The 1153433-nt window shown below is 39.3% G+C and overlaps 3 protein-coding genes, 1 long non-coding RNA gene and 1 other non-coding gene across 23 annotated transcripts; 4 read left to right on the top strand and 1 right to left on the bottom strand.

Moving 5' to 3' along the window:
- Positions 1-233311: 233311 nt before the first annotated feature.
- PDE4B (phosphodiesterase 4B) lies at positions 233312-772052 on the top strand. Of its 3 annotated transcripts, XM_027536996.1 has the most exons (16): positions 233312-233424; positions 237953-238191; positions 616806-617000; positions 629269-629305; positions 629437-629507; positions 643865-643914; positions 727650-727762; positions 753060-753153; positions 759033-759211; positions 760590-760688; positions 760832-760996; positions 763132-763231; positions 765502-765656; positions 765779-765901; positions 766616-766798; positions 769764-772052. In XM_027536996.1, the coding sequence occupies exons 1-16, from the start codon at positions 233383-233385 to the stop codon at positions 770127-770129; spliced, it is 2211 nt and encodes a 736-aa protein (XP_027392797.1). In that variant the 5' UTR covers positions 233312-233382; the 3' UTR covers positions 770130-772052. The 3 variants fall into 3 exon arrangements, with proteins under 3 accessions (XP_027392797.1, XP_027392798.1, XP_027392799.1); XM_027536997.1 differs by lacking the exons at positions 233312-233424; positions 237953-238191 and adding an exon at positions 322384-322900; XM_027536998.1 differs by lacking the exons at positions 233312-233424; positions 237953-238191; positions 616806-617000; ... (2 more) ...; positions 643865-643914; positions 727650-727762 and adding an exon at positions 751960-752441.
- TRNAC-GCA lies at positions 504397-504468 on the bottom strand. The gene has a single exon. It is a non-coding gene; the product is annotated as a tRNA-Cys (tRNA).
- Positions 772053-799340: 27288 nt separating the features above from the next.
- LOC113889765 lies at positions 799341-820077 on the top strand. 2 transcript variants are annotated; one of them, XR_003510339.1, is made up of 6 exons: positions 799341-799571; positions 800425-800639; positions 804589-804639; positions 806010-806117; positions 809545-809625; positions 819444-820077. It is a non-coding gene; the product is annotated as an uncharacterized LOC113889765 (long non-coding RNA). The 2 variants fall into 2 exon arrangements; XR_003510338.1 differs by lacking the exon at positions 804589-804639.
- A 98481-nt stretch (positions 820078-918558) lies between these two features.
- Positions 918559-1151536, top strand: SGIP1 (SH3 domain GRB2 like endophilin interacting protein 1). Of its 16 annotated transcripts, none has more exons than XM_027536977.1 (25): positions 918559-918932; positions 1014163-1014226; positions 1019139-1019163; positions 1020172-1020255; positions 1027339-1027395; positions 1032513-1032567; positions 1033261-1033436; positions 1057234-1057245; positions 1062594-1062605; positions 1065809-1065833; positions 1066867-1066918; positions 1069414-1069499; positions 1072705-1072797; positions 1074181-1074255; positions 1076330-1076821; positions 1083850-1083977; positions 1084945-1085071; positions 1090067-1090132; positions 1118977-1119088; positions 1129581-1129736; positions 1135142-1135274; positions 1145608-1145810; positions 1146992-1147056; positions 1147651-1147815; positions 1148829-1151536. In XM_027536977.1, exons 1-25 carry the CDS (start codon positions 918923-918925, stop codon positions 1148849-1148851), a joined length of 2496 nt encoding a protein of 831 aa, XP_027392778.1. In that variant the 5' UTR covers positions 918559-918922; the 3' UTR covers positions 1148852-1151536. The 16 variants fall into 16 exon arrangements, with proteins under 16 accessions (XP_027392778.1, XP_027392781.1, XP_027392784.1 ...); XM_027536981.1 differs by lacking the exon at positions 1020172-1020255 and adding an exon at positions 1022406-1022474 and having other exon boundaries at positions 918560-918932; XM_027536979.1 differs by lacking the exon at positions 1020172-1020255 and adding an exon at positions 1022403-1022474 and having other exon boundaries at positions 918560-918932.
- Positions 952160-952596, top strand: LOC113889764 (40S ribosomal protein S13-like). The gene has a single exon (XM_027536994.1). The coding sequence runs from the start codon at positions 952183-952185 to the stop codon at positions 952579-952581; it is 399 nt and encodes a 132-aa protein (XP_027392795.1). The 5' UTR covers positions 952160-952182; the 3' UTR covers positions 952582-952596.
- Positions 1151537-1153433: the final 1897 nt, after the last annotated feature.

The raw sequence follows: 1153433 nt of genomic DNA, 5'->3' as shown, positions 1-1153433 counted from the left end.
CACACCTTTTACACTTCCTAATATCATTGAAACGTCAAGTGAAAGGATGACTGTATCTAACAAATGAGGTTATTTAAATAAGAAAATGCTGAAAGGAAATGAAAGCTTGGTGAAGTGGAAGACAGGTGCACAGCAGGCAGTTATTCTTTCTAAGCTGGGAGGTGTGGGTCTGCAGTCTAGGGCACTTGAAGTGAGAAATGTTCGTTAGTTTCTCTAGGGCAACTGTCCATTAATTTCTCCAGGGCAACTGGCCCATTAGAGTACTTGCAGCAAATTGACTGACTCAAATTCCCTAAATAGTCTCCTTTCAGTAACTTCAACAACATGTGCTCAGCACTGTCTGGTACAAGGCTTTCTGCCCTGCATGCTCTGGTCATGAAAACTGAGCAGAGAGACTGCTCCCAGCTGAGATGTACAGCTGGACTGAATAGCTGCATCAGGTGTGTAGGCCAGGCCTGCTGGAGAATAAGGGCATTAGCAGAGGTGTTATAGGGAGTATAGCATAGCAGAAGGGAGAGAATATTTAGAGAGGATAATCAGGCCTGGAAGGAAGACATTGACGCTGTGTAGTACCTGAAAGTATAGAAATACAGGTCAGCCATTTTATCCTTAACTTCATCAGAAATATGCACACTTAAACCTGGAAAAATATATGATTCTGAAAAATTCCATAGGAGAAAGTTAGTTTTCTAAAAATAAAAATTCCTTACAGACATGTAATGTTAATCTTATCTCAAATAGCTAATGTATTATATATCACTGAATTATGTATTATGATCATTACTTTTGAAATCTTACCCAGCAAAAGGCTTTCATTTTAACCACCAGGAGGCATATGCCAAGGAATTTGCAAGTTGAAAAATGAAGGCTTTAGCTTTATAGTAATGGCAAAATGTTAGCTGGAGCTACAGTGTAGCTCTGAATGACTTCATGTGAATCAGGCTGAGATGGTGTTTTTGTAGGTTCATGTTGTCTGCTTTATTCCAGCTGGGGTTTGCATCAGCTTTCTAGACAACTCACTTGCACCTCTGGTGTCTACCTTAGGAGCTGGCTACCTAGGTGAGTATTATGACTCACGGCTGGGAAACAGAGAGGCCGATGCAGTGTCCATGCCCTGTCTAAAGTGACTAGTGCAGGTAGTTTCTAAATCCTAAATGGAAAGTATAACTATTCATTTTGTATAATAACACCAATTCTGCAAAGATTAAAAAGGCTACATACAGTTGGGATGAACTAAAATTCTAAGTAGGAAAGATTATAGCATATACTAATTTGTCGAGCTTGGGAGCATTGTATTAGATTTGAAAAACTGAGGTGATAAAGTGACTCTTTCAGCTTTAATATTCTCAGAACATTGAAAAATGCAAAACACTTGGATTAAATCCTTTTTTCCAAGGGTTTTTTGTAGTCAAATAATGATGTAGCCATTCCTTTCTTCCAAAGCTTTGCTATTCTAAAAACATCCAATATCAACCAAGGGTGTTCTCTCTACTTAGAACTGTTAAAGGTGGAGATAAAGCTATAATACACACCTGGACATTTACAAATGGACTGGAAATTAGATGATATCTGGGACTTATTGTTCAGTGTTCTTAGGTTATGTAGGAAAATGTCTTCACTCTCAGAAGAGGTATATTGACAGTTTAAGGATGAAATGTCAAAATGACTACAACTTACTTTCAAATGATTGCATATATATGTATCAGTTAAGTTCAGTTCAGTTGCTCAGTCATGTCCAACTCTTTGTGACCCCGTGAATCACAGCACGCCAGGCCTCCCTGCCCATCACCAACTCCTGGAGTTCACTCAAACTCATGTCCATCGAGTTGGTGATGCCATCCAGCCATCTCATCCCCTGTCATCCCCTTTTTCTCCTCCCCCCAATCCCTCCCAGCATCAGGGTCTTTTCCAATGAGTCAACACTTCACATGAGTACTAGAGTTTCAGCTTTAGCATCAGTCCTTCCAATGGACACCCAGGACTGATCTCCTTTAGGATGGACTGGTTGGATCTCCTTGCAGTCCAAGGGACTCTCAAGAGTCTTCTCCAACACCACAGTTCAAAAGCATCAAGTCTTCGGTGCTCAGCTTTCTTCACAGTCCAACTCTCACATCCATACATGACCACAGGAAAAACCATAGCCTTGACTAGACAGACCTTTGTTGGCAAAGTAATATCTCTGCTTTTGAATATGCTATCTAGGTTGGTCATAACTTTCCTTCCAAGGAGTAAGCATCTTTTAATTTCATGGCTGCAGTCACCATCTGATTTTGTGATTTTGGAGCACAGAAAAATAAAGTCAGCCACTGTTTCCACTGTTTCCCCATCTATTTGCCATGAAGTGATGGGACTGGATGCCATGATCTTAGTTTTCTGAATGTTGAGTTTTAAGCCAACTTTTTCACTCTCCACTTTCACTTTCATCAAGAGGCTTTTTAGTTCCTCTTCACTCTCTGCCATAAGGGTGGTGTCATCTGCATATCTGAGGTTATTGATATTTCTCCTGCCAATCTTGATTCCAGCTTGTGCTTCTTTCAGCCCAGCGTTTCTCATGATGTACTCTGCATAGAAGTTAAATAAGCAGGGTGACAATATACAGCCTTGACGTACTCCTTTTCCTATTTGGAACCAGTCTGTTGTTCCATGTCCAGTTCTAACTGTTGCTTCCTGACCTGCATATAGGTTTCTCAAGAGGCAGGTCAGATGGTTTGGTATTCCCTTCTCTTTCAGAATTTTCCACACTTTATTGTGATCCACACAGTCAAAGACTTTGGCATAGTCAATAAAGCAGAAATAGATGTTTTTCTGGAACTCTCTTGCTTTTTCGATGATCCAACGGATGTTGGCAATTTGATCTCTGGTTCCTCTGCCTTTTCTAAAACCATGCATACATGTATATAGTCTCCTTAGGCATACATATCATTTAAAATGTAGAAAAATGTAAACAATTATTGAATCTAGGTGGTGGTAGTGGCTTAGTTGCTCAGTCATGTCCTACTCTTGTGACCCCATGGATTATAGCCTGCCAGGCTTCTCTGTCCATGGAATTTTCCAGGCAAGAATACTGGAGTGGGTTGCCATTTCCTTCTGCAGGGGATCTTCCCAACCCAGGGATCAAACCCATAGACCTGCTTTTACTGCACTGCAGGCAGATTTTTACTGCTGAGCCACCAGGGAAGCACTGGTGGATTTGTGTGCATTTTATCATTTTTTTAACTTTCTATTTGAAATTTTTATAATAAAATGTTGAAAGAGAAACATAGTTTAAAAAGAAGATGCTTTTTAAAGCCAGAAGATGCTGGCTAATAATCTTACTAGCTAGCACATTGTGAACCTAACATACCTTTTCTTCGCAGTAATTTCCTGAATTCTTTATTCCACAGCCATGTACTTATTAAAACTAAGTTATGTCTAAAGTTCATTAGTCCAGGGAATCAGAAAGATATATATTGCTCAGATGAAGAGGTTACATTTCAGCTTTGACTTTCTAAATAAAAAAATTTTATTTTAAAGACTGTGGCCAAAACCAGAGTCTGGGAAGCCTGAACTTCATCCAAAACAGTAATGCCTTGTTGGTGGGGATAAAGTGCTATGTGCAAAGAGTCATAGCTTAGAGGGTTAATATTAGAGATTATTTTCTAATCATACAGAAAGAGATCTTGCCTCATCTTTAGGGTGGGTGAAATAAGTTGGAAGTTTCTCTTATTAAAAAAAAAACTAGAAATGCTCATTAACTATGATAAATATCTTTTAAAATGTATGACTAATCCCACAAAAATGAAAGCATATTTTCATGGGCTTAAAACAAATAGGAACTGAAAACCAGAGCCATAAGCCCCTAAACTTCTGTTGCTGATTCTCTGTACTATTTGCTGGTCGAAGTAACACAGGAGCTTGGGCTTCAGTACCTTCTTAGGGGCAAATGAGATAACAGGCCTTTATTCAGTTGGTGGTTCAGATGGTAAAGTGTCTGTCTATAATGCAGGAGACCTGGGTTCAACCCCTGCATCAGGAAGATCTCGGAGAAGGAAATGGCAACCCACTCCAGTATTCTTGCCTGGAAAATCCCATGGATGGAGGAAGCTGGTAGGCTACAGTCCATGGGGTCGCAAAGAGTCGGACACAACTGAGCGACTTCACTTTCTTTCTTTCTATTCAGTTCAGTTCAGTCGTCAGTCATGTCTGACTCTTAGCGACCCCATGGACTGCAGCATGCCAGGCTTCTCTGTCCATCACCAACTCCCAGAGCTTGCCCAAACTCATGTCCATTGAGTCAGTGATGCCATCCAGCCATCTCATCCTGTCGTTCCCTTTTCCTCCCACCTTCAATCTTTCCCAGCAATCAGGCCTTTGGGAGATATATATTTAGAATTAAGTTCAGATTCCTTGAAGGACTCCACCCCTAGTCAAATTATTAGATAAAATCTTGCTATCACCAATGGGAGAATAGCAGTGACCTTATCTATTTGTCCTGAGATCTGAGTGGAAAGATATCTTCCCTGACAATTTATAACCAGAGTTCTGTCATCGCACAAATTTGGGAAATTTTCACCCTTTGCAAGGTCTGGAACCAACAAGTCAAGATGTTAATATACATGTGTGTGCATGCTAAGTTGCTTAAATTGTGTCTAACTCTTTGCAACCCTATGGACTGTAAGCTGTCAGGCTTCCCTGTCTATGGGATTCTCCGGGCAAGAGCACTGAATTGGGTTACCATGCCCTCCTCCAGGGGATCTTTGTGAACCATGGATCAGATTATGTCTCTTATATATCCTGTATTCGCAGGCAAGTTCTTTACCACTAGCACCACCTGGGAAGCCCCTAATATGCATGTGGTCCTATGTAATATTCTCACCAAAATCAAATTCTAAACCGCTTAAGAGATACCATCTTCAACACAGACTCCACGGGATTACATAGATTTAAATCAGCCAAACATGAATTCACAGTCCAACATTATGAAACACGGGAGAAAACAGCCTTCCAAGAATAGAAGAGAGAAGACAAACATCAAAATTGGACCATTCTTAGATTCCCAAGAATCTCCAGGAAACCCTGGGTAATGAAGATCCCCTGGAGGAGGAAATGGCAAGCTACTCCAAGATTCTTGCCTAGAGGATCCCCATGGACAGAGGAGCCTGGCAGGCCATGGTCCATAGGGTCACAAAGAGTCAAACATGACTGAAAGCACTTAGCACACATGCTTGCACACGGCTTTTATTAAGTGCTGTCTCCTGGTCTCTTCCACGCCCATATCTATTTTGAAGTCAGGAAAGCAATTCCATGGCATCGTACTGCATGGTCATTTTCTTTCCCAGAGTACAGTCACCACCGAGTGCTTCAAGGGTGCAGGTGCCCCTCATGAGGACTCAGTTAGTGCCCCGAGGACCCTCACGTCCTCTGAGGAGGGTGTGACAAGAGATGGCTGAACAGGTCACCCGTAATGGATCCATTCCAACCCATCCATTCCTCTGAGATGTTGGTCTCCTTTTTCAAAAGGATATCAGGAAAGTAACAGCCAAACTGTTACCATCCTGAGTCCTAAGAGCTGAGGGGTTGGAGTTCTCCCCAGAGACCATGTGTGTGAGAGAGACAGACAGACAGAGAGGGAATTAGCTGCTTTGAGAGGAACAGTGGGGTCACTGAGGGACACAGAAAGCTGAAGCCTTGCAGCCTCCATCAGGGAGGGAGCTGGGGAATAGCCACCTCAATATTGCTCTCCTCACCTCCCTCCACTTTCCTCCAAGAGTTTCAACCAGCCAAACCCAACCTGAGAGAGAGAGCTTGGAGCCCTGTTGATGCAGTCATAGATCTCAGCCTTCTGGAGCGAAGAGAAGCGTGGATAAGAGGGGAGCATGGATGAGGAAAGGCAGAGAGATGTTTATATTCTCTCTTCAGAAAAGAAGTATCTTTGTAGTTAGTGTCTTTGTTGAAGAAAAAGGTCACATTTCTTCCAGCATAGCAATAATGTAGAAATGTTAAAGCAAGCTGTACTAGTATTTTTTGGTCTTCCTAAAGAAAGCTAAAGAAGAACACAGGAAGATACATCAAGATTGAGAGGTCAGATAAATTAACCTGGGTAAGAACACATTAGAGGCACACTGTCAGAACATCGACAATCTGGTTCTCACTTAGGACCTGTCAACCCGAAATGCTCTACCCTGTTCAGGGGTCCCTGCCTCACTTCAGGAATGTCTCTGCTCAGATTGATTTCCTCTCCTCAGAGAGACCATCCAAAACCAAACCATCTAAGCTATGCCTTTTCAAGTCATTTTTCTTTTTAAAAAATCATCCTTTAAATTTTAGTAATATTTATTTTGCTTACTTGTTGCTGCTGCTGCTGCTGCTGCTGCTGCTAAGTCGCTTCAGTCGTGTCCGACTCTGTGCGACCCCATAGACGGCAGCCCACCAGGCTCCTCTGTGCCTGGGATTCTCCAGGCAAGAACACTGGAGTGGGTTGCCAGTTCCTTCTCCAATGCATGAAAGTGAAAAGTGAAAGTGAAGTTTCTCAGTCGTGCCTGACTCCTAGCGACCCCATGGACTGCAGCCTACCAGGCTCCTCCGTCCATGGGATTTTCCAGGCAAGAGTACCGGAGTGGGGTGCCATTGCTTACTTGTTATAGCCTGGATATTTCATTAAAATACAAGCTTATACAGGTATAGAATTTGTTTAAAAAATTCTATATCCTTAATGCCTAAAACAGTGCATGAAACATTGTACACCCATCATTTTTTCCCCTCAGTACATACACATTTAACTGCTAGAAGCCTAACCATTATTTTAGCATCATTGGAATCCTTATCACATATCAAGACAGGCGCTTTTCAAAGTCAGTCTTTTTCTTGGTGTTATTTTCTACCCATCATGGTCTCTGCTTAATAGATCAAAGTGGCACAACTCAAACAAAATTTAGAGAGTAACTACAAATAAAGCTAGTAGAAGTGATGGAATTCCAGTTGAGCTATTTCAAATCCTGAAAGATGATGCTGTGAAAGTGCTGCACTCAATATACCAGCAAATTTGGAAAACTCAGCAGTGGCCACAGGACTGGAAAAGGTCAGTTTTTGTTCCAGTCCTAAAGAAAGGCAGTGCCAAAGAATGCTCAAATTACTGCACAATTGCACTCATCTCACACTCTAGCAAAGTAATGCTCAAAATTCTCCAAGTCAGGCTCAGCGATACATGAACCATGAACTTTCAAATATTCAAGCAGAATTTAGAAAAGGCAGAGGAACAAGAGATCAAATTGCCAACATCTGTTGGATCATCGAAAAGTCAGAGTTCCAGAAAAACATTTACTTATGCTTTATTGACTATGCCAAAGCCTTTGACTGTGTGGATCACAACAAACTATGGAAAATTCTAAAAGAGATGGGAATACCAGACCACCTGACCTGCGTCCTGAGAAATCTGTATGCAGGTCAAGAAGAAACAGTTAGAACCAGACATGGAACAATAGACTGTTTCCAAATCGGGAAAGGAGTACGTCAAGGTTGTATATTGTCACCCTGCTTATTTAACTTATATGCAGAGTATATCATGAGAAATGCTGGGCTGGATGAAGCACAAGCTGGAATCAAGCTTGCCAGGAGAAATATCAATAACCTAAGATATGCAGATGAGACGACACTTATGGCAGAAAGCGAAGAAGAACTGAAGAGCCTCTTGATGAAAGTGAAAGAAGAGAGTGAAAAAGCTGGCTTAAAACTCAACATTATGAAAACTAGGATCATAGCATCTGGTCCCATCACTTCATGGGAAATAGACAGGGAAACAGTGGAAACAGTGACAGACTTTATTTTGGGGGGCTCCAAAATCACTGCAGATGGTGACTGCAGCCATGAAATTAAAAGACACTTGCTCCTTGGAAGAAAAGTTATGACCCACCTAGATAGCATATTAAAAAGCAGAGACATTACTTTGCCAATGAAAGTCTGTCTAGTCAAAGCTATGATTTTTCCAGTAGTCATGTATGGATGTGAGAGTTGGACCATAAAGAAAGCTGAGCACCAAAGAATTGATGCTTTTGAACTGTGGTATTGGAGGAAACTCTTGAGAGTCCCTTTGACAGCAAGGAGACCCAACCAGTCCATCCTGAAGGAAATTAGTCCTGAATATTCATTGGAAGGACTGATGCTGAAGCTAAAACTCTACTATTTTAGCCACCTGATGGGAATAACTGATTCACTGGAAAAGACCCTAATGCTGGGAAAGATTGAAGGCAAAAGGAGAAGGGGACGACAGAAGATAAGATGGTTGGATGGCATCACTGACTCAATGGACATGAGTTTGAGTAAACTCCGAGAGTTGGTGATGGACAGGGAGGCCTGGTGTGCTGCAGTCCTTGGGGTTGCAAAGAGTCGGACACAACTGAATGACTGAACTGAACTGAACAGCTTACATAAATTTGACCAGTTCCTTGAAAGGCACAAATTACTTAGTCAAAAAGAAATAGTTAACCTGACCAGTTCTGTATCTATTAAAGAAATGGAATTTTTCATTAAAAATGTCCCCAAAAGAAAACTCTAGGCCCAGATGTTTCCACTGATGAATTCTGCTAACTTAAAGACAGATATAATACCAATTCTGCACAATCTCTTCCAAAATTAAAAAGAGGAAGTAATATTTGCTGGCTTATTTTTGAGGCTATAAATGCCCCAATACTGAAACAAAAGACATTGCAAGAAAAACAAACTACAGTCCCGAATATCAACATAAAATCTTCAAGAAAATAGAAACAAATCAAATGTCTTGTGTTTGTACCTTCAGGGTCTATGATAGTGTGTGTTACCTAGTAAGTCTTTGGTAACTTTTTTATTGAATGTCATTTTTTCAGTCACTCAGTCGTGTCCAACGCTTTGCTACCCCATGGACTGCAGCATGCCACGCTTCCCTGTCCTTCATTATCTCCTGGAGTTTGCTCAAACTCATGTCTGTTGAGTTGATGATGCCATTCAACCATCTCATCCTCTGTGTCCCCTTCTCCTCCTGCCTTCAGTCCTTCCCAGCATCAGGGTCTTTTCCAGTTACTTGGCTCTTAGCATCAGGTGGCCAAAGTATTGGAGCTTCAGCTACAGCAACAGTCTTTCCAATGAATATCCAAGGTTGATCTCATTTAGGATTGACTGGTTTGATCTCCTTGCTGTCCAAGGGACTCTCAAGAGTCTTCTCCAGCAGCACAATTCCAAAGCTTCGGTTCTTCAGTGCTCAGCTTTCTTTCTGGTCCAACTCTCATTGCTGGTGCTAGTGTTGGTTGCTCAGTCATGTCTGACTCTTTGTGACCCCACGGACTGTATGGACTGTAGCCTGTCAGGTTCCTCTGTCCATGGAATTCTCCAAGCAAGAATACTGGAGTGGGTTTCCATTTCCTTCTCCAGGGGATCTTCCAAAGCCAGGGATAGAACCTGGGTCTCCTGCATTGTAAGCAGATTCTTTACTGTGTGAGCCACCAGGGAATTCAACTCTCATTGGATGTCATTGAACAAGAGAGTTTGATGTATTGACATGCTTGCATTACACAGCGGGGTTAAAAATAAACTAACAAGGAAAATACTGGTTTAGAATCATTTTCTCTAACTCTTTTAAACTATTTTAAATGGCACCTCTCCCTGTAATAGATGATCTCTTTACTTACTTTGCGTCTCTGTGGTCTTAGCTAGAGCATCATAGCAGGCACTTACTGAGAACTTCCCATGGGGCTGGTGGTGTGCTGGTGATTTATATTTGTTCTTATTTTAATCCTTGTAATGATAAAATCCCGTGAGAAAATAAATGTAACTTTTCCAATTAAAAACTAGTAAGTGGTTGAGTTAAAAAAAAACAAAAAGGAGTCCAGACCTAAAGATATATAAAGATAGAAAACAGATTGTCAAATAGTGGGATTCTCATAGGAAAGATCTGTCTTGGAGTGCGAAAACTAGAATAGTGGTGGATGAGGACATAGGATCCCCATACTGCAAATCTCCAAAGAGTTAGGAGACAATCATGGGAAAAACAACTGCAGTGGGCTTCATCAAGTTATCCATGAGGCAAAAAAAACAGCAAACAATAAATATATATATATGATGGTTCCAACTCCTGGCTTTCCCAGATTCTGCCAACAGCCCTCCTGATTTGAGTTGTGCTCTGCTGCCACCTGCTGCTCATCTATGGGAAGGCAGAAGGAAACTTCATACGCGGTTCTCGCTCTGCTGTCATTACCAGCCCAGCATTACAAAGTGATTGCAGCATCACCGTCCCCTGCAGCTGTTCTCAAGGGGATGGTTTTGAAATCCTTGGCTTGTCTCTATCTATCAGGTGTTTCTGAAAAGCTCTGAGTGAAGGGTTTGTTGTTTAGTCCCTAAGTCGTGTCTGTTTTGCGACCCCCCGAACTGTAGCCAGCCAGGCAACTCTGTCCACGGGATTTCCCAGCAAGAATACTGTAATGGGTTGCCATTTCCTTTTCCGGGGATTTTCCTGACCCAGGGACTGAACCTGCGTTTCCTGCATTGCCGGGTGGATTCTTTACCACTGAGCCACCAGGGAAGTCCTCTTAGTGAAGGACCTCTCCCCAAAGTCTGATGTTCTGGTCTTCAAACAAGGTGCAGGCCTCTCCCCTGGGTCCCCTGAACCTCCGATATACAAGATGCTTCACCCAGCAGTGCCTGACTGGTGCATAGTGGACATTTTCCAAGTAAGAGTTCTTCCTTCTTCTCCCTGCCCCTCCCACCCCCCAACAAAACAAATGGATAGCCCTTGTAGTCCTCACCATTTAGAGCACACTGAGAGCCTGAAATAGACCCAAGAATTTGGAGCATTCTGGTTGGCATTTAGGACTCCCTTGGCTGAAAATATCTGCCATAGAAGAGAGACTCACCCCATTCGAGGTGCACTCACTACTGGAGAGAGTGCAGGCAGCTGACCTGGTTATGCCAAGACTTCAGCTGGGAGGGTTGTTGAGGTCAGCAGGGGACTCAGACTCCAGATTGTGCAGTAGGACTGAAAAACATCCATTAGTCACTTTAGAAGACTGCCTATTATTTTTTCCCACCTAAAATCTGGGACACATTATGAAATAATGTGTGAATGCATATATTCACACATATACAAAGAATGTAACATGTCTAATAAAAGATCAAATATCAACAGTACTTATTTGACAAGACAAGGTGATGAGATTATTATTTTCCCTTACTGTATTTTATAGGTTTTTTCCCCCTAAGGTGAATATTTATTACTGGTGTAACATTTTTTAACCTACAAAAAAAAAAAAAAAAAAAACACTTTTTAATCAGAGACCCGGGTACCTTGGACATTTTGCTGTGGGTAGGACGGATACGGGTCTCCCAGGCAGGAGATGGGAAAGCAGAAAAGAAAAGGCAATTCTGGGGAGTTCCTTGGTGGTCTAGTGGTTAGGATTCTGAGCTTTCTCTGGATTGCCAGGGCTCAGGTTCAATTCCTGGTCTGGGAACTGAGATCCGGCAAACCAGTGCAGCGACTAAAAGGAAAGGGAAAAAAAAAAAAAAAAAAAAGCAATCCCTTTTTCTGATTGCAGCTCACTCACATCAGCAGTTTGAAGACAGCAGACTGTTATTCAGCCTTTCTTATGTTACCACCAGTTTGGCTTGGATGTCAGGTTGCTGGTTCTGGAATCCAGAGAGTTAGCACCACTCTGTCAACACCTGTTTTCATTCCTGCTTCACCCATGATTTCCTACCACTTGCTCTGTTCCTAGCCCTCCCTGCTTGTGGGAATTGTTCTGTCCTCACTAGGACATCTCTTTCCACTGTCTGGTAAAATGATCACGAACAAGTGGCTAGAGACAGGCATTGTTCATTCAGTATTAAGTGAAGAGAGAGAGGAGAAGGGGGGGACAACAAGGACTTGATTTTATTTTTGCCATTGGAGATGTTGTAAATATCAGAGTTTAAGACTTAATAACCTATACAGTTTAACATGAACTGAGAGGGGCTAAAATCTAGGCTCTCCCTATTAGTAAGTGAAACACCACATGAATGAAATCAAGCCCAACTTCTCACTCACAATGAGATCTTTTGTTCTCGTCTTCTCCTTTCTGAAAACAGGGCCATCACCCTTCCAGAAACTTAAACATAAAATCTGAGGACTATATTCGCCCCTTTTCCCCATCTAAACAAGTGTTTAGTCTTGAAGATTCTGTCTCAGGGATGTTCGTATCTTCCCTCTTTCCCACTGTGGTTTCCCTGCTCCATCCCAAAGCCTCTGCTCACCCTGTAGCACTGGCCTCTGAAGACCTTTCATGCTCCCAGTCTGCCCTGATCCACTCCATCTGATTAAGACGAGGGCCATTTTTCACCACGCAGCCAAAAGCATTCTCAAGTAGGAGTACTGAAGAAGAATGTCGCCTGCCGCATCAGTAAACAAAGGATGCTGTGGCCATCAAGCCATCGGCCACTTCAGACACCCCAGGCTGCACCCTGAGGGGGTGAAGGATGAAGGAAGGCAGGATACTGGCCCTAGTAGTTAAGGTGCACCTCAAAGGAATAATTTCAGTGAGCCTGAGGCCGGTCTCTTGAATCCTCCCATACATAGAAATGCACTATATTCATTAACTTGAGAGGCCTTATTTAATTAACAGTAACCTTTTTATGTTCCTGTGTTTTCACTTTTGCAAAATCTCCTTTATATTCTCACTCTTCCCTTACCTCTTTAGAGCAGCCCCTCAGAGCTATCTGAGAGGATGCCTTCTGGACTTAAGTCCTCAGAAATCTGCCAAATAAAATATAATTCTCAAGTTTTAGGTTGTGTATTTTTTTTTCCAGTGGACACCCAGTACTAACCAAATACAATCTGAATTTCAAAGCTGGGCATAGAAGTCCCTCAACAACTCAATCTCAGGCTTATCTTCCCCACTTCCCTCCTTGTAACTTTGTTGTTGTTCAGTCTCTGACTCTTTGCAACCCTATGAACTGCAGCATGCTGTGCTTCCCTGTCTTTCACTATCTCCCAGAGCTTGCTCAAACTCGTGTCCATTGAGTCGGTGATGCCATCCAACCTTCTCATCCACTATCATCCCATTCTCTTCCTGCCTTCAATCTTTCCCAGAATCAGCTCTGCATCAGGTGGACAAAGTATTGGAACTTCAGCTTCAGCCTCAGTCCTTCCAATGAATATTCAAGGTTGATTTCCTTTAGGATGGACTGGTTTGATCTCCTTGCTGCCCAAGAGACTCGTAACTTAGCAGACACATTTAATGATTATGTTCCAGCCACTCAACTTGACACTGGGTCTGTAGACATGAGTGAGACACAGTGCACCCCCATCAGCAGCATCGAGTCCCGTTAGAGAAGCAGCGCAGTGTAATGAGTTTTGTAGAGGGATGCCCAAGGCTAGGATGGACAGCGTCAGGCTAGGGGCAAGTAAGGAGTGGAATTAGCTTGTTAGCTGGAGTGGGTAAAGGGGCTGGGGACATTTCAGGCGGAGGTAGCAGCTACACAGATGCATGGCCTTGCAAGAGTACATGGCAGGTTTAGAACGACTAAAGCAGTTTAGAATCCCAGCTGCTTTCCTACTAGGTTTTACCAATAGGAGGCACTAGAATGAGCTGGAGAGTGAGAGAAGCAGTAAGTTGATGTCTCCTGTTGTCCCTGTTTCTCAAGAGTCATGGGCAGTTGGCTCCAGCCTTTCCATGCCCCTTGGGTTCCAGCAGCTGCTGGGTAGTGACGCTTTTAACAGTGAGTGAACCAGCCCCGGTAGTCCTTCATCAGATGAGCCTTAAAATTCCTTGATAGTTAGTTCAAGCCGCTGCTGGATTCTCCTTCCTTGGTGGTCTGTGTGCCAGCTTTGCAGAGCTTTCTCTAAGAAGTCTAAATTCCAGGCTCTCAGAATTCCTCCTGCAAGCTCTCTGGTCCTGGAAACATCATCAGTTCAGTTGCTCAGTTGTGTCCGACTCTTTGTGACCCCATGAATTGCAGCACGCCAGGCCTCCCTGTCCATCACCAACTCCCAGAGTTCACTCAGATTCACGTCCATCGAGTCAGTGATGCCATCCAGCCATCTCATCCTCTGTCGTCCCCTTCTCCTCGTGCCCCCAATCCCTCCCAGCATCAGAGTCTTTTCCAATGAGTCAACTCTTCACATGAGGTGGCCAAAGTACTGGAGTTTCAGCTTTAGCATCATTCCCTCCAAAGAAATCCCAGGGCTGATCTCCTTTAGAATGGACTGGTTGGATCTTCTTGCAGTCCAAGGGACTCTCAAGAGTCTTCTCCAACACCACAGTTCAAAAGCATCAATTCTTCGGCACTCAGCTTTCTTCACAGTCCAACTCTCACATCCATACATGACCACAGGAAAAACCATAGCCTTGACTAGACGGGACCTTTGTTGGCAAAGTAATGTCTCTGCTTTTGAATATGCTATCTAGGTTGGTCTTAACTTTTCTTCCAAGGAGTAAGCGTCTTATAATTTCATGGCTGCAGTCACCATCTGCAGTGATTTTGGAGCCCCCCAAAATAAAATCTGACACTGTTTCCACTGTTTCCCCATCTATTTGCCATGAAGTGATGGGACTAGATGTCATGACCTTCGTTTTCTGAATGTTCAACTTTAAGCCAACTTTTTCACTCTCCGCTTTCACTTTCATCAAGAGGCTTTTTAGTTCCTCTTCACTTTCTGCCATAAGGGAAACATCATAGGTTCCCCAGTTCAAGAAGGAACTGTGGTTTGCTTCCTGCATTTCTTACTTTCTGATTATCATCCTGTTCCCCTCTACACTCTCAGTCTGCCAGTGCTTGAGTGATCACTCCTGGTACTAAGTTCCTGCTCCTTAAGAAACTTCATGTGTCCCATTTTTATATCATGTTTATGACTATTTCTCTGTAGGGAAAAGTGAATCTTTGAAGGCACTTAGGCAGAAAACTGACTCTTTGAAGCAGAGCTTATTTTATTCTGTCTTTTGGGAGCATTTGACTCTGTTGATGGGCTTCCCAGGTTGTGCTAGTGGTAAAGAACCCGCCAGCCAATGCAGGAGACGTAAGTGATATAGATTCAATCCCTGGGTCCCTCCAGGGAAGATTCCCCTGGAGAAGGGCATGGCAGCCCACTCCAGTATTCTTGCCTGGAGAATCCCATGGACAGAGGAGCCTGGTGGCCTACGGCTCTGTTGATAACTTTTCCTTCATTTAAACATTACATTATCTTGGCTTCTATCCTGTCATGCTCTCATGGTTCCTCAATAGTTTGACTAGATGGATCCAGATGGCAATAGATGAAACTGGGTTTGACTTTGTTCCTTCCAGTGATTCAAGTGGGTTATGGTATGTTTGTTCTCCCAACCTTAAGTTCTGCTGTGAGAGGTCCCGATTCCGTAAGAGTGGGAGATTCCTCTCCCATGACATGCCTGTGCACAGATCTCTGAATTGGAGGCTGTGGCTGCCACCTTGCCACTTTGGGCTCCTTGTGCACATAACCCATCCAGTAAATAAAAGATTTACCGTGTTGGTTGTCACAGTGAATCCTGATCACCATGAGGGGCTAGTATTGCTGCTACACAGTGGGTTGTGGGCACATAGGAGTATGTTTGAATTCAGAGAATTCATTGAATTCATTCAAGCCTCTAGATCAGAAATGAACAAAAAGTTTTCCCGCAGGGCCAGATAGTAGACATTTTCAGCTTTGCAGACAATATGGTCTCTGTTACAACTATTCAACTCTACTGATGATGCAGTCATAGACAAGGCATAAATAGACGAGCATGGCTGTGTTCCAAAAAACAAAGTTATTTACAAAAACAGGAGCTGGCCTGTGTTTGGGCCTACAGTTTGCTGACTTCTGCTCTAGATTTAACCTCAAGTAAGTGAGTGACTAACACACACACACACACACACACAACCAAGAATGAGAGAACATAGAGGAAGATGTCAAATGGTACCATGAAGTCAGCATCAGCCAGATCCAGAATGTGAGCAATTTCACAAAACAAATGTCATGTTTTCTTCAGATATATGATATGAAAACAAAAGAGGAAGAACCTCTCTATATTAAAATCTATCTAAGAACATGTTAATAAAATTCAAATATCAGGAAAAATCAAACATAAGTTGGGAATTACATGATGCTGAAGAATTGAAAAAAATTTACTGGTATGATATTGATATGTGGCATATATAGTGAGGCTGCTGCTGCTAAGTCACTTCAGTCGTGTCTGACAGTTATGCATATACTTATATCTACTCCTTTTTAGATTCCTTTCCCATATAGGTCACTACAGAGTAGTGGGTAGAGTTCCCTGTCGTCTTCCCCATTTTTTTTTTTTTAGCGTATTGTATTGACTTATAAGCTTTTAACACCCATGATGAAGATAATAAACCCCCAGGCCTATGGATTTTTCAAGGACATATCCTGTGTAAAGTCTATCCTTAAAGGTTTTAACCTTATTCATTATTCAAAGCCAGCAAAGGCAGAGAAAAAAACACTATTAATTAGAAAGTTGGGGCTGGACTGAGGAGTTTAGCCCTCCCTGAATATCCTTTGGAGGGGCTGTCTGCCGAAGGAGATTGGGAGTCCAGGTGGGGAGAAGCACAGGCCTCCCCATCTTGAACCTTTAAACTCACCCCACACAGAACCTCAGACCCAACATCAGTTCTCCTTGGCTTAGCAAGGAGCCTTGCTAAGCTTAGCAAAGAGGCTTAGCTCTGAGGCTTAGCTCACCTGCTCAATCCTGGTTGTAAGAAAAAAGGCCTTCATTTAACCCAAGAAGGGTGAACATTTTAAAAAATTCATTTGCCTAGAGGGAGACACCTTTGTTCAATTTTGTAGGATCGTCCTACAGCCAAAAGCTCTAGCTTGCCCAGAGCTTATGAAAATAATCAAGGCCTGAGGAATAAAACATACTGGCTTTAAAATACACAAAGAAAACTGCAAAATTAAAATAAATAAATGAATAATTAAATGTGTTCTCAAGAAAAGTTCACCACTGAACTGAAAAATCTTACATATATATTAAATGTGATATGGGATGTGGGGGCATTATAATGTGCTTGGTATTTGAAAGATGGGCTCTTCAAAAGTAAGCTCTCAGGGCCTCGAAAGGCTAGAAAACAGCCTTATAGGACACAAAAACACTGGGGGTCCTACTTCTCTGGAGACGGCATAGATTCCATTACAGCCCCTCAGGAATCAGAACAGTGACAGGCCTCAGAGCACACTCAAAGTGAGATTTCACTCGGAGTAAAATGTGGGAGTTTTGCTGTCTCCCACTCTTAGCGTGACCCTGTCTTCCCCTTTCTGAGTTTCCATTTCCTCCTCAAGGAAGTAGAGAAGGTTCAGAAGGAAGTCAGCCCCCTGGGTTCAGGAAGACAAATTGTTTTAAGGTCAGAGTTCAAAGCAGTTCTACAACCAGTAGAAGTACTCTAGAGCAGAAGGCTCCTCCCACTCCCACAAGGAGTGTCAAGGAGCAAATCTCCTTCTCACACCTCTGAATCTTAACATCCACCTCACTGGCCCCCACACAATCCCAGAAGTCCATTAAGCTCTGGGTTTCTCGTGCAAATGAATTGTCTTGGCTAAAATTGGTTTAAAGTTCTACAAAGGACTCTAGCCAGGAGACTTGAATCATAATCCCAAAGTGATATTCTGGTTTCAGTTGTCATCTCAATGAGTGGCTACCAGGTGGTATCCTGGTGAAAGAAAAAGAATAAAGCAACATTTGAAAACGGCCTGCACTTTTAAATATCTCACTTAACAAACCAATGGTAACCAAACACCTACACTCTGCCGGGTTCCTTCTTGCTTCTGTCCCCGCTTTTCCCAAGGCACCAAACCTCTCCTTCCTCAGCCCTTTGTTTTCAATCCAAGTGTTTAACACATCGGTTCAGACTGTATCTGAAGGAACAACGGAAAAAGACTGAAGTACCTGCTGGAGTATGCTTATGTGGAATTCACCTTTGGGTATGTCTCCATTTCATGGAGGCAGTGGGAATAGGATGGGTCTTAGAATCCAAGAGGGTATGGGGGAAATGCCTGCTTTCCAAGTTATCTGCTGCAGGATCAAATAGGTCACTTAATCTTCTTGAGTTGAATTTTGTTCTTTAAAAACAGTGATAATTACAATAATTACCTAGACAGTATTTGAGGGACTAAATAATGTATGTAGGCAAATTGCTGGCCCATTATAGATTCTTAACAAACATTAGATTCTTCCCATCCCTCCAACCTCCAGTATGGTCTCACTGCGTATTTACCTTGGGCTGCAAAAGTGCTTTTTATTGAAAAACCCAAACTGACTTAATTCTGATGTTACTAAACTCAGGTTCAGCTGCTCACTGCTTGCAAGCCAATACTTGAGAGATAAGTGTTGGCTGGAAAGGAAAGTTTGCTTTGTTCAGGAGACTAGCAACCTGGGGAAAGGTGGACTCGTGTTCATTTTCGTACACATACTACCAGTGGCCAGTGAACAGAAATAAGGCAGACAGTATTGTAATCACAAATGGGAATGGACTGGGGGAGACGAAAATGAATTGACCAAATAGAAGGAATACTGTGTCAACTAAAAAATATAGTCACAACCTGAATGTAGAGGGTTATTTTATTTGGTGGAAATGTTTAGCACTCTGAGCGCCCAGGAGACAGCATCTCAGTAGCTCTGAGAAAACTACTCCAAATAAGAGGGATGGGCAGCCAGGGTATATACAAGTTTGCAACATAGGGAACAGGAAGTCTGAACATCAAAGATTAGATATCAAGTTAAAGAATTTAGCATTCTATTTATGAGCAAATGCAAGACTTTGGGCTCACTGAAATCACTCCCTTCATGTGTACCTCAGCTTGTTGTTGTTCAGTCGCTCAGTCATTTCTTTGTGACCCCATGGATTGCAGCACACCAGACTTCCCTGTCCTTCACCATCTCCTGGAGTTTGCTCAAACTCATGTCCATTGAGTAAGTGATGCCATCCAACCATCTCATCCTCTATCGTCCCCTTCTCTTCCTGCCTTCAATCTTTCTCAGCATCAGGGTTTTTTCCAGTGAGTCAGCTCTTCACAACAAGTGGCTCAGCGATCAGGGGCCAAATCCTGTTTCCTCATTCATAAGAAATGACAGATGGCTGCTTCTTGCATTCCTCCAGCTCCTCAGCAATCACTGTGGTTGGGGCGGCGGTGGCAGCATCTGTTGGATCTCAGTTTTGGGAGCCGTCATTCACTTTTGGAGGCCAGAAATCGCTTATGACTGTGATATTTCTTGTTTATTGATATGGCAGGAGATATTTTCATTTCACAATTGCTTTATGAAAAAAATACATGATCAATATCTAAAATAGATAGTTAATAAGGACATACTCTACAGTACAGCAAACTCTACTCAATACTCTGTAGTGACTTATATTGAAAAAGAATCTAAAAAAAGAGTGGATATGTTTATATGTATAACTGATTCATTTTGCTATATAGCAGAAAATAACACAACTTTGTAAATCAACTCTTCTCCAATAAAAACTGAAAAAGTATATAGGACCGGCTCAGTTCAGTTCAGTTCAGTTGCTCAGTTGTGTCTGACTCTTTGCGACCCCATGAACCACAGTACGCCAGGCCTCCCGGTCCATCACCAACTCCTGGAGTCCACCCAAACCCATGTCCATCGAGTCGGTGATGCCATCCAACCAGCTCATCCTCTGTCTTCCCCTTCTCCTCCTGCCCTCAATCTTTCCCAGCATCAGGGTCTTTTGCAATGAGTCAGCTCTTCACATCAGGTGGCCAAAGTACTGGAGTTTCAGTTTCAACATCAGTCCTTCCAATGAACACCCAGGACTGATTTCCTTTAGAATGGACTTGTTGGATCTTCTTGCAGTCCAAGGGACTCTCAAGAGTCTTCTCCAACACCACAGTTCCAAAGCATCAATTCTTCAGTGCTCAGCTTTCTTTATAGTCCAACTCTCACATCCATACATGACCACAGGAAAAACTATAGCCTTGACTAGACCCAGAAATACCACCAAACATTTGTATCATTTATCTCACCTCTTGGCTTTCACAGATTGAAGGCAGGAGGAGAAGGGGACAACTGAGGATAAGATGGTTAGATGGCATCACCAACTCAATGGACATGAGTTTGGGTAAACTCTGGGGGTTGCTGATGGACAGGGAGGCCTGGTGTGCTATGGTTCATGGGGTTGCAAAGAGTTGGACATGACTGAGCGGTTGAACTGAACTGAACTGAACTTGGCTTTCACTAGATGTGGAATTAATTGCTGTATCCCCAGTTATGTATGCATTCAGAATTCACTCACAACATTTCCACTTTCCAGCAAGTGTCTGCATTATTATTACCAAAAGGGACACCCAGGAAGTTCCCTATTTCTAACAGTTTTTCTGAGGTGTATCTTTGAAACCAGGCAGGACCCTCCTGGGTACAAATTCTTTTTGCATCTCCCACTTCTTGCTTGCAGAAAAAAGAGTTCTGCTTCCTGGATATTCCCAGAGTATCAAAGGGCACATTTAAAGAGTTGTGAAAAAGAAAGGGAAGGGAATGCAGAAACAAAGGAGCAACCATTGAAAAACAATAGTGTAGCAGTAAAACATGATCCTAGTTTCTCCTCAAGGGATATACATAACAACATCTTTGAGTTCTTCAACATAATCCCAGATGGCTCAACTGGTAAAGAAACTGCCTGCAATGCAGGAGACACAAGAGATGCCCGTTTGATCCCTGGGTCTGGAAGATCCCTTGGAGAAGGAAATGGCAACTCACTCCAGTATTTGTTGCCTGAAGCCCATAGGGTCAGGTCACAGAGTCGGATGCCGGGAGCCGGCGAGAGACATTCCGCTCGTGACAAAGGTCATGAGGAAGGAGGCTCGGCATACGCAAAGGCAGGATCGAGCCTCGGGAGTCTCCCCGGATATTCTCGAGTATCTTCCCCCCAAAAAACCAGAGTCTGCCTACTTTATTGCTTTGTGCTCTCACCTCTGACTTTACTGGGGGCTGTCCCCTGCCACCATCTCTCTCTCTCTGTCAAAGAGTTAACTTACAGCTCCAATTAATAAAGTTCCTGGGCAATTAGGAGTGTTTAAATCCAAACCCCTCAGATGGCTCTCTAACTCGCCTGACAAGTTTACCCGGACTCCTGCAGCTATGCATACTATTGTTTACAGTCTCCCAGCCTCCAGAGGCACGGGAAGCTTAAGATATTCAAATAGCTTAGAGCCTCTCAGAGAGTTAGAAACTGTCAGAATAAGACTAGTAAAAGATTTCATTGATGAGCCAATACTTGCTGCCAAGTTTCCACATCCCCCGTATTGTATCCTTGAATGTGTATTAATTAATATAGTTGGTATATAGAAAAAATAAGTAGTGGCCTTGGTGTTAGTAACTTTAGACCCTTAAGGTAATAAATTCTTTCCTTTGTTGTAAACCCATTACACATCCACCCTATAGGAATGCAATTTTATCTTTGGAAGATGGCGCCAAACCTTAAAATAATTACTCTTAGAGAAAATAAGTCTTTGTTGATAAGTCCTTGTCAAGAGTCATAAAATGTTAATAGGCCTTCTGGCCAGAAGATGGTGTAAATCACCTAAACCATTTGTATATGATAAATTTGCAGGAAAGAAACCCTGGTTTTTGATAAGAATCAAAGACTGCTGACTTTGCATCCCCTATTATCCTCTATGTGTAACTTAGGGTATATAAGCCCCTGTTGAAAATAAAGCTACGGGCCTTGCTCACCAGCGCTTGGTCTCCCCATGTCATTCTTTTCACATTCTGGCTGAAGTCTCCATCTGGAGCGTGGAACCCACCACGCTTACTAATTATGCCTGGGCTTCTAAGACCCACTCGAGAAGGTGTCTAGGGTGAGGCACCTTCCGCTATTCGAGAGGGCGCCTGCGGCCTACGTAAGTGGTGCAAACTTCTTGTCTTGAAGTTTTATTGGTCTCCCGCGTAAACCAAGCTACTCAGCCTCTTTTCTCCACTGAATTTTCCTACTGAGCTATCTTCATTCTATTATTCTTTATATTTCTAATTAGCATATAAATAGTCGCCTAGGCCGTCTCTCCTTCGAATACCCTGGATCAGCTGGGGCTGGTCCCCGGCAGTCGGACACGACTGAACAACTTTCACTTCAGCAGGAACTAAGGTCCCCACCCAAGTGGAGGATGGTAAATTTGGGCCAAGCACAAAAGTCCTGGAACACTGTCCTGTTATCTCACCAACCATCAATCAGAAGACAGTCTGCTGCTGCTGCTGCTAAGTCACTTTAGTCGTGTCCGACTCTGTGCGACCCCATAGATGGCAGCCCACCAGGCTCCTCTGTCCCTGGGATTCTCCAGGCAAGAACACTGGAGTGGGTTGCCATTTCTTTCTCCAATGCATGAAAGTGAAAGTGAAATCGCTCAGTCATGTCCGACTCTTCTCGACCCCATGGACTGTAGCTTACCAGGCTCCTCCATCCATGGGATTTTCCAGGCAAGAGTACTGGAGCGGGGTGCCATATCCTTTTCCAGAAGACAGTCCACACAGGGTAAAAGATAGTGAAGACTCTAAACCTCTCTCCAGATGATTAACTGTGATTAACTTCCACTTTCTCCTGTTAGAAACGGTCATGGTTGAGCAGAATCTTCAGAGTTGGTTCTTGGACACAAGTCCACCTTCTCCTGAGGTTGCAGGCCCCCTGAACAAAGCAACCTTTCTTTTCCAACCAACACTTGTCTCTCAGTTGGCAGCCAAACTCCAATTTGGTAACATCTTGATTGTACATATGTTGCCAGAAGGGGGACCCCTTCCAAGGCTCAGGAACGGTCTCTTGTCTAACACTCAGAAATGAATTGTCCCAGGAGACACACATGCTGACACAGTAAGAGACTTTATTGGGGAGGGGCCCCTGGGTGGAGAGCAGGAGGGTGAGGGAAATCAGGAGGACTGCAGTGCCACATGGCTCACAGTCTCAGGTTTTATGGTGATGGAATTAGTTTCCAGGTTGTCTCTAGCCAATCACTCTGACCCAGGGTCCTTCCTGGTAATGTGTGCATCACTTAGCCAAGATGGATTCCAACAAGGAGGATTCTGGGAGGATATATGGACCGTCGTCTCCTGTCTACTTTTGACCTTTCCCAAATTCTTCCAGTTGGTGGTGGCTTGTTACCTTACCAGTGGCTTGTTATCTGGCCAGGGTGGGCGGTTTCAGTCAGTGTTTCCCCTAACACATATACATCGAAAGCCTTAAAATGGACATGCTCCTTAACTTGGCAATTCTAATTCTAGGAAATTATTCAAAGGAAATAATTACAATGTGCTAAAAAATGTATGAACAAGGATGCTATTTATAAATTAATATGGAATGTTATGTAGCTATTAAAAATGTGTTAGAGAAGAATCATGACATGGGAAAATAGTCATAATTAATTTCTATTCTGGAAAACAAGTAGGCCATGAGGCATTTTGATTTTTATAACTCATTGCTTTAAAATCTGGGCTACATGGCATCTAGAAATAGGCAAATTGTTTCATGATTATTTCTGGATAATAAAATAGGGAGAAAAATTTTCCTTTGTCTTCCTAGGTTCTTCTGACTGATATAAGAATTAAATTGACATGAGACAGATTAACAGGAGAAAGTAAAGCAAAAGCTGAATAACATGTATATATGGGAGAGTGGGGCTTCCCAAGTGGCTCTAGTGGTAAAGAACCCATTTGCCAATGCAGGAGATATACAAAAAATGCCAGTTCAAGCTCTAGGTGGGGAAGATCTCCTGGAGGAGGGCATGACAACCCACTCCAGTGTTGTAGCCACGCGTTCCAGGAAACAAACTCACTCAGAAGGACAATGCAGATAGTGGAGTGCAGTTTATTACACCGGTGGACCCAAGGCAGCGTCTCCTCTTAGCCAAGGACCCCGACCAGTTTTTGTGCAAACCTTATATACCCTAAGTGTATGTACTAAAACCCACCTCCCCGATTTCCTTGAAACTAGTCTGGACAAGGTAAAAGAGAGATACGATCAAAGTTAACCCATGATTCATGTGTCATAAGCCTAGATAGTTAAACAGTGGACATTTATCAATAGGCCTGTGGTCATACCCCGATAAGCATAATGGGATTTACAACTTTGTTCTGTTACAGAGATAATTAGCATATTCATTTAGGCAACGGAAAGTCTAGGTACAAGTCCTGAGGCTCCTTATCTGAGGGGTCTGGTTTTCCAGTTTGTATGTCATTTCCATAGATACAGGGTATATAGCTCACTGTCCACAGTCTGGCCCAAGATGGAGTCCTGTTTTCAAGATGGAACCTGTTCTGTCTGTTTCCTCCTTCACTGGTATTCTTGCCTGAAAAATCCCATGGACAGAGGAGCCTGGCTAGCTACAGTCCATAGGGTCTCAAAGAGTTGGACATGACTGACGCCACTTAGCATGCACACGCATATATGGGAGAGGAGTAGTAGTCATCGTGGTGCATGCTCGGTCATGTCCAACTCTTTTCGACCCCGTGGATTGTAGCCCACCATGCTCCTCTGCCCGTGGGATTTTCCAGGCAAGAATATTGGAGTGGGTTGCCATTCCCAACTCAAGGATCAAGCCCATGTTTCTGGAGTTTCCTGCATGGGTAGGCAGATTCTTTACTATAGAATTTGTCATAAAATATGTTTCTTTGGCATATTAATCTTTTTAATATAATAATTTTCTGAGAAACAGCAGACGTGGGAAGGGCTCTGAAAACCTACTAGAATTTGCTTTTTTGTAAGTAACACATATGTCAAGGAAATCACTTGTAAGGGTGTCTCCCTCTCTGTACTTGGAAGAGGATGACCAAATCTCTAGAAACCCTTACTATGAAGAAGACTACAACTTAAATCTCCATTGCAATCACCCTCATCTACCACACTTTTTCCTAGAAATCTATAGGTGACTCTCCCCACCCTCAACACTCTCTTGTCTTTACCTAAAGATGGTATTTACTGTGAAGGATTCCACCATTTTGGAGAGTTACTTAGTTTTCCTGAGTCTCTTCCACATATGAAAGTGAAAGTGTTAGTCACTCAGTTGTGTCCAACTCTTTGTGACCCCGAGGACTGAAGCCCATAAGGTTACTCTGTTCATGGGATTCTCCAGGCAAAAATACTGGAGTGGGAACTTACCTGGTAGTCCCATGGCTAAGACGCTGTCTCCCAATCCAAGGGGCCTGGGTTCAATCCCTGGTCAGGGAGCTAGACCCCACATGCCAAAACTAACAGTTCACATGCTGCAACTAAAACCCGGTTCAGCCAAATACATAAATAAAATACAAGATATATATATATATATATATATATATATATATATATATATAAAGAATATTGGAGTGGGTTGCCATTTCCTTCCCCAGGGGATCTTCTTGACCCAGGGATCAAATGCATGTCTCTTGTGTCTCCTGCATGCGCAGGCCAGTTCTTTACCGCTAGTGCCACCTAGGAAGCCTACCACAACCTGTTACAATTGCTTCTGTGCTCTTTACTCCCTCTTGCACCTTGAGTTTTTGAGGACAGCAGGGACTAAATCCTCAGCACCAACCATTCTCAGAGATAAATATTTACAGAATATATAAAGTCGGTCAAGACTTGAGTCAGGAAATAGATGGCATCCAGGTTAGACAGTTACGACTGGCCTCCTGTTTGCATTTCATGGGGGCACAAAGAAGTGGGCTTCAGCCTGGATACTTACAAAAGTTAGCATTTCTTTAGACAAGAGATAGGTGGGCTTCAGTTAAGGCATTTACAATCAGCCTCCAGCCCTCTGAAATGGAAGCAACAATAGAAACAGGGTAAACAGCCAGTGTTTGTCTCTTGCGGAGACCTTAAGGTAATAGTCATGGCAAGGACAAAGAGGGACAAAACCCTGTTTGAATAAAGGATTAATGGATCTCCACTACCCCCTCTTTTGGGACACGGGAGACACTACACATGCACAGAAAGGCTCCTTGTGTGTCAAAAGTCAAGGGATAACACCTGAATAATGTCTTGTTCATCCCAGAAGGCTTCACTTAAAGATCCATCTTGGCTGAGGGGTGTGTGCACACCCAATGGAGGGTCCCAGGGTATGGGACCAGAACCGATAGTTGGCCTGGAACAATACACAGACCCGGAAGAACTGACCTATATAAATGACTAAAGTGCCTCTTTACAAATGCTTTTCCTCACTAAGGGGGGATGTCCACGTCCTTTCTTTTTGGGTGTGTATCTCTGCCTTGCTTCTGTCTTAACTAAACTGTTTCTCTCTTACCTAGAGCCAGACATCCTGGAGAGCAAAGTCAAGTGGGCCTTAGGAAGCATCACTATGAACAAAGCTAGTGGAGGTGATGAAATTCTAGCTGAGCTATTTCAAATCCTAAAAGATGATGCTGTGAAAGTGCTGCACTCAATATGCCAGCAAATCTGGAAAACTCAGCAGTGGCCACAGGACTGGAAAAGGTCAGTTTTCATTCCAATACCACAGAAAGGCATGTCAAAAAATATTCAAACTACTGCACAATTGCACTCATCTCCCATGCGACTAAAGTAATGCTCAAATTCTCCAAACGAGGCTTCAACAATACATTCACTGAGAATTTCCAGATGTTCAAGCTGGATTTAGAAAAGGCAGAGGATCAGAGATCAAACTGCCAACATCTATTGGATGAGAATTCCAGAAAAACATTTACTTCTGCTTCAGTGACTATGCTAAATCCTTTGACTGTGTGGATCACAGCAAACTGTAGAAAATTCTTAAAGAGTTGAAAATACCAGACCACCTTACCTCCCTCCTGAAAAATCTGTATGCAGGTCAAGAAGCAACAGTTAGAACTGGACATGGAACAACAGACTGTTTCCAAATTGGGAAAGGAGTATGTCAAGGCGGTATATTGTCACTCTGTTTATTTAGCTTATATACAGAGTAAAAGTGAAAGTCACTCAGTCATGTCCAACTCTTTACTACCCCATGGACTATACAGTCCATGGAATTTTCCAGGCCAGAATACTGAAACGGGTAGCTTTTTCCTTCTCCAGGTGATCTTCCCAACCCAGGGATCAAACCCAGGTCTCCCGCATTGCAGGTGGGTTCTTTGCCAGCTGAGCCACAAGGGAAGCCCATATGCAGAGTACGGAGTACATCATGCAAAATTCCCCAGCTGGATGAAGCACAAGCTGGAATCAAGATTGCCAGGAGAAATATCAATAACCTCAGATATGCAGATGACACCACCCTTATGGCAGAAAGTGAAGAACTAAAAAGCCTCTTGATGAAGGTGAAAGAGGAGGGTGAAAAAAGTGGCTTAAAACTCAACATTCAAAAAACTAACATCATGGCAGCCGGTCTCATCATTTCATGGCAAGTAGATGCGGAAACAATGGAAACTGACAGACTTTATTTTCTTGGGCTCCAAAATCACTGCAGAAAGTGACTGCAGCCATGAAATTAAAAGCTGCTCACTCCCTGGAAGAAAAACTATGACCAACCTAGACAACATATTAAAAAGCAGAGGCATTACTTTGCCAACAAAGGTCCATTTGATCAAAGCTATGGTTTTTCCAATAGTCATGTAGGGATGTGAGAGTTGGACCACAAAGAAAGCTGAGCACCAAAGAATTGATGCTTTTGAATTGTGGTGTTGGATAAAACTCTTGAGAGTCCCTTGGACTGCAAAGAGATCCAACCAGTCCATGCTAAAGGAAATCAACACTGAATATCTACTGATGTTGAAGCTGAAGCTCCAATACTTTGGCCACCTGATGTGAAGAGTCGACTCATTGGAAAAGACCATGATGCTGAGAAAGATTGAAGGCAGGAGGAGAAGGGGATGACAGAGGATGAGATGGTTGGATGACATTACTGACTTGATGGACATGAGTTGGAGCAAACTCCGGAAGTTGGTGATGGATAGGGAAGCCTGGCGTGCCATAGTCCATGAGGTTGCAAAAGTCAGACATGCCTGAGCGACTGAACTGAACTAACATGCCTTTTTACAGTGCTCCTCCTCACTGGGAGGCGGGGGGGATGGCCACACCCTTTCTTTTTGGATCTCATCCTTGCTTTTGTCTTAAATAGACTGTTGTTCTATGTGCTCTCTGACCTGTTGTTGTGCTATGTCTCTAATAATAAACTTTGTACTTGCATTTACAGTTTATGCCTCTTTGATAAATGCATTTTTCACTGAGGGCAAAGATCCAGGGAAAAATAGCTTCTAGCCTCTGGTCTTTGCTGGTCTGGTGGTTAGGATTTCTGGTTCTCATCCAGACTACCTAGGTTTAATTCCTAGGCAGGGAATTAAGGTCTCACTTTGTACCAGTGCTCACTACTGCCTTCCTGAATTCAGACTTACCAGTGCTATTAAGTACCAAATAAATATTTATTATGATAGAAAAGAAGTGGAAGGAAGGGGAGGAGAAGGAAGAGAAAGAAAAGAAACAAAGAGGAAGAACAGAAAAATGGGTTTGCAGAAGTAATAAAAAAGTATCTGAGGCTTTAGGGCCATACAACAGATGGCCCACTCACCTCCATTTTGTAGAAGTCCAATTCAGTGATTTAGAAACAATTTTTTAAAAAAGCATCAGACATTTTTTAAAAATCAAGTGAAATATTGTACTCAAGACAAACATATAAAACAAATGACATTGGGATGGGACTTGCTGTACTCATCTGGATAATTCCTAATCTCATTTGGCCCTGCTCCAGCTCTGAGACAGTTCTAAAGAACTGCTAGGATCTAAGAACAATTTGAAGCCCCTGACATCATTCATTTCTGGATGATGGTCACAAGTGTGCCTTTGTGAGTAGAACCCTTATCTCCTATAGGATTAGTGTTACAATTTGTGATCTGTTTTTGAGATCCCATTTCAAACCCTACTAAACCCCAAAACAGTCATTAAAATAAGGGTAAGGAAGATGAAAGATTTATGTAACATAGTATTTGCATTAAATATGTTCCCTTTGGAAGACTTTTTTCCTATGTGAGTTTTATTGGCTGATGAATTTATTTAACTTGAGCCTGATAAACATTCCTACACTAAGTATAGGCCGTCTCATTGTTCCTGGGATTTTCAAACTGCTTTCAAAATTAGTATTATTTATACTGAAAATTTCTGTGGTCATTTGATATACATGAATGCCTTTGAAAAGCTTTGAATGAAACAAGAAAAGGTGTGGAAAATTTTCCAAGGTCACTATCTTCATTTATTTCTTGCTCAAAACACAGAATGTATCTGATTTCAACCAGCTAGTTTTTCATTGTTTCAGTAGGCTCTATTATAGAATTACCCAAAGTCATTAGAATCATACTTCACAGTGTGGATCACTACAGTGGGGTTTTATTTATGATAAAGAATATTACAAAAGCAAGATTTTTCCAGTCAAATTAATATACTGGCTCTAGTCTGCATTTTAGTCTATAGCTACTCTTGAGTGAACAAGTTATAATGTTATTATCAGCCACAACAGGCATGGGTAGGTGTTGAGAATATTTATAGATGATGTGGAGGAGATATTTATGGGACATAGGTTATGTTTCAAATGTCTTCTCTACAGTTTACACATCTGGGATAGGATGTGTGAAGTATAATACAGCTAGTACAATGAAGGGAGGCTAGCTTGTGGTAAATTCATTCCATTAATGAGAAAGGACTCTTCAAGTACCCACCTTATTATCACATATCCTTTAAAAAAGTGTTGCATTTGTAAATAAAACAACTTTGATATATCTTTGATATTTCAGTTGTTTGGTGAATCAGGAAAATATTCATTAAAAACTTTCTGAATGCAATCATTATTAATTTGACATGTATCAGCAGATTTTTATCCTCAAGAGAACTCTATGAGTAGGTTCCATTAATGTCCATTTATAAAACTTGCTCAGAATCTTTGACTTGCTCAAGGTGACACAGCCGGTAAGAAGTATAGGGCTGGAAAAATTTTCCCTTCTTCCCTTCTAGGTTCTTTGGCTGGTCTAATAATTATATTGACATACAACACACTAACAGATGAAAAGTAAATTTAATTTTATATATATGAGAGTCCCAAAGATGTGAGACCCAAGGGCACGTTGACACAAGTTGTGCCATCCTGAGCTAAGGAATGGAACAGGGGCCTGGAGTTTAAGGCAGGGAGGATGGAAAATCACAGTGCAATAAAATGAGCAGATGTTTGGTAATTAGATGTCCATCCTGCTATTTCAGATTAAAAAGTTAACCTCTGGTATTAGCTCTTTTTCCCAGCCAGGCCCTCAGTAAAAATTCTTTTAGGGAGTTATGGGAGAAGTAGACATTTTTCTTGACTCTGCTGATCTTGACTGCCTTCAGCACAAAATGATCCACATGCCAAAGTGGCATATTTTGGGATTGCATATTCTGCTCCCCTTTAGAAGCGTGGTCAGAATTCAAACCAGCCCAATGGATGCTAAACATCCATTTAGCAGGGCAGTCTGAAGCCCACACTCTCGACTGCCCTGCTAAATGGATGTTTCCAATTATATCTGTATCTTTGTTCATTGTACTAATTCTTCCATGTCTAGCACATATGCATTTAATAAATGTTTGTCTAGAGAATTAATGAATAAAAATTGAGTTGTGAATAATCAAAATAATACACCAATTACTTCTTAAATACAACTAGGCTCTACTTACTTTTTTTCCATTGTATTGTCAGTAGTAGGTCAAGCCCCCAACTGTTTGGCCTAGACTACTTTAAAAACTTGATTGCCTCCAATCTATTCTCACTGTAGCAACCAGAGACAGCACTCTGAAATGCAAAGCTGTTCCCCCTACACCCTCAGAAAAAAATCTTCAGTGGTTTCCCTTGCTTCTAGAATTGAGTCCCAAATCCTTAACACTGGATACAAATGCCTTTCAGCCTTATCTCATACTGTGTCCCCCTGGCCCTCAGCAGTCCCCCTGCTTGGGTCTTCAGTTCTCACAGTGTTGCTTCTGACCTCAGAAATTTGCCCATGCTCTTTCATGTGTTGGAAATATACTTTCCTCTTCCCTCCATCCTCCACCTCTAGTAATTTTTCTTTATCCTTTAGATCTCAGGTCAATTGCTCTTGCCCAGAAAAGACCTCCCAGACCCCTGTGTGTTAGTCGCTCAGTGGGATCCAACTCTTAGTGACCTCATGGACAGTAGCCCACTAGGCTACTCTGTCCTTTAGATTCTTTGTCTATGTCCATTCCCTTCTCCAGGGGATCTTCCCTTCTTGGGGACTGAACTTGCGTCTCCGTCATCGCAGGCAGATTCTTTACCTTCTGAGCACCAGGGAAGTGCCCCACCCCCACTCCAGACCTCTAAGTCTAGATGAAATCCTAAAATTCCTGCCTTTGGCACCTGGAGCTTCTTATTGGCATTGATCACTACTACAAATTCACATTCATTTGATTTATTTTTCCCATTTCAATGTAACTTCCATGGGGCAGGTCTCTGATTGTTTTTATTCTTTTTTGTGAAGATTGTCAGTGTCTGCCCGACAGTAATCACTCAATAGCTATTTAACATTCAAAGGTTTGTTTGAATGTATGAATACAATTAGGGCTTTCCTGATAGCTCAGGTGGTAAAGAATCCACCTGCAATGCCAATGCACGTGACCCTGATTCCATTCTTGGGTCTGGAAGATCCCCTGGAGAACGGGTGGGCCACCCACTCCGATATTTTTGGGCTTCCCCTGTGGCTCAGCTGGATCATGGAAAAAGCAGGAGAGTTCCAGAAAAACATCTATTTCTGTTTTATTGACTATGCCAAAGCCTTTGACTGTGTGGATCACAATAAACTGTGGAAAATTCTGAAAGAGATGGGAATACCAGACCACCTGACCCGCCTCTTGAGAAATGTGTATGCAGGTCAGGAAGCAACAGTTAGAACTGGACCTGGAACAACAGACGGGTTCCAAATAGGAAAAGGAGTACGTCAAGGCTGTATATTATCACCCTGCTTATTTAACTTATATGCAGAGTACATCATGAGAAACGCTGGACTGGAAGAAACACAAACTGGAATCAAGATTGCTGGGAGAAATATCAATAACCTCAGATATGCAGATGACACCACCCTTATGGCAGAAAGTGAAGAGGAACTCAAAAGCCTCTTGATGAAAGTGAAAGTGGAGAGTGAAAAAGTTGGCTTAAAGCTCAACATTCAGAAAATGAAGATCATGGCATCCGGTCCCATCACTTCATGGGAAATAGATGGGGAAACAGTGGAAACAGTGTCAGATTTTATTTTTCTGGGCTCCAAAATCACTACAGTTGGTGACTGCAGCCCTGAAATTAAAAGATGCTTACTCCTTGGAAGGAAAGTTATGACCAACCTAGATAGAATATTGAAAAGCAGAGACATTACTTTGCCAACAAAGGTTCAACTAGTCAAGGCTATGGTTTTTCCTGTGGTCGTGTATGGACGTGAGAATTGGACTGTGAAGAAGGCTGGGCACAGAAGAATTGATGCTTTTGAACTGTGGTGTTGGAGAAGACTCTTGAGAGTCCCTTGGACTGCAAGGAGATCCAACCAGTCCATTCTGAAGGAGATCAGCCCTGGGATTTCTTTGGAAGGAATGATGCTAAAGCTGAAACTCCAGTACTTTGGCCACCTCATGCGAAGAGTTGACTCATTGGAAAAGACTCTGATGCTGGGAGGGATCAGGGGCAGGAGGAAAAGGGGATGACAGAGGATGAGATGGCTGGATGGCATCACTGACTCGATGGACCTGAGTCTGAGTGAACTCTGGGAGTTGGTGATGGGCAGGGAGGCCTGGCGTGCTGCGATTCATGGGGTTGCAAAGAGTCGGACACGACTGAGCGACTGAACTGAACTGAACTGTGGCTCAGCTGGTAAAGAATCCACCGGCAATACAGGAGATGGGTTTGATCCCTGGGTTGGGAAGATCCTCTGGAGAAGGGGAAAGGCTACCCACTCCAGTATTTCTGGCCTGGAGAATTCCACCCACTCCAGGGTTTCTGGCCTGGAGAATTCGAGTCATGTTTGATTCTTTGCAGCCCCTGGGTTGCAAAGAATCAGATGCGATGCGACTTTCATTTTCATGAATACAATTGGGATATTTCTATTGGATTTTCTCATGTTCCCATCCTCTATTTTTATGATCATGATCTAACATTTCTGAAGCAAATATTTTGCATAGGGCACAGTGATGTTTAGAGTGGATTTAAAAACTATTTGCACATCTGTTACCAGGGCCCAAGGCTAGGGAAGCTCACAGAGTTAGGATGAGAAAAAGCAAAGCCCTTGTGTAACAGAAGGTCATAAAGGGAAGCCACAGTCCCAACATGGCTGGGTCACTGTCCACCTGTGAGTTGCTTTCATTCTCTTCTCATGAGCACCCTCCATTTTCCTTCAAGTGAGAAAACGGGTAAGTACAAATGCAGACAGCCTGCTGGCTGCCGAGAGAGTCCCTGATTAAAGCAGGAGATGGAACTCCTTTTCCCAGTTTCATTTTCTTGAACCTGATAACCAGCTGGGTTTCAAGCTGAGCTACCACACACCTGCTGGGAAACTGTTTGCTACCTGATGCTTGAAAAGGATGGCATTTACTCCTTCAGGTGTGAGAGATGATCGGCTCATTAGGAGGCCAGAGGAAGAATAAGATTTTTTAAAATTAAGTGTGCATCTTTCATGTTCTGTCCAGTTAAAGGGTTAAGAACAGAAGTGTGTGTGGGAGAGGGGTGGTTCGGGGGTGTGTGTTGAACAGTGTTGATGCGAAATTCTCTATTTCCCAAGCATCTATCACTGTAGACAAATTTAATTTCACAAAATTCAAATTGTGGATGTCATGCTGGCTCTTGAAGGTGCCACTGGCCTGAAGCTCTGGAGTCTCTCCTCTGCTCTGTCTCTGACCCTTCTGGCTCCGTTTGGAAAAGTAGAATTTAGGGAGGCAGAATGTACACTCCTTCCTTGAGTACATTATTAAAAAGCAAGATTTCTTACAAAAAATGAACAGACAGAAGACAAAGAGAAGAGAACAAAGTTTTTCTGTACCGGGCACAGAATGTTTATTTTCAAGAACCTTTTAGAACTTACCCTAGAGGACAGAAAAAAATTCAATATGCAGTTATCTAAGGGGAAAAATGAAATGTGCTAAGATGGATATTTCTATTCATATATGCACATCATATCTGCCCTGCATGATTAGCACTCCCAAGGAGTAAGAATTTTATTTTTACTTTTTAAAAAAATCCCTTTTTATGATTTGGATTTACAAGTATTAGAGTATTAGGTGCTGCATGGGGTTGAGATGTTTGGAGTCAGATTGTAAAATTTATAATCTAAATATTTCCTACCCTGATTTTTAGGAAACCAGCCAAACAAGTTTGTGAAAGCCAGCAGCTTCCTTTCAACGTAAGGAACATTTACCTTTCTATGTTGTCATTATATGTTTTTAAGGGTGATACATTTGGCATACAACACAGAATTCATCTGGACCTGCAAGATCATGTCTATCTTGTTCTCTATTGGATTCTCATTGTAAAGCATAGAGCCTAGATCATAGTAGGCCCTCAAGAAAATGTTTTGATGAAATGAGTAATTAAATGATTCTTTCATCATCATTATCACCATCAACACTATCCTCCTGAACACCCAGATTTTGTAAGGTCCTTTCTTCCACTCTGCTTAGCTATAGACACCAATGACCATCATTCCATAGATTAGCACCCAACTCCATCCCTCAGTCTGGGTTAAAAGACTTTGTCATATATTATTTCCTCACTGGTGGGTGAATTCTGGAGTAAATCCTGTTGCTCTAAGCCCAGCATTTGCTGTATCTGGATGAAACCTCAGTGTGAAATGCCAGGAGATGCTTAGACCTCCCAGCCTCATTCCTGTGTTTAGGAGTCTGTCCCTCTGTTACTGTCTAGCAGGGGTTTTGCTACAACAACAGTCAACTGATAAACAGACTTAGACAGTCTAACTGCAAATTTCACCTCTGCCTGGTGCCTCCTGCCATCCTGAGTGCACAGACTTGACCTTGTAACTCAGAGAAATTAACAAATATAACCAATGCTCACTGAGCATTTATGTACTTGGTATAATTCTAATTGTGTGTCTATTCTAGAATATTTCATCTTCTTAACACTGTGAAGAAAGTACTATTTTTACATATTATTTATAGATGAGGAGATTGGGTCCAGAGAGTCAAAGAAAATTTTTCTGTGGTTAAACAGCCACATGATTCAATGCAATTTATTTAATTGAAGAGCACATGTTCCTATATTAATGTCCTAACTAGTATCCCCTTAGGCAGGGAGAACATTCAGCCAATACTTGCAACCATTACAGGTAGTGACCATTCTGACTGGTTGGGAGTCTACTCTGCTTCAGTATTTTGAGTATCAGCTCTTCCCCTTGTGAGGGAAATTCTTGGCCATCTTTTGGAACCTGCTATATAGCTAAGTTCCGTGATGCTTCTCCATCTGGCTGTTGATTTCATTCTTTCTCAATTTGTTCTACACAGTAAGGGTGTGTAACTATAGACGATATGGAGAGGAACAAGGCAAGGTCCTCGATCTCAACCTTGTTAAGAGAGGCCATGAGGGTCATATAACAGACAGTGCCTAGTTAGAGGCATCTAAAAGTTACAAAACACCAGCTCAGGGGTATAGACAAAGCCACACAGAAGCCCAGAAAGGGAAATGTCACGGAGACTTCTCCTAAGGGAGGTGGGACTTGAGCTGAGTGTTGAGGGAAAATTTGGGCCAGTAGTATGAAGAGAGACTGGTACCTTTGGCATCAGCCATTTCTTAAGTAACTTTAATTCAATGTGATCCATATGTGCTTGAGACATATTTTGTGGTGAGCTATCCTAGGCTCAACACTATCATTAAGTCTGCCATTGTTCTCTTAATTTTTTTTTCTTTTGGAGAGGAAATAATGTCGTTTTCCTTGATAAAAGTCCATCTCTGTCAGGTCCCAAGAGACAATTTTGTCTCATTAACTTTAAGTCTGGATCACAAGTTTAAAATATCCAATCCAATATTGATTTTCACTTATATGATAATTGAAAAGTTGGACTTTGTCTAATTTATGAGCCATCAGCTTCCAGGGTCTCTGCTGTCTGTTTACTTCCTGACCAAGGAGCCGCTGCTGTTTCTGTCCTTGGCCATAGGGCTTCATGATCTTCAAGGGGACTCACTTTGGGGGGACTTCTGTGGCCTCAGTGCAGCTCCCTTGATGCAGGCAATGCTTTGGCTTTTTCTCTCCACCCCTCCTCATCATGCCATCCTAGTCCCTTGTTTCCTAGCTGTCTCTTCAGCAGATTCTCCTTATTGGAGTTCTTCACCCTTCTAGATATTCCTCCAGAAGAGGCTTAACATAGCTCCAGCCTGGCCTTCTCCCTTGTCTGGTTCGTATCAGGCCCACAAAGAACAGACACTTGTGTCTCACCATGACAGCCTGAGAGTGCTGGCTCAGAGCAATGCAGTGGCTTTTATCTTCTGCATGCAGGTCACTTTCATCTTTCTCACATGAGGCTTAAGGCAACCTTTCTTACAGTTCTTCAACTTTAGATACCTGATCGAAACCTCTTGTAGAAGCCAGTGAATGCCCCTTCAGTAGCTAAAGGGGACAGAGATAAACCCTTTTCTCATTTGGTGGTGTAGGTTGGGATTTCACAGGAAAGCCAAACTCTTTCCAAAGAAATTTCTCTATGAATTCTGTCTTTATATCCACTCTCTCATCCTTTTTATAGGCTGAACTTGCAGTTTGATATCTGCTATGTAACCAAAATTGAGATAAAAAGATCTCATTTTAACATTATGTTACTATTATTTTTAAAATTAATTAATTTTTAACATGTATTTATTTATTTGGCTGCACCAGAATCTTTAGTTGTGGCATGAAGGATCTAGTTCCCTGACCAGGGATCAAACCCGGGCATTGGGAGTGCGAAGTCTTAGCCACTGGACCACCAGGGAATTTTCACTATTATTTTTTAATCACAACTGGGCATGGGAAAATCTGCAAAATTTTATTTATCCCTTTTGCTATATCAAGGACCTAGAGATTCAGCTAAAGAAAATGTCTGATAATCTCTCCATTTTGAAGAATATTGGTGAAGAATCACCTATATAGAAACAAAAAAGCTGGGTCGAGTTTCAGTCAGAAGATGGCAGAAATCTCATGTCTTAAACTGGCAGCTCAATTTAAGCTTCTTTTCTATGTTGCTTATCTCATTAACCACTGGGAAAGGATGCCAGTATTCAGCCTTAGGGACTTGGTTAGAGCTTTTTAGATTGATAATTGCAGGATCTTGAAATGAATAGTAGTCTCAGCTTTACCAGTGACTTTGCTGAAAACAAACAATTCTTAATACATTTCATTTAAGCTACAGAAATAATTAGAAATATGCATTTATATTAATTCAAGTTAGAGATTGTGATGGGGCTCCATGATGGTTCAGTAAGTGGAGAACAACCAATAGTTCTTTCATAATTCTCAAAAACGATATTGATCTCTTTCTTTGTCCTTTTAACCCATAGCAACCACTTTGGTAATAAAAATATTCCCTTTAGGAGTAAATTAGCATAAGTACATAAATACTTGGTATTGATGGAGTGTAAGTATTTAAGAGCTATTACATAATCCAGGTGGAAGTGTAATTGTCATAGCCTTTTCAAACAATAATTTGATAAAAAGGCATCAAAAGCCTTAAAAATTTCCTACTCTTAAATCTAGTAATTCTCTTCTAGAAATCTATCTTATGAAAAAAAAAAACATGCAAAGGTATTTTTTAAAAGACATTTTTATAAGTTCAAGAAATCTTAATATTCAACAATAAAGATTTACTATATTATCACATACATATGATGAAAATTTATGGAATCTTTTAAAATTAGAATATGAGTCCATATTTATCAACACAGACAATGTTGAAATGAAAGCAGGCACAGAGGAATATGTAGAATCAAATATCATTTTTGTTTTACATTTTATATATTAATGTATGATACACAGGTCAAGAATAACCAATACTGAAATAGTGGTTATCTTTTAGTAGTAGAATTTTGAATGTATTCACCGTTTCTTCTTACCTGTATTTTATAATTTTTCCATTACGGATATGAATCATGAACACTTAAAAAGAAGAAAGTAATTAGAAGAGGTTTCATGTGGTTCAGAAGTAAGGAAAAAATCCAAAGATGAAAAAATACATCTACCCAACGTTAAATACAGAAGAGTATAAGAGAAAAACAAAGCTTAGTGCTAATGGAAAAGACAAAACTGAATCTTCTCAATGAATGTTATTGATCTCCTGCTAACCGTGTGGTTCTGTGCAGCAGAGAATCCCTGAGATACCTAAGGCAAAAGGATAAGATAAAAGGAGCTTTTAAAAAAAAATAAGGACACGTTTTATATTTGAATTAAGAGTTCAATTAAATTTCCTAGATTCTGAATAAATATCTGTCCCCAATAATTCACCTATTAATGTCAATAGATTTTGAATTCTATTTTATTTTTTAACTGAATTAGGTAAAATTGGTCTTTTAGTTTTTGCATGTTTCCCTTCTAGAAGATATCAGTTACCTTCTAGATATTATCTATGTAATTAACATAGAGCACATCATGGTTGCATTCTATTTGGGTTCATTCAGCTAAAACCTCCTGAATGACCTTTATTCCAAACCCCCATTTGCCATGCAAGTGTATTCTTCTACAAGGCAAATGTTTCTAAGGAAACTTTATGGAAATGAAAAAGCTCCAAACAAATCATCTCATATCCAAAGGAGCAAATGACACACCCATTAATAACAAATGTGATTGTCTCAGGCTCAATGAAGTAAGTTTTGGATGTTGTATTCCCGATGGAGACCAGTAACTAAAAGGGATTCCCTAGCTTTGTTCTCTTGGAGAAGGCAGTGGCACCCCACTCCAGTACTTTTGCCTAGAAAATCCCATGGATGGAGGAGCCTGGTAGGCTGCAGTCCATGGGGTCGCTAGAGTCGGACACGACTGAGCAACTTCCCTTTCACTTTTCACTTTCATGCATTGGAGAAGGAAATGGCAACCCACTCCAGTGTTCTTGCCTGGAGAATCCCAGGGACGGGAAAGCCTGGTGGGCTGCTGCCTATGGGGTCGCACAGAGTCGGACACGACTGAAACGACTTAGCAGCAGCAGCAGCAGCAGCTCTGTTCTATATGCCAAAAGAGAAATGTGTTCACATTGTGAGCTGTAAACCATGAAAGGGAGAGTGTGTTTGTGGGAATAAATGGAAAGTCACTAGCAAGTCTCTGTTAAGAAGGTAAGGAAGCTAATGAATTAAGGCCAAACTGACTTCTCAGAATATGTTCATCAAATCTATTACCTTCCTCCATCAACCCTCTCCCCCTCTTTGCTTTCTGTTTCCAGTTCATCTGAGCCTTGGTCTGTAAGAGAAAGAAGTTATTAATACTTAAATTCTATGGGTAAAATAGCTGACCAACCCAGAATAGGAAGTACAATATAACAGGAGAATGACTGACATTACCTATCAGTAAGGCTTACTATTAAGCCACAATAATCAGCACAGTGCAGTATATGAATAGACCCAAAAAAAAAAAAAGGAATACAGGAAAAGATCAATGGAACAGAGTAGAGAGCTCAGAAATAGACCCTCACAGATATAGCCAGTTGATGCCTGATAAAAGAGCAAAAGCAATACAGTGAAGTAAAGACAGTCTCTTCAATAAACGGTGCTTGAAATAATGATATCCACATGCAAGAAAAAAAAAGAATCTAGACACAGACCTTACACTCTCACAAAAATTAACTCAAAGTGAACCATAGACCTAAATGTAAAGCACAAAAATATAAAACTCCAATCTCTTATATGATAATAGAGGAGAAAACCTAGATGACCTTGGATATGGTGATGTCTTTTTATGTACACCACCAAAGATATGATCCATAAAAGAAACCACTGATAAGCTGGATTTCATTAAAATTGAAAATTTTGCCTTTGTAAAAGACAATGCCAAGGGAATGAGAAGACGAGCCATAGACTGGGAGAAAAATATTTTCAAATGCCATATCTGATAAAGGACAGTTGCTGCTGCTAAGTCATGTCAGTTGTGTCCGACTCTATGTGACCCCATAGACGGCAGCCCACCAGGCTCCTCCGTCCCTGGGATTCTCCAGGAAAGGACAGTTAGCCAAAGTATATACAGAGCTCTTAAAAAGGGCTCCTCAGGGGGCTCAGTGGTAAAGAATCCTCCTGTCAATGCAGGAGACATGGGTTCAATTCCTGAGTCAGGAAGATCCCCTGGAGAAGGGAATGGCAACTCACTTCAGTATTCTTGCCTGGAGAATTCCATGGACAGGGAAGCATGGTGGGCTATAGTCTGATGGATCACAAAGAGTCAGACATGACTGAGCAACTAAAGAAAATAACTTGATTAAAAAATGAGTCATAGACCTTAACAGACATGTCATAGGAAAGATACATAAATGGCAAATAAGCATATGAAAAGATGTCCCATATCATATGTCACCAGGAAAATGAAAATAATGAGATACTGCTGTGCATCTATTAGAATGGCTACAGTATGAACACTGACAGCAGCTAATGCTGGTGAGGATGTGGAAAAACAGTAACTCTTATACAATACAGCACAGTGCATGCTCAGTCATGTCTGACTCTTTGGGACTCCATGGACTATAGCCGGCCAGGCTCCAAATGCAAAATAATATAGTTACTTTGGAAGGCAGTTTGGCAGTTTCTTACAAACTAAACATACTCTTGTCATAAGATCTAGTAATTTCTCTCCTTGGTATTTACTCAAAGAGTTTGAAAACTTAAGTCTCTATAAAAATCTGCATCAGGATGTTTATAGACACTTTGTTCGTAATTGCCAAAACTTGGAAGCACTTGAGATGTCCTTTCGTAGGTAAATGGACAAATAAATTGTGGAACATCCAGACAATGGAATAGAATTTAGTAATAAAAAGAAATAGTTATGAAGTCATGAAAAGATATAGAGGAATCTGAAATGCATATTGCTAAGTGAAAGAAGTCAGTTTGAAAAGGCTATGGATGTTTTGATTTCAACTATTTGATCTCTATGGGCTTCTCAGGTGATGCTAGTGGTAAAGAATCTGCCTGCCAATGCGGAAGTTATAAGAGACTTGGGTTCGATCCCCGGGTCAGGAAGATCCCCTGGACTAAGAAATGGCAACCCACTCCAGTCTTCTTGACTGGAAAATTCATGGACAGAGGTGTCTAGCAGGCTGCAGTCCATGGTGTCACAAAGAGTCCGGACATGGCTGAGCTACTGAACACACACACATTTGATCTCTGGAAAAGTTAAAAATGTAGACAGTAAAAAGATTAATGGTTGCTAGGGAAGAAAAGATGAATAGGCAGAGCACAGAGGATTTTGGGGATGGTGAAATATTCTATATGATATTATAGTGATGGATTCATGTCATTATATGTTTGCCCAAACTCATAGAATGTGCAATAGCAGTAATTATCTCTAAGGTAAAGTGTGGACTTTGGGTGATTGTGATGTATAATATAGGTTCAACCTCTGTAACAAAGGTACCACTATTGAGTGGTGTTGATAATGGAGGTGGCTCTACATGAGTATGGAGAAGGCAATGGCAACCCATTCCAGTACTCTTGTCTGGAAAATCCCATGGACAGAGGAGTCTGGTGGGCTGCCGTCTATGAGGTTGCACAGAGTTGGACACAACTGAAGCGACTTAGCAGCAGCAGCAGCAGCAGCAGCCTGAGCTGATGCTGGGAAAGACTGAGGGCAGGAGGAGAAGGGGACAAAAGAGGATGAGATGGTTGGATGGCATCACTGACTCAATGGACATGAGTTTGGGTAGATTCTGGGAGCTGGTGATGGACAGGGAGGCCTGGCGTGCTGCAGTCCATGGGGTCGCAAAGGGTAGGACACGACTGAGTGACTAAACTGAATTGAACTGAGAAAAATCTCTCTCGTCTCCTCCACCTTATTGAAATTATGCATATGGTTAACAGCATACACTGTTTAGTTGTAAAAAAAAATGAATTCACTTCTTTACATAAAAATATAAACATTCTAGGAATATGTCCTAAGGAAAAACTGACACATGTATAAAGATGAATTTGTAAGGACAGTAACACAAATGTTGCAGGCTATAAAAATAGCAAATGTGATGCAACTTTTATAAAATATATATGTGCCTGTTTATACATACCCATTTCTATCCAGTCATCTGTCTGTATGTTCTTCTATCCAATCTGGGAGAATATACAATAAAATCTTATCAGGTGTCTCCAAGTTGGGAAATTACTTAAGATTTCTCACTTTTTTTCTTATACTTTCAGTTATTTTTCAATTTAATAAAAAGGAATAAAAGCTATTTTCATTAAAAAATAAAAGGCAAATGAAAAATAGAAAATTTTGGTAAAGGATATAGCAAATTATTATCATCCTTCCATATCATGTATTACAAATCAACATCAAAACTGTCTCTCCAAGTAGCACTCAAACATGTACATTACCATATGTAAAATAGATATCAGTGGGAATTTACTAGGCTTCCCTGGTGGCTCAAAAGGTAAAGAATCTGCCTGCTATGTGGGAGACCTGGGTTTGATCCTTGAGTCGAGAAGATCCTCTGGAGAAGGAAATGGCAACCTACTCCAATATTCTTGCCTGGAGAATTTCATGGACAGAGGAGCCTGGTGGAATTTACTGCCTGACATAGGGAGCTCAACCTGGTGCTCTGTGACAACCTAGAGGAGTGGGATGGGGTGGAAAGTGGAAGGGAGGTTCAAGAGTGAGGAAACAGATGTACACCTATAACTAATTACATTGATGTATGGCAGAAAACAAGACAACATTGTAAAACAATTATCCTCCAATTAAAAATAAAAATAAATTTAAAAAACTGACTCTCCAAATAAACACAGTTAAAAATCTTGAATAAAAAATTCACAAAAGAATAAAAAAGTTAACCTTCTAATAACCAAAGGAATGCATTAAAATAACCCTTTTTCCTAAGGTTTCTCATCACATGGAAAAAAATATATATATATTTTTATTTCATTAATGTTGTACATATATGAAAAGATGGATATCCATTAAACCTATTGTCATCATCATTTCATGATGTATGTAAGTCAAATCATTATGTCACACAGCTTAAGTTTATGCAGTGCTGCATATTTCTCAAATATTGTCTGAGAAATCCCATGGACAGAGGAGACTGGTGGGCTATAGTCCATGGGGTCACAAAAGAGTTAGCCACTAAACAACATCAATTATATCTCAATTCAGTTCAGTTCCATTCATTTCAGTCGCTCAGTCGTGTCCGACTCTTTGCGACCCCATGAATCGCAGCACACCAGGCCTCCCTGTCCATCACCAACTCCTGGAGTTCACTCAAACTCATGTCCATCGAGTCGGTGATGCCATCCAGCCATCTCATCCTCAGTCATCCCCTTCTCCTCCTGCCCCCAATCCCTACCAGCATCAGGGTCTTTTCCAATGAGTCAACTCTTCGCATGAGGTGGCCAAAGTATTGGAGTTTCAGCTTCAGCATCAGTCCTCCCAATGAATACCCAGAACTGATCTCCTTCAGAATGGACTGGTTGGATCTCCTTGTAGTTCAAGGGACTCTCAAGAGTCTTCTCCAGCACCACAGTTCAAAAGCATCAATTCTTGGGCACTCAGCTTTCTTCACAGTCCAACTCTCAGCCTATAAACCCAGACAAAAACAAAATAATAAAATCAAATGAGACTCTTATTTTTCCCTATCAAGGTAGAAAATTACTTTTAAAGATGAACAATTCCATGTAGAATATTAGCAAACATTTGGGGAGAACCTCCATTTGTTTTGACTCATATTTACACATGGAAGGACTTCAACTTGATTAACACTTCTGGCTTCTTTCTTCCCAGCTCTCTCACTGTCCTCTGATTCCCAGGGGAGAAGGGGTGACTTGGTGTATTTTGGAGAACCAAGAATGTGCATCTAAAGTCTTTCCCTTTTCTGGTTCTGAGCAGGCTCACCTTCTGGAAGCCTCTAATCTTCTATATGTTCAGCTTGCTGGGCAGGACCCCAGAGGGCAGCTTGTGGAAGTGCACTTGGTCCAGGGAGGGAGGCTGTAAATCTGACTGGTTTAGAAATCAGATAACAATCCAGTTTGACTGCAAACCTTCAGCATCATCTTCCAGTTCAGTTTTTATCAGTAATAAAACTGATGTTTTTTTTGTCTTCATTTGTCTGAATCTTGCATCTCTTAAAAATCTCAGGAGAAGGGTGAATGGAGAGAAGAACTCATAGACACCACTAGGGGCAGCTTAAGACAACCATCTTTCTGGAGGGCAGTTTCACATTGTGTTACAAAGGGTTTACCTATTCCTGGGCCACTCTTTTTAAGAACACATACTAAGAAAGCAGTTAGAGTAATGGATGAAATATGTGTATACAAATGTTTTGAGTGAAAGTCATTCAGGTGTATCTGACTCTTTGTGACTGCATGGACTATACAGTCCATGGAATTCTCCAGGCCAGAATACTGGAGTGGCTAGCCTTTCTCTTCTCCAGGGGATCTTCCCAACACAGGGATTGAACCCAGGTCTCCCACATTGCAGGCAGATTCTTTACCAGCTGAGCCACCAGGAAAGCCCAAATACAAATGTTTAGTATCATTTTCATTTTATTTATAATAGCTAAAGTTGTTACCGAGCAAAGAGCCCACTTGTCAACATCCATAGAAGCCAATAGTACAGCACTAGGTTTTGAGAAAAGAAAGAGTTTTATTGCAAGGTCGACCAACAAGGAGAAAGGCGGCAGACTCTCCATCTGGCATTTAGTCAGATTTTTATAAGAGGAGGAAGGCTGATACATGGAAGTGCTTGTGGACAGTGTTTTGATTGGAAGATTTGGAACTTTGTTATTTACTGTATGATTAAGGGGCTTCAGCACATGATCTTCCTGGCCAGTGAACTCTTTGCTTCTGAAAGATTCCTGTCTTTAGGTTCTTGCCGTGTCCTAGTTCTTTGATTATGTGGTGGGGGTGGGAGGTGGGGAGAAGACTTTGGTTCTTGGCATTATTCAAAGTCAAAATTTCTCTGTGCATGCTTTTGCTGTATGACTTGCATTTTTTTTTATTTTTTTCTCTGAAAAACAACTCAGTATCTTATAGAAACAAGAAGGACCAATTTGGGCTTCTTCTGCAGTTACGAAATTGGAAAAAAACAAACCAACCCAAATGTCCAACTACATAGTATAATTAAGAAAAATATATTTGTATGTCATACAAGGATATGATAAATCATATTAGGGAAGAGTATTTTTGGTGGGGGAAGCTGTTCATTATATATTGCTTAATTTAAAAAATGAGCTACAGAATGTTGTATGCAATGTGATATCAAATTTGTAAAGTATTTTTAAGTCTTATAAGTTTGAATTTAAAAATACTGGTAGACTATGGTATTTTTCAGAGAACTTGAACTAATAATTTCACAATTTGTATGGAAATACAAAAAACCTCAAATAGCCAAAGCAATCTTGAGAAAGAAGAATGGAACTGGAGGGATCAACCTGCCTGACTTCAGACTATACTATAAAGCTACAGTCATCAAGACAGTCTGGCACTGGCACAAAGACAGAAATATATATCAGTGGAACAAAATAGAAAGATCAGAGATAAATCCACGCACCTATGGACACCTTATCTTTGACAAGGGAGACAAAAATACACAATGGAGAAAAGACAATCTCTTCAACAAGTGGTGCTGGGAAAACTAGTCAATCACCTGTGAAAGAATGAAACTAGAACACTTTCTAACACCAGACACAAAAATAAACTCAAAATGGATTAAAGATCTAAATGTAACACCAGAAACTACAAAACTCCTACAGGAAAACATAGGCAAAACACTCTCTGACATAAATCACAGCAGGATCCTCTATGACCCACCTCCCAGAGTCATGGAAATAAAAGCAAAAGTAACAAATGGGACCTAATTAAACTTAAAAGCTTTTGCACAACGAAGGAAACTATAAGCAAGGTAAAAAGACAGCCTTCAAAATGGGAGAAAGTAATAGCAAATGAAGCAACTGACAAACAACTAATATCAAAAATATACAAGCAACTCCTGCAGCTCAATTCCAGAAAAATAAATGACCCAAAAAAATAGGCCAAAGAGCTAAACAAACATTTCTCCAAAGAAGACATACAGATGGCTAACAAACATATGAAAAGATGCTCAACATCACTCATTATCAGAGAAATGCAAATCAAAACCACAATGAGGCACCATCTCACACCGGTCAGAATGGCTGCTATCAAAAATCTACAAACAATAAATGCTGGAGAGGGTGTGGAGAAAAGGGAACCCTCTTACACTGCTGGTGGGAACACAAACTAGTACAGCCACTATGGAGAACAGTGTGGAGATTCCTTAAAAAACTGGAAATAGAATTGCCATATGACCCAGCAATCCCACTGCTGGGCATACACACCAAGGAAACCAGAATTGAAAGAGACACGAGTACCCCAGTGTTCATCGCAGCACTGTTTGCAATAGCTAGGACATGGAAGCAACCAAGATGTCCATCAGCCGATGAATGGATAAGGAAGCTGTGGTACATACAGAGTGGAATGTTACTCAGCTATTAAAAATAATACATTTCAATAAGTTCTAATGAGGTGGATGAAACTGGAGCCTATTATACAGAGTGAAGTAAACCAGAAAGAAAAACACCAACACAGTATCAGATCAGATCAGAACAGTCGCTCAGTCTTGTCCGACTCTTTGCGACCCCAAGAATCCCAGCACGCCAGGCCTCCCTGTCCATCACCAACCCCTGGAGTTCACTCAGACTCATGTCCGTCGAATCGGTGATGCCATCCAGCCATCTCATCCTCTGTCGTCCCCTTCTCCTCTTGCCCCCAATCCCTCCTAGCATCAGAATCTTTTCCAATGAGTCAACTCTTCGCATGAGGTGGCCAAAGTACTGGAGTTTCAGCTTTAGCATCATTCCTTCCAAAGAAATCCCAGGGCTGATCTCCTTCAGAATGGACTGTTTGGATCTCCTTGTAGTCCAAGGGACTCTCAAGAGTCTTCTCCAAAACCACAGTTCAAAAGCATCAATTCTTCGGCGTTCAGCCTTCTTCACAGTCCAACTACTACATCCATACATGACCACAGGAAAAACCATAGCCTTGACTAGACGAACCTTTGTTGGCAAAGTAATGTCTCTGCTTTTGAATATGCTATCTAGGTTGGTCATAACTTTCCTTCCAAGGAGTAAGCATCTTTTAATTTCATGGCTGCAGTCACCATCTGTAGTGATTTGGGAGCCCAAAAAAATAAAGTCTGACACTGTTTCCACTGTTTCCCCATCTATTTGCCATGAAGTGATGGGACCGGATGCCATGATCTTCGTTTTCTGAATGTTGAGCTTTAAGCCAACTTTTTCACTCTCCTCTTTCACCTTCATCAAGAGGCTTTTGAGTTCCTCTTCACTTTCTGCCATAAGGGTGGTGTCATCTGCATATCTGAGGTTATTGATATTTCTCCCGGCAATCTTGATTCCAGCTTGTGTTTCTTCCAGTCCAGCGTTTCTCATGGTGTACTCTGCATAGAAGTTAAATAAGTAGGATGACAATATACAGCCTTGACGAACTCCTTTTCCTATTTGGAACCAGTCTGTTGTTCCATGTCCAGTTCTAACTGTTGCTTCCTGACCTGCATACAGATTTCTCAAGAGGCAGATCAGGTGGTCTGGTATTCCCATCTTTTTCAGAATTTCCCACAGTTTCTTGTGATCCACACAGTCAAAGGCTTTGGCATAGTCAATAAAGCAGAAATAGATGCTTTTCTGGAACTCTCTTGCTTTTTCCATGATCCAGCGGATGTTGGCAATTTGATCTTTGGTTCCTCTGCCTTTTCTAAAACCAGCTTGAACATCAGGAAGTTCACGGTTCACGTATTGCTGAAGCCTGGCTTGGAGAATCTTGAGCATTACTTTACTAGCGTGTGAGATGAGTGCAATTGTGTGGTAGCTTGAGCATTCCTTGGCATTGCCTTTCTTTGGGATTGGAATGAAAACTGACCTTTTCCAGTCCTGTGGCCACTGCTGAGTTTTCCAAATTTGCTGGCATATTGAGTGCAGCACTTTCACAGCATCATCTTTCAGGATTTGGAAAAGCCCAACTGGAATTCCATCACCTCCACTAGCTTTGTTCATAGTGATTCTTTCTAAGGCCCACTTGACTTCACATTCCAGGATGTCTGGCTCTAGGTCAGTGATCACACCACAGTGATTATCTGGGTCGTGAAGATCTTTTTTGTACAGTTCTTCTGTGTATTCTTGCCATCTCTTCTTAATATCTTCTGCTTCTGTTAGGTCCATACCATTTCTGTCCTTTATTGTGCCCATCTTTGCATGAAATGTTGCTTTGGTATCCCTGATTTTCTTGAAGAGATCCCTAGCTTTCCTAGTCTGTTGTTTTCCTCTATTTCTTTGCATTGATCGCTGAAGAAGGCTTTCTTATCTCTTCTGGCTATTCTTTGGAACTCTGCATTCAGATGTTTATATCTTTCCTTTTCTCCTTTGCTTTTTGCTTCTCTTTTTTCACAGCTATTTGTAAGGCCTCCCCAGACAGCCATTTTGCTTTTTTGCATTTCCTTTCCATGGGGATGGTCTTGATCCCTGTCTCCTGTACAATGTCACAAACCTCATTCCATAGTTCATCAGGCACTCTATCTATCAGATCTAGGCCCTTAAATCTATTTCTCATTTCCACTGTATAATCATAAGGGATTTGATTTAGGTCATACCTGAATGGTCTAGTGGTTTTCCCTACTTTCTTCAATTTAAGTCTGAATTTGGCAATAAGGAGTTCATGGTCTGAGCCACAGTCAGCTCCTGGTCTTGTTTTTGCTGACTGTATAGAGCTTCTCCATCTTTGGCTGCAAAGAATATAATCAATCTGATTTCGGTGTTGACTATCTGGTAATGTCCATGTATAGTGTCTTCTCTTGCATTGTTGGAAGAGGGTGTTTGTTATGATCAGTGCATTTTCTTGGCAAAACTCTATTAGTCTTTGCCCTGCTCCATTCTGTATTCCAAGGCCAAATTTGCCTGTTACTCCAGGTATTTCTTGATTTCCTACTTTTGCATTCCAGTCCCCTATAATGAAAAGGACATCTTTTTTGGGTGTTAGTTCTAAAAGGTCTTGTAGGTCTTCATAGAACTGTTCAACTTCAGCTTCTTCAGCGTTACTGGTTGGGGCATAGACTTGGATTACTGTGATATTGAATGGTTTGCCTTGGAAATGAACAGAAATCATTCTGTCGTTTTTGAGATTGCATCCAAGTACTGCATTTCGGACTCTTTTGTTGACCACGATGCCCACTCCGTTTCTTCTGAGGGATTCTTGCCTGCAGTAGTAGATATAATGGTCATCTGAGTTAAACTCACCCATTCCAAGTCCATTTCAGTTCGCTGATTCCTAGAATGTCGACATTCACTCTTGCCATCTCTTGTTTGACCAGTTCCAGTTTGCCTTGATTCATGGACCTGACATTCCAGGTTCCTATGCAATATTGCTCTTTACAGCATCGGACCTTGCTTCTATCACCAGTCACATCCACAGCTAGGTATTCTTTTTGCTTTGGCTCCATCCCTTCATTCTTTCTGGAGTTATTTCTCCACTGATCTCCAGTAGCATATTGGGCACCTACTGACCTGGGGAGTTTCTCTTTCAGTATCCTATCATTTTGCATTTTCATACTGTTCATGGGGTTCTCAAGGCAAGAATACTGAAGTGTCTTGCCATTCCCTTCTCCAGTGGACCACATTCTGTCAGATCTCTCCACCATGACCTGCCCATTTTGGGTTGCCCCATGGGCATGGCTTTGTTTCATTGAGTTAGACAAGGCTGTGGTCCTAATGTGTTTAGACTGACTAGTTTTCCGTGAGTATGGTTTCAATGTGCTTGCCCTCTGATGCCCTCTTGCAACACCTACCATCTTACTTGGGTTTCTCTTACCTTGGGCGTGGGGTATCTCTTCACGGCTGCTCCAGCAAAGTGCAGCCATTGCTCCTTAGCTTGGACGAGGGGTATCTCCTCACCACCACCCTTCCTGACCTTCAACGTGGGATAGCTCCTCTAGGCCCTCCTGCATGTGCACAGCCAGGGCTCCATGGACATGGGGTTGGTCCTCCCGGCCACCGCCCCTGGCCTCGGGTGTGGGGTAGCTCCTCCCGCCCGCCGTCCCTGGCCTCCGGCTTGGGGCATGGGGTATCTCCTCCCAGCCGCCGCTCCTGACCTCGGATGGCGGGTAACTCTTCTCGTCGCAGCCCCTGACCTCGGACGCTGGTTATCTCCTCTGGGCGGACCCCCACCCCCCACCCCCCCGCCCCGACCTTGGACTCTGGGTAGCTCCTCTAGGCCGTTCCTGTGCGGTTGCAGTCTGGTACTGTTGGCCGCTGCCCCTGACCTTGGACATGGGGTAACTCCTCTATATTAACACATATATATGGAATTTAGAAAAATGATAATGATGACCCTATATGTGAGACAGCAAAAGAGACACATATGTGAAGAACAGACCTTTGAACTCTGTGGGAGAAGGTGAGGGTGGGATGATTTGAGAGATAGCATTGAAACATGTATATTACCATATGTAAAATAGATTGCCAATCCAGGTTTGATGCATGAGACAGGGTGCTCAGGGCTGGTGCACTGGGACGACCCTGAGGGATGTGGTGGGGAGGGAGGTGGGTGGGGGGTTCAGTGTGGGGAACACATGTACATCCATGGCTGATTCATGTCAATGTATGGCAAAAACCACTACAATATTGTAAAGTAATTAGCCTCCAATTAAAATTAAAAAATTAATTTACAAAAAAATACTGGTAGAACATATGAAAATATTGATAGTAATTACTTTTAGATTACACAAGATAGTTTCTTTTTTTGCTTTTGATTTTCCAAGTTTTGTAATGTACTAATAAAGTAACTAGAAAAATATTATTCACGTATAACTGAACAGTAGCTGCAGCAAATCAATAACTTTAATTCATTATTATTATTTATAAAAAACTCTCTTCCCATTGAATGCCAGTTAGTTAATAACTATGATCATGTTTAAAAGAATTTTTAAATATAAAGAAGAAAATTTCTAATTGAAAGGAATGAATTTACCGTGGGTCAAAAAGAAGTGGGTTAATGTCCTGGCTTTGTTATTTATATGAATTTATATCTTCTAAGGAGAAGGCAATGGCACCCCACTCCAGTACTCTTGCCTGGAAAATCCCATGGACGGAGGAGCCTGGTAGGCTGCAGTCCATGGGGTCTCAAAGAGTAGGACATGACTGAATGACTTCACTTTCACTTTTCACTTTGATGCATTGGAGAAGGAAATGGCAACTCACTCCAGTGTTCTTGCCTGGAGAATCCCATGGACAGGGGAGCCTGGTGGGCTGCCGTCTATGGGGTCAAACAGAGTCGGACACGACTGAAGCAACTTTGCAGCAGCAGCAGCAGCATATCTTCTAAATCTCAGGGGATTATAATACATACCTTGCAAAATTGTGGAGGATGAAAGATTTATAAATCGGTGAGCCTGAGATGAAATATGATCTCAACAGATGGTTAATATACTGTTATTAAAGCATGATGATGGCATTTAGAGGAATGGGGTGGCTTTCACCTGGGGTCTTAAGAAGATGTAAACCCTTTTCCCATAATTCTAGCAGACTTCCTCTTATATTTTATTTGCCAGAAGATAGTACCTTTTCTAAGCCTATGTTTGGAAAAAAGAATGAGGTGATTTCAGTTGGATTACACTAATTAGAGTTTACTGAAGACTCTTGAGAGTCCCTTGGACTTCAAGGAGGTCAAACCTGTCAGTCCTACAGGAAATCAACCCTGAATCTTCATTGGAAGGACTGAGGCTGAAGCTGAAGCTCCAATACTTTGTCCACCTGATGCAAAGAGCTGACTCATTGGAAAAGACCCTGATGCTGGGAAAGATTGAGGGCAGGAGGAGAAGATAGGAGCAGAGAATTAGATGGTTAGATAGCATCACCAACTCAGTGAACATGAATCTGAGCAAACTCTGGGAGATAGTAAAGGAAAGGGAAGCCTGGCATGCTGCAGTCCTTGGGGTCACAAAGAATTGGACATGACTTAGCGACTGAACAAGAATAACAACTGGAGTTGACTCCCAAGTGGAGTTTCTTCTGAAGCACATAGCTTGGTGAAGTCATGGTGGTTACTTGTACCAAAGCAGAGTTGTTCTAGAAATTTTAAAAAAGTGAGAGTGGTGGGGATTGGGTAAGCAAAGAACAGTGTCTCCTGAAACCTTTACAGAGCTAAACACTTAGCTCTTTTGTTGGATGGAAAATTATGAGAAAAATTATTCCTGTTAAGATTAGGACATATACTGAGGAATGAGGAAATATCCAGATGCAAGGGGGAAAGAGGAGAAATTAGAAAGGAATGAGAGAATATAGAAGGGAAACTCATGACACAAGAACGGCTCAACAGAAGTGTTTGCACAGAAGGTGTGAGCCCTGATAAAAGCAGTTCTGGAAAGCCCTCTGGAGAGGAAGCAGGGCATAAAAAACTCAAGATTTTCAGAGATATGGGGTGCATTTGGAGGAGTATCTAAAGAGAGACGAGGAATAAAGTGACAGGTAAGAAATAAGAAATAAAGGGTGAGAAGCCCTGCTGGTCTGTAATGATCAGAGGAAGGTGCTGTTGCTGGGATACCTGTGCAAGGGCTGCTGGGAATCATGTCTCTGACAGCTGGGCTCTGAAGAGGAAGAATGGCTCTTAAGTGGCTGACATCCTTTGAGCCTCTGGTCATTACAAATGCAATTTAATGATGAGGAGCAGAGCTGTGATTCTGAGGCTATGCATTGTGATTCCGATTCTTGTGCTTACTGTCTGGTAAGAAAAGTTTCCCACTCTGTTTTGCTCCTGGCCGAACTTAAAGCTGGAGTACTTAAGTGTGGGAGGTCTCAACATTGCAATGAATAGTACCTTACTTCCTCTTCAAATTTTCCCAGAACGTCTGTGTTCAGTTCAGTTCCAATCAGTCACTCAGTTGTGTCTGACTCTTTGCAACCCTATGGACTGCAGTATACCAGGTTTCCCTGTTAGTTTTCCCTAACTGTTAAAACTAACAGAAAAAGTTAGTTTTCATCACTAACTCATGGAGCTTGCTCAAACTCATGTCCTTTGAGTTGGTGATGTCATCCAACCATCTCATCATCTGTTGTCCCCTTTTCCTCCTATCTTCAATCTTGCCCAGCGTCAGGATGTTGTCCAATGAATCAGTTCTTTGCATCAGGTGGCCAAAGTATTAGAGCTTCAGCTTCAGCTTCAGCATCAGTCCTTCCACTCTATATTCAGGACTCATTTCCTTTAGGATTGATTGGTTGGATCTCCTTGCAGTCCAAGGGACTCTCAAGTGTTTTCTCCAATACCACAGTTCAAAAGCATCAATTCTTCATTGCTCAGCCTTCTTTACGGTTCAACTCTCACATCCATATATGACTATTGGAAAAATCATAGCTTTGATTATATGGACCTTTTTTGGCAAAATAATGTTTCTGTTTTTTTTTTATATGCTGTCCAGGCTTGTATAGCTTTTCTTCCAAGGAGAAAATGTCTTAATTTTATGGCAACAGTCACCATCTGCAATGATTTTGGAGCCCAAGGTAATAAAGTCTCTCATGGTTTCCATTGTTTCCCCATTTATTTGCCATGAAATGTTGGGCCAGATGCTATGATAATAGTTTTTTTAATGTTGAGTTTTAAGCCAGCCTTTTCACTCTCCCCTTTCACTTTCGTCAAGAGGCTTTTTAGTTCCTCTTCACTCTCTGCTATAAGGGTGGTGTAATCTGTGTATCTGAGGTTACTGATATTTCTCCCAGCATTCTTGATTCCAGCTCGTTCTTCTCTCAGGCCAGCATTTCTCATGATGTACTCTGCATATGAGTTAAATAAGCAGGGTGACAATATACAGCCTTGATGTACTCCTTTCCCAAATGGAGGCAGGAAGTTGTTCCATATTTGGTTCTAACTGTTGCTTCTTGACCTTCATACAGATTTCTCAGGAGGCAGGTAAGGTGGTCTGATACTCCCATCTCTTGAAGAATTTCCCACAGTTTGTTGTGATCCACAAAGTGAAAGGCTTTGGTGTAGTATTAAAGCAGAAGTAGATATTTTTCTTCCCTGGTGGCTCAGATGGTTAAAGCATCTGCCTACAATGCGGGAGACCTGGGTTTGATCCCTGGGTTGAGAAGATCCCCTGGAGAAGGAAATGGCAGCCCACTCCAGTATTGTTGCCTGGAAAATCCCATGGACAGAGGAGCCTGGCAGGCTGCAGTCCATGGGGTCGCAAAGAGTCGGACATGACTGAGTGACTTCACTTTCACTTTCACTTTCTTTCAGATATTTTTCTGGAACTCGCTTACTCTTTCTATGACCCAACAGATGTTGCAATTTGACCTCTGATTCCTCTGCCTTTTCTAAATCCAGCTTGAACATCTGAAGGTTCTTGATTCATGTACTGTTGAAGCCTGGCTTGGAGAATTTTGAGCATTACTTTGCTAGCCTGTGAGTTGAGTGTAACTGTGTGGTAGTTTGAACATTCATTGGCATTGCCTTTCTGTGGGATTGGAATGAAAACTGACCTTTTCCAGTCCTGTGGCCAGTGCCGAGTTTTCCAAATTTGCTAGCATGTTGAGTGCAGCTCTTTCACAGCATCATAATTAGGATTTGAAATAGCTCAACTGGAATTCCATCACCTCCACTAGCTTTGTTAACAGTGATGCTTCCTGAAGCCCACTTGACTTCACATTCTAGGATGTCTGGCTCTAGGCGAGTAATCACGCCATCATGGTTATCTAGGTCATGAAGAGCTTTTTTGGATAATTCTTCTGTGTATTCTTGCCACCTCTTCTTAATATCTTCTGCTTCTGTTAGGTCCATACCATTTCTGTCCTTTATTGTGCCCATCTTTGCATGAAATGTTCCCTTGGTATCTCTAATTTTCTTGGAGAGATCTCTAGCCTTTCCCATTCTATTGTTTTCCTCTATTTCTTTGCACTGATCACTGAGAAAGGCTTTCTTATCTCTCCTTGCTATTCTTTGGAACTCTGCATTCAGATGGGTATATCTTTTCTTTTCTCCTTTTCCTTTAGTTTCTCTTCTTTCCTCAGCTGTTTGTAGGGCCTCCTCAGACAACCATTTTGCCTTTTTGCATTTCTTTTTCTTGGGGATGGTCTTGATCACTTCCTCCTGTAAAATGTCACAAACCTCTGTCCACAGTTCTTCAGGCATTCTATCAGATCTAATCTGTTGAATCTATTTGTCACTTCCACTGTATAATCATAAGGGATTTGATTTAGTTCATACCTGAATGGACTAGGGATTTCCCCTACTTTCTTCAATTTAAGTGTAAACATTGCAATAAGGAGTTCATGATTTGAGCCACAGTCAGCTCTTGGTCTTGTTTTTGCTTACTGTATGGAGCCCTCATAGTCAACAAAATAAATGCAGTACTTGGGTGCAACCTCAAAAATGAGAGAATGATCTCTGTTCATTTCCAAGGCAAACGATTCAATATCACAGTAATTCAAGTCTATGCCCTGATCAGTAATGCTGAAGAAGCTTAACAGTTCTATGAAGACCTACAAGACCTTCTAGAACTAACACCCAAAAAAGATGTCCCTTTAATTTTAGGGGACTCAAATGCAAAAGTAGGAAGTCAAGAAATAGCTGAAGTAACAGGAAAATTTTGCCTTAGAGTACAGAATGAAGCAGGGCAAAGGCTAATAGAGCTTTGCCAAGAGAACGCACTGATCATAGCAAACACCCTCTTCCAACAACACAAGAGAAGACTCTACACATGGACATCACCAGATAGCTAATACCAAAATCAGATTGATTATATTCTTTGCAGCCAAAGATGGAGAAGCTTTATGCAGTCAGCAAAAACAAGACCAACAGCTGACTGTGGCTCAGATCATGAACTCCTTATGCTAAATTCAGACTTTAATTGAAGAAAGTAGGGAAAACCACTAGACCATTCAGGTATGATCTAAATCAAATCCCTTATGATTATACAGTGGAAGTGAAAAATGGATTCAAGGGATTAGATCTGATAGACAGAGTGACTGAAGAACTGTGGACAGAGGTTCGTGATATTGTACAGGAGGCAGTGATCAAGACCATCCCCAAGAAAAAGAAATGCAAAAAGGCAAAATGGTTGTCTGAGGAGGCCTTACAAACAGCTATGAAAAGAAGAGAAGCAAAAAGCAAAGGAGAAGAGGAAACATATGCCCATTTGAATGCAGAGTTCCAAAGTATAGCAAGGAGAGATAAGAAAGCTTTCCTCAGCGACAAGTGCAAAGAAATAGAGGAAAACAATAAAATAGGAAAGCCTAGAGATCTCTTCAAGAAAATTAGAGATACCAAGGGAACATTTCATGCAAAGATGGGCACAATAAAGGACAGAAATGGTATGGACTTAAGAGAAGCAGAAGATATTAAGAAGAGGTGGCAAGAATACACAGAAGAACTATCCAAAAAAGATCCTCATGACCCAGATAACCATGATGGTGTGATCACTCACCTAGAGCCAGACATCCTGAAATGCAAAATCAAGTGGGCCTTAGGAAACATCACTACGAACAAAGCCAGTGGAGGTAAAGGAATTCAGGTTAAGCTATTTCAAATCCTAAAGGATGATGCTGTGAAAGAGCTGCACTCAATATGCCAGCAAATTTGGAAAACTCAGCAGTGTCCACAGGACTGGAAAAGGTCAGTTTTCATTCCAATCCAAAAGAAAGGCAGTGCCAAAGAATGTTCAGACTACCACATATTTGCACTCATCTCCCATGTTAGCAAAGTAATGCTCAAAATTCTCCAAGCCAGGCTTCAACAGTATGTGAATCGTGAACTTCCAGATGTTCTAGCTGGTTTTAGAAAAGGCAGAGGAACCACAGATCAAATTGCCAACATCTGCTGGGTCATCAAAAAAGGGAGAGAGTTCCAGTAAAACATCTACTTCTGCTTTATTGACTATGCCAAAGCCTTTGACTGTGTGGATCACAACAAACTGTGGAAAATTTATCAAGAGATGGGAATACCAGACCACTCGAACTGCCTCCTGAGAAATCTGTATGTAGGTCAAGAAGCAGCAGTTACAAATGGACATGGAACAACAGACTGGTTCCAAATCAGGAAAGGAGTACATCAAGGCTGTATATTGTCATCCTGCTTATTTAACTTATATGCAGAGTACATCATGAGAAATGCTGGACTGAATGAAGCTCAAGCTGGAACCAAGATGACTGGGAGAAATATCAATAACTTCAGATATGCAGATGATACCACACTTATGCCAGAAAGTGAAGAGGAACTAAAGAGCCTCTTGATGAAAGTGAAAGACGAGAGTGAAAAAGTTGGCTTAAAACTCAAAATTCAGAAAACTAAGATCATGGCATCTGGTCCCATCACTTCATGGAAAATAGATGGGGAAACAATGGAAACTGTGATAGACTTAATTTTGGGGGGTTCCAAAATTGCTACAGATGATGACTGCAGCCATGAAAATAAAAGACACTTGCTCCTTGGAAGAAAAGTTATGACCAACCTCAGCATATTCAAAAGCAGAGACATTATTTGCCAACAAAGGTCCATCTAGTCAAAACTATGGTTTTTCCAGTAGTCATGTATGGATGTTAGAGTTGGACTCTAAAGAAATCTAAGCACCGAAGAATTGATGCTTTTGAACTGTAGTGTTGGAGAAAAATCTTGTGAGTCTCTTGGACTGCAAGGAGATCCAACCAGTCCATCCCAAAGGAAATCAGTCCTGAATATTCCGTGAAAGGACTAATGCTGAAACTGAAATGCCAATACTTTGGCCACCTAATGTGAAGAACTGACTCATTTGAAAAGACCCTGATGCTGGGAAAGATTGAGGGCAGGAGGAGAAGGGAACAACAGAACATGAGATGGTTGGATGGCATCACCAACTCAAAGGACATGAGTGTGAGTAAGTTCCAGGAGTTGGTGATGGACAGGGAAGCCTGTCGTGCTGCAGTCCATGGGGTTGCATATAGTCAGACAGGACTGAGCAAATGAACTGAACTGTACTGATAGAGCTTCTCCATCTTCAGCTGCAAAGAATATATTCAATCTTAATTCAGTATTGACCATCTGGTAATGTGTGTGTGGAGAGTCATCTCTTGTGTTGTTGGAAGAGGGTGTTTGCTATGATCAGTGAGTTCTCTTGGCAAAAGTCTGTTAGCCTTTGCTTAGCTTCATTTTGTACTCCAAGACCAACACTGACTGTCACGCCAGTTATCTCTTGACTTCCTACTTTTGCATTCCAGGCCTCTATGATGAAAAGGACATCTTTTTTTGTTTGTTAGTTCTAGAAGGTTTTGTAGGTCCTCATAGAACCGTTCAACTTCAGCTTCTTCAACATTAGTGGTTGGGACATAGACTTGGATTACTGTGATATTGAATGGTTTGCCTTGGAAGCGAACAGAGATCATTCTGTCATTTTTGAGATTGCGCCCAAGTACTGCATTTCAGGCTCTTTTGTTGACTATGAGGGCTACTCCATTTCTTCTAAGGGATTATTGCCCACAATTGTAGAGATAATGGTTATCTGAATTAAATTAGCCCATTCCAGTCCATTTTAGTTCATTGATTTCTAAAGTGTTAATATTCATTCTTGCCATTTCCTCTTTGACTACTTTCAATTTACCTTGATTCATGGACCTAACACTTCAGGTTCCTCTGCAGTATTGTTCTTTACAGCATTGGAATTTACTTCCATCACTAGTCACATCCACAGCTGGGCATTGTTTTTGCTTTGGCTCAGCCCCTTCATTCTTTCTGGAGTTATTTCTCCACTGATCTCCAGTAGCATCTTGGGCACCTTCTGACCTGGGGAGTTCATCTTTCAGTGTTATATCTTTTTGCCTTTTTATACTGTTCATTGGTTTCTCAAGGCAAGAATACTGAAGTAGTTTGCCATTCCCTTCTCCAGTGGACCACGTTTTGTCCGAAGTCCCCACCATGATCCATCTGCTTGGGTGGCCCTATGCAGCATGGCTCATTGTTTCATTGAGTTAGACAAGGCTGTGATATGTATGTTACTACATCATAAACCACCACTGTGTTCCTCTGGAGTACTTTCTGGGAATATCACTGTGCAGATGCTTTCAAGGAGCCTTCCAATCCTCAGATCTTCATCTCCTGTAATTTCTTTATGTTGCATTTTTAGTTTTATAGTTGTTGTTCAATTGCTAAGTTGTATCTGACAATTTGCAACCCCATGGACTGTAGCCCACCAGGCTCCTCTGTCCATGGGATTTCCCAGGTAAGAACACTGGAGTGGGTTGCCATGTGTTTGCATTTAAATGCAGCTGACCTGTCTAAGCATAAGGTTGCAAAAAGATGGAAAAAGTCAGCCTTAGAAAACAGCCCTTTTCTGATACTTACTTATTCTATCATTTTTTTGACTTTTTGATTCTCACACATGTATTCCCACTGTTATCTTTGGCTGTTGTTCCATGTTCTGTAACCTGTTTACATTCTTTATCTTTATATCTCACTTCCATTTTCAACTTTCCATTAGAAATTTTCCTCTACTTCAAGCTCCCATGCTGCTGCTGCTAAGTCACTTCAGTCGTGTCCGACTCTGTGTGACCCCATAGACGTCAGGCCATGAGGCTCCCCCGTCCCTGGGATTCTCCAGGCAAGAACACTGGAGTGGGTTGCCATCTCCTTCTCCAATGCAGGAAAGTGAAAAGTGAGAGTGAAGTCGCTCAGTCGTGTCCAACTCTTCTCGACCCCATGGACTGCAGCCTACCAGGCTCCTCCGTCCGTGGGATTTTCCAGGCAAGAGTACTGGAGTGGGGTGCCATTGCCTTCTCCTCAAGCTCCCATGGATGTCTATAAAAAAGTTTCCTGTAACAGCTCCGACTGTGCTGGCCTTAGTTGCAGCTATTGTAGAAGAAAGCCAGATAGCTGGTATAAATGTTCCAGTGGGGAAGATCTCTTCACCTTTCAAGAGCTAAGCACTGAGCGTATCCAGAAAAAGTGTTATGCTGATTGTTTCTGTTGTTGTTGTTGCTTGTTTATAGGATGTATTCAAATTAGGATTGAAGCACACGTACTACCTTTGAGCTTGGGGAGAAAGTAGGAGAGAGGCTAGTTTTCCTTTGGAAAATCAGGATTCATTACCAGAAGAAGAAAGCACAGATGCTGGGCATCCAGAATAATAGGTAATTACCGTAATTATCCACATAGATGTTTCAGTAATTTAGTGGGTTATCAGTTCAAAGTGTTTACATTTCGAACCTGCAATTAGATTTTTGAATCTTGAAATAAATTTCAGATCATGGAGCCTGAGGGTTTTCCTAGGTGGCACTAGTGGTAAAGAACATGCCTGCCAATGCAGGAGGCTGTAAGAGACTTGGTGTTCCATCCCTGGATTGGGAAGATCCCCTGGAGTAGGAAATGGCACACTACTCCAGTATTCTTGCCTGGAAAATCCCATGGACCTGGTGGGCTACAGTCTACAGGGTTGCAAAGTGTTGGACATGACTGAAGTGACCCTGCCTGCACAGAGTCTGAGAAACCCTAGTTGTTTTACACTACATGTCTTGGAAACCTCATCTTTCCTCTTGATTTTTAAATTATGTATCTGAAAAGGGCATTATATTTGGCTGACTTACATTTTAAAAATAAAAAAAATCATGTTACATTCTTTGAGAGACCAAAGCTATTTTTCCCTAGATTACAGTATCAAGGAGAGCCTTCACTACACCTCAGTATAAATTACACAAATACATCAATTTCCATACTTGTTTAGTTGGAATAATTCCACAAAATGTAGAATACCATCCAAAGTGACAAAGCAAGTAGTTTAATATGTATTTAAAATTTACCATGCACATATAAAGCAATCTAAAGTTTAACTTTCATGTATAAAGCAATCTTTTGAAGAGAGGTGTGGGGCTCATTCCAACCTGTGATTTAGTTTCACTGTATAACAGAGTATAACAGGTTATAGTTACTGCAAAGGAATGCTTTAACTAATATTGGGGTGTTATTACACAGAAATTTGTAGTTCTGATTAGAGAACAAATGCCATGTGTTTACCTGCTCCACCAAAATATTCTACTTGTGCACCCTGGGCACATACCCAGCTACATGCTTGGCAGTACTCAATCTGGAAAGTACTATTATATTAGATAGTCCCCCAATCTGCTCAATAGGAATGGAAGAGATTGTCAGTCACATTCAGTCTTGACAGTCCTCTTTGCACATTCAAGAATGAGAACTAATGGTCGTAACATCCCTTCTTTGCTAAATACTCAAGGTAGATTAGGCTTTAGTGGATAAGGAAGTCTGTAATCTCAGCTGCTCCTTGTTCTTACCCATGGTTGTTTGCAGACAGGAAAGGGACTCCTCTGAAAGCTGAAAATCTTGGAGATAGTTTACAGATAACTACTTAGTTATCCCTGGTATCTCAATGGTAAAGAATGCAGAAGATGTGGGTTTTATCCCTGGGTCAGGGAGATCCCTTGGAGAAGGAAATGGCAACCCACTCAAGTATTCTTGCCTGGAAAATTCCATGGACAGAGCAGCCTGGCGGGCTACAGCCCATGGGGTTGCAAAAGAGTAGGAAACGACTTAGCAACTAAATGGCAAACACTTAGTTAATAAAGTAGGATTTCTCTCTCGTCCTTTTTGGGTAACCTGCACTTGGATATCAATCTGTATTTTTGAGGCCTATACCAACTATTGTTATTTGTGGTCTCAGTTCTACAGTTTTGAGAACTAACAGCTTTCTTTCTGGTACAGAGATCATTCTTATTTTGTCAAAGCTTTTGAAGGAGATAAGAGAATAGCAGTAATCTGGTGATGTAGATTTGGGATACGGATGATTAATTATGGAGCTTGAAAAGTTTGTAAGTTGCTAAAGTGATAAAATCAAAAGTACTAGCTGTTGTAGCTTGGAGAGGTTGGAGAAAAATATCATGCAAATTTTGTATCATGGAAATTTTTTCTTTTCTGGCCTGTGGGAGTATAGCTGCATTACTTGGCACAAAGTAAGTGTTTCATAGATAGATATTGCATGTTGAATGAATGAAATATAAAAACACCATGAACATAGGAGAGTCTTATTTTTCACTAATAACACCTGGGTAAATACGAGAGCATGAAGATGAGTCACATAATTTCCTTCTTAATTATTAATCGAATGAGGGGAAAGAGCAGTAAAACAAATAGAAAATAGGAATTAGCAAAAAAATCTAACAGGTAAATAGAAATAATATAACATTTAAAAATATATGGAGCCATAGAAAGAAAGAAGACCTGAGCCTTGTTTTGTTGGCTCCTGATCTGGCTGGCCCCAATTCCATAAAATCAGTTCTACTGAAAGAAAAGAGGTCAGTCAAATTCTGATCTTTTATTTTTCCTCTCTTGTCTTGGATAGAATAGAATTAACTTCAAGGACAGGGGGAAAATAGGCAAAGTTAGTAACTGCTGCTCTGCTGCTGCGTCGCTTCAGTTGTGTCTGACTCTGTGCGACCCCATAGACGGCAGCCAACCAGGCTTCCTGTCCCTGGGATTCTCCAGGCAAGAACACTGGAGTGGGTTGCCATTTCCTTCTCCAATGCATGAAAGTGAAAAGTGAAAGTGAACTCGCTCAGTCGTGTCCGACTCTAGCGACCCCATGAACTGCAGCCTACCAGGCTCCTCCGTCCATGGGATTTTCCAGGCAAAAGTACCGGAGTGGGGTGCCATTGCCTTCTCCGAAGTTAATAACTAGCATATGCTAACTCTGATGAAGTGTAAAAGCTTCCTATTAAATGGTGGTAATACCAAAAGGCCTGAAGATACCCCTGGTGAATAGATTATATGCCCTCATGTCAAGTAAATAATGATAAGAGACAGTTGACAGAATGCCAAAAGAGAGAACAAAACTAAGACCATATTACAAAAACTGCACTAAACCATCTTGGTATTTCATGAAACCCATTCCCTATTCTCAAACCACAGTTTGGATAAGATGGAAAGATAATTTTAGAGAATTTGTCAATAGAATATCAGAAAAATGAAATACATGCTCAGAGTAGTCAACATTAGCATTGGATATATGTGAAAAAATTATGTGGCAACCATGCAAACAATTTATAAATTGGAAGTTTAGAGGAATGGAACATGAAAAAGAAAAACGGATAGCTGAGATTGGAAAGCATATTACTCCAGGGTCAGAGGCAGTCACCTGTGACCATTTTTTGCTACAAAAGGATTAATAAAAGCACACATTTGGTAAAATGAGAGTTCTGATAAATCAACAGAATAAGATGGCGCAAGAAATTGCAGAAATGAGAAAAAAAAAGTGTTACCAAAATAAAACCATTACATAATGAGTAAATAAATGGGAAACACCAAGAACAGAGTGTATATGACTCATATTCAAATTACTGATATAGAGAAAAGGGAGGAAATGATCACATTGAAGAGAAAAAACATGAAGAATTTAAGGCAGTTTTAGAGATATTTAGAAGTAAAGAAAAAAGATGACAAAACATTGTTGCACTTGGTCTTTTTGAAGCAGAGATGCCAATAAAGAAGCAGAAAAAATCTTCAAGCACTAATGGAAAAAAAAAAAAAACTTTTGAAATGAAAGAATCAAATCTGAAGATTAATAGGAAAATCAATTTAGAATTAGTGACACAGACTGTTTTAAGATCCCTCAAAAATTTAGAAAAAAGGGAAGTAAGACGTTGAAACCAGAAACCCTTAGAGTTCTATGCTTCTATAGGATATAGGAGTACCTCTCATGTATTGTTTTCAGCTTTGGGTCTTTGAAATGTTGACATACAAAAGCAAAAGTTCTGTTCTTTAATCTGTCCCTGTACATAGGCACAAGAGCTACTGAGTATGACATTCATCCCAATGGGTAGAGGAATGTGGCTCAGATATTGTAAAAAATTCCCTCTATTTTTTTTATAATTGGTCTGTATCATGTTACAAATTTAATGCCATTATTCTTTTAAAAACTTCTACAGAATACAAAAATTTCCAAATTTTCTTATGTACTTATATATAAAACAGTATCTATTTGCAATATCCTTTAAGGAATCCTAAACAAGACAAAAGAACTGAGTTCCAGTGTCTATATCTGCCAGCCTTCTGATATGACCATGGACAAGTCACTTACTCTTCTTGTTCATTTTCTTTACCTGTCAAATGGGTAGGTATTCCTATCCTCTCTTTATAGAAGAGCAAACATGCTTGGAGAGATTTAATGAATTGTCCATGCATAGCAAACTTTCTGATTCAAGACGTTGTGACTTACCCATTGTACTACATGTTGAGATAAAATAAATGAATGGTTTGAAAAGTACTTGGAAAACTGTGTATGCAAAGTTTATAGTATCAGTTTTATGGTGGCATCATAGAAGTAGAACTTAGGAGAAACTTCAAGGATTTTACCTTTTATTTTATTATTTTTTAAACATTAAAGTCAAGTGCATGTTCTATTGCAATGAAAAAGGGTATCTTTTCCTATCATTTTAAGGTGTTTCATGTTCTAAACAGGGCTTCCCAGGTGGCTCAGTGGTAAAGAATCTGCCTGCCAAGGCAGGAGACTCTGCTTTGACCCTTGGGTCAGGAAGATCCCCTGGAGAAGGAAAGGGCAACCCACTCCAGTTCTTGCCTGGAAAATCTCATGGACAAAGGACCCTGGCAGGCTGCAGTCCATGGGGTTGCAAAGAGTCAGATACAACTTAGGGATGAAACAACAACAAAAACAGTGTCCTAAACAAATTTTGGGGACCAAACACTAGTAATACAGGTGAAAGATCATTTCCTCCTTGTTTGAAAGTGGTGAATAAAGAAACATTTCATTTCTGCCAGGCTCGTTTCTGACTCCACTTAGTCTTTACACCCCAGCTTTAGCCTTGTGTAACAGAGGACACACTGTTATTTGCCCTCCTTCCCCTTTGTTTGTGTGAGTGATCTTCATTTACAGTTATATCTGAGCACAGACAGCAGCAAAAGTACATTCCCAGGCACAGGGGAAATGATGGCTCTTCCTGTTCCTTCTTTGCACTCCCTAATTGTAGCTGGCTCACCCAACAATAAGAAGGGAAATAGAGTTTACTAGCACATCAGTACGTGGGATGGAAAAAGAAACCACCGGGAAGAAGGCTTCCGGAAGAAACATTACGATAGGACATTTATTAAATAAAAGTAAACTGAAATATATCTCATCCTTGGAAATCCAATTAAAACATCCAGCCTGGATGAACTTAGTATTTCCAAACCAATTCTTGTCTTACTTTTCTGAAGCTATCCAGACAATACCAGTTGAAGATCTTTGCAGTGTTGCAAACAAAACAAAACATCACCACTAAAAAACCCCTATGCTTTCTGTATACTATTTAAAAACTGTTGTTGTTGAATCATTCATTCAATCAATTCATTAATTCATGTTCAATTCAATTCGTGAATCCATCATTAAGTTCCTACTGTGTGTCAGGTACTAAATTAAATAAGAAATGTTCATTTGCAGCAACATGGATGGACTTAGAGATTGTTATACTGAGTGAAGTACGTCAGACAAAGGCAAATATCATGTCAAACATCCTGTATTTCCATTATGTGCAATCTAAAAAGATGGTCCAAATGAACTTATTTACAAAGCAGAAACAGAGTCACAGGTTTAGAAAACAGTCTTTTGGTTACCAGGGGTATGAGGGGGGAGGGATAAACTGGGAGATTGGGATTGACATATACACACTACTATATGTGAAATAGATAGCTAACAAGGAACTCCTGTAGAGCACAGGGAACCCTACTCAATACTCTGTACCGACCTATATGGAAAAGAATCTAAAAGAGAGTGCATATGTGTATATACATAGCAGAAACTAACACAACACTATAAATCAACTATACTCCAACAAAGATTAAAACACACAAAAGCACAAATAATAATAAAATACTAATATATTCAACAAGGCACTCTGCCTGTTGCTAATGGATGAGACTGATTAGTCTCATAGGACTGATCAATCAGGACTGTCTTGGGTCACCTAAGAAGGGCCAGGCTGGCAGGAACCCCGGTGTGGGGTGCATGCAGGGACTTGACTGTTGGATTACCTGTCTTCTCTCTTCCTTGCTCTCACTCTTGTACTCCCTTTCTTCTTTTCCATCTAAACATCTCCTATTTCTCTCTAGATATTAACTTTTTTCTCCTACTCCTGGCCGTATACCCACCTCCCAGGCCAGGAAACTAGGGTCTGTTACCAGGATGTGAGAAGAGGAGAGGAGAAAAGGGTACAGTATTATGTAAAGAATAGTTGTCTCAAAGGCAGCGTTTCACTAGTGTTGTGTTCAAAGACATGCCATGAGAAAAGCCATCTAAAATCATACACTGCCTGTGTAAAAGCAGATGCAATTTCAACTAAAAGTGTGAAAAACAAATAATCATAAAATATATAAATGACGGGAAAAAACTGTCGAAAACAATTTTTGCAATGTCTTACTAACTCACACTAACCACCAAGACTCAGCTTAATGCCCTGAAGACTGGGTCAGATCAGATCAGATCAGTCAGTTGTGTCCGACTCCTTGAGACCCCATGAATCGCAGCACGCCAGGCCTCCCTGTCCATCACCAACTCCCAGAGTTCACTCAGACTCACGTCCATTGAGTCAGTGATGCCATTCAGCCATCTCATCCTCTGTCGTCCCCTTCTCCTCCTGCCCCAAATCCCTCCCAGCATCAGAGTCTTTTCCAATGAGTCAACTCTTCGCATGAGGTGGCCAAAGTACTGGAGTTGCAGCTTTAGCATCATTTCTTCCAAAGAAATCCCAGGGCTGATCTCCTTCAGAATGGACTGGTTGGATCTCCTTGCAGTCCAAGGGACTCTCAAGAGTCTTCTCCAACACCACAGTTCAAAAGCATCAATTCTTTGGCACTCAGCCTTCTTCACAGTCCAACTCTCACATCCATACATGACCACAGGAAAAACCATAGCCTTGACTAGAGGAATCTTTGTTGGCAAAGTAATGTCTCTGCTTTTGAACATGCTATCTAGGTTGGTCATAACTTTCCTTCCAAGGAGTAAGCGTCTTTTAATTTCATGGCTGCAGTCACCATCTGTAGTGATTCTGGAGCCCCCAAAAATAAAGTCTGACACTGTTTCCACTGTTTCCCCATCTATTTCCCATTAAGTTGTGGGACCAGATGCCATGATCTTCGTTTTCTGAATGTTGAACTTTAAGCCAAGTTTTTTCACTCTCCTCTTTCACTTTCATCAAGAGGCTTTTGTGTTCCTCTTCACTTTCTGCCATAAGGGTGGTGTCATCTGCATATCTGAGGTTATTGATATTTCTCCCAGCAATCTTGATTCTAGTTTGTGTTTCTTCCAGCCCAGCGTTTCTCATGATGTACTCTGCATATAAGTTAAATAAACAGGGTGACAATATACAGCCTTGACGTACTCCTTTTCCTATTTGGAACCAGTCTGTTGTTCCATGTCCAGTTCTAACTGTTGCTTCCTGACCTGCATACAAATTTCTCAAGAGGCAGATCAGGTAGTCTGGTATTCCCATCTCTTTCAGAATTTCCCACAGTTTCTTGTGATCCACACAGTCAAAGGCTTTGGCATAGTCAATAAAGCAGAAATAGATGTTTTTCTGGAACTCTCTAGCTTTTTCCATGATCCAGTGGATGTTGGCAATTTGATCTCTGGTTCCTCTGCCTTTTCTAAAACCAGCTTGAACATCAGGAAGTTCACGGTTCACATATTGCTGAAGCCTGGCTTGGAGAATTTTGAGCATTACTTTACTAGTGTGTGAGATGAGTGCAATTGTGCGGTAGTTTGAGCATTCTTTGACATTGCCTTTCTTTGGGATTGGAATGAAAACTGACCTTTTCCAGTCCTGTGGCCACTGCTGAGTTTTCCAAATTTGCTGGCATATTGAGTGCAGCACTTTCACAGCATCATCTTTCAGGATTTGGAATAGATCAACTGGAATTTCATCACCTCCACTAGCTTTGTTCATAGTGATGCTTTCTAAGGCCCACTTGACTTCACATTCCAGGATGTCTGGCTCTAGGTCAGTGATCACACTTTCATGATTATCTGGGAGATCTTTTTTGTACAGTTCTTCTGTGTATTCTTGCCATCTCTTCTTAATATCTTCTGCTTCTGTTAGGTCCATACCATTTCTGTCCTTTATCGAGCTCATCTTTGCATGAAATGTTGCTTTGGTATCTCTGATTTTCTCGAAGAGATCCCTAGTCTTTCCCATTCTGTTGTTTTCCTCTATTTCTTTGCATTGATCACTGAAGAAGGCTTTCTTATCTCTTCTTGCTATTCTTTGGCACTCTGCATTCAGATGTTTATATCTTTCCTTTTCTCCTTTGCTTTTCGCTTTTCTTCGTTTCACAGCTATTTGTAAGGCCTCCCCAGACAGCCATTTTGCTTTTTTGCATTTCTTTTCCATGGGGATGGTCTTGATCCATGTCTCCTGTACAATGTCACAAACCTCATTCCATGGTTCATCAGGCACTCTATCTATCAGATCTAGGCCCTTAAATCTATTTCTCACTTCCATTGTATAATCATAAGGGATTTGATTTAGGTCATACCTGAATGGTCTAGTGGTTTTCCCTACTTTCTTCAATTTAAGTCTAAATTTGGCAATAAGGAGTTCATGGTCTGAGCCACAGTCAGCTCCTGGTCTTGTTTTTGCTGACTGTATAGAGCTTCTCCATCTTTGGCTGCAAAGAATATCATCAATCTGATATTGGTGTTGACCACCTGGTGATGTCCATGTATAGAGTCTTCTCTTGTGTTGTTGGAAGAGGGTGTTTGTTATGACCAATGCATTTTCTTGGCAAAACTCTATTAGTCTTTGCCCTGCTTCATTCCGTATTCCAAGGCCAAATTTGCCTGTTACTCCAGGTGTTTCTTGGAGCCATGCCTATGGGACAACCCAAGACGGGCGGGTCATGGTGGAGAGATTTGACAGAATGTGGTCCACTGGAGAAGGGAATGGCAAACCACTTCAGTATTCTTGCCTTGAGAACCCCATGAACAGTATGAAAAGCAAAATGATAGGATACTGAAAGAGAAACTCCCCAGGTCAGTAGGTGCCCAATATGCTACTGGAGATCAGTGGAGAAATAACTCCAGAAAGAATGAAGGGATGGAGCCAAAGCAAAAACAATACCCAGCTGTGGATGTGACTGGTGATAGAAGCAAGGTCCGATGCTGTAAAGAGCAATATTGCATAGGAACCTGGAATGTCAGGTCCACGAATCAAGGCAAATTAGAAGTGGTCAAACAAGAGATGGCAAGAGTGAATGTCGACATTCTAGGAATCAGCAAACTAAAATGGACTGGAATGGGTGAATTTAATTCAAATGACCATTATATCTACTACTGCAGGCAAGAATCCCTCAGAAGAAATGGAGTGGCCATCATGGTCAACAAAAGAGTCTGAAATGCAGTACTTGGATGCAATCTCAAAAACGACAGAATGATCTGTGTTCATTTCCAAGGCAAACCATTCAATATCACAGCAATCCAAGTCTATGCCCCAACCAGTAACGCTGAAGAAGCTGAAGTTGAACGGTTCTATGAAGACCTACAAGACCTTTTAGAACTAACACCCAAAAAAGATGTCCTTTTCATCATAGGGGACTGGAATGCAAAAGTAGGAAGACTGGGTAGGTACCACCTATTATACTGATACTCCCAAGCAATACCTGTACTCTTCTTTCCCTAGAGTTGACACAATCGTAACTAATTAGTTGCTTGTTTAAAATCTTTCTGGTGAGATTAAAACCTCTATGAGAGCAGGGATAAATTCAGAGTCTAATACAATATCTGACAGATAGTGAGCACTCACTAGATGTTAACTTAAAGAATGAAATGAGAAGAAAGCAACAGTTGGATGTAATTCTTGCTAAAATTTGCAAAGAGTTTTTTTTTAAACTTTTTATTTTGTAGTGGGGTATAGCAGATTAACCGGAGAAGGCAGTGGCACCCCACTCCAGTCCTCTTGCCTGGAATATCCCATGGACGGAGGAGCCTGGTAGGTTGCAGTCCATAGGGTCGCTAAGAGTCTGGCACAACTTCACTTTCACTTTTTACCTTCATGCATTGGAGAAGGAAATGGCAACCCACTCCAGTATTCTTGCCTGGAGAATCCCAGGGACAGGGGAGCCTGGTGGGCTGCTGTCTATGGGGTTGCACAGAGTCGGACACGACTGAAGGGACTTAGCAGCAGCAGCAGCAGCAGGTTAACAATGTTGTAATAGTTTTACGTAAACAGCAAAGGGACTCGGCCATACATATACATGTAAGGAGTTTTAAACTGATCATTTTCAGTGTTAGCTAAGATACTGAAAAAGGACATTCTTTTCTTTAAGATTTATTCATTTATTATATTTTTTGTTTGCGACCAGTCTTTATTGCTGCATGCGGACTTTCTCTAGCTGTGGCAAGCAGGTGCTACTTTTCCTTGCAGTGCTTGGGCTTCTCATTGTGGTGGCTTCTCTTGTGGCCTTCGGTAAATAAGGCTCGTGGGCTCTAGAGCATGAGATCAGTAGTTGTGGTCCAGGGGCTTCACCACTCTGCTGCACGTGGGCTCTTCCTGGACCAGGGATCGAACCAGTGTACCTTGTATTACAAGGCAGATTCTTAACCACTGGACCACTAGGGAAGCCTGAAAAGGACATTCATATATACTGTTGTGAAATTGTAAATTGATGCCGCATTTCTAGAGGATAGTTTGGCAATTGGAACTAGAGATCAAAATGTTCATAGTATTTTATAATTCAGAAATATATCTTAAGGAAATAATCTTATACACAAGGCTATTCTTGCAAATACAGTAATTTTCTCCTTGATTATCTTCTTAACCACTCCCATCCCCAGTTTTAAACCTATTTAAATAGAATTTACTATCCTCTATCACTTTTTGTGCAATTTTTTAAAGATTGTGAATTATTCTCTCTTCCTCTTAAAGATTTGATCTCCTGACTCATTACCAGTATCTCAAGCACTGCTCTTGCATTGAATCTTAGTGACTTCAATATCTGTATTGACAATTCTTTCAAAACCCTGACCTCTCAGTTACTAAACCTCTTCTCCTCCAGTGGTTTCTATCTCCATCCCAGCTGAGATGTCCATTTCCATGGTTATCTTCTAGACTCCATCATGCTGCCCAAGAGCTTAGTCTCAGTTCTGAGCATCCCAATTCTTTGAACATCACTTTTGTCTTTACAATTAATTTCCTCTGAGATAGTCTTAGAAAGACTGTGAGAGTTAAGATAACTCTATTCTAACAATTCATAAACCCCTCCAGGACCTACAATCCACCTGGTCCTTTTCATGGCCTAATTCCTTCCTCACTCTGTTCTATTCAATGTTGCTGCATATAGGTATTCTCCTGACTTTTTCTTCCTCTGCTGCACTCAAGTGGCTCAAATAAAATTCTGGTTAAAGCAACTTCTCCAGGTATTCCATCTTTGTATTAGAGCTGCTGAACTGACTGGAGAAACATAAAAAGTTTGGTGACTGACTACTCTCAGTTTAATTTTATGACTTGCAGCCACAAGGGGGCTCTTATTACCTGGTAATTCTACCATTTTACACTCAGCTTTTTACTTCCCATCAGTGCCTTTAATCTATATATCATCCTCTCCTTCTCTTCTGTCACATCTGCTGTTCTTGTTTTCCATATTTGCTTTTGATTTCCCTCCAATGGGCACTTCTTTCCACTCCACAGAAACAGCTTTTATAAAAATCATCAGTGACCGCTGTCTCTAGAGCGATGAGCAATTCTTAGTCTTCAGCTTATTTAAGCTGGGCAGGAAGCATCTGATACAGTTAATCACTCCTTTTTGAACCACTTATTCCACCTTAGGAGAAGGCAATGGCAACCCACTCCAGTACTCTTGCCTGGCAAATCCCATGGATGGAGGAGCCTGGTGGGCTACAGTCCATGGGGTCGCTAGGAGTCGGATCCAACCGAGCGACTTCACTTTCACTTTTCACTTTCATGCATTGGAGAAGGAAATGGCAACCCACTCCAGTGTTCTTGCCTGGAGAATCCCAGGGACAGGGGAGCCTGGTGGGCTGCCATCTCTGGGGTTGCACAGAGTCGGACACGACTGAAGTGACTTAGCAACAGTAGCAGCATTCCACCTTAGCTTCAGAAATAATCCTTCTTTGTGGTTTTCTTCCTACTTCAGTGGTCATGCAGGTCTCTTTTACTCAATTCTCCTCATCTCCTGACTTCTAAATATTGCATTACCTGGAGACTCAGTCTGAACACATTTTTTCTTTTCTATCTATGCTTTCTTCCAAGGTTATTTTCCCCATCCTACTGGTTTTAAATATCATGTTAATGTTAATGTGGTGTTAATGTTAATTAACACCACCATGTTAATGCTGGTGACTTTTGAATTATTTCTTTATGCCAGACTAGTCTCATGAATTCCAGGCTCAAATATCCAACTGGCTACTCAGCTTGGGAGTTTAATTTGCATGTCAATTTTAACATAACAAAACCTGACCATATGATCCTCCCACCTTGCTACTCCCAGTCTCATTAAATGACAGCACTATTTTTTCAGCAGTTAAGGTCTAGCCCTCAAATTTATCACTGTTGCTGCTGCTGCTGCTAAGGTTGCTTCAGTCGTGTCTGACTCTGTGTGACCCTATAGACAGCAGCCCACCAGGCTCCCCCGTCCCTGGGATTCTCCAAGCAAGAATACTGGAGTGGGTTGCCATTTCCTTCTCCAATGCATAAAAGTGAAAAGTGAAAGTGAAGTCACTCAGTCGTGTCCGACTCCCAGCGATCCCAAGGACTGCAGCCTACAGGCTCTTTCGTCTATGGGATTTTCCAGGCAAGAGTACTGGAGTAGGGTGCCATTGCCTTCTCCAAAATTTATCACTAACTTCTCTCTTTTCATCAAATCATTTATTTAGAAAATTGACACTATCTTCAATACCCAGAATCTGACTCCTAACTGGTCTCCCTGTTACCACTGTTATCCCATTTTAGTCCACTCAATACAGCGTCCAGAGTGATCTTTTAAAAATGTAAGTCTGGTCATGTCACTCCTCTGTGTAAAACTCTCCAGGTCTTCCCATCTCTCTCAGGTTGAAAATCTTAGTTTTCACCAATGCTCACTAATATCTGGCCACTAACTCTGTGACCAATCCTCCTACTGTTCACCCATTTGGTCCATTTATCATTTACTCCAGCCATTCTGACCTCCTTGTTTTTTGAACACATGAGTAAAATCCTATCTTATGGCATTGGCACTGGCCCTGCTTGAGATGCTTCCCACCAGCTATACAAATAGTTCCCTCTTTAACACTTTTAAAAAGTTTTCTATGCAAATAACACATCAGACAAGGCCTTACATTACCAGGCTGTTTAAGTTATAAATGATTATTTTTAGAAAACTGTGTTCATATTCCCTACCTTCTACCTTTTGGTAAAGAGAAATGTTATATAATTCTTATATAACATATTTTTTGCTTGCTTATTATATACTGGAAAGATAGTTTTCCTTTCTCTTTTGCTTCATTTATATTGCTAATATAATTACCTTGTCCAATTGCATTAACTAATCTTTTTGCAGAAATATTCAACAATAGAATTAGTAGTCACCATTATTATTTTGCTGTATTTCTTTTCAATATTTTTATTCTTATGTATTTGCAAAGTTAATACAATTTATATATTATAAATTAGTTTGCAAACTACTTTTGTTTTCAAATTTTAATAGAATTTTTATTCTATTCTACAGAAATCTTTTGTTATTTTATTTTCCTTCATTTAGTAGATAGTACATTTCCCTTTCACCAAATAGTCTTCTAATTTTACTTTTGATGAATGTGTTTGTTTAATCATTTAGTTACACCATGATTTACTTAGTCTTTATCATATTATTGGATATGTAGCTATCTCTAACTCTTCAATTTCTCTAAAGCTGTTGCATTCATTCATTTGTCAAAATTCCTGTCTCATGAAGATTACATTTCCAGTGATGTATATAATAAGCAAGCAAAAAATATGTTATATAAGAATTTTTATTCAACTTTCATAGTAGGATAAGTTACAGATTTTGATGAGACTCAGTGCTTGTGATAGCATGAAGAGTGCTATCATGCTTTTGGTGAAAAAGGACTTTATTGTAGCCTCTTTAAATGTTATAGTCAAACAACATTTTACGTAAATATGCCTTGTGAATCTAGCTGCCAAGAATTTACTCAATGAATATATTTACAAAATTCAATAATATACATAATGATATTTGTCAAAATATTAATAATAACAAAATAAAACACAATCATAAACGTTTCTCAGTGGGAAATTAGGTAAATAAAATAAATTTTATTTTATAAATATTTGTTATATAAATATATATATTTATTTGTAAAATAAATTTCAAGTAGTAGAATATAATGTTGTTAGGAAAAGGAACGAGACAGTTCATTCCATACATTAGCATGAAAGATCAGCAAAAGAGAAACCTGCAGGAAGTATGACGCATTTCCTCATAACAAACTATATCACAAAGTCATAGTAATTAAAACATGGTATTGGCTTAAAAACAGATACATAGATCAATGGGACAGAATAGAGAAACTAGAAATAAATCCATGCAACATGGTCAACAAGATTCAACAAAGGCATCAAGAATGTGCAATGGGGTAAGGGCAATCTTTTCAACAAATGGTTTGGGGAAACAGGATATTCATATAAGAATGAAATTGAAACTTTAATACCAAATACAAAATTCAAATAAAAATGAATCAAAAAAGAAATCTAGAGCAATGTTATTGTTTTAAAAATTCATATATAGATATAACTTTATTTTGTACAGATAATGAAAAAATATGTATGGAAATATGTACCTTGGTGTTGGCATACATTTTTCTGAAAGTAAACAAGGAAGTATTCCAGTGATTTTCCTTGGGAAGAGCAGTTGGTGGGAAATGTATGAGAGAACGTAAAATTTTCAATTTCTATCCTCGGGATTGTTTGAATGTTAAAACTACTTTCATGTTTTATTTTTTAGTTTTCTTAACAATGTCACAATATGTTGTCTACATTATGGAATAATGGTCTTATTTTACTTTTGTTTTTTTCATATATATAAGAATTGTAAAATAATAAATCTTCCTGATTTTTTTCTTTTAAATCTCAGTAGTTTTAGTTTGTTTTAGTTTTTTAGTCACTCAGTCATTTCTGACTCTGGACTACTGGACTGCAGCATGCCAGGCTTCCCTGTCCTACACCATCTCCCCGAGCTTGTTCAAACTCATGTCCATTGAGTTAGTGATGTCATCCAACCATCTCATCCTCTGTTGTTTCCTTCTCCTCCTGCCTTCTATCTTTCCCAACATGAGTGAATTTGCAGTGAATTGGCTCTTTGCATCAGGTGGCCAAAGTATTGGAACTTCAGCTTTAGCATCAGTTCTTCCAATCAATATTCAGGGTTGATGTTCTCACAGTCCAAGGGACTCTCAAGAGTCTTCTCCAACCCCACAGTTCAAAAGCATCAATTCTTTGTTGCTCAGCCTTCTTTATGGTTCAGCTCTCACATCCATACATGACTATTGGAAAAACCAAGGTTTTGACTATATGGACTTTTTTTTGGCAAGGTAATGTCTCTGCTTTTTAATATGCTGTCTAGGTTTGTCATAGCTTTACTTCCAAGGAGTAAGTGTCTTTTAATTTCATGGCTGCAGTCACCATCTGCAGTGATTTTGAAAAGAAAATAAAGTGTGTCTCTGTTTTCCCATCTATTTGCCATGAAGTGGTGAGACTGGATGCCGTGATCATAGTTCTTTGAATGTTGTTTTAAGCCATCTTTTTCACTCCCCTCTTTCAACTTTATCAAGAGGCTCTTTAGTTCCTCTTCCCTCTCTGACATAAAGGTGGTGTCATCTGCACCATGTCTGAGGTATTTGGTATTTCTCCTGGCAATCTTGATTCCAGCTTGTGCTCCAACAAGCCAGGCATCTTGCATGATGAATTCTGCATATAAGTTAAATAAACAGGGCAACAATATACAGCCTTGATATACTCCTTTCCCAATTTGAAACCAGTCTTTGTTCCATGTTTGGTTCTGACTGCTGCTTCTTGACCTGCATACAGGTTTCTCAGGAGGCAGGTAAGGTGATCTGGTATTCCCTTCTCTTTGAGAATTTTCCACAGTTTGTTGTGATCCCCAGAGTCAAAGATTTTAGCGTAGCTAATGATGCAGAAGTAGATGTTTTTCTGGAATTCTCTTGCTTTTTTGATGATCCAACAGATGTTGGCAGTTTATCTCTTGTTCCTCTGCCTTTTCTGAATCCAGCTTTAACATCTGGAAGTTCTTGATTCATGTACTGTTGAAGCCTAGCTTGGAGGATTTTGAGCATGACCTAGCCAGCATGTGAAATGAGTGCAATTGTGTGGTAGTTTGAACATTCTTTGACATTGTCTTTCTTTGGGATTGGAATGAAAATTGACCTTTTCCAGTCCTGTAACCACTGCTGAGTTTTTCAAATTTGCTGGCATATTGAGTGCAGCAGTTCAATAGCATCATCTTTTAGAGTTTGAAATAGCTCAGCTGAAATTTCATCACCTCCACTAGATTTGCATATAGTGATGCTTCCTAAGGCCCATTTGACTTCACACTCCAAGATGTCTGGCTCTAGATGAGTGATCACACCATCATGGTTTTCTGGGTCATTAAGATCTTTTTTGTATAGTTCTTCTGTATATTCTTGCCACCTTTTCTTAATATATTCTGCTTCAAATGGGTCAATACCATCTGGGTCCTTTATTGTGCCTATCGTTACATGAAGTGTTCCCTTGGTATCTTTGATTTTCTCGAAGAAATCTTTAGTGTTTTTTTTTTCCAGTCTATCGTTTTCCTCTGTTTCTTTGTATTGTTCACTTAAGAAGGCTTTCTTATCTCTCCTTGCTATTCTTTGGAACTCTGCATTCAGATGGATATATAATTCCTTTTCTCTTTTGCCTTTTGCTTCTCTTCTTTTCTCAGCTATTTGTAAGGCCTCCTCAGACAACCATTTTGCCTTTTTGCATTTCTTTTTCTTGGGGATGGTTTTGATCACTGCCTCCTGTACTATGTTATGAACCTCTGTCCATAGTTCTTCAAGCACTCTGTCTATCAGATCTAATCTCTTGAATCTATTTCTCATTTCCACTGTATAATGATAAGGGATTTGTTTACAGACCCAGTAGTTTAGGGAATGGATAATTCTACATCCTGTATATCCTTCAAGGTAACTCTAGAAAATGCTTATCTATGGTAAATGAGTAGGGGATTCTGTTCTAAAGAATTTTAGGAGTAGATACAAAAAAAATCAATCTTCAATTTGAAAATTGCTCATCTGTAGCTGTTCTTTCTTTTAATAATAAGATAACAGGAGTAGCTGATGTAAAAGCCACTGGTACATAATGGTATAAAATCATTTTCTCTGTGGGAAAGTGAGGTGAATCATACTGTTCTTTATAGTAAAAGAATATGCAATCATCTTATCCAAATAGAATTAAGTTCACTTAAGAAGAATTTAAAAGATATAGAATTCCATGCTAGAATGTTTCCACTGCCAGTTTTTAACTTCTCTTATTAAAAATGGGCACTAAATAAAAACCTTCACTGATAACATGTTTGAAAGCTAAAGAAAGTGTATTTACCTGGTATTTATTGTGGTTTCATCAATAATATGGAAATAAAGGTCTTTCACACACTTTAATTCATTTAGATTGCCAGAACAACCCTTTGAAATTGGCATTATGATGATTATTTTGTTATCATATTGTTTTTCTGGATGACACCCTGGGGCTTGAAGGACGTTAAGTCAATAAGGGAAGGTTTCAGCACCAAGGACAGTACATGGAAACCACAGCTTTCAGTAGCATATAGTGAATGAATAACTTGCTATTATCATGCGTGCATGCTCAGTTGCTTCAGTTGTGTCTGACTGCGATGCTATGGACTGTAGCTCACCAGTCCTCTCTGTCCATAGGATTCTCCAGGAAAGAATACTGGAGTGGGTTTCCCTTTTCTCTTTCAGAGACTCTTCCTGACCCAGGGATCAAACTTGGGTCTGCCTGCATCTCCTGCCCTGCAGGTGGATTCTTTACCCACTGAGCCACCTGGGAAGCCAGAAGGATAAGTAAATCTAGGTCAGAGATAAGGAATATATAATGATCACTGATTATGTGTTATTAACATAATAAGCTTTTTACTTGTGATAACACATTTAATCCTCAAGTAAATTTCATGAGCTGAACACCATTATCACCTGATTTGACAAACAGGAAAATAGAATCTGAGTGAGATTCAGTTCAGTTCAGTAGTTCAGCCGCTCAGTCATGTCTGACTCTTTGTGACCCCATGAATCGCAGCACTCCAGGCCTCCCTGTCTGTCACCAACTCCTGGAGTTCACTCAGACTCACGTCCATCGAGTTGGTGATGCCATCCAGCTATCTCATCCTCTCTTGTCCCCTTTTCCTCCTGCCCCCAATCCCTCCCAGCATCAGAGTCTTTTCCAGTGAGTCAACTCTTCACATGAGGTGGCCAAAGTACTGGAGTTTCAGCTTCAGCATCATTCCTTCCAAAGAAATCCCAGGGCTGATCTCCTTCAGAATGGACTGGTTGAATCTCCTTGCTGTCCAAGGGACTCTCAAGAGTCTTCTCCAACACCACAGTTCAAAAGCATCAATTCTTCGGTGCTCAGCCTTCTTCACAGTCCAACTCTCACATCCATGCATGACCACAGGAACAACCATAGCCTGGACTAGATGGACCTTTGTTGGCAAAGTAATGTCTCTGCTTTTGAATATGCTATCTAGGTTGGTCATAACTTTTCTTCCAAGGAGCAAGCATCTTTTAAGTGAGTTGTTTATGTTCGCCCAGCATAGATGGGCAGCAGTGGCATAGCCAAGAGCTCAAGGCAGCCCAGATTGCTGTTCGTGACATCTCCTCAACCTGGTGTGCACATACACTGGGAGCCCGTGGAGCAGGCTATCCAGCAAGCCAGCCACCTGACTTTTGTCTTCTGCAGCAGACTAGAGATGCTGCAGCCCAAGCCATGCACAGTTCACTAGGCTTGTGAAGAGGGAGGTCTTTCTAGTTCCCAATTCCAGATGCACCCACAGGGCCCCTTACTTACATGCTTGTTCATCTGCATGCTTGTTCATCAGGCTTGGGTTGACTGCACCACTGGAAAGTTACTTTGCATGGTCTTCTGAGGCAAACATCATGTGCTACAGGTCATGTATCACAGTGGTGCTTGTTTCCCTCTGAACTCACTTCCTCTGTGTATGTGCTTCCAACCTCAGCTTGTCTGCAACCCTTTAGGTTGTTTGTACTTTATCAGAGACTAAGAGCAGTGAAACTCAGGGAGCTTCTTCATTACTTTCTTCAATAAGGTATGAATCACCCTTCCAAGTTTTTCCTTCCTTCATTATTCTCCCTCAATCCTAAAATATCCTTCTTAGTTCTCTTTCCAACATACTTACTCATACACAATAGCTGAATAGTTCTTTATGTTAATATGTGCCTGTTTAAATTACTGTGTAGTTTTTGGTTTCTCACTGAAATGTACCCATACAGAGGTCTTCAAAGGACAGTAAAAGCCTAAAGAAAGGAATTGAGAACTCTCCCCCACCATTATTTTAGAACTCAAACATTCAAACCTGACTCACGGGTTATTGGCTTTAAATATTCCTTTGTCTTCCAAACAACTAAGGTAGAAACATATTGATTACTACAATTTACTTACTTTTTGCAAGATAATATACATAAAAATGAGCAATAAATAAATAAGGCCTTTTAATCTTATTATATACAAATTATGATTATATTTCTTTAACACACTTCAGGGTTATTTTGTATTTATATTTAAGACAGGCATAATAATTAGATATGTTTCTTAATATCTTAAAAGTAAGTGAATAGCAAGACAAGAGCTTGAAAATGGCATCCCACTTGATAAGTTTGTTTTATTTCTGTTTTGACAGAATTAATGACATTTCTGATTAGCCAAGGTTGCTGAACTGCAGTCATGTTTAAGGAATCCCTAACAGTTTAACCTGATTTGACTTCGATTAGAAGGAAATGGCAACCCACTCTAGTATTCTTGCCTGGAGAATCCCATGGACAGAGGAGCCTGGTGGGCTACAGTTCACGGGGTTGCAAAGAGTTGGACACGACTGAGTGACTTCACTTCACTTTAATGTAGCATAAAGTACAACATGAGGTCACAAAGAGTTGGACATGACTTAGCTATTGAACAACAACAAAAGTACAAAAGAGCTAAACAGCTTGTTGGGTTTTTAAAGATCACCTTTAGGATGTTTAAAGTAGAATGTTTTATTTACTATAGTTATACTCTGTGACTCCCTTTTATGTCAACTGTTTTGTTGACCTATGCTGTAATCCATCAAAAAAAAAGCCCCCAGACACTGAGAAAGAGATGCAAACAAGCAAGGCAATATGTAAGCTCCATTTATTGAAAAGTCCATGCAATGAAGATGACTGAAAGCACAGAACAGTCTAACATGGGGCATGTGCCACGTGTCAAGCACTGTGTTAGCTCTTATAGGAAAAGCTCATATCTCACAGAATCCTGAAAATCTCATTTATTGTACAAATATTTCTGAATTTCCATTTTGTACAAGCCACTACTATTCTAGGTTCAGAAGATATAGCAGTGAACAAAATAGTTCTTGATGCTATACTGGATGCTTCTTGGTGAAGTGTGGCAAAGTCAACTAGCTGTCTACCAAAGACTCAACTCCTATTCTAGAAGGCAGAGGAATGTTGAGGAGTGGTTACTCAGACAGAGAATGTCTTACAGTTCTCCCTCCCACTTCAACCAGGAGGGTTCATGTGACTGAGTTTTGCCAACAGAATGTGGGTATAAATATTGTGTGCTTCTTCCAGGCCTAAGCCATAAAAAACCTTCCATATATCCTCCAAGTGCTTTCTCTTTCCCAAGTGACTGACTAGATGTTGTAGTCCAGAACAACCATTAAAGACTACAAAGGCTTCAATGACTGGATTCTTAAATAAATAATTGGTAACAAGGCATGATCTGATGCAATGTTATCTGACATATTTTATAATGTTCATCTGAGACTTCTATGGAATTAGAGAGGTAAGGTTGAAAGCAGGAAGACCAAGCAGAAGGATATTACAATTGTTAAAGTAAAAAATGATGGTGACTTAGTCCAGGAGGTAGTGGCTAAAGTACTGGTAGAAGTGATGTGTTTTATTCCTGAATCTGACCTATAAAACCCTTACATTAATTCTACTTGCTATTCCCCCTCAGTAAGATCTTTTGAAGGTACACTTGACTACGACTACCCTCATTTTATAGACAAAGGTATATAAAAGCTGCTCTGGTGGCTCAGATGGTAAAAAATCTGCCTGCAGTGCAGGAGACCCAGGTTCAATGTCTTCAAAGCTAGGTGGCTCAATGGTAAAGAATCTGCCTGCAATGACGGATTGGGTTTGAGAAACAAGAGACAAAGATTTGATCCCTGGGTTGAGAAGATCCCCTGGACTAGGAAATGGCAACCCAACCCAGTATTCTTGCTTGGTGGACAGGAGAGTCTGGCGGATTACAGTCCAGGGGGTCTCAAAGAGCCAGACACAACTGAGCATGCACGCACAGAGATAGATGGTTACCCAGTTGATGAAAGTGGGACTTGAACATAGGCCAGACTGCACAGCCTGGGTATGGCTGATGATCCTTGAGTGAATCACTGCAAACATTTTAAAAGCAGCAGTTAAGTTTTGGCAAGAAAATGTCTGTTATTTCATTGTCAAATTGGGAACACTGCAGTGAGTTTACACTGCATTTACACTGTTTATACTCGGAGCATGACCTTGCTACTTTTCAGCTTCTGGATCCATCTACAAAGGCTGGCCAGAGGAACACTTGATTCTGATGTGATTAAATCCCTTAAAGCAGAGACTGCCATGAAGAAAGTAACACAAATCTTTAGTTGAGCATAGTTCCGGAATAGGCAACCATTACACTTAATAATGTACGAGAAGAAATATCGATAATGTACAGAGCAAATGGGCTACTTTTTCAAAGGTTTTGAGGCCATTCTGGAAAGATAAAATCACACTGAAAAGTTGTAATTCAGCTCTTTGAGAGATGTACTTTGATCAAGGAATCTTTTGGTGTCTCATACTTGAGAGTCCTTATATTTATGTAGCAAATTAAAACTTGGTTCTTTGCAGTTTACTGGTTTTATTATGTGGATTTTCTCTCTTTAGCTGTGAAAAATAATGTGAAGAAGGCTGGAGGGTATTCCTCCATAGAAGAGGAAATGAAATTAAAGAGAAGTTACATATCTCATCTAAAGAGACCAAATAGAAACGGTACTCATGTCTGTAAATTTCTATCCCTGAATTCTCTCCTCTGTACCACACTGCCTCTCAAATACCACAACCTGAGAATCAGCCTGGCTTTCTTCCTTATGTGGCAAAACAACTCTGATTGCCAGAATCATCCCACAGTAAAAGACTTATTATTGTAGAGGAAAACCTACATTATGCTGCTGCTGAGTCACTTCAGTCATGTCCGACTCTGTGCGACCCTATAGACGGCAGCCCACCAGGATGCCCCATCCCTGGGATTCTCCAGGCAAGAACACTGGAGTGGGTTTCCATTTCCTTCTCCAATGCATGAAAGTAAAAGGTGAAAGTGAAGTTGCTCAGTCATGTCTGACCCTTAGTGATCCCATGGACTGCAGCCTTCCAGGCTCCTCCATCCATGGGATTTTCCAGGCAAGAATACTAGAGTGGGGTGCCATTGCCTTCTCCAACCTACATTATAAACCTCAGAAAATATGAAGAAAGCCCTGTGACTTAAAGAAGTGTTTCACCTTTTTATCAGTTTATTATTCATACTCAGAGACTATGATCTATACACGGTGTGAATCACATTCTGTGAGGTTTTCTGTCTTATTAATTTCATACTCAGTCACCTTTACCTTTTTCACTGCATACAATAATGTTCACTGCTGCACACCCAAAATTATTTTGTCATTGTGCTGTGAAATCTCACCCCTTTGAAAACATGGTTGTTTTTCAGTCACCAACTGAAGTGAAAGTCGCTCAGTTGTGTCTGACTCTTTGCGACTGCATGGGCTATACAGTCCATTGAATTCTCCAGGTCAGAATACTGGGTATTCTTTCCCAGTGGGTACCCTTTCCCTTCTCCAGGGGATCTTCCCAACCCAGGGATTGAACCCAGATCTTCTGCATTGCAGGAGGAGTCTTTACCAGCTGAGCCACAAGGGAAGCCCTTTTCAGTTGTTAAGTTGTGTCCAACTCTTTTCTCAAACTCATGTCCATTTAGTTGGTGATGCCATCCAACCATCTCATTCTCTGCTGCCCCCTTCTCCTTCTGCCTTCTATCTTTCCCAAAATCAGGGTCTTTCCCAATGAGTTGACTCTTCGCATCAGGAGGCCAAACTACTGGAGCTTCAGCATCAGTCTTTTCAATGAATATTCAGGAAATTCAGTTTTCCTTTAAGAATGACTGCTTTGATCTCTTTGCAGTCCAAAGGACTCTCAAGAGACTTCTCCAGCACCACAATTCAAAAGCATCAATTCTTTGGCACACACCCTTCTTGATGATCCAGCTCTCACATCCATACATGACTATTGGAAAAACCATAGCTTTGACTATATGGACCTTTGTTGGCAAAGTGATAGCTGTTTGGCAAAGTGTTGGCAACTTTGCTGTTGGCAAAGTGATTTGCTTTTTCATAGCTGTCTAGGTTTGTCATGGGTTTTCTTCTAATAAGCAAGTGTCTTAAAATTTTGTGGCTGCAATCACTGTCCACAGTGATTTTGGAGCCCAAGAAAATAAAAATTATCACTGTTTCCACTCCTCCCCTCTCCTGCATTTGCCATGAAATGATGGGACCAGATGCATGATCTTCATTTTTTGAATGCTGAATTTTAAGCCAGCTTTTTCACTCTCCTCTTTCACCTTCATCAAGAGGCTCTTTAGTCTCTCTTTGCTTTCTGCCATTAGGGTGGTATCATCTGCATATATGAGACTGTTGACATTTCTCCCAGCAATCTTAATTCCAGCTTGTGCTTCAACGAGCCTGGCATTTTGTATGATGTACTCTGCATGTGGGGGCTTCCCAGGCGCGGCTAGTGGTAAAGAACACATATGCCAATGCAGGAGACATAAGAGATGCGGGTTTGATCCCTCGGTTGGGAATATCCCCTGGAGGAGGAAATGGCAACCCACTCTAGTACACTTGCTTAGAGAATCCTATGGACAGAGAAGCCTGGCGGGCTATAGTCCTTAGGGTTGCAAAGAGTCAGACATGACTGAAGCAACTTAGCAGGCATACACACATTCTACATACAAGTTAAATAAGCAGGGTGACAAAGTACACCCTTAAACGTACTCCTTTCCCAATTTTGAACCAATCCATTGTCCATGTCTAGAGACATTAATATATTACTGTTAAAAACTCTGAAGAAGATTTGATAGTATACATATAAATCATATAGGCATTTATTAGGAATTAATTGCTCTCATATACCAAGAATGTTCAATAAACAGCTAATGAAAAATTAAAGAGTATCTTAGCAGAGATGAATTATCAGAAAAGTGGGGATCTTACTGTGTGATTGGTCTGTTATGAAAGCATAGTGAGCAGTTTACTTCCTTATAAGATCTGACTCCAAGGGAATAAGAGACATTAAACATTTATTTATTGAAAATAACAATTCTTACAAATAGATCCTGAAAGGAATCATAATCTTCTTGCTTTTTCCACTGACAAACCTGATACAACACAAAGAATTAACCCCAAACTTATCAATGTCTTTTCTTAGGAGCAGAGGTTAAAACTACAAGTCTTGTTTTCTAAACTCACCAGTCATCATTTTAACTTTCTTTTATTGGCCTATTGGCTTTCTAAGCTTCCAGAGATTTTTTGAGATTAATTTTTAAGGATCTAATACTTAAATATAATACATAATTTACTGTGTAGTCATTGTTTCAATCATTTACAAGTGGCTGTTCGCAACAGGAAACTACATAAGAACATCAGAATCACTCAAAGAAGCCTTGCAAAACACACCTTTCTTTCATTTTCTTCTCTACTATGCTCTCTCCCTACTCCTGAAGACCATTTCTGAAGTTACTTCTTATAAATATCTTTGGAATAAATTAGTGGAAACACTGCTAGATCTTTCCCTCCTAAGCCTTTTTGATTGCATAATCACCAAGAGAGCAAAAGTTTTCACTGACTAGGAACAAGAGTCACAAGTCGCCCAAGCACAGCAAAACACAGACTATAAACTAGGGCAATAAAGTATGAGAAGTAAATTACATTTTAAAATTCTTTTTATGTTAATAGTCTCTAAACTATTACTGACAATAGTTACAAGGAATTTAAAATGTATTACCTCTGCACATTTATGCTCCCAATGGTTTAGTATAATATGAGCTTAATTTTACAGAATTTTTCCAATTCATTCCTCCAAGATACTATTACTTTGCAGAACAACTAAGAAATAGGTAAGTGCTTACCCAACATACTCTAGATGTTCATCATTAAGCTCTGAAGACCTGCACCTGGAGAACTGAGCCCCCTGTACTTAAAAATTAACTGGGTGAAAGGAAAAGTAAGTGTAAGTGCCTTAGAGACAGCTTAGGTGTTTTCTAGTAGAAAGGCCTTGAATTAGGTGTGGGTCAGGAAAAGTTAAGGAGGCAGGTTCAGAATATGTGAAAAGGGTGAAGAGGAAACAGAAAGAACTAGTGTCTGATGTTGAATATCCCTGAGTCTGCTTATGAAATTTCATGTTCCTAAGTTTTAAATATCTGAAAAGCCCTGCCCTCTCTGTGGTCTTCCTCTCACAGGTGATTGATTCTCATTTTGCTGTATTATTACTGCATGTGTTGAACACTGCAACTGCCCCACTCATAGCTCCTTGTCTAAGAAACACTCTCTACTCACTGCCATTGCTGTCCCCTGGCTATAGCTAATGAGACCAAGAGAAGAAGAGGGATCTAAAAGAATCCATCCACAGCCTAGCCAAACTCTCTGATGTCTAGTGAAAGTATGGGCAAGGGATTTGGGATAGAAATCTAGTTTTGGGAGAGAGAGAGCAAAGATGGAAAATTATTAAAACTCAAAGGTTGAGTCTAGATCAAGAAAAGACTTGAATACTTGTTAATTCCATACAAAGTAAAAGAAGGGGATTTACAACAGAAAATGGGCAATCAGAAAAACTATCTAAAATACAGAAACAGGCAAAGAGATTACTGGGCATTCCTTCAGGGTGCTGCTGCTATGGCTTTTTATTGACTAGGGTATTTTATTACTCAGCAGGAACAGAAGTTAGGTTGTAGGTTTTTGTATGGTATAGAGGCAAATAATTTCCACCAGGGGAACGATACAGCAAAGTTTACAATCTGTTACCCTGGAAGACATTAACCACTCTTGTATCTAAGCCAGCTATCTTACCCTAGAATTTTCGATTCAATTCCCCATGTACATATTGCTCTTCAAATGTTCTTTGGGCCAGTTTTAATATCTTTAATATTCTTCTCATTAATTAATGAATTAAATAACAAAACCTAACATACTTTTGCTTTGTATTTTTATGAAATCGTGATTTTTTTATCTTTTGAGAATTAGACTTTAACAATTTTGGAGTTCAACCACCAAGGTGTCCAATAAAACTCAACTGGCAAAAACAAGTGAATTGTGTTGATAGAGGTGTACACTTTATGGGCTACTAAGCCCACATATATCTCTTCTTGGCTCCCAGGGTGAATTCCCAGTGACTTTGCTGACTCTGTCCCCTGTCATGACTCTGTCATTTTTTCCTATCTAGTTCTGTCCCCTTAATATCCTCCCCTCACAGCTCCACTTTGAAATGATCTTTTCTCCACTGCCTGAAGGATGACAGAATCCACTTTGTCATTTTTGTTTATTAGTGATCTCAAATTAATTAAAAATTTCATGCTAACAGGAAAGAAAAACAGTTGCTTGAGACATAAACTAGTGAGGTTTTGTATTTTTATGTTGACATTTGACCTGTGACTGAATTGTTAAACAAGCTTAAAATTCTCTGTTTCTGCATGCCTGTGATCAGAAAAGTAACTTTCTTAACTGTAGAATGTGTTAATAAACTAGATAATTGTCTCTCAAAATATAGGACCTTTGTTTGGATTCATTTGCTGAGATAGAAAAGTGCTTTATGGACTAAAATATCAGATTCACAAATGAGAAACTGAATTTCTAATGATTATAAGTGTGTTAGAAAGTGAAGAAGAACTAAAGAGACTCTTGATGAAAGTGAAAGAGGAGAGTGAAAAAGTTGGCGTAAAGCTCATTAAAGTTTTCATTCAGAAAACTAAGATCATGGCATCTGGTCCCATCACTTCATGGGAAATAGTTGGGGAAACAGTGGAAACAGTGGCTGACTTTATTTTGGGGGCTCCAAAATCACTGCAGATGGTAACTGCAGCCATGAAAGTAAAAGACGCTTACTCCTTGGAAGGAAAGTTATGACCAACCTAGATAGCATATTCAAAAGCAGAGACATTACTTTGCCAACAAAGGTCCGTCTAGTCAAGGCTATGGTTTTTCCAGTGGTCATGTATGGATGTGAAAGTTGGACTCTAAAGAAAGCTGAGCACTGAAGAATTGATGCTTTTGAACTGTGGTGTTGGAGAAGACTCTTGAGAGTCCCTTGGACTGATTATGATGGATATTTGAACAAATTAGATTAGTTGAGTGATTTTGGTTTTAAAAAGTAATAACAGTTTTTGGTCTTTTCCTTAAATGAATCATTACATAATATGAAGAAAGCATACTTTAAAAAACTTAAAGATTTGTTTTCTCATGAAAACACTAGTTAAGATAAATACTTTAAACTTCATATATTGGTTTCTTCATCAAGTAAGTTAACATTACTCCTATATACTGCTTAAGAATATGACAGGAAAATTTGCTTTCAACTGAATTAAATGATAATTCCAACAAACATTTTTATAACAGTAACCATATTTTATAGCATATAAACTTAAAATTAATTTCCAAGATTTTCAGGTAATAAATATTTGTATTAATTTCAGTTTGAGTTATTTTTGAATGATCCTTGAGTAGTTGGCAATTTATATTTAAAGTGGATTATGAAACATTGATTACTGAGCATAAACATAAGTTTATAAACTTTTGCTTGTTTTACTCTATGGGGAGGATATATATTTTGTAATTAAATTAATGAACATATTGATTTTTGCTTCTTTAATAAAACTGAAATAGATGAAAAAAGAGAAATTTCTCCCTGTAATTTATTGAATTACATGTATTCATGAGATTTGCTGGTTGACTAGAAGGCTTGTGAATGATAGATTGTTATGAATTACCTACCTTTTAGGTTTCTCTGTAAAACAGGAGTTACTGTTTAATTAAATGTTAAAATCAATATGGGTGGTTCAGACTGTCTTTGAAAAAATACAACTGGGTATATTATTTTGTTTATCAAGGAAAAAGTAGAGTACTTTTTTTCTAAAGTAAAAGCCCATCCTGATCTAGAACATGAAAAAACATAGCAAAAGACAAAACTTGAAGGATTAGACAAATGTAGTTTTGAAAGGGTTGAATTTACTTGTTTTGGTTTATAACAGTCTATAAAGGACCAATTAAATGTGTTAAATCTGGAAAATTTTATACAATTTTCATGGGCACATTCAATAAGCTAATAAGGAAAAAAGTGCTTATGAAACCTTTATTACTAAATATATGCATATACACATATATTCTACTCTCTCTTTCAGGGCCTTGTTTTAGAACTAGGCCAACAGTGGGCAAACTTCTAGAGACACTGATATGGGCCCACAACCCAGCCCGGTACCTGGACCTTCACCAGGTGAACAAATAGGTTATTAGAGATGTCCCTGAAGGCCTGGAGCCTGGACAGTCAGTCCTCTCCCACTTTGCCTCCTGACGTTTCCTCAGAGCAAAGTCACTCCTCCATCACAACCATATTTGAGGCCAGCACTGAAGTGACTAGGTCTTTGGGCTCAGCTAGTCCATCCTCTCAGCCTCTGATTGTAGAAGGGGCTACACTGCAGAAGAACAGGCCCTGGTCCCTCCTGCTCCAGATAGTGGGGCCTAGTGGGGAGACCTGCACTTGAAATTCAGAACTGACCATTGACCTGAGTCAGTGCTCACTTCCCGTTCCTTAATAGCACAGCTGCCCAAGAGATGTTCTTTGCTAGGACAGATGGCCCCTGTGAGATGAGGGGACAGTAAGGGCAGCCTTTAGAGGCAAATCATCCTTTAGCTCACCCAGTTATGCACTGGGAAAAGATTTAGAGGGGTGGGAAGGTTTTTAAGGATTAAGATGGATCTTTCCTAATTGTCAAACTACCACACAAATGCACTCATCTCACACGCTAGTAAAGTAATGCTCAAAATTCTCCAAGCCAGGCTTCAGCAATATATAAACCATGAACTTCCAGATGTTCAAGCTGGTTTTAGAAAAGGCAGAGGAACCAGAGATCAAATTGCCAACATCCACTGGATGATTGAAAAAGCAAGAGGGTTTCAGAAAAACATCTATTTCTGCTTTATTGACTATGTCAAAGCCTTTAACTGTGTGGACCACAATAAACTGTGGAAAATTCTGAGAGAGACGGGAATACCAGACCACCTGACCTGCCTCCTGAGAAATCTGTATGGAGGTCAGGAAGCAACAGTTAGAACTGGACATGGAACAACAGACTGGTTCCAAATAGGAAAACAAGCACGTCAAGGCTATATATCGTCACCCTGCTTATTTAACTTCTATGCAGAGTACATCATGAGAAACGCTGGGCTGGAGGAAGCACAAGCTGGAATCAAGATTGCCGGGAGAAATATCAATAACCTCAGATATGCAGATGACATAACCCTTATGGCAGAAAGTGAAGAAGAACTAAAGAGCCTCTTGATGAAAGTGAAAGAGGAGAGTGAAAAAGTTGGCCTAAAACTCAACATTCAGAAAACTAAGATCATGGGATCTGGTCCCATCACTTCATGGCAAATAGATGGGGAAACAGTGGAAACAGTGGCTGACATTATTTTTTGGGGCTCCAAAATCACTGCAGATGATGACTGCAGCCATGAAATTACAAGATACTTACTTCTTGGAAAGAAAGTTGTGACTAACCTAGACAGCATATTAAAAAGCAGAGACATTACTTTGCCAACAAAGGTCCGTCTAGTCAAAGCTATGGTTTTTCCAGTAGTCACGTATGGATGTGAGAGTTGGACTGTAAAGAAAGCTGAGCACAGAAGAATTGATGCTTTTGAACTGTGGTATTGTAGTCCCTTGAGAGTCCCTTGGACTGCAAGGATATCCAACCAGTCCATCCTAAAGGAGATCTGTCCTGGGTGTTCACTGGAAGGACTGATGTTTTGGAGGCTGAAACTCCAAAACTTTGTTTACCTGATGTGAATAGCTGACTCATTGGCAACCCACTCCAGTATTCTTGCCTGGAGAATCCCATGGACGGAGGAGCCTGGTGGGCTACAGTCCACGGGGTCTCAAAGAGTCGGACACGACTGAGTGACTTCACTTTCACTTTCTTTCATGCTGGCAAAGATTGAGGGCAGGAGGAGAAAGGGATGACAGAGTATGAGATGGTTGGATGGCATCACTGACTCAATGGACATGAGTTTGAGTGAACTCTGGGAGTTGGTGATGGACAGGGAGGCCTGGTGTGCTGTGGTCTATGGGGTCGTGAAGAGTCAGACACAACTAAGCAAATGAACTGAACTGAACTGAACTTCCTAAATGTTATTACTTGTAAATAAAGTCTATTTTACTCCTTTAGGAGAAAATACTACTAAACACAAAAGTAGAATTTCACTATCTCTGTAATATAATACTTGATGTTAGAGCTTTACTATTCAGATACTCTCCCCAAATAGCAGAAACTTCGTATCTCAACAGAATAAACTGTGCCTTTAGTCAACATTATCATATCCTTGTTTTGCTGGGTTTTTTTTCTCTTTTTTAAAAAGCCTTATCGATTTTATTTTATTCATTATTTTTTGGCAGTACTGAGTGTTGCTGTGTGCAGGCTTTCTCTAGTGGCAGGGAGTGGGGAGTACTCTGTAGTTGTGGTATGTGGGCTTAGTACAGACTCTAGGGCATGGGGGCTTCAGTAGTTGTGGTGTGTGGGCTTAGTTGCCTCGTGGTGTGTGAGATCTTAGTTCCTGGACCAAGGATCAGACCCATGTCCCCTGCATTGGCAGGCAGATCCTTAACCACTGGATCACCAGGGGAGTCTCTATTGCTGCTGTTTTTAAAGAACAAAATTTCCTCACTTGTAAAAGAGCTAAGTTTTCATAATGTGCTTATTTGACTACATAGGTAACCAAGTGTTATTTCTCAGGGATCCAAGATTTAAATTTTATAATTGATGTAAAACCTTATATTTGTTTCAGGAGCACAATATAATGACTTACTGTTTATATGGTCAGTAAAGTGTTAGCCACTCAGTCATGTTCAACTCTTTATGACCCCATGGACTATAGCCTATGGGGTTACAGTCTCCTTTGTCCATGGAATTCTCCAGACAAGAACATTGGAGTGGGTAGCCATTTCCTTCTCCAGGGGATCTTCCTGACTCAGGGACTGAACCCCATATATATTGTGAAATACTCACCATAATAAATTGAATTAACATCTGTCACTGAATACAGTTACAAATGTTTTTCCTTGTGATGAGAATTTTTTTACTCTTAGCAGCTTTCAAATATGATAGAGTATTATTAATTATAGTCACTGTACAGTCCATGATATCCCCTTGACTTATTTATTTTATAACTAGGAGTTTGTACTTTTTGACCACTTTCACCCATTTTAACCACCTCTAATTTGTCTTAATCAAACAACCACATCTCCATAGATTTTTCCTTCTCAAAACTAGATTCTAATTTAAAAAAAAAAACAGAAAAGAATCTTAGGATATTTTTCACACCTGAAATTATGTTTGAATTTTCTCAAAAGTCCCTGGAAATTTGCAGAAGTTTGTTACTGTGCCTTATAAAAATAGGAAAGCTAAAAATAGGTTTGTTTGATTTGTCTCATGTTTCTTGTTTAGATTAATACTATTGCAATTGTTGACTGGGAAGAATTAGAAAAGATGACTAATCTTTCCCGGGTTAAGTATGTACAGAAAGAATGCTATTCACAGGGATAGTTCACAAAATTTACAGTTTGTGGGAAGGCTCTGGAGATTTTTCAATGGTTTCATAATCTATAATATGCTCTTATCCTAAAGGAAAATATCAACTAACTTCCTGGGAGATAGTATTGTACTCACAATAGAAAGTTGTACTTTCCTCCATTCTGATATTATTGGCCTTGGGATTAAAATAATCGCAACCACTCAGTCTCATTCTCAAATAGGTTTTTGCATCCCTCTGATACTGGCTTAAAGATCCTGCTGCACAAGCATCAGTATAAAATTTTTATCTTCAACATATATAGACTGTCTCAGAGTCTTGTAGAAGGGATTGTTTCAGGTACATGGAACAACTGATGCTTTGAAAAATAAAATGTGGGGTAAAGGACTCCTAGTCGACTTCAGTTAAACAGTTTTCAGACTGCACCAGTGTACTGAGTCAGCATCTTCAGGACTTTTTTTCCAGTTCCAAAAGCTGACTACTGACACAAGATCGAGATCCATAACAGGACTGAAGAAGGAAATTTAATTGTAGTCTGTTTGGATTACTGTTGACATTACTTTTAATATACTATTTTTTAATGACTATATGAGGAAGTTCTTTTTCTCTCAATTTAAGCAATTGCTAACCCATTTACTGGGTTTCCCTGGTGGCTCAGTGGTAAAGAATCTGCCTGCAAATGCAGGAGACACAGGAGATGAGAGTTCAGTTTCTGGGTTGGGAAGATCCCCTGGAGGAGGGCATGGCAACCCACTCCAGTATTCTTGCCTGGGAAAATCTGGTGGACAGAGGAACCTGGTAGGCTATGGTCCCTGGGGTTACAGAGTCAGACATAACTGAAGTGACTGAGCGTACACAACCCATTTAGTAGACTACAATTTTACAGACTGAAATGAAACATTAAAAAATAGTATTTAATTCTCACTAATCCCTTATACTTTAGCAACAAATCTTTTTTGAGTCTTATTTTTCATAGCAATAAAGTTTATATAATCAATAAGATCTTATCCTCTTTTCCACCAGTATATGATTGAACAAATCAATTATGCAACCAAGACTGCACCTGGAGAACCATATTTGACAGTTCAGTTCAGTCACTCAGTCGTGTCTGACTCTTTACGACTCCATGGACCACAGAATGCCAGGCCTCCCTGTCCATCACCAACTCCTGGAGTTTACCCAAACTCATGTCCATTGAGTCGATGCATCTCATCCTCTGTCTTCCCCTTCTCCTCCTGCCCTCAATCTTTCCCAGCATCAGGGTCTTTTCAAATGAGTCAGCTCTTCACATCAGGTGGCCAAAGTATTGGAGTTTCAGCCTCAACATCAGTCCTTCCAATGAACACCCAGGACTGATCTCCTTTAGGATGGACTGGTTGGGTATCCTTGCAGTCCAAGCAACTCTCAAGAGTCTTCTCCAACCAGTTCAAAAGCATCAATTCTTCTGTGCTCAGCTTTCTTTAGAGTCCAACTCTCACATCCATACATGACTAATGGAAAAACCATAGCCTTGACTAGATGGACTTTTGTTGGCAAAGTAATGTCTCTGCTTTTTAATATGCTGTCAAGTTTGGTCATAACTTTCTTTCCAAGGAGCAAGCATCTTTCAATTTCATAGCTGCAATCACCATCTGCAGTGATTTTGGAGCCACTGTTTCCACTGTTTCCCCATCTATTTGCCATGGAGTGATAGGACCGGATGCTATGATCTTCGTTTTCTGAATGTTGAGCTTTAAGCCAACTTTTTCACTCTCCTCTTTCACTTTCATCAAGAGGCTCTTTAGTTCTTCTTCACTTTGTGCCATAAGCGTGGTGTAAATCCCATTCAATCAAGTATTACAGGCTGGCTGATAAAGAACAAGGATCAATCTTATATGAGAGGCCAATGTGTATATATAGCCCTAAGAAAACTGGTTTGCTACATGGATTTGAGAATTCTGGTCTCATGGGTGACAAAAGGACACTTCTTGGTAGACTACTCTTTAGCAAATTTTGAAGGCCTCAAAAAGAGATGCCACCCAAATTTATAGGCACTGTAGATAAAATCTGGTGAATAGAGAGAGTATCCTGGTATTCTTTTTAAGTCTCAGGATAGAGGGCAAATGATAGAAACTTCTAAAAATTCAATACAAGCTTCCTTATGAAAATCCCCAGACAGAAGTCAATGATTTTGCATTGGCAGCTGTTCAGTTGTGTGCAGCTCTAGATTGGCAGAATAAACCATGGAGGTCAATGCTTATTAACATTCCTGTTGGATCTATGTAACTAATCAGTCTGAATTTCATGAGACTATCTACTTTGTGATCATGAATGTTATTTTGAGATTACTTATAATCCTCAAGGGGAGACTGTCAGAAAATATCATCTAAAAATTGGAAATAATGATTATTTTATGTATAAAAATAATGAGCGTGGTGCTGGGCTTGACCATATCTTGAGCAAGCTGTCTTATAGTTTGGTAGGAACAGAGATTAATTTATAGACTTTTTCCCCCTATACTTTACTAACTGAATTAAATGATATATTTGACACATGCTCATGTAATGTTTGAGAATACAAATTTTTCTAACCTCTTGAAAACTATAGTTTAACACTGATAGTGATAAAAGTTCTAGGACAGGTCTTTGGTATTGCAATATATTATATTGCTAAATGGAATGAGACTCTACTATGATCTTAAGAGGCACTTGGCTAACTGTTTAAGGATACAACTTGTCAAGAATATCAATAATAGTAAGAATCTTTTTCAAAGAGTATTGTGGGATAGTTGATAGTCTTTGCATATATTACATATTATTCTCACCACAGCCTACATAGAAAGTATTTTCCCTCTTTCACTGACCAAAAAAAAAAAAAAAATTGAGCATGTGGGTTAGTATTTTTTCAGTATCATAGGTTTAACCTTCTGGCTGTGGAAGCTACCTTACTGCTTCTTGTTCTAGGTCACTGCTGTAGACTGAATTTTGTCTCCCCAAATTCATATGTCAAAGCTGTAACCCCAAAGATGATGGCATTTGAGGTGAACCTTTGGGAGAACTTAGGTTTAGATGAAGTCATGAGAATGAGGACTGCATTATGTCACTAGTGAGGGAACATCAGAGAGCTTGCTCCTTTCCCTCTCGCTCTCCCTCCATTTCCCTCACACATGGTGGAAAAGCCACGTGAGGACATTTGTATCAGTAAGGAGAGTTCTCGCCAGACACCAACACCACTGCAACTTGATCTCAAACTTCCAGTCTCCAGAACTATGAGGAATAAATGTTTAAGTCACTCAGTCCATGGTATTTTGTTGACACCCCAAGCTGATAGTCACCATACAGATACAGACAACTAGGGCCCAATGACCAGAAAAACGGGTTAGCTTTTGCTATGTCTTAACTTGGAAGAACTTGGACCTTAACTATAAGCTGCTACACAGACAAATTATAGCTATGCTTCCTCTAGAAAAGTTAGCAGAAGCCAGATGCTTGACCCAAAGTCCCTTGGCAGATTCTATTTTGGATTAGGCAGAAGCCAAGTGTGACACTTGATAGTCATTGGCAGTTCTCAGCGCTCATTCTGTTTGACACTTACTCTGCATTGTTCATGGCACATGGGAGCATTCAATATGTGTTATTTGTTTGATGAATGTTGACTGAATGAACACAGAGCGAAGTCTCCTTTTCTAATATCAGCCATTAAATAGGCTGATAATATATATTTTCATTTTTTATTTTTTGAAGGTTTACTTTTCAGTGCTACCATTAGAAATGAGGATGTTTTCTGCCCTTTCCTGCCTATATAGTTAACATGATGATATGTAATTGAGCTCTCTGGGGCTAAATATGCTACATTCAAATTGATTTTTTCATACTACTGCTTCTCATTTGTAGGATTAATAGTGCTTTTGTCCAGACTAAAAATAACTATCCAAAATCATTTGGCAAACAGGCATTACTATAAATTCTCATGAAAATGCAAAGAATATGCAAGTTTTCATAAATGTCAGATCATTGGTTAATACATCCTGTTCAGAATTCTCCATAATGACTTATTGCTATATAGAAAATGGGAGGATTGGGTTCATTTAATTATGGCTAAGTAAATTGATTCTGTTCACTCGTCTGGAAATAAGTGAACGACTCAATTCATGCCAAACGCTTTTCAATTTTTTTTTCACTTAATTTTCCAATAGTCCTCTGGAGTATATATTATTATCATACATATTACAAATGATCACATACTATAGATATCCAAACTCTCCACAAAATCCTGGCAAATTCTACTACCAGAAGGCTACTGTAAATCTCCATATAGAGAAGACTGACAACTTTAGTGACATTGCTATTGTTTTGGTTCTTGTAGATGAAATGAGTGGACTTACAAATATCAAGTATCATATTGTAATTAGTGCCTTAGAAACCAGGAGGAACTGAAGTATATTTATGAGATAGGTAGTAGAAGGAGACTTGAAGATTGAATTGCCTTGAATCATGTTTTCACTGTAAAATAGGTCATTGTCTGTTTATACTCACTCTCCCAAAGAACGGGTCGTAGAGGTGAAAACAGAGCAAGTCTGCAGTTTTCCAGAACACAGAATGTTTGCTTCTGTTCTTCCAATACTCACAGTGACTTTCAGTTTTTGCTGTGTGATTCTCTATGAGATAAGCCAGAGATCCTCCTCTGGTTGACCTGATCAGAGGATGATTCTTATTTTCTGCTTAAGAGCCAAGGTTTGAGAACAGAAGGCTTGAATTTGTACATTCTTCAAGTTCATTAAGTAGCTAGGTTTACACCTTCATGCTTTTGAAGTTCATGCTTCTGGCAATCTTGGCCTGAAGTCTAATATAAAAGAATTTTTAAACAGGACATGAGTAGATATATCATTTCTTTAGACATTGTCATCCCTTTTGATACTTGAATATATGATTAATTAATAACAAAGGAAGATTATGCACCTGAAATAACCATGTGAATCATGCCTGCTAACATGATTATACCCTGCATGTGGAAATTAGCTTGAACTTTTTATAGAAAGAAAGTACTTGTGGTATTATTATTTTTATGTGGCACATCACATTTTTTCCCAACTTTAAAGAGAAGATGGCAGATAAACATAATTCACATTATATCTAATGATTTTAAAATTTATTTTACTTAATATAGACAAAAATTATCATGATTTTCAAATCAAACAGTATTAAAAATTCACTGAAAAGCTTGTTATCATCTCCCAGATTTAACTACCGCAGCTTGTTGAGTGTCCTTTCAGAGATTTTTAAAATGCATATTCAATTCAGACAAATATATATTCTTTATTTTAGCCCTTTGTTATCTAAAGGTAACCTAGTGCTTTTCTAACTTAATGATGTACCTTGGAAAAATTTCCATATCATTACACTTCCTCTTATGCTTTATATCTGCATAGTAATATACCATTGTATGACTGTGTCTCTGTTTAAAATAAATAAGAAAACCAAACAACAACAAAAAATCACTTTTGAGTTGTTTTCAGCATGTTATTTCAAATAATGTCACCACAAATAAATTTCCATATATACTATTTTATGAGTCAGTTTTAACAACTGTCAGTATATTTACTCAATATGTTCGGTATACTTAGTAACTGACATATATTAAAAAAATGAGATTTGTGAGTCAGACTGTACATGCATTTTTGATGTTAATTTCTGTGGCTAAATTAATTGCCTGCCAGAGTTTAATCTATTTATGCTCCCACCATTAATGATTGAAGGCTACCAAATTCAAATAGTTTATACTAGTTTGTCCTTTACCTTTACTGATGGTGTTTGTTTAATGTTATTTTTCCCTTTTCTCTTTCTTTTTACCATACAGAACTTTTTCTGAGTCAAACTTCAATGTACTTTGAATGACTTTTGAATTTGAGTTTTGCCCAAATTTTCCTCTAAAACTTTTCTTCTTAGTTTATTTTTAGATAAATAAATATTTAGATAAATAAATATTTAGTGATTTTAGAATCAGTTTTCTGGTTCAAAAAAAAAAAAAAACACCCAAAAAACCAGCTTGACAGAAATTACTTTAAATTTTTTAATTAATTAATGATTTATTTAATTATTATTGTAATTCAGGATGTTGAATCTACCTATTTAAAACCATGAAATGTCTTTACATGTATTCATACTTTCTTCTGTGCCCTTCAGCAATCTACCAAAATTTTCTATCTATAGATCTTATATATTTCCTGCCTAATGTATTTTTCGATTTTTCAGCATTTTTGTTGCTAATATAAATGAGATATTTTATTCATCATTTTATCACAGTTCAGTTCAGTCCCTCAGTCGTGACCGACTCTTCATGACCCCATGGAATGCAGCACACCAGGCCTCCCTGTCCATCACCAGCTCCTGGAGTCTGCTCAAACTCATCTCCATTGAGTCGGTGATGCCATCCAACCATCTCATCCTGTGTCATCCCCTTTCTCCTCTTGCCTTCAATCTTTCCCAGAATCAGGGTCTTTTCAAAAGAGTCAGCTCTTTGCATCAGGTGGCCAAACTACTGGAGTTTCAGCTTCAGCATCAGTCCTTCCAACAAACACTTAGGACTGATCTCCTTTAGGATGGACTGGTTGGATCTCCTTGCAATCCAGGGGACTCTCAAGAGTCCTCTTCAGTTCAAAAGCATCAATTCTGTGCTCAGCTTTCTTTAGAGTCTAACTCTCACATCCATACATGACTACTGGAAAAATCATAGCCTTGACGAGACGGACCTTTGTTGGCAAAGTAATGTCTCTGCTTTTTAATATGCTGTCAAGGCTGGTCATAACTTTCTGGTCATAACTTTCCTTCCAAGAAGTAAGCATCTTTTAATTTCATGGCTGCAGTCATCATCTTCAGTGATTTTGGAGCCCCCCAAAATAAAGTCAGCCACTGTTTCCCCATCTATTTGCCATGAAGTGATGGGACCAGATGCCATGATTTTAGTTTTCTGAATGTTGAGCTTTAAGCCAACTTTTTCACTCTCCACTTTCACTTTCATAAAAAAGGCTCTTTAGTTCTTCTTCACTTTCTGCCATAAGGGTGGTGTCATCTGCATATCTGAGGTTATTGATATTTCTCCTGGCAATCTTGATTCCAGCTTGTGCTTCCTCCAGCCCAGCGTTTCTCATGATGTACTCTGCATATAAGTTAAATAAGCAGGGTGACAATATACAGACTTGACGTGCTTGTTTTCCTATTTGGAACCAGTCTGTTGTTCCATGTCCAGTTCTAACTGTTGCTTCCTGACCTGCATACAGATTTCTCAGGAGACAGGTCAGGTGGTCTGGTATTCCCATTTCTTTCAGAATTTTCCGTAGTTTATTGTGATCCACACAGTCAAAGGCTTTGGCACAGCCAATAAAGCAGAAATAGATGTTTTTCTGAAACTCTCTTGCTTTATCTATGATCCAGCATATGTTGGCTATTTGATCTCTGGTTCCTCTGCCTTTTCTAAAACCATCTTGAACCCTGGTTGTTATTTGTATATGTAAAAATTACTTTTATTTATATTGATGTACTGTTTATTATTTGTAATAGTTTTCAACTCATTTGATTGGGTTTTCCAGATACACTTTTATATTTCCTACATTATGATGGTTTTATAGCCTTAATTTATGAAAAATGGCCATGGATGAAGCCATAAAGAAAATTTCAATAAAATCTGAAAATATAGAATTATGGACACCATCCTATGATTGCAATGAAACTAGAAATCAATAGAAAAATCAGAAAAAAGCCTCTCCAACTGGAAATTATAAGCAAAAAATTATCTTATATACTTCTGAACAAAAATTGAAGGATTTTTATGAAATAATGCTAAAACACTACTTATCAGAATTCTGTGACACAGCATTAACTTAATTATCTAAGTAAGCACCAACTCAAAAATATAAAAAGAATATTACATAAAAGGAAGCCAAACATAATAAAAGAACTAAGTTATTTAGAAAAAGAAATAAAGGTGCTAGAAAAGGAAAATGATCTGAATTAATACATAATTCCAATAGTTGGGTTTTTTATTGTAAAAATAAGATATCTAAAAATATTGTTAATCAAGAAAAAGAGATGTAAACTACTGTGTATACAATAGATAAGCAACAAGGATATATTGTACAGTACAGGAATATGCAGCCTGGAAAAGACTCTGATGCTGGGAGGGATTGGGGGCAGGAGGAGAAGGGGATGACAGAGGATGAGATGGCTGGATGGCATCACCGACTCGATGGACGTGAGTCTGAGAGATCTCCGGGAGTTGGTGATGGACAGGGAGGCCTGGTGTGCTGTGATTCATGGGGTCGCAAAGAGTCGGACACACTGAGCGACTGATCTAATCTGATCTGATCTGATTTTGCAATAATTTTAGAGCACAATCTGTAAGTGTACTGAATCACTGTGTTGTAAACTTGAAATTAATATAATATTGTAAATCAATTACACTTCATTTTAAAAATAAGAAAAAAGATATAAAAACTAAAAATTAGAAATGATAAAGGGGTAAGACATAGAAAAAGAGAATGTTAATATAATCCTAATGATTGTTCTAATCTACTATGATGGGTCCCCATAATTTTTTTTATGTTTGCACCCTTTAAGAGAACATTTTAATTTAAGTTCTTCCTAGTGAGAGAAATTAAATTCTAAGGAATAATATGTCTTGGCTTAACTATCATAAACCAAATTTCTTTATTGCATGTTGTTTACTTTCAACATGTAGATTCATTTTTTAAATTTCTTGAAAGTTCTTTCATAATTTTGTTTGAAAGTATTTGCTCTGTCACATTGCTAAGATTTTCTTCTTTAGAGACACTGTTTATAGGTGTGTTGACTCTGCATTATATTTCTTCAATCACTGTCATTTTTATGAAATACTTTAGAAATATATATCTAATTATTTTCATTTAATTTTGGCCACTCTCTTATATCTGTCTTCCCTGTTTCTTAGTTATCTACAGTGCTAATTTCTTTCTGTGTTTCCTCCAATTTGTGCTGTATTCATTTTTGCGACAGTTTGTTTCTCTTTTCTTCTTCATACCTAATTTATATCAACTCATTTCAAGTCTCATCTCTCTTCTGTGTTTCTTCATTTGTGTTTTGTTATCATTCACAATAGATCATGTTGCTTTTTTAACATAATAGTAAATATATTTCATTAAGGGAGGCAATATAACTTAAGAGTTATAAGCTATAACTTAAATAAGAGTACAGACACTGGAGAAAGAATGAGCACATTTCAACACTGGCTTCTCCTCTGTGATTAGCAAATTATTTAATTTTGTGTACTTTAGTTCCTTTCATATATATATATTAATAATAGGAATGACAATGATGTCTAATTCACAGGTGTTTCTTTGAGATTCTGCTGAGTTCATATCTGTAAAGTGGTTAGAATATTGCCTGGCAACAGTAAACACTATTCAAACTATGATCTATTGTGTTGTGTTTTTGTTCATTTTCATTGGCCTTTTGGCAACTTTTTCCCCCACCTCTTGGTAAGTTTTGATGTTTTTTTTAAAATTATTATCTTTGTATCCTTTTTGTGCCAGTTTCTTCTTTATCATTTCTCACTACTAAATGAATTATATATTTTTCTGGTCAGTCCTTGTAGCAAGTTCCTGACATGGAGGATTCAAGGTAGCTTTCCTATTCTCTCAATCAAAAAGTTCTTGCTTTCTGTGGTAGACTGTTATATTAAAGACTTCCAATAATAACACCATTCCATACCGATACCCTCCCATGTTGACTCTAGTCTTAGCTATATAACTTGCTTTAGCCAATGAGACATTAGCAAACATGACATGCAGAATTCTGAAAGGGTGTGAACATTGGGGCCTGCCTTATCTCTTGCTGCTGGGAACTCTTTCACCTCCATGTGGAAAATCCTGAGCTAGCTTTCTGGAAAGAGGCTCCAGGTATCCAAACCTTTCCTCTGTGTGTGTGTGTGTGTGTGTGTGTGTGTGTGTGATGGATTATTACTCAGCCATAAAAAGGAACACATTTGAGTCAGTGCTAATCAGGTGAATGAACCAAGAGCCTATTATATAGAGTGAAGTGAGTCAGAAAAAGAAAAACAAATATTGTATGTTAATGCATATATATGGAATCTAGAAAGATGGTATTGATGAACCTATTTACAGGGCAACAGTGGAGATGGGAGATGCAGACATAGAGAACACTTATGGACACAGGCGGGGCGGGGGGTGAGGAAAGAGAGGGTGGGACAAAGGCAGAGAGTAACATGGGAGCATATGCACTACCATGCGTAAAATGATAACCAATGGGAACTTGGTGTATAACTCAGGGAACTCAAACCCGGGCTCTGTAACAATTAGAGGAGTAAGAAGGGGTGGGAGGTAGGAGGAAGGTTAAAGAGGGAGGGGACACATGTATGTATACCTACGGCTAACTCATGTTGAAGGATGGCAGAGGCCAATGCAATATTGTGAAGCAATTTTCCTTCAATTAAAAATAAGTTTAAAAAAAACCCAACAGACTGCTTCTAGTAATTATAGGTCTTCTGTAAACATACCGTCTTTGAATATCTGAAGTAAATCTGGCTCAGGAGACCTTTTGCTAACGGTTCTGTGCTCCCCAGTTCTTGCAAACAAGGAACAAGGCTTCTACATCTCACAGTAATTACCTCATCTTTAAGGATTATAGTTTTGCTGACCCTGAGACCTGCTACAGGGTTCCCTGGAAATCCTCTGTGCCTCTTATCCGCTCCATGTATGCCTTTTCTGCCTTACATATTCTGCTTTTGCTCTGGTTCTTGAGTGACAACTGCTTTTGTGTGTTATACTAACTACCCGCCCCCCTCCCCAAACTTCCAGGAAATACACCTTTTCTGATGTTTTCTGATATTCCTACTGCTGGTTTCCTCTCACTCTCCTTGGGCCTTTTCCATGTGACTTCTGCTCAAACTCAGCTGGCTTTTAGCAATCTTTACAAGTACTTTGGAGTTTGTGAGTAAAATCTGTATGTTTGCTGAAAATGGCATTTAACATTTTTTCCCATTCTTTCTGTTAGTTTATATAATTTCTAAGGAGAAGTGGGAAAGATGTTTAAATGGATGACATCATCTTCATACTAGAGTCCATTTAGTTCTTTTTTTGCAACAATAACCCTTTGGACATATGTTTCTGAAGATGATATAATAACCTTGTGTGCTTTAGTAATCCTTAAGATTTTTCAAGGTTCTAACATTCAGAGAGGGGGAGCTTGTCACTCAAACTGGTTCTTTTCTTCCTAGATTTAGTCACAATTTAGTTTCCCATCCCACACTATTCGGGCAACAGTCTCTTTATATTTAATGAGTCTGACTAATTAATCGTCACTGAGTTCAGGAAAAAGATTATACTGTCATCATTTTACAGAGACTGTGTCAGAACTATGACTGCATTGTAGGATTTATTGACTTCCCTCCAAATGCTCATTGCTTCCATAGTATTAATTTTGGCTTTGGGCTCAATTTCAAGCTAGTAGATAAGGTAGATGATATAGGATTAAAAGCAATAGGTCCAAGAAGATAGCATCTCAGCTGGGGACAGCTGGGTGTTCTACACTGCAAGGGCTAGTGTTTGAAAATGTTTGCTCCAAAACTGTAAAGGGGAAACAGTATAGAGCAGGAATTCATTACCTACCTACATTGAAAAGTTTCTCAAGTATGACTTTGAATGAATGGGTATGTAAAGCTGGTTTGGATTAATGGATGAATAATAAAAGGTTATATTGCTACTTCTTTGGGATGCCCCTATTTGCCCCTTAGTGCACAGAGGGATCTAATTCCCTAAACCCATTTCCCTTCCAACTAGAAAAAACCCTCTTTCCACTAATGTAATTTGTGTGTGCTTCTGTTGTGTAATACTGGTCCATTCTGGGCTTTCATAGTTGCTTCTCCCACTAGGCTGTGGGCTCCTTGGGTGCAGGAACTCTATCCTAATCATCTCTGTACCCCAGCATCTGGTGCAGTATATTTTGCTTAGTGCAAAATGGGCGTACCCTAATGTTTATTTGAATAAACTGATAAATAGGCCAATTTTATCCACTAGTCTTTCTGGTCTCTAGCTGATTGTAGTGGTCCAACAGGTAAAGTTACTCCATCCTTAATCTTCCTCTTCTTTTCCTTGCCAGCTTTCTTCTCCCCTTCTATGACTGCAAAGGTAGGACAACGGGGAAAAGGAAGCCTGTCCACCCTCGCCCCCTCCCCCACCTCTCTCTCTCTTTCTCTCCTAAGACCCCCATAGGTGGCAGGCCTTCACCCAGTTGCGTTCTTTTAAGGTGGGACAATCAGGTTCCCAGGTGCCTGTTGCTCATTCATACCAAATCCCAAATTCTGCGACCCCCTTCCCAGGGCATCTTGATGGGCCACCTCCGCGGTAGTGATCTGACCGGTTGCCTCAATAGCACTGCGCTGATCCACTCCTAGAGCTCCTTTGTGCAACAGCAGGGCTCTCAGGGTCACACGGGCTCAGTCCACGCAATTGCCCCACTCACTCCCTCGCCTCCCCCTACCCCAAGCTCTGAGGGCTCTCCCTCCCCATCCCCCTTTGTGCAACCCTAGGCTGTGGAGCTTCTAGTACTGTATTCATGGCAGATGAAGAGCCGGTGACTGACACGTTCCAGGGACTGCGAATCGCGGCGAGCGCGGGCGGTTGGGGGAGGGCGCGTAGTGGCAGACGGCCGCTGGGATTATGAATGGGGGCGGCGGGGCGGGGGGCGGCGGGGGCGGTGAGTGTGGGGTTCAAACCAGGATTTTCGGCATCCGGCTTTGGCTAGGCACCCAGGGACTGTGCGTGATCCTTCAGCCCGGATGGGAAGGGAGATGCCGTGAGCTCCTGGCAAAGAGTGAGGGTTATTTTGCAAAACTCCCTTGGTCTCGTGCCGGCGGAGTACTGCGGCCGGTCGGCGAGGTAGGTAGGGAAGCAAAACAAGCGGGGTGGGGAATCCGGGAGAGGCCAGCCCGCTGGGGACCGTGTGACAGGTGGTGGCCTCAGCAGTTACAAGCTACTACACTAGAATACAGTCCGTGCAATACGATCCAATTGTTATTCCCCGCGCCGGGCTGAAGAGCGCAGCGCGGCAGACCAAGTGCCGCCGGCGAGCTGTCTCTTTGGAGGAGGGGGGTAGTGGGGGGACAGAGGAGGGATTCAGGGGGCCAGAGGAGGAGAGAGGAGCTCCTGGGCGCATCGCGGCCGCCCGTGCCACCCCGGCGGGGTCCTCCACGCCAGCTGGTCCGCGCGCGCTCCGCAACCGCCCCCGGCTCGTGCGCCCCTCTCCCCGGCCGCCAGCCCCGCTTCGGCGAACGCGGTCGCCCGGTGGCCGGCAGGGCTGCACGCGAGCGGCGCGCCAGCGTCTCCTCACCGCCTCTCGTGCCCCGTGCAGGGCAACGCGGGAGGCACGCTTGCCTCGCACGGAAGAGCTGCGCCCGGCGAAGCTGCGGCCGGAGCGCAGGCGTCCAGAGCGCTGCGGCTGCGGTGGTGCACCCGCGGCGCCCCGGACAGGACGAGGGCAGCTTCCGCCAGGGTAGCCTGAGGTAAGGAATGCGCGGAGGCTGCGGGTTTATTCCCCTCCTTCTCTTACTTCGTCACACAGCGAAGCTGAAATGGAGAGTGTGGGTCCCGTGGGGTTGATAGGGAGCGCGGGGGAAACGCGGCGGCGCGAGGATGGTCGACTTGACCGTTACGTTCCTATCGCTGGTAGGAAATCCGCCAACCGGCCCTTACTCTTCGCTCGCTCCTTCTCTGCCTCTGCCTGCGGCCCTAGACTCCTTGGCAAGCCCCCGGGAAGGAGAGAGCCAAGGGAGGATGGAGAGAGGCAGAAGGATTCCCTCAGAAGTGGGCGATGAATTGGCGCGCGGTGCCCTGTGATTGACAGCGGGCACGGGAGGGGAGCTTGAAGTACCCGAGAGTTTCCAGGGCTGCGGCCTCAGGATGGTTCTGCCGGCCCGGTGGTTGGGGCACCAAGTGGATGCAGTCAGGCCACGGCTTCACGAAAGCTCCGCTCGGAACTTTTAGGAAGCTCCTCTTTGGGGAGGGGTGCTGGATTGTGTTTAGGGCCTGGCCGTTTCTAACCTAGGAGTGTGTGCGTGTTTATGTGTCTGTAGGGTTTTTGCCCCCCTTCCTTCCTGCCTTCCCTCCTTTACATCTTCCTGTTTTGCTTCCTTCTTTCTCTTTTTCACAGACCACCCCCACCCCTTCCAAATGCTGTCTTTCAAAATAATCTGAACCTGTTACAGTCAATAGCTTTAAAGCAAGTATAAAGAAGAGAGCACAGAGGAATAGCTCTTAACTACAGTGTGGCTCATTTTAAAGGCGAATATGTGTATATAAATAACATATACTAAATTACATATAGTATAATATGTAATATACACACTTGCCTGGGTTAAATGTAAAGAAATACTTTGGGACTCTTGCCTAAAGTTATATTACATTTACATTAAGTTTATATCACATGTATATCATGTTACTAAACAGAAATGATAAGTCTGTGCATTTTATGTCTTTAATCTGTTTGAGATACAACTGTTCTTTGAATCAAATTCATCTTTTTAAATTCAGGGGTTTCTGGTTACTTGAAAGCTCTGAGCTACAGTGTAAGAATAAAAGGTATGTTGCATTATTTTTGAAGAAGTACAGATACTGTTTTTTTTTTTTTTTTAGTGGACCATCCACCCTCCCCATCTTCCTTTTACTAAAAGCTGATTGTTATGCAAATAATGTTCATAAAAATAAAAAGAATCTGAGAACTTCAAAGTGTTTTTACCTAGACCTGAGATGTAGGGAGGGGTCTGGAAGTTATCTATGCGTGACTTTGACGTGAAATTCTTAAGGTAAATGATTTCACTTCGGGTGAAAGGAAATTCAGCTGTACTTCCCTCTAAGGGTACATCATTTATCTTATGATCTCCCAAGAGAGGAATCCTCTTAATGTCAACATGTGTCTTTAGCATCACAATAGTGTGTTCACCTCTTCAAACCATTAGTTGGACTTGGCATATTTGGCTGTTTCTGTTCTTTTTCAACAACAGAATCCCAATTACACAAAATAAGTAAAGTTGTTAGACTTTACTAACACTGTTGAGATGGTATGATTGATGCATTTGAGGCTATCTATCTGTATATCTATCATCTCTCTATATTTCTCATTACAATTGTGAGGTAATCAAGTTTGCAATATGTCTACTCACGTTTTTCTTCTTAGCCCATTTTCCTTTTATATTTCTGACTTGATATATTTTACAAAGATAAGTTATATTGAATTTCTCTAGAGGGTAGCCACTTGTGCATGCTTGTTTCTTATGACTAGACCTGGTTTTGAAATGAGGTATAAGATATTTGGTAATAATACTGTAATAATAATATTAGTACTAATATTATAGTACTAATAATATAGTACTACTACTAATAATACTATAACCCAAGTAAGGGCTTGTGTTTGATCAAAATATTAGACACAGAAAAGATATTTTCATTTTGGGTTACAAACTGAAGCTTTAACATTGTGAAGGAATAAAAAGTCCCAGGTTGCTTTTGATATCTTATTTGATTTACTTTAATTTGGAAGCAAGAAGTATATGATGTAGTCTCGAGTTAGAAAGATTTGGGGGGTTAGTAATTTGAATGATCTTTTATTATTATGGCATAACACTTCATTGCTCTAAGAAAATTATAGTAGCAGATTTGGAGAAGGTGTGGGGATGTTGATCACAGGACACATGTGTTTCCTTGAGCACTGTTTTTTTGCAGTCACCTTGTGGTAGTATGGCAGACACTATGATGTGCCAAGTCCCCCTTCAAGGAAGAGCATGTTGCCCCAGCCCTGGGAGTGCTATCAGCAGATGGTTTTCAAGTGTCAGTCTCTTTGAGGATTGCCCATTTGGGTCCAGGGTGGCACCACTTCCCAGGGCAGCTCACATCCAGTGACTGATCCATGTGGGAGTATAAAGGCCTGACCATATCAACCCAACTCCCAATCACTCTGAAGGATCATTCTGGCTCTGGAACCACCCGTGGGACTCGCATTGCAGTACCAAATCTCTCTTGGCCGATTCTGCTTCCTTCTCCATTCTCAGATGTTCATAGCAAGGCAGTCCTTAATAAAATTGCATGTTCAACTTCATCTTGAAGCCGGCTTCCCTGGGAAGCCATCCTGTAGCAACACTTCCTCCCTGCATGTTCATTTTGCCAGTTTTAATCTTTTATCTTTGAAAATAGAGTGTCACTTCTCATTGGAGGACATTTCTATGGGCCTGTTCCTCTTCTGTCCCGCCTTGTTTTACCATTCTTTCCTGTTAGTGGATTTACAGTTTCTTTAGTCTCTTTTCAGTCTACTGATTTGAGTACTATATACATTTCTATACTTTTTTTATGTTTTTTTTTATGTTTCTAACATTCATGTTTTGTCTTAGTAAATGATATTAATCAAAATATCTACTCTTCTCTTGGATAATAAGAGAGTCTTATAATGTTATAATTTTGATCATATGCCATATTTCATAATATCATTTAGTGATATAGTTGTGCCATATTTTTTGCAGCCATTGTGTCATTTTTATATAATTTTTCTTTAAAAAAATTTTAAGATCAATGCTTATTTTATTTACCCATATTTTCTGTGTTCACTGTTGCTTCTTGCATCCTTTTTCCTTCTGGATTCAAATTCCTCCTTATAGAAGTGTGTATCTATTTGGTAAGCATATGTAGATGATAAAACTCTCTTCATCTTTTTATTGTTGTTTGTTTGAAACTGTATTTGAACTTAACACTTGAATACTAGAGCAGAATTCTATGTTGACAATTACTTTTTTCATCATTTTGGAGATACTGTCTCTCTTGTTGATCATTAGAAGTTTCTTCATTGCTTTAAGATCACTCTATAAATTAGAATTTTGAGATTAACAGATACACACTACTGTATGTAAAATAGATAAGCGACAAGGACATACTGTATATCACAGGGAATTATATTTAATATCTTGTGATAACCTATAATGGGAAGGAATATGAACAAGTATATATAAATATAACCAAATCACTTTGCTGTGCATCTGAAACTGACACAACATTGTAAATCAACTGACTTTAATAAAAAAAAAAAGAGATTACTCTGCCTTTGGTGTTCTGCAGTTTTACTGTGGTATGCCCAGGTATGGGTAAAATTTACTGTTTCTTCTTGGAATTTCTTGTCTTTAGTCAGATGACTCTTGTGTTTCTTGAATTATTAAAAATCCACAGTGTATTTCATCATAAATTATCTTTTTTTTCCCTCTATTCTTTCCACTAGGATTCTTATATATATTTTGGACCTTCTTGTTTTATCTCTCATGTCTATTACCTCTGTATTATTTTCAATTAGGAAAGTTTTTTTTTTAAAAAAAGCATTTGGGTAATTATTCATAACTATTATTCCTTGATATTTATTGTTTTAATTTCTGTTGAGCTATGACTAATTTTTTTATTTCTAGGAGTACTCTTTGATGCCTTTTTCACATTTTTCTGTTTTTTTCTGAAGTTTTCTTTTTATTATGAACTCTACCCATATTAATTATAGTGTACTTATTTTATAATAAGTCTCAGGTTGTTTTCTTACTTGAAATTCTTCTGGGAGTTAGTTTTCCCAATTGGGTCTGCTGGTTCTTCCAGAACTATACATCCACTTAAAGGGGGATCCTTTCCTCATGAGGTTTGTTATTTGGATTATCTTCAGCTGGGTTTCTGCTTTTGGTTTTTCCCTCCGGTAGTCATATTTTTTCTAGTTTTTGGAAGTTTCCCTGTAGAGTGGTTCTGTGTTTGCTTCTGTAGATTAGCCTGGGAAATTTGCTGGTCTGGGATCAATCAGATTAAAAAAAAGTTATAATTGACATTTTATTAGTTTCAGGTGTACAACATAATGATTTGATATTTGTATATATTGTGAAATGATCACCATGTTATGTCTAGTTAACATTTGTATAATCAGCTTTTACATTAATTTCCTGGCTTGAGATTCCTATATCATGCAGATGATGTAAATTCAAACTGTGTGTGGGGGAGGTGGTTAATTCAAAGAATCCTTTTTCCCCCCCCTCTGTGCAGAGCCCCAGGGGCTTCCCAGGTGACACTAGTGGTAAAGAATCCACCTGGCAATGCAGGAGATGCAAGAGGTGGGTTCGATCCATGGGTCAGGAAGATCCCCTGGAGTAGGAAATAGCAACCCACTCCAGTATTCTTGCCTGGAAAATCCCATGGACAGAGGAGCATAGTGTACTATAGTGCATGGGATTGCAAAAAGTCGGATAGAACTGAACAATTGAGCACATGCAGAGCTCCAGGAAGAGATAAACTTTCTTGCTGCTTCCAGGACAAACTTCTATTTCTTATTAAACTGAAAGGTTAACTGTCTTGGGGTTCTTTAGGCAGAGGTCTCAGTTCCTTCTTTCCATGGGCCCCAAATAAAATTTATTGTCCCTGAACACAGGTGACATCTCCAGCCTGTAGGCATTCATGCCTGCATCCAAGTTCTGTATCACTTTTGGTTGCTGTATTACCAGTTTATGTGCCTGCTAGTCCTGTATCTGTTTCCTTTCTTACTAACAGCTACAGATTACCTTTTGCTCTTCAAACTTAACTATTTAACCTATTTAATTTTCCTGGTCTTTTAAAAATCTAAGTATGTATGTGTTTATAGCAGAAAGGAGTTTGGTTCATATGAAGTCCGTCTGCCATGCCAGTGGCATAAGGTGTCTTTCTGTGACTATATACACTGTGAGAATCAACCCTTTTCAGTTACTCCCCCCCCCCCCCCACAATATCCTCAAATTATTTTAAAAAGCTTAATTATGCTAGTCCACTTATTTTGGTGACATCAACGTTTGTGTTGAGTCCAGGGAAATTGTCTTATAAGAGTGTCTCTGAGTATGGATTTGTCTAATGGCTTACTCACTCAATTAGGTTCAGGGTAAACGCTTTTAGCAAGAATACTCCTACATCTGTGATGTGTACTTCCTGTTGCATCACAGCAGGAGAGTCTGTTTGTCCCGTTACATGTGACTAAGTCAGATCACTTGAAAGATGGTACCTACAAAATTATTCCTTTTTTTTTTCCTTTGAAAATAATATATACTCTGTATATATTATAGTCTCAAAGTATCAGACGATGTGAAAACTAGCTTCCCCACAACTTTCACCCAATATTTTTTATTAGATTTTTATTTTGAGATAATTATAGATGTACATGCAGTTTGAGAAATAGTACAGAGAGATCCTGTGTACCCTTCAGTGTTCCCCAAGAGTAATATCTTGCGTAACTATAATACAGTATTATAACCAGGAACCTGACATTGACAGAATCCACAGCTTTTATTCAAATTTAGCAGTTTTATGCTTGTTTGTGTGTGTGTGTTTTTGTTCAGTGACCTAGTTATGTCTGACTCTTTGTGCCCTATGGACTGCAGCATGCCAGGTTTCCCTGTCCCTCACCGTCTCCCAGAGTTTCCCAAGTTCATATCCATTGCATCAGTGATGCCATCCAGCCATCTCATGCATTTGCTGTGCTGGGTTTAGTCACTCAGTCATGTCCAACTGTTTGTGACCCAATGGACTGTAACCCACCAGGCTCCTCTGGTCATGGGCATTTTCTAGGCAAGAATACTGGAGTGGGTTGCCATGCCCTCCTCCAGGGGATCTTCCCAACCCAGGAATAGAACCCAAGTTTCCTGCATTGTGGGCAGATTCTTTACCGTATGAGCTACCAGGGAAGCCCAAGAATACTGGAATGGGCAACCTATCCCTACTCCAGGGGATCTTCCTGACCCAGGAATCAAACCAGGGTCTCCTGCATTGCAGGCATATTCTTTACCAGCTGAGCTACCAGGAAAGCCCCCTCATTCATTTAGTTCTATGCAATTTTAGCACATGGGTAGGTTTGTGTATTCACCACCACAGTCAAGATATAGAATAGTTCCAACACCACAAGGAGTCCTTTTGCTGCCCTTTTTATAACTGCACCCTCCTCCCTCACACTCACTGCCCCATTCCTAACCTCTGACAATCACTAATCTGCTCTTTATCTCTACAGATTTGTGTATTTCCAAACTGTTACATAAATGGGATCATAGATTACATAAACTTTGAGGTTGCTTTTGTTCTCCAGTCACCACCATAATCCCCAGAGTATTTCAAGATTTTGTACATGTCAGTGGTTTATTCCTTTTTTATTGCTGAGTGGTATTTTGTGGTATGGGCATACCACAGCTTGTTTAGGCACTGAAAGACATTTGAGTTATTGCCAGTTTTCAGCATTATGATTAAATCTGGTATGCACGTGTATGAAAAGGTGTTTGTGTGGGTGTAAATGTTCACTTCTCTGGGATCAAAAGTGCCCAGGGTGTATGTTTTCTCTTTTTCTTATTCCTTTATTTCCCTTTTCTCACCTTCCTGTGAGTTACTTGAACATTTTATAAGATTCCATTTTGATTTGTTTGTAGTGTTTGTGAGTGTATCTCTCTGTTTGGTTTTCTCAGTGGTTGCTCTGGCTATTACTGTTTTTGTTTGGATCTCTTTCCTCTTCCTTCTTTTATAAGTGCTGTTGTTTTGAACGTAGGACAGTGTTACAGTTTTTTATTTCACTTACTGAATATGAATTAAGCAGTTCATATTGGGAAAGAATCTGTGGTTGACAGTTCTTTTCTTTAAGCACTTGAAAAATACGCCACTACTTTCAGGCCTCTATGGTTTGTGATGAGAAAATTGTTGTCATTTCAATTGATGGTCTGCTAAAGGCAATGTGCCATTTCTCTCAGGCTGGTTTAAGATACTTTCCTTGTCTTCAGTTTTTTAGAAGCTTAGTGGTGATGTGTCTTGGTGTGGATTTCTTTGGGTTTATTCCATTTAAGATTTGCTCTTATATCCATAGGTTTGTGTCTTGTACCAAGTTTTTCCTAGCATTATTTCTTGAAGTACACCGCAACTCTCCTATCTTTCTTGTGTCCTTCTGGGATGTGATGATATGAATATTGGATCATTTGTCACAGTCCCACAGGACCCTGAGGCTCTGTTTGTCATCTTCTTCTCTCTTTTTTTTGGAGGGGTTTCTGGTTTCTCTCTGTTACTCAGTTTGGATACATTATATTGATCTAGTCTCAAGTGCACTGATTCTACCCTCTATCATCTCCACTACTGAGCCCATCCAATGACTGTTTTATTTCATTTCTTGTATTTTGTAGCTCTGTGATTGCCATTTGGTTCTTTCTAGCACTTATATGTCTTTGTTGAAATTTTCCTTTTTTTCCCCAGAGAATTTGCTTGTTGAAGCACTTTTATAATGGATGCTCTAAAATTCTTACTAAATAATTCTAACATATGATTCATTTTGGTGTTGGTTTTAGTCTATTTTTTTTTCTCATTTAAGTTGTGATTGTATCCTTGGTATTTTGGCTACAATATCAAGAGGTTCTGGGTCCTACTGAAATCTTATACTTTAACAGACAGTCACCCTGTTTAGATTTAGGACACAAGTCCTGAATTACTTTTGTGGGCTGTAGTTCCAATGACAGTTTAATTTCCAGAGGCTTTGTAGTGCTATTTCAGATTGCCTGACTTGTCTGGTGTTTCTGGAGCTCCCAGTGAGCCCTGCTGATGTCCCTGCAAGGGGCCAGAAGGGATCTGCCCAGGCCAGTCCTGCTGATGCTTGTAGGTGAGAGAACGGACTTTTTAGCCTTCAGGGATAAGAAGCACTGCTGGGCCTGGAGCTGGTTGTGGCAGGATTCCCCCTGCCAGTGTGGTGAGGCCATCTGGTGTTGCTGGCTGGACCCCAGTTAGATGAGAGGGAGGAATGTAAGCCTACCTATATCACCTACGGCTAGATTGTGGGGCTGCGGGGGTGGGTTGGAGACTCAGGGCCCACATAACCTGCTATTGGGTAGGGAGTCCTAAGGCGCCTTCTGCTCTGTTGTTCCTCTAGTCCAGGGCCACTAACTAATCCATCTCCTTTTCACTGTTCTGAGCACTCCTCTGTTTGCCTGTTTCCTTATTTTCAATATTCATAGTTACATTGAGTGAAGAGGAGGGATGTGTGCGCCATCTTGCCTGCACCAGAAGCATATGCTTTTTAAAAGCACTCTAACTCCTCAGCCATGTTTTCTGTTAATGTAGTTGAAAATACTGGTTTCAATTGTGTTTTCCAGGAATTCACATTTGTTTCAGTTTAACCAGTTTAAAAAATCAGTACATATTTTATATGTTGTTTAATTTACTTAATATTGCTATAATTGGATAGTTAAATGTTATGTCACATCCTGCCAGTGAACTAAGCAAAAATCTATGTATGTATTTTCTGTACTGAATCTTTTTCTCTAAGTTGTCTGAAAGCATTTGAAAAATATCAATACTTATTATCTGTTGCCATCTCTAGGAAATGCTAAAAAGATCCTATATTAGATGGACTTTAAGCAGTAGAGAAAATAAATGATGTTATTTGCGTGAGCAACTTGCTGACATTTTGTTCAGATTAAGGAAAAGATAACAGGATTCTGTTTTTGACTGTCCTGGTTTATACCACAGTGCTGACTCATAGAATTACAACCTTTCTACACTGAAAGCGAGCTTAGAGATCACCTATTTCAATCTTATTGTTCTATAGTTAAGAAAACTGATACCTTGAAAGGCCATAGGGAGCTTAAATTCCTTTAATTCAATAATGGCAAGGCTTGTTTATTATAAGTTCTTAGTATTTCTTAATTTTATATTTTCTTTAAGAAACCAGAATCACTTTATTTTGAGAAGACAAAATTTTATATTGAGGCATGGTTTTTCAGCACTTTTTTCTAAAGAGAAAATAATACTTTCATAAGTTGGGATGGCATGATGATATCTTTAAAAAATATGTTTGAAAATCTGATGAACATATGGACCAATTATCTAGCAAAATTAACATAAACCCAAAATTTGTATATAATCTTGGAGGTTTATGAAGTCCTAAGAAAGACGCCTAGATTCTGTTTTTGTGTTGTTTGTACTGAGTGATATCTGCGGATGGTCTTTCCTGGGACAGGTGACTTGAATGCTTCATATTGTAGACAGGCTCCCCTTTAAAGGCTTGTGGGTTGTGGCACAGTGCATTCTTGTGCTGAGGAATTTTTCTTCCTGAAGGTTCTAGAGAGTCAGTAGGTGAGAAGGATATAGCAGGACCAGCAGATGTTAAAACAGACTGTTGGAGATAAAAACAGGCAACTCAGCCTGCAACACCACTCCCACCTCCCCCCACCACACACATGCAGAGATCTTATGATTCCTTGGAAGGACTCTTTCTCTGCTTCTGTCTTCTTTCACTCTCTCACTGTATGGAGAAACATTGCCCTTGGAGCTGTTTTCCTTTCCTCTAGTAAGGCTGCTCTGGTGGTCGTTTAAACCTACTTTTACCCATATCACATGTTATGGGCTCAAAGAAGACAGCATAGAGTGGCATTTGAGGTATTGACTGGGGACTTTTTGAGAGTAAGAAGAAAACGACATCCATGGGTTTCTTATATTATGCATCATAATAATTTAAGAGCATAGAATGACAAATGTCTCTAAATTCAGAGATAAGGAAGTGAGAACAGTATTTATTAGAAGAGTTATAATTACTTCTAGGAAGCTACCTATATATGTTTAAAGGAAGCTACTCTATACTTCTCTGTAACTGGTGCAACTCCATGGATGAGAAATAAAACCCTGAAATGACTTAAAGTGCCACAATATATACTAGGTGAAAAACTCAATGCAGAAAAGTGGAGAGTTGTAGAAAAACAAAAAATAGAATATCAGATTTTTCCCCTAGTGCTTTTATCTCTTTTATTTATTTATTAAAAAATTTTTGTTTGCATATAGTTGCTTTACATTGTTGTGTTAGTTTTTACTTTACAGCAAAGTGAATCGGCTATACATATACATATATCCCCTCTTTTGGATTTCCTTCCTATTTAGGTTACCACCGAGCAGTGAGTAGAGTTCCCTGTGCTACACAGTAGGTTGTCATTAGTTTAATAGTGTATATATGTCAGTCCCAATCTCTTAATTCATCCTACCACCATCCCCCTTTCCTCTTGGTATCCATACGTTTGTTCTCTACATCTGTGTACATCTTTTAAAGGAGTTTTGTTATAAGGGTTGCTTTTTAAATAACTAAATAAGTGAGAACTGGGAATCAGAAGCCCTGAGTTCCTGTTCTGCTGTGTCACTAAGTGGGTATATGACATCCCTGTGTAAGCCTCAGGGCATAATTAAGACTTTGAATTATGATACTAATTTCTAAGATTCTTTTCAGCATTATAATTTAGTGAAACTTTAGGGAGTATTGTTTGATACAGCATTAGGGGAATTTTTGGATAAGCCTGTGCAATTAAGTATAGTCAGTATCTGTGGGTTCTGAATCCATGGATTTAACCAACTGTGGTTGAATGAGAGCTGACCCACTACATGGATGTGGAGTCTATGGATACTGAAATGCCACTGTACTATGCCATTATATTGGAGAAGGCAATGGCACCCCACTCCAGTACTCTTGCCTGGAAAATCCCATTAACGGAGGAGCCTGGTAGGCTGCAGTCCATGGGGTTGCGAAGAGTTGGACACGACTGAGTGACTTCACTTTGATTTTTCACTTTCATGCATTGGAGAAGGAAATGGCAACCCACTCCAGTATTCTTGCCTAGAGAATCTCAGGGATAGGGGAGCCTGGTGGGCTGCCGTCTATGGGGTCGCACAGAATTGGACACGACTGAAGCGACTTAGCAGCAGCAGCATGCCATTATATATGAAGGACTTGATCATTCACAGATGATTTTCATGTCTGTGGGAGTCCTGAAACCAATTCACCCCTCTTCCCCAAACTGAGGGACTGCCGTGTTATTCACTCCAGGGAACAAATTTTTTTTAGTTTGAACTTATTGTAATACCTAGATTTGGTCCGAAATTTGCAATGATTAGAGAGGTCATGGTTGAATGAGGACTACTCAATTATATGGAAATAATACACCACAATTTGCAGAACAAATACTTTAATGCTGATGTTGAAAATGACAATAGTGATGATATTAATGTGCATGGCTCTAAATCTGATTGGCCTGGAGGTGTGGTGATATTGTAGATTGCTCACGAAGCGTCCATTCGTCATCTTTCTCTTTTATCTGTTGTACACGTTGGAAAGGAAATCATTCAACTTTCCAGTCTCCCATGAAGCTAGGATTGGCCCACATTACAATGATTAGATGGAGATGTCTGGGGATCAGGTACAGCTTTGAAAAGGCAAAGTTTCTCAAGGAGAAGGCTCTTGCCCTTGACCCTTACGACCTTTTTGCTTTGAGGTGAGCGGCTATCTTGCTAGCATGAGGAATAAAACCACTCACTTAGGATGATGAAGCAAAAAGGAGGAAGTAGCTTGGAGTTTTGATGACATCTTAAAGTAGATTTATCATCTTTGCACTGCCTACCTTCACTCTTATTATTCCATGAGAAGAAGAAGAAAAAAAAACCCTCCTATTTCTTCCACTTTTTATTAGGTTTCCTGTCACTCCCAGCCAAATAGATTCCCAACTGAATATGTAAACTGATTGTCATGAATTTGGTCTTACATTTTTGAAGGATAAAATGAGTGTTTGTAGATCTTTGTAATTACTGATCTTGGCCTGCAACATTTAGACTAGTATATGGTATAAATATCCTTATTCTGAGGAAGTTTGGGTGTGAAAATTTGGATAATCTGTAAAATTTTTATTTTACTGTTGAGAGCATGAGGAATAGCATAAGACTCAAAGAGTCTCTATTTTGTCTTGCTCAGAGAATATTTCAGATTTTATTCAATGGGTAAAATTTATGTGAGGAAAACTATTTCTGTGAGTCACACCTCCTACTTATCTATAATCTTCACTAAGATGAGGATACAGCTGGAGAATACCAATGAGTCTTAAAATTTTTTTTCCTCATTTGGATTTATAGGCAAAAATGTATAGCAGAGTTGGTTACCCTCTTTAGTCTAGGTTTATTTTCTTCTGACTTCACACTTTCACGTGACTGAGAAATATTTTCAAGCTGGACTTTAGAGGTTAAAGAAGGATAGCCATTCACAGTAAGTGTATATAAAAGATGCAAGATAATTTTTGTGTGACATAGCATCTGTCCACCCTTCATTTGAATTTGCCTTTCTTAAGTGTAGGGGATTAATTTTTCATTATGTCATATGATGAAAGAAAACAAGAATTCAATTGAAATACATGTGTTATTTTATCAAGGTTGTATTCATTCAAGAGTAAAAAGTGAAATGTAGTACTACAAATAAGGAGTTTATTTGTATTTTAAATTCAAAAATGTTTTATTTTATATTGGGGTATAGTCGATTCACAATGTTGTGATATTTGTTAGTGTACAGCAAAGGTCCGTCTAGTCAAAGCTATGGTTGTTCCTGTGGTCATGTATGGATGTGAGAGTTGGACTGTGAAGAAAGCTGAGCACTGAAGAATTGATGCTTTTGAACTGCGGTGTTGGAGAAGGCTCTTGAGAGTCCCTTGGACTGCAAGGAGATACAACCAGTGCATTCTAAAGGAGATCAGCCCTGGGATTTCTTTGGAAGGAATGATGCTAAAGCTGAAACTCCAATACTTTGGCCACCTCATGCGAAGAGTTGACTCATTGGAAAAGACTGTGATGCTGGGAGGGATTGGGGGCAGGAGGAGAAGGGGACGCCAGAGGATGAGATGGCTGGATGGCATCACCAACTCGATGGACATAAGTTTGAGTGAACTCCGGGAGTTGGTGATGGACAGGGAGGCCTGGCGTGCTGTGATTCATGGGGTCGCAAAGAGTCAGACACGACTGAGCGACTGAACTGAACTGAAAGTGATTTAGTTATGATATTCATATGTGTATTCTTTTTCAGATTCTTTTGCCACATAGGTTATTACAAAGTATTAAGTATAGTTCCCTGTGCTATACAGTAGATCCTTGTTGATTATCTATTTTGCATATAGTAGTGTGCATATGCCAATCCCAACCTCCCAATTCATCCCTCCCCTCCATCTTTCCCCCTTGTCAACCACACGTAAGGAGTTTATTTTTTGTATGCCATGAGATATCTGGAGGGAGATAGTACAAAGCTGGAGCAACTGCACCATCCTTGAAGTTACCAAGAATTCAGGCTCCTTGCTTTTAACTCTACCATCATTAACATATGGTTTTCCTTCTTTTGGTGAAAAGACAGTTAGTGAGCCTACAGAGTAGCTGCTGTACTACAGACAGGAAGAAGGGCTGGACAAAAAGACAAGGCGTAAATCAGGTGATAGTCCTTTTATTAAATTATTTATTCCACCCTGTAGCATGTGAGATCTTAGTTCCCTGGCCAGAAATGATACTGTGCCTCTGCACTGGGGGCATGGAGTCTTAACCCTTGGACCACCAGGAAAATCCATAGTCCTTTTAATAAGGAAAATGATAGCACCCAGGAAGATGCATTTGATAGACTTCCACTAATGTCTTATTGACCAGAGCTATGTCAGTGGCCATCTCTAATGGCAGGGAAGTCTGAGAACTAGAAGGCTTAAAATTAAAAAAAAATTTTTAATCTGGGAAAATCAGTACCTCCCCAAATGCTAGGATCCCTTTATTATTAAAAAAGAGGGGGAGAATGGATATTGGGTAGGCAACCATCGCTGTCATTGCATATGAAGAATATTTTTCAGCTTTAAAAATAATATTCATTGTGTTATATCAATAATGTATAGCCTGGTGATTTCTTAAAGTATTATAGCTTAAAAATAGTTATTAATTATTACTTGCCTTAAAGTCCTAGAAGATTCAGTCTTTTGGAGTTTGGTATCAGTTGTCACTTTGTGTCAAGAATGGCCGACTGACATGTAAAACTCAAAGTGTATATTAATAGTCATTAGGATTAAGCTAATTGTGGGCAGAAAAGGTTATAATTTCCTTCTGTAATGACATCTGTAAGTATGCAATTCTGAGATATCAGTGACAATATATAATAGTATAGTTATACTATTATATACTGTAATATATATTCTTACAATATTATATAGAGAATGTATATTCTATTCATTAATGAAATACTGTTCTTTATTTTTTGTTTAGATTTGCATTTATATATTTAGGGCTATTTTGTTGTCCCAAAAGGTTTAATGACATATATGAAAAATATCCAAGAACGGGCATTTATTTTAAAATGAATAAAATTGACAGAATTGCAGTATTTATACCTTGCTGTTCTCATTCAGGATATTGACAGAGATATCCTGTAATTGAGTGTTTATTCTTCAATTGATGTAGATACTCTTCATAGAAGCTGTTTATCCACATCAAGTATAATGGATCTTTTCTGGTTAAGTTTTTTTCCATTACAATAGGGTGAGGCAACTATACTCACCACACTTCAGAGGAATGGTACAAAGATAAATGGAATAATGGATGTGAAGTGCATTTTTTCCTTTGAACAAAGATGTTACATAAATTCTGTTAATAGTATCAGTAACGTGTAAATAAGATAATGGGTGAGCATTTCCAAAAGTGAATATCATAACCAGAAATTTGAGTGTGGTCCTCAGTGTCTGTTTTTTTCAAAGAAGAGCAACATAGCAACACACTCTTACATTCTTGCATTGAAATATCAAAGGTAAGCTTCATTGTGAGGGGAAGAGAATGTATAGAAAGAGTTTAAAAAGAGGGATTTATTAAATAATGCAATATAGTAATAGGTTTTGTCTAGGTGAACCCCACTCCAGTACTCTTGCCTGGAAAATCCCATGGATTGAGGAGCCTGGTAGGCTGCAGTCCATGGGGTTCCTAGGAGTCGGACACGACTGAGTGACTTCACTTTCACTTTTCACTTTCATGCATTGGAGAAGGAAATGGCAACCCACTCCAGTGTTCTTGCCTGGAGAATCCCAGAGACGGGGGAGCCTGGTGGGCTGCCGTCTATGGGGTCGCACAGAGTCGGACACGACTGAAGCGACTTAGCAGCAGCAGCAGCAGCAAAAGGCCTTTGGGTCTTTTAAATGGTTAAATAAATGGGAATACTCTGATTAAAATGTGAACGCTGGTTATAACCTAGAGCGGAACTTTCAGTGGTTCTATCTGGAAAATAATGAGGCTCTGCTTGGTTCATAAAAATCTTCAAAAAAGATTTTTGTAATATCTCTGTAAAGGTTTTTGTCATCCTGTTGCCCACAATTTTTTTTTTTTTTTTTGAAAGATGATTTGAGAAAGGAAGTTTTTCCTTATTTCTGACTTAACCACAATGCTTTTTATGTGCTGATCCCCATTAAGGATGAATTGCATTGTGTGATGATAAGAACCCTTAACTTTGAGCCAGGACTAGGGTTCCTGTCTTAGGTTTGCGCCTAATTTATTTTTGTAACTGGGAAAGTTTTTAAATTGCTTTGTGTGAATAAACACCTTTAGGTTGTATCCATCTCCCCTTGGCTGACCAATTGAGGTCATGGGAAAAAGCCATATTTCACTGGGAAGAAGGGGCCTTTCATGTCAGTCTTATGTGAAGTGTGTTCAGTCATGAAACTGGCATGAAAGCTGGTCTGGAAATGAGTACGAGGAAGGAAGTTTGCTTTTTTCTGTCCTATTTACTTGGATGATTTGTGGAAGGTAATGTTTAGGTTTGAGCTCATTGGTAGTATATGCTAAAGAGACAGTGATTTAAAGTGGAACAGAGTTTGCCTTCTCATTCTGTTCATGGGGTTCTTACGGCAAGAATACTGAAGTTGTTTGCCATTCCCTTCTCCAGTTGACCACGTTTTGTCAGAACTCTCCACCATGACCCGTCTGTCTTAGGTGGCCCCACGCGGCATGGCTCATAGTTTCATTGAGTTATACAAGGCAGTGGTCCATGTGATCAGTTTGGTTAGTTTTCTGTGATTGTGGTTTTCATTCCGTCTGCCCTCTGATGGAGAAGGATTAGAGGCTTATGGAAGCTTTCTGATGGGAGAGACTGACTGTGGGGGGAACTGGGCTTTCTTCTGATGGGTGGGGCCAAGCTCAGTAAATCTTTAATCCAATTTTCTGTTGATGAGTGGGGCTGTGTTCCCTCCCCGTTGTTTGACCTGAGGCCAAACTATGGTAGGGGTAATGCAGATAATGGCTACCTCCTTCAAAAGGACTTGTGGACACACCATTGTATTCAGTGCCCCTGACCCTGCAGCAGGCCACTGTCGACCTACGCCTCTGCTGGAAACTCCTAGACACTCACAGGCAAGTCTGACTGAGTTCCTTGTGGGGACACTGTTCCTTTCTCCTGGGTCCTGGTGTGCACAGGTTTTGATTGTGCCCTCCAAGAATCTGTTTCCCCAGTCTTGTGTAAATTCTATAATAAATCCCACTGCCCTCCAAAATCAAATTCCAAGGGGGTTCTCAGTCCCTTTGCCAGATCTCCATCTTGGGAAATCTGTTGTGGGTCCTAGAACTTTCTTAACAGTGCAAGAATTTCTTTGGTATAATTGTTCTGCAGTTGTGGTTCGTCTGCTTGGCAGCTCTATGGTGCAGCTAATGGTGACCTTCTCCAAGAGGGCTTTGGACACATGCTATGTGACCCTGGTCTGCTGCATCCAGAGCCCCTGCCCCTGCAAGCTCCGGGAGTTGGTGATGGACAGGAAAGCCTGGAGTTGCAAAGAGTCGGACCTGACTGAGCAACTGAACTGAACTGAAAGTTTGCCAGTTAAGGAAAGCATATCTTACTTTGTAAAGATTATTCAGATTATTTGATCTGTGTATCTGTTTATCTATTTACTTACTGGAGTAGTAACTGGCAACCCACTCCAGTATTTTTGCCTGGAAAATTCCATGGACAAAGGAGCCTGGTGGGCTACAGTCTATGGGATTGCAAAGAATTGGACATGACTGAATGCACACACACACACACACACACACACACACACACACCTCTATGTATCTATCTTTCTTTATTCTAAATCTGTAGAAAGTCTTGTTTAATTGTCTTACCTGTTTTATGAAAATTCAGGGGAATGTCCAAGTTTGGCAACAGCTATAGTAAGAAGAGTACCCCCATCTCAAACCAGTGTGGTAATAGCAGTAGCAGCAACAATAATTAACTAGTATGAAATTCCCAAGAGAAAGTGGAGGACATTATAGTAGAAAATGAGCAACTGTGGTTGTTAAACAACACTGGAGGTCTAGCTTCATTTTCCAAATGAAAGCTCCTCTTCCACTGCACTGTAAAAGCTTGACGTTTACTTTTCTTGATGATGGTAGCAGATTCACGGAAAGGTTGCAGTTTTCTCATCTAGAAAATGAGAAGATTAGGCCTGGTTAGTTTCACAGCCATTTTAACTCCTGCCCCCCGTCCCTGACTCCCTTCTTTTGAAAATATTTTGTCTATCAAACTATGTCAATAGTTGTATCTTTTTAAAGTAATCGGTATCATATAAAGCAGCCCATTAGAGCTTCCAATTAACATGAGATAAATAGTGTTACCTTTTTGGAGAAGTTATAATTTACCCTAAAGCAAACAGATTTTACATTTTTTGTTTATTCAAAAATGCAATAAATGTTGAAACAATTATCAAGTTGCTTATTAGCAGTTTGACATGTTACCTCAAAGCAATGGTTCCCATTGTCCTTCCCCATCTCCGATTCTTTGTTTCTAGAGACATCACCTTCAGATAGTTCACTGTTTCATCATGTTTGACTCCATTTTGTGAGAACAAGATGCTCATGATGCTCTTTCTTGATTTTGTTAGTTTTCTTCTTTATATAGTTATTTCCTGATATGACTGATGATACATGTACATTCTCCTACTTTGCTTCCTCAATTTAATTTTTAAATTGCTCTGACTGTAACTTTCATTCACAACTGAATCCTTTGGCATATTGTGATATGATTACATTTCCTTTCTTATAAATGTTTTTATTTTCTCATATTTTATGACTTTTAATTATTTTATTTTTCTCAGTTTTCAAAGTCTTTCTCACTATTTTACCCTCCAAGTCTCCATCTAAATTGTAAATCTCTTCTTAATATATTTAGTTGAATCTGACAGCATATACGTTCATATTTTTCTTGGGCACATGCATCCTCAAGATGTTCCAACATTGGCTCACTGTTGTCATTTTGGAATCTTTCTTTTCCATATAAATTAGTTAGGGTAATCTTAGGCAGAAGTAACCAGTAGTCCACAAATGAATAATGATTCAAACGCAGCGTAAATACATTTCTCACTCAAGTAACACTACTGAGCTCTTCCAGGTGAGGAGGGTGGGGTGCTGCTCTGTTTTGTGCAATCACTCAGGGACCCTGCTGAGAGGCACTACTGTTCTCAGTTTGGGGGTTCCACAGTAGTCACAGTCAACTCCATTTAGTCAAGACTAGGACATGGAAGCAATCTAGATGTCCATTGGCAGATGAATGGATAAGGAAGTTGTAGTACATATACACAGAACAATGTGACTCAGCTATAAAAAGGAATACATTTGAGTCAGTTCTAATGAGTTGGATGAACGTAGAGCCTATTATACAGAGTGCAGTCAGTCAGAAAGTGAAAGAAAAACATTATATATTCACACACACATACACACACACATATATATATATATGAAATCTAGAAAGGTGGTACTGATGATCCTGTGTGCAGGCCAGCAAAGGAGACACAGGCATAAAGAACAAGATTTTGGGCTCAGTGTGAGAAGGAGAAGGTGGAATGATTTGAAAGAATAACATTGAAATGTATACATTACTATATGTAAAATAGATAACCACTGGGAGTTTGATGTATCTTGCAGGGCATCTGAAGTCGGTGTTCTCTGACAACCTAGAGGGATGGGCTGGTGAGGGAGGTGAAGGGGAGGTTAAGGTGGAAGGGGACACACATGTGCCTATGACTGATTGCTGTTCAGTTCAGTTCAGTGCAGTCGCTCAGTCATGTTGGACTCTTTGCAACGCCATGGACTGGAGCACACCAGGCATCCCTGTGCATCACCAACTCCTGGAGCTTGCTCAAACTCATGTCCATCGAGTCAGTGATGCCATCCAACCATCTCATCCTCTGTTGTCCCTTTCTCCTCCTGCCTTCAAACTTTCCCAGCATCAGGGTCTTTTCCAGTGAGTCAGTTCTTTGCATCAGATGCCTAAAATATTGGAGTTTCAGCTTCAGCATCAGTCCTTCCAATGAACACCCAGGACTGATTTCCTTTAGGATGGACTGGTTTGATCTCCATGCAGTCCAAGGGACTCTCAAGGTTCTCCTCCAATACCACAGTTCAAAAGCATCAATTCTTTGGCACTCAGCTTTATTGTCCAACTCTCACATCCATACATGACTACTGAAAAAACCACAGCTTTTGCTAGACAGACCTTCATTGGCAAAGTAATGTCTCTCCTTTTTAATATGCTGTCTAGGTTTGTCATAGATTTTCTTCCAAGGAGCAAGCATCTTTTCATTTCTTGGCTTCAGTCACCATCTGCAGTGATTTTGGAGCCCAAGAAAATAAATTCTCTCAATGTTTCCATTATTTCCCCATTTATTTGCCATGAAATGATGGGACCAGATGCCATGATCTTAGTGTTTTGAATGTTAAGTTTTAAGCCAGCTTTTTCACTCTCCTCTTTCACTTTCATCAAGAGGCTCTTTAGTTCTTCTCTTTCAGCTGTAAGGGTGGTGTCACCTGCATCAGCGCCTGAGGTTACTGATATTTTTCCCAGCAATCTTGATTCCAGCTTGTGCTTCATCCAGCCTGGCATTTCGCATGATATACTCTGTATATAAGTTAAATAAGCAGGGTGACAATATACAGCCTTGATGTACTCCTTTCCCAATTTGGAACCAGTCTGTTGTTCCATGTCCAGTTCTAACTGTTGCTTCTTGACCTGCATACAGATTTCTCAGGAAGCAGGTAAGGCGGTCTGGTATTCCCGTCTCTTGAATAATTTTCCAGTTTGTTGTGATCCACAGTCAAAGGCTTTGGTATAGTCAATAAAGCAAAAGTAGATGTTTTTCTGGAACTCTCTCTCTTTTTCAATAATCCAATGGATGTTGCAATTTGATCTCTGGTTCCTCTGCCTTTTCTAAATGCAGCTTGAACATCTGGAAGTTCACAGTTCAAGTACTACTGAAGTCTGTGTTTGAGAATTTTGAGCATTACTTTGCTAGCGTGTGAGATGAGTGCAATTGTGCGGTAGTTTGAACATTGTTTGACATTGCCTTTCTTTGAGATTGGAATGGAGACTGATCTTTTCCAGTCCTGTGGCCAATGCTGAGTTTTCCAAATTTGCTGGAAAATTGAGTGCAGCACTTTAATAGCATCATCTTTTAGAATTTGTATTAGCTCAACGGGAATTCCATCACCTCCGCTAGCTTTGTTCATATTGATGTTTCCTAAGGCTGACTTGACTTTGCACTCCAGGATTTCTGGCTCTAGGTGAGTTATCACACCAGTGTGGTTATCTGGGTTATTAAGATCTTTTTTGTATAGTTCTGTGTATTCTTGCTGCCTCTTTTTAATATCTTCTGCTTCTGTTAGTCTATACTATTTGTGTCCTTTATTCTGCCCATCTTTGCATGAAATATTCCCTTGATATCTCTAATTTTCTTGAAGATATCCCTAGTCTTTCCCATTCTCTTATTTTCCTCTATTTCTTTGCATTGGTCATTGGGGAAGGCTTTCTTACCTCTCCTTGCTATTCTTTGGAACTCTGCATTCAGATGGGTATATATTTCCTTTTCTCCTTTGCTTTTAGCTTCTCTTATTTTCTCAGCTATATGTAAGGCCTCCTCAGTCAACCATTTTACCTTTTTGCATTTCTTTTTCTTGGGGATGGTCTTAATCTCTGCCTCTTGTTCAATGTCACAAACCTCCATCCATGGTTCTTCAGGCACTCAGTCTATCAAATCTAATCCCTTGAATCCATTTGTCACTTGAGAACCCTATGAACACCATGAGAAGGCAAAAAGATATGACAATGAAAGTTGAATTCCCCAGGTCGGTAGGGGCCCAATATGCTACTGGAGATCAGTGGAGAAATAACTCCAGAAAGAATGAAGGGATGGAGCCAAAGCGAAAAGAATACCCAGCTGTGGATGTGACTGGTGATAGAAGCAAGGTCTGATGCTGTAAAGAGCAATATTGCATAGGAACCTGGAATGTCAGGTCCATGAATCAAGACAAATTGGAAGTGGTCAAACAAGAGATGGCAAGGGTGAATGTCGACATTCTAGAAATCAGCTAACTGAAATGGTCTGGAATGGGTGAATTTAACTCAGATGACCATTATATCTACTACTGTGGGCAGGAATCCCTCAGAAGAAATGGAGTAGCCATCATGGTCAACAAAAGAGTCCAAAATGCAGTACTTGGATGCAATCTCAAAAATGACAGAATGATCTCTATTCGTTTCCATGGCAAACCATTCAATATCACAGTAATCCAAGTCTATGCCCCAACCAGTAACGCTGAAGAAGCTGAAGCTGAACGGTTCTATGAAGACCTACAAGACCTTTTAGAACTAACACCCAAAAAAGATGTCCTTTTCATTATAGGGGACTGGAATGCAAAAGTAGGAAGTCAAGAACACCTGGAGTAACAGGCAAACTTGGCCTTGGAATAAGGAATGAAGAGGGCAAAGACTAATAGAGTTTTGCCAAGAAAATGCACTGGTCATAGCAAACACTGTCTTCTAACAACGCAAGAGAAGACTCTATACATGGACATCACCAGATGGTCAACACTGAAATCAGATTGATTATATTCTTTGCAGCCAAAGATGGAGAGGCTCTATACAGTCAGCAAAAACAAGACCAGGAGCTGACTGTGGCTCAGACCATGAACTCCTTATTGCCAAATTCAGACTTAAATTGAAGAAAGTAGGGAAAACCACTAGACCATTCAGGTATGACCTAAATCAAATCCCTTATGATTATATAGTGGAAGTGAGAAATATATTTAAGGGCCTAGATCTGATAGATAGAGTGCCTGATGAACTATGGAATGAGGTTCGTGACATTGTACAGGAGACAGGGATCAAGACCATCCCCATGGAAAAGAAATGCAAAAAAGCAAAATGGCTGTCTAGGGAGGCCTTACAAATAGCTGTGAAAAGAAGAGAAGCGAAAAGCAAAGGAGAAAAGGAAAGATATAAACATCTGAATGCAGAGTTCCAAAGAACAGCAAGAAGAGATAAGAAAGCCTTTTTCAGCAATCAATGCAAAGAAATAGAGGAAAACAACAGAATGGGAAAGACTAGAGATCTCTTCAAGAAAATCAGAGATACCAAAAGAACGTTTCATGCAAAGATGGGCTCGATAAAGGACAGAAATGGTATGGACCTAACAGAAGCAGAAGATATTAAGAAGAGATGGCAAGAATACACGGAAGAACTGTACAAAAAAGATCTTCACGACCCAGATAATCACGAAGGTGTGATCACTGACCTAGAACCAGACATCCTAGAATGTGAAGTCAAGTGGGCCTTAGAAAGCATCACTATGAACAAAGCTAGTGGAGGTGATAGAATTCCAGTTGGGCTATTCCAAATCCTGAAAGATGATGCTGTGAAAGTGCTGCACTCAATATGCCAGCAAATTTGGAAAACTCAGCAGTGGCCACAAGACTGGAAAAGGTCAGTTTTCATTCCAATCCCAAAGAAAGGCAATGCCAAAGAATGTTCAAACTGCCACACAATTGCACTCATGTCACACGCTAGTAAAGTAATGCTCAAAATTCTCCAAGCCAGGCTTCAGCAATACGTGAACCGTGAACTTCCTGATGTTCAAGCTGGTTTTAGAAAAGGCAGAGGAACCAGAGATCAAGTTGCCAACATCCGCTGCATCATGGAAAAAGCAGGGGAGTTCCAGAAAAACATCTATTTCTGCTTTATTGACTATGCCAAAGCCTTTGACTGTGTGGATCACAAGAAACTGTGGAAAATTCTGAAAGAGATGGGAATACCAGACCACCTGATCTGCCTCTTGAGAAATTTGTATGCAGGTCAGGAAGCAACAGTTAGAACTGGACATGGAACAACAGATTGGTTCCAATTAGGAAAAGGAGTTCGTCAAGGCTGTATATTGTCACCCTGTTTATTTAACTTCTATGCAGAGTACATCATGAGAAATGCTGGACTGGAAGAAACACAAGCTGGAATCAAGATTGCCGGGAGAAATATCAATCACCTCAGATACGCAGATGACACCACCCTTATGGCAGAAAGTGAAGAGGAACTCAAAAGCCTCTTGATGAAAGTGAAAGTGGAGAGTGAAAAAGTTGGCTTAAAGCTCAACATTCAGAAAACGAAGATCATGGCATCTGGTCCCATCATTTCATGGGAAATAGATGGGGAAACAGTGGAAACAGTGTCAGACTTTATTTTGGGGGGCTCCAAAATCACTGCAGATGGCGACTGCAGCCATGAAATTAAAAGACGCTTACTCCTTAGAAGGAAAGTTATGACCAACCTAGATAGCATGTTCAAAAGCAGAGACATTACTTTGCCAACAAAGGTTCATCTAGTCAAGGCTATGGTTTTTCCTGTGGTCATGTATGGATGTGAGAGTTGGACTGTGAAGAAGGCTAAGCGCCCAAGAATTGATGCTTTTGAACTGTGGTGTTGGAGAAGACTCTTGAGAGTCCCTTGGACTGCAAGGAGATCCAACCAGTCCATTCTGAAGGAGATCAGCCCTGGGATTTCTTTGGAGGGAATGATGCTAAAGCTGAAACTCCAGTACTTTGGCCACCTCATGCGAAGAGTTGACTCATTGGAAAAGACTCTGATGCTGGGAGGGATTGGGGGCAAGAGGAGAAGGGGATGACAGAGGATGAGATGGCTGGATGGCATCACTGACTTGATGGACATGAGTCTCAGTGAACTCCCGGAGTTGGTAATGGACAGGGAGGCCTGGCGTGCTGTGATTCATGGGGTCGCAAAGAGTCGGACACGACTGAGTGACTGATCTGATCTGACCTGAATAATTAGTGATTTTGGGCATCTTTTCATATGCTTTTTGGCTATCTGTATTTCTCCTTTGGAGAAATGTCTGTTTAGATCCTCTGCCCATTTTTGATTGAGTTATTTGTTTTTTTGATATTGAGCTTGAGCTTTGTACATTTTGGATATTAATCCTTTGTCAGTTGCTTCATTTGCAAATGTTTTCTCCCAATCTGAGAGTTATCAGTTTTTTTGTTTTTTATGATTTCCTTTGATGTGCAGAAGCTTTTAAGTTTAATTAGATCCTATTTGTTTATTTTTGTTTTTATTTTCATTAGGTTAATCAAAAAAGATCTTGCTGTGATTTATGTCAAAGAATGCTCTGCTTATGTTTTCCTCTAAGAGTTTTATAGTATATGGCCTTACATTTAGGTCTTTAATCCATTTTGAGTTTATTTTTGTGTATGTATTAGGGAGTGTTCTAATTTAATCTTTGTACATGTTTCTGTCCACTTTTCTCAGCACCACTTATTGAAGAAATTGTCTTTTCTCCATTATATATTCTTACCTCCTTTGTCATAGATTAGGTGACCACAGATGTGTGGGTTTCTCTCTAGGCTTTATATCCTGTTCTGTTAATCTGTATTTCTGTTTTTTTTTGCCAGTATTATACTGTTTCCATGTCTGTAGCTCTCCAGGAAAACATTAAACTTGTCAACATTTGAATCATAGGGGTCCGAGAGGAGAAAGATAAAAGCCCTGAGAAAATATTTGAAGAGATCATAGTTGAAAACTTTCCTAACGTTGGAAAGGAAATAGTTACCAAAGTCCAGAAAGTGCAGAGAATCCCACATAGGATAAACATGCTGAGACACATATTAATCAAACTAGCAAAAGTTAAATACAAGAAAAAATATTAAAAGCAACAAGGGAAAATGAACAAATGATGTATTCAATACAAGGGATTCCCCATAAGGTTATCAGCTGGTTTTTTAGCAAAGAAACTCTGCAGGCCAGAAGGGAGAGACAGGCTATATTTAAATTAATGAAAAGAAAAACTTACGACTAAGAATACTCTATCCAACAAGGCTCTCATTTAGAGTTGCCAGAGAAATCAAAAGATTTACAGACAAGCAAAAGCTCAGAGAATTCAGTACCACCAAACCAGCTTTACAACAAATACTAAAGGAACATCTTTAGGCAAGAAACACAAGAGAAGTGAACAACAGAGGAAGGGAAGAAAAAAAAAACCTACAAAAACAAAGCCCAAACAATTAAGAAAATGGCAATAGGAACATACATATCAATAATTACTTAAAGTGCAAATGGACTAAATACTCCAACCAAAAGACCTAGACTGGCTGAATGTATACACAAGCAAGACCCATATATATTTGCTGTCTACAGAGACCCACTTCAGACTTAGGGACATATACAGACTGAAAGTGAGAGGTTGGAAAAAGATATTCCATGCAAATGGAAATCAAAAGAAATCTGGAGTAGCAATACTTATATCAGAACAAATAGACTTTAAAGTAAAGACTATTAAAAGAGAGACAAGGAAGGATACTACATAATGATCAAGGGATCTATCTAAGAAGATATAACAATTGTAAATGTTTATGCACTCAACATAAGAGCACTTCAATACATAAGGTAAATGCTGCTGCTGCTGCTGAGTCGCTTCAGTTGTGTCCGACTCTCTGTGACCCCACAGATGGCAGCCCACCAGGCTCCGCTGTCCCTGGGATGCTAAACAGCCGTAAAAGGGGAAATTTACAGTAACACAATAATGGTGGAGGTCTTTAACACTCTGCTTATATCAGTGGACAGATCATGAGACAGAAAATTAATAAGGAAACACCAATCTTAAATGACACATAGACCAGGTAGGCTTAATTGACCTTTAAAGGACATTACATCTGAAAGCAGCAGAATACATTTTCTTCTCAAGTGCACTCAGAACATTCTCCGGGGTAGATCACATCTTAGGTCACAAATCAAGCCTCGGTAAATTTAAGAAAACTGAAATTATGTCAAGCATCTTTTTGGACCATGATGCTATGAGATTAGAAATCAATTACAGAAAAATACAAAACAAAACTGTAAAAACTCCCTCAGCATTTTGCTGGAGTATTTCATAGTCTTCTTGGTGCCATTTTAGCCAAAGAGAAGTCTGATGCTATTCTGTCTCTTGAGCCTTTAAATGTGAGCTTTTTTTTTTTCTTCTCTAATTTGAAGCTTTTATTGTCATCTTATTATCCTTGGAATTTTGAAATTTCAAGATGATGTACCTGACATGATTTTTAATTGATTGTGTGGGGAAATGCAATGGATTTTTTCTATCTGGATATTTGCCTTTCAGTTTTGAGATTTTTTCTTGTAGTATTTATTTTATCAATAATAAAGTCAACTTCCCCCTACAATTTAACATCTCAAATTTGGTAATGAGGATGCATATTTAATCGATGGTTTCTTATAATAACCATCAGTCAGGTGGCAGTAATGACATGGCTGTGTAAAAAAAAACATTCTGTTGACACTTTCTTATTTGACCAGCATCAAAGAATCTTGTGTTCCATGAAACATTGCAAATTCTTTCATTTGGTTTTCTTGATTCTCTTTTTCTAGAACATCTGCTACTATATTTTATCTAATTTAATCTGCTTTCTGTTGTAAGATACACCATTATTTTATGTATCACGAAGAAAAATATACTTTCAATTAAACTATAAGAATATTTTATTGTGTTTTCATTTGCAATGTTAATTTTATTCTGATTCAAAGAATATGTTTAAACTTAATTAAATATAAAATGTATCATATATTTCTCCAGTGGGTACATAAAACAGAACACTCACTAAAATAAATTGGATGTCACCCTGAAAACTTATCCATATTCAGAATTCATCTCTCTGAATCCCTTTTGAATTCCAAGTCATTAATATCTTGCTCATTCATGAAGTATCCCTTTGTGTGCCATGAATAGTGCTGGTCCTGAAAAGATGCTTAATAATCATGTCGAGTGAGCTTGCTTTGTGATTCCTTCTATGAGAACGTTGTTAAAAATGCTTTGTTCTCTATTGTTCCTTTTGCTTCCTCACAAAGTATATGGTTTCTAGATGTTAAAAGAGCATTCCATTATTGTCTCTCGAATTTTCTTGAAACCAAAATAATACAAATTTTTCAGGTTTTCATAAATGTGCAAGTCATGACAACTAGTTTATTACTGCAGCCTCTCTGAGAATAATTGTGAGATACTATCGACTCTGAGATGTATCTGATTTCGTGGCTATAATAATTTGGAAAATGTGCTTTGTATTTAGATGTTGAACCATATGGATGAATCCTCTAAAAATGTCTTATTTTTTAAAATCCAGTTTTCACATCTTATATATTTATATTGTTATAAATGTCCTTAATTGTAAGGAAGAAGAACTTGAATTTTGTCAAGATGAAATGGTAAGGATTCCTGGAAATCTTTGATCTCTAAAAGCAGCACATGTGCCAGAAGATCTACCTGAACTTAGAGGGATTGAAAAATACGAAATACCATGTTTACGGTTCAGGCATCCTTTTACAGGTGCCCTGGGGAACCATGCCTAAAAGCAGCAGGAAGCATTTTTCCAGCTGTCCTTCTGTAGAGATTCACAATCATAGTGTACATGCTGTAGTGTAACTGGATCTATTCACTCAAATGTAGATTTCCTGCAACTTTATGAATGACTGCATGGTTCAGTTCAGTTCAGTTCAGTTCAGTCGCTCAGTCGTGTCCGACTCTTCATGACTCCATGAATCGAAGCACACCAGGCCTCCCTGTCCATCACCAATTCCTGGAGTTCACCCAGACTCACGTCCATCAAGTCAGTGATGCCATCCAGCCATCTCATCCTCCATTGTCCCCTTCTCCTCCTGCCCCCAATCCCTCCCAGCATCAGAGTCTTTTCCAATGAGTCAACTCTTCGCATGAGGTGGCCAAAGTACTGGAGTTTCAGCTTTAGCATCATTCCCTCCAAAGAAATCCCAGGGCTGATCTCCTTCAGAATGGACTGGTTGGATCTCCTTGCAGTCCAAGGGACTCTCAAGAGTCTTCTCCAACACCACAGTTCAAAAGCATCAATTCTTGGGCGCTTAGCCTTCTTCACAGTCCAACTCTCACATCCATACATGACCACAGGAAAAACCATAGCCTTGACTAGACGGACCTTTGTTGGCAAAGTAATGTCTCTGCTTTTCAATATGCTATCCAGGTTGGTCATAACTTTGCTACTAAGGAGTAAGCGTCTTTTAATTTTATGGTAGTCTATTGAATAAATGCACTGTGCTTTATTTAATCCTTTCTTTAATGTTGATCATGAAACTGCTTCCATTTTAATTTTTGCATTAATCAATGCTTTGATAAACATCCAAATATCAGTGTTTGTAATTTGTTGAGTTAAGGGCTATACACATTTTAGTCTTTTTTGCTGCCAAATTGCCTTTCAGAAAGGTTATATCAATTTATGTTTTCACCAACTATCCAGCAGAATGATCATTTCCACACATTTCTTTAATTCTGAGTTTTGTCAGTCTTTGTTAACATGAGGAGAAAGAAATGATCTCCTTATTGGTTTCATTTTTTAAAAATTACTTGGAGCCTGAAGAACTTTCTTATGTGCCATGGTGTCCTGTGAAAGAGAAAGAGGCTGCTCGCTCAGGTGGCTGGAACACGGCAGCTGGAGGGGCTTTGGGGTTGATGTCAGTAGAAGGTATATGGAAGGGAATGGGTAGTTTCTACTTGCAGGAGGCTTGCAGGGTCTGGGGCACTGTGTGGTTTAAATCCTGTTACCTTGCCAGAGACCCTTGTCATCACCTTCTCTAAATGGCTAGATGCATTCCAGGTAGCATAGGTTTTGTTGCTTTGACTATGATGTTTGTGAGAATATATAGCTGCAACCTCCAGACTGTATGGTCCCCACTAGTCCTGAAGAGCGAGTGATCTTGGGAGTCAATGGAGAGTCGAGAGAGGGTCTACCAAGCAGGGGAAGAGTGCAGATGATATAAAGCACAATGAGGGAAGTTTAACTCTAGACAATTGTCCATACAGGAGAGGAAGGGCAGGTGCATTTGAAAGGTGAACTGAGGTCACATTGTAGACTTTGAGGCACCTTAAAAGTGAGTTTGTGGAATATGTTCTTTATATTGAGGGCAGTGAGGGTGTGACGGTGCCAAGTATGGCTAGTCCTAGTATGGTGAGAATGGACAAATGCCATGATTTAGGAAAGTTAATAGCATTAGATGGCATTGGAGATGGATGCAGGCAATACAAAAGGTTGTATTGCTGGCTTTACGTGGATCATGCAGTTGATAAAGCCTAGAACTTTTTCCATTGTGACTGACTTATGTTTAATGGGACACAGAATCAGGGGAATGCTTCCAGTTCAGGATTGTTGTTATTCTCTATTTCCCAAAAATGAAAGTAGGAAGTAGTTCATATTTTGACAGATAGGTCAGGCCTTTGGAAAAGGCTGTAACAGAAAGTAAAATAGTTTTTGAACACATCGTATGGTAGGTGGGTAGATTCTGGACATATAAAAAGGCAAAATGAATTCAGAAACTCCATTAGAGAACCTTATAGACTTACCATAAGATAATTTACTTTGCCAAATGGCAGCTAAAGTATAATTCAAGTGGAACATGCACTCATTAAGCCATTTAGACAAGGAAAGTTTACATGCATTTCATTTATTTCATTTGTATGGGCACATCTTTTGTACTTGAAATATTAGACTAAATGATATCTAAACATTGCCTTCATTTGATTGGGAGATCATCTTAAGCACATGGTACAGGGTATTTAAAAAGGCCTTGATATTAATAGCTTGGAATTAGATGGTTTATGATTATTTTCATTAAAATTTAAACGATGTTTTCTGAAATAACATTTACTATACTCTTAGATATAATCTGCCTTAGCAGTCAGTACCTGAATAAATAATTTCACCTCTCATATTCCTGCCTGACAAACAGTGATTTTCAGAGATGATCATAAAACCTCATCACTGATTATTTTTTAGAGGTAGAATGGCAAATATCTTCTAATAAATCATGCCTTAGCTCATTTATGAATAGTTATTAATAATTATTGCTGTGGATCTATTTTGTGCTCATAAAATGCAGTTACATTTGTAGTTGAAGAATTCAGTTTTATTCTCTTTCAGCCTAGCTAAGTCATAGTGGCATTCCTAGGTCAAAAGGAAGATACATGTTGAAAGCTGGAGGCTGGTGTGAAAGAAATGCACTGTATGTATAACTTTCCTTTCAAATGCAGAGGACTTCTCCAAGGTGGACTGTTCGTAAATTATGGAGTATTCTAGTCCTTCTCTGTCTAGACTTTCTGCTCTAGCAAAGGCAATTTTTATTATTTGTTTTGACCTTAGTACCTTCATTAAAACCTTTTAAAAAACTCTTTGGGGAGAAGATGGGTAAAATGTATTGAATAACCCTGGCCCCCTCTCCCCCATAAGCCAGGCACCTTACTCAGTTCTTTACAATGTTGATTCATTTAATTCTTAGTATAATTTTACAGTATAGGTTTTTTATAAACATTTGAAGATGCAAAGAATGTCTGCCAGATTAAATACCTTGCTTAAGTTTATATAGAAATAAATGGTTTATTTTTCTTTTCTCTAATCCAAAGTCTGTACTTTTGTCAAGGCCCTGCTTAAGACTCACTATATTAAAAATACTTATGGAGAGTTTTATTATGATCCAGGTACATAAATTATCTCATTTAATCTTCACCTAAATAAAAGAGAATTTTATTTTCACTTGAAAAATGAGGAAACCTAGAGGTTCAAAGTCTGAGTAATTTGTTCAGCACCACACAGATCTGGTATTCAAACCTAGGTTCATCGGATTCCAAAGCCTTTGCTCTTACCTACTACATTGCTTTGTTAAATCTTGTCTTTAAAGGTTATGTTTTAAAATTATTCCTTTTCACTATTATTTTGAAATTATTGTTATTTTGATGCTCAAATATGTACACTGCTAACTTTTTATGTAGGTGCAATCAGAGCTAATATGGAGGTGCTACAGACTATTAGCACTCTGTTCCGTGCCTTTTCTACAATAGGGTTTCTCAGCTCACCACTATTGACATTTAGGGCCAGATGATTCCCTGTTGCTGGGGAGAGAGGGACTGTCCTATGCATTACAGAATGTTTAACAGCATCCCTGGCCTTTTCCAATAGTACCCCACCCCTTTTGGACAGTTGTGACAATCAAAAGTCCCTTCAGGCATTGCCAAATATCCTTTGGTGGGGAGAAAGCACCTGCAATTGAGAACCACTGGTCTGCATTATCTCATCTTATCCTCTGAGTCCCCTGGGAAGCTCACACCCCTATGATCTCATTTTCACACCAGCTGAATAATTGCTCAGGGTTGTTTTGCTGGGCAATGGCACCTCCAGGATTCAAACTTAAGGCTTACATATAACATTGGGCTAATTTTTGCTTTGTTCCATGGATTATATCTTCAAACTTAGCTTCAGAGTTCTAGAAGGCTTTGGATGTATAGGATTTTTCTTTTGCCCCAAGGGTGCATGAAAAGTACTTAATATCACAGTGCTTTGACAGCTGTTCATTAACCAAATGGCCCATTTTATGTGGGGCATATTTAAACAAGAGTCTTTTAAACAAAATTTAGCTTTGTGCAGTAATTAAGAACAGGTTTGGAATCAGACACATCACAAATTTAAATCTCATCCCTGCCATCTGTTAGTTCTAGGATCCAGGGAAAAGTTTCTGACCTCTTTTAACTTTGGTTTCCTTGTCTGCTTTGGGACTAATAATTCCTCCTGTAGATATTGTGAGAAATAAATATCACCTAGCACAGTATACGGCACGAGGTTTAAAAAAATTTAGTAAATGGTAGCCATTAGTAATACAAATAATCATAACATTAATGATAGAAACATTTTGGATTTTTCCTTTATAATATGAGATTGTTACATATACTTAATTTCAATCAGGTTAAAAAAACATTTTATTCTGTGTCTGTGGAACAACTTGAAAGTTGCTGTTGCCTTAGCATTAAATAAAAATTACATAAAATAAACAAGCATTCAGAAGAGAAATGAGGAAAGTAGGGAAGAAACATAAAGTAGAAGAAACAAAAAAACAGAGCTGTTACATAATATGACATACTGAATTATTTAGGTTTCAAAAAATAATTAAGTTTAATTCATTTTATTTCGGTAAAGAAAGATTAACCCTCTTGGTGGCTCAAAGAAGAACCCTCTTTTGGTGTCAAGAACGGCTGACTTAACTCATCCCTGATCTCAACCCTTAGCCGTCTGCTGGTTTGGCATCTCTTGTTTCCTTCCCCAAGGTTTGACCTTTAGCTGCATTTCCTCTGACTCATTTTTGGGTTCATCTCCTGGCTTTCAGCTTCTGCTCTGAGGATTCCTTTCCTAGGTTCCCAGGTCCTCCAGTTAACTCCCAACTGGGTTTAGTTTCCATACCGGACTCCTTCTTCCGTGGAAGACACTCCAAACCCCACCATGCCTGAGCTGCACCAACTGCTCGGGGCCAGGCTTCCTGACCTTCCGCCACTCCTGTTGGCCCTAAGCCAACTTTAATGAATCCCTTCTGAGCATAATTGGCTGTAGTCATTTTGGTTTTAACTATAGGTTGGTGGCGTTGGACTCCCCAGAGGGTAAAATGCAATGATGCAAATTCATTGTTTTTAGACTCTTGAGGGTATTTTTGTGCTTGCAGTGCTTCTCATTTTTTCACCTTTTGGCACATTTGGGAAATATTGTTTGTTGGGAATGCTGACATACATAGATGAAGCTGTTCTTTGTTCCAGGGCCTGCATGTTTATGGGGGGATGACTATCTCAGCCTGCTATACAAAGTGATATTTTATACTGGGAAGTGGAGAGCACTGGGGATGGGGTGGGAGAATGTAAACAATTATTCTGTAGCCTCTTCACTTTCTATTTAACTGTCACCTGCTTTCTGAAAGGCCTAGTCAGCTCTGGAAAAGCTGCCCCATGAATAAAAAGACGTAAGAATGAGAGTAAGGATACAAGTTCTTGTACGGGGCAGTGAGGGGAAAGCTAAATCCCTTTGAGGTCATGGTGGGAGATGTTAGAACTGGAAGGAGACTGGGAACAGGGAGAGTGAGACAGCTACTGATGGAGTCCCAGAGTGAGGTCTTGAGGACTTGGGGTATTATCTACCAAACTGGAGAGGAATGAGTCACTTGTTTTATTCATACAGAAAAAACTTGGGTGTATATCATGGGCCAGAAATACATTTGTGGGCCTGTGTGCTAAGTGGCTTCAGTCTTTGTGACCCCATGGACTATAGCTCCTGGCTCTTCTGTCCATGAAATTCTCCAGACAAGAATACTGGAGTGGGTTGTCATGCCCTCCTCTAGGTGATCTTTCTGACTCAGGGATCAAACCCTGAGTGTGATCTATAGTATCTATCATATCTCTTATATTGGCAGGTAGGTTCTTTATCACTAACGCCACCGGGAAGCCTGAGACATACATTTACCACCTTGGCAAATAAAGCTCTATTTATACCCTTGTTGAATTTTGTCAGGCTATCATTATTACCATTTAGATGTGAGGGGTGTGGGGGAAAAAGGAGTTAACAATACTATTCAAGTTACTATGTTAAATAATTGGGGAGATGGTGTTGCGAGTCACTAAAAAACAGAGCAAGAAAAAGATGCAGTTTTGAGTAGGGAGATGGTGTGTTGAGTTTTGAACATTCTGAGTTTGATGTTTGTGCAACATAAAATAAATGCTGTCTGGAAGGTACTGGAAAAGTGGTTTTGGAACTCTTAAGACAGAGTCACATCAGAGAATCCATATTTTAGAAATGAACAATGTAGAGATCCATACATTTTTGGTTAGGGGCTGGGGGTCGGGGGTGGTCCATGAAAGTAAAAGACTGTATGAAAACGCTGCGTGCCAGTGTGGTTTTTCGGAGGCAAGGGTCTGCTGTGGTTTAAAGGAGTCACTACCTCAGACAGTAAATTAAGACCTGAAGAGTGAATTGGCAGAAATTATTTTTAAAGTAAAAGAGGTGAGAATCAAAGATGACTTTAAGGTTCCCCCCCCCCCCCACCTTGGCAATAATGCTACAGTGTGAAAAGGAATTGGTTTGGGGAAAATATATGATTAGAATATTGAATATGAGTTGGAATAGAACTTTGGAAACTAGTATATCCAACAGGCAGGAGTGATTGTGGCCAAGGAAAACGAGTGAGAGATCTGGAATTTAGATCTGTTAGTGTTCAACATCACAGTGATGTTGGAAGCTGTGAGTGTGTTTGAGTTCTCAGCAAAGGTTTCTAATAAAGAAAGAATCATGCATAAAGCCAAGTTTTGAGCTCTGGGTAATACCAAGAGTAGAGAGCCAGGTGAACAGAAGGACGAGGGCATTCCGGGCACTTGATGGAAATGCAGTCATGAATTGACTAAAGCACCTGGCTTGCCAAATCCTTGCTTGACACAGCTGCTGTTTGGTAGAAGCAGCTCGAGAGACATATCATCATTCCTTTCCTCCAGTTTTCTAGATTGCTAGTCTTTAAATCTCCTTGCTCCTTAGTCCTTATAATTAAGTTCATTTAAAGCACACTGTCCCAAACTAACAAGTTAGGAATTTGGGATTAACAGATAAACAGTACTATGTATAAAATGGATAAACAATAAGGACTTACTGTATAACAGTAATAATCTATCATGGAAAATAATCTGAAAAATTTACATATATATATAAAACTGATGAAGTATATATATATATATATATATATATATATAAAACTGAAGATGTATATATATGAGTCATATATACATATATACATTTTGACTCATTTCCAGGGATTCCTGGCTGGTGTTGCTTGAGGACCACCGTGCCTCTCTCTGTGCCAGGAGCAGAACTTACCAAGACCTGAGTGAAGTAATGTTGTTCCCAGTTTAGCTTCAGTTCCGGTTCATCAGTTGCCCTGCCAGTGGTCTTAAAAATTAGCAGGCACAAATTTGAGAGGATTAGATTAAGGTCAGGGGAAAGTTTAATCATTGACTGCTTTTTAGTAGTAGGACAATCAAATCTTAACACCTAGAGGAAAGTGAAAGAGATAAAGGCGTTAATTACAGAAAACCTGTGTAGGGAGGATACTGGAATAGATAACAGCATCACTGAATTTCCCTCCCTTGTGTGAGGAGGGATCATAACACAGGGCGACACGAAGCTCTCCCAGAAAAGCCAGAGAAAAGCCTAAATCTTGAAGAGGCTCTTTTATTCCAGGAGTCATCTGGCTGAAAAATTTTGCCCAAAGGGCATACTTCCAGAATGAGATTTCTCAGTGTGGGTCCCAAGTCCTGCACGGCCCCACCATCCACAAAGGCTTGCTGGGAAATCAAGGCGAACCTTCATTTCTTCAGCGGTCACCTCGAGAACTGCTGTGGAGTTCTTGGAGTGATCCCGATCAGGTGGAGGAATAGACACATGGCTAATTCTGGAACGCTAGAGCAAAGTCGTTGACCACAGGGAAAGACCAGATGAAAACCTGCCTTTGCTCCCCGAGGGAAAAGTAGAACCACCACATCACTGTTGGAGCTAGAAAAGCCTGTCAGTCAGTTGAAGTGTCAGAACAACCTCTGCCCTAGGGCACTATTCACTTGGGCATCTCAGATTATCCTACACTTTCTGCCCCAGTTTCCTGCCCAAGCTACCCTAGACTGCTTACTGCCTCACAGCAGTCGGGTGCCCTGCTTTTCTGGAAAGCAGATGTTCAAATCTCCCAGAACAAATGCTTTGGGAGCTGGTGTGGCCTGACTGGCCCACTTGCCAGTACAGCATTTGCAGCAGGTCAGCCATGGGGGCAGCAGGCACCCCACAGCCTTTCTGACATTCTTTCCAACTCCACGTCCATGACTGGTAAAGGTGACGCAGACCTAGCTTTTGCCCCTCCCTAAGGGAAAAGCCAGCCCTGCTTCACATCCTAAGGGCAATTTGGTTTCCTCTCTCATTGACTTCTGGAGCTGGGGTCTCACCCTGAAGGCAGTGCATAGTCACATCTTATTTCTTAATGGCTGAGATGTTGCTATAAACAGAGGCTGGCTTTGGGAGATGTCGCCTGGGTGTGTAGCCTCCTCCTGGTCACCTCCTGGAGTTGGCATCTCTGAAGGATCCTGACAGCAGGCATCACTAGGTCAGTCTGTGGACCACTGTAACCTCTGCTGCAGAGATGAAGGCTCATCCTTGACACCTTGTAGTGCTGTAGCCAGGACCGCCGTTCTGTGCGTTTTTCTTGTCGTTTTAGCTAACATCTGGTGTATATCTGTGGGCTCCTGATCACTGAAAGCAAATTGTTCCCCTAAATGAATTTATCAATGGTTAACTTCAAGAATAATGTCAAAATAAGTAAAAATGTATTCATTTTGATGTACACCTGAAACGAACACAGCACTGTAAATCAACTATTACTCAATATAAAAGAAAGTTATTTAAAAATTTAAAAAGAGTTCACTAAAAAAAGCATGCTATCATATGTGTCTGTATATAAATATGTGTGTGTGTAATGTAGAGAATACATGAAAACAAAACTTTATAAAGATGAAATAATTGATAAAGAATGAGTTTAATATATATGCTTATAACCAATTTTGCTCACCTTCTGAAATGTTTTTAAAGCAACTCTATTGAGGTATTTCTTATATATGATAAATTGCACTCATTTTTAATCTATAATTTGGTAATTTTTGACAAATGGATTCATTGTGAAACTACCACAGCAATCACAATATTTATGTTATCTTCAAAAGTTCCCTCCTGCAGTGAGTTGTCCCCCTGCCCCAGTTCTGGGCAACCACTGATCTCCTTTCTTACACTGTAGCTTAGCGTGTAGTTTTAGAATTTGGTATAAATAGAATCACACATGATGCATTCTTTTTGTTTCTTTTTTCCCTCCCCTCAATGCCTTCCTTTTAATTACTACATGGATATAACATACTTTTTTATCCATTTACCTATTGATTGGAATTTAGGTTGCTCTCAACACTGGGCTATTACAAATACGCCAGCTACAAACTGAAAAAATAAGTCTGTGTGTGGACCTATGTTTTCATTTGTCATGGGGAAATACCTAGTTATGGAATAGCTTAGTTGTTCTAGGTTATCAAAAAGTGTATGGCTATACTAAAATGATCACATTTCACAGAAAAAAAATGTTCATTCATTCTGCATTTGACACACATTTTTGAGCAAACACATTTTGTGCTTTGAGAGTCAAAATTAAATATTGCATCTCCTCTTTTTAGGAATTTAATTTAAGAAATACCAATTTGGAAGTCACTTATAAGATTTAAGTTGGTGTTTCTAGTCACTGGAGAATGCAGTTATTACTTGTCAAATGATTGGTCATTTTGGGAGAAGAAATTAAACATTCTTGGCTCTGTAAATTAAATAAAAAGGAAGTATAACCAAAATTAAAAATCAAACTGAGATTAAATGCAATATGGTATCCTGGATTGGATCCTGGAGCAGTAAAAGATGTTAGTGGGAAAATGGGTAGACTGTATGTAGGAACTCTGTGCAATCTTTGCAAATTTTCTGTAAGTTTAAACTTATAAGAAAATTTAAAAAGATGTTTTAAAGTTTTATTGAGAAATCAAATGCATAATTAAGTTTCTGCTAAATAAAATTATAAGCTGAGAAATAGTGTGAAAAATATTTGATGTGTATATGACAAAGATATATCCTTATTGAGTAAAAAGCACTTACAAGTTAGTAGTAAAATATTAATCTCCTGTAAGAAAAATGGGCAAAGGACATAAAGGCAGTCAATAAAATAACTTGTTCATATGGCTTATGTAGTGAGTAGATCATACTTCCCTGACTCATGTTTCCACAGGAACGCATCAGTCTTAGACCATTTCCCCATGTCTCAGTCTGTCTTATGTGGGAAGAATTTACCTATCTGGTTTTAAGGACTTGGGGGGAAATATCACATATGAATGGCTTGGCTGTTTTTCTCTTTTCTTTGGATGTACCTCTGCTGCTTTGAATGTTAGAAGAATCTTGGGATACCCGATTGTCATCTAAAGTTAATCCTTTTTTGATCAGACTAAATATTAAAAAAGTTATTTTAGGTTAGTTTGACTCCTGCTTCTTTGTTAGTGATTATTAATGTGTGTGTGGAAAGTGTTATTAGTTATCAAAAACTCTTATAGCTGATAAACACCTGAAAATATATCAATTCTGCATAGTCATTAAAGCAGTGCAATTTAAAACAAGAGGGTACCATTTTTTCTCCTACTAAATTGATAATTTATGAAAGGTTTCATAGAGAGAGCTCATATTGAGGAAATTGTTATGAAAGCGTCTTTTAAACTGTGGATTGGAATAAAAATTGATATTTTTTTTTCAAAAGCAAATATGTCATTGATTTGTATCAATAATCATAAAAGGTTCATACTCATTATCATTTTTAGGATAATCTAAGGTAGTAATCTAAGATTTATATGCAGGAATGTCAATCACAACATTATTTATAGTGGGCAAAAATGGGAGGCAACTTGTCTATAATAAGAAAGTATTGTACTACTTATGATTAAAGTCATAAAAAGGCATTCTTTGAGGCATATTTGAAGATTGAGAAAATGCATATGATCAAGTATAAATTAAATAAGATATAATACCATGTATGTGATCCTATTTTTGTAAGTAGCCTTTGGGAAATAAGTTCTGTAAAAAACATTTTTCTAAAATTATAATTTGAAAAAGAATTTTGGGACTAAACAAAAACAAACATTCAGAAACATAGTCATAGAATATCAGGTGAACAACACGTATCAATATCTTCTTTTCTTTTCGTAGGTAAATGTGTATATTATATATATGCTTTTTTCAATTATGTTTTATGTTCTGCTTCTTAGTATAAGGTGTCAGGATGTTGATTGTGTCACAAATAGTGGAGAGATATTTATAATAATAAAGGAGAGTAAACGTTGGAAAAAAAAAAGAATATCAGGTGAGATTATTCTTGTTTTCTGGATTTCCAGTTGGGCTCCAAAACTGAGAACAAAGGTGAATTACAAGGTACCCTGGAAAAATGGTTTTCTTTGAGGAGAGTTCAGTGTTTGGGAAGAGAGCCCAATAAAAGGGACGTTATAAAGACACCTGCTACATGGAAAGCATCTAAAGCCAGGGTGTCATTATTAATCAGTGAAACAAAAACCAGGAAAATATTGAGGGAAGGATACCCTCCCAGTTAAACTATGAGAGATTTGCCCCTTTCACCCTCCTTTGGAGGAGTTAACCTTCAAGAGGAAGGAGGCAGAGTGTCACGATGCTTCATTTCACTTTATAGCTTTTAAGAGTCAACTCAAAGCTTTCACTGGTGGCCTGGGAATAGAACTCTGGATGCAGTTTAAGGCTGAAATTTTAAAATGAAAGGTTGCTGTTGTTGTTGTTCAATTGCTAAGTCCTGTCCAATTCTTTGTGACCCCACAGACTGCAGCATGTCAGGCTTCCCTGTCTTGCACTATCTTCCAGAGTTTGCTCAGATTCATGGCCATGGAGTTGGTGATGCCATCCACCCATCTCATCCTCTGTTGTCCCCTTCTCCTCCTGCCTTCAGTCTTTTCCAGCATCATGGTCTTTTCCAGTGAGTCAGCTTTTCACATCAGGTGGCCAGAGTATTGGAGCATCAGCTTCAGCATCACTTCTTCCAATGAATATTTTGGGTTGCTTTCCTTTAGGATTGACTGGTTTGATCTCCTTGCTGTCCAAGGGACTGTCAAGAGTCTTTTCCAGCACTACAATTCAGGGGCATCAGTCCTTTGATGCTCAGCCTTCTTTATGGTCCAGCTCTCATATCCATACACAACTACTGGAAAAACTATGTCTGATTATATAGACCTTTGTCAGCAAAGCGATGGTCTCTGCTTTTCAATACATTGCCTAAGTTTGTCATAGCTTTCCTTCCAAGGAGCAAGCGTCTTTTAAATTCATGGCTGCAGTCACCATCCACAGTGATTTTGGAGCCCAAGGAAATAAAATCTGTCATTGCTTCCACTTTTTCTCTTTTTATTTGCCTTGAAATGATGGGACCAGATGCTATGATCTTAGTTTTTTTTTTTTTTTAATTTATTTATTTTTTATTGAAGGATAATTGCTTTACAGAATTTTGTTGTTTTCTGTCAAACCTCAACATAAATAACCATAGGTATATATATCCACACCCTTTGGAACCTCCCTCCCATCTCCCTCCCGATCCCACCCCTCTAGGTTGATACAGAGCCCCTGTTTGAGTTTCATGAGCCATACAGCAAATTCCTGTTGGCTATATATTTTACATATGGTAATGTAAGTTTCCATGTCACTCCTTCCATACATCTCACCCTCTCTTCCCCTCTCCCCATGTACAAAAGTCTGTTCTCTATGTCTGTTTCTGTCTTACTTCACTCTATAATAGGTTCTAGATTCATCCACCTCATCAGAACTGACTCAAATGTGTTCCTTTTTATGACTGAGTAATATCCCATTGTGTATATGTACCAAACTTCTTTATACATTCATCTGTTGATAGACATGTAGGTTGCTTCCACATTTTAGCTGTTGTAAATAACGCTGCAATGAACAATGGGATACATGTGTATTTTTCAATTTTGGTTTCCTCAGGGTGTATGTCTGGGAGTGGGATTTCTGGGTCACATGGTGGTTTTATTCCTAGTTTTTTAAGGAATCTCCATACTGTCTTCCATAGTGGCTGTATCAATTTACATTCCCACCAAAAGTGCAAGAGCATTCCCTTTTCTCCACACCCTCTCCAGCATTTATTGTTTGTAGACTTTTTGATGATGGCCATTCTGACCGGTGTGAGATGATATCTCATTGTAGTTTTGACTTGCATTTCTCTAATAATGAGCAAAGTTGAGCATCTTTTCAAGTGATTGTTAGCCATCTGAATGTCTTCTTTGCAGAAATGTCTGTCTTTTTTGCACTTTTTGACTGGGTTTTTTTTTTTTTTTCCTGGCATTGAGTTGTATATTTTTGAAATTAATCCTTTGTCATTTGTTTCATTTGTGATTATTTTCTCCCATTCTGAGTGTTGTCTTGCTTATAGTTTCCTTTGCTGTGCAAAAGCTTTTAAGTTTAATCATGTCCCACTTGTTTACTTTTGTTTTTATTTCCATTAATCTAGGAGGTGAGTCATAGAGGATCTTGCTTTGATTTATGTCATTGAGTGTTCTGCCTGTGTTTTCCTCTAAGAGTTTTATAGTTTCTGGTCTTACATGTAGGTCTTTAATCCATTTTGAGTTTATCTTTGTGTATGTATGGTGTTAGGAAGTGTTCTAATTTCTTTCTTTTACAGGTAGCTGTCCAGTTTTCCCAGCACCATTTATTGAAAAGGCTGTCTTTGCCCCATTGTATGTTCTTGCCTCCTTTGTCAAAAATAAGGTACCCATAGGAGCATGGGTTTATTTCTGGGCTTTCTATCTTGTTCAATTAGTGTATATTTATGTTTTTGTGCCAGTACCATACTGTCTTGATGACTATGAGTTTGTAGTATAATCTGAAGTCAGGAAGGTTGATTCCTCCAGCTCCATTCTTCTTTCTCAAGACTACTTTGGCTATTCAGGGTCTTTTGTGTTTCCATATGAATTGTGAAATCTTTTGTTCTAGTTCTGTGAAAAATGCCATTGATAATTTGATAGGGATTGCACTGAATCTGTAGATTGTGTTTGGTGGTAGTATAGTCATTCTCATAATATTGATTCTTCATACCCAGGAACATGGAATATCTCATCTATTTATGTCTTCTTTGCTTTTTCATCAGTCTTATAATTTTCTGTGTATAATACTTTTGTCTCCTTAGCTAAGTGTATTCCTAGATATTTAATTCTTTTTGTTGCAATGGTGAATGGGATTGATTCCTTAAATACTCTTTCTGATTTTTCATCATTAGTATATAAAAATGCAAGTGATTTCTGTGTACTGATTTTATATCCTGAAACTTTGCTAAATTCACTGATTAGCTCTAGTAATTTTCTGACACTATTTTTAGGGTTTTCTATGTATAAGTAAGTGAAGTCGCTTAGTCGTGTCCAACTCTTTGTGACCCCGTGGACTGTAGCCTGCCAGGCTTCTCCATCCATGGGATTCTCCAGGCAAGAATACTGGAGTGGGTTACCAATTCCTTCTCCAGGGGATCTTCCCAACCCAGGGATTGAACCTGGGTCTCCCGCATTGAAGGCAGACGCTTTAACCATGTCATCTGCAAACAGTGAGAGCTTGACTTCTTCTTTTCCAATCTGGATTCCTTTTATTTATTTTTCTTCTCTGATTGCTGTAGCTAGGACTTCCAGAACTATGATGAATAATAACAGTGAAAGTGGACACCCTTGTCTTGTTCCTGATCGTAGGGGGAATGCTTTCAGTTTTTCACCATTGAGAATAATGTTTGCCATAGGCTTATCATATATGGCCTTTACTATGTTGAGGTAGGTTCCTTCTATGCCCATTTTTTTGAAGAGTTTTAATCATAAATGGGTACTGGATTTTCTCAAAGGCTTTTTCTGCATCTATTGAGATGATGATATGATTTTTATCTTTTAATTTGTTAATATGGTGTATCAAAATAATTTGTATATATTGAAGAATCATTTCATTCCTGGAATAAACCCAACTTGATCATGGTGTATAAGCTTTTTGATGTGTTGCTGAATTCTATTTGCTAAAATTTTATTGAGCATTTTTGCATCTATATTGATCAGTGATATTGGCCTATAGTTTTCTTTTTTTGTGTTGTGCTTGGTTTTGGTATCAAGGTGATGGTAGCCTTATAGATTGAGTTTGGAAGTGTTCCTTCCTAGAAGGAAAGGGATTAGCTCTTCTCTAAATGTTTGATAGAATTCTCCTGTGAAGCCATCTGGTCCTGGGCTTTTGTTTTCTGGGATATTTTATCATAGCTTCAATTTCAGTGCTTGTGATTGGGTTGTTCATAATTTCTATTTCTTCCTGGTTCAGTGAAAATGAATTTCTAAGAATCTGTCCGTTTCTTCCAGGTTATCCATTTTATTGCCATATAGTTGTTTATTATAGTCTCTTATAATCCTTTTTGTTTCTGCATTGTCTGTTGTAACCTCTCCTTTTTTATTTCTAATTTTGTTGATTTGATTCCGCTCTCTTTTTTTCTTGATGAGTCTGGCTAAAGGCTTGTCAATTTTGTTTATCTTATCAAGGAACCACCTTTTAGTTTTATTAATCTTTACTATTGTTTCTTTCATTTCTTTTTATTTCTGCTTGGATCTTTATGATTTCTTTCCTTCTACTAATTTTTTGTTGTAGTTCTTTTTTTTCCCAGTTGTTTCAGGTGTAAAGTTAGGTTGTTTATTCGATATTTTTATTGTTTCTTGAGGTAGGATTGTATTGCTATCAACTTCCCTCTTAGAACTGCTTTGGCTGCATCCCATAGGTTTTGAGTTGTCATGTTTTCATTGTCATTTGTTTCTAGAAATTTTTCGATTTTCCTTTTGATTTTTTCAGTAACCTGTTGGTTATTTAGAAACATGTTTAATCTCCATGATTTGTATTTCTTACAGTTTTTTTCTTGTATTTGATATCTAGTCTCATAGCATTGTGGTTGGAGAAGATGCTTGATATGATTTCAATTTTCTTAAATTTACTGAGGTTTGATTTGTGACCCAAGATGTGGTCTGTCCTGGAGAATGTTCCATGTGCACTTGAGAAGAAGGTGTATTCTTCTGCATTTGGATGGAATGTCTTGAAGGTATCAATGAGATCCATCTCATCTAATGTATCATTTAAGAGTTGTGTTTCCTTATTAATTTTCTGTTTTGATGATCTGTCCATGGGGTGAGTGGGGTGTTAATGTCTCCTACTATTATTGTGTTACTGTCAATTTCTCCTTTTATGTCTGTTTGTGTTTGTCTTATGTATTGAGGTGCTCCTGTGTTGGTGCATAGATATTTACAATTGTTATGTCTTCCTCTTGGATTGATCCCTTGATCATTATGGAGTGTCCTTCCTTATCTCTTGTAATATTCTTTATTTTAAGGTCTATTTTGTCTGATATGAGGATTGGTACTCCAGCTTTCTTTGCTTTCCATTTACATGGAATATATTTTTCCATCCTCTCACTTTCAGTCTATATGTGTCTTGAGGTCAAAAGTGGGTATCTTGTAGACAGCATATGTATGGGTCTTGTTTTTTTGTATCTATTTAGCCAGTCTGTACCTTTTGGTTGGAGCATTTAATCCATTTACATTTAAAGTAATTATTGATATATATGTTCCAATTGCCATTTTCTTAATTGTTTTGAGTTGATTTTGTAGATCTTTTTTCTTCTATTGTATTTTTTGACTATATAAGTCCCTTTAACATTTGTTGTAAAGCTGGTTTGGTGGCACTGAATTCTTTAACTTTGACTTGTCTGAAAGCTTTTTATTTCTCCATCAATTTTGAATGAGATCCCTGCCGGGCACAGTTATCTTGGTTGTAGATTTTCCCCTTTCAATACTTTAAATATATCCTGCCATTTCCTTCTGGCCTGTAGGGTTTCTACTGAAAGATCATCTGTTATGCATATGGGGTTTCCCTTGTATGTTACTTGTTGCTTCTCCCTTGCTGCTTTTAATATTCTTTCTTTCTGTTTAGTCTTTTTTAGTTTGATTAGTGTGTGTCATGGTGTGTTTCTCCTTGGATTTATCCTGTATGGGACTCTTTATGCCTCTTGGACTTGATTGACTATTTCTTTTTCCACGTTGAGGAAATTTTCAACTATAATCTCTTCAAAAATTTTCTCATACCTTTCCTTTTTCTCTTCTTCTTCTGGGACCCCTAAGATTCAAATGCTGGTGCATTTGATATTGTCACAGAGGTCTCTAAGACTGTCCTCAGTTCTTTTCATTCTTTTTATTTTATTCTGCTCTTCAGAAGTTATTTCCATCATTTTATCTTCCAGCTCACTGGATTCATTCTTCTGCTTCAGATATTCTGCTATTGATTCCTTCTAGAGTATTTTTAATTTCAGTAATCATGTTGCTTGTCTTTGTATGTTTATTCTTTAATTCTTCTAGGTCTTTGTTAATTGATTCTTGCATTTTTTGCATTCTGTTTTCAAGGTTTTGATCATCTTTACTATCATTATTATGAATTCTTTTTTAGGTAGCTTGCCTATTTCCTCTTCATCTATTTGGACTTCTGTGTTTCTAGTTTGTTCCTTCATTTGTGTAATATTTCTCTGCCTTTTTATTATTATTATTTTAACTTATTGCGTTTGAGGTCTCCTTTTCCCAGGCTTCAAGGAAAGTTGAATTCTTTCCTTGAAGAAGGTTGAATTCTTTCTTCCTTTTAGTTTCTGCCCTCTGAAGGTTGGTCCAGTGCTTTGTGTAAGCTTGGAATAGGGTGAGATCTGTGCTGAGTTTTTGTTTGTTTGTTTGTTTTTCCTCTGATGGGCAAGGCTGAGTGAAGTGGTAATCATGTCTGCTGATGATTGAGTTTGTTTTTTTGTTTTGCTTGTTGTTTAGATGAGGTGTCCTGCACAGGGTCCTCTTGGTTGTTGGGTGATGCTCAGTCTTGTATTCAAGTGGTTTCGTTTGTGTGAGTTCTCACTATTTGATACTCCCTCAGGTTATTTCTCTGGTAGTCTAGGGTCTTGGAGTCAGTGCTCCCACTCCAAAGGCTCAGGACTTGATCTCTGGTCAGGAACGAAGATTCCACAAGTGTGTGTTATGGCCTTAAGTGAGATTAAAACAAATATCCAAAAATGAGAAACAAAAGATGAATCCCAGACACATGGCAATTACAAAATCAGGCAAATAATATTAAAATAATGGAATAAATACAACCATATACCAAGCGGGGAATAAATCAATGAAAACAAAACTAACAAATATGTTGAAAGGAAAGGAAAGAAAGAAAAGAAAGAATATATATGCAAAGTTAAATAGAGGTAGATAAAGAAGATTTATACACATTAGAGATTAACTGCAAGGGGAAAAGAACAGTAGGAAAGGTAAACAAGGGAATAAATGTAGGAAAAAATAATAACAGGTTTTAAAAAATTAACATTATAAAAAAGAGAAAATTAAAAAAAAAAGGAAAATTCCACAGAATTGCAAAAGCCCAATGTAGAGGTTTATAACAACAATAAAAAATGTAACTGAGGAAAAAAAAAACCGGCTCAAAAGCTTAATTAGCTTTCATAGTGCCCATGAAATCAACAAGTACAACAGAGGGGAAATAAAAGAAAAAAAAAAAGGCAAAATATCCAAAAGAATCTGCAGAAAAAGTCAAAACATAAGAATAATAAATGTTTTTCTTGAGTCACTGCTGTCAGAGTCCTTTCCCTGACGGGGAGTCACAGTCCACCTCACCTCCCTAGGATGCCCGTCAACACTACTGATCTCTGGACCTGCTGTGGGGGCAGCTCAGATTCTAATCTGGTCCTACTCTTGTGTGTTCTTGCCGCCAATGTCCACAGCTATCAGAGCTAGTGCATTTTTTTTGTGTGTGGGAAAATGCTTGTACAGCTGGTGGGACGGTTTTGTGTCTTCTTTCTTAGCCACACTGCCCATGGGTTTCAATTGTGGCTTTATTTCCACCTCTACATGTGGGTCGTCCACTGGGGTTTGCTCTTGAGGCTGCCCTGGAGGACTTGGGTTTGCCCCTGTGTATGGAGGTGGTGCAGCTGCTTGGGTCGCAGGGGTTCTAGCAGCACCAGGTACTCAGGGGAATTGGTGGCTAGGGCAGCAGGATATACAGTGCTCTAGAAGGTCATGGCAACCAGTATTGGCCAACACACTTCAGTATTCTTGCCTGGAGAACCCCCCCTCCTGACAGAGAAACCTGGCAGGCCACAGTCTATAGGGTCACAAAGAGTCGGACACTACCGAAGCAATCCTGTGAGCATAGATGCAAGACTTTTTTTGCCTGTGGCAGCTCTGTCCCAGTGAGAGTTGAGCATGAAGGTGGAATAGCTGCTTGGCTTGCAGAGACCCTGGTGGCGCCTAGTGTGCAGGGGCACAGACTGCCTCTGCTGCAGGAGCTATGGACCTATCAGAGTCTTTTTTTGAGCCTCTTGTAGCTGGTGATCAGAAGGCCTCTTTGGCCAGTCTTTCTCTGTAGCTTCGCCCATTCAGGCACATAGAGGGGTGCATCAGTGGTCCTACTCTGTAGTTCGGTGCATCAGTCACTTAAAGGAGCACTCTGGGTGGGGTCCTACTCTGTAGTTCAGTACCTCAGGCGTTTGATGGGCAAGCCTGTCTATTGTTCAGCTGCCAATGCTGGACGAGTTTTGTGTGGTTCTATGTATTCTTTTCCTCTGGTCAGGTACTCCTGTCCACTCTCAGCTGGTGTTCTGCATGCACTTCTGTGTCTGAAGGTGTATTCCTGATGTATCCATGGAGAGAGATTTACTCCATGTTCACCTACTCCTCCACCATCTTCCACCCCGCAAGTCTATTATTTAAATAAAGGACTATGTAGTAAGTATCTCATGGGTTATGAGCTGCACCTTTTTACAGGTTAGGGTGTTTACAAACTTAGGGGATCATGGACAGACCTTGTCCCTTCCCAAAAGCCATGCTGGGGGACTGGTAGGACTCCACTGACCTGATGACCTTCTGCCTCCCAGCCCCAACAGCCTGCAGGTCATCCTTAGTCCTTAGTTTTTTTTTTTTTTTTTTAATGTTGAGTTTCAAGGACTGAGCCTGAAGCATCAAAGCAAGGCTGTTCTAATAATTGAACATTTATATGTGTGTATCAGTAGATGTGTAATTTTTTGAGGATTATTAGTGCTTTGCAGTGTAACAGGAATTGATTTTATTTTTTTGCAATACCAATTGGAAAACTCTAATCTTCCTTTTTTTATTGCAACATATTATGTTGGCTGGATTCTATATAAAAATTTACTTTAAAAATATAAAATTTTGCTTCTGCTTTGTACACGTATGAATGAGCAAAAAGGGCTAGAAGAATACACACTAAAAGTAATGATAGCACATCTGTTGGAAGTGGAATTATGCATTTTATTCATATATTTAGTCTTCAGTGTATTTTCACTAACAAAGAAGTATAATTTATGATTTTACCATTATTATAAGGATATGTCGTTTGTAAAATTGTAATTAAGACAATGCTCATTGCATTACTTTATTTGCATTTTAGAAGGATCCATATACCACTGTCACTCTTAAAAGATTAATACCTCAGGAAAATAAGCTTGTAAGATTCAGATAAACTTGTAAGATTTCTTCTGTCAGATAAAAATATAGGGCCTCTTCTAGTTTATTTACCAGAACTCCAAGCTAAATTCATCGCTCAGCTGTCACTGACGCTGCTTTTTCTCTCATCACATCTCATCTCGAATGCCTTGGCTGCCTTCTAACTAGTGTCTGCTCTGGTCTTTTCCACCCTCAACACTGCCTTCTGAGGGATGTTTCTGGAATACAGGTTTGGCTGTGGTTATTTTCCTATTAAAGACCAAATCTGGGTCTGGCACATGGAACCCTTCCCCCCTTGACTCCACCTAAACACCATCCTGGGTGTCTTGCTTCTTTCCTTATTAGAATCCTATTCTTTAGCTTTATTAAACTATTTGTAATTTTCCTGGAGTGCTACGATGTTTTTTCATACTTTCTCTTGGTTTCTCATGCTCTTTTTCTCTTCCCCCCTTCATTCTTGCTACTACTGTCTTTTTTTGTGGTGAAAATTTCAATTTTTCCTTTAATGAGCTTAGGTTTACCTGGCAGAATAATCTATTCCTTTCTGGTATTCCCAGCACCATATGTGCAAAACTGAAGTTTTTTGTTTCTATGTGTGCCTTCCTTATAAATATGGGGAAGTACTCAAAGGCTAGAACCATGTTTTCCTCAGCTAGCTGAGGCCTTGTTATGTAATGGATGTTTAATACTTACATGTATAAAACTTAGAAACTTTATGAATATTGTCTTTTAATTCCTAGGAAGTGGAAGCTTAGAGACACATTTATTGTGTTGTCATTTGCTCACAAAACAGCCTTTGTCTGGAGCATTGCCAGTTGTCACAGCAGAAATAAAGGGACATGGAGTCACATGGTGGTTTTTGAATATCTGCCCATTTCATTGGCCAAAACAAGTCACATGACCACTCCTCATCACAACAAGATGGGTATATATAATCCTTCTATGAGGTTGGCACCCAAGAGAGAAAACTGAGCTATCTGGCAGACATTAATAAAATCTACCACAGGGAACTTAACTGCTTTGTTTGCCACTGCTTATTCAGCACATACTACTCTGCCTGGTATGTTGAAGATCTCAGTATTTGGTGAGTGAATGACTGAATGTCACAAAGCTAGTAGTGTTCCAGTGCTGTGATTTGGTTAGTCTCACGTCAGAGCCCATTCTGAATGACTCTGCTATTTGTATTACTTAGTCTCAGATACTTACTATAATCTTTTTCTCTAATATCTCTCTGCTCATTCTCTTTTGTTTGCTTTTATTCTGTCAGTAGTAGAAAAATATTTGCAATGATGATTAAAGACGAGGAAGAATGACCTCAGAGGTAGAATGAGGCCAGAGATGCATGGTTTCAGAGAAATTACATTAAGAAAAAAAATTCAGAAAGGAAAGAACAAGAGCAGGATCAAACATATTAATAGAAAGATTGATTAGAAAGAGACTGTAAGATTTGGTTAGAAAAGGTCTTTGCTGTCAGATACGTCAGAGATGCCAAGGGGGGCAAATAAGTGAGTATTTTCAGATTTGATCGGACTGTAAAAGGCAGAATTGATAGTGACAGTATTTATCTTTCAGAGCATTTGGAGACAGAGATCGGGGAGGGAGTGCTGTCAAGATCCTGTATCAGAGAGATATAGGTTTTTCTCTCTGCAGTAAATTCGAGTGGTCTAATTTTTCATTTTCTCAGATACACAGAAGGAAATATATTTAAAGTGAAGAATGAATAAGCTTTCATATCCATGAATAACCACATTTATCTCCTTGAATGACTGAAACAAATCTCAGTAATTCTCTACAGAAAAAAAGTGGACCTTTGTATGTTGTAAGTTAGATAGGCACTTTTTGAAATTCTAGGAATTTATTTTATGGGTAGGGCAAAGTATGAAATCATGAAGATTCATCAAATTGCTTTCTCACTTATGAGATTAGATTGTGTATGGTCAGAAGTGTGTATTAATACAGAAGATTTAGTGAGGGCTATGAAAATTACCTGAAGAGGAGATCTAGGGCAGGGGAATAGAACCTGATTTAAGTAAGATGAATTTAGGTTGTATAAAATTTTTCTTAACTTCTTGGATTTAGATTTTAATTCAGCCTGTACTCCTTGATAGCAGAGACTTTGGGGAAATTAATCTCTTTGATTCCTACTTTCTTAATCTACAAATTATTGGGATATTTACCTTGGTATTTTATTTTAATAAATAATATATGTGAAATATTGACAATCAGTGGTAGCTCTGATGATGTACTAATTGAAATAATTGCAGTGATAATTACTCATCCACTTTTAGTTCTTAGGAACTTGCAGTATTAGAGAGGTTAGAAAGACAGAATTTGATCAGCACATTTATTTTTGGATACTTCCTGTATCCTTGTAAGATAAACCAGGGTTAACAGCAGTGCATGGAGGTCCCCGGCAAAGGAAATTTCTTTTCCCAGAGCCTCAAAATCCATTTAGCTATTTGAAAACTTAATAAGAAATGTCCGATACCCTGACCATAATTTGCAAACCTTACAGCTTGTGTGAATCCACTGAGGAAAGACATGTGCAGAGCAGTAGACAGGGCACTCTGTCTCCAGTGATGACTCCAACTTGACCACAGCTTGGTCAGACACAGGGAACATAGCTCATGCTGCCCTTGAAAAGAATCAAGTGGTGTGTCATTTATAAACAGCAGCCTTTTTATTCTTAAGATTGTGGCAAAGTAATTACCATAGCAACAGCTATCCCCTCCAATGCAGATAAGTACAAGAATATCCCTTAGTAGAGAAGACTAGAAATTTGGAGATGCTAATCCTGTTATTATTTATTTAAAAGCCTTTTAATTTTAAAGGAGTTTAATAAGTCCTTTTGTCATGTGTTCCTGGAAAGTATCATAGATCCCATAGGATAGTTTTTGGGGCTGGAGGTTACGTCCTAAAGAAATCTACTTTCTCTAGTCCTGGTCTTCAGTCAGATAAAGGTTCTCTATTTAATGAAAATTAACTGCTTTATCCAGTTACTTTCAACAAGTGGTCTTGGTCATCTGTACCTTAAATTTATCTTGTTCATGGTTCTCCCTGATTCAGTTCTCCTTCTGAATTCCCTGTTTCGGTTAATGGTACCTGTTTCTCTCTCTAGAAATAGAAGTTCACAATTCAGTGTCATTTGATACTCCTATCCTACAGCCTAAAAACCAATTTTGTTGTCCTAATACAGTGATTCCTAGAATGTGTCGAGAGTCACTTGTGGAGCCTTTTAAAAATACTACTTCTAAAATCCATCCCCAGATATGTTGCGGTATGAGTATCTATATTTTGTGTTGGGAAGGTTTCACAGATACTGAAGAATAAATACACTATAAAATACAAAAATAGGATATGGATATAATATACTGGCTTTTTAAAGCTACCATGTACTTCAAGAAGATGGAACATTGCCAATAGAGCTAAAGTCTCTTAAGTACTACTGGCCTCCCATTTCTTTCTCCCTACTTTCAGGGAAATTTCTATTCTGAATATTTAAGTGTTTTCCCTTTAGATTTCATTGTAGTTTTCTTACAGATACATATCTTCCTAACCAACATGTGTCAAATTTTGTTTGTTGACCTTATATCTATACTCTGTGACTTGCCTTTATTATTCTCCATTATCATTTTGAGATTCATCTATGCTGTTACGTACAGCTATGGCTCATTTGTTTAATACAGTATGCATCTTACCAGTACAGCCCAGTTTATTCATCCACTGTCCCATGGATAGATGTTTAGGTTGTTTTTTTCTTTTTTCCTGGAGGCACATATTATACAAGTTTTAAGGGCATATACCTAGGAGCAGAATTATTGGACTGTATCTTCACATTTACATTTTCAACTTTCCCAAGTAATGGCACATTATTCCCCCTCCATAGTGGTTGTATCCATTTAGTTCCAGCCATACCTGAGAATTTGTGTTGTTCCATATTTTTGTCTTCACTTGTTAATACCCAAGTTCTGGGTTTTGTTTTTCATTTTCATGCAGGAGGATGTGAAGTTGAATCTCACAGTGATTTTAATTTGCCTTTTCTTGATAACTAATGAGGCTGAGCATCTTTTCTTATGTATATTTACCATTCTTGCTTCTTCTCCTGCAGAATTTGTGTTCTCTTTTGTTGTGCATCTAAATGTTTAAAGTTCCACAGGTAATTTGGAAAGTAGACAGGAGTGAGAGTAACTGCCTCTGTGTCTGTCCCTTCCTTATTGTTCTTCCTTCTTGTTCCTTATCGTTCAAACACGTGCGTTTGCACGTGTTAGGCCCTCACCACCTCAGCACATCTCATCTATTTGCAGTACTCCTTTCACTGATCTCTGAGCATCCAATCTCCCCACCATTAATTCATCTGACCAAGTTCTTTTTCCAGGAACTTGGTTCTGATTGATTATCCAGCTTCCTTGTAGAAAATGTTGCTGACCTGCAAATAAAGTCTGAAATTTTTGTGCCTTTTTGATTAATACCTCCCTACACACTGGGTACCTCTAGTTTTATCACATACCTATTACTGCTGTCGATCCTAATATCTTGTTAATATCAACAGGAGCACCATGATTTCTTCTTCCCATGCCTGCTCCACTGTTGTAACATTTTGTTAATTGTGTATATTTTCTTTATTCTACTTATCACATTTTACCTTGTGTTATCATTGTCTTTGCCATTTCATGACTCCATGAAGGTACAATCCTCCATTTTTCCCACCCTCATCTCAGTGCTTTAAACATACTAGGTGATAGTAATTTTTTGTGGATGAATGGAATTGTGGAGTGGAAATAAAACCAAACTTTCAGAATTTTGTCTCCTATTTTTCTTTTTCTCTTAAGCCGGTCAACTTCTCAAGGCCAAGGACTGTGTCTTACGAGTTGTGTGTTTGATTTTTTCCTAACTAGAGTATCTTTCACATGTTTAGTGTGAAGATAAAAGAAGGTTATGGGCTTCATTGTTGACAAATATATTATATAAAAATATTGAAGGATTAATTGTGAAGAAATATAAAGGAATAAGCGTCAGTTTCTTATGTGATTATAAACTGTCCCTAAAGTCATTTCTACATGCATGTTCCAAAAATATTTTTAGAGATGACATCATCATTGAAATATATATATTCTCCAACAAAACAATCCATATATATCTAATTTATACGTGAATAGATTCTCTTGTTTAAAACCTTTCTTGTTGTTTTACAATCTCATCTTACAGTAGACTTTTCTTCATAGATTTTTTGTGGTCTTGATCCTGAATGCAACTTTGTTGCTGCTTCCTTAGGTCTCTGAGTTGGGTTCATGTGGAAGCCATAGGAGGACCAGGTTCAGAAGCTCAGATGAATCAGACTCCTTAGTGATACCCTGTATCATTAGAATGGTTATTTTGACTGATACCAAAGGTCCAGTAGACTTAGCCTATCTCTCAGAACAAAAGTTGAAGAATGTGAATATTTTCTTTAATGAAATCTCCCAATGTCATTTAGATCAGTACCAGACTTGATGGTGACTCCAAAGTATTTCTGCACCTTTCTTCTTTTATGTCTTGTCCCTTTAGCGAAGGGAACTTCTAGCGAAGTTAAAATCCAGATGTGATCCAAAGAGACTTGGTGAAAAGACTATTGAGAACCTTCTAAGAATGATAATATTCTTCCCAATGAAAAAGATAGGCATATGAAGAGAGGTCTTTGGCATTCCTTTACTTCTTTATTGCGATATTGTTGAGATGATGCTATATATGAAATTGTAGCAGTCATCCTGTGACTCCAAGGGCAAAAGCCTGTGCATGAAGCTCAGGTATGGAGCACAAGAAATGGAAAGAGTCTGGCTCATGATGATTCTATTAAGAAACAGAATGAACCTGGGACATGCCACCTCCACACTTGGTAGAAGTAAAAAAATAATTGTCTTACTGTTTACTGTTCATTGGGTTTTCTGTTATTCGAAGCTGAATACATCCTAGGTGATAGAATCATCCATCTGTAATTCTCATACCTTCTTGAAAACATCTGTCTTTAATTTTAACAACCTCTTGCTGAGGTTTTTGCTATCTGTCCTGAAATGAGCTTCATAAGATTCTCCCTTAATTTCTTTTCCTGAGATTTTATAGCAACTTCTTACTCATTCTTTTTATATACTACATCTTTCTGGCACTGGTTGTGAATACTTTTATGATGATGATATTATCATCATTATGGAAATCTGACTCATTACAGTTTCATCATGTTTTACATCTGGACTGCCATAAAATGTTCTGTGCTCATCTACATGTAGGAACGCCTGGTTTACAAAAGAATTGCTAATTTTACCCCTTTACTGAGTTTTAACAAACTCTTCACCTACAGAACAGCTATCCTTCCTGAAGTTCACATTTCTGAGGAATTCGTGAGACTTCTTACTTTGGAAAAGTTGCCTTGTTGGGGCTAGGTTTACTCAGAGATCTGTGTAATACGCCCTTGCAAGATAATTTTAGTAGTGTAAGTGGTTATTTTTTTGTCCATGCTTCCTTACTTTCTGTTGGAGTTGAATGGAATTATCGAACTTAAGCCATAGATTTCCAGAGAACATGGGGCTTTTTGTTCTAGAGCAGGAGTAGGCAGATTTTTCCTGAAAAGTTTCAGAAAGTAAGTGACTTAGGTTTTGCAGGCAGTGCATATGGTCAGTTTTGCATATTTTTGTTTTTTTTTTATGGCCCTTTAGAAATGTAAAAGTGATTCTTAGCTCATGGTTCATACAAAAGCAAGACATAGGTTGGATTCTGTCCATGGATTGTCTTTTTCTGAAGGGTTATCCTGGTATTTAAGGGTAAGAAATTTCTGCAGCCCCCACTCCCAAATAGAAGTAAAATAGCTGACAGTACTTAATATAAAAGTCAAGAGAGGGAGGAGAGAAGAAGAGAGAATATTCTAGTATTTAGCATTTATTGAATGTAATAAGCATGAGGTTAACTTTGGGTTCCATCTAGGAATATAGAGACCTGGAAAGATTATCACTCTCCTCCTTACAACAAGAATAAAGCTTGACAAGCTGCACATTCATGCCTTTTCCTTTCTTTTGTATTTAGACATGTTTTCCTGGCTTTGCCCATTAGTTATTTTGAGGTCCCTGAGTAGACTCTGGTATATATCTTTTGGAGGGGTTATTTCTACTGAGAATTATTTTTGCCATTTGTGGTTTCTTTCTGAAGGTTTAATTCTCAGATGGCAACATCGATTCCACTCATGGTAGTCATAGACAACCTCTTTGGAAGTGTTAGAAGTCAAAATCAGAAGTGGTGGAAAGGTATGTTTTCTTCAGTCAGTGGTTTTCAGTAGAGAATAATAGGTGAAAGTAGTGGTAAATGTCAGAATTTCATGTGGTGCTAAAGATCTAAGATTAAAGGACACACACCTTATCCACAAACCCCACTCTTCATGTTCTTAACGATCCTTAATCAGATGGAAAAAGAATTGTAGTTTAGTCCTAAGTCATGTCTGACTCTTTTGCGACCCCATGGACTGTAGCCTGCCAGGCTCCTCTATCCATGGGATTTCCTAGGCAAGAATACTGGCTTGGGTTGCAGTTCCTTCTTCAGGGGTCTCCCCAACCCAGGGATTGAACTTGCGGCTTCTGCATTGGAAGGCAGATTCTTTGCCACTGAGCCACTAGCAAAGCCGGGAAAAAGAATAGAACGGGTTATATTTGTTTATGCTATCAGGAGGGGTAACTATTTTAAGCCTAGTTATTAACCTGATAACTTAAATTCAAATCCCAAGCAACCTTTAAAGATGCTCCGAGACAATCTCTTGTACTCAGGTCCTAATCACCACAGTATGGAAATGGCAATCTGGCTCAATCCATTCTGACTCTGAAGATCCCATGGTTCTCTAGGGAGGAGTCCTGTAGTCCAGTGGGATGGGATCTTGGTGCAATGTCCTTCATTTGGACTTGATTTCAGAGACGGTCTCCTTGGGTCGTCTTGGTCAGGATCAGCCCTTGCAGAGGAGTTTGGAGGATGCCATAAACCACCACAGAAGCTTGGAAACACAGTCATATCTGTCCTCTGCCTTCCCCTTGGCTCACAGCCTGCTTCCTTCAGACACTGCAGGAAGAAACTGAATGCTCGCGCAGGTGTCCCACGTATCCTTACTTCACAATCCCTCTTAGTCTCCAGGGGAAAAAAAAAATTTGTTTTCACAGTCCTTAAAAACGTATTCCTTCTGTCGCTCCCAGGGTTATCTTTCCAAATACATAAAGCCCATCACTCTGGTTTTAAAGCCTGAACGGCCCTCCCATGTCCACTCCTTTACTATAGCATCCTTTTTTAGGATTTGAAATAGCTCAACTGTAATTCCCTCATGTTCACAAGCTTTGTTTGTATTGATGCTTCCTAAGGCCCACTTGACTTTGCATTTGAGGATGTCTGGCTCTAGGTGAGTGATCATACCATCGTGATTATCTGGGTTGTGAAGATCTTTTTTGTATTGTTCTTCTATGTATTCTTGCCACCTCATCTTAATATCTTTTGCTTCTGTTAGGTCCATGCCATCTGTGTCCTTTATTGTGCCCATCTTTGCTTGAAATGTTCCCTTTGTATCTCTAATTTTCTTGAAGAGATCTCTAGTTTTTCCCATGCTATTGTTTTACTTTATTTCTTTGCAATAGAGGAAAATTGGTGGAAGTATAATATGCAAATATATATAAGTAATATATAAATAACAAATATATATAGTTATGGGATTCCCTGGTGGCTCAGACAGTAGAGAGTCCACCTGCAATGCAGGAGGCCCAGTTTAGTCGCTGAGTTGGGAAGATCCTCTGGAGAAGGGAATGGCAACCCACTCCAGTATTCTTGCCTGGAGAATTCCATGGACAGAGGAGTCTGATAGGCGAGAGTCCATGGGGTGGCAGAGTTGGATATGACTGAGCAACTAACACTTTCACTTTCATATATAGTTATAGAAGTGGATCTCAACTAGGTTTTAACAATAAAAATATTTTCTCAACTACAAATTTAAGGAGATTTCCCATAGTATAAAAAGGTATAAATTGTGCATTTACTTAGAGCAGATTGGCTCCCTCTAGCCAGCCTTCCCATCCTTTCCCTCACCAGACTTTGAGGTCTCTGAGATCTTTGGGGCCTATTTTGAACTCCTAAGTCTTAAGAAAGCAAAGTTTGTAAACCAGCTCAGTAGAAGGAAATACTTTCTCCCAGTCAGAAATATCCAAAGATGGAGGCAGCACTAAAGAGTGAGATGCCGTCATGGAAAGTGTTAAAGCATTGACTGATTGTACAGAGTATGTGGTAGAAGACATTCTGTCATCAGCTGGCCATTTCTCGCCTCATGGTTTCTGATTCTTAGGTCTCTTCCAATGGATAACTTCCTCTATTATTCTTTATCTCATCCTTATTTGTCTTAGTCTAATCTATCACTTCTGTTTTTATTCTATTAGAAATCCATCTAGTTATCAATCTATCCAGTACTGTGTTGGAACCAGCTTGTACTAAGTCAAGAGAACCAAATTTTAAATTTGGGAATTTTTGGAGCTAGTTGTTAAACACATACATTATTAAGAGCTAAATCATGTAAACATACAATGAAATGATTTATATTAAAGAACAGGGGATGACACTAAAAACTCATCACTTCCTAATTACTTTGCTGTGTTTTACTATTATCAGTATTTATGCTTGAGGTTATTTTTATAAATCACATCTGTAGGGTGGAAACATACAAAGGTGTGTTACTAAATATCTTTCTCAATTTTGCCTTCAGTGATGTACATTGGTAGCTTGAAATCAGCATGGTGGGAGTATTTATAACAGAACTCATCAAACATTACAAGTCAGAGGCTTCTCTCTGGAGAACTGCTAGTTCAACATTTACCACACCCACTGTACCTATCTATATCTCTTTCTGCTTCTAGAGTTTAAGCTCTATGAGGATGCAGTCTCTGTTTGCTCTTGCTGGTCCTCAATGAATGTTTATTTATTGAATGGATTAATGACAGGGCCAGTGGGAAGTTTAGAACAAGCAAGATGAGGGAGGGAACACGAGTGGGAAGGTTTTGATGATGTTAAAATTGCTTTGTGTTCTTTCGGCTGTGCCTGCCTGGTCTGTATTATACAGCCAGTACATAGGAAATGGCACCTAACATCGTTCCTTTTGCAACAGGAATTATCCCACCCAGCCCTCTGAAGAGATCTTCCCCAAACTAGCTCTGCACCATTCATAAGTTCCTAAGGAAACTTTGTCATCTTTTCTTTGCTTGTGGTGCCGAATGCAGTTGCATTTCTAGGCAAGAGTGCTGATTTTGAGGGCAAGAGATAAAAATCTTCTCTCAGAAAGACCTTAATTCCCAACTCACTCAGAGCAAAACCAAAGACAAGGCTGTGAAGTGGATTGCCTGTCAGTGCAGAGAAGCCAGTACAATTAGGTGGCCATCAAGGGTAGCTGAGCAAGGGAAAATAAAGGCAAATCACACCAACCACTTAAACAGGTTTCACTGAAAAGTTCCCTGGCCTGAATTCTGTTGGCTATCTTAATGGCTATCTTAATGGCTATCTTAATGGCTATCAACTTTTGGGCCAGTTGACCACATGAAAAATGTTTTCTGAGGACATTTGGACTGCTGTTGACCAGGATTCGTGAGCTAGCAATCGGTTGACAGTGTCTGGGCTGCAGATATATTGGATCTGTGTGGGAGTTAAAAAACTCAAATTAGTTTCTCACAATTAAATATCAAGGGATTTCCACTAAATATCTGGATTTCTGACTTCTCTTGAAAATTCATTATATCGAATAACACCAGGCCTGTATTCCCACAAGAATCCACTTAAGAATTGGGTTGACCAAAAAGTTCGTTCAGTTTTTTCTGAAGATGTTATGGAAAAACCTGAATGAACTCTGACCAACACAGTGGTTTTGCTCTCTTTAGATGGGTCATGCACTCTCCAGCTCATCTCCTTCCCTACCATGTCTCAGTGTTCTGAAGTCCTTATCTGATCTGCCCTGTTCCATCAGGTTATTTGCTTGGGCCTTGTATTCCTTTGATATTGTTGAATAGCCATTTTCCTGTGATACTGGTAACGTTTGATGGTTGGGTGGCCAACAGAGGCTGCATTCTGTTGTTCAGGAGCCAGTAATCCTGCTAGACGGTTCACCTCCCCGAGTCTCACTGTTCTTAGGTATAAGTGAAATGATTAGCCAGCGTGATCACTAAGGCTTCTTACTGCTCTGATGTTCTGTGCTCACACTGTATAACCTAGACAGTTATCCTATTTTCTTACAGTTTTTGTTTCCAACTCATATTTCTATCTCTATGCTCTCTCTCCATCTCCGTCTCTATCATTATCATCATCCAAAAGGTTATTTTTCTCTTGCTGTGTGTTTTAGACCACGATGCCTAAAGGTTATCTGTGGTAAAGAGGAAGAGTGTGGAGCCTGAGGGAAGTAAAGAAATGTGCCTGATTCTCCAGTCTGTGTTCTCTCTTCTTATAAGAGAGAACGCTGGCTTTGTTCAGAGTCTGTATAGGGCTTGAAGCAGACAAAAGTGCTTATTCAAAAAGAAGATCCCAGAACTCAGTGAAAATACTTCTTTTTAAAAAAGATTTCCGCTGTATTTTCTAAGTATAATTTGCTCAATTATTAAAGAGTTCAGTTGCTAAAAAGGTGCATTATATACTTTTCTAAGTTGAATATAATAGTTAGCCAAGTTTTTGTCATAAGCTGTATGGTGATAGATACCCTGCATGCGTGCTTGCTAAGTTGCTTCAGTCATGTCCGACCATCAGGCCCCTCTGTCCATGAGATTCTCCAGGAAAGAATACTGGAGTAGGTTGCTGTGCCCTCCTTCAGGAGGTCTTCCTGACCTGGGGACCGAACCCGCATCTCTTATGTCTCCTTTACCATTGAGGCACCTGGGAACTCATTTGGATGTAAAACATCATTATAGAAATGAAATACTTTCTTTTTTTTTTTTAGTTTCATAGCTAAATGATATATGCATAAATTAGAAGTGTATTTTTAGCCAGTGAAGACTCTGTGTGTAATTTGTATTTAAAATGCCTAGGAATTGACACTTTCTTTCTTGACAGAAAAGATATTTAACCAATACTTCTGCTATTTTGCAGATTGCTACTATGATTTTCTAGATTATTAAATAAATGTTCATAATGACAAGAAATGTAATTCCCTTCTGATAGCAGAGGATAACATTAGAGATTATCTGGAAATAAAAGCTATAGCAGAAACACATACTTTTAAGATTTAATAAGGTTTCTAATTTAGAAATAATTTTGTTTGCATAATTTACAGTTCGAACCCACTGATTCTTTCTTCTTCCTCTAGATCACTGCATTTTTTTCTTTTCCATTTCTTTATTGCTGGAGCATAACGTGCTAGTGATTGATCTAGCCCTGGGAGATGGCTGGAAAATACCAGAATTCTCTAACTGTATTCATTCCTTTATTTTCTTTTTCTTTTAATAAGAAGGGCAGAAAAAAAAAATCCGTTTTTCCTTTTTTTTTTGGAAAAACTCTTCTAATGTTAATCATTCCTACTGATTTATAACCTCTTGGGTTTCTGTTACTTGAAAATGACCAGTGCAAGCAAAGGTTTTGTGCAACCAAAAAAGACCTTATAGCTAATAAATGATTTTAATGATTTCATTGTGTTGAGTGATGAGCTTAAAATAATAGTACTAGGGAAAATAGTTTATTTCTGAAGACTAGTTGTACCTAGTAGCTTGTGTAGTAGGCATATGTAAGATATGAAATATTGTTCTATCCTTTGGGATTTGGAGGGCTTCCTTGGTGTCTCAAACAGAAGAGAATCTACCTGCAGTGCAGAAGACCTGAGTTTGATCCCTGGGTTGGAAAGATCCCCTGGAGAAGTGAATGGCTATTCACTCCAGTATTCTTGCCTGGAGAATCCAATGGACAGAGGAGCCTGGCAGGCTTCAGTCCATGGGGTCACAAAGAGTTGGGCACAACTAAGCAACTAACCCTTTTACTTGGGATTTGTACATAACTAAAACAGCTGAAGTTAAAATCTCATACTTTTGAAGTAGGTCAGAAAGAAAAACACAAATACACTGTATTAATGAATATATATGGAATTTAGAAAGATGGTAACGATGACCCTATATGTGAGACAGCAAAAGAGACACAAATATAAAGAATAGACTTTTGGACTCTGTGGGAGAAGGCGAGGGTGGGATGATTTGCAACAATAGCATTGAAACATGTATATTACCATATGTGAAATAGATCACCAGTCCAAGTTTGATGCATGAAACAGGGCACTGAAAGCCGTTGCACTGGGTCAACCCTGAGAGGTGGGATGGGGAGGCAGGTGGGAGGGGGTTGCAGGGAGGCAAAAGCCATTACAATATTGTAAAGTGATTAGCCTCCAGTTAAAATAAATCAATAATTAAAAAAAAAAATCTCATACTTTTTACCTTCAGCTTTCCCAGATTAGGTCTAAGTTTGTTTGTTACATGCGTATCTTTTTGTGCTCTTAAATATAGTAAAAAAAGAAGCAAACAAAATGAAGGTAATGTATGTATATGTTATAAAACATTAAACAAAAAAAGGTAACCATCAGAGTTAATAAAAACTAAACTGGGGTGTTCCCTGGCTGTCCAATTGCCTGAGTTCAATTCCTGGTCAGGGAACTAACACCCTCAAGCCATGCTACCAAGAAAAAAAAAAAAAAAAGAAAGTTAAACTGTGAAATATAATCATGTCCTTAAAATTCAGTTAGTAAATAGTCTAACACTCAGGAAAGGAAATAGAAAGAAATTCAAGGCATCAGAATTGGAAATAAAGAAGTAAAATTGTTTCTATTTGCTGATGACATTGTATATTTAGATACTCTTAACAAGTCTATCAAAAAACTGTTAGATATAACCAATGAATTCACTAAAGTTGCAGGGTACAAAATTAACATACAAAAATCAGTAGTGTGTGTATACTAACAGCAAAATTGCCTGGAAAAAGAAGCAAATGATTCTATTCACAAGGAAAAAAAAAAAACAAAAAACAGTTCCATTAGTTAATTATTCATCAGTAAATATGGTAAGGATTGTGGCTTTTATATATATATATATATATATATATATATATATATAAAACTATGGAAAGAATGAAAAAGTTGTAATGTAAGCAAAGAAGCTATATTCAGTGTGAAAGTGAAGTCGCTTAGTCATGTCCGACTCTGCAACTCCATGGACTGTAGCCCACCAGGCTCCTCTGTCCATGGGATTTGCCAGGCAAGAATACTGGAGTGGGTTGCCATTTCCTTCTCCAGGAGATCTTCCCAACCCAGGGATTGAATCCGGGTCTCCCACATTGTAGGCAGACACTTTACCGTCTGAGCCACCAGGGAAGTCCTATATTCAGTGTAGCATACTTCAAAATAATTAATTTAAAAGAATAAAAGTTAAACATGTAGTTATGCTTTTTAAACTTGATGTAAAAAATAACTAATTGGATTTTAAAAGAATAATTTTCTTAGGATATTAAAAACATTATCTTGATTTTTTAAATGAATAACTATTTTTATTATAACCTCTTAAAAGTTAAGTTGGATTGTCTTTAGAATTTTTGAATATTATGATTAGCATTAACGATACTAAAATTATTTTTTAAAGCAACAGATTGACGATTCAGTCTAGGAGAACAGAAATAACAAGGAAAAAATTTTTCAAGAAAATATGAGCCGTTTAAGGGCATGTGCCACATCTTCTATTATTTTCAACATAAACCTTAGGAGTACTCATTAGTTACCACATCCTGTGCTGGGCATCAGATGAATTAGATACACTTCCTGTCTCCAAGGACAGATGAACTGACTAGCTTTGTCTCTTGTATGTATATTATTTATCTCTGTGCTTTTAGCACCTAGCACAAAGTTCAGCACATAAAGAAGCAGTCAATATCTGCTAGTTGCATTGAATCAAATTTTTGTTGCCAGAGTGAGAAACCAAGATTTTGGACTCACTAAGCTGAGTCATGTTTGTTCTCAGAAATTTTGTAAATGGAAAAAAACACAGGTGTAGGATCTCTGGAACTTGCTAGGATGCAAATTATTATTCAAATAATAGCATTGCATTTAAGCATTGATGGTATTAAACATTTCTGTTTGTTTTTAACACTTAGTATAGTGGAAAGAGCAGGAGGCTGAGGGTAAGATACCTTTGTGATCTTGGGCAAGTGCCTACAATCTTTGAACCTGAGAATTTTCATCTCTAACATGAGGGTCAAAGAAAGTTTTTTAATCTGAAGTCACAAATGACCTTAAGGGAGACCTTGAATGACTTTATATGGTATAAAAGATATGTTGATATTTAAGACTATATGGTTTTACCTGGAGAATAACTTCAACAAACTCTCAGGAGTCTACACCTAATTTATCTTTCTACCATCCATGTTTAATTTCTGATCTAAATTGTTGCTAACGTTTATTTTACTTTAAAAAATAGTCTTTAATGTAACATGCAAAAATTTTGTTCAGTAGATTAAAATTAGGAAAGAAAAAATTTAGCTTGATATTGTACAAGAGAAATCCTATTTTGGGTTGTTTTCTATTTCCTACCCTAATTGAATAATTAGCCCATCAAGTACAAATGAATATTTATTGATAACCATTATATATTTTTGCTTCCCAGGTAGAACTAGTGATAAAGAACCCACCTGACAATGCAGGAGACATAAGAGACATGGGTTCGATCCCTGGGTTGGCAAGATGCCCTGGAGAAGGAAATGACAACCCACTGCAGTATTCTTGCCTGGAGAATCCCATGGACAGAGGAGCCTGCTGGCCACAGTCCATGGGGTCGCAAAGAGTCGGGCACAACTGAAGCAACTTAGCACATCAGTTCAGTTCAGTTCAGTTACCCTGTCATGTCTGACTCTTTGGAACCCCATGAACTGCAGCACGCCAGGCCTCCCTGTCCATCACCAACTCCTGGAGTCTACCCAAACCCATGTCCATTGAGTTGGTGATGCCATTCAACCATCTCATCCTCTGTCATCCCCTTTTCCTCCTGCCCTCAATCTTTCCCAGCATCAGGGTCTTTTCAAATGAGTCAGCTCTTCGCATCAGGTGGCCAAACAATTGGAGTTTCAGCTTTAGCATCAGTCCTTCCAAAGAACATCCAGGACTGATCTCCTTTAGGATGGACTGGTTGGATCTCTTTGCAGTCCAAGGGACTCTCAAGCGTCTTCTCCAACACCACAGTTCAAAAGCATCAATTCTTCTGCGGTCAGCTTTCTTTATAGTCCAACTCTCACATCCATACATGACCACTAGAAAAACCATAGCCTTGAATAGACAGACCTTTGTTGGCAAAGTAATGTCTCTGCTTTTTAATATACTGTCTAGTTTGGTCATAACTTTCCTTCCAAGGAGTAAGCGTTTTTTAATTTCATGGCTGCAGTCACCATCTGCAGTGATTTTGAAGCCCAGAAAAATAAAGTCAGCCACTGTTTCCCCATCTATTTCCCATAAAATGATGGGACCAGATGCCATGGTTTTAGTTTTCTGAATGTTGAGCTGTAAGCCAGCTTTTTCACTCTCCTCTTGCACTTTCATCAAGAGGCTCTTTAGTTCTTAACTTTCTGCCATAAGGGTGGTGTCATCTGCATATCTGAAGTTATTGATATTTCTCCTGGCAATCTTGATTCCGGCTTGTGCTTCCTCCAGCCCAGCGTTTCTCATGATGTACTCTGCATATAAGTTAAATGAGCAGGGTGACAATATATAGCCTTGACGTACTCCTTTTCCTATTTGGAAGCAGTCTGTTGTTCCATTCTAGTTCTAACTGTTGCTTCCTGACCTGCATACAGGTTTCTCAAGAGGCAGGTCAGGGCGACTGGTATTCCCATCTCTTTCAGAATTTTCCACAGTTTATTGTGATCCACACAGTCAAAGGCTTTGGCATAGTCAATAAAGCAGAAATAGATGTTTTTCTGGAACTCTCTTGCTTTTTCAGTGATCCAGCATATGTTGGCAATTTGATCTCTGGTTCCTCTGCCTTTTCTAAAACCAGCTTGAACATCTGGAAGTTCGTGGTTCACGTATTGCTGAAGCCTGGCTTGGAGAATTTTAAGCATCACTTTACTAGCATGTATTTTGAATTGTTGTAGCAAAAGGAAATAGTAAAGTGTTCTCCAGTATTCTTGCCTGGGAAATCCCATGGACAGAGGAGCCTGGTGGGCTTCATGGTCTTTCAGAGAGTCAGACACAACTGAGCACACAGCACATACCATTATCGAAGAACTCAGACTAAACCCCAAGGATTAAATCGCAGGGAAGCTATATTTAAGACTATACTGGCTATAAGTGAAACATTATTTATTCTAACTGAGGTATTAAAGAGATATTTCCAGAGTTTAATCCCTTGTATTAATCCATTCATGCAAGGCAAAGTTATTGAGCACTGACAGGCTCAAAAATATGCAGGCACATATCAGGCACAAAAATATGCACTAAAAAATAATATACAGTCTTTCAACAACTCACTCCATGCTAAACATTATGCAAAATAATGAGAACAGAGGCAGATAAGAATAACCTGTGCCCTCACATAGCTCACAATCAAAAGGTTATGTGTGTTTTTGTACTCAGAAACATACTCATTCCCTTAAGACAGTCCCAGTAGAATCCTTAAGGAAGATATTTAAAAAGATTAATTTGCTGGCTTCTTCTCCGTTATTTGGCTTCACTTTTTGGAGCTGCTGCTGCTGCTGCTAAGTCGCTTCAGTCGTGTCCAACTCTGTGCGACCCCATAGACGGCAGCCCACCGGGCTCCCCCATCCCTGGGATTCTCCAGGCAAGAACACTGGAGTGGGTTGCCATTTCCTTCTCCAAGGAAGGTAGATACCCCAATTTTGGAGCTAGATACCTCAATTCCTACATGGGAATCCTACACCCGTATAGGAATTAGAGTCGTATGCCAAGTACCTAGGTGCATTGAAGAAGCCTTCACATGGGCATCCTCAGAAAATGGGTAGCACCCAGTAGGATGCATGGGAGCCATGCAAGGGGGCTGAGGAAGGTGGAGGAAGGTGTTCCAGACAGAAGGCATTGAATGTTCTAGGCATGGCTGTGTGAAAGTACATGATTGTTGAGCAGATTATTAGATTCCTAGGATCTCAGTGGTAAAGAATCTGCCTGAGATGCGGAAGACGCAGGAGACCCACATGTCCTGCATGACTTCTTTACCACTAGTGCCACCTGGGAAGCTAAATGGGAAACTTTGAACTTTGCTTTCCAAGGTACAGTTATTTAGAGTGCCCTTGAAAATTTCCCACCGCTAAAGTCATAGGTGGCCATGAGAGGCACCCCATGTTAACAGTTAAAAACATAAGCTGTATTTTGGACTTTCAGCTTTTTTACTTCTTAGCTATCTGACTGTCTGACTTGGGGCATTGTCTGTTAGTATATCTAAATTTGACTTTATCATCTTAAAAAAATAAGGCTAAAATTTCATAAGAAAATGCATTTAATCACTCTGTTAGATTATTTTTAAGTCACTAGATGTTTAAAGATAGAATAGATTTTTTCCAAGCTGCTTTTTTCCCCCTTACATTTGCAAATAAGAAGTTTTGTACTCAAACATCATTCTTCCACATTTTTAAAGGATAAAGATATATATTTTTGAAAGCAGTCATCTAAAATTTTCTTTCAGTTAAATATATTTATTCTAAAAATGTCATATCTCTGCATATGCTTGCATGGTAAAATTGAATATTAGTCACATTGTTTCTAGAGTGTGACATAGTGGGAATAAGACAATTATAGATAATTCTGGTAACAAAGTTGCCATATAAGTTTTGCGGATGACTTAGTTAGATTTGTTTATTTGTTTCAGGTAGTTGAGTTTATTTTTTCCTGGTTTTTACTTTCAGTTTCATCTTGAGGGAAACAAAGTACATCAAACTGCATGTACCTCAAACATTTCTTATCTATGTCTTCAATATATAATCATAATGCTTGGTACATCTGAAATACCTGACATCTGACATTCATAAATTGCTTTATAAATGTGGATTTAGGCCTTGTGGACAAGAAGGCGAAAGCAGTCGATAGCATAAGAACATTTATTGGATACTAATGAATGTACTGGTGCTGGAGGGATGCTGCAGGAACTAACAAAATTGGGAAAGAAATTTTTTTCTGTGCTTTCAAGTAGCCTACAATTTAGCCCCGGCAATCCAAGCACAAATACTTTTTTGAAGAGGCATAAAAGTAGTGCCCATGGGAATGTATTCAGTATTGCTTTGGTGATACGTTACTGAAGAAATGTGTTCTCAGAGCTGGAAGCTTGGAGATTGTTAAATGGAAGCTTTCCAGTTAAACTGGTTTACTCATTACCATTAACTGGCAGCTGAAGATGGTTTGCAAACTCATTTTGTTTTGAATTTGAAATTCAAAAAAACTGAAACAAAACAAAAACTAATTTGGGTTTCTTATAAGCTCTTTTATCACAGGAGTTTTGTTTCAAGACTGCTTAGTAACCAAACCAAAAAGCCTGCTTTTTTTTAAATATGTAGTTGAAAACGTATAGTTATTTTCCATTTGACCATATTCCTTGAAAGAACAGCAACTGAAAAAGGAAAATAAAAAAGAAGCAGAGGGAAGACCCAGGACATTCTATCTTGCTGCTTCTTGGCTCAAAAGTCAGAAAGAAGATGTGTATAGTGGTGGTGGTTTAGTTGCTAAGTTGTTTCCAACTCTTGTGACTACATGGACTCTATGTAGCCTGTCAGGCTCCTTTGTCCATGGGATTTCCCAGGCAAGAATGCTCAATTGGTATTTCCTTCTCACTTTATATATATTTATATATATCTCATTTTTAATATTTATTTATACATATTTACATATATTTAATTTTATATATTCACATTATATATAATGTGTTTTTTTAATATATATATATAATGGAATATTACTTAGCCATAAAAATAAATAATTCCATTTGCAACAACATGGATGGACCTAAAGATTATCATACTAAGTAAAGTAAGTCATCCAGAGAGACAGATATCATATAATATCACTTATATGTGAAATTTAAAATATGATACATACTCACAGATGTAGAAGACAAACTTATGGTTACCAAAGGGTAAAGGGGGGAAGGAAGGATAAACTGGGAATTTAGGATTAACTGATACACACTGCCATGTATAAAATAGATAAACAACAAGGACCTACTCTGTAGCACAGGGAACTATATGCAGTATCTTGTAACAACTTATAATGGAAAAGAATGTGAAAAAATGTGTGTGTGTATATATATATAAAACTGAATCACTTTCCTATACCCTAGAAACATTGTAAATCAACTATACTTCAATAAGAATTTGTCTTTTGGCTGCATTGTGTGGCATGCATGGGGTCCAAGTTCCCCGGCCAAGCATGGAACCCATGCCCCTGCAGTGACAGCACAGAGCCCTAACCACTGAACTGCCAGGGAGGTCCCTAAAAAATATTTCAAAAACAATGGTGTGACCAGTCGGACAGCTTTCCAGATTCATAAGCAGAAGAATGGACCAGTTGTTGTTCTCATTATAGAATTGTTAAAGAATTCTGAGGTAAAGTGATATGTAAAGCAGCTCTGTTTTGGATAGTTGTTCTTAAGTTTGTATCATTTCAGTGGGTTGTAGTTTGACATACACAGTGATAACCATACGCCTGGACAATCCCAGTTGTTGAATTTGCAACTGCAATGGAGAGTTCTGCTCAAGCCCCCATCTAACTAAGGGGCCTCACCACCTATCATTTCTGTGTTCTGTGTTTCTCTGGCATGACAAATTGTTTTCTATTTGTACTGAAACAATTTCTCCTGATCTGGATAATAAATATCTTGGCATCCAACAGAACCTCCAACATAGCATCTTTGGCAGTTTTCAGAAGTGAGTTTATATGACATACTTTTTTCCACAGTTGTCAACACTTGTAAATGATTTGCTAAAGAATATACGTTTATTGCAGTATAAATATGAAGTACTTTTATTTTTCCAAGTCTAAATATTTAACCGTGCTATGTGAAATCCCTGTTAGCATCCCTTAACAGTATCTTGAATAAATTCTGTAGCTTTCTATTCATTTTCAGTTATTCGACTTAGTTCAGTCTGGTTTAAAATTCCACTCTCATATCTGAATCAAAGCTCCCACCTTCTACACTGAGGACTGGAGCTGTAACCCTTACTTTATTGTAGGGGTGAGGCACAGCTGTTTCACAGAAGCCTTCTCCAGTTTTTATTCCGAGGTTGAGCTCTTTTGGTTTGGGGAAAGGTGGGCAGAATGCAGGAAGGCTGAGATCTTGTGGTGTAGCTGGTTTTGTTTTGGTGATGCCATGAAGTGTCTTTGCACTCACTGTAGTCCATCTTGGACCTGGCTGATCCTGGTAGCCCATCACTTTGCAGGGATGTCTGTACCAGTGCTGTGCATGTGGTCTTTCTTTGGTACTTTATGTTTGTTCCTTTTATCCTCAAGGACCCTTTCAAACTGAGAAAGTCTTATCTTTCTTGAGTTCTACATCTCGCTTCTGTGGATGTGTATCCCGTCAGAAAAATCCACAAGAACCCTCAAGGTCCTCTCCAGTGCTTCTGATGAGCTTAGAGAATAGAGGGTTCCCTTCTAGTTCTTCAAAATGCAGTGTACCATCATGTCTTTAAGCTTTGCTACCCTGGCCGCTTCAGTGGGTTTTCTGGCTTCAGAAACCTCTTTTCCAGGAAAAGGTGTCAGGCTGTATGGTCACCTATCCATGGAACTTTGGGGACTGTGTTCCCTATCATCTTGCTCAACTCTGTGGCAACCCTCAAGCTAGCCTGCCCGTTCCTTGCTCCATTCAGCCAGGATGGATGTCAGGACTTCCTGATCTCTTGTTCTTCCTGAACAAGTCTCTGGGAGCCTCTCTTACTTACACCCACAGGACAAGGAGAGACTGGCCTATCTCTATGAACTCTGCACTCTTCAAAGCTTCTAGGGACAGAGAGCAAGCATCAGGAGACTTGGTTGAATATTTAAATAGTTGATAAATCATATTTTAACAAATGGATATAGGGGAAGATTGTGAGATTGTAAATAGAGAATGGACCTTCAGTTGAGAAAGTATAGGACATGCTTGGATACAAAAAAATATTAATCATCCAGTTTGGTTCTGGCATAGGGAGGTAAGTTGTAGAAAGGAGAAATATTTGGGTTACATTGTTGACAGTCTCGAATGCTAGGTTGAAGAGCTTCAATTTAATTTAATTTAGGGAGAGTAATGAAGACTTTAGGCTTCCCTGGTGGCTCAGCTGTAAAGAATCTGCCTGCAGTGGAGGAGATGCAGGTTTGATCCCTGGGTCAGGAAGATCCCCTGGAGAAGGAAATGGCAACCCACTCCAGTATTTTTGCCTGGGAAATCTCATGGACAGAGGAGCCTGGCGGGCTACAGTTCTTGCTATCATGAAAGTTTTAGACACGGCTTAGCAACTAAACAAAAACAAATGAAGACATTGTTTTTAAGCAGGAGAGGATTAGAATTATGATTTTGTTTAAAAACTGTTATTTTGTCAACGATGGGTCCCTTCCTTAGCCTTCTTCTTACTGGATGTCCTTCATTGACTGTCTGACTGTAGCAGATGGGACATCTCTGAAGTGTGGGACTTGTTGAGGTGTCGTGGTTTTCCACAGTTCTCAGTAGCCTGTATGTGAGGGACACAGCTGCATTCCTGTCCCTGCTTTATTGTCATTCCCTTTCATGTAATTATAGCACATAGGACACTCAGAAAGAAAGAGTATTAACAGAAATCCAGAAAATGGACCTTCTTTCGTATGATGCTGTGCTCTGCTTAGTCATGGTCCGACTCTTCGGACTGTAGCCCGCCAGGCTCCTCTGTCCGTGGGATTCTCCAGGCAAGAATACCAGAGTGGGTTGCCATTTCCTCCTCCAGGGGATTTTCCTGACCCAGGTATCGAACCTGAGTCTCCTACATTGGAAGTCAAATTCTTTGCCACTGTACCACCTGGGAAGCAATATAATATCATCATTCAGTACCGAGTCCTTAGCTTTAAACATCTGAAAACTCATTTAATAAGAGTTTTTTCATATAATAAGAGTTCAATAAGCTCAAGGGGACAACCTCAATGAAATTGAATGAACAGAGACTAAATTATTAACAAATTTTGGGAACTCAATAATTTTCAAATCAACTGTTAGGTATAATTTTTAAACAGCAAAATGGACGCACTTTTAATGTACAATGTGATGAATTTTAAAAGTGTGTAGAACTGTGAAAAATCAACCAGAGTTAATGTGTAGAACTTTCCATTATCCCTCAGAGTCCCTCTTGCCAAGTTCCAGTCACTTCCCACGCCCTACTCTCAGCCTCAGGCAACCACCGACAGGCTTTCTCTCACCAAAGATTAAATCTTCTTTCTAAAGTTTGGTATAAATGGAATCATGTACTATATACTCTTTTGTGGGTGGCCTCTCTTGTTCAACAAAATATTTCTGAGTTTCATTCATGTTGTTTGACATGTCGTTAGTTCCTTCACTTTTATTGCTGACAGTATTATATCAATACACTAAAATTATTTAGCCACTTCCCTGATGATGAGGATTTGAGTTGTTGCCAACTTTTAGCTATTATAAATGAAGCTACTCTGAATGTTTATGTGCAAGCCTTTTTGTGAATGTAAGCATTCATTCTTTCATCATTAAGTGTGATGTTAGAAGGAGTTTTTGATAGATTCGTTTTCTGTTGCTAGTTTTCTGACAGGTTTGAAACATTTTAAATCAGGAATCCTTTTTCCAGCATCTATTGAAATAATACCATGTATTTTATATTATTAATGTGGTGAATTACATTGATTGATTTTTGAATGTGAAACTAGCCTTACATTCCTAGGATAAAACCTTCCTGGTTATGGTGTATATCCCTTTTTGTATACGGCTGGATTGTGTTTCCAAAAATGTTTTGAGTTTTTTGTGTCTACATTCATGAAGGATATTGATCTGTAGTTTTCTTGTTTATTTTCTCTGGCTAGCTAGGGTGTCTGAGTTATGCTGGCTTCATAAAATGTGTTGGAAATATTTCCTTGTATTCAAATATCTAAAGAGTTTTTATTGCATTAGTATTATGTTCTGCTTAAATATTTGACAGAAATCTTCAATGAAGCCATCTGGGTTTCTAATTTTTGTTGTTGTTAAGATTTTAATAATAAATTCATTTTGTTTAATTTATATAGGATAAACACAAGCAAAGGACACACATCTAAATTAAATTTTCCAAAGGCTATGATAATCATACATACCTAAAAGCAACCAGAGAAAAATAAGACATATGTAGAGAAACAAATATGAGAATGATTACAAACTTCTCAAGCCAGCAGTAAATGGAACAACCTCTTTAAAGTGAAGAAGATAAGCTTTATTAGAACCTAAAATGCACACATTTGTTATCCTGAGTACTGACTTCCTAATACCACTGGGTAGATTGCATTAACAATTGAAAGCTTTCCTGGTGAGCATGGAATCAATATCAACATATAGGGAGATGGATATTTTCAAGGGTTTGTTTGCTTCAGCCAAGAAAGTCTTGTGAACACAATCAGTTTTACAAGTATGCTCTTCCCAAGTTGCCCCATCTCAGATAATTACAGCCTTGCCTTGCCAGTAGGCCATGCTAAATATCTTGGAGGCATCCTTGATATCTCACTTTCTTTTGTGTTATCACCTAATCTCTCAGGAAATTCTGTCAATTCGACCATCAAAATCATCCACTCTCTTATTATTTCCATCACCACGGTGCTTGTCACCATTAACGGTGCTTGTTATTATTATTTTGTGCCTAGACTATTGCAGCTCCCTGTTTTCTCTACTTTCTCTCTTATAACCTGTACATACTCCTCTCCCCAATTTAATGTTGATGTAGTACCAAAGTAATGCTGTTAAAATTCAAGTCAGATCATATTAACCCTCTGCAATGATTTTCCGTTTGATCCTGAGTAAGAGCCAAACTCCTGAGAATAGTCTATGAGGCCTATATAGACTAACCTCAGTTGCTTCTTTTTTCCCATCATATAAGCATTCCAGAAACAGCAGGTCCTTTCCATTTCTCAGACACACCAGGCATGCTTTCACTCCAAGGCTTTAGCATATCTGTTTTCCTTGTTCTTTGCTTTTTGCATCTGGTGTACACATTTCTCCTTTTGCCAGCAGCAGGTGTTTATTCAAAGCCACTTTCTTGGATGGACCTAAAATCTGTTTTATAGAGTGAATTAAGTCAGAAAAAGAAAAACAGATATTGTATATTAAGGCACATGTATGGAATCTAGGAATCTGGAAAAGTGGTACAGGTGAGCCTGTTTGCAGAACAGAAATAGAGATGCAGAAGTAAAGAGTAGACATGTGGACACAAGTGCAGAAGGGGAGGGAGGGATGAACTGGGATATTAGGATTGATATATATACACTAACATGTGTAAAATGGCAAGCTCTGTAGCACAGGGAGCTCAGCTTGGTGCCCTGTGATGACCTAGATGGGAGGGCTGGGAGGAGGCAGTGGAAGGGAGGTTCAAGAGCGAGAGGATACATATACATATAGCTGATTCACTTCACTGTACGGCAGAAACCAACACAACATTTTAAAGCAACTATATTTCAATTTAAAGAAGTCACCTTCTCTGCTGGGTTTCCCTCATCAATCTATTTGTTAGTCACTCAGTCGTGTCTGACTCCACCTCATGGACTATAGCCTGTCAGGCTCCTCTGTTTATGGAATTCTCTAGGCAAGAATACTGGAGTGGGTACCAGTTCCTTCTTGAGGGAATCTTCCTGACCCAGTCATCGAACCTGGTTCTCCTGCATTGCAGGCTGATTCTTTACCATCTGAGCCACCAGGGAAGGTGGCACTAGTGGTAAAGAACTCGCCTGCCAATGCAGGAGAAATACGAGACTCAGGTTTGGTGCCTAGGTTGGGAAGATCCTCTGGAGGAGAGCATGGTGACTCACTCCAGTATTCTTGCCTGGAGAATTCCATGGACAGAAGAGACTGGCAAGCTATATTCCATAGGGTTGCAAAAGAGTTGGGCATGACTGAATCAACTTCACAAGCACATCAATCTATTTAGAATTATACCCTTCTACATCATGTGAAACGCAAGCTGGAATCAAGATTGCCGGGAGAAATATCAAGAACCTCAGATACGCAGATGACACCACCCTTGTGGCAGAAACTGAAGAGGAACTAAAAAGCCTCTTGATGAAAGTGAAAGTGGGAGAGTGAAAAAGTTGGCTTAAAGCTCAACATTCAGAAAACGAAGATCATGGCATCCGGTGCCATCACTTCATGGGAAATAGATGGGGAAAGAGTGGAAACAGTGTCAGACTTTACTTTTTTGGGCTCCAAACTCACTGCAGATGGTGATTGCAGCCATGAAATTAAAAGACGCTTACTCCTTGGAAGTAATGACCAACCTAGGAAAAGGAAAGTTATGACCAACCTAGATGGCATATTCAAAAGCAGAGACATTACTTTGCTAACAAAGGTCCATCTAGTCAAGGCTATGGTTTTTCCAGTGGTCATGTATGGATGTGAGAGTTGGACTGTGAAGAAAGCTGGGCACCGAAGAATTGATGCTTTTGAACTGTGGTGTTGGAGAAGACTCTTGAGAGTCCCTTGGACTGCAAGGAGATCCAACCAGTCCATTCTGAAGGAGATCAGCCCTGGGATTTCTTTGGAAGGAATGATGCTAAAGCTGAAACTCCAGTACTTTGGCCACCTCATGTGAAGTGTTGACTCATTGGAAAAGACTCTGATGCTGGGATGGATTGGGGGCAGGAGGAGAAGGGGACGACAGAGGATGAGATGGCTGGATGGTATCACTGACTCGATGGACGTGAGTCTGAGTCACCTCCGGGAGTTGGTGATGGACAGGGAGGCCTGGTGTGCTGCAATTCATGGGGTCGCAAAGAGTCGGACACAACTGAGCGACTGAACTGAACTGAACTTCTTTGTTAGTCTCCTTCTTTTCTCTCTTTTTTTTTTTTTTCAGTAGAATGGATCATCATCCAACATAGCCAAATATCTTATTGCTTTTTTGTTTGTTTTCTTTCTGACTTGCCTAGAATGTAATTTTGGTCTAATTTCATCACTAGAATGTCTCTGTTGCCTAAAACTTCATTGAGCACATCATACACACTCAAGAGGTATTTGTGGAGTAAATGAATGTTTGAAGTCAGTTTTTTTAGTGCCCAGATATTCATGCCTTGCACACTCAGTATTTCTTTTCCATTGGCTGAGTTTTACAAAAAACTTGCCAGGACCTGACATGATTCTCCACCCCACCTTTTAAGACTTTACTTTCTGTTTTTGAGGGCAGTTACACAATACCCATATCCAGTGTAGAGCATTCTTTTGTTTTCAGACATGTTTTCCTGGCTTTGTACAATAGTTATTTTGCATACACTTGAAAGTGCCCAAATAGAATCAGGTATATACCTCTTGGAGTGTGTTATTTCTACTGAGCATTAATTCATTATTTGTAGTTTCTTTCTGTAGGTTTAATTCTCAGATGGCAACTTTAATTTAAGCTTCAGAACTCGTAGTCACCGATAACCTCTTTGAATGTGTTGAAATTGAGTTCAGTCCAGCTGTGAACATTTGAATTTATATAATCAGTGTTTATCCTTTGCCACCTCCTTGTTATAAATGGTGGTTAGGTGCACAGGCCAATCCACAGAAACCTATTTTATCCACATGAAGCTGAACAGTAGTTCTAATAATATCATTGTACCTACATGATTTTTAAGTTTTTTTAAAATGAGGACATCTATCCAGTTTCTAAGTGGCTGTGAGGTCTATCTGGCTACTAGTTCCAAGTACTTGATTTCACAAATATTTTTGGAATTAGCTTAATGGCATGTTGGGGATTACATTTACTTGGGGTATTTCATTATCTTGGATAAAATGTGACAGTGTTGATTAAATGTAGAATACAGGAATAAGAAGTTCAAAAGCATGAAGTTGTAACATTTAGGATTAATTCTGTAGCTTTTTCATCCTCTCATACAAACATGTGGCCCTTCTTACCAGCTTGTATACAAAATTCTCTTTCTTTTGTGCCTGTATCACCTGGTTAGCAAATCAGACATTTGGATTGACCATTTTAATATTTGAAAGACTGGCAGTTTTGTTAACAGAAGGACAGAGAATTTACCACAAAATGGCAAAGGACCACTCTTGCAGTCCTAACTTACTTTGTCAAGCAATCTCTTAATGGAGGAAATGAGAGACAGGAGATGCAGTTAAGTTCTGAATTCTGATCTGGAACATTTGTGAAGACAATCTATGTTCCTGCCATCATGATACTTAGCAGTGGTCCCTTAGAATCACACAGTGATCTACAGACAAAAAGAGAACCATTCGTCCTCTGAAAGAATGAGCAAACTTCTCGTCTCATGATCACACTGAACTGTGCAATGTCACCGGGCTGATTCAATAACTCTGCAGTGGATTGTGTACATGTCCCTATCTTTATTCTCTTCAGCCTTCCTTCTAGTACCTAACAATCCCCATCCTGTAGTAGACCATTATTGAAAGAGATGAGAAGAGGGAGACGTATACTCTCATTTTAGACATGTTCGCCTCTGGTGGTATGTGAATACTTAGTTTTCTCTGGAACTGAGTTTTACCACTTACTATACTGCCACACTTTATCATCCATGTATTTAACCTCAGATATTTGTGTGCTCTCTTCTCTGCTCAGTATTTCTGAAAATAACATTTACAGATACCTGGAACCTTGACAACCTAGCGTTGGTTATCCACAATATAAGGAGAATGTTTAGATTTTATATTCAATGATGTAAAATAATTTATATAAAATATTTAAATTATCTGGATACTCATTTTCTGTTGACTTTTCATTTATGTTGGAGCAAAGTAAAAGTCAACTGACATCACAATAATTACTGTGAAAGTTTTGCCTTTGTTTGAATTGAGAGAATTGAATCTTCACAGGATAACACTATATAATGTCAAATACAAAAGAATATGTACCATACCATGTTTATCTTGCATATGAATGTGTTGGGTGATGGGTAGATTCTATCTTTGTACTATTGCAACATTCTTTCTTTATGGTTTTCAATTCAGTGAAGATATTTTCATAAGCTGTATTTAAGAAACATGGGTATTGCGTTTATGTTCTTTGTCACATAAAATGACCAATTGGTTGTCCAAAGGAGTTTGCTAGTAAAAAAGGGAAATTATGAAAATTAATCAATGATCAAAATATGCTTAAATCAATGGTAATCAAACCAGTAGTAATTGGTTTGAAATGAAATATATAAATACTGTAGATAAATAGAACTTTCTACTAGTTTACTCAGTTTTAGAAAAACATTATATATCATGTTAGCTTAATGTGGTTAAGTTGATTGGCAGTTGTTTTGTAATTTCAGTGAGAGGAAATTTCTCCACTTTCCTTATTTCTGTGTGGACATGTACCCATTAAAGAAACATTCCTGCCATCTTATTCCATCCTTCATTCTATCCACAGAGGTAGAGTGAATTGCCTTGTTGGAAGATAATAAGCATTGATTTATCATAGGTTGTGGCTGCTCAGTAGACCCTAACTTTCTTCATGTATGTTATCCTGAGATTTAGACTTGGAAGAACTGAGCAAGGAATGCTTGTCCTAATACTGAGCCAGGTTTTTAGTGCTTTATCAGTATGAAAAATGATGTGTCAATTTCCATCCATCTATCTCTTTCTCTGGACTGGTTCCTGCCTTGGGAGAGAGAGTAATTAATCATTATTGAGTATCTTAAACCCTGACAGTTTTTCTTTTCATTTATTTTGTAAATTTGTTTTATTTTTAAAGTTATATGGGAGCAAAATGCAAAGGATTTCATTCCTTTTTATGTTATATAAATATAAGTAAAATTATAATGAAAATGATTTAAGTCAACCCCAAGAAAATCCCTGATGATGGTTTTTCTTTCATGTGCATCTGTATGTCACTTAAGTTAGAAGAAATCTGAGATAAGAGAATTGTCATTAACATTCTCAAACTCAAAAAATACTAAGGCAATATCTCTTGAAACTTAAAAAATAAAGTCAGTTTTAAGGAATATTTTTAGAATATAGTAGTGATAATAGCTAGTTTTAAAATTTTCCTGAATTCACAATAAAAAAGCCCAGAAGCAGATAGGACAGCAATGCCACAAATCTGTAGAAAGTATTTGTAGCAAAATTAGCTGATGAGGTATGAATTCCAAAATATGATCAGGTTAGGTAAAACACCAACAGTAGTAACAACTACATCATAACAAGTTCTCCATGTGACTACTCATTTCCTGGAAATACAGCATAGGAATATGTTAAACCCCACTACAGGAACGCAATCAGCATGTTCTGGGTTATGGGGAGAAATTGTCTTGGAGAAAGTTGCCTTTAAAAAAGAACTGAAAAAATAAAAAAAGAATAGACTTAAGAGACTTCAGTGACACTGCAAAGTCTAGATTATGTTAGGATCTTGATTCAAGCAAATTATAAAAATTATAAAATATGAATATATTTGATTATATTAATGAATTATCATTAATTATATTTAAAAAGATGTGATAATGGTATTATGGTCATTTAAAAAAGAATTCCTAACTTTTAGAAATGTATAATGAAATATTTATAGTTAATATGTCTTTTGTTTTTGTTGTTTTGTAGCTAAATTCTGTCCAACTCTTTGCAACCCCGTAGACTGTAGCCCATCAGGCTCCTCTGTGAGATTTCCCAGGCAAGAATATTGGAGTGGGTTGCCATTTCCTTCTCTAGGGCATCTTCCTGACCCAGGGATTGAACCCTCATTTCCTGCTTTGCGGGCAGATTCTTTACTGAGCTACTTGAGAAGCCAGAATGTCTGAACAGGAGGAAATAAAATGGTAGAGGAAGATTGGTTGTGAATTAGTAATTTCTGAAGGTGGGAAATTGAGGTTCATTATAGTATTTTGTCTCTGCTTTGGCATCTGTTTGAAGTTTTTTATAAGGAAAATTTTTAAAACATCCACCAAAAGAACAAAGATGTTTAAATGAGACTATAGGAACTAGAGGATGGGCCAATAAGACTTTAGAGAACATGGTTTTCATAGTATAAAATGAAAGAAGGATAAAGAAAAATTTTAAATCTTGGATAGCTAGTAAAATCAATCCAGTTCTGTTCAAATATTATAGCTCCCTAGCAATCTATAATAGCAGATAAGTGCAAAATACTTTCTTTTTTACTTTGTAATATATTTATGTGAATGTGAATGTGAAAGTTGCTCAGTCGTGTCCGACTCTTTGCAACCCCAAGGACTGTATAGTCCATGGAATTCTCTAGGCCAGAATACGGGAGTGGGTAGCCTTTCCCTTCTCCAGGGGATCTTCCCAACCCAGGGATTGAACCCAGGTCTCCCACATCTTACACTTAAAAAGCCCTGTTTGACAGATTGGCAGTTCCCACAACTTTTTACTAAATCCAAGTTTGCATGATGAGAATAGTTTACAGATTTGCTTCAGCCATTGGAGTGACTGAGATGTCTAATCTCCTGAACTAGGACTTTATCTGTGTCCAGCTGTAAGTAACATTGTCTTTTGGCTTTAATATATTATATAGAGATATAATTTCTTATTTATGTCATACTCTCCACATGCTTGGGAAACACTAGACTAAATCATAAATCTGACTTCTTATCCCCTTTACTTAGGAACTCTATGGCCTACATCATTGCTCAGAATTGGTCAATGTCATTTTTAAGCGATACACACTTCAGAAAGAAGCAGATGCCAATCTGTCAATCAACACATATTTATTGATTTTCTAGGCATAGTGGAGGAGGGAGACTACATACTTTGCTTTACCATCTGTTCTCGATCAAAATCCCTTTATTTATCCACTGATTCTGATATTGCAAATTCCACTGACACTGATACTACAGCAGTCACCAGGCACTCAGTTCAGTTCAGTTCAATTCATTCTAGTCCCTCAGTCATGTCCGACTCTTTGAGACCTCACGGACTGCAGCGTGCCATGCCTCCCTGTAAACTCCCTCCTGGAGTTTACTCAAACTCATGTCCATCGAGTCGGTGATGCCATCCAACCATCTCATCCTCTGTCGTCCCCTGCACTCACTTGGTAGTTATTTAGTAAACATTTCATGAGTGGCTAACAAGTATTTGACTCAGAGCTGAGTCCTGGAAATTAAAAGCTGAATATGTGAGGCATGGTTCTTGCTCCCCTGTTCTTTCTTTTCTTAATGCTCAGTCTCTTAGTCTTCAGTGCTAAATTTGACATCAATGTCCTCTGCTTTATAAAAACTTCCTAATTCTTAAGGTTCCAGATGGCTCCCTAGACTCCCTCTGGTCTAAGCTTATTCCATCTCTTGGATAATTCACCAATTCCTGCTGCCTCTGATGAAATACAGCCCTTTCTATCATCATTTTCCATTCATTTAACAGTAGTTATTGTTGTTCAGTTGTGTCCTACTTAGTAAGACTACAAAATATTTTGACTACGAAAAATATTTGACTACAAAAAACTTTTTTCCAAAAAACCCTAGTTGTGTCCTACTCTTTGTGATTCCATGGACTGCAGCACGGTAGGCTTCCCTGTTCCTCACCATCTCCTGGAGCTTGCTCAAACTTATGTCCATTGAGTCAGTGATGCCATCCAACCATCTTGTCCTCTGTCTTCCCCTTCTCTTCTTGCCTTTTATCTTTTCCAGCATCAGGTTCTTTCCCAATGAGTTGGCTCTTCACATCAGGTGGCCAAAGTGTTGGAGCTTCAGCTTCAGCATTAGTCTTTCCAATGAATATTCAGTAGTTGAGCATCCTACCCTGCTGTATAGTGAGAGACAGAGAATGGTGAACACTATAATAGTATGACAGGTTTCCCAGGAGGGGCTAGTGCCTGGCCCCTAGAACCCACGTGCCAATGCAGGTAGATGTAAGAGACCTGGGTTTGATCCCTGGGTTGGGAAGATCCCCTGGAGAAGGAAATGGCAACCCATTCCAGTATGCTTGCCTGGGAAATCCCATGGACAGAGGAGCCTGGTGGACTACAGTCCATGGGGTCACACACAGTTGGACACAACTGAAGCAACTTAGCATCATAATGGTATAAGAGTGTACAAGGAACAGAGGGAATTCTGAGTGACACTGCTTGGTAGCTAAGGAAGGACTTCACAGAGTATGAAAATTAGTTTGAGTTTCAAAGAATAACATACAGAATTGGGATAACATTTTCCTTCTACAGCCCCTCCCTCTTCAACATAGTTGGGTTTAGCCATATAGCACTCATTTATTTGAGTCATTGAATAAATATTTATCAAGTACCTACTATATGACAGGGACTCTACTAGACCCTGATTCAGCAGGTGAACAGGGTGCCAATCCAACAAAGAGACAGTATGGGGAATACTGATAATCTGGGTCAAGGATGCGGAGTGGGATAGGATCAGACATGCACAGATCAAGTCCAAGTCAAGAGTACTGGGACTCTCAGTCTGATTCTTGGAAGATGCTTTTGTCCTCAGAAATTTGGGGTAGGCTCATAATCAGACAGCTTTGGAAGTGCAAGCGTATAATGCAGGTGACTCATTTTCCACTTCAGGTATAATCAGTATCATTTATGTGGGTTCAAATTGAAAATGTGTTATCTTGGCAAAGCTATTCATTTTGTGCCCTTGTTTCCATATTTTTAAAATGAAAATAAGTGTTACCACCATACAGATTCTTGGGAATATCAAACATAACTTATGTAACTCAAGAATGTTTGTCACTTGGAAGGTGCTCAATAAATATAATCATTTAAAATTTGGGGATCTTGAACCAATGGTAGTTACAGCATTTCCAAAAGGATGAAACAGCAGGGATCTGAGTGTGTGTGTGTGTTTGGTAGGTAGCTCCCACACACAGTGTAAGAGCGTACATGCTACAGAAAGAATTTGTGAGCCAGTGATAGTCACCAATCATCGTGGAATTAAGTTTCAGCTGTCACTTTGCAGTGGTATGAATTTACATCAAGGAGTGTTGGAACTCCATCTTATTTTTCTGAGAGTGAGGTGACATGGTTCTGGTACATTTTTCTATAGCTGAAATCTATTAAAATCCACTCTTTATAGTTTTTCAGGTGATATTTGTATGAGTTTATTTAAGTTTTAGTAACCAGAGTGCTTGGATAGAGCTGCACCTATTACTTGCCTTTATCACATTTTTTTTTAAATGTGGAGTTTTGTGTATTTCAGGCTTCTTTGGTGGCTCAGAGGTTAAAGCGTCTGCCTCCAATGTGGGAGGCCTGGGTTCGATCCTTAGGTTGAAGATTCCCCTGGAGAAGGAAATGGCAATCCACTCCAGTATTCTTGCCTGGAGAATCCCATGGACGGAGGAGCCTGGTAGGCTACAGTCCTCGGGGTCGCAAAGAGTCGGACACGACTGAGCGACTTCACTTTCACTTTCACTTTTGTGTATTTCATATGAAAGACAATATCCCAGTTTAAGTTATAACTTGTGATTTTTTTTCATGATCTCACAGAAATGCTCCCATAAAGGCAATTAGAGCCTTTCGTCTTTATCACCAGAACTTTGACTGCTTTCATTAGAGATGTGAAAATGTGAGTATGGTGGTGGGAAGGATTTGAGAACTGAGACAGCTCAAGTATGTCATAAGATTAATTTTAGACTAGGTATTTTTTTCTATTCAGTGCTCACTTACTTTCTCAATTTTTATAGTATCATGCTAAGATTTAAAATATCCAAGACATTTTTGACCAGAGAGACAGAATTATTTCCCAAGAGGATTGATTCATTGTGCATTTATATTCTTCTCCAAGCTGAATAAATTTCAGAGCTAGGCCAAGAAATGTGTAAAAGGTTTGCATAGTCTAACCATGTCTCTAGAACCAACATATTCATGCTCTTTGATGCTACTTTGTTTTCAAGTCGTGTCCTGGAATGTCCACAATAGCACATTCTGTTGCTTATTGAGCACAAAGTTATTTTATCAAAGTATATAATTTCTCAATAGTTTTCTACCAATCCCTTATCTCCCTTGCCACTGGCCAAAAACTGTAGCAGCAACAAAAACAGGCCAAGCCAAAACTAAACTAAAAATGTAAACAGTAGAGGGTTTTAAAAATCACTTTCTACTTAGAACACGTTAAAATCATCCAGATCATATTTGAGGTTTAATTAAAAAAAAATAAATTCCCATCTGGGGTCCTTGATGGCACTCCATGGTAAAATATCTTTGAGACTAACAAGAAAATTAGCAAAATTGTTTTAGTGCAGTAACTTATCTTTTAAACCACCAATAACTAAAGTTTTTAGTGAGAGGAGAGGGACTGCATTTTCATTTTTCCCATGTAGATCAGACGGTTTAAGTAAATTAACAACAAGACAAGTATCTTATTGTCACTAATGGGTGTGGCTAAGCCTGTCCTTGTTTAATTGAGAGCCATGAAAGATGATCAGAGAGTACATTAATAGATAGCAACATGTTGTGACCTAGATAGGTCAAAGTATAAATAATTTTAATGGTCTAAAAGCCAAACTGGTAAGAAAGAAACTCATCTGGGTCAAGACAGTTGTACTTTAGAGATGGCTCTGTTAGAGGAAGAACCATGCCTTAATCCTAATGACCAAGGGCAGCACTGCAGCCCTGAAATGTGATCAACACTGAGGTTCTGGGCAGACTATTTAGACCAGGAACTGTTTAGACCAGGGGGCTAAGGTTCGAGGTACAGATTTGCTGCCAAGCACATGATAAAAGCTTAGCTATTAGGGTGAGACCTACAGTCAGAGCCCTTCAGATGGCAGAGTAATTTGAGGTACTTTGAGTATGCTTTACATCTTCACAAATTAAAGACAGAGTTGGTCCTGGACCTGTGATGCTGAGCAAGGACTTGCAGATGAGAATTAAGACCTAAAATATTCCTATTCATGATTTATCCCTTAGTGAATCACAGTTTCTCTCTGTTCCTAACTGGTCTGTTCATTTGACTGCTAACTAATATATAGGATGGTGGTTAAACAGCCCTTTTGGTTTAGGACATATCCCTTCACTAGATTTGGGACCCAGGTCAGGTTGTTTAGCTTTTCAAAGCTTCTGTTTCTTTATCTATAGTAAGAGAATAAGAAAATTACTTCACAATTTGATAGTTAGCATTGATGTAAAACAGTTGGTTTAATGCCAGGCACAGGGTCATTAGAATTTGCACTCTATTTTTAATTCTAACTAGTTTGGCTAAAGGGTTGATACACAGGCATCTGTTGATACACAGCCTTCCATCATCTGACCACTCAGTGGGTTCCTCCTTCTACCTCTTTTCTTGTGCCTGTCAGCCTGGCTGAATTGTGTGACACTTCCACAGTAAGTTTCAATAAAAAAAAAAACCTGTGACCATGCTTGCTGAGAAACATAACATCTGAATCCTACCTCTAGAGGTCTGTTTAATAGATTAATCAATTTTGCCTAAGCTTTGAATATGATTTTTCTCTTCTGAATACAATATGGAGAGTTTTCCCCCCCCCCTCTGGGTATGATTCTTTTGTGAAAATGTTGAGCATTGTATTAAGAATAAGATGCAAATATGCTTTTAAAAAAGGGATAGGCGAGGTTAAAAATTGTTTTCTAAGTGGTTAATTGTTTTGGCTTCATGATTAATTTTATGGGGAAACCCTAAATATATACTATTAAGTTATTGTCCAATTTCTTTTTGCTTATCAAACGTGGTTTTTAAAGATTTATCCGGGCCAGATTTAGCCATATTTTAGAAAATGTAAATTTTTTTAAAAAGTTGCTGCCTACGCACAAATTATTTAAGGCTTTGTCTGAAATCATTTTAGAAAAATAGTTATGTTTATGAGTAATGAAATAATGAATGCTTATATTTATGAGTAATGAAATAACATGTACAATTTATTGAATAATTGTTAATAATTAATAACAAATAATGAAATACAGTCAAGAAATAGATTCTAGCCTTGAAAAATGGACAGTGCTTAAAATGTGATCATGAGAGATTTCTCTCAGTAAGGTTGGTGTTTCAGCTGACACTGGGTTCCTGTGACAATGGGAAGTAAAGAAAGAACAGTGGAGGTTTAACTGTACCTTACTTAGTACTTAGATCAAAGAGTTATTAACAATTCAGAACCATAGCAGCTCTGTAATCCTCAGCACTCAATAAATAGATTGCTGAAGTAAAGGTCAGTTTGCTTAATGTCTAGAGAAAAAGGGAAAAAGGCAGCTATTTAGCCCTCACAGTTTTCAAAGTAGAAAAGAATGGAGGTGATAATGGATGTGGAATTTTTTTCCAATCTTCAACCATTCAGCATGATTCATTGAATACTTATTGCATGCAAAGCACTTTGTGCAAAGTACTGTATGTTAAGCTTTGTGGAGGGATATGAAAAACGTATAATAAAAGCATTTATGTAGCACATTTCAAGTAAAGAAAATTTTTTCACATACATCATCTCATGTAACCTTGACAACATCCCTGTGAAGAAGAAATACAGATGTGATTGTTTTTCCCACTTAGAGATATGATAGTTTAAGGTCTTATGAAATTAAATGATTTGTCCAGTCACCTGTAGCATTGGCATCTGGATCCACATCTTCATCTACGAATATTCATTCATTTGAAAATATTTACTGTGGTCCTACTATGTGCCAAGCATGGTGCCAATACTTGGCAATGATAGAAAGCCCTTGCTCTTCCAGAGCTCACAGTCCAGATGGGGATATGGGAAAATAATAATTCCAAGTAGAAAATGCTGGGCTCTGTGTGGGTGGTACAGATGTCAAGTGAAATACACTGACAGTTTAGAGAGGGAAGTCCCTTTCACTCCAGCAAAAAATGCGGGGCCTTGACATCAATAGAAACATAGGCATAGAGAACAAACATGTGGGTACCAAGGGGTGAGAGGGAATGGGATGGATTGGGAGATCAGTATTGACATATATACAGCACTGTGATGAAACAGAGGATGTGAGGTGGTCTATAAAACAAGCTGAGCGCCGAAGAATTGATGCTTTGAACTGTGGTGTTGGAAAAGCCTCTTGAGAGTCCCTTGGACTGCAAGGAGATCCAACCAGTCCATTCTAAAGGAGATCAGTCCTGGGTGTTCATTGATGGGACTGATGTTGAAGCTGAAACTTCGATACTTTGGCCACCTGATGCAAAGAGCTAACTTATTGGAAAAGAACCTGATGCTGGAAAGATTGAGGGCAGGAGGAGAAGAGGATGACAGAGGATGAGATGGTTGGATGGCATCACTGATTCAATGGTCATGAGTTTGAGTGGACTCTGGGAGTTGATGATGGACAGGAAGGCCTGGCATCCTGCGGTTCATGGGGTTGCAAAGAGTCGGACACAACTGAGCTATTGAACTGAACTGAATGAGAACATGATCAACATTTTGAAACCCCATGGACTGTAGCCCGCCAGGCTTCTCTATCCATGGGATTTTTCAGGCAAGAATACTGGAGTGGGTTGTCATTTTCTTCTCCAGGGGATCCTTCAGACCCAGGGATTTAACCCACGTCTCCTACATCTCCTGAACTGGCAGGTGGATCCTTCATGGACTGGAAGTCCATGAAGTTAAAAGATGCTTGCTCCTTGGAAGAAAAGCTATGACCAACCTAGACAGCTTATTAAAAATCAGAGACGTTGCTTTGCCAACAAAGGTCTGTCTAGTCAAAGCTATGGTTTTTCTAATAGTCATTTATGGATGTGAGAGTTGCACCATAAAGAAGGCTGAATGCTGAAGAATTGATACTTTTGAACTGTGGTGTTGGAGAAGACTCTTGAGAGTCCCTTGGACTACAGGGAGATGCAACAGTCCATCCTTAAGGAAATCAGTCCTGAATATTCATTGGAATGACTGATGTTGAAGTTGAATACTTCAATACTTCCAATACTTTGTCCACCTAATGTGAAGAGCTGACTCATTTGAAAAAACCCTGATGCTGGGAAAGATTGAAGGCAGAAGGAGAAGGGAGTGACAGAGGATGAGATGGTTGGATGGCATCACCAACTCAATGGACATGAGTTTGAGCAAACTCCAGGAGATAGTGAAGGACAGGGAAGCCTGGCATGCTGTAGTCCATGGGGTCGCAAAGAGTCAGATACGACTGAGCGACTGAACAACAATAAGGAGAACATACTGTATAGCATAGGGAGCTCTGCTTGATGCTCTGTGGTGACCTAAATGGCAAGGAGATCCAAGGAAGAGGGGGATGCAGGTATATGTGTGGCTGATTTACTGTGCTGTACAGCAAGAAACTAACAACATTGTAGAGCAACTATACTCCAAAAAAAAGACACACAAGGCTTTGAAGTTGTGTGTGTGTGTATGGTGAGGGGGTCAGGAGCGACAAAATAGACCCCAGGAAGTGTAAGATAAGGCGTTTTTAAGCATTAGAATGAGCTACAAAAAAATAATGAAGATAAATATGGTAAAGTGTGATGTGTGGGTTATAAAGTGTGAGATAAGAGGCAACAAACTAGTTTTTTTTTTTGATGATCAGTTTAAAGCATTTATCTTCTAAATTAACTATTTTGTATGAAGCAATTAGCATAATAGTTATCATAAAACTTTCCCAAATTGTTCTTTTAGAAGACATTTAAAAATATTTGGGGAATTAATTAGGAATTTGATATAAAAGAACTCAATTGAATATATGAAAATGAACAATTATCTTTTGTTATCAAGATTTTTTTTCATGAGTCAGTGACTAAGACTTATTTTCATAGAAGCACTGAGTTCTGCACATGTGTGCTGGGGCTTGACTTGATTTGATACTTCACAAATGGAGCTAGAGATTATTGCCAGTTTCTGATAATTTTCTTCTCCACACTTTATTCAAGGAGATTCTCTGTAATTTTTTTACATTTTTCTTTATATTATATTCTGATCTTCATCCTATTGCAGTTAATTCATTTTCCTGGACAAGTAGATTGGAAATTGACACAAGGTGGAGTAACAGGATGAATTTTTTCAGATTTAAAGGACAATATAGATAAAAAAGTTTTATTATATATTCTAAACCTCCATCTTTAAACTGAATTGGTTACTAATTGTTTTATTGTAGTTTCTTTTCTGGATTTCCTCATTAGTTAGTTCAGTTAGTTCAGTCACTCAGTCGTGTCCGACTCTTTGCGACCCCCTGAATCGCAGCATGCCAGGCCTCCCTGTCCATCACCAACTCCGGGAGTTCACTCAGACTCACTCCATTGAGTCATCGATGCCATCCAGCATCTCATCCTCTGTCATCCCCTTCTCCTCCTGCCCCCAATCCCTCCCAGCATCAGAGTCTTTTCCAATGAGTCAACTCTTCGCATGAGGTGGCCAAAGTACTGGAGTTTCAGCTTTAGCATCATTCCTTCCAAAGAAATCCCACGGCTGATCTCCTTCAGAATGGACTGGTTGAATCTCCTTGCAGTCCAAGGGACTCTCAAGAGTCTTCTCCAACACCACACTTCAAAAGCATCAATTCTTTGGCGCTCAGCCTTCTTCACAGTCCAGCTCTCACATCCATACATGACCACAGGAAAAACCATAGCCTTGACTAGATGGACCTTTGTTGGCAAAGTAATGTCTCTCCTTTTGAATATGCTATCTAGGTTGGTCATAACTTTCCTTCCAAGGAGCAAGCGTCTTTTGATTTCATGGCTGCAGTCACCATCTGCAGTGATTTTGGAGCCCCCCAAAATAAAGTCTGACACTGTTTCCACTGTTTCCCCATCTATTTGCCATGAAGTGATGGGACCGGATGCCATGATCTTCGTTTTCTGAATGTTGAGCTTTAAGCCAACTTTTTCACTCTCCACTTTCACTTTCATCAAGAGGCTTTTGAGTTCCTCTTCACTTTCTGCCATAAGGGTGGTGTCATCTGCATATCTGAGGTGATTGATATTTCTCCCGGTAACCTTGATTCCAGCTTGTGTTTCTTCCAGTCCAGCGTTTCTTATGATGTACTCTGCATAGAAGTTAAATACACAGGGTGACAATATACAGCCTTGACGTACTCCTTTTCCTATTTGGAACCAGTCTGTTGTTCCATGTCCAGTTCTAACTGTTGCTTCCTGACCTGCATACAAATTTCTCAAGAGGCAGATCAGGTGGTCTGGTATTCCCATCTCTTTCAGAATTTTCCACAGTTTATTGTGATTTCCTCAGTACTAGTTAGTAATACAGTATGTTTTTTTTTTAATCACAAGCATTTCTTTATGTAATTTAATGCTGTCCATCTTTACAAAAATTCAATTAACTAAAACATAGTCTCTTTTAAAAAGTGTATGTTGTTTAGGATCATCAATTTTCTTATGAATATCAAAGAACGCAATGAAAAATACTTATCATTTTGTCAAATGACCAAAGCAAATATTCACAGATATGTACATATATATAATATGTGTGTAAAATTTTATTAAGTTGACATTGATTAAATTAGAAAAGTAAGGTGGATGTATATTTTCTTTACTATTAAATCTTTTTTATTAGTGTCAGTTCATAAGCCTAATCCTTTAGAGTCCTCTTCAGTAACTTATATAAATTATCGGTGGTCAGAGTTCCCAAAATATATGTTCTTAAAAGTGTTGATTAATACATATTTATAATTTTTCACACATTGTGCTACTGCTGCTGCTAAGTCGCTTCAGTCATGTCCGACTCTGTGCGACCCCATAGACGGCAGCCCACCAGGCTCCCCTGTCCCTAGGATTCTCCCGGCAAGAACACTGGAGTGGGTCGCCATTTCCTTCTCCAATGCATAAAAGTGAAAAGTGAAAGTGAAGTTGCTCAGTCGTGTCCGACTCCTAACCACCCCATGGACTGCAGCCTACCAGACTCCTCTCCATGGCATTTGCCAGGCAAAGAGTACTGGAGTGGGGTGCCATCGCCTTCTCCAATCACACATTGTAGATATATAGAATTATTAATCATTATTGTCTCTATTGGAGAAGGCAGTGGTACCCCCCTCCAGTACTCTTGCCTGGAAAATCCCATGGACGGAGGAGCCTGGTGAGCTGCAGTCCATGGGGTCGCTAGGAGTCGGACACGACTGAGCGACTTCACTTTGACTTTTCACTTTCATGCATTGGAGGAGGAAATGGCAACCCACTCCAGTGTTCTTGCCTGGAGAATCCCATGGACAGAGGAGCCTGGTGGGCTGCTGTCTATGGGGTCGCACAGAGTCCGACATGACTGAAGCGACTTAGCAGCAGCAGCATTGTTTCTATTCATAAAATTTGAAATATTTTCGTGGCTGGGAATCATAGTCTAAAAGTATGTTTCTGTGTAACAGTTTCAAATTAACACAATTAACAGAGAAGTTTTCAAAGAGTATAAAGTCATTATTAAAAATTTTAGAAAGTACTTAAATAATGAGAAAAACTAATTTGTTGAGGATTTACTATATGCCAGGTATTACCTGAACTCTTTTCGTACTTATCTTCATGTATATTCTATGAGATAACTATTATTATTTTAGAAATAAAGAAGTTGAAATGCAGAAAACTGATACACTGGTTTTTCTCTTCCTCTTGCCTTCCAATCTTCTATCAGTGTTTCTATTGGCTGAAACCAGCCATAAGCCATCTGTCAGGGCTTCTTGGGAAATAGAGTAGTCAAAGTTCAATACTCTGAAAGATACCCCAAACTAGGGAGGGGCGAAGAGTGGCTCCCAGGACAAAGAGGTCCAGAACTAACACATGCCTACTGTGTAGCAAGCACAGGTGTGTGCTGTTGTTTGCCAAGGTTTCATATGAAATACTACTTGGTCATTCATTTCTTTAGCAAATGTTAACTACCTGCTAGTGAGTGTGATTAAGATATATATAAAATAAACTGCTTAGTAAGGGAAGAGTTAGGTTCCTAAATACAGACAGAGCATAAATAATGAAAAGTAAATGTGTATGGAGAGTGTTCCAGAAGAACAGATGAAAAAAGATTTAATTCAGACCAGAGGAAGCAGAAGTGTGAAAGCTACAGAAAAAGAATGTGGTTTGAGCTGGATTTTAAAAGAAATGGGAAGATTGGCTGAAAGCCAGTTAGGTGGGCTTTCAGGCCCAGAAAAAGCATGAATAAAGACACTGAAAGATTTAAAGGGAGTTGTTTATCAAGTACAGTGTTTATAGCGGGAGTACAAAGGATATGAAAGAAACTGGAGAAGGAATGGTCAATTCCACTTTAACTCAAGGTCACTCTGTATTTGAAGAGTACTGATTCTTAACCAGACTTCAGGACTATTTACCCTTGCAGATTAGTTGCATCCATCTTTCTCTTCTCACTGCTTGCATAGACCAGCGTAGGTCTAATCCTATTCTTGGTCTGAGTATCTTCCTTGCGTTGTATAAGGACTCTTAAATAGAAGAACAAAAGGGAAAAATGCAGACGGCTTGCCTTCCCCAAGCTTAGTATATACTGCTTCCCCAAGTATTCAACTATAAGACAGGAGACGGTGATGCAATGGCTATATGTGAGATCTGACCAGAAAAGAGAATCTGAACAATAACTCCAGCTATGCTGCTTCAATTTCACTCTGATACCTGGACAGAAGGAGTCACCTATGATAACAACCACTGAGGACACCTCTGATGACTTTTGACTAGCGAGGACTCAGAATTTAAAGAAAAGTGAATCAGGTCAGGACTGAGTATGTGGCCATCCAGACAATGTAAATCTGAGTAGCAAAATGTTTCCCTGACTATGCTTTCTCTGTTTGCTCCTCCAAATCCATTCTCTGTTCTTCTCTGTGTTCTAGGAAGCTGACCTCTAGGTTTGCCTTTTAGGTGCTCCTATCCTTTGGAATCCTGTTGATTTTGCTCTTTGGGAAGCATTAGTGGAAGAGGAGAGGGAAGATGAAGAGAATAGAGGTGTTTATTGCCCCTCGTCTTCTCTCCCAGACCATAGTATTGCAGAGGCTGTGTTCCTTTAGCTACTGTCAGATGGTCCCTCATTCTTGACTCTCTCTTTTATGAGATTTCAGTGGCACTGTACCCTTCCTTATCCTTTCTGGTGGAGGGGTGATAACAATTCCCCACTGTTGCTAGTCTTCAGCTGCTTAACCATTCTTTGTCAGTTTCCTTAATCCTGCCTATACCTCTGTAAAATGGATACTGTGCTGTGCCATTGTAAACCTTCCATCAGAACTGATGAATGGCTCTCAGTTCTTTCAGGAATTGCCCTCAGTCATGTGCCTTCTCCACAGTTCTGTTCCCTTCCTGGAGCAGTCTGCATCAAGGACTGATCACCGTGGGGCACAGGACAGCCACAGGCTTGTTCGAGACCTTTGTTGGAACTACACTGAGACTCAGCTTCTGCCCCTTCCAGATCTGCTTTCTCTTCCTGAGTTTTAGAAGCATGGATCCTGAGAGTGCTCCCTAAAATTGACCTGGAACTCTGATCTCAGACTTGATATCTGCTTTCACAGAGACCCCAGTTTACAACACTCATTCTTAAAAAAGCATGTGAGCTGGCTGATTCCTGTAAATTATAATTGTCTTTTTTTTTTTGCCTGTAGTGATCAATAGGACCCACACTGGGCCTAATTTTTTCCTATACCTTCCCCATTCATTTCCATAGGATCCTTTATGGTCTTCTCATACTCATGTCAATCTGTGCCCTTAAAATTTATCTAAAACTAAGCATTGAAACTATCTTAAACTCCAAATGTATGCCTTGTAAGTCAGAAGATATTTAAAAATATAATAGCATCCAGTATTGTTGAAATTGTTAAGGCACAGATATATTTATATACTGCTGACAGCACTGTTAATCAAAATAACTCGAGAAAAATGCATGCCATTACACGTCATTGTGCTATTTGCCTAATAGTCACTTTCCTGAGAATTTATTCTTAAACAATAAAAAGGAAAAACAAATCTGTATCCATAAATTATCATCTTTGTTGAGAGAAGAGACTACCTTTAAATATCTGAAACAAAATACTGAATTTCTATTACAAGGTTGTGAGAGCCTTGCATTTAAGGCTCAGCCCTTTCTGAGAAAATCATGCATTTGATTTCATGAAATTTTTGAGAAGCTTGGAGTTTAGGTATTTTCAGACCTAAAATAACACAGAACTGCTTAGTGATTGATTGACAATTTGTTGTAGAAGCATAGTTACTAGTGGATGTCTGTCGTTGACTGGCTTTCAGAAGTGTGATCACTGGCTTTTATGATCCTGCTGTGTGGCCTGGTTCCTAATGATAGCTTACGGTGAATGGTGTTGGATTCGTGATCTCCGAAGAAGAAGATTTATCTTTGGTACCAGGGACCAGTCTGGATCACTCAGGAGCTTTTGTGTAGCAGAGTTTTATTAAAGTACGAAGAGGGGCAGAGAAAGCTTCTGACATAGATATCAGAAGGAGGACAGAGAGTGCCCCCTTCTAGTGTTAGCAAGGGAGTTATATACTTTTTAAATTGGTTATTACAATAAATCAAAAGAATGTCTCAATGTTGTAAAGATCTTACTAGACCCACTCTCACAATTTACATTTTAAGATAACAGGATTAGAACTGTTGTTAACAGAAAGATTTTACCAGACCCACTCCCATAATATACATTCTAAGATATCGAGATTAGTCAGAAGGTTTTTGAGAAGGGCTTCCCTTGTGGTTCAGCTGATAAAGAATCTGCACATGAATCGGGAGACCTGGATTTGATCCCTGAGTTGGGAAGATCCCCTGGAGAAGGGAAAGGCTACCCACTCCAGTATTCTGGCCTGGAGCATTCCATGGACTGTGTAGTCCATGGGGTTGCAAAGAGTTGGACACAACTGAGCGACTTTCACTTTCAAGAAGGAGAAACTGTCCTCAAGCAGGATACATTGTTTTTATATAATCCTTAGTACAGAGTTTAAACTAAGTTGTATAATCATCAGTTTTAAAGAAAAAGACGTTTTATGTGACTAAGGAATGTAGAGAAAAAAAGATGTTTGTCCTTTCCTCCTCCTTGAGAATTCCAGACCCCTATATCCTTCTTCTTTGAGAGCTCCAGACCCCTCTCTCTTTCTTGGGGATCCTGGACTTCTAATCAACCTGCCTAGAAATAGAGTTTCTCACTAACAGGCCATAGACTGGTACCATGAACACTCTTACCTAATGGGGTGAAAAGAATTAGATGAGATTCCTGTGTGAAAGGGCTTTGTAAAACTGTGAAATGTTATGCAAACTCTATTATTAATATCTTGCCTTTCACATCTTAATATTTATACAGTTGAGAATTTATAGCTAATTGCTAAAAAATATAAAACTAAATATAAAGTTTTTTGAAAAATAAAAATGCTCCATAATATCAAGTATGTTTAGAATTGAAACCAAGGAAGGCACATGCTGTTGCTGAAAATATTTATCCAGATAACTTGGCATCTGACTGAGAGTTGGCCAGGGGAGGGACAGGGACATCTTCCTAATGCACTCTAGCAGGCCTCGCATTATGTGACTGCTGTGCTGGTGGGGGCCCTAGAACAGACATGGTGCATCAACATTATGGGCTATAGTGTTCCTTTGCTCAGAAGTTTCCTTCGGTTTGGGCCATTGTGTTCAGTAGACATCCTCATGGAAAAGCTAGAATTCTATGTTATTATATATTACAGAGTATACAATAACTATTGCTATGAATGATAAACGTAGTGCATATTCCTTCCTATTTTAGAGCCTTCACTGGATTCGTAATGCTGCCAAAGGTTAAACGTTCTCCAACTGAATCGTGCTAAGTTTGAATAGCTATTAGTTTGGTTAACCCAATAGTTTTAAAGTTCAGCCATCTTCAGATTAAATAGCTAATCCATAGATTTAGAAAAACCTTATGGCTATCGTAAAAAAGGCCACAAATAATAAATGTAGACAATGTCATGGAGATACTTGCTCATATACTGTTTGTGGGAATTTAAATTGGTGTGGCCACTATGGAAAAGAGTATGGAGATTTCCCCCCCCCCAAAAAAAACCCACAAAAAACTAAAAATAAAACTATCATATGACCCAACAATTTTACTCCTGGGTATTTATCTTAAAAAAAAATGAAAACTATAATTTGAAAAGATATGTGTACCCCAATGTTCTTTGAAGCATTATTTACAACAGCCAAGATATGGAAGCAATTTCAGTATCCAACAGCAGATGACTGGATAAAGAAGATGTAGTCTGCATCTCCTGCATTGGTAGGTATATTCTTTAACACTGTGCCACTTGGGAAGTCCCAGCATACACAAATACACACAGAGACACACACAAATACTTATACAATACAATGGAATAGTGTACAACCATAAAAAGAATGAAATTTTGCCACTTGCAAAAATATGGATGGACTCGGAGGGTATTATACTAAGTCAGCAGTTGGCAACTTTTATGGCACCAGGGACAGGTTTCCTGGAAGACAGTTTTTTCACAGACGGGGGTGGGATGAAGTGATGGGAATTCCCTGTAAATATACATGAAGCTTCACTCGCTCACCTGCTTCTCACCTCCTGCTGTGTGGCCCTGTATGGTCTGTGACTCAAGGCTTAGGGACCCTTGTACTAAGTGAAATAAGCAAGACAGAGAAAGAAAATACCATGTGATATAATTTATATGTGGAATATAAAGAATAAAACAAAATAATGAATATAGCAAAAAAAAAAAGAGATTCATAGAGAACAAACTAGTGGTTACCAGTGGAGAGAAGGGAAGGGGGAGGGGCAGTATAAGGGCAAGGGATTAAGAGGTAAAAATTACTGTCACTCATGGTAAAGAATCTGCCTGCCAATGCAGGAGATGTAAGAGATGTGGGTTCAGTCCCTGGGTGAGGAGGATCTCCTGGAGGAGGAAATGGCAATCTACTCCAGTATTCTTGCCAGGAGAATCCCATGGACAGAAGAGCCTGGTAGGCTACAGTCCTTGGCATCACAAAGAGTGGGACATGACAATATCTGAGCATAAGATAAATAAACTACAAGGAGATACAGTATAACACAAGGAATATAGCCAATATTTTATAATAACTATAAATGGAATATAACCTTAAAATTGTGAATCACTGTGTTGTAAACTTCACATTTACATAGTCTGTACACCAAGTATACCTCAATTAAAAATGTTTTAAAGCCTTAATTTGTACTGTTGAAAATACAAAATGGTTTTCAACTTACAGTGATTTGACTTAACTATTTTTCAACTTTTCAATGGTGTGAAAGCGAAATATATTCAGCCGAAAGCTTACTTCTGATATTTACTTTTGATCTTTTCCCAAGCTAGCTGTATGCAGTAGGGTACTCTCATGTTGTTGGGTGGTGCCAGTGAGGTACAGATCTCACTCAGCCACGTGATCGTGAAGATAAACAAGTGATACACTTGCAACTATTCTATACCTAGACAACTGTTCTCTCTTTCACTTTCAGTACAATATTCAATAGATTACATGAGCAGTGAATTACATTTTATTTTTAAAATACGCTTTGTGTTAGGTGATTTGCCAGACTGTAGGCTAATGTAAGTGTTCCAAGGAAGTTTAAGGTAGACTGGGCTAAATTACAAGGTTCAGTAGGCTAGGTGTATTAAATGCATTTTTGACTTAAGATATTTTCAACTTACAATTGGTTTATTGGCACATAACTCCATTATAAATGGAGGAAGATCTGTATGAGCAATTTTGAATTGCTGGAACTGTAAGGGAATTTCTGTAATTTAAAGCTTATGAATTTATTTCCTCCCCCCATGGCAAAATCCAATATCATCTTTGCTTATTTTTCAAATTCAGTTTCAGTTCTTTTACTTAAATAAAACCAAAAAAAAGTATTTGCTTTATGTTGGTTTGCATGTTCATGGAAAGGCCATTTCTATGTCCAATCATATGTAATTGTATATGTGAATATGTGTGTTTAAGTACATTGAGTTATATGTTTATTTTAATACAGTTAAAATCTAAACATTTTTTACTTTGGAAGCTAGAGAGTTCTGAAATTTAAATCAATGGATACATTAGATACCATAGCAAATGCAAATATTCATATCTCAGTATTATTTCTGCCCCCACTCTGGTAACTCAAGTATCCAAACCAACTTAACTTAAAAAAACTAGACATTGTAAAAGATTGAAAAATGCATGTTTTCACACACTTAGTTGGAGACAGGGTAATATTGATCAATTAAAGAAGAATGAAAGTCTTGTGGCTCAGGATGGTAAAGAATCTGCCTGCCACCTGAGAGACCCGGGTTCAATCCTTGGGTCCCGAAGATCCTCTGGAGAAGGGAATGGCAACCCAGTCCAATATTCTTGCCTGGAGAATCCCATGAACAGAGGAGCCTGGCAGACCACAGTCCGTAGGGTCGCAAAAATCAGACTCAATTGAACCGACTTAGCATGCACGTACGCTGTAGTCAGCGTTGAGAGAGGCATAGAGTCCCCTGAGAGAGATGATATTTAACTTGATTTTAAAGAATTTGGATATATGGAGGAGGATGGACATGCAAAAGAAAGAAGTGTATGCAAGTATCTTGAGGGGATTTCCATCTACTAATGGACACCACTTAGATTATTTTTATAGCTTATTGTAAATAATGCTACAGTGAACATGGGGATGCATATATCTTCTTGAATTAGTGTGTTCATTTTCTTCAGATAAATACCCAAAGTTAAAATTGCTGGATCATATGGTATGGTGTGCTGCAGTCCATGGTGTTGCAAAGAGTTGTAGATGACTGAGTGGCTGAACTGGACTGAACTGAACTGAATAGTAGTTCTATTTTTGATTTTTTGAGATACTGTTTTTCTACAGTGGCTGCACAAATTTACATCTCCACTAACAGTGTACAAGGGTTCCTTTTTCTCCATATCCTTGCCAGCACTTATTATTTCTTATCTTTTTGGTAATAGTCATTCAAATAGGTGTGAGGTGATATCTCATTGTGGTTTTGATTTGCGTTTCCCTAATGCTTAGTGATATTGAACATCTTGTTATGTACCTGTTGGTAATCTGTATGTCTTTTTGGAAAATATCTATTCAGATCCTCTGCCAGTTTTTAAATTGTTTTTTTTTTTTGCTGTTGAGTTGTTTGAGTTTCTTATATATTTTGGGTATTACCTCCTTATCAGATATATGATTTACAAACATTTTCCTTCATTCAGAAGGTTGTCTTTTCATTTTGTTGATGATCTCCTTTGCTGTAAAGAAGTTTTTTAGTTTGATGTAGTCCACATTGTTTATTTTTGCTTTGGTTGCCTTTGTTTTAGGGTCATATCCAAAACTGATATGAAAGAGGTTACTGCCTATATTTTCTTCTAGTTTTATGGTTTCTGGTCTTATATACTCAAGACTTTAATCCACTTTGAGTTAATTTTTGTGTACAGTGTGAAATAGAAGTCTAGTTTCTTTAGTTTCTTTTTTTTCCCTTTTTTTTTATGTGATATTTGGTTTTCCTAACACCATTTATTGAATGTGTTGTTCACTGTATATTCTTGTTTTTTTTTTTTTAAATATTAAAGTACCATAGATGAGTGTGTTTATTTCTGGGGTCTGTACTCTGTTCCACTGATCTATGTGTCTATTATTGTGCCCAAACCACATGATTTTGATTACTATACCTTTGTAGTATAGTTTGAAATCAAGGAGCATGATTTCTTCCAGCTTTGTTCTTCTTTCTCAATATTGTTCCAACTATTCAGGGTCTTTTATGGTTTCATGTAAATTTTAGGATTGTTTGTTCTGTTTTTATAAAGAATGCCAATAGAATGTTGGTAGGGATTGTACTGAATATGTAGATTGCTTTCAATAGTATGGACATTTTAATAATGTTAATTTTTAAAATCCATGAACACAGAATATCTTCACATTTGTTTGTGTCTTTTCAGTTTCTTTCATCAATGTCTTATACTTTTCAGTATACAGGTCATCTACCTCCTTGGCTAAATGTATTCCTATGCATTTTATTCTTTTTTATGCAATTGTAAATGGGAGTGTTTTATTAATTTTGCTTCTCATGGTGTTGCTGTTTAGTTGCTGAGTCATATCTAACTCTTTTGTGACCCCATGGACTGTAACCTGCCAGGCTTCTCTGTTCATGGGATTTCCCCGGCAAGAATATTGGAGTGGGTAGTCATTTCCTTCTCCAGGGGATCTTCCTGACCCAGGAATTAAACCCAGGCCTTCTGCATTGCAGGCAGATTCTTTACTACTGAGCCACTGGGGAAGACCTTTGCTTCTGATAGCTTGTTATTAATGTATAGAAATCCAACAGATTTTGCATATTTATTTTGTATCCTGCAACTCTTCTGCATTATTTAATTGGTTCTAACATTTTTCGATAGTCTTTAGGATTTTCTATATACAGTGTCATGTCATCTGCAAATAGTGACAATTTTCCTTCTTCCTTTCCAATTTGGATGACTGTATTTTTATTGCCTAATGACTCTGGTTTGAACTTCAATAATATGTTGAATAAACAGTGAGAATTGGTGCTCTTGTCTTTTTCTTGATCTTAGAAGAAAAACTTTCAGCTTTTCACTGCTGAGTATGATGTTAGCTGTGGGTTTGTCATATATAACCATTATTATATTATGTTTTCTCTATAATTACTTCATTGAAAGTTTTAAAAATCATAAATGGATGTTGAATTTTATTTTTCATTGTATAAATGTAGTGCCCTAGTTTTTGGTTATCTCCAGAACCTTTGTGATTATCTGAAAAACTTGTTTAATTTTTAATAGCCCCCAGTTTTTCAGGTTCTGCCTAGACTTTTCAATGTCCCACAGAAGAGTATCTTGGTCAGCATCTAGATTTAGACTGATTGACAGCCAGACACTCAGTCAGCAGCTTTTAAAGTATGCAGATGTATACTGTCCTGTGAAACCATAAGAATTAGCCCTGATGGCCAACAGACCAGATCACCTGGAGCTGTCTCCTGTGCAGTGGTGATAAAAATTGAGGTTCCAAGAATGTAAGCTTCTTTTGGGGAGAATCAGTGCTGTAGTGGGGCAGAGAGAGAGCACCAGGATGGCGTCCCTGGCCTATGTTTACTGAGAGCCCCTGTGTAGACCTGTAGATGTGCACTATACCTGAAGCTTGCCCCTCGGGCCAAAGCTCCAGATTAAGCAAATAGGACACTTTCACACAAAAAAACTGGAGATGTGTTTCAGTCTGTGGTTGAGTTTGTGCCCTGAGGGTGGTAGGCTGCCAAGAAGTGTCTTTTCTGTTGTTGCAGTCCCATGGGACCCAGAAATCCCTGGACACAAGAGCCAGGCATTCAAAGACAATCTCAGCTACAAAAACTGGGGCACCAGATATAAATACTGAGGCACAAGACATGGAGGAGCCCCCTTTCAATAGGTGTTGGCATTTTAGAATGCAGCAGAGGGAGACTGCAAAGGTAGTGCCCACCTTCTGAGGTCTCTGGAAATGTTTACAATCAGCCCTCACGTTTTGGTTGCCCCACTGGCTGTGGCTATGGTGATTAGCTGATAGTCCTCCTTCACAGGAAAACTGAGCTCCTGGATCTGTTTGCTTCTTTTCTCTTTCAAAATTGCTAAACAATTTCGAAAAAGGAAAATAGAATTAGAGGAATTATAGTAACTGATTTTAGGACAGTGTGATGTAGGGATAGATACTAAAGACCACTGGGAGTTCATGCATATATGATAAAATAATTTTTAGAGTACAGCACCTAAGTAATTCAGTGAGGAAAACAATACTGTTTTCAACTCTTAAGTGCTGGATATTTTAACTTGCATATGGAGAAACATAATCTGGATCATAATTCATGCCATATATTTAAAAAATTCAATTTGGAATTTAGATTTATACAGGAACTGAAATATATATATATATATATATATAATTTCTGGTAGAAAATGTATGATAATCTATGTGACCATGGGTTAAAGATTTCTTATAACACTAAAAGCATACTAAATAAATAAATAAATTGTAAAATATAAAAACTTAAAAGAATTGCTTTATGAAAGACACTATCAGAAAATAGAGCTACATACCTTAGCTTTAGAGGAAATATTTGCAAAATACATGTCTGGTATAAAATTAGTTTTTAGAATACGTAAATAACTTCTACACATCAGGAAAGAGAAAAATAACCAGATAAAATTATAAACAAAATATTTGAACACATAATTCATGAAGGAAGATATATAAATGAAAAATACATTAAAATATGCTCAATTTGGGGGAAATGGCTATGTGTATACATATGGCTGAGTCCCTTCACTGTACACCTGAAATTATCACAACGTTGTTAATTGGCCATACCTCAATACAAAATAAAAGGTAAAAAAACCCAACAAAAATGCAGAATCATGCTGCTGTACACCTGAAACTAACACATATTGTAAATCAATTATGCTTCAATAAAAAGATGCTCCATATTATTGGTAATTAAGGAAATGTAAATCCAAACCACGATAAGATATCATTACACTCCCATTGAATGGTAAAGTAAGAAAATAAACAAATGAAAAAATCCTGATAACAAGTTTTGACAAGGATGCAGAGCATTTGGAACTCTCATTCACTGCTAAGGAGAATGCCAAATAGTTTAGATTTAAACAGCTTCGTAGTCTTTTTTTAATGAAGTTGAATATACATTTATCCAATGACTCAAATATCCTAGTCCTAGGTATTTCAGTTCAGTTCAGTCGCTCAGTCATGTCTGACTTTTTGCAACCCCATGAACCGCAGCATGCCAGGCCTCCCTGTCCATCACCAACTCCCAGAGTTTACCCAAACTCATGTCCGTTGAGTCAGTGATGCCATCCAACCATCTCATCCTCTGTCATCCCCTTCTCCTCCTGCCTTCAGTCCTTCCCAACATCAGGGTCTCATATAATGAGTCAGTTCTTCACATCAGGTGGCCAAAATATTGGAGTTTCAGCTTCAACATCAGTCCTCCCAATGAACACACAGGACTGATCTCCTTTAGGATGGACTGGTTGGATCTCCTTGCAGTCCAAGGGACTCTTAAGAGTCTTCTCCAACACCACAGTTCAAAAGCATCAATTCTTTGGCACTCAGCTTTCTTTATAGTCCAACTCTCACATCCATACATGACTACTGGAAAAACCATAGCCTTGACTAGACGGACCTTTGTTGACAAAGTAATGTCTCTGCTTTTGAATATGCTGTCTAGGTTGGTCATAGCTTTCCTTCCAAGGAGTAAGCGTCTTTTAATTTCATGGCTGAAGTCACCATCTGCAGTGATTTTGGAACCCCCAAAAATAAAGTCAGCCACTGTTTCCCCATCTATTTGCCATGAAGTGATGGGACCAGATGCCATGATCTTAGTTTACTGAATGTTGACCTTTAAGCCAAGTTTTTCACTCTCCTCTTTCACCTTCATCAAGAGGCTCTTTAGTTCTTCTTCACTTTCTGCCATAAGGGTGGTGTCATCTGCATATCTGAGGTGATTGATATTTCTCCCGGCAATCTTAATTCCAGCTTGTGCTTCTTCCAGCCCAGCGTTTCTCATGATGTACTCTGCATAGAAGTTAAAGAAGCAGGGTGACAATAGGTATATACCCATGATAAATTAAAACATATGTTTTTAACAAATGTTTTATTATATTTGAATGTTTACTGTAACTTTTTTCATGGTAACCCAAACCTCAAATATCTATTAATCAGTTAATGGATAAGCAAATTGGTACATCCATATCATGAAATACTATTCAGCAGTAACAGTAAAACTCTTGATACACATGACAACATGAATTGATCTCAAAAGCATTATCTTGAATGAAAGAAGCTACACATGAAAGATTACATGGTATATTATTTTATTCATATTAAATTGATGATGAAGATGAGGGAGGAAAATATTCAGTTGTAGAAAAGGCAAGCTTACGGACAAGAAGCATATTGGAGGTTGCAAGAGCTAGTTGTAGGAGAAGGGATTTATTGCAAATGGGCAAGAGAGTACTCTTTGGAATGATGGAAATATTATATATATTGATTGTGTTTATGTTATAGAAATTGGTACATTATTTAGCTTAAAGTTAGCAAATTTCAATAGGTTATTTTTACTTCAGATATGTTAATTTTTAAAATCACACTTTAACAACTGGATAAACATTGGAACAACATGACCATTGGTCCTGTCTCCCATCACATATAAACATTAATTTCATACGGACCATAATATTTAACATAAAGAATAAGATTATAAAGTCACATCTAACTCTTTGTGACCCCCTGGACTGTACCCACCAGTCTCCTCTGTCCATGAGATTTTTAGGCAATAATACTGGAGTGGGTTGTAAACATTAATTTCATATGGACCATAATATTTAACATAAAGAATAAAATTATAAAGTCACATCTAACTCTTTGTGACCCCCTGGACTGTATCCACCAGTCTCCTCTGTCCATGAGATTTTCTAGGCAATAATACTGGAGTGGGTTGCTATTTCCTCCTCCAGGGGAACTTCCCGACCCTGCGTTTCTTGTGTCTCCTGCATTGCAGGCAGATTCATTACCATTGGTGTCACCTGGAAAGATTATAGTATTTAACATAAAGGATAAGATCATAAAACTTTTAGAAGAACAAATGTGAAAAGCTTTTTGTGACTTTGGGTGGGCAAATATCTTAGAGTATGCTGCTGCTAAGTCACTTCAGTCATGTCCGACTCTGTGTGACCCCATAGACAGCAGCCCACCAGGCTCCCCTGTCCCTGGGATTCTCCAGGCAAGAACACTGGAGTGGGTTGCCATTTTCCTTCTCCAATGCATGAAAGTAAAAAGTGAAAGTGAAGTTGCTCAGTCGTGTCCGACTCTTAGTGACCCCATGGACTGCAGCCTACCAGGCTCCTCCGTCCATGGGATTTCCCAGGCAAGAGTACTGGAGTGGGGTGCCAGTGCCTTCTCCGATCTTAGAGTATAAATGATACCAAATGTAAAAGAAAAAAATTTATAGTGTGAGTTTACTAATTCACTAAAAATTTCTCACTACAAAACACTTTTATTAAACTGAATAGGCATGCCACAAATTGGAGGAGATATATCTGCTGAAGGATAAATATCAATGTATAATGAATGCCTACAAAAATTAATAATGAAAACACAGATAACTAAATTAAAATAGTCAATGCATTTGATTAGACACTTCATAAAATATGATATGCCAAAGGCCAATGACACTTGACAAAGTTCTCAACATTACTAATCTTATCTGGCAAATGAAAGTTAAAACCACAGTTTGACACCATTTCAAACCTTGTCAAAGGTCTAAAGTTAAAAAAATAAAGCTGACATTACCAAATGCTGGTGAGAATTTGCAACTACTGGAATTTTCATATTTTGCTGTGGGTTATATAAAATATTAAAACCACTGTGGAAAACTGCTTAGTAGTTTCTTTTAAATTTAAACATACTCTGTGACTATATTCAGAAATTTCACACCTAGGTAGTTACTAAGAAAAATGAATATATGTGAACACTTAAAACCTGTACAAAACATTTTTAGCAGTTATTCATAAATACCCTCGAATGGTAGGAACTCAATTGTTTTTCAATAGGAGAAAGGATAAACAAATTTTGATATATTTACAAAGTGGAATACTAATCAGCACTATACATTAAAAAAAGAATGAAGTACTGGTGGATGTGACAAAACGGAACTCAGTGACGTTAAGCTGAACAGAAGAAGCTAGAGATGAGAAAATAGACTGTACAATTGCATATGATACACTGATAGAAATTTTTATTTTTAGAAGTTTTATTACTGGCTTATATTTTTTTATTAGATCTACTTTTTTCTAGATTCTTTTTTCACTTTTGAGTCCGTTAACTTTACCAAGAGATGAATGTTATCGGTCACTTTTTCCTGGACCACACTGTAACGTTCTTCAGTGTTCTTTTATTTCTAACCAAGTTGTCTTAAATCATATCTTTAGATATTTGCTTCATATTAATGCCTTTTTATTTTTTGGTTCCTTTTTCAGAAATATTAATTATATGTTGCTTGCTTCTTTTTTGTCATTATTTCTCCAGCCCCTTTAAACTCTTTGTTAATTTCCAATTATTTAGTGTTATTTATGTTTGTATGTTCCCTAAATATATTTCAGCATGACCTATTTGGCTCTCTGTTGCTTCCAATTTGGCCTTTTTTTTCTATGTTGATTTTACTGTGTGCTTCACTTCTTCATTAAATTCTGCAAATCCATGTATTTATGTTTATCTTCTTTTGTTGTTTTACAGGTCATTCACTTGACAGTTCATTATGGAGTGTCTTCTACCACATATTAGACATTTCTCTCCATTGCTGTGTCTCTTTTATGTAATCTTTTGTAGAAGTGATCTCTCTTTCTTGCTCTCTTTCATCCATGTACTCTATCTTTACACACACATGTGTGTCTGTACTAAGCTGTTTCAGTCATGTCTGACTCTTTGTGACTGTAGCCCTCCAGGCCGCTCTGTCCAAGGGATTCTCCAGGCAAGAATACTGGAGTGGGTTGCCATGCCTTCCTCCAGGGGATCTTCCTGACCCAGAGATCAAACCCAGGTCTCCTGCATTGCAAGCAGATTCTTTACTGTCTGAGCCACCAGGGAAACCCATCTTACATTGATGGTTGTATAATAATTTTTCAGTATTGTTATTTCCACTTGTCATTCATGAATGGATTGTAGTTTAAAGGACTTGGGATTAATGCCATTTCAGATACTATATTCTCTCATCTTACGGTTTGCCCTTTAGTAATGTCTGTAATATTTACCTTGTCAGATTCATCGTTGACCCCCTGGTTGAATCCTTGGAGACTTTGCTCTGTGAAGCAGTTGTTATATTCTCTTAGTAATAAAATTCAGGCATAAATAGCTCTAAAGCACAGTTATATAAGGTTGTGTTATTTCAGTTGTGTGTTTTTTTAAAGGAAAGAAGTTGAAAGAGGGCATCTTTGTGGTGAGGTGTCAAGAGATAAGACTTACCTGAAATGTTTTGATGGGATTGTGATTCAGCAAGCCACTTAATGAGGATCTATTACATTCAAGACCCTGCAAGGCATATCTGCCTATTTCATTTAATCCTCACGATAACACTGTGAGATAGGAGGCATTGTGCCTGTTTTTATAAAGAAGAACACAGTCTCAGAGAGGTCATGAAAATTGCTAAAATCCCCCAGTATAGTACACGATAAAGTTGGTTTCTCAACCTAGAATTGAATCCATTTCAGAGTGCTTTCCTTATAAAACTACTGGCATGCAGTGAATGTAGTTTATATTGGAGAATCTATAAATGCTTATTGCTAAAATCAGAAATATTAACTGCTGTCTTCATTCTGAAGCATACAACATTTTAGTCATGTTTAATATTGATCATATATGGTTGCAACCACATCAAAAATACATACAACAAATCCCCGGTTTTCCATCAATAGACATACAAGATTAGAAGGAAAATGACTTGTTAAACATTCTGTAATCATTTATTGGGCTCTTACTAGTAGCTGAAGATCAGTGAGAGAAAGTCTTGTTTTATTTGGGAATTGACTACCGTCCTTTACATTCCTGATAAAATTTTAGTTATCCTACAAGAGCACATTTCTGATTTATCTTCTCTGTGAATCCTTTCCTGATTCTCCTTTGCAGTCTTATATAACCTTCCAGTTTGCTGTTACTATTTCAATAATATATCAGTAACTATTTACATCAATTGTCCAATCCCATTCTGCTACTCTGCTTAGACTGTATAATCCTTGAAGACAGAGATCATGCCTTTTCATCAATGTATTCTCAGGGCTTATTCAGTACATAGCCTTCAATAATGCTCAGTGAATGATTGTCAGGTAATTGGTAAATGAATAAGGGTATTTGAGTACATTGATATATGAATTCATAAATGAATTGCTTTGTTCTAAACTCTTTTTTGTATGAGTTTTAGCATGATCTTTAAAGTGTAAGTACAGTTTTGCTAAAACAAAAACAAACAACATCCTTTCTGACAGTGCATTCAATGCAAGCCCTTAAAAAAAAAATGGCTGAAAATTCTCCCAGATTAGAGGAGGCTTCCTTGATAGCTCAGAAAGAAAAAAAAAAAAAAAAAAATCCTTTAATTTAAAGGTAGCAAATGTAAGCACTGTAATTGGAACAACATTTGGACTAAATCCAGGTTATCAGAATTTTAGTCCTTGTTATGCCATTGTTAAGTGGGTGGCAAGTCACTTTGTTTAGGACTCTATATTTCTTCTGTGAAATGAGGGAACCCCATATGGCAAGTGTTACAAAATGACACTTGAATAAACTTCGAAAACCTCTGCTCTAAGGAACTGATGGAGGAGGGGTATTATAAGCAGTACTGGTTTTCAAGCTTTTCTCTAACTGACAGAACATCTTGTCAAATAAAATCTTCCTTGCGGCCCCCAAATATAAAATAAGTAAAAATTGAGATTTTGTGACTGCCAGCATCTTTGTCTTCTACCTGCTCAGTCTGTTCATTCATTCCATATATATATCAGATATGTTAAATACTTTTCAAATTCATAAATGAGTCCATTCTTATGATGAGGTCTAATCTTGCATATTTAAAAATAAGCAAAGAAATTATAGTTTCTAAATATGATGATAATTAAAGACCAGTAACTATATTTCTGTATGTTCCTTTATGCTCTATCACAACAATGTTACAAGCATTCTGGTATATTCAGCCTTCTGCTCTTGAAAGATTTCCTCTTTTTTCATATGTCCACCTCAGTCTGAACCCCCAGTCTTTCAGTGCGGCTGGAATAGACTGTTTGGCCCCAAATTAAGTGTCTGCTTCTAAACAGGTGGTAATCATGGGCAGAGTTAATATCCCATTTATTCAGTCAAGTCAGAAAATATCATGCCATTAGTTCATTTGAGGTCCTGGGAAGATTCCTCACATTTTTGTCATCTTCCTCATAAGAAGTCTATAATGATGTGGTATTAGTATTTCTGAGAAAGGAGCACACAGAAATTGTGTGTGTGCCTGCTTGCTTAAAATAATAATGAGCTTTGTTACTTCAATCTTCTTCCCAAGAAAAGAAGAATTTTACATTGATGATGAGTGTGTGAGTATTTGGGGGCTTCCCTGGTGGCTCAGATGGTAAGGAATCTGCCTATAATATGGGAGGCCCAGGTTCAATGAAGAAAATCCCCTGGAGAAGGAAATGGCAATCTGCTCCAGTGTTCTTGCCTGGAGAATCCCATGGACAGACGAGCCTAGTGGGCTACAGTCCATGGGATTGCTAAGACTCCGACATGACCTGAGTGACTAGCACATTCACACTTTTTCTTTTCATGTAAGTATTTGGGGTCTTTGATTAAAAAAGAAGACTTTGATCAAAATCAGAATCTCCCACGTGTCACACAAAACATATATGAAAAGCATTATACTGATGGACAATTCTAAAAAGCCAAAAGACTAGGTCTTGTGAACCAACATCAAGAGTCTTCTGTATTAACTTAAAATTATTTTTAGATATTAAAGCAAATACCTAATTTAGAAGAAGAAAATACTTGTGAATCCTTGCTCAAGCACAAGAGAAAGTAGAGGCAAATTATTATGCCATTTTAGCTGTTTTAGATCTACAGTTGTTGTATAGCCTAAGTTTTTTAATTTGATGTAAATTTGTATGAGATTACATAAAAGAGTAGCTTTTCATAGGCTCCATATGTTCTGCAAACAGCAAACTCTTATCTCTTTTTTGTTTCATTATTTTAAAAAATATGGTTTTTTTCTTGTCCTGAGATCCCACTTTAATGCCCCATTATCCTCTGTATTTTGGTCCTAGACCATCTTCATTTGCTGCTTGTTCTATAATAAATAATTGTTTGCTGCTTCCAAGAGGCAACAGAGGATAATGGTTAATTGTGTGAACTCTGCAGGCATATTGCCTGGCTGTGAAATCTGTCTCTATCCTTTCCTAGATGAGTGAGCTTGGATGAGTCATTTACTCTTTCTGTGCTTCAGAATTCTCACCTGTAAAATGGAGGCAAAAATAACTGTGAGAATTACATGGTATGCTGTATTTAGATATCATAGAATGTGCCTTTGTGTGGGCTAAGTCACTTCAGTCGTGTCCAACTCTTTGTGACCCTACGGACTGTAGCCTACCAGGCTCCTCTGTCCATGGGATTCTCCAGGCAAGACTACTGCAATGAGTTGCCATTTCCTTGTCCAGGGGATCTTCCTGACCCAGGGATCAAACTTACCTCTCTAGCCTCCTGCATTGGCAGGCAGATTCTTTACCACTAGCACCACCCAGGAAGCCCATAGAATGTGCCTAACACAAAGCTAATGGGGTCCCAATCACAAGAGTAAGAATATATTTCCTGTCAATATTGGTTATTTGTTAGCCGGTATTTGTAGTTTACCAGGCATTCTGTTTCTGTCTCTTCCCCTGCTCCTATCGGCTGCCTTTGGATTATCACAGTTTTAGTGGATCCAGGGAGAGGCAGAGAGCATGCCTATTTTATCCACTCAAACGCTTTCCAGTAAATACTGATTGCTCTGCACAGGGAGTAAAGTGACTAGCAATATTCACAATGAGCTTCTGTGAACTATGCATTCTTACAAATAAATACATAACTTTAATGAATAGTGTAAATAAGGAAAAAAGTAATGATGTGATAAGACCTTGTGACATGTAGGGGAAGTCAGGAAAGGCTTTTCAGAAGAAATAATATGTAAATTAAAGGCTGAAGAATGAGTTAGTCAGGCAAAATGGATGGTTACAATCCTTCCCAGGCAGGAAAGGCATGTTGGTAAACCCTAAATGCACTTTGGCTGAAGCTAAATGAGTTACAGGGGACAGTGGTGTGGGATAAGGTGGAGGAGCCAGTAGCAGCCAACATAGGAAGCTGAGGCTGAAAGGGCAACCTGGGACCAGATCTGAAAGCACTGATGTGTCATATTATCCCAAATGTTACAGGAAGCCATGAGGAGTGAAAAGCAGGGAAGTAATATAAGGAATTTTGCATCTAAAATAAATTTATTTTTATTTTTGGCTGCATCTGGGTCTTCCTTGCTGCGAGTGGGCTTTCTCTCCTTGCAGTGAGCAGGGGCTGCTCTTGAGTTGCAATGTGTGCCGTGGCTTCTCTTGTTGTGGGGCACGGGCTCTGTGGTGAGCAGACTTCAGTAGCTGCAGCACGTGGGCTCTGTTTTTGTGCAGCTCTCAGGCTCTAGAGCACAGGGTTAGTAGTTCTGATGCAGGGTCTTAGTTGCCATGTGGCATGTGGGATCCTCCCAGAGCACGGATGGAACCTGTGTCCCCTGCATTGGGAGGTGGACTCCCAACCACTGGACTACCAGGGAAGTCTGGAATTTTGCATTTTTAAAAGATCATTCTGGAAAATGCAGAGAGAGGGAGTAGAAGAACTTCTTTCTTTGTTCCTTAGTTGCAGTGCCTGTAAAAGGACTGGAACCTCTCTTTGAAGCTTTCCTTGATGATTTTTGCCCATAGAGGTGATCTTTACTCATTTGTTCACCTAATGAACCCATTCTATTCCTGTCATAGCAGTCATCACACTGCACTGTGAGCCTGACCCATGCCAAGGATGACTATGTATTGTAGAGTGAATAATAACTGATTCATTCCTCTGAAGACTAGACTGTGAGCATTTTAAGGTCAAGGATTGTGTCATTCATCTTGTATTACCCACAGCATCTAGCAAGTCTCTTGTCACACAGCAGGTTCTCAATGGTTTTTGTTGCTGCTCTTGGGAAACCGAAGGAAAAGAAGTGTCAATATTCATGATGGATGGAAATGGGAATTTTGGATCATAGATGCAATTTAATTTTTTTTTTTTTTATTACAAGACATTTTTATTACAACAGTAAAATTTAACATTTTTGTTTTGAATCATTTTATCAGTTCTAGGTGGAAGCATAATCATAAGTTGGGAATAAACTAATTTTTTATACCATCATTGAAATTTGGTAACATTAATTGGGGTCCTAGAACAGCTGTGATATGTTTATGGAAGTTACTAAATAGCACTGAAGGTGGAATTAAAATATTTCAGTTTGAGCCTGAATAGGTACCCCGAAAACACTTAATTGAGTTAAACATTTTTCATCCATACTGGCCCTTTACAACTGTCTGTAGGCTTTCTATGGTTCATTTTAGAGAGTAAGCAGAGACATTACTTTGCCAACAAAGGTCCATCTGGTCAAGGCTACGGTTTTTCCATTGGTCATGTATGGATGTGAGAGTTGGACTGTGAAAAAAGCTGAGCGCCGAAGAATTGATGCTTTTGAACTGTGGTGTTGGAGAAGACTCTTTAGAGTCCCTTGGACTGCAAGGAGGTCCAACCAGTCCATCCTAAAGGAGGTCAGTCCTGGGTGTTCATTGGAAGGACTGATGTTGAAGCTGAAACTCCAGTACTTTGGCCACCTCATGCAAAGAGTTGACTCATTGGAAAAGACCTTGATGCTGGGAGGGATTGGGGGCAGGAGGAAAAGGGGACGACAGAGGATGAGATGGCTGGATGGTATCACCGACTTGATGGACATGAGTTTGGGTGAACTCTGGGAGCTGGTGATGGACAGGGAGGCCTGGCATGCCTCGATTCATGGGGTCACAAAGAGTTGGACACGACTGAGTGACTGAACTGAACCGAAATGAACTGAAAAATTCCTTCACCCTTTCTAAATCTTCCCTGATCACATCATCACTTTGGTACAATGATAACTCAGAGATGTAAACCCTCAGATGCTGAGAGAGCTTACAATATCAAATTGTTCATTATTTAAATATATGGGTTGAATTTAATAACGGACTTCTTTGTTCTTTCCCTCTTGTTGAAAATGGAACCCCAAATGGATGAAAAACAAAGCAATTTATATTCTGTCTTATGGCATTTTAAACTATAAAAATTTAATCAGTGTACTAGTTACTTTTTTTAGAATAGGAAAAATAATTCAACCCTTAAAAAATTTTCTACTTAGATACTTTTTATTGGAGAGAAACTCACTAATAATCCCATTAAGACATATATGAGTGGAAACATGGGAACTGTTTGTTACTTTCTTGTTCTATTATTGTCAGGAATTAACATCCATCCAAACAAATTATATAATAAGAATTGTTTCTTTTTTTCTTGTCAGCATCTGTATTGATTTCAAGTTTGTGTTCTATTAGCAAATTATAAAAACACATTTTATAGTAGAAACTGGTTTTAAGTGGCTGTTTGGGAAAGATGCTTTACTCAGAGTAGAATTTAGCCTAGCTACTTTGCAATCTGATGACTATTAAAGGATGCCATTATCTCTCTGTTACTTATAATTCTCTCAGGTTTAGCTAGTGATTTAAGTTCATATTAATTTTTAATACTTTTCAGTTTTTATCTCAAAATCTTTGATGCTTATTGCCTCACTAAACAAATGGATTTTTCTCCCCCAGAAATGGCTACATCTAAATGTTGGGTGCTTATAGTTTTAAGAAGTTTTACACAGAATATCTTTTTGGATTACATGTATCTTTTTGCTCTCCATTATTTGTATCCCATTACAACGGTTTTGGGGAGGAAGCGCATTTGTCTCTTCCCAACAGTCAAATTCCAAATCATACCTAATTGGGCACAGTAGCCCTGAATTTCTGAAAGTTTGATGAGGCTCAGTAGATACAAACTTCATCTCCTTTTGCCTTCAATCTTTCCCAGCATCAGTCTTCTCCAGGGAGTCAGCTCTTTCTATCAGGTGGCCAAAGTATTGGAGCTTCAGCATCAGTCCTTCCAATGAATATTCAGGATTGTACTTTATGAATTAGTAAAATTTCCAAAGAATTAGAGGATTGACATAGAAATTGCCAACTTCTAACTCTCCCAATTGAGACCATTAAGAAACAAAAGAAATGCTCAGGACTTCCCGGTGGGTGGTCCATTGGTTAAGAATTTGCATTCCAAAGCAGGGTACATGGGTTGGATCCCTGGTGGGGGAACTAAGATTCCATAGGCCAAGGGGCAACTAACCAACCCTACACAGGGAAACTACTGATCAATCCCACACACCACACGTACAGAGAAGCCTGCTCCTCACAATGAAGATTCCTTAAGCAGCACCTAAGACCTGATGTAGCCAAAATAAACTTATATAAAAAAAAGAAATGCTCATGTTCCATTTTGTCATCTCAAAAATGGACATTTTTATATCTGAAAGAATGATGAGTAGGTCTTCTGTTGAAAAAGAAATGGGGACTGTAATCCCAAACAGAGGACCAAGAAGCATCCAGGTATCCCACATTCTCCAAGGAGAGCTGTGTATAAAAGTGCTCAGGCAACTCCCTCTGAGAGGGAACCAGGTGGGTCCTGACATCAGTTGTCACTCCAGCAGCCTCCCAATCCTCATATAAACTGCCTCTGGGTGAGGGGAGGATGGAATGTGAAGGGGTGCTGGAGAAGTGAATTACTGACCTACTGAAGAACCACTTCTAGAGATGTGGGATATTTTCAGTGAAAAGAAGGTCAGCTTCTGTAGCCCTTAGGAAAACAAAAGTGATTTAATACAAGAAACTGATTATATAAATATGAATGATGCAAATGAAAGCAGATGAGTGAGATAATCCAAAGATTAGTGAAGCAACTACCATTCCAAGTGCAGAGAGAGAAAGGGATGGTGGTATTATGAGGGTTTAGTGGTGCAAAGGAGGGGTCACCACCATAGGAGCTGGTATCACCAAGGGGTCACTCTGAAGCTAGTGAGCAGACATCTGATAGGGTATTGTGTAGCTGCTTTGGGGTATGCCAGGATGGAGGGCCAGTGTTGCCTATGCTACTGAAATAGGGAGAGAGTTCCTTCTCCCTAATTTTCTTCTTCCACTTTCTTCTTCATGATTCCTGTTATCAACATCTAAAGGAAGCCAGCCAGGGAGAGAATTTGTGAAATGCAATTTGCAACGTCTCAGCCTGCACATCACACAGCAGAGTTTAGAATGGTTGGCTTGGCTCTGGAAGACATTGATAAACAACTGAGACAGTATCTCATTTCTCCATTGATCATCTATGCAGAAGACATCCTGAACCATTTTTTTTTAAATTAATGAATTAATTTATTTGGCTGTATTGGGTCTTAGTTGTGGCATGGGGGATCTTTCATTGTGGTACACTGACTCTCAAGTTGTACTTAGTTGTGGAATCTTGGTTCCCTGACCAGGGATCAAACCAGCATTCCCTGCATTGGAAGGTGGCCCCTTTCTGATCTGTTCTTTATGTCCCTTGAGCTAAGGAGAAGAAATGGAGAAAGATATCAGGAGAGAGAGAAGAGATAGCAGCAAAGCATCTTAACCTTCATTACTTGGGTTAACAAGAATGCTTGAACTTATTCTGGATCAAGGCACTGTGGCTTGAGCCATCTCATTTTTACTTCAACCACAAGAATAGACTTGTTCAAGGGGACCCTACCGACAAGAGTTTCAATGTGTATCAATGGGAATGGCAGCTGAGGAGATGAGAAAATTTATTTTTTTCCTACTTATCCCTAAGAAGAGAGCCACTATTTGGACACCTGCCTTAGAGAAGGTGTCAATATATAGTCTCCTTTTGTTAGAGAAGCAGTGACACTCAACAGAGGACTGCAATTAAAGGCCCAGTTATATAACAGGGCTTTCTTTTTATTAACTCCTCCACTCTGCTGTAGTGTGGAAGCAGGTAGAACCTAAAGAAGAGAGGGGAGAGAAGGAATGAATGAATAGACTATTCCCTCTTCCCAGTCTAAGTCCTACACACTGGCCATTGAGTAGCTCCACAGGTTGTGAACACTGAACTGAGAAAAGGGAAGGAGATGTGGTGTAAAGCTGTTAGTTATGTTATGTACTCAATTTGAACTGTTGTTAAGGAAGAGGATATAGATTTAACATTGCAGATGGAAAGCAGTTATTGGAGAAAAATGAAAACATATACAAAATGTTCAATAGATCAATTATACAAAAAACAAAATTAAACTCCTTTGAATATCATCTCAGAATAAAGAGAAATCTTTAAATTGAAAAAGATAACTTTATTCAAAACTCAAAGTATTACATTATTTTTTTTTTATTTCTTCAAGGTTTGGTTGTTTCATATATGGTTTCTATCCATAAAGTAGGATTTTAGAATGACTGCCATTATTTATTGAAATTTCTATCAATCAAGAATTACTACTGGTAACTGAAACCTGCTGAAAGAGAAATTTACATGATAGCTGTATCAGTCAGTGTCTTCTCCCTTGTTTTAGATTGTATAAAAGAAGGAAATAACATATGATGAATACTATAGTCTTAGAAAAATAACAGAATGTTGTGAAAGATTAATATGTTTAAAAGTACCATTTAAGTGATGAAAGATAAAACTACAGGAAAACTATTCATACATGCCAATATGGAATTTATTGTCATCATACTTGCTCATAACTTTAGGAATTCTTAGAAATACTTCATTTTAATGAAGCATATGGCATTCTATGTATTGAGAAGCAAATTTTGCTGACAGAAGAATAGTTTCAGATTAGGAGAACTTGACTTCTTCTCTCTGTTTACATTTGCCTTAAATTTGAGGCCTTATAAAACATCAGTATCTTTTTAAAATTACTCTTTTTTGTCCTAACATGATTAGGGAGCATGATTCCAGAAAACTGATCAATTTAACTTGTAGTCCAACATCAGAAAAAGAAATAAAAATCACTTTTCTATCTTGAAAAGATGTGAATAAGCCCCCAATGAGTTGCATAGTGATTGGTGAAGAGTCTTGGCTTAGAAATAATGTCTTAGTCTGAAACAACAGAGCATGTGACTCTGTGAGTATTTCATTACTGCTCTGAGCCTTTATTCCCTCACCTATCATGAGAGTTGTGCCCACCTCATTTGGCTAGCGGCTCTAATGAGACATAATTGGACTCATATATGTGTAGTGCATATACTGGCACAAGATGAATTCTCTATCCATGTTAGTCCAAAGGATAGGCAACTGACACTCAGTTCAGTTCAGTTCAGTTGCTCAGTTGTGTCCGACTCTTTGCAACCCCATGGACCGCAGCACTCCAGGCTCCCCTGTCCATCACCAACTTCTGGAGCTTACTCAAACTCATATCCATTGAGATGGTGAGGCCATCCAACCATCTCATCCTCTGTCATCCCCTTCTCCTCCCGCCTTCAATCTTTCCCAGCATCAGGGTCTTTTTCAGTGAGTCATTTCTTTGCATCAGGTGGCCAAAGTATTGGAGTTTCAGCTTCAGCATCAGTCCTTCCAATGAATATTCAGGACTGATTTCCTTTAGGGATGGACTTGTTGGATCTCCTTCCTGTCCAAAGGACTCTCAGGAATCTTCTCCAACACCACAGTTCAAAAGCATCAATTCTTCAGTTCTCAGCTTTCTTTATAGTCTCAACTCTCACATCCATACATGACTCCGGGAAAAACCATAGCTTTGACTAGACGGACCTTTGTTGGCAAAGTAATATCTCTGCTTTTGAATATACTGTCTAGGTTGGTCATAGCTTTTCTTCCAAGGAGTAAGCGTCTTTTAATTTCATGGCTACAGTCACCATCTGAAGTGTTTTTGGAGCCCCCCAAAATAAAGTCTGACACTGCTTCCACTGTTTCCCCATCTACTTGCCATGAAGTGATGGAGCCAGATGCCATGATTTTAGTTTTCTTTTTTTTTTTTTTTTTACTTCTCTAATTTTATTTTATTTTTAAACTTTACATAATTGTATTCGTTTTGCCAAACATCAAAATGAATCCGCCACAGGTATACATGTGTTCCCCATCCCGAACCCTCCTCCCTCCTCCCTCCCCATACCATCCCTCTGGGCCGTCCCAGTGCACCAGCCCCAAGCATCCAGCATCATGCATCGAACCTGGACTGGCAACTCGTTTCCTACATGATATTTTACATGTTTCATTGCCATTCTCCCAAATCTTCCCACCCTCTCCCTCTCCCACAGAGTCCATAAGATTGTTCTATACATCAGTGTCTCTTTTGCTGTCTCGTACACCGGGTTATTGTTACCATCTTTCTAAATTCCATATATATGCGTTAGTATACTGTATTTATGTTTTTCCTTCTGGCTTACTTCACTCTGTATAATAGGCTCCAGTTTCATCCACCTCATTAGAACTGATTCAAATGTATTCTTTTTAATGGCTGAGTAATACTCCATTGTGTATATGTACCACAGCTTTCTTATCCATTCATCTGCTGATGGACATCTAGGTTGCTTCCATGTCTTGGCTATTATAAACAGTGCTGCGATGAACATTGGGGTACACGTGTCTCTTTCCCTTCTGGTTTCCTCAGTGTGTATGCCCAGCAGTGGGGTTGCTGGATCATAAGGCAGTTCTATTTCCAGTTTTTTAAGGAATCTCCACACTGTTCTCCATAGTGGCTGTACTAGTTTGCATTCCCACCAACAGTGTAAGAGGGTTCCCTTTTCTCCACACCCTCTCCAGCATTTATTATTTGTAGACTTTTGGATCGCAGCCATTCTGACTGGTGTGAAATGGTACCTCATAGTGGTTTTGATTTGCATTTCTCTGATAATGAGTGATGTTGAGCATCTTTTCATGTGTTTGTTAGCCATCTGTATGTCTTCTTTGGAGAAATGTCTATTTAGTTCTTTGGCCCATTTTTTGATTGGGTCGTTTATTTTTCTGGAGTTGAGCTGTAGGAGTTGCTTGTATATTTTTGAGATTAGTTGTTTGTCGGTTGCTTCATTTGCTATTATTTTCTCCCATTCTGAAGGCTGTCTTTTCACCTTGCTAATAGTTTCCTTTGATGTGCAGAAGCTTTTAAGGTTAATTAGGTCCCATTTGTTTATTTTTGCTTTTATTTCCAATATTCTGGGAGGTGGGTCATAGAGGATCCTGCTGTGATGTATGTCGGAGAGTGTTTTGCCTATGTTCTCCTCTAGGAGTTTTATAGTTTCTGGTCTTACGTTTAGATCTTTAATCCATTTTGAGTTTATTTTTGTGTATGGTGTTAGAAAGTGGTCCAGTTTCATTCTTTTACAAGTGGTTGACCAGATTTCCCAGCACCACTTGTTAAAGAGATTGTCTTTAATCCATTGTATATTCTTGCCTCCTTTGTCGAAGATAAGGTGTCCATATGTGCGTGGATTTATCTCTGGGCTTTCTATTTTATTCCATTGATCAATATTTCTGTCTTTGTGCCAGTACCATACTGTCTTGATAACTGTGGCTTTGTAGTAGAGCCTGAAGTCAGGTAGGTTGATTCCTCCAGTTCCATTCTTCTTTCTCAAGATCGCTTTGGCTATTCGAGGTTTTTTGTATTTCCATACAAATTGTGAAATTATTTGTTCTAGCTCTGTGAAGAATACTGTTGGTAGCTTGATAGGGATTGCATTGAATCTATAAATTGCTTTGGGTAGTATACTCATTTTCACTATATTGATTCTTCCAATCCACGAACATGGTATATTTCTCCATCTATTAGTGTCCTCTTTGATTTCTTTCACCAGTGTTTAATAGTTTTCTATATATAGGTCTTTAGTTTCTTTAGGTAGATATATTCCTAAGTATTTTATTCTTTCCGTTGCGATGGTGAATGGAATTGTTTCCTTAATTTCTCTTTCTGTTTTCTCATTATTAGTGTATAGAAATGCAAGGGATTTCTGTGTGTTGATTTTATATCCTGCAACTTTACTGTAGTCATTGATTATTTCTAGTAATTTTCTGGTGGACTCTTTAGGGTTTTCTATGTAGAGGATCATGTCATCTGCAAATAGTGAGAGTTTTACTTCTTCTTTTCCAATTTGGATTCCTTTTATTTCTTTTTCTGCTCTGATTGCTGTGGCCAAAACTTCCAAAACTATGTTGAATAGTAATGGTGAAAGTGGGCACCCTTGTCTTGTTCCTGACTTTAGGGGAAATGCTTTCAATTTTTCACCATTGAGGCTAATGTTTGCTGTGGGTTTGTCATATATAGCTTTTATGATGTTGAGGTATGTTCCTTCTATTCCTGCTTTCTGGAGAGTTTTTATCATAAATGGATGTTGAATTTTGTCAAAGGCTTTCTCTGCATCTATTGAGATGATCATATGGTTTTTATTTTTCAATTTGTTAATGTGGTGTATTACATTTATTGATTTGCGGATATTGAAGAATCCTTGCATCCCTGGGATAAAGCCCACTTGATCATGGTGTATGATCTTTTTAATGTGTTGTTGGATTCTGATTGCTAGAATTTTGTTAAGGATTTTTGCATCTATGTTCATCAGTGATATTGGCCTGTAGTTTTCTTTTTTTGTGGGATCTTTGTCAGGTTTTGGTATTAGGGTGATGGTGGCCTCATAGAATGAGTTTGGAAGTTTACCTTCCTCTGCAATTTTCTGGAAGAGTTTGAGCAGGATAGGTGTTAGCTCTTCTCTAAATTTTTGGTAGAATTCAGCTGTGAAGCCGTCTGGACCGGGGCTTTTGTTTGCTGGAAGATTTTTGATTACAGTTTCAATTTCCATGCTTGTGACGGGTCTGTTAAGATTTTCTATTTCTTCCTGGTCCAGTTTTGGAAAGTTGTACTTTTCTAAGAATTTGTCCATTTCTTCCACGTTGTCCATTTTATTGGCATATAATTGTTGATAGTAGTCTCTTATGATCCTTTGTATTTCTGTGTTGTCTGTTGTGATCTCTCCATTTTGGTTTCTAATTTTGTTGATTTGATTTTTCTCCCTTTGTTTCTTGATGAGTCTGGCTAATGGTTTGTCAATTTTATTTATCCTTTCAAAGAACCAGCTTTTGGTTTTGTTGATTTTTGCTATGGTCTCTTTTGTTTCTTTTGCATTTATTTCTGCTCTAATTTTTAAGATTTCTTTCCTTCTACTAACCCTGGGGTTCTTCATTTCTTCCTTTTCTAGTTGCTTTAGGTGTAGAGTTAGGTTATTTATTTGACTTTTTTCTTGTTTCTTGAGGTGTGCCTGTATTGCTATGAACTTTCCCCTTAGGACTGCGTTTACCGTGTCCCACAGGTTTTGGGTTGTTGTGTTTTCATTTTCATTCGTTTCTATGCAAATTTTGATTTCTTTTTTGATTTCTTCTGTGATTTGTTGGTTATTCAGCAGCGTGTTGTTCAGCCTCCATATGTTGGAATTTTTAATAGTTTTTCTCCTGTAATTGAGATCTAATCTTACTGCATTGTGGTCAGAAAAAATGCTTGGAATGATTTCTATTTTTTTGAATTTACCAAGGCTAGCTTTATGGCCCAGGATGTGATCTATCCTGGAGAAGGTTCCATGTGCGCTTGAGAAAAAGGTGAAATTCATTGTTTTGGGATGAAATGTCCTATAGATATCAATTAGGTCTAACTGGTCTATTGTATCGTTTAAAGTTTGTGTTTCCTTGTTAATTTTCTGTTTAGTTGATCTATCCATAGGTGTAAGTGGGGTATTAAAGTCTCCCACTATTATTGTGTTATTGTTAATTTCTCCTTTCATACTTGTTAGCATTTGTCTTACGTACTGTGGTGCTCCCGTGTTGGGTGCATATATATTTATAATTGTTATATCTTCTTCTTGGATTGATCCTTTGATCATTATGTAGTGACCTTCTTTGTCTCTTTTCACAGCCTTTGTTTTAAAGTCTATTTTATCTGATATGAGTATTGCTACTCCTGCTTTCTTTTGGTCCCTATTTGCATGGAAAATCTTTTTCCAGCCCTTCACTTTCAGTCTGTATGTGTCCCCTGTTTTGAGGTGGGTCTCTTGTAGACAACATATGTAGGGGTCTTGTTTTTGTATCCATTCAGCCAGTCTTTGTCTTTTGGTTGGGGCATTCAACCCATTTACATTTAAGGTAATTACTGATAAGTATGTTCCCGTTGCCATTTACTTTATTGTTTTGGGTTCGAGTTTATACACCGTTTTTGTGTTTCCTGTCTAGAGAATATCCTTTAGTATTTGTTGGAGAGCTGGTTTGGTGGTGCAGAATTCTCTCAGCTTTTGCTTGTCTGAAAAGCTTTTGATTTCTTCTTCATACTTGAATGAGATCCTTGCTGGGTACAATAATCTGGGCTGTAGGTTATTTTCTTTCATCATTTTAAGTATGTCTTGCCATTCCCTCCTGGCTTGAAGAGTTTCTATTGAAAGATCAGCTGTTATCCTTATGGGAATTCCCTTGTGTGTTATTTGTTGTTTTTCCCTTGCTGCTTTTAATATTTGTTCTTTGTGTTTGATCTTTGTTAATTTGATTAATATGTGTCTTGGGGTGTTTCTCCTTGGGTTTATCCTGTTTGGGACTCTCTGGGTTTCTTGGACTTGGGTGATTATTTCCTTCCCCAGTTTAGGGAAGTTTTCCACTATTATCTCCTCAAGTATTTTCTCATGGTCTTTCTTTTTGTCTTCTTCTTCTGGAACCCCTATGATTCGAATGTTGTAGCATTTAATATTGTCCTGGAGGTCTCTGAGATTGTCCTCATTTCTTTTAATTCGTTTTTCTTTTATCCTCTCTGATTCATTTATTTCTACCATTCTATCTTCTAATTCACTAATCCTGTCTTCTGCCTCTGTTATTCTACTATTTGTTGCCTCCAGAGTGTTTTTAATTTCACTTATTGCATTATTCATTATATATTGACTCTTTTTTATTTCTTCTAGGTCCTTGTTAAACCTTTCTTGCATCTTCTCAATCCTTGTCTCCAGGCTATTTATCTGTGATTCCATTTTAGTTTCAAGATTTTGGATCAATTTCACTATCATTATTCGGAATTCTTTATCAGGTAGATTCCCTATCTCTTCCTCTTTTGTTTGGTTTGGTGGGCATTTATCCTGTTCCTTTATCTGCTGAGTATTCCTCTGTCTCTTCATCTTGTTTAAATTGCTGAGTTTGGGGTGTCCTTTCTGTATTCTGGCAGTTTGTGGAGTTCTCTTTATTGTGGCGTTTCCTCACTGTGTGTGGGTTTGTACAGGTGGCTTGTCAAGGTTTCCTGGTTAGGGAAGCTTGTGTCGGTGTTCTGGTGGGTGGAGCTGTATTTCTTCTCTCTCCTTTCGAAGAGTTGGGTTGCTTTTCTGGGTGCCTGATGTCCTCTGCCGGCATTCAGAAGTTGTTTTGTGGAATTTACTCGACGTTTAAATGCTCTTTTGATGAATTTGTGGGGGAGAAATTGTTCTCCCCGTCCTACTCCTCCGCCATCTTGGCTCCTCCCTGATTTTAGTTTTCTGAATGTTAAGTTTTAAACCAACTTTTTCACTCTCCTCTTTCACTTTCATCAACAGGCTCTTTAGTTCTTCGCTTTCTGCAGTAAGTGTGATGTCATCTGCATATCTGAGGTTATTGATATTTCTCCCAGCAATCTTGATTCCAGCTTGTGCTTCATCCAGCCCAGCATTTCTCATGATGTACTCTGCGTTTAAGTTAAATAAACAGGGTGACAATATACAGCCTTGACGTACTCCTTTCCCTATTTGGAACCAGTCTGTTGTTCCATGTCAGGTTCTAACTGTTGCTTCTTGACCTGCATACAGATTTCTCAAGAGGAAGGTCAGGTGGTCTGGTATTCCCATCTCTTGAAGAATTTTCCACAGTTTGTTGCAATCAGCAATAACATGGCACTTATAATCTCTCTTTTTCTATTTTATAATGTATCAATAATATATAATGTAATGCTAAGTTATATTGTATGTTATCAATATTATATGGGCTTCCTTGATGGCTCAGACAGTAAAGAATCTGCCCGTAATGTGGGAGACCTGGGTTTGATCCCTGGGTTGGGAAGATCCCCTCGACGAAGGCATGCAACTTGCTCCAGTATTCTTGCCTGGAGAATCCCCATGGATAGAGGAGCCTGGCGGGCTACAGTCCATGGGGTTGCAAAGAGTCAGACATGACTGAGCAACTAAGAACAGTACATTAATATTATATAGCAATAGTATAATACAGTAATATAACAGTATAGTATTAAACATAACATTTCTCTGATTTCCCAAACAGAACTACTATTGCCACCCACGAGTGATGACATAGAACTATTTCTGCCTTACAAAAGCAACTTTAAATCTTGCCTGCTGACCTTCTTTTCTAAAAGCCATAAAACCATTCTAAAACTCCAACTAGATTTTACTTACTCTTTCTCTAACAGTTGTTTATTGAGACCCTGCTTTGTATCAGCCACTGTACTACACGCTGAGGGGGTAAATTTGAAACTAGCCCTCTGGCTTTGTAAATTTTTTGGACAAATCTGTTTTCAGTCAGGGTTTCCATAGGAAATAGATTGCATTCCCACAGGGAATGAAAGAAAATTTAATGGAGGTCCTATTTACAATGGAGTAGGAGATGGCAACTCACTCCAGTATTCTTGCTTGAGAATCCCATGGACAGAGGAGCCTGGCGGTCTATGGTCCATAGGGTTCCCAAGAGTCGGACACTACTGAAGCAACTTTGCATGCACACACTATATTTACAAAAAGTGTGGACAGGGTTGAGGATGACCCAAAGGGATAACCAAGCACTATAAGAATAGCAACAGTGGAAAGCTGCCATCAGCTTTATGTTTGAAAGGTGAAGTGGAAGCAGTAGTTAATGGAAGTTAGGGAAACCTGTCTTCTTAGAGATGGGTGATTATAGGAGCTGTGATCTAGAGAAAGGGCTTTCATTACTGTTGCACTCTGGCCAGTAGAGAGGACCCTTTCTTTCCTCCTGCCTTCCCGCTGTACTTCTCAGGAGTCAGACGGCTAGAGAGCCCATGGACTCAGTCTGTGAGGACCAGCCTCCTGTGACACAACCAAGATGGAGAAGGTATTGGAGTGGATCTCGAGGAGACAAATGTAAACTACCTAGAAAATAATCTCCCCTTCCCTCCTTTATTTTGTTTTTTGTAACAAGTGCTGGTTTTTATTTCTGAGTGTAAAAGTCATATATTTCATATGTAGAACATTTGAAAAACTGCCTTGTAACTTGAGATCTTGCTTTTTCCTAGCCAGGACATGCTCCCAGTTGAAGGCACATGAATCTGTCCAGTCAGCTTTCACACTCAGAGTGTTATAAAACCTAAGTTTATTTTCATGGCTAAGACCTCACAAAAATACTGTTGCATGCCCCAGATCTACTGATGTTACCCTGGAACATGTTGTCTTTCTGCCTGTCATAAACTTCCTTAGCATGGCATCTTCTTGCATAGTCACAGTCTTAGTACATTAGATTCCTTTCCATATTTTTGCACACCATATTTTTTTCCACTATCTCTGCTAAACAAATTCTACTCATTATTTAAGGCTAAAATAAAACCTCATTTATTTCCCAGAAACCCAAAGATTTTAATATTTAATTATATTCTTTGATTCACTCATCTTACAAATATTTTTGAGAACCTATTAAGTGCATATTTAACATATGTAAGTCTTTCCTGCCTGACTAGACCTAAAATTCTTGAGAGTCATATTTGCGTTGAGCTTCATTTGGATCCTATCACAGCTTTGCTCACTTCTAAGAAAATATAGTTAAGGTCTTACCTTCATTTCTGCTGGGGAAGCTTGATCACAGTTCCTTCCTGCTGAAGACAGCCTCAGAATTTCTATTCCAGTTGTGCTGTTTTATCCTATTTTTAAGTGCATTTCCTGCCAAGCAAAATGGATCACTTTTTTTGGCTTGGAAAAGAATATCACAAAAGTTTGGAAAAGAAAGAAAAATTTCTATGCCTCTTACATAATGTTCGCTGTTACAATGTTACACAGCTTCTTTAATATTTTTCTGTGCTTATATTTTTGAGAATTATAATCATTGGGTATGTCCAATTTTATATCCTACATATAAAACTTACATCTTGAATCTTGCTTTTTCTTTTAACATAGGGGTATAAACATTTTTTTTTTCAGGTTCTGCCTCAGAGAGGCACTCAAGATTGAATATAACAGAGATAAAATATATCTGTTATTTGTTGAACCTTTGCTAGGTTTCTGGAGAAGGCAATGGCACCCCACTCCAGTACTCTTGCCTGGAAAATCCCATGGATGGAGGAGCCTGGTAGGCTGCAGTCCAGGGGTTCACTAAGGGTCGGACACGACTGAGCGACTTCATTTTCACTTTTCACTTTCACACATTGGAGAAGGAAATGGCAACCCACTCCAGCGTTCTTGCCTGGAGAATCTCAGGGACAGGGGAGCCTAGTGGGCTGCTGTCTAGGGGTCGCACAGAGTCAGACATGACTGAAGCGACTTAGCAGCAGCAGCAGCTAGGTTTCAAGCAGGTTTTGAGTAAGAACTCTAAATTTCTGCTTATTCCTCTTTGGTCAGTGTTAGGAAAGCTCAATAATTGTAATCATGCCTCGGTGTATGATGAGGAAATTATTTTCCTTGTCATATTGAACTGAACACCTGGAAAGTCTGTGGGGTTCTCTCCTTAGAAGACTTACAGAGGTGCAGTTTCTCCCTCCCCCACTCTCCTATCTACTCTGTCAATTTTGCTGCCAACCTCTGCATAATATAGTCAAATTATGTGCGAGAAATTCAACCCTGGTTTCCTGGGTGATGGTACAATGCCACTACTTAGTATTCCTAGTCACATAGCTACAGTTCCATCACTCTGTTAATCTATATATATCTTCATGTTTGAGAAGCAGACATTTCAAATCCAGCATGTATTAAGGGTTTTCAATGTACCATGTAAGAAAACATAGGAGCTTCTGGATCTCAGTATTGATGAAGCCATTTTTTAATTACTAAAAATTATATTTATTTTTTAAACTTTTTTCTTACAGAAAATCTTAAACACACAAAAGTGGGAGATTTTTGATATTAAGATTTGAGAATCCACTGTCTGGACCAATATTTTTGGATTCAATGATTTCTGCAGTGTATCTTTTCCAGTGCAGTTTTGCAAAGTCAAAACTCTTCATATTCTTTTTTAGACTATTGTATGTCTGAACTTTAAATTTTGGCCTGTTTTAATAGCCTAAGTTTTCATATTCATAAACCAGTGACTCTTTTTCCTCTGGAGTTTGCACAAGTAGGATGCACCCTTAAATTTTGGAAATGTTATTGAGGTTCTTTGTTTCTGAAGTGAATTCTAGTGATCTACACAAAACAAATGTCATGAACTGAAGTGTCTGCTTCAGAATGGCCAAGTTTGTGTGATTTAAACCAGAAAATTCTAGCTCTTTCTACCTCTTGGTTGCTAAATTCTCTGTGATGAATATTTGCATATGTACATATAAGAAGTTTAAACTAATGGTAAAATTGAAATTAAGATTTTTTGGGTCACACATATTTTTTGTATTGGTTTAGTTTCCTTTTTATTGACACTAGCATCAATGGATCATGGAGAAGGAAATGGCAACCCACTCCAGTATTCCTGTCTGGAGAATCCTATGGACTGAGAAGCCTGGCGGGCCACAGTCCATAGGGTGACAGAGTTGGACACGACTGAAGTGACTTAGCATGCATGCATGCATCAATGGATCATATACCTTAAATTCTAAATCTGCTATGTTTTAACTGTGTTGGTGGTTTAGTCACTAAGTTGTGTCCAACTCTTGCAACCCCATGGACTCCTCTGTCCATAGGATTTTCCAGGTAAGAATACTGAAGTGGTTGCTATTTCTTTTCTAGTTTTAGATGTGTTACTTTGGCCAAATCAATTTTCTGGTCCTCTGTTATCTCATTATTAAAAAAAAAGATGAAATCAATTTCACAGATTGTTATGGAGATCAAATGAAATACTGGTTGGGAAGATAATTCATAAGTATAAAGCCTTTCACTAAAACCTAGTATTTCTATAGTCTTAAAGATCGTTGATAATTTGGGAGCCTAATTATTACCCGCTATTCCTTTTCTCTCCCTTTAGATAGCTTTTCTTGGACTTTTGCATGTTGTGAACCTCTTTTCTCACAGCTCAGCTTTAGTTAGCTTGGTAAATTGTGATATTTGCTTATCCACATGCATTGTATACCGTCAGATGTTAGTGCAGAGAACACCGTGTATTTGTATTTAACAAAGGATACTGAGCTGTTCTTTGTTTGTGTGTCTTTTTTCCCTGTAGGTCTTAAAAACTGACAGCAAAGCTGCCCTGAATAACAGACATCCTGAGAGGGGCTGTTTTTCACCTGTATAATGAAGAAAAGCAGGAGTGTGATGACGGTGACGGCTGATGATGTAAGTTCCAAAAGCCATAGAATTGCCGATTCTACCCACTCTTTGTCTGCCTAATAAAGAATGCATTCCATGATTCTGTTCTAAGGGCAGGTAAGGTTGTTTAGAAGTACCACTCCATCACTAGGTATTTCTATGACACGGGGCATTGCCAGCCCTTGGACCCAGAACTCTGCAAGGTAGACAGCAGGCATACCACCCTCTTTACAGCTTGGAAATAGGCTCAGTTTGAGCTTTGTGGTTTTTATTTACAAAATACAAGTCTGGAAATTTTTCTTTTCACCATTTCTTGATGACTTTCTTGTACATTTTTATCCATGTATAGCTAGTCCTTGAGTCACCGCTTGAGGTGGGGTCTTTGACAGCTGTTTGTATTTAGAAGAAAATTGTGAGGTACACATCTTCTAGGACTTAACTGCTCAGTGTGGGCCTCAGACCAGCAGTGCTAGCATCATCTGTGGATTTATTAGAAATGCAGAATCTCAGAACCATACCTTAGACCTATTGATCAAACTTTGTATTAACAAGTTCCCAGGGAGACCAGTTACGTACAGTATATTTGAGAAGCCTTGCTCTGGGTCCTTTGAAGAAGTAAAGAAGTCTATAGACATTATTTTCAATAGCTTTGCATCTTGGTCAGCTGAGATTATCTTTTTTGCTTTCAATTGATCAATCCCCCATTCATGTCTCTTAAAGAAAAAAACCCTGGGATTTTCCCATAGTACTATTTGTATAAGGTATGCTCCAGATTCTATTTCTTTGGAAGAGTAAAACTAAGCAATACAATCTGTCTATAAAGGATGATCAATTATTTTTTCTTTTCATTCTATCATCGCAGTGATTATCCTAATCCTCTCTGAGGTAATGGTTGACACAATCAAAAGATAGGGAAGTTTTCTCAGAAGAATGTGCAGGAAAGAAATGCATGTTTGAAGAATACAAACCCCACCTGGAGAGGATTGTTTTTACCTAGATTTGCACTGTCCAGCATGGTAGCCACTAGTCACATGTGACTCTGAAGCACTAGTGTGAATGGAGAGGTGCTGTAAATGTGAAATACATTTTGGATCTTGAATTCATAACAGTACAGATAGAAAAGAATATAAAATATGTCATTAGTAATTTTTGATATAGATTACATGTTGAAATGTCAATATTTTGGACAATCTAGGCTAAGTGAAATATATTATTAAAGGTAATTTCATATTTCTTTTTTTTAATGCGATTACTAGAATATTTAAAATTATACATTTAGCTCCCATTTGTGGTTTGTTCTTTATTTCTAGTGAACAGTAATAATCTAAAACTTTTCACCATGTACCTCAACTTTTCAAATATAGTACAGAAGATCATATCAAATGTTACACACAGTATCTCTTCCCTAACAATGAAAGCAACTTGGCAGATACTATGTTTTATATGCCACACTCTGAAGAAAGATTCACCCTTAAGTCAAGGATATTTTATTATATTCTTCATTATTTCAGCTCAGCAAACAGTTACTCAGTGATTTAAATGTTCACTTGATATTATTTAGCACCTCTTATGCACCAACCACTGGTTAGTTCTAGGGATTAGTGTTCTTGTCCCTTTGAAGTTTATATTACAGAGGGGAGGGCATAAATAAATCAATAAATTATAAAATAAGTCCAGCTATAATAAGAGCTGTACAGAAAAATGAAGTTGGTCGGGTGGGGGGGAAGAATAACTGGATGATGACTATAAGTGTTTATAGAAGGATGACATGAAGAGATGACATATGGACAGTGAAGACATATGAACGTTGAAGGAATGAACTCTGAGAAGATCTGGGGGAGGAGCATTTCTGGCAAAGGGAACATGTGATTTCCAGAAGTAACATTCAAATTAATGTTTTTTCCCTCTGCAAATCTTTGATCTGATAAATGATACAGTCAACCAATATCATGCTGGTTAAAATAGGAAAAGAAATCCAGGATCACAAATTCAGTAGTTTAGAATTGACAGAATTAGATTTTGCCTTTGAGGGTGTTAGCAAATTGGGGACAGTAATTATGAGTATGAATTAGAGTTTGAGGTAATTATATTGATAATGCAACACGGGTTAATGAAGTGTTTGTAAAACAGTGTTAATGTTTTCAACATTTAACGTAATTTCTAAAAGGCTATTCCATTATGTTCTTTTGTGGCAATGCATGTTCACATTAATTGGAGTCTTTAGAAGAAATTCTTAAGACTCAAAGAATGACTCCACATCTCTATTTCAAGTATGTTCACAAGTCAGTATGGGAGATATTTTGTGGTAGGTGGTGACTTTGTTACCTTTCAAATAAGTATCATGTAAGTACCCACTTAGTTTATTCACTGCACTTATACCTGGTTGGTAATATTTACTTTCCTAAAAGAGGAAAAAATATCCAATAACTTTATTATAAGACCATTGTGATTTGTGGTTTAACTAAGTAACATTCTCATTTTGGTTCTTTTGTACAGTATTTCTTGTATAGGTGGTAAAATATTTGCTGAAGACTTTGGTTTCCAGATAATTGGTACTGTCTTTACGTGTATATTTGGAACAAACTGATATATAAAAGTTCTGACTTTTAGTTTGTTCCTGAATCTCTTTAGGAAGACTTTGTCTCTTCTAAGACTTTCTTTCTCCTCTAGTCTTTTTGAGAAAGAAACTTACATATGCTATGTTTTCTTCTCAGCTCTTATTTCTAACACATACAAATACACATACATACATACACACACACACACACACACACACACACACACACACATGAGTAAGTGCCAAGCCATGGTAGATTTAATATAATCAGTTTTTAAACCAGTTTGTTTGTTTAAACCAAAGGTGGCCTAGTCCCAATTACTAAACAGTTAAATCCTGAGCACATTCCAGAATATTTCAAACTCTGGAGAATTCTAGATTGTTTGAGCTTCTTCCTGCTACTGAATTGTGGTTCTACTGAATTTTAAATAAGTGGTATTTGAAAACCTTAAGTCAAACAAAAAAATATGATGACATCCAATTTCCAGGTGGAGAGAACGGGGCCCCTGAAAATTGTCAGGCCTATGCATGCCAAGATTTTCGTCATGAAAATGTGGCTTTGTATAGATGAGATAAGCATAAATAACTAGAACATAAGTCCTGCTGCTTTTTGCTGTTGTACCCTCTCAAATTAGGACTGTACAAGATTCTAATATGTGTGCTACAAATATTTGTTGAATGATCCCAGCTAGGCCCTTAAACTTGAATTAATTATTCTTATGTGAGCTAGTATAGGGATGGGTAGAGGAGTGGTGGGTGGAGAAATTCTGTTTGTTTAAAGGCAGTCTAGTACCAGGCTCTCCTAAGTCTATTTTGAAGGGCAGTAGGAAGTACCTATCTTTTAAGAGCTACTGAATGACTTCCAGGTGAGAGATCTTGGTCTGATGTTAGGACTTCAATTATTGCTTAAGATACGAGTGGAGAGTGACAGATAGAACTTTTAAACTCCAAGTGGCTATCAGTGGCTATTTGCATTGCCGCAACATTTGCTGTCTAGCTCAGAGGTTAAAGCGTCTGCCTGCAATGCAGGAGACCTGGGTTTGAACCCTGAGTTGGGAAGATCTCCTGGAGAAAGAAATGGCAACCTACTCCAGTATTCTTGCCTGGAGAGTCCCATGGATGGAGGAGCCTGGCGGGCTACAGTCCACAGGGTCTTAAAGAGTCGGATACGACTGAGCGTCTTCACTTTCACTTTCACTTTCAAGCCAGTATGAGTGGTGAACCAGGCAGAGGCTCTTTGGGGTCTTTTACTCTCCACAGTACCAGGAACCAGAGTCACCAAGAGATACAGGAAGAATGAATAACTCTTATTGTTGGTTATAATTCAATGCCCTTATCTTCTCACAAGTATTTCATTTCATGTCAGCCTTAGGGCACATATTGAACATATGGCAGTTCAATTCAGGACCAGATAAAGTATATTCTTTTTTTTCTGAACTCTTATATATTTAACTCCCTCCCCCTATTGACCCCTAAACCCCCTCAACTCTGAGGAGAACTTTTATGAGAAAAGGAAAAGTCAGGTACCCAGTCACCCACAATTATGAGTATCTCCCTGGTCTGAGATAGAAAATATTTTTCCTTCAAAACATTGGGCAAGAAATGTTATACTTTAACTAGTATAGCTTATTCCCATGTTGCAGAATGATAACATCAGTATCCAAAATATATTTTCAGTGAATAGCTTTTATTTTAGCAAGTTAAAAGAGAAAGAAAAAAAAAAGAATAATTTAAAAAAGACAAGATATCCACAGTCGTAAAGATCACCATGACTATGCAACTGATATGTTTAAAATTTGAGCATTAGCCCCCATGCCTATATGTCTTCTCTTAAGCTTTTGATGTCAGTGTTAGATTCTGATTGTGAGATACTGAATAAGGACTTTATGAGTGACAGCTTGATCATTTAGTTTCTTATTTTACTACATTGTGCATCATTTTAAACATTTGAATCTCACTTTCTTTTTCCTCTTTTTTCTTCTCCTGTGGTTCCTCTAGAATGTTAAAGATTATTTTGAATGTAGCTTGAGTAAATCCTACAGTTCTTCAAGTAACACACTTGGGATCGACCTCTGGAGGGGGAGAAGGTGCTGCTCAGGAAACTTGCAGTTGCCACCACTGTCTCAAAGACAGAGCGGAAGGTCAAGGACACCTGAGGGAGATGGCATTTCCAGACCAACCACGCTTCCTCTGATGACACTGCCAAGCATTGCTATTACAACTGTAACCCAGGAGTGGTGAGTAGCCCCCAGTGTAAATGTCAGCTGGAAGTTTTATTTTCCAGTTACTCCAGATACAATTTTCTTGTTACTAAAATGTTAGTTATCTGTGGAATAACTAAGGCTTTTGACATTTTGAGAATTTGTTTCCCTTTGGGTAGCAAAATGAGATCTTTTAAACACTGGAGATACTGTCTAACTTCTTAAGATTGGGAGGAGCCTGTTGAAGAAGGAATGAGATGCATTTTTATTAATGGCTGGGAAAGCAAAATTACTGCCTATGATCTTTTTTTTTTTTAACTTCAGTGAATGTTGACATGTTTAATTTAGAAAAGAACAATCATATAGGAGTACCTAAAGGAAATACATATATATGATATATATAAATCATCTATATTATATATATGAATGACAAGAGATATTCTTATTGCTATACTCAAAATATAATTATTCTTAATTTCTTTTCACTATAATCCCACTTTAATAATTTCAGTTTATGATTAGATAGTAAATAAAACACTTTTGTAAATCAAAAGAGGAATGAAAATTGTACTATGGGAGATGCTTGGACTTTTTGCAGAAGCTATGTGAAAGAGACTATAGTGTTGAAACATTAATCAAGTACATATAATTTATGACTGTGGTTAAAATTGTGCCATGATATTTCTTCAAATATGTGTTTTTATCACATATTTAGTGTTTAGCACTTTCTCTGATTTTTCTTTTTCCTTTACGTAATCCAAATATTTTTCCAAGAATAGCCTGCGTATATAACATGGAGTCCTGTTCAAATGAAAAATACTTTCTCTATATTTTATATAATTTTAAATTATAATAATGTGGTGCTTTTAAAATGACTTTTAAAGTCATTTTTTAAGGAAAATAACTAAACATTAAATCACTGTGCAATATCATTGCTGTAAATCCTTAAAATCTGTGAGCTTCGTTGAGTGCCACATTCCATGACCGTATACTGAGCTGTGCAGTGCTGATGAGTAGTCCCGTGTGTGCTCACTGGATGATGCAGGAAAGCTTTTAGCTGGTGGTTATCAAATACACTAAGAATTAGATCCCTGAGACTTCAGGTATCACAGTTACTAGCACGAAATGCTTCACCAAGCAGTCTGTATATGATAGACAAGCATGTAAAACATTATAAGGGGAATGGGTTAAAGTTTTGAAAAGTAGTAACTGGCATCTTCTCCTTAGCTGAATTAACATTACAATAGTCATAACCAATCACTGAGAACTCAAATGGGCATGTGGCTCCCACATCGCTTACTCAGTCACATAGCCTATGTGATCAGTCTTGGTTTGCTTCTATAATATGACAGATTTGGAATCTGAAATATAAATCTATACAGATTTATATTTCAGCAAGTTGGCACCAGTGCGGTAGTACCAGTTGTTACAAGATTGAAATGCTTCCTGATGTTGGTAAATACATGCTTTCCTGGGCTTTATGATTATCCTTATTACTATCCCAGGCTCTTCCCCAGAAGGAAATTCTTCACAAACCAACAGTAAAGAGGTGATCAGTTGACGACTAGTACAGGAGGAGCCCAGTTTCTTTGGGCATTGGTGCTTTCTCTGTTAGAATAACAGTCTGGATAAAATGTACCTTGCAGTGTTGTAGTTCATTTTACCCAAAGACCCTTTGGGAGTTATGGAATTGTTCTTTCCTTAAAGTATTGAATCCAGACTCTGACATGTTGGGCACGCTTCTTTACCTCTCTAAGTTGAATGTGTTCATCTGTACATACAAAGAGAATAATTGTACTCAATCTCATGGGCTATTGTAAGGATTAGATATGGTGATCTCTATAAAATGCCTAGTTTAGTAAAAAGCACATATTAGGCAGTCAACAAGCATTAGTTTCTCTTCTCTTGATCATTATCCATTAAAGCCTTTTGAACATGAGAAACCATGTTTCAAGTATCAGTAGCCTCAGGCTGAGCATCAGTAGTTTAGAATGAAATGGAGGATTTACCCATTATCCAGTTGGTCTTGCAGTCAGCCAGCACCACATATGAGTAATTAACTTATAATTTTCTTTTTTTCCCCAATCACCTGGATACTTTTTAAAGTGTGAGAGTATTCAGTCATTGACTGCAAATTTATTTTTAAGTATAAGCAACTAAAAGCATTTCAATGCATCCCTTAGAAATATTTCTTTTGTAATATTGATAGAGACTGGAGGAATTCTGGCAGAGGAATTTTCATTGAAAGACCATTTGATTAGAAGTGAGAAAGTAGGGTTCAGATATCATCAGGGCCATCACTTGATGAAAGGTCCTAGAGATAAGGAATGCAGCCTACAACCCTGTGTGGGAAAGAATTATACTCACCACTTAGAGTGTGGAGAATGTGGAATCAATCTACAAGCCTAGATGATGGGTCAGTAAACTTTTCTTGCCAGTTAGTAAATATTTTTGGCTTTGTGGGCTTTATAGTCACTGTTGTGACTATTCAGCATCACCAGTGTAGTATGAATGTGGCCATAGACAGTGCATAAATGAATGTAGCTGGTCTCCAGTAAAACTTTATTTACATAAACAGGCAGGAGGCTAGATTTTGCCTGCCAGTCAGTTTGATGACTTCTGTTCTAGACTAGCAAATATCCCCAAGATATGATGCCCTCTCTGATAATTGCTTTGACAGCTGTAACTGGGTGAAACTGACCTTGAGTTCCTGGTTGGTGTTCTAAACGTGTCAAAGATATGGGAATATGTGCTATATATCAAGTCTTTAAAGCTAGTGAAGGAATTTGAATGAGAACAAATAATAATTACTACCCAGTGTATATAAAGTTAAATATTGGGTTGGCCAAAAAGTTCGTTTGGGTTTTTTCTATAAGATGTTATGGAAAAACTTGTACAAACTTTTTGGCTAACCCAATAGAAAAGATTGCTGTAAATTTAGCTCTTGTTTGGGGAGAATACATTGGATGAAGGGAGTTGGGCATCATCACAGGCAAAAGGCCTGGAATAGAAGGAAAGTGACTTGATTTACTGTGGAGAAAGGAAGAGTGAGGACCTGAGCCCAGTTGGGTGAACATCCATCTTGCTACCTTTTGGGTGAATTTCATCATTCCACAAAAACTCAAATGAATAAACAGAGATAAACAGAGATGATATAACTTTTCAGAGTTGTGGTGAGAGAGAAAATGTTTTTGGTGTATGTAGCATAGTAACTAGCACTTTAGTGGTTATTTTGATATTATTGTTATTTTATTGTTAAATATTGACTAAACAGCCAGTATTATGCATTTTTTTTATTGCTGGGGATTCCGGGGGAATTTCACCACCTGCGTTATTAGAACCATCTTGGAAATATGATGAAAGAAGAATTCATATATGAAAGCAGGATGCTATTTTTATTACTGATAAAGTTGATACTGGAATATGTACTCTATGTCTGTGGGCAAGTAGATGTCTAACACTGTGCACCATAATTATACAGACTTACCACGCAGTAATAGGAAGTGCTGGTGCTGGCCAGGCAGATCTTGTCCTCAGAGACAGAATCTAACTCTAAAAAACTTGAACATGAAAGAGTTGTAGAATCCTGCCCAGGTGAGACAGTAGGAAGGAAGGACTGATTTCTGCATGTCTGCTTTCTCCTCTGGAAAGACCAATGCGGATTAAATTATTCCTTCTCCCTATGGAAGGCTGAGTGAAAAGGCAGAAGGTGGTTAGAAATGTTAAGACAGTGGCATTTGACACTTGGAAGACATGTCCAAAGTGGAAAAAATACGTTCTTCCTGACATTCCCCAACCTTTCCCCTTCTTTTCACCTTTAGTCTGGGGTTACACTAGGGACATGGCTGATGCCACATATCTGGTGGTCTTTATTTTTTTTTAATAGTTCAAGGAGTTTACTGACCTACCAAATTTATTAATGTCACTACAGTCACCACAACCAAATTAGGAAAATAAGTCAATACTCAGCCTTGACTGTCTATAGTTAAATCTTTAATTTAAACTTTCCTCCATGAGGCTCTTAGAACTCTTTGACTCCTTCTAACACTTCCTTGTTTGCAATTGTTAATTATCTGTTTTTTAACCTGAAAATATACTAGCTCTCTGTTTGGGATCATTTACCTTTTTGCTTGAAGTAAGTCCTTTAGAATTTACTGTCATTTTTTTTCTGTTTCTCTGAAAATTTCCTTATTTTGTCTCATGCTTGAAAGTGTTTTCTTTTTCATTATGTAGCAGTCTGTTTAATTCAACACTTTCCCCTTGCCTTTTGGCTTCCATTACTGTTGTTGGGAAAATGGCTCTAATTGTTTTACTGTGTAAATAAACTGCATTTGGGGTGGGGGACCCTTGATTTCTGAACTCCATCTTTGATGTGTCTATGGGTGGATTTCCTTTTATTTATCCTCCATGAGATTTACTGGACTTCTTGAATATGTTTTTTGGTATCTTTTATCATTGGATCTGGAATATTCTTTGTCATTATTTCTTCAAATATTTTCTCTGTCAGCCTTTTGCTCCTCTGCTATTGGACTTTGTATTTTGGATCTATTGGAATGTATTTTGGATATACTTCTTTATCTTCCATTTCTTTTAATGTCTTTCACACATATATGGTTAAACGGTATTTGTCTTTGGGGTTGTATTCTTGTAATTGCTTTTGGCCTGCTTCTGGTTTGCTAATTCTCTTTTCAACTATGTTTAATTTGCTGTTAAACCTATTATATTGCATATGTCAATTTTGATTATTATATTTTTTATTTTTAAAATTTGTATTTATTTAGCTTTTAAGTGTGAGGTAATTTTATGTAGTTTTCTTTTCCCTACATGTATTAGTTAACTATTATTGCATAACAAATAACCCCCAAATGTAATGGCTTAAAATAACAAGCATGTTTTATCTACTTTCTGTGGGCCAGGAATCTAGTTGTGATCTAGCTGGGTCCCTCTGGCTGGGTCTGTCACAAGGCCAGAGTCAAGTTACTAACCAGTGATACCATCATTTCAATGGTTGACTGGGTGGGAGGGACAGCTTCCAAGCTCACTCACATGGTTTTTGACAGGTTCATGTCCTTGTTGCCTGTTGACTGAAAACATCAGTTTTTGCTATATGGACCTCTCTCTTGGGCTACTCACGACATGGCGGTTTGCTTTGTATGGAACAAAGGCTTTTGATAGAGAAAGATCGATAGAAATAAAAAAATTTTTAGTGATATCACATCACTTTTGCACATTATATTCATTAGATCTAGCCCATACAAAGGGGAGGAATTGTGCAACTCCTGAATATGAGGAGGTGGGCATCACTGAGGACTAAGTTGGAGGTTGCCTATCATATTGCTTCCCAGGTGGTGCTAGTGGTAAAGAACCTGCCTGCCAACGCAAGAGACTTAAGATATGCAGTTTCGATCCCTGAGTCAGGAAGATCCCCTGAAGGATGGCATAGCCACCCACTCCATTCTTGCCTGGAAAATCCCATGGACAGAGGAGCGTGGCAGGCTACAGTCCATAGGGTCACAAAGAGTGGGACAGGACTGACGTGACTTAGCACACACACATCGTACTGCAGATGTCTACAGCTTTTAAAAAGTTCTCTAAATAGAGCAAGAGAAAGGAGAATAGACAAATCCACTATTAAGTTGTAGACTTCAACACTGCAGAAAACTGATAGAGCAAACAAGGAGAAAATCATTAGAAATATATTTGACCTGAACAGCATTATCAATCAACTTTATGTAATTGAAGTTTTTAGAATACTTCATCCAATAACAACACAATATGTATTCTTCTCAAGATTGCATTGAATGCTCACCGAGATGCATCTATTCTGGGCTATTACCCATAGCTTAACAAATTTAAAATAATTAAATGGTCTGTGCTCTCAGACATAGTGGAATTAAATAAGAAATCAACAACAGAAACATAAGTGGGAAGTTCCAAATATTCAGAGATTAGAAATCCAACTATAAATAATAGACCAAAATAGCCAAAGAGAAATCTCAAGAAAAAATTAAAAGTATTTCGAACTAAGTAAAAATAAAAGTAATATTTACTATAATTTATAGAATGCAAAAAGCATTGCTTAAAGGGAAATTTATTTCTATATCTATATCTATCTATGTATCTGTTTCAATCTCTTCCTGTGTATATTTTGACAACAAAGAACTAAATCAATAAGCCTTCTGTATAAGAAAACTATAAAGAAAAGGAACAATTTAAGACTCAAGTAAGCAGAAGAAAAATAATAATTAGAGCAGAAATCAATGCAATTGAAGACAGGAAAATAATAGAGAAAATTAGTGCAATCAAAAGATGGTGCTTTGTAAAAGTCAATACACTGATAAACTTTTGATCAGGTTAGCCAAGAAAAAGAAGAAAAGACATAAATTACCACTTTTAGAAATGAAAGAGAGAACATTACTATTGATTCCCTGGAGATGAAAAAAATAATAAAGGAATACTGTGAGCCACTCTCCCACATATTAGAAAATTTAGTTGAAATGGACTAATCCCTGTACTGTGCGTGGGAAGTTGCTTCAATCATGTCTGACTCTTTGCAACCCCAGGGACTGAAACACACCAGGCTTCTCTGTTCATGGGATTCTTGAGGTAAGAATACTGGAGTGGGTTGCCATTTCCTCCTCCAGGGAATCTTCCTGACCCAGGGGTTGAACCTGAGTCTCTTATGTATTATGCATTGGCAAGCAGATTCTTTACCACTAGCGCCACCTTGTAGGTGAACTGGTGAGTTGTGATACATACACACAGTACAATGCAGTAATTGATATAAAATATAGTAGGAGGTGCACAGAGAAAGATGAATTTTAGACAATATTAGAAATTTCTTCTTTTGAGACATGTAAATTCAGTGCAGAAAAGAAGGAATGTATTGGAAATGACAAGGAGAGAAATAGGAAAAACTCATTTCCAAAGGTGGAGATAAGTTCAGTTCAGTCGCTCAGTTGTGTCCGACTCTTTGAGACCCCATGAATCACAGCACGCCAGGCCTCCCTGTCCATCACCAACTCCCAGAGTTTACTCAAACTCATGTCCATCGAGTTGGTGATGCCTCCAGCCATCTCATCCTCTGTCGTCCCCTTCTCCTCCTGGCCTTAATCCCTCCTAGCATCAGGGTCTTTTCCAATGAGTCAACTCTTTGCACGAGGTGGCCAAAGTATTGGAGTTTCAGCTTCAACATCAGTCCTTCCAATGAACACCCAGGACTGATCTCCTTTAGGATGGACTGTTTGGATCTCCTTGTAGTCCAAGGGACTCTCAAGAGTCTTCTCCAACACCACAGTTCAAAAGCATCAATTCTTCGGCACTCAGCTTTCTTCATAGTCCAACTCTCACATCCATACATGACTACTGGAAAAACCATAGCCTTGACTAGACGGACCTTTGTTGGCAAAGTAATGTCTCTGCTTTTCAATATGCTATCTAGGTTGGTCATAACTTTCCTTCCAAGGAGTAAGCGTCTTTTAACTTCATGGCTGCAATCACCATCTGCAGTGATTTTGGAGCCCCCCAAAATAAAGTCTGACACTGCTTCCACTGTTTCCCCATCTATTTGCCATGAAGTGATGGGACCAGATGCCATGATCTTCGTTTTCTGAATGTTGTTTTAAGCCAACTTTTCCACTCTCCTCTTTCACTTTCATCAAGAGGCTCTTTAGTTCTTCTTCAGTTTCTGCCATAAGGGTGGTGTCATCTGCATATCTGAGGTTATTGATATTTCTCCCGGAAATCTTGATTCCAGCTTGTGCTTCTTCCAGCCCAGCATTTCTCATGATGTACTCTGCATACAAGTTAAATAAGCAGGGTGACAATGTATGGTGTAGATCAGTGGTTTCCAAATGTTAGAGTGATTCAGGATCACTTGGATAACTTACTGAAAAACACATTGCTGAACCCCAACCATAGAGCTGGGAGTTTGGGATAGAGATGGTGATCTGTAGTTCTAAGAAGTTCCTAGGTGATACTGAGGACATTGGTAAGTTACTGAAGGACTTTAAAAAATGAAATAAGACAAATGTTCTTATTTTAAATAGCTCGCTTTGATGACAGTATGGTATTGATATTGAGACAGAAAGGTAATGTAGACTTGCTTTAGTCCAAGTGAGCAATGATGATGGCTGAGTCAGGACAAAGTCTAGGAAAATGGTCAGAGGACACATGTGCTATAGGACACTTTTCTAGGAGCTGAGATACAATGGAATGTGATGGAGAAATTCTCTGTTTTTATGCAGTTTCCATTCTAAGGAGGTATATGGAGCTTCCCTGGTGGCTCAGATGGTAAAGAATATACCAGAGTGCAGGAGATGCAGGTTCAATCCCTGAGTCAGAAAGATCCCCTGGAGAAGGGAGTGGCTACCCACCCCAGTATTCTTGTCTGGAGAATTCCATTGACAGAGAAGCATGGCGGGCTACAGTCTATGGGGTCACAAAGAATTGGACATGACTGAGCAACTAACACTTTCACTTTTTCATAGAATAGAACTAATATCCATACTTTCCTTCTTTCCAACAACAAGAAAGCTAGCATTGTAACTGAGCACATGGTTCCCCAGAAAACAAACAGTTCTTTCAAAGCCATTCTTGCAGCTTCCTTTTAGTCTAGCTAGAACCTATATACACTAGGTTCTGGGAGATCATTCCAAAAATCAGAGGGTGTCCACTCACTTCCATTTCCCCCACCTCTGTGGACTGGAGTGGGTGTGCAGTGCTGAGATTTATTGTACTGTGTGGCCAAGGTAACACTGTGGGCCTGATGGAACAGCAAAGCTGAAGGGCCCTGAGCATGTGATAGCTGCATGGAGAGCTACCACCCACGCTGGGTTTTCATGGGAAGTAAATACAATTCTTTTGTTGTTTTGGGCTTGTCTCTGATACAGTAGCTGAACCTGTATCATAAGTAATACTGGGGGAAGTATATAATTGTAGTGGAGGTTTACATAAAGGGGACGCCCAGATCATGAGTCTCACAAAGGCAGTCATTTAAAAGTATAAATAAGTTATATAAATATGTTGTTTACAGCTGGATCCATTAAACTTAACATATTATTCAAAATGACTATTAGCTATACTTTGCATGCAAGGAAGAGTTTTACAGAATGCCCAAGCCAGTCAGTTGGTTATTACTCAGTCAAGAAAGATTCACTTGTACAAGGTACTTACATCTGAGTGTGCCAGCCAGTGTGATGACTGCTGAATATCCCTTCATTATGTCTTCTTATTATGTGATATACTTACTAATCCAATACTAAGTAAAGTGGGTAATTAATTGATAAAGGCATGAGTCTGTTCATGGAGGTGCCATCTAATTACAATAGTGATTTAAATAAGTAGCAGAACACTATAGAATGAAATAATGTGATAACAGGAAATAAGCAGGGTGATCTGACAGAGTAATGTGAGCTGAGCCAAAGAATGGTACTTAGATAAAGTAACTATGAAATACTTCCAAGAGGAGATGATATTTGATTGATATCTAAATGATAAAAAGCAGTTAATCTGTTCAAAAAGTGGATACAGGCTCTTAATAGGCAGAGGGAATAGAACTATAAAAGCCCTGGGTTGGGAAAGAGCCTAGTATATTTGAATAGGAGAAAGGAGACCAGTGTGGCTGGAGCACAGAAAACAAGGGAGAAGAAGATAGAAGTTGGGATTTGAAAGGAGCGGTTAGATTAGATACTCACTTGTAGTCTATTACAAGGAGTTTTGTTTTATTCTAAGAGCAATGACTAACAACCTCAGATAGGCAGATGATACCACTCTAATGACAGAAAGTGAAGAGGAACTAAAGAGCCTCTTGATGAGGGTAAAAGGGGAGAGTGAAAAAACTGGCTTAAAGCTCAACATTCATAAAACTAGGATTATGGCATCTGAGCCTATTACTTTATGGCAAATAGATGGGGGGAAATGGAAACTGGCAAATTTTATTTTCTTGGGCTCCAAAATCACTGTGAATGGTGACTGCAGCCGTGAAATGAAAAGACACTTGCTCTTGGAAGAAAAGCTATGACAAACCTAGAAAGCATATTAAAAAGCAGTGACATCACTTTGCTGACAAAAGTCCATCTAGTCAAAGCTGTGTTTTTTCCAGTACTCATGTTCAGATGTGAAAGTTGGACTATAAAGAAGCCTGAGTATGGAAGAACTGATGCTTTTGAATTGTGGTTCTGGAGAAAATTGTTGAGAGTTCTTTGGACTTCAAGGAGATCAAACCAGTCAACCCTGAAGGAAATCAACCCTGAATATTCATTGGAAAGACTGAAGCTGAAGCTCCAATACTTTGGCCACTTTATGCGAATAACTAGATCATTGGAAAAGACCCTGATGCTGGGAAAGATTGAGGGCATGAGGAGAAGGGGACAACAGAGGATGGGATGGCTGGATAGCAGCACTAACTTAATGGACATGAGTTTGAGTAAACTCAGGGAGATAGTGAAAGACAGGGAAACCTGGCATGCTGCAGTGGGGTCACAAAGAATTGGATATGACTTAACAACAAAGAGCAGTGAGAAGTCTTAATAATGTTTTAAACAAAAAATATGACAGGATTTGACTTTGAAAGAATAATGTTTTGGGTACAGGTATAATGAATTGTAGGGTCAAAGTGGAAGCAGAGATGAATGCAGAGAAGTCATTTGAAGCAGGATGAGGCCAGAAGAGATGGAGAAAAGTGAAAGGATTTGATTGATGTTTACAAGTGTGTTGATAGGGCTTGCTAGGGGATGCATGCAGAGGTCTGGGAAAGGAAGGCATCAACAACCAGTTCTATGCTTTTTGCTTGGGTTGATATTGGTGTCATTTGTTGAAATTAGAACTACCGGGGGAAGATTTTAGGGGGTTTAATCCAAAAGACTCATTTTGGACAAGTTAACTATGAAGGTGCTGATGATTTGTGATAGCCATTAGCAGTTAGAGGTATATGGGTCTGGGCTTCAGAGGAAAGAGAAATTTAATAACTTATCAGAATAAATATAACATTAATGTTTTAACAGTTCATTTTGTTTATACATGCTTCAAACAAACTAAATGTATAGAAAATAATTCAACAAACATTCACCATCTATTGATATACCTGCTACCTAGACTTAACAAGTGTTGACACTTTGCCTATTTGCTTCAGTCCTCTTAAAAATACGATGTTGCAGAAAAAGAATGAGAGAACATTTCTAAAGATGCTGGGAAGACAATGGCTTAAATACATTTCATTTCTCATCCTCTCTGAGCTCTTCTTCTTCTGCCAGTAGACAGATCCTGGAGGATGAGAAAGAAGCCTTGAATTATGTCACAGTCATGCCAAAGATAGAAGGAGAGGAACAAGGAGAAAACACGTAGCAGGCTCCTGTGAAGTGGAGTTATTAGGGAAGACAGACAAAGACTTAAGGCAATAACAAAGTACTTGACATTCAAGTACAGCATATAGGAAGACTTTTTGAAACCAAAATCATTTCATATATTCAGCATATAAATTTAAAAAAGTACAATCTTTGATATTAAAAATAGCAACACAGAGAGACATATACAAACACACAACTCACACATACAGAAACTAATGGTTCTGAAAAATGAAATGGTAGAACTATCTCAAATGTCAGAGAAAAATACAAGGACATAAAAATCTTTTAAGAAAAGAAAAAATACTGGAAATTTAGCTCAGTAAGCCCTAATATGTAAGTGATGAGTTCAGTTCAGTTTAGTCACTCAGTCGTGTCCGACTGTTTGCGACCCCATGAATCACAGCACGCCAGGCCTCCCTGTCCATCACCATCTCCCGGAGTTCACTCAAACTCATGTCCATCGAGTTGGTGATGCCATCCAGACATCTCTGTCGTCCCCTTCTCCTCCTGCCCCCAATCCCTCCCAGCATCAGAGTCTTTTCCAATGAGTCAACTCTTTGCATGAGGTGGCCAAAGTACTGGAGTTTCAGCTTTAGCATCATTCCTTCCAAAGAAAACCCAGGGCTGATCTCCTCTAGAATGGACTGGTTGGAACTCCTTGCAGTCCAAGGGACTCTCAAGAGTCTTCTCCAACACCACAGTTCAAAAGCCTCAATTCTATAAGGAGTTCTGAAAGAAGAAAAAGGAATAGATGGAAGGTAGGCAATAGTTTAATAATTATCAGACAAGTATTTCCCAGAGTTTAAGAAAGACTTGAGTCTGAAAGCTGAGCAGGCTTTCAATCTTGCATTGCCTTACAATTTAAGGCAAGATTGATGAAAACAGACTCACATCTTGAAACATTGTAGTAAAGTACCTGCATTTTTAAGTACATATAAGAAAAATGTCTTTAAGCTTTCAGCGGGAAAGAACAATTCAGTTACAAGAAAAAATGTAAAATGAAATTTGATTATTGATCTTCAACATGAAAAACTAAATAGTAGAAAGGGATAATGTATAGACTACTAAGAAAAAAGACTACAACCTAGAATCTTGTATCCAACCAAGATGTAATTCACAACTGTGTTAGGGAAAACAGTCAGTTTGATTAATATGAATGACCTTGAGATGGAAAGATTATCCTGAAATATTTGTTGTTGTTGTTCAGTTGCTTAGTTGTGTCCTACTCTTTGTGGCTCCATGGACTGTAGCCTGCCACGCTTCTTGGTGCATGGAATTTCCCAGGCAAGAATATTGCAGTGAAGTGCCATTTCCTACTCCACAGGATGTTCCTGATGGGGTCTGAACCCATGTTTATTATTTCTCCTGCATTGGCAGAGGGATTCATTACCTCTAGTGCCATGTTAAGTTAAAACTAAGTGAACAGTTGTGGACTATAAGGGAATGTGTAATACATATAATAAATAAGAATTATGGATGGGCATCCACTATGGAAATAGTATGGGAGTTTCTTAAAACTAAAAATAGAACTACCATAAGGTTCAACAATTTCACTCTTAGGTACTTATTCAGAAAAATGAAAGTACTAATTTGAAAATATGCATATACCCCAATATATGATCATAGCAGCACTATTTACAACAGTAAAGTTATGCAAGTAACCAAAGCCTCCATCAACAGACAAATAGAGAAAGTTGTGGCATACACACACACACACATAAACATGTTATTGTTCTGTTGCTCAGTTGTGTCCAACTCTTTGTGACCCACGGACTGCAGCATGCCAAGCTTTCTTGTACATCACCATCTCCCTGAGTTTTCCCAAACTCATGTCCCTTGAGTTGGTGATGCCATACAAACATCTCATCCTCTGTCGTCACCTTTGCCTCCTGTCTTCTATCTTTCCCAGCATCAGGGTCTTTTCTAATGAGTTGGTTTTTTGCATCAGGTGACAAAAGTATTGGCACTTCAGCTTCAGCATCAGTCCTTCCAGTGAATATTCAGAACTGATTTCCTAAGGATTTACTGGTTTGACCTCCTTGCAGTCCAAGGGACTCTCAAGAGTCTTTTCTAACACCACAGTTCAAAAGGATCAATTCTTCGGTACTCAGCCTTCTTCATGGTTCAACTCTCACATCCATACTATTGGAAAAACCATAGCTTTGACTGTACAGACTTTTGTCAGCAAGATAGTGCTCTGCTTTTTAATATGCTTTCTAGGTTTGTCATAGCTTTTCTTCCAAGGAGCAAGCATCTTTTCATTTCATGGCTTCAGTCACCATCTGCAGTGATTTTGGAGCCCAGGAAAACAAAGTCTGTCACTGTTTCCATTGTTTCCCCATCAATTAGCCATGAAGTAATGGGCCTGTATGTCACGATCTTAGTTTTTTGAATGTTGAGTTTTAAGTTTTTTCACTCTTCTCTTTCACCTTCATCAAGAGGCCCTTTAGTTCCTCTTTGCTTTCTGCCATAAGAGTGGTGTCATCTGCATATTTGAAGTCATTGCTATTTCTCCCGGCCATCTTGATTCCAGCTTGTAATTCATCTAGCCCAGCATTTCACATGGTGTACTCTGTACACAATTTAAATAGCAGGGTGACAATATACAGCTTTGACATACTCCTTTTCCTATTTGGAACCAATCCATTGTCCCATGTCCATTTCTAACTGTTGCTACTTGATCTGCATATAATCTTCCTAGGAGTCAGGTAAGGTGGTCTGGTATTCTCATCTTTTTAAGAATTTTCCACAGTTTGTTGTGAACCACACAGACAAAGGCTTTGGTGTAGTCAATGAAGCATAAGTAGATGTTTTTCTGAAATTCTCTTGCTTTTTCTACAATCTTAAGGATATTGTCAATTTGATCTCTGGTTCCTCTGCTTTTCTAAATCCAGCTTGAACATCTGGAAGTTCTCGGTTCATGTACTGTTGAAGTCTAGCTTGGAGAATTTTGAGCATTACTTTGCTAGTGTGTGAGATGAGTGCAACTGTGCAGTAGTTTGAACATTTTTTGGCATTGCCTTTCTTTGGGATTGGAATGAAAACTGACCCTTTTCCAGTCCTGTGGCCACTGCTGAGTTTTCTACTCAGTCATAAAAGGAATGAAACTGCCATATGTAAAACCATGAATGGGCCTGGAGGGTATTATGCCAAGTGAAATAAGTCAGACAAAGACAAATGCTGTGTGATATCACTTATATGTGGAATCTAAAAAAAAATAGTACACATGGATATACATAGCAGAAATGAAACAAACTCACAGATACAGAAAATAAGCTAGTAGTTACCAGTGGGGAGAGTGAAGAAAATTGTATGTAATTAAGTGATATAAACTACTCTGTATAGAATAAATAAGCATCAAGGGTATAGTACATATAATTTGGAAATTAGAGCTTTTATATTTATAATAACTATTAATAGAGTAAAATTATAAAAATATGAATCACTGTATTGTATGCTGAAACTAATATACTATTGTAAATCTACTATACCTAAGTAAAAATAATCCAACCAACCAAAGAGCCAACCCAGGATTATCACAAAGGCCAAAAAAAAAAAAAATTATGGAATGAAAATGACATGATGAAGGGAAAACTAATAATCAGGAAATAAATGTAATAACCATTTTATCATAGCCTGGGAACTAGGGGCTTCAGTGAAAGCCCTGCAAAATTTGCTTCCAAATAGTTGGAAGGACAGGAAAATATTGTAAAAGACCAATCATATCTGGGGGAAGTGAGGGAAGAGAACCTCACTATCTTCCCTAATGGTAAAGGACATACTAGATATCTTATAGTTACATCATAGTAAAGAAGTTGGTTTGATTATGCGTGCTTGTGCTCAGTCGCTTAGTCCTGTCTGATTCTTTGTGACCTCACAGACTTTACCCACCAGGCTCCTCTGTCCATGGGATTTTCTAGGCAAGGATACTGGAGTGGGTAGCCATTCCCTTCTCCAGATCTTCCTGACCTAGGGACTGAATCCGGGTCTCCTGCATTGCAGGTGAATTCTTTATTGTCTGAATGTGTACTTACATAATGTATTTTGCTACCACAAGTAATTCCAGTATGATGGTTGATGTAGCCCAAGCAACCATCCAGGACCTTATGCAGAACATTTTTTTATCCTGGGCTCTGCTCAACAGCTTTCTGAAGAATGGATCAAAGCAGTATCCTCAAGTGTATTATGGGAGAAGGCAATGGCATCCCACTCCAGTACTCTTGCCTGGAAAATCCCATGGACAGAGGAGCCTGGTGCGCTGCAGTCCATGGGGTCGCTAGGAGTCGGACACGACTGAGCGGACTTCGCTTTCACTTTTCACTTTCATGCATTGGAGAAGGAAATGGCAGCCCATTCCAGTGTTCTTGCCTGGAGAATCCCAGGGATGGGGAAGCCTGGTGGGCTGCCGTCTATGGGGTCGCACAGAGTCAGACACGACTGATGCAACTTAGCAGCAGCAGCAGCAGCAAGTGTATTATTATATGCTGCCTCTCAAAATTAAAGATGCCTGTTAAGCAGTATAATTATTTTTCCTGCTAAGAGATGTAAACTAATAACTTATCTTTTACTTTCAAGTGAATATTGCAGGGTTCCCATAACACTTGACTCCTAGAAACTTCACCTGTGTGCCAGACTCCTAAATCTTTCTGAATTTTATCTTCTTCTGAAGCACATATGTTTTTCTGAGGCATCCAGGAAACTTCCTGCTTCTTGCTCATTGGGTGCAATTAACATGGCATCATCAGTAGAGTGGAACGGAGTGATAATTGGCAGAACATTCGTAGAAGGCTCTTCTGGTAATATTATTACAGAGGGCAGGGGGATTAAAACAGACCCAAGGCGGCAAGACGGTGAATGTACACTGTTATCTGTCCATGTGAATTGGAGCTTCTGACTCTCCTTCCTGATAAGAATGAAGAAGAAAACATTTGTCAGGACTGTGTTCATCTGCTCTGGTAAATATACAGCAGGACACAACAGCTGCCATTGAAGTGACTGCTTGATTAACTTGTGCTTAGTGCTTAGTTGCTCAGTTGTGTCCAACTGTTTACGACCCCATAGACTGTAGCCCACCAGACCTCTGTCCATGGAGATTCTCCAGGCAAGAATACTGGAGTGGGTTACCATTTCCTTCTCCAACTTGTTGTAGTCCATTGTAATCTTCTGAGATCTAGCTAACTTTTGCAGAGGCCAGACCTAGTGTATTAAATAAGGTTATGTTGGGGGCTACCACTCCTAAGTTCTTTAAGATTTTGAGGGTGCTGCTGATTTGAGGTCCTACCTGTGAACATACCTTATTTGGAAATAGAGTCATTGTAGATATAATGAGTTAGTTCAGTTCAGTTTAGTCACTCATTCGTGTCCAACTCTTTGTGACCCCATGGACTGCAGCACGCCAGGCTTCTGTGTCCATCACCAACTCCCAGAGCTTGCTCAAACTCATGTCCATTGAGTTGGTGATGCCATCCAACCATATCATCATCTGTCATCCCCTTCTGCTCCTGCCTTCAATCTTTCCCAGCATCAAGGTCTTTTCCAATGAATCAGTTCTTCACACCAGGTGGCCAAAGTATTGGAGTTTTAGCTTCAGCATGAGTCCTTCCAATGATTATTCAGGATCGATTTCATTTAGCATTGACTGGTTTAATCTCCTTGCAGTCCAAGGGACTCTCAAGAATCTTCTTCAACACCACAGTTCAAAAGCATCAATTCTTCGGTTCTCAGCTTTCTTTATGGTCTAAATCTCACATAATGAGTTAAGATATACTCATACTAGAGTAGGATGGGCCCTTCATCTAGACTGGTGTCCTTATAAGAAGAAGGAGACTCAGACACAGATACAGACACAGAGGGAAGATAGCTCGAGAGAAAACAGAAGGAGGCAGATGGAAGTAGTGTTGTCACAAGTCAAGGGATGTCTTGGGGCTCCCAGAAGCTGGAAGAGGCAAGGAGAGGTCTCCTATAGAGGCCTTGGAGGGAGCATGACCCTGCTGACCCCTTGCTTTCAGACTTCCAGCCCTCAGAATGGTCAGAGAATAAATTTCTGTTGTTTAAAGTCATCCAGTTTATAATTATTTGTTACAGTAGTCCCATGAAACTAATAGAGATGTGGTATCAGTTTTATATAATTATTATCCTTGTGAAGCACTTCCAGGATCTTCTCTTGTCTTTCCTACAAAACTTTACAATCCAAGGAATAAAGATATTGTTCTACCAGTTGCTAAGTATGCTCATCCCAAATGTGCATTTGGAAACCAGGAGAATGACCACTGTGAGACAAACAGGGTTAGGATGCTATTTATCAACTGACGTCCACACACCTCTGCTCTTAAAGCAGAGTTCAATAGCTTTGAGAGATCTGAACAATCCAGAGGGCTAGCTGTAGTGTTGCAGGGGCTTTCCTTTAGATGATATGTTCTGGGTCAGAGAACTGGACATGTGAACACAAGTTTTCGTTGGGGGTGGCTGACATCAAACATCTCTTCAGTTCTTAATCTCTATAGTGTATGTCTATACCCTTTTGCACTACCCATCTATCTTGTCCCTGGGTTTTATGAGCTATTTCCATATATTCATGTGGGTTAGGCCTTGCTGATATTCTGAACCTGCTACATTTTTTACCTCCCTTCTACCTCCCTTCTACTGGTTATGTGCTGCCAACTGGCCTCTGCCATTTCCAGATCCTATTGCTATTAGGGAACACAATACTATCACAGATATTCCCAGCTGTCTCTTAAAATTATTGCCCCTATAAAAGGAGTGTCTTCTCTGCCTTCCTAAGAAGAGCTACAGGGTTTTCTGTCTTATAGAGGACCTTATGTGTGCTTCTCTCTGCTTTTTAAACCCTTCCCCCATGTTTTGTTACAGCAATTCTAGCATCTCTACTTTGTTTGGGCTTCTCTAGTGGTTCTGATGGTTAAGAATCTACCTGCAGTGCAGGAGACCTGGGTTTGATCTCTGGGTGAGGAAGATTCCCTGGAGAAGGGAATGGCTACCCACTTCAGCATTCTTGTCTGGAATATTCCAGGGACAGAAAGCCTGGCAGGCTACAGTCCATGGGGTTGCAAAGAGTCGAACATGACTGAGTGACTTTCACTTCACTACTCTGATTAATATAGGGTTTTTTCTCCAGATTTCAAGGGCCTTTGCAACATCCTGTTACAACTCCCACCAGAGCCCATGCTAGGGCGTTGAATCTTGTATCACTGGAAAATACTACCACATTGCAAAACCCTCCCTAATCCAGCTTGATTGATCTGTCCCCTCTTGATCTAGCCCTATCAAGGACTGTTCCTCGTTCCTGATGGTAATATGTTATCCAAGTCCTAAAGCTTTTTGGGCATATACTTTCTCCTCTGCCTTAGCTGGCTCCGCATTTCCTGAGTTAGGTTATGCTAAGATTTGGTTCTAGTTATGAGCTGAGAGGAGGTAGAGCCAATCTTGAGAAGTGCAATAAATATCTTCCAAGGCACTTGCCACATTTAAGGCCTTTATATAACTTCCAAGTGTGTGTGTGTGTCTGTGTGTGTGTGTGTCTGTCTGTCTGTCTTCCAATGGGGGAGGGGGGGATTGGTGATTTCTTCAGGCTTCCCAGGTGGCTCAGTGGTAAAGAATCATCTGCCAATGCAGGAGATGTGAGTTCAATCCCTGGGTCAGAAAGATTCCCTGGAGGAGGGCATGGCAACCCACTCTAATATTCTTGACTGGAGAATCCCATGGACAGAGGAGCCTGGAGGGCTATAGTTCATGGGGTCCCAAAGAATCAGACATGACTGAATGACTGAACACACACACATGGTGATTTCTTCAGGCCCATAGGATTCAGGATAACTTCAGGATTTGAGATTCTTAACCATGTCTTCACAGATATCTCCTTCCCAGTGTCAGGATGACTCTCCTTCCCTGCAAGGCTCTGAGTTTGTGTAAGAGACTTGCCTAGGCTGAGATTCAGCCATCTCTGAAGCTCTGCCAATAATTAAGTTCTGTCCCTATTTTACTATTGATATGACTGCTGCAGGAGCAGAAGGTCTCTTTGAATGCTACCCAAGAATCCCTCCTGCTTTCACACTTTGATTAAAATTAACAAATCCAAGCCTATCATTTTTCTCTCTTAAATCAATGATGCTCAGCAACAGCCAACCAATTCCCCAGTTTTATAGTTAGTGTAATAGTAAGTCAAGTGGGCCTTAGGAAGCATCACTATGAGCAAAGTGAGTGGAGGTGATGGAATTCCAGTTGAGCTATTTCAAACCCTAAAAGATGATGCTGTGAAAGTGCTGCACTCAATATGCCAGTAAATTGGAAAACTCAGCAGTGGCCACAGGACTGGAAAAGGTCAGTTTTCATTCCAATTCCAAAGAAAGACAATGCCAAAGAATGTTCAGACCTCCCCACAGTTGCACTCATTTCACACTCTAGCAAAGTAATGCTCAAAATTCTCCAAGCTAGACTTCAACAGAACATGAAATGAGAACTTCCAGATGTTCAAGCTGGATTTAGAAAAGCAGAGGAACCAGAGATCAAATTGACAATATCCTTTAGATTATAGAAAAAGCAAGAGAATTCCAGAAAAACATCTACTTCTGCTTCATTGACTATGCCAAAGCCTTTGACTGTGTGGATCACAACAAACTGTGGAAAATTCTTAAAAAGATGGGAATACCAGACTACCTTACCTCACTCCTGAGAAACCTATATGCAGGTCAAGCAGCAACAGTTAGAACTGGACATGGAACAGTAGACTGGTTCCAAATAGGGAAAGGAGTACGTCAAGGCTGTTATATTGTCACCCTGATATTTAAATTGTGTACAGAGTACACCATGTGAGGTGCCCGGCTAGATGAATCATAAGCTGAAATCAAGATGGCCAGGAGAAATATCAATGACTTTAGATACGCAGATGACACCACTCTTGTGGCAGAAAGCAAAGAGGAACTAAAGAGCTTCTTGCTGAAGGTGAAAGAGGAGAGTGAAAAAACTTAATACTCAACATTCAAAAAACTAAGATCATGGCATATGGGCCCATTACATCATGACTAATAGGTGGGGAAACAATGGAAACAGTGACAGACTGTTTTCTTGGGCTCCAAAATCACTGCAGATGGTGACTGCAGCCGTGCAATGAAAAGATGCTTGCTCCTTGGAAGAAAAGCTATGACAAACCTAGAAAGCATATTAAAAAGCAGAGCCATTACTTTGCTGGCAGAGGTGTCTAGTCAAAGCTATGGTTTTTCCAGTAGTTATGTATGGGTGTGAGAGTTGGACGATAAAGCTGGTGTTGGAGAAGACTCTTGAGAGTCCCTTGGACTGCAAGGAGATTAAACCAGTCCATCCTAAAGGAAATCAGTCCTGAATATTCATTGGAAGGGCTGATTCTGAAGCTAAAACTCTAATACTTTGGCCACCTGATGCAAAGAACTGAGTAATTGGAAAAGACCTTGCTGCTGAGAAAGACTGAAGGCAGGAGAAGAAGGAGACGACAGAGTATGAAATGGTTGGATGGCATCACTGACTCAATGAACATGAGTTTGATTAAACTCTGGAAGTTGGTGGTGGACAGGGAAGCCTGGCGTGCTGCAGTGCATGGGGTCGCAAATACCTGGACACAACTGAGCAAGTGAAATGAACTGAATTGATAGTGTTTCCTCAGATCACTGGGCTTCCCAAGTAGTGCTAGTGGTAAAGAACCTGCCTGCCAGTGCTGGAGACATAAGAGAGGTTGGTTGATCCCTGGGTTAGGAAGATCCCTTAGAGAAGGGCATGGCAACCCACTCCAGTATTCTTGCCTGGAGAAACTCATGTACAGAGGAGCTGGGTGGGCTACAGTTCATAGTGTCGCAAACAGTTGAACACAACTGAAGCAACTTAGCATCACACACGCACACAGACCACTAAAATGCTAAAAGTGTTGCTCCAGCCATTGCATCCCCTTCCACCTGTCATCATGGATGACCACTGGTGGAAACCAGAAACATGCCCTAGCATTCCAAGGACTATCCCCACTTTTATCTGTCGGCAGTGACGGGTTCTTACTGATTTCCAGCAGGAAAATGGTCTAATTCCAAATTCCTATCTTTAGAGTCTGCTTTCCAGGAACATTTCTGGTATCAACTGTCTTAGATTGAGTTCCTCAGGGCAAAACCCGAAGTAGGAACCCATGCTTAAGAAATTTATTTGGAATGAGCCCTCAGTAAGTGAGGAAAACATAACAGGGCAGGGGAAAATTGCCAAGCGAGAATGTGGTCTTACACAATGAATGTATCTATGAAACAGAAACAGACATAGAGAATAGACTTATGGTTGCCATCGAGGGGAGTGGGGGAGGTAGGGATTGGGAGTTTGGGATTAGCAGATGTAAAATATTATATGTAGAATGGATAAACAAAAAGGTCATGCTGTATAGCACAGGGAACTATATTCAATATCCTATGATAAACTGTAATGGAAAAAAATATAAAATTATATGTATATATCACTTTGCTGTACACCTGAAATGAACACAATATTGTAAATTAACCTTACTTCAGTTAAAATAAAGAATGTGGTCTCAGTAGAGACTGGCTTCAGTCTGATTCCACAAGATACTCTAGAACATAAGTGACACAACAGAGCTCGTGTTCAGGCAAGGGGACTGGCCTTCTATGTTTGATGCCCACAGGTCACTGACGAAGTCAACCGTGTTGGAGAGTGGAGGGAGGTATAACCTCCCAGACAAGGTGCTTCCATTTGGTTCAGGAGAATTCTCCGTGTTGTCCTCTCCACTTAGAGCAAGTGGGAGAGAGGTGCACCAGCCTGAGGAGGGGATCATCCCCTATAACAGCATAGAGCTATTCTGAACTGTAATGATCAGTAAACTCTTTGAGTTATTCTGTACACAGGGTAAGAAATATGTTTCTTTATTTGGAAATCTGCTCTATGTTTTGGTAAGAAGGTTGTATTTGTCTTTTCCTTCCTTTTTGTGAAATTACACTCAATCTCTTTGGCCATAAATCCCAAATGACTAATTCACTGACTTTGACTAAGGTCGCTCATGAAAATGAGATATCCTCTCCTGATCTGCTATCAATTCACCATCTTCAAATTGAGACTGTTATTCCTCCCTGTGACCCTTGGTTGATTTAATAAATTTGCCCCCTCCTTCTGACCCTTACTTTTACTCTGTGGTAGCTAGAGTGAGAGCTTATGAGGACATTATTCCACTTGGAATGGGACGATGTGGTGTGAACACTGCTTTCCCTGTTCCTTCTTTATGTGCAATTGAAAATGTCTCTGTACTGGTATAAAGTATGTATGAGAAGTGGACAGAAAGTGAAAAAGGAAAGAGAAAATGAAAGATCCAAAGGTAATGTACAAACAGATGAGAGTGAGATTTTTATTTTCTTTTTTTGCAGTTTGAGTTTGGGGATTTTTACTTTTTTGCCAGCAAAATGATATATAACCTCACTCAGAACTTCAGCCTTCTTGAAGAGTTTAGAAATGTCATTGTCTTCCAAGGTGACACAAAGTGGTTTATGGTTAAAATTCTCCTGTTCTCTACTCTCCAGAACTTACAGTATACAGTGTACTGAGTAGTCTGTGCTCCACAAACACTTAAAAAACGGTGGCGCATGCTAAAGTACTTTGAAAGCTGTCAAAATTCATGTTAAAATAAGGTGTTATGGTGTTGCTTTAAGTGACCTTCTCCAAGGTCTGCACTAAAGTTGTCTTTCAACCTATTACACCACTTACCCCCATACGTAAATCCTTTGTTTTAGCCTGAGATTCTTCCTCCCACTTGCCACACCCCTTTTCATTTTCTCCTTCCTCGCTATCAAAATTCCATTCATAATTCTAAGCTTGGTTTAAACCCCCAGTCTCAGGAAACAAACCATGATACTCCAAGTTTTGGCAACAGAGAGTGAATCTCCCTGGGAAAACCACAGCAGAGACCTGTTCGTTTCACTCTTGTGTACTGAGATTCTTCTTCCTCGAGGGAACTCTTTTCCTTTGGATGGTGTTCTCAAAGTGTGGTCTTCAAGCTAGAGTATCAATGTCAATGGAGAATTGGTTAAAATGAAAATTACTGGCTCCACCTCAGACCTATGAAATTAGACATCTAGGGGTATGACCCACAACCTGTGTTTTTAATAAAACTTCCAGGTGATTCTGAAGTCTGCTAAAGCTTGATAATCACTGTCTGAGGGAGTCTCTTACTGATCACCTTTGGTGCATCCTGCTGACCTCAGGCAGTACTCCTCCATGTACCATGCAAGCTAAATAAACCCTTAACTGCCATGGCACAGTTGTAACATTTAAACTACCTTTCCTAATGGCTCATCATAATAAAAGGAAAATTAATTTTGCCAGTTATGTGTAATTAGATACAGTGATTCATCAAATATGGAAATGTATTATAGTGGCTAAAAGCAGAAGGTTTATAGTCAGATGAACTAGACCTTGAATCCAGCTTGTCACTTAATCATGTTGACATGAAAGCTCTGTAGCCATAATAATAATGTTGTGAAGATTAAGTGAGATGATGAAAGTAAAGCAATTAGCAAAGCACCTGACTCATAGAAAGTGTTCAGCAAAGAGTAATAAGCTGGATTTTGCTTAGTCATCATCAATGCATAGCCCCCTCTTTGCAGTGGATATCAGCAATCAACTCTCTGGCCACCTCTACAGGGCTTGGGACATTTTTCACCCTTGGAATTCCAAGGCACTCTCAGCCTTGACGTCTAGGCCGAAAGAGATATAGGAATTCACTCTTCCATATTGACTCCTATAGCCCAATTCCTAATTTATCATCTCGGTGCCGTCCTATCATCTTGGCTGTCATTTTGGGGGAACATCAGGCCCACTCCAACATTTGCAGAGTTTAAGACAAGAGTATAACTTGGAGTCCCACAGAACATACACTTATATTTATAATTTAACAGAGCAAGCTTAAAAAAAAAAAAGAAGAAGTCATCTTATCTATGTGGGCAGAATAGCAGCCCCTACAATCCCTGTAACCTGTGGGTACATTACCTTATATGATAAAGAGACTTTGCGAGTGTGATTAAGTAAAGACCTTGAGATGGGGAAATTATCCTGAATAATCAGTCGTGTAATCATCAGGATCCTTTTAAGAGGAAGGCAGGCAAGTCAGAGAAGGAAATGTGGCAACGCGCAAAAGTCAGAGCAGTAAGGAATGCAGGCAGACTAGAACAGGGGTTTCCAACCCGGGCCATGGACCGCTACTGGTCCTCAGGCTGTTGGGTACCCGGCTGCACAGCAGAAGGTGAGTGGCAGGTGAGCGAGTGAAGCTTTATCTGCTGCTTCCTATCGGTCCCCATCACTCAAATTACCACCTGAACCATCACTCCCACCCCCTACCCACACCCTCCCACCTCACTGTCCGTGGAAAAATTGTCTTCCACAAAACTGGTCCCTGTTTCCTAAAAGGTTGGGGACTGCTGCTTTAGAAGATAGAAAAAGAGAGGAAATAAATTCTCCCCTAGAATCTTCAGGGAGACCAGAGCCTTGCTGACCTATTCTGGATTTCTGAACTTCAAAATTGTTCAGTAACACATAGGTGTAATTTTTATAGCAGCATTCTGAAACGAATAGCCCTTCATAACAAAGAAATTTTTAAAAATGTGTACAAATGCTTTTACAATACTGAAGATTAGCAAAATATCAATGGTGATTAAGCCTAATGATTATTTTGCATAGTAAATTATCCAGTGACATTTAAATGAATAATACAATTAGTTTTTATTTTTATTTTTATCTATTTTCCTTGCCTTTATTTCAGCGTACTTATGAATTACATTATTCAGGTAGTTTGCTTTTAATAGAAAGTATTGCCACATTAGATCACCTTTTCAAAATTATTGTAGTTATTAGATGATATTTTTGATTACTTACAATATGGAGAAATTTGGCTTTATGAAGGCATCGGCTACTGAATTGTCATTAAAACTCTTAAAGAATAGTTAGATTTAGAAATAAACCATTAATTTACATATAATGTTTACACATTTTAAGGGAACTACATATAATAAATTATCATGATCTTGGGAAAAAGCCTAAATATTTAACTTAAGAAAATAATTCACTGTCAATTATAACCGTTGTTATTAACATCTATAAAGCAGTATCTAGTTGTATAGAACTTTGTCTAAATTCTTTTTCTCTTATTTTTTTTAATGCTGATACTTAATTTTTTTCAAGCCTCCCACTTCAGTTGAAACAATAGCAAGACTTAAAATGGTTAGAATGAGTCTCAAGTTTATTTTGTATGCAAATCTTATCCTTCATCATCATGCAAGTGTTTTCATTTTCTTTTTATAGTTTCTTTGTATTTTATTGGAATGTCACTTGTTGCATATTTTGCAGGCAATGTATTTCGATTTAGAAACATTTTTTTTCTAAAAAGTAAAAAATGCTTTTTATAATTTTCTAAATGAAGTAACCAGACTCATATCTATTTGTGTTTTTGTTGGAAATACTGCACAAGTTGTGAGTACCTCAAGACCATGAGCAGGGACACAGAGAGATGTAAGACAGCGGATGCTTGGCCCTTCTAGAAAATGAATGTTATAAGAAAATCTATTGCATTCATTTTATAGGCGAGGACATATTTAAGCAATTTGTGTGGTCTTTCCCCTAAATCATTCCCCAGACTCTGAAGCCTTATCTGTCTCAATGTCAGTTATACCACAGAACATATATCTTCAGGTTTAAGACACTGATGTTACAAGTAGCAGATCTATTAATCACCTACTGGATTACATGCTAGTCTACTGATCTCTGAGTTCCTTGAGGACAGGAATTGTGTCTTATTCATTTCTGTATTTTGGAGACCTCACAGCATGCCTGGAATATGTTAGGAACTGAACAAAGAAGTTTTGATTAAATTAAATGGAATAATAAGGTTATTATTGATCAAAAAATAGATCATTATTATTGATGATCAAATTATTGATCTAAAAAAAGAAATCTGCTTCTCCTATAAATTCAGCAAATAGAGAAACATAAGTATGAGCATGACATGCCGAAGTTACTGAAATGTCTTTAGGTTCCAGACTGATTAGCCCCAGGGATATTTTAAGAGAGATCCTGAGAAGATTCCCCAGTTTTTTTCAAGGCCCTTCCATGCTGTCAGCAAATTCTTCCTGATATTTAACCTGAAGCAGTACTTTCTAAATGATGTGCTGCAACTCAGAGAGAGCTGCTGTAATTGCCAAAGTTTCAATCTTACCACTGGGGCATATTTAAGGTATGAGAACATCTTAACTCAGCAGATTTTAAAGAGCGGTATTTTTAGTTTCTTGGCTGGATGGTCCTGTTTTAATTCAGGAAACAAAAGGTGTTGGTTTAAGTAACAGTGATAGCATCTCACTGTTTTTCTCTCTGAGGTATTTCCATCAACTGTTTTCCTTTCCAGACCCAACTGTTCGCTCTTTCTCCGTGTTCTCAAAGCCATTTCATTTAACACATGCATACATTCCTGCTGACACAAACATATGCAGAGTATTACATTATGTATATATGCTATTTTACATGTGTTAATAGATATATAAAGCAATAAATAGATTGTGGTTCCTTGATTTTCTGAGAGTTTCTTCCTTGTGCAGTTCTACAGTGAGAGCAGAATTTCAGTAAATGTGAAATACTGGAATTAATAAGCGAGATAAAATGAAGTAAGGATTGAAGTAATCTTGCTACCTTTGTTTCTGTTGCTGTATTATGTATACATGTCTCCCTGCGAGATTTTGTTGGAGAGATATGTACTGATGACAATGCTGGCATAGAGGGTGTACACCCTGAACTTTTCTAGGAAACACAAATTGTTTTTCAAAGAGGTTGAAAATGTGCAGTCCTACCAGCAGTGTGTAAAAATTCCTATTTATCTATTCACTCTATGATCCTTGATATTTTCAGACATCTTGGATTTTACCAACCTAGTTGGTTTGTAATATCTCATTATGACTAATTTGTGTTACAAAATTACTAATGAATTTGAGCAAATTTTCAAATGTTTATGTGCCATTTTTGACTTTATTTTTTTAGAACAGTTTTAGCATTACCACAGAATCGAGAGGCCAGTACGGATTTCCCACACATCTGCTCCCCTGCTCCTCACATGCATAGTCTCCCTCATTACCAGCATAACTCTTCCGAAGGGTACATTTATTTATTTATTTATTTTTACCACGGATGGACCTACATTGACACATCATAATCACCCAACATCCAAAAGTCCCCTTAAGGTTCATCTTTGGTGTTGTACATTCTATGGATATAAATCCATCACTATAATACACTACAGAGGTTTAGTCCTAAAAATTCTCTGTGTTCTCCCTATTCACCCCCAGCCCACTTCAAAACCATTGATATTTTTATTGTCTCTATAGTTCTGCATTTGCTAGAAGTCATATAGCTGGAGTCATAAGTATGTAGCCTTTAAGCTTGGCTTCTTTCACTTAGTTATTGCATTTAAAGTTTCTTCATGTCTTTTTATGACTTGAAAGCTTGTATATTTTTGTGTTGAAAAATATTCCATTGTCTGTTGTCCATATTTATTTATCTTTCTACTGGTAGGAGTCTTGGTTGCCTCCAAGTTTTGGTGATAAACATCTTTGTGCAGGTTTTGAGTGGACATAACTTTGCAAATCTTTTGGGTAGATATCATTTTGCTGACAAAGGTCCGTATTGTCAAAGGTATGGTGTTTCCAGTAGTCATGCATTTATGTGAGAGTTGGACCATAAAGAAGGCTGAGTGCTGAAGAATTGATGCTTTCAAATAGTGGTTCTGGAGAAGACTCTTGAGAGTCCTTGGACAGCAAGATCAAACTAAATTCTAAAGGGGAAATCAACCTTGAATACTCATTGGAAGGACTGGTGCTGAAGCTCCAATACTTTGGCCACCTGATGTGAAGAGCCAATTCATTGGAAAAGACTGAGGGCAGGAGAAGAAAGGGGAGACAAAGAATGAGATGGTTGGATGGCGTCACTGACTCAATGGACATGAATTTGAGCAAACTTTAGGAAACAGTGAAGGACAGGGAAACCTGGCGTGCTGCAGTCCATGGGTCACTAAGAGTTGGACACGACTTAGTGATTGAACTACAACGGGGAATATAATTGCTGAATCATGTGATAAAAATATGTTTTGTTTTGTAAGAAACCGCCAAACCTTCTTTCAAGGTGTACCATTTTGCATTCCCACCAGCATGAGAGTTTCTATAGCCTCATTAACACTTTATTTTGTAAGTGTTCTGGATTTTCTCCATTTTAATAGATGTATAATGGTATCTTGGTTTAATTTGCATTTTTTCCTGATGACACTTGATCTTTTAATATGCTTATTTGCCATTTGTATATCTTTGTTGAGATGTCTGTTAAAATATTTGGTCCATTTTAAAATTAGGCTGTTTATTTTCTCTGTTGAGTATTAAGAGTTCTTTGTATATCTTGGATAACAGTCTTTTAATCAGGTGTCTGTTGCAAATATTTCTTCCCAGTCTGTGGCTTGTCTTCGAATTTTCTTGACATTGTCCTCTGCGGAACAGAAACTTTCAATGATCATGTCATCTATGAATAGAGACAGTTTTCTGTCTTCTTTCCCAATCTGTATACCTTTTGTTTTCTTTATTTGTCTTTTTGAATTAGCAAGGATTTCCAGCTCAGTGTTGAAAAAGAGGGATGAAAGGGGACATCATTACTTTATACCTGATTGTTAGTGAGAAAGTTTCAAATTTCTTATGATTAAATATAATGTTAGCTGTAGGTTTTTGTAGATAGTTTATCAAGTTAAGAAAGTATCCTCTATTCCTAGTTTACTGGGAGTTTTTATTATGAATAGGTGTATTTTGTTGAGTATTTTTGCATATATGTTTATGAGAGATATAAACTTTGTAATTTTCTTTTCTTGGTAATTATTTGTCTGTTTTTGGTGTGAGGGTAATACTGGCCACATAGAATAAAGTTAAGAAGCATTTCTCCTGCTTCTATCCTCTGAAATAAATTGTAGAAAATTGGTATGCTTTCTTCCTACATGTTTGGTAGAATTCGTCAGGGGACCCTTTTAGGCTGGTGCTTTCTGTTTGAAAGGTTATTAATTATTGATTTAATTTATTTAATAGATATAAGGCTATTCAGGTTATTTCTAGCTTCTGTGAATTTTGGTAGATAGTGTCTTTGAAGGAATGGATCCATTTTATATACAACACCAGCTTTGTGGGCATAGAATTATTGCCATTTGTTTTTTATTTCTGTGACATGCTTGTGTGTTTTGTCCATTTTTCTGTATTTTTTTTCTCTATTAGTGATTTTCAGGCATTCTTTACATATATCTAAATACTTGGGCTTTATCAATAAATGTGCTGCAAATGTCTTTAATATAATTGTATGTATTCCTGATGTAATAAATTTTCTTTAGTGCTAATAATGAAGGTCTTTAACTCTTTTTGTCTGATATTTTGTTTTGGTTTTTTTGTCCATCATCTATTTGTCTATGGTGCCTTTTTTTCTATGTATTTGTGTTCAAAATTTCCACGTCTTTATGAGTTAGGGATATGTCTCATAGTGTATAGCTGGAATGGTTTTGTTTCTGTTTTTCATTGTGGTCCCATAATCTTTGTTTTTAAAGGGCAAATTTAAGCCCTTTATAATCATTATGATTATTGGTATCATTGGACTTGTTTCCATTGTATTGTTTTTGTTCTCTGTCCTTTTTTCTATGCATTTTTCTTCTTTTGATTTATTGAGGCAATTTTCCCTCAATTTTATTCTTTATTTTATACTATTCTTAGTGGTTACTCTTAAGCCACAGCCCTCCGAAAAGCCTCAAAGCCTTTAAACACTTCCCTTATTTATCATGCTATTTTAGTTCTGCCCTATTTTTTTTAACTTCCCTGGTAGCTCAGACGGTAAAGAATCCACCTGTAATGCAGGAGATTGGATTCGATCCCTGGTTTGAGAAGATCCCCTGGAGAAGGGAATGGCTACCCACTCCAATATTCTTGCCTGGAGAATCCCATGGACAGAGGAGCCTGGTGGGTTACTGTCCAGAGGATCACAAAGAGTTGGATGTGACCGAGTGATCCAAACTTATTTTTTTAGCAACTGCCACATATTGAATATTCTTATTTTTTTCATTTTTTAAAAAATTTTATTTAATTTTTAAACTTTACAATATTGTATTAGTTTTGCCAAATATCGAAATGAATCTGCCACAGGTATACGTGTGTTCCCCATCCTGAACCCTCCTCCCTCCTCCCTCCTCCCTCCCCATGCCATCCCTCTGGGTCGTCCCAGAGCACCAGCCCCAAGCATCCAGTATCATGCATCGAACCTGGACTGGCGACTCGTTTCATACATGATATTATACATGTTTCAATGCCATTCTCCCAAATCTTCCCACCCTCTCCCTCTCCCACGGAGTCCATAAGACTGTTCTATACATCAGTGTCTCTTTTGCTGTCTCGTACACAGGGTTATTGTTACCATCTTTCTAAATTCCATATATATGCGTTAGTATACTGTATTGGTATTTTTCTTTCTGACTTACTTCACTCTGTATAATAGGCTCCAGTTTCATCCACCTCATTAGAACTGATTCAAATGTATTCTTTTTAATGGCCGAGTAGTACTCCATTGTGTACATGTACCAAAGCTTTCTTATCCATTCATCTGCTGATGGACATCTAGGTTGCTTCCATGTCCTGGCTATTATAAACAGTGCTGCGATGAACATTGGGGTACACGTGTCTCTTTCCCTTCTGGTTTCCTCAGTGTGTATGCCCAGCAGTGGGATTGCTGGATCATAAGGCAGTTCTATTTCCAGTTTCTTAAGGAATTTTCACACTGTTCTCCATAGTGGCTGTACTAGTTTGCATTCCCACCAACAGTGTAAGAGGGTTCCCTTTTCTCCACACCCTCTCCAGCATTTATTGCTTGTAGACTTTTGGATCGCAGCCATTCTGACTGGCATGAAATGGTACCTCATAGTGGTTTTGATTTGCATTTCTCTGATAATGAGTGATGTTGAGCATCTTTTCATGTGTTTGTTAGCCATCTGTATGTTTTCTTTGGAGAAATGTCTATTTAGTTCTTTGGCCCATTTTTTGATTGGGTCATTTATTTTTCTGGAGTTGAGCTGTAGGAGTTGCTTGTATATTTTTGATATTAGTTGTTTGTCAGTTGCTTCATTTGCTATTATTTTCTCCCATTCTGAAGGCTGTCTTTTCGCCTTGCTAATATTTTCCTTTGATGTGCAGAAGCTTTTAAGTTTAATTAGGTCCCATTTGTTTATTTTTGCTTTTATTTCCAATATTCTGGGAGGTGGGTCATAGAGGATCCTGCTGTGGTGTATGTTGGAGAGTGTTTTGCCTATGTTCTCCTCTAGGAGTTTCAACACACAGAAATCCCTTGCATTCCTATACACTAATAATGAGAAAACAGAAAGACAAATTAAGGAAACAATTCGATTCACCATTGCAACGGAAAGAATAAAATACTTAGGAATATATCTACCTAAAGAAACTAAAGACCTATATATAGAAAACTATAAAACACTGGTGAAAGAAATCAAAGAGGACACTAATAGATGGAGAAATATACCTTGTTCATGGATTGGAAGAATCAATATAGTGAAAATGAGTATACTACCCAAAGCAATTTATAGATTCAATGCAATCCCTATCAAGCTACCAACGGTATTCTTCACAGAGCTAGAACAAATAATTTCACAATTTGTATGGAAATACAAAAAACCTCGAATAGCCAAAGCTATCTTGAGAAAGAAGAATGGAACTGGAGGAATCAACCTACCTGACTTCAGGCTCTACTACAAAGCCACAGTCATCAAGACAGTATGGTACTGGCACAAAGACAGAAATAGAGATCAATGGAACAAAATAGAAAGCCCAGAGATAAATCCACGCACCTATGGACACCTTATCTTTGACAAAGGAGGCAAGAATATACAATGGATTAAAGACAATCTCTTTAACAAACGGTGCTGGGAAAACTGGTCAACCACTTGTAAAAGAATGAAACTAGAACACTTTCTAACACCATACACAAAAATAAACTCAAAATGGATTAAAGATCTAAATGTAAGACCAGAAACTATAAAACTCCTAGAGGAGAACATAGGCAAAACACTCTCCGACATACAGCACAGCAGGATCTTCTGTGACCCATTTTTTTTTTTTGATTAAGCAACACATTTCCATTTTGTTTGCTCACCATTTCCTCTTTCTTCTTGGATACATTGCCCTGGGATCTTTACTTCTTGAAGTACATCCTTTAGAAGTTCCTTTAGTGAAGGTTTGGTAATGGTCTGCATTTGCCTTTACTTCCTCTCTTTCTTAAAAGATTGTTTTAATTGATTGAAAATACCACTCTGACAGTCATTTTCTTTCAACGGCTCCACCTACTCATTTCTTTTTTCATGTTGTTCAGAAAACTGCTCCCCTGCCTGGCCAGCTGTCCTTTGTAGATGTTCTGTCTTTTTGCTGTAACTGCTTTCTTTTCTAATTCATCTTTTAATTTTGAGATAATTGTAGATTCACTTATAGTTGAGTACCCTTTACCTAGTACATTATTTCCCTAGTTCCTCTTAACTTCTTACAAAATTGCAGTGTAATATCACTCTTCTTTGTAATTTTATTCTGCACTTATTTAAACATTTTAAACCTAGTAATGCTACATTCTGCACTGGACAATTCCAACATCTATAGACTCTGGAGATCTCTGAGTTTCACTTATTGCAGCTGACCCTAATGTGCTTTGTGACACTTTAATACGTGCTCAATACTTACTCATGTTATGTGAGGATCTTGCCAGCCTAAGTTGGGGTGGCTTCCTTCAAGCGATGATTTGTGTCATGTTTTGCTTGGATTGAGGGATGCTGCAGACCCAGGACCATTTTGAGACCCTTAGAAGCCTGTCTTGGTGAAGGACTCACAGGCTTATTTTCTCTTATTCTGCATCCTTCATCAGTCCCGTTGTGGTCCTTTGTCCTCAAGGCACCTCTGCCTCTGCTCAGTTCTCACTGCTCACTGCTTTCAGTGGCTGCCCTGCTTAAGGCTTATTTGTTTTTAGTGGTGTTTGTGAGCACAGAAATATATCACAAATTGGGTTCTATTGAAGATCCGGCTGCTTTGTAGCAGGTCAGTAGAGCTCTTAGCCCACCATATTGCTGGAAGCAGAAGTACTGGGAAAAAGGTGACAGTGGTTATTGATCTTTGGAATGAGTATTGTCTTTGTATTGTTTGAGTTGTACTGTTACCACAATACAAGACAAACCCTTTTGACCCCCTTACAGGACTGAAGCACTCATTTCCCCAGCTGCTGGATACCACTCCCCTCTCTGACTTGCCCTTGGCTGAAGAGGACTGTCATACCCAAGGGTCAGTCTGTATCCAATGACTATTGATGTATCTATGTGTGTGTAATTCAGGACACCTCTCAAGGGCCATCCTAGCTCAGAGTCCCCTGTGAAGTTACTCGAGAACTTTATTGTGATTGTATGTTCTCTGCAAATCCTGCTTTTGTCACTTCCCCACAGGCATTGATCTTGTGGGCAATCCCCCCCAGTAAAATCTCTACAGGCAAATCTGTCTCAGAATCAACTTTCCTGGAGGAAATTGAACTAAAACAGTCTTGTTTTTAAAAATTTTTGGAACTTTCATGGCCCCATAGAATATGTAATTAAAATATCTATACTATGTCATGAATTTTAGTCCTGGGAGCCATTTAGAAAGAATCTAGTTTTACATCATTCTAAAATTTAAAAAAAATTGAGACCTAGAGTTGACTATTTCATAAAAGATCATCAGCTTACTTTGTGGTCTCTGTTGTCTCCAAACGAAGGGGACTGACCTCTGACCTTTGTTCTTTAAGTTCTATTATTCAATTGATCTGTGGTTCTGAGCTTTGAGACCAAGGCACTTGCCAGTCTCTGGTGTTGTTTTCCTTCTTTGCCTCTTTGTATAATTTTTTGTTCTTCCATGTTCTTCTAGCAAATTTGTTCAAATAATTTTGACTGTGGCCATAAAATAGAGTATAGGAAATGTAGCCAAAGATAACAAAGAAATTTGATGCATTTTGCTTGCTTGTTTCCTGCAGCACCCTCATTACATTGGGCATGGATGTAGGTGCAGGGCCAGCTTCGTGGGCCTATGACTGGTCCCAGATTCAGAGTTTTCTAGCTGTTGATTTCATCCTCACTATCGGATGCCTTGAAATTCATAATCATTTTTTTAACCAGGGGGCCCACATTTTAATTTTTCAATAGGTCTCACAAATAATATAGCTGGCTCTGGGTAGACAGTTTGGTATAGAAGATGTCAGAAAGATGTGTGGGGTCGAATCATGCCTTTGTCTCTTACATTTTGTGGTCTTGGCCAAAATTCTTAAACCCTCTGGATCTCTTTCCTCATTGAGAAAATATTGCTGGCAGGGCCTACAAATATTTGAAATTTGCTATTGAAAAGACTAATTAACAAATACTATTACAGTAGCTATCATTTTGAGCTTCCCTCATAGCTCATTTGGTAAAGAATTTGCCTGCAATGCAGGAGACTCTGGATCCAAGATTCCCTGGAGAAGGGATAGGCTACCTACTCCAGTATTCTTGGACTTCCCTTGTGGCTTAGTTGGTAAAGAATCCGCCTGCAATGCAAGAGACCTGGTTCGATTCCTGAATCGGGAAGATCTGCTGGAGGAGGGATAGGCTACCCACTCCAGTATTCTTGGGCTTCCCTTGTGACTCAGCTGGTAAAGAATCTGGCTGCATTGCAGGAGACCTGGGCTCAATCCCTGGGTTGGGAAGGTCCTCTGGAGAAGGGAAAGGCTACCCACTCCATTATTCTGGCCTGGAGAATTTCATGGACTGTATAGTCCATGGGGAGCTATAATATGAAAAACTTAGAATTAGTGAAGTTAAGCCAGTGCGTTCTGGGGTCAGATTTCCTGGGTTCATGTCTGAGCTTTGTGATTTACCAATGGTGATACGTTGAGTAAATTCCCTAAACATTCTTTGTGTCTCATCATAGGATGTATGTGAATGTTAAATGAATTAATTGCAACTTCTTGGCATGGTACCTGGTTTTAGGTATGATACTGGTTTTAGGAAAGATAACCAAACTCTTCTAAAACATGCATGCTATGAGAGAAAATAATCAAAAGGGTCCTTGGTAGAGAAAGAGAAAAGTTTGGGAACATATATGAACAACACTGTGGAGAAGGACGTGACAACTACAAACCACAGAATTAACTGTTTGTGTTGGTCAGTGCAGCACCTCTACTTAGCACTCACTTATGGATGGGTCAGTGTGTCCTTTAGGGAAGGCAGTAACAATTTTACACAGTTTTACCTAACAGGAAACCTGGAGGCATAGATTCCCTGTGATGGTTGTATACTCATTGTTCTCAATTTTATACTTGGCAGCTAGTTGGAATACAGACTCCTTCTATCATCATTAACCTCATTAGTCATCCCCAAATGAGGAAAGCCCAGGATGAGGTTTGAGAGGGAAGTCCAAATTCTTGGAAGACATCTCAGAATGTTCCCAAGGTATAGTGTAGTGAGCAACTAAACTGAAGCAAATAAGCCTCTTCCACCAAAAAAAGTCTTCCCTGATGGCTCAGTGGGAAAAGAATACACCTGCAGTGCAGAAGACACTCGAGACGTGGGTTCAATCCCTGGGTCAGGAAGATCCCCTGGAGAAGGAAATGGCAACTCACTCCAGTATTCTTGCCTGAAAAATTCTATGGATAGAGGAACCTGGCAGGCTGTCGTCCAAAGGATGGCAAAGAGTTGAACAGGACTAAGGACTAAGCAAGCAGGCCCCCCAGGAAAGCAAGCATGTCTTTTCTCTGAATTACTCTTTCCCTGATGTGCACTGAAATTGTGTACCCCCAAAATTCCTATGTTGAATCTCCTAACACCTACTGTGGTGGCATTTGGAAAAGGCCTTTGGGAGATAATTAGAGTCAGACTCAGTCATGAGGATAGAGTCTTCATATGGGATCAGTGGCTTTCTAGGAGAATCCCAGGGACAGAGGAGCCTAGTGGGCTGCCGTCTATGGGGTCGCACAGAGTCGGACACGACTGAAGCGACTTAGCAGCAGCAGCAGCAGAATGAGGAAGAGAGATATTTCTCTCCACAAGCCCACACCAAGGTCAGGGGAGGACACACAGAGAAGGTAGCTTTCTGCAGGCCAGAAAGAGAGTGCTTCCCAGAACATGAGCATGATCTCTGATCTCAAACTTCCAGCCTCCAGAACTGTGAGAAAATAAACTTGTATTGTTAAACCCACACAGCCTCTGGTATTTCGTTATGGCAGCCTGAGCTAAGATGATCTCTTTTGACAACTGTCTTCTGTCATGTTTTTCCTCCTGTTCTCCTTTGCATTGATGCTCTATGATCACTAGTTGAATAATTACCAGAAATATTTATAATTATAATCCATCATGTGCTCAGTCATGTCTGACTCTTTGTGACCCCATGGACTGTAGCCCACTAGTCTTCTCTGTCCATGAGATTTTCCATGCAAGAATACTGAAGTGGATTGTCATTTACTTCCCCAGGGAATCTTCCCAACCGAGGGATCGAACCCGCATCTCCTGTATCTCCTGCATTGCAGGCAGATTCTTTACCCAGAAATATTTAGCTAAAAATTAATAAATCCTTCCCCATAAGAGTATCAAGAGAGTATTCAGCCTGCTGTTGTGGGTTGAATTGTGCCCTGCAAAGATATGTTGAATCCCCAGTATCCACGGATGTGATTTTATTTGAAAATAAGGTCTTTGTAGATGTGATCAAGGTGAGGTCCTATTGAAGTACCATGAGACCCCTAGTCCAGTGTAACTGGGTTCTTCATAAGAAGAGGAAAAATGCCATGTGAAGACACACACATAGAAAGAAAGCCTGGAGATGATAGAGGCAGATATTGGAGTGATGCAGCTAAAAGCTAAGGAATGCCAAGGATCTATGGCCACCATCAGAAGTCAGGAAGAGGCAAGGAAGTACTCTACCCAACGTCTCAGAGCCTGGCTGTGCTAACACCTTGGCTTCAGATTTCTACCCTCCATAACTGCTGGAGAGTGTATTTCTGTATCGTCACCCAAGTCTGTGGTACTTTGCTAAGGCTGCCCTAAGAGACAAATTCACGTGCCTCCCTTCACATAAGCAGTATTTTATTCTTGCTTTGAATCTCATTTCCTAGTGATTGTCATCAGTATGATTGCCTTCAAAGCAGAGGAACAAGATACAAAGGCATGAGGACCTTTTAAATTATAGTTGTTTTGTAGAATAAAAGATAATCTGAAAAAGAATAGATACATGTATATGTATAACTCAACATTCAGAAAACTAAGATCATGGCATCTGGTCCCATTACTTCATGGCAAATAGATGGGGGAAACAATGGAAACAGTGACAGACTTTATTGTGGGGGGGGGGGGAGGGACTCCAAAAAAACTGCAGATGGTGACTGCAGCCATGAAATTAAAAGGTGCTTGCTCCTTGGAAGAAAAGTTATGACCAACCTAGACAGCATATTAAAAAGCAGAGACATTACTTTGCCAACAAAGGTCCATCTAGTCAAAGCTAGGGTTTTTCCAGTAGTTATGTATGGATGTTGAGAGTTGGACTCTAAAGAAAGCTGAGTGCTGAAGAATTGATGTTTTTGAGGTGGTGTTGGAGAAGATTCTTGAGAGTCCCTTGGACAGCAAGGAGATCCAACTAGTCCATCCTAAAGGAAATCAGTCCTGAATATTCATTGGAAGGACTGATGCTGAAGCTGAAACTCCAATATTTTGGCCACCTGATGTGAAGGGTGCATAGACCCTGATGCTGGGAAAGATTGAAGGCAGGAGGAGAAGGGGGCAACAGAGCATGAGATGGTTGGATGGCATCACCAACTCAATGGAAACGAGTCTGAGTAAGCTCTGGGAGTTGGTGATGGACAGGGAAGCCTGGCATGCTGCAATCTATGGGGTTGCAAAGAGTCGGACATGATTGAGCGACTGAACTGAGCTGAACTGATACAAATAAATGAATCTCTTTGCTGTACACCTGAAACTAACACAACATTCTTAATAACTATAGTCCAGTATGAAATAAAAATTAGAAAAATTTTTTACTTAAAAAGAAAAGTTGCTGTGGGTATGGAATCCATCCCACAATACCACCCAATCTCCCAGGGCCAACCCATTCTTTAACCTGTTAAGTAAACCCAACCAACCACTAATGAACAATGTAGTGGTGCTGATTTAGTCACTAAGTCGTATTCGACTGTTTGAGACCCAGTAGACAGTAGCCCGCTAGCCTGCTCTGTCCACAGGCTTTCCCGGGTAAGAATACTGGATTTGCCATTTCCTTCTCCAAGAGATGGATCTTCATGATGTAGGGATCAAACCCAGGTCTCCTGCATTGCAAGCAGATTCTTTACCTCTGAGCCACCAGGGAAGTCCTAATGAACAAAGTGTACATGCATATTTGATGGTGAATGGGAGATGATTTCAGTTCGTGATGGATGAAAGATCACAGTATGTTTGTCTCAGATGTAGAGGGAGCTATAAAAACTGGAAAGGACAGTAAAGATATGAGATGGTTTTACTACAGGTGCCTTTTGTTTATGGAATCTTACTTCCAATTATGGACATATTCTTTTAAAAATTCTTGAAATGTTTACCTTTATAACTATGTGTCATTCAGTCTGTCCCGGAAAAGCAGAAATAGCGTTATTTCCATTTGTTTTATTTTCCAACACAAGAGGGCAGCATTGCAGCATTGTTCATGTCCTGTAGGCCTCACACTGCTGTACTTCGCGTTTAAATACGCAGGGTACCTTTTTCAAATGGATAATCAGTTGAGAATTGCACAAAGGAGGACCCAGGCTATTTATCCATCACCTGACATTTATTTTAATGTTAGTTTTGAAAACAGTACCCTCTGATGAGCATTCATACATTTTATATTTGCTTCATTGTTTCAGATTCTATACTAATCACCCAGTTTCAAGAAGACGAGGTACTTTTGTGTTTTGTAGTGTTTGTGTAGGGTAATTGTCTAAAAATCTGAATTCATTTAAATGGCATTTTCAATCACATTACTCAGAAGTACATAGGGTACCAGGACATAGACAGTTTGACATAAAGGATAAGTAACCCACTGGGCAGGGGGGTTTCCTGCTTGCTTGACACAAGTCTGTGAGAGAGTAAACCCGGTGCCACGGATTCTAGCAGGTCTGTGCAAATAAATGGGCTGGGAGATAGGGGGTGATGGGAGTGCAGTAAAAATAGTAAGAATAATGATACGAAGAAGTACCATTTTTGACTGCTTGTTTTATCTTTGTCGTGGTTTAGTCACTAAGTTGTATCCAACTCTGCAGCCCCATGAATTGTAGCATGCCCGGCTTCCCTGTCCTACCCTATCCCCCAGAATTTGCTAAAACTCGTGTCCATTGAGTTGGTGATGCTATCAATTTTATCTTAGATCCGTTATTTGCGTAGCTATATTGTTCTTAACACTCCTGCATAGTTCCTCTCATTTTTATAGGTGAGAAAGCAGAAGCTTGGCTTAGGTAAGTGATTCACCCCTCAACTCATGAAGCTCATAGGTGGCAGCACTGACTGCCAAGCTCAGGTTTCTCCCACTACTTCATGTTGACAGTGAAAGAGATTGAATTCAGTGATTCACTCTAAAAAGTTATTGATTTGATATTCAAACTTCTTCATCCCTACCCTATCCACTTCATATATTTGATTTAGTCTAGACTACTGTGATGGTTAATTTTATGTGTCAGCTTTACTGGTCTAAGGGATGCCCAGATAGCCGGTAAAATGTTATTTCTGGATGTGCCTATGAGGTCGTTTCTGGAAGAGATTAACATTTGCATCAGGAAAGAAGATGACCCTCACCAATGTAGATGGGTATCATCCAATCCCTTGAGGGTCTGAATAAAACAAAAAAGGCAGAAGAAAGAATTTCTTTGTTTAAGCTGAAACATCAGCACTCCTGGCTCTTGGGCTTATGGACCAAGACCAGGACTTGGCTGGATTACACTACTGGTATTACTGCTTCTCCAACTTGCAGATGGCAGGTGTACTATTTTCTAACCCTCATAATGGTGTGAGCCAATTTTTATAATAAGTGTCCATATTTTATATATGTATAAAATATACACATATATATCCATATATGTATGTCTATGTATGTTCTGTTTCTCTAAAAATTTTGACTATACAGCTACCTTAAGTAAAATACAAAATGCTATATGAGGTCTAAATTTTATTATTGCGTTTATTATTTTTTGCTCTTTGCATCTGAGCAATAATTTAATGCCTTATGTCTGAGAATCTTCATCTCAACAGAACTGTGGAGTAGATCCCAGAAGATTCGAGTCCCTTTTAGAAGACTGAGGAGGGAGCATTTGCTTTAGTGTGGTAGCACAGTGCATTCACATAACACATTTTCCTCTGAGGAGCTCAAGGCAAAGACGGCGGGTTACTATCTGCATTACCTGCCAGTGGCAGATATGAAAGGTGGCATCTTAACCTTTGAAGAAGAGAAAACATGTCCACAAGAATCTTTTTTGTTGCAAGAACAAATTGCTGAAGTAGATTGTCCATGATTGCTAATGGTTGAACTCTTTGAACCGGCATTGTTTATTCCTGAACCTGGACTGTATCTTTTGAGGTTAACAGCACTTCAGGAGTCAGGCTTGAATTTTTGTCCCAGGTTTGCCATGGGACAATTTTTGTCCCAGGCTCTTGGCTTTGAGAAAACTCCCTGAGCCTCCAGAGAAGGCAGTGGCAACCCACTCCAGTACTCTTGCCTGGAAAATCCCATGGATGGAGGGAGGAGCCTGGTAGGCTGCAGTCCATGGGGTCGCTGAGGGTTGGACACGACTGAGGAACTTCACTTTCACTTTTCACTTTCATGAATCGGAAAAGGAAATGGCAACCCACTCCAGTGTTCTTGCCTGGAGAATCCCAAGGGCCGGGGAGCCTGGTGGGCTGCCGTCTATGGGGTCGCACAGAGTTGGACACGACTGAAATGACTTAGCAGCAGCAGCAGCAGCAGCAGCCTGAGCCTCAGATTCTTCATCTGTGAAAGAAAAATAAGAATAATATAAACTTCTTGGAATTATTACATAGATAAAGTAATGTGTGTATGTGTATATATGTATGTAGGCATGTGTATACTTTTTTTTTTGGTACACATACCCATTCAGTGTACTCTGCTCTGTGACAAGGGCACCAGTCTGTAACTCAGAGTTATCTGCAATTCTGAGCAGTGCCCAGTGAGACCACCGGGTGTCTCTAGAAAGCTTGAATTTTAAGAGTAAGAAAAAAGATGCTTGTGAACATGTTTTAGAAACTGTAAAGCTTTGTAAAAAATAAGATTGTAATGGTTCCTTCACTGAACTCAACTTCTATTAATACTTGATATATACCTATGCTTTTGCATTTATCTAGTTAGTTCAAATCTAAACATTTACAGAGCACCTAATATATACTAGGGAAACGTTCATTCACTTTATAATGTGCACTGCTCTAGGGACTGTATATTCAGCAGTGTACAAAGTGGACTAATATTTTGCCTCTGGAGCTTATATTTGTAAGGGTGACAGTGAGCAGGCACATACACATATGTAGAATGGTAGAATGTTTGGTAATAATATGAAGGAAAAAATGAAGCTTGGTAAAATAGAGAATCATAGTGGATGCCATTTTAGGTAATAGACCTTAAAAGTCATCTTTGGGAGGATTAAAACTGAGCAAAAAAACCTGAATTAAATAAAGGAATGAGCCACATATATACCCAGAAAAAGTGAGCGCTCATCAGAGAGAACAAAAAGTAAAAGGCCTTAAAAGCAAGATGTGTGGTTATTATGTTTGAGAAACAGCAAAGAACCGTGGGCAAACCATGCACATTGATAGGGTTTTCTATATAATTCATTGTCTTTTGGGGAGACAATATCTATTATAATATTATACCTTTATAGCTCCTTTCTGTAAGTGTATTCACCTAAATATTGTATTACAATAATTAGTACTTACTGAGTACTCATTGTATTTTGAGTTAGTCCTTACAAGCCTACCATGTAAATATAATTACCCCTTATTATTCAGAGACTCTAAAGAGCTTCTTAAGGTAACATATCCAGGAAGTTGGTGAGGCAACACTTGGCCTTGTTTGAAAGTGTAGTAACTCAGTGGGAAGACAGATGAGTAAAACATAATGAAGTGATAGGAGCAATGGAAAGTTACCAAGAGCAGGTGACATGTGACTTGTGACATGTGACTTGGAGGATGAGGTTGGATTCTTAAAGGAGGAGAAGATGGGGATGAGAGTGGAGAGAGAATCTCCTGGTAGAAAACAAAGCAATGGGGGCTTCAAAGAGCATGGTTTATGGAGGAAATAACACACAGTTGAGTGTAGCTGAAGAATCTGTAGCACTAAGTGTAATAGATACGCTGTGGTGCCTGCAAGTGCCAGGAGGGAAAGCCTTCTACCACTCTTAGGAGGAGATGGAACCCTGACCCAAAGGCAGCAGAGTCTCTGGTATTACCAGGGACATAAACCTGTGTGACTTGGCTTGAACATGTCAGATGGCTGAATCAGATTCTCTCTTTCAAAATTTTGAAACAAAGATACCAAGACTATTGCTAGTCTACGGAGGACCCTAGAATAGGGAAGTTATCTGAATTTGGGGACTCAGGAAGTTATCTGAGGTCATGTGAAACTGTTCCAAATTGGGAAAGGAGTACGTCAAGGCTATATGCTGTCACCCTGCTTATTTAACTTATATGCAGAGTACAACATGTGAAATGCCAGGCTGGATGAATCACAAGCTGGAATCAAGATTGCTGGGAGAAATATCAATAACCTCAGATATGCAGATGACACCACTTTTATGGCAGAAAGCAAAGAGGAACTAAAGATCCTCTTGATGAAGGTGGAAGAATGAAAAAGCTGGCTTGAAACTCAACATTCAAAAAACTAAGATCATGGCATCTGGTTCCATCACTTCATGGCAAATAGATGGGGGGAAAGTGGAAACAGTGACAGACATTGTTTTCTTGGGCTCCAAAATCACTGCAGATGGTGACTGCAGCCATGAAATTAAAAGACGCTTGCTCCTTGTTTAAGACCAACTTAGACAACTTATTAAAAAGCAGAGACATTACTTTGCCGACAAAGGCCCATCTAGTTATACTATGGTTTTTCCAGTAGTCATGTATAGATGTGAGAGTTGGATGATAAAGAAAACTGAGCACTGAAGAATTGATGCTTTTGAACTGTGGTGTTGGAGAAGACTCTTGAGAGTCCCTTGGATAGCAAGGAGATCTAACCAGTCAATCCTAGAGGAAATTAGTCCTGAATATTCATTGGAAGAACTGATGGTGAAGTTCTTCACCTGATGTGAAGAACTGACTCATTTGAAAAGACCCTGATGCTGGGAAAGGTTGAAGGCAGGGGGAGAAGGGGATGACAGAGGATGAAATGGTTGAATGGCATCACCGACTCAATGAACAAGCTCTGGGAGTTGGTGAAGGACAGGGAAGGCTGGTATGCTGCAGTCTATGGGGTCAGAGTCAGATACGATTGAGCAACTGAACTGAACTGAAACCTGATAAGGTAGCTGGCTGTAGAAAAAGTGCAGCAAGTGCAGAGATTAACAAAGATGGAACACCATGAGGTGTCTGAGAAAAAGAAGTGGGGACATCAGCTCTCTAGTTTCTGCTGCATTTACAGTTCTTAACTCATTAGGGCTCATGGGGCAGTCTAGTTTCTGTCTTGATCCCAGAGATCTGTGTATCCTAAAATTAGGGGGATCATATGATCTGTTATTCAAACTGGCATATTTTTGAAAGTGAAAGTGGGTACTATTAATAATTGCAAGCATTAACTGGATGATGATAGATATGAACTGGGATGTAGGCAATGGTGGATGGAAGAACCACTTCTCTCCAGAAAATAACAGTGATGATGATGGGAGCAACAGAACAAAATTTAATTTGTAGTGTTTGCAGATTTCCATGGTATAAATACTACCACCACAGTTGATTCTAAACTCCCAAGGCAAAATCAGCTGGTTGCAAATTCCTGAAGATTTAATAATCAGCTTCCTCAAGCTGTGACAAGGCAGCTCCAGCCGCCTGCTGGATGCACACTGCCCCACCTACAGTACTCTCTCCACCAGGTCCACTCTCCTTCATTTTCACTTAGGTTTTGTTGAGAGCATGTGATTCTCACAACTCCAAAAGTACTGATTAGAACATTTGGGTGTGAAACTAGTGGGAAGTCTGCTTCCCAGCCTCCCTTGTACCTCCTCCAAGGGACAGACTGCCTGCAGCCTCCTCTCACTCCCAGGTGCCTAGCACTGTGAGGAATATGCAGAAGCTGTCAGTAAATACAGATGATAATGCTTCCGGGGTCACGCCTTGCCTCCCCTAGAGGAAGGTTGGTGGTATTAGGTGGTATTAGTCTTTCCGTCATGTCTAATTCTTTGTGACCCCATGGACATAGCCCACCAGGCCCCTCTGTCCTTGGAATTCTCCATGAATACTGGCGTGGGTAGCCATTCCCTTCTCCAGAGGATCTTCCTGACCCAGGGATCCAACCTGGGCCTCCTGAATTGCAGGCAGATTCTTTACCATCTGAGCCACCAGAGAAAGGTTGCCCAGCCGTGGTTTGCAATTTGCCTGTCAGCAGTGGGATAGCACCTTTGTGACAGGTTAGCTACGGAGGAGCCTGGTAGGGCTGCCGTCCATGGGGTCACTAAGAGTCAGACACGACTGAGCGACTTCACTTTCACTTTTCACTTTCATGCATTGGAGAAGGAAATGGCAACCCACTCCACTGTTCTTGCCTGGAGAATCCCAGGGACGGGGGAGCCTGGTGGGCTGCCCTCTATGGGGTCACACAGAGTCGGACATGACTGAAGCGACTTAGCAGCAGCAGCAGCAGCAGCAGCAACAGCAGCAGCCGCCAACAGCAGCTTCTCAGAGGATTCTGAGACCTGGGCTCTGACATTCTCCCCCAAGGCTGATTGCTATAAGCCCAACATCTTCTGTCAAATTGTAGCCTTCCATATACAGATGAAGTTTATTTATTCAGTGGGGGAAATGGTTATGGTTATAAGTTGCTCAGTTGTATCCGACTCTTTATGACCCCATGACCTGTAGGCTGTCAGGCACCTCTGTCCCTGGGATTTTCCGGGCAAGGATATTGGAGTGGGTTGCCATTTTCTCTCCAGAGGATCTTCCTAACCCAGGGATCGAATCTGGGTCTCCCACATTGCAGGAAGACTCTACCATCTGAGCCACCAGGGGATCCTTATAGCCACGTGAGTACTAAGTGTCTGATCAGGGTTCCTCTTTAACTTGCTCATATTGGCCTGAGGCAACCGCTGTCACACTTATTCCTCAGTCTTCATTCTTCAAATAACACAATCCTTGCCTTCCAAAAAGCAGAGTCTCCAAGCTGCTCTGGAAATAAACTGGTTACCCAAGCTTATTAGATGAGCCTTGCTTGTGCAAACACATTCTTACTTGGACTTTATATTTTTCTTTCTCCCCCCACCTTTTTATTCTTATTTCTGCTTGTATATAAAGATTTTTTATACCTTTTTGAATAATAGTGAAATATCAGAAGAATTCAGTTTCTAACAGGCTTTGTACAAGCAATTTTCCTTGTTTCTGAGAAATGATAAGACTGGGAGACATTGCCTCTGGACATCCTAAATGTATTCATTAGTTCAATGGTTGATGTTGCTGGGGAAGAATTTAGTCCAGGTCAGACACACATGTGCTCGTATATACACATGCTAATACACAGACACACATTTCTGTTCCAACTGTTCTCAGCTGAAATGAAATCAGGTGATATGACAGTTCTGCACTTTTCCTACCACCATCCTTTTTAAGTGAATTGATTAAATAGATGTTTATTTAAGAAAGTCTTCCCAGTTTATGTGCCAGCCAATAAAATAATTATTTTCCAAGGTGAATTATATATATATAAATTAAGGTACAAAATCATACCTGTGTCCAAAGACTCTTAAGTATCAGCTTTCCGTACACATGCATCGAGTCAAGAGGTTAGCATTGACTGTTGTTGGTACTTTTGGTTGTGGCAAGAGTTGTTAACTTTCCTAACTTGTGCATGCATGTGTGCTAAGTCGCTTCAGTGACAGCTGACTCTTTGTGACCCTGTGGACAGTAGCCTGCCTGGTTCCTCTGTCCATGGGATTCTCCAGGCAAGAATACTGAACTGGGTTACTGTGCCATCTTCCCGACCCAGGGATTGAACCCATGTTTCTTCTTTCTCCTGCCTTGGCAGCTGATTTCCTTATGACTAGTGCCACCTGGGAAGCCCCTTATAACCTGAAGTGTTATGAAATCAATTCACCACAAAATGCTGTGGACCTACAATGTGTCCATTAATGTCTTTGATAATGTGAAATAATGACATAAATCTAAATAACAGATGTTCATAAAGTGGTATATGTGTGTGTGTGTATATATATGTACATGTATGTATATAAAACTATTTGCTAAAGCAATTTTTACAATTGTGTAAAAGAGTAAAAATTCTGCAGTCTAATAAATAAGGGTGATTTAATTTGCAGTCACTTAATGAATTGCTATCAGACCATTTAAAACTGTGTTGTAGAAGAATATTTGCTGCTGTGGAAAGATATTCAGAACATATTGCCAAGTGGTGAAAATAATCTACAAAACTTTATGGTAACATTTTTACCCATATGGTTATGGTGTTTCATGTGTGTGTGTGTTTCACAAGACTAGAAAAATGTATACCAACATGATCTGTGAACACTGATTATAGCTGGATGGAATGATTAAACCGGTTTATGTCCTATTTCCATTTCTCACTGTGCTCTGTCTTTACTTCTTGAGCATGCTTCACTACTGAAGTTAAAGGAAAAGTTACTCTTAATGAACTCATTGAATTTTGAAGGAGGTAGAGTTACACACAGTTAGCTATAAAGTGAGGCATGTATATGTACTAAATATGGACTAGTATATGTACTTAAATAGTATATGTACTATTTAGTACATGTATTAAACTTGTGGAGGTCTTCCCTGGTGACTCAGAATTGGCCTGCAATGCAGGAGATGCAAGAGATGTGGGTTTGATCCCTGGGTTGGGAAGATCCCCTGGAGAAGGAAATTGCAACCCACTCAGGTACTCTTGCCTGGGAAATCCAAAGGACAGAGGAGCCTGGCTGGCTATAGTCCATGGGGTCACAAGAGTTGGACCTGACTTAGCCACTAAACCACCACACCACCACCAAACTTATGGAGTAGGGGCATGTGAGTAAGTCATTAAATTCCTGTCCTTCTGTTCAGGGGTATATTTTAGAAAGGTGATTAGGGTAACCTAGAGGAAAGGGTACACCTTAGGTGACATGAACTGAGCCCTGCTTAAAGAGTTAAAGAATCTAACTTATCCCCCTATGGAGCAAGGAGAACAAAGCTTTTACTGTACTATTAATTAGAATTCAGCTTTGCATAGTCTGTGGTTACAGACTTCAGTGAAATTGGTGCAGGATCCTATTCTCAAAGGGTTACAAAGCACATATTGTTGTCAGAGTAATTCTAGTACAGAAAGATGGTATCCTTGGAAAAAAGATAAAATACATTTTATACGGAGCAAACCACATTAGACAATTTCATAGTTTTAAATGTTAAACAGTAATGAACATTTCTAGGAATCTTGTCAACTTTTTAACTTAAAAACAAATGACTCTATTTTCCATAAATGCAAAACAACATATTTTTAACAGTTTATCTGATGGAAAACATTTGAACTGAAATATAACACTCAAATATAACACTGAAATATAACATTTGAACTGAAATAAACACCATGATGGTTCCCAATTAATGGATCAAGGTAACCAAGAATAAATTTCTATAAAGCAAGCATCCTATCCTATTCAACTTCTCCCCATTGTGCTTGGCACAGTGACTGACTCATGATAGGCATTCACCGAAAGTGTGCATATTTGATAGAGCTGGAAAATGTACTTACTTGAATGTCTCTAGTCTGCTCACTGTTGAATAGAATAGTGGAAAGAATAATGGATTGAGAGACCAGTGATTTCAGTTTTAATCCCAGCTCTTCTGTTGACTCAGGACATGACTTCTCTTTGTGGCTTTATTTACCTGTTTGCTATAAAGGAGACTGCATAGATGAACTCCAATGGGAGTTTTCTCTATGATTATTAAAAAGTACCTAAGGTTCTAAGGGATCCCACAAGGGTTTTTTCCTTTCTCTCCCTGTCACCCAAGCTCTTATATTTGTTAATGTAGTCTATGTGCTTACTGAATGTTTTCTGTGTGTTAGGCATTGTGCTACATCATACAGAATAGGCCTGTAAATAAGACACACACAGTCCTTGGCATTTGGGTCTCTTCCTCCAGTGAGAGAGTTGTGTGCCCTCCTACTCAACTGATTATATTTTGAAAAATTTTACTCATCGTTTAATGTATGATCTTATAGTTGTTGTCATACAGTCGCCCAGTTGTGTCCAACTCTTTGCAATCCCATGGACTGCAGCATGCCAGGCCTCCCTGTCCCTTACCATCTCCTGTAGTTTGCCCAAATTCATGTCCATTGCACTGGTGATGCCATCCAGCCATCTCATCCTTTGATGCCCTCTACTCCTGCCCTCAACCTTTCCCAGCATCAGGGACTTTTCCAATGAGCCGTTTGTACGTATCAGATGACCAAAATACTGGAGCTTCAGCTTCAGCATCAGTCCTTCAAATGAGTATTCACTCATTTGAATAAGGTTGATTTCCCTTAAGATTTACTGGTTTGATCTCCTTGCTGTCCATGGGACTCTCAGGGGTCTTCTCCAGAACCACAGTTTGAAGGCATCAGTTCTTTGATGTTCTGCTTTCTTTATGGTCCAGCTCTCACAACCGTACATGACCACTGGGAAGACCATAGCCTTGACTAACCAGACCTTTACGAGCAAAGTAATGTCTCTGCTTTTCAACACACTAGGTTTGTCATAGATTTCCTGCCAAGAAGCAATCATCTTCTGATTTCATGGCTGTAGTCACCATCCACAGTGATTTTTAGAGCCCAAGAAGAGAAAATCTGTCACTACTTCCACCTTTCCCCCTTCTATTTGCCATGAAATAATGGTGCTGGATGGTACTGGATGCCATGGTCTTAGTTTTTTAATATTTAGTTTGTAACCAGCTTTTTTACTCTCCTCCTTCACCCTCATCAAGGGGCTCTTTAATTCCTCTTCAATTTCTGCCATTAGAATGGAATCATCTGCATATTTGAGATTGTTGATATTTCTCTCACCTATCTTGATTCTAGCTTGTAACTCATCCAGCCCGGCATTTCTCATGATGTGCTCAGCCTATAAACTAAACAAACAGGGTGACAGCAGATAGCCCTGTCGTACTGCTTTCTCAGTCTTGAACCAAGCTGTTGTTCCATACAGGTTTCTAACTGTTGCTTCTTGACCTGTATATGGATGTCTCAGGAGACAGGTAATCTAGTCTGGTATTCCCATCTCTTTAAGAGCTTTCCACTGTTTGTTATGATCCATATAGGCAATGAAACAGAGGAGTCAATAGCATAGTCAATGAAACAGAGGTACATGTTCTTCTGGAGTTCCCTAACTTTCTCTATGATCCAGTGATTGTTGGCAATTTGATCTCTGGTTCCTCTTCCTTTTCTAAACCCAGCTTGGGCATCTGTACATTCTTAGTTCACATAATGCTGAAGCCTAGCATGCAAGATTTTTAAGCATGACCTTACTAGTATGCTTAAAAAGAGATGGGAATACCAGACTACCTGACTTGCCTCCTGAGAAATCTGTATGCAGGTCAAGAAGCAACAGTTAGAACTGGACATGAAACAACAGACTGGTTCCAAATCAGGAAAGGAGTATGTCAAGGCTGTATTTTGTCACCCTGCTTATTTAACTTATATGCAGAGTACATCATGTGAAATGCTGGGCTGGATGAAGCACAAGCTGGAATCAAGATTGCCGGGAAAAATATCAATAACCTCAGATATGCAGATGACACCACCCTTATGGCAGAAGGCAAAGAAGAACTAACAAGCCTCTTGATGAAAGTGAAAGAGGCAAGTGAAAAAGCTGGCTTAAAACACAAAATTCAGAAAACTAAGATCATGGCATCCAGTCCCATCACTTCATGGCAAGTAGATGGGGAAACAATGTAAACCATGACAGACTTTATTTTTGTGGGCTCCCAAATCACTACAGATGGTGACTGCAGCCATGAAATTAAAAGACGCTTGCTTCTTGAAAGAAAAGTTATGGCCAACCTAGACACCATATTAAAAAGCAAAGACATTTACTTTTCCAGGAAAGGTCTGTCTAGTCAAAGCTATGGTTTTTCCAGTAGTCATGTATAGATGTGAGAGTTGGATGATAAAGAAAGTTGAGTGCTGAAGAATTGATGCTTTTGAACTGTGGTGTTGGAGAAGACTCTTGAGAGTCCCTTGGACTGCAAGGACATCCAACCAGTCCATCCTAAAGGAGATCAATCCTGAGTACTCATTGGATGCTGAAGCTGAAACTCCAATGTGATGTGAAGAACTGACTCATATGAAAAGACCCTGATGGTGGAAAATATTGAAGGCGGGAGGAGAAGGGGATAACAGAGGATGAGATGGTTAGATGGCATCAGCGACTCGATGGACATGAGTTTTTGCAAGCTCTGGGAGTTGGTGAAGGACAGGGAAGCCTGGTGTGCTGCAGTCATGGGGTTGCAAAGAGTTGGACATGACTGAGTGACTGAACTGAGGTAAGCTTACTAGCATGGGAGATGAGTGCAATTGTCTGATGCTTAGCACATTCTTTGGTACTACCCTTTTTGGGAATTTGGATGAAGATTGACCTTTTCCAGTCCCGTGGCCACTGCTGGGTCTTCCAGATTTGCTAACATACTGAATGCAACACCTTGATGGCATCATCCTTCAGGGTTTTGAATGGTTCTACTAGAATTCTGTCGCACCCACTAGCTTTATTAGCGCAGTGCTTCCTAAGGCCCACTTGTCTTTGCTCTCCAGAATGTCTAGGTCTGGGTAGCTGACCACACCATCATAGTAATCCGGTTCATTAAGATCTTTTTTGTAGTTTTTTTTGTGTATTCTTTCCATCTATTCTTAATCTCTTCATTGTCTACTAGGTCTCTACCATTTCTGTCCTTTATTGTGCCCATCTTTGAGTAAAATGATCTTATAGTAATCGGAAGTTATTGTTATTGGGGGGATTGTTTGTGATCATAGAGCTCTCTGATAAGATAAATGATTTCGGAAAGATTAAACTCATAGATTATATTTGCTTGTTTATTGTTTGGACCAAAACAGTGACAAATTTAATGTTTTCCAGTTTTTAGTGACATAGTGAATATACTTCACATTACAGTTTTGATGTGTGTTTAAAATATGCAGTTTATGAATTATATTTTATAAATGGTCATATTTTCATTGTACCAGAGTAAACTGATACTTAAAAGGAATATTCAATGACATAATGAAGGCATGGGAAAAGTGAAAGTGTTCATTGCTCAGTCATGTTTGTGACCCATGGACTGTAGCCGGCCTGGCTCCTCTATCCATGGGATTCTCCAGGGAAGAATATTGGAGTGGGTTGCCATTCCCTCCTCCAGGGAATCTTCCCAACTCAGGAATCAAACCCGGGTCTCCCATATTGCAGGCAGATTCTTTACCATCTGAACCACCAGAGAAGCCCTCCATATTGTTATGTAATTATGATTCAAGCTACATACATTTTTCTTTTACTTTAAGATTTTTCTTAGTGCAAAATATCTCTCTACTTTTATAAAATGGATTATACTAAAATAATCATAGGCACATTTTGGCATAGCATAGATCTTTTTATTACATCAATCTCATAGAGAATGTACTGAAATAGTCTATCTGGTTTTACTATATAAAACTTTCTCAGGGTAAGTCAGAATAAGCTGGTCATGTTGCTGTGACAAAACCCCTAAACTCCCAGAGGCTTAAATCCTGTAGATTTTCTTCTTGCTCATCCTACATATTTATCTTGGAAATGGATGAGCTGGACTGATCATAATCCTTCTGGGATGCAGGGTGACAATCACCGCCACCTCAAATATTTTAATGGCAAGTGCAAGAGAATAAAGAGAGCTCTGGAAAGTCTCACCGTGGCAATGAATTATTTGTCTACATCCAGTTGCAAATCATTGGTCAGAATTAGTCACATGCTCCATCATCTCACAGGGGGCCAGAAAGTGTTATCCTACCATCTGCCTCAAAGGAAGACAGCTGCAATCCTTGGTGAATAACACCAATTACTACCATACATGGTGTGAAAGATTTGTTTTCAGCCATTAGCTTTCTTAATTGTCTTGGGAATCAATTAACTCTTGGTTATCCTAGTCACTTGTTCAGTTGAGAAACCATTTTTTCAAAAATATCAAAGCACTATCTTTTTAAAAAAAGATCTACTGTGTTATATATATTGCTAAAATTTATCAATATTTTTAAATGTTAGATTTATAGCAACATTTGCAGTGGTGTATATTTCTACATCTTGCCCATGGACATTAATCACTTTATTACTATGATTCTCCAAAGCATTAAAAAAGAAATAACTTTAGGTTATAGTAGAGGTTTTGTTTCTTTAATGCTACTTTTCCCTTTTGTGTTTTTATTAGATGCTTTCAGGGTTTTGCTTTGAATTGCTATTTCAGTATTATCCTTTGACAGTACTCTACTAGGGCTTGCTCATTTTCCATTCTAATGCAGTTCTGATCCAGAGTAGATAGGAGTTTGTCAGAAAACCATTTTAGACTCACAATACTTCTGAATATCAATCATGAAAGTCCACTTCATTGTTCAGCTTCCTTAGGTAAAATAGTAAACAATGTATGAATGGCTTTTACTTTGCATCTTCAAGCTAAAGCAGTTTTATATTCATTAACAATTTTATTCATTTTTATTTACTTACTCAAAAAATTTTCATTGTACTCCTAGTATAGTAGGTACTCAAACTGATTTAATTATATGAATATTATTAAGAATTTATGAGGAGTCACAGATAATTTTCTAAATAAGTTAGTTATAATTTGAGTCATAAATGTTCTATTCTTTTGTATGAAGCTGGCAATACATGCATAACAATTAAACCTGCACTCTGAAAGACATGTCCAGTGGCAGGGGCTCTACAGGAAGGGGTTCCTTCCTGTCATCCTTTGCAGAAGAGTGCTATATACATTTGAAAGATCAGGGGTCTTCCCAGGTGACACTATTGGCAAGAACTCACCTGCCAATGCAGGAGATGTAAGAGATGCAGGTTTGATCCCTGGGTTGCAAAGATCCCCCTGGAGGAGAGCATGGCAACCCGCTCCCGTATTCTTGCCTGGAGAATCCCATGGACAAGAGGATCCTGGTGGATCCATGGGGTTGCAAAGAGTCAGACATGACTGAACTGACTATGCCCTCACATAGGCACCAATATGATGATATGTTGCCATTAAATGTTCTGGAACCCATACTTTATTCACTTAGTCAGACAAAAGTAACTATATGTCTACACTATGCCTTACTTTTTGGTAGAAACTTAGAATATAAAGATCATTAAAATATCAGCCATATTCTCATGGAGTTCACAGTAAACTGGGGGAAATAGATATATTAATGTATGATTAACAAGTGTATAGGGTAATAAGATTTAGGGTAAAGGTACCAACCGAATATCATACAAATACCAAGAACTTGTGGAAAACCAACTTGGAAGTATTGGTAAGATCTTCCAAGACTGAGGTTATCAAGTGACATATACCAAAGTCTTGAGTGGAATTCAAGGAGCAAGGAAGGGGAGAGAACACTACAAACATAACCAGTGACATGAGTGATTGAATGCATGTGTAAACATGCAAGCCCAAAGGCCGTGTACAGACTATGGGGAGTGTTTGGGGGTGTTGGCAGGAGATGAAGCTAAAAGAATGCCCTGATCCAGGCAGAACAGGGGCTTGGCTTGGGTTTGTCTCCGAATAATATATTACTTTTTCAGGATAAGAAAAGAGAGGCATTACCTAAAGGGATTGGAATTTATCTGGGATCTTTGAAACTTACAAGGCAAGAGAGTGATGCAGTCAGGTTGATATATTCAGGGATATAAGTAATTGTAGTGGGAATAGAGAGAGAGAAATAGCGAGATCTAGAGCCACAGAAAACTTAAATCTTGGTTTCTTCAGCAGTTAATTTTCCAGTGACTAGATTCTAGGCTGTTGAGATAGGTGACTAATTCTTGTCCTTTAATTTATAATATTATGACTGTGTGCTTGGAAAACGGCAGCTGGTGCTTTAATAACTTGATTGCTTTTCCTATGTAAGACATTTCTATTAAATTTTCTTTCAAGTACCAATACATTTGTTAGAAAGCTGCATACATTTTAACAGCAATCATTGGCTTCCTCAGCTATGTAAATCTGTGTGTTGCTAAGTACTTATTTAACAGCTTCTATTAATAGAGCATAATAGGTATACTGGGGCAATTTCTCAGGGAATTATTTCATGAAGAGCCTCATGTGACTCAAATACAGGAACCCGTCAGTGAATAGATGTCACATATGTAACCATCGATAGTTTGAAGAGTGATACATAGATGAAGTGAAATAAAAGTGCTGAGAATGATATTTATTTCAACTATTTCAAAAGTAGAATATAATAGTCCCTGAAGGTGTTCAGAGAGGATGCTGTTGTCAGCAGTATTAGCTATTTTTGACAAATCAAGAATAACAATGAGGGAGAATGATTAGCACCAACATTGACTAACTCTAAATAATTATCTCTAGAAGGCCTAAGTAGGTGTTTTGCTATATTCTTATATAACGATGTATAATTTGAGAGATTTCAGAAATTAACATCATTATTAATGAAGCAAAGTAGGTCATGATCTCTTCTTCTTTTGGACTTTTCAATGCAATGTTTTGAATCTTATGAATATAAAAGCCTTTATCTGTGTTACCAAGAAACATCCACCATTGTTGCTTCTCTCTGTTATGAAATCATACTATTTTTTATGATTTCATAACATACCCAGACTGGGTAGAGACTACGGTACAAAAACTTTGTTAAAGTATTATTACTGTGTATTTGTTGGACTTTTTGTTTCTTTTAAACTGATGTATTTGATTTTTAAGTTTCTGAGCATTTAGGTCCCTTGTACTTTCACATAAAATGTTTTGATGCTTACATTTTGCGGTCAGATTGCCAATTGTTTTACAAATCAGTTGGAAGGCTTCTCTGGTGGCTCACGGGTAAGGAATTGATGCTGGAGATGCAGTTCGATCCCCAGGTCAGAAAGATCCCCTGGAGAAGGAAATGACAACCCACTCTAATATTCTTGCCTGGAAAATTCCTTGGACAGTAGAACCTGGTGGGTCACAGAGAATCACGACGACTGAGTGAATGAGCACGCACCTTCATTGCCACTTAGATGATCGGACTCCCCAAAACTTAAGAGATTATTCCTTCAAATTGTCTTCTGCGTGTGTTTGTACAGTTCCCTAGAGGATCATATCATACCATATTACACGGAAGATTTTTTTTGTCATTTGGATTATGTGTTTATTATAGATCTTGAGATCTCAGGAAATCCATGTATCTTTACCTTTTAAGTTTTAGTTTTTTTTTTCCTACAATATTTTATAGGTATTGATTATTTAGGAAGAGATGTAGTAAAGTGTGATATTTTCCTGAAGAAGGGACAGTTTGTAATCTTCTAGGTCAGTCTTTCTGGGATCAAAGAAGGTTTGGCAAAAAAATCGTGATATTTTTCAATTGGTGAGCATGAAATTGGGTAAGACAGAAGCAACCTGAAGGTCTGTAATATTTACCAAAAAATAGGTAAATATTTGATATACCCCAACTTACTGTTTCTGTTTCTGGACAATATTTTCAATTATTTCCCCTTGTTTAGTTGCAATTATACTATAACTAATTAGTCTTCTTACCTTTTCAGTGAAGAGGGGAGGTGAAAACCTACTCTTTTTTTTTTTTTTTTAACTTTACAATATTGTAATGGTTTTGCCATATATCGAAATGAATCCACCACAGGTATACATGTGTTCCCCACCCTAAACCCTCCTCCCTCCTCCCTCCGCATACCATCCCCCCGGGTCGTCCCAGTGCACCAGCCCCAAGCATCCAGTATCGTACATCGATCTTTAGCTTCTCTAGGACCAAACACTTACTGAATGCCCATTTTGTGGCATAAAGGTGATTGTGACAAATTGTTGCCCTAGAGAATTTCTAGTCTGGTGATTATTTTGTCTTGTATGTTCTTTTGATTGTATTAAAGTTCTAGGAGCAGAGTGTTCTTTTGGCTGGAAATCTATTCCTTCTGTTTTTATCAGGAAACCCCAGAGCTAGCTGGCTTTGAGCATTAGCTAATTGACAATATTGGAAAAAATATCAGCTCCAGAACCAAGACCCTTTCTCATTACTTGGAAACCACACAGAATTATTCCTTAATATAGTTCCCCTTCCACAGAACTAAACTGAAGGTGAATAGATGTCAGAGAAATGCTTTAATTCATAGATCATTATGAATGGATGTAGGTTTACTTATATAAGTATTCAAACTCAGTGGCCGTTTTATATTTATCTGTAGTAGATATGTATAAAATAATAAATATATACTATATTTTATAGAGTAATTGATTATTAGAGAAGATTTTCTATTTGGAGGAAGAACTTTGGAATGAGACAGCTAGGTTTGAATTGAACTTTCAGGAATTACTAGTTTTCAGCTTTGAACCTTACTTCTCAGAACATGAGTTTCTTTAAGTGTACAATGGGAGATAAAAATATGTTTGTGAAAAGTTATTTTAATATCTGCAAAGCAACTAGAACACAGTAGACACTTCAGAATTGGTAGCTTTTTACCTTTTGTTGTTAACTCATTTTGAATGAATATCTAAGTGCTATTATGAACAAAAGATTGCAAGGAGATATTATGGGAGGGATGCAGAGAGAAAAAACACAAGATGTGTCTTTGAAGGAGTTTCCCACAATTTGGGTGGGGAGACAGATGCATTCATCCATCAAAGAATTTGGAAATAATCCAAGACATAAAAAACAATGCAAAATCTTTATAGGGAAGAAAAGTAGTTCTGGAATAATTTTTATGTCATAGAATGGAAATTCTATATTATCACTGTCGTCTCTCCAAATCTCTATAAGAAATCTCTTCCCTGGATGTAGATGTAATAAAATACTTTTTTTGGAAAAAGACTATTTTTCAAAGTAGTTTCAGGTTTACAACAAAACTGAAAAAGAGGTACAAAGATTTCTTCTACATCCCCTGCCCTTACACATACACAGCCTCCCTCAGTATCAGTCTCATTTGGAAACTGGTACACTGCTTCACTGCTTTTTACCAAGGATGAACGTACATTGGCATATCATAATCACCCCCCTTAAGGTTTACTCTTGGTGTTGTGCATTCTGTGCATTTGCACATCTGTAAAATGATGTATAACCCTCATTACAGTATCAGGCAGAGTATTTTCACTCCTCTAAAAAACCTGTATTCTGCCTATTAATCTCTACCACCCACTCTACCTCTGGTAGCCACTAATCTTTTTATTATCTCCATAGTTTTACCTTTTTCCAGAATTTTGGATTCACACAGCACATAGCCTTTTCAGGTTGGCTTCTTTCACTTAGTAATATTCAAAGTTCCAATAAAATGCTTTGAGTAAAGTCAAATATGTTCTTGAGAACCATTATTAATTGTGTTACCAATAAGTGGTCCAATTGTAACAACAGGACTGTGCCTGTAATTATCATGTATTGCTTCAATTCTGTATTATCTCCAGTAGGCCCCAATCTTTAAAATCTTTAAATCGGCTTGTTGTACTCAGATGTAGGCATAATTAAAGGTGCTCACTGTTGGCCACTGTACCGCTTAGGTACTTCATCCTGACCCATGGCAGACCTTACTAATTGATCACAGCATTCTTTCCCATTGAGTGCAGCCTCCCCATCTGGGTCTCCACATTTAAGGTAGTCACAGCAATTGATTTGATTTGACACCTGCAATAACATCTGTGTGTTATCCTGACTTACACATGTCTTGGGGCTTGAGAATGTCCCTGCTTACTGTCTTAACTGAAGGCAGATTTCTCTAGCCTAGTAAATCTACATTTAGGAAATTGACCTATTATTTATTTCTGTATTTCCCTTCTTTTCAACTCATATGCTTGAATTCCATGAGATCAACTCTGAAAATATCAGGAAATACCATGGTTCACAAACATCAGTGTGCATCATACAGTGCACTGCGGGTCTCACCACCAGGGTTTCTGATTCAAGGTAGCAATCTTTAACAACAGGTCCAGGATACTCTTTAGGAAATAAAACCACAAATGATGCTGGTTATTGAGGTTATGGAACCACACTTGGAAAAACACTAGTGTAGTGAAAAGAACACAGAATAACATACAGAAAGACCTTAGGGCATCATTACTAGTGCTCTGACTTTGAATAAGTTTCCTAAGATATTTGGGCCTCAAATTATTTACCTATAAACTTTTCTATGTTATAAAGCCTATATCATGGAATTATGTTAAAGTGCTACATGAAATAATATTTTAAGCACTTAGTGAAAATAACCCCTTAACACGTTTATTTTCTTTATGTGCTTTTTTTTTTTTTTTTTGTACTTTGTAATTAAAAAAAAAAATCAGATTGAGCATGTTTTTGGATACTTTAGGAAAATAGAGACAGTCATGCATTGTTCTTGCTCTTTCTTCCATGAAATGTTATGAAGTCTAATCTTCACAGTCTCTTTCAATGTTATTTTAAAGATAGTTTTGCTTTGCTTTGCAAATCTTGCCTTAGGCTCTGAGGACAAAGTTTTATTTAGGAAGGTGGACAAATGGTAACTTAGCAGGGAACTATGTATAAAAGCCAAGGAGCCACATGGAGGCTGGAATTTCCCTCTTTACAGGGAATACTTTAAAATGAGGGAGTTCCCTGGTGGTCCAGTGATTAAGAATCCACCTTCCAATGCAGGGGACACAGATTTGATCCCTGGAGGGGAACTAAAATCACACATGCCTTGGGCATCTAAGCCCAAGAGCCACAATTACTGAGCCTGCACACTCTAGAGCCCCTGCTACTCATTAAGAGAAGCCTGTGCACCACAAAGAGATGCCTAGGTGCAGCACCAAAGACCCAGTGCAGCCAAAAAAAGTGAATTTGATCATGTCTGTAACAGTTTTTCAATCCTTCAAGGGAGTGTACTATCTAAATATACATACCAGATTGCATCGCAAATGCAGTGCCATTTACAATTTAAATTATAATTTGTTAATTTACATGAATTACCCTGTAACATACTTGGTATGAACACTTACATCTTACAGGCAAGAAACTGAGAAACAGAAAGCTGAAGGAATTGCCTGATGATGATGAAGAAGTTGGTATATGTTAGATCTCTAAGCAAGACTCCTGCTAATTCACTCACTTAGGTCATTCTCTTACTTGATTGCTGTTCGGTTTACCAGGGGTTTAATTTGTTTCCAACAAGCGTTTTCACACACAGATTTTGTAAACATAGATTGCTATATGTTTTGTGCTTAGTAATCTTAATAAAAAACATCAAGATTACTCTTTAGGAAATATAATGTTATCTATGGCAAAATAGTTCTTAATTATAATGCAGTGCTTCTGGATGGTATAAATGATAGCCTAGAATGGAAAGGAGGATTACTCTGCTTACTATAAATCTCCTTGACAACAAGCTCAATGTTTTGAATACTGAATCATTTAGAATTTTATGCAGATTCAAGGGTCTTTCACCTTAGCATCTCTGGGTTTTTAGTAGGTGATTTTCAGAATCCCTTAAAATATTCTCTGTATTTATTTTGTCACCTAATTCAGTTATATTTGAAATGTTTCTCTAATTTTCAACATCATCACGACATTTCTCATAGCATTTATTGAGCTATGAGAAACTAAAAATCAAGTTCAAGAAATATTTTGATTACCAAAGTGAAGCTCATTATTGGAACTTGGGTCCAGAACAAGGGAAGTTATTCACACATCCTGGGTTTTCCCACCTAAGGGACATATATTCCTGCTTGGATAGTTCATATCCAATCCCTCCCACCTCCCCCTACCCCGCCACCCCCCGCTCATGCTTGCTTCTCATTTTGAAATGAAAAGAAACCCTCTCAGTGTATAGTATTCTGTACAGATTGCCTTCTTGCCTTTGGCGGAGCTCCTGTTCTGTGAATCATGCTTTTGCATACAGTGTTACCATTGTGCGAACTGAATCCTGCTGGGTGGCGGTGGCACAGCTACTCTGATGGGAAGGTCACAAGTTCATGTCTGCTTTGCCTTGTGTCTAGCAAGAAGTGCTCCGGCTAAGCCATAGATGTTTGCAGTATTCCTCTGCATATTGAAGGTTTGACTTTCAGTGATACCCTTGTTCAGTTCAGTTCAGTTCAGTTCAGTTGCTCAGGCGTGTCCGACTCTTTACGACCCCATGAATCGCAGCACACCGGGCCTCCCTGTCCATCACCAACTCCCGGACTTCACTCAAACTCATGTCGTCGAGTCGGTGATGCCATCCAGCCATCTCATCCTCTGTTGTCCCCTTCTTCTCCTGCCCCCAATCCCTCCCAGCATCAGAGTCTTCTCCAATGAGTCAACTCTTCCTATGAGGTGGCCGAAGTATTGGAGTTTTAGCTTTAGCATCATTCCTTCTAAAGAACACCCAGGACTGATTTCCTTTAGAATGGACTGGTTGGATATCCTTGCGGTTCAAGGGACTCTCAAGAGTCTTCTCCAGCACCACAGTTGAAAAGCATCAGTTCTTCAGCGCTCAGCTTTCTTCATAGTCCAACTCTCACATCCATACATGACCACTGGAAAAACCATAGTCTTGACTAGATGGACCTTTGTTGGCAAAGTAATGTTTCTGCTTTTCAATATGCTATCTAGGTTGGTCATAACTTTCCTTCCAAGGAGTAAGCGTCCTTTAATTTCATGGCTGCAGTCACCATCTGCAGTGATTTTGGAGCCCAAAATAATAACATCTGACACTGTTTCCACTGTTCCCCCATCTATTAGCCATGAAGTGATGGGACCAGATGCCATGATCTTCATTTTCTGAATGTTGAGCTTTAAGCCAACTTTTTCACTCTCCACTTTCACTTTCATCAAGAGGCTTTTTAGTTCCTCTTCACTTTCTGCCATAAGGGTGGTGTCATCTGCATGTCTGAGGTTCTTGATATTTCTCCCGGCAGTCTTGATTCCAGCTTGTGCTTCGTCCAGCCCAGCGTTTCTCATGATGTACTCTGCATAGAAGTTAAATAAGCAGGGTGACAATATATAGCCTTGACGTACTCCTTTTCCTAATTGGAACCAGTCTGTTGTTCCATGTCCAGTTCTAACTGTTGCTTCCTGACCTGTATATAGGTTTCTCAAGAGGCAGGTCAGGTGGTCTGGTATTCCCATCTCTTTCAGAACTTTGCACAGTTTATTATGATCCACACAGTCAAAGGCTTTGGCATAGTCAATAAAGCAGAAATAGATGTTTTTCTGGAACTCTCTTGCTTTTTCCATGATCCAGCAGATGTTGGCAATTTGATCTCTGGTTCCTCTGCCTTTTCTAAAACCAGCTTGAACATCTGGAAGTTCATGGTTCATGTATTGCTGAAGCCTGGCTTGGAGAATTTTGAGCATTACTTTACTAGCGTGTGAGATGAGTGCAATTGTGCAGTAGTTTGAGCATTCTTTGGCATTGCCTTTCTTTGGTATTGGAATGAAAACTCACCTTTTCCAGTCCTATGGCCACTGCTGAGTTTTCCAAATTTGCTGGCATATTGAGTGCAGCCCTTTCACAGCATCATCTTCCAGGATTTGAAATAGCTCAACTGGAATTCCATCACTTTCACTAGCTTTGTTCGTAGTGATGCTTTCTAAGGCCCACTTGACTTCACATTCCAGGATGTCTGGCTCTAGGTGAATGATAGCAAGAGGCATCAGAGGGCAGACACACAAACCATAATCACAGAAAACTAGTCAATCTAATCACACGGACCACAGCCTTGTCTAACTCAGTGAAACTAAGCCATGCCTTGTGGGGCCACCCAAGATGGGCGGGTCATGGTGGAGAGGTCTGGCAGAATGTGGTCCACTGGAGAAGGGAAAGGCAAACCACTCAGTGTTCTTGTCTTGAGAACCCATGAACAGTATGAAAAAAAAGGTCATTAGGAGTGGTTAATTGAAGATAAGTCTTATTCTTGTATTTGCTCTGTCATTGTGAGCATGTCTTTCAGCATCTCTTTGCAGTGACCGTAAGAATAGATTTGCTTACAGACCTCACTGAGGTGACTGAGAAGGAGACAGATGGTCCTTAATTGGAGCACAGGGTAAATGCTCTTGCTAGTTAACTAAGTGACCTTTATTTATTAACGAGACATGTATTAAACTCCTGTTATATGCCAGGCAGTGTTTTGCGTGCTGGTGTCAGTATGGAAAATAAAACTAAAGGAATCTGTGCTCACTGATTATAGTGCGAGAGACAGACAACAACAAAGTCTGAGAGCCATGGATTCTGTTAGAAGAAGAAACTGTGGGAGGGTGGGGTGCTCTCGCAGGAGAAGATGTATGACTAGGTCTCTGAAGGAAGCAGGGAGGGAACTATAGAAGGATCTAGAGAAAGTTTTCCAAGCAGAGGGAAAAGCAAATAGCCTCTCAGGTGAGTGTACCTCGGCAGGTGATGAGCTGTGTGTCAACTCAGTGTTTATTTGAAATAGAGATGTTTTGTTAATAAAGAGCATATATATCTACATAAAATACATTTGAAAATATTACATCAAGAAAGAAAAGGAGCCATTGCCATTTTATAGATGTGGTATCAGGAAGGCATAAAATAACATTTTCTGTTTTAAATCTTTTTCCCAGGGGAACCATCACAGGGTTAAAATGATATATTTCACACATAATGTACTGTAACTGCTTTTTTAACAACTGAAAATGTACAGAAAATGCTGTTTTGACTCTCTATCTTTAGTCCTCAGCTGTTGCTGTCACGATTCAGAAATTTGGATCCCTGCCTTAAAAGGCACATTTCCTTAGCTGTAAAAAATAATCTGATGGAATCTACAGCTGTAATCATAGCCTGTGATTTTAAAACACAAATCACCTGCTATAAAGGGGATAGGGCATTTCTTGTGTTTTTTATTTGATTTTCATTTATATTCTCAATATGGCTTACTTTGAGTTTGTTTATATTTTCATGAAATGAAATTTTCTTTGGCTTCTGTATTTGGCAAGTGGTACCCATTAATTTTAGTGGATACTGTACCAATTGAGTCCCAAAATGTGTCTAAAAATCTAGAAAACTGAAACAAGAAATGGTGCTCAGCACAGTTTGGAAGGATGATTAAAGAATCCCTAGATTTTATTTTGGCAGCTGGTATGAAGCAACACCTTTGAGGACTGTCTGAGAGTGGACCTGCTTTCCAAAAAAGAGGAAAATTAGGAGAGGTTAAACAACAGCAGTATCATTAGGAATTTGGTCTTCCACTTCTAAAATTTCTAAATTACCAAAAATAAAATGAAAATATTGGTTATGGCTAATGTAGCACAAATGAAGCAGTTTAAAATCTGAGTGTAGAATTAGCAAAATCAGTGCAGATTTCATACCAAAACAGTTCCTAGTAATAACTGCCAACTGAATGAAGTTTCTTGCCTGGGAGTCTCCAAAAAGTAACTCTCAAGAATGTTTATTAGAAGCTGAAATAGGCTAGGGAGAGAATCATGGGAAGACAGTTCTATCTTTAATATTTAAGATCATAAAGAAAAGGAGGTATATAAGACAATTTTTTTTGGTTTTTAACTGCACATGAAGGTAAAAACAAATCTCATTTTGAGTTGCAATGAATGAATACCCTAAGGCACATTAAACCAATAACCCCTCTTTCAAAATTGACTCAAAACTGATATAGGTGCATTCAGACAAGATTACTTAAAAATAACTAAGTAGTGAAATGTATTGTTGGTTGGGTGAAATTAATCATTTTTGTTGCATATTCAAATTATTTTGTGTTGTACTGAAATATGGCATTTACAGAGAAATAGATCTAGTTTCAGGTGTAACATAATTGGAGCCAACAGGTTTTTCTACAGTCAATTTTTATATTTAGGGCATATTCTTATATTTCCTTTGTGATGTTATATAGTGGATTAAAGCATGAGTTTTGAACTTCAGTGACTTTGGGTTCAAATCCTTACGGACTGGATCATCTTGGATAGTTCATCCTTAATTCTTTAATTCAGTTTCTTTATCTGTAAAGGGTATATTTACAAAAATACCTTATAAAGGATATATATACAGATATAGTCTTTGTGAGTTGGACTATAAAGAAAGCTGAGCGCTGAAGAATTGATACTTTGGAACTGTGGTTTTGGAGAAGACTCTTGAGGGTCCCTTGGACTGCAAGGAGATCCAACAATCTATCCTAAAGGAAATCAGTCCTGAATATTCATTGGAAGGACTGATGCTGAAGCTGAAACTCCCAATACTTGGGCATCTGATGCAAAGAGTTGACTCATTTGAAAAGACCCTGATGCTGGGAAAGATTGAAGGTGGGAGGAGAAGGGAATGACAGAGGATGAGATTGAAGGTGGGAGGAGAAGGGGATGACAGAGGATGAGATGGTTGGATGGCATTGCCGACTCAATGGACATGAGTTTGAGCAAGCTCTGGGAGTTGGTAATGGACAGGGAAGCCTGGCGTGCTGCAGTCCATGGGGTCGCAAAGAGTCAGACATGACTGAGCAGCTGAACTGAGAGGGTATATTATATATTTCAAAGGGGTTTTGTGAGGTTTAAATGTGGGAATCATGTATGCCAAAGTACCTAATATATAGTCCACTCTCAGTGAATACTAGTGATATCTTAATCCTTGACTTTCTCTTTCTCCTTCTGCCTACCACTTGAGAGAGGCCTGGAAAAGATCTTTTTTCCACAGCCCTTAGAAGGAACCAACTCTGCTTGATTTTGTACTTATAGCCTCCAAGACTGTGAGACAATAAATTTATGTTATTTAACCACTCAGTCAGCAATACTTTCTTACAACAGCTCTGGCAAAGTAATATGGATTATAGTACCAAAAAGTGGGATGCTGCTGTAACAAGTACTTAAAATATGGGAGTGGCATTGAAATTGAATTGTGGATAGAAATGGAAAGAGACACCTGATGGAGAAAGCCTAGATTGCCTTGAGGAGAATGTTAGAAGTACTTCTGTTGAGATCACAGATGGAAATGAGGAACATGTTCTTGGATGCATGGCAGAGTGGCAAAAAACTCGGCTGAACCGTGTTCTCATTTTTGGTAGATGGGAAGTAGAAATTGGGGGTGACAAACGGATTTGTAATTGAGGAGATTTCTAAGCAGGTGTTGAAGGTACGATTTGGTTTTCTTTTTCTGCTAATAGTAAAATTCAAGAGTAGAGAGAGAAATTGAAAAATGAATTGTTAAACAAAAAGTAAGGAGGACTTGAAAACTTGGAAAATTCTCAGCCTATTCCTATTGCAAAATAAGAGAAAATCTGTTCTAGAGAGAACATCAAAAATGTGACTGGACAGATGTTTGTTAAGGAAATTAGGCATGTGACCTGTGGATCTAATCAACTGTCTTAGAAGAAGTAAAGAATAGAGATGTGGTTATTCAGGAAGGATCTATGGGAGACTCCTGTCTGATAGTTTAGACCCCCATGGATTGCTCAGGAGATCAACAACGTTTATGAGAAATTTATATCAAAGGAAACATTGCCAGCTTGGAGTGAAGGGAGACAGAGTCAGGATGAAATGAAGGAAGGCTCTCAGACTTCTGGGGTACCACAAGCAATAGAGCCTAACAGTCTGAGAGATCTATCCAGGTGCAAATGTGTCATCTTGCAAGAAAAGTGAATATTGACCTTGAAAGCAACTCAGAAGCCAGCAGATGCTCCCAACACCACAGGCCAAGAGGAAACAAGCCCATGAAGGTTGGGCAGTCTCCTCCTCAGTTTCTGAAGGTGGGGACACATTCTTAGTTCCAGAGAGTGGAGTAACCTTCTTGGTTTCAGAGGGCAGAATCCCCACTGCTCAGGGCTAAGGGGATGGGGCGGCCACCCTAGTGAGCCCAGAGGATACAGCATTGGGCCAAGAGGATTATTCTCAAGCATCACATTCTCATCAATTTGTCCTAGCAAGTTTCACACTTGATTGGGAACCTTTTCTTTCTTAAAATTTATCCCTTTTGTAGTGGGAATGTCTATCCTATGTCTGTCCCATCATTGTTGTCTGATAGAAAGGAGCTTTGCCCCAGGATGAATCTTGCCTTGAGTTTTACACATAACTGATTTGGCTGATTTAAATGATTTTAGAGGTACAGTTGATGCCAGGATAGTTAAGACTTTTGGAGACTTTATTTTATTTATTTTAATTGGAGGCTAATTACTTTACAATATTGTATTGGTTTTGCCATACATCAACATGAATCCGCCACGGGTGTATACGTGTTCCCAATCCTGAAACCCCCTCCCACCTCCCTCTCCATACCATCCCTCTGCGTCATCCCAGTGCACCAGCCCCAAGCATCTTGTATCCTGCATCAAATCTGGATTGGCGATTCATTTCTTATATGATATTATACATGTTTCAATGCCATTCTCCCAAATCATCCCCCCCGCCCACGGAGTCCAAAAGACTGTTCTATACATCTGTGTCTCTTTTGCTGTATCGCATAGTTTGGAGACTTTAAAATGGAGTGAGTATATTTTGTATGTGAGGACATGAATTTTGAAGAGTCAGAGAGTGGAATGGGGACTTTCCTGGTTGCTCAGTGGTAAAGAATCTGCCTGCCAAGCAGGAAATGTGGGTTTTATACCTGGGTCAAAAAGATCCCTGGAGAAGCAAATGACAACCCACTCTAGTATTCTTGCCTGGGAAATCCTATGGACAGAGTTGGACATGATTTAATGACTAAACAACAGTACAAGGGTGGGATGTTATGCACTGAAATGTATCCCACCTCAAGTTCATATGTTGAAGTCCTAAGTCCCACAGCCTTAGAACATGATCTTATTTGGAAACAGGATCTTTACAGAGGTAATCAAGTTAAACTAAGGTCACTAAGTTGGATTCTAATCTAACAGTAATGGTGTTTTTAATAAAAAGGGAAAATTTGGACACTAAGACATACATAAAGTGATGATGTGAAGAGATACAGGGTGAAGATGGTCATCCACAAGCCAAGGAGAGTGACTTGTGAGAGAACAGGTCCTTCTTTCACAACCCTCAAAAGGCACCAACTCTGTCAACATCTTGACTTTGGATCTCAGGCTCTTAGAACTGCGAGGCAATAAATTTCTGTTGTTTAAACCACCCAGTCTGTGGTACTTTTTTACAACAGCCCGAGTAAACTAATACAACCTCTCTCATTGCTATTGTATATGCCAGGGTTTCAGTCTAAGTATTATTTTAAGAAGATATAATATGTGTTTGATAAGGAAAGTTGAAAGAGATGTATTTATTTAGAATGGAGAATAAATGTGTTGGAAGATACATCTTTGAAGGGCATTCAGATGACTTATTTTTTGTAATTCGAGGTGACCAAACTAAAATTTATAGGAGGATATTGAGAGTAAGACTTTGGTTCAATAGAAAGGAAAACTACTTGCCATTTATAATTAGAATGGGACAGAAATTGCCTATGAGCCAGTTGGAATTCAAGGAAAGTTGAAACAAATATAAAAAAAGATATATTGATGGCAAATAAGCACTCAAAAAGAAAATCGTAGTAACCATAAACTAAAAGCACCATGAGATACCACTGCAGATCTATTAGAATGACTAAAATTAATAATAGATGAAAGAAGAAGTGCTGGCAAGTCTGTGGAGCAACTGCAAACCTTCATAGAGTGCTGATGGACATGCAAAATGATGCAACCATTATGGAAAAAGATTGACATTTTGTGGTAAAGATGATCGTACAGTTACTGTATAAGCCAACAATCCCAAACCTGGGTAATTACAGTAGAGGAATGACAGCATGTATTTATATAAGACCTGTACACGAATGTTTATGAACAGCTCTATTTATAATTGTCCCAAGTTGGAAACAACTTAGTGTTCTTAAAGGGATAAACAAACTATGGTACATCCATATAGCTGAACACTATTTGGCAACGAAAAGGAACTAGCTATGAATAAATGTATCATCTTGGCTAAACTCCAGAGACATTTTCTGAGTGAAAGAAGGTTGTCTCGAAGGCTCAGTTCTGTGTGATTTCATGTATATGACATTATTGAAAGGATGAAATTATAGTGGTGGAGAGTAGATGAGGGCTTGCCATCATTTAGGAGTGGGAAGAGAATATGACTATAAAGGTGCAGAATTGGAGGGATTTTTGGGGATGATAGAACTGCTCGGTATCTTGATTGTAGTCATAGTTACATGAATCTATACATATGCTAAAATTTACAGAACAATGCACCAAAAATGTTAATCATATTGTAGGATACATTTAAAAATAAAGGAAATAAAAGAGTAGCCAAAGGAACTTTACAGAAATATTTATTTTATTTAAAAGTCTTTGCTACAAGGCTCAGCATGCGTATGTAAATGTGTCTCCAGTCTTGAATTTTACATATGCTAATATTACAGTATTGATCATACAAAATATTTTTATGAAACTAAGTTTGAGTTATTTCTTAATACCAGAACTTCAAAGTTGGTCTTGATAGATGAAATTCTATTTTTAGATTATAAGTCCAAAAGTCATCATTAATAATATCACTAAGTTAAAAAAACTAATATGAACAGATTGAAAATTAAAAGAATGTGTAACAAATAAATAAAACTTGAAATTAAATGACCCAATGTTGATCCAACCCACTATTTTGGAAACATTTTCCATGTTTCTGTGTATTCTGTATCATTTTAAAACTCATACAATTAAAATAACAATTTAGGAAAATTTTGTTTAGCTTTCAAATATATGCTTAAACATGAAATGAATCCCTGGAAATTATTCTCTTTTTAAGAGCAGTGGAATGAATTTCACTTAATTTTCATGTTTGCGGTACTCTTTCTGTGATCTCTGTAGTGTCATAGCTATTTGGTCTTACAAAGATAATTATTTACATTTAAAAATTTAATCATAAAGATCTGAGTAGAAACAAATTAAAAAAATGAAAGAAACAATAGCAAAGATTAATAAAATTAAAAGCTAGTTCTTTGAGAAGATAAACTAAATTGACAAACCTTTCCAACTCATTAAGAAAAAAAGAGAGAAAAATCAAATCAATAAATTGAGAAATGAAAAAGGAGAGATTACAACAGACAATACAGAAATACAAAGGATTACAAGAGACTATTATGAACAACTATATGGCAATAAAATGAATAACCTGGAAGAAATGGAGATTCTTAGAAAAGTTCAATCTTCCAAGTTTGAAACAGGAAGAAATAGAAATTATGAACAACCCAATTACAAGCACTGAAACTGAAACTGTGATCAAAAATCTCCCCAAAAACAAAAGCCCAGGACCAGATGGCTTCACAGGAGAATTCTATCAAACATTTAGAGAAGAGCTAATGCCTATCCTTCTAAAACTCTTTCAAAAAATTGCAGAGGAAGGAACACTTCCAAACTCACCCTGATACCAAGATCAGACAAAGACAATACAAAGAAAGAAAATCACAGGCCAGTATCACTGATGTACATAGATGCAAAAATCCTCAACAAAATTTTAGCAAACAGAATTCAGCAACACATTAAAAAGTTCATATACCATGATCAAGTTGGATTTATTCCAGGAATGCAAGGATTCTTCAATATATGCAAATCAAAGTGATATACCATATTAACAAATTTAAAGATAAAAATCATATCTCATCTCAGTAGATGCAGAAAAAGCCTTTGACAAAATCCAGCACCCATTTATGATTAAAACTCTTCCAAAAACGGACATGGAAAGAACCAACCTCAACATAGTAAAGGCCATATATGATAAGCCTATGGCAAACATTATTCTCAATGGTGAAAAACTGAAAGCAATCCCCCTATGATCAGGAATAAGACAAGGGTGTCCACTTTCAGTTATTATTTATCATAGTTCTGGAAGTCCTAGCTACAGCAATTAGAGAAGAAAAAGAGATAAAAGGAATCCAGATCAGAAAAGAAGAAGTAAAATTCTCACTGTTTGCAGATGTCATTATACTCTACATAGAAAACCCTAAAAATAGTGTCAGAAAATTACTAGAGCCCATCAGTGAATTTAGCAAAGTTTCAGGATACAAAATCAATAAACAGAAATCACTTGAATTTCTATATACTAATGCTGAAAAATCAGAAAGAGAATTTAAGGAATCAATCCCATTCACCATTGCAACAAAAAGAATTAAATAGGAATAAACTTACTTGAGACAAAAGAGCTGTACACAGAAGATTATAAGACACTGATGAAAGAAATCAAAGATGACATAAATAGATGAAGAGATATTCCATATTCCTGGGTAGGAAGAATCAATATTGTGAAAATGACTATACTACCACCAAACACAATCTACAGATTCAATGCTATCCCTATCAAATTATCAATGGCATTTTTCACAGAACTAGAACAAAAAATTTCACAATTCATATGGAAACACAAAAGACCCCAAATAGCCAAAGCAGTCTTAAGAAGAATGGAGCTGGAGGAATCAATCTTCCTGACTTCAGATTATACTACAAAGCTACAGTCATCAAGACAGTATGGTACTGGCACAAAAACAGAAATATAGACCAATTGAACAAGATAGAAAGCCCAGAAATAAACCCATGCACCTATGGGTACCTTATTTTTGACAAAGGAGGCAAGAATATAGAATGGGGCAAAGACAGCTTCTTCAATAAATGGTGCTGGGAAAACTGGACAGCTACATGTAAAAGAATGAAATTAGAACAGTTCCTAACACCACAAAGATAAACTCAAAAAGGATTAAAGACCTAAATGTAAAACCAGAAACTATAAAACTATTAGAGGAAAACACAGGTAGAACACTCAATGACATATATCAAAGCAAGATCCTCTGTGACCCACCTCGTAGAGTAATGGAAATAAAAGTAAACAAGTGTGACCTGATTAAACTTAAAAGCTTTTGCACAGCAAAGGAAACTATAAGCAAGGTGAAAAGACAACCCTCAGAATGGGAGAAAATAATAGCAAATGAAACAACTGACAAAGGGTTAATTTCAAAAATATACAACTCAATGCCAGAAAAACAAATGACCCAATCAAAAGGTGCAAAAAAGACTTAAACAGACATTTCTCCAAAGAAGCTATACAGATGGCTAACAAACACATGAAAAGATGCTCAACTTTGCTCATTATTAGAGAAATGCAAATCAAAACTATAATGAGATATATCTCATACCAGTCAGAATGGCCATCATCAAAAAGTTTACAAACAATAAATTCTGGAGAGGGTGTGGAGAAAAGGGAGTGCTCTTGCACTTTGGGTGGGAATGTAAATTGATACAGCCACTATGGAAGACAGTATGGAGATTTCTTAAAAAACTAGGAATAAAACCACCATATGACCCAGCAATTCCACTCCAAGTCATATACCCTGAGGAAACCAAAGTTGAAAACGACACATGTATCCCATTTTTAATTGCAGCACTGTTTACAATAGCTAGAAAATGGAAGTAACCTAGATGTCCATTGACAGATGAATGGATAAAGAAGTTGTGGTACATATACATAATGAAATATTACTCAGCCATAAAAAGGAAAGTATTTGAATCAGTTCTGATGAGATGGAAGAACCTAGAACCTGTTATACAGAGTGAAGTGAGTCAGAAACAGAAAGATAAATATTTTATTCTAACACACATATACAGAATCTAGAAAAATGGTACTGAAGAATTTATTTACGGGGTAGCAATGGAGAAACAGACATAGAAAATAGACTTATGGACATGGGGAGGTGGGAGGAGAGGGTGAGACGTATGGAAAGGGTAACATGGAAACTTACATTACCATAAATAAAATAGATAGCCAACAGGAATTTGCTGTATGGCTCAGGAAACTCAAACAGGGGCTCTGTATCAACCCAGAGAGGTGGGATGGGGAGGAAGATGGCAGACAGTTTAAAAGGGAGGTGATATTTGTATACTTATGGGTGATTCATGTTGAGGTTTGACAGAAAACAGCAAAATTCTATAAAGCAATTATGCTTCAATAAAAAAATAAAAAGAAAAAATAAAAAAAATTAAACCATAAATTCATACTATACTATTTTTTTTTCTTACAGATTTCATAGAAGACTGCTGACAGGTTAGAAAGTAATGAAAAGATGAAAGCTTATTTTAGAGAAAGAGGTTTTCCCAATTGTGCCTTTGTTTTTTAACATATATGTCCCTAATAGTCTATTCATCTGTAATCACCCTTTTAGATAATTTGCTGACAGGTTAGTATTTTCTTTGGGAATTGGGGTACCCTGTTTTGATGCAGATTTTAAAACACCTACCACGGGAATAGTTTCTCTCCTCGCATTTATGTATCTGATTCATCCTTGTTAATATATCTTGATGTTAACAATGACCTAGGAAACAAAGAGAGGATCTTCCTTAGTGTTTTTGTCTGTACAGTCTTCCTTCACAGAATGTGCCTTGTGAAAGAAGCTCCATATTACTCTGTCAAAATCAAAATCAGTGTGAGGAGAGGGCATAGCAAATCTCTCCTACCTGTATACCACCTAATGGAAAGAAATTGCAAAGCATAGGTATTCTGCTTTTGCATTGCTGTGAAGATGTTAATAATGATAGCAGTAGTAATAATAATGTTTTAAAAAGCAAAAAATGCTAGTTAGAATGGCAAAACATAGTCAAACTTCTATGATTTAGGAAGTTCAATTTGGAATCCTGTGTTGATCAAGAACAAGAAGTTATAATATTGACTGGACTAGCTTTCAAGACAATAAGAAAAATATGAGACTAACAGGAGAACATGATTTGGGACACTATATTAGTTTTCAATTTATATTTTCAGCCAATAAATACAAATCGATCAGGATGAAATCACAGGCTCTGGCGATATAAACATAAATAGAATAGTACAGATCCTTAGAGAGCTCATAGGTTAGTTCAGGAGACAAATGAAAATATGTACTGTAATATACTATGAAACTGAGAGACGAATCCAGTGCTGGTGGAGTACAATTGGGGTGGAACAGTTGGCTCTGCCTATGAAAGTTGGAAAAGATTCCACTGAAGAGTTTTCATTTGAATTTAGCCTTAGTGGATAAGACATTCAGGCAGTGAAAACTTCATAGTATAATGCACAAAATCATGAAAGAGTTACTGCTTAATGCTGCTATCATTCTGGCTCTCATTTGAGAGAGAGATATTTTATCTTTCTTTTACCTACTGCCTTTTACCCCCACTTGTCTCATTCTGCACTGAGGAGATCATTGTTTTCTTCATCCAACAAATGTTTACTTAAATACCTACCATGTGGTCACTACACTTCTGAGTATTGGGATTATTCTTATTGTTGTTGTTCAGTCGTTCAGTCATATTTAACTCTTTGCAACTCCATGAACTGCAGCATGCCAGGCTTCCCTGTCCATCACCAACTCCGGGAGCTTACTCAAACTCATGTCCATTGAGTCAGTGATGCCATCCAACCATCTCATCCTCTGTCCCCCGCTTCCCCTCCTGCCCTCAATCTTTCCCAGCATAAGGGTCTTTTCCAATAAGTCAGCTGATCTTATGAAACTTTGAATTCTAAGGGGAGTAAATGATGGTAAATAAGTAATACAGGCAAATATTATGAAAACAAATGGAGCCAAATGGGGGAGATTGTAGTTTTAAATAGAGCGATAAGACAAGACATCCTCAAGCAAGTGATCTTTGGGCAAACGGTAGAAGAAGATGAAGGAACATGCTGTATAGATAAACATGCAAGAGGAAACTTTTGTGATATGTTCAGTGAACAGAAATGAGGCCAGTGAGGCTGCAGCAGAGAGAGCCAGGCGGAGAGTGGAAGGACATGAAGTTCAAGAGATACTGAGAGGAGAAGGGAGAAAGCCTAGTGCCTTCTAGGCCATTATGTGGGCTTCTGCTTTTATTCTTGAGCGTAATGTGGATCCATTGGAAGGTCTTTCTTTCTTGAGTAGGACTCTCTAAGAACCTTATGATACCATGCTCAAGCATCTAGAGTACAGGCTTCCCACCTCCTCCCTAGGATTCAGGTGATATTGCAAGTAGTACAAGAAGAACATCTTTCTGAAGCATCAGTTTACTAATGGTGTGTAATTAAATTGTATCATATGGATAAAAGTGAAACGTTGCTATCATCATATAAAGATAGCATGCTAGATAATTTCAGACTCCGGGACATTAGAACATGTGAACCTATACTTCTGGTAACATGCCTAGACCACCCAGGAGCTTGCATCCCCTCTTCTGTCTCATTAGGTATCTTCTGTTTTAAAAAACTTGATGTAGGATCAGCTCCTCAAGTGTTGTGCAGTTTTGTGCCTTGATGTTCTCATCTAAAATGAGCAATATAATGGGCATTTGATGTACAAAATTTATTGAGTATCCACTCTGTGCCAAAGTCTGTTCTATGTTCTAGAAATAGACAAGACTCAGCCCAGCCCTAAAGGACATCATAGTTTAATATCATGAGGAAGTCCAACAAGGATTTCAACCGCTCCTGTCTGATGTTATCTGTAATCAGGGTGAGATGAAATACTTTATTAAAAAATACTTAGAAAACTATCTGGCACCCAGGAGGTATGTAATAAATGTTAACTCTTTCTTTGTAATCTCTTAATTTTTAACAGTAGTCAGCTAATTGTTCTCTTCCAAGATAGCTAGACAACTATTTACATTCAGTTGAATGTTGTCTTTTCTTCAATCAAGTTAGAATTATTCTATAGTTCCATTTCTTCTGAGATAGAGCAGTTGGGAGGAGTTGCCATCTGTGGTAAGCTGGGTTTTCAGTTGAAAGAGGCTACAGTTGTTTCTTGGTATTCTGCTAAATGACAACAAAAATTCACTTACTAGCTTGTCCAACTGAAGGAAGAGCTTGTGTATCTTCAATTGAATAGAACCTAATGGCTGTGCTCAGATGGTGTGTTGTTTTTGAAAAACTGAATAGTGATATAAATTAAGATAAAATCAAAATAATTTAGTTGTAAATATTGATAGCCTTAAATCTATTTCTTTTTAAAAAGAAACTACTGAATAAACTGTGTTTTCAAATATCTAGCTTTGTATTTACAGTAAATGTGGATCATGTTATTTTGTGTTTGATATTATGTATACTATTATCACATGGAATCTAGTTTTGTGTTTTATAATGTATTTTAAAGAACACAAAACTAGATTTCTTGTGATAATAGTATACATAACAATATCAAACAGTTAAAAATTGGTTACTCAGTTCAGAGAAAATGTATTTCAAAGTTAACTTTTAAATCCTGAAAGGCATTGAATATTAAAAGAGTGTAATTATCATGTATACCTGTGGTGGATTCATTTCGATATTTGGCAAAACCAATACAATATTGTAAAGTTTAAAAATAAAATTAAAAAACAAAAAAAAAACAAAAAAAATAAAAAAAAATAATAATTTGGTTACAAAGCTGTTACCTTTAAAAGACATTTTAATAATGTTATAGTACTTGCACTATAAGTTTATTTTGTTTGGTTGAAATTAATTTGCTTCCCATTTCGATTTAATGAAAATCATGTTCAATTGATCCAAAATAGTTATAAATAATACTGATTGAGTGTTATGGGCCATATAACTCTATTCTGATCCATGAATGATACTTTATTATGATAATTCTTGACTCTTGTTGCTTTGTTAGGATGTGAATATCAGGAATTTCATTATTTAAAATTGAGACTAGCTGTAATTGGAATTCTCAAGAGCAATTATCTCTACATTAATAGACTCGCTTACTCATTTCTCCCTTTGAGGTGCCAAGGGCTAAGCATTACATGTAAATAGAAGAGTTTTCACTGTGGTTTTTAAACTCTTTTCTAGGCACTCAGAAGGGCACATCAATTTTATTTTCTTTTTCCTTGGCTTTTTCTGCTGTTTGGCTCTTTCTCTTGAAACAGTATTTTCTCTGCTGAACTATTGCAGGGTGCTATTTGCTTTTACTGTGCTTTTTGTTTTACATTTTCTTAGATAACTTCTGACCTAGATACCTTCTCCTGATGACTTCAGTAGTCATCTTGATTTCAATATTTAACACAATATCAAGTTTTTCTATAGCATATTGACTCTAGAAACAAACTTTCCTGCATGTGTCTGTAAACATGCATTTCCTTTTCTCAGAGGTAACTAAATTCAGACTTTAAAATAGTCTGTTAACTTTTAGGTTTTGTATTTCAATTAGCTGTCTTTGGTATTTGTAAATGTTATTTAAAGTAGGTAGAATTAATTGACTACCTTTTTTTTTCTTTCTTTTTTAAGTTATGAAAGAATGATAACACATTTCCAGAAGACTTGGCAAATACAGAACAAAGTTACATACAGTTCCATGATATATTACAATTATTTTTTAAGTAGGTAAATTGAGATTTTTAGTTGGAGTTTCTGTATGAAACTCTCAGAAGTTAATAGAATTAATCGACAGAAAGGTAGACAGAAAAGCACTTCTGACCCAACTCAACATAGAACTGGGGTCTCCCGCATTGCAGGCAGAGTCTTTACCAGCTGAGCTACCAGGGAAGCCCTAAATTTATACAATTTTTACAAAATAGAAGATTGCAAATTCTATTCAAGTTCCCACAAAGTATAAACCAGGAGACACTGGAGCATATCCGGGGACATAAAACAAGGTGTAAAAATTTCATGGTCTAAAAAGGTATTGAAATCAAAGAGTCTGTTCTCTTATTACTGTGGAATTATGTTAAAATCAATATCAAAAGGTATTTGAGAATAATTCTCATATTTTCAAGTGCAATATGACATTTACAAAGAGAAATATTTGACTTAGCCACTGAAAGCCTCAATAGAGTTAAAAGATTGAAAAACGCAAAAGGGAATGGTAGAGAAGCAGTACTTAAATGAGAAATTAATATCAAAATGAGAAACCAGTATCAGAGATACTTTAAAGATCCATGTATTTGGAAATTAAATGTCCACTTTTAAATTATGAGTGTATCTAAGAAGCTATAACAAGGAAAATTGGAAAAAGTGTGTAACTGCATAAAAACAAAAAGAGATTTATTAGAATTTGTTGCACACAGCTGAAGCTGCTCAGTGTATATCTTGAATAAGGTATGAAAACAAATAGTGGAGACTAGCATAAAATTTTGTGAAATTTGAACAAAATCTGTACTTTAGTTAATAATAATTCTGTATCACATGTTAATTTCCTGTTTTTTTTTTTTTTTTACAACATTGCTCAGTTACTTCAGTCATGTCCCACTCCTTGTGACCCTGTAGACTGTGGCCCGTCAGGCTCTTCTGTCCATGTGATTCTCCAGGCAAGAATATGGAGTGAGTTGTCATTTCCTCTGGGTCCTCCTGACCCAGGGATCGAACACTCATCTGTCACAGCTCCTGTGTTGCAGGCAGACTCTACCACTGAGCCACCGGAGAGCCTTTTTACAATATAGTATTTCTTTATATTCTCAAAATTGAATCAGAAGTTTCAAGCCTCATTCAAATTTTCTTTAAATCAACAAGTTATTAAGCTTTCTAGACTTTTAGCAATAATATTGGTGGAGTCATACAAGTAGAATCAAAATGTCATAAATTTTTTGGCGAGACAAAAAGTTATGTTTTCCTATGTGTGTATATATATATAAAATATGTAATATATATATATATATACACACAAAAACATTTTCTATGATCTTGATAAAGGCTTGAGAAAAAATAACAAGGAAAAAGAGATGGAGTATCGGAGAACATAAACTAAGTGAGTTTGTGAGAGAGCCCTGAGTAATTGGAAAACATAGCTCATTTAGTTATAAACTCATTTAGTTTATGAGAGAGCACTGAATATAAAATAAAAAAAGTGAAACAAGCTAGATAAAAGTAAAAGATCATCATATAGTCCAGTTGTTAGTTGTTTTTAAACATACTGTTCCTTAGAATCACATTTGGAGCTTGGGAGAAAAAAACACTACTGGGGCATTTGTACTTTTCAGAAAATCCCAAGATTATTCTAATGTGCATCTGGATTTTAAAAAGTGATTATGGGCTTTTCTATTAAATGGTTGTTTTAGTAATATAGAATCCTATTATTTTCTATTGACTAATCATGATACAATTAATAATAATTATTCATGATAAATGGATAATATTTACATAATCACAGTAGCCATGAAATTAAAAGACACTTACTCCTTGGAAGGAAAGTTATGACCAACCTGGATAGTATATTGAAGGGCAGAGATATTACTTAGCCGACAAAGGTCCGTTTTAGTCAAGGCTATAGTTTTTCCAGTGGTCACATATGGATGTGAGAGTTGGACTGTGAAGAAAGCTGAGCACTGAAGAATTAATGCTTTTGAACTGTGGTGTTGGAGAAGACTCTTGAGAGTCCCTTGGACTGCAAGGAGATCCAACCAGTCCATCCTAAAGGAGATCAGTCCTGGGTGTTCATTGGAAGGATTGATGCTGAAGCTGAAACTCCAATACTTTGGCCACCTGATGCGAAGAGTTGACTCATTGAAAAAGACCCTGATGCTGGGAGGGATTAGGGGCAGGAGGAGAAGGGGGCAACAGGGGATGAGATGGCTGGATGGCATCACTGACTCTATGGACATGAGTTTGAGTGAACTCCGGGAGTTGGTGATGGACAGGGAGGCCTGGTGTGCTGTTATTCACGGGATCTCAAAGACTTGGACACGACTGAGCAACTGAATTGAACTGAACTGAATCACAGTAGTGGGCTTCCCTGGTGGCTCAGACAATAAAGAATCCCCCTTCAATGCGAGGGACCTGGGTTTGATCCCTGGGTTGGGAAGATTCTCTGGAGGAGGGTATGGCAATGCACTGCAGTGTTCTTGCCTGGAGAATCCCCGTGGACAGAGGAGCCTGGTGGGCTGCAGTCTGTGGCATCGCAAACAATCAGACACAACTGAGCAACTAAGGACACACACAGGAATCACAGTAGTAAAAGATGTTTATCAGTTTTCACAGTCACTAGCCAGACAAAAAATAAAAGATAAATTGCAATTTTAAACCATAATGGAAATATAATTAACCTAAAAATATAAAATAAGTACATACAATTTGGGGGTTAAGTAGAGTGAGGTGGTAGGTGGAAGTGTTTACATGCACATGTTTTTATCCACCCAGTCAGTATATGTCTTGGTTGGTGCATTTAATCCATTTGCATTTATAGTAATTATTGATATGTATGATCCTATTAAAGGTGGGAGGAGAAGGGGACAACAGAAGATGAGATGGTTGGATGGCATCACCAGTGCAATGAACATGAATTTGAGTAGGCTCCGGGAGTTGGTGATGGACAGGGAAGCCTGATGTGCTGCAGTCCATGGGGTTGCAGAGTAGGACATGACCAAGTGACTGAACTGAACTGATGATTCTATTACCATATTCTGAATTGTTCTGGGCCTTTTTTTTTTTTTTTTTTAGGTCTCTTCCTTCTCTTGTGTTTCCTGCCTGGAGAAGTTCCTTTAGCATTTGTTGTAGAGCTGGTTTGATGGTGCTGAATTCTCTTAATTTTTGCTTGTCTGTAAAACTTTTGGTTTCTCTGTCAAATCTGAATGAGATTCTTTCTGGGTAGAGTATTCTTGGTTGTAGCTTCTTCCCTTTAATTACTTTAAATATATCATGCCATTCCCTACTTCTTGTAGAGTTTCTGTTGAGAAATCAGCTGATAACCTTATGGGAGTTCCTGTGTATGTTATTTGTTGTTTTTCCCTTGGTGCTTTTAATAATTTGTCTTTTATTTTTTGTCATTTTGATTACTATGTGTCTTGATGTGTTTCACCTTGGGTTTATCCTGCTTGGGACTCTCTGTGTTTCCTGGACTCAGTTGACTATTTCCTTTCCCACGTTAAGGAACTTTTCAGCCATTATCACTTCCAATATTTTCTGGGGTCCTTTCCCTCTCTCTTCTCCTTCTGGTACTCCAATAATGTGAAAGTGGTGTGATTAATGTTGTTCCAGAGGTTCTCTGAGGCCATCTTCATTTTTTTTTTTCACTCTTTTTTCTATATTCTGTTTTGTGGCATTGATTTCCACCATTCTGTTTTTCAGATCACTTAGCTGTTCCGCTGCCTCAGTTATTCAGCTATTTATTCCTTCTAGTGTGTTGTTCATCTCTGTTTGTTCTTTAGTTCTTCTAGGTGTTTGGTAAACATTTCTTACATCTTCTCCTTTCCATTTCTGAGATCCTGGATCATCTCCAATATCATTATTCTGAATTCTTTTCCTGGAAGGTTGCTATCTCCGCTTCATGTAGTTGTTTTTCTGGAGTTTTATCTTGTCCTTTTATCTGGGATTTAATCTTCTGCCTTTTCATTTTTATTAACTTCATGTGATGTGGTTTTCATTCTGGAGGTTGCAGGATTGTAGTTCTTCTTGATTCTTTTGTCTGCCCTCTGGTGGATGAGGCTAAGAGGCTTGTGTAAGCTTCCTAATGGGACGGACTGGTGGTGGGAAAAACTGGGCCTTGCTCAGGTAGGCAGGGCTATGTTCAGTAAAACTTTAATCAAATTGTCTGCTGGTGGGTGGGGCTGTGTTCTCTCTCTATTAGTTGTTTGGCCTGAGCCAATCCAGCCGTGGAGTCTACCGGCTGTATGGTAGGGTTAATGGTGACCTTAGAGCTTCTCTGGTGGTTCAGAGGTTAAAGCGTCTGCCTGCAATGCCGGAGATCTGGGTTCGATCCCTGGGTTGTGAAGATCCCCTAGAGAAGGAAATGGCAACCCACTCCAGTATTCCTGCCTGGAAAATCCCATGGACTGAGGAGCCTGGTAGGCTACATGTGTCCATGGGGTCACAGAGTTGGACACGACTGAGCAACTTCACTTTCACTTTCTCTTTTCAAGAGAGCCCCTATCCCTGTGGCAAGCCATGGCCAACCCATGCCTCCACCAGAGACTCCAACACTAGCAGCTAGGTTTGGTTTAGTCTTGTGTGAAGTCACTGCCCCTTTCCCCTGTGTCCTGGTACATGCAAGATTTTGTTTGTGTTTTCTAAGAGTGGAGTCTGTTTCCCCCAGTTCTGTGAAAGCCCTGTAATCAAATCCTGCTTCCCTTCAAAGTCAGATTCCCTGCAGGTTCCCAGTCCTTTTGCTGGATCCCCAGACTGGGAAGTCTGACATGGGGCTCAGAACCTGCACAACAGAGGGAGAACTTCTTTGGTACTACTGTTCTCCAGTTTGTGGGTTGCCCACCCAGTGGTATAAGATTTGATTTTATCATGATTGCACCCCGCCTACCATCACATTGTGACTTCTCCTTTGTCTTTGGACATCTTTTTTTTTGGTGGATTCCAGAGTCCTGTTGATAGCTAATCAATAGCTAGTTGCAATTTTGGTCTTGACTTTACATAGTTTTGAAAATCTTTCTTTTAGGATGATTCTTAAAATTTCTTTAACTAGTACATTGATTGTCATGGTATGAAAAGTGAAAGAATAATGTGAAATGTCACATAATGTTACATAAGTTGACAATAAGAATTAGAAAGTAATTGTAATTCTACCACTATTCTTCTTTGGTATGTTTATGTCAACATTTCCTCATCTGAATCCCAGTTCACATACAGCTAAATCTGGGTTGTGAAATTTGCTATAATTTGGGGAGAGGTAAAAATCCCTGAAATGCTTATTGTGTTTTGGCAGCCTTTAAAAGTGAATAAGAGAAAGACTTCAAATTGCTAATTCATTTTTTTGCAAATAAGTCACTCTGAATATTGGCAGTATCACATATTCCAGTTTTATATCCCATTATTGTTGGGAAAAGTTTGACTTTGTTTTCATAATGAAGTAAATAATAGATAGTTTTAACTACATTTTTCTCCCATAATATTACTAGACATTACTAACAATTCATTCTCAAATAGAGCAGTTAAAATATCTTCAAATCTATAAAGTGCATGTGCTAGGGCTTAGCAGGACAAAATGACTATGTTAACCTCTCTTATAATGGAAGAACACTCAATTGGGAATCAGAAGGCCTGGGTTTTAGCTTTTCCTCTAATATCAACTACAAAAAAGGACTTTGGACAAGTCGTTGACAGTTTCTAAGTCTGTGTCCTGGTCTTTAAAATGAGGAGCCAAACAAGGTGATTACTGGGATTCACTCAAATTTTGAAATTTCATGACTTTGCTTTTGTTCAATAATATACTTTTACTATATTATTGCAATACTGATATCTTTCCAAGGCAGTACCTATAAGCTAGGAGTTTAAATCCTTCCTGTTAAGTTTAAACCATTTCCCCAAGGGCTGGAGTGGGACTTATTTTTTCCTGTGCACAGGTCATAGTCTGTTCTTATTCAGCTTTTAGATATTTAACCAGAGTATTTGACACATATAAATGATTTTATTATAAAGGTGAAATTTCTCACACATTAGAGAAAAATTAAATTTCTTGCTTTCTCCCTGAAGTCTTGCTGTGAATCATTCCTCAACTGTCACTCTCGCTGGCTAGCCCTAATTCTGCCTTGTCAAATTTGGGTGAGATCAGGCTGGCCTGGTAGTAAGTGTTGCCGGTACAGAGTTTCATAGCATCTGTGTACTTAAGCACCACACTAGTCTTTTCACTTCTTTTAAAGTGTAGAAGCTGCATGCCAGTATATTTCTAAATGAAATTTCAGGTTGCAATGATCTGCTATGGAATTTGAGACATTTTGGGGGGCTCCCCTACCCATATGTCTCATTATGCCTTGTGAACCAAGTACACACACACTAGCAAGTTAAGATACCCACACACAGACACTATTGTTTACATCTACCCATATGTGTGTGTGCACACACATGTGTGCATGATGCTTGACTTTGGACCCTGCACTTATAATGGGGAGCATTCATTTCTCCTGGTTGTTACCTTCATTTCCATTCTAGACAACTTTGCCTTTTGGAAGTGACTTTACATCTAACAGAGAGTGGCTGTTGTGGGTACCTCAGGGACAATGAACTTAAGCAGAAGAATGAAGGTAATTTTTATTGGATTAAAGATTAGTCTTTAAATTCCTTAGGGGAATGAACCAAATCTAATGTTTTTCTGTTATGTTTCCAAACCTAATGTTTTCCTGACTCTTTTTATATTGTAGTTTTATATCTTCTGGAGAGGAGAGAGGGGAAAAAAAGCTTTAGCAAATCAGTTCTTTCATTCAGAAATGGAATTTGGAGGGGTCTGTTTTAGCTAGGCTCTTTGACAGTGTCTGATTTAATGTTTTTGCTGATGATGCGAGTGGCTTCGCAAATGTGAAAATCTGGGTGATGGAGGGTGTTGTTGAGGGGGAAACAGAGTGCGGTTGTTTAAATAGTCCTGGGCCAATAAGTGTTTGGTGGGTGGAGTTACTGTTGTATGCATTACAGAGAAAGATAATTCTGAATGAAGACTTTAACATCACACATGCTGGCTGGGCTCTGGTTCTGTGCTTTGTGCAAACAAAAATGAGTGACTCAGTGACTAGGTTTTGCTTACTATCCATTAGTGGATGCGGCGTGTTTGAAAAGATTTCTTTAAAAAAAAATGCATGTAAAGGATTTATCAGAAGCCCTCATGAATATTTCATGAGTTGATATATTCAGCTGAATGAATTCAGCGAGTGTCAGTGTGTAGCTTGCAGACAAACCTCATCCACAAGGAGGCTACTGACATAGGAAGCACTTTGGCTCATTTTCAGAAGCAAAGCCAGGCTGATAAAGCTCCTTGTGACAGGCTGACTTGCCATTCTTCGATTATGCTGCTCCTGCTCTAAGCAGCTCCTACTTTGGAGCCACAGCTTCCTAAATTAAACTGGGAACAGTTTGCAGACTTACCAGCCTCCTAACCTGCAGCTGTGTCTCTGCTATGTTTGACATTTTTGTTTTGGATGGTGAAAGCCAGCACTCCATATAAGACATGACAGCAAAAGATTCTTCAAAAGAACTTACTGCCTCTGAATCTGAGGTTTGCATAAAGACATTCAAGGAGCAAATGCACTTAGAGCTTGAGCTTCCGAGACTACCGGCAAACAGACCTACATCTCCTAAAATTTCTCCACGCAGTTCGCCAAGGAACTCACCATGCTTTTTCAGAAAGTTGCTGGTGAATAAAAGCATTCGGCAGCGTCGTCGCTTCACTGTGGCTCATACATGGTAAGAAGGGATTCGGTGGTGTTTGGAGTGCTTTTGACTAGCAACAGTGATTTAGAAATGTAGCAAATGGAATATTTGAATTTTGTTCATAATCCAGTCCTCAAGTGTGAGGTGAGTGGAGAGCAGGTCCGCTGAAGAATACATAGTGCTCTGTGTGTTCATGTCACTGTGCCTAGCTGTTTCCAGATAAAAAAGGCTCTCACTGGAGAGAGTCTTTAAAATTACTGCTTATAAAAAACACCTAGCTAGTTCTAGGGCAACTGAGTATTGAAGGAGTTTTAAAATTCAGTTTTTAATCTCTGTGGAGGTGACTGGTGACTTTTTGTGTGTGTTTTTGTGTTGATGTTGATGAGTTTTTCTGATAGTATATTTTTGGTACAAAAATAAATGATTCAATCTTGGATTTGTTTCTTAAAACAATGTATAAAGTCAAACTTAATTTATGGCGTTGCCGTATTGTAGTATGTCAACTAGTGATTTTGATTTATTGCCTCTGTCTTTACACTTGTTAAATAAAGGGAAAACTAAATTCCCACTTCTGAAATTATGTGATTAATTAATTTAATGTATGATTCAAATTGCTGTTATCTTTGAGATTCTTATTGTAAAAAAAGTGACTTAAAATTTGTAGATAATAATAAATAAACTCCCAATTTACTTGGGAATGCCAAGTAAATAAATCCAAGAGCCCTCTATAAAAACTGTACTGAGCCTTTAATATATATAATATGCTATATACAACAGAGTAGTTTCCTTAAATCAGTATAATAACAAAATACAAGAGAAAGTACAAAAGAAATTGAACTTTAATTGCAAAAGCTAGGCTTTTTCAGATTTCTTTGAATATTATACTTTCTTTCAGATTAAAATACCCTTCAAAATTGGGTACCTATAATTTTTATTTAATAGGGACCTTAGCAGTGAAGGGAGCTATTACCTCTTAAGGATAATTCTAACACACTGATTTTGTCTGCATCTTAGATTGCCAACCAACATTATAAACTGAGGAGATCCTGTTTTTTAAAATTATTATTTACTTGAACTCTGTTTTTTACTCATCTGAAGTGTTTGTCTGCCTGATCTACTGCACAGTATATTGGGAAATTCAAGTTACCCCTAGAAATATGTAGCTTGCCTTTGATAGACACCACATGTTAAGGCCAGTATTCATGCTTTACTTAGCTAAAAATGATATGGTTATTTTTGTTTTCTGAGAATGCAATGTTGTTGACTTAATTGCTTTATTGGCAAACTTTTTTTTTGATCACCTTTCTGATGAGTTAAATCTTATTATTCAATTATAATCTCATACTTGTAGAGTACATGTGAGTAATTTTCTCAAAACCGACCAATGGTAGCATTTGTACAAAGAGAAGATTTATATGTAAGGATGTACTGCTTTGAAGAAGTCCTCTCTCATGATTTACCCCACCCCTAAAGTGTATGTATTTTCATATAGTTTGCTAAGTAGTATAACTGAATAGGAGAAAGGTATATAGTTATATTGCTAATTAGTTCTCATAAAAGGAATAAAGGTGAAAAACATACAATTAATTGACTCATGTTTTACTAATTGGTTAATATTAAACCATTATTTTGACTAGACAGACATTTAATTTTAACTAACTGATTCTCAGATAATGGTGAATCTTCATAAAACCTTGGTAATATTATTTCTTTATTATAGAGTTCCTGAATATAATAACATGACCTTTCTTTTACTTAGAATAGATTTTGGATGTAGCAGGAAGGTAGAGCTATAAATACTGATTTTGTTTTCAAAATAACCCAAAGTTTAAAATGACTAAAGAGCCAGTTTCACTCTTGCATTATACAAATTTTCTTGCAGCAAATTACAAAAAGAACAATTAAATGGTATTTGAGATAACTTATGCTATTAAAGTGATCTTCTTCTAGCTGAGTTAAAACAGAAATTTCCACAAATTGCCAAAAATAAAAAAAAAGCCCATATGACTTTAATATGATGTATCATAAGTTTAAAGAATCCATTAATCATCAAACTTACAAAATAACTTTAGTTTGACAATGATTCATTTTCACCCATTTTTACCTCCCAGCTCACACACTCTTCTTGTATTTCTTAGTAAAGGTATATCATAGTTTCTTTTAACTTCTTATTAAGTCTCTATTTATGTTTATTTTTTTCTCAGTGCATATTTAATATTTTTCAAATTTTTTTTTCATGGAGCATTCAATGAAATTTTCTTTTCATAAAATACAAACATATGTATTTGAATGACTTTTTCACTAACCTTAAAAATTATGTACTCCTTTTTTAAAAGCATCATATGTAATTTACATGAGGAAATAAGAGCATAAGTACTTTATTTTTGCCTCTTTGTCATGATGAAATGTAACCATTCTTTTCATGATCAACAATTAGTATTTTCCAAACCATGCATTTAAGTTAGTAATTCCAGGATATGCACTTAGAAGTCTCTAAAAACATGTTATTACTTTACAGTAGACAGTAGACATCTTTTAAAAAGACTGGATTGTTTTGATCCCAGCATTGAAATTAAAGTAATTTTCATGATGAGCTAAACAATGCAGAGGATGCAGTTTATATCTAAACCCACTGAACAGTTTTTTTTTTATCTTCAGTTATTTGTAGATTTCATATTTTTTTCAGATGAATGTATAGTTCTTATTTTGAAAACCCAAGTTATGAAGTGTGGGTTAATGGCAGAAGATTTAAGAAACACTTATGAAATACTGACTCTGTGATTCTTTTTAAAATATCTGAACAAAGATAAATATTCAGTGTCTTTTCACTAATCAGAGTATTGATGCAGTCCTAAATCTGGAAGGAATCTGGGTGATTTATCTAGTTGCTTTCTTTTACTCTTGGGCAGGACCAGTTACTCCATCTTTGACACATGGGAATCTAGCCTATTTTTAAGACTGGAAAAAAAGTTCTAGAACCTCACTTAGTACACAGTCTTACTACTTAATAGTCCTGGTATTGAAAATTATATTGGTCTTCAATGGATATTAAGAAAAAACTTATGATTACTTGCATGAAAATGAAGATCATTATTAACCAGTCCTAGGATTTTTTTTTCTCTCAACATATATAATTGAGCTCTGCTGTGAGCAAGAAAAGAAAAAAATGCTGATTCGATCTATGTGGATTCCAACATCACCTATACTTTCGGTTCTTTACTAGGATGTTCACACGTATTATCTCATTTAAGTTTTATTAGGAGAATAGGAATACTCTAATATTACATGCTGCATTTATAAAAATGTTCTGAATTGCTTTAGTTTCTTCCAAGTATTTATATTCCCTTACTTATTATTTGACTGTGTACCATTATCCCAAATTTCTAAATTCTCCTTTGAATTCTGAAACCCAAAAGTGGACACTTAAATCCATGTTAGTTGATATGAGACAATATAGATTTTTTAAAAATTTGTCCTACACTTCAAAGCATCAATGGAATGTCAAGCATTGGTAGGGAGAAGGGAAAATTCATCCCTAACCCCAAATCAGGGGTGGAAACTCCTGAGACATAACCTTATCCTCCTTGTCTTATGTGGTCTGCTTGTTCTTATTTTTTTTTTTTCAAATTTGAACTTTTTATTTAGTATCAGGATATAACAATTAACAATGTTGTGTGGCCTGCTTGCTCTAGACTTACACTTGCCACCTGTAGCTTTGTCAGCCTTCTCTCCTTTGCTCATGTTCCAACCTCAGTTATCAGTTCTCCTACATCATCAGCAGCGTGATGCTCTCTGATGGAAGCTACTGGTGATGGTCCTGAATGCATTTCAGGCCTAACACACTGCTCTTGAAGAGCAAGTGCATTGGTGAACACCACCACTCTCTGTCTGTCTGTCCATGCTTGCATGTGGGATATGCTTCACAGAGGACAGTATACTTTCAGAGTTAGTATTAGAAAGAAGACTTGTTTTTGTTTTTTTTCCAATTCCCCATTTAGTTCTACCTAGACCTTGGAAATATTTCCTCATTTTTATGAAAGTTCATGAAATATAAACTTTTGTGCCTAATATTTGACCACAAAAGTATGAAAAGAGATAGTTCATACTCTGAAGGAACTTGCTTACACCTGAAAAGACAAAGCTAGAATAACTGGAGAAGAGTGAAAAGAAAATGTTTAATAGTACACGTTTAACCTTTCTCTAAAGCTTTGGGCACATTTACTGCCTTATACAATTTAGTCCTAGTTTGTGAGCTAAATCTAAATCTGTGCCTTGTGTTATTTCTTATATTTCCTGAATTATTTCCTAGCAGTATGGAAAATTTTTGAAAAATATCTGTGCCTTTAAGTACTCACTGATTGAACATTTGATTGAACAGAACATTTGTTGAGAGCCTACCATGCTCTGGGTGCCACTCTGGGAGAGAGTCCTCACCTTCAGAGAATGCTCGTGCCCCATGGAAGACAAACGTAGGCATTAAGAATTAATCAATGGTATGTGTATAATGCTAATGAAGAATGACACTCAACTTGTAAGAGCACAAGAAGAGATAAATACTGCTAGAGAGTGAGTCAGTGTGTTAGGGAAGGTTTGGAGAGGAGATGACATTTGTGTGGGGTCTTGAAGAATGATTAGGAGTTTTTCAGAAGAGTGGGCAGAAAGGGCAATTTCTTTGGCCAAAGTGACAATAATAAAATTCTATCAACCAGTAACAATAATAATAACTCACATTTATTTTGTACTTAGAATGCATCTGACGTTATTTTAAATTATTTACTTATTTTTGTGCCATGATATATGGTAAAAACCATTGCAATATTACAAAGTAATGATCCACCAATTAAAATAAATAAATAAATAAACAAAACAAGCAAAAACATCCAGGTTATGTACTGATATTTCCATTTTATTGGAAAGGGAATGAAGCATAGGGAGGACTAGTTATTTGCCTAAGAGTACACGGCAAGTAAGGGGCTGAGTTGGGATTTAACTCAGAGGATGGTGGAAAGTGAATAAAGTTCATTGGAGTTATAGCCTTAGGTGCAAGGTTGGAGTGGGCCTGGAGAATCCCGGGGGCTGGGGAGCCTGGTGGGATTACGTCTTTGGGGTCACACAGAGTCGGACATGAGTCAAGTGAGTTAGCAGCAGCAGCAGCAAGATGGGAGAAGTGACTCAGCAGCAGCAGCAGCAAGGTGGGAGAGAGGAAGTCAGACTCTTCCTGGAGATTGGAGTCACACTCTAGGGCTTCCAGTATTGTGAACAGACTTGGGGATTTATCCCATCATCAGCAGAGAGCCACTGCAAGGCTATGAGAAGGGGGTTGCCTTAAATAGCTTTTACTTTGGAAAGGTCTTTGCAGGCATTGTGGAGAATGGATTGGAAGGTGAGAGGATTTAGAAGCCTGGGGTAAAGGGAGAATGTTCATTTGAGAGATAATGACTTCTAATTATTGTGTATGTTCCATAGCATCAAAACTATGCTTATAACATTCTTTATGACTTAACAAATTATGGTTTATGGAAACTGGGAAGAAAAGTATGTAAATTCTGTATGCCTTGCATTTATCACCTCCAGCATGGTGCTATGCATAGTTCTAGTTAATGCACTACTTCCAAATGCATCAAAGAATCTTAGCAAACGTGCTAGGGAGGATGACTGCATCCAGGGAAAACCGATTAGCTCAGTCCAAATTTATTAGAGGTGCTTTTTGTTGTGTTTGTGTATAATCCTGGTGAGTTTTTTTTATAGAAATTATCTATGTCTGCCATCTGATCTCAGTGCCAGTGGAAATCTATGCCTCATAGCCCTATTCTATTGCTTAATCAGGGCAACTGTTTTCTCAGTAATGCAAGTCTGTAAATGGTGTTTTTCTGGCCTTTTAGTGTGTACAAGTCTTCAATATATTGGATTTTAAAAATACTTACTGGAGAAAGGGCTTTGAAAGTAGTGATGACAAACCCCCTGCCGGGAGACACATTGGAAGGTGACCCAGCAGGTGTGCCAACTGCCCAACTGCTAAAGTTTAAGTTCTTTTGTGAAATTCCATTTGCTTTCTTTTCCCATTCTTCCTCCTTTCGGTGACTCCCAGTTTTTAATCCTTGGATATTTATTGTGCTTCCTTCTGGAGCATCACTGTCAAGTCACCTGCAACATTATACTTGTAGTATTTAAATGATTCCCAGAAAAGTATCTAAAATGCTTGCCATGGTTCACAAGGCATTACATTTTCTGGCTCCAGAATACCTGTGACCTCATCTCTGATTCCCCAGCCATGTTAGGCTCTTTTCTGTTTTTCAACAAACCTTATATGTTTCTACTTTCGGGCCTTTGTTTGATGTTGCTTCTGCCTGGAAGTCTAGTTCCCTAGATGTTGACGTGGTTCACTATCTCACTTCCATCCAGGTTTCTACTCAAACCTCACTTGGTAGAGAGGCTTCTGCTGACCCCTTCATCTAAAAAAAGCACTGTTTGCTTTCTTGTCCCCTGTTTTGCTTTCTTTATCTTCTTGGGTGTTATTACCTGGAAATATATTGCTAGAAAAGACACACTTGTTTGTATGTCGTTTTTCTCTTCTATTGTCTACCAATCTAGCAAAATTGCATGACAGCAGAGATTCTGTCTTGTTTACTGTATCCTGGGCACCTGAAGAAAGGCTGGTGCTTAGTATATATTTGATGAAAAAATAAAAGAAAAAATGAATATAAGTCCCTATGTCCTATTTTTTTTTATTCTTCTAGCACTTTCCCTTTAGCTTATTATGAAGGAAGAGAAAAGGAAAGTTAGTTGATACTCTATAAGCGCCCTTACTTCATCCATCTCTTAGTAGTTGTTTCCCTTTTTGCTGGTAGGGCTACTCTAACTTGCTTTCTGTTTTGTGTTCTGTAATACTGTAGGTACAAGTTTAATCATGATATCTCACTAGAGGCTAGGTGTTTTACATGGTAGCCTATTTAATTAAGCCACTGTGTACAAACCACACTACCTAGCCTGTAGTGCTGTAAAGTAAATATTTGTCTGTAGCACTGTACAATTATTATTTGCTTATTCTTCATGCATCAAACAGCACATCAAATAGTTGGTGTTTCAGCTTAGGAAAGCTCTCCATATCTCTTATTAACTATCTGAGTGGAAGCATCATAGAGACAAACCTATTTGTTGTTTGGCCTTTTAAATATCTGCATATTATTTGTTAGAATGCTTCATTATTGATCATTTTCTACTAATGCAGCATCTAAAAAATATTAAGCTTTCTGAGCTTTTGATAGAATTTTCCTGGGGAACTTGGAAGAAAGAGTCCATTCCTTGCAGAGTAAGGAAATAGTGAATTAATAACCATTGTATTCTAGAAAAGACATCCTCAGGAGCAAAAATTTTCACTTGGTTCTGTTTCATTTTTTTCTGGACTGAGAGGTTGGGACCTCTGTCACTCCTAGTAATTTGTTTGACAGAGATATGTTTGAATCCCACTGTGTACTTTAAGTTTAAAAAATAGAAGTGATTTGTTGACCTTCTCAAATTGCTTGAAGTTCTTCTTGCTAGAACTTAGACATTTTGTCTTATAGGGAGAATATGAATGACTGCTTCTCTCGACCTTTTGTGGAAAAGAACACTCGTCACTAGGCACGCTCTCCTGACAGACAGCGTATCCCCTCCTTCACCCTATAGCCTCACAATGTCAACTTCAGCAAATAACGCAGATTGTAAATAAAGGAGGAGGAGGTAATACGGCTTTCAGAAAAACTGCTTTCAAACTGTGTTTTGTGAAGCATTAGTGTTCTAGGACCCATTTTGGGAATTCCTTGAAAAATAAGATAGTGATGATCTTTTTGCTGATCCTGGGCCCAAACAAAGAAACACGGATGAATCTGGGGGAATTTCGGGAAATTTGGGGGAGTACAGATTCCATAATCTCCAAGTGTCTGAAAAACCACCAATGTAAGAGATAAAGGAGTAGATAAAAATTCTTGGGTAGCTAATGCTTGGTAGAGTCATAGACATTTTCAGATATTAAAATTATATGCATCTAAGATGTCCAGGAATGGCAGCAGAATAAATGAGGAAGGTGGACATAATTTGGGTCAAGGAGAGGTTACTGGTAGTGAGGATTTAAAATTTCAAGAAGTTGAAAGAATAGTAGTAGTATAATGAAACCTTCTACTTCGATTTACTGATTGCTAGTGGTTTTCCACATTTACTCTCTCTCTGTACCTCTCTCCATATTTAAATGCTTATATATGCTTTCTTTACTTTCAAGGGAGTGCACCTGGATGGAAAGCATTAGTTTTGGATAAAAAAAAGCACCTCATTTTAAAGTGTAATTATTTCCATTTAATTAGCATGTTCTCATATCATAATTTGAGTTTAATTCTTAATAATTGACTAATGTCTTGACAAGTTATAAAAAGTTTGTGGCCCATTTTTATTTTATTTTATTTTTTAAAAAATTTTATTTTATTTTTAAACTTTACAATATTGTATTGGTTTCGCCAAATATTGAAATGAATCCGCCACAGGTATACATGTGTTCCCCATCCTGAACCCTCCTCCTTCCTCCCTCCCCACACCATCCCTCTGGGTCGTCCCAGTGCACCAGCCCCAAGCATCCAGTATCGTGCATCGAACCTGGACTTGGGACTCGTTTCATATATGATATTATACGTATTTCAATGCCATTCTCCCAAATCATCCCACAGTGATAGTGAAGGGTTGTTGTTGTTCAGTCGCTCAGTCGTGTCCGACTCTTTGTAACCCCATGGACTGCAGCATGCCAGACCTCCATATCCTTCACTGTCTCCTGGAATTTGCTCAGATTTATGTCCACTGAGTTGGTGATGCTATTTAGCCATCTCATCATCTCCTGCCCCCTTTTCTTTTTGCCTTCAATCTTCCCCAGCATCAGGACTTTTTCAGTGAGCTGGCTCTTTGCATCAGGTGGCCAAAGTATTGGAGCTTCAGCTTCAGTTCAGTTCAGTCACTCAGTCATGTCTGACTCTTTGTGACCCCATGAACCACAGCACACCATGCCTCCCTGTCCATCACCAACTCCTGGAGTCTACCCAAACCCATTTCCATCGAGTCGGTGATGCCATCCAACAGACTCATCCTCTGTCATCCCCTTCTCCTCCTACCCTCAATCTTTCCCAGCATCAGGGTCTTTTCAAATGAGTCAGCTCTTCGCATGAGGTGGCCAAAGTATTGGAGTTTCAGCTTCAACATCAGTCCCTCCAGTGAACACCCAGGATCTGATCTCATTCCTTCCAATAAATATTTAGGATTGATTTACTCTAAGATTGACTAGTTTGATCTCCTTGAAGTCCAAAGGACTCTCAAGAGCCTTTTCCAGCACAATTTGAAAGCATCAATTTGTTGGCCTCCAGACTTCTTTATTGTCCAACTCTCACATCCATACATGACTACTGGAAAAAACCATAGCTTTGATTATATGGACCTTTTTTGGCAAAGCAATGCCTCTGCTTTTTAATATGCTATCTAGATTTGTCTTAGCATTTATTCCAAGGAGCAAGCATCTTCTAATTTCATGGCTGCAGTCACAGTCTTCAGTGATTTTGGAGACCAAGAAAAGGAAATCTGTCATTGCTTCCACTTTTCCCCATCTATTTGCCGTGAAGTAATGGGACCAGATGCAGTGATCTTAGATTTTTGAATGTTGAATTTTAAGCCAGCTCTTTTTTCACCCTCCTCTTTCACCTTCATCAAAAGGCTCTTTAGTTTCTTGTCACTTTCTGCCATTAGAGTGGTATCATCTGCATATCTGAGGTTGTTGATATTTCTCCCTGCAGTCTTGATTCTAGCTTGTGATTCATCCAGCCTGGCATTTCATGTGATGTACTCTGAATATAAGTTAAATAAGCAGGCTGACAGTATATAGTCTTGACACACTTCTTTCCCAATTTGGAACCAATCCGTTGTTCCATGTCCTTATGGACCTAGCATCCCAGGTTCCTATGCAATATTGTTCTTTATATCATTGGACTTTACTTTCACCACCAGACACATCCAAAACTGAGAGTTGTTTCTGCTTTGGCCCAGCTGCTTCATTCTTTCTAGAGCTATTAGTAATTGCCATCAGCTTTTCACCAGTAGTATACTGGACACCTACTGACCTGGGGGGGCTTATTCTGGTATCATATATTTTTGCCTTTGCATACTGTTCATGGGCTTCTCGTGGCAAGAATACTGGAGTGGTTTGCCATTCACTCCTTCAGTGGACAACTATTTTTTCGTAACTCTCCAATATGACTTGTCTGTCATGGGTGGACCTGCATGGTGTGGCTCATACTTTCAAGCCCCTTTGCAATGACAAGGCTGGGATACATGAAGGGGCGTGGAGGATTAGAGATATCTATAATATTAATAGTTTATAAGTAATCTTGGTGACAAATTGTTGGTTTTAGGTACTTGAAACTACTTCTAAGAGGATGGGTGTCAGTAGCATTTTTTTTTTCTTCCCTCTGAAAGAGATGTTACTTCTTTCTATAAAACTATAAGACATGGGGGGACGAGCTGTGGGGGCGGGGCGTGGCGGCGCAGGCCCCGGATGTGGCTGCTGTGGCCCCTCCTCCCCCACGCTCCCCTCAGAGCCCCCGGCCGCGCGCCAAATTAAAAAAAAAAAACTATAAGACATAACATGAATATGGAAAACTGTATTTCTTAATATAGTACAGATGAACTTCTATCATTATATACTTTTGATGTTATCTTCAATTTTATTTTTACAGTTGATCTTTTTTTTATGTTATATTATTTGGAGTCAAGTAAGTTAGCTAACTCATTTGAAAAGACCCTGATGCTGGGAAAGATTGAGGGCAGGAGGAGAAGGGGACGACAGAGGATGAGTCTGTTGGATGGCATCACCGACTCGATGGAAATGGGTTTGGGTAGACTCCGGGAGTTGGTGATGGACAGGGAAGCCTGGCGTTCTGCAGTTCATGGGGTCGCAAAGAGTTGGACATGACTGAGTGACTGAACTGAACTGAACTGAGGTTTGGTTTTAATATTTTGTCTTGAATTGCTATTGAAATTTTAGACCGGTTAATTCTCTGTCTTGGACCTCAGTTCCTTCATTTGTAAAGTGGAGAAAATAGCCTCATATTTAAATATTTTCAAATGTTAATTTAATTTAAGCATGTATTTGTTAACTGTCCTGCTATCTATCTACGCATCCCACTATCTATCTACTACTTAGTGAAATACTTTATGCATTATAAGTCACATAATAGATACTACTGTTTAACTATCTTACTAAATCTCTAAACATACACAAACATTCACATTATTGTCAGCCTTGGTTGGTAAAGCAGAAATTATTTTTCATCATCTGAAAAGCATATGCTAAGTCACTTCAGTCGTGTCTGACTCTGTGTGACCCCATGGACGGCAGCCCACCAGGGTCCCCTGTCCCTGGGATTCTCCAGGCAAGAACACTGGAGTGGGTTGCCATTTCCTTCTTCAATGCATGAAAATGAAAAGTGAAAGTGAAGTTGCTCAGTCGTGTCCGACTCTTAGAGACCCCATGGACTGCAGCCTACCAGGCTACTCCGTCCACGGGATTTTCCAAGCAAGAGTACTGGAGTGGGGTGCCATTGCCTTCTCCGATAGCTGGGTATTAAATATGCTAGTTTGAAAGAGTCAAAGTGCACTTGCATTTGTAAAAAAATAATTTTGTAATATTCACAGTGTGACCATTACTGAGGAAACAAAATATCATTTACTTATTTTCATGTGATAATCACATTCTAATGGACCAAGCTAAATTGTATTGAAACGCATATCAGAAGATCTAGTGTGAATAGCTTACATCCCTAATAAGAAACTTTATAGCCTTGTTTGGCTGCTATCAGCAACATATTTTTAAAAGCCATATGCAAAAGAGATAGGAACAGAAGCACTTTGATGTAATTCCATCCACTTGCACCAATAAGCTTGAGAGCAAAAAGAAAAAAAAAAAAAGTATGAGAAGTTGCCTTGTCTATTTCAGGATCCTACATATAAAAAGCCAATATAGGATTCAGTGAACAAATGCCTTGGAAAAATTCCAGTGTCATCAAAAACTCATTTTTCTCAAAAACTCTCCTTGCTACTCTTCATATTTATGCACAAATTAATAAGTACAGACTGTTTGTCACAGCACAGAGAATCTGAGAGTGCTTTTGTGGCTTATTTGGGCCACAGTTACCTCATCAGTCAATTTATACAGGAAGCCTCTTTTTCACCATCAGAACTATTTAGGCCTCCTGAAGGGAGGTCTAGGAAGGTAGGACAAAGAAACTCAGGGATCCAAGTCTCTCTTGCTGATGATGTCTTAACTGCCCAAGACTTCCTCCTGAGATGTTACCATTGAAATTCACACATGGATTTTAACTTGCTGGGGATAATCATGGCCTTTGTCCTTACCTGTCATCCTGCTCAGCCAGGACTGAACTCACCCAGAAAATATGGCTGTGTCTCTAACGTGCTCATATTTACCAAAACAACATGAATCTTTAGGAGGCTGGGTGGTGCAAAGAGCACAGCATTTGAATCTCAACTCCACCTTTGACCAGATACTAGGTTTTAAGCAAACCATTTAACCTTAGTTCCACTCTCTGCTTCTGCAAAATTAGAAAAAGACTACTTGTGTCTCACTAGGTCTCTATGAAGACTGAAAGAAGTAATGTGTGTACAGTGCTTAGCATAGTCCTTGGCCAATGAAAGGTAATCAGCAGACTTCATTCACTAATGTATCCAGAGCTTATGATTTCATATAAAAATTATAATATATGTATAGTAATATAAACTAAATATTTGTATGCTGCTGCTGCTGCTAAGTCACGTCAGACATGTCCGACTCTGTGCGATCCCATACACTGCAGCCCACCAGGCTCCTGTCCCTGGGATTCTCCAGGCAAAAATACTGGAGTGGGTTGCCATGTCCTTCTCTAGTGCATGAAAGTGAAAAGTGAAAGTGAAGTCGCTCAGTCGTGTCCGACTCTTCGCAACCCCATGGACTGTAGCCTACCAGGCTCCTCAGTCCATGGGATTTGCCAGGCAAGAGTACTGGAGTGGGTTGCGATTGCCTTCTCCAAAATATTTGTATAGCATGGTTTAATTAAATAAGTTTTTATTGAGCAATGCTGTACATATTAAATACATTCTTTTTAGACTACCTAGATATTACTTAATTTCACAGGATAGTATGTTATCTTAAAGCCCAAATTAAATGTTCTTACAACAGTAAAATAAAATTTAAAAAGAAAAATAAATCACTATGCATTATGGGGTTTAATCACTCTCATTTTTCACAGAGACGACTGCAGATGACTTTGGCCATAAAATGCTGTTTATTCTTTAAAATGCCTGTTATCTTCCTGAATTTGGTGCTTGTCTCCATTAATGAAACTAGATGCCAATGAAACACTTTTTCTCTAAGTGAATTTGAATCAATTACTATTAAAAATATAGTGTTATTTTCAAAGTACCAGAATGTGCCTGCAGTTGTTTTCCCTAGTCAGTAGAATCTAACCTCCTAGTGATTTGTTTACATAAGAAAGTTTATTCACAAGAGGCGATGAGAAAAGAGCTTAAGACCTAGAGTCCTAGACTCTAGACATGCATCCTGGCGCCACCACTTACAAACTGTTTTGCTTTGTCTTGTTTTGTTTTTTGAATGGCAAAGGGATAGTCATTTAACCTTTTGGACGTGAAACTTACTCATCAGTATAGATAAAGCAATTATTTCCTTATTCATATATGATATTTATAAAATTAATTAGAACAGTTGAAAAACACAAAGAATTGGAACTTGTTTTCTGAAAGAAGAGGAAATATACATTAATAGAGCCGAAAGTAATGATAAACTATTGCTGCTGCTGCTGCTGCTGCTGCTGCTGCTGCTGCTAAGTCACTTCAGTCGTGTCCGACTCTGTGTGACCCCATGGACGGCAGGCCACCAGGCTCCCCCGTCCCTGGGATTCTCCAGGCAAGAACACTGGAGTGGGTTGCCATTTCCTTCTCCAGTGCATGAAAGTGAAAAGTGAAAGTGAAGTCGCTCAGTCATGTCTGACTCTTAGCGACCCCATGGACTGTAGCCTACCAGGCTTCTCTGTCCATGGGATTTTCCAGGCAAGAGTATTGGAGTGGGGTACCATTGCCTTCTCCGAAACTATTGCTAATGAGTATGAAATGCTGCAGGTGTATTTGGGTTGTATGTAAAGAACATGGTGTTAATAAACACGATTAAATACCATGAACATTGTCTTATAAACATTTTATTTTACAGAAAGAAGAGGAGTTTCTGCTGTATGGGACCATTTAAGGGAGAGACAGTGTGGAGACGGGGACTAGACTAAGTGGTACCTTTGGGTCTGACTACCCTCATTGGTCTTTACATCACTTTCATGCTTCCTGCAGAAAGATAACAGAAAGCTCAGAAAATAATATTCAGTCCAGGGAAAGTTGTATTTAACCTTTATCCAGATGCCTTTACAGCATTTAAGTCAAATTGCTCTGTTTATCTTGGTTGTTTCCAGGAATATTTAAGGGATGAAAGCAGAAATAAAGGTTATGGCTTCTCTTTTGACAAAGACTTCCTTCTCACATTATCACTGATCAGGTTGATTCTGTCTCTGAGCAACTGAAAGACAGTAAAAGATTATACTTTTAAGACTAGGGGTTCTCTGTTCAAGCAAATTTATACATCACCGAAAAATGACTGTCCACATAAACTCAAAGTTTTGTGACAGTGCAAAATAAAACACTTTCAGGTTTCCAAAGGATTATGCCAAATTTCTGATTCTGTCTAAATTAATAAAAATAAGATTTTTAGGAACCTATCTGGCAATTGTAGATTAAATTAAGCAGCTGCTTCATCTGAATAAAGCTTTGCAGAGTCTAATATTATGAAAGAGCTATCTTTTATAAACACAGTACTTGCTTGGGATTCAGTGGATTTGGGTTTTAATGCCAGCAGCATCCCAAATGCCCAGTAAGCACATATACATACATTTGCCACTGGTAGCTTTTTTGTCAAGAGGGATTAATAATCACCTGGGCCTACCATCCTTACTTTATGCATTATGGTATGAATATTGAATGCCAGTGGTTATAGAGTGCTTTGGTGTTCTGCAGAGTCACTTGGCAAAGACATTCAGGAGAAAAAAAAGGCTTCTAAGTAGTCTTATACATATCAGATTTTTGAAAATGTGATTCAACTTTAAAATGCATTAATAGATTTTATATTTTATGTGAACCTTAAAAATGGCTTTGCCAAGTATTTAGTACTTGGGAAGTTTGGATTTTAAGTTTATATTTAGAGTTTCTCAAGCATTACTATAATTGTGTATGTTAGTCCTTTTTTAATGCACCCCCCCGCCAACATTGCTTAGTGAATTAATTCTTTGTAGCATGCAGTTTTTCTTTTTTTTATTCCAATAAACAAATGTGTATGGTTTAATGATGCAAATATAATATGCCTTGCCATTAAAAATCTCTGCTGCTGCTAAGTCGCTTCAGTCGTGTCTGACTCTGCACAACCCCATAGATGGCAGCCCACCAGGCTTCCCGTCCCTGGGATTCTCTAGGCAAGAACATTGGAGTGGGTTGCCATTTCCTTCTCCAATGCAGGAAAGTGAAAAGTGAAAGTGAAGTAGCTCAGTCGTGTCCGACTCTAGTGACCCCATGGACTGCAGCCTACCAGGCTCCTCCGTCCATGGGATGATTTCTAGGCAAAAGTACTGGAGTGGGGTGCCATTGCCTTCTAACCCAAAAATGTATATAGTAATTAAGTATGTGAAATCATTTTATTTGATAGATACAAGTATTAAAAGTATACAGGTATAAAATAATAATGCTCTCTCATGACTACTGAGAGGGGTCAACCTAATTTTGAAACTAAAAATCTACAGAGCAATGGTGGTGCTCCCTTTTCCAAATGCCTGTGAACTTTGGATCAGCATCTGTTATGATGACTTATTTTTGAGAGTCAATCAGTATAAGTATAGTGACCTGTACTTGGCAATCTAATATACCGGCGTGAGGTCAGATGTAAGCAGACTGCTGGTGTGAGCAAGCAGAAAATATGATCTAAGAGAGAAAGGAGCAAGATAGAAATATTTTAATATTATAAATAAAAAATGAAGCAATAATATGAAAATGATACCACATATACCTTATATTATTTAATGGTCACCTCTATTTAAAATGGGGAAACTGAGATTCATGAGGTCAACTGACCGATGCTAGGTAACCAAGCTACAGAGTAGTAAACCAAGAATTAGCCCATATGTTCTGGTTTAGAGTTACACATCTTATATGTTGACAAGGTTCGCAGATTCAATGGACTTCACACAACCCACTCCACTTCCACCTCAACCCCCAACTCCCAGCTCCTATGGGAAAACATCTAGAGTTATCATACTCTCATGTCCCCTTATTAAAAGCCTTCTCACAGTGAGGGCTGACAAATTCATTTGCACTTAAGCGTAATTGACTCATGGGTTTTAATGTGTTATTCCATTTTTCGAAATAAATAGTAAATCAGGAGAATTAATCTCTGCTTGTAGAGTTTGACACATTAGATAGCAGAGGCAAAGGAAGTATTTGGAAGGATAAAAGGTTGTTTTCCAGTCCCCTCAGGGCCTGGGACACAGAGGATGGGCAGAATGTCCCAGGCATGTAATTGTGTTTGCAAACCTTTTATTCATTCACCGAATTATTCATACCACCTACCTGTTCCATACCCATGTTACCTGTCTTCCTTCCTATCTCTGTGGATCAGCTCTGTGTACCTGGTTAAGGCCAATCCCTCCCTTCTGACCCTCAAAGGGCTTTGCTCTTGCACTTGTCCTTGCTGTCTCTGCGTCATTGGTTTTCCATCCTATTAGATTATGTCTATCTGGCTATAAACACTTTAAAACTCTGTCCTTTCAAAGGTCCTCTTTGACCCCATGCACCCCTCTATCTACTACCTTATATCTGTTTCCCTTTACTGCAAAACTCTCCAAAATAATAGTCTCTAGGCTATAGACAGAGATATAGACTATAAACTATATGTCTATAGACATATAGACTATATAATAATTTATATGTCTTAGTATACTTTGGCTACTTGATGTGAACAGCTGACTCATTGGAAAAGACCCTAATTCTGAGAAAGACTGAAGGCAGAAGGAGAAGAGGGTGACAGAGGATGAGATGGTTGGATGGCATCACAGATTCAAGGACATGAAATTGGTCAAACTCCAGGAGATGGAGGCCTGGCCTGCTGCAGTCCAAGAGGTTGCAAAGAGTCAGACACAACTTGGGGACTGAACAACAACAAGTCCTTTTTTGAAAACTTTTGAGTTTTGCCCTCACAACTCCACTAAAAGTGTTCTTACTGAGGTTATGAAATCCATGTGACAAATCAAATGATCAACTAGCAACCCTCATCTTGCTCAGCTCATCAACAGCATATCATACAGTTGGTTACATCTTCTTTCTTGAAACATTGCCTTCATTTGGCTTCCTGGACACTGTAATCTCTTTCCTTTCTCAGAGGCTGTTCTTTCTCAATTTCCTCAGCTGGTTCCTCTTCCCAAACTCTAAACATTGGAAGGTCCCCAGAGGAATGTGGTCTCTCTCTGTTTTGTCTGCGCCACTCCCTAGGCCAAGTATCTCCCTTAGACTCATGACGTTAAATAATATCTGTGCACTGATGATTACAGTTTGTGTCTTTAGATAGACTTTCTGAACTCCAGGCCTATGTACCTGTCCAACAGCCTTCTTGACAGCAAAACTGAGCACGTCCGAAACTGACATCTTAATTTTGACCCCTGACATCCCACCCTTGTTGCAATCTGTTCCCAGTCTTCTCCATCTTGGTAAAATGCAATTCCATTTTTTTTTTCCTAATTGTTCAGGCCAGAAATCTTGGAGTCTTCCATGGCTCTTGATTTTCTCTGATATTTCACATTCCAAATGTATCAACAAATTCTATCAGCTTTGCTTCTGCAGTGTCTTCAGAATCTGACTACTTCTCATCACCACCACTGCTGCCATTCTGATCCAGGTTACCATTAGCTCATACCTGGATGATTTAATTAACCTCTTGACTGATTCTCCTGCTTTCCACGCTTTCCTCCTTATAAGGTATTCCCCACATAGCTGCCACTGTGATTCTTTATAACATATGAGCGATTGTGCCACTACTCTATTCAGAATCCTTCAAGGGTAGCCCATGTCACTCAGAATGTATGTGCCATAGGTGCAAGGCCCTATTGGTCTTGCCTAGAGATCTCATCTACTTCTTAGACTTCCTTCTCCACCGACACCATTCCAGACACACTGATATACTTGCGGGCCTTCAAACAATCTCAGCAGCATCCCTTATCAGGGTCTCTGCCTTTTTTGTTATCAAAAAAGAATATCTCCTAGATATCTATATGGTCTTCATTCTTTTTTCAGATCATTGCTTGAATTCATCTCATTGGAGAGAATCTTCCTGACCATGAATATAAAACCAATATAAAATAGCCTTCTACTCCACTACTCTTGCCTGGAAAATCCCATGGACAGAGGAGCCTGGTAGGCCTCAGTCCATGGGGTCATGAAGAGTTGGACACGACTGAGCAACTTCACTTTCACTTTTCACTTTCATGCACTGGAGAAGGAAATGGCAACCCACTCCAGTGTTCTTGCCTGGAGAATCCCAGGGATGGGGGAGCCTGGTGGGCTGCCGTCCATGGGGTCACACAGAGTCGGACACGACTGAAGCGACTTAGCAGCAGCAGCAGCAGCTTATCCTTAGGTCTGCTTTGATTTCTTTATACTACATATCCATACCTGATGTACAGCTCTACATTATTTTCTGTATGTAGATATCTACATCCACAGCTATATCCGTGTCTGTATTTACATCGTCTCTATCAATCCATCATCTACCTTATTGTCTGCCTTTTCCCACTAGAATATAAATGCCCTAATGATAGAGACTTTGTGTATTTTGCTCATCGTAAATCCATAATACAAACTAGCACATTGTTGTTGTTCAGTCACTAAGTCATGTCTAATTTTGTGACCCCATGGGCTGTAGCACGGGTTCCTCTGTCCTCCACTATCTTCCAGAGATTGCTCAAATTCATGTCAGTTAGCTGGTTATGCTATATAAAAATCATAGCTTTGACTAGACAGATATTTGTCAGCAAAGTGATAGCTCTGTTTTTTAATATGCTGTTTAGGTTTGTCATAGCTTTTCTTCCAAGAAGCAAGTGTCTTTTAATTTCATGGCTACAGTCACTGTCCACATTGATTCTGGAGCCAAAGAAAATAAAATTTGTCACTTCTTTTACTTTTCCCCCTTTCATTTGCCATGAAATGATGGGACAAGAAGCCATGGCCTTAGTTTTTTGAATGTTGAGTTTTCAGCCAGCTTTTTCAGTCTCCTCTTTTACCCTCATCAAGAGGCTCTTTCGTTCCTCTTCACTTTCTGCCATAAGGTGGTGTCATCTGCGTATCTGAGGTTGTTGATATTTCTCCCAGCAATCTTGATTCCACCTTGTGATTCATCCAGCCTGACATTTTGCATGATGTACTCTGCATCTTCCCTGGTGGCTCAGAGGGTAAAGCGTCTGCCAGCAATGCGGGAGACCTGGGTTCAATCCCTGGGTCAGGAAGATCCCCTGGAGAAGGAAATGGCAACCCACTCTGGTACTCTGGCCTGGAAAATCCCATCAATGGAGAAGCCTGTAGGCTACAGTCTATGGTAGGCTACAGTCTATGGGATCACAAAGAGTCAGACCTGACTGAGCGACTTCACTTTCACTTTCACTCTTCATCGAAGTGAAATAAGCAGGGTAACGAAATAAGCCTTGATGTACTCCTTTCCCAATTTGGAACCAGTCTGTCGTTCCATGTCTGATTCTAACTGTTATTTCTTGATCCACATACAGGTTTTTCAGGAGACAGGTAAGGTGGTCTGATATTCCCATCCTTTTAAGGATTTTTCACAGTTTGTTGTGATCCACACAGTCCCCAAGTTGAATAGAAGAAGTCCCCAAGTTGAAGCATTGAGTCCCCAAGTTGAATAGAAGAGAGAAATGTGAACAGATTCCCTAAAATACAATGATAAATATTAAATAATTGTAGTGATGTTATAATAGTAAAATAACTCCCCCTCAAAGAAGCAATTTTATATGCAAATATACATTTTAAAAAATTAAAAAACCTTAAAATTTGATAATAGATTAAAATGAGAGAGGTGAGAGATCTACAGGAAATATAGAAAGTATATTGAACTTATAATAAGACTTTTATTCCTGTTCTGATTACATTATTTACTAGTTGTGTGATCTTAGGCAAATAAATAACCTAGTCTTTTCCTCCCATTATACCCACTAGGCCATCAACTTTATTTTTGTGAAGGTTAAGTCAAATAATATGATGTATAATAGGCATTGAGTTGATATTATTTTTCTTTGTTCCCATATGCAATAATTCTCTTTACAGTCACATGTTAGCCCTCTATAATCTGTTTTACTCCTCTATCATTTCTCAATTACTTTCTAAATTTCTGCCTCATTGACTCTCTTCTGTTTTCTTCCTACAAGAATTTTTAGCATCATGTGATAATATAATCAACCTCACCAGCCTGTCAAAGATTAATCAACCTTCTCTCCTTGCTTTCAGTTCAGTTCAGTCACTCAGTCGTGTTTGACTCTTAGCGACCCCATGAACCGCAGCACGCCAGGCCTCCTTGCTTTACCTATGTACATATAAACTGGTGAGTCCTTTAGCTGTATTTCTAAGGGCAGAAAGTTGAATCAATTCTCAGAATTATAGGACAGTAGTACATGTATATTATTCTTTAATTGATCAAACCAGTCAGTCCTAAAGGAAATCAGTCCTGAATATTCGTTGAAAGGACTGATGCTGAAGCTGAAGCTTTAATACTTTGTCCACTTGATGTGAAGAGCTGACTCATTAGAAAAGACCCTGATGCTGGGAAAGATAGCAGGCAGGAGAAGAAGGGGATGACAGAGGATGAGATGTTGAATGGCATCACCAACTCAATGGACATGAATTTGAGCAAGCTCCGGGGGATGATTAAGGACAGGGAAACCTGGTGTGCTGCAGTCCATGGGGTCGCAAAGAGTCAGACACGACTGAGTGACTGAACAACAACATTCTTTAATGGGAAGTATGTTTATTTGACTCACACTAGAACAGTGGTTCTTATCATGCCACTAATATGTCATGAATCAGCGAGAGTGAAAAGGGTATTCATAGAGTAAATGCAGTGTGAATTGCACCTAAGTATAGATTACCATGCCATCCCCCCACCCCCACACCCCGCAACCCCGGGCTACAACCAGACTATTAAAACAACAGCAGCATGAGTATTTTTAGGACAGAGTATCACAATTGTAAATGTTTTTTGTAGAACATTATGTAGAAGAAAAAAGAAAAAAATATTGGAAATAATTGTATTAGATTCATTTCTTTGAGACCGGGTGCTGTATCTGTTTTTTTTTTTTTTTAATTGGAAAGGATTTTATATTATTTTGTTTTTGTTCCCAGTTTTATCAATGTATAATTGACATATACCATTTATACAATGGCAGAACATATGTGCATATGTTAAAGTATACAGCATGTTGATTTTATATATATATATGTTTCAAAACAACTACCACAATTATTTAGTCTTATTTACTTGCATGCTATCTGGTAAGTGACTATTTAACTGATTTTCTTATTTTTTTTCTCTCTAAGGTATCTATATTTTTGTTGTACATGAGACAGACTTATTTTTGTCCCTGTTTTACCCTTGGGGTATTGGCAAGGCAGAGGGTGATATAATAATATAACATCCAAAATTATAAGATATGAGGAAATTTACACACATACTGTTTGTCAAACAATTAGAATATTTCTAAAAACATGAGTGGATGTATAATAGAAATTAACAAAATGAAAGACAACCCATTTTTTTGTTTTTTATATAAACAGAGAATTTATATATGGTTTTCAAGGTTATGGTAGTTAAAACTTATTTGTTCTAGGTACTCAGCTGAGAAACTGATTAATTAAAGACTAGAATTTACAAGTGTTTTCTTTTTCTATTATAATTATGGCAAATATCAAGAGTTATCCATGGGGTCGCAAAGAGTTGAACACGACTGAGTGACTGAACTGAACTGATCAAGAGTTATGTCTTACCACTTTTTGCCGGGGTCCAAAGCCTGTTTGTTAAACTTCTATGCAAGACTTTTTTATCCAAGTTTTCACCAGTTGGAAACTCTTAAGGGTTGTTTAGTTTTCAATGAAAGAATCTTTGATGGAGTTTATGTCCTAAATATTTTCTGGTTTTGCAGTAGCATACATCAGACATCGCTATTGTGTTTGGATTGGGATTTTCATTTTTAACATCTTCTCAATTCTCTAGGCATTTATTGTTTCCATCTGGTCCTCATAAAATATTTCACATTTGTGATGCAGCTCAGGCTCCTGCCCAGAAAGCATCGTTGTAATTCTATCCATGACTCCGGTTTGATAGAGTAAATACGTTTTTAACTCTGCATTTTTTTGTTTTTACTTTTTTTTCTTCTTTCTTAAACAACACTTGATTTTAGTGATGTATTTCTCTTTGGAAACAATCACAGTGCGCACACTGGGCCAATGTGCTTGCACCCCACTGCCTTCTGTGTATTTCAAAGCTGTGAGGGCAGGAGAAGGAGCTACACTGTGAGGCCAGTACAAGAAAACTTAGCAGTCGTCACACTTCCTTCTCGTTAAACACGCTGCTCTCAGTCATCACAGATGGAGGGGATATTTTCAAAGACTCAAACATTTTCTTTAAATAGCCCACAACTAGGAATTCCCCTGGAGAAGGCAATGGCACCCCACTCCAGCACTCTTGCCTGGAAAATCCCATGGATGGAGGAGCCTGGTGGGCTGCAGTCCATGGGGTCGCTAAGAGTCGGACACGACTGAGTGACTTTACTTTCACTTTTTCACTTTCATGCATTGGAGAAGGAAATGGCAACCCACTCCAGTGTTCTTGCCTAGAGAATCCCAGGGGCAGGAGAGCCTGGTGGGCTGACGTCTATGGGGTCACACAGAGTCGCACACGACTGAAGTGACTTAGCAGCAGCAGCAGGAATTCCCTTTTCACTGTTAAGTAGTAGGTTCTAGGGCACAGTTCAAGCAATGTTCAAGTTTCTAACAAACTTGAACAAAACTTTTGTATTTAGTTAGGTGCTCAGCACATGTTTGTGAATTTGTTTGGTGAATACTTACATAGCTCTTAATACATGCCCAGCAGTGCTGTCACAGCTTCAAGAATATTAAATCATTTAATCTTTATAGTAACTTTATGAAAAAGGTATTATTAGTATCCCCATTTTAAGGATGAGGAAACTGAGGCAAAAAAGCAAAATGACCACTGTTAGCAAGCGGCAGAGCCAGAATTCAAACCTACATAGGCAGGTCCGGGTCTGTGTTCTAAACTACTTAACTATGTGATGATTGATTTGGAAGTCAGCTGCAGAATTCCAAAAATCAAATATTACTTTCCCAGAATTGAACTACACACTCTAACTCCCTCAGCGCTATGCTTGACCTAGAGTTGGCACTGGATGGATGTTTGTTTACACAAGTGTTTAATTAAGATGATTCAGTTTGACATACTTTGAAATGATGATTCAGTTTGACATTCTTTGAAATAGGCAGAACCAAAGGCAAATCACAGTGTTACCCAGTGCAGAGGCTGCTCTTTGTTCAGAGGTGCCACTGGGCTCTAGTATCTAATAATAACCCATACTTAAGGCCCTAATACTAGTAGGATGATGCTTTGCATCTTGGATTTCCAAATCTTTGAGAGAATTGTCTTCATTTTACTAATTGCTCTTTACTGATACAATTTTTAAAAATTAGCTGTGGTGAAATACACATACCAGAATTTACCATCTTCAGATCAGATCAGATCCGTCGCTCAGTCATGTCCAACTCTTTGCGATCCCATGAAATTGCAGCACAGTGTTAAGTACATTCATTTTGTTTTGTAACCAATTTCCAGGACTCTCATTTTGCAAAACTAACACTTTATACCCATTAAACAACAACTCCCTGCTCTCCCTTCCTTCTAACCTTTGGAAACCATTACATTTTATCTGTTCATTACCTATGGGCCTTTTGGTCTCATGCTTTCACTGACTAGCTGATGTGAAGAGCACTGCTGTGAACATGGGTGTGCATATATCTCTTTGAGACCCTGATTTCAATTTTGGGGGTTTATGCTCAGAAGTAGAATTATTGTATTTTATAATAATTCTATTTTACATCCTTTGAATGGCCCTCATACTGTTTTCTCTAAAGGCTGCACCATTTTACATTCCCACCAACAGTGTACAAGTGTTCCATTTTTTCCTACATCCTTGCCAACCTTTGTTATTTTCTCAGTCTTTTTTTGACAGTGAGTGTCCTACTGAGTATAGGATGTATCTAATATCTCACTGTAGATACTGCAATGCAAATTTGATTTGCATTTACTTAATAGTGACACTGAACATCATTTCATTTGGTTTTTTTTTTTTTTTGGCCATTTGTATGTCTTTTTTGGAGAAATGTCTTTCAAGTCCTTTACCCATTTTTTAAGTTGAATTGTTTTTGTTGTTGTTGAACGCTTTATGTTAATATATTGTGTATGTTAATTCCAAATCTGATAGGATTTGCAAATATTTTCTCCCATTTTGGAGGCTGCCTTTCCACTCTGTTGAGTGTGCACTTTAGTGCACAAACGTTTCACTTTCTGATATAGTTTAATTTTACTTTTTTTGCCTGTGCCTTTGGTGTCATAGCTAAGAAAATGTTACCAAATCTGAAGTCATAAAACATTCACCTGTGTTTTCTTCTAGGAGTTTTGCAATCATAGCTCTTATGTTTAGGTTTTGATTCACTTTAAGTTGATTTTTTTTTTTTTTTTGGTATAGTGTAAGGTAAATGTCCAGCTTCATTCTTTTACATGTGAATATCTAGTTTTCTCAGCTCTGTTTGTAGAAAAGACTGATGGATATTTAAGTGAAATTTAAGCCATTTTCAAAATATTCATTGATACACTGAGGCACAATTTCTCTTTCAAGAATTTTCATTAGTACTGGGGAGACTAGACATATGTATATTTTAAATGCCTGTTGGAAATTTGGTCTGGAAATTTCACTGCTGTTCAGTAGTACAGCTAGCTGGGCTAGTTGCAAGAACATATAATAAAGTCAGGATAATAGATGCAATGTAACATTTTGCTAGATATAGTAGGATTCAGATTAGGGCAGGTGTCTGACATTGTAATCATGGAAAGTGAAAGTGTTAGTTGCTCAGTTGTGTCTGACTCTTTGTGACCCCATGGACTGGAACCTGCCAGACTCCTCTGTCTGTGGAAATGTCCAAGCAAGTATACTGGAGTAAGTAGCCATTCCGTTCTCCAGGGGATTTTCCCCACCCAAGGATTATAGTGTAAGTCACATAAAAAATGAGTATGTAAGTAAGCAAGTAAATAAGTAAGTAAACACTATCACCTAAAGAACACAGAGAAACGGGACTCTTAGCATTGGGTGGGTAGCCTGAGTGGCTCTAGTCCTTTGGTACCTTGGAGAGCTCTCAATAATCTCTAACTGATTTTGTTTAAGGTCCTACTGACTCTTTTTGTCCTTCTAGGCCTAGGCCTACATGATTAGGTTTATCATCGTGGTGGAACTAAAATTTAGTCACTACTGTTGCTGCTGCTAAGTCGCTTCAGTCATGTCCGACTCTGTGCGATCCCATAGACGACAGCCCACCAGGCTTCCCCGTCCCTGGGATTCTCCAGGCAAGAACACTGGAGTGGGTTGCCATTTCCTTCTCCAATGCATGAAAGTGGAAAGTGAAAGTGAAGTCACTCAGTCGTGTCCGACTCTTAGCGACCCCATGGACTGCAGCCCACCAGGCTCCTCCATCCATGGGATTCTCCAGGCAAAAGTACTGGAGTGGGGTGCCATTTCGGCACTACAGCTATACTTCAATTAGCTGTGATTAGGCTGCATGGTGCCAGGATAGCACCTTCATCCTATTAAACCTTTCGGCCTTCTCACTGGATCATGAGCAGTGTTTGGGGGTTTCTCAAAGGTTCCAATGTACTGAGAAGGACAAATAAGCTTATCATGGGCTCACATTGTGGGCATGCTTTCTTTCCAGGGGAAGGATCCTGTTTCTTACTCAGACAGCAGAAGTGTTGCCAAGGACAAGGTGACATATGCTCAGTTCCAATTAGTGTGAAGACAGTAAACATGATAAAAATTCAGAGAAGGAAATTGTTACTAAGGGCAATAGAACCCATGAAAGACTCTGCGCAATAACTGGCCCTGTAGTAATGAAAGTTCAGACACCTGAGGAAAGGGAGTGGGAATTCCATGTGGAGAAAATGGTTAACATTAACATTCCATTAATTTCTGGGAAAGACAATTGCAAGACAAAATCTTTATCTTTAAATTACGTGTAAACCACCTGCGAGAGAAAAGAAACACAGAAGCCTGAACGAACATTAAAAGAATGACTAGTTATGTGGTAAAAGAATAAAGAGGTAGAGTATAAATGCAATAATGATGCTTAAGAGATAAAGTCTTAGGAATAAAAGATGGATGTGAAGAGGACTAATTAGGGCAGTGTTCAGATTAGTCTTCTGACCTGAGTTACTGTTTTGTTTCTTATAATGTTGTTGTTGTTTAGTCACTAAATTGTGTCTGACTCTTCTGCAACCCCATGGAAGCCTGCCAGGTTTCTCTGTCCATGGGATTTCCCAGGCAAGAATACTGGAGTGGGTAGCCTTTTCCTTCTCCAGGGGATCTTTCTGACCCAGGAATTGAACCTGCATCTCATGCCTTGGCATACTGATTCTTTACTGCTGAGCCACCTAGAAAGCCTGTCTCTTATCTTAGTACTTCAAAAATAGATGTTATGTTTGTTTACCTGGACAGTTGACCTCTGGAAGAAATCTGGTAAAATAAAGGCAAAAACTCTTGTATTGAGGAAGATTTCAGTTATATGTATTTAGATCATTACTTCTGTGAGTTATTTCAGCCTGAGTTTAGTTTTTTAGCTCTTGGGCTGCTTCCTCACTCCTGCTTGTGCTTCTGTCTGTCTGCCTCTTGGCTCTTTGGTTCTCCATTCTAGGAGATTCCCCATGCATGGGGGAATAGAGTCGCTTATCCTTACAAAGCACACTCAGTTCAGTTCAATTCAGTCGCTCAGTCGTGTCCAGCTCTTTGCAACCCCATGAATCGCAGCACGCCAGGCCTCCCTGTCCATCACCAACTCCCGGAGTTCACCCAGACTCACGTCCATCGAGTCGGTGATGCCATCCAGCTATCTCATCCTCTGTCATCCCCTTCTCCTCCTGTCTCCAACCCCTCTCAGCATCAGAGTCTTTTCCAATGAGTCAACTCTGTGCATGAGGTGGCCAAAGTACTGGAGTTTCAGCTTTAGCATCATTCCTTCCAAAGAAATCCCAGGGCTGATCTCCATCAGAATGGACTGGTTGGATCTCCTTGCAGTCCAAGGGACTCCAAGAGTCTTCTCCAACACCACAGTTCAAAAGCATCAATTCTTCAGTGCTCAGCCTTCTTCACAGTCCAACTCTCATATCCATACATGACCACAGGAAAAAACATAGCCTTGACTAGACAAACCTTTTTTGGCAAAATAATGTCTCTGCTTTTGAACATGCTATCTAGGTTGGTCATAACTTTCCTTCCAAGGAGTAAGTGTCTTTTAATTTCATGGCTGCAGTCACCATCTGCAGTGATTTTGGAGCCCCAAAAAATACAGTCTGACACTGTTTCCACTGTTTCCCCATCTATTTCCCATGAAGTGATGGGACCGGATGCCATGATCTTCGTTTTCTGAATGTTGAGCTTTAAGCCAACTTTTTCACTCTCCACTTTCTCTTTCATCAAGAGGCTTTTGAGTTCCTCTTCACTTTCTGCCATAAGGGTGGTGTCATCTGCATATCTGAGGTGATTGATATTTCTCCCGGCAATCTTGATTCCAGCTTGTGCTTCTTCCAGTCCAGCGTTTCTCATGATGTATTCTGCATATAAGTTAAATAAGCAGGGTGACAATATACAGACTTGACATACTCCTTTTCCTATTTGGAACCAGTCTGTTGTTCCATGTCCAGTTCTAACTGTTACTTCCTGACCTGCATACAAATTTCTCAAGAAACTTGTGGTCTGGTCAGGTGGTCTGGTATTCCCATCTCTTTCAGAATTTTCCACAGTTTATTGTGATCCACACAGTCAAAGGCTTTGGCATAGTCAATAAAGCAGAAATAGATGTTTTTCTGGAACTCTCTTGCTTTTTCCATGATCCAGCAGATGTTGGCAATTTGATCTCTGGTTCCTCTGCCTTTTCTAAAACCAGCTTGAACATCAGGAAGTTCACAGTTCACATGTTGCTGAAGCCTGGCTTGGAGAATTTTGAGCATTACTTTACTAGCGTGTGAGATGAGTGCAATTGTGTAGTAGTTCAAGCATTCTTTGGCATTGCCTTTCTTTGGGATTGGAATGAAAACTGACGTTTTCCAGTCCTGTGGCCACTGCTGAATTTTCCAAATTTGCTGGCATATTGAGTGCAGCACTTCCACAGCATCATCTTTCAGGATTTGAAAGAGCTCAACTGGAATTCCATCACCTCCACTAGCTTTGTTCGTAGTGATGCTTTCTAAGGCCCACTTGACTTCACATTCCAGGATGTCTGGCTCTAGGTCAGTGATCACACCATTGTGATTATCTAGGTCGTGAAGATCTTTTTTGTAAAGTTCTTCTGTGTATTATTGCCATCTCTTCTTGATATTTTCTGCTTCTGTTAGGTCCATACCATTTCTGTCCTTTATCGAGCCCATCTTTGCATGAAATGTTCCCTTGGTATCTCTAATTTTCTTGAAGAGATCTCTAGTCTTTCCCATTCTATTGTTTTCCTCTATTTCTTTGCATTGATCGCTGAAGAAGGCTTTCTTATCTCTTCTTGCTATTCTTTGGAACTCTGCATTCAGATGCTTATATCTTTCCTTTTCTCCTTTGCTTTTCGCTTCTCTTCTTTTCACAGCTATTTGTAAGGCCTCCGCAGACAGCCATTTTGCTTTTTTGCATTTCTTTTCCATGGGGATGGTCTTGATCCTTGTCTCCTGTACAATGTCACCAACCTCCATCCATAGTTCATCAAGCACTCTATCTATCAGATCTAGGCCCTGAAATCTATTTCTCATTTCTACTGTATAATCATAAGGGATTTGATTTAGGTCATACCTGAATGGTCTAGTGGTTTTCCCTACTTTCTTCAATTTAAGTCTGAATTTGGCAATAAGGAGTTCATGGTCTGAGCCACAGTCAGCTCCTGGTCTTGTTTTTGCTGACTGTATAGAGCTTCTCCATCTCTGGCTGCAAAGAATATAATCAGTCTGATTTCAGTGTTGACCATCTGGTGATGTCCATGTATAGAGTCTTTTCTTGTGTTGTTGGAAGAGAGTGTTTGTTATGACCAGTGCATTTTCTTGGCAAAACTCTATTAGTCTTTGCCCTGCTTCATTCCGTATTCCATGGCCAAATTTGCCTGTTACTCCAGGTGTTTCTTGACTTCCTGCTTTTGCATTCCAGTCCCCTATAATGAAAAAGACGTCTTTTTTGGGTGTTAATTCTAAAAGGTCTTGTAGGTCTTCATAGAACCGTTCAACTTCAGCTTCTTCAGCATTACTGCTTGAGGCAAAGACTTGAATTACTGTGATATTGAATGGTTTGCCTTGGAAATGAACAGAGATCATTCTGTCATTTTTGAGATTGCATCCAAGTACTGCATTTCGGACTCTTTTGTTGACCATGATGGCTACTCCATTTCTTCTGAGGGATTCCTGCCTGCAGTAGTAGATATAATAGTCATCTGAATTAAATTCACCCATTCCAGTCCATTTTAGTTCGCTGATTCCTAGAATGTCGACATTCACTCTTGCCATGTCTTGTTTGACCACTTCCAATTTGCCTTGATTCATGGACCTGACATTCCAGGTTCCTATGCAATATTGCTCTTTACAGCATCGACCTTGCTTCTATCACCAGTCACATCCACAGCTGGGTATTATTTTTGCTTTGGCTCCATCCCTTCATTCTTTCTGGAGTTATTTCTCCATTGATCTCCAGTAGCATATTGGGCACCTACTGACCTGGGGAGTTCCTCTTTCAGTATCCTATCATTTTGCCTTTTCATACTGTTCATGGGGTTCTCAAGGCAAGAATACTGAAGTGGTTTGCCAATCCCTTCTCCAGTGGACCACATTCTGTCAGATCTCTCCACCATGACCCGCCCGTCTTGGGTTGCTCCATGGGCATGGCTTAGTTTCATTGAGTAGACAAGGCTGTGGTCTAGTGTGATTCGATTGACTAGTTTTCTCTGAGTATGGTTTCAGTGTGTCTGCCCTCTGATGCCCTCTTGCAAGCACGCTACAGGATAGAAAAATAATCATTGATAGGTACAAATGATAGAAAAACTCTACTTTCAACAGTATTCAGTTTGATCTTTTACCAAGCCATTTTCAGAATGTCTCTAAAAATTATTCAGTCTAACCTCAATACATCTTGGAGTTGAAAATGTTTCAGAGACTGCCTCACTTACTCCTTTCCCAATCAGGTAGCCTTTCAACCTGCATCACTTCTCTGGCAGCTGGTCACCAGGCTCTGTGTGAACATTTTCAAAGATGGGAGGCTCACTATCCAAGGAAGCTGTTCTGCTGCTGACTAATTTTAACACTTGGAAAGGTCTTGCATTAAGCTAGCATCTGTATCCAAGACTTTAAATCAGTTGTGCCAGTTTCTTTCTAGGGAAGCTATGCCAAAGTAGGTCAATTCATATATTTATTCAGCAAAATTTACTGGGCATTTAATGTGTACAAGGAATTTTCTAGACCTCCAAATGCTAAAATTGTGTATAAGTATATAATTTTCCTGGTAAGAAGACAGATTTTTAGTAAATGCTTTTTGTATCAGTAAATGGATGGATAGATGAATAAATTGTAATGTTTTCTGTTTTATATTATGAAATAATAAACTATTGCTATATAAGTAAATTTGATGTATTTCTTGATAAATGAAGAATGTGAGATTGAGCATATTAATACCTTCTACAGGGATATTATTATTTACTTATTTTACTGCATGCTGTAGTATAAAAAATTCAGTCCAGTTAGTATATATGTATTTATGTAAGATACATATTATAATTATAAATATGAAATACTGGATTAAAGTATTATGTGTATATCCTAAGGAGGCATATTTTAAAATATTTAATGCAAATGCACACACACATATATATATCTCTCTCAATAAAATGCCTTTCATTTCCCACTTTGAAGACCATGTGTATGACAGAGTTAAGATTTATGGCTTTATTAACTTTCAAATATTTATATAGCCTCTCAACTAGCATTTCAGGTGTCCAATACTAACCTTTGTTCTTTCTGTTACAAGTCCAGTGAATGTAATGTGGTAACATTTCAGATTTGATTCAAGGACATATTGAGACTCACCAAGTTTAAAAACATAGGCTTTGAGAGAATATTAAGAGAGCTAGGGAACTTTAAGGAAGGCTAGAAGTAATGCCTGAAAAACAAAACAAAAAATTATAAGAAAGCTGTGTTAATATAAAAGTACTACAGAAAAAAGCCCTCTGTAGCAATGAATAAAAAGAAGTAAAAGTTTGAAACAATGCCAAAAAGCTAATATTTTGATTTCTTCAGGGGCATTATAATCAATTTGGAGTACCACATATAGTAGAAATCTAGGATTTTTTTTAGAGGTAGATATTTTCAAAGAAAACAACTGTACAGAGCTGAAATGTAAGTAATGAAATTTAGGGAAAGAAAAAAAAAAAAAGGAAGTAATCCAAGTCTATGCCCTGACAGTAATGCTGAAGAAGCTGAAGTTGAATGATTCTATGAAGACCTACAAGACCTTCTAGAAGTAAACCAAAAAAAGTTGTCCTTCCAACAACACAAGAGAAGACTCCACACATGGAAATCACCAGATGGTCAATACAGAAATCAGATTGATTATATTCTTTGCAGCCAGAGATGGAGAAGCTCTATACAGTCAGCAAAAAAAAAAAAAAAGTCTGGGAGCTGACTGTGGTTCAGATCATTAACTCCTTATTGCCAAATTCAGATTTAAATTGAAGAAAGTAGGGAAAACCACTAGACCATTCAGGTATGACCTAAATAAAATCCCTTATGATTATACAGTGGAAGTGACAAATGGATTCAAGGGATTAGATCTGATAGACAAAGTGCCTGAAGAACTATGGATGGAGGTTCAGGACATTGTACAGGAGGCAGTGATTGAGATCATCCCCAAGAAAAAGAAATTCAAGAAGGCAAAATGGTTGTCTGAGGAGACCTTACAGATAGCTGAGAAAGAAGAGAAGCTAAAGATAAAGGAGAAAAGGAAAGATATAGCCATTTGAATGCAGAGTTCCAAAGAATAGCAAGGAGAGATAAGAAACCGTTTCTCAGTGATCAGTGCAAAGAAATAGAGGAAAACAATAGAATGGGAAAGACTATAGATCTCTTCAAGAAAATTAGAGATACCAAGGGAACATTTCATGCAAAGATGGGAGCAATAAAAGACAGAAATGGTATGGACCTAACAGAAGCAGTAGATTTTAAGAAGAGGTGGCAAGAATACATGAAGAACTATACAAAAAAGATCATGATCCAGATAACCATGATGGTGTGATCACTCACTTAGAGCCAGACATCCTCAAATGTGAAATCAAGTGGGACTTAGGAAGCATCGCTATGAACAAAGCTAGTGAAGGTGATGGAATTCCAGTTGAGGTATTTCAAATCTTAAAAGATGATGCTGTGAAAGTGCTGCACTCAATATGCCAGCAAATCTGGAAAACTCAGCAGTGGCCACAGGACTGGAAAAGGTCAATTTTCATTCCAATCCCAAAGAAAAGCAATGCCAAAGATTGTTTAAACTACTGCACAGTTGCACTCATCTTACATGCTAGGAAAGTAATGCTTAAAATTCTCCAAGTCAGGCTTCAATAGTATGTGAACCATGAATTTCCAGATGTTCAAGATGGATTTAGAAAAGGCAGACGAACCAGAGATTAAATTGCCAACATCCGCTGGATTATAGAAAAGGCAAGAGAGTTCCAGAAAAACATCTACTTTTGCTTAATTGACTACGCCAAAGCCTTTGACTGTGTATCACAACAAACTGTGGAAAATTCTTCAAGAGATGGGAATACCCAACCACCTGACCTGTCTCCTGAGAAATCTGTATGCAGGTCAAGAAGCAACAATTAGAACCTGACATGGAACAACAGACTGGTTCCAAATCAGGAAAGGAGTATGTCAAGGCTGTATATTGTCACCCTGCTTATTTAACTTATATGCAGAGTACATCATATGAAATGCCAGGCTGGATGAAGCACAAGCTGGAATCAAGATTGCTGGGAGATATATCAGTAACCTCAGATATGCAGATGACACCACCCTTATGGCAAAAAGTGAAGAACTACAAAACCTCTTGATGAAAGTGAAAGAGTAGAGGGAAAAAGTTGGTTTAAAGCTCAACATTTAGAAAACTAAGACATGGCATCCGGTCCCATCATTTTGCGGCAGATAGATGGGGAAACAATGGAAATAGTGAGAGACTTTATTTTCTTTGATTCCAAAATCACTGCAGATAGTGAGTGACTACAGCCATGAAATTAAAAGACTCATACTCCTTGGAAGAAAAGCTATGACCAACCTAGACAGCATGTTAAAAAGCAGAGACAATGGTTTGTCTAGTCAAAGCTATGGTTTTTCCAGTAGTCATGTATGGATATGAGAGTTGTACTATAACAAAAGCTGAGTGCCAAAGAATTGATTCTTTCTAACTGTGGTGTTGAAGAAGACTCTTGAGAGTCCAGAGTCCATTGGACTGCAAGGAGATCCAACCAGTCCATCCCAAAGGAAATCAGTCCTGAATGTTCATTGGAAGGACTGATGCTGAAGGTGAAACTCCAATACTTTGGCTACCTGATGTGAAGAGCTGACTCATTTGAAAAGACTCTGATGCTGGGAGAGATTGAAGGCAGGAGGAGAAGGGGACGACACAGGATGAGATGGCATCACCGACTCAATGGACATGAGTTTGAGTAAACTCTGGGAGTTGGTGATAGACAGGGAGGCCTGGTGTGTTGTCGTTCGTGGGGTGGCAAAGAGTCAGACACGACTGAGTTACTGAACTGAACTGAATACCTTTCTATCCTTCATTCCTACTATCTTATATGTCAATTAAATTTATCACACTATAAATTTAACAGGCTTGTAGCTGAACTAATTTCTTTCCAGACTGATGCTTTCATGAGTTTCCTAATTTTGTTTATGGCATCACCACCCTCTAAATCTCCCAAGCTGCATGTTTTAAACTCGGCATTCTCTCCCCCATTTCACAACTAATTAGTTACCAAACTCTTATTCTGTGTTTGCAAATCTAGGTAGTAATTTAGCCTATTTTCTTAGGTACAGTAAACACTTAGATCTTTACCAACAATAGAGGTTTTATGCTTTTATTTCATTGTCAGTGCTGGGAAATTAAATGTCAAGCTTAGGATGGAAAATAGATTTAGATTAGCAATTTCACTCTTAGTGTTAGTTTTGAAGAATCTTGTCAAATATATATGTTTTAGAATATAAACACTGATGTCCTTTTTTTCTGATTGATGTTTTATTGTTTTCATTCTTCTTAGTCAGGGTTACAACTCTTGAGAAAGAATTTTAAGTATCAAAAGCATTTGGTTGGTATTGTTTTATAAGATAAAGGTGTGAATGCAAGTTTAGTTTTTTACTTATACAAACTTAGGAGATGCCCTTGAAGTATCAATGACAGGTTTTGTTTTGTTTTTTTCTCAAGAGTTTAACTTGTATGTTGGAAAGGATCATGAAGGTGATAAGAATTCAGGGTTATACTTCCTGCTTTGACATACCTGATTTTGGGCCTTGGGTAAATAATCAGTCTCAGTCAGAAATAGAGCTTGGACTTGATCATGTCAATGACTCCTTTCTAGATCTAGATAACACTGTGTCTCATGTCCTCTATCTTCCCACATCACCCTGATTAGGTGAGGTCTATAGGATGGCTTAGATTAAGCCCTCAGGCTTTGGAGTCTGGAAATTTGGATATATATCCCGGACCTGTCAGCTCTGACACCAAGGAAAGGGTACTTACTTTTCTATGTCTTTGTTTCCCGGTCTTTAAAATAGGGTTAATAATTGTGAGAATTCCACCTGTTAATATATAAAAGGCTCTGAGGATCCAGGCTAGCATATAAAACTACTATTTCTTTGCTATTATTGATACTCTTATGAAGCATTCAACATGGTTCTGGCATGTAGTGTATACTCTGAAAAGTATTTGCTATTATTCTTATTGCCAGATATGCTTTCCAGTTTCTACAAGCAGCATCTCAGACTTTGGCCACAAAGAAAAATATACAAGAGTATATGCTCTTAACACAAATCTGTGCTTTTTTACTTCAGCAAAGTAACCAAGAAAATGAGCTGGGCAAATGGCCTCGTGAGGGAAGTGTGCATTTCATCTGGTAATGCTATAACATATGCCTGTAAAGGACTACTATACAAGACATGGCTGAATCAGCTTGCTTTTTCTTTTCCCCAACTGCAAACCAAGATTTGCTTTGAGTAATGCTATCAGTTTGTGGCCAAGTGTTACTGTGAAAATGCATATTTAAATTTGTGACCATTATTTTACCTGTTATCTTTGTGTACTTCTTTAGTGGGCTTCCCTGGTGGTTCAGACTCTTGGTAAAACAATCTGCTGCAATGCAGGCCACCCAGGTTTGATCACTTTGTCAGGAAGATCCCCTGGAGAAGGGCATGACAACCCACTCCAGTATTCTTTCCTAGAGAATCCCATGGATAGAGGAGCCTGGAGGAGTATAGTTCATGGGGTCGTAGAGTCGGACACGACTGAGTGACTAACACACACACACTCTATTAGTATTATAAGCCAGTGAAATTTGAAGCTGTATAATTATATAGGAAGATTGCTGTAAGCTGGTAGAATGTAATTTTAAACAAGAGAGTGCCTGGAAACATTTTTAGATAAATATGATTTACATTACACATATTTTAGAGCAAATATTTTTCCATGTTACCATTGTTTAATGTTTTAGATTAGAAGATGGAAGATGAAGAGTCTGTTGATTCTTCTTTCTTAAACTATAACAATCTCAATATCTATTTATATACAATATTTATGAATGGTAATTTTACTTTTCCAGATAATTATAAGACTTGCAACTATAATAGCTCTGTGGACAAAATTTCTTGTTAACTATCATCATAACATAATGAAATCATTTCCTTACATCTAGACATAAAATCATGAACTATTTTGACTATTAAATTTATATTTTATTTTATAATCTTAACTTTAAAATGACCAGTTTTAAATTTCTCACCTAGTGATAATAATGATAAGTTATGTTTGCTAGATATGCAAAAGTATTTTCAACTGGTATCCCATTTTTATTTTTCATCAGAAATTATTAACCCTAATTTAAGAATTAAATTCAGAGATATTAAGGGACACAGTCAAGTGCAGTGATAAAATTAGTATTTAAATCTGGGCTTCTGATGGCAAATACTGTATTTTCAGATATTTAAAATAAGTAGATTGAAATAGTTGATTAGAGAATCATGGATGAGGACATAACACTCTTTTGGCACAGATTAATGAGATAGGAATTATTACCACTTCTTTTTTTTTGGTATTCCTTTACAAAGAAGGACAATGGAAAGGGGAATGGGACAGGAAACATAGTCGAAGGAAAGTGATTCATAATCAATATGTATGGTTTAGCCATGAGAAACGCTATATCCCATTGGTAAAAATTTGGTGCAGTATGCCGAAAACAAAAAACCAATTCACATTTTTTAAATTGAAAAAATTTTGGAATTGATAATGTAGAAGAAATATAAAATATCTCAGTGACCCACATATTTACTTTTATGTGTGTGCATTTGGCTGTTTGCCTGTTATTCCAGAATTGGGCTCAGCCTGCAAGTAAATTAGAGAAGACTTGTTTTCATTTTTAATTATTGATCAGCTGCCTGTAAGATTCATTTTCTATTAATGCGGAGGTGGGATTGTGTTTTTCCTTTCTCTTTAGTTCTTGATGAACCCCATATGGTTCTGGTGCTCAGTGCTCTTGAATAATTCAAGCTTATCATGGAAAAAAGTCAAGTTAAAAAAATCTACATCGATGGTTCTCAAAGTATTTTTTCCTATTAGCAGTAGAAATAGTTCTTCAAGTTAAATTATAATCTAGACTCAAACTTTTAAAAGCATATTTAAGCAGAGCTGCTTGGTTTGCATATGAGAAGACTATGACCCTCTCGTTCCCTCAACTTTCCATCCCTCTGTGATGGCCCCAGAAATGGCTCCTTTAAAGCCTGGGCATCCATTGAACAGAGTTAGAAATATATTGATGTGGATGATAAAATGATTAGATAGAATTAGCCCTGGCCCAGGGCTGAGACAACCAGATCTGAATGTAAACCATCACCATACTACCAACAGGCTTTATTACCTTGAGCAATTTTATTACATGTTGTTTCATCCTCAGCAAAAACGAAGATAAAATGGTGCCCACTTCATAAAACTGTTCTAAGAATTGAAGTCATACATTATAAAGTGCTTTGCACATATTATTACTAATGTCAATATTTAATCATCTCTTCTAAGACATTCTCTACAGTGTTGCAGTGTTGGCAGCATAATGAAGTGGTAAAGATAACGCTGCTCACAGTAATTATGACTTTCTTGAGAGACATGAATATTTCAAATTATAATCCTGAGACACTACAGTTTATGTTTTTTTTTTTTTTTCATCTCAGGTTTGTGTGAAGACATATGTAAAATGTACCCTCTTTGAATAATAAACTGTAAAATATTCTTTAAGATACTGAACTGGTGAAAATCTTTAGATATGATCTAATTTTCTTTGATGGTGTGTACAGTTAAAATAATTTCATAAGGGCAAGATGGCATACCTTAATCTTGCCATGTGCAAATAGGCTCTCAATTCTACTCAGGGTAGGCTTCTAAAACAGAGTTGCTATGTCATGGTATCATTATTCAGTTCTTAATAAGCAATCCATTTCCCTTTATGCCTTCGCTCCTCCCTTTCTTCTCCCCTTTCCTTATTTCTGTTTTCTGCACACACTGTGTTTTAATTACAAAGCAAAAAATAAAATGGGTGTTTCAACCTAAGATGGTGGTGGCTGTCCAAAAATAATTGAACCTTCTATTATCAAATGTCACTTTAATCTCAGTACTATGCAACTAAAAATTTTAGCAAAAGCATGAAGTGAGGGCTCTCTGGGAGAAGTTATCCTCCAAGGCAGTGTGGACAGAGTGAAGCAGTGAACGCTTTGCTCCCACTCTCTCTGTGCCCACCAGACCATCTTGCTTTCCATTGGGTCTGCCACCCAGTCCCTGACCCGGGCTCTTCTTGCTCATCCTTTCTTATGGCTCACTGGCTTCTTGGAGAGCTGCACTTAGCTCTAACAGGATAATGCCTATTCACCACTGACTCCCAGGACTAATGCATACAATTCTCCTGTTTATTGAATGAATTAAAAAGATTTCTTCTTTTAAAATATACATGCCTCTGAAAAGTAGTATATAGTCATACCTTGGAGATATTGCTGGCTGGGTTCCAGACCACCATAACAAAGCAAATATGGCAATAAAGGTCATCAAAAATTTTTTTTTGGTTTTTCAGTGCATATAAAAGTTATGTTTACACTATTCTGTAATCTATTTAAGTATTCAATAGTATTTTGTCTGAAAACAATATATATACCTTATTAGAAATACTTTATTGCTGCAAATGCTAACCATCATCTGAGCCTTCAGCAAGTCATAATCTTTTTACTGGTAGAGAGTCCTGCCTCAATGTTGTGGCTGCTGACTGATCAGGATGATGACTGAATGTTGGGGTGGCTGTAGCAATTTCTCAAGGTAAGAATTTGAAGTTTGCCACATCAATCGACTCTTCCTTCCAAGAAGTGATTGCTGGGTATCATGCAATTTTTTGGTAGCATTTTATCCACAGTCGAATTTTTTCAAAATTGTATTCAATCCTCAAGGCCCTGTGGTTGCTTGATTAATTAAATTTATGTAATATTCTAAATCATTTGTTGTCATTTCAACAGTCTTCACTGCATTTTTACCAGGAGTAGATTCAATCTCAAGAAACCACTTTCTTTGCGCATCCGTAAGACTCAACTCCTCATCTGTTCAAGTTTTAATCATGAGATAGTAGCAGTTTAGTACATCTTCACGCTCCACTTCTAGTTCTCTTGCTATTTCCTCCATGTTCTCAGTTACTTCTACTGAAGTCTTGAACCTTTCAAAGTCATCCATGAATCATGACATTTTAGTGGCATCTAGAATGATGAGTCCTTTCCAGAAGCTTTTCAATTGACTGTCCTTATCCATCAGAGGAATCACTATTTTGTGTAGCTATAGCTTTACAAAATCTTTCTTAAATAATAAGACTTGGAAGTCAAAATTATTCTTTGATACATGGACTACAGAATGGGTGTTATGTTTGTAGGCATGAAAACAACATTAATCTTTTTGCACATCTCCATCAGATCTTTTGGGATTGGGAGACCAGGTACATTGTCAATGAGCAGTAATATTTTGAAAGGAATCTTTTTTTTTTCTGATCAGTAAGTCTCAACAGTAGGCTTAAAATAGTCAATAAATCATGTACACAAATGTGCTGTCATCTAGGCTTTGTTGTTCCACTTACAGATCACAAGCATAGTAGATTTAGCATAACTCTTAAGGGCTTTAAGATTTTTGAAATGTTAAATGATCATTGGCTTCAACCTAATGTCACCAGCTGCATTAGCCCCTAACAAGAGAGTCAGACTGTTCTTCGAAGCTTTGCTGCCTGGTATTGACTTCTCCTCTCTAACTACGAGAAGTCCTGATGGCATCTTCTTCCACTACAAGGCTGTTTTGTCTACACTGAAAGTCTGTTTAGTATAACCACCTTCATTGATTATCTTAGCTAGATCTTCTGGATAATTTGTTGCAGCTTCTACAACAGCACTTGCTGTTTACCCTGAACTTTTATGTTACGCAGACAGCTTTTTTTCTTAAACTTCATGAGCCTGACTCTGCTAACTTCAAACTATTCTTCTGCAGCTTCCTCACTGCTCTTAGCCTGCATAGCATCGAAGAGAGTTAGGGCCTTGCTCTGGATTAAACTTTGACTTAAAGGGAATGTTGTAGTTGGTTAGATCCTCTATCCAGACCACTGAAACTTCATCCATATCAGCAATAAGACTGTTTAACTTTTTTGTCATTTGTGTGTTCACTGGAGCAGCACTTTTAATATCCTTCAAAAACTTTTCCTTTGCATTCGCAACTTGGGTAACTGGTAAAGGAGGCCTAGATTTCTACCTGTGTCAACTTTGAACATGCCTTCCTCACTCAACTTTACATTTCTAATTTTTGATATAAAGTAGGAGATGTTTAACTCTTCCTTTCATTTTAACACTTAGAAGTCATTGTAGGGTTATTAGTTGGCCTAATTTTCAATATTATTCTATCTCTGGGAATAGGGTGAAGAGGGAGAGTTATCAAAGAACAGCTGATCTTTGAAGCAGTCAGACAGAACACTTATGTTCGTTATGTTTATTGTCTTATATGGGCCTGGTTCATGACTCCAAAAACCAGTTATGATAGTAAAGATCACTGATCACAGGTCACCATAACAAATATAATAATAACGAGCAAGTTTGAAATACTGCAGAATAACCTAAGTGTGACACAGAGACATGAAGAGATCAAATGCTGTTGGCAAAATGGTGCTGATAGACTTGCTCAGTGCAGAGTTGCCACAAAACTTCTATTTTTAAAAAGCACAATATCTGTGAAGCTCAATAAAAAGAAGTGTAATAAAACTGTATATACCTGTACTTGAGGGTATACTTTGATATTTAGTTAGAACATTAGCTGGAATATGTTAGCAGCCAGCTGAAAGCAAGACAAACCCAGGAAAGATGCCAGAAAGCAGTAGATACGCCAAACAAGACAAAAGCACCAGAGCTGGAAAAATGGGAGGAGCAGAAGAGGAGGCTGAAAGTAAATTTCTTTCTGTTTTTTTTTTTTTGTGTGTGTAATTTTGGCCTTAAGCTTTCCATTAAAGTCATCTTGTGCTTCTTGGACTAGTTATTAATATTAGACTTTGGTTAATTAGCATTTCAAAGAGATAGAGACAATGGGTGATGATTCTGTGAATCACTGGCTCTAATGAATGGCAGCTTGACTAACCCAGTGACACAGGTCCCAGCCCTGTCTCTGTGCTGTACTTCTTGGAATTTTCTCCCCAGTCTCAAACTTCCTGTGCCTGTCATTCTGTTTTATCAGACTCTTCTTGCCTCTTCTACTGAATCCTCTGTTTTTCTAATCTTTCTGTTTTTATAGTTCTCCATCACCATCTTTGTGAATTAGCTTTTTCTCTCATCTCTCTTTTTTTTCCCCCCTTCTAAGTGGTTTCCCTACCCTTAACTCTTATCTGTATGTGACTGTTGGATTGAATGTTAAACATATTACTTGTAGTTACTTCATAAAGATTTACAACCCCTAATTCCGCTCCCCCCCCAAAAAAAAGGGAATTGAAAGCTTTACATTTCATATTTTAAAGAGAGAAATGACTTTTTTGCTATGTAATCAACTCCTCCTTTGGATTTTAGGTTGGGATATTTCAGTGGGAAAACAATCATCAGCCTTAATATGCTGTTATTTTAATGTTATGGCAACCTACTCCAGTATTCTTGCCTAGAGAATCCCGTGGACAGAGGAGCCTGGGGGCTGCTGTCCATAGGGTCGCACAGAGTCGGACACGACTGAAGCGACTTAGCATGCATAGCATGCATTAATGTTATTAAACAGTGAACTTAATTTATTCGTAGTATCATGGGCTATGGCCTGGTTACCTGGCCTTCTAATTTTGTGCACACATTTTTAAAATTGGCCTGACTACAGAAAATATTCTCTGAAATATATACCAAACATTTAAAGGGAGAAAGCATTCAGACACCAAACAATTCTATACAAACCTCTGTCTGCCTGTAAATTCATTAAACTCACTCAGCACCTTTGTTCTTTTTCCTTCTATGTTTTAAGAGACGTTTACTTTCCTGTAAAGTAACCCTTAGCATTTCTTAAAACTCATGCTGCATGTGCTGAATCTTAGAAGTGACCATCAGTCAATTCAGTTGCTCGGTCGTGTCCAACTCTTTGCAACAGCATGAACTGTAGCATGCCAAGCTTCCCTGTTCCATCACCAGCTCTTAGATCTTGCTCAAACTCATGGCCATCGAGTCGATGATGCCATCCAACCATCTCATCCTCTGTCATCCCCTTTTCCTCCTGCCTTCAATCTTTCCCAGCCTCAGGGTCTTTTCTAATGAGTCAGCTCCTCACATCAAGTGGCCAAAGTATTGAAGCATAAGCTTCAGCATCAGTCCTTCCAATGAATATTCAGGACTGATTTATTTTAGGATTGACTGGTTTGATCTCCTTGCAGTCCAAGGGACTTGCAAGAGTCTTCTCTAACACCACAGTCTAAAAACATCACTTCTTGGATGCTCAGCTTTCTTTATGGTCCGACTCTCACATCCATGCATGACTACTGGAAAAACCATAGGTTTGATTAGACTGATCTTTGTCAGCAAAGTAATGTCTCTGCTTTTTAATATGCTGTCTAGGTTGGTCATAGCTTTTCTTCCAAGGGGTAAGCATCTTTTAATTTCATGGCTGCAGTCACCATCTTCAGTGATTTTAGAAAGAAAGTGAAAGAAAGTGAAGTTGCTCAGTCATATTCAACTCTGCGACCCCATGGACTGTAGCCCTCCAGGCTCCTCCGTCCATGGGATTCTCCACGCAAGAATATTGGAGTGGGTTGCCATTTCCTTCTCCAGCAGTGATTTTGGAGCCCAAGAAAATAAAGTCTGTGACTGTTTCCATTGTTTCCCCATCTATTTGCCATAAAGTGATGGGAAAAGATATCATGATCTTCATTTTTTTAATGTTGAGTTTTGAACCAGCTTTTTCACTCTTCTCTTTCACCTTCATCAAGAGGCTCTTTAGTTCCTCTTTGCTCTCTGTCAGTAATTCTTCATCTCAGTTCTATCAAGGAGAAGAAGTGGATGCTTTAGCAAACAGAAATAACAATGCCAGTCCAGTTGAGATGCTTCCTGGGAGAAAAGAGACAGTAGAAGGTATGATCAAAAGTTTAGAACCGGAGCAGGGATGGGGGATGGGGCAGGGTAGAGGGAGCACTAGAGCAGATGGAACTGAATAAAGGTAGAAATAAAAAGGAAATATGGTCACTTCTGTTTCATACTGTCTACTGTTTACTGTCTCTTTTCTCCCAGGAAGCCTCTCAACCGGACTGGCGTTGTTATTTCTGTTTGGTAAAGCATCCATTCCCTCTCTTTGATAGAACCGAGGTGAAGAATTGCTTAAACTTTTTCACTTTCAGGTCACCATTCTATCTCCTTCTTCTCTGGTATCTTCTCTCTGCTGGAGAGGAGCGTCTTAATCTGTCTGAATCCTTTAGGAACCTCTTCGAGTATTCATCTTCTAATACTTCCTTGCATTATGCTTTGAGTCTGTGTAGTTTGGATCATTTCTTGGTGTCCATTGCAAACATGAATTAAATTAAAATTGAAATTTTATTTTAATTAAAGGCTGTCATCATTTTCAACAATAAAAATATTTAAAAAAATTTTGAGTTGCAGCAAAAATAACTTTTGAAGGGTATTTTTTATTATTGGTGGAAGATTGTGAATCAGAAAAATGTTATTAAAAAAAACTTCCCTTTTATCTTTACTTAATATGTGTCTAAATTGCATGGTAAATCAGAAACAGAAGTGACCAATGAAATCAAAGGCTTTTTTAAAAAGAATTTTGAAGGATTTATACTATTTGGATAGAGAAAAATTGGGAAGGATCTTCCAGGAGCCCAGACAGCAAGAGTAGCAGGGCTTTAGGTTGTGGGATAAAATTGGTACATGTTGGTATGTTTCATTGCTAGAACAAGATGTGTGCGGTGGGTAGGATTCATTGAGTCAATCAGTCACATATTTAAAATATTATCTAGCTGCACTTACCTTGTCCCCATCAGTATATTAGGTTTTGGAGTTTCAGTGGTAATTAAAAACAAATAACATAAAATATATTCCTATGTAAGCATTAGTTGAATAATTGCATAAGAATTTAATGGTAAACCATGTAATATATGTTTTGCAAGGAAAGAATTTGAATTTATAAAAGTATACACCTGCAGGTCTTGGTATGTAGAGTGTGGGATCAGAGAATTTCATGATGAAGGGACATTGACCTAATATCTAAAATGGGATGAAGAGAAAATTCTTTTTGTTTTGCTTTAAGATTGGAAGCCCACTATAGGGAGTAGTTGAAAATATGGAGGAAAGGAAGATGTCTGTAACATATCCAAAATGGTAGAAGTTGAACATGAAGTCGTAGGATTTCAGATGGGGTTTCACATTTTGGTGGCATTTCTAAGATGGGGGAAATAGTTGAGATTGTTTAGCAAGTAGACTCTTGAGCTGGGAGTTAACTGATGCAGGCATTGCTTTAAGAATCTGGTGGCAGTGGATTGTTGAGTGATGGCAGCAGGAAAAGCTCAGGTGGAAGACTGCTGCATGGAAGCAGGCATGGAGTAATAAGGTCATGAATTAAGAGAGCTTAAAGTCCGTGTGAAAAATATTCTCTACGCGTTCTTGTGACACTTTTTCACTCCTTTTTTTTTCTTTTAAGAGAGTTGAGTGTGTGTATTGCAGAAGTCGTATATTTAGTAAAATCTCTTCTTATTCCCTCAGGAAGAGTTATAGCTGCTTCCCAGAATTCCACAGCTTTCTATTTCTACCTCTATTAGCACATACTTCATGAAGCAATTAATTATTTATGTTCTTGTTCTTTGAATAAAACTGTTAACTTCCCATGGGCTGAGATTTGTTGTTTATTTTATGTAGGGCACCTAAAGTTGAATTTGGAAAGTCATGGGCACACTGTGGCTACAGTTAATGATTGACGGAGTAACTAAAAGAATAGGGTCAATATTTATACTGTCTACATTTTCCACATGCAACATGTCTTGTTGCCTAGCTTCTTAGTGTGTCTTTAAGCAAAAGACTATAATTTGGAAAAAGTACTTTTCTTGTTGAAATCAGTTGCATGCCCAAAGAAAAAGCATTACACTTTAAGACACAAAGAGAGAGTGGTAAATGATTTCTCTAAAAGTTTATTTATTTAGGTTTTAGTATGCTACATACCAAAACATTTTCTGTTTTTCCGTTCTGAGTAGCTGATTCAGAGGTCACCAAAGACAGTGTTCGCTCTCTCTGTCTGATCTATCTATCTATCATATATCTCTATCCTCTCTCCACCTACCTATCTCCACATGTATATGCACTCTGAAGGCAAATAAACATGGGTTTTAATCCTGCCTTCACTAAACTGTAATTCAGAAAAGCCATGTAGTCACAAAGTCAGTTTCTGAATTTCAAGAAAGGTGACTAGTTTCTCCTGTCTTATGGAGTTTATGGCAGGATTAGAAATATCTGTCAAGAATTTCATAATTGGTATGCAATACAAAGTAGATATTATTTTGTTACATTTTGTGGTGTTATTGTTTTCCAGATTTTCATAACTGACTTACTCAATGTTTTCTAATCACCTTTGGTGAGTATTTGAGAGGAAAGTCTGAATTCAGATGCTTCTTCTTTAAGAATGGAACACTGGGAGTATGTGGCTGGGATTCTGCACTCCCCTCTCTCCATCAGATCCACACTGGAGCCTTCAGGATGGAGGGTGATGGAGCCTCCTGTCATGGAAGGTGGTTGACCATCTGTACATTCGCTCTTCCTAGGACTCTATGTTCATCTTTCAGCCCGTTCAATTAGGAAGACTCTTGTATTGGCAGGAAAGTTGATTCTTGGTATTTAGTGTTGTCTATGCCCAACTCCTAGCAAGTAAACGTAGCACAGGCCATCCAGGACACTGAGGCTCTCGTTGTCATTAAATGGAGAAACTAGTACCCTGATCTCTTCAAAGGAACCTTACAGTCTCTTAAAGTGGAGCTTAATTCTCTCCCCTTCCTTTGTCAGCAGGAAGAAGGGGACTGGAGGCACAAATGCACGTTTCTTCCCATTCCCAAAGAGAAAGTCTATGGAGCGGGAGGAGGATGTTAACATTCTTTGCTGCATTAGGAAATTAAAATGACAGGTGACTCTTGAGAAGCTAGACAACAACCTAGGGAAAAAGGTTGTTTGCTTTGAGTTGCCTTTTAATAAGAAGAATATACTCAGGCACAGGGTGTTAGGAAACAAAGAATAGATAAGGGGTTTGACAAAATGACTGGGAATAAAAGCAGGTGCATTTCTTGTACGTCAGACACACAGAAAATGTCATCATAAAGTATCTGAGACTTTTCTGGATGTAGGTTTAAATAAGTAACTTTATTCAGGAAATGAATATTTTGATCAGACAGAGAAAAGATGAAGGTGAAATTTGCAGTTTGGGCCCATTTCTAGGGAAGACCTCAGGTGTCATGTAAGAGCCATTTGGGAGTCAGTCTTGAGCTCAGGGTGGGGGCTTCTCAGGTGACACAGTTCTAAAGAATATGCCTGCCAGTGCAGGAGCCGCAGGTGACATGGGTTTGATCCCTGGGTTGGGAAGATCCCCTTGAGTAGGAAAGGGCAACCCACTCTCAATTTTAATTTTAATATAAAAGTTTAGAAAGATGTATAGGGTTTGATTTCCCATTTTCCAAGGAACTGTCATACGTGGAGGTTACTAATCATGCAGTTAGTTCCTTTTAAATCAACTTCTGTTTATTTTTAATCACACATAGCTTCAAATAAGTATTAAAATTATTTATGTAGATGTTAGAGCGATTCATAGAGCTATTACATTTAAATAGCTTTTAAAATGTTTTAATATTTTTATTTTCAAGCCAAAACAGCATAAAGTGTACTTTATTCATGTTTTTTCCAAAGAAAGGAACTTATATTACTGCTACTTAATCATAGTGTAATTCATAATTAACTATGATTAATCCATGTCAAACTTTATTTTTTTGGGCTCCAAAATCACTTCAGATGGTGACTGCAGCCATGAAATTAAAAGACACTTACTCCTTGGAAGGAAAGTTATGACCAACGTAGATAGCATATTGAAAAGCAGAGACATTACTTTGCCAACAAAGGTCCATCTAGTCAAGGCTATGGTTTTTCCAGTGGTCATGTATGGATGTGAGAGTTGGACTGTGAAGAAAGCTGAGCGCTGAAGAATTGATGCTTTTGAACTGTGGTGTTGGAGAAGATTCTTGAGAGTTTGGACTGCAAGGAGATCCAACCAGTCCATCCTAAAGGGGATTGGTCCTGGGTGTTCTTTGGAAGGACTGATGCTAAAGCTGAAACTCCAGTACTTTGGCCACCTCATGCGAAGAGTTGACTCATTGGAAAAGACCCTGAGGCTGGGAGGGATTGGGGGCAGGAGGAGAACGGGATGACAGAGGATGAGATGGCTGAGGAGGAGGGGACAACAGAGGACTAGATGGCTGGATGGCATCACCGACTCGATGGACATGAGTTTGGGTGAACTCTGGGAGTTGATAATGGACAGGGAGGCCTGGCGTGCTGCAATTCATGGGGTCGCAAAGAGTCGGATATGACTGAGTGACTGAACTGAAATGAACTGAATCCGTAATTCATCTAATAATATTAAAAGATAAAAAATAATAACGTATTTGCTTATCTGAAGAAAGTATATGTTGAGGCTTATTATATTTTAATATACTGGTTTATTACTACATATGGCAGTGATTCTTCTCATGTGTCTGAAATAATTTTTTGAATGAGAAATTTATTTACTGAAGTTGAGGAATTGAATAAATTAGAATAAAGCAGAAAGCATGGCTAGAGCTGGGAGAACAAAACTGGGAACAACACAGTTTGAATTCAGAGTCCCTCACTTAATAGCCCTGAGAACTTAGTTGCTTAACATTCCTGTGCCCCCATTTCCTCAAGTGAAACAGGTTGATAATGTTACCTAGTTCACAGTGTTGTTAAGAAGCTTGAAAGAGATAATGCATGGAAAGCAGTCAGCCCTGTTTGTAGCACACAGCGGGTACTCAATAAAGCACCAATTCTCTTTTCTTCATATAGTCACTCTTCTTGAGGAAGTGTATTGCAGTGTTTTTTCTTAGTCTGGCAGTCTGTATTTAAGAAGCAGTTTCATGGGCATTGAAAAGTTTTTGATCTTTTAAAGAAAGGAAATTTTTATTGAAAAGACTGATTATTTTGTATTACCAAAAATAGATATAATTACTAATATAAAAATAGATTGGATAGTGCTTATAGTTAATGATTTCTTATGTACTTGAAAGTTGCTAGAAGAGTAAATCTTAAATTCTGTCACTGTAAAAAGAATTGGTAACTATGTGACATGATGAAAGTGTTATCTAATGCTATGGTGGTAGTCATTTTGCAGTATATCGGTATGTCAATTGTACACCTTAAATGTGTGCTTCCCTAGTGACTCAGTGGTAAAGAATCTTCCTCCCAATGCAAGAAACATGGGTTCAGTCCCTAGGTTGGAAAGAGTCCCTGGAGAAGGGCATGGCAACCCACTCCAGTATCCTACCTGGGAAATCCCACGCAGAGGAGCCTAGTGGGCTCCAGTCTGTGGGGACGCAAAAGAGTCGGACATGACTGAGCAACTAAAATAACAAACAACACCTTAAATGTACATATCCTATTCAACAATTATGTCTCAATAAACCTGGAAAAATTAATTGGATGTATTACTTAAAAATATTTGACTATGTAATACCTCTGAAATTTCTAAATAGCATCAATAGCATGAGCCCAGCAACTAGTGAATCAAATTGGAACTATACTCTAGCAATGCTATAACTTGTCACAATGTAGTCTTCAACATTAACTATTTTCTTACTGTGTGAAATTCATGTGTTCTTTCAAAAAATATGCAGTTATAAAAGACTGATGTCTTTTGAGTTTGGAGCTTTGGGTTGAGCTTTAAGAGGCCTCTTAAAAGAAAAAGGAGGCAGATGGATCAGAGTGCCTACTGTGTGTTCTGCTGAATATCCGCATGTGTTAGTGCTTTTGGAATAAAAATGTCTGAAGCCCTGACTTTAACAATAGCTCTTTAGAGCTTTTAGAAGAAGGAAAGGAAACTAAAGATAATTCCTTTGAATTGTGATCATAGAGTGCAGTTATAAAATACAGTGAAATGGAGAAGTCAACTAATTGGATTCATTCCACTATTTCAGTTAATCTGTGTTGAATCTGAGCTCAACTGGTCGAGTGGCTTTACATGACAGCCCTCAAGTAAATGGAAAATTTCCTGAGCTCATGCTGGTTAAGAAACAGAAGCCCTCTTTGAAAGCAGTGCAAAACTCAGCAGTTTGGGTTTCATTGAACTGGTTTAGTGGTTTCAACTTATATAACTTCCATATGGAAACTTAAAGCGAGCATAGAAACTTAATCCTCCTATTGTATTACCTGAGAACAGCTACAATTTCAGGGGTCTCTACTCAAGTACTCTGAAAACTTTCTTTCTGGTAAAATTGGATTTCTTTCCCAAAGATCAACAGAACCAGTCACACTTATGTAAACTGATTTCTAATAGCAGTGAAAAGAAATCCAGTTTAGTCTCCTTTTCAAAGTTCAGGAGCAGTTATAACTAGTTCACCTAAAAATCAGTAAAGGGTCTAAACAGAACCAGACAGACATCAACATTGTGCTCTGCAATGCAATTTGGATGGTGCAGTAATTTTGTTTTTCTTTTGCAGTAGTCCAGAGACAAATGATGGGTTTCCTTGGTGGCACTAGTGGTAAAGAACCCCCCTGCTAATGCAGGAGACCTAAGAGATGCTGACTCGATCCCTGGGTTGGGAAGATCCCCTGGAGGAGGGCGTGGCAACTCACTCTAGTAGTCATGCTTGGAGAAGCTTGTGGACAGAGGAGCCTGGAGGGCCACAGTCCACGGGGTCTCAGAGTTGGACACGACTGAAGCAACTTGGAATGCATGCACAGAGACTAATGACAAAATTAGGCTGAACATTGTAAATTACAGTCAGCTAGGGACAATGATTGGCAAGCACTAAGGATATAGTCTTTAAATTAAAACAAAATCTATTTCTCAGTTGATTACAGGAAGGCTTCCTTGTGGCTCAGATGGTAAAAAATCTGCCTGCAATGCAGGAGACCCAGTCTGTACCTGGGTGGGGAAGATCCCGTGGAGAAGGAAATGGTAATCCGCTCCAATATTCTTGCCTAGAGAATTCCACGGACAGAGGAGTCTGGTGGGCTACAGTCTATGGTGTCACAAAGAGTTGGATCTGACTGATCAACTACACTTTCACTATAGGACGGCAGGCTTTCCTGGTGGCTCAGATAGTAAAGAATCTGCCCACAATGTGGGAGATCTGAGTACAATCCCTGGGTTGGGAAGTTCCCCTGGGAAAGGGAATGGCTACCCACTCCAGTGTTCTTGCCTGGAGAATTCCATGGACAGAAGAGCCTGGTGGGCTACAGTCTATGGGGTTGCAAAAAGTTAGTTACTACCGAACAACTAACACTTTTCACTAGGTAAGAGGGCACCCTCACCTTGAGGGTTGACCAAGCATTATGCTAAACTTCTTAAATGATTTTCTCCTGTAATTTTCTTCCCAATTCTATAGGGTAGGAATTATTTTAGCCTCATTTTAGCTTCTGAAGAAAATAATTGAGAGATGCAGCGTCTTCTGAGGGTCATACAGCTGAAGGGGTGTATTCAGGATTGAATCTCAGGTGTGTCTCAAGCTCTTTCAATCACACCAAACTCTATTTTGAGGAGTTCATAATCTCTCTCTTAACTGCATGAATTTAAAAATTATTAGAGTAGTTTAATCCTCAAAATATTGACAGTTAGATTAAAAATTATTTCAAAAGGCTTTGCATGCCTAAAAGCTTTGACTACTGTTTTGAATAAAGTTTTACATAGGCAGGTATCTGTTGTGAAACGAGAAAACTTATGTTTTAAAAGAAAAAAAATAATGTGCTATTTGATGACTCAGCAGTGTTTCCATCTGCTTGTTTCAATTGCCTTTAGCAGCAATATAATATAAACTCAGCATTTTTAAAGTAAACATTTAAAAGATTGGCTATATCTTTTATTAGATAAAACTTTCTAGAACAACAGAAGGCAAAGAAATTTGAGAAAATTGATATTTTATTTTATGCTAATTATATTTGACTATATATGATATGATATTATATTAAAGTCAAACTCACATGTTCAGCAAAGTTGCATTACATTTCTTTTACGCTTTGAGAGATAAAAATGAGATATTCTATATAGCTAAAACAGAATTTTAACTCTAAGAGCCAAAGATACTATTTTTAGAATTTTGAATAAATATTTCTATTAAAAAAATTCCATCTTGTTACTGACCTTATGTTTTTATATCCTGAGTGAAGTTTTACCTTTCCTTGATCTTCGTCATCATTAGATACATCAGCTATTGAATTATTCTATTAATTGTCACTGATGCAACTTTTATGAAATATAACCTTGAGTAACTACTGGTTCTAGCTTTAAAAAAACACAGAAAACTACATTATCCATTTCCTTGTAATAATGATATATTTTAAAGTCCCTTTACCTGGAATAACCTATCAATATGTGTATTTGACCCACTTGTATTCTAATTCCAACCACATAGTATAGGTGAAGCTCCTGCAAGGTGTATGATGTATGTCTGAAGATAGAGATTTAACTCAGGACGTTTGACTCTTTCCAGGATGATCTTTTATCTTCTTTAACTCTTTTCCTTCATTTTAGAAGCTCAAAATAGTGATTAGTGTCAAATTTCCATTGCTTCTGTTTTGAAGCCTAATCTAACTCCTCTTGCTTCCCAAAGACAATGTTGATTCCCAAAGAGGAGGCATCCTTAATTCAAATTCCTATGATCCATCAAATAACTCCTCCCACCATGTTTTCAATAAACTGATTCATATCACAAATTTCTTTTACCAAAATATTTTCCTAACATGTGCCTCATAATTTTGTTCGTATATGTAGTTGGAAGTTCATTAAGCATTGATGAAGTACCTACGAAATGGGGGGCACTCTCTCAGATGCTGTACAAAAATATCTAAGAGGTACAGTCAGTTCCCAAGATACATTAAGGAAGGGGACAAAGACATAAAGATGTATGTGTATGGATTATTGTAAAAAGATATAAAATTTAATCAAAGAAGAGATGTTCTTGCAAAATGAGTCTTGAAGAGTAAATGGGAGTGAATATGACAGGCAGTGGGACAAGGGACATGGAAACTTATGTTGTACTTCACACAACGTGTGAAGTTGTACAATGCTGAGCAGAGAAGTGGGAAAGATGGCGGGTGTAAGGAGAGCAGGTTGTGGAGTGGGAACCAGATCAAGACTGGCTGGAAGCCATGTTGGGGAACTGGACTTGATTTCTGTACATGATGGGGGTGCTGCTGGAGTGTTTTCAATTTAGTTAGATTATTTTCTAATGGCAGTATGAATAGACACTTGAAAAGGGCAAAACTAGAGGCAGGGAGACCAGTTAAGAAGTGAGAACAAATGACCTAAGCTGGATATAGTGAAGACTTGGACCAAGTCTGTGGTGATAGAGGAGAGGGGAGGAGACAATTTAGAGAAATATTCAATAAAATCTTAAATGACATAGAGAGTTCTAAATGTTTACCAAGAACAGACAAATCCAGGTTTTGTGGGGCCTGAAACTTACACAGTTTATGAAAAAGAATGCAAAATTATGGATTCAAAATGAAGTACCAAAGTAAACATTTACTTAAAATTAGAAAAGAAACCACAAAGTTGTGCATTTTGAGAGCATGCCAGGAACCATAAACCTCACAAAATTAAGAGAGATATATCTCATTAAGCACAAACTAAATGTTTTTACCGCCTCAACTTTCCTTTAGCCATATCCAAAACCTGGCTGTACCCATTTTAAATATTTCCCAACACAAAAAAATATGACAGACATAAAAACCAGAGCAGAGTGGAAAGAGTCAGGAGAAAGTAGAACACCCAAAACATTTTGTCCCTGGTGATAAATTGAGTACTCATGGTTGGTGAGCAATCAACATAGATATATATATATTATTCTTAGACTTTCTTAGCTGCACAAAGTATTTTCAACTTTTTTATCTGGAAGATTCTGAATTATCAGGAATTGCATGTTTTTGGCCTTAAGAAAATAATAATGACTATAATTGTTAACAGTGAGGAGTGAGAAAGACTATCCAATGAAGAAAAGAATTGTACCACTGCCTCACAAAGACGTGCTCTCTCTCTCCAGTATTTATTCTTTTGGTATCTTACTGAATTAAGAAACCTGCAGTATTCACATATATTGGACTCTGATATGAATCACTCTTTTTTTTTTAATTTTATTTTATTTTTAAACTTTACATGATTGTATTAGTTTTGCCAAATATCAAAATGAATCCATCACAGGTATACATGTGCTCCCCATCCTGAACCCTCCTCCCTCCTTCCTCCCCATACCATCCCTCTGGGTCGTTCCAGTGCACTAGCCCCAAGCATCCAGTATTGTGCATTGAACCTGGACTGGCATCTCGTTTCATACATGATATTTTACATGTTTCAATGCCATTCTTCCAAATCTTCCCACCCTCTCCCTCTCCCACAGAGTCCATAAGACTGTTCCATACATCAGTGTCTCTTTTGCTGTCTCGTACACAGGGTTATTGTTATCATCTTTCTAAATTCCATATATATGCGTTAGTATACTGTATTGGTGTTTTTCTTTCTGGCTTACTTCACTCTGTATAATAGGCTCCAGTTTCATCCACATCATTAGAACTGATTCAAATGAATTCTTTTTAATGGCTGAGTAATACTCCATTGTGTATATGTACCACAGCTTAAAGAATGTACTCTTTAAGAACAATAAACTTGATACCATAATGTATCAATGCAAATAAACTTCTCTAAACTTTAGATAATTTTATCCAATTTGAGATCTATACGTGAAAACGAGACAGCAAAACTAAGAGTGAGACGATTTTGTAAATTGCTTTATTTAGAGAATAGCAAAGAGTTAGCATTGGCTACCCACTCCACTACTCTTGCCTGGCAAATCCCATGGACGGAGGAGCCTGGTGGGCTGTAGTCCATGGGGTCGCTAGGAGTTGGACATGACTGAGCGACTTCCCTTTCACTTTTCACTTTCATGCATTGGAGAAGGCAATGGCAACCCACTCCAGTGTTCTTGCCTGGAGAATCCCAGGGACGGGGGAGCCTGGTGGGCTGCTGTCTCTGGGGTCGCACAGAGTCGGACACAACTGAAGCGACTTAGCAGCATTGCAGTTATTAATTCCCGGATTTTGTTTGTAATTTGTGAGTCAACTAGTCATTCAATGAGAAATGGGGCAAGATTTGGTGAAATACAAAATTCACGAAACTTTCTATCTCTACTTTGAGAGACAGTACATCTTTGGGATTAAGGGTAAGGACCCTAGAACCTTACTGATTTGAGTTGGGCTCTCAGCTTCACTGATGACTGGTTGTATTTAACCTCTTTGGGCTTCAGTTTCATTATCTGTTAAGTGGGTATTAATAATACCTACCTTTCTGGGTTGTTGAGTGAATGATAAGTATCAATGGATATAAAGATCTTAGAAGCAATACCTGACACATAATAATAAGCATTATATAAGTGTTTGCTATTTTTGTTTTCCAAAGAGAAGGCACCATAGTTTTCCTTAGAATGCTCCAGAAGTCCCTGTATAACTGAGTGGTTAGATTTTCCAACTTTATTGCTGGCCGTTGTGCCAAGTATGCTGACCTCCAGCCCAGTGTTTCTTAAACTGTTCCATATGGGTGTTCTGAGATAAATTATGGTGCCCAATAAAGATTGAGCTGAATCAAATTAAATGTTTTAGAGGTAATAGAAATTTCTAAGTAGTTTTTCATGCCCCAGATTATAACTCCACATGGTACACCCATGGACTCTGAAGATGATTGAACAATAACTTTTTTGTTTGAGGGGACTGCAGGAATACTGTTACCGGATTTTCACTGACTATAATGTACTATGCTAAGACTTGCCTACTTTGGATGGTGCACATTCAGGCCCTTTGAAGAGGCAGATTGTAAGTGCCAATCAAACAAATTACACCCCAGCATCCACTACCCTGCCCTGCACAGGAAAGTGTCGTTTGTTTATTTAACATTTGTGACCTTGTTAAAAAAAAAAAAAAGAACCTTAATACTGGCGATGGTGATGGCCACTTGGTGTAAATAGGGCTAACGAGCTAAGTGACAAATGAGTCATTTCCATGGGTGTGCATATCTGTTCTGTTCTTTGGATTGTGGCTGGAGCTGTCCTTGGCAGACCATTGTCACTTTCAGATTTGCTTCCAGTATCCTATTTTGCTCATCACATCCCAGCAACTTGTTCCCTAACTTAGGTAGAAAGCGCAGTTTCCTCATTGCTGCTCCGTTAGCACCATTCTCGGAGCACAAGGTTTAGGCCACTGCCAGCATCACTTCCCTTGCCTTTTGATCACTAAAATTCCATTATCTAGGCATCACTTGTATTCATGAGTAAACTTTTCCCTTTGAGCCACCCCCATTCTCAAAGGCTTCTAGAAGAGCCGTTTCCTGACAGCTAAGGAGCAATCAACTCCACTATCCTCCTACATAACAATGAGTAATCTTTTCTGCAGTCAATATTACAGGCTCCCACGAGTGTACCCTCTTATGACTTGGGGATGATAGAAAAGAAACTTGACCAGATATTATCAGATTTGGAACAGTAGAACAAAATGAATATGGTATTCAATATGCTTTTTAATTGGAGAAGGAAATAGCAACCCACTCCAGTACTCTTGCCTGGAAAATCCCATGGATGGAGAAGCCTGGTAGGCTACAGTCCATGGGGTTGTGAAGAGTCAGACACGACTAAGCGACTTCACTTTCACTTTTCACTTTCATGCATTGGAGAAGGCAATGGCAACCCACTCCAGTGTTCTTGCCTGGAGAATCCCAGGGATGGGGTCGCACAGAGTTGGTCACGACTGAAGTGACTTAGCAGCAGCAGCAGCAGCATGCTTTTTAATAACTATGTGGAACATGTAGCTATCAAAGAAAATAGTCAAGAAGAAATAAACCATTCATGGGTGTTTAGTGATGAAAGCAACCTTGTTGCTCCTTACTTGCTCAAGAGTATGCATTTAGTCAAGGAGCTGCAATAATTCTGGAATGGCTTTCTGATTCACCGCCCAGTGTTCTTCATTCTCAAACACTTTATATCTGATAATATGTTTGAAAATGCCTAAATGTTTTTGGCTGGGAGGCTACTTGAGGTAGTTTTCTTTTTACTTGTTATGTCAGAGGATGTATAAGTAGTACCCTTTTTACATGTCAGTTAGTCAGTGATGGAGTGAGGGAATAAGTATAGACTTTTTCATATTTAAGTTATATTGTTGAGGAGGGTAGAAAATTCTCTAATTAATTCTAGATCCGTCTTGAGTCTTTCTGCTACAATTGCTGCAGTAATTGATTGACCCACTGAACTGTGGAGCTTTTATTAGATTCTCTCTCTCTTATATTTGAATTATTTTTTTAGAAAATTATTTACTTGTGATTTGGGGAGAGGAAAGAGTATAAACCTAGGATAAATAATTTAAGTTCTACTCCAAGTTCCACTTTGAACCTGAAGCCTGATCATGAGCGAGTCATTTTACCAGTTTTGGCCTCATTTTTTTCTTTCAGTTATAAACGGGAAAAGCTACATGTCCTTGAATGTTACAACTGTCATGTCAGTTAGCCTCATGCATTTCATACATTTCCAATACTTGATTGTTGGAAGAAAGACTAGAGCAGGAGTTTGGCATCTGCAATTGTGTTATCAACTGATGGGCTTTAAAATAGGAGTCCTATGTTTTGAGTAACAAAAAGACCATCGAAGGGTTTCTCACTCAATAATAAGAGAATGCTGAAGAGAATTTCTGAGTAAGAGCACTGAGATATTTTTGGAGGTTTTTCAATTAGGCCTCTATTTCATCTTAAAAACTAAAACTCATGTAATTAAAATGTGGCTGATTTGTGTTAAAAATAGTAGGTTAGCATATGTTGTAAAACTAGAATGCAAGCATGGGTTTTCTAAATCTTTCAAGGGACTAGAGCAGGAAATTAGAGTTATTGAGCCTAACTCATACTTACTTGCAATGTGGTCTGGGTCTTCCTGAAAGAATAACAGGGAAGGCATTGGGGTGAGTGGCTCTGGATACTAGTGATGCCAAGAACTTTCTTTTAGTTTTCCTTAGCCCTTGGTATTCCACTGTTTTGTACCTCATCAAAGTGTCTTTCACTTTTCTCTTTCAAAAATACAAATTGAGCCCTTAGTTACTCTCTGCCTTGAGGGTGGAAAAATATATTTAAGATTGCCCATACTAATGCTGAATAGTAAAGAAAAGTAGAGTGAAAAGCCCACATAAAGAAATAAAAATATATTTGAAAATACTTCTAGAAGTATAACGAAATGGAGGTATTTTTGAAGATTAGGCAACAACAACAACAAAAATCTCTTTTGACTAGGTTTTTCTCATTCAGTGCTTTGTCATTCTAGACTTATGGAGATAGACGTCGACCCAGTGAATTAAAAAAGACAGGATGTTCATTGTCATTTTAAGAAACATTGAGAAAATTAAATTCTCCCCACCCCCCCCCATAAATTATAAGTTCAATTGAGAATAGATATTTAATTCAAGATCAGTAGAAAATCTATTGTTTGTTACTAATGACTCAGCTACTCAAATGATCTATTGTATCAGTGTCCGGTGGCAGGAAGGAGGCTTTGTGCAGTATCGTTGTAACCATGACATTAGTGACATCATTTAGTAGAAACAGAATTTGGAACATTTGGGAAACAAAGCAATGGCTTCTTTGCTTGATTCTGTGAAAACTCAATGAATACTAAGAGAGTATAATAGGCAATGTTGATTTCTCTGCAAATATTTAGCAGTGTTATATGTACACATACATATGTACATAATAAAAGTTTTTACTTAAATTTTTATACTGATCCTGAGATTCACAGTGTTCCATAGACTCTAAATAATGTTGTCCTTGTATTGCAAAGCCATGCTCTACTTTGAAAGCAATACCTTTGGATTATACAGAGTATTGATTCAACAGGGCCTAGAAAACACACAAGATTGGTTCTACTCTGAGGTATGCCTTTGTTTAACAACAACAAAAAAAGAATCCCTTCAGCTTTTCCTTTCTTGACCTCACTAATAATAATGAAAGAAAGGGAGGGTATTCTACGAGGCTGTGTCAGTCAGTAGTGTAGGGAGATCCGTGAGGGAAGCATCATTGTTACCATAGAAATGAATGCTGCTCCTGTCAGGGGCATACAAAGGACAGACTGAACATTGAGGAGTGGAAAAGCAATGGGAAGAAAGGGTGCCATCCAGTGAGAATGGGAGAAACTATACTGAATTAATTTATTGGGAAAAGAACAGCATGAATCAGGGTGGGGGACCTAGATCCTGAAAAACCCCCAAAGAAAATGTGATAAACAGTATCACAGTTTGGGTGGAAACTGCAAAGAAAAGGTGATTTCTACTTTTAAAAATTAAATTTTGGGGACTTCCCCAGTGGGGCCTGGTTGTTAGGATTCTTGGGCTCACTCCCTGGTCTGAGAACTAAGATCTTACAAGCGTGTGGTGCTGCTGCCTCCAGAAAAAAAAAAAAAGCTTTTAATTTTCCTCTAAATTAGATATTTTGTGTATTTTTGCCTTTAAAGCTACTTCTTGAATCCTGAGGTTTTCTTAAAAATTAAGTTTGGAAGAAAACAAAGTGAGGAAAATATTAGCATTTGTGCTAGACTGTGTATTTTAAGGGCTTCCCAGGTGTCTCAGTGGTAAAAAAAATCCACCTGCCAAGGCTGGAGATGTGAGCTCAATCCCTGGGTCAGGAAGATCCCCTGGAGAAGGAAATGCAACTCACTTCAGTATTTCTTGCCTGGGAAATACCACAGACAGAGGAGCCTGGCAGACTACCATCCTTGGGATCACAAAAGAGTTGAATATTTCTTGGTGACTAAACAGCATTGAATTTTAATCCTGAGTTCTTTTCTTCCCTGTCTTGGAATTTGGGGCAAGTCACTTGACCACAGCTTAAATCAGGGTGTTAAATAATACCAGCTTCACAATTAATGGGTTAATATATGAGAGAACCAAAGTCAAATCTCAGGCCATGGAGTGAACATGTTTAATTGGAGGAAAAGTTTAGGGAATGGAATCTGAGATATAAATCATTAAAAATCAATATAAATCATTTTGCATGTTTGAAAATGAAGAGAAAACGTAAGATAAAAAGTTTTTTTCCCCCCTTCATCTCTCTCTCGAAAAAAGAGAAAAACCTGTTCATGTTTGATAACCATGGATAGAGATAGAAAACATACACGTGAACATATAAGTGGGTGGTAATTTACAAAAGGGATTAATAAAATGCTATTAAAATGTTACTTTTGGCCTTCAGAAAGATCTTAATGGGCTTAATACTTTCATTTATTTGCTAATTTGGGTAGATTGTCAAAATAAAATTTAAAGTGTTTATTCATGCCCTGAATAGAATGCAAGGGTGATATTTTTATAAAATTTGATATATATCCTGGAAAATGTTTATCTGTAGATTAATATTATTTATGTACTATGGTGAACATGGTGATATGCCATCCAGATACTCCTCCAAAGAAAATTTTGTCTCAGCTCTGGCCTCCTCATTCCCAGATCATGCCATTCTCAGAGCAGCCCACTTTCATGGTTGATGAAGATTAGGAGTATGAGTCCAGGCCTTTTTATTCAATGTGAAACAACTCTGATGTCCAGTGGAGTTGGCCAAGGCAGTAGGAGGGTCTTAACTGAAGCTCAGTTTCTCCTTCTGGCAATCCTGCTTCCCTCCCCTCCTTTCCACAGATGTTCAGTCCAAAAGCACTCCTTAATAAACATCCCACATGCTAAACTCCATCTCAGAATCTGATTTCTGGAGAACCTAATTGGCTTCATGAACTTCTTTCTATTGCATGCAAATTCTCATATGGACATATTTTGTGCATAAAATAAAGTCAGTTTTCAAATGTCCAGATGCCATCAAATTATCTGTCTCATATTCTTTTAAGAATTCACAAAGCAAAGAAGTAGTGCTGGTAAAATTTCAGTTTGCTTATGTTTTACATGCAGAGTCTTAGCTACTAAAGGGTTCTAAGGAAATACCTGATTACATTTAGAGGATTTAAGGAGACCCTGGTCTTTCCATATGGTGCTAGTGATAAAGAACCCACCTGCCAATGCAGGAGACCTAAGAGATGCATGTTCGATCCCTGGGTTGGGAAGATGTCCTGGAGGAGGGCATGGCAGCCTGCTCTAGTGTTCTTGCCTGGAGAATCCCATGGACAGAGGAGCCTGGAGGGCTACAGTCCAAAAGGTTGCAAAGAGTTGGACACGACTGAAGCGACTTAGCATGCATGCATGCACGCAGGGGGCCCACTAAATGCACGCATATAGATAAGAAAGCTGGAGCCTAGAGGGGTGAAAGGACACACTCTAGGTATTACTGTCATACTAGAGGTTAGAACACAAGGCAGTTTACTACTCCTTCCTTAGCTTCCTGTGATCAGAGATGTTTTTTTTCATCTTTTTTCTCTCTTTCTTTCTTTTTCTGTTTCTCAAGCCCAGTTTCTTTCCTCATCATCCTAAGCCACAGCTGTTTACCACAAATGTAAAATCCTTTTAGAGAAATGATTGGGAGTGTGGTGTGTGTAGGAAGTATACAAAGGGAGCACATAGCTCTTGTAATTGTCAGCTTGTAACTGTGCTCATAACTGATCAAATTGGAGGGTGCTTTCTGAACTCCGTGACATGAAGCAGGTCTCCATGAGGAAATGAATATTAGCCCTTCTTCCTCTGAGCATGCAGGAGAGACTGAAGGACAGCTTATTCATTTCACATTTAGGACCTTCTTCCCATGAGCACAAGAATTATATTCAGTATTTCTTGGGATTTAGAGTCAACAAAGTAGAGATATTTCAGTCTAGATAAGTATATTATTTCAGAGACCATGTTAGCCTTTGCAGTGTGGAAAAGACAGTACATTTATTGCTGATTGTGTTCTGGTGGGATGGTCTGGCTATTTTCTGTATTTATTTCATTTCTATTGATCTCTAAGTAGTTGAGATCCATTTATCCTTCCTATAATACCTTAATAATATTTTCATAACCATTTAGAATTGTATAAAATGCTTTCACTTATAAACATTAAATATTTATCAAATAAATAATACAATACATGTAAATTCAGATACCAGAGAAGGGAGTTATGTATAATTTTACCTAATGTTTACTGACAGTAACCATGTGAGGTAGATATGATCATCTTCATTTTCAGATAAGAAATCTAAGATTCATCAAGTTTGTGATGGTTACTACTTGCACTTGCTGTTTATTATGTCTCAGACATGCTCTAAGAGCTTTATATATATTCATTATTTATTGCTCTGAATGGCTCCATTAAAATGGGCCCAATTATCGTCACTGGCATTTTGCAGATGAGAAAACATACACAGAGATGAGGTAACCTGACCAAGGTCTTCCCATGGGTTAATGATGAATGGGATTCAGCACAGATTGGCTGACTGGCCTTCCTCATTTGCCCAGGACTGAGGGGTTTCCCAGGATATAAGGACTTCCATTGTTAAAACTGCAGTAGTCCCTGGAAAACTGGGAACAGTTTGTCAGGCTAGATCAAGGTTGTCTGTGCAGTTGCTCACACTTTTAAGTACTTAACTCTTCTGCCTCTCAGGTAGAAGTTGGTGCATTCAGAGTTTGAACCTTTCTCTATGTGATTCTGAAGCTTACCTTTTCTCTTTCCATCCTATGGCCATGTTTTGTAATGTGTTTTTTGTATTAACTTGTACTAATTTGCACCAACTTGTAATGTGTCTGGATAGGTAGTCATAGGCCTCATATTTGTTATTATTCTTTTGTTTTACAAGCTCTACTGAGGTATAATTGATATATAAAACTGCATATATTTAATGTATATATTTTATGAGCTTGGGCATATGTATACACCTGTGAAAACTTTATCACTACAATTAAGATAATAAATATATCTAATACTTCCAGAAATTCCTTGTGCCCTTAAAAAAAATAAGTTCTAGAGATCTCTCATACAACATAGGGGCTATAGTTAACAATATTGTATTGTGTGACTTAAAAAATGTTAAGAGTGTAGTGCTCATGTAAATTAATTAATTCTTAATTAACTTCATCTCATTTTGGGGCAGGCCGTTTATTTTTCTTATGCTTTGGTTTCTTCCAGGCTTATTATTCATTTTCCCTAAGTCACTGGAACTCAGTATGGATTGATGCCTTATTTTCCCCGTCCCATGGGTCACTTCTGAATGACACCCTTCTCACATATACCCTACTCTTGTTTCACTTCCCCCCATGGCTCTGGAACCCATGATGCGTGCATTCAGTATCCACAGGTGACTCTCAGCATCCTCTATGTCCTGTCAGCTCCTCTTCGGCTCCTCTTTCTCTAAGTGATATTGTTTTCCTTATTCCCCCCACTGTCACTGCCTCCTTAGTCAGTGTCATGGCATCTCCCTATAAGAGAGGACCAATAAAACTATCTTAGGTTTTAGTAGAGAGAAATTTGTATTATGTTTTCATGGCCATCTTCATAGAGAAGATCAAGCCAAGTTTTGAGGAGTGCAAACACTGTAGATGACCATCACTAAAATCAAAAGCTTGATTTTACTGATCTTGATTTTGATACTGAGGAAGAATTACAGTCTAGGAACTAAGGAATATTAGTTTTTTAATTGCATGATCTTAACCATAAGTAACTTAACCACTGACTATCTTAATTAACAAGTTTTTATAGTTTCTGTGTTTGAAGGTAGTATTTTGTAAATGCCTGGTGACTGATAGTACATGATTGTATTGGGGGTTGCCTTAACATTGTAGAGGGTATGTGAAACACTTACTCAGTGAATAACTTTTGATTAGCACATGTTTACCTTCTCTGAATCTCAGTTATCATCTGGCTAGCAATATCTGTTGCATAGAGTTATTATGAGGACAAAAATAGAGAAAGCATTTATTAATAATATAGCTAATTTGATGCCTGGCACAAAATAGCTAATATTAATCTTAGCAAAAATCTTTATCATTCTATTCATGGATAAAAGCACATTAAAAACAACTGATTTTTATGCTTCTTTCAATAGCCTGATAAATAGATGGGAATTGGTGACTGTGGTTAGTACTCTAGGTCAATAATAGGACACTATTTTTAAACATATCCCACTCTTTCCCTCTATAACTGTGCCTTTTTTGTGTGGGCTTGGATTTATGTAGGTGCTTTTTCCCTGTGCCTCAATTCTAGATTTTAACAGGCCAGATATAGTTTTTACTTTTTAAAGCTTACTTTTGCACCTAAAATGATGTGTGTGAAACCTGAACATGGATAGGAGATGAAATGTTGTGATATAAAATAGACCGTTGAAGCAAAAACCCTGAAAAATTTTGCATTTAAGTATGTTAATATATTAGATTTTAATAGTGAGGTTGACAGGGAGTTTCAGATTGAATATTTTGTCCTCAAAAAGGTAAATATCAGAAATGGTTCAGTGCTCAACAGTTTGAATTCATATTTCAGTAGAGCTGCTACTTGTTTAATACAAATATGTGGATTTTTCTGGCTACACTTCTCTTAGGATGAAAAAATAAAGGCCAAAGTGGTTTTAACTATATTTTACCTATGATTGTCTTAATTTTATTATTCAGATGCATTTTATAATCTGGTGTATAGATGATATTTTATCTCTGATATCTAATTGTTTTTTTATCATTCTTCTACAATGTAGGAAATATTGGGCTGAGGGAACTACTGAAGGCAATAAGAAACAGATAGCCAGGGGAATTAAATAAAACTTTCAATTTCAACTTAAATTACTATCTTTATGTGATCTCTATTTTTTCAGACCCTTGGCCTAGTACAGAAAAATGGAAAGAGAGACAAAGAGAGAATGAAAGAGAGGGAAAAAGAGAGAGAGAGAGGAGAAGAGAGGGAGAAAGAGATATATAGCCGTTTAGAGGTAAATATAGCATTTTTTCGCTTTCTCTTGTGATCAGAGAGGTATGAGACTATAGCCGAATGACCAGAGATGTAATGTTGATGGCTTTGGAAATGGAGGAAGGTAGCTGTGTGTCAAGGATACAGGTAACATTTAGAAGCTGGAAAAGATAAGGAGATGGATTGCCCCTAGAGCTTCCAGAAAGGAACGTAGCCTTGCTGTCACCTGCCACAATGAGACTTGTGTCAGCTGTCTGACTTCCAGAACTCTAAGATAACAAATTTGCATTGTTTAACCACTAAATTTGTCATAATTTTTAGGGCAGTAATAAAAAATGAATATAAGCATGTACACATTTCATATCACATTGAAGGAAGTACAGTTTTTTTATTGTTTTTAATTTATTTGATTTACTTCTACCATGTTCTTATGCTACATATAAAATATATGTTCAAATCACCATCCCCTATGAAGCAAAAAGCAAGGAAGAGAGGGAAAGGTACATCCAATTAAACGCAGAGTTCCAAAAAATAGCTAGAAGAGACAAGCAGGCCCTCTTCAATGAACAATGCTTAGTAATTGAAGAAAACAACAAAAGGGGAAAGATTAGAGATCTCTTCAGGAAAACTGGAAACATCAAGGGAACGTGTCTCCTAAAGATGGACATAATAAAGGATAAAAATGGGCAAGACCTAGTAGACACTGAAGAGATCAAGAAGAGGTGGAAGGAATACACAGAAGAACTGTATAAAAAAGATCTTAATGAACTGGATTACTATGATGGTGTGGTTAGTCACCCAGAGCCAGACATTCTGGAGTGTGAAGTCAAGAAGTCAAGTGGGCCTTAAGAAGCACTGCTGTTAATAAAGCTAGTAGATGTGATGAAATTCCAGCAGAACTATTCAGATCCCGAAAGAATGATGCCATCAAGGTTTTGCATTCATTATGTCAGCAAATCTTGAAGACCCAGCTTTGGCCACAGGATTAGAAAGGTCAATCCTCATCCCAATTCCCAAGAGGAGTAGCTCACCAAAGAATGTGCTAACCATTGGACAGTTGCATTTATCTCCCATGCTCATAAGGTCAAAATTAAAATCATGCTTGCTACACTTCAGCATTATGCGAACCAAGAACTTCCAGATTTCAAGCTGGGTGTAGAAAAGGAAGAGAACTAGAGATCAAATTGCCAACATTTGCTAGAGTATAGAGAAAGCAAGGGAATTTCAGAAAAACATCTATTTCCATTTCATCAACTATGCTAAAGCCTTTGACTGTGTGGATCATGACAAACCGTGGAAAGCTCTTAGAGAGATGGGAATACCAGACCATCTTACCTGTCTCCTGAGAAACCTGTATGCAGGTCAAGAAGCAATAGTTAGAACACTGTATGGAATAACTGGTTGGTTCAAGATTGAGAAAGGAGTATGACAGGTCTGTCTGCTGTCCCCTCAGCTATATGCTGAGCACATCATAAGAAATGCCAGGCTGGATGAGTTAAAAGCTGGAATCAAGATAGGGAGGAGAAACATCAACAATCTTAGATATGCGGATGATCACTCTAATGGCAGAAATCGAAGAGGAACTAAAGGGCCTCTTGATGAGGGTGAAGGAGAGTGAAAGAGCTGGTTTAAGATTAAATTTTTTTTTAAAAAAACCAAAATCATGGCATTCAGTCCCACTACTGCATGGCCAATAGAAGGGGAATAGGTGAAAGTACTGATGATTTCATCTACTTGGGCTCCAAAATCACAGTGGACATTGACTGTAGCCATGAAATCGGAAGACAATTGCTTCTTGGCAGGAAAACGATGACAAACCTAGACAGTGTGTTGAAAAGCAGAGACATTACTCTGCTGACAGAGGTCCGATTAGTCTATGCTATGTCTTTGCATAGTCTATGCATAGTCTTATTCAAGGCGATGGTCTTCTCACTGGTCATGTGTGGTTGTGACAGCTGAACCATAAAGAATGCAGAATGCAAAAATTGATGCCTTCGAACTGTGGTGCTGGAAAAGACTCCTGAAAGTCCCCTGGACAGCAGGGAGATCAAAGCAGTCAATCTTAAGGGAGATCAACCCTGAATATTCACTGGAAGGACTGATGCTAAAGCTAAAGCTCCGGTATTTAGGTTATCCGATGCAAAAAGACGACTCATTGGAAAAGTCCCTGATACTGGGAAAGATTGAAGGCAGAGTTGAGGAGAGCGTCAGAGGATGAGATGGCTGGATGGCATCACCAATACAATGGACATGAACTTGAGCAAACTCCGGGAGATGGTGAGAGACAAGGAGGCCTGGCGTGCTGCATTCCATGGTGTCTCAAAGTGTTGGGTGTGACTGGGCGACTGAACAACAACAACAATGTAAGACAGATTTGTTATGGAAACTCTCAGTTTGCTGTATCATGAGAATTCACTGAGGGAATTATACCCTTCATTCAGTGAATATTTATAGAGTACTTTATATGCCAGAAACTCTGCTAAGTGGCAGAGATACTGAAAAGAGTAATAGCCGTTCAGATTGTCTGCCTATTTTTTAATTGAGTTGTTTGGTTTTTGAAACTGATTTGTATGAGCTCTTTATATGGTTTGGATATTAACTCTTTATAAAACATATCGTTTGCAGATACTTCTCCTGTTCAATAGGATGCTTTTTCATTTTGTTACTGGTTTCCTTTGCTGTGCAAAACCTTTTAAGTTTGATTAGATTCCATTTGTTTAGCTTTTGCTATTCCTTTTTTCGCCAAAAAAAAAAAAATTGCTAAGACATGTCAAAGAGTACACCGCTAGTTTTCTTCAAGAAGTTCTATGACTTCATTTATGCTTTTAATCCATTTAAAATTTATTTTTGCACATATTGTGAAAAACTGTCCAAAGAAGTCATACAGTTGGCCAACAAGCACATGAAAAAATGTTCAATACCAATCATCAGGGAAATGCAAATTGACACTACAATGAAATATTACCTCACACCTGTCAGAACGGCTCTTATCAAAAAGACAACAAATAATAAATGTTGGCAACAGTGTGGAGAAAAAGCCACCCTAGTACACTGTTGGTGGGAATGTAAATTGGTACAGCCACCTTGGGAAATAGTATGGAGGCTCCTCAAAAATTAATATGATCAAGCAATTCCAATTCTAGGTATATATCAAAAAATGAAAATGCTTACTTGAAAAGTACACACCCAATATTCATAGCAGCACTATTTATAATAGCCAAGGTATGGAAGCAACCCGAGTGATCATCAACAGTTCAATTCAGGCGCTAAGTTGTGTCTGACTCTTTGCGACCCCATGAACCGCAGCACGCCAGGCCTCCCTGTCCATCACCAACTCCCGGAGTCCACCCAAACCCATGTCCATTGAGTCGGTGATGCCATTCAACCATCTCATCCTCTCTTGTCCCCTTCTCCTCCTGTCCTCAATCTTCCCCAGCATCAGGGTCTTTTCAAATGAATCAGCTCTTCACATCAGGTGGCCAAAGTACTGGAGTTTCAACTTCAACATCAGTCCTTCCAATGAACACCCAGGACTGATCTCCTTTAGGATGGACTGGTTGGAATGAATAAAGAAGATGTGGTATATTCTTTATATATGTATATATAAAACACACACACACTGAAATACTATTGAGTCATCTCAGCCTATAAAAGGATAAACTTGCCATTTGCAACAATATGATAGACTTGGAGGGTATTGTGACTAGTGAAATAAGTCAGACAAAGACAAATGCTATGTTTTCACTTATATGTGGAATCTGAAAATAGAACAAATGAATGAATATAGCAAAACAGAAACAGACTCACAGATATGGAGAGCAAACTAGTGATTACCCTTGGGGAGAGGGGTTGACAGAGGGGCAAGATAGAGGAAGAAGATTAAGAGGTAAAAACTACTAGGTATAAAGTAAGTAAGATACAAGATTGCAATGTGCACCACAATGAATATAGACAGTTTTGTTTGATAACTATTAATGGAGCTACTTAATTGGGCTTCTGTGGTGGCTCAGATAGTAAAGAATCCACCTGCAATGCAGGAGACCTGGCTTTGATCCCTGGATTGGAAAGATCCCCTGGAGAAGGGCATGGCAACCCACTCCAGTATCCTTGGCTGGAGAATCTCCATGGACAGAGGAGCCTGGTGGACTACCATCTGTGGGGTCTGAAAGAGTCAGATATGATGGAGCGACTAAACATAAGCATACAAACACAACACAGTGGAGTATAATCTATTAAATTATTGAGTCACTGTATTGTGCACCTGAAATTAATCTAATATTATATATCAATGTGCCAGTGTGTGTGTTCAGTCATGTCTGATTCTTTGTGACCCCATGGACTGTAGTACCAGGCTCTTCTGTCCATAGAATTTTCCAGGCAATAATATTGAAATGGGTTGCCATTTCCTCTTACCGACTCAGGGATCAAACCCCATCACTTGGAAATACTGCATTGTCAGGCAGATTCTTTACCACTGGGCCACCAGAGAAGCTCCTATGTAAATTTAAAAAGAAAAGCCATTTTCTTACTATATTCAGTTCAGTTCAATTCATTTGCTCAGTCGTGTCCAAGTCTTTGGAACCACATAGACTGCAGCACACCAGGCTTCCCTGTCCATCACCAACTCCTGGAGATTGCTCAAACTAAAGTCCATCGAGTCAGTGATGCCATCCAGCCATCTCATCCTCTGTCACTCCTTTCTCCTCCCGCCCTCAGTCTTTCCCAGTCTTTTCCAATGAGTTCAGTTCTTTGCATCAGGTGGCCAAAGTATTGGAGCTTCAGCTTCAGTATCAGTCCTTCCAATGAATATTCTGGACTAATTTCCGTTAGGATTGACTGGTTTGATCTACTTGCAGTAGAAGGGACTCTAGAGTCTTCTTCAACATCATAGTTCAAAAGCATCAGTTCTTCAGTGCTCAGCTTTCTTTATAGTCCAACTCTCACACCATACATGACTACTGGAAAAATCATAGCCTTGACTAGATGCACCTTTGTTGGCAAAGTAATGTCTGTTTTTTTAATATGCTGTTTAGGTTTGTTATGGCTTTTCTTCCAAAGAGTAAGCGTCTTTTAATTTCATGGCTGCAGTCACCATCTGCAGTAATTTTGGAGCCCAAGATATTAAAAACTCTCACTGTTTCCATTGTTTCCCCATCTATTTGCCATGAAGTGATGGGACTGGTTGCCATGATCTTCGTATTTTGAGTGTTGAATTTTAAGCCAGTTTTTTCTGAAATAGAAACTTTCCTGTTTCACTTTCCTCAAGAGGTTCTTCAGTTCCTCTTCACTTTCTTCCATAAGGGTGGTGTCATCTGTATATCTGAGGTTACTGATATTTCTCCTGGCAATCTTTATTCCAGCTTGTGCTTCATCTAGCCTGGCATTTCTCATGATGTACTCTGTATATGAGGTAAATAAGCAAGGTGACAATATACAGCCTTATTGTACTCTTTTCCCAATTTGGAACCAGTCCCTTGTTCCATGTGCAGTTCTAATTGTTGCTTCTTGACCTGCATACAGATTTCTCAGGAGGCAGGTCAGGTGGTCTAGTATTCCCATCTCTTTAAAAATTTTCCACAGTTTGTTGTGATCCACACAGTCAAAGACTTTGATGTAGTCAACGAAGCAGAAATAGATGTTTTTCTGGTATTCTCTTGCTTTTTCTATGATCCAACAGATGTTGGAAGTTTGATCTCTGTCTTCCTCTGCCTTTTCTAAATCCAGCTTGAACATCTGGGATTTCATGGTTCACGTACTGTTGAAGCCTGGATTGGAGAATTTTGAGCATTGCTTTGCTAGCGTGTGAGATGGGTGCAGTTGTGTGCTAATTTGAGCATTCTTTGGCATTGTCTTTCTTTGGGATTGGTATGAAAGCAGACCTTTCCAGTCTTCTGGCCACTGCTCAGTTTTCCACATTTGCTGGTATATGGAGTGCAGCACTTTCACAGCATCATCTTTTAGAACTTGAAATAGCTCAGCTGAAATTCCATCACCTCTACTAGCTTTGTTCATAGTAATGCTTCCTAAGCCCAACTTGACTTCACATCCCAGGACGTCTGGCTCTAGGTTTGTGATCGCACCATGGTGGTTATCTGGGTCATGAAGATCTTTTTTGTATAGTTCTTCTGTGTATTCTTGCCACCTCTTCTTAATATCTTCTGTTTCTGTTAGGTACATACCATTTCTGTCCTTTATTGTTCCCATCTTTGCATGAAAACTTCCCTTGGTATCTCTAATTTTCCTGAAGAGATCTCTAATCTTTCCCATTCTATTGTTTTCCTCTATTTCTTTGCATTGATCACTGAGGAAGGCTTTCTTATCTCTCCTTGCTATTCTTCAGAACTCTGCATTTAGATGGGTATATCTTTCCTTTTTTCCTTTGCCTTTAGCTTCTCTTCTTTTCTCAACTATTTGTAAGTCTTCCTTAGACAACCATTTTGCCTTTTTGCATTTCTTTTTCTTGGGGATGGCCTTGATCACTGCCTCCTGTACAATGTCATGAACCTCTGTCCATAGTTCTTCAGGTACTCTATCACATCTAATCCTTTGAATCTATTTGTCACTTCCACTTCCTTAATCGTAAGGGATTTGACCTGGGTTATACCTGAATGGTCTAGTGGTTTTCCCTATTTTCTTTAAGTCTTAATTTTTCAATGAGGAGTTCATGATCTGAACGACAGTCAACTCCTGGTCTTGTTTTTGCTGTCTGTATAGAGCTTCTCCCTTTTTGGCTACAAAGAATATAATCAATCTGATTTTGGTATTGACCATCTGGTGATGTCCATGTGTAGAGTCTTTTCTTGTGTTGTTGGAAGAGGGTGTTTGCTATGACCAGTTCGTTTTTTTGGCAAAACTCTGTTAACCCTTTCCCTGCTTCATTTTGTACTCTGAGGCCAAATTTGTCTGTTACTTCAGGTATCTCTTGAATTCCTACTTTTGCATTCCAGTCCCCTATGAAGAAAAGGACTTCTTTTTTGGGTTTTAGTTCTAGGTCTTGTAGGTACTCACAGAACCGTTCAACTTCAGCATAGACTTGTATTACTGTGATATTGATTGGTTTGCCTTGGAAATGAACAGAGATCATTCTGTTGTTTTTGAGCTTGCACCCAAGTAACTGCATTTCAGACTCTTTTGTTGACTATGAGGGCTACTCCATTTCTTCTAAGGTATTCTTGCCCATAGTAGTAGATATAATGGTCATCTGAATTAAATTCACCCATTCCAGTCCATTTTCATTTTTGCTGATTCCTAAAATGTCGATGTTCACTCTTGCTATCTCCTGTCTGACTGCTTTCAATTTACCTTGATTCATGGGCCGAACATTCCAGGTTCCTGTGCAGTATTGTTCTTTACAGCATTGGACTCTATTTCCATCATGGGTCACATCCATAAGAGTCATGTCCACAACTTGGCGTTTTCACTTTGGCTTCATCTCTTCATTTTTTCTGGAGTTATTTCTCCACTCTTCTCCAGTAGCATATTGGACACCACCAACCTGGGGAATTCATCTTTCAGTTTCCTACCTTTTTCCCTTTTCATACTGTTCATGGGGTTCTCAAGGCAAGAATACTGAAGTGTTTTTCCATTGCCTTCTCCAGTGGACCATGTTTTGTCAGAACTCTTCTCCATGACCCATCTGTCTTGGGTGGCCCTACATGGCATGGCGCATGGTTCATTGAGTTAGAAAGCCTGTGGTCCATGTGATCAGTTTGGTTGGTTTTCTGTGATTGTGGTATTCATTCTGTCTGCCCTCTAATGAATAAGGATAAGAAGCTATGGAAACTTCCTGATGGTCTACTAAATTATCACAACATTAGTCATGCCAGACTTCCCCCTCCCCCCCTTTTTTTTTGTTAAATACTTATTCATTTACTTATTGAAGTATATTTGATATATAGTATTATATTCATTTCAGATATACAGCCTTTTAGATTGCATATTTCTTAAGTACAATGATTCATTCTTCCTTTGTTTCTACTTAGCATTGTTCTAGCCTTATGACAGCATAAGTCATTTTTAAAAGGTGGGAATTTTTCAGAAGCTAGCATTTATATATATATATATGTATTTTAAAATTTCCCTATATAATGTGGAATCAAGAGAGAGCTTTTTTTTTTTTTTTTTGGTTTATTGCATTGTTTTTAAGGTACCTCTTACAGTGGAATCTTAGGGAACTTAAAACAATTTTTGGCTAAAGCAGGGGTGAGCAAGGAAAAAGTCCAAATAGAATCCCAAGTCTAGATACACATTAGTAATCTAGCGCTGACTTCAGAAACACTTTTAAAGTAAGTTGTTCTGTGAAAACTAAATCATAAATGACAGTTCTTCCAAGATTAATTCTTAAACTACTATGATATAATACGTTTCATGAATACCAACGGCTCTTATTTGGTTCAGAAGGGACTACAACCAGTAAATGATGTCTTGTGGTTCTCAATCTGGCTTTATTTATCATTGTATTCTGAAGCTTCAGGAATAAGATTTGTAAGACTACTGGATATAAAACATTTCTTTAATGTTCTTGATACTACTTCTAAATCTTTAGGAATTGTGCAAAAATGGGAGAGAAAAAAGTACATAGGACCTAATAAATTTTTAAGAGTTTTAACATGTTATGAAACTTGTTCTTTTATTTAAAATATATAATACAATAACTTTTTTCTCCCTGAAAGAACATTCAGTGAGATGTAGGATCCTCTGTGCTGTCCAACATGGTACCAACTATCCACATATGTGACTGTGAGCACTTCAATATGGTTGGTGCAAACCGAGATGTGATATAAATATAAAGTGTGCACCACATTTTGAAGACTTCATATTAAAGAAAATATAATGTAAACTATGTCAAAGTAAGTTTGTATAGGTTATATGTGAAATGATAATATTTTGGATATGTTTGGCTAAGTACTTCAGTTCAGTTCAGTTGCTCAGTCGTGTCCGACTCTTTGTGACCCCATGAATCACAGCACACCAGGCCTCCCTGTCCATCACCAACTCCCAGAGTTCACTCAAATTCACGTCCATTGAGTCAGGGATGCCATCCAGCCATCTCATCCTCTGTCGTCCCCTTCTCCTCCTGCCCCCAATCCCTCCCAGCATCAGAGTCTTTTCCAATGAGTCAACTCTTCACATGAGGTGGCCAAAGTACTGGAGTTTCAGCTTTAGCATCATTCCTTCCAAAGAAATCCCAGGACTGATCTCCTTTAGAATGGACTGGTTCGATCTCCTTGCAGTCCAAGGGACTCTCAAGAGTCTTCTCCAACACCACAGTTCAAAAGCATCAATTCTTTGGTGCTCAGCTTTCTTCACAGTCCAACTCTCACATCCATACATGATTACTGGAAAAACCATAGCCTTGACTAGACGGACCTTTGTTGACAAAGTAATGTCTCTGCTTTTCAATATGCTATCTAGGTTGGTCATAACTTTCCTTCCAAAGAGTAAGTGTCTTTTAATTTCATGGCTTCAATCACCATCTGCAGTGATTTTGGAGCCCCCAAAAATAAAGTCTGACACTGATGGGACAGATGCCATGATCTTCGTTTTCTGAATGTTGAGCTTTAAGCCAACTTTTTCACTCTCCTCTTTCACCTTCATCAAGAGGCTCTTTAGTTCCTCTTCACTTTCTGCCATAAGGGTGGTGTCATCTGCATATTTGACGTTATTGATATTTCTCCCAGCAGTCTTGATTCCAGCTTGTGCTTCTTCCAGCCCAGCGTTTCTCAAGATGTACTCTGTATATATTAAAATTAACTTTCCTTGTTTATTTGCTTCTTTTAATGTGGCTACTAGAACATTTACAGTGTGTTTTCCTTTTGTGTCTCACATATTCTATTGGACAATGCTGCTTTATTTATTTATTTTGAAATTTATTTGGATCATTCATTATAATTTTATTCCTGTTTCTTACTTTGGAAATATTCATGTGTTTTTCACTTTTTAATTTTATATTGGAATGTAGTTGAGTAACAATGTTGTGATAGTTTCAGGTGTACAGCAAAGTGATTCAGTTTATATATATTTATGCATACACACACACATGTATTCACTTCTTTTTGAATTCTTTTCCCACTTAGGTTGTCACATAATCATGAGCAGAGTTCCCTGTGCTATACACTAGGTTCTTGTTTGGACAATGCTGCTTTAGATCACTGAATAATCTTTCATTTCAGCTATAGGAATATATAGGCAACCATGTTCAAATTCTTAAATATTAAGTGTCTCTTGCTTGTGAGGCCCTTTTTCCTCTTCCTCAGACTGGAATAAGGGTATCCTTCTTATTAATCTGTTGAGAGACAGATTAATAGGTAAAATAGACATAAGAGAAATATTAGAGCATCAGTGATATGCCATGTGCCATATGAATATTCACTGGAAGGAATGATGCTAAAGCTGAAGCTCCAGTACTTTGGTCACCTGATGCAAAGAACTGACTCATTGGGAAAAAACCCTGATGCTGGGAAAGATTGAAAGCAGGAATAAAAGGGGATGACAGAGGATGAGATGGTTGGATGCCATCACCGACTCAATGGACATGAGTTTGAGTAGGCTCTGGGAGAGTGATGGACAGGAAAGCCTGGCGTGCTGCGGTCCATGGGGTTGCAAAGAATCGGACACGACTGAGTGACTGAACTGAACTGATAGGCCGTCAACAGAGTAGAGATAGAAGTGGGCAGCATATTCTGTCAGCTGCAAGTAAGTTGTTTTCCCTTTTTCAAGAAAACTCTAGAATTCATCCCTTGAAAATGAGAGTCTGTTTAATCCCCTGGTAAAGATTAGATTATACCTACAGCCAAAACTGTGGACCTCATAGAATATGAGAATGACAAATTTTAACATTATTTGAGAGGAAAGAACTGGGTGAGATGGATTAAATATTGTGATTTTATACTGTCTTCTGATTTGATAGTGACTGAAATTGATTTATAAGATAGCATTTATTATTTTATTGCAATCTGTGCTTTGAGAATGGGGAAGTGTTTAAGTAGCCATACTTTCTAAAGAAATAGCCTTCTAAAGAAGGAGCCAAACATCTGACATCTCCTGGACATGAGTTCAAACTATCCTCCCAGTGAGAGTAAAGACTTCTTAGTTTCATGAAGAAGAGGATGGAGAGGAGGCTGAGTTATAAAATCTCTAAGCTTTTGTTCAACATTAAGATTTTTTTCCTTTTCTTTTTTCAAGGCTTTGTTGCAGTCCTGTAAACTACACTGTTTAGAATTAATGAAAGATAATATTGTCACCATGTAATCTGTTGGAATCTTATTATTTTATTTAAATAAAAGGAAACCATGAGTTTTGTGTTAGCAAAAAGGGAGACATTTTCAATAACCTCTTACTGCTTCTGAACATATGTTTTAGACGTTCTTAATTGTCTCCAGGGAGAGAAGGACATAATAGTGATGTTCACAAGGAAGCAATTTAAGTGGCCGCACTTGGTTCCCCAAATGGATCTTTGCTTGTTTTAGGAGCGGAAATGGGAAGGGGGTGCTTATTCATCTAGTTTGCAAAATGTTGAATACATCACCCATTTTAGCGTTTGAAAATTGCTAATATTCCATTCCCTGAGCCATGGAAATGGATAATTTTGCCTAACCAATTAAGTGAAATGCTGTAATGTCTTGGTTAAGATATAAAGACAGGCATTGCTGTGGGTTTCTTTGTTGTTGTTGTTTAGTCCAAGTCATGTCCAACTCTTTTGTGACCTCATGGACTGTAGCCTTCCAGGCTTCTTTGTTTATGCCATTCTCTAGGAAAGAATACTGGAATGGGTTGCCATTTCCTTCTCCAGGGGATCTTTCCGACCCAGGGGTTGAACCTGCACCTCCTGCATTTAGCAAGCAGATTCTTTACCACTGAGCCACCAGGGAAGCCCCCGAGTTTCTTTTTAAAATGTATTCTTTCTATTCGACAGATAAACTGTTGGATGCTAATCAAGGGAACTGTAGTAGTTATAGCACCTAAAGATAGCATTCCATCCATTAGCACCATGGAGTGTTAACAGAAGAGGCTTTGAAGCGTCTACTGGGGGAGTCAACTTAGAGATGCTGTCTTCCAGGACTTTAGAATGCTTTCAGATGGTATAGGAAATTTGACTTGTCCTATATGGTGGCTCAGTGGTAAAGAATCCTCCTGCCAATGCAGGGGACATGGCTTCAATCCGTGAATTGGGAAAATACCCTGGAGAAGGAAATAGCAACCCACTCCAGTATTCTTGCCTGGGAAATCCCATGGACAGAGGAACCTGGTGGGCTACAGTCCATGGGTTCACAAAATAATCAGACATGACTTAGCCACTAAACAACAGCATGTGACTTCAAGTGAATTAGGAAAAAGAGATGATCATAAAAGATGAGGGAAGTTTCTTTTAAGTTCACCCAAGAGAATCCTGGTAACTCAGTTGGTAAAAAGTCTGCCTGCAATGCAGGATACCCCTGGTTCAATTCCTGGGTCAGGAAGATCCCCTGAAGAAGGAATGGGCTACCCATCCCAGTATTCTTGGGCTTCCCTGGTGGCTCAGACAGTAGAGAATCTGCCTGCAATGTGGGAGATCTGGGTTCATTCCCTGGGTTGGGAATATCCCCTGGAGGAGTGCATGGCCACCCACTCCAGTATTCTTGCCTGGAGAATCCTCATGGACAGACAAGCCTAGTGGGCTGCAGTCCACGGAGTTGCAAAGAGTCAGACACAATTGAGCAACTAAGCACCAGAGAAACCTGACAAATAGAAATAACAGTGAAATTGGTGACACTTGGATGTCAGGTTTACCCACAAAAGGATGTGTTTAAGCAGAGGATGGACAGTGGTTTATAAAGTATCCTGTAGTGGAATTTCAACCTTTGGGTTGAATTTAATAGGATATTAGACAGACTAACTTTCAAAAACCTTTCAATGTTAAGATTATATGAAAAACAGTAACTACTGTGTGTTAAGAGGTTTCTAAAAAGAAAACTTCTGGTATCTGGATTGCATTATCCATTGCAAATTCTATGAAATACATTTTTATGTTTTAAACTGTTGACTATTAGTATTAAAATTTACATCCCCACTTGAGTGCAATGAAGAACATGTTTATTAGCATGGGTCTCTATATTCTAGGAAAATCGCTTTTGGTGACAGGTGACTAAGAAGTGTAGGTGTTTATGCAGCCCTCCCACACATAGCAGAACCTGGAAGCTGATAGTTCTGTTGGCACAGCTATTCTGCACACTGACCTGATTAAAATATCAATCAGCTAAGGCCTTGTGAGACTTATTTGCACACAGCTGCTTCATAGGAGATAGCATTCGTTTTGTGCCCTTGCGATTTTACACAGTGAGGATTTGAAAGAGACCAAACTTAAAACCCTCACGAAACTGTGAAGATGGGAATGTGTCTCTTGTCTAGTTTCTTACTAAGTTGGCATGACAAGATATTAGAGCAAAGGAGAAGGTGAAAATTTCCTTTCTCATTGGTTTTCAATCCTGGTTATCCCTTGGAATTGCTGGAGACTAAGAATTAAATTCAAATCTGGACCGCATACTCAGGGATTTTTTGCTTGGACTAAAGTGGTTATTGGGCTCTGGTTTAGGGTTTTTTGTTTTTTGACAGCTCCCCAGGTAATTCTAATATGTAATCAAGGTTGGGAAGCAATAATCTTTTCTAACTTTTACATTTTCTTAATAGGACTTAATTAGGACTTACAGGAATAGTTCTCAAAAGCTTTGATGCTTGTAACACACTCTTAAAAGTTGTAGGTTTGGGGAATACCCTTGAGGGAATCAGAAGACTGAAAACCGCTCGAAACCACAAAGTGATAGTCACAACGCAGCACACTCTCTTACTGCAGTATGATGATGACTCACGGTGTCCACAGAAGCATCCCTGATCATTGTTCTGGTGTCCTGGTCAACTTTGTCAACAACTCTTTACTGTCCTGACTGTGCGCTCTTACATATTCACAGTCAAATTCTTGCAGCTTCTCCAAATATACGACCTTTCTTTGTTGCCGGCTTCTTATTCACTCATAATTGCAACAAGCTTTACTATCCTTGAAACCCAATTCCATGACCTGCGTTGTTCAACAGTTTGTCTAATGGAATTTCATTCTTCCATTCATCACTGGAGATGTGGTAGTGAAAAAGAAGCAAACACAGTTCTTGTCTTTCTAGAACTTACAGACCTTAACCAAATAATCACTTATACAAATGTAAAATTGTGTCTATAACAAGTACAAAGAAGATGCACATCTCTGTGAGAAGATGTAAAGCAAGGATTTGACCAAATTAGAGAAGTCTAGACAAGGTTTCCTTGATGAAGAGAAAGATGAGCAGGATTTAACTAAGCAAAAAGTGAAAGGGAAGATCATTCCTGATTTAAGATATTAAATGTTTTACTCTAAGAATTGCTACTCAGTTGTAACAAAGTATAATTTTATATGTTGATCAAACTTAGCTGAATACCTCAGAATGGTTTGAATGTCAAAGGATTTCAATTAGGAATGTAACAAATATAATGTGTTGAAGTGAAACTTGTTTGGAAATGATTAGGTCAATGAAAAACTGTTTATTGATATTGTTAACTATTGAAATTACACACATACTAAGGGATAATGTTTTATAAATGGCCATGGAATCAGGGATGATATAAAAATTTGCATACATAGTCGCATTTGTCTCAATAGATTTCAGCATTTTTGATAAGGAGTTTTCAAAAAAATAATCAACCTACCCTGACACTGTTATGAAATATGGTGCTTATGATGGTTTTTTAAAGTATATTGTGTTTTTTTTTAATTCAGATCAAACCCCTTGCATGTTCTATTTGTCCTAATTTTATGAATAGAATAAGTTAGTTTCTCCAATGTGCTTATAATTATTTATAAGAAAGTAGACTGCTAAAGTGTCTCTGAACAAAATGCCCAAGTCTTCCATAAATTTAAGGAAGGGCAGAAAATAATAGATGAATCAGCACTTCTTGGGCCTTTCTATTGAGACCACATGATGGACGATACAGTTCTTGAGTACACATTATAGATCCAATAGTTAAATGTCCACTTCTGGTTCTTCTGGTCATGAACGCATATAAGATTTCATGTAAGTGAGAAGAGTCTTATAGAGCTATTTTTGATACTTGAATTAAAATAGATACCTGTGTTTCAAACTTCTATATCTTCTTAAATAATATTTGATCCATCTCATTCTTAAACATAGTTCAACATTTATCCATTTCAGCTCTGTCTTAAAAGTTAAGGGATTGTTTTCTCTTTTAACATTAAGTTCAAATATCTTATAAATAATGGGAAGAGAATCTTTATTCTAACAAGTAGGCCACTGAGCTGGTGTTCATTTCTATAGAGAAATCTCCAGCTGGGTCTTTTTGGTAGCTTCAGTGAGACAGTCTTCCCTAGAAAGTATTACCACCTTCTCTCTGAACTAACATGACTCTCTCAGAGGTGATAGGTGTTGCATTAAACTAACAGTTAGAGACTGAAGATACACACACACACACACATGCTCACACTCCACTCCCCCACACACATCACATCTTTATTCATCTATCTGTCAATGGACATTTAGTTTGCTTCCATGTCTTGGCTATTGTAAATAACGTGGCTATGAACATTGGGGTGCTTGTATCTTTTCAATTCATAGTTTTCTCTGGATATATGCCCAGGGATGGGATTGCAGGATCATGTGGTAGCTCTCTTTTTAGTTTGTTAAAAAGGAACCTGCATACTGTTCTCCATAGTGGCTGAACCAGCTTACATGTTACCAACCTATTCATTCCTTAAATACAACTCCAGTGTTACTCTTCCTTAAGGCTTCCTTCACGTCTTCAAGGAAGTATTAGCTACTCCCATCAACTGGGTACTCAGTCCATAGTGCTCCTGCATGTTATGTTCTCTGTTTTACAATTTACTTACCTTCACATGAAACTTGAACTCCTCAAAGCTAGGCACCTGGCAAAGGTGTGATCTATTCAGGTACGTTATAGCATAGTTTTTGGCGTGGATTACACACCAGAGAGAGGTTTACTGAAGTAAACAATTGGGTAGGTACATGAATGAGTGAGTGTGAGTGAGGATGAAAGGCCTTTTGTTCTCACTGGGAAGCTGCAGCAGATTAAACAAGTGTTAAGGACATGGGTTTCTGCCTTGAACTGTGCAAATGCTCAGTATACAAAGAATATCGCTAGAGTCTTGCTTTAATGAGCAATAAAAATATCTAACATCTTAGGTCTTGGTAACAAGAGACCATAAAAAATCAAGGTGGAGGACCCTCAGACACTGGTGATGTCAGCCTCAGTTTTAACAGTTTTGTGAAGGATGGCATTTTGAGGACTGTAAGAACAAGGCTTTATTTTTTTATTGTTTCAGTGATATGCGTTGAGTTATGACAGTCTGGGAGCCAGGAGCATGTGACTTACAACCTTCTGGCTGCTTTCTCAAATATGTGCACCTAGGAGTATCTGGAGCCTGTTTCCTATACACTGACTATATTACCTTGAACTTCCTAATACCAAGCTGTCTTGACGCTATTTATTATTCTGGTTGCCTTTATAATTTTGAAAACCTTGAGTCCTGAGAAAAATTACTTAAGTCCTTGGCTAGTGAGCTGACTAGCTACTAAGCCTACAACATAAGACGATAAAGGGTTATTGTCTAGGTGCTCTTTAGGCTGTCCAGTAGACAGTTCTGCAACATCTCTCATTTCTTTGCTTTCCTGCTCCAGCACCCTTTCCCAGGGTACCACCAATCTACCACGTATGTTGTCCCTGAGGTCTTAGAGCCCTCCAGGCACTGTTGTACCTGTCTGACATACTACTATGGATAAATGGTTTGGTTAGTATTTTTTCAAGACCTAGAAAAACTTAGCTTATACACCAAATAGAGAAACTATTTTTTTTAAAGTACATTGAATAAAGGAGTGTTTATTTTTTCCTTTTGGTATGTTAATTTTATAAATTTCAAAGTAGACAACTTCTAAATGTTTTAAAATAAATGAACTCTCAAAGCTCAGATCAGAAGCTGACAGTTTTATAGATGATGCTTTTGCAGAATGTAATCCATAAAGAACATCCAGCCTGTTTACTACTGAAACGAATTAGAACTGCCAATGCCGAACATCCTAATGAGGTTTCAGAAAGGTCAGGCTTAACAATAGAGCCACCCAAAGCTGAGTCAGTGCTTTTCTCCTGAGAGTAATGAGATGACTTGTGGAAAAAAATGTCGAGGTACAATTAAGCAGAATTAGATTTTCATACTCCTCAAGATTATTCATTTGGAGGTTTCACCTGGGTTTCTCCTAGCCTTTGTTAGTCAGAGACACAGCAAAAATAGAACTCCAATCAGATGGTTGTAGTGGGGAGATCTTAGTGAAGGAACTTCTTACAGAGATGAGGAATAGGAAGGAGACAAGTGACGGTCTATGAGACAGGAGTGGGAAACCTAGGCCTCATGGAGCAGGAAGTGAGACTGTTAATGGGCTGTGAGCTGAAGCTGAAAAACCCTGCCCTTAGGAGGAAAACCTGCCTATGGAAATGGAGGGTCATGATGAATTAAAAAGGAAACAAAGGACAAGAAAGAAAACAAACAAACAAAAAATAAGCATCTCATGGCTGGAAGGACATGCAGAAGGAAATAGATGGCCTCTTTTTGCACTCTCGGTTCCTACTGGCGTTTACCGTTGGTCACATCCACATGGAAGCCAAGTGACGCTTTCTCCTCAGACTGCTGATCAGAAGTTGTCTCACTGATTCTTGTCTTTGTCATCTGTTATTTTCTGGGACTGGTCTATTTTTTCTTACTTTCTGTATGGAACTCTATAGTTGCAGTATGTCTTACCGCTTTCTTGCATTTTGCATTCTCATCCCCTATCTTTATTAGAATGTTACACGATATATGTCAACTTGAGTGCCAACTCCTATTATTAGCATTTGTTTAAAAATTAATCTGAATAAAATTTATGTGTTTGGTATTTCTTACAGAATTAGAAAGTTAAAAAAAAACACTTTCCCTTGTTGGTTTCAGATGTACAAAATAATGATTCACACTCTCTGTGTCTTTTTGGTTTTTTAACTTTATTGCGGCTTTCAATGGCTAAGGCAAAGATCTTTCCTGGTAAAGGTCATAGTGCATTTGAAAATATCAGGATTATTCTCAAATATCTTCAACGTAATTCCACAGTGCTAAGAGAACAGACTCTATATGATTTCAGTACCTTTAGATCATGAAATTTTTGTACCTTGTTAAATGGCTATGTTCCAGTGTCTCCTGGTTTATAGTTTATGGGAACTTGAATAGAATTTGTATCCAGCTATTGGGTGAAAATTATATAATTCTTAATTATATTGAATTGGTTCAAGGTGCTTTTCAGGTTTACTATATACTTCTACTTTTCTGTCTATTCATCCTATTAATTTTTGAGAGTTTTATATTGGAACTCCAACTAAAAAATCTTAATTTATCTACTTAATAAAATAATTATAATGTGTAGTGGAACTATATGCAACTTTGTTCTGTACTTTCCAAGTCTCCTATAAATATGTTATCATACTTTCATGATTTAAAAAATAAAAAAGAAATAAAAAAATAGTGATTTGGTATTTTTATAGATAATACTTCATTTAAAGTTATTATAAAATATTGGTTATATATTTAAACACACACACACACAAACTTTCCAGAAAAATCTGCAGTTTTTTTCCCTAGATTATTTTTGCTTTTCCCATATTATAACTCTGAAACATGAATTTGGAAATAAAGTAAGCATTTTGGTTGCTTTAAAATATACATATAATTTGCTGATATATCTTCCAGTATTTACATACAGATAGATTTCAAGGGTAATATGTTAAATTTATTTTTTAAGCATAAAAGAAACTCCTTATGGTTTCATTAATAAAAACAAGAGACTAAAATCAACTTGTTCTTAGTTCACATCAATCTTTTATTATTTCACCCATTGATTCATTCATACATGGAACAGATTATTTATTGAGTAACTATTACCATATGTCATTGAATATAAATCATTATTAGTTTTAAGGAATATCTTGATTTCAGAAGTATTAAAATGTGAAAAAAGTACATGTTAGAATTGTTGAAATAATCTTTGTGGTGGGTATATTTATATTTAAGGTAGCTTCAGTTGGGAAATAGCTTATGATCTAGAATTTCTAACCAAAGGGAAACAAAATAAAAGAAAAAATTATTATCTGGGTCCAGGGTGTCATTTTTTGTATCTTGATCTTCTTTTTAAAGTAAGTATATTTTATATTTTAAGTAAGTATATTTTATATATTTTATGTAGGAGCTGTGCTATATTTCTTTGACATTCTCTTCAGTGTGATTATACAATATTATCATAGATGTTAATGATAGAAGAGGCTTTAGAAATCATTGAGTGAATCTAGTCCAAACTCCTTCTTTCAGTTCAGTTCAGTTCAGTCGCTCAGTTGTGTCCGACTCTTTGCGACCCCATGAATTGCAGCACACCAGGCCTCCCTGTCCATCACCAACTCCCAGAGTTCACCCAGACTCATGTCCATCGAGTCAGTGATGCCATCCAGCCATCTCATCCTCTGTCGTCCCCTTCTCCTCCTGCCCCCAATCCCTTCCAGCATCACAGTCTTTTCCAATGAGTCAACTCCTCGCATGAGGTGGCCGAAGTACTGGAGTTTCAGCTTTAGCATCATTCCTTCCAAAGAAATCCCAGGGCTGATCTCCTTCAGAATGGACTGGTTGGATCTCCTTGCAGTCCAAGGGACTCTCAAGAGTCTTCTCCAACACCACAGTTCAAAAGCATCAATTCTTCGGCACTCAGCCTTCTTCACAGTCCAACTATTACATCCATACATGACCACAGGAAAAACCATAGCCTTGACTAGATGGATGTTTATTGGCAAAGTAATGTCTCTGCTTTTGAATATGCTATCTAGGTTGGTCATAACTTTCCTTCCAAGGAGTAAGTGTCTTTTAATTTCATGGCTGCAATCACCATCTGCAGTGATTTTGGAGCCCCAAAAAATAAAGTCTGACACTGTTTCCACTGTTTCCGCATCTATTTCCCATGAAGTGATAGGACCAGATGCCATGATCTTCGTTTTCTGAATGTTGAGCTTTAAGCCAACTTTTTCACTCTCCACTTTCACTTTCATCAAGAGACTTTTTAGTTCCTCTTCATTTTCTGCCATAAGGGTGGTGTCATCTGCATATCTGAGGTTATTGATATTTCTCCTGGCAATCTTGATTCCAGCTTGTGCTTTTTCCAGTCCAGCGTTTCTCATGATGTACTCTGCATATAAGTTAAATAAGCAGGGTGACAATATACAGCCTTGACGTACTCCTTTTCCTATTTGGAACCAGTCTGTTGTTCCATGTCCAGTTCTAACTGTTGCTTCCTGACCTGCATACAAATTTCTCAAGAGGCAGATCAGAAGAGGGAATCAGAGTGATGGATTAGACTTGTCCTGGTCATTTAGCTAGTCTAAGTGGAGTGGAGACTAAAATGCATTTCTCAAATTCATGTTCCAGTATTTTATTCATTATCCAGTGCAGTTTTTAAGCAGTAAATAATCAGTGAATAACAACACATGTGCTCTCTGTTTCATAATTAGTTTTCAGGATTAAACACATAGAGTTTTAATGTCATTAATCTTAGTACAAAAAGGTTTAGTGGTGGCTTTACTTCACTTTTAGGTGCACTTGTGTGTTAATGGTTTTTATTTTAGGAAAACTTCATTGAGTTTTTGTTATACTGAATGGTTTATCTAGTCTTCTTTTGGGTGCCTTTGTTCTTCCTTCCAGGAATAAGAATTAGAATGAAAGTAATAAACATGATAAGTAATTTGTATGTTTAAAATATGTAATATGTATAAGCAATTTGATCATTTATTTATTAATCCAATCCTTACCAAGCATTTAATTTTCATTTTCACTGATGAGTATTCTCATTTCCTTAATTAATTTTGTTGTACTTACTAATGAGATTTCTACTCCTCCACTTCCTAACTTAGCTATTCACTTTGAAGTCACATAGATATAGTGGGAATTAAAAAGAAATATGTATTGGACACATTGAATCAACATGTTTTGTCACAAGAACTGCTCTGCTCTAATGTGCTTTTAATCTACTACTTTCAAGTATATAATCTTCTACATTTACTTTTGTATCATTGATTACATGAAAAGAAAAAGCTTGCCCTGAAGTCTCACAAATTGTTGAATAGTATTTTTTATACAGATTCTTAAATGTTCAAAGACAAATTATTTCCAGCATAAGTAGGAAATGATTGGTAGTATTTCTGTTGAATAAACAAAACTGATTTTGCCTTTGAATTTAACTCCCATACTTAGCACTAAGCTTTGTTGAAATGTTAATGTAGATGTGATGTGTCAACATTCAGAAAAATGGAAATCAAATTGTAAAGTTCCGGTGGAGGCATAGATTTCTTAAAAGTGGCAGAATATAAATATGCATGTAAATACCAGTTGACTCTTCATTCTGAGCACAAAGCTAAAGCTTCATGTCCATTTCTGCTTTTCAATCCCTTATAGCTTACATCTCTTGTTCACTCTCCTCAACTAATTATCTGAAGACACAGCACATGAAACCCAGTAACTAAGAATGTTGGTTTTGGAGTTACAAAGACTTAAATATGAATCTTGGCTCAGACTCCTAAGTAGATATATGACTTTAGGTATGCTGCTTCATCTGAGACTCAGTTGTCTTATATGTAAAATATAATAGAACTTCACAAAATTGCTGGGACAATTTGACAGGAAAATGAATGTAATTTGTTGTTGCTCAGTGTATAGCATATGATACATTTGAGCTGCTGTTTTTATTCTGTACTGTTTACACACAAAAAATGAAATTCCTAGTGCTGGTGAACACATAAGATATGGCAACCAAAAGACAGTGTCTTTAGGGGGCTGTATGGATGATGGTTCTTGTCTCACTAAAAAGCCAGGAGTAAAACAACTTAGAGAACTCTCACTGGAAGAATGACACAGAGCAGAAATACAGCTCAAAACCAGTGAAGCTATTTCTAGGAAATCAGGGTAAGAGTCAGTAAGCGTTTTCACCAGGTCGGAGATTTGTGTAGCAGCTATCATAAGAATCTGCCTGAAATGCAGAAGACCTTCAGCATTGCAGGAGATGCGGGTTCAATCCCTGGGATCCGGAAGATTCCCTGGAGAAGGAAATGGCAACCCATTCCATTATTCTTAACTATGAAATTCCATGGACAGAGAAGCCTGGCAGGCTATGGTCCATTGTGTCACAAAGAGTTGGACACAACTGAAGTGACTGAGCACCAATGCACACCTTTACAAGACTGTGAACTCTTTTGAAACAAATGTCACCATTTACTCTGAATCATATTCACAGGTACTCAGCTCAGTGCCTGTAACATACAGGGCAAGTGCTCAACATATATGTTAAGCTAGATTGATTAACATGTCTATGTACATTTTTTTTTCAGGAGGAAAAGATCTGTTGCAATTTTTTGTTGAACTATATGAGTGTTCTTGTTACTATATATAGTCTGTAACTTCATGGAGGAAAGGCTTTGAGGGTGGAAGAGAGATTTGCAAGGTAGAGAAAAAAGAATGTGTCAATATATGGGAGGATGGCAGAGGGAGAGGTAGATAGAGTGGGAAGTTGGGGGTAGTGAAGGTGGTAAAATGAAACACAAAATGACAATAAGAAACTTAAAAATAATTTGTCCTGACATGCTGGCTAATCTAAATTAATATTTGCAGAAAATTTTTTCTTTTTGGTTCATTTTTTTGGAAAAGTGGTAATTTAAGCTTAGAGAAAAAGTAGATAAGTTCAAATTTCCATGGAAGCAATTATCATAAAATATTGATTGATGAAGATATTAGGAAGCAGGTAAGGAAAGAGATAGTTGCCATGGAAACATGGACATTCAGAGAAATGCACTTGAAGACATTCCATCTTATTTTTTTAGCTAAATATCTGATTAATCTAAAATTGCTACATCTTAGTAATTTATTTTTAATATTTCTTAAGATTTATTTAAGAGTATTTTTATATCTTAGTAAGTTTTAGTCACAGAAATTTAAGGAATATTTTTATTTCAATTTTATAAGACATCACTTTCATGATTATAAGATCTTTTTAAAAATGATATATTTACTTGAGAAGGTATAAAAGCACTATTTTATAAACATGAATCTATTAATTTCTTTAAAGCATTCTCTTTTCTTTAGAGTGTAAAGTCATGTTAAGAATGACAGTTTACTTAATGAAATTTCAATTCTTGCGTTTAATTTGCACTGAATAGCAGCATGAAATATAAATATTAAGAGAAGAGCACTTCTAGTATTATGGGACAATAGAAACAGGCTCACTTTTTCTCTAAACAAGTTTTCATTTGAATTTTATTGAAAAACAGTTGATTTACAATATTATGTTAGTTTCAGTTGTACAGCAAAGTGATTCAGTTATATACACATATGTATAAATTCTTAATATATCTATTATTTTTACATTCTTTTCCATTATAGGTTATAACAAGATATTGAGTATAGTTCCACATGCAATACAGTAGGTCCTTGTTGGTTATCTGTTTTATATATAGTACTGTATATATTTTAAGTTTTCATAACTGAGATTTTGAGATCCTTTTGGGGTTGAGAATTTTATTTTGGTTATTTTGACTGTCAATATACTGTTGAAACATGAGGAAGTTTCTATTATGGATAATACATTTGTAGTGGAGGAATATGTAGAAATTAGATGATTGAAAAAACCCTTGCATATAAAAATGCAAAATGAAGAAATTTGAATTGATAAAGCAAGATATTAAAATTTAGTGTTTGTTACCTGTACATTTTTAGGATTCAAGCTTTAAAGTTCCCTTTGCTGAGTACTTTAGATAATATATCCTAAAAGTTATTCCTTACTTTTTAGTCCTGTAAAACTGAAATGTAACGATCTTACAGGGAATACATGATTTCCTGCCAGATATTACTATACCTTAAGTGTCACACTTAGATTGAATTGCCTTTTTGAGAACTGCTTTCCCCTCCAAGCTGTCACCTCTTGTCATTTTCTTGGGCATTCAAAATTTAGTGTTTGAACGGGAGAGCATGTAGACCCTTTGCGGATGCCTCCCATGTTATAACTGATTTTTGTACCTAAAAAAAATATGTTACAAGAAAAGCTTCATTAGATACTGTAAGGCTAGATATTATCCACAACCTTAGGAAAATACAGCATGTTGATTTCTCACACACTACAGGCAACTGAAAAACTCTCTTGTTTTCTTAAGGTCTTACAACTGTATAGGTAGAAGGGACTTGGAGGTGAACTTGTCCAAATCTTACATTTCAAATGGGAAAACACTGAGATACAAAGAGATTAGGTGATGAATTTAAAGTCGTGTCTCCTATTTGTCCATGTAGTGTTCACTCCATAGCCCCAGTAGATTTCCAAGCCATGGCTCGGGTATACTTGAGCCTATAGTCTCATCTCTATTGTTGTTTTTTCTCTGACTCTTTTGCGACTCAAATGGACTGTAGCTCACAAGGCTCATCAGTCCGTGGGATTTTTCTAGGTAAGAATACTGAAGTGGGTTGCCATTTCCTTCTGCAGGGGATCTTCCTGATCCAGGGATCAAATCAGAGTCTCCTGCACTGGCAGGTGGGCTCTTTACTACTGAGCACCAGAGTAGCCCATTAACCTACTGCTCAGTTCAGTTCAGTCATTCAGTTGTGTCCGACTCTTTGAACCCCATGGACTTCAGCATGCCAGGCTTCCCTGTCCATCAACAACACCTGGAGCTTGCTCAAACTCATGTCCATTGAGACAGTGATGCCATCCAACCATCTCATTCTCTGTTGTCACCTTATCCTCCTGCTTTGAATCTTTCCCAGCATCAGAGTCTTTTCTAAGGAGTCATTCTTCTCATCAGGTGGCCAAAGTGGAGTTTTAGCTTCAGCATCAGTCTTTCCAGTGAATGTTCAGGACTGATTAAGATTGGCTAGTTTGATCTCCTTGCAGTCCAAGGGATTGTCAGGAGTCTTCTCCAACACCACAGTTCAAAAGCATCAATTCTTCAATGCTCAGTTTTTTTTACAGTCCAACTCTCACATCCATACATGACTACGGTTAAAACTATAACTTTGACTAGATGGACTTTTTTGGTAAAGTAATATCTCTGCTTTTTTATACTCTGTCTAGGGTGGTCACAGCTTTTCTTCCAAGGAGCAAGAGTTTAATTTCATGGCTGCAATCACCATCTGCAGTGATTTTGGGGCCCGCACCAAAATAAAGTCTCTTACTGTTTTCATTGTTTCCCCATCTATTTGTGATAAAGTGATGGGACTGGAAGCCATTGCTTAGTATTTTGAATGTTGAGTTTTAAGCCAGCTTTTTCACTTCTCCTCTTTCATTTCAATCAAGAGGCTCTTTAGTTCCTCTTCACTTTCTGCCGTAAGGGGTGGTGTCATCTGCATATCTGAGGTTATTGATATTTCTCCTGGCAATCTGATTCTAGCTTGTGCTTCATCCAGCCCAGGATTTTGCATGATGTATTCTGCATATAAATTAAATAGGCAGGGTGACAGTATACAGCCTTGATGTACTCCTTTCCCAATTAGTAACCAGTCTGTTGTTCAATGACCGTTTTAACTGTTGCTTTTTGACCTGCATACGGATTTCTCAGGAGGCACGTAAGGTGGTCTGGTATTCCCATCTCAAAGAATTTTCCACACTTTGCTGTGATACACACAGTCAAATGCTTTGGCATAGTCAATAAAGCAGAAGGAGATGTTTTACTGGTGTTTTCTTGCTTTTTTGATGATCCAGCAGATGTTGGTGCTTTAATCTCTGCTTCCTCTGCCTTTTCTTAATCCAGCTTTACTATTTGGAAATTCTCAGTTCATGTACTGTTGAAGCATAACTTGGAGAATTTTGAGCATTACTTTGCTAGTGTGTGAGATGAGTACAATTGTGTGGTAGTTTGAACATTTTTTCATATTGTGTTTCTTTGGGATTGGAATGAAAACTGACCTTTTCCAGTCCTGTGACCACTACTGAGTTTTCCAAATTTGCTGACATATTTAGTGCAGCACTTTAATAGCATCATCTTTTAGTATTTGAAATAACTTAGTTAAAATTCCATCACCTCCACTAGCTTTGTTCATAGTGATGCTTCCTAAATCCCACTTGACTTCACGCTCCACAATGTCTGTCTCTAGGTTTGTGAGCACACTACTGTGGTTATTTGGATCATTAAGATCATTTTTGTATAGTTGTTTTGTATATTCTTACTACCTCTTCTTAATATATTCTGCTTCATTAGGTCCATTACATATCAGTAAGTACTTGAAATGTAAAGGGACCAAGAGTTCCAATCAAAAGACATAGAGTGGCTGAATGGATACAAATGCAAGACCCATATATGCTGCCTACAAGAGACTCACTTCAGATCTAAAGACTCACACAGACTGAAAGTGATGGGATGGAAAGAGGTATTCCATGGAAATAGAAATCAAAGAAAGCCAGGGTACCAACACTTAACATGAGAAAAATTAAAGACAATTTTTATTGGAGTATAGTTGATTTACAATGTTGTGCTATTTTAGGGGTAAAGCAAAGTGAATCAATTATACATTTACATATATCCACTGTTTTTTTAGATCTCTTCCTGTATAGACTATTATACACAGTATTGAGTAGAGTACTCTGTGCTATAAAATCAGTTCAGTTCAGTCACTCAAGATGTCTGACTCTTTGCAACTGCATGGACTGCAGCACCCCAGGTCTCCCTGTCCATCACCAACTCCCGGAGTTTACTCAAACTCAACTCCATTGAGTCGGTGATGCCATCCAACCATCTCATCCTCTGTCATCCCCTTCCTCCTGCCTTCAGTATTTCCCAGCATCAGGGTCTTTTCAAAGGAGTCATTTCTTGGCATCAAGTGCCAAATTATTGGAGTTTCAGCTTCAACATCAGTCCTTCTAGTGAATATTCAGGACTGGTTTCCTTTAGGATGGACTGGTTGGATCTCCTTGCAGTCCAAGGGACTCTCAAGAGTCTTCGCAAACACCACAGTTCAAAAGCATCAATTCTTCGGCACTCAGCTTTCATTATAGTCCAACTGACACATCCATAAATGAATCCTGGAAAAACCATAGCCTTGATGAGACGGACCTTCATTGGCAAAGTAGTCTCTGCTTTTTGATATGCTGTCTAGGTTGGTCATAACTTTTCTTCCAAGGAGTAAGCATCTTTTCATTTCATGGCTACAGTCACTATCTGCAGTGATTTTGAAGCCTCCCAAAATAAATTCTGTAACTGTTTCCGTGTTTCCCCATCTATTTGCCATAAGTGATGGGACCAGATGCCATGATCTTAGTTTTCTGAATGTTGAGCTTTAAGCTAATTTCTTCATTCTCCTCTTTTACTTCCATTCAGAGGCTCTTTAGTTCTTCACTTTCTGCCAGAAGGGTGGTGTCATTTGCATATCTGAGGTTATTGATATTTCTCCTAGCCATCTTGATTCCAGCTTGTGCTTCATCCAGCCCAGCATTTCTCATGATGTACTCTGCATATAAGTTAAATAAGCAGGGTGACAATATACAGCCTTGACATACTCCTTTCCCAAATTGGAACCAGTCTGTTTCTTGTGCAGTTCTAACTATTGTTTCTCAACCTGCACCCAGATTTCTCAGGAGGCAGGTAAGGTTTTCTAGTATTCCTGTCTCTTGAAGAATTTTCCACAGTTTGCTGTGATCCACACAGTCAAAGGCTTTGGCATGGTCAATAAAGCAGAAGAAGATATTTTTCTGGAACTCTCTTGCTTTTTCGATGATCTAGCGGATGTTGGCAATTTGATCTCTGGTTCCTCTGCCTTCTGTAAATCCAGGTGAACACCTGGAAGTTCATGGTTCATGTATTATTGAAGCCTGACTTGGAGAACTTTGAGCATCACTTTGCTAGCATATGAGATGAGTGCAATTGTGCTGTAGTTTGAGCATTCTTTAGTATTGCTTTTCTTTGGGATAGGAATGAACACTAACATTTTCCAGTCCTGTGGCCACTGCTGAGTTTTCCACATTTGTTGACATATTGAGTGCAGCACTTTCACAGCATCATCTTTTAGGATTTGAAATGCCTCAACTGGAATTCTGTCACCTCCACTAGATTTGTTTGTAGTGATGTTTCCTAAGGCCCACTTGACTTCACATTCTAGGATGTCTGGCTCTAGGTGAGTGATCATACCATCATAATTATCTGGGTCATGAAGATCTTTTTTGTACAGTTCTTCTGTGTATTCTTGCCACCTCTTCTAAATACCTTCTGCTTCTGTTAGGCCATTCCATTTCTGTCTTTTATTGTTCCCATCTTTGCATTAAAACTTCCCTTTGTACCTCTAATTTTCTTGAAGAGATCTCTAGTCTTTCCCATTCTATTATTTTCCTCTATTTCTTTGCCTTGATCACTGAGGAAGGCTTTCTTATCTCTCCTTGCTATTCTTTAGAACTCTGCATTCAAATGGGTATATCTTTCCTTTTCTCCTTTGCCTTTCCCTTCTCTTCTTTTCACAGCTATTTGTAAGGCCTCCTCAGACAACCATTTTACCTTTTTGCATTTCTTCTTGGGAATGGTCTTGATCACTGCCTCTTGTACAATGTCACGAATCTCGGTCCATAGTTCTTCAGGCACTCTATCAGATATAATCCCTTGAATCTATTTGTCACTTCCACTCTATAATCATAAGTAACTTCATTTAGGTCATACCTGAATGGTTTATTTGTTTTCCCTACTTTTTTCAATTTAAGTCTGAATTTGGCAATAAGGAGTCATGATCTGAGCCACAGTCAGCTCCTGATCTTGTATTTGCAGATTGTATAGATAAAGCTTCTCCATCTTTGGTTGCAAAGGATATAATCAATCTGATTTCTGAATTGACAGTCTGGTGATGTCCATATGTAGAGTCTTCTCATGTGTTATTGGAAGAGGTTGTTTGCTATGACCAGTGCATTCTCTTGGAAAAACTGTATTAGCCTTAGCCCTGCTTCATTCTGTATTACAAGGCCAAATTTGCCTGTTACTCCAGGTATCTCTTGACTTCCTACTTTTGCATTCTAGTCCCCTGAAATGAAAAAGATATCTTTCTTGGGTATTAGTTCTAGAAGTTCTTATATGTATTCATTGGAATTGTTCAACTTCAGCTCTTTCAGCATTACTGCTTGGGGCTCAGACTTGGATTACTATAATATTGAATGGTTTGCCTTGGAAAGCAACAAAGATCATTGTGTCATTTTTTAGACTGCATCCAAGTACTCCATTTCAGACTCTTTTGTTGACTAATGCTACTCTATTTCTTCTAAAGTATTCTTGCCCATAGTAGGAGATATAATGGTTCCATCACTTCATGGCAAATAGATAGGGAAACAGTGGAAACAGTGACTGACTTTATTTTTCTGGGCTCCAAAATAACTGCAGATGGTGATTACAGCCATGAAATTAAAAAATGCTTACTCCTTGGAAGGAAAGTTATGACCAACCTAGACAGCATATTAAAAAGCAGAGACATTACTTTGTCAACAAAGGTCTGTCTAGTCAAGGGTATGGTTTTCCAGTGGTCATTATGGATGTGAGAGTTTGACTATAAAGAAAGCTGAGCACAGAAGAATGGATGCTTTTAAACTGTGGTATTGGAGAAGACTCTTGAGAGTCCCTTGGACTGCAAGGAGATCCAACAATTCCATCCTAAAGGAGATCAGTCCTGAATGTTCATTGGAAGGACTGATGTTGAAGCTGAAACTCCAATACTTCGGCCACTTGATGCAAAGAGCTGACTCATTTGAAAAGACCCTGATACTGGGAAATATTGAATGCTGGAGGAGAAGGGGATGACAGAGGATGAGATGGTTGGATGGCATCACCAACTCGATGGACATGGGTTTGGGTGGACTCCAGGAGTTAGTGATGGACAAGAAGGCCTGGCATGCTGTGGTTCATGGGGTCACAAAGCGTCGGATATGATAGAGCGACTGAACTGAACTGAAAAAGTCACCCATTCGAGACCATTTTAGTTTGCTGATTCCTAAAATGTCGATGTTCACTCTTGCCATCTCCTGTTTGACCATTTCCAATTTGCCTTGAATCATGGACCTAACATTCCAGGTTACTACGCAGTATTGCTCTTTACGGCATCATACTTTGTGTCACCACCAGGCACATCCACAACTGAGTGTTGTTTTTGCTTTGGCTCTGTCTCTTTATTCTTTCTAGAGTTACTTCTCCACTCTTTTCCCGTAGCATATTGGGCACCTACCGTCCTGAGGAGTTCATCTTTCAGTGTCATATCTTTTTACCTTTTCATACTGCTCCTGGGGTTCTCAAGGCAAGAATACTGAAGTAGTTTGCCATTCCCTTCTCCAGTGAACCACATTTTGTCAGAACTCTCCAGTATGACTCATCCATCTTGGGTGGCCCTACATGACATGGCTCATACTTTCATTGAATTAGGCAAGGCTGTGGTCCATGTGATCAGTTTGATTAGTTTTATGTTATTGTGGTTTTCATTCTATCTGCCCTCTGATGGAGAAGGACAAGAGGCATATGGAAGCTTCCTGATGGGAGTGACTAACTGTGGGGGGAAAGGGTCTTGTTCTGATGGGTGGAGCCATGCTCAGTAGATCTTTAATCCAACTTTTTGTGGATGGGTGGGGCTGTGTTCCCTTTCTGTTATTTGACCTGAGGCCAAACTATGGTGGAGGTAATGAAGATAATGGAGACCTCCTTCAAAAGGTCCCATGCACACACTGCTACACTCAGCGTCCCCAACCCTGCAGCAGGCCACTGTGGACCCACACCTCTGCCAGATATTCCTAGACACTCACAGGCAAGTCTGGGTCAGTCTCTTGTGGGGTCACCGCTCCTTTCTCCTGGGTCCTGGTGCACACAGTATTCTGTTTGTGCCCTCCAAGAGTCTGTTTCCCCAGTCCTGTGTAAGTCCTGGTGGCTCTATGTGGCATTAATGGCTACCTCCTCCGAGAGGGCTTATGCCATACCCAGGTCTACTGCACCTAGAGCTGCTGCCCCTGCAGCAGTCTACTGCTTACCTGTACCTCCCCAGAAGACACTGAAACACAGTTCTGTCTCATTCTGAGGTCTCTGGGTCCTGGTGTGCACAAGGTATGTTTGAGCCCTCTGAACATCTCTGGTGAGTATGCTGTTTGATTCTAAATGCAATTTAGCCCTTCCTACCATCTTGCTGGGGCTTCTTCTTTGCCCTTAGATGTGGGGTATCTCCTCAATGTTACCCGAGCACTGCACAGCCCCCACTCCAGCACCACGCAGCTGCTGCTCCAGCACCTACCATCGTGCTACACCATAGGTCCTTATTATTTATCTATATGTGTGTATATGTCAGTCCCAGTATTCCAATTTATCCCCCTCACCTTCTGGTAGTCATAAATTTCTTTTCTATATCTGTAATTCTATTTATGTTTTGTAAATAAGTTCATTTGTATTGTTTTTTTAGATTCCACATATGAACAATATCATAAGATATTTGTCTTTCTGTGTCTGACTTACTTCACTCTATGACAATCTCTAGGTTCATCCATATTGCTGCAAATGGCATTATTTTGTTCTTTTTTTATGGCTGAGTCATATTACATTGTATATATGTACCACATCTTCTTTCTCCATTCCTCTGTTTATGGACATTTAGGTTGCTTCTGTGTCCTGGCAATTGTAAAGGGGCCGCATTGAGCATTGGGTCACATACATCCTTTTGAATTATGGTTTTCTCCGGATATAGGCCCAGTAGTGGGATTGCTGGTTTATATGATAGTTCTATTTTTTGTTTTCTAAGGAGCCTCCATACTGTTTTCCATAGTGCTTGTACCAATTTACGTTCCCACATAAAATGCTCAACAAAATATCGGCAATCTGAATACAACGATACATTAAAAGGATCATACACCATGATCAAGTGGGATTTATACCACAGATGCAAGCATTATTCAATATCTGCATATCAACCAATGTATAACACCACACTTACAAATTGAATTACAGAAATTATACAACCATCTCTGACATATGATATAAAATTCACTGTTCACTCATGATAAAAAGAACTCTACAAAATGTTTGCATAGGGGAAGTAATAATTCAATGTAATAAAAGTTGTATGTGACAAGCTACAGATAACATCATACTCAGTGGTGAAAAACTGAAAACGTTCCCTCTAAAATCAGGAACAAGATAAAGATGCCTACTCTCACCACTTTCATTCATTGTAATATTGCAAGTCCTAGCCACAGCAATCATAGAAGAAAAAAGACATGAAAGGAATCCAGATTGAAAAGGAAGCACTAAAACTCACTGTTGGCAGATGATGTGAAACTATACATAGAATATCTTAAAGATGCCACCAAATAACTATTGGTGCTCATCAATGAATTTTGGTAAAGTTGCAGGATACAAAATTAATATATAGAAATCTGTTGCATTTCTATACACTAGCAACAAACTATCTAAAAGAGAAATTGATGAAACAATCTCATTTATGGTTGCATCAAAGAGAATAATATATTTGGGAATAAACCTACCTAAGGAAGGAAAGTTATGTCCAACCTAGATAGCATATTGAAAAGCAGAGACATTACTTTGCCAACAAAGGTCCATCTAGTCAAGGTTATGGTTTTTCCAGTGGTCATGTATGGATGCGAGAGTTGGACTGTGAAGAAGGCTGAGCACTGAAGAATTGATGCTTTTGAACTGTGGTGTTGGAGAAGACTCTTGAGAGTCCCTTGGACTGCAAGGAGATCCAACCAGTCCATTCTGAAGTAGATCAGCCCTGGGATTTCTTTGGAAGGAATGATGCTAAAGCTGAAACTCCAGTACTTTGGCCACCTCATGTGAAGAGTTGACTCATTGGAAAAGACTCTGATGCTGGGAGGGATTGGGGGCAGGAGGAGAAGAGGACGACAGAGGATGAGATGGCTGGATGGCATCACTGACTCAATGGACGTGAGTCTGGGTGAACTCTGGGAGTTGGTGATGGACAGGGAGGCCTGGCGTGCTGCGATTCATGGGGTTGCAAAGAGTCAGACACGACTGAGCGACTGAACTAAACTGAACTGAAGGAGATAAAAGATCTATATTTGGAATGATACGACACTGGTGAAATAAATTGAAGATGACACAAACAAATGTAAAGATATGCCATGTTCATGGATTGGAAGAATTAATATTGTTAAAATGACCATACTACCCAAGACAATCTACAGATTCAATGCAATTTTATCAAAATATCAATGAAAATTTCCATAGACATAGAACAAATAATTTAAAAATTTGTATGGAAACACAAAAGAATTTGATTAGCCAAAAACAGTCCTGAGAAAGAAGGACAGATCAGGAAGTATCATACACCCTGAATTCAGACTATAGTACAAAGCTACAGTAATAAAAACAGAATGGTACTGGCACAAAAAAAGGCACATAGGTCAATGGAACAGAATAGAGTGCCCCAAAATAAACCCACACATTTATGATCAGTTCATTGCTGGCAGAAGAAGAATCTGCAATACAGAAAAAACAGCTTCCTCAATAAGTGATGCTGGAAAATTTTACAGCTACATGCAAAAGAATGAAAGAATGTTTCTCATACCACCATATACAAAAGTAAACTCAAAATATATTAAAGGCCTAAACCTAAGACTAGAAAATTCTAGGAGAAAATGTACACAGAACATTGATGTAAATTGTAGCTAGTTTTTTGGATCTGTCTTCTAAGGCAAAGGAAACAAAGCAAAAATAAATGGGACCAAATTAAACATAAATTTTTTTTAGTTTAAATCATTAAAAAAATAAAAAGAAAGCCTGCTGAATGAGAGAAAAAAATTGCAAGTAATATAACCAATAAGTTCAGTTCAGTTCAGTCGATCAGTTGTGTCCGACGCTTTGCAACCCCAGGAACCCTAGCACGCCAGGCTTCCCTGTCCATCACCAACTCCCGGAGTCCACCCAAACTCGTGTCCATCGAGTTGGTGATGCCATCCAACCATCTCATCCTCTGTCATCCCCTTCTCCTCCTGCCCTCAATCTTCTCCAGCATCAGGGTCTTTTCAAATGAGTCAGCTCTTTGCATGAGGTGGCCAAAGTATTGGACTTTCAGCTTCAATATCAGCCCTTCCAATGAACATTCAGAACTGATCTCCTTTAGGATAGACTGGCTGGAAATCCTTGCAGTCCAAGGGACTCTCAAGAGTCTTCTCCAACACCACAGTTCAAAAGCATCAATTCTTTGGTGCTCAGCTTTCCTTACCGTCCAACTCTCACATCCATACATGACCAGTGGAAAAACCATAGCCTTGACTAGATGGACCTTTGTTGGCAAAGTAATGTCTCTGCTTTTGAATATGCTATCTAGGTTGGTCATAACTTTCCTTCCAAGGAGTAAGCGTCTTTTAATTTCATGGCTGCATTCACCATCTGCAATGATTTTGGAGCCCAGAAAAATAAAGTCTGACACTGTTTCCACTGTTTCCCCATCTATTTCCCATGAAGTGATGGGACCGGATGCCATGATCTTCGTTTTCTGAATGTTGAGCTTTAAGCCAACTTTTTCACTCTCCTCTTTCACTTTCATTAGAGGCTCTTTAGTTCTTCTTCACTTTCTGCCGTAACGGTGGTGTCATCTGCATATCTGAGGTTATTGATATTTCTCCCGGCATTCTTGATTCCAGCTTGTGCTTCTTCCAGCCCAGCGTTTATCATGATATACTCTGCATAGAAGTTAAATAAGCAGGGTGACAATATACAGCCTTGACATGCTTGTTTTCCTGTTTGGAACCAGTCTGTTGTTCCATGTCCAGTTCTAACTTTTGCTTCCTGAGGTGCATACAAATTTCTCAAGAGGCAAGTCAGGTGGTCTGGTATTCCCTTCTTTTTCAGAATTTTCCACAGTTTCTTGTGATCCACACAGTCAAAGGCTTTGGCATAGTCAATAAAGCAGAAATAGATGTTTTTCTGGAACTCTTTTGCTTTTTCCATGATCCAGTGGATGTTGGCAATTTGATCTCTGGTTCCTCTGCCTATTCTAAAACCAGCTTGAATATCTGGAAATTCGCGATTCATGTATTGCTGAAACCTGGCTTGGAGAATTTTAAGCATTACTTTACTAGGGTGTGAGATGACTGCAATTGTGCAGTAGTTTGAGCATTCTTTAGCATTGCCTTTCTTTGGGATTGGAATGAAAACTGACCTTTTCCAGTCTTGTGGCCACTGCTTAGTTTTCCAAATTTGCTGGCATATTGAGTGCAGCACTTTCACAGCATCATCTTTCAGGATTTGAAATAGCTCAACTGGAATTCCATCACCTCCACTAGCTTTGTTCGTAGTGATGCTTCCTAAGGCCCACTTGACTTCACATTCCAGGATGTCTGGCTCTAGGTGAGTGATCACACCATCATGATTATCTGGGTCGTGATAATCTTTTTTGTACTGTTCTTCAGTGTATTCTTGCCACCTCTTAATATTTTCTGCTTCTGTTAGGTTCATGCCATTTCTGTCCTTTATTGAGCCCATCTTTGCATGAAAAGTTCCCTCGGTGTCTCTAATTTTCTTGAAGAGATCTCTAGTCTTTCCCATTCTATTGTTTTCCTCTATTTCTTTGCATTGATTGCTTAGGAAGCTTTTCATATCTGTCCTTGCTATTCTTTGGAACTCTGCATTCAAATGGGTGTATCTTTCCTTTTCTCCTTTGCTTTTTGCCTCCCTTCTTTTCACAGCTATTTGTAAGGCCTCCGCAGACAGCCATTTTGCTTTTTTTGCATTTCTTTTTCTTGGGGATGGTCTTGATTCCTGTCTCCTGTACAATGTTACGAACCTACATCCATAGTTCTTCAGGCACTCTGTCTATCAGATCTAGTCCCTGAAATCTACTTCTCACTTCCACTGTATAATCATAAGGGATTTGATTTAGGTCATACCTGAATGGTCTAGTGGTTTTCTGCACTTTCTTCAATTTAAGTCTGAATTTGGCAATAAGGAGTTCATGATCTGAACCACAGTCAGCTCCTGGTCTTGTTTTTGATGACTGTATAGAGCTTCTTCATCTTTGCCTGCAAAGAATATAATCAATCTGATTTTGGTGTCAACCATCTGGTGATGTCCATGTGTAGAGTCTTTTCTTGTGTTGTTGGAAGAGGGTGTTTGCTGTGACCAGTGCGTTCTCTTGGCAGAACTCTATTAGCCTTTGCCCTGCTTCATTCTGTACTCCAAGGCCAAATTTGCCTATTACTCCAGGTATTTCTTGACTTCCTACTTTTGCATTCCAGTCCCCTATAATCAAAACCAATAAGAGCCTAATGTAAAAAATAAATCAACAGTTTATGCAGCTCAATATCCAAAAAAGAAACATCACAATTAAGAAAAAAGCAGAAGACCTGAATAGACATTTTTCCAGTAAAGACATACAGACAGCCAGTGGGCACATGGAAAGATGCTCACCATTTCTTAATCATCAGAAAAATGCAAATCACAACTTTGGTGCAATATCACCTCATACCTTTCAGAATGACTGTTATTAAAAAGACTACAAGTCAGAAATGTTGGTGAAGATGTGGAGAAAACAGAGCCCTTGGGCAACACTGATAGAAATGTTAATTGATTTATTCACTGTGGAAAATGGTACAGCGTTTCCTTAAAAACTAAACATGGATTACCATATGAGCCAGCAATTCCACTCATGGGTATATATCCAAATAAAGCAAAAACACTAATTCAAAATGATGCATTTTGAACACTAATTCAAAATGATACACTGAGCACCTCAGTGTTCATAACAGTGTTATTTATGGTAGCCAAAATACAGAAGCAATCTAAGTGAATGGATAACGATGTGTATATCTATATATATTCAATGGAATGCTATTTAGTCATAAAAAGAAGGAAAATGTGACATTTGAAACATGGAAAGACCTGAAGGGTATTATGCTTAGTGAAGTGAGTCAGACAGAGAAAAATACTTATATCACTTATATCATATTTCTTTACCAGCCTCTTCAGACTTAATTTCCCTGTTCCTACTTCCTGTCCCTTCTCTACTGTTTAATGGTATGACTATGTCTCCCCCTTAATCTTTTTGAAGAAAATCATTTGCAGCCATCTCCAAGTTTTCATTTGCAACAAGCCCAATAGGAGACCAAATAACATGCTGTTCCCGAAATAAAATATTAATTTAAACTGCATCCATAGAAGTGTGGATTTCAGAACTCTGGAAATCCTTCTTTGGCACTTTTGTGGACTGAATTTGGAACTCTGAGCCTAGTTTTTGATGCTGTTCCTGAGGATATCAACAAATGAGAAAGCATCCCAGGAAGAGTGTGAAGATTATTTAATGCTATGGAAAACAGCACAGAAAGAAAGAGTTGACAGATATAGGAATATTTCATAGAAAAAAGAGTAGACACAGGATTATAGGAAAGTCATTTTTAAACAGAAAGAGGCTGTTAATGCAAAGTGGAATTATCCTTAGGAAAATCAAGCCCAGAACCCTTCAGACATAGCTTTTGTTTTGTGGTGCTATAAGTAAAGCATAAACAAATACCACCTGCTTTTTAGGCAAGCATCTCTGCCCATTTGAGACTCACTGCCTGTGTTAGAAAAGGTTCTGGAGATGTGATTGCTCATTTATACATCCTTAGGAGAAGGGTTAGAAGTCCTCTGGTTTAATGAATTCGTTTGTGCACTTATAATGGCAAACATATCCAAATGTTTTCTTGGTCAGAAAATATTATTAGTTAATATGACAACAGCTCATTTCAATCAGGTCATGCTTTCTTTCACTCAATAATTGTTTGATATTCATTCACATAGCCCTGATTAAGCCATCCATTTATGTAAGAGGAGCTTACTGAGCAAAGATAACTTTGATGAAAGAGAACAAATACTGTGCATTTAGAGAATCTAAGTCCTGTAAATAATGCCTTTAAAAAATTATATTGGAATACACATAATATTTACCATTTTAACCTCTTTAAAGTATAAAATCCGGTGGATTTTAGTACATTCACAGTGTTTGTAACTATCATCACTCTAGTTCCAGAACATTTTAATCATTCAAAAGGAAAGGAAACATGCATCCATTAACAGAGTCACTCTTCATTTCTCCTTCCTCCAGTCTCTAGCTACTACCAACTTGCTTTCTATTTCTGTCCCTATGAATTTGCCTATTCTGGATATTTCATATAAGTGGAATCATGTAATATGGGGCTGTTTGTATTTGGCTTCTTTCATGCAGGAAGTATTCCAAGTTCATTTGTGATGTAGCGTGTATCCATACTTCATTTCTTTGTATGGCTGAATCATATAGTCCATTGTATAGATGTACTGCATTTTATCTGTCCATCAGTTGATGGACAGTTGGGTTGTATCCACATTTTGATTACTGTGAATAGTCCTGCTATGAACATTGCTGGGCAAGTTCTTGTTTAGTTGGCTGTTTTATGTTGTTTATGTGTCTACTTAGGTATGGAATTAGATGATAACTTTTTAACTAACTGCAGAACTTTTATTTTTTATTTTTTAATTTTTTTTAAGTGTATCTATTTTTTTTTTTTTATATTTTTTATTCAGTTTTAGTTATGATTTTTAACTGTGCATTTATAGGTTATTCACATTCTCCATTTGCCTTATATTAGCAGTTCCTTTACACTCTTTTTTTTTTTCCCCCCATAGGCAACATAGTCACATTTTCTTTTTTGTTTGTTTGTTTGTTTTGCTTTTTAAATTTAGGGATGGTATGGGGAGGGAGGAGGGAGGAGGGTTCAGGATGGGGAACACATGTATACCTGTGGTGGAAAAAAAAATTAAAAAAAAAAAAAAAGGCAAAAAAATTTTTTAAAGTGAGACTTTAGGCTTCCTGTTCTCTGGTTTGCCTATCGTTCATTGGATTATGAAAGGTTGTCAGTACATCATTCCCACTTCTTTAGAGCTTTAGCAATAACAGTGACCAAAATCTTATAAATAAATTTTTAGGAAATGTATAAATATGTAGAGGGATTTCTGCAGTCCTCAAGCTAGCATTTTATATCGTTCCTTGTTTGCAAGGTGTTGTGCAAATGGCGTCCTGGATCTCTGTTTCCAAGTTGGTCTCTATACCATACACTGGGTTAAGGACATCCAGGCCTTGAGCTGGTTAAACCCTGGCTCTTGCTAGTGTTGGCCAGGCGGAAATGTGCTCTCATATTTTTATTTTTTTCAGAAGATACTAGAAATCTAGATCTTACATAATATTCTAATTTTTAAATTTGGCAACTTATTCATATAAATAAGTAAATAACCCAACCAATGAACCAACTAACGAACCAACCAACAAACCAGTGTGAACCAAACACAACGAGACTGGGAATTCGATTTGGCTAGTAGTGTCATGTGTGTGCTCAGTCATGTCTGACTCTTTGCAACCCGATGGACTGTAGCTAGCCAGACTCCTCTGTCCATGAGGTTTTCCAGGCCAGAATACTATAATGGAGTGCCATTTCCTTCTCCAGGGGATCTTCCCAATCCAAGGATCAAGCCTGCATCTCCTGCATTGGTAGGCAGATTCTTTACCTCTACGCCACCTGGGAATTGGATTTGACCTGGCTAACAGGCCATCAATTTACTACTTTTGCTCTGTTTTTCTTTATGGCTATACCATTACTTAGAGCATTATAATAACAATAAAGCCAATAATAGCTAGTGCATTCATTCTAAATATCACATTCCAGGTACAAGTCCAAGCATTTTACACATGTCAACTTAATCCTCATGACAATTCAACAAGGTAGGTGTAGTTTATCATTATTTCTGAAGAACACTTCTCAGAATACTTCAGTTAGCTTTTTATGAATTTAGTTTCCTTTATATACTATAGGCAACTTGTGGGCAGGGACCATTCTTTATTTATACTTATGACCCCAGAACTGAGTCCAGTGCCAAGTATATGTAGATATTCTCTAAATATCAGTTAAGTGAATGAATGAATTGTATCTGTCTCCAAGAATCGTATAATTCTTGTCTGCTCTGAAATAGTAGAATCAGTCACTAACATTTAAGGGTTTCTGTGTGCTTAGGGAATTGTCAGCCACATACCAGAGCTTTTAGGTTTTTAATAAAGCCCATACTATGAAGTTTCTGGATCTCTAGAAAAACTTTCTGCTTCTAATCCTACCTCTGTTAGTTATAATTTTTGTGCTCTTGATCAAATCACATGCCTCTATGTACCTCATTTTAATTATCATCAGAATAGTGATAATGATGTGATGATAGTCATGTCTTCATGGTTACCATATGCTCTGTCTTAATCTAAGCAATTTGTAGGAATGATATCTCTTAATGATATCTAGCTCCTGGACTTTGTGAGGATTAAATGAGTTAATTCATGTAAGGATTTCTACTTTGCTTAGCATACAGTGAGCATTCAGCAGAGTTGGCTATTATTTTTATGTCCATTTTACCAAAGAGGAAATTTAGTAGTAAATTGAGTAAATTATCTAAGGTTACATGACTAGCAAACTGCAGGATTTGGATTCAGATCACTGCCTACCTGGATTAAAGATTCTTTCCTTAACCACCATACTGTACTGCCCAACTCCCAGAATATTCTTTGCCATTCCCCATTTCTCTGTAGTATCTATATTTAGACCCTAGAAGTGTGGCCAAAATTAGCTCTCTCTCCCTTCTCTGACCTTCTTTGTTATTTATTGGGCAGTTCATTTTGTACAAAACTGTGACATTTCCCTCTATCATCATATTAATCTGTATTTTAAATCTTACAGAGTTTAGCTCTTGTCTTTCTTTTCTATGACACAGCCTAGCAAAGTACACAGTGCATGAGGGGTTGAACCACTTGGTAAGGTCAAGAAGAGAATTCCTATACTCTTGAGGTGTGGGTCACTTACAGCTTTGGAGAGAGTGGACAGTAGCAGAAGGAAAGTGGCATCATCCATGAATGCACTTACTCTTGCTTACTCTTGCAAGAAGTTTTTTGGTTTTAGAGCCTCTCCTAGGTGCTATAATAGACTCATTCCCTTTCTCCGAGGAGCTTGGCCACAGGTATATTCAGATCAGAATGATGATCAAAAGTGTGATGAATTTTGTAACCAGGTAGCCTACACATCTTTCTCATATACTGCATATTGCTTCACCTCAAACAGAATGAAAAATTAAAATGTGTGCTTAGAGCATTCTTTCATTGTCTCTGAGTTGTCTGTATCTCTCAGCCTCTATCTTCTTTTGGTCTTGGTCATTCTCATTTCCATTTAAAACGTTCTCAGTGGACTTGGGTGTGGACAGCCATTATTTCTGGTTAAAACATCACTTTTCTTTTTTGGTTAAAAACTCCTGCTGATTGGGTCATAGTTGGATAGGTGACCCTGTTGATGACTTAAAGGAGCTTGACAATTCTGACCTTTGATCTTAGTTGTTCTATATACCAGGTAGCCTGTAGGTTGCATGTGAAATATGTCATGTAAACCTGCTGGAGTTCTAAATTCCCCTTGGGCATTCTGCAGGGTAGTTAATCAAATGTATTGTACATAGTTTTTGTACTGAACCTATAAAGCCACATGTGATGCAGCTCAACAAATGACAGTGAATTAAAAAAGAAAACTGCAGACTGCACAAACTGATTAAGAGAATGGAGAGGATTATTTAGAGAAAAGATTAGAGGAGCTAATTACACACAGCTTGACTGAACAGGAACTAAAGGGGGAGTTAATGACTCTTTCATGTTGTTTGAAGATGCTGAATATTGAGGAGGAAAAAATATTTTATGTAATACAATGAAATGTTATTAAGAGCGATGAGGCAGAATTGAGAATGAGAATATTTAAATGAAGTACATGTGAACTCTATTAAAGATAAAATTTATTAAATTATGAGGTAGTCTTTCCAATTATAAGACAGAAGCCTCTCCTTGAAGAAATAAAAATAAGCATTTAAAGTGGGCTAAAAAGTTTTCTTAAAAATAATTTTAATATTTGTCAAGCAGTTTAAATGACATGCTATTTTTTCATATTTATTAGTCTTCAGTTTGAGAAATCTTTTTGTTCCAACAAAGACCCATTCTGTCCCACGTATTTCTACGATGTGTGTCCTGTAAATTCCTAGGTCATTAACCAGTGTCACAATATTAAAACAGCTGCTTTTTAGGATTTTGTTTCATTGTGTATGCTAAGTTGCTTCAGTTGTGTCTGACTCTTTGAGACCTCGTGGATTGTAGCCCTCCAAGCTTTTCTACATCCTTGGTATTCTCCAGGCAAGAATACTGGAGTGGGGTGCCATCCCCTCCTCCACGGGATCTTCCTGACCCAGGATCAAACCCTTGTCTCTTAAGTCTCCTGTATTGGCAGGCAGGTTCTTTACCACTAGCGCCACCTGGCTAGCAGTGGTGCCACAGTAAAGAATCTGCTTGCAATGCAGAAAACCTGGGTTTCACCTCCAGGTCAGGAAGATTCCCTAGAGAAGGAATGGCAACCCACTCAAATATTCTTGCTTGGGAAATCCCATAGACAGGGGAGCCTAGTGGACTGTAGTCCACGGGGTCGCGGTTGGATAGGACTTAGCGACTAAACAACAAATCAGTCACGGTATGAAACAAAATACACTGGTCAATGAATACTAAATACAAAAAAAAAAAAAAAAATTATTCCATTGGTATGGTCCTAAGAGTAATGGTCCTAAGACCTGTTGACAAGGGTATGACATTTAGATATATCTATGCCATTGTGTTTTCCTTTTCCAAGTGAGAAAGTTATTCCAGATCACACAGGAAAATTGTAAATTGTTACTAACAAGCCCCCTAAACCATCATGAAAGGACAAATGGAACATATCTGTATTGTAAGTTGTTAAAAACTGAATAAACAAAATGAACTTAAGTAAATACTATGACAAAACCTTCTTCAAAAGGTTCCACACTGCCGCATCAGTGCCTCTGACCTGCAGCAGGTCACCGCTGACCTACGCCTCTGCTCTAGACTCCTAGACACTCACAGGTAAGTCTGGGTCAGTGTCTTGTGGGGTCACAGCTCCTTTCTCCTGAGTCCTGGTGCACACAAGGTTTAGTTTGTACTATGTTCAAGCTGCATTTAGAAAAGGCAGGGGAACCAGAGATTAAACTGCCAACATCTGTTGGATCATCAAAAAAGCAAGAGAATACCAGAAAAACATCTACTTCTGCTTTATCGATTATGCCAAAGCCTTTTAGTGTGTTCAGTTCAGTTCAGTTGCTCAATCGTGTCCGACTCTTTGTGACCCCATGAATTGCAGCACGCAAGGCCTCCCTGTCCATCACCAACTCCTGGAGTTTACCCAAACTCATGTCCATCGAGTCGGTGATGCCATCCAGCCATCTCATCCTCTGTCGTCCCCTTTTCCTCCTGCCCCCAATCCCTCCCAGCATCAGGGTCTTTTCCAACGAGTCAGCTCTTCGCATGAGGTGGCCAAAGTATTGGAGCTTCAGCTTCAGCATCAGTCCTTCCAATGAACACCCAGAACTGATCTCCTTTAGGAAGGACTGGTGGATCTCCTTTCAGTCCAAGGGACTCTCAAGAGTCTTCTCCAACACCACAGTTCAAAAGCATCAATTCTTCAGTGCTCAGCTTTCTTCACAGTCCAACTCTCACATCCGTACATGATCACTGGAAAAACCATAGCCTTGACTAGACGGACCTTTGTTGGCAAAGTAATGTCTCTGCTTTTGAATATGCTATCTAGGTTGGACCTAACTTTCCTTCCAAGGAGTAAGTGTCTTTTAATTTCATGGCAGCAATCACCATCCACAGTGATTTTGAAGCCCCCCAAAATAAAGTCTGACACTGTTTCCACTGTTTCCCCATCCACTTCCCATGACGTGATGGGACCGGATGCCATGATCTTAGTTTTCTGAATGTTGAACTTTAAGAAAGTCTTCCTCAGCCATCAACGCAAGGAAAAAGAGGAAAACAACAGAATGGGAAAGACTAGAAATTTCTTCAAGAAAATTAGAGATACCAAGGGAACATTTACTGGGTAGATCACAACAAATTGTGGAAAATTCTTCACGAGATGAGAATACCAGACCACCTTACCTGCCTCTTGAGAAATCTGTATGCAGGTCAGGAAGCAACAGTTAGAACTGGACATGGAACAACAGACTGGTTCCAAATCAGGAAAGGAGTACATCAAGGCTGTATATTGTCACCCTGCTTATTTAACTGTTCTGCAGAGCACATCATGCAAAATGCTGGGCTGGATGAAGTGCAAGCTGGAATCAAGATTGCTGGGAGAAATATCAATAACTTCAGATATACAGATGACACCACACTTATGGCAGAAAATGAAGAAGTACTAAAGAGCCTCTTGATGAAAGTGAAAGAGGAGAGTGAAAAAGCGGGCTTAAAACTCAACATTTAAAAAACTAAGACCGTGGCATCCAGTCCCATCACTTTATGGCAAGTAAATGGAAAAACAATGAAAACCGTGACAGACCTTATTTTCTTTTGGCTCCAAAATCACTGCAAATGGTGAATGTAGCCATGAAATTAAAAGATAGTTGCTCCTTAGAAGAGATGCTATGACCAACCTAGATGTCATATTAAAAAGCAGAGACATTACTTTGCTGACAAAGGTCTGTATAGTCAAAGTTTTGGTTTTTCCACTAGTCATGTATGGATGTGAGAGTTGGACCATAAAGAAAGCTGAGCACTGAAGAACTGATGCTTTTGAACTGTAGTGTTGGGGAAGACTCTTGAAAGTCCCTTGGACTGCAAGGAGATCAAACCAGTCAATCCTAAAGGAAATCAGTCCTGAATATTCTTTGGAAGGACTGATGCTGAAGCTGAAGCTGAAGCTCCAATATTTTGGCCACCTGATGCAAAGAGCTGATTCATTGTAAAAGACTGTGATGCTGGGAAAGATTGAAGGCAGGAGAAGGGTACGACAGAGAATGAGACGGTTTGATTGTATCACTGACTCAATGGACATGAGTTTGACCAAACTCTGGGAATTTGTGACAGACAGGGAAGCCTGGCATGCTGCAGTCCATGGGGTTATAAAGAGTTGGACATGACTGGGTGACTGAAATGAAGCTGATGAAAAAATCAACCAGTTAAAGAATTTTGTTGTCTTTTTAGTCTTTGAGAAGATGAGAAGATAATGGCTTACGTAAATGTTACATAAATAAGATTATGGTATTGAGAAAAAAAGGAGGGGTGGGAGGAGACCTGATTCTTGATTACCTGAGTAAAATTCAAAAAGTAATCATTGAAAATATTGGCAAAGATTTTGGTGTTTGGTTTTTATTGCTGAGGTAGCCTGAACTCAGAGGAAAAATAATAGGAAGTCTAGCCTGTGATGAGAAACGCAGAAAAGAAAGTGAGGGAATGTCTTCACCAAAGTGCCCCCAAGTGCTAACAAAGAGGCTTCCTTTCGAGGCAACATGGAGGCGGCCCCTGTGTGCATTACTGGCAGATTCTCTCCCGTTTTCTTACCCCTTATGAGAATGTTGTTGATGTTTAGTAGAAAGAGGTCTCTCACATTCCATTTGGTTCTTAGTGCAGATCTTCTGAACCTTCCTCTGCTTTTTCCTCATGGTCTTCCTGATTCATTGTTATTGACTATCACAGGGTTTTCTATTTGGTCTTTCCCCCATGTGAGGAAATTCTATTTCAATCTATTATTTTTCTTCATAACAATTTTTGTGCAATCTTCAAGTGGTAGAGCTTCTAACATTGGCATTGTTGTTGTTCAGTCACTCAATTGTGTCCAAGTCTTTGCAACCCCATGGATTGCAGCACACCAAGCTTCCCTGTCTTTCACTATCTCCTGGAGTTTGCTCAAACTCATGTCCATTGAGTTGGTGATGTCATCCACCCATCTCATCCTCTGTCACCCCTTTCTTGTTCTGCCATCAATCTTTCCCAGCATCAGGGTCTTTTCCAATGAGTTGGCTCTTCGCATCAGGTCTCATCAAAGTATTGGAGCTTCAGCTTCAGCATCACTCCTTCTAATGAATATTCAGGGTTGATTTCCTTTAGGATTGCCTGGTTTGATCTCCTTGCAGTCCAGAAGCTCCTTATCCTAGCTATTTTGTGGCCTACATTTTTCTTCATAAAATTTCAACAAAGTTCAGTTTAGAAAATGTTAAAGTCATATTAAAAATAGAACTCATCGAAATATATATACTAATCATCATCTATGTGTACTAATTTCTAAGGTAGAGTAAATAGTATATGATACATATGTCAGGAATAAAGAAAATTCTATCTATGGAATTGGCAGTTCTATGATGTTGATGATTCAAAAGGAAATTCCTCTTTTATCAATGTGGAAATCGAGGCTCAGAGAAGTGACTAATTCAAGGTTAAACAACAGGAGAGTAAAAACACAGATCCTTTCAATGCTACTATCATATGCAGAACACTTCCCACTACTCCAAGTTCTCTACCAAAAAATGTAGTTTCCTTTTGAATCATCAATATCATAGAACTGCTAATTCCATAGATAGAATTTTGATAAAAGAGGGTTAATAAAACCTTTCTTTCTAAAAGTTGGGACTTCCCTGGTGGCTCAGATGGTAAAGCATCTGTCTACAATGTTGGAGGCCCGGGTTCAATCCCTGGGTTGGGAAGATCCCCAGGAGAAGGAAATGGCAATCCACTCCAGTACTGTTGCCTGGGAAATCCCATGGACAGAGGAGCCTGGTAGGCTACAGTCCATGGGGTCGCAAAGAGTCGGACACGACTGAGCGACTTCACTTTCACTCTCTAAAAGTTATTAGATGTTTATTTCTGCCACTTAATCATGTAAGCATTTGCCAGTGAATTACTTAACATCAGTGCAAATCTTAATCTTCTAACCTGTAAACTAGAGATAACATTATGCTTACTTCATAGAGCTCTGAGGATTTAATGAACTGATATGTAAGTACTTAGAATAATGTCTGGCACAAACTAAATATTAGAGAAGTATTTATTATTATTACAGCATATGAGGATTACAAATTGTTTTTATAAAATTTATGGGAGAAATTATATTATAGTGACTGAGGAATTGGATTTAGAGTATAGAAACTAAGATTGTGTCACATAAATTTAGTATCTTACTTTTAAACTCTGTCTTAGGAGAGTTACTTAACCTCATGAAGCCCAACTTTTATCACTTGCAAAATGGGAATAACAATTACAGCCAGTATCTACCAGATGCATCTGCAGTATTTTAAGAGTTTGTGTTATTATCTCACTTAATTATCCCTACAATTGCTTGCTGCTGCTCCTGCTAAGTCACTTTAATCATGTCTGACTCTAAGCAATATTATTAATTAACCCATTTTACACATGAGAAGATTGAAGTATAAAATAGTTAAATAGCTCCATAGAGTAGCTAATAAATGATAATGATGGGATTTGAATCCAAGTACTTGAAAGTCTGGAATCCTTGACCCACAGGTTGATCACCATGTTATTATACTGTCCCCAAAGATGATGATACTATAATACCTCTTAGTATTATTGTGAAGATTAAATAAATGAATCCATGTAAAGGGTTTAGTCTAAATCCTGACACATGAAAAATGCTCAGTAAATGATAGCTCTCATTAAGGAACATGATCATTATATTGGGTTAGCCAAAAAGTTTGTTCTGGCTTTTCTATAACATCTTACAGAAAAACCCAAACAAACCTTTTGATCAACCAAATAATACGGTTTGTAAGTCTTAAGGCTGTGCCACATGGAAGCAATGTTTATCAGTAGTCAGAGACATAACTGTGTTAACAGATTTGAGTCTCAGTCTCTTCTTGCTAACTGTAACCTTGGTCAACTTACTTAGTTTTTTTTTTTTTTTTTCTCATCCCTCTATTAGACAGGGGAGAAACACCTACAGATACCAATTATTCACCTATTGTCTCTCATCTCCAGCATCCCTCCTGCCCCCTACCCTTTTATTTTACCACTCTGCAATACTGAAGGTGGAACTCAGTGGACCGCATTTCTCAACCTCACTGATTAGCATTCTGAGCACCAGCTGTGTAGAGACTTTTCCTCTGAATCTGTAAGTTCTGTTAACCCCACATCTTCCCTTTTTCTCCAGCCTGAGGACTTCCTGCACTTACTAATACCTGCTTTACCTCTACATACTTACTTCTCTTTCAATCACCTAATACCTGTGCTAAATTCCCATTTTGGAATATCTACCTGGTCTTCATTTTAATGACAGGGCCCATACAAAATACACACTCCTAGGGTTCCTGTGAAAATCAACTAAAATAATCTTGCAAAAATTACTTACTTTAGAGCCTGGCATAAAGCAAACATTCAAGAAGTGATAATCTCTAGCATTATCTGGAGATAGAATTGGCAGAATTTGTCTATTTCTAGATTGGTTCAGGCCCTGTAAGCAGTGTAAGCCATACTGTTCCATACTTTAATGATGAGGAGCCAGATCCTGAGTAACCAGAATGAACACCAAGGTTGTGGATGGGAGACCTGAGAGTTGAGTGTATTGCTCTTGGCCAGTTGGTGTTGCAAAGGTTTGCCCTGAGGGACTGATGATATATGTTAAGCCTGTCCTTTTTAGTAGAAACCCAATAATGTATATGGAGAAGTGTACACTTTAGAAATGTACCTGACATATTTGCTGTTGTTCAGTTGCTCAGTCATGTCCAACTCTTTGCGACCCCCATGGACTTCATTACTACCTGACATATATTGAGGACCTGTTCACTGTCAGAGAAACAGATTTGGAACAATCGGAGAAGGCAATGGCAACCCACTCCAGTACTCTTGCCTGGAAAATCCCATGGATGGAGGAGCCTGGTAGGCTGCAGTCCATGGGGTTGCTAAGAGTCAGATACGACTGAGCAACTTCACTTTCACTTTTCACTTTCATGCATTGGAGAAGGAAATGGCAACCCACTCCAGTGTTCCTGCCTGGAGAATCCCAGGGATGGCGGAGCCTGGTGGGCTGCTGTCTATGGGGTCGCACAGAGTCGGACACGACTGACGTGACTTAGCAGCTTAGCAGAAGCAGATCATCAGCCGGAGAAGGCAATGGCAACCCACTCCAGTACTCTTGCCTGGAAAATCCCATGGGCAGAGGAGCCTGGTAGGCTGCAGTCCATGGAGTTGCTAAGAGTCAGACATGACTGAGCGACTTCACTTTCACTTTTCACTTTCATGCATTGGAGAAGGAAATGGCAACCCACTCCAGTGTTCTTGCCTGGAGAATCCCAGGGACGGGGGAGCGTGGTAGGCTGCCATCTATGGGGTCTCACAGAGTCGGACACGACTGAAGCGACTTAGCAGCAGCAGATCATCAGCCTAGTGTTGAAAGTGTTAGTTGCTCAGTCATATCCAATGCTTTGCGTCCTCATAGACCATAGCCCACCAGGCTCCTCTGTCCATGGAATTCTTCAGGCACGAATACCGGAGTGGGTAGCCATTCCCTACACCAGGGGATCTTCCCAACCCAGAGACTGAACCCGTGTCTCCTGCATTGCAGGCGGATTCTTTACCATCTGAGCCACCAGAGAAGACATGTACCTGACACATTGAGTTCAGTTCAGTTGCTCAGTTGAGTCTGACTCTTTGTGACCCCATGGGCTGCAGCACGCCAGGCCTCCCTGTCCATCACCAACTCCCAGAGTCCACCCAAACCCATGTCCATTGAGTCAGTGATGCCATCCAACCATCTCATCCTCTGTCTTCCCCTTCTCCTCCCACCTTCCATCTTTCCCAGCATCAGGGTCTTTTCATATGAGTCAATTCTTCGCATCAGGTGGCCAAAGTATTGGAGTTTCAGCTTCAACATCAGTCCTTCCGATGAATATTCAGGACTGATTTCCTTTAGGATTTACTGACACATAGTGAGGATCTATTCTCTGTTAGAGAACAAGATTTGGAGAAATCTAAATCATCAACCTAGGGCCTCATCAATTCTATTTTTTGGGGGGCCTCATCGATTCTTCCCCATCAGTTTCTATAGCTTGCATAGTGAATACATAAATAACTGATATTCATAAATATGTCCCTGAGTCATGGTCTAGAGTAATGGTTCACAATCCTGGTTTTACATTATAATCATCAGAGGCACTTAAAATAAAAAAGAAAGCCTGACGTTCTTGGCCTAAGCTTCAGAGATTCTAATTTAATTCGTGTGGGGGAGGGCAGAAAATGGATATGTTTTTAAAAGTTCTCCAGTTGATTCTAAGATGCAGCCAAATCTGTGATTTAAAGACGAATTATATATTTCACATACCATTATTAACGTGGTAAAAGACCATATGTGCATGCATGCTAAGTCACTTCAGTCGTGTCCGACTCTTTGCAGCCATGTAAACTGTAGCCCACCAGGCTTCTCTGTCCATGATACTCTCCAGGCAAGAATACTGGAGTGGGTTGCCATGCCCTCTTCCAGGGGATCTTCCCAACCCAGAAACTGAACCCATGTCTCTTGTGTCTTCTGCATTGCTGGTGGATTCTTTACCCACTGAGCCACCTGGGAAACCCAGAAAACCATATAGTTTGTATTTTAAAATATTTCCTTTGTAAAATTTCTTTATTTGAGGAATGGAGGGGCTTTTCTTAGCTTTCTGGGAAACCGAGTAATGTTCATTGTCTTAGATTCTCCTCCATAACTGTTTCCTCTGTGTACCTTTGGTCTGTTGCTGCTCTTTTTACAACATAGAGATATCTAGAATATTTCATAGAACTAGTTCTAGTTTAGTAATTCAATAATTCTTTAAACATTTTTTTTTGATTGAGGTATAGTTGATTTACAACACTACTAGTTTTAGGTATACCCACTCCAGTGTTCTTGCCTGGAGAATCCCAGGGACGGGGGAGCCTGGTGGGCTGCTGTCTGTGGGGTCGAACAGAGTCGGACACGACTGAATCGACTTAGCAGCAGCAGCAGCAGTTTTAGGTATACAACATAGTGATTCAAATTTTTATAGATGTTGCTCATTTAAAATTATAAAATATTGTCTATATTCCCTTGCTGTAGAGTATATTCTTGAAGTTTATTTTATACCTAGTAATTTGTACTTCTTAATCCCCTACCCATCTTTTGGCCCTCCCCCTTCTCTCCCCACTGTTTACCACTAGTTTGTTCTCTGTATCCGTGAGTCTGCTTCTGTTTTGTTATATTCACTAGTTTGTTTTATTTCTTAGATTCCACATAGAAGTGATAACATACAGTATTTTTATTTTTCAATATGACCTGTTTCACTAGGCATAATACCTCCAGATCCATCCATGTTGTTGCAAATGGCAAAATGTCCTTGTTTTTTCTGACTCAATAGTATTCCATTGTATATAAATATACCACCTCCTCTTTTTCCATTCTTCTGCTGATGGACATTTATGTTCTATATCTGGGCTATAATAAATAATACTGCTTTGAACATTGGTATGCATATGTATTTTTGAATTACTGTTTTCATTTTCTTAGGATATATACCCAGGAGTGGAACTGCTGGTTCATATGGTAGTTATATTTTTAGTTTGTTGAGGAAGCTCCATACTGTTTTCCACAGTGACTGAACCAATTCATATTTCCACCAATAATGTACAAAGGTTCCCTTTTCTCCACATATTTACCATCATTACTTGTAGTCTTTTTGATAATAGCCTTTGTGACAGGTGTGAGATGATATTTCATCATGGTTTTGATTTGCATTTCTGTGGTAATGAGTGATGTTGAGCATCTTTTCATGTTCCTGTTGGCCATCTGTGTGTCTTCTTTGGGAAAAGGCCTATTCAGATTTTCTGCCCTTTGTCTAACCAGGTTGGTTGTTTTTTTGATACTGAGCAACCCACTCCAGTATTCTTATTGTATGAGATGTTTATATATTTTTGATATTAACCCCTTGTTGGTAATATCATTTGCAAATAATTTTCTGCATTTCAGCATGCTGTCCTTAAATTTTGTCTGTGGTTTCCTTTGCTGCAACTCAATAATTCTGAATGCAATTGAAATTCTTTACTACGGAAAAATTCTATATGAGAATGAAAGGGCAATGTGTGTTTAGCTACAAGTACTCTAGATGTGTGTGCTAAAATGGCATGTGTTCACTTCACAAGTCATCTATTTTAAAGTATTATCAGATGCCTGGAAAGGGGGATTTTTCCAAAGTGTTTTCTAAAATACTCTTGAAATAGGATATTGCAATTTATATAATCTTATAACAGAGAACTGGGAGAGGGCAATGGCACCCCACTCCAGTACTCTTGCCTGGAAAATCGCATGGATGGAGGAGTCTGGTAGGCTGCAGTCCACGGGGTTGCTAGGAGTTGGACACGACTGAGCAACTTCACTTTCACTTTTCACTTTCAGGCATTGGAGGAGGAAATGGCAATCCACTCCAGTGTTCTTGCCTGGAGAATCCCAGGGTCGGCATGGCCTGGTGGGCTGCCGTCTATGGGGGTCGCACAGAGTCGGACACGACTGAAGTGACTTAGCAGCAGCAGCATAACAGAGAAACACAATTGGAAGTGTATTCTCAGAAAGAAGTAAGAAAATAAAATCAGAGGTGCTTTGGACAAAGAAATATGGTAGCATTCATTCTCACTTTCCAAATTGTAACTGTTATTAATCTATATCTTCCTTGCATGCTCGATCAACTGCAGTTTTGTGGTTTATCTTTTACTGTTGTCTTTTGGCTTATTTTTCTTGTCACATGTACTTTCTTCTACTTATTTTTCCTATCCTTGAGAACATGGAAGCATCTTTTTCTTTCTAGGGACCTTACTTACCCACAGTAGGAGACCAACATATGTGAATATCTACCTGTGGAACTGATATGAAGAATAAATATTTATAAAGTGCAAATTGTACCACAGTTAACTGGCTTCCATTTCTTCTGCCTTTCTTTTGACATGGCTTTATTTTTCCAAGGCCGCCTCCCACTTTTCTGAGTAAGTGCACAGGCTTTGGCAGTGAAAGGCATAGGTTTGAATCCTGGCTCTGTCATTTTCTAGTTAAGCAACCTTGGGTAAATTGCCTGAATTTGATGTGCTTCATTTTAAATGCAGATAAAACAGTGTCTAGTCTATAGGAATTTTGTTAGGACTGGAATAAGATATTTAATGTAAATAAAGATTTACAAAATGCTCAATAGAAAGTGCTCAGATTTGGTCAACTATAGAGATATGGATGGACCTAGAGACCATTATACAGATTGAAGTAAGTCAGAAAGACAAAAGCAAATATCATGTATTAATGCATATATGTTGAATCTAGAAAACATAGTATAGATGACCTTATTTACAAAATAGAATAGAGACACAGATGTGAGAACAAACCTATGGTCACTTAAATGGGGAAAGGGAGTAGGGTGGAATGAATTTGGAGATTGGGATTGATTTATGTACACTATCGATACTTTGTATAAAATAGATAATAATAACATAGTGTATAGCTCATGGAACCCTACTTTGTACTCTTTGGTGATCTAAGTGGGAAGGAAACCCCCAAAAGAGAAGATATATGTATACATATGGCTTATTCACTTTGCTGTGCAGTAGAAACTAACACAAATTGTAAAGCGACTATACTCTAATAAAAATTAATTTTAAAAAGATAAAGAAACCATGAAACCTTTTCACCAGTAGCCAAATGGAAGTTTAGCTAATATGATGTACAGTATATAGTAAAAGGTAGATGTTTCCTTCGGTATGTCTTGTTTGTGATGTTTGCCAAATTAACTGGTGTTATCCTAGTGAATTTATTCCATTTTTATAAATAACCTACATCACATTAAAAAAAGTGCTCAGTGCATGGTCACTATTTTTATTTGTGGCAGTCACTGATGTTATTTATTTATTCATTCAGTTTATTTTCCATGAATAAAATTCATTCATGAATTTATTATTCATTAATGAAATGCATTTTAAAATATCATGATTATCTTCTATGCTTGAAATACCATTCAAGGCACTGCACTGGTGAAGCAGATAGAAATGTTTTCCCTTGCAGAATTCCGGATCCAGTGGGAGATAAAGAGAAACAACTGGCAATTTGTGGGACAATCACTATGATTAGGCTTGACCTTTGACTCATCATCTCCCCTATAGAGTCAGTCACAAAATCCTTTCTAAAGAAAGTAAAGAAATATTTTCTTTATAGTGTTTCTAAGGCTCCCCTTTGTAGTCCTCTGACACCTCCCTTATCCTGTACTTTGTCACTTTCTGCCTATCGTCACAACAGCCTTCACATTAGTGTCCATGCCCATAGTATTTTTTCCTTCACTCTCTTCCTCTTTGACCACATTAATCCTCTTTAAACACTGCTTTCATCATGTCACTGCCTTGTTCAGTAACTCAAATAACTCATTTGTTACTCTTCTGTCAAGTCCAAAGTTATCTGCTAACTTACCAGACCCACCCACCATTTGTCCCCAGCTCTATGTAATTATGTTTTCCACTTCTCACAGTAGAGCAGCTGCTGTAGGAGGAAGGAATCTGTGTGCCAGAGACACTAAATCTCACCTCCAGACTTCTTACCATTCTCATAGAAATGGCTTCTTTTGAGTGAGAGATATTGTATAGCTGTTTTACAATTTATCTCTAATTCTTGAAAAAGTGAGACTCTTAGTAGATATCATTATCCTGATTTACACATCAGGAGAAGGAACTTACCCATGTCAAGCCAGGATCCAAACTCACCTCTGTTTCACCTCAAATTTCTTCTCTGTTCCTTGTACCTCTACCCCATGCTGTACTCTATATTACACTCTATACTTCATTTGGTCCAGAATGTCCTCATTCTCATTCTGTTAATCTAAAACCTTAAATTCTCTCCATGATGTAAGTGCAAGTTCAAGTCCTATCTCTTTCAGAAAATCTCTAATTCTTCCTGCCTTTGTTAACGCAAGGCTTCCCTGATAGCTCAGTTGGTAAAGAATCCACCTGCAATGCAGGAAACCCTGGTTTGATTCCTGTGTTGGGAAGACCCGCTAGAGAAGGGATAGGCTACCCACTCCAGTATCCTGGCCTGGAGAATTCCATGAACTGTATAGTCCATTGAGTCACAAAGAGTCAGACACAACTGAGTGACTTTCACTTTTACTTTGTTACTGTTGACTAAAAAAGATGCACATATTGAGAGTTGCGAGTTAAGTTTTATTTGGGGCAAAATGAGGACTGTAGCCCGGGAGGTAGCACATCAGATAGCTCTGAGAGACTGCTCCAAAGCAGCAGTGAGAGAAGGTCAATATATAAGGTTTTGGTGAAGGGGAAATTCAATACCATTAAGCACTCATTTTATAAAAGCTTTTTTGTTAGTCATGAGGAGCTGATGTCACCCTGGATTTAGTGCTTCTCTAGATATGAGAAGATGCAAGGACTGAGATCATAAAATTTGTTCCTAAGAACATCCAACTATCTAAAGACCTGTCCCACTGGAGCACAGAGCCTCACTCCACCCGGAACTCCCTTAGGGGTTGTTGAAGGTCAATAGCTATAGCAGCATGGAGCTCTCGATAGAAGCAGATGGCAAATGCCTTTGTTGTTCAGTCATTGACAATGTTCTTGGTAAGTGCCAGTTTGTAGTTGACACCCTAAAAAAACCACTAATTCCCTGAAAAGTTTCTTCAAAGCATTTGTGAAAGCCAAGTAAGGGAGGTGAGGGTTGCAAAGTACAGAATAAGATCATGCACAGTTCTTTGACTGGCTGGTAATGAGGAAACTGGGTGGTGTCACAGGTGTTAACTATAGTCTTTAGGCTCCAGGAGGACTGGGGCTCTGTTCTCAAGGTCATCAAGTAGTTGGTGGGGTGTTTTCACATTGGCAAAACAACTTGGGAAATTTGCATCAAATACTATTATCTAGGATCTTCAGAAAGAAACTACAGCTGAGGGTATGAGGCAAAACTTGTCCTAGGAAGGCCTCGTAAGATCCTGCTCCATTACACCTTCATTGATTTCCTTCATCTTTGAACTCCTGCACGGTTCACCATCAATACCACTGTGTTGCTAGCATTTCCCATTGCACTGTGTTCCGTGGTTCTATATATGCCAGTCTTATTCCCCTAGCTGCATTGTAAGTGCCTTAAGAGCAAGCACTTTGTCTTACTTTAAAATGCCTCAGATGAGTTGCAATTTTTCTGAGCATCAGTCGGTATGAAATACATGCTTGTTTGATAGGACCATTTGTCATGCTTAGCCTTTGAGTTATCTTGGTATCTTAGACCCAGATGGGCAAGACAGAAAGAAGTCAAGAGTAAACTTTCATTCAGTTAAAAAAAATATTAAGACACTCTATAAGAAATGCAGAGGCTTCCCAGGTGGCACAATGGTAAAGAATCTGCCTGCCAGTGCAGGAGACGGGGGTTTGATCCCTGGGTCAGGAACATCCCCTGGAGAAGGAAATGTCAACCTGCACCAGTATTCTTGCCTGAAAAATTCCATGGACAGAGGAGCCTGGTGGGCTACCGTCCATGGGGTCTGAGTGACTGAGTACACACGTAAGAGCATATAAGAGATATGAGAAATACAGTAAGAGAGTATTTGTATGAAATAAAATAGAAAAATAAACTGATCACAATTGCTGGGAATATGACTTAAAACATACGACATAATAATAGAGGGAGGGTCTGCTTCCTGGCAGTCAAAGGCAAAAATGGAAACCTCTCTTACAAAATCCAGTGTCAATGTGATGAAAAACAAATCAATTGCTCATAAACAGTAAATCTATTTTTGGTATCAAGACCAGACAGAAATTTCTCCCCAAGGAAAAGATAAGAGGAAATTGGGTAGATTAGTGAATAACATTCTGGCCAACATTGTAACAGTAGTTACAGTAAAGAATTTCATAGGAATTTTTCTAATAATGACCCTGAGTCCAGCTAGTGACATCATAGCAATGAAGTAAAAAACAGTAAGAACATTGGGGTACATGTGTCTCTTTCAATTCTGGTTTCCTCGGTGTGTATGTCCAGAAGTGGGATTGCTGGGTTGTATGGCAGTTCTATTTCCAGATTGTTAAGGAATCTCCACACTGTTCTCCATGGTGGCTGTATTAGTTTGCATTCCCACCAACAGTGTAAGAGGGTTCCCTTTTCTCCACACCCTCTCCAGCATTTATTGCTTGTAGACTTTTGGATCGCAGCCATTCTGACTGGCGTGAAATGGTACCTCATAGTGGTTTTGATTTGCATTTCTCTGATAATGAGTGATGTTGAGCATCTTTTCATGTGTTTGTTAGCTATCTGTATTTCTTCTTTGGAGAAATGTCTGTTTAGTTCTTTGGCCCATTTTTTGATTGGGTCATTTATTTTTCTGGTATTGAGCTACATGATGAGTTGCTTGTATATTTTTGAGATTAGTTGTTTGTCAGTTGCTTCATTTGCTATTATTTTCTCCCATTCTTAAGGCTGTCTTTTCACCTTGCTTATAATTTCCTTCGTTGTGCAAAAGCTTTTACATTTAATTAGGTCTCATTTGTTTATTTTTGCTTTTATTTCCATTACTCTGGGAGGTGGGTCACAGAGGATCCTGCTGTGATTTATGTCAGAGAATGTTTGGCCTGTGCATTCCTCTAGGAATTTTATAGTTTCTGGTCTTACATTTAGATCTTTAATCCATTTTGAGTTTATTTTTGTGTATGGTGTTAGAAAGTTTTCGTTTCATTCTTTTATAGGTGGTTGACCAGTTATCCCAGCACCACTTGTTAAAGAGATTGTCTTTTCTCTAGTGTATATTCTTGCTTCTTTTGTCAACGATAAGGTGTCCATAGGTGCATGGATTTTCTCTCTCGGCTTTCTATTTTGTTGCATTGATCTATATGTCTGTCTTTGTGCCAGTACCATACTGTCTTGATGACTGTAACTTTATAGTATAGTCTAAAGTTAGGCAGGTTGATTCTTCCAGTTCCATTCTTCTTTCTCAAGATTGCTTTGGCTACTTGAGGTTTTATGTATTTCCATACAAATTGTGAAATTATTTGTTCTAGTTCTGTGAAAAATACCATTGGTAGCTTGATAGGGATTGCATTGAATCTATAGATTGCTTTGAGTAGTATACTCATTTTCACTGTATTGAGTTTTCTGATCCATGAGCATGGTATATTTCTCCATTGATTTGTGTCATCTTTGATTTCCCTCATCAGTGTTTTATAGTTTTCTATATATAGGTCTTTTGTTTCTGTAGGTAGATTTATTCCTAAGTATTTTATTCTTTTCATTGCATTGGTGAATGGACTTGTTTCCTTAATTTCTCTTTGTTTTCTCATTGTTAGTGTATAGGAATGCAAGGGATTTCTGTGGGATAATTTTATATCCTGCAACTTTACTATATTCATTGATTAGCTCTAGTAATTTTTTGGTGGTGTCTTTAGGATTTTCTATGTAGAGGATCATGTCATCTGCAAACAGTGAGAGTTTTACAACAGCTAGGACATGGAAGCAACCTAGAGGTCCATCGGCTGGATGGATAAGACGAATGGATAAGAAAGCTGTGGTACATATACTCAATGGAATATTACTCAGCTATTAAAAAGAACACATTTGAATCAGTTCTAATGAGGTAGATGAAACTGGAGCCTATTATACAGAATGAAGTAAGTCAGAAAGAAAAAGAGCAGTAGAGTATATTAATGCATATATATGGAATTTACAAAAATGGTAACAATGACCCTACATATGAGACAGCAAAAGAGGCACAGATACAAAGAACAGACTTTTGGACTCTGTGAGAGAAGGCGAGGGTGAGATGATTTGAGAGAATAGCATTGAAACATGTATATTACCATATATGAAATAGATCACCAGTCCAAGTTCGATGCATGAAACAGAGCACTGAAAGCCAGTGCACTGGGTCAACCCTGAGGGATGGGATGGGGAGGCAGGTGGGAGGGGGGTTCAGGATGGGGGACACATGTACACCCATGGCTGATTCATGTCAGTGTATGGCAAAAACCACTACAATATTGTAAAGTAATTAGCCTCCAATTAAATAAATAAAATAATTTTTAAAAATAGTAAGAAATAATTTTCACATGGCAAGCAGGGAAATTGCTGTGGCTTTACCCCCCAAAACTCTTATCCAGTAGAAGGGCTAAGGATCTAACTGTTAGAGAAGATGCTGTCCAGGTGAATACTCTAGAGGTCTTGAGGCTTATATATAGAAGTTGGGGGATAGCATGCATCCAGTGGGATCAGGTATGGTAGATCTCACCTGTTTTTCCAGATAGGTGTTGTTCTCTTCATTCTCCTGGGAACTGTGTCTGGAGTTTTGGTAGAAATTCAGACTGTAATTGGGGTAGATTCTCTCTGATGAAAACTAGGCAGAGTGTCAGAGCCACACCATTTTCATTTTGGCTAGAAACATAAGACTGATCAAGAATTGTGGGTTAGCACTGCCATGCGCACAGAGATAGGGCAGAAATGGTGAAGGATGTGGGATTAGCTGGATGGATTTGTTTATGTGCTGATTCACTCAAATCAGGATATATGAAATGTAGGATTAGTGAGATGGGGCTAAAAACATGAATGCTGGGACTTTGTTCTTATTGACTTGTGGATGGTTCTCAGCATGTATAACAGAATCACTTAGAGGTGCTTATCAGCATGCACACTCCTGTGCCCCAACCAGGTCCATCTAGGACCTACTGAGTCAGTAGCTTTGGCATAGGTCTTGGGGAGCTGCATGCTTTAAAAACTCCCAAGTGATTGTCAAATAGGCTAAGATTTAAGAACCAATGATTTAGGGACCAAGTTGGGTTGAATCTACAGGTTGCAGGTATAAGTATCTGTCCTTAGAAAGTCCTTAGACTGACTTTGAGCTGACATTAGACACAGAGTAATTTTAGTGAGACTTAGAGGATTGGATCCCATTAAATTTTTTATGAAACATAGGATGATGAAGTGGTTTGGAACAAGTCATTGAGTTTAAAAAAAGGATTTTTATGAGAAAAGTACAGACAGGGAAATTGAGACGTTCTCTTAATAATGGGAGAAGGTACAAATTTAATGAATGGGGAAGTTTTAATATGAGCTAGCAGCACTTCCTGCCATGTACCTTCAAAGGAAGCAGCTCTAAGAGCATCTTAGAAGTTTTATTTTGGGAGAAGGGGAATCTAGAGTGGTTCTACAAGCAGCTAGGGAAATGATAACTTGGCGGAAGATGAAAACAGAACAATAGGCTGCCATCATAAGCAGAATGTCTGGGCACTCTTACCCCAGAAACTTCTCCTGGGTTCTGGATACACTTTGCCAGCATGAGCACAAAGATCTGGGGCATACAGTGCACATTATCCTTGGTCTTGACAGGTGAGGGGAAAGTATGACAGGCTTTGTTTGCATTAGCCTCAAAAATAGGTGTTTTGACTGCAGGTTTATGCAGCTGTCGTTCGTGATGAGGGGCTCGCCCACGCTGCTGCTTGTTGTGTTATTGTTTCATTTGTTTGTTGTAGTGATTTTAAATAGAGAAAGAAAGGAAATGGGGAAAAGGTTTGAACCAAAGCAATCAGGCAGCTTCAATAATGAAAAGCTACCCAAGCATTTGCCATAGGAAATCTATGCAATCCCACCGCTAATGCTACTCTCGCTATAGGGATTCATCAAGCCAATTTTATCAGCTCAGCAGGGTTCAGAGCCTTTCTTCTCTGAAGAGAAAAAAAGAGAATTATCACCAGGGTAATGAAACACACCCCTCCCACGTTTATGGAGTGTTTTATTAAAAGCATGTTGCTTTGGTCTCACATACCAGTTGCAACAAGTGAGTATAAAATGCCAGAACAGTTCTCAAGGGAAATGCTTTCCTTTTTGCTAATTTAAAATTCCTCAAAGACCATGCAGTCAGGTGTGATGTTAATATTTGGGATCTTTGCTACCTGCGATTTTTATAAAGGGGTTCGTCAGTGCAGTATTGCAAAGGATCAGCAGAGTTTGGGAACCACCTGACCAAGGTGGCTCTTCACCATGACCTTCTTTCAGGAAGGTCATTTTAGCGACATTTTTAGCATTCTGCACTTCCTGATATCCCAGACCCTCAAGCTTATTTTCTTATATGGTTAATCATTGGTGAATTCTAATTAATGAACAGACCAGGAGCATTGTGCTTACTGATGTTGCTAATAATCATCATTTTTTCTATCTTAAGCTTTTATTTTGCCTGTGACATGTTCACAATTTACTTAGTTTAAACTTTTAACCCAACAGTACTGTTTGTACATCTCACCATTAGTTCCATCCAATTAGCATTTCGCTCTCCAGCTCATCTCCATCCTAAGTCTTCCAAAACTTTAGGGCTTATGTTAAGTTCTAGGGCAATTAACTCCTATCACACCATGTAGTCTAGCAGAGGAGATAGATTTGTAAAGAAGTAATTCTAATACAGTATGGTAAGGATGATAATAGAGTTGTTTGAAGAGCGAAGTGTAATTGAGAAAAGTGATATTTGAGTTGGATCATAAAAAATTGAATGGAAATTCACCAGACTGTGTAGAGACAGGTACTCATGCCAGGGAGAGACCTGCAAGTTACAAGGGAACAGTTATGGAATAGCAGAGTGTTTGGGATGCTCAGAGAATGACTGGTAGCTTCAAGCCAGTGAGGTGTGGATTGACAGACAAAAGATGAAGCCATAACTCAGACAGTAAAACAATCTGTCTGCAATGCAGGAGACTTGGAATTCAATCCCTCAGTTGGGAAAAGCCCCTAGAGAAGGGAATGACAATCCACTCCAGTATTCTTGCCTGGAGAATTCCATGGACAGAAGAGCCCGAGGGGTTACAGTCCATGGGATCACAAAAGAATCAGACATGACTGAGCAATTAACACTAGGTTTCACACAGTTGGGCTTGAACTTTTTTTCTGTGAATATTAACAGCCATTGGGCTTTCAATTAGGGAGACCATATTTTGAGGAGCATTTTAGAAAGATGACAGTGGCAGAAATATGCAAAATTATTTGAAGTGAACCAAACTAGAGTCAAGGAGATCAGCTAAGAGGCTATGGCAATAGTTCTGAAAATAGCTGAGGCCAAGTTTTTTTAGCTGAGGCCTAAATACAAATTAGGCCAAGTTTGATCTTTGCTCAAGAGAACTTGGTAGTCAGCAGTCTGAAGCAGAGAAGAGGAAAGGGAAGAAAACACAGGAATCTGAGCTTTCTAACTTGGGATATTGGTTGGGGCTGTGTCAGTTTAGATAAGGAACATGTGACTATGTTCCTGAGTTATATTTTAAGGACAAGAAATTATTAAGTTCAGTTTTGGAATAATGAGTTCCAAGTACCCTGGATATCCAAGTGGAGATGTCTAGTATTTAGTTAGATGAAGGGGCCTGGAGCTTAGAAAGAAAGTTTTGACAGGAGACCTGGATTGAAAATGTGGGGACTTCTTATTGGCCTGCCTGAATCATGACTTTATAATGCTATTAATAAGCCTATTCATGCAGCTTCATTACATAGATGGCTCCTTGCGAGGTTCTACTCTCATAAATCTTAACTATTTTTATAACTTGTGCTGCTGAGTCAAATCTACTCTAGGCTATACTTGTATTTCTGTATTTTTTTCACCCTAAATGAAATGGAGACTTGTCTATTTAGCTTTGTTTCCAATATCATACTATTGAGTATTCAACAAGGTAAAGTGGAGAAAATTTGGACTTAGGGGTCTGGTAATCACCAGGGCTTTTCATAAAAGTTTCAGTTCTTCTGCCTGGAGCAGTAGGATTAAAATCCTTCTCCCCCATAAGTTAGATTTAGCTCAGTGACCAACTCTTAGCTCCTGGAATGTGAGTAGGCAGACCATGTCATTTCTAGGCAGAAGCTATAAGATTTACTTTACAAATTAGCACATCTGCAGTCTTAGAGACAGGATTCCTTGTCTGCTAGGGTCCCTGAGTGACTATAATAAGCAGAGTTCCCCTACATGACCCACTTTAGACAGGTAGTATGAGTGAATAATAAAATTTCCTGCCTTAAGCCACTGAGCTTGTTTTTCTCAAAGTATAAACTAACCAGTCTAACTAACTAGACATGAGCATAAGCCCTGGCTCTGTTACTAATTAACTTAACTCTTACACAACTTGTCTGAAGAGCAAGTTCTTCATTTCTGAAATAAGAATAATAATATTGAGGTTGTGAGAGCTCCATAAAGTACCTTATAAATTGTAGCCGTTCATTACATTGCAGCTTTTATTATCTTTATAGATAGTTCCTCATTTTTAGCATACTGATTTTGTAATACCGTATGGTCATTTCCCTCTCAGATTTGTTGGACTCAGGCATCTTAAATATGTTTTTTGTTTATCTGAGTTGTGGCTACAGTAGGGGAACAAGAAGGGGACGAGGACAGGACCAGTCTGGCCATGCCAGCATAGATCATCTCATGGGTATGCCGTTGATTAATGGTTTATCATTAGTGTTGTGCAGACAGTTCACCTGCAGTCTCCCCAAATTTTTCATCTTGTCTATGAAGATGAAGAGATTTTTTTTCAAAAGTACCATAAAAAGTACATATAAAGTACCAAGTCAGTCTCTTGCTGAGATTGCATCTGAGATAATCCCATAGACTTCTTGAAGATTTATAAACTGTTTAGTGATATCCCAGCTCTTTTCAAGCTAAACAAAAACAAGCTTATTTTTGTGTGTGTTCTGAAATACACAAATAGTTTCTTAACTATTCTGTTTACTTCCAGTGTTATCTTACACCAAAACTTGTTATTTGATTGCCATCAAAATTATCTACCAGGATCTGATTATCAGCTTATATCATCTCCCTTATTTAAAACTCTCCAGAGATGAGTGATTTCTCCTTATCCCTGGGATCAGGAGATCCCCTGCATTAGGGCAGAAACCCACTCTAGTACTTTTGCCTGGAGAATCCCATTGACAGAGGCACCTGGAGATCTACAGTCCATAGGGTCACAAATGGTCAGACGCAACAGAAAGGACTTAGCATGCACTCAGTGGTCCCATAGGATCACTGCCTACAGGATACAATTTATGGAAGCTTTTTATTCATTTGAATATCAACAGGAAATCTAAATCTACCTTCAGAGAGGCATATAATAGACCCTTGATTTATGTGGTTGACAAAACTCTTAGAAAGCAGAAAAAGAGATTATCAGAATTGCATCCCATAAATTTATTTTGAAAAACATAAATTGGTAATATAAGGGAGATGGCAACTGGGACAAAATAGTCTTGGCAAACATAGAGATAATAGAACTGGAGAAAAAAAGAGTGTGAATAAGGTAAATGTAGTTCTAGAATAGTAGAAAGAATTACCTTGAAACTTAGGTTTGAAGCATATAAAAGGAAGTATCATTTCCTGTGATTATGTGCTCAGGCTATAAATCCTATTTTTTCCAGGTATGGTAGGGGCTAGAAATATATTCAGAGACTAAACAGGTTTAGATAGATTTACAAATGCATCACTAATAATTCTATGTAGGGAAGGACAGATGACAGGAAAACAAATATGGTATTTGAAGGAAACTTTGGGTCACTCTATTTTCTAAAAGGGAACTTAGATGGTTCAGAAGCTTGGCCAAGGTTAGCCATTTCTTTGTCCTAATATTGTATCATCACAATTTAATTTAAAAATTTAAGAAGGAGGCATGGACTTCTATTCTCCTTAAAGCATACTAGAGATTGTTGGAAGTCATAGGTCTGAAAATATTCAATTACAAATGTGCATGTTTTTTAAAATAATCTGTCCTTCAGTTGGGGTGACAGTAGCTGTCAGTACATCCCTTCCCTAGGTGGCTAAATTAATTGGGGAAGGGAAGAATTTGTGTACTGAAGCCGAGATTCACACAAGATACAGTGCCCATTTCCTGCAGCCCTGGCAGCACCCTGCGGTGGCCCCTGTTCTACCTGTGTGATGGCCTTTCAGAAAGGACAAATGGTTCCTCTTAGGAGAAAAGATTTAACTGGCAATTAAAGAGACATCCTAGGTTGAAAAAAAAGTGACTATAACTTCATAATTTTATTTTCCTAGCATCTGTTCTATTCAAGCCAAGCCTACTGTGGTGATCTTCATGGAGACAATTCAGTGGTTTCCTAGCAACCAAGTTTCCTGTGGTTTCCTTGGTTATAAGCAACGACATAACTCTTGTGGGCAACTTCAAAAGCTCAGAAGAAAACTCTCCTTCTAAAGAATGAGGTTCCAAAAAATTCAGGTTACTGCTCACTGTGTCACTGTGTTTATAAGGAAGAGCTCTTTCCCCATGGACATTAATAACTCCAATAAATGATTATATGGAAATTACAAAGTAAAATGTTAGATTGTACATTGTTTTCATGGTATGCCTCCTAAATTTTTTCTAAATTAGGATACTTTTCCTATCACTTCTAATTGACTACTATCCATAGACATACCCAGCAGATGAAACTTCAGTTCAGTTCAGTTTCTCAGTCATGTCCGACTCTTTGCGAGCCCATGAACTGCAGCACGCCAGGCCTCCCTGTCCGTCACCAACTACCGGAGTCTACCCAAACCCATGTCCATCGAGTTGGTGATGCCATCCAACTATCTCATCCTCTGTCATCCCCTTCTCCTCCTGCCCTCAATCTTTCCCAGCATCGGGGTCTTTTCAAATGAGTCAGCTCTTCACATCAGGTGGCCAAAGTATTGGAGTTTCAGCTTCAGCATCAGTCCTTCCAATGAATATTCAGGACCGATTTAGGATTGACTGGCTGGATCTCCTTGCAGTCCAAGGGACTCTCAAGAGTCTTCTCCCACACCACAGTTCAAAAGCATCAATTCTTTGGTGCTCAGCTTTCTTTATAGTCCAACTCTCACATCCATACACGACTACTGGAAAAGCCATAGCTTTGACTACGTGGACCTTTGTTGGCAAAGTAATGTTTCTGCTTTTTAATATGCTGTCTAGTTTGGTCATAACTTTTCTTCCAAGGAGCAAGCGTCTTTACCATCTGCAGTGATTTTGGAGCCTTAAAAAATAAAGTCTGTCACTGTTTCCATTGTTTCCCCATTTATTTGCCATGAAGTGATGGGACCGGATGCCATGATCTTAGTTTTCTGAATGTTGAGTTTTAAGCCAACTTTTTAACTCTCTTCTTTCACTTTCATCAAGAGGCTCTTATAGTTCTTCTTCACTTTCTGCCATAAGGGTGGTGTCATCTGCATATCTAAGGTTATTGATATTTGCTCCCAGCAATCTTGATTCCAGTTTGTGCTTCATCCAGCCCAGGGTTTCTTATGATGCGCTTTACATATAAGTTAAATAAGCAGGGTGACAATATACAGCCTTGACTTACTCTTCCGGAACCAGTCTTTTGTTCCATGTCCAGTTCTAACTGTTGCTTCCTGACCTGTATACAGATTTCTTTGCATATTCTCTGTTTATTCTTTCAGATATTTATCATGGACCTACTATGTATTTGTCTGTGTGTTAAGTGCTCATAGTACAATGGTAAATAATGTAAACATGATTCCTAACTCAAAGAGCTTGAAAAAATGAAGTTACTGGGAATTATAAATGAATTAAATGAAAGTACAAACAAAGGGGTTTCCAGGTGGCGCAGTGGTAAAGAATCTGCCTGCCAATGCAGAAGTGCAAGAGATGCGGGTTCAATCCCTGAATCAGGAAGTTCCCCTGGAGGAGGAAATGGCAGCCTATTTCAATATTATTGCCTGGAAAATTCCATGGGCAGAGGAGCCTGGCAGACCACAGCCCATGGGTTACAAAGAGTCCGACACGACTGAGCATGCCTGCACGTATGTACAAACAAAAATAAAAATGTAACTTTGATCAGAACTATAAAGAGAGGATACACAATGTGATGAGTTTAACAAGGACATCTGTTCTGATTCAGGGGTCAGGGAAAATCTCTCAGAAGTAACATTTGAGCTAAGAAATGAAGGGTTGAAGGGTTGGATAGGCATGAGGAAAGAAAAGATGGATGGAAATAGTATAGACAGAGAAAAGAACATGTGTGAAGGACCTGTGAGAATTGAGAGTAGCCCAAAAAAGTCCAGGGAGACTGGAATTGAGAAAGTAGAAGTGAGCCTAGAACAGGAGGAGATTTCAGTCAAGAAAGATCCAAAGATCCCTTAACTAGTCTTCTTGGCCACATTCATCACTTAGGAGAAACAATTTAGAAAAAGTTTGGGAACTTTGCACATCAGATGAGATCAGATCAGTCACTCAGTTGTGTCCGACTCTTTGCAACCCCATGAATCGCAGCACGCCAGGCCTCCCTGTCCATCACCAACTCCCCGTGTTCGCTCAGACTCACGTCCATTGAGTCAGTGATGCCATCCAGCCACCTCATCCTCTGTTGTCCCCTTCTCCTCTTGCCCCCAATCCCTCCCAGCATCAGAGTCTTTTCCAATGAGTCAACTCTTCGCATGAGGTGGCCAAAGTACTGGAATTTCAGCTTTAGCATCATTCCTTCCAAAGAAATCCCAGGGCTGATCTCCTTCAGAATGGACTGGTTGGATCTCCTTGCAGTCCAAGGGACTCTCAAGAGTCTTCTCCAACACCACAGTTCAAAAGCATCAATTCTTTGGTGCTCACCCTTCTTCACAGTCCAACTCTTACATCCATACATGACCACAGGAAAAACCGTAGCCTTGACTAGATGGACCTTTGTTGGCAAAGTAATGTCTGCTTCTCAATGTGCTATCTATGTTGGTCATAACTTTCCTTCCAAGGAGTAAGCATCTTTTAATTTCATGGCTGCAATCGCTATCTGCAGTGATTTTGGAGCCCAGAAAAATAAAGTCTGACACTGTTTCCACTGTTTCCGCATCTATTTCCCATGAAGTGATGGGACCAGATGCCATGATCTTCATTTTCTGAATGTTGAGCTTTAAGGCAACTTTTTCATTCTCCACTTTCACTTTCATCAAGAGGCTTTTGAGTTCCTCTTCACTTTCTGCCATAAGGGTGGTGTCATCTGCACATCTGAGGTTATTGATACTTCTTCCGGCAATCTTGATTCCAGCTTGTGCTTCTTCCAGTCCAGCGTTTCTCATGATGTACTCTGCATATAAGTTAAATAAGCAGGGTGACAATATACAGCCTTGACGTACTCCTTTTCCTATTTGGAATGAGTCTGTTGTTCTATGTCCAGTTCTAACTGTTACTTCCTGACCTGCATACAAATTTCTCAAGAGGCAGATGAGGTGGTCTGGTATTCCCATCTCTTTCAGAATTTCCCACAGTTTATTGTGATCCACACAGTCAAAGGCTTTGGCATAGTCAATAAAGCAGAAATAGATATTTTTCTGGAACTCTCTTGCTTTTTCCATGATCCAGCGGATGTTGGCAATTTGATCTCTGGTTCCTCTGCCTTTTCTAAAACCAGCTTGAACATCAGGAAGTTCACGGTTCACATATTGCTGAAGCCTGGCTTGGAGAATTTTGAGCATTACTTTACTAGCATGTGATTGAGGAATAGGGACAGTAAATAACATACCCTGGTTGGCATAATAGCAGTGAAGCTGAGTTTAGGATCTAGGATGTTCTTGGGTTTTAAAAGCTGTGCTTTCTTTTTTCAGTATAATATATCATATTTCTAATCTTCTGTACTGTAGTTTAGGTCAAAGTGTCTTTTCGTCAATATGCCCTTTCTATATTGGCCAACAACGATGAGAGAGGCAAAGATTTATCCTACTCTTACTTACTTGAAACTTCTAGAAAATGGACAACACTAATCCTAATCTAGCTGAAGTGAATTTCTTCTTTAACTTTTTTCATACAAGCATTTATTTATTTATTTTTTAAGCAACTTTGTTGAATTATCCTTAAAATTGCTTGTTTAGCAAGCATTTTGAAATGGACCTATTTGTAATTTGATGTTTTAGTTCTGTGCCAAGAAGAAGAGTGACAGATCAGTTTACCTCTATGCCCCTTAAATTTTAGAGTCAAACATTTAGAACCAGAACAGACCAAGGGATCATTTGGACCTCTGAGGTTCATTCATACATTCAATGATTTCTAAAATTGTACTTCTCTTCTATGCTAGGTACAGTTCTAGGTATTGTGGATACTCCATTGAACAAAGTCATTGAAATTATAGGAAAACACACATACACACATATACAACACACATTAAGAAAATCAGTATAACTCATAGTCAAGGCATGAGAAATATATGAAGTAAAACCAATGGATGAGAGCAGTAAAAGGTGGTTAGGGAAGAACTTTCTGAGGAAGTGACATCTGATCAGAGACCTTAGGGAAGGTAAGAGATTCTGTATGAGTCAAGAGAATTCCAGACAGAAAGAATGGAAAATACATTGACTCTGAAAGAGGTGGCAGCTTGATATGTTAGAAGAAGGGCTGCCCTTTAGATTTTATAAAAACTTAATGGTTAATGACTTTTCAAAATAATAGACTGAGTTTATAGTTGTTGCCTAACAGAAGAGCCTTGCAAAGATCTCTCACATACCTAATGAATTAATGAGTCCCTGCAACAGAAGGCATATCCATCCAAACTAGGCTTCTTTTAGTTTGGACAGTTGTATTAAAAGCAGTTTCTTTTTAGCATTTTAGCATTGGGCTTCCCTGGTGGCTCAAACAGTAGAGAACCTGCCTGCAGTGCAGGAGACTCGGGTTCAATCCCAGAGTCGGGAAGATCCCCTGGAGAAGGAAATGGCAACCCATCCCAGTACTCTTGCCTGGAGAATTCCATGAACATAAGAGCCTGGTGGGCTACTCTTATGGGGTCACAAAGAGTCAGACCCAACGGAGCTATTAATTTTCACTTTTTCTTTTTAGCATTAGGATTTAATCAACTGAAAACTAAAAATCACTCTTAGTTTATAAACTTTGCAAACCACTTTGGAATTTTTAAGACAAAACATAAATTCAAAGGGAAAGTGGTTCACTATTGGTGCACAATAATTTATAAATTATAGAATCGTTAGAACTGTAAAATTTAAAGTGATTGCCACAGTCATCTAGAAACACAATGATAATAGCTAACAACAGTTATAGAGCCAACAACAATTCTGAATGTCTAAATCATATTATTTTGTCCTCAGTATCTTTGGGGAAGTTAAGAAGGACAGGGGTTAAGTAATGTCCCCCAAATCACACAACAGATAAGCAGTGCACCTGGGGAGTCTGACTGCAGAATCTTTGCATACTAGACAGTATGAAGAAATGGAGACTGGTGGTTCAGTAAAATCTTTCAGAGGCAGGGGTGGAATTTTAGCCTTATCCTAATGCCATCTATGGGGTCACACAGAGTCATACATGACTGAAGTGACTTAGCAGCAGCAGCAATGACCCTAGAATTTGTGTTCTTGGTCACCACTTTGTGCTATAGTGTATCATCAGTCCTTGGAGAACATCCAGCCTTAAGTCTATCTTGGGAGCAAATGCTGTCTAGTAGAATGTATATGGGCTTTTTGAACTAGAAGAACCTTCATTTAAATCTAATTCAGTACTTAATAGCTTGCAATCTTGAGTAAGTTACTTCTCTAAGTCTTAGTTTGCTTATCTATAAAATTTGGATAATAGTCCTTGCTAAATTTTGTTGTAGAGAGAAAGGAATGATGCAAAATGCCCAATGCAGCACTGAGTATATACGAGGTAATTTAAAAGAATGGTGAAGCAACTTAAAGTGGTACAGTTATTATTACAGAGAGGAAACTAGTCAGATAAGTATATCACATAACTAACTAGTGGAGGAATATTCAGGATACAGATCAGGATTCCTGATTTCTGTATTTCTTGCATTGAACTAAAGGACTTCGTTGTGATAAGGTTCATAGAAAAATAACCTGCCAGCTTTTATATATGTCTTGCTATTCCAGTTCAGAATCGGTGGCATTAGTTCCTAGAACCAATTTGCTGAACTTGAATTTGGAACCAAAACCACTTTGATATTATGTGTGTCATGGATTTCTTTGCAATATAATTTATATTAGTTTTGCTTTCCCTTTAGATTTTAAAATTCTTATACAGGAGTGTTTCTTGTTTGTTTGTTTTTCTATTTCCTCTGTATTCTTGAGCCTTGCTTTCCAGGGTGGGAGAAAAGGTCTTTTATGTGAGCAGACTCACAAATCAACTACTTTGCTTTTTTAAAAAAAATTAGCTTTACATATCTTATATACAATAAACTATGCCAACTTTGAATGTATGATTCAATGAGTTTTAATAAAAGTATACAGTTGTGTAACCACAACCACAATCATAATGTGGAACTACCTTGTCCAAAATGGTAGCCACCAGCCACTTGTGGTATTGATCACTTAAAATGTGGCTAGTCCTAATTAACTTGTGCTTTGTAGTTGTTCGTTGTTGTTCAGTAGCTAAGTCATATCCAACTCTTTGCAACTCCATGGACTGAAGCATGCCATGCTTCCCTGTCCTTTACTGTCTCCCAGAGGTTGCTCACACTCCTGTCCATTGAATTGGTGATGCCATCCATCCAACCATCTCATCCTCTGTCACCCCCTTCTCCTTCTGCCCTCAGTCTTTCCCAGCATCAGGGTCTTTTCCAGTGAGTCAGTTCTTCACATCAGGTGGCCACATTATTGGAGCTTCAGCTTCAGCATCAGTCTTTCCAAACATCCAAGGTTGACTTCCTTTAGAATTGACTGGTTTGATATCCTTGCTGTCTAAGGGATTCTCAAAAGTCTTCTCCAGCACCGCAATTCAAAATCATCAATTCTTCAGCACTCAGCCTTCTTTATGATCCAACTCTTATATACATACATGACTACTGGAAAAGTAGCTTTGAGTATACAGACCTTTGTTGGCAGAGTGATGGCTCTGCTTTTTAATACACCGTCTAGGTTTGACATAGCTCTTCTTCCAAGGAGGTAAAGCATCTACTAATTCTGTGGCTGCAGTCACCATCTGTAGTGATTTTGCAGCCCAAGAAAATGAAATTTGTCACTGTTTCTACTTTTTCTCCATCTATTTGCCATGAAGTGGTGGGACCGGATGCCATGATCTTAGTTGTATGAATGTTGAGTTTTAAATCAGCTTTTTCACTCTACTTTTTCACCCTCATTTAAGTGGGAAATATACAAAGGCTTCAAAGGCTTAGTATGAAAGAAATTGAAATATCTCATTAATAATTTATGTGGATTGTTCATTGAAAATATTTAGATATCTCAAATTAAATAAAAATATAATACTAAAATTAATTTGACCTCTTCCCATTCACTTTTTTAATGTGGTTAGTACTGTTGCTGTTCAGTTGCTAAGCAGTGTCCGACTCTGCAACCCCATGAAGTGCAGCATACTAGGCTTCTCTGTCCTCTGCAATCTCCTGGAGCTTGCTTAAATTCATGTTCATTGAGTTGGTGATGCTATCTAACTATCTCATCCTCTCCCATCTTTCCCAAGTGTTACTAGTGGTAAAGAATCCACCTGCCAATGCAGAGCTCACAAGGGATGTGGGTTTGATCTCTGGGTTCAGGAAGACCCTCTGCAGGAGGGCATGGCAATTCATTCCAGTATTCTTACCTAGGAAATTGCCTGAACAGAGGATCCTGGTGGTCTACAGTCCACAGGGTCACAAAGAATTGGACATGACTGGGCACACACACACACACACATAATGTGGCTAGTAGAATATTTAAATTATATGTATGATCTATGCCTCTATGCATGCTCAGTCAGGTCTGACTCTTTGCAACTCCATGGACTTAAGTCTGCCATATTCCTCTGTCCATGGAATTTTTCAAGCAAGAACTGAAGTAGGTTGCCATTTCCTATTCCAGGGAAATTACATGTATAGCTGGCCCTATATTTCTATTGGACAATAGAAAATTTCTACTGGACAAGGTTGTAGTAGATATACAAACTTGCCATCACCCCTAAAAACTCCCCTCCTGCCACTTTGCCGTCAGTCTCCTCAGCCCTCTGCAATCACTGGGATTCTTTCTATCACTGTAGTTTTGCCTTTTCTAGAACACCAAACAAATGAAGTCATAGTGTACTGTCTTTTGTATCTGGTTTCTTTCATCGAACATAATGCTTTTCAAATTCATCTTGTGTTGTTATGAATCAGAAGTTTGCTCCTTTATTGTTGAATGGTGTTTATGAAGGGATATTCTACAATATTTTAATCTACTTAGCTGATGAATATTTGGGTTATTTCCAGGTTTTGGCTATTGTAATAAAGCCCATTCTATTGTTTTTCTCCATTTCTTTGCAGTGATCACTGAGGAAGGCTTTCTTATCTCTCCTTGGTCTTCTTTGGAACTCTGCATTCAAATGGGTATATATTTCCTTTTCTCCTTTGCCTTTCCCTTCTCTTCTTTTCACAGCTATTTGTAAGGCCTCTTCAGACAACCATTTTACCTTTTTGCATTTCTTTTTCTTGAGGATGGGCTTGATCACTGCCTCCTATACAATGTCACGAACCTCTGTCCATAGTTCTCTAGGCACTCCTATCAGATCTAACCCCTTGAATCTATTTATCACTTCCACTTCCTTAATTGTAAGGGATTTTGATTTATGTCATACCTTAATGGTTTAGTGGTTTTCCCTACTTTCTTCAATTTAAGTCTGAATTTGGTTATAAGGAGTTCATAATCTGAGCCACAGTCAGCACTTGGTCTTGTTTTTGCTGGCTGTATAGATAGAGTTTCTCCATCTTTGGCTGCAAAGAATATAATTAGTCTGATTTTGGTATTGACCATCTGGTGATGGCCATATGTAGATTCTTCTCTTGTGTTGTTGGAAGAGGGTGTTTGCTGTGACCAGGGCATTCTCTTGGCAAAACTCTGTTAGCCTTTGCCCTGCTTCATTCTGTACTCCAAGGCTAAATTTGCCTGTTACTCCAGGTATTTCTTGACTTCCTACTTTTGCATTCTAGTCCAGCCACCTCATGCGAAGAGTTGACTCATTGGAAAAGACTCTGATGCTGGGAGGGATTGGGGGCAAGAGGAGAAGGGGATGACAAAGGATGAGATGGCTGGATGGCATCACTGACTCGATGGACATGAGTCTCAGTGGACTCCGGGAGTTGGTGATGGACAGGGAGGCCTGGCGTGCTGCGATTCATGAGGTCGCAAAGAGTTGGACACGACTGAGCGACTGATCTGATCTGATCTGATAATGAAAAGGACATCTTCTTTGGGTTTTAGTTCTAGAAGGTCTTATAGGTCTTCATAGAACCATTCAACTTCATCTTCTTTAGCATTATTGGTTTGGACATAGACTTGGATTACTGTGATATTGAATGGTTTGCCTTGGAAATGAACAGAGATCATTCTGTCGTTTTTGAGATTGCATCCAGGTACTGCATTTTGGACTCTTCTATTGACTATGATGGCTACTGCATTTCTTCTAAGGGATTCTTGCCCACAGTAGTAGATATAATGGTCATCTGAGTTAAATTCACCTATTCCAGTCCATTTCAGTTTGCTGATTCCTAAAATGTCTAATGTTCACTCTTGCCATCTCCTGTCTGACCACTTCCAATTGGCCTTGATTCATGGACCTCACTTTCCAGGTCTATGCAATATTGCTCTTTACAGCATTGGACTTTAATTCCATCACCCATTGCATCCAAACAGCTGTTGTTTTTGCTTTGGCTCTGTCTCTTCATGCTTTCTGGAGTTATTTCTCCACTGATCTCCAGTAGCATTTTGGGAACCTACTGACCTGGGGAGTTCATCTTTCAGTGTCCTATCTTTTTCCCTTTTCATACTGTTCATGGGGTTCTCAAGGCAAGAATACTGAAGTAGTTTGCCATTCCCTTCTCCAGTGGACCACGTTTTGTCAGAACTCTCCACCATGACCCGTCCGTCTTGGGTGGCCCTACATGGCATGGCTCATAGTTTCATTGAGTTATACAAGGCTGTGGTCCATGTGATCAGATCAGTTAGTTTTATGTTGATTGTGGTTTTCATTCTGTCTGCCCTCTGATGAAGAAGGATAAGAGGCTTATGGACGCTTCTTGATGGGAGAGACTGACTGAAGGGGAAACTGGGTCTTGCCCATGAGTATCCAGGAGTCTCTGGTGGAGGCATGGGTTAGTGGTAGCCTGCTGCATGGTTGGGGGCACTGAGTGCAGCAGTGCCTGCATGTGACCTTTTGAAGGAGGTTGCCATTATCTTCATCACCTCCACCATAGTTTGGCCTCGGGTCAAATAACAGGGAGGGAAATCAGCCCCACCCATCAACAGAAAATTGGATTAAAGATATATTGAGCGTGACCCTGCCCATCAGAACAAGACCTTTCATCTTCTTGGGGGCCAGATCCATGATTTCCCTCTAGTCAAAGCTATGATTTTTCCAGTAGTCATGTATGGTTGTGAGAGTTGGACTATAAAGAAAACTGAGCACCTAAGAATTGATGCTTTTGAACTGTGGCATTGGAGAAGACTTTTGAGAGTCCCTTGGACAGCAAGAAGATCCAACCAGTCCATTCTAAAGGATATCAGTCCTGAATATTCATTGGAAGGACTGATGCTGAAGCTGAAACTCAAATACTTTGGCCACCTTATAGGAAGAACTGACTCATTTGAAAAGACCCTGATTCTGGGAAAGACTGAAGGCAGGAGGGGAAGGGGATGACAGAGGATGAGAAGGGGATGACAGAGGATGAGATGGTTGGATGGCATCACTGACTCAATGGACATGAGTTTAAGTAAGCTCCGGGAGTTGGTGATGGACTGGGAGGCCTGGCGTGCTGCAGTCCATGGGGTTGCAAAGAGTCGGACACGACTGAGTGACTGAACTGAATAAAGCTGCTATGGACATGTGAGCACAACTCTGTATGCACACGTTTTCATTACTATTAGGTAAATATAACAGGATGGGTTTACTGGATGGTGTATGGTGAGTATAGATTCAGTTTTAGAAGAACCTGCTAAGCTATTTTCCAAAGAACTTGAACCAATTTGCAATTCCACTAGCAGTGTATGAATGTTCCAAGGATTCCACATTTTCATCAGCTTGATATATATTATCATTCTCTAAATTGTACCCATTCTAGTGAATATCTATGGTATCTCATTGATGTTTTAGTTTATATTTTCCTATGACTAATGATGTTGAGGATATTTTCATGTTCTTATTGGCCATTTACATTTCTTCATCAGTGAAATGTATCATTCAAACATTTTGCCTTTTTAAAAAATGTTATTTGTTTTCTAATTGAGTTGAAAAAGTAAAGTGAGTGAAGTCGCTCAGTCATGTCCGACTCTTTGGGACCCCGTGGACTGTAGCTTACCAGGCTCCTCCATTCGTGGGGTTCTCCAGGCAAGAATACTGGGGTGGGTTGCCATTTCCTTCTTCAGGGGATCTTCCCGACCCAGGGATCGAACCTAGGTCTACCGCATTGCAGGCAGATGCTTTACCCTCTTAGCTACCAGGGAAGCCCCTGAAAAAATAAAGGGTTCTTTATACATACTGGATTTGATATTTTCTATTTTTATGTAATTAAGTTCAGTTATATTTTTCTTCTGCTGTGTTTACTCTGCTGACAATAGAATGTATTGTATCTCTTCATTTCAGATATTGAAATTTTCATCTTTAAATTTCCACCTGGCTCTTTGTTATATCTTACATTTTTTCTTCATTATATTTGTGTTTTCCTCTACATCCTGAAACAAATTGGGCATATTTTTAATAGTTTTTTAAAAAGATCTTTCTCTGCAAATGCCATTGTCTTTGTTATTTCTGGATTTTTTAATTGATTGATTGCTCCCCTGTTTATTGATTTTATTTTCCTCCCTTTTTATTGATGCTGGATATTTGGGGTTTTATATGATTTGCTGCTGGCATTTGTTGTGCTTATTTAAATAGTGATAGATTTTTTTCTGGCATAGTTAAGCTACTTGGAATCAGTTTTATTCTTTTGAAGTTTGCTTTTGAACTAGTTAAAACAGGTTCATCGTAGCCTTTAGTCAAAAGATAATTGACCTTCACTATTATCAGTTCAGTTCAGTTCAGTTCAGTCGCTCAGTCGTGTCCAACTCTTTGCGACCCCATGAATCGCAGCACGCCAGGCCTCCCTTTCCATCACAAACTCCCGGAGTTCACCGAGACTCACGTCCATCGAGTCAGTGATGCCATCCAGCCATCTCATCCTCTGGCGTCCCCTTCTCCTCTTGCCCCCAATCCCTCCCAGCATCGGTCTTTTCCAATGAGTCAGCCGTTCGCATGAGGTGGCCAAAGTACTGAAGTTTCAGCTTTAGCATCATTCCTTCCAAAGAAATCCCAGGGCTGATCTCCTTCAGAATGGACTGGTTGGATCTCCTTGCAGTCCAAGGGACTCTCAAGAGTCTTCTCCAACACCACAGTTCAAAAGCATCAATTCTTCGGCGCTCAGCCTTCTTCACAGTCCAACTCTCACATCCACACATGACCACAGGAAAAACCATAGCCTTGACTAGACGGACCTTTGTTGGCAAAGTAATGTCTCTGCTTTTGAATATGCTATCTAGGTTGGTCATAACTTTCCTTCCAAGGAGTAAACGTCTTTTAATATTATGGTGATAACTAAATGATGTTTCATATCGGTACTCCATGTCATCACACTGGATGATGGAACATGGATTGTGATTAACTCTGCATAAATGCGAAGAATTGTCCAGACTGGGGTTCGTCCTTCAGTCTTGGGTAGTTTTTTCTCACATAATTGCTTATCAGTATTCAGTCAGACTCAGTGGGCAACCCTCAGTGGATCCCTGAAGCACCATCTCTGTACAGCTTCTTTATCTCTATGCGATACTTTTTCTTGCAATTTCCAACCCCCTTGCCTTCCCTCAACTCTGATCTCAACTCGGTGAGAATGCTGGGTCTGTCTGGATTCTTCTTGAACTGCAACCAGGCAGCTATCTTTGGATACAGCTGGGGCTTTCATTGGATTCACCAGACTTATTTTACCTTCTCTAAGGAATCACAGTTGGTCCATTGCTTTATATATTTTGTCCATTTTTCTGGTTGTTTGAGGTGGGGGCATTATTTGTTATTCCAATATGATCAGAAGCAGAAGTCCAAATACTTTAACTTTGAAATCAAACATCATCTTTTAAACCTATACATATTGCATATGCACCTGGAGTGTTTCATTTCCCTCACCAGCTCAGAATGTCAACCCTGCTGGTGAGTCTTCTAGGGGTTAGTTGAATTGTTGCTTGCTAGAATCCAAGAAAAATATACTTAAGAATATTAATAGATTAATATTTTAAGAAAGGTAGTCTACAGATTATAATGAATATACTTGCTTTAAAATTTTTGCATTCCATTTCTATAGCAAGTTAGTCCACTAAAAAGCATTTTAGTTGGAATGCTTTCATTTAACTCTTCCATAAATGACTTCATTCAGCTGTAATAAGACTTATAGCTTTCATGAAGGCCTTATAAAAAGATATTGCATCTTCTGTTTTAAACACACACACACTGAACTTTAATTACTCTAATATACCTCACATCATTTTTTTGCTTCCTTGGTTGCTAAGAAGCTCTGAACTAAATTTAATTCTCAGACCTTTTCTTTCTGACTTGGTGAAAATCTTGAACAATTTGAAAGAATAAATAGATGCCATTTAATATATTTTTATAGTTTTGACTCTTACTTCAACTTTGTTGTTTCTATTCACTTTTTATATTTTTATGTTATCATGGCAACCCACTCCAATATTCTTGCCTGGAAAATTTCAGGGATAGAGAAGCCTGGTTAGACTACAGTCTCTGGGGTCACAAAGAGTCAGACATGACTAAGCACGTACACAGCATATAATAGTAGAATATACATTTTAAAATAATAAAATGGTTTTAAAAAATCTTTACAAGGCTGAACACATAGTTGGCATTCAGTAAACCCTAATAAAATTGAAATCCATTGCTGATAGATGAAAGCTAGTGAACATATCCTTTCTTCCTTTCTTGAATTCTAAAGTAGCAGGTATTGAATTTATTAGTCAATTCATCTCAGTGCCAAGCACATATCAGCTCCTACACTGTGCAAAATATTGTGGTGGGTGCTGGGTGATAAATTGAGGGATGTGGTCTCTGTCCTCATGGAACAATCGCTCCAGAATTTTTTTCTTTATTGATGTTATCAGAACTTAATTCTTTCTTTGCTTGGAATGTTTCTTATCTCTGTGACACACCTCACCTAGATAATATCCTGTCTTACTCCCTGCTTCATTTAAATCCATCCTTGCTTAAATGTCCCTGGGTTGAAGATGTCTTCATTGACCATTTTTCCTAAAATTAAAGTGCCCCTTTATTCTCTTGCTCTGGTTTATGTTTCTTCATAGGTTTTGGTCCTAAAATAGTGCCTTGTAAAGTAAATGCTTAATAAATATTTGCTTTGTCAATCAGTGATGAATAAAAAAAATGAATTCTTTATTCAGAGGATTATAGGTCTTTTAAGTTTAAACAATTTGTAGCTTGCTAGAATTTCCCACTGATGGCTGGCTGTACTAGATATTACTAAGAATACAGTTTCCAAACTCACTGTTGTTTGTGTGGAGGGTGTTCTAAGTGTAGATTTTAATTGCACATTTCCCAAAAAGCATTAGTGCTGAATCAAGATGCCTAAATCCTTCACTGTTAACTGTCTATGGTTAAGTTAAATTCCAAGTTTTTAGTTTTTATACTTTGATTCTAGTAGCTAATTCAAAAAGACCCTGGTCGTTTTACATATTAAGAAGATCTATTAGGGGTTTTGGTTTGTTTTTAAGGAAAAAATGTATTGTACCATTACTCTGCTTTGAATTCATTGTATACTTTCAGAGAGAAGAGTTGTGTCTGCCTAAGTGTTATTTCAAATGTTATGAAAAAAATGTAGCTAGTCTCAGACACACTGAATCCTGCAATTCAGAAATTATCATTCTAGCAGCTCATGGGGAGTGATAGGATTAATTTTGCTGTGAGTATAGTCAGTAAAGTGAACAGGACTGTTATACTTAGAATCTTTGATGTTTTAGAAGGTTACCTTTAAGGTCTTTTAATCATACATTTTCAACTTATGAGAAAGTATCTGAGGTTATTCTAACATCTTTTTTTCTGAAATGCCCACAAAATAGATCTCTTTTTGTATATTTTGACTTGACTTACACATTTTTTAATATGGTTCAACAAAATGAAGCAAACCAATATCTTTTATTATTAGATATAGAAAGGATCTGCAAGATCATTTAGGTCTACTTTTTCAATTTACAAAAACAAACAAACAAACAAACAAAACAACTGAGCCCAACTTTTCATGTGTCAGAACATGACTTTCTCCAAGACATAAAGTTAATGATGGTCAGGACTAGAAATCAGAAACCTCCTGCCCAATTTACTAACATGCCAAGCTTCTTTGACTCCAAATTCTTTGGATATTATGCCTTAAGTATTGTTTCAATGGTAACATTTTCCTCTTGGGGTAGATACTCCAGAGAATAAATCTACAGTCCACTTTTTAGAACATTACATCAGAGGAAAGTTCTTTATGATTCTCCATGAAAATATTTTCTAAAATAGATAAATGAAGGTTTGTTATTAGCAACTGAGTAAAATCACATTGCCCCCCCCCCCCCCCCCAGATTATTTAGTTTAGTTGTAAGAATGCATTGTTAACATTTGTAAATTGTTGATTTTTCTAGAGAATCACCGTGCCTCTTCATGGAAAGATTAAAATGACTTGTTGATATTGTTGAGTAAGAGAAATCTCTGCCTTACGCATGTTTCTTCATATTGCTTCTTTCTTCTCTAGATCTTGAGGAAACTCAAGTACCAGAGACAAAGCTGATGTTGAACAGATTTCTCCAAAAAGCTGGAACTTTAAAAAAGAATTTGAACTTTAGTTTTCATCAAAGTTCCTGGTCTTACTTTATTCTTTATCTTAAACTTCTGAAATGAGGCCAGCATGTCTGCTGCTGAAAAATGGCCTTAGAGTTCCTCTTTTAGTGAAGTTGTGTATTTGCCTGTCCATGTCCACAGTCAGAGTTTAGACATTGATTTAGCGTGATAAAGCTCTAGAAGAAGATTTGGCTTTTCTAGTGAAAATCATGGTAACCTTTTTTCCTTTATACTTACAGTTTCCAAAAAGGTATTAAAGCCACAGAGAAAAACAAGCCAATAAGTACACATAAATAAACAATGTAATTCCATAGCACTGAGTTGGAATGATAGCCATTAAACCCAAATGAATCAGCTATATAGATATATTTCCCCCTGTGCAATCTAACAAACATTTTAGGCTTCCAAGTGGTCTCTGAGTGAAATTCACTTTTCATTACAAAATCTGTTTATATTAAAGCATATGCTCCATTTCTTTCCAGAAAATGGGAAATCATAGCCTACTGTGAATGCATAAAAACATACCAACACAATACATACACATTAAATTAAGATGGATAGGTGTCATTCATTATTTTCAATGTGCACTTGAAATGAGAAAAGCGTAGTAATGAACTTAGGTGGTTAATACCATCACATTTCCCACTGTTTATTCAAGATCGTGGTGTACAGTGACCTCTAAAACTATTTTTGCCTTTGTACTTTCAAAAATGTTTTAAGCTGTTCCAGTCATTTAGAAAACAGCAAAAAATGCCTGCCTTCCCATGAGAATTCATGACAAATCTAGCATGGCAACCAAAAAGACTTTATTTGTTGAGTCCTTGCCTCAGGATATGGTATGCTGTCATGCAGATGCATTCATTTCAAGGCAGAACACCACATTATTTGATGGTATTTATCTCTGTAGGAGCTTTCCTGATTTTAAACCTTTTGTGAATTGGGTAAAACAAGTCTTTCTGAAAACAAATGGGATACTGTTGAATGCAAAACTGTTCTAAGCTACCAGGTGAAAATGGTCAATCTCAGTCGTATAAGCATCAACCTAAGACAATAAAGGGTATTTTGCAGTTCTTGTTGCTATGAAGTAAATGTCAATATAAAATAAAACAGCAAGTGCAAATGTTGAAACTTATGGTAAAATGTTCAGAGGTTTCATTTGTACCTTTTTAATAAGATACACATTCAGTTTAATATCTGTTGTTAATGATATTATAGTGTTAATATATAAGCATTTAATGAGCATAGTATCAAAACATTCTATTTCAACTTACAGAGCAATTTTAAATTATTATGATGCAACTAAAAAATCAAGTCCGATGATTTGATATAATTTTTAATGAAATTATCTTACCTAATTTCTAGTTTTTTAGTGATTTTAAGTCAAACCATTGGTCATATAAAAAGTCTGTTCTCACAGTATTACCTTTGTCCCATTGTGAAAGTGAAAGTCACTCAGTTGTGTCCGACACTTTGTGACCCCATATACTATACAGTCCCTGGAATTCTTCAGGCCAGAATACTGGAGTGGGTAGCCTATCCCTTCTCCAGCAGATCTTCCTGACCCAGGAATTGAACTGGGGTCTCCTGTATTGCAGGTGGATTCGTTACCAGCTGGCTACCAGGGAAGTCCTTTGTCCCATGAGTTTCCTCATCAACCATTTTTTTCTGCCCAATGTCTTGATTGTCGTTCTTACGGTATATGGAGAAATGAAATCGACCCAAATAACCAAGGTTTTTAAAATATCTCTTGCTAATCATTGCACCTGATAATTAAAGGGGAAGGTAATTGAGTTAGTGAAACTACTTTAGACAATCTTGGTGAAGATATATCTAAAATATACCAACAGATATCTCAGGAAACTTCTTAAAATTATATTGGTTTCTTAGAGTTTCTTTGCCAATTATGCTGGAGAAAACACATATGACTGATGATGATGGGATAATTCTTTGAGTGAGCATAATAGTAGTTGTGTATGTGAAATTAAAGGGCCATGTTAATATTGATAGAATTTTCACATTAGGTATTTTTTTAGGATATCAGGGGTCAAATCTGTGGGACTCTTTCTAAAAAGATACATGGATGACTCAGTTAATTTCTGTGGAGTACTCCTAGAAAAGAGACATTTTGATTTGTCTGGTTGCAGAATGATCAAGCCATTTATTGTCAACATTTTTTAATTGAAAAGCTACCTTAATATAAATTTCCAGCACTAGATACCATATAAACCCAATTGTTCTAGCATAAAGTTCGGAAGTGTTCATAAATGCAGATCAATATTGGTGAAGAAGGTCTTGATTTTTAAATTTTTAAATCATTACTTAAACCTAGATTTTCAGTAAAGGGCAGAAATTGATGAGAATTTGAGACAATAGCGCCAATGGACATAGTCAAAATAGTAACTTCTGTCGCCTTTCTAAGTATGGGAGTGTGAATGGAGATGTTTGGAGAAGCTTTGAGCTCCTCAGTGCCTCCAACTTAACCAGCTTTAACTGGATTGGGAATATTCCAGTGTGTAGGTATTGCCAGTAACTAGAAGAGGGCAATGGATGAACTGACTCCACAAATCATGTCTCCAGCTCTTCAGTATGATTTTCTGAGATAAGGTATGAAAAAGCACATAGCCTGATACCTGGCACACAGTAAATGCCAAATACGTGGTAGATATCACTAATGGTAGTGAAAGTGAAAGTGGAGTCACTCAGTCGTGTCTGATTCTTTGCGACCCCATGGACTGTAGCCCGCCAGGCTCCTCTGTCCATGGGATTCTCCAGACAAGAATACTGGAGTGGGTTGCCGTTTCCTTCTCCAGGGGATCTTCCCAACCCAGGGATCGAACCCGGGTCTCCTGCATTGCAGACAGACGCTTTATCCTCTGAGCCATTTAATGGCTAAAGAAGCATGGATTCTGAAGTCAAACCATATGCATTTTCATCTTCTACCATAACCAGCTGGGTAAACTTGGAAATACTGTTTAACTTCTGTGACGCTTACAAGATAATAATAGTTTCTACCTCACATAATTATCAGAAAAATAAATGAATGAATACATAGAAAGCAAATAAAACAATGTGTAGTATGTAGTAACCACTCAAGTTAAATATCAGGTGTTTCTACCACAACTACAACTATGATGATGACTACAACTGTTCCCAATACTACCACTGATACTACAACTACTATTATCTTTCCAACTTGTTAGGAATTGGCTGGATTGAGATTTTGGATAGCAGCATTACATAGGTCACAAGCTGATTAATATGACCAATTTTGACAGGGCAGAATCTTACTTTGTAACACCTATGAATCAAGTATGAAAAAAAAAAAGGTTAAAATGAATATTAACCTATATGAGAAAACAAGCACTTTTATAAACATTAGCAAAGAATTTATAAGTAAATGATGAAATGATGCTCTTTAGATCAAAGATTTAAGGTGTGCCAAATTCTTACCAAGAGGAAAAGACCTGAATACCAGGATTCATGAAGAAAAGCCTTATATGATATGAACTTTGAAACAGTTTTCTAGCAGTGATTTGGGGTGTTTTAAAAGAATTGATTTGTTTCTTTTTTACTGTGGTAAAATATGCATAACATAAAAGTTACCATTTTAACCATCCTCAAGTGTGCAGTTCAGTGATACTAAGTACTTTCACATTGTTGCATGACCATCACTGCCACTCACCTCCAGAGCATTTCCATACTCCCAAACTGAAACTCTACCCATTAAATAGCATCTCCCCATCTTTCTTCCCCTTAACCCCTCACAACCACCATTCTACTGTCTATCTCTATGAACTTGATTAGGCATTCAAGTAAATGGAATCATACAATATTTGTCCTCTTGTATCTGGTTTATCTCACTTAGCATAATGTTTTCATCATTCACTCACATTGTAGTACTTGCCAGGATTTCATTTTTTCCAAAGGCTTAATAATATTACATTGTAGGCTTTCCCCATGGCTCAGCAGTAAAGAATTCGCCTGCAGTGTAGAAGATGCAAGAGACATGGGTTCAATACCTGGGTCAGCAAAATCCCTTGGAGGAGGAAATGGCAACACGCTCTAATAGTTTTGCCTGGAGAATTACATGGACAGAAGAGTCTGGTGGGCTACAATTCGTGGGGTCACAAAGAGTCGAACATGACTGAGCATGACGAGTGATACTACATTGTTTACCCATTCATCTGCGGGACACTTGACTTACTTTCTTCTTTCCATATTTTGGCCTTTATAGATAATACTGCTATGAATACTGATATACCAGTTTCTCTTTTAAGACTATTATTTAACTTAGGCTTCCTATTGAAATGAACTTTCTCCCATAATAGTTTCAGTTAGTGAGCTTTTTCTTATCTCATATGTTTAATATTAGAATGGTACCTTAAAACAGTAGTTACTAAACTTTAGTATGCATCAGAATCACCTATCTAGAGAGCTTGAGAGATACAGACTGCTGGTCCTGACCCCAGAATTTCTGATCCAGTAGGTCTAGAGTAGGGCCTGAAAATGTGTCCTCCTAAAACATCACCTAGTGATGCTGTTACTGTTGGTCTGGGGACCACACTTTAAGAGCCATTGCCTTATAGCATTGTCTTAGTTGATAAAAAATACTCTCTGGTGTTGGTTTCATCACTAACTTTGCCACTTTGAGCAAGCTACTTTCTCTCTCTTCATCTAAAAACTGAAGTGGTATACTAATATGTGTGAACTTTCCTCTAATTTAAAATTTTACATATATATGCATTACTCAAGATCTTAATGGGAAACAGATAGTGGTCCCAAATTAGGATGACTGGAGAAGGTTTATAAAAAGATTTATGTTCAAAGGTGCATCCAGGAAGCCACCAAGAATACTTCAGTAGCTCGGGTTAGTATATGCCCTTACTGTCCCTAAGATTCAAGAGGAGAGAAGAAGGAGCAGTTTGAGAAGGAAGGTTGAGTAGAGATAGTCATCTAAGGAGATGAGCATTTAAGCAGTCCTCATTGACCTCTTGGATATAAGCCTGGAGAATAAATGCCTCTCCGGTTCTACCTCCACTCCCCACCAGCTGAACACAAAGAGAAGTTGAGGCAAGACAGGCAGTCGGTCATGGTGGGCATCCTTTGGTAGCATAAAGCAGAGTGGGGAAGGGTGGAGTGGATATGTGGCGAGAGCAAGCAGAGTACCCAGCACAACAGAACTGTAAATAGAAGAAGTGAGAGTGCGTGCTCAGTTGTGTCTGACTCTTTGCAACCCCATGAACTATAGCCCCCCAAGCTCCTCTGTCCATAGGATTTCCCAGGCAAGAATACTGGAATGCATTGCCATTTCCTTCTCCAGGGGATCTTTTCAATGCAGGGATTGAACCCGCATCTCTTGTGACTCCTGCATTGGCAGGCAGATTCTTTATCATTGAGCCACCTGGGAAGTCCAAATAGAAGAAGCAACTGCTAGAAATCTATCATAATAAGTTGCTTTTAAAAAAATCAGTTACTTTTTTTTCTGTTGCCACTATGATGTCTCAAAACATGATCTTAAATTATGTTTCTTTGCCTTTTCAGCCCCAAGTGAGCATAATTGCCATGTCTAACAGATGTTGATTAGTCGTATTCATTATAGTCTAGGGCTTTGTTTATGTCACAGAAACATTTGCAGGTGTGATTACATGTAGAATGAAGCTTGGAGGAGAAGGACACTGCCTCCGCTTGATTTCAGCTTTTTCACTGACAGTAGATCAATAAGTGATATGTTCATAAGATCCATATGGCTTGGTCTGATTTGTAGTTGATTAAAAGGGTTCCTACTTTCTTTGATCAGGTATTTTTGTATCATCTGATTATGGTTCTCTGTCAAAAGAGAGAAATTGAGAGTTCACAACAATCTCCATTTCCTACTTTAATGAAGCAACTGAGCATCCCCAGCATCTTTGGTAGGACTAATCTTTTATATTGGAAACCCACAATTTATGTGTTTATCTAAGAATGGATTCAAGACAAGTAAAATGACCAAAGAGAGAATATGAGTTAAGCTGATCACTATATTCATTAAGTATTATAGGCTAATAATTGACTGAGATGCTGGGAGAAATACAAAGAACTATAAATACTTTTTATATTTACTTTATAAAGTAAGTAGTTATGCCTCTAACTACTTTGAGTCATATTTATGACCTTAAGTTTATTTGTAGAGAAAAAGAAGACATGTTTGAAAAAGTCAAAGTAGTCATAAAGAGATTGAAATCCTCCCTAACTCTTCTAAGTTGGATGGATGTTCTTGTGTTGCTTCCTTTTACAGAATTCATTACAAGTTATAATTACATATTTGGAGAAATTATGTATTGAATGTCTGTCTCACCTCAGACCAAATAAGAATAGAGTTAATATAATAATTTATCCCTCCAGTGGAGCACTGGGGCTTCCCTGGTGGCTCTGATGGTAAAGAATCTGCCTGCAATGCAAGAGATAGGTTCAATTCCTGGGTCTGGGAGATTCCTTGGAGAAAGGAATAGATATTCATTCCAGTATTCTTGCCTGGAGAATCCCATGGACAGAGGAGCCTGGTGGACTACAGTCCATGGGGTTGCAAAGAGTTGGATACAATTGAGTGACTAAGCATGCATGCACATGCCAATGGTAGTGTCTGTTGGTAAACTGGTAAGTGTAAGCATTGACAAATGTCTGTTGGTAAATGTCTGTTGAATCAGTTAATCAAATAACCGTATAGACATAGCAAAAATAAGTCATAAGGTTAATAGTTGAAAGTGGAAAAGAAAAGATTTACTGTCTGTCTACTGGGAGCCAGAGACTGCATAGATCTTGTTTAATTGACCTAGTCAGGATGACGATCATAAACAAGGAAGTGAGAATGCACCTAACTGCATGATGTGGCGCTGCCACTCCTACTGCGTGATTATTATAGATTCACTCTCCCTTTCTCTCTGCTGTTATGCGCATTTCCTCACATGCCTCTGGCATTGATGCAGCCACACCTTTTCATTTTGAAACACTTTGAAGTGTTTTTCAATTTATGGAGGAACCGACAAATCTCCATAGCACCTCTAGGGAGAATGTGGTATCCTCCCCACTTTAAAAAGGAGGACAGAGACAGAAATGCGATGACCCTCCTAAGATGATGCAGCAAGTAAATAGCAGAACAGAACTTAAACGGGGTCTTCCAATTCCAAATCTAGTGCTGCTGCAAGCAATAAGTTGGTGCTCTTGCTTGTTTCTAGTGATTGTGAAAGCGTCTGAAGTGGCCAAGTTTCCTTTTTGTTCCTCCTCTCCCTTGATGTTAAGTTTTTGAGACAAAATTGGGGTTCACATTTAGAATTCTCAAGTACTGAAAGGTGCTTTCCCCTGTGGTTTTGAATTAGATGTACCAGTAGCATGCAAAAAGGTTAAACTGTTTACCGAACTAGAACATTTTGCACAGCAGAAAAAAATCCGGGAGTTGCATTGCTGGGTTGCTCCAGATGTCTTATGCTTTGAGCTGCTTTATTTGCATTTGGTATTTCAAAGCTTGTGATCAATTTACAATTATAATTGCCATCAAAATTTTTCTTGAACTAGCATTTTGTGAAGGAAAACATCAATTTACATTATTTTACAGAGTTGGAAAATATCTGATGATTTGTAAAACAAAATTGGGTTTCATCAAGACGAGTGAGTACAAAATTGCTGTTGCTGCTCTGTGTTGTAATCATTTCCTAATACAAGATCCTGTTATTTTCATACATGTGTTTTACATTCACTGTGCTAGTCCGTAATAAGATAATTTTAATCATTGAATTATACAGCTGCTCTAAGAGAATGAAGAGCCCAAATGTGAAGAAGAAAGTGAAACATCTGATTGTAAAATGTGCATCAAATGTCTGTCTAAGCAACACTTGTAACTAGATCAACTGTGAGCCTAATTTCATTTTAGGTATTTCTTACTTCTTATGTCTTTTTAAAAATGCAAAAATGTACTCACTACAAACAATATCAATAGAGTTATTGTCAGTGAGATTGAGAAATTCCAATAAATATCTGTTTCCTTAAACTCTAATAATAGCAGACAAAAAAGAAATATAAATTATGCATTGAATATATTGTTTTGAGAGTTGATAGACAATGATAAACATTAAGTACTTTGTGTTAGGCACTGTGCTAAGAACATTATATGCATAATTCATTTAATGCTTACAAAAATCTTTTGAGGGTAAGCACTTCTACTCTTATGAACCCTTTCTTAAAAAGGAGGAAATTAAAGTTAGGATGTTTAAGTTGCCTAAGGTTTTACTTCTTCTTGCCAATAAGAGGTAGATAAAGCATCAAATAATACAGTAGATTTTAAAATGAAAGTGAAATTGAAGAAAATGCAAAAAGTACTAATGCCTATTTCTGAATTTGATTAATAATCTGATAAAAGTAAAATAATTGATGTGCAAATTATACAAGCTTAGCATAAGAAAGAAACTTAGATTGAAACCTCTCTGAAAACAGAGTTTGTGTCTAATTCATTTTTGGATCTCCTTTCATACAATATCCCACAGAAAATATTGAATTGAATTGTGTCCAACTCAAAGCCTTCCAAGGTTAGGGAGTTTGTGATCCAATCTGTACTTGAGAAGTTCTAGGCATTAAAAATTATTTTATCTGTTAGGTAGCAATCATTCTCACCATAATTTCCCCCTGTTGAAATTGTCTGATTGTGGAGCAAAAAGGAATATGATAAATATTGATAATATTGGTATAAAAAATGGATAAGATTCATACTGAGCTATCAGCAGTCCAATGTTAGTTTAAACTCCTGACCTACAGTGACTTACCTCAAATAAATGGTTCTCTTCTCTTGCTTACTTTTGGGTCACCTGGGAAAGCACTTAAAAATTATCAATGCCCAGATGCCAGCCAAGGTCAGATAAACTGAATATCTGGAGATGGTCCATATATCAGAATTTTTTTAAACGTCTCCTCAGTTAATTCTAATTAGCCAGAATTGAAAGTCACTCTTTTGAAAATAACACTACATATGAAGAATTATTGTCAGGTGAGGAGCAACCTAGCTGCCCAGTCAAGACAATCTAGAATGGCGTAATTTTTGTGAATTCAATCAGAACTTGAAGTCCAAAATTGGTTCTAACACTGCATAGGAGTTAATCAAACCCTAGGAAATTGATAGTATGTTAATCAAATACAAAATTGTCTGTTCTAGAATACAGAATGCTGAGATTGTGGGGACTGTATATTGGGCACATCCATTGTCTGAAAACCCCTTTCTCTGTTTTAACTAGTTGGTTAATGTACTTATTAAATTATTGCTCTGAATGACTGGAAGCTGAGCAAAAAGGATCAGGTGCTGGCATATTTTGCTTAAGGTGTTCAGTTCAGTTCAGTTGCTCAGTCATGTCCGACTCTTTGCAACACCACGAATCGCAGCATGCCAGGCCTCCCTGTCCATTACCAACTCCCGGAGTTCACTCAAACTCATGTCCATTGAGTCGGTGATGCCATCCAGCCATCTCATCCTCTGTCGTCCCCTTCTCCTCCTGCCCCCAATCCCTCCCAACATCAGTCTTTTCCAATGAGTCAACTCTTCGCATGAGGTGGCCAGAGTATTGGAGTTTCAGCTTCAACATCAGTCCTTCCAATTGAACACCCAGGACTGATCTCCTTTAGGATTGGCTGGTTGGATCTCCTTGCAGTCCAAGGGACTCTCAAGAGTCTTCTCCAACACCACAGTTCAAAAGCATCAATTCTTCGGCGCTCAGCTTTCTTCACAGTGCAACTCTCACCTCCATACATGACCACTGGAAAAACCATAACCTTGACTAGATGGACCTTTGTTGGCAAAGTAATATCTCTGCTTTTGAATATGCTATCCATGTTGGTCATAACCTTCCAGAATCCTGATAAAATATTCCTTCCCTAAAAACTAATGCCAGTGCTCTTTTGTTCAAATTCTCATGTTCTATAGGTTCAGAACTGTATTCTTGAAACTGTCCCCTGGATATTCTAAATTAACAATGCCAAATCTACTTCTTTGACTCCAAAGAACCATTTAGCATTGGCAACAGTCTACTTCTATTGTATTTCCCTGATTCTATTAGTAAAGGTTCTAGAACTCTTAGAGCATAGACTATAGAACACTCATCCAATGTGCAGAGGATAGGAAATCTGGGGGGATAGAACAAACATTAGAAGAGAAGTTAATTCTTAACCTATTTTTCTGCTGAGACAGTCACCAAGAGGGATGTTCACTAACATGGGCATAACCTAATTTTGAAAATTTTGTTCAATTGTCTCTGTTTCCTGTTTCTTTATCTGGGGCTCTCACATGTTTAAGCTTTTCTCAAATGTGTGATGATTCTTGATTGTCCTTTTATATTTAGGAACAAATCAATAAAGGAATTCAATGTGGAGAAGCAGGTATAGCTTTAGGAAAATCAGACAGAGCAAGTGGACAGAACATTGAACTGGGTACTTATTGCTCAAGAGCTCCCCTTCCATCCTTGGCACCACACACACATCCTGGAACCCTCACCATACAGGTTAGTCTAATTCTTTTAAGGAGCTCTTTGAATTTTGTCTCAGGATTTGGGATGGAGGTATAATTATCTTGAACTCTATCTATAAAAAAGACTTTTAACTGCTTTTCCAGTTTTCCAGCCTAGGACTCATTCTGACTCCTTTTTCAGCTGCAGTCCCTAGAATGTCACTAGTCTGCATTACTTCTTGCCCTGCTTCATCATTTATCACTCCTCAGTCCAGTTTTCATCTTCCAAATACTGATGGCAGATTCCTGTATCTGCTTCACTGTATCATTGTGTATTCATCATATTTTTGAAAGTTCCACTTTTATTTTTAAAATATCTCAGGAGGGGAAGAAGACAAACACTTGTGTGTAAAGTAAAACAGACCTTCAGGAAAATTGTGAATGTAGGCTGAAGCATGGATAAGTAGATGTAGATAATGCACAACTCCAGCTGCTCTAGCTGTATTCTGTCTCCTTGTTCTTCTCAAGAAGCTCTTACTAATTGCAAAAAAATAAAAAGAAAGATTGTTGATAATATAGAGGTCTTTTTTTTTAACTTCTCGAATCAAATTCATGGATGCAGGTATTTGAGTGTTAATGAAAAATTGCTTCTGACCCTCTTCACAACTGTTTATGAATAGCCACCCAGTTGTAACACTAATTTAAAAATAATTTCATTAGAAAACTTGAGAGCCCGGAAGATCTTCACAACCTATAATTATGGGAATTATCTGGCAAGGTAATAATTAATACTGGTAGATGGAAGATTGTACTTGAGTGCAGAAAAATTAGCAGATGAAGTGTACAGGTTGGACGAGATGCAGTGGTAACACAGAGAATTCACTTCAACATTGAGCTTCCAAGGATACAGCTATTTCTAAATTATTTTACATCCCCTACCCTCTCCAGATAGCTCAGTGGTAAAGAATCTGCCTGGTAATGCAGGAAACTCAGGAAACGTGTATTTGATCCCTGAATTGGAAGATGCCCTGGAGTAGGAAGTAGCAACCCACTTCAGTATTCTTGCCTGGAGAGTTCCACGGACAAAGAAGCCTGGCAGGCTACTGTTCATGGAGTTGCAAAGAGTGGGGCATGACTGAGCTACTGAGCTCTCTTGCACAGACTAGACCCTCCCATAGCATTTAGCTCATAGCTTTATCCACAGTGAGTACTCAGTTTTCCATTGATCAGTTGAATTAGTTTCCAGGACCCTGATAGCCACTAACACAAAATATTAGGGCTGGATGGGATTTATCAGATTATCTAGTTTTTTCTTGATTGTAAGATATTTTTCTTTTTATATATCGTCCTTGCTGAAAAGAGAATGTGTATGAAAACTGGGATGCACAGGTATGCAATAGTGAGTCTCTTTCTAAAAAACACACCAAAAATGTTGTTATATCTTTTACATTGATGAATTGTCTCAGAGTTGGATCCATTTAAGAACTAAGTAGATACATCCTTGCTTGTTTCTAATGTGCCATATTTTTTCCTTCCCTCTCTCCTTTTGCACATGCTTTTATCATTGCCTGGAATGCCTATTTCTTCTTCCTGTCTTGGTGAATTCCTCACTAATTTTTTCAAAACCAGTTCAGATATTATCTCTTTGGTGAAACCTTCTGGGATCCTCACAGAAACAACTAATGCTATCTTCATCTTTATTTATAATAGTCTTCAATTTTTTCATTTTAAGTAGCAAAATTCATCCAGAGAAATGACTTGGGTTTTCAAGACTTCACATCATCAAGGCCTCAGAGAAGCAAGAGGAGTCTCATTTAAGACCCATGTAATCTCCATGAATCTAGCTGGGTGAATCTAGCCCACCTGGGTTCTGGATAGTTTCTGTTTGGGTTGAATTCTAATGGTATTTGAGGAGGAAATAGGGGAGTTGGAAAGTTCAGGAGTTCATTGTAAGGGGGATTTTCAGAAGACTTCTTCACCATGCAGTTCCTGTATGTGCAGAAATGCAGCAATGTGTTTTTCACTGTGATTTTGGCCAGTGAGCTGCTCTATATAGAGGCAGTTGGTACATTTAGTCCTGCAGAATCAGGTAGGACCTGACCCTTTAAGTCATTTAGTCTGAGGCAGAACACACAGAAAAACTGCTAGTGCATTTGGTCACAAGTACAGATAGCTGAGCATATCCTCATATTACAAGGAGGACAGAAAGATATTTATTTGTTTCTCAGTGATGAAGAACCTGTCTGCCAGTGCTGAAGACATAAGAGACATGGGTTCAATCCCTGGGTTGGGAAGATCCCCTGCCGAGGGGAATGGCTACCCACTCTGGTATTCTTGCCTGGAGAATCCCATGGACAGAAGAGCATGGGAGCTACAGTCCTTGGGGTCACAAAGAATTGGACATGGCTGAGCTTCTTAGCGCACATACACTCAAATAGTTGAGCGTATCCTCATATTATAGGGAGGACAGAAAGATATTTACTTGTTTCTCAGGAGAAGTAATGTTGTCTCCAGCATTCTCCATCAGCAGTAGGAAATGATTTCCATGTCCCAGGACTGTGCTTTTTAAAAGATGTTACTGCCATAGTTCCCAATTCTCTATTCCTGGCACAGACTTGTGCTGGGATTTTCAAGTTGCAGAGGGAGCTCTGCAGGAGGCTCTGGAATGTGGACAGTAATCACTGTTAATGGGTTGAATTGTGTTCCCCAAAAGATGTCAATATGCGAGAAAATATGAAAAACTCAGCAGTGGCAACAGGACTGGAAAAGATCAGTTTTCATTCCAATCCCAAAGAAGGGAAATGCCAAAGAATGTTCAAAATACCGCATAGTTGCATGCATTTCACATGCTAGAAAAGTAATGCTCGAAATTCTCCAAGCCAGGCTTCAATAGTATGTGAACCGAGAACTTCCAGATGTTCAAGCTGGATTTAGAAAAGCAGAGGAGTCAGAGATCAAATTGCCAACATCCACTGGATCATAGAAAAAGCAAGGGAATTCCAGAAAAACATCTATTGCTGCTTCATTGACTATGCTAAAGTCTTTGACTGAGTGGATCACGACAAACTGTGGAAAATTCTGAAAGAGATGGGAATACCAGACCACCTGACCTGCCTCCTGAGAAATCTGTATGCAGGTTAAGAAGCAACAGTTAGAACTGGACATGGAACAATGGACTGGTTCCAAGTCAGGAAAGGAGTATATCAAGGCTATATATATATTGTCACCCTGCTTATTTAACTTATATGCAGAGTGTATCATGTGAAATGCTGGGCTGGATGAAGCACAAGCTGAGAGAAATATCAATAACCTCAGATATGCAGATGATATCACCCTTATGACAGAAAGCAAAGAGGAACTAAAGAGCCTCTTGATGAAGGTGAAAGAGGACAGGGAAAAGTCTGGTTTAAAACTCAAAATTCAAAAACTAATCATGGCATCTGGCTCCATCACTTCATGGCAAATAGATGGAGGAAAAGTGGAAACAGTGCACAGACTTTATTTTGGGAGGCTCCAAAGTCGCTGCAGATGGTGACTGCAGCCTTGAAATTAAGGAGCCTTTGCTCCTTGGAAGAAAAGCTATGACCAACCTAGACAGCATATTAAAAAGCAGAGACGTTACTTTACTAGCAAAGGTCTGTGTAGTCAAAGCTATGGGTTTTCCAGTAGTCATGTATGGATGTGAGAGTTGGACTATAAAGAAAGCTGAGTGCAGAAGAATTGATTCTTTTTAATTGTGGTGTTGGAGAAGACTCTTGAGAGTCCTTTGGACTGCAAGGAGATCCAACTAGTCCATCCTAAAGGAAATAAGTCCTGAATATTTGTTGGAAGGACTGATGCTAAAGCTGAAACTCCAAAACTTCGGCCACCTTATTAGAAAAGACCCTCATGCTGTGGAAGATTGAAGGCAGGAGGAGAAGGGGATGATAGAGGATGAGATGGTTGGATGGCATCACTGACTCAATGGACATGAGTTTGAGCAAGCTCTGGCAGATCATTAAGGACAGGGAAGCCTGGCGTGCTGCAGTCCATGGGGCTGCAGAGTCATACATGACTGAATGAACAACAATAACAAAAAGTCAAAGTTCTAGCACCCAGGACCAGTGAATGCACCTTACCTGGAAATGGGATCTTTGCAGATGATAAGTTAAGATAATGATCAGTAGAGTAGATCCTAATCCAATATAACTGTGTCCTTATGAAAAGGGAGAATTTAGGCAGAGACAGATGACTCCATGAAGACACAGTGTGAATGCCATCTATAGGCCAAAGAGCACCTGAGGCTACCAGAAGCTGGGGAAAGGCATGGAATTGATTCTCCCACAAAGCACTCAGAAGAATTCACCCTGCTGACACCATGAGTTTGGACTTCTAGTCCCCAGAACGTTGAGACAATAAATTTGCGTGTTTAAACCCCACAGATACCATGGCTAAGAGCCATTGTACCCTTCTCCAGTCTCCTGGAGAAATTTACTGTACTTCCTTCCCGTGCCCTGGAAGTGATGGAAAGAGTTATAGTAAAGACTCCCTGTGTTTTGTGTAAACATCATAGATCTCTGACCTTCTGTCTTTTCATCACACCTGCCTGAAAATTTCAGGTCTGATAGTCAAAGCTGGTGATCATAGTTTGGATTCAGCAAACAAATGGGTTTTATTTGCCTGCAGAGTGTTTGATTAAAGTAAAAAAAAAATAATAATCATAACACTTAGTTGCAAAAATATAAAAATTGCAAGATTTCACATCAATATTTGAATTTCTGGCACAGTAGGCTGGCATTCGCATGCAGTAATGATGAGCTATTTCCAGCTTGTTTCCAATGACTGATGATCACTTTTGAAGGGTTCACTTTCCACTTCCACTGCCTCCATCCCTCCATCTTCTTCCTGCATCAGGCCCAGTGCTGGCTTCTCTCACGGATACTATCTCCATGGGTCCTACAGGCATTTGAGTTTGTGGCCTCAGTAGACATCATTATGAGAACTATTTGTTTGCTTACTAATTCCTCTGGGAGTCTAGAACTAAATTTAAGTCATTTTAGATGCCGGGAAAGATTGAAAACAAAAGGAGAAGAGGGCAGCAGAGGATGCGATGGTTAGATAGCATCACTGACTCAGTGGATATGAATTTGAGCAAACTCCAGGAGATGGTGAAAGACTGGGAAGCCTGGAGTAATACAGTCCACTGGGTCACAAAGAGTTGGACAGAGCTTGGCAACTAAGCAACAGTAGCAACATTATATGTCTATGTAGATATATACCCTGTAATGAGTGTGTATATGCCCCAATAGTGGAATATATATGGTGGAAATTAAGCAAATATTTAAAGTCTAGTTTGTCCACTCTCTCAAAATCAATCCTTTAAGTACCATGAGGTCTCTAAAGGTAGATCCAATAGTGGGGCTGCCTCAGAGGTTACAGTCTGCCCTGAAGAAGTAAGATGTTGAATCATCCATGTAAGAGAGTCAAGAAAAAAATGAAATGTGTAAAGAAAAATGCAGAGGAAGTTAAACAAATGCAGACAAAGTTAAACAAATGCAGACAAAGTTAAACAAATTCAGAGGAAGGAAAGCACCATTCTGGTGGAGCCACCAAAAGGAACCATCAGGAAAGTTTTGTAGTGGGAGTGGGGGGTGTTTAACTGGGCCTTGGAGAGTGTAGAATTTGGCCAAGCATGAAGAAAACTGAGTATTTGTGTGGGCAAGTATGGGATAATTTAAGAAATAATTAATAGTTCAATTTGCCTGAGCTAAGGGAAGTTATGGAGAATAAGATAGATAAGATTACTTGGAGCCATCTAATCATAACGGAATGTCAGGCCTAAGGTTAGGCAGTGGTGACTTATGAGTCTCTTAAAGGAACTCTGTTTATTCTTTGGCTAAGAATAGGCAAGAATAACTAAGATTTAAACAAGAAGGCTGTGCCTTAACCTCTGGTGCTCCAGAAGAAAACTAGCCCCTTAACATTTGCACCTAGTGGATGCATGGTGGAAAATTTTCCTTCATTTATTTGTTCTTTTGTTAGGAGCGGTTTTCAGGGAATGGATCCAACACAACTCCTGGTAGGCAGTCCTAAAGAAGTAATGCGGCATTATTTCTGCTGCGAGTTCGCCTCCCCAGGTTTCTCACATGAGTGTGTTAGTGTGCCTCACCTTCCCAGAAGCATTCTCCGTGACTTACTGAGTTTCACAGCTGTTCATTGAGAGATCTCATCTGTCATTTTGAAACAAGTTAAATTCTTTCCTCTGATCTTTTTCTGTCTCTATTCCACCCACCCAGTGTTCTTCCACTCTCCCTCCTAGCTCTGTGTTCCCTCCTTGCCTTCTTTTCTTTGTTCCCATTCTTTCTCCCCTTCCTCTTCCCATCCTCTCTTCTTCCTTTCTCCCTTCCTGATTCCTTTGTGCCTTTGTAACATAATGCAGAGGTTAAGAATAACTTTGGAGTCACATGGTCTGTATTATAATCCTAGAGCACCTACGGACTGTGCTCTAGTTTGTGAAACTCTGAGGTAACTGTTTAGCTTCTTCAAACCTCAGTTTGAAGGAATAATAATAATACTCACCTCATAGGGATCTTGACAATATTTATACATTAATATATGCAAAGCACTTAGAACAGAGCATGGCACATGTTAACTACACAGTATTAACTCAGTGTTAGCTTGTTGTTGTTCTCATTGAAGATGGGTGGGCTCTTTCTAAAATATGCAAAGAAATTATGCTACTTATCATTTAATTTTAGACCTAAAAGATTTATTTTGATATTGAAAAAAAATTATGAAATGACATGTAGAGTCTATAACCAAGGTTCAGGTAATGAAAACCATGGATTATTGGAGGCTGACTGATAAATAGGTTAATTTTACAAGTATAATCAACATTAGATCACTTTTAGGAGAATACAGCTGTATTGTAGATACCTTCTTCTAGTCTCTTGAGAAAGAGAAACTTTTCTGTCATATGACATATTTTATGCATAAGGCCTGAGGGCTTTTGGGTTTCTTTGGGATTTTCCAAGAGCCATATGATTTGACCATTTATCCAATTTCTCTTTTCTTTTTTCCTTATGGGAATAGCCAGCCTATCATACCTTGACGTTTGAAAAGGTCAGTATTTTTCCACATGCTAGTAAGCATGTTCTACTTAAAATATGTGGAATAATGAAGTTCTGAGACATCTTTGTTAGGACAGTGATTTTTAGCAAAAGAAAAATATCACAACTTAAGCTTGTTCTAGTAAGTGTGGATTCAACAGGTATGATCATTGAAATCCTAATAGATTTGACAAGAAAGTGTACGAATGTAACATTCTTGATGCCATTTTGAAGGCTTTCCCTCTAGAGTACCTTTGTATATCTGTGTACCTTGCTTCCTGAAATATTTATGTTCATCGACCTTTTCAGATTCTGATTTTTCAAGTGAAGTGTAGAATATGAGTGGGAGTGCAGCCTGCCTTCCTTCCTTCCTCTCTTCTTCTCTCCCTCCCATTTCTTCTTTCCATCTTGTATTGATTTTTCTTTTTCAAAAGCTCTAATATCATTCTATTTCTTTTAAATTTGTAAAGTGAAGTGAAAGTCGCTAAGTTGTGTCTGACTCTTTGCGACCCCATGGACTACAGTTCATAGAATTCCCCAGGCTAGAATACTGGAGTGGGTAATCTTTTCCTTCTCCAGGGAATCTTCCCAACCCAGGGATCGAACCCTGGTCTCCTGCATTGCAGGCAGATTCTTTACCAGCTGAGCCACAAGGGAAGCCCAAGAATACTGGAGTGGATAGCCTATCCCTTCTCTAGCAGATCTTCCCAGCCCAGGAATTGAACCAGGGTCTCCTGCATTGCAGGTGGATTCTTTAACAACCGAGCTATCAGGGAAGTCCAGAACTTTTAAATGTTGCCATTAAATAATTATCACAGAGACTTTGCCCTCTGCTCACTGTCACTTCATCAAATAAAACATATTAGTTGTATTTATATGTGAAAGTGAAAAGTGAAAGTGTTAGTCATTAAGTTGTGTCCAAATCTTACAGACCTTATGGACTGTAGCCCACCAGGCTTCTCTGTCTATGGAATTCTCCAGGCAAGAGTACTGGAGTGTGTTGCCATGCCCTCCTCCAGGGAATCTTCCTGAACCTAGAGATTGAACCCATGCCTCCTGCTTGGCAGGCAGATTCTTTACCATCTGAGTGCTCAGGGAAGCACAGTCTATTAAATTGTGAGTGCCTTTGTGTGCTAGTTGCTCTGTTGTGTCTGACTTTTTGCAACCCCATGGATTGTAGCCTTCTAGGCTCCTCTGTCCATGGGATTCTCCAGGCAGGAATACTGGAGTGGTTTGCCATCACCTTTCACAGTACCTGGAAGTCACAGGGACATGTGATCATGAGTGATCCCTTGGCCTGGCTGTGGCTTTGTTACTTAACTTGTACACTTGGATAATGATTCTCACCCTCTGTCTACCTCACCAGGTCATCATATCGTTACAACAGTAACAACAACATGACTTATGCTCAGCTCCTAAACATTTTTAAAATGTTTCCTTGTACAAAGTGATGAATGTGAAAGCCCTTTGAAATATAAGATGCAAATCAAATGCAAGGTCTTGTTTTCATTAATAAGTTTAAGGCAAACTGTTCTATACAGAAAGAAGTCTGTGTGATGCCATTAAGCATTTAATTTTATTTATCAAATTATGGATTCATCCCATGAGAGGTGATGTGTGAAGCAGCATGTGTGAAGTAGGATTAGCATAATGCATAAATGTTGTTCCAGGAGAGTTGGGAAGGCATCAAAAATGCCTACTTTTGCCATAACTTGAAATAGAAAAATGATCATGCTTCTTGGTTAGTTCTGAAGAGCTAACAGATTGACAGTCATATGAAAAAGATCTAATTTTATACTGATGCAGTTTAGATAAAATATATAAGTGTTCTGGTGTTAGAACATGTGTACTTGCTTTAAGTTTTATTCAGTTAGACATTTTGTGTACCTATGAGTACAGTACTCCTATTTCAATGATATTCAAGTAGATGTTAGAGTGATGGAAAGTATTATTGTTGTAAATAACTTTAGGAATCACCTAATCAGTTTATTTATGGGGAAACTGAAAGCTGGAAAGGAAATTAATTTGCTATGTCCACATAGCTTTTCAATGGCTGAGCCAGACTCTTTTTATATATTACCCCTTTACTTTGCCTGTAATAATTACAATTATGACCAATTTAAGCTTCCTGAGGGCAGGTATTTTGGCCCATCCATCCATCCATCCATCTATCTGTCTGTCAAGAATTTATACACAGTAAAATGAAAACCCATATGCATTAACACTGCGTTATAACCTAAATAGTATATTGAAAAGCAGAGATATTACTTTGCCAACAAAGGTCCATCTAGTCAAGACTATGGTTTTTACAGTGGTCATGTATGGATGTGAGAGTTGGACTGTGAAGAAAGGTGAGCGCCGAAGAATTGATACTTTTGAACTGTAGTGTGGGAGAAGACTCTTGAGAGTCCCTTGGACTGCAAGGAGATCCAACCAGTCCATCCTAGAGGAGATCAGTCCTGGGTGTTCATTGGAAGGACTGATGCTGAAGCTGAAACTCCAATACTTTGGCCACCTGATGCGAAGAGTTGACTTATTGGAAAAGACTGTAATGCTGGGAGGGATTGGGGGCAGGAGGAGAAGGGGACGACAAAGAATGAGATGGCTGGATGGCATCACCAACTCGATGGACATGAGTTTGAGTGAGCTCCGGGAGTTGGTGATGGACAGGGAGGCCTGGCGTGCTGTGATTCATGGGGTCACAAAGAGTCGGACACGACTGAGCGACTGAACTGAACTGAACTGAACTGAAGTATTGGAGATACAGTGGTAAATCAGATGAGGGGACTGATCCCAAGGAGTTTGTAGTCTTAGAGGAAAGAGAAAGGGAGAGAGGTTGAGGGTGGGGAAGAATGTCCACAATTGAAATACAATGTAAAAAGTCTAGCAAATCTCAGAGCCACTAACTGAGAATGAAGAAAAAGGTGAATAACTGCTCTGCAGAACAAATCAAAAAAAGATTTCTAGAAGAGATATTTGAGTTGGGTTGTGAAATATGATCAGTTCCTTACTCAGCAAAATATCTTCAATTTCTTGAATACATAATTGAATAATCGAGACTTGATAATTCTCTAATATGCCTCTGCTGTTACTAACATCAAATACAAATAGTTTCCGAGATTGAAGCTTTCTATATAGTATTTGCTTTATGGACCCTTTATTTTTTTTTAGTTTTCTTGGCCCATGATAACATTTCTTCATACCAACCCCACCTTATTAAGATAACAACTTTAGTCTTCTAAAACTTAAGTTGTTTCAGAAGACCTAGGACAAAGCAATAAAATGTTCGTTTATTTGCAAAACAACCCAAAATAAAAACAAAGAACTGTCCTTATAACTCCCTTTTACAGAAGAATTCCAACGAATGCACATAGAAAGAATGAGAGAAACAGAAAGGCACCATTAAAACATCGCAGTAATAGCTGTAGGCAAGATCCACCAATAGACACTAAAACTGTTGTTTAGTTGCTAAGTCCTGTCCAATTCTCTTGTGACCCCATGGACTGTAGCCCACCACACGCCTCTGTCCATGGTATTTCTCAGGCAAGAATACTGGAGTCGGTTGCCTTTTCTTCCTCCAGAGAATCTTCGTGACCCAGGGATCGAACCTGCTTCTTCTGCACTAACAGGCGAATTCTTTACTGCACCACCCGGGAAACCCAAAGGATGACGGGTACTCAGCAACTCTCTACTACTTTGCCACTTTCCTATAAGTTTAAATTTATTTCAAAGTTAAAGCTTTAAAGATAATTCTGTCTATACATTGTGGACACTTCTAAGTGATTTGAACTTTGAAGACAGGGTAAAATGTTGAAAGTCATTTCATTAAAGAAAATGTCAAAACACTAAGAAAGGAGGCATTTCTGTAGCATTTGTTTCTAGAGTTTAAATTAATTATAGAATTTAACTAAAGTATACGATCACTTTTATTAATCGTTTGAGCCTGAGAAATATCAGAATTAGTCATAACTTCCCCATATTTTGATTTTTACACTGCAAATAGTATATAATACAAAAAAAGAAAGTCTGTGAGTTCTCAAGTATATCCAGAAGGTTGATTCTGTAAAAAAAGAAAAAGACTGCAGAAAGACAAATAGTATATGATATCACTTATATGTGGACTATAAAGTAATGATTCAAATAGTTTATTTACAAAATAGAAATAGACATAGGAAACAAACTTATGGTTACCAAAGGGGAAAGTGATAGAGGGATCAATTTGAAATTTGTAATTAATAGATATATACCGCTGTATATAAAATAAACAAGGACCTAGTGTATAGCACAGGGAAACATTTTTAATATCTTGCAATAACCTATAATGGAAAAGAATCTGAAAAAAAGAATACATACATATAAATGTATATATACAAATATAAATGTGTATATAATTCATGTATGTGTATATGTAATGTGTATACATATATGTACGTATATATGTAAAGCTGAATCACTTTGCTGTGTACCTAAAATACTCTAAATCAACTATAATTCAATATAAAAGTTTTAAATAAATAAAAACTATATGCATGGGGGAATAAAAGCAAAGGATCTAAACCCCCCCTTCCCTGCACCCTTTACCAAAGAAAACAGATTTTGTTTCCCTATAGAAAACATTTTGATTTGAGATTATTGGCTGATCGTCACAGTATTGACTTCCTCATGATGAAACTTTCTAATAATATTGTGTTACTCAAATTGTGTCTTTCTTAGGTTTTTCTTTTTGACCATCATCTGATGATTTGAACTGAGGGGTTTTCTAAGCTATTGAAGTATGAGTCCTTAGGTAATTCTATTTCAGTGTTTAGAATTCCAGATGTCTGTCTATACTTTTCAAACATGTAAAGGTTTATTTGTTTGACCTTAACTGAGCTAACTGGGTTTTATTGTACATTACTTCTAATAATATCATGTGTTTGAAAATTCCCCTAGTTTAAAACAGGTAGATTCTGGGCCTAATTACTAAATTTTCATTGCTTGAATTTCTGTGCAATGAAGGTGAAAGGGTTTGTTTCCAAGGAAACAAATGCACTCCATTTTCGTCATGTAAAATGTTTTCTGCAAGAAAATTCCATAATCAGTCTCCAGGGAGATACCATGTCATAAGATAGCTCTCACTGGAGATTTCTCCAAAGAAACATTTTATTTTTGTTCCCTTGAAAATCAGCCTGTATTAGTGTAATTGAGAATGTATTGGATTTCAAAAAAAAATTAACAACAGAACCATTGTTATCACCTTATTAGAGTCATAAAATGTACAGTTCCAGGAGAATGTGATTTTCCTCTGGCCATTAAGTTTCATTTATATTGGAGTCTAAAAAGCATGTATTTGAGATGTTCGCTTGAGAAGAAGCAGCCTCTTCAAAGGATATTTCTCACACTGAGGGCTAAGGAAGAACTTCACTCTTTATCAATTATTAGTCGAGGTTAAAAGTGACTGCTTTTTCTTAAGAAATTTGAAAACCATGTAAGTAGCTTGACTTCGTGTACTCTAATGGTTGAACAACAAGTAAAACTCTGAAGGAAGCAGATTCAGCTCACAAAGGTCCAAGGCTTTGTTCTGACGCATTTCTGGCGGCGGTCGTTTGTCTTGCCCACGTGAGTACCTGCATTCAGTGACACTATTACTCATCTTGCAGTGTGGACTTGGTGTAGAATAAGTAGCACAAAAATGTTTCATGATGGAATGAAAGAAGTAACTAATTATACAGTGAGAAGGCAAGTGTTTGAGGGAGACAATAAAATCACTGAGATATTCAGGGTGGACCTGGCATAATGGTCAAAATTAGAAGCCATAGCCCTGTTCCTTACAAACCCTCAGCAAGTCACTTAAACCTCTCTGTAAATGTGGGAATAAGTATTTATCTCACACAATTATTAATTAATATGTTTTTAAAATATATTCATTATTGGAATGTCTTTAAAATATGGGATCTATTCCATGAAGAGGAGTGTAAATTCTTACTTTGTAAAAGAAATAACTGCATAACATGACTTTCTCTTGATTCAGATGTGTAACATTTGCTTCTATGGCAAATTTCATATATGGGCCTGCTGAAATGAAATAATTAGAAAATATTGCCCTGTGAGGCTAGCCTGAGAACCTAAAAAATAGAATTGATTTTTGAAAAATTCTATAAATGATTAGACTTCAGTCAGCCTCACCATGATGCTAAAAATCCCCCAAATTCTGTTTTCAAAGGTTCAACATGCTGTCTAACTTAATCTACTTAGTCCAGTCCTTTCTATAACTTAGAAATGCAGCTGGTCAATCAAATAAAATGGGAAAATGAATCAGTTTGTAAAATGGGGACGGATCCTTCATGGTAGATGCAACAAAACCTCTCTGAAAAGTTGTCTTTGTAGTCACATATTTTATGGAGGAGAGACATAGGTCATAGACAATAGCACATGCTGCTGCTGCTGCTAAGTTGCTTCAGTTGTGTCCGACTCTGTGCAACCCCATAGACGGAAGCCCACCAGGCTCCCCCGTCCCTGGGATTCTCCAGGAAAAAACACTGGAGTGGGTTGCCGTTTCCTTCTCCAATGCATGAAAGTGAAAAGTGAAAGCAAAGTCACTCAGTCGTGTCCGACTCTTCACAACCCCATGGACTGCAGCCTACCAGGCTCCTCCGTCCATGGAATTTTCCATGCAAGAGTACTGGAGTGGGGTGCCATTGCCTTCTCCGAATAGCACATGGGAAATAGCAAATATAACAAAATGTGGCATCAGTAAAATATTTATTCATTTTTCTTTGTTCATTCATATGGCAAATTTTTATTGTCATTTAAGTGTCTGGGACTAGGCTAAAGATGCTTTCAACACACGAGATTTCATTTGGTATCACATGAATTCTGGCAAAGAAATATGACTAACCCCACATAGTTAATGCTGTGGGGCACCATCCAGACATCTTTAAGGGCCAAAGCACTCATTCCCCCAGCTGACCCCAAGCATTAGCAGTTGAAGCTTCTTGCCTGACTCTCTGTCAGGAGTTGCTATCAACCAAAGACAGGCCCTTGTCCAGGTTACGCTTCCTCCTATCGGCAGCCTGTATCCAGTGACTGATACGGATTATCAAGATCCAATACCTAGTCTCAACATCACTGAAAGGGCATCTCAGCTCCAAGGCATCAGTAGGCTCAGCTGAGGCCTCTGTTTGTAGCATCACAGTTCATCTACTCTGCCCAGTCCTTTTTCTCCACCCCTTATTGTGTGATGTTCTCAAAAGCATCGGCCCACAAATCTTGTGCATACAAATCATAAAAACTCAAAATCTATTAGAAATAATCCCCTTTTGGGTCTATTTGGTCAAAGGTCCATATAGTCAAAGCTATGGTTTTTCCAGTAGTCATGTATGGATATGAGAGTTGGACCATAAAGAAAGCTGAGTGTCGAAGAATTGATACTTTTGAACTGCGGTGTTGGAGAAGACTCTTGAGAATCCTTTGAACTACAAGGAGATTGATTAAACCAGTCAATCCTAAAGGAAATCATTGCTGAATATTCATGGGAAGGACTAATGCTGATGCTGAAGCTCCAATACTTTGGCCACCTGATGCAAAGAACTGATCATTAGAGAAGATCCTGATGCTGAGAAAGATTGAAGGCAGGAGGAGAAAGGAGAAACACAGGATGAGATGGTTGATGGCATCACCAACTCGATGGACATGAGTCTGAGTAAGCTCTAGGTGTTGGTGATGGAAAGGGAAGTCTGGCGAGCTGCAGTCCATGGGGTCACAAAGAGTCGGACACGACTGAGTGACGGAACTGAACTGAGGTTTGTTTAATTTCTCAGTCCCAGACTGGCAGTATGATGCTTTCTGAATTGGTCTAAAGGGTTGTGCAGTACTAATTCTGAGGGCAGAGGGATATGTTGAAATGTCACCATTAGCAGGAAGAGGACAGGAGCTGCTGCTGCTGCTGCTGCTAAGTTGCTTCAGTCGTGTCCAACTCTGTGCAACCCCATTGACGGAAGCCCACCAGGCTCCCACATCCCTGGGATTCTCCAGGCAAGAACACTGGAGTGGGTTGCCATTTCCTTCTCCAATGCATGAAAGTGAAGAGTGAAAGTGGAGTCGCTCAGTCGTGTCCGACTCTAGCGACCCCGTGGACTGCAGCCTACCAGGCTCCTCCGTCCATGGGATTTTCCAGGCAAAAGTACTGGAGTGGGTTGCCATTGCCTTCTCCGAGGACAGGAGCTAGTGGACAGATAAAACTTGGTGAAAATATTGCCAACTGGAGGCAAGCATTTACTTCCTTTGTTCTACGGGGACCTTTTTAATAAGTCAATTCCACTTCGTAGATATGCATTTAACTTTATTGTTTTCAATATGACACCAAAAATTGAATAGTCAAAATGAGGAGCTGTAAACAACATAAAATATTTATGGGAAATCATGTTTTTTTAAAAAAGAAGCTGTTAGTAATATAGAAAACAGATTCTGAATTTAGAATAGGTATGGATATGAGAAAAAAAAATCAGCATTTATATTAAACAATAATTATATTGTTTAATGGACTTCCCTGGTGGCTCAGACGGTTTAATATAACAATAAAAAAATGCCTATGAAAATTCAAAATCAAACTTTATGCCACTATTAACCTCTAGTATTTTGCGAATCCCAAATATTTATTAATACCCAAGGAAAGGATGATGATTTAACATTTTGAATTTTTCTGATAATAATAACAAATTAATTCAGTTAAGAAATATTTATTGAGTGCCTGCTGTGTGCCACACACTGTTCTGAATAGTGAATGGGGGGCATGGTCCTTGTCATATCATGTTACCTTATTCCAGGGGTACATAGACAGCCAACACTTTACCTTACACCAAGGGTACACAGACAGCCAACACCTTACATTATACTAGGGGTACATAGACAGCCAGTAACTTGCTTTATACTAGGAGTAGACAGCCAACACCTTGCCTTATACCAGGGACACACAGACAGCCAATAAGTAAATAAACAAACATGTAACCTATGTTAATCTGTGAGCTGACATCTCAATGGTTAAGGGTCAGCCACTTCATATCTGTGAAAAGGACCTTCAGGCAAAAGACCCATGCAGAACACTATGAGGGAATGAAGGGAACTTTGAAAGAAGGGCAGGATGGCTGGAGCAGAGCAACAGATGTGGAGAATGTAGAAGAAGCTCCAGGATTAGGTGAGGGCCAGGTTACAAGTGGATCATGAAAGAGAGTTTCAATTTTAATCTAAGTGTGATAATTCATTAGCATATTTTAAACAATGGAGTATGACCTTACTTGTATCTTTATGAGATTGTTCCACCTTGGAGTGGCCCTGAAAAATGTGGGCTCTTTGAATAGCCCCTAAAGCATTAATTAGTGCCACAGGTGAAAGAAGAGATGGTGAGGAAGCAGTCAGTACAGTGAGTGGGGAGATGAGACCCAACCTATTTCAAATTCCAGCTCCAATTCTTCCATACCAGAAGTTATCCTCTGAGTCCCGGTTTCCCCATATGTGAAAGAATGAAATGACTCATGTGTGGTGCCTCACATAGGGTAGATGTTTCATATTTGTAACAGAGACGAATGCAGAGCATAGCACTGAATGAATACTGATGTAACTATGCTGGCTTTTCTCTGATCTTTTTGTTGTTCTAAAAAGGCCTAGACATAAACTCTGACCTTTATTAAAGAGAAAAACAATTGTTTTATTGGCCTTTTGGCTTCAAAGAGAGTTGGAAGTGAAAGGCTGCTGAGTCTACGAGACTGGAATGTTTCTGTTTTTCTCATTGCCTTGAAATCCTATACCTCCAGCTGAATGTTTTTGTTGTCTCCAGGTCACGAAACCCTAGATAGCAGCCTGGGCTGACACGAGTGATGTAGGCTGTGTGTGCATTTGCATTTAATATTCCTCTTCTTTGCTTTAGAAATGATTCAAGAACAAAGCACCAGGGAAGACCTAAGTTGTCCAACTTTTTTAACAGGCTTTTCAGGATTAGGGTAATTCAGATACAACTCAGAAGCAGCAGCAGCAGCATGAAAATATTATGTTTGGAAAATCTACTTCTCTGAGTGGCAATTGGATGCAAAAGTTAATACAATCAGGGTTCTTTGCTTAGAGGGTATGCATCAAAGGCAAGGTGTTCCAGTGAGCCTTCTAATATTGCAGTTTGGTGATTTTTAAAAATTTTATTTTATTGAAGTATAGTTGATTTACAATGTTGTATTAATTTCTTCTGTGGAGCAAAGCGATTAAATTATTCATGTGCGTGTGTGCTAAGTTGCTTTAGTCGTGTCTGACTCTTTGCGACCCCATGGACTGTAGCCTGCCAGGCTCCTCTGTGGAATTTTCCAGGCAAGAATTCTGGAGTGGGTTGCCATTTCCTTCTCCAGTTGACTATAGGGCAACCTTGTCTTTGGCCACTGGACCCTGCAGATTGGCTTGACCATGTAAAGAAGCCTATTGTCCCTGTCCTCATGGTTTGTTTAGGTCTGGCATTCTTTTGTTGCTTCCTTGCCATGCATGTGGCCCAGGAATCTTAAGCAAGTTTTCCTCTGATCCTGTGTACATAGAAACCCCAGGAAGCCATCTACCTCCTGGGGTCTTGCCACCTTCCTGGTGATACTACTGAAGAACAGAGCTCAGGACTTCTGTCCTCTCAGGAATCTGGCCTCAGGTGGTGAGGAGAGCTGGTAGCTAGGGTTGAGCCCCTCTCTGTGTTCCCATTATCTACTGTCCTAAAAGCATTCTGCCTTTCCTTATTTCTCCCTTGAGACAGTGAGCTCAGAGCCTACCTCTTAATTCAATGATTTTAGAGAACAGGGAAAAGGCAGGGAGGGAAAAGCGTAGGTTGTTGTCTCAAATATCATATAGACAAAACTGGAAAAAAAAGACTGCCATGAAAGAATAGAAATCTTTTCTAAGATGAGATAGAGATCCTGATGAATATGTTAAAACCAAAAGAACAGCTTTTTTATTGTGCCAGAATCATGCTGGCTTCCTACAGAAAACATACTCTGATTCAGCCTGAGAAACAATTGTGTCTCCAGTGGAGAGTTACAGAGTTGGCACTGTGGAGTCACTTTGGATAATTCAATGTTCTGATGCTGGGAAAGACTGAGGGCAGGAGGAGAAGGGGACGACAGAGGATGAGATGGTTGGATGGCATCACCGACTTAATGGACATGGGTTTGGGTGGGCTCCGGGAGTTGGTGATGGACAGGGAGGCCTGGCGTGCTGCGGTCCATGGGGTCGCAAAGAGTCGGAGACGACTGAGCGACTGAACTGAACTGAACTGAAGTCATTATGTGGTAGTTTAAAAACTTCTTTATTTAATAATAGGATGCGCTAAGATACAAGTGGTATAGAAATGGTCCAATGGTCCTTTACCTCATCTCTTCACACTCAAACAACCCTAGTTTCTTTTATTTTTATTATGATTTGATTCTTTTCTTTTTGGTATTTCAGAGCTGGAGAAAAAGCCTGTTAACAGTATCAGAGACTTCATGCCTTATTTCACATACGTATTTAGATTCAGCACTCAAAGATGCCATTGTGGTAGAGTGGGCTAAACATGGATCCTAGCCCTAAAATACACAGATACATGTCTCTTGCTACACTTAACGCCCTTGGTTGTCATTAGCAGGTTCCCTGTGCTATCTAAGGCTCATAAAATAGGAATTTAAATATTTACTTCATAATTATATTCTGTAAGCTGAAGCTCCAATACTTTGGCTACCTGATGTAAAGAGCCAACTTATTGGAAAAGACCCTGATCCTGGGAAAGAGTGAAGGCAAAAGGAGATGGGAGCAGCAGAGGATGAGATAGTTAGATAGTATCACTGACTCAGTGGGCATGAATTTAAACAAACTCCAGGAGATAATGAAGGACAGAGGAGCCTAGTGTGCTATGGTCCATGGGGTCACAAAGAGTTGAACATGACTTAGTGACTGAGCAACAACAACAAATTTTGTTCTGAGAGTCAAATGAAATAGTATGGTGAAAGGAGGTAAAAAATTTTATACAATTTCTTCCTTTTTTTCAAAAGTGTTTGTTACATGTGTGCCACGTGCCAAAAACTTTGCTTGTAGCTATCCAGATAAAATACAATAAGTTCCCTCCAGAAATATAATATGATAAAGTAGAATGATAAATAGATAATATATGATAATAGATAGATAATAGATAAATAAAATAAAATAAATAAAATAAAAATAAAAAAAATAGATAATAGATAAATAGATAATAAATAAATGATAAATAAATACTGCCTTACGCTGTATCTGCAGATACAGAACCATGTTACATCATGTATAAGAGAGGTAACTACATAGTCTGTATAAGGAAAAATAATGCTAGAATGGGCTTTCTGAAGGAATTGATACCGAAATTGGGTCTTAGAGGACGAAGAGTTTGATGGTATGAGGAGGATTGGTGAGAAAAACATTCCACTGTATCAGTAACAGAACAGGACAGTAAAGCAGCAAATGCCCAGGCATTGATGTGTGTTGGTAGAAGCAGAGGATTCAGACATATCAGTATGGCTAAGCATACAATTTAAAGCAAAATGTAACTAGAGATGAAAATGGAGAAATAGTTAAGGGCCAGAATACTCTGATAAGAGAATTTTTCAGGTGATGAGAAATCACCAAAAGGTCATCAATACCATCAGATTTTGATTTTAAATAGATAACCACAATGCAGGGTTTCATTGAATCAGCTGGAGATGAACATATCAAGACCATAGTCAAAGAAGTTAGTCCAGTAGTCCAATGAAAACAGGGATGAAGAAGACTTGAGCTAGCACAATGGCATTGAGAATAGAGTTTTAAGAATAGAGCAATGCTTAGAAATTGATTTGGCTGTTGGGGATATTGACATAAATAAGGAAATCAAAGATGGAAATCAAGGTTGATCCCATCTGAGAAAAATAGAGGTAAAAATAAGTTTAGTCAAGGAAGAGTTTAGTTTGAACGTGTATTACTTAAGGCATCTAGGTGAAGATGTGTGGTTGAATGTTAGAATTATGAACATGAAGCCCAGAGAAGAGTCTGGGCCAGTAATATAGATGTATTCATTATATTTAATAAATGCAACTTGAGAGACAGTAGTCATTGAGCTCTTTTGGTCACTTTTAGTTACCCAAGTCGGAGAAGGCAATGGCACCCCACTCCAGTACTCTTGCTTGGAAAATTCCATGGACGGAGGAGCCTGGAAGGCTGCAGTCCATGGGGTTGCTAAGAGTCGGACACGACTGAGCGACTTCACTTTCACTTTCACGCATTGGAGAAAGAAATGGCAACCCACTCCAGTGTTCTTGCCTGGAGAATCCCAGGGATGAGGGAGCCTGGCGGGCTGCTGTCTACGGGGTCACCACTGAAGTGACTTAGCATAGCATAGTTACCCAAGTAGTCTCATTTAGTAATGAACATATCTGATCTCATGTCATAGTTGAAATTTCAAATCTGCATTTTAAGTCAAAGCTCCTGCCTTACTGTATTGTGAGCAGACAATAGATGGAAGGAAGGAGAAAAATAAGGATCAGAAAGTCTCTCTTGAATAGCACCAGTATAATCTGGTTCAGTTCAGTTCAGTCACTCAGTCTTGTCCGACTCTTTGCAACCCCATGAACTGCAGCACACCAGGCCTCCCTGTCCAACATCAACTCCCAGAGCCCACACAAACTCATGTCCAGTGAGTTGGTGATGCCATCCAACCATCTCATCCTCTGTCGTCCCCTTCTCCTCCTGCCCTCAATCCTTCCCAGCATCAGGGTCTTTTCAAATGAGTCAGCTCTTTGCATCAGGTGGCCAAAGTATTGGAATTTCAGCTTCAACATCAGACCTTCCAATGAGCACCCAGGACTGATCTCCTTTAGGATGGACTGGTTGGATCTCCTTGTAGTCCAAGGGACTCTTAAGAGTCTACTCCGTACCACAGTTCAAAAGCATCAATTCTACTGCGCTCAGCTTTCTTCATAGTCCAACTCTCACATCCATACATGACCACTGGAAAAACCATAGCCTTGGCTAGACAAACCTTTGTTGGCAAAGTAATGTCTCTGCTTTTGAATATGCTCTCTAGGTTGGTCATAACTTTCCTTCCAAGGAGTAAGCATCTTTTAATTTCATGGTTGCAATCACCATCTGCAGTGATTTTGGAGCCCCCCAAAATAAAGTCTCTTACTGTTTCCACTGTTTCCCCATCTATTTGGCATAATCTGGTATCGGGTTGCTATGGTTGTTCCAGATGTTTCAAGGTGATTCTTTCCCTTTTGAGCACTTCCATGGATGCATTGGAGAGGTGTGTACTGAACTGTGCTGACTACACACACCAGCAGTTTGTCTCCTTTGACTCATTATTTATCTCTCCTCCACGTCCTTACCCCTTTACTTTCAGTTTGTGAAGATACATTAGTACAACTCTAACCTGAGATGTGCTTTCCACTTTCAGTTTTGCTCAGGTACTATAGAACTTCACTTTAGAACATGGTACTAGTTGACATCTGTTGTCTTGGGGCCTCAATCAAAACCCAAGTCGATCGAATCCCACTTTCAGATCCTGTTTCAGAGGTGTGTGAATTGCTTCATTAGAAGTTATGACTGAAATGTTTAGACCCCCACCTCCCCTAGGAAAATGCTCATGTGAAAAGACAAGTGAATAGGGACAGATTGCTAGTGGAAACCATCATTCAGAAAGAGAGCTGAAGCAGAGAAGGAGAGAGACAGAAACAATAGTCATCAAGGTAAGAGAACCAGGAGAGGAAGGAGTCACAGAAATTGTAGACTGGGTTTCAAGAAGGAGGGCATACTCAGCATATCAGATACGTGTGAATAGATAAGAACTAGAATAAGAAACGAAGAAGGCAATGGCACCCCACTCCAGTACTCGTGCCTGGAAAAACCCCATGGATGGAAGAGCCTGGTGGGCTGCAGTCCATGTGGTCGCTAAGAGTCGGACATGACTGAGTGACTTCACTTTCACTTTTCACTTTCATGCATTGGAGAAGGAAATGGCAACCCACTCCAGTGTTCTTGCCTTGAGAATCCCAGGGATGGGGGAGCCTGGTGGGCTGCCGTCTATGAGGTCACACAGAGTCGGACACGACTGAAGCGACTTAGGAGTAGCAGCAGAATAAGAAAACGTTAGATGTAGCAATTAGGAGATCAGTCATTACCAAATCAAGCAAATACAGTAAAAGAAGGGGGAGGGGTAAAGCCTTTTGAGAAGTTTAGATGAAAGAGGAGAGATCTTAGATGTTAGCGGGAATGTGAGATTAATGATTTTGGAATGAGAGATTTAAGCAGGCTCATGGGCTGAGGGAAAACAGGCATTAGTGAGGGGTGATTAGAAGATACAGGGAAGAAAGAAGATAACTGCTGGTAAACGGTTAAACCTGATTACTTCTTTGTGTGCATTTTCATCACCTCATGGGGTGTAGGAAAGAAAGGACAGAAAGCTGTCCTATAGCCAAGGACAGCTATAGCACTAACAATATTGGCACTTTTACTAATACTCAGCACTAGCAAGTATCTGTTGAATTTAATTGATTAAAGAGAAATCATCAGGTACTTCAAGGGAACTTGTCTTTATTTGCATGTATATAAACCCTTAGACTCTGATACTAAATCCAAATTACCAGACCAGGCTTAATTTTCTTAAGTAAATTCCCTCTTAGGACCTTTACTTTATTTTACTGCTAACAAATCTAAGTTAGAATCTTCTCAGTGCATAGTAATATGTTATAATAACTTGAAAAAAAAAAGCAAGTTATTTATAAACAGAAACAGAATCACAGACTTACAAAACAAACATGATTCCACAGGGGAAAGTTTGGAGGGGAGGGATAAATTGGGAGTTTGGGATTGACATATACACACTACTAAATTTAAAATGGATAAATAACAAGGACCTACTGTATAGCACAGGGAGCTCTGCTTAATATTCTATAAGAACCTAAATGGGAAAAGAATTTGAAAAAGAATACATACATGTTTATGTATAACTGAATCACTCTGCTGTACACCTGAAATGAACACAGAATTGTTAATCAACTATCATCAGTTCAGTTCAGGCTCTCAGTCATGTCAACCTCTTTGCAACCCCATGGACTGCAGCAAGCCAGGCTTCCCTGTCCATCACCAACTCCTGGAGCTTACTCAAACTCATGTCCGTTGTGTTGGTGATGCCATCCAAGCATCTCATCCTCTATCGTCCCCTTCTGCTCCTGCCTTCAATTTTTCTCAGAATCAGGGTTTTTTCCATTGAATCGATTCCTAGTATCAGGTGGCCAAAGTATTGGAGTTTCAGCTTCAGCATCAGTCCTTCCAATGAATATCCAGGACCGATTTCCTTTAAGATGGACTGGTTGGGTCTCCTTGCAGTCCAAAGGACTCTCAAGAGTCTTCTCCAACACCACAGCTCAAAAGCATCAATTCTTCAGTGCTCAACTTTCTTTATAGTTCAACTATCACATCCATACATGACTACAAACTATAGCTTTGACTAGATGGACCATTTTTGTTAAAATAATGTCTCTGCATTTTAATATACTGTCTAGGTTGGTCATAGGTTTTCTTCCAAGGAGCAAGCATCTTTTAATTTCATGGCTGCAGTCACCATCTGTAGTGATTTTGCAGCCCCCCAAAATAAAGTCTCTCACTGTTTCCATTATTTCCCCATCTATTTGCCATGAAGTGATGGGACCAGATGCGATGATCTTAGTTTTCTGAATGTTGAGCTTTACGCCAACTTCTTCACTCTCCTCTTTCACTTTCATCAAGAGGCTCTTTAGTTCTTCTTCACTTTCTGCCATTAGCGTGGTGTCATCTGCATAGCTGAGGTTATTGACATTTCTCCTAGCCTCTTGATTCCAGCTTCTGCTGGTGAGTGATCACACTATTGTGATTATCTGGGTCATGAAGATCTTTTTTGGATAGTTCTTCTGTGTATTCTTGCCACCTCTTCTTAATATCTTCTGCTTCCGTTAGGCCCATACTGTTTCTGTCCTTTATTGTGCCCATCTTTGCATGAAATATTCCCTTGGTATCTCTCATTTTCTTGAAGAGATCTCTAGTCTTTCCCATTCTATTATTTTCCTCTATTTCTTTGCATTGATTACTGAGGAAGGCTTTCTTATCTCTCCTTGCTATTCTTTGGAATTCTGCATTCAAATGGGTATATCTTTCCTTTTCTCCTTTGCCTTTTGCTTCTTTTCTTTTCACAGCTATTTGTGGCCTCTTTAGACAGCCATTTTGCCTTTTTGCATTTATTTTTCTTGGGGATGTTCTTGACCACTGCCTCCTGTACAATGTCATAAACCTCCGTCCATAGTTCTGCAAGTACTCTATCAGATCTATTCCCTTTAATCTATTTGTCACTTCTACTTCCTTAATTATAAGGGATTTGATTTAGGTCAAACCTGAATGGTCTAGTGGTTTTCCCTACTTTCTTCTATTTAAGTCTAATTTAGCAATAAGGAGCTCATGATCTGAGCCACAGTCAGCTCCTAGTCTTGTTTTTGCTGACTGTATAGATAGAGCTTCTCCATCTTTGACTACAAAGAATATAATCAATCTGATTTATGTATTGACCATCTCATGATGTCCATGTGTAGAGTCTTCTCATGTGTTGTTGGAAGAGGTTGTTTACTATGACCAGTGCATTCTCTTGGCAAAACTCTATTAGCCTTTGCCCTGCTTCATTCTGTACTCCAAGGCCAAACTTGCCTATTACTCCAGCTATTTCTTGACTTCCTACTTTTGCATTCTACTCCCCTATAATGAAAAGGAAATATTTTGGGGGTGTTAGTTCTAGAAGGTCTTGTAGGTCTTCATAGAACCATTCAAATTCAGCCACTTCAGCATTACTGGTTGGGGCATAGACTTGGATTACTGTGATATTGAATGGTTTGCCTTGTTAACGAACAGAGATCATTCTGTCATTTTTGAGATTGCATCCCAAGTACTGCATTTTGGACTCTTATGTTGACTATAATGGCTACTCCATTTCTTCTAAGGGATTCTTGCCCACAGTAGTGGATATAATGGTCATCTGAGTTAAATTCACCCATTCTGGTACATTTTAGTTCCTAAATGTCCTAAAATGTCCTTGTCATTCCTAAAATGTCCACATTCACTCTTGCCATCTCCTGTTTGACCACTTCCAATTTGCCTTGATTCATGCATCTGAAATTCCAGGTTCCTCTGCAATATTGCCCTTACAGCATCAGACTTTACTTCCATCACCAGTCACATCCACACTGGGTGTTCTTTTGGCTTTGGCTCCGTCTCTTCATTCTTTCTGAAGTTATTTCTTCATTTTTTCTGCAGTAATCAGCTGCACTCCTATATAAAATAAAAATCTTCAAAAAGCAAGCAGGTGAGAGTCTTTATCCTTTTTTCTTCCAAGGAAGCTCTTTAACCACTGCTAAAAATTTACTGGATTTCTCATTAATTTATCCACATAGGTGTGGATAAACATGAATTATCCAAAGGTGTGTTGGGAGGGACAGTTTGTATCAGGATCCAGTGGGTCTGGGCACAACCTCTGCATTATGTTTTTATTGCTGATGTAATGAATTATCACAAATTGAGTGAGTTAGAGCAGCACTTATTATTTCAGAGTTTTGATATCAGAATCCCAAGTGCAGTTTGGTTGAACTGGCTCTACTGCTTAGACTCACAAGTTAGAATCAGTGTATCAGCATGACTGCTTTCCTTTTGGGGAGGGTGGGTCTGGGGCTGAAGTTCATGCAGATTCTTGGCAGAATCAGTTTCTTGTAGCTATGGTCCTTGTTTATTTGTGCCGAAATCGCTCAGTCATGTCCGACTCTTTGCGACCCCATGGACAGTAGCCTACCAGGCTCTGCCATCCATGGGATTTTCCAGGCAAGAATACTGGAGTGTGCTGCCATTTCCTTCTCCAGGGGATCTTCCCAACCCAGGGATTGAACCTGGGTCTCCTGCATTGCAGGCAGACGCTTTACCGTCTGAGCCACCAGGGAAGCCTGAAAGTCAGCCAGGAGCCTCTATTAATCCCTTAGTGGACATGTTGCACTCTCCCCTCCATTCTCAAACCAGCAAAACCTCATCCTTCTCACACTTTAAATCCCCCAGACTTTGCCTTCTGCTTTATCTCTCTCCTGCCTCCAGTAGAAGAGCATTCTCTGTTTTTAAGGACTCACCTTGATTAGATTAGGCTCACCATGATAATACAAGATCATCTTCCTACTTTAAAGTCCATAACTTTAATTATATCTATTATATCTTAATTATATTTTATCTAACATATCTAATTATTTTGTATCATTTGCCTTTTAACATAACATATTCACAAATTCTGGAGCATTTGGATATAGGCATCTTTGAAGGTCCTTCTTCCTTCTACACCCTCCCTCATGAAACAATAGGGCTTCTTACTCAGAACAGCCATTGAAGTGATTCTTTCTGTAAGAATACATATCTGCTCCAGGGCCAGATACTTACTGCCTTCCAGCTCTCGCTAGAAAAGCAGTGGACACATTATTGGGAAAAATAAGTTTTCATCAGGCATCCCATTGTGTGTATACTAGGTATAGGACTACTCTTGACCTGTATGAGACACTTAGTGTATTAATAAATGGTAGTTGGCGTGATACTGTTGACAGCAATGATCTGCCTCCATTTGACATAAGACTCAATGCTAGTGACTGAAGCAGATTCAAAGCAAATAAAACATAGCCTCTGCCTAGGAAAAATAACAGTTATACAGATACATATATGGAACAAATGAAATGGAAAATGCTTTGAGAAGAGGTGCTTCTTTTCCTCTTGATGATGTTCCTGATGCTCCTTTTAAACTGTTCTTGTTTGTTGTTGTTGTTGTTGAGTCACTAAGTCATGTCTCAGTCTTTGCGACCTTATGGAAACTCTTCTTACCCAGATAAAAAGTGATGTGAAGGGTGGAGAGCAATTGGTTAACATGCAATTTGTTCTGGCTGGTGCTCACACTCTGCAGAGCCAATCTGGTAAGCCCAGAAAGGCCAGCTAATTGACGAAATTCCCTCGGAGAGGGCCAGAAACTGGGAAAAGGTCAGCAAAGCTTCTCAGATTTAAAAATAGAGAGCCAGGAAACAAAAGATTCAATGCAACTTTTACAACTACAAATTAAATGCAAAGAATGACACATCATTACATAAGCAGCATAAAATATAATTTAAATGTCAAAAGAGCTGAAGCTTCTTTAATCATGTGAGGGAAAAAAATGGCAAAATGTGTTAAATGTCTCCATTTGTACTCTACAAAAAAAGTGAAAAGTAAAAATGGCATTGTTTTATAATGCAAAAATTAAAAAATCAGTTGTGTTTTTTTTACTGTTTATAGGAATCTTTATGTTTATTTTGTCCAACTTTAAAGATATCTATCTTTTAAAAGTTCTTTTGACTTTCAGGAACTGTGGATATATTTGAATACAGGGAGGTATCATTCAGCTTATGACAGTGCTTGAATGTGATATGTGTGCTTATTAAAGCTAGAGTTAAGTCTTAGATATGTGAAGGGTACATTTTCATTGGAAGGAGTAGGCGTATTACAGATTGCTCTTGCTCTACTACTTGGAATATGATTTCACATACATTTTGCTCTCTTGAAAATTAGCTTTGTGGCAGTTGGTTTCCCTACTTCTGCCACCCACTTACATTTTAGATCTCTGTTTTGAAGCTTGTGAGATATATTTAAAAACATCATATTAACGTTTTAGGTCTCTGTCTGGATACAGTGGTTTCACATATGCTGTTCTTCAACAGATGCAGAATTTTACTAGCTTTTGGTTGTCAAAGATGTCAATCCAATCAAAGTTAAATATGTACCACATATGTGTATGTGTTTGTGTGTGCGAGTGTGCTATAATTTAGGAATTTTACTCTTCATTCATTTCAGCTCTGTCGTTCAGTCATGTCCGACTCTTTGCGACCCCATGGACTGCAGCATACCAGGCCTCCCTGTCTTTCACCAACTCCCGGAGTTTACTCAAACTCATCTCCATTGAGTCGGTGATGCCATCCAACCACTTCATCCTCCGTTGACCCTTTCTCCTCCTGCCTTTAATCTTTTCCAACATCAGGGTCTTTTCCAGAGAGTCAGTTCTTCCCATCAGGTGGCCAAAGTATTGGAGTTTCAGCATCAATCCTTACAATGAGTATTCAGGACTGATTTCTTTTAGGATGGACTGGTTGGATCTCCTTGCAGTCCAAGGGACTCTCAAGACTCTTCTCCAACACCACAGTTCAAAAGCATCTTCATTCATTTAGTAAACATTTATTAAGCTCCTACTGTGTTCTTTTTAGTGACCTGAGCACTGAGAATGCTAAGGTTTATTAAGACACAAGATCCTGGTCTTGAACACTCAGAACTCAGGTTGAGAGAAACTTGGAATAGTGTATTGTGGTAAATGCTGTCCTGCTGCTGCTGCTGCTGAGTCGCTTCAGTTGTGTCCAACTCTGTGTGACCCCATGGACGGCAGCCCACCAGGCTTCACTGTCCCTGGGATTCTCCAGGCAAGAACACTGGCATGGGTTGCCATTTCCTTCTCCAATGCATGCAAGTGAAAAGTGAAAGTGAAGTCATTCAGTTGTGTCTGACTCTGTGTGACCCCATGGACTGCAGCCCACCAGGCTCCTCTGTCCATGGGACTTTCCAGGCAAGAGTACTGGCGTAGGGTGCCATTGCCTTCTCCAGTGCTGTCCTAGCAGCCAGTACTGCATGCAGAGAGCTTTGGGAATACACAGGAGAGAAACCTACCCTGAACCACGGCAGAAAGATTTGAGCCAGGGTTCCTGGAGATAACTTTATTTTAGTGAACCAGTCTTTAGAAGTAATTTCTTTTTTTAGGTCTCTGATATTTTCAATATCTTATTCCCCAGTTTATTGGAGGATGAGATATAAGGGAAAGGAGATTGAGTTAGGAAGAAAAAGAGCTATCTCAGAAATCTGTGATTTGCCCTGGGATATAACTTCCATTACAGGTGACTGTTTTTGACTCTGGGTTTCTTAGAAGCAAGGAGTCATTCCCATGCTTATAGGAGAAATCACAACATAATATATAATTTTCTCTGGGTCTATGAGAGGAAAGGCATGAAGGACATCTTAAACATTGCCTCAGAGCAGCATTTCCTCAGCCAGTCTTGATTGATGATAAGGGACCACATGAACTTCCCTTCCAGGTCAGTCATTGCTCCAACTAGGAAAGCAACGCAAGATGTTATGCACCTGAGGTATCATGAAAATGAAACAATTCTATGTAACCTCTAAAAAAGTCAGTAAAAGATGGTGCTGTAAAAGATTCAGAGTCACCTCTGCCAGTTCACAAGTTGCTTCACAAGGCTCTCCCCCAAATTAGTCCAGGTCTTATACAGTCCTTTGCCAAGAATTTAGTATGGAAATATTTCTGATAAAGAAAACCTTAGGAAGAACTTGAATTTTATTGCAGTATGCCAACATACTCACAGTGTGTTTTTTTAAAACAGAAAACAACAATAGAAAGCAAGCGCAATAGAATTTATTTATAAGAACACCTGCTTTAAAAATAACCCTACTGTTCAGAAGGAACAGTTTCTGAACTGTTTTGTTTTTCTGCAAGGAAAAATCCACAAATGAATTGAAAATTACCAAGTTGCTGTTAGTTGTATGCACAAAATTGGCCTTGTGGGGCCGGCTGTATATTTCATTTGCAGTGTCAGGGTCATAATCCAATGTAATGATATTATAATATTGTAAGACACACACACACACACACACATATATATATATATATAATGTTACTAAAAAACCTGAAATGAGTTTTTGGCCAGCCCAATATATCTATCCTTCAAAATAGAAGGGCTAGAAGGAAGAAACATTTGAGGGTTGTCTTCAACATTCACATCAACCACCAGGAAAGATCTCTAAAGAAAACCTCCCAGCATCAGGGAGTGGATGAATAAGATGGAAAATAGCTGAGACAGAGAGAGAGTTCCCTTCAAATTTCATGCTTTGCATCTGTGTTATAGCAAGTATTTATAATGTAGATGCAGAGTGAGAATCTCAACACAGAAGCCAGATAGTAATTTAGAAAAAGAAGCACAGAAAATGCTTGAAAAACCAAGAAAAAAATCACATTAGTATGTTGTAGTTGTTGTTCAGTCGATCAGTCATGTCTGAGTCTTTGCCATATGGACTGCAGCATGCCAGACTTCCCTGTCCCTCCCCATCTCCCAGAGCTTGCTCAAAATTATATGCATTGAGTCGGTGATGCCATCCAACCATCTCATCCTCTGTTGTCCCCTTCTCCTGCCTTCAATCTTTCCAAGCATCAGGGTCTTTTCTAATGGGCCAGCCCTTTGTATCAGGTGGCCAAAATATTGGAGCTTCAGCTTCAGCATCAGTCCTTCCAATGAATATTAAGGGTTGACTTCCTTTAGGATTAACTGCTTTGATCTCTTTGCAATCCAAGAGACTCTCAAGAATCTTCTTCAGCACCACAATTTGAAAGCATCAGTTCTTCAATGTTCAGCCTGCTTTATGGTCCAACTCTCACATCCATGCATGACTACTGGAAAAAAACATAACTTTATACGGACCTTTTTTTGGCAAAATAATGCTTTTTAATACACCTTCGAGGTTTGTCATAGCTTTTTTCCCAAGGAGCCAGAATCTTTAAATTTCATGGCCACAGTCACCTTCTGCAGTGATTTTGTAGCCCAAGAAAAAAAAGTCTGTCACTGTTTCCATTGTTTCATCATCTATTTGCCACGAAGTAATGGCACTGGATGCCCTGAGTTTTTTTGAATGCTGAGTTTTAAGCCAGCTTTTTCACTCTCCTCTTTTACCTTCACAAAGAGGCTCTTGAGTTACTCTTCACTTTCTGCTATATGGATGGTATCATCTGCATATCTGAGGTTATTGCTATTTCTCCTGGCCATCTTGATTCCAGCTTGTGCTTCATCCAGCCTGGCATTTTGCATAATGTACTCTGCATGTAAGTTAAATAAGCAGGGTGACAATACATAGCTTTGACATACTCCTTTCCCAATTTTGAACCAGTCCATTGTTTCATGTTCAGTTCTAATTGTTGCTTCTTGACCTGCATGCACATTTCACAGGAGGCAGGTCAGGTGGTCTGGTATTCCCATCTCTTGAAGAATTTTCCACAGTTTATTGTGATCCACACTGTCAAAGGCTTTGGCATAGTCAATAACACAAAAGTAGATGTTTTTCTGGAACTCTCACTTTTTCGATGATCAAATGGATGTTGGCAATTTGATCTCTGGTTCCTCTGCCTTTTCTAAATCCAGCTTGAACATTTGGAATTTCACAGTTCATTTACTGTTGAAGCCTAGCTTGGAGGATTTGGGGCATGACTTTGCTAACATGTGAAATGAGTGCAATTGTGCGGTAGTTGGAGCATTCTTTGGCATTGCCTTTCTTTGGGATTGGAATGAAAACTGACCTTTTCCAGTCCTGTGGCCACTGCTGAGTTTTCCAAATGTGCTGGCATATTGAGTGCAGTACTTTCACAGCATCATCTTTCAGGATTTGAAATAGCTCAACTGGAATTCCATCACCTCCACTAGCTTTGTTCATAGTGCTGCTTCCTAAGGCCCATTTGACTTCACACTCCAGGATGTCTGGCTCTAGGTGACTGATCACACCATGTTATCCAGGTCATTAAGATTATTTTTGTATAGTTCTTTTGTGTATACTTGCCTCTTCTTAATACCTTCTGTTTCTATTAGTTCCATACTGTTTCTGTCCTTTATTGTGCCTATCTTTGCATGAAATGTCCCCTTGGTATCTCTCATTTTCTTGAAGAGATCTCTAGTCTTTCCCATTCTATTCGTTTCCTCTATTTCTTTGCATTGATCACTGAAGAAGGCTTTCTTATTTCTCCTTGCTAGTCTTTGGAACTGTGCATTAAGATGGGTATATCTTTCTTTTTTCCTTTGCCTTTTGGCTTTTCTTCTGTTCTCAGCTATTTGTAAGGTCTCATCAGCAACCATTCTGCCATTTTGCATTTTTTTTCTTGGCAATGGTTTTGACCACTTCCTCCTGTATAATGTTATGTACCTCTGTCCATAGTTCTTCAGGCAATCTTTCTATCAGATCTAATCCCTTGAATCTATTTGTCACTTCCACTGTATAATCATAAAGGATTTGATTTAGGGCATACCTGAATGGCCTAGTGGTTTTCCCTACTTTCTTCAATATAAGTCTGAATTTTGCATTAATGAGTTCATGATCTGAGCCACAGTCAGCTCCCTATCTTGTTTTTGCAGACTGCATAGAGCTTCTCCATCATCGGCTGCAAAGAATATAATCAGTCTGATTTCAGCATTGACCATCTGGTGATGTCCATGTGTAGAGTTGTCACTTGGAGGGTGTTTGCTCTGACCAGTGCTTTCTCTTGGCAAAACTCTGTTAGCCTTTGCCATGCTTCATTTTGTACTCCAAGGCCAAACTTACCCATTACTCCAGGTATCTCTTGACTCCCTACTTTTACATTCCAGCCCCCTCTGATGAAAAGGACATCTTTTTTTTACATTAGTATAAAATATACTTATTGAGGAGTTACTATTTTGCCAGACATTGAGCTGCAATAAAATATAAGGCACAGCCTTTATCTTCAAGATTTTGCCTTCCAATGAGGGAAAGTGGTCCATCTACGACTAATTATATGCTAATACGGTCTAACCCATTAGTACACTAAAATGTTGATTAATTCTCATCAGGAGAAGTAAGAAAGCATCACTGAGTAGAAACATTTGAGTAGAGCCTTGACAAATATGGTGGATATCAACAGGCAGAGAAGAAAATAGTGGCAATAATAGGTCCAGATCCAGCATTAGATCTGGAATCCAAGATAACATTCTGAGCATGGTCAAAACATTAAGAAGTGAGATAGGATAATGAGACTAACAAGAATGGTGAATTGGAACAGGACAATGTAGTCAGAAGACCCTTGACACTCTGCCAGCCAGGGTGCTTCTAAGATAGATGGTAGTATAGATACTGCTAGGTGTCCAACTTGTATCCATCCCCTTTTTTCTCCTTGTTAATAGGGACCTAATTCTAATTTAGGAGGCAAAGTTCTGCATAAAATACCTTACCTTTTCAAAACTCCCTTGTATGCAGGGATGGATATGTAACTTAGTTTGGACTATTAAGATATAAGCAGAAATTTCTCAGGATATTTTTAAGAGGGGACACAGCTGACATCTGTATTTTTCATATTGACTTTGCATTTCTTTCCACCCATCTCACAAAGATGAATAGCTATTTTGTAACTAGGGTGGCAAAAGTCTTACAGTGAGGATCATAGAACAGGAAGGAGCCTGGTTCTCAAGCGATAGCTCTGGTCTACCTCCCCTGGATCCCTTGTTATGGGGGAAAAATAAACTAATTTGTTTAATCCCTTGTGGCTAGGTTCCTATTAATGCAGCTAAGTTCAGTCCTGATTGATAGAGATGGCTTGTAGGGGAAAACAAAAATAATTGAAAAAAAAGTAAGAGCAATTCTAACTGGAAGTTGAAACCCCAAGAATTGTGAGGGTGGGAGCAGGCCAGCACCAGCCTTGAGCACCCCAACCCCATGTCCATGCAGACAGCCCACCCATCAGTGGTCGACAGCAACTCTGCACTCTCCACCCCAAGGCCATGTAGCCAATGACATGGAAAGCCTACTATGCCATCCAGTGCGTCTTCAGCCACCACATGAAGCAGGGCTTTCCAGCTAGTGGGGCTGCAGGCCAATCCCAGCAGCCAGTATGCCCATAGCAGTCAGCCCTGCCACAACAGAAGGGTGAACGGATCCCACACAGAAAGTACTCCTAGAGCATATAGCTCTGATGACCATAGGGGATTGTGCTCTTGAATCCAATTGGATATCTTCTATAAAAGTTCTCTTCTCCTAGATCAGGAAATGTAATCAACCTACATGACACAAAGAAATAAAAGGGAATAGACAAAATGATAGACAGAGGAATACTTTCCAAATGAAGAAATAAGCCAAAAGCTCAGAAAAAGGACTAAAATTTAGAGGTAAGAAATCTACTGGGTAAAGAGTTCAAGGTGATGATTGTAAAGATGCTCATTGAGCTCAAGAGAAGGATGGATGAACACAGTGAAAATGAGAATTTCAGCAGTTAGCAAATGTAAAGAAGAATTAAATGGAGCTGAAGAAAACAATAACTGGAAAAAAGAAAACTAGAAAGAATCAACAGCTAATTCGATGATACGAAGGAATGGATCAGGAATCTGGAATACAGAGTGGTGTAACCATTTAAGCTAACCAGAAAAAAAGAATTAAAAACACGAGGATAGTTTAAGAGACTTCTGGAACAAAATCAAGTGTACTAACTTTCACATTAGGAGTCCCAGAAGAAGAGAGGGAGAACGCAGCAGAACTAAGTTGAAAATGTAGAGTTGTTAGAATGAACTTAAGCAATCACCAACGTAAAATAATTACATGTATTGATACATGAACCTTGTGGTAACCACAAACCAGAAACCTATGATAGATACACCTGCCAAAAAAAAAAAAAAAAAAGAAAAGGAAAAGGAATCTAAATATAACACTAAAAATAGCCATCAAATCATAAGAGAAGAGAGCAAAAGAAGAAAGAAATGAAAAAGTATGAAAACAACCAGAAAACAATGTACAAAATGGCAATAAGCACATACCTATCAATAATATCTTTAAATATACATAGACTAAATGATCCAATCAAAAGACCTAGAGTGGTTGGATAAAACAAAAACACAAGAACCATATATATGCTGCCTGTAGGAAACTTATTTCAGATGTGAAGATGCACACAGGCTGAAAGTGAGAGAATTTGGAAAAGTATTCCATACAAATGGAAGCAAAAAGAAATCTTGAGTAGCAATACATATATCAGACAAAATTGACTTTAAAGCAAATATTGTAATAAGAGACAAAGAAGGACATAGCATGATAAAAAAAGATCACTCCAACAACAGGATATAGCAATTAAAATATATATACACCCATTATCAGATCAGATCAGATCAGATCAGTTGCTCATTCACTCAGTCGTGTCCTACTCTTTGCGACCCCATGAATCGCAGCACTCCAGGCCTCCCTATCCATCACCAACTCCCAGAGTTCACCCAGACTCACGTCCATTGAGTCAGTGATGCCATCCAGCCATCTCATCCTCTGTCGTCCCCTTCTCCTCTTGCCCCCAATCCCTACCACCATCAGAGTCTTTTCCAATGAGTCAGCTCTTCGCATGAGGTGGCCAAAGTATTGGAGTTTCAGCTTTACCATCATTCCTTCCAAAGAAATCACAGGGCTGATCTCCTTCAGAATGGACTGGTTGGATCTCCTTGCAGTCCAAGGGACTCTCAAGAGTCTTCTCCAACACCACAGTTCAAAAGCATCAATTCTTCGGCGCTCAGCCTTCTTCACAGTCCAACTCTCACATCCATACATGACCACAGGAAAAACCATAGCCTTGACTAGATGGACCTTTTTTGGCAAAGTAATGTCTCTGCTTTTGAATATGTTATCTAGGTTGGTCATAACTTTCCTTCTAAGGAGTAAGCGTCTTTTAATTTCATGGCTGCAGTCACCATCTGTAGTGATTTTGGAGCCCAGAAAAATAAAGTCTGACACTGTTTCCACTGTTTCCCCATCTATTTCCCATGAAGTGATGGGACCGGATGCCATGATCTTCGTTTTCTGAATGTTGAGCTTTAAGCCAACTTTTTCACTCTCCATTTCATTTTCATCAAGAGACTTTTTAGTTCCTCTTCACTTTCTGCCATAAGGGTGGTATCATCTGCATATCTGAGGTTATTGATATTTCTCCCGGCAATCTTGATTCCAGCTTGTGTTTCTTCCAGTCCAGTGTTTCTCATGATGTACTCTGCATATAAGTTAAATAAACAGGGTGACAATATACAGCCTTGACGAACTCCTTTTCCTATTTGGAACCAGTTTGTTGTTCCATGTCCAGTTCTAACTGTTGCTTCCTGACCTGCATACAGATTTCTCAAGAGGAAGATCAGGTGGTCTGGTATTCCCTTCTCTTTCAGAATTTTCCACAGTTTATTGTGATCCACACTGTCAAAGGCTTTGGCATAGTCAATAAAGCAGAAATAGATGCTTTTCTGGAACTCTCTTGCTTTTTCCATGATCCAGCGGATGTTGGCAATTTGATCTCTGGTTCCTCTGCCTTTTCTAAAACCAGCTTGAACATCAGGAAGTTCACGGTTCACATATTGCTGAAGTCTGGCTTGGAGAATTTTGAGCATTACTTTACTAGCGTGTGAGATGAGTGCAATTGTGCGGTAGTTTGAGCATTCTTTGGCATTGCCTTTCTTTGGGATTGGAATGAAAACTGACCTTTTCCAGTCCTGTGGCCACTGCTGAGTTTTCCAAATTTGCTGGCATATTGAGTGCAGCACTTTCACAGCATCATCTTTCAGGATTTGGAATAGCTCAACTGGAATTCTTTCACCTCCACTAGCTTTGTTCATAATGATGCTTTCTAAGGCCCACTTGACTTCACACTCCAGGATGTCTGGCTCTAGGTCAGTGATCACACCTTCGTGATTATCTGGGTCGTGAAGATCTTTTTTGTACAGTTCTTCTGTGTATTCTTGCTATCTCTTCTTAATATCTTCTGCTTCTGTTAGGTCCATACCATTTCTGTCCTTTATCGAGCCCATCTTTGCATGAAATGTTCCTTTGGTATCTCTGATTTTCTTGAAGAGATCTCTAGTCTTTCCCATTCTGTTGTTTTCCTCTATTTCTTTGCATTGATTGCTGAAGAAGGCTTTCTTATCTCTTCTTGCTATTTGTTGGAACTCTGCATTCAGATGTTTATATCTTTCCTTTTCTCCTTTGCTTTTCGCTTCTCTTCTTTTCACAGCTATTTGTAAGGCCTCCACAGACAGCCATTTTGCTTTTTTTGCTTTTCCATGGGGATGGTCTTGATCCCTGTCTCCTGTACAATGTCGCGAACTTCATTTCATAGTTCATCAGGCACTCTATCTATCAGATCTAGGCCCTTAAATCTATTTCTCACTTCCATTGTATAATCATAAGGGATTTGATTTATGTCATACCTGAATGGTCTAGTGGTGTTCCCTACTTTCTTCAATTTGAGTCTGAATTTGGCAATAAGGAGTTCATGGTCTGAGCCACAGTCAGCTCCTCGTCTTGTTTTTGCTGACTGTATAGAGCTTCTCCATCTTTGGCTGCAAAGAATATAATCAATCTGATTTTGGTATTGACCACCTGGTGATGTCCATGTATAGAGTCTTCTCTTGTGTTGTTTGAAGAGGGTGTTTGTTATGACCAGTGCATTTTCTTGGCAAAACTCTGTTCGATTCTGAGGAATCCCTCAGAAGAAATGGAGTAGCCATCATGGTCAACAAAAGAGTCTGAAATGCAATACTTGGATGCAATCTGAAAAACGACAGAATCTGTTCGTTTCCAAGCAAACCATTCAATATCACGATAATCCAAATCTATGCCCCAACCAGTATCACTGAAGAAGCTGAAGTTGAACGGTTCTATGAAGACCTACAAGACCTTTTAGAACTAACACCCAAAAAAGATGTCCTTTTCATTATAGGGGACTGGAATGCAAAAGTAGGAAGTCAAGAAACACCTGGAGTAACAGGCAAATTTGGCCTTGGAATACGGAATGAAGCAGGGCAAAGACTAATACACCCATTATAGGAGCTCCTAAATAAATGAAGCCGATATTAGGAGATATAAAGGAAGAAACTGACACAATAACAGTATGAAACTTTAACACTCCACTCACGTCAATGGACAGATCATTTAGGCAGAAGATCAGTAAGAAAACACTGGCCTTAAAGATTACGTCAGACCAGATTAAATTAATAGACACACAGACTGTTTCATGCAAAATGGCAGAATAAACATTCTTTTCAAGTGCACGTGTAGTGTAACATTTTCCTGGGTAGATCACATGCATGACCAGACAACTTACGAGTTTTTGCCTGAGGAGAACAAAAGCATTCATTTGAAAAGATATCCACCCCTATGTTCATTGCATAGTATTTGGAAGCAACCTAAGTGTCCATTGGAAGCAAACTAAGTGTCCATTGATATCTGAGCAGATAAAGAAAATATGGAATATATCTACACACACAATATATATATACACACACACAGTGTTATATTACTTAGCCTTAAAAATGAAATGGTGCCATTTGTGACAACATAGATGGATCTAGAAGGGATTATGCTAAGTGAAATAGGTCAAAGATAAAAAGTGTATAATCTCATTTATATGTGGAATCTAAGGAACAAAGCAAACAGATAAAAAACAAAACAAAACAAAAATAGACTCCTAGATTCAGAGAAGAAACTGGTGCTTCCCAGAGGGGAGAGTTGTGGGGGGTTGGACAAAATAGTTGAAGAGGATTAAGGGATACAAGCTTTCAGTTATAAAATAAATAAAGCCCAGGGGATGTAACATACAGCATAAGGAATATCATAATAATTTTGTATGGGATGGATTGTTACTAGGCTCACCATATCGGTCATTTCATAATATATGCAAATGTCAAGTCTGTATGGAGTACACTTGAAACTAACATAATATTGTATGTCCATACTATTTCAACGAAAAAAATTTTGTGAGAATGGAGAAAGGTAAACTTTCCTGATCTTAAATCAGTACTTAGCAAAAGTTCCATTTCCTCTTTTCTTTGCTATTGAACTATTATGCATTCTTAGAACATCCATCCATTCATCATTTAAATAAATATGTATGGTGCACTTGCTATATGTCAGGCACTGTGCTAGGTTCCAGGATACAAAAACAGTTATGATGTGGCTCTGCAGGAAGCACATGATCCAGTGAAAATGAGTATTAGATTTAATCACAGGGACTTCCCTGGTGGTCCAGTGGTTAAGAACTCACCTTGAAATGCATGGTACATGAGTTGGATCCCTGGTCAGGGAACTAAGATCCCACATGCCTTGGAGTAACTAACCTCATGCTCCACAACTCCTGAATCCCACATGGCAGAGCTAGAGATTCTGTGCGCCTCAAAGAAAGATCCTGCATGAGGCAATGAAGATCCCACATGCCACAACTAAGACAAATAAGCCAAATAAATAATGTAAATCAATATTAAAAATTTAATCATAGGTCTGGATTTGAAAATGGGATCTGAAAAATTTCTGAAATTCTAACATAGAATAAATTATTCTCTTTCAGCTGTACTAACAATTTGAAGTTTAAATTGGTTACTGATACATTAGTACCACAGAAGAAAAGGGGCCTTCACGTTTTATTACTAGTGATCTTGAGTTAAGGAAACACAGTTAGCATCTTTCTAAAGGAAAATGAATTAAGTAGCTGAAGACAGAACGTCTTAGAAGACATGTAAATGCCACCTCTGGACAGTTATGGTTGGTAACACTGCTTTGATAAAATTCTAGACACACTAATCTCCACTTTTTCAAACCACTGCACCCCATCAAACATCTAACTTCTTAGGGCAGTAAATGGTCTAGTGTGTGTCATAGAACCTCTTTATGCCCTGATAATGCTCTGTTGTTTAGTTGCCAAGTCTTGTCCAACTCTTTTGCAACACCATGGATTATAGCCTGCCAGGCTGTACTGTCCATGGGATTTCCCAGGCAAGAATAGTGGAGTAGGTTTCCATTTCTTTCTTTAGGGATCTTCCTGACTCAGGGATTGAACCCACGTCTCCTGCACTGGCACACTGATTCTTTACCACTGAGCCACCTGGAAAGCCCCTGATAATACGCTAGGGATCACAAAAAGAAATCCACTGCTAGCTCTTAAAATAAACGTTAAATTTTAGTATTGATATATAACTTTCAAGACATTCAGAAAACATTACTGGCCACCTGTTATGTACCTGAACCTGTGTTAGGTGATGAGAAGACAGAGTGGCATGTTGCTTGCCCTCAAGCTCCTGGGAGCCTGTACATGCAAAAGGAAACAAGCAGGTAGCAGTTTCCAGAGCAAGCACCTAGCAGAGCTGCAGAAGATGCATGAATGTTAGTTAGTAGGAAGCCTAACAGCTTTGATGGTATCAGAGCCCAAGAGAATCTTGTAAATAGGGTAACTCAAGCAGTTTTAGTGAGGCTACTGCAACAATGAGTAAGACTGTTATTTCTCTGCCCAGATATTTGTGGACCTTACTACAAATAGGTGGAGAAGTGCACTCAGGTATGTAACTTGAGGTTCTGTTAGCTCTCATATACTGAAAAAGTAAAAATGTGGGTCTTTGATGGAAGGAAGGGCACCTCATTATCCATCTTTGTATGATGCATGCAGTGTGTTTTGAGATCCTGAGTCTCAGGGATTTCTGAAAGTCATTTTCAAGCTTTTTATTTAAGTAACAATCTTGTGGTCTTCATTTGATGGTAAATGATTTCTGCAAATGCTTTTATGCCTTTTAATTGCTTGCCCTTTAAGAAATGTGGAATAAGATAAAATGAAGAAGGTGCCTTTCCAGCTGTTTCATTGCTCCTTTGCTTCCCACAGTGGATTATTGTGCTTTTTGGGACAGATACTGAATATTGTTTTCCTCCTAATTATTTCCGCAGAGGGATAGTAGCAGCTCTCTGACGTTGAATGATGATCCCTGCTATTATTAAGATTTTTTGAGTGTGTGTTTTGAAAATGGTGTCACTGATATATGACTGCAATTTTGTTTTATTTCACAAAAGTCCGTAAGGATAGAAAACGTTTGACAGGCCAACCAGTCCATCCCCGTACTCATTTCCAGAAGTGACTTCCTGAAAACTGCTGTTAGATATTCTTATCCTTTTTTGTTGTGTTGACAACATAATAATAAGAATATATTAAAAACCACTCATCCTGAACAAGACGTAGGAGAAGACCATATTCTAGATAGCATGACTTTTAGGGACTTGTCTACTAAGACTGTCCTCTAGATGAAGAGCTGAATAATTACCACTGTTGCATAACTCCAGGGGGCAGTGTTTGAATCAGAGTCTCCTTGGATGGGGACCTTGACACTGTGCAATAAATAATCCACACAGTCAAACCTCACAACTTTGAGCTAAGATACTTGAAATCTGCCCACCTTAGCATCATACATTTTGGGAGTCTGCTTGCTTTCCCAAAAGACTCAAGGTTATATATTAAAATTTCATCTAAATTTTGACCCTATTCTATGTCTTAAGTGTTTAAAATTTTTTACCATAGAGGCAAATGAATGCCCCAGAAAAACTCACTGTGTTTAAAATCCTGTACTTTCTTATACCCATTGCACAGTAAAAATGATGGGTAAACACGAAGGATGACTTCTCTGTTGAGTTGCTGTGGGCAACTCCAGGGTCTGGAAACTCAACCTATTTTTGATTTGTGAGTCCACGCTTTCCAGGCTACATTAATCAACCAGCCAATAGCCCAGATATAGGTGGACAGCTCTGAAGCCCAAGTGAGCAATTTGTGTGGGAAGGAATAATTCATGTGGAAGAAAAAACAAGAATAACATCTAAGTTTGATCAGTATATTATCCTTTGCAAAGTTCTCTGACACTAGACTGAGCTTCTTTAAGTCAAAGACCATTGTAAATTCATTACGTCATAGTTCAAAGTAAATTCTCAATTAAGATTTATTGAGCTAATTAACATTTGTTTCTGACCCTCTTTACAACATTATAAGTTAGGAAATGCTGCTGTTTTTCAGATAATGGGTTGGAGATTGAGAGTCAACTTGCTCAAGATAACGTTGGTTCATGGCAGAACTGGGAGAGGGAATGTGAACCCATGCCCACTGGTGCATGAGCAATGCGCCATCCATGACCCTGGTTACCTTCCACTCGCCCGCATTCAGGCTCTCCTCTTAATAACCACACCATTTCAAGGTCCACACACATTACATTGTCTTTTCTGGTTCAAATATCTGGCTTAGAGTAAAAGCTTTTTTCTAAATCTTGTAAATCTTCTTGTCATCTTGGATTCAGTCAAACTTCAGGATAGAATGAACAAATTATAGATGGCAATAATAGGGTGCTTCCAGGCGGATATTTCTTAGTTACTTCTTACCTACTTTATTCTGCTTCTCGACATTCCACTCAGAACAGTTTTAAATCACCCAGGAAGAAAAACTAGAATAAAAAAGTCTGACTTGCAGTAGGAGCTCTGTCCTGATGGGTATCTAATGACTTTTTTTACTCTGTCATTTGAGGCTATAATTATTTGCACTCTACCAATGTAATTATACTAAATTTTGCAGAAAGACAATAGAAAATGAGAATATGTTTTCTTCTCTTTTGGGGATGGCTATCTTATCTGTATCATTAAAGGAACGCATTCACGCAAATGTGAAAATTTGTACCAGTTTTCATGGAATTTCCTATGATCTACTTCCTGGTGTCTAAATCCTATTTATTTTTCAAGGTTGCTGAAATCCCCTTCTTCCTTAAGCTTTCTATGGCAGTTCTATCTCCCAATAGTAGCTTCCATATCTGACATCAGCACATTTTTGTTTTAACATCTTTGTTGATGTATAATTCACATGCCATAAATGAATCCTTATAAAGCATGCAATTGAATCATTTTTAGTATATTCACATAACTATGCAATTATCACCAAAATCTAAGTTTAAAATATTCCATCCCCAAAAATGCACCCTGTGTTAGCATTTATTTTCCATTAGCATTCACTCTCCAATCTCACTCTCTTCAGCTCTAGGCAATCACTAATTAACTCCCTACCCCTATGGATTTGCCTACTCTAGACATTTCATGTATTAATAAATGGCACAATACATGTGGTCTTTTGTGACTAATGGTTCACTTAATGTATTTTCAGATATAGTCATGTTGTAGCATGCACTGACACTTCATTTCTTTTTATCACTGAATAATATTCCATTGTGTGGATATACCACATTTTGTTTACCCATTTAGCAATAGACGGGTTGTTTATAACTTTTGGCTGTCATGAATAATGCTGTTATAAACATTCATATAAAAGATTTTGTATATAACTAGGAAGGTGATTTCTAGGTCTTATAATAATTTTTTGAGAAATTGCCAAACATTTCTAAAGTGGCTGAGCCATTTTATAATCCCACCAGAAATGAATGAGCATTCTAATATTTTTACATCCTCACCAACACTTGTTATTGCCATTCGTTATTATTTAGCTATCCTAGTGGGAGTAAGTAGTATCTGATTGTGTTTTGATATGTGTCTCTCTTTAATAATGACTATATCTTTTATGTGCTCATGAACATTTCTATATAATTTTTTGCAAACTGTCTTTTAAAATGAGTTTGTATTAATTAATGAGTTCTTTATTTGACACAGATATATGCAGTTATAAGTTATAAGATTTGAAAATATTTTATCCCATTCTATTTGTCTTTTCACTTTCTTGATGGTATCATTTGTACACATTAATTTTGGTGTGGTCAAATTTCTATTTTTATCTTTTATCATTTATGCTTTTGGTATCATATCTAAGAAACAATTGTTGAAACTGACGTCATGAAAACAATAAAACAGTGTTTTGTTTGGAAAATTTTAAGTTTTTCATATTATATTTAGGTCTATAACACATTTTGAGTTAACTATTGAATAGGTGGTAGGTAGGGGTCCAACCTTACTAATTTAAATGGGGGTAACTGGTTTTCTCAGCACCCTTTATTGAAAAGACTATTCTTTCCCCCATTGAACTATGTTGACATCCTTGTAGAAAATCAGTTAACCATCAGTTCAGTTCAGTCACTCAGTCGTGTCCGACTCTTTGTGACCCCATGAATCACAGCACGCCAGGCCTCCCTGTCCATCACCAACTCCCAGAGTTCACTCAGACTCATGTCCATCGAGTCAGTGATGCCATCCAGCCATCTCATCCTCTGTCGTCCCCTTTTCCTCCTGCCCCTAATCCCTCCCCAGCATCAGAGTCTTTTCCATTGAGTCAACTCTTCGCATGAGGTGGCCAAAGTACTGGAGTTTCAGCTTTAGCATCATTCCTTCCAAAGAAATCCCAGGGCTGATCTCCTTCAGAATGGACTGGTTGGATCCCCTTGCAGTCCAAGGGGCCATAGATGGATGAATTTATTTCTGTATTCTCAATTATATTCCACTTATCTATATGTCTGTCCTTATGGTAATACCATACTGTTTTGATTACAAGTTAAGTTTTCCTTTCATGACATTTAACACAATTTATTCTATACATTTGTTTTGTCAGTATACAGCATATAAGAAGTTAGCTTCATCCCTAATTCTATTAGACTTAAAATTTCTGTTTTGTTTTTAATTTTTTTAAATTTTATTTTATTTTTAAACTTTACAATAATGTATTAGTTTTGCCAAACATCGAAATGAATCCGCCACAGGTATAACTGTGTTCCCCATCCTGAACCCTCCTCCCTCCCCCCTCCCCATACCCTCCCTCTGGGTCATCCCAGTGCACCAGCCCCAAGCATCCAGCATCGTGCATCGAACCTGGACTGGTGACCCGTCTCATACATGACATTACACATGTTTCAATGCCATTCTCCCAAATCTTCCCACCCTCTCCCTCTCCCACAGAGTCCATAAGACTGATCTATACATCGGTGTCTCTATTTCTGTCTCATACACAGGGTTATTGTTACCATCTTTCTAAATTCCATATATATGTGTTAGTATACTGTATTGGTGTTTTTCTTTCTGGCTTACTTCACTCTGTATAATAGGTTCCAGTTTCATCCATCTCATTAGAACTGATTCAAATGTATTCTTTTTAATGGCTGAGTAATACTCCATTTTGTATATGTACCACAGCTTTCTTATCCATTCATCAGCTGATGGGCATCTAGGTTGCTTCCATGTCCTGTCTATTATAAACAGTGCTGCGATGAACATTGGGGTACACGTGTCTCTTTCCCTTCTGGTTTCCTCAGTGTGTATGCCCAGCAGTGGGATTGCTTGTTTTTAATTTTTATTGAAATACAGTTGATTTACAATGTTGTATTTGTTTCAGGTATACAGCAAAATAATTCCATCATATATATATCTATACAGTTTCCTTTGTAGGTTATTACAAGATATTGAGTAGGGTTCCTTGTGCTATACAGTAAGTCCTTGTTGATTATCTATTTTATATATAGTAGTATGTGTATTTTGAACCCAAACTCCCAATTTATCCCCCCTTCCTTTTTGATAGCCATGTTTGTTCTATATGTCTGTGAGTCGATTTCTGTTTTGTAAGTTTATCTGTATCATTTTTTATATTCCACATATAAGTGGTATCATACAAGTTAAGTTTTGAAATTGGAAGTGTGAATCCTTCACCTTTGTTTTTCAAAGTTGTTTTTGGCAATGTGAAATCCCTTGTAATTTTATATGAATTTTAGAATCAGTTTTTCTGTTTATGTAAAGAAAAAAGCCTTTGGGATTTTGATGGAGATTTCAGTGAATTTGTAGATCACTTTAGGGAATATTGTCATGTTAACAATGTTCAGTTTTCCAATCAGTAAACTTGGCATGCCTTTCTATTTATTTAATTCTTTAATTTTTTTAAGCAACATTTCATAGTTTTCAGTATACAGGTCTTACATTTCCTTGATGTGCTAGTCTGTTAAGGATACTATAACAAAATATCATCAACTTCTGATGTTTCTCTGCTGCTGCTGATCAATCTCTATGTCATGTCCAACTCTTTGGCGACCCCATGGACTGTAATCTTCCAGACTCCTCAGTCCATGGGATTTCCCAGGCAAGAATACTGGAGTGGGTTGTCATTTCCTTCTCTGGGGGATCTTCCTGACCCAGGAGTTGAATCCATGTCTCCTATTTGGCAGGCAGATTCTTTACCACTGAGCTACCTAGAAAACCCACCACCAACATGGTGCCTTATAAACAACAGAAATGTGCTGCTGACCATTCTGGAGGCTGGGAAGTCAAGATTAGGGTCCCAGCATGGTTGCTTTCTTGTGAGGGCCCATGTCCTTGTTCATAGCCAGCATCTTCTCACTGTCTTCTCAATGGTAGAAGAGGCTAGAGGTCTCACTGGAACCTTTTTCATGTGGCACTGATCCTATTCGTAAAAGCATCACTCTCATGGTGTAAGCATCTTCCAAAGGGCCCATTTAGTAATACCATCAAATGTGAGGCTTAGGATGTCAATGTATGAGTTTTGGGAGGATGCAAACATTCAGACCATATCACTTGATCAAATTTATTCCTAAATATTTTATTCTTTGTGATGTCATTGTAAATGAAATTGTTCTCTCAATTTGATTTTCTGATTGTTTATTGCTAGTGTATAGAAATTGATTTTTGTATATTCTTCTTATATTCTGAAACCTGACTGAACTCATTTATTAGCTTTAATAGTTTTCTAGCAAATTCCTTAAGATTTTCTATTTTTATAACCAAATAGAGATGTTTCTACTTCTTTCTTTCCAATCATGGTGGCTTTTATTTCTTTTTCTTGCCTAAAACTCCCAATACAATGTTGAACAGAAATGATAAGAGCAGACATCCTTTTATTGTTTTTGATTATAAGGGGAAGTCCTTTAGTTTCTCACTGTTAAATATGAATAGCTGTGGGGTTTTCATAAATTAAGTCAGTTTCCTCCTCTTCCTAGTTTGCTGAGTGAGTGTGCTGTGAAATTATATTGGAATTTGTCATATGCTTTTACTGTCTTTTTTGAGATGATTGCTTGATTTTTGTTCCTCACTTTATGAATATTGTATATTAATTGATTTTTATATGTTAAACCAACCTTGGATTCCTGGGTTAAATTCCACTTTTATGCTAACACTTCTTATATGTTGCTGAATTCAGTTTTCTAGTATGTTGTTAAGAATTTTTGCATCTATATTTATAAGGGAATATAATTTTCTGGTGATACCTTTGAGTGGTTTTGAAAGTAGGGTTACTGGGTTCACAGAATGAGTTGTAAAGTGTTCCTCTTCTTTTATTTTATTTTTTTGGAAGGACTTAATAAGAATTTGTGTAAACACTTAAATGTTTAAGAGAATGTAACAGTGAAGTCATCTGGACTTTTCTTTGTTGGTGTTTCGGGGTCGGAGGATTTATAGGCAAAGAGGACAGGAAGATATACTGGATTTTGATGGTTTTTTCAGAAACAGAAAGCCAAAGTAGCTGGAACTGAAGTGATTCATTGCCTGCATGTTGAAATTTAATCTCTTTAGCTTGGTTCATGACTCTTCCTAATGGGGAGCTTGCTTAACCTCTCCAGCCTCATTCATCTCTTGTTACTACTTCTCTCATACTGTAAGCATCATCTATGATGAACTAATGATAATAAGTTATTCTCTTCCAGGCACTATGTTAGGTCTGTAACACAATCTCAGTTAGCGATTCAGTTTCCCAGAAATTAAAGCCCTTCTTATTTCATGACTTTATTCACAAAGTTCCCACTCCGCAATGACTATGCCTTTTGTTCATCCCTGCTGTATCCCTGCTTCAGTCTTGTGCAGTTAACAAACACCTACTCATGGTTTAAGACTCAAGTGTCACTTTCACTATAAAGACTTTTTACGTTCCCAAATAAAATATCGCTGAAGAGCATCTAACAAATTTGAGTACTTTTTGTTAACCTGCTATTCTCGTGTACTATAAATAATTGATGGCAATAACCAAATTTGATTCATCTCTTTATCTCAAATCTAGTAGAGTGCCTGTCACATAGTAAACATTCAACAAATATTTGTTAAACTATTTAGACAAACTAATAGACAAATAGACAAATTTAGACTAATAGACGAACCTAGCTATCTACAATGGGTTTTTCTCCAGCATTGTATATAGCTGAGATGTTATTATGCTTCTCTGTGCTTCTCACAGCACCTGATATGATACTGATAAATGCTCATTGAAGTTTACTCAGCTGAATGACAATTTAATATTATAATGTCAGTAGCACGTTTTGAACCCTTCAGGAAAAAAGGCACCATAAAACTTCAAAGTAGCTGTAGAAAATAGAGATGATAAAAATCTATTTGGATGACTTCTTTTATTGAAAATACAGAAACAAATCTGTTGTGTTTTCAAACATAATTATACTTGAATATTTTCAGTGTAACAGAGTGTGTTTGGGGATTCTGGTTATCATCACAACACTACTTGATGCTAGGGGAGGAGAAACTCATTTTAGAAGCTTTTCACTGACAAGTTTTGTTTTCTGTATCTGGAAGCTATCCCCCGTGCTGTTTACTTAAATGTCTTGGAATATGGAAAACTCAGTGTCATTGTAGGGGCCCCAGTGGGAGGAACACATTGAGTATAGCTTACACTCTCCCTCTGTCACGAGACATAGGGAGCAGTTGGAGTGGCAGCATTACCTGTAGTACCAGTGACAATACATCACTGCTACCGAAGTAAGGTCTGTGCTTTTTAGCATTAATATTTGGGGTTTGTATTAGTCAGAGTTTTCCAGAGAAAGAGAAATAATAGGATATATATATATGAATCCATAGTGAAGAACAGGGAAGCCTGGCATGCTGCAGTCCATGGGGTCACAAAGAGTCAGACATGTCTTAGAGACTGAACAACAATATATATTTATATATATATGGAGTTTTTTTTTTAATTAAGGAATTGGCTCACATGATTATGGGTACTAGCAAATCCAAAGTTTGTAGGGTGGCCGGCAGGCTAGATACCCAGGCTAGATTGATAATACAGTCATAAGACTGAAACAGAAGGCTGGAAACTCAGGTAGGCGTTAATGCAGCAGGTTTGAGGCAGGATCTTCTGGGAAACTTGTTCTTGCTCTTAAAGCCTTTGACTGCTTAGATGAGGTCCAACTCACTCTACTGGGGGTAATGTCCTTTACTTAAAGTCAACTGACTGTAGATGTTAACTACATCTACAAAACACCTCAGAGATGCATAGATCAGTGTTTGATTAAATATTGATTCTGTAGCCTAGCCAAGTTGATACATAAAGCAAATCATCACAAAGTTCTTTGTCACTTGGGCCTGCCTCTCTCCCATTTCACAACTTTGCATGCCTTTTTATGCCCCATATCAGACTATCCTCACACCCCACACTTCCCTGCCTTCTGGTGCCTTTGCTGCCCACCCCATACCCCCTCTCAAGTCTTTCTCCTTCTCTACATCAGCTATCAGATTCCTCCTTTTCTCCCTTTGGACTCAATGCAAATACTCTTTGCCTTCACAAATCTTGGCCACTTTCCTGTTTAGATATCATCTCTCCTTCTCTAAAACCCCCAGCAGATTTCCTGGCAGTACAGTCAACCTTGGCTTCATATTATTCTAAAATGTATTCACAGCAACCACCCTCCTCCAGGTGGCCTGAAGGAATCAAAAACCTCATTCTTTTTTGTTTTGTTTAAAATTTTTTATCATCTCTGTGGTGTATAGAGTTTTCATTCATGTACCGATCTTTATACTTCCTCTGTGTCAGGCCCTGTGCTAACCGCCCAGGGTATGTAAAGATCAATTAGACAAGTTTTCAGCACTTTGAGAGTTTATAGCCCAGTAAGGAGAGTGAATAAGTAACCTGTAGGTGTCCATAAGTATTTGCTGAACTGAATCACTTCCTGCTGTAGAGGTGTGATCACTTTCCCCTCAATGTCTCCTCACCTAAATCCTCCTACATACAGACATTAGCCAGAGCAGACAGCCGGCTGGTAGTGGGCTGGAAATTCTGTCCTCATAAAACCTGTAAAGGAATATTGTGTGTGGTATGATCTGAGGAGCATCAAAGCAGTCAACTGATCCAAAAATAGCTCTGTTGCTAAGATGTGTAATGCTTGATATACCACCACTGGGAATCCTCTCATTTGGATTTGGAGTTATCCAATCTCCAAATGTATCTGGGAGATACTACTTAATACATGATATCTCCCGATATCTCCTTTAAAATTCCTTTCTCTTCCTTCTTTAGCTCTGTATCATCTCCTTTAAGGGCCCTAACTGGCCCTCCCTGAAGACTCTCACCACCTTGAGGAGTTAGGGACTTCTACTCTGGGTCCCCACAGCACTCTGCAGATTACAACATACATTTTCCATCCTTTGTTGTTTAGCTGTTTATTTGCCCAAGCTGCCCACTAGACTGAGCTCTTAAAGGGAAAAAGGGAGTCTTCACCTCTGTTATCCCAACATTTAGCATAGTAGCAGACACACAGTGGGATGCTCTTGAAGGATTCTTGGTATGACTAAGTGGTTCTTTGGTAGGAAGAGCCCTGTGCATATCTAGAGGATAGGCTGGATGAAAGGGAATCAAAGGGCAAAGATAGAGGGCATTTAAGAAAAGAGTCCTTAAGGAAACAACTTTAGTGCCTGGGGGCATCCTTGATCCTGCCTTTTGCTGTTGTCCACTTTTTGCTTTCATTCATGGATAAAGCACCTTGTGAATTAAACATGCTCTTTTCTTTTGTTCTATGAAACACAATCTAAAGCACTGTCAGCTGGCAGGGTGTTTTTCTCAAAGCATTTGTTGAGTGTAAAAGTGGCTACACATGCTTCACTTATAAAAGCAAAATACTTTCAAAATATCTTTTATTTCTGCTTGAACTGAGACCATAAACCCTTTCTCATGCTTGTCTCTCCCATCCTCCACCCTTTGCCTTTGCTCAAAGTATAAGCTAGTAAAGATGACCAACAAAGTATTTTTTTCCAAGTCCTCTGTGCTGCAAGAAAGACAAACATATGCAAGTTTTCTCAAGTAATAGGGCTCGCATTTTTAAGGTGCATATAGATCGGAGCTGAAGCCAAGATGCCCTTGGAGTCCTGTGTTCTTATCTGTTGCTCTCTCATTAGCTGACTGAGCTCTATATTTCTCATGATGTCTCCTCTGTAGATATGCTCCATTCGCCTCTTGCTCTTCCTCCCCTACATGTCTCTTCTCTTTTCTCATATCTGCTGCTTACCTATAACTTCTCTTTCACAACTTCAAGTGACCAATCATGGCTGCCCCAGACACTGACTACCTTATGACGTTTAAGCTTCAAAAATATATACCTCCAAATAGCCTCTGGTTCATAAAAATTTTAATTTTTCCACAAATGTATTTTTCAAATTAATTTTTAGCAGATTTGATCCATGGATTGGTTAATTTCCCATAACACAGTCATGAGTCGGTCCTGTATTGTAGCTACCTGTCAGTTATTGTGTGTGTGTGTGTGTGTGTGTGTGTGTCTGGCTTTTTGGGACCGCAGGGACTGTAGCCTGCCAGGCTCCTCTGTCCATGGAATTTTCCAGGCAAGAATACTGGTGTGATTTACCATTTCCTATTCCAGGAGATCTTCCCAACCCAGGGATCGAACCTGCATCTTTTGCTTCTCCTAAATTGGCAAGCAGATTCTTTACCACTGCCACCTGGGCAGCCCATCAGTTATTACCATTAGGTTATTTATTATATGTTTATGTTATAATATATATTATACTTCATTCTATTCATATATTTATTTTAAAGTATAAATGTAATATAGTTATTACTGCTAGGGCAGAGTTAAATTTTCTCTTGTTATTTTCCCCAGGACCTAGCACAATTCCTGGCACCCTGTAGGTACTCCAGATATTGAATGCATGGATAAATGAGGCTCCTGACACCCTTGCTTCTCACTCACCCTTTTCTAGTGCACCTTCAAAAAAGTAATCATTCCAGAACACCAATCAAACTATGATAGTCCCTGTTTAAAATTACTAATGACTTTTATCATCCAAATCAGTATGAGGATATTTATTGCCTACTTCTCCAGCTTTATCCACCCCTCCCCACTCAATTTCTTGTCCTTATATTTTTACAAAGCCAAAGTCACTCATGAAATATATTATGCTGTTCCATGTCTTGCCTTTGTACATGGAAGAATCAATAGAAATGCAAAGTATAGGACAGAGTGAAGAGGGTCTTGGAGATAGGTTGATAAGATGTCTTAATGCTTTAGGAAAGGAAAGGAAAGTGAAAGTTGCTCAGTTGTGTCCGACTCTTTGTGACCCCATGGACCATACAGTCCATGGAATTCACCAGGCCAGAATACTGGAGTGGGTAGCTGTTAGCTTCTCCAGTAGATCTTCCTAACCAAGGGATTGAATGCTGGTCTCTCTCATTGCAGGCGGCTTCTTTACCGCCATGGATTAAGCCCAGGTCTCCATCATTACAGGCAGATTCTTTACAACTGAGCCACTAGGGAAGACCAGAAATACTGGAGTGGGTAGCCTATCCCTTCTCCAGGGATCATCCCAACCCAGGAGTCGAACCAAGGTCTCCTGCATTGTAGCTGAATTCATTACCAGCTGAGCTACCAGGGAAGCCCCTAAATGCTTTAACTAATGTATAAATCTCACAAAACTTACCACTGCCTTCTACATAATAAGAATTTGGTATGTTCTTACTAGAGTGGATTAAAAAGTGGCATTCATGTTTTTATCTTGCCTCAGATCCAGTAGGAATGAGTAGGATGAGTTCATGAATATGAACAGTTTCATCCTTTCTCAAACTCAATAGCTGTTTTTGAGACTAACAAAGCGACTCTTGTGAGTTGAACACTAACAAAAAGTAATAAGAAGAGTGTTTATGATGTCATCATAAATATTTATAAAAGGGACATGATGCAGTGTTTTGTGAAATGTGGGTTATGAAAAGTTAGACTGTGAATGTTCATTTAAATTAAATCACTAAACACCTGAAACTTGTGTTTTCTGATTTACAGAGCACACTCACATTGATTATCTTATTTAAATTTCAATTTCTCAACCTCCATTGGACCATTATCTTCAGAATGTAAACATTCTATAATATTTCCATCTTTAAGATTGCCTCTCTGGACCTCATATTCCCCATCAGAAACAACTGCTATGGGTCTTCTTTTTTACAGCAAAGCCCATGAGCTGTGACTGTCTCCCTCTACTTTATCATCTGACATTCTCTCCTTAGTCAACTCAGATCTGATTTTCATTCCCACAACTCCACTGAAATTGCTTTTATTCAGATAATTAGGAACCTATACCTTATCTATTTACTCCCTTCTCATCAAAACATTCTTCTTCACCTGTCTTCAGACACAGTATATTGCCCTGGTTTTCTAACTACTCACTGGCTCATCCTCCTTCTCCATCTTGTCATAGTCTAGACTTATGAGTCTACACTATGAGGTTCCTAAGGTAACCTCAACCAAATCCTGGTTTTTAATATTGTCTACAACCTGGTGACTCCCACATTAATATCTTCAACCCAGTTTGCTCCTTAAGGCTCCAAATTTGTGTATCCGAGAGTCTTCTCAATTCTCTCTCTAGATAAGCATCTCAAGCTTATATTTCTAAAACAAAATTCTGGAAAATCCTGTTCTAGTACTAGTGCTCCCCTTCTTGAGAAGTGGTACTAAATTCATCCGGGTGCCCTAGCCAAACATCTAGATGTCATTGTTAATACCTCTTTCTTCAGGCCGAATATTTCATCAATCAGTAAGTCTTCATTAACTCTACCTTATGATGTTACCTGCAGTCTGACTACTTATTACCATCCCTGCCTCTACCAATCTGGGCAAAGCCAGCATTATCACCAGCGTGGACTTCTGAAATACCCATCTAACTGGGCTCTCTGCTTCCTTTCTTTCCCCTAGTTATTCTGTTCTCCACTGAACAGCCAAGGTAGTCATTTTAAATGTAAAACCACTCATGAGATTCCTTTCTCATTCTATTTAAAACTCACAGTCTCTTTCAGAACCTATAACGTCTACTTCTTCCTTTCCAGGTTTATTTCTACCTTAACGTATTGGCACTTACTAGTCCTGTCTGGAATATTCTTTTACCACATTTTCCCATGATTCACTACCTGAATTCCTTCTGATTTTACTCAAAGTTATCCTCCCCCACAATTCCATGTCCCTTAACTCACTTTATTTTTTCTTATTCACTTACTTGTCAATATATAATATATTTGCTTAATTCATTATCACCCCTATTTTTCTCAGTAGAACATCAGTCCAGGCGTTGTATTATTTCAAGAGGCCCAACAAATATTTGTTGAATGAGAGAATGAGTTTAGTTCAGTTCAGTTGCTCAGTCATGTCCGACTCTTTGTGACCCCATGAACTGAACACGCCAGGCCTCCCTGTCCATTACCAACTCCCGGAGTCCACCCAAACCCATGTCCATTGAGTTGGAAATGCCATCCAACCATCTCACCCTCTGTCGTCCCCTTCTCCTCCTGCCCTGAATCTTTCCCAGCATCAGGGTCTTTTCAAATGAGTCAGCTCTTCCAATCAGGTAGCCAAAGTATTGGAGTTTCAGCTTCAACATCAGTCCTTCCAATGAACACCCAGGACTGATCTCCTTTAGGATGGGCTGGTTGGATCTCCTTGCAGTCCAAGGGACTCTCAAGAGTCTTCTCCAACACCACAGTTCAAAAGCATCAATTCTTCAGTGCTCAGCTTTCTTTATAGTCGAACTCTCACATCCATACATGACCACTGGAAAAACCATAGCCTTGACTAGACGGACCTTTGTTGACAAAGTAATGTCTCTGCTTTTTAATATGCTGTCTAGGTTGATCATAACTTTCCTTCCAAGGAGTAAGTGTCTTTTAATTTCATGGCTGCAATAACCATCTGCGGTGATTTTGGAGCCCAGAAAAATAAAGTCAGCCACTGTTTCCACTTTTTCCCATCTATTTGCTATGAAGTGATGGGACCAGATGCAACTCGAACATAAATCCTTTGACTAGAGATTGAGTATTTTTTTCCCTAACCCTAAAGAAAAGTGATCATCTTTGCATTTTACGATATCTCCAGAATATTCTGAGGAAACATTTTGAGAAGCTTGACTTCAGATTCTTGTAGATAAATGAGGATTTGTTGTATTAGTGCAGTGATGTAATTGCAGTTGGGGTTGGTGTGGTGCAGGCTTGTGATAGGAACATCGGCAGCATTCCATTGGCTCAGAGTCACCTCACACTAGTGCTCCACTGAGTAGATTTTTGCATAATGCCAAAAGGGGCAGGAAAAAAGCACCCTAAAACGTAGGAATTCTTAGATTTAAAATTTTGACACTAAGTACAGTGTATTATTTCCATGTTACAGATGTAAACCTTTCTGTAAGTTACAGAGAAATTAAATTGTTTGTTACCTGTTAACTGGGAAAATGTGATTTGAATTTAGGTCTGTGGGTATCTGACCACCTCCGTTGTCCACCACAGCGCATTGCCACAGCTTTCTACTCCTCTAAAGGAGCTAGCACTGAGCCAATACTTTAACACTGGCACAGTCTGCTTAGGGATTTGTTATTGCTGTTGTTTGTTTGCTTTTTGATGGAGACAAGTATAGAGTATAGTTATAGAGAAAAATTTCTAGCTATCCAAGTGGCCCCACAGAAGTCTCTGCTTAAGTCTCTTTATTTGCAAAATGACCAAGTTGGATTCGGTGACCTCTGAGATAATTTTTTTCTCATGGAAAATTTCTAAAGATCTTAGTGCCTCTGAAGATCTAATTATACTGACTGTGCCTCTGAGGTTTCTTTAAATATGAAAACAAAGAGCCATCAAGAGGAGGTTCTCCATTAGCCTTCATGATCAGAAGCCAAGTTGGCTTCCAGCCCTCCAGCAATAATTCCAGAGTGGTGCTGTCAGAACATCAATATGTTATTATTTCCAGATCAGAGTCCTATCCTAAAGTACACGTGTGCATTGTCAGGAAGGAATTTAAAAATATCCAGGTACATCTGATCTTTTGAAAGATGAAAAACCCAGTTCTTTTCTTTTCTTGAAAATTATACCACATATTCCCAAATCATAAAAACACATTATTTTGGAATGGTTCCTATGAGTACCTTTCTTAGCATTCAAATTGGGTGCTTGACAACCCCCACAGAACATCTGGAGCTCTCTAGATGACCACACTGAGAGGTGAAATCAGTGTGGTGAAGCTCATTTCAGCACAGACATGCACAAACAGACACAGGTGTGCAAACTTGAGCAGAAACACACACACACATGCACACAGAGTGGCCTTTGTTTTCTTTGGAATCTGTTCTTAGGCTGGGAAATTGTCTCCCATGGATGCTTTTTGATATCAGCCAAGTCTAAAGTCGGAGAAGGCAATGGCACCCCACTCCAGTACACCTGCCTGGAAAATCCCACGGATGGAGGAGCCTGGAAGGCTGCAGTCCATGGGGTCACTGAGGGTCGGACACGACTGAACGACTTCACTTTCACTTTCATGCATTGGAGAAGGAAATGGCAACCCACTCCAGTGTTCTTGCCTGGAGAATCCCAGGGACGGGAGAGCCTGGTGGGCTGCGGTCTATGGGGTCGCACAGAGTCAGACATGACTGTAGTGACTTAGCAGCAAGTCTAAAGTATTGGGATCATCTTACTCTAAGTGTGTTTCTGGTTTAGCACTCTATTCTTTGAATAAGAAATCAGTTTGTGTTTTTAGAATCTCTTTGCTAAAGAGATTTGCTACAGAAGTTCAAATTATTTTTCAGTTCATATTTATAAGGTATTTTATTGTTTACCAAGGGTTTGCATTGCAAACCAAGTTGTCTATGAAACCTATGAGGTTGGTGGTAACTATTATTTATGTGCTCTGTGTGCTGTGCTTAGTCACTCAGTTGTGTCTGACTCTTTGAAACCCCATGAACTATAGAGCAGCAGGCTCCTCTGTCTATGAGGATTCTCCTGGAAAGAATACTGGAGTGAGTTGCCATACCCTCCTCCAGGGGATCTTCCAAACTCAGGGATGAACCCAGATGTCCCACATTGCAGGTTTCTTTACCATCTGAGCCATCAGGGAAGCCCCACTATTAAAGATGAAGACTCTGATGGTATCCATGACTCATCCTGGGACATATAACTAATAAGTGGTGGAGCTTCTGATAGCACAGAGCAAGGGCTTTAAAGCCAAAAATATCCAGACTGGATTCCTAAGTTCTCACAGTAGTTACGTAACCTCCAGTAGGTAACTTCATCTCTTGCATCCTTGGTTCCATTATCTTAAAAATGGAATTAATGATATCAAAATACATAAGCTTCTTTGGAGAATTAAATAAGAAATCATATAAAGCCCTTAACACTCATCACTGCCCATGTGGGTACTTATCAATGCCAAGTAGATATTCATCAAATGACTCTAGTTTTAATCCAAGAGCTTTTACTGCTGGAAAAAAAACAGTGCTCTAGTCAGCGTTGGTATCATGGGGGTCTTTGTAATCACCACACTTTATTGCACTGAATGGTCAGGGCTGAGGTGCTTTGAGACTCTAAGGATTTTCCACAGCCTCAGTTTACACTTAATTGAAAACTAATGCACTGGACAAGCTGTACTCTCACTAAGTTCTTTAGCAGTAAGGTTCATGGACTTATCTACTTTGCATTCTATCATTCTGGTGACACTTTACTCTCACACACATATAGAATCTAACCATCTATGGCTTCTGGGAAAGGGTAAGCAGCTGTTCCATCGTCTGTTGATGCTGCCGTCTGGGATTAGTATCTAACAGAGCAGGTACATTTTGTTAGAACATAAATCAGACCTCAGATAAACCAACTAGTTTCCCTCTGTTCTGTGACTATAGATCTCAGCTTGCTGCCCAATCTATCCTGGTTTTTAGTCACAGTGCATGGATGATGTGGTGCTGGACCCAAGGTAAACTGAGAAATGAGTTAAGGTTTACTAGTAACTAGGATAATGGATCGGAGAAGGCAATGGCAACCCACTCCAGTACTCTTGCCCGGAAAATCCCAGGGGCAGAGGAGCCTGGTAGGCTGCAGTCCATGGGGTCGAAAAGAGTCGGGCATGACTGAGAGACTTCACTTTCACTTTTCACTATGCATTGGAGAAGGAAATGGCAACTCACTCCAGTGTTCTTGCCTGGAGAATCCCAGGGACGGGGGAGCCTGGTGGGCTGCCGTCTATGGGGTGGCACAGAGTCGGACACGACTGAAGCGACTTAGCAGCAGCAGCAGCAGCAGCAGCAGCAGCCATACTGTAGTTATGGGTAATTTATCAAACTTCCCGTGGTTTCAGTTTTCAGTATTTTAAGTAGAGGTAATAATATGGAGATATGGATAATATGGATTAAATGATAATAAGTTCAAAGTGCTTACTTAACCCAATGTTTGTCATACAGTAAATAGTCAATGAATATGAACCATTGTTATTGCCACTGATTTTCTTGTTGAGGCTCAGAAGCAAAATACAACTTCCCATATTTATAACCATCATGAAAACTTTAGTCAAACAGTTTTATTTATAAACATTCTCAAGAACTATAATTTCTTACTAGAAGAGCACAACTTTGAAGTAAAATAAAAACTGTGCTCAAATTTCTTTACTGCTTCCTACTAGCTAAAGGATTGGGCAATTTAATTCTCCATGAGATTAATCTGCATAGTGGAATTAACAATAGCTTCCTCAAATGGTATTGTGAGTGGTAGATAAGACTGCTTGGGTGGCAATACCTAGCATATGCCTAATACACTGATATTTGTTAAGACTAAATCTGGATCTCAGTTTCCTTATCTACAAAATGAAAATTAGATATTTACCCCCAGAAGACTGTAATGAGGATTAAATGCAACAAAATATGTGAAAGCTCTTTGTAAAACTCCAAAGTACAATGAAAAGGTATTATTTCATCATTATTATTAATCTCATTACTATCATTTAAAATAATAATACTAGTATTACTAATGTAAAAATAATAATAGTACTAAATAATGAATGATAACAAGTAATAATTATTGCTTATTACTACTGTTAATCATTATTATTGCCTTTACTATTTCTAGGTCAACTAGTATAGCATCTGTTTTTTCATATCAAATAAATCCTACCCATGTAAGGAGATGGCTTGAAAATAATTTTTCAAATTCTTTAGCCCTTAAGATTTCATTCAGAGCCACATTTATTGAAAGATACTTGAACCAAAAAAATCACATTTCAGTATGTAAAATTATTTCTGAGTGAAATGATTTTTGGGGCTTTCCTGGTGGCTCAGACGATAAAGCATCTGCCTACAATCTGGGAGAACTGGGTTTGATCCCTGGGTCGGGAGGATCCTCTGGAGAAGGAAATGGCAACTCATTCTAGTACTCTTGTCTGGGAAATTCCATGGACGGAGGAGCCTGGAAGGCTACAATCCATGGGATCGCAGAGTTGGAAATGACTGAGCAACCTCACTCGTTTTGAAATGATTTTTTAAAGTCATTGAAAAAACTAGTAAGGTTTAAAATTAGTGAAATAAAATAAGTGTGCCCTATTTAAGTACTTAAAACTGCCTAGCTGCCTTTCACACTTCAGATTTTCAGCGCCAGCCTGGGAAGATCTGTACCAGGCACTGGTGCATGACTTATTACTGAATGAAAAACAGCCTGCCCAGGGAAAGTTGTTTGGTGTCTTTCATGCTATAAGCTGTTGATGGATGGCCTACGTGTCTCGGTGCTATCAGTTAACATTCTTTTTCCCCTGTTGCTTTTCCTCCTTGTGAGCTTTAAGCACAAATTTTAAGATGTGTTGGTCTGTAAGTATGCAAGTCTCTGCCATTATTTTCTCCTGTTTATTTCCTGATGTAGCCCAGCCCCCTCAGCTGGAAACTGGGGTACACTCCATCACTAAGATATGTTTCAGTAGAAATCCAAAAGAAAGCCACTTTGCAAGCATAATCCTAGAGTAATACATTTTGTATGTACATTCTTTTTTCCCACCCATTATGAGGAATTTCTATTACCAGTAGTTCAGCTTTTATGAAAAGATGAACAATCTCTGTTATAGGTAGCAGGGCATCCTGCACATGAAATACAGAGTCAGAGGATTTAGGTTTTGACTCTTGACTCTGGGATGTTCTAGAAGAATGACAGTGAGCTTAGTTTCTTCAACTTGCTTGTGAATTCTTGTGTTGCCACTCTCATCAGTTATGCCCTTGGGCTTCACTGAGATCATAAACTTTTGTGCTTCCCAGGACATCATTAAGAAGTGTAAAGACAATTATTAGAATGGGAGAAGACATTTGTAAATTATATATCAGATAAAAGATTTATTTGCAGAATATATGAAGAATTCTCACACACTAGCAAAGTAATGCTCAAAATTCTCCAAGCCAGGCTTCAACAGTACATGAACTGTGAACTTCCAGATGTTCAAGCTGGATTTAAAACAGACAGAGGAACCAGAGCTCAAATTGCCAATATCTGCTAGATAATCGAAAAAGCAAGAAAGTTCCAGAAAAAAACATCTACTTTTGCTTAATTGACTATGCCAAAGCCTTTGACTGTGTGGATCACAGCAAACTGTGGAAAATTCTTCAAGAGATGGGAAAAACAGACCACCTGATGTGCCTCCTAAGAAATGTGTATGCAGGTCAAAAAGCAACAGTTAGAACTGGACATGGAACAACAGACTGGTTCCAAACCGGGAAAGGAGTACATCAAGGCTGTATACACTCTGCTTATTTAACTTATATGCAGAGTACATCATGAGAAATGCCAAGCTGGATGTAGCACAAGCTGGAATCAAGATTGCTGGAAAAAACATCAATAACCTCAGATATGCAGATGACACCACCCTTATGGGAGAAAGTGAAGAAGAACTAAAGAGCCTCTTGATGAAAGTGAAAGAAGGGAGTGAAAAAGTTGGTTTAAAACTCAACAAGTAGAAAACTAAGATCATGGCATCTGGTCCCATCACTTCATGGCAAATAGATGGGGAAACGATGGAAACAGTGGTAGACTTTATTTTGGGGGGCCTCAAAATCACTGCAGATGGTGACTGAAATTAAAAGACGCTTGCTCCTTGGAAGAAAAGTTATGACAAACCTAGACAACATATTAAAAAGCAGAGACATTACTTTACCAACAAAGGTCCATCTAGTCAAGCTATGGTTTTCCCAGTAGTCATGTATGGATGTGAGAGTTGGACAATAAAGAAAGCTGAGCACCAAAGAATTGATGCTTTTGAAATATTTTAAAGAAGACTCTTGAGAGTCCCTTGGACAGCAAGGAGATCCAACCCGTCGATCGTAAAGGAAATCAATCCTGAATATTCATTGGAAGGACTGATGCTGAAGCTAAAACTGAAACTCCAATACTTTGGCCACCTGATGTGAAGAACTGACTCATTGGAAAATACCCTGATGCTGGGAAAGATTGAAGGTGGGAGGAGAAGGGGATGACAGAGGATGAGATGGTTGGATGGCATCACCGATGCGATGAACATGAGTTTGAGTAAGCTCCGGGAGTTGGTGATGGACAGGGAGGCCTGATGTGCTGCAGTCCACGGGATCGCAGAGTCAGACATGACTGAGTGACTGAACTGAACTTAAAAGTACAATAAAAAGTTAAGTAATCCAACTTGAAAACAGTCAAAGTATTTGAATATACATTTTTCTAAAGAAAATGCACAAATGGCCAAAAACCACATGAAAATATACTGATCATTATTTATTAGAAAAATGCAAATCAAAACCACAGTGAGAAACCTGTTCACACCCACTAAAATGGCTATAAAAAAGACAAACAATAACAAATGTTGCAGAGGATGTAGAGAATTTAGACTCCTCAGACATTATTTTGTTTTTAATTTTTATTGAAATATAGTTGTTTTACAATGCTGTATTTGTTCCAGGGGTATAGCAAAGTGATGCAGTTATACATATACAGATATATATCTATATTTATATTCTTTTTTAGATTCTTTTCCATTATACATTGATACAAGATATTGAATACCGTTGTCTGTGCCATACAGTAGGTCCTTATTGGTTATCCACTCCACATATAGTAGTGTGTATAATCCCATACTCTTAATTTATTCTTCCTGTAAGTTTGTTTTTTGATTCTATTTCTGTTTTGTAAATAAGTTCAATTCCACATGTAAGTGCGCATCATATATTTGCTGTTCTCTGTCTGACTTAAACTGCAATAATTATGACAATTTCTAAGTCCATCCATTTTGCTACAAATGGCATTATTTCACCCCTTTATGGCTGAGTAATATTCCATTGTATATATGTACCATACCTTCTTTATCCATCCCTCTACTGATGGACATTTAGGTTGCTTCCTTGTCTTGGCTATTGTAAAAAGTGCTGCTATGAACATTGGGGTGCATATAGTTTTTCAAAGTATAGTTTTCTCCAGATTTTTGCTCAGAAGTGGGATCTCTGGATCGTACAATAGCTCTAGTTTTAGTTTTTAAGGAATTTCCATACTATTCTGCCTAATTGTTGCACCAATTTATATTCCCACCAACAATATAGGTGGGGAAGCTTCAGACATTTCTGATGACACTGAAAAATGGTACAGCCATTTTGGAAATGATTTGAGTATTCCTCAAAATGTAAAGCATAGAGGTATGATATGACTCAGCAATTTCACTCCTAGATATATCCAGGAAAAATGCAAGCATACTTTTGCACAAAAACTTTTATGTGAGTGTTCATAGGAACATTATTGATACAAAATAGCCAAAAAGTGGAAACAACAGAAATGGCAATCAACATATATTCATTTCTGTAATATATGCATATATGCATAAATGGAATATTTTTAGCAAAAAAGAGGAACAAAGTACTGATACATGCACAACATGAATGAACCTTAAAAACTTTATGGTATAAGTGAAAAAAGTTACATATTATATGATTACATTTACATGAAATTTTCAGAAGAAGCAAATCCACAGAAACAGAAGGTTGATTAGTGATTGCCAAGGGCTAGAGGAGAGGTAAGTGGAGATGAGATTTCTTTTCAGTATGATGAAAATGTTCTAAAATTGGATAATGGTGATGGTTGCACAACAGTGAATAAACTAAAAGATTTTGAATTGGACACTTGATAAAGTTAAATTTTATGGCATGTGAATTATATCTCAATAAAGCAAAGAAAATAAAAAATAAAAAGGATGCAGAACTGTAAAAAAATAAAAATTAAGGAACATAAGTTTTCGGTAATCCTATGGAATTGAAACAGAATATAAGGTACCTTTCTTTTCTGTTTCTAAAAGTAAGAGCATAGTCTCTTGTGGCAGTAGTTGTGGTGGTGAATTAGGCATATATCTTTCAAATTCCCCTTATCAGTTTTACTAGATCAGTTCAGTTCAGTCGCTCAGTCATGTATGACTCTTTGTGACCCCATGGACTGCAGCACGCCAGGCTTCCCTGTCCATTACCAACTCCAAGAGCTTGCTCAAACTGATGTCCATCAAGTCGGTGATGCCATCCAACCATCTCATCCTTTGTCGTCCCCTTCTCCTCCTGCCTTCAGTCTTTCCCAGCATCAGGGTCTTTTCCAATGAGTCAGTTATTTGCATTAGGTGGCCAAAGTATTGGAGCTTCAGCATCAGCATCAGTCCTTCCAATGAATATTCAGGACTGATTTCCTTTATGATTGACTGGTTTGATCTCCTGGCTATCTAAGGGACTGTCTTGTCCAACACCACAGTTCAAAAGCATCAAATCTTCAGTGCTCAGCTTTCTTTAACTTTCAACTCTCACATCCATACATGACTACTGGAAAAACCATAGCTTTGAATAGATGGACCTTTGTCAGCAAAGTAATGTCTCTGCTTTTTAATATGCTGTCTAGGTTTGTCATAGCTTTTCTTCAAAGGAGCAAGCATCTTTTAATTTCATGGCTGCAGAAACCATCTGCAGTGATTTTGAAGCCCAAGAAAATAGTCTGTCACTGTTTCCATGGTTTCCCCATCTATTTGCCATGAAATGATGGAACTGGATGTCATGATCTGAGTTTTTTGAATGTTGAGTTTTAAGCCAGCTTTTTTCACTCTCCTCTCATTTTCATCAAGAGGCTGTTTAGTTCCTCTTTGCTTTCTTTTGGAAGGATAGTGTCATATGCATTTCTGAGGTTATTGATATTTCTCCCTGAATTCTTGATTCCAGCTTGTGCTTCATCCAGTCTAGCCTTTGATAACTTTATATTTCCTTCATAATCTAAAAACAATCCTTTTTAGCATTTTCAAAAGCCATCATGCTGCCTGTTTGTATTGAATGAACTACATTCCTCCATGCTGCACTATTCTGTTTAGTCCTTCTCAACAATCATATTCCTCTCTAAACCACAAGAGAAAATAAAGGCTTTTCCTATAGGCTTTCCTATAGGAGATCTACTGGAGCATTCATCCCTGACCCAACATATTATTTTCATAAAAATTTCTTCTGTTTAATTATGAGCTGGGCCAACTACCTTCTTTGTTGTTAGCTATAAGCTTGTGAATTAGCACTTGTTTTTATTCATTTATTAATGAATTCACTTTTCAATAAACATTAATTGAGCACCTGCTTTGTGCTAGGTACTAAAGTAGGTGCTGGCAATGAAACATCAGGAATCTTGTTTCTCTTGGAGTCACATTGTAGTGGGAGGATACAGAGGATACAAACATTAAACAAAGTAGGTATGTGAGAAGCTGATGAGTGCTGTGCACAAAAACAATAGAGCAAGGTAAAGAGAGTGCCAGGACAAGGGTGGTCAGGGTAGGTCTCGGTCACAAGGTGACATTTGAGCAATGACTTAAGGAAGTTTGGGAGTGGACCAGAGAGGGAACTGGGGAAGAGCATTTAAGTAGAGAGGATACCCACTGAAAACTTCTTGAGACAGAGGCATACCTGACAAGTTTCAGGAATAGCAAAGGGCCAGCACAAGTTCAGAATGAGTAAGAGGGTGCCTAGTGAGCAGCAGGATTAGGAAGACCATGGGAATTGTATCTAAGCCCTTGTACACCATTGTCAGGGCTTTGATTCCCAATTGGAATAAAAGGGAACCAAGTGGAAGGTGCTGGGCTGATGAATAATGTGACCTGAGTTAGGTTTTCAAAGAATTACCCTGACTACTGTTTTGACAACAGACTGTAGTGGGGCCGGGACACAAGAGGAAGTCTAGTTAGAAAACTGGTTTTCATGTTAAGCTTCGATCACCTGTGAATATATTTATATATGCTTATATATGTATATTTATACCTTATATATAAAAACTTACACCTGTAGCTGCCTTGCATAAAATGAATTCTATCTTAAGGTCAGCTTCTCTGAGACACAGTGAGGCTTGGGTAGTTGAAATGTGAAGGCAAACCTGAAGTAATGAAACCAAATATCCCTTTAGAAGCACAGATTTAGTTACAATACAGGATTATTAAAGGATGTTAAATAAAACTAAGTCCTATAACAAGAGACAAAGGGGAAGCCATGAAGACATGTCTCATCTCCTCATTTGATTGCAAACCAGTGTTTGTCAGAATGAGCCTTAGCCATGATCACATTCCACTTGGAGATCCAGAATGCTGAGATCCTTGTCTTTCCTGTTGAATGTCTTTGGGGTATAATTTGTCACTCTGGGAGATGCCTTTAGTTCTTCAGTGTCTGAGGAGTTTTGAACCTGTTACTGCCTTGCAGTGTTAATAATGATCCTAGTGGCAGTTAAGGTCTATTGTATCTGCTTAAAAGCCAGTCTTCCTGGGCCAGAGGTGGAAGTTTAAATAGCCACCAGTGTGCTTAGAGCAGTCAGGGATGTTGATCCCAAACCTGGGCAAAATAGAATTTGTTATTCCAGTCACACAGTTATTTCTTTGTGTAACATAGACATTTTCTTTGCTCTGTAATCTCCTGTGATGAAAAGGACTTGTAATCTCTCCGGGGTTTTCTCCTTTGTTGTGGTCTAACATATGTCATTCAGGAAATCTGACCCTGTGTGTTAGGTGTTCTTTCATCGTGCTCCGAATGGGCTGAACAACGCAGAACGAGGCAGACAGGAGGTTTGATAGCTCCAAATGCAATGCAAAAGGTAGAAGGAGAGAGGCTTGTATTTGATTAATCTGATCACTACCTCAGTTAAAAGAAAACCCGAAAACATGCTGACACATCACCAAGCATGGAGGAGAAAATGCAAAATGAGAGAGAAAACAGAGGATACTGTTTAAAGGGAGATTTTTCAGCAATCTTAGCAACTCAGATGCTTTCCTTTTCTGAGGTAAATTGCAAGAAATGCTCCACGCACCACCATGGGAAGCTATCATTCAGATATGACTGCAGATCGATTTCCTCATTTGATATCTAAAGGAAACTACTGATGATGTTCCAGTTGAATGCTCACATGTTGATTGCTAAGGCATTTGTATTCATATTGAAAATGATATCTACTCTGCACTGGGAAGTGGCATGCCATCGGAAAGAAAATTAAAAGGACAAAGAGCTAAGCAATAGCTATGTGGCAGCAAGAAGACAGGGAAATTAATGAAAAAGAACTAAGTTCCTGAGTGCTGGGATCCTGAGAGAACCCCAGCCCTTCAGGATGTTGCATGTTGGAGATGTACCTCCTCCCCGGAGACATTCATGGATATGGTAGGTGTTGGTAATGTTGTGAGCAACAAACTTTATCTGACAGTTAGAAATGGAGCTGGGACGTGGTTTCATATTTAAAATCACTGAATAATAAGAAATCAAATATAAGCCAAAAGACTAAGGAAAATGTTGTGCTTTGTAAAATCATGTGATTTTTTTTTTAGAAAAATAATCTGAGTACCTTCATATATTAAAAGTTCTCTATATTATCTTTTTTTTTTTAGGCTATAGGAGTGGATAGTGAATTAAGTGAAATTTTTCTGTAAGAATAAATTATCTGTTTTCCCAGGCCATGGTAAAATTTGTGAATGATATCATTTAGAGAATCATTTTTCTCTACTTGAAGTTGAAAGTAGACTTTCTGAAAAGCTTTCCTTTATTAGACTCTTAGAAAAAGAAATATAAGAAAATGAGCAGGTACTAGAAATTGTAAAGATTTTTTAACCATTCTCAAATATATGTACTTTTATGTGGCTAATGAATAGTTCAGTTTGTTTTTTTTTTAATCTTGTTGTTTAGAGCTATGGGAGGAGGTAAACTACTTTGCATTGTTAATGTATTTCATTATCTATGAACTGTGTCTTCATTTTGAGAGTTAAGACAGTAAGAAACATGGAATTCTGGGTACATGGGAATCAATGTGTATCACAAACTAGAACCAAACAGTGCTTCATGTGATTTTTACACTGATTTACCCTGGTCAGTCATCTCACAGCCCCACATCTACATCTACATCAAAATAAAGAAATGTGAGCATACATTTTAAACATAGTCATTGCTTATTTGGGGCTTTTATTTTCCAGCTTTCTGAATGCCAGGCTTTCCAGAGGATAGGAATTATAGCTGGCATAATTTTTTGCCCAGTGCCTAGCATAGGCTCCAGAAAGTTCATTCAACAAATACATTTGATAAGTAAATCAGAGAAGAAAAATACTTTCAACTCTGAGCCTAATTAGTTCTCATAAATCAGACCACAATTTTTCCTGATCATATTTTTATCCTACGGTCAATTGAAAATTAAGGGGTCATAAAAGGAAAAGGAACTTAAGAGTTTTTAATCTTCCCATCAAAATGGAATTCGAAAGAGGTTTGGGTCAAAAAAGAACCTCTTTTACCCTATTTTAATATAACTTCAGTTGAAGGCATTCATGAACTTTATGGGCATAACTTTAATGGTCTGTAAAGAAATTAAAATGAGGTACTTTCTTAAAACTGGAAGCTGTGATATACAACTAATGTCATTGTGAATTTCTAAAAGAGAATCTATTTGTAAAAGGAAAAAGTATTTTAAACTTATCTAACCGCAAAACCTTTTTTGGGAGTGGTGTGTGTTAGTCGGTCAGTCGTGTCCAACTCTGTGATCCCATGGACTGTAGTCTGCAAGGCTCTGCTGTCTGTGGGATTTCCCAGGCGAGAATACTGGAGTGGATTGCCAGGAGTGGAGCAAGCTATTAATATCTTAATAGATCTCTAGAAAACAGTTTGCATGATGTGATATTGTTTCAATGAAATAAACACTGCCTAGAGAACCAATCAGTGTGGGTGAAAAATCTGAACTTCACTGTTTACCAACTTTATGAGCTTGGGGCCTGTCTGAGCACTAATTTTCTTTTTTATAAATTAAGTTATAGTGCTTCCTTTGAAATGTTGTGACAGTTAAGTGGTGTGATGTGAATCACCTGACACCTTTACTGGCACATATGTAGTACTCAATAAATGCTAAGTTACATTAAGAATAATACATGAAAAATATTATCAGTATTATGTGTAGGATTGTTGTATTTAAATGAGATGAAACGTACTTAGCGCAGGATCTTGTCCAAATAATTAATTCAACAAATATAGGCCTCTTATCTCCTTATCTCATCACCTGACGTATTTATAAATTGGTTGGTGTTTTGTTAAAAATCCAGGGGATTCCTTTCAGTTATGATATACTGTTCAAATTAACTTTTAAAAAATTCCACTTACCTATTGTTAGGGTTGATTCATTGATCTTTCCAGCATACATTTACTGAGCACTTACTATGCACCTAAGTACTGCACTAGGCTTCTGGGATATAAAGTTGTGTGACCATCAGAGAAAACCCCCAAATAAATCACTGTTTATAAATAAATATGTTAAAACAATAGAGTATGCTATAGCCTGCTTTGGCTTCACCTAGATCAGATGGAGACATGAAGAAGGTGACTCATAACTGGAATTCTGATGGCTAAGTAGGCCATAACTAGACAGAGTCAGAAGAAAGACCTTCCAGGCATAACGCAGCTGAGCATGATTCATTTGGGGCAAAGCTGTTGTTGTTCCAAATCATAAGGGGAGTGGTTGCCTGAGACAGTGTAGAAAAGACAGATAGGAGTAGATAAGCATTCACGATGACTTCAAGTTTATCCTGAAAGCTGTGAGGGGCCATTAAGGGGCTTAAAGTAGGGAAGAACATAGGTCAGTGTGTGGGGCCAGTCTGCAGGCAGATACTGGTTCCAGTATGTTCTCTGAAAGCAAAGGGCACTTCTATAGAAGTAGAATAGTACTCTATTTTGTAGGAAAAAATTCAGTCAAGTGCTGCTAAACACACAAAAGTATTTTTGTTTATAATAATCTTTGAGATGACCCAGTGGCTCAGTCAATTTGCAATGATAAAAATGGAACTCACAATTAAACTGTTCAATTGTATATTGTAATGTTTCCAAGTTCAACACTAAAGGCTTGGAAAGTTGCATTGCGTACCCTTATAGGCCCTCTGAAAAGTGAAAGTGAAGTCGCTCAGTCGTGTCCGACTCTTTGCTACCCCATGGACTGTAGCCCATTAGGCTCCTCCATCCATGGGATTCTCCAGATAAGAATACTGGCGTGAGTTGCCACTTCCTTCTCCAGGGGATCTTCCTGACCTAAGGATTGAACCCAGGTCTCCCGCATTAGAGGCAGACGCTTTAACCTCTGACACCAGGGAAGCCCCTCTACCTGGTAAGATTTATCTCTTTTTATCAACTCCTTAAGAGTTAAATGTAAAGTTATTTTTTCTAGTTGAGCTTATTTGACTTACATAATTTTTTAGTTATTTTACTGACATTTTTTGCCCTATTGAGCTGTAGTTAATGGTGAATTCAATGAGAAAATAAAATTGAGCTCTGCATTTTCAGTTACATTTTCAATGTTTAATTATATGTACACATCACTTAAATGCACTAGAGGAACTAAACTTAAAGGAACCCTAGGGGAAAACCTTTAGATATAAAAAATTATTTTTATAGTAAAATTACTTTCCAATTTATTTGTTTTATGTACACATATTTGTACTAGATGGTTCCTTAAAACAGGGCACACATATTTAATATGTTTAGTAGGTGGGATTATGCACTTAACTTTAACTTATGTTGGCTCCCAAAGCAATCATATTAGAAGTTAAGTTACAGATTTGTAAATGTTTCCAGAAATCAGTAAGTATTTGTTTCTTCTTTGAAACGATAGAAAATCTATAGAGCCTGACAGAGTGTATTTGTCACTGCTAAACACCAGACAGAAACTAATGTTCAAGAGCTGATTTTTGACAGCCATTAGGCTACAATTCTGCATGCAATTATGTTGTGAAAGATACTCTTTTTTTTTTTTTTTTTTTTTAAGCTCAGAGAAGGCTCTTTGCTTTAATTACCCCAAAGAAAAAAGTGTGCCCAGAACAAGGTCCCTGTGATGAAGTTATAACAAAAATCAGTAAAATTTGAATTCAAATTCACAAAAATTCAAATACATTATCTTTTACTAGTAGTCACTGATAGGTATAGAGAACAGAAAAACTCATTTCAATCAACAACTAGTTTATTTAGCTGGAATATAAACACCCACGCCTTCTAAAAGTATATATTCATGATTTTTTTTTTCTGTGTTGTAGACATTATACTACTCTTGAGACTTTCACCATAGCAGTAGCAGTATGAGTGAATTTTGATAAGGAAAACTATATATAATGTTTGAAGAATTACCTTACTTCTTCCTCCCTATGCTATTTAAAGGAACTGCATACAGCATGCTCAAGCAAAACCACACATTTCTAAGTAAGACTAATACATTGATCATCACATACTTGCTGTGCTCAACATGAAGCTAAGTGGTGGGGCTATGCAAGTGTGAATGCATTTGCCTTAGATTTGGGGTAGAGAAATTTTTTTCCATGAAATCATGTCCTTGAAAAGTCAGTAAAGTTCAAGAAGGAATGCCTTCTTATTTAGTATCAACAGCTACATAGTACTTTGTGTTATACACCGGTTAAAGGCAGATGGTTCAAGTTATCAGTTTTGTAGAAGATCTAATATTACCCTGACAGTTGATTGCAGACATAGATATTAGCCTGCTCCTAAACGTTCCTCTATATCAGAAATGCAACTTCCTCTTTGATTGCATGATTGAATAAATGAACACAAGGTTCTCTGAGGTGAAGATAGACTGAAGAAAAGTCTAAGACTGGAGACCACTGGCAAAGAAGCAGTCTGTAATCTGATAGATAATGTCTTGAGAGGGTCCACTCTGCAGAACCACAGATCTGATACTGCAGTGGGGCATAGCTTATGAGGACTTCCACTCTTAGACTACCCCCTGCCTTAAATCGAAGGTCCCCAAAGGAATCTCTGTCCGCTGTGCCAGTCACAGTAACTTAGTCAGAGGGCTGACTTCCTTCTCAGAGTAACACAGTAATTTAATTTTCTTGTGATAATTAGAAGCTTGAAGAAAATAAACATCGTAACTAAACTCAACATCCAAATGATTATAGCACAGATAAAATTTTCAAAGATAATCAAGCTACAGAATTAGTATTTCTATCCAGGCTATTTGTATCAACTAATTAAAAGTTTGCTTTTGAATTGCCATGCTTGCCAAATTGGCTATTAGTTAAACAATGCCATTATATTTCACATAAAATAGTTTTATTTCAAGCATAGTCTTTCTTAAGTTTATGTCCAAACTTTGGTGTGGATTGTGTGAAAAGAAACATCCAGTCTAGTTAACCTCACAAGTAATCTTTCTTTTCCTTATTACAGAATAAAACTGCATTCAGTCTTAAACTGTATATTCATTGAAGATGTGACTTGATTATGCTCTGTACTGGGTGGCCTGGTGATTCAATATTTACTAAGAATTTTTCTTTGCTAGTTCCTAACTTGGAGGAATTTGTCTTCCACTGAGACAGACATGTGTCTTCAATTAGAAGACAATCATAAATACCATAAAAGAGCTACAATAAATCTCCATGTGGCCTTAGGAGAGCTAGCACAGTCTTCATAGAGAAGGTGATTGACTTTGGTCTATTAGGATGACAAAAAGGCATTCCAGATACAGAGAAAAGCAAATCCAAAGACATGAAGACAGATATGGGCACAACTGGCCCAGGGAAAGCTGAAGTCTACACTATGGCTTATGTGTATTGTTATATTTTTTTCTCCATTTCTCCCACATCACCCACACCCCGTGGGGGGTGCGGGGCAGTGTGACCTTCATGAGGGCAGGGAATTTTGTGTTCGGTTAATGAATATATCCTACATGTGCAGAACAGTGTCTAGCACATAGTAAATGGTTGATAAATGCTTAAAAAACTGCATGAATGTGTGTGTGTGTATGAGTTATAATTGTGTGACTTGGGACTTAGGCATCTCCATGATTTCAAGTGACTTTGAAGAAGACCAGCTTTGGTCTTTAATTTTCTTACCCCCTGGTGAATGCTTGACCTCAAGGAGGATTTTATTTTGAAACTAAAAGTCACTCTGTAACCTTTATTCTTATAGCAACAGAGTTTTAAAGCCCTGAAAGCTTTTTTTGTCATTGAGAAGTATCAAAAGCTTCAGACAGAAATAAGTCAAGTTCAGGCTTGTGTCCATAGCATGTTGAAGCCAGATAATAAATATTCAGTCTCTGTGACATTTTAGGAAACCTTGTTCAAAAATACTTAGTGTAGGCCTATGGTGTTGATTTCTAAGTAAGCAAGAGGAATGCCCTGTGGCCTTTCTTAATGATGGGGTATGCTGATGGTTCAGTAACCAAAGCTCTGAAAGAGTTGTCACAGGCTTCAGTAGGCATTCTTTCTGTGAAAAATCCAAAATATTTAGTCATGTTAGAAATAACTTTCTATGGAGAAGGCAATGGCACCCCACTCCAGTACTCTTGCCTGGAAAATCCTATGGACGGAGGAGCCTGGTAGGCTGCAGTCCATGGGGTCGCTAAGAGTCGGATACGACTGAACGACTTCATTTTCACTTTTCACTTTCATGCATTGGAGAAGGAAATGGCAACCCACTCCAGTGTTCTTGCCTGGAGAATCCCAGGGACGGGGTAGCCTGGTGGGCTGCCGTCTATGGGGCTGCACAGAGTCGGACACGACTGAAGTGACTTAGCAGTAGCAGCAGCATGCTACAAAGAACCAGTCTTGGAATTACAATTCAGACTTTAAAATACTATAAAGTCTCATCACAATGCCTACAATTATTTTTTGAGACAGTAAAAGAAAGAGATGATCTATGCATCTCTTATTCTCTTATTTATTATTCATTATGCAATGGCACCCCACTCCAGTACTCTTGCCTGGAAAATCCTATGGACGGAGGAGCCTGGTGCGCTGCAGTCCATGGGGTCGCTAAGAGTCAGAGACGACTGAGCGACTTCATTTTCACTTTTCACTTTCACGCATTGGAGAAAGAAATGACAACCCACTCCAGTGTTCTTGCCTTGAGAATCCCAGGGACGGGGTAGCCTGGTGGGCTGCCGTCTATGGGGCTGCACAGAGTCGGACACGACTGAAGTGACTTAGCAACATAGTGACATATTCTGAAATTACCATGTAACGGTTTTCCCTGTCCTCCCTCAAAAACTTGAAATAAAAAAACTATAGTATATCACTTAAAAATATTAAATATTTGTGTGCTCAGTTGTTCTGTTGTGTCCACCTCTTTGCAACCCCATGAACTATAGCCCACCAGGCTCCTCTGTCCATGAGATTTTCCATGCAAAAATACTGGAGTGGGATGCCATTTCCTTCTCCAGGGATTACATATTTACTCTGTGCCAGTTAGGATACTTTATGCGTACTTATTTATTCTTCATAATAAACTATGAGATAAGCTGTCATCCCTGCTTACAGATTAAATGCTGAGGCTTTTGTGTGTGTGCTTAGTCACTCAGTTGTGTCCATCTCTTTGCGATCCTATGGACTATAGCCCACCAGGCTCCTTTGTTCATGGGGTTCTCCAGGTAAGAACTCTGGAGTGGGTAGCCATTTCCTTCTCCAAAGGATCTTCCCGACCCAGGGATGAACCCAGGTCTCCTGCTTTGCCAGCAGATTCTTTACCATCTGAGCCACCAGGGAAGCTCACTGAGGCTTGGAAAGTATTAATTTGCCCATTTACATGGAACATCTTGTAAGCAGAATTTGAATACAAATTCTAGTCTGTATAACTTTAAAACTCTTACTCTTTATATCACATATTAAAGACAATTTATATAAGTATTGATTTCTTGATGGCTAATGACAGTGCTTTTAATTTATCATTTATAAATTTATAAATATTTGCATTTTATTTAATGAATATATTTAAATTCTTTTGTGGCTTTTATTAACAGAAAAATAATATCTGTTTCCCAGTTTACTTAACATATTTGGTACTTTTGACTGGAAATATTCTAATTACTTACAAGAGCAACAGTCCACAAATTTTTATGGTACTCATACTGTGGGCAAGAAGGTGCTATATAAGGTATACTGTGTGCTGAAACTGATGTAAATAAAGGAAAGATCCCTCAAAGACCTTATATTTGTTTGGAAGATGAAGCTTAATAACCTAGTTTCTGCCTATCAATAACCTGTCAGAAAAAATCCATTTTCATTTTTTACTGCTTTGATTAATTCAAAGTCACTGATTCATTAGTGTTTGCCAACCTTACCAGGGAAACTCACCCTGTGTATTTTTTTTAATGTCAAAATAGCATCAGATGGTGAATTGGTCAATGCCAGACTATTTAGGTATCTGCTCTGCCTACTTTTTCTTTTCTTTTTTATCTGCACTTTGTATTAGTGAGACAAAGACAGTGAGACTGGACTTTGTATTAGAACAGAATACAGTGGGGTGTAGGAACTGCACACTGAAACAAGTTGCATGGAGAAGATGACCCAGTAGTATGGCATGAGAGTGAGAGCTCGCCAGTGACAAAAAGGGCTATCTATCATCATCTAACACATCAAAGTGTGTTAGAAGGAAAGAAGCATACTATAGCAGATGCTCAATAAAAATGCAAATCTGTTTGTTCACCATTAAATTTGCAATGTCTAGGATGACACGGTTGTCAATCAATATTTGCTGAAATGAATGAGTAAATGATCTAGGATGCTCAGATCATTTGGATACCAGTAGTTGTCAATAAATGATTAATTAACTTTCTGCATAGACTGTTGTAGGCTTTGATCTCTGGCATCACTGCAATTCCTGGATTGAAATGGTAAGCTATGCTATTCTTTAGAAGAACTGGGGACACTCAGGGTGTGTGGGTTTTGAATCTGAATCTGATTCTAGAACTTCTAGTATCCTTTCTCATAGCTGCAGAATCCAGTACCTATTTCCTCAATCAAAACAACATCTAGGGGAAAGAAATTGGACCTAATTGCCCAAGAGTCTCCCTAAAGATCCGTCCTGTTCTACAGGAGGAATTCTAAAATCTCTTCTTGTTCAGTTCAGTTCAATTCAGTTCAGTTGCTCAGTTGTGTCTGACTCTTTGCGACCCCATGGACTGCAGCACACCAGGCCTCCCTGTCCATCACCAACTCCTGGAGTTTACTCAGACTCATGTCCATCGAGTTGGTGAGGCCATCCAGCCATCTCATCCTCTGTCATCCCCTTCTCCTCCTGCCCCCAATCCCTCCCAGCATCAGAGCCTTTTCCAATGAGTCAACTCTTTGCATGAGGTGGCCAAAGTATTGGAGTTTCAGCTTGAGCATCAGTCCTTCTAATGAACACCCAGGATTGATCTCCTTTAGAATGAACTGGTTGGATCTCCTTGCAGTCCAAGGGTCTCTCAAGAGTCTTCTCCAACACCACAGTTCAAAAGCATCAATTCTTTGGCACTCAGCTTTCTTCACAGTCCAACTCTAACATCCATACATGACTACTGGAAAAACCATAGCTTTGACCAAATGGACCTTTGTTGACAAAGTAATGTCTCTGCTTTTTAATATGCTATCTAGGTTGGTCATAACTTTCCTTCCAAAGAGTAAGCGTCTTTTAATTTCATGGCTGCAATCACGGAGTCAACTGAAGTTATAGATACTAATGTTTATTGATTCATTCAGAATTTAAAAAAAAAAAAAAGCCAGCATGCCATTCTGTGCCTAGCTAGGAGATATATAGAAATAAACAATAGGTAGTCATTACTGTCAGAGAAGGCAATGGCAACCCACTCCAGAACTCTTGTCTGGAAAATCCCATGGGTGGAGGAGCCTGGTAGGCTGCAGTCCATGGGGTCTACTAAGAGTCGGGCACGACTGAGCGACTTCCCTTTCACTTTTCACTTTCATGCATTGGAGAAGGAAATGGCAACCCACTCCAGTATTCTTGCCTGGAGAGTCCCAGGGACAGAGGAGCCTAGTGGGCTGCCGTCTATGGGGTCGCACAGAGTCGGACATGACTGAAGCGGCTTAGCAGCAGCAGCAGCAGCAGTCATTACTGTTCAGGACTCATACTTGGTTAGGGAATAAGAAGACATGTGAGCAAATGCATGGATTGCAATCTGATTAAGTGTTTGTCATAATGAAAATGTGAAATAATAGAAATTAGAAGGTAAAGGGCAGAACACATGGAAATATGAAATAGCACAGATAATTGTGAGAACTGAATGACACAAGTAAGTATTAAAGGTCACATCAAGAGGATAAAGCTGGAAAATTAGTCAAGTTGCATAGCATATAGGATCTTCTGTGACTTGCAGAATTTTTTTCCATAAAAGCTTGGAGAAGTCATGGAAGTTTTTAAGCAGAGAGTAGTATGGCTAGATTATTCTTTTAAACAGTGATTCCCAACCTTTTTGGCATCTGGGACCTGTTTTGTGGAAGACAGTGTTTCCATGGGATGGGGACAAAGGGAGGCTTTCAGATGATTCAAGTGGATTACATTTATTGTGCACTTTCTTTCTATTATTATTACATCAGCTCCACCTCAGATCATCAGGTATTAGATGCTAGAGGTTGGGACCCCTGCTTTAAAAGGATGGTCTTGTAAGTAAAGCAAGGGAACTGGTTAGGAGGCTACGTGGTAATCCAGGCAAGAGATGATTATTACATAAACTAGGTCCTCTGTGGCCAGATAAAGAGAAAACCAATTCAAGAAAGGTAAAAGAGGTAGACTCCTCCAGACTGGGAGACCACGTGGGCTGGTACTTGCTTGTCCATGACCTTGGCAAGGTTCGGCGACCTCTTGCTGACTAGGTCTGATTTCCCCCAGCTGTGAAAGAGCCCCTCTCTGCTTTTATTGGTAATGGTAGAGATGATTAGATGGGAAGGTAAGAATGATTCTCAAGTTGCCAGCTTGGTTTACCCAGTGCATTTTGTGTTATTTTCTGTGTTTGTGTGTGTTTTGATTGCCTAGCATAGTACTTGGCAGTGAAGCACAATAATACACATTTTAAAGAAACATCTAAAAATAATATCTATCACATTTAGAATCCCTACAAGATGTTTATTCATGTGTCATTTCATTTCATTATCATTTCGCAGACTGAGTCATTCAAGGACACGTATCTACATGGAGCTGGGATATAAACCCACATCCACCGGGCCTTGGTGCCCATGTCATTACCATTATGCTGACTGAAAAGAATGGATAAAGGGATGATGAGTCTCATGGTGGGAGAAAATTTAGGGCTGGATCAGTTAGGAAGCTCAACCTTGTAAACAGTATACCAGATATTTGGTAGCTTTGGCTATGATTTATTGTCAGTTTCACAGCTAAATGAAGGAAAGGGGGTGGCAAAAAGAAACTTATTGTTGAAATCTAAACAATAAAGAACATTTTTGGTACATGATACTTGGGTAAACGTGACTAATTGCCAAGGCATTTGTTATTCTAGCTAACCTAAATTCTTAATGCTGGGCTAAACACATGTTCTCTTTTATAGTCCTTATTGAAATAGTCAGTATCCTGCATCATGGCCTTTCCTAGTTTTGGAATCTGTTATTAAGATGGAGAAATATATGTCATAAAATATTATCTCGTGTGATGCTTCCCAGATAATGGCAGTTGCTGAAGAATATTTTTCATATTTCTTGGTTTGGGCCATTTTGACTTTCTAGACTAAATGGCTGTGAATCTCATTCAGTTTGATCACATCACCTCAAGACTGACTTTGGTATTTTCTCCCTGACTTTACCCCTGGTTTTCACTCTCATCCACTTTGCACTTATTTTTATCACCACTATTGTGTTTGTCAACAAGCTTTCCAGAAATCAAGGAGAGGCAGGGCAGCAGTCAGTTTTGTTTTCTTCCTTCTGGGGAGAGTGTTCTATGCCTGGCTCTTCTAAGTAACTTTGAAAACAAAAATCTGTTCTAAGGGTATTTATTGGTCAGATTTGCTAAGATTAGTCTCGGGTGTTGTTAGTAGTTTAAAGTTTTCTTCTTTGAAAAGAGAGAGTGAGACAGAGAGAGAGAATGAAGACCTTTACTTTAGAACTATGTAATTAGGTTAAGTGTTGTATTTTTTTCAGATTTCAATATGCTATTTTATATTCAGGCAAGGAAGACTATTCCTAAGAAGACACTCTTAAAATTCAGTAAATAGTATATTGTGCTTAACAAACACAAGAGCAGTGGACTCTGTTTTCTTCTTTTTGGTTTTATTTTGAATGTTTCTGGAAGAAATGTGAATTCACAGAATGCTGGTTTCCTTTCTGTGGATGATTTCTGAGTTTTGTTTTTGTTGTTTTCTAAATAATAGTAAAGCTTTGCTATAGAGAAATAGATAGATACACATATTTTCTCCTGGACATTTGGATATTTCTTAGAAACTGGCTAAAGTTTATCATTTGCTTTTGTTAGTATTTTCAAAAGAGGTCATAATTTGTTTTGAATTTCTTATACAAAAAATATATAGAGAATGATCTTTATAAGCTGATAATTGAACCATTAAAGGAAAGAACTCCCATATTTAAATTAAATATTTTAGTAAGCATTCTCTTGTTTAATTCAGTTTTAATTGCATTATTAATTGTCGTGAACAAGATATTCCTAGGGAAAAAGCTGAGCAGCTCATCTAATTGCAGCTTTTACTGCTTTGAATGATAAAATGCCTTTGATTTGGTGCTGAGCCAAGAGGGCTTGATTGATAATATCTGTCTCAGATGTCACCCTGGGAGAAAAGAATAAAACCTCAGTAGACTTGGTGCATTGCAGTTGTCTCCGCTGCTCCAATTTCTCTGCCCCATTGACGTCATTGCGAGGTTTCAAACTAGTCCATGGTGTCTCATATACCTGCAGAAAAATGAAATGAAGGAACAGAAAAACACTGATTCAGAACCCAGCCCTCACTCCAAAGACATAGCTGTTGTATTTTCTCAGATGATGGGCAGACTTTTTTCTCCTTCCCTGCATTAAAAAAAAAAAAAATTATTAAAATGTCATCAGCTATCCAGAAATGTGGGAAAGCCTCAGATACGGAATGCGAGTTGGATAAGCCCTTCTAAAATCAGATTATGTCTCAATAAGCCACATTTGTCCAGGGTTCTCAGATATAACCTGCATCCAGTTTGTCTCTACCGTCGCGGATATCTAAAGCAGAAAGTGACCTAGGAAATGGCTTTCCTTGGGGGCAGGACTGATCTAATTGCCCAGCCTAGTTCCAGCACCCTGTCCTCTAGTCTCTCTTTTGTGTTGAATTCTAAATGAGGGGTGCCCAAAGATCATGATATGAGCACAGAGTAGAGCTACTGTATTTTCTAAGGAAAATAACAGACTCTCATTGTTATATTTTTTAAAATGAATATAGCAAGGAGAAAATATACAAGAGGAAGTAGAGGACAAAAAATAACCCTTTGGCTATTTTAAAGCTGGTTTGTCAGCTTAAAACATTAAATATATGATAACTCTAAGCCTCAAAATAATTTATTATAGGGTATCTTTTCTACATGCTGTAACATAGCAACTTAGTGACCTGGCTGAGCATTAATGTTAAAAATATGTGTCCAAATGCTGATTTGTTTCTTCTGTTGGACAATTGGACAGCTGGCAGAAGGTGATGCTCTCCATTTCCCTTATTAGGCACACCTGTCCTCCAGGTGTCACCAGGAATGGCAAAGCAGGACTCACAAGTACCAGAAATTTCCATTTCGCAAAGAGTCAGACACATGAAAAACGGAAGGAAAGTTTTGTAAACTTCAAATGTTATATAGAGATTCAGTTGTTTTTCCAACTGCATGCCATGCAGCTTGTCCTTCCATTTTTCATTTTAAGTCTGACAGACAGCACTGTGAGGTTAGTAATATTCAGTTCAGTTCAGTCGCTCAGTCGTGTCTGACTCTTTGTGACCCCATGGACTGCAGTACACCGGGCCTCCCTGTCCATCATCAACTCCCAGAGTTTACTCAAACTCATATCCATTGAGTCAGTGATGCCATTCAACCATCTCATCCTCTGTCGTCTCTTTCTTGTCCTGCCTTCGATCTTTCCCAGCATCAGGGTCTTTTCCAATGAGTCACCTCTTGACATCAGGTAGCCAAAGTATTGGACTCTCAACTTCAACATCAGTCCTTCCAGTGAATATTTAGGACTGATTTCCTTTAAGATTGACTGGTTGGATCTCCTTGCTGTCCAAGGGACTTTCAAGAGTCTTCTCCAACACCACAGTTCAAAAGCATCAATTCTTCGGCTGTCAGCTTTCTTGATAGTCCAACTCTTACATTCATACATGACTATTGGAAAAACCATAGCCTTCACTAGACGGACTTTTCTTGGCAAAGTAATATGCTTTTTAATATGCTGTCTAGATTGGTCATAACTTTCCTTCCAAGTAGCAAGTGTATTTTAATTTCATGGATGCAATCACCATCTGCAGTGATTTGGGAGCCCAAAAAAAGAAAGTCTGCCACTGTTTCCACAGTTTCTCCATATTTGCCATGAAGTGATGGGACTGGATGCCATTAACTTTGTTTTCTTAATGTTGAGCTTTAAGCCAACTTTTTCACTCTTTTCTTCACTTTCATCAAGAGGCTCTTCAGTTCTTCTTTACCTTCTGCCATAAAGGTGCTGTCATCTGCATATCTGGGGTTATTGATATTTCTCACAGCAATCTTGATTCCAGCTTGTGCTTCATCCAGCCCAGCGTTTCTCATGATGTACTCTGCATATAAGTAAAATAAGCACGGTGACAATATACAGCCTTGACGTACTCCTTTTCCTATTTGGAACCAGTCTGTTGTTCCATGTCCAGCTCTAACTGTTGCTTCCTGACCTGCATACAGATTTCTCAGGAGTCAGGTCAAGTTGTCTGGTATTCCCATCTCTTTCCAAATTTTCCACAGTTTATTGTGATCCACACAGTCAAAGGGTTTGGCATAGTCAGTAAAGCAGAAATAGATGTTTTTTCTGGAACTCTCTTGCTTTTTTGATGGTCCAGCGGATGTTGGCAATTTGATCTCTGGTTCCTCTGCCTTTTCTAAATCCAGCATAATAATATAGTTGGCATCATTTTATAGATGAGGAGATAGCTTCAACCAGGTTAAAAGGAAAAATAAAAGAATCTTTCTTGAGCTACTCATCTTGTAAAAGGCAAGGCTGAGATTGAAATCCCAATTTTTGAAATTCTACCTTCATCTTCTGCTTTCCTTTGTTATACGTGCAATGATGTAGCAGTTTTGGTCCTATGGTGTCACTTTTGAAATCTCTTCAACTTGGCAGGTATATATTGACCGTTTAGGGCTTCCCAGGTAGCACTAGTGGTAAAGAACTTGCCTGCCTATGTAGGATACTTTAGACACATGGGTTTGGTTCCTGGGTCAGGAAGATTCCCTGGAGAACACTGCAATCCACTCCAGTTTTCTTGCTTGGACAATCCCATGAACAGAAGAGTCTGGCAGGCTACGGTCAACTGGGTTGCAAAGAGTCAGACACAATTTAAGTGACTTAGCATGAATGCACTGACGATTTACCTTTTGTTTAAGGTAGAATTTATGTGAGACAGAGTTGTTGGCCTTATGGAACTTAGAATATTGAGCATAAGACATGGATCCACATATTACTAGGCAAAATAAGATAGATGTGTAAGACAAAGTGATGTTATCTGATCAGTGTATCTGGAATGAAGTAGCCTTTCACATAAATACCAAAAAACATGATATTTCCATAAATAAAGTTGGTGGGTGTGGCCATGTGACCCAAGGGACCTGCATGAACAGAGTCAAACAGTCATGATGGTCTGAGGATTGACAGGAATGATACAAAGGGTCTTATTTTGCAACTGAAGGCTGGGGTCTCATCAAAGTTCAGTTGGAGTCATTAGTGATATACTTTAAATACCAGGGTGAGGAGTTTGTAATAATAAGGAGAAACTTGAATGCTTGCTGCCCTGGAGGAAGCACAAGCTGGAATCAAGATTGCTGTGAGAAATATTAATAACCTCAGATATGCAGATGATACCACGCTTATGGCAGAAAGCGAAGAAGAACTAAAGAGCCTCTTGATGAAAGTGAGAGAGGAGAGTGAAAAAGTTGGCTTAAAACTCAACATTCAGAAAACAAAGTTCATGGCATCTGGTCCCATCACTTCGTGGCAAATAGATAGGGAAACAATGGAAACAGTGACAGACTTTAATTTTTTGGACTCCAAAATCACTGCAGATGGTGACTGCAGCCATGAAATTAAAAGACACTTGCTCCTTGGAAGAAAACTTATGACCAACCTAGACAGCTTATTAAAAAGCAGAGACATTACTTTGCTGACAAAAGTCTGTCTAGTCAAAACTATGGTTTTTCCAGTAGTCATGTATGGATGTGAGAGTTGGACTGTAAAGAAAGCTGAGTGCCGAAGAATTGATGCTTTTGAACTATGGTGATGGAGAAGATTCTTGAGAGTCTCTCAGACAGCAAGGAGATACAACCAGTCCATCCTAAGGGAAATGAGTCCTAAATATTCATCGGAAGGACTGATGTTGAAGCTGAAAGTCCAATACTTTGGCAACCTAATGTGAAGAACTGACTCATTTGAAAAGACCCTGATTCTGGGAAAGATTAAAGGCAGGAGGAGAATGGGACGACAGAGGATGAGATGGTTGGATGGCATCACTGACTCAATGGATATGAGTAAACTCCAGGAGTTGGCGATGGACAAGGAGGCCTGGTGTGCTGCAGTCCATGGGGTCGCAAAGAGTCAAACATGACTGAGTGACTGAACTGAACTGAGCTGAACTGTACTCAGTGTAATTGGTTAAGCAACCCTGGATAAGGTGCATGAAAGAATAGAAAATCTGACTCATAATGCCAATTAGGAGTTTTTGTAGACAAGGGGAGAAGAATTTGAGGAAACAGGACAATGTGGTGATATAAGAATTTATTCATTTGTTTTAAAGTATTTATTGAGCACCTACTATATGTCAGGCATATCTCACTCTAGGTGTGAGAATATACAATCACAGACTGATAAACTGCCTCCCTAATCAGTCTTTCATTTTATAAGAGAAAAAATGGAGTGGAGATAAATTCACTTAGAACAAAGAGGCAAAACTAACAGCACTTTGTAACAAGTGGTTATGAATGGAAGAAGAGTCAGTACTGACTTGGAGATTACTCTGCCAAGAGAACATGCCCCATTACCTGTTTACTACAAATGCACTTTCTCTATGAAGTTAGCCCTCTTCAGGCACTATAGTAATACTTCACATGGAAATTCTATAGCTCAAAGAATCAGTACAGTTCAGTTCAGTCACTCAGTTCTGTCTGACTTTTGTGACCCATGAACTGCAGAATGCCAGGCCTCACTGTCTATCACCAACTCCCAGAGCATACCCAAACTCATGTCCATTCAGTCGGTGATGCCATCTAGCCATCTAATCCTATGTTTTCCCCTTCTCCTCCTGCCCTCAATTTTCCCACTATCAGGGTCTTTTCAAATGAGTCAGTTCTTCACATCAGATGGGCAAAGTATTGGAGTTTCAGCCTCAACATCAGTCCTTCCAATGAACACCCAGGACTGATCTCCTCTAGGATGGACTGGTTGGATCTCCTTGCAGTCCAAGGGACTCTCAAGAGTCTTCTCCAACACCACAGTTCCAAAGCATCAATTCTTCAGCGCTCAGCTTTCTTTAGAGTCCAACTCTCACATTCATACACGACCACTGGAAAAACCATAGCCTTGACGAGATGGACCTTTGTTGACAAAGTAATGTCTCTGCTTTTTAATATGCTATCTAGTTTGGTCATAACTTTTCTTCCGAAGGTAAGCGTCTTTTAATTTCATGGATGCAATCACCATCTGCAGTGATTTTGGAGCCCAGAAAAATAGTCAGCTACTGTGTCCACTGTTTCCCCATCTATTTGCCATGAAGTGATGGGAGTGGATGCCATGATCTTCATTTTCTGAATGTTGAGCTTTAAGCCAACTTTTTCACTCTCCTCTTTCACTTTCATCAAGAGGCTTTCTAGTTCCTCTTCACTTTCTGCCATAAGGGTGGTATCATCTGCATATCTGAGGTTATTGATATTTCTCCGGGCAATCTTGATTCCAGCTTATGCTTCTTCCAGCCCGGTTTTCTCATGATGTACCCTGCATATAAGTTAAATAAGCAGGGTGACAATATACAGATTTGACGTACTCCTTTTCCTATTTGGAACCAGTTTGTTGTTCCATGTCCAGTTCTAACTGTTGCTTCCTGGCCTGCATACAGGTTTCTCAAGAGGCAGGTCAGGTGGTCTGGTATTCCCATCTCTTTCAGAATTTTCCACAGTTTCTTGTGATCCATGCAGTCAAAGGCTTTGACATGGTCAATAAATCAGAAATAGATGTTTTTCTGGAACTTCCTTGCTTTTTCCATGATTCAGCAGATGTTGGCAATTTGATCTCTGGTCCTCTGCCTTTTCTAAAATCAGCTTGAATATCTGAAGTGCACGGTTCACGTATTGCTGAAGCCTGGCTAGGAGAATTTTGCGCATTACTTTACTAGCATGTGAGATGAGTGCAATTGTGCGGTAGTTTGAGCATTCTCTGGCATTGCCTTTCTTTGGGATTGCAAAGAAAACTGGCCTTTTCCAGTCCTGTGGCCACTGCTGAGTTTTCCAAGTTTGCTGAGATATTGAGTGCAGCACTTTAACAGCATCATCTTTTAGGATTTGAAATTGCTCAACTGGAATTCCATCACCTCCTTTAGCTTTGTTCATAGTGATGCTTCCTAAGGCCCGCTTGACTTCACATTCCAGGATGTCTTTCTCAAGGTGAGTGATCACACCATTGTGAGTATCTTGGTCATGAAGATCTTTTTTGTACAGTTCTTCTGTGTCTTCTTGCCACCTCTTCTTAATATCTTCTGCTTCTGTTAGGTCCATACGATTTCTGTGCTTTATTGAGCCCATCTTTGGGTGAAATATTCCCTTGATATCTCTAATTTTCCTGAAGAGATCTCTAGTATTTCCCCTTCTATTGTTTTCATCTATTTCTTTGCATTGATTGCTGAAGAAGGCTTTCTTGTCTCTCCTTGCTATTCTTTGAAACTCTGCTAAATCTTTCCTTTTCTCCTTTGCTTTTCACTTCTCTTCTTTTAACAGCTATTTGTAAGGCCTCCTCAGACAGCCATATTGCTTTTTTGCATTTCTTTTTCTTGGGGATGGTCTTAATCCCCATCTCCTGTACAATGTCACGAACCTCTGTCCATAGTTCTTCATGCACTCTATCAGATCTAGTCCCTTAAATCTATTTCTCACTTCCACTGTATAATCATAAGGGATTTGATTTAGGTCATACCTGAATGGGCTGGAGGAAGCACAAGCTGGAATCAAGATTGCTGCGACAAATAACAATAATCTCAAATATGCAGATGATACCACCCTTATGAGCCTCTTGATGAAAATGAAAGAGGAGAGTGAAAAGGTTCACTTAAAGCTCAACATTCAGAAAACTAAGCTCATGGCATCTGGTCCCATCACTTTATAATAAATAGATGGGGAAACAGTGGCTGACTTTATTTTCCTGGGCTCCAAAATCACTGCAGATGGTGATTACAGCCATGAAATTAAAAGACGCTTACTCCTTGGAAGGAAAGTTATGACCAGCCTAGACAGCATATTAAAAAGCAGAGACATTACTTTGTCAGCAAAGGTCCATCTAGTCAAGGCTATGGTTTTTCCAGTAGTCATGTATGGATGTGAGAGTTAGCTGAGTGCCGAAGAACTGATGCTTTTGAACTGTGGTGTTGGAGAAGACTCTTGAGAGTTCCTTGGACTGCAAAGAGATCCAACCAGTCCATCCTAAAGGAAATCAGTCCTGAATATTCATTGGAAGGACTGAAACTGAAACTCCAATACTCTGGCCACCTCATGCGAAGAGCTGACTCATTTGAAAAGACCCTGATGATGGGAAAGATTGAGGGCAGGAGGAGAAGGGGACGACAGAGGACAAGATGGTTGGATGGCATCACCGACTCAATGAACATGAGTGTGAGTATACTCAGGGAGTTGGCAATGGGCAGGGAGGCCTGGCGTACTGTGGTCCATGGGGTTGCAAAGAGTCGGACATGCCTGATGACTGAACTGATACTGATACTGATATCTGAATGGTCTAGTGGTTTTCCCCACTTTCTTCAGTTTAAGTCTGAATTTGGCAATAAGGAGTTCATGATCTGAGCCACAGTCAGCTCCCAGTCTTGCTTTTGCTGACTGTATAGAGCTTCTCCATCTTTGGCTGCAAAGAATATAATCAGTCTTATTTTGGTGTTGGCCATCTGGTGATGTCCATGTGTAGAGTCTTCTCTTGTGTTGTTGGAAGAGGGTGTTTGCTATGACCAGTGCGTTCTCTTGGCAAAACCCTATTAACCTTTGTCCTGCTTCATTCTGTACTCTAAGGCCAAATTTGCCTGTTACTCTAGGTGTTTCTTGACTTCCTACTTTTGCATTCCAGTCCCCTATAATGAAAAGGACATCTTTTTTGGGTGTTAGTTCTAAAAGGTCCTGTAGGTCTTCATAGAACCGTTCAACTTCAGCTTCTTCAGCATTTCTGGTCAGGGGATAGACTTGGATTACTGTGATATTGAATGGTTTGCCTTGTTAACGAACAGAAATCATTCTGTCGTTTTTGAGATTGCATCCAAGTACTGTATTTCGGACTCTTTTGTTGACTATGATGACTACTCCATTTCTTTTAAGAATCAATTACTACATAAATGTTATCGATATTATCAAGTTGTGAATTAGGTTTTTTAGTGTATTTTTATTCTGATAAAGGATTTCCCCGGTGGCTCAGTGGTAAAGAATCCATCTGCTAATGCAGGAGACATAGGAGATGAGGGTTTGATTCCTAGGTCAGGAAGATCCCTGGAGGAGGAAATAGCAATCCACTCCAGTATTCTGACCTGGAAAACGCTATGGACAGAGGAGCCTGGTGGGCTACAGTCCATGGGGTTGCAAAGAGTCTGGCACGACTTAGCCACTGAGTATGCACACATGCATCTTCTTTGAGGTTATTTAGATGAGTGAGAGAGCATAGGTGATTGTCCTACATATCTAAAAGTCTCAGAGCTTATTTATACTGCTGATCTGTGGGTTATAGTAACATTACAAGTAAGATGTTTTTACCATGTGTACTTAAAAATTAGCAGACATTAAGACTCTTACCTCATATCCAAGCAAATGTGAACAATATAACTAGGTTATTCTCCGTTCAGTAGAAACCCTGAAGATTTTAATAATGACCACCTTTAATGTCTGCCTTTTGTCAAATAGGAATCCAGGTGGAAACCTAAGTGAGGAGTTGAGAACATTACCTGGATAATTATCTTTGAGGAACTATGTTAGTAAAAATAAGAGGATAATAAAATGACCTTCTTATGTTGATAATTACCCCCAACAAATTACAGATTTACTGAAAAAGGTTTACCCAGCAAGTAGTTACTGATGTGCCAGGCATGGTGCCTGGAATAATTATGTTTCTCTCTCTCTCTCAGACTCTTATATTTTGTAATCCTTTCTGTCCAACTGAATTAAGATGAAACAAATAAGAGAAAAATTTGAACAATGACTTCTTTTTGGCTTTATAATTTTAGTTTAAAAAAAAAAGCTATTTAGGGATCGTGAACCTCCATTGTCTTGTTGCTTAAAATTTGGACTCAACTGATATAATGGAATTTTCTGACAAGCCTTTCCAAATTCCTCCCACCGCTCTTCCTAATTCTCCCCCATCCTCTCAACTTGTACTGTCCTTTCTGCTCTCTTTGCCACGTCACATTGTATTTATCTATTTGTTTCTTTTAACTCTAGACCATGAAACCCTGGCGGAGCACATAGCTGTTTCCTTCATTCTTATATCCACGGCACTTAGTAGAGCCTCTGACATAGATTAGCTCCACGGGAAATGCAGAAATTGTCAGTTAAACTGAACTTTTGACCCTGAAGACATGGATTTCATGGCTTTAGGACAGGGGAGAGGTGGTTTTCCTAAGAGAGAGCTCTTTTATATCTGTTATGCCTAATGGAAAGGTTGTGTCTCTCATCATCTCTCAGGGTAACTGAGTGTTGAGTGTATGGGAATAATAATAATAGTAACAACAACAATAACAATAGAACCTGTAGTTTACTGAGCTCTTAGTGTTCGCAAGGCCTGTACTAAGCATTTAACACATTATAATAATATCTTGGTCAACCTAGGTATATCTTCATTTTACAGAAGGGGAAACAGACAGGTTAAATTACTTGTCCAAGGCCACAGAAATATTAGCTGTTGGAAAAGTTAAGATTAACCTGTTCTTCTGCCTCTAAAGTCTGCTCTTAAAGGGGGAAATTGGCAAGTGAGCATCAATCAAATCCATTAAAAAAGATATGGATTTGATATGGATTTTACAGAATATGGTAATTACATATAAATGGAATGACTTACAAATATCTGTCAGTGCAAGAAGATACATGATTTTTTTTCATTTATTTATATTGGAGTGTAGTTGGTTATGTTGTATTAGTTTCAGGAGTATAGCAAAGTGATTCAATACGTGTATATATTCTTTTTCAAATTCTTTTCCCACTTAGGTTATTACAGAATATTGAGCAGAGTTCCCTTTACTGTACAGTAGGTCCTTGTAGGCTATCTATTTTAAATATAGTATGTATACATTCAATCTCAAACTCCCCATCTATCCCCCCACAAAGAGAAAGTCAGATGTTTCCACAACAAAGGAATTTCAAGTTGTCTTATCTTTTAGCATCTGGATATATATGGAAGTATGATTGTTTTTAAACTCTCCTTTGGTTCTTTCAAGATGAAAAATATGCTTTTAAAAACAGACACTTATAGGGAGTCAAAAGACTTGAATCCTGATCTCAGCTTTGTATTCTGCTAACCTGTGTGATCCTGCACTAATGAATTAAAGAGTCTGATCCTGTTTCTTTGCTGTTGAATAAATGAACTGGGTGGAGTCATACCTTGGATTCATCATATCCCATATCTTCCTCTGCTATGCTTGGTCTGCTTCTTAGCAACCTCTGAAACTCAATAGCAACTTAATTTGGTGAGAAAAAACTTGTGGGGATATTTGTAAGGAGGATATTATTATCTCAGAGCTTTATAATGACAGTTTCCACTGGGGTTCTCCATGGTTTGGGGTGGAAATGAAATAGTATGACAACATTTTATTAAATATTAGCACTTTCCTACATTAGGCATTTTAACCCTCATAAAAAATGATCAAAACAACTTTAAATTGTTTCTAGCTGACATTTGAAGGATTACTGTTTATATGGAAATATTAGCAAAATGAAAGGGAGACTTTAGGTACTGTAACTTTAGCATCAAATGGTCTTTTGCCACAAAAAGATGTTTTCAGGTGCTGAAATCATCATAGTGATAGAGTTATTATGCTGAAAAGAACTTTGAGGAGCCATCTATCTGGTTCACCTTTCTGCCTGGGGCCATGTCACATTTGAGCTATAAAAAGAGATTAGAAATCATTTTTGTTTTTAAGGGAAATTCCATAACTTCCCCTGGTATCCTTCTCCAGTAACTGACAATCTTACCTGTCAGCAAATAGTTTTTTAGAACTAACCTAAATCCCCAGGGCTTCAGTTTGAATTCATTTTCTTCCATTCTTAGAGGTAAAACACAGCTGGTGTAATAACTCCTCATGTACATGAAGATTGTTATCAAGATGTTATTCTGCTCTCATCTGAAAGCCAAAGTCCTTCAACCTTTTTTCATAAGTTCTTTTGCCTAACCCTTAATCACCTTCCTTTTGCACATGTAAGCTCTCCCCAAGTCTTAATCTTCTTAGCTGTGAGTCCCAGGGTAATATATAATTGCATATTTAGCATTTATACCTTGGGAATTGCTTAGCTGAAAGCCATACATGAACTTGATCATTTGGATTCTGTTTCTAGTTAAACTAACACATACTGAAAACTTTTCCTTTTAACATTCGAAAGGCAAAGCATTATATTAAAGGCTACAGAAATTACAAGGGTGCACATTGCCTTAAAAATCTCAGATTTACAAAAACCATAAACTAAAAACTAATAAATTAAGAGAGACTGTTTTAAAAAAAAAATTTTGGCCATTTCCCCCACATCTGTATTCCCAAGCTAAACAGAAGTTTGATGTAGTATGAGAAGAATAAACTGTGGTATCAACTTCAGTCTCAGTCCTGGATGTAACTGGATTCAATGGGCAAGTATATTCTAGCTTTCAAGATTTACTTACCTAGTATGTTACATATGATGATAATAATAAAAATAGTGAATTCCTTGAAGGCCCGGACTGTTTCTAATTTTTTTTCTGTCTCTCTCAGGCCTAGCCCAATTCATATTACTGACTAATGGTCACTTAATGTTTGAATTTTATTTACAAAAGAGTTGCTTATGAGAATTAAATGAGATTTATATATATGAAACTATTTTGTCAACTGTTGAACTCTATATAACAGTGATTCATTAGTATTAATTTTTAAAAGAGTCATTACTAGTAATGAATTTTTTAAAAATTTCAACTAAACTGATTTGTACTCATCTTTTCAGAACCTTTCTGCTATCTGTTGTGTATCTTATAAAAATATGATAAAGATGTGTTTCCTGAAATGAACAATCAATAGTGCACAGCTTATTGGTTGGAGTTTAACCCTCTGTCTCTTCTAATGAGAAATCTGAAAATGACAAATGAACTCAAAATGTGACTAAGGTGGCCTCCTGTAGCCAATCTAATCACCCTGGCACCAGAACAGAGCTACTCTGAAAAATTTATAGTTTTCTAGGCATCCCATGATCAGTTCCCAGGTGGCTCAGTGGTAGAGAATCCACCTGCCAACCCAGGAGCCGCAGGAGATGCGGGTTCCATCTCTGGGTCGCGGAGATTCCCTGGAGAAGGAAATGGCAACCCACTCCAATATTTTTGCCTGGGAAATCCCATGGACAGAGGAGCCTTGTGGACTATAGTATAGGGGGTCGCAAAAGTTTTCCATGACCTTCTGTACATTCCCTATGTAGGGAAGAATATTAGTGATATCACTGACTGACAAAATCACCTAAAGGTTTAAATAGCATTGCTTTGTTTATTAACAGCATTAAAGGAGTCTTTTAGGTACTTCACCTTCTTCTATGGGGAACATTGACAGAGGACCAGAGGAGTCATATAGGGAAATTTTTAATGTCAGAGACATAGTTTGATCTTTCTAAAGAACAACTTCCTCTATCTTTATACTTCACTTAAAAACATTTGACTCAACAAGCTTGTGCTTGTAAATCAAAGTGGTTCAGGTTGAGATCCTAGTTCTGCTGTGTAAGTAGACCCTTAGCAAAATTACCCAGATCTCTAATCTGTTTTCTTTTTTTCTTTTCTGTAAAATGAGAAATATGTTACCAAGTTCTTAAGTCTCCTGGAACTATTGGATCTTGGGGAATTTCATTACCTTCTTCACTTCTGTTATCCTTCTCTTTTGCCTGTCTTGTTAGTAAGAATTGGTTAGTTAATAGGACTTATAAAACTAGTACATTCAATGGATTTTAAAAGACCCCTGCAAGAAGAGGCTGAAACTTTTATAAAGCATTTTATTGAATTTCTTCCCAAGAGGGATAGTGATCACTTGATAATGACACAAAGCCATGAAGCTCCAGGAATATGTTCTTTTTTGAGGAACTAAGTTAAAAAAAAATTATAACTTTAAAAGTGAAAATTGATTACAGCCTGCCAAGGCCAAACAGTATGGGGAAAAAAATTCTGGACTAGGAATCAGGAGGCCTGCATTTGGAGCCAGCTCTGCCACAAATTAGATAACCTTGGACAAGTCACTTTTTTTTTTACTGGATCTTAATTACTTCATCTTTGAAATGAGAGGATTATATCCAAGGCCTTCCTGTATCAACAGCCTAGGTACTAAGATTAAGACATTGTTACTCTTTCAAAGAGATACTGCCTAGAGCACTAAAGAGTTGAGGGTTGTTTTGCCATCACAACTTCAGACATGAAGGACCTCTGCAAAGTGGCATGTCCCTTAGGCCAGCACATCTCTGTAGGGAAATATCAGGTGCCCCAGTCTGAGCACGAGAAGATTCTATAGTCAGTCTGTCCCCTCACATTTGTTTTTTACATGAAGATTGTACTATCTTGATTGGTAAGAAAGTTTATCACTAGTCAGAAATGTAGAAAGAACAATAACAACAAAAAGAACACTAAGCAGGAGTTCAGGGTAAAGAAAATGACAGAAAGAGGTTGAGAACCATATAAATCTGAAATCAGAAAAATAGTTACTCTGCTAAAGCACATTTCAGAGATTGAAGTCTGAACCCACGTGTTTGTTGCTGCAGTCTCTGTTGAATTTAGCAAATACAAATTACACTCTCAATTTAATGTTCATGGAGCTGGAAGGATATAGATAGTTGTGACTCTCCCACTTATGGCCTAAGTTAGATCTCTTTATTTGGAATAAAAAATAAATTTGAAAATTGTATTTTTATTCTTTCTTCATATTCTTTGCACTTGAAAATGGATCGTGTCTAATTGTATGCTTGGCCTAGAACCGTATTTTTGAACCATAACAGATGATAAATCAACTCATTTCACCCATCCAAAGAAGCAAGATAATTTATAGATGTTACTATCTCATAGCTAGCAGCTTTCTTTCCTCCTGGTAAAGAGGGCAAGAAAATCAGCCAGACACACATCATGTTTATTGCTTTATTAGCAGAATATTCAGGAATGGTGTTTCTCACAGTAAAAATTGAATTTAAATATCCCACAGATATGCCACCTAAACTACAGTGAGGAAACTGTCTTTGCTCTTTTCCTGTTGCTGATGAGGAAGGATACAAAACCTGAAGAGCTTTGGTTTCTTCAGAATCTGTTGTTTATGACTTGGAGTTCATATTTTGTACAAATTTATTTTTTTCACTCAAAAGATCCAAATAAAGAAAAAACTAAAACTTAAGATTAAGGTAAACAAGAAATACATAGACAACATTTGGAATCCCTAACTACTCATCCTGGAAGTATTCAAAATGCACTAGCATTCAATTTGAGAAGGAAAAGGAAGACCCTGCTGCTGTGTATTTCTGTTCAAAATTTACTGCTGTTACACTGGAAGAGGAAGGAACAGGCTTCTGTTAGGTTGGCAAGTTAGTGTGCTTGAATGGAATCAAGAGATGTGGGCCAAGGAAATCACACTGCTTTTGGTACTTTTCTTTGCAGAGAGCTTTTTTGGACCAAGTCCACACTGCTACAGTAAGCACTCAGTTACAAGAAGAAAAAGAGTGGAGACCAAGTCGGCTGAGGCTTTGTATTAATACACTATTAATGTTACTATCCTTAATTTTAATCTAGAGACCTAGTAGCAAACCAAATGTCTAATATCCTGCAAGAAGCCTCAGGCCCCTTTCCTACTGAGTCTTGGATGTAGAGGTCATTAATTAAACCTTATCCAAAAATCCACTCTTCTGAGTAATTGCAAAATAGTTCCTGTTAGAGTTCTGTATCTTAACTTCACACTCACTTATCATGGTATTATTATTAATTTCTCTATTTTACATATGAAAGAAGCATAAAGTCATACAACTAGTAAATGGCCCTTTCCAGTCACAGTTTCAAATCCTATTTTCTTGCATCTATGCCCTATTGGTTTCCCTGTTATTTTTCTATATTCAGATAGGCTGACTCGGGACTTCCCAGGCAGTTCAGTGGTTAAAGACTCTGCACTTTCAATGCATCTGGGGGGTGGGTTCGATCCCTAATCAAAGAACTAAGACCCCACATTCTTCATGGCATTGTCAAAAAGAGAAATAGACTGAGTGACTCTGTTCTTCAAGACACAATAATAATTAATATTTATCCTCCTGCTGGGATCTTTTTAGACACATACAGTGACTGCAGGGGTGAAGGGGGAAGGTGAGAAAGGGAGCTGAAGCAACCTATTAGGAATCAGTGGCAGTAGTATGGCTGCCGAATGGTTGAGCACAGTCACTTTGTTCCCAGACCCTCTGCCATTCCTCCCCATGGCCTGTACTGCTTGCCACGCTCACACCTGTGTATCTTCTCTCTGGGGCCTCTTTTAATTTCTTCTTCCAATCTAGTTTCCTTCAGGGAAACTTGTAATATAGCCCACAGAAGTGAAATCTGCTTCTGGGTTAGGTTCAAAGGATCTCCCAGAAGGCTTGTGTTTCAGGATCCCTGATGTTCAGAAACAGGAGTTGCTTGGCCTGGAACACAGATAGAACTTCTGGGAGTCATGCAGCCAGCTCGCATGACAGTATCTCCCATACATAGCCCAATGACCAGAGAATAGATGGGTCTAGTTACCCTGGGAAGAAAGTGAAGAAAGCAGGAAGAATGTAGAAGTCTTGGTCATACTAGATGTATAATCATTTCCTAGCTTAAAAAAAATTTTTTTGAGTGGGATAATAATAACCAATACTATGAAATGTGGATAATTTATTGTAAAGACCTTCTTTCATTTTGCCAGCAGCTGGCTTGGTTCAGCAATATGCTTGCTAGGCATCTGTTCACAGGTAAAGAGGTTGATTAGTTCCATAGGTGAGATCTGACCTAGGTAGTCCAAGCATAGCTAGAGTTTACATGGGGAATCTGTAGGGCAGAGAGTGAGGAATTTCAGAGGCTGTGTGATCCTCCATCTCAGGGCCTGGTTTTCATTATATCTTTGAATTTCTAGTATATGAGTCTAAAACATGTAAATTAAACGAAAGATGGGTTATAGGGCTAAATATGAGCAAGGTTCTATATTATAGCATATTTTAGGATGGACTAATTAGACCACAGCTTACCCTTGCTGCTCTTTAGCATTTTCTTGTTTGTGTTTCTCAGACAAAACATCCAAGGCTGAGTTCACTTTTTGGTGAAGGATTACCAAGGTTTATAGTAAAAGGAGGTCTTACATTTTTTTTAGCTATAAGCTTTGCTGAAAAATAATAATGGAAATTAGTAAATAAGCATAATTTATGGGGCAAAAATTTATAAATTTTCAATTTCTTTTTGAGATAAATGGAAGGTTAAAAGATTTTTTTGCCAATTTTATTGGGAAATAATTGATATATATCACTAGAAGTTGAGAGTGTACTGTTTGATTTACATATACTGTGAAAAAATTACTCCACTAGGTTCAGCTAGCTTCTAAAAATATCATTTTTATTTTTAGAATAATTTGTTTATAGTCATGTTATTACTTTATTACCAATAAATTTTTAGTCTTGAGTGCTGTAATGTATTCTTAATAATATGTAGATTTTCAATGAGGTTGTTATAATATTTACTGATTAAAATTCAGCAGCAAGATTAGAGCAAATGAAATGTTTCTTACTGTAATATATGATGTTAGTCTTAAGAATTTAAAAACTAAACTCCAATTATTTACACAGATGGCATTTTGCTATCATAAATATTTATGAAACTACAGGTCACTGAAGATATACATTAATTTCCTGCCAGTGAAGACCAACAATTTAAGGCATATGAAAAACATTTCAAAAGAGAAACTTCTTATATTTTTAATAATAGCTTAACCCTGTTGCTGATCTTGTTACTGGCAAGAGTCTCAGAAACTGAATTAGGGTTTGGAGTTTCTAAATTTAAAAAAAAATTACTAGGAAATATAGTCTGCTTAATTTCTTATATGATACACAATGGGGGGAAAAAAAAAAAACTAATCTAGGATGTCGTCCCAGTTGTAACAGTGAGTCATTCTCTGCAGCACTCATAATAATAGAGGAGTCTATTTTTTCCTGTTCTCTGAGCTTTGCACAATGAAGCCATGCAGAAATTATATAATTATTCCTCCTGGATGGATTTTCTTATTGGTTTGTAATTACAAAATACTCTTTGAGTACTTTTGTATCCTGAAATTAAGTCTTCAGCATTGTATGAAGAAACCATGAGGTTTGATCTCAGCTTGTTTATCCTCTTTGTATTTGATTTTACCAATTAATAGGGTAGCTTTCGAGGTGTTAAAATGTGACTTCTTTATCTTTTGTGTGGCTCAATTATTTAGACTAATTTTGAATAAAACCTAAAGGAAACCTCTTATTTTCACAGTCATATGGTATATTTTTTCCACTAATTATAACTCTTTCCTGTATAAATTAAATAGCCTATGTTGTTAATGTTCCATGCTCTCTAGGTGTGCCTCCTTCAGTATTTCCTGTCAGTTTTGATCGTTGCTCATGAATGGTTGCTGATCATTCCTATCATTTTCTGTGAAAGGAGGCTTGAAAAGAAGCTCAGGTTCCTGTATACAAGCTATTATCGGTACTGCTTACTCTCAATCTCCCTTTCCCCAACCCCAGCTAACAACTCTTAAGGGTGTATTATGTCCCAGAAGATAAGTGTAAAAAAATGAATGAATCCTCAAAAAATTCATGGTCTATGTGTCACCTACTCCCAGTGAGCTGTTCTAACTAGCACCTGCCAGTTTCAGCTAGAGATGCCCATGCAAATTATTACTGATAATAAGGGTTTAACTCCCTGAAGATTCTCCTGGAATGATTCTGAAGGTAATTGTCAAGGGTAGCTCTGATATTCTTTCTCTTCAGCAGATTCTCATTTCTTTGTATCGATACCCATAGATATGGAGAGCCTAAAATATGCTTTGTCATAGTAAGTTTATAGGTATAACTAGAGCCATATACAGTGCTTTCTCACTTCTCTAAAGTCCTTCTAATTTTACAAAACTGGACTTATTCTGTATGTTGTTTAAAATAGAGCTATCAAAAATAACAAGTAGACTGCAATGGATGGGTCCATTAAATAAATACAGAGAAGACATCAGTTTAGTAATGACAAAATAGTATTGTGCTCAATGTTTTGACTGTATTACCTCACTTAAAAATTCTCGCAGCAACCATTTGAAGTACGTGTTGTATGTCCTCCCATTTACGGATGAAAATCTGAAGCTTGGGAAGGGAACTTGCATGCTCAAAGTTCTTACTTGGTAAATAGCAGTGGGTTAGGATTGTTGACTCCTAAGAACATGCTCCAACCCTGCATAGCTTCAGACTCACCAGAGTTCTGTTATGCTCAACAGTATGCCAGATATGAATCTTCAGTCTCATGTCATAAGTTTAGAACCTTTTTTCATGTGTGTTCCACAGACAGTGATAATTCAGTCTAATTATGGTTTCTTGCCCCACAGCAATCTACATGCAAGCAGTTGCTAATTTTGCTTTCCTCAGAAGTAAGCTAGTGTATAGCTTTACTCAGAGCACCATGAATTCAATTTAGTAGTATATGGAAACTAGAATCTTGAGTTTCTACTGTGTGCTAAATAGTTTCAGGTTATCTCCTTTAATCCTCATTGTGAAATATGTGAGGATTTCAATATTCTAAAACCTGGGGTAAATTAGTCAAGATTATATAGCTACAAAATGAAGGGAATGTCTTAGATTCATATTCAGCTGTTTGATTTCAAAATCTGTACAAACTAAGGTGTTAAATCAGAGCTTATGTTTACTATGGGCTTCTCTGGTGGCGCAGTAGTAAAGAATCTTCCTACAATGCAAGAGATTTAGGTTCAGTCCCTGGGTCAAGAAGATGCCCTGGAGAAAGAAATGGCAACCCACTCCGGTAGTCTTGCCTGAGAAATCCCATGGACAGGGGAGCCTGGTGGGCTATAGTCCATGGGGTCACAAAAGAGTTGGACATGACTTAGAGACTAAACAACAACAAAATGTTTACCATACATTTATGTTTGACCAGTTCATGAGTTTTCTAATCAACTTTGTTGAGATATAATTTATGTACAATTAAATGAGTACCTCTAAGAGTGATGTGTTTGATGAGACTTGAAAATTGTCTATATAATTGGAACCACCACTCCTTTCAAGCTGTACAGCGTTTCCATCATCCAGTATATTGCTTTGTGCCCCTTTAAAGTCTTTCCCTCCCCCTTACCTCAGACTACCATTGATGTGATGGCTGTTAGTACAGATTAGTTTTTGCTAGTTCTAGAACTTTATGTAAAAGAAAATGTATAATATATGCTCTCATGCAACATAATATTGTGTGAGATTCGCCACATATGGTTGCATATATCAGTAGTTCATTGTTTATTACTAAATAATGGTCCATTTTATTGTTACATGATATTTTTTCTTCCATTTGCCTGATGATGGATAATATGGTTGTGTCTAGTTAGGGGCTATTGTAAATCAAGCTGCTATGAATGTTCACATCCCACTTTTATGGCCTCGTGAGCTTCATTAATCCAAAAATATTTCTTGAACTCTGCATGCATCTTGAGGGATGCTCTGATTGCCCTTCATACAAGCCCAACCTCATGGAACACAACATGGATTCCAGCCAATTTCTGAAACTCATGATTATTGGTTGGCCTTTTTTCTCACAGATATTTGGTTATGCGTTTACACTGACTTCCATTTGCACTACAATGTGTTCTTCTGATTGATTGCATTGCTTTTAGGGTCAGTGACCTTTTTACTTCCATGTGAGTGATATTTATCACTGTATCTATCAGCCAGGCTTCTTAGTTCCAAGATTCTGAAATCATTCTGGGCTCCCTTATAAAGTAGATGAGTTTATGGAAAAGATATATGGCAGTTTGTGCAATCACCAAGAACCTACATGACAAGATTTATCAAATAGGCAGGGAAAAGGAAAGCTAGGCAGCTGCCAGGACCACAGCCAAGGTCCCTTTGCCTTTAGAAGGCTGCTCCTAAGAAACTTCCAATGGGGTCACTGATATGGGCTGAGGAAGAGGAGAACAGCAGGAGTAAGCACAATAGAGGTGTGGCCTGAAAGCCTTGCCTTCTCTCACTCTGAAACTTACTCAGAACAAGATGCCTTCGAGTCACTGGTCAAGTGAGTTTAGACTGAGCATCATAGTATAGTATGCATTGCCTCCAAAGTCTACGGAGGCCCCAGAGTTTTGTTCCTGTCTCTTGGTGGTGGCTCAGTCAAGCCTTGTTTCCCAGACATGGGTTTTTATTGCTGTTCTTGTTTCCAGTTAAATCAATAAGGGCCATAATTGGCTCTACCCATTTATTTCAGCCTCAGAGACCCTGTAATTAATTAGTCTGTATTTCTGTGGACACTATTTCATTGTGCATCATTGAATTCTCTAAAGGAAATCTCCTTTTTGAAAAAGCTGTAAAAAGCTTCTGGAGACTGAACTAGATGTACTTCAGTGGCACAAACTTGTCCATCAAACAAAAATTCTCTTTCTTAAGAAAGGACTGAGGTACCTTATTGAGAGAGATTTTGTTGTCCTCCCTGGGAGCTCCTGTCCAGGTATTGTCTTCTGGCTAAGAATAATTAGTCCTAAAGTTTCTTTCAATGTGTACCCTAAGATGCCCATTAAGTCTGCAAATAGGACTCTTCATGCCCAGGTACAGTATCCAGGTGTTCCATAGGCAGTCTTAATCCCTAGATCCTTGCTACATTCTTGTGACATTTCTGACTTTATTTTTTCTTTCAGTGTTATATATGTATATAATAAGGGAGATATAATTTATATACAGTGTTTTCAAGGTCCGTAACAAAATGACTTGACTTAGATACATTGCAAAATGATTACCACCTCAGTTTAGTTAACATCCATCACATCAAATAGTTTAAAAAAAGGGAGAAAATAAATTTTTTTTCCTTTGTGATGAGAACTTTTAGGATCTACCCTCTCGACAATTTTCAAATATATCGTACAAGAGTGTTAACTACAATCATCGTGTTGTTCATTAGATCTCAAGAACTTGTTTATTTTATAATGGAACTTTGTACCTTTTGATGACCTTCCCCCAGCATTTGTTATATATCAACTTCACCTAAGCAATATAAGCATTATTACTGCAGAATAATAGGTTTCAAAGTGACCTAACATAATTTGTGCTCTCCATTCTGAAAACCGAATTTGAACAATAAGCAACTATATTTAGTAAAGTTGTTTTTCTTCTTCCTGCTTGCTGGTGACTCTGTGTGGCTGGACTTAATTGACTTTTGGTCCATTGCACCTTCACCAGGCATCTACTGGCTTGGGATTTAAGGACCTTGGTGGCTTTGGGCTCCAGTGTAGAGAGAGAGCATCTCTGCTTTCATTCATTCATTTCTTCATCACATTGCCCTGAATGACTTCCTTGAAAATGCAAATAATGATCTGATTATCTCATTCTTATCTATTTAAATCTTTTCATGCTCTCCCATCACATTCAGGCAGAGAAGGCAATGGAAAACCATGGATGGAGGAGCCTGGTAGGCTGCAGTCCATGGGGTCCCTAAGAGTCGGGCACGACTGAGTGACTTCACTTTCACTTTTCACTTTCATGCATTGGAGAAGGAAATGGCAACCCACTCCAGTGTTCTTGCCTGGAGGATCCCAGGGACAGGGGAGCCTAGTGGGCTGCCGTCTGTGGGATCGCACAGAGTCGGACACAACTGAAGCGACTTAGCAGCAGCAGCATCACATTCAGGAGAACAGTTTGAACTAATTATCATGACCAAGAGTTTCTCCATAATATCACCCTGCCTAATTATATAGCCTTTTTTGGTGGCCATACAGATGCCTACTATACAAAAATAGCATTTCTGTGTTAAAAAATTGAAATGTCCCCCTAAATATACCTGTGGCAAGCGATATATTATGATCTTGGTGATAATACAGTGAAAACTGAGCAACATCTCTTTTCCTCTGTTTTATGCCTGGTCCATGAATTTTCCCTAACTCCAAAGGTGGACCAACCATTTTCTTCAGGAAACTATATTTCTGGGGTTAGCACTATGTTTAGACTTTAAGAGAGAAAAAAGCTTCTGTTTAGACAAAAAGACAAAATCAAAATAATTTCCACCTAGAGACTGTCGTACAGAGTGAAATCAGAAAGAGAAGAACATATATTGTGAAATAACACTTATATGTGGAATCCAGAAAAATGGTACAAATGGGCTTATTTACAAAGCGGAAATAGAGACACAGGTGTAGAGAGCAAACTTATGGCTACCAAGGATGGAAAGGGGGGGTGGGATGAACTGGGAGATTGGATTGACATATAGATACTTTCATATATGAAATAGATGATTAACGAGAACCTACTGTGTAGCACAGGGAACTCTACTCAGTGCTGCCCTAAATGAGTGGTGAGCTAAATGGGAATGAAAGCTAAAAACGAGGGGATATGTGTATACATATGACTGACTCACTTTGCCGTACAGTAGAAACTAACGCAACATTGTAAAGCAGCTGTACTTTAGTAGTGAAAGTGAAAGTCACTCAGTAGTGTTCGAATCTTTGCAACCCCTGGACTATACAGTCCACGGAATTCTCCAGGCCAGAATACTGGAGTGGGTAGCCTTTCCCTTCTCCAAGGGATCTTCCCAACCCCGAGATCGAACCCACACTGCGGGCAGATGCTTTATCAGCTGAGCCACCAGGGAAGCCCAAGAATATCGGAGTGGGTAGCCTAATCCCTTCGCAAGTGGATCTTCCCGACCCAGGAATCAAACCGGGGTCTCCTGCATTGCAGATTCTTTACCAACTGAGATATCAGGTAAGCCCCTACTTTAGTAATACTTAACTACTTTACTAATAATTAACTGAAAAATAATTCCCAGATCTTTTATTCATCCCCTACTTTCCCTTCTGATGTTTTCGTTTTGTTTTTTTTTCCATTGATTTGTAAAGAGGAAGGAGACAGTGGGGTAAAGGGAAATCAAAGAGATGAGGAAGGGAAATGAGTCTGATCTACTGAGCACTTACTCTTGGTCAGATATTGGGCTAAAAGTGTTGTTTGTACATTTTCACATCAATTCTAAGATACACATTTTTCTTAAATATTAACATCTCATAAACTGTCTTAAAATCAATAATGCCTTATAGCCAACAAAATATGCTTTGCTTAATCCAAGCATTATGTCCATTAAATTTTATAGATGAAGACTTTGTAATCAGAGAGATTATTCCTTCCAAGTCATAAGTAGCAGAACTAAGGTTCAAGCTCAGGTCTGAGTAATTTCAAAAACCAATGGCAAATCATTACTTTAATTGGAGATAAATGCCAACAATTCCTTATGACAAATTCAGGATACAAAATAATCACAACTGGCTAGGGCAGTTCAGTGCAAAATATGGCCAGGATTCAAGGGAATGAATAACAGTGGGAGGGTAGGAGCAAGAATAAGGCACACCTCCTAGAATAGAACAGTTACTGCAGTGGGCTAGAGGTTACAACTGTAGATAAGGAGGAAAGCAGGAAGTCTCGACTTTTTAGTAACAGACAAGAAACCTGCTGTGACAGGTGAGGGAAGTTTAGTAAGAGGTAATGGGGTGTTTTGACAAGTTGACAGAGCCCAGGAGGTGGAAAGCTCAGCACAGGCAGTGTATAAAGATGCAGACAAAAGGTCTCAGAGATCTTCAGCAGGTCATAGGAAACACATCCGTGGGAAGGTTATAGTTTGCAAATATTTTCACTCTAGAAGCTAAGAGTTTTGACAGTCAGTGAAGAACATGATTTTTCTAGCATAGTACATGAGACTAAATCCTGGGGCAGGAAGATGCCAGGAAGGAGATGAGAGAGCCAGTGGGTATGATAATGCAAAGCATCCTTGGCTGGGTTTCTAAAACAGATAACCAGCAAGGACCTACTCCACAGCATAGGGAAATAGACTCGATGTTTTGTAATAACCTATAAGAGAAAAGAATCTGAAAAAAAAGATATATATGTATGTATAACTGAATCACTTTGCTGTACACCTCAAACTAACACAGCATTGTAAATCAACTGTAGTTCAATTTTTAAAAAGTAGAATTGACAAAGAAGTTGATTCTGCATCATCTCATAAGGTGCTGGACTGGGAGGAGTGAAGGAGTAAAGGTTAGATGTCTCACCAGCAGTGAGGAGAGGAAAACATTGGACATGAAATTGGATTTGTAAAGTAGCATGAACTATACTATTAAAGCTGCTTGCAAAGCTATGGGGTCTTCCCTGGCTGTTATTCAATTGTCATAGCAAAAGAAGCTTTCAAAAGTACATTTGATGAAAGGAATTAGAAAAAAAAAAAGACATTATTGTTTGTCCCTACAGAGCTGATATTTTGCTGTCAACTGACTACACTAATGTTCTATAGTGGTACCACAGTATTTAACTGTGAACATTCAGCTAAATGTCTGAATTTCCTGCATTACTTTCATGAATTCAATTCCAATACATCTAACAAGTTAGTCTTTAAATACAGTATGTTACTTTTAACAAAAGTATACTTTATTATTAGAGAAGGCAATGAAATTTGGCTGTGAGTCTTTCTAAGATGTTTTCCTAAGACATCCCTGAAAATGTCTTAAAGCACAGTCAACTGTTAGCTAGGGACACAATCTGGTATGTTCGTTTCTCAACAGTCAGTCCATGGTATGCAATAGAAGAAAGGAAAAGGGATCTGAAACAACTCATTTTAGCCACAGCAAAGAGGAGGCTATTTGGAGAAGTCTATCTTGGAGGTAGTACAGTCATTAATTTGCCCAATTCTTTTTGTATTTCACTGTGACTATCTGGACTGCATGTCCCCAACTCATTCTCAGTCCTTATGCACAGCAAAATGAGTTGAGGACAAGTCATGGCCCCAGATCCAGTGCCAACTACAAATTCCCTTCCTTTTGAAATTGAATAAATCTTTGAACTTAGATTACTCTCTTCTTATGCCATCCTATCAGCTTCATTTGCTCCAAGTTTATTCTTTCAACCTGAAAAATAAGGCAGGTCATTAAGTCTAAGAGGAGGAAAGCAATAATTTGTAGGGGTCTTAGCTCACCCTCGCTAGGCCTTGTCCATGTGGATGTCATTGGTGTCCACATTTAATCTACTGGATCACATTGTATCTAGGGCTTCCCTGGTGGCTCAGCAGTAAAGAATCTGCCTGTATGCAGGAGACACAGGAGATGCACGTTTGATCCCTGAGTTGGGAAGATCCCTTGGAAATGGCAACCCACTCCAGTTTTCTTGCCTGAAAAATCCCATGGACAGAGGAGTCTGGCAGGCTACAGTCCATGGGAGTACGATTGAGTGACTAAGCACAGCACAAAGGAAGCGATAAGAGATGTTAAGGTGCTTAAGGTCTGGCCAGAGCGGGAAGCAGTTACTAGGGCTGGTCTGAAAGGAACAGCAGGAGCAAACAGGGTTAGGACAGTATGGTATGAAACCACCATCAGAACTGCAGGGCCACACCCGGAAGAGCGAAGAAAGAAATGCTCCAACATCTTTCTTCTGCCTGCCTATCTCCATTTATTGCCTTCAGTTGGCCGAACTCAAGCAAAAGGGAGAAGGCAAGAGAATCTAGGGTTCAGCCCCATAGATCACAAGAAGGATGGAGAATGAATGGAGTGTAGGTAGGGGAAGAGAGAAGCAAATGGAGAATAATCAATCTAACTATTTGGGTTATTTATATGGTTTAGTTTATTATTTTTATTAGTTTTCCATTTCTTATTAGAATACTTCATAATCAAAATTTTTATCTCTGTGTCAAGGGCTGGGTTTTGTCATGCAATTGTTATTTATTATCCTAACATTCCTGGCACTGGAACTGCACCTGGGTTCTTCTAAACAATATGTCATTTACTCTTTGTTGTGACTGCAAGGTGAATATATTACTGACTCCATTTTGTAGATGAAGAACAGCAGCTGAGAGAAGACGAACCTTCTCAAATTCTCATAACAATAAATGACAGAACTGAAATTTGCATCCAAGGCTTCTGATGCCCAATCCATTTTCCTTTTCATGCCCCATGAAATGATGGGTGAAACTGGATCAAGTCCAACAGACATGCATTTATGCATCCACTCAAACACTTATCCACCCATCCATGCCCCCACCCACCATCTACCCACCAATCCATCCGTTCATTCATCCCTTCACTCCTTTTCCAGACTCCTTTGGGGAATATTCTGAAATGAGGAAATGCACATTAAGTTCCTGACTACTGCTCTGTCACCCCTTTATGTGACCTTGAGCAAGTCTCATTAATTATCTGAGCCTCCGATTTTTCACTGGAAAATACAAGAAATGGCCAAGATTACTGGTTTTAAACTTATTAACCACAGCAAACTTTTTTAAAAGTAAGATCCTTCTTAGAAACTTAAATAAAGCTAATGAAATTGCAGTTCTCTGTGTGTGAAACCTAGAGAATAGATGCCTGGAATCCTGCTAAGTATTTCCCTGAATCCTGACCACACCCTGGTGGCTCAACAGTAAAATAATCTGCCTGCAGTGCAGGAGATGCAGGAGACACGGGTTTGAACCCTGGGTCAGGGGATCCCCTGGAGGAGCAAATGGCAACCTGCTCAGTATTCTTGCCTGGGAAATCCCATGGACAGAGGAGCGTGGCAGGCTGCAGTCCATGGAGTCTCAGAGAGTCGGACAGGACTTAGTACCTGAGCACACACAGCGCCACCTGGGTTCACCCTCAAAGATCTCCATAGAGTGCAGGTAGACAGCACTGGGGCACCCCTGATTTCTAAAACCCAACCCAACTCTCAACACTGTGTGGATCTTTAACTGATCTCCTGACGCTGTGTAAACATAAAAGCAGGGAGAGGGGTTCTGGCCACGTTTCCGCTAGTAATTAATGGCAGCACACTAGGTATAATGTCTAGAAGGTAAAGACAAAGAGGATGTTTATAACTCCTCCAGATACCAAGCTTTTCAGCTAATTTGTGAAATCACTGGATTTTTCCAGACCTAAGCTTATGAGAGACTATCCTCTGTGATTCTACTTTCCTTCTCTTCCATTTCTAAATTACATTCTCATTCTCAAATTGTAGTGCTGCATTTTTTTTTTCTTCAAAATGTAACCGATGAATAGGTTATAAAATTGAAGAGTGTAAATGTTACCAACTCTAGACAGAAAATGATGTATATTTCTTCTACTGTAATTCAGGTAAAAAAGAAAAAAGTAAAAGAGGAAAATTGCTTTTAAACTTCCAAGAATATAATTTTGTATGTGTCTAGAATCTACTAGGAAAAGCAGTCATGTTTGCTGAATAAATTTTTAGCTCTTTATATTACCCTCTTGTATTAAACAGTAGATTTTTTGTGGGGGAAAAAAATGTGAAAGAACTTCCCTAGTGGCTCATATAGTAAAGAATTTGCCTGCAATGCGGAAGGCCTGGGTGCCATCTTTGGGTTGGGAAGATCTCCTAGAAAAGGGAATGGCAACCCACTCCAATATTCTTGCCTGGAGAATCCTGTGGACAGAGGAGCCTGGTGGGCTATCGTCCTGAGGGTCACAAAGAGTTGGACATGACTGAAGCAACTTAGGATGGACAGATGGACGATGCACATGCTGTCTGTTTATTAAATGACTCAAATTAATTTGGGATATTATGCAGATAATTTGCAGAGAAGGCACTGGCGACCCACTACAGTACTCTTGCCTGGAAAATCCCATGGATGGAGGAGCCTGGTGGGCTGCAGTTCATGGGGTGGCTAAGAGTCGGACAAGACTGAGCGACTTCACTTTCACTTTTCACTTTCATGCATTGGAGAAGGAAATGGCAACCCACTCTGGTGTTCTTGCCTGGAGAATCCCAGGGACGGGGGAACCTCGTGGGCTGCCATCTATGGGGTCGTACAGAGTCGGACATGATTGACATGACTTAGCAGCAGCAGCAGCAGCATATAATTTGAGATATCATGAGATAACTTTCTGGAGGCACCATTAGAAAACAGCCTTGGATGATGGCTGGGATTTCACGGATGGGAAAGAAAAAGTGCTTTCCAAGCAGTAGAATAATAAGCAAGATCCTGAGGCAGGAAACTTAATTGTAGACATGGGATTGGAGAAATTATGCATAGTTGCTGGTTAAGATTTAAGGAAAAAAGACCAAAAAGCAAACAAAAAACAAAGTACAGCTGGAGAAGTATGTTGAGGCCAGATCACTGAGACCTTTCATTAACTAGTAAGGATTATGATAAGCCATGGGAAGGCAATGAAGAATGTTGAGGATGGTGGTGGTTTAGTTAGAAATAGATTACAGAAGGATTAAGCTGACAACATTATATCAGATGGATTGATAAGGGAGAAATGAAAGATAGGAAGTAGATACTGCTACTGGGGAAGCAGCATAGCCTGGTAATAACCCACTGAACACCTCTGTGAGGCTGTTGGGTGCACGTTGATAGGAAGTTTGTATCCAGTGCATGGGAAATTGAGGAAAATTCAGTCCCCATCTAAAACATTAGCTCCTATTAGATGGAGGACTAGACAGAAGCTAGAATACTCCCAGTCAGGGCCCGCTGAGTTTTCACATGCAAAGAGAGACAGAATATCCTATAAAGTTCAAGGACAGAGTCATTAGGCCAGGAATTACTGACCTCTCTCTGTCTCAACTGTCTGGAAAGTGCACTGGAGGAAGATAGAGAGATGACTCACTAGCCACACTTGGCAGCGTTTCCATTTGCTAAAAAGTTATGTTGCTCTTAGACAATCAATCCTTTTTAATGTCAGTATTTACTGCCCTACCGTACTTCTAATCCAACAAATTTTAATCTCTTTATGACCCTCGTGGCACCTCTTTCCTATCCTTCAGAAATGCTGTGATCTTGAAGGAAATAATCTTTCAGATCCTTAGGCATATATTATTCTACCACTGAACCATGATGTTTTTGCAAGCAAAAATACTATTTCCTCATCTTGGCACTCTTAACATCTAGTATAAGACCTAATATTTGATAGAATCAAAGAAATTGTGCTTGATTGCTTACATAAAGTAATAACAATAGCAATAGCCATCTTTTAAAAAAACCTGTTGCAAGTTTGAACTGTGAGATTCAATCATGTTTTTTATAGAAGAATCATGCTTTCATTGCATTTACGAATGTGCACCATTTCTGCCAACAGCATTTGATAGCATCAGCATTCTTTCTCTTCAGATTGAGTAAATAAAGTCAAATTACCTCTCACTTAGGGGCTGCTAACATGTAGGCGTCCCTTTCTCACAAATGGAAAACTTAATTACGTACAGGCTCAGGGAAGATAAATCACTGGAAGATTCTTTTTCTGATATGGTTTGCCCCAGAATATGATCCGGTGGAAAGGGTAGCATCATGGCAGGGTGCAGGTACCAGTGGGCGTGTATTATGTCCTGATGTAAGTTGCATGATTCTCGGCTAATTCTGTTAGCTGCTACTAAGGATGAATTGCTTTTTTCTTGCTGCCATGGAAGTTTCTCAGGTTGAAACTGATGAGTAAACCATCACAGAGAGAGATTTTATAGTTGACTCAAATCATTTCACATGTAAAGCGTTTTCCTAAGTTGTGGTTTCATTATGATGCTCTGTCTCTATTGTTTCCGTTTCAAAGTGTGCTGTCCCTATTCTGCCTATGAAGACCACGTCATGGGGAAAACTGAAATCCAAAGTCACAAAGCACAACATTAGCCCTTCCTTTGTCCCTGGTTTACCTTTGGATTCTACACCCCATTTTCAGGCTGAAAGCTATTTTAATGATCTGGGTTGGGCAATGACATTTGAGGAGGTGTTACTTCATCTGGCACTGCAATACAAAGATTAAGTTATCCAAATAAAATTCTCTTTAATGGGCTCATTTCCATTTGCCAAAAATTATGCTCTCAAAAATGGTGGTTGGAATCTTCAGGTTAAGCACTGGCAGGAAGACTGGTGTTGAGGAAGGGATTTGCATGACCCTGCAGAGGGACAGGATCAGACAAAAACTAGAGATGGAGATGGGCCTCATCCTCAATAGAAAATCAGAGTGTGAGAGTGCAATAGAACTTCTAGACACCAGGACTTAGTAGGACCAAAGACTGCATCCTCTGCACAATGCTGTTAATCTTTGTCATTTCTCAGGCGCTTCCCTGGTGGCTCATTTAGTAAAGAATCCACCTGCAGCGCAGGAGACAGGGGTTTAATCCCTGGGTCAGGAAGGTCCCCTGGATAAGGGAATGGCTACCCACTCCAGTAATCTTTCCTAGAGAATTCCATGGACAGAGGAGCCTGGAGGGCTACAATCCATGGGGTCACAAACAGTCAGACACGACTGAGCGAATAACACTTTCACTTACTTTCACTTTGTCATTTCTCTAGCTTATTATTATTTTTATGATTCCTTCATAGTTTTTCAGTTGTGACTGGCATCAAAATCCTTAAAACTGGAAAGACTTATTTATCTTCCAAGACATTGTTAACTAAAAAAATATGCGAAAACTAAAAGTTGAGAGTTAGTTTTTTTTTGGTGGGAAGGTTAGGACTCGAGTCTGGGAGACAGTATCTCAGATAACCCCAAAGAGCTGATTCTGAGGAGGCAGGGGAGGGACCAGACTATATACAAGTTTGCAGCAAGGGGCAGATAATCAGAATATTAAAAGATTACTGTTAATTAAGAGAAAACTAAGTCTCTCACATGAAGAGAGTAACTATTTTCTATGTATGGGAAGATGCAAGCATTCAGGCTTGCTGAAATCATTTCTTTCATATGCATTTAGCTATCTGGGGCCAATCCTTTCTTTATTGTTCATGTAATAATTCCTTGTTTACCATAAGAGGTCACAAATGTGGCTGACGACCACCTCTCACATCCTGCTATCTCCTCAGTGCTTATGGGAAGGAAATAGCTGATGACTTCCAAATAGATGGCCTTGTTTCACCTGGGCTCAGAAATTTGCATTTCGAAAAGGCTTGTTTACTGGTAGTGCTTAGAATAGAAAATATTTCATTTTATAACATCATGGAATTTGGGGCTGAGGAAGCCACATACTCCAAGTCAGTTTGGGGAGAGAAATTCATGAAGGATCACAGAAGCTACCTAATGACAGGACAAAAATGAAGTAAAAGAAAGGAAGCAGAAAGGGACTTCCCTGGTGGTCCAGTGGTTAAGAAGCCACCTTGCAATGCAGGGCTCTCTCTCGGATTTAATCCCTGGTTGGGGAACTAAGATCCCACATGCCTCGGAGCAACTAAGTCCATGCAACTAGAGTCCATGCATTGCAAGGAAAGATCCCCCATGGTGCAACAAAGATTCTGCGTGCTGCAACTAAGACCCGATGTAGCCAAATAAGTAAATAAACAAATACGGAAGGAAGCAGGGAGTGCAGGAATGTCTGGAGTCTTGGAGGTGGTCTGAGGTGAGACAAAGCAGCCAAAAAACTCACAAGATCTAATGTTGTCCTTAGTACAGAAAGACAAGAGAAGAGGAACTTATAAGCAGAATGCTGTTTGATCCCCTTCTATTTCAAAGCATTACAGGTTAGATTAATATTCAGTACTTCTTTGTTCAGGTACTTTTTTCTTAGCCTCACCTCCTCTCCTATCCATTAGAGACAGAGAGGGGGGGAAAAAAAACATGTTACAGTTTCCAAATTGCCTCTCCTTAAATTCCTGGGATAAATTCGGAGACATTCAGGAGCCTGGCACATCAGTGTCCTCTTAATGTAGCATGAAATTGAGGGGCTTTTAATATGGATATTAGTTATCCAAACTGATTATTGAAATTGTAAAGAAGCTTTGTATGCTGCTTGCAGGCTAAGATGGCTGATGACAGCGGAGTCTTTTGCATTATAAATTAGAATGGATGCTCCGTTTTTTGAGTCATTGCTTTTTCAGATTGTTAATTTATCTTTTTATCCGTGATTTATCCTTCCTCACTCACATTCTTAAACTGCCTTTCCCTTTGCTATTATTTTGTAATGGCATAGAGTTGGATTTACTGTGACTGGTTTGGCAAATTTATAGCTTTAGAAAGGTGTCTTATAATTGTTGCTGAGAGCCTTGTTGGAGATGGGTAATGACATTAATTGGGATTGATAGTCCTTTGAAGGAGAATGAGTTGAAAATGTTTACAGGGCTCCAGGGAATAATATGAACGTGATCTCTTCATTTATTTTTCCAATTAAGCCTTGTCTATTTCTGTCCAAAGTGGTAAACAGACATATTGTTTTTATTGCTATTAGTAGCAGCAGTAGCAATAACAATATTTATATAGTATGTATTACTACATAGTTAGGGCTTTTTGGTTTTTATAACAGATAGTGATTTTAACTAACTCAAGCAAATGGGATTTATTGAAAAGTTACTGAGAGCTCCTACAACTGTTGGGCTTTTCCAGGCAGGTAAAGAAACTGCCTGCCAATGTGAGAGATGTAAGAGACACAAATCGGATTCCTGGGTTGGGAAGATGCCCTGGAAAAGGAAATGACAACTGGCTCCCTTATTCTTGCTTGGAAAATTCCAAGGACAGAGGAGCCTGGCATGCTACAGTCCATGGGGCTGCAAAGAGACACTACAATTGTTGGAAGCTTGGAAAGCCAGCCCTGAAAATAGGCAAGAAAGAAGGAAGCCCTGGAGGAAAGAAGCAGAACCCTCCAGGAGAGCCTACCAAATAGAACCTTCTGATAAAGACCACCCCACAAGGATGAAAAAGAACTCTATCCATTTTTAGCTTTTTTGTCCATCTGGGATTTAAATTTCAAGGATGGGACATCTTGTTTAGCCAGATTATATATTAATAATTGTTATGTCAACTGACTTTCTTTAATAGGGGAGATGAAATTGTTTAAGGGTAAGTTAAGATATTGTTAAGAATGAAATGCAGGCTTGGTAACCAAAAAATAAATCCAATGTATTTTACTTTTCATAAAAAAACTGAAATGCATTAATCAACAATTAATCTTTGTAACAACACTATGAGAAGTGCTATATTAAAACTGTTTTATAGATTATGTAATTTAGAATTTAAAAAATAAATCATATAATTCAAAATTCTCCCAAGAATGTAGCGATTAAATGACAGAAGCATATTTAAGAAAAAAACCTCCTATTTATGTATAATATCTTATATTCTTTCCTCTCTAGCTCTCCTATTCTGCAGTTCCTCGATATTCAAACAGTAAGATCTTTGAAGAACTTCAGTTCTGAAATCTTTTCTTCTTTCCTCTCTCTGATTGTCTCACCCTCCATCACCATCCCTTGCATATTTCTTCCTCTGTTACCATTAAAAGTCCAAGCTTTCCTTAATCACCCTGACATTTAGCCACATATGGCCAGACCCATCCCCAGTATGAACCAATCTTCCCACCATGCCTCTGGGACTCTTGGTCAGAGAACCATCAAGGAGTCTTGTATTCTTTGTTCTGTAGCCTACTATTCCCTTTCCTTGTTCTGACACTGGATCTCCCTTGGCCACTGAGCTATCCTTGCAGTGCCCTCAAGAGATAGTACCCTTTTTCCTCCCATATTCTATGCACTAGAGAGCTTAGAGAGAGAGAGACATCCTCCTTACTTTTCATTGCTGTTTAGGGACCACTTTATTACCCTTCTCTGTTGAAAAACCTGGCTCCTTTGAAGTGCATGCCATCAGACTATATCACCCACTACTCTTCCTGAGTGTAGTCATCCACTGACCTCTGGGTCACTTCTAATTTTTTGAATATTGAAGCAGTTGACTCACTCTTTCTCTCCATTATAAATTTTGTCATGATTTTCAGTCACTTCCACATTCATGTATACAATCCATTCAATATTCTGGTCTCACAGTCACTTGTTATCACTTTGAATAATCTTTTCATCCACACCAACTAAGCCATCTTCTCTCCCATGTTTATCCTTTATTTACCAATAACTAAACTGTTCCCAGAATCTTGATGTCGAGCACCCACTGTCGGACTCCCACTTTCTATCTCCCAGCTCATTAGTCTGTTCCCTACTGCTTAGGCTGTACCCCATGATGACTTCCAATTCACTGGCCTACCACCTTCCCTCGACAGCTCACACACATATCCCTCATTTCTTTCTGTACCCAGCTTAGACTTCAGGGTTTATCACTAAAATCACTCCGTTATAAACATCTTAAGCTGCCCACCATACTCATGGTCAATGTTTCAGAACTGGTTAGACCAGCTCTTCACCCACCCAACATCCACACAAGAAAGAGCAGCTGAACCTGGCTGGAGAGTAACACTCAACCATGTTCCTTTAATTCATTCTGGATTAATGACCATGGATCTCAGATGAGCTGTCAGCAATACTCAGCAAGCTTACTTCATGTTTCAGGTCAGTTCACTCTCCCAGTCTCTAAAACAATCAATTCACACCATTTCATCACTCCTGAAACCTGTAGAACCATGTCCATCTATTTCACACTTACTGAGAAAATAGAAGAAATCATAGGAGAGCTAAATTCCCTAACTGTCCCCAAATCTAGCAATGCCCTCTGCCCTTTCTTGGGAGACAGTCCATTAACCCAGTCCAGCCTCCCCACTGTAGACTAGACCCCATCCCCTCTTGCCTTCTCCAGAACTTCACACCTACATCTCTCTCTTCCTGTACCTTGATCATCATTTTCTCCTTCTTTCGAGCACTCAAGCATGGCATTAAAGAAAGCAAATGGACTCCACAGCCTCCTCCAGTGACTGTTGTATTTCTGCCCTCCCCTTCACAGCAAAACTCTTTCAAAAACTGTCCTTATTTCCTCCCCTCTCATTCTCACTTCAGTCCACTTCAATCAGGTTTTTGTTTACTACTCTCAAATTTAAACCAAATGGAAAATAGAAATGGAATGGAAATGGAAATTCTCAAATGGAAAAATTAGTATTTTTCCCAAACCTATAGTGCATGATCAATCTTCATTTTACTCTACTTAGTACATAATATTTCTAAAAACTACTGCAGTCTTAATGTAAGCTCAAATATTTTTCACCCTCACATTTTATAATAGGAGATCATGAGTAATAGGAATTCTTTTATACTCATCAAGTGGATTTGAACTGAATTAAGTGAAGAATGACTGTTTCTCCTTGGGTGTGGATGTACCAACTCTCATGGCATTCTCCTGATAGCTTTGAAGCAAGATATATACAGACCCAACCAGGATGCATCAAGACTTGGGTTCTAGAAATTATAAACTGAGTATTTGGGCCCAGCAACCAGAGAAGGGATAGCTAATACTTAACCTAGCTATGAAATCTTTTTACAAGCACCCTGTTTAAAGCCTAAATACTTTTTTGGACTTTCACTTCCTTATCTGTGAGACCCCTGTGTACATGGGGAAAAAGTTAAAATCTTAACATCAAAAGTAAATTAATTAATAAATGAAAGCACCTTGTTTAACTAATGTAAATTCATACTATTTTTTTTTGTCTCTGGTTTTATTTTATTTGTGAGCAGATGTTTCAATCCCTTATTTTCCTTTGAAGGTGGTTTGTTTTCCTGGATTTTGTAAATTTTCCCATCAATAAATTTCCCACCAGGGAGGAATAACACATTCATTTTATGTGTCATGTTTAAAGAAAGACTAGGTAGCTGGATGATTTCTTCTGTTGATGCAATCACTACAGATCTAGGACAAAAATATTTCTGTGGAAAGCACTTGCTCATTTGCAAACTAAAATCCATAAAGAAAGCTGAGCAAAGAATTGAGGCTTTCAAATTGTGGTTCTAGAGAAGACTCTTGAGAGTCCTTTGGACAGCAAGAAGATCAAACTAGTCAATCCTAAAGGAAATCAGCCTTGACTATTCATTGGAAGGGCTGATGCTGAAGCTGAAGCTCCAATACTTTGGCCACCTGATGTGAAGAACTGATTCACTGGAAAAGACCCTGATTCTGGGAAAGATTGAGGTCAGGAGGAGAAGAGGGCAACAGAGGATGAGATGATTGGATGGCATCTCTCATTAAATGCACATGAGTTTGACCAAACTCTGGGAGATAGTGAAGTGTCCTGCAGGTCCTGCAGCCTGGTGTGCTGCAGTCTGTGGGCTTGCCAAGACTGGGACATGACTTAGCAACTGAACAACAACTCTAAAATCCAGTGTCATTCATTCTGTCTCTAGGTTTTTATGTCTTCAACCTTGTGGAATTGGTGAGGATGGGCCATGAGGTGAAATGGTGGACTGTAGGGATTGTAAATTCCATAAGACCTTTGGATTTGGCCAATAAAGTATTTTTTTAATTTATTTTTTATACATTGAGTATGTATTCAGTTCTCTAAGATACCAATAGTTTCTACCTATTATCTGATATTCAACTAATCAATCAATCAATCAATCAATTTAACAGAACTTTGTTGAAGCTCTTCTATGTGTCAGGCAATGTGCTAGGCCCTGCAGGGAATAAGAAAGGATAGGGTCTCAGATCTCAGGAGGCTTACATTCTCCTGGAGAAAGACTGATGAAAATGAGTCAACAAATCAAGCAACAGGAAAAATTCCGGTAATGATAAGAACATAATGAAGTAAATAAAATAAGATGATGCTGTGTTGGTGTTTGTAAGAGGAAGTGATAATATAGATGGAACAGATCAGGAAGACCTTCCTGAAATGACATTTGCTCTGAGGCCTCAATGATATGAAGAACCAGGGACAGAGGATGGTAAACAAAGCCAACAGCAAGAGCAAGACCCTGTGGCAGGAAGAGTTTGGTTTGTTTGAGGAAGGTCAATACAACTAAAAATACAATGAGCAAGAGGGACACTAGTTTAAAATAAGGTCAGACGCAGAGAGTAGATCACAGAGAGTCATGTAAGTTATATTGAGGATGTGGGGTGTTATTCCAAACATGATGAACAGCTATCTGGTGTGTGTGTGTATGTGTGTGTGTATATATATATATACACTTTAAATATATATATATATTTAAAGTTAATTCTGGTTGCTATGGGCAAAACTGATTATAGGAGCCAAGAATGGAAACAGGAAGACCAGTGAGTACTGAAAAAAAAATAATACAGATAATGTCAGCTTAAAATCATGGCTGGAACTGTGAATCTGAATAAAATTTACAAACATGGGATAAATACTGAAAATAGAACCATTGAGCCTTACTGATGATTTGGATGTATCAGATGAGGAAAAGGGAGAGATCAAGGACAATTCCTGGGTTTTTGGCTTAAGCAACTGGCAGATGACAGTGCCATTAATTGATACGGGAAGCTAAATGAGTAAAGGAGAAACAGATTTAGTTGGGAAAATAAAGGATTCTGTTTTGGCCACGTGGAGTCTAAGATGCCCATTTGACACCCCTGTGTACATGGGTCAGCACTGCCTATAGGAATCACTGCATGAATTTACATTGGCCCTAAGAGCTTCTTAGTTTGTTACTCTGGTTAAGAACATTCATTCAGGAGTAAAAAAAAATCTTTGTATCAATTCAGGTCCTGCTGCTTCCCAGCTCTCTGACCTTGAGCAAGATTGTTAAGTTGTCCGAACATCAGTATCCTCTTTTATAAGAAAAATAAAAAGTTTAAAATATTATATACCTGATCAATTGATTAGAAAGATTAAATTTGTTAATTTAAACATGCATGCTAAGTCATGTCAGACTCTTTGCAGCTCTACTGACTATAGCCCGCCAGGCTTCTCTGTCAATTCTTGGAATTCTCCAAGCAAGGATCTTAGAGTGGGTTGCCATTTCCTCCTCCAGGGGATTGTCCCAACCCAGGGATCAAACCCTCATCTCTTAAGTCTGCTGTATTGGTAGGTGGGTTCTTTACCATGGCACCTCATCAATTGACTGAAAAGATTAAATATGTTAATTTATGCATAGTGCTTAACAAAATTTCTGGAAAAATATAAGTACATAATGTATCTATTGGGTATTAGTTCTTTGAACATTTATTCTGTCATACCTTTTATTTTTAGAGCTTTAAGGATCTGTTACCTTTGTCTTGCTTTTTTTCTGTGATGCCTTTTATATATTGAATACATTATTTCACCTAAATCTCCCCAAACTTCTCATATCGACTGGATCAGATAAATATCAGTGTACAGGAGACTGAGAAAATATAGATGCAAATACAAATGTATCATTCATTTTTCAAAAAACTATGAGCATCCTTTTACAGACTACTCTTGATTTAGCAATCTGGGAAACATTCATATGAACCTGAAATGTATATCTCTCCACTTATATCTAGCTGCCCAGTTGACATCTCTTCTTTGATGTCTGCCATCTCAAACTTAATGTGATCTGGTCTTCACCCCCAGGCCCAAAACTGGCTTCTTCCACTGTCTTCCTCATTTCAGAAGATGGATGACATCTCAGTCTTTCTAATTGCTCAGGTATAAAGCCTTGCAGGCATCATTGGCCCTGTCTTTCTCACACATGCTTTATGAAAACTCTGTATAAAACAGCCCCCTACCTTCATCTCCTGCTCTCTCCCTTGCTTACTTTGCTCCAGCTGCTGCTGCTGCTAAGTCACTTCAGTCGTGTCCGACTCTGTGCGACCCCATAGACAGCAGCCCACCAGGCTCTGCCGTCCCTGGGATTCTCCAGGCAAGAACACTGGAGTGGGTTGCCATTTCCTTCTCCAATGCATGCAAGTGAAAAGTGAAAGTGAAGTCGCTCCAGCTACCACTGGCCTATTTGCTGTTATTCAACTATGCTAAGTGAAATAAGAGACAGACAAATACTGTATGATATCACTTATATATGGAATCTAAAAAATACAATAAACTAGTATAATAGAACAAAAATGAAGCAGACTCACAGATATAGAGAACAAACTAGTGGGGAGAAGGAAAGGGAGAGAGTTAACAAAGAGGTAGGGGAGTAAAGATACAAACTACTAGATATAAAATAATCTACAAGGATAAATTGTACAAGGGGGATATAGCCAATATTTTATAATAACTATCAATGGAGTATGCCCTTTAAAAATTGTGAGTCACTATATTGTTCTTCTGTAACATATAATAGTCTATAGCAACCATCCGGAGAAGGCAATGGCACCCCACTCCAGTACTCTTGCGTGGAAAATCTCATGGACAGAGGAGCCTGGTGGGCTGCAGACCATGGGGTCGCTAAGAGTCAGACAGGACTGAGCGACTTCACTTTCACTTTTCGCTTTCATGCATTGGAGAAGGAAATGGCAACCCACTCCAGTGTTCTTGCCTGGAGAATCCCAGGGATGGGGGAGCTTGGTGGGCTGCTGTCTACGGGGTCGCACAGAGTCGGACACGACTGAAGTGACTTAGCAGCAGCAACCATCCTTCAATTAAAAAAATAAATCAGGGATGTTCTTGCCTTCGGACCATTTGACTTCCAGTTTCCTCAGCCAAATATTCCCTCAGAATCTGCTTTGCTAACCAGATCACTCTGTTTAAAACTGCAGCTCTCCTGGAACTGTGTTCCTTCTCCTCTTGGCCTTTCCCTCACCTTCCCTCACTTTCTTTTCCAGAAAAGGAATCATACTGTGTTGCCTCCAGGGACAGCATAAGGTTTGCTTCTACTCTAGGTGTTTTTGATCATCTTGAGAGGTACTTTACTCCCTGAAACCAGTTCTCTGGGGTCAGATTTTCAGCCCAGGTAAGGTCTATTGGTTCTCTGCCTTCTGACTCAGCACCATGACATCTACCAGGGGTATTTCCAGGTATAAGCAAGACTCCCTACAGAAGTGGCTGAACAGTGAGGGCTGTCTTTGTCTCATGGAACAGGAACATCAGAAGTAGATAATCCAGGACCTTACATTACTCATTGGAGTCCTTTTATCTTCTTTTCCTGCCACCCTGGTCCTTATCCTCAAAGCCGTAAGATTGTTATTGTCTGTGCATTGAATTCCCTGTTTCAGGGGACAAAAAGAGGAGGAAAGAGTAAAAAGCAAAGGATAAAGAGCTGTCCTAGGTAGAAAGGTTTGTCTTCTCTAGGTTGAACATTTGAAATTGCTGGTTTTTGACCTTAAAAAATAGCAGTTTTTTTGTTTTTTTTTTTTTTATGTCTGACCTAAGATTTAGGAAGGAACCCCTTTCCCAGAGACTTGCACCTACATCTCACTGGCCAAAACTATGTCACGTGGACACTCTTAGCCTCAAAGCAGAGTAGGAAACTAAGACTGCGTGAGCCTCTGGGCAGCCAGTCCCATGCCTGCCTTACAGTCTGGCTCTTTCTGGGTTATTTATCTTCCAAGATTCTGTTCAGTCCTCTGCTTTGTGTTGTTGTCCTCAGAGCCTCTGTTACTGGGTGGGACAACACACTTTCACAGATCTAAGGATTCTCAGCTCTTTGCTGAATTCCTGCTCCACACTTCGACAGGTTCTAAGATCACATGAAAAAATTTGGGTCTGCTATGTGATATCTACAAATCTTGGAAAACTACATTTTAGGAGTATGGGCAGGTAATGATAAAATCTCAGGGGTCTGCTGTCTAAAACCATACTTTCATCTCTGTTCTGCATTTGTCCTGTGTTGGCATTGCTAGCGAACTGTAGAACTGAACTTCTACATTTTTACACATATTTTTCAATTTGACCCTTTAGTTTTTTCTTCTATCATGATTCTACACATAAGGAAACTAAGGTTCAGAAGAGTTAAATCCAAGGCCTCTCTTTTAGTTAGCAAATGGCAAGGCTTCTGTTCAGACCCACATCTGTCTGTCTCAGTCTGAGCCTCTGCATGATCCATTACATTAAACTGCTTCTAAGGAGAGCTTTTCCAGGGCAATCACTTCCCACTATATATAGGACCCCTTGAGTCACTCTGAGTATTTCTTAATGGGGCTGACAACACAGAGAAGCTTAACAGTCTCTAGGCAGTCACTCCCACAGTTAGAGCTGCTGAATTCTCCCTAATTCTTGGGCTTTCCATCCCCTACATAGTCCCTTGCTCACGCGTGGCTCTAAATTTGTGAAAATGTCAGAAAGCATATTCCAGATGGAAGGATAGTCTAGGAAATAGGAAGAACATAAGCAGAAGCAAATCATATGGCTCTGGGAGAGTGTGTAATTCAGCCTGACTGAAGCACAGATAAGAGATCCAAGCATAGATGATCAGGTTCAAGTCACACCATTAGGACCTTGACTATCTGACAGAAGAGGCTGAACTTTCTTCTGAGTCTGCATTAGTGATGTATTAGAGTATTTGGTGGGAGAAGGTAATGGCACCCCACTCCAGTACTCTTGCCTGGAAAATCCCATGGACAGAGGAGCCTGGAAGGCTGCAGTCCATGGGGTCACTAAGAGTCGGGCACGACTGAGCGACTTCACTTTCCCTTTTCACTTTCATGCATTGGAGAGGGAAATGGCAACCCACTTCAGTGTTCTTGCCTGGAGAATCCCAGGGTCGGCGGAGCCTGCTGGGCTGCCGTTTATGGGGTCGCACAGAGTCGGATACAACTGAAGCGACTTAGCAGCACCAGCAGCAGCAGCAGAGTATTTGGTGTAAGAATACAAATTGCAATTTGTATTTTGTGCTGAAATTTTTTAAAAAATTATTTGAAAAGTGCCTTGAGTACCCACAGATATGATAATCCCACTGAAGGAATTATTAAGGGATGTTTGAGAGTATCCTGCCCTTTTCTGTCATATTTTTTCTAAGATAACAATGAAATTTATAGTTTGTGCATCAGGAGAACTGTTAGCCTAAAAACAGAAAAAAAAATCAACTATTCCCAAACTCAATTTTCCTAATAAGAATAAAAGTTGCTTCTACTTATGTTAAACAATCAATATATGACCTTAACCATCTCCCAATTCTGTATTAAAATAGTTCCTAAGTTGTAAAACCTGTGTGGAGAAGTAGAAAGTGTATTATGGCTTCCTTGTCTAGAGTAGGATGGTCATAATTCAGAATAGAACTTAAAAAAAATATGTTAAAGAATATTCAAGAAGTTAAATGACTCATTTATAAAATTGAGAAGGAAACATGTAAGAAACTCAGCTAGACTGCGTAAGGTGACAGCTTTTATTTGTCCAAGTAATGCCACATTACTGAGGTTGCACAGAACACAGTACATCCATCTGTGAGTCAGAGATATGTGAGTCATAAACACTACGTGAAGAGCCCTCTGTCCTTTTGATTACTGAACCTGATGTTTTGGTTTGACTGGGTAATTTACCAGTAAGCTAAGATAATTGAGTATTAAAGAGGAAATCCATGTTGAGAGAATTGTTTGTGAAAAGATAAAACAAGGAAATAGGATTATTGACAGAACTGAGAAAACATATTCAGGGGATGTCTTTATCAAATAAATCAGCCTTTCCAATGACTTGTTTAACTGTTCTGAGTCAGTCAAAGCATGGAGAAGTAGGAGAAGCAACTGAAAAGAAGAGAATGCTTTGCCAGTTTGTTTTTTCAGAACTTAAATTTGGAGGCAATGCTTATTGATGTTATTTAAAAGATGCATTTGTAAAGTAACAATGCCCTTTCCAAAATAAGGAGTCATGAATAGGAATTGATACCTGAAGAGGAAAGTGAATTCACATTGGCTAAAAAATTAAATCTTCTCTATCTACTTCAAAACATGGATCCTGTAATTCTCTTTCGAAAGGATTGCTCTGGGAAAAAAAAGCTGAAACCTGTCCTAGTGAATTAGGGCTCTCATTCTCCTTGTGAGGGTCAGGTGTGAGGTAAAAAGGATCCTCAGGGTTCCCCAAGGAGACTGTGCTGGTAAGGCCACCCCCACCCACAAGCCTGACTGGCCCCACCTTAACCTTGGTTTTGGGGAAGGAAAAGAGTCATTGCCTACCCTGATGAGGGCAAACTGTGACCTGCTCAGAGGCATTTGGTTTAAATTACAGGAAGATTTAATTTCCAAAAATAATGGCAAGGAACAGCAAAGCCTGGAGACTTTGCTTAAGCTCTAATAGAATCATGATACCATTTATTTTTGGAACGTTGACATCTCTGAAACTCTTCAGATGTAAAATCAATGCTAAGTAGTTTTATAGAAATTGGATGCATTTTACATAAAATTACCACCAGAGCTGAGGACAGTGATGCATAAAAGCAGTGCAGACAGTGTTTCGAATACACTGAAAAGCACAGTCTGGGCCCCTCTCTGGCAGCCTCTGGCATCTGCACCACATTTTTAAACATTTGTCCTTTAAATAGTCTTTGTTCCTCCTGAAGTTTCCAGCCTCTCGGCCATTCATTGTACTGTTATTACATTGTTTTAAACACATTAGTGCGTCATTAGTGAACAGGTAACATTTTATACCGTGATAAGAGCAATGATAAAATCACATAGGAAATGAGTGTAGATAAAGAAAAAACAAATCTGTGAGCTAAGACCAGGGACTGTCCAACATGTAGACTTAGGAAAGACAATGAAACAGGAAGAAGAGCAGGAGAAGATGATATCTTGAAAGTCAAAATAAGAGAGATTTATGTCAAATGCTCCTGACATTTTGAGAAAGATGGTACCTAAGAATTAATCGTTGGTTTGGGCAAGATGTAAGACACTGATGATCTTGACAGAAGGAATTTCCTATGAAGTACTGTGAACCAAATCTTCATTATGGTATGTTAAAGTGAAAGAAAGTGAAGTCGCTCATTCGTGTCCCACTCTTTGCGATCCCATGGACTGTAGTCTACCAGCCTTCTCTGTCCATGGGATTTTCCAGGCAAGAGTACTGGAGTGGGTTGCCATTTCCTTCTCCAGGGGATCTTCCTGACCCAGGGATCGAACCCAGGTCTCCTGCATTGCAGGCAGACACTTTACCCCACCAAGAACATAAATGTTGAGGAAATGGAGACAGCAAATAGAGGCAACATTTTGAAGTGTTTTGCTTAAAGAAAAAAAAAAGAGTCTAAGAAAGTAAGGCAATAGATGGAGAGATATGTATAGTAATCACAAGTTTTGTGTGTTTTTTTAAGTTTATCCCTTTTTATTGCTAAGTGGTATTGCATTGTATGAATATTTTATAATATGTTTATTATAAAATGTTTATAATGGATAAACATTTAGGTTGCTTCCATTTTTAACTACAACAAAGTTGCAATGAGTTTTTGACAGAGACAATCATATTATCTATGAACAGAAACAATTTTACTTCCTCTTTTTCTAGTCGAGATGCCTTTGTATCTTTGTCTTGCCTGTTAAACTGACTAGAACCTCTAGTAAAATTCTAAATAGAAGTGATGAGAACAGACATTCTTTTTCCCTAATTTTAATGGTAAATAATTCAGTCTTTCACTCTGAAGTATGATGTAGCATTTTTCTTTTTAGATTCTTTTTAGAATTCAGAGATTCTATTTACCTGGTTGAGAAATTTCCATTCTATTACTAGGTTTCTGGAAGTTTTTTTTAATCAGGAATAGATGTTTAATTTTATCATATTTTTTCCTACATCTACTAGGATGATCATATTTTTTATCTTCTATTAATATGAATTACTTTGATTAACCTTTGAGTGTTTATAACAACCTTATATTCCTTGGATAAAGCCCCCTTGATCATAGTTGTCCTCCTTTTTATATATTATTTGATTCAATTTGCTATAATTTTGTTGAGTACTTTTGCATGTGTGTTCATGGTGGAAATTACAGTTTTCTTTTCTTGGGTTGTCTTTGTCTAATTTTAGAGAAAGCATCAGAGAAACGCTGACCTTATATAGTGAGTTGGGAAGCATTCCTTCTTTTTCAATTTTCTGAACGAGTATGTAGAATTAGTATTATCACTTCTTTAGATTTTTGGCAGAATTCACCAGGGAAGCCATCTGGGCTTGCAGTTTTCTTTGTGGGAATGTTTTACATATTAAAATACAATTTCTGTAATAGATATAGGCCTATCACAGTGTCTCTTTCTTCTTGAGTAACCTTTGGTAACTTGTTTTCAAGAAATTTATCCATTTCAGCTTTTGTCAAATTAGTTGTCATATTTCGCTGTTATTTTTATAATAACTTTAGAATCTGTACTGATGTCTCCTCTCTCATTCCTAATATTGTTAATCCATATGGTCTCTTTCTTTCCCCTGATAAATCTGGCTGAATGTCTGTCAGTTATGGTGGTTACACAAAGAACTTATTTTGGCTTTGCTGATTCTCACTCTCTCTTCCTCTATTCTATTTCCACTGTAACCTCTCCTCCCTCCTTCCCCTCCTCGTCCTCCCCATCCTCCTTCTTCTACTTCTTTGGGTTTCATTTGCTCTTGTTTCCCCTAGTTTCTTAACCTAGAAAGTGAGGTCATTTATTTTATTCTTTCCTAATAAAAATTTAGCACTATAGATTTCCCTGCTTTAGCTGCATCCCACAGATTTTGATATGTCACATTTTTACATTTAATTCAGTTAAAAATACTGTTTCTCTTTGGATTTTATCCTTAACTCATGAGTTATTTAGAATGTGTAATTCCAAATACATGGAACATTATTAGCGTTCTGGTGTGATTTCTAATTTAATTTCACTCTGATCAAAGGACATATTTTGTATCCTTGAATTCTTAAAAACCTGTTGAACTTGTTTTATGGCCTAGAATATTACCTATCTTGGTAAATGTCCATGTGCACTTGAAAAGAATGTGTATTCAGTTGTTGCTGAGTGTAGCTCTCTATCAGTCAATTAGGTCACATTGATAGTGATTTTTGAGCCTTCTATATATTTGGGGGGCTTCTATTTGATCTATCAATTATTGAGGTTATGCTTGTAAATTGCTCAACTTGTCCTTTTTTGTTTCATGCATTTTGAAATAATGTTGTTAGGCACAACAGTTGTTAGAATTGTTATATCCTCTTTATCATTGTGAAATGCCCCTCTTTATCCTGTTAGTAGTCTTTGCTCTGAAATCTATTTGTTCTTTTAATATGGCCATTCTAGATTTCTTTTGATCAGTGTTATCATGATACATCTTTTTTTATTCTTTTCCCTTTAATTTATTTGTGTCTATGTATTTAAAGTGACTTCTTATAGGCAGCATACGGCTGAGTCATGCTCTTTTATCCATTTTGAAAATGTCTGTTTTTCAATTATGGTGTTAAGACCACTTACATTTAAAGAGACTGTTAATATGGTCAGGTTTAAAGTTGCCATGTTGATATTTATTTTCTGTTTGTCTTATCTGTACATTATATACTTTTTTCTCTCCTTCCCTGCTCAGCTTTGTTCTCTGCTCCTTCTCTGGAAGATAGAGAAGGACAGGGAAGGCTGGTGTGCTGCAGTCCATGGGGTCGCAAAGAGCTGGACATGACTGAGCACTAAACAACAGCAGGTGCTCTGTTTTGTATAATTAAGTACTTTGTGCTTCCACCTTATTTCCTTAGGTGTAGCTCTTCATTAAAAAAAAAAAGGAAAATTAATGGTTACTTGAGGGCTTCCCTGGTGACTCAGATGGTAAAGAATCTGTATTCAATGCAGCAGACCCAGGTTTGATCCCTGGGTCAGGAAGATCCCCTGAAGAAGGTAATGGCTACCCATTCCAGTATTCTTGCCTGGAGAATTCCACACAGTCTTTGAATAGGGAGGAAGTGTGGGGTTCAGGAGCCTTTTTAGTCAATTATATTTTTCAGATATTTTATAGTCCATGGAGTTGCAAAGAGTTGGACCTGACTGAGCGACTAACACTTTCACACTTTCACTTGGAGATTCTAGTATAAGTTTTAGCTTACGACAGTCTTCCTTTAAGCAGTACCTATAGTATAATAACTTTTCCACAATAATTTCGATTTCTCCCTTTGCCTCTGTGTACTTACTGTTATACGGCTTACTTCTACATGTGTCATAAATATCAAATGTATTATTTTTTTTGGCTTTTCAGTCAATTATATTTTTCAGATATTTTAATAAGAAGCAAAAAACCCTTCATTTTTTGTGTGTATATTCAAAGTTTCATCTGATATTTTCCTTCTGCCTAAAGGATTTTCTTTACCATTTCTTATACTTCAAGTCTGCTGATGATGAATTCTTTCAAATTTTATCTGGCAGAAGTCTTTTTGTTATTTTTTATTGTGGACTTTTTATTGTGCTTAGATATAAATCTTTAAAGTTTGATTATTTGCTGATATGCAAAATGGAAAATGATGCAGGAGCAAATAAACCAGCACAGTCTTTGAATAGGGAGGAAGGGTGGGGTTCAGAACAGAAGACTTGACTTCACATATCATCATGGAGTTTTACTGATGGTAACAAGAGAAGAGACTGAGCAGATATTTATTGATAGGAGTGAGTTAATTGAATCTGTTAATGGTTCCAATCAAACTGAGTTTAAATCCAAGATCCACCATTCAATAGCTGAGTGGTCTTCAGCAAAGTATTTAAACGCTTTGAACTTCAGGTTTCACATCCACGGAATCATGTTAATATCTTCCCCACAGAGTGATTATAGCAATGAAATGAGTTAATGTCTACCAAACACATAACACATAGCCAGGCACACACACTGTGTCTGTAGGAAAAAAACAAAAAAGTGTCACCTTTATAATTTTACCGCCAAAGTCAAGGAGAAAAGATCCTGTGACCTCATTTTTCTACCTCTATTTCTCTTATCTTCCTTCTCTCACCCCTCCCTCCTTTCCAAAAGAACATATTTAAAACTCAAATACCAGGCTGTCTGCAGGTGCAGTGTTCAAGACTGATAACATTTGGAGGCCAGATGTTAACAGACGTAAACACTATTAAGTGCTCTGTAGACCGGAGGCTGAGGCAATGATTTCCAATTTTATGATTATTTGAGTTAATAGCAAACCATACTGCCACTCCCTCCACCCTCCTGCCTCCACCAAAAAGGAGATATATAGCCTATTTGTTCCCAAAAGAATGTAGTTTTTTGAAATACAAAGTTCTTGAAATATTAAGTAGTGGCATTTCACAAGCTTAGGACTGGAAAGGCAGCCTCAGTGCAGACCTCAACACCTACTTGAAGTTCTCTCTAAAAGGTCAAGGACTTGTGAAATTTGATCTTAGAACTAGTTTCATTTTCTGAAATAAGTCCAGAGTAATAATCACAAAAGATGCTTCAAACCTGTAACAAGTTTTTATGCCAACTGATATGTTCAATTTGAACTTCCTAAGGATTCGTGTGGGCGAATGCCAATGACAGGAAATCAATAAATGAGTCCTTCTCCTAATGAAGAAGTATTGTTTTTAAAATAGCAATTAGTTGGATCTGCTTTGAATCAATAAGTTGATTGTTGGTGTTTAATATACTTACACACTCATTTATTTATTCATTAATCCACTGAATAGACATTGATCCACAACTAGCAATATGTCCCAGGCACATTGCCAGGCACTAGGTAATACATTGGTAAATACAACAAATGATCCTCTTGAAGCTTGGAGTTTTAGCAAGAGGAAGACAATTTCAAAACAATGCACAAATAGATGTAGCAAAAAAAATTGTAGTAGTACTGTGATGCAAAGAGGCCCTATTTAAACAATGGGTTGGGGAAGGAATTTTTAGTAAGTGCCTTAATTCAAGGCTTAAAGAATGAGAAGAAGGTAGCCATACAAAGAGTGGAGGAGATAATAAGCAAAGAACAGCATTTATTCATTCATTCAACAAATATTTGTTCAGCACTTTCTGTAAGCCAGGAACTATTCAAAGCAAAGAAAATATACCAGTGAACAAACACACATGCAAAACTGCTGATGTGGGAAAGGATTTGACATCTTTCTGGAACAGAAAAGAAGCCCTTGAAGCTGAATCATACTGAGCAGAAGAGGGGAGTGTGGTACAAGCTGAGGTGGCAGTGGCAGGGGTAATACTATGTAGGGATTTGTAATCCAGGTAAGGAGTTTGGATTTTATGCCAAATGCAATGACATGATTTGCTGTATGTGTTAAGGAATTGCTCTTGCTATTGTGTGGAGAAAGGTTTGGAGGATGAAGAGAGGGTATAAGCAAGATTCATAGGGTGGCTATGCTAGTTCAAGTGAGATTTCAATGCCCTGAAACAGTGGTAGCAGCAGAGATAGAGTGTACAGTTTTGAGGTAGGAAGGATAGGACTTATTGATCAACAGAAAAAGAGGAAGGGGAGTTGAGGAAAGATGTAAAATCATGGATGATTCAGCTGAAGAGATAGTGGCTTCATTTACCACAATGAGGAAGACTAGGTAAGTGGAGAGAGGAGGTTCAGACTAAAGATTAAAATAAATTCAACTTTTCTGGCCCAAGTTTTAAATAATGAAATAAATACAATTTGAAAAAGTGAAATTCAGTATCTCATGGGGTTAACATGTCCCCCATTATTGGAGTATATACAAGCATACCAAATGACCGTTTACCTACAATATTTTAGCTATAGATTTCAAGCAGAATTCTGTAACTGGTTTCCAGATGGTATGTGAGAATTTATAAAAGAAAGCAACAGTTTCTTGAAGCCATCACTGGTTGAGTAAAAAATGGTTTTCCTAAATCAATCTCATTTCTCTCAAAGGTGATTTCACTTGCCTTTGAGCTACTGGAAGCTGGCACTGTATTTCTTAATAAATACTTTATTTCATTAATAATTAGGTTTATAATTGGCAGGGCTACCAAACATAAATGAAAGTATTTATATCTTGTTAAGACACCATTTGAATATCTTTTGCAATAACCTCTTAGGAAGAGGAGTGAATGTAGACTGAGAAATATAGAGCTGGTAAGAGAAATTGTACATCCCAAGGGCAACTAGGTCAGTAGCAACACAAAGAAGTAAGTTCTCAACCTTATGGTAAGTCTCTACCCTCCCACACCACTGCTTTATAAAGTCAACATACAAAACACATTCTCACACAGGAGAATGAGAATTCTTCTCATCTGGAAGACCCCTACCTTTCCTGAGAATCACTGCCTTTACTGTTATTCTGTCTCGGAAAGTATTAGTGGATAAAAGTTTGAGAGTGAGTTTGCCAAATTTTAGCTCTAATTAGGAAACATATACTTTATAACATTTTTATTTCTGAAAATTATTTTTTACCTAGAAATAGGCAGATCACTTTGTAAGCATATTAGAAATAATGTTCTTGTAATTATGAGGTAGGTCTGTTTATATTTGGTACTAGTTTTCTTATGCATCAAATCATATAGGAATAGCACAGTGTGAAGTTACTAAAGGATCATTAAAATATACTCCTAAACATTTGAAACAAATATTTTTAAATGACCCACATTTTATAATCCCATTAGAAAAAGTAGGCATTGGTATTACTTTTTTAATTGATGCATTTCCTTAGTGAAATGTTAACAACCTGAGAAAGGATCTCAAGAAACAAATAAATGAACTTGCAACATAGAATCCTCAGCCAAAGGAACATCAAGAGGAATATTCATGTCATTTCCATCCCTAACACCATCAACATCAAGGAATGAGGATGATCATTGACAAGCAGGATCATTTGCCTTTTTCTTAGGCTTCCCTGGTGGTTCAGATGGTAAAGAGTCCACCTGGAATGCAGGAGACCCAGGTTTGATCCCTGGGTTAGGAAGATCCCCTGGAGAAGGAAATGACAACCTACTCCAGTATTCTTGCCTAGAGAATTCCATGGACAGAGGAGCCTGGAGGTCTACAGTCCATAGGGTCACAAAGAATCAGACATGACTGAATGACTAACACACTGGGCTCGGTGCCTTATGGAAAGTGTTACAGCCTTCTTTACAAGTGGTATTTGGTAACAAACTCCTCCTTCTTTTCAGGGCGATCACAGCAGAGGGCAGGAGATGACTCGGCATCCCCACACCACTTACATTTGCTTTTGTTGGAGAAGTACACCTGTGCAGTCTATGGAGGGCATCAAAGAGGAGTCAGAACAAGATACTTGGTTTCAAACCATTCATTCCTTCATTTTGTTTATTCATTAGACATTTGCTAAGTACTTCTGATAGACATGACCCTTAGCAATGGGATAAATAATATGAAAAAGAAGTTCTGTGTCTCTGAGTTTCACAGCCCTTTGTGGGCAGATGAGATTGCTAAAAATTCTGCTGGACAAGTGCTAGTGGAGAGATACGTCAATAGATAGATATCAATGCGGAGAGAGCTGTATGAGACAACGGAACAACTAACTGAACTCAGGGAAAAGGAAAATTATATCACTAGCTTACTAAACGGCACCATATTTAACCCCAAATATCATTTGATCCAGTTTTTTAAGTTTAAAAGTGTGTGTAAATGCAGATTGGAAAAAAAAACCGTAACACAGTTTGTTACTACCTCTTTCTGGTTTCAACTCAAAGGACACCATCTGAGGAAGGTGGGTGGTGTGCCCAGTATAGACAGTCTATGCAGCTGTGTAGAGTGGGCCTGCTGACACCCAAACCAGAAACATTCTTCTCTATACGTATGTCTGCCATACTATTATGCTTTATCTTCTCCATAGCTTTTATCACTGTCTGAAATTATCACATTTGATTTATTTATTGTCCATCCCTCCCCACAAGGACCTTGTCTTACACATTGTTGAATTCTCAGGTCTCGAATAACTCCTTGTTTCATAAATATTTGTTGAGTGAATGAATTATCACAACAGTATAAAACCACACTAAATCACTCTTGAGAACCAATACTTCTTTTGTTTTGAAAATCTCTGCAAGATATGTTTAGGTAGCACTAGTGGTGAAGAGCCCACCTGCCACTGTAGGAGACACGAGAGACACAGGTTCAATCCCTGGGTTGGGAAAATCCCCTGGGGAGGGCATGGCAACCCGTTCCAGTATTCTTGCCTGGAGAATCCCATGGACAGAGGAGCCTGGCAGGCTACAGTACATAGGGTTGCAAAGAGTCAGACACAACTGAAGCGACTTAGCACACAAGCGTACATGTAAGATATTTGATCTCAGACATACCTTAGAGATCTTCTATGGATTCATGTCTTCATTCATTTCAGTGGGGAAAGACTAAGGTTTGGGTGTAGGGGTGCATACAGAGAGTCCCTGTTTCATATCAAGTTATTTTTCCCCAGAGCAGAAACTGGAAGCCAGGGCTCCAGAATCCCAGGGCTCTTGGGCACTACTCTGCTCCCTTGGTCTAAACGTCTCTGTGGGGAAAGTAGATTTGGAGTATTGCAGTGGATGTAATTTTCAAAGGTGCTAGGAGAAAAGGAAAGCCATGCTAAGCTGCTTTTGCAATTCAGATGAGTTGAACATAATAGTTTTCTTTCCTACTCTATGGGAGGGAAGTCAAGACTCCGGAACTGGATTTTTAGGGCAAGACCGGGATATTCTGCTGTAACTATAGCCAGAGAGCTGCCTGTTTTCAGCAGAGACATGGGCTCTGCCTCATGCTGGCTGTGATTTTGCATAGTTAAGTCCTTCATTCGAAATTAGGACTCACTGCAGCTTGCAAATTAATTCTATAAAGGTAGGTCACTGTAACTATGGGCAAAATGCATGCCACTGTGCAGCTTCCCCATCCACAGGGACCAGATAGCACATGGAGGTGATAGCTAATCTAAGTATATAAGGGAATGGTATATTTTATCAAAGTGAAAAGCAAGCTTTAGAAGGTGTTAGTTTCTGAGTATAACTGATGGAAGTGTTTTCCAACAGAACTTTAAAGAAACACTGCATTTTTCAAGAATATACCACTACCCCCAAACACACACATACAAACATACACAATAGCCAAACATATACCTTATGATACTCAAAAAAGTTCTCCAAAGCTGCAACTCCTGGCGTGGAGTTCCTGACACACTGCAGGGAGGTTGGGGAAAGTGGATTCTCTCGATTACATCTGGGGACTCCTCTGAGGTTTTACCTGCCGGAGGTTTTAATCCAAATAGAAATGGCTTTTTGTCAGATAAGAGATAAAAACTGGTGAGATGTATTCATTCAATAAATGTTTGTAGGATGCCTCTGGCATGAAATTCAGTTCAAAGCCTTAGGAATACAAAACGAATAAGGCTTAGTCCCGGCTTCAAGGCCACAGTCCAGTGGAGTGAGAGAGATAAGTAAACAGAGAAATCCAATCCAGCGTGGTAGGTTCTGGGCTCAGAAAGGGTCTGTGGGGACACGGAACAGAGGGCCCTGAGTGCAGTTGACAGGATGTAATTAAAAGAGGCCACATTTGGGGATTTTTCAAATGACGTTTCAGATTTTGGAGACTTCTGTTTTCTCCTTTTGGAAATGAGGGGAGGAAAATCAGCCCAGAGTTGTGAAAATTCGATGATATATTACCTAGAGAAGGAATGAGTTTTCAAAGAAAGTCTCCTCTGATTCAGAAACGAATGATTCCTAGAATGTTGCTTCAAGACTCTTTGTTACAGAAATTGGGGTATGCACAGGTAATTAGGGATCTAGAAACAACCACCCTGGGGACAATTGCAGGCAATTCTGCAACCACCTGGCTTAACTTGAATTCTTGAAAGTACAGCTTCTCTTGGTGTAATAAAAGGTTTCATGTACACCTTGTGCTTCTGTTCTTTATCCCCGATTTTTCCTCCCAGGCTTATGAATAAGGCTTCAGTCCTATTTCTCCCTTGGAGACTGGCAAGCAGCCCCACCTTCTCCAGGTGGAGGCTGGGGAAGCTGTAGCTGTCTTCTGCCACCTGCTGGCTCCCTCTTAGCACCAGTGCGGGGCTGGCTTTGCGTGGACTCCCAGGGAATGGAATCCATTAGGGGAGAAAGAAGGGCAGAGAAGGTTCCTGCTTTTATTAAAAAGCAAGAGATGAGAAGATGGCAGACAGAAGCTGGTACAGGAACGCTTTTCTCATCATGGGGGTTTGTCATAAAGCTATCACCATCTCGAACATCTAACCCAGTGATTTTTGTTCAGGGAGAACAGTGCTTTTTATTTTTTTTTTTATTTTTACTTTTAGGTCATTGTCTCACAAAACTTATCAAATAAGTTAATGCTGCACCTGCATAGACTCATTTGAAGGAAACAGCAGAAACACCTGCCAGTGGGAATTGAGATTGAGGGTAGGGAGGCAGGAAGAGGGAAGGTACATGAGGAACATTTCGCAGTGAGTTGCAGTATTCTTTCATTGGTTCAGCCAGCATTTTTAAAGACCTGCTATTTATAAGGCTCTAATCCAGATCCCTTGGCCCAGTTCAGCCACTCAGTCGTGTCCGGCTATTTGCAACTCCCTGGACTGCAGCACATCAGGTTTCCCTGTCCATCACCAGCTCCCGGAGCTTGCTCAAACTCATGTCCATCCAGTCAGTGATGCCATCCCACCATCTCATCCTCTGTCTTCCCCTTCTCCTCCTGCCTTCAGTCTTTCCCATTATCAGGGTCTTTTCCAGTGAGTCAGTTCTTCTCATCAGGTGACCAAAATATTGGAGCTTCAGCTTCAGCATCAGTCCTTGCAATGAATATTCAGGACTAATTTCCTTTAAGATTGAGTGGTTTGATCTCTTGCAATCCAAGGGACTCTCAAGAGTCTTCACCAACACCATGGTTCAAAAGCATCAATTCTTCAGCACTCAGCTTTCTTTATGGTCCAACTCTCACATCCATACATGACTACTGCAAAAACCATAGCTTTGACTAGACAGACCTTTGTCAGCAAAGTAATGTCTCTGCTTTTTAATATGCTATCTAGGTTAGTCATAGCTTTTCTTCCAAGGAGTAAGCGTCTTTTAATTTCATGGCTGCAGTCACCATCTGCAGTGGTTTTGGAGCCCCCCAAAATAAAGTCTGACACTATTTCCACTGTTTCCCCATCTATTTCCCATGAAGTGATGGAACTGGATGCCATGATCTCAGTTTTCTGAATGTTGCATTTTCAGCCAGCTTTTTCACTCTCCTCTTTCACTTTTATCAAGAGGCAATTTACTTCTTCTTTGATTTCTGCCATAAGGGTGGTGTCATCTGCTTATATGAGGTTACTGATGTTTCTCCCAGCAGTCTTGATTCCAGTTTGTGCTTCATCCAGCCCAGCATTTCACATGATGTACTCTGCATGTAAGTTAAATAAACAGTGTGACAACATGCAGCCTTGACATATTCCTTTCTCTATTTGGAATCAGTCTGTTGTTCCATGTCCAGTTCTAGCTGTTGCTTCTTGACCTGCATACAGATTTCTCAGGAGGCAGGTAAGGTGGTCTAGTATTCCCATCTCTTTAAGAATTTTCCACAGTTTGTTGTGATCCATACAGTCAAATGCTTTGGCATAGTCAATAAAGCAGAAGTAGACATTTTTCTGGAACTCTCTTGCTTTTTCTATGACCCAACGGATGTTGGCAATTTGATCTCTGGTTCCTCTGCCTTTTCTAAATCCAACTTGAACATCTGCAAGTTCTTGGTTCCTGTACTGTTGAAGCCTTGCTTGGAGAATTTTGAGCATTACTTCGCTAGCATGTGAGATGAGTGCAAAAGAATCTGCCTGTCAGTGCAGGAGACATGGTTCAATTCCTGGGTCAGAAAGATTCCCTGGAGGAGGAAATGGCAACCCACTCCAGTACTCTTGCCTAGAAAATCCCATGGACAGAGAAGTCTGGTAAAATAAGTTCATGGGGTCACTAAGTGTTGGACACGTCTTAGCGAGTAAACAAAAACAACAAATCCAGATGCCCAGGATACAAAAGTGAGTAATATTGGTTCCTTCTTTTTTGGGGTTAAGAATCTATTGGAGAGCAGCTAGATAAGAAGATGGTTAAATAAAGGGAGAATTAAATAGAGATCACAAGTACTGTGATCATGTATTGCTATAAAGACATCTAGTGGATCACAAAGAAAGAGCATGTATCTAGATCGAACTGGTAGCTGCAGTGTTAGAAAATATTTACTGGAGGAGGTGATATGAGCTGAATTTGAAAGGGTGACTTATTGGAAACAGTGGGATGAAGGGCATTCCAGTTATGGGGAGCACTACCTCCCACACGCAGCATCACCCACTACCAACACTGCTTTGGGAAGCTGAGACCTCTAGAATCAAAGCAGGAAGAAGTTGTTAAAATATTAGGTCTTAGATAACAAGTGATTGATTCAGTCCAGGGTGATCTGCCAAAGCATGCTGAATCACATAGGACGGCAGCATACAGAATCCTGGACATCAGAGGGCAGGACTGGTGGTGGGGAGCTTGTTTCCAATCCTTGGGAAAAGGCTGCTTTTCATACTGTTTCAGTCCATATGCTGGATATGGGCAGGTACCATCAAATATTCAGAAGCCTGTCCATGACATCCTCTCAATCTATCCGAAACTTCTCAATGAACTCATCCAAATATTGAAGTACTTGTAAGCTCAAAGATATCAGTGATCATGGAAAATGCCTCAAGAGGTTTGGAACAACTTCTGGGTGAACTGTTAAGTTCCATAGGCGTGGAAAATGATGATTCTGGAAACGGTACAGTATGTGGGGGGAAAAAAAAACTTGTGAAAAAAATCATGATTTAAGCCTGCAGGAAAAATATTAATAGTCAGAAAAAATATTAAACTGCTAATGTTTTTTCTCTGTTGTTTACATTTTATATCACATCCTTAGTTAGTTTTATGATAATATTTTTAATATAATGAAGCCTAAAGGTGAAATATGGCTTCCCTGGTGGCGCCAGTGGTAAAGAACCTGCCTGCCAATGCAAGAGATGTAAGAGATGCAGGTTCTATCCCTGGGTCAGGTAGATCCCCTCAAGGAGGGCCTGGCAACCCACTCCAGTATTCTTGCCTGGAGAATCCCATGGACAGAGGAGCCTGGTGGGCTACAGTCCATAGGGTCACAAAGAGTTGGACATGACTGAAGTGACTTAGCATGCACGCTAAGGTGAAATATGGGTGCTGATTAAGCCACTTCCTTCTCCGAAGGCAGAAGCAAAAAAGCCCTAAATAAATAATTACCCTTTTGTATGTTAGTTTCCGATATTTCAGATTCCACTTTCCCCCTAATTGTATTTCAGTTTGTGTGGTGTATTTGTTTTGCTTGTTAAGTCTGTCCTGCGTCTTGCCCTTGCCCACACCCCTCTTCCCACCCTGGATCTGTGGGATGCATTGTGATGTCTGTCTGCTAATTTTGCTGTGACTGGGGCTGGTGTCTGGTTGGTGATTCATGTTTGTTCCTAAGTTGTACATCTGTGTTGGTTGCTTTGAAACATGCCCCAGGGAATATGAAAGGCCCTTTGTCTCCTTGAATCTGCTTCTTTGCCCCCAGGGAATTCTTCTTTGGCTTCGGGATTCTGGCAGGCTCTTCTATGAATTTAGGCAGGGTAAAAAAGAAAGAAAACAGAAAACAAAGGGAAGCGACAGGGAGAGAGTTTGAGGGTCTGGGTCTAGTCCCTGCTTACCTGGCAGGACCAAACCTCCTGGATACAAAAACTGGGGGGCACATGCTTTGTGACATCTACTTAAAAGGTAATACTTGCAGACTTGTTGTCTTCCCACTAGGAATTCCTGCCTGCAGCAGGAAGGAGGGCAGATTGAGCCCTGATGGAAACCCTTAATGGAAAAAGTTCTGACAGTTGGTAGGCATACCCACTTGGCAACTCTTCTAAGAGTTTAGCACAGATATACACAGAAGTGACATTCATAATATTTAATGACTGGTACCGCATGGACACTGACCAATTAAATGGACACAGGCCACCGTGCTGAAGGTGGAGGCCCCCTGCTGTTCCAGACATCAACCCTTCAGTTACTGGATAACCAGGAGGTCCAGCGGCTCCTGGAGGGTCTGGGGGCAGGGGCTGGCTGCCAGCTGTTACCAAAGTATTTCAGTGTTTTAATACCCATTAAGGATGTATAGACAGAGACCAAATGAAGTACTGCATGGTTACTCATAAAAGTTCAAAGCTTATACCCACTCTTAAGCTTTATGTAGTCCCATCTTTACCTATTAAGAGCCTGCCATCTTTGTCTTAAAGAAGAGTTCAGAGCTGACATCAAGACCTAGTCGTACTACAGGCTCCAGGTGGCACAAAGAAGTCCTTATCCACAAAGGAGCTCTTTATTTTGCTCAACGACTAGTATAGATCTCACCCAAGGGAAATTTGTAAGTCAGCTTACATTATATTTTCACTTGCTGCAATATATTTGCCTTACAACATAGCTTTACCTCTGGGCAGGCTGGCAAACAGGCTGAAATGTGTGAGTGATTGCCCACCTGCCTGCTTGCCTGCAGAGTCTGAAAGATCGTCCCATCCCAGACCATGAGCCTGCTGTGAAAATCCATCTGCAGTACCATGAAAGCCCAAATACGTATATTGGATTGTTATGGCTCTTCCTTGTCCTCTTCATGGGAGATTCTCACTTGCTGCTTCTTATCAGACACCTAGAGTCTGCGGGTTGGCTAAAAGCAGCTTCTCGGAATGGTCTCTGGGGAAGCATTATAACCCCAGATTCTCTCATTTCTTATTTCCCTGTTTCAGTAAAACCTACAGCTTCAGCATAATTTGCTGCCTCCCCTGCCTTCACTCCAGATAACAGCCAGGGTTGCTCATAATCCGACTGACTCTCTACATACCAAGCGCAACTTTTGTCTGAATGTAGAGACTGAAAGGAAGTTTCACTCTACCCAGAAAGCCATTGAGAAGCTCTGTGATTACAGAAGTGTGACATTGTAGAAGACTGAGTTGGAAAACTTGGATTTTCCAATTCTCCTTGCACATTTACTAGCCTGTGCCTTCATGCAGGCATTTAAAATCTCTCGAAGCCTCATCTTCCTCAAATGTAGAGTGGAATCATACTGTGGAGTTCACAGGGTCATGATAAGGATTGTAAATGAAATAATAAATGAGAAAGCCATCTGTAAACTAAAAACATCCACCGCAAGAACATAGGCTGGAAGAACTAGTGAACAAAAAGAATCACAAATGTAGAAATAAATCGTGGCAGCTGGATGAGTATGAAGTAAGCCCACTACTGTGGTCCAGCCTGGAAAAGAGAGCATCCTGTAACTTCTCCAACAGCTTTCTGCAGAGCTTTAGCTGGAGGGCAGTGAGTGGTCTAGAGAAATGCTAGGCAAGAGGGTTACTGCCAGTCTGAGGTTGTGCATGCAGGAAAAATATAGAGAGGATGGTGGAAAGCACGGGAAAGACAGAGTACCTAAGGTAATACCAGGACTGGGAGAGAGAAAATAGACAGAGTCTACTGCTTCCGCCTGTGTGGTCATTGCTCAGAAATTGTTCAAATGAATCTGGACTTGAGGGTACCATTCCAGAGTGAGGGAGACTGACCAGAAATCTCAACAGTACTCTTTCTTTTGAGTCAATAGCTGCATCCTCTCTCCTCCAGAAAGAAAGCTCTGCTGCCCTGAAGGCCTATTTAGCATTATTAGATTAATTAAGTTATTTTCTGTGCTTAAACTTGAGTATGAATGGTAAGTTGCAGACTGGGCCTCCCGTTTAATCAGCCAGTGGGTGTTTTCAGGATAGCACTTTGTTCCTAAAAACATTCAGAAATATGCACATTGTATCTTTAATGAGACTGTGGTATTTATTTATGGCAGAAAGAAGTCTCCCAGCTAAGAAGACTCATTCAAGTGATAGTTGAGTGTCTGGCACTTAGAGCTGTGTTAGATGCTGTATCTGGAGTCGCTTATTATCACCAGTTCATTTTATGAATTTGTTAAAGTTATCATGCCGCTGAAAGGCCATAGGACTTTGTGCTGGGGATCCAATCCTGGTTCCACTCTTTGCTAATGACTAAACTTCTGTGGACTGTTCCCTTTATATAAAATAGAGGATTAGATGACTTTTTATATAAAAGATATTGAGGATGACTGCAACTCAGAGCTGTTTGGAGACATAAAACTCCGTGGCGTGTGAAATGCTATGTAACGTGCCCAGCACACGTGGTTCTCCGTGTCTGTATGTCAGTTCTCATGTGACTGGGTTTTTTTCTTTCTCTTTAAGCTTTGATGTGGAAAATGGCCCTTCCCCAGGTCGGAGCCCACTGGACCCCCAGGCCAGCTCTTCTTCTGGGCTGGTTCTTCATGCCACCTTCCCCGGGCACAGCCAGCGCAGAGAGTCCTTTCTGTACAGATCAGACAGCGACTATGACTTGTCACCGAAGGCGATGTCAAGAAATTCTTCACTTCCAAGTGAGCAGTAAGTACGAGCTGTCTGGCTCCCTGTCTCACACTTACCTCACCTTTAACACATCAGAGGAGCAACACTGTTCCCCTTTAACACAAGGGAAGAGGGAGAAAAAAAGTGAACAGGAGCAGAGATGACAATGATAACCACCTTAAGGGCATACGTGCTCTCTTGAGTGCGAAATGTATAGAGGATCCACAAGAGTGTTTAAAAACCTTAGGCACAGTGTTTGCTTTACTTCTGTTATTGATACTTTTTAAGCTTTTGATTTTATACTGGAGTATAGCCAATCAACAATGTGATAGTTTCAGATGGACAACAAAGGGACTCAGTCATATACATACATGTATCCATTCTCCCCCGAACCTCCCTCCCATCCAGGCTGCCACATAACATTGAGCAGAGTTTCCTGTGCTAAACAGTAGGACCTTGTTAGTTATCCATTTTAAATATAGCACCTTGTACCCAAACTCCCTAAGTATCTCTTTCCCCTAGTCTCCCCTCCCTGCTGAAGTTCATTCTCTAATACTTAAAAAAAAAAATCAGCTTCATTTCCTGAACTGCTGAATCGTTTATGGCACAAGAACCTTAACAGTTTTTTGCAAACCACAATCTGACTTTGCAAGGCATGTGCAGTTTACATCAGGCTATAGCAGAGAAGGAAAGGTGGTTGGTGACATGCAACTTCTCTGAGTGGCCTTTGCTGGATAACATTTAGTGAATTGTCATCTAGTCACATGTCTGTGTCCCTTCTCTGGAACCTTGACACAATGCCCACTTATTGCCTGGCTCCTAGGTGAGACAGGACACACTTCCACCACCCTATTAAGCATGGCTGATATTTCTGTTTTGCTGCTATTAACTGGAGATCTCTAATTTGTATTTAAAGAACAGTGACAGGGTTGTGTTACTTATTTATTGAGTTTCTGAAACCAAATAAAATTGGATGATGGAATGCGAGCCTTAAAAGTTTTCTGGGCACATGTACAATTGTTTTTAATATCATATGTTATAAAAATATCAGTAGCTCCCTAAAGTCTCCAGACTGGAAAGTTCCACTGGGCTCTCCTCAGTTGTTGGAAAGGAAGCTAAAAAGGGTCACCCTTTTGTGAAAGGGGCACAGGGTATTTTAAACCAACCAATAAGATAATATGCCCCAGGGCACTTCTACCAGCTAATTTTAATAGAAGCATGTACTCAGTCGCTCAGTCGTGTCTGACTCTGCAATCATATAGACTATAGTCTACCAGTCTCCTCTATCCATAGAATTCTCCAAGCAAGAATACTGGTGTGGGTTGCCATTTCCTCCTCCAGGGGATTTTCCTGTCCCAGGAATAGAACCCAAGTCTCCTGCATCTTCTGCATTGGCAGGTGGATTCTTTGCCACTGAGCCATCTAGAAAGCCCTTAATAGAAGCACTCCTGCCCTAAAACATCTCAATCATTGGTGGACCAAAACTCATTTGGCTAATATTTACTGACAATCAGGGCTTCCCTTGTGGCTAAGCTGCTAAACAATCTGCCTGCAATGAGGGAGACCTGGGTTCAATCCCTGGGTTGGGAAGATCCCCTGGAGAAGGGAAAGGCTACCCACTCCAGTGTTCTGGACTGGAGAATTGCATGGACTGTACGGTCTATGTGGTCGCAAAGAGTCAGACACAACTGAGCAACTTTTACTTTCACTTTCTCTACTGAAGCTCACCTATGTTCCAGGCAGTGTGCCAGGCTCTGGGAGTAAAAGATGAACAGAATAGTGGAAAAATCACAGAGAAGTTAAAAAATAAATGCTATTCTCAAAAAAGTTGCATGTTCTCAGGAAGGTTACAGTTACATAAGAAAGAGGAACTCTGGTGTTATGTGGAAGGAAGCATTCAGTTAGTGCATACCAGGGAGCCCTGTTTGTTTACATATGTTATGCTTTTTAATCTTTGCCACAGTCCTGTCAGGTGGGCGGCATTATTATCTCTTCTCTATAGAGGATGAAACAGAGATTCTGAGAAGTTGAGAAACCTACCCCTCCTATATGACTCTGTGCTACGCTATTATCCCTTGATGTAGATAAGACAGGCAGTTTTGTACAGGCAAAACTTTTGGACTCTGCCGAGGCAATGGCACCCCACTCCAGTACTCTTGCCTGGAAAATCCCATGGACGGAGGAGCCTGGTGGGCTGCAGTCCGTGGGGTCGCTGAGGGCCGGACACGACTGAGTGACTTCACTTTCACTTTTCACTTTCATGCATTGGAGAAGGAAATGGCACCCCACTCCAGTGTTCTTGCCCGGAGAATCCCAGGGATGGGGGAGCCTGGTGGGCTGCCATCTATGGGGCCGCACAGAGTCGGACACGACTGAAGTGACTTAGCATGCTCTTCAAACTGCAAAGTAGAATCTCTACTAAGAGGTAGAAAACGTGAATGCAGGGTAGATACCTCTTTGCTGTAGATCACGTAGTGCTAAGGAAGTTTCTGACCAAGGCTCAAATGGAGACTTTGACAGTGAACATACCTGGAATTCTCTCTTCCACCAAAACAAACACCTTTCACCTTTCTCCTCCCTGGGCGGAAGATGTGGCAAGATGGAGGTAATTAGAGCCTCATTCAGAGTGTTTCATGGGAGAAAGACTAACTTTGGACAGCAGCTGGTGGCTCCCCCAGACTCATGACAAACAGCTTGATGTGTCTCCGGGTCACTCAGAGGCTTCCCAGCAGATTCTAACCAAATTTAAAATTAAACTCCACCAATTCCTTACTTACAATCAAAAGGTTATAGAAATTTTGAACTTGAAGAGATCTTAAAGATCACAGTTCAACTCAGTCTATAGCTGTAGAAACAGACATCTAGTTCTGAATGACTCTGCATCCAGGGTCCCTAAATTAATGGTTAGCCTCTTTTCAGTTTTATCAACCAGCAAAAATTTCCCCTAACTTTAGAACCTATAGAGTGTTGCCAACTTTAGATTTAGACAGATAAGAATTATATATGCAAAATAACTAGTATCATTCTCACTTAAAAAAAAAAAAAAACAAACTTTAAAACATGGGGCACACTTTCAAAATAAAGAATAGTCCTTCCCAAGAAAAAACATTTGACAACATGATCTCATCCTGTCAAAGATACTGATAACAAAATATATTAACATTTTTGAGTGAATAAAAATAGCACACAATGTTGTTTTGCAAATATTTCAACATGACAGTAAAACTTTCATATATTTGTCAGTTTAGGAATTTATATTTCTAAACACAGCAAGAAGTAGGACTTGAATATCCAGATTCTTCTGGAATTTCATTTTATCAGGACTACGTTGGAAAATCCCGTTTTACATGGGTGTGTGCTCAGTCTTTTCAGTTATGTCCAACTGTTTGTGACCCCATGGACCACAGCCCACCAGGCTTCTCTGTCCATGGAATTCTCCAGGCAAGAATACTGGAGTGGATTCCCATTTCCTCCTTCAAGGAGTCTTCCCAATCCAGGAATCAAACCCAGGTCTCCTGTATTGTAGGCAGATTTACACAGGTATCTTGAGCTAAACTGAAGTCATTCTCTCAAAGCTATTTGACCCAACTATTACTCTTCAGGATGACTTGACATAAATAGAGGAACCACAGTCCCTGAACCTCTTGCTGCTTCTCCTGCCTTCTATTCACAAAGTCAAGAGAAAGAAGGACAATAATAGAGCTGGAATCTTCACGTGAAGGCTGTGGGGTGAGGGCTGCAGCGTGTTCCCCACTCAGGAGTCCTCATATCCAGCACAGAAGAGTCATGAATGCACATAAGAGGTAGAACATCCTGCATAATTCCTTGGCATTAAATCTTAACAGTAGAGACCATGCTGTCTTTTTACAGGTTTTCATCTGAACTCTTTCAGGAAGAAAAATATAGGCAGGGAGAATGAATGAACAGATGACTAAGTAAAAATGTGAATGGAAAACTAAAAGGGGCTTTAACATACAGCAACAAAAGAGATTGAAAGAAGGGTTTCTAGTAAAGAAAACTAGATGACCATTGGATCCCAAAAGGAAGTTCCCCTTGCTTTCTTAGATGTGGCAATAATTTATTGATCTCTGTTCAGTTCCTGTGTTCTGGTCATCTTTAATGGAGTGTGTCTATATACCAAAGGCCAGTTATATTGTCCAAAACTTTGGAGGAACCAACCTGGGCAGAACCAACCTTTGATTATCCACCAGTAAAGCCACAGGGAAGGAAGATCCCTGTTTCCTTTATTTAGTCATCCTATTTGCAGTCTTATACAGACAAGTTTTTAAAGCTACTGTTGATGTGAGAAGTGATTTCTAGAGAGAGCAGTCACGGGAAATGAGATCTGAAAACCAAGAGGAAAAGTAGAAATAACAGCCCACTTAAATTTAAGACCTGTTTATTGATGGGCTACCAAAAAAATACAATGTGGTATCTAAGACTTGAGTTACAGCCATTATACCTACTAGTACCATAACTTTAAGACACTGAATGTTTTTCATAGTGTCTAAATTATCTATGAATAAAAGCACACATTTACTAAGCATTTCCTATATACTATTTGAAGTGTTTACATATTGTAACTCATTTATTCCCCTTAATGCATGAATACTATAATTCAGTATTGTAGTACTATCATTGTTTTGGTACTGTAATTGTCTTGGTGGTACTGTGACTGTCTTGGTACTATAATTGTCTTCTCTTAAAGAGGAGAACAGTGGAGCACAGAGAGGTTAAGTAATTTGCCCAGTAAACAGGGAAACACAACTCAAATTCAGGTAATCTGGATGACTAAACCATATGGATATTCAGTATATAAACAGACTAAATAATGATGAAAAATAAAAATAATGATACAAATCTCTGCTCTGCCTACCTTTCCAGCTTACAAAAATTATACCCATCCTTTCTTTGAACAAAACTTGCTTACATTTAGACACCTTGCAAGCAAATGAGACATCTTCTGTGTCTTCAAGGGAGATAAAATATTAGTAAGTCAATGTGCTGTACTTAGTCACTCAGTCATGTCCTACCCTTTGCGATTCCATGGACTGTAGCCCACCTGGCTCCTCTGTCCATTGGATTCTCCAGGCAAGAATACTGGAGTGGATTGCCATGCCCTCCTCCAGGGGATATTCCCCACCCAGGGATCAAACCTGGGTCTGCCACATTGCAGGCAGATTCTTTACTGACTAAGCCAAGTCAATAGATAGTTGTAATATCTTCAGAAAACGGCAATGGTAGAAAGGGATGCCCAGGACTTTGAGAGATCTGGCCTGGCAAAGTGAGAGGCCTACTTTGAGGAATTACAGCTAAACTAGAGGAATTAGCAGAAGGGTGTGCAGGAAGAAGGGCCATGTGCTCACCAACTCTAGTTCTCAAGAATGTTTTGGGGAACCACAGCTCTGTGTGGCTCAGGCAAAGAATGCAAAAAGATGAGGAAGTGGTGAGAGACTTGCTAGAAAAATAAGCAGGACCCTCACCAGGAAGGGCCTGTGAGGACTTAGCATTTATGCTGCAGGCAAGCAGCCTGGAGCTACTAAAGGCTTTTAAGCAGGAAGATACATAATCAGACAAAAGTTTTTGAAAGATAACTGATTACAATCTAAAGAACAGTTTGGAGGGTGGACAAAGCCTAAAGCTATTTCCAAGAGCCAAATGGGAGGAGCTTTGGTAATTTACATAATAAAGGATTGGATTCTATGTTAGAACAGATCTAGTGGGCAATTAATAAATATTTGCAAGTTAGGATCCACAGATGGTGGTGGTTGACTGTGGGATGAGAGAGAGGCAGGTTTCAGCCTTGACCAACAAGATCAGTGCTTACACCATTCCCTAGGGTCAAGGACATTCCCTTACCACATGAAATAAGACACAGGAAAATGCTTTGTAACTGTAAAGTACAGTATAAATATTAGCACTCTTGATTTTAATGGGGGCAGAAATGACTGTCTTAAAGAAGTTCTCACCAGTTGGGAAAATAGCCATGCAATTCTTTAATTACAGAAGAGCAAAAGTGCTTTTATGTGCCAAGCACTGTTGTAAGAGTGGTACATACATAATAACGCATTTAAATCTCACAACACGTTGTAAGAGTCCCATAGTTTGTAATAGTGCAGCTGAGAAGCAAACCAAAAGCCGTCTGGCGGCAAAAGCTGTACTCTTAACTACAGTATAGTCTATTTCTCTAAGACAGCCTAAAATCAATGTTACAAAAAAACGTACAAGTAAAATTCTGCGTGTAGATAGGAAACAGAAAGGTGAAATTGATAAAGTCCAGAGTGCAGCAGTAGGAAGAAGCATTTTTGCTTTGTAGAAAAGTATTTCATTGTTGAGAGCAGACCCACACTCAATTAAGACCCACGGAGTTGTTGTTTGGTTGCTAAGCTGTGTCCGAGACCCCAGGGACTATAGCCTGCCAGGCTCCTCTGTCCATGGGATCTTCCAGGCAAGAATACTGGAGTGGGTTGCCATTTCCTTCCAGGAAATGGGCATCTCCCTGACCCAGGAATCAAACCCAAGCCTCCAGCATTGGCAGGCAGATTCTTTATCACTGAGCCACCTGGGAAGCCATTAAGACCCTCAGAATTGCTGCTGCTGCTGCTAAGTCGCTTCAGTTGTGTCCAACTCTGTGCGACCCCATAGAGGGCAGCCCACCAGGCCCCGCAGTCCCTGGGATTCTCTAGGCAGTACTCGTCTCCAATTAGCCTACAAAATTGTAATGTGCTGGGTTTGTCGCTAGATGGTGCTCGTGCCATGGTTCTGAATATCTGGTTTTGTTCCTGTGGGATAGTGCCCTCTCTAGTGGTTTGGGCAACTAACAACTACATCAGTTTCTATAATCAATCAAGTATTTTGTTATATTCATTCCCTTTTCTTATTCATATATCAAATTATGATTTAAAAAATTTGAACTAGTTTTATAAATTATATGGCTGTACTCAAACAGAAGTTTTTTCGTTTTCTTATCTACAGATTATCTGATCGTTTCTATAGCAGTTACTGTCTGACATACAGCCTTAGCTTTTACAGTTCAAATTCTTCAAGGGACCCAGTGCTCAGGATCTGAAAATTCATCGCTTGCCTCTGAATGTTCTACTCTCATAAATTTCAGAAGTTTCATAATAAAGTGATTTTGACAAAAGAGGGCCCTCTGAATTTTTTTATTTCAGTTCAGCCGCTCAGTCTTGTCCAACTCTTTGCGACCCCATGGACTGCAGCACACCAGGCCTCCCTGTTCATCACCAACTCCTGGAGTTGACTCAAACTCATGTCCATTGAGTTGGTGATGCCATTCAACCATCTCATCCTTTGTTGTCCCCTTCTCCTCCTGCCCTCAATCTTTCCCAGCATCAGGACGTTTTCAAATGAGTCGGTTCTTTGCATCAGATGGCCAAAGTATTGGAGTTTCAGCTTCACCATCAGTCCTTCCAATGAATATTCAGGACTGATTTCCTTTAGGATGGACTCACTGGGTCTCCTTGCTGTCCAAGGGACTCTCAAGAGTCTTCTCCAATACCACAGTTCAAAAGCATCAATTCTTAGGCACTCAGTTTTCTTCACAGTCCAACTCTCACATTCATACATGACTACTGGAAAAATCATAGCTTTGACTAGACTTACCTTTGTTAGCAAAGTAATGTCTCTGCTTTTTAATATGCTGTCTAGGTTGGTCATAACTTTTCCTCCAAGGAGCAAGCGTCTTTTAATTTCATGACTGCAGTTACCATCTGCAGTGATTTCGGAGCTCAAAAAAATGAAGTCTGTTACTGTTTCCATTCTTTCCACATCTGTTTGCCATGAAGTGATGGGACCAGATGCCATGATCTTAGTTTTCTGAATGTTGAGCTTGGGCTACCTGCTGTGGGTCCACGCCTGAGCTCCACACCAGATGAACCCAAGTTGGCCCAGGTGCCCGTGTGCTGCTGGCCAGGCTTCATACTCGCTCACTGTCTGAATTTTTTTTAACCCGCCTTGAATCATTAGTTTGTACAGTTTTAGTAGCTCCCTATTCATGCAAAAGTATATCAGCTTTTGGCACTATTTATGTGTGAAATTTGCTCATATTATTTAACTTTTGTTGGGAATTTAGATTCCAGAAATCCAGGAGCCATAGCTGATCTACTTAAGTCTAACACTGTCACTGTATTCCCAACTCACCCAGGATGTCTTCTGAACAATATGAACTTCACAGGAGAAATCTGAACAAATAGTAGGCTATTTCACCCATCTGAAGTTCATCCCCCAAAAAAAGCTTGGGAAGGGGCAGTTCTTGTAACATCTCACCACCCTGCATTTATTACAACTGCATGTCTCTTCACTCTTACTCTGTCTCTCGTTTTCACTCCTCTCCAAGAACCCTGAGGTTCTTCCTTTGAATCTCTCTATATACTCCCATCCATGAAGCCACTCTCTGCCATTACTTCAATGGTTGCCCATTATTGTAAGTAAGTCCTAAATCTCTAGCTCTAATCCCCATATTTTAGTCTTCCCACTTGCTATTTCCACCAGGATATCAATGAGTATCTTAAAACTCAATGTGTGAGAAAGTGACACATCTCCTCCAACTCCTCCTCACTTTTTTATTTCTACTCATGACTTCACTATTTTCCCAGATACCTGTTCTAAAAATGAAAATAGTGTTTCTTTATGAACCGTATCCAACTAATGCCAAGTCCTTGGCAACATGTTCAGGGTCTCTTCCAGTTGTCTTTGCTTGTTTCTTCCTCTCCCTCACCAACGTCTTCTCATCTGACTGACAGCAACATCCTTCCAACCATTCTTCTTGGCGCTGCCCTCGCTTCTATCTCTCATGCCCATAGCATTTTGCTTTCCAAAGCACTTTTCTGTTCGCCTCAGTTAGCCAGTTCAGTCACTCAGTCGTGTTTGACTCTTTGCGACCCCATGAATTGCAGCATGCCAGCCTCCCTGTCCAACGCCTGGAGTTCACCCAAACCCATGTCCATCGAGTTGGTGATGCCATCCAGCCATCTCATCCTCTGTCATCCCCTTCTGCTCCTGCCACCAATCCCTCCCAGCATCAGAGTCTTTTCCAATGAGTCAACTCTTCTATAAGGTGGCCAAAGTATTGGAGTTTCAGCTTGAGCACCAGTCCTTCCAGTGAATACCCAGGACTGATCTCCTTTAGAACGGACTAATTGGATCTCCTTGCAGTCCAGGGGACTCTCAGGAGTCTTCTCCAACACCACAGTTCAAAAGCATCAATTCTTCGGATGGGGTCGCACAGAGTCGGACACGACTGAAGCAGCTTAGCAGCAGAAGCAGCAGCTTTCTTCACAGTCCAACTCTCACATCCATACATGACCACTGGAAAAACCATAGCCTTGACTAGACAGACCTTTGTTGGCAAAGTAATGTCTCTACTTTTGAATATGCTATCAAGCTTGGTCATAACTTTCCTTCCAAGGAGTAAGCATCCTTTAATTTCATGGCTGCAGTCACCATCTGAGTGATTTTGGAGCCCCCCAAAATAAAGTCTGACACTGCTTCCACTGTTTCCCCATCTATTTGCCATGAAGTGATGGGACCAGATGCCATGATCTTCGTTTTCTGAATGTTGAGCTTTCAGCCAACTTTTTCACTCTCCTCTTTCACTTTCATCAAGAGGCTTTTTAGTTCCTCTTCACTTTCTGCCATAAGGGTGGTATCATCTGCATGTCTGAGGTTCTTGATATTTCTCCCAGCAATCTTGATTTCCAGGTTGTGCTTCTTCCAGCCCAGCATTTCTCATGATGTACTCTGCATATAAGTTAAATAAACAGGGTGACAGTATACAGCCTTGACGTACTCCTTTTCCTATTTGGAACCAGTCTGTTGTTCCATGCCCAGTTCTAACTGTTGCTTCCTGACCTGCATACAGATTTCTCAAGAGGCAGGTCAGGTGGTCTGGTATTCCCATCTCTTTCAGAATTTTCCACAGTTTATTGTGATCCACACAGTCAAAGGCTTTGGCATAGTCAATAAAGCAGAACTAGATGTTTTTCTGGAACTCTCTTGCTTTTTTCATGATCCAGCGGATGTTGGCAATTTGATCTCTGGTTCCTCTGCCTTTTCTAAAACCAGCTTGAACATCTGGAAGTTCACGGTTCACATATTGCTGAAGCCTGGCTTGGAGAATTTTGAGCATTCCTTTACTAGCATGTGTGATGAGTGCAATTGTGTGGTAGTTTGAGCATTCTTTGGCGTTGCCTTTCTTTGGGATTGGAATGAAAACTGACCTTTTCCAGTCCTGTGGCCACTGCTAAGTTTTCCAAATTTGCTGGCATATTGAGTGCAGCACTTTCACAGCATCATCTTCCAGGATTTGAAATAGCTCAACTGGAATTCCATCACCTCCACTAGCTTTGTTCGTAGTGATGCTTTCTAAGGCCCACTTGACTTCACATTCGCCTATCTCACCGCAAACCTCATTTCTTCTGCAGAATTAAGCACCAATTCCACAACCGTTGTTCACAATGTCCATAATATGAGTGTGGGGGACCTTCGAGTATTGTCCTCTGCAAATGTCTGTTATGTACTCAGCTCTGTCCAAACAACCACCAAGCATCTCCAGGTCCAGTATTTTCCCATTTCAGGACCTCTATTCTTGTATTGCTCTCATTAGAAGCATCTACCATCCCTACCTTTTAAAGCCTATACTTGCAAATTCATTTCAAATACCACCTGTTCAATCAAACCTTTCCTGTCTTGTCTGATCTGTAATTAACACTTCTCCTTTGTACCCCCATTAAGTATCTATTGTTCATATTCTCATTCTATATTTATATGATTTATACTATCTACTGCAGTGTTTTGGTTTTTTTTTTTTTTTTTTTTGTCTCCTGTTTTAATTTGAGGGGATCGTGAACTCTGTCAACCATGAATTTAGTCAACCATGCAGGGCCATCAAAAAATAGGAAAACATAATGGTTAATAGCACAGATTTTTGGAATCTGATAGTCTTAGTTCTTCCATTTATTAGCTATGTGCTGGTTAAGCAATGGCTTACCTACTCTGAGCTTTGATATTATCTATAAAATAGGCCTAAGATTAGCTGCTTCAAGTCTTCTTACAAGAGTTAAACGAGGCTTCCCGGAGGACCTGACAGATGGCAATCATTCAAAGAATGCTTAGTCTTGTCAGTGTTCTTTTTATAGTCACTGTACAAAGCAGATGCACAGAAAGTTTACTAGATGAAATTGAAGGGGGACTTCTAGCTAAAAACCACAGTAGAACAGAAAATATTGTACTAAATGAAACCCTAAAATAAAAACCCACACTAAAGAAGAGGTCCCCAAGGATACAGGTGTTATCCAAGCCTGGATCCCAAGGCCTCACCTGATGCCTGGTGCTGGGCAGGTGCTTAATAACCATTGGTTGCACTCTGATAGCTAGCAAATAAGTGCCATATTTGTGCAGTGATCGATGATACAAAGCAGATGATCAGACAGTGAAGGAAAGTCACTGTCCACTACTTTCTGCGCAACTTATGATTCACACTGTGATAGCAAATTGGCCCGATTATGTGTCTACAGCTCAGCCCAGCGTGTCCTCTAATGGTTTTAATGGAGATCTTGCTATGTGGATTTAAGAAGATCTATCAAAGCCTGTACCAGAGAGAGAAGTCTCCTGAAAACACACTTCTGAGTATTCCCAAGTACAGAATTTATGTGGCTCAGCTCAATCAAATCTTTGGGACAAAGTGAGAGATGGTGATATGATAATAGTAGGTTCAATCCCTACACTCCCGTAAAAGCTTTTCCTTGGGTACTTTAAGAAAAAAGTTATATTAAAAACAAAAGTAATGGGATTCCCAGACAGAAATCTGTGTTTAAATGGCATTAAGGCTGTGGTTCAAATCAACAAAAGCCAGGAAATCCAAAGTTAACCTTTATCCAGACTGTTAGGCCATTTTTTCCAGCCCTGTGTGTGCCTTTGAGCAGCCCTCCCTTTGAATTTCCTGGCTCTGGCAACCAAAATCCACAAATCGCTTTGAATTACAGTTCTCTGGGTCTGCTATTTAATGAGAATATACCCTGAAGATATAAACTTACTTGCAAGTGTTTTTATGTGTAGCCACTGTAAATCTAGGAGCTATGAACCTGGTGGGTTTTTCTTTTTTCTTTCAAGGTCCTGAAATTCCCATCTCTGCCTAAATCAGTCCTTCCTTATATCCAGGTAGAATGACTTGTCTAACATTTGTGTTGCTAACACCGATGAAGTTTAATGACAGTTTATATGTCATAGTTATAATGCAAATACATTTTAAAGTTTTTTTTTTTTTTCTCTCTCTCTCTCTTTTCACCAGACATGGCGATGACTTGATTGTAACACCTTTTGCCCAGGTACGTATCATGCTGCCTGGCTCATTCTCGCTCTGTCCCTGGGTATAGTTTCTAAGAGTGGTCTGTGAACCTACCTAGCCCTCTCCTTTTGTTCCTAACCACTCCTAACTGTGGAAATATTTTCCTTTTAGGTCCTTGCCAGCTTGCGAAGTGTGAGAAACAACTTTACTCTGCTGACAAACCTTCACGGAACATCCAATAAGTAAGCACACATATTTGTGAAGTTATGAATCCCTTCCAAAAGGTGAAACACTGAATAGCACTAACACACACAAACACACAACTTAACACTAATGAATGGAAATTTGTCCTCCTCTCTAGGTTAGGGTACATGATAACATTTGGAAGTAGGATGGATCACCATAGTATTTTAGAACTGGTATCATTTCATGGCAAATATATGGGGAAACAGTAGAAACAGTGGCTGACTTTATTTTACTGGGCTCCAAAATCACTGCAGATGGTGATTGTGGCCATGGAGTTAAAATATGCTTACTCTTTGGAAGGAAAGTTATGACCAACCTAGACAGCATATTGAAATGCAGAGACATTACTTTGTCAACAAAGGTCTGTCTAGTCAAGGCTATGGTTTTTCCAAAGGCTATGGTTTTTCCAATAGTCATGTATGGATGTGAGAGTTGGACTATAAAGAAAGCTGAGTGCAGAAGAATTGATGCTTTTGAACTATGGTGTTGGAGAAGACTCTTGAGAGTCCCTTGGACAGCAAGGAGATCTAATCAGTCCATCCTAAAGAAAATCATTCCTGAATATTCATTGGAAGGACTGATAGTGAAGCTGAAACTCCAATACTTTGGCCACCTGATGCGAAGAACTGACTCGCCTGAAAAGATCCTGATTCTGGGAAAGATTGAGGGGAGGAGGAGAAGGGGACGACAGAGGATGAGATAGTTACATGGCATCACCGACTCAATGGATATGGGTCTGGGTGAACTCCGGGAGTTGGTGATGGACAGGGAGGCCTGGTGTGCTGTGGTTCATGGGGTCGCAAAGAGTCGGACACGACTGAGCGACTGAACTGAACCGAAGACGTTAGAAATTAGTCCAGATCTTATTAATCTTTGTATCTTTAACACTTAGTAGACAAGAGTTTAACAAATGAAAGGATGAGATTTTTTTTTCCTTTCTCCTTTTGTATTTACTGCTTGAAAATATGAATCAGTTCAGTTCAGTTCAGTCGCTCAGTCGTGTCCGACTCTTTGCGACCTCATGAATCATAGCACACCAGCAACCCTGTCCATCACCAACTCCCAGAGTTTACACAAACTCATGTCCATTAAGTCAGTGATGCCATCCAGCCATCTCATCCTCTGGCGTCCCCTTCTCCTCCTGCCCCCAATCCCTCCCAGCATCAGGGTCTTTTCCAATGAGTCAACTCTTCCTATGAGGTGGCCAAAGTATTAGAGTTTCAGCTTGAGCTTTAGTCCTTCCAGTGAACACCCAGGACTGATCTCCTTTAGAATGGACTGGTTGGATCTTCTTGCAGTCCAAGGGACTCTCAAGAGTCTTCTCCAACACCACAGTTCAAAAGCATCAATTCTTCAGCGCTCAGCTTTCTTCACAGTCCAACTCTCACATCCATATATGACCACTGGAAAAACCATAGCCTTGACTAGATGGACCTTTGTTGACAAAGTAATGTCTCTGCTTTTTAATATGCTATCTAGATTGGTCATAACTTTCCTTCTAAGGAGTAAGCGTCTTTTAATTTCATGGCTGCAGTCACCATCTGCAGTGATTTTGGAGCCCCCAAAGATAAAGTCAGCCACTGTTTCCACTGTTTCCCCATCTATTTCCCATGAAGTGATGGGACTGGATGCCATGATCTTAGTTTTCTGAATGTTGAGCTTTAAGCCAACTTTTTCACTCTCCTCTTTCACTTTCATCAAGAGGCTTTTTAGTCCCTCTTCACTTTCTGCCATTAGGGTGGTGTCATCTAAGATATATGAGTACTCATCAGTAAAGACCATAAATTCTATTAAAATTATTTTGGATTAAGCTATTAATGAGTTCAGAAGTTCAAATTTAAGATTAAAAGTAACAAAAGGTCAGGTCCAAGTTGCCTATGTTTCGGTAATATATAAACAGATGCATGTAATTTGATGATTAAGAGTAGCACTATCCTCTCTTCTGTCTTTAACAAGCTACATAAGCTTGGCCATTTCAACTAACATGGCTGAACTGTGGTCACCTTATCTGTTAAATGAAAGGTTTGAGCTGATCATACTGCAGTAGCTTTCTCCTCCAAAATCATTTCAATCTGTGGGTCTAAGTGCTATGTCATTCACTATCCAGCAATTTAACAATCATCGCAGAAACCAGAAGGTCATAGAACCAAACTTCCCTGGTGTTTCAGTGGATAGAGTCTGCCTACCAATGCAGGGGACACAAGTTTGATCCCTGATCCAGGAAGATTTTATGTGCTGTGGAGCAACTTAAGTCCATTTGTAACAACAGCTGAGCCTATGTGCCGCAACCACTGAAGCCTGTGGGCCTAGAACCTGTGCTCTGCAACAAAAGAAGCCACCCCAGTGAGAAGCCTGCGGTGCCTCAAGAAAGAATAGCAATGAAGAGTGGCCCCTGCTCACTGCAACTAGAGAAAGTCGTGTGCAGCAAGGAAGACCTAGCACAACCAAAAATAAATAATTTTTTTTTTTTTTTTTTAAGAAAAGGAGATGATAGAACTCGTGATCCTGGAATGGTAGGGCCAGAGGAGAACTTTGAGACCATTGATTCAGCAGCTTTGTTTTACAGAAGGAGAAATTAGGCCCTCAGAAATCCAGCAAGTTGCTAACAACCATACCATAGGCTAAAGACACACCAGGACAAAACCTTAAGTCTCCTGATTTTTCTAAGCTAGTGTTCACCCTGTAGGAAATCCTGTCTCTCTAGTCTTTCTGAAATTATTCTTCAACCCTCTGTTTTGCTTTTATCCAAATTTTTATTGAATGGCATTATTAAAAGTAAGAGTAGACCCTACCTTGAAAGCTAACTTTTCCTTTCACTGTTCTATCATTTTTCACGGGGGCTTCCTGTGAGATGGTCCTGCATATTTCTATGGAGTTTTTCCCATCATCAGTTTCTCCTCCTCTGAATTATTCTCCAAAGTGCCACCGTAGTCATCTTTTTCACTACTATGTGGCTGTGTCACTTTCCAGCTTCAGTGGTTCACTGTCTAATCATTAAGATGAATGCAGGTGCTTGGCCCCAAGGTGTCTTGTGATCTAACTCAAGCTAGTTGGATTGATAGTTGATCGAGTTTACACTGGATGCAGTATACAGGAAAGCTAGAAGCTTTCCCAACCTCATTTGCAGTGGTGAAGTGAGTAAAAGTCGCTCGGTCATCTCCGACTCTTTGTGACCCCATGGGCTATACAGTCCATGGAATTCTCCAGGCCAGAATACTGCAGTGGGTAGCCTTTCCCTTCTTCAGGGGATCTTCCCAACCCAGGGATAGAACCCTGATCTCCAGCATTGCAGGCGGATTCTTTACCAGCTGAACCACAAGGAAAGCCCTCATTTGCAGAGGTGCTCTGTGTTTATTATTAAATAATTCTCTCAACAAGTATTTATTCAGATACTATTCATCCACGTATTTTTGTTTGTACTTAACAAATATGTATTGAGCACCACCTTGTACCAGGCATTGGTGATATAATTAGTGACCATAACATACAAGTTCTCTGCCCTTTTCAGGATTTCCATTCTAATGGGACATTCCCAGAGGTACAGAGGTGTACAATCAGACCAGGAGTCTGGCCACATGACATCACGTTCTATCATCTGCGTCATGTTTGTTCCCTGCGTGTTCTATTCTATATCCTAATCATGGACTTACTGTTCTCACCTCCTAAAGTGTCTCTCTCCACCTTCCATTGATTGTGCCACTGAATCTTGCTGGTCCTTTATACACACATCTGTGTCACCTTCACCAGGATGCTTCCCCCGACCCTGTCAAGCCTGGCTGAGCGTCCTTCAGTGGCCCCAGAACACTCTGCAAATCATGGATGGGTCTTTGCCACTCCTACTACTAGACTGTGTGTCTTGTAAGGACCCTTGAAAATTACATTTTCTTTTCCTTGACTCTCTAAGAATTAGCAGAACACCTGACAAATAGTGTTTGCTCCATAAGTATTCATCATTAATTCTCTGAATTAATAATTGTTAGGGAAATGTTTTGAAAATTACTTTTTCAAAAGTGATCCTTTCTGTTTCCCCACTTTTTTTTCTTTACAGAATATGGCTTCTGGGGCCTTATTTATCACTTCCTAACTCAATTCTGCCTATTGAAAATTATGTGACTTGGGGAAATTATTTCACCTCTCTGGAGCTCAGTTTCCCAGTCTATAAATAGGGTTGTTCTGAGAATGAAATTTGTTGATATTTGTAAAGCACTTATAACAACTTACAGCACATGGTAAGTGCTCAATAAATGTGAATTATTGTAAGTGATGGTTACATATCTCTTGCTGAAGCCAGAAATAGTGTGACACTTTGGAGTTTTCATGTCCATTATCTCAGTTATCATCACCGTAAATAAGATTTGTGATGTGACAGGCATGTTGCCTCTGCTCAATGGACAAGGAACCAGAGCTCAGGGAAATCAAATGATTAGTGCAAAAATAGCTCACTTCTGGAGACATGCCAAACCAGTCCTGAAACCTGGCATCCTAATTCTTGCAGTGCTCTTTTGTAAGAAAAACTCAGTTTTTTCCTTCCTGTGTGGTGAGAAACTTAGTTCTTCCCACGTGGGTTCTGTCTTCCTGTGAGTCTTCTTTACTATCCACACAAAACACTTCATTTCTGACATGTCTGGTCACCAATCCATGCAGATTTTCCCCCACAATTACAAGCAAATGTTGGACACCAACTGAATGTCTGATAATTTAATTCAATCCCAACACTCTCTACTTGGAGATAGCGTCAGATCCCATAAGTGCTCAGTCCCGCAAGATTGCACACTACCTTCCTCCCCACTTTTCAGACACCAGTCACAAGCTCAGATTATCATCTGTGCTTCTGATCGCACCAGCTGTAGATTCTAATGAATCTATGTCTATCCTATTTCAACCTGTATCTAATTTATTCTAACCCACCCCTCCCCCAGGTCTCATTAATTTGCCTGAGCTGCTCACAGAATCTAAGGAAACACTTACATATGTTTACCAGTTTATTAAAGAATGTGATAGAGGATACAGGTGAACAGCCTGATGAAAAGACACACAGGGTCGAGCCTGGGAGGGTCCATCCTCATGGAGCTGGGGTGTATCACCCTCCTAGTGTGGATGTGTTTGCCAGCTTGAAGCTCTCTGATACCTGTATTATTAGGATTTGACAGAGGTTTCTTCACATAGTCATGATCAATGATTATCTCCGTTCCCAGCCCTTCTCTCCTTTCTGGAGGATGAGGGATATGGCTGAAAATTCTAAGCTTCTATTCATGGCTCGGTATTTCAGGTGACCAGCTCCCATCCAGGAGTCACCCAGATGCAGAGTCACCCCTTTAGAACAAAATATGCTCCCAGTGCTCTTCTTTCTTAGGAAATTACAGGAGTTTGGGGAGCTCTGTATCAGGAAGCAGGGCAGAGACCTATCAGATCAGATCAGTCGCTCAGTCCTGTCCAACTCTGTGACCCCATGAATCGCAGCACGCCAGGCCTCCCTGTCCGTCACCAACTCCCGGAGTTCACCCAGACTCACGTCCAACGAGTCAGTGATGCCATCCAGCCATCTCATCCTCCGTCGTCCCCTTCTCCTCTTGCCCCCAATCCCCCCCAGCATCAGAGTCTTTTCCAATGAGTCAACTCTTCGCATGAGGTGGCCAAAGTACTGTGGAATTTCAGCTTTAGCATCATTCCTTCCAAAGAAATCCCAGGGCTGATCTCCTTCAGAATGGACTGGCTGGATCTCCTTGCTGTCCAAGGGACTCTCAAGAGTCTTCTCCAACACCACAGTTCAAAAGCATCAATTCTTCGGCGCTCAGCCTTCTTCACAGTCCAACTCTCACATCCATACATGACCACAGGAAAAACCATAGCCTTGACTAGATGGACCTTTGTTGGCAAAATAATGTCTCTGCTTTTGAATATGCTATCTAGGTTGGTCATAACTTTCCTTCCAAGGAGTAAGCGTCTTTTAATTTCATGGCTGCAGTCACCATCTGTAGTGATTTTGGAGCCCAGAAAAACAAAAGTCTGACACTGTTTCCACTGTTTCCCCATCTATTTGCCATGAAGTGATGGGACCAGATGCCATGATCTTCGTTTTCTGAATGTTGAGCTTTAAGCCAACTTTTTCACTCTCCACTTTCACTTTTATCAAGAGGCTTTTTAGTTGCTCTTCACTTTCTGCCATAAGGTTGGTGTCATCTGCATATATATATATAAAATAAAATATATATATTTTATTATCTCACATCTTTCCATTTACTACACTTTCACATTTACTACTATTCAGTCTTCTGCATTATGGGATGAAATCTCTGAAGGTTTTGGAAGAGAGTCATTTAAGAACTTACAGAATAGCTGAAGGTCAGAGAACCTGAGGCAGAGACATGAGCTAGGAAATGGTTTCAAGAATTAAACTGTGAGGAGTGAAACTCTGAACCAAGATGATGGAGGTGGGAATTGAGGAAGAAGGGGTGAATAAGGTACATTCCAAAGGCTTCTTTAGCATAGCAGGACCCCAAACCACTACACTGCACAGCTCCAAGGAGAATTGGTGTCGGGGGTGATGTGATGGAATGTTTTCAGTTACTGTTTTCTTAGCATGGGCTTGGAGGTCTTTCCTCTGTGAAAGTATCAGGGAATTCCTTCTAACCCTGCTGATTAGGTGGCATTAATGATAAAGAATCAGCCAGCTAATGCAAGAGACTCAGGAGACAAGGGTTCAGTCTTTGGGTCAGGAAGATCCCCTGAAGGAGGGCATGGCAATCCACTCCAGTATTCTTGCTTGGAGAATCCCATGAACAGAGGAGCCTGGTGGGTTACAGTCCATGGGGTCCCAAAGAGTCAGACATGACTGAGCAACTAAGCATGCACACGCACACTGATGATTACAGGCTGTTAGCTGAAGCATTTTCTGGGGAATCAGGTTTTTCCGTAGCCTTGGGGTTTTGAACCACATACACATGCAGAGTTGCTATACACAGAGTGCCCTAGGACCATAGCTGCCATACAGAGAGCTCATCCAGAACTGAGGATTGAGGACTCAGACTGAGGACTGCCCTCCAAATCATGGCCCTTTGTGTCACTTCTGGTCCAAAGCACACTCAGCAAATGTAGTAGATCCCCAGCAGTAAGAAAGTTGCATCTAATTTGGTGTCATTGTTCCGTTGTTCAGTTGTGTCCAACTCCTGCAGCACACTAGGCTTCCCTGTCTTTCACCATCTCCTGGAGCTTGCTCAAACTCATGTCCACTGAGTTGGTGATGTCATCCAATCAGCCATCTTCTGTCATCCCTTTCTCTTCCTACCCTCAATCTTTCCCAGCATGAGGGTCTTTTCCAGTGATTTGGCTCTTTGCATCAGGTGGCCAAAGAATTGGAGCTTTAGCTTCAGCATCAGTCCTTCCAGTGAATATGACTAATGCTGCTGCTGCTGCTGCTGCTGCTGCTAAGTCACTTTAGTTGTGTCCGACTCTGTGCGACCCCATAGACGGCAGCCCACCAGGCTCCCCGGTCCCTGGGATTCTCCAGGCAAGAACACTGGAGTGGGTTGCCATTTCCTTCTCCAATGGTCATTCCCAAATTCATATCCATATTTGTACAGAGTTGATCCTCCTATTAAGTTCAAGTACTTCCTTAAAATCAACACCAACCAACATGTCCATCAGTAGAGCTTCACCAAAGGGGCTGAGATTACTTCAGTCTAGCTCAGGCTCAGAAGTGAACATTGGGGCAGCCTGGCAGGGGCAGGTTGGAAAACTGAGGGTCCATTTAATGCACTCCATTCTATTCCCAGTCGATACCATCAAACAAATAAAGACAACTGAACACAAAAATATCTATTAGGAATGTATCCACCAGACTAAGAGGATTGTCCTTCCCACCCCAACCCTGATATTCACTGATCTCAACAACTGAAACAGCAAGGTTCATGGAACTCAGACGTTGCTTTCTGGGATGCTTGACTTGGGTTCCTGAGAGCCATTCCTTGACTTGAATGTAATAATTTAAGTAAAAATTATATCCTTAGAATGGTTTTCATAAGACATGTGGGTAGTGTGTGTTTTCTTTTTAATATGAAAAGGAACTCCCACATAGAACTATACTGTTCACAAGTCAAGATTTCCTTTATCTTTTGGCTCTTTGCTTAGTATAAAATCAGTCCATTGTCTGAGCTTTACCACCCAAAGGGTGAAAAATCTCAGAGTTCCTGTTGAGGTGATTTCCTTGCACTTCCATGAAATGTTTTATTGAGGGCTGCTTGATTGGGCTTGTATTTCTTGGCTTCAAATTGAAACCTATATTTCCTTTGTCCCAGGAATTTTGAAACTAAGGCTTTCATTTAGAGTTAATTCAGATAAGCATCCCTAAAGCATTTACTGGCTTTCAACAGACTGCTGGAGGAATCGCATGTGAATGAGAATGCCTGCCATTCAGCAGTCTGATAGCCAGGGAATAGAGCTGGAGCAAAGACGTGTCCCTCATCATCCAGCTCTGTCAGTAACATCACTAGTATCACTGGTGGCTTCCAGGAGATCATGTTACATCACTGCATTAACATTCTTCCACAGTGTAATTAAATCAACATTATATGAAATCTTTGAAAAAGAATTAATAGCCACTGATTTTTTTTTTTTTTTTTCAGTATATATCTGAAGTGTCTTTCATTGCTTTGTGTCCTTTGGCATGGGACTTAAATTAGCTGAGAATAATAAAATCTTGAGCATTCAGAGCTGGAAAAAACCTAGCCAAATTTCCTCAGAGTGAGGGAGGAAATATATGTAAAACCTCTCACACAGGAGCTGGCACATTGTAAATTAGCAGTAAATGTTACTTGCTGCCTGTTCTCCCCAAGTGAGGAAGAAACTGAGAATTTCAGTGAGTTGCCCAGGGCTATATAGTTAGAAGGTGCCAGAACCAGGATTAGAATTCCTGTCTTCTTATTCATAGTCCAGCTCTTTTTCCACTGTGCTATTCAGGGCTGGAAAGTATTAACTGCTGTGGCCATATTATCCTCCCTATTAATATCACCACCTTTACAACCCAGGGGTAGAACTTATGATTATTCCATAAGTTAGGGACCTTTGGACTCACAGTGGCCATTTTCTTCTGGCACTCTCATGCCCCACAAGCAATACTGCACCCACCAGACATCATTCGTTCATTTAAAATATAGTGAGCTTCTTCTTTCTACTGGATCTTGAGAAAAGTGACAGACCTTTATAAATGTTGTTGTTGTTTAGTCACTAAGACCCCATAGACTGTAGCCCTCCAAGTTCCTCTGTCCATGGGATTTCCCAGGCAAGAATACTGGAGTGGGGTGCCATTTCCTTCTCCAAGGGATCTTCCTGACCCAGGTAGTCCTTGCTTTTCTGAAGCTTACACACATAGATGCTTACCTGAATTAATAGCTGTAAATAAAAGTTATATTTTCAAAATAACTGCTAGGACAAAGGAATTTAAATTATTTAAATTGTGTAGTTTTAAAGAAGTTATTGGAAGAATCAGGTGCAATGCATTGCTGTACTATTAAGGAAGCAGAGATTTCCAATATTTAGGGTCTCTTATTTCTATGTCTCTTTTTGCAGACATTTTCTTTGGAACTCAGGAAGATAGGTAAAATAAAAATATTTAAAAATATATTATTAATCTAATCAACACCTATCAGCTACCTATGTTGTATCAAATATTTTGCCAATTCCAAGGTTACAAAGGTGAATGAGATTCAGTCTTTGCTTAAAGTTCTCACAGGTAAGTTGAGAAGATGGGAAAATGGGAATTGTAATGCAGTAAGAGCAGCACTAGGGTGAGACAAGCATGGAAAAGTACAAGTAACGCAATGACTAGTCAGAGGAGGGAAGATTTCTCTGAAAAGGTGATGCTTGAGTGCAGTCCTAGAACATGCAAAGGAGTTTGCCACTTAAAGAGGAAGAGAATAGTGGTCAACTGAGCGAAACAGATTCAAAGGACACAGCAACACAAGCATTTTCTGTGTCGGAGGAACAGTGAGGAGTATGTAGAACTAAGGCTATATGGAAAAAGGAAACCAGATAAAACATTCATATGGTGCTAGGCTTCTCAAATCATTTTCACATCATATAGTTTTCTAATATTTACGGAGTTCCTACTCTTCACAAGGCAGGTTGGTAGGTCCTGCAGAAGGCATATGGAAAGGGATAATAACTGGACCCCACCATCAATGGGTCATAGATTAGACATGGGGATAGTCCATGACCATATGAGTTGTAACATGACAAAATAACCCTAAAGGTACAAATACAGTGCCAGGGGAGATTAGTGGAAGGGTCATTTTTTAGCTAAGAGAATGATATTTTCAAGAAGAAAGAAATTTTCCTCTTTTCTTCTAGGTTTTCTTGGCTGGTCTAAGAATTAAGTTGACATGAGACAGATTAATAAGAGAAAGTCAAACAAATGTCTAATAACATGTGTATATGGAACAGACCCAGGAAAACTGAGTGGTGACAAAATGGCTGAAACCCTCCCCTTAAGCAGCATTTTCAGCTAAAGACAAAAGAGAATATTGTGGGGTAGGGAGTTGGGACTTGAAAAGGAAGGAAGGCAATTGACATGGAAATGGAAAAGCAAATGTTTGGTAAATAAATGTTTGCTGGGCCATATGGAGACAGACAGTGAAACATAGAATGGAATTTTGACAAACAGACTCTCCTGGGTTCCTCCCTGTCTAGTATACCTAATTCATACTACTCTTATCTATTGTGATAGCTCTGTTCCTCTATTGACATTCCTTTAGTTAGTGAAGGGAAAGCTCAGTCTTTGGGGCCTTTTCAGCTTGAAACCATTCACATGCTAAGAGACATTTGGGGTAGCAAGTTTTCCTCCCCTATAACCACATTCCTTGGAGAAGGTGGCATTTGAAGGTGTGATTCTGGATACCAGGTCTTTTTTTCTTCCCCACACATCCAAGCACCAGCTAGGTGTCCTATAAGTCAATGAAGTTCTAACATGATTTACTTGGAGACAGTGTCATACCCCACAGGTTAAGGGCCCAGTCCTATGAGACTGTCCCCCCAATACACACGAACACACACACACACACACACACTTCAGACCCCATTGGCAAGCCCAGGTTCTTGTAGGTATCTGATCCACTGGCTATAGGTTGGAAGTTCCCATGACCCCTTCCTTGGGTTCAATTAACTTACTAGAAGAGCCCACAGAGCCTGGAGAAACATTTTACTTACTAGATCACAGCTTTGTTATAAATGGATATGACTCAGGAATAGCCAGATAGAGGAGGTTCCGGGGTTGAGGGGTAGGGGGTAGGGAGGAGAGGATGGCAAAGCTCCCAAGCTCTCTGAGTGCATCATTCTTTCTGAATGATGTTCACCAACCCAGGCTTTTTGAGTTTTTATGAAAGTTTCATTACAGATGTATGATTGATTAAATTATTGGCCACTGATGGTTGAACTCAATTTCCGGCCTCTCTCCCCTCCTCAGAGGTTCCAGGTGGGCCTAAAGTTCAAACTCTCTAATCACGTGATTGGGTAGTCTGGCACCTAGCCTCCTCCTTAGGTTACCTATTTGCTGGTCCAAAGGTCACTTCATTAATATGTCAAAAAACACATATCAAAGATGGCCTTCCTCACTTTGTTGTTGTTCATTTGATAAGTTGTGTCCAACTCTTTGCACTCCCATGGACTGCAGCACAACAGCCTCCCCTGTCTTTCACTATCTCCAGGAGTTTGCTCAAACTCATGTCTATTGAGTTGGTGATGCCATTCAACTGTCTCATCTTCTATTGTCCCTTTCTCTTCCTGCCCTTAGTCCTTCCAATGAATATTCAGGGTTGATTTCATCTAGGATTGACTGGTTTGATTGACTGGTTTCCTCTCCTCACTTAAGAAACTCTTAGGATTTTAGGAGCTCTGTGCCAAGAATTGAGCCAAAGACCAAATATATGTGTGTGTGTGTGTGTGTGTGTGTGTGTATACATATGCATAGTCAAGCTATGGTTTTTCCAGCAGTCATGTATGAGTGTGAGACTTGGAACACAAAAAAGGCTGAGCACTGAGGAATTGGTGCTTTCAAACTGTGGTACTGGAGAAGTCTCTGGAGAGTCCCTTGGACTTGCAAAGAAAAGGTCAGTTTTCATTCCAATCCCAAAGAAAGGCAATGCCAAAGAATGTTCAAACTGCCTTACAAGTGCGCTCATTTCACATACTAGCAAAGTAATGCTCAAAATCCTTTAAGCTAAGCTTCAGCAATATGTGAACCAAGAACTTCCAGATGTAAAAACTTGATTTAGAAAAGGCAGAGGAACGAATTGCCAACATCTGTTGGATCATAGAAAAATGCAAGAAAATTCCAGAAAAACATCTACTTCTGCTTCATTGACTACACTAAAGACTTTGACTGTGTGGATCACAACAAACTTGAAACTCTTAAAGAGATGAGAATACCAGACCACCTTACCTGCCTCCTGAGAAATCTGTATGCAGGCCAAGAAGCAACAGTTAGAACCAGACTTGGAACAACAGACTGCTTCAAAATTGAGAAAGAAGAATGTCAAGGCTGTATATTGTCACCCTGCTTATTCAACTTATATGCAGAGTACATCATGTGACATGGCAGGCTAGATAAAACTCAATCTGGAATCAAGATTGCTGGGAGAAATATCAACAACCTCAGATATGCAGATGATATCATCCTAATGGCCAAAAGTGAAGAGGAACTAAAGAGCCTTTAGATGAAGGTGAAAGAGGAGAGTGAAAAAGCTGGCTTACAACTCAGCATTCATAAAACTAAGACTATGGCATCCAGTCCCATCACTTCATGGCAAATAGATGGGGAAGCAATAGAAACAGTGGCAGACTTTATTTTCTTGGGCTCCAAAATCACTGAGGATGGTGACTGCAGCCATGAAATTAAAAGGTGCTTACTCCTTGGAAGAAAAACAATGACAAACCTAGACAGTATATTAAAAAACAGAGACATCACTTTGCCAACAAAAGTCCATATAGTCAAAGCTATTGTTTTTCTAGTAGTCATGTCCGGATGTGAGAATTGGACCATAAAGAAGGCTGAGCATCAAAGAATTAATGCTTTTGAACTGTGGTGTTGGAGAAGACTCTTGAGAGTCCCTTGGACAAGGAGATCAAACCAGTCAATCCTAAAGGAAATAAATCCTGGATATTCATTGGAAGGACTGAAGTTGAAGCTCCATTATTTTGGCCACCATATATGAATATTCATTGGAAAAGACCCTGACGCTGGGAAAGATTGAGGGCAGGAGAAGAAGGGGACGACAGAGGATGAGTTGGTTGGATGGTGTCACCAATTCAATGGACCTGAGTTTAAGCATACTCTGGGAGTTGGTGAAGGAAAGGGAAACCTGGTTTGCTGCAGTCCATGGGGTCGCAAAGAGTCAGACAGGACTGAGCAACTGAACAGCAACAGCAACAAGGTCAGCAGCATCAGCATCACTTGGAATGAGTTAGAAATGCAGACTCTTAAGCCCAATGCTGGCAGACTGAACCAGAAACCCTAGACGTAAGGTTCAGCAGTGTGTCTTAATCAGCTCTCCAGGTGATTCTATGCACCCTAAAGCTTGAGGGCCACTGCTCATTCCTGTTTCTGGGAGGCTTTCCAACAATGCACCGGGAATCCTGGAGAGCCTGGCAAAGCATGAGAAGGATGGCAAGAAAATTAGGGTTTCTGGGGTGGGGGATATAAAAGATGAATAAAGAAGAAATAAAAACAAGAAAGAAAAGGAGAAAGAACCCCTGTAATTGTGGGGCATGGGTTTATCTGCTTGCTTCATCTGACTCTCAACTTGAGCAGGCTTGCTTTGTGATATAGAAAAATGCCCAGTTCTACCAAGAAAAGGCCTTTCCATAAATTAAGCCACCTGGATTACTGTTCCTAATGGCTCAGGGATCTTTGGTAAGTGACTTCACTTCTCCCACTCTCAGGTTTCTACGGTGTAAAAGTGGGAGACCTAGACCGATTCACATCCAAGCGTTCCTCTCCTTTAAGCACTGCCCGAAGGAGTTGAGATTTGCTCTTACATTTGATGTCATTTCTGATCAAGTGTATCATCTTCAAGGGCCACCCGGGGCAGGGAAATCTAAAACAGAAGGACTGGTTAGGGACCTGGAGTAAATGACTTCCTTCCTGGAGTGTTGGAGCATCCAGGAGGCTGGGCAGAGGGAAATTCCAGGCCATCTGGATGTGAGAATCACAGTCATCACCCGAGTTACAGGAGCCTGCCTTCCGGAGATGGCATGATGTCACTTGATAGCTCATTCTGACCTGGAAAACTCCTCAGTGATCAGGGGGTGTAGGGAAGGGTATTCTTACAGAGACTCAGGCCTTCTTTTCTCTCCCTCTCCATAGGAGGTCTCCAGCTGCTGGTCAGCCATCTGTCTCCAGAGTCAACCTGCCAGGTAAGCCATGTCATCAGGCTTATCTCCATATTTCAAAATAATAAATGTACCTCTTTTCTAGACCCTTTTCTAGAATAATAGCATTTGTTTGCTCCCAATCTGTGTCTTGGTGACTCTTTTCAAAGGCAGACTAGAACTTTACTGTAGTCCACATGAAACCAAATGAAAAGCAGCATTAAATAATTTTCCCATCGTATGCATGCCTCCAATTTCAGAATGTGATGGATGTGTGGTCATGCTGCTTCCTGGAACCAGAGTCGGAGTACAACCTTGACCTCAGCTTGCCGGCCCCAGTGAACTCCGGGGGAGCTAACCTCAAAGGCCCCAGGTGCCTCTGCATTGGCCTGAGGGCCCCACAGTGAATGTTAGTGGTTTTCCTCTTAGCGTCAACTATACATCCCACTTGAATCTACATCCTTTCCAGGTGTGAAACCAAAGGCTTTTTCCAGGTCACAAATCATTTCCCTTGGAGGTCATCCAACTTTGTTCCTCAAAGGTGTTTTTTTAAAAAAGAAACCTAACCTCTTGTTTGTTAATACTGTGCATATGCTTCTCATGTGGAGTTGAGAGCTGCAGAGAGGAAGGGCCACATTGAAGGAACATCTATCCTGGAGATGTGTTGAGCATGAAATTCTTCTTGCATAAGATGCAACCAGCTAGATGACATTGTTTTAAGTGTGAAATGGAGTTTTTCCTCTTGAATCTCTCCCACTAGTAGAGCAGTGGACTTGAGTAGAACCACAGGAGAAACAAGTAAGATGAACTCATGATGAGATCACCTAACACTTAATGTTGCCTCATAGGCGTCTGTATTTCCATTTAACACCTAACGTTGCCTCATAGATTTCTGTGTTACCCTTTGCTTTATTCTTATGATCTTTCTTGCTCAGATGCTGTGTTTTCTTCCTGGTATGATGGTCATACATATAACAGAAATAATACACAAGTCCAACTTTTGAAAGTAGAGAACAAAAGCTGGGGGTCCCATTGGCTCATTGGTTTCTGAAGTATTTATGGTACATGCCTTAAAAATATTTTTGTGAGAAAAAGATTGAGAACAAGAATAAAAGGAAGATATTAAGTAAGGTCAAGTCCTAAGACATAAAATTAAAGAAAATGGTAATCTATCCATGAACTATAAAAACCTTGATGTGCTGATGTACTATTTCCTTTAGAAGTTTTATGAAAAGAAACTAAATAACTAGAGTGTCTTAACATATAACTGGTATTACATACTTGGAGATCAAAGTGGGTAGTTTTGAAACTCCTATCATTTCATCATCTTGGCCGACTCATAAGACATTGTCACTCCCATTTCTATTAGCCAAATTTCCCAAGATGCTTTTGACAGCAATTTGAATCTTTAAACTATGTTTTCTTTTTCTTATAATGAATACTGACAAACATTAGGAAAACATGTGATATTTCGAGTTCTATAAATCAGCTCATTAGCTAAAGATGCTGTTGGAAAGATCATATTGTGATTATTGGCACAATAACTACAGCTTGGCAACTGGAGAGTTCTTTTGCTAAATTCTTTTAAAACAATGGACCAAAGAAATGACAATAATACTTAGGCAATTTGTTTTTGTCTGTCTTTGTGGCAAACTACAAAAATCCTGACTTTTCATTGGGAAGAGAATGTAGTGATACCAATTATTACGTAATTATAGGTTTCAAAACCTTCTTAACGCTTAACCACAGTCAAAAAAGGAAGGAGGACACACACATCCTGTGTTTTGTTCTTATTATCAGCTTAAATAAGTCAAGCAGATTTTTCCTGTTATTTTAATATTTATCAGCATATGACAAAGAGGTGTGTTTAAATAGAAACTTTAAAGGGGAATGAAAAACAAGTGGCTTACAGCACACAAAAAAATTGAAAACTGGGTTGCTGCTTTAAAAAATGATTTATCATGATAATGAGACTAGGTTTCCATTTATTAGCACTAATGCTGACCTTATGCATTTCTGTTGAAATCTAAGATAAAAGATACATGAAACCCACAATAATTTAAACAGATTTAACAACAACCAGTTGTGAAAGTCTGGCTGACTTAGGTAACTGTATTTTTGTACAAAAAGCAAGTTTAAAACAGTGATGGAGAAAAGCCAGAGGAAACCTTTATTTTAAAAACATTTTTTTAAAGACAATCTAAATGGAGGAAATGGAATTTATTTTAAAAGTTATTTGTCAAAAACCATGGTTAAACTGGTACCTTTGCTCTTACAAATTGATCAGTAACTGAGTAAATTCATGAGGGAAATCAAATCCAGCCTCTCAGTCTACAATACCTTTTCCCTCAGTGTTTTTTTTAAAAAAAAAATCAGTGTAATTGTTCCCTTTTTTGTGTGCTATGGAAAGAATTCCATTCTAGAATATGCTACAATTTGTGGCTTATATGCCTCCTTCATTGGAGCTTCTTGAAGGCAGGGGCTGTCTATACTGTATTCATCGCCTTATCATTTAAGATACTTCTGCATGGTTATTTTCACATAGCAGGAAGATAGGTAAAAATTAAACTGAGCAGGAGAACTACATAAAGTTTGGGGACTTTATCTTAAAGAAAAAGCTCACAAATTAAATTTTAATAATGAGTCAGTATTTTATCTCCATGGCTATGATGAGTATTCAACTGTGTGTTTTTACTATTTTTTTTTTTAAATCAGTTATTACATCAAAATTGAAAGAAGTTTGAAACATACTCTATAGCTGCATGATCTAAATCTCTATGGTCATTTTTATAGGTTTCGAACAAAAAAAGTTAAACCTAAAAAGTTGGCATTTTGTGCTTTAAATAGGAAAGCCAGAGTAGAATAATAGAGGATTTAAAACCCAGAATATAGAGCAATGTGGAAATCATATGCTCCTGCATTAAGGAGAAAATGTAGTAAATCCTCCTGGGGGTGTTGAAAATGTTAACACTGTGAAGTTTAATGAGCATCTCAATTTTTATCACATTTTGCCTTTTTGCGGGCCTGAATTTCAGGCCTTTTCTACATGATGTGCAAGGATTGGAACAGAAAGGGCAAAAAATAGAATTGAAAAAAGAACACTCCAACATAAGGCAGGAGCTAAAGTTCTGTCATCTGTATACATTCAAAATGGAAAGTTGAAGTAATTCTTAGGATATCAGGCCCCCAAATTGTTTTCAAAAGAAAAAAAAGATAATTGAGGAAAATCAATGTGTGTGTGTATCTGTGTGTGTGTGTGATGAATGTTCCAGTTTTTCTGCCCAAACCATCCCTTGCTTTTGCATGGATTTCAGTAGTGATCACTGGTATATCATGAAAGTAAGAAGATACTGAAAGGATAAATTGTGTTCACTGCATTTACAGAATGATCTTTGCTTTGCAAAAGGATTAGGGAAGTATTCCTTTTAATGGCCAGCACTTCTGAGTATTATAAATGTGACTTGATTTTTAATAATATGTGTCATATATGACATATTATATGATATTACATATTATATTGAGATGGCATCACCAACTCAATGGGTGGGCATGAGTTTGAGCAATCTCCAGGAGATAGAGAAGGACAGGGAAGCCTGGCATGCTGCAGTCCATGGGGTTGCAAAGAATCAGACACGACTGAGCAACTGAACAACAAAATCATATATAGAGCACTTTAGCAGCCAAATCAATGTGTAAGGTGAAATATTTGATGCTAATTTTCTTCTTCCAAAATTTACTAATGAATGTATTTGAGCAGGAACATCACCCATGTAACATTATAAACAACAGCCCCCAAGGCCATGGGTCATGGGAAATGACAGCAAACTGTGTCACAAAGATGACTAGAGGATTGCATTGAGGACTTCAGGCTAGTCTGCTGCAGGCCCGAAGTCTCTCTCAGCTTGGCTATCCACAATCTCGATTCATGGGGATTTTCAACACCGTCAATTAGTTGTATTTCAAGGAAAGCCTGTGAATGGAGAAATAGGATGAGATAATATAGGGCTTTCCAGTAAGTCTGAAATAGGTTGGCCTACGTGAGAAACAGACTTAATTAATATTTTTTTATTGCTCATGGGAATCCAGTTCTTCTAAAACATGTCCTCCAGGACACGCTAGGGAGGAAATGGCTTTTTACTGGTTAATCAAACAGAAGAAACTTTCTCCTAAGAAGCCTATTTCTCAGTATGAATTTCTTCCATGTCTTTGCTTGATTATGAACATCCCCCTGGAGGTTCATGTGGGTGTGTCAGACACAGGGTCTATTTGAGGAGCAAACAAGAAGCTCCATGAGTTACCTTGGAGTAGCTCAAAAAGTAAGAAATTCAGAAAGTCATGACCTTGAGTCATTTCTCATTCTTTGCCAGAGTAGCCAGAGCCTAGACTGAGAGATGGACTGTGTGTGCATGAGTGAAGGGCTCTCTGAGAAACACAGCAGTGGCCTGAGAGCTGATCTGAGTCAGATGACTGGAAATGAAGCCCAACACAAGCAGAACTTGGTTTTCACATTAAGCAAGAAATGTCAAGCAGGGTTACAACACTTATGAACAAATACTAATAAAATCAATTTTGTTACCACAGGCTGTGGCCACCATGACAAAGGAGAAATTGGAGGGAATTACAAAGGAAAGGGGGCTTCCCAGGTGGCGCTAGTGGTAAAGAACCTGTCTGCTCTTGCCTGGAAAAATCCCATGGTGGAAGAGCCTGGTAGACTGCAGTCCATGGGGTCGCTAAGAGTCGGACATGACTGAGTGACTTCACTTTCACTTTTCACTCTCATGCATTGGAGAAGGAAGTGGCAACCCACTCCAGTATTCTTGCCTGGAGAATCCCAGGGACGGGGAAGCCTTGTGGGCAGCCATCTATGGGGTCGCACAGAGTTGGGCACAACTGAAGCGACTTAACAGCAACAGCAGCCAATGAAGGATACTGAAGAGACATGGGTTCAGTCCCTGGGTCAGGAAGATCCCTTGGAAGAGAGCATGGCAACCCACTCCAGTACTCTTGCCTGGAGAATCTCATGGACAGAGGAGCCTGGCGGGCTACAGTCCATGGGGTCACAAAGAGTTAGACACAACTACAGCAACTTAGCATGCGTGCACAAAGAAAAAGAAAGAATGAGAGAGAGAGAAAACAAGAGAGGAAAGGAGAAAAATTAAAATCTAATAATGTCAGATTATTTTTTTTCTTTGTTCTGAATGTTGTATGGTCTGGACTATTGGGATAATTGCCCTAAGTATTCATCTTGAGTGTTTAGCCAGTCTGCATACAAAACGTTAGGACAGATGCACTAGAAAAGCCCTTGTCATTCCGAGAATACTTCCCCAAATGGTTGTTTTATAAGAATTGCTTTTGTCTCAATTAGCTGTCCTGTGTAAGTTTACCTCCGCACATCAACACTGGGCTATTTATATGGATTTGCAATTATTCCATATGTGTCTAAAATTAGGTAAGGGTAAGTTGCAAAAAAGCACTGACAAGTGAGCTCAAGTGCTAATAGTTCAAATGTTACCCTTGAGCAAACATTACCAAAAATAATACCCTGCTTATTAATGGCTATTCCACTAGTTGGAAATTAGTTTCTAAATTTAGTGTGAATGTTTCTTCCCATTAAATGGAACTGATGAGACCCCTAGCATTTCATCTCTCACTTGCTGCTGAGAAGACTGGAGTCCATTCCACCTTGACTCCACTTCATGTTTTTGTACTGCTGAGAAACACCATCCCCCCACCCCCCCTCTGAAAGTTGGAATCATGCATGTTAGTAAGTATTTCAGTTATGCTATTGACGTCAATGGAGTCATTAAATAGATTGCTGGCCCTCCCAGAGGCAAATCACTGCCAGGGACCTAGATACAGACACGTTTTTTACAAAGACAACCATCAGGTTTTGCTACAGCAGTGCGCCAGAGAAAGGGAAAAGTTTATACTGTAGCAGACCTATCTCCAAACACAGTTTTTTTCTTCCTTTTGCATTTTAGTTCCGGCCTTTCTTTCTCTTTGGTTACAGTAGACTCTGGGAGATTCATAGGTATTGTTGCCTGAAGCTTTTGTGTGCTAAACCATCTCCTGTCATTGAGACTCCAAAGGGAGACACCCCACTTTTAAAAATGTGTCACCTTTAGCTGTACACAGCCTGTCCTGGTGTTTATTTGGTGGCATAAATTATCTAGGCAACTCACTATTGTCTGCCTGTAAGACTTTGCTTGGTAGTTCCCTGAATAAGATAGTTTCCTGCACGCACATACACACACACACCCACACACACACAATTCTGTCCTTTCTGCTACTTCTGTGTGGCTTCTAGCTGCAGCCCCTCATCTGTGAATCAATCTCTATGCAGCCTGCATGCTGCTGTGGCACTGGGGCTCTGAAGCAAAGGGTGGAGGAGGAGGCTGGGAAGAAAGAATCACTTCTCTCAGCCACCTCATCTGCAGAGTCCTTCAGGAGGCAGGAGGCTGCCCACATGCCTGTGTCCTCCCAAACCCCAGCTGCTGCCTGCCTCAAGCCTGGTCTTGCAGCTCCCAGGCGTGTTGGAGAGAGCCCTTCAGGAAACAGCTGTCTCTTTCTGGGTATTCTTGACAGCTCTATTAACCTGGAGAGCCCCGGAACTCGGAGCCAAATTTTCCCCTCACACCTGGACTTTCTCCCTCCCCCTTCCAGTCTCAGAGTTGGAACCATCTTGAGCAGACAACTTTCTTCATATCTGGTTGCCCAACCCACCATGTTGGCTTAGCACTCATCTCGATGCCTCGCCCTGTCCCTTTCCTCCCTGCACTCCTTATCAGTAAGTGTGTACATACTTCTCAGCAAGTATGTACAGAAATGCCAGACGTCCAGTCACCTTTAGTAACCCCTTTGGGTTCATCCGGAGGCCCAGACCCATCCCCCCTTCCATCACTGCTCTTTTTCCCATATTCCAGGCTTTAGTGGCTCTTCACTGTCTTTAATATCTCTCCTTGCCTCCCACAGACAATTCTTATAGTCATTTCCTCTGATCATATCCCCTCCTTTCCTTCTCGATTTCCTCTCCTTCAGTTTAATGCTTCATTTTCCCTTCCTACGCCATTGTAGGGACCTTACAACTTGGTTTATTATCTTTCATCTTTCCCCACTTCAATCCACTCTTCGTTCTGGTACTAGAATTATTCTTTAAAAACCCAGTTATGCTGTTTTCTGAGTTGGTTAACCTTCACCTTCAGGGTAAGATCCTTACTTCTTACCAGTTATGCAGTCTTTCAGGATGTTGCTTCTAATTCCTTCTTTGTCCTCATCTGCCCCCTGCCCCCACGCACAGCCAATGGCTGAGATGCACTGAACATACTGTCCTTCAACTACACCAGTGCCTTCTTGCCTTCCTGCCTTTGTACACACTGTTCCCTCTGCCCGAGTTGCCCTTTCCCCAAAATAATCACATGTTCAGCTCAGGGATTTTCTTACCTGGTCATGGTGAATGAGTTCTTTATTCTCTCTGGTTATTGGATTAAACTAAATATATAGTCTCAATGCAGGGCCTGATATCTAGTATGTGCTTAGTAAATAGTTCCTTTGGTTTGTGGTTTAGTCATTATGTCTGACTTTTTGGGACCCTATGGACTGTAGCCTGCCAGACTCCTCTGTCCATGGGATTTTCAAGGCAAGAATACTGGAGTGGGTTGCCATTTCCTTCCCTAGGGGATCATCCCAACCCAAGGATCGAACTTGGGTCTCCTGCACTGTGGGCAGACTCAAGAGTTCGTTTATCCATTCCCATCTGGAAAGTGCATTTTTTGTCACTCAGGTATCAGCATATATGCCATCTTCTGCAACTCACCCAAACCACTCTCAATTATTATCTTAATTATTACCTCATAATCAATTACTGTACTTGTCATGTGTGTGTGTGCTCAATTGTGTCCGACTCTTTGTGACCCCATGGACTGTAGCCCTCCAGGCTCTTCTGTCCATGGAATTGTCCAGGCAAGAATACTGGAATGGGTTGCCATTTCTTACTCCAGAGGATCTTCCCAACCCAGGAACCAAACCCGTGTCTCTTGTGGCTCCTGCATTGGCCAGTCGATTCTTTACCACTGTACTTATCATAGCATGCTGTAATCTTTGTTTTCATTTTCTCTTCTTCTAAACTAAGAGTGTCCCAAATCAAGTATGAGTCCTCTTCTTTTATATCACCAGTGTATAGAATAAAGTCTGGAACATAGTAGATGCTTAATAAATGTTTATGAAATGAACAAAGACACATGAGTAAATTCTCGTTCCTGAATCAGAAAGGATTGGAAGGATGCTGAGGCTCATAGTTGGCCTTATTCAGGCAAGCTTTATTTTCTGGCTCTCAGGCATGTGCCCAGTGCCAGCACTCCTGGCTAATCTTGACTACAGATGACTTTTCTTCCCTCAAAATGAACTCTTTATTACCTATCACTTCAGCAAGAAGTGACAGTGTTAAAAGAAATGAAAACAATGAAAACAACTAAACATGACCAGTTTCTCATGCTATACTATGCTCTTCCTGTCTAGCACAGAGCCTGGCACAAGGTAGGTACTTGGCATATTGAGTTGAGTTAGCTCGAGATCATGGGTCAACCTTTCAGAAAACTGAGACTCACTTTTCTTATCTGGAAGATGGCTATCTTAATATTCTATCTCATAAGAATTCTGTATGGACTAAATGAGAAAAACTATGCATAGGGATTAACAGTAAAGATTCTGGAGCCAGACTGCCTCTTCCACATCTCAGCTCCACCACTGTGTGACCTTAGGGTAATGTCCCAATTGTCTCCTCTCCAGAATTGGGATGGATATTGTACAGAGCTCATATATTGGTTGTAAGAATTGAATACACAAACCAATGGGAAACACTTAGAATAGCTCCTGGCACTTCAAAAGTGTCAATATTAGTGTCGGTATTATAAGTATTATGTAACACACTTTCCATAGCGCCCAGGACAGAGCAGCTGGTCACTATGTGACAGGAGAGAGGCCTGCTGGCATTAATAGGGAACCAAAACAGAAAGCTTTGTTGAGATCTTTTAAAAATTTTCTGACCAATTTCTCTTTCATAGTAATACAATCTAGAAAACAATCTCTTTTTTTGAAAGATTCTTACCCCCTGAAACCATGAAACTTGCTTATATGGAAATAGATTTAGAGCTGAAGGTAGGATTCTCCAGAACATACTGTGGAAAGCTAAGAGGGCTAGTGGCAGAATGGACCTGTTCCCAAATGTAACTGGGCACAAGTGTGGCTCTTTCTCTTAAAAACAGACTGCAAAGAAGAATGTCCAGCTAGCATGCTGATAAACATGGACAGAGGAGCCTGGCAGGCTACCGTCCATAGGGTCACAGAGAGTCGGGTATGACTGAAGCGACTTAGCATGCATGCACAAACTGCATCTTGGGGCTTTCCCAGGTGGTGCTAGTGGTAAAGAATCCACCTGCTAATGCAGGAGACACAAGAGACATGGGTTTGATTCCTGAGTCAGGAAGATCCCCTGGAGAAGGTCATGGCAACCCACTCCAGTGTTATTCCCAGGAAAATCCCATGGGCAGATGAGCATGGCGGGCTACTCTCCATTGGGTCGCAGAGTCGGACATGACTGAAGCGACTCAGCACGAAGGCGGAAACTGGATCTTAGTTAAGTGAAACTTTTCTTTTGCATAAATCTGAAAGCACTTCACTTTGTAGGATAGAATAATTACAGCTACACAAGCATCACAGTTGTACATAAATGCATGTTCAGGTCTGGGCACAAACCTTCAGGGGTGCAGGTTGTTCAGCCCACAGAGCTCAGCAGAGAACAGCAGCATGAGCTGGTGCAAAGTTTCTGTATGGGGAGAAGACAGAACCCACTAGCAGAGTCAGCATCACAGGGGCTTTGACTCCATTTGGAAACACTTTTATGCCCCTCTCAATACTCCCGTGTCACCTACCCACTTCTCTCCTCTTTATTGGGAGGGAGGGAGATGAGAAGGTCAGGTTGGCCTAGAGAGGGATGAATATGGACATTGGGAGATGAAGGAGGAAGGAAGAGGGCCATCTGTGTTCCCTTTTCTCCCTCCTGCATCCTTAAGACCAAGTAACCCTGGGGGATGGGGCAGAGTAAATTCGACTTACTTGCTTCTCATCAAACCCTGGCCAGCAGTTTACGGAGTTGCCTCCAGAGCTGTTCTCGGAAGCCAGGAGCATTTCAGGGAACAGCGCTTTCACCAGAGAGAAGAGAAACAAAGCAGGGACTGTGCCCTTGCAATAGAGAACAGGCAACAGAACTCACTGGATCTTTGTCTTGGCTTATTGTCTTGACTTACTCCAAGTCGGAGCTGTTGACAGGGACCAAAAGAGACCCTTCTGAGGGAGGTTTGTGTGCTTTTCCCACCCCCTTCTTGACTGTGTTCTCAGAGTGAGCTGGGTCCATGGCGACTGTCCAGCTCATTTGATCCGTGGAGACAGCTAGGTCAGCTAATTCAGCCTTTGGCCCTGCCTCTCAGTTGCTCTTTGGGCTGCATGTCCTAGGGTCTAGTGTGGCTAGTGCTGCTTGTCCAGTACTCTAGGTCGTTTCCAACCCCCCACAGGCCCGCCTCTGATCTCAGGAGAGGATCTCCTGGTACATGCCGGGCACTGTGCTCACCCTCAGTAGACATCATTTTCTTATCTAATTCTCCCAACCGAACTGTTTGGCTGTGGTCCCTGTTTCACAGATTTAGAAAAGGAGGCTCAGCGGATGTATGGCGCTTCCTCAAGACCACACAGTTAGTAAGTGATTAAGTGAGAACTGAAACCTAGATCTGTGTTTCTTAAAAACCCATGCATGGCCTTCCCTCTAGTCTAGACCATGCTTCCCGGCCTCCACCACCCTCTAAACCTCAGATGTTATAACGAACGGAAAGTGGGTGATGAGATTTCACAACAGGAGAGCAATCATAAAAGCTGAGTTATCTGCAGCCTCAGTAAGACTATATAATAGAGAATTTTCCTTAATTCTTTTGTCATCTGCCTGTTTTATTGTAAAGTGTGTTAAGAGAAATATCTCATAATGTCTATTATTCATGTATTCAATAAGCATTTATTATTTACCTACTATTTACGGGACCCTGTGCTAGACATTGGGAATACAATAATGTTAATGAATTCAGATGCTGACCTTGTGGAGCTTACAGCCCAGGAAATACGCAATGAATACACATGTGATTATACATTTGATTATCACTTTGGAGAAAAGTATTATTATACATTTGATTATCATTGGAGAAAAGTACAGAATGCTATCTAATATTGCCTAAGTTTTTCGCCTGTGAAAATGGGAATAGTACTCATACTTCCCATAAGGATTGTTATAAAATTGAAATGCTTTATAAGTAAAGCATTTAGAATGTTGCTTACCACTTAGCATTATTTCCTGTTTGCTCTGATTATCATTACCCTTGGTTATCTTTGGGAGTAATGTAGATGAGGGGACAGGGAAGCCTTCTGTAAATGAATGACTTGAATTTGAGACCTAACCATTGAGTAGGAGCCGGGTGGGTGGAGACAGTAATTAACACCTAAAAGATGCTGCGAACAGAGACCTGGATTATTAAGAGTGACAGTTAATAGACTGAGGCCAGAGAGGTCAGACAGCACAGAGCATTTGTGAGCCATGGTTGAATGTGTAGCTTTTATTCTAAATCCAACTGGGGAGCCATTAAAGGATTTTGAGAAAGGTTAACATGATCTAATTTGAGCTCTAAATACAGCACTTCCTGAGACACAAGTCTACATTCCCTGCACTCCTATGTGCTCCCTGACCCCTATACTTTCTGTGTCAAGATATTCAGCACCCCACCCTTCTGTCCACCTGCATGGTTAAGAAGGCAAGCTCAGGAGCCACACTGTCTGAGTTTATAATAGTTCTGGTTCTATTCCTTTTTTTTCTGTACGATTATAGATAGGTAATTCAATGTCTCTGGGTCTTGGTTTCCTCATCTGTACAATGGGGATAGTAACAGGAACTTTGGCATAGTATTCTACTGTTAGGAGAGCTAAATTATTTTATGTAAAGTGTCTAGAATAGTGACTGGTACTCACAAAGTGTCAGTCGCTCAGTTGTGTCTGACTCTTTGTGACCCCATGGACTGTAGCCCGCCAGGCTCCTCTGTTCATGGAATTCCCTAGGCAAGAATACTGGAACGGGTAGCCATTCCTTTCTCCAGGGAATCTTCCTGACCAAGGGATTGAACCTGGGTCTCTTGAATTGCAGGCGGATTCTTTACCTTTGGAGCCACCAGGGCACTCAGAAAGCACTAAATAAAATTTAATATTCTTAATATATCATAACTATCTATTTTCTTGGTTGCTTATACAATTAGCTGTATGCTCAGTGCCTGGCACAAGGCAGATGCTCAAATAATATTTATTGAAAAAAACAAATGAACAATGAAAGAGAGGTAGTACAACAAATGGTAAGTAAAAGGTGAAAAAGATGGCTTATCTATGCATGGAAAAATGGGCTTCCTTGAGTCAGGGGTAGATTCTGATAAGGAGGAGCTTGCTTATGGGAGGGGCTTCCCAGGTGGCTCAGTGGTAAAGAATCCACCTGCCAATGCAAGACACAGGGGTTTGATGCCTGGGTCAGGAAAACCCCCTAGAGAAGGAAATCGTAACCCACTCCAGTATTCTTGTCTGAAATATTCCATGGACAGAGGAGCCTGTCAAGCTACAGGGATTGCAAAGAGTCAGACACGACTGAGACTGAGCTACTGAGCATGCACGCACACACGCTTATGGGTGACAGAGAAACTGAATGGCTTTCAGCTCCCTGGCTGCTCCAGCTTTGGGGAACTTGAAACAATATCTGCGGGACAAAAATCTGTTTCACAATCTGAGATGCCAATCTGGATTGCCATCTGTACGGAAAGAAAATTGGGCTCATTAAAGAGCTGCTTCATTTTCCTGAGCTATGTGATGTCTCTGAAGGCAAAGGCGAGTGTGACCCTCCAGAGTTCCCTGTGTGCTGGCTCTGGAAGGACAGTCCCTCCGAGCAGCCATAATCCTATGGAGAACAGGTCACCATCATTTCCTTTTCATCCCTGCATTGCTAATAGGGCCTCAGGCTAACAGAGACTGGGTTCTAGGAAGTCAGCACACGCCTTAAGTGTGGTACATAAGCATGGGGTGAGGCTCTTCACGTATTTGTTCAGCTGGGCAGTCTTAGGCACTCAGGTCCTTTACGTCTCCGTGCAGAGTACCTGCCCAAATAAACAATGAAATCTTCAGCTCTCCCAATCCTCCAGCTCAATGCCAAGTGCATGCTTGCATGCGTGTGCATGCTGGTTTGTTACGTTTTTATCCCAGGGGAAAATAAAGGGTTCTTCTTATGCATTTTGTCAACACAATGGGCCTCTGTCCTCACTGACCTGGTTTTCCATTCTTTCTTTCTCTTTCATCGCAGGTTTGACCGGCCTGTCTCTCTTCACCTTCAGATCATTTCTAGGCCTCCCTCTGATTTACCCCTCACTCCATGCCCCTCAAACTTCTAAACCATCTTCCTTGCAGTCTTTTCTTTTTTGGCTGCACCAACCAGGGACCAATTCCAGCCCCCTGCAGTGGAAGCTCCAAGTCCTAACCACTGGACCACCAGAGAATTCCCAGTCCCCATAATCTGACTCAAAATTGGCCTATAGAAAGCCTCATGCAGTTAGTCCTGCCTAACGATGCTTACCCCTTGGCAGGAAAGTTATGACCAGCCTAGATAGCATATTAAAAAGCAGAAACATTACTTTGCCAACAAAGGTCTGTCTAGTCAAGGCTATGGTTTTTCCAGTGCTCATGTATGGATGTGAGAGTTGAACTATAAAGAAAGCTGAGCACAGAAGAATTGATGCTTTTGAACTGTGGTGTTGGAGAAGACTCTTGAGAGTCCCTTGGACTTCAAGGAGATCCAACCAGTCCATCCTAAAGGAGATCAGTCCTGGGTGTTCATTGGAAGGACTGATGTTGAAGCTGAGACTCCAATACTTTGACCACCTGATGTGAAGAGCTGACTCATTTGAAAAGACCCTGATGCTGGGAAAGATTGACGGCAGGAGGAGAAGGGGATGACAAAGGATGAGATGGCTGGATGGCATCACCTACTCAATGGACATGAGTTTGAGTAAACTCCAGGAGTTGGTGATGGACAGGGAGGCCTGGCATGCTGCAGCCCGTGGGGTTGCAAAGAGTCAGACATGACTGAGTGACTGAACTGAACTGAACTGAATGTCCTAATTGACTACTTGGATTACATTATATTGAACTATGCATGTTCCATGTTGCTTTTTAAAAGCATCATAGTTCTTTAGACTTTCAGTTCAGTTCAGTCGCTCAGTCATGTCTGACTGTTTGCAGTTCAAAGGACTGCTGCATGCAGTCTTACCAGTCCATCACCAACTCCCAGAGTTGACCCAAACTCATGTCCATTGAGTTGGTGATGCCATCCAACCATCTCATCCTCTGGCGTCCCCTTCTCCTCCCACCTTCAATCTTTCCCAGCATCAGGGTCTTTTCAAATGAGTCAGTTCTTCACATCAGGTGGCCAAAGTACAGGAGTTTCAGCTTCACCATCAGTCCTTCCAATGAATATTCAAGACTAATCTTCTTTAGAATGGACTGGTTGAATCTCCTTGCAATCCAAGGGACTCTCAAGAGTCTTCTCCAACACCACAGTTCAAAAGCATCAGTTCTTTGGCACTCAGCTTTCTTTATAGTCCAACTCTCACATCCATACACGACTACTGGAAAAACCAAAGCTTTGACTAGATGCATCTTTGTTGGCAAAGTAATGTTTCTGCTTTTTAATATGCTGTCTAGGTTGGTCATAACTTTTCTTCCAAGGAGCAAGTGTCTTTTAATTTCATGGCTGCAGTCACCATCTGCAGTGATTTTGGAGCCCAAAAACATCTGTCACTGTTTTCCATTGTTTTCCATCTATTTGCCGTGAAGTGTTGGACTGGATGCCATGATCTTATTTTTCTGAACGTTGAGTTTTAAGCCAACTTTTTCACTCTGCTCTTTCACTTTCATCAAGAGTCTCGTTAGTTCTTCTTCACTTTCTGCCATAAGGGTGGTGTCATCTGCATATCTGAGGTTATTGATATTTCACCAGGCCATCTTGAGTCCATCTTGTGCTTCATCCAGTCCAGCATTTCTCATGATGTACTATGCATATAAGTTAAATAAGCAGGGTGACAGTATACAGCTTTGACGTACTCCTTTCCCAATTTGGAGCCAGAATGTTGTTCTTCGTCTACTTCTAACTGCTGCTTCTTGACCCACATACAGATTTCTCAGGAGGCAGGTCAGGTGGTCTGGTATTCCCATCTCTTTCAGAATTTTCCACAGTTTGTTGTGATCCACACAGTCAAAGGCTTTGGCATAGTTAATAAAGCAGAAGTGGATGTTTTTCTGGAACTCTTGCTTTTTCAGATCAAACAGATGTTGGCAATTTGATCTCTGGTTCCTCTGCCTTTTCTAAATCCAGCTTGAACATTTGGAAGTTCACAGTTTGTGTGCTGTTGATGCCTGGCTTGGAAAACTTTGAGCATTACTTTACTAGCGTGTGAGATGAGTGAAATTGTGAGGTAGTTTGAGCATTCTTGGCATTGTCTTTCTTTGGGATTGGAATGAAAACTGATCTTTTCCATCCTGTGGCCACTGCTGAGTTTCCAAATTTGCTGGCATATTGAGTGCAGCACTTTCACAGCATTATCTCTTAGGATTTGAAATAGCTCACCTGGAATTCCATCACCTCCACTAGTTTTGTTCATAGTGATGCTTCCTAAGGCCCACTTGACTTCACATTCCAGGATGTCTGGCTCTAGGTGAGTGTCACACCATTGTGATTATCTTTTTTGTATAGTTCTGTGTATTCTTGCCACCTCTTCTTACTAGCTTCCCCTTCTGTTAGGTCCATACCATTTCTGTCCTTTATTGTGCCCATCTTTGCATGAAATATTCCCTTGGTATCTCTGATTTTCCTGAAGAGCTCTCTAGTCTTTCCCATTCTACTGTTTTCCTCTATTTCTTTGCATTAATCACCAAGGAAGGCTTTCTTATTTCTCCTTGCTATTCTTTGGAACTCTGCATTTAGATGGGTATATCTTTCCTTTTCTCCTTTGCGTTTCACTTCTCTTCTTTTCACAGTTATTTTTAAGGCCTCCTCAGACAACCATTTTGCCTTTTTGCCTCTCTAGGCCATGGGCCTAAGTTTTTTCTACATTTTATCCATTTGTGTAGGTTTTTATGTATTTCTTATGCTTTTTTTGGTTTTTCCATAGATTGTTACAGAAAAATCCAAATTTTTTGGCCAACCCTATGATTTATTTTGAGACTCTTTGAAACTCCATGGAGACTGTAGCCCACCAGGCTTCTCTGTCCATGGAAGTGGGTAGCCAGTCCCTTCTCCAGTGGAACTTCCTGACCCAGGGTCTCCTGCACTGCAGGTGGGTTCTTTACCATCTGAGCCACCATTCAGCATACATGCATTCGTACGTGCCTGCTAAGTAGCCTCAGTTGTGTCTCTTTGCCACCCATAGACTGTGGCCCGCCAAGCTCCTCTGTCCACGGGATTCTCCAGGCAAGAATACTGGAGTGGTTGCCACGCCCTCCTTCAGGGGAATTTCCCAACCCAGGGATCAAGCCCGTGTCTCTTATGTTTCCTGCATTGGCAAGCGGGTTCTTTACCACTAGTGCCACCTGGGAAGCCCTATTTTGAGAATTTGCCTCATGTAGTTGCGGCAAGTTTGAAATCCACAGAGCATGCTAGAAACTCAGACAAAAGTTAATGCTTCAGTCTTGAGAGAATCTGTCCTTTACTGCAAAATCTCTGTTTTTGTTCTTAAGACCTTCAACTGACTAGCCAAGGCCCACCAACATTAGCTGAAGTAATCTCTTTTACTTGAAGTTCACCGATTGTGGATGTTAACCACATCTACAGAATTCTTTCACAACAACATCTACATTTGGTGTGGATTACATAGCTAATTCCTAGTCAAGTTGACACATAAAACTGATCATCACTAGGACTACCAACAAATAAAAATTCCGTCTTGGAAATCTTACTAAAATTGTGCCCAACTCTACTTCAAATCAATTATATAAGATTCAGAAAACTAAAACTCTTTACATTTCTTCTGACCTACTGAGACTTTTTTCAAAGCACAGTAAAATAGGGACTTCCCTCGTGGTCCAGTGGTTAAGACTCTATGCTTCCAGTGCAGGGGGTGCCGGCTCAATCCCTGGTTGGGGAACTAAAATTCCACATGCCACTGGGCACAAGCGCAGTAAAATAACCATGCCACTCAGCTCACAAAATTGCTTTAAAACCACATGATAGTTTGTAAGAACAGAAGTTCAAAGTGGTGGGATTTTGAATCCAGGCAGTGGCAGCACAGAGCTTCATATTGGTGACACTACCTCACCATTCTTCTCACAGTTCTCTCCACTGAGTGGCTGTGAAAGAAAAGAGAAAAGCTTGGGTTTCACAAGACGTATAAGAAAGCCAGTCAGTTTGTGCCCCATTTCTGGAGACTGCAACCAGTGATCTTAGACTTAATAGAGAGACATATCTCAAAAGAAGTTAATTTTGGCCTGAAATATCTCAGGGTGGTGGGAGTGGAGAAGTGAAATGGGAATCTTCTTTGTGCATAGTACTTATTTCTACCAAATGCGGTTTGAAACATTCATATCCTCTTACACAATATAGAAATTTGACTATCAACCCTATTCTCCAGGTCTTTCTTGGGACTCCTTCCTTGTTGAAAGTGCATTGACATATATATGCTACTGGGCTTCTCAGGGAGTGCTAGTGGTAAGGAACCCACCTGCCAATGCAGGAAACATAAGAGCCAGGGGTTTGATTCCTGGGTTGGGAAATTCCCCTGGAGGAGGGCGTGGCAACCACTCCAGTATTCTTGCCTGGAGAATTCCACGGACAGAGGAGCCTGGCAGGTGGGCTACAGTCCATGGGTAGCAAAGAGTCAGACACGACTGAAGCGACTTAGCACACACGTGTGTAAAATAGCTAGTGGGAAGCTGCTGTATAACACAGGGAGCTCAGCTTGGTGCTCTGTTATGACCTAGAGGGGAGAGCTGCGGGGGAGAAGGGTAGGAGGCTCAAGAGGGAGGGGATATATGTGTACTTACAGTTGATTCATTTTGTTATACAACAGAAACTAATGCAACATTGTAAGGCAATTATACTCCAATAATAAAATGAAAACAAAAAATAACGCTGTAGAAAGTTAAAAATAAAATAAAATCTCCATTATCTCCATTTCCCTCTGAGTCCTGTGCTCTTGTCACAGAGAAAGCTGCTGCTGCTGCTGCTAAGTCGCTTCAGTCGTGTCAGACTCTTTGCGACCCCATAGACGGCAGCCCAACAGGCTCCCCCGTCCCTGGGACTCTCCAGGCAAGAACACTGGAATGGGTTGCTATTTCCTTCTCCAGTGCATGAAAGTGAAAAGTGAAAGTGACGTCGCTCAGTCGTGTCCGACTCTTAGCGACCCCATGGACTATAGCCCACCAGGCTCCTCCATCCATGGGATTTTCCAGGCAAGGGTACTGGAGTGGGGTGCCATGGCCTTCTCCTACAGAGAAAGCAGATACTCACAACTGAGGCCTCCAGCCCCTGGGCGGAGCACTTTTGCACCAGGCAGCTCTCCACACCCTGTTCACAGGCTTGTGTTCACCAGGGTTCCAAGTGGTTGCTCTCACCTCTGCATCTCAGTAAGATCCCTGGTAATTTAATCCCAAGGCACGTGGCTGCTGTATCCACTCCCTGTCTGGAATGCCTCAGACCTACAGGCCTGCCTTCATGGTGCAATTTCCTCCTAATTCTCTTTTATCTTGTGATAAAGAATTGCTCTCACCGAATTATTTACCTGTTGATACTTTCTGGAGTTTAAGGAATTAGCATTTCACTAAGCTCCCCCTGTTCCCACCAAATCTTACCTTTCCCTCAGGTTTTGAGTAACTTGTTTTACTCAAGTTCTAAAAACCTTTACCTCTAGCTCCTCTTTTTCTGCAGCACTGGAATGTGCTACTTTTTTTTCTATTTCCGAATTTGTTGGAGGAATCCTTCCTCGCATCCCCGAGGGCTTCCCAGGTGGCGCAGTGGTAAAGAATCTGCCTGCCAATGCAAGAGACACAGTTTCAGTCCCTTGGTTGGGTCGGGAAGATCCCCTGGAATAGGAAATGGCAACCCACTCCAGTATTCTTGCCTGGAAAATTCCATGGACAGAGGAACCTCGCAGGCTACAGTCCATGGGATTGCAAAAAGTCGGACACGACTGAGAATGCACGTATGCCCATCCCTGCCTGACTCAAGTTTCTGTGGAGGGAATTCTCTCTAGTCCGACAGGAAACAGTCTTTTTTCACCACTCTGCTACCAGGGCAGAAAGCAAAGGCAGATTACAGTGGGTGGAGTTTACAAGAGAGATTTTTGTGTCTGGGAGCCATCTGCCCCATTAGAGATATGGCAGAAAGTAGAAGGGGTTTCTTTACCAGCTGAGCTTCCAGGGAAGGGGTTTAATCTGCCTTCCCCTGTTGGAAGAGCACTTGTCCAGATATATGTAGACAGTTTAATTTAGGATTCTCTCATTCAGCAGAAGGATGGACATGGGAAATTCTGAGATGTTTTTGCATTGGGAGTATCAATGATAGAACAGTGGTTTGATCAATTAGCTTTATTCTATGACTGCCCCAAAGTGTGTGTTTCCAGAAAACTCTCAATAAACCATGTGTTTCAATTATAGGGCATGGCGTAGAAGTATTAGCATACTATTTGACCCCTACTAAGTACCACATTTGCTATTAGGAACTCTGCACATGAAAGCTCTTTTCTCATGTTGATGCGTTCATCATCAACTCCATATAGAATCTGTATTATTATCCCTTTTTCAAATCAGTGAAATCATGCCTCAGTGAGGGGGTAACTAGTAATATAATGATACTAAATTAATAACAAAGGACATTTTACCCTGGCTTGTTTCCCAAGACTGTATACTTAGCACTAGCCCTCTGTGTTATCTGGTAAGTAAAAGTGCCTCAGGTGATGGCTACACTGGTACCTGCCTTAAAGGTACATACTCCTTGGGTTTGGTGTTTCCATCTGCTGCTTCAATCATGTTCAACTTTCTCCAGAAAATATCTGCTTGTTTCTGTGCTACATTTAATGTATGCCTTTCTCTGGATTCTTGGTGAGAAAATCTAGAGGAAAATGTGATTCAAGCCCATGTCTCCCTCTAAGGAAATCGTTGAGCGAATGGAGAAGTGACCGTGTCTTCCTCTGTTCTAGGGATAAGTCTTCTTCACTGAGATATATTCCTTTTGGGTTTTGAGTCCTAAGAGGGAGAGGAGGCAAGAGAAATTTTAGGACAGAGTAGAGCAGTGAGGGACTTCTCTCCAGAGGCATTACTCACTGCTGGAAAGATATCCCCAGTCTCTTACATCACAAGGAGAGAGTTTGATTTCAGATCTGTAGTGAAACTGGGGTGTGCCTCGCTGAACACAGGAGGCAGCTGTCCAGTTCTAGGCTGGCTCTGGAAAGTCCCATTTTGAATAATTTGCTTCTTATGGTGTTTTGTTCAACTTCCCTACCTCAAATGAAACTGTGTGACTTAAATGAAAGAGCACTGGGCTGAAACTCAGGAAACTGAAGTTTAGTACTGCTACCAACCAGGTGTGTGACCTGAGGTAAATCTTTTAACCTCAGACTTAGTCATCTTTATTTTGAATTATTTTGAATCTTTGAGTTTAGAATTCAATCTTACAGAACTTTCAAACTTCCAAAATGGCTCCTGGCCCAGAAATGGTGGTGTGTGGGTGTTGGGACGGATGAATTTTTGTCCAAGAAGAAATAGCTCCTGAGCTAGTTACTGGTGAATCCGAAGTTCAAGCTAAGGTCTCGTGGGTTTGGCTCCAAAACCTGGGCTTCTTCCACCGCTTCCCACTCTGACTTTGGCTATATTATTGTTGCATAACACAGTGTATCTTTATTATTTTCCTAATCCCTGCCAGCCGTAGTTGGCACAGAGAATAGCAAGTGGTCATCAAGTCCTTATGAGTGCTGGAAAAATAAAAATGAAGGGGTTGTGGCCCCTCACCTCAGGTTAAAAGCATTCTCATAGGGAAAGTCTGGAGCCAGACTGCCTGATTTAGATCCCAGTTCTACTACTTAATAAGATAATGACTTCTTAAACCTTCTTTATACTTCAGAGTCTTCATTGTAATTTTCTTCATCTTAATACCTTCCTCTCAGAGTTGTTAGGAAGATTCAGTGAGTTACTTCATATAAAACACTTAAAATAGTGCCAGTCCCAGGGTAATGACTGAATACAAAACGTTGTTCTTGTTACTATTATATACTCTTTATATATACCTATTGACTTAATCAGGCGAGCCCTCTGGAAAAAGAAGTGTTAACAGTAAGCCAATGGGAAGAAGAGTCATTCTTGAAGGAGAAACCTCTTTTAGAACCCTGAAATCAGACAAGAGAGCACTATCTAATTTTATTTATTTTCTAAATTAATTTTGGCTGGAGTATAGTTGCTTTATAATGTTATATTAGTTTCTACAGCGTAATGAAATGAATCAGTCATACAAATACATATACCCCCTCCCTTTGGGACTTCCTTCCCATTCAGGTCACCACAGTGCATTACGTAGAATTCCCTGTGCTAGAGAGTATGTTCTCATTAGTTCTCTGTTTTGTACATAGTATCAATAGTGTTTCTGTGGAGCACTCCCTACTTTTAATGGGCTACCTTTGTCAGATGGAGGGAGAGCATCTCATGCTCTCATTCACTCACCCTCTCATTCATTCACTCATTTCACTCACCCAGTGAGTACTCACCATTATGTGAATCAGACATTGTTCCGGGTGATGGGTACACAGGAGTTAATAAAATAGTTTCCTCTCTGGAGGAGCTCAGTCTTGTGGGGTAGGTAAACATACAAGGATATATAAAAGCCTGTGATAAGAGTTTGCCTGAAGCATGAGTGTTCTGGACACTCCTATCCTCTAAACAAACAACACTGTGTATTGTGCTATACCTAGGAATTGTATAAATAAATTTTTATTGAAGTTTTTAAACTTAGTACTTCCCAGAGCTGGATCATTCATTACACAGCTAGGCTTATTTCAGTCATGTCAGCTCAAGTCAGTGGGTTCACTGAGTACCTATTATAACTAAGTGGATTAGGAAACTCCTGGTTAGTTTTGTCCTGAGCCACTAAAATAGGAAAAGAGAGGAGATTTGATTTAAACTCTGCCTTGCAGGATGGATAAGATTTCATAGAGGGAAAAGTTGAAAACTACCATTCAAGAAGGCAGATCATGCTCCAACAAAGGTATATGGCCCAAAGAATCTAGGCTGAATTAGTGCCACACAAGTCACCTTGAAAGACTCATGAAGGAAGGTTAGGGTGAGGTTGTGTGGTGGGAGAGTAGGAAGGAAATATTGGTGGGAAAATAATAGGGGGCTTTGTATACTTAGCAGACAAGCTGAAAGTTTATTTTATGTGCAGCACGGAGCCACTGATGATATTTGTTTGGTAGGAGATCATGTTGTCAGAGCTGCACTCCTCAGGATGGTTAATGTGGTATTTGCTATGGTGGTGGGAAAAAGTGTCAGGCTTGGAGTTAGAAATCATGCGAGAAAATTCTAGTTTGTCCATTGATTGGCTGTGTTATCTTGAGCAAGTTGATACTCTTTCTGAGCTTTATTTTAGCCTCCTCACCTACATGGTAAACAAAATGAAAAGTGAAAGTGAAGTCACTCAGTCGTGTCCAACTCTTTGCAATCCCATGGACTGTAGCCTACCATGCGCCTCTGTCCATGGGGTTTTCCAGGCAAGAGTACTGGAGTGGATTGCCATTTCCTTCTCCAGGGTAAACAAAGTGAAACCTCCTTAAAAGAAGAGCAGCAACAAACACCACACAATTTGCATTGATCATTACTCCCTTGTAGCAGTGGGCTGGGCCATTTCTGTGTAATACTTAAGCCTCAAAACAGCTGTCTATGAGTTCTTAAAAGGTCAAAGAGAAATTTACCATCAGTTCAGTTCAGTTCAGTTGCTCAGTCGTGTCCGACTCTTTGCGACCCCATGAATCGCAGCACGCCAGGCCTCCCTGTCCATCACCAACTCCCGGAGTTCACTCAGACTCACACCCATCGAGTCAGTGATGCCATCCAGCCATCTCATCCTCTGTCGTCCCCTTCTCCTCCTGCCCCCAATCCCTCCCAGCATCAGAGTCTTTTCCAATGAGTCAACTCTTCGCATGAGGTGGCCAAAGTACTGGAGTTTCAGCTTTACCATCATTCCTTCCAAAGAAATCACAGAGCTGGACTCCTTCAGAATGGACTGGTTGGATCTCCTTGCTGTCCAAGGGACTCTCAAGAGTCTTCTCCAACACCACAGTCCAAAAGCATCAATTCTTTGGCGCTCAGCCTTCTTCACAGTCCAACTCTCACATCCATACATGACCACAGGAAAAACCATAGCCTTGACTAGATGGACCTTTGTTGACAAAGTAATGTCTCTGCTTTTCAATATGCTATCTAGGTTGGACATAACTTCCCCTCCAAAGAGTAAGCGTCTTTTAATTTCATGGCTGCAGTCACCATCTGCAGTGATTTTGGAGCCCCAAAAAAATAAAGTCTGACACTGTTTCCACTGTTTCCCCATCTATTTGCCATGAAGTGATGGGACCAGATGCCATGATCTTCGTTTTCTGAACGTTGAGCTTTAAGCCAACTTTTTCACTCTCCTCTTTCACTTTCATCAAGAGGCTTTTTACTTATTTCCTCTTCACTTTCTACCATAAGGGTGGTGTCATCTGCATATCTGAGGTTATTGATATTTCTCCCGGCAATCTTGATTCCAGCTTGTGTTTCTTCCAGTCCAGCGTTTCTCATGATGTACTCTGCATATAAGTTAAATAAGCAGGGTGACAATATACAGCCTTGACATACTCCTTTTCCTATTTGGAACCAGTCTGTTGTTCCATGTCCAGTTATAACTAAGTTTACCATATATCCCACCAATTCCACAGTTAGGTATCTTTACAGAGAACTGAAGACACATATCCACACAAAGTCTTGAATACAAATGTTCTTAGCAGTATTATTTACAATAAATAAAAAAAATGGTACAATAGCTAAAAAAGTGAGATGGTTGGATGGCATCACTGACTTAATGGACATGAGTTTGAGTAAGCTCCGAAAGTTGGTGATGGACAGGGAAGCCTGGCATGCCACAGTCCATAGGGTCGCAAAGAGTCGGACATGACTGAGAGACTGAACTGAACTGATCTGAAAAAAGTGGAAACAACCCAACTGCCCATCAGCTGGTGAATAAATAGATTAAAATGCTATATCCATGGAAATGTTATTTACCAGTAGAAAGGAGCAAACTAAGGCTACATACTATATGTAACATGGATGAACCTCAAAAGTATTATACTCAGTGAAAGAAGGCGACATGAAATACTCCATATTGTATGATGCCATAATTGTATTTCATTTGCATGAAATATCCAGAAAAAGCAAAGATATAAAAATAAAAACATGGGGCAGGGGCAGGGGCAGGAGACAGGGATTAACAGTAATGGTTCATGTGGGCTCATGCTGCTACTGCTGCTAAGTCGCTTCAGTAGTGTCCGACTCTGTGTAACCCCATAGACGGCAGCCCACCAGGCTCCCCCGTCCCTGGCAAGAACACTGGAGTGGGTTGCCATTTCCTTCTCCAATGCATGAAAGGGAAAAGTGAAAGTGAAGTCGCTCAGTCGTGCCCTACTCTTCGCGACCCCATGGTCTGCAGCCTACCAGGCTCCTCCGTCTATGGGATTTTCCAGGCAAGAGTACTGGAGTGGGGTGCCATTGCCTTCTCCAATGTGGGCTCATACTGGGCTGTTAAAAATGGTTTTAAGCTGATTTATAATGATGTTCACACAACTTAGTAAATCTATTAAAAATCATCAAATTGTACACTTGAAAAATGTGAAGTATATGATATGCAAAATAAGCCTCAAAATTTTCTTGAAACCAAAACAACTCTATTAAGTAATTACTGTTCTTATTCCTATTTTATAGATGAGGCTATTGACTTTCTCAGTCTCCCCTGAAGTGTAGAAAAGTAATGGATGTGTTACCTAAATTTACTTTGGTTATCATTTCACAATGTGTACGTGTATCAGTCATCATGGTGTATACCTTAAACATACACAGTGTTGCATGTCAACTATGGCTCAATAAAACTGGGCGAAGAAGTAGTGGAGACAGGATTGAAAACTTTCTGCCTGATTGAGCCCATGCCCTTGGCTGCTGTTAATGCTGTACCCTTTCTTATGTCACAGAGTGGTTGTGAGAATTAAATTACATGTAGAACACATTTGATCATATTATATGCAGAGTGGATGTATGCTCAGCTCTCAGAAAATCTTAGCTGATTCTGATTTTGACAGTCATTGACCAGATGAATTGGATATGTTTTGAGAGGACACCTGATAAAGGGCTATATACAGTGTTCTAGGCAGGAGCCTGCCCAGGATGTAATCAGGAGGAAAGAACAGAAGATGTAGGAAGCTCAGCTAGGGTTATGCTCTTACTCATCACATATTTTAACTTTTCTAAATAAACATGTAGGAAGCTTGGCTCTATTATGAGTTAAGACAAAGAACAGAGCTCTTTCTTTCCTTCAGCAAATAGCTGACACACGTTCCCATCATAAATTTTGTAATTCAGGATGTAACACCAAATCCAACAACCAAGCCATCCAGAAGGTTAAATAAATAAATGCTAAATAAATAAATGTAGGTGTTGTTCCTTTGCCCATGTGTCTCCACAGAAGATGCCACATGCTTCTGTTCATTGAAGTCTACTAGCCCATTTCTTTCTGCATAAATTTGGGGAAACAGCCTACTCAGGGTTGTGAGTTGAAATTTGAAGGAGTTGAAACTATGGGGATGTTTTGTTTTACATTTTCCCATCAAGAACACCACCATTAATAATAATTCTGAATCACAGGTGAGAGATCACACCTACATCTCTTCTTTTATTTTGCAATGCTGTTAAAACTCAAAAGGCAGAAACATAGCCCACAGCCTTGGCAGATGCAGGACTTGGTGACTGAATGGGATTTTTCCTGAGTTACTTTCTGTGGCTGGTGCTTTGTGACCCAGATGTGTCTGCCACATGGAGAAACTTTATTATTAATAAATGCACATTCCCCCCCCCCAATAAACAAGACCGGATGGCAAACAGTGGTGTTTGCTGTGTATACATTTGAGTTGGTTTTTCATCATTTCCAAAGACCAAGACCCAGGGTGTTTCCCATTGCACTGGTAAAAGAAAAAAAAATAAAAAAGTAAGAATTCAGTTTGCCTATTTTGGCAACTTAAACATGAGACAATTTGTGGTCACCCAGGCAGGACTCCTCATTCCGGAGGGCTTGGCAGAGGCGAATGGGGCTGTGAGGTTCCCTGGGGAGGACAATATTGAATCTGGACGTGCCTAGGACCTAGGCTGTGTGGTAAGGAGATGATTTGGAGGACCTCCTGGTTTTATGACATTCAGTCTTTGAGTCACGGTCCCACAAAGAGCCAGGAAAAGCTAGTGTGTGTCTGCCATGGTAATTAAGTGTTCATGTTTGAAGATGCTTGAAGAAATCTTAAATGTAGCAAAACTACTTCTGCCAGCTTTGTTAACTGTTTCAAGAGCTCACCCAATCAGAACTCGTTCAAGATTTATTGGACACTGATGCTGTGTGGAGCACAGTCCCAAACACTGTGAATAATATTAGAGTCCCAGTCTTCTAGAAGATTGCTATGAGTGAGGATGGGAAGATTTCAACGTGAAGCATTCAGCTATTTAAATGTTAATAGTAAAAGTAGTAAGTGGTGGTTTCCTTCTCAGTGAAGTGTTTCAGCGATGCCCCACTTCCACCAACTGTGTGTGAAGGTTCCTGTCTGAACTCAGTTTGATGTAACTCTATTAGAATGGGATCATAGGAAGGTCATAAATGTTGGAGTCAAAAGTACCTAAATCTAAACCCCCTGTTGCCTGGAATATTACTTAGCCATTAAAAAGAATGAAATAATGCCATTTGCAACAACACAGATAGGGCCTAGAGACTGTCATACTGAGTGAAGTAAGTCAGGCAGAGAATGAGAAATATCGTATGACATCCCTTATATATGGAATCTGAAAAGAAATTATACAAATAAACTTATTTACAACACAGAAACAGACTCACAGACTTAGATAAGGAATTTATGGTTGCCTAGGGGGAAGGATGGCAGGAAAGAGAGAGTTAGGGAGTTTGGGATCCATAGGACACACTGCTATATTTTAAATGGATAACCAACAAGGACCTATAGCACAGGGTACTCTGCTCAATGTTATGTGGCAGCCTGGATGACAGGGGAATTTGGGGGAGAATGGATACATGTATATGTCTGGCTGAGTCCCTTTGCTGTCCACTTGAAACTATCACAGCATTGTTAATTGGCTATATGCCTATATAACATAAAAAGTATTTTTAAAAATAAAATAAATTCCTCATTGCCCATGAGTTACCTGATGGTAAGCTCCCAGAGGACAGGTCTGATTAAATGTGATGTATCTTAAACTCAGCACAGTGCCTGCTGTTTACTAGAGACTCTATAAATATTTACTGTTGAATACCTGAATGAAGTATGGAACCCTAGCAAAGTTAACCTGTGAGTCCAGAGTTCCCCTGGGTGGTGCAGGAACAATCACATCTGCCTGATGGGCTTTGGAAAGTTGTCTAGAATGATGTTTGAGGATGGAGGCTCTGGAGTCCCATTGTCCAGGCCCAAGTTCTGACCTGTCATTTATTAATTCTGTGGTTTTGAGCAAGTAACTTGTCTTTGCCTCCATTTCCCACACTATCAAGTAAGGCTAATAGTATCAATACTACCAACCTCTTAGGTTTGTTGTGAGGATTAAATTAATGAACATGTGTATAGCCCTGAGTCTAGGGCCTGGCACATAGTTTGTGCTTTAAAAAAAATATTTGTAAAATAAAAATAAAATAGAAATAGAAAGTGGGTTTGCATGGGAATTAATGAGTGTTGGTGTTGTAAAATGCTTAACATAGCCTGGTTCAAAAGGTGTTAAATAAATGTTAGTTCAAAGAAGTTTATGTTTGAACCTCATTTCCTAAGCCAGTGCCTGGATCATTAAAAAATGCACAAGATGGAATATAATTATTAAGAGAGTGCTATAAGTTTTCTAATAAGGATCATAAGAACCTTGTGGGTTAGCAATACTGGGAGAGGTTTCATCAAGAACAGAGAATTAAAGTTGGCTCTTGGTTAGAAATTAAACAGGATTAGGGAGTTCAAAGAGGAGGCAGATAATCTGCATACACTGGAGGGGGGAAAAATCCAATCACAGTCATGAGATGTTCTGTCATCAACAGGACTTGGCACTAATTTCTGGGAGAATAACTTGTCATGGTCCATCTTTTGAAGTGAGTTTGGCCAAAATGCTGCTTCAATTCTAGGGCTTCAACTGCTCAGATTAAGACTTTGATGACTGCTTACTTACTCACTCATTTTTTGAGTAAGCATTTTGTAGATTCCACTATGCATCAGGCATTTTATTAGGAAGTGGTGAATAAAATAGAAATGGACCTTACCGCTTTGGGAGCAGGAGGGAGATACAGACTATAAATAGAAAAGTAAATAAATTTTTATAAGTGCTTTGAAAGACATTAAGAGGGTATAGAAGTAGAAAATAGTGGGAGGGAAGGGGAATTATCAGATGGGAAAATAAGAGACAGCAAAAGAGACACTGATGTATAGATCAGTCTTATGGACTCTGTGAGAGAGGGAGAGGGTGGGGAGATTTGGGAGAATGGCATTGAAACATGTATAATATCATGTATGAAATGAGTCACCAGTCCAGGTTCGATGCACGATACTGGATGCTTGGGGATGGTGCACTGGGACGACCCAGAGGGAGGGTATGGGGAGGGAGGAGGGAGGAGGGTTCAGGTTGGGGAACACAGGTATACCTGTGGCGGATTCATTTCGATATTTGGCAAAACTAATACAATATTGTAAAGTTTAAAAATTAAATTAAATTAAAAAAAAAAAGTCACAAACAAAAAAAAAAAAGAAAGAAAGAAAATGTCTCTCCAAACACGTGACATTTCACCTGAAGCTAGAAAGCTAAGAAGGAAAGGGGGACTATTTCAGGCATGGAAATGGAATGTTCAAAGATGTTGAGCTTGGTGTATTTCAGAAAGAAGGCCAGTGTGCCTGGAGTGGAGTGACGGGAGAAAAGGGTAGAAAATGAGATTGGAGATAGGCAGGGGCTTGAACTTGCAGGGTCTTATAAGGGATATTAAGGAGACAGAACCAAATTAAAGTGAACTGGGAAGGCACCAAAAAATAGAAGGGAAAACATATAACTTTTAAAAGTTCTCTTAGACATCAGTGTCAATAGTAAATTGGATTGGGAAAAAAGAGGAAGTGGGAGAAACAGTGAGGCAGTCTAGGTAAAGAGGTGATGTTTGCTTAGTCCTGGATGGTAGAGAGGCAGGAATAGAAAGATGTGGACAGATTTGCAATGTATTTTTGAGTTGGGATAGATAAGACTTATTAATGGATTGGATGGAGAAGGGTAAAAGTAGAAATTTAAGAGAATGAAAAGGGTCAAGAATGAAATCCAGGCTTCTGGCTCGAGCCACTGTATGGGTTGTTGCCCTTGACTAAAATGGATAAGATCAGAAGAGGAAATTTTGGAAGGTGGTGGGAGAAGAAGTAAAAAATTTGGCTTTAGCTGCCAATTTTGAGTAGGGAGATGCCTCCTTGAGTAGATGTCAGGTCACCATAAGAGAGGTTAGGCTAGAGATGCAAATTTAGAGTTTTCAGTTTATAAATTGGGAATAAATCCATGGGCTTGTGTGAGAGTCTAGAGAGAGCGTACAAGTCCAGGAAGAATGACGGCATCGAGACACTGAGTAAAGGAGGAGGGGATCAGGAAGAAGACTGAGATGGCATGATCAGAGAGGTAAGAGGAAACTCTGGAGAGTGTAGTGTCACAGAACCTGAGTGAGGAGAGTACTTTGAGAAGGAGATGGCCATCAGCCTTATTGAAGTCACACTGAGGATAGAGAAGTGGCCACTGGTTTTGCCAACACAGAAGTCATTGATGATCTTGACAAGAGTGGGTTCGCAGGACTTATAAGGATAGAAGCCAGATTCACAATAGGTTGGACACTTGAGAAAGGTAAAGTATACGTTATGTTGCTGAAAAATTCAGAGACAAGGAAAGAGAAAGGAAATAATCAAAAGAAGAAACCCAGAACAGGTAAAGGGCAGTGGGAGCCAGAAAGCAGGTTGAGGGCTTGCCCTTTGGCCAGAGCAGGAACACCTTTTCGGGTGAAAGAGGGAAGAGGAGGAAATGAGTTTAGACACAGGAAATAATCACCATCATTACAGCTAATATTTATCGAGTTTACATTGCCAGATAATGTTCTAAGTAATTTTCATTCAACACATTTAATCCTCAAAACAATCTTATGAGATAGGTTCATACACATAGTCAATCAAAACACAGGCAGTTCTTTCTCATCTGATAGTTTAAATTGTGGAGTGGAAGACAGATGGGAGGTTTGAGAAGGGAAAATGTAGGACATAGTGTCACAGAAGGTAAGGGGACTCAATGGGACTTCTGGGCAGTCTTGAGAGTTCATTTGAGATTTTAAATCATGAATAAAAAGCAAATCTAACATAAAGTTCAAATGAGTCTTCTACATCATTCAGCAGTCATACTTCAGTGGCCTGACTTAATTGATGCTTAATTTAGAAACGGGTAAATTTCCAATGCCAGGAGTAATAAAATACACTAGAATCCCCTACTAGCCCTTAATAAACTTTCATGAAACTGCTTTGGAGACTTGGCCACAAGGAGACTTCCTCTACCCCACCAAACTCCATGCCCCCACTCAGAGGGAGGAAACACAGCCTCTATGAGAGAACGACATATAGAATGAACTCCAGTAAGCCACCAGCATGATGATAGAAATAACTGGCTGAGTTTGACTCTTATACCTAAAAGAAATCCAAGCTGGATGCTCTGTCTTGCTGTACCTCACAGTTTACCAGATTTCCATCAACAACAAGGGTACCTCCTTTGCCTGGGAAATCACCATTAGCTCTCCCCATTGTCAAAATCTCATGAACGGAGAAGGGGTGGTGGTGGTGATTTAGTCGCTAAGTCATGTCCGACTGTTGTGACTCCATAGATTGTAGCCTGCTGGGCTCCTCTGTGCATGGAGTTCTCCAAGAAAGAATACTGGAGTGGGTTGCCATTTGCTTCTCCAGGGGATCTTCCCCACACAGGGATCAAACCTGGGTCTCCTGCATTGCAGGCAGATTCTTTACCAACTGAGCCATGAGGGAAGGAGTACAAAATCTTTACTTGACACAGAAAGTTTTGGACTGACAAAAAATAATAGTAGCTAAGATTTATTGAATATTTAATCTATATCAGGATCTGGGCAAAGTACTTTTTTTATATGCACTATGTCCCTTAATCTTGAAAACAACACAGTGAGGTATGTATTGTTATAATGTCCATATTATAGATAAGAAAAATGAGCTTCAAGGAGATTAAATAATGTTTCTAGTATCAGGAAGTTAACAAGTGGAGAAGCCAAGAGCTGATTCTAGGAAGCCTGACTCCAGAATCCAGGCTCTTTAAACAGGTACATTATAATAGCAAAATCGGTGAGCAGGCTTGCCAGACCAATCTACTGTGCATATTCATGTTATCATACCCTACCACCATTCTATAAGTTTTATTCAAAAAATTTATGAGTTCTGTTTTCAACTCTATTAAGACCTGTTTCTACTCTTCCATGTTCTCAAAATAAGGAATTAATGCTATGGAACTGAGTGTAGAATTGATGGCTTTTATTCAAATTTCCCTCTTTTCATGGCAGCCAGCCTGTTAAAGAAAAGGGTTTATGGCTGTTGGCTTTTGCAAGCTTGGTGACCTGTGCTAAGACAATTTCCCCTGAAGCAAAAGGTGTTGACACATGTGACACAGCATAAATTGAGCTCCACGGGCCCTAAGGACTGGCAATGACCTGATCTTTTCCCACCATGTAATTATGAATTGAAAATTGTTCTTTACAAAAAAATCCCAGATAACTGAATTCAATGTGCAAATTTTAGTCTCAATATCTGGGCATCTTAACTGTCCAGGTTACTTGTGAATATAGTAATAATATACTACCATTACAATAATGATAAAAGCCAACAACAGGTCAAATGCTTACTCTGTGCCAGCTCAGGGCTTTATTTGCCCTTTTCATGTATAACAAATACTTAGCAGAGACTATTATTAACCCTATTTTGAAGATAAAATGAGATGGAGACGGGTTAAGTAACTAGTCCAAGGTCACATAGTTACTAAAAGGTAAAATGAGAATTGAAAGCTTTTGAAGGCCAAGTCATCATTGAGACAGAGAACCATGGAAACAGATCAAAGCTTCAGCCCTTAGCAGTTTGAAAGATAAAGTTTACAAAACTGACTTTGCAAGGATGACAGAGCAATCCACATAAAGCATCAAGTACATACCTGTCAGGATATGTAGATGCTCACTGAATGGTGGCTACAGTTTTTGAATAGAATGAGCTAGAGAGTTGAATCAGGATCCCATCATTTTGATCACTGTAATCAGTGGACATATGTATTCCAAATACCCGCCCAGAATAAAATACACGCTTCTCTCCTTATTGTTTTAAGTGTCCAAGTTACTCAGGTAATCAACTCTACCTCCCCTTCCTTCTAGCTTTGTGGATGTGGTCTGTGCCTGAGACTCCCTCAGACACACTAATTCTACATCATTTGAAAAATAACATACGTATTTCTGTCGTCCTTCTGTTCTTTCTAAATAAATTTTAATGAATTCAAGATACTCTTCCAAAGCTTTAGGTATAGATGTTTGCAATGGGCCAGAGCTCCCCAGGGGTAAGATGAAAAACAAACCCAGCTGGAACAGCCTGGTGACCCAGTAGCCCAGACCTGCCATAATAACCTATTTGGGGATGCCATGGTAATCTGGTCCGTGGCATTTGGCTGAGTGGTTCCAATTGTGACATATGATGATTCAAGTTTACTCATGTACACACCAGAACTTCACAAAATGACCTTTCTGTGTCCCTGAGGTTAGGGTGGGAGGCGGGAGGAGCACCGAGGCGCTCTAAACAAAGCAGCTTTGTTTTTACACCACTTGTTTGGACAAGTGTCCCCTCGTGTGCAGCAGCTATTTGCTGCCGGGCTCTTGGCAGAATGACTAAAATGGGACAGAAATTAAGGACACATTCTGAAGTCCCCTGGAAAATCACCCTCTCCCTTTCCGGCAAATGTCAGCCATGCAAATCATAATTCAGTAGATGATTTCTTGTCATTCATGTCCTTAGTCACTCTTTTCCTTAATGGGCATTTTCAAGGTGGTTGGATTGGATACTTCAGCATCTGCTGTACATATCCTGTACCAGGTCTATGGAGGATCGAGCCTGCAGTAAAATCATATATCATCTTTGGGACTCATCCTCCTGATCTATAAAATGAAGAATTATACTACATCAATGATCCCCAAGTTTTATATGTATTTAATAAAACCTATTCAATATTACATTTTTCATTTTGAAAAGAAAGGAAAAATATCTTCAGAAACCACAGAAAATAAGGCTTCACGAACTCTTCTTAGCCAGTAGAGATATAAAAAGCATCAAATCCAAACAAAAGAGTCATCTGAATCTATATAAGGGCAAGTTATGTGATATTTTTATGCTTTTAACCTTATAAAACTGGTTGAAAATTAAAAAAAAAAAAAAAAGGTTTAGAAACTCTGGACCAGATCGTCTCTAAGGTTGTTTTCCAGTTCAGGAAGTCTATGCTTTTACAAAATCACCTCTCAATAAGAACTTGTGTTTTTATAGCTCAGAGAAGAGAAATGTATTCTTCAGTTCAGTTCAGTTCAGTTCAGTTGCTCAGTCACGTCCGACTCTTTGCGACCCCATGAATCGCAGCACGCCAGGCCTCCCTGTCCATCACCATCTCCCGGAGTTCACTCAAACTCACATCCATCGAGTCAGTGATGCCATCCAGCCATCTCATCCTCTGGCGTCCCCTTCTCCTCCTGCCCCCAATCCCTCCCAGCATCAGAGTCTTTTCCAATGAGTCAACTCTTCGCACGAGGTGGCCAAAGTACTGGAGTTTCAGCTTTAGCATCCTTCTTTCCAAGGAAATCCCAGGGCTGATCTCCTTCAGAATAGACTGGCTGGATCTCCTTGCAGTCCAAGGGACTCTCAAGAGTCTTCTCCAATACCACAGTTCAAAAGCATCAATTCTTCAGTGCTCAGCTTTCTTCACAGTCCAACTCTCACATCCATACATGACCACAGGAAAAATCATAGCCTTGACTAGACGGACCTTTGTTGGAAAGCTAATGTATTCTTAGAGGACAATAAATCATTAGGGCTTGAGAGATTATCAGTCATTTCCAGCACTGACTTCTGATTGTTGATTCATAAACTCATGTATGTACCGACTCACAAAACACAATTTCTGACTAATTCTACTGATATTGGCCAGTGATCTAATTAATTTAGGCCCAAACTGAATTTTTGATTTGATTTATCAGTCTCTCTCTTACTAGCCTAAATTAGCCAGATAATTTAGTGAAGTATTTATTAAACTACTTCAGTTAATTTTTTCTTTAACTCTGATGCTTTGCAGACCAATGAGTAATAAATTTAAAAGAAAGAAATAGTAACATCTTAAGTTCTTTATTTTTTAGAGCTATACTTATGTAGATTTTCTTTGCATATGAACTATTTTATTCTTGTTAATTCTGAATGATGAGACAAAAGAAGAGAGAAACAGATGAAGCATTGTAAAAGAAAAATTGAAGAGCTGAGAAACTGGCCAGAAATTGAATTAGAAGAGAAAGTGAGGAATAAAATCCAAACAAAAATTTAGGGAAAATCCCTGTGTAAAGGAACAGAATACAAAGATACAACACAGGGTATGCTTCATGACTCAAATGTGTTGGCTCTGTACCTGGGTGATTCATTTGGTGGAAAACATAGCTGGGTCAGAGAATTTTTGCTGGCCCCAAACTTACTTAGAGTCATTTGAAGCTTCATTTTGTGTACGTCTTTTTTTCTCACTTCTTCAAAATGGAAATATTAATTGCTTTTCAGAAATAGCCCTGGTCATTGGAGTTTTATCTCTATGAGCACTTGAGATTTAGAATTAGATCATGGACTTTGGAGTATGGAAAAATATTTAAGAAACTGGGACAGATTAGTTTCAAGTGACCTCTCTTTGTCTCCTCACAGGAATAGATAGTAGATTCCACCAGGGAGCCCTATTGAATAGGTCCAAAGGGGTAGTCTGCTCCTTGGAAGATATAGTGGTTCAACTTTTTGGATCATGACTCACAGTAAGACATACATTTTACATGGATCTAGAGAGATAATACTGATGAACCTATTTGCTGGGCAGCGATGGAGATGCCGCAGATATGGAGAATAGACTTGTGGCCACAGTGGTGGAAGGAGTGGGTAGGATGAATTGAGAGAGTGGCATCAAAACATATACATTAACATATGTAAAACAGATAGTCAGTGGGAATCTGCTGTATGACTCAGGGAGCTCAAACCCAGTGCTCTGTGACCACCTAGAGGGGTAGGATGGGGTGGGAGGTGGGAGAAAGGTACAAGGGGTTGGGAGGACATGTGTATACCTATGGCTGATTCATGTTGATTTAAGGCAGAAACCAACACAACATTGTAAAGCACTTTTCCTCTAATTAAAGATAAATTTAAAGAAGACATACACTTTATACCAAGACTTAGTTCCCACATATGCGTGTGTTTTCTAAAACACGATCTTACTACCTGCCACTTTCTATTCTAGCCTAGTCATTTGTTGTTTAAATAAATACTGCCCAAGACCCATTACATAGGTTTCATAACTTATTACTGGATTTCTACGTATGTTCCCCAGTTTCTTTTCTATCTGTGACACCTCCCCCCAAACACGCACACATTGCTCAAATACAGCACAGCTCGTTTTCAGAAGCATCCCACTCACACCCGACCCGGCACGTTGAAATACTTGCAGTTTCTCGAGCATCATGCTGTCTTTCACTTCCCTGCACATGTCATTCTCTGTCTCTACTCAAAGCACTTTAGAGTTTTCTCACTCCACCTCCCTTTTCTGCACCAAGCTAGCTCCATCTGCTTAAGGCTCAGCCCAAGGCTCAACAGTCCTTACTGTCAGGCTGTGTTGACCTGTTTTCTGCTCTCTCCAGAGCATCCTGGAGACATCCTTGTCTTTATCTCAGCTTCATTGTGCTTCATTATGACGATCTATTTATATGCTCTTCTTTCCCACTAGACTCCTTGAAAGCAAAGGCCATGCCTTATATTTTCAGGAACTGGTCTAAGGTTTGACACATACCTGGTTCATAAATTATGGATGGATGAGAGCCTGCCTATTGGTTAGCACACAGTAGTGAATTGCTGCCTCCTTAGTAAGTTGTAATGTGCTTACCACAAGCATGAAATGAGTGTTCTTTAATGGAGAATATGGGCTTCACAAGTGACGTTAGTGGTAAAGAACCCACCTACCAATGCAATAGAGTCTCTTAAGAGATGCGGGTTCCATCCCTGGATCGGGAAGATCCCCTGGAGAAGGGTATGGCAATTTGCCTATATTCTTGCCTGGAGAATTCCATGGACAGAAGTAGTCTGGTGGGCTACAGTCTGTAGGGTCGCAAAGACTTAGACTCAACTCATCATGCACACACAGTGGAGAATATGTGCCTAAGTTGGAGTGGATGTGCTAACCCTCAGTAGAATCTTTTTTCTTTTGCTCCTAAGATATGGTGTAGCAAAGTGGGTGAAAACTCAGGCTTTGAAGGTGCCCAGAACTCGATTTGAATTTTGACTCATTGGTTACATGCTCTGTGACCTTAAGCAAGTTACTCATTTTTCCCTGGTGGTCCAGTGGTTAAGACTCTATGCTTCCAATTCAGGGGACATGAGTTTGATCCCTGGTTGGAGAACTAAGATCCCACATGTCTTATGGACCCCTCTCCCCACCCCACCCCCGAAAAGCATAAAATATAATAACTTTAAAAAAAAATCTTAGTTTCCTCATCTGCAGTAATGACTGTCTATGGCTGTTCTGTAGATGTTAACTAAAGGGATATAAGCTCCGTGAGGGCAGGAGTTTTTATCACCTTAGTACCTTCTCATGGACTTAGAAAAATGGCTGCCACATATTTGTTGCACTGGTGAATATTTTACTGCTCTTAACAGGCCCTCAGTAATTCAAAACCACTCTTAATCCTGTGTCTTACCAAGTTTTGCACAGGATTCCTTGGAATATGTAGATAAGTCCTTATAACTTCTTTGATCAGAAGTTAGGCTTATACCTATGAGGTGACACTTTCATACCCTGTCATTCAGTGACTCAAGATGCAGGTAGAAACATTTGTCTTCTGGAAGAATGTTGTATTTCATGCTGTTAGTCTAGAATGAAGCTTAGTCAGTTCTAGGTTGGTTGATTTTCTAGGGATTCTTCAGTTCTGTTTTTGAATTACCATGTATGGGCTTTGATTCTTTCTTCTTGTCTTGCCTCTTTCTTGTTAGACAGCCACGAACCGTATCATCATTCACTGCATGTTAGTTAGCGTCACATAGATTCTGATTCAGGGTCTTGGGAAACATGACTGAATTTTTCAGTGTTCCTAGACTTGTTTCATTCTCTTCCTCTACAAAGATCTTGTGTAAGATCCATAAGGATGGAAAATCCATTATTACCTAATGTCCTTACTGTGTCCCATTTCCATGAATGGATGTTTGTATTCCTAGGTTTCATTTTGGGCCTTTCCCATTTTCAGAACTTTATAAGTAACTTGTTGTGCCACATAATGAAAGTTTTGTTTTAAGCTCCTTTGAATTTCATTAGCTCACGGACATCTCTCAATACTACATTTCTACCAGAAAAATAAAGCAAAGAGACAGATTTTAAAAAGCAACTCTCAAAGTCTTCCACAAAACAGGACAAATAAAATGATGTTATTGCTTCATTGTTATAGTCTATCCAAACAATAAGAATGAAGAGAGCCACATCAGAGTGTTCTAACCTTCACTTTCTCATGCCCCAAAGCCACTTCATTGGAGTATTTTCTGCAGAATCTGTTAAGTAATAAGCCAGATTATTAGTCCATTATGATTGTTTACCTTATATTTCACATGTTGATAACAGAATTGTCTTACTCCATTATATTTAAAAGTCTGCCAAACACTATTTTACTCGTTTGTTAGTGAATTTAAGTGTGAATTCCAAAGTGTGTTCCTTATTATAAATTCAATTATAAACTCCAATAAGGGAGTGTATACAAAAAAGAATGGTAAATCCTATGAAACTATATTAATGTAATGTCTTAAGCCCATCAACAGAACAATGTAATAATATACTTTTGTTCTCTTACTGCCTTCTGTTCTTAAAGTTAAAACTACCCCTAAGTCATTGTGGCTCAGCTGGTAAAGAATCCACCTGCAATTCGGGATCCCTGGGTTGGGAAGATCCCCTGGAGAAGGGAAAGGTTACCCACTCCAGTATTCTGGCCTGGGGAATTCCATGGACTCTGTAGTCCATCGGGTCGCAAAGAGTCGGACACGACTGAGCAACTTTCACTTTCACTTTTCACTTTAAGTCATTATGGTCGTGTCAGGCTAGGTGGGACTTTTCATTGAATTTTTGAAAGTAAGAGGAGGACTATCTTGGAGGGCAGGAAGAAGACACATTTTGATAAGTGGAATTAAGAGAAGAAACTTTCTTGACTGATAGGTTGGTTTTGGTTAACTAACTAATATGAAGTTAGTTAACCAACTGAGTTAGTTGGTTCAGTGGTGGAGGACAGATAGACCACAGAAAGGAAGAGCTGTCTGAAGAAAAGAGGAAGATTAACATCTTTGGAACACTTACTATGTGCTAGGTGTTTCACAGTCTTTTACATCCTCACACAGAAACTCTGGGGAAAATTATTGCATTAAATCAAAGATATGCTGTCCATAAAAAATTCAGTCATCTGTCCAAAGTCATATGACTTATGGGGCAGGGTCCAAATTTGAACTCAAGCTTTCACAACTTGGGATCTTTCCACAAACAACAGCCTTAGAATACTCCAGATAAACAGGTGAATGTTACACCTGACATCTTTTAGACTTCCACTTTACAAACATTTCTTAGCAAACTGAGAAGTTCCACACAATGGAACTAAGATATTCATCTCTGCTTGCTAACTTGAATGTCCCTCTGAGTGCATCACTGGAGCCCTTTACATGGATATAAAAACATTTAGTAAAGTGGAAAGCACTGTGTTCATGGCAGCCATCCCTATAGTACTTTTTAGTAATAATAAAGTTGATTGCAGAATGAAAATAACAAGGAAAACTAACATGCTCTGGTATAAACTCCTAATCATATGAATATTAAAATCCAACAAAATACATATTGAGGACATTTGCTCCTTTGCACAAACACAGGCATCCAGAGGAATATCTTCTCTCTAGTATTCTGGCCTTTACCTTGAGCCATGTAAGACTTTCAAGAGTGACCAGCTAAAGCCAACGGCTTCCTTGAATAAATTCATTTTCCGGTGATTTTGGTTCCCCTCTTCACAAGATTTCCTGAGAAACTGATTATGGAAGGGAATATTACCCATTTAGTTCTGGGCACTCAGTCAGTACTCAGACCTCATTCCTGGCTGCAGCCTGGAACATCACTTCTGACTGGATTCACTCCTCTTTGCCTACCAAGGAGAGATTAGCCAGTTCACTGCACTTTATCAATTATGGGCTGCTGATTTATCCAGTGTTCTCATTTCACATGTGAGGGACAGAGATTTGGAATGACTTCCCTCTGCTCACATAGCTGTTGATAGAATGTGGGCTAGCATCCACATTTGACTCCCAGTCTAGAACTCTTTCCATTCCCCAGTCACTCATTTATTAAGACATTCATCAAACATGCCTACACTGTATAAGTAGCTGTGACCACAGGTGAATTAAGATGTAGACTCTGAGCTCAAGGCCTTTACCCTTTTTTTATGTTTTTGGTTTCCAGAGGGTCTGAGTTCCATTAAGAAGAGGACTCTATGCCAGGGCACTGTCTCTACCCTGGATGGATTGGGCAATCACAACTGGTCACATACTGCTCCATTTCTGGTATCCAAATGTATTATTCATAAATGGGTTATTTTCTAGTTTTCTAAAATTTTTATTGGGGTTTCTCACCCAAACATGACATTATTGATAAGTAACAGTTAAATGGGTGCGCTCTGAAGATCAAGCCACTAATACCTCAGAATGACTCCATTTTTTCCCTAGTAGAAAGTAACATGGATATGTATGCATGTGTGTGCCTGTGTGTGCACAGGGTATAATACTCTGAAACACTCAGAAGAAAATTGTTCATGAATGGGCCACAGTGCAAGCCTACAGATATCTTCTAGACCTCACAGTGACTTCCACATATACCTGACTACCGATATTAGGTTAGCCGATTTTAGTCAACTGATAATTTTTTAATAATTTAAGAACACTTTCCCCCCATTAATTTAAGGACCCATTTTGGAGCTTCTTCATTTGACCAGCAAGTATTTCCTGAGAGTCTGCTGTATTCCCAGTCTGTAAAGGTTTGCGTTTTGTGAGATTGAATCAGAGATCATGGTCCTTAGCTAACATTTAGGAGAAGGCAATGGCAACCCACTCCAGTACTCTTGTCTGGAGAATCCCATGGATGGAGGAGCCTGGTAGGCTGTGGTCCATGGGGTCGCAAAGAGTCTGACACGACTGAGCAACTTCGCTTACACTTTTCACTTTCACGGATTGGAGAAGGAAATGGCAACCCACTCCAGTGTTCTTGCCTGGAGAATCCCAGGGACGGGGGAGCCTGGTGGGCTGCCGTCTATGGGGTTGCACAGAGTCAGACACGACTGAAGCGACTTAGCAGCAGCAGCAGCAGGTAACATTTATGCTTCTTGTAGCTGTCATTCTTGCTCCAGCATATCCTGAAGTAAAGCAGACTCATGATATCTCCACATCACAGAGGAGGAAGCTGAGGCCCAGAGAAGCTTATTGACATGCTAAGATCCTCAGTACTAGTGAGCAATAGAGCTGAGGCTACATTGCCAGTCTTTTTGCCACCGGAAAGTGTTCTTTTGTTTTAACTACTCCAAATTACCTGCCCATTTCAAAAACAAGGGAGATATTAGAGAAAAATGTCTGCAAACACGTAAGTGTGACCTCATGATAGAATAATAACAATGAAATGAAAATGTTAAAGTTCACTTTAAGTGCTACCTAAAACTAGGTCAGGAATGTATTCCACAGCCTAGGACATAAATAAGTTCCTTTCCCAAATGACAGGTTTGGTTTTTACACCCATTAGTTACAAAGACCTTTTTCTTACAGGGATCCCTGCTCAACTTCTCCTAAGGAGTGCCTATATGGGAGAAATACAAGTAACAGCTTCACTGGGTGTTTATAACTTGAGAGAAAGCTCCTGCTAAAGTTTGGCACTTACTACTCATCCAACTGATTACCTTTATCTGGGAAGTGTCACCCAGAAGCAGGGAGAGATTAGGACACAGCTTCACAGGGAGAAAATGGGGAAGGCTAAACTGCTTCCAGATTGCATTTCACTGTCCCTGCACTTGTTTCTGGAGGACTTGAGAAGGTCCTGAAACAGAAGGTACCCACTGACTTTGGAGGCAGTAGCTGATGGAAATGCACAGTTCATCCACAAGCCAGACGCCCTTATCATCACCCACTAACTGGGTGACACGTATGGGACTCTTCCCCATGGGTTTCCACATTTGTCAAATGAGCAAGAAAGACAAAGAATTACAGATTGCCCAGTTTTGTAAGTTTCCCCGAAGATCACCTTGTTGTGTTAGGGGCTTCCCTGGTGGCTCAAATGGTAAAGAATCTGCCTACAATGTAGAAAACCTGGGTTTGATCCCTGGGTCAGGAAGATTCCCCTGGAGAAGGAAATGGCAAACCACTCCTGTATTCTTTCCTAGAGAATCCAATGGACTGCTACATATTACGTGGGCTATGATGCCATGCAGCATGGGAGAATCTAAAACTCTGGTCTTTTGGCTCTTGATCACTATATTTGATTTATTTTCAGCAGATGACATTAAAATTAGCTTGCATTTGCTGAGCCGATCTGGATGGGCAGCAGTGGATGGAAACAGGGAGTGGCCTGGGCAATGGCAGGAATTAGAATAATAATCCTTTGCATTTTACAGATTACAGCTTTCCTGCACATTGTGTCATTGGATTCCTGCAAGTCTTTCAAGGGCATGTATTCTTAGCCCAATTTGACAAATGCAAAAATTTATATTCTGAAAGGTTAAGTGATGGCCAGAGTTCACACACATACACACACATACACCAAATGGTGGCAATATAAAAAGTAGAATGTTCATGTTGATTCCCATAACATTGTAAAGTAATGAGCCTCCAATTAAGATAAATAAATTAATTAAAATAAATAAAAATTAACGAAAAAAAGTCCAAAACCCTTGTTGTCTTATGCAACATACTAGAGAGTGATGGGAACCTACCAGAAAGATTTGTAGCTGTATTCAGATATATGTGACTGTTTATAGCATATTATTGACATGGGTCTCTGGTATTTTATACTTTGTGGGGTTTTAGAACTTCTCATTTTTTGGTTTCTCTCCGCTATTTCCTCTTGATCTGTGTAGCTCTTTCAGTTTACCACTTAGGTACCACTTCCTCCAAGAAGTCCCCAAGACTTTGTTAGGTGACCATTCTGTAGTCTTGCATGGTATCCAGTGATTATCACTACTTCATCTTCATGCTTAAATTACCCATATGAGAATATAACTGTCTAGGCACTAAAACTAGTTATTTATAAGTCATCCACTAATGTTTATTCTTTCACCATTTAACCTCAACATAAAGCACGATAGACTCTGTCTGGATAAATATTTCTTGAATAAATGCTGCATCATCTACTGTAGCCAAAAGGGAATTTTGCTTCCACGTTACCCTTGGGGTAGGAGGAGATAGAAAGCTCTTTTAAAGCCATTTAAAACAGTACCATTTCCAGGAGGAAGCTCTCAGGAAACCAAACTCTAGCCATTTGCCTAAAATGTTTGGTTATTCCCAGAAGTAAGACTTAGAGTTGGGTGAGGACTAGAAGTGTGATAAGGATGGAAATTAGTGTTTGTGTAACTATATGGGGAAAGAGGTGAAAGGGGTTATTTTGGGAGTTACTGGAAAACTTAGCCATGACACCCTGCCTGCTCATATGTCTGGTGCTATTGCTGGGAACCAAGCTTCATACCAATCCACTAACCGTCAGATATCAGTTTCTGAGAAGAGACTTGAACTTGCTGTGTGGTTATTTGTAACTATATCTTCCTGTTCTGTGCCAGGTTGGAAGACCCTACAATACCACTGATTTATGTTATCAGAACCACGTATATAGAGAGTATGATAAATATGATAGATGATAAGCAAGGTCTAGGACTCACAAGTCATGTAAATATAGAACCCAGCACTTTAACATAGAACCTGTATATCCCAAATCCTTTCAAGTATCTGGAAATTAATGAATGGCTAAGTGTAATCGTCACAGAAAATGAATTAGTTGAGTCTTGACAATGAGGCCATTTCTGCAATGGCAGAATCTTAAAGGACTCGTAGTGCTTGACGAGAGTTGATATTACAGACACTGTGCTAAACTTCCAGTGAAAGCAGTTCCAGGCAACGTGTAAACCAAGGAGCTTGGCTGTGTTCCACTTAAACTTTATTTACAAAAATAGGAAGTGGACTGTGTTTGGTTCCCCAGAGTTTCCTGATTCTGGTATAAATTACAGCTAGCAATTCCTAGTTTTACAATTTTATTTCCCTCTGAAAATCCTTCCTTTATTCTCCATTGCCTACAAGCTGGTGGACAAATTTCTTAACTCTGTTCCAATCTGAGCAGTACTTTTATGCTACCTGATAGCTTATGTTCTTTTTCTTCTCATTGTGCTCCATTCACATTGTTCTGTGCTAATAATACCATACTTAATGCTTTCTGCTTAACCAAATCCTATCCATCCTTTGTGGAAGAAGTTCTCAAATAGGGTAGAGGGATTATATTAGAACCATCTGGAGAGCCTTTTGACATTAAACATAGTGCTTATCAACCACCATAAATTCTGACTGGCCCAGCGAGGAGGGGGAGAGGGCTTAAGAATGTATAGCTTAAGAATGCTCCCAAGCTTATTCAGGTGATATGCACCCTCCCCAAAACCACTGTTCAATGGCATTTCTAAAATCCCACTTCCTCCAAGAAGCCTTCCTTAACCACTTTAGCCCACCCAGCTTTCTTCTTTTGGAGCCCATTAGTCCTCTTTTGGCAGCCCACTCCAATACTCTTGCCTGGAAAATCCATGGACGGAGGAGCCTGGTGGGCTGCAGTCCATGGGGTCGCGACTGAGCGACTTCACTTTCACTTTTCACTTTCCTGCATTGGAGAAGGAAATGGCAACCCACTCCAGTGTTCTTGCCTGGAGAATCCCAGGGACGGGGGAGCCTGGTGGCCTGCCGTCTATGGGGTCGCACAGAGTTGGACACGACTGAAGCGACTTAGCAGCAGCAGCAGTGGTCCTCTTTGACCAAAAAATTCATTTTTAGCACTTACTGTATTTTTGTTTTTTGTTTAAGCATTTCATACACCTGCTATGATTGTCGTGCTGCTGCTAAGTCACTTCAGTCGTGTCCGACTCTGTGCGACCCCATAGACGGTAGCCCAACAGGCTCCCCCATCCCTGGGATTCTCCAGGCAAGAACACCAGAGGGGGTTGCCATTTCCTTCTCCAGTGCATGAAAGTGAAAAGTGAAAGGGGAAGTCGCTCAGTCGTGTCCAACTCTTCGTGACCCCGTGGACTGCAGCCTACCAGGCTCCTCCATCCATGGGATTTTCCAGGCAAGAGTACTGGAGTGGGGTGCCATTGCCTTCTCCGATGATTGTCCTAGGTGCTGGATTATAGCAGTGAACGGGATAGTAAAGACCCTTCTCTCTGAAGATTACAGTCTAGTGACAGAGAGAGGCAATCATCATGTGCCCAGAAGAGTGGAGAAGATACTTTCAGATAACAGAAAGAAAACAAGCTAATGGGATAAAGAGTGATCAGAGAGGGCAACTGGAAGGATAAGAAGGTGCTGTGTTTGATAGGAGAGTCAAAGGGTTTTACAGCATCTATAACTGAACTCAAATCTGAGTGTAGCGACCTCAGGGAAGGGAATTATAAGCCAAGGGAACAGCACAATTTTATCTTTCCTTTCTCTGAAAATACTATTGAATGTATAATTTTAGAGTAGTCAGCCTCAGAGATAGTTAAGAACAGTTCCCTCATTTAGGGCTGCCAAATAAAATGCAGGATGCCAGCTAAAACTGAATTTCATATAAATAACAAATAATTGTTTAGTATAAGAACTAAAAGATTACTTGTCTGAAATTGAAATTTAACTGGCTGTCTTTGTTTTGGGGTTTCTTTTCTTTTTTTTTTTTTGTTTAAATTAGACACTTCTACATTTTACTCATAAGAAAAGTAATCCAGGGCAATTTATGTTTGATATTATCCAGTTGGAGCTGAGTTGGAACAAACTCTGAATCTAAAGCAGAAGCAATTCAATTTGATGGTGATATGTTAGAAAATCTTACATTGTTTCATGATTGTCTCCTTAGGTAGTAATTTGTCTCCCCCACTACTCCTTAAAAGCATGTTTCCTGTGATTTTTATTTTTTTGTCATACACTAAGTGCAATATTAGATACTTAATTCATTCTTTTTATCCCCCTTCTGTTGTGAGCCTGCAATAGAAATACTGATCTGAATGCAAAGGGGACATGGCCTCTGCTCTACAGACAATAGGAAAAATAAGTTTATATAAGTTACTTTTAATCAGCTATAACTATGATTAAGGGTCACCAAGAATGTGATGTCGGTGCCATCTGAGCAGGGAGAGAGGGCTTCCAGATGTGTGATTCAAGGAAGACTTAAAGTAGAAGGTAACATCTGACTTGGGGCTTGATTGATGGCAAGGATTTCAATTAGGGATTACAGAGAACATCGTCTAGGCAGAGAAAACAGCACAAACCAAGACAGAGTGGTGAAAATAACAGTACTTATTTGGGGAACAAATCAATCTCTGTGTTTGCAACTGAGATTAGGTAAAGGAGAAGAGTAGGTGATGTTAGACTTGGGTTATAAAGAACTGAACATCAAATAAAGGTATTTGGATGTATTAGAAAAATCATGGGAGTCATTAGAGATGTTTGAGCTGGCATTTGATGTAATAAGAGCCATATATGAAGAAAATCTATCTTTTGATGGTATAAAACATGGAGACCAGTGAGAAAGTGACTGCAAAATGGTTGGTTAAATGAGGGCTTGACTATAATTTATAATGAGAGAAAGGAAAAGATGGGACTAGGTGCAATAGATATTTTTGAGGTAGAACTCACTGAACTGCCAACTGGTGGGTTATAGAAATTAAGAAAAAAGGACTCCTGGGAGATAAAGCTGAGATTTTAAGGTGGTACCATTAATAAAATAGAAGTCAGGGAAAAGGGCGGATTGTAGGTAGGAAGAAGACAATGGCTTTATCTTTTTAAACATTGCATTATAGAACTTCACACCTATGAAAGTCATTATGATTATGTCCAATCCCTTTGTCTCACTGAGAAGAAAATCCAGTAAGAATAAATAACTTGCCTATGATTGCTCTGTAGGTTAGCAAAATAACCAGTTTGGGAAATCAAATGCCCTGAACAGTGTTTATTCCATAAAATGACCTATTTTATGATAAGTCTGAGTTTGTAGAAGTAGAATAATAATGTGGTAAGTTGCATTAGTCAATTGGAGATGTAGATGTGGCACTTCAGTAAAAGATCAGGGCCAAAAATTTGGGAGCTATCAAAATGAAAATAACATTTAAAGACGTGGAAGTAACTGGGATCGCCAAAGGAGAGATTAGAGTTGCTAAGTTAAGTGTGACATGTCCATGGATACTAAGGAGTACCCACTAAATTTCACATTTAGGGGGCCACTGGTTCTTGAGAGAGAGGGAACACAGTTGCCATTGAAAGAGAGTAGAAGCAGGACTAGGAACATTGAAGTTCGATGGACTGATGAGGAAGTGGAACTAGAACTTAAAGTTATTTCTCTGGAAGGTGGCAATAAAAGAAAGTTGGGATAATGTTGAAACAGGACCTAAAGAAAAACTTTTATGTTGTTGTAGGATGAGCGAAACATATATGATCGCGTAGGTAAAAACAGTGAACGTCATGAATAACAAATGCTAAAGGGGTAAATGAGTGAGGGTGTGACTGAAATTGGGCTGGCTCGGTGGTAAAAAATTCACCTGAAATGCAGGAGACGTGGCTTCGATCCCTAGGTGAAGAAGATCCACTGGAGAAGGAAATGGCAACCCACCACAGTATTCTTGCCTAGGAAATCCCATGGACAAGAGCCTGGCGGGCTACAGTTCATGGGGTCACAAAAAAGTTGGACATGATTTAGCGACTAAACAACAACAGCAAAACAACAACACATAACTGAAATCAGCAAGGTCCTGGGTGGGCTGGGGGTGGAAATTGAGATGGAAAAGAAAAACAAAGCAAAATGAGGAGGGACACTAAAACGGATAGGTAAACATGAAGATAAAGAAGCCTCCTGAGGCATAAAAGGGGTGAAGCTGTGGAATTCAAATTGACCTTTATCTTACCAGTGAAGTAGGAAATTGGATCTTTGGTCAAAGTGAGAGGGTAGATAGATCTGGGAGTGGAAATTTGTGAGCAGTGGGGATGTTTTCATATAAAACTATGGGAAATCGGTAGGGAGATGATAAAACTGCACTTAGAACCCTGCTGAGATTAGAGTAAGGCATTTGTGGTAGATTTAATTAACCTAGGGTGGATGCTTTTCAGCTATAGCAGAAGAGAAAATATAAACTATGGGAATTTCCCAGGAATTCCCAGGTAGTGGGGGATACTGTTGTTTTATTTATTACTGTTGATGGGATTCATGTTAGATGAAGATTCAAGCAGACTGGGCAGGGTGGGGATAAGTGAAGGGCAAAGGTCAGATTTCCAGGATTGCCTTTATACTAGGATTTCTAATGGCTTTTGCACACATTATTTCATCTAATCCTCATTATGAGTAATCATAACCTTTTGAAGCAACTTTATGAAGCAACCTTTATTTCCCCAGTTTTACAGGTAGAAATCCTTAAAGTCACACTGAACAAGCAACTGCTCAAAGACTCACAGTTGTAAATGTCAGAACCTTTTCTTCTTCAAGCCATGTTGGCTTTGCTCTCTTAGCCATGAAAAACTACAAAACTGGGCAGATAAGGTTGAGGTTAGTTGAGGAATTTCAGAATTAAAGGTAGAACACTGCCCACTGAGAAGTTCCAAAGGGAAATAGAGTATTAGTCGCTCAGTCATGTCCAACTCTTTACAACCCTATGAACTATAGCCCACCAGGCTCCACAGTCCATGGGATTTCCCAGGCAAAAATACTGGAGTGAGTTGCCATTCCCTTCAAGTGGTCTTCCCCACCCAGGGATCTAACCTGAGTCTCCTGCATTGAAGACAGATGATTTATGCTCTGAGCCACAAGGGAAACAGACATGATGGAAAAAACAAGATGATAGTGATAGGTGTCAAGGCCCAAGAAGTTAGAGAGTTATTTTTCCCCAGAAACATTTTATTGAAATGCAATAAAAGTGCACACATCGCAGGTGTAGAAGTCAGTGAATTTTTATAAAATTAATATACCCATGCAGTCAGTATCCACAACAAGAAAAGCATCATTGTCAGCCCCACAAAAGGGCTCTCTCAAATCCCCTCCTAGTCACAACCCCCCTCAAGGTAAGCCCTATCTTGACTTCCAACATCACAGATTCATTTTTCCCTCTTGTGAACTTTACATAAATTACCTCATATTTTTATGTGCTTTTTAATATTTTATTTCTGTTGTTTGACATTTACATTTATGAGATTCATCCCTGTTGTTTCACGTGGAAATTGCTCTGATAAACACCATCAGTTCAGTTCAGTTCAGTCGCTCAGTCATATCCAACTCTTTGCGACCCCATGAATCGCAGCACGCCAGGCCTCCCTGTCCATCACCAACTCCCGGAGTTCACCCAGGCTCACGTCCATCGAGTCAGTGATGCCATCCAGCCATCTCATCCTCTGTCGTCCCCTTCTCCTCCTGCCTCCAATCCCTCCCAGCATCAGAGTCTTTTCCAATGAGTCAACTCTTCGCATGAGGTGGCCAAAGTACTGGAGTTTCAGCCTTAGCATCATTCCTTCCAAAGAAATGCCAGGGCTGATCTCCTTCAGAATGGACTGGTTGGATCTCCTTGCTGTCCAAGGGACTCTCAAGAGTCTTCTCCAACACCACAGTCCAAAAGCATCAATTCTTTGGCGCTCAGCCTTCTTCACAGTCCAACTCTCACATCCATACATGACCACAGGAAAAACCATAGCCTTGACTAGACGAACCTTTGTTGGCAAAGTAATGTCTCTGCTTTTTAATATGCTATCTAGGTTGGTCATAACTTTCCTTCCAAGGAGTAAGTGTCTTTTAATTTCATGTCTGCAGTCACCATCTGCAGTGATTTTGGAGCCCAAAAAAATAAAGTCTGACACTGTTTCCACTGTTTCCCCATCTATTTGCCATGAAGTGATGGGACCGGATGCCATGATCTTCGTTTTTTGAATGTTGAGCTTTAAGCCAACTTTTTCACTCTCCACTTTCATCAAGAAACTTTTTAGTTCCTCTTTTCTGCCATAAAGGGGTGTCATCTGCATATCTGAGGTTATTGATATTTCTCCCATACCACCTTGCAAACCTTATACCACCTTCTCTAGCAGTCAGAGAATCTGATTATGTAAGACAGAGAAACAAAACATTATTAATCTTTCTTTTCTTTTTCTTAATTATTTATTTTAATTGGAGGCTAATTACATTACAACACTGTAGTGTTTTTGCCATACATTGACATGAATCAGCCATGGGTCTACATGTGTTCCCCCCTCCCACGTCCCTCCACATCCCATCCCTCAGGGTCATCCCAGTGCACCAGCCCTGAGCACCCTGTCTCATGCATCAAACCTGGACTGGTGATATATTTCACATATGGTAATATACATGTTTCAATGCTATTCTCTCAAATCATCTCACTCTCACCTTCTCCCACAGAGTCCAAAAGTCTGTTCTTTACATCTGTGTCTCTTTTGCTGTCTCGCATACAGGGTTATCATTACCTTCTTTCTAAATTCCATATATATGTGTTAGTATACTGTATTAGGCTCAGTGAACTCAAAGATTGTTTTTTAAATCTCTATTTTCCTAGCACCACATATGTGTATGTGTGTGTATGTGTGCAAAGAATAAGTTAAGCCCAAACCCCAAATAATATTTTTTAAATTATTTATTTTACTTTACAATATTGTATTGGTTTTTCCATACATTGACTTGAATCTGCCACGAGTGCACGTGTGTTCCCCATCCTGAACGTCCCTCCCACCTCCCTCCCCATCCCATCCCTCTGGGTCATCCCAGTGCACCAGCCCCAAGCACCCTGTATCATGCATCAAACCTGGACTGGCGATTTGTTTCACATATGATATTCTACATGTTTCAATGCCATTCTCCCCTATCATCCTGCCCTCGCCCTGTCCCACAGAGTCCAAAAGACTTTTCAATACATCTGTGTCTCTTTTGCTGTTTCGCATACAGGGTTATTGTTACCTTCTTTCTAAATTCCATATATATGCATTAGTATACTGTATTTGTGTTTTTATTTCTGGCTTACTTCACTCTATATAATAGGCTCCAGTTTCATCCACCTCATTAAAACTGATTCAAATGTATTTTTTTAATGGCTGAGTAATATTCCATTGTGTATATGTACCACAGCTTTCTTATCCATTCATCTGCTGATGGACGTCTAGGTTGCTTCCATGTCCTGGACATTATAAACAGTGCTGCGATGAACATTGGGGTACACGTGTCTCTTTCGATTCTAATTTCTGTATGCCCAGCAGTGGGATTGCTGGGTCGTATGGGAAGGAGATCCAACCAGTCCATTCTAAAGGAGATCAGCCCTGGGATTTCTTTGGAAGGAATAATACTAAAGCTGAAACTCCAGTACTTTGGCCACCTCATGCGAAGAGTTGACTCATTGGAAAAGACTCTGATGCTGGGAGGGATTGGGGGCAGGAGGAGAAGAGGACAACAGAGGATGAGATGGCTGGATGGCATCACTGACTCGATGGACGTGAGTCTGAGTGAACTCCGGGAGTTGGTGATGGACAGGGAGGCCTGGCGTGCTGCGATTCATGGAGTCGCAAAGAGTTGGACACGACTGAGTGACTGAACTGACTGACTGACTGGCTGATGGGAATTCTGTTTCCAGTTTTTTAAGGAATCTCCACACCGTTCTCCATAGTGGCTGTACTAGTTTGCATTCCCACCAACATTCCCTTTTCTTTGCACCCTCCCTGGCATTTATTGTTTGTAGACTTTTTGATAGCAGCCATTCTGACCAGCATGAGATGGTACTTCATTGTGGTTTTGATTTGCATTTCTCTGATAATGAGTGATATTGAGCATCTTTTCATGTATTTGTTAGCCATCTGTATGTCTTCTTTGGAGAAATGTCTGTTTAGTTCTTTGGCCCTTTTTTTGATTGGGTCGTTTATTTTTCTGGAATTGAGCTGCATGAACAGCTTGTATATTTTTGAGATTAATTCTTTGTCAGTTTCATCATTTGCTATTGTCTCCCATTCTGAAGGCTGTCTCTTTACCTTGCTTATAGTTTCCTTTGTTGTACAAAAGCTTTTAATTTTAATTAGGTCCCATTTGTTCATTTTTGATTTTATTTCCATTACTCTGGGAGGTGGGTCAAAGAGGATCCTGCTGTGATTTATGTCAGAGTGTTTTGCCTATGTTTTCTTCTAGGAGTTTTATAGTTTCTGGTCTTACATTTAGATCTTTAATCCATTTTGAGTTTATTTTTGTGTATGATGTTAGAAAGTGTTCTAGTTTCATTCTTTTAAAAGTGGTTGACCAGTTTTCCCAGCACCACTTGTTAAAGAGATTTTCTTTTCTTCATTGTGTACTCTGCCTCCTTTGTCATAGATAAGGTTTCCATAGGTGTGTGGATTTATCTCTGGGCTTTCTATTTTGTTCCATTTATCTATATTTCTGTCTTGTGCCAGTACCATACTGTCTTAATGACTATGGCTTTGTAGTATAGTCTGAAGTCAGGCAGGCTGATTCCTCCCATTCCATTTTTCTTTCTCAAGATTGCTTTGGCTCTTCGAGGTTTTTTGTATTTCCATACAAATTGTGAAAATATTTGTTCTAGTTCTGTGAAAAATACCTTTGGTAGCTTGATAGGGATTGCACTGAATCTATAGATTGCTTTGGGTAGTATACTCATTTTCACTATATTGATTTTTCTGATCTATGAACATGGTGTATTTCTCCATCTATTTGTGTCATCTTTGATTTCTTTCATCAGTGTTTTATAGTTTTCTATATATAGGTCTTTTGTTTCTTTATGTAGATTTATCCTAAGTATTTTATTCTTTTCATCGCAATGGTGAATGGACTTGTTTCCTCAAATTCTCTGTTTTCTCATTGTTAGTGTATAGGAATGCAAGGGATTTCTCTGTGTTAATTTTATATCTTACAACTTTACTGTATTCATTGATTAGCTCTAGTAATTTTCTGGTGGTGTCTTTAGGATTTTCAATGTAGCGGATCATGTCATCTGCAAACAGAGAGAGTTTTACTTCTTATTTTCCAATCTGGATTCCTTTTATGATAGTGGGTACACTTGTCTTATTCAGGACTTTAGAGGAAATGCTTTCAATTTTTCACCATTGAGGATAATGTTTGCTGTGGGTTTATCATATATGGCTTTTATTATGTTGAGGTATGTTCCTTCTATGCCTGCTTTCTGGAGGGTTTTCATCATAAGTGGATGTTGAATTTTGTCAAAGGCTTTCTCTGCAGTTATTGATATAATCATATGGGTTTTATCTTTCAATTTGTTAGTGTGGTGTATCACATAGATTGATTTGCAAATGTTGAAGAATCCTTGCATCCCTGGGATAAAGCCCACTTGGTCATGATGTATGATCTTTGTAATATACTGTTGGATTCTGTTTGCTAGAATTTTGTTAAGGATTTTTGCATCTATGTTCATCAGTGATATTGGCCTGTAGTTTTCTTTTTTTGTGGCATCTTTGTCTGCTTTTGGTATTAGGGTGATGGTGGCCTCATAGAATGAGTTTGGCAGTTTACCTTCCTCTGCAATTTTCCGGAAGAGTTTGAGTAGGATAGGTGTTAGGTCTTCTCTAAATCTTTGGTAAAATTCACCTGTGAAGCCATTTGATCCTGGGCTTTTGTTTGCTGGAAGATTTCTGATTACAGTTTCAATTTCCGTGGTTGTGATGGGTCTGTTAAGATTTCCTATTTCTTCCTGGCTCAGCTTTGGAAGGTTATGCTTTTCTAAGAATTTGTCCATTTCTTCCAAGTTGTCCATTTTATTGCCATATAGTTGCTGATAGTAGTCTCTTATGATCCTTTGTGTTTCTGCGTTGTCTGTTGTGATTTCTCCATTTTCATTTCTAATTTTGTTGATTTGATTCTTCTCTCTTTTTTTCTTGATGAGTCTGGCTAATGGTTTGTCTATTTATCTTCTCAAAGAACCAGCTTTTAGTTTTGTTGATTTTTGCTATAGTCTCCTTTGTTTCTTTTTCATTTATTTTGCCATAATTTTTATGATTTTTTTCCTTCTACTAACCCTGGGGTTCTTCATTTCTTCCTTTTCTAGTTGCTGTAGGTGTAAAGTTAGGTTATTTTTTTAATTTTTCTCTTGTTTCTTGAGGTAAGCTTGTATTGCTATGAACCTTCCCCTTAGCATTGCTTTTACTGAATCCCATAGGTTTTGGGTTTTCATGTTTTCATTCGTTTCTATGCATATTTTGATTTCTTTTTTTATTTATTCTGTGATTTGTCAGTTATTCAGAAGTGTGTTGTTTAGCCTTCGTATGTTTGTATTTTTAATAGTTTTTTTTTCCCTGTAGTTGACATCTAATATTATTGCATTGTGATCAGAAAAGATGCTTGAGATGATTTCAATTTTTTTGAATTTACCAAGGCTAGATTTATGGCCCAGGATGTGATCTATCCTGGAGAATGTTCTGTGTGGACTTGAGAAAAAGGTGAAATTCATTGTTTTGGGGTGAAATATCCTATAGATATCAATTAGGTCTAACTTGTCTATTGTATTATTTAAAGTTTGTGTTTCCTTGATAATTTTCTGTTTGGTTGATCTATCCATAGGTGTGAGTGGGGTATTAAAGTCTCCCACTATTATTGCATTACTGTTAATTTCCCCTTTCATACTTGTTAGCATTTGCCTTACATATTGTGATGCTATGTTGGGTGCATATATATTTATAATTGTTGTATCTTCTTCTTGGATTGATCTTTTGATCATTATGTAGTGTCCTTCTTTGTCTCTTTTCATGGCCTTTATTTCAAAGTCTATTTTCTCTGATATGAGTGTTGCTACTCCTGCTTTATTTTGGTCTCCATTTGCATGAAATACCTTTTTCCAGCCCTTCACTTCAGTCTGTATGTGTCCCTTGTTTTGAGGTGGGTCTCTTGTAGACAGCATATATAGGGGTCTTCTTTTTGTATCCATTCAGCCAGTCTTTGTCTTTTGGTTAGGGCATTCAACCCATTTACACTTAGGGTAATTATTGGTAAGTATGATCCCATTGCCATTTACTTTGTTGTTTTGTGTTCGAGTTTATAAACCCTTTCTGTGTTTCCTGTCTAGAGAAGATCCTTTCGCATTTGTTGAAGAGCTGGTTTGGTGGTGCTGAATTCTCTGTTTTTGCTTCTCTGTAAAGCTTTTGATGTCTCCTTCATATTTGAATGAGATCCTTGCTAGGTATAGTAATCTGGGTTGTACATTTTTCTCTTTCATCACTTTAAATATGTCCTGCAATTCCCTTCTGGCCTTAAGAGTTTCTGTTGAAAGATTGGCTTTTATCCTTATGGGAATCCCCTTGTGTGTTATTTGTTGCTTTTCCCTTGCTGCTTTTAATATTTGTTCTTTGTGTTTGATCTTTGTTAATTTGATTAATATGCATCTTGGGCTGTTTTGCCTTGGGTTTATCCTGTTTGGGACCCTCTGGGTTTCTTGGACTTGGGTGGCCATTTCCTTCCCCATTTTAGGGAAGTTTTCAACTATTATCTCCTCAAGTATTTTCTCATGGCCTTTCTTTTTGTCTTCTTTTTCTGGGACTCCTATGATTCGAATGTTGGGACATTTAACATTGTCCCAGAGGTCTCTGAGGTTGTCCTCATTTCTTTTAATTCTTTTTTCATTTTTCCTTTCTGCTTCATTTATTTCCACCATTCTATCTTCCACCTCACTTATCCTATCTTCTGTCTCAGTTATTCTACTATTGGTTCCATCCAGAGTGCTTTTGATCTCAGTTATTGCATTATTCATTATTGATTGACTCTTTTTTATTTCTTCTAGGTCCTTGTTAAACATTTCTTGCATCTTCTTAATCTTTGTCTCTAATCTATGCATCTGTAACTCCATTTTGTTTTCAAGATTTTGGATCATCTTTACTATCATTATTCTGAATTCTTTTTCAGGTAGACTCCCTATCTCCTCCTCTTTTGTTTGATTTGGTGGGCATTTATCATGTTCCTTTACCTGCTGAATATTTCTCTGCCTTTTCATTTTGTTTAGATTGCTCTGTTTGTGGTGGCCTTTTGGTTCTCTGGAAGTTTGTGCTTCCTCTTTATTGTGGAGGTTGCTCCCTGTGGGTGGGGTTGGACAAGTGGCTTGTCAAGGTTTCCTGATTAGGGAAGCTTATGTTGGTGTTCTGGTGGGTGGCATTGGATCCTTTCTCTCTGGAGTGCAATGAAGTGTCCAGTAGTGAGTTTTGAGGTGTCTATGGGTTTGGTGTGACTTTGGGCAGCCTGTATTTTAATGCTCAGGGCTATGTTCCTGAGTTGCTGGAGAATTAACATGGTGTGTCTTACTCTGAAACTTGTTGGCTCTTGGGTGGAGCTTGGTTTCAGTGTAGGTATGGAGGCTTTTGGATGAGCTCTTGTCAATTAATGCCCCCTAGAGTCAGTTCGGAGAAGGCAATGGCACCCCACTCCAGTACTTTTGCCTGGAAAATCCCATGGACAGAGCCTGGTAGGCTGCAGTCCATGGGGTCGCTAAGAGTTGGACACGACTGAGCGACTTCACTTTCACTTTTCACTTTCATGCATTGGAGAAGGAAGTGGCAACCCACTCCAGTGTTCTTGCCTGGAGAATCCCAGGGGTGGGGAAGCCTGGTGGGCTGCTGTCTATGGGGTCGCACAGAGTCAGACATGACTGAAGCAACTTAGCAGCAGCAGCAGCAGCAGCAGCAGGAGTCAATTCTCTGGTGTGTCTTGCTCTGAAACTTGTTGGCTCTTGGGTGGAGCTTGGTTTCAGTGTAGGCATGGAGGCTTTTGGATGAGCTCTTGTTGATTAATGCTCCCTGGAGTCAGGAGTTCTCTGATGTTCTCAAATTTTGGATTTAAGCCTCCTGCCTGTGGCTATCAGTCTTATTCTTACAGTAGCCTCAAGACTTCTCCATCCATACAGCACTGATGATAAAACATCTAGGTTAATGGTAAAAAGATTCTCTACAGCGAGGGACACCCAGAGAGGTTCACAGAGTTACATGAGAAGAGAAGAGGGAGGAGGGAGATAGAGGTGACCAGGAGGAGAATAGGGAAAATCAAAAGGAGAGAGACCAATCTAGCCAGTAATCAATTTTCTATGTGTTCTCCACAGTCTGAAACACCCAGAGAGGTTCATGGAGTTACATAAAGAAGAGAAGAGGGAGAAGGGAGATAGAGGTGACCAGGAGGAGAGGGGCAGTCAAAAGGGGAAAGACCAATCTAGACAATAATCAGTTCCCTAAGTGTTCTCCACTGCCTGGAACACCCAGAGAGATTCACAGAGAATCTTTGTAGAGAAGAGAAGGGGAAGGGAGGAGATGGAGGTGACCTAGGGGAGAAAAGGGAGAGTCAAAAGGCGAGAGAGCAATCAAGTCAGTAATCACACCACTTCTTTCAAAGAGAATGGGCTGCCTTTCTGGGTTCCCAGTGTCCGCTAGCATTCAGAAGTTGTTTTGTGAAAGTTGCTCAGCATTCAAATGATCTTTTGATGAATTTGTGGGGGAGAAAGTAGTCTCCTTCTCCTATTCTTAGGACCGCCTCTTTTTACCTTTCTCTTCTATGTGCTTTCTTGGGGTATATAGTTGGGAAGACTTGATAGATATGTATCTGATATAGACAAAGTCTTGCTAAATTGCATTTAGATGTGATTTGTATAAAATATATAAGAAAGTTCTTTATGATCTATTCCATAGCACTGCATACAGTCTTATCCTCAGAAAAGCAGGCTCAAAATGTTCTATGAAATTTATATAAACATTGTCAACTCAGTAAAGAGGATAGGGTTCAATGAGTGTACTGGCATTTTGAAAGAAAAAAGATGTATTATTGTGACAGTTGGGATTCACTGGACTATTCTTAGTTGTTTGGAAATTACTTACACTGAGTCCTGGAAGAAGATTTAAGGAAACACCAGTTGCCATTTGGTCGTTTCTCTCCGGGAAGGCCCTACGTTAGCCATGCTGCAATCCAAATATAAATAACTGGATACATTTTAAGATACATGACACAATGTTCTGAAAAATAATGCCTCAGAAATTTAGATGAGTATGTGATTAGCATGGCAAGGAGGTTTAAGAGAACTCCAAGTTACTCACTTCCCTTGAGACTCAGTTTCTTCTTCTATAAAATGGAAATAATGCTCCATCTCACTCTATGGCTTCCATGAGAATCAGATGATGGATTTATGAGAAAGCACTTTGCAAACTGTAAGGTGAGTATTTGGTATGATTTGTACAGGCTACTTTACAGACTTTTCAGTTGCTCATTGCACACTAAAGAGAAGGAAGGATACCCAGATTGGAAACATCACAGATTATCTAGCAGGGGGATGAAGAGCTATGCCTTTGGGGTCAGACAGTCCTGGGTGGGAGTATAGCCTCTGCCATGGACTGGTTGCCCTGTGGCCTCAGGCAAGTTATTTAACCTTCTCCACCCACAGATTCATTTATAGAGTAGAGATAGTCACACTGCTTACCTTTGGCAATAAGAGTAGATAATTGTCAGCAAAACACTCCTCGTGGCACCTTACACATAGAATACACCCAGTAAATAGTCAGTTACTGTAATTTTATAACAACAGCATAATAATACTATAATACCTTCAAGTAGCTACTTGGTGCTATGGATATATACAGGGCATCTTAAAAATGTTGATCTCTTGGGGCACTGGTTTGTGGTTTCATTATTTAGAGGACCCTCTGCAAGGTTGAGAGTAGAGAACGGGCAGGGGACCAATGAGGCTGGTGGGCACTGGCAGGATTCAGGATTCAAAGGCACCTCCTATGGGATGGCTTCTGATGAGATGAACGGCTCTCTCCCTCTCCAGCCTACTGCTCCAGGTAAGCTCTTATCCTCTACTTCCTCATGAGTCAGAATAGTAGAATATCAGAGCTAGAAGAAGCCCTGGATATCATCTGTCTCAACACTGGATTTGCTACAGAAATGGAACTGAGAGGCTGAGGGGCTTACTGGATGAACTGGTGATAAAACTGGGACTGGAATCCAGATCTCCCTGCTCCCAGTTCAGAAGTCTTTTTTCTACCCTACACCACTCTTAAGAAGTGGTTTCACCTCCCCTCTCTCAGTGCAAATACAGGATTACCTCCTTCAGAGCTGGACCTGAATCTGATTCCTCATGAAATCCCCAGATAATGCTTTGCATGTGATAGTTGCTCAGAAAAAAATATTTTTAAATGGTATCAATTTTCTGGGATACTCTCTCCTAGTGTTCAGTTTTTAGAATCAGGGATCAAACTTAAAGATCATCTTTAAATGACCTGGTTCATTCCTCTCTGCTGCTATATATGCACATATCCACTTTCTAGGGAAAGTGTCCTTCTCTAATTCTTCTGGGCCTACAAGCCATCTTTCTTCGCTCTTTCACTGCTTTGGCATAGAGCTCTATGTTTGTGAGTACAGTGACATAGCACAGCAGAGTGGCCAAGACTGTGAGATGGGGAATTAAGACAGAACAGGGATCTGGCTACAAATTACAAGGTACTTAATGAGTCCCAGTCCATTCTAAAGGAGATCAGTCCTGGGTGTTCTTTGGAAGGAATGATGCTAAAGCTGAAAGACCAGTACTTTGGCCACCTCATGCGAAGAGTTGACTCATTGGAAAAGACTCTGGGATGGGATTGGGAGCAGGAGGAAAAGGGGACGACAGAGGATGAGATGGCTGGATGGCATCACAGACTCGATGGATGTGAGTCTGAGTGAACTCTGGGAGTTGGTGATGGACAGGGAGGCCTGGCATGCTGCGATTCATGGGGTCACAAAGAGTCAGACACGACTGAGTGACTGAACTGAATGAGTCTAAAGTTATATTTCCTTCCCTGTAAAGTAAGGAAGATAATATCTACATCATACGATGTTAAATGTTAATCATACAGTACCTAGCACAGAGAGTACTCAATAAGTGTCTTAGTTTTAGGTTGTATCAGTTTGCACAGTGACGTGTCTGCCTCCCTTGCCAAACTATGATCTTCTTCAGGTCCAGAACCTTCCTAGTTAACTTTATATCCATGGGGTCTTGGATAATGTTGTCTGGTACATAGTAAATACTCAGTGTTTCCAGAAAGTAGAGAGGAAGAGAAGGCAGGGAGGGAGGAGAGATTCTGAGATGCAGATGAACTCCCAGTCTAAGACACTGAAGACCTGGGTTCAGGCCCAACTCCTCCAGCTCTGAGCTGTGGAGTGTGAGCCCAGTCACTTAGTGCCTGTGAAATTCAGATCCTCCTCCACAAAATGGTATTTGTTGTTTGGTCGCTAAGTCCTATCCAACTCTTTTGCGACCCCATGAGCTGTAGCCCACCAGGCTCCTCTGTCCGTGGCATTTCCCAGGCAAGAATACTGAGAGGGTTTCTATTGGCTCCTCCAGGGGATCTTCCTGACCCAGGGATTGAACCCATGTCTCCTGCATTGGCAGACAGATTCTTTACCACTGAGCTACCAGGGAATCCCCAGCTAAATGGAGGTTTGCTAATCCTCACTGCGTAGCATCCTTAAGTGGATCATTTGAGACCGTGTATGTGAGGATGTTTTGTACATTGAAATGTGCTTCTTGAATTTATGGTGAGAATTCGTATTGTTGTGAGATCTGCCTTCACTGTCTCCTGGATTTTACTATTAATCAGGTAGCCACTGGGCAAGGACCTGGCTATGGAGGAGAAGTCACTGTGTCAGCTGCTTGAGGAACTCTTTGCTTTCAGGATGTTTGCAGTGTGGAAGGGAGGTTAGAATCATGGCCTCCCCCATACCACGGAAGGCAGTTTGAGTGGGCTCTTGGGCAGAGGCCCTTGACCTCAGTTGACCTACCTCTGTGAGTGCCCAGCAGTGGTGGCTGTCTCTGAAATGACCCCTCCCAGCACTGCCAGGCCTGCCTGAGCTCGTCTTTGGCTTGCTGCCTCCTTTGTCAAATGCCACCGGCATCATGTTCTCATTTCCCTCATAACACACATTTCAGAGCAGCAAACTGTATTCCCTGTGACGTAAATGGTACAGTGGCATAGCAGAGGGCAAGGGGGTGGCCAGCTGCGGGCAGAATAGAAAGTCAGGGGCTGATGTCTGACAACCCACTTCCCCGCTCTGAGCCTGCATACAGGACCTGCTCTGGGACTTTCATCTACACCCTCACATACACAAGTTCTCTTTCCTGAGGTCTACATCCCCAAGTGTGTAAGTCTGGGAGCCCCCGGAGAAACACAAATCAAGGGATATTTTGTTATAATGCCTCTTATACAGAGAGCCATAAAGCCTGTAAAAGAGGCTCCTTATTCTAGACACTCCCAGAAGCATTGCCTAATTTCCCCACATCCAAATCCAGATTTCTTTAACCTTCCCTTTTCTTTTGAATGAGGCATTGAAATGATTGTTATACCTGAGTTCTTAACTCTGGAAGTTGGAGAGTTTCTCCACAGTGTTCAGAAGGTTTAGCTCACGTGCATATTGTATTAGTTATCGACGGCCTTTGTAAGAAATTTCACAAACTTCATAGCTTAAAAGGTTTTAGCAGGGATGTGTTCCTCTCTGGAATCTCTAGGGGAAAATCCATCTTCTTGCCTTTTCCAGCTTCTAGAGGCTGCCTGCATTCCTTGGCTCCTGGCCCTCTTCCATATTCAAAGCCAGAAGTGGTCAGTTGAATATTTCTCACATTCCATCATTCGGACACTGACTCATCTGTCTTCCTCTCCCACATTTAAGAACCCTTATACATTAGGCCCACCTAGATAACCCTAAAATAATATTTTTATTTTAGGGTTAACTCGTTAGCAGTGTGTGTGCTCCATCATGTCCGACTCTTTGTGACTCCATCGACTGTAGCCTGCCAGGCTCTTCTGCCCATGGAATTTTCCAGGCAAAAATACTAGAGTGTGTTGCCATTTCCTAATCCAGGGCATCTTCCCAACCCAGGGATTGACCCATGTCTCTTGCATCTCCTGCATTGACAGGTGGATTCTTTACAACCGTGCCACCTGAGAAGCCCATTAGCAACTTTATTTTCATCAAGAACCTTAATCCTCTTTTGCCTGGTAGTATAGTATATTTGTAGGTTGCAAGGATTAAGATGCATGCCTTTGTTCTTTCTCCCATAGGTGATGTCAGTATCTCAGGATGTCTCTGCAGTAATGATTGGCAAATATGGCCCTTGGGATGGATACTTGTTTTTGCAAATAAAGGTTCATTGGAACACAGTCACATGCATCTGTTTTTGTATTATCTGTGACTGTTTTCATGCATAAATAGCAGAGTCTAATATTTGCAACTCAGACCATGTGGCTCACAAGCCCAGAATAATTACTATCTGGTCCTTTTTAAAGTTTGTTGACTTTTGCTCTCTAACACTTCATATATCTCTTATTCTAACTATAACTCTAGAGAATATCACACAGGGCCCTTGTGGATGTTTTCTCCGTGTTTTTCACTTCCCTACCCCCTATACTGGAGAAGGAAATGGCAACCCACTCCAGTGTTCTTGCCTGGAGAATCCCAGGGACGGGGGAGCCTGGTGGGCTGCCGTCTATGGGGTCGCACAGAGTCGGACACGACTGAAGCGACTTAGCAGCAGCAGCAGCAGCAGCACCCCCTATACACATACTTTTAAAATTCCTAGCAGTGCTCTGCTTGCCTCTCCTGTTGTTCCCTCTCTCCCTTAATTATGATAAAACTACTAAACTCTTAAAGGAATGCCAAATACTGTATTGTACCATCTCTTTCCTTCGATTTATGCTATTCCTTTTGCTTATAAAGTATATTTCTTTCTTTTTCTATTTCTTGCCAGGCAAACTCCTATTCATCCTTTAAAACCTTGCCAAGGTATAGCTTCCTCCAGGAAGCCTTCTCTACTACTCCTACACAAGGAAAAGCAGTTACTCCTATTCTCAAAACATTCTTTCTTTTCTGTAAGTGCCTCAATGTCAGTGATTGCTCTGTTTACTCTTCTGGCATCCTCTGTGTCTAGCATGGGGACTGACATCTGTTATGTATCCACAAATACTAGTTTAATTGAATAGTACTTTAACTGTTGCCAGTCAGATGAGACACAGTAAAGTGGTAACAAGAGTTTCTGTAAAAATTCAAAACTGGTCCCTGCTGTTTCACAGAGGGAATGGCTGCATGATCTTGGAGATGTCAGTTCAATTCTCCTGGCTTCAGTTTCATCACCTATGAACCAAGGAGTTGGTTTAAATATGATGGGTCTCTTGGGCCTCTTCCAGTTTTAGTGGTCCTCTCTGTGGAGAACTTGGCCTTCTTCCTTGCAGATGTTGAGAAGAGAGAAATCTCCTGCTTTAGGCTTATGCCTTTCAGAACTAGAAATCACCCAAGACTTGTATCACTCTTAGCTTTGCTTTGACTGTGTTGCAACTGGGACCTGAGGAGATGGGGGAGGAGACAGTGGAGGAGAGCAAGGAGTTGGTGAGATAAACTAGTTGAATCTTATATTTGTTACTGGTCTTTCTCTAGGAATCAATTAGAAGATAGACACAAGCCCTGGAGAGTCATGGACAGGGAGTGTGTGCTCATAATCCCCAGCTCATAATGCTTGGCAGCAATCCATGCTTGGAGCTCAGTCCACACCCCAAGTCCTTACAATTATATGGGTATCACATCAAACTCCAAGCAGTCCAAATTAACATTTCCCCACCTACCCCAACTCCCTCATATCAGTTCTGTTCTTATGTCCACTCCAAGACTAGAAACTGTAGCTACACCTTCCTCTCCCTGGAACCTTTTGGACACCTTCCTCTTCCTAGTCATCTCTTATTGAGAATGACATACATTTTTGCCTTATTATGAATGGCATATATATATCTTTTTGCTTTCCAGACGTTACTTAGAACTCATCTCTTCCATTCTGTTGTCACTACCTTTTCTAGCCTGTGTTGTTTTTAATTTATATCCCTACAGTTGGGTCTTCCTGGGACCCCTAACTCTAGCTACTTCCCATTGAGAGTCATCTTACATATTCCTGTTGGTCAAATTGTCCTAAATTCCCTCTTTCCTTGTGTTTCTCCCCTCCTCAAGAGCTTCCAGGAGTTCCTTGCTGCTCCTACATCAAGTCCAGAGTCCTCCACTTCACAGTCTGCTCCCCCTTATTCTCTAACCATTTTTCTTCAACACCCCCTGCATTTCATTTTGAACTCCACATCTTTTCATCTACAATTACCTTTATTTGGCTTTTAACTCAGTTAAGTTCAGCACACTTCCGCAGACATATATTAAGCACCTGCTCTGTTCCAAACACAAGCGTGCCTTCGCTTCCCCCACTCCCTGTTGGGTAATCCAGCCCACAGCCCACAGTGTGCCCTTGATGGTTGCCTTCTGTGTCTGAACATCCCTGTTCCCCTTCAAGATCACACATTCCTTGAGGACAACAACAACCTGTCTTTTGCTTCTTTGTGCCCCAACTGGGGCCTATTATTGAGTTCAGACACTCAGGCCACCTCCCCAGCCTCATTCACCATTTCCCGGTTCTGTCATCTATACATTGATGGTAATGAAATCTACCTCACAAGCTGGTTTTGAAGATCAGAGATATTTTGTTCAGGCAGACTCTCAATTGATGTTGGCTCTGATTAACATTATCCTTATCCATCCTTCCCATGGTCCTCAGTTTTTGAAGCATAAGCTCTTGAGTATTTGCAGTTAGAGAAAGTAACCAAAGGAATTTTATCACAATGACTAGACTTAGAAACTGTTCTTGAGCCTAAGTCTTAATCAGAACATTCCACACTGAACCTATAAATTATAGTAGGCTATCACATTTCATTTTACTTGTTTATAAGGCAAGCATTTATTAAGTGCTTGCTGCTTACCAGCCTCTGTTCAAGGTTTGCCATTGGCAGTCTCAGTGGCCCTTTTTTTAGATGAGTCATTCTGTCTTCCTCATTTCAGACCCAGCCCTCTGTACATAAGAAGAAGTGTGGTATAGGAACATACAGCTTCACGTTTTTGCTACAGGCTTGGTCCTGAGCTTTGGCCATGTGAAATTCACTCAATCCCCACCTCTCCAGTCCTTCTCCTGAGGCTGTAGTGCCAGGTGCCAGCTGGGGCCTTCTGTCTGCTGGCTGCCCGGGCTATTCAATTTCAGAAAAATAATTTCACATCCAAACTACAACTATTTGAAATTCATTCAAAGTATACCAGTATTTCATTCATTCAATAAATTCAATCAGTGAATAAATTCAATTCAGTAAATGTTTACTAAATGAAAGCAATCACTCAACAAGACTGATTTAATCTCAAAATGTCTGTTGTATGTTTCTGCAAATAAATTTTGTGGTATAATCTACTTTGTAAAAGATCAGTATTCCCTTGTTTACTATTTTGAATACTACTAGTTCTCATAATTCAAGGAAGCCTTTTAAACTAAATTACATGACAGTGTATGATAAATGCTAGAAGAACCACCAGAGCAGAAACAAAACAAACAACAGCAAACCTCAGCTAATAGGAAAACAACTTCAAAAAATTAATACTGGAGTCAATTACCTAGATTATCCCAGTTTTAAGACTGTTCAGAACCTGTGTTAAATGGATACATGTGTGAAACTGGCAAAGCAAGAGGCCAGAAATGTCAGAAGTGACATGGAAAACATCTACAGTCCTTGTTTGTAAGTGTGTGTCCAGGGGGAGATTGAGCCAATATTTTCTACCTTGCCTGCGCATTTATGTTGGCGGGATTTCCCTGGTAAATATTGGTTTTTACCAGACACTGAAATCTTTAATCACATTTAACAAACACTGCATTATACTGAGTTAGACACTCCATTAGAAAAGGAGAAATACGGAAACATAACTGATACTACAGTCTTCCAAGAGTGAAAGGAAAAAATTGGAATCAAGTAAAATTCTTTAGAGGTAGAAACGCCAAAAAAACCATTGCTGAAATACAACATTTTGTTTTTCTAAAGTCTGGAGCTGAGTTCAGTTAAGTGACGTAGTTTACAAACCAGGGGAAATTAGGGTAGGAACGGAAATACTGCTAAATTAGGAGAAATTGGTCAAAGGAAGGCAGGCTAGCTGTGACACACACAATGTTGGCTTCTTTCTCAGATTCTCAAACAATTCTTGTTTGCTACCATGTCGAGTTGGGTTGCCATGAAACCTGGTGCCTAATTTTATATTTGTGTGCTAGTCAGAAGTTCTGAATCTGTCACGTAAAGCAACTGCTTGTCTACCTGCAAACAAGGCTGCAAAAAAAGCATGCCTGCATGCACACTATAGACATACATACAACCCCAACCTCCCCCCTCCACACACATACACACAACCCCAGCCCCCAAAAGTCACTTAGTTCTATTCACTTTGTGCCTTCATTCACATCCAGTGGTTCTTATGGAATCATCCAAGAATCCATAAATCACCTAGGGAGCCTATGAGTCTCCCACTACATTCCTTCCTCCCATCCCCCCCACCTCTATACTTCCTAAATCCCCACCTCTCTCATCTCAGACACAACCCTGAACTGCCTAGATGTTTCTAAGGATGTCTTCAGGAGGATTTGTTGTTTTATCTCTGAAGCCTATGTTTATGTCTGCTTACTTAAGTCATTACGTCCTGCCTTTTAGGGCAGATGATGATAAGATTTGAAGGAAGCAGGGACCTGGGGAGATGAGTAGTCTGCCCCACTGAGGTAGCCTAAGGGAAATACTGTTTTTGTTTGTTTGTTTCCTTTTCCTTTTTTCCCCCTAAGTTTTCATCAGCTCACAGGAGAGACTGAAGAGGTGAGACTCCCAGGAAAATGAAAAACTCAGATAGGGTGGTTATTGCCAAAGGTGGCCAACGGTGGGGGTCACCTGAAGCAATTCTAAGAACAAATTCCCAAAGCCTACCCCAGAAAGACTGCTTCAATACCTCAGGGGGTTTCACCTAGGGAGCACCCCCAAGGAGATTCAGGTGGAGCTCTTTCACAAACTGGCCTAGTGATGGAGTAGCAGCTTGAGGTTCAGGCTGGATTATGAACTGAGTCCCACCATGTCCCTAGTGTGACTTTGGGCAGGTTGCACAGTCTCATTAAGCCTCAGTTTACTTACCTATAAAAAGGACTACTAACTATTTAATGGGGCTGTTGCAAAGACTAAATGAGATAATATTTAAAGTCTCTTACACGCAGCTTGACTTACGCTGCTGCTGCTAAGTCGCTTCAGTCGTGTCCGACTCTCTGCGACCCCATAGATGGCAGCCCACCAGGCTCCCCCGTCCCTGGGATTCTCCAGGCAAGAACACTGGAGTGGGTTGCCATTTCCTTCTCCAATGCGTGAAAGTGAAAAGTGAAAGTGAAGTCGCTCAGTCGTGTCCAACTCCTAGCGATCCCATGGACTGCAGCCTACCAGGCTCCTCCGTCCATGGGATTTGCCAGGCAAGAGTACTGGAGTGGGTTGCCATTGCCTTCTCCAAGCTTGATTTATAGTAGGTCACAAATAAAGTGAGTCAATCCAAATGTCTCCTTGGGACTTACCCAACTGAGGCAGCCACTAAAGCCTTCCGAAAGACCATGTGTGTGTGTGTGCATGTCCAACTCTTTCCAACTGTAGCCCTCCAGGCTCCTCTGACCACGGAATTTTCCAGGCAAGAATACTGAAGCGGGTTGCCGTTTCCTCCTCCAGGGGCTCTTTCTCAGGGATCAAACCCGTTTCTCTTGTGTCTCCTGCACTCCAGGCAGATTCTTGACCACTATAGCACCTGGGAAGCCTTAGACGCAGGCTAAGTCTGAATTCTGACTCCACTAAATCTGTGGTTTACTGCACTTCTCTGTTTCTCATCTGCAAAATAAAATGATCTATTACATATAAAATAATAGGTCATGAAATTATCATAAGATTAAATCAGTTCATGCATGTAAAGTGCTTAGAAACTTTGGAAGTGGATAAATAATAACTATAATCATTATCCTTATTACCGCCTCTTCTAAAGTGAGCATTTGGATGGGAATGAATGTTGGCCATGGAGTATTCAAGTAGCGGCGATAGCTTTATGGTCTAGAACAGCGCTATCCAATTGGTATTATATATAACGCAAAGCTCATTGACAATTTAAAATTTTTTAGTAAACACATAAAAAGAAACAGGTGCAACTAATTTTAATAGTATATTTTACTCAATTCAATATATCCAAAATATGATAACTTGACATGTCAAATACAAAACTTCATGGATATATTTTACATGACTTTTCTATACAAATTCTTTGAAATCCAATGTCTGTTACACCCACAGCACACCTCCCAGCAGACCTAGCCACATTTTAAAAGCTCAACAGCAATACATAATTTGTAACTACCATACTAGACAGTGCGGACATTCCAGATTCTGAAGCAAGTCCCCTCACCTTGATGAGCCTCAATAATCCTATTTGTAAAAATGGAGAGAATTTCCATGACTTTGTTTCTAAAAGAAAATGAACACACTTGAAAATTCTTTGTCAACTAGAAAAGACTGTATGTAGTAGGCTTGGGATCTCTTTTCTTCTTACTGACTAGCTTTTTCTGCAAATAATAATCCCTGATAATAATAATTTATCAAGTACTTATTCTCTTCTCCATCCTAGTATCCTTACATCTTTCAGATCAATAATTCATCTTAAAGGCTGCACTGCAGCAGCAGGAGCATGGAACTTGAGGCAAAAGGCCTAGGCTCAAGTCCCTGGGTTCTGTGTTTATTACTTATAGGACTTGGAGTGAGACATTTAAACTCCCTAAACTTCAGTCTCTTCCTGTTAAAACAAAGACCATACATCTCTCAAAAAGCATGACGAGGATTTAAAAAGACTGTTCAGATGAAAAAGATCTATAACTGCAAAACATACAACTGGACATCAGTATTGAGATATTTGTAAGCCACTGTGTGCCATCCTTCTGTTGAACAGTTTTCAATGGCACCCCATTGTCTGACAAATAAAGTCAGATTCCTTAGTTTAGCATAAAGAACTCTCCAAGATCTGGCCCTGACCATTATACTTTTGCAAATCTATTCCACACTGCATCCTTGCTGAAGCCCAGGGTTCTAACCAAATAGGACTATTATATTTGTTCTCCCAAACAGGACAGAACGGTGTGGCATGTTTCTAATTTCATACCTTTGTTCATGCTGTTGATTGTCTTAACCTCAGTTTCATCCATTCATCTTTACCTGGCCTCCAAGTCTCTCCTGATCTTCCTTTCCCCTATGTCTTTAAGATCTCTCTGTGCTGCCTCTCAACTTTATTTGTACCTTCCATACAACAATTGTCAACATCAATTTGGAATTCTAGTTTTGCTTAGTGTGCCAACACCTGCAGCTGTTATTTTGGGATTAAATAACAAATTCTGCATGTGATTTTGCAGCGATCCCTTTGACAGACAGAATATCCCCTATATTAAAATGAGCCAGCTAGAAATCTAATCAAAATATGCATGCAAAAGAAATGGAGCTTATGCACTGTGGTTACATTGGCTAAATCAGCAAAAGGAAGGTGGTTTGTTTGGAGACTAGTAAAAAAAGAAACAAGAACAAGAATTCCTGATATTACTTCTCCAATACTATTCAGTAGGCAAGACCCCATTCCTTTGGGCAGTGGATATCCCATCTATTGGTATTTGGGGCAAGTCAGCAGTTCAAGCAGTATTCTTTTGAGCTTCTGCTAGGTAAAGATATATTGTGCTGCATTAAAGAGCAGCCAAAAACATATGTTCCTTGCTCTCAAGAAGTCATGAGTGAAATAAGCCAAGAGAAAGAATTCTAATAACATGGTCAGTTGGAAATAAGAGTCTTGAACATGGTAGTTGTGAGAGCTGAGAGGAAGGGAGCTTAATCCAACCTCAGAAAATATGGGAAGCTTTGTAGAAGAGATAACTGTAGGCTGAATCCTAAATGATAAGAGTTAGCCAGGTGGACAGTTGGAAAGGGCACGTCAGGCCAATGGAAACACTTGAGCTAAGCGTATGAGGCTTGAGTAAAGCAGACATTTAAACTATCCAGCCAACTCCCCTGCTCTGATTTCATGTTTGCCAAGCAATCTTAAGATTAGAACTTGGTCTCCTATGTCAAGGAATGTGTAACGACCAGAGGGTAATGAAAAGCTTCCTTTAAATTATTGCTCTCTAAATGAATTTACTGGTCTCTGATTTCTCATTGTACTCTTGTGAGTTGGACTCAGTTCAGTTCAGTTCAGTCGCTCAGTCGTGTCCGACTCTTTGCGACCCCATGAATCACAGCACGCCAGGCCTCCCTGTCCATCACCAACTCCCGGAGTTCACCCAGACTCACGTCCATCGAGTCAGCGATGCCATCTAGCCATCTCATCCTCTGTCATCCCCTTCTCCTCCTGCCCTCAATCCCTCCCAGCATCAGAGTCTTTTCCAATGAGTCAACTCTTCGCATGAGGTGGCCAAAGTACTGGAGTTTCAGCCTTAGCATCATTCCTTCCAAAGAAATGCCAGGGCTGATCTCCTTCAGAATGGACTGGTTGGATCTCCTTGCTGTCCAAGGGACTCTCAAGAGTCTTCTCCAACACCACAGTTCAAAAGCATCAATTCTTCAGCACTCAGCCTTCTTCACAGTCCAACTCTCACATCCATACATGACCACAGGAAAAACCATAGCCTTGACTAGACAAACCTTTGTTGGCAAAGTAATGTCTCTGCTTCTGAATATGCTATCTAGGTTGGTCATAACTTTCCTTCCTAGGAGTAAGCGTCTTTTAATTTCATGGCTGCAGTCACCATCTGCAGTGATTTTGGAGCCCAAAATAATAAAGTCTGACACTATTTCCACTGTTTCCCCATCTATTTCCCATGAAGTGATGGGACCGGATGCCATGATCTTCGTTTTCTGAATGGTGAGCTTTAAGCCAACTTTTTCACTCTCCACTTTCACTTTCATCAAGAGGCTTTTGAGTTCCTCTTCACTTTCTGCCATAAGGGTGGTGTCATCTGCATATCTGAGGTTATTGATATTTCTCCCAGAAATCTTGATTCCAGCTTGTGCTTCTTCCAGTCCAGAGTTTCTCATGATGTACTCTGCATAGAAGTTAAATAAGCAGGGTGACAATATACAGCCTTGACGTACTCCTTTTCCTATTTGGAACCAGTCTGTTGTTCCATGTCCAGTTCTAACTGTTGCTTCCTGGCCTATATACACATTTCTCAAGAGGCAGATCAAGTGGTCTGGTATTCCCATCTCTTTCAGAATTGTCCACAGTTTATTGTGATCCACACAGTCAAAGGCTTTGGCATAGTCAATAAAGCAGAAATAGATGTTTTTCTGGAACTCTCTTGCTTTTTCCATGATCCAGCAGATGTTGGCAATTTGATCTCTGGTTCCTCTGCCTTTTCTAAAACCAGCTTGAACATCAGGAAGTTCACGGTTCACGTATTGCTGAAGCCTGGCTTGGAGAATTTTGAGCATTACTTTACTAGCATGTGAGATGAGTGCAATTGTGCGGTAGTTTGAGCATTCTTTGGCATTGCCTTTCTTTGGGATTGGAATGAAAACTGACCTAGTATAAGAAAAATAAAGTTAAAATACACTGACGGAAATCACATTCTGATCTGAAAAGCTCAGATAACAGAGGGTTTTGATCATCAACCAATTACCATCATCCTAGGGATCATATAGTTTCAGCTCATAAATATCTCAAATACATTTGTCTCTCTCCATCTGCAATGCTACATTATAATTCTAGCCATCACTATCTCCTGCATAGGCTAAGGCAATAAAATAAGTTACTAGTAGCAACTGGCATGAATACTTTCGAGGCTGGTTACTGTTCTAAGTGCTATAATGTGAATTACTTCATTTAATCCTCATAACCACCCCACCAGAAAGATATATGTCCCACAATTTTAGAAATGAGGAAATTAAAACTCAGAAAAATTAAGTAACTCACCCAAGTTCGCACTGCTAACAAAAGAAATGACAGAGCCAGAAAGTAAACTTGGCTGTCTTCCTCCATATCCTGAGCTTTTAAATACTATTTAGCTAGCCTCCTTGCAGCTATTCTCATCTTCAAGTTCATTCTCTAGGTTGCATGGAGAGTGATATGTTTTACATGCACATTTGGCTAGGCCATCCCAGGTTTCTCTCCGTGGCCATCCCATAGCTGTGCAGAACCGGATCTAAACTCACATCAGTCTTTTTCTCCTGGTGTGTTCCTACCACATGGACAGATCTCAGTCCATGGAGTATGCTCTGATGTTTTTCCTGCCTGGAATGCCTTCCTTCCTCTTTGCACCTAATTCTTATTCCATCAGATCTTATATGTTAGACCTTCCCTAAACTTTCTATCACATCCCACTTCTCAAACTTTTGAGTCCTGTTATCCTTGTTATAAATTCTTAGAACACTCTAAAAATTTTAGTAGCTCCCTTGCCAATTGCAATTCAATAAGTTTTTGTCTAATTGTCTCTTCCTGCTAGAATCTAGGCTTCGAGTAAGCAAAAACTATGTTTATAGAATTCACCATTATACCTTTAGAGTTCCATGCTGTGCCTATAACATGATGAAAGAAAGAAAGTGTTAGTCGCTCAGTTGTGTCTGATTCTTTACAATCCCATGGACTGTAACCCGCCAGGCTCCTCCGTCCATGGAATTCTCCAGGCAAGAATACTGGAGTGGGTTGCCATTTCCTTCTACTACATAAAAATCCACTCATTACATAAACATTTGTTGTCTCGTATTCAACAAACAATAGCCAGCATTTATCTGATCCTTATATCATGGACTGTCTTAAGCACTTTACATTTATTTATTTATTAATTAATTAAAGACTACAATCCATTATATAAACATCATTTTTTTTATTTTATTTTTAAACTTTACAATATTGTATTAGTTTTGCCCAACATCAAAATGAATCCGCCACAAGTATTCCCGTGCTCCCCATCCTGAACCCTCCTCCCTCCTCCCTCCCCATACCCTCCCTCTGGGCTGTCCCAGTGCACCAGCCCCAAGCATCCAACATCGTGCATCGAACCTGGACTGGCGACTCGTCTCATACATGATATTACACATGTTTTATTCTCATTACATTGGTGAGGAAACTGAGGCACAGAGAAGTAACTTCTCTAAGGTTAAACAAGGGAATATGAACCCAGACTGTCTAGTTCCAGAGACCAGCTTTTAACTTCTACTCTAAAATCTTCATAACGGGCTTCCCTGGTGGCTCAGCAGTAAAAAAAGAATATGCCTGCAGTTCAGGAGATGCAGGAGATAAGGGCTTGATCCCTAGGTTGGGAAGATCCCCTGGAGGAGCACATGGCAACCCACTCCAGGATTCTTGCCTGGGAAATCCCATGGACAGAGGAGCCTGGTGGGTTATGGTCCATAGGATTGCAAAGAGTAGGACACAACTAAAGTGAACGAGCACATATTCTTCATAAATATTTCTTGTATTAGAAAAATAATTGGACACCAACTGATCTCCATGACTGAATGCTTTCTTGTATCATTGCCTTTAACACTAGCATGGGTAGATAATTAAGTTCCTTGGGCACCCTTTCACATTGGTGGTACATGTTACCTAAATGAGTACAAATTCTTGTTGGTAAGTAAAGCCAAAGTCAGAGTCCTTCTGGAGAGCAGGCTTTGGCAAGGGTAAAGACACTGAAAGGAAACAAAGTTATGAGGCGGGCACGTCAGAGACAGTTTCTCCTTGTGCAATCTTACCTGGGGTGAAAGAAGAGAAAGTTGGGCCATTTGTTTGTGACAGACCTCATGGCTTAGCCAAAAAGATCCTGGAATTCAGAATCAGAGAACTTAGGTTCTCCTTCTGCTGCCTTCCTTTCTCTGTTCTCTCTCCCTCCCTCTTCATCTCTCATCTCTCTCTCTCTCTCTGTCTTTCATCAGATGACTTTGAGCAAATTATTAAACATCTCCAGGCCTCAGATTTCTCACATGCATAATGGAAAATCTATGTCATAATAATAATGCTTTCTATCTCATGAGATTTATTTTTCAAGAGGAAAATGAGATCTGCAAGTGAAAGCACTTGGTAAACTGTCAAGTTGTATATACAAAAGCTAGTTGTGACTGGTGTTTTTTTTTTAACTCATAGTCTTAGAGGAGTTTGCTAAGGAGATCAGCATCAAAATGACCTACTTTTCACTGTGATTTCCCTTGAGGGCAGTGAACCTCTTCTTCCGTGAATCCACCCAGAGTGAAATCCCTGTCATGTGCAATTGCAAAGTCCCTCATATTTATAAAGACACATTAACGAAGTCCTGCCTAAAGAGAGACCATTTGGGGCTCACAGATAGCCTTTGGAAGAACTGTGTGAGAACACTGTGTGAGTGTTCTCCAGTTCCTGGGGTTTGTTCTAAGAATGTTTGACTCAAGTTTAAATCAACAGCCTTCTGGAAAAGTTGCACTCTGACACAAGTGCATGTCATTTACCTAAGAGTTATAAAAGAAAATATCTACCTTTGGACTTAATGAAAAGAACAGCTATTGTTAATTGTCAGGGGAAAAACCAAACATCATAACCAAGATCACTAAACAAATAGGCTTATAGCCAGATCGTTTTAAATAAAAAAGAGGCTTATTTCCATATGTGTGAAATACTTTTACATTTTAACAGATACTTATTGCATTTTGTGGAGGAACCAAGGAGTGAAACAAGTCTGCTAACTTCAAAGCCCTTTGAATCTAGGAAAACATCTACAGGGCTAGAATCTTATGGAAAAAGCTAGTTATTAGCTGGATGTAGAGAATCCAATTCATATACACTTCTCACATCCAAGAATCAGAAGAAGAATTTTCTCCATCAAGGACTCTTTTAACATTTTTTCCCAAGGGAGCCCTTGCTTTCGAAATTTTATCTACAAAAACTGCATTTAAAGATAACAGTGAGTCTACCGAATTAATTTTATTGTTATTTTACAGAGGCTTAATATTATTTCAGTTATTTAATGATATTCGCAATGTGGAGGTCTTGGGATGCTTTCCTTTCAACATCAAGGGTTTACTTTGTTTTGAGGTTCAAAGTGCAGGCTTTGCTGTGACCAGGGCAAGCTTCATGCTAGCTTGCCCTTACATCCATGTGCCACTGGATCATTGCAAAAGGTCACTGTGTAGTTTGGGTACTGATCAAAAGTACTCAAAAGGTGGTGAAGGGAGCTGAAATTCAGCCCTTCCCTCACTTTTCAAGCTTTCTGCTCAAGGGCTATGTCTGCTAAGGGACAGCAAGTTTTTCTGACTTTCGCAAAGGTGCAGTGCAAGCTGGGGTGGGAGCAAGGGAGAGAAGGAAGATGAGAAGGCATCCAGTGTTACAGAATGACAGTTTTGAAGATGGAGAAGTGTGCAATCAATGAACACCTCTTCTTCATTGCTGTGGCCCCAGCAGGAGGCTTGGGGTGTGCTAGACACTCAGTGCATATTTTGTGGAATACATGCATGAACAAGTGACTTTCTTATACAATTCTCGTCATCTAAATGTCCTTTAATTGGGTGTGTCAATTGCGATTGGGTGAATGCAGAATGACAAATTCGGCAAGTTCTATATTTTAGAAGTGAAACCCAATAAGCTCTAACCTATCAAGAACCAGTTTCCTATCTAAGGTCATGCATCTAGAGGCAGACTTTAGGATTTCATGGCCACTTTATATGTCTTCCCCTACCACTAAATCCCAGGGCCAGAGCAAAACTCTACCAACTCAGCTATCAAATATATGGCCATCTACTCTCAGGAATGGGCTTTCCAGGTGGCTTAGTGGTAAAGAAACCACCTGCCAATGCAGGAGATCCAGGTTCAATCCTTGGGTCAGGAAGATCATCTGGAGGAGGAAATGGCAACCCACTCCAGTATTCTTGCCTGGAGAATTCCATGGACAGAGGAACCTGGCGGGCTACAGTCCAGGGGGTCACAAAGAGTCAGACACAACTAAGTGACTGAGTACTCACACACCCTCAGGAAAGTGGCCAGGACAAGGCAGAGGCTTGTGGGAAGTTGGGGCAGAGGAAAATGTTCCTGACAGACAGGTACTAAGCTCCATATCAAAGCCTTGGCATGCCTTGCTTCACTTAATTCTCATAGCTAGGTCACAGCACTAGTAAATGAATTGTAGAGTCAGGCTCTGTAGACAGCCGGGCCAAACATCAGCATGTTCCACTCAGTTTTGAGTTGGTAAGAGCATCCTGGTCTATGCAATGTCAAAACCAATATCCTTTTCAGCTATGTGTGATTTAACTCAAATTCTGTTTCTACCCATTGCTATGGTTCAACGAAAGGAAGGGAAACATTTTTTTTAGAAACCCTGTTCCTTTTTTTTAAACTGGAGTTTCCCTAGGTGAGTCTCTCTGTTGAATACATACACAAAACATCAGGAAGACAGGGAAAAGTACACAAATCACACATGTAGAAATCAGGGAATTTTCATAAAGTGAACAGACTCTTGTAATTAGTATCTAGACTAAGAATTTCTGTACATCATTGTCAGCCCCATGGAAGTCCCCCTCCAGTTCTTGCCTGGTTGCTAACCCTCCAAGAGAACCACTATCTTGACATCATAGATCTAACTAACATCATAGATTCATTTTTGCTTCTTTGAAATTTTATATAAATTGCATCACATTTTATGTGATTTTTAGCCTCTAGTTTCTTTTACTCAGTGTTTACATTCATGAGATTCCTCTCTGTCTTTGTCTATTGCAATTGTTCTGATTGATCTAACCACCACACAATTTTGAAAATAGTACCACCTTCTCTAATGAAGAGTTCTGACTATGTGAGAGAGAGACACAGAACTGTGAAAGTCGCTCAGTCATGTCTGACTCTTTGTGACCCCATGGACTATACAGTCCATGGAATTTTCTAGGCCAGAATACTGGAGTGGGTAGCCTATCCCTTCTCCAGGGGATCTTCCCAACCCAGGGATCAAACCCAGGTCTCCCACATTGCAGGCGGATTCTTTACCAGCTGAACCACAAGGGAAGCCCAAGAATACTGGAGTGGGTAGTCTATCCCTTCCCCAGGGGATCTTAATGAACCCAGGAATCGAACTGGGGTCTCCTGCATTGCAGGTGGATTCTTTACCAACTGAGCTGTCAGGGAAGAGAAACAAAAGGTTACTTATTTTTTTTTCTATGCCCTGGGTTGGGGTAGAAAGTCTGGGAATCTTGACAGATTGGTCTGTGATATCTACAAAGCTGTGTTAAAATTGCATTTAGAATGATCCCTTATATCAGGAATCTGAATTACTCAAACCCATAAAAGCTGAGAGTACTAGTTACCAGGGGTGATGGAGGATTGGAGAAGTGTTGATCAAAAGGTACATAGTTTCAGATCCTCAAAGTGAATAAAATCCTAGAGACCTGCTATATAGCATGATACCTATGGCTCACCATACTGTATAATATTTGTAAATATTAGTTAAGATAGATCTTCTTTAAATGTTCTTATCACACACGTATACACACACACATACACAAAGAAGGAGGGAGGAAACTTTTAGAGGTGATGGTTGAGTTTATGAGATTATTTATGGTGATCATTTCACAGGTATTTACTTATCTTCAAACTCATCAAGCTGTATACATGAAACATGCCCAGCTTTTTTGTATGCCAATCATATCTCAATAAAAAACAAACTGCATTTAGATAGAGTTTATAGAAAATTTATATTGGGGGTGTATTGTGATGCTTTCATCTGCTAATTATATGAATTTGGGACCTCTCTGAGACCCAGTTTTCTCATCTGTATTGAGAAATCCTCATTCTGATGGCTTCTAAGCCAAATGATATAATTATGTAAAGGTCCTCCATCTTGATTTTTTCCCAGAGATCAGTAATAAGATCCTGCTTTCCTGCAGAGTGTGGGGCCAACTTTTAGGGCATCTAAGGTCTGTTACCAGCTGGACCATTGACTTCATCATTGCTCAAAATCCGGTTCCCTGCTTTCCAGCTCTGAGCAGCTTGCTATTTGTGGCCAGGCTGAGGTTTCTCATTGCCCTTTCCTTTTGCCCTTCTCTGCATCTCTCCCATCCAATACCTCTCTTCTAGAACACATAGACATACGCACACATGTTCTACTGAATTTGCATGAAAAAAACTGGGAATACTGAAATATGAGCTAAATATTAGCTGAGCTGGAAAATTATTAAAGCAGAAGAGGGGAGATCATTGACTGAAAAAGAAGAATGTTACGCAACAGTTTGTACAATGTTGCCTATTTTCCTTTCTTTTTTTTTTTTTTTTGGCCATGCTGCATGGCTTGTGGGATCTTAGTTTCCCAACCAGGGATCAAACCCCGGGCCCTTGGCATTGAAAGCATGGAGGCCTAGCCACTGGACCACTGGGGAATTCCAAGTGTTGTCTATTTTGACTATATGCATGCTACATGAAAGGACATACACAGGGGGATAACAATAGTGATCTCTGCTTGGTCAAATGTGACATTTTATCATTTCAAATATTTTGCTTCTCTATAATATTCTAGTTGTCTCCAATGCACCGATATCTTCTCTATAATAATAAATGTGATATTTATAAAAGTGCATTAAACTTAAAGGTAAAGTCTTGTTTTGTGTGAATTCTCCTATTTTAGCTTCCCTGTCAGAACAGTGTAAGTATTCTTCTTATATTCACTTTCCAGATAGAGAAATGTATTCTCAGCAAACTTAGGTAACTTGCCTGAGGTTACCCACAAAAACAAGAGGCGGGACCAGAACCAAGCCAGTCTTCTGAGTAAATATTGCACAGTAAATATTTTGCTAATAGCTGTGTTAGGTGGATCAGAAAAGGGAAGAGGAGACTCGAGAAATGACAACATTCAGGAAAGCAATTACACAATTTGAAACAGAAAAGACCCAAGGGTAAGATGCCACTTTAAACACAGCAATTTCAGGAATGCATGGATTTCCAGCCCTGTAGTGAATCCTCTATTTTATTGACCAAGATATGGTCTTGCCCTGGAAATCTTGCTCGGTTAATTTAGCCTGTGATTTAGGTTGTGCCTTAAGGTGCGTTAGAGATAAGTCATACCTCTTCGGTGTTTATCGCACAGAGATGTTGCAAGGATTAATGGGTAGTGTCCTGGCGCTCCTTTGAGGAAAGAGCTTTATGAATGCCATGTATAATTATCAGATTAATATTATAATTATTCATTCATCCTTTCTTCCTGTTTCTCAGCATGAAATGCAATACTTATCAGACCCACAGAAGGAAGTAAATCTTTTGTCATTCTTGTTGAAGTGAAAGAGGAAAAGAAGGGAAACATAGAAGGGAGGTTCTCCCAGCTCCTTCTTCCCTCTGAAAATTCTTGACAAGTAGGGTCACCCCATGACCATACGTAGTCCCATTATCTGCTCTTATCCTCTTAAGACTTGCTTCTGAGGTGCTAAGCATCCTTCCTTCCCAGAGTCATTTTTGTAAGAAAAGGAACATAACCAGCTTTGTGGGCACGTGACCTGCACAGCAGGGCTCCTCACTCACAAGGACCTTATAGTCTCAGTCCTGAAACTTGTGATGATTTTATCTTTGATCTGATTTTTAAGTAAAGTCTGATGGGGAAATGGAGCATAGACCCTGGTGACTTGGAGCATCAGCTCATGCTGTGCCCTATCTCCTGCCACCTGCCTGTCTCCCCTGGAAGTATTCTCAGCACCAGTTTCCCTGATCCTTGTCGTCCTGGGGCTCCTCCAGCACCCATCCCCCTCCCCCGTCCCAGGACAACTGCTGCTGTCCACTCCCAGTGAGGGCCTGGGTCCAAGTGCAGAGAGGGTTTGAGTTGGACATGGATGCCTTTGCAAAGTCTCAGGTGGGGCATGGGAGCAGCCATCCCTGCCCTGGGCCAGCATGGCAGTGCCACAGTAGACAGGGGCCATGTCTTGATCCTCTTGTCCACCCCAACCAAGGTATCTAGTGCATCCTTGTGCAGAGGTTGTAGCCTGTTTTCTGGGGCTTGAGGCATTGGCACCATGGCAAAGGGGAATGTCTGACTTCCCCAGAGCCTGCCCAGGCCTGGGGCATGAAACACAGTTTGGAAGTTGGCAGGTAGGTGCCCTCCAGCAACTGGTAAGTTGTGCATGGGCCCTAAGTCAGAGGCTGCACGGTCTCTGGGGTCCTACAAGGGTCTGCACTCTCCTCCTGGTATCCCTCTGCCTGAAGTAACATGATATTAAAGGGTAAATGAAACACACCGTGCCATTCATTCATTGTGACAAATGTGCCATTTTAAGATATTAACTATAGGGAACCCTGGATATGGGGTAGATGCAAACTCTCTATTATCTCTGCAACATTTCTGTAAATCTAGAACTATTTCATAATAAGCAGTTTACTTAGAAAAAATAACAATACCTCCACAAAAGGTTGAGAGAGAGCAACTTCAGAAAAAAGAAAAAAGCTTCACATTTTAAGACCTTTCACAGCACTTTTTCCTGCTTTTTGAACAAGGGATCGTACATTCCATTTTTCACTGGGCCCAGCCAATTATGGAACTGATTCCGACTATAAAACCTCTTTTGAATATGCAATTCTTCTATCTCTCTTCTCTTTCCTCCCCACCCTCACAAACCAGGTTTGGGGGGTTCCTTTGATTGTTGCTAATAATTATACTTCTGACTGATTACCTACTAAGAACTGATTATCCTATGAGATGGGGCTTCCCTGGTGGCTCAGATGGTAAAGAATCTGCCTACAATTCAAGAGACCGGTGTTCGATCTCTGGTCCAAGAAGATCCCCTGGAGAAGGGAATGTCTACCCACTCCAGTATTCTTGCCTGGAGAATCCCATGAACAGAGGAACCTGGCAGGCTACAGTCCATAGGACCACAGAGAATTGGACACGACTGAGTGACTAACATACACACACACACATCATGGAGATATTTTGTATACTTTATCTCATTTAGCCCCTTTATAACTTTATGAGATAGATATTCTCCTTATTTGAAGATGTGGGAAATAGAGTTCCAGGATCATGCAGTAAGTGGTAGGAGAGAAAGTCAAAATGCCTGAGGTTCACTTCAAAGCTGGTGCTCTTTCCTCAGTGCTCCAGATGTATCCTCAGCCTCCAGATACCCAAGTATTTGCATGCTGCTTGGGCAAGCACTTTTGTTTCCATTCCTCTGAGTATCTACTGAGAGTCTACTAGATACCAAGCATGAGATTTGGTGCTAGAGCCACAGAGTTCTAGTGTGGAGGCCAGCCTGAGCTGCACTGATCCTTTCCTTTGACTGTACTGATAAGTAGCTGGGCTGTGATGCCCCCATCCTTAAGCCACTCTGACATCTGTGCCTCCTGCCTTAGTTACTGTGATAAGAAGGCTCTCAAAGGGGGCATAAAGAAAGCCTTGACAATGGATGAAGAATCTGGGAAGGAGCAAATTTTCATTTACTTCAAAATTTAACTTTTTACCCAGAAAATATCGTGAATGACCAGAATAAGAGAAAGCAGTGGAGTAAGATCCTGCCATATCTGTTGGCCAGTCACTGGCACCTGACTAATTTTTTTTAATATTTATTTTTATTTATTTGGCTGTGCTGCGTCTTAGTTGCGGCACCCAGGATCTTTAGTTGCAGCATGTGAGATCTAGTTCCCTGACCAGGGATTGAACCAGGGCCCCTTGTATTGGAAGCATGGAGTCTTAGCCACTGGACTACCAGGGAAGTCCCTGGCATCTCACTCTTGTCCCAACTCTAGGAGCATGTGTGTGCTCTTTCTGTATACTAGACAAGGAATGAGTTGTGGTGATGGCACTTAATTGATAGATCATTGAAGAGTTTTCCTCTTTCTTCAGGGCTTCACTGCTATCCTTACTGTTTTTCTTTGTGAGTGGAGATCTGATCCCTTTTTTCCTCTTCCTGAAAGAGAAATGTAACATATCATCCCACAGTCATTTTGTACATCAGTCTATTCAAAATGCTCCACACAAGCTGCTCACTCCCCACCATCCTAGTGAATGCCTAATCTTAATTGCTGAGAACCATGGGTTGTGATGTGGAAGATACCAGGGTGGTGAAGCCTGAGGAATTAGGAAGTGGTTAGACTTTTTTATGAGAGGTCTGGAGGGAGAATGGGAGAGTTCTGTCACTTCAGAAAAAGCTTCCTTAGCTGAAGTACTCTTCTGGAAGGAAATAGAGAAGAGGGGGGTGTTTCAGATACACAACAGAAAGTCAATGAGGAGATGCTTTGCGTTGAAGCAGCATAGCAAAATTGAGGAAGAAAGGAAGGAAGGCATGTGTGAGTCTAGCTTGAAATGAGTTTTACTAAAAACACCTCAATTCTGGTCTGCACATTTTTGAGGAGTGTGAAAAAAAAGGAGGAAGTCACCTCCAGTGGTTTTGTGGCTTTTTAAGTGTGACATACAGGATATTGAATTTTAACCCCTGGTTTCCCTGAAGGGTAAGCATATGTGGGGGATAAACAAAACACCTCTTCTTTGAAATGTGTGTCTGTGCTAAGTGGTTCCAGCCACTTGGAATCTCTCTTGTGTTTATTCCCCTTTCTGCTTCAAGTGTGAGTGTCACACACATAGAATTACTCAAATAATAACAATGAACTATGTGGTCTCCCTAGGAGTTCTGTATGAACATATAAAAAAATGTATTCTAAATATGACAGGAACATGTGAGTCTTTTCTTTATAATAGAATTTCATGTGAGATTTTTAATTTTAATAGTGTCTATTGTGTGCTTCCATTCCAGAAAGCTCTGTAGACTTAAAGGATGTTGTTCCCCTCAATATCAGTCACATATGCAGGAGAGCCCAAATAGTTTTTATAGCTGTCTGTAGCATCATTAGTTCATGCAGCATTTATAAAATTAATTTCAGTGTTTACTAAGATAGGGTTCTTAACTCAGTAGCCTTAAGTGTTAGCTTAGACTCACAAACTTTTGGGTATGGAATGATGTACTGCAAACACTTAAAAACAGTTTCATTACCCAGCAAAAATACGAACTTAAAAGCAATGCTTTATTTTTTTTTTTTTAACAGACCACTGAGAAATATTTACAGAAAGCCTACATTCCTATGGTAACAAATCTGAGCCCCCAGCCTTCATCAAAAAATCTGCCACGGTTACATCTGGCTCCACCTAAAAGTCCGGTTCAGAATTTCCCTGTGATCCTGGGAGTTGAAGAAGAGAAGTTTTAGCTTTGTTTAGTATAACAAGAACTGCCTAGACTCCAGGGCCAATAAATGTGTTCACGTAAAACTCCAGACAGTGTCTCTGAGACTGAAGCCTTATCGGAGAGACCTCATTTTGCCTCGACTTAAAGGGAGACTCAGAACGGAGGAGGACTAGCCTTCTCCCCTCACTTGTGTGGGTCAGTGTCTGCTGAACTGAAAGTTATTCCAACATTTGCACATTCCCCCGGAATGAATGAATGCACAGGCCTTCCAACGTAACTGTCAGTTTCCCCCTCCACTTTTCGGTTGTACGTTTCATTTAGAAGAAAAGCCAAATGAGAAAACGCTTTCCTCATTTCTCCTCTAGATTGCAGAACACTCAGAAATGACATCACGCACCCTAAAGAATCCCGAGATGACTAAGGCACAGAAAGCCTGAGAAAACTGACTGCTTCTGCCTTTAGTTTTAGGACTCATGTATGCAGATGAGCTTTTAAGAGCCGGTTCCCCGCCTTCTTCCTCAGAGGAAGTTTCTTGGTAGATCGCAGACACCTCATCTAGCCCGGGGGCGGGGGGGTGAAAACTTGGCATCAGCCATCCCGGGCAGAGCACCACGGTGATTTGTTCTCCTGGTGGAGAGAGCTGGAAGGAAGGAGTCGGCGCGCAAATAATGAAGGAGCACGGGGCCACCTTCAGTAGCGCCGGGATCAGCGGCGGCAGCGGTGACTCGGCTATGGACAGTCTGCAGCCGCTCCAGCCTAACTACATGTCTGTGTGTTTGTTTGCAGAAGAATCTTATCAAAAATTAGCAATGGAAACGCTAGAGGAACTGGACTGGTGCTTAGACCAGCTAGAGACCATACAGACCTACCGCTCTGTCAGTGAGATGGCATCTAACAAGGTAAGAGATGACCGTTTTATTCATGAAAGTGTGACCGCGCCGCGAGCTGTGGGCTCTCCTGGCCTCTGCCAGCTGCAGAGGTGCACGGGGACTCGACTATCAGCTTTGTTAATTTGCCTCCGATGATTCTGTTTTAAAATGCCACACTTTGCTTGTGTCTTGATGCTTCAGCCCAAGCTATTATCCTCAGTACCATCCCCAGAAACCAAACCTTTTTCTTATTGATGTCTTTTGGAATGTGTTTAAGGTGAGAAGTGTTTATGAAGTATACAAATCACTATACAAGTGAAAAAAATTTTTTGTTTTATATCTGAATGAATCCATAGGTGAAATTGTTGTGTTGCAGTCAAGTGTTATATATGTTTTTTGAACAAGAAAATAATGCGACTTCTGTATACCAATGGCGAGAATGATTTGCCCTGAAGTTTCCTAAATTCTGAAATTCTCAGGACATTCTAGGATTCTCAAACCTTTCTTTTCTGATGCTGGTATGACCTAAGATTAAAAAAAGAAGCAATATACTTTGTCTCCAAAACAGAAAATTACTTTTTTAAAGTTTGCTGCTTTGCATAATGGAATCGTTTGAAATGAAGTCCCACTCATATTGCAAAGAAATGGTTTTATGTACAATGCCCAGACAAAACTTAGTGTTGGGGAGCTTTAATTATCTACCATTATATCATTTGTTTAAGTAACACCTGGATTTAGAGTGCTAATTTATGAAATGAGAGTTGTTGCTTTTTGTTTGTATTTTTCTCTCATAGAATGTTAATTACATACATATACATATGAACGTATGTGTATTTATCTATTATTTTAATTGAAATCTTAACACTGCACCCTCATAAATACACATTTCAAAATCTCCAATCATCCTAGCCTGAGGTATTATCTTTTGTCTTAAGAGTTCTGGGAATGGGAAGAGACTTTGCTTCACACCTGCCAAATGCCCTTTCCAGCCCTGAATGTGTGTCCCTCCTCCCTTTTTCCTGGGGTTAAAAGGATTGCCTTCCTATCAAGACTTGCTGGCTCCTGCTCAAAGGATCTGAGCAGAGGAAGCATCACATCCCAAAGTTTAGTGGGGTTGCACAGAGAGTGGACTTTTCTTACTCTTGTTTATTGGTTAATGAAAGGGCAAAAAAAAAAAAAAAGCCTCTCTCAAAATCTAGTTCAGATTCAAGTTGGAAAAAAAAGGTTGAGGTTTAACTATTTATTGACTTTTCTCTGAATTTCTCAATTGAAGCTAAATTCTGGGTTTTTCCAGGCTGTTGTAAATCTCAACCAACTGCTTCCCCATGAGAAGGGCTTAACTGTGTAACTTCTCCAAACCACACTGGAGTCCATGTACACAGAAGGACTCTCACACAAGCTCTAGCCCCCTTTGAAGAATTCATAGAGTCTTTGTTCTTTGCATTTTGTGATCATTGATACGTATGCAAGATGTAGATTCAGTGTTTAGGGGTAGTTTTTTTTTTTTTTTTTTTCCCAGCAAGTTTCACCATAAAGGATACCTTGAACTTTCTTCTGGAGTCACTAAGATAAAGTAGGCACCTAGCTTTAGAGGCAGAAAAAGATTACTCATTGAAAAACTGCAAATTGCCATTAGTTTTAATTTTGAATGTTGATGCCTTATGTATTCTAACTAGTTTAGTGTATGGAGTGCTGAAATTAGACATTGTGTGTCTTGCAAATTTATTATAAATAATTTCATATTCAATGTATAGTTCACAAGACACTGACACCAGGGACCATGTAGGTCCTAGTGAGAATTCTAAATGCTTCGGGCTTCCGCTTCTCTTTATGGTGTCATGTGCAGGAAGCAATGAAAGTTGAATAGAGCTAACCCTAAAGAAAGGGCTAAACCTTAATGTTGACACAGTTAGCTTAAGTAGAAGGCATGCAGCTTTACCTGTTTCTAGAGCTACATTGGAGAGGTTATAGGGCAAAGCAATTACCCTGTGATGAATAATGCCCAGCTGACAGCAGAAGTCAATTTCAGTTTTTACAAAGATCTCTCTCTTTTTACTTAGCCATTTACCCCCAACCCCAAAGTCTTAATTATCCAGATAATCATCTCAGGTGAAGCTTAAGTCATAGCACATATAATGTAATATAATGAGAATATTTTTATGGCCACCAAAAAGATCTTGATTTATACCAGTTTAGGAGGAACCAAATTATCTGTGGTAAAATTAAAATTCCATATTCAATTTTAACTATTGTCAAAATTATTTGAGTATTTCATCTGAACTGCTGTTTAAAATTATCATCATCATCATGTAGTCTTTTTTGGTCATCTTTGGCACTCTCAGTGAGTAAAGATGCTGTGGCAAATCTCTGAGTTACAGACTTGGAAGTAAGTGTGAAGATATTCTATACTGGAAGTATGTGAAAAGCATGGGCTTTGGAGTCAAAAGATTACGGTTGAAATCCTGTTTCTGTCATTTATTAGCTACTTGGCCTTGGCCAACTTACTTAACTGCTCTAAGACTTAGTTTTCTTCTCTGTAAAACAGGGATAAAAGTGGTACCTATGTTGCTGAGGTTGCTGTGAAGACTGAGATTATGCATCTGAAGCACTTAGCAAGGCCCCTGATATGTAGGAAAAGTTCAAGAAGTGATCATTTATTCATAGCATCCATTGTTGCTAAGTGTGTAAGTGGCTTCAGTCATATCCAACTCTGTGTAACAGGCTCCTCTGTCCATGGGATTCTCGAGGCAAGAATACTGGAGTGGGTTGCCATGCCCTTCTCCAGGGGATCTTCCCAACCCAAGGATCGAACCCGCATCTCTTTCGTCTCCTGCATTGGCAGGCAGGCTCTTTACCACGAGAGCCACCTAGGAAGCATCCACTCCATATTTGCAAAAAAAAATGTGTCTCTAGTTGTGATCAGCTAAGTGACTGCTGAGTTTTGTTTGCAGCCTCTGAACTTACATAAGAATGGTGATGGGAGAGCCAGTGTTTTGCTTTAGTGTTTGGGGATTAGATGTGTGCCAGTCTACATGCAAATGGTAGAATATCGACTGCATTTAGTAGAGGAAAAGCAAGTAGTCTATATTTGGTTCACCTTGTTTGGGATGTATTTGTTTATTATTTTTTCTTAACCATTTTGAGGAAAGCTGTGACTCAAATATTACAACTGTCCCAAGTGAACTTCAGAGCTCAGAGAGTTAGATAAGAAACTGTTTCTATGACTTCTCCTTAGCCCAAATTTCCCTCATCCTTTAGGCCAAATGGAATTCCAGAATTACAGAGAAAGATGCAGTCAGGTGGCTCAGTATTGTAGATTATTTTCCTCCCAAGAATTACAGCAAGATGGAATAGATTAAGCAGGAGGTTTACGAGGCAAAGACATTGTCTTTCAAGATGAGAAGAATGTCTAGTGAACTTCTGCCAGCAGCCCAAGTTCAGCTAGATGTGTGAGAGCTGTTTTCTGTAACCACAGCTCGCCTGCATACACTTATTCATTAATTTTTGTTTTAACTTTTATCGCCTCCTGAATTAGAATTGTCTTGCACTTCAGTGAAATGCATCAGAGCCTGAGTTCCTCAGTGGCAAAACAGTCAGATGTTTTGAAAACAGGATGCTTGGGCTCCACATTAGAAAAAGAGGAACGGAAAGAGAAACAGTATAGAAAGGAAGAAAGCAAATAACCTCAGCAGGATCCCCAGCCCAACAACGGCATAAACACTGACCTATCTTCCTGACCTTCACTGTGGCTCAGTTCCTGACCTCGTGTCACCAAAGCCAACCGACGTCATTGGAGGAGGAGAGGAGGAATGGCGCAGCTGCTGTGAGGGTGACTAGAATTTCCTGTCTCCTTCCTGACTGACATACGCAGGCAGAAAAGTACAGAGTTACAACAACAGTGGCTGAGGAGGCACCGACACAGAACAGTCCCAGTGAGGCGGCATTGTGACCGGCAGAGAAGGGGGGGATTTGACTGAGAAGCAGCATTTCTTCTCTAAAATTTTCAGGTGAAAAACATCGAAGGGGTCATTTGTACCCAGCATGTTGAATGCTTTTCAAAAGATGAACAGACTGTGATATGCACAAGGAGCTGTATTCAAGCAGTTGGTCACTGATCTAACTTTCCCCCAAAGTCCCCCATTACCTTTCTCTTTCTCAACTAGCTTTGCTCTGGGGCTGTTTTATGTGTAGGACAAGATTGGAGCCTTCTTGGTGAAAATGGAGGTTCTGCTGTTATAAAGAGAAGACCTGAATAGTATCAGTACTTCTTTACAATGGAGCATCAGGACCCAGCCTTTCAGTAAATATTTGCTAAGGAAGTCTGTAAGATGGCAAAGGGAAATAGAGGGACCTTTTTCTCTAAGGGCACCAGAAAGTCTTCTACAGAGAGCGTCACAGGGGGAATGCGTCCTCTCGGCCATGCAGGTTTATTTTTCTGCTTCTTCAGATGTGGCCGTACTACAGCACCAAATGTGAAGCCAACTAATTGCCTGTGCCCTTGGGTGGGAGGGAATAGTCATAGAATTCTGCCAGCTTGGAGCCTCCTGGGACCCCAGATGCATGGCACTGAAATATGACCATGATAGGTTGATTTCCTTACAGTTGGTGAGTCATTCTCTATCTACTTGTATAGTCAATAAGGATGGGAAATCTTGGATCTAGCAGAACTGAAAAAGAATAGACCTTATTGGTCAACAAATTTATCTCACACCTCTGTTAGGAAGATGATAGGCCAATGACCATTTATTAAAAGGGATTAATTCCACTTTGCCCCATATCAAATGACATGATTAGAAGAGTGCTCATCTTGGGGCAGGAGGAGTCTTCTTCCTGGACCCTGTGCTTATAGAGAGCCTAGCCTAGTCTTTGTCCACCTGTGTTCTGCTCCAGGGGGTGAAGAGGCTGCTGGGTCGAGGGAGCACCTGTGCTACCCCTTCCAGTCTATACTGCATCCACTAGACTCCCACATTTCTGCTCAAATGGCTTTGAACTCACTTCCAGGGTCTATGCAGACCTCTTTCCTGGGTGTGCTGCAGGAAAGCATAACTTTAGGTCCAGAGAGTGGCCAAGAGGCAGCAGTTTGGCTTGAGAGAGTTGTGTGGAAGTTTAGACATGCTGGCTGTCCAAGCAGAGAGTGTACATATCGGGGGGAGGGCCCACATACAAGACCCCTGACAGTACTGGGACATGGAGAAAGAATGGGGTATGGCATGGTCCACAAGCTAGATCCCCCTGCACTACCATATCCAAGGCATTCAAGATTTCTAAATTCAATCTGATCTTCCATAGGAAGCGATGTCTCTTAAGGTAGGAGTATTGGAGGTAGCTTAGTTTATATTCTTCCATATTTAGACTTATGATATGTGACCCCACAAATGTTAGAGATGACGTTGGATTAGAGGGAAGAACACAATAAAAATCAGTTCTTATGGCCAAGTGTGGGACTTATATATTGTTTTGATCCAACTTTTCTTTCTTGCTTGCTCAGACGTATGTAAGTACTGGGGGCAACAAAGTGGAAAGAGCCTGGGAATAAGCCATGAGTTTGAGTTCTAGCTCTGTCTTTATTGAGGTGTATTATCTTAAACAATTGAATCATTTTGAATCTTTGCCTTTTCTTAACAACAACAAAAAAATTGCTGGAGAAGACTATCTCCATAGTCTACTTCAGCTCTAGTGTTTATTGATGGAACAATAATAGTAAACAACCAGTCTACTTTTACAAGTGAATATTTGTGTGCAGACACGGCTAATCTGTCCATACATTCTATCATTAATACTCATAGAAACTTTTTAAATAGGTACTGTTCTTATCCCCATTATACAGATGAGTAGAGTGAGGCTTAGAGAGTTGAAATAAATTATCTAAGGTAAAGATTAGAACCAGGATTCATACCCAGGGCCATCTGACTCACTACTAATGATCCCAATAGGACAGATAAATATAGAGATATAGAGATACTGAATTACTCTTACAAGGAAATTTTATTGTGGTTTCTGGGAGGTCTTACTCTTCCAACTCTAGCCATCACTGGTGGTAATTCTGATTCAAAATTCTAATCTGCAGATACCATATTCTGGGCTTGTAAAAGTGTTAGTCACTCAGTCATGTCTGACTCTTTGTGACCCATGGATTGTAGCCCACCATGCTCCTCTGTCCATGGAATTCTCCAGGCAAGGATACTGGAATGAGTAGCCATTCCCTTCTCCAGGGGATCTTTCCAACCCAGGGATCAAACCTAGGTCTCCTTTATTGCAGGTGGATTCTTTACCATCTGAACCACCAGGGAAACCCACTGGGCTTGTAGACCGGCCATTAATAACCTCCAGCTCTTGGCTGGGAAGCAGTGTCTGTTAACATAAAAAAGGGGGAAGAATAAGATAGTTATATAAAATGGTTGTAAAGCACCCAGAAAACTGTAAACAATGATATTAAACTAATCTACTGCATCAGCATGCCAAATTCAAGATCTCTAACATGGCCTAAGAAAGATAGTAAAGTTTTGTTTAAAGGACTTTAGCCTACCCTCTAATTCCCTTTTTACCTATCCTCCCCCAAATAAAAAGAAAATGGAGAGAGGCTATTATTGGTATCTTCAAATTTTATTATGATTAAAATAGAGCTTCCCTGGTAGCTCAGCTGGTAAAGAATCCACCTGCAATGTGGGAGACCTGGGTTCGATTCCTGGGTTGGGAAGATCCCCTGGAGAAGGGATAGGCTACCCATTCCAGTATTCTTGGGCTACCCTGGAAAAGGGAATGGCTACCCACTCCAGTAATTGGGGCAATTTCATCCTATACAATGTCCTTTCAGTGCATGCAGTATGACCATAAAACAGAAGAGCATTGCTTCTGTAGCAATAATTAATACAGGGAGATTTCCTACAAGTAACATGGAGACTGTCTTCTTTGGATTTGTTTTCATACAAAGATGAAATAGAAATTTAACTTGTTTTTTCTTTATCCAACATTATTTCAGTCATTCTTTCTTTGACAAAATAGAGTTGTATTATTCCGTGTAATTTGGTATTCTACATTCTACTCTTATTAAAACTTAAAGATTTGGAAAGTTGTTTAGTGCTTTGTAATAGATTCAATCTGTAATCTATTTCACTTAATTTAAATATTTCTGCATTGATATTTACAGAATCATTTCCTTCACTGAATTCTAATCCATTAACTTTAATCTTTCTGCTTAACTCACTTGGAAGTCCCCAAGTGAACACATCTCTAAAAAACAAGCAGAAATGTGATGCACCTATTTGCAGGGCAGCAATAGAGAACAGACTTAAGAGCACAGCAGGGGAAGGAGACGGTGGGATGAACTGAGAAAGTAGCATGGACATGTACACACTACCGTGTGTAAAATAGACGGCTAGTGGGAATTTGCTGTATGATGCAGGGAGCTCAGCCCGGTGCTCCGTGACACCCTAGAAGAGTGTGATAAAGTGGGAGTTAGGAAGGAGTCTCAAGAGGTAGGGGATAAATGTGTATGTATGGCTGATTCTTGTCGATATCTGGCAGAAACCAATACAACATTGTAAAGCAGTTATCCTCCAATTAAAAAAAAACAAGCAGAAATGAAGTGAAGGAACATTACCTTTGAGTGGTGTACCTCTGGCTAGCAGTTGAGATATTCTCAAAATAGAATAAATAAGCCATTTTAAGGGGAACCTTTCTCTCCATATTAAAAAATAATAATAATTATATTTAGAGTGCAATTTAAGTGTAGAACACTAGTTTTGAAAAATAGAAGTACACTATGTCAATGGAATAAAGCTCTGTTTTACATCTTTTTATACTTTTTTCTCATCTTTTTTTTTTCTTTTAGAGTGTACGCCAGTCTAGAAGGTTCCCCAAATCCATACCATTGTTATCTATGAAATAAAAGGCCAAGGGTGGAACTTGCTTTTGTGCTATTCTCCCAAAACATCTTCCTTCTAAGTAAAAGTATGCTTAGCAAGTCAAGATAGCTCAGCCCTGGAAGCTAGGACTTACCAAACCAGAAGATGCCAGAAAAAACTTGTGCCGTGGCCAGTGGATTTCACACTCCAGAAGGCTCCATGCCAGTTGTTTCTGTGCATCTCTGCACATCCCTCCACGTTAGCATTTTTCAGGGACCTGCCAGCCCCTCTCTGTCTTGCCCACTTGTACGTGATGTTTCCCTCAACTGGTGCCAAGCTGTTTAGTCTCTTGGATATTTTACTGTAACTTCCTTTGTTTGATTTACTTTAAAGTAGCCAAGTATTTCCACAAAGAAAGGGCTGTTGCGTTATTTAGAAACGAAGAAGACAGTAAAACTCCTGTTTCTTTTGTTTCTGTTGTGGGAAGTGACTGATAATCTTTTTCTCTTTATAAAGTGCTGATAATTTTTTCTCTCTGTGAAAGTAGAGTTTAAAAGCTATAAATCAGGCAGTTCTACTCATGAATCATATATTTCCTTCAGCTAATTACTTGCTATTTCAAATGCTTCAGAGATTGAAGTTCAGTGAACTTATTGAAAAGAAAATTCATCTCCATGACTCAATTTCACCTTTTTTTTTTTAGCTATTCAAAATACGGTCATCTTAAAAATGGTCATTTAAAACTCTCTGTGGTCTAATTCCCTTCACTCTTTACTAACAGCATAGTGCATAATGTTATAACCCTCAGCAAATTATAAAATTGAAATTTGAGTGCAGATGCTAGGAGGTAAAATGATGTATCCAGTTTTAAGAATTTACCTTTAAGACAAGAGGTTTTGGCATTTTATATCTGAAAATTGTAAACAGTTGTTTGGGGCACAGTAAGAAGAAGTATGATAGTTAAATAAAGATGTCTGTCTAACCCTACCACATAGACTGTGTGATAAAACTAATCAGACAGGGTGAAGTGGAGTGTTAATTTGGCAACTATCTACTGTTTTTGGTCAGAATGGATGGTAAAAGTTAATAAACCTAACCAAAAAAGATCTGAATATATTCTTTTTTGTTATAGTCTTTGCGGTTACATTTGACAAAATTGTAGAACTTTGAGCCCAAAAGGGACCCATAAATATCTGTCTGAAGACTTCATTTTATAGATGAGGATTATTAAAAACTGAGGATTAAATATCCAGTATGCTCCAAAGATCTTTATAAAATGTAAAATACAATCTAAATGAAGAGTAATTTTATTATGGCATGACCTCTCCAAGGTCATCAGGTTAATTAGTGGAAGATCGAGGTACAAAATCCAACTTGCTCTTCATCTTCAGCAAAAAGCTGATTAAGCTTAATAAAGACATGGGACATTCCTTTCTTCGTTTTAATTTGCATTGATTTTTAACCTTCTCATTACCTTTCCTGCATAAAAGCTATCCATGTCTTAATCATTTCAAATAAAGAGAACTAATTTAGTATTCTTGAAACTTTTGTGATCAAAATCTAGCAGGAAATAGTTGGGGCGAGTTACTTTAAATGCCCCTGACTTTGGTTGTTTTGTTTTTTGCTATTTCAACTTCTGAATAAATATGAATAATAATATATCTGAATTAATATATCATCAGATAAAAAAATCTCATTAAGGCAACCAGGATTAACATTTTTATTTTCATGTAACTGAAATGGTACCCTACAGATAATTTATTTTCAACTTTTTCAGTTAACATAATCATGTATTTTTTCACTCTTTTCTTAGATTAGATTCCCATATATGAAATTAATGGATTAAAGGACAATATTTTTAAAACTTCAGATACTCATTTGCTTTTCCACTGATCCCAATGCCAAAGTTTAAGTAGTAAAAACCCTGTGATTTGCATAACTGCCCTCAACTTCTTTCTATTTCTTCCTTTCCTCTCTCTGAAATTGAAGGTGATAAATTGGAGAGTTTTACCAACTGGTGAAAAAATAGTCAATGTTTCGATTTTCTCTGCTGCTTAATAGAGCTATTAGTTTAGGAAGTAGAAATGAAGACAGTTATCTCAGATTAACTCTATCCCTGCAACCCAGAAGGTTTCTGCCCAGTGGCCCAAATCATGCAAAGCTCTCTCAACTCAAATATGCTTTCTGGATTCTTGAGTTGTGTTACCAACATCTTGGTGAAGCTGTGTTTAACAGTGTTGGCAGCTACACATTTACAAACAATATTGATGTAATTAATGCCTTGTCAACATTTTAAATCAAATAAACCTCATTTATAATAGATAGAGGTACATTTTGATGTGTCTAGGTAGCTCAAGATGAATTTTGATGTTTGTAGATATCTGAGTTAAGCAAATGTTGCAAATATCTTGCAGTAAAACATTGATGAATTTTAAGCTATTAACCTAAATCCTTAAAATGAAAAGATACAGGAAAAAATGAAGGGAAAATGACTTGGGAAGAACTGATCCTCTGGTTTGTAGTAGCCCCACCACCCTATTTGTGGTTTTGCTTTCCACTGTTTCAGTAACCTGTGGTCAACAGCAGTCCAAAAATATTAAATGGAAAATTCCAGAGGTAAACAATTTATAAGTTTTAAATTGTGCACTGTTCTGATTAATGTGGTAAAATCACGCACTGTCCCACTCCACTCACCCAGAGGCACGTGATTCCAACATATTCTGCCCGTAGTCACTTAGTAGCCAGGAGAGTCATCCCATCAACTGTTCTGGTATCCCAGTGCTTGTTTTCAAATGGCCTTTATTTTACGTTTCACATATTAATAGCCCCAAAAGCACAAGAGTAGTGTTGCTGGCCATTCAATATGCCTGAGACAAGTCATAAAATGTGCATCCTTTAAGTGAAAAGGTAAAAATTCTTGACTTAATAAGGAAAAGAAAAAAAAATTGTATCTGAGATTGCTAAGATCTATGGTAAGAACAAATCTTCTATTGGTGAAATTGTGAAAAAGAGAAGAAAAAATTGTGCAAGTTTTACTCCTCAAAGTGCAAAAGCTATGGCCATAGTGTGTGATAAGTGCTTAATTGAGATGGAGAAAGCACTAAATTTGTACAATATTTTGAGAGACTGCATTCACATAACTTTTATTACATATATTGTTATAATTGTTCTATTTTAGTGTTATGTACTATTGTTAATCTCTAACTGTGCCTAATTGTAAATTAAACTTTATCATTGGTAAAAGAAAAAGCATTGTATGTACAGAGTTCAGTACAGTCTTCGGTTTCATGCATCTACCAGGAGTCTTGGAACATACCCTCCACTAATACAAGGCGACTACTGGATAGTATTTACTAGGGGAAATTATTCCACGCCTAAAATATGCTTAATAGTCTAACCTTAGCTCTTTTGATATTTACTCATTGCTAACCAGGCAGTGGCACCCTACTCCAGTACTCTTGCCTGGAAACTCCCATGGTCGGAGGAGCCTGGTAGACTGCAGCCCATGGGGTCGCTAAGAGTCTGACACCACTGAGCGACTTCACTTTCACTTTTCACTTTCATGCATTGGAGAAGGAAATGGCAACCCACTCCAGTGTTCTTGCCTGGAGAATCCCAGGGACGGAGGAGACTGATGGGCTGCCGTCTATGGGATCTCACAGAGTCGGACACGACCAAAGCGACTTAGCAGCAGCAGCAACCATTACTTATTATGTAGGACAAAGTGAGCATGTAATGTAGGAAATGAAAATTTCTAACTCTTGGATGAATAAGAAAGCTTAATTTTTTCACCATTGTTATAAGATATACAGGACTTGAATTTGAAAACTAAAAAAATGTAAAAGGTTTCATTTCTGTAGGTGAAAGTAGGGAGAAGAGATTATTTAATAGCCAGGATAATCATTTAAGTATAAGAAAAGAACTGACAGAGTTGAAAAATATAGTCTAAAATTTGAGTAGCACTTGTTCACAGCAGTGAACTTCTAACTTCCTCTCTACCCTCTATCTGCTCAATATCAGCAGACCTATTGAAAGTAAGGAAGTTTTATGATAACTTGAGAATGAGGAAATGTAGGCTTTACCCCTCTTGTGGTATTTTGTTGCCTAGAAAACCTCTCTTGGCTCAAATGCATCATAGGTCTTCTTGACTTTCTTTTTTTGAAATCCTGCCTTAGCTACTTTGACTTGAATCAAATTTTCATAGACTATTCTCTTAGCTATCTTATCAGTTAATATCATATCTAACATTTTCATTATCTGGGGTTTTATTTATGTCTGTTCCAAACTGTAGGCTCTTGACTCCTGAAATTGTGCTTCAAATTTTTGAGGCTTCACGTTTGCTTCGGGTAGTGGGGCTAAAAATTATTAAGGAGGCATAGCTCTACTTCTGTCTTACGGTCAAAACAGAAGTGAAAAGCAAATGAAGGCTTTGGCCAGTTGATTGTAATTGGTTTGGGGGTGGTTTTCTTTGGAAAAGCTCTCTGCAGTTCTGCTTGATTTGGTCACTTAGGAAATTTGTTGGCTTGAAGAATTTTGATAACTTACCGTGGTTTTGACCAACACTAGGACAGGTAATGACTTCACCAGTGGGCACAGCAGCTTTAAAGATGGGACATTTTTTGTTGCATTTTCATAAATTCATGGAACATGCTTAGATTATCCAGGGGTAATGTGTATTTCTGGTATCCTTTTGCACACCAATTTGATTGTGAGAAGCTAGGAACTTTCTGATGGGTCACTAATGAGATGGACTCCAACTCCTGCTGTAATAGCCCAGAAGGATCAGTTTCACTGGTCAGATGCTACCCATCTACCAAGATGAAAGGGCACAGTGCCTTCCCTCTCTCAGCTCCTGTCCAGTGATCACTGATACTGGCTCCGTTCTGTAATTGGTCAGAATGATTTAGCTAGATCTGCATTTATTGATGCAATGGATATGTTTTTTTGATGAGGACCAGTACATTACTTGTGTTCTTGACAAGATGAACTGCCACAGAATTTTTTCCTGCTGCATTGTAACACACTTAGGATCCAGTTACACAACATTCATTTGCATCTTCCTTACCAATTGCATGGGAGCTTCCCTGACCATATCTCAAGATTAATCAGTGTTGTTTTTCAAGCACCTTATAATCAGTATAATCTAATTTCAGGGCATTCATTTTGTTTTGCTTGCAATACTTAAAAATGCTCCTTTACTAGTAATCTTTTATGTGTTTGAGGCATTAAAGTAAGGTCATCGTTGAATGCTATAATCGTAAAATAGGAGAACTTTGCCAAAAATAAACAAACAAAACATGACTCCGGGGCCAGAATGGATTCTCTTTATTTTTAGAGTAAGATAAATATATTGAGTAAAAAAAAAATGAGCTTTTTCATAAAGGTAATGAATAAGGAGGAGATATTAGTAAGTAATAATTCAAGAGAGATTTTTCTTCTTTGACCACTTCTTTTCAAATCTAACAGTGTGAGCCAGGACGGCACTTTCCCAAGAACTCTGGTTCTGCCTGAGTGAACATTAATTATGGGGCCATGTAGAGATTTTTAAGGACCATGTCTTCACTTACAGCTTATTTGCTCTTAAATCTTCCTGAGGTACCAGGATAGAGCATTACATAAGGATCCATTCTGTTTAAGTGTATAGCTGTTTGTTATTTTTGTGTTATCAGATCCAAGATAGCACGGTAAGGAAAGCTATCTGAAGAGCACTTTGCTTCTTACACAGCACTCTCATCTATGTTGTCTCATCTGATGATCACCAAGAAGAAAGTATTATTATATCTCCATATTCAATGTGAAACCAAGATGCAAGCTGATGTGTCTAAGATCCTCAGACACTAAATCATGATGCTTTGAATCAAATCTATTCTCTTTGCTTCAAAGTCAGATGACTTAAAAATAATAATTAAAGGGAAATTCACAATATAATTTATTTTATTTTTCTATGACTTGCTAACAAAACATATAATCAAAGAATTTTAAAGTTAGCATTCAACCAATCCTCCTTATTATTATTCAGACCTCAGCTTAGATGGTATCTCTTTAGAGAGGCCATTTTTATTGTGATTATCCTAACTCAGTAGCTTATTTGTTTTACAATTTGCTCTCAGAATATATGGTTTTTTACTTTTGTTGTTGTTATAGAACTTCTTCTTTTTTTTTTTTTTTTTACTAATCCCCTCTCTTTGACTCTAATGTTATTGGTGACATGAATTGTTTCTACCTAATTCATTACTTGGAGAAGGACATGGCAACCCACTTCAGTGTTCTTGCCTGGAGAATCCCAGGGACGGGGGAGCCTGGTGGGCTGCCGTCTATGGGGTCGCACAGAGTTGGACATGACTGAAGTGACTTAGCAGCAGCAGCAGCAGTTCATTACTATATATCTGGCGTTTGGAATAGCTCTAGGCATGTGGTAGGCATTCAAGTAAATATTTGTTGGATCAATTGCATGAAGGCTGGGCTTGCTTGATGGCTCAGGCGGTAAAGAATCTGCCCGCAATGTGGGAGACCCAGGTTTGATTCCTGGGTTGAGAAGATCCCTTAGAGAAGGGAATGGCTACCCACTCCAGTATTCTTATCGGGAAGATTCCATGGAGAGAAGAGCCTGGTGAGCTACAGTACATGGGGTCCCAAAGAGTTGGGCATGGCTGAGCGACTAAAACTTTCACACACTTGGAAACTTAATTTGTTGAGAACCAGCTATATTATTTGTAGCAAATCTATTAGAATCCAAGAATTCTGTTTCCTGTTGCACTATACCATGCTACACATAGGTGCTTCCTATAAGCAAAACTAGTTTTCCTAATTGTTAGCTTTGTTAAGAGGTCCCCATCTGGTTCACAGTGACTCTTCAAAGTACCCTCAGAAGCAGGAAAAGTTTGTACAGGAGCCTTATCCCAAATCAATCAGATAATAGAGAACAAAGTCTTAGAAATATATGCTCTTTCTTTGTAAGCAGAAATATGAAGCACGTTTTTATTGTTGTTTGGTTTGACACTGGAGTATTCAGCTTATTTTTCTCTTGGAAAATCTGCATTCTGTGGACGAGAATATAAAGTCTACAGAGACTGACAATAGTCATTGCACACTCAGTTGGGAGCATGGAGGTGAATATATGCAGTGTCTAAAATACAGCATATCTGCTGTGTCTGAAGCATAGCAGCTTAGTCCTTACGCCATTATTGGTTGTACTTTTTCCTGACATATTGCTGATATTCCTCTCATCCCTACCCTGGCCATATATTCAATTCAGATGTGCCACTGGATTGACCTCAACTGTGGAAATCTGAATAAAATCCATATTTAGTGCAGTTATCACCTTATATCAGGCAGTCAGTCTGTGGCCATTCATGGCTTCTGTTTAATACAAGATAACTTCCGAAGTCTCTTAATTTCACTAAATTGGCTAAGTCATGAAATCATGAAAGGCTAGATTTGAAACAGCTGGACATCTCCAAAATAAACTTTCTAAAGGTATGGCTTTAACACAAGGCCATGTTGAGTTACAGCTTCATCTGACGGGCTTCGTCTATCTTTCTGGCAATTCTGGTTTGCACTCCTTAGACTAGTGAATAATCTAAATGTCAACCAGCAAGCCAGAACTTCTATGAGTAACTCATGGGTCACATAATCTATATGACATAGCACTGCATCACACCTGCAGCAGCATATCAGGGGAATTCTCTAGTTAATTTCTTGTCAACAATGAAAGGAGTTTAGGTGCTGAAGAGCCAACTGAAACCTCCACCCAGATGCAAATCAAGTGAAAAAGATGCCAGGAGCTCAGATTATTTTAAAATTCAGAGACAAAATTCAGTTTGAAGTGCAAATTCTACAAAGGTCTCATACACTTTGGCAACCACTGTATATATAATTTTCCAACCTTCTCATTTTAAAGGTAGAAGAACAGTCTCCAAGAAGCTCAACAACTTGCCAAGTTTCTCAGTCTAAGTTACGATATAGGATTTTATTTTCAGACCTAGTTGGATACTCAGCTGATCCTATTCATGGTATTATGATGTTGAGTCTATTGTTAGAGTCTTATTTATGCTGTTAGACCCCACTGGTAAAGCCATCCTATAATCAGAACCCTTTCTACTTCATGTATAATCCATGCATCCAACTCTGAAACTATTTTTATAAGCCTTTCATGCTCCAACAAACTTAAACATCTGGGAGTGCACTGTATGGATACTTGTTCAAAGTATCCATCCATCTCTTACAAATTTTAGTAGCTAATAACAGGAAAGACAAAATGTAAAACAAGTTGACTATCTTTTTTGAAGATAAATTACTTAAGACAATTCATCCTTTAAGGTTTAAAAATATACTCAAATCTCTAATCTATGGCAGATTCTTCTCAATTTGAAAATACATATTCTAGTATAGGGATTGTCAAAATACTAAAACAGATAGCATATATTTATTCAAGGAAGAAAAGGATATTTCAGTGTCATCTGAGGATTTTCTTTCTTTATTTGATGGTCCCTAGGAGGAAATGGCAACCCACTCCACTGTTCTTGCCTGGAGAATCCCAGGGACGGCAGAGCCTGGTGGGCTGCCATCTATGGGGTTGCACAGAGTTGGATATGACTGAAGCGACTTAGCAACAGCAGCAGACTTAATCTTGAAAATTTCCAAACTAGGGGGTTGTCCCAAACCTGGAAAGTAGTGATTTCCAGGGCAAGTTTTGAAGTATCCTGTTGTCTTTTATCTCAAAGGGCATATGACAATTGGTAGCAGAAATCAATATCATTAACATTAAACACAATATATGCCACATAATATGTTTAAAATAGTTATAGTAGTAATCTCAAAAATCAGCTATGGTAGCTTTTTATGGCTGCAAAAATACTGAATATTTTAATAAGGTAATATTTAATACAGGATTTTAAACAACACAGAGGATGTAATAAGATAAAACTGGAAATCAGTTCTTAAAGAGAGTCATGACCAGTCCTTATGGGGATGATTTTCTTGTTCTGGGGTATTGCTTTCAAGTTAAATATGAAGGCCTTCAAGCATAGATCATGTTTTCCACTAGTCAAGAGAGGGCATTAGACTGAACTGTCCATGGGTCTGATCCATGGTAAGATTTCTAATTTTTAAAATGTAACAAGTTGTAGAACCTCTGGCTGTGAAATGGTTCAAAAGAAACCTTGGTTATCTACTTTGGAATCATATTAACATCCCATGGCCTTAGAACTAGCTTTAGAAGCTTGAGGTTAAATATTAACCATCTTGCACAGAAAAAGTGATAGAAGGCTTAAATGTAAAAGCAAACGAGTAATAGTGTACCTTGATTCCTCGATTTTTTTTCAATTGCTACAATGATTTTTATGATCTATAAAAATAAATAAATAAATAAAGCCTATGCTGTATTTAGTTATCGGGCCAGCATCCCAAATCTGCCATAGCCCCTTTTTTTTGGTGGGGGGGGGGCGGTGGGGTTGGGGGTCTGTCACTATTAATAACCAGATTAAAAGGGAAAGTTCAAGTACATAAATTGAAATTATGAAACAGGTGTTTCTTATCAGTAACCGTTGCAGGTGTTTCTTATCAGAAGGAAAGACTTCTATCAAAAAGAACAAGCTTGTATGCCTGTGGTGGATTCATTTCGATATTTGGCAAAACTAATACAATTATGTAAAGTTTAAAAATAAAATAAAATTTAAAAAAAAAAAGCAAAGCAAAAAAAAAAAAAAGAACAAGCTTGAATATTTTAAATTATCTAAGAATATACTATACTTCCAAACCTGACACGTTATCAGTGTTATGACTTTAAAATCCAATCTCTTTAAGAGATATTTGGGACATGTAATATCTGGTACATATTTATACTAAAAAGAAACATTTGTTGTTTATCTGAAATTTAAATTTAACTCAGTATCTTGAATATTTATTTACTAAATCTAGAAACCCTACATATATGAAAACATACATATGCTCTTATACTATATTTATAAGCTATAAACTATAGTTATATAATTTATAGTTAAATGCATATAAGTTATAGTTAAATGCATAGTGAAAATATGTCTTTAGATATAAAAATAGTGTCTTTTGTCTATTTAATTGTGTCATTGAGCTACTCTCAGAGTTAGGGGAAAGTTAGTTTATGAAACATTTCTCTAAATATTTTTATGAGGAATCCTTTAGGCCTAGGAAAAGTCAGTTTTTTAGCATGCCGATAATATGTGTCAATTCTCCTCTTGAAAAGTTTTTAGAAAATCTTAAAAAAAAAAAAAAAGCAGCAAAGAGTATAGATAAACAGATGGGTAAGAAGAAACAACTATGATTTTGAGAACTGTTCAAGACCTAGTATCAAGTTGTAAAGCGATTATATTCAAAATTATATTTAAATTCTTTTGATGTTTTTCAGTTCTACATATGAAAATGCCGATGGTTTGTCTCTACCTTGACGTTTAAAATGTCACTTGAACAGATACTAGTCCTCTAACCAGCAAATGGAATTTACTCCATTTTAGCTTCATCCTAAATGCCAGTGTTTTGTTACAGAATTATGGTAGAGGTTTCCATGATTGTTTTTCATTGCATACTTATTTAGTGTGGATTATGATGTTACTGTACAGTTAAGAGAATCGCTCAATTCTAATATGTTTAAATGTTCTTCTTTCTGATCTGGCACATGGACAGTAAGAATGACTTAGCTATGTTCCTTGGAGCACCAGGGATTTACTCCAGGTATTAATACAGCAGTATGTGTATGCTAGAATGCCCAATCATGGAATTGTCAGCTTAAAAAAAAAAAGCACAACATGAAAGATGTGAGTTAAGTTTTATTTGACGCTAAATGCGGACCGCACCCAGGGACACAGTACTTCAGGTAGCTCTGGGAAAGTGCTTCAAAGCAGCAGCCGGAAAGGTCAGTATATATATATGATTTTGGTGAAGGGGGAATACATGCAATTGAGCACATATTCTTCCAGAAAGTTTCTGCTTCTTCCATGAAGTTTTCTGCTAGTCACAAGAAGCAGTCCTCACTATGAAGGATTTTGGTGCTTTTATAGATATAAGGAGATACAAGAATTGGGCTCATAAAATCAGCTCCTGAAAATCTTTAACCATCTGAAGACCTGTCCTGCCAAGTTTCCCCTAAGCACAGAGTGCCTCATTTCTGCTGTCACCCTGAACTCCCTTTAGGGGGTATTGAAGGTCACCAGCTGTGGCAGCATGTGATTTAATCCTGTAGAGGTAGATGGCAAGTGCCAATTTGTAGTTGACAGAACTATATAGTCTCTAGTTAAGTAGATATTAATGGACAGTGGCAGATTATTCCTTTCTTAACCCCATTACCAACTCACTCAGTTCAATTCCATTTGCCTCTTAAATAGGACAAACATGTCATCAAAGAAATTGGACAGCAAGTTTCAAACAGCTAATAGAGTTCATAGGGAAAGACTAAAGGACCCAAGAGATGAGATGCACATTGTCAGATAATCTGAAACGCTAAGAACTGTGAAAACTGTGAGTTTATAAAGGGTTTTAGAAAAAGTACACTGTATTCCCATTTTTATTGTTGTTTTTTAAATCAGATTTTGCAAAGAAAAGTGTAGGTGTTTAGGAATCAGGTCCTTCATTTCTTTGGGTCTTCTTCATTTTTTCTCATGTAAAATTAGGAATATGGAAGATGCAGTTTGTTTTAATCAAAAAGAACCTGAGAAATTCACCATTTTACAACTACAGGAATTGAGCACCAAGAATTTCATTCATCTTTACCCAAGATCATACATCTGGCCAGTGCCAGAACTAAAAGACAAGCTCATCTTACTTCCATTTCTTGCTAAACTGGGCCACCACAGTTTCAACTTCCTTCTACTGCTACTAGCATTCTATGATTTCAGGCAGAATGTTAAGCCTCTTCACTTTTCCTGATGCCCGGGAATTCTTATTAAGTTATGACTAACAAAGTGTAAAATATGAGTCAAAATTTAGTCCCTAATAAAGTCATTGTGACTTTAATGACTTTGGCAGTTGTTTCATACTGCAAAAACAGGAAGATCTCACACAATAAGGCGCCTGTCTCACAGATGGGCTCCTGCGCAGACGGCCACCCACAAGGGTGACTTCGGGGGCTGTCTTCCTCTCCGGAGAACCATTTTTTCATCTGTACAATTTCATCTACTTACTTTATCTTAAGGTTGTCAATGAGAGCAAAGTACCTGGTTTATCTAGTCTTTGATAGGCTGAAGAGTATTTTTGATCACTAAAAACTCACTCTTAAGTGATTTCTAGGTCCCCCTAACAAGCTCAGATTAGTTTTAAAAGTAACCGTCTTATATGCTTGATACTAGCCTCTTGTATTATTACTCTTCTAGATGGTTTTATACTCAGAAATATAGAATTACCAAGTTTTAGAACAGGGATGAATTTCTGAGATCATTCTAATCCTGCCTTCCTATGTGATCAATTTAAGAACTATTCAAGAGAGTTTCTAACCTGCCTGTAGATCTTTGCACAAAGTCCAAACTAGTCCTCTGATGAGAAATATAATAAAGTGATGAAGTGTTCCATCCCTTAAGGAGAAATTGGCTTGGAAACAAATATTCTTTGTATGTAGCATTGAAGCTAAAGAAAAATTGAAGCCATAAAACCAAATGTTTACATCAAGTGTTAACTGAATTTCAACTTTTGCTTGTCTATATATTTTAAGTAACTTCCCATTATAAAGCCATCCTACTAAAAAAAAAAAATTCACGTATGATTTTACAGAGGAGATATATACTAGGCAAACAATATTGAATAATTTAAACTGAGAATGCTATCTTTTTCTTTTCCCAAAAATATCACTGTAATCTCTGGCAGTGTTCATGAATCTAGTGTTGGGTGTAAGCTTAAGGAAGCATTGGAGGAATTTGGATTACTAAGGGTTCATTCACAAACTTTGCTTGTCTGTGTTGAAAAGAGGCTTTGCCATTTCCTCTGGGACCTTATTTCTAGGTGAGCTCTAACAGGGTTTTCTTGTGAAGGCAGATTCTTAACAGAATAGGATCTGTGTACCTTAAGTTGTAGAGACACATTTGTCTTTGAAATAGTGTGCTTCTGTTTGTGGATTTCTCTATTCCATTTGTTAAAGTAAATAATATCTAATTCCCTTTCAATCTTGTAACTCCTGGGGCCACAGTGTCCCTAAGGAACTATTTAATCTTATCTGGACTGAACAACCAACTTGATAAGGAGACAGGGAGACTACAAGGGTCTTGGGATATAAAACTCTGGAGGAAGAATAACCACTTCTCTTCCTTTGTTGGTGACTTATTCTTAAGGACTGAAGCATTTCCGATTTGGGTTGTTTTTCTCAGTAATGTTAAGAGAGTTTTGTTTTCTGGGAAATTTTGGTTGCTGGTAAACCAAGCTTCTGTCCAGACTGTAGGAGGCAGCCACAAAATGCATCATAGACTCTTGACAGGTTTGGGCTGAGATCCTAAAATCATGCATCACTCTCATTTTGTATAAAGAGCTAAGGTGACTTCACCAGACTGCTATCTGTTATCAAGAGCTGAGAATGAAAATCTAGATTCATCTACTATATCATAGCTGCCTCTGGCTCAACAGAAACAACTCCCATCTGGGAATCAGATGCTGAAAATCCCACTAAGCTAAGCTCCCTAACTCTCTTCCCAGCCTAAACCCCAAACATAAGCTATTCCGTTCCTTGGTGTGTCTCATCACGCAGTCCAGCTCTTATCATACTCTGCATTACTAGAATGTAAAAGATACCCCCTGTCTGCTCCTCCATGGCAATGTCTGCCTTAATTTGTACCCAGCTCAATATAAATGGGCCATTCATAAATGCTTTTTGATGAGAGCAGTGATTGCCTTTAGTCGAACCCTTCCTTAGGAAGGAGAAAAACCAAAGACTATTGCTAAGCAATATTTAAAGGACACGGTCAGTTTCTGAGTGACCTCCATCCGCATACTTCATCATGTTGCATGTTTTATGTTTGCCTTAAGATGACGTTGGGTTTCAGTGGCACCGTCATGCCCTTAGCAAAATGCTTATGTTGCTTGTTGTTTAGTCACTAAGTCTTGTCCAATTCTTTTGTGACCTCATGGACTGTATCCTGCCAGGCTCCTCTATATATGGGATTTCCCAGGCAAGAATATTGGAGTGGATGGCCATTTCCTTCTCCAGGGGATCTTCCAGACAAGGGATCCAACCTGCATCTCCTGCACTGCAGGTGGATTCTTTCCCTGCACTGAGCCACCAGGGAAGCCCTAAAGGCTCATTGAAGAACTAATTTAGTCATGAGAAGGAGAAAGGCAGTTTTCACCTGTTACTTACATGAGTTCCCTGACCCTTCTGTGAGCTCTGCAAGAAAGGTGAGGAGTCTGGTTTATTCTCAGCCCTATATCTTAGAGCCACCTCCCTGTTCCCACGCTGGGACTGATTGACACTGTATAGCAACAGGATCTTCTGGCAATGAGGGGAAATAGGAAAAACATAAGAAGCAAAGTCTCTCCTAGTCTATTATGATTTAATTTCTACCTGCTCTTATATTCTGAACTGAGGGGCCAATTTGGCCAATAAAGAGTTGGCCCCACCCTCACCTGACAGTTAACTGCGGTGGTTAAGGAAGAGGCCCTAATATATCTGATTATTTCTACTAGGGTGAAACTGATTAAAAGCATGAAAAGTGTTTTTTGTTTGTTTGTTTGGAGGAGTTTTTGTTTTTGTGTTTTTACTGCTATATCCTCAATGCGTTGCTTGGCATGTCTCGGGTGTCCATCAAATATTTATAAAATACATGGGATGAAACAACATTATTCAACTAGTATGAACCTGACTGATGCCAAGATCTTCCTAAGTTTTTTTCCAAGAGATTAAAGGAACCAAAATGAAGATGACTGTGTGAATGTTGCGTTTGGCTAAGTCTAGCGCATAGACATAATTAAAGATATCATCTGTCTCTATGTTTTCTACAAGATATTTTTTGCAATGCTCCTAGTAAAGTTTGTTTCTTTGCCAAAATTCAGCTGATCCATCAGAGCACAGAAACCTGTCTTTTTCAGTTTCTAATTCTTTAGTGTAAGTGCCTATCTTTTGAGAACTGAAAATGAGAGGCTATTATGACTGAGTGGTTATGTCTTAAAAAATAAAGAACTTGGAACTTACACCTGGAAGTTCTGATTCACCTGGAGTTCAAATTGCAGAGTGGTTCAATAAGTAAAACACACTAGCTCAGATGATTAATTCAGAGATTTCTGGTGACTGTCACTAACATTTGTATCATGGGAGGGAAGACCCAAACATCCACCAGCAGGGTTCCCCAAAAAGAGGGTGATGGATGGTACATGCCTCTTTGAGGACAGTTCCTAGAGCGGTGAGCCAGAGGACCACAATACTGACTTGCATTGGCTTCACCTCGAAAAGCTTGGTATCCTGGGCACAGGGAGTGGTGTGAAGTGGGCCTGGATGCGTGACGTGAAGCCATTGCCAGTGCAGGATGCTCATGTGAAAGGGGAATGCCTCACAGGAAAGAGAGCCAATTGCAGTTGCGTGCAGGGGCTGTTGCCATGGTGCTTCGCTGTTCCTTTAGCATGCTGTACTTGAACTGCAAGTCCAGGGGTAGGGTAATGGAGGAGGGAGGAGGGGAGTAGGATGGCCTGGGTGGGGAATCCCACTGCAGAGCTCTAGTCTCTGACTTTCTTCATGCCTGTGATCTTTCTAAAGCTGACAAGGTAAGAGAGAGAGAGAAAGAAAGAGACACTATAGGAAAGAATTCCTCAACATGCTCTATATTGCAAAAACAAAACAAAATAAAGATTAATTTAACTCAAATATTTTTTTCATGAATTAGAAGATGTGACACTGAAATACCGAAACAGCACAGTCATTCATAACCCTGAATAATTCTCCATTCATGCAGCAAACGATAGCTTGTATTTCCTAACACACTCCAGATCCTAAATGGAAAGGTTAAATGTGTTTAATTCATTTGTCGAATGCAGTCTCATGTGCATATTAATGAGCTGGTGGAGGACAGAGAATTGCATTCTGTGTACGAAGTACTTTTAAAATTAAATAGATTAATTCCCAATCATTTCATTGTGAAAGAAGTCTAAATGCACTGGCCTGCCATTGGTGTGCAAAAAATGCCCCGAAAAGCTAGCTTAAAAAAATATTCTTGTATTCTGAAAGTCTAATTTGAAAAACAGCCACAGTTTTAACTTTTTCAATGTTCAGAAAATAATAAAACACACCATCACTTGGAAACCCTTAAATCAGCTTAGCTCTGTGCAAAGGCTGTGTCTGCGACATCCGGATCTCCGCAGTAGAGAGGGTTAAAAACACCTAGATGAAATGGGGGAGGGTACAGACTTCGGATTCCTTAAATATTCATGGGGCTTCCTCCATTTTAATCTTCTCCTTTTAAAAAGATGGCTGTGTTTCCCAGCCTGGTATCCCCTCAGGAAAGAAGAATTGTTCCTTCCTTGCAGAGTTCAGCTGAGCAGGACTAATCTAGAGTGGAAACCCCTTCGGCCACCAAGACTATTCATAATTCATAAGTGTTGCAAACCAGCCAGCTGAATGCATTTGGACAGGCTCTTGCTCCTTCGTGCAATTCCTGATTTCATTACTCTCTCTGCCAGGAAAGAAGCAGGGAGCACAGGCGAAGATGGGCTTTGTTTGGATTAGGAAATGCCCTAAATTTTGGAGGCTTTGTCTTTCATAAGTTTTGATTATTTCACCACTGAATCTGCAAGGCTTTCCCGATCCTGTTGGGACTGCTCTCAGAACTGTGAATTCTTTCAAAGGGATTTGTGGATTGTGGCAAGGAGTGCTTTCCAAAATGCCTGAGGCAAACTATTTGTTATCTGTATCTTGGGGTTACATCAAGGTGGGTTAATTTGATTCCATTATCTTTGGTAGCATGTGAAACCTTTACAGCTGTATGTTTTCTGTGAAGTAGAAAAGCCTCTGTAATGATTTATCTGTGTTATCACTTAGCCTGCTGAGGCGGCTTATTGTGAAGCAAGGACATGTTATATTACATTGTATTTAAATAGACTGTGCTGTATTTTAACCCTGTTCTTTTTACTCATCTCTGTTTTTAAGGATGCTTTTCTTCTCCCTTAAATTTTTCACATTTAATTGCCTCTTACTGTATAGGTTATTAAGTTATATTTTAAAGTTAATTTTCAATAAATATATTTTAAAATGTGATTACATTTTTAAGTGAAATTATCTTAACTTCTATTAAAATTCCTTTTCCTGTGTTTACATCTTCAAAAGAAATCAGATGTTAATTCTAAGACATCCTGAGAAAACCTCTTTTTTCTAAGGTGACGTTGGAACAATTTCACATTAAGGGGATATTGTATTTTGTAGAAACAGAGTTATTTATCTAATGACATCTACTTACCCAGTCTCTTGGTTCTTAATAAAGTTGGAAGCATCTAAAATAATAATTTGCCATTTTTTGGGTGGTTAATACATTTTTGTTCTTTATAAACAGTTCAAAAGAATGCTGAACCGGGAGCTGACACACCTTTCAGAAATGAGCCGATCAGGGAACCAGGTGTCTGAATACATTTCAAATACTTTCTTAGGTAAGATATTCACCAAGAAAACTGTTCCACAACTGAATACTTTTTAGTATTAATTTCTGCAACCTATCTGGGAATATTACTATGTGAGTTTGGAATTGGGTTAAGTCACAGAAAAGCAAATCCATTTAAAATAAGAACCGAAGACAACCTTTAAGGTAAAAAAAAAGAAAGAAAAGAAAGAAGGTTTTGTTTTAAAAAACGAATTAAAATATCCGTCAAACAGAGAAGGTTATTATGGGCTAGTTGAATTTATATAGACCTCAGGCCACTCTTTATCTACCCACCCACCTTGGTCTCTGTCAAGACCTCTGAAAGGGTGGGAGTGGGGGGCTGTGATCATCCAAACCTTAGGGACAATTCCAATTAGCTCCTCTGATGTGCTATTCTTTCAATTCTTCCAATAACTGGGCTTTGAGCAAAAGGTGATTTGACCCATGATAACAGGCTTTGGAAACTGACTACTGCTTTGCTAAGGTATTTCTTAAAGATAAATTGGAAGAGGGCAGAAAGAATCATCACCTCTCTGAAAGAGGTGGCCTTCTGCAAGCAGCATGCTTATCTCCCTGATTTCATACTTACCTTTTATCCTCTGCCTTCACATTGCTAGTATTTAAAACATGGCACTGACAGGAAGGGTTTGCAGCCATGCCTAGTGACTACTGTCATGCATCCTGTTTGATTACTAGGAATTTCTAATCTTGTGTTTAAAGCCATTCCATTGCATATTTTTCTTATATCAGGCCTGCAGGATCTGCCAATCTGTACTTCAAAGTGAATGGGTAGCATTTAGACTCTGATCCTGTTGACTTTCAATTATCACTGCACTATGCTTGTTTAGCAGAATTCCATTTTCCAGGGAAATGACCTATCCTTACAGCTGAACATTACACCTCTCTTTTTGGCATTGCTACATATCCTTACATCAATGAACATTTGCTTGGACATCTTATGGAAACACATACCTCTTCTGGTTTTATTTTAAAAAAACATTTCTATTTCCCTAACACCAAAGCAGTTCCTGCTATCAGCAGATCAATCTTCGATCAGCCTAATACAAAGCTCACAGCACTTCTCTGTGGCCAGTGGGCACTGACGTGATTGACAAGTGCCTTTCCAACTATTTCCAGTATGTGGGTATCTGCAGCACCTGGTTTTCCTCAGCGGCAGTTGCAACAACCTTTGTCAGAGAACAAAGAAAAGATTTTTTCATGTAGCCTAGTTCCAAGAGGAGCTAGAATCTAATCGAACAGAAAGCATTATATACTTATCCTTATCTTCTCCATTATTCCCACTTTATTCCTTTGAAGACAGGCATCTTCTCCTGTCCATTTTAAATATGCTCTGCTCTGTGAAACACCCAATCATTTTTCATAACCTAGGGGCCGTTTTAGGGACATTTTACAGGTTAATGACTATGGTAAAGGAGAATAAAATTAATAGATGCAAGAACTCATTTTTGTTTTTGTAAACATTGCATGTTAAGATACCAAGGCTTGTCTGTCTTCTCAAAAAAGAATCTGAGCACTGGAGTAAAGCTGCAGGAAGTCTCTGAGCCTGTCATCACCCAAGGTTGCACCTAAGCAGTCCTCTTTACTTGTCCCCTCTTTCACTAATGGCTTACCAAGGACCATGAGAATATTTTAGTATACCAATTATTCTTATTTTAGCATCGAAGGCTATCAAGTGAGAAAGCTGAGAAGATAATAAAAATGAGTTCTCAGTCTCAACACTGCATCTCAAGAATTAAGAACTGTCAATTCTGTGGAATATTTCATTTGCTATTGAAGTGTATATCTTGAGGAAAGCCTATCATCTGGCTTCTCTTTATTCCAAAATTAAATTACCAAGAGCAGGTTGTTTGAGGAAGGCTGTTAGAATCTCAGTCCGTACACACCTAGCATTTGGAGGGTTTTGAGTGTGAGCATGTGTTTGTGTGCATTTGTATACATGAATGTGTGCGTGTACAAGGTAGACCTGATCAAACTAGACAGACGGATAAAAATTTTAAATATTCTTCAGAAAATTTAGGGAGAAAAAAGTCCATCATATAAGCAAAAGATTCATCAGCTACCTCAGTTGTAAAATGGGAATACTGGAGTAGATGGCATCCTCAGTCCATTCCAGCTCTAACTTTCTGTGACTCTGGTATGGACGGAGTTTATCATTTTACTAAGACAAACCTGGCAACCCAGACTCTCTGGAATGGATTGTAGGCTTATAGTTTGATAATATTCAAAAGCAAACAAACAAACCTTGTTTCCAAATAGCAAGTGCAAGACATGGAACTCTACTTTCTGTCCTGTGAGCATGCTGGGTATTCCTGGAGGACTATGAAATCTTCTTCATAAAATGTCAGATCTGAAAGGGACTTTAATGGCTTCATCTAGTTTCCTTATTTTCCAAGAAAGAGAACTGAGGAACAGAAGGCAACTTAGCTTGACCAAATTAATTTGTTGGCTAAAGTGTTCTAGGGTCAGAATTAGGACTTTGCTGTCTTGACTCCTAAATCTAAATACCTGTCTATTTACTGAGATGACTGAGGATTTCATCTACTCCAGTATTCCCATTTTACAACTGAGGTAGCTGATGAATCTAAATCTAAATACTTCTTTGGGAAAGAAGGCTATTAGGCTGTCAGAACATATAGAAGAAAATCGCCTTTAAGTAATAGATGTATTCTTTGGGGAAAAGTCTTTGGGAATCAGGATTGCTGTACCTAACAATAAAACATTTTATTAACAACTTCCAGTAATATAAAAGGCTCTTAGAGCACAGCTCCAAGAGTATAAAATGATAAGACCTTATTGATTACAGTTAAACTTGAAGAGCAATATCACAGTAAGAGTCACTGAAAGTTACAATATGTCATCCAGGACAGAGGGAAATCCCCCATTGCAGGGCTCTGTGAAACTTGTGTGTTTCATTTAAGAGGATGGTATTCAGATAGACAGCCTGAAAGGCAGGTGAGAGACAATCAGTGCAGACACTCTGTGATGGTGATATAGGATAATGGGCTCAAGTTGCTGGTACAGGAGGAAGTAAGGACTCAGGGGGTAGGAGCATAGATTAAAGCAAGATCTTTAGATGTGATATTACAATTTAGTTAGTATTGCTACAAACAGAGCAAAGTCACCCCTTTAGATCCCCGACTTACTGTTGGGGAATTGAAAATCTTTCCTACATCTTGAAAATCTTGAAAAAGAATTTAGGAATTTTGCAGGATTAAATGCTGCAACCTAGCCAAGAAAGCACCTCCAATGATGTCATTATCAGAGTTTTGATGTGACCATTTCTTGCTTCTGTTTATTTCCTTATTTATTTTGTACAGTTCCACTGTTTCCCCATTGTAGTCTGATCATTCTATAAACGTAAATTCACAAACTGTTTATTATGATTCTTTGAGTGTATGTTTCAGGTTATTTCCGTATGGCGCTGGCTAAGCATTTAACAGGAAATTCAGAGTAGGGAAACCCATCAGTTGTTCCAATGCCTGCATAGGGAAACACCCATTAATGTCAAAATGGCATTCTCTGCAGGTAATGGGTTTCTTCTTTATTGTAACATCCCAGACAGAGTAGTGGTTTGGCTCAATGACTCCCTGTTGCAGGGAATCTTTAATTAAACACAGAGAAAAAGCTGCTAGTTTCACTACAGATTTTTGTGTCTGCATTGGCACAGAAGAATCCAACAGCTTCTTTAACCAGAATGGTAAAGAATGACATTAGGAGAGGCAGGGGTTATAGTGGCCTTTTAGCAAAAGTAGTCATTATTAGGAGTGAGGTGACAGGGAGAAAAGTAAATTCAAAAATAATGCCAATATAGTTTTGTGCCAAAGACTGAGAGACCAGAAAGAGATTTTAACGGGAACCTTAAGGGGCCTGGGTTCTATGCTATTAAATCACTGTCTGGAACAAGGTAATTGCAAAATAAATATCTGTTGAATAAATTGCCCTTTGAGCTTGGGAAAGTTGCTGACTTCATCTGAAAAATGAGTGTGTGGGATTATTATTGGTTCCCAAACCTGGCTCTGACCATCAGAGTCACTTGGACAGCTTTTTTTTTTAAAAATTGGTTCAGTAGGACTGGGTGGGGCTCATAAGTCTGTATTTTTCAAAAGTTCCCTGGGTGATGCTGAACCATGCTGGAAACCCCTAAACTAATCAAGATGACCACTAAAATTCTTCCCTAAAGTAGAGTCATAGGCTGATGAATCGAGGAGGTGGGGGACACCCAGAGACAGCACTGAGATTCCAGGGATAGAGAAAACCCTTGCTCCAGCCCTGCAGCCAGGTGCCCAGGGTCCAGAACAGCTGCTTCCGCATCTGTCTCGGGGCTCGCTTTGCTTTGATGAGTTGTCCACAGGGTCCTGTGAGCAGGCGGAGGTCTCTAGGGAGAACATGTGACTATGCCATCAGCTGCCAGAGTTGAGAGCAAATCATCTAGATCCCGGCAGGCCATCTGGAAACGTGTCATTTTCAAATGGGGAAGTTGTCTTTGGATTCATTTTCGCTGAAACAAGTAGAGATAAATGTAGGAACTTTTGGAAGCTGCATTAACTCTTTCAGCCACAGGGTCTCATTTAGTTCAGTGACGTAGCTGTCGAGCACTTTAATAAATGATAGCCTCGGTGCACCCACAGGCATATCTGCGGCCTGAGAGTTGATGCGTTTTGAAGAACTCTCAGGATCCATCCATCCCCCTGTGAAGTGAAATAGAATATTTGATTGCTGATGTTTTAATCTCATGATATAGAAGAAAGAGCTTTTGAGCATGTAGATATGTTTCTCTCACTAACCCCGCTGCTGCTGCTGCTGCTGCTGCTGCTAAGTCGCTTCAGTCGTGTCCGACTCTGTGAGACCCCATAGACGGCAGCCCACCAGGCTCCCCCGTCCCTGGGATTCTCCAGGCAAGAACACTGGAGTGGGTTGCCGTTTCCTTCTCCAATGCATAAAAGTGAAAAGTGAAAAGGAAGTCGCTCAGTCGTGTCCGACTCTCAGTGACCCCATGGACTGCAGCCTACCAGGCCCCTCCATCCATAGGATTTTCCAGGCAAGAGTACTGGAGTGGGGTGCCATTGCCTTCTCCGCTCACTAACCCTAGCTCTGCTATTATCTTGTTGTAGCAGAATTTTTTAAAAGATTAAATGAGATGATTATAAATATTTAATATGCATATTTTAATAAATGTAATGCCTGTTACAAATGAGAGGCATTGTTATTATTCATGGGATTCATAGACGCAAGGTATGAAATAATACTGAAAGTATAGTCTTTGTCTAAACCTCAAATGGTAATAAACCAAAGCTTTAAAGTAATCATTCAAAGATTATAAACCATTCATTTTTCTAATATATATGCCACTCATCTAAACTGAACCTAGCTACAGTTATATGGATCTTTTAAATTAAAAAAATAAATACAAATATAATAAAGTGAGCAAAACATAAAGCATGTTTTTATTAACCTGGGCTTGGCTACGTGAACATTTTTGATTATATACACAGACAAGTTATTCATTTTAATGAGAAATTTACATATAAATGTTGATGTCACACCTTGAAAATGTATGAGTGTAATTCCCCCAAATCACCCTGCAAACAGAAGACCTGGGATTGAGTTCCAACTGCCATTCTTGAACAAGTGATTTAGCTCCTCTGGACCTCAGTTGGCTGCTTTAGAGATTAAATCACCTATCACAGGATTGTCCTGGAGGTCAACTGAGATAATGCTAGGATAGCCCTTCCTAAGGTGTGCTATCCATGACAGACCATTAGAAGTTGTTTTGAATATTGTAATGGGTTTTCACTGGCACACAGGGGTTCTCATTGGCACTCAGGGACTGAAAAACCTATTTTTTTTTTTTTTTTTTTGTTATTGCAGACAAACAGAATGACGTGGAGATTCCATCTCCCACCCAGAAAGACAGGGAGAAAAAGAAAAAGCAACAGCTCATGACACAGATAAGCGGAGTGAAAAAACTGATGCATAGTTCAAGCTTAAATAATACAAGCATCTCACGCTTTGGAGTCAACACGGAAAATGAAGATCATCTAGCCAAGGTGTGTACAAGCTGGGTGTGTGCACATGTGGCGCTGCTTTACAGCAGACAGATGCCCAAAACCTTTTAGAAAATGATAGTGGTCGCTTTTGCTTTATTATTAAATAGTATGATGAGGCTGATGTGCCCTGTTTTTCCATTGCGGTACACCTAGTTAAAGACCCTTTTTTTATACCAAAAGACCAGATTTTGACCTAAGTTGGGTTCATTAACTCACGAATGGAGAATCCTGTTGAACACGTATTAGGAGAATCCAAGGTAAGGGCAGTAGGCAGGACTGAATTATCCCAAAGGATATTTCAGAGACTGTATGCAAAGGATCAGTAAGAAAATATGTACTGATTGGCAGAACTGGAGAAGAGATGAGAGAAATTGACAGCATTGACTCTTGAACCCTAACCCTAGTAGTAGAGGAAGGCTCAGAAAGAATTCATACCTCTTCTCGGAGGCTGTGCAAGGTGACTTTTCAGCCTTGTGAGAATATGAAATGAGATCAAATGTACATTCAGTGAGGCGGCAGCTGAAAGATGTCATTAGCGGAAGGCTGATTACATATCAGGCCAAGACTCTACGGAGAGCCTGTATTCCTAGTGTGTGCATGCTAAGTCACTTCAGTCATGTCTGACTCTGTAGCCCTTTGGACTTTAGCCCACCAGAGCTCCTCTGTCGATGGGATTCTCCAGGCAAGAATACTGGAGTGGGTTGCCAAACCCTCCTCCCCCTGTATCACTTACTCTGGGCAATAATTAATAATAGAATAAATTGCTCCTTTAATCAGATAATCTTGGAATAATCCCACAACACAGGATGGAATGATGTTTCTTCCAGGTCTTTCTGTAGCCCAGAAGCTCTAGGAGATAATGGGTGACTAGCATCTTCATGACCTTTTACACTAAATTAGGGTTGATTCACGTACATTCTAGCAGCTAAGTCTCCTTGACCTGGTTCTCAGTGATAATTAGCAAAGGGCAGAGGAGTTTTCTAGCTGAGATTGTTTTCTAGTTGTTACTGATGGACCAGTGAGCAGAGAAGGGGAGCTACAGGGAAACAGGGCTAGGATGACCTCTAACCACTTGTACCTACTTCTGAAAGCAACATTGGTTGAGGACTGACATGGCAGAAAAATTATAGGCCAGCAGCCAGATTTACAAATATACACACACTCTCCCTCTTCTGAAAAATATATACAAAAGCGTGTAACTAACATGAAGAGGACACCCAACCTCCCAGACCATTCCATTTTCAAATGTTCATGTAACTGGAACACCAAATAGATACTCTATAGACTGAGTCAACTCGTGCCCCCAAAATAAATGAAAACGCTGAGGCCTGCTAACAAAAGTGTTTTTATTTCTAAATTTCTCTCATTTTGATGACAGGAGCTGGAAGACCTGAACAAATGGGGCCTTAACATCTTCAATGTAGCTGGATATTCACATAATAGGCCCCTAACATGCATCATGTATGCCATATTCCAGGTGAGTAAATAGGAGTGAATGTTGGTTATCCAATTGGATCTTCTTTATGGTTTTTTTTCCATCCCAGTTTACCTTTCTGATTTGGCTTTTCTTCATCTTTGGACATCCACTTATTTATTTTTTAATCCCATTTTGTTATACAGGAAAGAGACCTCCTGAAGACATTCAAAATCTCATCTGACACCTTTGTTACCTACATGATGACTTTGGAAGACCATTACCATGCAGATGTGGCGTACCATAACAGCCTACATGCTGCTGATGTGGCCCAGTCAACCCATGTTCTTCTTTCTACGCCAGCTTTAGATGTGAGTAGTTATGATCTGGTTTGCATACCTTGCCCATCCTCTTTAAAAAGTACCATAGAAGATATGATATATTTAGAGAAATAATGTAATTAGGTGATTGTACATACTTGAACTGGCTCTTTATATTATGTATAACATGTATCAATCAGGTTATTAATATAAGTGGATGACATTTCTACTTGCTTTCTGGTATTAGAGTAGCCTTTCCTTTGCCTCTTTTACATTTGAAAAAATATTTAATTATCAAGCTGGTAACAGGGAGCTTTATTTTTCATTGTGTCTCCAGTACCTAATAAGTATCTAGTTTGACATCTAGTGTATAGTCTGTATGTGCTGATCTGAATTGCTGCCACACTATCCCAGGCACTGTGAGAGAGAGCACAGAAATATAATATAAAATGTTACCAATAGTTCCTATCGGGCTTCCCTAGTGGCTCAGACAGTGAAGAATCTGCCTGCAATATGGGAGTCTGGGTTCGATCCCTGGGTTGGGAAGATTCCCTGGAGGAGGGCATGGCAACCCACTCCAGTATTCTTCTGGAGAATCCCCATAGACAGAGGAGCCTAGTCAATTACAGTCCATGGGGTCACAGAGAATCAGACACAACTGAGTGACTAAGCATACAGTTCCTATTAATAATAAGCATCCATAGGCTTATTCTCCTAAGAGTTCATAAAACTGATTCTATGTATTGAAGGAAAAGTAACTGAAAATCTAGAACTGAGGATTTAATAATGCTGAAGCAAATAGAGATAGCATTCCATCTTGTCTGATATCTTTCTAGAAGGTAGCTGTGGCTGCTTCCCTCACTGACAGTACATTTGTATATATCAATATATGCAGCCCAGGGGGTCCAGCAGGCCATACTCTCCCTTGACAGATGGCAGTGGTGGTTAGGTATTTCCAAAATGTGCAGGCTCACCCAGGAAGAGACTGTCTATGCCCTAGCCCAGACCACTTTTGCACGTTCAGCTTGGAGGGTGAAGAAAGATTAAATTGACCCCTGCTCTATTGCTTGGATTCCATATATTCTGAGAAATGAAATCCAAGAAGTTAAGACTGTTTTATTTCCCTGAAGGAAAAAACAATATTATTTTTATGTCCGTGTAAGTATCACACGGTGGGACAACACTGCTTAACAACTATCTATCGCTGTTACTACTATGTGGCAGGGGCTTCCCTGGTGGCTCAGTCAGCAAAGAATCTGCCTGCAATACAGGAGATCTGGGTTCAATCCCTAGGTTAGGAAGATCCCCAATATTCTTGCCTGGGAAATCCCATGGACAGAGGAGCCTGGCAGGCTACAGTCCGTGGGGTCAAAGTATTGGACACAACTTAGCAACTAAACCACCACCACTGTGTGGCTAGAAATTGATTGTGAGTGCCACAGATGTTTAGAGAAGGAAGAGTTAAATGTGTGTGTGCATAATTTGATTTGAAGCATCAGAGATGTAAGTAACCCCAAAGGATGATGAAAGACATTTCAGCCAGAGGAAGACATTTTAGCCAGAAGCAAGTTATACCTAAATAAATACTAGGTTTAAATCATTGTGTACAGGTGGGGCAAAGGAGGCTTCACAGGAGTTGAGTACTGGGCATCAGGTCTCACTTATTAGAAATGTTCTCATATTCTGTCGAGAGTAATCACTGAGTGGATAGGTATTTATTGAATGTATGAATGGAAAGTGCAAAGGCTTCTGACCACACTACAAGGTTAGTTTTTAAAAAACAACTTATTGGCAGTCTTATAAATCTGGAATTTGGCCTTACTCAGCCTGAAAACATACGAAGGTTTTTATGTCTCTGGGAGGAGCCAGTCTGACTTGCTTCTTTGACCTGTATGTGCTTGCGTTACATAAGCACTATCCTGCCCTACCACTTATCCGAGAAACAAACATTGGGTACCACCTGATCTTTTACTATAAGCATTCCCCGAGCCACAGCCTGCAGGCTTGATGTGCACATTAAGAGACCTTGTGATGATGGACAGAATCTACATTGAATTGAATTGTGTATTGAGAGATTATGTAAATCAACAAACCACATGAATGAAATGGGGTACCTCAATGTGAAGCTGAATCAGCAGGCTAGGCTAATGGAACACGGAATTCAATGAGCTCATTTTGCTCTACAGGCCGTCTTCACAGATTTGGAAATTCTGGCTGCCATTTTTGCAGCTGCTATCCATGACGTTGATCATCCTGGAGTCTCCAATCAGTTTCTCATCAACACAAGTGAGTTCACCACTAGAATAGTCATTCGAGATAATTGTATGATTCACTGCTTCATTTTTTTCCTCCTAATGTTTTCATTATGGATAATAATAAGAGTAATAATGAGGTCATCCTTCCATTCCACTAGACTAGTTAGACCTTTCCTGGATACTGTGTCCAGTCTAGCAACATCATTTTGAGCTGCATGGAGAACTTGGGAAAGGTCAGAGGGGACCCATAAAAAGCACTCAACGTTTGGAAAATACAATATGTGAGGAAAGAGTACCTGATGTGGAATTATCTAGTAAGGACAAGGAAAGGCTTGGGAATAACGTGGTAATGATTTTCAGGATTATGCAGTGCTCTCACAGAGAGCATGGTGACCCACTAGTGTCCCTTTCTACAGAGGAAGCAGGTCCAAATGTTGGCTCTGAGCATGCAAGCCTCCAAATAGAAATAAGACTCCAGAAAAAGCACTGGAATAGGCTTCTACAATTCAGGGTGGACGGCTGGGTCATTAAAAGTCTCCCACCCTCTCTTCCAACTGCGTAGGTTTGATTATGGACTGGTCAGTAATATGGACTGGTCTGACTTCAGTGACCTTCAGGGTTGGTCCAACCTTAGGATCCCAAGCCCTACTTGAAGCATTTATCATGCTCAAAACATTAAGTATCCATGCTAATGAAAACCCATGATTTTCCCCACCATTTCTAAATGCTGAAAACCTAAATACTTTTCTCTTCTGAGAATATTGTTATCTTGTTGTGGTCAAGATTAACATCAAGTGCTGACAGTTTTAAGAAATGTTGGAGCTACTTGTTGTCAAAGAGCCCTTATCATCTTTTATCATCAGAATATTTGAATGACTAGGTATGAGGTACCTTGTTTATTTTACCTCATTTTTCCATTGAAAGAACATAATCTCTGGGCAGCTGCTTGTCTGTGTGAGTTATATCAGCTGGTGTATTGTGGCATCATGAGTCATCCCATATATAGGCCAGTTCACACAGAAAAATGGCCTTTCTGCCAGAGCCATGTACAGCATTACAATACATAAAAGCCAGCTTGCAGATCTATGCTGTTGATCACAGGATGAACGAGGCAAGAGTGCTGAAATGACTTCACATTTCCCACCACCTTTTCTGAAGATGTAACTCAAAGCACAGTTAAAACAATGGTTTATGACTAATAGCACCTACTACTAGTAACATATTATCATCACTTGACTATTATTCTTGACTAGGAGAAAATGTGGCTTCAAGAGTTTGATGACCGTGTTCTCAACAACAGATCAGGGCGCTGTTCAAAGGATGCCTGTGATTTTTCTGTGTGAAAGGCAGGCTAGAAACTATAGTTTAGGTATCCACATAATGCAGTTTCTGGCATTATAGGGCCCTAGGGCAGAAAATCGGAGAAGGCAATGGCACCCCACTCCAGTACTTTTGCCTGGAATATCCCATGGATGGAGGACCCTGGTGGGCTACAGTCCATGGGGTTGCTAAGAGTCGGACACAACTGAGTGACTTCACTTTCACTCTTCACTTTCATGCATTGGAGAAGGAAATGGCAACCCACTCCAGTGTTCTTGCCTTGAGAATCCCAGGGATGGGGGAGCCTGGTGGGCTGCCATCTATAGGGTCACACAGAGTCAGACATGACTGAAGCAACTTAGCAGCAGCAGCAGCAGCAGGGCAGAAAATGGGACATCAAGATTGCTGTAAAAAATTATTGTTTTGTTACCATATTTATAAAAAACTTCAAAAAGCTATATTATTTGGATAAAGTAAAAATTTAAACTCACACCATTATATTCTTCGAAAATCCAAAACTCACAATTGACAGAGCTGGGAAATATATCAAAAAGTGAAATAATGTGAAAAATTGTAATACCTCGGATAAAATTTAGTGACATTTTCAGTCTTTTCTTTTCCGAAGTACAAAATATGTGAAGACATGAAGTTGCAAACTGAGATAAAAATAGGATTTAATTGCTTGGGAATGCCCTTACCTAAAATGTCAAATTCTTCAACTGAAGTGAAAAAGAGAAAAAGGATTTTAAAAATACTATAACTTTTAACCAAAAAGAACATTTATATGCTAATATATACTAGAAGCTTTTTTTTTTTAGAAAGTGACTCTTTTTAGAGGGAGACTGTTTCTCTAAGGGAAAATGACATATAGGGTCTTGGTTCTTGAAATCATTTGGAGAGAACTTGCTCTGATTTCATACTGAGGTAATGTCACTGTTTGAATTGTATCCCTTTTCATTAAATCATAATCTTGTTTACTAGATTCAGAACTTGCTTTGATGTATAATGATGAGTCTGTGTTGGAAAACCATCACCTTGCCGTGGGTTTCAAACTGCTCCAAGAAGAACACTGTGACATCTTCCAGAATCTCACCAAGAAGCAACGTCAAACACTCAGGAAGATGGTTATTGACATGGTGAGACTTTGGCCTCTCTGTGATCCTTACTTACTTTTACTTCTGCGGGAAGAGAAAATCCATTCATTCTCCTTGATAAACTGAGTTTGTTGAGAGTTTTCTTTTCTTTTTTTTAACCCCAGGTCTTAGCAACTGACATGTCCAAACACATGAGCCTGCTGGCAGACCTGAAGACAATGGTAGAAACAAAGAAAGTTACAAGTTCCGGTGTTCTTCTCCTGGACAACTATACTGATCGTATACAGGTATTGGATGGAAGCCTTTGATTTAACACAAAGCCGCACCACACTAAATGAAACAACAATTAAAAAAAGGAAACAAATAAATGTACTTAGTTGTATGTCCTAGGTTACGATTCCAACTTCAGGCTTATTTTAAGAACAAGCAAAGGAAATGGATATTCAAGTTGATCCTCTAATTTACAAAGAAAAACAGAACTCTACTTATTGAGTTGCTTAATTCTAAAAATAAACAGCAAAATCTCATTGTAATAGGGTGTACGTGCCTGCTGATCCCGAAAGCTCGTGTTTGGATATAAATCCCACTGACTTGAGCTTTGTCAGGTCTGTTTTGGTTACAAACTGCCCTCAGCTGGTCTCCTCTTTCCACAAGTGGAAAATATGAAGACATCTACTTTGAGTAATTCTTTGCATTTTTTCCAAACTGAGGAAAAGAAACTATGGCAGCAGCATCTGACCTCTCATGTCCCTTTCAATTTTTAAATTCAATGAGTGTCAATAGAAGAAGACACATTTTCCCTTTCAGGACACTAATAATGGCAAATAACCAACTCTGGCCAGCACCGTTGTAATCTTGCTTTTTTGGTGCAAACACCATAATTATAATGCAACTAAAATGTTCTTGGGTCTGGTACCAAGTGTACTAGTACAAGAGGGATGAGATGTTCTGGTAGTATTTATACCTAATTTTATGGGATTTTCAAAACTTGATGATTTCAGGTCCTTCGCAACATGGTACACTGTGCAGACCTGAGTAACCCCACCAAGTCCCTGGAATTGTATCGACAGTGGACAGACCGAATCATGGAGGAATTTTTCCAGCAGGGAGACAAAGAGCGGGAGAGGGGAATGGAGATCAGCCCCATGTGTGATAAGCACACAGCTTCTGTGGAAAAATCCCAGGTATCTAATATAAGGTTTTTAAAGTTTCTGTAGGCTCTGCTGATGGTTGAACTGGAGGACTCTTTCTAGCTATTTTCTCTTAAATATATATATATGTATATTATATATAATATACCTATATAAAATATGTATTATATATATGTATAAGTGTGTGTATATACACACACACACACACACACACACACACACACACATATACACGGGCTTCCCAGGTAGCAGCACTAGTGGTAAAGAATCCACCTGCCAGTGCAGGAGACACAAAAGACATGGGTTCAATCCCTAGGTCAGGAAGATCCCCTGGAGTAGGAAATGGCAACCTGCTCCAGTATGCTTATCTGGACAGTTCCATGGTTAGAGGAGCCTGGCGGGCTGTATTTCATGGGGCCACAGAGAGTCAAACACAACAGAGCAACTAAGTAGCATATATACATATATACATATATATACACATATGCATATATATACATATATGTGCATATATGCATATATATACATATATATGTGGGTGTGAAATTATAAGGAAGCAACTACTTATTTAGTTTCATTATACTCGTGACTCATTTGCCTTCTCCATTACACTCAATTTCGCAGTGAGGAGATAAAGCGGTCTTCAGAAAACCCATCAAAGTTTGGATGGTGTATCCTCAGTGTAGATCAGTACCTATGACCATAGCAAATCCAACTGAGTTAACCGAATGCTGCCATCTCATCCCTCCAGGTTTCCCCCAGCTCTGTCTTTATCTAAAACCTCTACTCTTCACCCTTGTTTCTTGAACCTTGTTTTCAGTGTCCAGAATCATACACACTGCCACCATCACCAGAGGTGGCGAATCTCTTTTCCACATATCTCTTCTGCCTCATGGTCAAAGCCCTGTCCTGTGTCCCAAATATGCATATTTTATATATATATATATATATATGTGTGTGTGGGGGGGGGGCTTCCCAGGTGGCACTAGTGGTAAAGAATCCACCTGTCAGGGCAGAACTTAAAAGACGTGGTTTTGATCTGTAGATCCAAGTTTGCCTCTACACTTCTGAGACTAGACTGAGATCTTTTGGTTGTATCCAAAGTTAGTTACAAACTCCCTCTGTGCTGGAGGTACATTAGACTGTAGGCAGGGAGATGCCCCTAGCTGAAAAATACGTAGCACTAGAAAGTATCGATATCCTTACAGCAGGGTGTCAGGTGAATAACCTGCCCTCTTGGTTCAGTTCACCAGCTCATCACTGTCCTCCACCCAAAGCACTCTCCATCACTGTGAACAGGTCTCCCTGTTTCCATGACATTGTGGTCCCCCGTGGCATTTCCCACAGATGGGCTTTGGTGAGCATTGTCTGAGTAGACTGGTGGTGAAACCTTTGACTAGGTGCTCTTCAGATCTGTAGTGTTCTCTCACCCCAGGGCCTAGGAAATAAGCAACTAGAGGCTGCCTTTCTTATAAATGCTGAACATGTAGCAAGAGCAAAACAAATGAAGAAAGAAAATGGCTGCACTGTAGTTCAGCTGATTGAATTTTCTCCATTGCCGTGAGCTTTTTTTTTTTTTTCCCCAAATCCCTGGAAAACACATTGAAAATAGTATTTAAAAACCTTTAAACACATGTAAAGAATTAAAAGAGAGGAAAGAAGAGTGGGTGGAGGAGAAATATTTGAATCATCTATAGTCAGTCTTATAACCAGTACAGATCAGAGATACCCTGACTTTGGTGTGAATTCTGTTAATGCTAGGGAAACACCAGAGAAAAGAATGAAAGAGAGGAAGGAAGGAAAGAAAATAGGAAGATAAGAGTCATGTATGGCTAAGGTTCTTTGATATGGTACAACTTGGGATGTATGAAATAACTGGCCCCAAACCAGAATATTAACAAAGAGGTTCCCAGCAGTGTGGAGAGTTAGCTATGTAATGCCCCATGGGTGCACAGAAGTTGCCCTTCTTGTCTACCCCTGGATCCTGACCCAGCATCTCTCCAGCTCCTCAGACCACAACAGGGGAATTCCATTCCCTCATTCACCTAGTGCCTGTTCTTTCTCTCAACCTGCTCCCACCCCCAATGTTTCCTGTTTGTCCCACAGTGGACGGGTCAGCATAAGGCCACAGAGCCAGCACATGCAGGATGCATAGCCCCTGCGTAAACCAGAACAGAACCATAAGCTTCATGTTTCTTCACAGGAACACTAGCAAAGGAACCGCTTAATTGTCTTTATTTTTTCCTTCTTTCTCCCAATGGAAATGATGGTGTGCCCTCTGGATCTAAAACAATTGCAGACATGTCCACAGAGGGGATATTTATTTGTTTAGGAGCTTGAAGTATTTTCAAGTGTTTTACCTACGTCGTCTACAAACCAAAAGCATTCCACAGGACTTGAGACATGCCAGAGTCATCCTGGGCTGGCTCCCTTTCGTTTTAAAACCACGGCATATTTTAAAGTTATCAGGGAAAGAATGTTGAGTCAGAGCTCAGTGGACCAGGGGCTTCCTTCTTCAGAGAATGACTCACAGAATCCAAGGAGTGACAAAGCCATTCCCAGCCAGGGTTATATCCAGACTTCTTATTTGGCACACGTCAGAGGAAAAGTAATCTAGTTTTAGTGAGACCAACACAGGCTTTGGAGTCAGACAAAGTTGGGACAGAGTCCCAGCTCCACCGTTTACTGGCTCTGTGACCTCTGACAAGATATTTCTGAACCTCGATGAGTCTCACTGAACCTCAGTGGGTCTCCTCAGTTTTCCTTTGTGAATGGTGAATATCCATTCTCAATCTGTGGGATTAAGAGCAATAATGCATATATTGCATTCAGTGCAGGATGTACCATATAGTAAATGCCCAAATAACAGAATCTGGTATTATTTAATCTTTGTTGGGTTGTTGTGTCTTTTTTCTTTTTCCTCTTGCAAACCAGGGCAGCTTGCTTGCTTTTCCAGGGCCCATCACAATAACAGAGATGTAACTTTATTTTTCTTCAGGTGGGCTTCATCGACTACATTGTCCATCCCTTGTGGGAGACCTGGGCGGACCTGGTGCAGCCTGATGCCCAGGACATTCTGGATACTTTAGAAGATAACAGGAACTGGTATCAGAGCATGATACCCCAGAGCCCCTCCCCACCACTGGACGAGCAGAACAGAGACTGCCAAGGTCTGATGGAGAAGTTTCAGTTTGAACTAACCCTCGAAGAGGAGGATTCTGAAGGCCCCGAAAAAGATGGCGAGGGCCACAGCTATTTTGGCAGCACAAAGACGCTCTGTGTGATCGATCCGGAAAATAGGGATCCTCTGGGAGAGACTGAGGTAGATATCACCACAGAAGACAAGTCCCCGATCGACACATAATCTCCCTCTTCATGCGGAGATGAACATTCCACCCTTGACGAGCATGCCAGCTGTATGGTAGGGCCAGCCTGCCATGGGGGCCGAGGCCTGCACGGGACAAGGGCCATGTGGCCTTTCCAGTTACTTGAGTTCGGAGCCAGAATGCAAGACCGTGAAGCAAATAGCAGCGGCTCAGGAAATTCCACGGTTGACTTGCCTTGCTTGCAAGCTGAGTGGAGAGCTGAAGCTTTCTGTGGTTCTGGAGGCCAACTGCGCATCACGACCGAATGGCTTGAAAGTGGAAGACACCAAACTGAGAGATTTTTCTGCACTATGTTTTGGGCATCTGTCCCCTCTGGTGACTGAACTGACTAATAAGGTCATTTCTAAATCTGCTTACCTGTCCCCTTGTCTGCCACCCCGTGTGCCTTTTTTGTAAAACATTTTCACGTGTTTAAAATCCTGTTGAATACCTAGAATTTAGTATCAGCTTCTACACAGATAAGCATTACAAGCTGACAAAAACTTTTTTGACTCTTTCTGAGGGGAAAAAAAAAGGAAAGTAAATTGTCTTCCTTCTTTCTTGGGCAATATCTTTCACTCAATTACAGTTACTTTTGCAAATAGAAAGGCTACACTTCTAACCACATTCGACTTCCTTCCCCTATGGTCCCAAACAACTCCTCAGTTGCCCTTAAAACAGCTCTCTGTCTGCCTGCTTTGAACAGTACTTTTTTCCCTCTAGAATTGCACTTCTTTGCTGTAAACAGAATAAAGTTGAACAAACTAAGGGGTAGGAATGGGTAGTTGTCTTGTTCACAGTAACAGTCTGTGTAGAATTCAGCTTCACAAGGCAATTGCCCTGTCGGGTCCTGAACCCCTGTGCCGCTGGGGTTGCACGATCCCCATCCTGTTCTCTTGCTCCCCTCTTCATGCTCACACCAGTTACACTGTTTCCAATTTAATGCTGCCGTCTTTCTCTTGCACTGCCTTCTGTGCTAACACCTGCATTTCTGTTTATAACCGTGTATTTATTACTTAATGTATATAATGTAATGTTTTGTAAGTTATTAATTTATATATCTAACATTGCCTGCCAACGGTGGTGTTCAATTTGTGTAGAAGACTCTGCCTAAGAGTTGCAACTTTTCTTGTAACGTTTTGTATTGTGTATTATTATATAACCTGAACATTGCTGAAGAGATGTCCCCCTCGCCAGTTGGGTCTGCCCTTTTCCTGGTCTGAGTTGCTAATACTGCTCAACTCCTTCATGAACTGGCTTTGAAAACAGGACTCTCACATTAGATACTAATGGTTTCTACTGAGATTTTACTTTTGTATAGTTTGCTGGGGTGTGGGGGCAGTGGGCTATGGTTTTTACCCCTGTTCTATTCAAATCTGTACACATGAGTTGAGTTTTAACTGAGTTCTACTATAATTGAGGCTTCAGTTTAACAAGAAACACTACGTTTGGTTTAACAAGCAACTCACCAATCATTCTTCTGAGAGTCCCCAAACTACTGACTTTGAAGAGAAATTTCCCAGCCTGCCATTAAGCAGGAATGTCAATGTTCCAATTAATTACTAAAGAAAACAATAAAAACAATGTGAATTTTACAATGAAATGTGAACTGACATAGTAAATTATGCAAATGTGAAGCTTCTGATAACACTTGTTAGACCTCTGACTGGCTTCAGTCTCTGTAAAATCTATTTCATGCTTTCAGTTCAGCATTGTGACTCAGTAGTTCAAGAAATGGCACAAATGTGCATGACCAATGGGTTTCTATGTCTATGAACACTGCTTATTTCAGGTGGACATTTTATTGTTTTCCAAAGTTTCTCACAATGTATGTTATAGTATTATTATTATATATTGTGCTCAAATGCATTCTTAAGAGACTTTTATATGAGGTGAATAAACAAAAGCATGATTAGACTGCAGGCCCAATTATTTTGTGGTTAGTTCTGATGCATTAAAAGCAGATATTTTTTTCTCTTCTCTCCTACCATACTCCACAAAGAAAACCACCCACTTTGCTTGGCCAACATCACACCTAAAGTTTCATAATCTGTGTCCAAAAAGTCCCCTAGCTTGGAACATTTACTTTTTTAGCAACTGTTCGACAAGGTCAGTGGTGCAAGAAGGGAGATGGTGAATTAGAAGAAACAAAGCCCCTTTAAGAATCTGAAGAGTTTAATCTGCTAGATGAATAAAAGTAATCTCCCACGTGGTTGGATCCTCTAGAAAAATGAATCCCAGACTCAAAGAACATTAGCTTGATGTAGTCAGATGGTCCTATTGATTCATTTGACACATGAAGAATCGGAGGTCCAAAGAGTCACGTTAAAGCACAATGCAAGGAGTGCTGGCTGACACTCATGGTCACCTCAGTGATCCATGGAGTCTCCTGTTGACCATATGGTTATGCTTTTCTTTCTGGAAAGAACTATGTAAATATCATAAGCAAAATAACACTTTGTAGAAAAAGTCAACTTAGAAAAATTTTATCCTGAGAAAGTTGTGTGTGTGTGTTGACAAAGGCTGCAAATAAGAATCAGTGGTAACCCATGATATTTAAACCACAAAGGGAAGTGGTTGTGAACTAGGAAGGGGGTCTGCTCTAGAAGAACTCCACTCAATAAACTGAAATTACTGTATTTCTTTTTGAAGATGACTGAAGGTGAGCCACTGTTGCAGAACCAACTTGCCTGCTGGTTCCAAAGTAGGGTTTATAGCTCTTTGCCACCATCCTGATCTCTGATTGCACCTGTCTGTCTCTAAGCTTTTACTGATTGAGTGACAAGTGAATTGGTTAGAATAGCCACAAGTGTGACTTCAAAATATCTAGAGCTATAAATATTTATAAATATTTGCAGGTCTGTTCCTACAGGGTAGTTCCTAACCTTTGGTTCAAAATTAGAATCATCTGGAGAATAAATATTTTGAAAAATACTGATGTTTGAGTTCCATTCTCACTCTCAGATTTCTGTTTGAATTAGTCTTGGGTGGAGCCCTGGTCACTGGATTTTTCGGTCTCCCCAGGTAATTCTAACATATAACCTGAATGGAGAATCAACTGCTTCAGAAGAGAGAAGCACACTTGTAGATAAGGCTTTTGTCTCAGTCTGTTCAGGCTGCTATAACAAAATTCCAGACTCTGTATCTTAGAAGCAAGAGAAATTTATTTCTCATAGTTCTAGAGGCTGGGAAGACAAAGATTAATATAATAGCAAGATCACTTCATATCTGCTTCATATCTGGTGCCTGCTCACTTGTGTCCTCACCTGGTGAAGGGGCTGGAGATCTCTCTGGATCCTCTTTCACAAAGACACTGATCCCATCCATGAGGGCTCCACTCTCATGACTTAGGCATCTCCCAAAAGTGCTACCTCCTAATACTATCATCTTTGGGATTTTGGATTTTGACATATAAATTTTGGGGAGACAAACATTCAGAAAATAACAGCCTTCTTTCATCCCAGCTGTCTTCAGACACTCTGCACTCACCATGGCCATGCTCTGGTTCAAGTATAGAAACAAGGAAAGGGATAAGAGATGAGTAAGATGAAGCTCTGCACTCCCAGAGCTTACAATGTGCTGTTGTTGAGCTCATCACTTGCCTTCCAGATTGTAAAATCATAATCATGTTCTCAGGAAAACCACAGTGCAGGTCAATCTAAAAGAAAGTTCATCTTCTGATTCCAAAACATAGGCCATAAGTGTAATTGTCCTCCCACTCGATGGCCGGGAGCTATTATAGAAGCAAAAGTTACTGAGGCATCTTTGCCAAGGCTGAGAGTGATAACTTTTGCTTAACAAGATGCACATGAGCTAAAGACTGATTTACAGACTTAGAAACTGTCCGAGTTGGAAACACACACACATACACGCTGGATGGTGTTTCCCTGACTTATTCCCACAAGCTTATTTTGATATAAATAAACTGGAGGTCATTGTAATTCTCAGTCCACTAAAGGAAGCCTAATGGAGTCCCTGTGAAGGGAGGTGGTTTACTGTATTGATTCTGGAGCCAAATGACCTGGATTCAAATTCTAACTCCTTCATTTATTACCTGTCCTGCCTTAAATAAATCACTTACTCACTGGGCTACAGTATAATGGGGATTATAAATCTGTCAGATGGGGCTAATAAACCCAGGGCTCTTTCTACAGTTTCATTGCTACTTCTCTGAGCCTCATGTTGTTCAAGAATGATGAAATCACTGATTGTATGAGCTTTAAAACCTATGAGCCAGGATGGACAAAGATGTCTGGCAAATCCTATTTATTAACCCATTGTTTGTGCAGCCTATACCCCTTACCAAGGATTCTCCACCCTAGTTTTCTCTTACATCCTTCAAGATTCATACCAGGTGACCTCTAATAGATACTTCCCTGATCCCTAAGGTTGGGATAAGGTCACTTTATCTGAGATTCCAGAACATCTCATGCTTTGACATTAATTAACAGTATAACCCTGGGCAAGTTCCTTAACTCCCCTATGCCTCAACTTTATCTGTAAAATGGAGATAATTATAATGATAGCTAGCTCATAATGGATTATGTGAGAATTACATGATCTGATATACATAAAGTTCTAAGAAATGTTATAACTATTAATACCTACTACTATATATTTAAGTTAGGTTTTTCTCTTTCCCTAAAGACTATAACTCATTGAGATCAGAAGGTGGATCTTATTCCCTATTGAACTTCAAGTACCCAATCCAATTTCTGGAATAAACATACATTTGGCAAAATAAAGTGAATCAAGTAATTTTGTGAAAGAGTGAAAGACCCATGCCTCGGGCTTTCCAAACCAAAAACGGTGTTGATCTCAGAGCACTGAAATTATAAGCTATATAATTTCAGAACCAAAGGTTCTTCAGAGATGTTCTGGTCTGTGCCTTTTCTTTTATAATCAAAGGAACTGAGGCCCAAAGGTGGCCAGTGACCTGCTTGAGATGACAAGATATGTTAATGTCACAGGTTTGCCGTAACTAAATACCACAAGCTGGGTAGTTTAAACAATTCAAATGTTTTGTCTCATAGTCCCAGAGGCTAGAGGTCCAAGGTCATGATGTCAGGGTCAATTTCTGCTGAGGACTTTGAGGGAGAATCTGTTTTTGCCTCTCCTCTAGCTTTGGGTGATTTGTGGGCAGGCTTTGGCATTCTTAGCTTGCAGATGCAGCACCCAAATCTCTGCCTTCATGTTCACATGATGTTGTCTTAGTGTGCACATCCATGTCCAAATTTCCCCTTTTGACAAGTCACCAGTCATATCACATTAAGGGTCCACCCTACTGCAGTATCACTTTAAGTAGCTATATCTGCAAGAACACTATTTTCAAACAAAGTTACATTCTGAAGTATTGGAGTTGGTCAAAAAGTTCATTCTGTTTTTTCTATAATGTCTTAGGGAAGAATCCAAATGAACTTTTTGGCCAATGCAATACTAGAAGTTGGCCTTCCCCAGTGGCTCAGTGGTAAAGAACCTGACTGCAATGCAGGAGATGCAGGAGACCCTGATTCGATCCCTGTGTGGGGAAGATTGCCTGGAGAAGAGGAAAGGCAACCACTCCATTATTCTTGTCTGGAGAATCCCATGGACAGAGGATCCTGGCAGGTACAATCCATAAAGTCAAAAAGGGTGGGATAGGACTGAAGCGACTGAGCACAGAACAGTAATACTAGGGGTTAGAACTTCAACATATAAATTTGAGGGGGATGTAATGCAAACCATAACACACAGTTGCTCACTAGAAGATTTCCTGATTCCTTCCAAAGGGATATTTCTGCAACATCATGGAATCTGAGCGTCTTATCGACTTCTCTGGACCTTTGTTGTTGTTCAGCTTCTCAGGCATGTCCAGCTCTTTGCAATCCCATGGACTGAAGCATGTCAGGCTTCCCTGTCCTTCTCCATCTCCCGGAGCTTGCTCAAACTAATGTCTATTCAGTTGGTGATGCCAACCAACCATCTCATCCTCTGTCGTCCCCTACTCCTCCTGCCCTCAATCTTTCCCAGCATCAGGGTCTTTTCCAATGAGTCAGCTCTTCACATCAGTTGGCCAAAGTATTGGAGTGTCAGCTTCAACATCAGTCCTTCTAATGAATATTCAGGGTTGATTTCCTTTAGGATTAACTGGTTTGATCTCCTGGCAGTCCAAGGGACTCTCAAGAGTTTTCTCCAACACCACAGTTCAAAAGCATTAATTCTTTGGCACTCAGCCTTCTTTGTGGTCCAACTCTCACATCCATACATGATTACTGGAAAAACCATAGCTTTGACTAGACAGACCTTTGTCAGCAAAGTGATGTCTCTGCTTTTTAATTCACTGCCTAGGTTTGTCATAGCTTTTCTTCCAAGGAGCAAGCATCTTTTCATTTCATGGCTGCAGTCACCATCTGCAGTGATTTTGGAGCCCAAGAAAATAAAGTCTGTCACTATTTCCAGTTTTTCCCCATCTATTTGCCATGAAGTGATGGGACCAGATGCCATGATCTTCATTTTTTTAATGTTGAGTTTTAAGCCAGCTTTTTCACTCTCCTCTTTCACCTTCATCAAGAGGCTCTTTAGTTTCCCTTCAGTTTCTGTCATTAAGGTGGTGTCATCTGCATATCTGAGGTTATTGACATTTCTCCTGATGATCTTGATTCTGGATTGAGTTTCATCCAGCCCGGCATTTCATATGATGTACTCTGTATATAAGTTAAATAAGCAGTGTAACAATAAACAGCTTTAAAGTAATTCTTTCCCAATTTTGAACCAGTCCATTATTCCATGTCAGGTTTATCAGGAGGCAGGTAAGGCGGTCTGGTATTCCCATCTTTCTAAGAATTTTCCACAGTTTGTTAAAGAATGAACTGTAAGTTTGAGTCAGTACTGTTCAGTTCTAAAAAGTATAATTTCTTTATATGAAGGTGTTTTTGTTTTCTTAAGGTTTTTCTGAGTTCTTCAAACAAATTAATTATTTCCTTGCTGTAGCTTGATGCCACATGGAGAGGCCAGGGAGAAGGAGAAGCAGGGTCTTGGGGTAGAAGGACAAACACAGGCCTGGAGTTAAGAGCTTAGGCTCCAATAGTAAACGATTCCAGTTCAAATCCCTGCTCTTCCACTTCTTAGGTATATACTATGGGCTAATACTTAGCTGCTTCAAACCTAAGTTTTATCCACATTAAAGTGAGGATTTTGTAAAGACTAGTGAATAATGCGTCTAAGCTGCACGTGTCAGCCACTGTATCACAGGTATCAGCTAAGGTTCATTTTTTTCTACAAATATTTATAGAGTGGCCAGTTGCATGCCAGGCAATGTGTTATGAACCAGACAGACAAATGCCCTGTCCTTGTAAAGTTTATATTTTAGAGGGAGAGAAAAAAACAATAAATGAAAAGATAAATAATACAGTATCAGGTAGCTTTGCATGTTTGGTGAGTGACAGTGGTTAAGAGCAGTGTCTTTGGAGTTCAACTACCTGGTTTGGAATCCCAGCTTCTCCCATTATTAATGGTATGGATTGGGGCACAGCAAATACAAAGGCCCTGAAAATATAGTGTGCCAGTCAACCGCACAGAGCAGCAAGAAGGCCAGGGAAGGCAGAGGAATAGAAAACACAGTTGGTAGCCAGGTCACAGGGAGCCCTCGCGCTACTGTAAAGATGTGGGTGAGTCACTGGGCAGTCTTAAGCAGGGAAGTCAGATGATTGTACCTACGTTTCTAAAAATTAATTCTGTGTGGAGAATAAACAATATTGAGACACGTGCAGAATCAGGCAGACCAGCTAGGAGGCTCCTGAAAGTGTCTTCTGAAGTGACAGGAAACTTAACAAGATTAGTAGTGGTAGAAGTATTGAGTTGGAAGATTTGGGGTAGGTTTTTATTTTTTAAAAAATGATCCACAGCCTGGTATTAGTGTTATTATTTTATTTTTTTGCCATGCTTCATGGCATGTGGGATCTTAGTTCCCTGACTGACCAGGGATCAAACCCACACTCCCTGCAGTGGAAGCACAGAGTCCTAACCCCTTGACCACCAGGAGATTTCCTGGGGGTAGATTTTCAAAGCAGAGCCATCAGTACTTGCTTCCGGATTTGAAAATGAAACCAGAGAAGTGAAAAAGATCCCATAGCCTGAGCAATCCACTAAATGGTGGGAATATTTCCTGTGATAGGGAGCCTCTGGGGAGGAAGAGATTTAGGTGAAGGACTCTTGACATTTGAGGTGCTTTTTTCTCACCCAAGTGGAGATGTTGAAGAGGCAGTCAGGTGTATGCGCTTGAAGTTCAGGGTAGGGTTCCTGAGAATCCTCAACGCTGAGTGCCCTGTCAGTGAGGAGGCTCCCACTCCACTTGGTGTTGCGTCCTTCTGGGATAACTGTTTTACCCCAAATTATCCTTCACCCACAATGTGACCTCTTGCATAGCTTCTCCAAGGAAGCTGCCCACACACAGTATTGTGTGATTTCATAGAATTTTCTAGAAACTACTGGGTGTCCGGAAGGTCAGTTGCAATAGCACACTGCTTTCTCCTGACACAGAGCTGCCTCATTTCCTCTCTCCTTTTCACTCTCTCTTCCAACTCATTGAACCTCCCTCTCAAGAGCAAAACCAGTTCTTTTCCCTGGCTTCTGCCCCATGGTCAGCATTCATATTTTATGGGTGGAGCTTGATTTGGGGGAATCTCACCACCCAAACCAAAGAGCTTCCGATTGATATTTTATTAAAAAAGGTATTTTGTAAAAATACATACATTGGTCTCCCAAAAGAAATTCAGATATAAGAACCTTTCTTCCTTATGTTATTTCCTCAAGTAAAAATGGGAGGGCTCAGTCATAGCCTTTCTGAGAGGTGCATGAGGAGAAGACAAAGCTCAAGAGTCTTCTTGTACCACCAGAGGCTCCCCACCTCATAACCCAACCCTGTCCACACGCTTGACCAGATTTGCATGGATGCTGAGCTTTGCCCTCTGGCATTGCTCAGTAGTTGGGACTTCAGAGTTCTGGGTAGTGATTTTTACCAGATCTCTTTCTTTTTCTCCTTAAAATTTTACCTGATCCCTGCGTGTGAGTGCTCAGTCACTCAGTTGTGTCCAACTCTTTGCAACCCCATGGACTATAGCCCACCAGGCTCCTCTGTCCATGGGATTCTCCAGGCAAGAATCCTGGAGTGGTTGCCATTTCCTCCTCCAGGGGATCTTCCCAATGTAGAGATCAAACCCAGATTGCCTGCATTTGAAGGCAGATTCTTTACCGCTGAGTCACCTGGGAAGCCCACCTTATCTCTACAAGGTCATCAGATTCTTCGTGTCTTTGATAGAAAAATTCATTGTTTGTGTGAATGTTCTTTGGGTCTCTTGCTTTGCCCCAAGCAGCTCTGCCAGCTCTGTAGTTCAGAGCCCTGAGAGCAGGCGGAGAGAGTAAGCGGAGACACATATAAATGCTGCCCCCTTCACTCAATCTCAGATCCTGCCTTGTGTTTGTTGGGTGCTGTATTTAATATCCCAAGATAGGATTTTATTGTGCAACGTGGGCCCTCAAATCAAGTCTATTGTCTAGTGCTTAGAAAGAAATAAAAATTTTTTTAATAATTTGTTATAACACCAGGGGATTAAAAAAAGAAAAAAAAAAACCTTGGCCATTCTGGATCCTTTGAATTACAGCATGTCATGTCAGATATAGTTATTATCAACAGTAACCATGTATGTATTTATTTTGTCTTTCTCATTGACTTTTAATCAAACATCCAACTAAGACATGACTCCACAGTTTCTCTAGTTTCCCACATGAAAATCCCAAGAGCCAGGCCAGAACACGTGAGATCAGGCAGCTGGAGCCTCTGTGAGGGCAGAGAGTGTTTGGTGTCTCGCCCTCCCTTTCCAGAGTGCATTGCACTGTCAGGCACAGAGTTGATGTTCAAACAGTTTTTGAATAAATTTGATGCTGAGGACAGTAAAACCGCACTTAACCGGAAGATGAGATGAATGTGCCCAGAAGGCAAGTTGACTCTGAGTCTCGCCCACTAGTGTGTGATGCTCTATTTTCAGATCTGTCTCCCTACTCAGCACTGAGTCCCTCAAGATAGGAAAATGTCTTTTTGTTTGTTTGTTTCATCTTGTCTTCCTCCCCAACAACCACTCCTTTCATTCCCAGTGAAAGGAGTGTCCTGTGATAAGGTAGAAAACTTTGTTATTGAAATTATTTCGGAAATACATCTGTGGGTCTTAGGGAAGAAGTAAAGTATCCTGGGGAAAGCAAAGTTTGACAAACCTGTGTTCCAGGCCTTGTTATGCCCTTTCTTAGCTGTGAGAATTTGGGCAAATCATTTAAATTTTCCAAGCCTAAATTTTCTCCTAATTAAAAGGAACGCACAATAGGCAGTCAAAAATGGAATCGATATAGCATTACACATAGTGGGTGCTCAACAAATCTTTATTGTCTGGATGTGTGTTCTCATGGATGGAAGGATTAAAAATCATCTCTCTTTGAAAACATAATACAGCAGTATGTTTTGATTAAGGTTCAACAAATCAAGACTGGGTTAATCTAGATTTTTCCAAACATAATTTATGATTCCATCCAAATATAAATTACGATTCTAGAAAGATAAATGCTCTCACTCCAACTCACCAATAGGGGATTATGCAGACACTGATAGACTCATTGAAATGGAAAGAAATGTAGAAATCACACTAGCCCGCATTCTTCCAAAGCTGACTGCAAGCTTGCAGAGAACTTAGCAAGATTCTTCTGAGATGACATGAGCTGTTAGATTTTTGAGACGGAATCAAATTGTACACTTCTAGAGCACTCACTCTAGCTTACTTTTTCCTTCTGTAGCCAAATAATGTATTTAATTTCTCTTCTAATTTCTTGTTCCAATTGAAAATAGGAAGCAAACTTTCAGCGTCTGTGACTATGAGATCTTGGGAAAGGTTATATAACCTCTCTGTGCCTCAGTTTCCTTATCTGTAAAATAGAAACAATAACACCAGAACTTGTGTTGAAGATAACTGTGAAGCTTAAATGAATAGGACTGTAAAATATTCAGGACAGTGTCCGTTCTGTAGTATACATTAACACATATTAACTGTATGTAGCTGGAGGTAGCATGGTTTCTATATTGTAGTCTTCAAACACATTCCTTATGACTTAAATTCATCATTCGGGTCTGATCATCCTGGGTTTGCACACATCCACCGTGTTTCCTGAGGATGAGTGTCCAGAAACACTGTATTCCAGCCTCAATGGAGCACATTGTGACACTTGCCCTTCTTTGTTCTGGGCACAGGTCCAGAGCCCAGATCGTATTCATTTGGGGAAAAGTCAGTGACTCACCCTGGTGATTCACAGGTGCTTACAGGCAAACAAGCCCTTCACACCTTTTCACAGGAACCACGGTAAAACCATAGCTCCTACTTTCTGTGCTTGTCAAATTGAGTTTCTGTGACTCGGTGCATCATTTACACTTAAATGATAACGTTTTATCTGAAAAATCAGTGAGTTAAAGGAAAGAGGGTTTTCTGTTTGGGTGTCAGACTGACCTGTGTGTCAACCCCAGCTCTAGTACTATGTTTGAGAACTTAGAGAAGATATTTAACTTGTTTGATCTTCAGTTTCCTTTTCTGTAAAATGGAGGAGTGATAGCCATACCAAAGGATGATTTAGAAAGACATAACTAATGCAGTCTGGCACATTCAGGCATGCGATAAATGGGAATTATTCATAATATTAATACCCTATTATGATGGTTAAATGAGACAACATATATGTGGGGAAAAAAATCTGCATGTTGTAGGTTTTAATCCTAAAACCAAATTACTTTTAACCTAAAAACAATTTTGAATTTTGATTCTAATCATCTATTAGCTATGGGCCTACCCCAGTCCTCGCAGTTGTAATCTACATCGTCAATAATCATGTATTCTATATTTTCATTTACATTGTTAGTAAAAATGTTAACCAGAAATGCATACGTGCTCAGTCGTGTCCACCTCTTTGTGATCCCATAGACTGTAGCTTGCCAGGCTCTTCTGTCCATGGACTTTTCCAGGCAAGAATACTGGAGTGGCTTGCCATTTCCTCCTCCAGGGAATCTTCTTGACTTGGGATTTGAACCCATGCCTTCCGTGTCTTCTGCATTGGCAGACAGATTCTTTACCTCTCCATCACCTGGGAAGCTCCACAATGGAGGTGTGTTAAGACACGAACAGTCTTCCAGATCAGCACTGATCCGTTTGTCAGTGTTTCATAGGGTGTCAGTCAATTATAAATTCAGCTCTGTATACCATTTATCTATGTTTAAAAAATATCATAAAAATGTGACCAAACACTTATCTGAAATTCAGACATATTTTTTCTAAAGCATTTCCCTCCTGGGTGCAATCTACTAAATCCTAACTAACTGGGAGAAGTGACTATTACAGAATGACATTCTTAGGGGATTCATGCTAGTCACTTTCCTGTCAATGTCCTACACATTTAATTCTTAATTTATTATATGTCCTACATATAATTCTTAATTTATTCTAGAACTTTTCATACAATTGATGTCATACTCAGCAATTTGTACTGATGGGTTCTATCTTTCCTTGTAATGATTGAGATAATATCTGTCCATCACACACCCCCAGATGCCCAGATGCATGACATATTTTGTGTCCTCTCTGATTTCTCAGAGATTACCAATCATGAGTCAAAGCATATTGGTAAGGCCTTTTAACATCCTGGGAAACCATGTATCTAGAGACATGAAACCACTTAGCAAGAGTGTTCTTCTAACACCTCTGTGCTTCATTTGGCAGATCTAGCAGAAGACCATGGAGAAGAAGGGCAGGAGGGGTTTTCTGCCAGGAGGAAGGAAGAGCACAGGAAAAGAGCAGAGATACAAAAAGGTATCGCTGAAGCTCATCCATATACTCATTCACCCCACAAGTATTTATTAAGTGCCTACTGTTGGGCCAGATGCTGTAATAGACAATGGAGATACAGAGAAATTTAATCAAATAAAAGCCCTACTCACAGTAAATACAAAAGAAATCACCTAGGCCTTCTTGTATGGGAAGCTTTGCATGATTGTAAGAACAATTTGTGCTAAAGCTCTGGAGCAGGAGAGAGCAGAGTGTCCATGAGGACCTGAAAGAAGGACAGTTTGACTTGAGATGGTGGCTGGTGAGGCAGGCACAGGCCAGATCTCACGAGGTATTTTAAGGATTTTGCTCTTCCTTAAACACAATGAGAACCATCAAAAATTTTAAGTAGAGAGGCAGTACATTCAAACTTGAATTTTGGACAGATCACTGATGACAGAAAGATCACTGATGACAGACCATCTGATGACAGATCCTGAGAGGACAATAAAAATGTGGGAGACAAGTTAGCAGGTGACTGCAGCTGTCCCACAAAAATAAGATGATGTCTTGGTTTAGGATGAGACTGCAGAGATGGATAGAAACGCTCCAATGTGGAGCAATTTAGGCCTTGCATTTATAGATGCTGGTGACGGATGATATGAGGAAGAAAGAGGGAGAAAAGATTAAAGGAAAAATCCTAAGTCTTTGGCTTCTACTATTAGAAAGGTAGTGGAATTGTTTTCTCAAAAAAGAAAAAGGAACTCTAGGGGAGATCCCCTGGAGAAGAAAATGGCAATCCACTCTAGTATTCTTGCCTGAGAAATCCCATGGACAGAGGAGCCTGGGGGGCTACAGTCCAAGGGGTCACAAAGATTCAGACACAACTGAGTGATTGAACATGCAGGCAGGGAAGAACAGTTTTGAGGAGTCATGACTCTAGTTTGGGGTGTGTTGATTTTTAGTTTGGTTGTCTTAGTGATATCCAAGTGTATGTGAAGTAGATAGTTGAGTATGACAGTTTGGAACTCAAAAAGCCTAGGCTAAGAGGTACCCATAAATCATCCATATGGTAACTGAAGCCACAGGCTGTCCTAGGAAAAGAGTGTATAGTGAGAAAAGAGGGCTGAGGGCAGTACTAATCTTTGAGGAACTCTGTTATTCAATGAGAGAATATAAAAAAGATAGGCCTGTAAAGAAGAATAAGAAAGAGAAATCAAAGAACTGGGGAGTGTACCAGGGGAATCTGGTGTCTAAGAAGCCTAAAGAAAAAGAAAGTTTTAATAAGGAAGTGGTCCACAATATTGAATTCTGCTGAGACAATAAGCAGAATAAGCAAATAAGCAAAGAAAAATATTTATTTTATTTAGAATTGGGGGTATTACTGGTGAACTTAGGTTATTTTCAGTGAAGTGATAGCCTCGTAGCCAGTTTTCAGTGAATAAAGAAAAAGGAGGAAAGTAAAAAAAAAAAGAAAAGAAAAGAAACAGTGAGACCAGACAAGAACTCTCAGAAATGAAGAAGACTGGGAGGGACTGAGTGAAGGAGGAGGGATCGTTGAGAGTGTCTTCTCAGGAAGGCAGAGTGGTGTGGTCCACAGCACTAGTGGAGAGATCAGTCTTAGAAGAAAAGCCACCTTGTCTACTACACCAGAAAAGGAGGGGACAGGTACAAGTGGATTTGTGAGTTCAGCGAAGGAAAGTGAAAAGACTTTCTTTCTTCTGGTAACTTTGATTTTCTTTCAGCAAAAGAACATTGCCCTTTCACACCAGCCAGTTCTTTTAACCAAAAGAAACATTTAGTCAAAATCAAGTATATACACTTCCAGAGGATACTAAAGGAACTCAACCATCCATTTGTTGGAGGAAAACCAGAGTACTGAGCCTGAAGACATGGTAACTCCACTTGGAGAAGGGAAATAGAAGCAGTGCTTAAATATGTAAGTAATTTTTATGTTAAAAAAATGAGTTTGTTCTTAATTACAGTAAGAGTGGGACCTGGGTCAATTGAAGATATAGAAAGTTTCTTGTGTGGGCTCAGAATTATGATAAGCTGGATTTTCTAATTGTTCTTGTCCAAAGATGTAATAATATAATCAAAGGTGGTGAGTTCAAGATACTAGAAGTGGTTGCTCAAGGAGACTTTTATTTGTTGGGACTGATGCAAAGGGACTGATGTAAAAAGGAAAATTCAAGCCTGAGATGGGAGACTGGATGTTGAGAGTTTCTCTTTCTTTGACTATTTTTCTCTCCTTTACAACATGAAGACCATTTGCTATCTCCTTCAGCATTATGTTTATTCTCCTTGAGAAGACAGAAAAATAGGAAAATAGCAAAGAAAGAGAAGATAACAAAGATAGAAAGCAAGAAGATAGCAAAGAAAGAAAGTGAGAATTACTAGGTTGGAATTTTCCTGTAATTTATAATATTTCCAAACTATCTGCCAAGCTCTAAGACTCTCTGCCCTTCCTCGACTGTGTGCACACCTGTGTGTGTGTGTGTGTGTGTGTGTGTGTGTGTGTGTGTTATTTGGCTTGATTTTCATCAGAGCTTTGAATACTCCCTTTATTTTCTACCAAGCTTATTTTCACTGTTTTCTTGCTAAGCATATATTCACATTCATCAAGTGGCTTTCTTGATTCTTGTCTTGTGGTCTCAAACTTTTGTGTTCACTCTGGGAAAGCTGTTCCTCTTTCTAACATTCTTTACGCCTATATACAAACTGAGCTCTTTAGAGAGTATCTTTGTGAAGGCACATTAGTTTTTCTCATTTCCTTTCTAATATCCAAGAATAATGGCCATTTGTATAGCACTTGATAACATTATAGTATCCATCCATAGCCATCACTGCAGTTGATTATTACAAAGACTCCTTGAGATACAAGTTATGTGCCATCCAGCTCCAACAACATCACCACTACTGTGGTCACCATTATAATAATCTCCACCAACTCAGTTTTAAAGATAGAGGCCTGGAGAAAATTAGGAATGTGCCTCAAGTCATTTCACTGAACCAGTGAAAAGCAGACATTCAGAGATGTACATGATCTGAAAAGTCTACACTTTTTCTATACATAAAGCTGCTGCCCTAGGACTGTGTCCTTAGCTAGGGTAAATCTGGAGTTGGCATGGTCACTTTCTCCAAAACTGCCTGCTATTTCCTCCTTAGCATGTTCTTCCTCTTCGCTTGTAATTACATGGAATTTCAGCTCTCTTCCTCACTTCCTTAATTATAATGTTTTTTGAATTATTGAATAAACTTTCTGGGACAGTCTCCTGTATGAAATTCTCTTGAATTTTAGTATTTCTTAGGTAGTCTGAGCCATCCCTTCTGAGTCAAATTATTCTGCCCCTTTGAGCTCTCTGTTTCTAAATTATCCATCTTAGAGGCATATAAATACCCACCTTGATAGTGCATCTAACCTTTTAGTCTGTTGGTCAGTCAGTCAATCAATTTACTGAGTGCCTAACACATGGCAAGTACTATCCAGGCTCTTAGGGTACATTGGTTAAAAACCAAAGATACACATAACCCATGTAGAGAAACATTAACCAAATAATTGCAAAAATAAGTGTAAGTTATGTGAGTATTTGTTTGTCTTTTTGTCCTTTCTTAGGTTTTTAATTGTTTCCTTTGTTAGGTCTTTTGCAGTCAATATGACAAGCCTACCCTAGAAACTTCTGTCTTTAACGTACTTTTTAACATACAACTTTTCTACAACATACCTTGCTCTCTTAGAAACCTTCTTACCTATTCTACCAGCACAAAGAACTTTAGTTAGAAGGCAACTTTTAAGTTAGCTAGGCTGGTATTTCTGAATGTGCATACTAATCAGTTGGTAATCTTATTAAAACACAGATTCTGATTCAGTAGATCTTGGGGGAGGCATGAGATTCTGTATTTTGTAGCAAGCTCTCAGATGATGCTGATGCTGCTGGATAGCACTTTGAATATCAAATATCTAGTCTTCTGGGATATAATGAGGAGTATCCATCAGAATATCTTGCTTTTGCAAAACACAGATTCTGAGTCAGACTTTTGCAGGAATTGATACGTATGAAATTTGAAAAAGCAGTCTTCCACTTCCAGTTAATATAAATTAACTGGGCTTACCATCTTGTCTGAAACAACCAAAAGAAAACACAACTGACAAATTATGATACAATGATTTTCAAAACTCTGGACATTAGTCAATGAAGGGGAGTGATCTCTGAAAAACAAGAAACAAATGAGGTTAGCCCAATAGTTTCTCTTGAAAGAATTTCCAAATTATGTAATCCAAGCAAAGCCCAGCTGACTCCCCGAGTTGAAGAGATAGAACTGAGAGTCAGAGGAGAACAAGGTGGCTAGAGTTCTTAGAATGGAGCACCAGAAAAGAGGAAATTTCATAGAGAGAAAAATTCAGAGGTCTACAGAATGCCCTTCTCAAGCATATGGCAGAGTATTGATCACCACATACCTGTGACAAAACAACCCAAGTCAAAGGTAAGATTTATTGGAATGGATAAGAGATGACAGTCCCCTGTGGTCACACAGAGTTAGAAAGAATGCCTGTACCTACCCACTGGAGATAGTGATTGCAGCCATGAAATTAAAAGTCACTTACTCCTTGGAAGGAAAGTTATGACCAACTTAGACAGCATATTAAAAAGCAGAGACATTACTTTGTCATCAAAGGTCCATCTAGTCAAGGCTATGGTTTTTCCAGTGGTCATGTATGGATGTGAGAGTTGGACTATAAAGAAAGCTGAGCACCAAAGAATTGACGCTTTTGAACTGTGGTGTTGGAGAAGACTCTTGAGAGTCCCTTGGACTGCAAAGAAATCCAACCAGTCCATCCTAAAGGAGATCAGTCCTGGGTGTTCATTGGAAGGACTGATGTTGAAGCTGAAACTCCAGTACTTTGGCCACCTCATGCGAAGAGTTGACTCATTTGAAAAGACCCTGATGCTGGGGAAGATTGAGGATAGGAGGATAAGGGGACGACAGAGGATGAGATGGCTGGATGGCATCACTGACTCGATGAACATGGGTTTGGGTAAACTCCAGGAGTTGGTGATGGACAGGGGGGCCTGGCGTGCTGAGGTTCATGGTGTCACAAAGAGTCAGACACGAGTGATAGAATGAACTGAACTGAACCCACTAGACTGAAAAAGTTCATGATTCATGGGGCATTAGTTAGAGTACTCAGGAAGAACTGTCTCTGGTAAGGAATAATTACCCTCAAATAAAGCACTATTATAGTTTCAATTAATAAATCTTAAAAAACCATAGGATTACAGTATTATCAAGTAAATTAACTGCATCACAAAATAAAGCTCAAGAATGTTAACAGGAATACAAATTATCCAGCACCAAACAAGGTAAAATTCAAAATGTGTGGCATCTAATAAAAATTTACCAGACACGGAAAAAAGAGAATATAATACATAATGAGGATAAAAATCAATCAAACAAAAGTAGCAGAAATGTTACAGTTAGGAGATAGAAATATAGTTGAAACTGTATTTCTTATGCTCAAAATATTAAGAAGAGGTAAGAAAGATATTGTTGTTGTTGCTCAGTTGCTCAGTCGTGTCCAACTCTTTGTGACCTCATGGACTGTAGCAATGCCACGCTTCTCTGTCCTTCACCATCTCCCAGTGTTTGCCCAAACTCATGTCCATTGAGTCAGTGATGCCATCCAACCTTCTTATCTTCTGTCGTCCCTTTCGCCTCCTGTCTTCAATCTTTCTCAGCATCAGGGTCTTTTCTAATGAGTTAGCTCTTCTCATCAGATGGCCAAAGTATTGGAGTTTCAGCTTAAGCATCAGGTCTTCCAATGAATACTCAGCATTGATTTCCTTTAGGATTGACTAGTTTAATCTCCTTGCAGTCCGAGGGACTCTCCAAGAGTCTTCTCCAACACCACAGTTACAAAGCATCAATTCTTTGACGCTCAGCCTTCTTTATGGTCCAACTCTCACACCCATACATGACTACTGTAAAAAACATAGCTTTGACTAGACAGAACTTTGTTGGCAAAGTAATGTCTTTGTTTTTTAATATGCTGTCTAGGTAGGTCATAGCTTTTCTTCCAAGGAGCAAGAAAGATATAAACATACATTAATTATGAGTAATAGCAGATTAAACATTTGAAAAGAAAAGATTAATGAACTTCAAGATATAGTGATGGAAAATATTCAAACTGAAACACAAAAGAAGAGAACTTTTAAAAAAAGAAACGAAATTAACCAATCATCACCAGGTTTTGGGATAGCATCAAGGAAGCTAATAATAATAGACGGAATCCCTGAGGAAGTGAGAAGAGCTAATTGAAATCTTTCGAAAAATAAATACTGAAAAATTTCCATGCTTGATGAAAACTATGGGAAATAGATGGGGAAACAGTGGAAACAGTGTTAGACTTTATTTCTTTTTGGACTCCAAAATCACTGCAGATGGTGACTGCAGCCATGAAATTAAAAGACGCTTACTCCTTGGAAGGAAAGTTATGACCAACCTAGATAGCATATTAAAAAGCAGAGACATTACTTTGCCATCAAACATCTGTCTAGTCAAGGCTATGGTTTTTCCTGTGGTCATGTATGGATGTGAAAGTTGGACTGTGAAGAAGGCTGAGCACCGAAGAATTGATGCTTTTGAACTGTGGTGTTGGAGAAGACTCTTGAGAGTCCCTTGGACTGCAAGGAGATCCAACCAGTCCATTCTGAAGGAGATCAACCCTGGGATTTCCTTGGAAGGAATGATGCTAAAGCTGAAACTCCAGTACTTTGGCCACCTCATGCGAAGAGTTGACTCATTGGAAAAGACTCTGATGCTGGGAGGGATTGGGGGCAGGAGGAGAAGGGGACGCCAGAGGATGAGATGGCTGGCATCACTGACTCAATGGACGTGAGTCTGAGTGAACTCCGGGAGTTGGTGATGGACAGGGAGGCCTGGTGTGCTGCGATTCATGGGGTCGAAGGAGTTGGACACGACTGAGAGACTGAACTGAACTGAACTGATAAGCCCACAAATATAAGGTCAATGAAACCCAAGAATAAGAAACTTGAAGAAAGCAATATCAAAGCACATCATAACCAAATTTTTTAAAGCCAGTGATAAAAAAATTCTTAAAAGAAAGAGATAGGAATACCTGACTACCTGACCTGCCTCTTGAGAAACATGTACGCAGTTCAGGAAGCAACAGTTAGAACTGGACATGGAACAACAGACTGGTTCCGAATAGGAAAAGGAGTTTGTCAAGGCTGTATATTGTCACCCTGCTTCTTTAACGTATATGCAGAGTACATCATGAGAAACGCTGGGCTGGAGGAAGCACAAGCTGGAATCAAGATTGCCAGGAGAAATATTAATAACCTCAGATATGCAGATGACACCCCCTTTATGGCAGAAAGTGAAGAAGAACTAAAAAGCCTCTTGATGAAAGTGAAAGAGGAGAGTGAAAAAGTTGGCTTAAAGCTCAACATTCAGAAAAGTAAGATCATGGCATCCGGTCCCATCACTTCATGGGAAATAGATGGGGAAACAGTGGAAATAGTGTCAGACTTTTTTTTTCTGGGCTCCAAAATCACAGCAGATGGTGACTGCAGTCATGAAATTAAAAGACGTTTGCTCCTTGGAAGGAAAGTTATGACCAACATAGACAGCATATTAAAAAGCATAGACGTTACTTTGTCAACAAATGTCCGTCTAGTCAAGGCTATGATTTTTCCAGTGGTCATGTATGGATGTGATAGTTGGACTATAAAGAAATCTGACTGCAGAAGAATTGATGCTTTTGAGCTGTGATGTTGGAGAAGGGACTTCTCTTGAGAGTCCCTTGGACTGCAAGGAGATCCAACCAGTCCATGCTAAAGGAGATCAGTCCTGGGTGTTCATTGGAAGGACTGATGTTGAAGCTGAAACTCCAATACTTTGGCCACTGGATATGAAGAGCTGACTCATTTGAAAAGACCCTGATGCTGGGAAAGATTGGGGGCAGGAGGAGAAGGGGACAATGCAGGATGAGATGGTTGGATGGCATCACCGACACAATGGACAAGGGTATGGGTAAACTCTGGGAGTTGGTGATGGACAGGGGGGCCTGGTGTGCTGAGGTTCAAAGAGTGTCAAAGAGTCGGACATGACTGAGCGACTGAACTGAACTGAACTGAACTGAAAAGCAGGCAACGAGGGTGGAGCAGGGACTTAGGTAATGCACAGAGGAGCAAAGATAAACATGTTAACAGATTTCTTGTCAGAATAATGGAAGCAAGAGATAATGGAACAACATTTTTAAAGTACTGAAAGAACTGTTATCCAAGAATTCTATACCAAGTGAAAATACCTCTCAAAATGATGGAGAAACAAAAAAATTTTTTCATATATACCAAAGGTAAAAGAGCATATGGCCAACAGACTCATTCTATAAGAAATTTTAAAGGAAATTCTCAAGCAAATGGAAAAGGAAACCATATGGAAACTTGAAGCTATACCAAGAAATTAAGAGCACCAGAAATGACAACTATACCACTAAATACATACTTTTTTATTTTTAAAAATCTCCTCAAAAGATAATTGACTCTTTAAGCAAAAGTGAAAACAGTATAGCATGGAGTTTACAAGATAATCCATATAAGGATGCTACATTGCCAAAAACTTTAGATCCAATGGGTAATATTAACTAAAATGTATTGAAGTTTTACATACAATAACTCATCTATACCCTACCATAACCCAATGTGACAAATATCTATATGAGCCCAATTTTATTGATGAGAAAACTAGGACACGAACTAATGAAGATTAGAGATAGGACCTAAACCCAGGAGTTCAGACCTGGAGTCTTCATGCTTAACCACTGTACATACAGCCCTCTCTTTTTTGTTTGTTCATTTTCATTAATTAAGGATTTACTCTTTTTAAGATCTTCTAAGTTAAAAATCTTTTGACCTCACTTGGCACATCTAAGGGGTCTTGATTGTTTCTCTCAAAATATTATTTGGGGTTTGGGCTTAACTTATTCTTTGCACACACACACATACACACACATGTAGTGCTAGGAAAATAGAGATTTAAAAAACAATCTTTGAGTTCACTGAGCTCACAGTTAGTGGGGGCAAAGTGGGGGTGGGAGGCAGGTAAGAGAACCTTTTTGCAGTGGAGAAAGTATATGGTTAGCAGAAAACAGAGGATATTTTGAAATCAGAGAAAGAAGCTTTTTCTAGGTCTTCTTAGGAAGCTGGGAGAGCTGTGGCAAGTATTCTTGGAAGAGCTGATTAGAATTCTGCAGTTGCTTCACAAATTAGTCTGTCTTTTAAGATTTGATTTAAATCATGCATGTCTGTGCTTGGCGAGCATGTATACGTGTGTGTGGCTGCCTGACACAAGGGATTGGCAAAGAAAGAAAAAGTACTGAAATATTTGCTAAGTCAACAAAATTTGCACACACACATGTCCATTTAACCACCAGAAACTGTCTTTAACTTTTTATTTCATGCCTCTCTTTCTCTCTACACACCTTGCAACACCCGCAGCTTCCATGGCCTGCATCTGACAGTTGATACTTCTTAACTCAGTCTGGCTTACAAAATTCTTCCCAACATACCTGCTATAATCATTGTCAAGGGCTGCTGTAACAACAACAAATGGCCACAAACTTGGCCACTTGCAACAGTGGAAATTTATGGAAATTTATTCTCTAACATCCTGGATGCCAGGATTCTAAGATGAAGTCATTGGCAGGGCTGTGCTCTCGGGAAGACTCTTTCTTGCATCTTTCAATTCCTGCCTTCTCCTTGATTGTGGGTTCATAACACCAGCCTCTGCTTCTGTCTTCACATGGCTTCCTCTTCTGTATTGCCTTCTCTTCTCTCTTATCTCGACAACTGTCACTAGATTTAGGACCCTGATAATCCAGGATGGTCTCATCTTGAGATCTTAATTATATCTACAAAGACCCTTTTCCCTAATAAGGTCACATTCACAGCTTCTGGGGGCTCAAGGTGGTCATAGTTTTGGGAGGACCCACAATTCACCTCACTTTAGAGGCGTGTGCAGCAGGGTCAGGACTAGAGTGAAGAGAGTTAGGCACTCAACTCAGCTGCAAAATTGAAGGAGGCACCAAACAAAACTCAGAAAGATAAATAAATTAATGATATAAATAAATATTTCAATATAACATCTTCCCCCAAATCAAAATGAGAGCCAAAAGTCAATAATTTAAAAATATTAATATTTTAAATAAAGACAAAATCAATGCTTTTTTATTTTCCTTTCAGGTTTCTAACATGGCTTAGCTTGCCCTCACTTCCAGAAACAGACAAGTCTCTGATCCATAGCGAGGACTAGCTGAGCCAGATCCACCATTTCCCTCATCACAATTTAGATCACGCTTCCCAGAAATACTGCTCCTGGGAGCTTTACTCTGGAGACCAGGCCACTAGGCACTGGGCTTCTCACTTTTAAAGCAGGCTTATTTGTCTTATGAATTGTGCAAACACCTCCTGAGAAGCTAATTAAAATGGAAGCCCATGATGCCAAATCCGGGAAGCCTCCAAATAAGCATGGTGAAGCTGCCAGAAAGTGTTATTAATACACACACCCAACCTCTCACTGTGGCTTAAGGGGGCAGAGGACTCAGAAGGACAAATTCAGAAAGGTGACTTTAAGGTGGAAGGTGCTGAGCCCCAATGTCAAGCACAGCACGAGGCAGAGGGACGGCACTCGACTTGAGTGGAAATGAGTCTTTGACTGCTGGTGGGTGGATGGAATTCAGGAACAGGAATAAAACCGAATCCCATGCTTCCTAGCGCCAGTTAGAAGGAAAAATGCTATTTCCATGTGATTTGTATGCTATCACCTCAAGCTAAGTAATTACTATTGATTATGTAACCTAAATGGAAACAGTCATGTTTAATGCTAAATAATCAGAGTGAAATGATAACCACAGAAAACATGTCATATGGAGCAAGGGGAAAATGGATACCTGTATATGTATGGCTAAGTCCCTTTGCTTCAAAGGTGAACTTTGGATACTTCACCTGAAGCTGTCACAACACTGTTAGTTGGCTAAACTTCAATACAAAATAAAGTCTCTAAAAACATGGTCACATTTACAAGAATATAGAAAAAATAGTTTAAAATATGTGGGAACATACTTAAGAGAAAATAGACAGGAACTATAAGGAAAAAACCTGGAACTTAAGGGCATCAAGGAATACTTTTCTAAGTGACACTATATTATACTCCTGACTGATAAATTCAGTATCATAAAAATCTAAATTTACCTCAAATTCGCATAGGAACTTAATGTAATTTCAAAAAAGAATCAGTGGTAGTTTTTTGGAGGAAGTTAGAAAACTGATTTGAAAATTCATCTAACACATGTATACCTGTGGCAGATTCATTTTGATATTTGGCAAAACTAATAAAATTATGTAAAGTTTAAAAATAAAATAAAATTAAAAAAAAAAGAAAATTCATCTGGAAGATCAAAGCCATGAGAATAGTTGAAGAACTTTTGAAAGAAAAAGTATAGACAACATGAACTCCCAGGTAATTAAAGTATAAAACTGTATACTGTAATATAATAATATCACAGTATATAATATTAATATATAATACATACAGTATATGTAATATATGACTTCCCTGGTGGCTCAGACGATAAAGCATCTGTCTACAATATGGGAGACCTGGGTTCGATCCCTGGGTCGGGAAGTTCCCTGGAGAAGGAAATGGCAACCCACTCCAGTAAAACTGTAATTATCGAGACAAGGGACTGTGTTACAGGATAAGGAAATGAACATGTATAACAGAAAAGAAAGCCTAAAAACAGAACTGTTTATGAATAAAACTTCAATATGTGATAGAGACTTCATATCAAATCAGTTTTGAAAGGAAGTCTTGAGTAATATTGTTCAAACCTGGAGCTATTTATTTTGGATAAAAATAGATTCAAATTCCATATTATGTATTACTTATATATTTTATAAATTTAAATTTGTTATAGAACTAAAGGTATAAATGAATTATAAGAAATTACAGGAAGCTCTCTGATCTCAAGGTGGAGCTAGATGTTCTATGCATAAAAATAAGGAAAGAAACTATAAAGGAAAAGATTGATCAGTTCTTCTCCATTAAATTTAAAATATGTGTTTTAAAATTTTCTATAGGTAGGGAATTCCCTGGCAGTCCAGTGGTCAGGACTCCAGGTTTTCACTGGTAAGTGCTGGGGTTCAATCTCTAATCAGGGAACTCAGATCCTGCAAGCATACAGCCAGCCCCCTCCCCCCAAATTACTATATACAAAAATAAAGGAAACAAAAATACAAAAATAAAGGAATAAATATAGATAATATATGTCACATATACAAAAGGCAAAGAATATAATTCCTTATATAATAGTCTTCCCAAAGATCAATAAGGGATGGTATTTATACACAAAATCAATAAGCAGTTCTCAAAAATCAATAAAAAGAAATGAGAAGTACCAAAAAAGTGAGTTAAATTCACAATAATAGAATTTCATTTTAAAAAGAAAATAAATGGCCAGTTATTATGTGAAAAATATTAGCTTTACAAGTAACAAAACAAACACAAGTTACAGGAACAATGAGATACCGTTTCTCAAATTGACAATTTAAAAAAATCAAAACCACTGCTGATATTGCAATAAAATTAGCACTCATATTGCCATATACTCAGTTCTGGCAGAAGTAGCAATCAATATGAGTCTTCCGAAAGGAATTTGCGTGCATGCTAAGTCACTTCAGTTGTGTCTGACTAGGCGACCATGTAGCCCACTACATGGCTCCTCTGTCCATGGGATTCTCCAGGCAAGAATACTGGAGTGGGTTGCCATATCCTCCTCAGGAATTTGGGTACTATATATCAAAAGCCTAAAAATAATTCTAATCCTTTAACTTATCAATTCTATTTTTAAATGGAATTGACTAAGGAAATGATTTAAGCATACACATAGATTTAGAGATATTCATTCTATAATATCACATATAACCTATTCATTGTAATATTAAATTGGAGAAAAGCTTAAAACAGTCTCAACATCCAACACCATGAAAACAATTAAATCATGGGATTCTATGATGCCATCAAATATTAAATTATCAAAATTAAATATTTTGAAAAATAATTATATATTTAGGTTTAAATTTATTAAAAAACTATATAATGAATACGTAAAACAACAGAAAAAATATTAAACACACAAAAGTATACAATAAGAAAAAGAATAATTGACACTGATACATGAAATTTTTCTGAGGGATAAGAGTTCTACTGGCTTGCTGTACAATTTTCTATGTTATTCAGATTTTCTACAATTAGAGTGCACTATTATATAATCAGAAAAAAGAAGAAAAGGATAAAAAATATTTAAAGATTCTTTATCATCAGCTAATCAAATGTTAGCACTTAATAGGGCATTAGCAAGACCCAATTCCCTCATTTTTCAGATAAAGAAATCAAACACCCAGAAAACTGATAATTAGAGAGGCAAGCATGCATGGTAGGTGTGTCTGTCCGAAGCCCAGACAATTTCAGAGGGTCCCTTTGCAATCATGTTTTTCTTGGGGACTTGCAAGACCACTGGCAAATTTCCCATTCATCTCTGGCCATTCCTGAGTGATGCATTAAGACCAGAAAGTGGAGGGTATAACTACAACCCACGGACTGTGAGAAGTCAAAACCAGGGGTGGACAGTGGAGGGAGGAGGAAATGAACAATGCAAGGCCCAATCCCTGACAGAGGATGAGCAACTATTGACCAGGAGAGGGTGAACCAGCCCATGAATTAGCCACAGTTCCTGGGGGACCATAGCCAGAGTCATCAAATATCTCCAACCTGAGGCCCAGGCCAGCCCGGACAGTCTCAGTAGGAGGATCTGGATTGCCAAAACCACATCCCTGCCCTAGCTGTGCATTTCCTCCTTGCATGTCTGAGGATGGACAGCTAACCAATCTATAGTTTCAAAAGAAAAAAGTGAAGCTGAGACTAAACCAGGAAAGGAAGTGACAGGACATTGCTGAGAAGAATTCTCAACTATGAGGAAAATCTTCCAGAAAGGCTAAAAGGAATTCTGCTCCACAGTGCTTGGCTGAGAGCTACCACCTCAGCTCATGGGTGTCAGATGTGCTTCGATGGTAGATGAGCTTAGAAATGGAGGATTGTGTTCATGTTCCCACTCCACCACTTCCTAGTGATGATGGGCAAGTTACTTATCCTTGCCAAGCCTCCACTTTCTCATACATAAAATGAGAATAAAAATAATCCCTATCTTGTGGGGTTATGGAGAAGATAAAAATGAGATACTACATAAAGCGTGAGAAACACTGAATTATCATTATCTTTTCTTTCTCTTTTCATCTTCCTGGAGGCCAGATTCATGATTTCCTTCTAGTCAAAGCTATGGTTTTTCCAGTAGTCATGTATGGATATGAGAGTTGGACCATAAAGAAAACTGAGCACTGAAGAATTTATGCTTTTGAACTGCGGTGTTGGAGAAGACTCTTGACAATCCCTTGGACTGCAAGGAGATTAAACCAGTCAATCCTAAAGGAAATCAGTCCTGAATATTGATTGGAAGGACTGATGCTGAAGCTGAAACTCCAATACTTTGGCCACCTGATGCTAAGAACTGACTCACTGGAAAAGACCCTGATGCTGGGAAAGATTGAAGGTGGGAGGAGAAGGGGATGACAGAGAATGAGATGGTTGGATGGCATCACCGACTCAATGGACATGAGTTTGAGTCAATTCTGGAAGTTGGTGATGGACAGGGAGGCCTGGCGTGCTGCAGTCCAAAGAGTCGGGCATGACAGTGACTGAACTGAACTAGAAGAGGAGAGTAAAGGAATAAGTAAACAGCTGCTTACTGAGTCTCTGCCCTGCGCTTTACACTGATTGCCCTCTTAATCTTCCCCAGGGCCCACTAGAAAGGCATTAAGATTTCTCATTTGCAGAGAAGTTATAACTCAGAGAAGCTAGGATGCTTGTGTAAGATCTAACTTGAGGCAGAGAATTCTACTTTCTTCCAAAATTACTGCACGATCCAGCAGTCAGCCTTCCCCCAGCCCATGCTGCCTTACCATGCCCTAATCCCCACAAACTCCATGCCACGGCCCCTATACACCCGCTGCCATGGGAACAGGTCTCCTCACCCATCAGACACACAGACCTGGAAGACGGCCCTGGTTTTACTGGCCGGCTGACCCAGGCCAGGACAGAGCCAGACATGCCATCCCTGGGCTCAGAATGGCTTGCAAGTCACAAGCACCCTGTTGACAGAGAGACACCACACCCAGAGTCCACAGCCTAGGAAAATACAGAAGTTCAGAGGAAAGCACTGATCAAAAAACTGTGTGTGTGCTTCTAGCCCACAGGAGCTGAAGGAAGCCTGTCAGGATAGAGAGAATCCAGAGGAAGGAGAGGCTAGGAAGGATGTTGTGAGTCAGGATGGCAATTTGTGTGTGTGTGTGTGAAGTCTGTGGTGGGGTGGAGAGTTGGGGGAGACCTCCTCTTCAGCAAACTAAGTTCCCACATGCCATATAACATGGCCAAAAAATTAAAAAAAAAAAAAAAAAAAAAGACTCCTCAGCATGGCTTATCCCTTTCACTCTAAGTAAGATACTGAGGTTCAGACATGCCAGAGAAAGGCTGCATTGCATGGTGGAAGAGCTGGGCTTGTCATTCTCTGAGATCTTTGTTCCAATTCTAGTTTCTTTACTTACTTTGGTGTGTGAACTAGGTCCTAGATTGGAGAAGAAAATGGCAACCCACTCCAGTATTCTTGCCTGGGAAGTCCCATGGACAGAGGAGCCAAAGAGTGGGACACAACTGAGTGACTGAGCACTAGGTCCTAGATGTGTACCAACACTACTACAACTCACATTCATGGAGTGCTAACTGAGGAGTGAAGCTCTGTCCTAAGCTCTGAATATTTGCTACCCCCCCCACCCAAATCCTTAGAATAACCCCAGGGATAGGCTCCATTACGTTCTCCCTTTTGCGGCTGAGACTGAGGCACTGTGCAGACCCCTGCCTCTTCCTGGGGCTCAGAGTGCTCAGCATATATCCTGAGGCACCTTGGGTGAACTCTTGACCTTTATCGTGCAGGAAGACTCTGACAATCAAAAGGCCAAGGTCAGAAAAAAAAATTTTTTTTTCTATTAAAACCACTGGTTCCTAGAGGAACATTCACAAAGGTTCTGAAAGGCAGGGACAGTGTGGCTGGAACCCAGTCTGCTAAATCTGGTCACCAAGACTCCCTCCCGTTCATAAGAGTAGTGCTCTCTTCCCCCAGGCTGGGCTCTGCATTTCCGGAACCTTGGTCTCAGCTCTCTCAGAGCCTCAGAAGTGTTGAAACTCTGTAGAATTCAGGGGAAGTCTGGGCTGGGTCAGAGCCTGTGTATTTATCCCTCTGGGAGTTTCCAGCTTTGTGTGGGCTCAATGTCAACAATTTTTATCCGAGAAACTCTAGAGCTGGTCAAGGGCCAAAGTTCTCTTTACCCAGCCCAGGTTATTGGCAAGAAAACTCAAAGCTTACGTTTTTATGAAAGAAAGAGATTTGATTGTCAGGAGAGGAGAAGGCCAACGTTTGTCTGATGCCAGGTATGTGCAGGCGTTTTACATTCGTCCTCTTGCTTGGCTCTCATCCTGGAGGCTGGGGGTGGGGGCACGATATCCATTTTGGACAAGGGAGAACTGAGCTGGCCAGGTCACCCAGGGAATAGCAAAACTGGGAGATGGTTCTCTTTCCAAAGCTAATGATCTTTTCACTGCCTATGATTCCTTTCTACTTTATCAGCCAACAGACAATAGCACGTAGTGGTCTAAGAGTATAAACAAACTGGGTTTATGATGACAGTTAGCTATGTGACTTTAAGTTACTTCATCTCTCTGAAGCGCAGTTTCCTCATGTGTAAAATGAAGCTGATAATACTAGTGCTTTCTTCATATGGCTCTTCTAAGTTTAAAATAGATTAATATAGGAGGAATATTTAGACTATGGTCTGTAGGATAATGTCAACCATTTTAATTTTTTAACTTGACTGAAGAAATGCACTGCTGTTTTCCCAGGTATGTAGTGTACCCTAGGGGAAGGAAGAACTCTCATACAGTAAGCGAGTCTCTGTGCTGGGAGGGTACTTTGGATTCATTAACCCATTGTGCCTCCCCAGGAATCCTATGAGTGAGGGATTTTACAGATAAGGAAATTGAGGACTAGAGAAGTTAAGCCACATGACAAATGCTGCACGGCTACAGAGCATTAGAGCTGGAACTCAACCCCTGGCCCCAGCACTCCGCTTTCTCCTTTATCACTCTATCCATGCCTCTGGATGGAAGTGGTATAGTCCAGCAAGAGAGCATGCGTGTGTCCATGTGACCAGGGGCCTACTGGGAAAAGAGGGGTGGTCATTTGCCTGGTGTGGCCCCACTTCACAAAAGTATTATTTCCTGACAGGGCCTCTGCATGTTTATTGCCGTTAATACTTGAAACGTTCAAAGCACAAAGGAAACTGGCCATTCAGGAGACTCCTGTAATGATTTGAAGTTTGAAGACCCTGGTCTGTGTTTGCTTGTCTGCCTACTATGTGTCAGACACGGAGACTATGAAATTCAACGGAGAAGTGATAGAATTGATTTAAAAATGCAATGAATGCATAGTCATAAACCATGGTAAGTTGCATGAAATAAAGTTCCAGAGTGTTAAAAGCAATAGATGACATGGGGGTCTGACCTGATCTAGCTGGGACTCAAGAGATAGCATATGGAGATCTAGGAAGAGAAGTTCACCAGGTAAAGAAGGAGAGGATAAATGTTACAGAGAGTAAGAGCAGCATATGCAAAGGCCCTGAGTGGCAAAGGAACAGGGACTCTGAGGAAATGAAAGATTCCCATGTGTCCAGAGGGCAGAAATATAGGGAAAAAGAGACTCAGGATGACGTTGTAAAGCTAGGAAGGGGTCAGAGTTAGAAAATCTCAGTGAGCACATAGAATTAGTTTGCTCTAAGAGAATGGGAAGGAATTCAGTTAAAAGGAATTAAGATTCTGGGGGGAACTTCCCTGGCGGTCCAGTAGCTAAAACTCTATTCCATGTTCCCAATGCAGGGGGCCCAAGTTCAATCCCTGGTCAGGGAACTAAAAAGAGTTTTCATGCCACAACTAAAGATCCCGTGTGCTGCAAATAAGACCCAGCACAGCCAAAAAATAAATAAATAGTTTTTTTTTTTTAAGAATTAAAATTTTTGATAGATTGTAAAAATGTATCTGTTGAGGATACGGTTTATATAAGAGTACCCATCAAGTTGTGAAGAGATGACAAAGCCTTCTGCTTACCTGCCAGCTTTGAAAGGTAATGAGCGGCCATGGGAATACTGTGCTGGAGATACTGTGGGTGTATCTGAATCCAGGGGGAATAAGTATTGCTGGTCACTAATGATGGAGGCCTGGGGTAGCCTAGAGCTGGCTGCTCTGACTGAGGCTATATAAAGCACAGTACACACTCCAGTGTTCTTGCCTGGAGAATCCCAGGGACAGGGGAGTCTGGTGAGCTGCTGTCTATGGGGTTGCACAGGGTCAGCCACGACTGAAGTGACTTAGCAGCAGCAGCATAAAGCACAGTGGCTCAGACTGACACAGGTTTGAATCACACCTCTGCCACTTGCTGTCTGTCAGAATGTTGGCAGCTTACTTAATAACTCAGAAGCTCTGCTTCCCAAGTTGTAAAATAAACAAAGCAGCACTCACCTGCAAGAGATTTTGTGAGGATTATAGGAATTAAAATGTTAAACAATCCGGCTCAAGATGGACTCCATAATAATAAGCTTCCTTAGTATATAAAGGAAATTGCAGAGTATAATCATGGAATAATAAAAGTTGAAATTACCTTAGAGTGAGAAAGAAGGAAAAAAATAGAAAGGCCAATTTATTTCATCCTTTCACAACAGATTTTTGACCTGTTTTCTGCGTACTGTGAAAACTCTTGGCACAGGGAACTGACAACCAACACGTAGGCTGTGCTGAATCAGGCTTCTAGGATACAGAAGAAAGTTTTGGAGAATATAAGTTGGCTTCAAGTATAATGCTGTGCAACAGATCTTCATAGAAAAAACCAAGTAGGCAGTTTGGTTCGTGTTCATTTACTGGGTTTGATAAATGGGATGTATCCAAGGCACCAAAATCTTAGACACTGAAGCAAATGTTGTGTGTGTGCACCCAGAAGGCCAGCAAGCATGAAGTAGACAGGAGACTGTTGGATAACTTAAATACACTGAGAAAGAGGTTTGCGATGCTGAAGAATTAAAAGGGGATTAGTGAAGACGATTTCTTCAGAGAAAGCTGTTAGTAAGCTGTCAATGCCTGCCACCCCCTTGGAAATAAGCAAGGACTAGAAAAAGAGCATATAGTTTAACTTCTTGCCTTTCAAATACATAAGTGTCATATCCCACAGAGTTGAGAAAAGTTGCAATTCTGATGAGGGAGCCATGTTTCTATGACCTTTGACAAGTATGAAGTAAGGTTCCAGAAGACTAGAAATAAGCAAAGTTTCTAATTTTCCAAAGTTGAATTTCAGAAATGGTAAGACTATGCCTCTGATTTGGGCAAAAGCCTAGAGTATATTTCTAAACATTTAGGCATGAAAATGATCATCACTAGACGCCAGCACTTGTCTGAGAGGATTACTGGAGTAGCCTGGCCAGGAGCATGCTAAAAAAATGTATTCTGATTTTAGAGGGAGATTTGACAATTAGCTTCATTAGAGATGTCAGTGCAGTGATAAACCAGGGTCATAGCTGATAACCACTTTACTCACATACCTTCATGGCTTATTGGTCTAGAGGAGTAACCTTGGACTCACAACATAGGACTGTGGTTCTCAGTCCTGGCTGATGGTTAGAATAAACTGGGGAAGTTTTAAAACACGTCAATACCTGGCTCTACGCCCAGAGACTCGGAGTTTGCTTGTCTGTCATTGCCATGAGTTATTTGCATGTATCAACAATTCTCTAGCATTTTAATGTACAAAGGTTTAGCTCTGCTTCCTTAGTGTTGTCTTCTCGGTCATAGGATTCACAATATATTTTTTAAAAACAGAGTGAATGAAGACAGAGAAGCCAACTGTATTATAGTTCAGAGTTTTTATTTGCTTATTTTAAACTTACTTCTATCACTTCCTATGTTTAAAGTGATGGAATTAAGTTTAAAATAAGCAAATAAAGACTCTCAACAAGCTAGAAAATTAAGCAAGAGAAGAGACCCTAACAAAATGAAATGTTATAGAAATAGCATGCAAATAAAATGAGTCAACACATGTAAAGAGCTTAGAGCAGAATCAGGCACATAATAAGTGCACCGCTTAGTACCGCTGCAACATCCAACCCTCTTATCCTATGAGGTCAGTGCTATCTCCTTGTTAGAAAAACTGAGGCCCAAAGAACATGCCATCCTTCACCAAGGTCATGAGGTAAGTGGCAAAGTGAGTGGGAGTGAAACTCAATCCTGACTGACTCCAGTGCCCAAGCTCTTGTTTACTATCCTAGGCATTAGGGTTCAATTTGATTTTAGGGCTGAAAGAGGTGTTTTCACTTTATATCACTTTATATATTTTAGATACCCACAGAGGTTAATTTTGCCCAAGGGCACATAGAGAGTAGGAAAGTGAGGACTTGGAAATAAGTTTAATTTAAACACACACACAAATGATGGGAGAAAAAAAAAATGAAGGGAGAAAGGGAAAAAGGAAAGGAAGGCAGGCAGGAAGGCAATTCCTGTGTTGAGGGGCCTTGCCAGAGCAAAAGAAATCTGGGAAGGTTCTGGCTTATCCCACAGAAATGGAATGCATTAGTAGAGAGTTCTGGTTCTGATTAGGGAAAGCCCAAGGAAGCTTCTGGGAAGTGAAAGTCATTCAGTCGAGTCTGATTCTTTGCGACCGCATGGACTATAGTCCATGGAATTCTCCAGCCAGACTACTAGAGTGGATAGCCTTTCCCTTCTCCAGGGGATCTTTCCAACCCTGGGGTCGAACGTAGGTCTCCAGTATTGCAGACAGATTCTTTACCAGCTGAGCCACAAGGGAAGTCCAAGAATACTGGAGTGGGTAGCCTATCCCTTCTCCAGCAGATCTTCCAGACCCAGGAATCAAACTGGGGTCGTATGCATCGCAAGCAGATTCTTTACCAACTGAGCTATCAGGGAAGCCCGAAGCTTCTAGGAAATGTTCACAAAGAGGTCCTTTGATGTGCTCACAGACAATACTGGATTTTTTCTGAACTGAAAAGTTCAATTAAACAGGTGAGTGCTCATTTCAAGGAGAGTGGTAAGGGGTAGGAGTTGAAGTTTATGTTCATTAGCAGAGCAAAATTCCAGCCCAGAGTTACAGAGATGGATATTGCAAATATTTTATAGCAAAACACCAAACCTTTGACAAGGAGCTAGTTCAGAAGAACTATGTAATATGAAGGTGTCTAGTGCTTGCCTCCACTTGTTAAGGACTTTAGGCCCCAGAGAGTACACCCCAGGGGTTAGGAGTCCCTTGAGGGGATCCCACATCTACTCAAGAATGAGGGTACTTTGGGGGAGAGGATTACCATGTTGCTTCTACTCCATTTTTCTTCTTCTCTTTCAGTCTCTTTCCATGAGACTTCCATTCCATGTGATGGAGTTGCTTCATTCACTAGTGAGTATGTAGATTAAATGAGATGACACGTAGCAGGCACTCAACTAATTAAAGTTAGTTATAATAACAGCATCAATAATGGAGAAAACAACTTTTCTGTATCTTTCTACTGCTTTAAACTACAAGGCCACAGAAATTAGGAGAGACCTGTAGAAGCTAGTTTGGAATACTGGAAGGAAAGATAATTCTTTCCTATTGATGATGGTGATTCAGTCCGCAAATGCAGGAGGACAACCCAGTCAGGATGCAATAATGATTCCAGACATGAGTCACTATAGTAACAAGGTCTCTTAAACAGACTCCTGGTGGACACTTGATCAGGAAGTCAGATTCCTCCAGCCTGCCCATCTCAGCTCCAACCACCTTGGAGAATGAGGTTAAAGATAGCGATGCTTTAGAGGGTGTGTGCTGAGGGTCAGGGCCTGAGCTAAGTGCTCTAGACATTTTGTGACCTCACTTAGGTCTCACAGCAGTCTGTGAAGCCAGAACTCTTATTATCACCCCTATTAGACAGAGGGGATAAACAGTCTATGGAATTAAAGAAACTGCCCAAGGAAGAATCAGTTTTCTGATCCCAAGATATGCCCTTAACTCCTTTGACACCTTGGAAATCTCTGGCAGATACAGTGTACCCAGACCTCTTCCTCCTCCCCTCACTGGCTCAAACCCAAGACCATCCCTACATCTTGGCCCCCTCCAGTTCCAGCCAGGGTGTTTTCGCTCTTATGTGAGTCGTTATGAAGGACCAGTTTAGCTTTCTGCCCCTACATCTTTGCTTCTGAACCAGATGCAGGACTCATATGACTCTGAGCCTCGGGTCCCCAGGGAGAGGGTGTGCAAACACCAGCTGCCACTGCAGCTCCTTCTGCACACCCAGTGTTGGAGGGGCCCAGATGCATGCTCTGAGGAGCTATGCACCCTGGTCCCTTTTGGGTGCAGAAGTGACATCTGGGGGTCATCCTGCCTTGATCAAGGTGCCTACTTCTCGGCATGAAAAGGCAGAGTCCCTCTCAGCATTCCTAGCACATGCATGCTTGCCTTGTTGCTTCAGTCATGTCTAACTCTTTGCAACTCCATGGACTGTTGCCCACCAGGCTCCTCTGTACATGGGATTCTACAGGCAAGAATACTGGAATATGTTGTTGTGCCCTACTCCAGGGGATCTTCCCTACCCAGGGATCAAACCCAACCGAGTCTCTTACAGGTCCTGCATTGGCAGGCAGGTTCTTTACCACTAGTGCCATCTGGGAAGCCCTGTTCCTAGCACAGATAGGCCTAATGCTGGGGGGAAAACTATCAGCAAGAGGTGGTGCAGCCGGATGGTACTTGTTCTCCCATCTCAGCTGATTTTCCTAATTTCCTTTCTCCAGGATGGAGGCAGCATCCACCAAAGTCAGCTCCTCCCACTGGCAAGAAACTCAGCAGAACCTGCACATGCCCTTTGAAGAAGAAACCTTGATCAGTCCCCCAGGTGTGAGGTGAGATTTCCCCTCCAGTTTTCCATGTAGGCCTTTGAAAAACTTTGTCTAATTGAGTTTCCCTGTTCGTGTCTCAAACTCCCCAATCCTGCATCATGTATTTAAGAGGAGGTCTTCCACTCCTCTGAATCTTCACGGCCTTCCAGAAAATATGTGTCTTGATCCCATGTCATTTTAAAATTTCCATGGAGAATCCCTAGAGTCTGTATTAAGGATTTCAGAGGAAGATAACTTTGATCTTTTAAAGTTGGGAACTAATCCAACAGTTCTGTAATCACTAAAGTGGGCTCAAATGCATACAGAGGCCAGATGGAGCCCTGGAGTCCATAAATGCCATCTTACACTGAGGGTCCAAGAGAGTTGGCCTGCCTGAGTCAAGATCAATTTTACTGAAAGATCAAGAGCATTCTATTCTCTCCTCGAGTCTGGTGACTTTGCCCATGTTATAGCAAGCTGTGGATAGTGTCTCAGGTTTTCTTGGTAGAGGAATCATACAGCCTCTGCAGATCATTTCTCTAATTCCTTGAAGTTCTGTTTTTCTTGAGCCCAGGCTAATAGCTGACCCACTTCTGTCAGGAAATTGCTTGATCGTGGGCGTCTGCAAACAGTGAGATGAGGCTACGTGACCATTGCTCAGAGCCTCCATCCCCCTTCTCGTTCCTGCTGCCACCAGATGGTCCTGAGATAATGCCACGTCTTTCCTGCAAGAAACAACATTCCTGATCCATTCTGCCAATCCCCACTGATCGTCTTGGGAATGCGATTCCTCAGCCTCTCCCCTCTTGTCATCGTTTCCCCTGTCTTATCTTCAGAGGGCTGGGGGACCTGAGCTGGTCTCTTTCCAAGGAGAATCAATCATCTCATGTCAGGCGCTCAGGGGGCTCACGTAGCTGATATAAACGTGCAGTCTGGGAGTTCCGGCTTGCCCATGGGGCCTTACAATGTGTGTGTGACTACGCTATAGTTCTCAAAATTATTTATGATACCAATCTTACTCCTTCTATCTTGAGATTCATGTTCTTTAGTCAAACAAATCAAACAAGTGGAGTTCTTGCCTCTCACAATTCCCCTGGGAGACTAAAAACAAGATGATGTTAGCTCATAAACCTGGCTTCCAGCCAAGCTTTGATCTCTGATCCCAGCCCTTCCCTTGGTCCACAGCATGATTCTAGCCACAGTTAGACAACATCTCTTTCTAGCTCTGCTGATGACAGAAGAAGCAAGGAGTGGAGATTATTGAATCAATAGTTACTGTTCCTGGATATTAATTAGTAAGAGGGAGAATAAGACCTCAGAGATGAGATCATTGTTAGCTGGAAGAAAAAGCTGGCAGAAATAGATGGCACTATTATCCTATATCATTCATCTTTTGAAGTGTGAAACTGATGGCTGACATGCAAAGGCCCGAGGGTTTCAAACCCAGAAACTATGGAAGATCCTTTGAATGCATGGCTTGACATAGGCGAATTTGGGCACTTGTAGCTTTCATATTTGAGGTTTCAGTGATTTTCACGCTACCCTCCAAAGGCCATATTATACCACTGTTTAAAATTTTTGCCAAGGCACAAATTCGGATTACACTATGAAAAGCAAGTCATCTAGCAAATGAATGAGCTTAGCTTGATGGCCTAGCATCAGATTCTCTATGGTGTTTTATCTCCACTTACCACATGATTTCACTACATTTTCCCAAAACTCCTGTTGGGCAGATATTATTACCCTTCTTTCATAGATGAATGTATAGGAGATTGTGGGCTGTGGTAATACTTGTGAAGATGAGGATTTGAGAAAATTTCAGAAAGTATCTCATTTGCATGTCAAGAATCTGCTGGGCTAATTTTCTTCTTCTCTACTTGAAACAATCCAGCCAAAAGAAAAGACATAAGTGCAATCATTTGGAGAATGTCTTATAACTCAAGCATCAACTGAGGCTTCTGTAGACTATAAAATCTCATTCGATCTGCTACAACCTTCCATTCTGCCATCCACAAGAGCTTCCTCCCAGAGTTATCTGCCAGCCCTCTGTGCCTTAGGCTCATATGATCAGCTTCCCTGAAGACAAGTTCTACCTTTATTACTTTGGGAATATCCCCTGGCCAACCCTTTCAAAGGTTTCTGTAAAAATCTAAATGTTTTAGGGTTTTGTAGACTTCACAGAATTTTTGGGGGGGGAGGGGCAGGGGATAGTAAAGAAGAGATACATGAGGAAGCACACAGCAGGCCACCATTTCACTCACCCTCCCTCCTTTCCCCTTTTTTATATGCTCATTCTCCAAGCCCTCTGAGAGCTACAAGTCATTCTCTCTCTTACACAATCCTTGGTCCTTCTCTCTAAAACGGCACTAGCCAACTCTTAGACCTCAAGAGGCTAGACTGCCCTCAAAAGAGGCTATCAAAGTGTTTTCCTGTGAAAATGTTCTTGTATCTGCTGTTGAAAAAATAAAACTTTCTCTCTTTGGTGATTTAACCATGAGAATGGTCCTAAAATGGAGCAAATTGCCCCCAGGAAATAGGGAGATTGATTTCTCCAAGCCAAATCCATGAGAACCATTTAGGGAGACACTGAAGAAAGATTTAGATGGACGATTATGCCAAGTTACCTTTAAGATCCTTCCAACCCAGAGATCCTTTACTGGAAAAGCTCTGAGCACTTCCAAACTCTGACAACAGGGATTTGAGTCCATGCTCATCTCTCACCATCTGCAGGAAGGTGGGTACAGCATTAAATCCCCTCCACTACTCATTCCCCACAACCGGAAAATATTGGTGATAATTAATAAATGACAAGAGGTTTCTCAGGTATTTAGCACAATGCTGCTACGTAGTCATAGCATCATAAAAGAGGGCTGCTGGTATTATTCGTATTTCACTGTCACTACTGTTTTGTTTGGTTGGGTTATCCAAGTCAAGGAGGGAGTAGAATTTAATGAAAACTCAGTTAAGAGTAAAAAGAAAGAAACTCGAGTACCACATTTGCTACTTATAACCTGAGTGGTGTTAAACAGATCACATGGCTGATCTGGGCCACAGTGTCTTCTTTGAAACTGTAGCGGGGTGATCAGGATCCTCCTTGACTACTTTGGACAGTTGTCATGAGAGTGACAGGAGGAAATTCAGGTAACTGTTTCCCGAAAACTTTAATTACCGTAAAAATTGGTCCAAATGACAGAGTTTGTCCCATGTGCCTTAGACGTCTGCTCCAGAGTTTCTGAATTCTTTTTTCCCTGATGCGTGTGTGGGACCCACCAAGGCATGCCAGCTAATTCATGGTCTTTGAGAAATAACCCCCAAATCTTCCCTCAATCCCTCCTCCCTGACTCCCTTGAAAAGCTTACTGTTCAGTGGTCCCCACTCTTTGCTGGTTCAATAACTTATTAATGACTTTGCAAGCTACCATTCTCTAAGAACATATTTGCATTTTCAATAGGAGTCTTCTAGAGATATGATCTCATAAGCCAACAGGAGGTTAAAGATGGTGGAATTATTTTAGAGAAGATGGATCTACTGGGTAAGTACTGAAAAAAAAAAACAGTCTACTTCATCTCAGTTCATTTCAGTTCAGTCACTCAGTTGTGTCTGACTCTGCGACCCCAAGAATCTCAGCACGCCAGGCCTCCCTGTCCATCACCAACTCCCGGAGTTACTCAGACTCACATCCATCGAGTCAGTGATGCCATCCCGAGAGGTAAGTCAATTTCACTCTGTTTTGCGTCCTACTGGAACTTCCATCCAAAGGCTCTGTTGACCAGCTGTGAGATCCACAGACACTCATATCCTTGGAACAGCTTTCATTTTATACCAACCTACCTCTTCTTTATGGACAGAAGCAGAGGCATGGCCAGATGACCTTGAGACTTCCCTTCCAATTCTTGGAATTTAATATCAAAGAGATCACAAGCAAAGTAACTACAAGTCTTTCTCATTTCTTCAACAACAAACATTCACTAACTCCTACAGTAAACCAGGCACATTGCCAGAGTCCGAGCATGCAAAGCTGAATAAATGCAAACATAACCTTAACCAGGATGCCAACCTTTTGACGTGAAACTAAAGGAAAGGACCACTAATTTCTAATATTTGAAAGAAAAAAAGGAACAATAACTTTTTACATGCAGTTTCTTATTTGTTCTTCAAATAACTCCATAATCAAATAAATGATCTTTCCATTCAACATAGGAGGCATCTGAGGCTTGGAGGACTTGAGGAATTTGTCTAATGTCAAAAAAATCATTCAACAGCAGAGCTGGAATTTGAGAGGGCAGGTATAATAAGCGAGTCACTCCTCCTTAGTCTCCGCCATTCATCTTTGGGATTCTGGGCCTGTGTAAATCATGTAAATCACACTGGATCAAACCAGTGTGAACCAAATAAAAGTACATATTATATGATCAACTCACCCTAGTCCATCTCATATATCAGAGGCCCTCTGTTCTCTCTCTCTGTTAGCCCCTTGCTCTCTCTGCACTGTAAGCTAGGCTGACGCAAATGCAAAGTGTGGCTTTGCATGCTCAAAATACTCAGTACAGACCTTGAGGGGGGTGTTACCTGCTTGAATCATTATCTTCCTCTTTATCAAAAGAGTCCTAATTTCACAGTACCTTTTAGAACTAAAATGGGGGAGTCGTAAATAAAACCAGAAGTCTAGTATTAGAACAGTCTTGAAGCTCCTGGGCCTCTTAGCTAGAGACAATAACTTAGAGGACTTTTAGCTCCTCATTCAGGTCCAGAGAGGACTGTAGCTATCTGCAGTTTCCATGACAACCAGTTTCTATAAGTAGATCTGCCCCAAGCACAGTAGAAGCTGGTAATCAGTTCCTAATAAATGTTCACAAATGGCTGATTGATGACTGGAAATATATCTGTCATCTCCAGTGTACAGCTTACTCACTCCCAACAATGAGTTCATAAGCACTTCTTCTACATTAGAGGGAAATTTACCCTAGTGTCCATGGACACTAACAGAAGCAGATTTAAATAAACTTTGCCTGTGTTGTTATTATTCAACTTTCTTAAAATAGTCTTTCACTAGAATTTCTTTAGCCCAACCAATAATTCCATATCAAAAAACAGCATATCTTTGGCTCTTCCTCCCCAACTCCACCTGCTACTGCAGTAGTTCCAGTTTCGTCAGGCTCCTCTCTGTTCATTCTGGGAGTCCCCAGGATGTTGCCCATCTCACACAGTGCTCACTTTCCTGTTTTCCTGTTGAGGCTTGTAGCACTGCTGTCTTCTGCCATGACCAATGCCAAGGACTCCATACTACGATTTTGTTTCTGGAGCACGGTGATCTCTCCCTTCCAGAAGTGAGCTGACATTGGCTTGGACAATAGTCCTTCACAGGGACACGGGAGGCCCACAGCCCTGGTCCTGTATGCTTGGGACTGTGTCCTAGGACAACTACAGCTTAGACTGTCAGGCTGCAGCCCTTGCTCTTGCATTCGCTGTGGCAGCATGCGGTTGTTACACTAGTAACACACTAGTTGTTACTCTTTGGATTTGACCAAAGAGGTGATGCTAAGTGTGCAGGCCACATTTGGGTCTCTTTCATTCCTGCTATACGTACTTAAGCTAATGCTACTTCTCATTTGTAGAGTGATTGGAGGAAGGAGAACTGAGCCTATTTACTCCTTCTCCTTGTAAAAGGAATTCGGAGCCTTTTTCCAAATTGGGAGCCTGTTTCCGAAGTGGGAGACAGTCCCTTGGTGGACTTGAGGAACATAGTTTCTCTACCAGATGTTGAGACAACACATCTGACAAGTGAGTTTATAAGGGCAATGGAACAGATTATTTGAAAGGAAGGGTCTTTCAGATGCCACATGTGTTTGTTATTCCCTGCCTTGGTCCATATAGCAGTTGATGCAGCTGTTAGGGATATTTAAAAAGAGTAAAGGAAATTTAAACAAGAAGCACATAAAAAAAAAAAAGACAGGAACTTCCCTGGCCATCCAGTGGTTAAGATTTTGCATTTCCACTGCATGGGCCAAGGGTTCGATCCCTGGTCAGGGATCAAAATCCCACAAGCCTCAAGATCCAGCCAAACTGCAGAATAACTTTGGAATTTCCTCATGGTCCCAGAGTTAGGACTCTCTGCGTTTATTGCCAAGGCCCAGGCTCAGTCCCTGGTCAAGAACTAAGATCCCATAAGCCGTATGGTGTGGCCAAAAGTAAAAAAGACAAACATAATTGGAGCATAAAATGGAGTTGAAATGAGGCTGAAGCAAAAATGTCACTCAAGAGGGTTTAAGCTTCCCAGCATTGATACACAAAAAGAAAACCTAATGTTATGGGATCCCTAGATTTCTCAGGATTTGTTTTAAATTTCTTAAGAAAAGATGGCTATTCTGACACCTGATAGAAATAAATTGCTCTCAAGAGCTCTTGTCAAGTGAGCTGCATGAGTGATTCTAGAAAATGCAGATAAGGAAACCAAGAAAACCACTCAATGGGCAAATGGCGATTGTAAGCACACAAATTACAGCGCCTGACAATGGAAGATGAAAGGAGCCCCAGCCAGAGACGGTAGGCTCCGCCCTCTTCTCCCCACCCGCTGCTGGCCACTACCTTTCATGTTCTTCCCTTCCCATCTGGCACTCCTCTTTCTACCCCCCTCCCCCCACCTATTTTTGATCAGTGGCTCTATCCCTCTACTAATATCCCTCGCCTTCAGTAAAATTGCTTCCTCTTCTTGTCCTAAAGTTCAGGAAGGATGTTGCAAGTTATGTGCCTTAAGGCTTTGAGTCAGACCTATGTTTCAACTCAATCTCTATCCCTAAATATTTAGCAAGTTTACTGAGTTCTAGCCAGGAGAAGGCAATGGCACCTCCCACTCCAGTACTCTTGCCTGGATAATCCCATGGATGGAGGAGCCTGGTAGGCTGCAGTCCATGGGGTCGCTAAGAGTCGGACATGACTGAGCAACTTCACTTTCACTTTTCACTTTCATGCTTTGGAGAAGGAAATGGCAACCCACTCCAGTATTCTTGCCTGGAGAATCCCAAGGACGGGGGAGCCTGGTGGGCTGCCATCTATGGGGTTGCACAGACTCGGACACGACTGAAGCGACTTAGCAGCAGTAGCAGCAACAGCTAAGGCTATTTCATCTAGTCTTCAGACTTGAAACTTCAGCTGTATACTCATCTCCCATGTTTGTACATCTAGTCCTAACCTCACCCTGAAATCCCAGCTCTTACACCCATCTATCCAATGCCTCTCAACATCACCACTCAGATCCAGGTCAGATCAGATCAGATCAGTCGCTCAGTCGTGTCCGACTCTTTGCGACCCCATGAATCGCAGCACGCCAGGCCTCCCTGTCCATCACCAACTCCCGGAGTTCACTCAGACTCGTGTCCATCGAGTCAGTGATGCCATCCAGCCATCTCATCCTCTGTCGTCCCCTTCTCCTCTTGCCCCCAATCCCTCCCAGCATCAGAGTCTTTTAAATGTCCATATGCAAGTACCATGAAGTCTAAGTCTTTCTTCTGGTGGTCTCCTGCCCAAGTCTTCTATACCTCATGAAATGGTATCTCCATTTACCCAGTTACGCAAGTGAAGTTGCTCAGTCATGTCCGACTCCTTGCAACCCCATGGACTGTAGCCTACCAGGCTCCTCCATCCATGGGATTTTCCAGGCAAGAATACTGGAGTAAGTTGCCATTTCCTTCTCCAGGGGCTCTTCCCAACCCAGGGATCGAACCCAGGTCTCCTGCATTGTAAGCAGATGCTTTACTGTCTGAGCCACCAGTGAAGTTACCACCCAGTTACCCAAGTCATTTCTTTTCCCACTCCCATTTGAATACATTTGGAAACCAATCTGCTTCACCTTCAAAATAGACCCCCAAATTCAGCCATTTCTTTTCATCCCCAATACCCCAGTCCAAGTTCTCTCTCTCCTGTTTAAGTGCTGAAATATCTACATAACCTCCCTATGTCAAATCTTCCTCCAGCCCCCAGCGAACTTCCACATGGCCTCTACCATAATCTAGTTGAAGCTAAAGCATATCATGGCATTCCTTTCAAAACCCCTCAGTGCTAGCAAGCATGCTAAGTCACCTCAGTAGTTGTGTCCAACAACTTTGCCACCCTATCGACTGTAGCTCACCAGGCTCCTCTATTCATGGGATTCTCCAGGCAAGAATACTGGAGTGGGTTGCCATGCCCTTCTCCAGGGGATCTTCCCCACCCAGGGATCGAACCTGAGTCTCTTGTCTCCTGCATTGGCAGGTAGGTTCTTTATCACTAGCACCACCTGGGTAAAACTTAAATTCCATATCAGGGAGTGGTTTCAAGGCTGTCTGTATATGACCTTCCCATCTCTCTGAACTCATTTCTAACCACTTTCCCCTTTATTTGTTACAAGCTAGCCATACTGGTTTTGTTATTCCCAGAACAGGCCAAGTTCACTCCCACCTCAGGGCCTTAGCACTTGTCCTACCGCCTAGAGCACGGTTCACCAGGTTTTCTTAGGAGTCATTCTCTCCTTCATTCTGGTGTATCAAACTCAGTCTTTGTAAAGAGGCCTTCCCTCCTCATCACCCCGCCCCACTACTTTCTATCCCCTCCTTTGCTTTGTTTTTCCTCATAGCGCATATTGCTTTCTGTTATTTTATACACTTCTTTATTTGTTAATTGCCTGTCTCTCTCAGGCAGAATGTAAATCCCATGAGGCAGGGACCTTGCCTGTCTTGTTCCAACAGCACTCTCAGCACCAGGTGACAGTGACTGGCACATTAGATGAATTTAATGCATCATTGTTGAGTAACCATGTGAAGGTACCAGACCCACAATGGAAGTTGGGTGTCTGTTAAATGAGTGAATAAATATCACATGTGCTGGGAATATAACAGGAAACAGGCCTCCTGTATGCTCATGGCACTTAGCAGAAAAGGCAGCCATTAAGTACATAATAACAATAAAATAGCCACTGGTGGCTCAGTGGTAAAAGAATCCACATGCCAATGCAGGAGACACAGGTTTGATCTCTGGGTTGGGAAGATCCCCTGGAAAAGGAAATGGCAACCCACTCCAGTATTCTTGCCTCAAGAATCTCATGGACAGAGGAGCCTGGTGGGCTACAGTCCATGGGGTCACAAAGAGTTGGACATGACGGAGCAACCAACACAACAATAAAATAGCCCCTGGTGGCTCAGTGGTAAAAGAATCCATGTGCCAATGCAGGAGACACAGGTTTGATCCCTGGATTGGGAAGATCTCCTGGAATAGGAAATGGCAACCCACTCCAGTATTCTTACTTGGGAAATTCCATGGACAGAGGAGCCTGGGGGGGCCACAGTCCATGGAGTCCCAAAAGAGTCAGACTTAGTGACTAAACAATAGCAACAAACAATAAAAATACGGAGAGTTCTATGATAGAGGAAGTTCAAGGAGGTAGCAAGATCTGTAATTTAATCTGGTATAGAACTTAACACATTAACGTTATGGTCTTAAGAAACTAACCTGTCCCAGCCCTAGTGTCTACCTATGTGAAATGGGGATACTAAGAGTATCAGTTGTGTGGCAAGGAAGAAAATAAAAATGTTTGTAAAATGTCTAACACTTAATATATGCTCAGTAAGTTACAGCTATTATTGTTGCTATAAGATATTACTATCTGATATACCTCATAGAACCCCTCAGCATCTTTTTTTTTTTTTTAATGGAATACTGTTGCTTTACAATGTTGTGTCAGTTTCTGCTGTACAACACAGTGAATCAGCTGTATGTATACATACATCCCTTCTCTCTTGGACATCCCTCCCACCCACCCCCATGCCACCTATCTAGTGAACCACCTTCCTACATCTGGGAGAGTAGTTTACATTCTGAATTCTGCTCTGCCAAGTTAGAAGCCAGAGTCTCTTTTTAGCCTTCCTTGAAGCTCAAATCACTGCAGATGGTGATTGCAGCCATGAAAGTAAAAGACGCTTACTCCTTGGAAGCAAAGTTATGACCAACCTAGATAGCATATTCAAAAGCAGAGACATTACTTTGCCAACAAAGGTCCGTCTAGTCAAGGCTATGGTTTTTCCAGTAGTCTTGAGTGGATGTGAAAGTTGGACTGTGAAGAAAGCTGAGAGCTGAAGAATAGATGCTTTTGAACTGTGGTGTTGGAGAAGACTCTTGAGAGTCCCTTGGACTGCAAGGAGGTCCAACCAGTCCATTCTGAAGGAGATCAGCCCTGGGATTTCTTTGGAAGGAATGATGCTAAAGCTGAAACTCCAGTACTTTGGCCACCTTATGTGAAGAGTTGACTCATTGGAAAAGACCCTGATGCTGGGAAAGATTGGGGGCAGGAGGAGAAGGGGATGACAGAGGATGAGATGGCTGGATGGCATCACCAACTCGATGAACATGAGTTTGGGTAAACTCCAGGAGTTGGTGATAGACAGGGAGGCCTGGTGTGCTGCGGTTCATGGGGTTGCAAAGAGTTGGACACGATTGAGCAACTGAACTGAACTGAACTGAAGCTCAAATGTCCATACATAAATCTGGGTTTCCCCTAGCAACCTCATGCTCTTTGATTAGGAAGAGAACAATGTGATGATGCAGACCTCCCATGGACTCCGTCTTTTAACAAAAAGGTGGCTGGAGTGTCCAGGCTTGGAGTACAGCTTTGGCTGAGTTCTGGCATTCTTGATCTAACATCATCACTGTAGGCTGTGGTAGTTGTCCCCAGTCATGAAAGGGTATAAACATCTAATCTGTAGGGTGTCTGGGTGTTCTTTCTGGCTGAATAGCACCTCACCCTGATTCTCTGCTCCCTCTGGAGATTTTGTGAGCTCCCTAAGATTCTCAGTAAATTTCTTTTGTACTTAAGCTAGTTAGGGTGGGTTCATGTGGTTGCAGCGTAGGACCCAAGTGCCACATAGATCATCTGAATAATTAAGTGATTGAGGACCCTGTGCTGTGCACACCGTGTTGGTTACTGATCAGGGGCTTGTACAGGCCAAAAGTATTGAGGAAGGGACCCTCAGGTAAAGGGGCATTGTTATCTCAAAGGTAACCTCCTCCATGCAGCCTTTTCCTGATGGCAGCTGAAGAAGAGTCTTCTGCCTCTCACATGGTTGAGGCCACTTATTAGCACTTGTCACAACCACCTGGCCTGAAACATTATAATCTGTCACATTCTTAGCCTCCTTTTCAGTCTGCATTTATTCAGGTTTCACTGAGTACCTATTATGTGCCAAGCATTAAAGGCACATCTCACTCCTAAAAATTTTAGAGTTTCTCCAGATAACTAACCTGCAAGCAACAACTAAAAGGCGCTGTAATGCCAGGTCCATAAGGTGTTAGGTTAACAAAATAATGTAATGTCCAAATGCTTTGAGATCAGACTGACCAAGATACAAATTCTGGCTCTGACACTAGGTGGTGATTTTTGTTAAACTGTTTAATATCTTAAGCATCAATTTCCTCATCTATAAAATAAAGATAATAATGATTAATACATAAGGTGAGTTTCCAAGGTGGCGCAGTGGTAAAAAAATGTGCCTGCCAATTCAGAAGACGCAAGAGATGCAGATTCGATCCCTGTGTCGGGAAAATCCCTTAGAGTAGGAAATGACAACCCATGCCAGTATTCCTGCCTGGAAAATCCCCATGGACAGAGGAGCCTGGTGGGCTACAGTCCATGGAGTCACAAAGAGTCAGACACGACTGAGCGACAGCTCATACACACAATACATAAGCTGGTTGTGAAAAGCGCATAACATAATGTATATGATTCTTTATAATGTTCTATAAATGTTATTACATTAACAACAACAAATACATCTGATGATGCCAGGAAATCCTCCACAGAGAGGAAAGGGCTTGTGTTATTACTTAGAGGAAGCATTCTTAATTCAAGCAGGCAGATACACCTGTTCATTTTGTTTCTTGGTCAACAATTAATCATTTTGAATAAATGGTTTCTTGTAACATCCTGGGATGAGGAGTATCCTGTTTTGGTTCTTGTATTTTGCAAACAGAGAAAAATGTCAGAAGTTAATTAACTCAGTCAAGTGCATACTAGCTTTGTTGTTTAAACAGAGAATGCATTCTGTGGGAAAAGGATGTACAGTAAGTCTGTATCAAATGCCATCTCTGTGCACAGCCTGGGGAGGATACAGAAACGCATAACTACTAGATGCCACTGTGCTCAAGGCAGGTGAGGAGACCGAGATACACAATGTAGGGAGAAATGTTACCATGATCATTTCATTGTGTCGGGCTAGCTAAAGAAATCAAGAGCTCACTGTCAAGAGGGGTGGTCAGAAAAGACATCCTAAAGGAGGTGAGCTTTAAAGTTGTTCTTCCAAAAATGAATAGAATTTAGACAGTGGGTACAAAGCAGTTAAGGGGAGAGTTTAAGGAGGAAAACATGATGTGAGCAAAGCTTTGTTGATGATGACACACAGGCTCATTCAGGAGACTCAGTAGTCAGATTCTCTTAGCACAGAGCATTCCTAGGGAAGACCCACGGAAGACAAGGATGTGGAGACACTTGCTTGATTAAGAAGTTTGGGTTTCATCCTACAGACAACCAATCCCCTTTGTATGGTTCTGATGAGATGTTAGGAATATATGCAGACTCTAGTAATAGGACATGGACGACAAAATAATGGGATCAGGAATTCAAATCAGAAGTCATTGCTATCATCCTGGCATAAAATTGGTTTTGCTGTGGCATTCAAGGGAAGGGATGGATGAGGCAGATAATTTGCCTGAGTAATCACCAGCGCTTGGTGATTGGTTAACTACAGGGAGAGATGAACAATCCACACAACACGAGCAGAAGGGGCCCTCACTCTTGCAGTATTTCTGAAAGTGTTGTCTGCAGACCACTTCTAGCAGAATTACTTGGGTGCTTGTTAAAAAATCAGATTCCTGTGCCTTATTTCAACCTACTGTATCAGAATCATAGGGACCAAGATCCCCATGAGTATTCATTTTAACCCCAAGTGATTTTTCTTTTATGAAATTCAAACATTTTAATCACACTTGTTCACCAAGGTAGAATATTTTACTAAAACTATTTGAAAAATAGAAAGAAAGTGAATGTATAAACCAATTAGTTCCTCTATTTCTTATATAAATGTGTTAAGATGTGTTCATTCTTATTTGTGTTTAATATGATAAATCTGTATTATACTAAACCCATTTTTATACTCAAATCTTCCCAGTCATTCTTAATGCCTGTTGAAAAGATTTAGAGTCATCTGTCTTAGAGATTATTTTACCAACTGATTTTGTTTTGAAGACATGGAAATAAGTTTAAAGAGGTCAAGTGACTTTCCCAAGGTCACACAACTGCCTGTAACTAGGATGATATCTTCTAACTCACAGGTCTGACTTGTTCTGCCCTGCTGTTCAAGATTGATATCTGATGGCTGGGTGTTGCATGGAAGGTACTATTTCCTCACTTGCAAAGTGGAGTGGTGGAGAGGCTAAGACATAATGGATGCAGGTGTGGCTGCCTTCGAATTCCAGCAAGCTGATGCCTACCTGTCCTGGCCGAGGGAACCATCCCTCTAGGAGGCTACTGCTGCTGTCCTGGTCTTCCTGCCATGGCCTGACTCTTGGATTCTGAGCATGTGGGTTCATGGGAATATCCATGAGCATGGTCAGATGACCTTCCTCAGGGTATCCCTGACACATGACCACACAGAGAAGGTTGATCCACACACAGGAGGCTGGTCCGCACAGACTCTTCCGGCTCTGAGATGGAAAGCAGCACAGGGACTTTTCTTGACATTGTTACCTGAGATATAGCAAGATTTGGACTCCAGTTAACTGTCCTCTTTAAAAAGTCATGTTATTGAGAAGAACACTTACTGAGTTTGGAGGGAGAATATATGAGTTAAAGTTCTTTTCTATCAGTGATTTGGGCTAACTTCATTATGATGTGAGCTTCCCAGGTGCAACCAGTGGTAAAGAACCCACCTGTCAATGCAGGAGACACAAGAGAGGCGGGTTCGATCCCTGGGTCAAGAAGATCCCCTGGAGGAATAAATGGCAACCCACTCCAGTACTCTTGCCTGGAGACTCCCATGGACAGAGAAGCCTGGCAAGCTACATTCCATAGGTTTGCAAAGAGTTGGACACAACTGAAGCAACTGAGCACTCACACACGCAATTATGATACATTGTTACTGATATTGTTATTGTGAGAATAAGCTGCGCTAATCCCCCTACTTTATAGGTTAAAAAACAATGATGGAAAAGTAGAATCCCTTGTTCAAAGTTATACAACTTGTTAATTCTCTAAATCTCCATTTCCTCAAAATGAGAAAAAGAATACAAGTCTACCTTCTTCACAAAGCTTCTGGGAGTCTTCTCTAAGAACATATGAGAAAATATTTATATGAAAATACAGCACAGTATTTAATGTGTGTATCAGGGGCTCTTAAGCTTCTTCTTTCACATGAGTAAGTTGGTAGTAGTCATTCTCTCTCTCTCACACACACACACGCACAACAATACGATATGATGCACACACTCGCATAAGGTTCATGTAAAAGGACTTGGAGGACTTCCCTGGTGGTCCAGCGGTTAAGCCTCCAAGCTCCCAATGCAGGGAGCACGGGTTCAATCCCTCGGGGAACTAGGGATGCTGCAACTCAAGATCCCACATGCCACAACCAAAACACAGCACAGTCAAATAAATATATATATATATATATATTTTTAAATAAAAAAGGACTTTGAGAAGAAAGTTATTAACACAGGGTGAAAATGTGTTTATAAGCCCATTTCTGGGCTTCCATTATGGGCTCTAGTGTGCGGTTTCCTGGGGTAACACCTCTTCCATAACTGGTAAGCAGTGTTCTGAGGTTTCCCACATCCTGCATTCTGATAGGCCTTCACTAGCAACACCTCCTCTATCCTGTTCTTTCACTGTCCACCTCCCCTTTTCTGGGGACAGAGTGGGGAATCTAGCACAAGTGAGTCGAGTCAGGTTGCCTAAAACAAGGGGAGTCTTAACAGGTATTTGCACTTGGGGTGCACAGAGAAGGGTCAAAGACTCAAAAGACCAGGGAAGCTTGTGGCTTGGCCATTCTACTTGTAATGGGGTTTTTATATAAATAACTTGCATTCATTCAAGGGAAAATAGCAAAAAACATTTTCCCAGCTTCGAAATAGATAAAAGCAGAAAGGGAGAGGAGAGGGATTTTTTTGTTTAAGTAATAATTTACAACATGAATATCCTAAATATGAGTTATCTAGGAGAAACGAGAACTGTTTAAATTTAAAAAATAAAACGTTTCCGCTCACCATTTGCAAAGTCCACATTATATAATGCAATCAAGCTCTAAGGTCTTACTTCTGTCTCAGCATTTCTCAATCAGATAATCTCAGAGTGCTTGTTAAAGTGCAGATCTGTAGGCTTCAGTCCAAACCAACTGATTTAGAATTACTTGCCAAAATAAGTTAAACAAACTTCTAATGAGCTTCTCCTGCACCCTGGAGTTTGGAAACCACTGCATGTCCCTTCAAGCACTTAAAATTATTTCCATTTTTTTTCTCAGATAAAATGACCTGTTATTTTGACCTCTTGGATTTTTGTAACCTTTGGGTCACAGTGTCTCCTTACAGGTCACCAAGATCTGGTGTTCACCATAAGACTCAGCCAAAGATATTAGAGGGAGTAAAGTGGAAATGTTGCCTCATGTTCTCTGCTATAAATCTTCACCCTCCTCTCTTCCTGCTGCAACTTTCTTCACAAACAGACAGCAGTAAAACACATCCATCTTTTAAATTTCCTTTCTCGTGTATATCAAAGCTTGAGAAACGCTGCCCTCTCTGTGGTAGGTGCTGAACAAGCTAACATCTTTAACTAGTAGGCTAGTTCCATGAGGAATTTGTGGTGAATGAGTCACTGGGAAGAAGGAAGACAGAGAGGGGGAAAAATGACAAGAAATGAAGGATCTACATGGCTGTGGTACCAGGAACCAGAGTTAGCTTCCGGCCCCAGCTCCGTCATTAACATGTGACCTGGGGTGACACGCACCCTTCTCTGAGCCATGGGGTACTCACCTGGAACCAGGAAGAAATCTCCAAGGCAGAACTTTCCCCAAGCTGTGTGCCACATTACAAGGTGCGCTACAGTGGTGTGCCACAAATGGATTCCAAGTATGCTGTGAATTAGTCTCTCAACACTCAAGTGCCTGGTGGGGCTTGGAGTAACGAGCTCTGGAGCCAGGTGCCTCTAACTAAGAGGGGTCTTCTCACCACTCTTCAGGGAGTAGTCTTGGCAGGGTGGTTTAAGGACCACCCTCATAGTCTCCAGAGACGACGACTAGCGCACTGTGCCGTATTTGCCATGTGCTGCTTCACGTGATGCCCTGACTGCAGCCAAGAAGGTGCTCCTCAGCCTGGAAATTTCAACACCTGAATTCAGAATACATCGCTAGCCATCCTAGGTAAAGTCTGAAGACCAGCAGGGAGTTTATTTGCCAGATTCCTAGAGCTTGGAGCTTAGGCCAAGATGCAGCTAGTTTGGGATAGATAGGTGCAGAAATTGGTGGGGCTTACTGGTCTCTTCAGAGACAAATGGTAACCCAGGATTTCTGTCTTCACATATATCAAATTATCTTGTCCACCTGCAGCTGATGGACAAGAAGTCCATTTAGTGGTTTTCATGCTGGCTCCTGGTGAAAATGTGTTCTTAGAGTACATATGCAATATAGAAACTCAACCCTCATTGTTATTTTGAAACACAAGATAGATAAAAGTTCAAATCTGAAATACTTTTGCTTTATTATAAGAAATTATCTGTATAATAAAAGGATAAGCTATTAGGTTCTTTAATTTCAAAAGTTATAAATCTTCTATTGAATGTAAACAATGATTTAAATGTTTGCATCATCTGCTTATATGACTGAAGTTTCTTGCTGGTAGAGACTACTAAAAATTTGAAGTGATCATCATTAAAATATCTTGATCAGCATTGCATAAAACCATTTAAAGTGTAGTATTTTCTGTAAAAAGATATGTCACTGAAAATAAGTTCAAATTTCTCATTTAGAGTTTTGAAATGATTTCATTTAGAATTTTAAAATAAATTTAAATATTTAATATTTTGTATCCTATTTTTCCTATAAATGTATAAAGTGTCAAGACTTTTTTCATTGAGCCTTACATAATTATTCTCAGATTCCTTCCAGTTTACTTTTTGTCCTATGTAATTATTTTCATTCTTTTATGTGCACAGGGTGTGAGAGGGGTTATATACAGTGTCCCAGAGCAGTGGTTTTCAACCAGGGGTGATTTTAACCCCACTCCCAAGAGTACTTGATAACATCTTGAAGAGTTATTGGTTGTCACCACTAGGAAGCTGTTTACTGGCATCTAGACCAAAGATGCTGCTAACCACCCTACATTGCACAGAACAGTCCTTCACAAAGAGAATTATTGCACCTTAAATATCAGTAGTGGCAAGGATAGAAACTCTGTTCAGGGTGTCCCTACAGTTCTATGATTCTGACTATAACTGTTCAGAGATTACGATTAGTGATAGTGGATATGGCTAAGGATGACCAGCTCTAATCTCCTAACTGCATTTATAATCACTGACCCAGAAAGCAAATAAAACATGAGGGCAGAGTTTCCTGTCTATTAACTGGAAATCCACCATGAATATCTGTTTGAGATGGTACACATTTCAAGTAGCAGATGTGTAACTTCTGTGAATATAAAACTAGAAACCCCAGGTAAACATCTTCTCTCCTTTTGTTTTAAAATTCCATATTCTGGAAATAGCTTTTTTGTTCCACTGAACTGGCACCCATCTTACTTTTCAACAACTGCCCCCTCCTCAATCCAAGTATCACCAGGTTTGGCTTAGTGGGATGTATCTCCCAAAAGGCAGAAATTTGCATGAAAGTTTTTCAGCTCATTCCCCCACCCATAAATCTTCATCCCCACTGTTCCCAGCTACAATGTCTTTTAGAAATTGAAGTCATCCTGCATGTTGCCATTAACACCTTACTTTCAGGGCTAGACAAAGCTTCTGCACACTTCCTCTTTACTATATCCTCCCTGTTGAATTTGTAGCACTTCAGGATAATTCAAGTGATGGAAGATTCAAGCAATCTGAGTGGCCAAACTCCTTTATCACTATGACTCCTAGCATCCCCTCAGTCAATTTTTTTCAACAGATTCACACATCTGCCACCTGCTACCAAGAGTAGGTTTAATGGAGTTATTGTGTTCTCAGTCATTCAATCGTGTCTCACTCTTTTCAACCCCATAGACTGTAGCCTATCAGGCTCCTCTGTCTGTGGAATTTTCCAAGCAAAAATACTCGAGTGGGTTGCCATTTCCTACTCCAGGGGATCTTCCCAACCCAGGGATTGAACCCGTGTCCCTTGAGTCTTCTGCATTGGCAGGTGGATTCTTTACCAGTGCGCCACCTGAGAAGCTCCCTTAATGGAGTATTAGATACTTAACTTTATCCTAGGATTTAACTGAGGATGGGCAATTCTGCTAATCCCTCCTCTTGGAGAGAAGAAATATCAATAGTCCCAGGGTCTATGTCTATGTGACATGTATAACCAAGTTGTTCAGGGCTTCACTTTGCTCCTATGTAAAAGAGCAGTAACAGGTAGGAGGCTGTTGAAATTCATTCCAACGTAGGGAAAAATGGAAAAAGCACTGAGAAATTTAAAAAAAATATGTCAGTATTAGGAAATGCATGTTTTATGGTATTGACTTGTTGCTAATGGTGTCATTTCCACTGAAATGAGGAAGTTGGTTTTTACAGTTGGAGTCAGGAAACAGTTTACATCCTCTGTAGGGTTTAGAGTCCCTGGAAGATAATGGTCATTGATGTGACCTGTGATAGCACTTAAGCATTGAAGAAATCAATCCATTAATTCACTTAAGGAATATATGTTAGACCTCTAGTATGCTCTTTGAGAACAAAAAGATTTGTCTCTATTTTGCAGAGGAGAACATGAAGGCACCAGATGGTTAAAGGGACTACAAGCAACCTCACAGCTCTGACCAAGGAGGAAGGGGAAGGGCAGCAGGGTACAACGAAATGTGTCCAGAGCAGTTAAAATTTTTGCAGTTCTCAGTTTCATGGCTTGAATCCTGCATGTGTGCTTCTCTGGCTATGAATGCAGCTGTTGAAGTTGAATACTCATTATTAAATGCCTTATTATTCATAGTGTTATGTTATTCATCAGAAATAAGAACTTATTGTCATTTTTTAAAATACTTGATTTATTGTTTTACTTGTTTAAAAACACTTCTGACCTTTTCCTCACACTTCTAGGTCATCCTCGCCAGAAGGACAACATCCAATATTCCCCCACAATGTCTCCAATATTTCTCCCCCTTTCATTTCCCTCCCATTTTTAGCAGATGAGTTGCAATATCAAACTGCAGTTCATGATGGGGATTTGGACTATGGACACTGACAGTCCCGTAAGAACATGTGTCCTGCTGACGTGTATCCCAGTTTACAGGCCTCCCTTTCTGCCTTCTTTCATCAGGCTCCCTCAGGTGGGGTTCTGTTACTCACCCACTAAATCTGAGTCTGTGTTGTTGTTGTTGTTGAGTCACTCAGTTATGTCCAGCTCTTTGCCACCTCATGGACTACAGCATGCCAGGCTTCCCTGTCCTTCACCATCTCCCTGAGCTTGCTCAAACACATGTCCATTGAGTTGATGATGCCATCCAACCATCTCATCCTCCGTTGCCCCCTTCTCCTGCCCTCAATACCCTGATAGTGTTGGCAAAGCAAAGCAATCAGAAATATGTTCAGGGAGCTGCTTCCATCTTGCATACTAGTTAAAGATCTCTGTCTTCACCAGCAGGTTTTATTGTCCATCTTTTTAATTTTTAGCCACTAAAATAGTTTTTTAGTAGTATCACATTCTAGTTTTAATTTACATCTCCCTATTCTTGCCTGGGAAACCCCATGGACAGAGGAGTCTGGTTGGCTACAGTCCACTGGGTCACAAACAGCTGGATATAACTCAGTGACTGAGCATACATGCAATGGTTAATGATGTTAAGTATATTTTCAAGCTCTAATTTTTAATGCCTATATCTGTATCTATTGGGTTGACCAAAAGGTTCGTTTGGGTTTTTCTGTAACATCTTATGGAAAAATCAGAACAAATTTTTTTGGTTAACTCTATATATCTATATCTCCTTTGGTGAAGTGACTTGAATATATGTATGACCAAGTCTTTTATCAGATACATGATTTGCAAAAATCTTCTATTAGGCTGTAGGCTGTCTTTTCATTCTCTTAACAGAATTTTCCAAAGATCACCTGTCTTAAAATTTGATGAAATCCAAGTTATCAATTTTTAATTTTTGCATATTATACTTTTGATGTCACACCTAAGAAGACTTTGCCTAACCCGAGGTCATAAAAATCTCCTGTGTTCTAGAGGTTTAGAGGTTATGTTGTTGTCAGTTTTAAATTTACATCTGTGATTCATTTGGAGTTATTTTTTTGTATATTGTATGCGATGCATCAAACTTAATTTTCTGCGTATGGATATTTTCTTGTTCCATTACTATTTGTTGAAGATTATCCTTTCTCCACTCATTTCTTCTGTGCCTCATCAAAAATCAGTTATCATATACATGTGGTCTACTTCTGGACACTCTCTTTTGATCCAATGATCAATTTGCCTATATTGGTGCCAATATGGTACTGTTTTCATTACTATAACTTTATAATAAGTTCAAAATCAGGTAGCGCTACTCCTCCAACTTGACTCTTCTGTTTCAAAGTTGCCTGGGCTATTTTGAGTCGTTTGCATTTCCGTTTGAACTTCACAGTCAAATGATCACTTCTACAGAAACTGCTCAGGGAGCCCACCCTGCTTCTCTGTGTTCCCCCTCCCTGTGCCACACCTGGACTCTGGGCAATAACCCGGCTGAAGGAGGACACACCTCATCTATTTCTCATATCTCGGGTAGCACTGTCCTTCATTGTTTGATGTCCAGTGCCTTGGAAACATCATTTCACATATTTTCCCTTTTTTCTTTTTGGTTGTTTCAGGCAGGAGGGTAAATCTAGTTCCTGTAGCCCCATCTTAGCCATCAGCTGACTTGTGGTTGCAATTGTTATCTTTTAGATTAACACACTGAGCTCTGTACAGAAAAGACATCATGTCGGAAATTACTTCAGCATACTCTTGACATCAGAAAATGTGTGAGACATAGATGAAACACCACTGGCTCTGAATTGATAACTGTTCATACTGGTGATGAGTATAATGAAACTAATTATACTTCAAAAAAGAAAAAGGTTTTTGTATGGACTTGACACTTTCTATAAAAATTTCCAACGTGAAGGTATTAATATCTGCCTGTCTCATGAGATTGTTGGGAGGATTAAATGTGGAATTATGTGTAAAGTGCTTAGCACTATGCTTAGAACTTAATGAAGAGTAGCTATTAATACTACATAATAGTATGAAAGCAGCCAGCAAAGATATAAAAAAGTATGAGTTTGAAATCTTTCATAAAAGGAATTACTTGGTTGCCCAGTGGTTAGAGTTTGGGGCTTTCACGCTAGGGCCTGGGTTCGATCCCTGGCCAAGAACTAAGACCCTGCAAAACATGAGGCAAGGCCAAAAAAGAAAAAAATACTTTCATCAGATCAGATCAGATCAGTCGCTCAGTCGTGTCCGACTCTTTGCGACCCCATGAATCGCAGCAGGCCAGGCCTCCCTGTCCATCACCAACTCCCAGAGTTCACTCAGACTCACGTCCATTGAGTCAGTGATGCCATCCAGCCATCTCATCCTCTGCCGTCCCCTTCTCCTCCTGCCCCCAATCCCTCCCAGCATCAGAGTCTTTGCAAATGAGTCAACTCTTTGCATGAGGTGGCCAAAGTACTGGAGTTTCAGCTTTAGCATCATTCCTTCCAAAGAAATCTCAGGGCTGATCTCCTTCCGAATGGACTGGTTGGATCTCCTTGCAGTCCAAGGGACTCTCAAGAGTCTTCTCCAACACCACAGATCCAAAGCATCAATTCTTTGGCGTTCAGCCTTCTTCACAATCCAACTCTCACATCCGTACATGACCACAGGAAAAACCATAGCCTTGACTTTCATAAACAACTGATAAAAGCCTTTTCCTTAAGTATGATTGCAGCAGTGGTCTCTGGGGTGAAGGAGATTCAGTTTGGGTGTCCCCCCTACAAGAAGTCTCCTAAAGCCACCAGCTAAGTTCAGTGTCTTCTCTCTGAATTGCTATAGCATCATTTTCCATGCACTCCCAAAGCACTTACACATAGTCTGATGGCACTCCGTTCATGTGTCTGCCTCACATCTCCTGATATCTCCTTACATTCATCTCTGTATCCTTAGAGACCGGCATACAGCGCATACTCAAAACATGCTTGCTGAACTGGTCTACATGATTTTCTCACCTGCCCATCTCTGAGACCAGCTTCTTTGTGTACACTTTGTTCCTGCCTCTGTGTATAGTCTGCCCTGGGTGGGTGCTTTCCTGTTACAGGGCCTTGGCATTCATTTTCTGCCTACGTACTTCCTTGAGCTCACTATGCCTGCATGCTCAGTCACTTCCATCGTGTCCAACTCTCTGCAATACTATGGACTGTAGCCTGCCAGGCTCCTCTGTCCATGGGATTCTGCAGGCAAGAATACGGGAGTGGGTTGCCATTTTCTATCCCAGGGGATTTCCCTGACCCAGGGATTGAACCCATGTCTCTTATGTCTCCTGCATTGGCAAGCAGGTTCTTTACCACTAACACCACCTGGGAAACCCCAAGCTCACTATAAGAAATGGGTATATTTTTAGTTGGGTTTCCCAGGTTGGCACAGTGGTAAAGAATCTGCCTGTCATTGCAGGATATGCAGGAGACACAGGTTCGATTTCTGGGTTGGGAATATCCTGTGGATAAGGAAATGACAACCTACTCCAGTATTCTTGCCTGAAAAAGTCTATGAACAGAGGAGCCTGGCAGACTACAGTCCATGGAGTCATAAAGAGTGGGACATGACTGAGCAACTGAACACACATTTTTTTCAACGAATTTTACTACCACGAAGCTCTGCATCTCTCCAGGCCTTCTCCGAAGACCTCCTCCTGAGTGGTGGCTTCTTTGAGCCAGGCAGCCAGAGCTCAGGGTCACAGGAAGGAGATGACGCCAAGGCAAGGGCACCGAGGGTGAGCGCAGACCTGCCTGTTGCTGCCCTCAGACCAGTCAGAGCCCTGCGTCCTCTTAGCCCACATGCAGTCTGACCAAGGTGAAACATTCAGTCAAGAAATGAAGGAACTTAGAACCATCATTGAACTCTGCAGTTTGTTCAAATTTTCTTCTGAAAGAGTGTAACATTCTTAAAAACCAACCAAAAAAAAAAAAAAAGGTTTTGTTTCCTATCCCCATAACTGACATGGAACTATTCTGGTTGAAAGGGCTGGAAGGAACAGTCCTTTTCTTTTTTTTTTCAAACTTAAAACTTTTTATTTTGTATTAGGATATACCCAGGTGGCGCTGGTGGTAGAGAACCTACCTGCCAATGCAGGAGACTCAAGAGACTCAGATTTGATCCCTGGGTCAGGAAGATCCCCTGGAGGAGGGCGTGACTACCCCTTCCTGTATTCTTGCCTGGAGAATCCCATGAACAGAGGAGCCTGGCCAGCTACTGTCCATGAGGTTGCAAAGTCAGACATGACTGAAGCGACTTAGCACTCACAGCACAATAGTGAGTTAGGGGGGCTTCCCAGGTGGCTGTAGTGGTAAAGAACCCTGGAGAATGCCATGGGAGAGGAGCCTGGTGGGCTACCGTCCACAGGATCACAAAGAGTTGGACACGACTGAAGTGACTTAGCACATAGCCAATTAACATCACTGTGGTAGTTTCAGGTGAACAGCCAAGGGAGTCAGCCATATGTACACATATAACCATTTCCCCCTAAACTCCTCTCCCATGGGAGGAACGGTCTTTCTCTCATTCCCTTTTTGGCTATCCTCTAAATACACACACACACACACACACACACACACACTTTGTCAGTTGAAGGCATCTCTGAAGAATTCTTAGGTCACTGAGAAACAAGAGCACAATTTGAAAATCACTGCTCAAGTCGAACACTTTCACTTTGAAGAAAGTTATAAGGGGATGTTGCTTCTGGGAGCCAAAGCCTAGAATTCCTGGTTTCCTCTCTTTCGATTAATTACACTGCCACTCTTAACAAAAACAACAAAATTCTCAATAGATGTGTCCATCTTCTGAGTGTCAGAGCTGTAGAAATCTTCCCAGTGTGGATCCAACTTTAGCAGAAGTGCTGCTGGAAAATATCACTGCCTTAAGGAATTAATCAGAGGAAAGGAAGAACAGGCGGAACAAGAGGATTTTTAGGATGGTGAAAAATATCCTGCATGATACTATCAGGATGGACACATATCATTATACATTTGATGAAATGAACAGCAGAATGAGCAACACTGAAAATGAATCCTAATATAAACTTAAGACTGAGAATGAATCCTAATGTAGACTTGAGACTTTAGGTGGTTTTGATATGTCCATGTAAGTTCACCAACTGTAGCAAATGTACCACTCTGGTAGGGAATATGTTGATAGTCGGAGGCAATGCATGTGTGGGGGCTGCCCAGGTGGCACTAGTGGTAAAGAACCCGCCTGCCAATGAAGGAAACACAAGAGATGCAGATTCAATCCCTGGGTTCAGAAGATCCCCTGGAAAAGGGCATGGCAACTCACTCCAGTATTCTTACCTGGGAAATTCCACTGAGAGAGAATCCTGGGGGGATATAGTCTATAGGGTCACAGAGAGTTAGACGTAACTGAAGCTTCTTAGCATGCACATACGCATATGTGGAGTAAGAGATACATAAGAAATTATGTCTTAATTTTGCTGTCAACCTAAATTGCTCTAAAAAGATAAAGTTGTTTAAAAAAACAGTTCAGTCAGAAATGTTTTCAGCTTTTCTCAGAAAGAAAAGTCTACATGATGTCCAGGTTGTGGTGGTTTGAAAAGCACAGACAGAAAAATCTCATGATTAGAAGGCCAAAAAGCATCAGAATCTGCACTCTGTGTATTTGTGAGTGGTTTTATGGCACCACCCAGTGGCAGAAAGCAGTATTGTCATCAACGCTCAAAAACAAGATTCAAGAATGCTTACTTTATAAAAAATTTTCAATCAACAAATATTTATTTGAAAACATCTAAATATGTCTGGCTTTACTCTAGCCACTGGGAGTATAGCAAGTGTTATTTACAAAAACATACACACTGATTTCAGAAATATCTGTCCATGTTATTTTAATAGGAATCCCTAATCAGCTGTCTGCACTACAAAAAGGTCAGCCAGGCCTCTATGGTCGCTAAAACAGATCTCCCTCCTAACTCCTTAATCTATGATCTTAAGTGACCTCAGGCTTTCTCAGAATCTACAAAATTGACAACTTTTAAACCCCAAGCTTGTGGTGTGGACATTTGTGGGGAAGCAAGACTTTCACAAAACGTCCCTTGGAATATTACCAACCATCTGATATCAGTTTAAGAATGCTTTCTTGAGTCTTGGGGAAATAAAGCGTCTAGATTTGGGTCATCCCCATGGAATCCTGAAAACAGGTAACCTATTATGTGTCCAAGGCACAAAAAGTATTTGATCAACTGGTCAATTTTCCTTCTTTCCAGCTTATCATTCCACTTTGTCAGTGCTGATCAGATGCAGGTTGGAAGGAACTATGGCTTGAACCCAAAATAAGCAGAGAAGATGTCCTTGATGGACACCCTGGATTGCTTGGACAGGCCAAAGAGTCTGCTGCTAGGGGAGCTCTTACTCTGCCATTTTCTTTGGATTTTTTTCTGAGTCTGATTCACAGACCATTGGATAAATCTGAAAAGTTTCTTCATTCCCAGTGATCAGTTATAATCCTTTTTTGAAAATTGTTTTTCAGTTGCATAAATAACTTGGAAAAGTCATTTCATCCCTCTGACCTTCATTTCTCTCTTTAGAAAAATAGTATGAAATAATTGGACATAGATAATCAGAAGACATGTCATATTTCTAGAGAATGTATGCAGAAATATTTAGAGTTTCAGACAATCCACACTCAGCCTTCCTGGAAAGCTACTTTATCAAAGAAATGTTTGGTTTTCAGTTTCTGGCAATATGATCAACTAGTTACTTTAAAGGGCCTTCCAGATAAAATATAATTAGAAGATGAATCACACAAACACAGTAAGCTAATGTTCATGTATTGCTGCACTTATTAGAGTGAAGGAAATTTCTGAGGGTCAAAGAACTAAGTGAAGAGTAATAGTAACAGTTAACAGGAATTAAGTGAGGAGAGGAGGGAGTTCATCTCATAAGATGAGATGGCCTGGGAGGAAATGTTCACATCCTTGTAACCAACATGCCCAACATAGACTCTTGAGATTCTTGTAGATTTCATTCAACAGACTATAAACCACAATTAAAACACACACACACACACACAAGAAACAATTGAGAGGCAGCAGCAGCAATAAAGGGCTTCCCAGGTGGCACTAGTTGGTAAAGAATCCGCCTGCCAATGCAGGAGACACAGGAGATGGGGGTTCAATTGCTGGGTGGGGAAGATCCCCCAGAGAAGGAAATGGCAACCCACTCCAGTGTTCTCCTGGAGAATCACATGAACAGGAGTCTGGTGGGCCCAATCCACGGGGTTGCAAAGAGTTGGACATGATCGAGTAGCACTAGAAATAATAAATAGAAGACTCATACATTCCAAAAACTTCAGATGGAATTATCTGATGAAAGTGTGAAATAACAATGAGCAAAATGTTCGAAGAAATAAGAGAGAAAATAAAAAATGAGAAACAAAAAATTGAGCGTTAAAAAAAGATCAGACAGGTTTTAGAACTAAGTAAGAGTAGTAGATTTCAAATACACAAACATATCTCAGTGGCTGAATGGAACAGAAAATTAAACAGATGTAAAGAGGCAATGAGTTGGAAAATATAACTTGAAGGAATTACCTGTAATGTAGTGTAGAGAGAAAAAGAGATTGTATATATAAATAGAAGACCAAGAGATACAGATCATGAAAAGTAAATTTTAACATAATTGGAGTCATGGAAGTAAAAATTGGTATGCAAGTGGGAGGGAACCTTTAAAAACAGCCATTGAGAGGGTGGACCCTGGAGTCACATGGCCAGAACTCACAAGGGGTTCTCCCATTTCTCAGCTTTGTGACTAAAAACAAGTATCGTAAGCTCATTACAACTATTAAACACGGACGATAAGAGCCTCTATGGTGTTGTAAGCATTAAATCAGTTATTACACGTTAAACACTTTGAATATTGCTTTATATAAAAAAGTTTTTTAAAAATCTTGCCCAGTTCAGTTCAGTTCAGTCACTCAGTCGTGTCTGACTTTTTGTGACCCCGTGAACCACAGCATGCCAGGCCTCCCTGTCCATCACCAATTCCTGGAGTCCACCAAAACCCATGTCCATTGAGTCAGTGATGCCATCCAACCATCTCATTCTCTGTCATCCCCTTCTCCTCCTGCTCCCAATCCCTCCCAGTATCAGAGTCTTTTCAAATGAGTCAGCTCTTTGCATCAGGTGGCCAAAGTATTGGAGTTGCGGCTTCAACATCAGTCCTTTCAATGAACACCCAGGACTGATCTCCTTTAGGATGGACTGGTTGGATCTCTTTGCAGTCAAGGGACTCTCAAGAGTCTTCTCCAACACCACAGTTCAAAAGCATCAATTCTTCGGCACTCAGCTTTCTTCACAGTCCAACTCGCACAACCATACATGACCACTGGAAAAACCATAGCCTTGACTAGACAGACCTTTGTTCACAAAGTAATGTCTATGCTTTTTAATATGCTATCTAGGTTGGTCATAACTTTCCTTCCAAGGAGTAAGCATCTTTCATTTTCATGGCTGCAATCACCATCTGCAGTGATTTGGAACCCAGAAAAATAAAGTCAGCCACTGTTTCCCCATCTATTTGCCATGAAGTGATGGGACCAGATGCCATGATCTTAGTTTTCTGAATGTTGAGCTTTAAGCCAACTTTTTCACTCTCCTCTTTCATTTTCATCAAGAGGCTCTTTAGTTCTTCTTCACTTTCTGCCATAAGGGTGGTGTCATCTGCATATCTGAGGTTCTGGATATTTCTCCCAGCAGTCTTGATTCCAGCTTGTGCTTCTTCCAGCCCAGCGTTTTTCATGATGTACTCTTCATAGAAGTTAAATAAGCAGGGTAATTCATTATTTTTTTCAGCCAAAGATGTGAAAGTGTTGTAACTATTTGTTCCTCTGAATCTCACTGGGTGTGTGTTCAATTGCTTCAGTCATGTCTGACTCTTTGTGACCCCATGGACTGTAGCCCACCAGGCTCCTGTGTCCATGGGATTTCCCAGGCAAGAATACTGGAGTGGGTTGCCATTTATTCCTCCAAGGATCTTCCCAACCCAGGGATCAAACCCTAGTCTCCTATGTCTCCTGCATTGGCAAGCGAATTCTTTACCACTGAGCCATCTGGGAAAAAAAGTGGCCATGTCTGTTATACAGACCATAAGAACAACTTAAGGACCAAAGTATATCCCCATGAGTAGGAATTCATAGTCTTCTACTAGTATCAAAAAAGAAAAACTATAAAGCATCCACTGTCTTGTGTTTTTATCTGGAAGTCAAATGATATAGGTAGGAACAAGCTTAACCTTTGGGGAGAAATATTTAGTCAAATGGCACAGTTTTTATCCAAGAAGTTCCTTCCTTTCCTTCAATTTTTTAACAAATAGATGCTTTCCTCAAAGACCGTGTATTAAGTTTCTAGGACTATTGTAACAGAAACCACAGGCTGAGTGGCTTAAAAAATAGTAATTAATTTGCTCACATCTTGGAAACTTGAGTTGTAAGAACAAGTTGTCAGCAGAGCTGGTGTCTCCTGAGACCTCCTTCTATGGCCTCAGATGGCTGTCTTCTCCATGTCTTTCCACGGTCATCCCTCTGTGTATTGTCTGTCCAAATCTCCTCTTAGAAGGACACCAGTAGTGTTGGATTAGGACCTACCTTAATGAGCTTATTTTAACTTAATTAGCCCTTCAAAGACTCAATGCAATCACTTTGAAATACTGGAAGTTAGAACTTGAGCATATGAATTTTGGTTGGACACAACAATACAATTTTGGTTGCCCATAACTGTTGGTGCCATACATCCAAAATAAATAACTTGGCTGGGCTAAATTGGTTGGGTCTGACTGAAAGATGAAACTTATTTGAACTTCTACATTGTTCTCATCAGGAGACTGGGTACAGTGGACTACTCAGAAAAGAATGACACATCCTTAGATTTAAGGAGATTATCAGCCACAAGGGAAAATTTTCTCACAGATTCTTTACCCTGAGTCGGAATCTCCCAGATTCCTTGATTCAAAAACAGGTCTTATGGTTTAAGTGGATACAGAGGGCCCTGGAAGCCCCATGAAGGAAGGCTGAGCTACAGTTTCTTACCAAATGAGGGTGGCTAGAAAGTCAACAGATTAAAGTGCTTCACTTGATATCTTCGCATCCAATTCTTTAACAAAGCCTCATACAGTGCATTTGTCTGTGTGTGTGTATGTGTGTGTATGTGTGTGTGTGGATGTGACTGGTGATAGAAGCAAGGTCTGATTCTGTAAAGAGCAATATTGCATAGGAACCTGGGGTGTTAGGTCCATGAATCAAGGCAAATTGGAAGTGGTCAAACAGGAGATGGCAAGAGTGAATGTCAACATTCTAGGAATCAGTGAACTAAAATGGACTGGAATGGGTGAATTTAACTCAGATGATCATTATATATATTACTGTAGGCAGGAATCCCTTAGAAGAAATGGAGTAGCCATTATGGTCAACAAAAGAGTCCGAAATGCAGTACTTGGACGCAATCTCAAAAATGACCGAATGATCTCTGTTTGTTTCCAAGGCAAACCATTCAATATCACGGTAATCCAAGCCTATGCCCCAACCAGTAACACTGAAGAAGCTGCAGTTGAATGGTTCTATTCTATGGAGACCTACAAGACCTTTCAGAACTAACATCCCCAAAAGATGTCCTTTTCATTATAGGGGACTGGAATGCAAAAGTAGGAACTCAAGAAATACCTGGAATAACAGGCAAATTTGGCTTTGGAGTACAGAATGAAGCAGGGCAAAGGCTAATAGAGTTTTGCCAAGAGAATGCACTGGTCATAGCAAACACACTCTTCCAACAACACAAGAGAAGACTCTACACATGGACATCACCAGATGGTCAACACTGAAATCAGATTGATTATATTCTTTGCAGCCAAAGATGGAGAAGCTCTATACAGTCAGCAAAACAAGACTGGGAGCTGACTGTGGCTCAGATCATGAACTCCTTATTGCCAAATTCAGACGTAAAATGAAGAAAGTGGGGAAAACCACTAGGCCATTCAGGTATGACCTAAATCAAATCCCTTATGATTATACAGTGGAAGTGAGAACTAGATTTAAGGGACTAGACCTGATAGACAGAGTGCCTGATGAGCTATGGACTGAGGTTCGTGACATTGTACAGGAGACAGGGATCAAGACCATCCCCATAGAAAAGAAATGCAAAAAAGCAAAATGGCTGTCTGGGGAGGCCTTACAAATAGCTGTGAAAACAAGAGAAGCGAAAAGCAAAGGAAAAAAGGAAAGACATAAGCATCTCAGTGCAGAGTTCCAAAGAATAGCAAGAAGAGATAAGAAAGCCTTACTCACTGATCAATGCAAAGAAATAAAGGAAAACAACAGAATGGGAAAGACTAGAGATCTCCTCAAGAAATATTAGAGATACCAAGGGAACATTTCATGCAAAGATGGGCTCTATAAGGGACAGGAATGGTATGGCCCTATTGGCAAGAATACACAGAACGGTACAAAAAAGATCTTCACGACCCAGATAATCATGATGGTGTGATCATTCACCTAGAGCCAGACATCCTGGAATGTGAAGTCCAGTGGGCCTTGGAAAGCATCACTACGAACAAAGTTAGTGGAGGTGATGGAATTCCAGTCGAGCTATTTCAAATCCTGAAAGATGATGCTGTGAAAGTGCCACACTCAGTATGCCAGCAAATTTGGAAAACTCAGCAGTGGCCACAGGACTGGAAAAGGTCAGTTTTCATTCCAATCCCAAAGAAAGGCAATGCCAAAGAATGCTCAAACTACTGCACAATTGCACTCATCTCACATGCTAGTAAAGTAATGCTCAAAATTCTCCAAGCCACACTTCAGCAAAAGATGAACCGTGAACTTCCAGATGTTCAAGCTGGTTTTAGAAAAGGCAGAGGAACCAGAGATCAAATTGCCAACATCCACTGGATCATGGAAAAAGGAAGAGAGTTCCAGAAAAACATCTATTTCAGCTTTATTGACTATGCCCAAGCCTTTGACTGTGTGGATCACAATAAACTGTGGAAAATTCTGAAAGAGATGGCAATACCGACCACCTGATCTGCCTCTTGAGAAACCTATATGCAGGTCAGGAAGCAACAGTTAGAACTGGACATGGAACAACAGACTGGTTCCAAATAGGAAAAGGAGTACGTCAAGGCTGTATATTGTCACCCTGCTTATTCAACTTATATGCAGAGTACATCATGAAAAACGCTGGGCTGGAAGAAGCATAAGCTGGAATCAAGATTGCCCAGAGAAATATCAATAACCTCAGATATGCAGATGACACTACCCTTATGGCAGAAAGTGAAGAAGAATTAAAGAGCCTCTTGATAAAAGTGAAAGAGGAGAGTGAAAAAGTTGGCTTAAAGCTCAACATTCAGAAAACTAAGATCATGGCATCTGGTCCCATCACTTCATGGCAAATAGATGGGGAAACAGTGGAAACAGTGGCTGACTTTATTGTTTTGGGCTCCAAAATCACTGCAGATGGTGATTGAAGCCATGAAATTAAAAGACGCTTACTCCTTGGAAGGAAGGTTATGAACAAGCTAGACAGCATATTAAAAAGAAGAGATATTACTTTGCCAACAAAGGTCTGGCTAGTCAAGGCTATGGTTTTTCCAGTGGTCATGTATGGATGTGAGAGTTGGACTGTGAAGAAAGCTGAGCGCCAAAGAATTGATGCTTTTGAACTGTGATGTTGGAGAAGACTCTTGAGAGTCCCTTGGATTGCAAGAAGATCCAACCAGTCCATCCTAAAGGAGATCAGTCCTGGATCTTCACTGGAAGGACTGATGCTGAAGCTGAACCTCCAATACTCTGGCCACCTCATGCAAAGAGTTGACTCATTGGAAAAGACCCTGATGCTGGGAGGGATTGGGGGCAGGAAGAGAATGGGACAACGGAGGATGAGATGGTTGGATGGCATCACTGACTCGATGGGTATGAGTTTGGGTAAACCCCGGAAGTTGGTGATGGACAGGGAGGCCTGGCGTGCTGCGATTCATGGGGTCGCAAAGAGTCAGACACGACTGAGCGACTGATCTAAACTGAACTGAACTGTGTATGTGTATGTTCTTCCTTTTTCTTCTTTTTGTTGTCAGTTGCTCAGTCATGTCCGACTCTTTGCCACTCCATGGACTGCATCACGCCAGGTTTCCCTGTCCTTCACTGTCTCCTGGAGTTTGCTCAAATTCATGTTCATTGAGCCAGTGATGTTATCCAACCACGTTATCCTCTGTCGCCCCTTTCTCCTCCTGCCCTCAATCTTTCCCAGCATCAGGGTCTTTTCCAATGAGTTGCTCTTCACATCAGGTGGCCAAAATATTGGAGCTTTAGCTTCAGCATTAGTCTTTCCAATGAATATTCAGAGTTGATTTCCTTTAGGATTGACTGGTTTGATCTCCTTGCAATCCAAGGGACTCTCAAGAGTCTTCTCCAACACCACAATTTGAAAGCATCATTATTTGGCACTCAGCCTTCTTCATGGTCCAACTATCACATTCATATATGACTACTGGAAAAGCCATATCTTTGACTGGATGACGTTTGTCAGCAAAGTGATGTCTCTACTTTTTAATACATGATCTAGGTTTGTCATCGCTTTTCTTTCAAGAAGCAAGTGTCTTTTAATTTCATGTCTGCAGTCACACCGTCCACAGTGATTTTGGAGCCCATACTGGGGCAAAATATACATAATATAAAATTTAATTTTGACCATTTTACATGTACAACTTAGTTATATTAAGTACATTTATGCATCATCATCCCCAAGTGAAACTTGATTTTCATTAAACAATAGTTCTCCATTCTTCCCTCCCTGTGTCCAGTCCTTGATAGCCACTATTCTATTTTCTGACTCTATGAATTAGGTCAAATTCTAAGCACTTCTTTACAGGTAGAATTACATCACATGTGCTCTTTTGTGCTTGGCTTATTTAATTTAAAGTTTGTACGTTTCATGCATATTGTAGCATGTATTCAAATTTCACTCCTTTATAAGGCCGAATATTACTTCACAGGGGGACTTCCCAGGTAGCACAGTGGTAAAGAATCCACCTTCCGATGCAGGTGATGTGGGTTTGATCCCTGGGTGGGGAAGATCCCCTGGAGATGGAAATGACAACCCACTCCAGTATTCTTGCCTGGATAATCCCATGGACAGAGGAGCCTGGAGGGCGACAGAGCTGGACATGACTTAGTGACTAAACAACAACATTGCATTGAATGTGTATACCACATTTTATTTACTCACTCATTCATCAACAGACATTTGGGCCTGTGGTCTAATAAAAAATACATTTAGTCTTTGTCCCTGGTTCTTGACACAGATTTCCTGACGCCTTAGGAATTTCCTAAGTGATAGAAGAGTCTTTTGTTATCCATAAGAAGCCCCTTGGTCAGAATGGGGCTTCCCTGGTGGCTCAAGGGTAAACAACCCACCTGCAATGCAGGAGGCACAGAAGATGAGGGTTCAGTCCCTAGGTCAGGAAGATCCCCTGGAGAAGGAAATGGCAACCCATTCTAATATTCTTGCTGGGAAAATCCCATGGACAGAGGAGCCTGGTGGGCTACAGTCCATGGGGTTGAGAAGAGTCAGACATGACTCAGCACACATGCCTGTGGCTGTTCAACAAAAAGAAAAAGTGATTATAGGCGTGGAACTTTCAGCCTCTTCCCCTGCCCACTGGTAAAGGGGGGGTGGACATTAAAACTCCATAAAAACTCTTGAACAACTTGGAAGAGAGCCCTCACCAGAACCTGAGAGTACTAGTCCTCTGATCTTGGACTTCCAGTCTCCAGAACCATAAGAAATACATTTTTGTTGTTTATAAGCCAGCCGGTCTATGGTAGTTTATTATAGCAGCTCAAGAAGACAAAGACCAGTTCCTTATCTGTAAATGGAGATACAATCACAGTTACTTCAGGGCATTGTGGAGATTAAATGGTTTACCTGTATATCATCAATTCTAAGAACACTTTGTTTTTTTTCATGTTTTAACAACTTTAAATCAAGCTGATTTGTCAATGAATGGCGCTTCTACTTGGGGATGGCCACACAGTGGTCCTGATGAAGTTGCTATTAATATCTATTGCTGATGAGCTAAGACTTCTGCTGCTCCAGGTGAGAGTCAGGACATCTGGCAGCACTCCAGGTGTCAGGCCACAAGTTGTCTCAGGACTATATTAGAAGCAACATGCATCCTGATTGTTGGAAAATGTTCTTCTTGTAAGGTCCAGAAAGCTCCAGTGTATAAAATTGGAGAACGGCTGTCAGTGGGCTGGAAGAAATTAATGGAACTGGAATTTTGAAGTAGAAACTCTTAATAGATGGTCTCCAAAGATAAATGAGTTTTAGAAAAATGTTAAATGATCACCTGTATTTTCTTTTTTATGTATGAACAATGGTGATCTCTAATATAAAAAAATACATTAAGTGCCATTTTGATTAGTATAAAATAAAAGTCAGAATGCAGGAAACTAGTATTCGAATTTAATTAACAGCATATTTTTCTTAGTGGCTCATAAAATAGTAATAATCTTACAAATGATGCATCAGCATCAATGAAATACAGGTGAATCTTTTAGAATAGTGACCACTTCTAAGAAAAAGAAGTCAGTCTGAAAAGCTATATACTGTATGATTCCATCTGTATGAAATTCTGAAAGAGGTAAAACTATGGAGACAGTAAAAAGATCAGTGGAAGCCAGGGTTTAGGTGGAGAGAGCAGGATAAATAGGTGAAGCACAGAGGATTTTTAGAGCAGTGAAACTGCTCTGCATGGTACTGTAACATTGGGTATATATCATCATACATTTGACCCAATCCGAAGTACACCACCAAGAGTGAACCCCAACGTAAAATACGAACCTTGGTTCAATTTAGTTGAATACTTAACACTTATGTTCACCAATTATAATAAATGTACCCTCCAGTGGGGGGTGTCGACATTGCGGAAGGCATACACACATTGTACGTGGGAAATCTCTGTACCTTTTGTTTTATTTTGCTGTGAGCCTAAAACTGTTCTGAAAAAATAATATCTACTTAAAAAAAAAAAAAAAAAAAAAAAGCTGAAGTCCTGGAATAAACTATAGATTTTTAAGAAAATTTTCCTGATCAGTTTTTCCCACTCCATTGTGTTATTCATCCCCCATCAAACATGCAAAAAAGTAAATACAAACACTGCTGCTGCTGCTGCTAAGTCGCTTCAGTCGTGTCTGACTCTGTGCGACCCCATAGACGGCAGCCCAGCAGGCTCCCCTGTCCCTGGGATTCTCCAGGCAAGAACACTGGAGTGGGTTGCCATTTCCTTCTCCAATGCATGAAAGTGAAAAGTGAAAGTAAAGTCTCTCAGTCGTGTCCAACTCTTAGCGACCCCATGGACTGCAGCCTACCAGGCTCCTCCATCCATGGGATTTTCCAGGCAAGAGTACTGGAGTGGGGTGCCATCGCCTTCTCCGATACAAACAGTAGGAGATATTAAAATACCTCCAGGGTGAGAAGAGAGAGCTCTAAGAAATTCAGAAAAGAAACTGGTGCTGGGTTTTGAAAAGTGGCACTGACCCCTGTCATCGTGCCTTCAGTGTCAAAGAGGTGACTGTAGGGGATGATAGTGCACAGAGAAATGTGAGGGTGTAAGACTAGGGAAGGCCTATGCTTCGCTTCCCACCTCTACTGGGAGTCAGGGACCAGCTGTGGAGTTTTCCATTTCATCATGGTTATGGGCGTAGAGAAGAGGTGCAGTGTGAGGATCCCAGGCCAATGGTCCAGAGGGGTTCTCAGAGCTCCTTCACTCAGTGAGAGGAACAAAATGTTTCTGGTGTAGCCAAGAAGACTGTGCATGTGACACTGAAAGACAGAGGCACTAGGGGTGCCTAGGGGCCCAGACAATTCCTGCATCTCATTATTGTCAGGAGGCTCTGAGGAACCGCAGAGACCTGGGTGCCATATCAGAGGGGACAAGACTGAGGAAAAAGTGCAGGGCAATGCTTTCTCTAATCATCTAAGAAAGCCTAAAAGGAAGTGAAGCCGTTCAGTCGTGTCCGACTTTTTTTGACCGCATGGACTGTAGCCTACAAGGCTCCTCCATCCATAAGATTTTCCAGGCAAGAGTACTGGAGTGGGTTGCCATTTCCTGCTCCAGAGGATCTTCCTGACCTAGGGATTGAACCTGGTCTCCCGCATTGTAGGCAGACGCTTTACTATCTGAGCCACCAAGGAAATCCCTAAGATGTCAAAATTTACTCTGAGTTGATAACATGTGTCCTGTTACTGATGGAGCAGGGGCATGAGGAAGAAACTAAGTTTAGTTCTAAGGGAAATTTTTCTTACTTTCTATACATATCTAAGTACATGGCTTGAAAATTCTTACCTACTCTGTGCATAAATCCTTAGAAATATCCTCAGTTTGGAGGAATTATGGATGAGGAGCAGTGTGCTAGGTTGCTTCAGTCGTGTCCAATGCGTTGCGACTCCATGGACTGCAGCCTGCAAGGTTTCTCTGTCCATGGGATTTCCCAGGCAAGAATACTGAAGTGGGTTGCCATTTCCTTCTCCAGGGGATCTTCTCTACTCAGGGATCAAACCCGTGTCTCTTCAGTTCAGTTCAGTTGCTTAGTCGTTTTCAACTTTTTGCAATCCCATGGACTGTAGCACTCCAGGCTTCCCTGTCCATCACCAACTCCCAAAGCTTGCTCAAACTCATGTCCATCAAATTGGTGATACCATTGAACCATCTCATCCTCTGTCATCCCCTTCTCCTTCTGCCTTCAATCTTTCCCAGCATCAGGGTCTTTTTCAGTGAGACAATTCTTCACATCAGGTGGCTGAAGTACTGGAGCTTCAGCTTCAGCATCAGTTATTCCAATGAATATTCAGGACTGGTTTCTTTAAGATTGACTGGTTTGATCTCGTTGCTGTCCAAGGGACTCTCAAGAGTCTTCTCCAACACCACAGTTCAAAAGCATCAATTCTTCGGTTCTCAGCTTTCTATATAGTCCAACTCTCACGTCCATACATGACTACTGGAAAAACCATAGCTTTGACTAGACAAACCTCTGTCAACAAAGTAATGTTTCTGCTTCTTAATATGCTGTCTAGGTTGGTCATAGCTATTTTTCCAAAGAGCAAGCATCTTCTAATTTCATGGCTGCAGTCACCATCTGCAATGATTTTGGAGCCCCTCCCAAAATAAAGTCTGTCACTGTTTCCATTGTTTCCACATCTATTTCCCATGAAGTCACGGGACCAGATGCCATGATCTTAGTTTTTTGAATGTTGAGTTTTAATCCAACTTTTTCACTCTTTCACTTTCATCAAAAGGCTATTTAGTTCTTCACTTCCTGCCATAAGGGTGGTGTTATCTACATATATGAGGTTACTAATGTTTCTCCCAGAAATCTTGATTCCAGCTTGCGCTTCATCCAGCCAGGCATTTCACATGATGTACTCTACATATAAGTTAAATAAGCAGGGTGTATACAGCCTTGATGTACTCCTTTCCCGATTTGGAACCAGTCTGTTGTTCCACGTCTGGTTCTAATTGTTCCTTCTTGAACTGCATACACATTTCTCAGGAGGCAGATAAGGTGGACTGGTATTTCCATCTCTTGAAGAATTTTCCACAGTTTATTGTGATCCACACAGTCAAAGGCTTTGGCATAGTCAATAAAGCAGAAATAGATGCTTTTCTCGAACTCTCTTGCTTTTTCTATGATCCAATAGATGTTGGCAATTTGAACTCTGATTCATCTGCCTTTTCTAAATCTAGCTTGTATATCTGGAAGTTCACAGTTTGCATACTATTAAAGCCTGGCTTGGAGAATTTTGAGCATTACTTTGCTAGCCTGTTAGATGAGTGTAATTGTGTGGTAGTTTGAACATTCTTTGGAATTGCCTTTCTTTGGAATTGGAATAAAACTGACCTTTTCTAGTCCTATTGGCCATTGCTGAGTTTTCCAAATTTGCTGGCATATTGAGTACAGCACTTTTACAGCATCATCTTTTAGGGTTTGAAATAGTTGAACTGAAATTCCATCACCTCCACTACCTTTGTTCATAGTGATGCTTCTTAAGGCCATCTTGACTTCACATTCCAGGGTGTCTGACTCTAGGTGAGTGATCACATTGTTATGGTTATCTGGGTCATGAAGATCTTTCTTGCATGGTTCTTTTGTGTATTCTTGCCATCTCGTCTTAATATATCTTCTGCTTCTGTTAGGTCCATACCATTTCTGTCCTTTTTGTGCCCATCTTTGCATGAAATGTTCCTTTGGTATCTCTAATTTTCTTGAAGAGATCTAGTCTTTCCCATTCTATTGTTTTCCTCTTGTCTTCTTCATTGGCAGGCTGGTTCTTTACCACTAGCACCACCTGGGTAAGCAGTGTAGTCTAAACCTGTAACTTAAAGGAAAATTTCTTCAACTATCAAGGCATTTCCCTGATCTTGCAGTCATTTTCTTAGAGGAATATAGACAAAAGGTTTATCACAAAAGAGCAATATTAGTTTCCTTTTGGATGGTCTCTTTGGATGTTCCAAAGTGATTTGACATTAGTTCAGTTCAGTTCAGTCGCTCTGTTGTGTCCGACTCTTTGCGACCCCATGAATTGCAGCATGCCAGGCCTCCCTGTCCATCACCAACTTCCAGAGTTCACCCAAACTCATGTCCATTGAGTCGGTGATACCATCCAGCCATCTCATCCTGTGTCGTCCCCTTCTCCTCCTGCCCCCAATCCCTCCCAGCATTAGAGTCTTTTCCAATGAGTCAACTCTTCGCATGAGGTGGCCAAAGTACTGGAGTTTCAGCTTTAGCATCATTCCTTCCAAAGAACACCCAGGACTGATCTCCTTTAGAATGACTGGTTGGATCTCCTTGCAGTCCAAGGGACTCTCAAGAGTCTTCTCCAACACCACAGTTCAAAAGCATCAATTCTTCGGTGCTCAGCCTTCTTCACAGTCCAACTCTCACATCCATACATGACCACTGGAAAAACCATAGCCTTGACTAGACGGACCTTTGTTGGCAAAGTCATGTTTCTGCTTTTGAATATGCTATCTAGGTTGGTCATAACTTTCCTTCCAAGGAGTAAGCATCTTTGATGATTTGATATTAAGTTCTTTCAATTAAGTGATGCACCTTTTTTGTTGTTGTTTTCTTTGAGGGATAGGAGACCTCAGTCCACTCTTTCTGCCATGGATGTATTAACACATTGAAAAATACTCAGGGAAGCTTGTTTCCACTTAGAAAATATATTGATTCTCATGATGGATCCATTAAATTGCCCTTTATCTTTGCTACCCATGTCCTTTATTTCAAGCATTTCTGTATGGCATCCTATTTCAGTATTCAGTTCTCTAGGTTGATATTTCCCATATGTTCATGCACGTTGTGCATCTTTTCTATTAGAGTATTTAATATATTAATCATATTGATTTATATTCCTAGTTGATAGCCCCAATACCTGAGTAACCACTGAGTATGGTCCTGTTGATCATTTTGTCTCCTGACAGTGGTTATTTTTATCTTTATATTGCAAATAGAACAGTAGAGAGTATAGTATAAACATTATTTATGCTTGCAAATAATTACTGACTCAGTGGACATGAGTTTGAGCAAGCTCCAGGAAATGGTGAAAGACAGGGAAGCCTGGCGTGCTGCAGTCTATGGGATTGCAAAGAGTCGGACATGACTCAGAGACTGAACAACAACAAATGCTTGCAAATAGGAATAACATCTGGGGTTTGAGTCAGTGTGAGCAGAGACTCAACTTGCTTCACTTTTGTTGTTGCTTTAGTGCCCCACCAGCTTCACTTCCCTGGCATTGTTGCTGTTGTTGTTTAGCCCCTAAGTAGTGCCCGGCTCTTCGCAACCTCATGGACTGCAGCACCCCAGGCTCCTCTGGCCTCCACTGTCTCCCTTAGTTTATTCAGATTCATGCCCATGGAGTCAGTGATGCCACCTAACCATCTCATCCTCTAGTATTATCTTGTGCTTAAGGTGGGGGGCTGGTTACCAGATGGTTTGGTCATGTCCACACTCTGCCCTCAGCTTTACCCCTTTCCTATGTATCTGCATGTCACAGAAATTGTCTCTCCAATACTGTCTTTCTCCCAGCAGTAGACTGTTATTGCTTGGTGCTTGGTGGTTGCTAGCACAGCAGTGATAGTGGGGTTTGGGAGGTATTCTCTGTTGCCCTGCTTCTGCCTCATTCCTAGACAGGCTCTATATCCAAGGGTCTCAGAGTCTGGATTTAGTGATCTTACCCTTCCCCCAAAATAGGAGACCTCAAATGGTCTGGACCAGGTCCAGTTTGCTGCCCATCCTCTAATCATAGAGTTTTTTGGTCTGTTTTCTTTGCTACAGCTAAAATGAGTCTTTGCCTGTGCTCTGGAAGCAAGAGGGTTTGCTGTCTTTCCACTGACAACTTAAGTATTTGTTCCTTAGGGGAGAAGGGTCTGAGCAGGATTTGTGCTTTTCTCCCCTGTCCATGTTGTCCTAAAAGATCTCAGAATTTTGTTGGATTTTCTGGAATCTTCTATTGTAAATTAGAAGCAACATTCTCTCAGCTTTCTATATCCTAATGGAGACTAGAAGTCTCTAGACATATTATTTTCAGTTGCCCTTTTGTTTGTTTACAAATTTGATTCATGATCACTATAAAGAGTTGAAGTCATGGCAAGAGTTACTTAAAAAAATTAAGTTAACTGAATCATTTCACACAAATACAACTCCTTCAAGATTTATTTTTCTGGTTCAATTATAAGCTTTGGAGAAAATGGCTACAAATTTGAACTAAAGTATAACTACTCTTTACCAACTGAGCTATTAGGGAAACCCTGGACTTCCCTGGTGGCTCAGATGGTAAAGCATCTGTCTACAATGTAGGAGACCTGGGCTTGATACCTGGGTCAGGAAGATCCTCTTGAGAAGGAAATGGCAACCCACTCCAATACTCTTACCTGGAAAATCCCATGGACAGAGGAGCATGGTAGGCTATGGTCCATGGGGTTGGCAAAGAGTCGGACACGACTGAGAGACTTCACTTTCACTTTCATAACAACTCTGGACCTCAGGGTGAGGTGCTAACACTTCAGTTTGAACACTGGTTAAGAATCTGGACATGGAAAGGTATCACTTGATGGTGAACAGGTTCTAACCTAATGGTATAGAGTGAGTGCTCAGCAGTGAACCACACAGAAATGATCAAAGCGTCAGTGCTAGGAGGCATGGATTTCCTAGTTCTCTCTAAAAGTATCTGAGGACAAAACTCTTCCACAGTTGTATCTCCAGCACCTGGAACAGTGTCTAGCACACAATGGTTACTTCATAATATTTTTTCTACGAATAAATGAATGAATGAGAAAGCCCCATATTTCTTGCATAGTTAGTGATGTAGCCTCAAGAAGGAGACACTGGGCTTTCTGCTGCTTATAAGGGTATATGAAAAGTTCCATCACTAATCGGAAAGATGAAAGAGGTATACCAAATTACATTATAGGCTGGTAAACAGTGTAAGTTAGGTTTCTTTAATGAGATTGATGGTGTTTTATAAACTGCATTTTCAATCCATTATTAGTTTTGGACAAATCTCTACTAAAAAGAAGCAAATAAGAAAAATAAACCAGAAAACTGGTGGTGGAATAGAAAATAAAACAAGGAAACATAAGGAAAGAGCAATTCACAAAAAAGTATAGTTGAATACCTTCTATTTATCTAGTTCTGTGATATGCACTGTGCAGTGTAAGTTCAAAAAATGTGTTGAATAAGTTTCATCAGATATAAAAGAGGGCTGGGCAGAATTTGATAGAGGGAAAAAAAATCAAGAGAAAAAAAGCCAGATCTGCACAGACCTGTGTCTTATTGATAAGAAATTCAAAAAGTAAAAAAAAAAAAAAAAAAATTAGATGAAGAAGTTAAACAAAGCAACTGAGATCCATCATAGAAGGTTCCATCTCATATTAATTGATCATTTTAACCCACTGAAGAATGTCTAAAAATATGAATTTAAAAATTAGTTACCTTTTCTCTGGCTGACCTATCTCTGGATATCTAAAGGATCCTCCAACAATCAGATCAGATCAGTCGCTCAGTTGTGTCTGACTCTTTGCCACCCCATGAATCACAGCACGCCAGGCCTCCCTCTCCATCACCAACTCCCGGAGTTCACTCAGACTCATGTCCATCGAGTCAGTGATGCCATCCAGCCCTCATCCTCTGTCGTCCCCTTCTCCTCCTGCCCCCAATCCCTCCCAGCGTCAGAATCTTTTCCAATGAGTCAACTCTTCCCATGAGGTGGCCAAAGTACTGGAGTTTCAGCTTTAGCATCATTCCTTCCAAAGAAATCCCAGGGCTGATCTCCTTCAGAATGGACTGGTTGGATCTCCTTGCTGTCCAAGGGACTCTCAAGAGTCTACTCCAACACCACAGTTCAAAAGCATCAATTCTTCAGTGCTCAGCCTTCTGCACAGTCTAACTCTCACAACCATACATGACCAGAGGAAAAACCATAGCCTTGACTAGACGGACCTTTGTTGGCAAAGTAATATCTCTGCTTTTGAATATGCTATCTAGGTTGGTCATAACTTTCCTTCCAAGGAGTAAGCGTCTTTTAATTTCATGGCCGCAGTCACCATCTGCAGTGATTTTGGAGCCCAGAAAAATAAAGTCTGACACTGTTTCCACTGTTTCCCCATCTATTTCCCATGAAGTGGTGGGACCAGATGCCATGATCTTCGTTTTCTGAATGTTGAGCTTTAAGCCAACTTTTGGTTTTCACAGTGAAAAAATATATTGAAAAAAGGATAGTCTGTTTCTACGCTGCCACCTTACCCTACTGTCATGGTCAGACTCTGTTGCCTTGGCAACTTCACAAGATAAAATGTGCAGCTGTATCCACCTGTGATGTCATAACAGATGGCATGGTCTTGGCAGCAGAATAAAATGGATGCTTTCTCATTAGCTATTTTCTGTTTGGACTGTCTCAGCATCATTACTCATAGGAAAGATCACATGCTGTCTGTTTTAAGTGTGGTACTCTTTGAAGCACAAACTCCAGAGTTCTTCATCTTTCTTCCTTCATATCAGTCAGTCAGCATGGGATTGGAATATACTGAGTCCCTGGGTTCCTATGGTTGATACTGTTTGTTGCTTACCTAGTATCCATTCCTTCCTTTCTAATTTTGTTTGGATAATTGCCTGTCGCCAATCTTTAACAGTCATATATGTCTCAGGAAGCTGAACTTATCTGCACTCCAGAAAATGGATTTTAACACTTAAGCCAATTAGAGTAATTCTATCCCCTTGCTAGTGATTTATTCAGGGACCCAAGTTTAAGCTAATCAGTGCACCTACATCCTTTGGGCTGTATTGATGCAGGATTGAGTACACAATTAGTTTGGTTCAATCAGGGTCAAAAAACTTTCATTCTATGATTGGAGGAAAGAATTTCTTTCACTGGTTAGACAAGAACAAGGAAGTTATTTTTGCCACAGTTACAGTGAGCAGGCATGTTGAGTTTGGGGGATGTGAGTCTGACCCAAAGCTGACACCTAATAGAAGGGCAGGCAGAGAGAAGAGCTGAGTGATACAGTCAGAGCTCTTCATGGTGCTTTTTTGTAGACCATCCCACCCCAGGACCTCGAGTTACACAATGCAACGCATTCCGTTACTGCTTAACCCAGGTTAGCGTAGGGTTTCCGGTAACCAAGAGCATCCTGACTGATAGATTCTAGTTTCCAGTAACAAGTATGTGATCCTAAACAGACCCCCTTCATGTCTTTGGACCTCAGGACTTCCATTAAACAATTAAGGGAGTGGACAGCAATCCTTGTCTAAAAGGCAAAATACATGAACATGTGTTTTGTTACAGACATCATGAAGTTTTTAAAACAAGGTAAGAAGTCAAGTGGGCAATTAGGGTCCAAAGTTTAAAGGCAAAAGATTGCAAAGTTTGTCACATTTTAATAACAATGGGCATGTGGAAGTGTGCCTGAAGGGCTTTGTGGGAGGTCCCAAAATGCTCAAACTCTAGCTGTTACAAGAAGACTCAAGAAGGGGAAAGTAGTGAACTTTTTGGAAAAGCACAGAGTTTACAGAGTGACTGTTTCCTTCCTCACATCACCTGTAGAGGAGGGATGGGGTTGCTTCACTTCCTCCTTAGGGACTCTGGGAGAATAGCTCATGCAGATTGGGAGTGCGTGCAACAGAGGAGACCTTATCGGCTTGGCTAGTGGCTTCATAGGCTTCCCAGGTGGTGCCAGTGGTAAAGAATCTGCCTGTCAATGCAGGAGACACCGGTTCTAGCACTGGGTCAGGAAGATCCCCTGGAGAAGGAAATGGCTACCCACTCCGGTATTCTTGCTGGAGCAATCTCATGGACAGAGAAGCCTGGAGGGCTACAGTCCATGGGGTCTCAAAGAGTTGGACATGACTGAGCAACTAAGCACACAGTGGCTTATTAATCCTACCCTTTATCGCTCTGAACAAGGAAAGAGAGAACTAGAAAACAGCAAAGCTGAGAAAGGAACATAGTGAAGCAGTGTGAACTGAGTTTGGCTGAGATTCTTGAGGATGGCACCAAGAATAGTATTAGCCTGGGTCACCTGCTGAATCAGGGTGCCCAAGTAGGATGGATCACATTTTCAGGGGACTGGGAATATGAGTAAATTGGACATAGACTGGGGCTCCAAAAGCTATGAAATTGTGCAGATAAGGGATGGCCTGCAGCCTTGAGTGAGGATTTCAACATCTGATGTGCCTCACACAAGGTCAGTCCTCCCTAGTATAACAGGATGGTCATCACTTTTGGAAGGAAGGTAGGAAAGAAAGAAATTCTTTTTTTTTTTTCGTACAATACTTACCAAGCTCTTGCATAATTACACATTTCTAAATTTTTTTGAGAGGAGAATAATAAACTAATTTCCTGGCTCTGATCCTATTCCTTCTCCCACTTCACACCTTTCTAATTTTTTTATACACATATGGAACTCTTGGCATACTGGGCCCACCTGCTACTCGTGAAGTACACACGTCCTTGCTCACACACTTGGACCTGAGTCCCAAATGCCTTCTCTCCTGGTCTATTTGGCAAACCCATCTTCCTCTATCAAGAAGGGACCTTGAAAGTTTTTCTGACCAACCTATACATGATTTGGATCTTCCAGAACATCCTGTGCATCTCTTTTTATTCTTCTTTATTTACTTCCTGGATCAAGGATATTTGAAATTTCTCGTGTGTGTGTGTGTGCGCGTGCGTGTGCACACGCGCACTTAGTAACTCAGTCACATGTCCGACTCTTTGCAACCTCATGGACTGTAACCTGCCAGACTCCTCTGTCCATGGGATTTTCCAGGCAAGAATACTGGAGTGAGTAACCATTCCCTTCTCCAGGAGATCTTCCAAACCCAGGGACCAAACCCAGGTCTCCTACATTGGCAGGCAGATTCATTATCATCTGAGCCACCAGGGAAGGCTCTCAGGTAATCCAAATTTGATATTTTTCTAAACTTGAATTTGTACCATTTGCTTTTCTTTGTATTAGTTTCCAGTGAACACTTTTTCACTTTTTCTCCCTAATTCTCTGCCATCATAAAGTTTTTTGGAATTCAAATGGCATTCTCCACTCTCTCCTTTCTAGAAAAGTATTGACAGAGCTGGTCATATAGTAAAATCCTATTATTTGTATAAATAGAGATGTTTTTAATGATTATCTAATCAACATCCTTGTTTCAGTGATAAGGAATTCGAGTTTGTCAGAGGTGAAATGACTTCTCCAATTGAGCTATTTTATAAGAAATCTAAAGCACAAACCCTGACATCCCAAGAAGCAGTAAAGTGTTGTGAGATTCTGCCCCCAACCCCCGTACCCTAGTACTGAAGTCAAAGCCAAACAAGCCATCTTAATTGGAGCTCACTCATGAATCCCAAACATCTAAACATCATGAACACTAAACATCTCCTAAGTAATCTCACATTGATTTAAGAAACTCTGGTCACAGATTTGAACACAGTGTACTCCAAGCCAATAAGTGACATGCTTAGATAGGACCACAATGTATATAAGAAAGAAAAGAACAGTAAAAGGTATCTAGTACAAATTATGGTGTACCCCATGCACCATTCTCAGAATTTGGGATTCTCAAAACTGGAAGTGACCCTCCAAGTTACTCAGGAGTGCTTTCTATGTGTCAAGCATTTCAACAGATCATTGACATACAAAACCTTATTCATTCATTACAAGGCAAACATGCAGAAGAAAGTTTACCTCTATTTTTTTAATAGAAAGTTACCTCTATTTTTAAAATTAGAGAACTCAGGTTCAGATAAAGTCAATTTCTTATCTATATTTATAGCCAAGAAGTTGTAGGGTGATAGATACACTCAGGTGTACCCAACTCTAGTACCTTAACCTTCTGTTCCTAAATCAGATTTACTTCCTCTGGTTTCACAGATTACAGGGAATGGAGTTCCTAGCTTCAACTGGAATATCAGAGCCTGGGATGGATTCTGTCCTTGCTGTATTGAATACCCCTGGTTTTTTCCCTCTAATTTTAGACCCCCAAATTTGCTTTGAGAGTCAGTCTTTGCTATATTTGAATACCCCTGGTTTTTCCCCTCTAATTTTAGATCCCCAAATTTGCCTACTAGAAACTCCCTCCCATGAGTCTTTATGTAGCCTTTTGGAGAAAACCAATTCTTTGTAAGTCTGTTTTTCCTTAGCTCCTGTCATCTTCATCAACCTGGAATCTTCATTTCTTCGGGGGAAAACAGCCAGTATTGTCTCAACTATCATTTGTGAAACTTTCTTTCTAGATTCCTTTCTGAGTGGCACTTCCTGTACCTTACATTTTAGAACTGTCAGCATCACTGTTGAAGTAACAGTACCCAGAACAGGGCATGACACTCCATCTCTGGTCTATTTTCAACTTGATATTAAATTTCAATACAAGCAGTTTAAGTGTGTTGGCTTTTTTATCAAGATTCCATCCAGCACACTACAAACAGATTTTTCTGAGCACCATTCCAAGGCTTAAGGACACTCAAGAAACTCTCAAAAACTAAGCCAACAACACTTAAGATTCATCCCATTGAAACAAAACACTATTAACGTGCAGTCAAATGCAGTGGAATTGGATCTCAAGTGCCAACTTTAAAGACTTTTCAGGAAATTGCAAGTTTCTCAGCTCTGGGTTAATTTTATTCGATTAGAGTCGAGTCCTGTATGGGGAGACTTTTGTCAGCATCTGTGCTGAGATGAGCATTTCTGACACCATTTCCATGAACTCTCCAGTTAGTGAAATCAGTTCGAGATGAATAGAACCACAAGTTGAAGACGGGGTCATATGCTTAGAAATTTAGTTCTTTCGACTGTACTTTTCAGAAATGTGCTTTTTTTTAATGGGTTCCCAGAGCACCTGTGGACCCTCTTTTCCCACACAAGGGAGAGTCAGTAACAATGTAAAGAATCATGTTTCTCTGTGTTGTTCTCCATCATCAAGAGTAGCTGGGAAACTTGCAATCAGCTGCAAAATAACAGACCTCTAAAGTTGTTAGTACAGAAGTAATGTGTACAAGAAGAAAAATGTACATCTTGGACGTCACAGCTAGTAAACACTGACTGTTTATATGTTTACGATAAAGAGTCAGCTAGACTGTGAACAATACCAGAACATTTCTGTCTTTACCATCATATTACATGCATGGTAGATGATGCTGTATACATTTTCATGAATAAATAACTGAACCAACAGAATCAAACTGACAAATAGTTGAATCATGAAGTTTGGGTGTTTCCAGGTGGAGTCTCTAGATCCTCTTTCAATGATATAGTCTTTAGATTTGCAGCCATTGTTTATTCAGTTCAGTTCAGTCGCTCAGTCGTGTCCAACTCTTCGCAACCCTGTGAACTGCAGCACGCCAGGCCTCCCTGTCTGTCACCAACTCCCGGAGTTCACCCAAACCCATGTCTATTGAGTCGGTGATGCCATCCAACCATCCTATCCTCTGTCATCCCCTTCTCCTCTTGCCCTCAATCTTTCCCAATATCAGGATCTTTTCAAATGAGTCAGCACTTCGCATCAGGTGACCAAAGTATTGAAGTTTCAGCTTCAACATCATTCCTTCCAATGAACACCCAGGACTGATTTCCTTTAGGAAGGACTGATTGGACCTCCTTGCAGTCCAAGGGACTCTCAAGAGTCTTCTCCAACACCACAGCTCAAAAGCATCAATTCTTCGAAGCTCAGCTTTCTTTATAGTCTAACTCTCACATCCATACATGACTACTGGAAAAACCATAGCCTTGACTAGCCAGACCTTTGTTGGCAAAGTAATGTCTCTTCTTTTTAATATGCTGTCTAGGTTGGTCATAACTTTCCTTCCAAGGAGTAAGCGTCTTTTAATTTCATGACTGCAATCACCATCTGCAGTGATTTTGGAGCCTAGAAAAATAAAATCAGCCACTGTTTCCACTGTTTCCCCATCTATTTCCCATGAAGTGATGAGACCGGATGCCATGATCTTCGTTTTCTGAATGTTGAGCTTTAAGCTAACTTTTTCACTCTCCTCTTTCACTTTCGTCAAGAGGCTCTTTAGCTCTTCTTCACTTTCTGCCATAAGGGGGGTGGTGTCATCTGCATATCTGAGCTCATTGATATTTCTTCAGGCAATCTTGATTCCAGCTGTGCTTCCTCCATCCCATCATTTCTCATGATGTACTCTGCATAGAAGTTAAATAAGCAGGCTGACAATATACAGCCTTGACGTACTCCTTTTCCTATTTGGAACCAGTCTGTTGTTCCACGTCCAGTTCTAACTGTTGCTTCCTGGCCTGCATACAGGTTTCTCAAGAGGCAGGTCGGTGGTCTGGTATTCCCATCTCTTTCAGAATTTTCCACAGTTTATTGTGATCCACACAGTCAAAGGCTTTGGCATAGTCAATAAAGCAGAAATAGATGTTTTTCTAGAGCTCTCTTGCTTTTTCGATGATCAGCAATGCCTATAACTAATGCCCTAGACAAAGTCAGATAACCTAGTTTATGCAGAGGTCAGATGTTTCTGAACAGTATCCTGCCAGGATTACTATTCTGTAAGAAGCAAGGTCAAAAATTATGTCAACAAGACAAAGATGTTAACCTCGTAACTCACAAGAAGTGTATGTTATCTCAGAAGAAAATGATCTTTACTTAGGTAGAGGGCTTGCTCTTAGGTAATTTGTGATGCAATCAGATCTTGTTGATACAGAGAGTAATATGAAAGCAGAGAATCCACAGTCTTTCTCGCTCATAGAATGAGAAATGTGTACCTTTCCATTTGTGAGATATCAAATCTTGGGCTAAGGAAATTCTTTTGCATCTAGGCAAAACTATTAGCTAAGATAAAGGACTGAGATTGTATTCTCGCATGCAGATCCTCACATGCACACCATGCACACACACACGCACTTGCTACCAGGTAGTAAAGAGCATCACAGGGAAGCAAACAGGGTGGGTGGGGGAACCTGTTACACCATAACTGTGATAGCGCGATAGCACTTACCCCATGATGTAATTGTGCTTATTAGTCAATTATTGGACCAATGCTTTTCTCTTCTCACTGGGTTCCTCGCTCTCCTCTCTCTCTGCATCCCTAAGCTGTTATCTGGCATATAGTAATTCCTCTGTTTAAATGAATGAAAGTTAAACACAAATGAAAAGCTTCCTTTCTTAGTAAATATAAAACCCATAGCTTTCTAGGTTGGAACCAAAAGAAGACTCTTTCAGCAGTGATGGGTGACTGGAGAATAAGCACAAGTCTGTCCCAGAGATCCATCTTTCCCTCTGGGGTCAGTCACAGATTGTCCCTGACATCTCCATGTTGAACTACAATGCTTTCACACTTCTGTCCAAGCAAGGACACTGGACCTCTCACTTCAAATTCTCTTATTCCAGGTGACACAGGACTAGAACACTCAAGCAAAATTTTATTATAAACTTGGGGATAAAAAAGGGGAAGTAGAGTACCAGAAGCCTCAGTAGTCTAGTTTAAAGAATTTTTTTTTTTTCAAAATTTTGGATAGTTAAGAAATAAATTATTTGGTAGATTATAAGGAGATATTTTGGAAAACTTAAGTGAGTTAACATCTGTTCTTAATAAAAAATTAAAACAGGTTTATAATATAACCTTGGGATGTTCCAAATCCTAGAACATCATGTGGTCTAATTTCTTATATTTTCAGAGAATCCAAAAATATGGAAAGAATTGTTCAACATAACAGAGGACTAGTTGAAGAGATGGGCTTCCCTGGTGCCTTAGACAGTAAAGAATCTGCCTGCAGTGCAGGAGACCTGGGGTCAATCCCTAGTTGGGAAGATCCCCTGGAGAAGGGGCGGGTTCTGCATGGCAACCCACTCCAGTATTCTTGCCTGGAGAATCCCCATGGACAGAGGAGCCTGGTGGGCTACAGTCCATGGGTCACAAAGAGTTGGACATGACTAAGCAACTAAGCACAGTACAGTAGAACAAATAGAACTGAAATTCAGTCCTCTTGACACCAGTCTAGGCCTTTGTTGCTTAGTATAATGTTTATTACCAGTTGCCTGTCTTTTAAGGTTCCCATAGGCTTTAAATACAGAAATCTAAAACAGTTTATGAATCAACATTAAGTTGATGTATTTGTATTCTATTAAAATACATTAAGTTGATGTAATTGTATTCTATTAAAATACACTTTATCATTTTAACTTTATATTATTTTGCAACTGGAGATGTAACTAATGTATTAGAGAATTCTTGATAGTTGCTATTAACTGATACATAATGTATTTGTAGAGCAGAAAGACAGCATCTTCCCTGGTGGCTCAGTGGTAAAGAATCCACCTGCCAATGCAGGAGACAAGGGTTTGATCCCTGGTTCAGGAAGATCCCACTCACCATGTGCCACAACTATAAGCTTGTGCTCTAGAGCCTGGAGCCACAACAACTGAGCCCAGACATCGCAACTACTGAAGCCCGTGCACCCTAAAGCCTGTGCTTTTCAACAAGAGAAGCTGGCACATTGCGACTAAGGGTAGACCCCACTCACCACAACTAGAGAAAAGGCCCGGGCAACAACGAAGACTTAATCACGGCCAAAAATAAATAAATAAATGAATAATTTTTTTTTTTTTAATGTAGAAAGATAAGAGGAGAAAGGATAGTTCCTTGTTTAGAAAAAGGTAATGTTGGGAGATAATGACAGCTCCCAATTTGTCGGCTGGAGTTTTATGGATAATCATACATCAGATGATCACATAATAAACGGATGAACTGAATTGCTCTGGGCCAAGGGTTTGATGAAGAAGTCTTCAGGGCAGAATGAAGATGATGGCACAGAAAGAATGTTATGTAAGTTTGCCTGGGAGAAGCAAGTGGATTGGGCAGAAAAAAGGAGATAAGGAATGTGAGGAAGCTAATTTACTTAAATGTCAGCCTAGAAGATTGTAAATTCTTCTAAGTAGCCAACCATCCCTATTAGTTTATCTGCCTGGAATAAGAACGCACCATCTGACAAGGCTGCATCTCTAGGAGCACTGCAATCAGCAATAGCTGTTAGCTAAATTCTTGGATAAACAATTGCTAATGAGCAAGTTCAATCATTACACGGGAAGAGAAAAATGAAAATAATGATGTGGGCAGAAAGCCTCTGCCAAAGTAGTTTTTGGACTAAACTACGGAAAGTGGACCGGACCATGAGACATGATAAAATCTTCATAGAGAAGATGGCAGGCATGGTCATTAGGATGGGATAAAGGAAAATCAATTTGTCAACAGAGGCTGGAGAAAGCTTTAATTGGCATTTTTAAAGGACTGAGCAAGCTCAGATGTGATTCTGACTGGCATGAGAATCAAAGGGTTCTCATCCATGGGGTGGAGTATGTCCCTGGGAGTTGCCTTAATAAAGAGGAACGTGCCAACTCTGAATTACATACTGGGTCTAGTCAGTTTGTTGTTACTAGAAATAAGCAGTGGGCTAGGCAGAAAAACCAAGGCATAGATACAGGTCTTGGACTGGGATAGTCACAAAAGTGTTGGAAGGAAAAATCTGTGAAGATACTAGGGCACTCAGGGTTGACTCAGAACACTGAAGCTGAGTCTATGGCACCAAAGGCCACCAGGTTTGGTGCACTGGATAAGAGTAGTGAATTGAGGGTTAAAAGCATTTGTTCTAAATCCTGGCTTTGCTGTTTACCACCTCTGGGACTTTAGGAAAGAAAAATAAATTTCTTTGAGCCTCAGTTTCCCTATTTGTAAAATGAGGTCATGCCTAACTCATAGACTTTATCAAGATGATTAATGGAAATGCTATTTTAGTTCATAGTTCAGTGTGTAACATGTAGTAAGTATTCAGGAAACGGTCAATATTATTATTTTAATTTTTTTTTTTTACAGGCAGGAGCAAATAGGCCCTAGTTAGGACTGACTTAACTAGATGAGTTTGGCTGACAGTGGTATCATAAGTTATAGATGATCAAGACAGAAAAATTGAGGAATTTAGAGACGCAATCTGTGGCTCAACCACCAAGGGGATCATCTTTGAGTGCATCTGTTTTGTTAATGTCTTCTTAAAATTTATTGACAAAAATGGAATATGGAAACTTCATGTCCCAGTCTCTGCAAAGTTTTGTTTTAAGGTTCAAACAAGGTTCAAGGTTCTATTGGATCTGCTTTACTCAGTAGAGATGAGCCATTTAAACCACTGGAATGTGAATACACCGGTATTGCTGAATACTCTAAAAAAAACTTGGATGAGAATTTAGTTGTTAAGTCATTAACCAGTTCCCCTGCAATTTTGTGCAGATTATCAGTTGACATAGCAAAACCTTACTTCAAACATTGGAGAAAATATACTTCAGACTAATTTGTAATGTCTTTATCATTACAAATTTATGGGAGCTAAATAAATAAGACATTAATGTGCTTGAGAATATGAGAGATTTAAAAAGAGATTTACAAATGTAAGTCAAAGATAACTTCACAGTTACTTAGGATTTCTATCTCCCCAAAAGTTGTGAATATGGATGCACAGTGTTAACAATAATAGTGACAGGAAAATCATTTTTAGCTTAATTTGGCAAAGAAGGAAGAAAAAAAAAAACAAAACCATAGACCAGGGGTCTGTTCCAAACCCTTTCTGAAATGCATAGAACTGTAGAGCTCTAGCTCTGCCAAAGACAAGCCCAAGTTTTGGAATTCATTTATCCATCCATCAACAAAACATTGAGTGTCTATGGCGACTGGGGAAGCAAGTGAATACAAGAGACAAAGTGCCTGCCCTCATGGAGCTTATATTCTATGGCACAGAGACAGACAATAAACAACAGAAAGCCCAAATATATAATATAATTCAAGTGGAGATTTTTTAAAAAGTTAAGACAAATGCAGAAGAGTAGGATTAGAAGACTACTGGGAGAATGGTTTTTATAGATAGCATGTCAGGCACAGGCTCTTCTCTATGGAGGTGGCAGGTGAAGTAACCAGAATAAAGTGAGAAAGTGAATCTAGCAGAAGCCAGGCTAGGCAGGATCCTGTAAGCAATTCCACTGATCTCTGTCCTGCCAATAACAGAAGCTTCTTTCCTGCCAGCAATGCCACTTGGTGGGGCAGGCCCACGACGCTCGTTTTCTCCAAAGATGCAACCAGAGACATGCGCCTACTCTGCTATGTGCTCTGCCACCCTTGTCACCACCCAGTTGTCACCTTTCTACTGCCATCAGTATTTGAATACAGTGGCGTCCCTAAGGATTTAGCAGCTCACCTCTTTAAGTACCATAGATAGGTGAGTGTCCATTTCTTATGAGTCTGAGAAAATAAATTTATATATATATATATGCAACTCCATTCCAGGATGTCTGGCTCTAGGTGAGTGATCACACCATCATGATTATCTGGGTTGTAAAGATCTTTCTTGTGCAGTTCTTCTGTGTATTCTTGCCACCTCTTCTTAATATCTTCTGCTTCTGTTAGGTCCATACCATTTCTGTCCTTTATCGAGCCCATCTTTGCATGAAATGTTCCCTTGGTATCTCTAATTTTCTTGAAGAGATCTCTAGTCTTTCCCATTCTGTTGTTTTCCTCTATTTCTTCGCACTGATTGCTGAGGAAGGCTTTCATATCTCTCCTTGCTATTCTTTGGAAATCTGCATTCAATGAGTATATCTTATCTTTTCTCCTTTGCTTTTCCCTTCTCTACTTTTCACAGCTATTTGTAAGGTCTCCTCAGACAGCCATTTTGCTTTTTTGCATTTCTTTTTCTTGGGGATGGTCTTGATCCCTGTTCTGCACAATGTCACGAGCCTCCATCCATAGTTCATCAGGCATTCTGTCTATCAGATCTAGTCCCTTAAATCTATTTCTCACTTCCACTGTAAAATCATAAGGGATTTGATTTAGGTCATAGCTGAATGGTCTAGGTTTTCTCCACTTTCTTCAATTTAAGTCTGAATTAGGTAATAAGGAGTTCATGATCTGAGCCACAGTCAGCTCCCGGTCTTGTTTTTGCTGACTGTATAGAGCTTCTCCATCTTTGGCTGCAAAGAATATAATCAATCTGATTTTGGTGTTGGCCATCTGGTGATGTCCATGTGTCCATGACATCTTGGAATGTGAAGTCAAGTGGGCCTTAGGAAGTATTACTATGAACAAAGCTAGTGGAGGTGATGGAATTCCAGTTGAGCTATTTCAAATCCTAAAAGATGATGCTGTGAAAGTGCCACACTCAGTATGCCAGCAAATTTGGAAAACTCAGCAGTGGCCACAGGACTGGAAAAGGTCAGTTTTCATTCCAATCCCAAAGAAAGGCAATGCCAAAGAATGCTCAAACTACTGCACAATTGCACTCATCTCACATGCTAGTAAAGTAATGCTCAAAATTCTCCAAGCCGGGCTTCAGCAATATGTGAACTGTGAACTTCCAGATGTTCAAGCTGGTTTTAGAAAAGGCAGAGGAACCAGAGATCAAATTGCCAACGTCTGCTGGATCATGGAAAAAGCAAGAGGTTCCAGAAAAACATCTATTTCTGCTTTATTGACTATGCCAAAGCCTTTGACTATGTGGATCACAATAAACTGTGGAAAATTCTGAAAGAGATGGGAATACCAGACCACCTGACCTGCCTCTTAAGAAATCTGTATGCAGGTCAGGAAACAACAGTTAGAACTGGACATGGAACAACAGACTGGTTCCAAATAGGAAAAGGAGTACATCAAGGCTGTATATTGTCACCCTGCTGTTTAACTTATATGCAGAGTACATCATGAGAAATGCTGAGCTGGAGGAAGCACAAGCTGGAATCAAGATTGCTGGGAGAAATATCAATAACCTCAGATATGCAGATGACACCACTCTTATGGCAGAAAGTGAAGAAGAACTAAAGAGCCTTTTGATGAAAGTGAAAGAGGAGAGTAAAAAAGTCAGCTTAAAGCTCAACATTCAGAAAATTAAGATCACGGCATCAGATCCCATCACTTCATGGGAAATAGATGGGGAAACAGTGGAAACAGTGGCTGACTTTATTTTGGGGCACTCCAAAATCACTGCAGATGATGATTGCAGTCATGAAATTAACAGACGCTTACTCCTTGGAAGGAAAGTTATGACCAACCTAGACAGCATATTAAAAAGCAGAGACATTACTTTGTCAACAAAGGTCCATCTAGTCAAGGCTATGGTTTTTACCTGTAGTCATGTATGGATGTGAGAGTTGGACTATAAAAAAGGCTGAGCACAGAAGAATTGATGCTTTTGAACTGTGGTGTTGGAGAAGACTCTTGAGAGTCCCTTGGACTGCAAGGAGATACAACCAGTCCATCCTAAAGGAAATCAGTCCTAGGTGTTCATTGGAAGGACTGATGTTGAAGCTGAAGCTCCAATATTTTGGCCACCTGATGCAAGAGCTGACTCATTTGAAAAGACCCTAATGTTGGGAAAGATTGAAGGCAGGAGGAGAAGGGGATGACAGAGGATGAGATGGTTAGATGGCATCACCGACTCATTGGACATGAGTTTGGGTAAACTCCAGGAGCTGGTGATGGACAGGGAGGCCTGGTGTGCTGCAGTTCATGGGGTTGCAAAGTGTCAGACGTGACGAAGCAAATGAACTGATACAACCCTATGGACTGTAGCCCACCAGGTTTCTCTGTCCATTAGATTTCCCAGGCAAGAATACTGGGGTGGATTGCCATTCCCTTCTCCATGGGATCTTCCTGACGCATAGATCAAAACCAGGTCTCCCACATTGCAGGCAGATTCTTTATCATCTGAGCCCCCAGGGAAGCCCATATATATGGATACTACCTGTTTACTTATTCCTTTTATACACATAAAGGACTTCCTTTATGTATATGTCACTTTATATACATTGTGACTTCCCTGGTGGCTCAGATGGTAAAGCATCTGCCTGCAATGAGGGAGACCCAGGTTCGATTCCTGGGTTGGGAAGATCCCCTGGAGAAGGAAATGGCAATCCACTCCAGCACTCTTGCCTGGAAAATCCCATGGACAGAGGATCCTGATAGGCTACAGTCCATGGGGTCTCAAAGAGTCGGACACGACTGAGCGACTTCACTTTCACTTTCACTTTATATACATATATATGCAGGAACAAGTTTAAGTAGTTTGAAGGGTCTTTCTACATTAGAGAATTTTCAAAGTTGTTTTGGTAGCAGAAGCTCCTTTCTTGAACCTATATTATGTAAAATAGATGATACACTCTAAAACACAGAAAAAAGAACTGCTCTGCCTGACATGAGGCAGAGGTCTCAGAGATGTGATTGCCTGGCAAATACTTGGGCCTCTCTCAAAGCCCTTGAAACAAGGTCTCCTTGGAACAAAAAGAAGGATTAAGTTCACAGAGGGTGGTTGGTCTGTCTGTGTGTTTTTTTAAGATGTTCAACATTTAATCTTTGAGTTTCTGGTCAGTGAAAGGCACTGCCCGATAAATTGAGGACAAAAGTAAAGAATGGAGAAGGGATGAAATGAAATCATGTATTGATCACAATTTTGAAGAAATAAGCAGTGAGATACAATGGTTAAAAACATGAGATTTGAGCCATAATGTTTCAGAGCTTAGATCTGTCACTTTTTAGCAGTGTAGTCTTCAAGGACTTGGTCCTTCATCACATTATTACTTGTCCCTGTTATGCAATTAATCTCCAGACATGGATAAATCATACCCTTTCTCAAAAACAGCTTTACTAGATTGAACAATAAGGATATAACACAATGAGGATGCTATTTTAGACTCAGGAATCAATACAGGATATTCTGGCACCCAGTGGATTGTTCTGTATTGGACCTGTTTTGCAGTTATTCCTGGATCCTTGTTACTTCTTATCTCTTGGAAGGTATCCAGATAAAAGTCTTGGGCTTTTAGCATGTTAGATGAGATCAAGTCCCTCTGTCCCTGGCCTTAGAAATTCAAAAGTTCCTTTGCAAGGCTTGGTTTTTTAAAATAACTTTCTGGAAGGCAAAGGCAGTCTATTCAAAGACCAATACCCCTTCCCAGATCTGTCTCTGTTAGCAGGCTGGCGAAGGGCCTGGTGGAGAGCACTCATGTGGTTGATCCTGCATTTTTGACATCACTTACATAGCAGAGGCACTTTGTTCAGGCAGGAAGAAACCCTTTTGCTTTGGTATTAGAAATAGACCAATTCCTTGATAACAGATATGAAGTCTGCCCATCTGGCAGATAAAGAAAGGGGAAGGGTTCACATACCAAAAGGTATCTGTGGGAACATAGTCTGTGAACCCAAGAGTATGTACAGAGCAGGTAAAGATGCCAGATGAAAGCTAAAAGAAGCCTCTTTGATCAGTATGTTTATCTTATAATGATGAGAGAATTAAATAAAAGTATGCATTCATCTGACGATGGACATTTAGCTTGCTTCCACCTCCTGGCTATTGTAAATAGTGCTACAGTGGACATTTGGGTGCATATGTCATAGATGAATGGATAAAGAAGATGCGTACATATATATAATGGAATATTACTTGGTCATTAAATGGAACAAGATTGGGTCATTTGAAGAGATGTGGATGGACCTAGAATCTTTCATACAGAATGAAATAAGTCAGAAGGAGAAAAGCAAATATATATTAATGTGTATATGTGGAATCTAGAAAAATGCACAGATGAATCTTTCTGCAGGCCAGGAAGAAAGACACAAATATAGAGACCAGATATGTGGACACAGGGTGGGGGAGGGGCCTTCAGTTGAATTGGGAGAAGGAGATTGATACAAATACATAACCATGTGTAAAACAGATAGCTAGTGGGAACCTGCAGTATAGGACAGTCTCTGTGGTGACCTAGATGGGTGGGACTGAGGGGAGTGAGAGGAAGGTCCAAGAGGGAAAAGATCTATGTATACATATAGCAGATTCACTTTGTTGTACAGGAAAAACCAAAACAACACTGTAAAGCAACTATACTCCAATAAAAAAAAAGCATGCATATAAAGTAGTTACATACTACTTTGCATATAGTAAACATTCCAGACAAAGTGACTGCTGGTCTAAACAATAACCTTAAAGCATACTTACGCAGGTCAGGAAAGATCTGATAGCAAGTGACAGAACCTCAGTTTAAACCACCTTAACCAAAAGCCAAGTGTTTGATGTGTCAGAAAGATAGGAATCACTATATATTATCTGAGGGAATAATATATAGGAATAAATATATAGGAAATCTAAAATAAATTTATAGATTTAGAAGGCTGAAAGGGGGAAAAGTGAACAGAGATGGTAAGTGCAGGAAGAAACTACCTCCTTCAGGTCAGGGGACCAAAACAGAAGGAGTGTGTTTCTAGAACCCTGGATCTCAGAGCGGTGACTGTGGAGATGATGCTTAGACTTTGAGGAAGGGTTAATTCCTTCTGGAGTGCCAAAGAAGGTGGAAGCTGTAGCAAACTGTCACTGCTGGGAAGCTGGTGATAATTACAGCCAGAGAATGAAAAAGAAGACCATGCTCTTCTGGGGCCTTCTTATTGCCCTCTGTCTCCTGTAAGCTATCAATGAGTCATCTAGCATAGGGGTTTAAGAAATGCAAGGTGTAGACTACAGAACGGTAGGTTGGAGCTAAGAGACAACACGTAACTAATTGGCAAATTGTCTAATGGAATGCAAGGAAGGTTCAATCCAGAAACTGCTGGCACCAGGACTTGGATGTTGCCCACATTGTACGATGCTTCTCCAGCATCTCCTTTTCACTGCTCATCAGCTTGGGCAGTACTGTTCTCTGTGGAAACACATGGCAGCCTACCTACATCTCCCAAATCTGACTCCCAACAATTTTGGCCTCCAGAAAAAACATATTTTTTCTCTTAATTCTAGTTTTAAAAAATCTAAAACTCTGATTAATAAACTTCCAATTAGAGGTAGGAGCCCCACCTAGACCAGTCAAATGTGACCAGAAGAAAGCTTAAGAACAAAGGAACTGCATTGAAGAAATCATAGCAGATATTAAAGGATCCAAGTTGGTACAATCAGGTGTCAGGATAGGGATCCTGAACAGACAAAACAAAAGATATTCCCTACAGTGGTATGAAGGGCTGTAAAAGAGGAAAAAATGCTATGGAGTGGGAGCAGCAGAGATTGGAGAAAGCTTCTTAAATGGCTGATCATAGAGGTGAGTCTTGAAGCAAAGGGCCCGTGGAAACTGGAAGAGGATGGAAGGGGCTTCAAGGAGGAAGGAACATTGAATGAAAAGCTTAGGAGACCAAAAAATTCACAAGATGTATAGAGCTCAGAAAGTGTTTAGTAAAAGTTGAAAATCTAGATTAGAGACAAACATGAAATACCAGGCTAAACTCTATGTTATTTACTCTTAAGATATAGAGACTTAGGGGCAAGGAGTTCTATGCTAGAGAGATATAAGAAGGATGAAAGTAAGGAGGAGGAAGGGAAAGTAGAGATATAGGAGGAGGAAGTATAGCACATAGAAGCTATTGCTGCACATCATTCTATGTCTTAGGCATTTGCCCAGATGAACTGAAACTATAACTAAATTATGCTTGCTTTCATTATAGTCTTGCTTTAGTATGACCTTGAGCCAAATCTGTAGCCTTTTTGAATTTCAGATTTTTTTCCTCTTCAAAGGTAGAATGAATAAAACTGTGCTGGATGACTAAGATAATGTTTATGAAATACTTGACTCCGGGGAACTAGTGATGAGTCTACCTTAAACTTAGAAGTCACACGGAGTACTTCTATTTTGTTATATTTCAGTAATGGGTCACTAACTAATATTTTAGGAGATTAAGCATTCCCACAAGAATCAGACTCACAGTCTGCGATTTCAGATGTGCCTCTGCTCTGCTCCCAGGACTGTGTAGTTGACTCAGGTACGACGTCCCATTGTGACTCCTTCCCTTCCTCCCACACCAACAAGTGTGCCAGAGTGAGAAGAGGAAGAGAGAGTAAAACCAGTCAGATGTAGTTCAAACTAAATTATGTTTGTTCTTCAACATTTTCAAGAATTTGGGAACAGGAACAGCAACAAAACAAGCTAATAGAGCCTTAGGTTGCCACATATTAGCTCATGACCAGGAACCTCATCTGAGTCTGCTTTTTCATCTTTATAGTGAGAATATTAACAATTATATCTCACAGATAATATAAGGACAAAAAAAGGCAATATTTACAATTAAAAAAAAATCATTTCCAAGGATCTTCTGACCAGCATGAAAGGAGCTGAGGGCAAGATCCCCCACATTTAAACTACTTTGGTTCTGCTGACCTTTGCTGACCTCTCTGCTCAGACTCTCTCACCTGTCCCATTGCCAGATTTAGAGGTTATCAGGCTCAGAAGGGCTTCCTGGTGGCTCAGATGGTAAAGAGTCTGCCTGCAATGCAGGAGACCCAGGTTTGATCCCTGGGTTGGGAAGATCCCCTGGAGAAGCAACTGGCAACCCACTCCAGTATTCTTGCCTAGAGAATTTCATGGACAGAGGAGCCTGGCGGGCTACTGTCCATGGGGTCAAATAGAGTCGTACACAATTGAGCGACTAATACACACACACACACACACATATACACATAGAGGCTCAGAAGAGCTCAAGTTCAAAAACAAGGATGTTCAAATTTCTAAGTGGTCCAAGTCTGAGAAGGACTCAGAACTTAAAAAGGTTAGGAGTACTTTGGGGGCAACTTCACCTGTCTTATGGATGAATCAACTTGAGTGAAACTGCTAGGATTGATAACTGGCAAGTACAAATTGATTAACTGGAAGAGAATAGGCCTAACAATGTATGAATAAAGATATAGAAATCTTAACTGTTTCTTAACAAAATGGATCCATTGCAGTCAAGCTGTGCCTTGACTTTGGGCCTTTGTCATTAAGAGAGCAGAATTGTATAACAAAGATTCGGGCTTCCCTGGTGGCTCAGCAGTAAAGAATCTGCCTACAATACAGGAGCCACATAAGACACAGGCTCAATCCCTGGGTCAGGAAAATCCCCTGGATGAGGGCCTAGAAACCCACTCCAATATTCTTACCTGGAGAATCCCATGGACAGAGGAGCCTGTCAAGCTACAGTCCATAGGGTCACAAAGAATCGGACACGACTGAAGCAGCTTAGTATGCACACATACAAAGGTATTTGCCTAAAAATATTCATGCTCATATCAAAATAAATACCAAAACTAATGGATTCATTATTTAAAAGTTAGCACTTCAATCAGAAAATTTTCGATATGTACAATATAATTTTTATTGTTAAATGCATTGTATAGACAATGCATGCAAAGTGTCACAGATACAAAGCTTTTATGTATAATGGAATTTTACTGAAATTTTAGTAAAAAGTGGGTTGGTGAAGAGTCAATAGGTCGAGTGTAGGACAGGAAGCAATTTCCAGTTCAAAAGCAGATCTTGTTAGATCTAGAAATCTGGCAACCATCAATCTTGCATTTCCTTTCAGTTTCCCATGGCTCTGCTGCTCAGTGTACCCACAGCCTCCTACCATGCTGCTAGACCTCCCTGATATCTAAGCGACTGAATTTCCTTCTACTTTTTCAGAAAGAATATGTAACTCATTCTCTGCCCTACACTCACTCATCTCAATTTTTTACTGTGTAATTGTGTTGGCACCATAGGATAACATTATCTGTTGTCACCAAAAAGACCCATCAACTGCTTTTCCTCCTTTTCTGCAAATAAACCGGAATAATCACCTACCAACTAGATAAGAATTTTGCCATTAATCTAGAAGCCAGGAATAACTGCAGTTTTAAATTTTTAATAGCATTTCTTCTACCTGCTAAATAAATACATATATTTATACCAGAGATTTAACAATACATTTCCCTGGAAAGGATTATTGATAAAAACTATTTTTTGTTTCACAGATTTCTTATATGCAAAAATTTTTACATGCAAGATGCAATTGGAAAACAAACCAAAAGGTTTTTTGATTATTTTTTGAAAATTCTCCTAAATTGTACTGAAATATTATCCTGCATTTGTAATAGTGATTCTGAAATACTGGAAGTCTGAAATTAACACAATGGGTAGTGCTTTGAACGAATGATTACTATCAATTTATGCTATTATCATTCGTCTCTCCTAGAGAGATTACACATGCAGAAAAAGACTCTCTGAGAGCTCTAGCTCATTAGACAAGAACATGTGTGCATGCGTTTGTGTGTGTGTGTGTTTATAAAGGAATGGCTCTGAAACTTGGAGTAAACTGCATGCATCATGTAACTGATCATATATGTATATTACACAATGCTCTTTGAGTCTAATTTTCAATTAATTGTTCTGTTAAATCTTCCCAGGCTTCAATTCTATCAGTACCTCATTTCCTCCTATTGCAAGCCTATCTTCAATCATATTACTCTCTTCATTTTTTTCTTATCTCTCTGGTGATGCCATTTGACTAGCAGTATTTATTCACTCTTAAACAGCTAGAGGACTCTACTCCAAACCCCATATTCAAATCCAGAAGAGAGAAAAGCTAGACAATTTTCCTGTTTTCTTATCTACTTGAAATTGAATTTTCTCATTTTCTTGGATTATATTTTTGAATAACATTTGGATTGTTGTTGTTGTCACTCATTTGCATCCCACTCTTTGTGATCCCATGGGCTGCAGCAGCCAGGCCTCCCTGTCCTTCACTATCTCCCAGAATCTGCCCAAACTCACGTCCATTGAGTTGACGATGCCATCCAACCACTTCATCCTCTGTCGCCCCCTTCTCTTCCTGCCTTCAATCTTTCCCAGAATTGGGTCTTTTCCAATGAGTCAGTTCTTTGCATCAGGTGCCCAAAGTATTGGAGGGTCAGCTTCAGCATCAGTCCTTCCAATGAATATTCAGGACTGATTTCCTTTAGGATTGATTGGTTTGATCTCTTTTCAGTCCAAGGGACTCTCAAGAGTCTTATCCAACACCACAGTTCAAAAGCATCAATTCTTGAGTGCTCAGCTTTCCTTATGGTCCAACTCTCACATCCATACATGACTACTGGAAAAACCATAGCTTTGTAGTCAAAGTTATGTCTCTTCTTCTTAATATACTGTCTAGGTTTGTCATAGCTTTTCTTCCAAGGAGAAAGCATCTTTTAATTTCATGGCTGCATTGACAGTCTGCAGTGATTTTGGAGCCCAAGAAAATAGTCTGTCACTAATCCCCTTTTTTCTCCATCTATTTGCCATGAAGTGATGGCACCAGAAGCCATGTTCCTAGTTTTGGAATGCTGAGTTTTAAGCCAGCTTTTTCACTCTCTTTTTTCACCTTTATCAAGAGACTCTTTAGTTCCTCTTTGCTTTCTATCATTAGGGGAGGTTGTGCAAAGGAGGGAGGGAATAGAAAGAAAGAAAATCTAGGACCAACTTCAGGAAGTATGTACTTAGCTGTGTGATCTAGTAAAACAACGCAGCGGTTTTTTCGTCAAAGAAAGCTGAGCATCTCCTCTGACTCTAGCGGTTTCTTGCTGCATGCTAAGTCATTTCAGTTGTGTCCAACTCTTTGTGACCCTATGGACTGTAGCCCGCCAGGCTCCTCTGTCCTTGGGGACTCTCTAGGCAAGAATATTGGAGTGAGTTGTCATGCTCTCTTCCAGGGGATCTTCCCAACCCAGGCATTGAAGCCGAGTCTCTCCTGTCTCCTGCCTTGGCAGGCAAGTTCTTTAACACTAGCACCACCTGGGAAGCCCAATTTCTTGCTATGTAACCACAAATAGGTCATTACAACTGAGTCTCAGTTTCCTCACTGTTAAATGGGGATAGTATACCTACATGGCTGAGTTATTATGAAGATTAGAGGTAATGTATCCAAATGAAAACTATTATTTTTATATCCACATCATGTATCCAATATCAAATATGTCCCCTAATTTAAACTCCAATTTTAAATACTCAGTATAACTTTGGACTAGCAACTTGATTTCTCTTGCTTCAGCTTTCTCATCTGTGATATAGAAATACTGGCATTTCTCCCTTGCCTCCAATTCTCCTTTCTTTATTAAAAAGTAATGCAAGTGAGAAGTTGTGTTTATTCTAGATGCAAAAAATACTTATTTTATTTCTCATGACTCATTTAATTAACTGACTGTTTACATATTTACCATCTAGGATTGCTGTGAGAATTAAATAAGTGATGCATGTAGAGAACAATGCCCCTGAAGAAGTATTAGTTATCACCATCATCTATGTTGAATACCTTTATCTTTCATATGCCGTGAGACTCAGTTGCTGATTTTTGATTTGGAAAATATTTCTAGGTGTAGGCATAATATAGTTTTTTTTGTTGTTTTTTTTTTTGTTGTTGTTTTTGTACTTAACCATTTGCAGGAACAGCACGGACCCATTGGCTTCAAGGCTTCTCTAACATTTGTTCTCTGTCTTCAGAATAATTCAGAGCTTCTTGAATTATTTCATTGCTAAAAACTCTCTGTTCATCATAGATACAGCAAGGTCCTTTAGCATACTTGGCCAAAAACATTAAAACCCAGTCTATGGAAACATAGAAGCTGGGAAAGGACAGTGGTTCATTACCCAGGGCAGAGATATGGCACTGAGTGTACAGTCTGGTCAAACTTCAGTCTGGCTCTCCTGGTAACTAGCTTGACATCTCCACACGAAGCATGTTAATGTATAGATGTTACCTGTGATTTAGAGGCAGGAGGAGATCATTAATCAGATTTTCAGTTGTCTAATTACATTGTAAAAATTGACTTTTCTGCCACCGCTAGTTTCTGAGTCATTTTAGGGAAAGAAAACAGAGCAGAGAAATACGCTTCTCTTACATCTATGTAAAATGATAACTGCAGATTATAGGGGGAAAACAAATAAACCAAAAGGTAATTAAAAGGTAAGTTGAGACTTGGGGAGTAATAAAGCAAAGGTGAGTTATAATGAGAGTTATCCAATTAGAATTCTATGCGGAATAAAAAATAATACCCCATCAAGTTCTCTATCACAAAAGGCATTCATTTAAGGCCTGCAATTGTGAATAATTTTTCCAATTAAAGATTTGCATGAAGTCACAAAAAGTGGGATGTAAGCAATCAATTGATGAAATGAGCCATAAAGAATGAGATAAGCAGTTCTAATATCAACTATAAATGAACTCCCTTGATTTTTCTTCTTATAGAGCAGTGAGAAATGAAGGCCAAGTGATGGATTAAAAAAAAAAATTGAGGTGTGTGTACAGTAAAGCAACGTCTCTTAACTAGAGGCCAAGTGGTAGGTCACCTGAACTGTTTACAATGGTGTCACTGACTAGAGGTAATGCTTATGACAAAATCCACAATAGAAGCTGTATTCTTATTTCATGCATGAACCTCAGAGGTTTAGCTTAAACTCTATTTATTATTAGTTCTTAATAGTTATTTGAGTTTTTAAAATTATTAAAGAGATGTTTTTCTTTTGTAGTTTAGATAAAATAGAATACAGGAAAGTTTAAAGAAAACATTAACCATTAATAATAATCTCAGGACACAGAAATTACCACTATTGCTGTCTTGTATATTTCATTCTAATATTTTTTCTTTACATATAAATAAATTGCAAAATGAGCATCATTCTCTCTCTATAAAAGTTCATCTCCTGCCTTTTTCATACAGATTGTTATTTCAAGGCCAGGGTTAACAAATTTGGTTGTCCATAGTATTCAGAGAAATTTAGAAACAGTAAATTGGAAGAGAGATTTGAGGACCATTAAAAAGAACTAGGTTCTCAACTGTTAAATGAAGTTCTGGGAGTACAGAAAGTTTGAAAAATATTTGAGTGAATAAAATAATAAAAATTTCAGGATTAGAAGGGAACTCAGAGAATATGTAATTCAACCCTTGTGCAAATGTGTAATTCCTTCTGAGTCACCCTTGCTGAAGGATACCTTAGTCACAAAAAACTACTTCCCAATGGAGCTCATTCCATTTTCACAGTCCTTATGTTAGTTAAGGCAGTACTAGTGTCTGACACAAGTAATCTAGTCAAATAAAGTTAGTCAAGTAAAGCTCAAAGTAGATTACCTGACTGGTAGCAGAACCTGCCTCTGAGCACTGATTGAGAGCACAGGCTTCCTTCACCATTGACATCTAGCTTCCAAGGCCTTTAGAACCATCCATATCAAGCCAGTGGGGGGAGAAAGAGCATGGAAGATCATACAAGGAAGTATTTATGGACCAGGCCTGAAACAGCGGCTATCACTTTCCATTGGTCAGAACTTGATCACATGAACTCACCTAACTGCAAAGGAAACTAGGAAATGTTGTCTAACCATGTGTCCAGGATGAGAAGAAACAGATTTGGTAAATGGCTAGTCAGTTGATGTCAGTGTTATTTATCAGAAAGTTCATTATTACGTTGAGCCAAAATCCCATATGGATTGGTTCTGATTCTGTCCCCAAGACAACATAAAACAATTGTAATCTCTCTTCAACAAGAAAATCCTTCAAATGTTTAAATAATGATTTTATATCTCTCATATATCTTCTCTTTCTTCAATCCATATACCCCAAATTTCTTCAATTTCTTCTTGTGACATTACTGTTAACATAGTCATTTGGGGTACACAGTACATATGTTAGTACCCCACAAAGGCATGAAATTTTTAAGCATAGTAACTAATATGCACAATAAAACTTTTAAGTATCCATAAATAATTTAAGCACAGACTTAAAATATGTGTCACTGAAAAATTATTAAAATAGAAAGAATCCACAGTTTTAAAAAGGTAAGCTTCATACAACAAGATGTTGCCATTGGGCTTGTTGGCTCTATCGTAGTATCAGTTAAGGCACTTGTACTACACATATCAGAATGGCAAAATGAGCCTGAGATAGAATTTTACCTCCATATGCTTCCATGTGAAAATTTAGGAACTACTCCAGGTCTCTTTAAATCCTCATTCAAATCAAAGACAAACATGAGGTCAGACAGAAAAAAATGGGAAAGGAAGTGTCTTTTGAGAAGTGAATTTGCCTTGCTGTGAATCTCTACCTGACCTCTATGGAATAGAAGTTCAGTAACAATTTTCTTACCTCAGTCCTAGTGAGGAGATCTTCCAGGGCACCACTTGGAGACATTTTATGTGTCCTCTACAGTCAGAAGGTGTCAAGGAGAAAACTAGTGTCTAAGAAAGCAAGAGGATGGAGGGCCCAGTAAAAGGTGGGAAAGAGGTTAACTCCTTAGTTTAGGGACCCAGAATTAGAAGAGCACTGTTACGTTGGGACCAGTTTTTATGTCAGAGTTTGTCAGAGCGAATGATGCAGAAATGCGTTCTGAGGATGGCGGGAGCCACACAGTACAGTATCAGGATGTCATCTTCTTGGGTCCAATTCAATAGAGTGAGCTGGAGGGGTAAGAAGATCCCTGGGAGCTGAGGAAGGATGCATCTTCCTAGGTCAAAAGAAATGGAAGAGAACACCATCAGCACAGCACCTTCGTGTATGTGCTTAGTTGCTCAGTCATGTCTGACTCTTTGAGAAACTTTGGATTGTCTCCTTAGTCCATGGGATTCTCTAGGCAAGAATACTGGAATGGATTGCCATGCACTCCTCAGAGGGATCTTCCCGACCCAGGAATCGAATCCATGTCTTCTGCATCTCCTGCATTGTAGGCAGATTCTTTATCTGCTGAGCCATTGGGGAAGCCTCTCATAGAACCCTTCATAGAGCCCACAAAAGCACTCCAAGAGAAAGTCAACCTTAATTATCAGTCAGGACCAATTTAACCATGTTTTAGGGCCATAAGTCTTCCCTGGGGGCTCAGACAGTAAAGAGTCTGCCTACAATACAGGAGACCAGGATTTGATCCCTGGGTCAGGAAAATCCCCTGGAGAAGGAACTGGCAACTCACTCCAGTATTCTTGCCTGGGAAATCCCATGGGCAGAGGACCTCAGCAGGCCACAGTCCATGGGGTCACAAAGAGTCAGACACAACTGAAGCAACTCACACTAACTAAAGCGCCACAGGACACAAAGCTACACAGCCAAATAAAAACCGTCCAGTGTTCTCATCTCACTTCCTTTCCATGCTGGTTCCATTCAGGCATTCGGAAAATTCACTAACATGGAGCACCTGCTTCCCAGATGATTCTAGATAAAAGGGATTTTGTGTAGCTCCAGGATGTGTGACTCAAAATGGATAAGTAGAAACACCCTTATGTTAAAACAGGATTGGCTAATGGTTGGGTAACAAGTAACCCCAGAAACCTTAGTGGTCTTACACATAAAAGTTTATTTATCACTCGTAATGTTTAAATCAGACAGATTTTCAAGGCTGTTCCCTTCCAAGGCTGGATCCACTCTTCTTCCAATTTGTGGCTACACCATCTGGAAAAAAATAGCTTTCAAAGATGCAAAAGAGAGAACTTACAGAGTTGACACCCACTCTCAAATGTTGCTGTGTCACAGACTACTGTCCAGAATTAGTCATATGGGTCCACTTAAATGTAAGTGCCTGGAACATGTTTCTTTGTGCTTAGGAAAGAAAGGAAAGCTGGATACAATGGACACTAGTTGTCTCCAGCACAAGCCTCCTGAATGACTGACTACTGCAGTGTAGACAAGAAGGACATTTAATGCTACATCACTGGAAGGGGCATAATGTCCATGATCCTTCCCAGCTGGAGATCCAATTTTCAGCTCATGTGCCTCTTAAGAAGTGACTCTTCTCACCAAAGAGAGAGAAATGCAAAAATAGACACTGTAGAGAAGATATACAACCTGAAGAGTGAACCCTCATATAGAGAGATGAGAATAGTCAGGTTACCAAGAATGCTGCAGGTTTAAGTAATATAGACATGCACTATTACTGGGTTAACAAATATTAATGACTGGTAAGTTTCAAAGTATGTTTGAAGGAACATTCTCCAAGGAAATCTGTGATGAAAATTTTGATGTGCATATTAAGAGTTACCATTAAACAGAGACCTATGAAAATAATGATGAGTGTCTTGAAAGATCAGAAATAATATAGTCATTATAATAAGACTGGTTACTTGATTAAATATACTCAATATGGCCAACAGTGGGCAAAATGTTTTATAAACACTTTATTCTTACTGCAAACCAAAGGGTGTATTATTACCCCAATTTTATAGATGAAGAAAGATGAGGTAAATAAAGACCATTTGAATTAGGATTCTTACAGCTGCAAGCAACAGAAACTCTTTTGCTTAAACTATATGGAAATGCAATATTTCACTTAGCATCAAACCCAGAGGTGCAGAGGTAGGGCAACCTCCAGGAATTAAGTCTTTATTGTGTTACTAGAACCCCAGTTTCCATCTTTTCGTTTTGCCATCTACAGCATTAGTCAATTCCCCTTTTGATCATAAGATAGCTGCCGTCAGGAGATGCTTCCTAATTAACATCCAGAAGGAGAAAGAAACTTGCTTTCCCCTTCTCAGAAGCCACCTGTTTCTCATTAGACTAGTGGTTCTCAACTGGGAATGATTATTTCTCCCAAAGGAAATTTGGAAATGTCTGGAGACATTCTTATTTGTTACGACAGGAAACAGAGGCATTGCTAGCTTCTAATGGGTAGAGAGGGAGAAGGCAATGGCACCCCACTCCAGTACTCTTGCCTGGAAAATCCCATGGATGGAGGAGCCTGGTACATTGCAGTCCATGGGGTAGCTAGGAGTCGGACCGACTGAGCGACTTCACTTTCACTTTTCACTTTCATGTATTGGAGAAGGAAATGGCAACCCACTCCAGTGCTCTTGCCTGGAGAATCCCAGGGGCGGGGGAGCCTGCTGGGCTGCTGTCTATGGGGTCGCACAGAGTCGGACATGACTGACGCAACTTAGCAGCAGCAGCAGCAGCAATGGGTAGGCATGCTATTACAGGATAGTGTCCCACAGCAAAATATTACTCATTACAAAATATCAATTGTGCTGAGGTTGCGAAACCTTGTGTTAGACTAAAGCTTCATCACATCAAGAAGCATATCTGTGCCCACATGTGGCAAAGTGCCTGACACATAGAAAGTATGTGGTAAATATTTGCTTAAAAGATTGATGAAATAAATTTGATGCTTATGATGGTTCTAGGCAAGGTATCATTATTCTCACTTTCTCTTTTTATTTTTTTAAGAAAAGGATATTTATGTCCAGAGAGCTTAGTTGTTTAGTTGCTAAGTCGTGTCCGACTCTTTGTGACCCTGTGGACTGTAGCCCACCAGGCTTCTCTCCAGGGGATTCTCTAGGCAAGAATACTGGAGTGGGTTGTCATTTCCTTCTTCAGGGGATCTTCCCAACCTAGGGATTGAACCCACATATCCTGCATTTGCAGGAGGATTCTTAACCACTGAGCCACCAGGGAAGCCCCAAAGAATCTGAACTTGGTGCTATTAGTTAAGAAGGGGTCCTAGTTTAAAAAAAGTGTGTTAATCTAGTTTTGAAAACACAGCCATCTAAAAGTAGGTATCATCTTGCTCTTCACAATGTTATACCAAGGTGGGGCAGAAATCGGACAACTTAAGTGCCTAACAGAATCAAAAAGTCACAGAATCAAAATTCATATCCAACTTTTCCAAAAAGGTCTAATAGTATCTTTTCCACTTCTAGCAGTATTTTCTAATAGTATTCTTTCTTTGTTCTTTTCTATGCTTCTCCAGCAGCATAGATCTTGGTCTAAGACTACTCTCAGCTAGTTTCCAAGAAGTCAAGGTTCAAGTTGCCACATACAGATCATTGGTTCCCAAAGCCAAGTTCCCTCAGCCTTATACAACCTTTCTGTAGATACAGGTCCACACTTAGCTTAAAAACCATTACTGAAGTCTATCTACATTGGGAACCACTGTCCCTGGCCCCAGGGACTGTGAAGCTCCTATTGTCTTGTTCTTTAATGCAGGCCTGGGATCTCAATTATACCTAAAATTTTAGCTAAAGTGTTTTTAATCTCCTGTTCTTGCTAAGTTTCCTTCTCTCTGTTATGAAAATAATTTGGTAGTCTGAATGATCTACTGGAAGGTGGAGTAAGCTGTTCACTCCCTTGACCTGACCCCTGAGGTTCCTGCAAAAACTTCACATACTGAATAAAAGCTTAGATGAGTGTCCATGATCTGGTTTACGTGAGTACGTCAAATGTTGGAAAGTTTCTGAGAATTAGAAAGAGACTTGAAGACAGGATTGCTTAGAGCAGAGACTTTTAATTCCACTGTGTTTCATCATCCCAGCCTTTCCCAAGAGACTGTTGATATGATGGAATAGGGAATATATATTATCCATTGCTGTTCAGTTCAGTTCAGTTCAATTGCTCAGTTGTGTCTCTTTGTGACCATTTGGAGTGTTGCCACCAGGCTCCTCTGTCCATGGGATTTTCCAGGCAAGAATACTGGAGTGGGTTGCCATTTCCACCTCCAGGGGATCCTGCCAACCCAAGACTTGAACCCACATCTCCTGTGTCTCCTGCATTGCAGGCAGATTCTTTAGCCAGTGAACCATCAGGGCTATATAGCACAATCAGGTTTTATGGAACACCCTATTCACAGCTCAACACAATCATACAAATTTCAGTACCCTCTGATAAAAAACCACACATATCATACAGGTTAATATGTGACTGGAGGAAATATTATCAGGCATTTGGGTACAAGTTAACTTATTAATGCAAGCTTCACCCTTTTTACACACACATTTATTTATATGTATATATATATAAATAAATACATATATATATATATATTTGTGGGATTTAGTCTCTTCTTCTGCAAAATGGAGATCATAACAATCATACCATTTTCAAGAGGCTGATGTGTGCACGTGTGCTCAGTCGTTTCAGGCATGTCAAGATTCTTTACGACCCTATGGACTGTGGATTATCCAGGCAAGAATACTGGAGTGGGTTGCCATGCTCTCCTCCAGAAAATCTTCTCAGAACTGAACCCAGGTTCTCCTGCATCTCCTGCATTGTACGCAGATTCTTTACCACTGAGCCATCTGGGAATCCTTCATGGGGCTGATAAAAGGAATTAAAAGAGACAGTATGTGCCAAATACTTAAAATAACATCTATAATGCATAAATAATAACGCTGTTGTCAAAAATAGAACCTTAGCACTCACAGTTTATTCACAAATTAAATTATTTGTGATCAGCCTTAAAGGCCTCTAACATGGACTAGCAAGAAATTCTCCTGGACCTTTCGTTTGAATGATAACCTAGGAATGATTTACTAAGCTTAGAAAGCCATTGATCCAGTGAGATTAACAGATCCCTCTTACTTTGATGTTGTTTTACTCTAGAGATATTTTTGAAATACAAAAATGAAATGATTTATTCAAAGGATATATAATTAGATTAAGTTAGGTCTGTCTATTAGAAAGTTTAAAACAAACAAACAAAAGCCTTCCATTCATAGTCTCTGGAGGCAGGCAGGACAAGGCTCAAATTCTAATTCTTCCTCCTACTAGCTATCTGCCATTGGGAAGGTATTTAAACTCTTGGTACTCAGTTTCCTTACTATAAAATGGAGATAATAACATCTATCTCATAAGGCATTAAGCAGATTAAAGAAATACTACATTTGTGGTCCTTAGCAAAACACCTGGCACAGAGTAAGAGCTCAACAAATGCCTGTAACTCTTATCTGGCTGTATTTCCATGTCCATTTCCCTTTTGAAGTAACATGGCCTTAAAAACCCCACTTAAACTTTCCCTGGGTTTATATACAGCTGTGCATGGGAAACTAGGCAAGAAGTCTGCATCTAAGATTAGAACTGAGTATTAGAGGTGGAACAGCACCCTCCTGAGGACAAAGCAAGTTTGGCAGCTCCTTCCAGCTCAAGAGTCACTAGAAGATGGGCTGCACCCCAGGAAGAGAGAGTTGAGGATGGAAGATTCAGTTCAGCTCTCACATTCGCTGAGACCAGAACCAGCTACAAAATTGACAGGATATAGTGCAGAATGTGGGGCCCCTTGTTTACCAATTATCCTGATTTCAAGAAAGCAATAGCAGAGCATTAAGCCAAGTATGGGACCCTTTGAGCTTTGTGTGAGCGCACAGGTTACATGTCCATGAACTTGGCCTTGTCTAGAAGTGCCTCTCTTCATTTTAATTCTTGGAGAAACAGGATTTAGTTCTTATTGAAATCAATGAGTCTCATGTATCATCCTGAGTCAGTAACACTAAGTTTCAATTTGGGACTTTTCTGGGAGGCATATTTGGAATGGCTGTTTCTTTTTTGGGGATATTCAGTTCAGTTCAGTCCCTCAGTTGTGTCCGACTCTTTGCGACCCCATGAATCGTAGCACGCCAGGCCTCCCTGTCCATCACCAACTCCCAGAGTTTACTCAAACTCATGTCCATCAAGTCGGTGATGCCATCCAGCCATCTCATCCTCTGTTGTCCCCTTCTCCTCCTGCCCCCAATCCCTCCCAGCATCAGGGTCTTTTTTCCAATGAGACAACTCTTTGCATGAGGTGGCAAAGTATTGGAGTTTCACCTTTAGCATCAGTCCTTCCAAAGAACACCCAGCACTGATCTCCTTCAGAATGGACTGGTTGGACCTCCTTGCAGTCCAGGGGATTCTCAAGAGTCTTCTCCAGCACCACAGTTCAAAAGCATCAATTCTTCAGCGCTCAGCTTTCTTCACAGTCCAACTCTCACATCCATACATGACCACTGGAAAAACCATAGCCTTGACTAGATGGACCTTTGTTGGCAAAGTAATGTCTCTGCTTTTGAATATGCTATCTAGGTTGGTCATAACTTTCCTTCCAAGGAGTAAGCGTCTTTTAATTTCATGACTGCAATCATCATCTGCAGTGATTTTGGAGCCCCCCCAAAAAAAGTCTGACACTGTTTCCACTGTTTCCCCATCTATTTGCCATGAAGTGATGGGACCGGATGCCATGATCTTACTTTTCTAAACATTGAGCTTTAAGCCAACTTTTTCACTCTCCTCTTTCATTTTCATCAAGAGGCTTTTTGGTTCCTCTTCACTTTCTGCCATAAGGGTGGTGTCATCTGCATATCTGAGGTTATTGATATTTCTCCCAGCAATCTTGATTCCAGCTTATGCTTCCTCCAGCCCAGTGTTTCTCATGATGTACTCTGCATATAAGTTAAAGAAGTAGGGCGACAATATACAGCCTTGATGTATTCCTTTTCCTATTTGGAACCAGTCTGTTATTCCATGTCCAGTTCTAACTGTTGCTTCCTGACCTGCATATAGGTTTCTCAAGAGGGAGGTCAGGTGGTCTGGTATGCCCATCTCTTTCAGAATTTCCACAGTTTATTGTGATCCACACAGTCAAAGGCTTTGCATAGTCAATAAAGAAGAAATAGATGTTTTTCTGGAACTCTCTTGCTTTTTCGATGATCCAGTGGATGTTGGCAATTTGATCTCTGGTTCCTCTGCCTTTTCTAAAACCAGCTTGAACATCAGGAATTTCACGGTTCACGTACTGCTGAAGCCTGGCTTGGAGAATTTTGAGCATTACTTTACTAGCATGTGAGATGAGTGCAATTGTGCGGTAGTTTGAGCATTCTTTGGCATTGCCTTTCTTTGGGATTGGAATGAAAACTGACCTTTTCCAGTCCTGTGGCCACTGCTGAGTTTTCCAAATTTGCTGGCGTATTGAGTGTGGCACTTTCACAGCATCATCTTTCAGGATTTGAAAGAGCTCAATTGGAATCCATCACCTCCACTAGCTTTGTTCGTAGTGATGCTTCCTAAGACCCACTTGACTTCACATTCCAGGATGTCTGGCTCTAGGTGAGTGATCACACCATCGTGATTATCTACAATGGGATATTAGTGTCTGTAAATAAACTCTACATGCATTCTCCTTTTAGCATTGTTAGGTCCACACATGTTAATAAGAATAAAATCTCTCCATAAATATAATTACTTTTAGAATTTATTTCCTTTTAAAGGCCTTCCTAAATGAAAAATACCAAATTTGGCATAATAGCTACATCTGAGGAAGGAGGGAAGTGAAGAGACTTTGGGCAGAACTTGTGGGAAGGGCTTCAACTTTATCTAAACTTTCTTTCCCAAACCCAAAGACATTTTCAAGTTTAATAAGCTGGGTGGTAAGTACACATTTGTTAACCTATTAAAATCTGAAAGCTTTTGTAATAATGTTCGCAATATTTTACAACAAACATATTTCTAAAGATCCTAAACCAAAGAAATTATCATTTTAAAATTTAATTTGGAAGAGTTAAGACAAGAGTTTAAATTCCAATTATGCCATGCAGCATGGTTCCTAACCTGGAACATATTACCTTAGCTCCCTATTCTTCCTTCTATTCTCTTCTTCTAAATTAAGAAGGTTGAACATAAGATACCTTTTAGACTCTTAATCGTTATTTCTATGAAGCAAAGTATATATTTAGAATATAATTTGAAATGAATTGTAATTTAAGGATGTTGATTCAATGAGGATGATTGCTTGTGAAGTGGTGGGGGAAATGTGGTAAAACTGCAATAAATTTAATGCCAGCTCAAAAGAACCCTCCAACATGTAAATATTTTTTCCTTTTCTGAGATTCACTTTTAAGAATAGCTTTAGCAATCTTGTACAGTCATTTGGCTAAAATATCATCTATTTATTTGACATGGTATTAAAAACTCAAATGCCTATAGATGAACTAATAAGTAATTTGGTTAAAGAGGCCAGGTGTGACACAAGGGAGTGATGGGGATTGCAACAAATTAGTGTATCCTGTTTGATGGGGCAGTCAGGACTCAACTTCACTGGATATTTCCTGCCTGTCAGTTTGAGCCCAATGTTGACAAAACTTTCCTTTTTTGAAAATTATTTTTGACTTATCCTTCCATTTCTTGATTCAGTTCAGTTCAGTCGCTTAGTTGTGTCCGACTCTTTGCGACCCCTTGAATCGCAGCACACCAGGCCTCCCTGTCCATCACCAACTCCCGGAGTTCACTCAGACTCACGTCCATCGAGTCAGTGATGCCATCCAGCCATCTCATCCTCTGCCGTCCCCTTCTCCTCCTGCCCCCAATCCCTCCCAGCATCAGAGTCTTTGCAAATGAGTCAACTCTTCGCATGAGGTGGCCAAAGTACTGGAGTTTCAGCTTTAGCATCATTCCTTCCAAAGAAATCCCAGGACTGATCTCCTTCAGAATGGACTGGTTGGACCTCCTTGCAGTCCAAGGGACTCTCAAGAGTCTTCTCCAACACCACAGTTCAAAAGCATCAATTCTTCAGCTCAGCCTTCTTCACAGTCCAACTCTCACATCCATACATGACCACCAGAAAAACCATAGCCTTGACTAGACAAACCTTTGTTGGCAAAGTAATGTCTCTGCTTTTGAATATGCTATCTAGGTTGGTCATAACTTTCCTTCCAAGGAGTAAATGTCTTTTAATTTCATGGCTGCAACATTCAGAAAATGAAGATCGTGGCTCCGGTCCCATCAATCACTTCATGGGAAATAGATGGGGAAACAGTGGAAACGGTGTCAGACTTTGTTTCTTGATTACCCAACAATCATTTATTTCTTAACTTCGGCCATGCAGCATGTGGGGCTTAGTTTCCCATGTGCCTTGCATTGGAAGCATGGAGTCTTCACTGACAGGGAAGTCCCAAAATTTCCCATTTTTTAAGAGAAGGTGGAAGCCTAGACTTTTATGAAATTTCTTCCACTTTTATTTGTTGACAATGAATGCAAACTTTTTTAAAGTGTATTTCTCATCAGATAAAAATTGATCAATAGAGTTGATTTATTAACGGTTCTAGTGTTTTACTGGCCTAAACCTCTGGGCTAAAATGTTTTTATTGGTCTTTATGCTCAGTTCTGAGGTTTTCAGTAATATTACTATTGTGTCTAATGGAATTACAGCTGTTACCTACTGACACCCAAGTTATCACACCATTTCCACATTTATTGGCAATTTCAGCCCCTGGCTCATGCTCACACTCTCCATACTACTTATATCTTAACTCTTTGTAATTTCAATATGTGCCTCTGCAGTGCTTTCACAGTATGCTCACAACCTTAATGTCTCTCTCCTGATGATCTTGCTATCCACCCTATCTCAGCCTCCTTGGGCTCCCAGTCAAACTGTAGACTTTGTCAAGATTGTTACCTGCCACCCAGTCATCTGGGTGGAATGGAATCCCACTCTGATCACCATTTTTCATCTTTTCAACTTATTTTCTCTCCTCTAACTGTTAGTTCCAATGATCTTTGACTCTTCAAGTCATCGTTAATCAACTGATCCTTCTACCTTTTCACTGTTTCTCATGGTTCACTTCCTTCTCCTGCCTCCTATCCAGCGTAAGACTCCAAGGTCAATATTCGTATTCACTTGCACAGATCCAGTCCCTTGCCCATCTCTCTTATCATCTTACCTGCAAGCAAAGCTACAACCCTGGTTAAATCCAGCTTTCCTCTATTCCATATCCACATGTCAGCTGGAGGTGCCAAGGGGAAAACAGTCAATTGAGCTGATAGAAATCACCTCAAATTGTTGACCAAGAACCTCAAGTGGGTCCTTTTTAGTTCCAGTCAGTTGTCCTATTTCCCCAGTTATTATGAGCAATGTGTGGGAAATGCTGCTAGTAAGCATGTATGTGTACAGTGTATAAAAAAAGGAAATGAATGTTTAAAATTAGTAGTGGAAAGCTTATGAATATTGCAAATGGATAAATTTGCAGTAAAATAAGATGGAGAGATTTTGAAGGACAGAGTTTAGATCATGCCACTGATAATAAATACAGTGCTTCTGCAAGATAGGAAGGTTATGAGCAAAAGGAATAAACTTCTACGTGCATGACTAAAGAATCAGCACCCATGCTGTAAGCCCCCTAGTCTATATTCATTCAGGAGAAGGTTCAAAGTTTGCTATGAGACTAAAGACCTAATTAACCTTAAAAGCTTCTGCACATCAAAGGAAACTATTAGCAAGGTGAAAAGACAGGCTTCAGAATGGGAGAAAATAATAGCAAATGAAGCAACTGACAAACAACTAATCTCAAAAATATACAAGCAACTCCTACAGCTCAACTCCAGAAAAATAAATGACCCAATCAAAAAATGGGCCAAAAAACTAAATAGACATTTCTCCAAAGAAGACATACAGATGGCTAACAAACACATGAAAAGATGCTCAACATCACTCATTATCAGAGAAATGCAAATCAAAACCACTATGAGGTACCATTTCACACCAGTCAGAATGGCTGCGATCCAAAAGTCTACAAATAATAAATGCTGGAGAGGGTGTGGAGAAAAGGGAACCCTCTTACACTGTTGGTGGGAATGCAAACTAGTACAGCCACTATGGAGAACAGTGTGGAGATTCCTTAAAAAACTGGAAATAGAACTGCCTTATGATCCAGCAATCCCACTGCTGGGCATACACACTGAGGAAACCAGAAGGGAAAGAGACACGTGTACCCCAATGTGCATCGCAGCACTGTTTATAATAGCCAGGACATGGAAGCAACCTAGATGTCCATCAGCAGATGAATGGATAAGAAAGCAGTGGTACATATACACAATGGAGTATTACTCAGCCATTAAAAAGAATACATTTGAATCAGTTCTAATGAGGTGGATGAAACTGGAGCCTATTATACAGAGTGAAGTAAGCCAGAAGGAAAAACACCAATACAGTATACTAATGCATATATATGGAATTTAGAAAGATGGTAACAATACCCTGTGTACGAGACAGCAAAAGAGACACTGATGTATAGAACAGTCTTATGGACTCTGTGGGACAGGGAGAGGGTGGGAAGATTTGGGAGAATGGCATTGAAACATGTAAAATATCATGTATGAAACGAGATGCCAGTCCAGGTTCGATGCACGATACTGGATGCTTGGGGCTAGTGCACTGGGACGACCCAGAGGGATGCTATGGTGAGGGAGGAGGGAGGAGGGTTCAGGATGGGGAACACATGTATACCTGTGGTGGATTCATTTTGATATTTGGCAAAACTAATACAATTATGTAAAGTTTAAAAATAAAATAAAATTTTAAAAATAAATAAATAAAAGATAGGGAAAAAAAAAATAAAGACTCAACAAGGTGAAAAGGCTCTTGATAGAAAGAAGCTCTAGTGCAGCTCTTGACAGTGCAATGGTTCAATACTTCCTGGACTCTAAAGATCAAAGGAGTGATGAGGAGGCAAACAGACAGTAGGACATTCTGTGTTTGCCTTGAGACCATCATTGTGTGGCGTGTGTGTGTGTCTGTGTGTTGAGGGGGGAACCAGTGGTCAACAGCCTTTGCTAATTTTTAATGCAGATAAAAACTGATCCATTTCAGAAAAAGTTCTCTGAGACAACATCTAAAACGATCACTTTTTAGTTATTTTAGTGGTTTCTTTCTTTTTGGGGGAGGGGTCACCATGTGGCATGCAGGATCTTAGTTCCCCAGCCAGGGTTCCCCCTGCATTGGGAGCATGGAGTCTTAACCACTGAACCACTAGGGGAGTCCTGTTTAGTAATATATTATGTTTATTATTCATAGCACTAGACTGTAAGAATCTTGAGTAAAGAAATTATACTTACTGTCTTTGTATTCCTAGCATCTAGCAATCTGCTAGACATTCAAAAAATATACATACATTAAATGAATCATTGATAATCACTAATAACATACCTATCAATAAATCCTTAGATATCAACAACAAAAAATTCCAAGAATGTACCCATGTTATAGGTATAAAGTTTTAAAATGTTAATCTCGGAAGGTTTCAAGTTCATGGGTAGAAAAAGAATAGGTGTTGGACTTCTTTCTCAGTTAAACAAAATCCTGCTCTTCTCTGAGCATTTTGGTTAATTAAAAATTGTATTGCATTTTGAATTAACTTTTTGAAAGTTTGATAGTGTACAAATGCTGTTCATTGTACTCAGTGCAGTTCCACCATAAACATTAAAGGAGATTAAAGGAAGAAGAAGCACGGTGCTTGATGTCTTTTTAGATACTGAAAACTGTTTATACCATGTATAAAAAAGTGCCTACTCCTTTACTCACATGTCTTCATTTCTGAACTATCCTGTTTTATCCTTTATTATCTTCCTTTTTCACAGGATTGCCAGACAGACCTGTGATCCAGGCAGATTTGAGGAATAGGTGTTCCTGTCACATGAGCTTAGGCAACATACTTGCCCATGAAATTTCTCTGTTGCCTCAATTTCCTTATTTGTAAACTCAGTTGAATTTTTCAATGCCTTCTATATTCCAGGAACTGCGCTTGGAGATTCACAAAGATGATCTTAATTCATCTTCATAAGAATTCTATAGGGTAGTCATTCTTAGTCTCATTTTAAAGAAGAGAAACCTGGGGCCTCTGAAAACAAACTCGGACTGCTTTTGTTTACATCTTTAAAAAAGTCATCCAAGCTAAAAATTGCGGGTCATCTCAGTATACCTCATCTCCCAGACCCCCATATCACAAGTATGTGATAATATATACTATTTTAAGAAAAGTCTATGTACAAGATTTAGGTATATAAAGAAGTTATACACTCAGAACTGAAAACCTCCCTTCAGTTCAACTGCTTCATTTCCCAAATGTATAAACTGAAACACAGGAAGCTTAAGTCACCTGCCCAGGGCTGTCTAACAAGATAGCAAGTGAGGTGGGAGTAGAACCAAGCTCTTCTGATGGTCTATTCGCACTCCTTTCTTTATATCATGCTGTCACTTTTGCAAGGGATGGTGCCGTGGGCCTATCAGATGACACCTCATCAAATATTTACTGAGCACCTATTATGTATCAGGCACTGTGATGTAATGGTAAGCAAAACAGTTATAGTCTCTGTCCTCCTGGGACTTATAGTTCAGTGGGAGTTAGAGTTATTTATAAATAATGGCACAACTATAAGGTACATACTATGATGAGTGCTATAAGGGAGTACAAAGAGCTGCTATAAGAATGTAGTCCGTCTGATCTGATGGGGTAGATCAGATCTATGGGAAGTCAGGTGAAAATTCTCCAAGGATGTGAAGCTTCAACTAAAATCAGAGTGGTGGGGTCACAGAGCAAAGGAAATACAAAAAGGCTTCTATCTGCAGCTACCACGAAGATTTCGTTTTCGAAAGCCCAGAGGATTAGCAAAGCAAAATCAAGTTTAAACACATAAACCACCCGGCTCAGTCCAGAAATATGGTCTTCCAAACAGTGAGTGTAATGTTCTGAAAAACAAAGTTAAGAGAAATATTGGAATCAAATTTAACTTGGAATCAAACGTAACTGGGCAGTTATGTTTGGAATACGATTCATGAAGGCCCGGAAGGATATTCAGAAGCAGACTGTGGTCAAACAAGCAAGAATTGAAACAGCAGGGCTGTCAAAGGTGGCAAAGTTTAATTACAAAGATTTAAGTATTTGTAAAATGGATGAATGTGCTGCATTTGTTTTTGTTAGCTTGACACTGTCACCACCAGTCCATTTTAAAGTTAAGAACGTTACCCAGAATTCCCTTATCTGTAAGTTTCTGGGTCAGAATTTGCCAACAAAAGTATTTGCATGAGATCTGAAAAAGAGGAGTGAAGCAGAAGCTCTTATTTAGAGCAGCCTAGCATTCATACATGTCAGGCTTTCAAATTTCTTTTGAAGGTTTTACTTTTAAGTCGCAGTGGTTTGCAGACTTCTCAAGTGGCAGCTTTCTTTTTCTGTTCCAGGGCTTTCATTTATGTCACGCTGAAAGTTTCTCCAGGTCTTCAGCTTTAGTATACGAGATATCCCAGATTCCAAGATCATTCTGTTCTGTAAGCTCTAATTCATGTATTAAAGCACTTATTTTCATAGCTCTTCTTATAACTCTGTTATCCCAACCAAACCCAAACTAATGCAACTCTCTATATTCAAAGTAGTCTTAAGGGCACAGAAACTTGTATCTGTGAGTCTTGTATTGATTCTTTGACTTGATTAGATTTAAAGGGCTTCATAACCTACATTTTCAGTGGAAATGAGTCATTAGTATAGTTTATGGCAGGTGGTAGCAAAACGGTCACTTCAATAAGCACCGTAGTCACTGGGAGGCAAGTTCTTGTAGGAGTCAAAGCTATAAGCTGCTACAATAGAACACTGTAATGAAATAACATGCATAAGAACTTTCAGATGGATTGGTTGCTTCTAAATATAATAGAGAATGTAGGTAGGGTGGGGAGTTGCACTTAGGGCTCTAAAATTCCAGCTCAAAGCTAGATAAATAATCAGAAAACTTCTATGACTATCCAACAGGAAGCCCCATTTCCTATGGCCTCAGAGTCTAAATTTCTAACAACCAAATCCAAAGTTGTATTCTCTCATGTTAAATTTAGGGCATTAATTAATGAGCATATCTGGCTGTATTTTAATCAAACTGAGGACCTGAAATTTCTAAATTCCCCTGAGCTTCCCTTGCCGGTGGAAGCAGCCTTTCCTTCTCTAGGTAAGAGAATTAGGTTCCTCTTGCCTACAGAACCCCTAATGACCGCTTCAGAGAGAGCTTCCTAGGAGGTGAATGCTGATCCTTAAGACCAGCCCCAACAAAGAGTATGGAGGTCCCTCAGAGAATTAAAGATAGAATTACCATATGATCTAACAATGCCACTCCTGGGCGTATACTGGAGCAAAACTAATTCAGAAAGATAGCATGCACTTCTGTGTTCCCAGCAGCACCATTCACAATACCCAAAACATGGAAACAACCTAAATGTCCGCTGACAGATGAGTGGATAAAGAAAACGTGGTACATACATATACAATGTGAATGGGCTTCCCAGGTGGTGCTAGTGGTAAAGAACCTGCCTGCCAACGCAAGAAATGTAAGAGGTGCAGGTTCGATCCCTGGGTTGGGAAGACCCGCTGGAGGAGGGCATGACTACCCGCACCAGTGTTCTTGCCTGGAGAATCCCATGGACAGAGGAGCCTGGAGGATTACAGTTCATAGGGTCGCAAAGAGTCAGACACGACTGAAACGACTTAACACAGCACATATACAAAGGAATACTACCCAGCCATAAAAATGAACAAAATAATGCCATTTGCAGAAACATGGATGCAACTAGAAATTATCATGCTAAGTGAATTAAGTCAGAAAGAGAAAGAAAAATACCATATGATATCACTTATGTTGTGCTGTGCTGTGCTTAGTTGCTCAGTCATTTCCAACTCTTTGTGAGCCCGTGGGCTTAGCCTGCCAGGTTCCTTTGTCCATGGGATTCTCCAGGCAACAATACTGGAGTGGGTTGCCATGCCTTCTTCCAGGGAATCTTCCCAACGCAGAGAGTGAACCAACATCTCCTGCATCTCCTTCATTGGCAGGCAGATTCTTTACTACTGAGCCACCTGGGAAGCCTGTGGAATGGTATAGGGCAATGTTTTTCAGTTTTAGCACTATTGATATTTTGGAGCCAGATAATTTTTTGTTAGAGACCAGGAGATTGTGCATTGTAGAATGTTTAAAAGTATCCCTAGCCACTACCTAGTAGATACCAGGAGAACCTCCTCCAATTTGTGACAACCAAAAATGTCTCTAGACATTGTCAAATGTCCCTAAAGGGCAGTAAAATTGGTTTCATTTGAGAATCAGTGCTACATCTGAAGGCTTATGGAAATTTGAAAGCTGAAGTAGATTTATTATGAGTGGACTACTTTTATATTGGGGCTTCCCTGATGGCTCAGCTGGTAAAGAATCCGCCTGCAGTGTGGGAGACCTGAGTTTGATTCCTGGGTTGGGAAGATCCCTTGGAGAAAGGAATAGCTACCCACTCCAATATTCTGGCCTAGAGAATTCCATGGACAGAGGAGCCTGGCAGACTACAGTCCAAGGGGTCGCAAAGAGTCGGACATGACTAGCAACTTTCACTTTCACTTACTGTTATATCACCTAAGCAGGCCCAGAGTACATATCCTTCATCAAGGCTTTGAGATATTAATTGGTGAAGGCAGTGTCAGCATCCTGGAAAGGATCTGTAGTGGCAATTGTCTGCAAGAAAAGCAAGAGATGCTGCCATGGAAATAGGAACTCTGAATTCTATGAGTGTTGAAACCTGAGTGACAAGATGCAAGAAGTAAACAGAGTGATTTTGCTTGTAGGGATCTTAGACTAGACCAAGTCGCTCAGTCGTGTCCAACTCTTTGCGACCCCATGGACTGTAACCTACCAGGCTCCTCTGTCCATGGGATTTTCCAGGCAATAGTACTGGAGTGGATTGTCATTTCCTTCTCCAGGGGATCTTTCCGACCCAGGGATCGAACCCAGGTCTCCTGCATTGTAGACAGGCGCTTTACCATTTCAGTCTGAGCCACTGGTGGCTAAATTATGATGGGATCCCTAGGAGAATGGTGAACCACCTACTTCATTTGTATAAGCAAGACATACAGAAAACAAAACTCAATCTTATAACAGAGGTCTGACATGAATTGATGTAATAGATGGTCATGTTTCCTTAACAAATTCCCAGACTTGAGCCACATCACAGACCCAGAACCCTTTTTAAAAGGGAGAGAATAGGTGTGGAAGGAGAATAATGGCTTCTCAAAGATGCCCACATCTTAACTCCCAAAACTGGTGAATGTGTCATGTTTCATGGCAAAGGGAAACCAAGCTGCAGAGCAAACGTTTCTAATTAATTGACCTTAAAATAAGATGATCCTGGGTTATCTGAGTGGGACCAATGTAATCAAACGGTTCTTAAAAAATGAAAGAGAGAGACCAAAGAATTAGAACCATAGATATGTCATTGCAAGCAAGATTATACTGGTCCCTGCTGTTTTTTTTTTTTTTTTTTTAATTCTAGCGATACATTTTAATACTATATTTTAAAATAAGTCCCAGTTCATGGAGCGAATGTACAAACAACATCATGAAAGTTAAAGTTGCTCAGTTGTGTCCTATTCTTTGTAACCCATGGACTATATAGTCCATGGAATTCTCTAGGACAGGATACTGGAGTGGGTAGCCTTTCCCTTCTCCAGGGGATCTTCCCAACACAGGGATGTAACCCAGGTCTCCTGCATTGCAGGCAGATTCTTTACTAGTTGAGCCATCAGGGAAGCCAAACAATATCATAGACTATCTAGAAAATAAAGATAATGTTAAAACAGTATATTAAAGAATTTATGATATTTCTCTAAAGCAGCACTTGGAGGAAAATAAATTGTTTTCAATACCTAGAGCAATATGCAAACAGAAAATGACAAACTAATACTGACTCAGATATTTTAAAATTTTTGAATAAAGAACACAATTTTTTTTAATTATTAAAAGAGAATTTAACGACTATGACAACAGAAAAACTAAAGCAGATAATTTGAGGTGTTGAAGCAGTAAGTTGCCTTGCATGGCAGAGAAATAGCAAGAAAATTCATGAGACTGGAGCAATGAGAATAAGAAGGAGATCAGAAAAGATGAGTTCAGAGAATAGAAGTGCCCATGATGAAGGGTCTTGCAAGTGACAGAGCAGATTTTGACTGTTGCATTGAGAGTGGGCTTCTGGAAATTAGAGAGGAGGACCAGCTCAAATGTTAATACAGTAATTCAGGGGACAGATAATGGTGGTAAACAGAGATGATAAGCCACAGGTAACTTGTGGATGTATTTTGAAGTAGGGCCAATAGGATTTAGTGTTGAAACAATTTTGAGAGAAATAAAGAGAAAAGAATGGATGACGTCTCTCGCCTAAACAGGTAGAATGCAGATTTCAGGGACTGAGATGAAGAAAAGTAGAAATACACATTACCATATGTAAAATAGACAGCCAGTAGGAATTTGCTGTATGACTCAAGGAAACTAAACCCTGTGACATCTGTGACAACCTAGATGGGTGGGATGGTATGGGAGGTGGGAGGGAGGTTCCAGAGGGAGGGGACATATGTAGACCTAAGGCTGATTTATGTTGATGGCAGAAACCAACACATTCTTGCAAAGCAATTACCTTTCAATTAAAAATAAATAAATTTTAAAAAGAAAACTAGAAATGGAACTGGTGTGGAAAGAGTTCTTGAGTTCCATTATAGACAAATTCATTTTGAGATGCCTATTGTATACCAGAGGATGAGAGGGCTGGATGGCATCACTGGCTCGATGGACGTGAGTCTCAGTGAACTCCGGGAGCTGGTGATGGACAGGGAGGCCTGGCGTGCTGCGATTCATGAGGTCGCAAAGAGTCAGACACAACTGAGCGACTGATCTGATCTGATTGTATACCCAAATGCAGATGCCAATTAGGTGGTTAGATATGTGGGTTTAGAATGAAGGGGAGAGGTCTGGTCTTTAAACTTGGGAATTATCAGTCTAGATATTAAATGTAATGAGTAAAGGAAAGATTGCTGTGTATATTATGCTGCCTGTTGTGTAAAAAAAAGGGGGATATAATTATATTTACTTGTATATGGATTAAAAATCTTTGGAATTATGCATAAGACATATGCACACAAATCTATATATATAAATCTACTTAATAGCCTGCCACTTATTGATAGGGCAGAACTGGGCAGGGTTTGGAGGGAAATACTGATTGTATATCATCTATATCTATAAAAATAACTTAGGCATATGATTAAAGATACTGTTAATTTAAGATAAATACAATAATATAAAATGAAGTATAAATTAATGAAAAATTAAAGTACAAAGTATTACAAAAATTAACAAAGAATAAAACATTTTTATATGAATATTTCTGCTATTTATATAACAGCAGAAATATTTTGCTGTTTTGAGGATTGTTACTTTATAAACAATAAATCAAACATTGTTTAAAATAAAGTCATATTGCTTAAAGCTACTTCGAAAGATTCTTGAATGAATTATAATACCTTTAACCAAATCACCTTAATCAATGTTTGATAACAGTATTTCTTCAGTCTTACAATTGTAAATTATAAAAACCCTAAGCTTCCTTTGAAAAATAAAAGAAAAAATTTCAACTCAGGTAAACGGTTTCAGACACAACTAAGTCCTACTGCTCAAAAAGTCATCAGAGGTATTTTTTCTGGTTCTCCTGACTCTATTTCTTGTTTCTGGTAAAATCTTTCCTTTTTCCATGTATCGGTGGCTTCCAGTCTCTCCAAGCTCCCATGGTTCTTAGTGTCCAGAAGTGTAATGGTGACATTGTCTACATAGGCTGTTTTAACTGGAGTTCTCACTTCTTTTCTTGATGAGTATTGAATTGTTTTTTAGTCTATCTGCAATCTGTTATTTTGTTCTTGCCCCCACAGGGTTCAGTATTTGTCCTTGAAGAGTCATCAACAGTGGAAACCACCTGTACCGAGTAGAAAAATGTGAGCTGTCGTCAATCACTTGCTGGAGACTCAATCCGGACAATCCTGAAATTTAAAAACTCCAAGGGCATCCAAGCATCAGGGACCCCACAATTTTGTGAGAGTTACCTACAGGAACTCTCAGTAAATAGAACAGATGAATCCCCTTAGGCTCCCAGGGAAGCAAGGAGAGGGGAAAGGAGCCATCTTTAAACACCTGGTCCCTGCTGGTTTTGAAGACATAACGGGGTGATGAGCCAGTGCAAGTAGTCTCCAGAATCTGGAAAAGACAAGAAAACAAACTGTACCCTATGGCCTCTAGAAAGGAACATAACCCTACAAACACCTTGATTTTAGGCCAGTGAGACCCATTTTGGACTTTTGACCTCCAAAATTGTAAGGTAATAAACTTGTATTTGCATTGTGTTAAGGCATGAACCGTGAACTTCCAGATGTTCAAGCTGGTTTTAGAAAAGGCAGAGGAACCAGAGATCAAATTGCCAACATCTGCTGGATCATCGAAAAAGCAAGAGAGTTCCAGAAAAACATTTATTTCTGCATTATTGACTATGCCAAAGCCTTTGACTGTCTGGATCACAATAAACTGTGGAAAATTCTGAAAGAGATGGGAATACCAGACCACCTGACCTGCCTCTTGTGAAACCTTATATACAGGTCAGGAAGCAACAGTTAGAACTGGACATGGAACAACAGACTGGTTCCAAATAGGAAAAGGAGTACATCAAGGCTGTATATTGTCACCCTGCTTATTTAACTTATATGCAGAGTACATCATGAGAAACGCTGGGCTGGAAGAAGCACAAGCTGGAATCAAGATTGCAGGGAGAAATATCAATAACCTCAGATATGCAGATGACACCACCCTTATGGCAGAAAGTGAAGAGGAACTAAAAAGCGTCTTGATGAAAGTGAAAGTGGAGAGTGAAAAAATTGGCTTAAAGCTCAACATTAAGAAAACAAAGATCACAGAATCCAGTCCAATCACTTCATGGGAAATAGATGGGGAAACAGTGGAAACAGTGTCAGACTTTATTTTTCTGGGCTCCAAAATCACTGCAGATGGTGACTGCAGCCATGAAATTAAAAGACTATTACTCCTTGGAAGGAAAGTTATGACCAACCTAGATGGCATATTAAAAAGCAGAGACATTACTTTGCCAACAAAGGTCCATCTAGTCAAGGCTATGGTTTTTCCAGTGGTCATGTATGGATGTGAGAGTTGGACTGTGAAGAAAGCTGAGCGCCAAAGAACTGATGCTTTTGAACTGTGGTGTTGGAGAAGACTCTTGAGAGTCCCTTGGACTGCAAGGAAATCCAACCAGTCCATCCTAAAGGAGATCAGTGCTGGGTATTCTTTGGAAGGACTAATGCTAAAGCTGAAGCTCCAGTACTTTGGCCACCTCATGCAAAGAGTTGACTCATTGGAAGAGACCCTGATGCTGGGAGGGGTTGGGGGCAGGAGGAGAAGGGGACGACAGAGAATGAGATGGCTGGATGGCATCACTGACTTGATGGACATGAGTTTGAGTAAACTCCGGGAGTTGGTGATGGATAGGGAGGCCTGGTGTGCTGTGATTCATGGGGTCACAAAGAGTCGGACACGACTGAGCGACTGAATTGAACTGAAGACACTACATTTATGGTAATTTATCACAGCAGGAAATTAATACACTATATCCAAGGTCATTTTAAGTAAAAGATTTGCTGTACTTATAAAAATTGCTCTACAAGTCTACCTCCCAACCTTCCCATAGGGATTTCTGTCCATTTGTTGCAGGAAGGGGGACCCCTTCCAGGGCCTGAAACTGGGCTCTTGTCTAACACTCAGAAATGAATTGTCCAAGGAGACACGTGTGCTGACAAAGCAAGAGATTTTATTGGGAAAGGGCACCCAGGTGGAGAGCAGTATGGTAAGGGAACCCAGGAGAACTGCTCTGCCACATGGCTCGCAATGTCAGGTTTTATGGTGATGGGATTAGTTTTCAGATGGTCTTTGTCCAATCACTCTAATTCAGAGTCTTTCCTGGTGGCGCATGCATCGCTCAGCCAAGATGGATGCTAGCGAGAGGGATTCTGGGAAGTGGACGGACACGCAGCGTCTCCTTTTGACCTTTCCCGAACTCTTCATGTTGGTGGTGACTTATTAGTTCCGTATTCCTTATCAGGATCTCCTGTCATAAAACAACTCATGCAAATGGTTACTATGGTGCCTGGCCAGGGTGGGTGGTTTCAATCAGTGTGCTTCCCCTAACAACTCCCCCCTGAGAGACTTCATACTCAAGATACTTCTTGGGAATTGGGGCGGAGGTCTCTTTCTTCTGCAACTTCTTTCTGCTGTGCATGGGTGTAGGCCTGCCTTGCAGAGCAGAAGTCTCTCTCTACCAGATCTAAGTCAAGGTATTTTTTGCCTGAAACCAGCATTCACCCTTATAATAACAGCAATTTAGTTTGAAACTGTTGGCCCCTCTCAGAGATGAAATAGACAGGGGCCAAACAGGAGACCTAACAGAATGGTCATCTCTAGTCCCTGGAAACAGAAGGCAACATTTGGGGTGAGGGTTGCTGGGTTTGTGGCTCTTTTTGATTGGTTGGTGGTGAGGCAACAGAGCTGTGCTCCAGGAATCTTCTGTTCAGTCTGAAGTTACCATCCTCCACCTGGGAGGGGGCTCAAAGACATTGTTATGCATATTTTTTTGAGTAGGAACCAGGACTCTGTCCGGAGGCTGTACCAACCTTTGATTGTTTCTCCTGTTTCTGTATCCCCTCCCTTCCCTGACTAGCAATTGTTTGAATCCACCCTTTGGAACTCAGGGAAGGTCAAGGAGGCTGAATGAAGCCTATATCCTACAGACAAGCAATGGAGAACACAGAACAGATCTGTACTCCAGAGCCCCACAGAGTCCTGCTCAGTTTTAATTTAGGGAACTAGGCAACTATGACTGTGATAACTTCCTGTCAAAATGGGGCATAGGATTGCCTCAGCTTGGAGAATTGACACTGAATGGGAAATATTCCTGAGCTCCAAGTTCTAGATCTGAGTCTTGTATGATTAAAATCTCAATCCCTTTGTCTGCCATTTTGGTGTAACAGACCCAGTTAGAAGTAGTTGGAGGAGTGATAACTGGAATTTAGTAGACAAAATAAATCTCATTTCTTTTTAGAAGAATAGGCCTGAAATCCAATCTGGACCTGGCACTTTCGGGAGACTTGTAGCCAGGTAGCCAGTTACCTGGTTTTATAAAAAGTAAGCTTGCAGTTACTAGCTTCCAGCAGACATTGTGTTGAGAATGGTGGCATCCAAGCCTGACACAACTCAGAAAACTCAAGTGTTTAGTAATACTAGGTCTAGTCTGAAAGTACTCCCATAGCATCACCTAGTGATTTCCCAGGATGTCTGAATCAGCTACTCTATTTTGATTTTTAGTTGTAAAACTTTCCTTAATAGCCAAAGCAGATGTCACCATTAATGACGTCAATGTTTTTCTAGGTATGAGAAGATGCAAGAATTGGAACTCGTAAAATCTTCTCCTGAAAAGATCTAACTATCTGAAGGCCTGTTCTGCCAGTTTTTCCCAGAGCACAGAGTGCCTCATTCCTGATTTTCACCCTGAACTCCTTTCAGGGGCGTTGAAAGTCAGCAGTTGCGGTGGCCATGATTTAATCTTTGTAGATGTAGATGGCAAGTGTCAGTCTTCAGTTGGCAGAGCCCCTTTTTGCTCATAAACTTGACCGTGATTTTGAGGGGGGCATTTGATGACCATTTTGTCCCATGGTGCTGAGAATGTCCATTCTCAGGTCTGACAAAGATTTTGTTTACAGGCTACTCAATGTGCTGTTACTGGACTAGGCCATAAAACAGTATCCAGAATTCTCTGGACTACCTGTCTTGCTAGCCTCTTGGTCCAGGAAAATATTCCCTCTTGTTGCTTCTTCCCGTATCTAGAGTTACACTGTTACCATCATCGATCTCATATGGAACTATATATTATTCTATTAGAGGCCTCAAACACACATTTGACAGTGTGCTGCTGCTGCTAAGTCACTTCAGTCGTGTCCGACTCTGTGTGACCCCATAGACGGCAGCCCACCAGGCTCCCCCGTCCCTGGGATTCTCCACGCAAGAACACCGGAGTGGGTTGCCACCTCCTTCTCCAATGCATGAAATCGAAAAGTGAAAGAGAAGTCGCTTAGTCGTGTCCGACCCTCAACGACCCCATGGACTGCAGCCTACCAGGCTCCTCCATCCATGGGACTCTCCAGGCAAGAGTACTGGAGTGGGGTGCCATTGCCTTCTCCGATTTGACAGTGTAAGAAACAGCAATTTTGTAAAACAGGTGAAATACAAATAACATAGCCAGCAGTATTAGTAAAGTCACAAGTAAGACTTAAGTTAAGAGCTTCCATTAGATGTAGCCCAGTATATCTCAGGTCATCTGACTTAGTCTGCTCCATAGAATCTTTATCTTCCAGGGAAATTATATATTGGCACCGTCTATAAGGCACATAGCCCAGTTTTCTAGTGTTACTGGACTGATTGTCCTTAGTGTGATTTAATTGTTTCCAACACAGAGGAGACTTTAAACCTAAATTACCGTGCTACTGCTGCTACTGCTAAGTCACTTAAGTCGTGTCCAACCAGGCTCCCCCGTCCCTGGGATTCTCCAGGCAAGAACACTGGAGTGGGTTGCCATTTCAGTGCATGAAAGTGAAAAGTGAAAGTGAAGTCGCTCAGTCGTGTCCAACTCTTAGCGACCCCATGGATTGTAGCCTACCAGGCTCCTCCGTCCATGGGATTTTCCAGGCAAGAGTACTGGAGTGGGGTGCCATTGCCTTCTCCAAAATTACCATAGCCTGGTGTTATCTATATATCCATACCATAATTGTGGGAGATTTTTTTCCTCCTTTGCTGAAACTTTTCTTGTTGCTCTGATTGAGCTTGAGTAATAGAAAAAAGCTCAAATTTATGGCCAGAGTCAGAGCAGGCATTATTAATTGGCCCAGTGAGGGGATCCCATCTAGTAATACCACAGTGACCTGAATATGACTATAATTTTAAGTATATTTTCTCAGGGCCAACCAGTTAGAGTCTTGTAGTAGAGAAATTTACCAAGGTAATCCAGAACTAGACTCAGGTAATCGGCCACAAACCCAACAATTGAATTGATTTCTAAAACTAGCATAGAATCATGCCTACGATAGAAAAGCATTTGATTTATATGCACAGGTCTAAGAAGTCAAGAAAACATAAATGATCATATGAATCAGCTCCAGCATCTTGGGCAAGCTGTCTACCTCTGATGTTGTCATCTTCTCATCCTGGTGTAGTGTAGTTTCTCCTGCTTGAGCATCATTTTAAGGTGAGATCAAGTCAGCTGTCTTCTCTATAGACCAACCCAGTGTAGGGGCCTTTGGAAGTGGGAATTAATCTAAGAGTTAATTTCCTTTCAGTTTCATTGTGCATGAGCTAGTTAAGAGTACCTGATAAAAAAGTCCTTCCATCCAGGTTGGAGACAGTCCCTTAAATTATGTCTTTTTCCAGTCCTGGTTGCAGGTCATGAGGCGGTATCTGATCTTCATCCAAAGATAGATTACTGAGATAAGCTTCAGAAACAAATTTAGGGTGTTCTTTAAGAATTCAATTAAATTTTACATTAATATCACATAACATGCAGACCTCCATTAACAAACTGGGATTTAACATTTTTTGAAATATCTTTTTCTCCCTAAAGTTACCCTCATTTTTATCAAATATAACCAAATTAAGGCTAGCTTGTTTGCAAAATAGGTCTGGTCTGACTAATATTGGTATGGTGATTTATATAACCATAATTGATCATAGACTTTTTATTTTGTTGAAACATTGATAGAATCTCAGACTGAACTTTTAAAATAAAACAGGGCTGGGAAACTCACATCAAAGGCTTATCACAGATTTTGCCTACAAATCTAGGTGAATTCTTCCTTTTTTAAGGTCTCAAAAATTTCTTGAGATTTTTGTACCCGTGAGATAACCTTCCTAACTCATTTGATAAACTTACTGGAGAAGGAAATGGCAACCCACTCCTGTACTCTTGCCTGGAAAATTCCATGGACAGAGGAGCCTTGTAGGCTACAGTCCACGGGGTCGCAAAGAGTCGGACACGACTGAGCGACTTCACTTCACTTCACTGGAAACCTAAGATTTTCGAATTTCTGGAGGAGTCAGATAGAGAGAAAATATAATTGTTTTGTTTATAACATTTAATTTTACCAAAGTAGTCTCATAATTAGTTTGAGAGGAAGGTTTTCCCTACTCCCTGAAAACCTAAGATTCAAACCCATAATTTTTCAGATAGAAACCATAAAAGTTATAAGCATATTCACTGGTTCATTCAGTCCTTTTGTTAACTTTTGTGAAGTCATCAGGTTTTCCATTAGAATACCAGGACATATCAAAATGTTAAGAACTCCATATAATTTCTAGGACATCTGTGTTAGTAATTTTACCATACATTATAACATGAGCAGATTTATTATTTATCTGATAATCTTTTTCCTGTAATTTAACCAACCAAATAAACACAGTTTAATATCTCTCTTTGGGATGTTTCAGGGGCCCTCTGAAGCACACCAAAGTTAGCCAGAGGTCAAAAGAACTTCAAAAGAATTCTATTTAGGACGATTTATCGAAAAGATCAATTAAAAGGGTTTAGAACATTTGGTCAGATTTAATCAATGTTGATGGGCGTATCATTTAGCTTGTTGATATGTCACAATAGGCCTAAATACCAAGGCTCAAGGTCTAGTGAAAGTCAGCTCCGCCACCTTGGACCTAGTTGACTCTAACCAGTTTTCTTATGGCTGTGTCATTTCTAATAAAATCCATTTATCTAACTAATTGTAATTCAATTTTAGAAAATCCTGATCATGCATAACTCTTTTTAGTATTTTTTCATACCTTTTTCTTTTCTTTCTTTCTTTTTTTTCTTTTTTTTTTTTTTTACTGAAAACACACTTCTTACTTTCCTTTAGCAACCAAGAACTAACTTTTATACTAGCATTTTATAGATTGGTGAGCATACATACCAGCGATAGTTTCTAAAACCCTTGCTTTCTTAGAACATTTTAGGAAGGCACCAAACATTATTCATTTATAGTCCGAAATCTCTTTAGTTTCTCTGTAAAAGGAAATTAGTGTTTAGTAGTAAATGTTTCAAAATCTTATTTTATTAGGAAATGACCTAACTATTCAATAGATTTCCAACACTTTGCACACTTGGCACAACCCTTAGAAATTTAAGTTATGCCAATCTGGAGAGACTATTTTAGACAGATATTTCTAAAGAATAATTACTCTTAATAGAGTTTATATAAAAGCTCATATCTCATTTACATTTTTTAGAAGTTTCTTCACTTGAGGTAATTTCCTTGTCAACAAACTTGTAACAGATATAATATTTAACTTATATTAAACCTAGGTATAATGAAAATATTCTATTTAATGTTAATTACCCTAAGCCATGTCTATATTAGATAGGTCAACAAACAAACATTAATATCAGGTATTTAATACTGAATATTTACCAGTTCACATGAACCTGGAATTTACTATTTAATTTAGAATTATTTGATTTGTAAGCACTTACCTTTCTTTAAGTTGATTAAATAGAGCTCATTTACAAATTAACCTCAAAAATATTACCCAGAGACAAAGACATACCAAGACATATTTAGACAGACACAGTGCAAGATCTAGCTTCATTTTCTAAGTTTAGTCATGAATTAGATAGTACAATATAAAATGTACTAGTTTATTAAAAAACAGTTGAAATAAAATTTTTAAAGTCTTTTTCCCCTTTTCCCTCGTCTCAGGAGTTAGAGATGGTCTAGATAAGTGCTCCTGAGAGCCCTGGTCTCAAGGCACAGGGAAAGAAAATCAAGTTCTAACAAAATGGCAGCAGGTCTAAACCAAATGGTGGCCAGACAAAGCAAAATGGCCATCAAAAATCACAACATAGAACACAGAGTTAAAACACACATATAAACCTGGCAGTCCTCATCAGACACTCCCTTAAATACAAGAATAAAGTCCCTCAGAAAACCTTCTATAGAGACACAGAACTTCAGATCCAAGTACTAACATCTTCAAAGATTTCAAAGGGAGGAAAGGAAGCCAGGTTGAAAGAAGAAGGGGGAGGAGGCGGGAGAGGGGGGTGAAAGGGGTGGCTTTACAGACGTCGTCTGCCACCTACAGATACCCAGGCGTTATGGGACTTTACCCTGGGCCTCCAGAGAAGGGAGGACTGGAACTTGGCCCTACCAGAAATCAGACCAGACCAGAGCAGAACCAGAATTCGAGTTCTCTGCCAAGAGGAGGTGATCAGTCTCCAATCCTCAGCTCAGGCTGAGGCCCTTCAACCAGATTCCTGCATCCAGGACTGGAGATCTAGAAAAACGGGGAAGGATAGGAAGGGTTGAGGAGAGGAAAGAGAGAGGGAAGGGGAAAGAGGTCAATAAAGTCTCTTGTTCCTTACCTGGTCGGGGCACTCTGGCCAGTTGTCCACATCAGGAGGAGACCAGGGACAAAAGGGTCCCAGTTGCAGCCACTGGGTCTGGTCCATTGGCAGGCAAGCTGACCCCTGAGTACCCCAAATAGTCAGGATGTCAGTCTCAGCGAAGAAGAGTCCCGCTAGAGTCACCATTTGTTGCAGGTAGGGGGACCCCTTCCAGGGCCTGAAACTGGGCTCTTGTCTAACACTCAGAAATGAATTGTCCAAGGAGACACGTGTGCTGACAAAGCAGGAGATTTTATTGGGAAAGGGCACCGAGGTGGAGAGCAGTAGGATAAGGGAACCCAGGCGAAGGCAGCCTTGGGTTTTATAGTGATGGGATTAGTTTCCCGGTGGTCTTTGGCCAATCATTCTAATTCAGAGTCTTTCCTGGTGGCGCACGCATCGCTCAGCCAACCAAGATGGATGCTAGCGAGAGTGATTCTGGGAAGTGGACGGACACGCAGTGTCTCCTTTCGACCTTTCTCGAACTCTTCCCTTTGGTGGTGACTTATTAGTTCCGTATTCCTTATCAGGATCTCCTGTCATAAAACAACTCATGCAAATGGTTACTATGGTGCCTGGCCAGGGTGGGCGGTTTCAGTCAGTGTGCTTCCCCTAACACATTCACTGGGGTGACTGCACACTGAGGAAAGGAAACTAGACACATCTTCCAGGGATTAATAGAAACTGACTCTGAATGGCTGCTCATTCCTAAAAACAAATGCTACCGGGGTCCACTAGTCAAAATGAGAGACTTATGGAGAACAGGTGGTTGATGGAGTTTTGACCCATGCCTGTCTGTAAGTCCAAGTTCTGGCTATTTTCCTGGTTCTGAATGCATAGTTAGAACAGGCATATGCAGCCTTCTCATATTAGCACCTTGATCTGTGGAATGGCAAGTATTATGGTGGGAAAGGCCTCTTCCTACTGAAATAGTAAACCAAAAGTAATACTGCATCAAAGTCTTGAAACATGGGGAGATACTGGTCTCTACAACTTTACCCATTCAATCTATCTACTAGGCCAGGACAGAGAAAATATAAATCCTGGAAATGACAGTGAATTATCATAAACCTAGTCAGATGGTGACTTCAATTGAAACTGTTGACCAGAAGTAAATTTTTACTGTAGCAAATCAACACAGCTCCTGATATCTGATATGTAGCTATTGATGTAACGAGTGCTTTTTTTTTTTTTTTCCCTTCCCTTGTTAGTAAACACAACCAGAACAAGTGTTCTTTCATATAGAGGGAGTAACAATGCACCTTCACTAGGTTGCCTTACCTCAAACCTCTCTAATACTTCTGTGCTCAAGGACCTTGTTTATCTAGTGATTCTATGGGAAAATATTTTTGCATTGATGCCATCAGGCTGATTGAAACTAGGGAGCAGGAAGCTGCTAATATCCTTGTATACCTTAACAAACCCAAGCATACCAGGGGGTAAGGCCACAAATTTCAGGGTTCACAAACTCAGTGAAATTTCTAGGAACTCAAGGAATTTCTGGGATACATTGAGATGATTTCTACAAAGTGAAGGACAAGTGACTCCAACAAGTAAGAAAAAGGTGTAGATCTAGTTGCCTCTTTGGATTATGAAATAATCTATACTTCATTTTGGAGAAGGGAATGGCAACCCACTCCAGTATTCTTGCTTGGAGAATCCCATGGACACAGGAGCCTGGTGGGCTACAGTCCACGGGATTGCAAAGAGTCAGCCACGATTGAGTGACTAACACTCACTCACTCATACTTCATTTAAGAACACTGATTTGATCCATTTACTGAATAATCTGATAAAACTGCCAGTTTTGAACAGAAAAAAAGGGCAAGAAAAAGCTGTGCAACAGGCCCAGGTTGCTTGCTAGTCAAGCTGTTTTGCCACTTGAGCCATATAAACCTGCACACCCAATGGTGGTGAAGTGTCTATGACAGATATGAATGCTATATGGAGTCTTTGGCAAGTCCTATAGATAAAGGACTATACAAAACACAGAAGAACTATACAAAAAATATCTTAATGACCCAGATAACCATGATGGTGTGATCACTCACCTAGAGCCAGACATCCTGGAGTGGGAAGTCAAGTGGACCTTAGGAAGCATCACTACAAAGAAAGCTAGTGAAGGTGATGGAATTCCAGCTGAGCTATTTAAAGTCCTAAAAGATGATGCTGTTAAAGTGTTGCACTTAATATGCCAACAAATTTGGAAAGCTCAGCAGTAGCCACAGGACTGAAAAAGGTCAGTTTTCATTCCAATCCCAAAGAAAGGCAATGCCAAAGAAGGTTCAAGCTACCACACAATTGTACTCATCTCACATGCTAGCAAACCAGTACTCAAAATTCTCCAAGTGAAGCTTCAACAGTATGCAAACTGGGAACTTCCAGATGTTCAAGCTGGATTTAGAAAAGATAGAGAAACCGGAGATCAAATTGCCAACATCCTTTGGGTCATTGAAAAAGCAAGAAAATTCCAGAAAAGCATCTACTTCTGCTTCATCGACTATGCCAAAGACTTTGCTGTGTGGATCACAACAAACTGTGGAAAATTCTTAGAGATGGTAATATCAGATCACCTTACCTGCCTCCTGAGGAACCTGGTGCAGGTCAAGAAGCAACAGTTAGAACCAGACATGGAAAAATGGACTGGTTCCAAACTGGGAAAAGAGTATGTCAAATCTGTAGGTTGTCACCTTGCTTATTTAATTTATATGCAAAGTATATCAAGTGAAATGTCAGACTGGATGAAGCACAAGTTGAAATTAAGATTGCCAGGAGAATTATCAATGACCTCAGAAATGCAGATGATACCACTCTTATTGAAGAAAGTGAAGAGAAACTAAAGAGCCTCTTGATGAAAGTGAAAGAGGAAAATGAAAAACTGGCTTAAAACTCAGCATTCAAAAAACTAAGATCATGACATCTGGTTCCATCATTTCATGGCAAATAGATGGGGAAACAATGGAAACAGCAACAGACTTTATTTTCTTGGGCTCCAAAATCACTGCAGATGGTGACTGCAGCCATGAAATTAAAAGATGCTTGCTCTTTGGAAGAATAGCTATGACCAACATAGACAGCATATTAAGAAGCAGAGACATTACTTTGCTGACAAAGGTCCACTATTTATCAAGCAACCCTGAAACTGAAACAATTTATTTAGCAAGGACCTTCCTTAATACTATTTTATGGGTGTAATAATTTGGTTTAATTGTCAACTGTAAGAGTGATAAGATTTAGAGAACTTAGTAATTTGTCCTTTTTATGGTAGAAACATTTCACCATGGCCTATTTCCAGTGAAGTGACTCAATAAAGGCACAATGATTTTCTTAAAGAGAGGTAGGGGAAAGCAGTCCTATAAGCATGTCTTCTTTGTGTGTAAATCTTAGGCCACACCCTAATTTTAAAGCCTCCAACAACAAAAAAAAGTTGAATGATTATCATTAAATCATGGGCACATATTGATCCATTTAAATTAGCAACCCTCCACAATTTTAACCATACTACTTGACTGTATTAGTGGCAGATTCTTCAATGAGTTGGATTGATATTGCTCTTCTTCTGGACAATGATCACAGAAATTATAAGAAGTAATTGGAAATTCCACAATTTTTATTGGACTATGCCATATGTGAAAACACCACCCAATTACAGTTGATAAGCACATTTGTATATGTGCACACACATGTACAAACCACACATACCACATATGCATACAGGCACATCACAAAACAGAAAGTGAGTTCAAGGAGTGTAATTTACTTCCAGCTGAAAAACCAAAGTTGTTTTCAATTCACAGGAGGGGCCAGATTGCCACGGAAGCTCCCAAGGCTCCTCCCACTTCTGTCAGCTCCCAGCAGTGCTCCCCTCGAATGGGATCTGTTGACAAGGCACCTTCTGGACACTTGCTGACTGGGACAAGAAGCTTATGGGTTTTGAATGGAAAGGATTTGCTAAATAAAGCTTCAATCCAAGACTTCACCCCTTTCTCCTAGAGGTCGGGGCACTAAAGTCCTTGGTAGCTTTGAAAATCACTAGATGAACCAATGAATTATTTACATTTTAGAGCCTGCTCCTTGACATGGATCTCTAGGTAAACCCAGTTAGGAAATTAAACTCTTGCAATTATATTTTTGCAATGAAAATGCAGACTGAGGAAGCTTCTTTTTTACAACCATATTAGTGTGCCTCTGCAGTCCATTGTCAAAGACTAATTCTCATTTAATCTAAACTGCAACACATCATCCTGGTGAAATTAAGTCTACTCAGAGCCAAGGCTCTTTTTCATCTCTGAGTAAATTTTATATAACTCTAATTCTTGGCCAGTATGAGGTATTATACATTTGAATATCTTTGATTTCTTTTAGATTCCTCTTTGCATCTAGTATATGATTTATTTAGTTTGTAATGGTCATTAAAAAGAAGGTAGTGAATACCAGTAAAAAAAAAAAAAAAAAAAAGCTACCCTTTTAAGATAGGGCTGGCTTAATTCTTTCAAGGAATGATTTTATCTTATAAAATTCTGATTATTGCTCTTACTCAATCTATGCTTTTGAATAAGCTGACTTATTGGCTGTTATTTGCCTAATGACCTTTTAAAAAAAAGTTTCAGGTCTCATAGAGCTCTTGAAGAATAAATGGTCTCAGTAGCTTTAATTTCACTGTCTCTCATCTCCGGATCCACTCTCAGCACTGTCTGATTTGCAACCTCTTGGCTTTGTCTTTTGCTTCCAACACTTCATTTGCTCCTTCATTGTGCTAACAGGTCTTAATTTTACTGACTTTTGACCTTCAGCACTTCCTGGGTTGGGCTGAATCATTTATGACTCCCTTGCAAATGAGAAAAAGCACTTGCTTGGGCAAAATAGGAAGTTATTGGTTCCTGTAACCATGGGAAGGTCAGAAGCAGTAAAGGAAAAAGGGGGGATTGCAAGCAATAGGGCTATCTCTCCTTCTCTCTCTCACCATGTCAGTTTTATTCTCTCTTGCACACAGTCTTCTTTCAGGAGATGAGGGACATGCCATGGCTTCAGGTTTACATTCTTCTAATTGGAATACCTAACAGGAAAAGACTCCTCACTCACAGGTTCAGTCTCTTGACTCTTGAAGAAGAATCTTCACTGGGCCAGCGTGGGTCATGATCTGGAAATCAGGCGGTGCTGGCTCAGCTTGAGTAGCCATCTATTCCTCAACCAAATACTATGGATAAAGAGGCATTGTCATGTTGAGAGATGATAGCAACCATTACTTCATGATGGAGTGTGACGGGAAGAAGGGAATTTCTCCCTAAAGAAGCGAGTTGTATTACCAAAAGAATTGAGAAATATTAGACCCCCTCCCAAATCAATTACTAGTCACAGAACAAATTTAAACTCATCAAATTTTAAGGGTAAGTCATGGGCTTTAGAGTCAGATGTGAGTTCAAACCCTGGCTCTGATATTTGCTATTCTCTTGGAGAAGTCATTTACTAGTTCTGAGTTTATTTCCTTATCTGTAAAATGGGAATAGAATACCTAACTCAGAAGTTTGGAGGAATTGAAATAATAATCACCAAGCATTTAACAGACTGCCTGTAGAGTGCTTAATAAAATATAGAATGCTATGAGATGCTTCTAAACTCTAGCTGTTATCATGGTGCTCTGTAGTTTCTTTTTCTGATTTCTCTAATAATAACTTCTCACAACCAGGTCCAGCTTCTGGATCCAATCAGATAAATAATTGCCAGGCTTATATTCCCACTGGGATTTTCACAGACCTCTCTGAGGAGATCAAACAAGAAATTTTTACTTTCTCCTCAATATTTTTTGAAGTAATTATGAGAAATAATTATGAAAAGTAATTATGAGAATAAGCAGATTAATGTTTTATTACTAGATTTACATACCAAAATAAAAATTATATGTGTTTATCAAATAATTTTCTAATCACCAAATATATATCTATTATTGTGTTATTTGTTTAGAAAACATCAATAAATAGAAAGCACGTTTCTTTTCTTACAGATTTCTATTGGGCAATGACTAGTAGATAAGAAAGAATCTGGAGATGACTTAAGCTAAGCTATATAATCAAAAGTTGATTTGGTTCCTATAGTAGGAGTTAAAGAAGGAAAGATCCCTGTGTTTGGTTTCCTGATGAGAATTTGAGTTTGACCTTGAAGAATGACATTTATCAAGAGAAAAGACTAGAACAGATATTATTGTTATAGAACTAGAACAGATATTATTGAGTTTTGAGGGAGGGACTGCTTTCTTAGCTCACCACAGATTTTACTCCCAAGGCTATGAGAAGTGAATAAGAAAGAGTCACAGTCCTAGAGATCACAATAAGAAGCAAAAGTAGATTCAGGACGTGTTAAGGCATACATGTGGTATGTAAGGGTGGAGAAGGGTGGATAAAGAGTTTAGAGGTTAGGTAAAAACCGCTATTTCTTTCGAGGTTCAGTCGAAGAAATAAAAATAAAGATGAGGTCCAAAATATGGCTATGCTTTTAGTGACTAAGATAAAAATAGTAAGAGAATTAAGGTCATCAGACTTAAGAAACTCAAGGAACTGTGAGGTAGGTATGCTGGATGATGGAAGAGATGCTGAAGCCATGAAAAATGAGGCCAGGTGGTGAGATAAAGAGGACTGTGATACAGTTGCTGAAGTCATAGAGGAAAACTTGACCTGGAGTTGGTCTGGGGTTGATATAATAAAAAGAAAAACAACAAAAGTGGGGGCAAGTAGGCAGGATGGACCTAGAAGATGTCTTTGGCAATGGCAACAAATGATCAACACAGAAGCTGAAATGGGGAAGTAAGACAATGTCACCCTCTCCTCACCTAGTGTGTTGGGCATGAAGAGTAGGATATGGCAGAGAGAGATGGTCTCCAGTAGAGTGGATACAGAGGAAAGAGAAAATATATCATTAAAGGAAAACCAGGATTGAGTTTAAGTAAGTTGATGCCAAAGTTTGACAATGGGCGTTTTTGTCGACCACTGAACAGGAGATCTAGCCAGAACAATGAAAAGGCTATCAGAAAAATCCAAGTTGAAGAGAAATAAGAATGAGGTAGGGCTGGATAAGAATGGGTCTGTAAGAGTATCCTATTTGCCCTTAAAAGACAGGTCAAGCAGTTCTTCTTGAAAGTCTTATTTGCCTCCCCTTTACCCCAGGTGCCCCTGTTTTGTGTTGCCTTAAATCTGAACATTTATAAACCAGTATTGTAATTTTTGGTTTGCTTATCTGCCTCCTCCCCTGTGCTATAGGCTTCTTGAAAAGTTTATGTCTTTTCTATTTTTGTGTCCCCCAAACCTGACACAGTGTCTGGGCATAGATAATTCTTAACAGTTCTTTGTTGGGTGAAAGTGAAAGGAAAGTGAAGTCGTTCGGTCATGTTCGACTCTTTTCGACCCCATGGACTGTAGCCTACCAGGCTCCTCTGTCCATGGGATTTTCCAGGCAATAGTACTGGAGTGGATTGCCATTTCCTTCTCCAGCGGATCTTCCCGACCCAGGGATGGAACCCAGGTCTCCCTCATTGTAGATAGATTCTTTACTGTCTGAGCCACCAGGGAAGTCCTGGTGAAGAAATGAATAAATGTGAATGTGATCATGATATACACCCTTAACACATAACCTCTTAAATTAACTCATCCCGTACTTACTCACAATGTTTTGTTACTGGTTTTCTGTCAGTCTCCAGAAGAAAAACAGAAATATAACATGGACCACAAAAGTGAACCACATATATAATTTAAAATTTTCAAGTACACACATTAAAAAGAAACAAGATTAATTTACTAATATATTTTATTTAATCAAATATATAAAACATTATCATTTCAACAAGTAATCAATATCAAATTTATAAATGTGATATTTTAGGCTCTCTTTGTTTTGTCCTCTCTTCAAAATCAAGTGTGCATTTTACCCTTATATCACATCTCAATTCAGACTAGTCACATGTCTTTTTTAAAAAAATTATTGAAATATAGTTGATGTACAATGTTGCATTAGTTTCAGATGTACAGCAAAGTGATTCAGTTGCATATAATATATGTATTCTTTTTAGATTCTTTTCCATTATAAGTTATTATAAGATATTGAATATAATTCCCTATATGATATAGTATATAAAATATAGTGGGTCCTTGCTGGTTATGTATTTTATACACAGTAGTGTATATATGTTAATCCCAAGGTCCTAATTTATCCCTCTTCCATGACTTTCCCCTTTGATAACCATAAGTTTTTTTTCTATCAGACCAGGCACATTTCAGCTGCTAAATAATCACATGTAGTAGTGATTACTGTATCAGACAGTGCAGTTTTAGATTCCAGAACATACCTAGTTATTTTCTTTGTTTTTTAAACATCACAAATAAGATCTTTTATTTATCATCATTAATTGTCTGAATTTTAAACAGATTTTGGTGGCTCATATCCATTAGCTCATTTGACTTTAGCACCTGTCTCATCTCCAGTAGCTTCTCCAAAAATTGTCTTCACCATGGTGCTCTGGAGTTTTCCCAGTTCAAATTTGAGCTTCTTCAGAATTTTTACTTTTCTAACAAAGACATCATGGAGCAGATAAATAGACTGTCAAGCTTTTTCTACTTCTTTTCTGATGCTATCTGAAATCAATTTATTGTCTACCTCTTTCAAGTCATTTGTCTGCTCCTCTTGGGTCACGATTTCCATCATCATCTTCTAGATTTGGCAGACCTGTTGGTGCTGGGCATAGGAGATCTTCCAAATCTAATTGTTGCATTTTTAGTAAAACTCACACAGAATAGATGAAGCAAACACTATGGGTAGGCTTGACATCAATATGAGCTTCAATCATGATCTGCTATTTTTAGACCAGGGAGCACAGTCTGTCACAGGTAAGAAGTCAGCCATGGAACTTAGGCAGTTTTTCGAGTTACTGAATTACTGATTTAGTTACTGAACATCTTCAGTAACTAGCTTGAATTTGATGATCTGTGAGGTCATCAGATGAGATTTTGTTTCCTTGAGTTCTCGTGACTAGTATTTTCCCAGTATTTCTTATGTTGAACATAGCTGGCGTTTGCACATCATACCAGTTTTAGAACATGAGTCAACTACATCCTTCTTGGTTTCCTTTTTGCTACCTTCTGTAAGGCGCTTGTTCTTGCCAACCACCATGTTGCTGCTCAGCATCCTTTCCCTTTGATGGCCTCTACACCTGAAGTGTCCCCTGTTTGGATTACTCTTCCTCTAGCTCTTTTAAAGATATATACTATGGGATATATCATTCACAAAAGATTATACTCACTTATAATATGCTAACTGTACATATTCACATATATAATGTTTAAAAATGGTATAGAGATGAACACAATACAAGTTTAGTTTTTGCGCATTTGAAGTCTAATGAATATCAAGCAGCTCTTTGCCATTTGGAAGGGAAAAAAGAGGTATGGAGAGCATGTAGGGTGTCTGTAAAGGCCCGGCCTGGGAAATTCCACTGCCTTATTTCAGTCATATAACTCCATCCAGATGCAAGGAAAACCAACAAATGCAGTCTTCCTGTGTATTTGATAGAGAAAATGCTGTGATTAATACATGCCACTATCTTTGACACAATTTTATAATTTTTATCCTTAATTTTTTGGCCAGCATCCATAAAACAGTATTAAGTATTAAATAACAGGCATAATTTAAGTCTTATTTCTGATTTTAATAAAGATTGTTTTCAACATGTCTCCATTTAACAAGATGACAGATTTAGGGAAGAGATTTGCTTATCTCATCATACCAAGGAACTTTTAAAAATATCTTTCTATAATAGATTTTTATTTATTTAATGAGTGATAAAAGTTGAAATTTATCAGATATCTCCTTAGCAATTATGGAGATAATAACATAATTTTGTTTTCAATAGCTTAACATTGTGAATAATACTTTAGATTTCTTAATGTTGAATTACTTTTTCTTAGCCCTAAGATAAAGTCTAACTTATTAGCATATCTGTAATATATGTATATTAAATATATATAAATACATATAATGCTTTTGAAAAGCTAGATTTCATTTACTGTTATTTTATGTAAAAGTTTTGCATCAATATTCAGAAGCAAGATTGAGCTTTTTTTAATTATTTTTTGTTAGATTTTATAATTCACGAATGAATTTCAGAGCTTTATCTTTTTACTTTCTCAAACTGTTAAAGCTTTATCTGAGTTAACTGATTCTTCAAAGAGAAAAAAATTCCACTGTGTTTGGGACAGTCTATATTTCAAGCATATTGCCACTGGGCCCATTAATATTCCCTCTTATCAGTATCATATCTTTACTACAGCTATAACATTTAAAAATTTTAATAAGAATGCTTTTACTAATTTCATACTCTCTTTCTGGCCCTCAGTATACTCTTATCATAGCAGTCTGCTCTTGCTTACTGCTGCTATATCCCTGAAATTCTATCAAAAGTAAAAAATTGATTTTTTTAAAGAATGCCTCTCTGGTTTTCTACATTTCCTCTACTTGAGTGGAGCTATGATTGTTTACCCTCTCCTTCTTGTGAAATTGCTGACTCAGCTGGTGTGTTCAGTCTTTACTGCTTATCTTTGTCAATGTAAGTCTAGATATAACAGTACTCCCAGCTGACAGAAGTTCCTGCAGTACTGGTATAGATCTAGATACACGGTTCTCTGGGAAGTGAAGAACCCAAGGGTGGCAAACATTTCAGGGTATGTCTTTGGTGTCTGGATCAACAAATAGGGAGCTGCTGCTGCTTGCTAAGTCGCTTCAGTTGTGTCCGACTCTGTGCAACCCCAGAGACGGCAGCCCACCAGGCTCCCCTGTCCCTCGGATTTTCCAGGTAAGAACACTGGAGTGGGTTGCCATTTCCTTTTCCAATGCATGAAAGTGAAAAGCGAAAAGTGAAAGTGAAGTCACTCAGTCTGACTCTTAGCAACCCCATGGACTGCAGCCTACCAGGCTCCTCCACCCATGGGATTTTCCAGGCAAGAGTATTGGAGTGGGGTGCCATTGTCTTCTCCATAAATAGGGAGAGTTCTCCCCTTTTCTGCCCTCCTTTCCCACAGAGAGGAAGAGGATGACTATAGGGTCTGCAATTCCCTCTGAATGTAGTGAGTGAGAATATACGAATAACCTTTCACATATGCTGAATGCTGTGAGTATGGCATCTGAGTCCCTCTGCCATCATGAATCCTTCTGCAAATTTTATCTTGGGTTCACTGACTAATGTCTACATGATGGACAGTTTTTGTTTTATAGTTTCTCTCCCAACATTTGTTCTGGTAATAGTGCCCTCTCTTCCTTTGACAATGTCTCTTCTATCCCTCCAATCGTAAGGGGTTCATATTACTGCTTGTCATAGAAACGTGCCTGTTTTCCTCCTGGGTTTAGTCTTAGTAATGGACATATGACTAAGCCCAAAGTAACTTTAGATTTGAAGAAGTCCATCATGAGACGTCATCAACCTGGCCTAGTTAATGGGTCCAAAGTTTGAACGGTGCTCCAAACCAGAGTCAGCCAGAGTCCTTCCTGGAAGTGTTTTTGAAGTAGATCTCAGATAGTCAAGCTATGAAGATATGAGCCTGAAAGACTTAAATGGCCAGCTCTCTGATCACAGGCAGAAAAACGAGGAAGCAAAAAGAAGTTGATGGGCTGGGAGAAACAGAGTTGTGAGTACTTGGTTCTGGTCACATTGTTTCCTGGAGGACTGAATTCCTGCTCTCCCTCAGCTGTGCAGTGCTTCCCATACTGTGAGATACCCATAAGATTCCTTCTCTGCCCATGTCAGTTCCAGTTGGGGTTTTTCCTGTTAACAAAGAATATAAATATACTGAGCATGGGTATATATATTTTCTGCTCCTTATCTGTTTCATCCCATGGAAATCTAATTCTTCAAGTGGGACCCTTGCTGATTTCCAGAGCTTAGAAAATATTTCCCTTCTGACATTCACTGAACTGCTTCAGCAGGGAGAGCAAGAGGCACAGAGTCAATGTTGTCCTTAGGTCACTATCTTGGAGCTATGTATCTGGGTCCATTTTTAAAAGCTTTCCTTTTGTGTTAATTTTGTTTCTTCCTTTGTGACTCAGTTCTGATTATTTTCTTTCTCTTTCTGAAATATAAGCTGATTCCTGACCCCCACCACATACACACTACAATTGAGAAATAGTGAAGAAATTCAATGTGTATGGTAAATTATATAATAGGATTTGTTTTTTTTTAAAAATGTGTAATAGGGCTTCAGTTCAGTTCAGTTTAGTTGTTAAGTCGTGTCTGACTCTTTGCCATCTCATGGACTGCAGCACACCTGGCTTCCCTGTCCTTCACTATCTCCCAGAGCTTGCTCAAACTCAGCACCAATGAGTCAGTGATGCCATCCAACCATCTCATCCTCTGTTGTCCCTTTCTCCTCCTGCTCTCAATCTTTCCCAGCATCAGGGTCTTTTCCAACAGGTTGGCTCTTCACATTAGCTAGCAAAGCATCACTAGCATACAAATATTATTTCAGAAAAAAATTTTAAATGTCTAGTAGTTTCGGCAATTAAGTTTTGGGGTCTTGGACTAGTCTCAGGCACTCTCTGAGAGCCTGGTGTGATCTGGGCACACATTTGCCATCCTGGGTTAGACTCCTGCATAGCCCTTGTTCTTTGGGGCAAGTCAGTAATTTGCCAGATCTTTTCCACAGATCTTTTGTCTTCCATTTAAAACCAGAAAAAAGAAAAAAAGTATTTCACTATTATAGCAGCTAGAAATTCTCCTTTGTACTCTTTGGTAAGAAAAAGCTATCCTAGGAAGGGATGAAATCGGGGCTACAATTTAAAGTACTTTCTTCTTGAGAAAATAACTTTTCCCCCAAAAAAAACCTATGAAAAAAATTAGAATGTGTAATCTTTTTCTGATAATATAATTGAACAGTTTTTTATTTGAAGTAGAACTTTGCTCATCAGATGCTTTTATAACTGATGGTAATATTTTTTTTGATAAGCTTACATAAAGTTTAACCAGTCTTGATACTGACCTAACAACCTTTACCATACATCCCTTTCTTGTTCCTTCTCTAGCAATCGAAACTAGACACTTCTTTTTTCTATGAACACTCCACTAACCAAAAGAATCTCTGAGTTGTCTTCCTGTCTCTGCTGCTGCTGCCAAGTCTCTTCAGTCGTGTCCGACTCTGTGCAACCCCATAGACGGCAGCCCACCAACCAGGCTTGCTGTCTCTAGGATTCTCCATGCAAGAATACTGGAGTGAGTTGCCATTTCCTTCTCCACTTCCTGTTTCTGTCTAGTCGTAAACAAAACTGATGTGTGCCCACACTGAATCGGAGAGGTTTGCTCTAACACACTGTAAAACTCACATTAGGTGAGAAAAGGCAGGCAGTCTGGGTTTCCCTGGCTCTCCTTTCCCCTTACATCTTTGACAATGTTGCCTAGCCCTGCACCTCAGGGCTTCCACTTACCTCCAGACTCCATATTAAGACAATTTTCTAATTTAGAGTTCCCTATATTATTCAGTAATCACTCTTCTACACAGCAGTCTCTGAGAACTCTCTAATAACATTACACCTCTGGATGAATCACCTAATCTTTCACTAAGTTATTTTCTGTGTATGTGGTATAACTCTCAGTTGGCTACAAGCTTCTTTGATGCCTCTGGTAGCCCTTTGGTAGAAATAATCTTAAAAAGACAATATGAAGGGTTTATTATGCTCCAGACACAATACTAAGTAATTAACTGGCAAAGTATTTAGGACACTGCTTAGCACACAGTAAGTCATTAATAAAGATTTGTTATTAGTACTATTTATAGTCCTATGAACTTGGTACTATTATCTCCATTTCACAAAAAAGGAAGCTGTGAGTCACAGAGAATTACATAACTTGTCCAGGGTCACAGAGCTCATGAAGTGACAGAGACAGAACTTGATCTCAGTCTGTTTGACACTAATATCTATCCATATTCTTAACCATTAAAAAATGTTTGGCTAAAGACTCCTACACTAATCAATCTGCTTTTTGCAATAATACCCTTGCAGTTTTCAGAGAACTGTAAGTTGTACTCAAGACCATGTTTTGCTTCAGAATTCTTCCCTCTTTTAAAATTCAACTGCTTCACAGATATAAGGGAAAAGGCATAAGTGTCTGTATCTCCTGCAGAGTTTCATTTTGAAATTTCAAGGCCATTGAAATATGTGTCCTTAGGGAGACCAAGGAGTTTTTCAAAACTTCTAAGTTGCTAAGGAACTGAATTTTTTTCATCTGTTAATATGGTTTCAGTTAGCTCTTCTAGTTATATTTTCTCTAGTAGTTCTCAGCCGCCAATACCTCTCTCATAGAATATTTGCTCTCATAGAAAGAACTAGACTATGTCCACGGCTGGGCAATATCAAAAGTTCATGGGTAGATGTATAATATAAATAATTAACAATAGTATTGGAGATTCAACCCTGATGTGCAAAGCACCTTACTTCTTGACGTTATTTCCTTTGATGTTCACAATTGCTCTGTGATGTAATGGCCTTTCTCCTAGTCACGTCGCCAGATTGTAGAGGGAGACATGCCCGCTTGTGCTGTTGTCTCCTAGGGTTCTGAAGAGGCCTTTCCTTTCTTTCCTATCTTCCTTCTGTCTCCTCCTCCCTCCCAAACTCCGCCTGCCTTCTGCTTCCTCAGCGCTCTGAGGACTAAACCTGCTAGAATGGAACTGAGGAACTCCAGACCCTCTCGTACTTGGGAGCCCTCTGAAAGGCTCCCGGATCCCTAGGGACCAGTCAGGTGACAGTCTCAACCCAGCAGCCGAGGTGTCATAACCTTTCCCACATAAGCAGCAGCACGGCGCCCAGAGCCCATCCCTGGAAGCTGTATAACCGGGACTCCACCCGTCCTTCGGGCCAGGGCTCCACACTTGGGTCCCCCTCCGGATCCCCACTGGAGTGAACGAATGAGCTTTCAGGCCTGCAGATAGATCCTAGAGGTGCTTGAGGGGGAGGGGGCGAAGTGTCATTTAGAAGAAAGTTGGGTTTCCTACAGGGACTGCAGTGGGTAGTAGCGGCCACTCTCCACCTGGGGCTGCGCGGCGGCTCACGTGCGCGCTGGGCCGGAAGGATGCGCTGGCGGCTGGACTCCAACGCTGCGGAGCAGAGCTGCGCCCCGCGGTCCCCTTGGCGTCCTGCTGCCCGGGTCCAGTAGGGAGGAAGGGAAGTCCATCTGAGGCCTCCCTCTCTGCCTGATTGCCTCTCTCCCGCCTCCCGCCCCAGAAATTATCTCATGCGTTGCCAGTGCGATTCCAGAGCCCCACTCGGGTGGGTTCTTTTGTTTCTTTGTTTTAATGACAGTTCCCAGCCCTTCGGCATGTCATGCGCGATTAATCCCCTGGCTCTCTTGAAGGCAGCTGGGGTGAAATTTCTTCTGCACCATCCTTTTGGGGATAATTGTTTATGATGTGACGTCAGCCAGATTGAGTTTTCTCTCCTGAATGAGAGAGAGAGAGTCACAGATGTGTGCGGAGGCCACAGATACTGACATTTGGAATTCCTTCAGGGCAAAGGCAGATGGGAATGGGAGCTTGAGTGTGCGCAGCCAAGACTCCAGGCTGCACGGAATTATTAAGAAGTGTTTCTGTAAAATAATAATAATAATTCCTCTCCGCAGCGAGTCACTTAGGTGCGCCTTTCATGCCCGAGTCCGCGGTGAAGGTGGCGGCGTCTGATAATTAATCTCGGGTACCCAGCCGCTGCAATAAGCTTAAGAAGAAGAGGAGGGGCGGGGGAAGTGCGTCACCAGGTGGGGAAGGGGCTGTGCATTTGGTGACAAGCCGGAGGGGATGGGGGTGGAGGGGAATGGGGACGGGAAATAGGTTCTGTGTGCTCTCCCGGGGTATTGTGTCAGGAGATGCGGGCTGGCTACCATGTGACGCGGTCCAGAGCTGAAGGGATTGGCCGAGGCAACGCAGGCGGTGCAGCTCGGCCGGCTGCCTGTTCCTCTCCCTTTCTCTCGCAGCATCTTCCTGGGAGCCTGTAGGTGAAGCAGCACCAGCAGCATCCATGGCCTATCTATGGGGTTAACACTCGTCTCCTTTGGCTTCAGTAGCGGACACAGCTGATCTCTCGGCGGCGGCAGCAGCTTTGCGAGGACTTAAGCTGAGACCTGGAATCGTATCCTCCTGTGTTTTTTCAGACTCTTTGGAAATTAAGGAATGCAATTCTGCCACCATGATGGAAGGTAGGATGCTTTCTGTTGTGGTTGACTGGCTACAGGCAAGGTTTGGGGAGAACAGCGTTGAAATATGTGTGCAGCCTGTGTTTGTGGCTGGTCTAGAACCCGGTTGCCAGGATGTACAAACAGAAATGCTGCAGTTTGCTTGCAGCGGACCAGGGCTCAGACTAATGGAATCAAACCACAGGGCTTCTGTTTAGCTCAGAACCTACAGAGCTCCCAGCTCTTATGAGAGAGAAAAACCTAAAGTGCTTGCAAAGAACTGAGATAGAACTAGGAAAGAGCTTGCAAAGCAGAGAAGTTGGGAGAGAAGATAAGGTTTTCTGCTCTGGGTTCCTGGGACTACACTGATTAAACATTTACAGTGGAAACTTGTCTTCTGAAATTGACAGTAGACAGGAGAGGTCATTGACACAGTTATCCATGCTGTCATTTTCAGTGAACTGTTTAAAAATTTTAAAAATTCTTCTAAGATGTTTTTATCTCTGCAATTTACAGCATACCCTTGGGGTGAGGGGTTTCATTTTGTCCACAGGCTCTAGTTGTAGGGGGCTGTCACTGCAACAGAATGAATGATGTGAGGAAAACATTTGGGACTCTTGTCTTCTTATTTGGGCTCTTATCAGGTTTTTTTAAGAAGAATTTTGTGCTTCTTAAATGCGTTCCCTGTGTCATGGTTCTTAGCCAAGCATCAAATTAACTGATTAGCTTTTTGCATTCAATATTAAGTGTAAAGAGGAAGTTTCCTGGGAGACATGTTGTTTAAACTACATTTTATTCTACTAAACTACCCTTCTAAGCTTGACATGGTGACAACCAAGATTGCCTCAGAAAAGCAGCAAGCTGATTAGGAAAGAAGCAGGCAGCCCTACCCTGGCTTTGATTTTCTGCTTTCACACTACAGGATGGTGCAAAACTCCTGGCCTTTCCTAAGATGACAGGCAGAAATTTGTCCCCAGCCTGGATTTCACAATGCAGAATCGAGTGCATAATGGGTCTCAAATCTGCCATGAAAATGGCAGAGAGGCCACCTCTTAAGTCAAGGTCTGTCTTACAGATTTGAAACATTCCTTAGAAATTTACCAAAATGGAATAAGAAGAGAATGGTTGTGGAAAAAAAAGAAAAACAGCAGTGTTGCCTATACTTATTTGGCAGAAATGAATTCTTTTTGCTCTGTCCGTCATCATGTCAAACATTGTTAATGTGATTTGGGGGAGTGAAGAATTCTACAGTCATGGCCCACAGATTTTAGAAAATAGCCTTAAAAGAGAGATTGGATATCATTTTGTTATGGAGCCTGGTCTTGTTTGCGAAGAGTTCTTAAGCTAGTTCTTTAAACACCGGCCTAAATAAACTAAGTTTACTAATGATCAAGATTAAATCATTTTCATTAATTCAAACTGAATTTAACCTTTGCATAACAAGGCAAGACAAACAGAAAGAGCATTACTGAGGGAGTTTTCAGTTAGAAGCTCATGTGCATTGCCCTCTTCAGAAAAAAAATGTGTCTACAGAGGTACTAGATTTCTCCAGCTAAATTTCATGTAGCATTTCTTAATAAATCCACACACATTCTGATTAGATTTTAATCTTACACAGGGACTTGGAAGATTTACTTCTTGCCTTATAAACTATGGACTGAAATTATCTCTGAAGGAAGTGATATTTTTTGATGCTTGTTAAGGATTCTTCTGGTAATATTGTCTATTGTGCTATCCCAGAATGTCAGTTCAAAGCCCTGTGATAAGCTTATCTGGGCTGACTACACTGAAAGGAGAACTGTAACAAAGACTTGTGTTGGAGCTGAATTAACACTATTGCTCTGCATTTGCCAAATTTATCTAATGAAGGATGTTATCTTAGCACTGTTAGGAGTTAAAGATGACACTAGGGGTGCGGTTCCCATCCATCAGATCCTTGCAAAAGAAATTGGACAGGTGTTTCCAGTGGCTTAAAAATGTAAATGAGACTAATATTTTTTAATCTACCTATAGTTCCTGCTTCAGTGCTATTCAAGACTTATTATCTTCTTGGTTCAATGACTTTAGAAAGGCTGGTGGGAACCTTAACCAGAAGTCCAGTTTGCCTATCAATGGCCTTCCAACTTAGATGCCAGCCTTTCTGCCAATATATGCAAGTTTCTGATACTGCATCTCACAATTTCACCTCTTTAATGCTCTTACTCTGAAAGTGTGTCATAGCAGTTATCATTCCAACTTAACTCTTCCCTAGGCTTCTATCTATCAAGATAGCCTTGGAAAGATAAGAAACCCCCTAAAAGGAACTGAAAATCCAGTTATGGCAGCCGTCTACCAAACATCAGTGGGCTCAGAGAATGTGTCACCAAACATCCAGATAGTTAAATGCTGTCTCTTCTCAATTAGTACATGTGACACAGACAATCACACACACACACACTCATGCACAGTTATACACACATATGTCATCTGCCCATATACATTATTCTAGAAAGGGAGAGAACTCACATTTGCATTTGTGTGTATGTGTTTTGGTATTTATTAATGTCTATTGCTCAGGAAAAACATGACCATGGCAACTTTTCAAAGCTGCTTCTCTACTCTGTGTAAAGCAAGAGTGAACAGATATTCATCAGAATGGCTCATGGTTTACTTTTGTGTTCTCATTTTGATGGACTAGGATATATGCTCCATTCATTCAGTGTCTATTAGAAATTCTGACCATAGAGAAGCATTGTTACTACCTCTCCACTGGGTCCAGTATCACAGAAGGCAGTGAAATAATTCTACAGGGACCTCAAGCATGTTACTGGTATTATACTTTGTGCCTCCATGACTATTTTCAAATATTTTTCTTTCAAAAGTGTATTTTAAGGGACTTGATTTGTTGATTTCTATATTGAAAAAAATTTTTTGGCAATGGTTAGTATTGGGTCTTTCCTAAAGAATATCATGTGATGTGGAGCCTTAAGAAGTATGACTATGAAGGGAAAGAGGATGAGCAAAGGGAATTATTAATACTCATAAAGGGTGTGTGTACTGGCCAAGCTTACAGTGCAGTCTGTGTGATTAGAGCAACTATTCAAGGATTTTGCTGTTTTACATATGTTATTATTAAAGTTTGAAAATGACCTTTTAGCTACTTTTTTTTTAAGGTAAGGGAAACTGAGTCAGGGTTTCCAGGGACATTTGTTAATTTGTAAGGCGGTATGGGAAGTTTTCCCTTGTCTGGCAGAACTGGACTAAACGCGCTGATGTTTTCAGTTCTCTATTCAGGCTCTTAGGTGTTTTACTGAAAAGAAAAGTTTGGGGGTGCCAATGGTTTCATCCTAAAATAATTTTTAAAGTTAACAAGCATATTTTAAGGATTCACTGGGTTTAATTGCAATGTGCAGATTAATTTAATAAATTTTATTGTCTTTATTAGTCATAATAGCCCATCAGTAAGTGTATTCTGTACTGAGTGCTTCTGCAGTACTTTTTCTAAATTGCAAGAATAAAAACTAATACATTGAGGTAAAAAAAATAGGAGAACAGATTTTGGACCCATGTTCATCACAAGTCTCCTAGTTTTGATCCCGCATAACATTTTAAATATGAACTTTTTCTTTTTGCTTTGTATCAAAGTGGACATGTTAACCTGATTGAAGACTAGGACTTAAGTTTTACTGGTTGCATCTGTCTTTCTTTTAAATATGAGTTTTCACAGAATCACACTTCTCAATTCCTTCTTCATACCTATTATCTCCAAAATCAATGTTTAGAAAAATTTAAGCAGTTCTAGGTTAACTGATCTTCTGTTGTTACAATGAACCTTGTAATGGTAAGAGCTTTTCTTTCCCCTATCTAGGAATGAAGTTTATTTGTTTGGAAGATTCTTTGCTATTATCAAAAAGGAACAAAGCATTTTGAAGCTGTAACTGTTCATTTTGTAGTTAGCTAAGAAGGAAATGGCAACCCACTCCAGTGTTCTTGCCTGGAGAATCCCAGGGATGGCGGAACCTGGTGGGCTGCTGTGTATGGGGTCGCACAGAGTTGGACACGACTGAAGCGACTTAGCAGCAGCAGCAGTAGCAAGAAGTTTTAAAGGGACTGCTTCTTACTTTTCTATCAATTCCCTTCCCAGAAATAGTGATGTTATTTTGGAAAATCATAAGGAGGCATATGAGATTTTAATATATATTCCATTCCTTATGCAATTTCTCTCCTTCTTAAAGTGCTCAGGGTTGGGAAAAGCCTCCTTTTATGTATAAATTCCCATCTAATTCCCAAGGTCAACTTTAAATCTCTAAAAGAACATGTAGTCTTTAAAAAAGATTAACTTAGATAAACCATGCTGGAAGACTGTGAATAATTTGGCACATATGCTATCCATGTTTCAAATAAACAAGTTGCAGGAAGTCAGCAACTCACAGTTTTTATGTTCCTGAGTTTGTCTGTGAAGCAGTCACTTGGAACAAATTTTTCTGTAGCGATATAAATAGTGGTTGGATTCTCTAACTAAGTCCATCAAAGATTATTTACCTGAAACTAAATATTTGCCATGAAATGTATAAAGAACACGACATTTTATATAGTAGTTAGCCAAAAGAAAACAATGCCATTAAATGTGTTTTCTGTTTCTCATATTGCTATTTGAGGGCAAGAAGGTTTACTAGAGGACAATGAAGAGATGGAGAGAAATTTCAAAACAATTTTTTTGGGTATTTTTAGAACTTTTAGAGACTCTAAATGCTGGATTTTAAAATTATGTTTAATTTTACTTTCATAATTGTGGTTTGTGCTGTGTTGTGCTGTGCTTAGTCACTCAGTTCAGTTCAGTTCAGTCGCTCAGTTGTGTCCGACTCTTTGCGACCCCTTGAATCGCAGCACGCCAGGCCTCCCTGTCCATCACCAACTCCTGGAGTTCACTCAGACTCATGTCCATCGAGTCAGTGATTCCATCCAGCCATCTCATCCTCTGTCGTCCCCTTCTCCTCCTGTCCCCAATCCCTCCCAGCATCAGTCTTTTCCAATGAGTCAACTCTTCTCATGAGGTGGCCAAAGTACTGGAGTTTCAGCTTTAGCATCATTCCTTCCAAAGAAACCCCAGGGCTGATCTCCTTCAGAATGGACTGGTTGGATCTCCTTGCAGTCGCTCAGTTATGTCCAACTCTTTGCAATCCCATGGACTGTAGCCTGTCAGGCTCCTCTGTTCAAGGGATTTTTTAGTCAAGAATACTGGAGTGGGCTGCCATTTCCTTCTCCAGGGGATGGATCTTCCCGGCCCAGAGGTCAAAGCCATGTATCCTGCACTGGCAGGCAGAATCTTTACCACTGAGCCACCAGGGAAGCCCCGCTTGCATTATGGAAACTCACGAATGGAATTAAGAAAGGGAGAAAGATGATTGTAAAGGAGTTACAGGAGCCAAGAGCTCTGGCCTCCTGGGCTTGATCAAGCTCATCTAGTATGTCACGTACACCAACGGCTTTGTTACCTGTCTCAGATTGTCTAGAGCAAATACTTCCCTGCCTCAGGGCTTTTGCCCTGCCAAGAACACTGTTTTTCCAGCTCACGGTGTAACTGATTCTCTTGTGGTCCCAGCAATACTGCCACCTTGTCTGGAGGCCTTCCCTCCCATCCTTGTCATCCCAAGCTCCCAGACACACACCCTGCGCACTGAGTCCGTCTTGGTCTTCTGTCTTTCCTAAAAGCTATTTTTATGATCTGTGGTTGTTTAACAGTGTATCAACTGAATCTCTGACTCAGAGGTAAGCTCCATGAGGGCAAGAATTAGATCCATCATTTCCCTCTCTATTCTTATCTCGATATGCAGAGTGGATGCTTAGATGTTTATTGACTAAGTGAATAAAACCAGATGTAAGTGACTGATCACTTAACAGTGTACATTTTAAAGTATTATTTGGGGTATTATGGTGAATATGGGCTTCCCTGGTGGCTCAGAGGTTAAAACGTCTGCCTGGAATGTGGTAGACCCGGGTTCGATACCTGGGTCGGGAAGATCCCCTGGAGAAGGAACCCACTCCAGTACTCTTGCCTGGAGAATCCCATGGAGGGAGGAGCCTGGTAGGCTACAGTCCATGGGGTCGCAAAGAGTCAGACACGACTGAGCGACTTCACTTCCTTTCACTTTCACTTATGGTGAATATAACAAAAATAAATTCTCAAATCTATATTTTTCCTGGAGAAACAAGATCTATAAACATGAGATAACTAGGGAAATATACGTATTGTGGAGTGCTAATTGTAAGATATAGATAATACCTTTTGAGAAGCCAAAGAAAAGAAATAGTCCATTTGAAAATATGTACTTGAGCTTGAATTATTTTGGGGATTAGCGCCAAGGAAATGATTTCATAATGGAAAGAGACAAGTTATAGCAGAGCTATTCAAAGATATTCCCACAGGCATTGTTGTCAATACCCCGTACATTTTTTTCTTTTTTCTCTCCCTTCTGCTTTCCTTGTATCTTTGCCTTCCTTTCTCCACTTTTCTCATTCTTCAATTCCTCCTTTTCATTCTGGGTTCTATTTCCTTTTTCCTGGCTTATGACCAGATCTGAAAATAATGCCTATAGAGCCAGGCATTTGGAATTTGGGAAAGTATTGTAAGTAAATTAATGTGTGTAAACAAATGTAACGTTGTATGACATATTTGTGCATGCAGTGGCATGTGATGGATGTGAGGTTTTTCAGATGCCAAATTAGTCTTGACTGGAGAATTTGTGAATCTTAGAAACTCAATATGTTCACTGAATTTGTGCAGATTGGGTTTTTTGTTTCAAAGACCATGGACCCAGGCATCAGACTTAGGTTTGAGTCTTAAGTGTTGTCACTTCTCAGCTATGTGTGTGGAGAGGATTACTTTACCTTCCTGGAGTTCTGTTTCCTTGCAAACAAAGTACGAGCATTGATCCGTCATCCCTCTAGAAATTCCAGCTCTAAGAGTCTCTGGAATCTGCTGAATGATTTGGATTCCACATATTCACTCCCTCTAAGGTTTGAATTCTCATAATTGACTCCTCTTCCTCCCACCTCAAAGCATACTTTTCCTGACACACAAAAAATGATTCAGATATATTACTATCCGCTCTTACTGCTGTATTCTTCCTCTACTGTCCTATTGCACGTATGCTGCAAGTTTGCTTTGCATCTTTGCTTTCGCTGTGCTGAAAAACAAAAATGCGCTTATGCAACTCTCCTATGTAGCTCTGAACATAGAACTATTTATGCATTAAAAATTGTATATTGAATACATACTAGGTGTTAGACATGGTTCTAGGTGCTAGAGGCTCAGTAGTGAATAAAACAGATTCCTGCCTGCTCAGAGTTTCTCTAAGAAGACATTTAAGCAAAGGCTTGAGGGAGGGAAGGGAGTGAGCAGTCAAGTAATTATCTGGAGGAATAATCCAAAGTAGCAGCAGGGAGAGCTAGTGAAAGGCTCAGAATGTGGGTAGAACAGCAAGGAGGCCAGTGTGTCTGGAGCAAAGGTCAGGGGAATGTTTAAGAGAGAGACTCAGAGAAGTAAGAACAAATAGACACATACCCTTGAGTCCCTTTCTCTTTTTTTTTTTGGTTGAAGTATAGTTGACCTACAATATTATATTAGTGTCTGATATATAATATAGTGATTCATATAGATTACTCACCATATAAAGTTATTATAATATTATTGACAATTTTCTCTGTGCTGTACATTACATCCCTATTATTTATTTTATAGTTGGTAGTTTGTACCTTCACCTATTTCACCTGTTCCCTCACCCCCCTCCCCTCTGGCAACCACTAATTTTTCCTCTGTATCTGTGAGTTCATTTCTGTTCTATTGTATCTGTTTATCAGTTTTGTCTTTTAGATTCCACGTATAAGTGAAAACAAACAGTATTTGTCTTTCTCTGATTTACTTCACTTAACACAATACCCTCCAGGTCTACCCATGTTGTTGCACATGGCAAGATTTCATTCTCTTTTATGGCTGAGTAAGTAAATAATACCACTTAAGGAATTCTCCAGGCAAGAATACTAGTGTGGGTAGCCATTCCCTTCTCTGGGGCATCTTCCTGACACAGTGATCAAACCTGGATCTCCTGCATTGCAAGCAGTTTCTAGATTCTTTCCCTGGTGGCTCAGATGATAAGGAATCTGCCTGCGGTGTAGGGGACCAGGGTTTGTTCCCTGGGTAAGGAAGATCCCCTGGAGAAGGGAATGGCTACCCACTCTGGTATTCTTTCCTGGAGAATCCCATGGACAGAGGAGCCTGCCAGGCTACAGTCCGTGGGGTTGCAAAGAGTTGAACATGATTGAGCAACTAACACTTTCACTTTTTTCAGCTATTTATCATATCTTCTTTATTCATTCATCTGTTGAGGGACACTTAGATTGCTTCCATATCTTGACTATTGTAAATAAGGCTGTGATGAACACTGGGATGCATGTATCTTTTAGAACTAGTGTTTTTGTTTTCTTTAGACAAACAACCAGAAGTGGAATTGCTGGATCCCCTTCAATGGTAGGAAAGTCAGTTTCCTTTTGCAGAAGTCAGTCTGCATGGGCCTGTGTTATCCATGTGTCAGGAAACAGGTGGGTATTCAGAAGCCTGTTATTCTGACACTGGTTCTATGACTGTCTTACGATGGTGCCTATCAGACTCATTCTTCCCCCACATTTCAGTAAGTGGAGGCATATCATGCTCTTACCTTGGCTAATGGCACCAGGCTCAAAGTTAGAGCTCAAAGTTCAACTACAATTCTAGGCTTGAACATTTCCATGCAAAAGATAGAGCTCCATGACAAATGATGTCAGAATCATAGCTACACACCAATTCACAAATATTTTGACTATGTATCAGAGACTTTTGTTTCTCCTGAGTTCATATAGACTTCTATTATGAACTAGTATTTTAGGCTTTTTTTTTTTTTTAAAGACTCAGAGTGATCCATGTCACATATCTTTAACAAACAGTAGAAGGAGATTATGCTCACTTAGGACACAGGTGTAAGATTATGTGATATACAGACCTCAAAGTTTCCAAAATGTTCATTCATTTACCAGGTATATCTGAAGCTTTTTCTTTAGTCTCAGTTATGATGCTAGGCCCAGTGAATATGACTGAAAAAAAAGACAGCTGTAGACTCCATCTTCAGAAGCTTAGATCTAGTATATAGAAGTACCACATCTTCAGTACTTATTTTATTCTACACTGTCTCTATGTGGTATAAATAGGTATTACTATCCTCATTTCAAACAGAAGGCATCCAAGGCTCAATGATGTTAAGTGACTTGTTCAAAGTGACAACCTTACCAAAAGGCAGAACCAGAATTTATGAGCCAATCTTGATTCCTAGTCAAGTGCTCTTTATTTGTATAATGCTGTAATTGGAAAATCTGGCTGGTGTTTGAAATTTAGCCCAGGTCTCTAGCTGACAAGCCAACAACAGATCATCTAAATTTGACTGATATTTAAAGAGCCTTCTTCAGAAATAAACAAGTTAATTTTGTTATCAGATCGTGAGCCTCCAGACCAGTCACTATCCTGAAGAAGTCCAGCTAAGCAGGAGTGTTTTAGTCCAGTGAGCTCCTTTCAATGACACTGACTGATTCCTCTAATTTTATCATGGGAAGGGACATATGATATCACTAGTCCTGTGGACTCTAAACTTTCACAGCTTGCATTCTACAAAACACTTTATCAAAAAGCCTGGCTCCTACTACAAACAATAGCCCTTTCTCCCTGAGAAGGACAGCTGGGTGTTCATCGAGATTCCGTGAAAGCCTTGGCCATTATCATGAAAGTGTGATGATGTGTGCTACCCTGGAAGATGAACCAATCAAATCCAGCCTCATTTTGCAGTTGAGGAAACCAAAGCCAAGTGAAACAGGCTTCCTGAGGATTTTTATTCCCTGTATAAGAGGACAGGTCAAATTTTACTTTAGTAGTGATTCCAAAAGCGTGAATAGACAAAGACTTGGAGCCTGTGGTGCCTTTCACGTTCAAAGGTGCTGGGGCTGGTTGGGTAACTGCCCAAAGGCACACAAATGAATGTGTCCCCAGGGCCATCTCTCTGCTGAGTACACATACAATGGGCCCATTTATAGCTTTGTCCTGGGCTGCCACAGCAGATGCTGTCTGTGAGTCAGGAGTGTGCAAAGGGAAGGATGAGGACCTGAAAAGACTCAATCTCCTGAACAGTTGTGCAACCTTGAGTGAGTTCTAGACCTTCTTTGGCCTCGCCCTCCCCATTTGTCAGGTAGCAGTAATGCTGGCTCCCGCCCTCAGTTGTCAGGAAAATCAAATGAGATCATAAATATGAAAACATCAAAAGGGTGTGATGCAAATGCCAGCTTCTTTTTCAGATGGCTCTCTCAGATTGGTTGTTACAATGTGGGTCTGATAGCTTTTGGTGGCTAGTCATTACTGCTTGCTATTTTGCTTTTCAGGTAGATTATTGCTGCATCTCATTGCGGAGAAGCCTTACAGAGTTCCCTCTTCTGTTCACTGTACTGTTAATTACTAGCATATTCTATAATCCTCTATTCTCAGTGTCTATGTCCTGTACTATCCCTTCATTGGCTGTAGCAGACATCACTAATCAATCATGGTCATCTTTCTCTCTGGCCTCAGCACTTATCTCAACATCACATTCCAGGGCACCTCTGCCAATTGAGATGATGTTACTTTGCTTTTCCTACAATGAGCAGTTTCCCTAAGTTGAAATACAGGGCCTAAAACTAGAGTACTGGTGGTCTAGCTGTGCAGCCAGTACACCCAGCCTTTATAAATGCCCTTAGTGAGTCACTGAAAAATGACGTATGAAAAATTGCCCACAGCACTGGTATATGGTAGCGATGATAGAAAGTATTCTGTAAGCCCTGCAGCAGGTAGAACCCTACTCCTGTGCTATTGACCTTAATCATTAAGTTTCTCTTAGCCTCATTGTGCCCCTAATTCAAAGAACTGTGTCTACAAAGTAGCCAAGGCAGAGTCAGTGTTGGGATTCATTCCAATTCTTCCTTTCTGACTCCCTCATGTCAGGAGGTCCTCAGGAGCTGTTGATTATCCTTCCTGACTCCGATCTGTCTTTTTCTTCCCCTGCTACCACGTCTGACAAGATCTTGCTGTTTCTACCTTCCAATCCATCCTCTTCACAGCCATCAGAGAGGTCACTTTCCTCATTTGATTGTTCCTCATGCTTTAAAGGCAAGCTCCAAATGTCTTTGTGTGCTGGGCAACATTTTCACTCGTGGGCTACTGTACACCCTCGTGTCTCATCGCCTGGGCCAGACAGGAGCTCCTTGCCTTCTCTTTCCCTTGCATACACTGTCCATTTCCTTCTCTGTGTGGTGACAGTCTGTTCTGATCATTCAAGGTCAAACAAAAGCAACCCCTTCAAGGAAGGAAGTCTTCCCACATTCTCCTAGGTTGAGGATGAGGTGCTCCCTGCCCTGTGCTGACATAGTTCTTAATTCTAACTCTTCAAGGCCAAGTAGCAGAAGGTTTAAGAGCCCTGACTTTAAAGTCAGTCAGACCTAGGTTAAATCTCATGTGTGTGACCTTAGGAAGTCAGTGAACATGTTTTCTCATCTGGAAAGTGAGAGTGATGTGCTTAGTCACTCAGTCATGTCCAACTCTTTACAACCCCATGGACTGTAGTCCACCAGGCTAGTTTGTCCATGAGATTCTCCAGGCAAGAGCACTGGAGTGGGTTGCCATGCCCTCCTCCAGCGGATATTCCCAACCCAAGGATCGAACTTGCATCTCTTTTGTCTCCTGCATTGACAAGTGGGTTCTTTACCACTAGCACCACCTGGGAAGCCCAAGAGTGATATTAACTGTATCTTTTTCATGGTAATTTAATCACAGAAAAGTGTTAAGGATTAAACAGAAAGTTCATGTCTTGCAATCAGAGTTCTCCAGAGATATAGAACCAATAAGCTGAGAAAGAAAGGGAGAGAGGTTTTTAAGGAAATTTTTCACTTGATCATGGAGACCAGCATAGTAAGGCCAAAATCCACAGAACAGACTGGTGGGCTAGAAACTTAGGTAGAAACTTACGTATGATGTTGCGTTGAGGCAAAGTGTTAATCTCTCAATAAATCTTAGCTGCTATTTTCTGTTCATGTACCTACTTTATTTGTGCCTTCCCCAAGGACCAAGGACTCTGTCAGAGCTGGGACCATGTCTTAATCATTTTTGTATCACCAATGTGTGGCATGTGTAAGTGCTCAATAAATATCCAGTGAATGAAGGAATGAATCCTGTCAAGGGGTCACAGACCCTATGGAGGATATTCAAGCAACCCAGCATGCGGTTACCATGAAAATTAAATGAGTTAATACATGTAAGACATTTAGAAGAGTATTGGTCCATAGTAAAGACTTACTCAGCATTCTCTGTCGGGCACATAGAAGACTTCAGCCTGGTTCCTGGATGCCAGGAAGTACCCAGAACTCTGTTCACTCTGCTCTCCCCAAAGCATCCATCTGCTGCGTAGGCTCCCTCTGGCAGAGAGCCACACTCTGGTTCCAGGAGCATGCACTTAGATCTAGTATCTCACACATTCTGCCTCTTTTATTTGTGTTCCTCTCATTTTAAGGAAGACAAAGACAAGGTTTCATTGTAGAAAACTTTGAAAGATACAAAGAAGAAATTGAAATCAACAGTAATCTCATTATTAGAAAATAACAATAACTGCTGCTTCCATTTGTTGAGTGTAGAATATGGACTTTGGGAAGAGATAGTCTGAAGCTCTTTAAGCCTCAGCAATCTCACCAGTAAAGTGAAGGACATAATACCTACTTCAAGATGGTGGAGAATTAAATAAGATTTATATACAGATCGCACTTGGAACTTACCTGGGGTATTAAGTAAGCACTCAAGAAATGCTAGCTCTTAGTAGTTTTATGATAAAAATACAGATTTATATCAAAGAAACCAATGTGTTATGTTTATACACATAACTTTATTAGTTTCCATTAGATTGTAATCACTATCCTAGGCGTGGATGTTTGTTAAGAGCATGGGAACTAGAGTCGGAGTTCCCAGATTCAAATCCTGATCGCTCTACCCTTGCCCACTATGCTAGCTTAGGAAAATACTTTAACCCCTCTGTTCCTCAGTTTCTTCTTCTATATGAGATAATGCCTCGTGAAAAGGTTATTATAAGGATTAAATTAACTTGATATGTTATCTATGAAGTGAAGTCACTCAGTCGTGTCCGACTCTTTGCGACCCCATGGCCTATACTACCAGGCTCCTCAGTCCATGGGATTTTCCAGGCAAGAGTACTGGAGTGGGTTGCCATTTTCTTCTCCAGGGGATCTTCCTGACCCAGGGATCGAACCTGGGTCTCTCGCATTGTAGGCAGATGCTTTACTGTCTGAGCTCTATAGTTATTATTATTTTTATAATACATGTGATATATTATGTAGTTAAAGAATAGTATTTGGTACAGAGTAAATGTTTGATCAACAAATGTTAGCTGTCGTTATGATCCTTATGATATTATCTCCAGAGACATTATTTTGCTGGTTGTATAATATTCTATAACATCATACATTATTTTACTATTTCTTTGGTGTTAGACATTTAGACTGTTAACTGGACATTGATGAGTGTTTTGAGCTAGAATGGCTCATATCAAGTCTCATGAAATGGTATGGATTCTTGGTTTTCATTTAATAAGTTAGCTTGGTGAGGCAGTACATGTTTTGTATTGGGTTCTAGTCCTGGCAGTACCCCAACCAGTAGAGGTGACTTTGTTTTTGTTTAGTCACTGAGTCATGGATGACTTTTTGGGAACCTATGGACTGCAGCACGCCAGGCTTCCCTCTCCTTCATCATCTGCAGCTTGTTCAAACTCATGTCCATTGAGTTGATGATGTCATCCAACCATCTCATCCTCTATCACTCCTTCTCCTCTTGCCCTCAATCTTTCCCAGCATGAGGATTTTTTGCAGTGGGGCAGCTCTTCTCATCAGGTGGCCAAAGTATTGGAGCTTCAGCTTTAGCATCAGTTCTTCCAGTGAATATTCAGGGTTGATTTCCTTTAGAATTGACTGGATTGATCTCCTTGCTGTCCAAGGGACCTTGGATAGCCATATAACATTGGGAAAAGAAAGCAAAGAGTAGAAAGAAAAATTGATTTTAATTCAAAAAATTCTAACATCTTTTGGCACCATTCTTAGCTGTGGGGATGAGGCCAAGAATTTGCCAGGTGGGTGTGCATTGATTTTTTACAGCTTGTTTCAAGGTTCTGGCTATGTACTTGAGCAAGTCACTATCTCTTTATTGTCCCAAATGTAGGATGGTAAATGATATGAACTTTCCTGCCTTTCTCACTAGATTATAAATATCAAGCATAAAATACATATGAAAGTATTTTGAAAGCTAAAAATTTTCATATAATGTAGTATTAGAACTGTTATTACATTTGATATCTAGGAAGTTCTGTTTTCAAGTGAAAGGTTAGATTAGGTAATTTTGAAGGTGCTAACTAGTTTTAAGAGTCTGTGATCTAGTACTAGGGTTTCAGAATGTGTCCCTGCTTGAGTTAAACCCTCCCCGTGTATCTTCCACCTTTCAAGCATACTAATGATTTTCTTCATTTCTGGATACCAGAAGAGAAATATCTTTCTTAATTTGGTGAGTTATTTATTTGAACAGGGAATGCTATAGTATATCATTCCATTAAACGGTAAAAATATTATTTCTAATGGTGAATTTGTAGTTGGGACAATTTAAAATATATTTAAAAGTGTGTCCAACTAAAATCTATGTTGCCTTAGTTACAAAGCCTAATATATAATTTCAGCAAAGTCTACTGTGCTCAATCTAAGTGCCAGATCAAATTATTTAATGTGGATTTCTTTTCTAGAGTTTTCTGGTATCTTCTGTCTTCATGGCAACTCACTTCAAGTTAGCGCATTGAAGAATAGAGCCCGTTGCTTTCTTGACAGACTTTGACTAAGATACAGAGTGGTGGCATTGGGATGCTGTGAGCTCGCATCCAGGTATAGTTCCAGGTATGGGGTACAGGTGAGCAAGATGCAGAGAGTCCTTGCTCTCATGGAGCTTGCATCCTACTATGAGAAGACTAACAAAGCAAATGAATAAACAAGACAATTTCAGGTGGTGGCAAAATCAATTTTAAAAAAGAATCCTATGAAAGAGAATGGGGAATGGTGGTAAATGCTTCTTTAGGGGGTCCCAGAAGGCATTTGATCTGAGACTACTTCACACTGTGACACGTGAAGATCCTTCAGGAGTGAGGCTTGCAAGGGTCAGAGACCTAGGACTTGGTACGCTTAAGGAACAAAAGGAAGCCAGGTTGGCTGGAGATCAGGGAAGGAGCAGGAAGGAGGCAAGAAAGAAGGAAGACAAGATTCAGGTCAGGGATGTATTAATGAGCAACAGAGGTGGATCTAAAATTTATTCTGAGGCAGTGGAAATCCACTGGAGGAGTTTTAGGAGAAGGTCATGCTTCCATTTATGTCTTTAAACAATTACAGTGGATGTTGGATGAATTTGAGTGGCTACAGACGGCACTCTGGTTTGGGAGGGGAGAAGGGCTGTTTTTTGGTTTGGGTTTTTTTTTCTTCTTTCTTTCCTTATTTTTTTTTTTATTTTTGAGAGGAGATTGTCTTGCATCTGTGTATGAGTAATAAATACTCTGATATAACTCAAATTTTATGTTCATTTTGGGAAAGCTAAGAGAGATTGGAAGGAATTTTGGTGCCCTTCCCCCAAGAGCTTGGCGCTATCTGTGCTGAGATCTGAGGGCTCAAAATGAGAATTAATTTGACTATATTCATGCAACTCTTTTTCTAACACAAACGGCTCTGGCATTCAATTCTTTTTTTCAGAAGCATGTTGACAGGTGAAAAATTGAAGATATTAAAGATCCAAATATACCAACATGTGTGTGTGGGTGGTTTATGTACTTGTTTTTAAATGGCTTTGAAGCACTTCAATTCTTTGATAGTCATTTTGATACTGAGTTAGTTTATTAAGCTGACTTTCATCATTGAGGCTTTCTCTCCAAGCCAGATCAGAAAGAGAGAAGTATTAAGAGACCTCGCTGTTGACAGAGTTTGACCTCTCAGTGTTCCATTCTTTCCTACAAATGTTTCCATAAAAACCTCTTCTGCCCTCTCTGAATTTTATTACCTGACATTCGTTAACTAGACACCCGTGCACGCCTCCAGCTACATAGCTCTCTCTGCCTACCTGCAGGTGCCAAAACTGTCAGTGTTCTCTGGATTTTTTTCATTTCTGATGGTGGCACGTGTTCCTGTTCTAGTCTTCTTGATTCTTAGGACTCTGGTATGCTTTTCTCAGTATTCATAGCAGACAATTGCACAGGCTTGGCAGTCACATCAGACCTGGATTCAGATCCTGCTTCTGCAACTTATGTGTGCCTTCGGGCAAGCTTGAGCTTCAGGGGGTTTTGGATGTCTTTATTTTTTCAGGTTTTACTCTACCAAAAATTCATAAGATTGTCAACAAGTATTTATTCAGGTTCAAAATATTGTGCTCGGTACTAAGTGTCTATGGTGAGCAAACATCAGACCTTCTGGAGTTTACAGTATAGTAACAAAGACATAAAATTAATACAGATGATGAAATGATTCCAGGTGAGCAAAATGCTATGAAGGAAGCACTGAATGGGGTTCTGACAGAGCCATTTATTCATATATTTTTATTGAAATATAGTTGATTTACAATGTTACGTTAGTTTCTGTTATATAGCAAAGTGATTCATATATATATATATATATAAATGCTTATATATATATATATACTTTTACATTATGGTTTATTTCAGTATATTAAATATCTTAGTCAAAGTTTGTCAAGTAAAGCAACGAGCTCTATCTTTCAATGCGCTAACTTGAAGTGGGTTGCCATTAAGACAGAAGATACCAGAAAGCTCTAGAAAAGAAATCCACATTAAATAATTTGTGCAATACAGTAAGACCTTGCTATTTACCTACTTTATATGTAGTAGTTTGTATCTGCTAATCTCAAACTCTTTATCTATCCTTCCCTGATCCCCTTTCCAATTTGGTAACCATAAGTAAGTTTGTTTTCCACATCACAGAACTTTTCAGATATGGGTCCTAACCTGGTAAGGTGGGGTGAGTCAAAGCTGGGGGTGAGTCAAAGTCGTTGCAAGCATTAAATGACACTGTGCATGAAAAATATTTCCTATGACCTTTGCATTCAATCGGTCATAGTTGCTATTGTTATATTATCATTGTTATTGTCATTGTTAATACCACATGCATTCCATGACCACATGTATATATCCTTCATTCAGTGAGCTTTCCCAGAAGTTGCTACAGGGTGCTCCGAAAATGTCTATCGATTGTGTTCTCAGGGATTTGCCTGAAACTGCTCTGCGTCTGTGCTCCCTGATCCCTGCCAGTTTACCTACTTTTTACCTAATGACCTTTCTGAATAGTTTCTCAGACTAGCCACTTTGAGTTCCAGCCATGCCTTGACACTCCCAGATTCCTTAGAAGGCTCCTGATCTCCTGATCTTATTGCTTTATCTCCTGAATGAATGCCAACCAAATCCCAACATGACAAGTGCCTTGTTGCTAGGCAGTTCCAGAAGGGAAGATGAACATTTTAGATTTTCCAAAAGAAAAGGAGAATGCCTGCCTCTCTGTTTAAGCCCTTTTGAAGAGCCCGTGGCTACATTCACTTGACACCGTAAGCACCTGTTCTGGCTGAATTAAAAGCCTGAGGGAATATTTCTTCCCGTTGATATCCAGTAAGTCTTTCTTATTCATCACTGTCTTAGAGCTAACACCATAAATCAAATCCTCAGAGTTTTTCATTTCTTCATTTTTAAAGGCTGTGAAACTGGTTTAACTTTTTAAATTGTCAGTGCCTGTGTTATACATACATCTATGCATGGTAAGTTGTTGATTTTCCCAGCTGATGAGTGAGATGAACAGTTTTTTATAGCCATCAGCTCTGAATCACCTCTTCTTCTGAAGTTGTCCATAACTGACTTTCTTTCTCCCTTCCTTTCTTCCTATTCCCTAATTAGAGCTTATAGAAAGATAGCTGCCCTAGAACAATCCTAGATCTCCAGATGTTGTATACTAAGAAAGATTGAGAATGACATTATCCCTGAAATATTTTACAATTGCTCTTAACAAGTAAGTACTGCTGTAACTACTGCCCTCCCCAGGAGGAGGCAATGTTCGGGTAGAGTTCAGATTTACCAATGTATTTAAAACTAGCTACCATTTCTTGAGCCCCTGCTATATTACACAAACTTTTCTTAAATTCTTTATAAGCATTTTTCTCATTTAATCTTCACAATCATTCTCTGAGTTTGATACTATGATAATTATTCCCATTATAAGAAAAGAAAACCGAGAGTAAGAGAGTTTGTTGTTATTGCTAAGTCATGGCTGACTGTTTTACCACCCCATGGACTATAGCCCGCCAGGCTCCTATGTCCATCGAATTTCCCAGGCAAGAATACTAGAGTGAGTTGCTATTTCCTTCTCCAGAGGATCTTCCCAACCCAGGAATCAAGCCTACGTCTTCTGCATTGGCAGGTGGATTCTTTACCCCTGAGCCACCAGGGAAGCCCATTAAGAGAGTTTATGACTTGCCTAAATATTTAGGACTTGAACACCAATCTGACTCTCAAACTTAGTAATACTGTCTTTCAAATTTTTAACCTTTGAGAAATTATATCCAACATATTGCCACATCAAGAAAAACAGTGATATCATCACCACAACTGATGGGTAACTGTTACAATTACAGCATGCTTACCTATTTCTTCTCACCAGGTAGATGGTAAATTTGAGATTACTGTCCAATTTCTCTATATGCTATAAAACATCCATAATACCTCACATAAAATTTTCTGGGTAATAAAAATAAGTAGATGATTGTAGAGGTAAGAAAAAAAAAAAAAAAAAAACTATGTCCAGGAGGTATTTGTTCTGATTCTTTTTAATCAAATTGGTTTCCAGTTTCTCACATTTTACATTATAGTTTTCTATGGCATTGTATGATAAAGCAAACTAATAAACTGCACTGGACATTTCAGAGAAATTTGCAATACCTTTTCAGTACTTAAAGCACTTTTCCTATGCTAGAATCAGAAATCTATTTCCCCCTTTGCTTAACAATCCGTTGGGCACATCATAGAATTTTTATTTTATAGCATTTTTAGAGGCAATTCAATCACCAGTTCACTTTTGTTTGATATAAGATATAAAGTCATTCTGACTGTGTGGTTTGAAAAGGTTGTAGTTCCCAATTCCACATTAATAACTTTACTGTTGTTAATACTTAACACTGCTTTTGATTTTAATATTCCTAACAGATTTCTCAGTCCTCAATAACTATAATAAAATGCATATTTTAGAAATGTGTAAAAATTTGCAGATCTTCTCCAAGTTTATTTATAAACCCAAAATAGGGCATTTATGCTATTTATTCAGCAGTAAATACAAATACAGCCCTAGGTATTGCTTTTTAACCTATGTGCTGTGTTTCTTGTCCTCTTTACAAGTTCTTTAGTCAGCAGGAAAAACAACAGTGTAGTTGAACTCACTATATAAGGCAAATGCCCCTGAAGCATGCAATGGTCTGAAGGTATAGGTTCTCTGGGGGTACAATTGGCCACAATCACTGGAGACTGGTAGTGATGATATTCATTATTATTGCTATGTATAATTCATCAGTGTGCAGGGCTCTGAGTGACTGGCTGAATAAATGGTAGATCACCTGTTTCTCGCTATAACTCTATGAGGGTTATTCTTTTCTTTTTAATTGATGTATCGGAGAAGGCGGTGGCACCCCACTCCAGTACTCTTGCCTGGAAAATCCCATGGATGGAGGAGCCTGGTGGGCTGCAGTCCATGGGGCCACGAAGAGTCGGACACGACTGAACGACTTCACTTTCACTTTTCACTTTCACGCATTGGAGAAGGAAATGGCAACCCACTCCAGTGTTCTTGCCTGGAGAATCCCAGGGACGGGGGAGCCTGGTGGACTGCCGTCTATGGGGTCGCACAGAGTCGGACACGACTGAAGCGACTTAGCAGCAGCAGCAGCGTAGTTGGTTTATAATATTGTGTTAGTTTCAAATCAGTTCAGTTCAGTTGGTCAGTCATGTCTGACTCTTTGTAACTCCATGAACTGCAGCGTACTAGGCTTCTCTGTCCATCACCAACTCCCGGAGGTTGCTCAAACTCATGTCCATTGAGTCAGTGATGCCATCCAACCATTTCATCTGTTGTCCCCTTCTCCTCCTGCCTTCAGTCTTTCCTAGCATCAGGGTCTTTTCCAATGAGTCAGTTCTTCGCATCAGCTGGCCAAAGTATTGGAGCTTCAACATCACTCCTTCCAATGAATATTAAGACTGACTTCCTTTTGGGTTGACTGGTTTGATCTCCTTGCAGTCCAAGGGACTCTCAAGAGTCTTCTCCAACACCACAGTTCAAAAGCATAAGTTCTTTGGCACTCAGCTTTCTTTATCCATACATGACTACTGGAAAAACCATTGCTTTGACTAGACAGACCTTTGTTGGCAAAGTAGTGTCTCTGCTTTTTAATATGATGTCTAGGTTTATCATAGCTTTTCTTCCAAGGAGCAAGCATCTTTTAATTTCATGGCTGCAGTCACCATCTGCAGTGATTTTGGAGCCCCAAAAAATAAAGTCTGACACTGTTTCTATTGTTTCCCCAACTATTTACCATGAAGTGATGGGACCAGATGCCATGATCCTAGTTTTTTGAATGTTGAGTTTTAAGCCAACTTTTTCACTCTCCTCTTTCACTTTCATCAAGAGGTTCTTTAGTTCTTCTTCACTTTCTGCCATAAGGGTGGTGTCATCTGCATATCTGAGGTTATTGATATTTCTCTCAGCAATCTTGATTCCAGCTTGTACTTCATCCAGTCCGGCATTTTGCATGACATACTCTGCATATAAGTTAAATAAACAGGGTGACAATATACAGCCTTGACATACTCCTTTCCTTTCAGGTGTACAGCAAAGTGATTCAGTTATATATGTATATGTATTTTCCAGATAATTCAGTTAGAGGTTATTGAATATAGGTCCCTGTGCTATACAGTAAATACCTGTTGCTTATCTCTTTTATACACAGTAGTGTGTATCTGTTAATCCCATAATCCTAATTTACCCCTCTTCCCCCACTTCTCCTTTGGTAACCATAAGCTTGTTTTTGTTGTGATTCTGTTTCTGTTTTGTAAATAAATCAATTTGTATTGTTTTTTGCAACTTTATTTTTAAATTGAAGGTAATTGCTTTATAGAATTTTGTTGTTTCCCATGAAATATCAACAAGAATCATCCATAGGTACTTCTTCCTGAACTTCCCTCCTATCTCCCTCCCCATCTCACCCTTCTAGATTATTATAGAACCCCTGTTTGAATTCCCTGAGTAATACAGCAAATTCCCATTGGCTATCTATTTTATGTATGGTATTGTAAGTTTCCATGTTACCTCTCGCGATACATCTTACCCTCTCCCTCCTCCCCTACCCGCTCCTCCGTGTCCATAGGTCTGTTCTCTATGTTTCTTCATTGCTGTCCTGCAAATAAATTTGTCAGTGCCATCTTTCTAAATTCCATATATGTGCATCAGTTTTTATATTTATATTTCTGACTTACTTCACTCTATATAGTAGGCTCTAGGTTCATCCATCTCATTAGAACTGACTCAAATGTGTTCCTTTTTATGGTTGAGTAATATTCCACCATATATATGTACCACAGCTTCTTTATCCATTCATCTGCTGATCGACATCTAGGTTGCTTACATGTTCTAGCTGTTGGAAACAGTGCTGCAGTGAACACTGGGGTACATGTGTCCTTTTCAATTTTGGTTTCCCCAGGGTATATGCTAGGAGGGGAATTGCTGGGTGACATGGTGGTTTTATTCCTAGTTTTTTAAGGAATCTCTGTACTGTCTTCCATAGTGGCTGTATCAATTTACATTCCCACCAGCAATGAAAGAGGGTTCCTTTTTCATCACACCCTCTCCAGCATTTATTGTTTGTAGACTTTTTGATGATGGCTATTTTGACTGGTATTAGGTAGTATCTCATAGTTTTGATTTGCATTTCTCTAATAATGAGCAATGTTGAGCATCTTTTCATGTGTTTGTTAGCCATCTATATGTCTTCTTTGGAGAAATGTATGTTTGGTCTTTTTCCCACTTTTTGAGTTGTTTGTTTTTCTGGTATTGAGTTGTATGAGCTGCTTGTATATTTTTGAAATTAATTCCTTGTCAGTTGTTTCCTATGCTATTATTTTCTCCAGTTCTGAGGGTCGTCTTTTCACTTTGTTTGTAGTTTCCTTTGCTTTGAAAAAGCTTTGAAGTGTAATTAAAAGCCTTTTTATTTTTTACTTTTATTTCCATTACTCTAGGAGGTGGGTCACAGAAGATCTTGCTTTGATTTATGTCTAGTGTTTTGCCTACGTTTTCCTCTAACAGTTTTATAGTTTCTGGTCTTACATTTAGGTCTTTAATCCATTTTGAGCTTATCTTTGTATATGGCACTAGAAAGTGTTCTAATTTCATCCTTTTGTATGTAGCTGTTCAGTTTCCCAGCACAACTTATTGAAGAGGCTGTCTTTGCCCCATTGTATATTTTGGCCTCCTTTGTCAAAAACAACATACCCATAGGTGTGTGGGTTTATCTCTGGGCTCTCTAATTTGTTCTGTTGGTCTATATTTCTGTTTTTGTGCCAGTACCATACTGTCTTGATGACTGAAGGTTGATCCCTCCAGCTCCATTTCTCTTTCTCAAGACTGCTTTGGCTATTTGAGGTCTTTTATGTTTCTATATGAATTGTGAAATTTTTTGTTCTAGTTCTGTGAAAAATGCCATTGGTAATTTGATAGGGATTGTGTTGAATCTGTAGATTGCATTCTGTACTACCAAAATTGATACCAATATTGATTCTTCCTCCCCAGGAACATGGAATATTTCTCCATCTGTTTATGTCATCTTTGATTTCTTTCATCAGTGTCTTATAATTTTCCATATATAGTTTTTTTGTCTCCTCAGGTAGGTTTTTTCCCCTATATATTTTGTTTTTATTGCAATGCTGAATGGGACTGATTCCTTAATTTCTCTTTCTGTTTTTTCATTGTTAGTATATAGGAATGCAAGTGATTTCTGTGTATTAACCTTGTATGCTGAGACTTTGCTGAATTCACTGATTAGTTCTGGTAATTTTCTGATAGTTTCTTTTGGGTTTTCTTTGTATAGTAACATGTCATCTGCAAACAGTAATAGTATCATGTCATCTACAAGTAGTCATTTGTATTGTTTTTTTTATGATTCCACATATAAGTGATATTATATAACAGTTTGTCTTTCTCTGTCTGACTTCACTTAGTATAACCTTTTGGTCCATCCATGTTGCTACAAAATACATTATATATTTATATATCCACTATATATTATAAATATATATATATTTATAATATATGCATTATATATAATATGCATATTATGTATATTATACACACACACACACACCCCCCACATCTCCTTAAGCCAATGCTCTGTTGATGGGCACGAGGGTTGTTTCATGTCTTGGCCGTTTTAGATAGTGCTGCTATGAACATTGGGGTATATGTATCTTTTAGAATTAGAGTTTTCATCTTTTTCAGATATACGCCCAGGAGTGAGATTGCTGGATCATATGGCAGCTTTATTTTTTAGTTTTTTAAGGAACCTCCATACTCTTTTACATAGTGGCCGCACCAGTTTCCACTCAGTGAGGGTTATTCTTAATCACACTTGATAAACAAGGGAAATGAGGTCAAAAGTCACACGCATTACTAGGAAATGGCAGAGCAGACTGGGACGGCTGAGCCCAGATCCTATCATCTCTGTTTAATGAGTGCCATTGTGGGCTTATCGGAGGAAGTTGGGTCGGTGAAGCTTTTGTCCATTGTCAAAAGCAGTCAAAGACTTCACCTGGGCCCTCTTTATCACCACTCATCACCCTACCTGAGATCTTGAATGTGCCTGTTTTGCTGGCTACATGTTTTAATGAGTCTTCATTGACTCCATCAAGCTTAGCAACATAATTTCCAGAGCTGCGCTCTGCCTGGCTGCTCCACGTGGCCCATCTTTGCTGCTCTGGGTGCTGTTTCACACTATTCCACTGCTCCCTCTTCCCTCCTCCTTCCTTCCTGTGCTCTCTTACCTGGTTGGCATCTTTTGCTGCTTCCCATGTTCCTGTTCTGTGGTCTCTGTCCTTCCTGCTCCCCTCCTGCAGTCAAGTTCGATAAGACAGAAGCCTTTCAGGGTTGGCTTCTGGGCTTCAAATCCTGCCCCCTTTACTTACAAGTTCTGAAATCTCAGCTAATTAATTCTCTATGCCTCTGTTTTCTGTTTTCTCAGACTTCAAAAGCAACATTGCAATACTGATACCTATCTCATAGAGTTATTATGAGGAATAAATGAGCTAATATATATATAGAAAGTGCTTAGTTTAGTACCTGGCACATAGCAATCACTTGCCTAATAAAATTTTTTATACATTTTTACAATGGTGAGTAATTTATATCAAGAAATCTCATCCTTTGGTTGAGAGATAAATGACTTTAGCCATTGTAAGGAAAACCCTTCCCCCCAGAGAGGAAACAAGTTACCCCTTTAAGGTGCTTCCCATTCCTTCAAGTTCTCCTTGGCCACAAAGAGCCTTGGCTGACTGCCACAGGGACTAATACAGCAGCCAAGTTTTGTTTTTCTCTTAACTCTTGCTATTCCTGTCTTACCATATGCCTTCCATATTTCCAGTGCAGGGATGGGGGGTGTTGGCAATAGCTCCATGGTCTGGGTCTTGTGGTCTTAGGAGGTTGGGAAGAAAACTGAGGGAACAATGGCTTTCTGTTCACTTGCTCACAACAGTCATGCGTTAGAGCACATATGATAACTTCGTGTGCAGGTCAGGAGGGGTAAGTGTCAAAATTCAAAAGATGCTCAGAACCAGCTCTGCCTGGCACTTTTCATTAAGCATTTTGTGTGAAGCCTCCTCTAACAGATGGTATTATTTTTTCCATTTTAAAAATAAGATCATCAAGTGAGGCCAAGAGAAGTTAAGTAATTTGGTTCAGATCTACATGATGTGATTCCAGTGTCTGTACTCTTAACCACCTCACTGTCTTTCTCCTTTCACTTTGCTGCACACCCTCCTTGACACACTACCCTCCCTGTCTTCGGTTTCCTCATCCATAAATGACTGGGCGTTTCTTCCAGCTCTGACATTCTGGCAGTCTAGGTTGGCATCTGGGTTTTGACATACTATTGCTGGTGGTCCCCCTCTTGAGCGTCCATCTGGATGTGTATGGACCGGCTTTGTTTGCTCATTGCTGCTTGGTTTATGCTGCACCTGTCTGTGATTTGGTCTCTTAATCAGATGACAGAGTCCTTTACCGTGTTTCCCGTACCAACCAAACACCCTTTCTTCCATTACCATCGAGTAAATCCTTTAAGGAATACAAGAGGGCTTCAGGAATTCTCTTCTGGTAGTTCCTGAATATGTGTTGCCTTGGTCCATGAGTTCATACAATTTCAGAAGAAAAGATGCTCTGCAGAGTCTAATCAAGGTTGAAGTAAAGTATAGTAGAGTGAAAGCCCAACAGCTGTTGAGCTCTATTTAGTTAAACATCATTTGCTTCGTTTTTCACAATCTTGTGAGTTAGGTAATTGCTCCAAGGCTCAGGCAGAATGAGGCCTCACAGCTTGTACAGAGAGTTTGAATTGGAGTCTGCTTTATGTGACCTTTCTTTTGGTGTAGTAGTAGAAAGAAGCACTGGATTGGAAATTTCATTCCATCTCTGCTACTAATTTTTCATGTGCTGCTTTGATTCAGAAACTCTTCATTGATAAAATCAATCTATAAAACTGACTATCTTGAAACTAAGTAATCTAAAGAGATTCTGTACTTTGAGCCATGTTAATGCTTTATTCATCTCAACTGGTTAGGAGTCAGACATGGAATTGCCTTTAATTCTTCTCTCTCCCTTATCTCAAGGTTCAATTACCAAGTACCATCAATTCTTTCCTTAAAATGCCTCTCTGTAGTCTTCCTTACTATTTCTGTCACCCACTAGTGTAAACTGGACCTTATTTCACCTCTGGAATCCTGAAATAGATTGTAAGCTGTCCATATTCCCAGGCTCTATCCAGTTTTCCTCCCCGTTCTTCTTGTGTGCCACATACATACTTGCTTACTTCTTGCCCTTGTTTGAAACCTCAATTGTTCCTTTTCTTATCACTATGGTATCAAGTTCTCTGGCCTTTTATAAGCAGAAACCGCTCCAAATAAGCTTTCTGTTCTTCCATGTCCACCATCTTTATCTTATCTCAAAACCTTTGTCAAGACTATTTTTTGTAACTTCCTTCTTTGAATTCTTCCAAGTCCTTCAAAGTCCAGCCCAAGTATAGAAAGCAAGCCCTGTACCTCTTGTTCATCAGGAAGACTGTATCCTGAGCACAAGCATAAGGCCAGGCACATAAGAACTTGGTAAGTGTTAATTGAATTAGTATCAATATATGACTCCCTTCCACAAAGGATCCTTGACTACTATATCTTACATTCTTGTCAGGATTCTTTAAACCCCAATGGTACTAATTTACAGCTTTGTGATCTTAGGGTCAGAGAGTTGCTTTGTTTCCAAATACTTAAGGAAAAATGAAATCAAAGAAGGGTTTTAGATTGGCAAAATTTGTCCCTAGTCACCTTTCTTCCAGGTGGGAAAAGACAGAATCTCTTCCTGTGTGTCAGGCCCTGTTCTGAGGGCTCTGTCAGTGCTTTGCTCACTGAATCATTACGTTAACGTCGTGAATCAGGTGCTGTATTGTGGTTGTTCAGTCGCTAAATCAGTGCTTTATTACTCTCAACTTATCGATGGTGAAAATTGAAGTCCTCAGAGAGGTTAAGTTAATTTGCCTAAGATAAGAAAGCTAGAACATGGTTCAACCTGGATTCAAACCCAGGGGTGACCGAGTGTGCAGTTGTCAGCATTTTACTCTGCTAATCCTCACACCATTGCAAAACATAGGAAAATATTGAATATATCATCAGACTAACTCCAAGAATAAAAACATACAATCTCCTAAGGCAGATTCTACAATCAATGAAGCACAATATGATCTTATTAGGTATGGAAGGCCCTTTAAGTTCAGCTCTTGTTTATTCATCATCCCCAGTGAGATGTTCTCCTAGCTATTTATAAATAGATGTATCCTTGTGTTTGGGCATTAAATGATAGCAACCTTGCCCTAGCTCAAGCTCCTCTTTTTCCTTTTAAGGATTTTCTCTGGCCCTCTGAAAATGTGCCATGGCTAACGGCAGGATGTGCCTTCTTTAAGGAAGCTCTACTTCCTAGAGTTTCTCTGGCATGCTGTTCTAGGAAGCTCTGCAATGCAAGCTTCTGATCTTCTGAATAAAAATGAAGAGGGCATTTGTATTTCCCACTGGTTGAGTTGGCTCAACCTGATGTAGGTTCACATTCACAAAAGCACAGACAGGCTTGTTTCCAGGCTTGCAATGGAGATGGAGGAAGGCAGGCTGTGTGCCCAGCTTCCTTGTAAAGCATGGTATTGGATATGTGTCACTGGTACCCTTTAAAATCAAGGCTCCAGAGCTTTCCCTCCCCCACCACAAGTCACAGGATAGTTTATCCAAGATGCCCTACTTCTGATGCCAACTGGACCCTATTCAAATGAGTATGCAGATCAGAAATTGTTTTCTAAATGGTGAATGCATCCATCATGGATAAAATGATCTGAAATAAGATGTCTCAAACTTTCCCCCTATTGGATTTTCAAGCTTAATATTTATGCTCTACTTGAAAGTTTTTCCCTCAGAGAAGCTTAATTATGTGAATTTCAGTTATTTAAAGAATGTCAACCTGGTTAAATCACGTTTTTGGAGTCCATGCTTGACAAACAATAGTAGTAGTATTTTGATATTTACAAGTTTAGCATTCAGATTTCCAGTATTCATACCATGCATTTTAGATTCACAGTAAGGAGTGATTTGAAGGTCCTATGGTCTGACTATGAAACACCCAGGTATGAATTCAGAAGTTTAAGTGAGGGTCAATTATAGTATACAGTAAGTTCCCTACATATGAACAAGTTTCATTCCAAGAGTGCATTCATAAGTGCAATTGTTCATAAGTCTAGCAAAGTTAGCCTAGGTACCCAACTAACAATTGGCTACATAGGACTGTACTGTAATAGATTTATAATACTTTTCATACAAATAATACATAAAAAACAAATGCAAAAAATAAAACATTTTAATCTTACAGTATAGTACCTTGAAAAGTACAGTAGTACAGTACAACAGCTGGCATACTGGGGCATGTTCAGATCTTGGAAAGTTCAGAACTTGAAGGTTTGCATGTAGGGGACTTACTGTATACCTAGCTGTGAATCCAACATCCACATCTCACATGCTCTGTTAGTCTCTGGAGTAGTAATTATAATTTGGGGATTCTCATCCAAATGTTAAGGATAAACTCTACATCTGAACACTACACCTGAAGTGAAATAACTTCAGGCTTTTGTACAAATGGTTGTCACATAAGGCTTTTAGAGCTTTCCCACTTCACACTCATAGCCAACATTGCTCATTCATCAACTGCCCTGGCCAGACGCAGCTTGCATCAGAATCCTCCACAAAAGGTTAACTGGCTTTGGTGTTTGAAGATGAGAAAATTGCCCAGCATTGGGATTTGGAAGGTCTAAAACAAAAGCAAAGGAGAAAAGGAAATATATAAGCATCTGAATGCAGAGTTACAAAGAATAGCAAGGAGAGATAAGAAAGCCTTCCTCAGCTATCAATGCAAAGAAATAGAGGAAAACAACAGAATGGGAAAGACTAGAGATCTCGTCAAGAAAATTAGAGATACCAAGGGAACATTTCATGCAAAGATGGGCTCGATAAAGGACAGAAATGGTATGGACCTAACAGAAGCAGAAGATATTAAGAAGAGGTGGCAAGAATACACAGAAGAACTGTACAAAAAAGATCTTCATGACCAAGATAATCACAATGGTATGATCACTGACCTAGAGCCAGACATCCTGGAATGTGAAGTCAAGTGGGCCTTAGAAAGCATTACTATGAACAAAGCTAGTGGAGGTGATGGAATTCCAGTTGAGCTATTTCAAATCCTAAAAGATGATGCTGTGAAAGTGCTGCACTCAATATGCCAGCAAATTTGGAAAACTCAGCAGTGGCCACAGGACTGGAAAAGGTCAGTTTTCATTCCAATCCCAAAGAAAGGCAATGCCAAAGAATGCTCAAACTACCACACAATTGCACTCATCTCACATGCTAGTAAAGTAATACTCAACATTCTCCAAGCCAGGCTTCAGCAATATGTGAACTGTGAACTTCCAGATGTTCAAGCTGGTTTTAGAAAAGGCAGAGGAACCAGAGATCAAATTGCCAACATCCGCTGGATCATTGAAAAAGCAAGAGAGTTTCAGAAAAACATGTTTCTGCTTTATTGACTATGCCAAAGCCTTTGACTGTGTGGATCACAATAAACTGTGGAAAATTCTGAAAGAGATGGGAATACCAGACCACCTGACCTGCCTCTTGAGAAACCTACATGCAGGTCAGGAAGCAACAGTTAGAACTGGACATGGAACAACAGACTGGTTCCAAATAGGAAAAGGAGTACGTCAAGGCTGTATATTGTCACCCTGCTTCTTTAACATATATGCAGAGTACATCATGAGAAACGCTGGGCTGGAAGAAGCACAAGCTGGAATCAAGATTGCCAGGAAAAATATCAATAACCTCAGATATGCAGAAGACACTACCCTTATGGCAGAAAGTGAAGAGGAACTAAAAAGCCTCTTGATGAAAGTGAAAGAAGAGAGTGAAAAAGTTGGCTTAAAGCTCAACATTCAGAAAACGAAGATCATGGCATCTGGTCCCATCACTTCATGGCAAATAGATGGGGAAACAGTGGAAACAGTGACAGACTTTATTTGGGGGGGCTCCAAAATCACTGCAGATGGTGACTACAGCCATGAAATTAAAAGATGCTTACTCCTTGGAAGGAAAGTTATGACCAACCTAGATAGCATATTCAAAAGCAGAGACATTACTTTGCCAACAAAGGTCTGTCTAGTCAAGGCTATGGTTTTTCCAGTGGTCATGTATGGATGTGAAAGTTGGACTGTGAAGAAAGCTGAGCGCCGAAGAATTGATGCTTTTGAACTGTGGTGTTGGAGAAGAGTCTTGAGAGTCCCTTAGACTGCAAGGAGATCCAACCAGTCCATTCTGAAGGTGATCAGCCCTGGGATTTCTTTGGAAGGAATGATGCCAAAGCTGAAACTCCAATACTTTGGCCACCTCATGCGAAGAGTTGACTCATTGGAAAAGACTCTGATGCTGGGAGGGATTGGGGGCAGGAGGAGAAGGGGACGACAGAGGATGAGATGGCTGGATGGCATCACCGACTCGATGGACATGAGTTTGGGTGAACTCCGGGAGTTGGTGATGGACAGGGAGGCCTGGCGTGCTGCAATTCATGGGGTCGCAAAGAGTCGGACAAAAGTGAGCACAAAGTGAGCGCAAAGTGAGCGACTGAACTGAACTGAAAACAAACTGCCTCTTTTTTTCTCTTTTTAACATAAAGCCTGACATTAAATGGAATTTCTTCCATTCTCTCCTTGCCAAGCAGTCTCCAAAAATATCAGGAAAATGGATCAGTTTATTTGGTCTGCCCATCTCTGGCAATGAGATTGGTATAAATGTTTTGAGAGGATATAATGAAGAAAGGAATAGTGGGGGCCATATCTCATGAAGGTGAAGAATAAGTAGGTGCACACTGGACAAAATTTCTACATAGGCAAAATGATGTACCTTGTTCCTCAGAAAGTCAACTTGTAGACCACTAAATCAGCCTACTTATTGGCTTCCTTTGAGAAGTTTGCAACAAGGAAAAGTAACTTTTTTTAGAAGGGTAACTTCACTAATTTCGTTACTAATTTACAGAACACACTTAGATTTTATGGGTTGGTGATTCAGTTTCAAGTACTTAACATTTTGGGATTCTTCCATGGCCTCAGATTATAGGTCTATTTTCATGTTAGTTTGCCAACTGGAGTGTGAGCACCATGAAGGTGGAGAATGTCTTTTTTAAAATTTGTATCCAAGAAACTAGCAACGTGCCTTGTTTTTGGTGAGTTTGAATGAAGAAATAAATAGATGATATTTGGTATGAATGCTTTTATCATGGAGTCTTATTCACCATAAGGCAATCTTAGACCTCTTCCAATGACAGTTTCTCTTTTTTGCAAAAGCTTTTCTGAAAGTAAATCCAGACAACTGGATTCATATTCTCTTCTGCCCATTTTTTCCTGAGTGTAGGCCTGGCTTTGTGTCTGTGTAACCTATCCTGTTGCATAAGGCTTAGAAGGGCTCTGCACTTGGCTCAGTGCCTTGCTCTTACTTGCTTAGAATTCTTAATTTTCATGTTGCACCAGGCCCCACAAATCAGGTACCAGGTCATGTGCAATGACCAGATTGCAGGTCATTGCAGTGTACCAGGTTATTACAGTTACTAGTGGGCTAGATTAGCAGCTGTAGAATAACTAGTCTTTCCAATTTGGCTTTTCTTGCCCCGAGCTGAATGCACAAGTAATGGCTGAGTTTGTGAGGTGTGGTGCCCTTTGTTGAATGAAAGCCTTCTCTAGCAGCCATCATACCCGGGAAAGGCATTCCTTGCTACCTGGCCGCAGAGGAATGGCACTAGAATCCTGCCATGCAGGTATTGTAATTTGATTTCAAAGAGTAAAAGAGAAAAATCATTAGAGAAAGGGACTTGGAGAAGGATAACAAAGTACACAATTTCGAGGCCCTTCCCTCCCACGAGAGACAAGGAAAAGGGGGAGAAGACTGAGTCTTAAAAGTTTCCCAAGAGATCCCCCGAGGAACCATATTGCTGGGCCTTTTTCTTCCCCTTTTATTCCAGGATTTAAAGATTCTAGGATAATGCTTCAAATTTACCATGTGCTGGAAACACCAACCAATCTTGTTCAAATGTGTGATGTGATGGAGCAGGTCAGGTAGTGGGAAAGCGGTGGGGTTTGACATTCTACATTTTTTTTTTTTTATATTTCATTTCACTATTTCTTAATTGGATTATAATTGTTTTACAATGTTATGTTTGTTTCTGCTCTACAATGAAGTGAATCAGCTATATGTGCATTTATCCCCTCCCTCTTGGACCTCCCGCCCACATCTCACCCCTCTAGGTCATCACAGAACACCAAGCTGAGCTCCTCGTATTATACGGCAGGTTCTCTTCTCAACATCACTAATTATTAGAGAAATTCCAATCAAAACTACAATGAGGTATCACCTCACACCAGTCAGAATGGCCATCCCCCCAAAATCTACAAGCAATAAATGCTGGAGAGGGTGTGGAGAAAAGGGAACCCTTTTGCCCTGTTGGTGGGAATGTAAATTGATACAGCCACTGTAGAGAGCAGTATGGAGGTTCTTTAAAAAACTGAAAATAGAACTACCGTATGACCTAGCAATCACACTCCTGGGCATATTCCTGGAGGAAATCATAATTCAAAATGGCACATGTGTCCCAATGTTCATTGCAGTACTGTTTACAGTAGCATGGGCATGGAAACAAGCTGAATGTCCAACACAGATGAGTGGACATTCTGCATTTCTAATAAGCTCATAGGTTAGGCTGACGCTGCTAGTCCAGGGACCACACTTTGGGCAGCAAGCTGACAGGTTTGTCATGTTTTAGGTTTTGGGCAGATATTGAATTTCTGTTTCATCCTGACTTACAGTGGAGCTAGCACCCTTCCCTGAAAGCAGTCTGGTTTACGCTGAAACAAGCCTGCACAAGTGTAAGCATGCATGGTGGGGCTTAGAATCCTTAGGGATTCAAATATGGGAGAAGTTTAACTCAAACGCCTTCAATCATGAGGTTTATTATTTTACACAATTGATGGAGCAGAGAGAGTAAAAAAACAAGCTCTAGCCTTTTGCTACCACACCGCCACCATCATGGGGCGCATGCGCGCTCCCGGGAAGGGCCTGTCCTTAGAATCCTTAGGGATTCAAATATGGGGGCAGTTTAACTCAAACGCCTTCAATCATGAGGTTTATTATTTTACACAATTGATGGAGCAGAGAGAGTAAAAAAACAAGCTCTAGCCTTTTGCTACCACACCGCCACCATCATGGGGCGCATGCGCGCTCCCGGGAAGGGCCTGTCCCAGTCGGCTCTGCCCTATCGCCGCAGCGTCCCCACCTGGCTGAAGCTCACTTCTGACAACGTGAAGGAGCAGATCTACAAACTGGCCAAGAAGGGCCTGACTCCTTCACAGATCCGTGTGATCCTGAGAGACTCTCATGGTGTTGTGCAAGTACATTTTGTGACAGGCAACAGAATCCTGAGAATTCTTAAGTCCAAAAGACTTGCTCCTGATCTCCCTGAGGATCTCTATCATTTAATTAAGAAAGCTATTGCTATCCAAAAGCATCTTGAGAGGAACAGAAAGGATAAAGATGCTAAATTACGTCTGATTCTGATTGAGAGCCATATTCACCAGGTGGCTCGATACTACAAGAACGAATGAGTCCTACCCCCCAATTGGAAATACGAGTCATCCACAGCCTCTGCCCTGGTTGCATAAATTTGCGTATTGTACTAAAGTAATAAAATCATTGTTTAACAGAAAAAAAAAAAAAAAAACAGGTTCTAGGAGCATACTGTCATCAGGATCTAGGCTTTCTTTCCTCCATATTGCTATCCTCAGAACTGGAAAATGACTATGACTGTAACAAGCATTAGCTTTGGATAAAACAATGTCCAGAGGCAGAGGGAGCCATCTCTAGGGTGTCTCTGTTTAGAACTCAGATACATTTCCCAGAAGCCCCAAGCAAATGTCTCGTGTTTCATGTCTTGGGTCTATCCCTAACACAGTGGTTTAGCCAGGGGAATGAGACAACTGTGATCAGATTAGCTTAATGAGGGTAATCAGGGTCCACTTGCTGGAGCCAGAGAGGCGGGGGTTAGAGTCCCCTGAATCACATGGATATGTGGAGGAGGGGATATCTGAAATAAGTCCAGGTAGTGTCAGGAAGAGAAAGTGTGCTATGACCAGGGAGGGAGGGGCTAGGTACTGGGCTAGGAACCAACCAAGTGTCTACTCACACACACTTCCCAACAAAAGGCCTTCATTTCAAGAAGGGCGGTAGCCCATCTCATCACGGGTGTGCAGCTTGGAAGTCTGGAGGGCCAAATGATCTTTTCCTTCGCTGGATTAGCCGTTGCTGAAGCTGACCTTGAAAATGTTTGGTTTGATTTTAGGAAAATCATTTGAACTTCAGTCTTTGATTGGGCAGCTGATGGTTGATGCTTAATTACAGTGTGGGATAGGAATAAATGTGTGACTACAAAATAAGTACCAGATTGATTATGTGGTTGGCTTCATTTGATTGAAACATTAAATGTTTTTCAGACTCATAAGTCTCATGAATAAGGTCATCTTTGTAGCTCATACATCTACACAGATAGAGGAAACTCTGGCATCTAACACTTTGCTGATCCAGTTGTTGAAACATTAACAATTTTTGCTAGTATTCTTTGGTATAGTTCTGTTTAGACAGTAGATGCATTTTATAGTAAACAATGGAAAAACAACCAGACTTCTTGACAACATTCCTGGAAGACCTAGTGAACTGCCATTTTGGCATTCCAGTGAGCTGCCAAAAGCTACTTTTAAAGTGTTTCAGAAGTATTTTGAGAGAATTTATTCCTTGATACAGAGTCCTATAGTTAGATTATGCATTCAATGAACCTACTGCCCCCATTTATTTAACAATGCTACTAAAAAAGTTAACAGGCAGGACAACATGGAAGGTAAAAACACAGACTCTTAAGTCTAATTGCCTGAGTTTAAATCTTAGTTAAGCCGCTAGCTAGCTGTGTGACCTTAGGCAAGTTACTTAACCTCTTTATGCTTCAGTTTCCTCATCTGTGAATTGAGGATAAGAAGAGTATCTATAGTTCTTGTCTGTTGTGAATATTAAATGGACATATATAGAACAGAGCTTGGCTTTGAGTAAACAGTTTGTAACTATTAACATATTTGCATGTTTATATATGCCTCCCATGGGGCAGGCCCTTTATCTCTAATCCTCAAAACAATCCTGAAAGATTTTGGAGTACTGCAAATACCAGTGGCTAACATTAGTTCAGCACCTACTATGATTATGCACCAGGCATTGTTTGGGGTACCAAGCAGGTATCATCTCACTGAAGCCTCACAATAACTCACAGGAACAATTTCCCCCATATTATAGATGAGGAAACAGATGTGAAACTGCTCAGAGAAATCAATTAGGAAAAAAAAAACACTTTGTGCTTTTTAGATGTGGAAAGCTGGCCCCAGGGAATAGCCAAGGAGCATCATTAGAAAAGAGAGAGAACTGAATTGCTCTATAAAAGGAAGTTGGAAAAAATTCAAATATCCAGGAATTGCCCAGGAAAGGACTTTGAAAGGACTGTAGTGAGCTATGATCTGCAATAGACTGAGGAGCTGAGGAACAATGAAGAAATCTGACAGAAGGAAGATTCTCTGTGATAATAATGACTTGTGATTTTTAAGAGTAGAAATATTTAAAATTCAATTTTAAGTAAGCTGCATGTATGCTAAGTCACTTCAGTCATGTCCGACTCTGTGCAACCTTATGGGCTATAGGCCATGGACTATGGACTCTGTCCATCAGGTTCTCCAGGCAAGAATATTAGACTGGGTTGCTGTGTCCTTCTCCAGAGGATCTTCCCAACCCAGGGATCAAACCTACCTCTCTTTTTAAATCTCCTGCATTAGCGTGTGTGTGTGTATGTTTTAACCACTAGTACCACCTGGGAAACCCCTTTAAGTAACCCACTTAGTAATAATATAACCTTTCCATTATTACTCTCTATTTGTTGTTGTTAGAATCTATTATCCACTACTCTTTAATATGTAATATTTAGGGGACATTGAGGGGGAAGCAGACATTGTCCTGAAATATCAGCATGAAGTACAGAGGAAATAAAAATGAGTTAGAAAAGGAAAAGCACATCAAGAATTTGATTTTACACTAGACCATCTGAACAAGATGTGCCTAAAACGATTATGCCCCACCCAGTAAACCTTGAAGGTATTGAGGAGCCAGTCAGTAAGAGTATCGTCATCTGCAGGGTTGGGGCTTAAGAGGTTTCTACTTCAATACTGAGAAGTGTTCCAGAGGCCAGGCGACTTGGGGCTGTCCATTTGGCTGAGTCCTGGGTTATTTGGAGGAACATTCTATGTTGTAGCAAGAAGAGACCTTAGTTAAACATACCTAGTCCAGAATCTTCCTTTGACAGATTTGAAAACCAACATCAGAGAAAAAAAAGTGACTTGCCCAATTCCAAACAAAGAGAAACAGAGGAAAGACCAGGAGGACCAGATCTCCTGAGTGGGAGCCTGCGGGCAGTCCTTTCTGCTGCTGCATCTTTCATAAGAGAGGGTTCTGTGCTTTTAGGATGCTTTGGGAAAGTCCTAATGGCTTAGAACTCTCCAGCAGGCCGATTGGCTTAGCATCTGGGAAATTCTGAATCACATCAGATGGAATGTTTTGTTTACTTCCTCCCCACAGTACTAAAAGGGAGAAAGCGTTCTTTTTTTTCTTCTTCAGCTAATTTGCTGGAAGCAGTAAATAATTTCCCAGTTCATCTGGTCTCCTTTGCAACCAGTGTCTTCCTGTGGCCATCTACTTGCCAGTTTCCGAGAAGGATTATCATCTGGAATATTTTGCTTCTTTTCAGAACTTAGCAAAGAAAAGCAAAAAGTTCTCTTCCTAACTCTTCTCTTAGTAAACCTGCCATGCCTACTACTAGTGGCAAATTGTAACACCGAAGTCCCACCTAGGGCAGTCAGTTCAGCCAGGAATGGATGTGCATTCAGATTGTTCAGCCACGCTGTTAAACCAGGACTGTTAACAATCATCTAGTTCAATGTGTCAGAGGCACTTTTTAACTCAAACTAAAGTCAACATGCAGTAAATTAAAAAAAACAATAAAACTAGAGTTTCCCCAGTTGAAGTTAGGGGTTGAGAACATTTTAATCTCCTCTTTGCACTGGAGTAGCAGTCCCTGAAACAGGTCCCTAAAAAAGCAATTCAATAGCTATTACTAAACTTGTCCAACTTATTCACTTTACCCACAGTGACACTCATGTTTCAGAGTGACCTTCCCAAAGTCCAGTGGTTAATGAATAGCATGCCTGGAATTGAACTCAGTCTATTGACTGTCCTGTAACTCACTTAAGTTGATAAATGCCCTTTTGACTTCTTTCTCACCTGGAACCTGGAAATAAGATCTCCTGGGAAGCAGAGAGTGATGGGATGGGGCTGGATAGGCGCTATGCCTCTGTGTGCTATGCACAGGGAAAATTCAGTGTGAGGAAGCTATGGTTGAACCTGACTGATCTAAACTTAGTGCATACAAACATGCAAAGAAAGCACACAGAAATTTATTTAGTATTCTCAAGAGACTTGAGATTTCTATGTCATCTGCCATTTTCTCTTTACAAGGGTGCAAATATGGTCCCAGAATAGTTTGAAATTATGCATATAGAAAAGCATACTGCAGCAGTTACTCTTTTTGTAAAAATGGGATGGCAGGAGATATTTACCAGGCATGCAAGGGATCAAATGCTAAAAGTCACACAGTGGGCTGGCTAGCTGCAGGACCTTAGGCCCACACTTCACCACACTGTTTCAGTCACCTCCCTCACAAGAGAGGAACAAGAAAGAAGTGAGATACTATACATTGAGCCCTTGGCACAGTGCCTGGTACAGTAAGATGCACTACTATTAATTATTATTATTACTATTTAACTAGCTTAGTAATAGCACTTCTTAGAATAGCCCCTTGGGGTTTATAGTTACCCAAGTCCTCATTTTCCAAATGAAGGAACTGAGGTCTGGTGAGTTTAAATGAAGTCACATAGTTAGGAAAGGGACAGAAAATGAGATATAAAACCAGGACAACCTGACTCCAGTGTCCATTTGCTTTCTGCTACAGAGACTCCTGATAAATTTTTATTTGGGTGTAATGTCATAGGGAGAAATGTTCTGGCCAGTGCATAGTTATCTGACATATAATTTGGATACCCTCTTTTTCTTTTTGTGCTGGAAAACTTGAAACCAAATTTATTGCCCAAGTACAATCTGTCTAATTAACTCTGAAAGAATGTATCCCCTTCTATTTACATGGACTCTTGCTTTCTATTTTATTGGTTTTTAGTTTTAAACATACTGTGTTTCTCTTGGGTGTGTCTTTATGGGAACTGCCCAAGTTATTAGAAAAAGGTGAAATGCAAATTTAAATATTTCAGAGCTGTACTAGGTTTCAGGGTATATAAAAAAGATAAACCTAAGTGTCCAGAATCTAGAAACTTCCAGTTAAAATTGAGGACAATAACACATACACATATATAAAGTGAGGTAAGTAAACTCTAAATGAGAGAGTTATGGACAGAAAATATAAAAGAAATCTGAAAAAGGGGAGATATTTCTAAATTGATGGGGGGTGGGGGTTAACAAATCAGAAGGACTTTCTGAAATTCAGGCTCAGAGTTCTAGAACAAAGTGTCAGAGTGGAATCCCAAAGCTGGAAGACTCGTGCTCCTCTGGGAAAGTTAAGTGAATCGTTTACTCACTCAGTTATTCGACACACTTTATTTATCTCTCCTGTGCAAGTCTCTGGGTAATTGCCAGGCAGTGAGTTCAATACATGTGGTCTTTGCCTTTGTAGAATTTCAAGTCTGGTTTGTCATGAAAAACTTTTCGGTTTCTACCATGTTGTAAATTCTAGGAGAAAGCAAAAAGCACTTGCCTGCCAATCCAGACGACTTACAAGATGCAGGTTCAATCCCTGGTCCGGGAAGATCCTCTGGAGGAGTGCATGGCAACTCACTCCGGTATTCTTGCCTGGAGAAAACCATGGACGAAGGAGTGTACGGGGTTATGGTCTATAGGGTCGCAAAGAGTTAGACACGACTAAAGTGACTTAACACATGCAGTCTGAACTTTAAGTGTTCATCCATTTTCCAGCCCATTTTATTAAAAGAGCAAATTTTAGGTATATCATTCTAAGTTGTTATGGCTTCAGTCAGGATCAACCCAAATCAGTCATTACACTGAGTGAAAGAGTAAAAGAAGTAATCATTTTGATGTCTTCCTTTAATTAGGGAAAATGAATCATTCATCTGTAGTATGTTGGAACTTCACAAGCAACTATGTAAATCTTAGGATTTCTTGCCTCAGCTGGCAAAGAATCTGCCTGCAATATAGGAGACCCCGGTTCCATTCCTGGGTTGGGAAGATCCACTGAAGAAGGGATAGATTACCCACTCCAGTATTCCTAGGCTTCCCTGGTGGTTCAGCTGGTGAAGAATCTGCCTGCAATGTGGGAGACCTGGGTTCGATCCCTGCATTGGGAAGATCTCCTGGAGAAGGGAAAGGCTACCCACTCCAGTATTCTGGCCTGGAGAATTCCATGGACTGTATAGTCACAAAGAGTCAGACCTGACTGAAGTGACTTTCACTTTCATGTAAATCTTATCATTAGAAGGGTGCTAGGGTGATTTCTCTAGTGGTAAGCAACTGATCTCAGCACTCTCTGCCAGCAACTTTGCTATTTGAATCATGAGATGTTGTTAAGATCAATGTGAATTAGTGAACAATTGTTGTCTCTTGGGGCTATCAACTTTCTTAGGGGCTAATTCATACTCTATTCATCATATTGATTTCAGAGACATTGAAATAACAATTGAAAACTTGGAAAGAGGAATTTTTATATTTGCCTCCAAAATATTTTATTTTATCCAACAAGATAAAAAAGACTTTTTCTGGGAGAAGAGTTCTTTCATTCATTTTTGGAGTAATGAGTATTTATTCTACTATGCAGCACAATCTCGTTCAGCAGAATGACACCCAGCTAAGAGAAGGGAGACCTCATTTATAGTCCCAGCCACACCACTCAGCGAGCATCAGGTTCTCATTTGTGCGCTGGGGATGGTAGCCACAAGATAATATGAAAGCACAGTACAAAATAGGCAATTTTTTTAGAGTTGTTGTCTTGCTAGAATGCATCTACTCTTCCTCTAGTATCCAAAATCTCCTCTGGGAGCTAGCCATTCCTCTATATGACATGTGGCACAGACTTAACCAAGCAGAACAAAATGACAATCCTTATAAAAATAAAATCAATAAAACATTTAGATCAGTGATGGGTTGAGTCAGAAATGAATTCTGGGAATTACGTGGGAGCTCTTGACAGTACTCCCTGTTCTCTTGAAGTTAAACCTGAGAGGATGTGCACCTGTAGCTACAGTCTCCAAACAGTGGAGTGTGAGAAGAATGTCCCCTCAGAAAATGGGGAATTGAGTGCTCAGGGTCATGGTGCCCTGATGGTGTGGTTCCAGTATGTCTGAAGGCAGTGCCATTCCTGATTTTTCACTAATGTGAACTGATAAGCCCCAAATTTTCACTAAAGTGGTATGAATCAGATTTTATCATTAATAAAAAAGAAGAGGAGATTTAAAAAATAATCACTGGTTAAACATATGATCCTTTCAGTTATTAAACCATTGAAAAGTAATGATTAATGGTAATAAATGCTACTAATCTGGTAGTAAGGAAGGAATATGATAATACAAACTTTCTTATCTTACTAGGAAGAATATAGATATTTTCAAACATTCAGAACAGAGGAGGTAATACAATTGTCCATTGGTATTCATGGGGGATTGGTTTCAGGCCCTGCTGCAGATACCAAACTCTGCGGATGCTGAAGTCCCATAGCTGGCCTTCCATATCCAGGTGTTCTGCATCTGTGAATTCAACCAACTACGGGTTGTAAATACAGTACTAAATGATCCTGCAGTTTGTTGAATCCACACATGTGCAACCTAAAGATAAGGAGGGCTGACAGCATTCTATGAGATTAAAAAAGATGTCATTTGAAAGAAAGAAAAGGGGAAAACACTACCATCATTAAAGACCAGAGTCTTTGCCTTGGTGGCCTATTTTAAGTCTTTTAAGTTTTATTTTTGTAAGTATCATTTTCATTATATAGTATTAGGTTTTTTATTATAATTTTAGTTTTTCCAGCATTGTTAAGATATAGTTGACTTACACCTTGGTATTTTTAAGATGATGATTTGGTATACTTGTTTGTTTTGAAATGATTGCAACAGCAGGGTTAGTTAACACTTCAGCCATATCACATAATTAACAGTTTCTTTTTTGTGGTGATAACAGTTAAGATCTAATCTCTTAGCAACTTTCAAGTATAAAATATAGTTTTGTTAACTATAATCACCATGTTTTACATTAGGTTGTCAGAACTTATTCATCTTATAACCGGAAGTTCAGTAAGCTTTATTTTCAGATTGTGTTCTTTCACTTAGTGATACACATTTAAATTTCTTCCATGCCTTTTTGTATCTCGGTAGCTTATTTCTTTTTAGTGATGAATGATATTACATTGTCTGGGTGCACCACAGTTTATTTTTCCATTCATCTACTGAGCAACACCTCAATTGCTTCCAGGTTTTGGTAATTATGATAAAGCTGCTGTCAACATGCATGTGCAGGTTTTTGTATGGGCATAAGTTTTCATTTGGTTTGGGTAAATTCCAAGATGTGTGATTGCTGGGTTGTGTGATAAGAATATATATATTTTCGTAGGAAACTGCCAAACTGTCTTTCAAAGTGGCTATATCATTTTGCATTCCCACCAGCAATTAATGAGGGTCCCTGTTTCTCCTCATCCTTGTCAGCATTTGGTATTGTGAGTGTTCTGGATTTGGGCTATTCTAATGCATGCATAGTGGTACCTCATAATTGTCTTAATTTGTGATTTCCTAATGACATATGATATTGAAGCAGAGACATTACTTTGCCAACAAAGGTCCATCTAGGCAAAGCTATGGTTTTTCCAGTGGTCATGTATGGATGTGAAAGTTGGACTGTGAAGAAAGCTGAGCGCCGAAGAATTGATGCTTTTGAACTGTGGTGTTGGAGAAGACTCTTGAGAGTCCCTTGGACTGCAAGGAAATCCAACCAGTCCATTCTAAAGGAGATCAGTCCTGGGTGTTCTTTGGAAGAACTAATGCTAATGCTGAAACTCCAGTACTTTGGCCACCTCATGTGAAGGGTTGACTCATTGGAAAAGACTCTGATCCTGGGAGAGATTGGGGGCAGGAGGAGAAGTGGACGACAGAGGATAAGATGGCTGGATGGCATCACCAACTCGATGGACATGAGTTTGGGTGAACTCCGGGAGTTGGTGATGGACAGGGAGGCCTGCTGCTGCTGCTGCTGCTAAGTCACTTCAGTCGTGTCCGACTCTGTGCCACCCCATAGACAGCAGCCCACCAGGCTCCCCCATCCCTGGGATTCTTCCTCCAGGCAAGAACACTGAAGTGGGTTGCCATTTCCTTCTCCAATGCATGAAAGTGAAAAGTGAAAGTAAAGTCACTCAGTCGTATCCGACTCTTAGCGACCCCATGGACTGCAGCCTACCAGGCTCCTCCATCCATGGGATTTTCCAGGCAAGAGTACTGGAGTGGGATGCAATTGCCTTCTCTGACAGGGAGGCCTGGCATGCTGCAATTCATGGGGTTGCAAAGAGTCAGACACGACTGAGAGACTGAACTGAACTGAACTGAACTGATGATATTGAAAATATTTTTATACACTTACGGGCTTCCCTAGTGGCTCAGTTGGTAAAAAATCTTCCTGCAATGCAGGAGACTGAGGTTCGATCGCTGGGTCGGTAAGATCCCCGGGTTGGTAAGATCCCCGGAGAAGGAAATGGCAACCCACTCCAGTATTCTTGCCTGGAGAATTCCATGGACAGAGGAGCCAGGCAGGCTATAGTCCATGGGATTGCAAAGAGTAGACATGACTGTGTGACCGATTTTCATTTTCACTTGTCACCTATGTATCTTCTTTGGTGAAGTGTTTGTTCATGTCTTTGGTCTTTCAATTGTGTTTTGCATTTTATTTTTTATCAATGAGAATTTTTATTTTATTTTTAATTGGAGGATAATTATAATATTGCAATTATCTGCCACACATCAACATGAATCAGCCATAGGTATACATACTTCCCCCTCTCTTGAACCTCCCTCCCATTTCCCCACCCCCCTGCAGCTCACCCCTCTAGGTTGTCACAGAGCGCCAGATTTGGTTTCCCTGCATCATTCAGCAAATTCCCACTGGCTATGTATTTTACATATGGTAATGCACATGTTTCTCAAATCATCCCACCCTCTCCGTCCCCTACTGTGTCCAAAATTCTGTTCATGTTTGTGCCTTCTTTCCTGCCCTGCAAAATTGCTTCATCAATACCATCTCTCTAGATTCCATATATATGCTTTATTATACAATATTTGTTTTTCTCTTTCTGACTTAACTTCACTCTGTATAATAGGTTCTAGGTTGATCCACATTGAGCTTTAAAAGGCTTTTGGGGGTATATTTTGAATAATAGTTCTTTATCATATTATCTTTTACACACATTTTTTTACCAGTCTATGGCTTGTCTTCTCATTTTCTTGATATTATCTTTTGCAGGACAGAGATTTTTAATTTTAATGAATTCCAGCTTGTCAGCTATTTCTTTCATGGATCATGCCTGTATGGTTATATGTAAAAAGTCATTGCCATACCCAAGGTCACCTAATGACAGTCTTTGCTTCACTGTATTTCCTTTGCTGCATTGTCAAAGATAAGTGACTGTATTTAAGTGATTCTGTTTCTGGGCTCTCTATCTTCTTGAATAGTAGTATCAGTCGTCTAATTTTGTTCTTACCCTTAAATACTGTGCTATTCCAGATTTTTTGCCTCTCCATAAACCTTAGAATCAGTTTCTAGATATCTACAAAGTAACTTGCTAGAATTTTTATTGAGATTGCATTGAATCTAAAGATCAAGTTGGGAAGAACTGGATTTTTCCTATTCATGTACATGGAATATCTCTCTAATTATTCTCTGATATCTTTATTAGAGTTCATAATTCCACTCATATAGTTCTTATACCAGTTCGTTAGATTTATACCTATTTTATTTGTTGGACGGAGAAGGCAATGGCACCCCACTCCAGTACTCTTGCCTGGAAAATCCCATGGATGGAGGAGCCTGGTAGGCTGCAGTCCATGGGGTCGCTAAGAGTCGGACACAACTGAGCGACTTCACTTTCTCTTTTCACTTTCCTGCATTGGAGAAGGAAATGGCAACCCACTCCAGTGTTCTTGCCTGGAGAATCCCAGGAATGGGGGAGCGTGGTGGGCTGCCATCTATGGGGTTGCACAGAGTCGGACACAACTGAAGTGACTTAGCATATTTGTTGGAAATGATGCTGTGCTTTATTTCCACATTTTCAGTACTAGCATAAAGGAAAGTGATTTATATTTGCATATCAACTTTATATTCTGCAAACTCTCTGTAATCACTTACTAGTTCGAGGAGATTTTTGCTCATTTTTTTCAGACTTTCTACAAAAATGATCATGTCATCTGTGAACGAAGTTTCATTTCTTCCTTCACAGTCTGTATACCTTTTATTTCCTTTCTTGCCTTATGTTTTTCCTGTATCTATTGATATGACTGTGCGATTTTTCCTTCTTTAGCCTGTTCATGTGATTGCATTAATTAATTTTTGAATGTTAAACCAGACTATATACCTAGGATAAATCCCACTTGATCACGATATATAATTCCTTATATACATTGTTGAATTCAATTTGCTAATACTTTGTTAACAATTTTGTAATCTATGTACATGAGAGATATTGATCTGCAGTTTTCTTTTTATGGAATGTTTTTGTCTGAATTTAGTAGTAGGGTAATCCTGATCTCTTAGAATGAGTTAGAAAATATTCCCTATATTTCTCCATTCTGGAAAAAATTATAGATAATTGGTATAATTTTTTCCTTAAATGTTTGGTAGAATTCACCAGTGAACCCATCTGAACCTGATGCTTTGGAAGAGTATTAGTTTTTTGACTAAAATTCCTTTATAGATATAAACCTGTCACATTTTTTATTTATTCTTTTATGGGTTTTTGCAAATTATGCCTTTCAAATCTGTTGGCTTAATATTTTTTGTCATACTTTTGAAGTCTTTGCTGCTGCTGCTACTGCTGCTTTTGCTAAGTCGCTTCAGTCGTGTCCGACTCTGTGCGACCCCATAGACGGAAGCCCACCAGGCTCCCCCGTCCCTGGGATTCTCCAGGCAAGAACACTGGAGCGGGTTGCCATTTTTAATTACATTAAAAGTGATGTCTCCATTTTTATTTTTGATATTAGCAATTTGTGTCACCTCTCCTTTTTTTCTTAGTTAGTCTGGCTAGAGACTTACTGATTTTCAAGGAACCAGATCATTATTTTGCTAATAATTATGATTTTTAATATTCTTAACTTTATATGTTAAATGCCATTGATATAGATGCATAAATTCTCAGACTGTCATCATCCTAGAAACTTCCTAAAACTTTTTTATGATTTGAGGCCCCCAAATAATCACAAAGTTCATTCCTACATTCCTAAAATCCAGATATGAATCCCATGGACTAAATTTAGATTCATTTGCATCTTTTTTTTTTACATTCCTGGGTTATACAATTTGAGATATACCTTACAGTGTAAAGCATTTTCCTGAGGTAGTAATAATCAATAGACAAATATCCTGAAGGCAAGTTAAATATGCAGGATCTCCCCAGCTACTAGCAGTAGTGTGAACATCCAACTAATTTTTTATTTTAGTAGCTTCCACACCTCTATCCACCTACCTGTCCATCCAACAATACAGTCATATATGGACTTAACACATATTTATCAGATACCTACTGTGTGCCAGGCACAGTGCTAAGCATTAAGAGTTTAGCATTGGGCAACATATACATAGTCTTTTGCTATCATGGAGCTTACATTCTTTTGTCCTCACCACTGGCTCACTTGACCCTATTCCCATCCCCCATCCAAATTTATAATATTAATGTATTTCCAGTCTTCCAATGATCCTACTCCAAAATTACTTGTCCATTATGGCATTCTCTCTGTTTATCTCTGTTTCCTGCCTCATGTCTACTTCATTGCTCCTATAATGCTGTAATACCTGATCTCCCTGCCACCAGAATGACTTCACCATAGTCCCATCTTCCACACAGACCTAGGTGAAGTCATCTTGGAAGCAAATCTGATCTTCAGTATTAACATCACTATGAGTGGGACAACTTGATATTAAGTGCTTCCCAGTGGGGTACAATATAAATTATGCAGTACCTCCTATGAAGTACTCTTGTCTGACAAAAAAATTGAGGCTGAATCTAATTAGGCCTTTCAGAGTAAATTTCCAGTTATAAGAAATAGTGGAAAATTAAATTACACCAATAAGGAAGCAAACAGATAAATGCAGTATGTGGGACAGACTTCAGAACATTATACCAGGTTTCTTAGGAAGTCAGTGGCATGGGGATAAAAGAGAGTGGGATGAAGAAGTAGTGTTCTAAACTAAAATTTTTAAGAATCCTTGCAACTTGGGCAACATAGGAAATTAATTGGGGGCTCTCATTTGAGCAAACCTACTATAAAAAGATATTTATAAGATAAGAGCATTTAAGTCCATAAATGATTAAATTATGCCAGTACAATATTATTTTATTTAGATGTGAAAGTGGATTGATAAGAACATATTTTCATGTAAAGATGTAGGAGTGAGATGAAATCAGGTGTGTGACTTGCTTTAAAATCCTCCATTTAAATAAAGCAAAAGTGGAAAAATGTTGACAATTGCCAGGTGGTTGATATGCATGTGGTAATCAACCACAATTCGTATCTTATTCTTTTGTGTGTGTATGTTTTTATAGTAAAACGTCAAAAATAACCCAACCACGTTAACTTATTTTAGAAAATAAGATATTTTAGAAAAATCTGCTAGTTCTCAGCTGGCTAAAGAACAAAATCTAAACTCATGAGCTCTATAGATTGAACCCAAACCAGTTTTTAACCTACTTCTGTATTCCCAGTAATTCTGCCTTGCATAACTCTCGTTTCACTTTTTCCTAAACTTTCCATGACTTATCATGACTCCAAATCTTTGTGGATTTCATTCCCACTATCCAGAATTTCCTTGTTCTCCTCACATAGCAAATTACTCATCCCAAGACCGTACACAATATATTTGCCATTGAGACAAGGCATTCAGTCAGAATTAGTCATTCTCTCCAAGTTTCCTCTTTATCCATGACTCTCTACAGATTTTACTACATTCTGTTGTAATAACCAAGCCAATGTCTCTATGTCTCTGTATTCCCAGCACCTCAATAGGGCCCAGGAAACAAGGAGTGCTTGATAAGTGTCTATCATATGAATGTAATGCCTGCAGAGTCAATTCTTTCTTTGTGAATGTCCTCCTGATGACCTAAAGAGATCGAATACAGAAGCAGCATTTTTCTGTCTTGCAATTTTTCTCCAGTCTTATAAATCTTCCCAGATAGTCAACTTCTCTACCATGAAAAGAAAAATCACAATTCTAAACTTCCAGGCTACAGAAATATGTTAATATTTCATTTGTAGACACCAGCAACAAATTAACTCTGTAATTAAGATTTAATGATTTTTTAGACTAAGCTGGGATTTATCTTTAGAAAAACATTGAGACTTGATTCCTTTAATGAACTTTTTTCCTGACCCAGCAAAACCTAATTTCTACTTAATTGCTTTGTGTTGACATTAGCTTTAGTTCTGTGGGTTCCTCCCCAAAATGCATCCTTATGGAGGCTACTGCCAAACTGTTTGCCTGCAGTGTATTATTTTTTTCTTAGAATTCTTGAATTAAAGGTATAAAGCCATGTGCTTTCCTCTTGGGTTTTTTTTCCACTTTAAGGTGATTTGTATGTTATCACTCTAACAGGAATTTCGATTTTTCTGAATGACTGATTTTTTGAATGATTTTAAGTCAAATAAGCCATTTTTTTCAGAGAAAGCAATGGCACCACACTCTAGCACTCTTGCCTGGAAAATCCCATGGACAGAGGAGCCTGGTAGGCTGCAGTCCATGGGGTCGCTAAGAGTCGGACACGACTGAGTGACTTCACTTTCACTTTTCACTTTCATGCATTGGAGAAGGAAATGTCAACCCACTCCAGTGTTCTTGCCTGGAGAATCCCAAGAATGGGGGAGCCTGGTGGGCTGCCGTCTATGGGGTCGCACAGAGTCAGACACGACTGAAGTAACTTAGCAGCAGTAGCAGCAGCAAGCCATTTTTTTGCAAAGTATTGATAGTTGTAACCCACAGGGCTTTGAATGTGTGTGTGCATCCTCTAGATAAATGAATCACCTCTTCAATATGATGATAGGATATTTTAAAGCTCCTACAGCAAATACAAGAAAAGCTTGGTTAACGAATGAAAGTGTACAATATGGTATATCCATACAGTGGGGTGTTGTTACTCAGCAATAAAAAGAATGAAGAACTGATACATGCTACGTGGATGAACCTTGAAAACACTGTTCTAAGTAACAGGGAATAATCACAAAAGACCAAATATTGTTTTATCCCATTTATACAAAGTGTCCAGAATAGGAAAATCTGTAGAGAGAGGAAGATAAGCACCTGTCTAGGACTGGAAGGGTTGGATGAAAATGGGAGGAGATTGCTAATGGGTATAGGATTTCTTTGTGAAGTGATTAAAATGCTCTAGAATTAGGTAGCTGTGATGACTGCACAAGTCTGAGAACATACTAAAGATCATTGGCTTGGAAACTTACTGTATATAAACTGTATCTCAATAAAGCTGTTCTTTTCTTTAGAACTTAGGCATGATCATCAGATACATTATTTTTATAGTGATGCTGGCTGGTATAACGAACAAACTCAGACATTATGGTGGCTTCACACTATCTAATGTGTCTTCTCATTCCCATAATGGGTATTCCTGGTAGGTAAGGAGTATCTGATGCATTCAGTCAGAGACCTAAGTTCTTGCCGTCTTATGTCTCTAGGTCTTCAGAGTCTTCTTTATGTAGCTGGGAGAGGCACAGCCATTCCTCTGCCCTCTCACTTGGGAGTACCCAGTATCACTTCCACTAAAGTTTTGTTGCATCACAAAGCACATCTAATTGCAAGAGACTCTTGGAAATATAACTTGGTTGTGGTCCACAAAGAGGAGGAAACTGGTTTAGCAAATGGCTATCTAGTCTCTGGGAAGACCCCACCCTTCCCATTCTCTCCATCCTCTCTCCCTTTTCACATCTTCCCAACTTATGTGTGCTTATCTCCAAGTCTCTCATAGTTTACTCATCACCTAATATAGCTCTGTATTACATACATTCTAGGTCTTTAATTAGGCCCATATAGAATACATCTAGGGCTTCCTAGGTGGCACAGTGGTAAAGTATCCACCTGCCAAAGCAGGAGACGTGGGTTTCATCCCTGAGTGGGGAAGGTCCCCTGGAAGAGGAAATGGCAACCCACTCCAATATTCTTGCTTGCAAAGTTCCTTAGACGGAGGATCCTGGCAGGCTACAGTTCATGGGTTGCAGAGAGTCAGATATGACTTAGTGACAGCACAGCACAACAGACTATACATCTATTAGAACGATTAGACTGTTTTTAATTCTTTAAGTAGGAGGAGAGTACAGTTTGCTTCCTCTGCAGCACATGGGGATTTGTCACCTTGTCCTTTCACTCCTTAATTTATAGTCTTTGTCATCAAGTCTTTCTTTAACAAGTCTATTCTTGGTACTCTCCACTTAGCACATTTAATGGCTCCCATTGCTTACAGATATAGTTTTCAAATACCAGGCTGCAGACTGCTGTGAATCCACAGTGAAGTGATCAAAATTAAAACAATGTTATGTGTGTGTATGTTTGTGTTTAAGGTTGCCAACCACCCTTGTTCAAAAATTTTATTTAAAGATTGTGTCCTTCCAATCTTTGGGATATGATTTTTTTTTTCTTTCATGAAGCCATGGTGTTAGCTATTTATTATAAATGTCTTTCCATTCTAAATGGATTTAACTTTATATCCTGTCAAAATGTATGCAAACAGATACTTTGAGAGCCATGGAGCAAAACAATGTCTTTTGAAAGAAAAATGTATAGAGCTGCAATTCACAGAACACTTGAACTGTACATCCTCTCTGTCATTTTGACCTTCTGCTTAGAAGGTGTGTGTCTATATATGGTTCATGGGGATAAGAACAGGTGTCTTAGTTCATATATGGTTCATGGGGTTAAAAACGTGTGTCTTGGTTCATACACAGTTTATGGGGATAAAAGTGAAGATCTTCTGGGAATTTAGGGAGTGTTGTAAAGAGGGCGAGAGGTCTTGTACTAGATCATGTGTGAATTTCCCATAAGATTGATAGTGATGAAAGAAGAGCCTAAAGTCTTAGCTACAGTTTGTAGAGGAGGAAAAACTTCCTTCTCCCCCTTTAGGTTCTGTGACTAGCCTAAGAATTAAACTGACATGAGGCAGATTAACAGGAGAAAAGCATATACATTTATTTAATATTTTTACATGTAGACAGGAATCTTCAGAAGGAAAATGAAAACCTGAAGAAGACATTAGGCTCCCAAACTTGTAAACTTTTTAACCCAGAGAACAATAAATTGTGAGGATGTGACAAGACAAAAGGGGCTTGGGCTGGGGGCAATAAACTGTGGGACAGTGACTAGGAAATAAATGGGGGAACCAATGTAAGATAAGGGTGATTTTAGCAGGTTGATTTGTACAGGTCCCTTTTGGTATCAGTGCCCAGTGTCTGGTGATAAGAATGTGCTTCTTTTCCTAGTACAGGGAGTACACCTTTCTCATGGGAAATTTTATGACCTCCTTTTGGGTAGAAAGGGAGCAGTCAGAGATCTCTTCCTGCATCTGCTCTTTCTCAAGTGCCTTTAGCTCAAAATAATCATAATGCCAAAGCAATATATTTTGGGTGGCACATTCTGAACCCTCCAAGTCCATAAGGTGCATTGAAAACACCCAATTTCACTGACCAACTTTCTCATTGTTAAAGTTGGCCTTATATATACTTGGAGATATATCCCAAACATACATCTACTTACTGTTGTTTTATAAATGAACCACTTAAAAATTGTAGTCCAAAGCCTCAAAACTAGACCCAAGTAACCCAAGTAAATTTCAGATTTAGTAATTTTCTATTCTCTCAAACCCATATGTGTCAACATCCGGCATGTGGCTCAGTGTGGGTCCTCATGTAAGTTATGCCAGGCTGTTGGGCCTCAGTGTTCACCCATGGAAATGGAAAACAGAGTCAGTCTGATTCCTAGTGTCCCTTCATTTCTAACACTGTAGAAACTGAATGATTCATGCCTGGTGCATATGTATTCTGTGGTGAAATCCTATCAAAGCCTTTAATTTTCTGTCTATGGTTAGATTCTGACAAACCTCAAAGAAAACAAAATATGTGTTGTGTGTTTAAAGCTTAAATGGAAACTACCCATCATCTGGGTATCTTGGAAAGAAAACTAGAGATAGAGTTTGTCTTTGTTATCAGTGACCTGGGTTCTACATGGATCCAGGCTTCCCTCCGATGGTGGCGGCTTTATCCTTACACCAGGGGCAGTGTGAAACTTACTTCACTTCAGAACTTTTGTTGCTGGGGGCATGCAGACACGAGCTGAGTGTGAAGGTGCCAAGATGCAAAGGGGGCCAGTATTGACTAGTGTGTTGCAGCAGCAGGTGAAAATGAGAGCAGAAGGTAGCAAGATGGAGATGGGACGTGTGATTGGGTCCCTCTGGAGTCATGAAGATAATTAGTTTGAAAGCTGTTGACAAGGAAGGAGGTACTGTATTAGCATTAGCATTTTTCTTCTCGAAAAGGAGGCTCTAATGGAGAATGTTTCAATTTGCAATCAGTGAAGTTGAGGAGGAAGGAGAATATCTTTCTGTTAAGTAAACTGGAATAACTGTACCCAAGCTGCTTCCCATGGCTGAACCTAACTGGTTAATCCCATTGTGATGGGGTTAGGAGCCTGGATTTCTAGAGTCAGTAAACTGGGTTCAATCTTTTTTTAATTCAGCTATTTTTAAAAAGCTTTATGAATCTATGCAAGTATTTACTTTTGCAAACCACAGTGTCCTCATCTGTCAAATGGAGATGAGACTGTAGGGTAAGGATGTAAAGGAGGCTTCCTAAGTAGCACAGTGTTAAAGAATATGCCTGCCAGTGTAGGAGATGCAGGACATGCAAGTTCGATCCCTGGGTGGAGAAGGTCCCTTGGAGGAGCAAATGACAATCCATTCCAGTATTCTTGCCTGGGAAATCCCATTACAGCGGAACCTGTTGAGCTACGGTCCGTGGGGTTGCAAAGAGTTGGACACGACTAAGAACAAGCAAGGATGTAAAGAGATAGTGAACCCAACACATATGGTGAACACTCAAGGAGTTGATAGCTAATTTTATTACTACACCAAACATTAATCCACATCCTGAGATCTCCTGAACCAAACTCTTTATCATCAATAAGTTAGCTCCAAAAATCCCTCTCTCTAAGTTTTGTGAAACTATCTGTGGTCTTGTTTTTTGTCTTCCCTTCCTATCCTTCTTTTTTCTTGTCCCTTTTCTCAGTTGGTAGCAGTGGGCAGTGACCATATGCCAAACTTCTTGAAAGAGTAGCCATGTATCACCTGAAGCCTGGGCTCTAGGAATTCTCCTTCAGTGATTACAAAATAGACAAGGGGAATGACTGTCTCATCTCCCCTCCCACATTCCCCCAAGGCAGACCAGGTGCCTGCTCAGGGCTGCAGCGTCAGCGGGTCCTGCCTGGTGATTGGCATGCAGCTGCAGCAGTTAGAGCTGAAAAAACTCTGTCTTATTTTGGGGGAAGGGCAGCTGCTAGGGTGTTGGGACACATTTGAATGTCCCAAATAACTACTGAACTGCTGTTCACTAGCAGGGAAGATGTTTTCCCAAATAAAGCTCAAGCTGCCACTGGGACTGTCTTCCTCTCATCTCTGCTAATTAAATGTTTTTTTCATTCTTCAAAGTCCATTTCAAGTATCAGTTCCTCTATAAAAGCCTTTGTTGGCCTCTCCTCTGGACTCCCTTTCACTCTTATCTCAGACCTCATGTTTGTCACAGAGGCTTGCCCTTGTACCCTTGCCTAATCTGGTGATATATTCCAGGGCCTCCTCATGGAAAGGAACCCCTTAGAGAATGCTTGTCTTTCTTAGACTGAGCCTGAATGGTTAATCTACGTATATCTTGGTTTGATAACCATTCTCTATTTTGAATTCACTCTATCCTTGATGCTTAAAATAACTAATTAACTTGATGGCCCCTGGCTTCTGATTCTGACCATGCGGCAGGCTGGTCACAAGGGAAGTGCACAGAGGAGCGAGGTGACAGGACTGTTTTAACTGGTGGAGGTTATCTTCCCTCATCTCTACTACAGTGACAGTTGTACTTGTTTCTCTCCCTTAAGCAAGATCCCAGACATTTGTTTTTCTACATAAAAGCAGACTTTGAACATAGCAGGTACTCAAATGATTAATAATTTGAATCTGATGAGCTAATTTACTGAGCTGTCTAGAAAAATGTTATGAGTCCAGTCCTATGTGTGTGTGTGTGTGCTGCGTACTGAGAGAGAAAAAAACTAAAAGGGGGAATAGGGAAGACACAGCGCCACCAGGCTCAATCTCAGGTTACACTTTGAAATGTTTCCTTCATTTCTTTCGCATTTTCCCTTTCTATAAGAAATCAGGATTCAAGAACCGACGATCAATTTTAGCTTCAAGACTCATTTCTAGGAATTATTCTCCTATTAAGATCTACTCTAACTAAAATATCACATTTCTCTTTGTAAATTACTGTGAGTTTTTCAAGATCTTATGTCTTTCAGAGACATTTACATTTTAATCTTTCTCCATTACCAGAGTTAAGTTCCTGCTGTGTACTGACATTGGGCATTAGTTGGGGATTGGAAAATATCCAATGTCAAGTAACAATAGTTCTCCATTCTGGCTGATCATCCAAGTCACATGGGAGCTCCTGCTCCTGGCCCATCCCTGGAGTTCTGAGTCAGGATATCTTCAATGTGTCAGGTGCTGGAAGTGTATCTTTAAAAAGCTTCCCAAATACAGTTCCCAAAAACTGATGTGGGAACCACTGGGGTAAAAAGATTGGATCCTGCCCACTAGATATAAGGAAAACCCAATCACAAGCTTTGATTATGTTATGAAATATATAATTTACATATTTAAAGCACATTGCCATTTGTGAAGCATTTTATAAAGTGCTCTCCTATACTTCATTCTTTCTGAAAGGTTTGTAAAGCGGTTGTTTTTATTTTATCTTTTTTATTGGCTATTGAGGCGAAGACATAAGCTGACTTGCTTAGAAATCCAAAGTCCTTACCAAGCCCAGATCCAAACACTGCACATCCCATGCTCTTTACTCAACAAATTCAGTGGTCCAAGGAATGTGTTCATGGCAAACAAATATCTAGCACAATAAACAGAAAGAATCTGTGGGGCATCTACAAGGGACACTGCTGATCCAGAGACATCAGTAAGCATGTGTTTTCTGGATAAAAATCTAATGAGAGAAAAAGCATAATTTTTTTCTCCTTCTCTTTAAGTATTCTAGTATTTATGGTCTTACGTTTGTCTGTTTAGGGGTTCCTAAAGTCATACACATGTTTACTTGTAGGATTAGCCAACTTTCATTGTTTCCATTGTTTATTTTCATGCTCTTTCAAAAACTGGAAATAAAACTGCCTTATGATCCAGCAATCCCACTGCTGGGCATACACACTGAGGAAACCAGAAGGGAAAGAGACACGTGTACCCCAATGGTCATCGCAGCACTGTTTATAATAGCCAGGACATGGAAGCAACCTAGATGCCCATCAGCAGATGAATGGATAAGAAAGCTGTGGTACATATACACAATGGAGTATTACTCAGCCATTAAAAAGAATACATTTGAATCAGTTCTAATGAGGTGGATGAAACTGGAGCCTATTATACAGAGTGAAGTAAGCCAGAAGGGAAAACACCAATACAGTATACTGACGCATATATATGGAATTTAGAAAGATGGTAACAATAACCCTGTATACGAGACAGCAAAAGAGACACTGATGTATAGAACAGTCTTATAGACTCTGTGGGAGAGGGAGAGGGTGGGAACATTTGGGAGAATGGCATTGAAACATGTGAAATATCATGTATGAAACGAGATGCCAGTCCAGGTTCGATGCACGATACTGGATGCTTGGGGCTAGTGCACTGGGATGACCCAGAGGGATAGTATGGGGAGGGAGGAGGGAGGAGGGTTCAGGGTAGGGAACACATATATACCTGTGGTGGATTCATTTTGATATTTGGCAAAACTAATACAATTTTGTAAAGTTTAAAAATAAAATTAAATTTAAAAAAAAGTGAAAGTGAAGACTATACTGTAAATCAGCTATACCTCAACTTAAAATGTTTAAAAGAACAGTCTATAAAAGAAAAAATCAATAAACTGGAATTTATTTTTTAAAAAAGAGAGAGAGAGAGAAGCTGTCACTACCCTTTTTTCCCGCCATGTCTGTACTCGATACACCCTTTCTCAAGGCTGCTTGTCTTTAGCTTCACGCATTTTTTCTAACTAACCCAGCTTTATGTCAGTTCCCTGGGGACATCCATTGAGCTATATGATAATAAGCATAAGCTGATGGACATATGGGTGCCCATTGTCAAGAGTTTTTATAAAGTTTTGTAAAAATGATAGACATAGTCATTTCACAGAATAGAAGAAGAGAGCTCTATGGGATAAGAACAGGCATATGGGAATAAAAAGTGATATCCAAATGGAATTTAGGAAGAAGGCAGACGTCCTGTGAGAAGAGCTTTAAAGCTCTGCGACCAGATCATGGTTCTCAAATCCTGTGCACTTGACAAGGGGCCTGTGGAATAAAGTGTGCATCTGAGAGGTTCTTCATTCATTGGGCCCTGCTGGCCTCCCCAGTCTCACACCTTCTGTTCCAGTCCTACCAGACTACCTGTGGTTCTCACAACATTCTTGCTATTTCATCTGCCTTGGCTTTGGCTCATGGCACCCAACCTGATGAAAATAAAAATCATCCATCCCTGCTCCGGGGCATCCTTCCCTAAGGTTATAATACCTATTCAAAACTGGGTTCAAGTGTTATTTCTTAACCAAAGCCTTCCCTTCTTCCCTGCCTGAGTAAATGCCAACCTTGTTCTTACAGTTGCTGTCACCAAGAATTTTGAGTCACTCTTGAATTATCTGTTTTTTGCATACCACGTCCAATCAACCAACTATGTTGTTATCTCTCCTGTCAGAATATGTCCCCAGTACAATCACTTCTCCCTATCTCCAAAGCTTTCACCTTGGTCTAAGCCACAGTCTACCTTCAGAAGGCTTATTTTAATAGCCTCCTAATTACCAGCTCTGTTTTCATCGTGGTCCCATTTCTCTGTATTCTCTACATGACAGTAAAAGCGATCCTTTAAAAAATGTGATGTGGACCATTCTTTAACACACTCGAATGGCTTTCCATCTCCCACAGAGAAAGAATCAACTCTTAACAGTGCCTACAATACCCTGTGTAGCCTAGAGCCTGCCACCTCTCCAACTTCCTCTTCTACCTTTTACCACCACATTAGGGTCCTTGTTGGCTCCTGTACCTTCCAGTGTCAGCATCTTTGCACTTGCTCTGCTTTTAACTGGAATCCTCATCCCTTGATAACCACGTGGTATATGTATATTCTCTTATTTCCTGTAAGTCTTTGCTCACACAGCACCTAGTCAGAGAGGCCTGTCTTGAGCACACCACATAAAATATCAATGGCAAACTCAAAACTGCACACCACCTGATTCTGTTTTTTCTTATGCATAGCATTTCTCTCTACCTGACACAGGATAAATTATTTATTTGTTCATCATCTATCTTTCCATATACAGCAAGAATTTTTTTTTTCTTACTATGTCTTCAGCAGTTAGTATAGTGCTTGATATGAGTCTTTTGATCTGTCAACTGTGACCTGGAGAAGAGCCATCATAGATAGATGCCAAAGCTTAAAAAATGTATGGAAATAATTGGAGAAATTTATTTTGTAACTTTTTTCTTGACATGATTACTTTTTTTATTAGTGGGCAAAAACTCAAGACCTTCCATCGAAGATGTGAGAGTAAATCTCACTGCTTAGGCTAATAAAGCCCAATCTGTTTAAGCTGCCAATTTGTTAATTTAAAGCAGTATGTGCGTGTGTGCTCAGTCATGTCAGACTGTTTGTGACACCATGGACTGTAGCCTGCCAGGCTTCTCTGTCCATGGAATTGTCCAGGCAAGAATACTGGAGTGGATTGGCATTTCCTGCAACAAGGGATCTTCCCAACCCAGGGATCAAACCCATGTCTCTTGCATCTTCTGCGTTGGTAGGCAGATTCTTTACTATTGTGCCACCTGGGAAGCCCTTAGGGCAGTATACTGTAGTGGTTTAAGGGTCAAGGCTCTGGAGTCAAGCTTTATATTTTTAAACTCTAGCTTGAACATTTACTAGTTGTGTGACCTTGAAAAATGACCACTTATCATTTCTGGTCTTTGTATATAAATGGGGATAATAATATATCACTTCATCATGTTATGAGAGGATTTAATGGCATGTATTCATAAAACTCTTAAAATAGTGCCTTGTAAATAGGAAAATCTTAATCTTAGCTATTATTATTATTCTGGAATATACTTTTATTACTTTTAATTGCACATAATAACTGTCAACAGGGTATTTCCTAGTAGGTCCTGCTGGTTTTGACTCAAAGAATAAGTAAAAGCTATTTATGATGAGTATCTATTTCTATAAAAGTAGTTCATTTATTAGGGTCCATACATTTTCTTAAGTTTAAATGCTTTGCCTGGAACATCCTCAATTCACCCCAAGCCAAGCTATCCTACATTCTTCATTAGAAAAACTCGATGTTAGTGGAGTTTCATTTTGTTTACCCTGCCAAAGACTGAAGAACGATTGTTTTAGTAACAACAGAGCACCAGACCTAAGTTTGGTCCTGATATAGTTAACATTTTAACATTAAAAAAATAAGGCTGGAGTCTGGTACTCAATTTTACTTCACCAAATAAAGGAAGACACAGAATGTTCTTTAGAGACAAGCAAGTAGATTGTAATTTGGCTAATTCTTTTGTATTTAGTTGAATTTGCCTCACAAGCAACCATTGCCCAAATAGCACCTGAGAGTCCCCATGAGTTCTCAAGAGTTAACTCTTCATTCTGTGTATGGGGTGCTTATAGCAGATAGCATGGAACCTGGTGACCAGTGTGTATCTTGATGGAATGCAGCATTCCCACTAGTTGATGTCTTACTAGAAACAAGGTCAAGTCACCAACTACTTTGCCATCAGGAGAGTTATACAAAGAGAAAATGAGAAACATTGAAGTATAGCTCAGAGAGGAGGATGATGGATTCTGAATCTCACCTCACAGAAAGGAGAAGGGACCACCTAGTGCTGAGAACAGCATTGGAATCCCTGCCTCCTCAAGTCCATTCAGTGCTCTCTCCACACCTACCGTGCTTGTAGGGCAGGTAAAAGAGGTTGTGAGTTATCTAGAAATCTGGAAAAAGGTCATCTTGATTTTAAAAGGACTTGTATTCCCCATCCTGAACCCTCTGGGTCGTCCCAGTGCACCAGCCCCAAGCATCCAGTATCGTGCATCAAACCTGGACTGGCGACTTGTTTAATACATGATATTATACATGTTTCAATGCCATACCTGTGGCGGATTCATTTCGATATTTGGCAAAACTAATACAATATTGTAAAGTTTAAAAATAAAATAAAATTAAAAAATAAATAAATAAAAGGACTTGTAAATTCTGAATGAGAGTAAGTGGACTCAAAGTAACAGGAGGGATATTATAAGACACCACATTTGTGAAACGTTGCCTTTGAAAATGAATGGATTTGCTCTGAGGTATTTTTTCTCAGGGGACGTGACCAGATGAGCTGGCAAGGGAAGATAGAAGGACTATCCTGTTCAGCAGCCCTTGTAGGAATAAGTTGTGTGAAGACGGGTCAGGTCACAGGCCTACAAACGTGAATGGAGTATCATTGTTCTCTGGGATATCTGGGGAAATGCATTTACCCCTGAGTTTTTAATTAAATGAGGGGAAAACACATTTCACAGACTGAGCACAAGTTGTTGTTTTTTTTTTTTTTTAATGCAAGGCTTTGCCAATTTATTTCAGTGGAAAACAGTTAACTCTTTCCAGTAAGAGACATAGGAAGCAATTAGAGCTATTCTTGCATAAAATAACCTAAAAAGATGATCCACCTTGAGTAATCTAAGATTATGTTAAAATAATTTACCTTCCAAATCTCATTCTTAAACCCTCAGGTCTTTGTTTATCTTAATAGAGTGACAACCACTTGTACTATGCTAGAAAAAATGAGTATTAACCTATAGGTACATCTTACTTTAAAGTAAGCCCAACTTAAATTCAGATTTATGAAAAATATAGATTAGAAAGTGATTTTACTTTATCCATCTTTATAAGATTCTTTAATATATAAAGTCTCTGATGTGTATGACATCAATTGATTCATAAATATCTGAATTACACTTGGCTTTTTATACCCTGCCTAAAAAAATGGTTATCAAGAAGAGGGTGAGATAGGTATGCATATAAGTATTTTGAATTATACATAGTTTTTCAAATAAAACACCCCACTATAATTGAATGCCTGAAAAGTCTAAGTGGCTTGGACAAGACCTGAAGATGAATTTGTGCAAGGGATGAGCCATCAGTTCTGAAAAGTAGTAGAAAAATTAGGAGTATTCTCAAAGTGTGGTTTATGAACTACTTGTACTAGAACCCCTTAAAATGTTATTATAAATTCAGTAACCCCATTACACTGAATCTCAGGGAATGGGCCCCAATAATTGCATTGAATGAGTTCCTTAGTTTGATCTGATGCACCCCAAAGGTTGTCAACCATTGGGATTGACTTCATTTAGTGGTTGAGTTTCACCTTTGCAAAAATTGATGATCCTAATTTTAACAAATAAAAATCCAAGCTCCTCGGTTTGTGATTAAATACTTATAAGCATAATTTTTTGAACCCAAATACTCTTTCATTAGGTGAACTAAAGAGGAAACCCTGTGCTTTTGCAGCTGAGTCTGTTTCACCCCTTTGCTTCAGACCTCCTGTTTCCCACCAAGCAGATTAGTGGTATCTTTCTTCTGCATATTCCTTTGTCATATGCTGTTACATTTATTTACATAGCTAGTTCCTATCTCCCCTCTATGATCCTCATGAAAGAACAGAAATTATAGCTAGGAGATAGTTCACTAGCTAAAGGCAAATGGAATCACTGGATATGTATGCATCACTTGAAAACATACACGTGTGAAAGTAAAATAATATACAATTCATTATCACTCATACCCCACGTAGCCCCTGATTCACTGAACAGTCTCTTAGAAGGCACTTGCCTCCTGTCTCTCCTTTGGTGCCTTCACCTGCAAAAATGTGAAAGTGTTAGACTCTCTCCTATTTCACTGAACTGTTGAAGAGAAAGTGGAGCAATGGTGTTTCAATGTTCTATGGATAGATTTATTAATATGCTGGATTTGTTAACCTTCAAGGCCAAGCAAAGGAGAAAAGGAAAGATATACCCATTTGAGTATAGAGTTCCAAAGAATAGCAAGGAGAGATAAGAAAGCCTTCCTCAGCTATCAATGCAAAGAAATAGAGGAAAACAATAGAATGGGAAAGACTAGAGATATCTTCAATAAAATTAGGGATACCAAGGGAACATTTCATGCAAAGATGGGCCCAATAAAGGACAGAAATGGTATGAACCTGACAGAAGCAGAAGATATTAAGAAGAGGTGGCAAGAATACACAGAAGAACTGTAGAAAAAAGATCTTCATGACCCAGTTAATCACGAAGGTGTGATCGCTCACCTAGAGCCAGACATCCTGGAATGTGAAGTCAAGTGAGCCTTAGAAAGCATCACTATGAACAAAGCTAGTGGAGGTGATGAAATCCCAGTTAAGCTATTTCAAATCCTAAAATATGATGCTGTGAAAGTGCTGCACTCAATATGTCAACAAATTTGGGAAACTCAGCAGTGGCCACAGGACTGGAAAAGGTCAGTTTTCATTCCAATTTCAGAGAAAGGAAATGCCAAAGAATGCTCAAGCTACCAGACAATTGCACTCATTTCACATGCTAGTAAAGTAATGCTCAAAATTCTCAAAGCCAGGCTTCAGCAATACGTGGACCGTGAACTTCCAGATGTTCAAGCTGGTTTTAGAAAAGGCAGAGGAACCAGAGATCAAATTGCCAACATCTGCTGGATCACCAAAAAAGCAAGAGTTCCAGAAAACTTTTATTTCTGCTTTATTGACTGTGCCAAAGCCTTTGACTGTGTGGATCACAATAAACTGTGAAAATTCTGAAAGAGATGGGAATACCAGACCACCTGACTTGCCTCTTGAGAAACCTGTATGCAAGTCAGGAAGCAACAGTTAGAACTGGACATGGAACAACAGACTGATTCCAAATAAGAAAAGGAGTGCATTAAGGCTGTGTATTGTCACGCTGCTTATTTAACTTATATGCAGAGTACATCATGAGAAATGCTGGGCTGGAAGAAGCACAAGCTGGAATCAAGATTGCAGGAGATATATCAATAACCTCAGATATGCAGATGACACCACCCTTATGGCAGAAAGTGAAGAGAACTAAAGAGCCTCTTGATGAAAGTGAAAGAGGAGAGTGAAAAAGTTGGCTAATAGCTCAACATTCAGAAAACAAAGATCATGGTATCTGGTCCCATCACTTCATGGCAAATAGATGGGGAAACAATGGAAACAGTGAGAGACTTTATTTTGGAGGGCTCCAAAATCACTGTAGATGGTGACTACAGCCATGAACTTAAAAGACGTTTGCTCCTTGGAAGAAAAGTTATGACCAACCTAGATAGCATATTAAAAAGCAGAGAATGGCATTGAAACATGTATAATATCATATAAGAAGAATCGCCAGTCCAGGTTTGATGCAGGATACAGGACGCCTGGGGCTGGTGCACTGGGATGACCCAGAGAGATGGTATGGGGAGGAAGGTGGGAGGGGGATTCAGGATTGGGAACACGTGTACACCCGTGACAGATTCATGTTGATATATGGCGAAACCAATACAATATTGTAAAGTAAAATAAAATAAAATAAAAATAAACATGGAAAAAAAAAGCAGAGACATTACTTTGCTGACAAAGATCCATCTAGTTAAAGTTACGGTTTTTCCAGTAGTCATGTATAGATGTGAGAGTTGGACTATAAAGAAAGCTGAGCACAGAAGAATTGATGGTTTTGAACTGTGGTGTTGGAGAAGACACTTGAGAGTCCCTTGGACAGCAAGGAGATCCAACTAGTCCATTCTAAAGGAAATCAGTCCTGAGTGTTCATTGGAAGGACTGGTGTTGAAGCTGAAACTCCAATACTTTGGCCACCTAATATGAAGAACTAACTCATTTGAAAAGACCCTGATTCTGGGAAAGATTCAAGGCAGGAGGAAAAGGGGACAACAGAGGATGAGAGAGTTGGATGGCATCACCAACTCAATGAACATGAATTTGAGTAAATTCTGGGAGTTGGTGATGGACAGGGAGGCCTGGAGTGCTGTAGTCCATGGGGTCGCAAAGAGTCAGACACGACTGAACGAGTGAACTGAACTGAAGAGAGTTAATTTTTCACTTTTTAGTGGATCTTCCTTCCTGTATTTTCCATTTCATGCTAAATCTGTGAGCTAGAAAGCTCTAAGTGCAATTAGAAGTGGAGATAACCTTCATGATGTTCCTTTCTCATTCTTTATTCTTACCTCCCTTTTGATTTCATATTTAATTTGTGTTTTACTCTTTGCAGACCATTAGCAATAAATTCTTGTTGAACTTTTTCTCAGATGTAACCAAAACACTATTAATATGTTCTTTCAGTTTGTAAAATAATTTTACTGCCTCCTAGATTCTGACACTTAAAAGAATAAAATTGCTAGAAGTGTGTTAAAAAAAATGCTTCTGTCTAACATAAGAAGCAGAAGTCTTTATTCTTTTTTTCCCCATCAATCAAACACAGTCCTGCTTTAATCAATAGGAAATCATACCTTATGTTCTACTTAGCATCTACATATGTCATCATTGTTTTTCTTTACTTAGATCCCTAATACCTACATGGTAACTTTAGGATAAAGAGAAGGTGAAGGGTTCAGGGATTTCTCATGACTAGAAGGAAACAGAATGAATTTATTTAGTGTTTGCTGAAGAGGCTAAGATGCGCCTATTTTAGACTTTGTTTTCTTAAATCATTTGGGCATAAAAAAAAAGTCCTCTGTCATTAACCCCAGTTTCTCTTTTCTTAAATCAAAACATAACAAATTTCCTAAACATTGGGCTAGAAGGTCAGGAGTCTTTAAAACAAATTCCAACTGTTGGCCTTTTTAGCCTATGAATTTTACAGTATTCCCAGCAGGTCTTGAGATTGTGATGGGAGTTTATACCTCCCCATCACTTAGCTTCCAAGCGATACCTGTGGTGAAAATTCAAACACTCAGGAAAATCACTCTCCTGATGCTTCACTTCTTATATCTGATGACTCTGAGCTCTGAAGATTCAGTAAGTGAGGTTTTTTGAGAGCATATTCCTAAAACATTATCTGTAAGTAAAGACATTTTAAAGGAACCATCTTCAGAAGTCATGGGATCAATGGGTTATTTAAACTTCCTCTGAATGTAAAAATTCCATATCTTCTTCTGAATATTTACTTCTGAATATCAAGGACTGACCTGCCCAGTCTTTCTAGCCTTGCCTAACTCTCATCTCATCTATAAAACTATTGTCCAATGACTCATAAAATTTCTATTATGTTTATTAACAGAAACACAGTTTTCTGCATGATGATATAATGCCACGTATTCTCTTTTTGTTTGCTGTGTGTTTTACTTACCCATCAAGTTTTTAAACTGCTTGGGGACAGAGATTAGATTAAGATTTCATTTCAATTTTTAGGTACTGAAGAACATTTTGGCATCCTATCCAATACCACATCTAATTCAAAATAAAAATGATGTTATTCAGTCAAATAAAGATAAGAAAGTCTAGCAAGTTTCAGAATCTTCCATATTTGTTTTAGGAAACATTATTCTTTAGTATTTTTTTCCTGTTTTTGGTGCCTTAAGTAAATGCATAGATGGCCTATTGAGTAATCCTAATCTGTCTGAAGATAAAAACAAATATTATCCTCTTTGTGTGTTACTAAGAATAATTGGATTCTGTCAACATCTGTTAGTTTGATTAATAGAGTCCTATAGTAAATCTCTATAAAATTGGAAGACACATTAGAAAATAATTTTTTTCAGAATTATTGGTTTTAAATGTAGCTCTGTATATCTGAACTTTTTAAATAAGGAAAACAGTCTACAGTCTACTTCTGTAACTCAGATGTCCTCCTTCTCAAATTGTACCAACATCAATGCTTATCATTGCTTCTGATATTAGTGAACAATGTAAAATTTGCTAAATATTGTGTCAGATTGCTCAGTTGTGTCCGACTCTTTGCAACCCCATGGACTGCAGTGCGCCAGGCTTCCCTGTCTATCAGCAACTCCCAGAGCTTGCTTAAATTCATGTCGTTCAAGTCGCTGATGCCATCCAACTATCTCATCCTCTGTCTTCCCCTTCTCCTCCTGCCTTCAGTCTTCCCCAGAAATGTTGTTTAGGGGTGATAAAAAAAACATGTTAATATTGTGTAACTACAGTAAACTTGAAATCTTCTGTGTTCATTGGTTTGTCACTAAGGTTGAGCATTGGCTACAGTACTTCAGGAAAGGAGAAGAGATCTTTGACCCCTCTCTCTATCTTACAACCTCACTCTACATTTTGAATTTAGGACCAAGGTCTTATCGAGCCATTTCCCAGACGATGCTAGATTCCTTCTCATAGGGAATCTTGACCCAGATTGCTAAACAATAAAATTTCTCAGATAATTTTACCTCATTTAAGCCAAGAATATTATTATTCAGCTCGAAATAAGCCTGTGAGAATGATTATGTCTAGGGATGGACATATTCTCCTTGACCTCCATTTTGGTAAAGTCCTTTCCTTTCCCAGTTGTATTCATTTTTTCCCCCTTCTAATAGACTTTTTTAAAGAGAAGTTTTAAGTTCACAGAACAGTTGAGTGAAAAGCACAGATAATTTACATATCTTCCCAGCACCACCCCCCAACACACACACACACACACACACACACACACATATATATAACCTCCCCAACTATCAACATCCCCCAACAGAATGATACATTTGTTATAACTGATGAGCCTACATTGATACATCATCACCCAAAGTCCACAGTTTACATTTTGGGTCATTTTCTTAGTGTTGTATATATTATATGTGCACAAACATATAATGACATGGACTGACCGTTGTATCATACAGAATAGTTCTGCTGCCCTAAAAATCCTCTAGGTTCAGCCTGTTCACCCCCCTAACACACATGAACCCTCTTTTTACCTCTCCTTAGTTTTACCTTTTCCAGAATGTCACATGGTTATAATCCTACAGTATGAATCATTTTCAAATTGGCTTCTTTCACTTAATTAATATGCATTTAAGTTTCCTTCATGTCTTCACAGCTTGATAGCTCATTTCATTTGTGCACTGAATAATATTCCTTCATCTGAAGGTACCACAGTTCATTTATCCATTCACCTACTGAAGGACATCTTGATCATTTCCAGTTTATGGCAACTATGAATAAATATGCTATAAACATTTGTGTACAGGTTTTGGTGTGGACATAAGTTTTCAACTCCTCTAACTAAATACCATGGAGCTCAGTTGCTAGACTGCATGATAAGGGTATATTTGGTTTTATAAGAAACCGTTAAACTGTCTTCCAAGTGACTGTACCATTTTGCATTCCCATCAACAATGAATGAGAGTTTCTGTTGCCCCACAGTTCTGTTCATTGTTGGTAGAGTCACTTGGCTCATAGCACTTACTAGTGTAAGTAGCTGATTAAGTACACAGTTCCCTTTTATGACTGTCTTCTAGCCAATTAGGAAAATGGAATATTTGTGTAAGCTCTAAGGCACAATGAATTTGACTTGAGATCACAGATGTGAGACCTGGTATCATTCTTCATTTGCGATGCAACTTGCCAGGTATTTTTTTTAATCTCTTACATACTTTAATTTACTATTCTTCTAAATAAGATTAATAGATACCAATATATTTTAAAGACTATTTACCTAATCATATTCTTAAATTAAAGAATAGAACAAATATTCAGATAAGCTTTGCAAGTTTCTTCATGAATAACATCATGAGAGGTGAAATAAAAGAATCTTATTCTTGACTACCTAATAACAAGAATGTGTTTTTTCTCTTCACAACTTAAAGTAATGAAGAGCAATATGAGTATAAATATAAAAATACTTCTATATTTATCATATCTAGAAGTGAGAATGAAGAGTATTCATGGAATGATTAAATGGGAATAAACAACATATGTAAAAGAAAAATAGAACCAATTTTTTTTGCTTAAATATAAAAGGTTTATACCCATTAAACTTTAACACTTATTTAGTTCTTAAAATTATTTTTCTACCCCCTTGTAAATCTCATTGGGAAACTCTCAATCTAATAGACTTGTTATTATTAACATAAACATAATTTCTCACACTGTAGGTGTTAAAAAAAAAAACAGCAATTTTTTATCCAGTAGTTCTGTCGTTTGTAACAAGACCTGTGTTGTGGTATGTTAGGGTGATGAAGGATGTAACTTACGAAGACTGGCTCAGAACTAAGCAAAGTGGCTTCAAAATGCTCACTTGAGTTTCCATTTCCAAGATCTGGTCCTTAACCGTGGGGATCCAGGCACTGGATTTTGCCATTGCCCAGAGGTAAGCAGGGATTGTGAAAATAATCATGTTGTCCAGAACCACCATAAGTTTGTATATTAAGCATACCTTTAATTTCTTTTAACCTAATAAAGAGAAAGAAATGACTATGGGACAGGAAAGGCAGCGGAGATGGACACCAAGGGCTTCCTTTTCCTGGCTTCAGTGGTTACCAAATCTCTGTAAGCCTCAGTCCTCATCTGTGAATGAGGGTAATAATAGGACCGAATTTCACAATATTGTATAAGAATTAATGAGATAACGTATGTTGTTTAGTTGCTAAGTCACGTCCAACTGTTTGCGACCTCAAGGACTATAGCCCGCCAGACTCCTCTGTCCATGGGATTTCCCAGGCAAGAGTACTGGAGTGGGTTGCCATTTCCCTCTCCAGGGGATCTTCCTGACACAGGGGTTGAAACTGTGTCTTCTGCATTGGCAAGCAGAATCTTTACCACTCGAGCCACCAGGGAAGATAATGTATATAAAATGCATTAGCACCCTCCTTGTCATGTACCAAACACTCAAAAATTAGGGGAAGAAGAAACTTCCACCTGCTAACTAGGTCAATGCTTTCTCTCTCAGTAAGAGCTATTTCACTGATGTGTGTAGAATGGAATTAAAAGGACTCAGTAGATTATTATGAAGTAGTTCCTGCTTGAGCCATCCTTTCCCACCACAAAGATAAACTTTCCAATGACACCTGCTTGCTGGGAGCTCGTTGCACCCAAAGTGCTAGAGACACAGGGGTTGGGTTTGATTTTCTAAACATTGTTCTTATAGGCTTCATGCTGGTCATTGACCTTCAGTTGCTGCAGGCTTTCTTTAGTTCTAACTGGTGACAAACAGCTGGCACAGATGTGGCAATATTTCCACCAATGCCTGGGGTAGACATCAGGTTCTGTTCCTGCTGAGCTTGGACTCAGCCTCTGAATTCTCATCACTGCCCTCAGGCAGCCACTACCAATAGCTCATAATTTTTACTGGAAGGGAAATGTATTTGTCATCCTGGGAACAGGCCATAGTTATGTCATCAGTCCCTGTTTTTAGTTTAAAAACAGGCTGTTTCTCATCACTGAGTCCTGTTTCCTTTAATCAGATTTTCACCTTGCTAAGGGGCCTTGGGATACCCTCCAAATATCTTCCACAGCCTCACAAAATATGAGAGGATAAAGGTAAAAGTTATTTTGGTGAACTCCTGTGTTCCTCTATCAGATATTATGCATGTAAAGTTTGTACTTTTGGTACTTCCATTCACTGAATTTCTTAACCTAGCCATTCATTTTACAATAAGGGTGAATGGTTAAACCAGTCTATGGAATCCATGTTATAGAATACTATTCGGTGACGAAAAGGATGAATTAGTGACATGTAGACACACTGGATGGGTCTCAGGAGAATTAAGCTGTGTTGAAAAAGCTAATCTCAAAAGGTTACATATTGTATGAGTCCATTGATATAATATTCTTGAAATGACAGAATTATAGACAGAGGGGAAAAAAAGTTCCCAGGGATTAAGAAGAGAGGAGAAAGGTGGCTATGGCTGTTAAGGAGTAGGACAAGGAGCGAGGTTTAGAGAGAAAATAAACCTACGTAAGTCTTAGTCTTGGATTTCTAGCCTTCAGAACTGTGATAAAATACATTTCTGTTGCTTAAGCAAAAAAAAAAAAAGAGTAGTTCAGGGGTTTCTTGTAATAGAACTGTTCTGTAGCTTGACTGTAGTGGCAGTCACAAGAATCTACATATGTTATAAAACTGAATTTGAAAAATGCAAATACACGTTCACAACACATATGAGTGCATGAAAGTCTGATCAAGTCTGATACAATTGATACATTGATACAATGACATTATTGTATGTCATTGGATGTGACATTATATTATAGTCATACAAGACAGCACTGGAAAAGGGAACTGGTTGAAGGGCACACGGTTCTCACTTTCTTATTTCTCACAACTGCATGTGAATCTACAGTTACCTCAAGTGGATTTTAAAAGATCTGTGATGAGCCCCTTGGAAATTGCAACTGCATTTTATAGCAATTAGATATCAAATAAAGAGAATTATTCCTTTAGAATAGTAGCAGAGGATGATGGTCAGGTGTTTTCAACCCTAACATGGTTGTGTGCTTAATACTTCCTAGTATTATTATAATGTTGCTACTTTGGGGACTGTTCTTAAAGATACATTTGCTCTCTCAGCTGACCTGAGTCTATATTATAGCAGAAAGCTATTTATCTTTACCGTATGTCAACTTGAAAAATTTATTAAAAATTTGAGAGAGTATTGGCTTGTAATTATTTGTTTTATTTTCTATTTTTAATGTAAAACAATAAAAGAAGTAAGCAAAAATGGGTGTTTTGGATTTCTATATATTTCAGTGGGAAGTGGCAAATATGCAGCATGTACGCTTTCAGTCTCTGCTCCTGACATCACTAGGGGATCATGGCCCTTAATTTTTTGAAAGCCTGAATTTTCCCTCAGAGTCCTTCTTAACGTAACACTCCAGAGAAGCATTAACAATAAATTGCCATCGACACAAGATGGAGCCCCAGAGTCAGCATTTACGTGCTGTTTCTCCTGCCCTGAGAGATTTTTTCTACTGTACTCTATCCTCTGTCATGCCAAATAAAAAGGACTTTATGCATTAACTTTTCGTTTCCTCCTTCAGTTTCACCTCATTTAAGCATGATTCACATGCTGGCTGAAATGCCTTTATAATTCATAAATAAATATTCCCCAAATTGAGTGATTTTGCATTTAAATACAACATTCCTTAAAAAGTAATACCATATGCAGCTGGTAAATTGTGAACAGATTTTATTTAATTCCTTTATAGTTCAAGTAGGAAAAAGATCACAACTAGCCTGTGTAGGAGAAAGTAAGTTCTCTCGGGCATGTGGGTATTTTTAGATATGATTGCAGTGATTAATATATATGGGCAACCTTCAGTGTCAAAGATGATCAGTTTCTAGATACTGACACCAGTGACTTATTGTAATGATAAAGATGTCTTTTAATCCAGGAGAAAAGGGAAAGTAGTTGATTTAGATTTATTTTCTTATGAACTCTATCCAGACTAGTATAGAAAAAGCAATAAAAAACTAACAAATCATACAAGTATTCACCTGAAAGAGATAATTCATCTACTTTGGATTTCTCCTGAGTAACTGCTATGTGCTAGAGCCGCAATTCCCAAAACATGAGCCAAGTTGCCCCAGGGTACCATGGTGCCTTCAGAATTTAAAATTTTTCAGGGGAACACAATGTATTTGTCAGATGGTGAACAAACTTAAGGTGCTTCACATTTCAACCTTAGACCATGCTACTCTTTCAAATGATTTCATATTTTTGCAAAGTTGGGTTTTCGAGAGTTACGGTGACGAAAGCAAGTAAAGAATGAAAGTCCATGTGGGGCAGGAAATTAAGGAGGCAATGTTCCAGCAAGAACACACATTTCCTTAGGAAGTAATCGTGGTTATTTACAAATATAATAAAATTGTTCATTTTTTTATTCCAATATATGTGTATCTTTGTTCATACAATTCTTAAGCTGTTAAGGACAAAAAAATACTTATCAAGTTATTTGTACCTAACTACTAATGTGGGCTTCCCTCATACCTCAGTTGGTGAAGAATCTGCCTGCAATGCAGGAGACCCGGGTTCAGTTCTTGGGCCAGGAAGATCCCCTGGAGAAGGAAATGGCAACCCACTCCAGTATTCTTGCCTGGAAAATCCCATGAACAGAGGAGCCTGGCAAGCTGCAGTCCACGGGGTCGCAAAAGTCGGACACAACTTGGCAACTAAACCACCACCACTAATGGACAGAGCTCTTAGGTATTTTTATTTTGTGAAAATACTACTTAGACATCAAATGGGTTGGGAACTTCTGCCGTAGGGCATTGGGACACATACTTCATCCATGTTCTCTTGTCTATTCCTCATGAAATCTTCTAAGGTAGGTATGTGTTAGCCTAATTTTACATCCAAAGTAATTTATACTTAATGGAATTTGGGGAATTTGTCCATCTAAATGGCCAGTGAGTGACTGAAGCTGCAGAGCTGTGATTTGCCTGAAAATTCATAGCAATTCAGAGACAAAACTGAAATAGAATACTGGTGTCCTGATTCCCCTCCCAAGATGCCCCTCACAAGTCATGCTTTTCCCTCAATCCTCATTTGTCTTCTTCCTTCCAAGTTTCGATTTGTAGTGTAAAGAGATGGACTTCCATTCTATTTATTTAACGAACAAGAATATTTGTCTGACTTAATTGCTTCCCCTCTTGATTTTGAGTATGTGAGGAAAATACGCAAGATATTATGGCATTAGGATTTGAGTATGGTCTGAATACACACTAAAAAACATTAAAACAACTTTCAGCTCCTGTAACCAAGGAGACCCTGAGGTCTTTCAGAGGACGATCTCCTCTCCTTGGGTTTCTTGGAGCTAAATGGCTGATTCTGTCTTTCAGGGAACTGGACACTTGGGATCTATTTTCAACCTGCTGAGCTCCAATTTAACACTGAAGAGAGTCTGGATTTTCCCATCAGCCCTCACAGAAACTATCCTTGCTACCATCTTTTTAGATCAGAGAGGCAGGCAGTATTAAAACCCAAGGTCCAATGAATGCAAGAACTTTGACAAGGTTTGACTCATTGCCTTTTATTATAATGGATATTTTAAAGCACAGCTTTTCCGAGCTTTGGTGAGCTTTTGCTGTGCTTTTGTTCAATGTCATTTAACATGCAGCCTTATGAACAGCATGTTAAACAGTCAGTCTTTGTGCCTTTGGGTTTATTTCAACAAACTTATAGAAATTTAATTTTCCAAAATAGATTCAAAACAAAGCACAGTGATTATGACTCACATCTAAGACAAAAATGTCTAAGATTGCATCTTTCATTGATTTGAATAACTTTCATTTGTTCAGATATTTATCAATATATATTATTTGCCAATCATTCTGCCGGAAGCTGGAGATGCAAAGATGAAGCAAGCATGAGACCTCCCTCCTATAAATGGAAGTCATAAAAATGAAAAGTTGTATTCATGAAGTAGTTGCAATAATAAGGCATTAATCATAAGGCAATAATAATAACAGTAGGCATTCACAAGTTCTGATGGCTGCAGCAAGGAAAGTAATTGATTCTATCTAGATGATGTTACTAAGGCAACCTTTACGGAAAAGGTATGATTAGGTTTTAACCTGAAGCTCAAGTAGGAGTTTTGCTGCCTGAACGTGTTGAGAAAAGGAATTCAAAGCAGAAAGGAAAGTGTGCTCAGGAACCAATAGCACACTCTTATGGAGGGTGCAAGAAGTGAAGTATTACTGGGTGGTGGCGTGGCCCAGGGAGAGCAACAGGAAAGAAAGCCAGTGAATAAATGAGATTGTCATGTTGAATGATCTTAAACACTGTGCAGGGGTATTGATGGGGTCTAGAACTGACTGATTTTAGGCTGGAGGAAGACATAATCAGATTTGCAGATTTGGAAAACCACTCTGCCTATATTGTAGAGAATAGCTCAGAATAGATAAGAAGCCCCCAAACAGGAAGACCTACTCCAGGATCTTGCTACCTTTCAGGGGGATAACTATATATGCCAATTGTCACTGAATAGGACAGTAATAACTGGGCTGCATTTATATTAGGACCTAACTGGAAATTACATGTAAGAGTAAACCAGTGAGAAGAATTTAAATGTTATAAAAAATAATTTTTAAAAGAATATTATGTGGACAAAGAAGAAGCTAGTCACTCCAGTATTCTTGCCTGGGAAATCCCATGGACAGAGGAGCCATGGGGTCGCGAGAGTTGAACATGACTTAGACTAAGCAACAAGAAGACCCTGAGTAAAACTTTAACTCACACACACACACAAAAGAATATTATGAACCAACTTCCCCAACTTGAACTTGTTCAAGGCTTTGTCTTGTTTAAAACCAGTGACCAGTCTCTGCATGACTGGTCTAGTGCTCTTGCTAATGCTTCATCAGGAAGGCTGCAAGGTATGGTGGAAACTGGAAAGTGCATGGCCATTGGAGTCAGACAGTTATGAGCTAGAATGCCACATATCTATGTCTTTTTTTTTCAGTGAGCTTGTTAACTCCCCTAAGCTTTGGCTTTCTCATCTATAAAAGGTCGTTAATAACTGATCATATTTCAGAGAATGTTAAGAATTATCTGAGCTTATTTAATCTTCTATAGAGAACAGTCCCGTCTCCTATCACTGTCTCCTTTTTACTTAGCTTTAGTAACAAATAGCAAATTGTGTTTATTTTCCATACATGTTATCCGTTTCATCATCCTGTGCCTATGTTTATATGGTTTACTCAGTCCATACCACTTTTCTTGCTCATCCCTTTTTTTTTTGTTTTGTTTCCACCACACTAATTCTTACTTATCCTGTGATACTCAGGTTATGTATGTCAGGTGGGACTCTTCTCTAAGTCCCCAGGTTGGGGTGGGTACCCTTTTTATTTGCTGCCATAGACTCTAACTACTACATGTAAGCATATCCAGATATGCTCTATCAAAATTTTATGTTTATAAATCTCTCTTTCTAACTCAGCAGTGCTCTTCAAAGACAAAAGTTATACGTTATTTATTTCTGTAGAACAATATCTAGGGTAATGTCCAGAATATATTAGGTGCTCAGTAAGCATTTGCCAAATATTTTCACTTTCAGTTACAGGAGGCTGTTTCCGATGGGGGAGCCAGGGTCAGTTCCAAGCATGACTTTGGAAGATGTAGTCTGGAAACTTTCTTATCTGACTGTTCTTTTGTTCTACAGTGATAGTTCCCCAGGTAGAAGTCCCTGTGTTGGGTTTTCTGGACACATTGGCCCCTAGACTGTCTGCCTACCTCATCTCAGCTAACTTCCCCAAGAGGTAGAGAAATGAAAGGAGAGGTAGAAATGGGAAGCTTCCAAAGAAGGTGAAGAGAGGGGACACCTCTGTAAGATATAAAAAATTGTAGTGTGGCTGTTTTCAACCTGGATACTTGAAGTGAATTTTAAGAGAGTAGAACGACAGTCATTATATTCGACTGTCTGTTAATGGGATGTTGGGGGAAGGCAGTCAGTCAAGATATTACAAAATTACTGTGTTATCTGGTATGTCCCAGAGTTCTTAACAAATAGAGCAAAACAATGACTCATGACTCCTTTATAGTCCAAAACAAGCTGATGTTCCTGCCATGACAGTCCATAAAGGCTTTGCCTTTTGATCTAGGAGGAAATGTAGATAAAGGCTAATTTGTTGTCTGAGGGTGAATGGAAAGAGGAGACGAAGTTTCATCCTGACCACCTGATAGCTCTGATCATCTCTGTGGTTGGTTTAATCATGTCTTGAGAGAAGAAGCAGGATGAGTGAGCGCTCCTGGATGGAAGCCCAGTCCTCCACATACGGTTTCAATTGCTTTGTCTCAGCAAAATCCATGTGACCTCAGTGTTTCACCTGAGTGTTCTGGGTGGTGTATGTCACCTTTTTCCCCCCTTGCATAGCTTTTCATCTGAAGAAGCTTTGAGGTCTCTCAGACACAGATAGTTTCAAGATATTGGAAGCATAGAGTTAGATCTCAGGTGTTTTTAAATAGTACTTTTAAAAGCATTCATAAAAGTTGAAAAAATACTAGACACAAATATTTTTAAATATTAGTGAAATTTGTTAATCATGGTGTATTACACAAGTCACATAATCTCTTAGATTTTTACCCCATGTAAAAAGTGGACTGATAGTACCTAATAACAGGATTGATTTACAGATTAAATGAGATAGAATATGTGAGAGAGCCCAGCATTGTAATTAACCCAGTAAAGGAACTAGGTTTATTTTTTCTTCCATTATCATTGCTGATAACCAAGCTCTTTAGCTTCTAGTTCTGCTTCCGAAATAACTGGGATTTTCTTCCCTGCTTCACGTGGTTTTGAAAGCTGCAGGTCCGGCAAAAGCACTGTGGCTTTTTGTAATAGAAACAAATGGATGACTAGACCAGCCAGAAGAAAAAATAGGGAGACTCCATGAGCGAGACATGACAAAGGACTCAGCTGATTTATTGTAATGTACAGCATCTATCATCATGGGTCCAGAGACAGACACTGTGAATTCTAAGCCTGATTCAAGCCCTGATTCTTTCTGAAGTGCTAAGTAACATTTAGTCCCTGTCAAAGATTCATCATAATGCCTGGCATTGCTGGGTTGTCTTGGCCGTGATCATTTATTTTATCCTATTGTTATATATCAATGCAAAACAATTTGAGTTCCTACAGAGGAAGGGACTTAACTTGAGATCCGTGATACATTTAGCCAGTCTATAATGCAGAAATGATATGCACAGGTTGGTAGATATATGTGTGTGCCAGTATCTTATGGGGAGAGGACCCATATTTTTATGAGATTCTCAATGGAGTCTGTGACCAAAAAAAAATAAAAGATGAAGACCACTGCTACGTAGTAAAAGACCAAATTTTTTATAGCTAGAGAGGCCGTTTACATGAGTATGTTCTTCCTGGAATTCTAAAGTATACTTCCTGAGAAAAACAGGATTGGAGCCGTGCATTATTTCTGTAAACTGTAGTATCTTATAATGCGGTTTCTAATACAGAATTCAAACAGATATTTTAAGGTCATTTAATTGCTTAAGAAACATGCCTGAGTTTATAACCTTCTTCCTTTAACTATGAACTTTCCCTGTTACTCTCTTATTTCAAAAACAAAATTCTGTTTAGTTATCTCAAATGAAAATTTTCTTTAGGATGAGGGACTAAGGCTTGTAGTTTTATTATGGACAGTGACCAGGTAACCAAGCATCCTTGACTATGCAATACTTACAAATAAAACCTGATAAGTCCTGGAGAGTGCCTTAGGCAGAAGTGAAAAACAGCCAACTGATTGTTTCAAGTATGGCCTACCGGTGGGTACAGCTGAGCAAGAGAGGGTGCACAATAGTGTCAGGGTACGTTTTGATGGCTGAGAGTAAGTGAAGAGGCTGATGTCACTGTCTCTGTCTCTAAAATGAAAACTGATAATTCAGAGAGAGAAAAGATACATTCCCTTCACCTTGCCTTCTGATTGCGGCTGCATCTGATCTAGTATGGGGGCATCCTGAAAGGCCCAGAGTGAGTTTCCCTGACCAAAGGACACCCCATACAGAGATGTCTGATCAACCTCTTCCATTTCTGCAGAGGGGAACCCTACTCAAAACATTAGGACTTGGTAGCAAAGGAAATATTCCATTCCTACATGCCAACCATTGACTTTGTCCTTGCTACTGCTACAACAGGCGGTCCCAGGAGTGCTGGCAGAGGAGACTGGGGAAGTGAGAAGAGAATCACCAGATCTCCCGAGCGCCCTCAGCAAGTGCCCAGTCAGGGCACTGCATACATCCCACCTAGCAGACACGTGCAATGGGTCAAGAGCACACGTCTTGGGTTTCAACAAGCCCACATGGGACCTCAGACCATCACTTCCTATCCATGCCGTACTGCCAAGCTGTGGAACTTCTCAGAGAAGTGTTCTTTATCTGCCAAACACCACACACAGTGTGGTGCTGTGTGTTCTGATGAGATGATGTATGAATAGTCCCTGTTAGTGTTAGTCACTCAGTCATGTCCAGGTCTTTGTGACCACATGGACTGTAGCCCACCAGGCTCCTCTGTCCATGGGATTCTCCAGGCAAGATTACTGGAATGGGTTGGCATTTTCTCCTCCAGGGGATCTTCCTACAACCCAGGGATCAAACTCAGGTCTGCTGCATTGCAGACAGATTCTTTATTGTCTGAGCCACCAGGGAATGCTACCTTATGGCTAACCAGTTTTATCCCAAAAAATTAATTTTCCGAGAGAAAAATATTTTTTAATGTGCAATATATGTAGAAATGTAATGTATATTACATCCCTGGTGGCTCAGTTGATAAAGAATCTGCCTGCAATGCGGGAGACCTGGATTTAATCCCTGGATTTGGAAGATCTGCTGGAGAAGGGAATGGCTATCCACTCCAGTATTCTGTCCGGGAGAATTCCATGGACTATTCCATGGGGTCACAAAGACTCGGACATGACTGAGTGACTTTCACTTCACTTAGAAATATCTTAGAAGTTTTAATATATACCTTATATCTTTAATATAAGCAACAAATATTCTGACAAATCAGTATTCTTATGTTGCTTATATTTCTTAAGCAAAGATGACCAAACATCATTTAATCCTTTTTTGATGGTGGGAAGTAGCAGTTTTGTAACTTGCGTTCAGTTCAGTTCAGTCGCTCAGTCGTGTCCGACTCTTTGCAACCCCATGAATCGCAGCACACCAGGCCTCCCTGTCCATCACCAACTTCCAGAGTTCACCCAGACTCACGTCCATTGAGTCAGTGATACCATCCAGCCATCTCATTCTCTGTCGTCCCCTTCTCCTCTTGCCCCCAGTCCCTCCCAGCATCAGAGTCTTTTCCAATGAGTCAGCTCTTCACATGAGGTGGCCAAAGTACTGGAGTTTCAGCTTTAGCATCATTCCCTCCAAAGAAATCCCAGGGCTGATCTCCTTCAGAATGGACTGGTTGGATCTCCTTGCAGTCCAAGGGACTCTCAAGAGTCTTCTCCAACACCACAGTTCAAAAGCATCAATTCTTCGGCGCTCAGCCTTCTTCACAGTCCAACTCTCACATCCATACATGACCACAGGAAAAACCATAGCCTTGACTAGACGAACCTTTGTTGACAAAGTAATGTCTCTGCTTTTGAATATGCTATCTAGGTTGGTTATAACTTTCCTTCCAAGGAGTAAGCATCTTTTAATTTCATGGCTGCAGTCACCATCTGCAGCGATTTTGGAGCCCAAAAAAATAAAGTCTGACATTGTTTCCACTGTTTCCCCATCTATTTCCCATGAAGTGGTGGGACCGGATGCCATGGTCTTCGTTTTCTGAATGTTGAGCTTTAAGCCAACTTTTTCACTCTCCACTTTCACTTTTATCAAGACGCTTTTTAGTTCCTCTTCACTTTCTGCCATAAGGGTGGTGTCATCTGCATATCTGAGGTTATTGATATTTCTCCAGGCAATCTTGATTCCAGCTTGTGCTTCTTCCAGTCCAGCGTTTCTCATGATGTACTCTGCATATAAGTTAAATAAGCAGGGTGACAATATACAGCCTTGATGTACTCCTTTTCCTATTTGGAACCAGTCTGTTGTTCCATGTCCAGTTCTAACTGTTGCTTCCTGACCTGCATACAGATTTCTCAAAAGGCAGATCTGGTGGTCTGGTATTCCCGTCTCTTTCAGAATTTTCCACAGTTTATTGTGATCCACACAGTCAAAGGCTTTGGCATAGTCAATAAAGCAGAAATAGATGTTTTTCTGGAACTCTCTTGCTTTTTCCATGATCCAGCAGATGTTGGCAATTTGATCTCTGGTTCCTCTGCCTTTTCTAAAACTTAAAAAGTGCTTTTTTAATTTATCATTGTTTAGAGTACCACTTAATGCCCCATTCTAGAATTTAACAAAACTAAGAGACTCTGTTGTAACAAGCTGGGCTGGTAGCCTGATGATAAAAGCCCTCTCATTTTCTTAAGAGTGTTATGTGCCATTTCCTCTCAAGCAGCTGCTATTGCTACTGATGCTTAGCTTTGCCTGTTTGACCTGCGCTAATTGGCTGCTGCCATTCAGGTCTGGAAGAGTAGATTAATGTTATCTCTGCCCTTAAAATAAGAGAGAACAGGCACTGAGGGAGCCTAAGGATCTCTTCTGTGTTGAAGACACAAGTGCGGTTGTTGTTCTTGTTTAGTTACTAAGTCATGTCCGACTCTTTTGCAACGCTATGGACTGTAGCCCTCCAGTCTCCTCTGTCCATGGGATTTCCCAGGCGAGAATACTGGAGTGGGTTGCCATTTCCTTCTCCAGGATATCTTCCCAACCCAGGGATTGAACGCGCATCTCCCATGTTGGCAAGCAGATTCTTTGCCACTGAGCCACCAGGGAGGTCCATGCAAGTATTAGCGCATCGTATTTGTGTACATACACTCATGTATCTTCTTTCACCTTTGCTTCTACCTCTTCATTTACTTTGCTGGCTTTTTAGGGTGTTGGGTATATTTTTGACATGTACTTGAACACATGAAGATTAGCAAGTTTAGTGGAGTTTCTTTTCTCAGTGATGGAAGGAATTTAACTTAAAAGTTCCTGATTTGGTTGCTTATATCCAGCAGATATGGAGAAGGTCTTTTTCTGACACTTGGCCTTGGCCTGGCTTGGAACCCTTTTCTCAATTCATGAAAGTTAATGAACTACCTGCTGTGTGCGGGGCACTGAATTAGCTTCAGTGATGGGGCACAAGATGAGTGAGAAATGGATCCTGTCCTCATGCAGCTTAAACTCCAAAAGAATAAAGACAATGCAAACTGAGCACGCATGCATGCAAACTGTCCTATGTGGCAAAGTTGGATGATTTTTGTCATGAAGTCTTAAGTTTTAGAAGAACTCAAGAGAAGAAATAATCAATTCTGGAGGAGACCCTCCTGCAGGTGTGTTGGGGTATTTCTGAAGCAGCTGGAGGATGGCTGGGTCTCTGTGGTTACTGGTTAAAAAGAAGGTGGGCCAAAGAGAGAGTCTTGAAAACAGAAGCTAAGATGTAGGGCGCAGAGGTGCACATTTGTCTAGGGAATGAGGAGAATTTTCATTCGGTTGCAGAGCAGACTATTTACAGAGTAATAGTGACAGCTAAAACTAGAGAAATATGATAGACCAGGTCTGAAATGCCAGCCTAAGCAAGATCTGTCTTCTGGTAACTTCAGAGCAGATTTAATTCTGCTTAAATCCTGGGGAGGGGGAATTGAATGGGCTCTACATAAGCAAATGGTGGTGCTGGACAGGGTGTGTGCCTGTGTTTAGGTGACTGCAGAAAAGAGTGTGGAGCCACACACCCTTTTCAAAGGCATTTTAGAGGAGGAATATCTGGGGCAGCCTAACTAGGATGCTAGCAAACTTGTGAATTTCGCATAGAATTACCCTTGTAAATGTGTCTGTTCCAGGAAGAACAACATACATTTGTGTAAAGTACCACATAATTAACTTAATTCAGACTCGGCATTTGGATCTTGATGTTCCTTCTATAAACCCCATTTCTAATGCCTTTTTTTCTGTTTTGTTTTGGTTTCTTTATCATTATTAAAGTCACCTTTTACCTTCTTCTACCTTTGAGGTTATAGTCTCATAAATCGAAAAGTCTTCTTAGAGTACTTAGCAGAATATTTAATCAAAATGCTGAAAGCCATATTTCAGCTTGAAATGGTATTAGTGTCACTGGGAATGTGACCCAGATTGTTGGGGGAATGCTATTCAGCCAAATAGGGGTTCATGACACTGTTCTAGACATTTAGAAAGTAATGAGATATATTTAGCATAGAAATAGAAACAAAAACCATACTAAAAAAAAATTCTGTATTCTAGAACATCATGAGAAATAGTTTGTGTGTGCTCTCTCTCTCTCTGTCTCTCTTGATCTCTTTTTCTCTCTTACGTATATATATATATTTTTTTTATTATATATTTATTTATACACACCTATGTTGCCCACTCACATATAATGAAGCAATATGGTAAAGTATATTCAGGGAGTTTGAGTTCAGGAGTTGTGGGAGTTTCATTAGTTTGAAGGCTCTGAATTAGTTTGAATCTCAATTAGGATTGTCAAATTTGGTATAATTACATACTGTCATAAATGGCAAACTCTTTAGTGGTGAGAAATGCTCAGATATTCAGCTATTCTAATAAATATTTTAGTTAGAGTTTCTAAACAGAACCTACTTCTAATGCTGGTTTTCAAATAATTGGTACATCAATGTGATTGTGTCTTTTAATGATCTAGAAGAGACAACTTATTTATTTAGCACATCGCAGTGACCATTATACAAATTACTATTGGAGCTCTCTGGTACTAACCAATTCACATTGCTGGTAGGAAAAAAAAAAAAAGATATTTAGATGATGTCACTTTCTTGCTCCAATGCTTTCGATGTCTGCCCATTGTACTTTAAAATCTAAAGTCCTTAACTTGACCTTTAAGACCCTGTATAATCTGGCCCCTGACATCCTCATCTCATGTCACTCTTCATCTTAAACACCACACAGTTATGCACGCATGTCCTATCCATGAATTGGCAAGGAGATGCCAAAGTGGATGACACGTACTTAATTGAAGGAGAGTGTTTTAAGGTTTTAGTAACTGATCTTTGACCTCACATAATTCAAGCATCATATTAGATACTGCATCTCTAGTCCAGAAGCATCCATGGCACATGACAGATGTCCAGCACACCCCTATTCTATCAACCACCAAATGAGAAGATGAGATCTTCGATGGTGATTCCAAATACTCGAAAGCTAGCAGGACTCTGGACATTTAATAAAAGGCTAGAGTTATCTGCCTGCCCAACATTGAGAAATTGGTGAAGAGAATACTGACCAGTGATGGGAAAAGTTACCATCTGAGCTTCCTAGGTAAATATGAGGGCCTAGAATCAGGGAATCATTCATTGGTAGACCAATAGACATGAATTTAAGTGATTAGATTATAAGATCTGTAAATAAAACACGGGAACAATAATATGACTGCTTAGCTTACCAAGATGCTGAGGCAATGGCTTAATAAATCATCATACCTACCAAGGGTTAACTCTCCAAGAGGACTGACTTGATATTTTCTACCTCCAGTGAGAACAGACTAAAAGCGAGCAGCTTTTCATCACAACTTGATAGATTTATATCATCCAACAGGCATAATTTTATGACAATGAACTTTATTACCTATTGGAAATTATAGTCAAAGGATGGATGGGTGGGTGAGTGGACAGAAGTACAGAGGATCGGTGAATAGATAGGTGAATGATGATGATAATGACTATTGTTAGTATAACCTTAGAAACAGAATTAATCCACATGTATTCCAGAGACCTCTCAAAAGAAATTAGACCTAAATTCTGAACTTAGTTCCCTCTTAACCTTTATTTTGTATATGTTCCTCCAATAACTGACCTTCTTTTAAAAAGAAATAACTCCATACTTATGTGTTTTTAACTTTTTAAACCATTTGCATTCCTTTTTAGAAGCAGGCTCCATGGTTTCTCACTAAATAAAGCTAGCTAATAGCTATGATGTATTGAGTTTGCCATGCCATGTAAATCTCTTTCCCTTTGTTCACCTCTCTGCCTCCAAATAGTAAGTTAGAATGAAAACCAAAATAATTCTGTGTAGGACATGTTCCATCTTTCTTTAAAATTCATCCTTTGAAGAATTTAATTCACAGTGCTAAATGCCACATATACTAAAAATTTATAGAGATTTTACCAAAGGACTTGCCCCTTTCTCTCTGGGTGAAATATTAAAAAGAGAGAGAGAGAATATGAAAAGCATTTCTGTTATTGTGCAGTTTACTTGCTTTTGGGTTCATTTTCTTGTTGAAAATGGAGTTTTTTGCAAATGAGATTTGGTGAATTACAATTCAATTGAATTTTTCTGTTTATGCCTGAAAACCAGAGTCCTTCTGTGCAGGATCATTAACTTCAGTTCTGTCTACATGTCACTGTCAGGCTGGGGAGGGAATGGAGATGGAAGGAAGAGAAGAATGTCAGTGGATATAGGGAGAAAGAGTGAGAGAGAGAAAGAGGATAAGAGGAAAATCATTTACAGAACAAGGTTCTCATGGAACAGGTCAAATTAATTTCACTAGTGCTTGAAGTATTATTCTCCCTAGCTGGCAAGAAGCAGAAAACAAATTCTATACACTGCTAACCCAAGTAAGAGTAACACTGGCCTACTTTCAATCACGCTGGGATGACCAGCTGATTAGAGTTTGTAATAGATTTGCACACAGTAAAGTCTTCACCAATGATGTAATATTTTCCTGCTTTAGGAGATAGTTGTGTTTCTTACTGTGAGTATTAAACCATCCCCCACTTACCTTTTATGATGTGTGTGTGTTCAGTTGCTCAGTTGTGCCCAACTCTTTGTGACCCCATGGACTGTAACCTGCCAGGCTTCTCTGTCCATGGGATTTTACAGGCGAGAATACTGGAGTGGGTTGCCATTTCCTTCTCCAGGGGAAATTTTATGATAGATGTCAGTAAATTCCATTTCTTAATCTTGGTTTGGTTTTTATAGCTGTAACCAGGAAAACCTTGAGATTTTGAAATTTTGATTATTTTAAGATTTCATGTTATGTTTTTATTTCTAAAGGAATAGAGCAATGGAGATGCTGTAACTGCTGAAGTCAGTCATTTAGTTACTTTTAGTAATCTGTTAGAATAGCTGATTTCTCATTGCTTTGTAAATAATCAAAACTGCAAAATAAAAGCAAGATAAATCTGCATAAAGTAATATACAATATATATTTTAGGTAAGATATAAAGTCTTTACACCCACTGAAACTTTACAAACACCTTTTGTAATAGATGAGAAAACAGACTCAGAGAGTTTGTGTAATTTGCCCCCGGAGGTAGTAAAGATGGGATTTGAACAAAAGTTTTTCAGAATTCAAAGCTCCTACATTTTTTTACAACTATGTATGTTTCCTATGGATCTTGTTACTGTTGTTGTTTAATCCTTAAGTCCTCTCTGACTCTTTTGTGACCCCATGGACTGTAGTCTGCTAGGTTTCTCTGTCCATGGGATTTCCCAAGCAAGAATACTGGAGTGGATTGCCATTTCCTTCTCCAGGGGATCTTCCTGACAGGAATCGAACTTGCCTCTGCTGCATTGCAGATAAATTCTTTACCACTGAGCCACCAGGAAAGCTCACCTTGTTGCTATATTTAATGCTTAATAGAAATTGTTCACCTGCTCAAAACTCTTCCCATTTTCACTCAACTCCTTCATTGCAGTGATATTGACATAGCAAATCTAGGTCCTTTTGTGGAAAGCCTGTTTCATGACCATTTTTGTTTCAACATTTTCTTCCATGTTACCATGTCCATGTTCCTTAAAAATCATTATTATTTTTAGCCCTTGAAGTCTTAAATGTCTTATGGCCATCTCCATTTTAGTGCACTAACCTGAACTCCCATATATCAAACCTGATCTTCAAGGTGCCATCCACATCAGCCTCTTTTGCAATCCAATTCTAATGGAGTGTGTCATTAACGTGCATATTTCTGAGAACAGACTCAGCTCAGAATGAAAGGGTGCTATTTTATAAAGAGGCTCTGTACTCACTAAGTACAAAGATCACCTGGATTTCCTTTGAGTCACATAAAAATGAAGGTAAAGCATTCAGACTGAAGAGCACATGCCCACCAGTTTTGAATAATTTGGATTAAAACGGTAAATGCGTAGATCAATCAAGAAACATTTGTTAACTGACTGTGCCAAGTACTGCTTGACATTGAACTTCATATTCCCTGGTACTTGCCTTTATTAAGCATCTCCCATACCTTAGGCAGTAGTCTTGATGCTGAAAATCATAAATATCATAAAAAATCATGGGAGGAACTGGCTTTCTTCTTAACTGGTCTTAAATTTTTCTGTCAGAACTTCTTAAAACAAAGAATCTGAATTGGATTATAGTACCTATATTTAAAACTTAGAGGAAAAGCTAATACACAAAGTATTTTAATCTTTCCTGACAGAAATACAGTGGCCATCATAATGAATAGATATTACCAGTGAGAGTTGCTGTCAATATGCGGCATTATGCCCAGGGCAATTAAATTTGCCTGTTTTTTATTACTGAGACCAAATGTTTGGCCTGAGTTCCTGGAGAAAATAAGTAATTCCATTACATGCGATTCACCTTTGAGTAACCCCTCAAGCTGATGAAGACTTAAGCTGAGAATTCATGTTTATCACAGAAATAATTCATTTAGCAAACATTTATTGGGTCTCCTTATGTTCACTGGGCAGCACACAAAGATGTAAATATGCAAAATACAGTCTTTGTGCTTAACAAATGTCCTGCCTAATTTCCCTAAAAATGTCTTTCAATTTTAAAAAAATTAAGGTTTTTGTGTTTGCTTTTGCTCTTGTTTTTGATAAGAGGGCAAAACAAATTGTGAACTAACAGAAAGATATTCCAAAGACGTGAAGGGCATGGGCTCTGAAGTCAGGCAGAGGGGACTCTGAATGTGGTCTGTCAATTACCACCTGTGTGACCTGGCTCCAGACACTCCTCATGAACCATGATATGTAATCAATAACATAATAGCTCCTACTTTGTAAGGTTGTGTTAATATAGGGAAGTTCCTGACAGATTTCCTGAAACATCTTAAGTACTTACAACATTACATCTATTTGGTTTTTATTTATTCAGTGTGTTTTGGGCTAAATTGAGCTTTTCAATGTGCTGTTGTATATGTGCTGTTCACCTAAAAATGTGGTGAGGTCACACCACACTGCTTCCCCGATCTCTGTTCCTTGCCTTAATGCACATGCCTTCAGATAGGTCCACCCCATGCAGTTTGGGGCACCTCCTCCTCTCCTCTGATACCTCTGTCTTCCCTGTCAGTCTTCCTCCCTAACAGTCTTCCTTGTCCTTCACCATCTCACGGAGCTTGCTCAAACTCATTTCCATTAAGTCAGTGATGCCATCCAGCCATCTCATACTCCATCTCTCCCTTCTCCTTCTGCCTTCAATCTTTCCCAGCTCAGGGTCCTAATGAGTTGACGCTTTGCATCAGGTGGCTAGAGTACTGGCACTTCAGCTTCAGCATCAGTTCCTCCAATGAATATTCAGGGTTGATTTCCTTTAGGATTGACTGGTTTAAACTCCTTACTGTTCAAGGGACTCTCAAGACTCTTCTCCAGCACCCAGTTTGAAAGCATCAGTTCTTCAGTGCTCAGCCTTCTTTATGGTCCAACTTTCACATCCATACATGACTACTGAAAAAACCAAAGCTTTGACTAGATGGACCTTAGTCAGCAAAGTGACATCTCTGCTTTTTAATACACTGTCTAGGTTTGTCATAGCTTTTCTTCCAAGGAGCAAGCATCTTTTAATTTCATGGCCACAGTCACCATCCTCAATGATTTTGAAGCCCGAGATAATAAAGTCTCTCACTGTTTCTGTTTTTTCCCCATCTTTTTATCATGAAGTGATGGGACTAGATGCCATGATCTTAGTTTTCTGAATGTTGGGTTTTAAGCCAACTTTTTCACTCTCCTCTTTCACCTTCATCTAAAGGCTCTTTAGTTCCTCTTCACTTTCCGTCATAAGGGTGGTATCATCTGCATATCTGAGGTTATTGATATTTCTCCCAGCAATCTTGATTCCAGCTTGGGATTCATCCAGCCTGTCATTCTCCATGATGTACTCTGCATATAAGTAAAATAAGCAGGGTGACAATATACAGCCCTGTCAGACACCTTTCCCAATCCTGAACTAGTCTGTTGTTCCATGTCCCACTCTAACTATTGTTTCTTGACTTACATCCAGGTTTCTCAGGAGGCAGGTCAGGCGCTCTGGTATTCCCATCTCTTTTTTTTTTTTTTCCCCATCTCTTTAAGAATTTTCCACAGTTTGTTGTGATCCACATAGTCAAAAGTTTTAGCATAGCCAATGAAGCAGAAGGAGATATTTTTCTGGAATTCTCTTACTTTTTCTATGATCCAACTGATGTTGACAATTTGATCTGTGGTTCCTCTGCCTTTTCTAATCTAGCACGTACGTCTGGAATTTCTTGGTTCACATATTGTTGAAGACTAACTTGAAGGATTTTGACCATGACCTTGCTAACATGTGAAATGAGCACAGTTGTATGGTAGTTTGAACATTCTTTGGCATTGCCCTTCTTTGGAATTGGAATGAAAACTGACATTTTCCAGTCCTGTGGCAACTTCTGAGTTTTCCAAATTTGCTGGCATATTGAGAACAACATTTAACTGCATCATCTTTTAATATTTTAAATAGCTCAGCTGGCTAAATTTGAAAAAAGCTTAGCCTAGTGCCCGGCACATTTGAAGGACCTAGTGAACCAGTGCTGCCTTCCCCTCACTTCTAGGGATTACAGAGAGAAAAACAAAGGTTGTTCCTCCAAACCTCATGTCCTGTGAAGACATGAATCTTATACTGAAATTAACGCAATTCCTCTCATAGTGTCTGTAAGTTTTGCTGCAAATGACAGCCAGTAAGAAGTCAAATTGAGATATGATCCCAGATCTCCAGATTCCAAAGTAGGCCATGTATTCTGTTCCCTTCTACCATGTCCCCTGCAGGGCTTCTGGGAGGTGTGTCTTCATGCTTCTGAGGCAGATAATGAGATGGCTTGTATTCCTCTATGAACTGTGTTTTACATACCAACCTTAAACTATTGTCACTGCCACCCTCTCCTCCTTCCAGTGTTCCTCTTTCTTCCAAAGCTCCAGGTCACTCTTAGAGCTAGCCTTGTGCCCAAGCCTTTTCCTTTGTCCAAGCTCTGCTCAAAAGCACTGTTTGTAGCTGGTGGGAAGCAGAAGGACCAGATATACCCCAGGAACGTGTTCTCCAGAAGTGCCACCTTTTCAACAATGTTAAAAGCAGTATGCTTATATGGGGTGTTTAACACCATAATTAAGAGCTGTTAGTGAAAGCAGTATGAAAGCAAGACTGTGACATGAGTGAAAAAAGAAAGTGTTAGTCACTCAGTCCTGTCTGGACTGTGACCCAGTGGACTGTAACTTACCAGGCTCCTCTGTCCAGATTCTCCAGGCAAGAATACTGGAGTGGGTTGCCATTTTCCCTTCTCCAAGGGATCTTCCTGACCCAGGGGTAGAACCTGGGTCTCCTGCATTGCAGGCAGATTCTTTACCATCTGAGCCACCAGTACATGAGTGAGAAAGGTATTAAAAGTAGTGCCACATCTTTTCCCTTCCCCCAGCCCCTTTAAGATAGCTGGAAGATAAACCAACTTGATACCAACATGCTGATGATGGTGACCGTTCTGCCTTTGACCTCTTGTTGTCCTACCAGCTAGAAGAATTCAGTACAGGAGAGAAAGGAGGAGGTGCTGGCAGAGCTCTGCGCTTACACTCCTGTGTGGCAGCATCTCTGCTGAAGAGCAGCATCTTCTGTGTTCTGTGTAGTTAGTCCTTGGCTACTGCCTACAGGATGCTTACACCTTGATTTCTCCTATTTGATCTCAGCTCCAGGACTGTTATCTCAATCTGTCCATCTAAAGAACTAATCTTTATTTTTAGGGAAAAGTATTAATATATCAAGAGTAATTTTTAAAACTAGGAGACATGAGACTAACCAAGCAAAAACTCTGTGGTTTCTTTTGAGTATCAGATTTTGATGTTTTATCTAAGATAAAACAGAGTACTGAGGCCAAATTCTTTTTTGGAAGGTCCTTCTTAAAAATTCTATTTTCTGTGTAACATTTAAAGGCTAAATTTAGAATTTAGTGTTTACTTAATGAATCCCTACAGAACAGTTATACTTGAGAGAAAAGAAAATTGATAAAGGGAATTTTTTTGCTGTACTATTTCTTCTTCACCTGCAGAGCTGTACACTCAAAGTAAGGAAGTTCTAAGGTATCTTTAGATTCTAAGGTATCTAATTTAAAAATATAATTAGTTCAAAGACATTTCAGAGAAGAACATTAGTGAACACAGTCATTTGTGTTGTAAATTTAAAAGACTTTTTAAAGTTATTTTTAAACACTTTTGTACATTTTGGAGCTGTCATAAGAAAAGTATTTTACATGGTCACCCTGTTTGCAAACATTGACCACTCACATAACTGAGACCAAGAATTTCATGATATAGTCTTCATCCTTTCTACAGGCAATGTACACTTAGTTTTCATCTTCTATTTCATTTTTGAATGAAGGTTTCACCCTAACAAATTGATTTCATAAGCTTCCAGTGGTCTGACTTACAGTTTGAAAAGGGGATGAGAAATAGTGCCTCTATGTTATTACAATTGAATGAATTACTTTAAGGAATATTCTATTTGGGAACCACTATGGGACAATGAAAATAAAGACAGACATCTATTACACAGTGGAGGGGCTACCTTCATGGAGCTTACCATCTAGTAGGGGTTAACATAACATTGTGATCTGATGAGAAAAGCTGAAAGGAACATTAAAAATGTGTTCATGATGCTTTTTGTAAACATCTGTTACATGAGAAAGAAGTGCTGGAGGTTTAGTTGTAGTTAACAATTGTCATGGACATACCAGTTTCTTGATAGTGAAGGTCATCATGAAGAAAGATTTGTGACTATCTAGCTCCCAGTGTCTTTACTAAATATTGACAACTTTAGCACAAAAATAAATTAAAAGGAAAAAAAAAAAAGATCCCAAACTTTTAAGCCAATCCACCTTGTCTCTTTCTTTTCTTCTTTGCTCCCTCCTATCTTTCTCCCCTTGGTCACAGGACAATCTGGCTTGAATTATTCTGTTTCTTTTTTATTGTGATGAAATAAACATGACAGAATTTACCATGTTGGCCATGTTAAAGTGTATTCAGTACATTCTCAGTGTTGAGTAGCTGTCAGCACTATAGATTTCTTGAACTTTCATACTATCCTAGAAGGAAACTCCATACCAACTAGGCAGACACTCCTCTTTTCCCCTCTTCCTCACCCCTGGCAACTTCTACTCGGTTTTCTATAACAATGAATTTGCTTGCCCTTGATATTTCACATAAATGGATTCATACACTGGGTGGTTCTTCGTATCTGGCTTCTTTCATTTAGCATAATGTTTTCAAGGTTCATGCATGTTGTAGCATGTGTCAGTACTGCATTCCTTTAAATAATATTACATTGTAAGGGTACACCACATTTCTTTTTAATTCATTTGTTCATGGAGAACTGTTTCATTTTAAGGGGGATTTATTCAGAAAACACTTGTAAGTGATTGGACATGCCTTTAAAGGTTTGGTTACATGTGTATAAGGTGGCACCTAAAGGCTTTCAAAGAAATATGATGCCTATTTATAGAAGCTTGAGTATGATAAAAAGTACTGTATATCCAGAAGCTTAGGAAATAGCACTAGATAGCATATTCAAAAGCAGAGACATTACTTTGCCAACAAAGGTTCGTCTAGTCAAGGCTATGGTTTTTCCTGTGGTCATGTATGGATGTGAGAGTCGGACTGTGAAGAAGGCTGAGCGCCGAAGAATTGATGCTTTTGAACTGTGGTGTTGGAGAAGACTCTTGAGAGTCCCTTGGACTGCAAGGAGGTCCAACCAGTCCATTCTGAAGGAGATCAGCCCTGGGATTTCTTTGGAGGGAATGATGCTAAAGCTGAAACTCCAGTACTTTGGCCACCTCATGTGAAGAGTTGACTCATTGGAAAAAACTCTGATGCTGGGAGGGATTAGGAGCAGGAGGAGAAGGGGAGGACAGGATGAGATGGCTGGATGGCATCACTGACTCGATGGACGTGAGTCTGAGTGAACTCCGGGAGTTGGTGATGGACAGGGAGGCCTGGTGTGCTGCAATTCATGGGGTTGCAAAGAGTCGGACACGACTGAGCGACTGATCTGATCTGATCTGATCTGACCTATGGATTTAGGATTCGTCTACATATAGATGGAAAAGGAAACTATGAATGATCAATGAATGAAACTGTCCCCCCCACCCAAGGAGGGGATGTAAAGAAAATTAGGACACAGTCCAGCAGAACTCTTGGGAATCCGTGGGTAAAGAACCTCCATTACCCACCCCTAGAGATGATGATAAATAAAACCTAACTCAGGTAAACCCTCAGGCTCCTCATTTGCAAAGAAAATACCTTCTACTTTTTCACAAGGCTTGTTAGAAATTTAAATGAGTCAATATATGCAAAGCAGCTGGTACCTAACCCGTAGGCTGGACCTCAGTTTTGGTAGCTACAAACATTACTCTATATATTTGTGCTGTTGCTATTGTCTGTTTCTGCATCTTTGCTATTTCATTACCTTGTAACATCATACCCAGGACTACCTATCTTGAAATAAGCTTTCCTACCATCTTAAAAATCCGTCTATTTTTAAATTTTGCTGTTGTAGTTCCAAGACTTTACTAGCTTCTCCCATAATACCAGAGGAGGCTAAAGGAATCTAAATGAGGTGGAGAGATGCTGCAGGCACAGGCCAGACTTCCGTGTGCCTGACCCAGTTCTGCATGAACATGGGAGTGTGTTCTTAGCTCCATAGCTTGGACGAGGACTGTCCTAGCCTCAGATCATCAGAACATTAAAACTCTTCCTCTTTAGAAATCTTTGTTTAGACGTTGGCAAGGGAAAAGTTAGTTACTTCATTTCTCAAAGACACTTGATTTTTTCCCTTCCATTTTTGGTAAAGAATAATTGACAAAAATTCATGACCCAGCCTAAAGGATAATTATACTGTAGAAATTCACTTTAAAACTTTCATGTGGTTTGAGAGTCAGAAGTGAAAAAAATCATTGGATATAGTATTTTTTAAGCTTATTATGTTACCATATGTGGTATCTTAAGCTTGTTACTACTATAAGATCTTTGACTATCCTTGTTCTCTTTTGAAGAATTTCTTTGGATATTTTTTAAAACTTTTTTTTTGTATTGGGGTATATCCAATTAACAATGTTGTGATAGTTTCGAGTGAACAGGGTAGGGATTCAGCCATACATATACATGTGTCCATTCTCCCTCAAACTCCCCTCCTATCCAGGCTGCCACATAACATTCAGCAGAGTTCCATGTGCTGTATAGTAGGTCCTTGTTGGTTATCCATTTTAAATATAGCAGTGTGGACATGTATATGTTCTTTAAATATTTTTAAATAAACTCTCAAAATACTTGACCACACTTATCCATTCACTTTTAGTTCATTTGGTATGATTGTTTCTTCCTGCATCTTCTCAAAGAGCTATTAAGATATGAATAACTTTTGTATTTCATATTTTTTTGCCTTTCAGAATTTTCTTTATAGTTTTCTAAACTTTCACATCTTCCATCTTTCAAGGGGTAAAGGTTTTCAGTGTTTTCTCTTATTCAACAGTTTGATTAGTTTTGTTTTTCTGGATTGTCACACCTCTGGTGTATTTCTGTATATATTCCATATATGAGAATGTATTCTACATATGGGAAATATGACTTTCATTGAAACTAAAACTACAGAATGGCATTGCATTTTGTGAATATGTGCAAATTCTTTCATTCCTTGTTACTGGCTGATTTGTTGTAAACTGAGAGATGGAAATACAAAAAAAAAAATGTAACTCATATTCATCTATACAATTAGAAATGATGCTGGCGATGGACTCTGTCTCCTGAAGCCTGAGCCAGAGCAGTTTTCACTGGAAAATGGACAACTCATGATGTTCATGACCTAGTTCAAATTGGCTATTATCCAAATTTGGTGGTCAAAAACAGGACAGAGTCTATGGAAAGCTTCTATTGCCTGTTCTGTTACTAATTTAATACAAGAATTACTGGAATTTGTCTGTATTTTCTCATCTGTTTGGTAGGACATGCTATCTCTTATCTCATGATCAAGTTACAGGAACTAAAGTAATTTGAAAACATAAGACAATAATAGCATTTGTTTTATAATCCTATAAAAACCAATATTGACCAGTGAATATAGCACTCACTGGGACCCCCAAAGCTGAATTAAGAGCATGGAGAAGCCAGTGAAGAGACTTAAAGCTCAAGAAAAATTATAGGAAGAAAATGACAATTTTGTCCCTATAAGGACATAAGGCAATTAGAGGTGAGAAGTTTCTCACACTCAAAATTTAAAATGACAGAGGGAAGGTATTCCTAAATGTAATGGGTGGATACTTTAAATGTCAGTAAGTTTTCTATGAACACCTCATGTGGAGAGTAATGGAGAACAGCTTAATGTGGGAGGAGATTTTTTTTAAACAAACATTGACATTTTAAAGACCTAAACCTCTTAAATGGAATGACTGTTCAAATGCAAAATTAGACAAACAGAGGCATTTGGAGATTATATTTGAGTAGTATCTTGAGAGTCAGATAATGAATGACTCAGATCATCCAAGTGGTCTGGGCTGATTCATATGTTTTAGAAGATGACATCAAATCTCTGATTTTGTCAGTGTTTTTCCCTTTGATCCACCTGGAGCATGCATGCATGCTCAGTCACTTCAGTCACGTTCAACTCTTTGCAACCCCAAGGACTGTAGCCTGCCAGGATACTCTGTCCACCGGGATTCTCCAGGCAAAAATACTGGAGTGGGTTGCCGTGCCCTCCTCCAGGGGATTTTCCCAGCCCAGGGATCGTCTCCTGCACTGCATGTGGATTCTTTACCCACTGAGCCCCCTGGGACGCCCAATCCATCTGGTAGTGGTAGTCGCTCAGTTGTCTCTGACTCTTTTCAACCCCACGGACGGTAGCCTGCCAGGTTCTTCTGTCCATGGGATCCTCCAAGGAAGAATACTGGAGTGGGTAGCCATTTTCTTCTCCAGATCCACCCGGTAGTACCAAACAAATTCTGAACATCAGTGACTTTTCCAGATATAATTTGTGAAGAAAAATTTCCAAACCACCAGTAACAAGTCTAAGGCTTTGAATATATAGGCAATGGTATATCTGAATAAGACTCACTAACATGAGGAACCGGTTTCCCCAATGGCTCAGTGGTAAAGAATCCACTTGCAATGCAGGAGATGCAGGTTTGAACCCTGGGTCTGGAAGATTCCCTGGAGGAGGAAATGGCAGCCGACTCCTGTATTCTTGCCAGGGAAGTCTTATGGAGAGAGGTGTCTGACCGGCTACAGTCCATGGGATCAAAGAGTTGGACACAACTGAGAACTCACACGACATGAGAAATGCAAGCCACACGTGTAACCACAGGACATGTAGGAGATGGGAATCCCAGACAGAACCTTGATAGGACAAGGATGGAACATACAAGATTGGGCTTGGTTTACCTAGGATGGAAGAAAGGAGCCTTCTTATTCCAGTAGCACCTGAGTGATGCTTCTTAGAAGACATCTTAAATCAACAAATATTATCTGGTTCCTGTGTTTGGTGCAGAGGATATAGAGAGCATATCCTTGGCCTCTGGCCTAGAAAGTCTTACAGTCTATGTGGGAAACTGACATAGGAATTAATAGGTGGAGTAATTTGTTGTATTATACTGTATCATTGTTGGTTAGTTGCTAAGTCGATACATATAGGAGCAAAATTTGAGGGGAGCACAGGACAGTCGTTTTCTGGCTACACTAAGATTAGGAAGCCCTCAACAGAGGAGGTGGAAGTTGATGGGGCCTTGGAAGCATGTATGGAAGTTCTAAATATCAACAAGATAGGAAAAACATTTCAGCCAGTGGTAAGGACCAAACAAGGAGAAAAGAGATGTTGGAGTACAGATGTTGTGGTATGTTCAGAGAATCCAATAAAGCCACCAAATTGAGAAAGTAGAAAAGGATGAATTGGGTATATGAATACAAAGATGTCAGACCAATGTGGCTCTCTCATGTGGTTTACATGATTTCTGTCTTGGAACTATCCTGTTCTCAAGAATACATCTAATCTGGAAATTACTGTCCTAAATCTGTGATTGGGTTTCTTGGCATAGTGCCTATTTGAAGAATGAATAACAATAGTCTAAGAAAAGCTTGCCAACTTTTCTGTACCTGGTCCTGATCTCCTTTCTATTTATTTATATTCTTTAAAAAAAATAATTTTGTTATTTACTTAGTTTTGCTTCATTGCTGTGTGGGCTTTTCTCTAGTTGCAGCAAGCCAGGCCTACTCTCCAAATGCAATTTACAGGCTTCTCATTGCAGTGGCCTCTCTTGTTGGGGAGTATGGGCTCTAGGTGAGGGCTTTAGTAGTTGAGATTCCAGGGCTCTAGAGCACAGGCTCAATAGTTGTGGCAAATGGGCTTAGTGGCACCGCAGCATGAAGGATCTTCCCGAATCAGCGATTGAACCCACATCTCCTACATTAGCAGGTGGAGTCTTTACTGCTTGAGCTACCAGGGAAGCCTCACTTTTATATTCTTACATTGCTTATAGTGCTAAGAGCTTACAGTGCCATGTCCTTGATAAACTCTGTTGAAAAATATGATAATGAATCATACACATATGCACACACATGCATACACATGAAGAAACTTTCATGTCTTTTTGAACATTCAGATTTAACTAATGTGCTGCAACTTTAAAAATAGTTCCCTTGAATGTTGCTAGGAACATTCGAAAATAGACTTTCTGACCTTTTGTTGTTTTCCCACAGGATTGAAAAAACGTACAAGGAAGGCCTTTGGAATACGGAAGAAAGAAAAGGACACTGATTCTACGTATGTACTTGAGGAGAACAGCACTGCTCAGCATCAGCTGATAGTGCCCATGTGGGAATGTGTATCTGGTTTGGGCTGCTGTATAGAAGAATAATGAGCCCGTTAAACCTCTTATTTGGCTAGAATCCCTGCAAGAAAGAAAATGGGAAAATCAATAGTTGTTTAGAAACAATTAAAAAGGAAAAGGGTTATCTTGATCTCACACCTTTAGCTTTTCCTTCTATACATGTTTGTCCTGCATAAATGTTATCACAAGATGTGGAGCATTACCTTGTGGCCTTGTCCTCTGATAATTTTTAATTCATGCAAATTGAAGTATCTTTCATATAATAAAACAGCTAACATTTAACATGACTACACTGGTAACTAGTACTTAGTAAATGCTCAGTGAATGGCAGCAGCCACTACTATTACTAGTACAAATTAATATGTGGTAAGTTCCTTTTGAGCAACTAAAAATGGAATTTCCTGGGAAATTCAAGGGTGGAAAAGCTCATATTTAAAGAGATGTTCAATGAAGTTTCAAAGTGGGAGGACCCTTGAGTTTGATCTTCAAGAAGATGAGGACATGCATTTCATGCAAAGGGAGCAACAGCCAAAGCAGAGATGTAGAAAATCCAAGGAGGTCTTCAGGACAAGCCAAACAGGGCAGTCTGTCTGCCTGTCGACTGCTGGTAAATGTGATGCTGGGAGGTGAGGCTGAAAAGATCAGGGCTGGATAGGAAGGGCTTTAAGTGCCAGGCTGAGGTGTCTGGGCTTTCTTCCTTAGACAGTGCACAACCTTGAAGTCTTGAGGCTTTTAAACCAGAGACTGTAACCGATTGAGGGGTAAAAAGCTATGTTTTGTCCAAATATCAGATGTTAAGTCTCCTGATCTTACCTTTTCTTTGTGCTTTCTCTTTTGGTAAATAGTTATCTCATGGAAACTACATTTGCTCTATCTAGTCTTGCCAATGTTTTTAAATGATTAAATTAGAAAAATTTCTGAGCCTTATACAACTTCCGTTATTTCTTAAGAAATTGACATTTTTGAAAAGTTAATCAGAATAGGAGATGGTTCATTCAGCAGAGTCAGGAGACCTGGGCCCTGGCTTCAGCTTTGCCAACAGTTCCACGGCCTTAGAATACACTTTCCTCTAATGGGCCTGCGTTGACGTTAGAGTCTAATTTCCCTGAAAGGCCAGACTCTGTCGCAGTCCGTCTGTCAGCAATATCGTGTCACCTACAATGTGCCACATGCTATGTGGGATACTATTAGACGTATCTCAGGAGAATGTTGTTAGCAGAAACCAAATCCAGTTTTCTTTGAAGATAGTGTCTGTAGCTGGTGTGTGAAGAAAACTAAAAAGGATAAAAAGTCCCTGAAAAGGGAAAAGAGGTCAGACAACCTCCCCGGGGCAGGCTGAGCTATTTGCCTTTGGCGAAAGCACCGCTCTTCCATCATCACTTCTAAAATCATGAAAATGAGAAAGTTACTCCTCACGGCTTTGGGTAGATGGCCGACATCTCTCTGAAGTACTCTAATGAGACATTTGCTTGTAAAATCCCAAGTATCTCTTTCACTTCTTATAATCTGAGTGCCCCAGTTTACTTAGGTGTAGCAAATTAGCTATAAACTGGTTCCATCAGCGGTGATGGTCAAAAGACAAGCCATTTAGTGTAAGCCTCTGCCTTTCAGGAACCCCCTGATCTCTGATTGGGTCACGTATCATTCTTGCAGAAGGCTGGGGAAATATTCTGGCAATGTGCTATCCCTTCAAATTTAGGTAATGCTTATGATAGTCTGCCATCACTGAACCTTGCTGATTCAAACTGTTTTCAGGGCTGTTGCAACTCCATGAGGGTTGCCAAGCAACCTGCTATGGTAGCTGCCAGCTCCAAATTCAGCTGATTGGGTGCCCTTAGATAGAGTGGGGTTAGAACCAGAGCTTCCTGATTTGATCATCATTACAGTGGCTGATAGAAAGAGGAAAAGAGAGAGCCTGTGCTAAATGGCAGGCTCTGTGCAAGGTATTTTGTAATGCACTGATATCCTTTTTAATCCTCACAGTAATTCAATAAGGTTAGAAGTAATATCTCAATTTTAGAGATGAGAAATCAATGCCAAAATGAATTAATTGCTGAAGGCTTCCCAGAAAATAAGACACGGAGCCAGTTTTCTAGTCCAGAATCAAGTGCCTGTTCTTTTATCACCCAGGAGGGGAAAAAAAAAAAAACAGAATAGATGGATAAAATTATAATCAAGGCCAATAGCGGGGTAAAAGAAAAGGGAGTAGTGGCAAGAGGTAACTGTCATTTTTAAAAACAGAGGCAAAAGGTGCCTGGTAGATGATCAGTTTTAAAATGCAAGTCAGTAAATATAGTGGGTCTGCTGTATTTATTTAAACACATAAAACTTAATAAAAGGGGGTTAGGAAATAAATTGAGGACATGTCCAATTGTCTGAGGCTACTAAAATCTCTACTCCTCATCCTGGGTCAGCTTATATTGATATAATAACTCTAATCTAGATAACATTTTATGAGTATTTACAATGTTCTAGGCACCATTCCAGGCTCTTCATTTATGTTAACTCACTGAATCCTTTAATAGCCCTGTGAGGTATATACCGTTATCACAGCTATTACGTAACTGAGGAAACTGAAACACAAGGGGGTGAAGCTCTTGTTCAAAGTTATGCAGCTGGGAGATCTGAGCTGACTGAACCCTGCAGTCTGGTGCTACAGCTGGTGCCCTGCATCACCGTGCTTACTACCACCATACTGGGAAGAACCAGTCTCATTTCCATCAATGGATAAGACAAAGGATTCAAACAGACATCAACACTGCTGTGTACAATTACATTTATTCTGATGAAAATGTTTGAAATGCCATCCCTATAGTGGTAATATGCATGAAACCAAGTGGCCTCCCATTTTAGATCCCCTTGCATCTATCACCTGCCCCTAAAGACAGCCCCACGAGGATGAGTGCCGCTGGATCTGTCCTACGCAAAAGTTAACAAACTCTCCTCTCTCCTGATCCCTTTAGCAGAGGCTGAAATCCTAGTAAGAAATGTCTGTTTGTTTTTTCAGTATATAAATCTGATAAGGAAAATTGGCTTTGATGAGTGTGAGTCGGTACTTTTCTCTGTGCTTTCTTGCCACCTGGGTTTATTGTGGTCATAATAACCCACTGGATTTACTTGCTTGTCTTAAAAGCATATCTTCTTCATCATTTTATCTCCTGAGTTTAGCCTAGTGCCTGACCCATTATAAGTCACTCAATATTTGTTCAATGAATTATATATAACTCTTCCTATCCTTCTTTCTTAGATGAACTTTCTTTGAAGCAACTGTTCGGAATTCTCATAGCCAGCAAATGTCCAAACACCCTCAGACTTCTGTCAGCTCTCATGGTCTTTCAAAATCAGGGTCCTCTCTACTTCTAGCCCCTGTATCACTGATTCATTCTTGCATCCACAGGGAAATGACTATGAAAAATGATGCACTCCCATCAAATGTTTTGTAATCCAAGTAGAATGCTCTGCTAATTTTGAAGGGGGTGTTGGCAGGGAAAGGAATCAAACCTTGGAGCTAAGAAGATGTCCCAGCAAATAAAGAACATTTTACTTGATCCCACCTCCTAAGGAACAGTTCCAGCCACACCTGGTGGCTCAGCTGGTAAAGAATCTGCCTGCAATACGGAAGACATGGGTTCGATGTTCGATCCCTCAGTTGGGAAGATCCCCTGGAGAAGGGAGCAGCTACCCACTCTAGTATTCTGGCCTGGGGAATTCCATGAACTTTATAGTCCATGGGGTCGCAAAGATTGGACATGACTAAGGGACTTTTATTTTCACTCCACCCAAGCACTTACTAAGGTTTCCTTTCAAACAGTGCAGGTCCTCACCTGAGCATGATTCTGGTCTCCATGTTAATAAAATAATATTTAGAATTAATATTAAAACACTAATATTAGAATTAACATTAATTAAAATATTAATATTAGAATTAATATGAGGTTATAAAGTTACAATGACTACCCTTTTACTTCTCCCTTTCTTCTGTTCCTCCTCAATTTTCCAGAGTAACAGTAATACCCTTCCTCTATTGCTATAAAGTCTAATATGGCTGCAAGTGGGCAGTTTTGTGTTTGTTCCTAGGGCAGGGCCATCATGGAAGAGGAAAAAAACCTGTAACAAACATTTTTGAAGACTTAGTATGTGTTGGGAATCATTATAAGTTCTTTATATACTTATCATATTTAAACTGACTTAGAGAGGTTAAGTAATTTGTCCAAGATCAGAGAATTAGTAAATAATAGAGTCGGAACACCTAGATTCATCCTTCTCTAAAGACCTTATTCTTAAACACTGTAGCTTAGCATCACTGTGGATTAAATACCCTGGACTTTAGTCATCAAAGTGAACCATTTAGTAAAATTGCCCTTCATTTCCCGTTCTCATGTAATCAAAGGAGCAGTAAATATAGAAAGATGGAGGAAAATACAGATTCTCAAAGTGACTTGAAAAATACCATAGAAATTCCTTCTTATAAGAGGAAATTCAAGACCACTTATGGGGAGAAGATGAGAGAACAAATCAGTTGGCATTCCTGGTGGTAGTTTTAAATGGCAGCTGATTAAATGGGACAGCTCTTACTGAATTCTCTCAAAAGTGGGCAAGACACTGCGCCAACAACTTGTGCCTTTTGGATTTCAATTTTCAATGAATCTCTCCCTCCCACATACATGTACACACACCCCACACTGAAATATCATTCAACCAATTTGTTTTGAGTAGCTTTCATTATCCAGGTTTATTGGGGTGGGAACTGGCGAGAGGTGGTTAATGACTCTTATTGTTGTACTTGAGTCTGTGTAGCAAGAATGATTCATTTTCCTAATAGCTACTAATTTCTTTTTGTTACAGAGGTTCACCAGATAGAGATGGAATTGTAAGTATTTAAATGACCATTTTTAGTAGGTTTGCATTTCAACCTATGCTAGTTTAAATTTCTTAAAGCCCCGTTTCTTTTTTTTTTCCTGCCGGGGGGAAAAATGAGCTTAAATGACTTTTCAGACCTCTCACTGTTGTAATTTTTTGTAGTAATTGCACGGGACATAAATACAGTCTTGGTCAAGTTAAACTTATTTATTGCATTCACCTAAAACCTTGCCCCAGAGCAGGCAAGGCAACCAGTCATCAATATGATGGGTCAAAAGTCAGACAGTTCCTGCAGGGGCTGCTACCATCAACTGTTATTTCATTTCCAATTTAATGATATAAGAGCTCATTATATGAGAATGCTTTTCTCCAACAGAGGCCACAAAGTCATAATGGAGCTGAGATCCAATAAAATTGAAAGAAGCCTTTCCCTTTTTGCAGTTGAGCTGCAGATACATTTTCTGTATTAAATTCATAAGTAGGGAATGGTCTTGAAACCACTTATGCCTGAATTTACAGCCTGGAGGAAGAAAATGTGTTCACCGGTTTAAGAGTTAACAGGAACTCTGATTCCTCACTGGTCACCAGATTTCTTGCCTTTTTAGAGAAGTCGGTGGTGCATGAGCTTGGGTTTATCCAAGTTGTCCTGATGACAGGCTGCACCAGCTTCTAAAATGACTTCCTTCAAAGCTGAATCAGATGCCTATTCAGAAGGTTCAAAAGAACAGCTGTTATTGAAGGAGGAAAAAAAAAGGGGACTCACATTAGGCTCATTGGGCTGGAGTGGGAACTAAAATAAACCTGATAGATAATTTTTTTTTAAATCACCCTTTATAATATTAGACCTAAATTGGGGTGTTAATTGCAGCTATGGTAGGAGTTTTTCTCCCACATTTAACTCAAGGTTCTTAGCTTTGGGGTGCCTTTTGCATTCATGTAGTTCTCTCCATGAAATGTTAAGGAAGTAGACTGAAATTTATCAGACATTGGGTAACACTATAATCAAGGCTCTATTCAGCAGGGGAAAAAAAAGACCCAGAAGACTCAGCTTCTCCTCACCTCTTGCTTCTGGCTCAGAGCCTTCTCGTTAACTCTGTCTCAGGTACTCTGCTTCTGTGTCTTCTCTTTGCTTCTGTCTCAGTCCCCTCCCTGAGTTTTCTTGTCCCCTTCATTCTCACCCTTGCAAGGCTCTGTTAGCTAGTCTCTGCTTTCCCTCCATGCTGCTCCCAGGCTGGTTTGCTGTCTCTTGCTTCTCTCCCTCTGGCACCCTCAGTCTTGTCCTTTTTTTTCTTTCTCTAAAGCTCCTCCCATGCCTCCGGTCATCGTCTCTGAAGCCCCCCTGCTGTCTCAGGTCTCTGCTCTTCTAGGGACCCCCTGTTTGCATCTTGAGGGGAACATGCACCTGTTACCTGGCACAGCACTGGTGTGCAACCGGTGACTCAGTATGTGCTGTGCCCATGAGCCCCGCTGCGATTCTGCAGACTCACCCATCCTAAGGCAGGGCTTCAGCCCTGAGTTCCCCAATCCCTCTGTCATTGCCACCATGCCCAGTCACATCGAGTTATTTACCAGCAGACGTGCCCTCTGTTCCTTAATTGGAATTGCCACGAATGTATCACTGGTCATGATTTTAGAAAAGAGGAGTTATTTAATTTTGATTTCTCAGGAAATAATACAAACCTGTTTGGAAAATAGGCTGCCTTCAAAATAAATTCATGCTCTCAGAAACAGGGTGTACAGCTTCCTAGGTAATTGGACATTGTTAGCCAGTTGCATCAGAGAAGGCAATGGCACCCCACTCCAGTACTCTTGCCTGGAAAATCCCATGGATGGAGGAGCCTGGTAGGCTGCAGTCCATGAGGTCGCTAGGAGTCAGACACAACTGAGCGACTTCACTTTCACTTTTCACTTTCATGCATTGGAGAAGGAAATGGCAACCCACTCCACTATTCTTGCCTGGAGAATCCCAGGGACAGAGGAGCCTAGTGGGCTGCAGTCTATGGGGTCGCACAGAGTCGGACACAACTGAAGCGACTTAGCAGCAGCAGCAGCAGAAGCCAGCTGCATATTTTACCACTTGGAAATGTGCCTCCAGTTTTCCCCACGTACTATGGGCACCAAATTTTGAGAACGCCTTCTCAGACTAGTTGCTACAGAAGTCCAAAATTTCTGTTTGCATTTAGACCCTGGAAATCTCAACCTTATTTTCTTTCAAACTCAGACTGATTTCTTTAAGACCTTATGTCAGTGGAGCCAGTCCACTTTTACGTGGCTAAGTAAGCTTTAAAGTGATTTCTTTCTGAATATCTGAAGTTGAAATTTATGGTTTCACTAACGTGGTTCTACAAACTATAGGTGTTGGTGTACCCACTTCATGCTTATAAATGACTTTGTCAACACAGGAGTTACACAACAGGTTTAACTGTTTAAATTCAGTTTCTGCAAATCCAGTGAAGCCCATCTTTGGTGACAAGGCTTTTGAGGTTTTGTCTACAGAGGCTCTGTGGCTGGGCTGCATGTAGCGAGATGGGCTTGCCCTGCTCTCCACTGGTCGAATATGCCCACTCCTGGCCAAGCTGTCTGTCTCGAAGTTTGAGACTTTAGGCATCTGTGTGGCAATGCAGTCTAACCCAGAGACAAACTCTGACTTGTGCAGGACACACTCTGAGTTTTTCCTAAGCAGTTCAGATTTCCATCCACACCTAGACCAGGGGACTGGATGTCACGTTCATTGCTATGGGGAGATCTCAGCTTATCCTGAACACGTGTGCAGGAAAGGGTCCAGATTTGGAGCTGGCAGCTGTGTGTGCTCTGTCTTGATGTCTCCCCAGAAGGCTATGATCCAGGGAAATATACAGTGGAGCTAGCCTTTTCAGACTGCCATTAGAAATCCAACTATCTTTATTCAGTCTCTGGTGTGGCCCAGTGTTTGGTCTCTACCTATAAATTAAGTGCTGGCTGAATAAGGACTGGATTCACATCACCCCTGGTGCCGGGGACACCTCTTTCCCCTTCTCCCTTCTTCTCCTGGCCTAGCCACACTGGCCTGCTGAATAGAGCCTCATTATGGGCCCCAAAGTCCACTCTTTTCTTCGAGAACCCTGCCAAGATTGGTAGGCCCTCCAATTTGGCCTAGATGTTGTTTCCTCTATGGTATGTTTGCTGACTCCATGTGATTCTTTATATGTGTCTTGAAGAACAAACAGATCCTTTAACAACTTTTTTCTACATGAAAACAATCAATTCCAGCAGCCCAGCCCACATGAACCACCCTACAATAACAAAGCAGAGTGCGCGCGTGAAGGAGGAAAAAAAGTTTCGGTAAGGAAACAGATTTTAGTTTAAAATTTCCAAGGGGTTGTAGAAACAGTGAGTAAAATCCCAGTTTGAAGTTTGAAAACACAAAAGCATTTAAGACTCTTTCTTAGATAGTATTCCCCAATACTGGGGCCAATTTTTAAATCAACTCTATAGATTGTATATGTTGATGTCTGAATATACTTTTAAAAAGTGATCAGGCATAAGAGACATGCCTATGTCTTAGAAAAAGGACAGCAATTCAGATTTTTAAAAGAATCTGCTATCTTTAAGAAAACTTTGGCTATAATATAAACAACATTATACATATTGAGTAGTCATTTGTTAGGGTAAGCACTATCTAAGTAACATTAGGAATTTGGCAGGACCTGGGCCTGTGGGACCTCAGGTACTTCACAGTGGACTTGGGGTGCTGATCCTGGTGGCCCAGACTATACAACAATGATAGCTGGGTTGTTCAAAATGGTGGCCACATGTGGCTATTTAAAATTCAGTTCCTCACTTAATGGCCATCAACAGATGAATGGATAAATACATAGTGCATATATACAATGAAATATTAATCATAAAAAATGATAAAATAGTGCCATTTGCATCAACATAGATAGGTCTAGAGAATATCATGCTGAGGGAAGTAAGGCAGACAGAGATGAACATCATATTATATGATATCATTTATATGTGAAATCTAAAACAACAAAAAAAGATACAAATGAACCCATTTATAAAACAAAAATAGACCCACAGGCATAGAAAACAAGCATGTTTATCAAGGAAAAACCCAAGGGAGGAAGGTATAAATTGGGAATTTGAGATTAATAGATATACACTACTATATGTAAAATAGATAAACAACAAGGACCTGCTTTATAGCACTGCTGCTAAGTCGCTTCAGCCGTGTCCGACTCTGTGCGACCCCATAGACCGCAGCCCACCAGGCTCCCCCGTCCCTGGGATTCTCCAGCCAAGAACACTGGAGTGGATTGCCATTTCCTTCTCCAATGCATGAAAGTGAAAAGTGAAAGTGAAGTCGTTTAGTTGTGTCCGACTCTAGCGACCCCATGGACTGCAGCCCACCAGGCTCCTCCGTCCATGGGATTTTCTAGGCAAAAGTACTGGAGTGGGGTGCATTGCCTTCTCCGACTTGATAGTACAGGGAACTATATTCAATATCTTGTAATAACCTATAATGGGAAAGAATGAGTGTATATATATACACGTGTGTGTGTGTATATATATATAATTGAACCACTTTGCTGTATACCAGAAACATTATAAAGCAACTATACTTCAGTTAAATAAATACCTATTTTTTTTAATTTTTAAAAATAAAATAAAATTCAATTCTTCAGTGACATTTGCCACATTTTAAGCACTCCATAGCTACTTGTGGCTAGTTGCCACCATACCGGACAACACACATACAGAACATTTACTTCTTCACAGATAGTTCTATTGGATAGTGCTATTCAATAGGGTTCAGAGAAGGCAATGGCACCCCACTCCAGTACTCTTGCCTGGAAAATCTCATGGACAGAGGAGCCTGGTAGGCTGCAGTCCATGGGGTCGATAAGAGTCGGACACGACTGAGCGACTTCACTTTCACTTTTCACTTTCATGCATTGGAGAAGGAAATGGCAACCCACTCCAGTGTTCTTGCCTGGAGAATCCCAGGGACAGGGGAGCCTGCTGGGCTGCCGTCTATGGGGTCGCACAGAGTCGGACACAACTGAAGCGACTTAGCAGCATAGGGTTATTTACAAAGTGAGACAAGTCTATCTCAATGGCAAAAAGATAATATTTAGGCAGTATTTCACATGTCTTTAATACTTCTCACCAAAGAGCACAATGTGGCCATGATCTGACCTTGGAAAAGAGGAGCATCCACAGTTAAAATTAAGAACTTTGATGAATGTATAATTGAATGCAATTTTACTACACTTATTGATCTAACCAATCATATTATCTGAGAGGAGATAATAAGCTTGACCAAAGTAAAATACCTATTAAAACATGATCGATATTGCTATCAGCCTTGATTATCTTTAAATAACAGTCATATATTCAAGTTTTAGAAGTGATTCATGTAAATTGTGGATTTTAGAAAATATAGAAAAGAATTTTAAAAATACATACCTTTTACTTCAAGAGAAAAATCACTCTTTATATTGAATATGTTGGTGAATAGCCAATATTGCTCTAAATATTAAGCCTAATTTTTACATATTTCCCCACTTAAATTACATTCTTCCATGGTTTTACTCTGTTTCCCAATTGAAAATCAATAGAGCCATTACCTCCATATCACCACTATGAGCTGCTTAAATTGTTAAACTGGGAGAATTGCTTCTTTAGAGTTTTACCAGAAGAATTTCAACCAGGTTCTACATTAGCTCTAACTTGATAATTTCCACTTGCAAAACCAAATATATTTGTAAGAATTCACTAGTGTGAATGATGCTAAATTATTAATTTCTCTAAGAGAACTGTGTGTATATGTGTGTGTGTGTGTGTTTAATATCGACCCAAAAGAATGTACTATTATGGTTTGTTGTTTGTGTGTAGTATTTATGTTTAAAGTGTTATTATTTTAAAAGAAATTTCTTTTTATAGGCTTTGCTTTCTCTTTATCACAATCTTCCATTGGTTTCCATGGAAACTGAGAAACTTTCCCTCAGCCCAGATCTAGAAAATTCAAAAAATTGAGGAACTTTGTATTTCTAATATTGTCAGTAAAGAAATACACACACTCATTTTGTCTTTATTTAGCTGAACCTATCAACTATCCTGGTCTTGAAAGGCTTTGGTTACAGAGATGAGATTATCATGGAAGCAAACGTGTAGAACTTCAAAAATTTTGAACTCAATAATTTATCTAATCTCTGGTTTTTAGATAGCAATTCTTTGTAATAAAGAATTAAGGACTAAAAGATCTATTAATAGTACTATACTGATCACAGAATTCATAAGTTTAGTTTTTTGAGATCAGCTTAGTTCATTTGATTTCACATTACCCTAAATTACATTTGTATTTTGAATATATTATATATGCCTTATAAGGCAGAGAAGGCAATGGCACCCCACTCCAGTACTCTTGCCTGGAAAATCCCATGGACAGAGGAGCCTGGTAGGCTGCAGTCCATGGGGTCGCTAAGAGTCGGACAAGACTGAAACAACTTAGCAGCAGCAGCAGCTTTATAAGGAGGATTTGGAGAGTTTTGCAAGGAAGACATATGCAAACATTGTTAAAGTAGAAATTTTAAAAGAAAACAAGTATGACAAAAAGGAAGTAAGAACCATGCCATTCACCACGAGAGAGATTTTTTTATTATGAGATGGCATGTCCTCAAAAGTAGCTTCATAGCTTATATAGGTGCAAAGTTGATATGGCAAGTTTTTAAAACAACCTTCGTTCAAATAGCAAAGAATATCACTGAAGCACTAATGCAATGAAGGCAATTCTATGAGAAGCTTAAAATGATGTAGTCTGATTAATCATATAATCTTTGTCAGGAGCAAGACAAAGAAGAGGGATATGGGGCATGGGCCCTTTGTCCCAGTGTGTTGGTTGGTGGAGGCAGGACAGAATTTGTGCATTTGTAAGTTCTAGTGCGGTGTTGGTATATGGGAAGAGACAGGAAAATAATGGACACATTATCTATTCCTCACACACTATTTCCCCTCACTCAACTACTGCTAATCCTTAGAGCACCCAATCAACATGCAGTATCAATCAATGATGATGTTATTAGGTTACCTCTGATTTGGTTTTTTAGTGATCCTGAATGCATAGATGAAAAGGTTTCTTCTCCTACCTACTTGTCAAATGGTGTCAGCTGTTAACATTGTAGCTCAACCAGCCTTCATTTGTGATTGCAAAATTAGGTGTCCTGTCGTCAAGCCTCATTCATCAGCATCCGATGTGTGTTGTTGTGAGATCCACGAGTGCTCAGTGACATATCGTTGCTCTATGTGCTAACAACAGGAATGTTATTAAATGGACTCTCCATTACCAACCTCATCTGTGTTTTTATCCTTTGCTCACGAGAAATAGAGAATCCTAGACATTTCGGTTTGAATGATACCACATCCTTGCTCAAGTTCTCGTGGCCATACATGTCATGGCAGTACCAGGGCCAAAAATAGAACTTTAAGATAATTCTGAGAGAATAATGCTGATGCCCAATCCTCTCATAATGATGTGTGCTCATGGAGGCCTAGGATGCATGGATGATAGAAATCCACAATTAATCCTCAAATTTTCTTTTAGTAATTTCATAAGAAAAGTCACTTGAAAAGAACATCAACACTATTTTTTAATACTTAGAGGCTGAGTTAACTAATTTGAATCTGATTCCCTTTATATTTTATCAAGGATGTTTAGGAAAACTTGAGTCAGTGTTAGAAAAGCTGGAAGAAGATGAATTAATGACTTGGATGAATATTCTCTGGATATGTTGGAAATAACCGTGTATGAGAATAACGTGGGTCAAAATATTTCCATTTAAATATGTACATATTGAATACATCTGGTTATATCCCCTGAGGTATAGAGGATTAAATAATACATAGGGGCTGCTGATTCTTTAGTAATTATATAACATTTGAGTAGCTACTTGTTAATATCCCTATGCATGTCCTACAGTCTTTTGTGAAGTAAGTGTGTAAGTTCTTTTATGCAGTGTCATGGCAACTCAAGTTACCATTCAGTTACACCAGTGTGGTTGCTTAATAGGCTGCTCTAATGTGTCTTTCCAGTGCTGGATTTTGATAGCTCTTGCTAAATGCAGATAAGACAAGTTTTCTTTGTTTATTTTTTATTAATTCAAATGTTTCTTTTCTAAATGTATTTTCAAATTTATTACAGAAGAAAAGCAATGGAGCACCAAATGGATTTTATGCAGAAATTGATTGGGAAAGATATGTGAGTATCAGATTGTTTTTATAAATATTTCAGTGTGAAAAAGAGTCGAGGCATGCTTATATTTAAAATAGAACATAGAAATAAGGGAAACATCTCATTAGGAGGTGCTGGCACAGGTAGCCTGCTATAGAGGCTAAGAGCACTAGAGTCTATTAGACCTGAGTTTGAGATCTGGCCCCTCCATGGAACAGCTATGTGTGGCTTTGGTTATTTGCTGGCCACCATAAATGAAGTCAGTAGTTACTTTATAGCATTATTGAGAGGATTCAATGAGCTAACTATTTGCAGAATATTTCAGTAGCCTCCCTAGCCTGGCATACATGTTCAAAAAACACTTTTAAAAATATTAACTCCAGATATTCAATCCTAATTATATTGATAAGCAGCTTTGAGTATTGAGTCAAGTCAGTTCATGTCTAGGCCTTGATTTTGCAATGTCCTAGTCTGTTCAGGTGGCTATAACAAATATGCCAAAAACTGAATGGCTTATAAGCACAAACATTTATATCTAACAGCTTTGGAGCCTGGGAAGTCCAAGATCATGATTCCAGCAGATTCAGTGTCTGATTGAGTGCCCACTTCCTGGTTCATAGAAGGCACCTTCTAACTGTAACCTCACTGTGGTCTCTTTTATAAGGGCACTAATCCCAATCATGCAGTCTCCTCCCTTGTGACCTAATCACCCCCAAAGGCCTCACTTCCTAATACCATTACCTTGGGGTTTGGATTTCAACATATAAATTTGGGAGCAATACAAATATTCCTACCATAGCATATGATAATTATTCTAGTCTCATAGTACAGATTTTTCCCAAGTCAAATGGCAATCAGTTGTTTTTTCCCAAGGAGTGAGGGTGAATCCCAGTGGAGACCTAAACTCTCCTTGTGATTCCCCCAATAGCCAGTTAACCTCATCACGACACACTTCACCAGCCACAACAGGATGGACAAAATTGCTCTTATATTTCTAGTCATAGAAAACATACAGGCCATATTCACATCAAAAATCACTTTTATTGCATACCAAGTGCCTAAATTCATAATTCCTACAAAATGGCTTTATATTTACAACTTAGGTGACTATCTGACCTAACTTCCTCTTTCATAAAAATTAAACTTGATGTTAATGCATTTGCACATTTGTTAATAATAAGAATTTCATTTTTTTAAATACCACCATTCGTAATATGACATGCTACTAAATTCTTGCCACCTTTTTGTTGTTCAGTTGCTAAGTCATGTCCAACTCTTTGTGACCCTGTGGACTGCAGCATGCCAGGCTTCCCTTTGCTTCACTATCTCCCAGAGTTTGCTCAAACTCATGTCCATTGAGTCAGTGATACCACCCAACCATCTCATCCTCTGTCAACCCCTTCTCCTCCTGCCCTCAGTCTTTCCCAACATCAGGGTCTTTTCCAATGAGTCAGCTCTTCAAATCAGGTGGTCAAAGTATTGGAAGCTTCAACATCAGTCCTTCCAATTCAGGGTTGATTTCCTTTAGTATTGACTGGTTTATTCTTGCTGTCCAAAGGACTCTCAAGAGTGTTCTCCAGCACCACAGTTTGAAAGAATCATTTCTTCCGTGTTCAGCTTTTTTTATGGTCTAGCTCTCCCTTCCACACATGACTACTGGAAAAAACATAGCTTTGACTACACAGACCTTTGTCTGCAAAGTGATGTCTCTGCTTTTTAATACACTGTCTAGGTTTCTCATAGCTTTTCTTCCAAGGAGTGACCATCTTTTAATTTCATAGCTGCAGTAACCATCTGCTGTGATTTTGGAGCCCAAGAAAATAAAATCTGCCACTGTTTTTTACCACCTTAGAAGGTGAATACTACATTACCTGCATTTTATAGAAAGGAAAACTGAATCTTAAGAAAATTCAATTATTCATGCCAGCCATACACTCCAGAACATGTCATTCTGTCAACCTCATTACCTGGTCTTCCCTTATACCTGTTTCCCAATGTTGAGATCTTTTTTATATTTTCCGCAGTTCAATTCCATAGATCTATGATAGCCCCTATGTTACCCCATGGGCTTCCCTGGTAGCTCAGCTGGTAAAGAATCCACTTGCAATGCAGGAGACCCCAGTTCAATTCCTGGGTTGAGAAGAACCCCTGGAAAAGGTATAGGCTACACACTCCAGTACTCTTGGGCTTCCCTGTTGGCTCAGATGGTAAAGAATCCACCTACAAGGCGGGAAACTTGAGTTTGATCCCTGGGTGGGGAAGATCCCCTGGAGCGGGGCATGGCAACCCACTCCAGTATTCTTGCCTGGAGAATCCCCATCGACAGAGAAGCCTGGTAGGCTACAGTCCATGGGGTTGCAAAGAGTTGAACATGACTGAGCCACTAAGCACAGCACAGCATTTTACCCCACATCCAAATTGTTCATAAATAATATTATAAGGGAAGTTACTAAATATATTAAACAAGGGTAATTTTTTTCTCAAAATTAACACTTTTTCACCTAAAAGGAATTTTGTTGTATTTTGTAAGATTTTGTAGAATCTTTATTATAACAAAAATTTTGTTATATTTTATAGACATCTTTAATGTGCAGGAATGGGATACTCTAAGCAAACAAGAAGCATGATAATTAAAATACAAAATTATTATTGATTATTCATCAATATTTGATTATTGATGAATAATCAAGAAATACTTGATTATTCATCAAGTATTTCTGATGCTCCATCCAACCCTAAACCTTAGTGCTATCCTTAACAACTTGTGAGTGTTTAAAGGAAGCAGAATTTCCCTCAAATTTGCTTAGTCCTAAAAGTTATTCAGGTCATAGAGAATTGTGGCTATAATTATATTAATACACTAGACTCCACTTTCTTTAAGTAATAAGAAAGGTTTTATTCTTAATAGACTATATCACTGTGTTTTTGGCAGGGAAGACCTAGGGATGGATGTGGGCTTTAAGCAAAGCTCTAAATTTTAAGTAAGGTTTAACTGACTTCATATTTGAGGGAAGAGACTTTCAGACAAAAAGGAGGACTTTTATGAAGACCCAGAAGTGGGAAGAAGCTTGCAGTGATCAAATCTCATATGTCAACAGTGGGAAGAAGGCCGTGTGAGAATCAGACAGGGCCTTGTGGGCTATATAATGGGCTAGGTTATTATTCTAAGTGCAGTAAAAAGGCACGTACAGGTTTTTAGCAGGAAAATAAACTTAATAATCTTGCACTTAAAAAAAAAAAAAAAACTAACTTTGAGTACTGAAAGGACAAAAGGGAGATAATAAATGCTCAATAAATAGAGGCTTTTCCATGGCACTCATGCCCTTTTCTCTCTGTGGTCATGGCGTATATGTTGCTTCAGTGACTCCAAGATCTCTCTCTCCAGCTCTGTCCTCTTTCTTTCAGTCCTATAACCTCAACTTCAGGAGGCCACCTTTGAACTCTGCCCCCTCTTCCCCTCTCAAGCACAGAGTTTAGTCTCAAAACACCTGGGGTCAAGACCCAGGTCTGTCATTTGCTATATGTATTTCCTAGAGAAATGGCATCTGATTTGTCTTAGTTTCCTTCCTGGTGGCTGGGATGATTCTTTCCATGTCTGATTGCTATGAGGCTTCCCCGGTGGCTCAGATGGTAGAGAATCCACCTGCAGTGCAGGAGACCCAGGTTCAATCTCTGGGTAGGGAAGATCTCCAGGAGGAGGAAATGGCTACTCACTCCAATATTCTTGCCTGGAGAATTCCATGGACAGAGGAGCCTGGTGGGCTACAGCCCATGGAGTCACAAAGAGTTGGACACAACTGAGCAACTATCACACACACACACACAACTGCTATGAAGAGTCAGTGAAATAAAACGTAGGTCATGGTACTCGCCATATAATAGGAACTAAAATATGACAACACTAAACCCAATCATGCAGACTTTTATCTTTCTTACCTTTTTCCTAAAAATGTTAGTTGCCTCCTGTTAGAATGAGTTCAGCCAGGAGTACTCCCAGGATTTGATGGAAGAAATCTTGGAATCTTCTTGAACATTTCCTCTCCTTTTTCTCCCATGACCAATCTGTAACTGAGAACTCACAATCTGTCCTTCCAAATGTCCTCGATTCATCCCTTGCCAAAACCAACAACTTGGTCCTTCTTAGCATATCTCACCTGAATTGTTGCAAGTATCATGAGTTAGTTTTCCTTTCTCCAGTTTTTTCTGTCCCCAGTCTATCCTTAGCATATTTTCAACACCTCATGATTCTGCTTTCAGCAAGTGCTGTGCTGTCACTCAGTCATGTCCGACTCTTTGCAACCCCATGGACTGTAGTCTGCCAGACTCCTTGTCCATGGGGATTCTCCAGGCAAGAATACTGGAGTGGGTTGCCATACCCTCCTCCAGGGGATCTTCTAATCCCAGGAATCGAACCCAGGTCTCCCACATTGCTGACAGATTCTTTACCATCTGAGCCACCAGGGAAGCTTTCAGCATGTCCCACGCTAATTGAGAAGCTGCAGTAGCCATGTCAAGTGCAGACTTTTCCCCTAGAATGTTGCCTGGCCCCCACCCCAGTCTTCTTTTCCATGGTCTTCCTCCCCCATACAGCTTCCTCTCGAGTCCTGTCATCTTCATCTCCCTCTCCCTTTCACCGTGAGAATCATACTGTCCAATCCTGCCTTGGTGTCTTGGTACAATCTCTTCCTCACCACGGACTCCCCTCTCCGCTCCATCTGACCCAAAAGGCACACAAAGACTCCCTGATTCTTCCAGATCTCACAAACTTCCTTTCCTTTCAGACCCCTATCAGTAATATTTTGTGTTTTGCCTTTTTTTTTTTTTTGAATTTTTGACTACCAGAATACAGACAAAAGATAATTTGCATGTTGTATCCCCACCATGTTGCTTAGCATAATCCTTGGCTTATATAGGAAATGCATGATACATTCTCTTCGAGCATTTTCTTTCATTGACAATTGGCTTCTAATTTATTTTCCCAATAGGAAGACTCTCCAAATATCCTTGAGTAAATTTATAAACATATAGCATTCAAAACAAGAGGCACGTCTATATCCTTAACTAGATGACTCTTGAAGGAATGTGAGTAATTTCTTTACCATTGTCAGGACAATGATTGTTTAATGTGCATTTGTATTTTATAGAATTCCCCTGAGCTGGATGAAGAAGGCTACAGCATCAGACCTGAGGAACCCGGCTATATCCTTTCTTTATATTTTAATTTTAATTTCCATTTGCTTTCAGAAAGCAGGATGATAAATTTAGGATTTGCAGAAGTGCCGAAACCCAAGCTTCTCAAGTCCTGTTGTCACTAGTATTAGAGATGAATAAACAGCACAGAGAACAGCCTGATCACTAACAAGCAGGCACTTTGCCTTAATCTATTCATAGGAAAGAGAGAGAGGAGAAAGAGAAAAATTGTGCTGAAAAACAACTGTGCAAATTATGGGTGCTGGGTTGTCTTCTAAAATCTGATATGATAACACTACTTATGGTGGCTGGGAGTTAGCTCTGGCTTGTGCTTTCCCCACAAACCATCTCTGGTCCGAGCAGGTCATACTCTGAAGCACAAAAAGTCATCACAACCTTCGCTGAGTAGCCTTCCTGTCTGCTATGGTGAGAGGAAGTTCCCATGGGCCTGTGAGTGCTGAGTGTACACACATAATGGACTTTGTAACCATTGCTCCTTGAAATTTGCCATCCTTAATCATGTTCCAAGGAAAGGTGGATACATTCTGACTCTTTCCTGCTTTACACTTTGAGTTTTGTTTTGCTTTGATTTTCCGCCACCCAAGTGTGCTTCAGCTGCCTCTGTGCTATCGTTCTTGTCTTATACTCATCATTGCCTCTGAGTAGAAAAGACAGAGTTATGCATCTTTAACTGTGTTCTACCTACCAAAGGAAAGCACTTTTATTCTTCGAGCGAATCAGAAGAGGAAGAAGAATCACACAAGAAGTTTAATATCAAGATTAAGCCATTGCAAGCTAAAGACATTCTTAAGAATGCTGCAACTGTAGATGAACTGAAGGCATCAATAGGCAACATTGCACTTTCCCCATCGCCGGTGGTGAGTGGCTTTTTATTTCAAGCTTTGGTGAGGTTGGACTGACAGCTGTGCTCTGCCCATACATGTTAAGTAGATCAGAAACTCTCTAAGCTGATAGCTGCAATGGTCATGATTTTATGAACCCTGTAAACCTGAAACAGCTCATTCTAGCTATGGAAAATTATGCTTATTTTATATTGCAGTTTTTGTGCTTTTCAAAGTGGGATCACGTTTGTTTTTGACGTTTTCCTGCAAGCATTTTTCAAAGGAGGAAAAAATAACAAACATTATCCAGACTTACTTCTGAAACAATTAAAAACAATATGAAGTTTACATATTTACTAACAACGATTTTTAAAAACACATTTTAATGTCTTATTTTATGATGCAACACATAAAAACTCATGGAAAGAAAACCAAGGAGATTGCTTTCTTTAGGGAAAAATCCTTTTCATTGCCAATGCTTCAAAAAGAAATATTAATCTAATATAATAAACCATAGTCTAAAAAGATATTAAAACTCACAAGCTTCATTATATTTTATTATCAAATTGTCATAAAGACTCTATTTAGGAACCCCAAATACAGATATGCCTTATTTATATTAATCAAATTGGTATTTTTCTGCAACTTGTACTTCTTTTCCAATTCTCATCTACTAAATTTCTCTAGCTGCATTCTGAGTTCCAACAATTACAGTGTTTTCTCTATAGTGCTTGATAAATGCTGCAATTGTTTTCTAAAAATAACTGTGAAGAGCAGACGAAGGCTCTTGTATTAGGAGCTAATATATTCTTAGCTTCTTGGCATCTTCTTTAGAGAGATGTGATCTCCCAGCAGCATTTCCCATGAATGAGATAGTTAATAAATGCTGGACCATTTTTTCTATGCTTCTGGAATATGTCAACTAACATTTCTATAAGAGTTGTAATCACCCATCCTTTGGGTGCCTGCCTGGGATGGATAAAATCTCTAATGATGCTTTCTTTAGTGCTTATAATGGCTTTTACCACTACTGTTAGAGTCAACTAACATGATTGCTAATAGTAATCAACCACAGCAAATAATATTTCAGATAATTTTTAATCATGTACTCACTTGCCATCTTAAGATGTCTTCTTGAAAAGGGAGTCATGACATGTATTAGTTTCCTTTCCCTTCTGCAATGGAAGGTACAAATTTTAAACTGACATATTGGCCTGTAATATAAGCAGTTTGTAGTAACAAGGACATGTGCACACTTTAAATGTGCACACTTTCACTTTTCAGTTGACATCTTTCAAATCATTTTTTACTTACTAAAATATTTTTATTCTTTGTAAAATTTTATTTAAATGATTGAAACCAATTTATATTTACTTCTGTTTAGGGTGTAATAGACAGTGGGGCATTGGGGAGCTACCTGGATAAGTGTAAGAAGGCAAGTTCGTGGAATTCAGTGAACAAATTTACATGAAATAAAACTTATTAGAAAGATTCCAGGCATGTGGTATATATTTTCTGAAAGCTAGTTAGAAGAAATCCTTTCCATCAAAGAGAATATCTCTTCATATATGATTCACTGTGTTGTACAGCAGAAACTAATACAACATTGTAAAGCAACTATACTCCAATTAAAAAAATAAAAAAGAATATGTGTACTCAAGTCATCTGGTAGCTATTCCTCCCACTCCATATGTTGCTAAGGATATAGCAAGGAGAGCGGCTGTCACTCTGAGCTCTTCCCAACACCTGTTTTTAAAGTGAGACATTGATATGATGTGGTTAAGACTGACAAAAATAGAGAAACAGTGCAAAAACTAAATTGAGACACCCAGAGAAAGTCATCCCAGGGTTAGGCAGACCAGTAGCCCCACAAACCAAGAAAGCCTGGGACCCCCCCCCCCACCACTACTGCCCTGGCATTCCCAGCCAGCTCCCTCTAATGTGAGAACCTACCTCTGTCATTACTATGATTCCCAAATATCCGTGATTTTTGACAGTTAGTGTAAGAAAATGAGCTGTGATTGTTACTTTAGGGAAAGATCCGCATGTTTCTAGATAAACATAACTATAAAGAGAGATTAGAACTGAAAAGATATTCACGCCTTTAGAATCCTTGTTCTCGTCTAGATGACCCATAACCAAACATAGGGATGTTTCACAAAGGACATAAATATAACTTTATCTCCAGAACTGGATAAATGGAAATAACCTTCTGAAATCCAGTTAGTGCCAGGATAAAAATAAGCAATGTTTTGTACAACTTTAGATGTTTCCAGCCACGCAATCAAATGTTCATACATCTACACTTAATTCAGGTACAAAAGAGAAATAGGACCTATACCAATTAAGAATATATCAGAATATTTCTTTTAGGTGTTGGTTCTAATGCCACAAAAGCATCAGTTGTTACACTAATAGAGTTAAAGAAAATGGTAGGATTCACAACAATGGCTGATGTTGAATTTCTGATTTCTATTTCTTTTGAAGAATTTTAAGACAAGGTTGTGTTTCACTTCTTCTTTTCATCTACCTGTAAATATGTAGTAATGAATTGTAACCCATTTGATATCTCTTATCATGAATTTATTTTCACTTTATTTGGATAGGTTTACTATATATACTTCATTGTCAAATGACTTGATAAATGAATAAAATGAATGGATGTATGAATGAATCATATATATCTATTTGTATATACAATATAAACAAACCTATATGAAAATTACTCCTCCCTAAAAAAGAAAGCATCAGCAACATAAAAAATCAGAGTTTTAGCTGCTAGCAAAAATCCTACTATATTGACAAATAAACATAGTTCCAGTCCAGATCTTACCTTGGCCCTTGATTTTTATATAGAACTCAAGTTTTAATATGGACCAGGACAAGGCAGAGCACAAAAAGAGAGAGAGAGAAAGGAGGATGCAACTCACAATCAAAAGATGCTAATTTCTATTCTTCTCATGTTGTGATCTCCTAATAAGATATCATGAAAGCGTTAGTCACTCAGTCGTGTCCAACTTGTTGTGACCTCATGGACTGTAGCCCACCAGGCTTCTCTGTCCATGGAATTCTCCAGACAAGAATACTGGAGTAGGTTGCCATTCCCTTCTCAAGAGATCAAACCCGGACCTCCTGCCTTGCAGGCAGATTCTTTGCCATCTGAGCTACCAGGGAAGCCCTAAGATATTATACTAATAGGTTAAAGAAGGAAAATCACCCAGGTGAATTAGGGATTCAATTAGTTTTGAATTAGTTGTTGAATTAGGGATATGTATGAGTTGGAATATTGGTAGATCTGCTTCACCAGAAACCAAAATATTAATAGTCATGGCTTAAACAGAATAGATGCTTTATTTCTATTCCACATTGAAGTCAAAGCAGGATGGACTGTAGCCCACCAGGCTCCTTTGACCATGGAATTCTCCGGGCAAGAATACTGGAGTGGGTTGCCATTTGCTCCTCCAGGGAATCTTCCCAACCCAAGGATTGAATCCGTATCTCTTGCCATGTCCTGCCCTGGCAGGTGAATTCTTTACCACTGACACCTGGGAAGCCCAGATACACATATACCCAGCTAAAATCCCAGGCTCTGTTATTAGAAGACAAAGGAGTGAATGGATACTGGTAGACATGGACAGTTTCTGTGTCGCTATATCTTAAATAATCTCAGAGTAATGGGAAGTGGGATTTTTCCATCTATTTTAAGTTATTCCCCAAACTTATTGAAATGAGGAAATTTCCTTTTAAAGATTTCTAATCACTGATTTCTAAATACCACTGATGTTATCCTACATACTAGCCAGCAGCAGAACTAAAAAATACCAATTTCAGTTAAATATCAATTTATGTGATTGATACAGATTCCTCCAACAGTAATAGTGCTCCCTCTATCTTACAGAATTCACTGCTTTTTGAGAGACTGCCTCATCATTGAGAGAAATGTGCTAAACCCAAATTAAACCCAAATGCTGTCTCTGTATAACTTTGGTTCACGTTATAGTTGTGCTTTTTGGAGGACTGGACAGAGTTCAATCCAAAGGGATTGGACTGTCCAAAAGGACAGAGTCCCTCCTTTTCTCAACAGGTTTTCCATGAAGCATATTATCTCTAATTCCAAGTTTAGTGTGAAAGATACTGGGCTCAGTATTGAGGGGTAGGGTGGGCATAGGGTGGAGGTAAACTGTTTTGCGTGTCCAACAACAGCCTCAGCTAATCATCTGAGGAAGTCTTGAGCTAGAATGACCCTTCACAGTTGTTCTAAATTGGGCTGAGATGAATAATCATTTTACTGCTACATCAATCAGTGCTCCAATATGGGCTGGCTAAGAAGGGGCATGACCTTGGCCAAGGTGGCTCTCTGCAACTGGGTCAGACCCTGAAGTGTTGACAGATGAAGGCTGTCTGCCAATGGCACTCTTAACAGCTGTGTAAAACACCCTTCTGAAGACAAATCTACATGGCACATTTTGGCACCTAGGGTTACCACCTTCTCTTCCAAGTGTTTTGTGGTCATTTGTTTAAATAATTTCTTATAGAATCTTAAGAGGTAGGCATATAATAATTGAAAAAGCCAGTGTCCAGACAGCAGGCCCAGGTCTGCCATGTTCTACCTGTGTAAACTTAGATGAGCTCCATAATTGTTCTGAGATTATATTTCCTTTTCTGTAAAGGAAGGATAAAAAAAAAAAAAAAGCAGAGACACTACTTTGCCAAAAAGATCCATTTAGTCAAAGCTATGGATTTTCCAGTGGTCATGTATGGATGTGAGAGTTAAACTATAAAGAAAACTGAGTGCCAAAGAATTGATTCTTTCGAACTGTGGTGTTGGAGAAGACTCTTGAGAGTCTCTTGGACTGCAAGGAGATGCAACCAGTCCATCCTAAAGGAAATCAGTCCTGGGTGTTCATTGGAAGGACTGATGCTGAAGCTGAGACTCCAATACTTTGGCCACCTGATGCAAAGAACTGACTCATTGAAGGCAGGAGGAGAAGGGGACGACAGAGGATGAGATGGTTGGATGGCATCACTGATTCGATGGACGTGAGTTTGAGCAAGCTCTAGGAGTTGGTGATGGACAGGGAAGCCTGGCACGCTGCAGTCCATGGGATCGTAAAGATTCAGACACAACTGAGCAACTGAACTGAACTGAAGGATAATAATAGTCCTTATGGAGTTTTTCTGCAGATTATTGTTTGTCTCCGCAGGATCAAATCGTCTTTGATTTTTTGTCCCCTGTGCTTAGCACAGTACATGGCACATACTGGGCACACAGACTTGATAAATGAGTGAATGGAGAAAGCACATAGAATATCCTAGTAACAGTTCCTGATGCAAAAGCAGTACTTTGCAGTTGTTTGTCTCTTTATTACTAGGGTATTATTCAGGGTTCTCCAGAGAAATAGAACTAACAGCATATATGTGTATATGTGATGGTGGCTTAGTCGCTAAGTCATGTCTGACTCTTGTGACCCATGGGCTGTATCCTGCCAGGCTCCTCTGTCCATGGGATTCTCCAGGCAAGAATACTGGAATGAGTTGCCATTTCCTTCTCCAGTATATGTGATAGATAGATGTATATATGTGATATAGAGAGAGATAATAGATGGTAGACCTGTTGTAACAAATTGGCTTCACATGATTATGGAGGGAAGTCCCACAATATACTGTCCACAAGCTGGAGGCCCAGGAAAGCTGGTGGTATAATTCATTTCAGTCTAAGGCCTGAGAACCAGAGAGATAACGGTGTAAATTCCAGTCTGAGGGTGCAAGATGAGAAGAGATGTCCCAGCACAAATGATGAGACAGAAAAACAGGGTGAATTCCTTTCCCCTTTTTTCTCTTTAGACCCTCAACAGATTAGATGATGCTGACCCACATAAGTGAGGGTTATGTACTTTTCTGAGTCCACCAGTTCAAATGCTACCCAAAAGCTAATCTTATCTGGAAACACCCTCATAGCACACCCAGAAATAATGTCTAACCTGGATACCTGATAGCCAGCCAAGTTGACATAATATTAACCATCACACTATTATGTATATATGTATGTATGCATTTATTTATTTATATATATTTTATATACATATTTTAAGATAACTTTTGCTCCTTTATTGAGAGTCATGGGATTATGATGTATCTGTATCTCAAGGCTTGAATTCATTTGAAGAGGTTTGGACAATCTCTTGCCTGTCTTAAACTTTAATTGTGAACCAAATCTGATTGACCTTTTAGAGGAATTGTAAATCCATTTTTTCCATACTGGACATGTGTGATTGATATTTCTTTAAGCACAAATAGAGACTTTGTACTTACCCCTGAAGGACCTAGCATACAGTGCTAGTTTATCTTGCAGAAAGATACTGGAATCTGATAGACTGAACTCAACCTCTTGCAAACTTAAGCAAGTCTCTTAAACCTATTTGAGTATCAGTTTCCTCATAACTAAAATGAGAATAATGAACACCTACGTCACACAGTGGTTGTTGGGATGTCCCTCTCTTTATGTTAATAAAATGTAAAGATTTTTCTTTTAAAGGAGAATATGGAAACAGGTGTAGGATAAATCACTCTGCTCTCTGCTTCCCTTGGTACCACACTCTTTACATTCAGGGTAGAAACCGACCTCTATTATATCTTTCACAAAGGATTTTGTTCTTAAAAGTAAAAGATTTCTCAAACGGGAAAACAAAAACAACAAAAATAAATCTTAACATGCAATGGAATACCATTAATTCCCTTTAAGATAACTTGAGGGAAATGCAAATAGACAGTTATTTCAATGATGTCACAATTACTCAGACAACTGGGCTCTACCGCTTCGCTGGGGTTGCTTTGCACAAATTACAAAACCTGAGCCATGGTTTCTTCATTAGTGAGTGAAGATAACTCCTGTACCAACTTCACAGGGCTGTTGTAAGGGTGGAATGAGTTAATACAGTAAACACCATATTGTACGATCAGATAGTACATTGAGGGATCATTCTATTGTTGTTAGAATTGTTTGCAGTGTCTGGGGCACATTTTTAAGAATATCATTAAATGGTGATGAATCAGGAAACCCAAAGAGCCAAAAGTCATGTAAAGCCAAGATCAGTAATTACTCTGAGTATCAAACTAGGAAAATGCGTTAATAAAATAACTTTTGTGCTGCCTGTAGATTGATTTTGAAGCCATTCCAGAAGCATTCCTAAATTGTTTTATCATTCCTAATTTTGTTTTAACAAAATCCCTTGAGTAAGTATGGTGCTTCTTCAGGAAACCCTATTGAAAGCTAGCATTCCCAATGGGATCTATATTGTGCACCCCCACCAAATTTATTTCACCCAGAAATGACATCATTTTCCATCCCTCTTCAAATCAGTTCACTAAATATTTGAGGCCAGCACTGAGAGCTAACATCAGAAATATTGGACAGATTTTTGTTCAACATTCATGTTAACTACAAGCTTATCTTAAAAGAGAGGGAATATATGTATACATATTGCTGATTCACTTTGTTGCACAGCAGAAACTAACCCAACATTGTAAAGCAATTATACTCCAATAATAATATTTTAAATAATGTATGGTTGATATGGCAGGTGGCCCACAGAGGCTGAACTTCCCCCTTGTGGTCCAAATGCCTGCCTCTCTTCACTCAGTCCTGATTAAATATACGGTCTTGTGTAGCCAACTTCTCCTCTGGCCTCCATTTCACAGTCTCTTGGCTTCCTTACCCCTCACAGGATCTCAGAGGTAGACATATCCATTTCTTCCAAAACCCATAGAATTTTCATCACGTGCTTCAGTGATGTGTTCTGCTCACAAAGTACCTTGATCCTGTAGCTCCTATAGCATTCATGGAATTGAGAAAACAGACACTACCTTTTACTTCTTGGTAAAATATCATCTTTTCCTTTTGTTATGAGCTGCTGTTAATTCCATTATTTTTGTTCTTTGGTGAGTCAAGGATCACAGCTGACTTACCTTGAGAGTTGTCTTTAACTATAAACTCTCAGTTCTGTACTGAATACAAATTTTTCCTCCAAAATAAGTCAGAACTAAGTTTGCATTCAATTTAATTCAGATGACCATTATATCTACTACTGTGGGTAAGAGGGTCTAAGATGAAATGGAGTAGACCTCATAGTCAACAAAAGAGTCCAAAATGCAGTACTTGAGTGCAGTCTCAAAAACAGCAGAATGATCTCGGCTTGTTTCCAAGGCAAACCATTCAGTTTCACAATAATTCAAAGTCAATACCCCAACCACTAATGCCCAAAAAGCTAAAATTGCATGGTTCTATGAAGACCTTCAAGACCTTCTAGACTAACACCAAAAAAAGATGTCCTTTTCATCATAGGGGATTGGAATGCGAAAGTAGAAAGTCAAAACATACCTGGAGAAACAGGCAAGTTTGGCCTTGGAATACAAAACGAATCAAAGCAAAGGCTAACAGAGTTTTGCCAAGAGAACTCATGGGTCATAACAAACATCCTCTTCCAGCAACACAAGAGTTGATTCTACATGTGGGCATCTCCAGATAGTCAATACCAAAATCAGACTGATTATATTCTTTGCAGCAAAAGATGGAGAAGCTCTATACAGTCAGAAAAAACAAGACTTGGAGCTGACTGGCTCAGATCATGAACTCTTTATTGCAAAATTCAGACTTAAAATGAATAGAGTAGGGAAAACCACTAGGCCAGTAAGGTATGACCTAAATCAAATCCCTTACATTTATATAGCGAAAGTGACAAATAGATTCAAGGGATTATCTGATAGATAGAGTGCCTGAGGAACTGTGGACGGAGGTTCATAACATTGTACAGGATGTGGTAACCAGAACCATCCCCCAGAAAAAGAAATGCAAGAAGGCAAAGTGGTTGTTTGAGGAAGCCTTATAAATGGCTGAGAAAAGAAGAGAAGCAAAAGCCAAAGGAAAAAGGGAAAGATATACCCAACTGAATGCAGAGTTCCAAAGGACAGCAAGGAGAGATAAGAAAGCCTTCTTCAGTGATCAATGCAAAGAAATAGAAGAAAACAATAGAATGGAAGAGACTAGAGATCTCTTCAAGAAAATTGGAGATAACAAGGGAACATTTCATGCAAAGATGGGTACAATTAAAGACAGAAACAGCAAGGACCTAACAGAAGCAGAAGAGATTAAGACGAGGTGGCAAGAATACACAGAAGAACTATATGGGAAAGGTCCTAATGACCCAGATATCCACAACAGTGTGGTCACTCACAGAGAGCCAGACATCCTGAAGTGTGAAGTCAAGTGGGTCTTAGGAAGCATTACTACAAACAAAGCTAGTGGAGGTGATGGAATTGCAGCTTAGTTATTTAAATTCCTGAAAGATGAAGGTGTTAAAGTCCTGCACTCAATATGTCAGCAAATTTGGGAAACTCAGCAGTAGCCACTGGGCTGAAAAAGGTCAATTTTCATTCCAATTCCAAAGAAAGACAATGCCAAAGAATGTTCAAACTACCACACGATTTTACTCATTTCACATGCTAGCAAGGTAATGCTCAAAATCCTTCAAACTAGGCTTCAGCAGTACATGAATCAAGAACTTTCAGATGTATCTGGATTTAGTAAAGGCAGAAGAACCAGGGATCAAATTGCCAACATCGGTTGGATCACAGAGAAAACAAGGGAATTCCAGAAAAACATCTGCTACTGCTTCATTAACTAAGTGAAATCCTTTGACTGTGTGAATCACAGCAAACTGTGGAAAATACTTAAAGAGTTGGGAATACCAAATCACTTTACCTGTCTCCTGAGAAACCTGTCTGCAAGTCAAGAAGCAACAGTTAACCAGACATGAAACAATGGGCTGGTTCAAAATTGGGAAAGGAGTATGTCAAGGCTGTATATTGTCACTCTGCTTATTTGGCTGAGTACATATGCTAAATGCAGAGTGTATCATGTGAAATGCCAGGCTGGATGAATCCCAAGCTGGAATCAAGATTGCTGGGAGCAGTATCAACAACCTCAGATAGGCAGATGATACCACTCTAATGGCAGAAAGTGAAGAGAAGCTAAAGAGCCTCTTGATGAAGGTCATTGAGGAGAGTGAAAAAGCTGACTTAAGACTCAATATTCAAAAAACTAAGGAGAAGGAAACGGCAACCCACTCCAGTATTCATGCCTGGAAAATCCCATGGACCGAGGAGCCTGGTGGGCTACCATCCATGGGGTTGCAAAGAGTCAGACATGACTGAGCGACTTCTGTGTTTTTGAAGCTCAAAGGGATATGGGTCACTGAAAAGGATATAAACCAGGGCAGAATTTCTTAAAGAAGTAACAGATTAGTTAGTTACAACATCAAGATAAATGGAATTGAAACAGAGATGCTACCAAGAGAGTTGGGCAGTACTGCTTAAATAATGCTCAAGAGTTTCTATTCTTAAATTGTTTCCTCTTGAGAGAAGATGAGCAGCCCTGGGCCCACTCAGCTCTGCCTTTTCTGTTCCCCACTTTGGTTATGTGTTGTCACTTTCAGAATTGCACTTTTTTCACCTTGTCATAGTAGCTGCCAAAGTGTGTTTTTATAAACATGGGGTTCTAGAGCGCTGGCTTCCTGGGGCAGAGGAGAGAAAGAAATGCGTGTTGTACAAAATCAGTACGTTCATATGTTTAATAAAATAGTTCTACTATTGAAGTAAAAAAAAAAAAAAAAAAACTAAGACCACAGCATCTAGTCCCATCACCTCACGGCAAATAGATGGGGAAAACAGGAAACAGTAACAAATTTTGTTTTCTTGGGCTCCAAAATCACTGCAGATGGTGACTGCAGCCATGAAATTAAAATACAGTTGCTCCTTGGGAAAAAAGCTATGACAAACCTAGGTTAAGGTTAAGTCACTTCAGTCGTGTCCAACTCTGTGCGACCCCATAGACGGCAGCCCACCAGGCTCCCCCGTCCCTGGGATTCTCCAGGCAAGAACACTGGAGTGGGTTGCCATTTCCATGAGACAGCATGTAAAAAAGCAGATATATCACTCTGCCGACAAAGGTTTGTGTGATCAAAGCTGTAGATTTCCCAGTAGTCATGTATGGATGTGAGAGTTGGACCATAAAGAAGGCTGAGTGCCAAAAAATTGATGCTTTCAAATTGTGGTGCTAGAGACTCTTGAGAGTTTCTTGGGTGGCAAGGAGATCAAACCTGTCAATCCTAAAGGAAATCAACCCTGAATATTCATTGGAAGGACTGATGCTGAAGCTGAAGCTCCAATACTCTGGCCACTTGATACAAAGAGCTGAGTCATTGGAAAAGACCTTGATGCTGGGAAAGACTGAGAAAGGGGCGACAGGGGATGAGATGTTTGGATGGCATCATCGACTCAGTGGACATGTTTGAGCAAATTCAGGGAGATGAAGGACAGGGAGGCATGGTGGTTGCAAAGAGTTGCACACAACTGAACAACAACAAAGTTTTCATTCTGGCTCTGTACTCATTATCCATATGATCCCGAGTAAGTTACTTAAACATTTAAACCCCAGTCAAGGCTTAATCACATGAATCACAGCCTTGTCTAACTCAATGAAACTATGAGCCATGCTGTGTTGTGCCTCCCAAGATGGACGGGTTGTGAGGATAAATGAATTAATATATGTGAAGCATTTGATATACAGCCAGATCACATTTCAGATCTGCCAACCAGCAACGTAATTGCATTGTAAGTTCTCTACATGGTCTCTGACCTTGAGACCATGAGATTTATGAATAGTCACCATGAAACAAACTGAGTTATTCTGATTAATAATAATTATCATTTACTGAGTAACTCCTTTGGGCCTTACATAAATTTACTTACAAAATACTAAGTACTTTACAGGCACTACTTCCTTAATTCTTATAAGGCTCCTATAAAGGTAGACAGTATTATTTAATTGATTTTACTATTGATTAAGCCTTATGCTTAGTCACTTAGTCATGTCCGACTCTTTGCAACCCCATGGTATAGCCCACCAGGCTCCTCTACCCATGGGGATTCTCCAGGCAAGAATACTAGAGTGGGTATCCATGCCCTCCTCCAGGGGATCAAACGGCGTGCTGCAGTTCATGGGGTCACAAAGAGTTGGACATGACTGAGTGCCCGAACTGAAATGAACCGATCCTCACAGCAACCTATGAGATCGGTACTATTTTTACCTCCATTCTACAGATGAGAAAACTGAGGCATAGAAGAATTAATTAACTCACCCAAAATGTCACAGCTACTAAGTGAAGTTGCTGAGATTTAAACTGAGAAATCTGTTTTCTAATTCAGAATGTTTACTTGCTACAGTATTTTTTAAATGAGATTTCAGTAATAGATGGCAGTTATAAAGATAAAGCAGTTTAAAATTCCATTTTTTTGTTTTCTACATCATTTAAGAGATTGATACACTTTTTAAAGTAAGTAACCTAAAGTGAGAGTCACTCAGTCGTGTCTAACTCTTTGCAATGCTATGGTCTATATAGTCCATGGAATTCTCCAGGCCAGAATACTGGAGTGGGTAGCTTTCTCTACTCCAGTGGATTTTTCCAACCCAGGGATTGAACTCAGGTCTCCCACATTGCTGGCTGATTCTTTACCACCTGAGCCACAAGGGAAGCCCAAGAATACTGGAGTAGGTAGCCTATCCCTTCACCAGCGGATCTTCCCAATCCAGGAATTGAACTGGGGTCTCCTGCATTGCAGGCGGATCACTCAGTCACTCAGTCATGTCCGACTCTTTAGCCCAATTAACCTAAAAGCTAGTATTATTTGCCTTTGGTTTGCAACTCAACATTTTTATATTTTTACCTTCTTTAAGAGATAAATGCATTACAAGAAACAATTATTAGTTTTTGGTTTTGGACATACAGCATATTACAAAAAAAGAACTCTTACCCACTATATTATACTACTTTTGATGAAAGCTATTGGTCCTCTTTACAGAGGAAAAATGAAAAACACATTAAATCATCCAAAACATTTTACAAATAATTTGTGAGTACTCACAAACTCTTTGAAGGCTATCACTTTAATGGAGTCTAAAGAGCCCATGTCAGTCTGCATACATACACTCCCTCCTAAGTTCCATGTGACAAGAGAGCAAAGCCGAGCTTATGGGTCAGTCAGGCTTAATGGCTGCTGTGTCACCTTTATTTTAAATATTAAGGAATGACACCTTGTTTTTATATGACATATATTTCAGTTCCCCTCATCAATCAATCAGCAAGGAATTTTTTAAGTCAACGATTCACTATAATAATGGTTTATGTTTTACAAAAGCTGTCATGATCAGAAAGATGTCTTGGGCAAACTATGCTGTTAAGCAGGCAAGGGAGTGGTGGTCCCCCTGGTTTATAGAAGAAATCAGCTCCGAGATATCAAGAGACAGCTGAAAGGGCCAGGACTTGAACTCCAACAACTTCCTCTTTTCTGCCAAGTTAAACACACAGTATATATTCTCATCTACATTGAATTAGGGTGTGATTCAGTCCTCTTTAAATCCTTCTCAGCTTTGATATTCTGCTGTGTACTCTAGCCCAATAATTTCTATGGAAATTGCTGTTTTAGAAGCAGGTTAAGGATATAGCAAGGGGACCGAGAAAGAAAGCACTTCCTTGAAGCACATTGGTTAAAGAGGAAGAACATGGGCTTTTGAGTTAGTATCTTATTATCTGTGTGTCCATGGGCAAGCTCCTTAACTCAGCATCTCACATCCTAAATCTGTAAAATAGGAAAAATAATACATACTTTCTCAGGACTGATGTAAAGATGACATGAGCTAATGTTGCAAAATTCCCCCTTTGATGCCTGTCACTTGGGAAGGGACCCTGTAAGTAGCAGTTCCCTTTTCAGCTCCATTTCTCTTTTCCTTAAGTTCAGAGACTTGTGGGAGGCAGGAAGAAAATAAAAATAGCGAGGGAGGACTTGAGCAAAGGCAAGGAAAAGAGGGCTGATAGAAATGCTGAGAGTGGGAGTTGACCTAGCCTGGCATGTGTGCTAGCAGCTCCTCCCTTTACCCTGCAAAATTCAGCGAAATAAGGAATAAAGACTTTGACATGGAGTTGTGAAGGGGCAGTCCATTTCATCTTGTTCCAAGAGATTTGCCATGCAAAACGGAGTTATTTCATCACAAACTCTGGGGAGGGGGAGACAACTAGCTTGCAATTGAAGACACTCTGGTGCTGTTTGCCTATTCCAGGTGTTCCACCCACCCTCCCACCCTCAAATTAGCCTGCCAGAGAGCAAAATCCCTGAATTCGCTGCTGCTTGGTAACACCACCCCCTTCCCTGTCCTCACTTTGGCAGAAGGTTCAGCACCCTATTGAGTTCAGTAAAAACAGAGAGTCATCAGTTGGGGGAGGAGAGCTCCAGTCTCCTACACACTGGCATTCGCTCCTGGTAGAAACTCTGCACGGTGCCAGGGCAGGGTACAGATAGCAAGCATTCTGATATAAGTGCTCAGTGCAGAGTTCCAGGGCAGCAAGTTGGAAGGGAGAAGCTCAGCTCGGGTTCAGCCCTTCAAGAAGAGCTTCACAGGGCAAGCATGATTTGGGTTGGGTTTAGACCAGGGATGTCAAGCATGGAATGTATAAGCTGCCACTCCCCTTCCAAACCCTCAGCAGATCTTGTGACTGGGTCCCACATCCCAGAGGTAGTCTGAGAAGCCCCCTCTAGACAGAATTGCAAACAGCTTGATCAAAATCATCTGGAGTTGACGTACGAGATGTGTCTCTTTTTTCCCAAGCCTTATAGAGAAGGATAGATGGGGAATTGGGTGGGATCTTCTTTTATCAATATATTCTTTTCTTTCCTGAATTATAAGTCGTTGGCTATCTGCAGAAGAATTCTTTTCATATCTGAAGTGTGTTTGATCTTTGTTTCATTACTAATTATTTTTTCTTAGAGAATTCTCTGTTGTTTCCATTTCCTGACATTTAAAATTAGAATATCATTTTTCCAAACCCTTTTACCTACCCCACGATGGTCAGAAGAAATCCCTAAGCTCTTGTATGTTTTGATCTCCTTGAAAATGAGCAGAATATTAATTCAATCTGGATCGCCTTTGTCATTATCTCTCCAAGTAATGCTGGCTGTACCCTTTGAGTACCTGGTATTTTGCTTCCATTTGTGAGGTGTAAGAAGTAGAATTTCCTTGCATAACTGTAGATTCTTTCATTATTTTCTACTGTGTCAGACAACTTTATCTAATTAGGGGTTCCAGAAACATGAACGCTAGGGTTGGAGACCTTAAGCCTCAGTTATCAACTTCTCAGACCTTCTGTTATCAACTTAAAATCTAATTGAATGAAACAATAGACTCGGCATTGATTCACATAAAAACATTAGGGTGTCCTCAACCAAAGGCAGCAAATTCTTCAATTATATACTTTTAGTTACAGTGCTAAGGTTTCCCAAGTGGCACTAGCAGTAAAGAATCTGCCTGCCAACGCAGGAGACACAAGAGATGCAGGTCTGATCCCTGGGTCGGGAAGATTCTCTGGAGGAGAGCATGGCAACCCACTCCACTATTCTTTGCCTGGAGAATTCCACAGAGGAATTCTGGCAGGCTACAGTCCATGGGGTCACAGAAGAGTCGGACATGACTGAACATGCACCCAATTACAACGCTAATTATAATCTAAAAGGCTATTTTTCTATCTTTAAGGTCTCAGTTGTGTTAGTCCTACTGATATAGATTTTAATTTATAATCATTTTTATTAGCTATGGTGTATTTGGGATAGAATCGACTCAAGAAGCAATCGTTTTGGAAAATAAGTTTATAAAAGAAACATAACTTGTGAATAGTTCAGTAAGTGTTGGACTTATGATGACTAACCCTGCACCCAGAAGTTTGCTTACTCTTGCCTTGAAGGAGCCTTTCCTCTGGAGTCTATGACATTGAATGGCATGTCAATACAGGTACTTAGACAATACTTGCTGGTTGATTAGACAAAAGGAAGCTCTTCACTGTGGGAAATATATGGAACTTGGTGTTTCATTGTGGTATAATGCAACTTATATCCCTTGCATTATTTTGTACAGAGAGCAAATTTTTCATCTTTCCCCTTCAATTAAAGCCAAGTTTTTCTCAATTATTGGATGGATAAACAATACAAACGACTGTTTCTTCTCTTACAGGAGTCATTTGTAGGCTCTTTTCTAAAGTTTATTAATGTGTTGTGTTCTGTGGAGGCCAGTTTTTTGTTGTAATTCTCTTCCCCTAATCCTATACATCCTAATGAGATATCTGTTTTCTTACCTGAAGTCTCAGAATTCAGTCACTTATGGTCCTTGACCTTGAGAAGGAAAGATGGATACTTTATTATCTCTCTTATACTATTATATTTATTTTTATACTAAGTAGTTTCTACACATGTATGAATAATAGTATAAAATTAAGTATAGCAGTATAAGAAAAAAGTATCTATTCCTTTTTTCCTAAGGAGAATTTTTTTTAGTGCCAGAAATAATCTACAGCAATGGATATACTTTTTAATTGTTTTAGAAAAAAACCTTGGAGTATGAATCACCCATATTAATTATATCAGAAAATGTTTCCTCAGAGACTGGGGGAAATTTCATTTCTTAAAAGAATGAAGGTGAGATTTTCTTCTGTCTCTTATATTGTCTAAAGGACAGCCACTAACTGCCCATGGACCTTAGGAACTATCGTTTCAAATCAGCCACCAGCACAGCAGTGGTGCAAAGCCATGGATGCCAATCTGAGCTACTCATCCTGAAGTGGCCAACACAGAGGGAAAGCAAGATGGGTGGACCGATTTCTGCTTTGCCTAGTTGAAACTCTCTTTCCACCTCCTAGCCCATGTGAAGCCCATCTTTTATTTTTAGCATGGTACATGAGGAATCAAAACAAGCTTCCAAAGAGTAATGAAAAACAACAACATATGTCACATCCTGGCATTTTTCTGGTCTTTTTTCATCAGTGCCTCTTCTGAGCAATCAAAAGTGACTAAATGTCCCTGCTGAGAACTCCTACATTGGAGCAGAGTGAAGCCAGTCTTCTCAGTGGCCTCCAAGACCTTCATGGTGGCGACACCCATGACCCCAGACTAACACCTGCCACTCTTCCTTCTCACCCCACTCCTCCATGGCTCCCTGGAGCTGTCCTCTTCCCCCAAATACTGGCACTTCCACCCTCTCTCAACTTGTTCAAGACACCTTCTCAATGAGACCTCTCCTGACCACATTATTTAAAAATCACAAATCTATTTCCGGGGCAGGAATAGAGACTCAGATGTAGAAAACAGACATGTAGACACAGAGAGGGAAGGGAGGATGGGATGAATAGGGAGATTAGGATCAACATACATACACTACCATATGTAAAATAGATAGCTAGCTAGTGGGAATCTGCTGTACAGCACAGGGAGCTCAGCTCGGTGCTCTGTGATGACCTAGAAGGCTGGGGTTTAAGAGGGAGGGACATACGTAAACATGTAACTGATACACTTTATTGTACACCAGAAACACAACATTGTAAGGCAATTTTACTCCAGTTGTTAAAAATTTTTTAAATAATAAAAATCACAAAACTCTATACCCTGCCAGTCCCAAACCCTTCTATTCACTCTACTTTTTGAAATTACATTTATCATCTTCTAAAACCCTAAATACTTTGCTTACTTGTTATATTTGTTATTATCTTTCCTCTCCCCAAAAAGTTAGTGGAAGCTTTTTGTCTCTTGTTCCTATTGTTTTGTTCACCAAGAATAGTGTCTGGTCTTTATTAGGTAACCAATAGATAACTGTTAATGGTTTATTAATAAATAAATAATCCTTTTGCTCCTTGTCAATATCTGGCTATTTGTACATAACTGCTAGGAAATGGTTATATCTATAAAAAAAAGTCTTATTAGCTAAAATATAAACATTCAAAAGACAGCCATCCTATTTTTAAGTTTAAACAATTGTAGACTCTTAAAAAACTTCTAAATCTAGTTTTTTTTGTGTTTTGATCCCACTATATGAAACTTGATACCAAAAATTCCCACGGCAGCTTAGTTCCTTGTTAAGAGGACAGGGGTGTATTTGGAACACAAAATCTCCATAAAAGGATCATTAAAACTATGGTGTATATTTTCTACATTCACCGCTATTGCATTTGGTCTGGGTCTTAAACAGAATTCAGTTTTTAAATCCTGCCGATGTCTAGCTCTTCATGTAGAAATGAAGGCTTCAACAAGCCCTATCTTGAAAGACTATTTGCATAACAAAGTGATTTAGGATAATGCACCCAGAGAGAGGCCCTCCATCCACAGAGGGCAGAGGTCTGTGTGTTCCTTGGAAAGCTTCCTTGATCACAAGGATGGTCACAGGACTATCTCTGCACTTAGAGACAATGGTTATATTTTAGGTGTATGTATTGTTCAATCCAAAAATTTGCTTACTCTGTTTCTGTGAACATGAGTACCTGGAGGTATGCATCTCTTTTTCGTTTCTTTTTTTATCTTTTCCATAATTAGAAACCACTCTGATGATAGTTCATTTTAAATCAAGAAATATCTTTGCTTTCCCCAAAGGAGAATTGTCTTGTCATGTTTTATCTTTGTTTGTTTGTTTATCACTCTGAAGAAACCCTTAACCCAGGCAGCATAGCCTAGGTGTTGATAGCTGCTAACAATTAAAACAACATATGGAATAAAAATGCTTTAATCAACATACAGCCTAGAATGGGAAGGAGAGGAGGGTCCTTAGCATTCTTGTGTTTATATTTATTCTTATGATTCTAATTTCATAAAATACACTTAATTCTAGAAAAAAGCTGAGACATTTACCTTATAATCAGAGTTTAATTCTCAGATTCAAAACCATGCCTAGAAATTCAAGCTCACTTTCTGAAAACCTCATTCTCTGTGACCTGGTATGATAGACCAGCATGATCTATTTAACTCCTTCCATTGGAAAAATCCAAGATTATTTTCCAGACTCTGCAATCTGTAAGCTTTCAGCTCTGTTGTTTCTAAATCCCAGTGCTGATAAGGACTGTGGGAACTGGGTTTCCCTGGTGGCTCAATGGTAAAGAATCCACCTGCCACTTCAGGAGATGTGAGTTCAATCTCTGGGTTGGGAACACCCCCAGGAGAAGGAAATGGCAACCCCCTCCAGTATTCCTGCTTGGGAAATCCCATGGACAGAGGAGTCTGGTGGGCTACAGTCTATAGGGTCACAAAACAGTCGGACATGACTGATGGACTAAACAATGACCGACCCACCTCTGCCAAGGTTCTCTGGAATTAGAGAAGCAGGGATCCAGTCCCACTCTCAGCTTTTGTGGCCACGTGATCTTCGAGCTCATCTGAGCCTCCTTTTCCTCACTGGTAAATAAGAGGTAACAATGACACCAATCTCATAAAGTTAAACAATAATAGTAAAGTCTCAGTGAACATTACCTGTCACTATCATTCACATCTTTTAATCCTCATGACAGTTGTATAAGACAGCATCATCCCTACTTTCAGTTCAGTTCAGTTCAGTCGCTCAGTCATGTCTGACTCTTTGCGACCCCGTGAATCACGGCACACCAGGCCTCCCTGTCCATCACCAACTCCTGGAGTTCACTCAAACTCATGTCCATCGAGTCGGTGATGCCATCCAGCCATCTCATCCTCTGTCGTCCCCTTTTCCTCCTGCCTCCAATCCCTCCCAGCATCAGAGTCTTTTCCAATGAGTCAACTCTTCGCATGAGGTGGCCAAAGTTCTGGAGTTTCAGCTTTAGCATCATTCCCTCCAAAGAACATCCAGGGCTGATCTCCTTCAGAATGGACTGGTTGGATCTCCTTGCAGTCCAAGGGACTCTCAGGAGTCTTCTCCAACACCACAGTTCAAAAGCATCAACTCTTCAGCACTCAGCTTTCTTCACAGTCCCTACTTTACAAAATGGAATTGAGAAACAGTATGACTTATTCAAAAGCATCCAGAAAATAAGGGATTAAATTCATCTGACCATATAATAACGTTTGCATCTCCCTCCATGACAACTCCTTTGAAGCTATTTGATTTTAACCCCAAAATTCTTTTTGTTTGTAAATTCTGGACCTTAATAATTCTCATTTCTCTGTACTAGTTAGCAATGGTCCGGGTCTGAAAAGAGTACCTAGGACATGGGCCCTATGCTGATCCTCAGTTATGCTGAAACACAAGGGATTTTTTTGCTATGGGAGAACTTTCCACTCTGGAGAACCAATCACACAGCTCTGCATCAATGTGTGTGCAAAGCTGTGCCACTTCCTTGGAGTCTTGATAATGTATATTAGCCCCTGAGGTCACCAATGGGCAGAGAGATCAACAGTTAAATAGAAGCAAAGTGAATTTTATATTTATAAGAGCTGGTGAAGGAACTATTACATCTGGGGCCATATCCCTTGGGCTATATATTATATACAATTCAGCCTTATTTCAGGTAACAATTCATCTTTTTGGATTTTAAAAGACACTGTGCTTAAAACATTTGTATTATGTTTTAATGACCACAAAAAGAAAACTCATAAACATGATTTGAGCACCGACTGTGTGCCTTGTACTATGTTTGGGGCTAGATAGAGCCCATTCATAATCATTACTTGGAGCTAATAATTGAATGTTGGAGAAGACTCTTGAGAGTCCCTTGGACAGTGAGGAGTTCCAACCAGTCCATTAAAGGAAATCAGTCCTGAATATTCATTGGAAGGACTGATGCTGAAGCTGAAACTCCGATACTTTGGCCACCTGATGCAAAGAACTGACTCATTTGAAAAGGCCCTGATGCTGGGAAAGATTGAAAGCAGGGGGAGAAATGGGTGACAGAAGATGAGATGGTTGGATGGCATCACCAACTCAATGGATATGAGTTGGAGTAAACTCCAGAAGCTGGTGATGGACAGGGAGAGAGCCCTGGCGTGCTTCAGTCCATGGGGTCGCAAGGAGTCAGACACAACTGAGTGACTGAACTGAACTGAACTGAATAATTGAGTGGAGATGTCAAAGTAATACAGAATAAAATAAGAATTGCAAAAAATATACTAGCCGTGTGTACCTGTTCTTCTCTGAGTCTAATAGATGCTGGGGAACTATTTACTCTGATTGGGAACCTTAGGGAAGGCCTCATGGAGGAAGTGCTATTGGCCTTCAAGAATATGTAAGATGGTCTGTGAAGGAGAGGGCCTCCCTGGTGGCTCAGAGGTAAAGAATCCACCTGCCAACACAGGAGATGAGGATTCAATCCCTGGGTCAGGAAGATTCCCCTGGAATAGAAAATGGAAACCCACTCCAGCATCTCTGCTTGGGAAATCCCATGGACAGAGGAGCCTAGCAGGCTACTGTCCATGGGGTCACAAAGAGTCAGAAATGACGTAGTGACTAAACAACAACAACAATCTGAAGGAGAGGAAGACAGCATCAAAGCTGAAGAAGCAGCCTGAGCAGAAGTCAGGGAACTATGAATGTTCTACATGTTCAGGAGATGTCAAGGAGTGACTGCAGCTAAATGTAGATTTTATACAGACAGCAGTGGAAGATGAGGGAGTGAAGGTGAGCTGGAGCCCATCATGAAGGCATTAAATGACAGAATGGAATTTGAACTCTATTTTCTACATAGTAGGGAGGTTTTTGCAGGGCAGAGTAACACATTCACTTCACTATTTTTAGAAAATAATTCTAGGGATGATGCAAAGGATGGATTTAGGAAATGAAACATGGAAAAAGACATGAAGCCTTTATTAAGAAACTGTGGAAGTGGATTTCCCTGGCTGTCCAGTGGTTAAGACTTCCAATGCAGGGGACGTGGGTTCAATCCCTGGTCAGGGAACTAAGGTCCCACATGCTGCATGGTGTGGCCAAAGAAATAAATAAATTGTGGAGAAAAGAGAAGAGCATTCCTGGGGGCCAGGGACCACTCACCAGGGAAATAATTTGTCATTTCCCATGGGGAGTGGTAACAAATGAAGGATGGGAAGAAAGAACTGATGGTTTTAGACAGAGTATCTTGATAGAAGTTAATAGGTACCAGATTCCCTGACAAGATTGGAATTTGAGGAAAATCTCATGTTCTAGAGTCATGACAGGCTGCAATGCATTCATAGAATTTGCCAGCTTCTTTCAATAATACCAAGGATAATTTTCTATTTTCAAAGTCTATTTGATAAAAGTAAGCCTCTGAGAAAGTGGTATGCAGGTCAGGAAGCAACAGTTAGAACTGGACATGGAACAACAGACTGGTTCCAAGGACGGAAAGGAGTACATCAGGGCTATATATTGTCACCCTGCTTATTTAACTTATATGCAGAGTACATCATGAGAAATGCTGGGCTGGATGAAGCACAAGCTGGAATCAAGATTGCCGGGAGAAATATCAATATCCTCAGATATGCTGGTGACACCACCCTTATGGCAGAAAGTGAAGAACTAAAGAGCCTCTTGATGAAAGTGAAAGAAGAGAGTGAAAAGGTTGGCTTAAAGCGCAACATTCAGAAAACTAAGGTCATGGCATCTGGTCCCATCACTTCATGGCAAATAAATGGGGAAACAGTGGAAATAGTGGCAGATTTTATTTTTGGGGGTTCCAAAATCACTGCAGATGGTGATTGCAGCCATGAAATTAAAAGACGCTTGCTCCTTGGAAGAAAAGTTATGACCAACCTAGACAGCATATTAAAAAGCAAAGACATTACTTTGTTGACAAAGGTCCATCTAGTTAATGTTATGGTTTTTCCAGTAGTCATGTATGGATGTGAGAGTTGTTCTATAAAGAAAGCTGAGCACCGAAGAATTGATGTTTTTGAACTGTGGTGTTGGTGAAGACTCCTGAAAGTCCCTTGGACTTCAAGGAAATCCAACCAGTCCATCCTAAAGGAAATCAGTCCTGAATGTTCTTTGGAAGGACTGATGTTGAAGCTGAAATGTCAATACTTTGGCCACCTGATGCGAAGAACTGACTCATTTGAAAAGACCCTGATGCTGGGAAAGATGGAAGGTGGAGGAGAAGGGGACAACAGAGGATGAGATGGTTGGATGGCATCACTGACTCAGTGGACGTGAGTTTGAGTAAGCTCCAGGAGTTAGTGATGGACAGGGAATGCTGGTGTGCTGCAGTCCCTGGGGTCGCAAAGAGTCAGACATGACTGAGTTTCTGAACTGAACTGAAGCCATTCAAAAAGAGCTTAGAATGCGCTTAAATGGAAACCACACCCATGTCCTCTATCACTTGATCTTGGAAAGGAGGCAAAACTACATCAACCCATCTTAGGTTTTCAGCTGTGACTTTTTAGCAAAGACAGATCAACAAAGGAAAAACAAACATAAGTTTATTAACGTGTCTATTCATGTATACCTGGCAGACCCTCCGGAATAATGAGTGGTTTCAGAATTCTGGGCTAAATGCCATCTTAATAGGGAGAAGGAAGGAGGCATCTAAGGGGAGAGTAAATGATTTTTAGGGACCATGAATGGGCCTTTGGAAGCACAGATGGGAAGTGTGATAGTTTGTGGCAAAGTTTGTCTGGACATGGTGTTGACGTCTCATCTCCTCTCCCTTGTTATTATACTCTTATGACAATTAGGTTCTTTCTGGAAGATTTATCTTTAGGCAGATTAGGGCTGTTCAGAGAAAGTTTCTCCCCGAATTTGCTGGCTTCAAGTGCCTATAGCTCAAAACAATATCGCCAAGTGGCATGTATTGGGGGTGGTCTAAAGCCAGCAGCCTGGGAATGATCATATTGATGCCTACAGGAAGCCTTTATAAAAGCCATGCCTTGGAGAGCTGCTTTAAAGTAAGGTTATTCTGAGCCTTGAGCTGCATCTTCTTGAATATACATTTCACCTCTTTCATTTTCTGTTTATTTTTTCTTTCCATGCTTACGTTTTTAGAGGAAAAGTCCGGTAAGAAACAACAAATTCTTTCTATATCTTTGCCAAACATTGTTTATTCTGTTCATTTTCACTGTCTGTATATCTAATGACTGACTGTATTTAACACCTAAACAAGATTCTGAATTTTAAAAACAAATAGGACGTGGCCTAATTATGCCCCATGAGGAAAAGAGGAAGCTGGTTGCTAAGTGCTTTTCCAAGCCTGTTATTAAGGGCCATCGGGTGATTTTGTAAAGATTCACCTCTACCCCAATCACACAGGCATATAATAAAATATTTTAGTGTTAAGTTCCATTTATTGCAGCTTCTATTTGGGTTCATCAAGCTACATATATTTTTTTGTTACTTTTTTGGTAATGTACAACATGATAGCATCCTGAGTGAATGCTTGTGAATCCATCCTAGGAGAAGCAAGTTGTCCTTTTCTCTTCTTTTTTTTTTTAATTAATCAGAAAAATTATCCCCTTCTGGAGTTGTCAGAGATAATAAAGAAGATCTTTATAAATCGTAAATCACCTCTTGCTGCTGCTGCTGATGCTGCTGCTAAGTTGCTTCAGTCGTGTCCGACTCTGTGCGACCCCATAGATGGCAGCCCGCCAGGCTCAGCCATCCCTGGGATTCTCCAGGCAAGAACACCGGAGTGGGTTGCCATTTCCTTCTCCAGTGCATGAAAGTGAAAGGTGAAAGTGAAGTCGCTCAGTCGTGTCTGACTCTTAGCAACCCCATGGACCACAGCCTACCAGGCTCCTCTGTCCATGGGATTTTCCAAGCAAGAGTACTGGAGTGGGGTGCCGATCACCTCTTACATGGTCCTTTTTATCACTGGGGTGATTTTCAGTGGCAGCACAAATCTGATAAAATGTATCTACATTTTTTTTTTTTTTTAGAGCAACAATGAAACTGACCTACTAAAAAAAATATTTCATTGTTCTGGGCTGCTCTGCCTAGTTTATTGGGAACATGATCCCAGGATGCTGATACAGGTGACCTCTCCAGTGGAAAATATGAAAATATTGTATTTCCATGTTAACACCCACTGAGAAGTGGTTGGTTGTCTATTGACCTCACCTAAGTGGATGCTGCAATAATTGCTAGACCTCCCATCCTGCCCACTCACCCAAGCCTGGCAGTCTCTATACCACGTACAGGAAATGCACTGATAGCAATTTCATGGGATTGGAGGAAGGAAGAGCAGAAGACAAAGGAAGAACAAAAGATGGAATCAAAATATTACAGTTTATCAAAATATGGACTCCATGACTTGGTTCCCAAGCATAAGATTAGTACGTATCACAATTAATTATTAATAAATGGAATGGCCCACTTCTGAGTAACTGAGAGTCAACTCTGTGTCACATGCTATGTGACACATGTATTGTTGGTGTGCTTCTGTAACCTTTTTGATATTTTGCCCATTTCACTTATTCTCTTTGACTCTGAATCTTTCTCTGAATTATCCAAACTTGGCCACTTCAAATATTAACAAGATTAAATAGCCTGAAGTTTACCCATGGTGCTTTAAAAATTTCCTATTCTTCATTTGCTTTCCTCTTGTTGTTCTTACAGCAATTTTAACTGTAAGTACTCCATTTCATTGCTAGCTGTGCCTTTAAGGATGAGTTTTCCTCTTGCTCCCCTGCTGCATTTTTCTTGGGTAATGCCCATGTTGTTGATATCCAACCCAGGGAACTTTTAGTGATGTCTCGGCTAGTAACAGGCTCTTTGCTTCTCTTCCCATATGGAGTTTCAGAAGATTATTTCTACGAAGTCTTATTGGATCTGATAGGCATTCACTGTCATCTGACTTGTAAGAGGTATAGAAACAAATTTAAATATAGATAAACACAGCAATTGGCAGGGGTGGGGGCTTCCAATAGATGCTTGCCAGATAGATTACCCTAAAGCATTTAAAAGCAAATAAAAATATTGATTAGTGTCATAATAATAAACAAAATGATCATATATGCTAATTCTTTCTTAGAAAATTCACTACCATGAATCACTGAATTTGCTATGACTAGACTGCATAAAAATAATATTTGTTTAGTGCTTTGTGGCTTTTCACGCATTTTCTGGTGTTTCCCTATAGCGCTGAATTTTAGCAAATGAGGATGTTGTAAAGCTTCAAAACCTGATGCTGGTTATTTAATGATTTTTGACAAGCTGGACAGATTGTGTTTGGTGACTTCTTTTTATAAATGTCTCAAAACACTTATGCGTATTGGCAAAGACTTAAGTTATCCTAGTTGGCTGAATTTAAATTAATCCTTTTGTGCAAAAAATAAACAAAACAAGGCTGGTGTAGGATAGGGATACTGTGAGGACATGTATTGAAATATTTTCTTTTAGAAGGCATATTCAAATGGCAGAGTATATAAATTTTAAAAATGCAAAATATTCTAAACAAAGATCTTCATTCTAGTGACCAAATCATAAATTAGCAGAGTATACCCATTTTGAAAATAGCCTCAAAATACAAAGTAAACCTGATCTCTAACTTGAACATCAAAATAAAAGTAGAGGGGGAAATAAAATGCTTTTCAGTACCTTCTCCAGAATGCATCAGAAGATGGAGAAAAGTTGAGGAACTGAACAATTAATGTTTAACTAGGAACACAGGAAATTTGTTCAGAAAACAAATAGACCAACTGCAACGTCCCTGTTTGAGTAATCAGGTGAAATAATAATAACAGTATATAAAAAATTCTCTGAGAGCTTATTATGCGTGATACAAATGTCTGCAATCAGAGACAAATTGGCCACCTGCAGATTCTGAACAACTGAAAAGATGTTTTGTTTGGTCATGCAAACAATTGATTGCCATTTAAAAATCAGAATCAATAGGCCTGTTCTCTGACAACTCTGAAGATTCAGCAGGATTAGGCCCATAATTTGTGTTCAAGTGGCCCTGAGTTGTGGCCACTTCACCGAAGCTCCATGAAACTCTCATGCCCTGATCCATAGCTTTCCTGCTCCTTGCCCTGCATGCTTTTGAGTCTGCAGTTCAACACAGAGAGTGTTCAGCTTCCAGAATATATCAAGATCAGATGCTGAATGTTTCCTTCCACCCTTGAAGCAAATTCTATATATTGGTAGAACAATATATAGAAGCAAATTCTGTATATTGGTAGAACAATTGGTAGAACAATTCTGAGGCTAAAGGCCTCAGAATTCTGGGGAAATGACAGGAAAAAGAGTAAAATAAACTATTGACAGGAAAGACCCTCCCCTCCTGGTTGAGAATGATTTTGCTATTCAGCAAAACCTACAACCACTTTATGCTCCTTAAAGGTGATAATTAGTGTAGAAAACGCCTTTCAATTTGGCTTATGGAATCCCTTTCCTTTTGAAGGTTTCAGATAGCTTTTAATTATGGACCTTGAAGCTTTTGGGTCTGAGCTTTTCACAGCTTTTAGCTGGATCTTCTGGATTCTTGTGAATAAGCTTGTGACTACATGAATTTCAACAGCTGTTACTTGAGGTTCCTTTTTTCATGTTACCTTACTAGAAAACATACAAACAGGAACTATTGATTAAACTACATAGGTTTTTAACTGATTGAACTTAATTTGGGTGAATTAATATAATTGAAGTTATTGTGACAAATGTCCTCTATAATCTTAGTAAAGATTATTGAATTTAAGTTTCTGCCTCTGCATAGTTGAAATATACATTTAATTTTGCATTATTTCTCATAATCATCTTGGGGGAAATTGCATTAATTTTAATCCCCTCTTTGCTGTATTTTATGCTGCTTTTAAGAATGAATTGTTTGTCATGAAATTAAAGCTAAAATCATAAATGCCCACAAAGTTCTTTAGAGAAGAACTTTAGCCTGGTCAGTAAAGAATTATAAACTCTAAATCTTTATATAAAAGAGTGCTTGAATTTCTCTCAAAAGACAGTAACAATTTGTCAGTAAAAGAATTTAAGCCAAGAAATACATATTCATGTGTCCTTTTTTCTAATTTTATTTAAATTGCATCATGCATATATTTATAAGAAAGGTGGGATCAATATGGAACAGAATCAGAAAACTATGGCACATAATAACGTCTAAAATATTTCAAGTAAAATCAACTAGAGTAAGTATTTCTAAAATCCTAGCTTACTTACCAGTTCCTGGCTCCCTGTCTTTGGAGTCCTCCAACAACATCAGGCTTGGTGTCCTAGAAAAAACATGAGTTTAGCAGACCTGAGCTCTAAAGTCGGTTTCTGGTTGTATCCATTTCCTAGCTCTGGACCTCAAAGCCTCATTTTGCTCTCTATATCACAGAGGCAGTTGGCCTAGAGATCCGTGGAAGCCCCCAGGTATACATGACTATAGGTTTTTATTTCTTGTCTGTGTTCTAGAGGGTAGAATCATCTTTTTCATTAAGCAACCTTCTAGATATTTCTGAGTTTGTGCTTCCTGCCCAGATTTTGAAATTTGGCCAGTACTGGGTTCCAGGCAACCTCTGGTGAACTCATGGGCTAAGCCATATTCCTGAAAATGAAACTGAGAAACAGCTGCTTCTCCATTCGCATCACAGTCACTCTTGTTACTAAAGACAAAGCCTAAAGAGGGAGAGCAACCAGAGGTTGTTGGGGTAAATTGATAGCAGCCATGATCAAGGTTTGAAGAGTGAAAGAAAGAAGTTGAATGTCAGCATCTTGTATTTTTCCAGGCATCTGGCCCACAGTGTTTTATTGCTGCTGGACAGTTTTTAACATTCCCCCCTGCACTTCTCAGGAGCTCCTCATCTTCCCCGTCACAGTCTATCCATTTGTAGAGGCTGCTTAAGGCACTAGGCCAAGAATACAGACTTTTTAAAAAGTTCTTATCAGCACTCATTTCACCGAACACTAAAGAGAAAAACCAGGCAAAGAAGAGGTATCTCTTACCCTGCTTCTGATTTTTGGAGACTCTGATTAAAGCCTGAATTATGTGGGAAATCCATCACATCTATGATGTGTGCTAACACTCTATTGTGTGGGAAAACAGTTTTCTCTGTACTACCGTCTCTAAAATTCCCCTCCTCAAACATTATGAAGAAAACTCCTTATGACAATACATTTAAAGCTATCAGTAAAGTTTTCTTGTATGTTTCTGCTTTGTCTGTACGTACACATAACTGAAACTGGTACCCATTAGCAAAGCTATATCATACAGTGGATATATTCCCTTTAAAGTTCTCCAAAACCTCCTTGATTTAACTAAGCCACAAACACAATGACTGTCTGCCTTCCTTTGGCCTGATTACTTGGAGTGAGTGTTTAGTTAGTTGTTTATGAAGTCTTCTATTACCCAAGCCTGTTGACTGATCCATCATTCTCTGACTAGGTATCTGTTCTCTCTTCCTTTTTGCTGATCACAGAGGCGCAGCCCGGTAAGAACCCTCAACATTTTTACCTTAAACCTTTATAGAGATAACTGTTGCCTAGGCAAGGTGGCCAGTTTGTCTTATTAAATTTATGATAACCCAGTGTAAATGAGGCAGACAAATTAGGTTTAGTGGCTGTAAATCTCTGGTCTTATATGTGTCAAGAGCATGTTTTAGGATCATCAGAGCATGTTTCCATAACAAACTAAACTAATACAATAGGTATCCCAACTCCCAGTGCTAAATATGAAAAATGTGGTGTGTGTGAGTGTGTGAGTGTGTGTGTGTGTGTGTGGTGTGCATGTATGCAAGCTCTGGAGATTATCCAGAAATCAGCATAGACATTTATAGCAAGGTGATAATAGAATAAGAAAACTATAAAGAAAACCAGGAATGTGTAAGCCACATTGTTTTCAAACCTAAATTTAATATAAGTCCTTGGATCATAACTCATATTTGTCAGTATACTGATATACAATCATGCATAATCATAATTTTTATCTTGGGAGAAATAGACATGCTTTAAAGTCAATCTTTCTAGGTTATCACATATATATATTTCATCACTGGAGACAAACCAGTATCAGTTTGCACTGTCCAGAGTAAATCTTAGTCAGTTTCCTCAGGTTGAAAGTGTGATAAATTTGAAGCAACAAGAAGAGTCTTTGCTATGTTTGAAATAACCTCCACCTGCCTGGTCAGTCCCTTGAGAGAGGTAATGGAACTGAAATAATGCGCTTGGAAATTAGGCCTATGCCAATTTGATCAATCAGTTACTCCTGGAGGCAAATATTCTGTGCCAGCTGACAAGCTGTGGTTCTCTGATTAAGCCACAGAGTTGATGATCAAAAATACCACCTGCAGGGACTATATGGCTGATTCCAGTCCAGCAGTTGGGTAACGTCTCAGATTATGACAAGTTACTCCTTTTTTTAGTAAAAGGAAAAGAGTGAATTAACTAATTCAAAATGCGGTAAGTCTGTTCACAGTCTACCTATAATGACAGTCCTTTAGAGAAGGAAAATGTGGTCACTTAGGGAGGAGAAGGTTTTAGAATCAATAGGCGTTTTTCCTGAACGTGGTTTGTGTGGTCAGTATCACCTTAACCTTGCTTTGGATTTGTCCTGCATTGACATCAAGGCCATCAGAGATCTGTATGCCAGATCCAGGGACAATGGGACTTGCTTTTCTGTTGATGAATGCTTACTGCTGATGGTTCGAACATCTGTTCCTTTCTAAATTGATGTGATTTTATTCTTTCTAATTTCTAAATAACAGTTTGCTTGCATATTTCTGCCATGTCTTGCTTCCTCTTGAATAGTGATTGTTCATTCATGAGGAATATTTAGTAAAATATTACAGGGGCTTCTTGTCTAGTACCTCTCAGCAATAAATGTCTTTCAAATGAATTGATACACTGGGAAATGATGAATACCAACAAATACCAAACAAACTGTATATCTTTCTTAGTTTCATGAGTATTACATTTTAAATAAAGGGGTAAGACAGAGATCAAAAGGTCTTCAATACAGCTTCTGGGGTCCCCCAGCTCCTTAATTTCAGGTCTCTTTATACTAAATAGGTCCTTTCCCTCAATGTCAACCTCATGATTGACTACTTGGACCTAAAGCCCCAATCTTTTCCTTCAGACCTTTTTAATAAAAATCTGACTATTTGAGGCTCTCCAACCTGAAAAACCATTTGGATTACATTTAAACAATTGTTGTCTTATTATTTTGTCTATGGAGTCTTATTTTCCAAAAGCCAACCTGTATCAAAACTCTCATAATGACCATAGCTAATTTAAATGATCATATTTATTTAATATAGGCATTAATTAAAACAAGTGTGTTAACTTAATTTAAAATACTGATTTAAAATGTTTGTTAAATAAAGTATTTATTAATTTAAAAAGATTTTTCCTAATAACATAATAATCTCTATGTGGCACATGTATGCAAATTATATTATTAGGCAAAACAAGCCAGAAAATATAGTTTGAGAGATTAGGCCAGTCATCAGAAAACATCTAGTGGATCCTTATTCATGCTGAAACTGTTCCACTATTGCAAATGATTTCAAGATGAGACAAAATTTTGATAAAACCTTAGGAAAGAGGGAAAGAAGATTCTTACAGGTCTGTTACAGAGATGCTATATTTGTCCTAAGTTATGCTATCATTTGAGAGAAGAAAAATCTGTGACCACCAGATTGAGCCTTTACTAAAGTAGGAGTAGAAATAAATGTGTGTTTGGCTATCACCCACCAAACTTTTAATTGTATGAGTTTTGAAAAGTTTCTTGTTCTTGCAGTTCCCCATCCTAAACTCTGCCCCTGTCATTCTCCTAAGGAGGCCCTGCCAACCCATGCCCATCTTATGAGACCATGCTTCTAGTGGTCTGCCTTTCTGGAAGCATCACATTCTAAGAACCTTTCATGGTGATTTTGAACTAATCCTTTATTACTAAAAAAAGTTTCTGCTAGGGCCTGAAAAAAATCTGAAAAGGACCTTCTCAGATTATTCTTGCCAGATTATCCTTGCCAGGGAAATTTGCATTCCAATAGGATCACAATGCCTTGAGCTAAAGGAATGATTCCCACTTGATAGATCGGTGCCCCCATGGCAGGCATGTAAAAGAAACTGAGGTAGAGAGCGTTAGTGGGGAAGAATGGAATTCTCTGGTTACCTGAATAGATCAGTCCATTCAGAGGTAATGCCTTCAAATTTTCCTTGTTTTTAACATTTTCCACATGCATCTTTAAAAATTGCATTAGTCAACTAATGACTGTTTCTACAAGCAGCTTATGGACCCCATTCAATAAGAGAAGAGAATACACCTCATACATATAATTTTAAAAATTAAACATAAGTTAAACTTGGATATACTTTCTTGTATGCTAGATCTCAAGATTTTTTTTTTTTTTACTTTAATTTACTAAATCTACCCAGGTAAGGGTTTTTTGTTTTTTGTTTTTTCCCCTGGTTTGGAATATTTATTACTTTTCCCTCCTCTCGGTAACCGTTAAGTAAAGTGAAAAATTTATTTATATGTGGGTGTCTATAATTTTTAACTTGAATGCAACGCTGAAAAAAAATTCATTTTTCTCCATCTGCATTTCTTTAAGTTCAGTTTAATTGCAATGACAGAAATATACATATTGTACGTATATGTGGTCTTAAACCTTATAGTGTCTATTTCTAATTCTAGGGTGCAATTAAAAGGAACTTATCCAGTAAGTATATCTTAGCTACCAGAAATAGAGTACAATTTAAAAGACGAAACAGTTCCCTGGATCTTGGAGTATATACACATTTGACATATAAATTCTTAGCTTGATTTTTAAGGCTGATGAATGTCTACAGCAAAGAAATCCTGTAATGGTAAAAGGGCTCAGTGGGTTCTGAATGATTAATATTTAAATCCTAAAAGTGAATATGTTTTTGAATAAACATTGCTATTACCTTCCTTGGAGAAGGAAATGGCAATTCACTCCAATATTCTTGCCTGGAGAATCTCCATGGACAGAGGATCCTGGCAGGCTACAGTCCATGGGGTCACAAAGAGTTGGACACAACTGAAGCGACTGAGCACACATGCTGTATCATTTGACTTCAGAAATGAATTTAATCAAGTGTGTGTTTGCTAATTGGAGTAGGGAGAGGAGGAGGGCAGAAGGAACTGAAGGTAGATGCAATACCCATTCTTGTGTATTTGATATGAAAATTTTAGTACAACAAAGTGATGTGAGATAGGTTATAATATACATGTGGCATGATTTTCTTCTGCTGCATACAGCACATTCTAGGAAATTTTAAATAAATGGTTCCTAGTTAAAAGTATAACATTTTCTTGGCATTTCAAGAAAAGAACAGGCAGAGAATGCTGGATTCATGCACTGTGTACATATGGCCTGGCTTGGTATTCTCATGGTAATTGAAATGCAGAACTGATCAAGGCAACAGGCATTCAAAGAACAGTGTGCTATTCCACTAAGCTCTGCAGTGTACAAATCTTCCATTTGATGGCTCATCATGGTAATTCCTTGATAAGGTTTTATAAATGCCAAAGAAAATGCTACTACTTATGCCTAATATATGACTGTTGCATTGCCAGGGGAGTTTGTTCCTGGGTTTGTCTTGCAAAGTTTTCACATGGAGTTGCCTATTTGTGGGATTTAAATCTCTGTTTTCAAACATAGCTCATAAGACATAAAAGAAAAAAATGGTAAAAATATGCCTAAAAACTTTCTTTGTCCTATGCATCAGGTGAAGAAGTAGCGAGACCCAGGCGTTCCACACCAACTCCAGAGCTCATAAGGTGAGCATGAAAGATGTTAGTTGTGTTTTATGCAAGGTATCATGCACTAGTAACAATGGAACAAATCTCCTTTGAGCTAAACTCTCAGCATCTAATAACAAAGGGTCTGCTCTGTGTGTAGGTCATCGCAGATTTAAATATGTTATCATTTCGCCTAAGTGAAGCCTGAGGGAGACCATTAAGGAAGTACTCTGTAGTCATCTCGGAGAAGGCAATGGCACCCCACTCCAGCACTCTTGCCTGGAAAATCCCATGGATGGAGGAGCCTGGTAGGCTGTAGTCCATGGGGTCGCTAAGAGTCGGACACGACTGAGCGACTTCCCTTTCACTTTGCACTTTCATGCATTGGAGAAGGAAATGGCAACCCACTCCAGTGTTCTTGCCCGGAGAATCCCAAGGACAGTGGAGCCTGGTGGGCTTCCATCTCTGGGGTCGCACAGAGTCGGAAACAACTGAAGCAACTTAGCAGCAGCAGTAGCAGCTGTAGTCATCTAAAGTAACATCTATCAGAATATGCAACCCTACACTAATGACAGAGTTAAAGGTCTACGGGAAGACATCATTTGGTATATGGAATGCTGATCTGAACTATGATTATATTGCCCTACAAATAGTAGCCTGTTATTATTAGAGAAATGTGAATCAAAACTACAATGAGGTATCACCTCACATGGGACAGAATGCCATCATCAAAAAGCCTACAAACAATAAACCCTGGAGAGGGTGTGGTGAAAGGGAACCCTCTTATCCTGTTGGTGGAAATGTAAATTATTACAGCCACTATGGAAGACAGTAGGAAGATTCCTTTAAAAACTAGGAATAAAATTACCGTATGATGCAACAATCCCACTACTGGGCATATAACCTGAGAAAACCATGATTCAAAAAGACATGTGTACCCCAGTATTCACTGCAGCACTATTTACATCAGCCAGGACATGGAAACAACCTAGATGTCCATCAACAAACAAATGGATAAAAGAAGTTGTGGTTCATACATACAATGGAATATTACTCATCCACAAAGAGAAATGAATTTGAGTCCGTTTTAGTGAGGTGGATAAACCTAGAGCCTGTTATACAGAGTGAAGTAAGTCAGAAAGAACAAAACAAATATCATATATTAATGGATATATATGGGATCTAGAAAAATGGTACTGATGAACCTATTTGCTGGTCAGGAATAGAGACACAGATGTAGAGAACAGAACTGTGGCCCCAACGAGGGAAGGAGCGGGTGGGACAAATGGAGAATAGCATTGATGTATGTATATTACCATATGAAAATATGGTAATGGCAGTCGCTGTATAACACAGGAAGCTCAACCTGGTGCTCTGTGACGACACAGAGGGGTGAGATGGGGGATGGGTAGGAAGGAGGTTCAAGAGGGAGGTGACATTTGTACACTTATGGCTGATGTACATTTTTGTATGGCAGAAACCAACACAACATTGTAAACCAATTATTTTGCAATTAAAAGTGTTTTAAAAAAGAGCAGCCTGTTTAGTTGGATACAGTTTTGTGATACATTCTACATCAGACACCAGAAGAATGTTCTATTTTGTTTTCTGATTTTGGCAAGGCATTATATTTTCATACTGTGTAATCCCTGGGATAAGTAAGTCTTGTGAACATAAGCGGTGTTTCCCTGCAAAGACTCCTATTTCTATCTAAACGCTAGATCCTTTTACCTTTCCCTCCTCCTTTAACCCCTCTCCTCTCCTCTTCACCTCTTATCCCCCAGCAAACACACAAAACTAATTAGAACCAATGAGAGAAATCAGGTCTGGGGAAGAAACGGAGACAATTTATGTGCCTTTTGTTAATAGTCAATTTAAGCAATAATTAGTTAAAAGGATGAGCATTGAACTTTTTACCCTTCTTTTCTCCCTGATTTTTCAATATTATTCTCTTTCTGAGACGTGCAATATTAAGGTGTTAGGAGATTATAATTAGTCTACTGTGTAGGGTGGAGGGGGGAGGATGAAGTTAAAATTTGGTAGACTAAGTTTCTTATTCAAAGATGAACTTCCTGGTGGCTTGTTCCTTAATTTCCCTGTGCCTGACATTCGCTGACCATGCTCTGCATTACCTACAACACAGAGATGCAATGAAGACAGATATAAATGGTTTTTGAGATCTTATGAGAAGAAGGTGCTTTGCAGTAAACAGTTATCTTTAGTATTATCTCTTCTAGGTTTAGAGAATCTGATGCTTTTAAAGAGTTTCTCTCTGTCTTATTTCTGTCGGACCAGCCCCCTGGCACCCCATTGAGAACCAGGGATCTTACCTCTTACTAATTCTTTTGTCCACATACATTTGACATCTTCATATATATACTTTTTAGCCTCTCCAGAGCGTGAGTGCATATTTATATATGTACCTAAGTGCACACGTACATCAGCCTTACTGTGGAAGATATTTGAGGGCTTTATATCTCTTTTGACATTAATATTTCCTTTCTCTATGTTTTGCTGTAATGTGTGTGGTTTAGCAAAAAACCTTCAGAGGACACCACGGCGCTTGCTCCCCTCTTTGGTCCACCATTAGAATCAGCTTTTGATGAACAGAAGACAGAAGGTAGGAAAAACTGTGTATCTATGGATTTGTTTTTCTTTTCAATAAAGTATAACTCGTCTAGAGTAAATGTGTTTTGAGGCATGTTTTTGATGTATCACTAGATCTTCATGTGAAAGAATAGTTCTGATCTAGGTGTGTTATCAGCATGGGAGTTTAGTTTGCAGACCTCTTAGTATTTCAGGATTTGAAATTTTACCTCCAGAGGTAGCTAAGAGCTAACAAGTTCACTCTTCAACAAGTTCACTCTTCTTTCAATAAGAATTACTGAAAATCTGTACAACCCACTGGTCAGGGAGTAGGTGGTTTATGAACCAAACTGCTATCACTATGGAGCCAGACCTTCAAATTCCTGATCATAATCACTGTCATTGTGATCTAGCCTCTATGACCACATTTTCTCTCTTGTCCACCTCATCAGTGGAGGTGTCAATTGGACTGCTCACAGAACAGACACTGTTTGCAAACTCAAGACCCAGGAATGACCTTAAATCATTTAACAACTTAGAAAAAAGATGTTATGAGAGAAATATCATTTTGGCTGTTATTGTTGGATTTACCTACTAAATTTAATTCCTAGAATTAAATATTTTAACTTTTAAATATTAACCATTTTTGGATGGCTGTGAATAATGTATACCTTACTGACATAAACTCCTTATGAAAGGGATCTAAGCTGTTCCTAAGATGTATGTAGGTCTAATGCATGGATCTCCAGCAGCTGTTTGATAACATGGAATGTTTTTTTATAAAAAATCATTTAAGAACACTGTGATTGCGTATAATAAAATGATTTTTCTAAGACCCATTGGTGAAGGAGATTAAAATGCTGAGGACGATAAGAATTAAAAGCATAATGAGTAGGCTCAGATAGTGACAAAGAGACTCCAAAGTATAGTAAATTAAACAAGATAGATTTTATTTCTGTTTCATGTAAACAGTCTTAAAGTACAAAATATAGGACTGGAAGGGGAGCTCTGCCATCCCCAGCATGTGGCCTTCACTTCTGGGTGCAAGGGGGCTGCTCAAATTCTCATTATGTTCCAGTCAGAAGAAAGAAGTGTCAGGGAGGACCCATGGAACTCTCTGCCAATTCTGTAAGAGCAAAACCTGGAAGAGACGCACACCACTTCCAGCCAGAGCCCATCAGAAAGAATTTAGTGCCATCTGGCCAGCTAAGCCTTAACTGTAGCAGAAATGGAGAATGGATCCTGGGAGACAACTAGCAGGCAGCCACAACTGAGTATTTTTCAATCATGTAGTTAGGAAAGTGAATAAGGAACATCCCTAAATACTCCTTCAGTGATTTAAATGTCTGCAACTTAGAATCCATAAGGAAAGGGGACCCAGCATTAAGGTTGCTCAGTTGTCTTATTAACTCATCTGGGATCAGTCTCACTTTTACTGATATGTGTAGTAACTGAAGGTGGTTTGATTTGCTATGTTTGAATCTACCTATTAAAAAATTCCATCATATATGGAAACCTGATATACAAAATAGTTCTTAGAAATCAAAGTGGTATCCCACACTGAATCCATGGAAAAAACAAAATGCTGTGTCAGATCATTGGACAATGTATGCTTTCGTGTTAAAACAAAAAACAAAGCTAAGACCATCACTGAGGTCTGTGATGAAGAGGAGACACACAATAAGCCTGGCCTGATTATGCTCTAGGTGCTTTCAGCCCCTGAAGTTCTGTAAAGTTCCAACCTTGGCACCAAGCATACTAGCTCTTCCACCTACTTTTCTTATCTACCCACTCTTACATTTTTGATTGATTCTTCTATCACTAGTTTACAAGGCCTGAGAGGAAAGTGCGTTTTTTGGAGTTAGGTATGCGTGCCTGGGACCAGACCTTAGCTCTTCTATGTTCACCACGTGTTGCTGAGCACGTTGTTTAATCACTGTCATCTTTGGTTTCCTCAACATCAACTACGTGGTGGTATGGTGAGGACTGAAAAATCATAATAGCTATTGGCCTTGTGATAGGTATTTTGTGTACATTATATTTATATACATTACCTCCTTTAATACTTATACTAACTCTTAGAGATGGTTCTTACTATCTCTGCACTGAAAGAAGGGAAGCTCAGAGGTTAAATGAATTGCCCAAGGTCCTAGTAGTTCGGTTCAGTTCAGTCGCTCAGTCGTGTCCAACTCTTTGCGACCCCATGGAGGCTGGATCAAATCCACATCCAACTAATTCCCAGCCTGTGTTTTACAACATAATGAATCACAGGCAGTGCTTACAGAGACCCTGGCACATGAGAGATGATGAGAACTAGTGTATCATATTGCTACCATAGCAACAAAAAAAGTCAGAAGGAAGAAACAAAAAATAGATGAAATATTAGATTCATTGTCCTTAGGCCTAATACCAATTGCCCTGATTGACTTTAGATGTCTACATGCATGCATACTCTGTCCCATCCAACTCTTTGCAACTCTACGGACTGTAGCCTGCCAGGCTCTTCTGTCCAAGGGATTCTCTGGGCAAGAACACTGGAGTGAGTTGACAGTTCCTTCTCCCCTGATCTTCCCAACCCCAGGATCGAACCCACATCTCTTGTATCTCCCGCATTGGCAGGCAGGTTCTTTACCACTGAGCCAACAGGAAGCCCTTAGATGGCTAAGCACTTGTTCATTTTTCTGGTTCTTTTAACATGTTCACCCTTTCTAAATAATTTCATTTCTCTTTATAATGTTGTAAAAGACTTGTTTAAAGATCCCATAAGATCCTTTAAAGGTGAGAAGAACTGTACAGAATTCAGACATTTTCATTCTTGAAGCATATTCTTGGCAAACTTTAATAAACCAACTTAAAACAAGTGTCCATGGGAATAATGCCTGTATTTTCAAGCGGGTACCAGAAACGTACTGATATTTAGAATGTCCTTAAGTGACCCACCAGGAAAAGAATGCAGACACTCTGTTTTGCAAGTTTTTGTTTAGCTGTATGTCCACACACAGATACCCCATCTGCGCACGGGCTCACACACACACACACAAACATGCACACCCTGCTGTTTTTTCCATTCTCTGATTGAAGAGAATCAGGAACAGCACATCTCTAAGTTAATTTACTAGGACTGAGGCAAGGCAGAAATAATTTTGTCAAGCTCCACTTTAACTTGAAATTATAAATTCTAAAATCAGGATGTTTCTTTTTTCAACTCACCCGGGGAAATTTTCTTTTTATGTTTCCAGTTCTTTTAGATCAGCCTGAGATATGGGGTCCAGGCCAACCAATTAATCCAAGCGTGGAGTCGCCAAAGTTAACAAGGCCTTTTCCCACTGGAAGTAAGTTATGTGTCTGCTCTGTCTGGAAAAATAAGTGACTCATTTTACTGTCTGTCTGCATAGTGAAATTAGGCAAGCCTTAGGAAGTCTACGTAAGCAACATTTGGACTGTTTAATATTGAGAAGAGGTATGATTCTAATAAGCATTAGAGTTAAGGGGTCTAGGACAGTCGGTTGAGACAAGAATAATACAATAAATAAAGTAAAATAAGTAACTTTGAACCACAGCTGCTTCTGTGTGACATCTCACAGGCTTATTCATTCATTTATTCAATAGGTTTATGTAGGCATGATAAGCAAGTGGACTAAAGACCCTGCTACGTTCTAGGCATGGGCTAGCGCACAACACAGAGCTAACCAGGTCAGATAAGGTCTCTGCTTGTCCTACAGAACAACTGAGGCTTCAAAGGATAGAGAGGACACCTTGAGGGGAAAGAGTTTAACTGGAGAACAAGAGGAATGATGCCATATGGGAGAGAGAAGCTGAGACAGAAGATCAGGGCACATTTATCTCAAAGCAGAGCCATCAGCCCTGTTTATTCCAGAATGCCCCTAACCCCTACTCCAGGTAACTGGGGAAAGAAGTCCTGAAGAAAAAGGAAACTCGTCAGATTTACCAGATATAGCAGTGAAAGGAAAACATACATTTAAAGAATGAAAAGAAAAAAAAGACTTACCTGTTGAAATTCTTAACTTTGCCCGCAAAGTAACAGCCCAGTTCAAAAGGATGAGTCTGGGTTGGGCTTGTAAGACAATACTTTTTCTAGCCCAAGGATTTTTTTCAGCTATAATTTCCACCAAAGGAATCTGTTCATTCTTCCTTGACCCAAATAATTTTGCTTTAGATGTCAAAAATATGCCCAAATTCAAGACATTACTTTGAGAAATCTTTCCTGACTCAATCCAAGCTATAATATCCTGACTCTATTAAAAGCCCCTCACCCAGGCTGCTCTCCTTTCCTTGACCACACTCTGGATTGCAGTTGCCTGGGACCACAGTCTTCGCTTCATTCAGTTGTAAATTCCTTGAGAGCAAAGGCTCATTGTTTTCAACCCCATGTCCTTCATTCCTAGTACAGGTCACAGGACTTTGGTGGCTTTTAACACTTATAAAACAAAGGAATGAATGAATGAAATGATGATATTGTTGTTGCTATTATCTGACTTTCTTTTGACAAATTCCTATCATAAAGTGGAAGAATCTGAATGAGTCCTGCTTCAATCACTAAACTTTGAACTTAAAAAAAATATATGGACTGCTAATAGTTATTCCTTTTCCAATAGCAGAATATGAATGATAGCCCAAATCCTGCTTATCTGGGGAATATTCCATAACTTAGGGAGAAAGTGATCAGTAATGCATGGCTTCTCATCTCTTGGCAGCACCTCCCCCACTGCCTCCAAAAAATGTACCAGCCACCCCACCCCGAACAGGCTCCCCCTTAACAGTTGGACCAGGTAAGCTTTATTTTTTCTGTCCTAGGATGGTGTGGCAATCAGCAGCGGCCCTGGACCTCAACATGCCTTTGATGTGTCGAAATCTATAGGCTAGACTAAACGTGAACATGCATTTAGTTTTACCTCCACTGCAGTTTACTATGTACACTTCTTTAAGTATCACTCCCAGGTTTCACAAAAAGGTTCACTTTCTCATTTTTTCCTCTGTATAATTTTGTTGAACAAAGGCCATGTTTATTTGTGAGATAAGAGAAATAAAAACTCAATATCAAAAGCCATTGTTTAATTGACATTTCACTTCATTGGACCTCATTTTAAATGACTGAAGAATTAAAAGTCTCAAGGCATAATTCGTATTTTTCTAAGAGCTGATAAGTTTTTATCTAGAATTAATATTGTGTAGTCCACAATAATAATAAAATGGGTCCTGGAATATGCAGCATACAGGTAAGCTAGGGTGGTGCAGGCTTTTCCCCAGTAGTCATTATTTATTATCCCATGGCAAAGCAATGTATAAGGATGATGAAATATGGCAAGGAACTGCAACATGCCTTTAGACAGATGACTTCTAAGGCATATTTTCACCATCTATTAAAATCAATACTATGGAGTCCTACAATTTATAATGTACCTAGTCTTACTGGACTAGCAATTCAAAAGCAGTAATAGTTATTTTATGTGTCTGGGTCCTTAGAATGTAGTTCTTCATCACCTTTGGAATTCTATTGCAGCTTCATCCATAGCTATTTATGCAGTCTGGTGAGTTTGATAACTACAGAGGGGGTATTTATCAACAAGAGCAAATGCAAGACATAGTCACTGATGAAATTTATATTGACTCAGACCCAACAGAGAGTCATCCAGTGTGCACAGGTAAAGGTGTTTACAAGTTCAAATCATTTTGGCCCCTTGTATTCTCATGAATATGTTAGAGATAAGTAAATCTACCAGCAGTGAAATTATAAATACTGTGGCCCAGGCAAACTGCTATCCCATTTATTTGTGGCCTTGAAACCTTGAAGGTTAACTTTTTTCAAATGTGAAAATATAAGAATACTAAGCCTACTCTTACAGCTAAAAGGTTATTTAAATGTAAAATGGCTCATGCCCTGAAATTATTTAGGTAACAATTTCTAATTTGAATAATCTTGGTTTAAAAAATGGTACAATTCCTCACATTTCAGTTATCAACTACTTCCTGCCAAGCTATAGAAGATAGTTTTAGTTTTCCTCTTGTTATTGGTAAGAATTAAAAAGAATAGCTAATGCTAAAATTTAAGCAAAACAGACTTTTTATTTCATGAATTCATATATATATATATATCAGTTATGCCTATGGTATTAACAGGTTAGACTTGATGAGAAAAGAAATTATAAAGGTTTCTTATAATTTTGTTCCTTATTAAATGGGTTTATATGTAACAATTCTTCTCAATATCCTATGTGTGTGGTGCGTGGGGTGTGTTTGTGTATATTTGTAAATATTCATGTGGGGATATCTCTTTAATCTTTGTGCTGTGTTTCTGGTGTGTTCAAGGTGGAAGATATACAACTACTTATGATGTGATAATTTTTTTAACTAACATATATTATCATTGGTTTCACCAAACACTTTCATTTAATATGCTAGAGTAGACAATCTTCATCAAATATGAGGATGATTTTCAGCCATCAGTTCTTTTTCTGTTGTGTCCTATGTATTTCATTAGGCCAGACTTTCCAAAGGGACCTCCCTTTTGAAATTTGCAGTTCCAGAGCCTGTACACTTCTGAGAATGCCTTCTCAGAATGACCAGTTGCATGCTGGAGCTTCTGGTGATGGTAGATGTAGCCAAGTCAGATCACCTCACACAAGGGTAAATAATAGCCGAAAAGGTAATGTTCACAATATAGAGGCAGGGAACTCTCTCCTCCTCTTCAACTACAATCAAGATATTTTTCCATCATGAAATATGTCCAATTTGGCACCTCACAAGATAACCTATTTATCAGGCTTTGCCTCACCCCTCCCACTTCCTATACAAATAATTTTAACAAAGTCAATTAAATTTTAAAATCAACTACTTTAACCACAGGAAATGACCAATCAGCCACAGAGGTCAAAATTGAAAAGCTACCATCCATCAATGATTTGGACAGCATTTTTGGCCCCGTGTTATCCCCCAAGTCTGTTGCTGTTAATGCTGAAGACAAGTGGGTCCATTTTTCTGACACATCCCCGGAACGTGTTACTCCAGAGTTGACTCCAAGGGAAAAGGTGGTGTCCCCACCAGCTGCCTCAGACAACCCAGCTGACTCCCCACCTCCGGGCCCCCCGGGTCCTCCTGGCCCCTCAGGACCTCCGGGTCCTCCTCGCAGTGTACCATCGCCGCTCAATTTAGAAGAAGTCCAGAAGAAAGTCGCTGAGCAGAACTTCATTAAAGATGATTACTTAGAAACAATCTCATCTCCTAAAGATTTTGGGTTGGGACAGAGAGCAACTCCGCCTCCCCCACCACCACCCACCTACAGGACTGTGGTCTCATCCCCCGGACCCGGCTCGGGCAGTGGTACGGGGATCACCAGTGGTACGTCTCACTGTTTGCGTGTGCTTCGTGTGACCGGGAATGGCCGTGGCTGCTGCAGTGTGAGCAACACCCTCCTCCTGCCTGGCAGTTGGCTTTAGAGCTTCAGCCATCCCTCCTTTGGTGTGGGTGTCCTGTGCTCTGTGGCATGTCCTAGTCCATCGAATGCTCGCGGTCATAGTGCAAGTCTGTGGATGTGTCCTGCCCTGCACTCCTGACCCTTAGGAGTGCCCTTCCACCCTGCGGATAAGATCTCTATTTTTTAAAGAAAGCTGTGATGTCATTTTTAGAATTCAGGAAAGTTCTAGAAAGACAGGTTTCACAGAAAATGTGCTTCAAGTTAAATGTCTGATTTCCTCATCAGATGTCTCCACAGGGGCCCTAGTTGTTTTTTTGTTTTTTTGTTTTTTTAATTCCACTTTATTGAAATATAACTGACAAAATTATGAGATATTTACAGTGTACAATGTGATGATTTGATACACACATACGTTGTGAAATATTCTTCCCACCAAGTTAATACATCCATCACCTCACATACTTACCTTTTTTTTTTTGACGAGAACATTTAAACTCTACTCTCTTGGCAAATTTCAATCATACAATATAGTGTTATCAACTATAATCACCGTGTTATACATTCGATCCTCAGACATTATTTGATTTATAAGCTTATAAATCTATATTTTTTCCAAAAGCCCTGGTTTTTGTAGGTATATGTGTTTTCTATTTCTTTTTTTTTTTAATTGGGGAAAACTATGTTAACTTCTCTATTTCAGAGAAAAAGAAGTAGGATTTGAAAAGGAGATTTTAGAGGACAGCAAAAAAGAGGCTGCCTTATTGCATCTCCAGCCTAATCAGGCTGCCACTGAAACAAACTGCTCTCTGATGTCATCATTTGACAGGCTAGTCAGCCTATAAGGTCAGTTCTAAGTGTGGTGACAGGTGATGGAGCAGTTTGTCACAAATGTACCTTTTGGGACTCTACATGCAAACACTGACATGGAGTCTGATTTTTTTGATTTTCCTGTTTGAAGCTTCATTTTGTATTCTCTAATGATGAAAGGATGGGAACTGCCATGCATACCCAGGAAAGATCACGATATTCCTAATGCATTCTTCTTCTGTATCACTCATTCCATTCGTGCTCTTGTTTGTCTACCAAGATCCTCTGGTGCCTTCTCTCTTGTTCCTGTCCTTTTTGTTAGGTACCTTCTCAGGGATGTCAAGGGCTATTTGTTTTTTATTTGCTTTGAAAGAGGTGACCAAGTTTAAATTATTCGAATCTACTAAGAGACACCAAGGAAGTATGTTTGTCTCTGTTTTAATAGTCATCATTGCTTCTGCTTTCAAGGGCACATCTTTCAGTGTTTGCTCTGCATTTGCAAATTGCTCTGAGCTTTAAAGTGAGAGCATCCAAGCTAATCAAGGAAAAGACTGGAGAATCTTCTGTACTGTACACAAAATCAGTGTTTTGTATCACAGGTGTTCTCCTCCTTCACCAGAAAGGGAAAACAGTTCAATAATCAAATTTAAGTTTGAAAAACTATGCTAAAACAAAATCAGCAGGTTTCTTTATAGGGTCCTAGAGAGCCTTTATTTTGCCAATAAGAACAACAGCTATAGTTTCTTTTCCTGGCTTCATGCTAAGAACTTTATGCACATCATTTCATTTTTACAACAGCCTCATGAGGTGAATACTCTTATTTCCCCCATTTTACAGATATGAAAACTGAGGCTCATGGATGTTTAGTAATTTGCCTAAGTTTACACTGCTAGAGGTGATAGACTTGGTATTCATTCTCAGATCTATCTGATCCCAGGCCTGTGTTCTTAACCACTATGCCCTCCAGGAGCCCTTGCAAGGTTTAGTGACAAAATATCACAAACTTATCTGACCCTGACATGCACCTGTATTACACACTGTCATCAAGATCGCCAAAAGTCTTTTCTCCAAACCTACTGCTTTGTGCTCCTTTCTGTATTTCTGGGGCTTAGAGCCCCACCTCCATCCTCTATTTCTTTTTTAGATCTTTTGGGGGTGATGTAAGGGTCCTTACCTAACTGTAAAGATAATAAAGGGCCTCTAAGTAAAGACTCCAGTCCAGACCTCAGCCCAAAAGAAGCTGGTTGTCCTTTGTCAAAGAGAGACATGTTTCCACTGTCTTGAATGGGACTCTTTCCTGGGCCAGGCTCTGAGTCTTCTGAAAGTGCTTTTCAAGGAATAATACCTTCTCTCCAGTGGCCTGGTCACTATACTCTACCCAAAGTAAACACCTTTAGTTGGGGGAGGGGAGGACAGGACACTCCCCAGGCTCCTCAAGCACCTTCTACAAGGTTCTGGGATATACTTGATTAATTGAATTGATCATTGATTTAATGAATAAATAGAGTAGCTCTAGCTTTCTTTCTGGAATCCTTGGCAATTTTGTTGTCATTTTCATGTTTAACTTCCATATTCTTACTTAAAATTACTTGAAAGTGTTACCAGTAAAGACTATTGGTTCTTAATAATTGAGCTGGAAAATACTATACTTTGCTAATATTAAAGAATTGAGTTTCTAAGTGGAAAACCAAACTGGGCCAGTGAAACTCATGAATAAATAAAACTGTGCACCATTATTTCCTTAATTAAGTCCCAGTTTATTTGCTCATTAAATAGATTGGCAGAAATATAAACTTAGGATTGAAACAATAGGATATGGTCTCATGTTTTAAAGATTAGTAATGCTTATCATTATCTGCTTTTTATAACAGCCTGATGGGAATAACTTTTCCTGTGTATCTCAAACTGTATACCTACATTAAAAATTTCAGTCACAGCAAGATGACCGTCACTGACCAAGTTTAGACAGTACTTGTGGATCGGAATAGTTACCTGCTGTTGAAAAAGTTGCAAGTTAAGAATTTGCTTCAAGAACTTTAATTTCCTTATGGCAAAGATTTAAAATACATAGTTTGGCCAGAATATTGCTTTACTGGAATGCAGACACTGATTCTTGGCAAAGACTATCTCTTCTCCTGTGTGGGCTGTGTGCCCAGGGGATGGAATGGAAAAAGTGTTTCCTTGGCCTGTAGCAATTTTGGAGACCAGGGAAAGAGAAGTGTTAGTAAAGATTGAATGTTCAACATTTCCCAACTGGGGAAAGTAAACCCATATTAAAAGATGCTAAACACAAACAGACACACCCCACACATCCATAAACAAATGAATTTGAACTACCTGGGGTTGAATCAAACAAATGTATTTCCTAACTACAAGTTTTTTTAGAGCAGCAATGTCCAAAATGGAAGCCTTTAAGCATATGTGGCTATTTTAATCTTAATGGCAATTAATTAAAATTAAAAATCAATTATTCAGATGCAGGAGCCACAGTTCAGTACTCAGTGGGCACAAGTGACTAATGACTATCTTATTGGACAGCACTTATTCCAGAACATTTTCATCATTGCAGAAAACTCCACTGAGCCATACTGTTTTAGGGCTTTTAATGTGCCAGTTACCTAAAAAGAAGCATAGTATGAAAACTTTTCCACATGTGTTTAATACTTTTGTCAAAGAAATAGTATAATTGTGTTCTAAGAAACACAAGTTGGGAAAGAATAATTCTTTACATATTTCAAAGTACATATATTTTCATTCATTTGATTCTCCCCTATAACACTGTGATATACTAGCCTCATTTTACAGGTAAGGAAATGGAAGCTCAAAGGCAGGACTTGGCCACAGCCACAAAGCAATAAATAGCAAAGTCAAGATCTGTCTGACCTGAGATTTGTTGAATTCCAGTGATCACTTCTCCCCAGCTGCCCCCCTGCCGACTCCACAACACACACACACCCCCACCCCCACACCCCCACACACAAACAAAAAGAAGTGAAAGTTGGAGCCATTGTTTTATGGTCCTCAGGAGTTACCAAAGAAACTATGATGGGATTTCAGGTTGAAAGCAGCAGATGGATCAAGAGCATGTCAGTGGTTGCCAACTTTTTGAATTCACAAATTCAAATGTACATATGATTTTTAAAGCTAAACAATGTTGTCCAATTAGTTTCTAGCATTGTCTTGGGAATAAACACTGCTTGAAGGGGAAATGAGTAGAATTGAAGATCGAAGAATAAGGGTAGAGATGTGCAAATAACCCTCTTTACTCTTTCAGTACAAAATAATTGTGTAATCTCACAACATCGTGTGAGGCCTTAGTTCAATTATGAAATACTCCGTAGGCCCAAACTACCCTCTGCTGTGAAACAGGGTTTTGCTTTTTAAAACTCCCTTGGTGTTGTCTAACAGCATAACAAATCAATGAGATCAATTCAGTAAAGAAAAAGTAAGTTAAACAGGGTACTCCAAAAGGAAAACACAGCCAGTTAACTAGCCACTTTTTTCTTCGCTTTTAGTTGTAGCTGTATCAAAAGCACAAATTTTACCATCATCAACAACTGCCTTCCATTTGTGTAGTATTTTATGACTTGGTAATACTTAAATGAGCATTTTCCATTTCAATTGTTGCAACTGCCTTGTAAGGTAGAAACATGTCCTGTATTTTAAAACATGAAGTTGAGGTTCAGAGAAGTCAACTTCTTATAGTTGATAGGAGGTGGACAGAGCCAGAGCTCAGGTCATCTGACTTTTCGTCAGTTTCTTTAGTATTTCATACTGCCTCCATGATAACTTGTTACCACTTTTCCAAGAATTACTGAAACTGGATTTTAAAATTTCCCTTCTGGAACTTGTAGGAAAAGGATAAGCAGCTGACCTTTTCCTGGGATTGACTCAGAAGACCATTTCTTGGAAATAGACCCCTGGATAGACATTTTGACCCAACCCCCATGACATGGTTTTCCAGCAAAACAGAACCCCCAAAACAGTTCTATAAAACTTCCAGACAAAAACTTTGCTGTGTTAACGTTTATTTCCCATCTTTTTGCTGTCACTTCTGAAAACATCCTAGGTGTAAAGAAACCTTTGTCGTGGGACCTGTTGAAATATCCCCTATTCGTTTATTCAAGAGAAGATCAGCAAAAGACTAAGGATATTTATATTGAGAGAAAAGTGCAGTCGGCCCATGCAAAAAGAAGACCAGGCTTTGTGCAAAATGTGGGGCTACATTATATAGGCCACCACCTATAGCTACAAGATACTACATTTAAAAACTCAGACTTTGTAGTTAAATAGGCCATTTGAACTATATGACATTGATCAAGTTATTGAATATCTCTGAGCCTTACTTTCCGCTGAGATAGTAGAAGTACTTTCCTTCAAAGCTTATTGTGGGGATAAAATAAGATAATGCAAGTAAAATGTGTAGCATAGATACTGGGCCAACAAAATAAAAAGTGAGACTACAGTTAAAAGTTCGTAGTGGTAACTAGGAAATATTGGTAGGATGGGTGGTAATTAGTATGGTTTCACACTAATGTAATTACACTTACAATAAACCACACAGATAAACACAACAAACTCAAGATTTCAAACTGCTTTAAACAGAGGAACAAGGTTTTCACCCCCAAGGACTCTCCTAAGTTGGAAGCAGATCCTGAGATGATGAGCTTTGATGGTTAAAGTTGCCTGAAAATCTGAAAATTCAAAGATTCAAATTTCAAAGTTCCTTGAAAATCTGGTCTAGGATTCTCCAGAGAGCAGAGTTTTGTGGTGTGTTGGAGGGGAGGTAGGGGGAGGGGGAGACATTTTCTTTGGGCAGAATTTCTTGGAATTTTCTTGGAGTAATTTGATACCTGTGCTTCTAACCAATGTGAAAAAGCCTCAGGAGTAGCTGGAAGTTCTCTGACTGAACAAGAACCATTTGGAATATTGATTTGACTTCCTTAAGATTGTTAGCCAAGTAGTTTTCCCGTATATCCCGGACATACGCCTGAAGATAGGCCAACCCCTAAGTCTAAGCCCTCTGGTGTGCTCATTAGCGTGCATGCCGACCTCTGTGTGTGCTCTGTGTTTCTCTTGTTTGTCATTGACAGCCAGAAAAGTAAATCCAAGAGACTCTTAAAAATCATCACAAAAATCGTCGCAGGCAACCTCTACACAGACAGGTTCCTAAGCAGCCTCCTTTAAAAACTAAAATCCTCTAAATCCAATGTATTTCTGTTAAGATTCCACAAACAAAGTACGCTCACAATAGCTAATGTACTTTCTTATATTTTGTTCTTTGCTTACCATCAAGGGTTTGCTTGATGAAGTTACTACTACTTTGCTATATGAAGTTACTACTCATATCGTAAAGCACAGTAAGAAGGATAATTCTCTTCTACATGTTTTATAGATATATAAAAGTATTTATATACATAACACATATTTATACACACACACACACACACACACACATATATGGACTTTCCAGGTGGCACTTAGTGGTAAAGAACCCGCCTGCCAGTGCAGGAGACAAAAGAGACGTGGATTCAATCCCTGGGGCAGGAAGATCCCCTGGAGGAAGGCATGGCCACCCACTCAAGTATTCTTGCCTGGAGAATCCCATGGACAGAGGAGCCTGGTGGGCTACAGTCCACAGGGTCACAAAAATTCGAACACGACTTTTGCACACATATATACATATACTGTGAAAAATCTTTTTTCTTCAAGTTCTAACCTCCGTTTTCATCTTGGACATAAATTCTGAATATGTAAAGATCAAGAAAATTTATCATAAGTTTCATGTGTATCATGATCAGAATGAAAGCTACCCACTCACCCAGCCAAAAGAGTATTAAGTATATATTTTCTGTCACAGGGAGTTATAAAAGGATTTACCTTTCACTGGGTGTCACATGACAACAAAAGGCAATGAGCTTCAGCTTCAGCCATCAACCATAGTTCAACTGAGTGATTTTTTTTCTTTATTGAAAAAAAAGAAACCCAAACCCCATGTGCTACAGTCTTGACTGTGTTAACTGCTCAGGTGAAGAACGTATTGGTGATTACTCTGTACTGTGGGAATGGAAAGGTGGGATCAAATGATAACAGCTCTTTGACCACCTATGTCTCTAGCCTTTTTTAATACCAGCTTGTTTTTCAGGTGCATCATCCCCTGCTCGGCCAGCCACCCCCTTGGTTCCTTGCAGCAGCACGACCCCACCCCCACCTCCTCCCCGGCCTCCGTCTCGGCCAAAGCTACCTCCAGGGAAGCCTGGCATCGGAGATGTGGTATGTTCCCTTCTGCCCTGTCCCGCTCAGAAGCATACAGTGGGAATGACAGAGTCCAAATGCCTGAACATGGGTCATCTCAACTCCAGGTCTAAGCCTTACAGCGCCTGCACCAATGGCCCTGACGGCCAAAATCTGAAAGTCACTGCAGTCAGAGTGTGTATTTCAATTGCCCTCAAATCTCCACCATCATTCAAGCCACGGCCTAAAGTAGTAGGAACAGGATCATGGGGTCTTCAGTTCTACCCCAGTGGGTTTGATGAAAATTAAGATAATAATACTCAATTGTCCTAAATCCTTTGGAATGGGAGGTGTTTCCTTTCACCATATTTTTCTGATTTTGGAAGACTCCTAGAGAGGGGAAGTCCAGATTTCTGACCCCAGACTACAGAGAAGTTATTGGTGGTATACACACTGGGTGAATATAAAGGAGAGTGGCGGCTCAGGGAATTTTTTTGGAAGTTTTTTGGAAGTTTTGCATCATGTTTTAAGGCGAGGGGTGGAAAACATTCTGTGCAAACAATTAAGAGACTCTGGCAGAGGTAAATTTCTTTGGAATTCACATACAGGAGTCACAGGGTAATAATGATGTCCCTGACATCTGGTTTAGCCAGCACACTACAGTATTTTGTATTCAGATATCTTTCAGTAGGTATAAGCTCTCACTTTATGTTACTTATTTAGTCCCTAAGGGCATGTGAGTCCACCATCCTGAAACATCACTGACCACATCCCAGATCTCGGCTTCTCTTAATGTGATATATCTGTTGAGTGTAGCCCATTATAGTTTGTTTCCTCTGGCTCCATCCACAAGCTCTTGTACAGATATAATCAATTTCAATGAAAAAATGGTACCAGCTGTCCTCTTTTAAGAACCTGAGTTGTCATATCTGGAGCTGGGAGATGTTAAAAATATGAAAGGAAGACCTGTGAATCTAACTTTCCATTTCTTTTCTTCTCCCTGCAGCCCCGACCTTTCAGCCCTCCCATCCATTCTTCCAGCCCTCCTCCGATAGCACCCCTAGCCCGGGCTGAAAGCACTTCTTCAATATCATCTACCAATTCCTTGAGTGCGGCCACCACTCCCACAGTTGGTAAAAATTATCTCCTCTCTTTTAATCCATTTGTGGTTTTGACTGGCTATTTTTTTATGATCTGAAAACCCTAACACCCTATGTTTCTGGTCAAAATTGTTTTGCTGTGTGTTTTGCTACTATCATCTGACTCTTCTTTTAAAAGCACCTTCTCAGCAAAGAAGGCAAATGCTTTAGCTAAGCAGATAAGCAAGTAAAAGAATGTGGAATTCTCTTGTTCTGTCTCCATACAGATGTATTCATGAAAGTAAAGAAGAAATCATCAAATTAGATCTTGTAATTTAGATATTATTTAGATATCTTTGAGAGGGGAATGTTTATTTAAATTCCAACCATGTAACCCATCAGAAATAACAAAATGTAGAACTTTTCTTTTCTTGAAGCTTTCATTTCTTCATCACCTTGGTTCTGCTTACGTTGACAGATGGTATAAACACGGGCATTGCGGGACTTGAGAAAATGTTTTGACATTTTTTCTAGTGCTTTTCAGTGATGTGTGGTCAATTTTCCCCAAGAAATAAGTCATTGCTGGCATTTTCAGTAAATGCCTTTGTGCCTCTTTCCTTATGGTGTGATGAAAGTGAAGAGTTGAGAATGACTGCTCAGCTGGATGGTTTTCCCAGGTTTAAATGCCTCATTTTGCCTGGAGCATCTTCCCTCTTCCCAAGGCTGGTCTCTGTCTACCCACTTTTTACCCACCTTCCTCAGCTCCTGCTGCCTCTCTCATGTTTGCATGGTGTCTCTAACCTGGACTTTTCCATTCCATTTTTGCCCCTTGTCTTCCTTTATTGTCTGAATGCCCTCCAAGTCTCCCATATTATAAACCAGCTGGCCCATGCTGCATTGCTTGGGAGAATCATTAACCAACGCTGAATAAATTCCTACTGCTACTTGCCAAAGAACAGCATGCTACAGAGTTGTCCATGTGAGAAGTACTTTGATCAAAGCCTGAAGCTCTTCTAGAGAAGAAATCCCTCTTTTCCCAGGGAAATAATTTAAGATGTGCCTCTTAGGCCCTCAGAGAGAATTTCAACCTTATCACCTGCTTCATATTTTTAATCAGACCATCCCCAAAGAATTCTTCAAATTTGGTGAAAATACAGCCTGCTATCCAATTTTGTAGGATTCATTAACAGACAGATATTTAACATGATTTATATAGTCAAGTCTATTCTTTATCTGCATCGTCAGTTGGGGTAATTCAGGGCTTCTTATTTAGATGCCTATTAGCTAGTTTCCTTCTGGGTTTTGTTGTTTACTGTTTTGTTTTTTTCTGTAACTTCCAACCTTACTTTTGAGCTCTCTTTAATGTTCTTGATCACTACAGCCATTTCCCTCACTCCTGCTCCTTTGGTTTTCTGTGGTTTTTGCCTCAAAGTCATTTGTTCCACTCACTCCCTGTGATTTTCCTGGTTGTTCAGTGAGAAAAGTAATGATGATAAACTGTCATTCAGAGAGTAGACCTTAAGCGACCCCAGTTGACTGTCTAACCTATTCCTTCAACTCACTGAGATTCACAGAGAAAATGGCACACAGAGCGTTTGACCTGTGGCCGTGTTTTGTATCATGTGTTTTTATGCACTCTGCTGCAGAAACCTTAGAACCTGGCCAGTGACTGTGATCCTCAACACAGCTAGTACATATTCTTTCAAGATGAGCCATACAGGGGCTAAAAACAGAAAGAAAGAAAGAAAGAAAAATAAAAGACCACCCAAGAGGCTAGTCACATCGCTTCATTGCTGAGAAGCATTCTGATTTAATCTCTTCAGCTCTGTTATTTGTATTTGGTTTTCATCTCCCTCGCTCTCTTGTTCTTTATTTCCTGTGGCTGTGAGTCACCTGACAGCCATTTCTCTCTGAAGTAAATGTGTTGTCAGTGACCACCCAGCAGCACCCTGTGTAGTGTTGTTTATCTCTTTTTGAAGAGGTTGTTCTTTGGCTGTTCAGCACCAAGGGGCTGCCTGTTCATGACTTGACTTGGTATGTCAACTTAAAAAAGTCAGATGGCTTGGGGGAGATGAAGAATTTCAGCAGCAAATTCTTGACTTCAGTGGCTCAACATTTCCCTCCCTCCACCATGATACTTTCTTGACATTTTTATGACACTTGTGCCAAAACAGGGACAAGTGTGGCAAAAACTGGATACTTATTATTTGTACTTGCTTAGTACAAAGTTTAATATAATTCGAGGACTAAATTTTTAAAGGCATGTCTGATCTTCCTACAATTCGTCTAAGAATACGCCCCTAGCGAGACATTGGACATAAAATCTTTTTCATGAGATCTATGATTATAAATTAGTAAAACTGATGCCACACCTGAAAATAGGATTTTCTATTTTCTATTCCCTTTCTATTTTGAATGTGAATAAGTCACATTCAAATAATGAAATGTTCCTTTGTAATTGTACTTCACTGAATTTAGGATACCTTCAATTAGAAGCTGCGCTGTTATTTTATATATGACTGAGAAAGGGAGGGGAAGCTGCCACATGAGTTAAGGTGCAATACTTCCTTATCATACTGATTTTAAGATCCATCCTAATTTCAGAGAGGTTAAAAAGTGCACATATTAGCATGAATGAAATACAATAAACCCCTTTTGTACTGAAAAAAAAAAGCTCACAGGATCTTCACTCTTTGATATGGTAGGGAGGGAAAGTCTGATTAAAATATTCAAAGAAAATATTTAAAGGTGTTCTATTATAAGAACCAGACTTTTAGACATTTAGAGATAGAGATAAACAAGGAATTATCTCTAATTGTAAATATCCAATTTATTATTTGCTTCTTATTTCTATGTGTGATAGTCATTTTTTAGATGTTTGCAAAACCTTCCTTTGCAATCTACCCCAATGCAAAATACAATGATAAAGACAATTTGTCTTCATTGTTAAATTCATTATTAATTATGTTTCTTCAGCTGTTCATTATGCATTTTTAATTACATCTTTAACATCCCAGGAATCAGTAATGAATGAAAAGTAATCCTTTAAGGGCATCAGATGGACTTTGATGCTTCCTTTGGTATAGAATTTGGAGCAAAAGTGATTTGTATTCAATACACAAGTATTAACCATAGAATCTAAAACTTAAAACATTTCCTCTAAGCTTTTGTCTCTCCAGGCTGGGTGGAAATTCTGACTTAAATAAGCTTTTTAAAAAACTTATCTGTGTTAACATCAATTATTCTGCACAAAAGGAAAGACCCTTAGAGACAGGTATTCCTGATCCCGATTTTAAATTCCCACACTTAATTTTAGTATTTTTCCCCTTTTTTTTTGGAAAAGCCTGTCTCCAATACTGGCTTCCCCATCTCAGATCAATTGGAGACAGTTCCCCCGGTTAGCTCTTAACAAAATTTTTCTTCTTTACTTAATCTGATTGTTGCCCTTATTTAAATCAAGCACAGAGCTATCCAACCACCCATTTTTTAAATTTAGAATTTTTTTTCTAAGTCCTCATTGTCCATAACCATAATAAAAAAAATGATAAGCATGCTGTTCAACCTTTATAAACTATTCTTTTGTAACTTCAGCTCAAAGAAAAAGATGGCAGTCTTGGAGTCTCCTCATTTTAAGGAGATTGTAAATAAAACATCAGTTTTTCAAAAGAAAGGAATATTCTCCACCATTCCTAGTAGGTAGGAAAGGGCACTGTTACAGTCAGTGTAATCTTTTGTGTCCTATTTTCTGGGGGTATTATGGGGTGTCCTTCTTAGTGCCAGTTCCTGTTGCTCTACTGTAGATATTACAGAAATTGCATTCACTTATTCTAGCCACTGAGGAAGTCACATGTATACTAAAAACTGATTGACAGGGGCTTCCCTGGCAGTCCAGTGGTTACGAACCTGTGTTTACACTGCAGGGGGCAACAGGTTCAATCTCTGGTCAGGGAACTAAGACACTGCATGGCATTCAGTGTGGTCAAAAATAAATAAATAAAATGGAGAAATAGCATCATCTTAGTATTTTAAAACAACTGATTGACAGGTGCTATTTTAGAGCCTTAAAAATTGACAAAGAAGCAGTTTTCCTGCCTTATTCACTAAGTCTAAGAGCCAAGCTAGTAGAATATTTTCTAAGAAGCATAGTTTATGGAGTAATTTTACTACCCTCATCTATTTCCTCATCTTATACTTCTCTACATTGTAGGAAAGATTCTCCCTTACTTGTCTGGGTACAGAATTTATCCAATTTTCTGTTAAAGTTATAATAATATCCTTCAGATCTGTGGCACTGATTGATCTAAATCACATAGAGTAAAACTTCAGTTATCTGCATTTGTTTGTTGGTAAAGAGGAAGACCATGTACATACATCCAGAATGCTTGGAGTTCATAGCAACTATTGTGATCAATTTACTACAGAGACATTTGGCCATGATCAATACCATAGCCAAAGATGAAATTACAATAATGCTGTTCAAAACTAACAATCCATAAGTACCAAGGACAGGTTGGATATTGATGAAGTTGAAATGAGAGACTTCATTCAGGGACCTCAGATTCATACTGTTGCTTTTTCATGATCTCATTAAAAGCCTATTCTTTCCCCATGGGGAGGCAGGTGCATGCTGGGTGATCCCATTGAGCTGCCAGCACTCTGTCAGGAGGTTCTGTTGATGGATATATGTCCAGTCACTTGAGAATTGTGTCTGAGTGAAATACACTTGCACAAGTCAATTATTAATGACAGTGCCTTTAACAACTCCCTGAAAAGGTGGGGGTGTGATTTCTTCCATGGAGTTGACTTCAGCAAATTCACAAATGCTAAAATCTGGCATTTAAAAAATTTCCATTTCTGCTCTTAGACTCGTCATGAAATAAGCACATCACTTTTTTATACTCTGTCCATAATCCCAGTGTCTTAGGTTTTGTTTCTTTTTTTCATTAAAATCATTCCTGTGTTTTGATCAGTAAAGTGCATTGCTTGATTTCATTTGAGATTTGTATTTGTGTTTTTATTTTCATTCCTTTATATTTCTTTGGTTCAAAGTGTCAGAAGATGATGTTTTTTATGACAAACTGCCCTCGTTTGAAAGGCGCTGTGAAACGCCTGCAGGTATGGTGCTAGCTGAGTGATCTTTAGATATCTAGACTTTAAAAATCCAAGCCATTATGCCATCTGAATGCTAAACTTCATGGACATGCTACTCACCTCATGAGTGTCCAGTGCCTCTCAGATGCACCGTCTACTTACTGTTCATCGTGAAATTCATGCCACTGAAATGTTTTTTTTTCAAGTGATCATATATTATAAAGCAGTAGGTTGCATGACAGTTTCTCAGTGAAAAGGTTCAAAAAAGGGGAGAGGCTATTGCTTTGTGAACTAACAAAGGGAGGGATAATTTAACTGCTCAGAATTACATATCCAGTGACGGCTTTTTTATTTAAAACATAGTAGAACACCATTAGTAATCTTGTTTTTTCTATGGTATATAGGTAAAGGGTGTTTTGTGTCTGGTTGCCTAAGGTGATTCCAGGGAAAGGAATGGAAGATATATGGCATCTGCCATGAACTTTCAATTGATGTGCAATGCTGTTGTCATTGAAAACCTCAGCTAAGTTTTATGTAACCCATAACTCCTAGTTTCTTTTTTAAAACATAGAAGGCAATGACAGTGAAGATGAAATAAACACAGCAATTGCTGAGTGACAGTTTGCCCAAACTAGTGCAGTTAAAATATGCTGACGCCCCTGCATGGCCAGGAAGACTTCTGCTCCATGCGCACCAGCACCAAGTACCAAGCTGCCAGCAACACGTGCCCATCCCTTTAGGCCTACATAGCTTTGCTTTTGCTTTCTATTTCCCAAACTAAAAAAAAAAAAAAAACTAAAACATAGATTGCCAGCCTTCCCTTTCCCTGCACGCTAATGGCATGCAGTGCCTCCACCCTCCCCTTAGTGAGATTAATGACCTGCTCTGTAACTCATACTGTGTCCTTCTCTCTCCCTCTCCTTAACCTTTCCCATCCCGCTTCAACTCCTGGCCATACAGAGAATGAACAGCCTTCCCTCGTTTGGTTTGACAGAGGAAAGTTTTATTTGACTTTTGAAGGTAAGTAGTACATAGCATACCAGATTCTAATTTTTCCTCCCCTCATGCTTTTCCCCATTTGCATTTTTTAAAAATCCCAGTTTTCTTCAAAAGACCTGGTCTCACTTTCTATATAAAAATGCTATGGCTACTTAGAAAATATTAAATACTAAAGAAAATACTCCATGAATTTGGTTTGTATGAGATCTCCAATTTTTCGTATTAAAAAATTAAAGCTAATTTGCAGTTAATATTGGTTACTTAATTAACTGAAATAAATTGAAAAAAAAAAAACACCTTTTTTGGGCAAGGAACTTAACTCTGTCAACCAGGGCTCTTTCCTAACTCTTTTGCAAGTGCAATGCAACAAATATAAGGACATTTTTGGTTAGAACTGGCATTTAATTTTGTTTTGGATAATTAATATTTCAGATACAACATCCATTATTGTAAAATGTAAATATATTCTTATGACAAGGAATGCTGCATGAGAGATCAGAAAAATGAAGAAAAGAAAAAGTATTTTCATAAGTTCTATTTACAGCTTCTGATATGGAAATTGTAACTGGAATGACTAGTAAAATGGACAACTACCACTGGACTTGCCATTTTAGAAGATGAAAGAAAATATACATAAGTGTAATGTCCGTTATCTAACCTCAATGCTGAATAATTTGTTATTTCTGCATTAAGGATTAGCATTCTTCTGTCTTATATTTAAATTCTAAATCATTTTAACAGGCCAAGCATTTGATAAAATGATCCATTTAAACTAATGGTATAGGAAAAATTAAGTAAGTAAACTTAACAAATGGACTATCTTATACATATTTATCTCTACTTTCTATAATTTTAAATAGCTAAGTTTATCTTGGGATAAAAAGTTGGCAAACAAAACTTCTACTCAAGAATTGATTCTAAATATGGTCTTTGTATTTCATGATAACAAAAAGAACTTCTCTAAGTGTGTGTTTTAGCACAATTTAAAATATTAGAATGACTGGCACAAATTCTCAAGTAGTTTGTGTGGTGTGACATTTTTCTCTTAACAGTGACTTTTCTTTGCAAGATGGTCCCTTTAGCTTGGAGTGGCTTGGCTAGTAGCAGGAAACATTGTCTGATTCAAAGCTTCCCAAATACTGATGTCTCTCCTGGCTCAGGCAGAGAACAGGTGGATAGACAATCTTAGAGAAGGATGAATATTTTCCACATGATGTTGGAAGCCTTCATTGCCTCAGGTCATTAATTTTGTAATAACCAAGATGCAAAATCCACAAACTTATGACCTTCTAAACTTTCTCTTCAAATTAGATGAATAAAAGTGCCCAGGTGTCTTTTTACTGATCAGCACATCTCATAGGAGACACTATGACTGAATAGGTTTATGATCTTGACATACTGCCAATACCTGCATATATAAAGGCTCTTTCTCTGGTTCAGCTTGACTGCATTAAAGGTTGTAGTTTACCCTGTTTTAAACAGGAAATTAAGCCATGTGCTACTGGCAAACTTCAAGTAATGTCTGGGGCTCCAAAAAAACTTTCATAGTTTTTTGTTGGTACAGTTTGTTTTGGCTTTAGAGTATCTATTGTCTGGTTTGCTTTTATTTTGGTTAGGATTTCTTTAAACCAGAGAAATCCAAGAGATAGACTTTTTGTAAGATTCCAGTCTAAAGACAGCTTTTGATTGTTGGCTTGTTTGTTTTTTAAAATATATCATCAATCAAACATAAATATTAATAAGCATGTGGAATAGCAATATGAACCACATTTTTTTTTTTAATTTTAAGAAAAGAAAATATTTGTTAGTAGATTTGGGGTATCTAATGTTGGTAGGTAACATTGCCATTCTAATTAGTAAAATCCAAATTCCTTAAACATCTCAATTTGAGACAAGAGAAGTCACACAAGGAAAGAGGTTGAACAGAAATTAATTGAAACCTCTAGCTTTGTGTTAGCTTTATCTTGGACTTTGCTGAAGGTTTGGAAGTATAAACAAGGTTTTCCAAGGGACTATAGGAGAGGTCATGTCATGAATATGTCCTACTTATCTATCAAGAAATGCTCATGCAAATTAAAGTACATTTCAGTGAACTTTAAGGGAAGACTTAGGACGACATCTTACCCCCTGAAACTAAAAATAACACAAGGGTGGCTATCTTTTAAGAATGGGAAAAGAAAAAAAAAAGAATGGGAAAAGGCTTGTTTTAGTGGTTTATGTAAATTAGCCTCAGGTAGTTTTAGCTAATGCAACCTGGAATGTTTTTTTTTAATTTTCTGCTGTGATGATAAAATGGCATAGAAACAATGACTTGTTAAATTGCTTTGAGAATAGTGCCCCTAATCAAACTGCATTACAAAAAGACATGGTCATTCAACATATTTTATTGAATAGCACTTCTAGTATATTCTTCTAGGGCACTCTGACTTTACCCATATTTGTTATTAATGTTAATTATCATTATCTTCAATTCTTTATTTGGGGAATATATAAGAGGACCAAAGATTCCCAAGTCAAAAATTCATTTGTTCTAAATAACTTTTAAGTTATTATTTGTTGGCATTTAAATAGTGTTTTATCATGTTCAAAACCTTAGCCTGTCATATCCATTGCTTTTTCTTATAGGCCTCTGGTCAGTGGGTCACCCAGTGAGTGAGTGAGCCACTTACCAATCAACCAACTAACTAATGAACTTCATGAACTTATTTGGAAATAATATGAGATGCTTCACACTTCTAAATTTAACTTAACAAGAGAGATATAAAAGTGTTAGACAATGGTTCTAACTCACAAGAGCTCCAAAGCTTGTCTTAATGGTTTAGTTTTAAACAATTTCACTTAAAAAAAAAATTGTCACTGAAATTTTAACCTATTTAAGTTGAGCTTTAAAAAAAGGTAAAGGTTACATAAGGTAGAACCTGTTAAAATTCATTCATTCAGGAGTATATCCTACTGAAGCTGTTAAGTCTTCTTCTGAGATGAAAGGAAGAGAAAGATATTCCATAAAAAGTAGAAGATAAGACTATTAGCTATTTGAATAATTCCCTAGAGCATTCAAACATCAAAATGTTTCCAGAAATGTGCTGTCCCTCTCTTTGTTTAGCTTATTTAACTACAAAATCATCTTGTATCTGATCATGAAAAAAACAAAAAAACAATCTACAACCATAGATTCTTGTATCCTTGTTCTGAAGATTGCCTCTCTCCTCTGTGCATACAGCCACTCTCCTCTCTAGTCCACTCCTTCTCTTCACTGGTCTCACTCCCAACACACTCCCGGGAATGTCACTTAGCAACACCCTTGTCTGTACTCCCAGGCTCTTTGCCAAACTGGCCCACCTGTTGCCTTCACTGCATCCCCGCTCTCTCCAGGGGCCGTTGCTTCCCCTATAACACTCTCCACAGAAAGTTCATCAGTCTGCTATAGGCTGTATGAGTTCTTCCAACTCTCCATTAAAACTTCCAACCCCGTCTCCCCATAATGAAAAGTAGCCATCATTTCACCTTTTATTTATCGCTGTTCACACCGACCTACAGAGCATTTCCCCTGCATTCATCTATAGGCTTAGGGACACTGGCAGCTCCCTTTTCACCCTCTTCTCTACCTCACTCCCTAGCTTCCTTTTGTCACATAGATTCTATGTGGATGATCCATTAACATTCTCTCTCAAGGGCTTCTTCAACTTCAGTTCCAATAAACTTTCCCTCCACTCAGTAACCCACACGTCTGGCCACGTCTAAGAAATGGCCCCTATCAGAAAGTATCATTTCAGCTATTTCAAAACTAACAATTTGTCCCCCTTGTTGAAGTACAAAAACTGTACTAGGCATGATTCTTTCATTCAGTTAGCTGAGTACTATTGTGTGCCAGTGCTGTTCTAGGCACTCCCCTACAGGGAACAAAACAGAAAAAATTCCGAGTCACTGCAGAGCTTATGTTGTAATGTGGAAAATCAAAAACAGGAAGAAAAGTAAAATATGTAGCATGGACATGGTAATAAGTTCTACAGAAAAGAAATAAAACAGGGGAAAAGAATGGAGCACATAGGGGTTGAAAATAAAGAGGAGGAACTGAGGTAAGAAAAATAATGAATAATAATTAATACCTGAGTCTTTACTACATGAAAAATACATTTCATCTAATATCTCATTTCATCTGCACAACTCATGGATGAAGAAATTCCGATTCAGATAACATATGTGACTTTTGAGAGTCACTCAGCCAGGAAGAGGAAGAGTAGAGATTGAAATCTAGGCTGCCTAGCTGGAGACCTGGCCTGATGCTGTGCTCCATGTCCGTGATATCTCATTTAGCTTTTGTGACAGTCCCTTGAAATAGGTGATGCTGTTGGGTTTCTCTAACTCTCCTAACCTTCCAGTTTCCCAGTCCCCTGACTATACATTATCTTTGACTTTGTTGAACCCTCTAGTCTTATGGCCACCCCACTCGCATTCAATCCACCAGCCAAACCTACATTCAAGTTTATCCAGATTAGACCCCATGAAGGAAAAGTATGTTTCTGTACAATGGAAGATACACTTTCCTCTTTGAAATTGTGTTGTCTATATGAAACACTCAACTCTTGGACATTTTAACTTCTGACCTCCTTCAGTGAATTATTAAATATCCCTACTTAATAGTTCATAATACATAATCTTAGTCATGGGCCACTCAAGTTTCTTCCCCCGACATAGTAATCCTGTAAGAAACAGGTCAAATTTTTCACAGATGACCAAACAGATATAAATTCATTCATCCAAGAGTCACTAGAAAAAGGAAACTTGAAAGGCATAAGCAATTTTATGAGAAGGAGCCATTTTGCTAAATTCACAATATTCTTCTAGTGGAAATTGTCCACTAATTGCCCCCACCCCACTGTTGCTGTGCTGGACTTAGTCGTGTCCGACTCTTTGTGACCCCATGGACTGTAGCCTGTCAGGCAGGATTCTCCAGGCAAAAATACTGGAGTGGGTTGCCATGCCCTCCTCCAGGGGATCTTCCCAACCCACGGATCGAACCCAGGTCTCCAGCATTGCAGGCGGGTTCTTTACCATCTGAGCTACCAGGGAAGCACCACCCCGCCCCCACCCCCCGACTGTAGGCCCTTCTCAATCAATAAAGTTACGGAGCACTCAACTCTACAAACACAGGGTTAAGTACAACCAAGTTGGGGAAAATTACAGAAACATAAGAAGCAGTGATACAAGACTGTCTTCATTGAAAATATTAGAACTGCCCTCCCTAGCTATTTCAAATTTTTTAATGTAAACTACAATGTGATTATGAAATGCAAAATCTTTTCTATTCACAATTGAAGGTCACAGAGAGTTTAAAAAAAAAAAAAAAAAAGCCTAAACCTGTGAGGAAGATTTAAGTGGAGCAGAACCTATAAAATGTTCTACCAGGCAGGTCTGCTGATGGTTTCAGAATTCTCTCGACCTTGGGACTTCCCTGATGGTCCAGTGGTTAAGGCCCATTACTTCCAATGCAGGGGATGTGGATTCAATCCCTGGTTGAGGAACTAAGATCCGGCATGCTGCACGGCCAAAAAATAAATAAGTACCTAATGCTGGTTCCCTGGTGGTTCAGATGGTAAAGAATCTGCCTGCAATGTGAGAGACCTAAGTTCAATCGCTGGGTCAGGAAGATTCCTTGGAGAAGGGGATGGCAACCCACTTCAGTATTCTCGTCGGAGAATACCATAGACAGAGGAACCTGGTGGGCTACAGTCCATGGGGTCGCCAAGAGTTGGACACGACTAAGTGACTTTCACAATGCTGGTTCTGAGGCTCAAAAACAAAACTAGTAAAATATTAAAAAAAAAAAAAAAAAAACGATTCACTTGACCTCTTCACAAGAAATTAGTAGTTCTGAAATTCTCTGGGATTGACCAACATGCTGATATTTCCCTTGACTTCCTGTTCTTTGAGGCAGGTGCCTTATATCATTTAAGTTAATATGACTGTCATGCTGGAGACAGACTAGAAAGTCAGTAAAAGAGAAGCGTTTTCTTTATTCTTCTAACTCCTGATACCAAGCATGTAGGGTGTCTCCCTTCACACTAAATAGTTTGGGCACTAACTACCTGAAGTCAGGCAGACCCCACAGGTTAAGGCTCAGCCCCACCAGCCTGTCCCCTCGCTTCACATACCAGTCACAAGTCTCAGGTCTGTACTTCTTATGGACCACCTACAAATTGAGTGTTCCCCATAACCATCTCCTGGGGTTCAATAATTTGCTAGGACAACTCACAAAACTAGGAAAGTGGTTTACTTTCTATTACCTGTTTATTCTAGAGGATACAATGCAGGCGCATTGAAAGAAATGATGAGGACAAAGTCTGAGAGAAGGGGGCATGGAGCTCTCATGGGTGTGTGCCCTTCCAGTACATTGATTTGTTCATCAACCCAGATGCTCTCCAAGCCTCATTGTTTCAGAGGTTTATTATGTAGGCACAGTTGTGTGAATCATTGACTGTTGGTGATTAAGTCAATGTCCAGGCTCTCTCCTCTCCCTGAGATTGGGGGACAGGACAGAAAGTTCCATTCCTCTAACCAGCCAGTCTCCATCCTCCAAGAGTCACCTCATTAGTAGAAACTCAAGTATGCTTGAAAGAGGCTTTTTTATGAATAACAACCCCCATTCAACCCTTTCACTCAAGAAATCACATGAGTTTGAGGAGCTCTGTGCCAGGAACTGGAACAAAGACCAAATATGTGTTTCTTACCATCATAGTCAGCAAAGTGCTCTCTGTATTAGCCTTTGTGTTCAAGCCAGATGATGTGAATGGGTTGCTAGAGATGACATGAATGTACAAAATTCATATCAGAATTATATACAATTAAATACCTGCAGGAAAGCTTAAGAGTAGTTAGCAGCTTCTATCTCAAGTCACCAAGCACAGGGTCCCTAGTTGGTGAAGAGATGATTTTATTTGGGTTCAATATGTGCAGAGTACTGCAGCTGATACCAACACTGCTAATGAAATATCATGATGAGTCCTTAGCAAGGAGAGCTGCTGCTGCTGCTGCTGCTGCTGCTAAATTGCTTCAGTCGTGTCCGACTCTGTGCGACCCAGTAGACGGCAGCCCATCAGGCTCCCCCGTCCCTGGGATTTTCCAGGCAAGAACACTGGAGTGGGTTGCCATTTCCTTCTCCAATGCATGAAAGTGAAAAGTGAAAGTGAAGTCGCTCGGTCGTGTCCGACTCTTTGCGACCCCATAGACTGCAGCCTACCAGGCTCCTTCGTCCATGGGATTTTCCAGGCAAGAGTACTGGAGCGGGGTGCCATCGCCTTCTCCGCCAAGGAGAGCTAATTACTGCTAATTACTCCCTGGCCATAAACTCATATAATCCATACAGCAACTGTGTGGATTCACAATTTAAAGTATTATTCACATTTTACTGATGAGTAATGAGAGGCACTGAAAATTTAGGTGACTTCCCCCAAATAACACAGCTAGTCAGTGGGTAAATCCGTTCAAGGGGAGTTAGTGTTATGTTATAAAACCAATACTGCTAACCACTGTAAAGTTCAAATCTTCACTGTGCCACTCAAAAATAATGTGATCTTGGGAATTTAATGTCTCTGAGTTTCAGTTTTGTAATTTTTAAAGGGGAAGCTCTAATACCCACCTAGGTGGATAATTAGGAAAATCAAGTAAGAGATTTTTGTTTGTTTGCTTTTTAACATACTGCACACTATGAAAGGCTTTTTGGTTTGGTTTTGTTTATTTAGACTTTATGTTTTATAGCAGTTCTAAGTTAGCAGTAAAATTGAGGGGAAGGTACCGGGATTTCCAATTCACCCCCTGCTCCCACACATGCACAACCTTCCTCACCCAAGTGGGACATCTGTTACCTAAAGTAATCACCTTTATGTAATCACCTAAAGTCCATAGTGTACATTAGGGTTTACTCTTGGTATTGTGTGTTTCACTGGTTTGGACAAATGTATCTTTAATTATGATATCCAGAGTTTTTTTCACTGCCCTAAAAATCCTCTGTGCTCTGTCCATTCATTCTTTCCCAGTCCCCCAACCCCTGGCAACCACTGATCTTTTTACTAGTTCCATAGTTATCCTTTTTCCAGAATGTCATAGTGTTGGAATCATATCGTGTGTAGCCTTTTTCAGATTGGCTTCTTTCACTGAATAATATAATTTTAATATTCCCTCATGTCTTTTTATGACTTCACTGCTCTGAAATGTTTTTATTTTTCATACTTTGAGTTTGCATTCAAACTGAATGAGGAGAATTAAGGCAAAGGGCCAAGAAAGTTCTGTGCCTAACATGCATTTGTTTCTTATTTCTGGCATTTTCCTGATCTCAAGTGACTGCTTGGGGCTCAGGGAGTGACTAAGGCCAGGAGTTCCCTTTCGTATCTCCATCAGACTCACTGTAGTAAATGCCATAATAGAATTATAAAGATATGCTGGAAATGTATAAATAATGGATAAACTTTTAACTGGGAAGAATTTGGGAAAGCTTCTTAGAGACACAGGGGCTTTGACCTGACTGACAGTAAGGGGCAAGGAGAACTTCAGATCCCGAAGACTGTCCCAATTTAAAGAATGATTTGAGCAAAGGTGTTAGGGTGAGTGAAATCCATGTTATTCTCAGAGATGATATCCATGTTTCACCCAGGAATGACATCTATGTTACATTCAATAAACACTGGGAGAGGCCAGGCATGTTTTAAGACATGATCTTGAAAAAGACTAACTAGAGCTCATATTCCAAAAGAATTTTAAATACTGAAAGAAGGGATTTGATTACAATCTTTATGCAAGGTGGAACCTAAGAAATTTTTGAGGACGGTAGGATCATCTTTGATTTTAAGGATTAGAGAAATTTGGGGTTTTACTGAATAATTCAGGATAAGTAGTAAAGAACTGACAGTACTGTTTTCATTGAGATATTTGAAAAAGCCATAGGGGTTGAAACATTTGACATCTAATTGGTTGTACAAAGGGACTTCCCAGGTGGTGCTAGTGGTTAATAACCCACCTGCCTATGCAGGAGATATAAGAGATGCAGGTTTGATCCCTGGGTCAGGAAGATCCCCCAGAAAAGGGCATGGCAACCCACTTTAGTACTCTTGCCTGGAGAATCCCATGGATAGAGGAGCCTGGTGGGCTACAGTCCACAGGGTCGCAAAGAGTCAGACACGACTGAAGCAACTGAGCACACATGCACAGGTTTTGGGAAATAAGTGAATACTTCCATCCTGAGACACAGGGAGAAGGGTGCTGCTGTGAGCCAGGAGAAAGGAGACTCTAAGAGCCCTGGGTTTGGTCAGAAAGAAGGAACTGCTTTCGAGACATCTCAGCTTTGAAGTCCTGCACACCATCCCTTATATACGAGTCCAGGAGTAGACAGACTGGAAATGTGGGAATTATTTTTGTTTGGAGATGAAGGCTGAATCCAGGGAGGGGAGGGCCCAGCCTTGGGACTAAGCCTGTATCATAGGAGCCATATGGGAAAAAGAATGCCTTGGAATTTGCTCCACTGTATCTTTTCTATAAAGTTAAATTGCTCAATCCTGTCTGACTCTTTGCAACCCCATGGACTATAGCCTACCAGGTTCCTCCATCCATAGAATTTTCTGGGCAAGAATACTGGAGTGGGATGCCATTTCCTTCTCCAGGAGATCTTCCCACCCAGGGATTGAACCCAGGTCTCCTGCATTGTAGGCAGACACTTTACCGTCTGAGCCACCAGAGAAGTCTTTCTATAAATAACCACACAAATATTAATATATAGCACAAAAATATATCTGTTAAATATTGTGCATTCAAAATTAATCATTAATATTTATATAAATAGCCACACAAATATTAATGATTAATTTTGAATGCATAATATTTAATGGATATATTTTTGTGCTATATATTAAGTACCTAGATCTTTTCCTGGTCTGTTTTCTCTGTTGTTCGGGAAGCAAGGAGCGTGGAAGAGGGCACACCTAACTAGCTCACCTGGCTGCACCCTGAGTATGACCTGACCATTAACCTAAGTAACGGATAGGAAAATCGCAGATAAGCCTGGAAGGAACATATCATCTTCTTGAAGGCCATTATAGCAAATACAAGTTAACATAGATGTGACATACTGCCTCTTTTCACTGGCTGTTGCCTGTCCATGCCTTTTGTCCAATCTTTTCATCTGTCTTATAAATCTTCTATCTTTTCCTCCCAACACACACACATGAACACTGAAAACTGAGCATCATATAAGACTGAAGAAATTATTAATATTTGTCATGTCCATTAAACAAAAAAGTAATAACTTGTATAAACTTTACAAATAACTGAGTAACAGATTTTGCATTTCTTGGTTTATAAATAGTAATAAAATTAGGTTTTTTAATAGGACACCAGTTTTCTTTTTCCACGAAGTAGGAGCTCTTGCAAAAAAAAATATGACATTCCCTGCCTATCCCCACAGTAAACTTATAGACATATAAATCATGTTCAAAAGGAGGAATTAGTTGCTTGTTATGATATAATAGAGTTTCTTAAATACTCCTCATAGTAGCTGCAGTGTGTCTAGACACACTCATAGTTAATATTCTTTAGCAGGAATTAGGACTATCTTCATATGTTTATAGGATGTGCACAAAATTGCTTATGATGGATACATACCAAAATGCTAAGGTTTACCATGCTTACTAATTCTACAACAGGTAGATACCTGATAGGAAGAACAATGAACAAACCTGTAGAACATAGCCTTGACAATTGCTATAGGAACAAATATTGTTTTGGCTATATTCATTCAGTCAGCAAGTAATTACTGAGTCCTCACTGTGCCCTCAGTACTATGAAAGATACTGTGGTTTCAGTCGAGAACAAGACACATCTCCACCTTCATAGAATGTAGAAGCCAGATGTTAAACAAGTTGTTACAATAACATGCGTGGAGATGGTTATAACTCAGGAGACACAGGGCCTTGGAGGCACCCAGAAGAAAGACAACCTGGCCTAGAAGCTAGGGAGAGTTTCCAGAGGAAGAAGACGGCATGACTTTTTAGGCTACAAGGAGTCTGCTTTGAAGAAAGATAAAATGTTGCCAAGTTAGAGTTCTAATAAAAAATCTTATGTAACATGTAAATGTTAACCTAAAAGTGTATTGGGTATTATCCTAGATATTAAAGCTAGGATAAGAGTTCCTAGTTAATTTATATGAGTTTACTCTCAGGACACACACATGCATACACACACATATTTGTATAACTAGAGAAAATATGTGGAATACATATATACTTAGAGAGAATATGTGTGTGTCTCTGTGTGCACATGCACTGGCTTTAGAATTAGCCTTCTGGGTCTAGTTTCAGCATAATGTGAAAAAGCTGGCTTAAAACTCAGCGTTCAAAAAACTAAGATTATGTCATCCGGCCCCATCACTTCATGTCAAACAGAAGGGGAAAAAGTGGAAACGGTGACAGATTTTATTTTCTTGGACACCAAGATCACTGCAGATGGTGACTGCAGCCATGAAATTAAAAGACACTTGCTTCTTGGAAGACAAGCTATGACCAACCTAGACAGCATATTAAAAAGCAGAGATATCACTTTGCACACAAAGATCCATATAATCAAAACTCTGGTTTTTCCAGTAGTCACATATGGATGTGAGATTCAGACCATAAAGAAAGCTGAGTGCTGAAGAAATGATGCTTTCTAATTGTGGTGCTGGAGAAGATTCTTGAGAGTCTCTTGGACAGCAAGGAGATCAAACCAGTCAACCCTGAAGGAAATCAACCCTGAATATTCATTGGAAGGACTGATGCTGAAGCTGAAGCACCAATATTTTGGCCACCTGGTGTGAAGAGCCAACTCATGGATTCATTTTGATATTTGGCAAAACTAATACAATTATGTAAAGTTTAAAAATAAAATAAAATTTTTTAAAAAAGAAAAAGACAAAATACCCTGATGCTGAGAAAGATTGAAGGCAGGAGTAGCAGAGGGCGACAGAGGATGAGATGGTTGGATAGCAGCACTGACTCAATGCAATGCACGACTCCTGCAAATTCCAGGAGATAGCGAAGGTCTGGGAAGCCTGGCACACTGCAGTCCATGGGATTGCAAAGAATCAGACACGACTTAGCAACTGAACAACAACAAATGTGACTTTAGGGAAGCTACTTAGCCTAAGTCTTAGTTTTCTTCTCTGGCTATTTGGAATGGTAATGGTATTACTAGAAAATAGTAACATGTTTCATAGAGTTGTAGTGCTTACAGTCAGGATTCAATAGTCAAGTACGAGGTCAGTGCACACAAAGTGCTCAATAGTGATTAATTCTTAACACCCTTGTCCAACTTCCCACATCCCTGGTCTGTTTTGTCTGGTTATTGCCTGCTTTGGAGAAGATCAGGTTGTTGCATTCTAGTTTTCTTCCACATAAAACATCTGGCAACTCCATCTACTGTGAGTTGCTGCATGGCCCTCCCACCCCTTTGTCAGCAGGGGCAATAAGCAGTCTTTCCTGCACTGTGTGTGCTGCAGGAGAATGATTGGGAAGCAGAAAGCCTCCTCCCTGCTGTACATTCACCCCCCACTTCCACCAGCCTCCACCAGAGCCCATCATTAAAGCTAACTTGCTGAGACTAATGATCTGCCTGCTGATACACTCCTTGGGGTGCTGTGTTCACTGCTGATGAGAGATGTTGGAAGAAAATCTGCTACCGTCTATTTTATGAAGAATTTGTAAATCCAGGCATTTCAGCAGATTTGACAAGTGATTTCAAACTTCCTAAGAAAAGAATGGAGAAGCTAAGAATCATCAGAGGATCTGTTTTTCCTTTGCATGGTAGAGCCTTCATTGTGCGATAGCTTTTTTAAAATTGAAGCATAGTTGATACACAATATTATTTAAGTTACAGGTGTGAAATATAATAATTCACAATTTATAGTTATTATCAAACATTATCTATATCCCTCATGTTGTACAATATATCCTTGTAGCTTATTTTACACATAATAGCTTGTGCGATAGCTTTTTATTGTGTGTCTTCTAAGAACAGCTGTCCACAGATGGAGGCAGCCCATGCATTATACTCCTGACTCTGACTCCCCCAGACAGAGAGGAGGACCTCTGATTATCCACTTCAGTGAGAGCTGACACATGAATGAAAAAGGCATTCAAAGAAGTGATTTCAAAACTCAGAAGAATCTCTCACTTCTAAGAACTTATATATATATGTGGAATAAATATATTTCATCAATACCATATATACCCCTAACAGATTTAGTCAATTACTTGTGAAAGGCCTTTATAAACTATACAGTACTATATACATGCAATCATTTCTTAAAATAATAATTACAATTAAATAAATACTTAATATGTGCTAAGAATTTTGCATTCATTGCTTTATTTATTAAATCAAAGATAGATTTGAGGACATTAAGATAAGTCATTGTGCTTAAGGTATTTTAACCTTTTTGTGTCTTTGACTATTTTGCAACATGTATGTGGTAATAATTTCTGGTATAGCATAGACTTCCAACAGACAGGAACCTTCATGGACATCTTCTGCTGCTGGCTCTGCTGCTCTAAGTCACCAGGATATGTAGAAATATGGCCTTGGGGTTTCTTCTCCTGCTGGCACACATTCACACAGAGTGTGTGATTCACAATTGTGTTTCCGGTCTTATATTCTGAGTAACTGCAGTGTTGCTTCCCCTAAGATTTGATTTAGAGGTTTGAACTATACCTCTGAGAAAACACAAAAGGTTTGGGTGAGGTTAATTTTTCAAGGATGTTTTGGTGACTTTCAAGAGTTGCAGTCGTCATCGTAGAGGGTGAGTCCAGGAAGAGGAAGAATGAGTTATTTAATGTTGTTATCCTTTCCTAGATTTCACCTTTTATGGACGCTGCTCATAGCCCATTCGCCAGGAAACTGGCATCTCAAATAGTAGGCTTTCAGGCAGTCAGACTAAGACCAACAACATTCTTTATGCCTCTCCATTCACAATGGCACCCCACTCCAGTACTCTTGCCTGGAAAATCCCATGGACAGAGAAGCCTGGTAGGCTGCAGTCCATGGGGTTGCTAAGAGTCAGGCACTACTGAGCGACTTCACTTTCACTTCTCACTTCCATGCATTGGAGAAGGAAATGGCAACCCACTCCAGTGTTCTTGCCTGGAAAATCCCAGGGACGGGGGAGCCTGGTGGGCTGCCGTCTACGGGGTCGCACAGAGTCGGACACAACTGAAGCAACTTAGCAGCAGCAGCAGCAGCAGGGAAATAACTTTGTAATTCAAAATTACCAGCATCCACTTTTTAACTGTAAGAACAGAAACTACTCAACTAATAAAGGAGAAATGTAGAAACTTCAGCATTATTTAAGACACTAGTGTAACTCTCAATTTATTTTTCTTAGTTTTTGCATTACATTGGACTATAATTGATTAACAATGCTGTGTTAGTTTCAGATGTACAGCAAAGGGATTCAGTTATACATATACATGTATCTATTCTTTTTCAAATTCTTTTCCCATTTAGGTTATTGTAGAGTATTGAGCAGAGTTCCCTCTGCTATACAGTAGGTGCTTGTTAGTTAAAGCAGTTGGTTATAGCAGTGCGTACATGTCAGTCCCAAACTCCCAATCTAATCCTTCCCCCACACTTCCCCCCTGGTAACTGTAAATTCATTCTCGAAATCTGTGAGTCTGTTTCCATTTTGTAAATAAGTTCATTTGTATCATTTTTTTTTAGATTCACTTATAAGCAATATTTTATGTTTGTCTTTCTCTATCTGGTTTACTTCCCTCAGTATGACAATCTCTAGGTCCATCCATGTGGCTGCAAATGGCATCATTTCATTCTTTTTATGGCTGAGTAATATTACATTCTATATATATATGCACCACTGCTTCTATCTATAAAATGTTTTGCCACACTATCATTATGCATACTCCTTATAGAAAAACAGAAAGATATAAAAAAATAAAATAATCTATAATCTAATAACCTTAGATAACCACTATTTTGGTATATTTTATTTATAAGATTTTTCATGTGTAGGTTATGTAATTTATATTTTCATACATATGATAATTTAACATATGATACTTTTTCTTACTTTAACATAGGATAATGTCCCCCGTGCCATTAAATTGCCTTTGAAAATAGCTCACAGTTTGTTTTATTCTGATCATGAAACTGATGCAAGCACGAAATTGACATAAACATGAAATTGATGTAATCCCAGACGAGCCCATCTTAGGGCTTCCCTGGTGGCTCCTACCGTAAAGCTGTCTGCCTGCAATGCGGGAGACCCCAGTTCAATCCCTGGGTCAGGAAGATCTCCTGCAGGAGGAAATGGCAACCCACTCCAGTATTCTTGCCTGGAAAATTCCATGGTCAGAGGAGCCTGATGGGCTACAGTCCATGGCATCCCAAAGAGTCGGACACAACTGAGTGACTTCACTTTCTTTCTTTCTTTCTTTCTTTCTTTCAGTTACTTTTTAAAATTCAAACAATATGAAGAGGTATAGATAAAAGAATAAATACAGAGAAAGAAGGATATCCTGCTATTTGCAACAACATGGATGGATCTTGAGTACATTATGCCGTGAAATAAGCCAGACAGAGAAAGACAAGTGCCATGTGGTGCCATTGTATGTGGAATCTAGAAAAGAAAGTCAGACTCGTAGAAACAGAGAGTAGAAAAGTGGTTGCCAGGGACTGGGTGTGGGGAAATAGGGAGAACTTGGTAAAAGTGTACAAACTTTCAACTACAAATGAATATGGTCTGAGGATCTAATGTATTTGTCGTTGTTGTTTAGTCGCTTGGTTGTGTCCAACTCTTTGCAACCCCTGGACTGTAGCCCACCAGGCTCTTCTGTCCACGGGATTTCCCCGGCAAGAATACTGGAGTGGGCTGCCATTTCCTTCTCGAGGGGCTCTTCCCTGACCCAGGGGTCAAACCTGCAGATTGAACCCGCGTCTTCTGCATTGCAGGTGAATTCTTTACCACTGAGCCACCATGGAAGCATGAGAAGCTAACATAAAACATAGTGACTATAGTTGATGGCACTGTATTGTACAACTGAAATTTGCTGAGAGAGTAGAACTTAAATGTTCTCATAAAACAAGGAAAGAAAGGAAGGAGGGAGGGAGGAAGGGATGAAAGAAAGAAAAATACGTGAGGTAATGGATGTGTGAATTAACTAGATGGGAGAAATCCTCCCACAGTGTATATGTAGGTCAGATCATCACACGTACACATTAAACATCTTACAATTTAATTTTGCAATTATACCTCAATAAAGTTAGAGAAAAAGACTCTGAAATCACAAGTGCGTGTGTGTGTGTGTTGCATTTACTTGATTCCAAAAATTCCTCCATTGGGATATGCTTCATTGGTTTAATAACAATCTTCTGGTGCAAAGTAAGCTTCATTAAATGAATAAAAAAATTTTTTTAACCAATTATAACAAATAGCAAGCCGCTATCTTCAATATAACCATTAGAAATTTAATCTAAACTTATTTAAATTTCAGAATTAAAAATGAATCTAAATCACTTCCGTCCATCAGCAGTTATGTTTAATACCATAGTGACTTGATGCTTTTTATACCACATGTTCATTATCTTGACCTCTTTATTCTCTTTGATGTTGATAGTTTAATTTGGGGGCACATCAAAAATTCCAGGCTTTTATCTGCATTCATATTCCCAAGTTTATTTATAAATTGCTAAAAGGTAAACAACTTTTTAAAAAGTCAGCCAAAAGTTGTTGACAGATACATTTTTAACACCAAAGTTATATATTCTTTCATATGCATAATTCAGTCATAACTGGCTTGTCCCATCTTTCAAAATACTATGATTTAGATTTCAAAGAACCTGGCAGTTTCTTCTACCTCCCATTCCATAGCCTGGTATATGACAGTTTATCGTCAGTGTACAAATAACTTTTCACTTTATTACTGCATCAGATGGAATCTTTTTAAAAAAATGTTTAAGGGTCAATAAGGGTTCGAATTCAGTCACATGAGAGGCTATCAATTCAAACACTCAGCTCAACTGAGGCATCCCTGAGATGAGCTGATCAGGTGACAAAGCTGATCAGGTTACAAAGCTCAAAGTTACATTCACAAGTACAACCAAAGCAACTCTGGAACATATTCTGTTAGCAGCCACCAGTTTTCTTTTCACATTGATTATAAGATGCACCTCAATTTCAGAAATCTTAATATTTTCATGTTTTCAAAAGTATGTTTCTCACAATTAAGGAAATATGTACAATTGTAGGCAAATAGAAGATAGACTCTGCTCTATAACCTGTAGTCAATAGTAGCCATTTATATGTATGATATGGAGTGTTTTGGAATGTATATGTGTGTGCATTTATATACATATACATCTATAAAATCGTATTAATGGTTCCATACTATTCAATTATATGAATGTGCCTATCTTTTATTAATGGATTTTTAGGTTGAGTTTATCCCTTTTTTTTTTTTTTGCTAGTATGTAAAATAATGCAATGAGCAACCTTAAACTTATATCCTCGTGGACTTGTGTATATTTGTCCAAAAGATAAATTGCTAAAAATGGAATCACTGTGTTAAGCAGTATGCACACTTCAAATAATACTACATATTACAAAATGTCCATCCAAAAATTCATACCAGCATTATGATTGACATTTTTTCTACACACTTAGCAATACTGAGTTATGCCAGTATCTCTTGCCTTTTCCAATCTGGTAAAATGTGATACGTGATTGTTTTTAATGCTATTTTAATTACTAAAGCTTTTAATATGTGCATAATATTTCATTCTGTCACAAATGATTTGTTTCACTTCAGTAACTAGGCATTTAATTTGCTTCAAATACTCCCATATGCCTTGAGCATCTTTGTACATAATTCTTTGATCTTAAGATATTTTCTTAGGCTTAGAGTTCTAAAATAGACAAAGATATACAAATATACCAAAATATGCAAAGTACTTTATGTATACATTTTTATATGCAGTGTATGCAGACATATACAACATACACATATATAAGATAAATTTCAAATAATTGTTCAACTAGTTAATGTAAAATTGTAACATTCAAAGATGTAGAGAAAAAGAAAAAAATAGAAAATTTTATATGTAATAACTTTGCTGTGACTCCTTTCCTTACAAACCTATCCTAACATTTTTTAAACAAAGTTGCTGTGACTTTTTTTTTAAGTAACACACACAATATTTTATTAGCCATCATTTCAGCTAAGATTCACAAGATCACAAAAGTACAACTCACCTTCTCAAGTTAAGCTCTCATGATAAAATTCTTTCTACTGACCTAAGAAAAACTTCTAATCTTCTCTTTCAGTTCAGTTCAGTCGCTCAGTCGTGTCCAACTCTTTGTGACCCCATGAACCGCAGCATGTCAGGCCTCCCTGCCCATCACCAACTCTCGGAGTCCACCCAAACCCATGTCCATTGAGTCAGTGATGCCATCCAACCATCTCATCCTCTGTTGTCCCCTTCTCCTCCTGCCTTCAATCTTTCCCAGCATCAGGGTCTTTTCAAATGAGTCAGCTCTTCACATCAGGTGGCCAAAGTATTGGAGTTTCAGCTCCAACATCGGTCCTTCCAATGAACACCCAGGACTGATCTCCTTTAGGATGAACTGGTTGGATCTCCTTGCAGTCCAAGGGGCTCTCAAGAGTCTTCTCTAACACCACAGTTCATTATCTCCTCTCATATACTAAATGTGTATGGAGTTAAGGGGAGCCTGAAACAATGTATTGGATATTGTGCCTGCCCCACAAACTCCCCTTCTCTGTTAATGATAATGTGTGTGCTCTCTGTATATGTTTGCCATGTGCTCAGTTGTGTCCAACTCTTTGTGACCCCATGGACTGTAGCCCTCCAGGCCTCTCTGTCCATGGAATTTTCCAGGCCAAGAATGCTAGAGTAGGTCACCATTTCCTCCTCCAGGGGATCTTCCTGATGCAGGGATTGAACCCATATCTCCTGCATTGCAGGGGGATTCTTTACCCACTAAGCCATCATGGAAGCCCCATTAATGATAATGGCTATCATTTATTGAGTATTTTCTATGTGCAAGCACTCAGATTTTCATATCCTGGCAAAGCTCCCTACATTACTGTCCTTATCAGTGTCTTTGCAGTTATCAGATTGGGTAGGAAAGTAAAGATCAATGCAACATGAAAGTATTAATCTGTAACACTAGTACCTGTACTAATATCAATTTACCAGATTAACACTAGCATCTATCCTCATCCATTACATAATATGCAGATTTGGTCAGTTTCTTCATGAACATCTGAAATAAACAATAGACATATAATACAGACACAGTGCACATTTATTGCAAAGTGAAATTGCCAATCTTAGAAAGGATATGGGGTTCCATAAAGTCAAGGAAAGTGATGGTATAAAGCTCTTTAGGTCATATTCAATGGAGAAGGAAATGGCAACCCACTCCAGTGTTCTAGCCTGGAGAATCCCAGGGACGGGGGAGCCTGGTGGGCTGCCGTCTATGGCGTCATACAGAGTCGGACCCGACTGAAGTGACTTAGCAGCAGCAGCAGCAGGTCATATTCAAAGTCATTCTCAAATGAGGGTTTAGCAAAAATTAAACTTAATAATTGAAGAAGAAGAAATAAAGGAAGCTCATATTATAGCCACTTTGAAAGAAAAACGAGAAATTAAGAGGCCTTTAGAAAAATTGCTAAAACTCTCAATTAACCCTGCCATATAGAATCACTTCATAATCATGAATGAAAACCAAATCTGAAACTAGATTGGTATATAAATCTATAATACAATTTTTATCAGAAAAATATGCCTTTCCTCAAAATATCTGCATAATCGCTTTTCTTCATTCTAAGAATTCATTGATTATTTGATTGCAGTGTGTTAAGAAAAGATATTTTCACAAATTTAATTTTTGACAATTTTGACTGTCACTCAAGCTTTTTTATCACTATACCCTATGAAATTTTAGCAGCCATTTAAATGCATTCATTCTAAGTGACTTTTTTCTGATACTATCAGATAAGGCATTCTATATCATAATAGTTGTCACAGTATCTTCAAAGAATACAATCTCCATTTTCCAAAATGGTGAAAGTGGAATCAGAGAGGTTATGTAATTTTTCCAAGGTCACACAGTAAGTGAATAAAGTCAGGATTCAAATTTTATTCAATCTGATTCCAACAGTATTTGTATGGAATATACTCTATAAATTATAATTGAATTGATTATACTTTATTTACTAATCCTACTGATATGATCTGCTTTTTTTTTTTTAAATAAAGTTAAATCACTCGCTCAGTCGTGTCCGACTCTTTGCGACCCCGTGGAGTGTAGCCCACCAGACTCCTCCGTCCATGGGATTCTCCAGGCAAGAATACTGGAGTGGGTATCTTCCCGACCCAGGGATCAAACCCATGTCTCCTGCTCACTCATGCTGCTTAGTACAACTCCTGGAATTTTTTTCTCTCCTTTCATGCATTCTGACACTCTGTGTTGCTTCCATCTGTGAGTTCTGTCTCCTGCATTCTCACTCCTACACAAAAGTGGGTCACTTGCCCTGCGTGTACAGCAGGCCTGGTAGAGTGGCAGTTGTTTGGGTTGGTAGACTGCAAGGGTGGGAACAGTCTTCTCAACAAACAAGACTGCCTTCTCCTGCTGTCCATACTTCAGGTAGTACTTTCAGAATGACTTTTTCTAGTCCCAGATGAACAGAGAGTAAAATTTGCCACTCTTTTGACACCTGGCATTTGTAAGTGCAAATCCTCTTTACAGTCAGGTAGGGTTGGTGGCCCTGACATCCCAATTTGATAGGGATGCAGTTAGAATCACTGACCTGCCCAAGGACAGATATTAACAAAGAAACACAGTCATGACTCACAGTGTGCAATGAAGTTCTAGATTCTTTATTGTAACATCAAAGCACAATAATTAAAAGCATAGATGTCTTGGCTCTCTGGATTTCAGCTAGTTACTTAAGCTTCCTCATCTTGGTGAGGTGGTTATATGAATTAAAGGAAATAATACATAATGAAGCATCACACAGAGTTAGGACACAATAGATAACATCTATTACCGTTGATTGAGCCTATAGTGACAAATGCTACAAACACCCCTGAAGGAAGCACTATTCTGACATAAATTCTTATTAAATTTAAAACAACTGAAAATAAATCTTCATGAACTGAACTGGCCTTGATGTGAAAAAAATGTTCTAAATTTCAACTTTGCAAAGCAGAAAACATACAGAAAATGGAGAAATGTGTGCAGAAGGTGAGGAGGAAATGAGACCTTGGCCACTCCTCAGGCTTGCTCTGGACAAACCATGAGGATACACTTTTCCTCCACACAAAAGACTGGCAATAGGCCTCTCTGTGCAGCTTGGTGCACAAACAGTTATTCATTTGCCAGGTAAACCTTGTGCTGTTACTCAATTTCTGTACCTCGGTATTTTGCTTCCTTTTCACCCTCTTTTTTTTTTTTTTTGTATTTTTCCCTTTCTCTTCTAAAATCTCTCTCCCTTTCCCTTTCTCCTTTAATATTTTTACCTATTACAATTCCTGCTCCTTACTCACTTATCTTTTTCACTTTTTATTGACATATGGTTGACTTGTGCTTTGGCCCAGCCACTTCATTCTTCCTGGAGCTGTTGTAATTGCCCTCTGCTCCTCCCCAGTAGCGTGTTGGACACCTTCTGACTTAGGGCGGGGAGCTCATCTTCCAGTGCCATACCTTTTCATCACAGTCCAAGGGTTCTCCAGGCAAGAATACTGGAGTGGGTTGCCATTTCCTCCTCCAGTGGACCATGTTTTGTCAGAACTCTTCACTATGACCTTTCTGGCTTGGGTGGCCCTGCATGGCATAGCTCATAGCTTCACTGAGTTACACAAACCCTTTCACCATGACAAGACTGTGATCCATGAAGGGATGCTTTCAAACTGTGATGCTGGATAAAACTCTTAAGAGTCCCTTGGACAGCAAGGAGATCAAACCAGTCAATCCTAAAGGAAATCAACCCTGAGTATTCATTGGAAGGACTGATGCAGAAGCCGAAGCTCCAATACTTTGGCCACCTGATGGGAAGAGTCAGCTCACTGGGAAAGACTCTGATACTGGGAAAGATTGAGGCAAGAGGAGAAGGGGACAACAGAAGATGAGATGGCTGGATAGCATCACTGACTCAATGGACATGAATTTGAGCAAACTCTGGGAGATAGTGGAAGACAGTGGAGCCTGGAGGGCCAGAGCCCTTGGGTTTTCAGAGTCAGACACAACTTAGCAACTGAATAACAACATAGTTGATTTACCATGCTGTGTTAGTTTCAGGCGTACAACACAGTGATTCAGTTATAATACTTACATATATATATATATACACATATATATTTTTTCTTTTTCAGTTTACTTTTCCTTATAGGTTATTACAAAATATTGAGTGTAATTCCCTGTGCTATATGGTCGAATGACCTCTTCTTTTAAAGATGTCATACTAATTTTTTTTAACCTTGGGTTTTGTGTGCATGTGTGTACCTGTGTGTGTGTGTATATAACTTTGCTTGGTAATGAGAGTCATAGAAAACTGCCTTTCAGAAAACGTTATCACACTATGGTGATTCTGTGTGCCTTTTTCCATTTCTCAGAACTCCCTAAGTATGCATGACAATTACTTTCCAGGACCACAGAATTGCTATTTTGTCAGAAGTTGACAAGCTAATGGCAACAAGTTATTCTTCGAGGGGGACTACATATGTGCCCACAGATGACTAATGTAATTTTGTTCTGACTTCTTTGTTCCAAGAGCAGAGTAAATAAGAGTTCGGGACCCAAAGGCAAGAAGTACTAAGTTTGCATCTCTGTTCTCTTCTTACTATTTCCTAACTGGATGACTGCAGGCAAGGCTACTAAGTGACTTGAAACCTCAGTTCTCTCACCTGGAAAAGAGGGATAATAATGGCAGTTTCCTAAGAGAGATATTATCAAAATTAAGAGTTAATATCAGTAAAACCTCTTGAATAGTTCTTAGGAGGAAGTAAGAGGTATAAAGTTTTCATTGTTGCTACTATTGTTTTCATTAGAGTTGGGACACCTTGGATTGAATTTTGGCTTTACCACTTACTAGCAGAGTGAACTTGGGCCAGTGAAGTAGAGATAATTATCCTGACTCTGTTTCTCCCTTCAATGTATAAAGAACAAAAACATGTTAATATTTGATATTTTATTTTGTTGTAGAACAAACATAATAATTGCTATTTTGATCTTGAATTCTTTAAAAATAATCATTAATAGTAATATAATTGTTATAATACTGAACTACTATCTAACTTCATAGAGTCTTCATTTTTCATTCACGTCTAATATTACAGCCCTCTTCTATACTGTAAGCTCCATGAAGGGAAGGGTAGAGGTACATCTCAGCCATTTCTGTGAATTTCTCAGCATCTAGCACAATGCCTACTTGTGCAGGAACTCACATTCAAATGAATCAAGAGATAAATATGCATTCAACCAACTTTCATCTCCTGTTAGTCCAAGCATTATATCAAGTAACTTGAACAGATGATAGCCACCATGTAATACACAAAAAATTAAACATGCATGATAGAATTCACTGTTCTTATCATACGAGAAATTTAGAGTTGGAAGGAATTTGAAAATTTTGGTCTATCTCCTTGCTCAGTGAAGAATACCATTTGTGATATCATCTCCCTTCATTCTCTGCCTCAAAAGCTACTCAAATTCAGAGGCAACTGTAATTCAACAAAGTTAGTAAAGCTCACCCTGACAAAATAACAGCAACAAAAACAAGATGTTTTTCCAGTACATACTGTCAACTACAAATTGGCACTTGCCATCTACTTCTACAAGGAGTAAATTATGTGCTGCTGCAACTGCTGACTTTCAACACCCCCTGAAAGGAGTTCAGGGTGGAGAGCTGAGGCACGCTGTGCTCCGGGAAAAACTGCCAAAACAGGTCTTCAAATAGATATTTTATGAACCAATTATTTTATTTTGTGAACCAATTCTTGTATCTCCTCATATCTAGAAAAGCACTAAAATCCTTCATGGTGATATCTGCTCCTCCAGACTAGCAGAAACCTTCTGCAAAAAAAATATGAGTTTGCTTGCATGTATTCCCCTTTCACCAAAACCACATATATTCTGACCATTCCCTTACCTCTTTGGAGCAGTTCCTCAGAGCTATCTGAAATGCTCTGATAGTTCAGAGAAATGTCTTCATTTTGCCCCTAAATAAAACTTATAACTCTCAATTTTTTGTGTGTGTGCATTTTTTAAGTCAGCAATACCATTCTAAAGATTTCACAAATTTTATCCCATTTGATGTCCACCACAAGATGCTTTTGAACTGTGGTGTTGGAGAAGACTCTTGAGACTCCCTTGGACTCCAAGGAGATCAAACCAGTCAATTCTAAAGAAAATCAACCCTGAATATTCATTGGAAGGACTGATGCTGAAGCTGAAACTCCAATACTTTGGCCACCTGATGTGAAAAGCCAACTCATTGGAAAAGACCCTGATCCTGGAAAAGACTGAAGGCAGGAGGAGAAGGGGATGACAGAGGATGAGATGGTTGGATGGCATCACCAATTCAATGGACAGGAGTTTGAGCAAGCTCTGGGAGTTGGTGATGGACAGGGAAGCCTGGTGTGCTGTAATCCATGGGCTCTCAAAGAGTCAGACACAACTGAGCAACTGAACTGGCTGACAAGCCTTCAAAATAGATATTATTATCTATTTTATTTAAAAAATGAGGAAACCAAGTCGCAGTCAGATTAAATATCTTATTCCTTGTCATATAGATTGTAAGTGGAGGAACTGGGATTCACACCCAAGTCTATAAGATTCCAGAGCCCTAGCAGCATTTAAATCAAGGAGCAACATTTCCTGTTCTGCTCATTGGGCAATTAATTTTGCAGTGAAAAAACTTCACAGTTCTGTCACTTGAACTATTGTCTTAAGCTTTTACTTGCATATGTTACTGTTACTAGTTTTTAGAAATGCTTATACCTTATTTTCTGGAAGTTCACATATTTGTGTCTCCAAACGTGTAAAAAAAATATGTAAAAATACCTTACACATAGTAAAGGCTCTGTAAATATTTGGCATATTCATTCAAAACACCATGAAGGGATACTCTTTTCAAATCAGTTAATTTCTGTGTGAGAAAATTGTTCTTTCTGTTTAAAACTCCTTATATTCCTAAAACAAAATTATAGAATCCTACTACACAAAGATTATGTAATCTATTGCCTTCATTTTATGGTTGAGAAACCTAAAGATAATTGACTTGCCCAAGGTCACAAAGCTATTAACTTGCAGATACATGGCCATGAACTCTGGCCCCAGAGTCACTGTCTGGTAATATTATTTCAGATATTCGAAAATAGTTTCAAGGCCCATTTTGGTTATCTTAGACCATGAGGTTTGAATTTTTCAGCATCTTAGACGTTCTCCTAGTTTTAGCCTAGTTTTCCAATAGTCAAATTAACAAAGACTTTCTAAGGTACTGCAGGGAAACAGAAGCATTCATTTATAATTGATAGCATTTTCATTGAGTATAATCTTTATGTAAAATAATCTGTCATTCTTAGTAATCAAAAATTTATCTGCCTTATGATTTAGTTGTCCCAATTTGTAATAATAAAATTACATCTTAAGAAAATAATTGAAAGAAAAAGACCAATTATACAAAGATGGATTTAAAATAATTTCTACCTAGAAGTGGCCAAACATTTGGAGAATTTTTTTTTTGTAGAATAATATATACTCATGGAAATGATATGTAGACCAGATAGCAATAAGGAAAATTATGTAATAAATGAAAAAAGTAAAAAAGAAGAGGGCATATTAATTGCAATGTATAGGGATGTGAAGAAATTAGAATTGTAAATTGTGGATCCTTTAAGGTAAAAGGGTTCTTTGTCAAATCTTGCTATTTCTCCTTCTCTGGCATTGTTGATTAAACCCATAGTAAGAACTATGGTGCCCAGAAGTGAACGTAGCTAGAGTATAGGGTTGTTGGAAGGATAGAGAGGAGGTGTGTCAAGAACAGATCGGGGCCAGGCTGCGTGTCTCAGTCCATTCTGAATTCTATGACAAAATGCCACACACCGCATGGCTCACAAACAACAAAAATTCTTGAGAACAAGGATTGTGTTTAATTATCTTTGAATCCCCAGCACCGGCAACAATGCCTGATGTGTGTGTGTGTGTTAGACGCTCAGTCGTGTCCGACTCTTTGCGACCCCACGGACTGCAGCTCACCCGGCTCCTCTGTCCATGAGATTTTCCAGGCAAGGATACTGGAGTGGGTTGCCATTTCATATAGTAGATAATAAGCAAATATTTGTTGAGAATCAATGCCCACATCCAAGACATTGAAAGTCAAGGGAAAATATAAAGCCCACACTAGCATGAACTAGAATTATCAAAGAAAACTTTATTGAGGAGGGAAATATACAAAGGGTAGATTTTCTCATAATCAGAGAGGAGGATGACAGTTACTGAAGGTTAAAGATAAAAAGCATAACGTGTAGTGTGTGATGAGGTGGGGAAAATTAAATGTGTTTTGTTTGATAGGAAGGAGAAGCAGTGAATGTGTGACATAATTAAATACTTTGTTCTTATTAAAACTCTTCTCTTTGGTACTATGTCCAGAGATTGTTAATGAAGGCAATGATCCTAAAACTTAGTCCTTTTGGAAACCTCAAGGTGCATCAAAACCATATAAAAATGTTTCATTTAGACAAATTATATATTATAAACAGTTTCCCTGATGACTAGTAGTAAAGAATTCACCTGCCAAGCAGGAGACAAGGGTTCTATCCTGGGATCCGGGAAATCCCCTGGAGAAGGAGATGGCAACCCACTCCAGTATGCTTGCCTGGGAAATCCCATGGACAGAGGAGCCTGGCAGGCTATAGTCCATGAGGTCACAGAAGAGTGGGACACGACTGAACGACTAAACAACAAAGATTATAAACCGTATAGGGGAAAACATGAGCTTTATAGGAGGGCAAATCTACATTTGAATTTTAGTTTTTCCCACTTAACGATGTTATTAGGGCAAATCACTTAGCTCTTTGAGCTTCAGTTTTCTTTCTGTAAAATGGGAATATATTGCCTATCTCCCACTGGGCTGATGTGGGGCTTGAATGCAGTAATTCTTATCAGATATTCAGTGCTGTGCTTGGTATATAGTAGATGTTTAGTACACATGAGCACTACTGTTATTTTTAATAACGTGAATTGATGCATTGATGTGTGTGTGATAAGTCAAGGTGGACATTTGGGTTGCGTATGTCTGGGGATAAGCACACTTGAGTCTACTTGATCTGAGGGTAATTGGAAATGGAAACAACTCAGAAAAAGATAATGTATAACATGGTGCCCCGTAGCTGTTTGCCTCTTTAAAATGAAGTAATGCCAACACCTTTGAGTCTATTGGCAATTGTATGATGTGAATGCTCAAATAGAAAGCTAATAATTTTCTCTACTAACTACCTGCTGTACAAACTGTCATGCAAATACTGCCTTATGATTTATGTAAACATTGAAAAATCCCATGACTTTATTCTTATGCTTGGATTTTTTTCTATGGTAGAATACCTAATTCGGTTAATTTCAAGTGTGTTTGTCTGTAAACCAGCCAAATATTTCCTTTTAAATACTTGAGCTCTATGTTGAATATACAGTTATGGTTCTTAGCATATTACTTTGTTTCAGTAATTAGATTTCATCCTATAATCCCTTAATGAGGATTTAGTTCCACATATACTAGGCTGTCTCCAATCCATATTAAGCGAAGATTTTTCATCTTATACAGGTTCTTCCAGGGGACCCAGCCCCCTAACCATGGGAGCCCAGGACACCCTCCCTGTTGCAGCAGCATTTACAGAAACGGTCAATGCCTACTTCAAAGGAGCAGATCCAAGCAAGTAAGCCTGGGGCTTAGTCCACTACATTCTCCAAACTCTATGCTATTCAGCGGGGAACGCTCCACATATAATTATTTCATTCCACATCCTAAGACCAAAAAAAATCTAGTCAGCAATAACAGGTGACATACTTAGAATTAAATTAATTATAAATATTAACTCACTGCTTTCTTTAAAATATATACCCTTCTCATGCTGGGACCCTTGGGGAAGCCAGTGCCCCACTGGGCTCCCCCAAGGCCCACAGCTACAGGCAAGAGGATTATATATATATTCCAAAAGGTCCAAACTCTAATCTTACTACCCAGAAATCTCTGATTCAGTCTTTTTTGTAAGTTACAGGAAACCCTAACTCAACTCTGTCAACAATGAGAAAATGTATTATCTCACAAAAGGAAATGTCTAGATCATGTCTTTATTGTTTTAGTCTTTCCTGGCTGAGAGTCACTCACCTATAAACCGAAACAATGGTGCATTTGAATGAGAACCTGGAACAAAACTACCTTTCCATAACACATAGATTAGTAAGAGAATGCTGCTAAGTCGCTTCAGTCGTGTCCGACTCTGTGCGACCCCATAGACGGCAGCCCACCAGGCTCCCCGGTCCCTGGGATTCTCCAGGCAAGAACACTGGAGTGGGTTGCCCTGTCCTTCTCCAATGCATGAAAGCGAAAAGTGAAAGTGAAGTCACTCAGTCACGTCCGACTCTTAGCAACCCCATGGACTTCGGCCTACCAGGATCTTCCATCCATGGGATTTTCCAGGCAAGAGTTCTGGAGTGGGGTGCCATTGCCTTCTCCAAGTAAGAGAATAAATTATATTAATATGTAACCCTTGTTAAGTAAGGAAAAACTAGCCAAAAAATTGTAATCACAGCAAAGTAAAAGTTTTAGATAAAAATGTACCATTCCCTATTTACGTGAGCCTCATTTCACTTATATCAGTACATCTTGACAATGGACTTCACCTGAATGCACATGTGATGTAATTAGATACTTCTCTCTCTGTAAGGAGTCCCCTGGATGGGGTTCAGGAAGTCTATGGATCCCTTGAAATTATATTTCATATCTAATGTGTATGTCTGCGTGCACATTTGTCCATAGAGGATCTACGGCATTCATTAATTTTACAAAGAGGTCAGATTAAAAAAAAAAAGGTCAAGTGATTGTTAGTCTACATTGAAAACTAAACACTTAAGTCAAACTGGTTTTGAAGTATGTGACTAATGCACTTCCAGGTCTGAAGTTGAAGGATAAACAAAGGACAAACCTGGGAGAGGAAAGAATTGCTTTTTGTTTTTTACTTGAAAGGACTAGGGCTTAGAAGACCTTGGTATCCATGGAATAAAAGATCAGAAAAAAAATTAAATGTGCATATACTATAGAGTACTATATGTTTTATAAAAATTTTATAAACAGTGATATTAAGGATAGTTAGGACTTGGATCTCTATATATATTTTAAGTGAGAATCTATATGACTAATTGTTGATCCTCTTTACACTTCTGAAACAGTAGTATTTTTTAGTCTAAATCTAACAGTATTATGCTGGAAAACCAATATAGTTAGTAACTCTACTCCTATCTAGCCGCTGGGATCTATCAACTTCCCTAAATATCCTTTGAAAGAACACTTGAGTTTTATTCTGGGCCCAGAGTTTTGCAGAGAAGTAAACACTGTGGAATCTGGTGTCTGAGTTCGTTTGGGTTGCTATAACAGATTAGGTGGCTTATAAATAACAGAAATTTATTTCTCAAAGTTCTGGAGGCTGAAAAGTCCAAAATCAAGGCCCTGGCAGGTTCAGTATCTGATGAGAGCCTGCTTCCTGGCTCATAGGAATCCTATAGATTGGAAAGGGCTAAGGAGCTTTGTGAGTCTCTTATAAAGGCACCAGTTTCATTCATGAGGGCCTACCCTTATGACCTAATCACCTCCCAACAGCCCCACCCAAATATCATCACACTGGGGTTTAGGTCTAAATATATAAATTTTGGATATCACAAACATTCAGTCTATCACTTTCTGGTTTCTTCCATGCCTTTTCTTTTTCATCTTCAAAGCAGAGATATCATTTGCCACAACCACACATCAATAGAAATTAAAAGTTCATTTGAACTGTTAGAGAAAAGTAAGCATCATGAGCTTAGTATACATACTTTATATATATAAATATGTGTTTGTTCTGTGGACTTCTTCTTTGAATAAAGAATTTAGATTATTTTCTGTATCACCAGTTCTAAGGATTGCTTATTACTGACTAATCTATACCTTAGAAAACTCAGGGTGCCTTAAATTACAGTAGAAACACACCCCCCAAAAAATGACTAGTCAAAATTGTGGAGAGATATCTATAATGGAGTGAAAAACATTGGGAATCAGACAAGAATGAATTCTTTTTTGTACATGTACTATTGGCTTTAATTCATTCATTTATTCAGAGAGATCTAATTTGTAGTAAGGATACTTCTGCCCCCTAAAATCTATTCTCAATATATCATGTCACCTCTTGGCTCAAAATCTTCCTAATTTGTTCAGAGTAAAAACCAAATGCTTCATAATGATGTATAAGTTTTGTCCTTCGTGACCCATTCCAGTTGCCACCTCTCTGATCTTGTCTCTGTCACTCTCCGGCTTGTTCATGCCCCTCTAGCTACTCTACCTTCCTGGCTGTTTGTCTTTCATCAGCCCAATCCCATCTGCATCTCAAGGTCTTTGCATCTGCTGCTCCTTCCACATTAGCGAGATCTTCTCCCAGGTATCTGAGTGACTTGCACCCTCCCTTCCTTCAGGATTCTGCAGTAGGTATATCAGAGGCCATTCTTGTCCATCTGTGTAAAACAGAAACTCTCCAGCCCTCTCTGTAGTCAACACTTCCTTTCTCCCTACCTCACTGTCTCTTTCTCCATAGTTAACATTTCACTTGTTTTCTCATTAATAAACACTTTAATCAATGTGTTCAATGTTTTCAGTTTCACTGTCTGTCCCTTCTTCCACTAGAGTGTAAGCTTCATGAGAACTGGAACCTTGAGTATTTTGTTCACTGTTGTATCCTCAGTACTTAAAACAGGACCTGGCAAGGAGTACCCAACGCATAGTTGCTGAACAAACTGAGTCAAATTACTCACTTAACATTTACAGAATGTCTGCTATGTGGCCACCAATGTACTAGACAGTGGTACATTGTCTTCAGTTTCCACCAATACTACAGTCTAGTATTGGTGGTGAAGACAGTTGATATGGAAAATAAGACTTGCACATAAATATAATGCAAAATCCATTATAGGAGGAGAATAGATATGGGACAATGGGGTTAAGAAGTCCTTAATAATAATCTTTTTTAAACCCCAAAAAGTGGTGTAGCAGCCTACCAGTCACTTGTGGAACTATCCCTATACAAGCTGGGTTCTTCATCTTGTTTCAGTCTCCCTGGCACGCTATGACAACTGAGGTCTGTACCTGTGAGCCTGGTATCCATGACCTTGGCGTTTCAATGATGTAGCACTTGAACCAAAGCAATTTTAGTGCTTTTCCTATCCCCTCCCAAATTAACTGAGTCTTTTAAGGATAACTGCATATATTGAGTCTTTTTTCAATTATATTGTTATAAAGTAGTTGCAGCATATACTATATGTGGGTACACAGGAGGTTTAGTATATTTCACTGAAATTATGAGATCTGAAACTTATGAACATTATGAAGTGACATGCTTCTAAATTTAATTTCACCTTCTGTGATGAAATTAGAAGTGAATCATTCTAATTGCTGTCGCTCTGGCATTCGCTTTCAAGGAAACAACTCAAGTTATAAGTTTGATCATGGAGTGAGGTGGGGTAGAGGTTGAAACCAAACACAGCACCACATGGAGAAATGATACAGAAAAAGCATGTGGGTTTGCTTTGCCTGTGGTTCTCTCTCATCCTGTATCAAACGTGTTCCCATTTGTTTTCAGACCACACATTGAAATGAGACATATACTACTTTATTTTATATTGTGACATATAATCCATTTAAATATGGTTTACACTCTTTCTGAGTATTCAGAACACCTTGTAACAGGTATGATATCTGAAACTTTCTCAGTAGCTAATAAGCAGAGAATTCCTTGACTTTGCTGCCACCTGGGGGAAACACATCTCCTGTTATTAGCTCCTATTTGAACAACCCTGGTTGTTGCTGCTGCTGCTGCTGCTGCTGCAAAGTCGCTTCAGTCGTGTCCAACTCTGTGCGACCCCATAGACGGCAGCCCACCAGGCTCCCCCGTCTGTGGGATTCTCCAGGCAACACTGGAGTGGGTTGCCGTTTCCTTCTCCAATGCATGAAAGTGAAAAGTGAAAGTGAAGTCGCTCAGTTGTGTCCGACTCTTAGCGGTGGTAGGAACTGATTCTCTAATCCCAGGAAAACCTTTGGTTTCTCAGTTGTATTCTATCCTTCTCTTACCACCATATTTCTATTACATATTCAAGTGTCTGTCTCCTTGCTTATATAGGAAGTGTGCTCAAGGTCATCTTTGTCCTGTTTCTCACTGCCCATTCTATATATGCATTATATAATGTGTGGTTCATTGATTAGGCAGCTGATATATAATTGGGAAATGTATGAATTTATTTTTTAAACATTTTATTGAGTTCCTACTCTGCACTGGGTTCTATGTTTTGCACCTTTGCCTTCCTAGAACCTAAGACACGGAACTTGCCTTCACAGTAGTAGATAAAATAATGTGCTACAAAATAAGTTTTTCTTTTTTTTAATCTGTCCATTTGTCCAAGGAACCTAAAGCAAGGAAAATCTAAAGAGGGCTGAATGGAAAGGATATTAAGGAAGGCTTTGGAAAGATCTGCCTTTGCACTGAGTCTTGAAATATGAAAAGGAGTTTTTGCCTAGTGTCAAAGTCAGTGAAAAGGGATGATAAATAAAGGAAGGGAAGTAGCCTATGAACAGAAGTCTATGCTTGAAAAGAAACCCATGTGTTTAGTTATCAGCACAGTAGAAGAGACATTTTATGTAACAGATACATTTCTGACGACCTCACATAAATTAAGTCCACACATTTCCTGACCAAAATTGGCCAGCGTTTCTGTTGACCAGTTATCATAATGCTGCCTGTGGCAAAAGGGACAGCCCAATTCATTAGCCACTTGACCAGCTGACCTTGAAATTTTGTCATTCTAGACAAATTTTGGGGGATTCATATGATTTCACATTTACTTCATAAAGTAATGTGTTAATATTTCCATATTGCAGTATTTCAGATTTCCATGATTTAAACTAACATGAAATATACCCACATCACTCACTGATGAGGACAGTCATTACTGTTGAACAAAGACTTTACTTTAACAAGTGAGTATAGGTTGAAAATATTAATTATATATAGAAAACTTCAGATGATTTAGACATTGAATGGATTAATAAATCATCAAAGATCTGACTCTGACAATTGAGATAAAGTGCAGAAATAAAATGTAGGTCAGGAGCCTGGGTGCTTATTATATTGGCTTATACTGACTACTTCTCTCATCATCCATCCAACATTGTAAGCCCTTTGAAGACAGAGGCTGTTTTGCTCATTTTTTAATTGCCTTCCCACTCAAACAAACAACTTACATATGAGTCAATAAATGTTTATTGAATTAATAAATACCACTCCCTCCTCTTGATGACTTGCTTTCAAAAAACAAACTTTATCCTCTACCATGACACCATGTAGAGCTCATTTTGCAGAACCTGGAAAAGAAACTGAGCAGAGTCCTTACCAAACAAAAAACATTCGAGCCACTGCTGCTAACAATATACTGAGTGATGGTAGATGCTACAGTCTAATTTTGAAAGTGCTCTGGCTGAAGCTCTTGTCTTCTTCTAGAGTTGTCAATTAAAATTTTTCATGTCTCATATGTTGGAAAATGTTGGGTAGACTCAGATTAAGGGGAATTCCAGGCTTAGTACCAATTCATCACCAGTAAATCAAGCAAGGCTCGTGAATCTAAGACACAGAGAAGGAAGACAGCTGAGTTGACACCAAACTGGGAGATCAGCAATATTCTCAGGGAGAGATGGAGGGGCAAACTTCCAGACACCAAATCTCTCATTCAGAGCAGTTCAGAGTTAGAGATGATAATACCTGAGAGGGAAAAGGGTAACTTTAGGAAACCTACCTGCCCCTCCACCTCTAACCCAAACCCAACTTTGTGCACATACAAGGCTATAGCAGTTCTTCACATAAGCTATTTTGAATGTGTACCAAGGACCATCTCACCTGAGCCATTTGTGTCTCATCAGTCACAGTTACACAGCATACGAGGTTTGTATAGGACAAATAGAGTTTCCTATATTCAAGTGTGAGCCAAGTTTTCATTGACCAAGCTCAGTTTCCCTAGAAAGTACACTAGGGAACAGTGCAAGGGTCAGTCATCCAGACGTATCCAGAAGTCGTAAAGAAGTTCACTCATTATAAATATTTATTATTTCCCAAAGAAGAAGAATCATTTCGAGGTTTCTGCTTCTGGTCAAGATGGAGTAACCAATTGACCCTTCTACCTGAAAACACTTCAAAACGGACAAAATATACGAAACAATAATTTGCAAGACATGGGACCTCAGGGAAAGGACAGTCACCCCTGAGAGGTGAAGTGTGCCCTATGATTGCCCCGACTGACTTCCTGGGAAGTATCCAGCCCATGGATATAGAGAGAGCCCACCAGCCTCACAGATGTTCGTGGGAGAAGTCTCACTGAGGCACGCTCCGCTGCAAAACTGGCTGAGGAGGGTGCCCGAGGAAGCTAACGGCTCCGGGCGCGGGAGAAGCCGGCAGTGGAGACAGTATGCATATGAAGGAGTCTGGCGCCGCGGACCGATCTGGGCACTGGGGCAGCCCAGCCACAAGCACCTCAGGAGCCAGACGCTATAGGATCTGCCAGTGTCACTGGGATTGCAGTACCCACACCCTCGGGCACCACATCCCTCCTGCACTGCAGGAGCCTGGTTCTAGACAAGCCATGCGCACTGCAAGGAGCCTGTCTAGCAAGCACACTGCAACGAGGAAGAGGGGGGAAGAAAATGGCTTCGTTTTGCAATGTCTCTCTAGTGCCCTCTACTGACAAAATATAACATAGTGCCTGTTGGCCAAGAAAAAGTACAAACCTTAAAGGCCCGAACGGAGAAGGCAATGGCACCCCACTCCAGGACTCTTGCCTGGAAAATCCCATGGATGGAGGAGCCTGGAGGGCTGCAGTTCATGGGGTCGCTGAGGGTCGGACACGACTGAACGACTTCACTTTCACTTTTCACTTTCATGCATTGGAGAAGGAAATGGCAACCCACTCCAGTGTTCTTGCCTGGAGAATCCCAGGGACAGGGGAGCCTGTTGGGCTGCCGTCTCTGGGGTCGCACAGAGTCGGACACGACTGAAGTGACTTAGCATAGCAAGGGCCCGAAACTAATACTCTAAAAGCAGGCAGTAGAGGGTGAATTGGAACTCCATGAGTTTTATTTAGAAATTGACAGAGATCCTAAATTTCATGTGGAAATACAAAGGACCTAAAATAGGCAAAACATTTTTGAAAAAAAAGTTGGTAGAATAATGTTACTTGATTTCAGAGCAATTTAAAAGCTACAGTATCAAGACATATTGGTTGTGGTATTAGTATAAAGATGGACAAAATAGATCAATGGAACAGAACAGAGAATTTAGAAATAGATCCACACATATGTGGACAACTGAATTTTAACAAAATTGCCAAGTGGATTAATTCTACAGATGGTAGTAGGATGATTAGATATATTCATCCACACAACTAAAAATAAACTCGGACCTATACCTCACAGAAAATATGCAAAAATTAGCTAAAAATGGATCACAACACTGAATGTAAAACTAAAAATAAAAAATTTCTGGAATAAAATAGGTGAAATTTTTGTGACTTTCAGGTTTATCTATGATTTCTTAGATAAGACTCCAAAAGAATAAATTGATTAACTAAAACCCATAAAAGAATAAATTGATGAATTAAAAACGTCTGCTCTTTGAAAAAAAACTTCTTCAAAGTTATTAATACTCTAAAGAGAAAGAAAAACAAGCCAAACTAGGAAAAAAATCTTTGCAAAGCATATATCTGTTAAAAATATTTGTATCTAGAATGTACAAAAAACTCTGAAAATTCAGTAAGAGAACAGAAAACTGAGTTTATAAACTTGGCAGAAAGTTTGAGCAGACAGTTCATCCAAGTAGATAAATCACAAAGAAACACATGAAAAGATGCTAACATCCTTAGCCATTAGGGAAATGCAGATTAAAACAACAATGAGATACCATTACTCACCTATTAGAATGACTAAAATTAAAAAGACAGACCTACCAAGTGTTGGTGAGGATGTAAAGGAATTAAAACTCTCATATTCAGCTATGTTTTCCACTTCAGAAAACAGTTTGGCAGTTTCTTAAAAAGTTAAAGTTACACCTACCATGTGATCCAATCATCTCACTCGTATTTATCCAAGAGAAATAAGAACATGTGCCCATAGACAGACTTGTACACACATATTCATCACAGATTTATTTGTAATAGGCAAAAAAATGGAAAGAATTCAAATGTTATTCAATAAAGGAATTTTTTTTTAATTGCCTGTGGTATATCCATATCCTACCCAGCAATAAAAAGACGTGAACTATTGGTTGCTACACTATGTGAGTGAATCTCAAAATAATTATGCCTAGTGGAAAAAGCCAGATCAAAAAAATCACACACCTTTTGATTCTGTTTATATAAAAATTTTAGACAGTCCAAACTAATGTGTACAGCCAGAAAATATATTAGCAAGTGCCAAGAGATAAGGAGGAAAGGATGGAAAAGTACAGAGAGAAAAACAAAAACACAAGATGAAACTTGTAGGGATGTGGGGATCCTGACTATCTTGATTGTGTGATCGTTTCTCAGATGTACATTATGTCAAAAATTATGGAACTTTACACTATAAATAAGTGCCAATTGTATATCAATTATATTTCAATAAGGCCCTTTTTATTTTTTTAATTTTTATTAGATGACAACTAATTTACAATGTTGCGTTAGTTTCAGGTATACAGCAAAGTGAATCAGTTATGCCTATATACATATCTACTCTTTTTTAGATTCTGTTCCCATATGATCATTACAGAGTATTGAGTAGAGTTCCCTGTGCTGTTCAGTAGGTCCTTAGTTATCTATCTTACATAGATCTGTGTGTATGTGTCAATCCCAACCTCCCAATTTATCCCTCCCCTGCATACCCCATGGTAACATAAGTTTGTTTCCTACATCTGTGACTTTATTTCTGTTCTATAAGTAAGTTCATTTGTCATATTTTTTTTAGATTCCATCTATAAGCGATATGTGGTATTTACCTTTCTCTGTCTGACTTACTTCACTCAGTATGAAAATCTCTAGGTCCATCCAATGTTGCTGCAAATGGCATTATTGTATTCTTTTTTATGGTTGAGTAATATCCCATTCTATTATGTATGTACCACATCTTCTTTATTCACTTCTGTGTTGATGGACATTCAGGCTGCTTCCCTGTCGTGGCTATTGTAAACAGTGCTGCAGTGAACATTGGGGTGCATGTATTTTTTGAATTATGGTTTTATCCCAATATAAGCCCAGAAGTGGGATTGCTGGATCAGACAGCAGTTCTATATTTAGTTTTTTAAGGAACCTCCATACTATGCTCCATAATGGTTGTACCAATTTAGACTCCCAACAGTGTAGAAGAGTTCCCTTTTCTGCACACCCTCTCCAAGCTTTATCGTTTGTAGATTTTTTGATGATGTCCATTCAGATAAGTGTGATGTGATATCTCATTGTAGTTTTGGTTTGCATTTCTCTAATAATTAGTGATGCTAAATAAAGCTTTAAAAAAAATAAAAGGATTATTCTTCCTTCCAAATTATCATCCAGCTGTATTAACTTATGTATGTGACTGATTTTATAGTTTCAACCAAATAGACAAGTTAATGGAATGAAGATCTAATTAAGTGAGAAGCAAAAGTTTACCCCATGAGTCCATAAAAGAACATACTAAAGGCATCAATCGTGTTACTTAGAGAGCTAAAATAAATCTCAGTGAATAGTGTGACAACACTGTGTAGTTTAATATCTTCAAATATATTTCCAACAATTCAGATATCAAACAGAGAGAGAACCACCAGGATAAATTATTCTATTTGTGAGGTGAACACAAAGACTTTTCTACAGGAAAAGAAAAGCTGTTTTATTCTAACAATGCAAAAACATCTTCAACAAAATAGCCACTTTTTGGAGTAACTGTTAATACAAAACTTTGAGTCCTCAAGTCTTAGAAATGAGTTAGTAATTCAGAGTGAATTGTAAGTAAGAGCTTACTTTTTCTCTCTTCTGCTGTGTCATAGTATTACAGAAATCTTTGCTTTTCACAACTGCTTTGATTCACAGCATGTTGACCTGGGTTTCCTCTCTTTCCTCTCACGTGTTGTGACATGCCAGATGTATCGTGAAGATTACTGGAGAAATGGTGTTGTCTTTTCCTGCCGGGATCACCAGACACTTTGCCAACAATCCATCGCCAGCTGCTCTGACTTTTCGGGTGATAAATTTCAGCAGGTTAGAACACGTCCTGCCAAATCCCCAACTTCTCTGCTGGTAAATATATTTTCCACAAATTTTTTAAAGATGTAGGTGTCTTACCATGTTATTCTTAGATGAGAGATGTACCTTAGCAAAAGGGAAGCACTGTAGAGAAATTATTGTTATTCAGATATGTTTATAGATTGAATCCCAGAGCTCTGTATATATCTATGTGTGTATATATATGTATACATACATGCATATGTATACATATATATTTTTTAATGGCCAACTCTCTCAAGTGGCTAAAGAGACATTTAGAATAATAAAACTTATTCATTGTCTATTTTGCTTATCACTGGTAGACAGTGGATGAGGATGATGGGAAATAAGCATAATAAAAGGAATAAAATCCATTTATTGTATTGGCATCTTTTAAAAATCAAATGATATCTGAACTGTAAGCTACTCTTCATATAAGCTTAAAAATCTCTTTGTGAGACATGTAATTTCATTACACTGTAATGGTAATTGTTTTGATGGAATGGTAGCTGTGTGGCATCAAAGAAGCTTTTCTAAATTTCTTTATATAAATACATTTCACACTTCCTATTAAATCCGAATGTGATGTTTTGTCATATATATGCATATCCACATTCACACAACACATACACACATTGCTATTGCTAAGTCACTTCAGTCGTGTCCGACTCTGTGTGACCCCATAGACAGCAGCCCACCAGGCTTCCCCATCCCTGAGATTCTCCAGGCAAGAACACTGGAGTGGGTTGCATTTCCTTCTCCAATATTATTGGCAATGGATGAGACAAAAAGAAACATTCTTGGTAGTTTTTCCATCAACAAGTCCTGATATTCCATCTAAAATTCTTTCTCTAAAATGGCCACTTTTTCCCTTTATCACGACTTCTATCCAAATGATAACCATCATTTCCCTGGACCACAGCCAGCGCTTTCCTCTTCCCCTCTCTGCCTCCAATCTTGCCCCACTCCTATACACAATAGCCAGCTTTTTGGATGCAGATCAGGTTGTCCTCCCTTATAACCTTCTGGAGGCTTCACATTACATTGCCTTCAAGGTCCTGATTCATCCACTCTTGCCTGTCTGTCTATCCTCATCTCCCACCATCCTCTTCGGAATCCTTGTAGCTGCAGCCATACCTGCCTGTCTTGGGAATGGCTGAGTCCTTTCCCACATCCAAGTTTTGTACACTTGATTACTCTGCCTTCAATAGCATTTCCACTCTTCTCCACCAGACTTTTTTGTACACTTGTTTACTCTGCCTTCGGAGAAGGCAATGGCACCCGACTCCAGTACTCTTGCCTGGAAAATCCCATGGACGGAGGAGCCTGGTAGGCTGTAGTCCATGGGGTCGCTAAGAGTCAGACACGACTCAGCGACTTCACTTTCACTTTTCACTTTCCTGCATTGGAGAAGGAAATGGCAACCCACTCCAGTGTTCTTGCCTGGAGAATCCCAGGGACGGGGAAGCCTGGTGGGCTGCCGTCTACGGGGTCGCACAGAGTCGGACACGACTGAAGTGACTTAGCAGTAGCAGTTACTCTGCCTTCAATAGGATTTCCACTCTTCTCTACCAGACTCCTACTCATCCTTCAGATCTCAGCTCCACTCAGCCTTGCCTGACCATTCCACTCTCCTCCCCACTCCCAAACTAAGTCATGTAACCCTGTTATTCTCTTTCAAGATTCCTATTCTTTCCATTGTCACACTTACTAAAACCAGTAATTATATATCTGTTTGCTTTCTTCATTCATCCACCTTCCACACTGGACTATAAAAGACATGAGGGAATAGAACACATCTATTGGATTGCCACCACATCCTCAGTACCTTCCACTGTGCCCAAAAAGGATTTAAATAGTACTTATTGAATGAATGAACAATTCAACTATAAGTTAAAGAAATTTATCAAGCTGGATATTTATGAAGAAATAGCTAAAGGTCATTTGGAGTTTGAGGGCCAATACAGTCACTCTCTTTGACTGCATGAGACTTTTTCACTCCAGCGATGAAAACACAGTCACAGGTCTTTCAGATGGTGACTAAGATCACCTCCTTCTCGTTGGTCTTTACGATGGTTTAAGTGGTAAACCTGATTCCAGGCTTAAAAATATAAATGAAATGCTCACCTATGAAGTGAAAGATAAACATGAAATGGCCAAGATTGGAAATGAACAGCTTTTTATTTCAGTTTCCCTCTGTGCTTTTGATGTGCACATTGAGCCACTTAATTTTATTTTTCTAGGTTCCTCCATCTGCAATTAGGAATTGTGTGCCACTATTTCACCAGTTTGTAAATATCACCAGAGGGATAGTCATAGTTTTTGTTGCATTTTTAGGCAGATATGTTACCAAGTTCTTAGGTATATATATATACACACACACACATATATCAAAGTTTTATATTTATATTAATACTTCAGTCTTATGAATTGAATTAAGTATCAGTCTGAGAATATTCCTGTTTGACAAAACATTATATAGACCCTTAAATTGTTTTTTAAACAAAACAAAAACTCTCATTAATTTGGACTTTATTAAATGTATTTGATGATTGTGTTAGGGCTGTGTGCTCAGTCGTGTTCTGCTCTTTGAGACCCCACGGATTATAGTCCATCAGACTCCTCTGTCCATGGGATTCTCCAGGCAAGAATACGGGATTGGGTTGCCATTTCCTCCTCCAGGGAATCTTCCACACCCAGGGATCGAACCTGTATTTCCTGCATCTCCTGCATTGCAGGCAGACTCTTAACAGCTGAATCACTGGGGAAGCCCAGGGCTATGACTGGTGACCCATTAGTTCTACAACCTGTTTGGTGTTTGTTATACAATGAAGCTTACCACCCTTACTACCACACCTAGTTTTTAAAAGGCAATGGAAACCAACATTATTCTCAAATTCAGCTCAAGACTCCTTTCATCTGTCATCTTAATCCTCTCTATTATCTTTACTGAAAGACATTTAGGTTACCAGCTTGGTCCCTGGAGACATTTGGGTTTGCAATCCCTATGACAGGGACCAAACTGAAATTTACTTCTACTTCTCCCTTATGAAAGGGTTTGGTTTACCAAGGATGTTTAGGAACAATTATTAAACCAATTACAAGTCTAAAGAATTCTCAAGACTTCTTGAGCATTCAAGAATTGCATCTTTGTATAAGCTTTGGATTGCCAAAGCTTTCTTGACTATTTATTAAAGCAAGTTTTCCTGAGGAATTATCATAGACATATGACTCAGCTTATTGTGTTGTTAAATATATAATTGAGATTTTTCGGTTATTCAGATTTACTTAGCACAACTTAATAACATGTTGTTGTTTTTGTTCAGTTACTAAGTTGTGTCCAACTCTGCAATCCAGTGGCCTGCAGCATGCCAGGCTTCCCTGTCCTTCACTATCTCCCAGGGTTTGCTCAAACTCGTGTCCATTGAGTTGGTGATGCCATCCAACCATTTCATCCTCTGAAACCCCCTTCTTCTCTTGCCCTCAGCATTAGGGTCTTTTCCAATGACTTGGCTCTTCACGTCAGGTGGCCAAAGTGTTGGAGCTTCAGCTTCAGCACCAGTCCTTCCAATGAATATTCAGGGTTGATTTCCTTTAAGATTGACTGTTAGATCTCTTTGCTGCCCACCAGGCTCTCAAGAGTCTTCTCCAGCACCACAGATCAAAAGCATCAATTCTTCTGTGCTCAGCCTCCTGTTAGGTTCAACTCTCAAATCTGTACATGACTACTGGAAAAACCATAGCTTATTAACATTAATAAAATAAAATGTTGTTGGATATTAATTCCATATCTGTTTTGGTATAGTAGAGTAAGACTGACCTGGGCTGTAATCCTGACCCTGTTACTTATTTAGCTGTTCAACCTTAAGTAAATTACTTAATTTTGCTGAACCTCTATTATTTTTGTCTCCTGCCTCCTTGTATAGCTACCCCTCAAGCAGCTCTGGATAACTTGGATGTTTTAGGTAATAACAGTTTAGATAGCCCTTATCAGCATCCTTAGCTTGACTTGGCCAGGGGCAAAGACAAGGGGCCAAGAGTCTTTTCCATCCACTTCCTACCTGTACAGGGTAATAGGACTTTGCTTTGTCCTCAACAGCCTGTTATCAGGCACAACAGAACCATAGGGTTCTTGCTGATACTTGGGCCCTACAACCACTCTGGACCAGGATCATTTTTAAGGCTCTGATTATATTTGGCTTCTGGAGGCTGAATCATAGAAATTGACAATTTGTCTTTATCACACCCTTCTGTTTTCTTACTCTCTAATTTTCTCTTTTTATAGCATTCACTTGTCTTTAAAAAAGAAGATCCTTCTTTCTTTGCACAGTAGATATTAGTGAAATAGTTTATAGCATACATAACAGAGTGCCTAGTACATAATAGATGCTCAAAAAATTCTAGCTACTGTTATTTTATTCTACAGGATATTCTGAAAATGAAATGTCAATAAGTTACTTAAGACACTTGGGCCCTCAGTTTCCTCATTATGCGGGAAATGAGCAAATGCTTTTCACAGTTTTGCCTGATTCTTTTACCATTGAGGCAAGCATTTTCAAGAAACATCAGGGGAAGCTATCAATTCCCCTAGGGATACAAAACTCATTTAATTCACCAAGACTGCACTTTCTAGTGTAACTGCCATGGTTATTATCATTTAAATTCCAGAATCATCTTGTAAGTGAGGTGACTTTGTATGATTTAGATGCTCTTAGATGAACTACTGTGAATATTAAAAAGGGAGCATGATAATTTTAGTAACACACTTTTCTCCTCAGTTGGAGACAAAGAACGTGTTTACTTAGAGCCAAATATTTAAATCAGTAATTTCTGAGAACCGACTGTTGAAGTAAATTCAAAAGAAAATCAATGTATATGACTCCTTGAGTGCATTAACTGACTAATTTAGAGGAAGCAGTGGTGATGTATTAGAGCTTTTAAATTTGGGTTAATAAATAATTCACTCTTTGAAGCAACCAGTTATCATTATGATTGGTTAATATCACTGGGTACTCATTGGGATTTACAGCAATACAATAATGCCTCACTATGGGTATTTATGGGCTTCCCTGGTAGCTCAGATGGTAAAGAATCTGCCTGCATGCAGGAGACCTGGGTTTGACCCCTGGAATCCCTGGAGAAGGAAATGGCAATCCACTCCAGTATTCTTGCCTGGAGAATGCCTTGAGGAGCCTGGTGAGCTACAGTCCATGGTTTGCAAAGAGTCGCACACAACTGAGTGACTAACACTTTCACTTTCATGTGTATTTATTAACATAATACCATTCAGGACTGCAACTCTACTATTGTTAATATAGTCTGTATAAATTCTCAAAGACTGAGATAGAAATCAGATGATAATTTGCTAAGATGCTTGTTTTGTGTTTTGTGTTTTTCACAAGATGCTACTCAATCAGTTTTTCTTCCCAATTAAATAGCGATAATACCCAAAATGATGCCAATGCCAAGGAATTCTGGGTAAACATGCCAAATCTGATGACTCACCTAAAGAAAGTCTCGGAACAAAAACCCCAGGCTACGTATTATAATGTGGACATGCTCAAATATCAGGTAAGACTGTTTATATGGTCAGGTTGCCTCTTTCATATTACAAATATATATTCTGTCAACTTTAAAAAAATGTACAATGTGAGAGTTGTGAGTCAAGTTTTATTTGAGGCAGAATTAGAACTATAGCCTTGGAGGCAGCATTTCAGATAGCTCTGAGAAATTGTAACAAAAAAGTAGGAGGGAAGTCAGTATATATTTGATTTTGGTGAAGGGAAAGTACATGCAATTAAGCACATATTTTTTTGCAGGTTTCTGCTAGTCTCATGAAGGTTACTGAGTCATGAGGAGCAGATATCACCATGAAGGATTTTAGTGCTTTTCTAGATATGAGGAGAACTGGGCTCATAAAATCAGCTCCGGAAAATATCTAACTTTCTGAAGACCTGTTCTGCTGGTTTTCCCCAGACAACTAAGTACCTCATTTCTGCTCTCCACCCTAAACTTCTTTTAGGGGCTGTTGAAAATCAGCAGTTACAGCAGCACATGATTTAATCATTGTAGAGGTAGAAAGCAAGTGCCAATCTGTAGTTGACAATTGTAGCATACTTAACATTAAATAAAAGTAAAGTAACATTTCTTTAAATATTACCTAAAGCTATAATCTATATGAATATACAGATCTTAAAAGGCTGTGTAGAGGCTATTTAGAATATTCATACATTATTTGAAACTTACAAGTAAAAAAAATTTTATTCAAATTTAGGGAAACACGCCACAAAAATGAATTTGCAGAAAACTACGTCAATTAAGATTCCAAATATTGACAAAACAGTTTACTGTAATTTTGTTAAGGGGGCTTCCTAGGTGGCAGAGTGGTAAAGTGTCTGCCTGCAGTGCATGAGACATGGGTTCAATCCTTGATTCAGAAAGCTCCCCTGGAGAAGGAAATGTCTACCCACTCAAGTATTCTTGCCTGGAAAATACCATGGGCAGAGGAGCCTGGTAGGCTACAATCCATGGGGTTACAAAGAATCAGACACAACAGTTGCTAAACAAAATTTTGCTAAGAACATTACTGTGCTAAAATCTGTTATTTTAAACAATTAAATGTAAGTAAGTTGGATTTTTTTTATAATGTGATAGTCCTACAAAATAAATTCTAATGAAACTTATGTTAAGAAATAATTTAAGGTTAACGTTAACAAATTTAAAGATAAAAACCACATGATTATCTCAATAGATGCAGAGAGAGCCTTTGACAAAATTCAACATCCATTTATGATAAAAACTCTCTGAAAAGCAGGCATAGAAGGAACGTGCCTCGACATAATAAAAGACATATATGATAAACCCACAGCAAACATTACCCTCAATGGTGAAAAATTGAAAGCATTTCCCCTAAAGTCAGGAACAAGACAAGGGTGCCTGTTCTCACCACTACTATTCAGCATAGTTTTGGAAGTTTTAGCCACAGCAATCAGAGAAGAAAAATAAATAAAAGAAATCCAGATTGGAAAAGAAGTAAAACTCTCACTGTTTGCAGATGACATGATCCTCTACACAGAAAACCCTAAAGACACCACCAGAAAATTACTAGAGCTAATCAGTGAATATAGGAAAGTTGCAGGATATAAAATTAACACACAAAAATTCCTTGCATTCCTATACACTAATGGTGAGAAAACAAAAAGAGAAATTAAGAAAACAATTCCATTAACCATTGCAAAAAAAAAATAAAATACTTAGGAATAAATCTACCTGAAGAAACAAAAGACCTATCTATAGAAAACTATAAAACACTGATGAAAGAAATCAAAGATGACACAAATAGATGGAGAAATATACCATGCTCATGGATCATAGAATCAATATAGTGAAAATGAGAATACTACCCAAAGCAATCTGTAGATTCAATGCAATCCCTATCAAGCTACCAAAGGCATTTTTTTCACAGAACTAGAACAAATAATTTCATTAATTTGTAAGGAAATACAAAAAACCTCAAATAGCCAAAGCAATCTTGAGAAAGAAAAATGGAACTGGAGGAGTCAACCTGCCTGACTTCAGACTATACTACAAAGCTACAGTCATCAAAACAGTATGGTACTGGCATAAAGACAAAAATATAGATCAATGGAACAAAATAGAAAGCCCAGAGATAAATCCACGCGCCTATGGACACCTTATCTTTGACAAGGGAGGCAAGAATATACAATGGAGAAAACACAATCTCTTTAACAAGTGGTGCTGGGAAAACTGGTCAGTCACCTGTAAAAGAATGAAACTAGAATACTTTCTAACACCATACACAAAAATAAATTCAAAATGGATTAAAGATCTAAACGTAAGACCAGGAACTATAAAACTCTTAGAGGAAAACATAGGCAAAACACTCTCTGACATAAATCACAGCAGGATCCTCTATGACCCACCTCCCAGAGCAATGGAAATAAAAGCAAAAATAAACAAATGGGACCTAATTAAACTTAAAAGCTTTTGCACAACAAAGGAAACTATAAGCAAGGTGAAAAGACAGTGTTCAGAATGGGAGAAAATAATAAGAAATGAAGCAACTGACAAAGAATTAATCTCAAAAATATACAAGCAGTTCATGCAGCTTAATACCAGAAAAATAAATGACCCAATCAAAAAATGGGCCAAAAAACTAAACCGACATTTCTCCAAAGACATACAGATGGCTAACAAATACATGAAAAGATGCTCAACATCACTCATTATCAGAGAAATGCAAATCAAAACCACAATGAGGTACCATCTCATGCTGGTCAGAATGGCTGCTATCAAAAAGTCTACAAACAATAAATGCTGGAGAGGGTGAGGAGAAAAGGGAACCCTCTTACAGTGTTGGTGGGAATGCAAATTAGTACAGCCACTATGGAGAACAGTGTGGAGATTTCTTAAAAAACTGGAAATAGAACTCCCATACAACCCAGCAATCCCACTGCTGGGCATACACACTGAGGAAACCAGAATTGAAAGAGACATGTGTACCCCAATGTTCATCGCAGCACTGTTTATAATAGCTAGGACCTAGAGGCAACCTAGATGTCCATCAGCAGATGAATGGATAAGAAAGCTGTGGTACATATACACCATGTAATGTTACTCAGCTGTTAAAAAGAACACATTTGAATCAGTTCTAATGAGGTGGATAAAACTGGAGCCTGTTATACAGAGTGAAGTAAGTCAGAAAGAAAAACACCAATACACTATACTAATGCATATATATGGAATTTAGAAAGATAGTAACAATGATCCTATATGGGAGACAGCAAAAGAGACACAGATATAAAGAACAGACTTTTGGACTCTGTGGGAGAAGGCCAGGGTGGGATGATTTGAGAGAATAGCATTGAAACATGTATATTACCATATGTGAAAAAGATCACCAGTCCAAGTTCAATGCATGAAACAGGGCAATCAAAGCTGGTGCACTGGGACAACCCTGAGAGATGGGATGGGAGGGAGGTGGGAGGCGGGGTTCAGGATGGGGGACATTTGTACACCCATGGCTGATTCATGTCAGTGTAAGGCAAAAACCACTACTATACTGTAAAGTAATTAGCCTCCAATTAAAATAAATTAATTAATTTATTAAAAAGAAATAGTTTAAGGCTAAAAGAATATTTGGTACAACACATTACAGGATATGAGAACTTTCTTTCTGTGTTTAGGATTGCCCTTTACCCAAGATTATTACTGATCTAATAACCCTGTTTCAAAACAAGATTCTACAGAGCCTGAGTATCCCACTGATTCCCAGGCACTTGATCTCCTAGGTTATTTTTTGAGCATTGCAATTTTTGTGACTAAATATGCTCAAATTATTTTTCTTAAGATGAGGAAGCTAAATTATTACTTTTGAAAGTTGTACTTTTTAATAGAAATCAGTACATCTCAAACATGAGTGCACTTTAAAACCACCAGGGGAGTTATAAACAAATGCTGGTTCTTAGCTGGTCTTAATTATAGATAGACAGAGATATAGATATAGATAGATATCTATATAAAAATCTACTGTAGATAAATAGAGATGGAGCTAGGGAAGAAGAGAGGGTTAGAGATAGAGATGACAGGGACAGAGACATCTTCTGCCAACCTTTTCACTCTCCTCTTTCACTTTCATCAAGAGGCTCTTTAGTTCTTCACTTTCTGCCATAAGGGTGGTGTCATCTGCATATCTGAGGTTATTGATATTTCTCCCAGATATTTCTTCTGGGCCCTGACACTCTCAGAGATTTTTATTTAATTATTCAGAAAGTGACCAGTTCAGTTCAGTTCAGTCACTTAGTTGTTTCCAACTCTTTGCAACTCCATGAACTACAGCATGCCAGGCCTCCCTGCCCAACTCCTGGAGTTTACTCAAACTCATGTGCATTGAGTCGGTAATGCCATCCAACCATCTTATCCTCTATTATCCCCTTCTCCTCCTGCCCTCAATCTTTCCCAGCAGCAGGGTCTTTTCAAATGAGTCAGCTCTTCACATCAGATGGCCAAAGTATTGGAGATTCAGCTTCAACATCAGTCCTTCCAATGAACACCCAGGACTGATCTCCTTTAGGATGGACTGGTTGGGTCTCCTTGCAGTCCAAGGGACTCTCAAGAGTCTTCTCCAACACAACAGTTCAAAAGCACCAATTCTTTGGCTCTCAGCTTTCTTTATATTGGACTTTATAGTCCAACTCTCACATCCATACATGACCACTGGAAAAACCATAGCTGACTAGACGGACCTTTGTTGACAAAGTAATGTCTCTGCTTTTTAATATACTGTCTAGGTTGGTCATAACTTTTCTTCCAAGGAGTAAGCGTCTTTTAATTTCATGGCTGCAGTCACACCTGCAGTGATCTTGGAGCACCAAAAAGTAAAGTTAGCCACTGTTTCCCCATCCATTTGCCATGAAGTGATGGGACCAGATGCCATAATTTTCGTTTTCTGAATGTTGAGCTTTAAGCCAACCTTTTCACTCTCCTCTTTCACTTTCATCAAGAGGCTCTTTAGTTCTTCACTTTCTGCCATAAGGGTGGTGTCATCTGCATATCTGAGGTTATTGATATTTCTCCCAGCAATCTTGATTCCAGCTTGTGCTTCAGCATTTCTCATGTACTCTGCATATACGTTAAATAAGCAGGGTGACAACATGCAGCCTTGACGTACTCCTTTCCCAATTTGGAACCAGTCTGTTGTTCCATGTCCAGTTCTAACTATTCCTTCCTGTCCTGCATACAGGTTTCTCAAGAGGCAGGTCAGGTTCTGTTATGCCCATCTCTTTCAGAATTTTCCACAGTTTATTGTGATCCACACAGTCAAAGGCTTTGGCATAGTCAATAAAGTAGAAACAGATGTTTTCCTGGAACTCTCATGCTTTTTCAATGATCCAGTGGATGTTGGCAATTTGATCTCTGGTTCCTCTGCTTTCTTTAAAACCAGCCTGAACATCTGGAAGTTCATGGTTCACTTATTGCTGAAGCCTGGCTTGGAGTATTTTGAGCATTACTTGACTAGTGTGTGAGATGAGTACAATTGTGTGGTAGTTTGAGCATTCTTTAGCACCACCTTTCTTTGGGATTGGAATGAAAACTGACCTTTTCCAGTCCTGTGGCCACTGTTGAGTTTTCCAAATTTGCTGACATATTGAGTGCAGCACTTTCACAGCATTATCTTTCAGGATTTGGAATAGCTCAACTGGAATTCCATCACCTCCACTAGCTTTGTTCATAGTGATGCTTCCTAAGGCCCACTTGACTTCACATTCCAGGATGTCTGGCTCTAGGTGAGTGATCACACTATCATGATTATCTGGGTCGTGAAGATCTTTTCTGTACAGTTCTTCTGTGTATTCTTGCCACCTCTTCTTAATATTTTCTTCTGTCAGATCCATACCATTTCTGTCCTTTATTGAGCCCAACTTGCATGAAATGTTCCCTTGGTGTTTCTAATTTTCTTGAAGAGATCTCCAATCTTTCCCATTCTATTGTTTTCCTCTATTTCTTTGCACTGATGGCTGAGGAAGGCTTTCTTATCTCTCCTTGCTATTCTTTGGAACTCTGCATTCAGATGGGTATATCTTTCCTTTTCTCCTTTGCTTTTCACTTCTCTTCTTTTCACAGCTATTTGTAAGGCCTCCTCAGACAGCCATTTTGCTTTTTTGCATTTCTTTTCCATGAGGATGGTCTTGATCCCTGTCTCCTATATAGTGTCATGAACCTCCATCCATAGTTCATCAGGCACTCTGTCTATCAGATCTAGTCCCTTAAATCTATTTCTCACTTCCACTGTATAGTCATAAGGGATTTGATTTAGGACATACCTGAATGATCTAGTGGTTTTCCCCACTTTCTTCAATTTAAATCTGAATTTCGCAATAAGGAGTTCCTGATCTGAGGCACAGTCAGCTCCCGGTCTTGTTTTTGCTGACTGCATAAAGTTTCTTCATCTTTTGCTGCAAAGAATATAATCAATCTGATTTCGATGTTGACCATCTGATGATGTCCATGTGTAGAGTCTTCTCTTGTGTTGTTGGAAGAGGGTGTTTGGTATGACCAGTGCATTCTCTTGGCAAAACTCTATTAGCCTTTGCCCTGCTTCATTCTGTACTCCAAGGTCAAATTTGCCTGTTACTCCAGGTATTTCTTGAGTTCCTTTTTGCATTCCCGTCCCCTTTCATGAAAAAAAAAAACATCTTTTTGGGGTGTTAGTTCTAAAAGGTCTTGTAGGTTTTCATAGAACCATTCAACTTCAGCTTCTTCAGTGTTACTGGTCGGGGCATAGAGTTGGATTATGGTGATATTGAATGGTTTTCCTTGGAAACAAACAGAGATCATTCTGTTGTTTTTGCGATTGCATCCAAGTACTGCATTTCTGACTCTTTTATTGACTGTGATGGCTACTCCATTTCTTCTAAGGGATTTTTGCCCATAGTAGTAGATATAATGGTCATCTGAATTAAATTCACCCACTCCAGTCCATTTTAGTTTGCTGATTCCTAGAATATCGATGTTCACTCTTGCCATCTCCTGTTTGACCACTTCCAATTTGCCTTGATTCATGGACCTAACATTCCAGGTTTCTATGCAATATTGCCCTTTACAGCATCAGACCTTACTTCTATCACCAGTCACTTCCACAAGTGGGTGTTGTTTTTGCTTTGGCTCCATCCCGTCATTCTTTCTGGAGTTATTTCTCCACTGATCTCCAGTAGCATATAGGGCACTTACCGACCTGGGGAGTTCCTCTTTCAGTATCCTATCTTTTTGCTTTTTCACACTGTTCATGGGGTTCTCAAGGCAAGAATACTGCAGTGGTTTGCCATTTCCTTCTGCAGTGGACCACATTCTGTCAGACTTCTCCACCATGACCTGTCTGTCTTGGGTGGCCCCACATGGCATGGCTTAGTTTCATTGAGTTAGGCAAGGATGTGACCAAGGTTTACATATTTTTACAAGACCTCCAAGTGATTATAATGCACCCCATGGGCTGAAAATGCGCCCCATGGGCTCACATGTTGTAAGGAAACCATTCAACATGAAGTGTCTATGTGCTGGTACATTTCTCAAAAATACAAATGGGTGTAACATTTTTATAGTAAGAATAGTGTCATCTAAGCTTTAAACATCATTATGACAAAGCCTAGAAGGTAGACAGAATTCGCCTATTGCAATATGAACTTGATATAAATATTAATATGTAGTCAGGAGACCGAATTCTGGAATTAAGTCAGCTTCCCTACTGTCTACTGACCTTGGACACTTAATCTCCCTGAGCCTCAGTTTCCTCATCTGAAATAAGGATAAAAATGATTCTCACCTAGGTATTTTTTAAGCTTGGAGAACTAACAGCTTAACATACTTCAGAAGTAGCCCTAAGTCTGCCATTTTGCTTTAAATGAGAAATCCCTTTTGTTGTGGTTTAGTTGTATTGTTGTTATTGTTTTTCAACATTGCAAGGGATTGGGTGGGAGGCATTATTAGCACTTTGTGGAATCATTCTCAAATCAAAGCAAGTTGACTTTCTGGCTACCAGTAGCACCCGCCCCAGTAACTAAGACAATCACTTGTCCATAAAGCCCCTCATTGGGCAGAGGAACCACTAAGAAGTTGAGAACTCCAGCCGAGAATAAGCGTGTAGAAATGCCAAGGGAGAGGGAGTCTGCTCGCTTTTGAGCTCTTAAATAACAGACTTCTAAATAAGAATTCATTTGCAGAGGACTGGGCTGCTAAAAATAAAGTGTAGAAACTTTATTATAAGGTTTATTATAGAGATTATTGTAAAGTTTTAAAACTTTTATTATAATGATCATCCAACTAAAATTATGTCATCAAAAGCCATGTCTTTCATTTTATAAAAGGATCCATGTCTGGTTTTGTTTCCAAATCAACCACACCCGCTCTGTAAGTGCAGCCTGTCTTCAGGACCCTTCCCCATGGTGTCATATGTGCAGGTATTGCTAGGCCAATAAAAAGCTGCCTATTGTCTTCAAAATCAGCAGAACTCATACTCCATGAATTAAACTTCAAGAGCACAGACATCACCCACACAACCCCTGTGGTGCTCATATACTTGTAAAAGGTAATAATAGCCTTGCAAAATTTTCACTGTGGATCCAAGATTCAAGTTGCTATTATTGTTTTATAACTTTTTGCTGATTCTTCAAATCTGACTCTTCCTTAGTCAAATTCACAGTTGTTTCTAACTAGAATTGACAGTAGACCGTAGAACGCAGTACTGCCAGTTAGAAGACCCGGGTTTAAGTCCTTAAAATGGCAAATTCCAAAAGAGTAATCGTAACTTGCTTTGTCTAACTTGCTATTTGTGAAGAGCAAATATGATAAGAATGTTAATAGGTTACATGTATTAAAATGTTAATTCCTTATTATATATTAAGCACCATGCTGAGTGTTTCATATGAAACACCTTCTTCAATCATCCTAACATCTCTAGGTATAAGTATTATTCTCATTCCCAGGACTTCTCTAGCGGTCCAGTGATTACGACTCCAGCCTTCCAGTGCAGGGAGCGTGGGTTTGATCCCTGGTAAAGGTACTCAGGGGCTTCCCAGGTAGCCCTAGTGGTGAAGAACCAGCCTGCCATTGCAGGAGACCTAAGAGATGTGGGTTCTATCCCTGGGTTGGGAAGATCCCCTGGAGAAGGGCATGGCAACCCACTCCAGTATTCTTGCCTGGAGAATCCCATGGACAGAGGAGACTAGTGGGCTAGAGTCCATAGGGTTGCACAGAGTCAGACACGACTGAAGCAACTTAGCATACACACATGAGGGTACTAAGATCCTACATACCACATGGTGTGGCCAAAAAAATTAAAAAGTAAATATTTTTTAAAATTATTATCATTCTTATTTGGCAGATGAGGAAATAACAGAGGCACAGAGAGGTTTTTAATGACTGGTCCAAGATCACTCAGCTTGGAAGTGACAAGCAGAACTCACACTGAGATATATCTGAAAAACCAAAAACACTAATTTGAAAAGATACATGCACCCCAGTGTTCATAGCAGCATTATCTACAATTTGCCATGGTACAGAAGCAGCCTGTTTCTATCAACAGATGAATGGATAAAAGAAGATGTGGGATATATGTATATCTATATGTATACAATAGAATACTATTCAGCCATAAAAAGAATGAAATTTTACTATTTGCAGCAACATGGATGGATTTGGAGAACACTATTCTAAGTGAAATAAGTCAGACAGAGAAGGACAAATACTGTATCACTTACATGTGGAATCTTAAAAATACAACCAACTAGTGAATATAACAAAAAAAGAAGTAGACTCACAGATATAGAGAAAAAGCCAGTGGTCACTAGTGGAAGGGCACTGGTAGGAGATTAAGAGGTGCAAATTGTCAGGTATAAAATAAGGTACAAGGATATATTGTACAACATGGAGAATATAGCCAATACTTTATAGTAACTATAAATGGAGTATAACCTTTTAAAACTGTGAATCACTATGTTGTGCACCTGTAACTTACATAATATTGTACAGCAACTGCACTTCAACTTTAAAAATAAAGGACTCACACCCAGGACTATCTGCCTTCTTGGCCTCAGCTCTTAAGCACTGTGATAGCATCTGCCTAACTGACATAAAATGAATTGTAAACTCTAAAGTGCTGTGGAGATTTTAATCATTTATTTTATGTTTTTAATCTGTAACTGTTTACCTGAAGCATCCAAATCTCATTTACCCATCATGGTGACATTTATTTTTTCTGACTGCTCATTTGTGAGCAGCACAAGGATCTTTTAATAACTATGAATATTCCCATAAGATATAATCATAGCTTCTGGTTTTGTTTCAGATTAATGGTCAAGCCTTAAATGTTCTCTTTTCTGTCTTTGGCAAGGTGTCAGCCCAGGGCATTCAGTCCACGCCTCTGAACTTGGCAGTGAACTGGCGGTGTGAACCAGCAAGCACTGACCTGCGCATAGATTACAAATACAATACAGATGCAATGACAACAGCCGTGGCCCTCAACAACGTGCAGTTCTTGGTCCCCGTGGATGGAGGGGTAACCAAGCTCCAGGCGGTGCTTCCACCAGCAGTCTGGTAAGGAGCCACTAGCCCCCTTCCTCTTCACCAAAGGGCTCCTTCGGACAAAGGCTTAACAGACATTTTAATATTTGTGTTTCCTATAGGAAGAGATCACAGTAGGCCTGGGTGTCAGGGTTCGGGGCAGAAAACAGAAACTGCTGTAGCTATTTCAAGCAGAAAATGATTTAACACAGGGATTTCGTTCATACACAAAAAGAAGAACAAGGTTTAGGCTGGATCTCCAAGAATAATTCCTAGAACACTGCAGAACTGACCCACCAGGGGGGTTGGTACCTCTGCTGCAACCAGGAAGGAGAGAAATTAGAAGGCTGTCAGTGGAGCCATTGAATTCGAGAATCCACCACCCTCATGAGAATCCAAGGATAAGAAAGCTCCTACCGGCACTGCCTAAACTGCTTCTCAACAACTACACAACCGAGACTGGACTGGAGCACGGTTTAAGAAGATGCCCCACATCATCTCAGGCTGCTGACTAGCAGAGAACAGCCCAAAAAGCATCAAGAAAATGGCCTCTGCCCCGCTTCTGTCCTCCAAATCTTAATTAGTGCATGTGATTGGTGGACCTTAGTCTGCATCTAGGACCCTAATTACAAGGGAGTCTGAGTTTCATTTTGCAGTCTCTGTATTATTAAAAGGTACACTAGAGAAGGTATGGGAACAGAAATGGAATAGACACCAAGTATCAATAATGGCTATAAATAGAGCTATTCTCCTAAGGAAAAATATTACAGTGATTCCATATGATTGTTAGAAGCAAAAAGTAGAACATTAAAAAAAAAGAATGTCAACCATATAACAGCTTCAATTTAAATTACCTGAGTTAATTGATCAACTAACACTTCCCTTCTATTTTTTCAGTAGATGTGTTAAATTTTTTTAACTGCACTGCCTTCTAAATGTTTAACTCTTTGACGGTGTTGTGACAGTAAAGAAAGAGAAAGCAGAGGATTTGTGGATAGATGGATGGATGAATGAAAGGATGGATAGATGGAAGGGTCGATAGATGAAAGGAGGGAGGGGAAGAGGAGGGATGATGGATGGATAGATAGATAATGCTTAAATTGTAGCTAAAATTTTTAAGATCATTTTTATTAATTAACACTCTGGAAAAATATGACATCCATTAAACAAAAACCCTTACATATGCAGAAGTCTTTTACCTATTTTATTTTTAGGAATGCTGACCAACAAAGAATATTGTGGAAGATTCCTGATATTTCTCAGAAGTCAGAAAATGGAGGTAATGCAATCACAAGCTTATTTTATTTAATATATAAAGCTGAAATAACTGTCAGGTATTAAAAAACTATTAATCGAAATACCCTTAACACTAAAAGTAATAAAAGTATTTTGGTTAAGTTTGTTATGTATTATTATTTTTACCAATAAGAGAAAATAGTTCTTCAATGAATCCTCTGTTACCTCTTTTCCACCGAACACCCCACATCAAACAGACCATACATGAAGGAGAGACCTTCTAATGGAAGATGTTTTCATTCTGTATCAGATCTCACACACTGATAGTTTAGCTATTTTTCACTTTCCTTGTATATTAGTCATAAGCTGAAAATACATTGCCTTCCAAGTATCATGCTTCCAAATTTTGAAGTACCATTTGGCTGAATTACCTTTTTATTGGTGTATTTAAAAAGTAATGAATAATATTTCATGATAAATATTATTCATCACTGTTTTGTCCCTGAAATATACATATACTATGTTCTAGGAAGATTGATTTTGCACTTTAACCTTGAATACAATTTCCAAAATTATATCCAGAATGTTGTGTTGACTGTTATCTTTTAAATTGTTATCAATAATACTCTTTTTGTAGGGGTAGGTTCTTTATTGGCAAGATTTCAGTTATCTGAAGGCCCAAGCAAACCTTCCCCATTGGTTGTGCAGTTTACAAGTGAAGGAAGCACTCTTTCTGGCTGTGACATTGAACTTGTTGGAGCAGGGTACAGATTTTCACTCATCAAGAAAAGGTTTGCTGCAGGTAAGTGGGTATCTTGTGTGCTCATTTGCAGACAACAATATTGCCTTAGCTATTCTTCCTTAAGAAGGAATATGTTATGATTTTCTGATCATCTTCTTCCTCTTCTTCTCCACTCCCAACCCCCATTTCCCATCACAATCAGAAAGCAAACCAATTGTTGAATGAAGTAAAAATAGGACAATAAACTAGGGAAATCAGAAATTAGGATGGCCCTGCCTACTTATCATGGCTCTGGCTAGTTCTTACATGGGACTGACCTGTCATTCCCATTATATATGTGTGTACACTGAGGTTAATGCTATAAATTCTACTTTGTTATATTGACAAACAAGATAAATGCCATTTTGTTACACTGACAAGCAAGATAAATGCTGTTTTGTCTCTTACCTGAAAATGCTTTTTCTGCAGCAGATCTTCATAGATTTTAGACTCAGGCTTAGCTGAGATCTAAGAGTATCCATCTTTCATTTCAATAACAACTTTAAAAAGTCTAGGCCAAAGATCAGAACCAGTTACCTTGAGCTGAAATGTGGTCATGAGACCCCTTTGGGGGCACACATGAGAGTTTATTGGTAGGGATTCCCCAATATTAAGGTGATTTGTTTGTCAAGGATTTGCTGGGATACATCCAGGGTTTTATGGTTGCAATACTGATATAATTATTAATTAGCCCCCTTTCACTCTCAAAAATGGCCCACATTGAAAAGTAATTATATGATTACTCCTACTATAAGAAGCTGGATTCTCACATCCAGGAACAAATCTTCCAACCTATTCTGGGCAAAACCCAAACCTCTGCAAAGTGTTCACATATGGAAATGTGAAAAGGCAACGTGCTGGTCTAGAAAACTGAAAACTTTAAACACTTTTTGTGTTTTATGTTAGTATTGTACCCCTTGAGTATGTAATATTTAGCTTCTAGAAATAAGGCAGGAAGAATAAAATGTTACCCACATAATAACCACATTATGGAACTAGCAGATAACCTGTTGATATGTTGTTTTATTTTGCAGGAAAATACTTGGCAGATAACTAATAAAATCTTATGCAAGGATTTGGAGATTCATATAAAGGAGAACTGTTGTATGAGAAACAGATTTTAATTTTGGTTTGATGAAAACAAACCAAAAATCTGCACTTGGGATATACCTGCTGGAAATGTCAGTGACTTTCAGCAATGATTTCCCTGACACAATACCATGACCAGTCCTACAGTATTTACTTCTAGGTGTAATATTGTTAATGGTTTTAAAATGTAATTATTGTATTTGTAAATTGTACTCATTCCAGTAAGGCGGTTAGATACTTGAGTTTTAGCATTTTACCATTCCTGAAATGGATGTAATTTAAACTGTGGTATGTAAATTTAATAGTAGTACTGTTGAATGGCACAATGCTTACAGAGGTAGATTGCATTTTGTCAATATATAAAATTTAAATATAATATTGTTAGCTGTCATAAAGGGGGTGCCACGCACAAAGAAAATTAAGCAGGACCAGAAAAAAAAAAACTTCCTTTTCTTCAGTCCTTGGTATGTTTTACTCTAGTGCTAAATAAAAATTCTATCTTCAGATGTTTAGTGGATTAAATTCAGAAACTGTTTCAGAAAACAAACAAAAAAAAATCTAAAGTTACAGCATATTCAAAGAAAAGCATTAATTGCCACTTTTTAAAAAGCTTTTTTTTCAAACTGCAAATTTCATAAAAATGCAAACTGTGTAAACAGGGCCTCTTATTTTTATAACTTGTGTAAAAAGGGAAAGCAATTCATATTTAAAGTTTAAGTATATGAAATTATAAACAAGAGTAAAGAAGATGTTGAAATCTTAACTACTCCCCTCCCTTCCACAGATTAGCAGATATGGGGACTACTGAATAATCAGACTAAAACCAAAATTGTGGTTTTAAAATTTCAAGAATTTCCATGGTTGAAGTGGTTAACAACTTTTGCACAATGTCTCTAGACAGAGACCCTCCCAACCTAGCATGGAGAATTGTACCAAGCATCTTCCTCATTACCCACAGGAATCAAAATATCGACTCTAAAAAACCCAGAAAAAAAGATTTCAGTCCCCTATTGAAATCCAGAAGTAGAATTTTAATCATCATTTATATCATATGGGAAGGAAAAAATAAGCTTTATAAATGAAATCCTAACCACATTATTGTGCAATAAATTTCCTTTTGGATAAGATTCATTATATGTAACTATAAATCGTTGCTGTTTTTAGAGAATCAAAAAGAGTTATCAAAAATGTATGTTATGATTTCATTGTTGCAAGATATAATAAAAACTGTAATTATTCAGTCTGGCCTCGATATGGGAATTCAGGATGGAGAAGTTCTTCTTCAGGAGTCCCAGCTGTAAAACCTTCCTCCATTACAATCTGAAAACATGAATCTTCCTTTAAGTCATAGAACCTATTTTAAACATAAACTCATTCCTGTTCTAGGTTATACTATTAAATAACTATAATTATTAAGTTGTTAAATTTATCGTTAGTTGCTAAATTTTATTTACATCATTCATATTTGACAAAGAACTTTAGCCCCTTAAAATTTTAGAATCAAATTAAATTTTGTAAGCTTACTTTTAAAATGAAATTGTAACTGGCAATTGTTTATAGTGGAATTTTTTTAATTAATATTTGTACTCCTCAATCAGTGCTTGCTACCAAGAGACTGTTCAAAATGATCTGTTTTACCTAAGAAGAATTCTTGCTGTGCAAACAAATTCTCGATTGGCTCCCCAAACAGTCTGACATTGAAGTTTTTTGAACAAGTGACTAATATAGTCACTTTAAAGATATTCAATTTTATTTTGAAATAAAAATAGAAAATGAAAACTTTTAAATCCCATAAAACATGGGGAAATTTCAAACACTGGAACCAATGGAGAGTAAGTAGCAGAAAATTAAGAATTATGCAGCATATGAATATAAAAATGTGTTTTTAAGATATTAATCCATGAGAAAACATATTAAATATTAACACAAAGCATATAAAAATATGTAAATATTATTGGTTCTCATGTCTTGCTCATTATATTTTATTTTATACCATTCTAGAGGGAATTAGTAATTAAACACAAGGTTTTCCTTTTCATAGAATACTTTTGTTTATATTATAAAATGTAATTTAAAACAGATTTCATTAATCTCTAACATTATTCAAATGTCTCTAGATACCAAATTTGAAACTATGAAGATATCCTATGATTTCATAATTGGTCTTTATGAAACAGAATAAAAGTCAATGATTTCAAAATTATTAACTAATTTTGAAATATTATTATTATTGAATAACAAGAACCTCAGTAGAGAATATATCCCTTCTTCTTTTGGAAAATAGGTCAAATAACAACACAATAAATTAATATCAGGGATTTAGATTTTGATGGGTTTTTTTTAACCTTGTAGTTTATAATCTCCTGTTATTCTTGTATCCATAGTACTATACAATAAGAAATAGTGTTAGGAAAAATGATCCTAGACAGTGAAATTATAAAAGAAACATTAGGTCAGGTTCATTATCAATTCCTAAAACAAAATGTGCTGGTACATGTTCAGATTTTTAATACCAAGCATGAAAAGAAAAAGATTTCTCATTAGCCAGGACACCATTTCCTGAGTGCTATAATTAGATAGAAAATACGAATGCTTTATTTTGCAACATGGAAAATGTGTTTTTTTAAAAATAAATTTCATATTTTTCACGTTATTTTTAAAAATTTTCTGTTAAGCATTAGTCTGAATTTTATCATAATTGAAACATATAGTTCCAAACAATTTAATTTTAAATTGCTTTTAAAGCTCTATTCTTCTCTACACTTACAGTCAAAATGAAAATTCATTGTATAGTATTTGGAAATGTATTTCACCTGTAAAGAAAGAATGTCTACATTTCAAATGGTTTCAAGTGAATACAGAGGAACCATCCCCTCCAGAAAGTCAGACTACAATTGTTTTACTTTTGTTTTTATGAATTTTTACTCAGTCTCAATCTGCAAAGTGTTTGAGGCCACAATTACTCATATTCCCATTTCCAAACATTCATTTCAAAGAAGCCTTTCAATATCAGCTCTACCACTAACTCTGCTATATGACCTTAGAAAATCACAGCCCTTTTTAATTTCTCAGCTTTAGAATGAGGCATTGGGATTGCCAGTGGTTTCCAAGCTTTTCTTAACAGTCACTTTTTTCTACTAAAATTGCACATGAATTCTTATCAGCAAAATAACTAAAAGCAATGAAGGAGTTCTTCCAGCAGTTTAAATTTGGCTCTCCAGAGCACTGTTTAAATACCATAATAACACAACTGTGATCTATGCATCTCCCACCTCAGACGTTCCATGGTTCTACTTGACTAAGAGAGATCCACCTGTGGGGGCTTTACAATCACAGTACTTGATATACAATAAAAAGTGATTTCCCTTGAGTGCCATATACCATTCACTATGGATGTTAGCTTACCTAATCTTTATATCAACCCCTAAATGGTACATACTCTTTTTAATTAGTATTTTACAAATGGTGACATTGAGTCTTAGATTAATAAAATTATTATTAATTTTTTAAAAAGTGACATAGCAGCTGGAAGTAATCCAGGTTATCTTGACAACAATGGGAGCAATTGGCCTGTTTTACTTACTCATTCTAGGAAATGAACTCTTCTGTTTTATTTTATCATATATATTCCATTTGAATACCCAAGTAAAGGGTGCTATGAAAAACTAATACCAAAATAAGGATAATTCCCAAGGCAAAATTGTTGGGAAAGAATATGTTTCTCAAAGCATGATATGTGAACCTCTTGTTTTATCATTTATTTAACAAGGGCAATGGTTTTGGCTTAGGTATCACTATAACCCCAGAGCCTAGAAGACAGTGGGCATCAATAAATTTATACTGAATAAATAAATCTGTCAGGGTGGAGTTTAAGAATACATACTTTGACAAGCACCCAAAATTTGAGAATCACTGCCCTAGTAGATCTCTCAAATACTTCTTAGTTCTGACATTGCATCAGATTTTAGACATTCAATTATTACTTGAATACCATTTTTCTAGTGAGCATGTTTTTGTGTTTTTTTTTTCCCATTCAGTCCATTTAGCTTCCTCAAATCTTGAAAGAAAACAAAAAGGTAGAGAGATTTGTTTAGGAAAACACCTCCTTTTTTTTTTTTTGAGTTCTTTTATGCTGTCTCAAAGTGGCCTAACATGTAATCTCTCATTTTCATTTTTCTGTCCTTTTGTCTATGTTGTCAAAGATTAAAAGAAGAAATAGGGAGGGTGCAAGCTGTCATGAAATCCAGATAAAATGTCTCCCTTCCTGCCAGGGACACAGACATCTAACTTGTGAGTTAACACTATTTATTCTGTAGGCCTTTGAACAATGCTTTATCAGCATCAGTTCAGTTCAGTTCAGTCGCTCAGTCGTGTCTGACTCTTTGCGACCCCATGAATCGCAGCACGCCAGGCCTCCCTGTCCATCACCAACTCCCAGAGTTCACCCAAACTCTTGTCCATCGAATCAGTGATGCCATCCAGCTATCTCATCCTCTATCGTCCCCTTCTCCTCCTGCCCCCAATCCCTCCCAGCATCAGGGTCTTTTCCA

This window comes from Bos indicus x Bos taurus, chromosome 3 (assembly GCF_003369695.1).
Source record: "Bos indicus x Bos taurus breed Angus x Brahman F1 hybrid chromosome 3, Bos_hybrid_MaternalHap_v2.0, whole genome shotgun sequence".
NCBI lineage: Eukaryota > Metazoa > Chordata > Mammalia > Artiodactyla > Bovidae > Bos > Bos indicus x Bos taurus.
Note: the sequence above shows the minus strand (reverse complement) of the source record. Positions and strands in the feature narration are given on the sequence as shown.

Excerpts from the sequence above, each read along its gene's own strand:
- PDE4B (XM_027536996.1), top strand. The coding sequence starts at position 233,383 with ATGAAGAAAAGCAGGAGTGTGATGACGGTGACGGCTGATGAT. Across the intron at positions 629,508-643,864 it reads CTTCACGGAACATCCAATAA|GAGGTCTCCAGCTGCTGGTC; the intron begins GTAAGCACACAT and ends CCCTCTCCATAG. Across the intron at positions 763,232-765,501 it reads TCAGTTTCTCATCAACACAA|ATTCAGAACTTGCTTTGATG; the intron begins GTGAGTTCACCA and ends CTTGTTTACTAG.
- SGIP1 (XM_027536977.1), top strand. Across the intron at positions 1,129,737-1,135,141 it reads AATCCCCAACTTCTCTGCTG|CGATAATACCCAAAATGATG; the intron begins GTAAATATATTT and ends CCAATTAAATAG. Across the intron at positions 1,135,275-1,145,607 it reads TGGACATGCTCAAATATCAG|GTGTCAGCCCAGGGCATTCA; the intron begins GTAAGACTGTTT and ends GTCTTTGGCAAG.
- LOC113889764 (XM_027536994.1), top strand. The coding sequence starts at position 952,183 with ATGGGGCGCATGCGCGCTCCCGGGAAGGGCCTGTCCCAGTCGGCTCTG.